General features: G+C 40.8%; 16 protein-coding genes, 1 long non-coding RNA gene and 1 other non-coding gene across 29 annotated transcripts in view; 3 read left to right on the top strand and 15 right to left on the bottom strand.

The window, feature by feature from the left end:
* SKAP2 (src kinase associated phosphoprotein 2) overlaps positions 1 to 53,188 on the bottom strand; it is a 142,455-nt gene extending 89,267 nt beyond the window's left edge. Inside the window, exons 1-4 of one of the 2 annotated variants that reach the window (XM_067562024.1) lie at positions 52,900 to 53,188; positions 38,098 to 38,203; positions 35,705 to 35,730; positions 27,040 to 27,147 (exon numbers count right to left, since the gene is read on the bottom strand). In XM_067562024.1, the coding sequence (XP_067418125.1) occupies positions 27,040 to 27,147; positions 35,705 to 35,730; positions 38,098 to 38,203; positions 52,900 to 52,948 (289 nt within the window). In that variant the 5' untranslated portion in view covers positions 52,949 to 53,188. The remainder of the gene's footprint in view (positions 1 to 27,039; positions 27,148 to 35,704; positions 35,731 to 38,097; positions 38,204 to 52,899) is intronic. The other variant, XM_067562023.1, reaches the window with a different exon arrangement.
* Positions 53,189 to 163,439: 110,251 nt separating this feature from the next.
* HOXA1 (homeobox A1) lies at positions 163,440 to 165,056 on the bottom strand. Its single transcript, XM_067561654.1, has 2 exons — positions 164,426 to 165,056; positions 163,440 to 164,012 (listed from the first exon to the last, which is right to left on the bottom strand). Exons 1-2 carry the CDS (start codon positions 165,054 to 165,056, stop codon positions 163,654 to 163,656), a joined length of 990 nt encoding a protein of 329 aa, XP_067417755.1. The 3' UTR covers positions 163,440 to 163,653.
* A 4,618-nt stretch (positions 165,057 to 169,674) lies between these two features.
* HOXA2 (homeobox A2) lies at positions 169,675 to 171,655 on the bottom strand. The gene is made up of 2 exons (XM_067561653.1): positions 171,271 to 171,655; positions 169,675 to 170,723 (listed from the first exon to the last, which is right to left on the bottom strand). Exons 1-2 carry the CDS (start codon positions 171,653 to 171,655, stop codon positions 169,984 to 169,986), a joined length of 1,125 nt encoding a protein of 374 aa, XP_067417754.1. The 3' UTR covers positions 169,675 to 169,983.
* A 4,449-nt stretch (positions 171,656 to 176,104) lies between these two features.
* On the bottom strand, positions 176,105 to 186,973 carry HOXA3 (homeobox A3). 2 transcript variants are annotated; one of them, XM_067562016.1, is made up of 3 exons: positions 186,784 to 186,973; positions 179,146 to 179,722; positions 176,105 to 177,711 (listed from the first exon to the last, which is right to left on the bottom strand). In XM_067562016.1, exons 2-3 carry the CDS (start codon positions 179,603 to 179,605, stop codon positions 176,942 to 176,944), a joined length of 1,230 nt encoding a protein of 409 aa, XP_067418117.1. In that variant the 5' UTR covers positions 179,606 to 179,722; positions 186,784 to 186,973; the 3' UTR covers positions 176,105 to 176,941. The 2 variants fall into 2 exon arrangements, with proteins under 2 accessions (XP_067418117.1, XP_067418116.1); XM_067562015.1 differs by lacking the exon at positions 186,784 to 186,973 and having other exon boundaries at positions 179,146 to 182,241.
* A 3,126-nt stretch (positions 186,974 to 190,099) lies between these two features.
* Positions 190,100 to 219,918, bottom strand: HOXA6 (homeobox A6). Of its 3 annotated transcripts, none has more exons than XM_067562020.1 (3): positions 215,204 to 215,719; positions 194,713 to 194,896; positions 190,100 to 190,648 (listed from the first exon to the last, which is right to left on the bottom strand). In XM_067562020.1, the coding sequence occupies exons 1-3, from the start codon at positions 215,637 to 215,639 to the stop codon at positions 190,609 to 190,611; spliced, it is 660 nt and encodes a 219-aa protein (XP_067418121.1). In that variant the 5' UTR covers positions 215,640 to 215,719; the 3' UTR covers positions 190,100 to 190,608. The 3 variants fall into 3 exon arrangements, with proteins under 3 accessions (XP_067418121.1, XP_067418122.1, XP_067418120.1); XM_067562021.1 differs by lacking the exons at positions 190,100 to 190,648; positions 194,713 to 194,896 and adding exons at positions 213,765 to 214,032; positions 219,749 to 219,918 and having other exon boundaries at positions 215,204 to 215,361; XM_067562019.1 differs by lacking the exons at positions 190,100 to 190,648; positions 194,713 to 194,896 and adding an exon at positions 213,765 to 214,032.
* Positions 195,144 to 198,501, bottom strand: HOXA4 (homeobox A4). Its single transcript, XM_067561652.1, has 2 exons — positions 197,918 to 198,501; positions 195,144 to 197,465 (listed from the first exon to the last, which is right to left on the bottom strand). Exons 1-2 carry the CDS (start codon positions 198,498 to 198,500, stop codon positions 197,137 to 197,139), a joined length of 912 nt encoding a protein of 303 aa, XP_067417753.1. The 5' UTR covers position 198,501; the 3' UTR covers positions 195,144 to 197,136.
* Positions 209,475 to 211,817, bottom strand: HOXA5 (homeobox A5). Its single transcript, XM_067562018.1, has 2 exons — positions 211,255 to 211,817; positions 209,475 to 210,484 (listed from the first exon to the last, which is right to left on the bottom strand). The coding sequence occupies exons 1-2, from the start codon at positions 211,814 to 211,816 to the stop codon at positions 210,234 to 210,236; spliced, it is 813 nt and encodes a 270-aa protein (XP_067418119.1). The 5' UTR covers position 211,817; the 3' UTR covers positions 209,475 to 210,233.
* Positions 219,919 to 220,921: 1,003 nt separating the features above from the next.
* Positions 220,922 to 224,060, bottom strand: HOXA7 (homeobox A7). The gene is made up of 2 exons (XM_067562022.1): positions 223,564 to 224,060; positions 220,922 to 222,654 (listed from the first exon to the last, which is right to left on the bottom strand). Exons 1-2 carry the CDS (start codon positions 223,937 to 223,939, stop codon positions 222,371 to 222,373), a joined length of 660 nt encoding a protein of 219 aa, XP_067418123.1. The 5' UTR covers positions 223,940 to 224,060; the 3' UTR covers positions 220,922 to 222,370.
* A 5,893-nt stretch (positions 224,061 to 229,953) lies between these two features.
* HOXA9 (homeobox A9) lies at positions 229,954 to 233,005 on the bottom strand. Its single transcript, XM_067561651.1, has 2 exons — positions 232,187 to 233,005; positions 229,954 to 231,351 (listed from the first exon to the last, which is right to left on the bottom strand). The coding sequence occupies exons 1-2, from the start codon at positions 232,731 to 232,733 to the stop codon at positions 231,113 to 231,115; spliced, it is 786 nt and encodes a 261-aa protein (XP_067417752.1). The 5' UTR covers positions 232,734 to 233,005; the 3' UTR covers positions 229,954 to 231,112.
* Positions 233,006 to 238,253: 5,248 nt separating this feature from the next.
* On the bottom strand, positions 238,254 to 241,667 carry HOXA10 (homeobox A10). Of its 2 annotated transcripts, XM_067561649.1 has the most exons (3): positions 241,394 to 241,667; positions 240,830 to 240,997; positions 238,254 to 239,681 (listed from the first exon to the last, which is right to left on the bottom strand). In XM_067561649.1, the coding sequence occupies exons 1-3, from the start codon at positions 241,638 to 241,640 to the stop codon at positions 239,407 to 239,409; spliced, it is 690 nt and encodes a 229-aa protein (XP_067417750.1). In that variant the 5' UTR covers positions 241,641 to 241,667; the 3' UTR covers positions 238,254 to 239,406. The 2 variants fall into 2 exon arrangements, with proteins under 2 accessions (XP_067417750.1, XP_067417749.1); XM_067561648.1 differs by having other exon boundaries at positions 240,830 to 241,667.
* Positions 241,668 to 249,365: 7,698 nt separating this feature from the next.
* On the bottom strand, positions 249,366 to 253,352 carry HOXA11 (homeobox A11). Its single transcript, XM_067561647.1, has 2 exons — positions 252,603 to 253,352; positions 249,366 to 251,123 (listed from the first exon to the last, which is right to left on the bottom strand). Exons 1-2 carry the CDS (start codon positions 253,282 to 253,284, stop codon positions 250,891 to 250,893), a joined length of 915 nt encoding a protein of 304 aa, XP_067417748.1. The 5' UTR covers positions 253,285 to 253,352; the 3' UTR covers positions 249,366 to 250,890.
* A 14,658-nt stretch (positions 253,353 to 268,010) lies between these two features.
* Positions 268,011 to 274,082, bottom strand: HOXA13 (homeobox A13). Its single transcript, XM_067561646.1, has 3 exons — positions 273,956 to 274,082; positions 269,231 to 269,955; positions 268,011 to 268,564 (listed from the first exon to the last, which is right to left on the bottom strand). The coding sequence occupies exons 2-3, from the start codon at positions 269,904 to 269,906 to the stop codon at positions 268,320 to 268,322; spliced, it is 921 nt and encodes a 306-aa protein (XP_067417747.1). The 5' UTR covers positions 269,907 to 269,955; positions 273,956 to 274,082; the 3' UTR covers positions 268,011 to 268,319.
* Positions 274,083 to 275,460: 1,378 nt separating this feature from the next.
* Positions 275,461 to 279,507, bottom strand: LOC137162075 (uncharacterized). The gene is made up of 3 exons (XR_010922267.1): positions 279,375 to 279,507; positions 276,410 to 276,540; positions 275,461 to 275,590 (listed from the first exon to the last, which is right to left on the bottom strand). It is a non-coding gene; the product is annotated as an uncharacterized lncRNA (long non-coding RNA).
* A 27,091-nt stretch (positions 279,508 to 306,598) lies between these two features.
* On the top strand, positions 306,599 to 310,187 carry EVX1 (even-skipped homeobox 1). 2 transcript variants are annotated; one of them, XM_067561644.1, is made up of 3 exons: positions 306,599 to 306,999; positions 308,568 to 308,829; positions 309,657 to 310,187. In XM_067561644.1, exons 1-3 carry the CDS (start codon positions 306,599 to 306,601, stop codon positions 310,185 to 310,187), a joined length of 1,194 nt encoding a protein of 397 aa, XP_067417745.1. The 2 variants fall into 2 exon arrangements, with proteins under 2 accessions (XP_067417745.1, XP_067417746.1); XM_067561645.1 differs by having other exon boundaries at positions 306,599 to 307,007; positions 308,579 to 308,829.
* Positions 310,188 to 472,271: 162,084 nt separating this feature from the next.
* HIBADH (3-hydroxyisobutyrate dehydrogenase) lies at positions 472,272 to 601,683 on the bottom strand. The gene is made up of 8 exons (XM_067561643.1): positions 601,553 to 601,683; positions 585,037 to 585,197; positions 574,857 to 574,966; positions 567,242 to 567,363; positions 490,105 to 490,238; positions 489,435 to 489,511; positions 481,455 to 481,611; positions 472,272 to 473,306 (listed from the first exon to the last, which is right to left on the bottom strand). The coding sequence occupies exons 1-8, from the start codon at positions 601,632 to 601,634 to the stop codon at positions 473,148 to 473,150; spliced, it is 1,002 nt and encodes a 333-aa protein (XP_067417744.1). The 5' UTR covers positions 601,635 to 601,683; the 3' UTR covers positions 472,272 to 473,147.
* A 17,268-nt stretch (positions 601,684 to 618,951) lies between these two features.
* TAX1BP1 (Tax1 binding protein 1) lies at positions 618,952 to 737,202 on the top strand. Of its 6 annotated transcripts, XM_067562009.1 has the most exons (20): positions 618,954 to 619,084; positions 619,782 to 619,866; positions 621,936 to 622,119; positions 641,385 to 641,487; positions 660,592 to 660,779; positions 662,302 to 662,460; positions 675,361 to 675,509; positions 675,647 to 675,737; positions 676,635 to 676,820; positions 679,262 to 679,489; positions 680,478 to 680,624; positions 681,845 to 681,938; positions 683,607 to 683,725; positions 684,582 to 684,707; positions 687,796 to 687,867; positions 693,468 to 693,642; positions 694,055 to 694,203; positions 718,784 to 718,869; positions 719,484 to 719,639; positions 737,066 to 737,202. In XM_067562009.1, the coding sequence occupies exons 3-20, from the start codon at positions 621,943 to 621,945 to the stop codon at positions 737,112 to 737,114; spliced, it is 2,454 nt and encodes an 817-aa protein (XP_067418110.1). In that variant the 5' UTR covers positions 618,954 to 619,084; positions 619,782 to 619,866; positions 621,936 to 621,942; the 3' UTR covers positions 737,115 to 737,202. The 6 variants fall into 6 exon arrangements, with proteins under 6 accessions (XP_067418109.1, XP_067418111.1, XP_067418112.1 ...); XM_067562008.1 differs by lacking the exon at positions 619,782 to 619,866 and having other exon boundaries at positions 618,952 to 619,084; XM_067562010.1 differs by lacking the exons at positions 619,782 to 619,866; positions 737,066 to 737,202 and having other exon boundaries at positions 618,952 to 619,084; positions 719,484 to 720,744.
* JAZF1 (JAZF zinc finger 1) lies at positions 728,777 to 1,013,807 on the bottom strand. Its single transcript, XM_067562014.1, has 5 exons — positions 1,013,596 to 1,013,807; positions 865,671 to 865,743; positions 780,377 to 780,573; positions 737,043 to 737,212; positions 728,777 to 731,213 (listed from the first exon to the last, which is right to left on the bottom strand). Exons 1-5 carry the CDS (start codon positions 1,013,708 to 1,013,710, stop codon positions 731,037 to 731,039), a joined length of 732 nt encoding a protein of 243 aa, XP_067418115.1. The 5' UTR covers positions 1,013,711 to 1,013,807; the 3' UTR covers positions 728,777 to 731,036.
* A 13,392-nt stretch (positions 1,013,808 to 1,027,199) lies between these two features.
* Positions 1,027,200 to 1,027,307, top strand: LOC137162512 (U6 spliceosomal RNA). The gene has a single exon (XR_010922388.1). It is a non-coding gene; the product is annotated as a U6 spliceosomal RNA (small nuclear RNA).
* The last annotated feature ends 71,232 nt before the right edge of the window (positions 1,027,308 to 1,098,539 follow it).

The following is a 1,098,539-nucleotide window of genomic DNA, read 5'->3' as shown; positions in this document are numbered from 1 at the left end:
TTTAAAAAACTGTAATTTGGTAGCACAGAACAGTAAAAATTCAACAAGTCAATATTTTACAAAACATTCCATGAGTTGGAATAATCATTTAGTCTAAAGAGGTTTGTTACTCATTAGCATTTCTAGAAATGCAACTTTGCCAGTCATTTGTCAGTCAAAGACAAAACTACAGACTCCTAGATTTCTTTAGGGAAAGTGGGAATTACTTCTCAGTATTTTGTCAAAGGATTAAAAAGAGAACTGTAGATAAATTATGTAATCCAAAAATGGAAGTGAGGATGTTGCTTCAAGATCTACAGAAGTAGAGCACTTTAAAACAATTAAATGATTTCCCTGCAGGCAATGTCTTTTCAATCTGAGCTAATGACATCATTTAAGGAGGATGGTCCATTTAACTGAAAAGATCTTTTACCAGGCAAACAGACAGAAGGCAATCCGGGAATGTTTGCAGGGACTTCCCATAGTTCAGAATTATAATGGCAAAATGTCTACATCAAATTCTTAAACTCAAACATTAATCAACAAAATTAAAGAGTAATTTTATAAGAAAAATATAACAAAGCTCTTTTAAAGAAGTTTTCCCTCTATTATTTCTTCTTTTAAAGGAGTCAATTCCTTCTAAATGGCAATTATGCTGCTTTGCAATGATGGTGGTTCTGAGTTGACTCAGTTTCAGGCTCCTGTCTCTAAAGTAAACCCAAATTACTTCTATTACTTATCACTTCGAGGAGTAGCTTTCAGACACCTACCCTAACAGTTTACATAAACTAGCTGTGAACTTCTGGATTGGAAGAAGGTATTCTACTAACTCCAGTCACTGTTACTACTTTTCAAGGTCCGACAGACAGAGCTCACATTGCACCTAGGAGCCTCCTTTTTTAAAACAAACCAAACTCTCAGGTAATTCAAACTGAGACAGGCTATGGCTTTATCCTTCTTCATTTTCAGCATCCCTATTGGCAGAGCAGTGCACTGTTATAGCTCCTTGGAAAGAAATTCTTTAAGTGCTATGCCTTGTGACATCTAAATATGCATCTCTTACATTCAAAAACAGAAGCTGCCAGTTACCATAAAAGTGAGTTAAACAGATACTCTACCCATACTAAGTTTGGATGTTCTTGCCAAGATTGATATTAAAATCAAGACATGTATATTTAGTTTTTGGATGTACGCAAACTCCAGAATAAATATCTCTAGTACCTTAGAGAATGTCACTGGTTTAAACTCAGCCAGATGGCCTTTGTGCCATCTAAATTTCATTCTGAAACCATAATAGTTAATGGCATTTTGTTGACACAATATATAATAAAATAAAAGGTTATCTAAAAATAAGTTAGCCTTAGATTACATCAGCATCTCCAAAAAGGGTCAAAGCCAGGGGTTCTCAAACTGGGGGTCGGGACCCCTCAAGGGGTCGCAAAGTTATTGGAAGAGTCATGAGCTGTCAGCCTTCACACATGCCAGGGGTGCAGCTGTTAGCTCCATGTATGGCTGACAGCCAGAGCCCTTCAGAGCTGGGTGGCCAGAGAGCAGCGGCTATTGGCTGGGTGCTCTGAAAGCAGCGCCACCCCCAGCAGCAGTGCAGAAATAAGGATGGCATGGCATGGGGGGGGTGTCACTTTTTTGGAGGGGTGTTGTCACAGCCTGAAATATTTTCAAAGGGGGTCCCAGCAAGAAAAGTTTGAGAACCCCTGGTCAAAGCAATCTGAGCTCTAGAATGGGTGTAATGGTCTAAGCATGTAATCAGAAGCTAGAAAACACTGAGTTCTAATCCTGGCTGTTACCTACCGCTACAAAAGGGATCTGGGTAAATCAGAGCCCTCTTGCCTCAGTCTCTCTTTTTATAAGATAGGAGTAATACTTACTTCCCTTACAAGAATATTATAATGGTTACATAATGGTTTTTATAAAAACACAAGAGGAAAAAGAACTATATTATTAACTGACCTGCCTCAACTGATCTTTTCCAGGTACCTTTTTCAAACTGATCCAAGCTGCTGCTAGGAAAAAAGTTACAGTATGCACAAGATTAGGATACTGTATGTGCACTGATTGTGTGCATCTCACAGCAAATCGCATACTTTTTTCACTGGCAGTATCAGCATAATATCAGATCTGAACATAAATATTGGGGGAAAGATCATGAAGTTAAGATAATCTAAATGAGACTTGTTAAAGGAGATTAATTTTTACTCTAATGATGCTTTATTAATTATTATTATTTAAAGTCAGCTTCTTTCTCAGGTACAAATCTGCCCACTAGTACCTGTATGAACCTCTCATTGAAGACATAGTTCAGTAGAAGTACAAATCAAAGGCAGAATCTTACTACTAGTTTGAAAATGAACCTTACCTTTCCAGTTTATTAGCAACTCCTCATCTGCTTAATTCAAAGAAGACAGAAAAAACTGTTGAAAGACAGAGCATTATGCAGCTCCAGGAAGTATTTTAATGCTTAATTACTGATCAGCTCACCCTTTGCTCACCAAAGGAACCTGGTTCTCTAGTGGAGGTGAACTTTAAGGGCTTGTCTACACATGGAGTTGTTCCCGATTATCTCCATATGTGTACGCTTATTCCAGAATAAGAGTACCCATACATGTAGTTAATCAGGAACACCTCCATGCATAGATGAGCCAAATTGGAAATATAGGCTTAAAAATTATACCTTAAAAAACAATGTATCAATGTATTTTCACAACTTTTCACATACTCATAAAGGTAAATTCTACATTTCTACCTAGGAATTTATACCATGGTCTGTACACCTTACAAGATTACATGTTCCAAAAGATTTGATATTACTCTTCTTCCATCCCCTCTCCCACTGATTAGATTTTTGTGTTTATATAAAGTCTAATTCAAAGAAGTGAGGTTTGTGTTTTATATTGCAGGCTGTGCGCTTTGTGGTCATTCTAATTTCTGCTCGAGGAGGTTTTCACAGTTGTGGGCCAACTGCTGAAAAAGTTCTGTCTCCTGTACCCACAAGTGTTACCCTGGAGGATGACAATTCCATAATCCCAGTGGAACATAACAGTTGTGAGAGGTTATCATGGCAAGGTGATTCTACAAATAGCTGGGGCCAATCCCATGGAGTACTTTGCATATTAATAGCGAAACCTTGAATTTCATGCTATATTCAAGGAGGAGACAATTCAGTAAGCAGAGCACTTTAACTATGTCCCATCTGTGGCCTGTGTTGCTGCATTCTAATCAGCTGGAGCTTTTTCATGATCGGCAGCCTCGTTCCTAGTGAAGGGGAAAGATGGTATGGAGAATGAGGGAGTTATGTGTAGTATCATATGCACCTCAGTTTATCTGTTTGATATTATACTGCCTGACTGCCAGGAGTAAAATCCAAGGAGGTTGTAAAGGGGGAAGCAAACAGGAAATGAAACAACAACAAAGATGAAAGGCTCCTTAAGGGAACAACGGGGGGCACTATTAATTAGGGAATGCTCCTGCCTGGCTCTCATCAGACTGGCATGGCTTATACTTAAAAAGCCTAAAAACGGAAGGGGATCCTAAACCTTAAAGCTTCTGCCCTAGATGAGCCTCTGGCAGACAGACTGCACACACGAATTGCAGAAAGCAGGCTGCTCTGCCAAACCAAAGATGGAAATAAGCTGTACCTATCTGAGATATGGATAGAGAGGTTAAGCTTAGGTAAGAAAATAAGCATATAGAACTCTTCGTTGTTCTAACCAGTTTCCTAGATGCTTTGGCAAGTAAATGCTATTTTGTTCTAAAAATGCTGGGTTTTGAGTTACTTTAATCAGTTGCTGTCGCAGATCTTTGGAGGTAAAGGGTTTACAGGTCCAAAATCCAGTTGACAAACAGGGAGGTTTAAGCACAGAGATCCAATCTAAGAGAACTGGTTCCACCCAAAGAGAAGGAAGGTAGCAAAACCTGTGTCTCAAGGGGTGCAATCAAGAGGGAGAATAAAAAAAAGTCTACAGCATGGCTCACCTACTAACCAGGATAAATGGTCTTATGGTAAGGCAGTGAGCTTCAACTCAGGAGATCTGGGTTTAATTCCAAGCTCTGCCACGGTATGACAATGGGCAGGATTACTTAAAATCTCTCTGGGACTCAGTTTTTCAATCTGTAAAATGGGAATATTAGTCTCTTTCTCTCTTATGTCTTTATTTAAACTCAGTTCTTTGGAGCAGGGACCATCTTTTATTACATATATGTACAGTATGGAATTAAGCACTGCTTTAATACAAAAAATGATGAAGTAAATAGTTTGATGAAAAGATGTTAACAGTCACTTTAGGTCATGCTTTCAGCTATTTTTATAGTAATGATGAGGAGTTTTTGGAAAAACTATAAAAAGTTAAATCACAGTTTTAGAAAATAAAACAAAATTGTAAAAGCGTGTCCCATATTCTAAGTATTAATTAATGAATAATTAGAGCTACATAGTTCCAGAGGGGTAGCCATGTTAGTCTGTATACAGCAAAAACAACAAGAGTCCTGTAGCACCTTAAAAACTAACAAATTTCAGCGGGCATAAGCTTTCGTGGGCTTCGTTTGACGAAGTGGGTTGCAGTCCACGAAAGCTTATCCCCGCAGAAATTTATTAGTCTTTAAGGTGCTACAGGACTCTCGTCGTTAGAGCTAAATAGTAAGTTGTAGTCATTCTAAATGTAAATTTGTATATTGGATTTTGTGAGTTGTTCTTAACAATGTTCTTAACAAAATGTATTTTGCATCTGTAGATAGCTATACTAAACACAAATTATATACACTTACTGGAAACATAAAATAAGACTGGAAACAGATTTATCAGCTTAGAAGTATATTGAAGTGATAAAAACCAAAATGATGTATATCACTGTAGTATTTGTCCTGATGAGCAGCATTTTATCCATTAATCTAACATTTTATTAACCATAATATATAATAAGGTATTTCTATGAATGGCAGGAAAATATATTATACAAAGATAAATTTTGGAGAAAACTTTCGTGTCGGGTTTGCAAGATACATAGCAACACACTTTTGCAAAACTATATTTAACTTAGCTTTGTGAAACGTGGTATGGTATGAGGTGAATATAAAGATCACATATACCCATACATAATTGGTAATGAATTTAGCTTCAGTTTGTAAAATATTCTGCTTAATTGATAAGTCAGTCGGATGATTAAAACAACAACAAAAAAACAGATGCTTAAACAAAAAAAACCCAGATGATTAAAGAAACCTGCTATGGGAAAAAAAGTCTAACATCTTAAAGACTTTCCCTGGATGGATGTTTGTTCAGACAACATGCAGAGGGGTAGGTGCTTTTGAAAATTACAAAGGTATTGACAATACTTAGAATCATCTTCCAACTCAAGTACTGTAAAAATTAGCCTGACAAGAGGAGAAAAGAAGGACAAAGCATAAGAACTGGACATGTGACTCACGGTCCCCAAGGAGCAATGAAACAAACTAGGAGAGGACTGTCAACAGGAATGCTGAGCCAAAGGAAAACAAGGGGCTTGTCTTCATGGAAACTGGAACCGAAATAACCAAATCAGCTGCAATTCACACTCTTAGCTATCACAATGCAAGTCACATTATCTAAAGTTGTGAACTAAAACCAATTTGGCTATTTCAGTTCCAGTTCATGTATTTCTGAGATTTTTAAACTTGCTTGAAGATGCTATGTTTTCATTTTGCTTGTTTTCATTTTGCTTAGGTTTTTCATTTCCGATTGTCTGTTTCTCTCATATAAGCCTGTTTTTAATCTGAGACAACCTGAACTGGAGCTGGCCATTCATATGTCAAAGACGTTCACCTCTCAGCTATTCCTGAGGAAAGCAAACTGACCACAGAATTTCAGGAAGGCTGAGTCAGAAGAGAAGAACCAGGCTAGAGCTTGAGTTGGGGCACAGGCATTACAAAGTCCTTTCCAAAATGCACTGAGAAGTTACTGGCTCTGGACACAACATGCTACAATTCACTGCACCGCATTAGAAGACTTTCTGTCTTGAAAAGAACTGCTGATTTCAAGGACAAAGCCATTTCATGAAAAAAAAATCCAATCAGTATATTAGAGTGGTTAGAAAATTCAAAGAAGCTATAACCCATTATCTTTAGTGTGCAAGTTATATTTCCTAAATTAGGGCTTGAAGATAATGAGAGATGTGGGTCTTTGGTCCCTCTTTGGATCAGGGTGTCATCTGATTGAAAGTATTCTGGAAGCATAGGGAAGCTGCATTAATTTCCCCTCAGTGTATGTATCTGTTAAGATAGAGAATGCAACTATTTACATAACTAATTAAAAATGACTATATAAAAGCAACTACGTAGTCTATATTTCAGAAAGAATTACCAAATAAAATACCCAGGATATAATGCAGCATGCCCACAATTTGGCTAAATTGTGTGCTGAAAATTAGGCAGTCAGCTACTAGCCTTATCATGACTTGCTGACTTCTCTGCACACCATACCAAACACAGGTTTATCTCTGCCTATTCTGAGTCATACACAGTTTGTCATACAGAGTTTTGTACACTGCCTTTATAACATGATGCAAGAAATTACAGTAAAGTAAAAAACATTTACTTTTACACAGTGTGTGTTGCAGAGATATAGTGCAGCATACAGCAAATCAGTCACCCAATCTTTCAATGATTCTTAATCAAATTGAAAGCATAATTAGCAAGACTAGGGGATTAACCCCAGCATCCTGGCCATTCTCCAATTTGGATAATTGCATCTACCTGTCCAAAAATCTCTTGTCACTTCAATTAGATAGGATATTCTTCATATTCTGTCTGAACTGCTGTATAGTGTTTACAGTGCCATTTTTATGGCTGTTATATTCCACCCCAGAGGTAGCTGCATTTTAAACCTAGCAAGAATAATGATCTCTATATATTTGGAATTGGTTATTTTGTAAACATCCCAATATTTGCAAAAGACTCTAAAAAATCTGTAACTAGTAACTGACCACACATTCTGCTGAAAATATACAGCCACAGGTATATTCCATATAATTACATCCTAATTGGTACCCAAGAATATATAGGTTAGCCATCTGAATGTAGCCATTACTTTGTGAATCAACAGTATAACAAGCAAGCTTTTTATCACAACAATAAATTTCTTTAAAATATTTATGATAAATTTATGCCTTTTGTATATGCATACGTATTTTGCATATGTCCATATCAAATCCTTCCAGTAAGTTACCTACAAAAACATTTTAATATATGGTAACAGTACCACAATATAATACTATATGATTTAGCAACATGAAGGAGAATGCTCTGAGTTCTCCTCCCTCAACCCTTGGCTTTCCAAGACTTTTGTTTCTCTCACCCACAAAAGTTGGGCCAATAAAAGATATTACCTCACCCATCTTGTCTCTCTAAACACAGACCAGGTAAGAAATACAGGCCCTATAATTAGGCTCTGTAATCAAGTTGTACTCCCCACTTCCAATGACTTAAACGTAAACCTCTCATTCAGAGTATACACACTGCACATGTATAACCCAACTCTAGTTTTCCTTCCTCCCCCTCCCCAAGCTATTTTTTAAAAAGCTAAAAGTTTGAATCAATATTGAAAATATTTTTCATTTTTACTAAAATCCTATGAGTTTTGGTGGGTTAATGTTGACTGAAAGAAGGACATCTGCTTGATATGATGGGATATATTCCTGTCTCTCCATATAAAAATCATTCAAGCTCTCCCACTTTCCTCTTTTTGGCTCTGGGTTGCACTGAAGTGGCTATTAGAAAGTAAATACAGGGATGCTTATATTATCCATGCTAATATACCCCATGGTCCCTTTACTGTGAAATGAGGATCTGATCATGCACATTCTATATCTGTGCTAATGCACACACACATGCTTTAACACTCCCAAAGTCCCAAAATGTGCAATTTTAAAAATCTGTAAAATCTATTAGATAGACAAGGTAATATCTTTTATGGGACCAACTTCTGCTGGTGAGAGAGAGAAACTTTTGAGCTTACACAGAACTCTTCTTCAGGTTGCATATGTAAAATCTATGTCAATGTAGACACTATTTTCTTTAGTTATAAAAAGTTTAAAAGCCTGCTTCAATTAGAACATTGTGCTAGTACATAATTATTTTGGATTAATTCCATTGTAATCACAAATGCTAATACTCTTAGATTTCCAATGTTGAATAATGCATACACATTTTGGATAAACTTTTTTAAAAGAATCTTTATTGAATGTCCATAAACCAATTTATGTCAGCTTCATGCTACTGTACAATAATTTAAACTACTGTACTTTTTGTTATGTAACATTGCATTAACCAAATCAGCAATGTATTCATTGCTCCACTGTGTCATTCTGGAAACTTCCACCAGCAAAACACAGGCCAGGAATGAGAAAAGCCATTAAGTCATAAAAAAAAGTTTGTTTTTTCCTGTCCTGGCCTCCTAAAACCATAAAACTTGATAATCTCCTTCACAAATTGTCTTTTTGCACTTGTTTCTTTAGTACTGGGGTTATAAATACCTTTGTCTTCTTCTGAGTAGACACATTTTCTTCTATTAACTCACTTCCTGTGTAGTGCTATGTTGCAATTTCTACACGCGCACATCCATTTCATCAGAATCCCAACTACTAATACACTTCTGTTAATTTTAAAAAAATCTCATGACAAATAGAACAGCTTTCACTTTATCATCATCATCTTAGTCAGATAAAGTGAACCACTGGACTATCACTCTTGACTGGAAGAGGGCATACACAGATCAGAATGTCAATTTCAAAATACAGTAGAAAAAATTCTATCCAGTGGATATGTGTAAAAAAACCAGCACATGCTATTGGTTAGGCAGCAGTAGTGTTTTTGTCATTTAAGTATGTGTATTGACAACATGTTAACAAGATTATCCATGATTTAAACTCCCACTTGTGTATACAGATTACATCAAACGTTTTCATGCACCTACTACAAGTTTACAAAAGACAAACATAAATTGGTTGTAGACTCTTCTGCATAGAGAAGATCTCTTTTGTCTGTCAATCTACAATAAAGTATTATTCTACCATCACAAAAGGAAAACCTTTGGAGGCAGTAGAGCTCTATGTGTTGTGCAAATGTGCAGTTGCTAAGAAGCAAATATGCCTCTCGTCTAATCAAATAGCCCAGCTCAGCAATGCTGCTGGCTTGGGGCAAGAAGCAAATTCCACCAGCCACAAACTTAGAAACAGTCTTGAATTATTTGTTGCTGACCGCTGGCTGAACCCTGTCCTGATGAGCACCATCACCATTAGCCACTTCTCTGTGTATTCCATCAGCCAATAGCAATAGCAGCATGCTACAGCTCAGGCTACAAGAAATTGATCAAACAGGGTAATGAGACTATTTCTTCATGGAGGTTATTTTAAATGAATATAAATATTTTTTTCTACATAATTTGCCACAAAAGGTCACAGAACTCCCTGTGATTCTAAAGAAAAAATGCTGTAGTATCCCCTTTACATATCTGAGTTAGGATATAAACAACAAACAATCCTAGGCATTTTTGATGATAGCGTAAATCTTAATGAGCTGGCATGCCAGACAATTGATTAGTGACAACATTTTATCTACTGGTTTAGTTACAGCTCAAAAGCAGGTATGATGCAACTTCAGAAAACCATGAGTTACTAATTTAAAATATTTCATGGGAGAACATTTTCATGCAATAATATAATTAATTTATAGTATTATTTTAAAAACATAAATCATAACATATGCCTTCGTATCTATAGATATTAAAATTTGATATTATTGTAAATTATTTAGAGAAAAATTAAATGTTTCTGTAGATTCTTCCTCTAGCTAGACAGAGAGAAAATGTATGTTAACTATTATAGTTTGCATCTGAATCATTTCACTGATGTACTTTAGATTCACAAATACCTTAGCATTTATTATTCTCTTCTAAGATTTCAAAAAAGTCTTCTGGTTTTGACCTTTACAAACTGGAACAGAATTATAATAAATTTCCTTCCTTTTGCCTACTTTAAGTACAAGGCAATGTCTTCAGCTATATTAATAAACTATTTTCCATTAGTACAGAATTAAAAAACAACATAGAAGTATTCAGACAGCATATTAAAAATAACTTTTGAAAGTTGCCACTGCCACCTAGATGATTTTAAGAAAATCCATACAACACTGCCTATTCAAAGGAATAATTAGGACTTACACTCAGAGAGGAGAATAAGTTATTCATATGAAACACAAAGCACTTCAATAAATGCTGACTAAAAACAAGTCTATGCGGGACTAAAAATTAAGGGTTTTTTTCCCCTTTTTAAAAGGAGCTTGCTCATTAAATCAAAAAACAAACATATATAGGAAAATATTTTTAAACAAATATATTTAATGAGAATAATAAACGAAGTGATTAATTTTTATTCTGCTAAAATTTGCGATTCAAAGTTTTATTCTTTATTTTGTATCTGGAATCCTTGTAGTCACAAAAACAATTTTCATTAAAATTTCTGAAACACTATATGGTAATAAAGGGAAAAAATTAAACAGTAAAGATGAGAGACTACATCAGTAAGTTTCTGCTTACTATTCCCCTCCCTCCCCCCGTTAAAATACACTCCACTAAACCTATCCTCTCTGTTTATTAGCACTACATATAGATTCTGTATGACAATGAAACATATCTAATACCCAAGTGGTATAAGTAACTCAGATGTGTATATTCAACTGAGCCATCAGTTTAGAGAAATTTCTTTTTAATAGGAAAAAGCAAGTAACTGTGGGTCTGTGATGAAAAAGGTCTCTCTGTTTCTTGGTTCATCCCAAAATAGAAAGCTCGTCACAACTGTATCACAGAATTTTAGAATTCTTGTAGCTTGTGCAAGAATTTCTTAACAACTAAAAATATTTCCACAAACATTTAAATGGGCAGGCTAAACATTTAATTGAAGATTTTTTTAAAAAATCAAATAAAGACTGCTTAAAGATAATTTGACTATTTTTTAACATGCAAAAAAGGAAATCCATAACCAAACACTGTTTTTCTCAAATAAGCCCCCATTAAATCCTAACCATGTTCAGAAAGAAGGTAAAGGTACATAAAATTACAATGAGAAATCATCAGTTAAAAAGAAAATTAACATCCAGTGGCAGAAGACATCTCATCAACTGTCCAACATTTGACAAAAATCAGTGACAACAGCAAAGAAGCCAGCATACAACTTCCAGTGCCAAGGAGCCAGATGGCACTGCTGGAAAAATTATATCTACAGACTGACAGCTTGATCCCGTGATTATTGCCCCAGGGAGGAGAAAGAGGAAAACAAGGGGTTGTTCAGTGTGATAGAGTAAATCAATTATCACCAGCTCTCAACAGGATTTTCACATTATTTTAATGATGTGTTCTAAATATAATTCAAGTGAATGTGGAAAAGTTGGAAAATTCCAAATAATTTTGGGAAAATAACACTGAATGAAAGAAATATTTTGGGGGTTTGGTTTTTTTTTAAAAAAAGGTTTTTTTCCTACTCCTATGCTGTAGGTCACAGCACATATCTCCATGTAAGACTCTGTAATTATGTGGTAATTAACATGTAACTACAGAAAATTAATTTTCCAAATTAGTTATTGCCTTGAAAATTCAAGTACATCCTAAAGACAACCATCTGATTGCCCCCCAATAAAGTTATTTGGTACTACCTTCAGACCTGAAAATATACAAAATAATAAACTAATTATTTTATATAAACCATGATTAAAAATAATTATCATATTGCCAAAATATTGCAAAAACATTGAGCTAAAACATACATTTATAATCCTTGCAATAAATATATTTATTTCTTCAAACCCTATTATGCTCCAAAACCTTGTTTTAGAACTCAATTGGAAAGGAAATAGTCATTCCACTTCTGATCTACTATAAAGAAACATGCAATTTCAAACTTAAGATAAAATAATTTAGCTTTTTTAAAACCTTGAATAAGCATATGCCAACAAGAAATCCTAAACCATGATCCCAAGCCATGATCCCATCTTCCTGCTAGTCTCTTCCTATTATCTTGTCTCCCTCTTTTTCCACATTATAGTATACCTGGTTTACTCATTCCTCTGCCCTAATCTCAGTCCCCATCCCCAAACCGTTCAACACACACACACACACACACACACACACACACACACACAGAGCAAAGGTACATAAATATAGTTTATCACATGGCACCAGAATTAATCACATTGCTATAACAATACAACATTGGTTATATTCTAGAAGTCAGTTGTGTTCTCATACATGTGTGTGAACACACACAGAAGTTCAAAACTCTATTGTGCCAGATATCAAACAAAAAGTCATTTCTTATGACTAGGACATTTCCAGAGAGTTATATTTCCAGGCTGTGATGCCCTTACCATGAAATATGGCTGTGAGCTTAGATGGACAGGGGAGCACCAGGGAGAAGAAGAGCGGGAGAGTCTTCTTCGTTTCCCCATTTCTTTAATTCGTCCCTGGAAAAAAAAAGGCTGTATATAGACTACCTCACCCAGGAGGACAGGAAAGGCTAGACTGCACTGGGGGAAGAGAGGAGCCCAAGAGGAACCCTTTCCTATCAGAGTTAAAATAAATAAATTGCCACATCAGTGTTTCCAGCTACTGCCAGCTCAGAAGACTAAGCTAAGATCCTCATTTGGTATTACAGTGTGTTCTCTTTACAATAGACAACAAGCCCTAACCAAAATGACTTTTTAACCAATAATACTAGTGTGTGTAAATTAAGTAAACTAATTTTAAAATCATAAAGAAAAAAAAGTGGTTTCAGAAGTCATTAAGTTCTACCTGGACTCCCTTTGCTATCTGTCAGTTAGCTATCTGATCGGTATGTACAGAAAATCCCACTAAAGAGGAAGTCGATAAGGGAGTGCAGTGTGACAAATCTCCAGGGAAAGTTGGCTTCCTGGCATAATTTCATAAATAATAAAGAGTGCATCTAACTCCATCTCTTGGATGAGTAACCAGTCTGGTGGAAGAATAAGGTATGACTTCACTCCCCTTTAATAAACCACTCAGTGTCAGGTCTCCCCTGCTCTTCCATTCAAATTCCTTTTCACAACTCAAATGTTAACTGATTCTCAGTCAAATACTGCCAGCTCATTTTTTATTTAAAAAAAATCAAAACATTGTTAACACCATCCATAAAGGTCACTGTCTGTTTGGGTCCAATCTTTGTCTATCTGGATTGTACACTACTCCAAGAGGTCCCTCTCCTTTTACTTGTACAATATCAAGTATATTATGTACAATCACATAATAAGCACTAAAAAATAAGATACAAAAACAGGAATGTGGGAACATACTGTTGATTAAAGCTGACATCACAATATATACCAAGATGCTAACCTCAAAATATAACTTCAAATATACCAAGGTGCTAACACATTAAGTCATAAATGTCTGGTAACCAACCTAGATAAAGAACCAATCCAAACTTTCCTCTAGGTTCTGAAATAGAAGGGGTTTATATCAGGTTTTTTAGTTGCATGTGCCCAGGTACTTCTAGATTTCAAACAGGGCATGAAACAACAAAGTACCATATGGAAGGTTATTTTATGTATTTTTGACCTAATCAGAAGCAAGCAGCAGTGAATCATCATGGAGACCTTGTTTTCACAAGTTATTAGGCAACTTTATAGACCCAAGATTCAGATATGTTTTGGATATACACATGTGTACTGTTGTGTGGTTATTCGATCTAAAACAAAACTAACTCAATCTCTATATAATACACATGTAAGTGCTCTGTTATGAAGGTATGTTAAGGGAAGAAGTGCAATGCACAATATGCAATATGGTATGTCCTCTAACTCACATGCAGGAGTGTTCAAAAGATCTGCCATATTACCTAAACAAAAATTATGTGCTTTCCACAATCAGTTGATTCCATCTGTAAGTGCCCACCAAGCAGAGTCGACTCATGTGACTTCTTCCTCAATGTCTGGTAAGGAGAAGTCCACCTCAGACTGTGCTGTGTCCTCTTTGATGGGTGAGAACCTGGAGAGGCCCAGATATTGCTACTTCCCATCTTCCACAGGCAACATTAGAAGGCTTAAGAGGTGACTGTATTAATCACTCCCATCACAGCAGCGGGAGACATAAAAATAGTAGAGTACAGACCTGCTTCCCTACCCCACTCAGATGATAGTGAGGAGCTGCAGACTCCACTCCTCCAGTATCCCAGAATGCTAGGGGGGGAGCAGTAAACTACTGGACCAGCTCGCCAACCGGAAAGGCGCTAAACAATTCCACACAACAGAATGTCACTGTGGGGAATGGCAGTGCTTTATCACCTACTATCCCTAATACCATCTCTGCTTCATTCCTGAAGGGAAGGGGTCAGGTCCGGAGCAGTGTGGGAACTAACCTTCAATTACTGCTTGGCGGGGAGAAGAGGGAGCAAGAGGATGGACATTCATTCCACTGCAAAGGGCCGTCAGCTCCTATGCATCACTTAAGCACAGAATCCATAATGAATATAGCTTCCAAGACTCACTAAAAAGGCTATCTCTAATTTAGAGGGGGAAAAACTTCTCTAGTTCATTTTACTTCAATTACTATAAAATAATAAAATTGATATAGGGGAAAAAATGAAGACAGAATGGTAAGCAGGAATACAATGCAATTAATTTACATGAAGATCAAATCTAAAACATATACATTGCTGCATTCTGTTCTTCAATTATATTGTTCTATGTTTCAGAAAAAAAATGTCCTAGGATTTTAAAAAGGACATAAGAAGTGCTACTACAACTAAAATGGGGCACACAGTTATTTAAAATGTTGATATCATACTTGGATGTTGGTGGAATTTGGGTGGCTGTTTTACTTGTGCTGAATACCTCAAACAATGTGGCAAATATCAAACAACAATCAGCAGCAAGTCCAGTGTCACTTTTCCCACAGAAGGACGGTAAATATTAAGGTCCCATAGGAGGTTACATTTGTTAAGGCGTTTTTAAAATGATAAATAAAAGTGCAAATGATTTAGAACCATCAAACTATGAACATGTGCAGTAACCACATGGTTTCACCATTAAACAGTAGGAAGGAAAAAGCTGTTACATTCACTTGTTGCAATTTGCCTTTAACTATATTGCAATCTCCTTATGACATGGACTACATCTGCTCAGCTGTTTGTAGAACACCCAGAACACTAGGGCCCTAATCATGACTGGGGCCTTTGAGCACTACCATAAAACAAACAATAAGAAATCATTGCAGAAAATTCAAAGTAACGTATGCGAAGACTTGTGTATTGGTCATCCCAATAAAGTCTATATGGCCACTGGGATGAGGTAGCACGAAAGTTTAAAATAATTTACATAATGTAGCTTTACAAGTCTACACTGGACCATTTACTCATACAAGAATCTCCCTTTAAGTCTTTTTTAATCAAACAGTTTAGTGATTTAACACTGAAATAATCATTTTTTCATATATGTAAGTTTGGTGAGGAGCAAAAGACCCCAACGCCCCTTTTGCTTCTTCAACATCAGGGGTAAAATCCTGGCTCCACTGAAGCCAATGGGAGTTTTGCCATTGACTTCAATGGGGCCAGGATTCCAGCTCAGTTCTAGTTTCATGCTCAGAAGCTTATTCCTCCTCTCTTGTGTGACTAGGCTTAAACCAGAGAGTTAATAGAAACATTACCTACTTCACATGCAGACTTTGGTTTATCTCTTGCTTCTCTAAAGATTCTTTCACGATCTCTCACATGTGATACATTCATTGCTACGGACTCTGTAGAAGCTCTTTGGCCGTCTTGGTCCTGCCTAGGGGTTCTATACCATTTTATGATGTAGAGTGCATCATCTTTAAGGTTTTAAGACAAGATTTCCCCACTACCACTGCCACCAGGAAAGGATAGGGGGACTTTATGCCCATATGACCCCACCAGCATTCAATCCATGACCAGATTTATTTTTCTAACATCTCTTTGTTGAACAGGATGTTGCTTTAATTAGGGATTTCTGTTTATGAAGTGTTTTCTTTTAACATTTTAACCTCCTCTTCAGCAAGTTGTATTTTCCACTCTGTTTCATCCACCCACTTGTCAAAGGTTTTTAATTTGGATGGACACTGTCTCAAATGTTCCTTTCAGGGAAAACACTGAGGGCCTTAGGTCCACAGTCAGTTCATAAATGTCACAGCTTAAATAATTCCTTTCTGGCACTGCACTTCTCTGAAGCCCTCAGCATAGTGCAGGCAGCATTGGCCCAATTCAACTCCCACTGAAGTCAATGAGAATCTTAGATTGATAGTCTCCTGTTTAATTAGCATATTCATCTCAAAACTTCTTAGAATCGTAGGACGTTGAAAGTAATATATTTGATAATCCTATTAACTTTTTTTGCCCAGAAGTCCCAAGAAATACAGATTCGTATAGCATTATACCTAGCAATGCATAATCATTTCTCCAGAACACAGAGTCTATGGCAGACATTGCAAAATGGTCTAATATCCTCTTCGACACAAGCGTATAAATGCTACTATTTAATAGGATTACCCACATGTATCATGGATAATAAGATAAAGAATTATGTTTTAGCCTCAGACAACAGCTTTCTCAGAAAACAAAATTATTGGATCAAAATTAAGTGATACCATCATTTCTCATTTCTGAAGAAGCTGGAGGGATCAACCTCTCCTATCCTTTTTTTTTCCCACTTCCCACAATGAAGAGAAGGATAGCCTTCCCAATCTACTGCCTCCATTCAGCAGACAAGAGTACAGAAATGGTGTGGAGGGAGAAAATCATCCCCTCTTACTTGTCACACCAGGCAATAGATAGCAACTTCTCCCAACCCAATTTACACATATATACACAAAAGAAGGGAGTAGCCTTTCCCAGAAAACCCTCCAAAAGGAAAGGAAAGGAAAAAGGAAAGAAAAGAGAAAAAAGATTCTCCCCCAATTAGAATATAGAATGGGGGGTGTACGCATGCACACACCTGCTTCTCACTTGAGAAAAGAAGGCCTATCCAACCCTGCTCATTTTCCTTCACGTTAATGAACTGAACTTTCCAACTGAGCCCAATCAACCTGAAATAGTTAAATGGGAACGAGAACAATAAAATACTTTCATTTTCTTTGTAGGAAGACGACTCTGAGTAGGTGGAAGAACAAGTTGAGAAGGAATAGCCATGCTCTTTAGCTCCAAGATAAGAGGATAACAATCATTCTGTCTCCACAACTGCAAACTTGATAACTAATCCATTAGAACAACAATGGTAAACTTCCATTGCTTTCGTTCCTTCAGGATGACCAATCACCATCTGAAGACCAGTCTGATGAAGATACTAAAATAGTGCTAAGCAAATAAAGATCTTTCGGGGGTGGGGGAAGACGACAGAAAAATCTTAACTGAATTTTCTATTATCTGGCCCTTGTTAAACTATTTATTACTATTGTATTATTTAAACCAGCCCTGGAATGGAACACAGTTTTCTCCTAAATATAATTCCTAGAAAACAAACTCAGTGAGAACAGGAGTTGAAAGAAAAAAGGAAAATAAAGTAATGTACATCGTGCAGAGCAAGGAAAAAAAGACGGTTATTTACCATGTAACTGTTGTTCTTCAAGATGTGTTGCTCATGTCCATTCCACTATAGGTGTGCGCACGCCTTAGTGAACAGTTACCGGAATTTTTTTCCCTTTAGCAGTACCCATAGGGCCAGCTTCGGCATCCCCTGGAGCCCCGCGCACATACCGCGGCAGATGAGGTTCTATCAGCCCTACGCCCCCTCAGTTCCTTCTTGCCACCAACTCTGGCAGCGGGGACAGGGAGTGTGTTGTGGAATGGACATGAACAACACATCTTGAAGAACAACAGTTACAAGATAAGTAACCATCTTTTCTTCAAGTGTTTGTTCATGTCCATTCCATTGTGGGTGACTCACAAGAAATACCTTGGAGGTGGGCCAGAGTTACGGATGAGCTGCCTGCAGCATCGCTCTGTTGAAGCTTACTTCATTCCATGCCTGCTGGACGATGGCGTAGTGGGACGTGAAGGTGTGTACAGCCCTGCAGATGTCTTGCATAGGCACTCTCGCTAGGAAGGCTGTGGATGAGGCTTGAACTCTGGTTGAGTACACTAATTATCCCTTTCGTTTTGGGGGACGAGGAAGTACCTCAAGTAAAACCCCTTTTCCCTCATGTCCAATGGAACCCCTTCTATGGCCCCCAGGCTGAGAAGGGTCTCTACCTCTTGCATGAGGAGTTGCTCGTGAGAGGGGTCGCTGAAGAGGGATGGGAAAGGAAGGTTGTTGGAAGGGGTAGAAGCAAACTGGAGAGCACAGCCTGCCAAAACTATGCCAAGGACCCAGTGATCCAAAGTGACCTTGACCCATTCGGACAGGAAGGGAGCTAGGTGGTTCAGGAAGGGCTGGGAGGGTTCCAGGAAACAGGAAACCTTCAAAATGACCTCCTTTGATTACCAGATCACCTAGACAATCCTTACTGGGTGGCTGAGGAGGACCCTGGAGTTGATTGATGTCTCCTAGACCCCCTATTTCTGTCCCTCTCTCTGTAGGGCGTGAACCTCTGATGTTGCTGGCCCTGAGGATGGAACTGGCATCAAGAGGTCTGGGGCGTATAAAGACCCAAGGAGCAGAGCGGAGCCATCGAGTCTTTCAGACCATACAACCTCACATCCGTCTGGTCCAAAAAACAAGGCTGACTGATTGCAGGGGAGGTCCTGGATGGACTGTTGGACCTCCTGGGACAGCCCCGAGGATTGCAGCCACGAGAACCTGCACATGCAGATAGCGGAGGCCATCGCTCTGCCCACTGAGTCTGCTGTGTCCAAAGATGCCTGCAGCACTGCTCTGGCCACTGTGATACCTTCCTCCAGGATGGTACTAAAGTCCAGCGCCTGGTCCTGGGGCAAAGCGTACGCAAAGCGCTTTAGCAAGTCCCAGAGATTGAAGTTGTACCTGCCTAGGAGAGCCTGCTGATTGGCAATTCAAAACTGCAGGCTTGCCGTCAAATAAACCTTTCACCCAAACAGGTCCAATTTCTTATTATCTTTGATTTTTGGCGTGGAACCGGGCTGTCCTGCCGACCGCGCTGGTTGGCTGCATGTACAACTAGGATACCGGGAGAGGGGTGGATGAAAAGGTACTCAAATCCTTTGGCTGGGACATAATATTTTTTCTCGGCCCCCTTAGAGGTTGGTGTTCCAACAGGTTAATGATCCCCGAGAGTCAATAATGAGTCGATTAATGACTAAATGAATTGTATTATAAAACAACAGGAATAATAAATATTTTTAACTATTTCTAGACTAATACAATAGAATATAAAATGGACAATTATTATACAATATAAACTGAATTTGAACTGACAGTTAACTGCAAGACACAGAATGATTTTAAACAGACAGTTAACTGCCAGGTACAAACTAATTTTAAAAAGACAACAAACAGTTAACTGCAGAACACAGACTGATAGGGAGGAAGGAATGTAAAGCTGCAACACAGACTGAAAGTTAACTCCTTACTATCCAGGCGAGAAGAACACACAGCATAATAAATATAAAAACTCGAACTCGGCCGGCTAACAGACGATTCGCACTCGGGGGGAGGGGACACACGGGAGCGGGAGGGTCTGGACCAGGTGATCAGGCTGGTAGTTCGGGAAGGCTCTCAGCAGGGGTTTGGGTAAGACCCCTTTTATGGACTTCGTGCCAGCACCAGATTGGCCGGGGGATATGTGCAATAGGCTTCGTTTCCTAGTTGATGTTAAGTTTCGTTTCCCATATATGACGTGGGAGCCGAAGGCACAGTCGATCGCATAGGCATACCCTAATAAGGTCAGGTCGTGGGTTGACTGTTAGCACCGAATGGGTGGGGGGGAGTGAGGGGTGGTCATGGCAGAATTGGTGCAGCGACAGTTGGGGCCCCTAATGAATGGGTCTGCCACAGAGCCTTCACTATCTTCAATAACCCCTCATGCATGGGGAGGGAAACATGGGCTGCGGCAGTAGCTGCCAGGACATTAAAGAGACTGTCTGACGCCTCCTTTAGCTTCTCCGCCTCCAACCCCAAGCTGGAAGCCACCCTTTTGAGATGCTCTTGATGCGCCCTGAAATCATCCAGGGGTGCTGAGTGTCCCTGGGTGATCGCCTCATCTGGGGAAGAGGAAGAGGACTGAAGGGGCACAGTGGGTGATGGCATTCCTTCCTGCTGACGATGGGCCCCAACAGAGGTCCCTTCCTGGGGGTCCGAATCGCCCTCAGAGGCCAAACGATGGCTCTTCTCTGGCACTCGTGGTGTGGATTGCACCCCAGACGACCTTAACGACTGTGGGCCTGGGCTGATCGGAAACCCCCAGGGTTCCCAATATGGTCATTGGGGTGGCCACTGCCCTTGAGGCCATCCCAGGGCTGCCTAAGCTCAAGGGTGTTCTGGCATCTTTTGCTGGTGGCGACGACTCACCCGGCAGTTGTCCTCTCGAGAGGACGCTAACTCACTGTCAGATGATCACGGTGGGGCTGCATCGGAGGCTCCCACTGTACGGTGCTGAATGGCGGGGGAGCAATGACCCGATCTGTGGGTGCTCCGGCACTCTGAAGAACGGCCTGTCGGCATCGTCAATAATGATGACGATGAGACCCAGTGCCACAACTGGTGCCGATGTGGGCAACCATGCTCCAACTGCAAACTAGAACGCCCAGAGCGGCGCCTGGGCACTGATTACTTACGGCGCTGCTTCCCTCTTGGTGCTGAGTCAGCCTCTGGCGACCGAGTTCTGTGCCGCACTGGTGCAGGCGAACCACCCGGGGTGACCGAGTTGTTGAAGATCTTCCTCCCTGCTCCGGGGATCGCCTGAGCCAATCAGGGGATCCCAACACGGGCTTCCCCTATGACACTGGTCCCTTCTCTCTAGGCAGAGGCCAGAGCAGGGGCGGTGTGGGCAAGACCAACAAGGTCCCTGCCGCCTGATACACCTCCAGTATCGATGGTGCAGGCTGGTGCAGAGACATCCTCCCATTCCCAGGAGTTGGGGGGGGGTCTCTGGTTGGAGACATAGGCTCCAGTGGTGGTGAGCGAATCTCCACTGTCTGGCCTTGGTGCAGCCCCACGCTCAACCCCGCTTTCTTGGACGGTGCAAGGGAGCGTCCCTGCTCTGTGCGCTTCTTTCGCTGCTTCTTCCTCAACGGAGAGGAAGAAGTCCGGTGCCAAAGCAGGGCCGATGCTGACAGTGCACTGTGCACCGATGCCATGCTCGGTACCGAAGCAGAGCAGATTGGTTTGGAGGCCGGTCTGAGTGCTGCCTCCATTCGTAAGGCTTTCAAGAGGATCTCTCTGTGGTTTTGGGTCCAAGGTCTGAAAGCCTTATACATTTTGTATTTGTCCTTACAATGAGCTTCCACCAGGCACTTTAGGCAACTATCATGGAGGTCGCTGAATGGAAAGGCCTTCCCACAGGAGGCACATGATTTGAAACCTGGTGACCGGGACATGGCTCGCTCTCAGCGAAGTCCCAGCCAGGGATATCCTAAGTTACTAACTACCACTATTAACAACACTTAAGGTCTAATCTACCTACCTAAGACAAACAACAAACGATTAAGGGAGAACAAAAGAGATTGAGTGACTTCTGGGGGAGCGGAGCCGTATTGACCCCTCCACTTGCAATGCAAGCCAAAGCAGTTCCAGCAACTGTCACAGGCAGAAAGAAGGAACTGAGGGGGTGCAGGGCAGGCAGCACCTCATATACTGCAGCATGTGCGCGGGATGCCAAAGCTGGCCGTATGGATACTGCTAAAGGGAAAAAGTTCTGGTAACCGTGCACAAAGGTGCGCGCACACCTACAATGGAATGGACATGAGCAAGCACTTGAAAAAAGAAGCTCCCTTGTGTATTTGAGTTCTCTGTGTCTATCACCTTCTACTGTAAAGATACTATAAGTCTCTTTATCAAAAAATGCTGCCTTAACTATGGTATGGCAAAAAAATTAAGCAATTGTGACCTGTAAATTAGACCCTACCTTTCAAAATAAAATTAAATGATTAAAGTATCATTTTTCATTCTCACTTTCACAATCTAAAATGCCATATGATATTGAAATAGAGAAGTAAAACAGTCATCCCAAATCCAGAAAATTAGACTTTGACTCAAGTGTGGATTTTAGAATTTTTACACTTAGCACCACGGGTTTCATATTCTACTTGAACCATGTAGGGGAGAAACGTGTTGGCTTTTTTTCAGAAAAAATATTCGCTAAAGCATATTGGTTACTCTCCACAATCTTACCTCTATTTTCAAGACTGTCAAAATCAATTCTGACCAAAAAAAACCTACTTCAGGTTATTCTCCCTCCAAGCCCTCAAATCATCTCCAGCCACACATTTCTTACTCTGTTCTTGTTTTCCAACTCAAATTGATTTTTTTAGGACTGGACTATTTCTCTATTTAAGGTTCTTCAATTAAAATAGCATATTTTATTCATAATTATATCCAAATATTACAATTATGAGGACCACGTAGAGTACTTAGATATGACACATTTTCAATATTTCTTTCAGCTTCCTGCACCTCAAGGCAACATTTCTAGATTGTCATCCACAGAAATGACCATGGCCTAAATTGCTTCAAATGTTACCAAAACCCACTGAGATCTTTTTAAACTTAACATTGATTGACAGATCAGGTTTATGCCCCCTGAAGATGTGAAGCTAAACATAGATAGATCTGCTTCCAGGCTTGAAAGTGCATTTTCACATCTTTGTGCACCCTCTAATGTAATTTCAGGTAGTCTGAAGCATTACAACCTCCACCAGGGACAAACAAATGAAGGAAGTGTCTCAGAAGAACATTCACTTCATCTGAACTGAACAAGCAAGTCATTGCGCAAATGGAAAAAAAGAGAAATCAGACTTTTGTTTAAAAAAAAAAAAAAAAAAATGAAACAGCTTCCCTTACCAAAATGATAAAAATTAAAACTTTAACCAGCCTGAGATACTGTAGTAGTTTCAAAATGGCGCGGAACTAATTTTTTTTTTAAATTAATCCAAAAAAACCTTTGATATTGACTTTTTTCCCCCCTTTGGTATTAGGGGCATGCACAAGGGGGGGGGGGGGGCAAACACAGACACACAGGCCCCTCGCCCCCAATAATCACTGGGGGCACAGATCTCCTCCAGCAACAGGGTCACATGGGGGGGGGAGATGGGAGAGAGAGTTCTGCTGGGGCCAGGGTGGAGCAGAGAGGAGGGGAGAGAAGAGTGAGGTCCTCCTGAGGGGGTGAGGGGGAGGACACAGAACATGCACCCCCAGTAGGGATCAAAGTTAAATTTCTGCAAACCCCCCGTCCAAGGAACAAAGTATTTCCTGTAAATGAAATGGTTTCGTTTTCCTTTTTTATTTTTAAAGCACTATCTTCTAAAGTTGGTGCTAACTTTTTTTTTTTAAAACCATAACCATAAAGTACAGACTTGCTATTTTGATTTGTAAGTATTATTTTAACATGTCTTGGTTTCCCTTTATAGCTAAACTAGAGATTAATTTCCCACCACAACCAAATTTCAAAACAGATGGAAGGAGAGTAAGAAATTACAAGACGCAACATTGTTATACAACATACTATATAAAAACCTGTCATTTAAGTTACAAGAAACCTAGTCATCAATAAATGAAAAAAATACCCCACTCAAAAATCAATTATCTCGAGTCTTTTGTACAGAGAAGTAGTACACCTTTCAGGCAACTGGTATTAATGAGCAGACATGACTATAGAATCTCCATCTGTTTTTCTGACAAAGCTGTGACTACTCCAGTCTCTCATTGAAATTCCATTAATCTGGTGCACCGAGGTCCAATGTGAAAATCAAAACTCCATCTAACCCGTTATCAGCTCACAATAACCTACAAGTGAACTCTGCCTGTTAGCACACTGCAAGTTATGATTTTGCTATCAGTCAGCTGGTTAGCCAATAAAAAAAATCACGTTAGTAACAGTGCCTGGCAGGGTTTTTTGTTTGGTTTTGGGGTTGCTTTTTTAAAATTTTATTTATTTATTTTTTTAATCCTTTTTCAGTTTCTGTAGGGTGTCTGGACCTTGTGAGCCTATACATTATTCTCCTACATTGTGATTTAATTGCTGCCAGCAATCAAGTCAAAGCATCACTGAAGTGTGCTTGAATTTCATTAGAAGATATAACTTATGCTACTTTCTTACAGTACCTAATAAACCATAAAGAAACCAAAACACATATGGCTTGAGGGAATAACTGGAAAATTAGGTGGCCATTTGGGAACTGAGTGAACTTTTGAACCAGAGGAACAGAGAAAAAAATATTAAAAGGAAAGACAGACTTAGAATGCACACAGAGATGTGGGGGTTTGACCTTTTCAGTACCTAGAAAATTACATTAGCATTATGAAAAATACATATCATGTTTAGAGTTTATAATCCATCAATGTTTAGATACTTTGTTAGTGCCTACCATAAGGTAAAAGTCAAAAGGACAAAGTAACAATCAGATTTGACAACAGGCCTTTTGGTGACCTGGACTAATTTAGTTATACCGTACTTATTGTTAAATGGATTACCTCTCTTGTAATTAATATAACATTAGATAAAGGTCTCACACACAAAAACCAGGATTTTACAATGATTGCAGAGTACATAAGATAGACCTCCAATTACAGATAATTATGAGTGTACCTTCTCAATTATATTTTTTAGAGGAATACTGAGAAATTTGACCTTAGTATTTTTAGAAAATATACAAGTCTTAAATCCTTTAGTGTAATGTTTAAGCACATAAAATATAATAATTTTGCATTACATAGTCATTTATGTTCAATGGAGATCATTTCTGAATTTGGGTATCTAAAGTTAGGCTCCTAATTCCATACTTAATAATCTTTGATCCTGCAACTGGATGAACACAACGAAACACTTACACCTGCATGGACCCCAATTTAAGTAAATTGGGATCCACATAGGATCAAGAGTCTTACCCATGCAGATTAAATGACAGGATTGCAGCTTTATGGTCTTAAATGTAAGTAGACTGGTTTCTGAAAGTATTGATCACCCACAAATCCTTTCATATCAATCTTTCAAAATCAGGCCACCTATTTAGATACTGAAACACAAATTTAGGAGCCTAAATCTAGGCAGCTAGATTTGAAAATATTGGTCTATATTTTGAAATTCAAATGCCTTTAGAATGACCTACTGCACACAAACTAAACAAAAATGACTCAAGGAAATCATCAATATTTATGGACCAATTCCACCATCCTTACTCATTTCTTACTCAGTCAAATTTCCCACAGGATTTGGCCAAAAGGGACAACAGTACAAAGTTTCATCATCTTAGATTATATCATCTTGTACTAGTTGTATTTTTAGCTTACATTACATCTAATTATCTAAAAATTTTATAAATTGGCTATTATAGTGGTATCTATGCGCTTAATCTAGTAATTACGACATTCAAAACAGGCTAAATTAATTATCTGTATGTCCAAATTGATACGATACTTAACATATTTAGGCATCTGCATTGTTCAACAATTCATTATTCAGTTTTGTCAACAAAACTGCTGTCTTTTTCTTAATAATGTACAACTTCAGAAAAAAATATATAGCTTCATTTTCTCTGTCAAATATCCAGATATCTTTTGTAGTAGCTTTAAACTCAACATATCAGAAGATATAACCACAAAAAGATATTTTAATAACATCTGTAAGTACAAAAATGGAAACTTAAATTTGTTTGTACTTTGGAAAACTAATTTAGATTTTTTATAAACCATGCCCTGTTTGGCTGATAATTATAAGACGAACTGAAAACTAAAGTGTGTTTTTGCTTTTTTAATAACATTTCTACATTTACAAAAATGCAGAACTAGTGCAACTTAAAAAGTATGTGATTATCGTTGCATGTTTTAACAGAGTTGTGTGTATAAAGAAAATGTCATTATTCAGAATCAGTGGTTAGAAGGTTTATCACTTATGCATGTACTTGACTTATCCCTGTTCTGCAATAGACATAATTTTATACCTCATAAAAGCAATTTATGTTTCCAAAGGGAATAATCTGGATAACATAAAATGTGGAGTGCTATGTTGCGGGAAGCATATTTTCATTCAGCAATTGTATTCTGAGATGAAGCTGCACAGTTTGATCATCATATCATGGCAGAAAACATCATTCACGTCTAACTTTCAGTGCCACAAATTAATATACATAGTTAATTTATTTCTATATGTATTTAATTTATAATCATATATTAGCCAAAGTTTTTTATATTATATATAAAAATGGACCTAAAAATGGAAGCTATGATAAAGCAAGCTTAACTCTTACAATATTCAATTGTTTATATCTTCATTAAACTTAATGCTAAATTTGATTGTTTATATACTTTGAACACAGGATAAAACAATGTGAAAAAAAACTATGGACCCAAGGTTTTTTTAAAATGGGAAGTCAAACTAAAAATTTACGTAAAGAAAACAATCTACAATAAGGCAGTCAATGTGAGGAAGCATTGTAGGAATAATTAATTTAATATTTTATGAACTCATTCTGCATGAAGTTTAAAGAAAAATATCAATCAATTAAACTATTTAATTATTTATAAGATAAATAATACAGCAAGCAATTAAGTAGCACAATAAAATTAAGCAAGAATCTGATAACGTTGAATTAACAAACAATTTGTTACTATGAATATTCACATATTGCTTTACCCTCTGATCTATCTTTAAAAAAATTCTACAGAAGAGTTTTCATTATGAAAAAGTATATGAGTAAAAACAAACAGTGTGTGTTTTTGACAGGTTCACTATGCTTTTAGTACCACTAGAGAGAGCTCTTCAGTTCCTTAAAGGTTCTTGCAAAGATAAGGAAACTGTCCAGCTGTCTGCTGATGCCTATAATCTGTTTATCTGCTTTCCAACCATAACATCAGCCTAATCAAGAGGATCAGATTGCATGGGTCTGTAGCAAACTGGCAAATCTAGTGTATTCTAAGATAAACAGAGTCACATACCATCAGAGGGTGCTTCATCCTCTTTATCATATCGGTCAGATGTTAATGAGAGATTATCAGGAGGTGACGGGAAAGAGTCCTCATACTCTTCCTCATCTTCCAATTCTCCTGCAAGAGTCAAATAGATACCAGTGGTTAGTAACTGTCTCTTTCTGGCATAAACAGAATTTATTTTAAAAGCAGAGATGTAGCAATTTTTTGTTAATAAGAAACGATTATTTCAAGTCATATTTTTAAAGTTAAACTGAACCAATTCAGGGTCCTATTGTTCTCTTCATTTCATTTCATGAATCTCTAAATACTAGAGTATGGCTGTGCACACTGGTGCGCCAAAGCTATATTCTAATTAGCCAAGTGGGTCTTTTTAGTGATGTCATATTAATGAACCCCCTCCCAATGGTGCACAGCTGGAATCTCATCAGTAGAAAACACCACCCACTCATATACCTCCCTCCAGCTCCCCACACACCAAAACTGTGGATGAGGAGAGAAACTAACAGGAAAAGAAAGATAGCCTGAAAAGAGAGGAAAAGGAGAGCGCATTTGGGGAAGAAAGGGAAAGTCTTTAACTGCCCACTTCCCAAAATTTGGTATATGTCTAAAAATATACCAACTACACAAAGAAAAGGAGAACAGCTACACAGATCAGAAATTTTTTTTAATTTCTCTTTCAAATTGTTTAAATCTTACAAATATTGAGTGGTTAAAATGGAAGGTCTCCAGCAAATTTGAACTGCGCAGCTGACATTTGGATAGAGCAAATATAACTGGACTTCCTTACAGAGGTCCTATTTTTATACCACTAAACATAAAAATATTTAAATAGCAGAACACCATAGTGTGTATGAAAACACTTGACTTGTCAGTTAACAGGAAGTACCTATGCTAATATTTGATATCCACATTCAGATACACAATCATCCAAACCTCATTAGGGTGCCAGTGTAAATTTCCATACAGTCTAAGATTTGGGATTTTCTTAGGAAAAACTGTTGTGCGGACAGCACAATCATCTCTGACAGAAAATTCATGGGATAAAGTGTGTGAAAGTACATTTAAAAAAAATCAGGGTACCACAGCATTTATGGGATGATAAATAAGACAATTAAAACATTGCATACATGTGGAAGGGATGTTTCTCTAGCATATTACCTCTCTCACCTAGCATGCAATGGTTTTTTACTCTTCAAACTGGACTTGCAAAACAATAACTGGAAGAAATAGAGGCATTATTGGTCCAAAATAGCACAAACTGAATAACCTTCAGGGTATATGACAGTCTCTTTCCCTAGGTTTTTAATTGGAAAGGGTGGGGTGGGGGGAAGGAGAGAGATGAGTTAAAGGTGGTGAATTTTTGGCAGGGGAGGAGGGTGACGACCTTTTCAGTGGCCTGGCTTGCTGCTAGTGGGTTATACTGAGTTATTCTGCTGCTCTCTAGTTATGTCAGTGCATTGCTTTTAATGTATTTTCAAGTTATGACATAGGCTCTCTAGACCACATGACCATTTTGGATTATTTATTTGCATTTATACAAATGCTAAAAAGCACCTGAATAGAAATCCTTAAAGAAAACACTGCTCATATGTATTCTCTAGGAAATATATATATATCAAATAAAGAAAAACAGTGGCCACACAAATACTTGCTCTGTGTATAAATGTGTATCTCCAAAATCCAAGTTCAAATCCAAGTAAGCCTCTTAAAAATAAAAATTAATGATTTCTTGTAAAGCAAAATTAGTTAAATACCCCAATTAGAAATGTAATGCCCTGCTCTTCTAAAGTGCTTTTCATCTTCAAAGAGTTTTATGAACTTTAAATCCTGAATGAAGATTTCAAATCAATTTGTGACTATTTAAAAATCTACCCACCTAAAAAAACAAACACTATTGCCCTGTGAGTGAGAACCTGTATTTGTGTACACATACTTTATGTTGAAAATACAGTAATTGAAATATGTAACACTAAGAAAATATACCATGATGTTAAGCCATATCTTTTGTTTCTGCGTTTAAACCAAGTGCTTTGTAGTTCACACTACAAGCTGAAATGTAGTCCTTAACTCACTCAGTTGTACCTGGGAATTGTAGCTCATTTTGGTATGATAGATCACCCAATATTCTGGAGTTCTAATGAAAAACATATCTACAATGTTTAAGTTTATGCACGACAAGATGATTTAAGAACAGAATCAGCCTTAATTCTCAGTTTCCTGGCTTTGTGGGATTGAGAGATTTAGGAGTCTGTTCTGTTAACATATAGGAATATTATTCCCTGAAGTTTTATACATCAAAATTATAAGAAGACTTCTTGTTAATTCTGTGGGGTCTTCTGTATTTTAGGATTACTAGGGCTTGTCCATTCTCGTTCCTATTTTTCATCCTCCCCCAGCAAGGCCCTGTATCAAAGCCAATTATTCTACTGACTGAGGAAGACTAGAACAGACTGCATTTGAAGCTATCAGTGCTACTCCTTAACCAGTCAGAGGAGTCAGTGTTGAGCAGCACAAACCATTTTCTCCCCTCCGCAGGTGCTAAGTGCCTGCGAATATACCTGAAAAGCATCAATAAATTAAAGGAAAGTGTTCAACTTGTATTTATGTAATAGAAAGCTGAACTACAAAGCAACAATGGGCATCAGGTAAATGTATCCAATACAATTTGCAGGCATAATTGAAAGCATTACTGCCTAATCAGACATCTAAAAGCAAAGCATGCTCAAACGAATTGTCTATAGACTCATTAGCTGGGAGCCATTCCATTACAATCACACATAATGTCAGTAGTGCCTTGAGCCTATGCCAATGACAACAGCATAAATTTTGCATCTCATTTCTGTGGTCATAAAATTAATGATCAGTTTTAAAATACTTCTTTGTAAAAGTTATTGCACAAAGAAAAGACATGAATGTGTCCCTGTTATATAGTCATGAGGATAATTAAGGAGTTGATGTTCATTAATATGGTTTCTTGTTTCCCCAGAACAGCATTTGATTTATCCGAGAACTTTTTTTTAAGTTTAATTAATGATACACCATTAACAGTTAAAAAGAAAGTCCTATTCTTTCATTTCTGCAGTTTAACTAACCACTTAGGTTTGACTGCAGAATCAATATTTTGATTTACCCGCAATAAAAGGTACTGTACCTGATCTTTTCTTATTAAACACCATCTTTTCTATTATAGTATATTATTTTATTGATGTTCTGAAACAGCACACACCAAGGAGGTAGGTGTGCAGGACGACAAGTGGGGAATTAGACACTTTAACTCTTGTTATGTTAACAAGGGCTGCACTTTAATTCCCTGTATTCGGCACTGAAAATTTCTAACAGATTCAGCTAGTATCAACTGAATATTATGAACAAGACCATGTTACTTTATAGGGATCTGGTTAAAAAACAAACAAACAAACAAACAAAAAACCAACCCACAAGCTGTTCTTTTTTCACAATTTGTTTTCCTCTGCTATTATTTGTTTATAGTAATGAACACAAACAAAGATATTTCTTCAGCCACTTCATCTGTAAAGGAGACCAGACATCCAAATATTTCAGTTAATGCCTTTGAAATGGACTCTTGCTATTGAGGGACCCTGGACTCTCTAGACACTGTTTTAGTAAAACGTGTAGGAAGGGGAAAGCAAAGAAATTGCTCAAAATTAATCTTCAAGTGTATAAAATACTTAAAGGAGGGCAGGCCAGCAGCTGCGCCAAACTCCTGTGTTTTTGCTATTCCCGAAAGCTCAAATATGTCTAGCTGAAATGAGTTCCTTCTACCCACTCCCCAACCACCACTGCTGAAAAGACAATTGCACCCAGCAATTGATAAACGTAAGATTCCCAATACAGGTACATTAGCACAAATGAATGGACAAAGTTATTTTCAAGCTAAAGCTTATACACTTTAGTCCCTTGGTGGTTTAGTTGATTTTCAATAGAACATCAATGAGAAAATGACCCAATCCACCTGTCATTCAAGTGGTTCCTTTGCCAGCTACTCCCTCTGTGCCCACTCTGACATGCAGCAAACTGATACATATGTGCATTAATGTGTGTGAATCAATCTAGGTTTTCATATCAAGTGGCATTTTAAACATCTAAAGAATTCCTACCTGAGCTTCACAAAACCAAAAAAAAGATATCTACATATTAAGCCCTACAGAAACAGTATGAGGTTTGTAGGTGAATATGTTTCAGAGACTGAAGAGCCAAAAAGCATTAGGAAAGTCTTTGGGGAAAAAATTAATGATAGAAATATTTAAGCAACTATCTCTGAAATTCCTCATGTAAAGTTCTCCAATTGTTTCCAGAAGAATTCTACCATGAGATGGTATCTGGCATGTGAGAATTTGGCTGGATTGGTTAGGTTGGCAGTGAGATAGGAAGGCACTAAGAAGTGGGCTTATAATAGAAAGCAGCCGCTAACTTTATTTAGAGAAGGACTAGCCATCAAGAAAGTTCAGGGGACTGAACTAGAAATAATGTTCTGCACACGAGTTGATTCTTTGGCCTTGCCTTCACTGCATGCTAACCTCATGTTCAACACCACCATCTTGCATTTGCTCAGCATGTAGTTAAACTGCCTTGTCCTGTTGGCACATGACAGGATGATTCTTGGTCACTTAAAATCACACTTGACACAGATATTGTGTTAACAGGATGGGGAACAACATTCTAGCTTGCCCATGTTGAAAGAGGCCAGACCTCTAGAACAACCTGGCATCACACACCCTCTCCCGCTGCATTCAAAGTAGTTGAACATGAATATGCTATGGTGGTCCACAAGGGTCTTCATAACAATGGAATAGTATCCTTTCCTATTAATATACTCGCTTGCTCAAAACTGGTGAGATGCATATATCCATCCTGTTCCCCACCATCATGCCTGTTCAGTTTGGGAGCCCATCCATTCAAACCCTGCAATTATTTCAGGAATATTTCCAATTTTACAAGCCTGAGAGTCAGCATATCATTAATTGTCTTGCTAACTTCAATGACCATTGCAGCATCTGTAGATTTTCCAACCCCAAACTGATTGCCAACAGATCGGCAGCAATCTGGGGTTGCCCATTTCCACAGGCAATAACAACATGCTTCTGGGCCTTTATTAAGTCTCACCTGGGTGCTATGCCACTCAAGGTCTGAGGCAAGCTCCCCACAGTTCCATGAATAGATTTCTTTTAAACACAAAAGTTCTGGGCCCACTGCCAGTCATCCCATATTTCCACCATAATGTGCTACCACCAACATGCACTTGCACTCCTAGCTCAGAAGTGGTCGTCTCCAGAGAGGTAATCTACCATTAAAAACAGTACGCATTTCCACATCCACATGGTAACATTCAGTAGCTGTTGGTGTGCTACTCCTAACTGTAAGCCACTGCCCAGTCTTCTCCATCCCCAGAAACTCCTGCTATGTCTCCTGACAGCAGCTTGTGCATAGGCACAAAAAAACCCACTGCCTCTGTAAAAAGCAACAGCTCTCAGCCTAGACATTGCAGAGAGCAGGAACCCTATCTCAGCATGTAATAGCACACCAAACTTCAAACACAAGTGCGGTATGTAGGGCCCATATAGTACTTTCAATGGTGCTTCTGCCAACTTTAGCACTACTTTTAGCGGGAGTTAAAAACAAAGCCCTTTTGGTAAACATTTTGACAGCCATAATATTGATTCAATTAATCTCAAGCATAGAAATGCCAAAAACTGTATTAACTCTCAATCTTTAACAAAGTCCAGGCTTCTATCTCCTTAGAGCTGAAAACTAGTCTCTATATAAGCATCATTAAAAATTCATCTAATCACTGATCTTTCAGAAGATCTCTATACTGGAAAATTTAGAACAGGTCAAAGCGAGTATGGTTATACCCACTTTTTGATGCCTCTACAATTCTAAAGGGCTGAAGCACAAGAAGTCAATACAAAAGACCTCAAAGGTCCTAGGAACAAAAAAAACTCAGCCTAAGCTCCATCCTGATTTTATTGTTTCTTAATTAAAGAATAAAGAAAAATTCTAAGAAAGGAAAAGTGTTCTAGACATTAATCCAGTATGTGTTTGTTCTCTTGAGAGCAGGACAGGAGTAGACTTGGGGAGGCACCCAGGAACCCCGTTCACAGCAGAGGAATAAAACGGAGTGACTGTATTGGTTGGGTACTTTAAACTTGCTCCATCTTCCCTAGGTGGCCATGTGTGATATCAGTCTCCAGAGGGCAAGGCAGGTGGAAAGGGAAGATTTACTGCAAGCATCGGGGTACAGGCCTATGCTGTGTTGCACGATGATGACTGCTCATTTAATAGCAGAGTGACAGGGGAAAGTATCCTACTGTGGCAGAAGAAATAAGGCTGCAAAGGTTAACAGATTACCTACATGAAAGTTTCCTTGAGATATCCACAGAGGATTCTCGGAGCATACTTCTGCACATAAATAGTCTGTTCCGGGAGTAACCCTCGACTGAAGTTTGCCACCACCCAGTAAGACCCTCCACTCAAAAACATTAACTCCTTTTAAGAAGCTGGACTGGGGACATAACTGAAAAAATAAGATTTGCCACGCACTCACCAGATGTGCCCTCCCCTGCACCTTGATCAGTCCTGCTGTCTTTGTGGCTGGACTGCTCTGGGGTAATGAACAGGTCCTGGCTCTCAGGGAGAATGGATACCCCACTATCCTGCACCCTGCTCTCCTCATCCACAGAGGAGTCCTCCTCATTCGTCCTGGACTGGGATTCTTTGGAGGTATCAGTGCTGTGTGGTGACACAGTGGTGGGGTCACCGCCGAAAATTGCATTCAGCTCCTCGTAAAAGCAGCATGTTTTGGGCGAGGAGCCAGAATGGCTGTTAGCTTCCCTAGTTTTCTGACAAGCCTGCCTCAGCTCTTTGATCTTAACATGGCACTGCTGCGCGTCCCTGTTGTGCCCCTTCTCCAACATGTCACGAATTATCTTCTCATATATATCTACATTTCTTTTGCTGGCTCAGAGCTGAGCCAGAACAGACTCTTCGCCCCACAGACCGATGAGATCCAAGACCTCTGGTCTACTCCAAGCTGGAGCACATTTGAGCCATGCAGTCGCCACGAGCAGTTCAGCTACAAAGCTCTCTCAACACTGTCTAAACCGGAAATGGACATTCAAAATTTCCCGGGGCTTGAGGGGAAGAGCTATTTCCTGTTTACGTGGCCACATTACAGCAGAGCGTGAATGTCCAGAGCGGTCACAACGGGGCATTATGGGATACCTCCTGGAGGCCAATGGCGTCGATTTACATTGCGCACTGCATACAAATTCGACCCATGGAATTTGAATTCAGTGCTACGCCACTTGCAGAGGTGGTTTTATTAGGTCAACTTTTACTATGCTTTAAATCAATGGAACTGATGTGCCAGTGGAGACTCATACTTTAGGGGGTCGACGTAAGCAGTGTTACGTCGACTTCCATTGCCAGTGTAGACCAGGCCTAAGAAAGTGGTGTCATTTAATTAAACAAAGTTGTAAGTACAAACTGTTTATTTAGATTTTGCAAAACCCAGCTGCTTCCAGAAAGTTAAGAATCACCATTATTCAAATGAAAGATATATTTTTTTTAATTCATTCAAATTATTTAAAGAAATTTGTAGCCTCATTTTAACTGTATTTTGCTTTAGCTTTACATAGCTGAAAAGCTGGTTCATAGAAAGTGTCAATATACTCTCACGTTATCAGCTAGCACAAATTAATTACACATTAGTATCTCCTGTCTACAGATAGAAGGTACCAGGGTCCCCACTCTGTGCAAAGAGTGCAATTTCGCATAGGCTTTTTTGACCTCACACTGTGACCCTCATACCAGCATCCACAGGCTATAGGTCATGACCTCGTGAATTAGCATCATGGAAATAAGGGCCATTCCAGGTTTAGTTACAGAACAGAACTGTAGCAATACACTTCTCAATCTTTTCTCTTTCTAGCTGCACTGTGCAGCTTTGTTTTAACTCCTCAAGAAGACAATACATAACCCAAACAACAGTTTTCACTACTAGCACTCTAAATCTTGTTCTCCTGTACTAACAGTCTGATTTCCTTGCTACAATATGAAAATATTCATTCAGAGTGGATCAAAAACCAATATCATATAGTCATTAAATCAGCCTGCTAAAAAGTGATGTTGAACAGAAGACTTTGGTATCCCTCCTTCACAAAAAAGTCTTAAATAAATTAACTATTAACATTTGGTTACTGCCAAAGTAGACTGCTTTGCATACACTTTATATGACAAAACATGAATTGTATAGTTTTGGACAATACTGAGTTTTTGTTTATTAAGTAAATCTATATTTAAGACATTCCATTTATATTAAATATACATTTCCCAGCTATATTTCTAAAAAAGGCCCCTTTATTAGTAAAATTTCTCCTGCGGTGCATTTATGAAGTAAATATAACCTAGTTATTAAATAAGTGACGTTTTAACACACAAATTTCAAAGCACAGAGATTTTGGAAGCTTTTAATTTTTTTCTCAGCAGGGGGAGCTAGCATCCACATCCTGGAGAGTCAATCAAAGCACAATCTGGATATTTGAATGGTATGCTTTTAAACACATGTGCAGTATGTTTATTCAACTGAGAACCTGTCAGTGAGCAAAGTATTTAAGTCATGCCACAGTGAAATAAAATATTTTACATTTACCTTTATCTTGGAGTTCTTGGGGATAACTGCAGAGGAGGGAGAGAAAAAAAAACAGCATAAATATGCATTTGGGAAGTCTCAAGATGTGATATACTCAAATACAGAAAAATTATTTGTTTCTAAACAACAGTTTTGTACCATATGAGTACAACTGCTGCAAATCTATACTGCAAATTTTCACCATTATTTTGAGAGCCTTATCCTTTACACATATATTAAAACATTTAATCAGTTCTTCTTCCAGTGTTTTTTAATTTGTGAACGTGCTTATCAGTCATTTTAAAGAAATTTCACAGGTTAGTGACAAATAAAAAAGGCCAGTTAAAAACAGATTCAGGTGTAATAATAAACATACTTAAAAAAATAGATTCTAACATATTTGCTCACATAGCTAAAAATGGTGAGGATATTACATATTTACTTTTCCATCACCTTCCCCAAAGTTAATACCATATTTTAAGATGTCTCTATATAAATGAAAGTCATTTATCAGAAGTTACATATCAAATCTTTTACATATTTTATAATGAACATAATGTGACTGGTCAACATAGGAAAAAATCTGGATGTGGTTTGAATACTTCAGCAGCATATAAAAACCAAAATGGATAAACAGAAGATATTTGTTAATTCAGATATTGATATGGGTCTAAATATAATAGCTGTTTAAATAAACATTCACAATAAGCAGGCCTTAAAAAATTTACTCAATAACTCTTATATGGAGAGATACTACTGTATCTCTGATACTGAGGGATACTAACAGCTGTGGTGAAAACTACATACATTGCCAGGTCCCCCAAAGCCACGAGCCTTGCAGTATAAATGAACCAAAAAAAAACAAACAACCAGTTGTAGGGTGTAGTGACACAATAACATGCAAGAGTAAATAAGTAAGGAAAGAGCATTGTTATGTATGGGTTTAAATGCAATCTCAGGAAGCTTGAACTTACTTGACTAGCGGTAAAAAGGGAGCTGGTCAGAATGACTGGCAAGTAAGATGACCTTAACAGCTGCATTTCGAATGGACCAGGAGGGGTGGTGTAATTTTCAGGAAACCCAGTGGGGTAATGGTTAAAAGCAATGAAAATGAGAGTCAAGAAGGCCTTGAGGGAGAGATGCAAGCAGAGATAAAAGGCTATATCTAAGAACCATTGTGTAGAAAGTAGCAATGTTTAGACACAGCCTGGATGAGTAAAAGTGGCTGGAGGAATCAAAGGTGATTCTGGCAGACACACATTTTGGTGCAGGGGTGACAAGAACAGTGGTGTTAGCAGCAGCAGAGAAAGGTGGAAATGGGAGAATTTAAAAATAAGGATAAGAGGTGAAATCCTGGCCCCACTGAAGTCAATGGAGTGGAGAGTCATCTCTAGAAATGGCAGTTAATGAAATCACCCGGGAATGGGTTGTAGAGAAAAAAGGGCCAGAACCTAAGACAGAGCCTTGGGGGACCCCCCATGGAGGAGAAGGGAGGTGGACCATCTAACTAAAAAAGCATTAAAGGAACAGAGAGGTAGGAGAACCTTAGATTATAAACATATGAGGGCCAGTTCCATGTCTTCCTCTCATTAAAGCAGCATTGAGTACACTGTCATCACTCAGTTAAACTATCACTGACATTTGTAAAGGAGTGTGTCATGTGAGTCAAGGTGGATATCAAGCAGGAAAGAGCTATCGCTGTGAAAAAAGCTGCGGAGAGGTTGCAGAGGAGAACAACAAGCGCTAGAACATATTCTAATATAAGATACAACGTACTGTAAAATAGATGATTTTTTTTTCATCTGTGTAAAACTAGTGCCAAAACCTCCTCACCCAAGCAGTTTGACTGAAGTTAGAGGGTGGAACTAAATCTCAAAATCATACTCTCTGAAACATTAAGAAAACAGCTTTGTCTGGTTTATGCTGCACTTAAGTTTTCAATATCAGTTTAAAGGAACTTGTTGTTTACAATTATTTTCAGCTATCATTAAATTTCCTAGCATAGACAGGGCTAATGAGAGAATGAATTAAAATGGATGGAGTTGTGCAGTTTATATCAGTTGAGAATCTGACCCAGTGAAAATAATCATGCAACTACAGCAAGCATTCTGGACAAGTTCTCCTAATATTAGTTTTTATATTTTAAAGAATTTGTTAGTCAGATGAAGATAAATTCTGGCCTAAGAATCTTAAAGAACCAAGGCCCTGATCCCACAAAGGAATTCATACAGTCAGACCCTTTATGCCCCCATTTCCAACTGAAATAAATTGAATCTTGTGGGGATTCAATAATTCAATTCACCCACATAGATCCCTTTGCAGAGTATAAGTATAAAACTCCTGTTAAAACAGACAAGTGATCAAAAGGAGGAACAAGCAAATACTAATAAATTAAAACAGTAAAGATGACTTACTTAGCCTTGACTTCTTTTATCTTCTTAATAAGAGCATCCTTTTTTTCCTTTGCTCTCTTGGATAAGTTCTCTCCTTTTAGGGTATCGGATATAAATGTGTCAACATCTAGACCATGAAAGAAAAAAAAAAGGTTACACATTATAACGGAAAAAGTGGTAATTTTCTGAAGATAAATATCCCTATGACAGATTGTTCTGATATTATCACTTATGAAGAAACCTATTTTATCAGTCCTATGGATAACATGGTTGAAATACTTCAAATTCTAAACTGGATAAATTTGTTCTCTGCTCTACTTATGCTTAGCACAGCAAATGCTGTTTTGATATTTGGCATTATTAAATGAACAAGAATTACACAAGATTAAATAATCCATGGTGCTATGACAAATACATTCTACCACTTATGGTATAAAGTTAAAATAGCAGACAGCTTTGTGCAGGGATTACTGCCATGTTATTCTATATTTAAATTTCAAAAAGTGGCTGAGTCATTTACAACATCATAGCAAAACCAGATGAAGTCACTGCTGGTATGAATCAGTTGCTGGTTCCGTCTAAATTCCATTATCACGTGTTTATAAGTTGCCATTGTACCTCATATTGGGCTAAAACTCGATATCCACAGCCCACTCACGCAAACAGTTACACTGGCACTTAACGTTACATAATTGAATAACCCTATTGACGTCAACAGAACTACTCATCATGTGCTCACAGTCAAGCATTTGTGCACTTGCAGAATCAGGACCCAAGTTATGAACTGCAATGTACTTTTTTATTCTTAAAGTAAAAGATTAGTTGATTATATCATCACTTAGAAATGATGTTTAAAATGTTTTAAAACTGTATTGTTTTGGTTGTGTGAGAATTTTGTCCCACTCCATTTAAAGAGGCTTGATCATTCAAAATGAGTACCTAATTCCCTATTCTTTTAGTTTTCAAAATGAGTATGTTATTTCATATTGAAAAATATTTTATTTACATACTGAAATAACTACAGCCTAATAGATCTAATCCTGCCATTTTACTCAGCAAAACTCCCACTGACTTCAGCGGGCATTCTGCAGTCCCTACTCCTGCATAATTGTGCTCAAAAGTTCCAGTGCCATTGCACCAAGACTAGATGACCCAAATTTTCAATGCAACTTCCCTGGAAGCATCCTAAACATATACATGTAAAAAATCAAACTATGCTGTCGGGATAGCAAGTTCAACCAACATAAGAATCCAAACTGAAAAACGCCTCTCATGGTATTCCAACAGCCATAATATAAATGGTTTGTGGATATAATAGAATGTCAGTGAAAGGGATTAGCATTGTTTCGTGCTTAGTATTTCACAGATTTCCATAATCACAGCTGCCACAGAAGACTATTTATATCACACCAGAACTGGACTTATATGTCTACCTGAAAATTACTAAATTCAAACAGCACCTACCACATTTTCTGTATGTACAAAGAGGGCCAAGTTCTTCCCCACCACTTATACATGTGCTACTCCACTTAAATGAACAGCACTGCATGCATTTAAGTGAAGTAAGAATTTAGCCCATAAGATGATAGATCACTCATTGTTTTAATACCCTTATATGGCTCACCACATACCAGGCTTAAGGTTGGAGCGTTTTTGGTATGTAGGGGAGTTAGAATATTTACTTTATGTTCTGCACCTACTTAATGTTATTTTAAAATAAAAGCTTTGTATTTAAAGTCCCTAACTTAAATATTTAATTGCCTATTTTAAGTTATTATGAAAAGTTTAACTAAGGATGATCCACTTTGCATTATGTGCTGCAACAGAACAATTAAGCCAAAAATTTATTGCTTTCAAAAACTAGGTTAGTCACTACAACAAATGTAGTCAAGCATTCTTTATGATCAAAACATTGGAGGAGGAGATTTGGATTGAATTGCTATCATGCAATATATGAGCCAAAATCTTGAATATGTAAGGTTTCTGGAGACCTGAACAAGTGCTTTTCCTCCAGAGGTGAACAGAGAGCCCTCCCCCATTATATGTAGCAGAGCAGCCCTTAGAGTAGTTGAAGTCTCATTCCTGCAACGCTCCTTCTGCACAAGGGCAGAAACAGAAGGCCAGTGAGTTACTGTAGTTGTGAATCCCCAAGGCCCATCCATAAAAATCTTGGTGCTGAGACCCAGGAAGCCCTGGTAGCATTTTGCCTTACAATCTGTACCCTTTCACAAGCTCCAGGGTTCCTGCTCCTCTTACTCTGAAGTACAGTTGGGATGCTATCCAGAGAGATTCCCATGAAGTCAACCTGCTTGACCCTGTTCCCACTGAAGGCAGCAACAAAATAGCCAATTACTTCAAACAGGAACAGCAAGTGTTCAGCAATTCTCAGGATCAAACCGCAAAGGTTCTGCTGTGTGCAGGAGAGGGAAGAAATGGGCGTGGTGGACAATATTTGCCCCTTTTGCCATTTATATATTTACTCAGACAACAAGTTAGCAGCTTTGAAGTGCTATTTAGATAGCAATATGAAAAAGCCCAGGGTCGCTGGTCATTTTATAAACAGAAAGTGATGTTTACATTGTAATCTTTAAACCCTTGATCTAATTCATTACAGCACTACGCCTTTGGAGCCTCCACCTAAACTCTGCAGGCCACCTTACTTCTTGTTGAATTCCAAATCCAAGCAAAAATACCATCATCCAAGTCACTGTTTGACAGATAAGAACACATGCTGCATTTACTGAGCAACAAATATCACTTATGGCTTAGAATATGCCATGTGCCCCAAACTCTGTTGGGAACCAATGTCTGTACTGTGGATATAAACACATCCTTTTTGAAGGAACTCTGAATGTGAAAGCAAAGATGAACATAAAGCCTGCAACCTCCAAATAGAATAGAAGCAAGGCAGAAATGGATGCATCATCTATTCTCATTGTGGTGAAACTGCAGTGAGATTTTGCAAAAAGTCAATGAAGTTGTGACAAATCTGTTGTTTATTGATACAGCAGTGACAGGGAAGGGAGAGCTTTCCCAGGGGGATGATAGCTCTCTCTCTCCTGTGGGCTTGCCAAGTAGCTAGTTGCCAAAATAAAGTAACCACTTTAATAGATACTGTGATGCTGTCTGGATTAGGAATGACCATTTATAATATTACTGATACCAATATTATAGAATTGCAATAAATATTGTATGGGATATGCCAATGCAAGTTACTGATGGAAAAGTCATGATTTGTTAAGATTGGTAAGCACGTTTATATGTATGTATCAGTTTTGTATTATAAACTTTTAAGTATGTATGGTATATTTGTATTTCAAACTTGTGCTGTGTTTCTGGATGACACCCCCAGATAGGATGGCAGCAGCACTAAGCCTGCTAAATGGCCCATCAAGGGAACTCAAATGTACAATGAATCCAGTGAAAGAACCCAGGAGCTGCACCTTATGAGTCACCAGGACATGTAAGAACATGCCTATGGACAGGGGACTCTGAGGCTTTTCCATGCCAAGTGCTGTGTTTGGGACAAAGGAAGTACAAGCCTCGTGGCATAAACTATACAACGCAGATGCACCATCTCCATCTTGTCTTTATTCCTGCTTCCTTCCTACTTCTGGATCAACTACTCTACATCTGAAGCTGTGAAACAAAGGACTGAGAACCAGCCAGGTACTGGATGTACATCAGAGGAAATATACAAGCCTGCAAACTCCACAATTCTGCTGAGAATCTGATATATATGGACTTCGAAGTCATTTGTATGTATCTGATTCCTTTGACCATTAAACAGCTCTCATCTTGTTTGTTTCTTTCCTTTCATAATAAACCTTTAGTTTTAGTGACTAAAGGATTGCCTGGCAGCGTGGTATTTTTTGTAAGATCTAAACCAATATTGATCTGGTAATGTGGCTGACCCTTTGGGGACCAGGAGAACATATTCATAAAGGGAACAGACTTTTAAATAACTTCTCTCTTTACTGGACCCACTGCTATTTGGGAGCCAGAGACTGAAATGCAATAAAAGGGGCTGTGAATTTCTTGTTGTATCTTCTTGATAACCAGTGTGGGAAATCAGGAGCCCTGTTTGTGACTGGTTGCGGGATTTAACTTCAGTGTTACCCACCAATTCTGGGAGAATATGCTCTCCTTTTGCAGCCTGCCCTGATTTCGGCATTTTCAGATGGGGTCCCCTAGGCACAGACAAGTCACAGATACCGTTCCAGTTTACATCATTGTTCACCTTATGCACAGAAGAAAAATCAAGTTGCACTCAGAAGAGTTCAGAAGAGAGTCAACTCAAACAAGATTTTGGCACAAGTTCCCATAGTTTCTAACAAATACAAGTGTTCCTTAATATTGCTGATGATATTTGCAGACAGAACTGACAAACAAATATTCTCCTCAAATGCAAAACAAAAATTCCAAATCTCTCTTCTAGGATGCTAAGGCAGAAACCTTATACATGCTAAATTTCAACACCAATGTCACACTACAGCATATTAAAATATTTAATGCACACTCAAATCTCTTAGCTGTCCTTGATTATGTATGCAGTTTTGTTGTAGCCATGTTCGTCCCAGGATATTAGAGAGACAAGGTGGGTGAGGTAATATCTTTTATTGGACCAGCTTCTGCTGATGAGAGAGACAAGCTTTCAAGCTTACACAGAGCTCTTTTTCAAGTCTGGGAAATGTACTCAGTGTCACAGCTAAATAAAAGGTTGAATGGATTGTTTAGTATAACCGTTATGTGTTAACTATTTATGCTAAACAATCTGTTCCTCCTTGTATTTAGCTCTGACACTGTGTGAATTTCCCACACCAGAAGAAGAGCTCTGTGTAAGCTCAAAGGCTTGTCTCTTTTACCAACAGAATTTGGTCCAATAAAAGATATTACCTCACCCACCTTGTCTCTCTCATGATTATGTAGAATGCTCTCCATTTTGGTCAAATCTTCCTCTGTTGCACAGCTCCACAAAGCTAGGTAATGTGATGCAGACACACAAGAGACAGACTCCCCTGAAGAACACCTGTGTAGCCTAGAGTAACATGTTCTGGGCTGGGATCCAGGAAGCCTTGAAATCTAAGCTCATCTCTTCTAGTCATACTGTTTGTATTTCTATGCACTTCATAGTCCTTATTACTGAATAGGGCCTCATGCCCCTACATTTAGGAAGGAAGCAAGTATCATTCCCCCCCAGCAGTCACGCAACACAATCTGCCACCCTAGGCAAAGCTCCAGCGTACACTTCTCTCCCCATATTAGGCCCAGCTAACTAAAGCAGCCCGATTCCCCCTATTCCACTAATAAACCTAACTGAGATGTTTTGCTCAAGATCGTTTCTGTTGGAATGGAGAATAGAACTCAGATCTCTAATACGACAGATTAGAGTCTCACCCATTTAATCATTAGACTGAATGAGCCAAGTTTATATACTTGTAACTACTACTCTAGCCACTAGTTAACTCTCCCTTCCCAATGGGAGGAATAGAATCCTGAAATCCTGACCCCCAACAGTCTACTGCTGTGTGTGGAAAATAGCTGTGTAATCCACTGGCAAAGTAGACATCATACACCTCAAAAATCTGGTCCACTCAAAGGATATCATTAACTCCTTTAACTCAAGCATTAGATATCTGCGGTGAGAATCTGAAGGCCCTGGCTTCAAACTCTGCTATTGCATTTCTGTTTATCTAGTTTTCTTTTTAAAACAACCAGTTTAATTCAAATAAGTTTTATTAATTAAAACAGGTTTTATAGTTAAGCAATTATAATTTCTCAGTTACAGTGAGACATGCAACAAAACAGAGTTGTTGCATTTTTCAGTCATTTGTCACACATTTTCATTGTTCCTATCACACACTGACAGACTAGAGGGTATGCATATGCTATATAATTCATATTTCTGCAGCAACAAGATCAGTAGAGCTCTTCTGCTGACAGTTTATATTTAACACTATAATTACAAAGATGAATAGACCCGGAGAAACTATTCCACACCACTAACTTATCTAAAAAAAAGTTAACATACAAGCCCTGAAATAATTAATGTGAATAACAATGTTTGTTTTGCTACTGTTTATATTTAATTATCTTAACCTTGTCTGAAGTACTCTAGAGAAAAATTATTCGCATGTTGAAATGAATGGTAGATGCAGAACTGAAAGATCTAACTGATAAGATCAGATTCACAAATTGCTCTGTCAATAAAACTAAGGACTGATACAGAAGGGACAGGGGACTAAAATATGGCACTGTCTAGCTCATTTGTAATTAATCAAATGGTTTATTTAGTTTAAATCTTGATTGCTATTAGGTATAGTCAATCAAAATGTTAGACATTTTTATTTTGTTTACATTTTATATTTATCTTTTGTGTAGAAATGTTTACATCAGAGTTATTTTTGTTTGCAACTGTGAATATCAACATAACGCGAGGACTGGGGCATTGCAGAATTTCAGTGAGTCTATGAAGACAACTTCAAATTTTCCTGTTTTTGATGGCAGAATACAAACAGAAGGTCCAATCCCTCAAAACCTCATTCACATGAGTGATCAGTGCATTATGCTGAGGAGTTTATGAAGTCAACAGAACTATTCTATGCGTGAAGGCTACCCACATAAGTTTTTTCAGGATTCAGCTAAGAAAACTAAACAAAAAGGGAAAAGAAAGAATCTAAAAATTTACAAATCACAAAAAAATTGTGGCCCTCTGAACATGCTTCTGAAATGTGACCAGCTCTGCAGTGATGCAGCATTTTATCAATCATTTCAAACCCAAAATAGCAATTTGCATTGTTTATTACTAAATAGAATAACTATCCGCTGTACTTGAAGTAAAAATATTATAGGAGATATACTTTGGAAGTATGACCAGCTTCAAATGGACAACCACGTATCTCTTAGTAGTACTGGGTCTAGTCAGTGCTTAATTTGTAATGAAAAAGGTGCCAGGGCTCAAGAATATTTTTACCTTCATAACTGATGCAGCAAGTCCAGAGGTGCCAGGGCTATGAAGTGCCAAGCCTACAGGTCCCAGGGCTCAGCCCTGGCAAGCCCTGGCACCAATAAGCACTGGGTCAGTTTTAGGAAGCAATTAACCAAGCTGATTCCAGAATTTGCGCACACACAAAAAAAAAAAAAAATCTACTGATAGGGAATAGGTCTAAAGAAAATTTATCAGGCAACAACCTCTGTAGCTGCCTGTCCGTCTGTGGTATAAATCTCGATCTGCAATGCATGCAATATTTGCTCTTTTCCCTCAAAAGGAAGACTGTTGAACGGTTTGGAAAATTTCTTCCCCGAGTTTGCTAAATAAACATTGGATCACATTGAACATGCTACTTGTCATGTTTTGATTCACATTTGTATTTATATAGAAACAACATACCTATTACAAAAGAAAAATGAAGACAGACTTGCAACTGTAAGACAGCTAGCTGAAAATAATACATTGATATAGATTGACAAGTATTTAGACCTTTCTTTTGCCACAGAGAATCTTTTATGGGAAGTCCAGTTATATCTTAAACCACCATAGAAAGATGGTCTTGCTTATATTACTACCAACATAAAATGAATTTATTGACAAAATAAATAAACCAACAATTCCCTTCAAGGATTTACAGGGCAAAAGCACACCTAGATTGCTCAGATCATCAACTGAAATAAAACACCTAGGACATTTCAAATAAATTACATTCAGGACAAAATTCTAATCTCACCATATGAGGATTGGAACATTTCCTCCTTCACAACCTAACCTCTTCAGAGATGACTGAAGATCACGCTCTAAAATATTAAGGAGTTCTTGAAAAGCAGCACACTAAAACAAATCAAGATCAGTTTACAACACTGATTCCAAATGAGCTACAGTAAACAATTTTAAGGATTAACCTAAGATTTACACTACATGCCACATTATGCTACATCTATTGTGGCTTGTTGACATATGATTAGAAAGAAACGTAAACTCAGTCAGATGAGAAAGATAGTTTGTCTTTTTCAATTAACGCAGAGTGTTAGTGAGTAATGAGTATATAAAAAATAACCTATGCCATTTTTATCACCCATATGGCACTTATTCTCAAATTTATGGCAGACACAACTGAACAATGTTTCAAATCACTGTAGGCTATTTCTTATCAGGAATGCCTGTGTGTGGCTTTTTACCTCACTGTTTCCAGTACTATTTAAATACATATTAATTGCTGCAAAGATATGTCTACTTAGATGTGCACATAACCCCAGGATTCTTTTACAATGAACATTAATTTCAGCAATATAAGCCTGAATGTGATGCATTACAATAAATAATTATAGGGATGTTTCTGTTTTAAAACTAATATAGAAAAATTATTCTACCTGAAGTTTGTTTATGATGGGAAAAGGAAGAGGAGCATGTCCAGCAACAGCTGATGAGGAGGTGAGAGCAGGATGGCTGGTTTCAGAGGACACAGGAAGAATGTAACTGCTGCAGTGCCCAATAGTAAAAAGTAAATATGAAAAATCAGACTTCTTTAATCTATGCACCTGATCCACCACATTGTGCCTCAAGTGTCTTCCCTCCCTATGATGCCTACTCCTAGGAAGCTGCTTTGGAACACTGGACAAATCATCTTCATTTGAAGGAAAAAAATAAGGGACTTGCAGTGAAATGTGGCAAATTGGACAAGATGACTAGAGATTTAGAACATAAAGCTGAGTGATAAGCAGATGCTCAGGAGATAATCTGAGAGACAAAATATTGTAGTAGATTTTGATGAAGAATTTTTGCTAAATGGAAGGTAACAGGAATGCGTCAAAGAATGAAGGGGTGTGGAGAAGAAATCAGATTCTTGGTTTTCTTGACATCCTGAAAAGCCTGAATCTTATTGTCAAGCTGTCTGGAGTGACCCAGGAGTGTGAGTACCAACCTCAGGACAGACTGTTAAGAAACAAGCACAAACCCCAAACTAGCTGTGAGTTCTATACTCAGATGTCACCAAGTATAAAGTGTCAACTTCTCAAGCACCCTAACAGCTTTAACATCGAGTTACAAACAGTCCCTTTGGATATTCCAGTCTACCTAGCCATGCAGGTACGCTTTCGATCTATTGACATGTAGTGTTTGCACTGCTCCCCTGCCATGGGGTTTCCCTATATAATAAATAACTTAATTCACTCTATCACATGAAAAGGTCCTTCCCAACAATCTTGCATTTTGTTTTTTCTCACTGGAATCAACACTAACACCAAATCACCTATGTCAAAAGATCTTCCTTCAGGATGCCTGTCCTACCAAGCTTTCTGAGACACCTGCCTCCTTTCAGAGCTGGAATGTTTGGAGAGGGGCCCTACAATATCTACATAAGCTATGGCAATCACTTCCTTAATGAGGGGCAATTACAGGGTCCCCTTGACCTCCTATGCTTCTGACATAAAAGACACAACTCTTACAGTAATTTTTTACTGTCTCAATCAGTAATCCTGTTTAAACCTGTTACAAAAACTTCTTTGTAACTTTTTTATTAGAATAGAGAAGGTAAAGCACCAACTCCGTGGGTGCCCTGGAGCTCAGGCACCCACGGAAAAAAATAGGGGGTGCTCAGCACCCACCAGGCTGGCCGCGAATCAGCTGTTTGGCAGCTCTGCCAATCAGTTGTTTGCAGCTCACAGGAGCGGAAAGGGCACTGTTCTGTGCAGAACAGCAGCTCCCCCTTCCCCCTGGCATGTTTCCAACTCACTTGGCCCCTGTCACTGGCAGCCAAGCCAGGATCTCTCACAGGCAGCTGCCATGTTACAGAGCAATGGCCAGGAGAGCCAAGCTTCAGACGGCTTTAGCAGTAGCTCCCTCTTGTTCCCTGCGCAAGGCCCAGCTGCCAGGGAGAGTGACCAAATGTGCCAGGGGAGCCACAGCAGGAGAAGGACAGAACCCCCACCTCCGCACAGGTAACATGTGGCAGGGAAAGTGTGTTGGCCACAGGCTGGGGGGGGGGATGTTGCTGTGCAGACGAGACATTTGACAGGTCACGTGTCCTCCCGCCACCTTCATCCCACCTCTTCCCACCCCACCTCTTCTCCCAAGTCCCCTCACCTCCACCCACCAGCAAAAACAAGAGTCAGCGTGTATGGAAAGTACCCTTTCATAGGTACTTACACCACATGAAACTGGGAGTGGTAAAGCTGGCCAGTACCCTTATTGTAACCCTAGACATCATGAGTATGAGACACAGATCGCTCAGCCATTGCACAGGAGCAACAAGATCTCTTCAAAACCAAAACAGAATTCCTCTGTTCCCTGACTGAAATCCCCATTACCCTAAACATGAGGACAAAAAAATCAATGAAATTCAGAAAGTTTGCAATCAAAACCATGGAGGTAGCCCTAATGTACATTATGATTTGTGGGGTAGGGAGTAGGAAAAAGTGTACAATTTTTGGGAAGAAGACACCTTCAGAACAACTTCTGGATTAAGCAGAAGCCAAAGTTTATGGAATCTGAATCAGAGTCATGAGAAAAGAAAATCTTTCTCCATTAAAATGGAGTCAACAATGAAGAAAATGTAATTCTTTATGCAAAATGTATTATAAGGTCTGATCATGCTTCCAATGAGTTCCATGACCCTGAATTAGAGGGAATCAGGTAGCAAGTTCTATATTTCAGTTGCCTAATACTTTCCACTAGGAAACATTTGATCTTTTTTAGGTTTGAACACTTCCATTATTTGCAGCAGCCTTTGACATTAATCAGGAGGAAAAAGTCCTGTGGCTAGAGAAGTGCCTTTTCCCATGGAATTCTGCTGAAATAAACTTTCAAAAATTGCAATTTCCCTTATATTGCTTGCCGAGTCAGCAAGATTTTGGCAGCATAGCAAAATAATAGCTGAACATGAATATTCCAGTCTATGGCCAGGCACACATTGCCACAGGAGCAGCAGCACTAGTTGATACTGCACTGGGAAAACCAGGAGGAGACAACTTCTCCACGAGAGACTAGAGACCCTGGGAAGAAAAAGAATGGTCCTGTGGTTAAAGTAAATGAATGCCACTCAAGAGAACTCAATTCTATCCTGGTTCTGCCATAGGAACTCTTTGCATTGTTGCATAATTTATATAGCCCAAACTGTTCATAAGTGGCCTCTAATTGTGTTTCTCTCATCTGGGTTCTGATATACAGAAGTGTTGAGCAGTCATAATGCAACTGAAGTCAGTGGAAGCACCTCTGACAGTATGGCAGCATGGTCTGGAGAAACAAGTACGTGGTTTGGAGGCAGAAGGTCTTGCATTCTAATCTTGGCTCTGCCATTGATTCACTGTGTGGCCTCAGACACATTTCTTTCTCAGTTTCCCCATGTGTAAAATGGGGTTAATAATGCTCTCTTACCTACAGCACAGATGAATATATCAGTGTTTGTGAGCCACTTAAATACTACATTCATAAGTACCAGAGAAAAGACCAAGAGGAATGAATAATGCACTGGAGACTTTGGGTAATGTGCAGTAAATAAGGTAGGAGTCACTAATGTAATGATGAAGACAAAAATACTGAACAGCTGCCTCTTCTCTCAAGTACTGCCTAGCCAGCGTAGAGAATGAGGCAAGGGTCCTGTGGAAAAAAATAGTATATGATTATATAACTAAAGCCATAAAGTACATGTGGCAGTGGTGTGGGAGGGTTAATAGAGATCACTTGTGCAACCCCAATTCTGATATTTCCTAATTTTCAAAGTGCCTAACCACCAACTTTTCAACTTCAATAAAGTTCTTTTAACATAAAACTTTTTTGTATTTGATCGGTATGAAATATTTGTTGGATTGTTTAAATAAACTATGCTGTTTTCTAAAAAAGCTCACATTAGTGAAGTTTTCCATTGAACAGCAATAAATGCCTTGGGGCTTTTTCTCCTCTCCACAACTCAATGGACAGACATCTCAGTAAGGGTTAACTAGAAAATATCTGTTATTACTAACCTTCTCATCCCCCAGATTTCTTAAGCATCCTGTCTAACCTTCAGAATAGCCTTTCGACTCTATACATGTTTTATTAAACTCAAAAAGAGCTATGAGATGAACAAGTGTTAAGTATGTTTTTCTCTTGAGTACTCTGATAAAGCAGTGTGGGAACTTGGGCTAGTGTATTAAACTGCAAATATGACTTCCACGGTAACAAAGATTTAGATATTATTCTTATCATTGTACTTAGTTTTTTAAAAACTATTTCAAGAAAAGTTTTTTAAAAACAGTACTTGTCAAGATTGCACAGCTTCCCTTCATCCTAGAAGAACTGGAACTCAAGGGGATTTTACAGACTCAGTAGGTATTTGTCTATAGTGAACTTTGCATTTCACAGTCACTATAGTCAATGAGACCCAGTTCTCCCCCCAGTCTGTATATGAGGGGCCTCAGTGGCCTCTGCAACACTGCCTCATTAAGCCTTGCAGACGCCATTCCATGCAGTCCGTGCTGGGGCGGCTGGTAAGAGAGAGAGGAGACTGAATAGGATAGAGAGGAGAGGTTGGGAGGGAAGTGACAATACAGTCTGAGGTTGTATTATTTCATCTGCATAGATCCTGTTAGAGATCCTATGGCAGCCATGGCCAGGGGGAGTTCCAAGCAGCACAGTTTCATCAGAGTGGAAAGTGCAGGGTGCCAGAGGCAGTTCAGAGGCAAAGAACTTACATGTGGATGCCCTTGTGTCTCCTGCAGAACCCCAGAACTTTGTGAATCCCTGGGAATTTGCCAGGTTTGGAGCCTGCAGCCTATACCTTGGGAAGTGGGGAGGGGTCACAAACCTTACCCTCCTGGCCCTGATATGACAAGGGAATTTTCACAGATATTTCCTTCCTCCAGAGAATTTTACTAAAAAAGGGGTTGATCTAGACCAATATTTTTTTACAAATGTTAATTTTACTCAAAGTCCAGATAGTCTTTAACCTTTCCGAGTCTGTTTTTCAAATCTATGTGCTTAAAATTAAGCACCTAAATAAGCAGCCTGATTTTAAGAGGTACTAAACTGAAACGAAGTGTAATGGGAAATACGAGTACTCAGCCCTTCCTGAAATTCAGGCCATTTCTTCAGGTACCCAAGTGTGGATTGAAGTGCCTAGCTTTAGGCACCAGAATTGAAGAATGTGGTCTAATTAAGTGTCTTAGGCAAGGTCACATGGAAATCTGTGCCAGAGCCAAGAATAGAAACACATTCTCCACTGCTTTAATCACAGGGTGATACCAAACACTGAAACTGAAGTAGTCAAAGTGCTGCAAAATCTATCACACATTTTTTTTCCAAAGTGAATTAAAAAATCCTGAGTTGTGAGATATAGAATTTACCCCAAATCAGTAATAAGCTATTTAGTGCCACAAAACAAAATTAAGTACACTAGTGTAAATCTTACACATAATAAAATAGAGCATGCCACAAACCATTTTCTTTAAATTGTAGATGTTTTAAACCTCTCATTTATACTATTGCTGGCCATCTTTTCTGGTGAGAAAGTATTCTTTAGTAGTCAGTTCATCACACTTTATCATGTCCATATAGATATAAACACCTGCAGAAACACATCATAATGTCTCTCTCATACACACAAATTTTATTGAAATGATATGTGGTACATCAACACAGTAACATTTAAATTAAGCCAGGTGATCTAGGACTATGTTGTTTTCCCATGAACTAATACATTTTTCTGTTTTATTGGTTTTGGGACATGTTTAAACTGCCAAAAGCGACCTTTAGACAAATTATGTGCCCCAAAGATTTGGATGAGGTACCTTTCAACTCACTGGTTAGTATGCAATTGAGGTCAGTAGCGACCAAAAATTGGTAGCATTTGATGGCAGTTTCACTATCAAGTCATTCCAATATAGGCCCTCCAATTGGTGGACAGGTGTTTACATCACTATTAGTATCCTTAGAGAGACACGGTTGCTGAGATAGCATATTTTATTGGACCAACTTCTGTTGGTGACAGAAACAAGCTTTCAAGATTTCACACAGCTCTTCTTCAGGTCCTGGGACCAACATGGCTACAACACTGTTAGCATCCGTGTAAGTTTCAGTAAAGGGGCCAAACACCAAAACTGGTATGAAAACTGAAGAACCTTCTCACCCATAGTTTGTCTCTCTGGAATAAGAGAAAACACATTATGGAGCCATTGTAGGAAAGTGTGCAGAGACACAGGCGTGTACCTATTATTATTTGAATATTATTTGTAAATATATGTAGAAATGGAAAACGGGTATAAATATAGAGTACATATTGTGTGTGAGACAAAGGAAGTAAGAAGCAGACCTGTCCTTCCTCATTTCAGATGTACTGAAATAAAAGGCAGAGAGACTGATTACACCATTTAAAAAAAAAAAAAAAGCCAAGTAAACAGATCCTGTTGGGGAACTTTAAATACAGAAAAAATAATTGGGAAGGAAAAGATTAACAAACTGCATAAATTAGAAGTGGCCTTTTCACCATTAAACGAGAAACTAATTCCAGAAACAGCACGAGCCCCTGGGATAAAGATTTAATCATTCTTACTAATTAGGAGGGGGGGAAATCGTTTTTTGGCATCAGAGGTTCCTGCCACCTGCAGCAGTCACCTCTCTCCACCCACTCGCCTACGCTCCCCCTCCCAATCACCCTGCTACAAACACGACCCTGGAAGTGTGGATGAGTGACAAGCACATACAGCCAAGACTCAGCCAATCAAACCTCCTCCCCAACGCCAAATCGTAACCCCCGTTCCCTGAGGTGCAGCTGCCACCCCCCTCTGCCCACTGCCTCGCCTCGCCTCACCTCACCTCCCCGCCCCAGGCCCCCCAGCTCTGACCCCCTGCCGGGTTACCTGCCAGGATGCTGACGACGTCCTCGGGGAGGACGGGTGGGGTGCGCATGCTGGAGGAGAGGGGGGTCCCTAGGGCAGAGGGCAGCTACTGGGCTGGCTAGGCTCGGACCCGGGAGGGAGGAAGTGACAGCCCGGCCCCGGGCTCAGCAGCAGGGGGAAGTCATTGAAACCTCAGGAGCACCCGAGGGGAGGGCGGGGCGGGGCTACTCGCTTCACTTCGCTTCTCTCCCCCCTCCCGGTCAGGCTGGCTACGCATGCGCCTCCGGCTCGGTCAGGCTTCGGGTTGGGGTTTTACACCCGTCACTTAGCCCAGTGCAAGCGGAGCCGGCGCGCTCCCTATCACGTGACCACCGCGCCCTCCATTTTTAATGTGGGCGTAATGTTCCAAGACGCCTGAGAAGAGGGGACCGCCCGTCCCGCTGCCTGAATCGAAGATGGCGCCCAACGCCTATTCATTGGCCTGCTGCTCGCCAGGACGGGCTTCCTTCTCTCTCTGATTGGTTCATTGTTTCCGTTTTTCCCCCCTACCCCCTATAGCGTAATTCAGGGCTCCGCCTTTCGTCTGTTTGCCCCGCCCCTGCTTTAGAACGCGCGCGCATGCATTCCGTCAGGCTGCAGGCAGAGGCTGACAGCTCGTTTAGCTGCTTCTGGGCCGCAGGGCAGGGAGGGTTCCGGGGGACCGTAGCGGGCAAGGCTGAGCGGGCAGGGGAAGAGGGTGGTGCAAGTGGAGGAGAAGGGAGCGAGAAGTAGGGTGCAAGGGGGGGGGGAAGGAGAGGGAGATTTGTGAGGAACAGCAGGGTGCAAGTGGAGTGGGGGAAGGGAGCAGGGTGCAAGGGGGAGGGACAGAGACAGACCCAAACTCTAAGCTGCAACATTTCTTAACTCTTCCTCCTCTCTGTGCTGTATGGAGACTGGGGAACCACCGTTCTGGTCTTAGGCACATCCTGCTGCTTCCCTCTTCCCCTCTCTCTTTCAGCCCCACCTTGAGATGCTGCTGTCAACAGTTTATGTGTTCAAAAATCTGGTTAGAGCTCTCTTGCAGGAACAAGAGCCTCCCATTGCCGCCATTGCCATTTTGTTGGGACTACACCAGTACTTAAAGCCAAGCTTCTGTGTCGTTGCAAGGTCAAATGCTGATTGCCGAGAATGCATTTCTCTGCACTTGGGGGTTTGGACTTGGTATTGTTTCAGTGGTTCCCCCCACCCCCTTTTAATTATACAAGACAGCTTATTTCAGTTGCACCTGGATTTCAGAGCTGTACTGCTTTATTAGCTGGTTTTATAGCCAGTTTGACTGAAGCTCAAGTGGATAAGTAACTGGCCTGTCTAATGTTGCACAGTGACTTTAATCTTCTAATTTCAAAATGAAAGAACGTGTGTATGTGGATTTTACCTTTATATATTTTTGTTGATTGTGGGGGAGGTCTAAGTTGGATATTAGGAAAAAAAATTCACTAAGAGGGTGCTGAAGCACTGGAATGGGTTACTTAGGGAGATGGTGGAATCTCCATCCTTAGAAGTTTTTAAGGTGTGGCTTGACAAAGCCCTGGCTGGGATGATTTAGTTGGGGTTGGTCCTGCTTTGAGCAGGGGGTTGGACTAGATGACCTCCTGGGGTTTCTTCCAGCCCTAATTTTCTATGGTACTGTGAAATACCTATTACTCTTCTACCATAGAAATATTTGTGTTTTTTAATTTTTCTACAGTGGGTGAGAATGGCTAACATGTTAGTGTAGAGATTTCAGATGTGCAGATTTTGGGAAGTTACCATAAGGATATAAAGAACAGGGAAGGTTGTAGCCAGTCTAGTTTGTTTGCCCTTTTTGGATTAATCTTAATCCCACTTTCTTTTGTTGACTTTACCACTCAGTTCCTTTCTTTTCCAGAAAGAAGTTGAGCATGGCACTTGAGCTCCAGTGTACTCTGTTTTGTGATTGCTTTCCTGGTAATTTATTCCATATGATTTGCTAGTGTGTGAGTTTTGCCTACATTTCAGGGCATAATGTGGACAGAAATAAATTACCTTTTTTATTTTCTGTCCTTTGCATCTGTCTCCTGAACTCTAGATATCCTTGTCCTTCCACAGATTTTCTTACAATATCCCTTTGCTGGTTGACACAGCACATATGATCAGCCTATGACAGAGGTAGCTTATTTTTTAATAATTATTTTTGGCAAGAGTTGTAACCCAGGCTCATTTATGTCTTGCTGAGTTCCTGATTTACCCTTAGTTTCCTAATTTTTAATATTTCCCTGATAGGAAGCATGATGCAAAACAGATCCAGGACTTTAGTGAAACATGCCAGGCTTCAGAGCCACTTCAACCTATCTTCTGAGGATTCTATAGCTTTGTGCATCATGAAAACCAGACTTTGCCTAAGTCCCATAGTTCAGGTATTCTGAATGTATGGATTGCAACCTCATAGGGATCACAAGCAAGATTTTGGGAGGATAGCCACATTCCCTCTTATCTTTTAAGTTTAAAAGAAACAAAAGTTTCTAATCCTTATAATTGCAGAGAGATGCTCAAAAATGTGAACTGAATGTAAACTCATGTAGTAATGCCTGCCTGAGGCTGCAGTCAGCCTGAAATAATTGCTCTAGAAAGTGTGAATTTCCCCTTTATCTCAGTCAAGGCCCTGTGCATTCTGCAGTCCTGCAGTCATGGCATTCAGCATTTTTTCCCCATGGAATCCGCAATTTTTCTGCAGCCGAGCACCTACATCTTTGTTTTTCAACAGTACAGAAGATAGGACCTGCCTATAGCTTTCTGTCCTCTCCAGTTTACCTCTTAAGGGAAAGTTAATCAGATTATAATGCATTCTCCCTACACTATTTCACAGAGGCCAGCATTAGGGTGGTTGTGATCACTTTATTTCTTCTTTCTGTGCATTCAGTGCTTGCAGTCTGTTTTTCTCCTCTGGTAGACTCAAACTAAAACAACTTATCAGCTACCCTGATCCTTTAAAGGAGTTCCTGTAGTAGTTGGTAAAGGATTCTGAGGCATGTGTACAGCCACAGAAAGGAAGGATCACCGAGTCATGTAGAGACTAAACCACATCCATTTTTACAGGAGATCCCATAAAAGCTTATGGGTATACAAATTCAGTTTTAATAAATGACAATACTGTAAACTGGAAAGTCCTTTGTATATTAGATGTAGAGTCACTGCATATAGCAAAAGCTAATAAACCTCATATACTTGAGGAAATTGATTGCACTCTATGCCTCTGATAGTAGTAATGTTCTGTTAGAATCTGCCGCTGCCAGTGAGTCAAAGCAATTCCACTCTCCAGCATTGCAGTCAGCTGACAAATTCATGACATCACTGCAGATGGTTGAGACCAGCCATGTAAAAGAATGCAGAGGAGCTGATACTTCACACTACAACTGGTTGAAACTATAAATGTGTCATCTTCTGCCTAATATTTTTCCAATATAATTGGGAACCATCCAGATATGATGACTTTGTGTTTTGTTGTCCCCTGTCAGATGAAACTACAGAGAAAAAAATCTCTGAAGTTTTCAAAAATGAGCTTGTACAGCTGGATTGCATTGGCGTAGCTGTATTGGTATTTGTACTGACAGTGCCTGAGCTATGACAGGGAAATACAGTGGCTTTCTGATTAGAATCCAGTCCATTGCATCCCAAGCCATTTGGACACCATGTGGACACACTATTCAATGAGTGCTTTGGTGGCAAAGAGGGTGCTAATGGAACTGAAAGGTACTTGATGAGACTGCATAAAAGCTGAAAAGTTGAGCACTTCACTAAAAGGAAGCCCACTGGGGGAAGGACTGTTTTTATCATCTATGTTTGAACAGTGCCTAACACAATGGGGGCCTGGTCCATGACTAGGACTCGTAGGTGCTATGCTAGTACTAATAAATAATAATACGTATCTCTGTGCTATTTTATGTGAAGAAATGGGTGCTCAATATCACCCGCTTCTCTTCCATGCCACAGTTTATTGACTTTCATGTGGCAATGGCTTAATTGCTCGTTTGAACTTAGAGAAAATGCAAGGTCTTTTCTTGGTGAATGTGGCTCTGCCCTTACTAAATACTGCTCTGATCCATATTGGCTTGCTCTGAACACTTCTGTCAGTGGACATAATGATATGAGTTCTCACCTTGAGAATCACAACTCCCAAAGGGGTTCTCAACAGGTGGCAGAGGGTTATTGTAGGAGTATAGGTCCATATTAGGGCTGAGTGAACTATGGTTTTAAACTGAGTTTGGATTTTTAGCGTGAGTGATAGGCCAAAAGCATGTAGATTAAAAAGAATGAAATCGTAAGAAAGAAGTTGTTTGTGTTAAACTTGTAGTGACCCTGGAAATACCAGTGTTATTTAAGATTTGGGCTAAGCAATAAAAATAAAGAAAATACGGTTACTAGGGCACCAGGTGCACTAAATAAGTGGTTTGAATATTTAGTCCAGTAGTTGAGGGGAAAAATTTTTGGAGAGCAGAGTGTAGTCCTAAACTGCTTCAGCTGACTTTAGCTAAGTTCTAATAACCAGCAATAACATCACATGTTTACTATAATTTATTAAAAGGCAATATTTTATAGGGTTTTTTCCCTTCAAGCTTTTCCCTACCCCTCTGGAGTCATTCCATGATGGGAAGGTATCATGTAGCATGTATTTTGACCAGTGCTTATAACTGTATTTTTGCTAGGGTATAGAGTATAGGCCTATGTATGCTTATATTTGTAGTTTGGATGTAACTGACACCAGGTGGCCGTTGAACTAATAAAGGAATGGTTGTGTGAAAACTGAGTCATGGTAAACCTTAAACTTATTAGGGAAATTATTTCCGACTGTTATGACCACCCTGCCCTTCCCATATTTCTAAAAGGAAGGGGAACTCCAGTGAGGTCCAGGTTAGAAAAAGAGTGAGACCCATGCCTTAGATCACTTACTACAGGCTACATTTTGATAAACTGCTGAGATGTTTGGGCTGGTTCTATATTCACTATTGTTTTAACCTTTCCAAATAAGCAATAAATCCATATTACACCTTGTGACCCTTCCGTGTCTAGGGCAGCCACCTGAGAATGCCAAGGTCAGGGCAGGCTGTAAAAGGAAAGGAGATTCTCCCAGCACTGGTGGGTGGCACTAAAGCCAGGCTTCCCAACCATCCCCAAACTGTGCTTTTGATTCCCCACCTGGTTATCAAGAAGCCAGTATGCCAATACACACAGCCCCCTTTACTGCATTCCAGTCTCTGACTCCCAATGAGCCACTAGGTCCAGTAGAGAGACCAGTTATTTAAACTCTATGCTCTTTACTAAAAAAGGTTCCCTCTGACCCCAAAGGGTCAGCCACAGTACCAGATTAATTTAACTTTGGATCTTACCCAAAATACCGTGCTGCCAGCCAATCCTTTAGTAACTAAAACTAAAGGTCTATTATAAAAAGAAAGAAACAAACCATAAGAGAAATGTTAAAGGATTAAAGCAATCAGATATATACAAATGATTTGAAAGTCCATATACATCAGGTTTCTAGAAGAATTGTGGAGTTTGCAGGCTTGTATAATTCCTCTAGTGTATATCCAGTATTTGCATGGGTCTCAGTCCTTTGTTTCACAGCTTCAGTTCAGTTGTAGATGAGCTAATCCAGAGGTAGGTTGGTAGCTGAAGCTGAATCCCGACTGAAAGACAAAATTGATTCCCAAGGCTTCTGCCTTATGTATCCTCTGGTTGCCTTGCTGCCTGTGGAATTTCACAGGAACCAAAATGGAGTCCAGAGTCACATGAGCAAGTCCTGATGACTCATCAGGTATATCCCTGGCTTCTCCCTCTGGGCCCCTTGCATCTGTGAATGTCTCAATGGGCCATTAAGCAGGCTATTGTTCTGCAGCCATCCTGTCTGGGGCATGTCCCAGACAGCACAATTTGAAATACAGATATCTCAAACATATCCATAACTTCCATTACATGAACAAAAGTATCGTCATCTTACTTAACATATTATAATCTTCTAACAGTACCGGACATGGCATGTCTTACATGAATTATTATGATTTTGACATACTGATGTCAAACAATATACTAAATGCCCCCACCCCCCCAATCCAGCCAGCGTGACCCACCTTTACTTACTTATATCAAAAACATTTCTAGAAAAGGATTGGTATTTATATGATCAAAATATGGTATAGTATGCTTCTATTCAATAACTTTGAATGTTTTTTATTGAACATTGGGTAACATGTCTGATTCAGAATGCTTCCTGCACCATCTGATATCACTTAGAGCATGTACAAACCTGTGCCGTTCCTGTTGATCATGCCATTTGCTGGAATGGCTACTTTGTTGTGTTTCTATAACTTAACTTTTTTTTATCAGGCTAGACTGTTGGCCTGTCACTCAAACCCCCACCTGAGGGACCAGTGGACTGTTTTTCATCTGATCCCCTACCATTGGACTTGTCTGGCTTGGGTGGCCCTACCAAGAATTAAAACTCCTACTAGCATAGCTCTTGGGGTTATTGGAACACTCAAGCCTTTCCCACCACATGTAGGTGCAGTCTACAGGGAAAGGGATAATTGAAGATTAAGATTGGAAGGGACCTCGGGAGGCCATCTAGTCCAGCCCCTATCAGAAATCACATAGGGTCCTTGTTGGAGGCCCAGTGCAATTTGAGTTACCTGACCACTCCTAAAGGCCTAGCATAGCTTCAGCTGCTTGCTTGACCCCTGTAGGATGACATCTTTCAGTTGGCAGAGATGAATAGGATGACTGAGTAACCTTGCAGATGTCTCAGTTTCTGCATACCATGGCACATCACAAGACAAAATACTTAACATGTATGCTTGCAGCGGTACATAGATAACGGTACTGGGAACAAGAAGTTATCCTTGAATGTCTGCGGGTACACTTTCTCACTGCCAAGGGGCATATTTTCACACCACCCCCTCCTATCACCAAATACTGTTTTGATGACCCCAATTATCACAGTAAAAATAAAATGTAGTAAAAAATAAAAACAATATAAGTAATTAGCATTTATAATAATAAATAAAGTAATTAAATAAAAGCTGTATATAAAAAAGTATAAAAAATTACCACAAAGGAGTGCGCTCCATCAATGCCTAATCCCATGGGAGTTGCTGCCAGTCTGACCAGAGGCCACTGACACCTTGGTGAGGCCCCTAAAAAAAACTGTTCCTGTATACAGCCTTCTAAGTAATCGCTTAGCTCTCCAAGCTTAGTAAATATAATACATTGTAGTTAATTTTAGGCTTTGTATTTAATTAGTATATTTATAAAAAACCTTGCACATTAAACCTTATTAACCTGCAAATGGGGCGTACCGTGTCTCACTGGTATTCACACTAATCACTAAGCATCTAGTATCAACAGTTGGCATCCCTGGGTGGGCTCAATTAGCTGTACGTGCGATGATCTTTGAGGTGTATAGTGCAATGGTTTCTCTCACTGCATGTCAGCAAGGCAGCAACCTGTCTGGCACAGTTCTCCTCGAAGCTGTATCTGTATTTGGCTTCAGGAGGAGGGTATTATGTCCTCTCCAGGAATGTATTGCGAGTCAGGCGGTCGAGGGGTTGCCACTCCGGCCCTCCTTTCGCTAGAAGCAGTCTTGGATATGGAAGCTTTTGTGGATGACCTGTGAAAAAACCCATGGTTGGGAGGAGCATTTAAGGGTAAAATGGCATATGCAGACTTGATGCTTCAGTGGGAACAATTCATAGAGACAAAGCCCGATCGTAAAAATAAAATACTTAGCTCCTATTAGTGTCTAAAACCCTTAATGAGAAATTAGGGAAGCTAGCCAAAAAACCCCAAGGAGCTGCATGAACAATTAATAGCATGCCAAGGTCAAATACAGAAACTGAAAACAGAGTATGAATCTTCAGTGTCTCACTGTCTCACTCAGGCTAGGTTGCTTTCTAACTCTCAGTATGATGCAGAGGGGTAGAAAAAGGAAGTTAGACAGTGAGAGGAGACAGCTCATATCTGGGAAGTGAAATGTAAAGATGCACAAGCTGCGGTATACGTCGTCCTGAAGGGGAAAAAAAGGAACCTTATTGAAACCCAGGGCCAGTCCCATGAAGTTTGTCGGCAACAGTTGTCTTGGTGTACAAAGCAATTGGCTGCTGCTCAGGGAATTATTGCTGTCATGCAGGCAAACTGAAGTTGTGATGGTGCAGAGTTTTGGTATGCAGGACTTTGATCTGTCAGCTCTCTGTTGTGCAGATGCTATATGGAATGAGAACCAGTCAGATCAGAGCATGGGATGTCCTTCTCCCTATGCTCCGCTCAGGCAGATAGTGAAGCAGATGGGTGGGGAGGTTACTCCGTGGGCTACTGCACCCATGGCTCCTGTGCTTGTGGAGACAAAGACAGAGACTGTTGAAGAGGGGGAGGAGGAACGCACCATTCACACTACCACTGCAGTAAACAAGATACTGAGACCTGAGCAAGTGCAAGCACTAAAAAAGGCTTTAGGGAATATTACCCCTGATAATGTGGTTGCCTGGTTTGCACAGCTTATCACAGTGCTTCAGTTAAATTATAGTGATTATGCTTTGCTTTTAAGGGAATGTCTCCCATTTAGACGCCTTCTTGAAACTTCCCATGCATATACAGAAGGAAGAAAGAGCACAAAGGGGTACCCTTATGAGGGATGTCTTTGAGGTAGTAGATCCTGGCAAGCACATTGAGGTGTGCTTTCATTTAGAGTGGCAAGCCCTAGGGGCAAGCCCTAGCCCTATGGCCTAAGGGTTGGCAGCCACTTTTGCTGTCTGAGTTCAACATTGTTACTGGGAAACCTAAGAATGAAAGTCTGCTTCAAATCCACATAAATAGGATTCTGATCAACGTGAGACAAATGTGTATGTTTGTTTCTTGCTGTGCAACCTTCTCTTCTTTACAACAGGAACATCATCAGTTACTTTATTTTAAGTGATACATGGATATATAAAACACCATGTAAAATAAGAGGCATTCATTGTCTCCTACAGAAATTGTTTTCATTTCTGTTTTATTAAAATGCTGTATAGTTAAACTTCATCTCAGTGGGCTCAGTTTAAGCTGTGAATTATTACTGTGTAAAATAGGGAACCTTGGAAAACTCTTGATGCAAATACAGGTTTATTTATAAAGTGTCTTCTGGGATGTCACATGGTTTACAGTGAAGCTACTCAATTAATAAAATAGCTTTTCTCAGCAAGTATTTCTAGTGTAATGTCCATAAACTATAGTGTGCTCAAGGGTGCTAAAAGTACTCAAACTTATTCATGGCAATATGCTAAAGAGAGATCAAACAGTTGCCAAAACCAATGTCCTGTCACCTTTTTTATCTTTTCAATTTAATTGAAAGCTCTAAATATAGAGTAACTTTTATCTGTCTTGTAAGGGAAATGCATATGCTTAAATAAGCAATGGCAGACAGATTATCTAGTTTTTCTTATATGTATATGAGTGTTCATGTGTAACTGCAGCCTACCAGCCATGTTCAGATTACACTCTAGCTCTCACCAGTCTTGGTTATTCTGCAAGGTGACCCCCACAAACTCCGTCTTAGATTTCCCCCCAGAAATATATGTCCTGTACTGCCTAGCCCTCTCCTGGGCAAAGCAAGTTTATATGAAGTCATCTATTTCTTTCATAGAAATAATATGCACACAATTTCCACTCAAAATAGTTTCCCCAAAGACTTCAGTTTAAATACATGGGATTAGATAAAACAAACAAACAAACAAGTGTATTAACCATAAAGAGAGATTTTTAAGTGTGTACAAGTAATGAGACATAAAAGTCAGAAATGGTTACAAGAAAATGGTTACAAGAAAATAAAGATAAAATGCAACTGGTGTCTAATATAATGAGCTATGTTAAATTCAAAACAAAGTTTCTCACCACATGTTTTCAGCAGACTTACTGACCAAACTTCTTAGGTCAGGACCTTTTCTCCCAGAATGCAACAAATGCTTCCTTTGTCACTTCAGGTGCAGTGATTACGATGGGCAAAGAGGGGAGGGAGTGCCTTGGGGTATTTGTCCTTTCTTTTCATAGTTTCAGTCCCCCTCTTGAAAAACATTTCCATCTGGGTACCAGGAGACAAAAAGTTTATGGGGAAGAATGTTCCCTGCTGCTTTTTTCTCATCTGTTTGAGCTTCCTTTGTTTCCCTTTCTGTTGGATTACTATGTTTACTGCTTAAATGCAAATTAAGCAGAGCACACATTCCATTGTTTGAGATAGACCTGTTTGCCAATCTCAGTTTGGAACATGTGTTAATAACACCATACAGTGCAATCTGATAACTTTACATACAGCGTCACCACAGATTTTATCAGGACAATAATGACCAGCGAATTATGAGTTTTCAAATGATACCATACAAGGCATACCTTGTACAAAGATTATTACAATAGTGAGTAGGGTCTGAATAGAAGGTTACATTCTGTCACATGTGGCAAGGGATATCCAGAGTGATCGTTTATTTACTCCATCAGACACTACTGCATTTGGACCCTTCATCTCAGTAACCATTGTGTCTGAAGAGGGTTGCACATATTTCACATCAGAACCTGTCGGTGCTCTTCTGAGCACCAGCCAGTAAGGATTGTAGATGAGAGTGTTACCCAAATAACAAATATCACAAGATCTTTTCCGGGGATAAGACAACAAGCCACATTTATTGTGAATACAGAAATTTGGTAAATAGTATCAATAGAAAGAAAAGCATCAACACTGTAATAACATCAATATTGTTCTTTACTTTAGTAAAATAGTGTTAATAATGTAAACACTAGGAAAACAGTATTAACATTGTATCAATACTACAGAGACACATGTTTCAATTGGTACTTTCATTCACGCTTACACACAGACAGGCATACACAGACAGGGAGACAGACAAACATGCATAGGGGTCTCATAGATGTTATAGTTACCAGCCTCTTGGTGCTCGTGATAGTCACTGGCCAGGTGACTGTAGCACGAGGATAGGAGAAAGGTCCTGCCGATGCGCATCGGTACTCCTGGCTGGTGTGATGTTGTACACCCGAACCTCCAGCCTTCATCTTCCTGTCCCATTTTATAGGGAAAGGACCCCATGTAAGTCTATGGGTTTTGCACTGTCATGCTGCAACTGCATTCTTGGTGTGATTCCTAATCACCCACATTCTTGCAAGCCTGATCAGATTTTGTCCTTCGAAATGGGCTGGCTCCAAAGTTATTAGGGTGGGCTCCTCTTCGGCCATTTGAATGGTAAAAGTTATTATCTTCGCTCCTTTCGTCTTCCCTCAGACGTTTTAGGTGAGGCTGGTGTTTTCTTTATCTCTTTGGACATCCCTTACTCAGACCAATTGTTCAATCACTCTCCCTGTCTACACCCACCTCAATTGCTCAGCCATTCATACTCCAATCACTCAGGGCCAACTCCTAGCTGAAATGGGCTTACATATTATTTTTAAAGCAAACCTTATTTCATTTTTGACTGTCTTTTACAATTTAAAGTAGATATATTACATTTCACAGTGTGGTTTTTTATACTTACAAATATATTGAAAGTAAGTAAAATTAACAGATAAAATGGTTTTAAAACAAATAGACTTATAGAAAGTAAGTGAACATTTAAAAGGGTAAAACAATAAGAGTTAGTTGAGGTTTTAGCTTTTGATTAAAGTTACAGTGTGTCAGGCTGAAGTGCCTTTTGGTAGGAAGGGGGGGGGGCAGCGTTTGTGGCTCTGTTCTTTCATGTATTTTTCAAAAACAAGATTTTGGTCAACAAGAGAAATCTAATACTCTATCCTCTGTCTGATAGAGTATGAGCTGACTCTTTTGAGTTCTTAAGCCTCACTTTGTGAACTTTAGCACCCATTTGTAACCCCATAAGGCCAAACACTACACTACTGATAGATTGCTAGTACATATACTCTATTACCACTTCTGTAGCTTCTGTATTTTTAAATGTGAATTTGATGCCAACAAAATATAGTCCCTCACACCCTGGATTCTTCTATCTAGCCACAAAATAGGTTCAGATCAAGCATCATCTATACAGATTTCCCCACATCACCCTAACAGTGGACCTCAACCGTTACCTGGAGGAACCACCTACGGGGTTGAGAAGACAGCTCAGGCTCCTTGCCCATCAGTCTTGGCCTTCCTGAGGAGACTGCTAACAAGGTAGCCATTTATGATTCCTATAGCTTCTGCTGCATAAAACTCATCTGGACTGCAGCATGTAAACCTAAGGTAGGAAATACTGTTTGCCTCCTCCCCAGAAAGCCTTCAACACCAAAGGACTATATGACCTGGAGGGCCTGAAATGCGATGTTGAGACTTCATAACCAAGTATCTGAAAGCTCCATTTTGCCTAACATACTTATCCATCTCATTCATTTCTGTTCAAAAGTTTATCATTGCAATTACTGCTAATGAAGGTACTATGTGTAGTGCCAAACTCATGAGCCAGAGGGCTGATTTTTTTTCTTCAAGTTTTTCAGCACCTACTAAGTAGAGCTGCCCAGAAACTTTTTGATGAAACTTTTTGTCAGACAATGCCGATTTGTTGAAACATATTGGTTTCAGTGAATCTTTCATCAGGAAATGTTGCAGGTCTAGGATAGATTTTCTGGTGTGGAGGGGAGGGGAGACACATCCCACAAGCACTGACACACCTCAGAAGCACCATCGTCACCCTATCCCATGATAGCTAATAGCCCACTGGTTGGGGCACTCATTTGGGACCTGGAAGACCCAACTTTAAGTTCTTGCTCTGACTGATTCAGTTCAGGGATTTTAATCTGATTCTTCCATGTCCAACAGTTGAGTGCCCTTACCATCATGTTATTGCTTATTCTGGGTTCAGTTTTTCTTTTCATGAAGAAGCAAGAGAAAGGTCTTGTTTTTGTTCTGCATTGAAATGAAAAACAAATTCCAAAACCTCAAAATGTTTTGCAAATGTAATTCTCATTTTCCAGCCAATCCTCTGGCCAACCCTGCTACTAAGCATATGAATTAATTAATGCAAATGAAACTCCAATACCATAAAACCAGATCCTGCTCTAACTGAAGGGAATGGCAAAACTGTTATTGACCTCAGTAAGAGTAGGTTCAGGCCCATGACTTTTGTGTATTTTACATTAAATGACAATCAGAAACGCCATCTTTGTTCTGTTAAAATGATATACGTGGTGTGACAAGTTGCAGCATGGGGATTAATCTGATGGTCATAATTAGAGTTTTTAATAGCAGGTTAAGTATTTTTAATACACAGTTCTAAATTTCTGTTCCACTATCTGACTCTGTTCAGGCTTTTCACACATGGCACAGCTGAACTTGGAGGCAGATGAATGTACACTATATTTCAAATGCCTCGGTTTTTTTGCTGATCTAGCATCTCGTGAGGCATTACACCATGTGGTGAACAAACACACTATAAGCAAAGATGCTTTCCACTGAGATTTGACACTGATTTAAAACATTTAACACTTTCCTGTTTCCTGCTGGTAGAAACAATGTAGATTTTAATTTGATTTAAAGAATTGTGCAATTATTATAATAGATATCATTTAATTATCTATAGGGAGTTTAGGTGCAGCGCCAACTCCATGTACTAACTAATGGCAAATCCATTAACTGATTAACTAAGTTCTGTAAAGAAAATTTTATTATCCATATATTTGTTTGATATGGCATTAAGTCAAAATACATTTGAAGAGATATTTACTTTGGGTTTAAAATACCTTACAGAAAAGTCATTATGCCAGATAGCAATTAAATATTCGAAAGAAGAGTATGTACTTTAAAAATAGGAAATACTATAAAAACATCAAAACAATATAAAAGATAACCCAAGGCACCACTAATAGAGTATGATTCAGTGCTTCCAGTAAATCCATGGCAGCTACGAGTAACAGAAAAACAGAGCTCTTTACTCTGAAGGACTGTCAGTTTACCATGGGAAATTGATTCCAGGGGTTTGAACATCTTATGGATATAAGATTACTAAAAGTTATTCCCTCTTGGGGCTTCTTACCTTTCCCACAGTCTCAGGCAACTCCAGCCAGCAGAAGAGCCAGGCGTAAACCTTCCCCAAAAGTTATCACTTTCCCTGATATATTGTGGCAAAGCACATCCTCTGTCTCACCAGACTTTGCACTTCCCTCTCTGGCGTTAGCAGGCCCTGGGTTAAATCAGTCCCACTCTAGACAGTGTTTGTCTTCCCCCCTCTGTAATCTCTTATCAGTCATTTCAAGGTAGACCTTGAGGCAGGCCCAAGGAGCAAACAAAAAGAAACCAATTTACAAACACAAAACAAAAAAGGGAATACCTTTCCCACAACCCCTTTGCTGGGGTGGTGTTGTCCTGCTGTCAGGCTCGGGGTGTCAGTCCTTCCCCTAAATTGGCACTCCACTTTGCAAATTTCCCCCTATAGGGATGAGAAAAGCCTCTCACCCTAGAGAAGCCCGTCTCCCTGCTACCTACCACCAGCCCTGCCATGCCCAGTGGACTGAATTTATTTGTCTCATCATCATCATTCGCGGGCCCACTCCTACAGCATCTGGCTGGCCCAGTTCTCAGATCACCATCTGGTGACTGTGATAGCCTCTCTCACCATGGAGAGGCTGGGGCTGGCCTATTGGCATTTCAATAACAGCTTACTGGAGGATGTGGACTTCATGGCTTCCTTCCGGGAGATCTGGCTGGCCTAGCAAGGGCAGAGATGCTCCTTTCCCTCAGCACAGCAGTGGTGGGATGTGGGAAAGGTTCACACCTGGCTCTTCTGCTGTGACTACACCCAAGGAACCAGCCAGTGGAGGGTTGTGGTGATAAAGCAGCTGGAGTGGAAGGTCTTAGAGCTGGAGAGGCATCTGGCCACCAGCCCTGAGGATCCATCCTTCTGTGGAGCATGTCAGGAGAAGCAGGAGGAGCTCCGGGCCCTCAAAGACCTTCAGGCTCGGGGTGCTTTTGTTCTACGGGAGGTGGATTGTGTATCCCGCTTCTTCTATGCCCTGGAGAAAAAAAGGGGGAGCTAAGAAGCATGTCACCTGCCTTTTGGCAGAGGACAGCACCCCCTCATGGATCCAGTGGAGATGCACGGGAGGGCCAGAGCCTTCTACACTAGCCTCTTCTCCCTGGATCCAAGCAACACTGAAGCCCGCAGGGTGCTCTGGGATGAACTCCTAGTGGTCATCACAGGTGACCGGAACCAGCTGGAGTGACCTCTAACTCTGGACAAGTTCTCAGAAGCCCCCTGTCTCATGCCTACTAATAAATCTCTGGGAGTGGATAGGCTGACTGTGGAGTTTTACTGCACACTCTGGGATGTCCTCAGCCCAGACCTTATTGTCATCTGGGCCGAGACTATAGGGAACAGAGGTGCTCCCCAAAATGCAGGCGAGCCGTGCTCGCCTTGCTGCTCAAGAAGGGGAACCTCCTCGACCTTCAGAACTGGCATCCCGTCTCGCTCCACAGCAGAGACTATAAAATCATAGCAAAGGCTATCTCGCTACAGCTGGGGTTCGTGCTGATGAACATGGTCCATCCCAGGCTGTACCATTTTTCACAATCTTTATTTGGTCCTGGACTTCCTCGAGCTTGAGTGTAGTGATGGTCTGTCATTTGCCCTTCTGCCCCTGGATCAGGAGAAGGCGTTCAACAGGATGGACCATGGATATCTCCTGGGCACCCTGCAGGCATTTGGCTTTGGGCCCCAGTTTCTGGGTTTTCTCCAGATGCTGTACGCTTCTGCGAAGTGCTAGGTCAAGCTCACCTGGACCCTGCTCGAACTGGTCAGCTTCAGGGAAAGGGTGCATCACGGCTGTCTGCTGTCAGGCCAGCTGTATACTTTGGCCATTGAGCCTTTCCTCCATCTTCTTCGCAGGAGGCTGACGCGGTTGCTGCTCTGTGTGCCAGAATTGTGGATAATCCTATCAGCGTACGCCGATGACGTACTCCTCATGGTCCAGGACCCGAGCAACCTGGTGCAAGTAGAGGCCTGCCTGACCATCTACTCAGCAGCCTCTTCCTCCCGGATCAAGAGCTCTGGCCTGATGGTTGGGCTGGGTGGCAGGGGTGTTCCCTCCCACCTGCGCTTCAGGCCATTTGGGGGTGTGTGAGTCCGCTGCTCTATCTTGGCATTTACCTTTCCGCCACCCATCCCTCTGAGCCGGAGAACTGGAAAGGTTTGGAGGGCAGGATGGTTGAGCAGTTGCAAAGGTGGACAGGACTGCTCCGGTGCCTTTCCCTGTAGGGGTGGATGTCCTCATGGAGTCCCTGCTACACAATCCCCAACTTGGTGTACAGATGGCAGATGGTGTGCCAGAAGTTAGTCCTGGAAGGAGTCACAAAAATCAGAGATCTGCTGGATTACGACCGGGGGAAATGGGTGGATCCCCAGCTGCTAGGTCGACACATGGGGCTCTCCACCCTTCGAGCCCCCCCAGCGTATACTCCAGGAGGTGAGGATAGCCTTACAGCCCATCTCCTGGGTTTATCTTATGCGGGTCCTGAGGGAGGGTGCTCCCCAGCCACCCCTCACCCATGCCCTCCAGACCTTTTCATTAGGCCCCTGCCTCATGAGTCCGTCCATCCACCCCATCCGCATACCCCGAGCCGGCTGCAAGGCTTGCAGCCAGTTCATTTCCGAACCGCACCAAGGGCACATCTGTACATGCTTGAGCCCCACAGGGTCCATTTCCTCATGCTCGTATCCTGCTCTGACACTAAATGGTGGGACATTTTGACATCTGCTGAGGGTGAGGAACCCCAGTGGGCCACTTTCTACTCTCTACTCTACCCTGGTTCCACGGCCCACCGGGGATGTCAGTTGGTGGCTCCTTCATGGAACCATGAGCATGGATGTGTATCTGGCACTGTTCACTCCTCTCCCTGACACCTGCCCCTTTGCGGTGTGAGGGAGACCCTGGTGCACATTTATCTAGAGTGCGCCAGGTTGCAGTCACTTTTCCAGTGCCTCCAGAACCTCCTTCTACAGTTCTGGCTGCACTGTTCCCCTTACCTTTTCATTTATGCACACCCTATCTGTAGCCCCACAAAGTCGCGAGACCTCCTCGTCAACATCCTCCTTGCGCTGCCCAAAATGACCATCTGTAACACCAGGGAGAGGATGTTGGCTGATGGGATGCTCTGCGACTGTGGGGCCTATTTCAGTTCCTTTATTCGATCACACATCCGAGCAGAGTTCCTCTGGGCCGCATCCCTAGTCACCTTTGAGGATCAGTGGGTGCATCCATGGTTCTCAGTTCAGTGTTTCCTTCAGGTTCCCTACTTCTAACCCTTTGACCCCCCCCATGCCTGTTCCTGTTCTTTCATTTGTTGCCCCCCATATTTAGTTGAGTCCCGGGCTTAGTAGCTCCTCCCCCTAGGCTGGGGGAGGAACTTTTAGCCATGGGCGGGCTTGTGCCCACGTCCCGGTAAGCAGTACCGTACCCACTCTCTTGCAGCTGCAAAGTCTGACTTTGTCACAATATTAAGATTTAGAAATTATTCTACAAGCTGGTGTGTTTCTTTTCTTGGCATTAGTTTTAGGAGTGTAGTTTGGTCAGGTGGAGCTAAATAATCCAGAAGTCTTAAACTGTGCCAGGATATCTTGGAAATACCTGAATCTTGCAATTATTTCACTGCCTTCAAAATATGTCAGAACATTGTTTATTTGCACCATATGAACATCATGGCATATGAGTTGATTGTCACGTTCCTGTTCTGATGGGGCTTGGCTCTGCATACAAAAATAGACAAATATTTGGGTACTGTGTGGCTACAAATGAGCTGCTTGACACTTTCCCAGACTACTTGATAGGTGTGTTTGCTGACCAGTAATAATATTTCACACAGATACATAACATCTTTGATCACTGATCTAAGAGTATTCACAGGCATTAAGCAATTAAGCCTGACACAATCCTGGAAGCTATGAATCAGTACCACCATTTCACAGAAGGGTAAACTCTAGCACAGAGAGCTTACTTGACATCTTCATGAGAACAGAATTTGATAGGAGAGTTAAGTCCACTTCCTCTTTGGGACCAAAAACTCCTCTATGTGCTTGCATGTAGGGGCCTGGATCACAATCCAAATAAAGGTTGCAGCTAAGTGAACAATTAGCTTTAAATTGTGGTGGATAGTCTTTGACGGAGGGGGATAAATATAGTGTCAAATTGGGCACTTGGCTCTGGGTTTCCTTAATCTAGGAATAAAGTTAACAGGAACAATCAGCTTTCACAGTCTCAGGGACAACCCAGCCAAAGGATACAAACCTGCTGTTATCTATGGAAGAGTACACGTTTACTGGGGAGAACTGGTGGTCCTGCTAATACAATGATCTTTGTCAGGGTGGCTTTTGGCACTATTGAGAATACAGTTCAGGAACTGGTATAGGTCTTGTGGTGGGGTGAGTTATGCAGGTGTTTTAATTTTTACCTGATGTTATCTAAGCAATGCATGATCTGTGGAGAGACTGGATAGCATGTGGCCTGCAAGGAACAGTTATCCATTTGCTACCTCTGTAAGTTTTGTTCATTCTCTTTAATTTTAAGAAAGTTACTACCTGCTTTTCTTACCACCACTGTCTGTTCTGATTCTGATGTGCCCACGGCAATGAAGATATTGTTTCCGTTCTAATTAACATCCTAAGAAAATGTGTTAACATGTTGGCTGCGGCACAGTATCTATCAGAGGATTATTCTATGAAATTGTCAGTCTACGTCATGATAATTAAATTTGTAACCTGTAACCTGTCAAATAAAAAGAAGCTTACTTCAACAATTGTGTTCCTTTTCACTTCACAAGTGGGGCTTAATAAAGTGAACTATTTTTAAAAGTACTGAGGTAATAACAGGCTTGGCATTTCAGTAAAGTGAAAAGAAGACATAATTTCAATGACGTGTTCGGAAGTGTTTTACTGAGATGGAGCTTTCTTCAGAAGTAGAGTTGATCAGATTCCATTTCCCTGGAAAAGAATAATAATCAGAGGGTCAAATTTAGCAAAACAGGGTTGTAAGTGGTAGCATAATTTGCAATGAGAGCATCTTTTCCTCCCATCCTCAGCACCTCCAGGCACCTCACCCTACAAAACCCTCAGAGAATGATCCCTGTTTGGCACTAATGGAGGGGCTTTGATTGGATCAGGTGAGCAAATGCAATGCTGCTGAGCTGTGGCAACTTATATAAGAGATGGACCTGGAACCCCTCCACTAACAAAAGATACGATTAAGCATGTGGTAGAGTGCCTCACTTCAAGAATATTTAAGGGAGGAAAAATAAATAATTAAGACATAAGTGGCAGCTCCATTTTAACGGTGAAGCTTAAATACTGGCTTTGGTGGAAGCAGGTCTTGCATATGCTTTCTGAATCAGGTATATGTACTCTGCACCTTTGAAAATCAAGCACATCTTTTTGGTGCCTAAATATGGATATAGGTATTCAGCTATAGGCATCCATGTTTGCAAGTTTTGCCTAAGACTGAGTTCCCTTTTTGCTTTTTGCAGGATTTGTATTACCTACTTGAATGGTAATTTATTATTTAAAATATACACCTAAAAGTGATTTGTTCTATTGATTGACATAATTCTTTCCACGTTTGGTCCTTTTTCATAATCTCCATAACTTCTGTAGGAATATATGAATGGCCAACCTAGATCAGACCACATTGATTAATCAAATCCAGCATCCTATTTCCTCTGGCAGTGGCCAATATTTTGTGCTTAGAGGAAGAAGGTAAACCCTGTGATTTACCAAGCCAATTGGATGATGTTGCAGTGGTCATTTTAGGCCTTGAAGCATGGGATTTTATTAAACTTATCCCTGCATGTACAATTACAAATGATTATCAAATTATCCAGCCTTGCTTAAAACTCAATAGCAAATTCAATAGGCTGACAATATAATAGGTGAGGCAATCTTTTCCTTTTCGGAAGGTTAAACACCAGATATCCCGATACTGGTAATATTTAATTCAATATCTGAAATTTATGTAATTATTACGGACCCAGGCCCAGATTTTTAAAGGTATTTAGGCATTTCTCCACTCAGCATCACAAAGACTTAATTTAAACAGCCAAGTCACATTTTCAAAAGTGACTTAGGCACTTAAGAGCTAAGTCTAGTTGAAAGTCAAGAGAGTTTAGGTTGCTAAATCATTTAGGTGCATTAGAAACTTTTAATCAAGGATTTTTCTGCTGTGCCACATGCAGTATATCCATACTGGGTAATCTGAATATATTGCCTGCCTGGGGATATATATACCAATATTAGTTTAATTTTTGTCAGCATTTAGCTATCACTTATTTTATGATTTTCTTTCTATTTTCTGTATTATGCCAACTAAACTTTGTTTTTACATCAGGAGGCTGGATTTGGGGTGGGGATCCAGGAATGTAGTTAGATGCCTAAATCCCTGTTTTAGCCATCTAAATCCCAATTTTCACTCCACTGCAATCCACAAAACTACAACCAAATCCTGTAGGCACCTAAACTCACTCAGCACCTACATTTTTCAGGGTAAATTTCTCTTGGCACCTAAGTTTTTGCCTCTCAGCATGCACACTGCTGCTTTCCTCTAGGTATCTGGATGCCTATCTCCTATCTAAGCCTCAGAGTGATTCACAGATGAGGGGAAGACAGGCGTTCAGCTGCCTAACTCACATGCAGGGCCCAATGTGGTACCCAAACCAACAGGCTATACAGTCATTCCCTCTCTCTGTCTCTCGACCAATACTATTTAAGTACTTATCCACAGTGGAAGAGTCATTGGGTGAGGGAGAGGGAATGACTCTGTCTCCCAGTGGTAAGGGCACCCACCTGAGAGGTGAGAAATCTTGGGTCTAGATCCCCTGTTCCAATCACTCTTTCATTGCTAAGCTTCAATAGAAGAGACTGAGGAAGCCCCACATCCCATTGCTCACTGATTAATGCACTCTTCTACAAATGGGAGCCCTCTGTTCAAATCCAGTGTGTTGGGAGGAGGAATTAAACCTGGGTCTCCCACATCCCAGGTGAGGAATCTAATTACTGGGCTGTAAGGTGGGTATCTCCTCCACTGGCTATTGTGTGTAGCGAGACAGGCACCTAACTTATTCCATCAAAAAGCAGTGTAGGTACCTAAGCTAGCTGACTCCAAGTGGTGGGTTTCCATTTTTGGATTGCTAAATAGATCGAGGCATCTTCCTACAGCCTGGTCTTGGGTGCCTGTCTCTGAGAGAGGGTTCCGGACATGCCCCTCTGGTTGGCATCTCCTATTGGTTAGTTTGGACAGCTCCCCACCTAGCATGCTGGCTTTTGTGGATTGCTTTCTTAGGCACCGATCTTTCTCCATTCACTGCAAAGGAAGCCTAGGCACCTAACACAGCTTTGTGGATCACAGGGTATTCCTGTGATTTTTCTAGGTGACTAAAAGTTAGGCATTGCAACACTGTGTGTCACAGTCCCCAAGTCCCTTCATGGATCCCACCCTTGATGACTTAGACAATCACTGTAGAATGTTAGAGAAGGAAACTGTCTTCTGATTTTAAAGGAGACAGAAGCAGAAATGAGGGAAGAGCTATAGCACTCATTTAAGGACCACCGGAATGGCTATCTCCTCCTCAAAAGGGGCTGTTAGGATACTCTAACATGGACACATGGAGAGTGGAATGACCTGAAATCTTGCAGCCTTATTGGTTGCATTTCTACATTTATCAGGCATTAATCTAATTAAACAACCACTTGATCTGATACCAAGCAAACAAATAATTAAGTATGCCTAAATTCAGCCTAAAATAAGACTTGAAGTGAAGTAGTTTGAGCAATCCTGCAAAGTAATGTTTCATTTCACTCTCTAATGTATAACTATGGTATATCAAGTGGCTAATTATTTCCCGTCAAGGTTTAACACCAAGAGATGTGTATAAAAGAAATTTGGGAAAGGAAAGGAAACAGGAAGAGAAGTATGGATATAATGTCAGGCTCACAGATTGTAGTTAGTCAGCTTGAATTGTTTTAAATTGCCAGAGTCAGAGGTAACAAGATAAACAAAAATTGATTCAATCCGTTTTAAAGCAGTTTTCTTGAGTTACTGCAACAAGCTCCTGACTGCTTTTATCCTTGTTATTAGAAACAATTGAAAGAAGAAGGATTTGCACTTGACAGGATCTTATTCTTAAAGTTGTCTACAAGAGCATACACAGTGTTTTCTGATGTAATTAGCTGTAAGGAATTGTGATGTGTGTGTGTGTGTTGGTTTTCAAGTGTGCAGTCCACTTCACTGAAAGGTATAAGGTCAGCTAATAAGGGTCACTTCGCTGCCTGCTGCAGGATTTGTCAGACTAGCATACCTCAGCAGGATTAGGCTCTGGCAGAAAACAGTTGAGGAGTTAGGCATTAGGTTTGTTGGAAGACTGATTTTTGAAATATTGATTCACAGGGCTAGATGCACCCTGGCTGGTGGAGGAAAGTGCAAATGGCACCTGCTTGTGCTAGTAAGGCCTGCTGTGCCCGATTCACAGGGAGTTTCCAAAATCAGCTTTGTTTGTGGGTTACACCAGGAGAGGGAAGCTTTAATTTTCATCAGAGGCTGCAACAGAGCCCTGCTTGCAGAGGTTGCAGTGGGGTTGTGTTAAATCAAACATATCCCCTGCTATTGGCATAATGCTCCCTTTCCTCACCATTGAGAATGCTCATCACAGCAAGTAGAATGGATCTGGCTTTCCTGCAATGAGAGTGATTCCTGTGAAAGATTAAAACAAGCTGCTTTACAGAACTAGCACATATGATGTTTCATGATGGTTTAGCAATTCCCAGAACAGAAAGTTCCTACCTGCCTCTCATTGCTTTCCCTTTCTTTTGTTCCTTCTTTTGTTCCTTACTATTTTTATACCGTCCTCCCTGTCAGAATTAAAAAGCTGAATGAAGGACTTGGTATAAAACAATCAAACTCCCCAATATAATCAGGCATATAAGCCCCTTCAAAGAGGTCCCTGTTTCAAGGCCTGAAACATCTGCAGGTATGTTTGGCTCCTGCTCTCCTCATAGTTCCATACCCTGTGGCCACCGAGATCTGAGCATAGTTGTCATTTCTACTTCCCCCTCTCCACAACTATTCAAAATTTCTTCTAGGGTGCTTCGATCGTCCTCTTTCTCCAGCTGGTTTTTCCAAAATAGGCAAGCAGAGCCGCAACGTTTTGCACAAAAATATTTAAAGCATCCTGCATGACCAGCAATACAAAGAATGTTAATGTTAAATAATGTTACTCTCCTATCCCCAGACTTGATTTTACTAAAACTGCTAAGTGTAAATTACAAGGACCTTTCCTCATAATCACTCCGATTCTGAAATATATTTGCATCCACCTCATTTTCAAAGTCCAACAGTGCTGACGAAATATGATTAATATAGAAAGGACACAACATTCTCTGCAAGTCTTTGGAGATACTTCTATCCTGTTCTTGGACGTGAAAAGCATTGTACTGAAGCATGCAGCATGTTATACAGGGGATATTTATGGATTTCCTTCCATGAAATTAGGAACTGATTAATTGTAGTATTATATCAGTAGCACAGCTGCTATATAATACAAAGCCTAATAGTTAGAAAGCACTACAAGGAGAAAACACTTCAAAACATAAATATTTAACCAGTATCATTCACAAAATACTGGACATTCACAACCCACAAATGCCCAAATTATAAACTTGTAAGCTGCATTAATATGGCAGTAAAATTTACTAGTCTGAAAGTTGCACTTGTAAAATATTTATGAATGCACATGGTTGTCACAGGAAAAAACCTGCACTGTCAGCTCAGCCTTCCTATTCCCCTTTCCTCTCTGCCCTCCCTCTACGGTTTGTATCCCTCTACGGTTTGTATCATGAAATTCGCAGCATGAGCATTAGAATATTATTTTGGAAATATCAAAGTGAAAGATGTTGCCTTACAAAAGAAAATACAGCTGCTTCCACACTTTTCTGGAACAATCATTTGATTCATTGCATTCTCAACTCATAAAGATTGACTTCGTTTTCTTCATTTCTTCAGTTGTGTTTACATTTTATTTTTACGTGTCCAGTTTTTCAAATTAGAAAGCAAAGTTGTACGGATGGAATTGAAGTATTTCCATATAATTTAAAATACACGTTAAGTCACACAACATATTTTATAGCTAGATAGATGCATGTATACGTTATCGTTGTCTGAGATGCTCCCCCTGCAACTTTGATTGACCTCAGTGGGATTTGTGAGTGCTCAGCAATTTTGAAAATAAGGCCAGAAGTGTCCAAAAATATGTTAGGTGCTGTACATATGTACATACATATGGTACAGCCAAACACATCTCTACCCAAAAGACATTACAGTCTATGGTTCTGATCTGAAAATAGTTATGTAAATGCTTAACTTTACACATATGAATAGTCCCAGTATTATAGGACTACATGTGTAAATTTTGGCAGGATCAGAGACTAAACAGACTATACAGAAACGAAAAAGTGAGGAAAGGAAAAAAGCCTCTGAATTCATTACTTAAGTCAATTGCAGTTGGAAGTCAATGTGAGTTTTGCCTGAGTGAAGACTTTAATGTTCAATTAACAAAGGACTCAACACTGAAGTTAAAAAAGTCAGAAAATGAAAATGTTAGTGTTATCCTAGTAACATTAACTTGCCCCTATTGCACATTCATAATATTGCTGATTATGAGTTAGTCAGTTAAAAGTATGCCTGGACAGGTGTTCAGATACAATAAGAATCAGTAAATTTATCTAAATACTTATATGGCCCCAATCACAGTATTATCTGAGTGGCACTGAAATGCCTATACATTAAAAACTCACCTGCAGCATGTAAAATGTAGGTGAGTAAAGGTTACTATGAAAAGCTTACATTTTTCATTTCTAGACATGCTTGCATTGCAGTAACATCGTTCTTTGACATTTAGGGCCAAACTTGAGAGCTAAGTTCCACATACACAATCAAGGTGAGATTTTTGAAGGCAGCTCTGCTCTTATTTAAACACTAGCTAGATTCATTTGCAGGAGAGCTCAAGCACAGTGAATGCTGCATTCTTTTGCAAATCTGGCCAGAAATGTCACAATGGGACATGTGAAAATCTGGCCCCAGCTGTGAGTGCTGAATAGTTTAGAATCTGGCCTTTAGCGTTCTTGTTTATTCTTCCCCCCCTTGTAACTGACATTTTTGCTTCCCTCTGTCTCTCTGCCCCTTTGCAAAGAGAGAGAGAAGGTTGGGGGATTCACAGAAAGGTCTAATTGGTGAGGGTGGGGGGAATTTACATGAGGTTTTGGGGATCCCAGGTATCTCTCTGATATCCTGGCTGTGAACACTGAAGTCCCCCTCTCCACAGCTCTCTTTTGAACCAGGCACAGAATATTTAGGATTGATTGGGCCAGTGTGGTGCTGACTAATATATGAATAAAGAGCTCAGGCACTTCGTACTCTTACCATGAGCAAGATTTGGCCCATTTAAACACCACTGTAGGCTCTGGTGGTCCAGATTTCTGTATGGAAATTACATTTAATAAGACAGGTATGAAATACTTAGGTTGATGCATAGGCAGAATACCCAACAACTTACATTTCAAGGAGAGAATGTTATATTTAAAAAAAATAAACAACAACATATGCTCACATTTCAACACGTCACATGTTTATGCCTGACACAGGAAAAGTGTGATTGCAGATGTTTGTGACACTTAAAGGATTGATACTTTTCAAATTAATGAGGGCACAGCTCACAAAAAATATGAACAGTAACCCTTCCATAGTACTTCCTTTAAAATGACATCTGGGGTAAATTAGGTTGCTTTTCAGACTGTGGCACTGCTACAGATGTTGAGGTGTAAATGTGTTTTGCAGGAATGGTAGATTACATGATGTAGACTGCTTTTATTAGGTGCTCCAACACCACATTTACAGAAATATGAAGAATGACAGAAAAGAGAAGAAAATGCCTTTGGAGCTTAAATTACAACCACATCTAATGAACTCAGAGGTGTTTTCACTTACTCTGGTATTACTTTTCAACTCCTGCAGCTTAAATGAACCTAGTGATCATAACAGTAAATATGGGCTCAAAAGATATCCCAAGAGGTATCATTAGTCACATATTACATCCTTTTCTAATTTGTACCCTTACCATGTTGCAGGATTTCACAGGACTGCTGAAATCTCCAGAATTTCATGTTTCCCTCAGCAGTCTCCAATAACCCTTAGTCTGAATGACATGTATTATTTCCTCAGTGAACATGTGAGGTAGAGGAGTTAGTAAAAGATTTATTGTAAGGAAAACTCGATGTTTTATTTCCAACCTAATTGAATTCATTATTGCTCTATGTTTAAAAAAGCTGTGTTGATGTATTACACCTAAGTACAACGACCCACGTGCCATCTGCAGCAAGAGAGCTTATTAGACTACAAATCAGAATACAGATGTTGGCAGAAAAGCTATGGGTGCTAAGCTACAATAAGCTACACTACAGTTTTAATCCATAAGTTATAGGGAAGAATAAGATAAAAACCTGATGGAAGAGTCACACAACTTTGGTGTTTTTAACTGACAAAACTGAGGCCATTGACAGAACTGAAAAGGAAAATCCTCTTTTATTATATGAGTGATAAAGACTTATAATGTTAAGGTTAAGTGGGAAAGGGAGCTAGATACCATTAGATCCAGGAAAGGTTAACTATAAGATAGAAAACCGCTTCAAAGTTCCCACTAAGGTAGAAGGTCAGCATAAAGCTATATGCATCATGTGAGTTCCACAAGAAGGGTGAAATTCACTCCACCTGCTAAAGCCCAAATATTTGGACTCGGTGCAGGTGGAGTTCAGAGCAGTTGGAGGATGTGAAATCCACGCTCCCCTCAACCCATGCCCTGCATGCTGGCCTGCCATGCAACCCAACCCCTGCAGCCTCTCCATGCAGCTGCATAGGATATTGGATCTATTAGATCCATGTAAATTAATATGGTGCTGTAGCTCATTCTCTCACCTGCCCCCATCCTTCTCTCACTGTGGTTTTCTGCACTAGTATACATGGGGCCAGCACTGACACTCTTTTTACAGCATATAAAGAGGGGAGTGGGGGGATCACTATTAGTTGGTCCACCAGCAGAACACCTGCACAGCCACTTCATGGGGCTTAATTCGTACATAGGAGCTTGTGCTAGCCCATCGCATCACAGATGGATTTCACTCTAGGTCTTTGATTTGAGGCGGAAGTGATGCCTAGGCCTTTCTGCAGGCTTTTTTTTTTTTTTTTTTTTTTTTTGCCCTGGAATGAATTTCACCCTAAATGATTTCCAGCAATTGCCTATTTGATCTTAAACAGATCTGCATATTTTTGTTTATTAATAGTCACATAAACATATTAAATTCTGCTGCTAAGTAATGGATGATCTTCATGGCGTCATATGTTCTGAGGCCAGGTCAAACCACAGCTGAGTCAGTTGGCTCATGACTCTTGAGGTGTTCACCTCTCATCCTTCTCTGTACATGAGCTACCAGTTCAATAGCAATGTGCAGCAAATTAAAATTCCCTAAGTGAGATGGGTCTGTGACAGACATAGAGCTGATATGTAATGATGTTCTGAATACTGAGATGCAAGGATGTTATTAACACTGTATGTGACTGGGTCAGTGAGGGGAAGTTAATTGTATATTGGGTTACTAGAAATTACTGTATTTATCTAACATATTGGGGGTAGTGGAATGTTTATTACACATCTACAATGCTTGAATTCAAAGGGGGTCTGTCATGAAGGCAACACAGTGGCTTCCCAGATAAGAATATACACTTGAAAGATGATGGGGCAAGCTGTTAGCTTCAAGGATCCTGTCTCCAACAAGTTTCAAACTTTATTTTGCCAAAGCCAGGAGCTCAGAGGTCAAAAGAACAATAAAGAGATAAAAAGCCCTTCTCAGTGGAAGGAGGGGGGGTCACTTCTCAGAAATTGTGTAGGGAGACAGGCTGACACAGAGAGAGAGAAAGAATCTGTGGAGGGAGACTTTGGGTATGTCTGCACCTTGAGCTGAAGGCATAAATTCTAACTTGAGGAGACATATCCATGCTAGCTCTGTTTGAGCTAGTGTGCTAAAAATAGTCTGGCCATAGTGGTGCAAGTGGTCAGAGGGGCTAGCTGCCCTGATTATGTACCTGTCCAAGATGCTAGGTCCAGCTCAAAAGGGAGACACCCTAAGAATGTGGTCCTTGCTAGAGCTAAGGACCGGTACTCTGGTTTATTGTTTTGAAGATATGTTTTCTCTTCAAATGCTTTTGTTCTAAATAATATTTAGATTTAAAAAGTCTGTATGGTCACTGATCATGACTGTCATTGCCTTGGAGGGAACATAATTTCAGGGTTGTGGACGTAAATCGGGTGTGTCAAGGTAAATCACAGTTGATACACAGGGGATTGTAGCTAAGGCTTAATCTGAGAGTGGGAGAATTTTGTAATTCCACCCTGAGAGACATGGAATGGCTAAAGGCCTTAGACCTACCAGGGGTATGTTCACAGACACCAGGAAGGGTCAGAGGTGCAGTTAACCTGCTAACTGTGAGAAGGTCCTCAGAAATTTTTTTTAGACTATCAAATAGCTAGTTGGTCAGATAAATTAAAAACAATAAAGATGATTGTCTTGTTGTGGAGAAATTTTTCTTGTCCTGTGCACTGTTGGAAACTAACAACTTTTCCTTTTGGCCTTCTGGTCTTTCCTCAAATGTTCTAGCTAAATCGTGAAGTCAGTCCTTGGTTTTTATTCTTTTCATTCCAATGCAGATATGTAAGGACCAAAAGCAAACTCCTGTACTGCCATGTTTCTATTTCACAGAGATGCGGGACAAACAATGGAGAATCCATATGTCCTTGCATTTTGTGATGCCAAACTTCATAGTGTCTTCTTCCAGTAGAAGAATGGCATATGGATTGTGGATGGGCTGTGGAAGATTGGCCTGTGCATGCCTACACTCAGCATGGATCCACTGGGCCAAAACATTAAATAGAAGCGGAGCAGCAGCTCATGTAGTAGTGGCCATAGCTCAGGATGGGGATGAGGATTCTATTTGGATCTCAGTTTGCACCTTGAGGGTATATTTTGATGGGCACATATCCAATTTATACAGGCTGAACACTCTTTCCTATGATTTGGCCCTAAATTAGCCTTTAGTATATTGTGTATTTCCTAACCTAAAAATATAACTCTTTTTCTTGCTCTTCTCTAGCCCAATGTCTCTTTTTTCTCTGCAGTTTGAAACAGAGTTTCTAGATTTTTTCAACCTTAACATTGATTAAATCTAGTTATTGCCATTGGATTTATTTTCATTTTTTTGAGTAAATCCTGTTCATTGGCTTTTTTCTGTCCCTGAGCAATGGAGGTTTATTTGCCACAGGACCAAGAAGATAGCCTTTGCCTTTTCCTCCCGATGCACTAAGTTTCTGAATTATCCTCCATCTATTTTTTAACAACCCTTGGGCTAAAAAGAGACAAAACAGGATAATTGTGCATTTTAAATTATCAGTGGAATACAATTACTACCAAAAAAAGTAGCTAGTCATTGCTGCAATCCTATCATTCAGTGTGTTTAAGTGCAATTCAGAGATTGGAGCAGAGGAGAGAGACTTACAACATGAGGAACATCACACAAGGATGTCTTTCAGGCACTGCTCCCATATGGAATTGGAATGCTTTTTTACACCCATGACTTAGCCTTGAAATTTACATGGTATTGCTAAGTAGCAGTTATCACTTTAAACTCAGCAAATGCTGGAGATACTCGTACAAATCCAGAGCCTTTTTTTATTGCTTCTCACATTTCAGCAGGAAATGTCGCCAGTAGAAGACTCTTCTTTTTGAAGACCACTTATTTGAAATAGGAAGTATTTTGATGAGGGGGGATCTCTGAGCAGACACAACAAGACCTGGCAATTTAAAGCAGCCTTTGCAGTGGGGCAAAAAGGTGAAACAAAAGAGTTACCTAGATCTAAATTTCACAGTATTTGTCCAGCGTTATTTGGCAATGAATTACTTTAATGTATACATATAATTTTCCCCTTGGAACAAAAACTGCCTTTTAAATTCTTCTCAGTCAAGTTTCCCTGACAAACTTGTTTGATGGGCTTCAGGGACCTGAAGCAAGCTTCCACGGAAAAAGTAACCATCACTCATGCTTCATTGGATTTCTATGACAGAATGATCAAATTCTGTAGAACCTGGCATAAGCACATCATTATCAAGCCCTGCTTTAGCATTTCTTAACTGATCACGGATGCTGAGGTCCTTGGTGACTCCTGTGTTCTGGCACTGTTTGTAGTTATTTGACCTTTTCTCTGTGGATAATCCACACAAAAAGCCCTAATTACTTCCCCAGCTTTGAGCAGTCCAGCAGTGTGAATAATCAATGACACTGATTTAGGTATTGCACAATCAGATGCTTATGGTGTTTAAAGAACATTTTTCTATTGACCTGCCGCAGCTGTAGGACAACACCAAGCACTAAAGCTGCTGCTGTAATCACAAGTTGACTATATGACCTTGGGGGTCTGTATTTCACTATTGGGGCCTTGATATACAAGACATTGATATTGGGAGCCTTGTCATGATATGCAACATTTTTAATAAGACAGCTCCTCAGGCATTAACATCGCAAGTGCATTGTACAAAGCACAAGGTTCTAGCTGAGCACATAATTCACTTAAATGCTATGATTATCTTAATTTTTATTTTAGCTGTGGGGAGAACACAATAGAAGAAGGCTTCTTCCCAATTTGATTTTTGACAAAATCAACTGACAGCTAACACTTTTTGAGTGGCAAAGGAGACAGCAATTGCCAAGGTGTTTTTATAGACTAAAATGCCTGAGAGAAGCAAAGGCTGAGTCTTCAGATAAACTGCACAGAATCACAGTTGTTATGCTCCTCTCACATTCATTTTACAGGAAAATGCAATTCAACAATATGGATTAATGTTACCATTTGCCCATTTTTCAGGCTTTTTATTTAAAAGCAATCCCATTCTATTGTGGTTTGATTTGGAATAAAAGTTCTGCAAAGTTTTCTATACAAAGTCATTTCCAGGAATGAATAATATATCAGGGCAACTGAGCATTTGCCTTGAGAGTGGCTTTGAAACAAACAATTCCCCCCTCTCCCCACCACCCACAAAACATATGAGGAAAATACAGAGGCGGGAAAATAGGTCTGAAGAGAGACATGAATAAGGCCTTGTCTTCACTGCTAAAAAGAGGAGTATGTGTTTACTTCAGTGTGTGTGAGTTATCCCAAGGTAAACATGAAGTGAAGACCTGGCACATTAGTTGTACCGCAAGGTAAAGTAGGCAAGCTCAGAATTATACCCCAGCCTGGGATTGATCTCACCCAATTTATCTCTCAATAAAATTAAAGTGCCTGGTCTTTGCTGTATTTTTACTTTGGCATAGCTCAGGTGCATTAGTTACCCTGCAGTAAGAAATTCTCTCTCACACACACACATGCTCACCCACCCGCTTTGCCAGCCACACTCCTTTTATTAGCAGTGAAGGCAAGGCCTAAGAGATGGTGGGGAGGATAAATAGAGAAATAGAGCACACCATCCTCTGCTAAAAGCATAGGGAGAGCTCCCTCCATGTTCTCTCATCCTGGTTTGAAGGGTTCTGCTCTGTTTTCTCAGTGGCTGAGGAAAACATCAGACAGGGAAGCTGAAGCAGGAGTAAAGAGGAAGAGACAGTGCCTAACCAAAGAGATTTTTGCACTGCCATACTTCCTGCCAGTAGGAGGATAAACAGCAGCACCCAAGGAGAAGAGGAAGTTTCTCAAGCAAGAGTCTCCATCTGTCTCTAATATAGGAGAATACAAGCAATTTCCTCCAGACACACTGTAACCTTCATGGTAAAATGTTTCCAATTAGTATTCAGTTGTTAAAGACTGGGGTGCAATAGAACCTAACCTTGTTTTTAGGTCAAGCCTCTAGGTCAGTTACAGAAAATGTATTTAGTAGAGGATGACTAGGTGACACTTTGAATGATACAACCAAACTTTATTAAAAAGGAAAATGATAGTTAAGCAAACAGACATGCAATTACTACTTACACAACATACAATTATATTCACACTCAAAGATGAAATAGCGTATCAATGGGTGATCAGTCCACTGACAACAGCATGAAGTACAGCCTGATAATCCTGGACCCTAACGCTACCCTGTTGATGTTAATTGGAGCTCCCCTGCAATTTAGTAAGGCTACTCCTTTTATTCTCCATTAGAATACTAATTAACATTAAACTGAGTTTTGCCATAATTATATTTCTGCCACCTTCTTATTGGCTCTCTACATTACACAGTATTTAAATTAACATCTGCACCAATGTCCTTCCCATGCTATCAATATAGATAGCATTTTAAATAAAACATTCAGAGTTCACAAAAACACTCATTAAAAACCTTGCTCAAACCAGTTATAACCAAAACACAATGGTAATATAACTCTGGCTCATGGGTTTGCTAACTTGAACTTTCCCATAACACACTGTCTCCAACTTACCTCTAATTTTCTCATGCTAGAAACTTCAATTTCCCACATTCCTCTACATTTAAACTAACTTATGTCAAAACCTAACTTCTACTTATCTCTTAATAAAATCCATCTTATAAGCTACAACACCCATTTTTATTTTCACATCTATGCTGGTCAAGTCTAAATTATGACATTTGATGGATAGGTGAGGATGTGCCCGATTACTTGATGATTACCTGTTCTGTTCATTTCCTTTGAAGCACCTGGCATTGGCCACTATCGGAAGACAAGAAACGGGGCTAGATGTATTGACCCAGTATGGCCATTCTTATATTCTTATGTTCTTATTATAAGGCAATGTTTATACTGCAGTAGTGTCTAATAATAACCACAACCAGGTTGGACCCCATTATAGCGATGACTGTCCAAACATAACTTTGCGCTAAAGAGCTCACAGTCTAAAACAGTGGTTCTCAACCTTTTTGGGATCAGAACCCATTTGTAAATGTTTATGGCCTACTGCAGTAAATAGTCTAGGGGTGGAGGCCCTGGGGTGTTTTCAGTCAGATGCTGCCCCCTAGAGTATTGGGTCCTGCCCAACACTCACCTCACAGTGGCGGCTCCTGCAGCTCTTATTCTGTGGGGCTGTCTGGGCTTGGCTCTCTGTTCTGGGTGTTGCAACCTTCGGGACAATGGACCAAATTTGTGTGAGTGGAGCTGTGACGTGGCTCAGGGGTTTGCAGTGCCACTCTCTCAAATTTGGCCTACCTGAACTCCTGCCATCATGACGGCTGGGCCAAACCTAAGTGGTGCTGGAATCCCAGAGGTTGCAGTGCCTGGAGAAAGGAGGTGAGTCCAGCCAGCCTCATGGGACAGGAGCTGCAGGCACTGCCACACGACCCTCTGAAATATTCTGGCAACCCAGTTTTGGGTCCCAACCTACGTGATGAGAAACCTTGGTCTAAAAAACAAGATGTGATAGGTGGATGAGGCAAACAAGCAGGTTGGATTGGAGGAGGCTGGAAAACAAATAAGATATGCATGATTCTCAGCTAATCAGTAGCAGTGATCACTGCTGTTCACCTGTTGAGCAATTATCAGGTTGTGCTTTATGGTATACATTCCAGAAGAGGAGAGTTTTGAGGAGGAACTTGGAGGACAGGGTGATGGCTTTATGGATTTTGACTAAGAGTTTTCCCCAAGAGGCAGCATAGGAGGAAGAACTGTCAGAAGTCTGGAACTTTGAGATCATGGCTGGCATCATTAGTAGAATAAAGGTAGGAGTCAACCTTCAAATAAGGTAACAGGTTGGATGGGTAGGGTGGAGCTGAGTTGTGGAGGACTTTATAAACAAGGACAGTAAATCTCTATTCTGCTGCACACATATCCTTTTTTATGCCCAGCTATAGGCACGCTTAGAGATACTAACTCATTTTTGATACACCTCTTCTTTTGTCCCCATTTTCTTCCCTTTGCTGTGTCCTATTAACATCCCCATCAACATGTGAAAGTGAGACGCACTCTGACAGATACCAAAACTAACAAGCTCCCCTATTTTGATTTAACTTTTACCACTGGTCAGAAGTAAACTCTTAAATTCACTCTTTGTTCAGTTTGCATCCCTATCCTGCCGGCAGTTGCAGATTTACCCAAGATATGGTACTGTTAGGGAGTGTTCAAACTGAGGATGTAGGGCAGAATGAGGAACAAAGGGCCAGAACACAGTTCAAGCAAAGACGTCAGCTCCTGAAAAAAACATTTAGAAAGTGTTCTGAAGAACTCAGCGTGCAAGATTTACAAGCTCTAGTTTGTATGTCCAGCACCCATGAGGCAAATAATCCAATTTTTTTCAGATTGTGGCAACATCACATGGGTAATATTTTGAGACGGATGAGTTGTTTTTGAACAATGTCTCCAACATTTTGGGCACAGCCACATTTTTCTGTAACTCTAAGTATGTGAGACTTTATTTCACAACTGTTGTCCCATAAAGCATGTTTATTGTCAACGGTGCAAAGCAAAATATCATTCTTTAATGCTTGAGTGCTTCTGTGTCCTTTTACTTTGTTCTCAGATATTGACAGAGTTAGTTTCATCTCTCATTTGGCAGGACTTAAGACGAATATCAGAGGAATAGAGCAACTGGCAAGTGATTTTGTGTAGAGTGTTGGAATATTTTGGCGGTCAAAGTTCACAATACAAGGTGAGTAAAGTCAAGCTTAGGAGGTTGCAGCCTGGTTTATCACTCAAGAGACCTGGACCCTACTATCATTAAACTCGATGAAAGCTTCACGATTATTGCAATGGCAGCAGGAGCCTGACACAGTTGGCAGTGGATGCTAAAGAAGCAGGTTTTTTGGGTAGCAGAAACAAAAACATTTGGACCACTAGCAAGGTGTTGAGCAATCCGGCCCTGATCCATCAAAGTACTTGCACCTAACTCTAAACACGGGAGTAATCCTTTTGATTTCAACGGGACTACTTCCAGGTGCTTAAAGCAAGTACTCTAATGCTTTGCAGGATTGGGACCAGAATGCTCAGAATCTTGCAGGACCAAGTCCTTCCTTAGCACTGATGCAAAATATTGTGTTGAGCTGGTATATATTGTTCAATGAAATAACAAAATACACACAGCACTTTTAATAATGTAGGCTCCCATCCTACAATCAATTGTGCACCCACACCTCTGTGTTCATACAGAACCCCAAATCAATAGAACTCCATGTGAGTACCGAGGTGCACTGCATAGTTAGTTGCAGCATTGGGCTCTTAGAAGAGACCTATTGATTTACTTTCTGCTGTGACTCAGTTTGTGTGTAGTTGTTTACTTGCTGAATTGACCATTGGTTATTACTAGAGCTGAAAGCTCTAAAGCTTTTTCGTACCCAAAAAAAAGGCTTTCTAGTCAAATAGTGAATCAGAATTTAATAAAATTTTGAAGAAATGGCTTTGCTTCTAGAGTGCTACTACCGGTTTAAGTTGTCAGTACTGTAGATTCAAGATGGGTATTGTTCACTAAATAAAACCTTTGTGGTTAATCAACAGAAAAGACTGCCTTTAGTCTGGGCTAGTATTAATTGATTGAGTTGAAACGAAGATGAAAGCAAACATTTTCCCCCTCTCTGCAAATTTTTTCTGACTCACCCACATTGACTAAAATGAGAAGAAGGTAGTTAGTGTTATTTTCCCACAAGTCAGAAAATCTCCAGTAGATTCTGGTATTTTGAATTCCTGACAGTTGCGTACAGCTTTGAGATTCAATAAAAGCTAGTCAGCAATTTTAAAAGCATTTTTACAGATGTTCAGTTAAACATCTGCATAGCTGAACAGTGTATGGCTGTTAAGCAGATTTCTTGTGGGAGGCTTTGCCGAAAGTGGCGTGGATACTAAAAACAAAAACCATATTAACAAATAATAAATTGGCTTTATTTTTCTTATGTCAATAGAAAGAGGCAAGAAGTGGGTAGTCCTGTCTTTGTTTATCACCACTGAGAAAATAATATCTAAATACAAGATACTTCACTATCACAGTGTCACTACTTAACAGATAGGGGAAGGGTGTTTACATAATGGTGCAAATACTGATAAGACAGTTGATATAAGAATCAACAAATCATGTTAAGTATTACGTTACATGAATAGCATATTTTCACTTTATAGATTCCAGTCAAATACAGAATGTATGATTCAGAATGGAAATACAAGTACAGCAGCCCATCATCTGAATTCAGTTGGGGTCTGATTCAACTCCTATTCAAGTCTATTGGAGTCTTTAGGGTTGGTCTGGGCCCTAGCTTAACATACACAATGAATAATGCATAATACTATACAAAACTATGGTATATATGAAATATACTTAGAGCCTCTGGTTTGGGAGCTTAAACCTGTGTTCAGTGGCCTGAAGAAAAAACAGACTAATAGTCATCTTATTTTATACAAAGAGCACATACAAATCTTTTATATGTCTCCACGTCTCTGCACCCCTAGTGCTCAGCTTTATTCTGCTCTACGTATCAGTGGGAGGCAGTGCATGACTTATGTCTAGTGACATATCTGCAGCAATAGGATTTCTTTAATTGCTGAAAAATGCCTTCAAATTTCACTTCTCCATTTTATGTTTCCTTTATTTATTGACAAAATGCCACTGAACCCTAATAAATTGAATACATTCTAATAAATTGAAATATGCTTCCTAAATACGTTTTTCTAAGCAAGAGATTCATGTCACCAGCAGATCTGACTGAAATATACAGAATTATTTGTGGAATTACTTTGATATATATGTTGTACTGTAATATGGAATAGCAGTTCAGTATACTATATTTTCCTAAGGGTTTTTCATATGAATTTTTTTTTGTCATGAAAAGATTAGAGTTCTGTTCCTATATTTGACTTGTTTCTCCAAATAATTGTTAGGAAAATACATGTTTTACCCAAACAAGTCTCTCCCTCAATCCTCATCCACCTGCTACCAATTTGGAAAAGTTGGCCCTAATACTCACTTCATGATATCATAATCAGGATTATGATCCATCATCCATTAGTGTGATTCTTAGTGCAGAAACAAAGAGAATATGTTGAAGGTAAATGCTTTCATTACTTTTTTTAAAGGGAAAAATGTAGTGAGCAAATACGTTGGCTTAGTTTAGAGCAGGGGTGTCAAACTCATTTGCTATAGTGGGTCAGATTTGAATTAAATGTACTTCAAGTGGGCCATACATAGCATAAATTGAAATACTGGGCACTTTTGGAGCGCTGCGTCTCGTGCACACAGCGCTCCACGCGCTGCCGCCAGAGTACACGGATCTTGTGGCAGCGCGCAATGCCGCGAGATCTCATGGCATCGTACTCTCTGGCAGCAGTGCGCACTGCTGCGAGATCTCGCGGCGTTGTACCCTCTGGCGGCAGTGTGTGATACTGCCAGAGAGTACAACGCTGCAAGATGTCGTGGCAGCGCACGCTGCTGCCAGGGGTTGGAACAAAAAGGTTGGCGGGCCGGATGTTTGATACCCCTGGTTTAGAGTTTTCTTCAAGTGAGTTTGAGTTTTCAGGTTTTCTTGGCAGACTAAGAATCACTGTGTTCAAGTTGACAGCTTTTGTGGTTTTAAAAAATTAGGCAAAGGACTTTTGGAGCATTTACCCCTCCCTAAAGGGGAAAAGACCAGAGAAGGGAATTTGAGCTGGTTTACTTAAATCAGACTTCTTGTAATTGTTGATCTTATGGAACACTATACTAAAGGACATTCCAGTGGGATTGTTTCCTGACACCACCAATGGGCATCAGTCAGGATAAGTGTATGAGAGAGATTTTAAATCAGGGTAGGCCTCAATGTATATTAAGAGTGCAGTATAAAATAGGGTAATCAAAGGATGAGGGAAGAAACTATTAGAAATTGGGAGCCTGATTCTGCAATCTTTACTCACATTGAGTGCTACCTTATTCCACAGGCAGTCTCACTGAAATGAATGGGACTATTTGCATAGTAGGGTATGGTATTATTCATTATGTGAAATGTACTCCTTCACCTGCTTCCTTGTGCTAACCTTCTACAGAGGAGTGGATGTCACCCAACAACAATAAAGGGTGATAAAATTGGGCTCCATATTAGGAATATATTTGAAACATTCACTTATTTGGAGGAGATGGGGAGGGCACTTATCCCAGGAAAAAGAGCAAAAATGTTAACATTTATCAGTAACGCTGTTCTAGTCACACTCATCAGTCAAAGTTGAAAACGTCCCCTGCTTCCTTAATGTCTGATGACTAAGTAGATGTGATATTTTCATGACAAACACAAAATGTCATAGTTTTCAGCTGGGGCCATGTTCAGCCTGCATTTAAAGAATAGCTTGTACTCAGATTTAGGAAAGAGGCAGAAATAGTGATGCAAGTTAAAAATGGGCTATTCAATTTACAAGCAGATCAGATCTTGGGGGAAATTTCCTCGTTGTGACCAAGAATAACAAAGCTATGGCCTTTTAATAGCTATACCAGCACAAATTTTTGTGTGGGAGTCAGTTTGCAATATTTCAATATCATGAGCTGCCTTTAAGAAAACAAAGGGGGAGTTTTCTGTTTCTGTCTCTTTAGTTACTTATAATTATACCTTATGCAGAGTGCTGCACATTTTACTCCAATTTTCCATCATGAAATTTTATTTCAAAATTTTAGTATTTTTAAGCATTGTCAAAAGCACATTTCAAGGAGAATAGTAAGAGTTGTATGCAAACCACTAATTTCTCAGATAATGTCTTCTTTACCTTTGCTCCACAATTTCCAAGTAGCTGCATCCCAGGAAACTTCTTTTATTAGAGGCAAAGTAATTTGTAGCATCCAGTTGTTCTGAAACTTGGAGGTAGACCAGATCTGTTTTTATATAGTAACAGTGTAAGGGTGGAGGGACGGCGAGAGAGAGAGAGACAATGCATGGTAGTGAAGCAGAGAGAGAAGCAGGATCAAGGAAAATAAGTATGTTAAAAGTGAACGGAGAAAAATAGTGATATTTTGTACATATAAGCAATCTTTACTACATGTTACAGTGTTTGCTATACATTATAGGGTCAGATTCTCATTTACACTTAGCCCTTTATACAACTGACAGTGTAAAGGGATCTTAAAGTGTAATTAATTTACTCCTACAGTGGAGTAAATGAACCTTAGGGTAAATGAGACTCTGATCTTATATTCTTCTTTCACTCTGTGTGCATCAAGGAAGTACTAGACCCCTACATTTTTAGGAGACAGATCGGTGTGCTGTTGCTACCAAGGTATTTTTTCAACTGAAATAATTATGGTGGACAAACTTACTGCTGCACATAGCAAGAACAGTCACATTAAACATAAAATAACATTCAAAATAAAGTTTAGATTTCCTCTTCTGAGATTGCTTTTATTGCTTCTATTTATGAACATCCTTGGTTATACCCTCCGTTGATTTAAATGGAGCTGTGCCCATTGACATCAGATGAGCCTCTGGTCCATGTTGACATGTGCATGGCACTGTACAATATAAAGAACAAGTCCCTGCTTGAAGCAATTTACAATCTAAAGACCAGACTGAGCACAGACATGCAGTAGGCAAACCCAATCACAGTTTCTTGCACTCCACTGAATCCAGGGTTAATGGTGGTACTGGGGGTCCCCAAAGAAACCGTGGGCAAACAGAAGGGGCATAAAAGAAGTATAGTTACAAGTTTCAGAATATTTTTTAACTTTCTGGCATGCAGGACAATAAAAATGAGAGTGCTATAAATAATATATATATTTGTTTTATTTAGAATAAAGCACCAAAGTGAGGGATTTCAGTTATGATTTTCAGTATGCAACAAAAAAAAGCCAGTTTTTATTTTTTAAAAATTTGCAGGCCCTTGACAAGGCTATGCATCCATCCTGCCTTAATGCGCCTCTAACCATATTATCCTCACACCATATCTGCTTTGTAGTTTAAAGGCTGCAGCTTCATTTGTGACTGACCACAATTAGCAGACTTCCAAACATATTATCTGAATACTCAAGAGGATCACATGCACCTCACCCAGGACTGCTGTAAATATAACTGGGGAAATAACACCTTTTCTATGTCCCTTGCCTGTTACGTTCGCTAATGAAATCAGCCATGCTGCTGCTGCTGCTCCTGGACTGACCTTCCACCACCCCATACTGCCTACTCAGTCCTGATCAAGGCCACCCTCAGCATAGCTTGCACTGTCTTACTATATAACTGGACTTTTTACCTCTATTGCTTTGAGAGGATAAATGCATTCATGTTTGGAAGGCACTACTTATAGGGCCATATAAGTAGAGAGAATTAAATTACACTACAAACACAAGTAACTTTGTGACCTTATTTTGCATCAGTTTCATACCTCTGTTACCTGTTCCTCCTTTCATCTGCTTTTTAACTTCCAGTGTCATGTCTGGCTTTTCCTGTAAATTCCTTGGGTCAGGATCCTAGACTTAAAGGGGCCTGTGCAGGAAATTAAATGTGAGCACTTTTGGAGGGGCACCACACAGCTAGAATTTGCAGCACTGCACGGACCTAGACACTGTCCTAGAAGCTGCAATCACAAGTGGACGTGATGGCTCTGGACCAGAAGGGTCTGTCCCCAGTCCTTTCCCAGCCAGAGGTGAGGGTGCCCCCTGCTTCTCTGAGGGCAAACAGACCCAAGATCCCTCTTAGCTGCTCCTAACCCCTGACCCTTCTTCAGCTCCCCCTCCGTCAAGAGTCTTGCCCCGCGAACTCTTCCCCCTCAGCTGCTTCTCCGACTCTCACAGGGCCAATCCTCAGAGCAGCCCTATGTCCTCACTTCTCCCTTGCCTATACTCCCCCCACCACCACTGGGGACCTTGTGCTCCCCCCTCCCACCCTGACTGACCCCTTTCTTGCCTGATCCATCCCCAAAGGCCCTAGAGACACAGCTCAGTTAGCTGTAGCTCTCCAAAAGCTTTGCTCACTGTGTGGTGCCCTGGCCGTGGGGCCAGGCTGCCATAGGCACTTGTTACCCAGCTGAGGCAGCTATCCTAGGCAGTAGAACACTAGTATTGGTTAGGCTTGTCACTCCTCTTATCACTGCTGCTGACTGGTGGAAGGAAATGACAGAGGCAGGGTGGGTGGGTTAGGGAAAACTGACCACAGGTAAGAGCTCTGCCTTAGGCTGGGGTGTGCTCTGGGAGCAGACCTCTGGCATGAAACTCAGGGGAGCTGGGCGCAGGAGTGAGCATGGGCGGTAGGCATAAGAGGCGTGGGAAGGCTAAAACAGCTGCCACCCGGAAGCTCCCCAATATAAAATCCACACATTTTATAAGCATGTTCTCCACTCCATTATCCAAGTCATTAATGAGACTAGTGCCAGACCCAGCCTAACCCCAATAGATACACCCTCCCAGTTTGACAGCAAACCATTAATAACTACTCTTTAAGTACAGTCTTTCAATCAGTTGTGAACCCACCTAGTAGTAAATTTCTTCTAGACCTCATTTCCCTAGTTTATTTAAGAGACTGTCACATGGGAACAGTGTCAAAAGCCTTGCTAAAAAAAATTTTTTTTTTAAATCAAGAGATCAGATTTATTGCTTCCCCCCAATTCATTGTGTCAGTAACTGGGTCAAAGAAGGAAATGAGGTTGGTTTGGCATGATCAATTGACAAATCCATGCTGGCTATTCCATATAACCTTATTATCTTCCAGGTACTTACAAACTGATTATTTAATCATTTGTTCTAGTATCTTTCCAGGTATCGAAGTTGGGGAATTATAGACCAGTCAGCCTAAGTCCTCCTCCCTCTTTTAAAGATCGGGACAATGCTTGTCCTTCTCCAGTCCTCTGGGAGCTGCCCTGTCCTCCGTGAGTTCTTAAAAATAACTGCTAATAGTTCTGAGATTGCTGTAGTTAGTTCCTGAAGCATCCTAGGATGAATATTATCAGGGCAGTCGACATGAATACATCTGGCTTTCCTAACTATTCTTTAACTCGTTCTTTCCTTAGTTTGGCTTGCGTTCCTCCCTCCTTGTTGTTAAAATTAATTGTGTTAAGCATCTGGTCACCATTAACCTTTTTAGTGACAACTGAAGCAAAACAGGCATTAAACACCTCAGCCCTTTTGAGGTCATCAGCAGGAAAGGAGAGCTAATAACTAAGTAGAGGATCTACACTTTCCTTCTTCTTTCTCTTGCTTCTACTGTATTTAGAGAACCTCTTTTATCCTAGCAAAGGACATAAAAGGTAATAACTCGGTTTGTGCCTTTCCCTTTCTGATTTTGTCCTTACCTATTTGTGCTATTATTTTTGCACTCCTCCTTAGAAATTTGTTCATACTTCCACTTTTTGTAGTATTCTTTTTTGATTTCAGGTCACTAATGAGCTCCTGATGTAGCCATACTGAGATCTCACTCTCCTTACTCTTTCCTTTGCATTGGGATGGTTGGCAGCTGTGCTTTTAATATTGTGTCCCTGAGAAACTGCCAATTCCCTGAACTTCTTTATCCCTTAGATTTTCTTCCCAGTGGAACTTACCTACCAGTTCTGAGTTTGTTAGCGTACTGTCCTGTCATGGGGTTTACTCACCCCAAGGGCACCTCCTCTCGGGAATCACATCCTCTAGTGACCCCTTCCATTGCTTGGCCACCCTGCAGCCCCTCTCTGCAACTTAAGGTGCTCTCTCTATTTGTCTCTCAGCTCTCTGGCAAGGTCACTATATAGTCCTCTCTTCCAGGGTATCAAAATCCCTCCAGACCCGCTGTCTGGTTGGCATCTCCCACCATCCTGCGCCACTTTCCAATGGCTGGTAGGAGAACTGAGGCCCACCTGCTATTCCAGGTTCCAGTCCAGGGACCCTACAGCAGCTCCCAAGCTCTATACAATCTCAAACCTCACTGCTCTTTCCCTGGGCTGCTTCTTACTCCGCTTCCCACAACTTTTCTCTTCCCCTCCTCTGGGCAAACCCTTCCCTCAAGGCTAGAATTTTTTTTTTCTTCCTTTTTCCATCTGTAAGATCTCAGAGAGAGACTGCCGACTTCTACACTGCAGCCCCAGGCTTCCTGGCTTTATACCAGCCCTTCCTGCTCAGCTGGGCTCCAGCCTCAATAAGGAATTGCTTATCAAGCCTAGTTCTCCATCAGGTGTGGCCTGTCAAATTAATTGGCCCTTTGTGCAGCATCTTAAACCTTCAAAGCTGGTGTGGACCCAACACCTGCATCACATGTCCTTAATCTGCAGCTCTCACTCCTTCCTTTCCTTAAAATCATGACATTTATTATTTCATGATCCCTTTCATCCAAATTTGCCTTCAACTTTCACACTCTCAGCCAAATCCTCCCTGTTGGTCAGAATCATGTAAAAAATGTCTGTCCCTCTGGTTACTTCCTCCACTTTCTGAAAAAAAAAATGTGTCCCTAATACATTCCAGCAATTTATTGGAAATTTTGTGTTTTGCCATATTACTTTTCCAACAGTTGTCTGGTTAGTTAAAGTCCCTCAGTACTATCAGGTCTTGTGCTTTGGATATTTCCTTTATTTGTTCTAGAAATGACTCATCCACCTCCTTTTCCTGATTTGATGGTCTATAGTAGACTCTATCATGAGATCACCCCTATTTTTTCCTCTTTTATCTTTACCCAGACACTTTCAACTGGTCTGCCTCTCTCCTCCTTCTGGACTCAGATCAAGTGTATATATTCTTGATGTATAATGCAACACCTCCTCCCTTTCTTCCCTACCAGTCCTTCCTGAACAAGGTTATACCCCTCTATACCAATATTCCAGTCACAAAATGATTCCACTAAGTCTGTGGTATGCCAATTAAGTCACAATTTAGCTATGTACTAATACTTCCAGCTCTTCCTGTTTCCCATACTCCTTGCATTTGTATATAGACATGTAAGATGTTGAGCAGATTCCCCCACTGATTTCCCTCTTTGATGCACCTATAATCCTATTGTAATTTTCCATTTCCACCCCCATCCAAATATCTAATTTCCTGGTACTCCCTCCAGGCTTATATAGTAGGTCTGGGTCAATCAGAGGTTGATGGGAGGGGCTGCAAGTCATGGGCAACACTTCCTGCAGTAAATGGTCTCCCAGCATGTCTGGTGCATTGACCAGGGCTCTGCCAAGGCTACCTGGTGGCAGCAGGGAAGTGCCACTTACACAGAGCCCTACAGACCCACATTCAAATCCCATGAATCCTTGTGCTCTGCAACTTTTGGAGTCTGCACCTCACATTTTGTTGCCAGTGCAGCATACTGGTTCTTGACCATGATGGACAGGGGACCTGAATGGGGCGGGGAGAGGGGTGGAGCACTATCTACTGCCCAAGGCAGCCCAGCTGCCAGTTCTCCTTCCTCCTCTTGAGCTGCTGTAGTCAGCTATCATCCTCCATCCCAGATGTTTCCACGTGCATCCTGTTGATGAAGTTCTCATGTTCCTGGATGCTGTACAGATGAGCCAACTCCTCCTGCAGCTCTCTTACTTGCTTCTTGAGGGACTCCACCAACAGACACATTTCACACCAGGTGGTTGCCCTTGCCTGGCTTTCTTCGGCAGGGCCACACAGGCCACGTTCCCAGCAAGTCAAGACTAAGACCGGGTAGAAGTCTCTAGGGTCATGTTCACCTATGGCACTGCATAAATATCAGTGCTAATTATTATAATTGGAGCACATGGCAGGATCAACATGAGTGGTGAGATCAATGGGGAAGCAGCAGTGGCTAAGCATGTTTCACCGTTGATATCTGTACTAGCTTAGCATGGTGAGGTTCCAGACAAAGCTATCTTTTTAATGGCATTAGCATCACTGAAAAGGCCTTTGCTCTCTAGGGAGCTTAGAACAGCTGAGATGTGTGGATATAGGATATCTTTTGATAAAAGAAAATGTATCACTTCCTGTGATTCCTCCATACCCAAGTCAAATTCTCCTTGAAACTCCCATTCTCCCTCATTAAATAGGGCTGGTCTTCCCACAGTGCTTGTACTGAATGTACATTTATAACCACATAGTGGTGACACAAATATAAACACTGGTATTTATGGTGTTATTTTTTACTGAAATAGTTATACTGGTACATGCCCTAGTGTGGACACAGTTATACTGGCATAAAGATGCCTTATGTGAGTATAGCTTATTTCCCTTCATTTTACAGGTATAAGTTACACTACTATCACAACAGCCACTCTGGATGGGATTGTACTGTTTAGTGATACTGGTATATTTAAAGTGGTACATCTTTTATATTGCATAAGCCCTAAATTTACCAAAATATGCTATACTCGTTATAAACATTTATACTGCATCCACACTAGGGTTTGCACTGATTTCGATATACAAATCCATACAAAAACTGTGTTTAGACAAGCCTTTAATATATACTCTAGAAACAGCAATAGAAATTCTGGCAGTGGTAAAAGCTTAAACTATGAATTTGCAAGGCTTCAATTTTATGAGACACGCCTACACGAATGCAGATTCCTAGCCTGTCCATAAATCCATATGTAAGGTAACTGCATGCACACTCTGTTTTGGAACCTATTTAGTAGTCACCTATTTTAATATTACTTTACATTTCCTAGATTACATACATTAGTATTTGTATAGCTCTTTGAAAGGAACCTTATAATGGAGCTCGCCTGAGATTGTTTGATCGATTTTTCTTTTTACCTAATTTTGTAATAATAGTGGCGCACTTTCAGGGTTTCTGAACAAAATCGTTCCCACTGGCATGATAAATTGGCTAGCAGAATTGTGAAGAGAGACTTCTGAGTTAATTTTCCAGACCTTTCATTTGAAGTTCTTAATTACATTAGTTTTAGTGTTTCAGTCCCTGCTGTGGTAAGCCAACCTATTTAATAGTTGTGGAATGTGAAAACTATAGGACTGGGTTTTTTTTTACCTCTGAGTTGCTATGAGATACAAACACGGTAATATGTCCATGCACGTCACTGTTGCTAAATGATAAGCAAAGTGAGAGAAAAGGCTGATTTAGAAAATAAACCTAACGTGCTTGATGAGTGAAATGTCAAGTAGATTCATGTCTGGCAAAGGACTCTTCCTTGTCCATCATCATCCAATCAATGAGACTTGAACCTGGGTTGACCAGGTCATCACTCCAGCTAAGCTCAAAACTGGGAGAAATTTAATAGGTCACATTTTAGAATGACAATTATTACAAGAAGATATGGTAATCCTGCAAAATCCTTTCAAAGTGGTATTGTCTAACCATGGAAAGCTCTCCATGTACTACACATAGCCGCAGCAAGCCTGCTCTCTTTTCTTTACATGAAGAGAAACAAAAGACCTTTAGGAAACTATCTCCCTGGTGGCTCTTGTCTGATTAGAAAATCCTTGGGGGATTAACAGTATGAATTTCACAGCTTCCCCAACCCCCGCATGCATCAAGGTTAGAAGGATGCGCCTAGATCAAGTCAGAAGGAGATTAAAGGAAAAGCAGCCCCAGAGCAGTGTTCTTTTGCATATGAATGAAATATTTTTAGTCAATGGTCTTTTCCCACTTATTTTAAATATCCTGCATGTTTTGGCAAAACAAAAGGTTAGTTCAAATGTTGTCATAAGGCAGTAATTTCTTATACTTCTATTTTAGATTAATTATAGCATTTGCTGTTAATTTGTTATGCTTGTACATATTTGTTGTTGCATGTAATCCTTCAATTTGCTCAGGAGATTTCATCAAGTCCCTAAGAAGATCAAAAGCTATAAAGGTTTTGTTTACATTTCCATGTAAGACTTACTACTTTCTCACTGCAAAATGGCCTAGAGAGCATTTTTTAAACCCATGTTAACTGCCAACTGCCAAAGCCTTCAGGGGAAAACTTTGAGGTGTGCATCATCAAACAGCAGTAAAATTTAGCCTTTTGCACAACAAAATGAAGGGGGAAAAACCCAACTTCATATTGGGTCCTCTCCATATTGCCTAGATATTTAGATTTATAATGGATATTCTTTGAAAGGAGTAAATGTTGCCACTTGGTTTTCCTAGCAGGGACTTGTAAAAGATGTACTTTAGAATGGCACTTTTGATTCTTGAAACATTATTTTAAATAGGCATCTATTCCAGAATCTTGGCAATAACAGCTGTTTCTGTACTTGGATCATTTTACTACTGACGAGGAGTATTATGGGCCAAACCATGCACTCTTCACAAGAGGGGAAAACATGCCACTGAATTCAACAGTATACCTCTTAGGACTGTAGGACTGGTTGGGGTGTAACCACTTCACTGGACAAAATTCTGCTCTCATTTACACCTGTGTGATTCTGTGCCAATGACTGGGTGCAACCATTCAAGCACCTAAGGGTATGTGTATACTGCAGTTATAATGTGTGATTGCAGCTCAAGCCGATGTACCAGGCTAGCTTTAATCTGGCTGATTTGGGTCCCAGAGTAGTGATGCCGTGGCAGCATGGGGCTTCAACATGGGCTAGCCCCATGTGTAATTACCCAAAGCCATGGGCAGGCTCGTACAGCCCATACTGAAGTGCATGGTGCTGCAGCTTCACTACTCTAGGACCCAAGCTAGCTACATTAAAGCTAGCTCGGCGGTATCTACTTAAGATGCAATCAAAGTCTGTGATGTCAGAATAGACATACCATGAATGAAGTGGACAGCTTTCCCTGGGAAATGCTAGGTGCTGAGCACTTCGAAGAATCTAGCCCCATTCAATACAGAATGAAGCCATTAACAAAGGAAACAATCTTTAATGATATGTGCAACTGACAATACAGTTATTTGCTACAACATTTTCAAACTTGGGTGCTTAAAGTTAGGCACCTAAATAAGTGATTTTCAGTGGTGCTAAGCACTCAAAGTCCAATAAAATAGTAAGAGTGTTGTGGGCAGTGTTTAAAATACCAACTTCCTATGCGTAGATCATCTGCACATTTAAGATCCTGGAGATACATGTTACACTACAAGCATGTTAACAATATGGCTTACAGATGGCATTCAGGCCAAATCGGAAGTACTGCAAATGGTATAAGTACAATCAATGCTGATTAATTGATGCTTTCTTTAGCTATATGTCTAGATATTTCAAAGATGTAGATTGTATCCAATCTTTCTTCCTTGTATTTATGCAAGGCACATTTATTTGGTTTAGCTTATGGTTGATTGATTTTTTACTTTTTTGTTTGTTTGTGTTTTGTTAGGGTTATTTCATGTCTTGTCAATATGGCTGATTTATTTCTGGCAGCAGTAGCAATTTAGTGCAAACCATTGCTGGAAGCTTTATGTAACTTATGTTTTTAATTTCTGCAAATAGCACCTAGATACCATAGGGATAATCATGAAATTAAATAAATATTTACAGTACCAATGAGTTGTGTTAATGAATGTTGCACAGGAAAAGAATACAATCATATTTGATAAATTCACCATGAAAATAGTTGTACAGTATAAGTTATTTGCCCTCACTCTAGGCTTGATTTGACATGGACTTCAGTGGGAGCAAAAAATATTATGGCTTGTTTTGCCCTTTTTGGATGCAAGTTCCCCAACTATACTCAATGCAAGGAGTTTGCAATAGTATATCTGCCACAAGGACAGGTCAGCATGAAGTGGTATGAAACAGAGCACCAGGAGAATCCTTCTAGCAAAGATGATAAAAGAAGACCTAGCAAATAAAGAGAACACAGACAAGGGAAGAGCAGGATCATGTTAAATGGAGATGTTAGATCCAGAGTATAGCTCTCCTTTCCCCTGCCCTCCTGTCTATTTTATATAGGTCCTTATACTGCACTCATCACATTTGTATCTGAGTGCCTTCCAGGAGTGCATTAAGCAATGTAATTAACATCTGTCACATGTTTGTTCACTTATCCCCATGGGGAGATGTGTGCGCAGTGGAATGTTCATTCCGCTAGGTTTGGCTGTTTTTTAATGTACATGTTGCTCTGTATTTATATTAGAGAAGGCAAGGTCAAAGAAATAAGCCTGGGCCATAGTACAGAAGGTAGTGAGATTTGTGATGGTCATTAGTTTCTATGGCAGTTCATTCCACAGTCTTGGACCAGTCCCTGAGAAAGTTCTGTCTCCCACACAGACACACTTTACCCTAAATGTAGAGAGTTCCATTGTTCAAGCTGTATCCCTAGCCTTGTATATTATTTGCCTTTTTACAGCTGCTAAGCACTTTGCCTGAGACAGACTCTTATTGGCCACAGAACTGATCCAACATCTACTGAAGACACGAGAGTCTTTCCATTGGTTTCAGTGGTCATTAGATCAAGCCCTAGAAGTTCAGATCCTTCTTCTGCTCCTTTGTTTTTAAACTATATGGCCAATACTACAGTGAATATTTTCTTTCTTTTTCACCCTGTGTGTGTGTCCTTAGCTTTGACACTTTGCTTCATTGAATTCAGTTGCTTAACCCCACTAATAGCACATATTTTATGCAAATTGTTATTCTGAATTTTATTGTCCCACTTCCTTTCCCTAAATTTGCTTTATCTGTGAATTTCTTCACTTTACTGGTAAATTCTCTAATTATTGACATGAATAAAATTTGATCTTTATGGTTCTTTACTAGTCCTCTTCCTTTACTTTGAACTGTTAGTAGTCAACAAGAATTATGGGACTTTCAGTAACCTAGCAACTCCCTTATCGACCTAGTACAGTAATATTTTCCATCTTTGCAAATTACTATAGTTATTCTATATTAATTAGAAAAATTCCTAAAGTTTGGGCATTTTATGCCCAATAAAATAGCATATTTCACCATACAGCCATCCAAGACTAAATTGTGAGTGTCTTTAGCCTTTACAAACACGACAGAGATCCAAACTGAAGGACCTATCAACAAAAATAGAGGATGAAGCTTGTAATGACGTGGGGATTTTCTTCAAGAGAGCATTTTATACAACGTTGGTTTCAAGATTTTGTATTTCTAGTGTTAATAATTTATTGAAACAAACAACAAGATCACAGTAGGTTTGTTAGGGCAGAAGGAAATTCAGATTGAAAATGAGTGATGTGTTACCAGGAATAAAATATTTTTGAAACTGCCACTCTCTTAGCGGTGTCTCAAAATACAAACTGGCATTGGATGGGTTGTGAAATATACCTTGGGTAAAAGTCAGCCTCTGTCTATCTCTTTGATGTTAAACTTTTATAGCTTCTTCTATGGTTAGTAACAAGCTCAATTTGCATTCCAAGGCAATCAGATCCATCGCTGGTGTCTTTAATAGGAGTTCAAGCCCCATTGAAAGAATCTCACTAACCCATCAATGTGAGCTTTAACATGCATTCCTTTTTCCTGTTGACCTCCTCTTTTGAGGTTAGAGTTGAGAAGCTAGGCTTCAGCTGCTGCTTAGAGATGTGTTGAGTGTCTGATACGTGTTGTCATCATAAGCCCATGAGTAACAATTATACTTGCTGCCCTTGGGTATTTCTATGCATAGTTTCTGATAAATTATGTATGATGCAAATGTTTTTTTTTAAATTCCTTTAGCAGATAATAGGGTTGGGAATATGTTTAAAAAAATGGAAACTTTTCTGAGAAGTAAAATATCCTACGATTTAAAGAAAAACAGACACCCTTTTAATCTTTTTTCAAAATTTCTTTATAAGAAAAAAACAGGGCTTAATTTTAGGTTTACAAAAAAAAACAAACAAAAAAAAAAACACCTTAATGCAATATAGTACATTCTTAAATTGAGCCTGAATTGGTGTTATTCTGATGACAACGGTCAAATCAAAAATACTTCCTATTTCTCTCTACTTGTGGAAATGACGCATTTTGGATAGTATGCAGTGTAGCATATTTGGAGTTGTATACAGTGGTCAGAGGGTTATAGCTGGTGATGTTTTGATTCTTGCTATAACCCACTAACAACACGCCCCAGCAAAAAAAATAACTGGCTTCAGGACTGAGCTTGATAAATTTATGGAGGGGATGGTATGATGAGATTGCCTACAATGGCATGTAGCCAATCTGCAAGCGCTAACAGCAAATATCTCCAATGGCCAGTGATGGAACACTAGATGAGGATGGCTGAGTTACTACAGAAAATTCTTTCCCAGGTGTCTGGCTGGTGGGTCTTGTCCACATGCTGAGTCTAACTGATCGCCATATTTGGGGTAGGGAAGGAATTTTCTCTTGGGTCAGATTGGCAAAGACCCTGGGGTTTTTTCACCTTCCTCTGCAGCACAGGGCCCGGGGCACTTGGTTTAAACTAGAGTAAATGATGGATTCTTTGTAACTTGAAGTTTTTAAATCATCATTTGAGGACTTCAGTAACTAAGTCAGAAGTTATGGGTCTATTACAGGAGCGGGTGGGTGATGCTCTGTGGCCTGCAATGTGCAGGAGATGAGACTAAATGATCATTTTGATGGTCCTTTCTGACCTTAGTCTATGAGTCTATCAGCTACCTTCCCATCTGCCCCATTTCCTTTATCCCCTATGACGGAGGGGGGGTAATGGGCCACTTCACCTTGAATGGTCCCTTGAAATGTGTGTTAACTACTCAAGCTAAACAATTTGTTCCACTTTATATTTAGCTGTGACACTCTGAGTACATTTCCCACACCAGAACAACTCTGTGTCAGCTTGAAAGTTTGTCTCTCTCACCAATAGAAGTTGGACCAATAAAAGATATTACTTCACCCACCTTCTTTCTAATTTTTTATAGGTAATGACTGAGATTTGACCTAATAGCAACTTAATTTGCTCATAATAACTGGTAAAAATTCAGGTTATGTATTAATTGTATTACAGTAGCTAACCAATATCAGGGCCCTGCTTTGCTAGGTGTTGTGCAATAAACACACACTGTAAGAGATGGTCTTTGCCCTGAAGAGCTTACAGTCTATACTGATAAGGGTATGAGTATAGACAAAGGGTATGAGAGGGATAGAACATACAAACAATGCCTGATGTAAAACTCAGATCATGATAAGAGGAGAAGTTCTTATGTGTTATTGATCTTAGGAAATATGTGTTGAGAAGCGGTAAACTGATAGGGGCAGAAATGGCAAGAGATTGAATAAAGAAATATTGGTACTGCCCTTTCCCTGAATTAGCTTCCTTGGGTACTTAGTGGAGTGATTAGACAGTGTCTGCCCTAGCCCATGTAGAATTATGATCCCATGTCCAAATCATAAACAAAGCTATGGCTTCTCTTATTAGAACAAGAAATAAAATTAAGGCACACTTTTAAACCAGTAGCTAATAATTTTAAGGGGCCTGCAGAAGTTAGGCATTCAGCTCCAGTTGAAAGTCCATGGTAATTGGTTGTCTAAGCCCATTTGGAAATCCAAGCCATTAAGAGTATTTGCAACAGTGCAGAGCACTGTAATCAAAGGGGGAGGCAGCACGTATTGTAATGCAACCAAGTATCTTAGTAGCTTAGCTCTTAGCATTTACTGCCTACAGCTATAGGATTGCACTTAAACTACTACAGTATCCCAGCTCAGACTCAGAGGGATACACTGTGCATGCCCTTGTCTTACTCAGCTGAGTAGAGAAATAAGGGACTTCCCAACTCCTGGCTTGGCCTCCCCACACCTTTGGTCTTGGTCTGAACTCAACCCCTGCTCTCCGAATATGAGAGCTAGGGAATGAGGAGGGGATAGAGAGGAATAGGGAGTAAGCAAAGCCAAAGCAGCTTTCAAGGGGTGCTCAAACTTACTCATCACTCCGGAGCGAGAGAGGTACTGAGGGGATGGAGAGGCAGAGAGCTGTGTCTCTGAGGCACAGTGTCTCCTGGGGCTACTCCTAAAGACACAATCTAGCTCTGAGAGTCTATGTATAAATAAAAGCCACCTAGCTGTTATGAACGGAGTGTTGTGAAGTGTTGTGAAGTAAAACTGCACCCTCTTGACTTTGATTCAGACTGGAGCAGTTAGAATTCTTCTGAAACCCAATGCCCAAATGACAAGATGGAAATACTATACATGGCGCTTCCAATCCTTAATTATAATCAGAGTGTAAGTGCATGAGCTCCTGCTGCTGTTCAACCAAGATCAGGCAAATGAGGAAGCTGTCACACTCTTTACCATTAGTGCCTGAAATTTGCCAAACAGCTCTATGAGAAAAGGCAGTTAAGTTTCCTTACCAGCTTAACAAGAGTCACAGCCAGGAAAGGAATACTCTTAGTTTTGATTTTATAATAATCTTCCTGTAGGTATTTAAAAAGATGTAGCAGGAGGGGGAAGAAAGATAGACTAGGTCACTAAAGCAACAGCAACTATTCCTATGGGAGATGTTGTGCCTGGCCCTGAACTGCTGCACAAGGGGAAGAGAATGTACAAATCTTTTGAAGGCCAGACATTCTTCTGTTTAGTATTTCCGGTGGTGCTAGCTTCTTGAAGAGAAGAAATGAAAAGAAGTGGGTTGAAGGCAGGGATGACTCAGCAGGGTCATCCATGCCTGTGCTGCCAATCTCATGTGCATTCCCTTAGTGCCCCAGAGAAATGCTTATTAAATGTTGACCATAGTGAAGGAGGACTCCATGGCATCAAGAATGTCTCTGGGGAAGGGAATGAAGATGTGGCCAATGTAGGTGATCTTCCTGGTGAACCTTTAAATGTAGCTAAAAAGCCCAAGAGAAGCAATGAGAAGAAGAGAACAAATAGCAGGACTTCCAATGGGGAGGAATGGAGTGTTTAGGATTCAGAGAGAACTCAGATGCCTGTGTGAGGATCTTATCTGGATTAAGCCATGTCCACTTGAACAGAAGGGGAACGAATCTCCTGTTCTCAAAACTGGAAGAGCTTGAAAGGCAGACTTTAAACTAGGCAGGAAGCAGGCACTCACTTAGCCTTTTTTTCCCAGCTGACACTCTGCCAGAAGCCCATCCTGCAAGGTACAGAGCACCTCCTGGGAAGTGCTGAGCACCTCAACTCTCATTGGGCCCAGTTCTGTTCCCATTTCCACTGGTGCAACTTCACTGATTTCAGTGGAATTACTCTGGAATTTCTCAGTGGGAACTGAAGTCCATGAGCCACATTCTGTTCATTTATACCACATAAAGCCAGAGTAATTCAGTGGGAACTGAAGTCACTCAGCGCCTTGAAGGATCAGGCCCTTAGTAAAGAACACCACAGTCCTACACTTGGGGCATCAGAGGAGGCAACGCTCCATGGACATGACCCCCAGTACCTTGTAAGCCATTCACTGCAGTGAAATGTTAACATGGGCCCTAATGAGAGAGACATCGTTTACTATTTCATCACTAGCTCTTTTAGCAGGAACATCCAGCAACACTGGGAATGTGAATGAAGCTTGAGTATCTTCTCTTTCCCCTTCCAATCTGACCCCTACATGCAATGTGGTTTGTAGGATTACATTATTTATTCTGATCAATATACATTGGGTGAAATCCTGGCCTCACTGGAGTCATTGGCAAGACTCCCATTAATTTCACCCTATGTTTCCAACGATTAGCAAAACATTTGATAGAACTTTCTGGTGGTTCTTCACTTTCACTCTCTTATATACACATATGCTTATCGCAGCCAACTCAGAGTCGGAAAAAGTGGTGTGTACATGAACAAATGTTTTTGGTCTTCTTTCAAACAAACAAAAACAAAAAACTAACCCAAACACTCCTCAAGTTTTCCTTTTCTGATCCTCTCAGGAAATCCTGGGGTCTCTGTTGTACAATTTAAGCATCAAAGAAATTTCTAAAGGAGATGTGTTATGTTTATTTTTTTATGTTCATGTTTATTTATTTATATTTTGCTTTAAATAGCGATGGTGGAAGGAAGGTTTCTCCTTAGAATTTGCAAAGTCATTCAGGAGGATGATGGATGAATCTGTCATTCTGTCTCCAAGTTGATTCTAAAATGTCTATGAGTCTTTTAAATATGGAACCACCTCTTTCATTTATGATTTAAAATATTCAGGTTAGATTCCACCTCCCACTGAACGAGGGTATTTCCAGAAACAAGCCTGAGGTTTAGTATCTTCAAGGAAATTTAACATTTCTAGCATTTAGATGGTATCCTTCATGCCAAAAAAATCAAACCTGGCATTAGCAGGTTCAAGAAAGTTAGCAGCTGTCAGGAAAGTTACTCACTTCAGGAAAGCATTTGTGTGGAAGTTTGCAAGGCCATGATAAATGTATTAGAGTTATTCCTATTTTAAGAGATGTCTTCATGAGTACATGTATATTTTTCTTTAAATTCAACTTCTCAAGTTGAAGAGCTTTAATGTTAAATCACCAAGTTCACTAGTCTTATCATCTATTCCTTTACATACATGAACCAGATCTAGAGTCTAGTCCAAGATGCATGGCACTGGGGAACAAGTTGCAGAGACACTGCATAGTTGCATAGTCCACGATCCAGCAATACTGGGGACCAAGTTCGGCCCTTTGTGTAACTCCATTGACTTCTGCCAAGGCTAATTTTCTCCCTTACATTTGCATATGTATATACAGTCTCTCTTGAATTTACATGGTGATGTGTGCTATTCAATTTAGAGTAAAGTTTGGCTCTTTCACAGGCTATAGAATGGGTTCGTGAAGTATCTACTACTGATTGATTCATACTTCAGCAAAACACATATCTAAACACTTGTACAGAACTGCCTAATGTTAGGATAGTTTTAATAAGAAGACTAGAAAAAGACAATCTCGAATACTCCTCAGAATTCTCCAGGCACTTCTTAAGGCTATGAAATCACTTTCAGTCTATGTGCTCCTAATGCATCCATCACTGTAGCAATTAGGTGGTTAATCCAATAAGATTTCAAAATAATACATAAGAGTACCATTCTGCCAAGTCCCAGTTGTTCAGATTCTTTAGCAAATGGAAGAGCAGTCTCCTTGCTCACTTTCTAGGAAGGTTATTTCTTCCTGCAGAAGAGTCCATTTAGGCATGCAAAGTTCTTCTTTAGTTATTTTATTTATTCTATTCTTACATCAAGCCACAGAACCCTGATTCCTGTAAAAAGTTGTATATTCTCTAAAAGTAATTTAGATTGAAAACTTTATAGTTTTCATTAAAAAAGTATTATTTTACTGATTATTTAGCACCTGATTTTAATGACCCTGTGTTTAGTCATTTTACAGAGTTTCTTTCTTAATTTAAGAGCAAGATTTTTTTTTTTTTGATTGAGCACATTTCAAATTCATCATACAGGGACAAACTGTACAGTTATGCCCTAAAGAAAAGCCTTACGTTAGTAGGATTATATTATGCAAATTGTTTAAAAATATTTTTAAACAGGCATTACTTCAGCATTTAGATATTGGCTAAAGCAGCTTTAATATGCAAGACAGGATGTAAGATGCTTAGCTGATCCAAATGCCAGTCTATAGATTTGAAAGACTAAAGATCACCTCACTGGGAGGTTGACAGAAGTGACACTTTGCAAAGTGCCAATGATTTATGCCAATGTCTTGTTTGATGATACTGTTATAGACAGCACTGTCATTACAAAGTCCCTAACGACTTCAGTCTACATTTATGGTGCACAAATTATAGGGTAGCCCAAAGATCGAAACCTTCCTGACTTTTAGATTTCAGTGACCACATAATTCTCCCTAGGTTCAGTTGTTGCATGCACAGTGAAGCTTTCTACCCTATTTTCTATTTCAGTGTTAGATTTAAAACGTACCAAGCCATATATATGTTTATAAAATGGTGCTGAGTGTTTGTGGCCTGCATGTGTTTTGTGGTATCAGAGTGCCAAAAACACTGTAAGCCACATATTCTGGCAATCGTTCTTTCATTTCAAACAGTGTCTATAATCTTGCACTATCATTATGTATAAACAGACAAATATAGGACCCAATTCTGCAAGGTGCAGAGTGACATTGAAATGCTTAGCTCTTTTCAACTCCCATTCACATCAATGCTGCGGATGTGCTCAGTACCATACAAGGATCAGGCCTGGTTTCTAAAGAGCACCTTTGGAAGCAAGGCTCTAGAGTAAGCTGTCAATATTATTATGGATTGACCTTCTGTAGTGTGTTATAGTATTCTAATGTCGTACAACACTTTAGTCATTCCTGAAATGATTGCGAACTCTAAAGCAAATTACAGGATCGTTGTTTTCTTCAGTAATTACTTTAATTCTTAATGTTCTTTTGCCTTTAGAAGACAGAAAACAGCAAACAATTATATAGAATATACAACAAAAGTGTCAATTCCTGAATAATACTAATTATAACATAGGAAATGGTTCTAACATAAATCTAGGTCTAACTGGCCATTAAAAATTAAATGTATATTGCACAGTGTAAGGAGATTGGCGGAAATTCCATCAGAAGGGTTAACACTGTAGTTTGGCCTCTGGTGGACAAAATGAATGATCCATTGTTTTTAAAGGAACTGCAGCAATTTTGCAACTTCCATGAAATTCCTTAGATAAGATCAGAACCAGCTGCAAAGGATATCAAAAATAAGATATAACTACAGTGGGCCAAATCCTAAGGGTCTTTGGCAGTTTTTACTCAGTACTTATTCAGGCAATGAGGTCACTGGGTATTCTACCTAAGTAAGAGCTCAGTGAAAATCTCAGATATTTGAACCAGGTTTTGTTTGTTTCTTCCGTAGGGAACTGGAAAATGCATATCAAAGGAAACACATATGGGCCAAAATTTTCATTCCTACATGTCTAGTTAGGTTCCTGCATCCATATTTAGCCATCTAAATGAAAATGGTTTGATCTTTAAAGGAGCTGAGTTCTTGATTTTCCAACAATCTGTTCAGAGGAGAAGAAAGGCAGGGTCAGTGGGATCTTGATGCTAGATGTATTACTAATTTTCAGTGGTTATCAAAGTTTCATTTAGGTTTTTTTCCAGCAAAATTCAAGATTATGAAGTTAATTTTTTTTCAGTCAGCTCCACTAACATATTCCTTTGGGGCCAGTCAATTGCTACAAGAAAGGCTACTCTAATTTGCTCTTTGGGACTAGCCAGCACAGTATAGAGATCACAAGAGCCCAAAAGGTGGATTAAAGCTACCTTTGTGCAACCACCTCTTGAGTTGCACCAAGTAGTCCATGGCCAGAGACAAGGATCAGGGCCCATAAATCTAACAACAGTTCTGATTCTGCAGCCACTCCCTACACAGACCTCCCTTTGCCTTCAAAGAGGAGTTTTATGCACAGAACAGTTGTAGAATCAGTGTCAAAGCAGTTAGCAAGATAAATTATATGAGAAACTATATAATTAGACAATAAGAAGGACAATTACCTATTGATATTTTTGCTAATAAAAATTAACCTTAAGTAGTGATAATCAGATACATACATTCTGGCTGATTTTAAATATTTATGAAGTGTGTCCTACTTGTATTTAGAAAAAGTCTGAGAAAACTTAATTCACAATTATATTCTGGTAACTTCCTTTTATGAAGTTCTAGGCAGCTAAGTTAATCTTTGCAAGACTAAAGGCTTAAGAGAAGGCTAAAAAGACCATTGAAGGTCAGAATTTACATATTGATCAAACTGTAAGTTTATACTCTTGCAAACATTTAATTAACTTTGCCATTATTGAATTTTGGTTCACAACCAATTTTGTTAGTCATAGTTTCACTAGTAACTCCACTGGACTGAAGCATGAGTGACAGATATTTGTAACAATACAGAGTGCGTCCTTATATGTTGTGACACATGTAGATTTAAACCACTTCAAATATTTGTTGTTTAGAAGGAAATACCTTTTTTTCCTAACATCCAATTTGACCATTAAATGAAGCACTTTCATGAGAATTACTGATGAACAAAGAACACTTGTATAATCAGTTTTAAAGTTCCAAACCATTGTATCTGTTTTTCAATGATAAATGAAACTGCTGCAAGAATTGCAGTTATTCAGTTAATAAACAGTATAAATATTCAGTTAATAAACAGCTGAAATAATTAAAAACATTTTATTCGTACATCGGTTTTAGTGCTTCATATTATCTCCCCACGACTCCTCATCCTGAATATTAAGTGTATAATGATCTGAAGGTAATCTGCACAAGTCTTTGGGGAATGGAGAAAATGATGACAGTGGGGGCACATGTGATGATGGGGAGGAACTGAAGCACAAGTAAAAAAAGAACTCATGTTCTGGGGTCCCATGCCTTCAATGGAGGAATGAAGAGGACAGTGATGACCAACCAGGTGGCACTTGAAGATCACAGGCTCTAAATCACTGTTCTTGTTATTAGACACAGGAGAACACAAGTTGACAAATTTAGGATCCATTCTAGAATCCTGGGAGAGTGAGCTGGATTGTATTCTGGCTCATACATCTTCAACAGAATTGTTCGTTATGTTCCAATTGTATGGCCAAATTCATTGAGTAAGGCTCACCATCCCTCTGAGAGGTACATAGCCGCTGTGTAAGCGAGAGATTGGTTCACTCCAGTCATCATCAAAGTGCACCCAACCTTTAAAGGCTCATCCACACACAAACTTGAACCGAAACCAACACAACATGTGAGACAGTGCTGTATTGCAAATGAAGGTGAATTTGTCACAATCTTAAGGATCATGCCAATGAATAATAGTGGTAGTAATCACAACTCAGTGACTTCAGGTGGAAATTTTGCCTGAGTTATGACTGAGAAAGGACGGAGGGCAGGATTTGCTTTTTGACACTGCCTTGTACTGAGGGCCATGTGGAGCTGCATTGCCCCAATGGAATTTCCATGACATTGTGTCACAAACAGACACAATCCATCCCAGTGCTGCCTAGCACATGAGAGAGGGTTGTAATGGCTAGACTCACTGAAGAGGGTGCAGGATTAGCACCCCTCAGTGACCAAGCAATCCTGCTGACCAGTGAGGGGGTAAAGATGGTGCCATGGACCTGCCTCCTCCCCACCCCTTTTGGATCATCTGGCACCTGTAGATGTGCTAATCCCACATAGTCCTTGTGCCCACCTGAGTACATGGAGGGTCTTTGTGCCCTCCCCAGTGTGCATGTCTTCACGAGGGTTGGATACAACAAGGTCCTGAGTAAGGATTCAGGATTTGGCCCAGGTAGTTGACTTGCTATTTTATTTCCAAAATGTACCTAAGATAAAAGAGAGCAATAAAAAAAAAGAATTCTCTAATGATTTGCATGAAGTGCACTGGTTAAAAAGGAGATTAAGTTTTCCATGCTCACCTCAATGGAAGCCAAAAATGAGTGCACTGAAGGGCAGAATTCAACGCACAGGATGGATTCATGCAACATTAATATATCTCATTGCTAATGTTTGCCCTTGTTTTGCCTTGTTCAATTTCTAACTTCTTAGTGGAAAAGCCTCTTTCCTACTGAAAAGTGTTGAAGAAGGGCATTTCAGAGAAGAATGTATAAGTGTCAGTTATACCCATTGACCCACAACTGAACTTTTAAAAACTATGTTAACTATTGCCTAAGGGTTTCACTGTTAGGCAGCACAAAGGGGAAAAAATCAAGACCATCACAAAGGTATCAGGGATCGTTATCACCATCTCAGCAGACTATCATACCATCAGTACATATTGCCTTCAGCCAATATCTTCAGATCAATATGGCCATCAGTGAATGGGACTCCCTGTCCTCTCATGTCATCCTTAATTCACATGGTGCAACAGGACTCGGAAGCACTATCCTATCCAAGGCTTTTTTGGAAAAGCAACATGACCATTAAGGCAGAGGCAGAGTAATGTTATATGTCAGATGGCAGACTGCAGTGTGGCCAGTTTAAATGTAGGTGATAATGTTAAAATGAGTTCATTTGCTGTGTTCTACAATTAAGTTTACACTGGCAGACAGTGCATCATTGAAAAGCAAGTGTTCGTTGAAAACCAGGTTAAAAAAAAGATTGTTACAAAGCATTGTTAGGAGTAACTAGATAGAAATGGCAATATTACTATGCATTTGTCTGGCCAAATACTTTACAGATGCAGAAAGGAAGAGGATGTGTTTGGTCTCATTTTTATTCTGAAATGTGAGCTGTGCTAATCTGCTTCTGACTTCAAAAAAAGTGTATGTCTGCAATCAGACCAGGACACTTGTGTTATCAGCTATCAATGCATCCCTTTGTTATTGTCACACTTAGAGAAAATATTATATCATTTTACATCTGCCTTTGTTTCTGAAATTCCTCGATTTAAGCATTGTTCCAGACTGAAACTTTTTATCTGAACCTTCCCATCCCCTAGATCGGGGTAGTCAATTATTTTTGTCAGGGTCCAACTTTCTTGGTCAAGATATAGTCAAGGTCCAGACTTCAGAGAAATATTTTTCACATCACAATAACAATAACGATAATAAGTAAATAAAACGATTTCATGGTCCATTCAAAAGCATGTGGCAGTCCAGATTTGGCCCATGGTCCATCTATTGACTACCCCTGCCCTAGATACAAGGGGCATGTCAGCAGAGGAAGGAGGTACATCAGGATGCTCAGATCTTTAGCTATTATATGATATCTAAGGGATTATACACTAGTGATTTGGATGAGAATAGCCCATAGGCCAGCACAGCGTGAGAAGAGTTCAGATACAGGGGAGCATCTGGCCTAAAGATCCTTATTTAGGGAAAAGGGATGGGAAATTTCTTGCATTCTATTTCTTGCATCACTGTAGTTGCTTGGGGGAGGAAGGCACTATCTGCTTTAGGCACTATCACCATGGCATCTAATCCTATACTGCAGCTGGAGGGGTCTTACCCTAGTTATCAAAGTAGGAGAATTTCTTCTCTTTCTAATATAATTTGGGTTTGGGGGTATTAAGGAAGGAAAAGTCTCTTCAGAGCCATAGGACCCTCTTTTCTCAGTGACTGAGCTCCTTTTTAAAGCTGTTCTGTGGCTGGTTTTTCAATAAGCAAGGTCCAAGTTAAAGAAAGCAGAGTTTTAAAAGTTAAGAACAACTGATTTTCCACACAAGATGTACACAATTACGCTAAAAGCAAACTACCTACAAACCTAATGAAGTTACTGCTTTTTCAAGATGTTCTCCTAATCCTGTATGAGCAATAGATGCACATTTTATCAGTTATGATCTCTAATCATTTGAAATGATTGAATTCTACTCTAGTGGCTACTGTACACGCTATAACTACAGACTACTAATGGATTCAAATTGAGAGATGATTCTAAGATGATATAATTTACAAATTCTCCCAGCCCCTTCAGGATGCAAGTTACATCACATACACATCGGTAAGTGGGTGAGAGTCTAAATTACACATTTCTTTGAATTTGGTCCATTGAATAGGAGTCCAAGTAGTCACTGCTTATAGAAGAGAAGGTTGGCTAGAAAGGAACCTAGCAGCATGCTGGAAGTGGGTAGTTAAGTAGCCTCCAGCTAGTTTTAACTTACACCTTCCTCCAGCACTTTGTCATGTAAGTTACCACTTTAGACTCCCTGACATTTACCCTCGGTCACATTGTACTAGGTAAGCACTGGCTCTTGTTGGAAGAGAAATTGAGGTGCCCTATCCCAGGGGCCCTCAATAGGAGAGCTCAGCGAGCTGGCACAGAGGGAGCATATACCAGTGGCATAGTGAGGAGGGGCGGGAGAGGGCTATGCCCCCGCATGCTGGCCGTGGGTAGGGGCGCCAACCAGGCCCTCCTCAGACAAGTTGCCCTCCACTGTTGCAGGTAGCAAGGGGCCACTGGGCTTTGACAGCCCTGGCAGCCACACTGACCCCAGCTGAGACCTGCTGGTGGCCAAGGGCTCCAGCTGTGGGAGGAGTAAGCATCCTCCCAGCCTCTCCACCCCTGCACTGGAGGCAACGAGGGAGCCGTGGAGAGCAAAGCCCGTCAGGCCCCCCATTGCCAGGCAGCTTGAGGGCATCTACCCCTATCACTCCCACCCCCAGCCACCCCCGCCACCCCACAACGGGGTGGAGGGGAGTGGGGGAAAGCGGGAAACGGCTCCGCAGACACCCCCTCTCCCCCCCGCGGGACACTGCCGCTGCCACCGACACGGGGAGCAGACGCAAATGCAAGTATTGGCCCCCAGGCACCAGAGACCCACGGTACACCACTGGCATATACACGTTGCAGCATCTCTTCAGAAGGTGCAGGTTGCTTCCTCCAGTGCTCTGGCCTGCTCTGCAAGCTACATGGGAGGAGTGCTGAGACCATGGTCTCACCTCTTCCCCACTTGTTACCTGTTGGGGCGATTTGCACCCCTTGCCCTAGCCTGGGCTTTATGTGGGGTGTGTAAGGGTGGGAGCAAAGTTCCTTATGACTTACCCCACCATCCTGAGCTGCTGCTGTCCATCTGTGTTTTAGGAATGTATAGTACATGATGGGGTGGTGGGGAGGTTTTCATTTAAAAGACCACGAACTAGAAAGAGACAAACATTTATAAATTTCATTTTACAAAATTTAGGGCCAAGTTCTGCCTTCAGTAACATTCCAGCCACCACAATGAAGTCAATGTGAGTATGAGAGAGCAAAGCCTGGCCTTTAATCATTAAAATATTATTTAAAGGAACATGAATAGAAACAAAGGCAAGAGAATCTCCACTTCCATATCATTGTTCCAGATATTTTGCATTCATACAGAGCAGGGTTCATGAACTCTTTCTAACCATGTTAACAATCCACTGGGTTTCTAAAGGAGCAGCAGGGGTTGGAATGAGAAGGCTCCCCCATATACATCAATAACATCAGTCTTGACACACTGATGGGATTTCCAGGGTGTTCTTTGCAGAGGGGTTAGCAGCCACAGTAAGCAACACTCAGCAGTGGTATCTCAATATGCCTTGCAGGGAGGAAAAAAGTCTAGCACTAGTAGTTCAAAATTAAATGTGGGTCTGTGTTTGCATGTGATTTCTTGTGCAAGCAAGTTAGAGCTAAGGCACTTATTTTAAATTCAAACATTCTTCACTAAGAAGAAAGTTTGTTTGCAGTAAATAGACATTCTCACAAAGTTGGATATATGTAGAGTTTTAATACCGGGATTTTTAATTCTCATTCTAATTCATAAGGTTTGTGTGGATGAAATTACAAACGATTTCACTGAGAGATTATAGAAATGGTAGTGACTCTACTACATAAAGGAAGACTGTGTGACTAATGATGATCCAAGCAACGAATGGATTGTTGGTTTTGAGGAGTGGGCAAATTGATCTATTCTAAAGACAGCAAGGAACAGATCTTCAGCTGGTGTAAACTGGTCACTGACGTCAATAAGGCTAGGTCAATTTGCTCCAGATGAGGATCAGGCCCTATGTTGTAGAGCTATTCCAAACTCTGAAAAATAAATAAATCAATAAATAAATTCAGAGTGATTTCTGTGTCACAGGGTTCAAATCTGATCCCCCTTTCAACTTATCAAAATTTGTCATGATTTTTTTTTAATTTAAAGATCTTTCCTGACTATAAACCAGGGTCTTGTTCAAAAAGCTATTCAAAAATGGTTTCAGTAACGTCAGCCCAATGCTTTGTAAATGCCTATTACTGTATCTCTTATGCTATATATTATTGTCATGTAAGAGGAAATATTAACTGTAGCTTGTATGGTATGCAAGTATTGTATGCTTTGAAACATGTATAGATTTCATCTTCCCATATATCACTTTTGGAGCAACTGTTCTCCTATTTCAATATGTTTCAAAAATCCAATACATCAGGACAGTGCAATTTTTTTGCAGTTACAGTATGTTCAATCAATTTCTTTATGACTTTTTCATAGACTGAAAATAAAACACCTCCAGTGTGACTAAATAAAACCATTTTGGAGAGGCCTAATCCAGTTCTGATTAAAATCCCACTTTTTTCTGATCTGTCCTCAAACATATGAAGCATATTTGTGGTTTAACACCACAGAATCACTTACATCATCTCTCTTCACTAAATTCCCCGGAGGACATCATGCCCATGGCAACAATGCATGAGACCTGTGAATTGTGGAGGGTGATGTGTGCAGGGGAAAAGGAAGATTCAGGCTGCTAAGGAGAGTCGTGATTAAGAGGGAAGATAGGAGAATCTCTTTTTGGTGACCACTTTTCTCGTAGTATCTCCTCTCCAATGTTCAGTTACCAAGTCTTGAAGACTATGGCCTCTATGTTGCAAGGAGTATCATTCATCGGTGGACTTTTGGACCAAACAGGGCCCCAAGGACTGCAGTATGGTACATCGCAGGCCAAGGAGTTCACCTGTATTGAGATCTTTGCAGGATCAAGGCCTAAACTAATGTCCTCTTCTTACCACCAGTTTCACCTTTCTAAAAACACCCACAGGACATATTCAAAGATAAATATACTTTATATTAACACTGGTCAACCCTTAAAACAGATTTTAAGTGTGATTCTCTTGGATCCACTTGTCAATAACGGGCCAGAATCTAAAGTTTCTGCTTGGTTTTGGCTCGAATGCTCATTTAAATCACTGGGAATGTGCCTAAGAAGAAACTGAGGCTTTGTCTGCACTACAGAGCCTATGTCAGCATAGCCCCCTTGTGCAGACGCAGCACATGCCAGCAGAAGGAGTATTTCCACTGGCCTAGGAATACCATCTTCCCAAAATGACATTAACTATGCCAACAGAAGCTCTCTTCTGACGGCATAGCTGGGCCTACAAGGTTATTGTTGCAATTGTTATGTTATGAAGGGATGTGATTTTTTTCACGCCTCTGACCCACAAAGTTGTGTCAGTGTAAGTTTTATAAGTAAAGATCTCAGGCTTTGGGAGACTATTTAAAAGACTGTTTATCTGAGTTGTTGTACCTAGTGGAAATTAGATAACAAAAAGTGTGCTGTATCATTATTATGCTAAACATCATAAGTGACATTTATCTAGTATGATTCATCCAACGTCCTCAAAGATCTTGGCAAATGTATTCACATAGATGGACAAAAATCTAGTCCTTAAATTATAGTGGTGTGGTATCAGAGGGCACTGACCCTATGGACTCATCCCAGTGATACAGGGCAAGATTGCTCAGGGTTGGGAGATGAGACATGCACTCTCGTGTGCCTCACTGTCACTTCAAAAGGAGCAGCATGTCCCTCTAGTGCCTGTTGCAAACTGCAACTTATGCCCAAGGAGGCTGGAGAGTTGCCATACTCCCAAGACAGAGACAACAGGGGGATTGGGCAAAGAAGGATGAGGATCACAGTAACGAGAAGCCATTGTTGCTCAGCTTCAAGAAGCACACATCCTGATGGTTTTGTTAAAAGAATACATTTAATTTTAATGCCAAAAGCTTGTCACCAGCTCAGAAGAAGTAGGTATTTTTATTTTCAGAAGCAATTTGAAGGATGAGAAGAATCCTTGCCTTACTCCACAATTTGACACTTCTGTGTGTACATCAATTATTTATCAAACAAAAGTGCTATATTCCCATTACTTTATACACCTAAATAAAACCCAATTAAGTTCCCACTGCTTTGGGTTCTAAAAAACCCTGGGTACCACTAGCAGATAAGAATGGGGTGGTCATTCTATATGCTGTGGATGATTGGGAGAAGGCAATCAGATGGGAGTCGGATGTGGAAACCAGAGCAGGGGGCAAACACAATACGAGACAAGGGCTGAGATGTAGGTGGGTATATTTCTGTGTTTATTCTATTCGGATAAGCAAAATAAAGAAAAATAGAATAGGCAGGAATACTCCTCACTGGATCAGAGACAAGTATTTTTCATTGTTTTGGAGGAGGGATAACTGACCAGGGTGCTGGTTGTTCCTGTGACAGCTAGTACTGACTGTATTAAGTAGTGCTGGTAAGTGACCCAGTATGGGCTGTAACTCAAACCCTGGGTACTATGTTTTGGAAGTCATTTGTAGAGTGCCCTTCAGGATAAGACAGGAATTAATCTGAAACCACTTTGTAACTTCTTCCACATAACTTGACCCAAAAAACTCTCTTATAGGCAAACTTTCACATAAAGGTTCCTAGGCAAGCTTCATAAGCATACCTGCAAGAAGAGGCCTAAGGAGAAATTCTGGCCCCACTGAAGACAATAGCAAAACTCACCCAATGAGTCCAGGATCTCACCCCCCAGACCTTAATGAGAGAAGTGCCACTTTCAAGAAACAGCAGCGCTTTTTGCCTGATAGACCATGGGAACCTGACAGACTGCTCTGCTGCTCTCCTACCTCAGCGTAGTGGACATTGGTTGCTGGACATGTCCTTCAGCTTCCCAGACTTAACATACTAATGTTTAAACTGGCAAAGAGAAAGAACTCATTTCCCTTCCTGAAAGTTCAGCCTGCCAATCCTCCACATGTGCCCAGCGTAACGTCTGTGATCCCAAAAACCACATCACTGATGGCAGAATCAATCAGCGTTGCACAAACTGTTGGCAGCTATGAAGCAGACTGTTGGAGCACTGCTAATAAAAAAGTGTTTGATATGTTCCTATGTGGGGGGTCTGGATTTGCTTTCATAAGATAATGCGCGCTTAACCTGGCTTAACCAACAGAGCCTGCACTCCCCTGTCAGGATCAGTGGGTGGAGCACCATCTCAAATACAGTCATCAATCCCAGAGATCTCTCTGCAGGGACTAGAGATTAAGGAAATAAGGAATTGTTGTTCACATTTCAGGGAAGGAAAGCAGGACATGTACAGCCACTTACCTAATTTCTTTCCTTATAAAGATAAATTGGCTAAGATTTTCCAAAGAAAACTAAAGTTCTAGAAAAGCCTAAACATTACGAATAAGCTGCCTTATCCACACCTGAAATACTGTCAGAAGGTCAGTCCTCACTGTACAAGTTTGTTTAACCACTTCACTACTATTTAATGGGCCAGATATATCTAATACTGTCTTCTATACCAGATATAGCATAACAGTCCACCATTAGGCCAGTGAATCACATCAGAATCTCAACTGCACATCAGCAGAGAAGCAGTTAAGAAGCATATGAGTAACCTATGCTGTTCAACCAGAGCTAAGCAAATGTGGATGTACCCCCATCATGCTATACAGCTGGCCGGAGGGAGATCTAGCCATCCCCTAAAGGTTGTGCTTTTCCGAAACAGCCATGTTAGTCAAACAGTGTACCCAGTGAGCTACAGTTGTTACCGGACAGATGGGGAGAGTGATTAAAACAAAGATCCAGACCCCACTACTCTCCCAGAGCCAATGGGACTATCCTTCCCAACTCGACCAGCAGCAGGTTCATATTTATTTTAAGGACTCTTGGAGGTTTCTCCCTTTATGGCATCTGTCAGCCATAGACTCATGCGCAAGGAAATTAGAGACAGTTTAAGATAAAAGATAACAGTTTATTTAACAAAGGACACAGACACAGACCAGATACCAAATGGGTCTAAAGCCCCGGGACCCAAACCACACAGTGTCTAACGGAAAAGGTAGAGATAATAGTAATCAACAATTTATGTTCCTAATTCACGCCCTTCAGGAATTCTCAACAGGGGCAGATGACACAGGACGACAGGTGAACACAGGATTGGATGCAGGAGACAACCAGGAATAGATGACAAGAACCACAGCAGGCAGCAAAAGAGATGGAGACAGATGATAGGAACAGGAACAGATGACCCGATCCAGGAACACACAAACAGGTAAGGTCTCTCAATTTTCTTCTCTTGGTCCGACATGACAGGGAAAAACACAGGCTGCCACTGGGGAGGACAGCACCTTGTTCAGGCTGCCCAGAGTCTTATATACCAATAACTCATCCAATAGGGTGGCTCCTTTTTTCCACTTGGTGCACTCGGCACTCAAGTTGCACATGGCACCTTAGTGTGATGCACACGGCACTACACGTTTTGCACACGATTTCAAATGTTTGCACTCAACACTATACATCCATTCATAGCTATAGCCCCTCCTCCATATTTACAAATTCTTTTCCACCATCAACCAAGAATATGTCACGCCCCGTGTTATGTCTTCTAAAAATAATAAAAATCTACAACACAATAAACATTGGACATGCACAATACAACAAAAACAGCAGGTTCGCAGGCCTTTAGGATATGTCTACGCTGCAATGAGAGACCAGCAGCATGGCCATGACTGTCCCAGGTCAGCCGAGCTGGGCTTGCAGGGCTCAGGCTGCAGGTCTAAAAATGGCAATTGAGACATTCAGGCTCAGACTGGAGTCCAGATGCTGAGACCCCATGAGGGTCCCGTGGGTCAGGTGACCCAGGCTTGAGCCTCAGTGCAGCAGATTTTCTATTGCAGTGTAGACATATCTGATACGTTATTTCCATAGGGAAGGGGATAATAAGTTAAAAGTTATCTGCTGTAAAAGATATTACGCAGTAATGGGCAAGAGCCAGCATTAGTTTGCCCTAAGAAGAAATTATGCACTCATAAGATGTGTATTTTAAAAAAACCCACAAGAATCGAAGGCTGTGTTTGTGATCCAGTGATGCTTGCCAGAACCTTAAATATCTCTTTCAAGGCTGCCTCTGTCTCCTGCTCAGGCCCACATTCCCCTGAGGTACCGTATGCAGTACATAGGCTGAGGTACTTTTTTTGAAGTACTTCAGTGTTTTATTAATATTTAGGGCTGCAAATACTTGAAGGATACCAGAAATCTTGTGATTTATACTGGTGTTGATTTATGCTGGTAAAGCATGTGACAGCAGTTAGCAAGATTAACATTATATTAATGTAGGGTTTTTTTGTATGTAACTTCCTAGTTTTTGTTTTATTTTGAGGAAGAAGGGGGAAACAGAGGATAACGGGGTACCAATCTCCAGGATTTGGACGTCTGATCGTTTCCAGAGAACTGAGAGTAGTGCATGTCAGTTTAATAAACTGAGAATACCCACACATCTTGAGTGGTCTGCAGCAGAAACTCTACTGTGTGCTATAGGTGACTTGCAAGAGTGGCGCTCTAAAGAGATAGGAGAGGGGCTCCCAATACCAGGAAGGTAAGACTCTCAAAACACTATGAGGGACTGAAAACAGGAAGTTAAAACAGAAGCCATTATGCACCCCTAACGATACCAGGCTGCAGTTAGAGTCTACTGTAATGTATAGCAATATAGTTATGGCAGGCTAGGCTTTTTTATATATATTATAGATTCTTGAGCACTACTGAGAACAATAATATTTGTTTCTGGTAGGTGTACACCTTTTGTACACGGACATGTGACATATAATCCTACATGGGCCAACAAAATTCATAGGGCAGCCCACCTCTCTGCCAGTTAGAGGGAAAGAGATGTGTGAGGGATAATCTAAGGTCTATTTTTCCAAAGTAGCTTTCTAGCCTTTCCTTTCAAATATATCCTCGAAAATGTAATCAGGGCACTAAGGCTGAAAAGATATTACTGTATTTTCCTAAATGTCACACAGATTATTCATGGTCTGTCCAACTCAGGCTGGCCTTTGGAGTCTGAAAAGAATGGCCACATGTCCCCTGGTTTCTAGGAGGTTTGCAGATAAATGTACAACTGTGGGCCGGTGCTGCTCAGGCTATCCCTTGTAGCACTGTCCCGATCCCCTCCCAAAAACTCAGCCAGATCCTCTTCTGAACAATTCCTGTGACCTCTAGCCAAAAATAGGGCAACCGCATGGCTTGAGAAGTAGGGTTGTCTAAAACAACTAAATATTGATCTAGGTTTCTATTTTGTGCCTATCACCATGGTATGGAACTGGAAGCAAGTAAGCAAGCAACTTTTGCATTCTAATCAGAGATCTAACATGAACTCTTTCTATGGCCCTAGTCAAGTTACTTAACTTTTCAGCCTTTGTTTCTTTCCCCACCTCTAGAATTAGAATAATACTGCTTACCTTCTCACAGAGGGACTCACTATTTGTAAAGGGCTAAAATTCACCAGAAGGCACACAACTCCAGACTACCAGTTTATCTGGATAATTGTCCCTTCACAATCTTTTGTGATGCGAAGGATAGGACACAGCCCTGGAGTCGGGAGAACTAGGTTATATCTCCAGCTCTACCACTGAATTGCTGTGGGAGTGGGACCTTGACCTCTCTATGCCTCCATTTCCCCTTCCATCTTTTGTCTATTTAGACTGCAAATTCTTCTCTTACTATGGGTCTCTACAGCGTCAAGTGTAATGGGCTCCTGATCTACCATCATAATGTAAGTGTTTGCAACTCTTCAGCAATCCCAGCTCAAGCAGAGAGTTTCTTGTAGCAAAAGACTGGGGAGATACCAAAATTCCACCACTACTTTCTATAAAAAGAACCAATAAACTCTGAGTGTACTTCAAAGGACCATCTTGCCAGTCCTTGCCAAAATCTTCAGCAACAGTAGGATGATGATGATGGTGGAGCAGGGTTGGTTGTCTCAAGCTGTGTGTAAAAGTTGTTTTGCAGAAACTCTCCTTCCCCACCCCCCAAAAAAAAATTCAAGGTCAGCTCACATTACAGTCCTTTGAATACAACTTTTTACATCATTCAAGATTCCAAGCCGCAAACCATGTTGTCAAATCTAGCAAACAACTTGCCTGTTGTAGAGTTGACCAAAAATGTTTATTTTTGAATGGTTAGATAACACGCATTTCAGTAGATCTCATTTTTTTATGTTAAAGATTTTAATCTTCCACTGGAGTTTCTCATTTGACATTCATCCAGAGAATCTTTTCTTTCTCTGTTTGATAATGTGTCAGAACTTCACTTAAAGGTTTAAAAGGCAGTCAAAGATCTGTTGAACTAATGTTTTTTGTTTCTCTTCCAAATAATCTATAGGAGTTAGCAATATGTTGAAATAACTTTACCTTGGGAGAATAGCTTTCTGCTTATCTCACATCTATCTGTCACACTGTCTAGCTTCTGTATTAACAGAGTCTACCTTTGGGCAGCTCACACAGTACAGTAGCTGTCAATCTGTCCTCACTCCTGGGTAATTACTGTAAACCAAAACTAAGGTATATTAAAGGTGTATTGGCAAAGACAGTCATTTTCCATCTCTGTCTGACAAAGTCAGAGGTAGCCAAAAAAGTGGCCCTCCAGCACTCCAGATGTGAAGTAATGCAGTACATATCACTACAGTAGAACTTTTTTCCACCTCAGGGGTCTATTAATTTTGACAGCAGACCCACTTTTAAAAGTGAGGAATAAAAGGAAGCTGAATCATTTAAGACTCAATGACTACTCAAAGTGAAGCCCTGGCAAAGAGCTAAGGAGAGGACCTGGCACTGCAAATGACTCAGAATACTACTCTCTGGGATTTCATGCTATGGTAGCACTGAACATCTCCTGGCTATGACTGTCAAGAAAGAAATGGGGGTTGGAGAGAGAAGATGAAAAAAAAAATCTCCAAAAATGGCTTATTTCCTTATGTCCCGAAGCTCAGTGGAGTGGGGAGGGGACTAGAAGTACCTTCTGTCTAATGTATTTTGAAAAACCGAAGCAACCTGGAAGCATGTGATGTCCTCTCTTCCCCTCTATTATTTGTACAGGACCCTCTCACTATGCACCATAAAAATATAACAAAGAAGGGGCCTCTTCCGCAAAGAGCTTTACAACCCAACTATAAAATGAGAGAGAGCAGGTAGATGCAACAGAGAAAGAGAGTGTGGAGCATACAAAAAAAACAAAAAACAAAACAGGGAGGTAATTATGGTCAGCATGATAAGCAGGGTCACAGCACATCAACCAGCGAACCACCGTCACCTCTCTCTTTTAGAGATTCTTTTTTAAGGACTAACCTTGCGTCAGAAAGGCTGAGCCTTACCTTATTGGTGTTTGTCCAAGAATACCATTGTATTGACATATCCCTTTCTTGTGTCTCTGCCACTGCAGTTTTCCTTCCATTCGTTTTTGTTTTTTCCTCATTCCCTCCCTGTTTCTTTTTTTCTATTGTCTCAGTCATTCCTCTTTATTTTTGCTCCTGTCTCAACCCTCTGTGCTCTTAACTCTCTCACTTTTCTGTAATTCCCCCCACCCTTTCTCTCACCTTCATCTTGCAAACATACCTGTCTTTCCCGTCTTTCTCATTCACTGTCTGTGCTATCCATCTCTTTGACAAACATGTATTTGCTAAAGGTACACTTATGTCATGTATTAGAGACAAAAGACACCTGCCCCAACACACAACAAAAACAGCTAGGTTAGCATAGATATATGCCATCTATATCTGTTTCTTCATTAACATTTCTTCCCCACATACATTTCCCCTCCTCCCACTCTCTTCGTTTCTTTTTTTTTTAAACCTTTGTCCATACTCTGTCCCATTTTTCAATCTATTTTCTTATTGCATTTCCCCCCTCCCTCCATTAAAAAAAATCTGCCTTCAGATGAACATGAACCTAATAATGTTCAAGTCAAAAATTGTTTGAGTGAGTTCAAAGTCTGGGAAAATTAATCTGCCCATCTCAAGCAGAGATTTGAGCCCTGACAGGAGGCCATACTTATGAAATTGGACTAGAATCTCTATAGAAATTGCCCCGTTCTCCCCAGGGGAGTTCTACAGAAATATTCAGTGGAAGGATGGATGAACCAATATAGGGTAGAAGATCTCTTCAACTTCAAAGCACTCCCCCAAACCTCCATACCTTTGATGACATTCAAGACTTATTGGTGCTAAATTTATCCCTGGTGTATCACTATCAGGGACGAGTTTAGCCTTCCAATTCCCATTCTATAACAGTTGCAATGAGCCTGTTTTGACGACCCAGTGCAACAGAGCAGTATACAGTCTGTCTGTTCCTGTTGGTACCATGATAGAGACATACACAGAAGGCAGGCTCAGCACAAAACAAATATCATTGCTTTCTCACACTCTCCTTTGAGGTAAAAAGCCTACGGCAGTTCAACTTGTTAGCAGAAAGAGCAAAGCAGCTCTGAAAAAGATGTGACCCACATCCTCAAGATGTAATCACTGAATAATTCACATGCCAAGAGTCTGGGCAATATGAGGATCGCAACTGTCAGTGTTTCCTCATGGTTCAAACAAAAAGCACATGGAAAACCTCCGAGCACGGCTTGGCTAGATGGCCCAGTGGCAGTGCTACATGCTATATCAGTCCTCATCTTCAAAGCACTCCATGGCCTAGGCCCAGGATATCTAAAACACTACCTAAAGCTCTGAGATGAAAACCATGGTTGACAGCTTTGCTCCTGTAGTACAATGGAACTCTAGATCACAGGAGGCAGAACGTTCTCGGGGGCTGGTCCCAAATTGTGGAATGAACTCTCCAAGCAACTAAGGACCACCACAAACCTCCTCCCCTTCTGCTCCAAGTGCAAGGTGTGTTGCTTTGACCTTGCCTTCTCTAACAAATACATAGAAACATGTGTATTTAAAACCATAACAAACCAAAACACTCCACTGCACATGCTTCTTTCTCTGGGGAGAGGATGAGAGAACAAACAACATGTGACAGATGTTAGCCACTTTGCGTAATACACTACTGGAAGGTACTCAGATACCCTAGTGATAGGTTTTTACACTGTGTTTATGTAGAAGAGACACTAGGGTTTGATTCTAGATATTGATCCCCATTCCTTGAGTTGGTAGAGGCGGAGGGCTTTCTAGGTCAGTATACTCAAGCCTCTGGGGAAGACGAAGTATCTCGTGCCACTCAGTGGTAACCCTTATGATACTAAATAACCAATGATTAAGGGCTCACAAAGGAGTTCCACCTTATCTTTTCATCTGGTGATTGCAGTGTAGGGCCTTGAGAAGGGAGAAAGAAGGAAAGAAAGAGAAAAATGGAAAGACAACAGCTGGAGAAAAACAAACAACATTTGAAGTGTTTGATCTTGAAAGGGGTGGGAAACCCAACTCTTCTAGAAAGTGCTGGCAGGATTTGAAGCCTACATTATGTATAGTTTTATTATGAAGATTCTATTTAAGTTGCATTCATAATTGCATAGACTTATAGTTGTTTATTGAATAACTACAGTCACATTTGTATCATTAGACATTTGACTCAATGAGAAAGAAGTTGTAAAGACTGGATTTTATATATGACCCTCTGTCAATAAATCTGAGTAGTTTTTTCTCACCCAGGATTCTGGAATGTTTACTCAATTTTTTTTTAAATAAACTATATTTTATCATTAGCAAATTAAGCACTAAATGAGATTTTAATCATCCTTTTAAACATTTTTTAAAATGTGCTAGTTCATTTAATCTCACTAGAAGAAAACAAACGAAAAATCTGTAAACTGCTTAGAAATGTGAATGTCAGATTTTTGTGTCAAAACATGACCACTTTCCCCCTCCCTCCAAGGATGTATTTCAATTTAAATGGCTTAAGATGTTGTCTACAATGCTGTCAGAATTAAACAGTTTAGCATAAAGTATCACCACTGTCCCTCTAAGACTTTGCAATAGGTCTCATTAACATTCCAGTTTTATTGTATGTATCTGGTCTGAAGAGAATTACTCAGTGGGTGCAGCAGAAGTTATCTGCCTTCAGCAAAATGAGCAGCTGAGATATGTACAGTACCTGACTATGCTTGTTAGGCTATTTGTTCCTTTAAGCCCATACTGTACTAGTGAATGCCTGCCATTCAATTATCTTTAAGAAACTTCAGCATGTAGTGAGACAATAAAACATGACGAGAAATAGTACTGTGTAAAGGTCATCAGATGCCTAGAAGTGTCCAATTACATCCTTCAGTTATTCGCTACAATTTTTTTAAAACAGAAATATTTGAGATAGTAAAACAAGAACACTGATTACTATTTTTAATGATGTAGATATCTTTCAACTTGGAGAATCATTGATGGGAAAAGGATAGATCCTAAGGTGATACTGTTGAACAGATACCCACAGAAAGCCAGTATGAGCATGATCCTGACCCCACTGAAGTGTTAGTAATTCATTCTGGAACTTGTAAATAAGCTTTGAATCTGGTCCTAGTATTTTTTGAGCCAATGTACAGCTGTCCTAATGGATTAGTCATAAACTCAACTCAAGAACAGGCATGGCTTCTTGTGATCCGGAGAACAAATTGCGTGTGTTAGAACACAAAACTGGCTTCAGTAACTCACCAGCCTCATGCAAGTCATTTAAACTTTTGGCCATAATTCCAAATCTATGCCAGCACAAAGTGGATGGATTCTGGCTGGAAATAGCTAGAAAGTTCTCCTTGTAGCAGGGAGCTCTCTGTTTCTGAAAGCCAGTGATGCAGCAGAGTGGTTTTCTGTGTTCCTCAACCCCTTAATAATCCTATAATATCTTTATCACCTTGGATGTATCAGGAGAGGGAGAAGGCCTGGCAGCTATAGGCTGAGGGCTTGACAGAAGTCTGTTATGACAATTCACAGATGTAAGTTAGAGCTACCGAGGGGTTGCTCTAACTACCACCAGGACTGACCAGTGCTACATTGCTCCTTCCTGCGAGCCCCTCACCTACTGGAGCACCGATGCAGGGAGATATGATCCTCTACCTTTACAGACAAAGAGTAAATTTACCTCCTCGTTGGGGTATTGTGAAGATTAATTAGATGATATTTGTAAAGTGCTGCATAAGTATTATTAGAGGAGCAGCTGGCTCTACATTCTCCTATTTTCAATGTGGCAACACAGTTTTAAGAGACAATACAGAAGTAAGTACAGTACAGAAGCAAGAAAGGTTCATATTCTGTCAGTAAACCACTTTTTCATAACGTGTTATGTGCTCATAATATGGTTCATCATTTTGAGAAATTATGACAAGCTGACAATATAGCTTATTACTGGAGAATGAGTTGCCTATTTTGTCTATTGTAGTACAGTGAAACCTATTTAAATAAAAACCTCATTAAGACATGGAGCTGTTGGCTTCATTCACAGCAGGGAGAGATGAAAATTACTTGCCACATGCCGATAAATTACCAATTTCTACCATTTTATTTAAAAAAGGAAGAGCTGTTTCTTTGAACTGGGAACACAACGTAATGTGTACCACATTTTCTGAAAAAGGAATAAAAAGTCGCTATGTGTTAATCTGATGTAATTTAGCCCAAAGTGATAAACACATGGGAATTCACTCCTAATCTAACTATGTTAGTAAACTCTGGGTATGAGAAGTCAATGAAGTAATGACATCTAAAAGTTTGGCCCTTTACGTGCAATCTGCAAAGCAACTGTGATGATTCTTTGCTGTACATTGTCCATCCCTCTGTAAAAGACCAGATGAACAGTGATAAAATGGCGTGGCTTGTGTCATAGATGCATCCCAGGACTAAGATAAAGAGATAAAAAAAAACCTGTAAGAAGGGGAGGAATGTTACTTAGGGCCCAGAATATTATTACTTGTATTTAATTGTCTTTTCTTTCTGAATTACAGAAAACCTGTCAAACAAATCCTGCGTGCAGTTTCCAGAAGTGCATTAGACACATTTTACATGGACCAACAGTTGATTTAATAAAAACGAGTGAATTTTCACTGAATAAATTTGACAAATTAAGGCCAAGAATATCTATGATTAGATCAATTTCCAGTTCCATTTGTTGTTCACACTTGTTCAGTGAATCTCTTTTCAGCTTTTCTATTCTCTTGCCCAGCTGTGAATATTTTATGTTCAGAGCATGCAATTTTGTTGTGACTGGGCAGACAGTTTCTCTTCCCTGACTGGATAAGCCTGAAAGCAATTCCTGCACAAATACTGAAGTTTGCTTCTCACAGACAGTTGTGCCAGCCAACTGGATCACCAGCGTGCCCATGGAAAGTGACTACAGAAGAAGCGCAAACCTGGCTTCAGCCATTCATTTGGCGAGTTGAATTAATATTTGTGCAGTTTTATTTGCCCAACTCAACTTGAAAGAAATGCCTCACTTGGGATCCATCTTTTAGAGCAATGTTAATGTATACCAACTGAGGATCTAGCCCTCTGTTTGCATCTATGTCCAACTGTGGCGGGCTGTCATGGGATAATTTTACACACTACCTTGTATTCTTTGTACATAATTTGATTGAAAGTAGTAGCGTTTCTAGTTACCATTATAGCTGAACTGTGTGTCTTTAGTGAAATCTTAATGGAACTGGTTTTAAAAGTGATCAATATTTCACGTCGAGATGGAGCACAGAACAGATATGAAATCACCTTTAAAAAAACCAACCAAGTCATTCATAGATAATTTAGCCCTCTTTGATCCGCCACTTGTCAAACTGATCCCTGGTCATCTTTTCTAGTAATGGCTAATGCAGCTTACCAAGTCCCCATGAAAATAGAACTTAGCAATATCAGCTACCTTAAAGAATGGACGATTTTAAAGAAGCCAACAAGCTCACCAACTACTGCTCAGGTTCCCACCTCCCTTTTCTCTGCTGTGTCTTTGGAAAGGGAGTGGCATCCAAGCATCAGCAACACCTGCATTCTGCCAACATCCTGGATCCTGTTACTGTCAGTTTAGATTAAGATATAGAACAGAGACAGCACTGCTAGCCATGGACAGAAAAAAACCTTCATGATCATACTGTCAGATCTTTCATCAGCCTTACATATGGCTGTTGATGACATGCTAAGAAACACAAGAGAGGTAAATGGGGCAGCACTGTGCTGAATCCATTCATTCCTATCACGATGGTCTTACTAGGTCATGATGTCCTCACCTATGTACCCATCATGCATAGCTTCCTTCTCATTAACATCTGTGTGTGCCTGCTTTAAATTGGCATCTTCAGTTCTTTCCATGTATCATCAGTATATAGACAACATGCAACCAAACATCTTTCTCTACCAATGTAACCTGCCCCATCATCAAGATGTCCCTCTTCCTAGGAGAGATGATCAGGTAGATGAGGAGCAGGGGGCTCAAACGTGATCCAGAAAAGATAGGAGTGATGTTGGTGGGTGCGGTAAACACAGAATAACTTGCTAATGTCCTAACTCACCACCAAGTAATAATATCAGCCCAGAGGAGGGCAGGGCAATGCATAGCCTCCAGATCCTGCTAGATTCCTGTACACATAGATCACCACATTAGTGAGGAATGCCTTCTTAGGTTAGACAGACTGAGTCCTCTACTCTTGCAATGTCTCCTGGACCTTCAGTGGGGCAACGCAGCTCAATTTCACTCCTAATGAGGGCGTGTGCTTATGTGGCACAATTGCACACTGTATTACACTAAGAAGCCATTTCATATCATTGTCATTAGGGATATTAGTCATGAAATCTAATTAAGATGTTGGTTAACCATGACACCTAAAATGATAGTATTAGTGCAAAGATACTTTGCTGAAGACTGTAATAACACGCCAAGTCCTCAAGAGATCACTATGATTGGCAGATCTTATAATCTCATTAGTAACTTAGTGAATTCTAAAACAGAAAGCCATAACTCATCAGGTAAGAATAACGCATAGATACCTAATACTATAATAGAGAAGAGACAGTTACAATGTACAACTGACTTCACTGACTCATTGTTTGCCCAGTGTAGTTAGTGTGTCTCCATTTTCAAAATAAACTTCAACTTCAGCCGAGCTGACATGTTCATTAATATCAATGATAAATTCTTACATGGGTTCTGCTTTTCATGAGTACATAGCAGTAATGATGTAATAAAGATTAATTACTGCAAGTTATAGTGCCTGAAGTGTGTACCTTCAAGCTGTTAAATGTGTGGATGGAGATCCATTATGACAACAATGGGCATATTACTCTCAATAGGGATTATTGCTATTTGCCAGTATGAGATGTGTGCTCTCATTATTAAGACAAAACCATTGAACAGAATTCAGTTTTGAACACAGCTGAAATAAGATCTTTACTGTACACTCCATAATCCTTGATTTTGTAGTACCCATTACTGTGATTTTCATTACATATTCCTGTTGATATTATTTCATTGCATCAGAGATTTTATGGGGCTTTTATTTTTCATCATATTACAGAGCAGCATCACATATATAGTGCTTTTCATCGGAAAAATCTCAGTGATTAACAAAGAAGGGCTAATACTGTGATCACAAATTATATGAATTTATCCATGTTACTTACCTGTTCAAAGAGTTCAAGTGAAAATAAATAAATAATAATAATAAAAAATAGATCTCAATACATTTTAAAATAAGGAAAACGTCTAAAATAACGTAAGTATGAAGTATAACAACAAAATTAGCTGCAAACCTTCAGTTTAATTAAGCCAGTATAGATCCTTATGTTAAATTCATTTTGAGGGTATAGATGAACACATTAAGCACATAATCCAGTTAATAAAAATCTAATGTTTTAACTAGTAAACAAAAGTAAGAGATATGCACAATGCAGATAAGATAACACTACAAAATGTATATATTTTAGCAAGATAGTTACAGTTTCCCTCATGTAAGTTGTCCTATTGTCAGTCTTGGATGCTAGGACACACATGGTTTTGTGCAGGATGGTCAAGGCAAGCAGGGAGAATATACAGTTTTGTCCACCTTACATGTAAGGTCATGAAGGAGCAAAACTTTATTAGTGTTTGTTGAATTCTCAGCAGATGCTTACTGAGCATGTGCAGAAGCAGTTTCTCAGTCACTTATAAAGCTATATATTTTTCTAAACTGAGGATCTGACCCTGCAAGCCTGTATGGATGGCACGCCCAGTGAAGTTAGTAGGAGTCCTGTGAAGGGCTTGCAGGTTTGACCTCTTTAACTCAGAAGCTAGTCCTCGCAGAGGAATCACCAAAGGTCAAGTTCAGAGTTCTTTTCGCACAGCTATTTTTGAGTTACTGTCTGAATATGGAAAGGTTACGTTTTCTCACTCTTCTATTGCTCAGATCTGGATCAAAAGAATTTTCCTCACATTTTCAAATTAAAAACATCACCTCCGAGTTGATACCAAGCAGGGAAGTTTTGAGATAATGTATGAGCATTTGAAATCAAGGCAAGCCAACTACTGCCTCTATCTCCCTCATTCTACGGGTAGCTTAGCCTTCTGGTTAAACCAAAATTCTACCCTTTCAGGACAACAAGAATCCAACAAAGATGTCCAGGACTGGCTTTAGGGAAAATGATACCCTGGGCGAACTTATATTTTGGTGCCCCTGGCCCCGTGGGCTCCCCATCCTCCATCCCCCAAGCCCCCATGTGTTCCCCATCCCTCATCACCCCTAGCCTCCATGGGCTCCCCACTCCACTCCAGGTCCCCACTGCCTCCCCCCAGTGCTTAATTTGTATTGAAAGAGGTGCCAGGGCTCAGCCCCAGCAAGCCTGGGCACAAATTTAGCACTGGCTGGGCAGCCAGAGGGCTGAGGCTGCTAGCTGGGACCCAGCTCTGAATGCAGTGCTGCTGCCAGCAGCATCACAGTAATAAGGGTGGCAGGATATATGGTGCATTGCTACCCTTACTTTGGTTTCTGCGTCCTTCCAAGATTAGAGTAAGGGAAGGAAAGAACCCAGGCATACGGAGGAGGAGATGGATCCATCTTGTGCTAGTGCAGAGAAGCCGAGAGATGGTCGTCACCGCTGAAACTGAGCATGATTTCAGGCATCTCATCTGAGACATACATTTGAAATATATTGTAAAATACAAAGTCACAGTAATAATGAATAACCCCTTCTCCCCCAACTCCTCCTGCACCTCTTTTCCCAGCCTCCTCCTGTGCCCCTTCTCCCCTAAACCCTCCTGTGCCCCCTTCTGCCCCCTGCACTCCCCTCCTGCACCCCCAACCCCTGCATTGCACGGAGAAATGTTGGGGGGAGCGAGCAGTATCTGTGCATCACTGCTGCCCTCCCCCTCACATTCCTCCACTAGGAGAAAGCAGGGAGAAATCCGGACACCCCCGTTCGCCCCCGCATGCATTGCCTTTTTGAGTTTGCAGAGCTCCCCGCCAGCCGGCAGCATGCACCTCTGCACTGCACCCCCTTGACCACAGTGCTCTTGATGGTCACCCAGGTGGCCCACCCCTAAAGGCCGGCCCAGAAGATGTCAAGCCCTCCTCATTCTTTGCCTTGTTCACTGGTGGGCTGCATTCAGTTCCTATGTGGGCATAGTGCAAGGGGAGGAAAGAAAGGAGGAAGGAATGTGAAGGGGAGCTTCTACCCTCCATCCTTCAGAAGTTCTGACTTGGGTTCCCTCAAGTAATAAGTGAATGCCCACTCTGGACCTCAAGCCTCTTTGCCCAAGACTGTTTCCTTCACCTTGTTGCAAGTCCCTTCTACTCTGGGTTCCCAACACAAAATCCTAATAGTCAACTAATAAGTAGGTCCAAAAGGTCTTTTCCACAGGGCCACCAAATACTTCTCTCTACAGGATTCTTTACCCTGTTGTCCTTCAGTGGAGGCCACAAAGATCCTGACCCTTTCTTTCTGTTCTGTGGGAATCATTTTAATACCAAAGATTAGAGATCCTTAGGGACTTTTTTGCCTTTAGTGTCGATATAGACACAAAGGCTTTCTTTAATCAGTTCAAAACTCAGATGTAACTTTTCACATAGTTTCTTCAGCTTCTTCTTGCCCTCAAACTGAGGACTTTCTGTATCCAGGGGCCACTTATTCGGATCTAAGCTCTGTATTTGATTGATCAGTTCACTGAAGTTGGAGGCATTTTGTTGATTGTGCCGACCAGGAAAGATAATGTAATTTGAAGCAACAACAGTAAATAGCCAAGATATAAGATTATTGGACAAACTCTGGAGAAAATGTTTTTGGTTGATTGCTGGCTGGTTGCACTTTTCATTGGTGATATTGACTCGAAAATCTGTTCAGAAACAGCTTGCTATGTTTCCAGTTTATGTGCAGAGCTTTTTTGTTCCATCTTTTCTATTGCCCAAATGGTCCTATTGATCACCACATACGCTCAAGCAAAGGTGATGTCATCTCTGTACATGTTCCCACACTTTAGTTACCTCCTCTAGAGAATCCACCAAAAGTCCAAAATTTAAAAAAAACTCTTCAGAGGCCAAAGACACAGTTTTTGGGAGATTGGCTGTAAAATGAGTCTATTTTGTTCATGAAAATTTTGAGGTGATTTATTCTTCCAACTTTTTCAATGGTAACCCCAATGCTAAATTCAATTCTGTGACATAGACAGTGCCATTTGGTGAGATTAGGGTAGTCATTGGTTAAACTGGTTCACTTTTATCCTAACCAGGATGCTAGCACCATCACTGCATATGCCTACAAAGTTCATACTCAAATATTCATGGCAGTAACCATGTTTCACTAAATAAACTTTGATTGCCTTAGCAATCATCCCAGCTTCACTTCCTTCTAGTTCCATTAAGTCAAGAAAAAACAAAAGATCCTTGCATCAAATAACTGTATGTATATAGACAATCAACACTGAGTCAGCTGTGTACCCTCTCCTGGAGTTAGGCACATAAACCCAGGTCAGCCACGTAGCTAGTCCATGCCCAGACAGCCAAAACCATCTCTTATTCTGTCTCTTGGCTCACTCCACAATTCCCTGTCTTTTGTGTGGCACTCTGCTGCCCCTCCACTTGTCATTGGTCTGCATCTGTCCCTCCTTATGCAGGAAATAGGAGTTAACAGATGTTAGGTGTGCTCAGCGCATGCCTACGGGACCAGGCCCCACTGGCCTGATAGCCATTGCCCACTCTAGTTTGAGAATCCCACTCTGGGGCCTCCAGGACTTCAGCTTGAGCTAGGGCTATGAACAGATCATTAGCTGTGGGGAAGCATAGGTGACTTAGTGAGTGCCTACTGGCAGAAACTAAGGTACAATGGGGACTGAGGCACCTAAGGAGTTATGCAACAGCTGAGTGGTTCCTTTGAAAATGTTGGTGTCACCTAATTGGCCCTTATGCATGTAAAATGGCAGATGGGCACCTCAGTACCTTTAAGGATCTGGTTCTTAGGGATATTTACACTGGAACTGGGAGAAAGACTCTTAGCTTGTGTAGACATACTCATGCTAGCATGGGGCTAAAAATAGCAATATGGACATTGTGGCTCGCGTGGCAGCTGGGACTCTCGAGCCCATCTGACCCCCTGGGTCTCAGCTCAAGTCTCTGCTGGAGGTGCAACATCCCACTGCTATTTTAAGCACACTAGCTCAAGACATGCTAGTGTGAATCTGCCTACCTGTGCTGGGAGGCATGCTTCCAGCTGCAGTGTAGACTAGGGTGACCAGATAGCAAGTGTGAAGAAACAGGATGGGGGGGAGGGAGTAATAGGTGCCTATATAAGAAAAAGCCCGGAATATCGGGACTATCCCTGTAAAATCAGGACATCTGATCACCCTAGTGTAGACATACCATGAGTAACTTGGGAACTGAGGGAACAATGGGAGCTGAGCCCAGGTCTCCCAAGTACGTTAACCCAATGATCATCCTTCTTCTCTCAAAGCAGTGCCTCTGAATTTCATTCGTAATTTACTTCCATAATTTCTGCGCACAGAGCTGTCGTAATAGGTGGCTTTTAAAACACAGTAAGAGTTTGCTCAGACCTTGTGCAAATGAAACATATGTTGCATCATATTCTTATCCTAAACCATAATTATCACAACTGAGTAAAATACAGATAGGCTTTCATTTGCACAGGCTTTTTATACTTAAGTACATTGTTTGCTTTTCGATCATTTTCCCAGATAGGGTACCCAGAAAAATAGGTAGGTACACAGATTTCCTTAATCTATACATTTGCTTTAAATGTGTATTATTTATCTAAACACTAGAACAGCTCCCACAGAAACACTGATAGCCCATGGAGGCTGTATTTAATCAATTATTTATATTTCATATTAGTTAAAGCACTTATTCTCTGCCAAATAATACCTAGCCCTTAAGTAGCACATAGATCTCAAAGTACTTTGCAAAGGTAAAGATAATTATCCCCATTTTCCAAATGGGGAAATGGAGGCACAGAGCAATTAATTGATTTATCTAAGATCACATAGCAGAGCAGTATCCATGTCAATAGCAGAACCAGAGTTCCTGACTCCTAAAGCCGCTGACCTAACCACTAGGCAATGCTGTCTGTTCATGTACTGAGTAGGCAGCATATCCAATTATGAAAGTTGTCTAAGACCTTGAACCTGCAATGAGCATCACAATGCTGGAGTCTCATTTACTTCGATGGGTCTTGACATAGGCTCATAAGTCCACCCAGGCAAAGCCCATTGCAGGATCAGGGCATAAATTAAACATTATCAATTTTCTTTCTAAAGGCTACAGTACTGCATTAATGATGAAATTCAGCCCTTCCTGCACCAAGACTGAGTAAATAAGCTTTATACAGGGAATTCCATTGGAGTTGAGGAACAGAATTCATTCCCCAACTCACAGACAAGCCGTGAGAGGATAATACAGGGCCTCAGAGGCGGCTATTCTAGTCTGTGAACTGGATTTGCCGCCCCCTTTAGCCTCCCTATGAAAAGGTCTCTTGTCGCTGGATCTGCAGTTATCAGTCTAATGGCCCTTTCCAAGACCTTGGGGACCTTACCTGAAAGTGCAAGGATACCCAGGAGTGACTGCTCTGCTTGCGCTCCTCTCTCTTGCAACCATGCTGTCCCGCAGCTTGTCTCAGCTACTACAAAAGACCTCTAGGAGCCCTCCACAGTGAGATGAATTTTCACAGTTGGGCACTGATCCTACAGACACTCACATGTGCCTAGCTTTACACACTTCACTAGCCCCATGTGTTTGTGGGATAGGAGCCTAAGTCATCAGATATTAGGCAGCAGGTACAAAATTGGTTACCCAATCTTACGGTATTTACAATATCAAACAGAACGTAGCACCAGAAAGTACATGGCTATGGTGCTGCTTATTTTTTACATGAGATATCTAAAGCTTTGTCAACATATGGAGAACACAGACAAAATCATTTTCCCACCAAACACCTCTTTTTCAACGAGAGGCAATTCTGCTTAGTAGATAATGAATTCCAGATACTGTTGATTATCTCCTAAAAGGTAAAACCACACCAGCATAAAACATAAGGGTAAGTGTCTCTATGGTTCTAGATTTGAATGTATATATTATAAGAGCATCTTAGGAAGCTTGTTTCATAGCCTCACCAAAGGAACTCAGGATGCATTTTCTGGGGACAGAACATCTGCTAGAAAGGGCGGGGGAGTACAGCACCTCAAGGAGCTTCCAGCTTCACCTGGATACACGGAGCCAATCTGTGGTGCCCAGAAAGCATCTACACATCATGGGTGGACAAGTGCTAGCTCTGGTCCAGCCAATGCGCTACAAATAGCAGTATGGCCACAGCAGCATGAGTGGCAGCTACACAATGGCCAGCTCAGTGGGTCTCGCACCTTCCTGCTTGTAGTGGGCCAGGAAGTTCCCGTCCAGCTTCCCACAGGGAGGGGGTGGGTAGCCCACATAAGAAGCAATGTGCTGCTGGTACTGCTTTCCAGACGGCACACTGGTCCAGTCTTTCTGGCTTCTGGAGCTGGTATTCCTCCTCACTGCTCCACCACAGCGCTCTGCTCACCAGCTACAGCTCCGTAGCTCAGCACTGCACAGCCACAGCACTGTGTGTTTGGGGCATGGAGCACCTGGCTGATCACTAATCAGCCTCAGCTGCTCCTAATTGCCCCCAGTGGTTCTGAGTGAGTCAGCAGGGAACAAAGCCGCGGGGCTCACATATCTCCCATCCAGCACTCTTCTACTGCCTCTGCCTTCACCATATCACACCGCGCACAAACCTGTCTGACCTCCTGGTACGTGTTTGGGTGGCTAGCCCGAGCCTCTGCCCATGATGTTGCATCCACATTGTTATTTTTAGCACCCTAGTTCAAGCAGAGCTAGTGCATGTCCATCAACCCACACTTGGAAGTACGCTCCCTCTGCTGTGTAGACGCACCTTAAGTGGAAAGGGGAAGAAATGGGGCCAGTGCATCCAGGAAATGCGCTTATTCAGCACATCTCAAGAGCAGCCTCTGCAGTAAATGAAAGCTGCTTTCCATTGATGGAATCTGATGGGAGGAGGCACTGCCACCTTCATAGAGGTGAACCCGCAGTCTGGTGCACCACGCGCCTGCACCCACAGTGGTGAATCAAGCCCAGCCTCTTTGCAAGTTTTGTTATAGTTACCTGTATCTGTGGGATATGTCATTGACTCACTATGTGATCTTGGACAAACACTTCAGCTAAGATCCTAGACTCAGCAACTGGCCTGGGTAATGAAGCAAGGCATTGGGTAGGTGCACCAGAATGAGCGAAGGCTATGGGTGAGAGGTAAGTGTAAATGGGAAGATGCCACGAAGTTGCCAAAGGCTAAAGTAATCTACATGGGGCCCTTACATCTCCACCCGTCACATTATGGTGGGATGCGCAGAGTAAGAAACAGGGCATCTGCTCAGCAGTAGATTCAGTGGTCCCACACCCCGTGCCTGCCGTCTCCCTTTTCCCTGCAATACTGGCCAGAAAACTTACACAGAGCAGAACTCTGCATAACTCCAACATCCAAGTCCCAGCCCATCATAAACTCTTGCATAGTGAAATTGATACTGTTTCAGCTACAAAACTCTGAGACCCCAATACAGGGAATTTGCCCCCTTAGAGTCAAATCTTCAACAGCACAGGTGCACTTTTTCATGTGGCAGCTTAGGCACATGCAACCTCAGATGAGAGTTCATCTTGGCCTTGCATCCTAGGTCTTGAGTAAACACATTTGTATACATGTGTGCGAAGCTCAACTTACACACACACACCGGTATTTGTGTGCCCTAAATCAGGTCGTCATAAAAATACGTATGCACCTTTGAAGACCTAATCTATCCATGTGTGCTGTTAATATCCAAGTGTGAATTGGGTATTATAAAGGAGAAAAAACAGGAGTGCTGTCATGGTAGGGGTCTCCTATATATCACCAAATCAGAAGGAGGAGGTGGATGAGGCATTTATAGAACAAATAACAGAACTATCCAAAACACAAAACCTGGTATTAATGGGGCACTTTAGAGACCTAGACATCTGTTGGCAAAGTAATATATCAAAAAACAAAATTTCCTAACAAGGAGGAATTGTTTCTGAAGGCTGATGGCAATTTGGATGAAAGTGATCATGAAATGATAGACTTCATGATTCTAAGGAAAGGAAGGAGTGAAAGCAGCAGAATAAGGACAATTGACTTCAAAAAACAGACATTAACAAACTTAGAGTTCTGACAGGTAAGGTCCCATGGGAAGATAATCTAAGGGAAAAAAGGGTTCAGGAGAGCTGGCGGTTTCTCCAGGAGACAATATTAAAGGTGCAACAGCAAACAATCCCAAAGTGAAGGAGAGATAGGAAGAATAGTAAGAGGCCAATATGACTATCAGGAGATCTCTAATGATCTGAAAATCAAAAAGGTATCCTACAAAAAGTGAAAACTGGACAATTTGTTAAAGATGAGTACAAAAGAATAGCATAAGCATGTAAGGACAAAATCAGAAAGGCTAAGGCACAAAATGAGTTACACCTAACAAGGGACTTAAAAGTCAATAAGATGTTCTATAAATACATTAAGAGTAAGAGAAAACAAAGGAAGTGTAGATTTTCTACTTAGTGGGGAAGGAAAGCTAATAATGGACAACATCAAGAAGGCTGAGGTGTTTAATGCCTAGTTAAAGAATGTTTAGCTAAGTGAGATGTATTCAAGTCACTAGGGTCTGCTGAAATTCACTCTAGGATGTTAAGGAACTAGCTGAAGCAATCTCAGACCCGTTAGTGATTATCTCTGAAAACTCATATAGGATGGCTGAAATCCCAGAGGACAGGAAAAGGGCAAACATATTACTTAACATTAAAAAGGGAAATAACAGGACCTGGGGAATTATAGATCAGTTAACCTGATTTCCAGACCTGAAAAGATGCTGGAACAAATTATTAAACAATCAGTTTATAAGCACTTAGAGAACAATAGGATTATAAAGACTAGCCAATATGTATTTCTCAAGGTCAAACCAATCAAATTTCCTTCTTTGACAAGGTTACGGGCCTAGTGGATGGGGGGAAGCTGTAGACATTGTATATCTTGATTTTAGGAAGGCTTTTGGCATAGCCGTAAATGGCATTCTCATAAGCAAACTAGAGAAATGTAGTATAGATGAAATTACTATAAGGTGGCTGCATAATGAGGTTGAAAGACCATACTCAAAAAGTACTGTAGTTATAATGGTTCCCTGTCGAACTAGGAGGAGATATTTAGTGGCGTCCCTCTAATCTTTCCTGGATCTGGTACTTTTCAATATTTCCATTAATGACTTGGATAATGGAGAGGAGGGTCTGCTTATAAAATTTATGGATGACACCAAACTAAGAGGGAACACAGGATTAGAATTCAAACTGTCCTTGATAAATTGGGGAATTGTTCTGAAATCAACAAGATAAAATCCAATAAGGACAAGTGCAAAAGTTCTACACTTATGAAGGAAAAAATCAAATGCATGACAACAAAATGCGGAATATCTGACTAGGCAGTAGTATTTCAGAAAAGGATCTAAGGGTTATAGTGGATCACAGATTGAATATGAGTTCATTTTGGTGTGTATTATCAAGAGTTTTATATGTAAGGCACTGAAGGTACCTATCCTGCTCTTGTAGGTACTGGTGAGGGGACTCAGCTGGAGTGCTGTGTTCAGCTCTGGGATCCAAACAACAGGAAAGATGTGGATAAACTGGAGAGCGTCCACAGGAGACTGACAACAATGATGAAAGGTTTAGAAAATCAAACCTATGAGGAAAGGTTAAGAGAAACGTTCAAGGTTCTTGAGAAAAAAAGATTGAAGGGGGAACCTGATCACAGTCTTCCAATGTGTTAAGAGCTGTTATAAAGAAGACGATGATCAATTGTTTCCATGTCCACTGAAGATAGGACCAAAAATAATAGGCTTAATTTACAGCAAGGGAGATTTAAGTTGGATATTAGGAAAAGCTTTCTAACAATAAAGATAGTTAAGTTCTGAAATAGGCTACCAAGAGAGGTTATGGAATCATCACTGGAGATTTTTAAAAACAGGCTAGACAAACACCTGCCAGTAATGGTCTTGGTATAATTTGTCCTACCTCAGAGCAAGGAGTTGGACTAGAGGACCTCTTAAGATCCCTTCCAGCTCTTCATTTCTATGATTCTGTGATAATATAGTTTTCCCCCACAAGGATGCTATAAGGCTTAATTAATTAAGGTTCAGAAAACACTTTGAGAACCTAGACTGAAAGGTATTCCAAAAGTTTCAAATAATTCTTTTATTCTAAAGGATAAGAAATTACATCAAATATTTCAGTTCTAACAGAATGCAAAATGTCAGTTTTCTATTCCTTCGTAGAGCAGATGTAGCCATACTGTTGTCTACCTCCAAGAGCAGAGACAACACCGTTCATATATAGCATCAGGTTTCATCTGAACAGATGTTGCCAACTTTACCCAAAAAATGACCAGTTCTAGGCCTTGAGCCACATGAACAGCTCTCATTGATATCAGTGAAAATGTCAATGCAGATGAAGAGCAGTATATGGTGTGAGTTTTTGCCCGCTGGAATTACCTTAAGCCATCAAACAAAAACTTAGGTTATTGTTATTATTTATTTTTACTGCAGTCGCACCTAGTAGCCATGTACCTGTCATGGACCAGAGCTTTGTTAGTAGTCATGGCCCAGGGCCCCATTGTGCTAGATGCTGTACAAACTCAGAAGAAGAAGATAGTCCCTGCCCCCAGGATCTTAATATTAGATCTAAAACTGACCTGTTTTGATAGCTTTGGTCCTACAATAATAAAGTTCATAACTTAATGTTTCTAACTACAGTTCATATTTCTTTTCATACACCAATCATTCTTGCAGCTCAAACTATATTAATTTGCTGAATATGATACAGTAAGTAAACTGGTGGGTAGACATCCACTATCTGGAAATAGCATCCGTGCAATTGTTTATTTATAATCAGATGCACAGTATCTTAGGCATTTAAAATATGTGTTTTTAAGCTCCCACTATGACAAGATGAGGGATTCTAACCATGTAATTTCTTGCTTTCCTGCTTTCTTTTCTGTAAAGTCATCATTGCTACTATTCAAAGCTGTATATTAAAAATGCTTGAGTTATGTGCATGTCATTATGAACAACCAATGAGCAGGTGATGTTTCTAATAATGGAATGTGAACACAAGTTCATTTACTGTGAAATGCATATGAAAGTAAGTAAATAGATATATATTTTATATCCCTATGGATAATGAATTCTACAGCTAAGGCTGAAATTCAGTTTCCATTTTAATATCTGCCTTTTTCAATTGCTCATACTTTTTCAAATCCATTCCTATTGGACTGAAATTTTCTATGTTTGGTCTAAGCCCCGAGTGTTTTGTAATAAAAATTTGAGCTGAACCTGTTCAGCTGTCTTTGAGATTGCTGAGCATGAAAAAGATACACTGTCCTCATATATTACAAAGAAATGTTTGCAACACTATAACTCATAGCTAAAAATTGAGTCTTGGCTTAAACAATGAGAGTCCTGTAGCACCTTAAAGACTAACAAATTTCTGCGGGCATAAGCTTCCATGAGCTGCAACCCACTTTGTCTTCATGCATCTGATGAAGTGGGTTGCAGCCCATGAAAGCTTATGCCCACAGAAATTTGTTAGTCTTTAAGGTGCTACAGGACTCTCGTTTTTGCTGTATACAGACTAACACGGCTCCCCTCTGGAACTTTTTTGTCTTGGCTTAGTTATCTTAGCTCTTCACATTGAAGAAGGGAAAAACAGGTAGTGATCAATGGCTTAATGTCTGCTTGGCAGCCAGTGACAAGCAGAGTGCCCAGGGATTGGTCCTGGAGCCAGCTTTTTTCAATATCTTCATTAATGATCGGAGGATGGAATGGATTGCTCTCTCAGCAAGTTTGCAGATGACACTTAGCTGGCGGGGTGTGGTAGATATGCTGGAGGGTAGAGATAGGATACAGAGTAACCTAGACGAATTGGAGGATTGGGCCAAAAGAAATCTGATGAGGTTCAACAAGGATAAGTGCAGAGTCCTGTACTTAGGATGAAAGAATCCCATGCACAGCTACAGACTGGGGAACAACTGGCTAGGCAGCAGTTTTGCAGAAAAGGACCAGGGGGTTACAGTGGACAAGAAGCTGGATATTAGTCAACAGTGTGCCCTTATTGCCAAGAAGGCTAATGGCTTACTGGGCTGCATTAGTAGGAGCATTGCCAGCAAATCGAGGGAAGTGATTATTCCCCTCTGTTCAGCACTGGTGAGGCCACATTTGGAGTATTGTATCCAGTTTTGAGCCCCCCACTACAGGAAGGATGTGGAAAAATTAGAGATAGTCCAGTGGAGAGCAACAAAAATGATTAGGGGGCTGGAGCACATGACTTATGAGGAGTGGCTGAGGGAACTAGGCTTGTTTAGTCTGCAGAAGAGAAAAGTGAGGGGGGATTTGATAGCTGCCTTCAACTACCTGAAGGTGGGTTCTTGGGAGGAAGAAGCTAGGCTGTCCTCAGTGGTGGCAGATGACAGAACAAGGAGCAATGGTCTCAAGTTGCAGTGGGGAAGGTCTAGGTTGGATATTAGGAAAACTTTTTCACTAGGAGAGTGGTGAAGCACTGGAAAGGGTTACATAGGGAGTTCGTAGAATCTCCATCCTTAGAGGCTTTTAAGGCCTGGCTTGACAAAGCCCTGGCTGAGATGATTTAGTTGGGGTTGGTCCTGAGCAGGGGGTTGGACTAGATGACTTCCTGAGGTCTCTTCCAGCCCTAATATTCTATGATTCTATGAAAACAGTCCCAGTTTGAAGACAATTTGCTCCATGGTTTTAAATTTATGAACACATTAATGTGAAATAATCTAGCATGAACATTAGAACATTCTTCATTCATTTTTTCAGAGTACCACAAACTTTAGGTAGACAGAAAACTTTGTACCTGCTTGACCTCTTGAGCATCAAGGAATCAGTCAAAAAATGAGTAAAGATTTGAGAAATCAAATATGGGATTTCAGGATATGAAAAGTGCTAATGTTTCTAAGGCTGTGTTAATTTGACCACATCACACATATGAAGTATTTTCTACTGACTTTTTCTCTGATAAATGTAAATTTATGATGAAATTCACCATTGACGTGGTGTGCCTCCCCTTAGCCCTCCACACTTAAACCCTATGGTGGAGCTGCAGACAAAGTTTTCATGCACTCTTGCATGCCATGGAAAGGTCTCCATGCCAACCCCAAGTAGACCAGTGTATAAGTATCTGATCTTGCACCATGGAAGTTATTGTGAGCTTTACTGTTGACTTCAATGGGCACAGGGTCAAGCCCTAACAGTGCTTGGGGTATGTACCAAGGATGGTGCCCTAGAATTTGTGATTACATGGACTGAAAGGCCTAGAAGCCACCACTGCTCCAGCCAATGAGCTGAATGAGCAGCTGTGTAGGGGCTGTGACACAGTCATGTACATTGCCTGTGTTATAGTGACATTAGGTGGAGAGCCTGCCAAAAGCCCAATTACTCAGACTTCTTTAGGGATGTGTTGAGTTGAGTTTCACCAAATGTTGTTAAGGACTCAGCACTAAAGTCTTCATTTAGGTAAAAATACCACTAAAGTCAACGGGAATTTGGTCTGAAAGAGAATATGCAACCATAAAATATACAGAATATGGAACATGGCTGAGTTAATATTGTATTAAACCATAAGCTTTCCTAACTTTTGGATAGTCCTGAAGACCAGTGGGAGTATATTTAAGCCAATACTGAGTGCTTATGAAAATTTCACCCTTATAGTACATCATCTCAACATGTATTCTGAGTCTCTCTTCATCTTTCTGAGGCAGTGACAGTGTTAATAAAATAAAGGTATATATTAAGATAAGATATATTATTAAGATAAGTCAAAAAACCCTCCAAATCACCCTGGGATCACATTTGAGATGGTGCTCATTTGGAAGCACTAGATCACCAACCAAAATGGTAGGTACATTGCACAATACTTATTCAAGTCAAAAATTGTTTTGCATGTACTGCAGACTGTCTGTAGTTTAAGGTTTTTTGTTTATATTAAAAATTAATGTGCTGTGCTTCAAAGAGGAATTAATTCCTACGGCTTGTATTGTTATACAGGAGGTCAAATTAAATTATCCCCATTGTCCCTTCTGGTTTTATAATCTATGAAATCGATGAATCTTTCTCTCTGCATGTATAACACTGAATGGTTTAGAAAAATAAAATCTGAAATTAGAATTCCTAACATCTGAACTTCAGTACAGAACAACTGTCAAGATATTGTAGGTTCATTTTTAAGTCTAGTAACATAGATAGTTTCTTTACAAAATGTATTAATTTATGCACTATAGTGTATAAGTACATTTTAACAGGACCTTGGAAATGAGAAGCCAGTGGTCTGTCTTTTAATCCACTCAGCACCTCTACTCTGTAATTCATTATTTATTGTCTTTAGCTCTGTAGCCTTGCAATATTGTGCATTCATTCATCTTAGTGTCTCACACCAGATGTGGGATATGCTTTGTTTCTCTGGCTATCTGATGCTATATCTGAGAAAAATATCTTCTAATATTTATGAAGGTTTTGATAAATAGGATACTCTGCAGAATTTTTTTGATAAAGAAAATCAAGTGAATTAAAATCATTTGGATAATGCTGTTGATAAATTACAATAGAAAATGTGATACACACACACACACACACAAAAGATTTAGGGTACAGAATCCGCCAATATCTTTAAAATTTCACACAAGTCTAGACAACAAACGGATGGCACAGTTAGGAAAAAACTGGAAGGCAAAATATAATCCCCATGCCACCTTAACAATGCCCCTGCTTATCTCAGGATATATTTTAGGTCAACTTCTACAGTATTTTTCTAAATCATAAAACTCTCTTGAGCTCTATTTCCTAAAGACAAACTGGTCTGCAAAGATACATCAGTCAAGCAGAAGATTAATTCCTGTTGCATAAAGTTGTTGTTTTTGGCACAAAAGTCAATATTTATAAGACAGAAAGCAGTTGTAGTATGCAAGTTAGCATAGTGCATAAATCTTTGCTGCAGGTTATAGCAAGATTATGATGCTATCCACAGGTAATATGATGGAAACATTGCCGTAACAGAGCCTTCCTAATCATGGTCATCCATTTAACAGCGTGAGCCAAGTTAACGAGGTCATACTGAATCACTTCTTGTCACTTTCCTTTTGGATGCAATCAGACCAAATATAAAACAGTAATATATTAAAAGAGGTCACAAAACACAGTGGTTCTGTAAAGGGTGAACTGTCCATATAAGGCTGTGAGCCAGATTTTGTCTTACATTAAACAATGGGATGTGTACCTAGTTACCACCAGCCCTGAAAAGCCTATAACCTAGGGAAGATGTCTTGGTAAAATAACCTTGTTCAATCTGGCTATCATGAAAAATTCCAATTAGGTTGTAGGACAAGTTTGCTTGGGGAATCAGTATAATTATTTATTTAATTCTGCAGGTTCAAGTTATGTTGTTTTTTTCCCTCTTTGGTTTTGCTAGACTTCTTGGCAACGTTTGAAACTGTAGCATCAAAGGTATCCGAGGGGATGAGGTGAGACTACATTGTCAAAAATTCCAGCAAACTTTAATGATGCTAGAGCACTAGCTCACAGTAGGGTCTGTCTTGCCTAGATCCCTGCCCTCTAAAGGACACTTTGTTTCCATGTCCATTTCCCCAGCCTCTCTCTCAAACCACGCCATCTTGCAACCCAACTGGTGGGGCAGGGGAAACCCATTAAAATATTATCAGCTGTGCTTTCTTTCGACACAGGTAGGCAGGCCTGCCGACGGGGGAGGGAGGAGAGGCGGGACAAGGGGGGCAATTGCCCAGCAGCCCAGCGATTTTAAAGGGCCAGGGCAGATGGAAGGATAGATACATATCCTCTCCTCCATACGCCCCTTTATCCCCCGCGGCCTCCACTGCTCGCGCTTTCCACCCCTCCCCTAAGTTGAGCTTATTTATTATGCACCATGCAGGCTCCCAGGCAGGCTGAGGAGGTGGCATGGGCTACTCAGCTTCCTGGGTTCATCAGTAATCCCCCTGGGGAGTCCAAGGGACCCAGGAAGCTGAGTAGCAGATACCATCTCCTCAGCCGTGCAGGAACCTTTGGCACATAATAAAAAAGTAAAAACTTCCAGCAGAAGCCCACTTGGACCTCAGCCATCCCTTTCTTGGGGAGTCATTGACCGTCTGCCGTGGGGTCCAGAATTGCTGTCAGTGGGCCTGCAGGCAGGGCCTAATCTAAAGTCCAAGTCAATTGGAGTTTTTCCATTGATTTCAATGGGCTTTGGATCAGGTCCTTATAGTTAATGTCATTGGGCTGTTGGAAACAGCTTTGGCTTGGTCTGAGTCCTATTGACAACATTAGTCAGCAGCAGTTGCTGTTCTTTAAGGCACCCTCTTTGGGCTGTGGTGTGGCTCTGGGATCAGTATTAGCATCATTCCTCTTCCCTTTTTCAAAAAGTCACTGCAGAAAGACAGCATGGTTCATGGTTAAGTCTCAAGTCAGGAAATATGGGTGCTATTCTTGGCTCTGCCATTGGCCTGCTGTGTTACCTTGGACAAGCCACTTCGCTGCTATGTGCCTCAGTTTCCCCATCTGTAAAATGAGGCCAAAGATCATTACCTTTCTTTGTAAAGTACTTGTGAAATCTCTAAATTAAATGTTACATATGAGCTAAGTATTAATATTCATGATCATAGAGATCTCCCCTCCCCTCATTCATAAGCAATTTTTTCTCCTTGTTGAAACCAGTTATATATACTAATAATGTCAGATACCCTGGTAGTGCATTATCCTAAGACTAAGTGCAGTAGGTTTGACATACAAAGTGTCTCCAGTTCTACTTCTTCCTGGACAACTACTTCAAAAAAAACCAAACAAACCCAAAAACATTTACTTGGTACCACTCACATGAGTAAAGTTACTCACATGCCTAAGTGTATGCAGGATTGGGCTTATGATTCTTATTTCAATCAGTATTGCAAGTGTCAGGATATCACCTTTATTCTGACATTCAAAGCCATCATGCTTGACAAAATTATGTACATGGTTTTAGACAAGGATGTTAGAAATCATACCTTTACTAGTTGCAGATAACTGGTCAAGCCCACTTGGCAAGTAGGCAACAAAACGAAAATATGTATGCACGTTTCTTAAATTCATCAGCATGAATTTACCTTGCTTTATAAATTCCACCATCATGATCATTTGTTTTATCCTAGACCAGAAAAAGCTAACAAATGTGAATTTCTTGAAATAGGGGTAGAAGAGAGGTCTACTAGAAATAAACAAAAAAGTTAAAATTCAATTTTCTTGGCAAGATTTGCTTGTATTGTTCATCAGATAAATGTACATTCTGTCTTGTGCTGTTACTCAGCTGTGATCTTGTAATGTGTTCTCTGCATCCTGTCAGACATATGATCCTTTGTCCATAATAGACCCAACTATCTCACAACCAGCTGAGCTCAGGGTCATTCCTGGGTCATGCTGGTTAAAGATGGCTGTCAGTTCACTGGCTGATTCTCAAATGCACTTTAAATCACCTTCATCTTACTTCTGCTGATTCTTTCCAGTGATCAGTATAGACATAACTACAACATCCATATGCAATTTAGGAAAATGTTGTGTAGAACTACTGAAAACTTATGTCCGTATACATTTTGTAAAGTCCAGTGCAGCCAACGTTAGTTTAAAATACAAATTGCTATATTATATAAAACAAGAGCTCTTCCAAATACTTCTTTCTTTAAAGTAAATAAACCATTGTGGTTCTCATCTGTCTTGGAAATATAAAAAAAGATTTAAAAATTTTGCAACTATCTTTTCAAAGTGGAAAGATTATTATTAATTCAGTCAAAAATATACAGCAAAACAGTAATTGCCTACTAAGACGTTATAACTTGGGAAATGTATCACCTGTTGTTTTTAGTGTAATAAAAACATACTTTCAGGATCCATGTGCCTATGCAACTTCTTAATGTTTGTCACAAGTCTCTGCGGTATACAGGAAAGACAGGCCTTAATTGTAAATTTACACATGCTTTATTGCCAGTGCAATGGCATGAACACATTTAACAGGATTGTCATTCCAGTTAATTACGCTGATTTTGGCATGTACCTATCACATAGAAAATTGATAGTGTCTTCAGACCAGTTAGTAGCATTACAATATATTGCATCTCTCTGTCTAAAATTAAGAATATTAGGGAGGTGGAGACTAGCAGGAGACAAGAGTGGCTACATACTGAGTGAGCACTGCTTTCTAAACAGCAAAATCTCCTTCTAACAAACACTTAGATGACTCAAAAACAGTACATTTTCTGCATTTTTATTTTGTGTTTTCCAGCCCCAGCCCCACCCTGAGGCAAATACAACAATCTTCATTAGGCCTACCAGTAACCAAAACAGTCTCGGACTTTTCTAAAATCTTGGCCTAGTTCCCTACATGTAAACCTAGGCACCTAAGCAGACAGTAGCACTTACTGAAGATACGGAGGAGGAGGAGAAGGAGGAAGAAAATCAGGCAACCATGATTAGAAGAATCCTTTCTGACAAGATAAACTACCAGCTTCTATGACTCCCCTGGAGCAGAAGTCTGAGTCTGTGACTTCTAGAATGAATGATATGAGGAAAATGAATGAGCTGCAACAAACAGCAACCCAGTGTAAAATGAAGCTACACACTCAATCCTTGCCCTAATGGCTATAAGTTCTCAGAATCAATCGCTGGTTAAAAACAATACCATTCTGGAAAGGCAGGTAGAAGTACTAGAAAATGAAGTGTATTGCTTCCAATAAGAATATGTTGTGCATTCCAATAGGAAAGTGGAAGGGACCTTCATATCTTTCCTGATTCATAAACTCAACATACAATTATTGAGTTGTTTTGTTGAGGTTTTAAAAAAAATCATGTGCATTTGTATCCACAACAAAAAAAAATCCTCCATTTTCTATCAGTCTCATCAAGTGACCCAGGTATCTTTTAAAGAAAAACAACCTTTGGCCACACAAGGTTACAAATAAATCACGAAAGCATAAGACAATGTTTCAAGAGATTCAAGTTAGCAGTAGACAGACTAGGAAAACATTGTTAAATTGCACCTGAGAAGGCTAGTAGAACACATCAAAAAAGGAATTATAAACAAGACTAGGAAAAATAAACTGCTATACAAGGCCCTAGTGAAGACCCATTTGGAATACTATTTCCTGGTTTGCGCACTTTGTCTTCCCAGCAATTTCAAATTCTAGATAAGTTCCAGAGAAGATATCCCAAACTGATCAAAAGCAATGGACAGTCTTAGCTATGATGACAGCCTGGAGAACTTAAGCTGATAAAGGTTGGAGAAGAGGAGACTATTGGTGAATCTTATTGCAGTGAACCGTTCCTAAGGGTATGTTTATACTGCAATTAAAAACCCGTGGCTGGCCTATGCCAGCTGACTAGGGATTGAGGGCTTCAGGATAAGGGACTATTTCACTGTCGTGTAGACAATCGGGTTCAGGCTGGAGCCCAGGCTCTAGGACCGTGCAAGGTGTGAGGTTATATATAAGGAAGGCCTCTTTATTTCCTTTACCCTAAAAAGGCAATCATAACATTTACAGTTCTTGGCCCTTGGGGGTACACCTAGCTATGAGTCAAGAAAAGATAATGTTTCCAACAGCAGCATTACCTCAGAGTATCTAAAGAATTCAGTGACTAATTATGGTTATTCTTATTCACATGTATAGTTAAACTGATCCACATATTTGAGGTCTAACAAAGAACTTCCCTAGGTGTTATTGCCAGTGTCCTTGCGGTAGATTAGGGGAGGTTGCCTTCTTTTGGACACTGGGCATCCATTAGGACATATGGATGTTTTTCAAGATATTGCCATTGGTAGACCTCTCTCCTTTCTCCCTTTGTCGGTCTGAGCTCAGATTATCTCTGTCCCTTAAGTAAATAACTGCACCACCTTCTGCAGTCCTTTCTCTGGCAGTTTTCTCCTTGAAATCAACAAGACTTTTGACTGAGTAAGGTGAGCAGGATTTGACCCTTTGTGATTAAAGGAAGTTTTTCTTTGCCAGTTAATGGAGAACTTTACACCAAATATTAGAAAGTATGGGGAACCTTGGGGAAGTGCACTTTTGACTATGATAATAATAACCCTCTTCCTTACAAAGAGAATTTTACTCCTTGTTCTGATAAGTGTACAATAAGGTCTGGATTTCTTAATGTGCTTCTAACCACAGTTTACTTTTATTCATTTTGTTTGTGTCACCTAGTCTAGTTTTTGGAGGGTTATTTATCCTTCACCCAAGAGAATACTTAGACACAAATATATATGTACATTTTAAAGTCTGTAGAGAGTAGAGTTTGAGTCTGTTGGTTTGGTATTGCTTCTTCAAAAGGGATATAGGAAAGCACAAAAAAGGACTTAACTTAAGTATTAAAAACAAGAATGCATATAGGACAATCTCATAATCATAAAAAGAACTGATCTATACACAGCACACTGAACTTGGAAGTTTCATACATTTTACCATTTAAGGTGATGTTCAAAGTTGCTTAAATTGGGGAGGCTTCTTAATTTGATTTAGTTCTGTAAAGTGGTAGTATATGAATTAACAACATCCTTATCTTGCTTATCTTACATGAATATACTCGAATACAAATATATATTATGTAACAGATCTTCCATTCATCTATTGATGATTTTTCAGTCTATCTGAGGACTTAATGAAATAAGGGTTTAAAGGTGAAAAGTGGGGGGAAGCACTCCCACAAAGGAGCACTGATTACACCCACAAGCACGTGTGGATACATGTGTGGATACACTAGAAGGAATGGGCTTTAGGCTTCATCCTGCTCCCATTGAAGTCCTTGGCAGATATGCAGCTATGCCTCCAGGCAAAAAAAATCTAGGAAGAGGTTGAAATGTTTGGACATGCTTGTGTATTCACTGAGATTTTTTCTATACATGCTGTACACCAGAATTATCAACAAAAAAGCAAAAGAGCATCTGCTTTTGGACTGATCTATGCAAGCCAGCTTTCCACAGCTTCATTAACACCAATTTTTTTTATGGAAAATTGTCATTTAAAATATGGTTCAAAGCTTTTCATTTTATCGTTCATCAAATTAAATCTGCTTTGGTGCAAACAAAATATTCTGTTATGTACTTTAACCAAAGATCATTCTGTCTTTCAGTTAGGATTCATCTTTTAATACAACAGGGGACTATAGAGTCAGTGCTTTAAAGTCAATATAACTGTAAATTATATGTAAAAGGAAACTTTGGCCTGAAACAGCAGGTTTATCATCAAAGTAGGTAGCTTCATATTGCTCGAGTACATTCATTTTATAAAGTAAGGGAGAAACAGACAGAAAGAGATCAATTATAACGTGGGCTCACTGTTGCTTTTAATGCTGCATTTATATCAACTACTTCTCCCCTATTATTTTAGCTACTTGTAAAATGTCATATTGAAAAATAGATAGTCCCTACCGAGCCCGTACCTGCAGTACTGTCTCAGGCAAAACTCTTGTTCGCTGCAATGGGTAAGGACTGCAGGATGGAGCCCTATTATAGATTATATTTATAACCTAGTTAAGACTGGTTATTATGGGGCCTATTCCTGTGAATGGGATCATAGATTAAGATTGCAGCTAAGAGTCTTTTAAAGTCCAGTTTTTCTTATTCACTTCGGGTTATTTATACCTTGTTTGAGCAAAATTATGCTCTCTGATATTCAGGGTGTGTTTCTATTGCATATTCTGTACGCATTTTGCAGGCAGAACTCCCCAGTGATATCCCATGAAGATGGTGCAATAGATACTCAGGCTCTGTTCCTGTTCCCACTGAGGTCAGCTGCAAAACTCCCACTGATTTCATGGAGAACTGGTCTGCCCCATCCTACCTATTCTACATCGACAGCAGATTGGAGAAGAGTATTTTGCTCACTGTTTGTTATGTATATGCCTGTATGTGCACATTTAGGGCTTGGCCCAAAGCCCATTGAAATCAATGGGAAGTCTTTCCACAGACTTCAGTTGGCACATGCTTTATGAGTCTTTAAGGGCCTAATCCTGCTCCCACTGGAGTCTTGCTGTTCCCTTCAGTGAAAGCAGGATTGAACCCTAAATGTCTACAAAATGTGGCTATACTAATATATATATCATCACTCTCCAAATACTCCTGTATATTCAAAGAGAAGTGATTCCATTATAGATGCCAGTAGACTATAAAAAAAAAAGAGCTTCTGTTTTGTATACTTTGGTATCAAACTGTCATATAATTGCTAGGTAAATGTAGGAGTCAGGAGAAGATACAGTTCAGTAGAATTGTTTGTATATACAGTCCTTCATGAATAGTAACACAAGATGCTTTACAGAGAGAGTCAAGATAATGGGAAGAGAAAGGTTCAAAGGTGCGATTTAAAGGAGGAATTTGCCCTTCTTCACAGGTTATTGTTCCTACTAGTGTAATTCTCTGATTTTCAGTCTTGTAGTCCACAGGCAGGCCAACTTCCCACTGGCAATGGGAAGCTGGCCAGTTCCACAACCATAGTCTCAAATCTGAGTGATGTACAGTGATTGTGGGCATGGTACAAAGATGTAATTGCATCTTTGATATATGAGCTAAATTTCAATCAATTTAAAAGCATCTACATTAGGAGACTGAACTTGTTTAGATTTAAAATCAGTTTTAGTTAAACTGCTCTGACTTTCTAGTGTAGACAAGATCTTAGGTATTGTATTATTCATCCCACTGGAGACCTGTGCATGGAGATTTCTTTTTGTGTTGATCTCCATTTCCAGAATCATTGCCTGTTCTGACAGCACTGACTGAAATAAAAAATAAAGTACACACACTAAAATAAATATACAGCTAATAAATTGCAAAACTACATGCATTGCCCCCAGGATATCCCATTTACCTGCAACAACCACTTCTGTATCAGAGCACATTGATCCAAGATAAGATTACTGTGTAATGAAATATACATGTACATTTTATGACTCACATCTCCGACTGGATCACCTTTTGAGTTCTAGTTGCTGTTAGTTTTTTCCCCATTTCTATAACCAGCATGAGGAACTCAACATTGCCATGTGTTTTATTTTACAATGGATCTGTCCCCAGTTCCATGGGTGAACCCCTGGATTTGCAGATATTCAAGGTCAAGTCTGCTGGGATTTGTTGTCAAGATGGACCAATAGGGCTGAAGAGAATCATTTCCTACCATTTTTGCTTGTGGCTTGAGAGTATTTTACAACTATACTGAGAAAATAATCCTGGATTAGGGCTGGATTTTATTGTCATTAAAACCAATTGGAGTTTTGGCTTTGACTTCAATGAGAGCATTATCAGACTCCCTAATAAATAGCCCTGATTAAAGGTCAGGATGCCATTATAGGAAAACCTTCGGCTCATTCACATTTTTGACTTGCGATTAAAGCCAAGTATGAATTCCCTCCCCACTGTGATAAATTATCCCCTTCCTGGAACCTCAACCAGATTCTTTAGAATCAGAAAATCTTTTGAGTCAAGCACGTGGTTAGTTCTCTGAGAATCTTTCCTGATTTATTATATTTATTTAACGTGATTTGTCCAGAAATATTTTTTCTGATCTTACACAAACTAGTTTGCAACTTGATGCCTATGGTTGTCCAAGGAGAGGTAACCGCCTCTCCTCCCCCCAGCTTCTCCCCGAGTTTAAGAAGAACCTGGTTTCCTTGTATTTTTCTGCCTTTTATTCCATGTCACCAGAGCTGAATGACTGCTGAAGATGATCAGTCCGAAAAGAGAAGCTTCTCTCTTTGGTCTTAGCTGGAAGGGGGATGATGAAGAACATATGGGCTATGAAAAAATCCAGTCCAACTTTCTGTTTACTAAGCTCTCTGTGAATGTCAACATCTGTCACCAAGTAACCCCAAAAGGTCCACCCCTTTGCAGGACCCTGATGGCATGTCCCATCTCTCTTCTCCGGTGTACATTGTTGACTTCAGCGGCGTTGACAGAGCGAAAAAGGAGGCTTATCCGGTTTTTGGTGGTGGGTTTATTAATAGAGAAAGGCGATCAGAAGGGAACACTCTGGATACTCCATTCATTTGCCTCTATTTGGGGGGAAACAGAGTTTCTGGGTGAATAGCAATCATGCACCAATCACGAAACTACCTATGGACGCTGATGTGATCTCTCTCTCTCTCTCGCTCTCATATGGCCCTAATCAGCATAGTATCTGAGCAGTATCATCGATAAAGTATGGATTGTCTTCAGTTCTGTCCCCTCTTGAACTTCGATCATTAAACCTCAGATAAAAGGGCCTGATCCTGCTCACACCGAAGTTCATAGCGAATTGAAATAGCAGCCGGATCGGACCCTTACCTTCCGCTAACTCTTGACTACGGTACATTTTAAAATAACTCCCCCCATCTCCCCCCACCATTTTATGTGAATGTGCACAGAGCCTTAGGGGGGGAAGTAGCTGCTCAGAAGGGGCCTCTGAATGCCATCACAGAGGGGCATATGAAGAAATAAAGACAGAACCAGGACTACAATACTCTTAACCTCTCTGCATTAAAGGTGGGTCATTATAGCCCATTTCGGCTTCGGCTCTGAAGACTGAAATGATGAACCACTGAGGTAGGAGAGGCTTCCTGCTTCGTTTAGTTGGTAAATTGTCGCTCCAGTGAGTGTGTGGTTGAGCACTTTCCTCCAGCACCCTGGGCCAATGCCTGTCATCTTCACTCCGGCAGAAATCCCATTGGCTCCCTAAATAAGAACTGCAGGATTCGGCCCTATGAAATTAGTGCAACGTGTGTCTGCAACAGGAGTCGACCCTAGGGGTGACTATAAAGCTAGATTGTCAAAGGTTTCCCACAGGCAAGAACTACCTACAGGCAATGATCGAGCTGTTCATTGCAGAGGGCTCTGTGTTTTTTCAGGAATTTGCGTTGTAACAGCTGGAGTCCTAGGGGGTCAGAATCTGCTCCCACTGAACCTGATAGAAAATGGGCATTAACTTTAATGGGCGCAGAATCGGGCCCTTGTTCCATATGCGCCCCAGTAACGTTTTCCTGGGGACTCCACCCTGCATATCTTGCTCGCTTGCTGCCCATTTCACTTTTTGTTCTTTGTACTTGATACTTGAAGAATCAGTGTCTAATATCGACCGGCTAATATTTACATTAAGCAATGGGCTTGCACCATAAATCTGAAAGTTTACATACCCCCCTCCATTCGGGGTTTGTCAGGATTTATTAAACCTAGATAGAAAAATAAAAGTAACTGCAAGCAAATCAACTTGAACGATAAAACCTTGAAAGAGAAACAGGGGAGAGAGCACGGTATTAAAAACTTTTCCCTGTTTTCATTGCTTTTAATGTGTCGTGTCCTGTTTTTAAAGGCGTGTTCCTTGTTGAAATTCGCACAACCAAAAAAGCCAACGCTGTTCCATAAAATAGTAATTTGCAATAAAACAATTCAAGGTATTATTAAAAGTAGATTGAAAACACGCCTTCGTCTGAACAGTATTTTTAAAAATAAGCATATATCTTGCATGCATAGTTTGGAATTCAGAGGCTACACTCCATTTATTGATTTATACATATTTAAACATTGGATGATTTTAGACTTTAAAAAGCTGCTTTAGCACAATACTTTGAAATAACCCTTTCTAAAACAGCTCGAGTCAACAGGCGAGCCTGTCCCTGTGCAAGAAAAAGGTGAAATTCTCATTGATTGAAAGGGGCTGCAGAAACCCAACGCGTTAGATCTTTAAGTCAGCTGGTTATTATTGTGGTTAGAGCGGACAACACGAAATTTCCTTACACGCGTCATTTTTGTAGGGTCAGAATTAAACTCAGCTGTACCATCTTTCCAAAATGTGCTCACAAAATAGTCCTTCACGGCAGATTTTTTTTTTAACGTTTATTAATTTAAAAAACGAAACAATGGTTAATGTCTGCTTTTTGTTCGATGTGGGCTCTTCGTTACCAATGGCCTAGGAAGTTGAAGCCGAGGATGCGTTTTAATTGAAAATATATACGTGAAGAAAAGCATAGCTAGTTAAACTAATGACTACACAGATTGCTAAGGAAGCGCCAGTAGTGAAGACAGAATTGTTCAGGCGTCCCTCTCGAGTTCTGAGCACATAGTAGTGCAGATCTCCGCCCAGAATCGTTCTACAACTGTTGCGAGTACCAGGCTCCATGGTTCTATAGTTTTTCTAGCACCCAAAGCCGTCATGGGACCACACAACCTATATCATATGCGTGCAAAGGGTAAAACAGTACCCCATACGGATTTCCTTCACGTCGTTTGTTAACCATCTGTCCCTGATGCTGTTTTTCTTGAACTTTGGGCTAGGTAGTTTTATACAATGTATTGATTTCACATTTTAAACTGAACCCCTGCAAAGGGAATGCTACGTCCATGTATCTGGATTTTATTATGTTAGAGGATGGTTGCCAGCCCTACACTTTTAATAACCAATAATCCTGATTACATTTCCAAAATTTAGATATAGGCTTGTAAGGAAATCCGACAGGGACCAAAGATGGTTTGTAAAATAATAATGGAAAGACTTTGCATGTGTAGTAAATGGTTAAAATATGTCACTAACCTATAAAAATAGCGCAGATCCTTTATTCGGGCCAAATTCCGTTCATATGACTCATGCCTGTAATCCCTTTAAAATTATGTGGCAAATACTCGCGGGATCAAAATAAACCGGTTTTGCCCCGAAATTCTTAAACACAAAGGGGCACATCGATCTGCTTTTATTTTGGTTATTTATTGTATTTTATTTTATTTTATTTGCAAAGCTCCGTTGACTATAATAATCGTTCTGCGCCTAGAAGAAGACCTAGCTCGCTATGACCCGAAATATTTTATGACACGTATACCATAAAAGAGGAATCTAAAGAGTGAAAACCAGCTAAGTAACATGTCGGGAAAGAAATTAAATGTGTGAGACAGACACAGACAGACAGAAAGAAAGAAAGAAAGAAAGAAAGAAAGGCTTAATTTTAATATGTTATGATATATTATATTATTATTATTTATTCATCTATTATACATTTCATTTTTTCTGTATTCGCTTTATTTATTTATCAATTTATTTAGGTTACATATAGCCAATTGCTAAATTAATACAACAGAGCTATTTTGGAGGTTTTATGTAGCAAAAAAATCATGAAATTCTCTGATTAGCAACAATCTATCTATCTATCTACCTATCTATCTAACCCTCGCTGCCATAGTGCTAGCTCCTGAATAAAGTATTACTTATCGCTGTACATCTGTGTCTTAATATAAATACGTTACTTATATGATGCATATCTCAAAATAAATCAACATGTAAACTTCCCGAGTTTATGAATGATAATACCTGAGAACCAATATGCTCATGAAATGTTTTCAAGACAACATCCAAAACGTGAGCTGCCATTAGAAAAGGGCTAATAAATTCCTATTAAGTATGCATTTATGCAGTGATTACGTGAACTTTGACCTCTGAAGAGTTGCTGCAATTAGCCGCAAAGTCCACCACTTTCCCCCTGGATCCACGTTTTCTTGACTTTTTTTTTTTTTTTTTTTTTTGGGTACGTGGTGTACCAGCAGAGAATAAAAACACGCGAAGTTTAGACAAATGAATGTCTACATTAAATTTTGAAAATGGATCCTGCACGCGTCCCAACAGATAGCTATAGATACATATTAAGACCCTGATTGTATTATTGAAACACAAATGTGCTCCCATTCAATCTTTGTGCAGTGCTTTCCTTGAAAGCTATTCTCTGAAAGGCCATTTTAAAATTCATTATATCTTTTTAAAGGGTTTATTTCAAGAATCTATGCCAATCTATTTTAATAGCTATTCACGGTTTTACCAACATTACTGATAATTGACGGAGAGCGAAGAAGAGGCGGGGAGGGGGGGGGGGAGCAAAGTCTCAGCAAAAAGAGAAGAAAGTGGTTTAAGTTTTTAGTAAACATCGCTTAGCAAAAGAGTAATAGGAAATTTGCCGCTCTCGTAGAGAGGGATGAATCTGTAATTGTTGCCTTTACCAGGGCACTGAGATAAACCACTGGGACTCATTCTAAAGTGACCCATCACTGAATTCATTTCTGCTTGAACTTTCGGTGAACCGGAGATTAAACAGGGGTGAGCAGCTAAGCAGTTTGTTGTTAGCTGCCTTTTCAACAACCCTTTCAGACTGAGTAAATATTGATCTGTTTCAATCTGATAGCCCCAGAGGAAAACACCAAAGCATCTCAAGAGCCTCCAAAAGTAAACTTTAAAGGTGAACACCAGTATTATAGAAAGATGCTAAACTTCGTTTGACATTTGGATGCTTTAAAAAAAAAAAGCTATCGTAAAAACAAACGAATGGTAAGAGATTGAAAAGAAAATGAACCTCTTTGTCAGGTCAAGTCGTGTTTTTATTATTAACATTATTTTAGGTCTCCCTCTTTACTTTCACTTACAAAAATCGGGCGTGGGATGTCTACGGATTTTCATTCCGTTTTTCCTTATTTAAAGGTTTGTTATATCGCAACCCGAGAAAAGACATGCAAGCAGAACGTAGTAGGTCCCTTTGATTTAATCTCTTTGGGCAGCAAAAAGATACCAAGGTTTTCGTTCTGCAGAGGTAAAGGATTCTTTGGAAACGAATCGCAGAGTGACAGGCAGGACGGCTACATGTAGTTTATAATGTATTGCTGTTCTTTTTGTTACATTCAACCATCTCCGGGGGAGCCAGGTTGCAGACCCAAATTCCAACGTGTTTCGATACAGTTTTCGATATTGAAATCACCTCATTGGCATGCAAATGCCACTTTAACACATGAAAGTCTCTGGAAGAAAGCCATCTGTTTTATTTTGTGGCCTTACACTAATAAACAAAAGGTAAAGTATAAACCAGGCGGGGAAATGAAAGAAATATCTGCCTCGGCTTTGAAGTTCTGCTGCATTCACAGGAGCCTTTGGAGACAGCCCTGTGCTGGTGCAGATCTCTTTGCTCTTGATATGGCCGACGCGCCTGCAAATCAAGGCTTGTCTTTTTTGACACTGAAGTGAAGAAAATTTCGTTGACGCTCCATAGAGCCTCCAAGCAGAGTCAACAGCTTTATGGGCTGCCCGGCCTTTGTAAAACTCTCCTACAGATGTGCCGGGAAGAAATAAGATGCTGTTTATTTGGGTAGAAATTCAAATGCTAGCATTCGTTTTATACCTCCCCTGTCTGGCTGAACATGTCTGTGCTCAGTTCTGTAATACAGTACATAAAAAGCTTTCTTTTATTCTGCAAAATGTATTAACTTGAATCTAAGTATTGGAAGATGTCCTGAAATTTACCTGCGAGAACTTGTTTCATGCGTAGTAAAAGCAGCCAATCGGTGTAGGTTACTGTGCTGTTTGGCAAGAATAAGTAACGTGCAGCACCCGGAGGTGAAATTCTCTTTGAAATAAGGGGCAAATATGTAGAGTCGGAGTTCCATCTCATTAAGCAAGAAGCACCCAACTTTCCAGCTGTTAACATACTAAAGATGTCACTAGCAATGTGAGAGGAGGGAGAATGAAGCTGCGTTTCTTGGGTCAGCTTTATAATAGGGATAATTTAATGTGACTCTCCTAACTATTGGCCTGCGATGTGAGGAAAGACTGGCTGAAGACAGCTTCTGCTTTTGAAGAGTGCCCTGTTTATATGTATGTCAACGTTCAGTTGGAGGTGAAAAGGTTAGCACTTGAACCAGGAAGTTCTAGTATTTGTGTTTCAAAAATAGATCTAGTTCATAAACTCTCTCATGCTGAAATAGAGAGGGGAGTTTTCTTATATTTTCTAAAGAGAATATTAGTGAAACACAAAAAGGGAATTAGGGCTGTGTTATGTGTCACTGAGGAAAGGACACACAGAGTTCTGACCTTAGCAAAGTAATGACTGGGAGAAATGACTTTTTATTAAATAGTATATTAAAGGCCACCGCAGTGAAAATAACGAGACTGAGATGTTGAGCTAAGTGTGATCAACAACGGCACAAAAAAAGTACTCGAGTCAAGTATACCTGAAATTTGAATATATTTATTACAGACATTTTAGGACCCGTAAATTCTGCTCTGGATTCGTCACTCATAGAATCTCAGAACCTTTAATGATTGTACAGAAAATCAGAAAGATGGTTTGTTCACAAATGACAACTGATAAAACTCAGTGTACCTTAAGTACATCAAAGCACTGTGCATCATGCAAAGTTCTCCATACACGAATCACATAAAATATACATTCATTTGGCCATTCATCACATTTACGATTTGGTCGAAAAGACATCAAGTCTAAAGAAGGATTAATATGAAAATAGGAGTAGGTCAGGTCTTTGGGATAATATACCCTTAGGTCCAATATAATCCAGCACAGATGGAGGGGGAGCACACCAAGCAAGGTTTACAAAACCTAGTGCAATTGAAGCCTTTTTCTTCTATCTCATTAAAAGAAATGGTGCTATTATTTGAGGTATCTGATTGACATTAACAAATTTAGCTGATATGATAGTCAGTTTTAATAATATAAAATTGAATCCAACTTTGAGAATGTACCCACCCTCTTTAATCTGATAATCTAAACATCATTTCTAGAAAATCTGTAAAAAGATAAATCTCTTGGACAAAATATTTACAACCAGCAAACTCATACACACGAAAAAAAATACATTAAATTAAAGGATGAAAGTTCTATAACTAGTGTAAACACTTTCAATAGTGCATCTCTTCATGAGGTTATGTACTCTATATATCCTGTCTTTATTCAGGGAAAAATATAGAAACGTCCTTGAAATTTTATTCTACAGAGAGAAACTTTTTAACTGTGCCAACAAAAATAGCAGCTTTAGATGGAATTTTTAAAAATAGGAATATTGAATAAGTGGTCAAGAGAAAACTGATTCTAGGACCCACTGAAGTGTTTAGTTCTGCATAGACTAAACAGCAGGAGGGACTTCTAAACCGAATTATCTTGAAACAAGTTGATCGAATGTAAAGATGACCTAAAGATTAAGAATAAAATACTTTACATCAATAAAGCTTTGCTAAAGATGTGAGTTTAGAGTGGGAGTCATGTACCTAAAACAGTGGGTGCCAGAAATATTTCAGTTTGAGGTAGTTAGAGTGTCTGAGGTAGATGAGGCTGGTGAAGGGGTACATGGGGATGAACTGGATTTTTCTGATGACTCCTCGGTTTTTTCTTCATTTCCTGTTGGGGTGGCAGGGGAAATGGGTAGCAACAACCCCTCTTTCTCCCTTTTCTTCTGCTTCATCCTACGGTTCTGGAACCAGATCTTCACCTGTGTTTCATTAAGTTGCAGCGAAGCCGCTATCTCCACCCTCCTGGCCCTCGTCAAGTACTTGTTGAAATGGAATTCTTTCTCCAGTTCTGTGAGCTGCTTAGTGGTGAAATTGGTCCTAACGGTGTTGGGCTGACCTACGTAGCCGTACTCTCCAGCTTTCCCTGCAAAAAGTATATTAAACGTTAATTTAGTGATGAATAGGTGACACAATCAATATGTCCACACAGATAAAACGATATGGAACAAGAACTTCTTAAAACGAGAGGAATCCAGGGACAGTGAGTGATGGCGTGTGAGGTGCTAACATAAAGTCGGCCACTAGTGTGTGTGAAAGGAAACTTGATAAATTGTTTAGGAATTACAGGAAATATTACCACAGAAAAACCCAGCGTGGACTTCCATTATAGCAGATGGATGAACCTGTCTTTACATCTCAGATGTCTTTACCTGTAAAAGCCCAGGCACCTGTACACCACACATCAGAAGGCGGAAAGGGTTTTGCTCCGTTCTGTTTTATTAAAACAAAAAGTGGAAGAGGAAAGAAGCAGCACCCTGCTCCGAAATCACGACTAACCTGTTTTAGGCGGGTTTCTTTTAACTTTCATCCAGTCAAAGGTTTGTGCCGGAGGCGATGTCTCTGCAGAAGGAGAGCGACAAGCGTCCTGGTGGCTGGCATGGAGAGGGGATAAGGAATGATTATAACTTGCTAGAGGCAGGTTCTGCTGCTCTTGTCCGTATGAGGGGTGAATGTACTGAGCGGAACCCACCGTGCCCCCAGCATAACCCTGGTGGGGATGGTGATGCTGGACCACGGAAGAGGAGATATTTCCAGAGTAAACAGCGGGGGGGCACTGGGGATACCCTCCACTTACATCTGCTTCCTGATTTAATGAGTAGTGACTGTAACCCGCGCTGAAGTTCTGGCTGCCATAGCCCGGGCCACAGCCAGAGTGCGAGTAAGACATGCCCAGATTGTTGTGAGGCTGAAAGGTACCAGTCTGGTGATGGTGGTGGTGATGGGGGCTTAACTGGACCCCCCTGCCAACAATAAAGCGATCATCCCCGTTGCAGTTATTGGCAGTGACCGCACAGGACTGGAAAGTTGTAATCCCATGATCGGGGTGATAGGCTCGGGTAGAGCATGCCCCAGTCTCTCCGCTGAGGATGGGATAATCGAGGAAGGAACTCATCCTCGCCGTGTCCATTTATCACCGGAGTGACCGAGTCTTCAGAGTCCTGGGTGACCGTGCCAACTTTCTCACTTCCTCCATGGGGCCAGAAGAAAAATGATATGAATGTACAGTGAGCTGGGGACACGTGAGGGCGGCAGCCAATGGCTGAGCCTCCTGCTAAAATTTCCCGGCTCCTGGTGGTGATGGATCACCGTTTCAGTGGCATTTAAATTCCGAGCGCTCCTCCATGAAGGTGACGCGCAGCCATCACCACCTCCCTCGCTTCTTCCCCCCCCCCCTCCTGCCCCCCACCGCTAGTGCAGTGGGGGCTTCAGAGCCGGGGCCAGAGAGACGGCGTGGAGCCCAGGCGCGCAGCCTGCAGCAGCAGCCGGCACAGAGGAGCCTCCTGCGAGGATTACAGGGCTCGGAGACCTAGCGGGAGGAACCCCAGGTAAGAAGGCAAGGCAGGCGCTCCCCCCGCTTTCTCCTCCCAAAGCAGCGAAGCGTCCGATCCCTTCCCCGGAGCGCCTGGGACTGGGAGGATTCTTTCCGCCGAGCCTGCATCACCGCTCCGGGGTGAGTAGCCTTTACCGGTTGCAAGGGCGCTGCGCCCCCAGCGCGCCGCTCTCGGTGGTGTGCTCGGTGCAGCCTGTCCCCACCCCCAGCCCAGTGCTCCGGCTGGGCCCCGCTGGACGGGACAGCCGGCAGCGCGGGAGAAGGAGCTGGGAGAGGGTAGTGGGGGTGGGGGTGGGGGGAGACCGCGCCCCTGCGCTGTTGTGCCCCCTCCGCAGAGCCCAGCCCGCGACCAGCCAAGAGTTAAAGGGGCTTGTCCCATCCCCCCGTCCCCGCCGCGCCGGTGCTCTGAGCATGGCAGTGGGGCGCTGGGGTGACTGACCGGCCCGGTGCTGCAGCCGGCCGGCTCGCCCGGGCGTCTTCCGCCGCGCGCTGGGCTGGGGCGCGGGGCCGGCGGGGCCGGCGGAGCGCCGCTGCGACAGCACCTCCCGGGGGCTGTGCCTCTAGGGAACCAGAGGTTGCGTGAGCTCAGTTGGTGTGAGGGGTGGGGGTGGGGGCAGGGGAGCGGATGACGATTGCAAACATGAAGCTTCTTCCAGGTTCTGCAGTCCAGCTGCTGGGGTCCCGGAGCGCCTGTGCGCACGCACGCACACACACACACACACACACACACGTGTGCACACACAGACACACATAAGGGTTCAGAGCATGAGATCGAGGGACAGCTTTTAACGATAAACACACGCCAGCACCGGATGACATGCTCAGGAGTAAGTGGGAGGGGGCCAGAAAAGGAGGCGACGCCGGGCCACTGCAGGCCCGATCTACAATTAATTCTCTTTGTCACTTGGTGGCTGCGTCCTCCGCCACAGAGTACACGGAGAGGAGAGGGGCGAGTAAACAGATGGCTGCTAGCAGAGAGCCCGCCCCCCTTCATTCCCCCCCCCCCCACACACACCCACACAGTCTCTGTGATCTACTCTCAGAATTGACTAAAACTTTCTTTTTTTCAGAACAGGAAAATAGGATCAATTTACAGAAAAGCATGGCTGATAGTTGGTATTTGGCATTTGATTTCACATTCAATATCTCTATGCAGACAGCTAAAGGGAGTTGCAGATCTAGACAACATGCAGCCATCCGTATGTGTGTGTGTGTGTGTGAAAGGAAGAAGAATATTAAGCCGCTATCAGTACACAGAGATATGTGAGATTTGAAAAGTTAACTTTGGAAATAGTTGAATTTTATTCTTTTTTTTTTTTTTTTTTTCAGTCTGGAGAACTGTGTGTATGTTTATGCAGATGCACTTCAACTTTGTCATATCTTGCATGATTACAGCGCCCGATTGTTGCTTGTATTTTAAAATACAAAAGGCTGTTTTCCCTTCGACTCGCTCCAGCCCCCTCCCTCCACCCACCCACACACTAAAGTCCAACATCCTCTTCCAAGTGATAAGCTACCAAAAGTGTTTGAGGCTTTAGGCCACCCATGTATCCATTTCACCTCCACAGGCCCCTTGATGCCACCGAAAAACGAATATATGTGTCACCCCCCCCCCCCACCAGTCTACACATAAAAAGATTTATCCTTATATTTATATTTTAGATTAATAATTAATAGATACAAGCCGTTTGGAAACATTCGCTTTCTTAAATTCGGGAGGGGAGGAGGGGTGTCCAGCAAGCATATATGAAACGATGCTCAACCTTTTTTGGCTGCAATATCGTCTTACAGAATTCTTGTTAATCAGCTGTGATAAATTCTGTATAAATCCGGTGCAAACTCAGGCTGCTCTATCTGTTTACTATTAAAGAGATTTTTTTTTCATTACTTTAAGGCGTAACGAAACTATTTATTTTACCATATATGTATAATTTATTTCTATACACCATTGATGTTATAACATCATATGGAAAGAACAGAATTGTTTACTAAAAGAACAGTAAACTCTCTCTATTTAAAATCAATATATCTGCAAATCTATCCGCAGATAGAATTCCTCTATATATATTTACCCGTATTTGTTGCCAAATATCAGCTCCTCTGTTACTCTCCTCTGCTTCCTTTAAATCGTTTTCCTTCATTTCTGTGCCATTGTTTTGAAGAAATCCGCGTCTTTTGTTACATTGTCTCTCCTCCAATGCCTCGAATTCTGCTGCCATTACAGTGCTTCGGTGCAACATAATGGGAAGGGGACACGCCAGGGATAAATCTCTCTTCAGCCCCCAACGAGAAAAGTTGCCATCAGACACGGTCCCAAATGCACACGAAATTCAGAGCTGTGCTATTTTAAAAGTCAAACCTTCCTACTAGCCCCCACCCTAGTCCCACTGCCTCCGTTGTTGCTTGGGTGCGTCGTGATTTGCAGAAAGTCGAGCTGCATCTCCAGCAATTCAAGCCTTTGAAGCATTTCTGGTGCCTGATGCACATTCTTGGGACATTCCCCATATTATAGGCTCACACACACACATACAGACAACCACACACACTCAAGATTTAGGAATTACAATGGGTTTCTTAAAGGAACTTTCTATCCGAGATAGATTTGCAGATATTGATTTTAAATATATCTTGAGAGAAGTTTACTGGTCTTGTACTAAACAATTCCATTCGTTTAAGATGATGCTCTCATATATAAATACGTATATAAAATCCAACCATATATTAATCATTAAATCCAGTTAAAAAGAATGTAACGGGAGTTAAAATACACTCCACTGCATTAAACTACCCTCTTTCAAAAGCGAAAGTGCTGAAGCAGAGAAAGAAAAGAAGCAGGGCCGAGATTTTTGCGGCACCCGCAGTTTAGCCAATCTGTTGTTTTAAACGAGCAATAAAAATGAATTATGACTAAACGCCTTCTAACTTAATGGTTTTAGACGGGGATCCCCGGCCCCGGCAAATACGTAAGAGGATTTTTATTTGTGCATGTGTTCCTGCAATTGATCTCTTTGATGACATTCTCATTCATAGAAAGCGTTTGATTTATGAGTTTAGGAAGAATCGCATCCAACCCTTCCAGTTATTGCCCACCCATCTCAGCTCCGCAACGTGTTGCAGATCAGAGAACCAACACACCTCAAATGAACTAGAAGCAAACTGCTCTGAACGAATTCATTCACTGTGTTTCATATATATATCCCAGAACATTCAAAATCAAGGGTCAACGGGATTTGTTGGCAGTAAAACTACCTGCTGGCATCTGGTGCTTGATTTTAGCATAGTAAACAACGCTCACACTCTGAATTAGGTTACAAATATCGGTAAGATATTCTTACGTAATTAGCTGGCGTTTTTAATGCGGTTTTTTTATTGGCGAAATGAAGAAAGTAACACATTTTGGACAGTGGGCCGCCGAGCAGGCTCCATTGAAATTTAAACATGTTAACCATTAGCTTTCTAGTCACCATTTGCGCCGCAAACCGGTTTAAAAATAAAGCGACTTTGTTATGTGACCCCGCAGAAATCCCCGAGAGAACCGAATTAAGAATTTAAATCGGTCCTAAATGTATTTTTTTACAGATCATAACGTTTTTTATTTCCTTTCTTTTTTAGGTTTGTTTTCTTGGGACCTTTCAGCACATGGGAACTAATCAAAGGCGTACTTTGTATAGCATTTATATTGTAAAGAAGTGTTTCCTAAAACGACTTGCTGGACACACGAGCCTTGAGTTATAGCAAAATACGATTTTTTAAATGAGCCTTCCACCCATGCAACAAGCCAATCTCTACAGCAGGCACTTGCCCCATTTACAATAGGTTATATTTTGTCTGTAACAGCAGAAGCTGCATCTTTATGTTTTTGTCACAGTTTAGAAAATCCAAGACTTGTGTTCACACACAGATATTATGTTATGTGTACGTTAAAAGGAAGAAATCCATCTGAGCTTTGTGGAGGTTCTAGTTGTTATTTTTATTTGTGAGAATCATCGGGTACTTTGACTCGATGCAAACCCTTGCAATAAAGAATTTGAATGTGATTTTTTCTCGCTAATAAATATATTAAATTACCAAAAGGAGAGAGATTGTGACCAGAATGTCTAATTTTATTTCTGAAGTTAAATTGGGGGGGGAGGGGAATACCCGTTATGTTCTGAGTCTAGAGAGAGAGAGAGAGAGAAAAGAAAGCTACTTGTAGCAAACAAGAATTTATTCTACCAAAAATACTTATGACAACGCATCCTAATGTAATACAAAAATAAAAAGAAAGTGAAGATACAATTCTATATGATCACTTTCTTACAGGCCTCATATATTGCTTTCATGGAGGGACCTAGAATGTGGCTAGGTTTAACACAACTAAAACTTCATAAGAAACAGTAACATGGCTCTGGAACACAGTAAAGGGAATTAATAAACAGAAAATACTGACCAGGAAAAGAAAAACAAAATAAAGCAATTTGAAACAAGAAGCCACAACCCTTGGCGACAGGACGTCTTTAATTTCTCAATAATTCAGATGCTGCAAGTCAATTGTAGTGAGTGTGTCTGTAAAAAAGTCAAAACTGTCAGCAGAAATATCCACAGGACTGTCCAGAGATCCTGGCAAACTGGGTGAAACTGCATCTGAAAGCTGTAGGCAGGAATCTGTGGAGAAAACGTTAAAGTCCTGTAAAGAAGGGACATCTAGGGCCTCAGGACTGTCATTGTTCAGGCCAGCTGCACAGTTCTGGGCCATTGTTGAGAGGCAGTTTTGAACAGTGGGTGACTGGTGCTGAAAATGTTTCAGATTTTTCTCATTGCTTGTTAAAGGCGAAACTGGGAAACTTTGTGACTCTCCATTGTGTACATTCTGAGCCTGCTGTTGAGATAGTGCATTTTGTTGAAAAGTGTAACCGTCCCTTTCCAAGAGAGCGCCTGAGACGTTATTGAGGGTTTGCTCGAAGAGAGATTTCTCCTCCTCCTCTTCTGCTTTCTCGGGGTCCTCTAAACTCTTAAATTTCCCCTCACTGTTTTGGTTCTCCTTACACTGGGTCTGTCTCTTGTGCTTCATCCGTCTGTTCTGGAACCAGACTTTGACTTGTCTCTCGGTCAAATCCAGCAGAGCTGCGATCTCAACCCTCCTTGGTCTACACAGATACTTGTTGAAGTGAAATTCCTTTTCGAGCTCCAAAAGCTGGGTGTTGGTGTAAGCCGTCCTCAGCCTCCTGGAGCCACCGTTAGCACTTTCGGGGATCTCATGAGACTCTGTAAAAACAGATAAAGGCACCGTTTGCATGTTAACATCCCAGCACACTGCACCTCAGAGAGGGAAAGATATGTGTGTGTGTGTGTATATATATATAGATAGTGTAAAATAACTGCAACAAAATGGCCGCCCTTGGACGCAGTAAATCCATTGTGTTGCACTCCTGTGCGCCCGGTTCTGGGGACCCCTTTCCACCTCAATAAAATTATTGCATCCGGCTCCCAACCCTAGCCGGGCAAACTTTATATTAGCCATAGCACAATTTATAATTAATGCATCAGCTGCTTAGCTGAGCAGGAGCAATCTATCACTCTTCATTACTGTCAAATATCCTAACTCCAGGACAGCGAGACAAGAGGAGGTCAGCTCCGACTCAAATAAATCATTCCCCCATTAAAACAAGTTAGGGAAAGTTGGGGGTTTAATGGAGCCCACCGGTTTCTTTCCTCCGCTTCCTCCACACCACTTCCCAGTGCCTCCAGTGGAGTTGGGAAAGCAACAATCCGAGGAAAAGAGCTAGATCTAGGGGAAAGTCTTTGAACTGACCTTTGTGGCTTAGGCAGGCGGGTCCAGTGGCTGAGGCCGAAGCAAGCGGGAGGCTAGTTTTCTTGGAGGCTTTTTTCTCTTTCATCCAGGGGTACTCCGGAGGCGGCAGGGCGCCGGTTGGCACCGGGCTGCTGCTGTCGCTGCTGCTGCCATTGGGGCTCTGTTCGGGGCGGCTGCTGCTGGTGTGGCGAGGGTGGCTGCCTGGGTTCAGGCTGGGGATGGTCTGCTCAAAAGGAGGAGGAATCAGTGTCGAGTGTGAAAGCGTCGAGTTCTTGATTGATGAACTTTGAAATGTATCACCGACAGGGGGAAAAGATGTCAGGCACTCAGCAAGCGATGGCTGACTATTGATAAAACCAATCTCTCGCTCAAATTCGAAATTCATGGCCTTCAACTCGAGCAGCCCCCTTGGAGAAAAAGTTCCCTCTTATTTAGGGGTTTTTTTTGGGGGGGGGAGGGGTGGAGAGGGGGAGGGAAGGCCCAGGAAAAAGGAGAGAGAGAGAAGAAAAAAATATATCATAGAAGATCGCTGGTGGGGTGTTTTTTTTCTAATTCACTGATTACAGCCGTATGGGGACCGTGCTACTATTAAACTATTGAATTCATGGAGACAAGGTTGAAATTGGACCGAATTGGCTGTCACATGATTGCCTCTGCCCAATGACAATTTGGGCTTTAATCAAAAGAAGCCACTGTCTGTTTGATTGATCCAAAAAAGTCGGGAAGGAACGCCTCATTGGGGGCCAGAAAGGCTTTATTTACACTTTTTAGGGGGGAAATTATATATATGTATCTCTCCGCTTTGAGTCCTAATGTGAAATGATCTCTGTGTGTGTGTGTGTGTGTGTGCGCGCGCGTGTGTGTGTGTGTGTGTGTGTGCGCGCGCGGTGGTTGCTTGTCCTGCAGGCTGCTGCCCCTCTTGTCTCCTCCCGCACACTCATTGTTTGGGACTGTCAGGAAAACGCTTTGCACCTCGCAAATCATTTAAGCACCTCAATCTGACGCTCGGAGTCATTAACAAAGTAATCCATTAATCTTCAAAGTTTTGACACCCAGGGCCCCCACATCTCAGCCACATAAGAAGTTGCACCCAGGCAGGAGTTGCAGGCAGAGAGTCCTGCTTTTTTCCTGGGGAATAGCACTTCCTCTAAACTAGTTTATTGCTCCCGGGCTGGCATCTCTATGCCACTTTTTCTTTGCGGGGGAAGAGGAGGTTGTACAGTATGGAGAACAATTGGCCGCCGATCTCTGAGCCCATTGTTTAGCAGGGTTTTCCACAGCAGCTTTGCTCCTATGGGAAGAGTAACATAGAAACAGCTTTATGGGCATGACTTTCCACTGCAGTTGACTTCACAGAAGTGGACCACACATATATATATATTATATATCTATATGTTTATAGATATTTACTATACTATCCATATTTTTGAACAATTCAGTGCATTAGTTTGTAAACTACACTCGCGTCTGCTGATATTCTGTGGTTTAATAACCGTAGTAAACTGGGTCTGGTGAGTATGTTCAATTACAAGGAAATATATAGGAAGGTAGTGTCAGATGTGTATATGTGTTTTAATGCGTCGGGGGGGGGGGGGGGAATGCTGCAAGGATTCTAAGCTGAATAACTGTACATGATCCAAAAGCATTTGCTCTGTTTGCAGGCGTTTCGATTTGCCACTTACAGATCTAGTAAACTGCGGACCGTGGGTGTTTTGGCACAATCTTTCCGATCAAATCAAGAGGAGTGGTAAAAAAGCTGATGCTGATGGCGATAAAATAATAGTAATAAAAGCAATACAATGAACACATCCGAAATTTGATTTTCCACAAAGCACAGGCTCTGTCTGTTTCATGTAGCATTTTATATACGCAGGATGAAAAGCATCACTGTTGGGCTTTTTTTTTTTTTTTTTGCTTTTTTTTAAATATTTTAAAGAAGCCAAAACAGCGTCGCGCTGGCAATTAGTCTTAGCTGCTCTATTTCGGAATTGCATTAAAAGGAATCGCCAGAATCTCTGTAAGTGGCTCAAATAAACTGATCATTAGATCTCCACTCTATGAGGTTGGCCAAACCCCCTCTGCTTTAAGCTAATAACCCCGCAAGATGAAGTATATCTGGGAAAGGCTCGGAAGGAGGAATGGGGTGGGATATTTTAAAGGGGGTTGTTTTGTTAGGTTGTTTAAATAAAATATAGAACGAGACTTGTCATTTAATACCTCAGAAGGGATGCCTTATAAATATAGATGCTGTTGGAAAATGCAGGGGGTTTAATTTTCTTGCTTTTACTCCAAACAAAGCTCTGGTGATGCCTGCGCGTGATCAATCTTGTCCGCCAAAAGGTTTGACAGCTACTGGCCCTTAAGAACACATTTTAAACCTTCTTGCTCTTTCCAAGATCAAATGTGACCGAGCAAAGAAGGGGAGCAAGAAACGCAAGTAAACAAGGAAAAGGGCTCCTTTTCAAATGTACTGTTCCAGGGCTATTCTCATTATTGTGGGAGCAGTGCATTTCTATTTGAGTTAATGCTGGCTGGCTACGTGGGGGTTTATTTTCACTTTAAAATATTGGAATTAACAGTAGGATGAAAAAACAATAGAGGGAGAGTTGGAGTTTAACGAGGCTTTGTAAGTAAAAACTGTGTGGGTGTATGTCTTCTGTATATTTATTTATTTATTTTCGTGTGCTGGGTCTAATACAAAAAACACCTGGAAAAAAACGTGTTTTCTCTTCGGACAGTGAACGCAAAATACTTGTAAAAATCAATGACCATGCCTATATATATGTTATAATCAGTAGATTTTAAAAAAAATCTAATCTAGAGATTTAAAAATTATAACAAACAAGATGCATAATCTCTTTTCTGGAAAGAATAGGGAAAATTACGCTCATATTTATCTTTGGAATGAGGGGGAGGGGGAACGAAAAGCCAAATTCTAATAATTTTATAAATTTGATTTTCTGTGCTATATAAGAAAGCTACACATGAAGAATTCATAGATTCTGACGTTTCCTTTGAATTGAACCTGCCTAAATAAGGGTTTGTTGTTGTTGTTTTTTAAACAGGAAAATATCCTAAATAACCCTTTCTGGATTTATCAATGACTACAAAATACTTTCTTCGTTTTCAAATTAATGTTCTATCTTAAGTCTGTTATATATATATATTCTGTTTCACACAAAAATATCACACAGATTTTAAGCAACCTCTTCTTCTATTGAGGTATATATATGTGTACAAAATAAATATATACAAAATCACTTTCTTTGACTGAAATGTTATATATATTTTTGCAGCATACCTATATATATATATATAGATTCATGGATACATTATAATATTTTCAACAAACTTCAAACAAGGATGATTCTCAGAACAAGATAAAAACTCACGATTAATAATATTTTCGAGTGAGACCAAAATGGCGACATTTTTCTGTGCATTAAAAGATACAGCTAGTGAACAGAATGGGTTAATATCTATTTGGCACATGTTTATGTCTCTATATACATACATGTGTATATTTCACCCTAGTCTATTAAGGTCCATTGTGATTTATAGTTCGAGTCGGAATTTTAAAAATGAGATCATATACTATTTATGAAAGAAAAATCTTATTTTAACAGTTAATTCGCTTCTTTGGGTTCCAGTTAATACAGATTCCTATCGGTATATCCTTGCATGTGAATAGTTTGCTAATTTATTATCAAAAGCTATTCACAGAGTAAATATTTTGCAATACTGCATTTTTAACTGAAAGCTAGAGTCTCTTGTTTCCCTTCCCCCCACCAGGGCCAGAAGGGGGAGGAGGCTGAGTGGAGTGGGAAGTCAGATTAACAAAAATGAAAAAAAAAAAAATACAAAATCCGGTCATTTAAAAAAAAAATCATAGACGAATAGGAATCAACATATTGAGACGCAAATGTTCATTGCATACCCTTAGCAACATTGTCGCATTGCTTATGAGCCTGAACAACTAGATTTGCTTCCCAAAAATGTAAGCAAGCCTAAAGAGCTGGTTTATTCTAGTTTCTTGTCTATTGGGGTGATGAACTGCGTTTCGCACTATTAACATTTTTATTTTAATTTGTGCCCCCACCCTATCAGTGTACATGATCTTATTTTAGTCTTAGCTCTCTTTGCCTTATTTGCTTCCCCCCCTCCTCCCAGCACAATGTAACAGTCACTGAATTGTCTGTTTTGACCCCGGGAGGAAAAGTGTGGGAGTAGAAAGCTCCCAGCTTTTCAAAGGTCCTCCAGTGCAGAGGCGAGAAGAGCCTTTTCCATATGGACGGCGGTTGTTGAAGTGGGTTCCTGCAGGAAAAATAAAGAGGCCAACATGGCGAAATCCAAGATTCCTAGAGCAAGGACCAGCTCACCCTTCCCAGCCACTCTCAGGAGACATTCTGTCCGGCACAAGCACCTGAGCTTTATGTGGAGCTGTGTCGTTTGCCAAATAAACATGGTTTTGTTCCTGACCCAAATAAATATTATTCAGACACAAAACATCCTCCCCCTGCCTGTGCCTGCAAAGCATGTCTGCAGCTCAGCACCTAGCGCTATGGACACAAAAGGCAGATCATTTGCCTCCTTGATATTTTCAACGCTGAAACTGCCACAGCTCATAAGACATACTGGGATTTGCCAATTCACTGCAGGTTTTAAAAACTTGGTAAGGAAAATAGAAGGGACTGGAGGTTATGTGGGTTGGATATCAGATATTTCTGTGTGTGTGTGTATATATATATATATATATATATATATATATGAATTCACCTAGTCCTCAAATGGCTTGGGCCTTTTTAACAAATAATATTTTCTTAAGTCTTTATTATTCAGAATAAAAACTTTATTTTTTCAGAATGTGAGCAGCAAGGAATGTATAACTTTCAAAACAAATCTAGTCTTTTCAGGTATACACATTTTTCACTTAGCTGGATGTTACAAGCATAAATTATTCAAATTGTAGTCTATTTTTTCAGATTTTATTGCATTATTATATTTTTAAATAGAGGAGTAATAGTTTCCTTTCAAATGATATTTCCTACTTATGCCAATATGCCATCTAACATATGGCCAGGTAAATACCTCCTGAATATTCAGGGTACAGAATTTTTTTATATATATATAAATATGAACAGATGGGGATAAATAAAATTTTAAACACTTAGATTATTCAATGTTTTAAAAAAAAATATAAATAAATCTGAATGTTCACCAGCATACACACATTGAAAGACTTAACACGTATTAATAATTGTCCAGGGAGCCCCTGTTCAAGCGCCTTTGATTTCTTTCTCGCTATTTAAAAGAAGTGCAATAAAAAAATTGCTTCCCCGTGGGATCAATCATGTACGAACAAATTCACATTTAAGAATTATTGTTATAGAAAATTTGTTCATATACCCTGTTTTGATAAAAGTGTAGAAGTTAAAGTATAAAGCCTATGTATACTCCCAAAGCGAGACACAAGGCTACAGTTCAAGAAGATAAATATCCACTATTGAAACTATAGAGCAATTCAAGCAACAAATATTGCTACGTCACATAAACTATAAAACGCTTTACCAAAGAAAACAAAACAAAAACAAAAAATAGAGGGAGATGGGAGGAGGATGGAAAGTACTTTTAAAAAGTTGGGGACTTCATTCCACTTAGTAACTCATGTCTGTTACAGATGGGTGAGTTTGGGCGCTTCCTGAATTCTTCCCTGAGAAGGATGGTGAGAAGTAAGGTCTGTGTATGTTGGGTGTGGATCACAAGGTCCATGGTGGTGATTGTTGCCCATTGGCCCAGTCCCACTGTAGTCCATGTTGGCGGAGGAAGGATGAGGGAGATGAGTTAAACCAAAGATGGAAGGCCCAGAATTTGTCATGGTGTCCACATAGTTAGCCCCCACATAGACGGGGCTTCCCTGTATATGTGGATTTCCATAACTGTTGCCTTGAAGAGGATGAGTATCATATTCAGGAGTAACTGCTGCTGTCCCCGTGTATCTCTTTTGAGGAGGCGGGCAATTATTGAGAGGAGCCGGATATGAAGCAGGGATGCCATAGGCATTTTGATGAGGCTTGTTAAATGATGGCGGCGACTGGGGCTCATATGGAACACTGTTTACTAAAGAATGCATAGAGTTTAGATACCCTCCAGGAGCTGGAGGCACAGGACTTCTGCTTGGGGACTGTCCTCCTGAAGAGGTCATCATGCCCTTTCCCTTTTGATCCTTTTTATATTTCATTCTGCGGTTCTGAAACCATATTTTGATTTGTCTTTCTGTGAGATTGAGCAAATTAGCCATTTCTACCCTTCTTGGCCTGCAAAGGTATCTATTGAAGTGGAACTCCTTTTCCAGTTCTACCAGCTGGGCACTTGTATAAGCTGTACGTGCTCTTTTAGAGGAGGCTTGCCCTGGAGGACTTTTATCACCAGCACAACTCTCACCTATGTAAATCACACAAAGAATACAATGAGCATGGTGGAACCTGAACACAGTAACCAGAAACAATAGAAACCATGGCAAGGGTTAGTGTCCCTAGATCCCAGTTCTTTGGTATACAAATTTCCTAGTGAAACATAAATATTATCTCTATAACTAAAATATGCTAGGCTAAAAGCAGTAAATGGTTCACCATTATTTTCCTTCACTTTTGTCACTATATGACTATAATTGCCTCAATCAAACACAACTACAAATGCTGTAGTTTACCTGAAATAATACTTACACAAGAAGAAACTATTTTAAGTGAGTCTTATGAACTCTTCATGCATAAGTCTGGTTATATTTTATATATTACTGTTGGTTTTCTCAAAGCAGTCCAGGGGATTTAGTCCATGGAATTCCCCAGAATGTTCTGAAAATATCAACATACACACATGAACTGTGTGTATTTGTGCATGCTTGCATGTGTACATGTCCCATATATATAAATACAAATATAAACAACAACATAGATATGTATATATAAATATAAATATAAACATATGCATGTGTAACATGTATACATATATATATATATATATATACACATTGCTTTTAAGAATAGATTAATACATGATGTACAAAGTTGTATATGGTAATATTATCAAACCATAAGAAATACATGAAAGAAACAACCAGCTGAAGTTTTGGACTCTATTTCCATAGTACACAACAAATGGAGGAAGTGGTAAATATAAACAAAATGCCTGGGGACAGAAGCTTGTGTTATTGATTCGGGTTTACTTGTGTAAGAATCATGTTGATATACACTATAATCCCCCAGTAATATTTTTATGGACCTAACTTTACTGCACTCATAACCCATCTTTGTTTATCAGACTTGCAGCTTTGCCATTCAGCCTGCTAAAATAAGAGTAAGTTCTGAATATAAGTAAAGCATTGATCCTGACTGCAGATGATTATGAGCTACTTTATTCCAGTTACACTTCAGCAAGGCTAGGTCACTGTCTTATTATTCTAATAGCGCTGTGCCAACAAAATACTCAGGATGTGCCTCTGGCTACAGGCCTAGGCCTCTATATATTGACACAATTTAATAGAAGAGGAGACATAACCTGTGGAATGGAATGTTACAGACTCAGAGGAAAGTGTTATATCTACCTTAGACAGCAGGAAATAGAAGCTCCTGGAAACTAAATAACTTAGAAATAATTTGCAAGGCTGACATTAACATTTTACCGAGGTCACTTTAAAGCAATCTAAAATACTTTCTAGAAATTACACGGTTAAAAAGTTATATTTGAAATAAAATTACTCTCATAATATTTCTTTTTTTAAAAGAAGGTGACATATCTAGGAGAAACTACAAATGCTTGATCCTATCATTTGGCCTATGAGCCTAAGTCAGTCATTTATAACGTAAATGCATTCCATACCTGAACTGGAGCTGCTGTTTTTCTGCTTTGTATTTTGTCGAGACTCTTTCATCCATGGGAATATTTGTTTGGACATAGTGGGTGAGTTAAGAGCTGGGCTCTTGGTAGTGTTAGCTGGGGCAGAATTGCTGCTGGCATTTTGAGGTGGTGAGACAGAGGGTGGAGGTGGTGGTGGTGCCTGCTGTGCTGGAGGCTGTTGCTGCTCTGAAATAACTGGGGGCTGAATGGGCTGACTAGTGATGGTCCTCATACAACTCTCATTGATTTCATTGGCCTTATGGTGGGACACAGAACTGCCCGGTGACTGTAAAGAGCAAGCAGGTCGATGATATTCAGTTTCCACAAGTGATGAAGATGGAGGATATTGCTGCTGACTAGCATTATAAGTGAAACCATTTGCTCCTTGGTAGGGGTAGCCACCATAGATTGCAGCGCTGTCGTAGTAGGTCGCTTTTTGCATTTCGTTGTTTCCCAATATTTATTTCACAAACTGACAGGGTCTTGACACCCTTAAAGAATAACATTGGCACCCCTCTGTCACGTGACGTTCTTCCGCCAATGGCCTCTCCTGGTAGACCTAGGGTGTAGGGAAAGCACACTAGAGTGAAGAAATAGTACAAATCCATCTTACTTTCAATAGCTAAGTGACATGAAAGCCATAAAAGAAAAAGTGGTCAGCAATATTTAGCAGCATGACTTGGCCTTAGGCTAAGAGAATTTCGATATAAAAGCTGCCTGAGTTTACTGGCAGCTACAAATATGTGGTTTACTGCACCAGGAGAGGGGTTTTCTAGGATTTTTACCACCGTGAATTGTTTTATCATTTATCACACAAGGAACCCGAGAGGTTATTTAAATACAACTCTTCTAGATAAGGGAAACGTATGTCACACTAAGGGAGTGGGTTTTTTCATTCACTTTCACCGCAGAAGGAGAGTAATAAACCTTTCTCCTGTACTTCACAGGAGCCACTGCCATTTCATTTGTAATATTTATATTGTGGTTTCAGTTTGGATAAGACTTTTAAAATATACGTATTTTTGCGTGGGAAAAAAAAAGCAGCTATTCAAAGCCTTTCCATTCAAGGAGATTCGCAGGCACACAGTCTAAACACACATTTTGTTGGTCTATAAAGTACTTGACAAAAACAATGCGAGCTGAGACACATTAAATGGAGGAAGCGGTACTTGTAGATTAATCTGTTACTAACGAGGCGCTATTTAATACCTAACCTATCTCATGCACATAAATCAGATTTAACTACAGTGAATTTAAACTGGGACGCAAATGTGGCCACCAGGACCTAACGGCTTTACAAAGCAATTCAAGGACGTAATTTGGGGACTGCTCTCCAGTTATCACTTGGGAGTTTTCTCCTAAGTGAGACTGGTAGAATCGGCTTTTTGGGAATTTCCATTTTTAGTTCTTTCACGTTCAAAAAAAAAAATCCCCAAATGGAATGTGTTCTCTAGGAAGGAGAATAATAATAACAAGAAGTTCATCATGTCCATAAGGAATCAAGACACTTTTTGTAGTTATTTTGGAGAGACTGCTTTTCATGGAAACTACCAAATTCTACCTGTTAAAACATGATGGATTGGAAAAAAACACCAGGAACCTGAAAAACCAGCGTTCATCTCCATGACCACGGCTTGAACTTTCCTTCCAACTTAACGAGAATAGGTTCTGTCTTTGAAACTGCTATGTAATTTGATGTATGAGGGTCATTTGGCTGGAGAGAGGGGATGGACACACAAACCATAAAATGCTCCTACAGCCCGTGAGAATCTTTTTTGTTAACTCAGACTGTTTACCTGCCTGGGAATAACCAGTTAAAAATGTGTCCACAGTAATGGAAAAGGAGATCTGAATGTTATCTCCAATCTAGGAACTCTTACACACACATTATTCTCAGAAATTAAAATCCTGTTCTCCATTTTCAACCACCTCCCTATTGCTGACAAACAGCTTCATCAGCTCAAAATAGTTTATTTTAGAGAGCTCGATTCTTATGTAGTTTGATGCTTTTCCAAGGCACCTAAAACCACATAAGCCCTTGAGAAGAAAGTGTCACACCATATACACCGAGAATTACAAATACATGTCTTTTAAGTGATACAAGTTGCTTGGAAAGGAATGGTCCCTTTGTTTTATTATAGACAAGTTAATTTAATAAACCTCCAACAAGGCGGATACCATTTGCTTTTTTAAGCCCTTTGAATGTTATTGAACTAATAAACTGGTCAAGACCTGTAAAAATATAGGCTGTGAAGCATAGACGTATAAGCATATTAATTTCCAGTTCCTCAATTATAAACCACAACGTCGCTTCCCTACTTTACTCTGCCTGACTCCTAGGCCCTGGAGTAGTTTTCATTTAGTTCCCTTGAAACACGCAGAGATATGGGACTCACAGTATCAGCAAAATAATATATTAATGAAATAATGGTGATTTTAATTACCCTGTGGCATGGTCGCCCATTTAAAATGCTTTACGTTACGTTGGACGTTTTAAAGTTTGTTACAGTAATACATCCAGGCGGGTACTGCTGAGTAGAAAGTCTGGCTGAGAATATTTCCTGAGCTCTGCAAGGAGCTAAAGTAAAAAGCAACTTGATTTTGAGAGCGAAATAGCATAGGTATTAGTAAATCTACCACCAGCGGACAGATCAATTCAGGTTTTGGTTTCCAAAGTTAAGCAGCGTCTACAAAGTTATAGAAAACTGGAAAGGTGGGTACCACAGGGCCATTTTTCTTTTTTGAAAAGTTCCAAAGACACCAAAAGCCAGGGAGGACAAAAATTTGTCACCCAAACTGGCCTGGCAGAAGCTTTTCTCTTTTACACTCTGAAGACAAAGGGCCGGATTCTCTCCTCAATTATACCCGTGCGGCCTCACTGACTTCCTTGGGGTCGCATGGGGGTAAAGTGAGAGCAAAATTGGGCCCCAAAAATCTTGCAGTGGCCCTTCCCCCGACAAAATCAATATTTGTGCATTGAAGAAGGGCCACTTTAACAAGCCCTCTGAAAGATTAAGAAGACACAGGAAAGTTGCATTCATAGGGAAGGTCCCCTACTTCTCCCCCATTTCTCCTTTATTTCTCTTCCCCCCTCCATACATCTGACAAAACGTCTCTCTCTGCTCTACCCCGGCCTTCGAACCCCCGCTCCGCCCTCATCCCAAACTCTGAGCGAGGAGAGAAAAGCAGGCAGCCCCTAAAGATTTCCTGAAAGATAAAGAAAAGTTGAGGGAAGAGGGAGAACCCGCCTGCATTCGAAGTGTGAGGGTATCAGTCACTGCCTGGGAGGAAGCTCCCGCGTGTGAACTCTTCTTGAACCGAGATTTAAGTCTATGGTCATAAATCACTGGGACATAAACTCCGCCATTCACAACTGATAGCAGCGTATTTGTGGCCTGCTTACCTTAACTTCTGACGACTGAGGCGGAAGCCAACATGCTCTTTGGAGGCTCGGCGACACAACCCAGGGAGCAGGACTTTCCCCCAGCCAAGTCCCTTCGGCTCCGGGATGGGCACCGGCTCAAGTCATCTGCACCAGGAACCCACCAGCCAAGACTGAGAGAGCACTCGCTGCTCAAGACCCGCCAGGGATTGCTGGTTCGGCTCGGACCCCCCTCCCCGCCCCCCTGCTCAGCTCCCAGGGCAGCAAGCGGGTCCCAAAGATAAGAGCTATCAAGTCTCAGGGCTTCCCTAATGTAGTGCCACAGAAAATGGGTATGTTTCTTATGAATATTACACGCAAGAGGCGGCCGGTGGAAAGACCGCAGCCGCCTCGGGAAGTCCAGGGCAGGGTGGGGGCTGGAATGAAGGAGAGAGGGAGTGAAGAAGTGCAGCTCCCCCCGCACCGAGGCGTCACTAAAGTCCAGGAAAATTATGCTAATGAAGACAAACGGCGCTCGCAAAGGGTCACTCTCACCAGCCCCTTGTATGAATCGGTTCTGGTAGATGTGGAATAGTCTGTAGACGAGCTCCTGCATGCTGAAAGTTATGGGAGACCTCGTCACTAACAACAATAATAATAATAATACATGGCTGTGGTCTATGTCTTTCATCCAAGCAAATCCTATCAGATCTGTGCTCTGGGCAATGCTTTTAGCGGAACGATTGAAATGATTATAGTTAGTAATTAATAACATATGCATGAGTGAGTATATGCACACACAGATAGATATACACCCGCACATATACCGAGATAGATATGCACACACTGAGATATACATATCTATAGATGCATGCACAGCTATAGCTATAGAGATATACACCCATGTGTCTATATGTCTCGGTGTGTATACTTTCCCATATTCATGCACCTTTTACACACAGCTGCGCCTGTGTTTGCACACATATCTGGATAGATTGCTGCTACGTATCTGGCGGGTGTATGTTTTGAGCTTCAGTGCTTTTAAAAATATTTGAAACACCCCAATTTTAACAACAGACATATAGCAACATCAGCAACAACAATGGAATTCCTTTCGGTTACTTTACATCTTGAATCAAGTTTAAGAGTATAACCCAGCATAAAGGAGCCGGCTTGGGTGAAATACATGAAGTGGAGAATAATTAGGAGGTGTAAATTTGTCGTTCCTTCGTTAATTAAGGTGTTAAAAACATAAATGGTATGCTTAAAAGCGCAAGGGAACACAGCCTCACCTTAAAGCAAAAACAACGCAAGGAGAAAGCGACAAATAAAAACCACTGTAAGGCCAGGGTGGCCTCTTATGCATACCAATAGTTTTTGTCATTTATGGCTATACAAGATTTATGACTTCATGCACCAAAGCTGTAAACAGAGCACTAAAACAGAAAACACTTGCTCCTTATGGCTTATTGCGATGGCACAACATGAAAGGGGAATCCGGGCAGCGTAGGAGGGGAGAAGAGGCAAAAATTCACTCGTATGCATTTTGCTTCAAACAACCCCTTGAATGTTGCATTTGAAGAAAAGCGTCTTTAGTCAATAATCAACCCCACACTTTCTTCTGAAACTGCTGATTTGTCTTTCTCCCTGATCCGGCTAAAATAGCAAGATGCAATCAAAGAAACCCCTACAGAACCCTCCCATAGAAAACAGGAGAAACTGGAAGATGATTACTTATACATCTTCAAAAACCTCCGGACTCAGGAAACGGTGCAGATTTTGGGAGCTCTTCAGACTATCGCGGGAATATTTGATATTTTAATATTAATACGTTTAAAGTGTGGATTGAAATATGTATTCTGACTGTGTTGGAAGGGGAAAACTAAGGGAAAGATTCTTTGTTCTAAACCGTGGGAATTTCCAAGGTATTTTAATTCAGGAAATTAAATGGTTTATTGGGCTCCTGCGGTATATTTTGCCTTGAAAAGAAAAGAAAGTTACTTTGGAATAATTCCAGACAGGTCCCGCTTTTCTCGCTACCCAAAGATGTAATTTGAAGGTGCACAGGTGATTTTTCTTTGTGTGACTGGATTTTAATTTGATGTAACGTATAAAAATGCGTATATTTGCAGTGCAGGTTAGACAAAGATAAATGCATGTATCTTTTACTAACAGAGGGCCGAAATTCACTCCTTCCGTAATACCGCACAGAAGCCAATGGGACTTCATGGGTCTAATGAAAGGAATCATTTCCCCTCTATTTTGGTTAAATATTTGAGATTTGAAAATTAATTTATTTCCGGAGAGTTTACATTGTATCGGAGCCCTCTCCACCCACGGAATTGTTTTCAATCTCGGTGTAAAATAGCTAATATAAAGATTGGATCTATTCCTACAGAAACGCCGAAGATTACAAAAAGATTCGGGATATTTTAGGGGGAAATAATTGGTGGAAAGAATATTCTACCTTCTTCATATTGGGGGAAAGAAGGGAACTGAGGAAATTACTGATGAAATGTACATCCAAGTAATTACACAAAGATGATGAGCAAGAACCTTAGTTGCCCGACCAGCTGAGTGCATTATCAAATATTGCAAATCGGCGTTACTGTTTGTACTATCGAACACCATAACATCACAACTGACACTTCATTTTGTGTGGACTCCACATGCTGATTATTTACACAAGCAGAAAGCCGGTCGAAATATCCATCTACAAAAGTAGGCTTGAGCTCGCATGTTTTATACTGGGACTTTATTATTTATGAGTCCTTTATCTGGGTCAAAAATGCACCAGAACTGGTTCATAAATCATTAAAAAAAAAACCCCGATGACAAGCCATAGGGCTGCAATTAAAGCTTACATCTTATATTCAGGACGCCTTTTGGCCCAGTTCAAATCTGGATAACCTGCTTTAGCTTGAAACGGACACACTGTTGGGAGTGAAGCAGCCCTACTTTAATTACAGAAGAAAAACACCGCCTCTCGTAAAGAGGAACACGCTTCATTGCGGGGTGGACATCGGCCTTTATTTGGGCCAGTTCTGTTCGGAGTGTATCTGTTGGCACTTAAACCAAAATGCTACATTTCCTCTTTCTGGGACAGCGCGGAATGGACGCGAGTCCTTCCAGATGAAGCCATGCTTTTACGTTTTAAGTAAAAAAAACGTTTTGTTTCCAATCGCTCGATGTTTCTCCATGGCCCGCTCATAAATTAAGTAATTACAACAGCCCGGTAATTTGGGACAAAATGACACAGCCGCATCCAGGCGAGCACGCTGCCCCAACTCGCTGGAAACATAAATCAAACCTCAGCACTCTGACCTTTCCCAAAGCTGAAACTCACTGGTGAACGGAATGGTACAGAACATTTGTACCCTTGTCTAGCACATGGGATCCCTTCGTTTTTCGTTATTTAAGGTGCGTTTCCCTCTATACAATATATAGAGTTAAATAGCGAGGTTAGGACATAGGATAGGGATAGGAAATGTAGTGATCATGTAAATCCTTATAGAAGGGAGATTATCCCCTCCATTCCCCCCCCCCCTCGCTTTCCAGGTCCCCTATGCAGAGTAAAACAAATTTCCAGAGGCTGATTTATTGTTAGAAGCCACGGACGGACATTTGTTCCCAGACAGATAATTCTCAGATAAATCCAGGTTCGGTTTCACTAAGGAAAGAAGGACAACCTCTTCTCCATTTAGAAGTGTTAACCTCCATACGGTAGAGCACTAATCCAGCCCTGCTCGCAGGGTAAACAAAGTACCACTAAGCATCCTAAATAAAATGGCAGCACAATCGCACACTCATCGATTTTCGGAGCCGGAATCGGCCGAACAAGCACACATAAAAGAAAACAAAACAACAATAACAACAGCCACAAATCCAACCCCGACTCCATGCTACTGGTGTTGCTCAGTCCTCTGAAATATTCTTGAATACATACATGTATATATTTCACGAAAAATAGGATCCTCCCCGTCTCCATTTGATCATAAAGGACAACAGTAATGTAGCTTTAAAGGAGATTTAACAGGGGGAGATCCCCATAAAAGAAACACAGAATCTCAAGGGGGGGAAAAACAAGAAACTCTCTGGTTTCTTTGCTGCGAGGAGATACTTGGATATTTTCCGCAGCAAATTGAAACAAAGGGGGAAACGAAGCTTGATTTGGATCCACACACCCTTAAGCCTTTTCTACTGACCTTTGCCTCGAACAGCAATAACTCACCACATAAATGAACAATCAACGGAAATACCTTAAAATAAAATCCATCCTTTTTAACGGAGCATTCCGTCCTATCAGCTCGACAGTAATCTTTCCATAAGGAACGAAAGCTGCAACCGAAATGGAAAGCTCTTGAAGGGGAGAGGGAGGGAAAAAATAATAGAAAGCAGTTCTTGCTCTGAACAGAAACTGGAAAAGCGTAATCACAGACGAAGCCAGCCCGGGTCTCCACTCCAAATGCCACAATAATGCGCTGTATTATGTGCTCACGTGGTCATACGTCAACTTAAATCCTTTTATTTGAAATAGGGAATCATTGAAAGAACAAGCTTTCTAAACGCAATCGTCTGATTTTTAAAGCCTTAACCAAATACATTAAGAAGAATTTAAAGAAAAACCAGGAGCTGGAGACGATTATTCTTTTCTCCACACTAACATTTCTTTACACAAATTCACACATAAGGTAAGAGGAATTATTTTCATGTTATGTGATTACAATGAACTTTTATACTAACCCTCCTTAACTGGCATTTCCACAACAAAACCGCCACACTGATCTACATTTAAGAATGTTGTGTTTTGCAATCCAATAATAAAGTCAAATCTCGATACTATTATTTCAATAAGGACCCCCTTAATGACTACTCTGATTACCAATCTTCCCTACAGGCTTCTCTATATTGCTATTGTATAGGGCTTGCTTAACACCCACACTTTACAACAGGGCAGCTGTAGAAACTAAAAAGACCTACGATTACCTGACAAAGGCAAAAAGAGTCTCTTCTAATAATGTAGTTGATTTTTGTCGTTGTAACACCCTATGAAGAGTGTGCCTGGCTTCAATGTGGAGGATCTGAATTTTGCAAAATCTTCTGGGACCTTCCTGTTAAACCTGCGCTTACGCATTTCCTATACAACTACTTGAGTGATGCACAAAATTATAGGCTTCTAACGATGAAAAATTTAGAAACAAAATGATCTAACTGTCCAGAAAAAAATAACAGCCTCATACGTCCCTTGAGTTAACCTATGAAATGAACAAGTTTCTAATCTGAATGAAGATATACATGTCTTCCCTCTAAGACTTAGTTTTGACTATTTACACACCGCAAATTGAAAGAGGTCATAAAGATAGTTGGGGTAACTAGCACATTTCACACTTTTAATGTGCTACTGTTTCACTTTGATGACTTTTACACCCTGAATTTCTTACCACCGTTGTGCATTTTACAATATATCATTTACCTCAAACCTTCCCCCATTCTAGCATTTTTACAAAAAAAAAAAAACAACTTTTAGCTTACTTTTTATATTATTTTATCATTTCACCAATACTTTATTGGAGATCATAAGATTTTATTTTTTTAAAAGATAAATTTTATCATCTACAGACGTGATGGTCAAACTTTATATAATAATCTCGCTTTGATTGTAAATGGAACATAAACGGTTATTGGAATTGAAACCCATCAGTAATAGTATAGAATAGTAGACATCACAAAGTCATCGTGACATTAAAACAGAAGGAGAATTTGCAATATTTGAAATGGAAGTGACTTTGACAGCAGTAGAACATTATATATTACCTGCACTAAGAACCTGAATTTAAAAAGTCCTAGAAAATATAGCATCTTAAACACACATAGCAAATGCAACTCCATAACTCTAACGCTATTTTTAACTGTACAGCAGAGTACTAAAGTTAAACCAAGAGTGAAATTTACTAGGGATGGATTCATGGCTATTTTAAATAAAGTGCTTTTAGATTCCATAAAAGAAACACATAAAAAAGTTCTTCTGCAACAATGCAACTGAAATTAAGGGATAATGGAACAGATGTTGAAAAAGCAAAGCAAGTCTTCCCTAGGTCTGTTGTAAAAAGTTATCGACTGCTTTGCGTCAAAAGCAGAAAGATGGCTTTAGAACTTGCAGTCCTGAGCAAATAGAAACTACAAAAGCAATAAATCACAATAATAAGTCAGAGGTACAGCTTAAACTTAAATGCCTTAACGCTAGCTGTGGCTCTTGGCTTCAAAAACCTATTTCTATAAACATATTTATTAGTATTAATGATCAAGCTAATGCTAAAACTACAGTTTAACAATTAACTTCTTGTATATAGTGAATAAACTAATTAATTATTAAGAAAAGTAACTTCTTGATGTATGAATTACTTCTTCAGGATGTGCTTTAGAAGAACGGAGAGAAAGGCTTTCTAACTTTACGGGTTCTGGACCTCAGCTGAAAATAATTCCCTTTCACCAGTTCTGGAATTCATTTTCTTTGGTCAAGTATCAAGATTCCGAGTTTTCAAACACAAATCCAAATGGACTTGAAAGTAGCGGTCAGACGTTTGATTTGCATTGGCACCCAACATATTGCTTTGTTCCTGAAGACTCAACATTATGTTTTACTACCTCAATGATTTGGAGACCTGAAAACTTTGTTTTAAGAGCTGAAAACCTTAAGTTTCTTCGAAGATTTACTACTGATTGTTTATGCTTTGTGTACATGGCTTTGCGCTGAGATTCCAAGCAGCAATATCAACAAACCAGCGGAGTTTTTAAAACGTGTGCTGATAAAGAGAGTCCCTTTCATACTTATGCTTAGGTGACTAGTTAAAAGCTAAGACTATCGCCTCATGAGAATGAAGAAATGGAAACACTATATGGTATAGATTTTTATTTCCTTTCTCCCCTGGAAGAGTTGAAATTCACAGTGCAAAGCTGTTTATCAATAAATATGCGTTTGTTACTGATGAAGTTAGTTCAACTGAATTTTGATAATTTCTCATCAGATGAAAAGAAAGACTGTATTTAAAAACGATAGAACCGATTTAAAGACAGTTTTACTGAGATCCAGTGGAATTTATGAATATATGGTTAATTTACAAATCCATAATATTTCTGGACAAATGTACATATGTGGGAATGTGAGATAACACGATTATTCTATTAAATAAGGCTTTCTTTTTCTTTACTTAAAATGGGAATTAATAGATATTTGCAGTATCTCTTTGTAGGAAAGATTTCAACAGGCTATTAAATCAACACAATAAGCCCTTGTAGCTCTATAATTTATGGCTGCCTTTCAAAGATAGTAAACTACACTAATTATGTATCAGCATAAAAAAATAAGCAGGTAAATCCAGCAAGAACTTGAAATAGTTCTATATAATCGACTGGCAAAATAAAATTATCACCACGAAAAGCATTACATTTCTTTGTTTAAAAAATAATTGAATCAGGAAAGAAACATGCGCACAGTGCTGAGAAGTGTAAAAAAGTATATAAAATACCTAAAAGCTAAGGTCCTCTGGCGTATTTTATGAAGCAAAAGCCAGGCTTTCTAAGATCAGAACATTTCTTTTTCTGTTCCTATTTCCAAATCACACAGGAGTCATTGCAAAACTACTCAAGGGAACCAGACAAAAAACTACGAAAGCAACCCACCACTAAAATTCCTCTAACTACTTGTCTCTTGCTTTGAGACTTCGATTTTGGAAGGAACTAAGAATGGACAAAGAAATTACCAACCTCTTTCGCTCTCTAAATTACTTTGCATCTTTCCTTTTTCGAATGCCTCTATGAGGACCGCTATTACTTCGGTTCCATATATTTCTTTGTCTGTCGAGACACTCGCATTCACCAGCCATAGAAGATGAATGGATTCAATCCGGAAAATTCCAACTAAGTTAAATATTTATCACAATAAAATCTCATTGTAACAGCATTTCTCCCCATATGCAAGCACTAGGAATCATGAACTCTGCACAAAACTATCCCACAACAGATTTTATTTTCCGAGGTTCTTACCTCCTAAAATTTCTAACAGTGGACTGAATTGTTTCCTGCTGCTATCGCTCAGTAACTCGTCTTTTTCGGTGCACTGGAGTTCTGTAAATAAGCAACGAGGAATGCCTTAATGAGAATCAGAAAACAAGATTCATACAAAGACAATATTTGGTTGGCTTAATTATTTTTAAAAGATAGAAGTTGGGGATGTGCATGGAGTTACTGAAGGAAATCCACTGATTAGTTGTAATGTGTACAAATTATTTTATACAACAGTAAAGAACACTGGTATCTGAGAAATAAAAACATGCCTTTTGTGATAGTCTGCTATGCCTTCTGTCTCCAAGTGTTTGGAAATATTGTCATTCCAAACTCTTGTTACATGAATGTATGCTTTATTTGCCTCTGGGAAACCTTTGTTTAGGATCATTTAATCAAGAACAGACATTAAACACAACTAGTGATGTTCATCTCTGTTGAATAAAACAAGAAAGTGGCTCCAGTAGGACATGATATAGTACGAGTTTTATTCAAACACTTAAGGATTCCAGCCCGAATCTATTCCCATTGAATTCTATGAATTGTGCCGTTGACTTCAATGAGAGCAGGATCGGACTCTTCAACTCTGTACTAAAAGCTGTTGTGGAAGAAGAAGAAGAAGAAGAAGAAAAGGAAGAAGAAGAAACATTTAGCACTTAGATAATGCCGTTTTTGTCGGTCTTATAATATTATAGACTCCCAAGAAGCTAATAATCATATTCTTCAAATATTTTTACTGGATCACATTTACTAAGGTATTTATCAGACATAATAATATACCCCCTGCATTCATTATTCATAATAAAACCATATGTAGTGTTTCTTAACGTTGCCAGTAAATGTAAATGCTAATAGTTAACTAACACAATTTATTGGAAGAGTGTCATCTGAGCCTTGGAAAATATTAAGTCTGTCTTGGGAGAACTTTTGGAGAAAAAAAAATTGCTTAGATAATTTAGTAGCTCCATAATTACTACAATAATTTGAAATTTGGTGTAGAATTACAGTCTATATAACATAATGCAATAATAGCTTACTGGGCTGTTTATTGCCCTTTCGTAAATTTAGAGCGCTGACTGATAAAATCTACTGTCACACAATAAGCAAATTGAAAGTTAAGTTTTTCAGACAGCTATCTCCAACTAGAATTCGGTTGTCTGCTGTTTTCTTAGCTCTGATATTCACTCCATTCCAAAAAATACAGTGGGACATGGAGTATTTGTATTTGATGTTAAAACTCATTCTTTAACCATTTTGATCCATAATCAATAATCATGTTACCAACTGTAATAAAAATTGACCCGAATGTCTTGATTGGATTTACTTCTCTCTTTTTAAATATGGAATGTGCATCTGAAAATGGTGCCAACGACTTTCTGTTATTTATTTTGGAACTGTTAAGTCACACCACAATATTTTTACTGCCATAGTCCTTTAAACTATACTTCTTGAAAGAGTTGCTAAGTAGCAATAAAGCACTTTACAAACGCTATGACTTTTTTTTTTTTAATTTGTTGTTATCCCAAATTCTAATATTCATTGCGGCACTTTAACTTCGTACATAAATCGTTCAGACTAATGAGTCATAGAGAAATTTGCCCATGACTTTTTCTTTACAATGCTTGCTGCCTTTCCATTGCTTTTTTGGCCCTGCATTAGGAGCCGGTGATTTATTAATGCCAGGAAAATTGAACAAAGCAGTCTTCCTGCACTGTGGTATCCAGCCTTCCACAGTGTGAATTAGAACATTATCAAATGTATTTGACTCGGTAACACTTAATCACAAAAAGCCATAATGTGACCACAAAGCAGCTAAAACAAAGATTTAACATTTCTAAATATTAAACATGCTAAGTAAATACTCAGCAGACTTCAATAAAGTAAGCACAAACAATTACAGTCATCAAGGTATAAATACACTCTAAATACTTACCAACATAGTCCCTACTGCTGTCTTAAGAAGTTTAGAATCTTTCAAGATAAATCAGGGTTTTTTAAAAACTCAAATAGGAAGTTGAGTTTCACTTCAGAGAGAATCACTCCTAGTGAGAACTGACGGCCACAGATCCATTCCTGACTATCTGCATTAATTATTTAATGAGTCACGTGACCTTAAAGATTAAAATTTCAATATCTACACAAGAACAGACGCAACACCTTTATCTACTAGTGCAGGGTCTCTGTTTTGCTTATTTAGGACCCATAATCTCTGTTGTTTTTGACAGCTTTTCAGTTTCTTGGGAGATCATTTGAACATTAATAACATGTGCTTGTCCGCTATTGCAAAAGCAGGCAGTTCCACAGACTTTAGCTCTAAATTAGTCATTTGAATCCGGATTTTTATTGTCTGCAGCAGACTGTGTTAACATGCATAATTATAGTCCATCCCTCTTCTAACAGTTATTACACATGATAATATGATAGCAATACTGATACCAACTATATTTGCCCTCATGATGCCTTTAAAACTGACAAAGTACTGGCTCACCACAGTTTATCAATATTCATGTGCATATATGGGAGGTCTGGGAAAATTCTTTCGCGCTGCCATTTGCACACCTTGTAGGAAAGTATAATAAAGAGTTAAAAGAGAGGTTTCTTTTCTGTACTTAGGAAATACACAATTAGTGGGCCAAATGAATGCCTGGCACAATTCCTTTGACTTCAGAGAAATTAACTCAGGCATTCATTTGAATCAAGGGGCCTCACTCAGATCTTGCTCACACTAGTGACTCTAGTGAACTCCCTGGAATAACACTGGTGCAAAGCAGTACACACTACGTCAGAATCAGTTCCAGTGTGTCTACACTGGCCTTAATGTAACACCTTCTAGTGTAATAACTGGGGTTAAAACAAGACTGAGACTCAGGCTCTTACGAATACTCTGTGTTCTGTTAATGATACACATATCGAGTATCAGCTTTCTCACACAACAGCAATCCATATAAAGGCTACATGTCACTGTGGCAAATGTATTGGAGTTCTCTTTTCCACAATCTCACAAACTCCGAAAAAGGGCGCAGAATGAACGAAAAAGAGAAATCCGGGTGTACGTGCTTCACCAATCACAGAAAGACCCTCACATCTTTCCGTGTCTCACGCCTCGAGTAGATTCCTGCCATGGCTGGCATGGAATGAGATCCCAGAGGTAACCAGCTCTTCTCTGTTTCCCGCTCCGAAGCGACTGTCCTGAGGTGGAGAGGCTAACGCAGCGCCCGACGCTACAAAGCTTTCCTCGCACCGCAGGCTGTCGGCTTCGGTGGGTCTACTGCAATGAGTAAGCCCTGTTGGCGTGAGTAAGGGATTCCAGGATCGGGTCCATGCTCAGACACGATCAGGCTTCAGAAATAGGGGGGTTGAGATGGAGGATCGGGTTAGGGAGGGGGGGGGAGGAAAGATGGAGTCTCCTGTCAAGCCCTCCACCTTTCCTCCCCACCCCCCACGCCCCCGCATTTACAAAAGCCAGGAAGCAGTCCATAGGACTCAGAGTCTACCGAAAACGTAGGAGCCCGGGTAAACGCTCAATGGAGAATGGTTATCGTTATTAAACACTGCGCGGTGCTTGTCACAGCTGAGTTCCTCTTGTAATAAAACCCCAGGTATACCAGAGATTGCAGTAGAAACTGGAAGAGAGACCTTGAAAACTACCATTTTTCTTGGTGGGAAGGGGCGGGGGTTAACGTCTTGACTCTCACTGTGACAATTAAAGGGACTCAGACCTGATTTTGTCTTTATTTGAAATATTGACAAACTTCCACCTTTAGCATTTTGTGCAGCTTTCCTTTGTGGCGAGAGCAGACAAATGCGTGTGTCAGAGAGAGAGCAAGCAAAAGAGAGACATTTAGGTCCAAGAGATGGATTAAAAAGGATACTGTCTTTAAAGGTCAAGGGTTTGAAGGGTCAGTCTGCTTCTCTAAAAAAACAATTAATGGGATAGAAAATGTGTCCTTTCGGTGAACTCTTCTGGTTGCCCGAGCGAAGGCTGGACAATGCCAGACTTTAAACTCTGCGATGTAACTTTCTAAGTTATTGTAGCACTGATTGTATCAAACTAGAAACATAGTGACGCTCAGATATCACACGCTATGCAGCTTTAAAAAAGGGGTGGGGTAAAAATGAAAATTTACCTTAAATGATGATAATCTGCCATGTGATATTTCGCAGTCCGAGGCTGATTCTCCACCAAGACAGTATACATTTTTTTAGCAGACAGCCAAGATGCTGTGTCTTTACACATGACCACATTTTTTTTTCCAGGAAAATCCTTTGCGTCTTCACAGACTTTTTCCAAGAGAATGCCTTTCAGAACGGCTGTTGAATTACAAAGAAGTATTTATTGTAGGAGGTGATTAATGATACTCGGTAAAATTGCTATTTTCAGCGTGATTACGTTTAGTTTTACAAAGGGAAATACAGGTTTATACGCGTATTCTTCAGAAATGAATAATTCCCAATTAAAATCTTTGATTTGGGATTTTGATCATTTCTGCCAAATTCGGTTTTAAAATCAATTGGGGGGAAATGTTCCACACAATAAACAAAACAAAGAGCGGTGCGTTGCAGAGAGTGAGAGAGACCAGCAGTTACCCCCACTTTCAAATAGATTCAGTTTCGTTTACTTGGAGGCAACTAACATGGTAAACGTTTTAGGATTTAGTAAACAGCAGCCTGGCAACGGAAACATACTTTTCAGGGTGGTTAGTTGTTCAGTTTGAAGACAACACTGTTTGCTAAATGTATTTACAACTGCCATAGCTTTGATGCTGAATGTACTCTTCCAGTGACATGTTAAATGTTTCATTGAAATGGTATGGGTTCCTGGGACAGGCAGTGATGCTCACAACATTGTTGTGTCAGTGTGCTTCCTTACTGAGTGAATTGTGATATATTTCAATAAAAGAACTAAATCTTACTCCCCTTACTCACACGAGAAGACTCCAGTTAAGTACCCGGACATTTTGTCGTGAGTATGGCAATAAACTTTGGCCTTTAATCTTTTTCTGGCAGAAAACCGGTCATGGAGTTTTCACCTACAAGTTCTTCTGCTCAGTCAATGCATGTTTTCTTTGGTTTCTTCAGTGTTATTTTCGAGAAAGTGACGCAAAAGTCCTCCTAAACTGGAATAGCATACCTTTGATTGTAATAATTCCACCTTGGGTATATTTCTCAACATACTTGACACTGAGAAGGTTAGTATGAGTTTGAAACACCTGAATACTCTTTTCCAGAATCAATCTAAACACATTTATCAGATTAAACCTCTGTGTTGTACCGAATTTCATTTAATTATTAAGCTTTTCTGTTTACACTCAACACTTTTAAAAACAGATGCCTTTGAAACAAAGAAAATGTTGTTGCACATACATTTTCCCTTAATACATCATAGTGAATTGACAAGTCACAATAAATACCAAGTGAAGAAATAAATAACGACTGCCCAGATATTTTTTAGTGTATCATGGTTAATTGTCTAAGTTCTACTACAGTAAATGAGTTCATTTCAGTTCATTGGCTCAGTGTGAAATCTCTATTTCTCTGTACATCGGGTGGGAATGGCCATATGCATATAGATGAATGGACAGACTGAACCTATGACAAGGTTGCTACGGGACACAACTCATCTAGGCAATAAATAGCATATTTGCTTGTTCAATCGGGCTCTCTTTTTTGTGCAGGCAGGTAACTAAGCATGAGCATCTGTTTAACTAAATTTGAAGACAAACAACTGTATTGACAGGATTGATTAAATTTAAACCAATGTGATAAGTCGTTATTTTTAATTGATTGTGGTAATATTAGCAAGGCATAAAGTTTAGGAAACGGTATCACATGAACTTGTGTTTGAAGCCTTTAATTTTTTTTGTACAGAGTATTCTTTATTACCAATACTTGACACTATATACATCACACCAAAATTCACAAATTGTACACGGACAGAAACAATTAGACGCTGCCAGATATGAAGACAGCAACAGCCTTTCTAGCAATATTTTTAAATAAATGGAATGGGAGACATGGGGGAAACTATTATATCACAACTACCTCAGTGGCTACACTTAAAAACAATTAAATAACTCTTCTTACATTAAACATTGCCTGTCAGACTGCAATGAGACAGTTTTCATAAATCTTTTAAAATCTCCACGACATAAAATGTGTTTTCTTCTGTCTGTATACACTGGAGAATCCACGAACATTGCACCAAACAACACAACTCAAGTCAATGTCTTACACAAGTGTCTCACGAGTTTTTAACTGTATTTTATTTTGAAAGCGTTGTGTACAAAAGAGTCCTTCTTAGGTACAGAATTCGTCCATTACAACATCCAACTCTCTGTAACACTGAAGATACAGGGTATTTTCATAAATACAAAAGAATCATGGGAATGGAACCATTATCTCTATACAATGTAGACAATTTGTCCAGGTTTTGGTTTCAACATGTACCCTGTACAGGGCACGTTTCTTCTGATTTTTTTTTTACACAGTTGTTTTGGTCCAAATGGTCAGCAACAAAAATAGGCAGCTGAAAAAACACATACAAAAAACCATTATAGGGCGGATGAGTTGGGTGTTGACCCATTGAGCTGAGGGGGGTGGCCCTGTGTCTGTGCTTTGGATTGCTGAGTAACAGCAGAGGGGTTGGAGGAGCGCATCTTAGTGTTGGGCAGTTTGTGATCTTTCTTCCATTTCATCCTCCTGTTCTGAAACCAAATCTTGACCTGGCGCTCAGAGAGACAAAGTGTGTGCGCTATCTCAATGCGTCGCCTTCTGGTCAGGTAACGGTTAAAATGGAACTCCTTCTCCAGCTCTAAGACTTGTTGTCTGGTGTAGGCAGTTCGAGACCTTTTGGGTTCCCCTCCATTGTAATTGGGATTGACTGAACACACACACACACACACACAAAAAAAGCAATTGAACATAATCATTATATAATAACTTGACACCAGGTTCAAATAAGAGACATAACTGCAAGAAAATGTTTCACAGGCTATTGACAATAGGAAACAATTGAGGAGCAATAAAAAAAAGGGTGATGGGCATTTGGGCTGAAGAAAAGCTTCAAAGACACATGGCCCAGAGCCACTGCCAGGGCAATTAAATTTATGGGGGCTATAATTACTGCCCTAACCGTTTGGCGTCTCGTAAATCTCTTGATAAAGGACCCCGGGTACAAAAGGTTTCTCACGTTTTTATTAGGAAAGGCGCACACATAAAAAAAATCACCCAACCCCACTCCAACCCTGCAGCACCCCTCCTCGCCCCCTCCTCCTCCTCCCCCCCCCCCCCCACACACACAGTCCCAGCCTCCCCCTGGAAAGCGGAACTCACCAGTGTTCACATGGATCTTCTTCATCCAGGGGTACACCACGGGCTCTTTGCCTTTGAGGCCAGGCGGCAGGCTCTTGTCAGGCAGGAGGGGGCACCCTGGGCTGCCCCCGGCCCCTGCGGCTGGGGCCGCTTCGCAGGGGCGCTGGTGCTGCAGGACGTGGCTTTGGAGCAAGGGCTGGGACTGGCCCCGGGGCCCCTTCGGGGGTGGGGGTGGTGGTGGAGGAGGAGGCGGCGGAGGAGGAGAGGCGCCCGGAGGCGGCTGCTCCTGGCCCGGGGTGGCGCTGCTGTAGCTGTAGGGCGCCTCGGGGTAGCCGGGGGGCTGCGCAGGGTAGAGCGCCTCGGGCGGGGGCGGAGGCGCGGGCGGGGGCGGCCGGTAGCCGGGGTCTCCGCCCGGCCGCTGGTAGTAGTCGGGGAGCGCCTGGCCCGGGGGCGCGGGGTGCTGCTGGCGCAGGTGCGGCGGCGGCGGCGGCGGCGGCTGGGGCTGGTGGTGCGGGTAGGGGCCGCCGTGCTGCGGGTACTCCTCGCAGGGAGGGAACTTGGGCTCGATGTAGTTGGAGTTTATCAAAAACGAACTCATGGTCATTAATTTGTGAAGTGCAAAAATACTAATTTTTCTCGCGTTGTCGTTTTTCTGGGCTCGCCGAGGCCCCTCCCCCGGCCCTCTCTTTCCCTCCCTCCCTCCCTCCCCCGCCTCCCGCCGCTGTCAAGTGCCGGCTGCCAAAGTTTGGGCCTCCTTCGCTCGCCCCCCCCCCCCGCCGCTCCCGGGAGCTCACAACACAACACACACACACACACACACACCACCTGACCGGCAGGGCCAATTGCCGCGCCGTTTGGCGGACCCCGGATCAGGAAATGGAAGGAGGCTGAGTGCGGGAGCAGAGCTCGGGGGCAGCAGCTGCAGCCCCCGGGCTCTCGCCTCCGCCGTCAGGGGAGCCGGGTCCCAGCCAACCGAGCGAAAATCCCAGGCGCATCCTAGGGTCCGTCGCACCAACCACCTGCCCTCAGCCCCCACCGCGCCGCGGGTCGGCCGGATCCTTCTCAGATGTGTGGCCGGGGACCCTTAAAAGCAGACGGAGGGCAAGATTTTGGGGTCAAAGCCGCGCCGGTCTGAGATTCGCCACCCTGTTATTGCTGCTTATTTCACTTGGTTTGCTAATTATATTCCCCCACCTCCCCTTCCTATGGCACGGAGAGAGAGACCCCAGATCGGCGCTCACGGTCGCAAATTCATCATGGGAACAGAACTATATATTTTCCCAGCATCCTGGGGGGAGAGGGAGAAGGACGAGGGGGTGAGAGAAAGGGGGTGGAAGTCAGAAATCAACGAGAAACTAAAATGTATTATCCGGGGGCTGAGGGGGAAATTGACACTGCATAATACATTGCCAATAGGTTCAAAGTCTCCATTTCAAAATCACTTGATTTAGAACTGAGCACGTATTATATCAAGGTGGAAATGGAACCAATGAGACCGCTAGTTCCTGTGAAAGAGAGGCCAACTCATTGCAAATCAGTATTTGCTTCTCTATGATCTGTCCCCAGAGCGGTTAAACGTTGTTATTTGATGACAATTTAGTTATTTGAGAATCTTGTACCCTTTTGCCGATTGGGAGGTGTGAGAACACATCATGAGATTCGGAAGTTGATATAAAACGGGGGAAAGGGCCAAATGGACCAGTTAACGGTGCCGTGTGACATTAATGAGATAGTTAACAGAATAAAGGGGGAAAACACGTGGAAATAAAATATTTCATAAAAAGTGAAAGGACTAACTTGGAATATCTCTCTCCGCCTGGGAGCATTCTCCAAACGACAAATTTACGGGTTTGGGGTTTTTGGGGGGGAGGTGGGATGGGGGGTATTTTTGTTTTGTATTGGGTTTGGTTTGATTTTATTTTTGTATGACAGGAGAATTCACTGACATCTTTCAGGAAGTAGCCTACAGTACTGAAACTAGATGCAGAGAAAACTTTATGACTTCTAATTTGCTAAGAATTAGTCTGCTAACAATATTTGGAGCTCAGGAAGGAAAAGAGGCAACCGCCTGACCTTCGGTAATTGAAATTTGATAGTTAAACTAATTACACCATTATTTTAAAATAATATATTACTTATTAATTCCATCTGCTGTTGTATGTTTGCAGTTAGTACTGAACTTTTAAGAATTTATTTTATACTCTTCTTTGTTTGTTTGCTTGTTACTGGTTTGTTTGTTTATAGAAAAACGCATACACATATTTGCCACCCTCTTCGGAAGCATTGTTCCTGAATGGATGGCCTCACCTTCGAGAATAGCAAAATGCATCTAACTGACTATATATAGCAAACATTTTACTTTTTTTTCCCTTTAGGTATTACATAGTAGTTATCCTGACTTAAATTCAGATTGTTGTCTTTTGCAGTTTTATAGATGTTATATAAATATACCATTATAATTTAATATATGTTAGGTTTAACTAACATTTATGCCGTATTAATTTATATTATACACATGTAAATACACATATATTACAGACCAACTTGTATGTTAGAACATTTCCAACATACTGTGACATGCTGGAATGACTCATTCTAAACAATGACTCATTTTTGCTAATATCTAATATCTAATTTGCGAAGACAGTTAAAGCACATTTACTTACTTGTTTCCTGCTGAATGTCTATGCAACTCTTTAACTGATATGAAATATATTTTTCTCTATTTTCTCTATATGTAGAAGAAAATACAGTTACAGATACCCCTTTCTCATCTAACATCCACAACTACTCAACACAACAAATTCTAATATACACGGCAAGGACTAGATTGTTTGGAGGTTATTTTTTTGGCAAAACCCAAATATATATTAAAATAATAAAGCTAACTCTTACAATGTGGCAAGAAGAAAAAATGGCTAGAGATCAAATAGTACATTGCTTTCACCGCACAGCTATACATTCATTCACAGATACATACATATATAGGCGCATAACCACATTATACTGGTCTACCCTAAATATTATCCTCCTAAACTAAGAGAGCTCCTTAGTTATGATGGCTAGAATACGACAGAAAACTACCATGCTTCAGAATCTCAGTAAAATACAACAAAAGCTGGTACCTTCTCTTGTATGCTGAGTGTTATATTCGGAGAGCTTCCCAGGTTCTGATTAACACTATTTACTGTGATTAGACTTCAAAGTATATTTGTTCAACTGTACTTCTTTCTACCGTGTATCTGTGTTTCTCAGTCAAACAGAAAAGAATACAGTTTTGTATGCGATTGTAAATCTACAAGGTGACCTAAAATGCTCAGATGAAGCCTGTTTTTCATGTGGTTCTAGCAGTCTGTGAAGATGTGCTTATGCAGGATCTCCAAAGGCCTGTTACTTGTCTTTGTGGTTTTGTTATCATAAACAAGAACCCAGCCAAGACCACCAAGTGTTATCTTGCACACGGCCATTTCGACATTTTACTGCAAGATTTATGGATGTAATAAACAATCTCAGAATCTTTCTCGGATACTTCCCTTTCCCCAACTTCTAGCACCATCCCAACTTTAAAAACAAACAAACAAACAAAAACAAAACAAACATCTATAATTTTATTTAAGAAATCAGGCCATACTTCACAGGTGAAACACCCTTAAACAATTAACAAATGACCAAAAGTTTACCAGCTGAATATTGCCATAGACGAGATTGGGAAATCACTGAAACCAAGTTGATAGGGAGATATCTAATCTTCATGCACCAACAGGATCCAATCTCATGCATAGCCAAGCAGTGTAAAAGAGTTCTTGTGAAACATACAAGCACATCTGCTAATTTCCATGCGCGCCGAGAAAACAGTTTTACAACAAAAGATTTTTAAAGATAATTCAATTCAACTTTTTAACGTGTCCACGCACCAGAGAGAGTGGACAGAGAAAGACCCGCTAGCAGCTTGGTTTGAATCTGATTTGAACCATTTTGAATATATTTCGCCCCAGCTTTCCCTCTTGAATGCAACCCTGTCCCAAGTTTCAAAGTGACCGAAAAGTGACACCGTGTGCATTTTGTTTCTTATTAATCTTACACATTGACAGTCTTTGTTAAACAACAAGGCGTGCCCTTCACCAAGCGACATTTTCATATTTGTTAGACGCGGTGACCTGAAGTTCACCTCGGCCTTGGACTTAGTTTTTCTAAAAGGTCTATAACAGTGTCTTTTAGATAGCAGGGTGCTTTGCCCAGGTCACTTCTTCTAAGGGAAAATTAAGAAAAAATCGCGAGAAAATGTAAACGTTATGGAATGTATCAACTGTATCTCTCCTTTGTTCTTATTGGACTCATAAAGCCCGCAAGACAGCTACTCAATTTAACATTTGTTAGCTCTGAAACTAACATGCTGAACGGTTGCTTTAAATAGTCATGTCTGGGGCAATGGTTGAATTTTTGCCCCCAAGTTCATTATTTTATAAAGCGATTACTTCACTGGCACTGTATATGTTCTAACAACTGGATGTTTGGAGTGATTTGCTTGCTCTATACCGGCATGCTTAAATAAACACACACAAAATGTGATTTGTGTTAGAATTTTAAATGAATGGTCTTTTGACCAGACATTCTACACCAGAGACCAGTGTGTGCTGCATTCAAAGAATGAACATACAAAGGAAAGGAATCGTTCATCTCAAATTAATAACTGCTCTGTTTCCCTTTTTAAAAAGGAATCATTTTAACAATAATTAAGATAAGTCAATATTTATTGAAGTTGAAGTTGAACTCTGAAAATATGCTCATTGATATTTTTATTCTAAACTATGTTGAATACAAGGATTTGCAGCAAAATAATTGTTTTGGTAAGTAAGAGACTAGATTTCAGTTCCCTCGTTTTGTGTAACTTAGTTATAGTAACAGCTTTTAGGTTAGGGAGTATCAAAGACTTGTTATTCTTGGAAACAATCTGCCTAGCAATCATTATCAAAATAGATATTCGGCTATATATTTTACTATTTTCCTTTTTCATCAGACAAATGATCTAACAGTATAAGCTAATATATAATATCTCAAGTGGGAAAAACGTTCTTTTTAACCCAAAATATGCAATATTAATAGCTTGTTACAGGCCAGCAACATCATTATTTTTGTGAACAATGTATGGACAGTGTGTATTTATATTTATATTTTTTTCACACTGCACTCATATACAAGCCATTTAAACGTAATTTCCAATAATAATCTCTCACTGAGTTGAAATCAAACAGCCCACAATTTATTTGCAACAACTACTTTCTGCAATGATCCACCAGCATCTCTGACAAATAATTCATTTGTATCCAAATAACTTGGAATACCATATAATTCGTGTCTTTTTGTTCTTCACTCAGCAAAACGTGGATACAGATTAGGTACTTTTTTCCATCTGACTTCCTCATTATACCCTCTCTCCTCTCCCCCAGACATTTTACCTCTGTCTATGAATATTTTGGATAAACTTTCCCTCTTAAACATAGCCCTGCTTCAGTATCATTTCGACCTGTATTTATGTGCTACGCTGTATATTTGGTTTATAATTACCTTCCAAACTGAAACACTCTGTGCAATATCCCTTTGTATTGTCACACCGAACTGTAGAGCTAAATCTTCAACACGGACACAGTATTAAAGACATGAAAAATTCTCAACAACTTGGACATTTCTCTTTAGAGAAAGAAATGCATCTTACAAAGATCCTGATACTCCTTTAACTATCAATTTCTGTCTGACAGTAATTCCAGAAAGCGTTGATAGCCCTCCAAATTATGGAACTATATAGTGGCGTCAGGTTTTTTGCAGAATTCTCCGTTGGTAGCACAAATCGCCTCACAGCTCTGAATTTTTGGTTTGCTCCTTCGGACTAAAAATATACCCTGCAAATATAACCTTCAATAGGTCCTGATTAAGTACAGTTTAGTGCTTACTACAGAAATGATAGTAGAAACTAAGACGCTATTAGGATCGATACATATCTTATTAGGTTTGCTCATATCTTATCTTCCTGACAATTTGAAAAGTGTAAAGGTTTAATATTAAACCTCTTAAGAGGTTATTATATAAACGAGTGTGAAACATTTTGTTAGCTGACCATGGTATGTAAGAATAGAGCTATAAACGCATTTTGGTGTTCTGGGGTAACATGTATGTTTACCTGGTGCATCTGAGCCAGAGATATCCAGGCACAAATATAGCTGATAATTCAAGATGAAATACAACGTGTATTACTCTTAAAAAAGAGGAATTTTCTATCCTTTCCTCGGTAATTGAGGTCATTCAACCACTAGAGTTCACCTGGAGTCCATACTGTGATACAAGCTTAACTCAAAGCTATTTTATCTTTTGTGCTGATAGTCAAGATCTCGACTATAACATTGACATCAAACTCCGTCTGGGCGGATGACTAAGAGTGGTGCAAAACGTAAACTTTTGACCCTCAACTTTTTGACCTGCAGTTGTAACGCCCTAACCACAAAGATATACAAAAGCTATGCAGCTTCTTTTAGGAGCAAGAGACTTGGACTGTTTGTTTCAATGGTTCTGCTGTTTTCCCCCCAGCTTTTTAAGTGTGTGTTTTTTGTTGTTGTTATTGTTGTTGAGTTATTTTTTTGTTTGTTTGTTTTGAGAAATCTGGATTTATTTTTTAAAAACCCTCTCATCATTGTAACGTGCTGTTAAATCAATTTGCAAACTCTTTCGCCAGCGTTGGAGGGACTAGATTAACTGAAAGACGCTTATATGGTTACAATTGCAGGTGAAATGATGGGTAAGTTCTGGACATGAAGTTGGAAAGAATGTACTGTCTAGCACTGGGGGAAAGATGTAGTTAGTTATATGTTGCTAAGTACTTAGTCATTTCTCCTTTATTTAAAAATAAAGAAACTCTAATTGTTTGTGAAGTCTTGTCTAGGCAAACGAGTTGACTGTGAACTTGGTCTAAAGCGAGCTCTGCTGGTGATTCCTAGGGTGTGCAGATTTATCTTTTCTGCATTTACTTAACCTGACAGTGAACTGCAAGGGCTGCCATTTGTTATCCAGAGACAGACTTCACCTCAAGCAAGGACTGTTTCACAAAATTGCAATAATTACCCAATAACCTTCATAACAAATATTAGTATTGAAAAGACATTTTTTTGGATATAGGACAGATTCCTTATGTGCACTATAAAGGGAAACCTTTGCAAAGCTTGCACGTTCTGTATTGTCATATGGGTATGGGGTGCATATGCAGCTATATATATACATATGTCTAGGTTGGTACATGTTGTTTCCCACACAGATATTGGTGAGGAGGCTTTTATTTATAAAGGAGACTATTTTCAAATATAAGCAGGCTTTTGTAGGAGTCATAATTTTGTACTATTCATAAAAACTCAAACACTGAATTACGTCTATCTGAAGCCTATGAGAGATAAAAAGATAAGGTATGAAAGAGCTTTCTTAGCTTCGTCAGAAGGTTTATTTATTTATGTATTTAAATGATTAAGTCTGTATTATCTGTGAGGGGAAAATACAATTCCTCCAGTACATACGATTCGAAATTGAAAATCATGATCCGCCCATATGAATCTGTTACAGTCCATTTCCCACAGAGCGGATAGAAAACATTTGTATTCTCACCCCTTTACAGACACACCCTTAGTAAATGTAATGAAATTGGAGAATAATAATTTCTCCATAATGTTTAATAATTAGTAGGTTTTCAGGGCTCAGGCCGATCTACAAATTTAAAATTACATATAACTTTCACAAGACATTTTATGCTTATAGGTTAGTGAAAGTTAAGACTTATAAATCACTAGGTATACACACTAACGAATTGCCTAAACTTTAATTGGCCTGATGCTTGGACTCAACACACTACACTAAAGTATTCCTTTCAAAGGAGCAAGTAAATTATATTTTAATACCAAGTGGACCACCACTGCGATGATTTCAGTAAAATAAACTCATGTATACTGAGTCCAAAAACACGGTAGAAAAATGATATGCACAGAAGAGAACTAAATATTGATTCCAAAATGACATTCTCTATGATGGAAACGCTCACTTCTACTCAGTGGACAATTAGGATCTGTGAAAGATTTTAGAGTTCTGCGTTTGAAGTTATCTGAATTTTTCTGTTCCAGTCTGGATTATACAATCTTAACTCGTTTCTGTTTTAAAAGGATTCAGGCACTTTGAGAGGGTGATGCAATACTAGAAATACTTTAAAGTTGTAATTTTTTCAGTCAACTTTATTTTGTGTCTCAAGAGTGCGTCTCATAGTTCCTTCCAGAGTGTGCATGTTTATATATCTGTAAATATTGAGATATTTTCACAATGTCCAAACATGCCCACACTGTATCTTCTACATAGCATGCTTGATAAGCTAAAATTCAAAGAATTTGAGGTCAGTCGCGAATTATTTTACTTTGTTCACTGAAAATTCACAATCTCAGATGACATTAAGGTCCCTTAAAAAGAATTTAAGTACATCTGCCTTATGATGGATATCCAGTGCTCACAATGGAGCTAAAAAATGGAGATATTGTAAACTAATACCTTTAGTCTTAATCTATGAAATAGCAAAAATAAGTGATTTTTCTTCAGAAAACTACCAATATATGAAGGAAGCCAAAGCTTTGAAATTAGTGTATGTACGATTTTTTGCCATTAAACACTACCTGGGCATTATGACATGTGATTAAATTTATTCTTATCAAATATAACTTTTCTGTATTCCTAATATTGAATCTGTGATATTTGTGGACCATGAAACTGCCAATTGTTTGTTATTCAAATGATTCTAGTTTGTACTTTGGCGATAAAGTGCAATAAAGAATGCACTTTTAGAGACTACCTCTTTTTCATTTTATTATTGCATGATATGCAAATATCTTTATTTAGCGTTCATAGAAAGGTACTAAAATACAAAAGTATCTAAAACTTTTTATCTTATGTTGAGGATTAACTCAAAATATTAAAAGTTTGTAAACCTACCATATCTTTTGGAGTAGCTCGAGGGATTAACTTTAAATATATGATAGTGTTTTATCAATGTATACCCTTGATTATTTGGGAAGAAAATAAAAGAAAGGATTAATTTTCTATTTCATTTTAGACCTTGTGGCGGTATTATGTTATAAAGGTACAAATAATAATCTTAATAATTCTTCTGAACTGTAACAGCTTTCTCCTTTTTTAATAATAGTTTTAGCTATCATATATAATGAACATTGACAATACTCAAAGAGAAAGGAATCTAACAAAATAAAGCCAGAAATCGTCTAGTGACAAACAACTCAGTTCTTCTTACACTCGAGTTTATGACAGGTCAGGAAAAACAACATCATTGCACTGCAGCTTTGAAGAACTCTACTGAGTCTGATATACTCCAAAATGTCCATACCGTAGTTATGAAGTAGATAGATAGATAGATAGATGTCCAAGTTTGTATTAAATCCTAATCCTAAATACTAATCCTTCAAACCTTTACTCAACTGAATAGTCATCACCCAAATAATCCTAATGGGTTCCGTGAGACTGCTCACCTAAGTAATGATCGTGTGAGTAAGGCTTTTCAGGATCTGACTCTGATTCTACAAACAAGGAGAGAGACAGGGAGAAAGTGAAAGTTCCTTTCGCCCTTTCATTCAGCTCTGGAAATTCAAAGACTAAAGTTAAATCCGGCCATAAAGTTTACTGCTGAGTAATCACACTCTGGTGAGAATAGTCTACTTAAATAAAAAGAATGTTGAAGTAAACACGCAGCTGGGGCCTACCCCACAATTGCCAGCCAGTAATATCTGGAGCTATATAGAGAGGGGGGTATTTACAATTGTCTATAACCTAGTCTGGCTTTCATAATTTGCAGCATTCTGACCTATAGCAGCTTATATTAACGTTACACGTTACGGTATATTAGAAAAAGAGCGGAAATCCAGAACACGCATACAGTCTCTGGAAAAAGGAGTAACAAAGTTGTAAGTGGCTCTGAGTGCCCGCACAGGCTCCGTATACACATATGGATACATTCATAGAGATATAGCTTACTGTATAACACAGAGCAGGAAAGAGGAATTCTAAACACGTAAAATTCAATCTATGCCATTTGAATACATGCTCTGGTGTGCAAAATATTTTCCAATCCAAAGATTATTACCACCTCGGCACGCCTACCGCGTTATCATGCCTCAATAAGACATTTCTCAGATAATATCAAGCCATATAATTCCCTTTTTTAAAAAATCGCCTGCAGTATCTACTCTTTGCTCAACAAAACCTTCCCAAACTGGAAAGTCTATGGAGCAAAGGAAGTAATTATCTTCTGCGGTAGTCAAAGTAATTAAAGTTAGGCCTCAAAATCCATCTCTGCCGAAGACGCTTATTGTGGTTTACTTTGATTTGATTGTTAAAATACAACGCTCGCTTCTGAGAGTTAGAGAGGGGGAAAGTTTGCAGCGAAACCTGTATCATTAGTAGATTAGTCTCCATTTTTGAATTCTATGTGACACTCCTGAAAGGAGCGAGCCAGAGAGAGTCCATTTCTCCACTGTACAAATAAACTTTAAGGAACTTGTGCACAAAACTTACCTTGACTTGTAAGGAGCCATTTTTTCATAGAATATTGAGAACTTGTGGTTTGGATACTTCTGTACCTAAAACTGACAATTTGAATGACCAGGAGACACACGTAGCCTGCAAAAGAGTCAAATGAAGTCCAGCGTCAGTGAGATTATATGTTATGTGGTATATAATGTTGGATGTCAACTCCCCAAAACCATAAAACTTACTTTAATGGCACCACGTGACTTTTTATAGCCAGTGAGCCTATCTGTCTGTGCTATGGATGATTTTACGATCTAATTCATAGACAAAACCCTATTCATTTGGCACCCAAATGTCATATAGCCGGAACTGGGGCTTATAAAGTTTACTGTTTTATAACTTTTAAGGGAAGGCATCAGTGTAACCAGTCAGTAAATGTGCAAATCTCTAGTTGCTCTTAGAAGCTCAGAAGAGTTAACCATTCAAGCTCTGACGGGGTAAGTAACATTACATTTATAGAAAACTAATTGTAGCAAAAAGAAACCAAAAACCAAAAAACCAAAAGTCTTTAAAGGGTGAGAAGTGGGAAGGTGGCTCTAGGTTGTTGCTTATAGACGCAAAGATGTCTGAGGTGGCTCTCCTGCAAATATACTTAATTAAACCACATGAGTAATTATATCGCGAGGCAAACGCGCTCTGGGGTTGGGAGTGTATTTTAACAAAGCACACGTTTTCCAACAATCCCCAGCCATCTACCAGTTTATTCACCCACAGAGAGTGTTGATTGTGGTTCTGCAATGCAGCTTTCCACCTAACGAGGAACCATTAAGGAGGAACTTATGGTCAAACTTTCAATTAAAAAGAGTGCTGGCGGATAATTGCACTTGTATCATTTGCAAAGTGTAGTGTAAGGTCCTATCCCAGGTAAAATGTTACAAATTCTGCACTGTTAAAGAGGGGTGGAGGAGGGAAGCAGCAAACCAGGAAGTACAGCTCCTTGTTTTGCATAAATCAGATCAGAAAAAACTTACAATAGAAAGTTTATTTATTTATTTTTGTTTCTTTGTTTCCAGTTTAAAAAAAAAAAAACAAATACAAAAAAAAAAAAAAAGCTGATCACAGGTTGCTCAAACAGCCAGACTTTGACTATATTTGTAACTTTGTTCACAAAAACATACATCACTGAAGCTGCGCTTAATAAAAGCCACTTCTAGGAGTTCGTGCAAAGAGTCATACAAAGGCACAGCGAGGACATACTGCTTGGAATCACAGTTTTCGTCACAGATTCACTATTCACTACACGTAGGACACGTTCAGTTGTATTTCATCAGTTCACCTCTACAACAGCATTCATTACACAAGAATGATATAGGTAGTTTGAATAAAAATATTTTAACAGCTTGGAGCTATACAGATATTAACACTTAAACACACATGCACAGTTAAGTAAATCGAGTGCAACACATAACATTTGTACTAAAGGAGGGGGGTTCTCTCTTTTTTACAGTTACTTCAAGTAACACAGCTCGCTTCATATAAATAAGTTAAAACATCTACATTTTCAAGACAAAGCCATTCAAGACAAAGAAATGTAGGGAAAGCAGATCTACTTGTACACGCGATATAATGGTAAGAAACAGGCTCATGATTAAAAGATGAATTGGGGCGACAAGAACAAGGTTTCTTCACAGAAGTAACACAAGGAAGTTTTAGAAAGTCAACTTAGCACTGACATTATACGCAGGGTCAACTAATACTGCTCAGTTCTTTTGAATTGATCAATTTCTTAAGGACGAAAAGCCCCTCCTGCAGCTGCCATGCTCATGCTTTTCAGCTTATTATCCTTTTTCCATTTCATCCTCCTGTTCTGGAACCAGATCTTTATTTGTCTCTCTGAGAGGCAAAGAGCATGTGCTATTTCAATCCTTCTTCTGCGGGTCAGGTATCTATTGAAGTGAAATTCTTTTTCCAGCTCCAGGGTCTGATATCGGGTATAAGCAGTCCGAGCCCTTTTTCCTTCTGGTCCCCCTATGTTGTCTGGAACAGAAAAGTGAATGATTTAGAACTCTCAACAGCTACCTGCGCCTGCATTTCTACAGCAGCCCAGAGCATCAGCACCGTTATTCTTTCTCCTATTTTTGTTTTGGATCAAGGCTCAACAAGTAACTCCCTTTCCTGTAGACATTTTTTTTTTCCGAACATGATCCTCAGCTAAACTGACCAGTCCATTGTGGATCTGAGGCTAGATGGGATTTCAGAGACAGAAGAGCAAAGCCAGGACATTCAGATCGTTGAGATTTAGTTTTAGAACGTTTTGTAACTAGCAAAATCATCCCTCTTTCACAGTGAGGTGGAGCATGCCTTTTTCCAGGGCATCATTTTTTTTTTTAAATTACAGAGTAGAAGGCAAACACTGAGTCTTTCCATGCCCCTCAGTCCTCACTCTTACTTTTTCCCTGACTTCCTACCAGTGAAAACCCCCACCCTCACTATTTGCTAAACTCTTTTATATCTATATAGATAGATATATATAATTAGTAACGCTGTTCCACTGGACAGTCCTTATAATAAATTACACACAGTGACAAGCACTATTCACATTTTCCCATTTCACATACATCTCTGCTCCCCGACTTGTGCAGACTTTGTTGAGTTAGAGTTGCTACATTTACATGTTTAACTTGCCTACGAAAACGGGCGCTCCCACAGCGCAACACAGGGGGCTGATCAGGCTACACACCCACATCCACACATCCCCACGCACGTTAAATGAAATCCGCTTTAAAGAAAAGCAGCGCACGCTTTACCATGACTTATGTGCAGTTTTCGCATCCAGGGGTAGATCTGGGGCTGTGAAGGCTGAGCTGTGCTTTGGTCATTCTGAGCACTTGCCTGGTCGCTGCTTGCTGGGGTGTCATCCTCAGTCCCAGGCGACGTGCCAACCCCCTCTCTGCTTATGTGAGTGCTGCTGCTGGAATCGGACGAAGTGCTAGTAGAGTTAGCTAGGGAGTTTTTCACCCCGTGATGACTCTCGCTGACAGGCGAAGTGGCCACGGCGGTGCAGGGCAGAGGGTCAGGTGGAGGCGAATGTGAAGACGTTGCAGGTTGGTTATACCTGGGCTCTGTCGATGCAGAGGTGGTATTGGCTGGGTAACTGCGGGATCGTTCATTGGCACCAAAGTGGTTGGAAGCTGAGCGCCCAACGCTGAGATCCATGCCATTGTAACCGTAGCTGTACCTGCTGGAATGCATGCTCGCCGAGTCCCTGTATTGTTCGCTCACGGAACTATGATCTCCATAATTATGTAACTGGTAGTCCGGGCCATTTGGATAGCGACCGCAAAATGAGTTTACAAAATAAGAGCTCATTTGTTTTTTGATATGTGTGCTTGATTTGTGGCTCTTGGTCGTTTTGTGCGTCTATAGCACCCTTGCACAATTTATGATGAATTATGGAAATGACTGGGACATGTACTTGGTTCCCTCCTACGTAGGCACCCAAATATGGGGTACGGCTTCAAATCACGTGCTTTTGTTGTCCAGTCGTAAATCCTGCCTGATGACCTCTAGAGGTAAACTCGTGCACTAATGGGGGAGTTGGGTGGATGCTGGAGGCTGGGAGCGCGCACCCCAGGCGCGCTCCCGGCCCCAGCTTCTGACTGTCAGTCGGACTCTTGCGCCACCCTCTGGAGACTAGTTAGATCTTCACGCTTCCAGACAGGGGCTGCAGGGTTGGGGTCGAATCGAGGTTACAGCCCATTATAGCAAAATTATTGCATTTCGCTCACAGTTCCATTAGTATGTACCAATTGTAAAGGGCTATCGGCTGCAGATCACGACGCCAGCAATAATGCAGGAGTTTGGGGGGAAATATTTGCTTTTATTTTCAATCGCTTGCTTTTATTCTTTAATTCCTTCCCCTTCTGTTCTGCTATAGATTTTTAAATACAGACATAACTTCGATCTCTTTTTAGGGTGATGCTTATTTAAACCTTATTGAAACAAATATAAATCCTCACATCCTGGCAACAATGACAGTCCTGTTTGGCAGGCACTTAAGAAAAGCTAGACTCCCGATTTGAAATGGCAGGGACCTATTCAAAAATAAATATTGTGCAGTATTTTTCCAAGTGGGTTCAAATTCTATATAGTTTATTGGTCGGCGTCTTTTCTTTTTCAGATGAATACAAAGTTGTGGCAGTCATTTGACATTAACATTTCACGATTTGCCTCTTGGAATATTCAGCGAGGTAGCCTAAATTGCTTCTCCTGCCAAATAAAAGGGTCTTTGTGTACTGTACACACATTCACACACACGTATAGGTATCTATTAATAAATATTTTCACTGCAAATAGTCTGGTCAGTGAAAGAGAACGACATGGAATCATTTTACAGGCTAGTTTCTATATATTATCTATTTATTTTTCTGTGATGGGAATTTCGAAAGCAAAGAAAGGTAGAAAGAATAGCCACGATTTAACGTGACAGACCATTGATTTTTATTTTTTTAATCTACCACAAATGTACTGCGTGATTAAAATCCCCCTTTTGGCTGAATGAAAGCTCCCTTCACTGTCGATTCAACAGGAGCCACAGCAATCTGCCCGCCTCGAAACCTTTCCTTTCCCCTGATCTAAAGTTTAACGCACAGGTTTGTTTTGTTTTTTTCCTTTAATACCAGTGCGGATTTTGTTCAATTTAGCGGAATCAGCCACGGGCATTTTAAAATCTCCCTGCGATTCAGCCTCAATTTTAATTCAAATTCATAGTCAGGTTTTGTAAATCCATTTTTAAAGGTGCCGTTACCTTCTTTGTGCTAATTAAATATCTTATACCCGGGTAAAAAAGAAAAAAAATTCTAGCGACCATAAACTCCCAAACACAGCAGAACAGATGCTCGGGATTAGTAAAGATATCAAACCAGGATTTTCTAAATCTCGTGTAATTCTACTATACGAACGTTTCCAACTACAAAAAAATCTCCTCGCTTGTCTGTTGCCTACAGCCATACAATCATGTCATAGACCTTCATACAAACATAGATGCTCAATTCAAAATATTTATAATATGGGATTTTTTTTTCTGAAATACTGTAAGCAACGTTATCTTTGCTTTGAAAAGGTGGCCATAAACACTACGTAGCTCTAAATCAAATACTTCTAGTTTTAAATAAATTCACAGTTGATTGCAAATGTATATGTTTTAATCAAGCCTTTGGGAGTCAACAGACTGTGAAAAAGCTATAGGATTTTAGTACCCGAAGGAACACAAGGAAAAAAAAACGCTAAAAAGGAAAGGCCTGGTAACTTTTATTAAGCATTATTCTATTCCCCTGACTTTTCCTCTGTTTCTTCGCTGCTGGGCGCTGTGGAATTTATCAGTTTGTTTTCCTTTTTCCATTTCATTCGCCTATTTTGAAACCATATTTTAATTTGTCGTTCAGTAAGGCAGAGAGCGTTTGCAATCTCAATCCGTCGTCTTCTCGTTAAGTATCTGTTAAAATGAAATTCCTTTTCTAACTCTAGCGTTTGGTATCTGGTGTAAGTTTGCCTCCCCCGTCTCCCATGTGTTCCATATACTGTACCTGCAGAAGTAAAGACAAAATTATCGCATTGAACAAGGCCCAATGATCTCAAGTTAAGAACTAGTGGGCAGTTTTATTGCGCCTCCTCTTGCAGAGGCAATCACATCAGGGATGGCTACTTTGATTTTCAGAAGTTTTTCCTGATTGATCATTTCGAAATGAAGAAGACCATCATTATCATATCTGAAGGCATAATTCTGATATAGATATTTACTGTGACATGCATTCGCCCAATTAACGAGAAATACTTAAAACTTTTAAATATATATATATATATTCACACATATATACCTGTGTGAGATATAGAAATATGTGTGTATACAACTATAATAGTTACTATAACTATAGCAGAGCTGGAATTAAGTAAGATCATAATTAAAGCTCATAGAGGCAACTAAAGTTCATAGAACAGACCCTGGCATTTGCCCCTGAATATAATTCATTCGAATGCAAAAAGGGCCCTTTAAAATCAGAAACGTCTTTAAAAGTTAAACTTTTTCAAATAAATATAAATAAATAACCCCACCTTTCAAGATATAAACCCGGGGGAGGTAAGGGAAGATATTTTAAAAAAGAAAAGAAGAAAAAGAAAAAGCAGTTGAAGTAAACAAGGCAATGTAGTTATTCAAAATGTGACATTTGCTTCCACCCCAACTAGTCCTGTTGTGTAAACTTCACTTAAAGTGAGACAAAATTCGACGTGATTTGTAAATGTGCACACATTATCCGAAAACGTGCTTTCAATAACCAATATCTGTATACTAATGGGTTTGGGAGGGTCCTACAAATAAATTGGGGTAGGCAATACGGGTGTGGGGGTGGGGGGATGGCTGGCGTATTCCTTACATCAGGTCTTTGACACTCGAGGAGCTAGGAAGAGGTTTCTTCGGGGAGGGATGGTTTGGGTTTTTTTATTAGTAATTTGTTAACAACTGTTTTTTTCAGTTATTGCTAAGTAACATCGCCAAGTAACCCAGGTTGGGAGCGGATTGTTCTTAAACTGCCCTGAAGGTTACCAGGTCTGCAATAACCTGGAAAGGTTTCGTGTTACACAGTACCTGGCAGGAGTCGTTTCTCTGCCCGGTCCGGATGAGCTTTCTACAAAGTCTTTGCTCCAAGAAACTTCCCCCCCCCCCCCTCTTTCTTTCTCTCTTGGATTCAAATGACTTACCAGCACAGGAGTTCATCCGCTGCATCCAGGGATAAACTGGGCTCGTGTACTTCCGGTCGCTGCCTTCCTCATTTAAAATTTTGGTTTGCACACTGTCGGATTTGTAGTGCTGCTCGGGAGAAAAGTGCAGATAGTCCCCGTGTCCCCTCTGCTTGCCACTGCCGGAGAGAGAGGCGCTACTTATGTCCTTGTCTGAATAAAAACAAGAGGCTCCATACTCATAGGATGCCCGATTGCAAGCAATGACCGTGTTGGACTGTTGGTAAAAACAAGGTGAGGTGTAGGTCTTGTCCTGGAGGCTTGTTGCCCCATAAGAAGCTGGGAAATGCCTCAGAGCATCATAGCCAGCTGGATAAAGGGGGATTTGCCCGAGGAAAGAGTCCTGGCCATTAGGCAGGCTCCCAGGGAAAGTGGGATTCACACAATAGGAACTCATTTGCTTTCCCCTCTCCAGGACTGTGATTTGTTGTGTATTAGTACAGCTGGCTATAACTATTAGTAGTCATCGAACTGGTTTGTTTCTGGATGGCCGAGCGCCAAAAGCGACAGCAGCAAATAGCACCCGCTGACGGCTCGGCGGCCAATGGGAGAGCAACGTGGAGCCCGCTCCCCTGGGACCCGCAGCGACGGAGCCAGCAAAGTTACAAACAACCCCGAGCCCGCACGCCCGCCAGATTGATGGCAACACACACGCACCACCTTTAACGTGGCTCAGGGACTAGGGGGGGGGGAGGTGTTGTGCGTGTGTGTGTGGCAGGGTTGGGAGGGAGCTGGGCTTCTTACAGTAAAAAAACAAACAGCCAAGCATAAAAGAATACGACAGCGGCGGCCGTGAGCGCCCCCGCGGCAGTGCCCCGCGGTAGCTGGGCGGAAAGAGGCAGCTCTCAGAAGTTAGGGTCCACACTGGGGAAGATATGCAACTCATCCCGCAGCGACCTCCCCTCCCCCTAGCTCTCCCACCCGGGTGGGTGGACAACGACCGGTTTATTTTTTTCTATATTAAAGGTAGAGGATGATTGATGTTAGAACTGAAAACTTTGGAGCAATTAAAATCCGTGGAAGGGGAATCAGCGAGGGCATCTGAGCATAGAGGGACTGGCCTACTTTAAAAAAAGAAATGCCTATTTTCCTAAGACAGCGCGAGAAAATCATTTTATCCAACTGACTGTTCGGAAATCCCCGCACAATATTTCCCTTCCGAGCCTGACAACCCAACATCTTCGCCCCAGGTCAGAGTCCAGCCTTTGTGTGCGTGTCTGGATTGAGCCACATTCGCCGTAGTTTATGGACGGGATCTGGTGTGTTCATGAGCAATCAGAGCATTAAAGTAGCGATTATGGATCGAACAGGAAATGGTGGCCTCCAAGATTGTATTTATTTATTTGTTTGTTTGTTTATTTACTGTCACGAGTGTTTCGGAAGGAGTCATTGGAAGGGGTTGGCCCAGGTTTCCAGCGCTCTCGGAAAAGATGTGTTCAGATAAAGTTACGCGTGTTTATTTTCTTTAAATCCCCAAAGGATATTTTGCTGCTGCCTGTAAAACGAAGATTTTAACATTTTTACCGGTAGAATTGAACCTCATGAAAACAGCCATGCTGACATGGACGCAGAGGCAAATCGGTTTCGCTGTTGTTTCTAATAATTTCATTAAACACTGACGTTTTTTAGAAATTACATTAACAAACATCTTAACGTGTCCTGTTCAACTTGGCAGTTACCCAATGGCGGACATATCATTCTTAGTCCTGGGCAGAAGCAGTAGCAGTGCTGATGAAATTCACTGGGATGTTTTTAATTCACTCTACTCCAGTAGCTCCTAAAAATAACATGCGATTATTCCTTCCAAGATGTGTTTACTCATAGTACGTGACTCTGACAACAGCTTGGACAGCCGACTTTTAAACGTGCTGGACTTGAAAGAGACATTTGTACTAGCTCTGTTTCCTAAAGCACCGAAACTAGCTTTGGAAACTAGTTTTGTTGTTGTTGGAAGGTTACGTGTCTCATTTCCGGAGGATGATTACGATACCTATAAAACAGCAGTGAGTTAAAACATCTCTCCACAATAGTTGGTATTGATTGCTGAGGTTCTCAGTTGGACTTTCACACTGGGATGTTGATTGCCTTCAGTTTTTAATTCCCCCCCCCCTCCCCCCAATTCTCTTCTCCGAGTCTAATCCATACCCACATCTGGTAGAATAAAAAATATATACATAGAGAGAACCGCTGGAAATGATATGTATTTACTGAAAACAATCCTTATCCTGAAGAGTTTGTACTCTGTATGGGGGGTGGAGGAAATGGTGAATACAAATGAGGTTTTTAAAAATCTGAATGTTTTCAGTAGACGTTAGAAAGAAAACGTGTCATGAACAGTAAGATTCGGTGAATACGAAAATCCAACTTCTTATAAAAAGTTGTGGTCAGAAGGTCTTTTATTTGAAGATGCATTTAATTCATTACGAAAAAATCAGAGGTTTATAAATATTTAAATTGTATTATGTCGGTTTCAGATTGCTATTATCTTTGTTAAGGGACCGGGAATGATTTGCCCCAGAATCTTAATCTGAAATTATTGTTCTAGCCAAAGTCCAAATCTCTAATGTCTCAGAATAATAAATGAAAACATTTCGTAGCTGCTTCCGCAGTACTAAACCGCAAATAAATGAAAGTCCACATTGGTTATGCTTAGTGCACGTTAAACAATTTGCATGGCAATCGAGGTTTTATTATTATTCAAAAACAAAAACAAAACAAAAAACCCCTGCAACAATAAAGCGATATCCGTGAGGGTTCTCAGCCATGTATGTTTAATAGCAGCTTTACATAAACACTCATCTTCGAAAAGTAAACGCTGAGCAGCTCCCTGTTTGCACTTTTGTAACTGTAACAAAGTAAGCAGTCCTGCACGTCCCGTTTTAAAAAACAATTAAGGGAGAAAGTTCAGCTCACAGTTGAAAAAATGTGATTCCCACTTTAACAATTCGAGGGTTATTTTTTCTTTCTTTCATTCAACAGAATCAATAACTCAAACAACACTAGAATACAGGTGTAGGGGCAGTTACCCTCTTGAGTTTAAAAGCCCCCTTCACGTAGTATATAAATCCACTTACAAACCCTCCTCGTGTTCAAATGTGCAATAGAAAACAAGCTTTAACTAATAGCCTGTAATCCAAACAGTTTTTGCCATCCACACCATTGTTTAGATTGAACTCGTATTAGTAATCTCATAGGGCAGCCTTAATCTTATCCCATCAAAACAGTTCACACTGTGACATTTTACATTCGACACACATCAAGGTTTTTAAAAAAACCAAGCAGCCCTGTAGAACTAGCCTGTACGTGGTGGAGTTTGAATGCTTTCCCTATGTAGGCCGAATTTTTGGGATTTCTCAAAGAGGATTGCAGACAATTAGCCTTTTACTTGCTACTGCCTTTGGATCGCCTTATTTCCGCCACACTGTGGCAGCACTGAGCGCGTCTACCTCTCCGCCATAAATAACCCCACACTCACTGCAGTCGCAGTCAAGCAGATACTGCAATGCAATGCAAATGTAATTCTTTATCAGCCCGGAGAACACAAACAACACCGCTGTTAACATTTAAAGCACTCACCGCTCATTCTTAATTGCGGTAATGAATATCAAGATATTATAGAAGCAGAACCCCGAACCAATGCCGCGGTTTCCAGAACACAAACAGAGGAAGCGACACTAGAGCGGTGAAAGACGCCGTTAGGATGCCAGTACCTTACTAAAATATACTCCGTCCGGATCTGTTTCCTTCCCCACCACCCCGGGTTCCATTTTTTCCCCCCAAATCATAACCAAATTGACACATGTACCTCTTATTTTCTTCACGTGACATCGAAAAAGCTTCATTTCAGGAGCTGGGGTAGGATTAATTGTTTAAAATCAAGCCCTAGATATAATGAATCCATAAACTACGTATTTCGAAAAACGTCAGGAATATTGTTCAAGCTCCGATCAACACAATTACGTGACACAGGTATACTGTAAACAGTGATTCAACTGAGAAAGCAACCTATGCACATATTTCCTCTATTCTGCTGTTACAGAAATACCCTCTCTCTCTCTCCTGGAAATTGTATGGCATGAGAAGATATTATGCCGCTTGGTCTCTTTCTGAAATTGTAAGTGCATTTTAAAAATGTCTAAGTTGCAGCTACCACAAATGAACTTGTTAATGCTTGGAAACAAAATGAGTATGGCTATGTTGGGCAAAAACCCCTCAGTATGATTTTAGAAACCTGAATTCAATCATAATTCATCATAATGAATAATAAACTAACAATAATAATAACAAATCGGAATGTGACAGCAAATCTTTAAAATCCCTTTATTAAAATTACACCTCAGTCTTGCTAAATAACAAACGCTTGTATTTTTCCATGCACTGCTCAAATATAAAGAAACTCAGAGTTGGCTTTGCAATCCTTCGATTGGTCTGAATTCACGTCTAATATATAGAAGGGTATTAAAACAATGTTCCCCCGCTTATGGCAGTGTTATATGCGTTTCTCACCTTTAGGTTCTGGCTCGCAGGAGCCCTGCTACTTTGACAGCTGTCGCTTTGGCTGCACGGGAGACGAATCGCCCTCCTTTTGGTGCCAGAAGAAGCAGGAAATTAGCCAGGTTGCAAGTTGAAAATCTGCCACTCCAGTGCTTTGAATCCAATATGCCACACCTTCCAGCGGAGGAACTGGAAATTGCCATCCAGGATCTGTGTTCTAGGCGGCTGCTTCTCCTGAACCTCCATACACTTTGTTCACTATTGCCTTACCACGAACAAATGAAATGGGGGCTTGCAAGCCAGAGAGATCCGAAGCAGGACAGAGCTGAGCAAAAGAATGCAGCTCTATTCTCGCAAGGGAAATTATAAAAAAGTTCATGTTCACGGTTACCATCCACATGACCGACAGCGACCAATGGAAAAACCGAACAACTCATAAAGTTGTATTGCAAAGTTGTAAATTTTCATAAACAACAACGGATTTATGGCCTTTTCCTCATCGCTAAGAAGAGGCAGGTCTTAGAGAGGCGCCATCTTACCAGAGAGGCAGCCCTAGAGTTTTAAAAGACCTAGAGTTTGTTCTAATTTTATTAAAATTGCAATTAGTCCATTTTCCAGCAACCGAGCACAGCAGAGCTAGGGGACTGGTCTGCAGATGCTGGTATCATTATATCTATATTCTTCCTGCCCTGTAAGGAGACTCTCATGCATTATCTTTATACATTTCATTTTAAAATGTGGTATCTGCTTTACGTTTTGTAATAATTGGCGGGGAGAATATTTTTAAAGACAGGCGGTCTGGTTTGGTTATTTGTTTTGATTTTACATTTTTGCTATTGCCTATTATGACTGATAAGAACACGCACACCTGATTAGACCTGCAACATTTTGAACTCCAGTTTGTGTCTCTAATCATATTATTTCACTAACGCAGATTTCCGCCTGCGTCTAGGCAGGTTTCATGTCTATTGTGATTTTGACATTTCACTGAAGCACATAGGAGCTGCTCGTTTAAGGCATGATCTCTGCTTAATTGATCAACTCAAATGAAAAATCTAGATAGAGAAATTGACTGATTCCTGTCAATCCATCACCCCTGAATTTTTGGTTTTGATTGCGGATGGAAATGATATATTTGATCTAATTTCTTTATTTGACTATGTAAATTATTTTATGCTTCCTTTGAACTGTTCCCTAATAAAGAAACACAATTCATTGTCAACAAGCATCTTTATTTTCTGCCTAACATAAAACACATTTATCGTGGGAGATATTTGAACACGGTATCACTTCCAAAGAGAGTTCACATACATTTTTCCTCCACTGCCAATACTTACACGGCATATCCAAATGTTCACAATGAACACATCGAAACACATTGTAACATACAATTTATGAATAAACTTTAGCCAAACCTTCGAGAAGGATTTGTACAGAATTCTTAACAATACAACATGCTACAAAGTTACCAAATTAATTACAGACTTCTCAGTTTATGACATGATCTTACAAATGATTTCAAGACAATATAACTGACAAAAAAATTTCGTTTAAATATACAGTATTTGCTATTGTAGGAAAATTCACGGTATTACATATTAATACATTCTGAAAACAGGACAAAAAGATTTTTGAGAGGCGCTAACATGGTCGTTTTAATTCACTTTTTAAAGAACGTTTTCAGCTATATTAAGTTGGATGAGTTTAGAAAACAAAACGGCCTTTACCAGTGTAGTTCAAAAGGTAGAAGCCAACGGAAAATATTAAACCGCTTTATACAACATCAGCATATGTTTTCTTCTTCACTCGGAATAGTAAAGAATTGAGAAGAAAGATATATTGCAGCATATGGTTTTCATTTATAATTGCTTTGGAATAAATATATTATTTTTAAATTTAAATATATTCAGCATTTTTTGGTACCAAATTATATACCAAAGCTATTGATGCGTGCTTTTCAAAGGACTACGCTAAAAGCATTTTGCAATTCACATTAGTATGTTATCTTCTTTTGATTAATAAAATACAGTATAGTTTAGAAGATAGGTAGGCGGAGCAAGATATAGGTAGTCTGGAAGTAGGTAGTACAAATAATGTTGTAGGATGTAGTGGTTTCTGTGTCATTGTTTTTACAGGATTTTTTTCACTTGCTGGTTAATGTTGGCTGTTAGTTATGATCTTTTTTACATAAAAGGAAAAGGGAAGTGCAGAACAATTTCTTGTGAAGTAGGTAGTTTTTATGTGAGCCTAATGCACTTACCCCTTAACAACTGATTGAGTCAGGTAGTTACTCTGGAAGTTAACGTTTTTCTGTATGTGCAAGTAGCAGTTCTCTCACGCAAATGTACCCATCAAAACACACCAAGGTTTGGGCAAACGAAAACAAAATGATTAGGATGGTCTTATCAGAGATTACAAAATAGGTTGGACAGGAAATGTGGGTGGTTTGGGGAGGTGGGGTCTGGAAGACAAGTCAGGGAACCTTTCAATGTTTGAAAATGCTCCGTTTCAAGATGTTCATTAACGGGAACAGATTTTTGAAATCAAACTGTCTGGTTTTTTTTTTTTAAAGGGAGCTTTTACAACTGTCACGTGCATACATAATACTAGAGATGGCTTCATCAAATGGGAGTTTTATTCCTCTTCTTCCTCCTCTTCCTCCACTTTCTCCACAGAGGCTGTTGCTGACGTGTTCTCGTTGGTAGCTGGGGTGCTGGAGCTCTCTTCTTTATGCTCTTTCTTCCATTTCATCCTCCTGTTTTGGAACCAGATTTTGATCTGCCTTTCAGTGAGACACAGAGCGTGGGCGATCTCTATTCTCCGCCTGCGAGTCAGATAGCGGTTAAAGTGGAATTCTTTCTCCAGCTCCAGGGTCTGGTAGCGGGTGTACGTCTGCCGACCTCGCTTCCTATCTGGACCTGAAAGCAGACAAACAGGGGACAGAAGTTAGCCAGAAACCCGAAGATAATCAGTTAGATGGAAAGTTGGTGTTTACAAACTGCCCGCAAGGAACCGGAGTAAATCCCCTTCCTTTATTTTCGCCCTAACAAAGGCATTTGTGGTTGACAGCCCGCCCTACTCAAACAGGGCACGTTAAGTTGTCTGCAAAGTGGACAGAAAACACGACAGACAAACATTTTGCTTCCTACAGGAGGAACTTTCCCCTCGGCTACGTTTCTCCCACATCCTCCAGACTTCAGTGTTTCACAAAGGAAAATAAAAGCAGGGTCTGGAACTCGCATTCATTCATTTCTTTAAAGGGGCTTTTCCTCAGCTGAATAGACAATATTAGCATCAGACCCAAGCCCGGAGCTCCCATTTTCCAGATCCCTCTCCTTTCTGCACATTTCTCCCGACTGGTTCCCATGAAAGGCAGCTGACACATTGCACGCTAACCGTGGGCTAGAGCACTCCTGCCCCTCTCCCATATTCTCTCCTCCCTTCCTTAGAGCCCCTCTTTTTCTCTTTCCTCCGCCTTTTCCACCAACTATGACTTTTGTACATCTTATTGGGTGGAGTTCCAGGGGGGGACACTTACCCGTGGGGGCTTAAAGACTCCAGAGCCCTCTCTCCGTATTTCTAGATCAAACCGAACAAATAAACTTAATACTAAAATTCCATAACTAATTGACTTAAATAAATTTACGAGGCTAGACCCCATTAATTGAGCAATAAAAAGTTTTATGATACTCATTTACATACAATGCCACGGGCTTTCTACGCAATGGCGCCTCCGCTATAATTAAAACCATAAAGGCTGTGCTGACAGTCATTTCGGCTACACATTTGCTTGGCTGCCACAGCCTTGCCCTCTCCATTCCCCATACCTGAAGACCTCATCCAGGGGTATATCCGGAAGTTAGCCTCAGCCTGGCTGTGCAGGTTGCTTTCCTCGGCTTTCTCACAGCTGGGTTTGGTTAGATCATTGCAGAGCACGGGAATGTTCTGATCAAAAGAGGAACAATGCAGGTTGTAGGCATCTGAGCCCAGGCTGTATCCGGAAGAGAACGGGTTTTGATATATGGTACTGTTCACATTGTACAAGCCAGGCATGGAGGAGGTGAAAGCACTAGCCCCTGGTCCATAGCCGCTTCTCTGAGAGTTGGTTGCAAAGGAGCAAGAAGTAGGCTCTGCATTTTGGAAAAGAGAAGCCCCCGTCGTATATTTGCTAAAAAGAGCATTCACATAATACGAAGAACTCATAATTTTGACCTGTGATTTGTTGTCCGGTAGGCTTCAGTGTCGGTTTTACGAGGTAGCGTGATATATGATAACATTACACCCCCAGATTTACACCAAACCCCATTTTCTTTTGGACTGAGCTGCCTCCAGCACGTGACCAGTCATATGACCCCATCCTCCAATCTCCTCCTGCATCACAGGTGGTATAGATCAGGGTGTCTCACAATGTCCTATAATGGAAGGGGAAGAGGATCAAATATTCGTCTAACAAATTAGAGACAAGGGGGCTTTTGGTTAAGGTTGCCGCACGGAAGACGATATTTTGTAAGATCCCCGTAAAGTATAGTAAATAAATAAACAGAGATTTATTTATTTCTATTATGAAACTTAAGCCTTATGTTATGCAATGTAAATCTCTCTGCTCTAGAGCTGGATCGATTTAGAAAAGCTAGCGATGGCAATGCACATATTTTCTCCCTGCCTTTCAGTTTCCTCGTTATTTTCTGTCTTTCTTCTTCTTCTTCTTTCTGTTTTTTTTTTTTTTTTTTTAAATCCAGGTCCAGATCCCATAGCATTTGAATACATTATAATATTTATGAGTTTTTTCCTCTTTAGCAAAAGCTACAGAGCTCAGCTGATCGATATTTGGTGTTTTTGGGGAAAGCACATCTTGCACATTAAAAAGCCTCCGCAGCAAACTGAAACCCTCTCTCTCTCTCTCTCTCACACACACACACACACACACAGTTTAAATAATTCTATTACTCGTGCGTGCATTATTTTTCTGCAGTAGTGAAATATGTATACGTTAGGTTCCCTAATTTCCTCCCAGATCTATTAGGATACTGATAATCGCTTTCGGCTAGCTGGATCGAGAAATCCGGTTCTAACTCTTTTGCAAACCAGTATGTCTCAAAGGAGGAAGAGAATGATGGCTAGCGATTCTGAAAGCATCTGGATAGTCTTGGCTCTTAGAATAATGACACGTATACACTACCAAACCTTGCGTGTGGAACTGAGTCCATTGCCTCCGATTGCAAAGGTGAATTAATATATCGATTACGCTTTGTATTTGTAATAAATACTCCGTTGCTAAATCCGCAATGTTACGATTGTAGTCCTGACGGATTCATTACGTCTAATAGCAGAATCATTCCACGCTCCCCCTTTCCCGTGGAACAAAAAAGCGGACACCTCTCGTTTGAACACCTTTTAAAAACCCGGTAAGTCCTGGAACCACATATGTAGGACTTCGGATGTTAACCAATTGTTTGATGCCTCCTTTACCTTTCAATGTACATACCTTACTATCCGAAGACGGAGGCAGCCGCATTTCATTTAGCTCACGGGTAACGTTCCGTATTTTCTAAACACTCCGCTTTCCAACAATAAGAATGACTTTCCATTGAGGATGCTGCACCGTACCCGTCCTTTAAACGGATCGTAAAATGGGTTTCCTTCTCTCAGACAGGGAGTCCTGGTAAAGACAGCTTTTACTGCCCTGCTATATTGCACATCATAAACTGGAAGAAGCACAATGGAATTGCGCCGGAAATTCTCCTTTAAATTATAGAGTTTAATGCCCTGTGTACAAAGAACTTCTCACCAGTTAAAATTGTTCTTGGCGATATTTCGCACAGACCCTAGAGTTCACATTTTGAAAACCTAAGGGAAAAAAGAGCTCTTGAAGACTGTTTACGTGCGAATGTTGCAGCCCTCTGAACATAGGGTACAGCGAGAAACAAGTGAAATTGACTAAAGCGAAGTCATGTAGATATTTGTGGTAAAGAGTATGCAAATGTAGTGACTACTAGATATTTGCCAACAGCTAAACGTACAAACAAGGTTATTATTCACAATCTAAAGCCAGCACGTGAATAAACAGCTTCCTCTTGATTTTTGTTTCAGAAATATTACTCAGTGTAAATAAAACAAAGAAACAAAATCCCAAACACAGAGACTTTCTGGAAAGAAATAAAGGCCCAAAAAGTTAAACGAATGGGAAACAACCAAGAAGACTACTAAGAAGATCAAAGAGGCTGAATTAGATGGCATTAGACCAATAAATTGCTCCTCTGGTGACAACATACCAAGATGCAAGAAGAAAGAAACAGCAAACATAACCCATGTCTAGACTTGGGTATTGATAATGTAAGACAGGATTTTATAGACGGAGCCTTAAAAAGCACCTTTAAGTGTGTCTTTCTTCTATGCCATCCTCTAAAAACATATTTAAAAGATAATCAGGCTATTAAGCATTGGATACCGCCACCTTTGATTATTTTCCTTTCATCTTTCTAATATCACCTCTTGTAAACCATATTCATATTTCACACCATGTTCGCAGGGAACAACACACACCAGAAGTCCCAGGACAGTGGTTCCCCGCCGCACCTATTGAGCAAAACAACCTTCTTAAAATACTACCTCTGGAATGGACTCTAAAACGTCAGTCTGCTGCATTATACAGCACTGGATAATGCTTTAGTATGTGTCTGAAATTGCAACTTTACATTTTAATGAATTATTACATTCAAGAAAAAATAGTGGATAAGTAAATCGCAATCTTTCAGCTATCCTCCTATATTTAAAAAATACTTTAGAGTGTATTTCATATTTTCTGTTAAAGAGCCGGACTTGTTACACTCTGAGGTTTCCCAGAATGGAAAAGGTAGTGATAAAATGGTGCAGAAGTTACAAGCAACCTGGGAGCAGTGTTTGTGTGCTAAGCAATATTTTGATATAACTGTGACCCTGGACACTATTCTGTTGTTTCAAAATATGTTATCGCTCTAATTTATCCAATATGCTAATGGAACATACTGTGCCAAATTATTACTTACTCCGAAATACACAAGCACATATTAAATTCAATATAATTTTACTCCTCAAGAAAAATAACTCATCAAATAATGCTTTTAAAATTCGCATGTATGCAGACATTCGATGTGAATAAACTTACTAGAAACCTGAAAAAGTGATGGTTCTATTTCAATTACATTTTACCCCTAGAAACACTCAACTGTTAAAATTATGCGGGGAAAAATAACATAATCCTCACATTCCTTGCTGATTCTGAGATTTAATTTTAAGAAATTGCATTTAATTTAAGGAAATATTAACCAAATATATATAAAAATAGTTAAGACGACTCCTAGGGCGCAGTTCATTTTCTTGCTTTTCTTTAGCTTGAAAGATATAACACTATTATTTTCGACCATAATTTACAGGGATGTTACTTTCCTTATTTTTCTTTTGGTTAGTTTTTCTCTCGAGTTGACGACTGATTAGGGGGGAAAAGATAACACAATTCCACTAAACTGCGCTCTTAATGCAGTGAGCGAGGAACAATGCAGTCAACAAAAGCAAAGCGGATAAATATTAAAATGAATCAAGGAAATAAAAATCAGAGGCACTGCAAATTTAAGAATGGATTTGTAGAGACAGCTCAGCCCTGCAGTGCATCAGACTGTTAGCATCTGTATAATATAATTAAACGGATCCCACAGAGCTGAAATTGCGAGGCAGTGTTTTAGCTGTATCAAAGCCAGCTGTTGAAGAATTTCAATAGACGGTAAATAATTTTCAAATTAAAGTTTGCAACCTTGCTGCTTCTTTAGAGAACGCGCTTATGTCTTCTGTTAAGGAGGAAGAAGAGTTCCATCTGGGAATTTTGTGGATTCTTTGTTCGTTCCCCGCACAAAGCCCACTTCTTGTGAAATCGCATGATGGACTTGATTATGGAAAATACCGCCGCCTTGCACCCACCGTGAAATGATATCAGAATCATGTTAATACTTCTGCAATCCCCCCTTCTCCAAAATAGTAACGTTCTCCTGCGCCCGGAATGAAACCAGAATATTTTGTTTGTACATTCATGGGTTGGTGACGAAATGTTTAATATTCTTGAAAAAGGAGAGGCGAAAGGGGAATTGAATAGGGTATCAAGGCTTCATCGGTTTGTGTTAACTCATGCGAAGAGCTCTAATGCTTTAATAATTAAAATAAATAAACAAGGTATTAAAATCTGAGCCTGAAACATTACCTTTTCAGTGAGTGCATTGAAGGTAAGCAGCGCAGCAAGTCTAATACTAACTATACTATTTTTCAATGGTGCATCATTCATAATAAGCCCAACGTAAGAACTGTTGACCTTGGTTAACATCAGATCAGTTGTTTCAAATCCAGTTATTCTCCTCTAAAGTCGACATTTTAGGAGCTTTCAAGTGATCTCGCAGTAAGCTTCATGGCGGGTTTGTAAATGTTTACATGGAATAATACTGCCATCTGCTGTTCTATTTGGGACATTGCAAATAATAAATGATACAAGAACATTGAAGTGTGCTAACAGTTTACGTCCCCGAAAGCAAATACTTCAATAGTCAGCTCGGCAAAGGAGTCCCAATTATACCAAATGTTCTACTCGCAAATACATTAAAGATAAACGTTCACCTTCGAGCTTAGATTTAAGAAGAGGAAGGCTAATAAAAGGTAGCTATTTCCGCACACCCGCTTTATCTAAAGCAGCCAGACAAAACAAATGAAAAGGCTTTTGTAGAAAATCTTAATTGTGGCTGGACAGTTGTAAACTCATTAAGAGCCGAATTCCAGACAGTTTGCAGACCCGTCATTTATTGCACACTCTTCATGCTGATTCTTTGAAGTTTCCTCTGTCTGCAACAACAGAGGGCGTCCCAACATCCCATAACACTGGAACAGGGCTCAATTAGGATCTTTTTTTGTGCATGTTTGTGTGCACCAGAGCTATTTCCCTTTTACTAATTATAACCCATCAAACTTCACCGGAGATTTCTTTTTTAAAGAGAGAGAGAGAAAGAAGGAAAAGAAGAAGCGAAGTCGAAAGATTTTCCTTCCGCACTTTTTCCACCTCTGTCAGCTTTTTGCGAGCTCCCTAAATTTTGTCTTTAACCCTGCAGCGTTTTACACCCCATAAACGGTTACAGCAGTCATTTTCTTTTATTGCACTGTATGGCTCTGAATTTTCCTAGCAACATCTTCTGCCAAGACTTGTGACTAGACGTGTTCTGGCTACTTTCGCCTTTAAAAATAATACACACGTACAAGGCATTTATTCTATTTATTTGCAAAAAAATTGGTCTTGAGCAGAAGTGCATTGTGTAGCCTAGTTTTGTAGGATTCCTTCTCTGAGCTGTAAAACGCCCGCCTAAAGCAGTGATAACTTCACTATTCTTTGCTATTTGGTTTTGTTGCTCAGTTTGGGGGAAGGAAACAACTTTCCACCTTCTTTAATGTATTTGGCTTTGCTGAACTAGCCCGTTGAGAGCCGCAGCTTCTCAGCCGGACTAAAATAACGACCGAAGGGTAGACTTCATAAGCGATAATATCATTACTTGCCGGTACACCTTTACCGCAGAGACAGTAAAACGCAATGTGCTGATTTTATGTGTCATAAGCCATGTCGGAGGAAAATTTGCAGATGCAAATAAAGGAGAAGAAAAATAACGGATTGAAGAACTTCTTAAATGACATATTTTGTATATTGCATTCTATATGGAAGGGAATTTAAAATTAATATATTTGGCAAAGCGAGCGATTCTCAAATATTTGGAAGCCAATTATGCCCGTTTTATAATGGGATAATATACTGTGCCAGCTAAGTTTAAGATGTCTACTCTATTTACGCTGCTGCCCCTCTAAAAAGACTTGATCATTTCGGTCTGGTTCTTTTAAAAAAACTATTAAAATGCGTTAACTCCAAAGCATGCACCCCAAGGGTTTCCTCCATGTATTTCGAGGAATTGGGTTACACGGTTGTATCAGGGTGTTTTTTATGCATTCTCTAGGTTAAACAAAGAAAATCAGTACATATTATTATAGATTTTGCATTTATATATCTGTGCTTTTAACCTGGATCAGATAAATACCTACTACCACGACAGTTGTTCTAACTATGCAGTTTCTGCGGGTTTGTATTTTGGATCATACAGATGAGTGCCTTCTTAATAATCTTAAAACATCACGAAATATAAAAGAATCAATATATTTTATTTGGCAAAAAAGTTAAATATCATTTCAACACAACAATTTGGTCAGTAGGCCATGAGGTAACTATTGCAAAATACACAGTGTATGTTCTGCACAAACATAACTTCCCAGATTTTGTATAACTCGATACAAATCTACAATAACCAAATGTAGCTTTTTATAGTGTATAATTTATTATCAATAAAATTAAACTTCATTACAATAAGCTTCAAATTATTTGATTAAAATTAAAACGTAAACCATAGGTAGTTACCCTTTTCACATATACGTATAGCTCCGAAATCTGATAACTGCTCACTGGTGCAAAAACAATACGTAAGCTAGTTTGATTATTTACTTGTTCTTTAATATATAGATTATATATACAGCTGACAAAGACGGTACTATATATATGAACTTTTCATACTAAAATGACCTGCTTCGAAATAGTAATTCTTAGATAGCCCGGAGACTTTTTTTTTTTCTTTTCTTTTTTTGTAAGTTGGGATATTTATATCTATATAGATCTAGATAGGTATCTAGATCTATATCAAGATATAAATCTGTTACAATCCAAGATTAACTGTCTAGTTATACAGAAAAGACTTAGTACACTACAGAGCTATACTCTATGCAACTTTTATCATAAACAACCTGAGTTCAAATTGAATTCTAGCTCACACAATCACATCTGATACAGCACCCAAGCACATAAAAGTTGAGTCACAAACATAATTACCACAATAAAACACAGTGTTCAAGTATTACAGCAGACCTCTCTCTGCCGCGCAAAGAGCAAATAAAATTAACTACATCATCTAAACTATACAGTCCGTAAATAGTTGTGCATTACGAAAAGGTAGTGGGGTTTTTTTGTTTGTTTGTTTTGCTTTGCTTTTCTGTTTTGTTTTATTCCTTTGTAAGTGAAGAACAGGTAGATTTCTACAAGCCCGCGAACGGCCTTCCGCGCTAATGCCCCCTTTTTCTTTCCTATTATACAATTAAAAGCATCACGGTACCTCCTCAGTAGCATTGGCAAACCGACAGCTCCACGCTACTGTCACAAGGTACATTAGCGATTAGAATTTGCCAGGGCAAAAAATGAGGCCTGGGCAGAGTCGCATTGTGTGAAGGGGTTGGAGCGGGGGAAGGGAGGATTTAAAAAAAAAAATAACCTGTGTGTCATCATTATTCATCCTTTGCTCGGTCCTTGTTGATTTTCTTCATTTTCATCCTCCTGTTTTGAAACCAGATTTTCACTTGTCTCTCAGTTAAATTAAGGAGTCTCGCCACTTCGTATCTACGGTCCCTAGTGAGATACATATTGAACAAAAACTCCTTTTCCAGTTCCAGCGTTTGGTGCTTGGTGTAAGGACATCGCTTTTTTCTGGTGGACCTTGCGTGCAGCCAGTTTGCAGCGGGATTATCTAAAATAAAAGAGCAGGAGAAATTCAGGGGAGGGAGGAAGCCACGCAGCAGCGCAGTTTGGAGCCCGGACTTCAGGAGCGGAGGTATCCTGATATTAGGGTTTACGACATTCCTTTCATTTCAGCAGACATACAGGATGGTTACGCACAATGGAATCAAAATACAGACACATGGAGAGGTCACGGAGAATTACCCGCGGTAAACGCGCAGCCCCCGCCTACTCTCGCCTGGATATTGTTTCTAGAATGCGATTTTAAAATAGACCGTCCCTCCTCCTCCTCCCAGCCCAGGGAGGACTCGGGAGCTGACAATGTCACCGCAAATGTTGCACTTTTTAATTCTGACCTTCTCCCGTGTCACCCACCACTGTACGGTTTCAAGGAGAAGGGAGTCACTCTACAGCTGGCTCGCTGAAGCCTCAGTTGCTTCTTAACCTTCTTCGCACAGCATTCTTTTGTGCGTTCACACTGAGCCGACCGGTTCCGTGAGCCCAAAGCTTTACAGCAAGAAAATGAAGCAAAGGAGGAAGAGGCGGCTGTTTTCCTCCTGCCACTAACAGCCCTGGACGGTCCCTGGCAAAGAGACTCGTGACCCAACGTGCAGGGCTTTCTCAGGCTTTTCCAAAACTAGGTAGCCGGGGAAAACACGTCCTGCCGAGCTGTGCACCTGGACATTCAGCCGTTGCCATTCACACTTTAAGAGCTCAGACATGCACGCGTCCCTTCCAGGTCTAACTACCCACGAGGCACGGCAAGTGCTAGTCATTCAGCTCGCCCAGGCTGGCGAGCTCCCTGCAGCCTGCCCTGAAGTCCATTACCCTGCAGTTGCACTTACTTGGATCGATCTGGGGTTTCTCTCCGTTTGGCTCATTTTCTCCATTGTTTTCAGAGAAGGCACCTTCGCTGCTTTGCTTATCCCTATCAGCTGGAGGAGACCCACAGGCATAGTCAGACAGAGACAGGGTGTGTGTGTCAAACGTGGTACAGTCACCCCTTCTGGCCGCTAGCGGTTCAGGTTTAATGCCGTAATGCCTGCTGGAAGGTAACCCCGGGAAAGACAATGAGCCCGGCACGGGCTCCAGCCACGAACGTATGTACCTGCCGTCAGGCGCTGCCATTGGTGCCTGGTGATGCACATACGGATGGTACACAGCGGGCACGTTACTGGCGCTCGGAGGGTGAACGGGGTTCCAGGCAGTGCTAAAGACTGAAGTTTTCGACTGAAAACTGCACGGGGTGAATTCAGGGTGCTCGCTCAGGGCTGTCTGTCTCGTTGGCTGTGCCAGTGGCGCAGAGGCATATCTGGACTGCACAAGGTCTTCACTCTCGTGAATTATGAAAGAGTCCACATAGTAATTGCTGAGAGTCCCTGAAGTCGACATTGCCACTCAGCCAAACACAGAGCAGGACCTGCTGAAATTATGAAACTGCAGATTTCATGTAACAACTTGGTCCTCGCAAGAAGTACAGTCACCTAATAAGTTGAAGGCTGCCCGTCAGCCCATTGGTTGCCGGAGTCACATGGCAGGAGAGCAGAACAATAAAGTATAAATCAGTCCGCAGACTATTAATGGGTCAGTGTTTTCCAGTCATAATTTTTATAGCAAAGCCATATGTTTTTATGCAAAGGGATATTTGAGTTATACGATAAAGTTTGTTTTAATTGTGGCCAACTGAGATTAAAAGATCAGATTTTGTATTATTACCCTTTTTAAGCGGACTATTTTATATCATAATTAATCATCCCATCAGTGGTTCGTGTTCCCAGCAAAAACCTTGTGATCGGAGACCTTCACATAAAATTATACAATAATTGGAGTAATAAAAAAGCAAAACAGCAGTTGCGGTATACTGTATTTAAATATATATTTATTGTATTTCAGAAGGAGTTATTGTTTCAGGAGCCACAGACATGTTATTAAGTCAGTAACTATGAGCATATTCATTTGCATCGCTGTGTTTCACAGCAGTAAAAATTTACGAGTGTTTGGAAAGGTTAAATTATACTATTGTGTTTAGTTTGGGAACTAACTGTAAATAATACTGTTCCGTTGAGTTCAGAGCTCACTGGAGCTGCCTATGAAAAGTCAGATTCATCAGAGTCTCCTACCGAAACTGATCTGCAGGGTGTATCCTTACCACACCGACCAGGAGAGGAATATAGAAATATTTTAAATCGATATTTAAATTTGCCTTATTATAGACACCAACTAGTCTTGGATCTTAAGAGTTTTCGGAACAATTGTTTTTCCTCATTTAAAGACAACAAACTGCAGTTCAAAATCCCTAATGCACCAGACTCGAAACCACAATGAGAAGCTCCTAAAAATTCTTTTAATCAGAGACACAAGAATTAGTAGATGCATTTGAATTATAGCAGGGATACTGCGTTCCTGGGAAATTTACCGGGTTTGGAAACTATCTTTTAATAGAAGGTGTACAGGGAAATGTGAACGAATATGCACTCCTGGATCATTGTCAATGACATTATATTAAAACACCTCAGACACACATACACACAATATTATCGCAGGAAAAGCATAATTAAAGAGAATGAAGCCAAATCGACTTTAACAGAACAAATACAGTGGCTGGTTTCTCGACCAAATTGTTTGAATCTATTTGAGCTCTTTGAATCTATTTCCACTTTTATGTCTGTTTGCACAGAAGAGCTTTTTAGACCTGCCTTCCTGAAATGTAGCTAATATATCTAGAACGGATCTAAACCAGAACAAGCGAGAAAGAGAAGGGAGAGGGGAGAAAGGGGGAGGAGTGTTTATCAAGACGATTAATTCTTAAATATGCACCAAAGCTGCAGCGGAAAAAGCACTTTCCTCCTCATCGCCGAAAGGAGCCCTGCCTCTCAGTTGTACTGTAAAAAGGGCACCTCCACTATGTAGTATCACATTCTGATTAATCAAATGTATGTGCAAATCTAGTTATTTGCTGGCGCGTTCTTTGGTTTGTGTCTGCGCACACACAGCACCAAAACTAAGCGGAGGGTTACAGTCCTATACAAAAAAAGTGATACGGTTCCCAGATCAAGTCCAGTGTTATGAATTAAACTAATGGCTGCATTTTTTGAATATCTGAAAATTGATTTAATTCTCTTCTTCTGTTTACGTGTGTGCTACTTATCGCCTGCTATTGCAAGGAAAAGTGATCAGTGGGAGGGGAAAAAACCATCTCTGTAGACTGCGTTTGAAAAATCTTATTCAACATAGAGCCCAGCAAATGGCAGAGCGACTGCGTAATAATTAAATTCATGTGTGAATATTCTGCATGCAGAAATATGTTTCTCATTAGTTTTACATCACTCTTTGGTCTCCCTCTAGTTCACTCTATTTTTGTTTCTTTTCAAGTCTCCCCAACAACTTCATTAGAAAGCTTACTGAGATATAACTTTTAACAACAGTTTCTATCCTGATCTGAAATCACAAGATCCATATGAAGCTATTATTTAATACACTAACGTCAAAAAAACTAAAACAAAAAAACAAAAAAACCCCACTTAAAGAGAGCCCAGGCGAATGGCAAGCCGTTATTTTCCAACCATTTTTTTTCAGTGCAAATAAAGTTCTATGTACTCATTACAGCTATTTTTGTGGTGCGTGTACTGACATACCGCAATAGAAAAATAAGTAGCTGTCTATTATTCAAAGACGGAACTTCACGTCATTTGTATTTATTATTGAGTCAACTGGGGTGAAATGGGATTGCAGAACTTCCTTTTTCCATTAAGAAAAATAATCTTAACTACAGAAGTCCTGGCTGTTTGTGTTAGCATGTGGCTTCTGAATCTGCAGCGTGTTTCATTTCTGATTACACACAAATATACCGATAAACAGAATTTAAAAGAATACGGCTGATTCTTAAACACCCTATGGATTCCTAAAGTCTCTGGTTGCAGGATTAACGGGACATTAGAAGGTTTAAGGACACCTAGGTTTAAAATATGACAAATAATAAATAAAGCTGTTTTCAAGCGGTCAGCTTTCTCACTAAGACACGCAATATGTTCTCCTCTCTTTTTTCCTTTTACAGCGAGTTTTTCCATAATACGTTTTAAGTTCCGATAATTAGACTATTGAAATTATGACTTGAATATAGTTTGCATCACAAATAATTTTAAACTATAAGAAACATAATCACTTAGATAGTTAAACTCAATAGACCACCACCAGGAAAAGTTAATATAGAATTCGCCTGTGCATATGGTATCTCCAAATATTTATAAATTAAACAGTTTTATCTGTAGTAATTAAAAAATTGGTTCTGTCCTCCATACCTCTATAAGCAGAACAATAAAGCTGCAATTTGGCCAAGATTTTAAATCCAGTGTAGCAGAAAGGATAGCTATTTTTAACTGAAGGGAAATAGTAAATGCAATTTATCACCAGTACACTATAGAGAGTGCATATAGACTTTGGAATGTGGATAAATAGTCTGTAGGAACTTTCTGTCTTGATTGAATTGGAATTGCTGGATCGCCTTTTAAAGAACTTATTTCCATTGAAAACTAACCGGTTCCAGAAATTTTAAAATGGCAATTTATCTAGAACTTGGAAGAAGTGCTCATGAAATTAGAATGATACATTGAAAAAATTAAATGAAGTAGAGGTAAACCTATGTACACAGACTATAACGATAGATTAGATAGATAGATAGATAGATAGATACCGTCATACATACAGTGTATATACGGACATATACACGCAGCGTCATGTGTCTGCAATTTAAAGGTTTGACTCTTTCTTGGTATATGCGTCCCTTCACGTGAGAATCTAATTAAAACACATCTACATAATCAGTGGAAATCCGGCTTCCAAACCATTTCTATGCACTTTAGCCTCTTTGAGCCCTGCAACGTTTAAAAACGAAAGGTCAACAAGGATATTCCATTTTCAAATACTTCCCAAGTCCTTCCAGCCAGAAGAAATCTTGGTCATTTCTGGTAGCGATAAATGTCGTGCCCATGATCTAAACAAGGGCTGCAGCCCCTATTGCTGTTTGCTCTATGTACACAAAAGGCAGCCCTAGATCCCCCCGAGGGCCAGGGAGGTCGCTGTTGCTCATGCAGTCTCCGTGGAATGCCGGCGCCCGGACACACTGTAATCATGATCGTAACCGAGGCCTTGTGCGCTATCGGGAAATGGGGTTTAGCCTATTTTATATCGCTTCTGGTTATGCGTTCACCTCCTGTAAGGTCCTTTTGCGTAACGTCGGATTCAGCACGGGACACATGTAGGAGCAGACTTAGATTTTAGGTGACACACAAGGCTGAGATGAACCAGGAAGAACAGAACAGTGTGCAGGCAACAGACAAACAAACAAACAAAAAAAAAAAAGGGGGGAGGGGGGAACAGCATAAAACATCTTCACAAAAATGAGACTCCTTCTCTGGTCGTGTTGCAATCGCTACCTTCGTTTATTCACATTGACTCCATATTACAAGGAACTCAGGGTGACAACGTGCACGAATACTGTCACGCAAGTAAACTGTAAAAAAAAATCCAGCCCCAAAAAAACCAGAACAATGCTGGGAATACTGTAAAAGCGCCCCTGACCTTGAAAGGAGTCTGCAAGATCTATTAAAATCCCAGAAGCAAGCAGGCTTACCCGAGGACTAGCCTAGCTGGAAGAATTCGCCAAGATTTCCCCCTCTTGGCTGCACTGTTTATTTGGGGAGTGAAGGAAGCCTTCGTTGCAGATAGGAAACCATGGCATTGGGACTTGACGCCTACAGACAGCTTCAGCTTTAAGATTTCTTCGGTAGCAAGCAAACGCGCACTATCATACCTGGCGATGATTTCAACTGAAGTAATTAAGGCAGTTTCGTGCTGCAGAGAGAAAGGTGGAGCCCCAACAACAGGAAACTACCTAAACCACAGAACAGTTCTCCGCGCTCTAATGCGCGCTCCCCATATCCGTGTTCTTTACGCAAGGATCCCGCTATAAAAATAAAACCAGAAACGTGACTAAAACATTCCACTTCCCCTCTCTCCCCCACAACCTACGCCGGCCACCGACTCCAAGCTAAGATTTTGCTTAAAAAATGGGGAGCGGGGTGGGAAACAACTCTGGCGAGTTTTTCTTTTAATTCTCCGGGCAAATAAAAAAGTGAAGGAAGGCCGTGCGCGGCAATGGTATGTCATAAAAAGCCAAAAACTCGCCAGAAGACCGGGCGAAACCTATTCCCCCCTTGAAAGAAAGAATGAGCTGTAGCCGTTATTCAAGCCCTATATTTTGTTTTCCCATAGTGCAAGACTCTTTAATACTTAAACATGCATCAGTGAAGGAGAAAGCATTTATTAAACAAGCCCGACAACATGCAACCAGGTAGAAAGGCAGAGGACACTGACATGGAAACATGGCTAGAACCTGTGCGAGGAGAAGTACAAGACCTTAATACCCTCATTTACATATGCTCACCTTTATGATTTTCTTCTGAGCCATCTGACAAAACTAGATTGTTCACCGTCCTTTGGAGTCAAAGATGTCAGCACATTTCAAGGTGTTTTGGGTTTTTTTTTGGGTTGTTTGGTTTTTTGGGGGATTTTTTTTAACAAAAAATCAATACACGACACTCAAGAAATAGTAATTTGCTTCCTCTGTCTATGCAGCTCCTCACTCAACTGAAACCACTCGTCCAAGACAGCAACAATCCAGATATACTAGCAAGTCATAAAACTGAACAAAGGCCGACAAACCTTACTGCACCATTGCTATATGGCCCAGACAAATTACGACCGTCTAGGTAATATTTAAATAGATTCCTAAAGTAATTGCAGGGTGTTTAGGCAACTATTCCTGTTGTAAAAGTTCCTGAAGACATAAAGTAGGACCTGAGGATAAACAGTCACAAAAAGAGGTAAAATTAAAAGGATTCATTCCACGTCTTTATTCTTCTATGAGAACATAAACATCGTCTTTTCACGCACAGCAGCATTACAATATTAATTTATTCCGATTTAAGGTAAGTACTAGATATAACTAGAACTAACATTTATAATGATAAAATGCATTTGCTTATACCAGTATCGTCATTTTTATAATAATAGACATTTATACATATCTGTATTTATATTTTTCCCTTTTTTTTTTTTTTTTTTTTTTGCACCTACACGTTTGACCTTGTTAATGCATGTAACTTCACAGTATAAAGGGAAGGCGGACATATTCTCCCTCGCTCTCCAGTTCCCCAACTCCTTCTGATGTTCAGTATGGACACTTCTCAATGAACTTAGCTAGCAAAACGGACTATTTTTCCCCCCCTCAAGACAGGGGGAATTCTTGTGTGCTTGTCATGAGTTACCAGCGGTAACGTCATCTATAGACAAAAATCCACTCATTCCACATATTTAAGCAGAACTACATTATGGTAAATAGCTACGCCCAGAAAGCGTGAGTGAAATTCAGAGGTAAGTGTAATAATTTAGTCCATAAGCAACACGAGATCTTTTATATCCTTAAAGAGAAGAGGTCTCAATTTCCTGGCCAATTTTAAAGCTTGTAATATAAAATGTTCTTTTAAAGGAAAGGAAAAGAAAACCGCTCCTAACACCAGTTCCCCTGAAGCCCTTCCTTTAAAACATGCCTGCATTTAATTATTGTAACTCCTGCCATTTGGGGAGGGGGGAAAGAAAAGCTGAGCTCCCACTACACAAATCTCTGACAAGGCTTAAATTATTTATTATTAAGATACCTTCCACAGATACCTTCTACATCATTTAAAATTGCAATGCGTCTTTAACCGGGTTTGCTTACTTTTTGGAGAGGAAAAAATATATTTGCAGCTCTTGAAATCATATGTCTCTGTCCCAAGGCTAAAGAAACAAACAACACCAAGGCAATTGTAATGGAGCAAGGGCGGTACATACACGGAATTTTATGCATTGTTATGGCTCTCCCCCTCTTCCCCCCCAATAGCTATAAAGAAGTTATGGACATACTGAGAACGCATAAAATCCTTAATCCATACAGGTGCCGGTTACTAAAGCCTAGGAAAATGATACTGGCTCTTTAAACCATAAAAAAAATGTGTTTATAGGTTTATCAAGAAAAATTAAAGTTGGCTGTGAGCTCCCGAATTCTATTCTCTCGGTTCATTTTCTTCAGTTTCATTCTGCGATTCTGAAACCAGATTTTAACTTGTCTGTCTGTTAGGTGGACTGTGCGGCTGATCTCTAGGCGACGCTCACGAGTCAGGTACATATTGAATAGAAACTCCTTTTCCAGCTCGAGAGTTTGGTGCTTGGTATAGGGGCATCGTTTCTTTCGGCCACTTTTTGCGGTTAGCCAGTTTGCGGCGTTTTCTCCTTTTGAATTTCCTAGTTTTAAGAAAGTAAAAAGGGACGTTACCAGGATAACACGAGGCAAAGGGACTCCCTGCTCACAGCTCTAATTTCGGGAGTCCCCGGGGGCAGCTCAGCCTCTTGTTTAGAGGAGCTGGTGTGTCCTTTAAAAAAAAACAAAATCTAGCCTCCAGAAGACCAGGGAGATCACGAAACCTGCATGTCTGTGTTTCCACTTTCCTAATGAAAAGACTTGTTGGCTCCTACAGGGACAGAGAGACGTCAGTGGTCAGTGAATTTAATGAAAGTGGCTTTTTAAATGGCTCGCCCGCCCAACCCTTTTATTACAGTTTTGTTTCTTCCTTTGGGTTTTCAAAACTGCTTCAGCAAAAACTGAAGATTGACCGTGTGTAGGTGGGCTTTGCAGATGGAAGACAAGACGAGGCTAGGCTACCTTATTTTCCGCTTAACTGGAAAGCTTCTACCCAGTTTTTAAAACGAACTGAGGTCTCTTTGTGGGCGTTTGTGACTATTATTTTCATATTGATTTTTTCGTGGGGTGGGTGCTGGCTTTTGTTGTTGTTTAACAAAGCAACTTGATTATTGCTTTAAAAAACAAAATAGAAAGTGATCGACACCTTAAAACGCTGGCGATATCGCCCACTAGGGTTTTGATTGTTGCGTGTGGGATCACAATAATAAATAATAACAACCCTGTTATCTATTGGAGACACTGAAGGATATTCGCAGAGCATTCATCAGTCTAATTTGATAGCAGCTCATAGAAAGAACATTTCAACGCGTCAGTTATTTTGAAAAGCATTCCGGATCGTAAAATATAACTTACCCCCTTAATAGGTTTATTTATTGGCACTGCCTATTGCTTATTTTGGATGCTTTACAAACATCTATGTTATCTGTTAGGCACCCTCGCATCAGCTGGGAAGATTGATCTTGTTTTCTATATGTTTAAGCTGCATGCAGGTTACGGTTGGCCCGGGAGCGGAGGCTTTCACGTTTAAGACTATAGGCTGGACATTAATTTTTACTACAGCCCCACGCCCAAATATTAAAAAGTTCAGAAGGTCAGGCTGAGCAGCGCTTCTTGCCAGCCCTGCGGGCTGCTCGAATCCTCCTGTTCATTTGTGATGCAATTATCATCCTCGCTGCTTCGATTTGCTTACCTATGGGTTCTTTCTCAGGAGAGTGTTTGCTGCTGTCGGACGGGGCCGGGGAGAGCTCTTCTGCGGTCGAAGACGAAGCCTGAGCCTCTTCCTCCCTCTGGGAGACGCAAGCCAAGGTATTGGGGGACGCCTCCTCCTCGGTCTCTTTCCTCCCCGCTTCTGTTGGGACTGAAGGCAAAGACGGAGCCGCATCAAAACGGACTGGGGGCTGCGGTGGGAACTGGGAAGCAACAACTTGCCCCGCGTTGTAGCTCTTGGAAGTGCCATAAGCTTGAGACAAGCGGAAGTAGCCTGGGACAGGAACCCCACTCACGTTGTTCATGGAACAAACCTCAGCGTTTAGCCTGGGAAAAGTAGCTAGGTCGGTGGCAGCTGACCCTTTAGGGCATTTGTCAGAGTCATAGAGGCAATAGGAGTTCTCCTCTTTAATATTTGGAGCGAAAGAGCAGGAGGTAGCCTGCTGGCTTTCAGGCTCTTCCATGCGACAGGACCGTGGGGGATCTAGCCAGACCTCCATCCCTGACATGTAGGGATGAGACGTGGGGACCATGCTTTGAGAAGTACCTTCATTGCGTTTGCTCAAAACGGGGAAAAGTCCGCAGCTTTGCAACCCATAGGACAAATCGGACGCTTGTGGCAAAAAGACACTGCTGTTGGCATAGTAGCTGCCTCCTCCGCCTCCTCCGCCTTCCCCTCTGCCTGTGCTGATCAAGGAGTCTACCAAAAAAGAGTTTGCAGCCGGGCTCTCTGAGCATGACATTGTTGTGGAATAATTTGGCGAAGGGAGTAGATAGCCCTTTCTGGCTGACATTTCTTGTGCAAAACATGCTGAATATGATTAGAGATACCCCCGCACCACGGCGAATGCTTACAGCCAATGGAAACCCGAGCCCTACCAGCAACCCCTCCCAGTTTGGTTTCGTATGCACAGAGCTGGTCTCAGGTCGACCTCGGAATTTAGAATATAGATGTATATTAATGTGTAATATGTATTTCCATACACACACACGCCTATATCTGCCCATCTCTGTAGGTAGATATAGTATATACGTGTGTGTGGAGACAGAGATGCACCCTGAAAAGTATAGAATAATTTCCTGCCTTATTTTAGTGTTAGCATACGTTATATTCTTCCATTATCGCATGCACTGCTACCAAGTAGCGAAGCACTATGATGTTTATTATACCTAAAATGAAGTGGTATATAAATGAACCTTTTATTGTCACTTCTTTCCCTACTTCTTCCGGAAATAAGACGTGTTCGCCTCATTGCCCAGCATGTGTTTGTGATTATATTAATAAAGTCAGGAATCCCCTGCTTTTACGGCTAGGGTCTGTGACATTTGATTTGACTGCCTATTTTTTCCAAAATTGTTATTATTTATCATGGACCATTTGACGCTATAAACGATTCTGGCTTCTCCAGCCTTAAATTGTTAAGAAATTAGCTATCTCCAGAATAACATCACCACCAAAATATGAATGATTGTAAACTAGCCTGAAATGTATTAGAGATAAACAGTTGTTGGCTGGAGTACTGAAGAGTCAATTAATAGCCAATGCCACTGGGGGAGAATTGATATTGTGATTGCATCTTCTAATATTGCAGTGAGCCTTTGATTTTTCCCTAAATCTGGTGAACAGTTAAAGTTGAAAGATAGACAGAAGTCACAGAAAGAATTCAAACATAAACAGTTCAAATGGATTGCCACATGATACCACCTGCCCTATTGATTCATGTGTTTATATGCTGGTAATTAATTTTAAATGTTCGCATTTGGAGAATTCGCTATTCATCTATTAAACTATACAGTCCATTTCATCAGTAAAATATGAAGGAAAATAATCCTGAGATATGAGACAATCCTGGACAGTCAATTGCAGCGGAGCTGGTAGGCAGAGGGCAGACAGACAGGCATGCAGGCAGAGCGTTAGATGGATTTTGTAATGAAATAGCTGAATGATGGTCCACTTTTATCATCTCTCCTTTATGCTATTTGAAAATCACACGACTGACTTGGAGCAATGATGGTCTTTTGGGCAAGGTCTGTGGCTGCGTGGGCTCTTCCAATATTTTTGAAAGCCTTCGGTAACAAACGTTTAAAACACAAAGCTGAGACTCAATTTCTAGAAGCAAAGGATCGGTTGTCTCGGCTTCCAGTGGAGTACAAATAATCGTTTGAAAAATAAATATTGCTCATTAAATCTCAATGCTCGTCTCATTCTGGCACCCAGCTCTACATAAAGCCATTCATAACCCATAAGAATGCCAAGGAAACAGTTAACGCGGTCAGTTGGCTTCCTTTCTGACCACGCTTGAGTGTGTCAGTCAGAATAGGAAGGCGTTCAGCCATACACTCCCGCAGCGCATACCCTTGGCGTTCCAAGAATCTGGGAGAATATTACAAGAATAATAGTGTCAACTGTACTCTGTGCATTTCCCCTCCATCTATTGATCTGTCCAGCCTCACGTGGTTTAATATCTTAGTGTTTGCCTACAATGAGGAAATTCCTTTCCACATTTTGACATGCCCCCAGACAAGTTATTTTGAAATACACAGAAGACAGCGGGACGCAAATGTTAGTTTCCATGGGCAAATTAAACTGAAGGGGCCCTCCGAAGGTTCTTTCCCTGTCAGCTGGAAACACGGTGAGCTGGTAGAGGTTGTTACTACTCCGCAGTGCTCATAAAATCTTTATGGAAATGCTGCTTATTTTTCAAATGTTATCTAATGAGCATTATACCACTGCTTACATATGACTGCCAAGTAGGACTTACTGGTCGAATGCAGTGATCTGGGGAGATCCAGCAGCCTATGGGAGCCCCTCTATTTTGTTCTTTTCTTCCTGTAATATTGTGTGTATTTCCCAAACTCGACTTACCCCACAATGTGTTAATGTGTGATAGACAAACCCTTATCAGATTCCTATGAGGGCCATATCACTGCTAACAAAATTAATGCCATATAAGGAACCATTTTATTGGCTAGTATACAGGAAGGTTATTATCAATAGGCTTAACGTTATAAATACAGATCTAAATAAAATGAAACGTGACCCTTCGCTCCACGTTCCAAATACATTTCTTTACACAAATCAGGTATAAAATTTACACCGGGGAAGTCCACTCTTGCGGCATATTTATTTTGTATTTGCCAAATTAAATAGAAATGGATTGCAAATCTAGAAACCATTCGAATAGAAGAAGAATGCTTGAAACCCTTCCAAAGCGGTATTTTAGATAACCAGTTGGCTTTCCGAAAGTGGATTGGAGGGGGAAAGGACCATAGAAAAGTATGTCAAATCCTTGTCCCCTAAATAAAATGATTCCAAATGTATAAAAATAATTGGATTTGCTTTTTTAGAATGCTAAAGCAAATGATGAAATAGGCTAATCGAAGAAAGAAAATAGGTTTTAACCCAACGCTTTCTTTTATCCTTTGTAGCAAAAGATCTGCCACAGAGGGATTGGTTTTTAGCCTTTACTAATGCTGATTCCTTTAACCCAAAGGATAGTTATTCAATCACATATAACTTGCAACAGGAAACAGAAAACTATGCTCTTTATTGTTTTGTTTATAGTAACGAACAGCGTTGCTTTGATGGTCAAAGCATTTAGTCTAGATCATGAACTCAGCTCGGCGGTGTATTCTCTGTGCTTTCTTTAATCGCTAACAAGGCCAAGGCAAATAGTAACTAGCATCATCAAACCCAGTGAAGTACAACTAATAATGTTCACTTGATTCTTAACTATAAAAGATAATGGTCAATTTTGGATAAACTGAACTAATTTGGTACGCATCGTGTGTAGCTACTACCTTTTAAACACAACAACGTGTCTCTTGAAGATTAACCCGGACTTTAAAGAAATTTTAAATAATATCGTGTATTCCCGCGGAAGAGAAACAGTTTCTTCTTAATTCTGCTTATACAAGCAAAACCATCTGGAGTAAATAAAAACAAGCAAATACAGTTTAATAAGCATCAAAGCAAGTAAAAGTGTTATTTGGTGGAGAATCTAAATTAACTGCATACAAAGACAACAGGATCAAAATAAAACTTTATCGATCTAAGAAAAGTGTTATGGATGTATTAATAGAGTCGTTAAGCTGTTTTATTGGTTATACTAAAAAATAAAATCTAAAAAAAAAAACATTAAAAACGACAGCTCACCCCACGCGAACTCTGGTTTGAAATTTTAAAATGCATCATGCTAAATAGTGATTGGACTCTTTATTATTTCCTAGCCAAACCAAAAGGTACAACATTGTTGTTAATCAACGGATGCTGTTTTGTATGCTAATTCAAATATGCTTTTGTTTCTGACATGGGCAAATTGCAATTTGCAAAAATGTAAATCCTCGTGAAGTTTGTCGTGGGAGTGTGTATGCCGCTTAAATGCGTATACAGAGGGAGATTACATTGTATAAATCTCAAAAAAAAATAATAATAATGCAGTCAGTGAATACTTATTTAATATTAGAACTGTCAGTTGTCAAGAAGCTGTATGTGTGCCAGATTGACTTTTCTTTCTGGATTTGATCCAAAGTAGGCGGTTTTCAATCAGGAGGTTTAGAAACTGTATCTGTGCCAAGAAAGGTGATAAATGACAAGCTCACTAATTTTTATCTTTACTAGAAATTGTTTCACGCTATCAGGGCAAAAATGAACCTTGGAATTCTTTAGCAGCTTATCCGTTTTGAAATGTAGACTGCAATTAAATTTGTATTCCAGCCGTTTGGAGGCCTTATTGCTTCTGAATATATTTGATATTTTGTGTGCAGTTTTACTAATTTTGATTAACAATGTATTTTGCACATAACTCTGATGAGCCCTTTCCGAAGGATAGGCCGCTATGATTTCTGTACAGTACAACCATTTTTTTAACCACATATAACCATTTTTAAAGGAATGCTGCCTTCTAGTGCCTTCTAACGTTTATATAACCCTTAATACGGTACAGATCTGTCTTTTAAATTCGATTTAGGATGTACGGTAATATCAAGCTATATACCCACTGTCTTTGTTGTGACTACTACCTTTTCTTTAAAGACGGTTTTGATGTAAAGTATAAATATCCCTTTCAAGATGGATGCAGCTTGAAAGATAGCTAGCCAGTTCCATGGCTAGATAGATATTGGCCTCAAGTTGCAATTTTAGACCATTTAATGAGAAGATTGTGACAAAAATATGAAAAACCTCCCCTTGGTATAGCAAGTGGTACCATTGATTTAGAGTTGTGCCCATGAATAATTAACACAAAGTAAATACTGAGCGTCTTTCAGACTGTTTCATCCAAAACACGCTATCCCAAATAAACAGTTATTGTAAAAAACAAGCTTGGGTTTTTGGTGGGTTTTTTTCTTTTTAATTTTGTCCTGTGACCAAGGCCATCAGTAAACAATTTGTAACCAGAGGGGGCTTTAACTACTGCTGGGTCACTTTGATTTATTCATTTGAGTACTGAATGGGGGAAGGGGACAACAAGGAAAAAAAGAAATGTTCTATCAAATATACTGAGCCTAATCTAAAATGGAATTTATTAAAAAAGGCTTTTGGTAATCGTCCCGCTTTATTTCGAAGTGACTTTCTAAGCACTGGAGCCTCTCCATGGATGATAAAAAAGATCAAAATTCTTGTTCTTTTAATGTAATGTCTTTTATTAATACGCAGATGCTGATAATGATCTAAAATATACTCTAGAATGATTGCATGTGGGCTTTTAACAATTCACCAACAGTTCCCTAAATACGTTTTAAATTATCTTTGCGTGTAAAATATTGCAGACCAGTTTCACTAGTCTCTTTTTACGATTGCATAGTGTTGCAATCAGAAAGCAAAGTTTAAATTAATTGTATTTGAATCTGATACTTAAACACAAAACACTCACACTACAGTACCATGTGCAGTAAAATATGTGGCTAAACTAGCTAATTCACATAGCGCCACACATTTTTCAAATGCAGACTTAATAAAGACATGTGGAACTTTAGAGACGGGAGAAATAACCAGAAGAAGCTGCTAAATTACACATTGGAGATACTTATAAAGGAGTTAGACTTTAGAGACTACATCCCAGCTCATCCTTTAGAAAATGAGACTGTTTGACATATACCTATCTGCAACAGCGTTGATAGATAGATAACAAATATTTTGAAGTTAGTCTTATTCAAACACTGACTTAATACTCAATCAAATATTTAATTCTTTGTGCAAGTGACTTTAACTCTACATTCACCAATATCTATGTCCAGCTGCAACTAAGAAAAGAGTAAAGTTTGCTTCACAATAGTCGCGTTTTTAAACAAATATTGTCCTGGCCATTCCATTGAAATTTTGACCAAACTGCCGTAAGCAAACTATAGTTCAAGTCCAATAAGAACATCAAAATTATCTGTCATTTTCAGTGTATGTTATCATAGCTCTCTCTGACTGAAAACCCCTAGTGTTCTACACATAAATGTCAAGTTTCATCATATTTCCAGTGCAACGATTTTTATAATTCGAAGAAATCGACAGGATTTCTCAAAAATTTTCCCCATTACGTGGATTTTTCCCTGCTGTTAGCCAAAACGTTATTAAGTAATAAGAAAGTCAACTAAAACTTAGAAAGTCTCTTAAATATTCTTTCGTATATTAAATTTAATCACCAACTTTTTGGAATAGTTTTCTTCCCTAGGGTTCTCCTCCAAAATGCTTAATTGAAACAAAACAGAAATAAAACTCATGCAAACTTTCTAAGAACTACTTTGATAACAGCAAATTTCATTTTAATTGCTGCGCATAGGGAAGATCTAAGCACTTACCTTTATGCATTTTCTAAACTAAAGTCAATCGGGAGTCAAACTTTTCAGGAATGCCTTCAGAAATGTTTAACTTAGTTTAACAAGTAAGCAATCCACTGAAGCTACTTTTGCAAACAGTAACATAGAAACTCTTGGGGGGGAGTGGGGGGGGGAGAGAAATTAACGTGCTGCTGCTAGAATGTAAAGTGAACAAAGGCCAAGATTTTTTTTCCAGGGTTTCTCTTCTCCCGCTGCGGCTTTGACATTGATCTGAAGAACGCCATCTTGTGGTAATAGGGCTCCTTAGGCATAGTGACTGACTAACACATTCAAATTCACTATTCTAATAAAAGGATGCTAGAGAATGTTTCCAGGCAATTGCTATTCAAATCTAATTTCTCTATATAAGACATTTGCTGTAAAAGCTCGGTTTAGTTTATAGCAGTGCATTCCATATATGCAAATGAACAAGACATGGACACTTTTTATGACCACATTGTCACAGCAACACAGAGGATGTGCTTTTATTGGGTTAGGAAATCAAATCCCAACCAGAGAAACTCCATGGCTCAACTATCCCCAGCACTAGCTTTGAATACCAGTTAATTTTTAACCAGGAAAGGAAGCTTCTTGCTAAACACACACACTGCCACTCACTTATTTATCCGTCTGTCTGTCTCTGTCTCGCTCTTTCTCTCTCTCCGTCTGTATCTATCCAACCATCTATACATCCATCCGTCTCTTTTCAAACTTGCATTCCATTGTAGCATGCTAGACAAACAAACAAACAAGCAAACTGCCCTTTTTCTCATTTCTTAAACATTTCCTTGGACGAGACTTGTCTGATTGGGTGGGGGTTGTCAACCAAAGGTCCAGACCCAGTTAGCCCTTCACCTCAAGGTTATGGGTGATGTCCAAAGCAATACAGAAGTTCAAAGCCAGTAAACAATACAAAAACAATATGTACTTTCTTTTCCTGATTAAGATTAGGACAAACATTAGGGATTAAAATGCCATTCCCCATACTACAGTCTCATCTACGCTTTTATGTTCCCAACTTTTGTTATTTTCCTTCGAGATCAAGGACAGTTTCACCCAGAGAAGTTCCACCATTCTCCCACGCAGAATGCTTTTCCAATAAAACACTATTCTCAGGGCTCTCACTCCTTTAAACACACATATCAGTTCATTTTAAAATTCGCTTTAAGGTTATGCCGCTACAATATTCCCTAACATCACTGATACCAAAAATAATTTTTTAAAGGGTTCGTCCAGATGGGTGGTCTGAAATAAACACATATATATTTTAATTCCTAGAACATAACAAGTCATCGTCACGTGTGTACTTTGCAGCTGAGAACAAAGGCGTGATATTTATAGTGCATTACAAAAAGTATTATTTTTCCTTTTTTTAAAGCCATTGAAATTTAGCTTTCAATTAGCTTCGGCCTGCATGTTTATTCATAAATGTCAACATTTTGCTTTGGCTGACAATGAATTATTGGAAAAATAGGCGTGTAACTTGCACAATAGGATTAAGTAAAGTCGTGGATTTTGATTGCAAAATTTAGATTAGATAAAACAATAAACAGTAATGTAACACCAGAATAAAAATATAAATTTTCCAATTTTTATTTCCTTGTGCGCTCTTCCATTGTATACATGCAACCAAATACTTTTGCATATTAAAAGAAAACTGTATATACATATAGATGATACATATTGCAAACCGTGATGTAATATAAAGATATTGCATTTTGTGAACTGTCTAAAAGGAAATTACATCCATTTGGTAAGATGATTGGTCAATAATAATTATCACCAATTTGTTGCATATGTAGAGAAAAAAGGCACCCGCTAGCCCCCAAAGAAAAAATATGTAAAAAAAAAAATGTATTAAAACAAAATAGGACATGGTTTTTTATTTACAAGTCTTGTAAAACACTGTTCCTGTATGAAATATACATTCAGGTACTCTCAACAGCAAATTACCTTCACGATAGACTATCGTATCCTTTGTAAACTGATATAGAATTTTAAATATTTTTAAATTGCATTTTTCTCGCTTTGGTTCCTGCAGGACAATATATATATTTATATATATATTTATATATGTTTAAAATAATTCCAAACAACTATCCATTCTTTGTATATGTCGCCTGAGAGACGAAGTAGAACTCATGACATTTAAAGTGGACAACAACATATAAAAACAAAATGACCATATTTACATTGTTCGGCTTCTGAATAAATTCCTTACAAGTAACCTTCTAAAGAAACACGAGATTACATTATTTTCGTGATCCAAAGTTAGTGCATTGTACAAATCTAAGTTTCAATTAAGTGTTGTGTGGTATTTACCAAACTGTCGATCTCCACAGGTATTTCCTGAAGAAAGTTTGTGAGCCAGAAGCCAAAAGGTTAGGGTTTTTTTTTCTTTTAAAATGTTGAAATTCATTTTACCATTTTATTTTTTAATGTCTGAATACGGGCAGCGTGGTTTGCTTTAAATGGATGGCAAGGTATAGACAGTTGTTATAAATAAATCGAGAACTAAAATGACAACTGCTAAACATTTTATTTTAAGTGATTGTTTCTTTAGGATATATGGCAAATTTATGCCTGCCATATTTTTAAAGTAAATAACCAAGTCTTTAATATCATTCCCCCCACCCCCACCCAAGAAAACACGATTATATCCATCACTTGGTCTGTACTATCACTTTCTTGATTGGCCTTGTGAAGGAATAGTATTTATTTTATTTAAATCAATTATCAATGGAGCAATCAATCTAGAATAGAAATTCTCTTCCGAAGAAAAAATATTATTTTTCGAAATGTTATGCAGTGGTCCTCAGCACATAAACGCAACATGTAATCTCCACACACACATTCCACAGTAAAACAAGGGAACAAGATAAACAATAAACAGTGAATAGGCGAAAGTTCCGTTCCCCCTTTTAATTATTGAAACCGTATCGGAACCAACTGAAGTGTCTATCAAGGTTAGAGGTATGAATTTTTCACTCAGAGCGAAGATTGTGGCTTGTCTGCTGGAATTAGCTGCAATGGGTGTCATAAGCAAAACGATTCCAGTTGACATGTAAATATCAAAAAATTAAAAACTGAAAGTCCAGAGTTGATTTACATGTATGTAAAATCATAGTTCTCCTAGTCCCGTCAGTTACACACCCCCTGCTTCAATGTAACCCTGTGGCTTGACCTTGTCAAGGGCGAAATCTGAATTTAATCTCATTTTGAAAAACGCTATGAGTTTTAAAGCAGTGGATTAGCTGAGTAATATTGTAATCGGTCCCTGTTGATTTTTTTTTCTTTCATTCTTCTGTTTTGAAACCATATTTTCACTTGACGGTCGGTCAAGTTGAGCATTCGGGAAAGCTGGAGGCGTTTCTCTTTGTTTATATAGACACTGAAGAAGAATTCCCTTTCTAATTCTCTAATCTGATATTTGGTGTATGGGCATCTCTTTTTACGGGTTCGTTGTCCACCTGTGGAATGAAAAAAGGCAGAAGTGTTTGAAACTTAAAGCGGATGGTACTGGGAAAAGATCAGTCAAGGGACAAATATGTAAAATAAGTGGTTTGCCTACAACAGGAGTATAACGGTCCTAGTCTGCACGCTAGCCAGTTACCTTACCGAGGTTTACGGGGGGGAGATATTGTCTATAGAATATGCAAAGCCCACGTTTCTTCAGGTGGAAAAGCAACCATTCCAACCAACGGATCTCTTCGGAAATGTGGAGAGGCAAAATACAGTGTAGAACAAATATGAGAGTACCTGCATCACTGTGCCTGCAGCTTTCAAAAGCTACGTGCGATGCTTGGTACCGCGGTGTGACAGACTAAACAAACAGCTGCACATAGACATTTCAGTGTTAATCACCTGGTTCACTTCAGCTGACATGCTATCAGGATTAGTAAACACATTTTCAAGGCCAGTCTTCCTCCAGACCATTACAATTGATTTTTTTTATTATTCTGTCTACAAATACTGGCTTTACATTTCCATCAGTGTATTTCCCCCCTTTTTTATCACTGGAAATGCCACTGCGCCATTCAGTCCTACCAACGCCGCTACTTTTAAAAACGCAGGTATATAGATACAACATCCATGTCTTCTTCTCTCTATTTGCCACACTAGGTCTAAAGTTCGTTAAGCCGAGCACTTCTGCTCGACAGGTTTTCAAGGTTCAAAAGCTCTTTAAATTAAATATTGGTCTGAGCCCTTTAAAAACTTCCCTTTCTGATCCCGTCCATTGCAGGGATATTTTTCAACGTTGTTTACTCGCTCTGCCTTTTTAAAAAACAAACACAAAACCCAGACTTTGACAGATCGAAGAACAATGGTAAGTAACAAACTGTTGGACAGAAGGCAACACGTAATTGCCATAATGCCTGAGTAAAATGGCTTCCTTGAGACAAAAAGGCCAGCTTTGGGTTAATTTGTTTCTTTTAATATATTGCTACAGTTCAGGCGGCTACTTTAGCTGCTCAACACTATTCTAGGGCGATCGTTAAAACAGTGATGGCTTTGAATGCAGCTCCTAACTAGACTTCTGGTGCAACACATGGCTTTTATAAAATCACTGGATTACATTGCTATCAAAGGAGTCGGGACCCCTTTTCGGTGAATTTTACGTTAGTATATTTTCGAGAGTTGACCACAGAGCTCTCTCTCTCTTTTTTTTTTTTAATGATTAAAAAGAAAAAAAGAAAAAGACAAGAAAGAAAAACAAAAAAGGAGCCCGATTATTTTAAGGCATCCATTGGCCGGTGAGTATTTCACGGCCAATTTCAGCACTCAACACGTGATCTTGCCTTTTATAACAAAGTTTTGCTGGGGGAAATCTAAAGGCCCTTCATAAACCTTATATGCTTATAAAACAGCATATAAAAATTTAACAGCGGCGGTGCGCTCGATTTCGAGCTCCCTTTCATAAAGCGCCTGGGCGCTGCCTTTATACGTACTGGAGCTGCTGGATTTCTCCTCATTGTTGCCGGAAGATGATTCCGGGCTGCTGCTGCTCTCTGTCCTCCTCCGCCTCTCCTTCTCCTCCGCCGCTGCTGCTCTGCTACAGCCCCCTTCCGAACTTGAAGTTGCCGCAGCTGCCGCAGCTGCCGAGGGCATTTTCTCGCCATTCTTGTCTCCTGGATACTCCGCGGAGGACAGGTTTTCCGTGGTGCCGTAAGCCGTCTCGAAAAACTGGTCGAAAGCCTGGGGCAGGACCCCGTTCCTCCCCACCGTGCTATAGAAATTGGACGAGACGTTGGTGGTGGGGTGGTAGACGTTCGCTGGGTTTTTGCCGAACATCTCGCCCACGCTAGCTGTGTTGGTGGCAGGCAGGCAGTCTCTGTGCATGATCTCCTCTGCTGAGTAGCAGTGGGGCAGATTGTTCCTGGGGTGCCATTTACTGGAAGGGTCAATGGCATACTCCCTGAAGGTAACTTCTCTCACAGGTTGGACCTGGGGTAGGTTGGAAGAGTAGGAGTATGTCATAGGGCGAGAAGACGGGGTCTGGGGCAAAAAAGAAGGGAGGCTGGAGAAATCAGGACCCGAGACGTAGTAAGTACAACTTGGCAAATACATGTTAGAGGAACAAGGAACACGCTCATCAAAATCCATCATTAGGCTACCTCGGGTTCTCCGCATTAGGTGAGCTTAACATGATTCTCTAATGCAGCTGCCTCTTTGAAGCAGAGCCGTGAAGTAAGAAATTCGGAGACGTAAGCTGACGTGGAAATCTATCCCCATCCTTAGCAGGGAGGTGCTGGTCATGTGACCAAATGTTGAAATTGACAAGCTGCAAGTATGGGCCCTTTTTTCTTTGTAGCCTTCTCAAGGGAAGCAACAGATCGTCACTTTGGTATTCTCACTAAAAGCACGTAATCTAAAATATAACTCATGTTTGCCTTGTGTACCTTTAGAGGACAAAAAGACGCACGACTCTTTCCCCTACTTATCAGTTTGACCAATTGCACCAGGTCGTTGTGGAATAGAAAGAATTAGCAATTCCTACGTTAGGTGAGACCCTTTTTATCTGTATATTTGCAGCCAAAAAAAATCAAATTATTGTTCTTTCTGCAATCTGATTTTCTAGCAGGGAATGCCCCCAAAGCAATCGGTCGGTATTTTTTTTGTTTGTTTGTTTTTGTTTGTTTGTGCAGAAGATAGTCGCCCTGCAGGGTTTTGCTGGGAAGAATGTGCCAGGGTCAAGTCTGTACTGATTTTCATGGTGAATAGATTACATGCTCGCATTCATGTTCACTTCCGAAGCGCTTAGAGTCTTCCTTTCCTTTCTTACATATTAACCTCAAATACCCTGTCCGGCTTCATCCAAGTTTTGCCGGAGGTATTTAATAATATTTCCTTCTCATCATGCAGGTTCGCTTTTTGCCTTTTCTCCAAAGCGTTGCTTTCTTTATTTGCAACGTTGGAAAGTCCTTTAAACTCCAGACCACTGCGTAAAGAGTGTTTGCTGATCTCTTTGCTTAAACAGTGCTGCTAAATACCTGCGAAATCAATGGATGTTGAGCTACCCAGGTTTAACAAATCTTCTAAATTTAATTGCCAGAAGCCTGGTTAAAATGATTTGATAAACTATTAACCCTTAGAAACAAACTTACAACGCCCAGATACTTTTCTTTTTGCTTCAGACGGTCGCTGGAGATTGAGATCCAACTAGACCTATTTTTAAAACGTAGTGAAGCTTTTACTATTGTTGCCCGAAAGGGACTGAACAGGGCAGAGACTAAGAAGTATTTCTCTGCCAACAAAAATGTACAGCCATCTAATGAGCTTTTCCAAAGCAAACAGAGAATTAAGCCAGCACTTTTTGAGGCATGAACAACCTTAGGCTGTTGAAAAAAATCCCCACTTTTCCCATTCTGCTGCTCGATTTCAGAAAAGAAATATTTAGGTTCCTGCTGGATTTAATCAAAACAGTAAAACAGAATTACCCAAAGGCCACAAACGACTATTGTGAAGTTGGTGTCATTAAGAAATTAGAGATATTTCACTGTCTTTGTTCCTGTGGACCTTGGTGAGCAATGGAAGAAAAGCGGGAAATATTAAGAAAATAACATTTTCACTTTTTCTACCTCCATAATGTAGTGGAAGTATTTATATATCAGGGGAACGTCTTACTGTAAATTTTGGAGATCTTCGGTATTTAAATGTCAACATCGATTTGTTTATTTATTGCTTAGCTTCCCGTAACTGATTTAATAACAAACCTAATCATGTTGTGTGCTCGGGCACTGAAAATATTCTCATTATGTATTTTCGCTAAGTTATAGTGAACTTTTACATTTGAATTCAAGCTGTAAATATCAATATTATCAAGTAATTGCTTTGCAATGGAGTAAACTAATTTATTAGCATTAATGTTTATATGCCTTTTTTATTTTACAAGGGTTAGGAATCACAAATCAAACGCTCTGGACATATCCCTTTAATGAACTCTTTATTTTGGTGTGCTGCAAGAACTTTTATGCTCCCTCAGTGTTGGTGAGCTGAACTTGAAATTATTAATTAATCTTCATGCTTGACATATCTGCCAGCAAGTGGATGGAAGTCAGAGATACGCATGTCATCAAAGTGCTACCTGAAGACTCCATTGTCGTTTGGGGATTGTAAAAATGTTTTTAAGCCGCAGAAGAACTTTTCAGCATCCAGGCTTGGGTTTTTTCCCTTCATTCCACACTTTTGTCTTTATTTAGTTTTCCCCCTTAGCCTTTTTATACACCCACACACGCGCGCGCAAAAAAAAGGCTCGATTGCTCTCTGAGCACTCTCTATTTCACTCCACCCTCCCTCTCAATCCTTGATAGCAAAATGTATTTCCCCCTTTCAAACAAAAGGCATGTAGAAAGGATTTCAGCGACTTTGAGATAACAAAGGCGCCACCATTGCAGAGGTTCGCCCCGCCTCTGTGTGCTGGCAAACAAATTCTTGCACTTGTATTAGGGCTTTTAAAGGCTATAATTGAACACGGCGCGTCTAGGAGAACCGAAAACAGTTCTAGACTGACCTGCGGTTTTATAGCACTTTTGGCAGTCAACTTCAGCTTGTGTCAGAACAGACATGACAGAGCTGACCGACGGTTCATCGGGAGACACCACCTACTTGGAACCGCTGCAGTCCCCTCTTAATTAAATACATCTCAGACCTGGGGGATAGAATGGGCTGCAATTCTGGAGAAGGTTTGTATGGGACTATTTCCTGCTCCGATTTACATGCAATTTCTGTAGTGCAGTTAAAGACGCTGGTGTTTTCATTTATGTCCATCCGAAACAAAGGGAAATCCTGGACAATTAGAAACGATTCTTGGAAAGGTTTAAGGGTGCAGCTAGTGTAAGAATAAGCAGACACCAACGGCAGAGTTAGCTCTCTGCTCTTTTGGCTGGTAAGTGCAACAGACATATACTGTACGCTGAAAGCCCCGGAATGTCTGGGGTCATCGCCGTTGGACTGGCATTATGCTGCTGGTTTAAACACAATTATAATGTTTGTTATTTTGTCTAAGTTTGAATTGCTCTTTTAATACAGAAATTGGGACTTCCGCGCGTAGAAAGCAGATAATAGCAACGTGCATTGCCCCTGCTAACTTCAGTCAGAACAGCATAAACAAAAGAAGGCATTTATTTCATTTTGATAAGCCAAATGCATTCATTTCGCCTTTCCAAGTACTTCGTCTGGCTCAGGACGGGCAACGTGTGTAATCATGTTATGTGCTTTGCAACTGCGCGGCAGGACATTCTAGGTACATTGCACAGTGGACGCAAATATCGCTAATAGGTGAATAGACTTTGAGTACATTGGCCCCGCTCTACCTATGCAAAGCGACGAAAAATGGATCCATGCTTTGGAGGCATCTAAACAAAACTAGGGTGTCACACCTAGCATTTGCATATATCTGGTGTGCCGAAGGAACTTTTAAAAACAATATAGGTAGTCTTAAAAAGGTCAAGTTCTATAGTGTGTAAAATGTTGACACTTTGTATTATATTTTGTGGGTTTTTTCATAAAAACAAATCGCACTATAATTTATCTTAAATACGAGGGTGAATACCTGTGTTTCACAGTAGAAGTGTGGACTAGAGTGGAATTGATGTGTAAAACAAGTAAACTAAAATATAACACCATTATTGATTGTTTGAACATTAACATACATTCAATAAGTATGCTTTCTGATAGACGTGTGATAGCTCCAAAATATTAAATTATGCAATAATTAATTATTACGGCATAGAGCTATTGTATGCTTTACTTTCTATATGCATGCAGTTATTAGAACAGAATATTAGGACATATGAAACATATTTTGGTCAACGAAAACCTCGCAACTTTCTTTTTTTTTTTTGATGAAAAACGTCTGTAAAGTTGCAAGACTTCCCAAAATTTGTCTAAAATGTATTGTTTAAATTTCCTGCCTATTGTTTGGATTAAAAATTATCTGAGATTTCCTAGTTTGCTAATCAGCTGTTTTCCTTTTTTTGCCTTTTTGACCATTGTTCTACTGTACGACAAAATATAGTTTATCGCCGAAACACGTTTCTTTCACATTTTTCAGAAGAAATAATTGAAACAACATTTTGATAATGGATTCCAAATACGAATACTTCTGCCACTACAGCTAGTAGGCATTTATCAAAAGATCAAGATGCATTTCCAGTATTTTGATACGGAATTGTCTCTTCGTAGCTCAAATCCAGGCGCTATGTAACTGCAGTCATACTATGGAGGTGCAAATTTATATAGAAAGAGAAAGCAAATATAAATACAAAATTCAGTTCCAGTTCAATTGTAGTCTTATTGTTTGAAATATTTAACTGCATTAAATACATTCTGACGAATAAGTTTTTTAAAATAGCTTTACTCGTCAGGTTGAAGCATATATTAGGTTGTACATGATTTTATTATAATTGAAAATTTTGTGTGTTAAAGTTACAGTGTTTGGGAAAGTGATTTTCCTTTACCGTGGTCTATATTAGTATTTAAATAAGACTTATTAAGATATGGATAAAGCTACATGATTTTAGCGTTTAACAAGAATATCTTACATTTTCACTTAGATGCTCAATATCGAATAGCTTTTACCCAAAGAAGGGCAAGATTCCGATCATAGTAACAAATATAAACACAGAGATCTTTCTCCTTTTAACAAGGAATTTATTTTACTAAATAGAATACTCCCTTTCAAATGTTATTTTCCTGCTCTTTTAAGCCAAAATAATAGATATTATTTATAACATACCCCAACAATCTTTTTAAGTGCTGAGTCTTTCTCTCTACATTCTGTTTCCAAAGAAGTATTTTTCTAGAAAACGTGGAGACCCAGAGTATAGTTATGCCTACAATGCCATTTCATTGTAAGAGAAGCGAGGCCGGGTCAAGAATAAGGTAGATCTAAGGAGATATTATATTGGACATCTAGGTGTTTCTGAAATTGTTTGACTGTCGATAAATATCTTCCCTTCTCGACTAGATTGTGAAGCTATATTTTCCCAATACAGGAAAACATACATTAACTAATTTATTTCCATGTATCCACATACAGGTGCAAGAGACTTCTGACTTCTGCTCTGAGCAGGGCGTTGGACTAGATGACCACCTGAGGTCCCTTCCAACCCTCATCTTCTATGATTCTATGAAACGTGGGGTGCAGGGAGTGGGTGTCTAGACCAGTTGCTCTAAAATGTCTGCAAAAGCAAAATTCTTTGCTTGTGATCCTTCGATATAGATATCCAGCCACTTTTAACTGAGTTCCACCCATGTTCATATCCACAGATGACTAGGATCATTAACGTCACCTGTAGTAAACAGGTTCCAATCACCTTTCATGCAGATGTATATTACGTGGAATTAATCATAGTGGTTTAGTGAATATCTCCAACATACATTTCAAGAAACCCTGTTATAAAATAATAAGATTACACATCTATCCTTACATAAAATGTACAGTCTCGGGCTATCCTGATGGAAAAGCCCACAAAGGTTTGACCCACAACCATATTTGCTTTCAACATTGATGCTCTGTCTGGGAACTGCGATGCTGTTTATCCAAACAACAAAAATAAACCCCGCCAGAACATTCCGACGCCCACATATATTTAAAAGTATTGCTACAGGTTATGCCTTGAACTTGACCTTAGGTATGTTAATCAATGAAATACATGCTGGGGGGGAAATCTGATTGTATTGCCTCCTCCAGATGGTTATTTTGTTATAGTGGCATTGAGGGGTTAAAACAACGAAGTTCAGTTCTTGTGAGATATGTATAATATGCTCTTCATATTCAGGTTTTTCAGTTATAGGCAATAAAATGCCGCTATGGCGAGACAAACTCTTTTTATTTTGGTTATTCTTGCGGGCTGAGATACGCAGATGGCTGTGCTTCGGAAGAAGGTCGGTCACTTTAATTGCCTGGGGTTCTCAGCTAAATCTGTTGAATGTTAACAGCGATTCACAAAGGGGGGTTTAAACAATATTTTGCCCACCTCCCCAAGAAAACACATCCGATTTCACTGTTACCACACTGCTAAAAGTGCGCAGCAGAGCCCTTCTCAAGAGTCGTGAAACCCAGCGAACTAAAGACATTTCTTCATCAGGGATTGTTCAGGGGCGGACACAGGAAGTATCATTATACGGAGTCTGTCAAACCAACGACTTCAAACCCTTAACCTAATATTTTGATGGACTCTAAGAACTGTATTATAATAATGGTTGGTGGATTTATGTAACTTTTTCAAAAATATACTTGTATATCATAAGTTGAAAAGAAGTTGGGGGTTGTAAAATGCCATGGTTTTACCACACACGTTTGCTACTGTTCTGTAAGGTCTTCTTCTCTATGTGTATTTTATGTATGCAAATAAAATACAAGAGTTCTTCTACAGATATGTTCCCCATAATCCCTGATACGATTGTTCTTGAATATTCTGGGTCCATCATGTCCATTGTATTATCGATTGCCCTTTGCTGGCACATGCTTAACAATGGTTCAAACATCAGCATAGCTACAAAGGAAACTATTTTGTGGATGCACCAACACAACAATACATTTTATACCATAGATGTATGCAAACTTTTCAACTTCCAACAAAAGAAGCAGTGCTGAGGTGTGGCTCCCTAGTCATTTCCCCTTTTCCTGTTTTTTCCCGTTCCTTCAATGTGGTATTTTTATTTTGCTAAAGTTGTTTATATTTAGACATATGCCAACCATTAGCTACGGCTGAAAGCAATCCAAGCCTTCTTTGTATTAAGACCTATTCATTTTTATGTCTACCCAGCGGCATCACGGTTAAGAACAGACAGGCCTAAAATACTGTGCTTTCCGATTATTTTTAACCCAGGCTGATACAGCGGCGAATTTCTGATACACTAAACAAATCAAACTCAGCGTGGGGAGTTGGACTCAAGGTGATTAAAATCAACTTCGTGTTCATTTAAATTGGCACATTTAATAATCACCTGGAAATTTGTTTTCAAACATTCCACGTATGGTGAAAACCAGGCAGGCTAAATAACCATCCTTAAGGAAGCATTAAGGAAATTCGTCCGTGGATGGCTTTATTCTTGTAAGGGGTTCTTTCCTCCTTAATTCTCTTGCACGATTAAATAATAACAAAAAGAGGCAAATAATCAAAAAATTACTCAGAAAGAAAATCAACCCATTATTTTTCAATTACATTTGAGAAAACTCTTGAGCGACATAGACAAATCCAAATCCAATTATGCAGCAACTTTACTAGACACATCCTCTAATCTGGGGTCTGACACTACCTGCACCTTCTATCTTTCTTTAATGCAAAACCCCTTTGTTGTTTCCACCTATGTTGTGCTACCTCGCCTCTTTTAGCAAGGTGGAGCATTGCCCCCAAACGACTGTAACAATTAATGCTTTTATAAATGGCTGGTCCTGATCATTAGCTTCCAAGCCTCACTCATTCCCCCAGACTTCTGAAGCAAAATCTGTACTTCTGTTTATATCACGAGAGAGAGCTAGTTTGGAGGGAAGCAGGGGGAAGAGGAGGAGGCAGGCTGAAAAACCGCCACAAAGGCCTTCCAAATGACATTGCTGCACAGATCACCGCTCCTACCCCGTTTTTAAATCCGCAACAACAGCAGGGAGAAGGAAAACATTCAGCAAGCTCGAGTAACCGCATTCAAATCTTACCCCAGCGTCCCAGATCTTCTTGCCTTCTGCAAACATCAAAACGGAGACTAATAGCTAAGATCCCGCGCTTCGCTTGCTAGAACTCCAGACACCAACTCAGCAGTGATTTTTCTGTAAACGCAATACACCTGGTCCGTCAAGTATTTCTTCTGGATCGCTAAAGATTTTTAGTCGCACTCAGGCAGGCAGAGAAATATAGCCGCGAAGGTTAGTTAATAAGCTTTCTTACAGACTTCAGCCTAGCCTACTTGGAAAATGCACCAGTACAACATGCTAAGTATTTCTTTTCTCAGTCCTGCTAAAATTTCCGACTGAAATTAGAATACAACAAGGTGATTGCAATAGACTGAATGCAGTATAATTCCATGTATTCCCATCGCACTAGAGGAAAAATCCAAGAGTTTTTTTTATCACTGGACACCCTGATGTTCCCTCCCCAATACACCATGGGTCACAGTACAGTAATGACCGTGGATTGTGCGTTGTAGGACTTGACCTTTACTACGTAGAGGAGGGCGCTTTCTTTCACGCTGCAGGGGAGAGGGGGAAGGGAAGATGCTCTCTTTGGGGATCTTTCATCAGAAATCAGATCTGGGAGCGGCAGAGACCGTGCATTTCAGCACGCCATATTTTCACTGAGGCGTTTTCGCAGCGCGTTAATGAACATTTGCATTTCGTCGCTGCAGTTAATGAGTCAAATCCATACAAAAAGGGCAATTAGCAAAGAAGGGAGAATGGGACGCTGCCAGGAAAATAATCAACGATAGGCTAAAGCAGCCAGACCAATTCCACATTTTGGGGGAACTGTCCAGTCTGAAAATAAATTGTAATGTCAGCAAAACTGAACACACTTGCAAAAAGTCAACGTGGTCTGTAGTTTATTTGAAAACAAGTATCATTTTTAAAGAAAATGATCATCCTTCAGAGTTTTCTACTCTTCAACCACAAGACAATCTTTCTTTAAGGACATCTCTTCAAGGCATCATTAAATTATTTTAAGCTCATTTAAAAGTGATGAATGACAACAAACCGTCTTTTTATAGCATATCATTTTATTTGTATTAAACACTGTCTTGATTTCATCATTACTGCTACCTACATAGATACTGAAATGTGTATTTTACTGAAGACAAAGCAACATTTTATACATTTAAATTTATAGTTTGGAGGCGTAAATACTTACTGTTTGTTCAGACATGAAAAAAAAAGTCATTTCCTTAGAAGCGTGACATAATTTTATACCCCAATAATTACAATTTTAAACACCACGATTTGTTTCTTTCGAAAGGATTTCTCAGCAATCCGGTAATTTTAAACGGAAGGTTTTTTTTAAGAAAGAGGAAAAAGACATAGTTTTGCCGTTATACTAATTCCTTTTAGGAAATATGCTGCTGTCAAATTTTATTTCCCGTTGCAAACCACCTTTGTTACTGCCAGGAGTAAAAGGTGGAGATAGATTAAATACCATTTTATTCTCTTGCTGTGGAAAAAAATACAAAACATTTGTTGTACTCTTCCGTCTCCATCAAATACAATAAAACATTCTAATCTATGGGAATTCTAAATCCGAGGTTCTAAGAACGTCGGGGATTAGAAGATTATAAATCAACATATTCAGACACTTGGAATTAAGGTTTATGCCGTTGAATCCTGCAAGAATTACAAAATATGAGGCTGGGCTAATCTTTTTATCTTTAATTATGTTTTGCATTTTGCACTGAGACAGAAATATTACCCGGACATTACCTTGCCATAAATGCTCTAAATATATAGCATTCGCTTGCTTTCAGTTTTTTTCTATATACAGCATTTTCCTGTGGTCTGGGAAACAAAGTTAAACCTTCTAGGTGTCTTTTATTTGTTCTGATTTTAAAATAAATACATAAGAATTTTAAAAACCTCCCAGGATTTGTTGGGGTTATTTTTAAAAGTACGCAAATAAAATGCTGACTGTATGTAACACTATCAAACATTACAGACACAATAACTCCAACCCCTCCCCCCATTTTAAAATATTCCTGGTAATGTTGAGAATCTAAATAATGGTTTTCTCAGACCAATGTGCATGGGAGTACTTTGTGAAGTAATGTATTGCGTTTGTTAATTATTTTCGTTGATGATATATTTACCTATAAAACACAGATTACGGACATATTTCAGAACGTTGGCGTCAGATTGGTGAGACGGGAATATGTAATGCAACAGCAATTTGTACTTGAAAATGTATATGCCAACAGCTTTGGGAGGGTAAATTAAGGTAATAAATAACATACAAACACGCGCAACACACACACACACACACATATACGTGTGTTTAAGTATACACAAGAGGATAGATAGATAGATAGATAGATAGATAGATAGATAGTCGAAAATGAAGCAGGAGATCATATGTTTTACAATTAAAAAGAGGAAAACATAATCAGTAAAGTACTTTAAATTCATGGCATTAACCTATACTTCTTCATGTTTTCTGACAGATAGTTCGATATTAAATAAGGTACCCCGAATTTCCCTCTCCCTGCATTGTATAGAGTGGTCGATGTTAAAGAATTCTGCAATGAATAAATCTATAAGCACAGCTCATTCTTAGATTGTTATTAAATTAGTTGGCGCAGTGATAAGTATAACAATTACCAACTGATTATGCTAAATCCGTATGTGAAGTCCGTTATTCGCCCAATTCTGCAAACACCTACGCAAATAATTAATTTTACTCGGGTGAATAATCCCAGAAAGACCAAGAGAACTCACCTGACTAAAACTATTCACAACCCCATGTACGGGTTTTTTGTTTTTTTTTCCAGAGCCGTGGCGTAAATCAGGAGGTGATTTGCGACACAGTTAATGAGGGACGTAGTTTACCTTAAAAAAAGAGAAGTGTATTCTGTATTGCTAAATATGCCTACTGTGATAGCAGTTTAAGACCCGATCCTTCCATTTTAGGCATTGGCGTACTCCAGTTAACCCATTAGGACTACAGGAGTGAATATGGTTTGTGGAGCTAAACCCTGGTTTGAATTATTTTCATTCGTCTATGCTTTGGGCCTAATCCCGCTCGTGCTGAAGTCAATGGGATTTTTCAATATAGTTAAACGGGAGCATTTATTTGTTAGGAAAGAGGACCTTATCCTATTTCCTTTGAAGTCAATGGAACTTGCCGTGAATTTAAATGAGAGCAGGGTCAGGTCCAAAATGTTATATTGCTCCAGTAAGCATCACAGTTTTACACTATAACATACGTATACTGTGAAAATATATAGACACCACTGGAAATTTAAATCCAGTAATCCAGTTTCACCACAGGGATATTTAGCAGATTTAGTTGGTAGGTAGTCAGTCTGAACAAAATCTTCATTTATTAGTTCTGATAAAGAGTTACTAGAAAATAATTTTAAAGTGATTTTTATAAAACCCTACTCACATTTTTTTTTAACAATTGTTCTTGAGTAACATCTAACTGCTATTACTTTTGGAAGAGTTTGCTCAACTATTTATTAGTAGAATATAAATGCAAATTATATGCAATTTGAATTGTGCAATACATATATAAATTATGTGTAAGTTATATATAATTTGGAATATGTTGTATATAGAGTATATAACTGAACAAATAAAAATATACATACAAAGTATAGACAAGTGTAAATTTCTGAGTTCGTATTTGTATTTCTTCAGTCAAACTAACGGTTATAACGAAACCGAGAAAATGTGCAGACACATTTTGCGTCTATGTCAATGTATACATTCTGGATTCGACAAATTCAGTGTCTCAGTTACCACTTTTGATCACCGAAAATAGATATGAATGTAGTAAATAGATGCTAACTACTATATATATTATATATATAGTAAATTGTGAGTGCATGTGTGTGTGTATACACTTATATGCACACATACATATACACATATTTTATTATGTATATTATATATACATATATAATACATGATATATACTATATATGTACATTATATGTGTATATGTATGTGTGCATACATATAGAGAGAGAGGGAGGGAGAGTTCGTGTTTATTTATTACATTAAAATATATTTTCGGTGATCAAAAGTGTTAGCTTAGATGCTGAATTTATGGAATTCAGAATTATAACTAATTCCAGAGTAGAGTGAACGCTTTTACGTTTCCTTTTACTATACTTTAGAACGCTACAAAAATAAATTAAAAATTACGACCCAACTAAGCGTCAGGGTGAGATTCTGATCTCAGCTACCCCAGTGAAAACCTGGAGCGCTCCTGGGAAGTCAATGGAGCTACTCCGGAAATACACCGATATAACTGAGTAGAACTGGGCCTTCAGAAGTTCCCCTGCAAAATGCAATGATATGCCATTTTGATTACTTTCTTTCTTAGCATAGAAACATAAACCTTCCACTTTTATTAGGAAAATGTATACAGTATCATCCGATTGATGCACCAGTGGATGTTTGTTCTCTCCTACCTCCCTCCGCCCCCGCTTCCCCATCAATAGACACCCTCTCCTGCAGTTATTATTCAGGCAAAACTCCCAATCACATCAATGGGGCTGCAAAATATCAACCTAAGCGCCCAGTGCAACAAGATGCTGAGCTCGCTTAACTCCCTTCTAGCAGAGTGGGGGTTGAGGGAGCCCAGCACGTCTCAGGCGATGCTTAGAGCTTTGCACAGTCTGGATCTGTGCTTCCGAACACATGGATTGCAACCGCACTATCATTGTACCAGCGCCCCTTAATAATTCCGTCTGAACACATTATAAATGAACGTCTTTGATACTTTGCAATAACAGGTTCTTCCTTTCGGCCTGGTCTCCCAATCATTTGCAAAAAAACCCGCTTTCACTTAATTTCTTATATAGTTATTTTTTTTAAAAAAAGAAGTCAATATCAGACGTTGTAATTGAAATACTGAATGTTTTTATTCTCAATGATTTTCTTAGCAGTCTAGAGAAATGTAGCTCAATATTTTATTACTGGGTGTGACGTAATAGTGGCTGACTTTTGAAGAGATACAAGTGATAGTAGTAAATATTAATTTTGTTGCTGGATTGTTGTGTGATTTAGCCTTATTCCAGTTCAAAAACACAAAAATTCACTCCCCTAATACGCTACAGGAACCTGCCAGCAAAACCAAAATAAAATCCGGCATGTTTCCTACACAAGTTTGCATTGGTAGAAAGTCAGCGGGTATTCTGAAATATTAAAAGGCATTAAGGGAAATCTCAGAGACACAAGAAGTTCCTGGAAAATAGACATTTCTGCCCTGTATACTTATCCAAGAATTGCGTTAAAGCCAGTCTCGTAGATCTAAGCTCCAGAAAGGCCTCTGTTTTGACCTATGAAGAGATAGATCCCTTTGAATTGCTGAACTGTAATTCTAGAAGTCTATAGTTAGCATGGTATACGGTACTTTTATTTGCCGTAAAGGTTTCCCAATCATTCTAATTAGGGTAGCAGACCACCTTAGGAGACGGGGGGAAGTTGTTGAAAAAATGTTTTTGTATATCACAAGTCTTGTCAACTAGCAAAGAGAGTCACGGGAATCAAAGGCTGATAAGCAGCTTCTTAACAGAAATTACGGTCTTCTAGACTGAGATTGGCTGGATATTGATTTTCACCACAGTTCAATCTATAATATATCTGGATAAATATAGATATGAAATCAAATATTCTATACATTATGTGTTCTGTTTCCCCCATTATGTATATATGTATGTGTGTGTCTCATCTGGACAGAAAGAGGTAAAATTTGTGAAATAAGGCCAGGTGACCAGCCCTTGTTTCACTGGAGCTGTCTAGCTACAAAGACGAGTTGGAAACGCCAGGTGGCGCCCTTGATCTACTAATCCTGGAGATGGCTATTCATGAGCTGTCAAAAGTCAAGGTCACAAATTGTCTTTTTTCGTCAAGGTCAAGGTTTAAGGCCTTCCTAGTCCTGTCACTTCAACAAATACCAAAACCTTCCCGCGTAGACATATTCAGTCCTAGCAATAAACCTTAAATACTGCAACCTCTGCATTTGTGGGTCTTCTAACAACTGTTTTTCATTTTCTAGCAGGGACCCCGGCACTACACTGATACCATTTTTTTCCCATTCAAAATACCTGACTCTTTAACCTTACTGAAACATTTATACTTTAGTAAAGCTAGTTATCAAGCTTCCCCTCCCCCAGCTAAATAATTTATAGGAAAAAATAGGAACCAGTTAAGTAATTGAAGAGAACGTTCTTACAAGACAGATACGTTATTTTCCACGAAATGCACGTAAATATGGAAAAATAAAGAGTATATCAGGTTTTGTTACAGTGACTATTTTATTAACAGTATTAATACTATTATATCTATCTACACGTTTTGGATTTTCATTTTCAGTAGAAATATAAAAAATAAGGGTGCACAAATACATTTTCACAGTGCGCTGATTTTTTTTTTATTTACAAGATAGCATTTTATAGTGATAAAAACAAAAATAATGTGCTGGTTGAAATAACTGTTTGGATTAAAAAGGTGCTGTAAAATGAATCCCTAAACTTCCTAACGCGGCCTCATAACAGACAATAAACACGGAAAATGACTAATTACTTATGGACCAAAATATAGAAAATTGAAACCAAAATATTTTTGGAAACACAAAATGTATTTTCAGTTTGAAGTTCTTCGAGATTTTTTTTTCCAGTAGGGCTTTTTATTACAACGAAATGCCAACGTTCACGTATATATATATCCACCCAAGAGTCAAACGTTTTGTTAATTAACTGGGATTTACATATTTAATCATTTTTGAAGCCCATTTGATCTTTAATATATGTAGAGTTCTTTTAGAAAATATCTGTCGTACTGTCTGCAGGAAATAGTTCGGATGCCAAAAAAATCAGCTATTGAAAAATAAGTCAAAGAAATCTATTTCCAAACAACTGTTGGCCTTTCTCTCCCCAATAGTTTGCATTGTTTTTCATTTGCTACCAAGATGAATCCTCCACACAGTTTCCATCATTACTGATGCCTCTGAAATTCTTATTCAGTACCTTTTTTTCCTACTTAAAATGCATTTCTTAAATATACAGTAATTGTATATTTTTCATTATGGTTTACCTGAGCAGTAAGTCAGCATGCAGTTTGGATTGCAATGGAAGAAAAAGTAGGTTTACATCGACCTTCTTATTTGAACCAGCTTTCGGATTATAACCATTAATAGTGTTCTAGAATACTAAGGTCACAGAAATACTTACAAGATTTTCAGTAAAATGTGTTTCTTAACTGAAACTGAGTATTTGAGAGCTGGGAATTTGGGCTCTAGAGTTTATCATTTAAACTGTCTGGTCTGGATTTCAGGAGAACAGTTAGTCTTAACCATTTCCTACAATAATGTTTTTTTTAAAATGCTATAATTCCAAAGATACAGATCTCTTGTTATGAAATAAAAGGTTCATTGTCTTTTTTAATTATTATTATTTATTTTAATCTGGACAAAAATAGTTCTGAAACCTTTGAGCTGCTTCTTCTCCACTTTAATCCATTAACTGGTAGTCTTCAATTTGTTGATAACTTTTTTCTCTTTGACCCTCCTGTTTTGGAACCAGATTGTGACCTGTCTCTCTGACAGATTTGTAGTTGCTGATATCCGTCTTCGTTTGTCCTTGGTAATGAATTTATTTGTAGCATATTCCCTTTCGAGTTCTTTTAATTGAACCTTTGTATAAGGCACTCGTTTCTTTCTCCCACGTCTGTACGAGCTCCCGTCTGAGGGATGCGATACGACGTCTGTAACAGAAAAACCATGTTATGTAGGCATTATACAATTATTACTGATTAGGACATCGTCAAATTGCACGGAGGTTAAAGCTACAGCGAACTGTTACTCTACCCTGCCCAGGCTAACGTTGGCCCCCTAAACCACCGTTCATAGTACGGAATATTTTTTCCTATATTAAACAGCACTGAGCTGCAAAAGGCTTGATTCTGTCACACACACACACACAAAATGTCCTGAAGGGACTTTAGGAAAAATTATCCCCTGTTGCAATAATTTATGAAGTGTGCAAGCTGCGCTATTTATGGAAAACTCTTCTTCAGCGTGAACACGCAGTACCTTTTAGCAGGCTATGTCCTTGGTTAGTGCAATTCATGATTTCAAGCAGGCGTATCTTGAAGTCACTCGTGTGCTTTCCTGGAGCAAAGCTACTCCTGATCATCCTAACATCCCCCCAGAGCTAGTGTGTGTGTGTGTGTGTGTGTGTTGGAGGGGGGAGAAGGTGCAGAGGGGGCCGCTTTGAAGGCTGGCTGGAATGGTGGAATAACTATATCACAGCAAGCAGAAGCGAAAAGCAGCAGCAGCAGCAGCGCCAAGAAGAGCGGGGCACAAGACTACTGCGAAGAGGGGCGAGAATCAGAGACGGAAGGGAGACAGGAGCCATGCAGGTGCATTACCCGGCAGAGTGGATTTCCAGAGGTGGGGCGGCTGGGCTTGCTCTTTGGGGCAGTACACTTGCCCGTTCCACCCATTGGTGATTGCCCAAGGCTGGTAACTCTCCATGGGGAGTAAGGGATCATGCCTGGGCTCCCCTGGCCCTCCAATGGTGGGCACCACCGGCATGTCCAGATAGCTCGGCACGGGTTGGTAGGGGCCGGCGGCGTAGCCCGGGTAAAAAGCGAATTCCTTGGCCCGCGACGTGAACTCTTCGCCCGGCACCGACGTGTCCATGTATTTGTCCGCAAAGGTGGAGCCGGGCTGGGCGCAGGACTTGATGGCGTTGTGGTGGGTCATGCGGCAGGGGTAGTAGCCGCTGCCGAAGTAGCCGTAGGGCAGGGCGGCCCCGGAGGAGCTCTGCACCGCCGCCGAGCAGGGGCTGCACTGCTTGACAGCTGGCTCGGCCATGCCGGAGGCCGGCGCTTCGCTGGACGTGTAGGCGGCCGGGCTGGGGGCGGCCAGGGATGCGGGGTGAGCCATCAGATTCCGGCACTGGTTGGCCGCCGCCGCCGCCGCCGCCAAGTTGCTGCCTGCGTGAAAACCTTCCATGTTCTTGTTAATCTCCTCCAGGCTGTTGTCGTAGAGGAACATGACGGGCTCGATCCAGCGGGGATGGAGGAGCACGGAGGCTGTCATAGCCCGATCAGCATTGAGACCAGTGGCTCTTTTTTAAAAGCCCCAAAGACTGAAAAAAGAGATACTAAATCTCCGAGACTTGACCAGAGCTGACGCGCCCGTGTCGCGCCAAGCCCCAGCCCATTGGCCCGCCGGGCCTCACGTGATATGCAAAGCAGCTGATAAACATCTGAGGAATAAAATGCAGATAATTAAATAATGTCATAAGCCGGCCGGGGCTGGAATTCCAGCGGCGGACGGCACAGACCCGGGGCTGCCCCTTCCCACTCCCAAGGGTGCATGATAAGGGGGGAATAAAAGGTTTGCAAAGAAGAACAGGTATTTTTCCCCCAAGGCGTGATCCCCCCCCCCACCCCCTCCGCCCCAGCACATTCTGTGAAATAATTCCAGCATGATCTCCATGCTATTTTCAATAGCACTGAAATTCAAAACCCTCCGCATTTCATCTGTTATTTGCCGATCAAACCGTGGGGTTTTTGTGGGGGCTTTTTAAGCTTTCATTCCCACACCTTAAATCCCTACAGGTGTGATCTAACGTGACTGCCACATAACCCGGGTTTCTAAATCTGTAAAAAAAGAAAATGTTTTAAGGGCCACACACCCCTTTGCCTCCTGTCCGTCTAAACTCATCAATGCTGTTTTTATGATTATTTATTATTGTTATTCATTTCGATTTTCTTTTCCGGAAAAAAGAAAAGCATCAGAAGTAGGATTAGCTAAATGGATCAAGAAATACAGATTTGCCATCCTGGGTTTTGGGCGAGAAGGGGTTAACCAGATCTTACTACACTAAGTATATTATTAGTTATTGTAATAATAAAACCTGGGGCCTACATTCTACCCGAATCTCCTCTGACAGTGAGATGTTACCGAAGATTATGTATTGTGCATTACCGTCCACAGTCCTCTTTATGTTGGAAAAAAGTTGCTACGCTAAAACTTCTTTTTTTGTCGTACCAAGGTTAAAAGCAAGTCATGTTTAGAAAAGGGATTGCGCTTTCTTTTGAATGAGAAACACGTTCATTTCTAAAAACCAGTGGCACATTTCCATATACATTGTTACTGCTAGCACTTAATTTTTGTACTGTATTAAAATACGCACATAACTGTACGGTAATGTTAATATGTAAATCATTTCACTCGTTCATTGGGTGACTGAACTATAAATATACAGTTGAATTAAATATAATGCAGTAATTTCAAAATAATATGTCTCGAATTTACTTATATGGGCAAAAATCACAAAGACAGTCATACACTGAAAACTAATTTCTAGCTGCATGTTTCCTTATTGTGTGTCTGACAGCGCGATCTATTCTTAGCTATTGTGCTAACCACTGACGGTGCAGCATTGTTTGCAGTGTATTGCTACAAGCCTAGGGTTATAAGATATGCATTGTTTTGGGGCTGCCTTGAACAATGCAAAGAACACATTTGCTAGCTGGTTTAACTATCACTTCGGTGATTATCTGTTTTCAAAGACAAACACAGAGCGGTATGTATGGAAGTATTGGGTGCATGGAACGGGATGGAATACATGTGACTGTTATCGTTTGTCTGGTTATTTAACAATATTTAAGCGATTTCTCTCAATTGTCGCCAATAAATAGTTCCCATTTTACTTAGCGTGATCTTTTCCGCATTCCTTTTGATGACCAAATGCAAATATTTATCCCCAGCATTTTTTCCTTTCTTTCAGGCTACAGCTTTGGAACCTGTGGGGTCCCAAAAAAAGTTGCTTAGCTAGCATTATTTCTGTAGATTTGTTGCCCCGGATTTCTTTCTTTCATTCTTAAAAACGCATTGCAATAGAGAAAAATAATAAACCCAGCTATATGGGCAGTGCTGTTTTACATACGGGTTAGACACGGCTAGAGGCCAAGGTCAAGTTGAAAGTTGTAGTCTCGCCAATGTGAGAACTGTCATTCAAAACTTGAAGACCCTGTCTGATTTGTTAAAAAGGAGCAGCCATGAGAACACTAATTTCCCGAGCTATCCTCTGACTTCCCCACCCCTTCTTCTTTCGTTCAGCTTTAAAGCTTTTTCCGCCTATCTGCCTATAGTTTTCAAGTCTTTTTCTACAGTGAAGCCATTTGAAACTGTAGCTTTCTTTGAGACACGGTGCAAACTGTACGAGAGGGGTGGGGGTATCCGGTATGCTGTTTTTGTTTACCCACTTGGCTTTGTTCCAATTCTTTGTGCAAAGGGGGAAAAAGAGATTAGATACAAATGATCACACACACACACACAAATTGTAGGTTGAAAATGGGGGCATGCATATCACTGCGATAAGCCCAGTGATATAATTGTATCCATCTCTTATTTGCAATGACGTGGATGAAACTCATATTGAATAGTACCTTTTGTTCCTCAAAATACTCAAAATAGCATCTTAATTGCATATGCTTAATCAAAAAATACTCACGGGCTAAAAAGAACTTTTATGTTTGTTCTGGTTACCTAATAGTTTTTGCTAGGACTCAAGTTTAACTAGGCATTGACACTGAGAAAGGAGAAAGATGTCAGCAATTTCCAGCTAATTTTTTAAATAACTTGCATTCTCATCCTTTAGCAACAGAACTCTGTATGTTTGAATGAGTACCTACAACTAAACAGGAAAACTAACTGTGCAGTTCGAAGGCTATCAGCTATCGAGCAGAACAAATGGTATTCGAAGATAGTGGACTTTGTAACGAACACTGGTTATAATAACATGTTTTAATTTATTTCCAGCCCTGTATATAAACTATTCTCTAACGCTAACTGAACACTCTTGGATGTCCCGGTACAACGTGTTTGGCTATATTAACTAATTCCATCAGAAATTATTAAATTACTTTACTCAGTTGATTGAATTTGACCATCCTCTACAACACTCAGTACTGGAAACATAATTTGATCATTTAAATGCACCTACATATTCAACGGAAAGATTAGTCAAAAGCTTCTACTAACTATTTGTCCCTTTAGCATCAGGCAAGGTCAGAAAGATACTAACAAGTGATAAAGCATCAGTATTTTCCTCAAATTTGATGGCGAACTTCCACAGTGCTGTATAATTTTGGAAAGAAATATATCTGGTAATCAGTTTCCTCTAAAAGGATTTATTAATTCCATTGGGGGCATAAGTATGAACACTATATTCACTATTTTATACTTTTATAATGCACTGAACATTTGCAATTCCATACAGTTTATCATTGCTCAGAAATTGTATTCAGAGTGAATGGATGCACTGCCTCATCTCTGTAGGCAACAATATTCTATTTCAGCTGTGTCGAATACGCATTGGTCTTCTCTCAGTTACACCGAGGTAAATCGGGATTAACTCCACTAACTCACAGATGTAAATCGAAGCAGAATTTGGCCTTTATAACTAGACCGGGCAAGTTAGGCAGGCAAAACTTTCACTGAAGCCAATGAGTTTTCCCTGAGTAAAGACTACAGGATTTTGACTTTAAATCAAATTTATTAATAAACTGTAAATACCCTACTATGATGGAAACATGGTTACTTTTTAAAATTCTCATAGCTTCTCTTGAAGTCACACACAGTGCTTTCAATTAAATGTCATGTTTTGCAAAGACGAATGTATAGCCACAAAATTCCTAGAAACCTAATGGAAAAGGGCTTCTTTAGAAGAGTTCCTTTGTGTGATAACACACACACACACACACACATCCATAGTGCCTCAGGTACGGCCACTTACAAATACTTTTTTATCTCTTATAACATAATAAAATCGTAAGAATCGCTCCATAAATAATATGAAACTATGCGTATTAAACGGAAATCCAATCTTTCCACCCTTTTAATAGAGTTAATTAATAATCTAAAGGGAAAACGTGTGGGCGTTAACCCAAAATATAGGTTAATGGCAGTTAAATCTTTCTAAACAAGCTAAAGAACTTTGTGGGTGTAGAATGATGTTAGTAAGTAATAATAGTCTCAGTCTTTAAGAACCCAGAAGTCTTGGAAGATACAAGAGTAAATGATAGTAGGAGCAGATCTTTAATCGAATTTGATGTTCATGAGCAAATGAAATTTACCTGCCATAACATTAATTTGGAGGAGAGCTGTCAACGCTGGCTTCTTCCATAATTTCTTCGCATCGAGTATTAAGATAAACATTGCTCAGCTCGTTTTAAAGACACTTTGTATTGCAGGATATTCATGTGTTTCTAATGTAACTAAGCAGCTTTACGAGCAGCATTTGCAGGACATCTTAACTCTCTCCCTCCCACAGCGTGCTGGGGGGTTCTAAGATAATTGGAAAATAATAAGAATTATTAAAAGAACATGCAAAGGAGGGAATAAAAATGCCTGAAAATGTGTTAAGACATTAATAAATATAGGTACATTTCTCTTCAGTATGAAGACGGTAAAATCCCTAGGAACACATTAAATATTTGTGTAGATATATCAGTCCATTCATGTTTAGAATTACTATCTCAGATAAATAAGGTGTAGTCAAAACTAGTGTAACCGTTTTCTTTCATCCACAATGTCGGGCATTATTTCGTGTCTCATATTTATTAACACAGGGGATCAGAATTATCATCTTTCTCTGTTTTTCTTTTCTATCCCAATCCGAGGAATATAAGAAACCATGCCGGAAATACTATTTAAAGTGAGGCTGGGGGTGACCCAACAGTTTTTATGTAAACACCATGTTCCTAATTGACACTTTCTCATTTTTCTGTAATTTTTTCATGCACGTAGCTCCAAAGAGATACGGATTCTTTCTTGTTTATATTCGGTGGATTAAACCAACAGAAGTCTTCGGATAGTGATGGAAAACATTCTATTAAACTGCAGTGTAGATACACTGATAAACAGACATGCCCGTTTGAAAGCTCTCCGTAAGCAGTCGTTTGGACTGATGGTATGCAATGATAACGTCCCACCTACAATTTCAATTAATTTTGCTTTGCCAAACAAACTAAAACAGATGCCGCCACAACCTGTTCAACCCGTTTCCCCAGAGAAAACAATGACTTTTTCTTTTCTTTTCTTTTTTTTTTTTTTTTTTGTTTTTTTTTTGTTTTTTGGTAGTAAATCATGAAAAAGATGCCAGAGTGTGTGGTGTGGAAGTGGAAAGTAGTTTTAGCAGGTCAATTACATCTTTCTGTTAAAAAGTTCCACTATGAACAAGTATTAACAGTAGATAGAAATATGATAATCAAGGGCGAATCTCTTCTAACATGGTTGTGATATCCACTGACGTTCATAATCTAACATTTGGGGTTTAAGTTACTTTATATCTTATCTACTAACTGGCCACATTATTGAAAAACTAAGTAAAACTAAGGTATACTCAGCTCCAGTTGCGTATACTTTCCACTTCTGCTGGGAGTTTGTATTAATTGCTACCACATGATTACATACCACGTTGTTACCGATTACAATTAAACTTATCCCTCAACCTTTCTCCTAAGTAGTTCTTCCTGAGTTGCAGGCCCATTGTGCCATTTATTTCTACCAAAAAGAGCAAGAAGAGGAGTTTGAATATAATGACTTTCAGAGCGCAGGAGAAATATTTTTCACACAGCTTTTATCGCTATAACATTCCTTTAATAACGTGTCATAACGTCCTATAAGGATTGATCAGTAACTAGAATGGACTTTCCTGTCTGCTGCAGTTTCTTTACTTTTTGGAGCTAATTCTGAAACCAGATCTTCACCTATAAAAACAGTGAGATAATTAGATGCAAAAAGGGTTGTACACAGCATCAAGAGGGGGAAAAGAGAAAATCATACATGACGTCCTCCCACAAAGCTAGAGACACGAGCTACCTGTTATATTAGTCGAGCTCTTATTTTGCGATAAACATGATGAATCCAGTTAAACCTATAAGTTTTACTCAAGGTTGTGGAACTGGCAGGAGAGTCCCAGCCCTTCTGTTTTGTGGTCAGAGGAGTACATTATCGAGTAATAATCCCATCATGTAAATCTGCCCTCAAACAATCAGAGCTTATATTTAACCTTCGATATGGTGGACTCGGGTACTGTGTACAATTCATTTCCCAGTCAAGATGATGCTTAATTTATGGTCCTTATAACCATAGGCCATTGTATGTCACAATGAATATAGAGCTGATAATATTTAATTATCTTGACTAGCTCCTAAATGTCATGTGTCTGAAATAAACACCGATGGCTCGATCCTTCTCCCGGTTTAGTCAATGGGAATTTTGCCATGTATTTCAATGGGAGCTGGAACAGGCCCCATAGAGCCCATTGTGCTCTCAGACGCACTCGGTTCAAGACTGATTGAAATCAATGGGCTAAAATCGTGAATTTATTATGCTGTCAGAACTGCTATTGAAATCAGCAGAGCGCAGGATTTGACCCACTGCCCTCAGTGGCTACTACATTTCAGCAATGAGAATTGCTTGTAAATACACCTGTACCGTATTAAGGTGCACTGGATTTTCTGCGCACGCGTGTCTATTACATGTCGCTTGGTGAGTCCAAGTTTAACAGGGATATTTTGTCTTACCTTCAGGTGTCAGAAACCGGGTGTCTTCAAAGACTCTTTCCAGCTCTGCGGTTTGCTGTTGACTGTATGGAGGTCTCTTTTTCCTTTGTCCAGTTTGTCGCTTTTCCTAAGCGGCCAGGTCGAATGAAAACCTAGCATTGCAATAAAAACTTCTGATATTCGTTTTTATTGGTATTTAGTATGAACTGGCATTCAACAGAGTTTTAATATTATTAATTTTATGGGTTTGGAAAGTACACACAGATGTACAAAATATGGATCGACAAAAAGAGCCCTTCTCCCTCCAAAGAAGAGGAGTATTTAACATCAAATTGACATTAAATGTGTTACTTATATAACCTTCGGTAGTTGTTCTTTACTGCAGGCCATTTCCTCCTCTTATTTTCATTTTGACTCATTAAATATGTTTATTTTTCAGCAAAGAGACTTTATTCAAGTCTGGTGTTTAATGAGAAACTATAGGAGGATCTGCATAAGGAGACACTGCTATAATCGGAATTTAAATAGTTACATTAACCGTATATTTCTAATCTGTGAGCTGCTGGTGTAATATTACGCTGCAGGTGAACATGATCCTATAAAAATAACGAGAGGAGACGGTTTCAAAAGTGCTGTTACCTTGTCTGCACAATCCTATTCTCATTACTGAGACAACTAGGTTACAGAAATAAATTGAAATCCTCTTACAGATATTTTGAGTGTCCTCGTTTATTTTTAGGAATGTTTCAAATTATTAATTATATATCAATCATTTCCCAGCATAAAATTAAATTAGACCACGATATTAATGCATACAATATAATTATATTATATTTACTAAATATACACATATTTACTATATTTGATCCATATACAACTCATATAGCAAGAACAGGCCCTAATTAAATTTATTATAACGTATTCTACACTTTACGTTAATACTTTATGTGTCAGCAGCACAGGTATGATCTGTTTAAATGCAGGCACTAATGTCTTTATGTTCATAGTGTAATGAAATATTAAATAAATGTCCTAAAGTTTAAATATATTTACTGTGAACGTAGGATAACACAAATCAAGTTCACAGTATTTAATACCATGCATTTCTGAAGGAATAATTTAATCTTTTTTAAATCGTATTTTTTCATAGCGTATTGTATTTTACGTCTTCTTTTTTAGATGAGAAATTATATATCTGTCTTGGTGGCTATTAAATTAAAATCCTGCTCTAAATATACAACCGTTTTAGTTTTGTGAGAGGTTATTTACTCTGTGTTTTGCAGAAGATGAATGAAAGTAGCTTTTTAGGCTACATTTGAGACTCCTAAGTGTTTGTCAATAAACCCAGTAATACAGTCCGCACTTAACTAACAAGCAAATTATAATATCAGGCAACTTCTATTTTATTCCCTCCTCTTATATATTATTCACTGCTTGACTTGTCTTAACTTAGTTTGTATGCACTTTGCGGGAGGGACCTTGTCTACTTATGTCTTTGCACACACAGGGACCAATCCAGATTGTCGTCTTTAAGTGCTATCGTCATATAATTAAATAACAATGTATTATGTTGTATTCTGTGTTAGTATATTTGCACTGTACAGAATGCTAAGCATAAAGGCGGGGGCACACACACAGCAGGCCCGATCCTACGCCAACTAAATCAAATGCAAAACTCCCATTGACTTCAGCAGGAGGATGAGTCACAATTGTAAATGGCCTTAGGCCAGCAAAAGTAGTAATTGCTCGTGTTGATTTGGAACACAAGAATCTGTCTATGCAGCACAAGAGATACCAGACCAGAGAGTCTCACCAGGTGCTGAGAATGGAGATGGGGATATAAGCTAAGGTACGCATATTAGGAGGAAAATTCAGATTGGCCTATTAGTTTTAAGTGTCCAAAGTAGTATTTGGCATGATAGTGGGACAGAGAAAGGGGGTGTTTTTATGTCAGCATTTCATGCACTCTTCATAATAACCCCATACCCCATGAAAAATAATGAGAGGCTACCCAATAAGGGTTAATCTGCAGTTAAATGCACTCAGTAATTCTTTAGTACAGATACTTGAAGGTAGAGAATTCCACAATCACCATGCACATAACTAAAGGCTCCCTTCCTGCAGATTTAACTGCGGCTGTGTTAGTAGCTGAATATCCGCCACTTATTTCTTACTGTGAAGTAGCTACTTGGTGCCTGCTCGTAATTACCTGCTTTCATCCACTTTAAAAAAGCCATATTTCTTTGAAATTTCTGGTGTAGAATGTGGTGTTATGTCAGGTCATATGTCATCGCCTGGTGCAAGGGTAATTTGATGTAACCTAAAATAACGACTCATGTGTCACACTACATGAGAAATGTAAAGGCTGATCTGCCTTTGCAAAGAGTAAGATTTTAATTGTCGTTGGAAGCTAGCTGTTCATACTATTCTCAGGGCAGCCAATACCCAATCTTGTACATGCACTATAAATGAAAAGTTCAACAGGTCTGCCGATGTCAAGTATGAAACCTCTTTGGACTGAGATAATATGGTTATAATATTCCATTGACCCCGGAGCACTCCTTATCAGCCATAAGCAAATCAACCATTTGAAAAAATAAAACTGGATACTTTGTCATGGGAAGGCAGCACACACCAAAAGCACTAGGAACGCATAACCTGATGCCAGTATCTATCAACAGCCCACTGCCGAGCTGAGAAGACCGCAGTCTATACAATTAAACTTCAGGAAGTTTTACTAAAAAAAGGAATAATCTGCGCAGGAGGTGTTGGAGGAATAAACTGGTATGTCCATATCATTTTGGATGAAGGGGATCTAACTCTGTAAATGCATGGTCAATGAAAGAAAGCTGACTTCGTTGCCCAATTAATTTTAGATGGCGGGGGAAAGATATTGCCCTAGCTACCCTCGATTTTTCTAAAAGGGAGGTCAGAAGTTTGTCTTGAAATTATGTGGCTGCCCTGCCACTCAGCAGTCATTACTTACTTAATCTTTTGTCGATCCTTGGTCTTCTGTGGAATGACTCAAGAGTCATAAGGGAAGAAAAACTGTATCTGACACATTCGTTGGGAAAGGGACACCAAATAAATTCCAACTTGTGAGCGTCATGATATGTGGGAGGTGGGGGGCGTTAAAAAATGGAAGCAAGATCAGGCCATTAAGGAGTATGCAACTAAGAGGAGGAGCATAGATAAGATGAACGTCTCTACGTATAAGGCATGAACTCATATACTTCAATAGCAAAGTCAATCATCAAGGTTGTTGTTTCAATTTGATTGGAAACATCAAAGGCTGCTGCTATATGTATAGTAAATAGATGCATATCCAGCTCAGAAATCTTAATCACATATACAAAAATCGCATTATTAAAAAAAAAGTCATTAAGGACTTCCTAAAAAAATCTGTGCATAGAAAATATTAAAAGACTTGAGGACAAGCAACGCTGTTGCTGGAACCTCCCTATTTGACAGAAGAATTGAGAATTTTCTCAAGGAACAAAAGAGTAATTAGTTATGTCCAAATTTTTCAGAACTGGGTGCTTAAAATTAGACTCTTAATTCGTTATGCAGGCATCTAAATATAAAATGATCTGATTTCCTTGATGTGGATCATCCTTAAATCCCACTGAAGTCATTGGGAACTGCAGTTACTCCGCATTTTTAAAAAGCAGGTGTTTTTTATTTGGGTGCTTATATAGGTTTGGAAGCCTAATTTTTGGCACCCAGGTTTGAAAATGCTGGCCCCGGTCAAACCAATTGTTAAACCGAACAGCAGAAGAAAGGTTCTGCAAAAGAGGTTGAAGATAGGGCCACTGAGAAGACAAATGGCCTAGCTGATCACAGAGGCCTGTGCGTGGTTTCGGACCACCGCTTCGGCATCCTCCGCTACCATGGGCAGATGAAGGCTGCTCGCTGCAGTTCTGTTGCAGCTGAGATACATTATGAGCTGCTAAGTAAGAAGGTTAACTCAATGGGAGTGAAAAACGCGTGAATGGACATGAATTCAATAGGGAGTGGAAAACAAGCACATTTCCTCTGCGCACCCAGACTGGAAAATAAACCACCAAGCAAAATGGCCAATTCTAGTCACACCAGCTCTCATTTGAGCCAGGAAAATTCCTTTGTGTCTAGGAACAGAACACGTGTCCCATGTTTGTTGCCCGAGATGCCATAAGTCACAAGACGAACACCAACTCAGGTGGCAGTGTGTATTCCACAGCTTAGGGGCAGGCCACCCCCTCATCTTTCTTCAGCTCACGCGATAAACGAGAACCACTCGTTTTTTCTGTGCCCATGAAATGGAGATATCTGAATAGCCTGGCATGGACGGAAAAGTTCATGTAAAGTGTCACGAGGGTCGTTCGGAAAACTCCCGAACACATCTGCCAGCTAGTGAAGACAAAATATGAAACACGAAATGAGCAAACAGGTTCTCGCAACACAAAGCCAGCGGATGCCAGCAACCCACGTCGATCCAGTTCTTTGCATGCGCCTGCATGTGAGTGTTACTTCGCTAAACATGGTGACGCGCTGCGGACATTTATTACAAACACATAACGGATATTTGCAAATGTAAACGCGGATCTAGAGCTCGGGGGAAATGGTTCCTCCCTGGATTCAGAACACCCGCAGTAAACTCAGGGCTACAATAGGAAGAGTGGCAAACTTGCTCCTGGGAGCCGGGGTCGCCATTGTCCGCTTGTCTTGACCAGGGGGTTGGGTCGGTCTTGACAGCTCCAGAGGGGGGCTGTGCCGCTTTCGACCGGCACCCGAGCCTTCCAATCGGGGAAAAGTGGGGGAAGAAGTCCAGGGGGCAAGCTGGGCTCCCTCCCCCCCGCCCGCGGATGGCAAGAACGGCGACCTCCCAGAGACTCCACTTCCTAGGGTGGAGGTATTACGGAAAATCCTAAATCATCAGAATGGAAAGGAAATGGCCCGGAAACGTGTGAGGAGGAGAAGGAAGGGATGGAAGCTGTGCATCCGAAATTCCTGGGAACGATCGTTGCTGTCTGACCAGTCAATCGGAGCTGCAATTGCAAGACATCCCCACTAGATGTCTTACCAGTTAATGATAATTGAATAGCAAGAGTTTCCAGAAAAAGTCCGGTTCTCCGGACTCTTTGAAGCCTCCCATGCCATTTTGAAAGTAAACTTTCTCTTTTATTTTACCCCTTTTCCTTCCTTAAAGAGAATTCTGCAGTGAGACTCAGACCAGACTAAACTACGGACTTCTCCGCAGACAGGCTTTGGTGTAAGGCTCATTCATGCAATTGGAATCCTTTTGATTAACTTTGATATGTTTAAATAACATAGCGAAGCTGTGCCCACACCTCGGATTAAATTTTAACCGTCTGAAGTCAAGGACGCGAGGGTGGTAAATGAGTTTACTTTGACATTTCTCCTTTAGAGCAATATGCGGTACAAAGTTCATTCCAGAGAGACATACTGAGCTCTTAAATCTTTAAAGGCGCAACAGAGGTTATGTGTACAGGCTGTTGCTACCTTAAAGCAGAAAGGGTCTCTAGAAGTGGATTCTATTCTTGCTAATTATGTCACATATATACAGGCACCCAATCTAGTTGTGATTGCTTTGCTCGCTGCTAAACTCGCTCTCTCTTTCGATACACACACACAAGACACTAAAATATGAGCGTGTGTAATGATAGAGATTGATATATAAATATAAACATTATATTGGTATATAGATATGTATATAAACATGTTTAAAATACAAACAAAAATCGAAGCTTTTCCTTTTAACCAAACGAATGATTTTAAGTTATTTGAAAAGTTAATCTCAAATTAGTTCATTTAAATTCCTTCATTTAAAAATTGTATTTATGTATTTCTATTCGACACCGAAGAATTCTCTCTTGTCAACAAAACAAGAGTTCTGTGGCACCTTAAAGACTAACAAATGTATTTGGGCAGAAACTTTCGTGGGCAGAAACCCACTTCGTCAGATTCAAGTCTGAACGCAGACCAACACGGCTACCCCTCTGGAACTGTCTCTCATCAATGTGTTTGTGATGGCATATAAACTGAGATCACAAAATATGTTAATTAATATGTTAATATGTTAATTAATAATGAGCAAAACTAAAAAAAATAATGTATGCATATTAAAGAGAAACCTGGTACAATTTACTGTCACCTGCTTTTAAGTTAGACATTGTCTGGTTAACACTTACAAGGGAATGAAATCTGTGGATTGTTTTATTACCAATCAGTTTTGTGTTCGTTTTACCGTGGGTCACAGAAAAGCTTCGTCTTGAATTTTTCTGATCGATTTTGGCGCCTAGGGAGCAAAGCCAGTATTCTCGCATGAAGTTTTAGGTACTGGGGTTAAGCACAAGCGTAGAAAAGGCCTAACTATCTCAATTCCTAGCTTTCATTTTCTTTTCTCTCCTCCCCCAATCTGTCCCCACCTGGACTTTACATCCTCTCTGAAAAATATACAAACCTACCCGAAAAGCAACATTATACCCATTGTTAGAAATACTAGGCGCGGGCGGGGTTTGGTTTCGTTTGTTAGTTTTACAAAGCCAGACTAGAGATAGTCAGCTCCCAAGTTCATTTATTGCGTCTCAGACATCCTACAAGCAATGCTTTCCACAGAGGGGGAAAGGTCCCTTTCTAGGAAAGGGCTGTCGAATCCCATGCGTCTATTAGATACAATGACAAAATTCTCATTGATTTTAGTGCGTGGAATATCAAGCCCTTCTGAAGTCTGTGATGTAGTAGAAGAAAAACACTGTATTTATCATTCCTAGCATGAGAAGAAAAATATTTCGGATTGACTTTTCAAACGCATTACAACACACATTGATCTTATAAACAAAATGTCCAGGAAACAAATATAAAATAGCACATTTACAAAAATTACTATGCTACCGCCACTAATAAAGGGAGAATTTAAAGTAAAAACTTCCACCTCTTCACTTCCTCCCTGCCCATTTATTATGTATATTATTCATGGTATAATATATATAAGGAGTGCTGCTGTAATTTCTTATAGGAAATGTTTCTGAGTTAAAATATTGCTCATGATCGCTGTAACTGCACCCAGCAGACAGAGAGGGATAATTGATCCTGTGCATTTTCAAGCAAGTTTTCCTAAAATCGCAAACCCAGTTATTTTATTGTCCAAAGTGTCTGCCGTCTGTAATTATGAATCCAAGATGTTTAGTGTTTAAAAATACTCCAGTCGCTCCATACACAGACATGGCTTTTTACTTGTGAAACTTGCTTCTAAAAAATGAATCTGGAACTAATTAACTCGTCCTGTTGAGAACGTTATGTAGCTATACTGTAAACGTGTTCTTACGCCTTTACAAGACGCTATAGAAGACTTACTCAACAAATTGAGATTGTTATACAGCAGCGTTATTAATTCACATACAAGTTACATTTCATCTTTATGGATCTGGGTTCTGATTTCTTTAACAGTCTTGTGATTTTTCACCTATCCCTTATGGAATCTAGAGGAAAGAGAGAAACTTGAATGGTTGTATATGCAGGGTCTTATAGTTGTAGGAATGTCACACAGTAGGGTCAGACGGGAGCAAGTGGGAATGGGTGGAGGTTTTGAAAAGGAGCGAACTGAGAAAATATCATATGGAACAGAGCCAAAATACTTTTGCTGCAGAGAGAAATTTGTGCGTGTAGCACGGCTAATTATGGACCAAGTTATTAAGAGGGAAAACATCGGCGTCTCTCGTGGAAAAAACAAATAAGTAGGAGGCTTCATCATCGATTAGATGAGAAAGGGACCGGTCAAAATTGGGAATGGAAAGGGCTATACGTCTGGCTATGGAACTGGGGCGGGCGAGTGAAATCATCATTATACACTGCTCAGAGGAAAGATTGTTGCGCTGAACCTAAGGTAAACAAAAAGTTTTCGAGTCTGCTTCACTGTGCATGAGATGTATGACGATGCACAGCGAATGCTTGCAATGTGCAAATTGCAAACTCCTCACCAGTCGGTTACAGCTGGAGTAGCAGGGTACGTGGTGTGAGTGTTCTACCGAATTTCTGATCTCAGAAACAACCCTTCGTAGTGAGCCTCTGCTAGTCCATCCCTTACGTGGACGCCTCTACCGCTGACTGACTTCTGTCATTCACGGCCATGAATGTAGATCTCGCAGACAATTTGCTGTCTATGCGGAAATAAAGTAGACCACAATCAGCTGTATTCACTTCTTCCCACCAGTGTTACGCCTTCAGGATTTAATTGAGAGTTTTGTTCATTTAGAAATAACTAGCACTCACATACTCACACAAATGCTTAATTCACGATGAAGCTGGAATAAGTACCAGGATATGGGTTGCTCTATAAACTTGGATTTGTGCTGAGGACACAATCACGCAATTATTTATTTTTAAACCTTGATACTGCAAGTGCAGAGGCAACTCCCACTAAACAATTTCATCGCCTGTAGAGATCATTAGGAGCCGCTGAAGAATATTTACCAGTATTTGACATCTAGACGCCAAGATTGGAATTCCAAAACATAGGTAAAATGTGCGGAGAGAAATCTCACTTTGTGCTCCAGCACGTTATTTTCCTGTAAGAACGCTTTACTTTTAAAAAGAACAAATTCTAAAATATATGTATTAAAGACGTCCTTTTTGGAAGCTGGGGGGAAATAATTCAAGTGGTTTAATAGGCTTTTAAGCATGAGTAAAATCTAGGACAGTTTACACAAAAGTGAATGTATCTGCACATTTCTTTCCATACATCGCCAGAGAAAACAACTGCGTGCACACACACTCATCCCGCCCCAAAAAGCACTATTTAAATCTGGTTTTAAGCATTTCGGGCAACTTTCTGATATGGTTTGTTTTATAGTAAGGGAGCTGATTTGTTCCCTTGAGAAATTCGCTGGTGCCATCTTGTGATTATGCCACTGAAGTTATTGAGAGTGAAATATGAGGTGATAGTGCAATGATTAGAGCACCCTAAGAGATATCACGCTCCTGGCCTTAAAATTAAACATTTTTAGCATTGTGCAGAAAAACGAATAAACTGGTGTGCAGCTGCTGTAAGCTTTATGAAGAGGAAAATTGGGGGAAGGATTTGATGATTAACTTAAACGCTGTATTCTTTATTCACCACAAACTCCTGCTGATGTCTCACAGAAACCAGAATAGAAATAAGGTCAAATTTTGCCTTCAGAGACACTCGTGCAAATATTCTGAGAACAGCCTTTGATCCTATGACTGATCCACTCGGGAAGATGTATGTGTTTATGGATTGCAGTAAGGAATTGCACCCAAGAGGAATGGATCGGGCCTCTTGCAGGTGTATACATTTTTTTACACCTAGATGTGGAAGAATCTGAGGGTGAATCTGTTTGTTTGGGCTTTCTAAATTTCCAAGGATGTAAATCTGGAGTAGTGCCACTGACTTCAGAAAAATTCATTCGAATTTACACCGGTGTGATAGAGCATGATTTGGTTCCCCAGCTGAGGAGGTAAAGAGGACTTTGATGAAGAACTATCTAAAGAGGTATCTAGACTAGGTGTTGTGTTCAAAATAGCAGAAGAAGTTTTTTTACATATTATCATTTATCAAATAATCCACAACAAGAAAGAAAGAAAGAAAGAAAGAAAGAAAGAAAGAAACCATGTTCACCAAAACATGTGCATTGCTCATGTCTGCAGTGTGACAAACTAAATAAGTGGTAAATATAGAGCCTAATATGGTTAGGGGGTTTTGTTTGTTTGTTTTTAGTTTTGTTTTGGGGTTGTTTTTGTGTGTGTGTGTGTGTGTACCATGATTCCTTTACTTTATTTCAATAAAAGGGAGGCTCTGAGCTTTCTCTTACTGAAACCGGTGGAGTTTGCCAATGGTTTAAACCGGAGCCAGTTCGACCCTCTATATAAATATGTATTTCTACACTGGGTAGCTGATTTTCAAAATAATGCAATCTAGGCTCCTAGCGTTTCTCAACTTGTTTTCTCTAGAAAAACAATGACAGTGAAGAAATCAGTTATCAACTCCCCCCTGAAGTGTACCTACACTCTGGATTTTTGTTAGATTTGCAGATTCTTCCTGCTCGGATTCAAACTAATTAGAATCTTTATATGAGTCGCCTCCTATGTGCACCCGTGTAACACAGAGAAGAATCTGACTCCCAAGAACAGGAAACTGGGGAAAAATTTATTAAAGAAAGTGTGGGACATTGGACTAAAGACTATAGTGATTAAGGTAAGTATGATTATTTTAGTGTGCTGAGTACCTCACACACAGACATAGGGAAGCAAACTCCTTGCTATGAAGGAGTCTAGGTATACAAAGAAAGCTGGAGGGGAACTAGGAAAAGCAAAGGGACAAGGGTGAGGTTAAGCACTCAACATGCTAGTTCCACAGTTTTTTGTGAGGGTATTTTGTTATGGTCACAGCTTTTTTTCAGAATGTTAAGGGGGTGTGAACTAGGTTTTATAGGCCTCTATGAAGAAATGAAACTTGAAGCAAGTCCTATAAGTATGAAATACATTCCAGAAATACAGTTTTGGGATTTATTTGCTGAACTTCTTGTTGATAAACTCAGTATCATTCCAAAGGGAAATACTTCCTCTGGCTTATTGTGCACCAGTCATGTCTTACAGACACAGAGGAATCACATTCATGAAGCGATGGCAGTGCAGCGAAGTCCTTTTGAACATTACAGTTGCAGTAACTTTAGTTGAATGCCCCCTTTGGAACAGTGTGAGTTTTCTGCTGTCTTGGGTTAGCTGGAAGCACTATTCTTTTTATTGCCTCAACCTCAGCCTCAGCTGAAAAATTTTGCATGAAAGACTGAGGATTAGTGCCCTTGAGCTAGATTTTCTGGTTAAAAGTTTATAGTAGAGGTCTACATTTTCCAAGAGTTTTACCCTTTAATAAACATTTTGTTACAGAGTCCATGCACACTCTACTAAGAGAGATGAATGTAGATTACTTTTGCACTACCCTTTTACCTCTACATGTCTATTTTTAAAATCTGTGCCAATGCTAAAAATCAAGCTATGTTAATGATTGAAAAATAACTATCCTAAGCATCCTACAGTTAATGACCAGAAACTTTGATCTCGCTCCTAACAAACATTTTTACCTAAACATGACTGGTTACTAATTGGATTGGGCAGTTGCCTTTAATCTCTAATACAAGATTTGGAACCTACCCAGAACAAATAAAAGTAAATCTGATAAACAAGAGGTAAACATGTTTTCGCAGCAAAACTAGTTTAATGATCTCATTTCGGGTGCCACCTCAAAAAAAATGATCACACTTAGGTATTCAGAGCATGAAGAATAAAAATCTTCCATATCAACTTCCAGTCACTTGGTAGTGTTTTTAATTATAAATAATAGATGTACTTGGAAGCAATTTATATTTTGGGCTAATAATCTGTGGATTTAACACAAAGCAGTGCATTATTTTACTTTCTGTAAAGTGGATTCCTGGAGCTCAGGGTAAAATATGTTTGTGACTTTTCTAAACCAGACTGTGGTAGAGGAAAACTTCATGATCGTCAGAGACGTTTAATTTCCCCCCAGTCCCCTTATATTTTCGTGTTAGAAAGCATATAAAACAAAATGGGGGAGAGGTGAGAGTGAGCTATATTTGCAACGCAGTCCTGTACGTTTTCAAATGTACATATACAACATTGGGTGAAGGGATTATTCAAGGGGAAGCCTTTGTTTTATTAACTTGTATATGAAGTTTTTATTAGAGTTCGATGAATTCAAGGGGAAAAAAAGCTCGAGCATGATAATGACTGTCATAAACTCGTTTCCGCATGACTTATGGTACAGAGGTGGACACTTCATTGAACGCCTAGAAATATGGAGGTCTCCAGATCCTGCACCCAGTGAAGAAGCTTTCGCTGACTTCACTTCTTCGAGGACATGGTTGTTAGTGATTTTGTTTGTTTGTTTTATGCACATTTCTATGGACCTCATCACCATAGCATCTGAACCCTCTTGGGTGAGTCTTGTTTTCCTACATGAGCCACCAAAGAAGAATTCCCTCCTGATTCAGCAAGAGCGGCAATGTTTTGGAAAAGTTCACTGAGGAAAGAATTAATCCGATTCACCGAGTCACCGTGCATAATTAGAGATCTGAGGTTTCTCCCCTTGTGAGTAGAGTATGCTTACCAACAGGAACACAAATGCAATTAAATCACAGGCTGAAAGCTACTAGGAAACTGCAAGCAAGTGAAATGCTCTGCATTTGTCAAAGGATTTCAGAAAACAGGTGAAGAATTAAGATAGTACATAATACTGGGGTTATCACATGCAAATGGAATATTTAATCTACCATTTTATCTCGCCTATATACTTGAATACCTCCAAAAGTCCTTTGAACAAATATTTAGTTTCCAAGCCATAAATTTGTGTTATGCAAAGAGAAAGCTTTTAGGTTCTCCAGTTTAAACTCGTTCTTAATGTTTGTTGTATGTGCTGAGAATGAGCAAACCGATGAACTTACCTTTCACAGTAGTGGTAATTTAAAAAAAAAAAAAAAGAAAAGAAAAGAAAAAGGAAGGACAGTCAAAATAGATTTGAGCCACATCTTGGCCCTTCTCAGTATTTAACTTACTGGTTAAATTAAATTCCAGTTGCTGGTCTTATATAAAAGTAGCTGTGTAGGATTACTGTTGTGAAAGCAGCGTTGTAACGCTACAGCTGTCCTTAATAAGATCATTTGCAGAAGAAAATAGCAGTTAAACTGTTGGCGGCGTTTTCTTAAGGTATAAAGAGGAGCTGGTTGTCTAAAGTGAAGACTTCGTTACCAGGGTCTCAGCTGAGACACAACAGCTGCCTTCCTTTATTAATTCATTGATCTTTCAGCAGATTGCGGGGAAATGATGCTTCTGAAATACTGTCCCAGAGAATAGGTTTTCTCCACGTATAAGGAAGAGAGAGACAGACTCGGTGACAGCGAGGTAGGTGCTGGATTTTGACTGTCAGGTGAGAGGTCCCTTTCCCAGCGATAGTGTTGGGAAGGGGGAGCATAAGGGTTTCTCGGCCAGCCTGCCTTGCTTAGCCAGCATTTATGGACGGAATAAAGCTAAACATTGGACAGGACTCCCTGAAGGAAAGGAACCTTTCAGAGGAGCCATCAACCTGTCACCACTGTAATAAAGGTGTGACACATAGGAGTGCTGGTAAGAGGCTGATCTTTATTTCCTGGCCTGTCACATGACATCGGTCAGAGTTACAAAAGCTCCCCCCCACGTCACTTGCCAGCGGTCAGTATCCACTGATTCCAGTGGCTACTGTTACATCTCCACTTTGTTGCGTTTTCTTTTAGAAGCAATCGAAATAAAACACAAAAGAAAAGCAATAAGTGCCGGGGCTAAAGCAGCCAGTTAATAACACCCAAAGAGCAGGTCTAGGATGCAGGTCAGGGTAGAAAACCTGAGGCCCCCCCCCCTCCCCGCCACATGAGTGGATTACTTGGTGCCTCTTACTGGACGAGTCAATTACTATCTATGAACCGCAATGACTTTCTGATCTCAAGACACTTTTTTATCCTCTAAAAATTCCATCCGCAGAGCCCTGTTTGGACACTAACCTACCACCTGGAACCTCTCTGCTCGTTGTACCTGGTAGTTTTCATTGTCATGTTTTTCAATGGACATCACTCCGCAGGAATATTGTCAGGAGCATTCTGGACGTCCTGCAGAAACAGAGCATTTGTCCATGGTTATACTTTAGTCCCAGGGGAGGTGGGGGCTGCATCTATTGATTCCCGTGACTGGGTCCATATGGAGGCAATGATGAGGAAGGAACGTGGTAAAGTAAATTGAACGGAAACGATGAAAAACAGCTCAATATCAATACTGTATGCGGAATAGCTCAGTAGCTGTGACTACAGGACTAATAATAAGAGCTGATTTCCACCCAAAAAAAGGAAGAAAAAAAAAAAGAAAAAGAAAAAGGTTAGGATGACTTTGCTGTGGTTTCTTCCAAACCGACATTTATCAGATAAGGTTAGCCAGGATGTGGTCAGACTTTGTAATGTGTATTTAAGTGGGTTTTTATTAACCCTTGCAATAAAATGGATAACAAAAGTTATAGAGCTCATGGCAAAGGTGATGGATCTTGGGGTTGTAAGTTATTTTAGCAGGAGTTTATGTATATATTTTAGTTTTGCTTAATGTAGATATAGCCAAAGGTGATGTTACAGACAGAAGATATTTGCCAGCTTCAGAGAAATTAGAGCCATAGGCTTTGACCCAGCTGAGTTTGTACTCAGTGCAAGAGGCGGGGGAGAGGCTAGGGTGCTTTTAGGCACCTAGGTGGTCTCCTGATTCTTTGACTAATTGGGGGGAGAGGCTGGTGCTACACATAGATTAGAGCAGTTTTAGGGTTGCTTTAATCTAGGCCAGCTGCCAAAACCCCCCACAATGGCTGTTACCCTCAGGGATTATGACGGTGTAGGGATACCCTAGCCATGTTCACACATCCTGTGCTGGGGGCCAAGAGGCCCACGGCTGGAAGTAGAATGGATGGAGGAATAGAAATTGTTTTTCATTGAACATTTCAAACTAAAACGATTCTCAATTTTTTTTCCATTACTTTTTTTCCAGCTTTTTCCCCCGAGTGACAAAAGAGAAAGAAGGAGAAAGGGGGACTAAAGTAAGAGAGGAAGGAAAAGGGGAGAAAGGGATGGAAAATTTAGAAAGAAAGACAAATTTTATGAAAAAATATTTTGGGAATAAAAGGACATTTTTCAATTTAAATGCTTCCTAATGAAAAATGTTCTCTGTTTCTACCTACGAACTTGTACAGCAGCCCTACACCATTTGGGGATTCCCTTAAGTGAGGTGGGAAACACGTGAGGACTGGATCTGTCACAGTAAGCTTATGCTAGGGGATCAGTGTAAAGTGGCCCTAATAGATCAGAAGATCTGACAGTTCGTCATGATCTTAATACTTCTTTTTCTGCTAATATGAATACTATCACTATTGAGAATAATGCATATGGCACTTCGAATCTCCAAAGTGTTCTAGGAAGGTTAATAGCAATACTTAACACTTCACTAGCACAGGACAAACACTGACTAGTTAATACTTCCAACACCACTGAGAAATAACTGAGTGTTATTATCCCTATTTTACAGAGGGGGAAATGGAGTCGGAAAGGTTATGTGAATTACTGAAGGCCACGCAGTGAGTCCGCAGTTAAGCCAAGAATAGAATTCCCATTACCCTACTAAATTCACTAGACAACACTCCACATCTTTCCAAACTGGTTTTAAGATACGTAATTTCCTTCTAATCATTAAAATATGCTAAATATTAAATCGTGGAATCAAGGATCATTGGAAAGTGACAACATTTTTACATTGGTAATCTGTTTTTATAACACTTAGCACAACGGGACACCAATGTTGCTACTTAAAATAAGTACCAATACCATAGCTAAACCTGCACACAAGAATAAGATATCTTAAACTATTAATATAGGAGTGCAAATGAGCACAGTAAGATAATGGGTCAATGAGACTTTACACATAAAAGTTGGAAGGATTTAATTAAATCCGTTTAGGCCTTGTCTACAGGAGAAAATTGTAGCAATCTAAGGGCTTGTCTACACACAAATGAAAGGGGTTGATTTAAATGTACGGGTTTGCACATGGAATTAATCAGGAACAGTTAATCAGGAACAACTCTCTGTATAGACAAGCTGCAAACTGGTGCAAATTTGTTTGTAGACAAACTCTTCTATAGGCTGGACCCATCTTCTCTGGTATGTGGTGAACATTTGATAAAAAAAGTTGCAAGATACACCCAATCCACTGAAGAAGGGTCAGTTAAACCAAAACAGATGCCATCCTAAATTCCTATTAGCATGGGGAGAACTGACTTGCTCATTTTTTTTATGTTCTCTGTAGAAAGATTGGAAGGCCTTCCAGAAAGGAGGCATAAGGAGGGCCAAATCCGTTAATCAACATGTTCCCCTCCAAGAGCAGAGGAAAAATCTGAGCCATAACTTGCACTGCACTGAAGAACATAAGTTATTATTAATGCCAGTGTGCCGTCACTGTCCTTAGGGAGGTTATGTATACTTGTGGGTGGACTGGTGACAAATGAAAATATGACATATGGACTATAGCCTTGTCATTGATATTATATTGGCAGTAGGCACCTACTGGAATGATGTGCATTGGAGAGTCTGCCTTTTAGCCTTAAGTGTGAGGTCTCTGTCTTTGATCAGATCTCTATTGTGAATAATATTTCCATTCCCTTTGTTGTGTGGTTCTCCTTGTTAATATGCTATATAGCCACACACTGCATCTCCAACAACAACATCAATGAAAGCACCATTGCAGAGCTGACAAGCATGTAGGAGTACAGAAGAATCTATGTGAAGACATGGTAAAATGAAATATTTTCAGTGCAGAGGTATTTATCCCATTCAGATACTCATGTCCTCTCACAACCTAACGATAGGTTATTCTCTCAGCTGTGTCACGAGACAGAATTCCTATTACCTACTCAGACACACTCATATTGTCTATATGATCTTTCTGCTGGATCTGAGCTATATCGAGCTTCTTACCCGATTGCCATAGTTACGGGTAGTCTGTTGGGTGCTGGGTTTCCAAGAGTCTTTGAGGCGGATTGTGTTCTTAGACTCGTGCTATCTTTAAAGACTTTTCCATTATTAGGAAAACACATGTGAAGCATGTAGATGAAGTCATGCAAATAGCGGAATTTTACCCCTGAACAGGGAGATAATCTGATAGTTCCCCTCAAATGGAAAAATGATCGGTCGTAGAATATTATTTTGCTGATCCTCTATATTGCCCCTACTTGCATTGCTTACTTCAGCTCGGTGATATACACTTTAGACCTTAACCTTCTGGAAATCCCAATCCTTTGACCGTTCAAGCAGCTGCTTTTCCACTTCCCAATTTTCATGCTGATGTATTCATTCGATTTCATCCAAATCCATACACAAGTTGGGATTTCCTGGAGCTGGAAGAGTTTAGACACAGCAGGCACCAGATCGGTTATTGCACAGGGATTACATGCACCTGCCGAGCAAAATGTTTTTCAGTTCTATTTGTTTTTTGCAATGTGCACCAGATCAGTTTCTAACCTTTGTCTAAACGAGATTTTTGCGACCTCCGCCCCTCAAAACTGGCTGTTACCCACCTAAGGAGTGTATAATAAACCTCATTGGTTAAGGGTCCAGAGGTCTATGACTTCCAGGTATCTTGCACTAAAATCTCGTAGGGCAGCAAGAACTCAGGCTTTTTTGTGGATGGAAATATAAGAGACCTATGAATCTCAAACTGTGCAGATGGCGAGGAAATCTTGAGAGTAGGCCGGTGATATTACCGTGGGGAGCTGTGAAATCACCACGGATTTGCACAAGCACACGTGGTACTGTGGGCATTAACAATGAAATTAAAATATTACCAATTTGGCTGTTGTAGTCGCCTCTGACACTTGGAAAACATGGCTTCCAAACTCTCCGCCCTCCCGCCCCCCAAATACTCCAGAGCATAAACCTCCAACAAGGTATTTTTAAAGGGAAGTTTGCCATGGTTCTTTTTGGTTTTTTAAATAAGCCCTTTCGGGGCAGTGTAAAAAAAAAAAAGAGCCGTGATTTCGTCGCCACAACTAACCACGTCACCGTCCATCGGCCCATATACCCCCGCGAAGGTCTCTTCCTTTGCAGACTTGATCACCTACCGTCTACAGGCAGCGCGCACTTAGCGTAGGAACAAAATGCCAGTGAATCGTGACATACCAAGATAAAAGTTGAGCGAAGGCAGACTTCAGCAGGAATTACTCCCTGGAACGGAAGGCCAGGCCAACTAGGACTGGAACTTCATGCTACTTGATGTCTCGCCGTCTCCGTAGTGCTCCAGCACAGTCAGTGTGTTAAGACAGAATGATGCTGTGTTTAAAACTGAATAGACGCACTAATTGTGTGTTGAGGCCATGGCTGCATCTGCATGTGCTGGGAGCTGCTCATACCCTTCGGTCCTTTAGTATAGGCGAGCTATTCCGAACACAGTGGAAGTCTGCCAAATTGCTCCTCCCCCGCGCCCCCTATAGCCAGTCTCATCTCCTCTGGTGTTCATCTGATCCCACTGGGAGGTTGAATCGAGATATCTTCTGTTCTGTGGAGGTCACACCAGGTGACTACAAAAAGGCGGCTTGCGATGGTCCAGTTGTCATAGAATCATAGAAGATTAAGGTTGGAAGGGACCTCAGGGCAGGACCAACCCCAACTGAATCAAAGTTATGGACAGTTAAACTCTCTCCGCAGAAACCCTTAAGACCGCAATTAGTTTGTATGAATCAACATGGTTGCAATGACTGGTCAGGGGCACTGGAACAGTTTTTATAGTGGGGGGGGGGGGCGCTGAGAGCCCTTGAACCAAACTGTAAACCCTGGTTATAATGGAAACCACTTCCAGCCAGAGAGAGCGACTGCACTCCAGTTCCAGCGCCTATGTGACTGGGATTAGTACGTTTACAAATCATGTCAGCTCCCTGTGTCTGAAGAATCTGTTTTCTTCTCCCATCCAGACCTCCTCTCGGGCCCTGATTTAATTAGAGCAAGTCTGCTCCCTGGATGGTTATGACGCTTTTGAGACGAGAAGACTAAGAATCAGTCATTTTCAAATAGCACTTTTCATCTTCCAAGCGTGTTGCAAGGATATGGGAAAGCAGGTGCCTGCGAGATGTGGAGATGGCGACTCCATCGATTACCCTCTTCCCCCACCTTCAGCGCTGTCTAGGCACCGTGGGTCTGGAGGTGCTTTCTATCAAACCAGACCTAAAAGTGGATCCCCGGCCACCCGTAAGTCTCTGTTGGAAAACATTCCGTTTGGATAATGACTTACAGCCTGCCGACAGTCCCCTACTGAAAAAAACACCCGACCATCCTCTGCACTTTCTTTTCTGGTGGGGAAAACCAAGCAAATAAAGGAGAGTGGCTTGTGTAGCGTTGCGCTATATCCCACCCCAGAAATGGCTGCATTTCAGCGGTGAGAGGCAGTCCTCACAATGTGTCTGTATAGCCTGTAAAGAACTGTAATGATCTTGTAGATGAGAGGCGCTGTATCCGGCTACGATCGTGTTTGAATAAACTAAATTCCCAGGCAAGAAGCGCAGACTTCCTCTTTCTCCCTTCACATCCAGAGCGTGAGGCACGTCTCCACCCACACGCCGTTAGGTCTCCTGTTTGTCTTCTCCCATACGCAGCCCAGGTTTGCTCCCTCTCCACGCCCCTCCATTCAACCAAAGGCTTCCACCCTCCTCCAGGCTGTAGATAGGCACTATTTCCCCCACACTCTTGCCTTGTCTTTCGGTTAACTTTTATTCCAGACACTTTTTCCTTTCCACTGACAATATCCTTTCCAAACTTCTTCTCTCAAAAGTGGCCGCTCCCAGGAAACACTGTATAGGAATAGGTTGGACTCTGGGTTTTGTTCCACTGGGGGAGGTACTGGAGCCAGCTCCATAAAATGTTGTTGCCTTGTGCAGGGGACATACTTCTCGGCACTATAATCCACTTTAAAAAAAGTAAACCTTAAAAAGCCTTTTAAAAAACTTTTTAATATTAAGTGCTTATAAATGGGGGGGAGCAGGAAAAGCTCTGAAACTCGGGGTATGTTTGCTTTTCACCTTTTTGTGGTTCTTTTTAACCAAATAAATAAGGCTGAACTGATTTATCTTAAGGGCCCAGCAACCTGCCCTCCAACAAAAGGAAAGACAAATATTCTGCAAACTTTTGTGCTTAGCTTCAGAGCAGGTCTATGATAGAGAATATGTCAAAAGAATCTATAAATATATCCCCGAACATGGAAAAGTTTCATGAGAATCTAGACTTTCAGTGGACGCGTTTTATGGGGAACGCCGGACAGGATGTCCCTGCCCAAAGCACTTAGAAATCAGTGGAAAGACTCCTATTGACTTCAATGGACTTCGGATCGGGCTCATGGCAACTAGTTTAAGATGCTGGTTTGCTCCCCTCTTCGCTTTCAAAATGCACTCCAATAATTCCAGGCCAGAATCACGTAATACTTTGGGGGAGAGGAATGTGAAAACCTGTAAGTTAAGAGAGAATTTGACATTTAAAAACTGAACTTTTTACTGTAGTGACAAGTAATTTGGAGTCTCATCTTGCTCCTGTTGAAGTCAAGCGGAAAAATAATTCCCATCAGGATCAGGCCATTCCCCTCCGATATTGGGCCAGTTAGAAAAGGAAGGATAAGGGGCTTATTGGACATGGTGCCAAATAAGAAGGAAGAAACATTTTAAATTTGTTTCAGCGTGTTTTTATTTTATTTTTTTTTAACCACCCTGGACAACAGTAACAAACATTAATAGAATTATTCAAAACCTACTATGCGGATTTATAGTGAAAAAGCTCATATGATTTTATATACAGAATATATACACTCTAATATATGCATAAATATGCATGTGTGTGTATATGAATAAAATGTTTATGGGAGTATTTTAAACACATTCAAATAAGCAAATTTCATCATTTAGCCCCTCAGTTTCACTGACTTCTTCTGATCCGTAAACCCCACTTTCTCATTTTGATCAGTTTTGTCCATATGTAGAAATCCCCGGATGCGGATAGAACATGTCCATAAAAAAATAATGCCTATAACTGGGCTGGAACAGGTACAGGAGAACATGGTAACATAGTAAAGAAAAAACAAGCGGCCACTTATAAACAGATGCGATCACCGGCGGCTCAGCAAATCTCACGCGTTCTCTCTCTGCTGATTTAGCATTAGGCACCAACATTTCGTCCAAGGGCTTGGGGGAGAAGGGTAGAGACCCCTTTTCTCTCTTACGTGCTTCGAGCAGTTTTAATTCAGAGCTTTCCAAATATTCTTGGCTCCAAGATTGTCCGGAAGAACGAAACAATCGCAGCAAATCTAACGTGTCTAAGAACATACGGAGTCCGCCATCGGGGATGTTCCTCGCCCCCGCACACTCGGCGTCTTTGGGAAGCTTCAGAATCCACCTGGGCCGTACCTCTTCTCTGAATGTCCTGTCACCGCAGCATATCGTCTCTTCTTCCGTTAGCAAGCTGCGGGGACCTTCCCCGTCTTCTCGCAGCATGGGCAGAGGAAAACCACTTGAGGCAAAGCCAGGCAGGGTCCGGCACTGCGGCAGCAGCCTGTGTGGCCACCGATTCTCTCCAGCGCAAGCACAGGGCGGACTAGCTGGCTCCTTTCATGTCTGCGGCCCATCAGCAGTGGGGGGCGCAAGAAGACAGCAGTTTGTACAAGGCCATTGCGATGACTGGAAGGCACCGTCAGACTGGAGGGAGGTGGGATGAGACAACTGGAGCTCTGGAAGGAACACGAGTCTGCAGCCTGGGGGGAGCGCCCAGCGCTGGCTATGCGCAATCCTGGCACTGAGCAGAGCAGCCGCCTCTGTTCTCTTTCCCCTTCTAGTTCCAATGAGCCTTGCAAAGACTTTGAATCAGCGATGCTTTGATTTCCTCCCACCCGCCGTCCCTCCGGGGTCCTCTTACATTCTTTGCTGGCGCTGGTTGCGCTGTGCTTTCCCTTTGAGCATCGCCTCTAAACACGAAGACCTGAACGCATGTGTTTCGTCTATAACCCCTGGACCCGAAGACCGTCCCTGCTCCATTCAAAACGAGCTCTGTTGGTGCACACCACAGTAACCGGAGGGAGGAGACTGCATACAGTAGTCAGAAAATATTGATGGCAAAACCTCACGAAGCAGCGCCTGGGTTGGATCAGCAGCTCAAACTCTTAATTTGCTGACCCTTCCATTGTACTTATTCTCTGTGTCCTGTCTACAGCGAATAATAATAGCTGCTTCCGCTGCATGGGAAAAGGTTCGGCTTGTGCTTTGCTTTCCTTGCTGAAAAGCAGTCTGTGCCTTCCTCTTGCTGTATTCACTGGCATGGTATAAAGTACCCGAGCGGCGTAGCTGTGTATTAACCCTCGTGCTCTGACACACATTTTAACACAACAGAACAGCCAATTCAAAGAATGTACTCGAGTCTTTTCCTTTGAAGTAGCTGAGCTGTAATAATAATTTCCTACTTCCAACTGACATTTTTAATGGCAGATTTCCTGAAAATCCACCCTGGAACTCGGTTGTACCGATTCCTCACTGATCCCACACCATTTATTAGTAGGTTGGTTTCAGCTGCTCTGGAGAAGGGCCAGTTCCTCTGTGAGTGGAATAAGGAGGTGGAAAAGCAATGTTTTGCTGAGCACGGTTGACAAACATAAGGAGAGCTTCACTTTATCTGTGCATCTATTTTGCCCCCAGTTTCTTTGCTGAAACTAAGAAAAATATGGAAAAGATCGGTACATGTTAATACTTGGAAGGCCCGGAGATGAAGCACTTGCACGGCCAAAACTCTCTCTGAAATCAGGGAATACAGTGGGTGACAGGCCTGGATATATAAAGAATATATTTAGATGACTTCTGTAAACTGCTTGAAGAGCTCTTATTAAGATTTCGTCATTAATTAATTAATTTAACGAGGTGTAAATTTTCTCAAGTTTTTCTCTTCTCTTGTATCTCCGCACTGTGGACTTCCTTTCTAATAAACAATATTAATTTTAAGCATTTATGAGTCCTAGTAAACATCAGAGACTTAAAAGAATCTTTCCCACTAGCATCTGGGCCGTGTTAACTTACTAAAGAAGCGTTATGGGCAGGTGGGGAAGAAATGCAGTCACATTTAAGATTGAAATTCTGCATCTCTATTGCGTATGATTCAAAGAGTTAGCTCATGTTCGCTATGAATATCTATTGTATGGCATGTTTTGCTCTCTCTCTTTGGCTCCTTTGTCCATCTCACTATTTACAGGCTTAGGAGATGGAGTAAAGAAAATACAGTGCAAATACAACACATTGCCTTATTCTCCATCAATGACCATTTTAAAATCAAGATTGGGTGTTTTTCTATTAAAATATGCTCTAGGAATTATTCTGGGGAAATTCTATGGCCTCTGAGAATCTATAAGTAAATAAATATTGATACCATTGTAATTAAGAAACAGCATGTATAGGGCCAAATACTGCAATCCTCTCTCATTCAAGTCGATGGGATGTTTCCCTGGGTAAGAATTGGGTGTACTGAATGATCTGGCCCTTTATTTATCCACAGATTTGTGTTCTTGAAGCAATTCACATGGCCGTGATACAGATGTGTTCTTTTCATTGGCATCTGTACTTAATGCCAGAGTGCAACAAGCTGATTTAGCCATCCATGCTGAACACAATGTACTCTTGCAGAAGCACATTTTCTGTCATGAGAGTTACCTGGCTACTTGTTGTTGCTCATTGGGGACTCCCTCCAGGATAAAGCCCTTAGTCTTATACTATACCTCTTTAGATACTACAGCATATCATCTCTAGAGATGAGGTTTGGGGCATAAGGATGGAGCTTTTTTCAATTAAGAAGCCACATGTGCACAGAAAATTGTACTATTTTTCTGCTTTTTATAAGCAGTTGCATGGCCTGATTCTCCTGTCCCAGCGTGTCGAATTCTACCCTTTTTCTCTGGCAGCGTTTTATATCCAACTTTGCACAAGTGCAAATGGCTGGACAAGTTGCATAGCTGTGGGGAAATCTACCCCCGCGCGCGCACACACACACCCGCCATGCGCCCAATGGTTATTTTGGGATTAGCAGCTCTGTACCATTAGCCAGTACTGAAAGTTGGCGGTTAGTCATGCTTTAAGAAACCATAAAAGGCACCATACTCTTTCAGAAATGGTATAGCTGTATAGCCTATGTTTGCATTTTCTCCTCATCGATGTGCGTTCTGCAATGGGATGAGATGACAGGAACCGCCTCAAACACCTGTATTCAAAAACAATTAGACGGAAGAAAACCTATGCACCAATGCAGCTGAGATTGTTGTATGAGAATGCAGAAATATGATCATCTTATCGGAATTACTTGGTTTTGGGGACGGTAGCTGGTTCCCTAGGGGCAAAACTGATCTCCTTAAACTTGTGTGCCTGAATTTCCGGTGTGGGTTTTTGTCTTTTTGGGGGGGGGGGGGAGGGCGGCGTGCATAACTGGGAGGGCTGTGAAGAGTAGAAGCGAGAAAGAAGCAGATTAAAAAGGGTCACGTTGCGGAGGGGGCAGTTCTACCCCTTTTTAGATTACACTGATCTTTATTGCATAACTGGAAATTGTCTTCGGGATTCCTTTGAGGATAGGAGGTTTTAAATAACATTTTACGTGGTAAAACCACAGAGGCCCCTTCCCCCCAGGGCTGATGTAACAGGGTGTACATACCCGAGTCATGGGTCCGAGTCTGCTCCTGTTCAAATCAAAGGCTAAATTCCCTTTCACTGAAATAACAGCAGGATTTTGGCTATGACTAGGCCCCCCCAGTGAGGGATGCTTAGCTATCCTGGGCCGGTTTGAAGCATCTGACCCAGACCTATGGCGGAATGACCCCAGCCTGCAGTCCTTACTCAATGACTTAAATAGGAATCTTCACTAGGGCTTATTCACGTGAATAAAGTATAAAAGGATCGAGCCCAAAAGCTAATAGGGGGCTGATTTGGTCCTATTGAAGTCAATGAAAATTTGACATTGATTTCAAAGGGCCAAATTCTGACGCCCTCACTCGTGCTGAGCCATGTCTTGCTCAACAACTAGTCCTCTTCACTTCAATAAAACTATGTGTGGAATATGATACTGCCCAACATGAATATCAGAATCTAACCCAAGAAAAGCAGGATCATGCCTGACAAGAGCCATTAGATAGGTAAAACTAGGTTCAAAAGAACTTCAAATGATGCTGCTACAAACCTAATGCATGTATAGCTTTTTCACAAGAAACACCAACTACACTGTGTGTGTGCCGTGCCAAACGCTTTGTATTCCACCTCCGGAAAGGGGGGGGGGGGGCATTTATTCGCAAAATATGGTGCAGCGTAGACTTTATGTGAATTGTAATGAAAATATGTATGCACATGTGATATGATCAGCACGTAAATTTATGGAAGCTATTTATTTTGTTATGCAATGTCCCCGAACAATGGAATTAATTATATGGACATAAAGGTCTCTCGATCAGTTAATTACATTTGCCACATTTTACCGAACAGAAAAATGCTACTTTGGGCACAAGTCATTTTTAAAAAATAAAACGTGACACTGACTTTAATAAAATTGAACCGTGAAACATATCTGAAACTTCTTTTCCTTCCAAATAAATTCCAGGTAGTGAACCAGTCGTTCTATTTATTCTGCAAGCGGAAAAATTCAAAGAGAAAAGACCAGTTTTAACCTCTGCATGAGAATTTCGTGAAAACAACAGTCATTGTGGAAACTTTGAAACGTAAAGTAAAATAACAAGCACAACACGATAGCTATTTGTTAACCGTATTCTTAAAGATTTCTGTTATTAGTAGGATACTTTCCTAGAAGAATTCTTATTCTGTCCATTTTAATAACTAGGTACTGACACACCATTAAAAATCCTCAAGATACCAGTTTCCATTTGTTTATCTGAGGAATGCAGGTAAGTAAATGCCATACACCACAAGTACTTTCTATAGTGGTTTTACAAAAATACACGGGTACGAGTTTCTGTTAGGTAAATATCATGAGCTGCCACAAAAGCCATTGAAACATACACAAAAGTGGTGTTAGTTTTCCTGTTCGACTTTCTGTACAAGCTGGAAAAGAAAGAGAAAGAAAGCTAGGAAGCAATATTTGCCTAATCAGAAGTCTAGCTCGTGGTATCTGTCCCTGTAATGAATTAGCTTCACACGATAAATACCTTCAAACCAGTTAGAATCATAGAATCCTAGGACTGGAAGGGACCCCGCGAGCTCATCTAGTCCAGTCCCTTGCACTTATGTGTCCTATTTTTTCCATCTTTTTTAACATAAACAGATACTAAAGTTTTATGTATTTAAATGACTCAAGAAATGATGTTTTAACGGTTGAAGCCTGTATACTTTACTCACTCAAGTAAGCAAAGGGCCCGATCGAGTTCCCTTTGAAGTCAATGGCAGAACTCCCACTGAGTTTAATGGAAGCGAGAGCGGGCCCTACCTCACTGTAGCGTTGCTCGAGCAAACAGATTAGAAATCTTCAGTTGCCTTGTGAAGTGTCAGGGAAGCATTGCTTCCGGTCTCCAACAGGTACAAATAAGGAACAAAGGAATGTGTCCTACATATAGATGTTCGGATTAGGTTTTTGCTTGCTAAGCGAACACAGAAAATACATATGCCCATATATACTTGTTATGATCTTTATCCCTATTCCCACTTCTGGTATTTGTTCTTATTGTTTCTCCTTGTCTTTACACCCTCAGAGTTAAAGAATAATACTTCTCTCTCCTTCTCTCCAAAGCTTTCACCTCTAACAAAGTCATAAAAATAGCCTTAATAAAACAGTGATAATTACACCATTATTATTACCACCACCCATTCACATTTTAAAAATAGGCTTTCTGCTTTTGTAATTCACATGAGTGAGGTATATGTTTCTTCGGTTACTACTAATTCAGAGATGTGTTTTTCAGGCAATGTTGTTTAAAAAGAAGATAAGGGGAAGGATAATTTGGAGAAATCCAAAAATCATAATAGATTCGGGTGACAATAAAAATGGGACAATATCATTAAAGTCATTTTGACACCTTATTGACTGGCGAATGAAAAATAATATCTAGTGATACATGGTAAGTGGATTAATGAAACATACTTTCCAAAACAGATTATTTTGAAGGGAATCTTCTGTTTTATAAATGTATCATTAGCAGGAATGTACAAGTTTTTCATTGCTATTTACAGGTCTTATTCATGGGCATACAAGAATCCTGTCCATTTCGTTTGCTTTTTAGAACTGGTAAACTTTGGGTTGACATATTACCCTCTGAATGCCATCCCTTTGGTCTCTCTCTTGGGCCATATATCAGCAAGGAAAGCTGTAAACGTGATGGAATAAATCGATCTTAAAAGTTTTGCGCAGCATCATGACTGTGACCATCTGTAGGAGGGAGATTTAAGAATAAAACATGAGGGTGCAAATGTGTCTTTGGAACACGCAGCAAAATCGTGGGAGATATACTTTCCAAATTGCTTGAAAATGTATCTCAAATGAGGGAGTCTCCCTCCAAATGAGTCTTGACAGATGTGTGGTGAACACTAGACAGACGACAGCAAGCCGGGTCTTGCATTCCTTGCGCCCTCACGCCTTCCCTTCTTTTCAGGGGGAGGTGTGGGTTTGCAAAGAAGTGAGAACGGAACAGGTGGGAGTTCATGTCAGAGAACTGTTATACCATACAATTGTTGACGTAAAAGGGATTCTCCGTTGTGACACTCCAACCAGGGTTTTGAAAACTAAAGACAACCCTTTAAGGCCCTACCCTGCTCCCATTTAAATCAATGGCAAAGCTTCCTTTGACTTCAACAGAGACCGATGCAGACCCTTTATCCTTTTGCATTGACTGTGAGCAAGTAAGGATATTTTGATGCTATGTGTGTCCGGCTCCAGCGTTGGTTTGATCAGCGTTTGAGCTTCCGCGATGTTCAGACATCATGAAGGCAACGGCGCACACTATGGACAAATGCTCTAAACCAATGGATGGGAAGGATGGGGTTTCTGGGGCGGTGGAAGGTGGGAGAGGGGTACTCGGAAGGGGAGCCAGCTAAAGACAAGTCATCTAATATTATGTATCTATAAGGGGCGGCCAACAGCCTTCATTCAAATCATTTTACGACTTGGACCCAGTAAACTGCTATACAGAGCAGTCCCAATCTAGAAGCCTCTCAGAAGTATTATTTTGCCAGTAGTAATTTTCTTCACGCGATCTGGAAGCATTCCCTAAAGTACCAACAAGCTAAAGACAGCGGTCCATTGAGCAGCTCGTGATTCCAGGGGCTCCTCATCCATCCCTTCCCGTCAGAATCTGAGCTGAGCTGTTCGCCGACAGCACTGACTAGTTCAGCTGCCTAATTATTGCACTTTGTTCAGGATACTTCCCACTAACGCTGCGTCTTACCGTCCAGGCTCCCCAGCTTTCCCCCTGCGACAGTAACTTGCATTCAATTGCATAGAAGAAGACAAAGTGGAGTTTTGTCCGTCTCATCGTTTGGCGTGTGGTGGGTTTTTCTCTCTGTTTTTTTCCCTCGCTAATTCCCCATTGGTTGCTTTGTATCAGCTAAGGGACTAGATATTCATAAACTTCCGTCTCAAACTCTGTTGAACTGGAGTGCAGATCCCCAGCTGGGAATCCCCGCCCCTCACTCTCCAGATGGTACCCCTCTGCAAACAGTTACAAATGATAACATTAAAGAAAATCAACCGCTCTGATATTGGGGGTCACACGGCTGGAGTTTCCGGAGAAGAAAGTATCTTACTTCCCACTGGTGCACAATCTTGCGATGTGATTTCTCTTGCGGCATGAGGAGGGCCGCAGGGCTAGAGGCTGTGTAAACTTGGAAGCAAGATAACAGAAAACTAATTTAATGTTCAGTTTTCATAATTTCAGGAGGTTATCAAAACCGCATGTGCTGTGCGCGCACTCACCTAGAGACATATCTGATGCATTTAGTAAATTATGATAGTATTTACGAACACGGAGGGTGGTTTTGTCACAGTCTCCTCATCAAAATATTTGATTTGCCACAAAGTTGTATGTTTAACCCTATAACTGGAACAGATGTTTAACCTATATACTGATAACATTGTAAATCCTGGTTTCTTTTCCCTATCATCATCATGGACCTTTTTCACATGGCTGTACATAAAATATAAAATGCTTCTTTCCATATGTGTTTCATATTCTCCTACCAAAACAAGGTCACCTCAGATATGCCAGTAAATTCCCTACCAGATTGGAAACGTAATTGGTTGTACGTTTTCTGTAACATGACTAGCCAATAGCACTTTGAAAATACAGGACAACCTAGTTACAACCGATGGTGAAAATTACTTTACACTCCATGTGGAAGTAAATATTTTTTTAAATATATTTTTAAAATAAGTTGCTTCCTTTGCTCATTGTAAATATCAAAATACACTTAAGAGACTCCATATGCTACTGCTTGTATATAGATACACTGTCTTTATACAGTTCTTTATTTCGACCAGTACTGTATAAATGATGGCCCCTGCATTTTATATTTTACAACATCTGCTATTTTGCACGAGGAGTGGATTTGATAACTTCTATTTTGTTGAGCCTACTCTCGTCTTGGCAAACATTTTGGGGGCAGTTTTTTCCTCTTGAGAAAAATATTTGTATGCAAAATATTTTATTATAAATGGGAAATCTCCCAAAAGCAGAAAAATCATCTTTAAAATTGAAACCGTGGAAGAAGAAATAAGCAGATTCAAAGGATAAATGCTAAACAGAAGACCTCTAGGACATCTACAATTACCAAAAACCGCATCAATAATATTATTTGAAGTTTAAACTGCCGTCAGTACATTAGCCCCAATTCTGGCATTTAAAACATCAGCTGGGTAACAAAGCAAACAACAAAGAATACAGAATACGCTGTCAAAGGAAAAATATTGAAAGGGAACAAGTGACCGAGGCTATTTATACATTAAAATGTTAATAAAACGTTTCCTTATCCTCGATTTCGTAAAGGATTCTTAAAACCTCCTATGTGCGGTTATAAGCAAGCTGGTTGCAAGCAATAAATGAAGAGGCTTGAGTACGTATCTTCACACTTCTAAAATGCAGCTACGGATCTTCTCATGAGTTTTAGATCAAGGTTCTGGTTTAAAAAAAAAATCAAAAGGTTACTTAATTATCAAGGCTTCCCCCTGAGGAACTCTTTCCGCATGTTACAGTCCCTTTGCAGTTGAATTCCATATGCATCTTTTTCACACTTCCCTCTGCATCCCAAGGTCTTACACCTGGCGCATCACCATTAGCCATTAGCTCCGGCTCTTCCTTTCATCTTTACCGTGGCAGACGTTTCTATTTATCCACCAGCCATCAATGTGTGGCGTCACCAGTGGTACTGTAATGACGATTGCACCATTAAGGATGACAGCTTAGAAAGAAGAGGGCAATGGTGATCCCTCCCAGAGCCAGCACTGCACAGTGTAGCGTTCGCATCACAAGGTCACCCTATCTCACCGCTTGCTCCTCTGCTGCGGGTTGCACGAGATTGGGGCGGGAGCGGGGGGGGGGGGACTTGGGATTTTTTTTTTTTTTTTTTTTTTTAAGAATACCACCATGGAAACCAGAAAGGATATGGTGATGTTTCTGGAAGGAGGTCAACTTGGCACTCTAGTTGGCAAGAGAGTATCTAATTTGTCAGAAGCAGTGGGAAGCCCAGTTCAAGAACCACAGGAAAAGATGATGCATCGGAGTTGCCTGAGCCCCAGATCTGGCCCCTTGTCGTCCCGGGAAAGGGGAGGAGGAGAAGGGGAGGTGGAAGTGCTGCCAGGGACAGGGACGGTCCCGGAGAGTCGCTCGGCGGCAGCAGCTCTGCTCTCGGCCGGACAGCAGCTCGCCTCGGGACCCCTTCCTAGCAAGGGGCAACAGAGCAGCTCGGACACCGAGTCGGATTTCTATGAGGAAATCGAGGTGAGCTGCACCCCGGACTGCGCCACGGGAAACGCCGAGTACCAGCCCAGCAAAGGTACCCACCGCTTCCCATTGCTTCCCCCTTCCGTTCCCCGGACTCGGGCGCCGGCCAAGCCGGGGGACGAGCGTTCTTGCGCGTGGGATCTCTGGTGCCAGGCGGCAGTTTGGTTAGGAAAGGCAAGGAGTGGTGATGCTTTGGTGCCCGAATTCGTTTCCCTTCTTATGCCTCTGCCACAGAGTTCCTCGGCCCAGTGGGGTTTGCAGATGCAGCGATTACACTCTCGCGCACACACACACACACACACACACACACAGCGGCGCAGATCTCTCCAAAGAGCGCTCGTGAGTTGACCGCGCGCCTGAAATCGCATCCTCCTTTCCACAAATCGTTGCCGTTGCAGGTTTTCCTGCAGCAAGACTTTATTCTAACATTACCCCGTCTGCGAGCCTTTCCCCTGTATGCTGCATGCTGGAGGGAGTCCCTCTTTCCGTTCCCTTCCCACCCCCCAATGTTTGTGTGCGTTTTCCAAGGACTGAGCGCAACCTTTCCAAGATCAAACGATTCGTGTCACTGCGGGCAGAGAGCTGGTTGTGGTTTGCAGGGTGAAATGCGCCTGGATGAGCACGGAAGCAGCCATAAAGACCGTAAAATCGCTGCAGACTCCCGGCTGCCAAAGGTGCAGCAGTAGGGCCTGTTTGCACGTTGGCTAAAGGTCCAAATTACCTTGTCACTTCCATGTCTCGGTGGCGCCAGCTCGGAAATGGTCCCAGTGATTTAATTGCCTTTGGTCTCAGGCACAATGAGACCTGGTTGCATTTGAAAGCAAACGCAGCGTTCAGGCCTTTTTCTTCTGCCACCCCCCCCCTCCTCCTTCCACCCCACAAGAAAAAAAAACCACCTCCTTTTCTTTTCGGTCACTAAAAGTTGGGAGACTGGGCACAGAAAAGGTCACGTCCCCCTTCAATTTGCCCAGGAGCTTTATTTAAATTGAACATAATGGGCTACTGACTCTGAGGGAAGCGTCCCCCAAATTCTCCACCCTCACCCCACTCTTCCCCCCCTTCCCCCCCCCAGCCGCAGAAAGCTAGATCTTTAAGTGCCTGCTGCTATGTCTCTGCCCAGATCATTTCCATCCGTAGGTTTGTTGTTGGGGATGCTGGCTCTGTGGCCACTGCACTGTCTGGTGCCGATGACTGGGTGGGAACTGACACAAAAAAAGAAAACACGCAGCGGTCCATAGCTTGATATTTAACCTGGGATCGCTGCTCCTACCGCAAGCGATGTGGAAAGGAAGCATCGCAACCCGTCAGAGATCCTGGTGGGATCCGTGGCGGGGGCGGGAGGAGGTCACCGTACCTCACTTCCAGAGAGGAAACACCGAGTAAATCCCCCACTCCCTACCCCCTCTGCGCCCAGGCAGCTGCGGGTCAGAGCCCCCAGCATCGCCAGGGCTGCGCCTGTGAAGGGAGGATGCTGTGGATGCTGTCCCGTGGTTGCGGGGAGTGGGGAGGGGAACGGGGAGCCGCGGACAGCGGGGACAGGGGATCGATGGGGAGGCGGGCGGGGACGATCTGCCTGCCTGTGTATCACGCGCTCGTGTCTCTGCTCTCGGCTCCACTCTGCAGGGCCGTGCTCGGAGGCTTTGGCCGGCAGCCCCAGCAGCGGGGGGGAGCCCCCCAAGGGCAGCGGAGGCAGCGGCGGCTCCCAGGGCTCGCTAGCCTGCAGCGCCAGCGATCAGATGCGCCGCTACCGCACAGCCTTCACCCGCGAGCAGATAGCCCGGCTGGAGAAAGAGTTCTACCGGGAGAACTACGTGTCCAGGCCCAGAAGATGTGAACTGGCAGCTGCTTTAAATCTGCCAGAAACTACCATCAAGGTACACGCCGTTCGGACATGTTTTCAATTAGCACAATATAAATCTGAACGGCCAGGCTTCCTCGCAAAGCGCTGGGAAGCGTTTTCCGCAGAACAAATATTTTCGGGCTGCGCCCTCCTTTCTGCACAAAGGCAGGGGGCTGGGCAGATTTGAATGAAAGTTAGCCAGGATCAGGCAACCGAGGTCTCTGACAAGCCGGCCTCCGAGCGTTTTTAATCGTCCTTTCACCTGATTTAAGAATTCGTTCCCTTTAAACTCCGGAAACCTCAAACAATAAGCATTTAAAATAAATATTTGTCACGTGAAATAAAACACAAACTGAAGAGCAAATGCCCAGGTGGAGTTCACAAGATGCTGTGAAGGATGCAGGGTTTCTAGGCAAGAGATAACACTTGTTTGGAGTACATGTAAGAACACAGAAAGTCCAAGTAGGAGAGCAATTCTGAACTAAGAAAGAAAAAAAGGCTGCCACTTCGGATCTCCCTCGAGATTTATAGCAACTTTTACCTGGACAAATTGTAGTTTTGACTTGATGACAGCTCATTACTTGAACGATATATTTTTATTTTGCCAGTTCCTCCTATATAGTAAAAACAGTTTATTAGCTACCGTTCGCCACCCAACCAACATTCACACACAGGATTTGCACTGTGGAAAATGAATGTACAGATCAGGGTCTCGTGTGTGTGTGTGTGTGTGTGTGTCTAGCAGTCTGAAGCGAGGCCAGATGGAGCAAAGGTTGTGTCCAAATGCATCATCTGGCATGGCAGTTCAGGCAGCCCGTGTGCAGGTTTTAAGAGCTTTCTCTCTTTCTGTGTCTCTCCCAGGTGTGGTTCCAGAACCGCAGGATGAAGGACAAGAGACAGCGTCTGGCTATGACCTGGCCTCACCCGGCCGATCCAGCTTTTTACACGTACATGATGAGTCATGCAGCAGCAACTGGCAACCTTCCCTACCCCTTCCCCTCCCACCTGCCCCTTCCTTACTACTCCCACATGGGCATTGGAGCCGCATCGGCCTCTGCTGCCACCCCTTTCAGCACCCCGCTGAGACCACTGGACACCTTTAGGGTCCTCTCTCATCCTTACCCTAGACCCGAACTGCTCTGTGCGTTCAGACACCCTTCTCTGTACCCTGCCCCAGCTCACGGACTCAGTAGTGCAGCAGGCAACCCTTGCTCGTGCTTGGCTTGCCATAGCAGCCAGCCCAATGGACTGGCACAGAGACCTTCAGGATCAGACTTCACCTGTTCAGCCACTACCAGGACGGACTCTTTTCTCACTTTCACACCCTCTGTGCTGAGCAAAGCAACCTCAGTGGCCATGGACCAGCGGGAAGAAGTACCTTTAACAAGATAAATCTTCCTTCTCAGGTTTATAATGAGGGGCTCACATACGGTTAAAGTACTTACACCCAATGTTTATTTAATCCTGTTCTCTCTCCTATAAGTGGACACCTATGGAAAAAAAGAGACTAAAAATAGCTCAGTCTTTGAAGGATTTACATTCCAAGATAAAACACGAAGAAGAAGAAAACCCACTAGTGATGAATGCGCATAAGGAGGAATTTAGGCTTCTGAGCTACGAAGGCAAACACTGATTCACACTACTTTCTACAATATACCATAGAAATGAGCTGAGACTTTCTTTTCTATAGCCAGATAACCGATCCAGGGGCAGAACTTCTACAAATCCACAGCAAAACCTTCACGCCCAATCAGACAGGACTGAAAAGCAAAATCTGAAATACTTGAAAGAAAACGTGTTGTTAACAAAATGTCCTGTGTGCATAATAAAAAGTAAAGATTTCTGCGTCACCAAATTGTTCAGCAACCAAGGAAAAGGGTTTCTAGGTGGCAACCCAACAGTATTATCCAGTTATTTCTAGAAACAAGAAAAATGTTTTGGCTATAAAGAACAGAGACATACTGTACATTACTTTCGTGGTTTAAGTGCATTCTTTATCTCTCTCCCTGTCTCAGTAATATAAACCCTTCGGGTTTTTTTTAGCAGAAATCCAATATTTCGTCTCCTCCTTCCTCCCAACTTTTATTTTTAAGAAACAGACTTAAACTGGCAGAAAAAAGAAAAAAAAAGATCCTGTCAGATTGTGGGTCAGAGCTATTTGTCCTTTAAATAACAATGTCCTATTATCTGTTGCTGAAATGTGCACACACTGACGAAATTAGCAAGTGATGTATATGTAAGGAGGCTCTTTGAATGTCGAATGGATAATATTCTCTGAACAGAGACCCTGTGCCAAACGTTAACAAGCCGCCAAGGGAAGAGATTAGGTGACAGGGAGCTGAACTCCTTCAGACAATCACTAGTCTGCAAATTAGAGCAAAGGCGATTTTCCTTCCTTTGTATTTCACCCTCAGTTCTCCCATTGGCTTATTTCTTTTCTATTCCTGTGCTGCATTTGGGCTTTAGCTTCGAGCGCTGTTTTTTTGGTTAGTTCCCCTTTGTCTCCCCTCCCTTCCCCCGCCTCTGCATTTATATGTGACTTTCACACCATTTGTGCGTAAAGTCTTTCCTCCTTCTTGAGATTTATTTATTTTTCCTTCCCTTTGTTTCTTGTATGTTACAGTGGAACACAGTATTCGTGGTTTGGATTTTTGTCTGAGTGGAGTGCAGATGTCAACCTGAAATTAAAAAAGAAATATTGGACTGGGCTAATAGTTTCTTTCAAGACGAAATTGTTTACCTAATTCTATTTTTAAATAGCCCAAAAAATCACTGTTATCATAAGTTATCATGTCGCAATAAAAAGCTAGACAAATTTTAACAATGTATCACAAATATTTTATTGTGTTTGTTCTAAAAAACTAAGAGCGTTGCTTACTACTGTTTTTTCTTTTCTTTCTTTCTTTTTTTTTTTTTTTTTGCAGTTCCTTATATTGACAGTTCAACAGCCACGAAAATAAATGTTGAACAGAAACACACATTTTGACACCTCTCTTCTCTACTTTCTGTTAAATTGCTGAGGAACTTCTGTTTAGTTTATTGTCACATTTAAGACTTTTTGTCCACAGAGCAATGGGGAGAAAAACGTATTTCTGTAGTGACTGCTCAATGGAGAGTAAGAAAGATACAAATACATCTCAAACTCTTTCCCATTTTAGTGAAGACTGCTTATCTAATTTTTGCAGAACTGACCCGAACACGGGGGAATTCTACATGCTAATCATTAAGGGCCAGCCCTTTGCCTCAGTTTTAAAGCAGAAATCGCCATTTTTATTAAAATGAATGGGTCTTTTCTGTACACCAAGGTATTATTATAGTGTTGTTTAGTTCTTTGAATAGGACGATTACAATTTCCGAGAGAGACAAGGAGGGCACTAACCACCCAAAACCAAATCCAGGAATTAATATTTAAAAGTTTTGAGGTAGTATTTTTTTCCCCGCCTTACCTGCCTCTCTTAATATACATCACATTTACTAAAAGAATCAGTGCCGTGAGATAGGAACGACTGAATGACAGCACTGTATAACAACCAGACTATATGGACCATGGCCATATGGGGGAAAGGGACAGGACATTGCAGAGGACCTCTTTCAACTGCCCCACGACTAGCTAGGCTCTTGCAGACTTCCTGATGGCAACTTGTTCATTGACTTCAGTGGGAAATAGGCTTGCACAAGGACTTCGTGGTAATCCCCCGTTCCCCAGGAAGGAAGCTGGGGAGTTGCTCCTCTCAGGAACACAGCAGTATATATATATATACATATTTGATCTCCACACTCATTTAGGCAATCCCATGTGTAGGTGAGCGATGGAGAGGTGGCAGGCAGGGCGCGTGGGGTGAGCATTCCCGGACTGTGCATTTCTTCCCTAGCAATCGAACCGAACTGGGCTCGCTCACGCACACCCGTCTAGCCACATGCACTCCAGAAACTCTCCCACAGGGAGTTATTGTCTTCCAAATGGGATTTCTTGGAGGAGGCTGTTGCAAAGATTACTGTGAATGTCTCTGTTACTCGGTCAGAGGGCAGAGATTGCCTGCGACAGGTAAATAGGCTGCGGGTCGCGGTAATGCCAGGCGTATTTTCAGTTAATAGGGAGGGAAAATGAGGTGTCTGGAGCGATATTGGAAAGTACAAGATCGATGATCCGTCCTAGTGTCCAATCAGCAGCCTTTAATTGACTGTATTTGCTGGGTAATTGAGCCACTCTGCTTCTAAATTGAAGTTGAAGACATAACAATACATCTTGCTGGGAGGAATTACTCATTACTTCATAATGAAATTTTCCTTTTGCTATGTTGGGTGATTTCTTTTAACACATGCTAAGCCAATCCCGACTGCAGGTTGGTAACAGCTTCTTAAAACAGATGGGGGGCGGGAAAGGGACAGGGGGTGAAAGTCACTGGAGACAAAGTATATAGCTTCACGATGGGCCTGATCCAAAGCCCATTTAAATCAAGGGGAGTCTTCCTTCTGATTTAAAAGGGGCTTTAGATCAGGCCCCTATATGAGGTTAAGGTTTTCTGGGCATGAAAATGGGAACTGGGTAACAGAGCAGGTCACTGGACTGTTATAACCCACGCAGCAGAGAAGGTTTTGAAACGCTCGGAAATCCGTGTTTTGCATAAATTGCATGGGAAAAGCTGCCGTAAACGGTGTGCATCACAGCACCCCACTTGTCAGTAGCCGACTGGGGTGTCGTCGGGTACTTCGTGTGTCACACAGAAGATTCCCGTTTCCAGCCAGCCAAATTCAGCTGCTCCAACAGGCCGTCGCCGGGTTGTTAGCATTTGATTGATTGCCTTATTAAAGCGTGTTCTTGTAAGTGTGACCAAACTGATTGGATTGCATATGTTTGGAATAATGCTCATTTTAAACAACTGAATAAAAGAAGATGAGCTGTAGAGAGCGTGTTAGGGCTAAATGATCCCAGCGAGCAGTTTTGTAATTCGTGCATTAAATTGCTCGGTTACTATCAAATCACTCAGCCCTTTTCATTTGTTCTCTGGCCATCTTTGTTTTGCTTTATCTGTCACCCTCTGCGCCATTAGCCAGATAACACTGAAACTGGCTCTTACCTTCCCCACTACGTTTTTATTAAGGTTACATGATTAAACTGGATCGGATCTGCTTTCCCCTAGCACTATTCTCTGCTCCAGAGTTTAGACCATTAAGAAATAGTCTCTTCATAGTTCATGCTTTCTGCTGGATGGTTAGCTCGCTTTCCAGCACCTGCAGAAAGACACGTGGGCCCGTTAGCTCTTTGCTTGTGTTTGTCTATCTGAAGGATTCTTTTGTTTTCAATTATTCTCCTGCTCCGCTGGTTGCATTATTTCATTGCAGAGTTTAGCCACTGGAAACACCCGCCACCATATGTCAACCCAGGACCCCGTATCATGCCAATTACACTAGTGTTACAATGGAGTTAAACTGTGTCAGGATGAGTTGGATTCTCAATTCCAAAATGGCTTAATATACTCTTCAGGTATCAGTTATTAGATATTACTGTATGTAGGGGGTAATTTTCCTCCTCCATTTCTCCCGCCTTCCTAAGTAACTCACGCATTGTCAACGTAACTCAACCTTTTTGCTTGTTCATATTGAAACAAAATACATTTTCACTCACTCTCAAGAATATTGTTTTAAATTAAGCACAGGCACCCATAGCAAATCAACATAGTAAATGCATGGAGATGACAAATTCTTAAACTAGACCTTTAAAAAACCTGCACAACATCCTTCAGCTACGTCTAAAGATGACACTATTACATAATACCTATGCAAGACTAGATCGATTTTCTTGGGGTACTTTTTCAAATGAAGGATGGGAGATTTAAATGATGGCTATTTCAGGATGTTTAAACAGCAAAACCGATCTCAAATACAAACATTTGCCATCTGATTCAATAGTGTTTATTAGAAAATATCTGGTATTAGCTTCAGTCACTTTGTTTCTGCTTAACCCCCTAAAACAAATTAAATGGCATGACTGTGCCGCAGCTGAACTTCCATATGCACAGGATATTTACAGTAAATATTTACAAGGTAAGTTTTAAATAAACCAATCCCCAAACATATATGTGTATCCCCGAAACAAGGAAATACACCGAATAGTTTTCACAACTGCTATCTCAGCAACGAAGGATTTGTGATGTCAGAGACAGAGCTTGTCCCTTAAAAATAACACGAAGGCATTACGTAATTATTTAAAACCAGGCTGTTTAGAAAAATATTTGTATTTATTGCAGCTGCTCAATTGGCCTCGTTAAAGCTGGAAAGCATTTAAATTGTGTCATTTAAACCCAGCTTCGTTCCAGCAGGCTGAAGAGCGTGAATAGACCAATCACTCCATAATGATGATGAATGAGAAATTAATTCAGATACAAGCAAGACAATTTAGGCCTTCATCTGTTTAAATAGCCTTCCAAGATTATGCGCAATTGCAGGTCATAGATTTAATCAATTGTCCAATCTTGTGAAAGTCATATCCTTGCATCTTCATCGAGATTATTTATTGCGCAGTGAAGACGAGGGAAAGGTATACACCGTTAACAGGAACAATTACTTAAGGGAAGCGTTTTGAAAATGAAAAACAAACGCCTTCCTGGGCAGTAAATGATCAAACGCGTTGCTGTATAACCTCCTGCCTCTTGACTTAAAGAAAGCGAAGCTGCAGTTATCATTTGAAAGAGGCAACAGTTCACCTCGAGTATGGAGCAGAACAGCTCTTACATTCTTTACTGAAACAATCAAAGGGAGCTATTGCTTATTTACAGATCACACGGATTTCCCGAACGCAGGTTTCCTCCTGGAACCGGATCAGCTGTGCTTTCTCATGACAGCAGCGTTAGTAATAAATACATAAATGCAATGCCTTCAAATAGCCGAGTAACGAGACACCCACACGCCGCACCACGGTTAACCCTTTGAATCCAGACCAGAGCCTCAGGTTGTCTTCTTGTGCCCAGCAGTGGCACTGTTTACTGGCAGACAGGGATGTCAAAGGGTTGGGCTCGTTCAAGCGACTGCTTTATGCACCTTGCCCGATCTGAAGGGGACCTGCAGGGAAGCCGCGAAGCGGTTTATTTGCTCCACCGCGTGGAGAGGTGGGCCTCGGTGGAGAAATAAAAGACATGGGCTATTTCCAATGTCTCCGCTCAGCTGGGGACACACCGGTGCCCGCTCTGAGAGAACACCGTGTTGCTCGTCTCTTCTCTCTGCCTCTGACATGCTGAAGCTGAAAACCCGTAGGTCGCAGTTAGCCACGGGTTAATTAAACCTCTTGGAAAGTTACTCAGAACATCTCGATAATCAAGAGGACTATTGTAGGTCTGCGGGGCGGGAAAGGGAAAGGAGGGGAGAAGGTAACCTCCCTGGATTGGCTTATTCGCCAGGTTTCCAGGGCCGTATTTTCCCCACACACACTGCAAAAATCGAGTCCAGCTAAAATCTGGTCAATCTTTACTGTAGGAAGCTTTCCTGAGCCTTTTCGTGTGCTCATCTAAGTGCCAGCTTGTTTTTCCTCTGCTGCATACAATTGAGAAGGGAAGAAGACATTTAACAAGCACCTGCTCCCCAAATGTGGCGCAGTGTGTGTGTGTGTGTGTGGGGGGGGGGGGGGCACAGTTAAAAAGCCCGAAGGAAATGTCATATCAGACCGTGAGCTCTTAGAAGACAGGGACTGGTCTTATATTTGTGGTCAGCACCTAATACACGTTGTACACTAGGCATACATATAAACACAATGTCACGTCTACCTAGGTCCTATGCGGAGTCAGAGTCACTGAGCAGAACATCCGCAGCTGGTCAATGAATGCATCGGTTTTATTAAGGACATTTTTTATGAAGTTGTTTCTGCTTCGTGACCGATTTACAAAACTCCTTCTGGCCCACAAGTCTGGTCACCTACATCTGAAATCTTCCAAGGGGGAAAACTTAATTTCCAGACGAGTACTGTTCATTCAAAGCAGTTTGTGGGTTCCCCCTGATGTCAGGGTTATTTTTACATGCCTGCGGAAGCAACCCCAAATCACAGTTATGTGAAGAAACCAAGACCGGGTTAATGTTTTTGCTCGTCGCCAAGAGGGATTCAGACTATTACATTTGTAAAAATCGTTGTACACACGGTTTAATAAACGTGGAGCGGTGTTGACTTCCTGTCTTTCGGGGTTTGTTTTGATCTAACTGTAACTGGAGCTAAACATTTCATTACACTGGGCAAATCTTGACTAGAAATACAGATTTAAGTCTTCCGCTCTAGGCCAGGGAATGAGATTATTGTGAAGAAAATACCACAGCAGGATCCAGTCCGACAGAGCCGCCTTCGCGTTTCAGGCTCCTGTTTTACATGGAAATGTTGTGCAATATTTGTGTATAAAACAAAAGCCTAACCAAAGGATTCCTGAAGCTCTAAGGAACCAATCTCAGGAGCGGACTTTGATGTATTGCTGTCCAATTAGTGCCTTTAATTGGTGTCCTCTGGGACAGACAGACCTGGAGCTGGGACAGGGAGCATTCTACTGGCAAATTCTGCACACTGGCAAGTAAAAATAAATAAGTAAATCGTAACATGCAGCATTAAACAGGAGTGAAAAATTAAATCGCTGCGGTGGAAGCTTTGCGTGCTAAACCCACTGTTTATAGACCTTCTTGGAGCAGGGTTTGCACCTCTGGACGTTGGGGGTATAGAACTGTAGCTATTCCAACATTTACACCAGACGCGCAATTTAATTTGGGTTGATTTCAGATTTAGCTGCGAATGATTGTTAATCGGAAGGGAAACTGTTATATTTTAAACAGTACCACACATTCTTTCCAAACGGGCTAATAAAGTCTGTTTGTTAGGAATAACAGAGGCTAAATGATGCGGACAGGATATTAAATATACTTGCTAAAAACACCTTATTTAAGTCATCTATTACAATATTACAGTTGTCTGAATTTACTGATACCCTGGAAAAACACCAACTTATTCTGAGCAGAAAAATGTTCAGTCGAAAGAGATATCGATCGCTTCTATCTATCAAACGTGTAAAATATCTTCCAGAGAACAATAGCCCTTCTAAAAAGTTCTTACGGAGCTTTCTGTGGAAGATCTCAAAAGGTACACTAAAAATGTGACTGACACCCTAATAAGGAGAAGCTGCCACTTTAAGATCACCTTGCCGCATTTTTTTTTTCTGGGTAGTCCTAAAATCTTTCAAGACATACATCTGAAACTAAAGAGAAACAAGATTTTTGATTAATAGGAAATTAAACCTAACCAATGGAAACAGATCTTGATCCCTCAATAGTGATTTTGTGAATGTATAGTGAATAGTGAATGTAAAAATCTGTCAGGAATGTAGCTGGTACTGAACAGAGTTTCTGAATCTATATAAACAAGTACACAACCTTACCCATATACTTTTACTTAATCATTGGACTTTAGAGAGAAAAGACGAAGGGTCAATAATTGTAAATTGAATTGTTTTAATTCTTCTTTGAATTCACTATTTCAACAGTAATGAATATTAATTGTATCCCACTCTTACTGACCAAAAATAAAAAAGCCATTTGAACAAACGGAATACTTTTTTTTTTTAAGATTAAGATGCAGATGTTGACTATGTGTGGCATATCTTGTAATGTGAACATCGGTGAGATGTCACAGGCTAAAAGTTCTACTAAGGGTGTTTTTTTAAATCAATTTCCTTTCATTAATGGGCTAGATTTGCATAAAGTGAATACATTAATCTTCTCCTTTAAGAGAAGTGGCTCCCAGTCTTTGTTAAATCAGCAGCTTTATCACTTTGATTTCATTGTGTTACACTTTTCTAACATTCAAACAGTTTTAGCTTGATTGGTTCCACCCAAGAACAAAAAGACCCCTTATGAGGAGTTTTGCCTGCACGGGGGCTCCAGGATCAGACCCAAGATGAATTACAAAGGGATAAAACAAGTACAGTGCTGATACTAGATGTGTACAATTAATATGTGGTGCAGCATGTCTTCAGTCTATGAACCACACTTGAGAATGGCACAGTATTATTCTAATTTACAAAGTTCTGTTCACTTCAAGGAAACGTTACTACTAATGTGGTGAAATTGATTCACGTGATTCAAATTCACACCCTCCAGTGATCTGACATGAGACAAAATTTGGACCAAAAATAAGAGATTCTGTTTCATGAAAGGTTGTTACTAAATATTCATCTAGAAAGAAATATGGAGGACTACTTGAAAAACTCAAAGTTAATAGACAATCATAGAGCAGTGAGACCCACCCTACGGAAAGTTCTTATGTCCTTCAAAAGATACCTTTGCAGGCAAAAGAACAGAAATTATATCTGTTCTGCATTAGCAAGTGATTTACCCAGTTAACTGAGGTGCCTTTTCTGTTTGTCTGTACCCGGATCACGCAATCAACAAATTCCAAACTCAGTGAAATGTACATTTCAGTGTGTAGACAAGCCAAAGTGGCTTAGGGAGTTGGGAAACTTGTCCTCAGCTCTGAACATTGTGTGCAGCTCATTAACATTTGTTCACAAGGTCCAAGAGCAAGGAGAACACATGATCCCTTATAACTTCTGTAGGTTATGGCATTGAAACCTTACGATCAGAAAGACAGCATATAATTTGGGTAAAAAAGTAATGCTACAGCAAAGCAGAACAGCAGTGCAGAGCCATTGGATCTTCACTGAAAGCAATGGATTTACACCACTGATTAATTTAACCCAATATGTGTTAATTTAACTTAAGGTCATGTCCTCAAATCATCAAAGCAGGAAGACAATAATATCATTAATTATAATTTCTTAGGACTGAAGTCAGGAGTACTAGTTGAGGTCTTTAACTGTAAGCAAAAGACTAAAGCACTGAGGTTCTGATGTACAAATTCTTTTTTAATTGTCATTAATTGTATTACAATAACAGCTAGACATCTCAAACAATCAGGCTCCCATTGGGCTTAGTGCTACACATACACATAGGGAAAGACTGTCTCTACCCCCAGAGAGTTTACAATTTAAACAAATGAGACAAAGAGGGGAAGAAAAGAGCTATCTCCATTTTATAGATGAGTAACTGGGACATGGAGATTAGACTTGCCCATGGCCAGACAGGAAATCATCCCAGTGTTTCTGAGGGCCAGTCTTCACAAGAGTATCCTCTCTCTTATTAGCCACCAGTTTGCTTTCACCTTAGTATTTATGAAGGTTCAAAGTGTAGAGGGTAAAAGAAGCTTCTGCCAGCAATCATGCAGAGTTCATAAGAAAATGGTAAACAGACGTGACACGTGGCATGACTTTTTGGGACCTGAAAAATGACCTTTTGGGGGTGTCTGAAAAATATAGTAAAACTGCCTGAAGAACCTTAACCACAAGATGTTCCAGATGCCTACACAATAGCTTAACCATAACCCACCCCCCCAAACGTGAATATGATAGGTGTCATGGTAACAAGTGGTGGGTGACTTTTCAGAACAATCAAAAAGGGATGTCAAGGCAGCAGGTGCACGGGATGTGGTCAGAGTGTGCTGTCTCCTTCCTCCTCCCTTTTCCAAGGACCCGCTTGCAATAAGGAAATTTACTGCTACTGAAAGTGTTAGTGAAAAGATAACATATAAATATGGGCCAATCTGATTGTGGAGTAAGAGCCTCCTGAAGTCTGAAGACTGACCTCATCCGGTACTGAAGGAAGCTGCAGAGCAGAAGGCCCTTCTGGAGCGGCACATTGACTGGCCAGCAAGATCCACCTGGAGACTGTAACACCACTGGTGAGCAATAGCTTTACTACTGTATTCATTTATCATTTATCTAATCCATGCTTAGTGATTGGACAACAATAGGTTAATAAACTAGAGTCTCTAAATCGGATGGATGTGCTGTGCTCTCATGAAACCCATTAACTCCTTTCTGAATCTTGTAAACCTAAGTCAGTGAGTTCTCAGGGAGAGGAACGGACAGTTGTCCTCAGGGAGCCCTCCAGATTGGGAAACTGAGGAAGGTTTTCCCTCAGGGAGCCTCCAGGGTTGGGGAAACTGGGGAAAAGCATCTGAGCCTCTGTTCAGTGGGCCCTCAGGGGAGGGAATCCGATGGGTCTATTCAATGAGCTACCTGGGGGGCGGGGGTGGGGGATGGGAAGAAGGATGAGGAATTTGAATGGCAGGCGGGGAGCTCTCAGGAGAAAGAATCCAACCTGCTGGCCCAAAGGCCAGGGTAACAAAAGGAATCATCTGAAAAGCTATTTGAAAGTTACTACAATGTATTGCAAGTGGGCCACCTGCCTGCAGAAAGCCAGGCACCCTGAAGGTAAAAAATAAATAATAAATTGTTAGAGTTTTGTGAAGCTATCCCAGCCACTCCTTCCTCCCACAGCCAGTGGCCTAACTTACTGGTAGAGCAGAGAGTGGATAGCAAGGGCTCCCTTCCAGTATGGCAATTACAGACCTACATTTTGCAAAGGTAAAGGTGTTTGATTCACTGCTCCTCCTTGTCTTGAAGAGCTGGCCACAGAGCAGCCACTTTGAACATCAGTTCTGCTCTGTAAAGCTGATCCCTGTGTGTATGCAGAATCATGTCCACTTACCTCAATAAGAAAATGTGTTTACTCCTTTTTACTGTTGTTATCCCTGCAAGCCCATGCAAATATGGCAGAATGAACTGGTCTGGTTTTGGCATGTGCCTGGGCAGAACTGCTAGGTTCCAATTATTAGAGTTTTGTGCAGCTATCCTGGCCACATCTCTCTCCCACAGTGAATGGCCTAAGTTACTGGTAGGGCTGCCTGGTGAAAATACATACAGAGCCAGATTCTGCCCTCAGTAACAATCCTATTGAAGACAATGTACTAGCACTTGCATACAAAAGTGATAAATGAATTAGAAATCAGACAGACAGATAAGCTGAAGACAGTGAGTATAACTGAAGATAGAATTTTGCTTACAACATCTTTATTATTGATGATTCTGTAAATAGCAGAGTAGCTTGACTTTCAGATCATGGGTTAATTTCACAGGGCACACAGTTAAACTCCCAGAGTCCTATTTTTAAACCAAATATATTTCATATGGAAATTAATGATATAATAAAACAAGGAGCCTCTCATGCTGTTTTTATAGAGTCACTTTTCAGAGTAGAAAGCATTTAAAATAGGGGGACCTAAAAGAGGCTGGTTCATTTTTTCCTCTGCCTCCCATCTACCAGGAAGCTTTTTTTAAGCTATGCAAATTCCCCTGACTTGCTCTGCACCCACTGCTTCATGGTGAGTGATGAACCTCTCTTGATCAGGCTTCACAGATTATCTCTGTTTTTGACATTAAGCCTCCCATAGGGTCTTTCCTCCAGTTGTTACCAGCAATTGGAACTGTTATGTAGCTCCAACAGCAATCCCAGATTCCCCTGCCTCTTCAGCCCCTTCCGCTAGTGGATGCCCAAGGGATGATCCAGCTACAGCATGTGGGAATGCTAGTGCTGTTGTCACTGCCATTCATCCGGTTCTGAAACTGATTGGCCAGGCTCTGAAACGCAGGAATACTGTGGGGAGGCTCAACTATTTACTGGCACCTGACTGAGAAGTTGATACCCCCATCACATGGCAGGGGTCAGTAGCCTTGGATTCCAGTGTTGATTGTTATATCTTTCCTTTTATTTAAAAAAAAAAAAAAGCCAAATGAAAATAAAATATATGACCCAATATAAAAGCAAGCACAAACTAACATGTCAGCAAGTGCTATCTCTGAGTTTTGATGGATTTCTGACCACACAGCCCCACCTAGTTCTCAAAACAGTTCTTTATGTGGTGGCTTGTTCAGCTACTGAGGTAGGACCACCACCAGTTGTTTGCTGCTGCTAGTGGTTTTCATTGTCAATGGCTGGATGAGCATGTGTTTCCTCTGTCAGTGCGTGACAACCTCAGTAATGTTCTGAATGTCCTCAAGAAACAGAGTCAGTCTCCTCCTGGTTAGATGTCTTCTGGTCCTCCTATTGGAATGATCTCCTGGAGGTGATTATGGCATACAGCCTTGATGCTGAGGTAATCGTTTTACCTTTACAGGTAACAACCACTTTCTGTTTGGAATATAACATTCTCTCCCACTTGTAATTAAGGTAACTGCTTGGTATTCTTGTTGTAATACTTCTGTTCTGGTTGCCTACGGTGTAGCTCTTATGTAACTTCTCCTGGATTAATTGACTCAATAAACGAGTTAGATATTGTCTCAATAAACTAATCAGATGTTGGCATGAAGGTTTTTGTCCTCTTGTCCCTATGTCTCCGGACTTGTGATTCCGATAAAACTCTGTGGGGTATGTTGCAGTGTTCCAAACATGTATCAAACATGGATCCCTTGAATCTGATAGTACTTTTTAAAATCAAGTTTTTTGCTATTTATACTGACTTTTTTGCTAACCCATTTGACTGTACATAATAAGGGCTGATGCGGAATACCTGAATTCATAACATAGCAAAGATATTGCTGAAATGAATCACTCATGAATTGTGGGCCTTTATTTGTTATTAACTCACCTGGAATCCTCTGGCATGCAAACTGTGATTTCTAGTTGCTACTCAGTATGCTGTGCCAACAGCTCAATTTCAAATACAATAGAACCTCAGTTACGTACCCCTCTGGAATGGCAGTTATTCATAACTCTGAAATGTTTGTAACTCTGAACAAAATGTTATGGTTGTTCTTTCAAAAATCTACAACTGAACATTGACTTAATACAGCTTTGAAACTTTACCATGCAGAAGAAAAATGCTGCTTTCTCTTTATTTTTTTAGTAGTTTACGTTTAACACAGTATTGTCGTGTATTTGCTTTTTTGTTTGTTTGTTTTTTGTCTCTGCTGCTGCCTGATTGCATGCTTCCAATTCCAAATGAGGTGTGTGGTTGACTGGTCAATTCATAACTCTGGTATTCGTAATGTTGAGGTTCTACAGTACATTTGAGCAGTAAGTACATGTGTCACTCTGGCAGACCAGGTGCCAGCTCATGTCAAGGTCCCCATGTCTAAACTGAACACTGACAAATATGTAGCCGGAGTTATTCTGGTTCACCTGTGTGTTAGTATTCTTAAAATAGGTATTAGAATTTTAAAAATGTGTTTAGTCTTTATTGAATGCTGCATGTTTTATTCTCACTTATAACATCTATATGCCATATTGTAGGGTATTATTTGAGTGGTTGCATTATGAACCTCTATGACTCTGTAAATCACCAGATATGAGAGAGATATTAATTAGCGCAGAGGGCTGATCTTCAACAGAAAGTGTTACACCCTTCGCAAAAGGAAAGGCCACTGATACCAGATGGATTATTGTGGGATGTTGCAACTGGAATTTCCCTAGGTATTTTCAACAAGAGGACAAAAAAAATTTGTTGTTGGGCTAGTCTCCCCATGAAGATGAGTCATGAAAATGAATTCTCCCCATTAGCTGAGTTTGCAGCTCAGAGCACATAGCAGGAGCAGGATTAAAAAAAAAAAAACAGCAAAAGGAACTTGGTATCTTTTGCTGCTTGGACTGGCAGGAGAAGGGGGGCAAGGTTTTTCTAGGCATAAGCAAGAGTTCTCCAGCTTTTAAGCCTGGGTTAGCCTGAAAGGACATACAAAGCTTGATCATTAGAGAAGCTTCTATTACCTTTTGGAATTTAAGATTGTAACTAATTTGTGTATCTATGTTTATTTGCTTTAACCTTGTAAACAACTCTCTGGTTTCCTTTTTCTATTTAATAAATCTTAATATAGTTTATTAAGGATTGGTTGTGTTGTCTTTGTGAGATCCAAGGTGCAATTGATTTGGGGTGAGTGACTGCTCCTTTGGGACTAAGAGCAACCTGAATATTTCTGTGATTCTTGATATAAGGGACCATCTACCACAAAGGTACGCTCACCTGGGTGGCAAGATAGATTGGAGTACACAAGGGCACCATCTGTGACTGCATGTTAAAGCTGTTATAGTGACTGAGGAGTTTCCATTTGATAATTGGTTGGTGAAATCTAAGCATAGAACTCATAACCAATTTGAGGTTTGGGCTCTGGTTCCTAACTATCTGCACTGAGGCTGGTACTCATGCTTTTGAGTCACTGCAGGTAGCATTACACCAGGAATATAAGGTGATCTTTCACAAGAAATTCAAATAGATATGTGCCAATCTCAAGCAAAGGGCAACCAGGAATTTCATGTGGTTTCAATGGTTCTATCGTGGTCTGTTATCCACACAATCACTTTCCTCTGGGTAATATCAGTCCTTACTTTGCATTGCAGGTTAACAATCAGTGCCCCCCCAGTCTCCAAGACCCTTTGAAGTGTTCCCTTGTAGAGTCCATCCCCTTCTCCTCTGAGCATTCACAGAAATACCGGGTCTGCACTGAGATATATTTATAGTGAAAAAAAAACAAGTTTATTATTAAAGATTCAAGACCTAGTGAGTAAGGCTAAAGAAAGCAAAAGGGTTACAAATAAAACAAAATCTCAGCATGCTTTCTAGAGACTACCTTAACAGGCTAATCCTGTCTAAAGAAATGTATCTAACCCCAAATGCTTTCTGCAGCATTCATAGTGTTTAAGGCCAGAAGTTACCCTTAGATCAACTAGTCTGACCTCCTGTGCATCACAGGCTGTTCAATTTCATTCTGTTATCCCGGTAATGAACCCAAGAACTCATGTTTGTTTAAAGCATATCTTCCAAAAAGATATACAGTCTTGATCTGTAGACTTCAAAAGATGGAGAATCCACCACTTGCTTTGGTAATTCATTTCAATGGTTAATCACACTCACTGCTTAAAAAAAAGTCTGTTTTCTCATTTGAATTTGTCTGACTACAGTTTCCAGGCATTGGTTCTTGTTATACTCTTCTCTTCTACGTTAGAGCCCTATAGTACACAGAATTTTCTTCCTGTAAGGATTACAGTATAATCAAGTCACCTTTCCATCTTTTTTAAAAGCTAAACAGATTGAGCTATTTATGTCTCTCAGGCTTTTTCTCCACACCTCAAATAATTTTTGTGGCTTTTTTCTGTACCATCTCCAATTTTTCAACATACTTCTAAAAATGTGTACACCAGAATTGTATCTACTATCTAGTAATGGTCTCACGAAGGAACACTCACTCACTTTTCAGCTCCCTACTCCTATTTACTAGTCCTCTGTTTCCCACAGCATCGTACTGGGAGCTGTTGTTGAATTGTTTGTCCACTGTGACCCGTAAATCCTTTTCACTGCTTTACAGGATATAGTCCCCCATTCTGTAGGTATGGCATGCAATCCTTATTTCTGGATATGTACCTTTGCATTTGCCTGTATTAATCTTTTTTTTAAAACAGGCCAAGCTTCCCAAGTGATCCAGATCACTCCATGTGACTTCCTGGTCCTCATAATTTTTTACCATTTGTCAATCTTGGTGTCATCTGCAAATTTCATCAGCAGTAATTTTATATTTACGTCCAGGTCACTGATGAAGTTGTTGAATAGTGTCAGGCCTACTATCAATCCCTGCAGAATGCTACTAGAAACACTCCCATCTTATGATGATTTCCTATTGACAACTATTTTTTGAGATTGTCATTTAGCCAGCTCTTAATTCATTTTATGTGTTCTTTATTGATATTGCATAGTTCTAATTTTCTAGTCAGATTGTCAGGCCGTAGTATGTCAAACACCTTACAAAATTCTAGGTATATTAAATATGCACAGTCACTTTTATCAACCAAACCTGTAATTTCATCAAATAATGAAATCAGATTTGTTTGACAAGACGTATTTTCCATACAATCATGTTGATTGGCATTGATTATATTCCTATTCTTTATCAACTGAACCTTGTATCAACTTTTCCATTATTTTGTACAGGATTGATGTTAGGCTAACTGGCCATATTCATCTGAGTCATCCAGCTTTCCCTTTTTGAACACTGCCACAACATTAAGATTTTTCCAGTCTTCTAGAATTTCCCCAGTATTCCAAGACTTATTACAAATTAACATCAGTGAGTTGGAGAGCTCCTTAGTCAACTCTTTTAGGATACATGGGTTCAGATTATCCAGGCCTGCTAATTTAAACATATTTATTCTTAACAGAAGTTGTCTAATATCCGCCTTAGTTACTGGCTGGAAAGTACCTCATCATTCTCAAGTGATATTAGTATATCATCCTTCATCTTTGCAAATACAAAACAGACATGTTTATTGAACACTTCCACCTTTTCTGCATCATTATCATTAACAATGTTATCACCTCCATCTAGTAATGGACCTATACTATGGGCTAGGATTTCTTTTGTTCCTGATATACTTAAACTCCTTATTGTCCTTAGCCCTGACAGCCATAGATTTTCCCCTGATGTTTTTAACGCCCCCTTATACATTTTCTACTATTCATAACTTTTCATTTATATTGATTGCTATCTATTTTTTTCTTTTCCCCACTTATTATAGGTTGTTTTTTATTTTTAATGACTGCCTGTCACTGAACCAGGATAAGCTTTTAGCCAAAGTTGTCCTCTTTCTTGATTGTGAAATTGTAACTTTTTGGCCATCTGATAAACTCTTCTTAAAGAACTCCCAATTTTCATTCATATTTTTCTGTCTAATATTTTCTATCAGTCAGTTTCACTCTTAGTTCTCCTTTGGGAAATTAGTCCTTTTGAAGCACCAAGTGTATATACATAACTGGTTAGGCCTGTCTTCTGTTTCCCTAATATGAATGTAATCGGATCATGATCACTGGTCCTGAGGCAACCATCAACTTGTAATTCAGTGCTTAATTCATCTTGATTTTGGACCTCAGTATAATTGATTTATAATTTATAATTGATTTATAATTTGTTTTTTGTTAGACAATTACCTATCAGTTTTAGAAACTCTAATGAAGTTTGCTTCTGGTTGCATGAGACCTCCGTCATGTGTTTCCCAAACTGAAGTTTTCCATAACAATACAATTTTTCTTTCCACACATTATATATAAACAGGTGCTTAAAGAGTTCTCTAGTCTGAGTCAGTAGTCCATAACAGATCCCCCACTATGCATTCAGGAGTCTGTAATCTTGAGTTATCAATAATTCTAAAACAGGTAATGGAGTCTTTAATGTAGAGTGCCACCCCCCATCTCTCCTTTACCCACTTTGTCCTTCCTAAATAGGTTGTAATCAGTGATTTTAACATTCCAGTCATGTAAATTGTCCCACCAAGTTTCAACAATGCCAATTATATCAAATTTCTGCTTATCAATGAGAATTTCCAATTCCCCTTGTAACCCAGACTCCTAGCGTTGGTATATAAGCAACTGAAAAAAATTCTTCTCTTTATATTCTTTGTAACAATGGTTCAAGTTGTTCATGACACAGCGATTGATTTTGTACCCTATTTGTCTCCTTAGTACCCTCCTCTTGCATTGTTAATTTAACATCTTTCTGGCTACGCTAGCTAGCCTTCCACCAAGAAGATTAGTCTGTGAGATGCGGGCCACTTTTGCACAGCCCCCTTTCCCACTGGAATTTGGCCCAGTATTTCACAAAACCAAAACATTCAGCTCCACACAAGTTACCCAGTCAACAGTTCACTTTGAGTATTTTCACTTGTGGGATCATAGGGATCTCTGAGATAAGTAGCACTTTTTCTTCTGCAACTCGCTTCCAAGTTCCTTGAAGTCTTCTATAATCTGTATAGGTTCCACATGATGCTATATTATTGGTTCTGATGTGTATTGCCAGTGGCGATTTGCCAGACAACTTCATAATCCCATCCACTTTTGCAATCTCATGAGCATTTTCTAATGTCTGGATGCACAATGGTTTCTGTGAAGTCATGGCTTGCAACGGTTTATTTGGTTGTTTCTATTTTGAGTGATTTCTGCTCAGGAGCACATTTATGTAAGCACTCACAACCAAAAACAATCACTGCATTTCTTTTTCAATTGGAGAATAGGTAGGTAGGAAGGTAGCTCACGTAATGCCAATTATTAAAAAGGGCTTTAGAGGCGATCCTGGCAATTACATGCCAGTAAGCCTAAATTCAATACCAGGCAAACTGGTAGAAACAATAGCAAAGAACAGAATTATTAGACACATAGATAAACATGATTTGTTGGGGAAGAATCAGCACAGCTTTTATAAAGATAAGTCATGCCTCACCAGTCTATTAGAATTCTCTGAGACTGTCAACCCGCATGTGGATAAGGGTGATCCAGGTGATATAGCAGACCTGTAGTTTCAGAAAGCCTTTGACAAGGTCCCTGACCAAAGGCTCTTAAAGAAACTAAGTAGTCCAGGGGTAACATCATGTTCTCTCATTGATCAGTAACCAGTTAAAAAGTAAGGTAGGTCTAAATGGACAGTTTTCACAATTGAGAGAGGAAAGAGCAAGGTCCCCTAAAGCTCTGTACTGGCACCTGAGCTGTTCACATATTCATTAATAATCTGGAAAGGGGGGTGAAAAGTAAACTGGCAAAATTTGCAGATGTTACAAAATTATTTGAGATAGTTGAATACAAAGCAGACTGTGAAGAGTTACAGGTTATTTAGAGTTAAGAATTACAGGTCATTAAACTGTGTGACTAAATGGCAGATGGAAATTCAGCAATGATATTTGCAAAGTAATGCATACTGGAAAAAATAATCCCAGTTGCACTTACCTAATGGTGGCTTCTAAATTAGCTGTTACCACTCATGAAATTGATGTTGGAGTCATCGTGGATAGTTCTCAGAAAACTGCAGTGGTCAAAAAGGCTAACAGAATATTGGAAACTATTAGGAAAGTGATGGAAAACAGGACAGAAAATATCAAAAGGCCACTATAGTAAGACATTGTACTTGAATACACCTTGACCACTGTGTCCAGTTCTGGTTGCCCCATCTCATAAAAAATACAGTGGAAATGGAAAAGATTCAGAGATAGGCAACAAAAATGATCAAGGATATGGAACGGCTTCCATTCAAGGAGAAACTAAAAAGATTATGGGTGTTCATTTTAGAAAAGAGACAACTTAGGGAGAATGTGATGGGGCATATCCCTGTTCCAGTCAGGAGAAAGCTTAGGAGCATCTCTGGCCTCAATCCCTACCAAATAGCCTTACCTGCAGAGCCTGCTACAGTTGAAAGCAGCAAGATTAAAAAGTAGAGCTGGTCACAGGAAGGGCACTAACTAGGAGGAAAGCTGCTGTGCTTCAGAGGGGGCTGACCCTTGTTACACAGTAGTTGAGATGGAAACAACTGACAAAACTCCACTGCTCAAAAACTTACCAAAACCCAAACAGGACCTTGGAAAGGGGGAAAGGGCTTTGAAGCCACATGAGTGTGACCTCTGAGAAAGGCCTTGCCTACCACAGGGAATATGATAGACGTGTATAAAACCATGAATGGTGTGGAAAAAGTGAACAGAGAAGTGTTATTTACCCTTTCCCACAATGCAAAGACCAGGGGTCACTCAATGAAATTGCAGGTTTAATACAAACAAGAAGAAGTATTTTTTCCACAGAATGCACGATTAAACTGTGGAACTCATTGCCATGGGATGTTGTGATGGCCAAAAGTACACCTGGATTCAGAACAGAACTGGATAAGTTAATGGAGGATAGATCCATCAATGGCTATTAGCCAAGATGGGCAGAAATGCAACCTCAAGCTTGGGGTGATCTTAAACCTCTGACTGCCCTAATGCAGGAGGTATGCAGGGTTTTTGTAGACATTTCAGTCCCAGGGAACACCTTGTCTCTCTGGAATCTGGGAGGGGAAGAAAGGCCTGGATGGATTGCTCCAACTGCTCTGTTCTGTACGTCCCCTGAAGCTCTGATACTGGCCACTGTTGAAGACAGGATATCATGGTAGATGAATCATTGGTCTGACCCACTATGGCAGTTCTTATGTTCTAATAGTTCTTCTGTATTTTAGTAAGTGCTTTGAAAGTATATAGGCAGCCCCATCCTGTGTGATCTTGTATCCATGGAGGTTTTAGACTCTTTAGTAGTTTCAAAGGCCAGATCTACACTACAGACCTATATCTGCATAACTATGTCACTCAGGGGTGTGAAAAATCCATACCCTCAGCGACGTAGTTATACTGGCCTAACCCCCCATGTAGACAGTGCTATGGTGACAGGAGAGCTTCTCCCACTGACATAGCTACCACCTTTCACGGAGGTAGATTAACTAAATTGACAGGAAAAACTCTCCCGTCAGCATAGTCGCAGCTTCACAAAAGCACTACGGTGGCTGTCCATGAGGACAAGCCCTTAATGTTTCAGCACCCTTCCTTGTGTGATAACTTTTTAATTCTCAAAAGCTTTTGTCTTCCCAATCATCCCAATGCAATTCTGTACCATTCTCAAGAAGAATTGTGAGTGCAGCACTTAACTGTGACAAATTAGGGATGAGTATTGTTATGAGCTGGATGAAGCCTTGTTGTGTGTTGAGTTAAAACCACTTGAGGTTAATAAGTTAATTGAAGGGTGCATTCACACCTAAATGTAAACATAATCCCCATTTTAGGAAAAAGGTGGGTGTGAACCACCCAGGAGCCTTTGCACCAAGTATTGTTTTGCAAGGTGTGTGTGAGAGCATGAGAAACACACAGAAACTGAGGTCACAGACAAGAACAGAGAGAAGCAGAGGAAAAGTGGCAAGAAAAGCCATGCAGGAGCCTGTACATTCAGTGTGACCCTGGAAAAGTTAGAGAGAGGGTTTTTGGGTCTGGTAAGTAAAGAACTGCTCCTTTTTGTCCTTGGATCCTTCTGCATGCAGAGACACAGGACTTGGTACTTTCCTTGTAAATAAACAAGATCTCATCAAAGAAATACCTGGCTACCATCAACTTTTACTCCCACCAGGAACACTCACAGAACACCAAACTTTCACCAGCCACTTGCATCTAAAAGAGACAACAACATGCTTAGATGTGTTTTCACACCCTTTATTTCTAGTCTGAGTTTACCGAGCTTCATCTTTCAGCCATTAAATCTTGTTATCCCTTTTTGTGCTAGATTAAAGAGCCGTCTTCTGTCAGAAATATTGTCACTGTAGGTATTTATAGCTCACAATCAAGTCTCCTCTTAATCTTCTCTTGGATAAACTAAGTAGTTTGAGCTTCTTTAGTCTCTTGATGTAAAGCAGGCTTTCCCGACCTGAATCATTCTTCTAGTTCTTTTCTGAATTCTTTCCATTTTATCAACATTCTTTTAAAAATGTGGATACAGTATTTCAGTACTGGGATTACTAATGCCATGTTGGATGATAACACATTCCTACTTCTACTTGATATGCCTGCCTGCCTGCTTATATTTCTAAGAATCAAGTCAGCTATTTTAGCCACCACACTGCACTGGGAACTCATGTTCAGTTGATTATCATCATCATGACCATTAGGAGTCCCTGTTTTCCAAACTACCGTCTGTCCATTTCCTTCTTCCTACAAGTGTGACTTAAATTCTTTGGTTCTAGACATATGACCTCACATGTATTAACACCTATGTTGGTCAAGTGAGCCCCCTTACCATGCAGTCCAGATAACTTGGCACAACTGACCTGATCTTATCATTATTTTCCGATCACCATTTTTTGTGGCATTTGCAAACCTTACTATCAATGATTTTATACATATATATTTTTCCTGATCACTGATAAAAATATTGAGTAACATTGGCCCAAGTACAGATACCTGTGGGATCCTTGTAAAAACACTGGCTCTCCACTGACATTTATTTTTTCAGATCTGTCATTCAGCCAGTTTTTAATTCATGTAATATGTGCTATATTGATTTTGTATAATGCTATTTTTAAATCAGAATGTCACAAGGTAATAAGTCAAATGCCTTACAGAAGTTGAGTATAGTATATCAATGCAGAGGTTTATGAACCAAACATGATCTCATAAAACAATATCAGGTTTGTCTCACAAAATCTATTTTCCATAAAATCATTTCAATTGGCATTAATTATGCTATCATCCTGTAATTCTTTACTGATTGCATCCCTTATAATTCTTTCTATGATTTTGCCCATTATCACTGTCAAGTTAAGCTGCCTATGTCATTCTATTTACCTTTTTTCATATTGGCACATTAGCTCTGAAATTTCCCCAATATTCTAATATTTGCTATCTTAAATACATTCCAGACTATTCAACATCCCATTAAATTCTTTAAGAATAATTTCTGCATCCTGTTCTGTAGACAGGTTATAAACCCAGTTTGATCATGTGTATTTGCAGGCTGCTCTTCAATTCAAATACACATGGGACTTCCTATGCCATTATTTCAAACTCTTCTGTCCTTATGAAGACATGCCGTTTTGCATGACAGTGCAGTTCTGCAAAATGTGCTCATTTTGTGCCTGCTATATGAAACACGCTCAGTTTTCAGTGTTGACCTTGGGCCCAGCACTTGCTGTAATTATGGTGCACTCAGCTCCAGTATCTATTTGAAATTCACATTTTGTTCATTTATTTCCAAAGTCAGAAACCAATCTGTTGTAGTCTTCCTTTGTAAGTTAATTAAGGGACCCAATACAACTCTGTTTCATCATCAGAGCTCTGTCATCCAACTGCATGTTCATAAGTACATTTTGCAAATGTTCTCCTTGTGCCAAACATCTTTGCATTGATTTCCTCCACATTTATTGCAAACAAATCTGATCTCTGGTGTGTGTTTACCCTTGTATTCTGTCTTTATGCTTTGGTATACATTTTTAATTAGTTGCACTTCTATTCATTCATCGTTTATGAACACTTTAATTTGTAAGCACAGTTTTCACTAGCTTTCCAAATATTGCTCTTTGCAGCATGAAGTTCATTTCTTGCATTAACATTGCTGTGAGTAGATTATCAGTTATATCACAAATAATTCAGTCTCTGTTTAGTCTGTTAACTGTTCAAATACACATAATTTAGCTTGATTAAACAGGTCCATGACATAATGGTTGATCATCTCACCTTGCAGCTAGTTCCTTCTAAAGGTAATCTGCCTTTCCAAAGGGATGTTTTTGCACAGATTTACCCTCTCTGCACTATTATTTTGTATATTTCTATTATATCCCCTCTTAGGCCATGTCTACACTACAAAATTATGTCAAGCTAACTTACATCGGCATACAGCCACCGCAGTTATTAAATCACTTGCGTGTATGTACACTTGGCTCCTTCTGTCGGTGGCGCACATCCTCACCAGGAGCGCTTGTGTCAAATGCATTGCCAATGTGGGGCATTGTGGGACGGCTCTTGGAGGACAGTAACAGTTGAAGTAAACAACCCAGTGTCCACACTGACATGGCATCGACTTAATTCCATTGACTGTGACTTTACACTGCTTGGGGAAGTGGTGTTACTAAATAGGCATAGATAGGCACTTATGTCAGCAGGAGCCGAATTTAAGTGAAGACACTTCCTCAGCTAGGTCGACACAAAGCAGCTTACGTTGACCTAACCCTGTAGTGTAGACCAGGCTTTATTAGTCTCCTTTCTGACCAGTTAATCATTCTCAAGCCAAGGCTACACTAGAAATTTACATCAGGATAACAACTTGCTCAGGAATGTGAAAAGAATCCACACCCCTGAGCTCCACAGTTATACCGACCAAATTCCTGGCATAGGTAGCGCTATGTCTACGTCCACAAGCCAGGGGAAGATACACAGAGCAATACGTAGTCCATGTTTCAGACCCAATCCAGTAGGTGAGTTCAGAGGCCACCTAGCACTTGGTGTACACCAGCCCACCAGCATGGGAGACAGAATGTAACACTCTGATAGGTGCAAGGCTCCGCATTCCATGCACTCACCTGAGCCACAGGCATGCATAGGGCAAGCATGAGTGAGGTCTTAGGTGCGAGCCAGAGAGAAGTGAGGAGATCTATTAGGGCGCTCAGCAGTTAGGCAGAGCTAGGTGTATGTGGTAGGGTATCTGGACAGGGATGGGGATTGGATTAGTGCAGAAGAGGGATAGCTAGTGGGGCATCTAGAGGGGCATAAATTAGAGGTCAAGGGCAAATTGGGGTAATTGGATGGGGGGGAGCCGCAGATAGCTAGGGCAGGAAGGAGGGTAGGGCATTCAGGGGAAGGAGAGGGAGGACTTGGAAAGAACTGGGGGGAGACACCTGTGGGTAGAAGAGGGTGGGAGGAGGAGAAGTGGATGGGAGAGAGGAGGCCAGAAAGTACAGTCAAGCGTGAGAAACAGTAGCATATTTATGCTGCAACATTCACTATGGCAGCAGCAGCAGCAGGAGGAGGAGGAACTGGGGCAGAAAGCAGACATACCCCAACCCCAGCATGAAGCCAGCAGAAATCCAAGCCTAGCCGCCATCTGCTGCCATCTCCGAGAACGTGCTACCAACGTGCCTGCATGAAACTGGAATGCACGTTGCCAGTTCTACAGATGGGGCTTAGACGCACTCCACCATTTTGGGATATGCTGCTGGATGACCACCATGCATAGGAGTCAGGCCCTATTCATCACCTCAGAGGTCAGCACCACTGTGGCCACACTATCATTTCAGTGAGTCATTGAACAGACAGCCGGCAGCAGCTGCTCCACAGCCTTCAGGGTTCTCGACCAATTTCTCCACATTAGAACAGCTTCAACAGGAAAGACTGAGGGAGCCCCACATCAGAATACCCCATATCCAATGCACTCTCCTGAGAGTGATTGCAGACTCCTGTTCAAATCCTTCCTCACCATCTGGCAGGCAGGGGGAGGACAGGACCTTGGGTCCACCACATCCATGAGCCTAACCTGTGGCCTACCACCACCTCCTTCTTCACCTTCCTTCCCTGTTAATGGATCACTAGCAGAGCTAAGCATCTCCCTGTAGCCCGCACTTAGGCATCTATGTCTGAGGGGTGGGGCTTCGCACACACTCCTCTGGTCAACATCTCTCTTTGGCTGGCTCAGCTGGCCCCCTGCCTAGTGTGCTGGATTTGCAGATCACATTTTTTAGGCTCCTAACTCTCCCGGTTCAGACCACAGGGGGCTTGAGGCACCGAACTTGACATTGCAGATCACAGTTTTGCCCCCTGATTTTCTAGGTACCTAAAAGTTAGGTGCTGTGGCAACAAGCATGGCAACACTTAAGTCCTTTTGTGGATCCGGCCCTGTCTTTATAAGAGTTGGACACACTTTTGGCACTTAAATAATACAGCATAAAATACTCAGGCTCTCATGGGTAACAACCACCTGCCTTCCCAGCATTATAGATGCCTTCATCAGATATTTGAGACAGCATTTATAACATGTGCATGAGTTATCTCCACAGTTCTTCAATTGTTCCAAGTAAAGGTCTGCTTTAGAATTTAGTAGTGATTTTTTCAGCCTAAATGAACTTAGTTTCCTGCAATGTTCATTAATCTCTCCTGAAAACATCTTGAGTTTGTTGACTGAATTGTTGGGTCTAGAACAACTTTCAGTTTTGTTTTTAATAACATTTATGTTTTAAATTGTTTGCTTTTAATATCCTTTTTGCAACCCTCAGCAGTAACAAAACACGAACCTTTAAGTTGTATTGATGAACTTTGTTCTAAATGCAGCATTTCCCTTTGCAAACTTAAGCCTTCTCTAAGGAAAATTAATGAATGTTTCTACTTTATAAAGAAGGTATCTTAAGACAATCATGAGGGAATGAGATAAATAATCCACTGAACCAATAAGGATCAGTTATGACATAATTGCCAAATAGCATTCAAGGGCTCAGGAGGTTCAGTGCCATCCTCTTCATTAATCAAAGTTTATATAACATTACAGATGTCCTTATTCAGAGATTTTTTTTCTCAACCATCTCTCTCTAATAGCAGATGCCAAGTAGGGTGTGCATATGTTCTCCTACTCCATTTGGCTACTACATGTAGAAAAGGGTTTTATTCTTGTTTACAGCAGCATTTTAGCATTTTTTTTTTAAATTTGAGGACATTTACCATTAAAAGCTAATGATCATCTCTAGTGGAAACAATCAAATGAATCTTTAGCTAAACTTCGAGCAGAAAAGTGAAAAAGTATACAGGATCTCCCTGAAGAAGCAAACTAAGCTGGAAATTAAACTCATCTAGTTACTTTTTCTCAGGAGAAGGTGAAGTGGCTATTTAAAACACTATGTGGAAATACCACCATCCAATATGCAGAGGGTAGCACATTATAATATTTCTGCCTACAATATTAAAAGGATAGTTCTCACAATGAAAATAGCCTTTGTTCAGTGTATTCATTCAAAAACAAAAACCAGTAAAAAACCCAAACAAGCTTCCAACTAAACTGTTAATCCATGCTCAGCTAACCCGATTTAGGCTTACTGCCATTTTGAAAACTATCTATAGTTTCTTTCCAATAACAAACTCTTTCACCCTACCAAACCAGAGAAGAAGGAGCAATAGCTCTCTATATAGGGAGGAAGCCTCTCCCAGGTGCCTGTATTTTATTTAAGGCTCAAGATTACTTCTCTCTATGCCCTTTTTATAATGAGCTTCAGCTGGTCCTCATGAGCCTGGCAGTTCAATTAACGGAGAGATTTTTCTTCCCCAGCTAGTTCCCTGCATCTTTAACCATTTGTGCACCCCAGGGAAGAGCAGCTGAAGAAGGAGGAAGGGGCTTCACTCAGGCAAAACTGACCACATCAGATTATTTGCCCCAACTTCTGAGATCCTTAGAACACACTTTCCAAAGTCACTGCTTCATATTAGGGAACATTCCCATCTTTTTGGGACTGCAGTCTCAGGCTTTCAAATGCATCTTCTTCAGGACAGCAATGACACATATCTTAAAAATATGAAAGCCTGCAACTAATTCCCCTCTCCCCAACTCACCTTTCCTCACCAACTTCTTACTGAAGTATGGGGTCACTGAGGTGACACATAAAATCCGCCAGTGATTATGTTTTACCAGAGGCAGGGCTCATAGCACCACCTACTATTAAGGCTGCCTGACACTTCCCGTTATAAGATTTTGTTTTCAGTCACTTATTACTTTTCCAAACTTTAAGTGTTTGAGCTGAAATTTTCCATGCCTGATGTCTGCTCCAGGCTGATGCTTTTGGAAAATGGCAGTAAAAACAATTCAGCCATTTCCAAGAAAAAGGACAGAGAAAAATATGTTGTTTTGCCCATGTTAAAAGAATTCTGGCAACCTTTCCTTTAAAAAACAAACTCTGCCACCTCTATGCTTTAGAACAGGTACCTGAAATTTGACTGGGTGGGATGGCCTTTGTGCCATCCCCAGGGAAATCTGCCCACATTTGGCCAAGTTATAGGTCTTTGAAAAATCACAGTACATGTGGTCAGTAAAGGCATCTTATATTTTAGCAGCTAAAGTGCCTGAAAATTCTCTCCACAGTGAACACATGCTCCAGTTTGGGACTGAGCAAGATGTTCCCTGTTCTGGGCCATGACAGGTCCGGACATCTGAACTGAGAGAGCAAGGAGTCTGTCTCTCCTGTGGTCTCACTGACTCCCCTGCTGGGCCCAGGCAGTGTGGAGAAGGAAACTGTCTGATTTGAATGAAGAGGGGATAAGAGCCTAACCCTAGACCTGTGAGAGGAGTAGATTGAGAGAAGCATCATGGGGGACTGGGGGAGAACCAGGGACTGGAGGTGGGAGAGAGAAGGAAACTAGGTCTGGAAATTAGAGGTGAGAGAGACCAGGACTGGGAGCTAGAGAGGGAAATGGGGAGATGGGGAGATCCAGTATGGGGGGAGAGGAGGGGAGACAGAGATCAGATAAGGAGCCTGAGGGTGACTAGGATAAATTGGGCAAGGAGACTAAGATTGAGAACCAGTGGGGGCAGGGGAAGAAAGGGGAGACTGGGAATGGGAGCCATTGAGGACAAAGAATGTGGGCAGGAGGGAGACACTGGAGGGAGCGTGAGGGAGAGAAACAGCTTACGTAAAGAGCCAAGAGGAGGGAGCTGACTGGGCAAGAAGACTAGGGACAAGGAGTTAGGGGGTGGGGGAACTTGGACCTATTGTGGAACTGAAGGGATGGCAGGCCTAGGCCTGTCCATAGCTAAAGGCCCTCCCCCTTAGCCAGGAAGGAGGGACAAGTGGATCTGGGCCACAACTGAATACTGGGGACAGCAAATGAGAAAAGAGGGATGGGGGTAAAAATCAGAGGGTAAAATCATGGAACCAGAAGAGGACACTGAGCAGAGTACTCCCGACAGCACCCATTGCTTCTCAAAGACATCCACAGAGTCAGTAGACACTTCCCAGAGGAACTGTCCCCACAGGCATGATCAGACAAGGGAACAGAAATAGGCCCCAAAGTCGCAGAGCACCCCCCATGTAGCTTCCTCCTCTTGGTATGATGGATGGCCACCTTAGCCAGTGCCAGGAGGAGGTTGACGAGGAGGTCTTGTGACTTAGTGGGGCTAATGAGGTGTGCAAAAATCAGGAAGTGTGGGGAATAGTGCAGTAAGAGGCTCTGGAGGAGCCAGAAGAGGGGCTGCAACCTGACGCACTCTACATAAATGCAGGGGTGCTGGAACTAGGGGCATGGGCAGCGTGGGAAGCTTCCCCTTGGCAAGACTAGCTCTCCATCCCGCCTCTTCTGACCCAGGCCCCGCCCACACTCCACCCCCGCTCCACCCCAGACCCCTCCTCAGGACACGCCCCCCACACCACTGTGCATGTCCCTGGCTGAGGAGGGACATGGCAGGAGCAGTGGCAGGGGGACAAATGAAGGAGGAGGGAGGAGAGGAGGCAGTCATGCGAGAAGCGACAGTGCGGTGGAGGGACGCAGGGAGCAATGGCGAGGAGGGTGGTGAGTGGGAGAGTAGAAGAGCAGGGAGGAGATAGGAAAGGAGGAATCAAACAGGTGAGCGGGGGAGTAGAGGAAGGCTTGGTGAGGAGAGGAGGAACTGGCGAGCAACAGCAGTGACAAGGATTTCTGGAGTCCAGACTCAGAGATTAGGGCTGGGGGAGATGGTGGCCTGGCGTGCTGGAGAGGAGCAGAGCAGCTGCCCAGCCAGGCAGGTAGCAACAAGCAGAGACTGGAGGAGAATGCTGCCTGTCCGCACTGAGCTTTTATATGTGCCATGCAGGTTCCCGGATGGCTAGGAGGCAGTATCTACGCCTCACTTCCCGGGTTCATCAGTAATCTCCCTGGGGAGTCCAAGGGACCTAGGAAGCTGAGAAGCAGCTACTGCCTCCTCAGCCGCCGGAGAACCTGCATGGTGCATAAAAACTTCCGCCCCCCGCAGCGAGGAGGGGAGAAGGTTGGGCCACCACGGCCCAGGGCATCTGGAAGCATGGCAGCAGCGGCTGCAACAGGGAAGGCTTAGCCTTAGCTTAAAGTGGTTCCCAGCATAGACAGGGTTTACAGTTTTGTTTAATGGCTTTCAGCACCCCCGCTATAAAAACTGTTCCAATGCCCTTGCGTAGATGTGCACCAGGGTCTCCCTCTGACCACAGAAGAGGTAGGTGGTAGGGAGTTTGTGATCTAGGCCAGGTACATACGCATGCTCACAGCTCCGTGAAGGAGCCACCAGCTGATATCCCCAGCAGGCCATGGGACCAAAGTGGAGTACAAACTTGCCGATCGGGTTTCTTCGCTTTCCTAAGGGTTGTGTAGTGAAGGAAACTCTTGACTGTAAGAGCCCCTGCTTCGTTTGTTGCAGAAGCTGGAAAGTGTAAAGTGAATGAAGCAGGGGATTTCAGGACGAGAAAGCATGGTCTTGGCTAAGGAAGATGATTTTTGTTCTGGAGAATTGAATTCTGACCCTCCCTCTGCCACAGAGTTCCAGTGTGATTCTGGGTAAGTCACTTAAACCAAACTTTTCACAGGAGGTCACGAATTGCATGTTCCTCATTTTCTGGTGCCTTACTTGAAACCCTAGGGTCTAATTTGCATAAATGCTGAGCATTCATAGCTGCAACTGAAGTCATTGGGAGTTGTGCTTTGATTATAAAGTACTATATAATGCTTAAGTATTTTGAAAAAATAGGTCATAAGGCCTCTCAAATTGGGCACCCAAGTTTAGTGGAAATTTTTTACTTTAATCTCGCTGTGCCTCAGTTTCCCATTTGTAAAATGGGGATCAGATCACCCCCCTGACCTTGAAGGAGTGTTGTGAAAATAAATTATTTATATTTCTGTAGCACTCAGATAATATAGTGATAAGCACCATAGAACATCCCATGAGGAAATTAATAATTCTGTCTTCAGAGCAGAGTTTGAATAGTGTGCAGTAAATAAGACGTAAGATCACACATTGAACGACGAAGAGAAAATAAAATATTGAATAGCTGCCAAGTCCCTTCTGTGCACTGAATGCAGCCGGGGTCCAGTGGAAAAATAGATGCAATCATGTAATTAGAGGCTGTGTCATAATGTATGATACCAGAGCACTGAGTTAAGGTTGCACAGGCAATCTTATTCAACACTTCCTAACTTTTGAGTGCTTCACTTTGCAGCTTTAATAAAGTTCTTTTAACATAGTTTTTTTTTGGTCTATAATATGTTCTATGTGCTGGAGGGCTACAATGTGAGATACTATTACTGTATGATAGTCCTGGACCTATCATTATTTTATTCCATGGCTAGCTGAGTCATGTGCATATGATGCAAAATTAAAATACTTAGATGGCAACATGTTCTAGTAGTTTGGATACTGGACTAGAAGTTGGGAGGCTTGCATTTATGCCAGGTTCTGTCACTGATCTATTTGACTTTAGGCAACTAATTTCTCTTCTCTGTGTCTTAGTTTTCTCATTTGTAAAATGGGCTTAATGTTATACCTCTTTGTACAGTGCTCTGAGATCTAAGGGCCAGATCTTCAGTGGATGAAAATTGGTATAGTGCCATTGACTTCAGATGAGGATCTGGCCCTATGGCTGAATCATGCTACAGAAGAACTAAATATTATTACTAGGGCCAAATTTTCAACCAGCATCTGATCTCATTCATATAAATTTTACAGGCACATGTATCTGTGTCCAAAAACTGTATCTACTGTAATTCCTACTGCCAACTGGCAATGGATAGGCAGGTGACAAGCTATGACCAACGCTCACTGTGCTAACACATGCTTGTTCTACTAATACCTTGTCATCTACCTTTCCCATTTCCTATTTGCTTGTTTCATCCACCAGTTGTAACATAAGTTGCAAGCTCTTTGGGGCAGTGACCGTCTTTTGGTGCTTAGCACAATGGGAAATTGACCTTGTTGAGCCTCTGAGGCACTGGTGTAATAGTGATAATTAATCATTTGTGTGCGTAGTTTGGGTAACTGCCCATCTAATCACATGATTTGCATGACCAAATGCAGGACTGTATGGATGTAGTGGGTGTACACTGCAAATATATCCACGTTTACAGGATGATTTGAAAATCTGGTCTAAGGAAGAAAGAGTGTAGACACATTGGACCAGATTTACAAAGGAGTCAACACCCATCAACTCCTATTTTCGGATCACTTTTGGAAAGGTGGCCTGTGATATCACTTGTTTGAAAAATCAGGATGTATGCAGTATTGTTGTAGCCATGTTGGTCCCAGGATATTAGAGACAAGGTGGGTGAGATAATATCTTTTATTGGACCAACTTCTGTTGGTGAGTGAGAGAGACAAGTTTGTCTCTCTCACCACCAGAAGTTGATCCAATAAAATCAAGATAAGACAATTACCTGAACTTTATAAGAAATTGCACTACCTGTTTTTCATACCTCAATTTAAAGGTATAGAGATATTTACTGACTGGGAGTGGTGGCAAAAAAAAAGTTGAGAAACAGGTGTATTCTAATATTGACAGGTGGGAATTTACACAGATAACTCCAATGACAATGCTGGAAGTGAAAAACCAGCATACCCTACTTCATATCAAAGCAAAAATAGATGCAAATATTTCTGTGACTGAGGGCAGGAATAACCGACACTCAAAACCTCAATCAAAGTTTTAAATCCAGGACATATGCCTTTCCAACTGGTTAGGTAGAGAGAATCAGTCCTATATTAATAGGGACAACAAAATGAGAGGGGGAGGAGACGAAAAAAAGGCCACTCCTAAGTACTTAGAGACTGGTTCAGGATATAATAGTTCAACCTTTCTACATATTTGTATTTGAAGGCCAAACTCTGAGGTCCTTACAGTCTCAATTAGACATCACATAGCAAGGGATAACAATAAACAAAGGGAAGGGAAGAAGAGGGTAAGGTATACAACAGTACAAGATTATGAGATCAGCTTATAAATCAATAGGATGTATTACCATTCACATACAAAGTCTGAAATGAATTTTGGTTGGGGGAGAACAGCAATGGAAGGATGACCAAACAAAGTGAGATTTGAAGGAGAAGGGCGAGATGGCAAAACACACAGGAGCTGTGACAATGGGGGAGAAAGCGAGAGCAGCTTGCAGGAAATGATAAAAGGCCTGATCTAGCACCCATTAAAGTCAGGGGGAATTTCTCCATTGACCTCTGTTGACACTGGACCAGGCCCAAATGATGCATCAAGGTGCACTTCCCTGATACAGCATAAATTGCAAGCAAGGGAACCCTGGTAGAAGACAGGAGATGAGGGGCAGAGTTGTGAAGAGCCTTGAAACTTCAGGAAAAGTTCAGTGGTGTACCATGGGTCTCCAGCACCTGGGGGCTAATACTTGTATTTGCGCTCCCCCGATTGGCAGCAACCCGCAGGGAGGTGTCTGTGGGCCTGTTTCCAGCTCTCCCTCACCCCATTGTGGGGGCAGCAGGGGCAGTGGGGAGTGGGAGTGACGGGGCAGATACTCCCAGGCTACCCGGTGGCGGAAGGGGGGGCTGCCTGGCCCCTGTATGGCCGGGGTCCCCGCGGCTCCCTTGCTGGACGGGGCAGGAAGGATTGGAGGTGGAGGGGCCGGGTCAGTGCGAATGCCGGTCATGTCAGCGGGGAACTGCTCCTCTGAGGACAGCCTGGTCGGTGACCCCCCCAAGGCTGGAGCCCAGGAGCATGGCCCCCTCTCACTCTCCCTGGTACACCACTGGAAAAGTTTCATTATTGACATGTACTCTTAGTATGTAAGATAAGTGTATTTTCCACTTCTTCTACCCAGATACAGATGTGTGCACGTGTGTGCGTGCACATGTGTGTATCTCTTCTAGTTACTAGTGATGTATACTGTGTACAAGCCCTTCTTTACAAACATGAGCGCTTCTAATTTCTTTCTGGCTTTCACAGATAATGGTGTTTGATGTGGCAATTTTAACAGCAAGAATTATACATTTCCATGTAGAAGGAAACAGGTATTTACTATTAAGTGAGGATGCAGATATTTTAGTGATAATTATTTAATAAGTGGGCACAACTCTGTGACAACAACAGACCTGTGCCTGTTTTGCCAAGGCTGAATTTATCTCGGTATATAATAATACTTTCATCCCATTTATGACTAGAATCAGGGAGATGTTCTAGTCCTATGTAGATAAAGATCAGAGGCTAGGGAGAGAAATATTCAAATGAAAATATAAATATGGAAATATACCATATGCCACTTGTGCGTGCCAGCCTAGCTTTCTGGATGGTCTTGTTTTCTCAATATTTGCTGCAGGCTTTGCTTTAGATGGAAAAACACATGTTTTAAAAAAACTGAATCATCATTCCAAGGAAAACTAAAAACATTCAAAAATTAAAACTGTTTTTGTGACACCACCCACTCCAAAATATAGTCTGAGAGGTTCCAGAAACCTCTAACGCCAAGAGATTCACCCCTCGTTAGTAGTATGTGATTTTTTCTGAGGAGCAGCATGTGTGGATATGCTATAACCTTGAACAAAGTAACAGGATGTGACATTTTGAGGATCACCCAGAGCAGTAAGGGGTTCTGTCACTGCTTGCCTTGTAACTTTTGGGTGCTTTAATGCTATGCTGCTATGAATCAGAGCTCTGACACCAGTACCCAGCCTACAAGCATAAAAGTCTCAACCCTGGCTTCTCCCAGCCTAGTTACTCATTGCAGAGTGACCTCAACAACCCCTTCAGATCCTGAGTCCCCCCAGATCTGTCTCCCTGAGTTCTTAAATGTCAGGCACTTGGACTTTTCCCCTCTGGTTCATCAGCCTGGAACAAGTGAAACCTGCCCCTATTTATCAGTTCATTTTAGGACACACACTCCACACAGTTTGCTCACCGGAGACCTCCTTGGGGTAAAAATAAACAAAAAGTTTATTTAATAGAAAAATCACAGATTCAGAGATGAGTCAGTAAGGGAAAGCAAACATGTACCTGTTACACAGAAAATAAAATACACTCTCTCAGGCTTTAAACTTCTATATTAGTTAAATTCCCTTTTCTAAAACAAGTTACCTATTGCCTCTGAACAGTTTCCCAGCGTGTCCTCTGTCCTAGAGGAGATCCAGTGTTTTATGGGCAGCAATGCAGCATCCCGCTTAGATGCTGGCCCTCAGTTTCTGGATAGCCTCCACTACAAACCCCTTCTCTTTTAAGGTTTTGCAGGGGTTTTTGTTTCTTTGCTTTCCGTTCTCCAAGGGCAAATCTGCACTAAAAATGGTGCATTGGCACAGCTGCACTGCTGTAGCACTTTAATGAAGACACTTTAAGCCGATGGGAGAGATCTCTAACGTCAGTGTGGTTAATCCATCTCCCTGAGAGGTGGTAGCTATAGCGGCAGGAGAAGCTTTCCCACCAATGCAGTGCTGTCGACATGGCGGGTTAGTTTGCTATAACTACATCACTTGGGGTGTGGACTTTTCACACCCCTGAGAGACATAGTTATACCAATATAGGTCTATAGTGTAGACAAGACCTCAGACTATGCTGAATTGTGGTAGGGGAAATTTCCTCCTCTCTCAGGGATCGTCTACACTCAAAATGCTACAGCGGCACCACTGCAGCTGCACCTACCTACAGCAACAGGAGAGATCTCCCATTGGCGTAGGAAATCTACCTCCACAAGAGTCAGTAGCTAGCTCTACAGAAGAATTCTTCCATTGACCTAGTGCTGTCTGCACTTGGGGTTAGGTCAGCGAAGCTAAGTCTCTCCGGGGGTGTGTGGATTTTTCACACACCTCCAAGAGACGTGGCTATACTGATGTAAATTCCTAGTATAAACCATGACCCAGTTTTCCAAAGCTGAGCTTTTCTTTTCATTTTCAGTTTCAATGTCATGCAATTAACTTTAATGGTCCACCATTGTGTCTTCCTGGATTGTATATGTTAGGTGCTCACAGTTAGTTTTATATAAACAACTAACATGGGAGGTGCCCTTCCCTGCCTGATTACCAGGGATCCTAGTTTTCCATGATTAAAAAAACCAAAATTCTCTGATAAAAAACCCCACAAACAGATCCTTTTTCCTGTGATTAAAATGAAATGCTGAACTTTAGTTTCCCTAGACACAATATGTGTGTTGAGTTGAGGAGAAGAGGTTATTCATTGTTATTGTTAGTGTAGTTTAAAAATAATTTCAGATGTACGTCTCAGATAAGATGCTTGAAATCATGCTCAGTTTTAACCGTGACAACCATCTCTCGACTTCTCTGCACCAGCACAAATGGGTCCATCTCCCCTTTGTCTGCCTGAATCATGGAGGAATCTACAGAAGACTTGGACTCTGCTCCCCTTGCCGTCTCATTTCTTGTCTCCTTGTCCTCCCTCCATTCTGGGAATTGTTGGTGGTGTCTCCTAGTGACTCCATCTGTGTGTCAGTCCCTCAGGAGTAATGACCTTGTAGAACCTCGGAGGCACTTTGCAACAGATTACTTCCTTTTATGACCAGTTTTCCCCTCATATATACATCCATAATCACATTTCTACACAGGCTCAAGTTCTCATCCCCTCTTGTCATGATAAACTTTTTGTTGATTTTTCTGTTTTCTTATACATAGTCAAATCATTTTTATCTATTAGATGAATTTCTACAAAATTAGGCATTCTTGGTTTTAATTTTCTGTTGAACAAAACCTCGGCTGGTGACAACCCATGCTTTAAAGGTACGGCCTTATAATTCAGCAATGCTAACTAAGGGCCCAAGTTAGGCTCCTCTGCCTTTTTAAGCAGCCTTTTGATTATTTTCAGACCCTTTGTCACTAAACCATTAGAATGTGGCTATCTAGGACTAGATGTAATGTATTTAAAGCCATATTTGTTAGCGAAATGTCTGAACTCATATTAATCAAATTGTGGTCCATTACCTGGCATTACCACTTCTGGTATGCCATGGCTAGCAAAAATGGACTTCATGCATGTAATTACATGCTTTACAGTAGTGTCTTCAAGAAATGTTATTTCTGGAAAGTGTGATAAATAATCCAAAACCAGCTTGCAATTTTTTCCAGTATATGTGAACATATCAATGCCCACTTCATACCACATAGCTCAGTCTTTAGGTTCCTTTACTTGACTAGATCTGTATTTCGGGCTTGTTTCACAAGCTCTAATGGTTTCTTCTATATCCACATTCAAGGCCAGTATAAAACACCTCTAGCCCTTCTTTTACATTTTTCCATTCCCAAGTGTTCTTCATGTATCCTGTTTAGCATATCTTTCTGTAATGCTTTTGGAACAACTAGTCTTGTGCACTTGAACAGAATTCCATCCAGTACAGAAAGTTCTTCTTTAAACTGCCAGCAAGGACCAGGTATATCGTGCCCAGATCACCCTGTGCACATAGCTTGGATGACTCTTTGCAATGTCTCATCCACACCTGTGGCTTCAGCAACTACAACAGTCCACATTTTATCTGAAATTGGGCATGTTTTTCTTATGAAGTTCACATGCACAGTGTCTCAATCCAGCTTGAATTCCTCTATAGTTCTATCAAAAGCTGTGGAAAGTGTCTGCCACCATTAGGTCTTTTTCCAGGCTTGTGTACTGTTTGTAAATAATGTACCTGAAAGACTAATCTCTGTATCCTAGAAGGAGTGTCTGTTGCTCATTCTACTTCCTTCATAGAGGATGCCTAGCTTGCCTGTCATGGGCTGTATCCTCCCAGGTCTTTAAGTCCAGCCCGGCAGACTGTATGCGTCACTAGATGCAATCCTTGTAGCGGAGTTTGGGACTGCCAACTTTCCTACTGCCTTCTTCAAGTTCACTGTACAGAACTCTCTTAGGCAGTCAATTGTTATCTATATGTATAATGTGGCCGACACAGGTCATTAGCCTTCGCGGGAGCATGGCTTCCACGCTTAGCATGGCTGCCACTCATAGTACTTCATTGTTGGTGATTTTGTCAGACCATTTGATTCCCATTATGCAGTGTAGGTGATGTTGTTGCAGCCAGTTAAGTTTTTGGATATGGCGACAATAAAGGGGGCAGGTCTCTAATGAGTGAAAAAGAAAAGGAAGCACAACAGTTCTACAAACTTGGCATTTTGTTGATTCTTTAATTGCCCCCCCCCCCAGTCTTGCCCATAGTCTTTTTTGTAGACAATCAAAAGCTGAGACAGATGACATTAAGCATGCTGAAAGTTCTTTGCCAATGTAATTAATGTAGGGTCAAGCACACAGCCCCTTTTAACCCCATGGGCTACAGGAACATGATACATGGGCATGCATGTTGTTAAGAAAGCAGCATATAAGGTTGATTAGTTTGTCTGGGCAGCCAAACTTTGCAAGAAGACACCAGAGAGTGGAGCGTCCAACGGAGTCAAACGTCTTACTAAGGTCAGCAAAGGCAATGTACAGGGGCATTTGTTGCTTAGCAGCTTTCTCCTGTAACTGGCTTAGGGTAAATATGTTGGCAGTGCTGAGTAATGAATGAAAACCACACCGGGATTCAGGGAGTACATCATCTGCAATAACTTGAGCCTTTTCAGCAGCAGCTTACCAAGGGTCTTACCAGCGATGGAGAGGAGTGAAATGCCACGAAAATTGATGCAGTCATGTCTGTCCCCTTTGCGCTTGTAGATTATTACGATTTTGGCATCTTTGAAATCCTGAAGTAAAACCTCATTTTCCCAGCAGAAAGTAAATACATCTAGCAAAGCTTTGTGAAGTTGACACTAGCATATTGGTAATCACCTGTACCCTCCTGGTCTCTACCCATACCCCTACTTCCATTAATCTTTCTCCCAGGTATGTAATTTCTCTGACCTTAAATTTACATTTTTGTTGATTTAGCTTTAACCCTGATGAACAAGCCCTTTCTAGCACACTGGAGACTTTTGTCATTTTCCTCTAGCATACGTCCCTATATTGAAACATCATCCATATATACTTAGTACCTTCAACACCATCAAATATTTGTTGTACTTTTCTATGGAACACTTCAGATGCAAAATATAACTGGTTTGCAGGGGAAGGTCATTCTGATTGTTTGTTTGTTACAGATTTCTCTTTAGATTTATATGTTTAGATTTATTTTGCCTATGTACTTTTCTATAACTTCAAAGAATTGCAATCCTGTCCATTGCTTCAGTGTATTTTGTTTTCCCTCCAACAACTTCTATCTGGCCTGACTGACTTAGTTGCCTGGCAAATTCAGATTGCCTTTTCCAAATTCAAGTTTGGATATTCGAACACTTGCTATCTGAGCTTTATGTCTCTGATCCCCATAACAATCTGGTCTCTAATTAAGGAATCTGCAGACTCTCCATAATTACATGATTGGCTCAGCAGTCTGAGATCAGTCAAAAATTCTTCAAAAGTTTCTCCGTTTTTCTGAGTTCTCATATGAAAGTTTTATCTTTCAAAAGTCTCATTCTTTCAGGGAGTGTGCTACTTCTCAAATTTTTGCAGCAATGCCTCATAAGAAGTCTTCTCTTCCTGACTTAACTGTAGACTATTATATACATCTAGCATATTATATATACAGCTAGTGCTTCTGGACCAGCTAAATTAAGGAAAATAGCTATCTTTTGTTTCAGAGGGGTAGCCGTGTTAGTCTGTATACAGCAAAAACAACGAGAGTTCTGTAGCACTTTGAAGACTAACAAATAAGCTTATGCCTGCAGAAATTAAATTTGTTAGTCTTTAAAGTACTACAGAACTCTTGTTTTTTATCTTTTGTTTATATGCCTTCTCTGTGGCTCTGCTTGCCAACATGTAGAGGCTGAGTTAATGCTTGAAACTCCTCCATTTGTCTGCTGCATTGGTGGAGAGTTTGAGCTCTGCTAGGGCTCTGAGCTGCTCCATTTCCTCTCTTTGTCCTCTTCACCCCAGTCCTGGTAACATGAAATAATTATGGGCTCTTATGAAGGAGTCTTAGGCAAAGCTGAGGGGGTGGTTCTTTATTAGAAGTAAGACCTAGACCACCTGCAAAGTCTGACCACTCTTATTGAGAGTTCTGTGGCACTGCACTTCCTTGTGCTCAGCGCTAACTCTCAAGCATGGCTTTCTTAAAAAGAGATCTTCACAGGAGCTTGCTCAAGGGAATCATGACAGATATTTCATAATAGAAAAACTCTTGGAAAAATAATTATTTAGCATGCAGATGAGTTTATTATATTACCAGATGTTCACCTTTTCTATAAAAATGTGCTTTTAAGAACTCCCCTGTGAGATGTCACAATTATCCCCCTTATTAAAAGATACTTTGATTGATATTATTACAATTGTTGAAACATCCCTCAGTAATTGAAAGAACTACTTTACCTGCAACTTATTAATTCAGTTCCTTCATTTTAGACATTGTAATTCAAATACTTCTTGAATACCTTGTGGAATATTAAACATTTTCAAGCAACAAATTAAATGCAAGCCAGTGTAGATGCAGCTCTGCAACCAGGTCTCCCAGATGTGCAATAAATTGCTGTGAGAAACAATTAGTGTAGAGTAATTTGTTACAGAATGAACCAAAATGTATCTTAAAATGCCGATGCTAAGTGTGCGGACAATTAAGAGGAAATTACTTAGCAAAGATGCCATGTGTTCATATGTTGCTTCGGCTATAGAAATGTGATGCTCAACATCACATTTTATTTAAAAAGTAATTGCACATTTTGGTCAATGTAGTATCTTTACTGAAATCAGATGATATTGTGCTATCAGTCCCCAATGACTTCAACTATAATACCTCTTTATTCTATGGGAAATATATATTTGAATGAAACATTGTATACACCTTAATCATGCACTGTTTTTTCCATGCCCCACAGAAAGTTCTAGAGGAGCATCAGCATGAGAAAATAGAAATAAGTAACTGTGAAGTTTATGTTATAGTGGAATGGTCTCTCAAGTAAAGTGTTAGACTCTCCATTCCTTGATTCATTGAAAACTAGACTAGACAAAGTGTTTAGGAATATACCATTGGGAATTATCCTACATTGGTGGGTGGCCAATTGAAGTATTTGCAGGAAAAGTGTTCAAAGAACTGTACAAGCAGACATTTTACTCTAGAATAATTCATGATACATGATGATTCGTGCCAATAAAAGAACCTAAGTAGATAGAATTTTTTGAGCAAATTTAAATTCCTGTTGCATATTATTGATTTTGTCATCTCAGATAGATTGTTTCATTTTTCTGTGTGATTCCTTTGAAATGACTGCTATTGTTCGAGAATAGATTTAGAGTGAAATTCTCAAAGGCAGCCAAGAGACCAGAGACTGACTACATCCCCCTAAGATGGGGAGTTATCTGGCATGTTGAGAAGTCCCCAGTGTACATAGGGCAGGCATAGCTGGCTCCTACACCACCCCTGCAGCTCCATGCACAAGGGACATGTAGGAGCAGGGAGAAAATATGGTCAGAGCAAAGTAAGTTGGGGTGCAGTTGAAAACCACCTTATAATAGGAATTTAGCTTAACTATGGCATGGCTACCAACTCTTAATAATAATACATTTGCACTTACTCAACACTTTTGAAAAAGCATTACTTTTTCCAACTTATTTGACATACTAATTACCCCCGTAATATAGAATTCATTTTACCCAGACCCTGAGAAAGTCCCTAACTTGCAGCCTACTTGCTCAAACTCTATGCTGAAGACACACCTTTGATTTTTAATACCAAATTCTTGTCTAACTGAAGTCAGTGGGAAAACTCTCGCAATGGGACCAGGATTTAGCTCTTGAGGAGTTTTCAAAAGGGTACGCATTCTGATTTATGGAAAGATATATCTGACATGCTGTCTGGAGTGGCTCACGTCCCTGAGTGCCAAACTCAGGGCAGACTATCAAAAAGCAGGGCAGATACTTCAAACTGGTTATATGTTCTATAATCAGATTTCACTACTCCAGTTACAAATGTGAACTCCTGAAGCACTATATGTCTTACCATGGAGTCACAGACATTCCCCTTGAACATTCCACCCTATTTTGCCACCCAGGCAATCTGGACTTGTGATAGTTGGTTGCAATACACTAAAGATCACAAAAGATTCAGGTTGTTTCCAGTCCCAAGAGACCAGTCGCTTACCCCAGGTCAATTTGTACCTCAGATCTCACACCAAAGACAGTGCCTGTAGCCAATCCTTTAGTAAAATAAGGATTTATTAACTAAGAAAAAGAAATGAGAGTTATTTATCGGTGAAAGCTGGAAAACGTATCTAGACAAATGAGTTACAGTCGATGGTTTTTAAAGGTGGCAGAATTGTAGCAATCTGTGAGCACTGAATGTCGTTTAGGGCTAACCCATGTTGACCCAAGCGATCTCTCCTTCTGTTTTCTAGCTCCAGACCTGTGAGAATCCACACAGCAAAGAGATGAAAAATTTTCATATCAGCTGTCTTTATTTCCCAGGTTTCAAGCTGATTGGACAAGTCCTTTTGCACATAACCAGGGCAGGAGCAATTAGCAAAGTCTTTGTATTGTGAGGTTCCACAATGGCCCATTTAGTTTTGATAGTCCTTCCTGATGGGCAAGAGGTAAAACTTTTCATAGGGATTTAGCACTTAATACTAGGTAAAGTTTTTTCTTGTTTGGAGAGTTACATAGTTCAGAGCAAACATTTTACAGCTATATAGCAAACATTTAAGTATTACTTATAGCATGGGATTCAGACATTATAAGCAGGATTAATACATGTAGCAACTGACAAGCATTTCATAAAGTCTAAACACTAAACTCATTGTTGTAAGTCAAATACCTGTCTTAGCCATACTAACACACAGGTGAGTGGACTGGTTTCCAGCAATGAATTTATCAGTACTTGGCTGAAACCTAAAGCCTTGGCAAGAGCTGGCATCTGGTCTGCCAACATCACAATATCATGATTTCAGTGAGAGCCTCAGGCTAGATCAAACAAAGATTGCCTATGGAGAGGGAAAGTCTTTTTCCTCTTTAGAAGCTTTTGTTCCTATTTACATCTTTTACCTTAATGTAAATCCTATCAGAAAAAGCATTCTTATACCATTCCTATTTATGTGATGTATTGGCTCAGTAGCAGATGGTGCTCCCTATAAGATTCCCCAAAGAACCTGTCATAAAAATAGTAAAAACGAATTGTGAGCTGGTTTGGAGGCAGGTTGTGTGACTTGTGCTGTGTGAAACATTTGTAATTAAATCCGAAGCTCAGGCCTGACTCATCAAGGTTCACAAACCAATATTTAGTGAGTCTGGACCTAATTTTGTACAAACTTGGATTGATGGATGGTTTCAGGTGGAAATCATATGAAACTTGGTGCTTTCCTACAGTTTGGCTTTGAGTTTTGGGTGTTTCTTTTTGCAGCTAAAAGTCAAAGTGGCATTCAGTGGTGCAAAACCAAAAGAAAAAGTTCACACAAACTGCTTAGGAAAAGTGAATACAAATCCTCTAGCTATTACCCAGTTTCCCCAATTATTGAAGACTCTGAAGAACATTAAACATGTCACAAAAATATCCTCTGAAGCAAGGGAAATGTTTGTAGACCAGAAAACCTCAAAATGTATTCTAATACTTACATTTAAATCCAATCCATTATATGAAGTTTTAGCTTACTCCCTCTGAATAGGTTTTAGATAACCATAAATGAAAACAATTATGACAAGCACACTAGAATCAAAGAATGTTGCACATGAATAGCATATCCCACAAAGTGAAAAATGACTGGGAAGGTATATACTGCAGTATTCATATTAGCAATAGGCAAGGAATAAAATACTAGATCTGTTCGGGCAGCCTCTCTCTTCTCTTTTGGCCACTAGCCTTTCATATTTGGTAACCTGTGTCTGAGAAGCTGATACTTTTGTAAATGCGAATCGAGCCAATAGACTTGGAATAGCTATTAAAAATGGGCCTGAGTCACAAAGTTTGGATCCAGATCAGAACTTTTGTGAAGTTCAGAGATATTCAGATCTGAATGTTTGGTTGGGCCCATTTCTAGTCATCATCCTAGTAATCAATACATACCCATATACAAGATATATCTATATAATTGTGTGGGCATGCATACTTTCATCCTCCTGAGAAAACCTTTCATTTATTCCTCCAGGTGACCTCCTAGTCATAAAACCCCATTTCACATGAAATTCATAGACTGTATTTGGCCCTTAATGAATCAGATATTCCATGCAAATTCCATGTATTCACAGAGACTTTTTTAAAAAATGCAGCTAGCCATTATTAATTTATTCCCTGAATTATTGTCACCTTGATGCAATATTTGCTGGTGAAATTATATAAGAAAATAGATTTCAGAAGAGTGAATGGGAAGCCAGTTCATCCCTAAACAGATTAGTTTACTCTTGCATATAATAATATTTTGCATTGCTATAGCATCTGAGGATACCAAAGTGTTTTACAAATGTTATTGAATTTAACCTCACCACTCTCCTCAGAGACCGATAAGTATTATTATCCTTATTTTACAGGTGGTGAAACTGAGGCACAAATCAGTAAATGCCCAGTATTATGCAGGAAGTCTTGTCAGAGTCAGGAATAAATCTTTGCTCTCCTGAATCCAGTACTGTCCCTTAACTACAAGCCCATCCTTCCTCCCCTTACAGACATTTACTTGAACAATGAAATAGCAAAAGGAGCATTGCATTATGGGAGCACTAAACTTTATTTGCAGATACAAAACTCCTTTTGGTTAAAGGCTAAAAAGATGGCAACACCAGAGCCAGCTAAATTCTCTTTAACCATTGATCCAGTTACATAAGACTTTCTCTGCTCCTTCTTTCTCCTTGATCCTTCCAATCCAGTTTGTAACCAATTCCCCTGCATCAAAGCCACTCTTCTCAAGGTTACTAATAACCCCTTTAGCTAAGTCAAAGGGGCATTTCTCTATCCTTATTCTTCTCGATCTGTCGCTACCCTTGTTCTGGTAATTACTCTGTCCTCTTCCCCTTTCTCTCTTCTCTTGCCTTCTACAGGTCTCTGCTCTCCTGGTTTTTCTCTTAACTTGCTGACTGCTCCTTCAGCATCTTTTCTGATGGGTCCCTGTTCTCCCCTTCTCCTACTTGCTGGCATCCATCAGAGTATTGTCTAAACACACTCAGGGACCTAATCCAGTCCCATGGTTTCAACTACCATTTCTAAGCAGCTCATTCCCAGAATTTCCTGTGCCACACATTGTCCAAACTAGCACCTCTCTCTGCCTCTTATGTCTGTCCCTTAGGTTTCCTGTCTCCATCTTAAATTCAGTCTCTCCAAAATCTCTTTTCACTGATCCTTCACCATCATGTCCCTTCTCTATCCCTGTTTACAACTCCATATTCTTTCCTGTCTCTCAGGATCACATTTAAAAATGTTTCTTCTTCCTCCAGCTCATGTTTTTCTCAAGTCCTTCCTTCTTCCTTAACGTCACCTAAATCTGCCTTTTCCTCATTATCCCCATAGCTAACACCTTGTCCACATTTTGTCATTTTCCGCTTTGGCTACCATCATTCTTCTCTTTTCTTCTCTGGCTCCCAACTTCTCAGTGCTTCACACTCCAGTCTTGTCAAAACACGGCTGTTAAAGCAATCATCCTCTCCTGAAGATCCAGCAACATTCAGCTCCCTCCTTCTATCCTTTCATTGATTTCCTGTTCCTCACCAAATCAAATTCTAATTCCTCATTCTCATGGCCCAATCTACATTTCTGGTCACACTTTCTCTTAGTCCCCTGTTCCCTTCATTCACTCCTCTCATTCCTCTTTCCTTCACTTCTCTCGTCTTCTCTCTCTCCCACTCTTGTTTGAGTGCATCTTTTCTCCTATGCTTGGAACATCCTCCCTCTTCCTGTATGCCAGGCTCCATCTCGCTCATCCTTTCAAACTCTTCTTAAAACCAACCTTCAAGAATCCATTTTGGTTTTTTTCTCAACAATAATGTCCACACTCTCCCTTCCCTAAACTGTTTTTCCATGTCTCATTTTTGTTTCTCTTGTACATCTAAGATTATTAGCTTTTAGAAGCAGGACAACATTTCTTCATCTATTTATGGCATTGTGTTTGTGATTTATTTACCATCATAATCAGAGCGGTATAGCGTTGGCAAAATGACAGGGCTTCAAGATGGTGGAGGGTTCTGATGGTCCCTCCTTGCCATCAAGGTACTTCCCCGTGCAGGAGAGAGTGTTGGGCTTGCTTTTGCAGCATCTGACCAATGATGTAACAGTGACCATCAGATCTGCTGCTGGTTGAGGGCCTTCACGGACTGCGGGTGTTTTAAGTTTTTATCGTTGTTGAATACTTGGACAGGGAAATGCCAGTTTTCCAAATTGTGACCTCCACTCCTCAAAGGTAGCCTTGATGGCTAGCAGGTCTTTGCCATAGATTTCAATGTTCTGTTCCCTAGGAGTTAGCTTTCTGGAGTAGAATGCGCCTGAGTGGAGAAAGTTCTGTGAACCCTGCAGTTGTGACAGTACCACTCCGATGGCATAATTGAAAGCATCTGTCTCAACAACGAAGGCCTTGGATGGGTTTGGATATTTCAATATAGGTGCAAAAGTGAAAGCCTTCTTTAGTTGCTTGAAAGCCGCTTGAGCCTCTGACATCCAGCTCAGTGTATTTAGTTTTTCAGAGATGGTTAAGAGATGACTTCATCATGGTATAAAAATACCTACCTGGGGTGAGATGTCTCACAGAAGAGAGTTCTTTTATCTTGCAGAAGAAGGTGTAACCATATCCAGTGGTTGGAAGTTGAAAATAGACAAATGAAGACTTGAAATAAGGTGCAAATTTTTTAACAGTGAGAGTAATCACAACTGGAATAACCTAACTAAGGATTCTCATCACTTGAAGCCTTTAAATCAGATAAACCACGCTTGATATAGGAATTACTGGATGAAAATTTAGGATCTGTGTTATGCAGGAGGTCATAAAAGATGATCATAATAGTCCCTTATGGCCTTATAATCTGTGGGTGAAATCTTGGACCTTTTGAAGTCAATGGCAAAAATCACATTGACTTCGGCGGGGCCTGGATTTTACCCTATGGATTTACGAATCATTGGTTTCTTTCCATAAGAAGACTGCCTGCCAATCCAACCTTTGTCATTACCTCCTCATTGGCCAATCATAGTCCACTTTTCCAAACTGTTCTAAAGCAGACTTATGCACATGTATTTTCACATGGCTCTCAGAGGCCTTTACTCAGCAGAGCACTTAAGCATGTCATTTAATTTAAGATTACACTTGTGCTTACCTGCTTTGCTGAACAGGGATGGACTTAAGCATGTGCTCAGCTGAATCAGGGCACATATTGATTGGCTGACAAGGTAGTTAGTTTTTTCTTGGTGGAACATGCTACCATAGCAAGGGAAGGTTGTTGCTTTTTGTTTTGCTTTGCTTTTAAGTTTTCTAAATGTTGTTTGTGACCTTAGTTCTTCTGAGAGCATTTGAAAAACAACTTTTATTTCATCCACAATGCAGGCTATTAAGCAGGGAGTGAACTCATAGACTGCTGACTCCAAAAGCCAGAAACGTACCCCTGCATCAACCAGCCATCCAGAGAAAAGTTGCAGGCTGACAGTTCTGGAGACTGAAGTCCTCTGTTTATCCACAGAATGGGTAACACATGGGCAGTTCAATCTTCCCCACATTGCTCTGTAAATGCACCTCAGTCCTGACCTGGTGAATACCACCTGGAGGAGTCATCATTCAGTTCTTGGCCTCTCTGCTGATCCTGCCGATAAGGTTGCTGGTCAGTTCAAATTGTCATGGGTTGGGTTTTTTGACAATTATCATCTGGGAACTGGTCTCCGCGCAGCAAACCACTCATTTCACACAGGCACCTCTGAATAACCATCAGAAGGGATCCTCAAGAGGGGTTGTTCTGTCCTTAAAAATCAATAGAGACAATGAAAACACTCCCAAAAAAGAAAATTTGAATGATCTGTAATAAATTGTGTGTTTTTTTAGTTTACATGATCATCTGCCAAAGGTTAGATGGAGCTCATCTCTCATTTCTTTATGACCTATCATGCTACATTTAAACCCAAGTATAGAGTAGTAAGAATCTAATGGTTTAAATTACAGACATGCTTTCACTTCTTGCTACTCCAAATTTACCAAATGAAATACCAGTTTAATTCCAATTATGGCAACACAAGCACATCAAGTATAATTAAAGCAAGAGATTCATCATTTGATTTTTGCATGCATCTGCATTCTTGCTCAAATATTGTCCACATGTCACTCTGCAATTAAGCACCTAACTGCCAAGTTCTCTTTTTGAATCCAGCATCTCCCTCTCACCCATTCTGACTCGCATATTAATATCACATAGCAAACTCACAGAGAATCAGAACATATAGGGGGTCTGCTCCTATATCAATGGTATTGAATTAAATGGAAAAACACCCACTGACTCCAATGGGAGTAGGATTGGATACATAATCTGTTTACTACTCAGGTGTATTCATATATATGCACCTGTCTATTGGAGTTAATATCTTCTTAAGTAAAATCTTAATTAAAGCTAAATTAAAAAAATACTGAATCAGTGTCACTTTATTCTTTGTAACATACTAATACACACGGTTATCTACAATAGCCAGAAAATCAAGTCCCATTAATGTAAAGCTGTCAAGTCTCATAAAAAATAACAGTGTCTAATGCTAAAAGCTGGCATATAAAGTGTGGGTGGACAGATAAACTATCCTTTCCCCTGGGCTCTTTTTCCTCTCTCGCTCTTTTTTTTTCTCCAAACGACCCTTCCCAAATAATAGAACACAGTGTTTTATGTTTCAAATGTACCATATGGCATTATTTGAGTGCAGTTTAATTACATATTAGCATATTCTTACAACAAGGATTGACTGGTTACAGCAGCTTGACAAAACATGAATTAAAAATATTTGCATGAACCCTTTTGGAGTAAATCTGGCTTAGTTATTATTGCTTTGTTTTCCACTTGTGAGCGTGTGATGATCCCACTTGATCCTTCTCAAGTAGATGTTATGAAACAGAAATGAAGGAAGCTGCCCATTTATGACTGTGATTTTAACTTTTGTTAAAGATCATGGAAACATTTGAACAACAATTCACTATGATTGCATGATTTTCGCTCCTTCCCCCAGTCTTACGGCTTCAAAATAATTGCAGCTGTGGCTGTAGCACACTTTCCTTTTCATTTACAAAGTAGAGAAATTTTGTTGGTCAGGATTTACCCTTCTTTCTGTCTCATTAAGAATGTTTCTTCACCGATAGGCTTAACCACCCTTATGCGATCCTTAGCTCTTGCAGATGATCAATGGCATCATTTCGTTTCTTAAGAAGGAAGAAGCAATTAGCAGCAAATTTATAGGAGAGAGGCCTGTGAATGTGAACCTTCTCCCATTCTCTGCCTTCTCTTCTATTATTTCCCTTCATCACCAGGTTGTCACATTTTCCATAAAACAGGTATTTGAAAGGTTTATTAAAGCCCACCAACTTACCCTGCTTGTCTACTCATCACTTGATTCCCTCAGCTGGTACTACTAGAAGCATTATTTCCATTTGGCAATTCAAGGGGCATTATCTCTGGCTAGAGATGCTGATTTTGCACCATGTCCTGTAAACACTTACACAGTCTTCAATGGAACTACTGATGTGTGTAATTGCTCATGTGTAAGTATTTGCAGAATCAAACCCTATGTTTTTCAAATTATCTGGATCCGTGCTGTACTGACATTTCAAGCTGGCAAGGTTCAAGAGAACTAAGGAAACTCTTTAAACATGCCCCTAAAATCCCTTAATGCTGATATTTTTATTGCAGTTTGCCGTAAAGACTTTTTATTTTACTTACCTTTGGGTAAAATTCACACCTCTGCAGAAGACCTAGACAAGGCCTATACAGCACTAACATCCTCAAAAAAGGGTTTATGTGGAACTCAAATGGTGCATTAGCCTTATATTGGCCATCTATAAAGTGATGAATGACACTCATATTGACATATTAAGTCTCTTTATAGTACTTGATACAGTGATAAGTAGGACAGTGAAAACAAATCATCCTTTTCACATCATTTCTTCAAGCAATATTTATAATTAATGCTTGTGCTGAAAGATTTAGAAATATAAAAGAACCATGTAAGAGCTTTGTCAGTAAAATGCAGTATAGTTAAATTTGTGAGATAATGTCCACTATAACCCAATTTTCACCCACCCCACACTCAGCCTGCTTGCTGAAAAAAGCTCCTTTCTATAGAAAATGTCTCATTGTAGTGACCTTGAGAACGTGCTGAGGTGGGGTGGGGTAGAATGGGGACTGGGAATATATTAAGTCATGAGGTTGGGAATAGTCAGACAAGCCATTTTAGAGTCACGAGGCTTTGTTTCCCACTTTTTGATAGTTGGTCTAATGTTTTTAGTCTGTCCCTAATTCCAAAAGGTCATTCTGTAAAAACCTCAGACCTGCTTTCTGTACTAATTCTCAACAAGAGCTAGAACACAGTTCTAGTTTTACCAAATTGGAATGGAAAATTGATCTCTAATGAAATAGAAACTTCCATGAAAGTTCATTCTGCCCTTTCTTTATGTATGCTTTCTAGCCCATACCTGCCAAGAGTGCCATACCTAGAACGACAGTCAGACATTTGTCCCTGCTCCAGCACTCATCCCATCTGAAATGTCGTTCATAATCATGACTGCAGACTGAGCAATGTTTTCCCTCCATTTCTTCCTCCCAGTTAATAAGGGCTCCACTAGGAGCTGCTATGGGAAGAAGCTCAGGCATCCTTCAACTCTACCTTCCTTTTCTGATGAGCTGCTAGCCACTCAGGCTTGGTCTACACTTACCTCTGCGATTCGGCAGCAGTCGAAGGGAGTTTTGCAAAGAACTGCTGTGACTCCTTGAAGAGCCCTTGAAGAGTACGCAAAGAACTCCTGTTGACTGCTGTGCTTCTCTTCTGTGTGCTGTCTTAACTGCACTGTGCTACTTGCGGGGGTGGATTAATAACGTCAACTTCTGGATCGACTGAGTGGGTCTTCACTGACTGCTCAGTCAATCCAGATAAGTCGATCTGACAGTGGCAACTTTGCCGCCGTCAGTGTAGACATAGCCTCAGTGAAGGACAGTGGGGTAGGCAATGGGGAGAAGAGACATACAGCAGAGAGGAAGAAGTAGCCAGACTGGCTGTTTCAAATGCATTTACCTACCTGTCTCCTGGCCTGTGGAAAAGCACCATCACCAGTGGGAAAAGTTCTGAGGAATATTATTGTGAGGGCAGGAAAGAGAGAAGTTTCTGGGAGTTTGTTGAGGAAAGAGATAGGCTGTGGGTTGTGTAGAGATATGCTTGTAGAAGATTATAATTTAGAGACGCTCCCTCATAAGGGAGAGTACTGTGAACATACGAATTTGGAGACGTGCCCTGGAGGCAGAGTTTGGGAACATCACATGGCTGTGTGCAGCAGTTTACCATAGATGCTCTCCAGTTTGTTTTATTAAAGTTTTATTCCTTTCTTATCCACTGGTTTGTTAGTTAATGAACCCCAAGATCGTTACAGGTTGGATAAATAGGCGAGAGGGAAACAGGACTAGAGGGTGATGAAGAAATGCAACAGGAAAGGTCTGAGGCAGCAGATCATTTTGGGAGAGGAGACTAGTGGAAATGCAGGGAGATAGAACTGGGTTATGGACAAAGTGAGAAACAATGACAGAGGAAATGGGGGAAGAAATTGGGATTAAGAGCAGGAAAGGGTAAATAGGGGGCAAGATGATTCTGTAGCTAAAGCACGGGACTAGAATTCAGGAAAACTGGGTGCCACTTCCAGCTCTACCACATATGGACTCAGGCAAAGCACGGAAATATTTTGTGCCTCCATTCACCCATCTGTAAAAAAAAAAAGAAGGATAATAATACTTCTGAGCTTTACAGGAAGGCAAAAGTGCCTTAAAACTCACAGGCAGAAGACATTATATTATTGCCCATTTGTTATTCATTATTCTCAGAAAAACCGCTCTCATTTCACTCAAACTCAGGAGAAATGTCACTACATAGGACTTTGTAGCTACAATAGCTCATTTAGTTCCAAAGACAGCCTTCAAAATGTAAACCAGTTTCTAGGCCTGTAACTTTGTTAGGGTAATCTTTCCTAAAAGCATGATTTAGTCACAATAATTTGTTCATAAAAATAATAGAAGCTGTGACCTGTCCATGCCTAGGGTAGCCCACCTGAAAGTGCCAAGATTAGGACAGGCTGCAAAAAGGACAGCAGATTCTCCCAAACTGGTGGTTAATACTGCAGTTAGATCCCACAACCAGTTGCAAACAGTGCTCCTGACTTCCCCACACTGGTTAGCAAGAAGCTAAAACAAAAAGTTACACAGCCCTCTTTACTGTGTTTCAGTCTCTGGCTCCCAGTCAGCAACTAGGTCCAGTAAAGAGAGAAATTATTTAAAACTCTATTCCCTTTACCAAAATGTTCTCCTGGCCCCAAAGGGTCAGCCATATAGCCAGATCAATATAAGTTTGGATCTTACCCAAAATACCACGTTGCCAGCCAGTCCTTTAGTAACTAAACTAAGGTTTTATTATAAAAGGAAAGAAAAATGATAAGAGAAACGTTAAATGGTCAAACACTCAGATACATACAAATGGCTGTAAAGTCCATACGTATCAGATTCTCAATAGAACTGTGGAGTTTTCAGGCTTGTACAGTCCCCCTGGTGTACATCCAGCACCTGCATGGGTCTCAGTCCTTTCTTTCATAGCTTCAGTTGCAGATGATTTGATCCAGAGTTAAGAAACAGGAATGAAAACAAGATGGGGATGGTGCAGCTGCCTTTTATGTCCCTTCGCCATGTGGTTTGTCCCAGACACAGCCACACAGCATATGGCATGGAAAAGCCTTAGAGTCCCCTGTCCCTAGGCATGTTCTTACATGTCCTCGTGATTGGTAAGGTGTAGTCCCTGGGTTCTCTCATTACATTTGAGTTCCCTTGATGGGCCATTATGCAGGCTTAGTGCTGCTGCCATCCTGTTTGGGGTGTCACCCAGAAACACAGCACAAGTGTTTGGCTACAAATATAGCATGCATATTTAGGACTCAGTACAACACTGATACATACATATAAATGGGTTTATCAATCTTAACATATTATAATCTTTCCATTGGTACCTGACATGGCATATCTCATACGAATTATTGTAATTTTGCAATATTGATATCAGTATTATTTTGACTGGTCAGTCATATTCCATCCAGTGTCACAGGAGCTTCCCAGTATCATCTTCTCCTCCCATTTCCCCCATCCATGCACAGACACGGATTTCCAGAGCTCTTGCCTTCATTGTCACCTGTCTGCCAAAGGGATGATGATAGTGTTTAAATTTGATTTCATAATTGATGTGGCTCTCCAGCTCATAGGTAGAAGATGAGCAGAGATATAGGAACAGTTAAGGTTTGTGTTGCAACTGCAAATTTCTTGAATTTCTAGCCATCAGAGAGTTATTTTAAATTATAACAGTATGGAGGAACTGGCTGCAACTTCATAGTTAAGGATGATTTCTGTTTTGCACTTAAAAATGAAATTCAACCTCTTTGTTATGTATGAAAAACACGACATAGCCTCCTCTAATTTAGAGCACTTCCTCTTTAAGTATATTATGAATTTGCTGCAAATTTACAAGTACATTTGTTAATTAATTTATAAATTAAATTAATTGAAAACTAGTTCTTTAAGAAATTTAGCATCTGTGTCAGTCTTTTTCCTGAACAATCTTAATAGCAGAATAACATAAATACAAAAAACTTCCAATATAGTTAAAATTAATTGAAATCTTGAGCATAAGCTGCATTTCAAGAAAGCAGGCTGTTGTTAATTATTATTGTATCTAATTATTGTGATTAATAGATTATAATAGGTTCAGGTCAACAACTCAGGTAATTCTTATGGAAATGCACAGTTAAGCATCCAAACAACCTTAACTTTGCCCTGTAGTGACCCCCAAGAAGGGAAAAAATATATAAAACAAACCAAGTGCATCTTTACAAAGCAGTTCAATTTAATCTGAGAACACAAACACTAAAATGCCTTCATCATAGCTGTATTTTTATTGTATGGTATTGCTGCTACATGTGGGGGAAGGTTAAGGTTGTTTGGGTACTCTAACTGTGCATTTCTATACTTAACATATTTGGGTTTCTTTTAAATGTATCCTTAACTCAGAATTTCCTGGGTTTGTAATGCTTGGTATTGGGATAATTACAACACCTCTGTAATACTTTTTGCCCTTAAGTTACTCTCAACTTTAACTACATTTTAATGTTCCCCTCCTCTCCCATGGAATTATATTGAGGTAATAAAGTAAAGGCCTTGTAGGCAGAGGTAAATGCCTTCTGTATACATGTCAGATTAGCATGAGGCTTTTGTCTTTCCTGTGATGTATTCACTGATTTGAATCACATGTTTTATATTTGATGATGTGACAGGCTTTTGTCCTTCAGTATAAATTAAATTGGTTCCTAAAAGGAAAAGTCAGAACATATTTTCTATAAAGTCAGGCAGATCTCTGATGATGAAGGAACATTGGTGTACGTGCAGACTGCTGTAAGCATTGGCCTTTATCTGAACATCCCACATGTCATTAATATGCAGAAGTAATAGTAGTGGCCAACTGAGAGGAACGATGCCATAGAAGCACCACCCACAGCGTTTCTTAGGATAAGGATGACCCATAAACATCAATTTTGAAATGGTTCCTCTGGATTTCAATATAGATTAGAGATCAGACTACAGGGTGCTATTTTACATGTGAATAGGCTAATAGTTGTACAGAAAGGAAGAAGCTGGAAAGGTTAGTGCTAGCCAGTTGCCTTAGAAGCAAAACTGTAAAATTTAAGAAAAAAAATCTAGATAATTGCCAATGGCTCAGCTCTTAGTCATGTGCTGAGTTTATTTCCGTGGAAACAAATCGTTTTATTTATTTTATTTTAAACACTTGTGTTTTAATTACTTGTAAAGCCCTAAGACATATTCAGTTACCGTAAGCCTATCAGGCTTCATTATATGACATTCCATTTTGGTCCAGGAAACTACATTTTTTTAAAAAGGCATGAGAGATAAAATGCATACCAACCTTCAAAATCCTAAACAAGGAATTAATTTGATGGATAACCAGTGGTCGTCAAAAGCCATAATCTCAGATTCCAGTGTGAGAGGGTCCTCTTTAGAATCAAGCGAGTCATACTCCAAGCATGACAACAAAACAATTGTGAGTTTTTTTCTCTTTTTTCAGACGATCTTAGACTTAAGATGTTACTTGCAGAAAGAACAGCTGTGTCATGTATCTTCTAAATCTGCAAAATGTTTGCACTGAATCACAGATCAGCCTTCTAAGAAATAACTTTAGAAAAGCTTGAATTCATTCTTTGGATACACAATCTAATCAGTAGCCAGGGCAAGGGGGAAATGGATTAAAAATAACAGACGTTGTTTATTTTTGTCTAGGAACTATGGAAATGTACATGTATGGCTTTATTTGAGAGCTCGTAGTTATAAATATTGTATATCATTCAATATTACTGCCTCTGTACTCCCTAAATAACTTAAATCATAGAAGGATCCATTTAGAGTAGAGATCAGCTGGCACCAAAACTTTAAATTCATTTGAATTTCAAGGAGTGGAGTTCAGTTATGAATATCCAGATCTGAATCCACTTGTGTGATTTTGCTTCTGACTCACATCCACAAATGGCCTGGTTTCTGGTTCAAGTTCAGATGTGGTCACTATCTGACTATAAACATTGAGTTTGTGGAGTATCTGCCATCTAGGTTCAGAAAATGAACTGATACCTGAAACCTAGTGTAAAGCCTATTTGTAAACTAGCCTTATTTTAAAATTTTATTTAAGCACATCATTGCTGATGTGCTCAGCTGGTGAGGCCTCAGCTGCTTCGCATTTTGACCTGTCCAGAGAAGACAAGTGTTCTAGATAGTTTCCTGTTCATCAGGGGCAAAAAGGAGATCAGTAGACTGAAACACTCTCAGCCTTTTAATTAGTGAATCCATATATTCAGAAACACTATGTCCAAGGAGATATTGTTTCCATAAATGCTGATTCAATGCACCCACAGAAAAACAGTGCAAAGATGTCTTTTGGTAAAGATATGGGAATTTAGTCATTTACTAGGCGTCACAGTTCAGGGCAACTGCACCTGTATTTCCGCTCAGTGGTTCCATTCGCAGGCTTCTGGCTCCCCTGATTGTCACCTCTTTTGGGTGGAGACATACATCTCTCTCCCTTCTGACTCAGCTATCTCTAGGCTGAAGAGTTTCCTGCCTTCTCTGTGTTATTTCCAGCAGAGACGGGCTGCCTACGCAAGCCTGCTTGCTTTCTCTTCGGAGATGTTTAACAGTCTTGACAGTTATGGTTACCACACTGATCTTTTTATGCAAGTCTATTTTATTCTTAAGGTAAAAGCACTACAGAAAAAACATATTAAAAACAATATAAGAATCTTCCTGCATGTCAATAAACTTAACAGAGATCACCTCAACCCTAACATGGACTCTTGCAAGAGCAGTCTTTCTACACTGCACCCAAGGGGTTTCCTTGTGGCTTCCAGTTCATCACAGCTTCAGCTCAGAACAAGCACATAGTCTTATGGGGCCTCAGTAGGCCCAGTCCTTCCAACCCTTCCCTAAGGATTGGGGCCCTCTGTGGATCAGGGGTCCTGTCCATTTGCTAGGTCAGGCGGAAGGCCCTGAACCTGTTTAAAATCAGGCTATTTATCCAAAAATCCCTTTTTTTATCTGTTGGTCCCTGGAGAATCCAATTTAAATGAGTATATGCAAACCTCTCCAGAGTGTGGCTTCAAAAGGGCAGATAACCAGAAGAATTTCAATTGCATCTCGCTCCTCCTATTGTGTTTCACAATAACACATACACAATTGCATTTTTACTACAGTGGACCACAAAGATTGTTAACCTAATTCATGATAAGAACCTATTTATGACTCTAATTCATAAATAAGATTTAACTTATTTCAGTCAAGTTTATTTTAATTCCATAAGGTTTGTCCAGGATATTGCAAGATATAGTCAGTCTTAGATGATGCAGTTATCTTCTTTACTCTTTCATAAGCAGAAGGGAGGATAACATTCCCCCACCCTTATTATCATTATATTAATAATTATGTATTATTTATTATTAATCAAATTGTGGCTGGCAGTTCATGAAGGAAATGTGCGTGGGGAACATGTCCATGGCACCTACCAATCAAATAAAGGGATAAGTAGGTCATAATTACCAGGACTACTCATAAATCAATGCTCAGAGATACCTGTATTATTGCATATATAGCCACCAAATATCCAGTTCCACTGAGCCCAGAGCACAGACCACAGACTAAAGAGCCAATGTGATATAGAAATTAGACTAAAAGACTAGGAGCAAGGTGCCATGAGCCTCTATAAAGATGGATTCACTGGGCCTGTTAATACTCTTACTTGTTTTACACTAGTCTCACTGCTGTCATTTCAGTCATACTTCTCAAATGTCCCTCATTTTGCATGCTGTCAGTCATTTTAGTCTGACAATTACCTACATTCTGCACAAATTTCATAGTCCCTCAGTTTTATTGTTAAAAATTATTTACATCAGAAATAGAGACTCATGAAACTGAGGTTATAAAAAGAGTTATTTATATTAATAGGTTAAATGTGACAGCCTGAATGAATAGTTTTATTGACATCTCACATCTATCCTTAAAAAAAGGAATCTGAGTGCCTTTTGTGTCTCCATAAGTTTGGGAAGAAACAATGAAGTAATGAAAGCAGCTGCCTCTCTGAAAATCAGATTCTGTCCCTGAAGGCAGCTTGCCTATGTAAATACATGACCAAAACACATCCCTGATTCAAAACTAAATTATTACATAGGATAAGTACATGAAAATTTTGGTCTATGGAAGATCAAAACCACAGAAATATCCAGTGACTGAATTTCACTCTGCTGCAAACTTGTTCCAAAGCGTCTTATTCTGTTTCTTTACTAATTGGGCTTTCTCAACTGAACTAGCTAAATGGTGAAAGAAAAATCTTGGATATATACAAAGATCAGACATTTAAAAATTCAGCTTCTTTTCCCTTTTTCACCAACCAGGTCATGGACAGATTAATCTTGGAGTTTAAATCTGTGGAATTGTATTCCATTAGAGTTCTGTGTTAGAATACCCAGTGGAAATTATTTTCCATACTACCACATAGGCTATAGTAAGAGTGGTGTATTAATTTTGATACTGCAAAACACTTGAGCTTTATTAATTCACATAGCTAATTACACTATTCGTCTACTACCATGGAGTATGTCAAAAACATACTATTTCATTCCTCAAAAGAAAGAATCTTAAATGAAAACTAAATATTATATTACATGAAGCTATAGATGTGATAGAATGTGGCTGCCTCACCGTAAAAAGGACCTCATCATGAACGAGAGGGCCAAATTTATCAATGGGATAAGTGACAAATTTGACTTTATTGTAATTTGTTTCACTTATTTCATCAATTTATTATTTATCTTGATTTCTAACCTGAGCACTTATCTTTACTGGAAGTTCTCATACAAAAGTTAAAATTACAGACATCAGACCTAAGGATACGATTTGGTCACAGAGGTCATGGATTCCATGTGTTTCCGGGACCTCTGTGACTTCTGGGGCCGCCACCCAACAGCTGATCAGCAGGCCAGTTCTGTGGTGGCCACAGAACAGCTGATCGGCTGGCAGGCCAGCCAGCCCACTGCCAAACAGCTGATCAGTAGCCAACCTACTCGAGCAACGGACTGGAGCAGCTGCAGGCCCGGGCAGCTCTGTTTTCCTCACTCCCCCAGGGTATTTTTTAGTAAAAGTCAGGGACCGGTCACGGCTTCCATGAATTTTTGTTTATTGCCCACAACCAGTCCTGACTTTTATTAAAAATAGCTGTGAAAGAATCTTAACCTTGATAGTATGACATCATTAGAAACACCACCCAGCTTTGCTAAAGTGTCCTTTACCGCCCGGTAATGGAGCAAAAGTAAATGCAGGAAGATCTAAACTCAAATTTCAGAGTCTATGAAGGTATGCTAGAAAATAATTTTCTGTCTAGTTTTTTAATGCTTCACAGCACTGCCTCTAATCATAACTAACGTATATTTTGTATCTAATGGTGCAAGTATCATATATGATGACATTTTATCTGAGGAAGCATAAAAACAGTGCAAGAAATCATTACAGAAAATATAAAGCAAATGTGAAAAATCAGCAAAGTTTAAAATGAAATGTTCTCTCTTGATTTCATACACTCTTGACATAATAATGCTATAGCATATAATTATCATTAGTTGTGCTGCTTTAATTGAAGTAGTATAAGCCAGTCTGATATAACCTTGTTTTGGAAGACATGCTAAAAGTTCTGACTCCACCACAGCTGTATTAGCTGCACACTCCTCAGAGAATCCAGAATGAAAGTCTATATACATCACCACCACTTTTACATTTTCTTCATTTCAAGTTTTGATTTGCTGAATAAAAAGATGGGCTGAAAACTAGCATTTCTAGGTGCCATCAAACAGTGTCAAAATTAAAAATAATAAGTGGCAGTGAATTATTCAAGGTCAGCCCACAAGTCCAAACTTGACCTGCAAACCAGAGTAGCTTGTTGTCTCTGCCAAAATAATCAGCATGTATACAGTAACACAAATAGCTAACAATACTGACATAGATTTTTTTTTCAGTCTTGAGGTACACCAAGTTCCCACTTGAGATCAATGGGGCTCTGGGTAGGATCTGCCAGCATGGAGCAAGCCAGTACATGCGCATAAGAGTGCATGCAATGTGTCAGGCACACTTTCAAAATACAGCTCAAGCTATCTGCACACTTGATTTAAGATCTTTTGATGACTCCAGGAATTTAATGTTTGGAAGTAGTGAGCTTCATACTGTGTATGGAGAAGTGCACAAACAAAGTGGTTCAGTCAGTGATCCTTCGGATTAGATTATACCAAGCAGCCATAACCCTCAACCTGATGAGGCCCAAGTGTAGGATATAAATTACAAAAAATTGCTCATGCAGAAAATTTCAAATGCTATGGGATTTGTCCCTTTGGTGTAAATATCTTTTTCTATAACCTCAATTTCATTGATTCTTTATTTCCAATATAAATAATTTTCAATAAGAAAAGTGAAGTGGCACCCAATTTGAGTGAAACCTAAGTAACTTTGGGTCTAAAATGTGTAATGTCCCTCAAAATGAAGTACCCCTCAGAGATGTGCATATAGCACCTTGGAAATTATGGCTTTCGGTGGTTTTATATGGTTTAACTGAAACCAGAGCGTGTTGAAAGGAAGCAAAACATTATTCAAATCTCTTATCTGCATCACTGGAACTTTGCTTATCAGAAGAAAAAAAGCAAACGTTTTATTTGTTGGAACAATATCCTTTAACAAGTTTTCAACTTTAGAAACAATAAAGAAAAAGAGAACAATAGCAAACAGATTAAGTAGAAACCCCAAATATATGTCCTCACAGCACAATGTCAACTGAGCTAAATTTTCATTTTATGTACCAAACACTTGTACCACATCTATATTCTGATATAGTCCCAGGCATTGTCTCTAAAGGAAAACCAACTGCACAATGCAAATTTTTATGCACCTAAGTGATATGTGCTCAGAATAGTGATTGGCCCCCTGTGGTATAAGGGAAAAATGAAAATCTTTGCTAATTAGCTACCTTATAAAAAGGAATTTTAATGATTTATATTATGTAATCAAATATGAGACTTTCTTTCATTATAAATTGGTATACTTACTGTTATGCCAGAGCAACTACTAATTTTATTTTTAGCTCAATAGTTTATATGTTAAGTTAATAAATGTAAAATGTTAATGCAGTATCCAATAGCAATGTAGGCCTCTTGGTTCTAGTAACATCCTTCTAATCAGTACATGGTGCTGTGATGTATATAAAATATCTATAGAGACAGCTGAATCATATAATGTAGAGAGCTGCTGCTGGCTCATATGGCCATTTGCTGGTTTAGACAGGCCTCCTGAAAGAGAGCGCAAATGCAGCTTGCAAGAAAATGCTTTTTTATCTTGTTTGTCTAATAAAATCTGTGTAATTCTGAAATGTGTTTTCTCAAGAGGTATAATGCATATTTACTCTCTTTAGGCGGGTTGAGCCAATAATGATTGCAATCAATACAAAAGTCTTTCATCAGTATAGTTTTATTATAGAAGTTTTAAGGGTCTCCAACTATCAGATGAACTCACTTACATTTTGTGGGTGATTTACCGGATATACCTTGTGAAAACTCCTTAAAGAAGTTTAAAATGCATTTTCATTTGAAGCTAGTGAAAATCCTGATAGATCAAGGGACAGCAAAGAGCATTTTATCTCTACAGTAGATTGATAACTGGTAGGCTCAGTTTTCAAAAGTACCTCACCACAAACCTCTGAAATTGCATGGGCAATTGGTGCATGCAAGATTTTTAGCTCACAGATATGAGTGTTTGTATAGGCAAAGCTAACATGTTAAAACCAGCCACAAGTTTAAAGACCGCTTTTGAAAATTTGGCCCTCATCTATTTTGCTGGATTTACTGCCAATATATATTTATGGTACAGGCAAAAGCCACTGTATTTATTTTTTGTTTCTTTGCCCAGTTCAGTGAATTGGGTTGTCTAACATTTCACAGCATAATGTCAACTGTTTAAGGCCTGATCCTGAGATGTTGTAAGTACTTGTAACTTCCATTAAAGTCCAGGGACTTTGTGGGCACTCAGAAATTCTCAGGGATAGACCTTTTGAGTGCATGGACTTAATGCTAGGAAAGATACATACTTGAAAAAGTCACAAGACATAATGAATTTTTGATACCTCAGTGCTGACAACTCTCACAATTTTATCACAAGTCTTGCAATGTTTAATGTTTTACTTAAAGTCCCAGCTTCTGGGAACAAGTGATTACATGAAAATCTTGAATTTCATTTTGATAAAAGTAAGTTTCTAGCCCTCATGGTTGTGGAGAAAAGCTTGAAAATGTGATCCAAGTGAACCCTGAAGTCTCTAAAACCAGAAATATTGACTCTAAAACCAGAACTTGGTTTTTTGGTTTGTTTTTTTTTTTTTAATCTCACAATTTTTAAATAATCTTATGATTTTTAGGGACCCAACTCAAGATTTTGGAATGTCTGTGGTTGACCTTTACTTCCATTATTATTAATTATTATTATTATTTTAACATTTATATTTTTGTAGCACTTAGAGGCCAACCTGGACAGGGCCTCTGGTGTTAGGCATTGTACAAATAGAAGTAAAAAGCAATGGTCTCTGTGACAAAGCTTTAGAGAATATGCCATCTGAAATTTCAAGCTTGAAATCAAATGTTAATGCCAGTTTTCTTGATGGAATTTTTTTATTACAAAATCATAAAATGCAATTTAGCCTTATAAACAGGTACTTTAAACCTTTATGGACCCCTACAGCATTTTTTTTTTCTACAAGAAAATTTCTATGCAAAAGCAAGGCAGGAAGACATCCCCCAAATGGAATGCTAACTATGAGTCTTTCAAGTACTACAGCCATTTCTATATTATTTTGGTTCTGATGCAACACTCCATTCCTATTCAACAAACCATATAAGCACGTGTTAAAATTCAGTGGGACTTATTAAAGCATGTGCTTATGTGTTTTGCTGAACTGGGATGAAATTAAGTACATGCTTAAATGTTTTGCTAAATTGAAGACTTATAGCACCCTTGAATTGTAAATATTTCAAAATAATCAGGATATGGTTTAAATATGTATAAATTAGTTGTCTCTTGTAGCTGACAGTGATATGTCAGATATTATATTGTAATATAGACCAAATTAATGGAAAATATCCTTGATTTAAATATCTTTCCTTTTTCATCTAAACTAGGGAGAAATCCATCTGACTAGAACAAACCTAAATAAGGAGCAAAAAGGCTACAAGAAAAGAGGATGCTATTGTGTGTGTATATTAAAAACAAGAGAAATGTACTGAGTATAACACACAAATTAGAAAAGTTACTCATGTCAGAAACAGGTAATTTCAAGTGAATGAAAACAGATGAAATTGTAAAACCAAGCTTTACTAACTCAGTTTTATCCTTGCAAATAAATACAATTCTAGCTTATCTACAACAAAATTATATATTGCTTGTCTATACATTATCTGTATGGAGATTACTAAATCTTTGTGACACTGAGAATGGCAAATTCTGTCAGAGAAAAGACCTTTTCAATTTTAATTGAATATGAATGGTCAAACTGAGGTCAAATGTCAAATTCAAGACTTTATTGCAAATCCAAGAAAAATTACTTTTCAATGTAATAGTCCAGGAGGAGTCCAACCGTTGCCATAGTCATTCAGGGTGACACAATAATATATATGCTACCACATATGCTGTTAGTGCCATAATACCTAAGTTCACACTAAATTTAAAAAGGCAGAAAAGAAATGGGCAATTTAGCTTCAAAACAGCAAAAAGTGTAGTTAGAGATCCATTCCCTATAGAGATATGAGGCAAATATTACTATTTAATATACTTTTCTGTCCAAATTGAATCTTCAGATAGCATCTTTATCTGTGAAATGCTTCTCTTGATTAACTTAATAATAATACTTACCTACATCAGAGTTATATGGGGAAGCAGTGTGGTAGGGTTCTGTCTTGGAATGCAGCGGGCTTGGGTTCTGTTCCTGACTCTTCCACTCTGCGACCTTATACCAGTCACTTAACCTCAGTGGGGCTCAGATTTCCCATTTGTAAAATGGGAAGAATGATATCTCCTCACATTGGTAAAGTTATATGAGATCTAGGAACTGACACTAAGTGCTATGTAAGTGCTAAGTATCATTAACTTTTGATGAATAATTAGACAATTAAAAAAAATGCTTTGAAATGCACTGCATAAGTGCTTATTATTATTTACTATGACTTATTGTTGTCTGGTATCTTGCATATTTCAGTTGAATTTAGTCAACTACTAATAGTTACTTTGAAAGTCTATGCCCTTCCCCATCCCTGCAAATGAACATTCAGACTTGACTATTTCTATGAAACATCCTTTTGTTTGATCACTTTAAATGTTGGTAAATGTCAATGACAGATGGTGAACACTGTGGTGTTACCTGAGAATAGCAGCAGTCTTCTTTAAAGTCTGCTTCCCATAAGAACTTCTTTTGGAACATGCGTGCTTCTTCTGTCTGAATGTGTAATCCAACCTGCGAGGAACATGCTACGTAGCTTGCTCACATAGCAAAATTTGTGAGTGTGAATATTTTCATTCCCAGGATAACAATCCTTAGAATCCATTAAAATGTCTTTTCATAGAAAATAGTCCTTCAGAAGTGCACTCCAGGTAAGACTGGTCATTTATTTTTGATGGCTTATTGGATTTGCAGAACTAAGTACACTTACATGCTCTGTTACAGCGTATTTGTATAACAGTGTTGATAACTTTCTAATCTACTCTGAAAAAAAAAAGCTGTTTTGCAAATAGGTCCTCAAAATGACATTTACCTCTCCCGTACAAGAAATTAGCTGTAGATTGGTAGCCAACTATTTAGCAGCTATATATTCTGAGGATTTCCCAAGGCCTATCATATTTTAATTAACAGATTTGCACTCATCATACAGTTTTTTAGTGCCAGCTGGTGGTATGCTTATTCCCACTGAAAAGTACCCTATGAGTAGTTCCAATGACTTCAGTTTGTGGAGTAAGGTACTACTCAATATGAATTTCCCTGGCCCTTATGTGGGTGGGTGGAGGGCAGGGAGGAAGGAGCTCCTGCCATCCTGGCATATCCTACACAAGGGTGAGGAACAATTACAGTCCTTGGGCTTAAGAGAGCACAGGGCTTGCTACCACTGTGCACCTCTGGAGAGGCACATGGCCCCAAAGGGATGGGGGAGGAGTCAGCGCTATGGTCCCACCCCCTCCATATCAGAAAGAGCAGCACCATACTGAGGCACAATGTCCCCCTGAGCACTCACCGGCAGTGCAGCTACATCCCACCCTAGATGTGGGGTAGGGCCTTACCACCATAACAAGCCCTGAGATACAAGACAGGAATTTTGGGGTATTTGGTGAGCAACAGCACGTCCCAATCTCTTCTCTTTCAAATGCCCTCCATGTACCCAAATCACTAAGGAAAACATAATTATAAAAAAGGTTTGTTTCATCCTGTTTTATATCAGAATATTCTGTGACTCTGATATGTTAAGAAGACTGATAGCAACAGAAAATCTTAACTAAATGAACAATTTATATTGCACATAGAGCTGACAGAAAATTTTCCATCACAACAGTTTTCATTTTGTAAATGAAAATTTTCACAGAAAATATGAAAATGGTTCCATTTTTCAACAAAAACAGATTGTTTTCACAGGAAATTAAAATTCCTGCAAACATCAATTAACATTTTTCAACCACCTCTAATTGCACCAGTTACAGTAATCTATCCTGTCCACGCATTAACTAAAGGTTTCTCAGTTTAACTTCCCTACAACTCAGTCACTGTAATTTAGAATTTAAGATTTAATAACTATGTTAGACACATTCCCTTCTTTTTATTTAAAAAAAATGTTTTTCAGGTCAGCCCTGACAAAAGCACTTCTTCTATTATACAAGGTCTGGCAGTGACAATTATCATTAAGCTTGCAAAAACATTAGCAACCCAACCCATTCTTTTTAGCGGCTTCTAAACTTCATTTTCACGGTGGAAAGTTTTGAGGCTTGATATCTGCCTGAACTTGAATCTTTTTGCAACATTTGAGCAAACATTGAACTGTTCTTGACTATGCGAGAGAACGTCTACACACGGTGCACAGTAAGGAGTGCAAAGTTGTCATATCCTGCTAAAAGGGGTCGCAGGGGCTCTCTTTGAGCACAAATAAGGTTAAGCGTTAAGCACCACACTGGAGGGAGTAATGTCTTAAATCCCCATGCACCCAATTCTTTTTCTGAAAGAGCACAGGTAGAAAAATAATGGAGTGTGTTCTGCATCAAGATTGAGCTCCCTGCAGAGAAATGATATTAGCGAACCATCCTCAGCATGCAGATATGGCACTTAGCTAAGTATTTCCGCTTTGCCCTTACTCCGTTATAAGATAGTATTAACTTTGATGGTCCTGCAGCAGCATTTTCACTAATGCAAGGAAAGATTCTATTGTATTTTTCACATTTTACCTCAGATTTTATATGAGCAAAACATTACAACTTCACTATTAAGGATCAAAACCCTTCCTTATCCAGATTCATCTGGGAACATGTTGCTTTGTACTCAGATTTTCTTATCACAGACTGACAAAATGAAGTAAAAAAAGTTTAGACTTAACAAGAAATGAAAGGTGGAAACTGTTTTTCTCCAACAACTATTAGGAAAAAGACCTGCCAATTTTGGTAATCATAAAATATGCTACTCCTTACACGATTTCACAAACTGGCAAATATTTCTTGTACACCAAACCTTTGATGCATCTACAGTGAATATTTACAATGAAAAATGGCCCCCAATCTGACCTTTTCAGTCAATAATTATTTCACAACCTGAACAACCTGCATTAATTTTTCTACTGAGTAGCTCTGTGGTTTTATACTATCCATTTTGCAGGAGGCCCTGTTGACCTTCAGTCACTGGAAATCTCTATGTGTTGTAATGTGGATATCATTAAAATATAACATTTATCTGCTGAGAACAACATTATGCTATTTATGAATCCATATCATTTCAATAACCAAACTCAGCAAGATTTTATTGCTCTCTCCACCTGTATTCACAGAAAAGCTGATTCATCAGTCCATAATCACAGCTTACCAATGCATCGCTTCACTAAAATTTGCAAAGTGACTTCTTTCCTGCATAACCCATTTTTCCCAGTAAAAGAGCTTTCTCCGAAAGATGTAATTAATTAAAAACTCAGATTAACACCAGAGAAACATTCATGTGACAAATTCTTCACCGCCTTGCTAATCAGACAGATCTAGACTTTTTTTAAACTATTTATTTATTTAGGAAGATTTTACAAGTTTACAAAGCCTTACCATGTAAATATCAGAAACAAAACAATCATTACAACAATTAGTTTCTGTTTAAAGAAACATTATACAGGAATATAGTCAGCAAATGTTTGTATTTAACAGAGTTACCATATTACAGCGTGAGCATCATTTACCTCACCTATAATATGTCATTTCTAGTGATTTTATTAAATTGAGTGAAATATCTATGTACACATATTGAGCAGAAGAAGCATGTCTATAAAATGTTAATATTCAAAAATATTGGACAAGTGTGCTGGGTTTTTTTGCAGGTGAATTCACTATGTCTGTGTATTGTAACCAAATGTCTAAGTAGCTATCTGTCCTCTCTCCATTGTGCTGGGTACATAATTGGTGTGCTAATTTTTCTGTAACCACAACCTCCCATATATTTTTTAACCATTCTTCAATGGTTGGGCTATTTTTCTTTTTCCAATGAGAGGCTACCAATAGCCAAGCAGCTACTAGCAGATGAGAGATTAATTTTTCATTTCATGTGACCATTTCCACTAGGAAGTCCCAGAAGGATTCCCAAAGGGTCATTTGGTAATAAATAGCCAACAAGTTGTGATGTTTGGTTATGGATCGCATCCCAATATTCTCTAATGACTGGACTTGTCCATCATATATGTTTAAAATTTCTCTTCACCACAATTTCTCCAACATTTATCCCTACTCAATCTCTCTCTGGTGTGTGGTACCACTGAAACAGACTCTTAAAGATATTTTATTTTATTGTGCTACAGACTGAGGTTGCTAGTCCTCTTTTCCATAGCAAACCTTATTCCTCTGGGGTAATTTGTCTAGCCAGGTCCTTTTCCCAGTGTGTTATCTAGGGATGTTTCTTTGTTGTGAAAGTTGTCTGCAAAGATTGATATAAATTAGTTATAATTTTTTTGTTTCCTAATTGACCAGATACTATTGCTTCTATTAAAGTTAGCTTTCTGTATAAAACAGATTTTATACAAAGTTGAGAAACATAGTGCCTGACTTGAAAGTACTGGTTCCAGGAAAGAGTAGGCCAATTAAAGTTAGTTTTGAAAAAATATATATTTTTTTAATAATATGAAGATGAATTAAAATTCATGACTAACTTTTTTTTTTAAATATAGGTATTTTAGCAGTCAATTTACCTTTTGCTTAAGTTGTGATAAAATAGGCCTTCCTTCAATGCTTGAGATACTTGCCTGTGTACTTCCTTATTCACTACTATGGTATATTTACTTCATCACAAATTTTCTTCATGTCAGGTTTTTCCAGCCTTAACTCCTTTAATGATTAGTATCAGCCTTTAATGATATGGCCTATTTGTTAAGGAATAGAACAGCTGATGGAGGCTGTAAAATAGTACTTTAATCTAGCTTTTTCACTCACAAGATAAAAACAACACCACAGGGTCAAAGAAAATGCTACAGTGCCATAGACTAGTAATGATTCACCTAAGGCAGCATCCTATTCCCAACAGTGGCTTATACCAGGCACTGCAGAGGAAGGCATCCACTACTCTTTCCTGTAATAGCACTCCTGAACAGTTGTGCAGAACTAAACCATGTAGGATTGGATATTTCCGCCTGAACCCAACCAAGCGATCAGTTCAAAGTGTTAGAATTAGCCTTCGTAAACTTTGTTCTTAAGAGATTATTCTTATTCATAAACCTTTTAGCATCATTTCTATAGCATCCTTGGCATGCATCACTTGTCAGAGACATACAAAGGCTATGGGCTAAGGGAAGGGTTACTGCAAATTACACACCTAGGTGTGTTTGTAAGTGTAAATTGAGGAGGGGGCAGAAGGGTGGGTTGTAGCAGGAAAGGACAGTGTCAGAAGGTATAAGGAAAACAAGAGGGACCTTTCCCAGAGGCCCAATCCCTCTCACACCGCCTCAGCACACAGGGGGAGCGTCCATCCAACCTATCCATTAGGATGGCATCGTATGCTCCTCCCTGTACAGGATGGTGCAGAGGGAGAGCAAGACAGTAGGCTATGGCTCCACTTCCTCCCCACTCCCTTTCAGATGTTTCGCACCCCTGGGGAACTAAGCGAGCAATCCCTCTACTCCCTGAGCAAAGGGACTGCTGTTGGGGTGGGGCAAAAGGAGGGGGCAAACCTCCTTATGATCCACCTGAGTACCATTGCCAGGACCAGGGACAACATGTTATGGAACCTCTATGCTGAAGAGCTTACAGTCTGAAAGTGCATGTAGTTTTATTATACTACAAAACAATGGCTTCTACAGCTAGCTCCCAACAGAGATCAGTCCTTTTAATGGGGATTATATGAGGTGCTGACCTCGAGTGTACACATTTGCTAACAGGGCTGCCCATATTTGAGTGTCTTTTTCACCTGTTTCCAGATACTAGTGAGAACTTGATTCTCTCAGTGCAGCTTGTTACATTTAAAAATGTAGAGAAAGAAACCAGGGGGCCAGATTCTCAACCCCAGTTCCATTTGCTGGACACTGCTTGAGTGGTGCAAAGGCAACATAATCTGGCTGTAGTTGGACCACTGAAAATTCCCTCAGTGGAGAAGAATTTTCAAGTGGTGTAAAATCCATGGGCCATGGCTCTGACCCCAGTCTTCCAATCTCACTGGCATAGGGGATGTGTTGGCTGAGACAGGGAGAGTGGCCAAGATGGGGGTGGGGAGAAGATTGGAGTGGAGCTACCTTATGTCAGTTTTCAAGCAGGGGTATTATCTCTTTTAGAGACCATAGCCAGCTGAAATAAGGCAGAGCAGTTCCAAGACAGATCTATGTTGCATCAGGGCTGGGGATGGGATAACTTGAAAATTAAGAAGCCATTACCATTTCTTTGGGGTCCGCCCAGCCTCATCTCCCTGCCTTGAGCTTATCTCGGCATAGAAGAATATCTCGGCCCATATTAATAATTTTTTGGCCACTTTAGTGAAGTGACTTGTATGTCTATGGTACAAGACTTACTCCGTGTTAGTCAGTTAAACTAGAGCAATTTTATCAAATGCAAACTGGGGAAACTGAGTCGTGCATATGCATAGACAGTGCTGAGCGATCCCTCAGGAAACAGTGATAAACAAACAATATATTGGGCTAGAGCCTCAGCTAGCAAAAAATTGTTCTCTTGCCATTGTCTTCAATGAAACTATGCTGACTTACACCCATTGTGGGTCTGGCCCATGTATTAAAAATGATGGGAAAGCAAGCTTCTTAGTCATCTCAGGTAAACGGAAAGAATGCTCTGAAAAGAAAGACAACGCCCTTCATTTGACTTCTTTGAAACATTTTTAGGCCTTATCGTTAATAACATTAAAAAGGAGATGAGTAATAAAGATATTGGAGCAGAGTTTATTATGAGAAAAAGTACACTTTGGGAAGAGTCCGCTCCCACCACTTAGCTCAACACTTTGTGTACACATCCTTCCATTCAGATTTTTTTATTACTGTTTGCTCAGGGAAAAAAAAAAAAAGTCCTGTTAAAAGAATGTGAGCAGGAGTCAACTGACTTCACTTTCCAGTTTTCTCTATCTGCGTGGATCCACGTACTCTGCCGTTTTCTGCCAGTCATGACTGCAGACCCTTCACTGGGTGAAACTCAGTACTTCCCTTGCAAATAAAGCAAGTCATCTGACAAACTGTATTCTCCCTGCCTTTTGTGAGCCATTCAGTGACTATTTTACTGAGGCAACAAGGGAAAGTTTATAATAGGATCAGTTTTGTTTGCAATTTGTTTCTAATAGATGCCAATAAGCCAGTTAACTAGGCTCTAGTTAATGGAAATTTTATTGTTTTCCCCCTGCAGTGCACATGACCTTTTCTTACAAGCGTTTGTGATTCTTGAAAACATGTATCTGCTTCCTCGCCTTCGGGGCTCTCTTCCAGCAGGGATATGACCACAGGCTCTTCTGAACTTGTTCTCCAGCCCTCTGCCTTAGACCAAAATACTTGGATCATTCTGTCAGTGGCAAATTTACAGCAACATTCTGGCTTTTGTTCCATGTGTATTTCTCCAAATATAATATCTCCCTCAAGAAATCAATGATAAGCTGTTAAACTAAAGAGCATGATAACATCCACAGAGCAGTAAATTAATGGTCTTTTGTGGAGAGATGGTTACAGATTTCATCATAAAAAATGGATAAAAGATTACATATCACACAGAGCGAAACTTTTAATAACTCAACATGACTTTTCTTAATGGGTTTTATTCATTTTAATCATTATTGTGTCAATGATGATTATAGCCTTATTAGATTCTAGTGATTGAGGAGCCTGTTTATGAGATATTGAAACTCTTAGTCTGCTCAGAAGTGCACAGCAGTCTGGGTAGGTTTGATATGTAACTTCATCTGCGGGAGTAAAGCTTGTCAGAAGAGTTTCAATTAATACTTTTACTAAATTGCTCCTGTCTTTGATGACCTAGGTCACAGATGACTCAAGAATTCTACATCAGCTTCTCACAACAGTACACCAGCAGTGGAGTAAATCAGAGAGGTCTGTGGAGTTAAAAAAAATAAAAAGGAAAAATCACATGGTGAAAGTGGACCAGTCTGTTTTCCCATATAGTAACTACATAAGTATCGAGTCTTTTCCTATCATTCTGTACTAAACCTTCTTTCTTAATAATAGAGCTCATCAGTTTGAAGTGGAATTCGGTATATATTTACATGTAAGACTGTCATCATATCATTTAATATTTCCTGGGACATGAACAGAACAGTACAGATAAGAGAAGAGGTAATTCATGCTATCACTATTGCATTCTGGGAGGAAAAATTGCATTCTGGGAAAGAAAAGTCTAGTGCCACATTTTACCAGTTTTTACATGAACAGATGTTAGCAATTCCCTTTAATTTGAACAGGAATATAAAACACTTTGTTATGATTTTGTATTGATCCTGCAGGAAGTATCTGTGGAGGCTTCCCCATGACCTCTTAGCACTGACTACATAAAGGGGCCACAAAACAGTCACATTGCTGTCTCCTCCCCCTCTGAACACTCCTAGAGCAGAAGACCTTCCTCACTAGGCCCAGAGCCAGTTCTTGGTCTCCCTCCACCCCCACAAATTCCTAATACAGCGGCCATTCAAAGGAGTGGGCGAGGGTGTGTCCAGAGTGGTTTTTGTGCCAGGGACTCAACCAGCCTCTGCAGTCCCTTGACTTGGAGAGGGAAGAATGGGACACAGAAGCCACACCCTCTCTGTGCCTGCACAGAGCCTTGCACTGGTGCAGGGATGAATCCGGGCCACTGAGAACCTTTCTTTGGGTATGTCTATACGTATGCCAGTGGGAGAGAGCTCTCCCATCCACATAAAAAAACCCATCTCTGCGAGCTGCAGAACCTATGTTGGCAGGAGAAGCATTCCCACCAACATAGCACTGTGCACACGAGCGCTTATATCAGTGAAACTTAAGTTTTGCCGACACAGGCTGTAGTGTAGACATACCTCATTCTACATCAAATCTTTCCCCTTACTTCTGTGCAAGAAAGAGTAATGGCAACCCCTTCCCCTGCATATGGGAACTGACCCGTGCTTGGGATAACCAACCTAACGTGGAAGGGGATGTGGAAGGATTACGGAGCCAAGCCACGCTCAGAATCACACACAGCTGCCAAAGAGAGTGAGGAATTCATGCAGATGAGTTCCCTACTGCCACTTGACCCTCCACTAAGCGTGTCCCTCATCCTGCCTTGCTGAGGCACTGTGGTGGCTACTGCAGTTTTGAGTCCGCAGTAATCCCCACAGAATTGCTATGGAAGGGAGAGAGGGCTGGGAATGGGCTGACAAAATGATCCTTTTTGGGTGGTGGTAAGTCTCAAGGGGATATGTCTGGTCTACCCTAAATTTTCTGGGGGAGATATTTGGCCACGGAGGATCATCCTTTCCAAATGACAGTGGCAGGCTGGGAGTTGCCATCCTTTTCCAACTTCCCAGTTGTCACTCAGAAAAAAAGGTCACCCCATCACCACAACCCACACAAGACATCAGTGGGCTCTGCGCCTGTTCCCCCATTCTCAAATAAGGCAATGAGAAAAGTTAAGACTCCATAAGTCTACAGTAACTTGTTCAGATTCCGCCTCTGAACATTCTATACAAGTTTACAATACCAAGAGAATTACCAGAATGTGAATCAACAAAGGAAGTCAGTCTGTAGTAACAGGTGCAGATTCCCCCTCTGATTCCTTCCCTGCCCAACAGAAGCGGGCATGAGGCCTCCATAAGAGAGATCCACCCAAATCATGAGTCCCAAAACTTTTGTGTGGGGGAGCAAACCCCAATGAGCTGGAAGAATGAAGTGGAATCCCTGTGAGATGAAAGTCATCAGGCAGTTTTCCAGCCACACATTGCATCACCAGAGCAGGGCACTGGGAAACCTGACCTAAATTGGCAGCTAAGGACTCCCTTGGGATGTGGGAACCCTCAGCTGGTGTCAGCAAGAATAGCCAACTCTATACCTGCCCCACCCAACTCCCCAGTATAGGGGACATACTCCAGTGACTGGAAGACACTAATGTCTATAATTCTCATTGGGGTAACCATCAGGGTGATCTAACTTGTGCTGGGGGTTAATTTGGTTGTCAACTAGCCACAGGATCAGAGGAGCTACAAAGGTGATTTACAGCCACTTATGTCACCTCCTTCCCTCATCTGTGTGTGAAGCATGTGCCTGGCATAGCTGAGGATCAAATCTTCATAGTGTTAGATCTGAATAACACTGACACTCCCCTATATAGGACCAACTCATGTAAGGTAGCATGTGTCTTTCAATTCTTACCTGGGCAAAATTTTCCCTATAGTTACTGGAGGTTTATCCTTCAGGATTTAGCCCATTATGACCAACTCAGTTCAGGCCCACAAATGACAGTTTATGTATTATTTTTATACCCATTCACCACTCCACTCTCTAATCTGCTCAACAAGTTTCATTTTAGAATTTTTGGTTAATCTTTAAGGATCATTAAGGGAGTCAGATTCTGAGTCAGACCTCCCCTTACACCCACATTTCCAGTTCTTCATGTTTAAAGTGTTTTAGATTCCTACTATTTCTTTTTTATACATTGAATCTTACATTTATACATTTTTGAATTAGCTATTAATACTTTATATCTTAAATCATTGTATTGTTACTGACTAACCATATTTGCAACAGAGAATAATAACAGAGAACTCATTATCTATCAATAGATGGGGACACAAATGGATACCAAAGGTAATATACATGAAAAATAGTCTGACAAGAAATGTCAGACCAAATGAGCATGAATTTACAATCATATACAGTAGCTACAATGACTTTCATTGTTGATTCACCCTCTGATTATTCTGTTTGCACTGCAGACAAAATGCTCTAAATGAAGAACAAGATAATAAGTGAACTATCTATCATCTACTTTATTCTTTATAACTAGTGAGATAGCCTTGCGGGTTCACCACTATAACACCTTTTTCAGTGCCCAAGGTTCTGTGAATTGCTTCAAATAGGCAGTAGAATTTTATTGTTATACTACTGTATTAGACAACACACAATTGGGTGAGACGCCATGGCTTCAGCATTACAATTATTGCAGCATGTGCAGTTGACTTTTCTTAGTCATCTCAGCAGGTGGCAGGTGCATTACAAAGGTAACAAAATAGCTAAATGAATGAAGGAAGGACCAAAGCTTGTTTATTTTAGAAATGGCTGTGGCTATTTTTAAAATAATCCAGCAATCAGTTTATAAAACAGAGGGCAACTTCACTAGCCAGGGCAATCCAAATAAAGCCCACACACTCAAGTTTAGGTCCAGGTTCCTTTTCCTCAGGGTAGGTTTATTAATCAACTAAGAGGATGCCAATTATTCAAAAATAATGCAAAACTCTTAGAAGCAGGAACCTTTCCTGCTTTGCACAGCTGGGAAAGGGTAGGACAATCCTTCCTTCCCCTTTGGTAGACTTTTATGGCTACTGGTGAAAGCCCCTCATAGACTATAAGGTCAGACGGGACCATTATGATCATCTAGTCTGACCTCCTGCACAACGCAGGCCACAGAACTTCACCCACCGAACTCCTGTAATAGACCTCCAACCTAAGACTGAGTTACTGAAGTTCTCAAATAATAATTTAAAGACTTCACGGTACAGAGAATTCACCAGCAAGTGACTTATGCCCAGTGCTACAGAGGAAGGCGAACCCCCCCAGAGCCTATGCCAATCTGCTCTGGGGGGGAATTCCTTCCCAATCCCAAATATGGCGATCAGCTAAACCCTGAGCATGTGGGCAAGACTCACCCAGCCAGACACCCAGAAAGAATTCTCTGTAGTAACTCAGAACCCACCCTATCTACCATCCCATCACAGGCTATTGAGCATATTTACACCTAGTAGTCAAAGATCAGTCAATTGCCAAATTAGGCTATCCCATCATAACATCCCCTCCATAAACTTACCAAGCTCATTCATGAAGTCAGCTAGATTTCTTGCCCTGACTGCTCCCCTTGGAAGGCTGTTCCAAAACTTCACTCCTCTGATGGTTAGAAACCTTAATCTAATTTCAAGTCTAAACTTCCTGATGGCCAGTTTATATCTATTAGTTCTTGTGTCCACATTGGTGCTGAACTTAAATAACTCCTCTCCCTCCCTGGTATTTATCCCTCTGATGTATTTATACAGAGCAATCATATCTCCCCTTAGTCTTCTTTTGGTTAGGCTAAACAAGCCAAGCTCTTTGAGTCTCCTCTCATAAGGCAGGTTTTCTATTCCTTGGATCATCCTTCTCTGCACCTGTTCCAGCTTGAATTAATCTTTCTTAAACATGGAAGACCAGAACTGCACACAGTATTCCAGATGAGGTCTGACCAATGTCTTGTATAACGGTACTAACACTTCTCTATAACTACTGGAAATACCTCGCTTGTTGCATCCTAGGACCATATTAGTTTTTTTCATGGCCACATCACATTGGCGGCTCATAGTCATCCTGTGATCAACCATACGCCCAGGTCCTTCTCTTCCTCTGTCACTTCCAACTGATGCGTCCCCAGCTTATAGCAAAAGTTCTTGTTATTAGTCCCTAGGTGCATGACCTTGCACTTTCCACTATTAAATTTCATCCTATTGCTATTACTCCAATTTACAAGGTTATCCTGTTGTATGATATCCCAGTCTTTCTCTGTATTGGCAATACCTCAAACTTTACTAGCACACTCCCATTTTTTGCGTCAAGGTCAGTAATAAAAAGATTAAATAGGATTGGTCCCAAGACTGATCCCTGAGGAACTCCACTAGTAACCTCCCTCCTGCCTGATAGTTCACCTTTCAGTGTGATCCATTGTAGTCTCCCTTTTCACCAGTTCTTTATCAACCTTCCAATTTTTGTATTAATCTCCATTTTTTCCAATTTAACTAATAATTCCCCATGTGGAACCATATCAAATACCTTACAGAAATCTAGGTAAATTAGATCCACTATATTCCCTTTGTCTAAAAAAATTTGTTATCTTCTTAAAAAAGGAGATCAGGTTGGTCTGTCACGATCTACCCTTGGTAAAACCATGTTGTATTTTGTCCCAATTACTGTTAACCTCAATGTCCTTAACTACTTTCTCTTTCAAAAAAAATTCCAACACCTTGCATGCTACTGAGGTCAAACTAACAGGCCTGTAATTACCCAGATCACTTTTTTTCCCTTTCTTAAAAATAGGAACTATGTTAGCAATTCTCCAGTCATACGGTACAACACCTGAGTTTACAGATTAATTAAAAATCTTTGCTAATGGGCTTGCAATTTCATTTGCCAGTTCCTTTATGTTCTTGGATGGAGATTATCCAGGTCCCCTGATTTAGTCCCATTCGAGTTTGTCTTCTACCTCAGATGTGGTAATTTCTACCTCCATATCCTCAATCCCATTAGGCCTCTTGCCACTATCACTAAGATATTCATTAGCCTCATTAAGAACTGAGGCAAAGAATTTGTTTATATATTGGGCCATGCCTAGATTATCCTTCACCTCCACCCCATCCTCAGTGCTTAGAGGTCCCACTTCTTCTTTCTTTGTTCTCTTCCTGTTTATACGGCTATAGAACCTTTTACTATTGGTTTTAATTCCCTTTGCAAGATCCAATTCTACTTGGCTTTTGACATTTCTCACTTTATCTCTACATGTTCTGACCTCCAAGAGGTAACTTTCCTTGCTGATCCCTCCCATCTTCCATTCCTTGTAGGCTTTCTGCTTTCTCTTAGTCACCTGTCTGAGATGCTTGCTCATCCAGCTTGGTCTACAACTCTTGTCTATGAATTTTTTCCCCTTCTTTAGGATGCAGGCTTCAGATAGTTCCTGCAACTTTGACTTGAAGTAATTCTAAACCTCCTCAACCTTTAGATCCATTAATTCTTTAGTCCAGTTCACTTCCCTAATTAATTCCCTTAATTTTTTAAAGTTAGCCCTTTTGAGATCAAAGACCCTAGTCACAGATCTATTTTTGTTTATCCTTCCATTTAGTTTGAACTGAATTAGCTCATGGTCGCTCAAACCAAGGTTGCCTCCTACAACCAGTTCTTCTAAGAAATCCTCACTACTCACCAATACCAAATCCAAAATGACATCCTCTCTTGTTGGTTCAGCAACCACCTGATGAAGGAATCTGTCAGCTATCACATTCAGGAAAATCTGTGCCCTATTCTTATTACTAGCACTAGTCTTCCAGTCTATATCTGGGAAATTAAAATCTCCCATAATCACATAGTTCCCAGTAATATTTAATTCATTAAAAACAGTAAGGAGGTATCTATCCATATCCAAGTCAGATCCCGGTGGTCTGTAGCATACCCCAACACTATCCCTGGGGAAGTTCTAGTAGCTTTCTTCCCCAATGTGATTTTTGTCCAGACAGACTCTGTCTTATCCATTGCATCACTTCTGATTTCCTTACAGTCTACTTCATCATTGATATACAACACTACTCCACCACCTTTGCCTTTATTTCTGTCTTTCCTAAACAGCACATAGCCTTCAATACCTATACTCCAGTCATGACTACTATTCTATCATGTTTCTGTTATCCCTATAATATCCGGTTTCATTTCCTGCACCAGTAACTCTAGTTCCTCCATTTTGTTATCCAGGCTCCTCGCATTGGTATACAAACATCTTAATTTTTGCTGTTTGGCTTCACTCACATTCCTTACATGATTCACCATAGTCATTCTATTGTCAGTATTGTCTATTAGACTGGTATCTATACCACCCTTCCTCTTAATGTCCATTCTCCTACCCACTGCTATATCCTTTCCTATTTTGTTTTCCTCCCTCTCATTCTTAAAATCAGGTGTGGAGATTACCCGGGAATCTCCCAACATCTCCCCCAAACTCCTAGTTGAAAATTCTCTTAATCAGTTGTGCCAACCTCCTTCCTAGAAGTCTATTTCCCTCCCTATTCAGGTGAAGTCCATCCCAAGAGAAGAGTCCTCTGTCCATGAATTCTTCCCAGTGACCATACATTCCAAAGCCTTCCTTATAGCACCACTGCCTGAGCCATCTATTGATCATTAGAATCTTGTCACGCCTTTGCTGTCCTTCCCTAGGGACAGGCAGAAGATCACCTGAGCCTCGATTTCCTTAAGAGTCTTCTCCAGCCTGGCATAGTCTCCCTTGATTCATTCCAGTGAGAATCTAGCTGTATCATTTGTTCACACATGAAGGACAATCCCAGTAGGATCCTCTTCAGCCTCAGGTCCACATCTCATGTCTTAGCACCATGCAGATAGCACATCCTTCTGTTCTCTGGCTCAGTTCTGGCTACAGGCCTGTCTGTTCTTCTCAGTAGGGAGACCCCTATCACAGAGACTTGCCTTTTCCTGTTGATGGTGCAATTCTCCAGCCTATCCCCTGTTCTTTCTGGCTGCAAGTCCTCTCGTCTTCTGTTCTCCCTTGCAATCTTCTGCAACTCATCCTGGATCCTCCGGGGGCTCTTATTTGGTGATATCTCCATTGGCTCATCCACTCTTTGTATAGGACTAGCTGCTCTTCCCTTCTTCCTTACCCTCCCACCTTCAGTTACTGCTTGCTGTGCCCCTTCTTCATTTTCCAGTTCCACAAACCTGTTCTTGAGCTCTATTTCTTCTTCACTAACCCATCTTTTCCTCTGCCTGGTTCTCGTAGTCACATGCTTCCACTGGCCACTTTCCTCACCCAGCATTCTCCCCTTAGAATTCTTTGGTCCTGCTTGCATCTGCAGATCTGAGCTTTTCCCTTCAGCCTCCTCATGCTTTTGCTCCATCATCTGCTCAAATCCTCTTTTAAACTCAACCAGAGTTTTCACCTGCATCTTCACACCTCAGATCTTCTCTTCCATCAGCTCTATTAGGTGGCACTTCATACAAACAAAGCTCTTTTGAGGTACACCTTCCAGAATCATGTATATCCTGCAGCTCCCACATCCAGTCATCTTCATTGTCTCTTCCACTGCGTGGGTCACTGCAACTGGTGCCACTGTATCTGGCATAGCTTTCTCCCTATGAACTATCAGTGAGAGAAACAAAAACCAAAAAAACACCCCATCAAAACAAACCCAATGAGCACCACAACAGTACCAGAACAACACACACTCCCTCCTCAAACTCCCCTTGCAAATTCCCCTGTTTACAGCTCCATTTGCTGGCTCCTGTGCCACTGCTCGGCTCCTTCACTGACCAAGGGTCTCTCTGCCCCTTGGCTAACAGGCAGGAAGCTTTCTATGTGATTACATGTAGGGCATATGACTAAGAACAAGCATATGATCTGCAGCTACAGACCCCAGTTTTAAAGGCCCGTTGGCCATAACAGACACACTGGTGCATGCACACATGGTGCAAGGCCTGGCGCCATGACACAACTTCATTTTGATCTAGTTTATTCTGCATTTTAGTAATAAATATAGACAGAGACCTTGATCCTAGAACATAGCTGAGGGGCAGCTTATAGTTACACTGTCCTAGGACTCAGCAAGTGACAGGCACCTCATTGCTTCAGAGGTGAAATAACCTGTTATTGGCCCAGATCAGTAGCAAATTACTTCTCCGCTCTGTGCTAAGGTGGGTAGAAAGCAGAGCCAAGACTCTACTCATTCTCTGGCAGGAGGAGATCCATGGAGCCTGCTCAGCCTGTCAGGCAGATTGAAGATGTAGGGAGGCCACCCAGGGTGTATTATTCCCCTGTGTGAATGCATAGGAAAAGTGACAGTCTTACTCTATAATAACAGGAAAAAACGAAAACACATATCTACTGTTGAGATGGAAGCTTTATCCTCTTTATTGTTATGGAATGGTCCTATAGAACTGAATATAAAGACTAATAACTTTTAAAAGTATATTTCTGAGACACCCTGTGGAATTACATAGAAAAATTTATCTCTGCTATAGAACTTTACAGAATGGCTTAAAAACAAAATATGGAAAGAATATTATTCTATATGTTTTTAAAGTAATTTCTGTAGAGCTCAATAGATTTCAGCCCTATTCAGTTTTATAGGACTCTCCCGTAATAGTAAAATGGTCATTCCAGAAATGAAAGCTCAGGCTGGCCAAAACTGGATGGTAGACCAGTTTCTTGTAATGGAGTATGTGAATAAAATGAACAGGATTTGGCCAAATGTGTTAAAGCCAATGTAAAGTAACTCCTGTGCAGGGATTCTTGCAGCATATTCTATGAAATATTCTCACTTTCATATAAAGTATTAAAGGGCCTGTAATGAAAGCAAATAAATGATTGTGCCTCACTGCCTGATCAAAGCTATTAAATTAATGTAGAATGTACTGGTACTATAATTGTATGATAAAAGAAAATGGCCTAATATCTCTACAGGGAGTCAGCCAAAAATACCTACTCCAGATATCTCGTTATTTTTCTTAAGGTCAAGCAGCCTATTCCATTTTCTAGAATTTGCCTGGTAGGTTCATGGTCCCATCTTCTTTCTTTTACTATGGTAATAATTAATTGTTTCTGTTCTATACCTTTGTCATACATAATTGGCATTTTATTGTTCCCACTGGGCAATTTTACTACGACTTTTAAAAAGCTGAATTTAAAATGACTAATGCCGATTAAAAGAAGGATTTCAGTGTTGCAAAGCCTATCACAGCCTTATGCCATTTCCTGTGGTTGTATTTTAAGATAATTAAGAGATCTCACCATAGTACATCTTTGGAAAGGTAATTCTGCAAGTGTATTAAGATACAGGCCAATGCACTAGATATTCACACTTGGTTGTGAAGTGGAAAGTTTTTTCCTGGCTTTTTTCTAAATACTTCTGCACATCCTCACATGCACCAATAAAAGTCCTACTAGTTACCTATCACCAGAATTATTTTAAACTGCTTCCCAATAAGGAGACAAATCCAGGGAGAAGGGCATAGCAGATATCAAGAACTTGATTCTACAACCTCTTAATCAGATGGCTAACAAGACTACTCACGTGAATAAGGATGATTCACATGGGTAAGGATTTGCTATATTGGACCCAAAATCTATTGTTTCTATTACTCTATAGAGCTTGAAAATATTAGTTTAAAAATACTACACAGGTCTTTTGTATCTCTTAAATATAATTGTAAATTCAAATAAAAGATAAACCTTTATCTACTTAAGACAGATAAACGTGGCCTAATTTTTCAAAGATGATGAGCAATCTAATGTCCTCTGAAGACAATGGGATCTGTAGAAGTCCATGGGAGTTCCATGTCTGGAGACATTAAATGATTCAGCCTGTTCATTTTTCAAAGATCTCATTTTACCTATCTATTCTGAAGTAATAGTTTAAAATAGTTTAAAAAATAAAGTAACATATAAAAGACACTGGAAAAATGTTGTTTATGAAATAAAATGGCTAAAAGATCATTAATAAGACACATTTTACATTATACTATTATATGATATTTTTTGCCATTTTATGATGCATCTTTTCTAATGTAATGTAAAAGTGATTCGAACCAGGTGCCCACTATTAAGAAAGGTTAAGCTCCTACCATAAACTAACAAAATAAGACTAGACATTAGTAAATAAGGGTTTATGGAAAACTCATAAAGCATGGTGTCAACCAAGGCACACAGTGCAATCTTGGGTAATTTATCTAATATAATAAACATACTGAAGGGCGTTTAAGAATGGAAAAAATACAGTTGTTTTTTATAAACTATTCTGAAAAGGTAGAAACATAAATTGTTCAATTGCACTAGCTGAAACAACTCACCAAAGAGTCTGAAATCTCAGCAGATCTATATCATACAGAGAGTGTACATTTCAGCATAATCTGCATGTCAGATTATTAATACAAACCTATGTTTGCAGTCAAATGCAGTTAAAAGTGGGATTTGAGAATTATCTGGCATGGACATTGCTAGATTTACATTACACTAACTACTGTTCAGACAACTGCATGGTTTCACATTACAGAGACTATGCTGTACAACCACTGCAAAGTAAGGCAGAAGGAATGGAGCATATCACTCATTTCTGTTGCATAGATGCCTTTCAAATAGAGTAAAGTGAGAAAGTCTGTTACTGATGGCTGCTTGGCACCACACAGAGCTGTTTTCCTAACCGTGATATTCCCACAGCAATTAAAGTCACCCGCTACTGTACACACTACCTGCAAAAAGTCTTCTGATTTGACACCCTATTATAGTGCTACTTTTGGCCTTCTCCTTTCTGATTTGTGATTAACAAGGATTATGTTGTTTTCACTTTGTAAGAGCTATTTATAGTTGGATGGGAGGCTTTTCCCTGCACCCACTGTGTATCAATGGCATGATTTTAGTCTTAAAATGTAACTGCACCTCTACAGTCATTTCGAGTGCTTTACTAAAAGAGCTATTTATAAAATACAAAGAACTAAGTAAAATCACAGTAATAATGCCCTCCATTTATACAGCAGACATTTCTTCCAGAAGAAGCAGAACCCAACAAGCACTTTTTCAATGAACGCCCACTGAAATGCAGCCACCTCTGGGTAGAATATACTTTCTGTTTCTCAATTCCCTACACAACAGTTTAGGACAGTAATCAGAGAATAACTATCCAGTTGAAATTATAGTAGAAATGGCTCAACCTTGCACCCTCTGAAGTCAATGAGAGCAGAATCAAGCCTTAAAATCAGGCCAGAAAATAATTATCTGAGATGGAATTTGGCTGAGACATCAGGGTTAGAATGCACTTGTTAACTCAGGAGAAAGATCAGTGTGACATAGGAGAGTGTCCATAACAAATAAAAGATAGCTGTGAAGTATGTTGGATTGCCAATATAAAATCTTGATTTAGGGTGGGATTTTTAAAAGCACTCACTGCTGGTTTAGCCTTATTCCCATTGAAGACAGCTGTAAAAAAATCCCATTCTTTCTTTAAAAATCTCCAGGTTTGTAAGCCATGGGGGTGGAAGATGGGGAGAGAAAGAGAGACTTCAAACCTGCCCTTCCCTGCTTTTCATACCCTACCCCTCCACACATAAAGCACATACGTATATGGGACTCAACTGTACCACTGGCAACATGGCATGCACCTCTTCAGAAAAGGGTGAAATCCTTGACATCACCTAGAAGGGTAGCAACCTATTCAGACTATGAGCATTGGTTATGTTCCAGCAAAGCACAATCCATATTGGGCTGATGTGCACAGCAGAGGCACACACAAGAAGTGCAATAAAGGAAACGGAGCTGTGAACATAGGAAAAGGGGGTATATGCACTGGAGCTGAGCAAGCATGATATGCCTCTCACCTGTAATGCAGATATAAAGGGGCACTCAAATTAAGTAAGCCAGAGGATGCCATAAAGTTCCAGGTACAGTGCTGTAAACTGAGTATGTGCCATGAAGGCAGCATAGACAACATCACCCAAATACTGTTACTGGTGGCTGGCTGCTGTTACTAATCAGTGTTGATGTCTGTGACATTATTGATATGTGTCCCATTGTCCGGAGAGGCCTTTCCTGGGGTGTGCTCTTCTAACAGTTTCCTCTGGTTGTACGCGCTCTGCATTTGCTGGCTGTTCATGAATACTAGAAAATGGATTCTGTACTTTAAGTGAGATATGTGCTTGGACCCAAGACTTTATTTACCTTCCCAGATGGGCCTCTGCATGGGATAACTTACATTTGCCATCCAGAGATGTGCCCTGCACATCACTTGACAAGCTTACACTGCTTACTGTTCCCTCAGTGGCTGGTCACCAATGTTTTGTTTTCTAGCTATTACCCTTTGGACTGTGTATTGCTCTTTTGGGACAATCCTTTTCCCAATCCTCTGTCCTGAAGTAGCCACGTTGTAGCCTTGTGGGACCATGCTCTGAGCTGCTGAGCACCCACTTTCTACTCACTTTTCTTCTCTAACACACCTTTTTTTGTGTACCTGGATATCACCATGCCCCTGATCTAGACCCATGATCTCTCTTTTTCCCTTACTCCAACAGCTAAAAGGCAGATTTGAGACTACAGCCAATAATTAATTATTATATTTATTATTGGTTGAGTCTCAACAGTGGGCTCAGAATAAGCTCTGGAGCACCAGCTCTGAATGCAATGAAATGCTTGGTTTTGTTTTACTTCAATCCCCTCCTTGCCAGCTCTTACTTCAGTCAGCTCCACAGATTCAGCTGTCAGTTCTCTCCGTCTGTCTCTCTCTCTCTTCCACCTTTGATTCTTTCTGTTTGCTTTTTAAATTCTATCCCACTAACCATCTCTCCCTCTGGCTTACTCCCTATATCTGATTCCTTTGGCCACGCAGATTTTCTTTGTTACAAGTTGTTCTCTCTTCCTTCATTTCAACCCTTTTCTTGATCAAACAGCATTACTTGTCCACTCTCTCTGATGCCCAAAATTACAATCCCTTTTGCCTATTTGCAATCATTGACACCCTCCTTAAACCATTCCCTGCTCCTGCACCTTTTTCTTTCTCCAGGCATGATCCTGCAGACATTCTCAAAAGATCAGCAAGATCTGCTGTGACCTACTTCAGATACTTTCTTTCCTCTCCTTGTCTAACACTGTTTTCTCCTTTGCTCTTGTAACTGATAGTGAGGTTTCTTGCCTAATCTCCACTTCTAATCCATTTCCCCCATCCCTTTCTGCCTCATGAGGCCTCTTGCTCCCACTCCTATCCTCTGTCTTGCCTTCTTCATTGACTTCTCACTCTGTTATGTGAGGAGTGGAGACAGAAGAAACATGCTGTGTTCTCCTCCATCCTCACAAACCCATCCCTGGACTCCACCTAGTCCTCGAACTAAAGCACCATCTCTTGTCTTCCACTTACTGCTAAACTCATTGCACGCACCATTTCCAGTTGTTGCCTTGAGTTCTCCTCCTCCAGCTCCATCCTGGATCTTCTCCAGCTGGGCTTTTTCCCACTTCATTCCACTGAAGCGTGGGGATGAGTTACATAACTTAATAAAGAAAATATTTGTTACTGAAACATTGCTTTACCGGGACAAGGCCAATCACCATCTGACCTTTACTCGTACTGTTGCACCCTTTTCCCCATCAGTATTTGGTGTGCTTTTTTATGGTATAAGCCCTTGGAGTTTTATTTAGTGATTGGATACCTGTAGTGCATTAAGAGCACAGTGAAAAACATAAATAATAACAATAGAGTGAATCCTAATTCAAATAATCAAAACACAACTATCATTATATTACAACAGTCAATAATTTCCCTTAAAACTCTGCAAACTCGTCGATATTATGAATACAGTTTCCCTCAAGTCTATTAACATTCCAAGTACTCGCTACATGGGAATCCTGTCTTTGGTTAAGCGGGTGCAACTAAGAGCAGAGTTTGGCTTGATGTACTTATTTTTATTTTGCAGATACGCATGTTTAGTTATTCCTATATACGACTGAACTCTGATTTTCCTGCACTTGTTTGATTACTTTATCGTTTATTTGTTATTCTCCTTTGCTGATTTAGTTACCTTTTCTGAATATGTTTCCAAAGTTCAATAAATTATGAAAGATAAACACATTAAGCATAGCCAAATTTAGTTCAACAGTCTTTAAGAAACCATTACATGGGTTCATTTACGTTCTTTATTATTCATTTTCTTTATAAAGCCTCAAGGAGAATGTAAATTACCAGTCCATTTTATTACTTAAAAGCTCTAGCCATCCTTACTTAAGATTAAAGTCATTTTTGTCACAATTGCCCTCCCTTCTTACAAGAGAATTCAACTTGTGGAGAAACAAATTCAGTATAAATGAGTTCTGCCGCACCTCCAAGCTTTCAGCCTAGATTAGGGCAGGATTTTAAATCAGGAAATGACATATCTGAGCAGTGATCAGTTGTGCTATCCCGGCAAGTCTATTTAAAAGCACTTTCCATTTTAAATATAGCAATAAAATACGAGACTAGCAAACCTTCTTGATAAGGGTAAAAGCAATACATCCAAATCCAATCTAAATTTGGCATTGCCTCGAACAAGAATTCACATTGATAAGTCAGGACTCATTTACAGGGCCATAAATGGGTGGGTAGCTATAATTTGGGTATTAAACTTGTAAAATATATTGATGGCATACAAGGGCTAAATAAATAATTTACTCCAAGAAAATTGGAAATCTTTACACAGTACTTAATTGACCAGCCAGTTTCACATGTTCTTGATGACTTCCTATTTTGCATTTTCTTATTTTTCACACCCTGAAATTTTCTCCATGTGTATTTTATTTCTAGCTGTAGTGAATGACCACTAGTTAGTACATTTCTGAAAAAATTATCAGTTTCCACTTTCGTTTAATCTGTCAATTTACATTCCTTTTGACATTCATTTGTTTGTTTAAAAGCATGAATGAATCAAATGATTCTTCTGGTGGATTAACTGCTTTTGTTCTTAAAAATAAAATAAAATAAAATTGTCTGAGTGACCAACCTAACTGTGAAAGATAGTTAAATCCTGTTCTGAACACACAGTTAAAGGGCCTGATCCAAAATATGGTCGTTAAGGGGCTTTTTTGCAGTGATTCCAAAGAGAGTTTGTTACTCTAGAAGCATTCCATTTCAAGACAACAAGGGACTCACTGGTATCAGGTAATGAGTTTCAGTTGGCACGACCAGTTCAGTGTGCTCCAATTCATTAATGTCATAAACTGTTTCTGATATGTGTCACGAAAGGTATCATTGGAAAACTAATATAACACTTATCATTAATATTCTTGTGTGGTGAATGTATGGTAAACTCCCAAGGGACCCATATAAATATGAAGGAAATGTGGAACTAAAATATGTTTACCAGACAACTCTGGGGAGTGGGTAATCAGGTTTCTCTCAGACAAAGGAGAGGCAGATGCCTCCAGCCAGGTGTCATCAGAGTTGATTAGCAATGTCATGTCAAGTGGCCTTTCACTTGCATTTTAACAAACACCAGTGAAGGAAGAAACCAACATGGAACTCCCTTCACCAGCAGACTCCATATATCCTTCCTCAGCTTGAATGAACTATAATTTGGGGGTAACCTTCAGAAGAATGCATTTCAAATGTTCACTGTACTGTAAAAGAGAGGGGCCAAAAACCCCAAATTATCTTTCACCTAAGAAGACAAAGGACTTTGTGGAAGATCCTGACCAGGAAGTTGTTCAGATATCTTGAAGGAAGGTAGTGTGGTAAAAATCTTACCTTGAACCAAGACTGTAGTTTTATTAAGTCTTAGCCTCTAGAAAGTATTTTCCTCTTTTATTTGCTTGTAATTATTTTTAACTATATCCTTAATACCTGAACTCCCTTAAAATCTTATTACCTTTTGTTAATAAATTTCTCTTAATTTTAATCTAAACAAACCCAGTGCTGTGATTGAACTGAAGTGCCTGTTAACACCAGTTAAAGTGATAAGCTGTGCATTTTGTCAATTTAGAGGAGCAAATGAACCTTATTATTCCTCTGTATGATAGAGGAAAGGGTTGGACGTTGCAGAGCACACAGTTCTGGGAAAATTCAGGACTGGGAGGTGTGGGGGTCATCTTGCCAGGTGTAACCAAAAAAAGCTAGTGGATACCAGAGTGTGGTGGGGTGTAACAGACAGGCTGCTGGAGTCAGAGTTGCTGGTCCAGAGCCGCTTATCTCACAAACACTAAGTTCATGCTTCTATGCTGGCTGGGAGCGCCCAGACAAGGAAGCGACAGCAGAGCATTTTAACTTTTGTTTTGACAATATTGAAACAGGATGTTTTGACAATTTTTAAATGTTTTTTCAGAATGTTTTCAAATCTAGAGATTCAATAAAACCAACCCTTTCCTGCAAACAGTTTCGGTTTCAAGAAATGAGCATTTTCTGATGAAACTGTCTAGTCCAAAATTTCCCAGCCAGAGCTAGTTATGGATCCCCACAGAATAGTAACCTGTCATGCTAAGTACCACACCAGCAGAATGAACGTGAAAGAGCTAGTACTCCTGGTGACTTAGGCCTTGTCGACACTAGAAAGGGTTTGCCAGAATAGTGGAGATGAATAGACCAGCAAAAGCGTTCTTTGGTTGGTATAGCTCATATCAGTTTCCCCCCAAAAAACAAGATTTACCAGCAAAATGATTTTTTTGCCAATATAACTTTGTCTATGATAGGGTTTATGCCAGAATAATAAAGTCAATGAACCACACCCCTTAACCAACATTATGGTGCTGACAAAAATTTCTAGTGTAGACCTGGGCTGAGCCTAAGGCAAACAGTGTAATAGTGAAAAGCAAACCAGAATGGTCTACAGAAATTTCAAGTTAACCAGAGTTAGTGCTTTGTTCCAGCTGCCCTGGGCCATCTCTTTCTCTTGTCGTTATAAGCATTCTGAGGTGTTCAGCTAATTCCACTTCCAGTCTGTCCTCCTTAATAAACTCCTTGTACAAAAAAGATGGTTATTTTTTTCTCTAATTATTCCATTGCATTCTCTGGAATGTAATTCCTTCTTCTCAGCTACATGCATCCCATTATCTCAGATTAGCTGCTACACACACAGCACGGTCACTTTGTGGTCCAGGTCCTGATGATCCAGATGCTGCTATACAGAAAACATCTCAGGAGAAAATTTTTAACAGTGTTCTTTTTGCAGATGGACAGGATAGGATGGTGAATAGAGGTTTTATTCAGGAACAGCAAGACCCAAATTTGGAGGTGACTTCCTTGGATATATGAGGGATTATACATTGGTGTAATTTACATGCTGAGGAGCCAGAAGAAGGCATTCATTAAATGACCTGCTTTACAATTGGATTGACTTGTACTATGCACCTGCCTAAGGGAGTAAGACACACCCACCCACCCCTTTAAACCCTACATGGACTATTCATACTTGGGGGTCCAGATGCACAATAGTAAGCGGGGTTAAACATCCATTTATTTCCTCCCAGGAAGTGGGAAGAGAGGCTGGAAAATGACTGGAGCACTGGTTCCACCCCTCTACTCATGCACCAGCTCAGCTGAGCCAGTGTGTGGGTGGGGTGGGAGTCATAATTTTACTTCAGGCCAGCAGTAAATTACCACCTCCAGGAGTAAGGAGGAAAAGGTCAGTGTGTCTTTGTCTTCCAGTGTCTCCTGGGCCTCCTTCTGTGGTGATGCAGTTTATGCACCACCCTACAGTCAGGACTGTGCCCAAAGCCAAAATCCAACCCTTAACTTAGTACTTCTGTTCTCTTGTTAGTAGCTTTTATTACTCAACTCTTCTCTTTTGGCTCCTTGGCACCTACTTAGACTCTCACACATTCATCAGGCCAAGTTTAGAGGCAAAGTATAAGGGTGTATGTGTAATTGACATGCTGGTAAGTGGGTGTCAGTCTATGTCAAGCAGTCTAAGGGAGTCTAGAAGGTGTCCAAGTCAGTATAATGTATACATTATGTGGGCCAGAAGAAACTGTACATTTTATCAGCTTAGAATATTTCTTCACTTACTTAACTTTACTGAAGTTGGTCCTGTGTGGGTCTCCAAAGTTCCTTTAAATAATGTGTTTTTGATCAAGGGTGTCTTTAAATAAATGAATGTTGACTCCGAAGCAAGAGTAACTCGTATATAGTACCGGCAACAAACCTTCACGTAAACATTTGGTAATATAAAATGGAGAGATTACCCTGGCAGGGCAAAGCCCATAAGAGGAAAATCCACAAAGAATCCCACATGGCTCTTTTTTTACAACTTGTTCCATTCAGGAGCAGGTTCTGAATGGGGGGGGGGAGAACCCCCAAATCTCTAGAAGATCCAGTATCCTTCCCAGAGATCAGGGCTATCTTCACAATGCTGTATGTCCCCACATCAAATGTGGGGTGCTGTACCATGGCAGCTGGACTTCTTCCATCAGCAACACTTCCCAGATTCTGTGAGGAAAGGAGGACGTGCATGAAGGGCCCCTTCTATTCACTGTTCCAGGGGGTGGGAGGAGAGGAAGCTCTCCCTCAAGGTACTTAGCCACACTTAATTATATGTTTATTTCTTTATGATGCAATAAGCATATCCGTTGCTTTTCATGGACACTATGTCGCATGCATAGTGAAGATGTATTTTTTTATTAAAATGTTTGCTCTTGAGCTATTTGGCAGAGAGAATGCTGCACAAAGTGCTCTGCATAGAGTAGCCATTCTGGCACTGTGACAGCTATGGTATCGAGTGCCTCCTCCCACACAGTATGTGAAGTGCATACATAAGGATGTACTGAGCTCGAGCTCTCTCTCTCTTCCCTCCCGGCATCAGGGCCTGAATTTTGGTGTGGTTCTTTTGGGATGGGGAGGGTTGATGAAAGAGTTAGGTGGTGATAATGTGGGAAGCCCACTTTTTAAAAAAGGAGGGTTTTTATTTTTCACTTTCATCCAAGGATTTTCAAAGGGCTACACAAACATTAACAGATTCTCAACACCCATGTGTTGTAGGTATATAATATGCCCATTTTACAGATGGGTAAAATGGATTCACAGGGAGGGGAAGGGATTTACCCAAGGGCATACAATAGAGCGAGGAATATAATCAAAGAGCCTTGCTAACTAATTCCCCATCTAGAGCAATTTAATTACACTGCCTTCCAAATGAATTAATAGGACAAAAAGAAGTTTAATCCAAGCTCACAAATTCAAGATAGGAACCCTAACCACAACTCACACTGAGTTTATGTAACCAACGACATAAAGAAAATAAGGAAAGGGAGGTGTGCATCACATTTCACCGTGTATTCTACTGATAAACAAGTAAACAAGAACTTTTGCCAGAGACTGGATCATATTTTAATCATCAAAACTGAGCTTTTGAAAGTGCTGTTTTTTCCCCGATTAATATGCTTTCCAAGATACACAGCACAAGTGTGCACTGAAACACAACAGAATTAATTGAACAATCACAGCAAAGGAGGTCAAAACCCAGCAAACAGTGTAGCATCTAAAATGACTCCAGAGAATTTTAACAGATGGACACTTGTAAATCTAACAGGATTTCCTACTGGTGAGAATGCCTTAGGTAAAATGCAGAATGTCTCATTAAACTGTCAGGCAGCTATGAGGTGTTGCTCATGTGGATAACACCAGCTATACAACTCTACTGTAAATTCATACAAAGATGTATTAGGGATGGGCTTGAGTTGCAAAATTCAGACCAGACTCCAGACGTTGAACTCTTTCAAAGTGGAGGGGGTGCTCAGATCTGATGTTTGAGTTCAAAGGAGACAGAAGTGGAATTAAAACAGGGGATCCAGGCACTGAAGCAGTATCTCCCCTTTCATTCCCAAAATTCAAGGATGTTTGGTGACCAGCCTATGTATATTTCCACCCAAATTAGGAAAATATTTTAAAAGGCTTTTCTGAACCTTTTGTTATTGCTCTGTTGTGATTTTAAATCCTCTTATGTTGCTGATAAAATGCAGAGAGCACTGATTACACTCAGTGTTTCTCCCAAGTAAGTGCTCTTACATCAGTTCTTTGAATGGTAAGTCAAGTAAATGCAGTGGTTACACATTTTCATTTTTACATGTTTGTACTTACAGCATTGGTAATCTGGATAAGAGCAATCAATCTCTTACGCACTGAAATACTGCATCTGTCCCTTTCTGACATTTAGTAAACCTATTGCTGAGATCTGTGAGTCTGTTGTCCAAATCCACACTCCTATACAATCAGCTTACTTGTAAGAAGTAGTCTCTTCTGGGTTTATTGGCATTTCTCGCAGTATCTGAGTTCAAAGAAAATGATTATAAGTTAAGACAGAGCTCTGTTCTTTAAAGCACCACAGCGTACACATCTGTAGAGTGATATATAACATAAGACCAACTTCCAACTGAGGAAAGCTTAGCACAGCTCCTGCGGGCTTGGCAATAGGAGGCTTCCATTTGGTTCAGCTGCTAGAATTACTGCTTACAGACCATAAAGGTCCCAGCTTGAGTTTCAGCTGCAGAGGCATGTGTGTTGCACACACAAGTCCAGCCACAGGATGGGATATCTGCCAATTCTCTAACCTCAGACGAAATATCTGGCCACTAGCTGACAGGCAGAACGTGCTTATTCACTGCCTATCAGCATCAGACAACTAGGCTGCAAAATAGCTTAAGGATGAAAAGAATTGTGTGAAACCACCATTTTCTGCTTTCTGAGTATTAACACGCCAACCTGACAAGCTTTACACCTGTTAAAACTGCCCTTCATTTTTCTGATATTCTTGGCATGAAAACAACCTGTAAATATAATAGCTCCCTTCCCTCGTCACTGAAAGGCGAGCGTGTCTGGGGTGGAATACCATACGTGTGGACCAGTGTTTAGAACAGGCACAGAGGAGCATGCCTTCTGACCCAAATAAAAGAGCTGAGCGAGGAAAGGTTGAGTGTGAGGGGAACAAATGCAGCAGTCGCATCACCCTGCAAACCACACAACAGAGAACACTCCTCCATCAGAATGCCCTGTGCCACTGTGGCCAGTGGAGTTTTGAGGGTAGGCTGTGAACTGGATGAGGCTGATGGATCTGCGACTATGCAGACACTATGCTGAACAAATCCCCCAGCAGAGTGTAGGCACAGCAGCCCTGAGGCCACAATAGTAACTGTAGAATTATATTGCCACTCTTCATCCTGAATGAAGGATTTTATCCCACCAACCCCCTGCGGATCTCCCCAGTGCATGGCTCTTTTATTTCATTTTTGTGCTGGGGAAAGGATTTGGTCCTAAATCCTTCCATCTTAGCATTTGCTCTGGGAGAAAGGGAGGGGAGGAATGTGACATCACAGCTGAAAGAGCTGTGCACGGTGTTATTACAATTCATGTGTAAATGCTGAATGGTATGTAGTATGCCGTGTTGTAGCCTTATCAGACCCAGGATATGAGAAAGCCAGGGTGGGGGAGGCAATATCTTTTATTGGACCAATTTCTGTTGGTGAAAGAGACATGCTTTCAAGCCTACACAGAGCTTTTTTTTTTTTTTTTTAATTAGGTATTTGAAAACCATGTTTGGTAAAAAATGTTACCAATTTTTTTCAGTGTTTAATTTCTGTTCTTTTTCTCCATTTCTTCTCACTCTAACACCAAGGATTTCACCATGGTTTTGTGAGGCCTAAGTCTACGGAGCCCTCTGGAAGCAAGCCTGTGGTTGGTTAGTGTTGCACAGAGACAAAAATGTTTTCTTGAGAATTCCTTTTGCACCTGATTTTAAATTTTCATTTCCGTTCATTTTTATTTCTGCCGATTTTTAGTTTGAGGAACATTTCTTTGTTTTGACGGTTTCATAATGTTCAGCTTTTTTTCCACATTGTCATGACTGTCTGTGATGAACCATCTTTATCTGACCTCTACCATCATCAATCAAATTCTTAAGTGCCTATTAGCATATCATTGTTTTGTAAAAGACTTGATGGCTTCAATCATTCCACCCCCTCAGCACCCTGTATAGCTGACCAATCTTCCTCTTTTTCAGTCTTTTGCTTTTAAAAATGTCCCTTTTTTACAGGTCCTAAATTGGGAAAATACCACTGAAAGGTGCGGTAGGGCTAATGGTAAAAATAGGGCTAAACTTTCAAAATAAGAATGCTAAATTAAGTCTGCACATGTAAACAGACAATCCTAAATGCACACAGAAATGTTTGTATGTGCATTTACCTGTGTATACTCTGTTAGAGTTATATTTGAACAAAAATCCTGGCGCAACTTTGTGTGTCTGATTCTTCTCTCATTTGCTCTGATGTAAATCAGGAGATTCTGCTGAAGTTAATGAAGTTATATAGGTTTAAAGGCAGAGGAAGGGGATGCTTCAGCCCTTAATCTCTACACCAGAGAGAAACAGATGCAAATGTTTCCATATTTGGGGTTTGCCATCCTATCCTGTCCTATTGTGTCCCTATCCTGGGTGGATGGTATCCATCCTTGACAGACATCTGAGGGATCTGTCTTTCACATTTGTACAGGTTGCCATGCACAGGCTCAAGATGTGAAGTGTGAGGTCTGGACTTGGGTCCAACTCTACTCAAAGTACAGTATGGCTTTGCAAAATGACTCTGTAAACTGGCATGGTAGGGTCCCATTTCATTTCACTTATTCCATATCAAATTTACTCAGTGCACATGAAAAAATGTATTTCTTCTAAGTGGCAGCTCTGCAAATGCAACCTGGGATCTTAGAGTCAAGTTGGGTTCTTATTATTTCATGCATGGTCCCCACTGGGCATATCTGAGGGTAGAATTTGGTCTCCAGAATTTATGTTACTGATGATGGTACATGAGAAGGAAAGAACCTGTTGGGACTCACTGAGAAACCACAAAAAACACAGACCCCACAATGCCATTGTCACAGAGTCACTAGCAAGAGCAGAACAGCATTTGAAGATCTAACTTCTGAAATTTGGGACTATCATATACAAGAGTAACAACTAATTGGAGTTCATTAGGTAGAAAGCAAAGATATGTCAGGAAAGTCAGAGCTTGGTTTTGCAAAAACTTTTTGATGGCATTTTCATTCTGTAAAATCAGAATGAAATTAGTGGTGATTTGGAGAAATGTTCTACTTTATTCAAGACACCAATTTTTTGGCAATTTGGGCCCTTCTTTAGTAGGAATATAGCAAGGCTGACTTGCTGATTTCTAAGTTCCCCCACTGTTTTCTCTGTGAGTAATCACTAGTGACAATTATGTCTCATAAGTATCCTCCTCTTATACTTCTCATCTTCTCAGTGACTAATACATCTCAGATATTCACAATTTGTTTATCCAACATTGATACATACCACATTATGGCACCAGAAGTTATAATGATTCAAGTAAATGATAAAAGAAGTTATAACAATAGCTGTGTTCTAATTTGTGGTAGACTGTGTTTTACTGTTACACCATTACATAGGAGAGGGGCAGCTGATGGGAAATTGAGATCAGAGGAAGTGTCTTTGGGTTATAAAATAAGAAAAAGGCATTTCAAGCCTTAATAAAATAGTAAATACGTACCTCAACTGGTTAAGCAGTAAATAAACTCAGCAGAAAGTTCTCATTTTGAGATTTTTTTGTCACTGTTATAGTTGAAGAAAAAAGAAAAAGAAAGAAAAAGAAAAAGAAAGAAAGAAAGGCTTATTTTGACAAAAAAATGTCAATCTGTAACTTTCTTCTGTTCTTCTCATTACCCTTTTCTTGCTGAAAACTCACAGCTTAACAATGACAGTACAAGAAAAAGACCTAATTTAGCCTTCATATCCTATATGTAGCCAATAGAGTAAAAATAGCCTTCCCTATTTAAAGAATGGAAAGCTACCACATAATTGAACTCTCTACATAGATGCAAGTGGGTAGATAGGGAGAGATGTAAAACCTGATACTACTAGCTTTACAAGTCCAAATTTAAAATACCATGTACAGCATTTTCTTGGGACAAGAGGAGAGCCAAAGAGCAATTATCTTGTTATAAAATTTTATATACACAGTAGATAAGCTACTAGGAACACAGCCTAGTTTCTTCAGCGAACATCTTTTTGGTGATTTGCTAAACAAAATGGAAAGATTTATTTTCTAGCTGAAAGCAGAATATAGAGAGGATACAAACATTCCGAAAAAGCAAAATGTTTTTTTTCCAAAAGAAGTCACACGGGCATGAAGAGCAGCTATTTGAAGAGAGATCACACTCCAGCAGCTTGAATCTGGACAAGCAAATTTGCACTGTTCTTTTTATACAGTTTGTCAACTTCAACAAGACGTGAAAGAATATAATATGTATTTCTTTTGTAAGCACAACTGTAAAGTATGTGGGCCAGATTCTCAGCTTCAGTGGCACAAAAGAAATGTTACTTGGCCTCTCCTGGCCAGCTGAGATTTCTTGCTGCATTTGAAGTGCAGGGAGAGGACTTATCAGCTAGCACTAATTGGAGAAGTCTTGAGATTGGTCTAGATTGTGCTGACCTCTCGCATATTCCAGGATCAGGAGAAAACAAAAGTGAATGAAAACCATTTTGTTGTCCACCTCCTTTTGGGTCCTGCACTGAGCAAAGCTTGGCCAGACCCAAGCACTGATGCCTACTTTCTTGAAGTCATTCTTCCCATCTGATTACCAAAAGAGAGGGTCCTGTGTTTCCTCTAAGAACCTGTTTGGACTTTCAGAGCACATTACTCCACTCTGTACTCCTAGTGGAATTCTGCATCATTCCGCAATGCAGAATTTGCACAGAATTAATGTTCTGTGCAGAATTTCATTTTTTTCCTAAAGAATTGGCACTGCAGAGTTGCTGGCTGCCACTAGGAGCCGCTGGACCCAGCAGAGCCTGGCTCCTCAGCAAACAAATAGAGGACACTGCTAGCAGGAGGGGAAGGAAAAGGGAAGCCGGAGGATTCCCAGCAGCTGCAGTTCCTGGCACACCTTGAAGGAAGGATGTGGTACACAGCTCTGCAGTGAGTGGTGCGCATGACCTGGCAGGGATGGAGGCCGTGCAGCTCTGCACGCTCTGACTGCTGCTGGGTCTGATCCTCATCCTCCCAGGGTGGGAGCAGGCCTGGGAGACTCAGCTGCACAGGCTCTCACAAAGGGTGAGGAAGGGCAGGGCCACACGACGTTCCCTGGTGGGACACTAATGAAGCTGTGCAAAGTGGAGCCAGCAGCTGGGCTATGGGAGGGGCGTGGGGTGCGGGTGTCTGGGCTGGGGAGGGGCACTGTGCACTCCCCTCCAGCACCTCCCAAATGCCCCCTCAAACACCCCCTAAATTTCCCCTCCCAGTACACACAACCCTCCAGCAGCCCCCCAAATACCCTCACCAGCTCATTATCCAACTGTACCCTCCCCCTCCAGCTCTCCCTCCTCCCGGCAGTGTCCTCTATTTGGGAACCTCTATATAGTAACCCTACAGGGGCAGGGTGAAAAAACAAGCATTGACTAAAAGACTGGAGGGACAGAGTTTTCCACAGAGATGTGCCCAGCTGGCACGTGTGACACACCCAGCCTGCAGTGCCCAATGAAAGCTCCTAGGGGAATCTTTTTTGTTGTCTGTATTGTTACAGACGTATTTGCTGACAGGTATTTTGAAATAAGTTACCAAAATAATTCAAACCGGCATGACTATATTGTGTTATTTTGACAAATAAAATATGCAGAGTTTTGCAGAATTTTAAAATATTGTGCGCAGAAATTTTTAGCCTTTCACCACAGAATTTGCCCAGAAGTAACTCTGTATACCTGTGTCAAGAGTTTAAGCACAGTGCTAACTCCCTGCTAACCAGAAAACAAAAAGGTTCTGTGAACCTAGTCACCGTAGTTATACATATGTCCACAACTTCCAAAGGGAAGAGAAACAAAGTACTTAATGTAATTTACAAAACCCAACTGATTAGTCCACATCCGGGATTTGTCAAAATATATTTTCTATAGCAATCTATTTCTCAACAGTATAGGAATTATAGCTGGAGAGTGATCTAAATATACAGCTTTCTCCTAGTTTCCTATATACTGAAAAAAAATAGCTGAAACATTTTTTAATTCAATAAATAAACTCTAAAATTCTCAGGGGACAAGTCCATATGCTGAGTTCCCACCCTGAAAGGAATTTGTATGAAGGAATAACAGGTCCATGAAAATAGTAGATTAAAATAGTGAAATAGTGATTCCAACTAAACTACAGTGGTTCTAGCAAGTGTAAATATAGTGCATGTTGCAGACATGAAGGGTCTTATTCTCTACCCACTCAGGTCAATTAAAAAAGACTCACTTGGCTTCAGTGGGCTTTGGATCAGGCCCTTAAGAAACAGAGCAGGATAACATAACAGAAACAAGGCTTAGGGCAGGTCTACACTGCTGGCAAAATTTGGCAGCAGTCGACGGGAGTTACGCAAACTATTCTGCTTAGCTTGTGTAACTCCTGTTGACTTCGTAATTTCCCATTAGCGCGCTGTCTCCACTGTGCTGCGCCGACGGGAAATGCGTTCCCGTCAACGCAGTGCTACACTTTTTCGGGAGGTTGTTTTATTAGATCAACTTCCGGATTGATTGAACAGGTCTTCACTGCTGCTCAGTTGAACCGGAAAAATCGATCTGACGGCAGTGCATTTGCTACCGTCGGTGTGTACATAGCCTTACTGTAGTTGAGAATCACAACTGTGCCTTTGCTTTTATGCTCAGTTTAACTTATTACACAGTGTAACAGAAGCAAAAAATTGCTATTTTCCATACTGCTGATTCTGCAGACTTTAAAAATCCTGAGTATGAAATAAATATCTTGATCTTAATAAATGTCTAATTTAGGTATGGATAATATATTTAAATGTGAGAAGATATAAATGATACATTTTTATTGCATTTCTGGCTACCTTTCTGTATTGATTCAGACAAATGCAAACTTAAAAAATTACAAGGAGCTGTCTAAAAACATTTTCTTATAAATTTCTTATAAATGACATATTGGAAAAATACTATGCAAAATTTTGAAGATTAAGTAGACTGTATCAGTGCAATCAACAATATATCTCCCGAGTGAAGCTGAAGCTATATCATGTAAATGTAGTGATAAAAATTGCATAGAGAATAAGATGGAATTTACTGCACAGAAATCAAAATAGTATTCTTCTCAATTATTCTTCATTAGATGGATTGTCTGTGTCAATATACCATGTTCCTTCCCAGAGAGAAGGGCTGGGAAAGATGGGATAATTACGAAATGTTTTTGATACTTGGGAACTGTGTTGCTGTTGTGTTCAAATAAAACATTTACGATTTTTATAACTATGCTTTGGGAAGTTTTAAAAAAGAAATTATTCATAAGTATTCAAATAATAAAATGTGTAAGAAAATTGATTACTCGATATATTGGAGTGTGTCGAATAAAGTGGTGATTTAAAAAATTGTACGCATCCTCTTTAGCTGGATGAACTGCAAGAGGGTTAAGTTCCCTCCACTAACGCTCCTTACCCTTGCCAGGTAACTCTGTGGTCACTTTCGCTATAGCTAGGTACTTTATCCAGATCTGTTGATTCCTCTTTTGCCATTTGACCTATTTTCTGACATTTCTGAATCACCATCATATAGACCCCAAATACAAAATTAAGCATTTAGTTGAAGTTATCCATTAAGTCCCTAGTCTCTTCCATTTCCTTGCTTCAGCAACAATTATGATTTTCTTTCCTTTCACTCTTCTTCTTCTTCTGCCTCTTGCCTCTCATTATTCTGACCATGAAGAATCAAGACAGATATGAAGATGGGTCTGGTATCCAAATAGCAATCAAACAAAACTCCATACAGATATTGGACCATTCTTTAGCTGTCATTATTGAATGAAGGTCTTGGTCAAGAGCTGGCTTTTGCAACTTCCTATGAAACCAGTCAGACTTTAACTTATTTCAATCTTCTACTGAGAATGCTCTGTCCTGTGTTCCTGAGAGTTTCATCCTAATATCCATTAGTTGTAACATTCCTCCTGCTGCTGTCTCAGTAGGTTGAAGATGGATAAGCAGGCTCTAAGAAAGCATGCCTTCACTTCATATAGAGCCTTACTTGGGAGTAAAGCTTGACTGTAGCTTGACATACCAGCCTCACCTGGAACACCTGAAAATGTCAAGAACTTCCTGGGAAGCAGACCCTTCAGTCCTTCGTACATCCGTACTGGCTCGGGTGTTTGCTCCCGCTGAATACTGCTTTGTAGTTTTGGGGCACAGTCACACACTTAGCTTGCCGACATGGGACTGAATTCAGCGACCCTATTATTAGTTGCTGGTGGAACTATACACCAACCTCCAGTATGCATGTGCCAGTACACATAGCTCTGCCAGCCCTTCAGTGAGATGCCATTACTGTTGAGTCTGCTTGAAGAGTTGTAAAAGATGAAAGCAACCTATTACATCGCCAGTTGACTAATGCTGCTTTTTTCAGATAGGAAAAAACCACACAGTGCCAACTCAAAGATCTACTCGTATTCACAAGAGGAATCCCACTGCTGTAGACCAGAATGTGACACCCATAGCTGATCTCTCAACACCCCTTTTCTATGGCAGCTCATGCACTCCTGGACAAGAGGACTCCTGGCCCTTTACCATGCATGGACAATCAGAACCACCAATGAAAACGTGGTGAAAACCAGTGAAAACCATGTTCTTATAGAGTGGAATTATTGGTGGCAAAGAGAGTCTAACATGCTAAGTAAATTCAGTAGTGCATTGCTGCTCCTGCTTCCTTGTCCACTTGATTTTAGATCCTGGATCAGGCTCAACGCACTACTCTCTAGCTCATCTAAAGTTACCACAAATTTGTACCAGCCTGTCCTGGTTTCCTCTCCGCACTGACCATGGAGCAGTGCTGCATACAATAACTCATGTGGTGGAGGAGTGCCCAACTCGACATCTGGAGGGCAGTTTACAATGCCTAGACTCCCTTGGTACAGAGGTTATCCTATTGTAATGGAACCTGAACAATGAGCTCTGATGTCTGCATATGAGGAGGATGATAAAGGGCATTAAATAGTATGTCTAGGATCCTGCAGTATATCTGAGATCTAATGGGGAGCAAGTGGCATGTGTGGAGCTAAGTTGTGATGTTCTCTCAAAGATCGCTTTTTCTCAAAAATGGAACTGCAGTGTTTGAGCAAGTTTCCATGTAGCTTCTCTCTGAACTCTATTCCTCCCTCTGCCTGTCACCCATTCCTTTTTCCCCCCTCTGAATCTCCCGTTGCTTTCAGACTTACTCTTTTTGGCCTGGCCTACAGTACAAAAATGACCCAGTGCCGACAGCAGGTGTTGGCAGTGGGTGCAGTTGAACACAGTTTATTTGTAAGTATAGACAAAGGCAAAGTGTCTTTAGTACCATTTGTAAAATAGAGGTTAAAACTTGATGTGGCTACAAAATTTGTTCGTAAGGCACCAGACTTCACCAGCTTCCTTCCGGTAGGCCAAAAAAGCCATCATTTGGGAATGCAAGTTTCAGAGCTTCAAAAGAACTTCATTGATTTGAGAGGTCAGTGAAGACTGACTCCCAAAGATGAATTTGGCATTTGTTCCCACATGTGACCTTCTGCAATTCCCTGCCACTCACTGTATGGTAGCTACACATGTGCATTATAATTCACTCAGCAACATCTATTACTTCTTCACCTTCTAACTGTGCAAGGTGTTAACAGCAAAGAAATCACAATTGATAAACACAAGAATAAAAGCACTGAGCATTCGAAGTGTAGATATGGGAACTGGGATTAAGGACACTTGTTAAAAGCTAAAAAAGAAAAATCTCCCCTCTCTTTCTCCAGCCTATAAGGATGTTGCGAGAATAAAGTCTTCTTGCCCTTCCAAATTCTTCATTGTGAGTTTTACTCATTATCTTATTTACAACAAAAATATTAGATTATGATATGTAAGTGTGTAAATATGGCACATGATGCAGGTACAACGCTGCACCCAAAACAAATAGCTGGATCAGTGCCCTACCTCATTTGCATAGGTATCCAAATTATTCAGGCACATCTCTTGTGTTTTCTTTTAAAGACGCAGCCTGCAGAATTACCATCCTCCTATTCGTATATAAAAATAATTTAAATTACATTTTAAAATAGTGCACGTCTCTCTACAATCGCCTTCCACTGCAAATCTTCTGGGATGTTTAATTTCCTGCTTTTTTATTAGAAGAGGTTGAAAAGTTCAACATGTAAAAAAAAATCTGCTTAATGGTTTACAAACTGCATATATATTATTAAACTCTGACTCACTGAGTGGCTACAGTACAGAATAGGTTTGGTAAACTTATAACTAATCAGTAAGACAATGAATCTGCAAAATGCCTTCTCTGAGGTCAAGCTGGTTTTATAAGAATATAAACCACATATGTTGTTCTTATTAATTGTGACTAATCTTTTTTTGGAAAGGAAGAAGGATGGATTTGCAGTAAGTAAACTCATAATAGGTATAGCCTCATTAAACAAGTTTGCATATAGAGAAGAAGATGCTTTAGCTGCTGCTCTCTCTAAGTTTGTTTTCTGTTTCCATCTCCTTTTATCTGATCAGAAGGCACATAATGAGTGTGCATGCGTTAAAAACATATACTAAAGTTCCTCAACCTCATTGCAATGCCTCAGCAAATTGGACCAAGTGTAAAGGCCCCTCCTAAAAATATTTTCTTTATCCTACAGTGTTGCTTTCAAAGGCTTCAATTTCAAGTTCTAGTTCTCCTACCCCTTCCTCATTTTTTCAATTTACTTGTTTGAATTGTGAGGGTGGGGTACTTATGACCAGTATCCATTTACTTCAGTGTAACTGAAAGCAGAATTTGGCTGTAAGTGATTTTATTAAGAGGCAATTTTGGATCATGATAGCAACGACATCCCCAACTCTTAAAAAATCTCACGAGATCTTTAACGTCCACCTTCTAAACAGAGTTAGTTCCCTTCATAACAGGGACAGCCAAATCAAGCTCCAATCAGTATGTCTGGAATCACAGGGTATGTTTACACTGCAGAGAGAAGTTGATTTATTTTAAATCAACTTTCACCTGCCGAATTTTAGAAGTCACAGGAGTGTGATCACACCGTGCTCATTGTTTCAGGGTCTTGCGTCCCCACTATCCATGCTTGGGTTGACAATCAAAGCAGTGCACCGTGGGTAGCGATCCCACAGTGCAACTAGATGAAGAGGCTTTTGGGGAGGTTGTTGTCCTCCCACGATGCAACGTGCTCCCTCCCCCTCCCTTCTTTTCCCAAACAAACGGCAAACACTTTTTCACGCCATTTTTCTCTGCCATGCACACCATTGCCAAAGAGCCCGCTCAGCTCTGCACTATCATTGTGAGTGTCACAAATACCTCACGGCTTATCCTGCAGTATTTTCAAGGGCAAGATAGGAGCTGCAGCACGGAAAATTGCAAAGTTACTGAGGCTGCCCTGCTACAAGCCATAGAGCAAAACAATTCTCTTTTGCTGCAGGTTGTCACGCACCATCTTCAGCCGGTGGAGCCCCAGTTCTGGTTCCGAGAAACAAGCACAGACTGGTGGTATTGCATTGTTATGAAGGTGTGGGATGAGGACCAGTGGCTGCAGAACTTTCGTATGTGAAAGGCCACTTTCCTTGAATTTTACGCAAAGCTGTCCCCAGCCCTGAAGTGCATGAATATTCGCCTGAGACCAGCTCTGACAGTGGAGAAGCGAGTGGCCATCGCTCTGTGGAAACTAGCAACCCCAGACTGCTACCAGTCAGTTGGGAATCAATTTGGAATCAGTAAATCCACCATGGGAGCTGCTGTGATGCAAGTGTGCAGGGCCATTATTAGACTTTTGCTACGAAGAGTAGTGACTTTGGGAAATATGCAGGACATAATGGAGTTAAAAACTGTGTGTGTGGGGGGGGGGGGGAGGGCTGATAGATGGCATGCATCTACCTATCTTAGCACCAGATCAGCTTATCACAGTGTTGGAAGTCCTTGTGGATCACAAGGGATGTTTCATTGACATCAATGTGGTGTGGTCTATAAACCATCTGTAGGAATTCAGCTCTGTTCAAAAAAATGTGGTGGGCACTTTCTTCCCTGACCAAAAAATAAATATTGGGGATGTTGAAATGGCAGTAGTGATCCTGGGAGATCCTGCCTATCCCTTGCTCCCCTGGCTAATGAAGCCCTACACCAGGCACCTGGACAGCAAGAAGGAGCGTTTCAATAAAAGGCTCAGTAAGTGCAGAATGGTGGTGGAATGTGCATTTGGCCACTTAAAAGCAAGATGGAGATGTCTACTCACTGGGCTTGACCTCAGTGAAAAAAACATCCCAGCAGTTCTCTCTGGATGCTGTGTGCTCCATAATGTGTGTGAAACAAAGGGGGGACATTCCCTCAGGGTTGGATCATGGAGGCTGATAGGCTGCCCACAAATTTTGAGCAACCAGATTCCAGTGCTACACTGAGAGCCAACTGCGAAGCGCTGTGCCTCAGGAAAGCATTGAAAAACCATTTTTGGAATGAATCGCAGTAATGTATGTCTCTGTCAGTGCTGTGCCTTTCTTTCCTATTCCCCAACCTTGCACAATCAGCTCCCTCCCCTTCATTCCCCACCAACAATCCTCAAGCTATGAATGAATAAAGACAGATTTTTTTAAAGCAGTGCAGTTTTATTTGTGACCTGTTTCAGTGAAGGAAAAGGAAGATAAGTTAACATTGTCATCAGGCTGCTTGGCCTTCCAGAGCAAAGTGTGACTGTGCAAACAGCAATGGTTATGTGCCGTTCTCTTTCTGCTCACCCCTCCTCCCCCCGGCGTGAAGTCGAGCACATACTGCACCCTGCTCAACCTCCTCCTACAGCGCTTGGGGGTGGGGGATGGTAAGAAACTGCTTGTTGGTTGAGCGTTTTGGAGGGTCTGCAGGGAGTCTGTCCTGCCACTGCTCTTCCTGGAGCTCTACCAGATGCCTCAGCATGTCAGACTGATCCCTCATAATATGCAACTTCCCCTGTTGCGTTGCATGTTCCTGCTCCTGTGCTCCATGTCCATGTCTAGTTTTTCTGACAAGGACATCCTCCAGGCTCTGGGCTCTGTGTCAGCAGCCACGGAGGCAACCATTAGTTCATTGAACATTTCACCCCAAGTTTTTTTTTCCACTTCCTAATCTGGGAAAGTCACTTTGTGGGAGTACAAGATGGGATGAAGGTCAAGGTGTCCACTGTAAGGCAAGCAAAGCACAAAGTTGCCATTGTTAGCTGACCCCATGGAGTAAAAGAAATGTTACAATGTAAAAAGAATTCCCTTTCATGTTCGCAAGGCAAAGCCACACCCACATTCCAATCTGTATGTATCACATAGTTCCGAGTAGCGTTTCAGACATGGTAAGTACGGGGCCCTTGCATCCATTATATTGAGCTCTCAGTAGCACTAAATTTCCCAATCCACATGTAAGGAGAAGGATCATTGAGCTCCCCTTTACCATCCCAAAGACCAATTTGGGAGGAGGTGGTCAAAACGGATTAAAGGAGGCTGTGGGTGAAGTGTAGCTGGAGAAAAGATATGGGTCCAGGAACAGGTTGCCCTAACAGCCATGCCAACAATACCATGACTAGGAATTGTCTGTGTAGGGGCCCAGAGACACCATCCACAGCATGGGAATAAGATGCAGTGACCATATTGGTTGGGTACTGTAAACTTGCACCATCTTCCCTGTGTGATCATGTGTGATATCAATCTTCTAAGGGTAATCCAGGCAGAAAGGGAAGATTTGCTGTAAGCATCGCGGTACAGGCCTGGCCCTTATGCTACTCTTCTGTTTTCCTCAATCATGACTACTCATTTAATAGCAGAGTGGTGGGGTAAAGCTTCCTACCATGGTGAAAGAAATAAGGCTGCCCTCCCCAGAGACCTTCTGCAAAGGATTGCAGAGTACCTAAATGAAAGTTTCCTCGAGATATCCACAGAGGATTCTTGGAGCATCTCTTTGCACATAAATAGTCTGTTCTGGGGGTAGCCCTCTGCTGAAGTTTACCAACACCCAAGAAAACCCATCCCATCAAAAACACAAACTCCTTTTTTCCCAAAAATAAGAAACTGGACTGGGGACATAACCACAAAAATGAGATTTGCTATACACACTCACCAGAAGTGCCTTCCCTGGCATCTGTCAGTCAGTACTGCTGTCTTGTGTCTGGTGGGCTTCTCTGGGGTAACGAACAGGTCCTGGCTCTCAGGGTGAATGGATACGCTGCTCTCCTGCCCCCTGTTCTCCTCATCCTCCACAGAGTCCTCCTCATTCATCCTGGACTGGGAGTCTTCTTCGATGCTGCATGGTGGCACAGTGGTGGGGTCACCACCGAGAATCACATGCAGCTCCTCATAAAAGTGCCACATCTTCGGTGAAGAGCCAGAAGGACTGTTCACCTCCCTAGTTTTCTGATATGCCTGTCTCAGCTCTTTGATTTTAATGTGGCACTACTGCGCGTCCCTGTTGTGGCCCTTCTCCACCATACCATGCAATATGTTCTCATAGATATCTAAATTTCTTTTGCTGTCTCAGAGCTTAGCCAGAACAGACTCTTCGCCCCACAGGCTGAAGAGATCCAAGGCCTCAGGTCGACTCCATGCTGGAGCGCGTTTGGGGCGTGCTGTCGCCATGAGCAGTTCAGCTACAAAGCTCTCTCCATGCTGACCAAACAGGAAATGGGAATTCAAAATTTCCTGGGGCTTGAGGGGAGGACCTATTTCCTGTTTACATGGCCACGATGCAGCAGAGTGCGAATGTCCAAAGTGGTCACGATAGAGCATTATGGGATACCTCCCGGTGGCCAATGACGTTGATTTACGTTGCGCTCTACCTACACTGATGCTGATTCGACCTATAGAATTCTACTTCAGTGCTACGCCACTTGCAGAGGTAGTTTTATTAAGTTGAATTTTACCACAATTTAGGTCAGCGGAACTGATGTGCCAGTAGAGATGCATACTTCCGGGGGTTGACGTAAGTGGCATTACGTCGACCTATTATAGACCAAGCCACAGACACTTCCCAATGTATTTTCTGCTGCAGGGGTCCTACCGACCATAACAAGATTTCACACAATGAGCCAGGGGGCATTTTGTTGCTCCTTCGAGCAGGAACAAAGTGCACCCTCTCCCATTGCACTAGTCAAATGGAAGGGCTAGACAACCTTCTAAAGCCATAGACCACTCACCTGTGGGAATAGGGTACAGTGGCCAGAGTGTTAGTCAGTGATCTCCCTTACAGCCCAACTCAGCTGCCACAGAAATCAAGCAAAAGATTCCACCGATTTCACTAAGTACTGGATCAGGACTGTAGAGATCGTTTGAGCACACTGGAAAATCCTGTTCTGCCATTTGCACAAGGCAAAGAGGCTCCCTATGTCAAATTTGCTTCCCCATCCTTGCTTACCAGTTCGTAGCCAAGGACTACTCTAATACTTTAGACTACACAGTGCCCAAGGTGGTTCTTCTCAGACCTAAAAGCCTCAACACCATTGCTGAGCAAGGAGGGAAGGACATGATTAAAAAGTCACTATGTAGATTAAAGACTGCTTTCATAGATAGAGCTGATGGTATATATTCTGATATGCACGGGGTCTTTTAGCAGCACACTCAGGACTGTTTATTACCTGCACTTTGTCACAAGTTACTCAAAGAATGGGGCTCACCCTACCATGTTGTTTCCTAGAGACATGCAGGCATTGGTTTTTAGACTGCATTAAGGTAAGTGTCACCATCACCAATGATTTGAAGAATGAAACAAAAAGGATAAAAATATTTACCAGAAAGAAGATACATTGTAGGAAGAAATCCAACATGTTCTATGGTCTGAATACTAATGCTTCTGACTCAGCAACCATCTCTTATGTAGCATAGTCAATGTTAGGGAATAAGAAAAAAAAAACCTACTGCATATCTGAGGGACACCAAAAAATATTCTCCCACTTTAAAACACTGATTCCTTAGTTGATTTATTCTAATTAATTAGAAAAATATATTTTTAATACAAATATTTTATTTACTAGCTACTTCTAGCTACTTTAAAATACATTTATGTTACTAATAATTTAATTTTTTTAAAGTAAAGCAGACTAGGTCTGATAAGGATAGTAACATTCAATGACAGAAGGTATTGAGTCCTCTAGAGGAACAAAACCTAATGATTCTTGCAGCCGCAATCACCATAGTAACAGAAATGCCACTTATATTGGTTTTCCTCGTCTGTAATGAAATATTGCTACTCTAGGGAATTTACAAAATTGCCTGCAAAGGCCTATCCTGCAAAGTGCTGAACACTTCCTGTGTGGTTCTGAAAGCCCTTAACTCCCACTGAAAGGGAGAGTTTAGGCCTTAACCTTTATACTCATCAAACTGTCTTTTAATGGGACTTTTAATAGGAACAGGACTTGGCCCTTACTAAGACTATATGGTATTTATTTGAGGCTATTAAAGATTACAAAAAGCAGCCATTGATACAATGCAGCCAGCTGTTAAAATAGCCATGAGCACGTTGGTTTAATTTGAATGCTTCCTATTATTTTCTTACCTTATTTCAGTCTTATCCAACCAGGCAGCCAGACTGGAATATCCCGTTTGATGTACAAGGTACCAGAAATGACTTAGAGCAAGTGGCCAAGATAGCAGTTTGTAACTTAATAAAATTTGGGATTGTGCAGACCCGCAAGGGGATCTTACTTGTCACAGAAAAAGCAGACTGGGGCAATAATCATCAAAGTAATATTTACCCCCTAATAACTACCTATTTTTATATTGGTGTTAGAGGTTAATAGCAATGTTATTTACTCTTTTGCCAAAGAGTACTGAAGGATGTGAAATGTAGCAGTCAATAAAGCTGAGCCGTCTGATAAATAACATTCATATTATTCCCTGACAAATCCTTTTGCAATACAGGGATATAAATAACACTAAGATAGCAGTTCCTACATTACAAGTTTACTGATGTGTAAAATGTAATTTTAAAAAAAGCCCAAAGCCTTAGGAGTGTGACACTTTGTTACATGATATATAGGAAGAGGTACTTGGAAATTCAACACTTGTAAGTATAAGAAACTGGGAGAGTGAGACATCTCTGTAAAGATGTTAGAGAACCAAAATGCAAGGAAAGACAGGGTAGAAAGAGAGCTATTTCCATTCAGTGAGTGGATAATCAGTTAGTAGTAACATTATTAGTTGAAGGAAGCTTTGCAGTAATGAAGTAATGATAATATTTCTGCCTTAGCAGTCCCCCGTGAGATGGTGAGTCTATGATTAGAGGAAGATTCTACTCTTATTTAATATGTCTGTTTTAGAGATGGGCCGAAACAAAAATGCTGGATCTGAAAACCAGAAAACCAATGAGCTTTGAGCGGGTACCCAACTTTAGTTTGGTTGAACAAAAGAGTGGACTTGGTGAATTAATTATGCATATGGGGAGATCTAAATTGGAGGATTCCCTATCCAGTATTGCTCAATATGGACCCATCCTTTCTCCACACTGACTTGGTAAAGGGGGATAGCAGCAGCTCTGGCGCTCCCAGAGAAATTTTTTTGCCTCAGGATAATTCTTTACTTCCAACCTGCCAGAAAGCAGAGAGCTGTTTAAATAAATAAACAAACAAATAACTCTAAACAAGCCATGGAGATGGAAATGGGAAACTACAGAGCACAGGAAATGAGTCAGAAGGAAATTGTTGGGGGTAGGCAGAAGGAATGAGACATGGTCCTGCTGTTTGAAGCCCTGTAAACCCTCACTACAGCCTGCTAATGTGTTTGCATGTAGCAAAGAAAAGAGATGAAGTCTCATTACAGGGGAACTGTCCTGAGTGGTGAGCAGCCTTGTTAAGCAGGTTTACCTCCATTCAGTTACTATATTGAGCTTTTCTTGTTGTGAAGAAGAATTTTCATGAAAAGGCATTTCAAATCACTGAGACTGAGCTGCTCGCCTCCACGGAGATGGCGTAGTGTCTTGAAGTGAAAAATGGTAAATCTTCTTTGTTTGAGTTTCAACCTATGCTGTTCACTAAGGGTCTGGAGCTCCTAAGAGTGCTTTCAGCAACCTGCACTCATGTCCTCCCTGGCTGTTCAAGTACCAAACCTATTGTTGGTTGAGGTCGCTGGTATCTCCATTAGATGATGCTAAGTAGCTGTTGTAAGTCCTCTACTCAAGAAACCATCACATGGGTTTTGACAATCTTGTTAATTTATTAGCCTATGCCAAATCCCCATTTCTGGGGAAATTTGTTTGAGAAGAATGTTAACCCTGTTTCCGACCTGGGTATGGTACAGAATCTGCATTGGTATCATTGGTCATAGAATCATAGAAAAGTAGGGCTGGAAGGAACCTTGAGAGGTCATCAAGTCCAGTCCCCTGGGCTGAAGCAGGACCCAGTAAACCTAGACTATCCCTGTAAACCTAGATGTTTGACTTTTTTTTTTTTTTTTAATAAGATGTTCTTAAAAACCTCCAGTCATGAGGATTCTACAACCTCCATAGAAGCCTATTTTAGAACTTAACTACCCTTATAGTTAGAAAGATTTTCCTAATATCTAATACCCTTGCTGCAGATTAAGCCCATTATGTTTTAGCCCTACCTTCAGTGGAGATTGAGAATAGTTGAACAAAATCCTCTTAACAGCCATTAACATATCTGAAGACTGTTATCAGGTACCTCTTCAGTCTTCTTTTCTCAAGACTAAATACACCTGTTTATTTTTTTTAACCTTTCCTGATAGGTCGGGTTTTCTAAACCTTTTATCATTTTTACTTTGGACTTTCTCCAATTTATCCACATCTTTCCTAAAATGTGGCTCCCAGAACTGGACACAATACTCCAACTGAGGCCTCACCAGAGGCAGGTAGAGTGGGACAATTACCTCCTGTGTCTTACGACATCTCCTGTTAATAAATCACAGAATGATATTAAGACTTTTTTGCAGCTGCATCACGTTGACTCATATTCAGTTCATGATCCTCTATAACTTTCCGATCCCTTTCAGCAGTACTACCACTTAGACACTTTTCCCCCCATTTTCCCCTTCCAGCAATAGATGTAAACAAAGTCCCCATGCTTATTTCTTTTGGAACAGTCAGGTGCCATCAGCACCATTGACCTTGGGATATTGTTGACACCTCTGCAGACCCAAGTATGGCAGAACGGAGGCACTCTGGAGTAGTTCTCATCTTTTCTTTATGAGAGATCACAGAGGATAAATTGGGGCAATTGTCCCTGATGCTGATACTCTGAAATCTCCTGGAAATATTATGTTGATATTTTGGGGCTGTGTTGCCAAGAGACATCTAAAAATTATTGTAAATGTCTCTCTCTTCAACCCATGCCTTCCCTCCAACTCTCTGTATACAATTGATGGTGTTCAGCATGGTCATAAGCATGCAGAAAATGTAGGATAGTGCTTGATACTGCACTTGCTTCACGCAGGAGGCCTGCATTCCTTTATAATGGAAAAGATGACAGACCCCAAGACCAGTGACACTACCAGGAATTGTTTCAATATAATTGTTTAAATTTAGGACAAAATAGATAATAATTATTTACTTGCTGGAATATGTGTAGCATAAAGAAGGCTTGGTGGATGCATCAACCCGAACAAAGTACACCACTAATGAGCACCTCTCACACACCTGAACAAATGTCTTCATTTCCACAGTCTCCTCCATTCACTAGGTGCACAGCTACTTTTGGCAGGCAATTGTAGCTGCTTGCCTGCATCTGTATATCAGGCACCATAGTACTCTTGTATTTTCTATTATAATGAGAACATGGCCTAGGCTCAGTGGAGGGCTATTTATAAATGGGAATCATAATGGGGAATTTTGCTTCTTGTCAGGATCCAGATCAGTGGATTTACCATTGTGGCTGCATACGCAGCTCTCTTTGTGTTATGTGGGCTGCGTCCCACACAATATATATTCTACCTGTATGGCCCTGAGGATGTCACATGGGCCACAGCTGTGTGCTGATTGGGCCATAAGAAGCCAGCGGGCTGAAAACTACTGATCTAAACTATTGTACAGTATGCAGATATTCATGGAGGTTTCCGTGTGTCTGGCAGAACTTCCTCCTCACTTTCAATGGTAGAACAGTTACTGAAATACAAAGTTTGGATTTTCTGCCAATTATTCTCTAGTTTGTTTTTCATTTTAATGCTGTCTGTATGATTGAAACTTCAGAGGTATAGTTTCATTCCACTTCAAACATGATATAAAATATTAGCAATGACACTTTCAGATGATTACTAGATCCATTCTTAACTAGGGGCCTAATCCAAAACTCACTGCCTTGATGTAAAGACTCCCCCTGACAGCAATGGGCTTTGGCTCAGGTCCCCAGAGGGGAAGAGGGTACTGCTTTGATGTCAAAATATAAAAAGTGTCAATTTCTGTAAATGCAGCCATCCCGTTTCGTAGTGCTTCCCATCCCAGAGGATACACCGAGGTTGCCTTTGCAGCGCTCCCAGACCCTCCTGTATATCTTCCCACCTTCCCATGTTCTTGTGTCATTATGGACACTAATACTTCCCAGTTATCAATTAACGTTGTTTAGAGAAACAATGGGTTCTGGTTACCCAACACCAGCAGGACATGGCTTGCAAAATGACATAACTCATTGCGCCAGAAGGGAAAAACATGGGGTACCATCATTGCTGGCTCAAGGGATTCTGTTGCTCTAGCCACATTGGAAATATCCACCTTTTCCCACCCATAGTCTCTTATGCTTTAAAGTCATTCAAGGTTTTGCTTTGGTAGGCAGTGTCCTGTTCTTCCTGTATAATAAAGCAGGGAGCCATATAAACTACCACTATACATTATTCTGTGTACAATCTATCAACAGAACCTTGATATACAGAATATAATAAGCATACCTGGCTCCTATATAGCACTTTTTCACCCATAGATCCCTACGTGCTTTACCCAAGAGGTAAGGATCATAAACCTCTTTTTATAATGAGAAAACTGAGGCCACAGTGAGGTGAACTGACTTGTCACCCAATAACTCAGAGGCAGAGCCAGGATTAGAACCCAGGTTCCCTGAGTCCAGGTTTAGTCCTAGCCACTCTCTCCCCCCCTTTATCTTTAAAGCTTACAAAATAATATATGTAGGAACAAATAAATAAAAGCAAAGTAAAGAGAGTGAAATCCCACACAATACTGAGGGTGAAATGCTGGAAATTCCAGAGTTTTTACAGATTGAATGTAATTTCTAAAACATCAGGGGCTTCTTTGCCCAAATTAAGAATATTTGTAGCACAAATTGTAGGAGACTGGGAATGCTGAAACCATAGAAACGTAACAACAAAAATAAACTTACACACTATTGTTAAAAAATTCTTACTTACATTTTGAAGAATTTCAGTCATATCTAGACCCAAAGGAAAGGAAGCGCAGTTAATTTAAACATGAAATGGAGATGTGTTCCCTAAGGGTTTTTTCCCCCCTGTTAACATACTTCTGCTGCAATCAGAGAACAGTAAGAGCAATTTTGCAGTTAAAACAACTTTATTTTTTGCCTTCATTCAAACGAAAAAGGATATATCTCAATTAATATACATGAAGGACAAAAAGGAAAATGGTTCTGCCACCCCAGTCTAAGACCTATCTAATTTCTTTTAAAATATGTTTCAGCCATGGTGGCTGTCATAAGCAAAAGGATAAATTTTGTGAACATTATGAACGTATCCATGTGGGAAGCAAAAACAAATCTGATATAGACCAAGCTTTTGTCATAGATAAATAGTTCTTTACGTAGCAAGCCCATGAGTATTTAGAGCAACGCTGCAAAGTCCAATGAAGTGTCAGCTCAAGCCAGCAGCATTATTATTTATTGTCAGCTAGGACCTTCATCATTTACAGCCATCATTGGAAATATTGCTGATGATTGATACTGATGATGATGATTACTCTTGCAATAAGCTAAATTAAAATAATGAAGTACTATTGCACGTAAGTTGGTTGTTGCTCAAGGAGGATAATGTGTAAGCAGCACAAGGAAGTCACACCAGCTCATAGAGGGCTCATCCTTCAAGTCTGACACAGCTGGGAAGCCAAGGAGGCACTGTGTGTTATTATACCACTACCAGCGCATCCCCCACATATGTATCTATACAAATAATTGCTGGAATAGGCCTGGCAAGAATAACCTCTTGGATATTAGCCTTGATATGTTGTTATTAAGGGGTGCTGCTTGTCTCTGCGAAACTTCTTTGTCAGTCAGTATTCTTTGGAGAGATGCTTATCTGCCTCCCTATCTTCCTTTCCCACTCTTGGTAACCCACACAATCAAAGATTATAAAAGATCTGCAAGGAGAGAGTCACTTCTGGCCTATCTCATTCCAGGTTGCGTGTTAGAAAACCCAATCACTAGGCTATAATGTCAGTTCATTTTTCTTTTGTAGTCAACTCAAACTATTATCTTCTCTCACAGAATCTCTGAATAAGAATCTAAACTCTGACCCACACAAAAAGCTAGACTTAAACTTGGGTCTCTGTCAACTTAACACAATTTGTGGAAGTCTTAAAAAGCCATAAGCAGCTCTTGTCCCACAATGGAAAGTTCAAAGGACTATTTATCAAATCATCTAGTTTTATGAACTAGAATACCAATAAAACTCCTAGCTTTATGATTTGGGTCTATCTAAAGAATTACTTAGACCACAGAAGGGTTTAAGCATTTGAGAGGGACTTGACCATTATTAATTGGTTTTTTTATTGTTAGATTTGTACTTCTGGTCGACTTGGCATTACTAGAGCCATTCAAAGTGGGGTGGGAAGGAAATCATCTGGTGAATCATACATCTGTCTAGCAGCATCTAAATGAGATGATGTACAAAATGCTAAGTCAGGGGAAAAAATCATGTAACAGTCTGGAGAACATCTCTTTTGCTCCTGTGCAATATGTCACATTCACAGTGGGATCATGAATGAAGTCTAGAGTTGCCGCCCATGTTATATGACTGAAACAGTCTAGTTTTGTCCCTCCCTTTACTTGTCCTTTCCTATCTCTGGCTAAGAGACTATCTATCTTTTAAGTTACTTTGCCTGGAAGTTTGCATCTTGCCTCTTGGACTCTGTCTGATATGTGCTTTCTTGCCACTTTTCTTTGAGCTCGCAACACGGTTTTAAAATAATTTTCCTCTTTAATAAGATAATACCGTAAGGCTAGGCAGTCTGCTGCATAAATTACACTCTCCTGTGAGGGAGAAGCAAATGAGACAGCTGATGTCCAGTCTAAGTAGAAAGGGCAGGACTGAGGCATTCCTGTTCCTTGTAGAGCTCTGTTAAAATTTCTCTGCTCCAGATCTTCAGCTGGGCTAAATCAATGTAGCCCATTGAAATCCATGAAGTTATGTCAATTTATGCCATCTGAGGATCTGGCCCAAATAAAATTCCTCCCTCCCTCCCCCCAATTTTTTTTTTTTTTTTGGATCACCCTAAAACTTTTTGACTCACTTAAGAAGACGCTGAATAGGAATCCAGCCTGGAGTTAATCCTCCTCTACCTGTTTATTCTGTTTACTGCAGTTTGCCCCATCTTTTTCCCCGACAACAAACGAAAACAAGTTCATATTGAAAAAACTATACAACTGTGAAGGAGGAAAATACAATCTGCTGAACTATGTTTATTGTAATACTGGTCTCTTGTAAGCGTATATAAGAACTCTCAGTCCCCTGTGCATGCTGGAGAGAATGTTTTCCTCTGTGAGAAACTGTTCTGCATAGTAGCTGTTCTGCATTAAAAAAGTCAATAAAAAGAACCCTTACATCATGAGATCTTAATTGAATTTCTCAGATGAGGAGGAAACAGAGAGTGAGTGAATGAGTGAGTGATTGACAGACAGACAGTCAGCCAGAGGGACAAGATTCCCATTCCTTGAGCCAGGATGACATTTTCAGAGGGCAGATGGGGTCCAAGTTCCCAATACAACATACTCCCCCAGGTTTTGTCAGAAGCTGATAATGAAAGGATGCTCAAATGATCAGAAGTTATAAACTTAAAGAGAAAAATAAAGTCAAAAGTATTTTAAAAGAACTTGTGTAAAAGATGAACCTGAGGAGGGAGGAGAGGAGGGAGTGCATGCATGCATATGACGGACAAACAACTACAAGACTTTAGCTATTAACGAAAAGATAGAAATAAAACCCAATTCAATTTAGTATCCAGGCATAGAGTGAAACAGTTCAGTTCTGAAAGTAGAGGGCGAGCAATAGATTTTGGGTGCTGCGCAGTTTAAGGCAAAGCAGCCCTGATACTGCAAAGCATTTTTACTCAGCAAAGCATTTAAGTATGCGCTTAAGTTTTGCTTCACTGACTAGGAATGACCTTAAGCAAGGGCTTTAATGTTTTGCTGAATCAGGATCAGAGTGCAGGATGTGCAAATTAGGGTTGGCCAAAATTGTATGGAAAAAAATTGCAGTTTTGCCAAAATGAATTTTTGAATGAAGACTGTCTGCTTTCCACAGAAAATGAGAAACGTTCGCAGAAAAATTGAACACCTGAAAATTGAAAAATGTTGGCCAAAAATCAAAGAATTTCTGTTCCAAAATGTCATTGAGGTAGCAACAGCTCATGGGCCCCCGAGCCCAAGATCAGGCCCAGATTAACCAGTGTGCACTCATTGCCCTTGTACCGGGCTCCCATCTCAGCGCCCCCCCCCTAACCCCAGTGATGGTGGGTGAAAAAATTGAGTGGGCCTGCAACCCCATGTGCCAGGTCACAAAACCATTAGCCTGCCCTCCACAATGAAAGAGAAGGAGCTGTGTACATGTGGGGTGGGCAAAAGGAGCCAGCAGAGCTGCCTTAGCCCAGGATGTGAGCAGAGTGCTGAGCCGATGAGTGGCTAGAAAGGTCCCAGGGGCAATAGATGAGGGGGCTGAGGACAAGTTGTTTGTGGGCTATGGGGTGAGTGGGGAGTATCGGGGGGCTGCAGCGTAAGAGGTTGGGGGCAAGTGAAGGATGCTGGGGTTGGTGGGTGAGTTGTAAGGGGAATGGGAGATGTTGGGGGCGGCAGTGGGGTTGCAGGCTGGGATGTGGGGGCTGAGTGGGGGAGGCTGGAGATTTTGATGAGTGGAGCTGAGGTGCTGGGTGATGCAGTGAGTAGGATGTATGTCAGCCTGCTGGAGTGTGTGAGGGGCTGTCAGGATAAGTGGGGGCTGTTGGGGTATATATGAGATGGGAAGGGCATTTAGGGAACCTGTGGTGGGGGAGGGGCATTCAGGGATCTGTGGGACATGGCGTATGCAAGGGGGCAGGGACATTTTGCTGTCTAGTTAATGGAAAGTGGAGGGTCCCAATTTCCATAGTGCACAGAGTCCCAAAATTCTTCAATCTGGGCCTGTCCAAGATCATCATCTTGAAACCAGAGCTGTTGAACTGCTGAGAGAAGAGAGACAGTATATTGATCCAAGTAATTTGCATCCAAAAGAATAAAAGTTAACAAATGAGCTCTCAAAACTGTTTCATGTTCATTTTGAACAAATTTTGGAAAAAAGCAGACGTTCCAGAAAAGAAGAAGAAAGCCAACATTGTGTTGATATTTAAAATGGTAATCAGAATGACCTGAGTAATTATAGACCTTCTAGTCCGACATGCAAAATAATGGAACAGCTGATACAGGATTCAATCAATAAAGAATTAAAGGATAAAAATGTAATTAATGCTAGTCAACATGTTTTGATGGAAAATATGTCTTGTCAAATGAATTTAATATAATTATGTGATGAGATTACAGATTCAGTTGATAAAGGTAACTGTATAATATACATAAATTTATATAAGGCATTTGACTTAGTACCCCAAGCTATTTTGGTTAAAAATTAGCATAGTACAAAACAATGTGACACACACTAAAGGGATTAAAAACTGGCTAACTGATTCTTAATAAGGAATCATCAATGTGTGGGGGTGTTTCTAGTGAAGTCCTGCAGAGGTTGGTTCTTGGCTGAAAACTATTCAATACTTTAATCACTGGTCTAGAAGAAAATATAAAATCATTGTTGATAAATATTGGGGGAGGTGATAATGAAAAGGACAGGTCACTTTTAGCTGTCTGGATAATTTAATAAGGTGGAGGCAGCTAAACAATACGTATATTAATAAAGTCATATCAGGTCATACACCTATGAACAAAGAATGTAGGTCATACTTACAGGATGAAGGGCTATATCCTGAAAAGTAGTAACTCTGAAAAGGACTCAGGACCCCTGATAGACAAACAACTGAACATGAGCTCCCAGTGCAATGCTATGACTAAAAGTGATAATGTGATATTTGGATGTATAAATAAGTGAATATCAATTATGAGTAGGGAGGGTATTACCTCTGTATACAGCACTGGTGAAAACACTATTGGAATACTGTGTCCAGTTCTGATGTCCATGTTTTAAAAAGAAAGTCAAACCACTGGGGAGGGTTCCAAAGAGAGACACAAGAATGATCTGAGAGCTGGAAAACTTGTCTTACAGTGAGAGCTCCTCTACTTTGCTTACTGAAGAAAAGAGGAGTCTTGATCACGATTGAAAAGTAACTACCCAGAAAGAAGATTTCCATTACTACTGGGCTTGAACAACAAAGAAAGGCATAACAAGATAGAAAAATTTAATCCAGAAATAATGTGCAAATTTAAGTGATGGTAATTAGTCACTGGAAAAGATTGCCAAGGCAAGTGGTAAATACTCCATCACTTGTATCTTTTAAATCAAAACTGGATGTCTTTCTAAAATAAGTAGTCTAATTTAGTAGTTCTCAAATTTATTTGATCATGCCCCCCTTCTTTGTGTCTGTAATAGTTTACGCCCCCCAACCCCCACCCTCCGCCACACAAGTACACATACCACTTTTTTTTAAATTAACATGCATCTCTTGCGAAATATTAAAAACAGTAAGGCATTGATTCAAACAGAGCCATTTAAGTATATAGCTCTCTGGCCACCCAGCTCTGAAGGCACCACCAGCAGCAGCAGCGCAGAAGTAACGGTGGCATGGTATGGTGTATTGCCATCCTTATTTCTCCGCTGCTGCACCTTCAGAGCTGAGTGCCCGGCCAGCAGCCACCTCTCTCACTCTCTGGTCTGCCCTCTCATGCCCCCCCGCAAATACATTCTGCACCCCCAGTTGGAGAACCTCTGCTCTAGTTCAACCAGAAGTTATTGAGTTTGTTGCAGAAAACCCTGGATGAAGGTCTATGGTCCATGTTATGCAAGATGTCTGCTGAGATGACCTTTACAGTCTTTTCTGATCTTAAAACCTCTGAATCTATCAATATATGGATGTTGTTGAGTAGACACGTCAACGCTGGCTGCCTCTGTCATGGAGTTGAGGAAGTTGGTCATAGGATGGGGGTACCAAGGTGGAATGGCAGGCCAAATGCATTTGGACAGGACCCACCTTCCAAAAAGGTTGAGGACACTGATCATTCCCCGTGAGGATGAGTAGTGAGGTGGCAAAATTTGCAGATGAGACAAAATTATTTAGATTAGTAAAGAATAAAGAAGATTCGGAGGAACTTCAGAGAGGTACCTAATCAAATTAGGTGAATAAAGATCATGGTGAATAAATATGTTGGTAAATGAATTCGGTGTTCATAAAAGCATGGTAATGCACATTGGAAGAAATAATTTGAACAACTCAGCACTTCGCTGGATTCTAAATTAACTGAAACCATTTAGGAAAATGGCCTGGGCATCAATGTATGCAGTGGCATTAAAAAAAAACAAGCAAAATGTTAGAATTAATAAAGAACAACATAGAGAATAATACTGAAAATATTATAATGCCATGATCTAAATCAATGGTATGTCCTCACATGGAATACTCTGTTTAGTTCTGGTCCCCTAACTCAAAAAGGATACAACCAAAATAGAAAAGTTCAAAGACAGACAACAAAAATGACTAGCAGCATGGAAAAACTTCCATATGAGGTAAGGTTTAAAAGACTGGGAAGAGTTAGTTTCAAGAGTGGATGAATAAAAGGAGATGACAGAGGTGTACAAAATATTGACTGGTACAGAGAAGGTAAATTGAGTGCACCTCTCCAGTAAGAACGTGGGGACATTCGATGAAATTAAAGGGCAACAAAACTGCTAAAAGGAAATACTTTTCTGGGGTTTTTTTTTAACCACATAGTGACTAACCTGTGTAACTCAAGACATCATTGTGGCCAAGAGGTCACCAGGATTGAAAAAAAGATCAGATGTTTACAGGGACAAAGAGAATATCTATAGTAGCATCAGACAGGATTTTAAAAGATTATTCTTTTAGAATGAATACTAGCCCTCATGCTCGAAAGCAAAAAGCCAGTGGCTGACAGGAGTAAGAAGCAACTTCCCTGTAGGACAGGTTATTCCATTAGGCTCTGAATCAATAGTGCATACCTATGCAAGACATGTAAAGAAGACATTTTCAAAGACACAAACAGCAAGTCAGTGGTGCCAAAGTTCCACTTGTGCTTTAGAAAATCTCCCCCATAAGCCCATGCTTCACTTTAAACATGTACTTAAGTGCCTTTGATTTAAATGTCAGAGACTGGTTACTAGACTGGGCTGATCTGATATGGCCAATCCTAATTTTTCTGTATAATAAAACTGATGTCTCTTTTCCTGCTGTTAATCTCTTTCCATTCTATTAACTTCAGGGCACAGTAAAGAGTTAATGTTTTTCATCCAGGACCAGAAGACTTCGGAGAAGAGCACTATTCTGGAATTTTTTATTTTAGGCACTACAACAGATGCATCTGACATCTCTCCTATTATTCCTCCGAGAAGGAGAATCTAATATTTCTCCTGTGGGGAATTCTCAGTAGGCATGCCTGGGTACTTGCTTCTTCAAGGTACTATGTTAGGTCCCTTACTAATATAATCTCAGTCTACTAATTATTAGCAACAATAATGTAATTCAAAAATAATATTTTGGGGTAAGAGTAGGTATTTCAAATAGAAGTTTAGGGCCTGATCTTGCTCCCATTGAAGGCAACATAAAAAACTCCCATTTTCTTCTATGGGACCAGGACCTGGTCTTTTATGGGATCTGGATCTTTTAAGTGTCACCCCTATGAAATAACCAAAGTTTTGCAATCCTCACCTCCAATGGCAATTGTTCTAGATGTGTCTCATAATTTGGTACCTAAAAATATAAAACAATATTTTAAAGTAATGGTCAAAACCATGAACTGTGCATCCAGTATACTGGGGTGGAGAGATGGGCTGCTAAGAAGTCATTTGCAGTGTCTCAATCCTGATGCCTTAGTGTTTTGAGTCTTACTGTAAACTACTTGTAGTATATTTTATAAGGGATCATGTGGTAAAATGAAACCCAATGTGATGTGGGCTTGAAAGCTGAAAATACACAATGTTCTCAATCACTGGGCTAAAATCACATTTGGGCCTGAGGATAAATCAGCGCTACTTTTTTTTTATAAAATACCACCACAAATTCTGTTGTGCGTCTTGTACCCACTAATGGATTTTAACTTTATTGCTACCCAGTTTTATTGGAGCTAATCAGAATGAGCTGTGGGAATGAATGGCTCCCACATTACTGAAACAGTTAATTTTTTTGAAGCCAGGATACAAAAGTGCAGTTTAAGAGGGGAGCAGATCAAATCCATGTGCAGGTAATTTAAGAGCTCAGTCTCATTTTTGAAATATAGATTAGCCAGGATAGTATGAATTCAGCATTTCTATGTAATGTTGTTTCATTGATTCTTTAGACCAGCTGGACTTGGTTTTAGACAGATACTTAAAAATGAGTTTTAAACCTTTACCATCTTTTAATATTTTATAACCTGTCAGAAAATCAGTTAGAGGCTCTGCTTTTCTTACCTCCTAGTATCAAAGCAGCAGATTTTTAGCAAGAATGGGATGGGTTGTTTTTTTTTGGTTTTTTGTTTTTTTTTAAACATAACTAAAGGGTAGTTGCCATAAAAGTGCTCAGTCAATCATGGCTCCAAGGAAGTTCTTGGATGAACAGTTTTCAAGGTGAAATGAATGGCTATTACCTGCCAAAACCTGAATCTAGAGTGTTGATGTCATCACTAGTGCCATCATTTTGCAGGCAAAGCCTCAGGTCAAGTCTTGACAGCTAAGGGCAAGCGGCTATGATCTTCAAATATTCTATTTTAAGATGCATTGTTTGTGTGGTCCTTTTTTAAGCCTATGCATTCATTCTGTTAGGGCTTGATCCTGCCAGTTACTGAGCAACCTCAGTTCTCACTGAAGCCTAGTCAGGATCCAGCCTTTACTAATCAGACACTCATTTATATTTATAAGCTTTTCTATGGAGTTCATCACTGAAGTATCTGAGTGCATCATGTATATTAATTGAATTATCCTCACTATACGCTGTGAGTTAAGGAAGTATTATCCCTGTTTTGAAATGGGGAACTGCCCAAGGTCACACAAATCTGTGATGGAATAGAATCCAGATCTCCTGAGTTCCCATGTAGTGCCTTCAGTAGACTAGGACCTCTGCTGTGCTAGCAAGGGTCCAGTTCTTTACTTCAGTGGGAGTTCAGGGATCTCAATGCCTCACAGGATCAGGCCCATCAGATCTTAAACAGATGTCTGCTTCCTCTACTGTTAATAACTTGGTACTTTTCACAAGCACTAAAACCCACACAATTAAAAAGAAGACATTTGAGTTCAACTATAAATTATGAACATTCCATTTGGAGAATGAAACCTTTTCTTTCCTGGGCTAACACTCCAGACCCAAAATTCCACATACACCCTCTCCTCCGGATCTACTTTAGCATGGTTGTATTGAACACCTTCAGCTAGTAATACAAAGGAAACCTGCTCCAACAGACAGGGCACAGGGTCTAGAAGTCAGAAGCCCTGAGTATAATTCTTGGTTTTACCACTCACCTACTGTGTGACGATGCACAAATTGCTTAGCTACACCGTGCCTCAGTTTACCCACCCATAAAATAGGCATAATGATACTCACCTATGTTCACAAGGTATGTTGAGAATGTGGATGATAAGTGCTGTATACATGCTCAGCAATATAGTTCAGAATGTATTTTAATACCCCACATGAAACAGCTGACTTTATAAAACCTGGTTTCCCTAAAAAACACAATGGCTGTTAAACTAAGAAATCATCCAGTCAAATACTGGAATCATCCAGTTTACGATAGTTAAATTGCAGCAGTAGCAAAAAAGAAATGCAATGTTTGTTAATCTGCCAAGGGTACTGTTTAGAGTAGAACTGCACATGGAACTATTTAACTCTTGTGATAGTAAAACACTAGAGATCTTTATTATGTTGACATTTAATAACCAGTTGAAAAAGGATGAGAAACTCAAGGCAAATTGTAGTCCCTGCTAGCGTATACTGAAAAGAGAAACAAATTATCTCCTTCTCTTAAAAGACTAACAAATTGTAGTGCCAGACCTGATGGCCCAGCCTGACTGGCAATGGACTCAGGATTTCAGGTCACACAGCAGCTGAAGCTGAAAGTAATGTGAATGAAGGTGATGTGTTTAGCCCCAGGAAGGGTGAAATTAAACTGTCTGCTGGTAGGAAGAAAAAAAAAAAAAAGCTAGAAACAGCAGCAGTCCCTTATTTCAGCAACAGCAACCCACAGGAAGGTGGGGGAAGTAAGGGGGGCTAAATCACAGCAAGTTTTCTCTTCAGCGTACCTAGCAGGAGATTAAAAAAAGAATATGCTTAATTATTGCTTCCTGCCCACCTGCCTAGTTCCTTCAGGAACCAGAACTCACTCAAACCACATTCAGTCCCTTGGCAAATTTACTTATAATGTAAGTGGTTACAAATTAATCAAGCTTGTTTTCTTTATTTTAAATAAGAGGAATAATATTTTTTTCCCTCTAGGTCTTATGCAGACCTGAGGATGACCTTTCTCTCTGAGATCAGTAAAGGCCAGATTCTCAGCTGGTATAAATCAACTTAGTTCTGGTTAAGTCAATGGAGCTACATCTACTTACATCAGCTAAGGAGCTGACCTCGCTGTTTACACTCATTGTCCTATTTACTATTTACAGTGTGGTGTTATTCTAGCAGGCACTGGATTTTTAAAAAATAATTCATACACTGTCCTCAGTTTATGAGTCTCTATGTTACTCAAATGATCTGGAGTTGTTAAACTTCCTTTAAAGTACCATGAGTGCCATTAGCTGAAACAACTGCAAGTATTTAAAAGAATATTTAATACCATATACTGCCAGCATACATGCTGGGAAACAAGCTCACATCCCAGAGCCTATCTTGGGCCAATCACTGGAGAATGGTTTAATTGGTTAATCATATAAATTACAGTCACTTAATCATTTTAATCACCATCAGCCAATTAGCTCAGAGTTATGGGCTCTGAGGTAACAGTTATGCAAATGTTTGTTCCGCTGCAAGCTATTAGCAGCCATATTTTCCAGATCAAGCTGACAATGACTGATGTGGAGAGGGAAGTGAAGGAAAGCGAGCATTTGTTTAGTTTAAACTTCTTTCCTGCCAGATTACAATGAAGCATATGACAGGAAGTGACTTTAAAATGTAACAATTGCCTTTTCTCCATTGAAAGTAGCCTTCCCAAGTAGGATGGCAAAGGTTATACTGGTGCACTGTGGCCAAGGAGATCCAACTTCTACCAGGGAAGAGTATGATTTTGATTATTCCAATGACCTAATGTCTCCATTACTTTTAATGAACTGTTTCACTAGTAGCACAGAAATAAATACCTGTTAGCATTCTATTACTGGGAATTTGCAATAATTGATGGAGGCAAATTAGTTATAGTTCAGTTATGCTTTGATAATTTTTTAAAGCAGAGACAGGAAGCCTTCTGTATATAGCAGTGGTTCTCGCTAGTTATGGTTCTGCCAGAATAACCCCACTTTCATGAGTTTATGGGCCAAATTCTGATCTCCACTACTTTTGTGTAATCCCACGGGTTTCAGGGGAGCTGCTCCAGATTTACACCAATATAACAGAAATCAGAATCCAGTATTAGAAGGATAAACTGTTCTCAAATATTTGTCCTGGGCTGAAAACTCTGGGTGAGATTCTCCCCCATGCTATTGCCACTTCGCATCAGTCTACCTAATCAGCAGATTAATAAGCCCAGCAGATCCAAGCAGCTGAGCATTCTGCAGTATGGTGGAATCTGCAAATGACATAGAGCTGTGTTCAGGGTATTTGTCTGAACCTGGATATTGCTGATCTCCATGCTGCTCAGGAAATATTTTATGTGCCCATCCCTAACTCATGCTCTTATATATACACATGTTGATTTTTTATGAGAGTTATCATGCCATTAACATTTATTATTATTATGCAGATAGCACCAAAAGGGTGCTAGGTGCTTTCTAGACCATAGGAAGACAAGTGGGACACTCCTTTGAGATGCTCAGCACTTTCAACTCCTGCTGTCATTGACGGGAGTTGAAGATGCTCACTACAAGAGGGAAGTGCTCAGCACCAAGGTTTAAATAGAAAACAGATCACGTGGGGCAGGAATCCATAAAAAACAGTGTCTTACAGTGGGAAGGTCAGCAAATATCTTTTAGGTCCATAATTTTTTCTAGTTTTAAAATATGTTTTCAAAAATACACTTTTGTGGCTACACATTGTATTGAGGTTCCATTTATAAATGGTTTAGATCGGGTTACTCATTATTATTTCTTATAAGCACGTTACAGCCATGAGCATATTAGTGGACAGTTATAAGCACATTAGTAGAAGGTGTTACAGATGGTTATAAGCCATGCTTATAAACAATCTATTGACCTGTTGGACTCTATAACAATCAATTAACCATTTATTACGACATCTATTAATCCTTTATCAATCATTTATAAATTGAAACAATCTAAAGTGTGACACCTGCACTTAGGACAGAAGAATCCCATGCACTGCTACAGACTGGGGACCAACTGACTAGACAGCAGTTCTGCAGAAAATGACCTGGGGGTTACAGTGGACAAGAAGCTGGATATGAGTCAACAGTGCACCCTTGTTGCCAAGAAGGCTAATGGTATATTGGGCTGCATTAATAAGAGCATTGTCAGCAGATCATGGGAAGTGATTATTCCCCTCTATTTGGCACTGGTGAGGCCTCATTTGGAGTACTGTGTCCAGTTTTGGGCCCCCCACTACAGAAAGGATGTGGACAAATTGGAAAGAGTCAAGGGCAACAAAAATGATTAGGAGGCTGGAGCTCAAGACTTATGAGGAAAAGCTAAGTGAACTAGGCTTATTTAGTCTGCAGAAGAGAAGAATGAGGAGGGATTTGATAGCAGCCTTTAACTTCCTGAAAGGGGGATCCAGGGAGGATGGAGCTACGCTGTTCTCAGTGGTGGCAGATAACAGAACAAGGCGCAATGCTCTCAAGTTGCAGTGGGGGAGATCTAGGTTGGACATTAGGAAAAAGTTTTTCACTAGGAGGGTGGTGAAGCACTGGAATGGGTTACCTAGGGAGGTGGTGGAATCTCCATCCTTAGAGGTTTTTAAGGTGCGGCTTGACAAAGCCCTGGCTGGGATGATTTAGTTGGGGTTGGTCCTGCCTTGAACCAGGGATTGAACTGGATGATCTCCTGAGGTCCCTTCCAACCCTAATCTTTTATGATTCTTTGATAACATGGCACATGACTTACCTTTAAAGGTAAGGGCTTGACCCTGTAAGATGCCAAGAACAAAAACAAAGCACTTAAGCATGTGCTCTGACCATCCTCTACACACTGGCCAGCACAAAAGCAACCAGCCCTTGATCAAGGGCAGTAGCAGGTTATTTCCCCCCAATCTGCCTAGAGCTAGGGGGGCATCAGAAAGGAATTATGATTCTGAGTCATAGTTCTTTCTCTGGGCTACTGCTAAGGTGTCACAGATACATACCATCCTTTACACAGGGAAAGGGGCAAAGCCTCAAACTAGCCCTTAATAAATTGGATAGGTATGCCCAAATTCAAGAGATTATAAACATTTCATAATAGTAAAAATAAAAATAATTAATTCGCTGCACTTGTCAATACCTTTCATCCTAGGATTTCATAGCACACTAAAAACACTAATGAAGTAAGTCTCACAACAGTCCTGTGGATTAGGAGAATATTTTTATACCAGTTCTACTGAGGAAATTGAAGCAAAGAGAAATTAAAGTTTCAATCTTTAAAATGGACCAGGGTAAACAGACTCTTATGCCTGTGTGGCATCCCTTAGCAGTACTCCATATGGGCATAAGATCCTACCCACATGGATTCAGGCTCACATCATAAATGACTTGCCCAAGATCACACGGTGAATCAGTCGAAAAGCTGGGAAAAGAACCCAGAACTCTGACTAACATGGTGCCTGATCCAATCTAGGTTGAGGGGCACTGGGTTAGAAATTAGGTGTGCTATCTTTGTAATATGAATGGTATGAATCATTCCATAATTATAGTGCTGACCATTTAGTACTGACTAATAAAGCAAATTCTGATAAGTAGTTTTCTGCATCTTTAAATAGTAGTTTCAATTTTTACATAAGAACATAGGAATGGCAACACTGGGTCAGACTAATGGCCCATCGAGCCCAGCGTCCTGTCTGCAGACAGTGGCCAGTTCTAGATGCTTCAGAATAAGGCAATTATTAAGTGATCCAGCCACTGTCATCCTCAACCTCTGGCAATCAAAGGTTTAGGTACATTAGTTATCCTCCAGTCATCTAATATAGAGGCTGATTTAAGCAATAGGTTACATACCAAAATAAGTAGTTCTTCAATTTCATATTTGAGTTCCTGCAAAACTCTTGGATGAATATCATCTGGTCCTGGTGAACTTTCACAGTTAAATTAATCAATTTGTTCCAAAATCTCCTCTATTGACATTTCAACCTGGGACAGTGCCTCAGATTTGTCACCTAACAAGAATAGCTCAGGTGTGGGAATCTCCCTCACATCCCCTGCAGTGAAAACTGATGCAAAGAATTCAGTTAGCTTCTCTGCAACCACCTTGTCTTCCTTGAGTGCTTCTTTAGTACATTGAACATCCAGTGGCCCCATTGATTGTTTGGCAGACTTCCTGGTTCTGATGTACTTCAAGAAAAATTTTGCTGTTAGTTTTTGTGTCTTTAGCTACTTGCTCTTCAAATTCTTTGTTGACCTGCCTAGGTAAGCCTTTACACTTGACTTGCCAGAGTTTATGTTCCTTTCTATTTTCCTCACTAGGATTTGACTTCCAATCCTTAAAGGATGCCTTTTGCCTCTAACCGCCTCTTTTACTCTGCTGTTTAGCCACGGTAGCATTTTTTGGTCCTCTTACTGTTTTACATAAGAACATAAGAATGGCCATACTGGGTCAGACCACTGGTCCATCTAGTGCAGTATCCTGTCTTCTGACAGTGGCCAATACCATGTGCTTCAGAGGGAATGAATAGAACAGGTAATCATCAAGTGTTTTTATTTTTTTAATTTGGGGTATACATTTAGTTTGAGTCTCTTTTATGGTGTTTTAAAATAGTTTCCATGCAGCTTGCAGGCATTTCACTCTTGTGACAGTTCCTTCTAATTTCAATTTAACTAGCTTCCTCATTTTTGTGTAGTTCCCCCTTCTTAAAGTTTTATGACACTGTGGTGGGTTTCTTTGGTATTTTCCCCCCTACAAGGATGTTACATTTAATTATATCATGGTCATTATTACTGAGTAGTTCAGCTATATTCGCCTCTTGGCCAGATCCTGTGCTCCATTTAGGACTAAATCAAGAATTGACTCTCACCTGTTGGGTTCCAGGACTGTGTCTAGAAATTTTATCTCTGCATTCTGTCTTGAGGTGATATATATGCAGTCAATATGGGGATAAGTTGAATTGAATTGTTATAGGGTTTTTTTGTTTTTATGGTGTCTCTAATCTATGTGAGCATTCACAGTCACCATCACCATCTTGGACAGGTGATCGGTAGTAATTCCTACTGCTATACTTTTATTATTCAAGCATGGAATTTCTATGGTACAGTTTGATTCCTTTAAGATTTTTTTTTTTTTAAACTATATTTGATTCTATGCTTTCTTTCACATATAGTGCCATTTCCACTACCAGCTCAACCTACTATGTCATTCCTATATATTTTGTATCCTGGTATTACCGTGTCCCATTGATTGTCAGTGTTCCACCAAGTTTCTCTGTTATCTATATCAATATCCTCATTTAATATCAGGCACTCAAGTTCACACAGCTTAGTATTTAGACTTTTAGCATTTGTATACCAGCACTTATAAAATTTGTCACTATTGAGTTGTCTGCCTTCATGTGAGGTAACTGAATGGGGCTCTTTTTTGTTGGATTGTTTCTTTTCAGTTCCTACTTTACCAACTTCTATACTCACCTCTTCACTAAAACATATAGTATCCTCTAAGGGATGTCTCTGTCCGAACCGTGTGCTCTTCCATACCTGTCAACTTTCACCCACTCTTAGCTTTAAAACCCCTCTGCAGCACTTAAAATTAGAGTGGCAAATTCATTATGTTCTCAGCACCATAGTCTTTGTTAAGCCCTCAGCAAAGCTACTTATGCATGGTAAGTACTGCTTCCTCTCTCAGTGTCATTCCATAGCTTCAGACAGATTTAGTCTGCCTGAAATAACTAACTAACCCTATCACTACTCATTAACATTATTCAAAACAGAAAATAAAAACAGAGGCCTACGTCTATATATTTAGGCATGGTCTACACCTAAAACTGAGGTCAACCTAGCTACATTGCTCAGGGCTATGAAAAATTTCACACCCTTTACGACATAGGTAGGTCAATCCAATCCCTACTGTAGACACGGCTAGGTCGACAGAAATATTCTTCTATTGACCTAGCTACCATCTCCTAAGGTGATGGAAAAACCCCTTCCATCACTGTAGCAAGTGTCTACACTACAATGTATAGCAGTGTAGCTGGAGCACTGCAGTTATGCCTCTGTGGCACCTGCAGTGTAGACATACCCTGAGAAGAGCTAGGTGAATTTTTTAGTGAATAATTTATTCACCAAAAAAGCAGTTTCAGGTCGACTGAAACTATTTGCAAATCAGGGTTTAATTCAGCAAATGGTTTCAGCCAAAACAAAAAAGCAAGGAAAAAAATCAGAAAAAAGTCAAAAATCTTCATTTTGACACTTTGCAAACAAAATGTTTTGACTTTGTGCTTTGAAATTTAGCTGGATTTAAGCAACAAGCAAAAACAGAGAAGTAAAAACCATCCCAAAACCAAATGACATTTTTCGTTTTGGGTTGAACACATTTTGTTTAATGCAAAATAACATTTTTGCAGTTTCTTATTTTGGCCACCGAACCAAAAAAAAAAAAAAATTTCACGCAGCTCTAGATCTTCATTACGTCAGAGTAGAGAGCCTCAGGGCTACACTCAAAACTTCAGATGCCAGAAATCACTCCAAAGACTTAGTTTCAGTCAAAAATAAGGTTGCGAGCCTCTTGCTTGGAGATCCATCTCTGGCACTGAAAGAAAGAGGGACCTGTTAAAGAGTCTGTAAAACAAAAAGTTCTCCTGCAGAGCGGACAGAAGACTGTTAGTAGCCTCTCACCAGGATCCTTCCTGGTGCTGCAACAGAAGCTTGTTGCCTGGGAGAGTACAGTCTGTCCCATGAAAATACTGTTTCCCACACTAACTAACTAGACTTTTACCCTGCCAGGTCAAAATTCTCCCAAATCCTTTCTGAGGCCAAAAAGTAGCAAAGAATGAACAAAGTAAATTTATAGAAAGCAAGTGAGTGTAGTATCCAGGCCTCAGATCATCCTGTTGTTCAGAAATGGTTGATTTCTTTTTTTTAATTTTCAACCAACTTTTTGCAATTTTTTTAAAAAAAAAAATCTTGCTTTCTTTTCACCAACTTATAAAGTAGTTTGCATTTTTCAAAAACTTTAAATGTTGATAAACATCTTTGTGAAAAAAGTTTGAAATTTTTCGTGAAAAAGGGTCTTCGTCTTTCAATCATTTCTCTTGTTTTTCCACTGAGGGCCTGTCTTTCATTCTTTGTTTCTACTGGCAGTTTGCACTGTGCAAGGAATGCAAGATCTGGCCTCAGGTAAATTAGGCTCCATTAAGTCAAGTCGGTGGCCTTCGATTGTTATCAACTAATTAGAAAGAGAAAGACAGATTTACAATAAATAAGTCAGTAACTGAACATTTTTTACCTGGTAAAAAGTATCTCCTTTCTGTCTATGTTTATTTTATGCAGTGTAGTTGTAGCCATGTCGGTCCCAAGATATTAGCGAGACAAGGTGAGTGAGGTAATATAACAGAAGATGGTCCAATAAAATATATTACCTCACCCACCTTGTCTCTCTATGTTTATTTTAGTTAATCCATTAAGGCGCCATTATTTATTAAGGCTACCATGCCTAGACTGAATTTGTTTTTTATTCTATTGACAAACCTGTCACTTTGGAAGGAATGTTGCTACTAGTTTCCTGATTAATGATAGTTCTGAATATATTAAATACAACAACAATCTTAATATATTGCCACTTAGGAGCAAGGCGGTACTTGTGTCTTAATCCTGTATGTACAAGACTGCACTGTAGAAGGGGATTTATTACTTAAAGAAATTTAGGTGCAGATAAGCACCTAGTGGGATTTCAAAAGCACCCAGGTGCTTAACTCCTATTGTAGAAAGAAGCCACGTAATCAAAAGATTCTTATGTCCCACCTCTGGAGCACAGGCAGTGGGAAAGGTATCAACCAGGTTAAGAAGAGTCTCTCTGTCCATAAGTATATCACACTAAGATGCAGGAAGACAGAAGACAGCTAGAAGACTATCAAGGGATCCTATCTCAGAAAGAATAGTTTTTGGTAGGACGCCGGCTTGCCAAAAGACAAGATCTTTGCAAGGCCTGCTGTAGACAGGAGATATTGTGGTCAGCTGGAGAAACAGTGGAGAGAAAAAGAATGGAGACCTGCTTTTTTTTTTTTTTTTTTTTAAACTGAGGTTGGTTTAAAGAGAAAAAAAAGGTCCACCTATGTCATCAATACACTGTAGTAAGCCCTGTCTCTGGCTTGCCAACTCTTTGAGTGCACCCAACAGAATACTACACTCCAGTGCAGCGCACATTTCCCCCACCACAGATATAATAGCAGTACACAGTTGTCGAGTTCTCGGAGGAGTAAGGAACACTGAATTCCCCCATTGACACTCTCCCTTACAGTGATTACATTTATAGAAACAATGTTTAAGGTCTAGAGGTAAATTAAAACAAAAATCACAGCTGTACTGCCTAAGATATGTCAGAATAGAAATGACATGGTTAAATTAATAGGGGTGTTCTGTTGTTAAGACCTGGGAACATGGAATACAAGCCAGGTCTGGGCAGTGGATGTTAAATGCAGCAGTAAAATGGGTAACATTAAAAGTATAAAAGGACTATTATAAACTCCTGGTTTAGCTTTCTTAATAAAAACTGAAAGCTGGCACTCAGTAAGGACTACTGAAAGTTGTGACTGTGTTAAAATACTGGCCGGGGGCAGAGAGAGGGAAAGGAAGGGGAAGCAGCGCATCAGGAGAAAGTGTAATTTTATTTTCTCTTTTAATTGTATTATTAAAGTTTATAATGGAAAGAGGATCAATGGACTCCTCCTTTTACACAAGCAGAACGAGCCTGAAGCCAAGGGTCCTGGCTTACAGACCATGGAAGGCAACTAGCTCTGAGCAAATGCCTCTATTTCACCTTTGATTTCACAGAAGTTGTTTCATGGGTTTCAGATTTTGTGCATCAAATGAGACAGGGCTCAAAATAAAAGAGAAGCCAGGGGGAAACATAGTTTCTCCTCCACCTGAAGAAGAAAGGCACTCTCCCTCTTCTCCCTGGTTTAGCTGAACAGCTCCCCATCTCCTGGACTGGTGTAGTGAGAGTTCTCTTGCTTGTTGTGGTCTCTTTTAACCACTGAGAAGAGGTGGGTGGGAGTTGGTGACAAGAGAGGCTATGTGAGCTCAGAACACTTGGTGTGAAAATCCTCATCCTCCCCACCCCAAGCACTGAAGTCCATGGCAAACATTCCATTGACTTCAGTGGCCAAGGATTTCACCCTTGGCACTTAATCCCTTTTGAAACTAAAAGAAAATAGGTTTAGATTGTTATCCACCCCAAATTTATATCCATACAATACAAGAAAGGGTTAGCAATGATGAAGTCTTCACACACATAGAAAAGGTGATTTCTGACTAGTTAACCCTTTCAAATGATGTATCATTATATTTGTTATGAACTACTATAACCGTTGTGATATAAATGGTACTTATGTAGTATTGAGAATATAACATACTGAAATATAAAAGAATCAACCTATTGTGGGCTGGGCAGCATTTGGGGGACAGGGAGTAGGCAGTATATGAAGTTCAGGAAAATCACTACTTGTGAGAGAGGGTAGTGAGAAAAAAGTTTGGTTGAAGCATTCACTAAAATAGAAAACTCAAGGAAGTCCAGTTAATGTCCAAGATCCCATAACCAGTGTAATACAGATTCATCATAAGTCTGTAAAAGTTATGGGTGAATTAACTTAATCATTGTTAATTGTTAACAGGCCTATTGCCCAGCTTCCTCAGTGACCATGTCATCACAGTTGTTACGAGAAGAGACAATGTGCATTAAAATCTGCCAGGATAATGAAGTGGCCCCCACACGTTTCAGTTTGGGGTCTTGTGAGTTGCATCTACATTTCAGTACAGAGCAATATCCTTACTGCACTGAATACTGGCAATCAAGTGCATAAGCTTTTCCTATAGGCAAATTTGCACCAGTTTAGTTAAACTGGTGCAAACCCTGTGTGGACACGAATCTGTAGCTATGTCACTCTAACTCAGTAGTATAGACACAGATTACAGCAACAGAAGGAGTTTTTCCCGCTCCTTCTCCCCATTCCCTGAGCAGTGGTAGCTAGGTCATCAGAAGCATTCTCCCATCTACACTGGGGGGTTAGGTTGGAATAGTTATGACACTCAAGAGTATGGATGAACAATGTAGCTATGTTGACCTAAGTTTTCAGTGCAGTCGAGGTCTTATTTTGTTCCCAGTTGACTTAAATTAAACTGAATTAAGATTCAGCCTTTTGCACCTGTTTAAAACTGGTTTAAAAATCACACCTTACATTAAACTGGTTCAGTTCTGCATGTAGTTTAAGTTCAATTAGCCCCTAAGCATCACCTGAATTAATTACATTGCTTCTACGTTGTGGAAAACATATAAAGGCCAATCCTACATTCCCTCAAGGCATGATCCAACTCCTGCTGTTTCAGTGGGAGTTTTGCCATGGACATCAATGTATGGGAGCAGGATCAGACTTAGCACCCAATGGGGTGCTCAATCCTCTGTACCACTCTCCCTCTCCTTGACCCTTATGGCCTGATACAAAGCCCACTGGAGTCAAAAGAAGTGGTTCCCTACCGATGGAACTCCCACAGCATCTCTACATTGTTTTCCACGCATGGTGATTTTATAGAATTGAGTCACCAATTAGAATATCAATGGTAAACATTTACATTGTGGTCAATACCATAACTCCCATTGACTTCAGAGGTGCACCAAACCTGTAATAAGAATAATTCTGTTTCCTATCAGTTCATTTCTTATATGCTGTATATTAAATTAACTAATCAATTTTACCCTGAAAAACTCCATCTTCTTTCCACCACACACCCTTCCTTTGAGTCTTGCATATAATCTAAGATAACTGATAACAAGACTGAAAAATATCTACAAGTGAAACAGCTGTTGACATTTTTCCCTCATGAGTTGTTTTGAATCTTTCAGTTGTATATAGGGGGAGTGGTATGAGGAGGCAATTGTAGTAGGAACATAGGGATATGAGCTCCAGTTGTCTGAGGGAACCTCCCCATAATGAATCAAAGAAAATGTAAGTGCAAAATATTCAAAAAGTGCCTCCTGATTTTGGGTGCCTAATTTGAGACACTGAGTTAAGAGGGAAAGATCAAGAAGTTAATTGAGGGAGAGGCACTGGGAGGAAGAGTCCATTTTAATGGACTAGGAGAAGAATAGCAAGTAATCCAAGGCAAGACAAAGGACTTCGGGGAGGGTTTAGGCCCATCTAGTGTTAATCTGCAATGATAATGTAAATCTGATGGGATGTTATAGGACTATATACCCTAACAATCTATTGAGTTTAAATAGAAGGAAAATGGATGAAAGGAATTCAGCAGACAGACTGAGGAATCAGCAGCAAAGGAGTAAATAGCACATCTGTTAGTAGATGAATAAATATAGTGGTAGTTCATTATGAGGATATAACTTCCAGGAATGCTTTGTAAAAGGTCTGGTAGGCAAATTATCAGTACTGGACATGTGGGCAATACATGTCTTACAACTTTTATGATTGTTTATGTGTGAATAGTTATTGTGCACGATTTTTCCTTTAATTTCTATATCATATTTAATTCTAAATAATTCTATAAATGTATTCTCTGATTGCCACTCCCACAAATTTTTTAAAAATAAAAATTGATTTCTTAGCTTTTTTGAAAAAAATAAAGGTGGCAAATCAATGCTATGCCATGCTTTCCTTTCTTAAAATAGTGTAAACTTTTCACAGAGGGGTGAAAAGGAAGAACTCCTCCCCAGTCATGGCAGATGCTTACCCTAGAATGGAAAGATGACCACATAACAAGCAGATATACAAAAGCTAGGAGAATTTCTCCCAATCCAAAATGGGAACCAAAGCTTCTTGCTAATGATAAATGATCTGACAAGGATATCATCAGGTTTTCCACAGTTGAATTTCAAATGGCCCAAGCAGTGGTAGATAGGGAAAGAAAACTGTATATGTCAGAGCAATCAAATGCTTCTATTCTAGATGTTCCAGTCCCATGTCCATTTCACATTTGGTTTTATGGTGCAGATGGAAACCTTTCAAGGACATCCATGCAAGCTTCCTGAAGTCTCATCCACTTAAAGTCACCTTCCAGGCATTCAGATCATGATCCAAATTATTACCAGTTTGACCCAGCTATTGAGAAGTAAACTAATGCATCCAGAAGAGCTCTGGTAACATGCCTTCAAGTGGTGCCCTGACTGAATTCCTTGAAAAAGTACAGTCAAAGAGGAATATAAGCAGATGGTGACATTCAGTTCTAGGTTACATCAGTTTCTGCCATTAAAACTCAGTGCACACGACAGCCAATGGTGGAAAGAATATTTGGAGGGAGGTTGTGGTAAAGCAAGGCCACAGAATGTATGGGTCCAAGTCACCAGAGCATCCTTTTGGAGCCTCATGCAGCAGGCACCTGTCCTCACATTAAATCTACCATCCCCCGTGAAATCCCTAAGCAAAGATGGCAGTACAACCACTACCCGTGCTCCTGCAGAATAGAAACCCCTCTTGGGTGTAACAGTCCCTGCAGACCCTGGGGAGCACCACTTGGAGAGGTCTGACTCTGGCTGTGACCCTTGGTGTGACTCTTGACCATGACTCTGACTCTCCTCTGGCTCTGACCACTAGATCAGACCATCCACATTAGGTGCCTTGAAAAGCAATTCCTAGAATGTAGTTCTTGTATCTTTATGTCCTGTCTAGCGCTCTTGTGGCTGGACTTCTATGAGAACTGATTTGAGCTAGTGTCTTTGGTTAGAGCATGCTCCAGCTCAGCTTCCCTGCATCATAGCTAAATTCATCTCATAACAAAAGCAGTTCTTTTGGAATTCCTTCTCCATGCTCCTAACATTCCAAACTCCCCTCAGTTTTCACACACCAGGCAGATGAGCAGTGAGCAAGCAAGAGAAACATTATATCTTCTGCTCTTCCCTATTAATGCGAACAGCTGGAAAGGAGCAGGGCCAGGCAACTTGTGAAAACAGCAGCTGACCCCAGGATGGAGGGAAGTGTAGAACCGAGCGGCGTTCCTGGCAGGCAGGCTTGTCACCCATTGGGGGAATAGAAATGGAAAGTGAGCCTGAGGCTATCTGGCCTACCTATTCCAGTATTACCAAGGGGAAATCCATACCCCTGAGTGATATTGTTATACCAGCCTAACTCCTGGCATAAACAGGGCTATGTTGACAGGACAGCTTCTCTCATCAACGTAACTATCACCTCTCATGGAGGTGGAGTACCTCCGTCAACGAGAGAAGCTCTCGCTGTCGGCAAAGGTAGCATTTTCACTAAACATTACAGCGCACTGCAGCTCTGTAGGTGTAGACAAACTGTTGAATAGTAGTGCTGATAATGTTACAAGTGTGATGTATTCAGGGACCCCACATGGGACCTGGAGGCCTGGCCCAGGCTTCAACCCCCATGGGTGTATGTGTGGGAGGGACCCCGTGTTACAAGTTTGTATTGGGCCCAAAAAAATTATGCTTGGGCCCTGGATGTATTTCATCCTAAAAGTTATAGATGCACTTCAAGTGGGTCAAGTGTCCTTATATATTAGCTTGTAAATGTAGACATAGCCTAATTTGAAAAATGTCTAAAGATCCTTTTTGATTACTGTAAATAATTACTGTTAGTCTCTAACCAACTTGTTTTAGGCCTATGGGAACTCAGGGATAGCTCCTACATCTTCAGCAAGAACTGCAGCCATTATTTTGTTAGCATTGAATCTAGATTTATGGTATTCCATTAAGAAGGAATGCATTAACTCTACAACTGTCACCACCACATTGATGTCAAAGAAAGTGCTCCACATGGCTTTGCTGACTTGATTGATATACTATTTTTCCTCAATCTAGTCTCTCTCTCTCCAAGATGAGCGAAAAACAAGTATGCACCAAAAGGGAAGTTCAGTTTTGCACATTTGGCTAATTTTTCCCGCATTCTTTGGCACTGGCCATGACAGCCAAACCCCCTTTCCCCCCCCACCAAAATACAGTTTAAAAATGTCAGTTTAAATTTTTCACTTTGTCCAAGTAGAGGGAGACCAAAATCAGAGCTATGAATTTGAACCCTCTCCCTTTCCACCACAGACGAGAGCAATTTACCTCAAATTCCAGGTCTAGAACTGAACTTTGCAACTCAGGCCTTTCATTATAAAGAGCCAAACAAGGACAGTGAATCCAGGCAACCACAAACCTTGGGGAAGTTGCAAATTAAGATTAAAAATTGAGATCCTAACTTCATGAGTCAGATCCTTCTCTATGGGCAACAAGAATGTTGCAAAAAAATCACACTGAAGAAACTGGACAATATTTATCTAAGGTACTTATATAGCGCCCATTACTATATTATCTGAGCACCTCAGTGTCTTTAATGTATTTATCCTCACAACACAGAGATAGGAAAGTATTATGATCCGTATTTTACAAATGGGAAACTGAGGCACCGAGGGGATAAATGACTTTCCCAAGGCCACAGAGAAAGTTTGTAGCTAAGCAGGGACTTGAACGCGGATGTACAATTACCAGGCTAGTGTCCTAATTATTGGACCTTCCGCAAGGATGATCAAGCCTAACACAAACAGTCTGACACAAACCAGAAGAGTGTCACAAAGCTATGACCATAGACAATGATAAGCTATAATACAAGAGATAGACAGATTCAAGAATGATGTACACATTCCTGAGTTCTTTGCTTTCACTCAACCATCAACGTAGCCTTGATCACAGAAGTAAATATTTCATCCACACTAAATGGCATTTTTTTTGTTCTGATGTATTGAGGTTTTTGATTGTGTATCTTCAGGAAGAAGAAAGATCAGGAAGTTTTCTGTTAATTTTATTCCTGAGGCATTACTGGAAACAGCCCCTTCTATCTTACAATTGTGTACCCTTCATAATCAGAGGAATATTTGTTATCACATATTTTAGAACTGAATTAGCATTAACCTTCACCCTAAACCTTACCTTCTCAGTTGTTAGTATTTTTGCTTGTTTAAACTTTAAAGTACAAGAATGTCATCATGCATTTAACTATTGCTGTCTTCTGCACCTTCTGCCTGGTAGAGCCATGCATCAAGTTACAACAGAGAGATACTTTTGGTTTTGTTTCTGTTCTCATTCCTGTTCATTGAAAGACAAAAGCAATAATTACCATATATCCATATACAACATTAAACATTTATTTTTTAATTAAGACAAAATTAAAATGATTTGCAAAATATTTTAGTATTTCCCTGAATTCACTGATTTTCTGTATATGAATTCATACATAGATATGCTTCCAGCTTCTGGACAACTATTGGTTATCTAATTCAGCCAACATGGAGAACAAATAGTCAGTCCCAGGACATTTGTTAGCCCAGCAATGAACTAACAAACCTTTCCTTGACTTCCAATGGCATCGTGTGTGCTGGTTAGAAACTCAGAGTGTATATGTATCGCTGAATTAACTGATTCATCCCCTGCCACCCATTCCCAGCTTCTGTATTCTTTACTGTGTTCACAGCCTGAAAAAATACTTTAAAAATCTTCCTACAGTTTTAGATGTGGGTTGTAGTAGTGTACCCATTAGCTGGACACTGCTCCTTTCCAGAACAGGTGGCAGAGCTTTCTCGGTAGAAAAAGCACTTGCCGAAGAAATACTTTATCTATTTTGGCATTTATATGACATTCATCACCGTGGTATCAAAGCCTCAGGCAGTCTGGTAAAGCTCCCATTCAGCAGTCTTCAGGGCACATTGTAAGGCACATGTGTTTGGTCAGTCTTTCAGCTAATTGATAATGCATCAGCTGACAATGAGAGGGCAATTTGACTGCAGATGTTTCCTAGTGGCAGCAGGGCTTGTGGCTTTAAGGCTACCCTTTTGGGTAGGGTAACGCTTGACTTTTATATTTTTGTAAACATAGATAAAGTGATGAGCATGTAAATCTGCTAGCGTATTACTTTATGCCAGCATTTTATAATCGTAATCTGTTGTTGCCAGGGATTTGCTTTCATAAAATCATAGAAGATATAAATATAGAAGACCCAGCATGTGCTTTATTTGCTAATCTCTTAAAAAGAAAAATTTGATTGCCAAAACCCCTATAGAAAAGAATTCTGTGCACCAACAAAACACACACTCACATCTTTCTATTTTATCACTGCTATGAAATAGCTGTTAACTGGAAGAGCTGCGACAGTAATCATCTGTTTCTTTGCTCCAGAATTTCTACTGATGCAATAATTAGTTGTATGAGAGTGGGTGCTTTACAACCACACGCATGTGTTGTAGCATAATAGGGCTAGTCAGCATAGTACAACTTCTCTTTAGAGGATTTCAACAGACAATTTTTATTGTATTTAATCAAAAAGAAAGAAACAAGCTGATTGCATTGCTGACTGTTGAGTTAAAACATGTTTTGCCACTTCATTTTTCAATAGGCTTTCATGATTGAACTGCATCAACTTTATTTTTGCTATAAAAATTTATCAAGATTCATTCATTATTCATTTTAAACAAACTGTAGTATCAGGTTGACATACCTTTCTAACAAAAATCTGTGGATGTACTTGCATTCATTTGTCATGGAGATTAAATTGATAAAGTCCTCGCAACAGAAAACTCACTCAGATTAAGTTACATACAGTACTTTAGGGATAACTCCCCTTAGTTTGCTGGAATAACTTAAATTACACGCCTATTTTGACACTGAGGGGCCCAGTCTTGTGATGTGCTGAGCCTCCACAATTCCTGTTGGCTCCATTGGGATGTGACGGCTCTGAGCACATTGCAAGAGTAGGTTCTAAATTATACACACATTTGATACAGGCCAATGCTGCAAGTTGCTGAATACCTTCAAAGGGAGTTGAGACCCCCTCAACACCCTTATAGGTGGCCAGATCAGCCTGACTGGAAAGACTTCTATTGACTTCAGTGGGCTTTGGAGCAGGCCAGGAGTTAGGCCCAAATTAGATGTTATACTTTACCAATTATTTTACTCTTAATCTATAACCCACACTTTATTAATTACGTTCTATGGGCTATATTCTGGCATCAATTTACACTCATTCAACTGTAGTCATTACAATGAGGTTGAGTGTACGTAACTGATTGTATGATTGATGTGGGATAAATTCTGCCGTTTGGCTCTGTAACACATTTGTATCCAAACTGCATACTGTAGTTACTGATTAACTCTTCAGATATGCTCAGTTATTTGAAAACATGTCTACCAACATTTGTTCATCACAAAGTTGGACTATTTTACAGCTGTTGGGATTACCCCCAAAACCTCATGATGGAAGCTTTTCTTAATCTTAATCATACCATCTGAAAATTAACATTGGTCTTTATGACTGACAGTTAGTAAATACTCATCTACAGTAGTGGTACTTCAACTGCATCTGCCATAGATTCTAAAACAGACCCAGCAGAGATGGGGTAGATGCAGAATTACAGACTACACACTATTTCATGAAACAGGTCCAGACAACACAAACTCACCCCTACACTGCCTAGATCAGTACAGCTGGCATATATGACAGAAATGTGCTGAGTGGTGAAAAGTAAGTTAACTCAGCAACATGAATTATTGCAGTTTTAAAAAGTGATGCGTTTTGGAGTTATTAAAAAAGTTACATCCAACTTCACCCCTTCTATACTGGTTCTGAGTCAAATTCAAAACTAGGAGGGGTCAGCATGCAGATGAAGGCACTATGACAAACTCCCTGAGAATGGGTGATCTCATGAAATTTTCACTATGTTGAGATGAAAACTTACTGGACTCTCTCATACTTATGAGATTGTCTTGTCATTAAATCAGAACCTGAATCCCAGCCAAAGCTCAGCCTGGAACTTGAAATCCATCCCCTATTTTTAAAGCTGATCTCAGACCACAACTGTCACCATCGCCTGAGTTTATCAGCTTAGTTATGTTCTTTTTAAAGTAATATGCTTCCATTGGAAAGATGAAGGTTTTAATTTTGTTATATTATAGTAACTAACGTTTATATAGCATCTTTCATCCTGAAACATCCCAAAGTGTTTTAGAAACTATACAATGTGATCATTCATCAACTAGTGAAATGCATCTCCTTGTGTTTCACAGCAATATTATACAGATGTTTAGGACAGGATGTGCAAGGGAATTTTAACGACCACAAATGGACAGGACTTTGGTTTTAAGTTTCATCCAAAAGGGGGGGTGACTCCACCTGCATAGTCCCACAACTGCAAACGGTGTCAGCAGTTCAATTCTGACTGCAAAAGGAGCTTGCCACCTACTAAGTCACTACCAACTCTTATGGTAGCACCTGCACATTCGTTGGGGCCTTCAATCCAAATACAGACTTCACTTACCTCAAACCCTGCTTAGTTTGTGAGATCTAATATGATTACACCACAAAGTGATAACTATTGAGAGGCTTTTGAACCAATTATGTGAAATCTTTGGAGCTCATTAATCCACTGATTAGAAGGCGGCGGGGAGGACAAAAGTGGCATGTGGCACTTGAAAAACACTTGCCACCTAATCTACTTGTTATTCTTGTCAAAATATAAATTAACTCATCAAATCTATTTTCAGTCACCTTTTTGATTAAAAATACATATGAAATTTGCTAAAACAACTATCATGGAAACATAAAATCCAAACACATATTATAAAATATCAACACAAAGTTTGATCAATACATTATATTAACAATTATCCATGATCACATGATCTGACTTTTTTTTTTTTTTTTTTTTTTTTTTTTTTAAGAGTATAGAAAGTATATCTATATTACGAAAGTATAGATTTAAAATTATAACTGAATTACAGCATTATCCAGTCATGCATAACTCATTGAGTAAAGATGGCAGTTCTCTCAGATTTGATGTATTTCACTTCGTATAACTACACAAATAAATTACTGTGTTAATGTGCATATTTTGCTGACCCATTAGTTTTAAAAAATCTATCTTTTGCATGAGGGTGAAACTCAGTCTTCTATATTTTTAACAATATTCATTGGGACTTTAAAAAAATGTAGCTACTAAATAAAAGACATACCTTTACAATATTTATTTTTGTATAGCATTCCTATCGCAGAAGGGTAAGAGAAAAAAAGCTGATTTACAGAGATGGGTTTAACAACTGTCATGAAGGCAGAAAAGGAAATGACATACAGAAACAAAGTACATTCAAAGGGCAGAAATCTTAATTAGTAAAGATAGAGGCCTAGATTTTCAGAAGTGACTAGTGATTTTGGATGCCTCTATTTTTGGATGTTCAACCTGAGAGTCATCCCTCCTGTTCAATGTTTATATTACGCCACAAAAGGAGATTGGTGGTATGGATTAGACTACAGAGTCATCAAAGTTGTGATACTCTACCTCCTTTTCATCAAACTCAGATACAACTTTTGTTAATCTCACAGTATCTGTCAGAGATAGCGATATGGATGAAAACTGTCCATGACTCAACCCAAATACAGGTAAGACTAAAGTTTGATGGTAAGAGATGCCGAGGAATGATGGAGCAGTGTCTGCATCATTTACTGAGAGTGTATTCTTGCCTTTAGCAAAATAGTTCCCAGCTTCAGAATGCTATTGGTTCCATCACTGTTCTTGGACTGTCAGATACCAGTGGTAGCCCACAGTTCCCTTTGTCAACTATCAATGTAAACATCACGTGGTCCATCACACTAGAAACTACAACTGCTGATGAACATGGACACCCAGCTTGAGAGTGCTGTAGGCTGCCATGAGCACATAATATCTAGACTCAGGTCTCTGCACTGGCCTCCTATTTGCCTCTAGATAAAATTCAAGGGGTTGGCTATATTCTTGGAAGCTCTGGATGGTTTAAGACCTATTTCTATGGGAGAATGTCTCTGGATGGCTCTTCCAAGACCAGCCCTTAAGCTCTCTACAGTTTCAGGACCCCACTTTTGGAATGTACTCTCATTGGCAATCCACCAGAGCCCAATTCTAGCAGGTTGGCATTCATAATGCTCTTTTGGTTAGTCTGCTTTGTTTTTGTTTTGCTTTCAATGTAGAGGAATGGAATATTTAATTTGTGATTTAGTCTTTGTAATTGCAGCACCTGGCTGCCACACTTATAGGCATTACAGAAATTAGTATATAAAAAAAAATTTAAGTCTAATGCAGCAAATCAGAGGATTTCTCTTGCTTGAAGAGCGTGGATGATTTGTCTCCATGCATTAACTTTTCCATCACAAAATTGCTCCACACTCAGAAAATGAAAGGGATATTCTAGGTAAGTGAAAATGCAGTATCCCGCCTTTGAAAAGAGCTCTGTTGTAATGAATTGTTGAATACATTACATATTACAGCATCTTGAGGACCACTGCCAAATACATAAAAAGGTGGCTGCTGCCCAAGAATGCATATCTGCCTTTTAATTTATGACCCTTCTGTTTTCTTTATTATCCCAAATTGACACCTTTTCCTTGATCTCTGTCTCTTGCTCTGGGAGATCCATTCAAAGGTGATTTTCCCCAGTGAGGAAGCAAGTCTTTAGGGAGATTTGTTGCTGTGTGTTTTAGTAACTAAAAGGCTAATTATCCCTTTGCTTGTAAGTGTGATGTCTGTTCATCTGCTGATTGCCTTAGCCTTTTGCAAACCTCCTCTATGGCCTTTGGCAACAGATCTGTGTCTCTTCTCTCTTCATGAAGCCCTGCCTACAGCCTCACTTGCCTGATGTATCTCCTCTAAAGTCTGATCAGTAGTATCTGATTGCTTGAGGGCTTAAAGTGATTAAAAGGGACATGCTTTTTTCTTTTGTCTTTTAGTGTTTTCCATTCTGTTACTTTTAGCTTTATCCTCATGTTTCAGTGAGTTTCCTCCCAGCAGGGAAACTGCCTGCTGCAGGGCACTATGTTGCTTTCATAAATCTCTAATTAGATCCCTATCTGATTTAACAAGAAGTCACTGCTGTCCCTAGTAATCTTGAAATCCTTACAAATCTTTGCTTTTTGAAGTCTTCTGAGAGGAAGAAGGAAGCTCCCTCCCCGACATGCTAACTTTTTCTCCTTGTCTTGAATAGTGCTTTTTGCTACCCTTCCCCTTTCTAGATATAATAAAGGCAATCAAACATTGAGAAGTAAACGTTAACTAATTATATGTGGATGCTTCTATGAAATAAGCCCAGTTAGAAGACTAAGAATGTTTTCTTGATTGGGGCTGGAGACATTTTACTGGCCATGAAACAGCCCACAACTCTCCATTTTGGAGCAAGACATTATTAGAATTACAAAGACTAAGATCTCCACTTGTTTTTCAAACAAGACTAGTTTCCTCTTATTTAATCCAGCAAACAAAGACTCCTGCAACTGACAAGAAAGAGGACCATCAGTAGAGTTCATGAACTTCTCCTCCACTCCAGTTAGGTCACTGATTGCAGGTGTAGAAAAAAGGAAGCAGTATAAAGTTTCTAATATGTTTGAAAGATAAAGAAATGGTTTGGAAATCAGAGATAATGCAGCTTGAGCAGTTACTGTATGGCTGGTTTTCCCCCTGGGATTTTAAAAAAGGAAATGTAAAGTTTCCAGAGATCTGAAAAGATCATTGTTCTTCATATAACACAACTGGGATTAAGGATAACATAGTTGCCTAATAACAATTGAAACAATAACACTCACATTAAGACAACACTCACCAAAACCTACATTAAAATAATGGTCAAGAGCTGACTTCTTTTGTAATTTATTTCCCTAGGCAAGCTCATGTTAGTTACAACATATGGTTGCCAGCAAGGGCCAGCATTTTATCCAATTTTCAGCTCAAATGACTGGGACACCACAAAGTTAACTTGATTTTTTTAGGTCAGATCTATTATATACTATAGGCAACCATGCTTCCTTACAAGAGTACTATGGTACATAAGTACATGTACATGTACAAGTACAACCCTTGTACAGGCATGATCACTCTACTATGAAATAAATTACAACATTTTTATATGGAACTTGAACTTAGTAGTTTTGCATTTGCAAGAAGAGCCTGCTTGCACAACTATAGACATTTAATTTGAAAGGAAAGCTATTTTAAATTACAGGAGCACAAATGTTAATAAAAACAACATTACATCATAGTATGATACGAGTTTTTTCATTGGTATAGCTGGATTTTGAATATCACTGAGCACCCACAGATACAACTGAAGTCAATTAGAGTTTTGGATTTTTGGGACCTTCAGAAAATCAAACCCTGATTCACTGCTATGATACAGTCCTTCACATCTAATGTCAAAAATCTTTACAAAGGAATGCACCTTTATCTCACCTATGTCACCTAAGTAGTGGTACAAGAAGGATCTGAAAAATATATTTGCCACTGGAATCATGGGGTCTTTAACTTTTACTAGGGCAGGATCTCAGTTTAATATTACGATCAAAGATCTATATAGAAAGGATTGAATCACAGACATGCCCAAATCTTTCCGTTTTTCAAAGATTTCAAGACCAAAAAGAAATACTACGGTCATCTGACACACTGAATTACACAGCCACAATAATACCTTTAGAGCTCTCTACTATCAAGTCCAATAACAAGTGGTTGAGCTATAGCATATTTCTTGGAAAGCCATTCAATCTTGATTTAAAGACTTAAAAGGCTGATGAATTTATTGCTTCTATTGGTAGACTGTTTCAATGAATATTACTTTCAGTGTTAAGAATTTGCATTTTACTTTCTATTTGAATTTTTCAAACTTTTATTTCCAGCCATTAGCTCTTATTATGCCTTTGTCTACTATGTTAAAGGGATCATTAATGTCAGATATATTCTTCCTGTGTCGGTCTCTGAGACAATAATCAAGTCACCTCTTAATCTTCTTTTTGATAAACTAAATAGATTGAGCTCCCTAAGACTCTCATTACAAGGTATATTTCTAGACATCATATAATTTTTGTAGCTCTTTTTTGAAACATTTCCAGTTTTCCAACATTTTTTTTAAAGTGTGGACACCAAAACTAGACACAGTGGTCTACTGGCAAATTCAGACACTGTTATGAAAGACTTGGAAGAGTGTTCTGGGTATTGACATGCAAATGAGCAGGCATAACCAAATCTTGGTTAAGCCCTACACTAGTTTAAAAGACATAGAACTTCTGAAGCACAGTAGGACAGTTGTTGGCTTGGTTTTGCGTGTCAATACACAACATGCTGTCCCACCTTACAGCAATGCTGCAGCAAGGCTGATATCTGAAAAACAATAGCATTTTTGTATGTTTTTGTGTGATCTGAATTTTTTCCCATGCAATTTGTGAGCAAATATTGTAGAAAGTTTTCCCCATTTTTAACTTTCACAGCTTTATCCAAATAATATCAAATTAATTTGCATGGCATTTTTTTGAATCCATATTAAGTGTATTTTAAATAGGGTATGCCTCGGTGCAGTTACCCTTTTGATCTAGCTCAGACATAACAAGGTGAAAGGCCAGCTAATCAACACATTAAAGGCTGGAGTATTTCACTTTAAAGCTTACGGTATTCAGATAAAGTCACAGCACCACAGAACACCACAGAACTGTGGAAATTACTATGAGGGAGATTTGACTAGAGTGAAGTGTAAAGTAATTAAGAAAACAAGCTATTGAAAAGTTGCGTACCTCTGGCAACAGTAAGCTCACAACAATGAAACTCACATTATAGCAATATTAAATTCTGGTGTAACACCACCTAGCAATTAAAAAAAAAAAAAGATTGAGAAACCATTCATGAGTCTACATACAAGGCCTCTATAAATGCATAAGGAAAACAGGGAATTTGTTAAATTGTATTGACCCCTTTTAAATAACGTATGTCCTGCGCTAAACTAATGACAGAAAACGTTGACATTTCTGCTGTATCTGTCTTACCAACTGTTAGGTACATTGTATTATTTTCAGACAATGACAAACAAAATAAAATGTTTCTCCAAAGGTCACATCTATCACCATCTTCAATTTCTCATTTGAGTCAGTGAATTAGGGTTTTGTTGTTATTCTATTTGACTTCTTTATTTACTTGTTTGGTAAACCAAATAATTTAGGAGGATTATTCCTTACCTGAATAGTTGAATAGAATCCAAATGTTGTTCATAGAGTTGAGTAAATAGGTTGCCACACACAATGTTTACTATTTGTTTGTGGCCGGTTTATGATTTTCTCAAGTTTGTGGCACTAACAGATGACCTCATCATGGCAGTGGTTGTTGGCCACATCTCAATATTCAGATTGCTCAACCTATCAGCAACTTTTGAGACAGTTGACCATGGTGTTGTTGACTCACTTACATAACACACTTGGAATAGGTGGTGCAGCACTCCAATCAATCCTGTTCCAAAGGACACCGAGTAGTAACAGGCAGCTGCTTTTCTTCCTCAAAGGTGCTCACCTGTGGATTTTCGAAGAGAGATTTTCTGTATCCCGTTGTCTTTAATATGTACATGAGCTGGTGAGATGCCATCCAATGTAGTGTCAACTGCAAATTTCAATACCGTGTTGTTAATCACCCAGTCATTAATGAAAACATTAATTAGGACCAGACTTAACAGTGATCCCGGCAACACTCCACCATAAAACATCCTACAACACAGTATGTTGCCATTTATCATTACATTTTTTGTGGTCCATTAGCCAAACATCAGCTCACATAACTACTAGGTAAATCAATTTGAATTAATATTAAGCATAAGACGCACTATCACAGCTTTAATAAAATCCAGAAATCTACTGTTCTTTTCATCCGCTAATTTTGTAATTCTAGTCAAACAATCTAGTTTCCTAGAAAATTGGCTCTTTATAAACCCTTGTTGTTAATGAAACCACAGAGACCCTGATTCTGGTTTTGCTTACAGGGCACAAAATACATTGGGTGAAATCCACACTGAAGTCACTAGCAAAACTCCCATTGACTTCAACAGAGCCAGGATTTTCACTCACTGGCTTTAACACAGTTATTCTTGAGCTACACTGATATAACTGTGAGGAGAAACAGGCTCAGAGTAACATGGATCTAGTCAGTTAAATATCCATAGAAAAGAAATGGAGGCATGTATGTAAAAAACAATCAGAATAGAGTTTTCTGTTATGTTTATAGCCATAGAAGTACAATACTCAAGTTCTAGCTATAAGAAAATAGCACAATTAAACTAATAAATATGCTTAGTTTTATCATATTTTTCTTCTGTATACATGAGGAAGTGCAAGGAATATTGAACTTTCTTTAATATTATATGGTTTTTGGTAAACACTCTGGCAATGGTCTTTTAGTACAGTACAATTTGTTAATTTATTACACACAATAAAGGCTACTAAAATCCACACTGATATTTATTACTTCAGGTAGGAAGATCACAGCTTTCTAAATGTAACTCAGTAACTGCATATTACTATTAATAGCTAAATGGGAGAGAAGGAAGTAGAAAAATCACCTCAACATTGATTATCAGTTTCTATTTCACTTTAGTGTTTTTGGAGGTGAAACTTTCAGATAAAAAAAAATGTTTTTTTTTTCTGAAATCATTATTTACCTGAAACATCTACCAAAGACTCTAGAACTAACATCAAAGGTGAAAAGTTCCAGAGGGGTAGCCATGTTAGTCTGTATACAGTAAAAACAATGAGAGTCCTGTAGTACTTTAAAGACTAACAAATTTAATTTCTGCAGGCATAAGCTTTCGTGGGCTGTAACCCACTTCATCAGATGTATTCCTTACATCTGACGAAGTGGGTTACAGCCCACGAAAGCTTGTGCCCGCAGAAATTAAATTTAACATCAAAGGTATTATTGGAAACTACATAGGTCATTGATACAGCAACATTAGTCATTACATTGTTAAACCTAATTTCTCATCAATTAAAGGTAAATAATTTTGAAATCTGGCTAAACTCAGAATTGTAAAAGCAACACCAAATAGAAAATAGATTTCAACTAGTTGCCTCAAGTTGATTTACATAGTTTCCAGGACATGAAATTGATCATCTTCATAAGGCATACAAAACTAAACTGGTGTTACAATTCTTGCTTACACTCACTTGAAAATGGAAATTCAAAGTTAAGTCTAACATTTATCCCTAACCCAATATTCCTACATTTCCCAGAGGGGAATATTACTAATCAGTATTTACATGGGGCAATAAATGTAAATGTACATAGCATGTTGCAAAATATAGAATAAGATCCAATTTGTGTTTCAGTTCTGCTCTCACATTGGTGTGACTCAGGAGAATCCCCAGTGGAAGTCAATAGAGTTGCGTGGGTGTAAATGTAAAAGAGAAGTGAATCAGGTCTTCTGTCCTGAAGAATTTACAATCCAACATCAACATGGCAAGATGCAGGCAGTGCTTAGTTATTAGGAACTGTAGAAAACCTCATGTCAGATAAAGCAGCTCAAGTAAAGAAAGGTGAAGAAACAGACCATTGTTGAGGTGGCCCACACAGGAACCATTCATGGGGAAAATAGGCTTGATGAAAGAAGGAGAAGGTATTTATTGGCTGGTTAGTGGGGACATTGTTCTAAGCAATAGCATCTGGTATGATACAAGCTGCAAAGTCAAGAGTGTTGAAGACAAAAGTCCTCATTTTCCACTACCTTGAGCCTTGCATAGTTATATACATCTGTGCAAACTGAGTGCCAAGTGTGAGTATAAGACGCTGCCATTCTGACTGCAGCATTAATATGGATTCATGGAGATTATCAGGTTTCAAAGGCAGCAGTGAGGAGACAGAAGAGCATAGGGCAGCAAGAAGGTGAGGCAGAAGTAGGAAGAAAAGAACAGAGACCTAGGCAGAGTGAGGTTACATAGGGCCTTGGAAGGGGAGAATTAGGAGTTTAAATCTGATGTGATAGAAGAAGGCTAGCAAAATATTTTGAGGTACTGTGGTGGGCATGATTGTGGAACAGGAAGGTAATTTTAGCAGCAAAACACTGGATAACACCTGAGTTTTAGGGAAGAGGGATAAGAAAGGATAGAGACAGCAAATGTGTAGATAACCAAGGCGTGGACAAGATTTTTATTAGCAAAAGTAGAAGGAAAAGATGGATTTCGGTGGTGGTATACGTGGAGCAACGAGAAGGCTTCAGGGGAGTCTGGTTGTAGCAGGACGTCAGACATAGGCTGTAAGCCTGAAACACAAAGTAAGCTCAAGTTAGTAACTCAGGTGGGGGGTTATTTTAAACAGTGTGATTAGCCCAACTGTGTCTATGTAGAGACTGTTTTAACACACACTCTGAATCCCTATTCTTCTTTTCTCATGCCACCCTGAAGTCAGTAAGTTAGTGGATACGGAAGAAAGAACATAGCCAATTGTTTTTAGAGTCACTATAGTACTGTTTCCAGATACAAGAAGTTTGCTTTGAAATATTCAGAATGGTCAAGCAACACTTGGCATGTTTTCTCTGGTTTTTTTTTCTCTCTCTCTTTTAGGAATGACTGCTGCTCTGTAGCTTTGTTATTGAGAGGAGTAGCAAATCACTGGCTAGTCTGAAATCAAATGAGAAGTGAGTATCCTTAACAATACAGAAGGCACTGAGTACTGTAGCTCTTTTATACTTTCTATGAAATGGTGAATCTCACCATCTGTTGTATTTACTGCAAAGAAAGACTGAGCCTCTGTCTTTATATCAAACAAAGGCAATCACTTGTATCAAAAGATGTTTAAATAGAGAAAGTGGAACTGTCTAATTTTCAGGCTGGGACCAACTTCCACACACGCAACTCTGAGCACACACATCCCACTTATTCTTGTTTGAAAGTGACTGGTATTTTACAGCCTAAACAACCCCAGCCATGAACTTATTAGTTCATGGATACTATCTAGCAGTCCAAACACAGGTCCATTTCACAATCCTCTACCATTTACCTGCCATGGAAGGAGCACCGTACATTCTGTGTTAAACTGATGGTCAATGCAACAATGAGCAAAAGGATACAACCATGACTCATTTTGCCCAACCCCCATTTGTCTTACATTAAAAATTTCAGGCAAACATGACAAACTGTCATTCACCAATTCCCTGTTAAATAATGGACAGTGCAAGAGCCCTCATTTCTAAATGACTTCTCCTTCCCACAAAATAATTATCTACTGAGATTTCTAGCTAACAGGAACCTGGTAGCTTTCCTGAAACTAGAAGCTTCATAGCTCGTTAATGTTGGAAATGGGGCAAGTGCACAAAGTTTGTCCTATGCAAATCAGTGCTGATGAGCACTTAACTAATCTGTTTACAAACCAGAGCTGCTGGCAGGCCTCAGTGATTTTCTATCAAAGCAAACTACCATACTTTATGGGCATCTGGTTGTCCCTGAATAGGTAGTTTAAACATATACTCATTCTTCAAAGAAAGATCAAAAGCTTTATTACTTCTAAATGAGTGCATTATTTCCACTTACTACTTTCTTGTTTGCAATGTGTTAACAGCACCATTGCAGGTTTGCCTTGAGACTTATTAGTTTATCAAAATGCAACAATTCCTTAATAGACCCCTGTGTATGTTTTTTTTTATTTAATTATGTAGCCAATAACATGCAGGCCATCAGATGGATGGATAAGAAAGCACTGCATTAATAAAGAAATCAAAACACACAATTCTATATACATGGATAAAGGGCAAAAGACATTGGGAGTATAATCTCAAGAGTTTATTGTTGAATTTTTAAAAGATAGCATGTAGTTTGATGTAACTACATATGGAAAAGGCTGTTTTTCATTTTCCCTGTAAATGTAAAAGTTGCAATGAGAAAACCCATTTCAAAATTAGGTTACAATTTTGTTTATGAACCATTTTCCACATCCCCATCATTTTGGCTTACTGCTTATAATCATATCTACTTACTATCCCTCTTTTCTTCCAGAATGAGCCACACTTTCACTGTGCACTTGCCGATAATATTGGGAGCACATGGTAAACAAGAAAGATCTAATATCTTATTTCCACACAAGCTGGAGACCTACAGTTAGACCAGTTACAGAAACAAAAGCTGGCTTTTTAAGTAGGCTTTAGGCAGCCCTGGCCAAGACAGACAATTCTGCCAAACCTGCACAGAGGGCCCCAGGGAGAGGTTGGAAATGCTGGTGTGATGTTTATTGCTCAGACTTTAGTGCTGGGTTGGGTAGAGCAGGAGCTACTTCATGCTTCCTGAGAGCCTTCCAGTGAAAGCTAGAGCTCCCTGTGGACTCAGAATGCCTGCCTCTCTTTATTAGGGTTTTGGCTGGGGCAAATTGTGGGTTCCCCCTCTTCTCCTGTAACAGGAAACCTCTCATCCACTATTCCCCGATATCCCTCCACTAACAAGACACACTAGTGCTAGACAGTCCATACTCTTCCCCTCCTACCCACGATGGAACTGAACCATCCCCCACTCCTCACGTGAACTAGCTTGCTATAAGAAGTTGGGGGTAGGTGTAGGAAAGAAAGTCACAGACTGAACCTGGGCCCCCCCCCAATAGAGATTGACAGATACAATGGAATGGCTTTGCAGAGGGGCTGATTTGTATGTATTAACTCTTCAGGGAGCTGAAGAGCTGTTGCTCTAGTTTCCTTTAATAGGTTTTTAATTCTGGCAGGGAAAAATAGTTATCCTTGAGTATCCACAGAGTGTGCAGCACTGTAAAACATTATACAACGTACTTACATAAATATATATTTAATATATGATGATATAACCTAGATGAGAAACATATAGCACATTAGAAGCAAAAGTTCACAGCAGTGTTGCAGTCTTTAACAAAAGGATTTTGGGTTTGTTTGTTTTTTTCAAAGAACACTTCAAAAGAATCTGCTCTGTGCAATACAGGTTCAATCAAAGTTAAGTCAGATACTGGATAAGGGCCAGGACTGCATGGACATCCAGACATGTCTTAAATCCACCTGTCTGGAACACATTTCTTTACTAGAATTGGACAAGCGAAATTACCCTTTTGGGGTGCATTTACTTCTAATATCCTTCCATCACAATCAGAGGTTTTTCCAGTGTTGGGAACATGATATAGCCCAGTCTGTAGCCTGGTGAGATCTTCCATGGTGCATAGTTCCTCCATGAGTTGGCAGACCAATAGATGTTCCGTGGTTTGTGTTTGTGTTTCATCACAGTCACATATGTCTGGCCCCACTTCTACATATTGCCTTTTTACCTGCCAGTTCTTGTTCAGAGGCAATTTAAACATCTCCAGGTCAATCAATCTTTCTCCAGCCTGTTGGAAGGCTTCAGTGTGTATTTAGATGTCCTTGCCAAGTATTTTGAGCCATGTGCACAACATTTCCAATCCTGAAACCACTGGTGATTTTTTAAGTGGTTCTGCTGCAGCTAAGAAGCTTTTTCATGTTTTCAGGTGACTGACTGCTGCAATGTGGCCATATAGCAGATGTCTGGTATTTTCAACCTGTCATAATTGTTCCATTTTGTTTGTAACCGCTCTTCGAACATCCAGTGGAGCGATTCTGGCAATCACATTAAGGCTGTTCACATTTGTTGGCTTTAGACCACTTATGGCAGCTGTCATTCAGTACAGGATACAGCTTCTTTGCCTGAGTCGATCTTTCCCACATCAAACATGCATATTCAGCCATTGAATGGCAAAGTACAAGTGTGGTGGGTCTTAGTGTTGTTGGTTGATTCCCCATTTTGAATTTGCATGCTTCCTGAGTATGTTGTTCTAGGTTCTAACTTTGCCATTTGTCTTCTCTTGCCTTGAAGGAGAGAATGAAGTCTAGTGTCATTGTAAGGTAGACAAGATTCCAGCAGCGGGCAAGTGATACCCCATTCCAGCTGATGTTAAATTGCCTACTAGCTTCATGATTCCGAAAATGGAAGAGACTCACTTGCATTTTGGTTGGGTTGGTGCGCAGTTGGTTCTTGGTGTAATAGATTGAGAGCTTAGACAGTGCTGATGTTAACATAGCTTCAATCTGAGAGAGATCCTTGGCGTGGGCAGCAGCGTATAGGTCATGGGCATAGATAAAACTTTTGTGCCAAGATGAATTGGTTGATCATTCATGTACATGTTGAAGAGTACTGGCGAGAGTACACTTCCCTGTGTTAGGCTGTTTTCCCACTGCCACCACTGACTCTGCTTCCCACAGTTCTCTAGAAGAGATTGTATCAGCTATACGAGATGGTGATCTTTCATCATGTTGTATTTTAGCGAGGGGCCTTTGGTGATTCAATGTGTTGTATGCTGCTAATAGGTTGACAAACCTGGAGCCTGTTACCATACCCTTTTTGAAGCCATCTTTAATGTACTGAATGATGTTCAGCACTTGACCAGGATTTGCCTGGGCAGAATCCAGCTTACTCTGGGATTAGGTGCATTTCAACAAGTGGTGACAGGTGGTTTAAGATGAGATCCTTATATAGTTTGTAGAGGGGACGTTGTTGTTATATAGGCCTGAATTTCTTCAGCTCCATTGCATCCTTCCCCAGCTTCAGGAATGCTGCAACACATGCTTATCACAAGATCTTGGATACTTTGTAAGTGGCTGAGCATGTGTTAAACAACATAAGAAACCATTTCCTTGTGGCTGGTCTGAAGTGTTTGATTTGTTCAGTATGCATGTCGTCTAGACTGGCAGCTTTGCCATTCCTGAGGGTGTTAATTCCAGAGGTTAATTCAGTTGTTATGTACTCTGCCCCAGAATTCTAAGTCTCCTGGTCTTCTTGCAATTTAAGTCATGTCTTGGGTGGTTTGTTTGGTGCCTTGCCATTTTCTATGAGTTGGTGTGCGACCTGGTCTGCAGTAATGTTGTAGTGTTGCTCTGCCTTCCTTGGGTCATTTTTAAGCTTCCGGATGGTTATCTGTGATTTCTTGGTGCTGTGGGTCACTTCCACACTTTCAGTGAGATTTTGCCATGACTTCCATTTTAATTTCCTTTAGTGCAGAGGTCAGTTCTTCACCACCTGCAATACTATCCTCAGCAAATGGGTCTGCTTCAAACTTCTGCATGTATTTTGCATACCAGTCCAGTAGCTCAGATGTTATCCTGGTACGTAATGTGTTCTGCATCCTCATGGAATATGCTTCTTCAAGACAGCATGCACTGCATTGACAAACTGGTCATAATTTTCTGGTATCAGTTTGCTCTTTCTTACAATGCCATTGAGATTGTTGGTGGAGCCCTTCCATTCCACTTTTTTAAAATTAAAGTGGTGCTGAATTCAGTGACATGCCTTTATTGATCTGGATGGGCTGGTCCTGTGAACTTGAAATCAGACCCAAACTAAGTTTGTTACACAAACCATTGTAGCCCTGTACCCATCGGCTGCTGTTGAAAGAACTGTAAAGCTTGGTCATGAATTAAGCTCAAGTGATGTGCATCTGCCCACAATTCAATTAGTTCACCATTTTCAACAGTTACACTGTAACCCCATTTGATGCTGTGACTGTTAAAGTCACTGATAATCATCAGCATTTTGTCATGTTCAAGTTTATGTGGGTTAGTGAACATGAATGGTTTGCATGGTGGTTTGTAGACAGACGTGATAGAAATGCCACCATTGTCTACAGTCAAGACTTCAATGTCATTATAATCGGTCATAGATGTCATATTGATAAGATCAGGATTGATGAAAATGGCACTACCGTATTGCTCATTTGGTCTTTCAATGGACAAGTTCATCACAAGTATCTGGGGGCCATTATTGTTAATCCCCATTTCTCTCCTGGAGGAATAACACCTGGCAGTTGTAGTTAGTGCACATTTTGGCTACAATGTCTTATTTGGCACCCGAGAGCCCTTAGACATTTGCTGATGTTATTATGAATGCCAGCCCTGACGAGGACCCTTTTGAATGACATTGCCGAATGTGTCAACCTTCAGGTACAGTCGGTCAGTTATGCTGACAACTGCGTCAGTCAACAGGCATCAACGTATTCTTAAGTTATATTGTATGGTAGGTATTCAGGAGCTTTGACTGGTTATGAAGCTTTAAACTGGCCTCCGAACCACCATCATACAATGACAGCATGAGAGTTTAAAATTACAATAAAAGGTAATGTAGTACTGTCCTAAATCTGCAAAATGCCTCCCCCCACCCCTCTCCCCCAGACAATGAAAAATATCACTTCCAAGCAAGATGACATTCACTACACAAAAGGGGGGAAAAGCCAACTATACAACAGTACTGAGAGTCATAGGAATAAAGCAGCACAACATGGAAATAGGAGATCTTGAGGACTGCAGCTGAAGTGGGCAAGGTGGTGTAGAACTCAGAAGAGTGTGTGCATAAAGCTTAGTTGTCTTCTATTAAACTGTAAGCTGTTCAGGGCCAGGACTTGTCTTTTATTCTGATTTGTATCGCACCTAGTACAACAGTATAACCTACCATGCATGCTGCATTGTACAATGTGTTTGCAAGCTAGACAGTCATGGAGAAACCAAGTCACTTGGAAAGAAAGAAAAAGAGTTAAGGAGGAAGTACTAGATACCCAAGCCAAGGAATATTTTAAAAAGTATTACCTGGGTGAGATCACCTCCTTAGTTCAGTTGCTTTCCTTTCTCTTTCTCTCTGCAAGCTGGAGCCATAAGTAAGTAGCATGTGCCTACCTTGACCAGCTATCAACTATCGAATGTATAAACACTTTTTCAGAAATCATAACATGTGTAAGACCAATGCAAAGTATCTGTGAGTACAGAGCACAAGTTCACCTTAGAGAAAAAAGTTTGTGCTGCCTAAATTTCGACTCTCATAATTATATTCTGCTCACCCAGATTCTGCCCTGCAGTTACAATTGGGTATAATATAGCAAAAACAAGGAGAGTCCTGTAGCACTTTAAAGACTAACAAATTTAATTTCTGTAGGCATAAGCTTTTGTGGGCTGTAACCCACTTCATCAGTACAATATAGTTAACTTGTTTCCCTAAACTATTGTGCAAGATGCTATGCATTGTAACAATCTCTGCTTTTTATAGGGTGGGTGCATTTCAACTTACATTTGTAAAGTGCTCTGGGATCTTTTGAAATCTCTACTTTATATAAACTGTGTGAGAGAGAGTATATTACTATTTTCAAATCCAGGTAATGCCTAGTGACTAATGACCTACTATTACATCACCACAAAAAGCATCCTGCCTTCCAGGCTCACTAAAACCCAAAACTAAACCAGCAGAGAGAATGAATTACCTCTGACCCCTAACGAGAATGAAGACTCCAAATCAGGGTTCAGATCAGTAGGGAAGGAGTGGAGTGGAATTTGGGGTGGAGGGCAGAAGATTTAAACTGCTTTTAACTACACAGTAACTATATTTAAAAATATATTACTTTTTAGAATTTATGGGTTTCAATACACCACAAATATTCACTGAATGCAAGAAGAATGCACAAGAATAACTGACATGTGCACTGTGTTCAAAGATTAAAAATACTTCTCAATCTATTGGATCTACTCCAGTTCTACCATGTGAAATAATTCACTCTCTTTATCAGCCTGACAACAGTGTAAAATTTACAGAGTTTCCTTATTTACACAATTGGACCAGCCATACTGGAGACTTGACAGTGTATGTCAAATAAAACAGGTGAAAGTGACAAGTCTTTCCAAATCTGAGAATACCAGAGTTTAAAAGATCGGTTACACATCTATGAGGCTATTGCATTCCACAGAAAAGAGCAAAAATCTTAACTGTTGCAGGCATAAGCCTGTCAGATTGAGAGCATGTGTGGTAATTTGTGGACACTAAACTAAATTCATCCCAATATTGCATAATAGCTTTTCAGTTTTGTATGGTTTCCACTAACAGACATATCTGCCTGTCACTGAACTCAACAGAAAGACTCCCAAGGTTGTAAGGGTGTATAATCAGTGCCTAAATCCATAATATGGAAGAGAACTTAGCTCTATACTTGTGTTCTATCATACCAAGAAAAGACAGTAAAATTCATTGTCTCAATACCTTTTTGGAGACTGAAACGTGGATGGAAGTTTCCACTCCTCTATAATCAATTCCCATGCACCTCTAGCACCTACTGTGACAATATACATATATTCCTGGCAACTATGCTATAGTGAAAAATCTTAACTCCTACTTCATTCTTCCCCATGGGAAAACATCACATACAACACGTTGATGTCTAACACATACGGTGAACTGAATGATGTGTTGTTTTCTCAAGGGGAAGTATGTGGTCAGAGTTATGGTTTTACGTTATAGTGTGATCATGAGGAATGAGATATGTGTTCTGTATTGCTGTGTATGTCGGAGGTGTATGGGACTTCCCTATAAAGGGAGAGAAACTGCCAGTGAAAATGATAAGTGGTGGATAATGAGCACTAAAGAAGGGTATCTTAAGAGGACATTCCTTTACTTTTAAGGGTTTGTGTGTGTGGAGAGGGTGGGTGTTCCCTTTTTGAGCAACATTAACTGATTTGAAACAAAGTGGGTTTTTGGTGGGATAGGAAGAGAGCTTACAGACTGAGATAAAGCCACCCCCTTTCAGTGCTAACCAGCCCTCCCCTTTTAGGAACTAACATAAAATATTCAAGTCTATTGCGTATCTTTTATACCTGCATATTCTGAAGATGGCAAAATATCAGGACTATCAATTACAGTTGCTGAGTATCTCAAACAAGTATTGCTGCTTGTCACAGGGTAGCTGGTTCCTGTGAGTAGACAGGGCCCAGCTACCCTTTGTCAGAGCAGGTGGGCCCAAATGAGCCAATTAAAGGGAGGCAGGGCTACACCTGAGACTATAACTGCCTGTGAGAGGCAGGAAGAGTGATTGGGGCAGAAGAAACACAGTGGAGTGGAGCTAACTCTGATGGTGGGCCCATGATTTGAGGGGAGTGCCAAGGCAAAAATTGGGCCTTTACATTACAGTGACGTCTCCATAAGAGACGACTTATTAGGCAACCTCCTGTCTTAAGTTAATGTTCCCAAGTTTCCCTAGGGCCTAGATGTTCTGTGCTAAATTAAGTCTCCCTCTTCAGAAATGCAGCTCACAGGCCAAGCATAGACTAGCTTCCTGCACAGGGCCTGATGTAATCTAACTCAGAGCTCTGAGGAGAATAAAAAAGGGGAAGGAGCAATGCCAAGAGTTAGTGGCCTCAGGGGCACTTTCTGGGAAGGTTTGCAGCTATGCATCCTTGGCCATGTACGTCAAGGTGGCACACGAAAGGAGGCATTAATAACACCTATTGTACAGGTATGGTATATACAAGGGGATCCCTTCTTTGCACTGCTTCCAAGCCTCTGGAGTTACAAGGCCTTTCAAAGATGCTGAGGGAAATTGTGGCCTAATCAAAAATCAATGGGACTTCAACAGACTTGAAGACATTGACTTCAACAGAGCCAGAATTTTCACCCAAAATACCTCCAGGTACCTCCACTTGGTCAATAGACCACCTCTTCCTCATCAGGCTTGTAAGAGCCATAACTAAATCTTCCAAGATGTATTCTGCTACATCATTAACAGAAGGCCACCTGTATTAAGCAACTGTTTTTAGGAACTGCCTAAGTGGTCACTTAAAACAGGTTACACTGCATAGTAAATAAGACTGCTCAGATATCCTTTTATTAAAAAACCCCTATAACTGTAGTAGTTGAGTGTTTTCATGTTAGGCATGATGCATTAGATATACGCAGTTTCTCATCAAACATGATGGAAGGGCCAGTTTAATATTGAAAGTAATTTAAAAAATAAATTACCTAAAGTTTCCCTTTGGAACATTTATAAAGTATGCAGTTAATTTGTTGCATCTAATTTGTGTGTATATACTATCGGGTCACTAGTGTAGAAATTCAACCATTTTACATGCATTCTGTTCAACTCAACATGTTACCATTTTCAACATCTGTTGCTGGCAGTGACAACAGCCTTATTACTTGGCTAACTTACATAGAGTAGTAAACCCCATGCAGAGGGGGAAATTACAATTTTATATGCAGTACATATAGCTCTAACATGAACACCAGTATGATATGTATCTAATTTTCCTCTATAGGAACCAGGAAAATATGAATTCTAATATACATTTATTATTAGCAGTGAAAGTTGCCAGACACTTCCCATTATAAGTCCCTGTTTCCAGCTGCTTATAGCTGTGCCAAATGTCATTGTTTGGGCTAAAATTCTCCAGGTTGGGTGTCTGCCTCAGGCTGATTTTTTTTTTTTTTTTTTTTTTTAAATTTCAGCCAAAACTGTTCAGCAGTTTACAAAAACGAGGATAGGGGAAAATACATAGTTTTGTGCTTGTTAAATGATGTCAACCTTTTCTCTGAACAGTTTTTTTAATCCCCATGCTTTGGAGCAGGGACTTAAAATTTAGCAAATGGGTGGGCTTTTGTGTCAGGAATCGGTCTTTTCTTCTTCTTTTGGGAAAATCTTCCCAAAATTTGTTCAAGTTATAAGCCTCTGAAAAATTGCAGTTTGCACATGCTCAGTGGAGACTTCTTCGATTTTTATCAACTAAAATCCCTGAAGAGTCCATCCTCACTGAACATGCTTGAGCCTCTCACAGCTCCTACTGCTGAACAGATTACACATGGCCCCAGCCCCTCAGAGCTCCTCCCTGTGACCAAACTGAACTTTTAGCCGGCCCCACAGAGCAACTGAGCATGCTCTCTCCTGCCCAGGGCTACAGGCGCAATGCCTCACTGTCCCTGTCATGGCTGCTCCAGACTAGGGTAAGGTCATCCACTGGAACTGAGAGCAAGGAATCTGTCCGTCAGTGATGCCCCTGCTGGGATGCAGGCAGCATGGCGGAGGAAGCCCCTATGATACAAATGCAGAGAGACCCGGTTATTCCTGCAGTCCCCTGCCTCATTCACTGCACACCTTCCAACTGTGCAACAGATGAGGGAGAGGTCTTACAGAGAAAAGCCTCCTTCACTATTCAACCCTGATTCATCCTCAGAGCAGGTGCATCCTATCCATTGAATGAGGTAGGAGTTCTGTGGAAAAATATTATGTGATCACATAATTAAATACTGTATCACAGTGTGTACGCACAACGGGGAGGGGGAGTGCAAAATTAAGGTTGCGCAGAAAATCTTAATTCTGGCATTTCCCTACTTTTGAGTACTCGACTTTGCAACCTTAATAATGTTCTTTTAATGTTTTTGTGTGTAATATTAGATAGCTACAGAACCACTGCAATTGAGCAGATGAGATACTTTTACCTAATTAGTTATAAGCAGATTTATTATTTGGAAACATATGCTTGTTTTTAATAGTATTGTGCCCATAATGAAGAAAAGTCCTAGACTAACCTAGAGCTTTATTTAGATATCAAAGCAAGCTTGGAAAGGAATAAACAGAATAAACTGTATTATTTAATGAATTTTGTATAATGTTACTTATAAAAAAAAAATCTATGCCCAAATTTTCTGAGATCTCCATGGACAATTAGTGCCTCCGTTGTGCACACAATTGCGTTACCTGCATGTGTATGTTAGATGCAACACTGTACATGCAAAATTCTGAAATGTAGCTGACCATTAAGACCCCACTCCTGCACAAAACTTTACATGTGAGTAAGTCCCACTTAAGTCAATAGGAATAGTCATCTTCATAATATTAAGCTGGGTCAGGTGAATGGTTAGGGAAATGAATATGCAAATATACTACCCTACACATTCTACAATAAAAGCTACTCAGTGTTTATGAAAGATGGTCTGTACAAGACTAAAAGAATGAAAGACGTAGCACAAATTTGGAGCTATTGGTATTTGTGCAAAATTGCATTTAAAAAAACCAAACAACCTTATAGCAGGCATTTACCAGCATAGATTTTTATTTAATTTCAAAATAATGAGATTAATTTATTTATGTTTATAATAATCCAGTAATTATCTAGAGCAAATGTACATTTATCAGAATTTTAGTAGGTGCCATTTTTGAGTTTTGAAAATGTGTGACAGGGTACAAGAAGAAAATATAAAATTGGGTTAGCCAAATATAGTACTGGAGCTTTACAAAGGAGACATAGATACTATGTTATTTTAACTAGTCTACCAGTTAAACATGCTGTAACAGCTTTCCATTTACTTACACACCCACATAAACATAAATCTGCAACACTAATCCCAGGAGAAATCCATCACTGATTATCAAGTTCAAGCTAACAATTTTTAAAAATAGCAAGAAGAAAAAAAAAAGAAAAAGAAAAAAAAAATACATGTTGTTTCTTCATCGTAAAGATCTTCCCTTTTTCCATGAACGCTTTATCTTTATTAAAAGTTAATAAAAGCTAGTTTGTCACCCTATGTTATTACTACTGAAGATTCAACTTAGTTTGCACAATTTAAAGCCATAATGTCAGTTGTTTTATATGCAAACCATTAAGTACTTAGTAAAAAAAGAATACTTGTCAACTAGATTTCATGAAAATGCTATTATGGTTCTGAAACAGTCATTGTATATATATTTGATCAAATAAACAACCGCTCTCCCAGCCTGCTTTTTTAAGAACTGATGACAAATCCTGGAGTTTGCTGAGACCTAGATAACGAAAAGCAGACAGGTCTGTGTGGGATCATGACTTGTGACCTTTGATTAAACCCATATATTTCTCAAATGAGCTACAAGGAAGTTTAAAAAAAAAAAAAAAAAGTGTTTGGTTTCTAATAGTGTCCATTGCCAAAAAAACAGCTCACAAGTTCTCCTCCTCACGTAAAAACTGGAACACAGCTGAGAAGTCTTTCAGGGCATAGCCCTTTGCACACATCATCCTGTACATCTGATGTGCTAGAGATCCCAGAGGAACTGGTGTTTTAGTGTTGGTAGCAGAAATCTGTGCCAAGCCAAGATCCTGAAAGCAGAAAAAAAAATTGGGAGAAACAACAAGGAATTAAGTAGTCATAGGAATATTACTGGCTAGTTGGCTCTCTTGTAAAGAGAAGCTACTGCAAACAAATGAAACGCTGCAGCCTTAAAATTCCAGCCCTGGAAGAAAGCAGTGGGGCTGAGTGAATATGTTCATTTTTGGTATTGGTACCAGAAATGAACCAGAAAGTCCAAAAATAGTTTTTCATTCACTTCAAACCAAAACTGAATTTTTTCAGCTTTTCTGCAAATGAAATTAATACCCCCCCTCCCACAAATCCATTTTGATTCAAAAAAACATCTTAAATGAAAAAAACAAAACAACTTTTAAAATTTATTTTGGGGTGTTTTTCACTTCTAAAAAAACCAAATATAGTTACATTTCAAATTGAAAAACAATTTCTTTTTGGAGGGGGGTGGGAGGAGGTTCAAAACATTTTGAAATTTTTCTGTTGTATTTTTCCAGCTGAAACGATTAGCCAAATTTGACCCACATTCAGCAAATATTGTCAGCACCCCAGAAAGAGCATTTTTTGGTGAATTTATGCTGAAGAACCAAATGGATCCATCAGTTTTTTGACACCACTTTGGAGCTCAGCTTCCCCTGTCTCTCAATCACTACGGCTTTAGAAATAAAAAGGCAGCATGACCTAGTGGCAGGAGCAGAGGACTGGAAGTCAGGATTCCCCAGCTCTAACACTGGACCATGTGACACCTGCATATAGTCAGCTTCTCAGAGCGTCAGGTTACCCATCTTAAAGTGGGCACAATAGTATTTATTCTCCTTAAATTCTCCTAAGCTAGCCTAGTCTCTTGAGCTGCATGAGGCGTTTATACCAGAAGAAAGGCACATTGTGTTTCCACCCACAGCTGACTTGGGCTCACAGGTCTTGAGCAGTGGGTTAAAAATTGCTGTGTAGATGTACAGGCTCGGGCTGGAGCCTGAGTCCTAGGACCCTCCACCCTTGCACGGTCCCAGAACTTGGGCCAGCCATGGGTTTTTCATCCCCATGTAGATGTACCCCGAGGGGTCCTGCAGCAGGGGCAGTCATAACCTTCCCTTCCAAGACATGTTCTGGAGTCTCTTGCCTCAGGTTTATGCTACCATAAAATAGAAAAGGATCAGGCCCAACATCTGTTAAATGCTTTGCACTTCTATAGTGTCTTTCAGACAACAAATCCCAAGTGGAGACCATTAAAACTACAGTATGTACAAAAGGGATTGGTGTCCAGATTGATGCATCAAAAAGCAGAGAAACTTAATTTACAATTCCATTATCTTCGCTTCCCTTAGAGGTGATCAATCCAAAGAGAGGAGTGATAAATAGTTAATAGTACAGAAGCATGTCCCACCGACTTCTCTCTCATATCAACGATCAAGGATACCAGTCAAAGGCCACATCAATTGTTAAAAGTGCAATAGTTCCTAGGAGCCTCACGTAGGGATCAAAACACTCTTGCACAAGGTGTTGTACAAACAGTGAGAAGACGATCCCTGCCCAAAACGCTGACAATCTACGTTGGGACAAGACATAACAGGTGAAGGGGAAGGATGAGGTAGCAAAGAAAGAAGTAGTAGTCTCAGTTCACTACTTGCATAACCATTGTTTCACCTAGTCTATAATACTCGAAGAAACAGTAGGTGAGCATCAAGTAGCAGATCAGCAAATTTCCTCAAATCAAGCAGATGCTCCCTTTGGCCAAGAGGATTCCTAATGTGAATATGCTTTTACAGAAAAAGCAGAGAATACCCTACTCAGTCTCTCTCTAGTCCTCTCAAATATCAGATTTAACCCTATTAGCTATGTAGTGTCTGGATGCTTTGCTGTCTCTCCCAGGACCATAAACGTTGTCATATCTTATAGGAAGAAAATTGCAAATCCTATAACAAATCTTTGATGCAGAATATCTACGCGACTGTAGCATTGCACAGAGAACAGTTAGATCTTCAAGAATGACTTTCCAGCCAAGTCTTCCCTTTAAACATGTCTACATGTCAATAAAACAGTGTTCTGGGATAGAAAATTAAAGATCTCAGTCAGATCTGTAAGTTAAGCTCTCTAAGGTCATTCTGATGCAATCAAAATTGTATAGTTACTCCTCTGCCTACCCTGGAATGATTTCTTCATCATGCAGAGAATGAGGACAAAAAAGAAAAATGTGTACATCAGAGGTCATGGGATCAAAAAATGCATCTGCATCCAACCAGAGTATCGTTTAGATAGAAAGCAGTTTTTAATTCTCTTTTTTCTGGCATTTCTGGTGGAAGAGTTTGAGTCTCATGGCCTGTTCCTTTGGATAGTCAGGTCAAGTTAAGCCAGTGTGCTTTACAGTGCTTTCGAGCTCTGATGAAAATAAGATCCCCCCTGATAAGCTCCTAGCCTTTTACATTTCATTTAGAAAAGCTGTTACTGTGTTGTCTGTTTTGGTCAACGCACTGCTGACATCATGCGCTAGTAGTATGCAGCAGCAGAAGACCGCCCTAACCCCAGAAAACCAGTATGCTGCTTTCTTTTAGAGATATCTTTTTCTCTGAATGGACACGAAATGTAAATGGGCTCCAAAACCCTAGAGAATGTGTTTATGATCATAATTTTCCAGTGGTAACTCTAAATTCTAAGGGACCAATCACTAGCATAGGCAGAATGTCTACGTATCCTGGTATGACCATTCACATGGATAATGAGTCCCTGTTCCAAGACTGTTGAAACACAGAGCTACTAGTTGCTGGGAGTGTATTGGTGCTTACGATGCCTGTAAAGCAAAAGGTCATGACTCCTAAATGGACAAGGACTTCTCTGACTCTAGTTTAAGAAGTGAGAGAAATAATTTTGCTCTTCTCTCCAATGATGGATGTGATTCCCTCAGCTTGTGTGTCAGGCTGATCTCTAAAGAAGCATAGATGCTGTTACAGAACAATACACTCCTAAGAATGATCATAGACTTCAGACTGGGAAGTTTTCAGCACCTTTTCTATAGCAGCTTGAAACTCCTTGAACAAGACTGAACTTTGACTAACCGACATTGAATAATATATCTTGTGTCCTCTTAAAGCAGCTACCAGCAATACTAGTACTTTTATAAAGGCTAAAGGGGATGAAGACCTAAGGAAAGAGAGCTATATTTACCTAAAACAACCCCACTATGGAAACTGTGTGTCAGCAGATATTCTGCAACTTTATCAAAAACATAATCTCTGGGCGCAGTCACTTGTCTTCAGAATTTATATTCTGAATTTCTTCAGATGACAAAGTTGTTCTGACAGGGTCTGGCTCCTCCTGACCTTTTGGGAAAGGCATGATCAGAATATGCTTTCCTGCTTCTCCCCCCCCTCGAGAATTGACACAATGTCTTCCAGATGTCTACCTATCAGAGACTATAGCAATTTTTGCTGGAGTTGGAGAAATATTAGTCTTTTATGGGGAAACAGTGGCCAACATTTTTTTTGATATTAAGGAAATACTTCAGTTATTTTCTAGATTGACCTGAATGAGTCTGCCATTCAAAGGAAAACCCAAAGACTGCTCTGACCTAGCATCAGAAACTCTTTCGTAAAGAGAAATTGAAAGCCCTACCTCTTCCCCTACTCTGTCTGGATGATTCACCCCTGACAAGGGTCAAGATTAATACGATCTAAATCTAGCTCCTCCAGGAATCCTAAAAGGAAGGCTGTTATCAACACCTTTAATGTTAATGGGAGGAGAGGACTTCTGATCTGTAATGTCTTCTCTGTATAGCCTCTGACCCTTAAAAGGAAAAGCAATAAATCTGATCTTTGAAGTGAAATCTCCAGGCCAGGGATCACATTAGAGAGCTTGTCTAGACACTGGGTTACACTCCAGACTTCGAGACAGAAGAGAAGTGATTTCCAGAGAGGTGTCTTACAGAAAATTTGCTGCCAAAAAACCCCAGAGCCTATAACTTTGTCTGTGGGATCCATCAGTGGTGGAATACATAAATAAATCTTTCAACTATCACCACGTTTGACATCTGAGAAGATGCAGTTTTATGACCAATTTAGGACAACAGCTATCTTATGGTCATTTGACTCCTTAGATTCCTTTAAAAAAAAAAAAAAAAAAAAAGTGACTGTCATTTTCTCCTCTTCAAGAGATGCCCACCTTACAAACATTTATTATTCATGATTGTTTTATGGCAAAAATTTGCTGTTTGCTTTACAGTAATTTGAGTATTGGCATGAGTGGGTGGAACAAACAAAACAATAAATTCTCATCTCACAAAGCTTTTTACATAGACTAAGGAATGGATTGTTTAGTAGCTGGAAGAGGTCACCGCAACCACTAATTTTCATCTTTTGGGATGGGCTTGAATATTATACATCTGTTCAGTAACGGACAGTTCTAGTGCCTTAGCTAAGTGCTTGTTCAGGTAATTGTTCCCTCTGCATTGAAAAATGTGTCCCCTGAGAATTATTCAAGAAGCATTAGCAAAACCTACTGCCCCTCCCTTTCTCCATTCTGTGTTGCAGATTCAAGATAAAAAGAAGACAGTCTGACACTTTGGCTTTGCTCATTGGGGGAAAGGAGGAGGAGGAGACTCAGATGAAGGCAGATAGCAATCTGACTGTATGATTTACATTATGAACACTCTTGTGCTTTAAGAAACCTTTCCTTAGCTATCCTTGATGCTTGATAGACCAGAGGTTGGCAGCCTTACAATTTTAGTGACAGAAATTAAATTTTGATTTTGAAGAATGAAGTGCCAAATTAGTTAGCTCACATCAGTTTTAATGACAACTCACGCACGTACATTAGGTGCCTTTGCACTGGTGTCTCCTTTTTTCCTGTTCCCTTTTCCTTTACCTTTTTTTCTCTTCTATCCACTCTTTTCTATCTCTCTCCTCCTTCCTGATCCCTGGTAACTTACCTCATGCCCCCGTAGGTGACCAGATAGCAAGTGTGAAAAATTGGGATGGGGGTGGAGGGTAATAGGCACCTATATAAGAAAAAGCCCCAAATAGCAGGACTTTCCCTATAAAATCAGGACATCTGGTCACCCTATGCCCCTGGCCTGCGCCAGCCACCCTGCCACCATGACAGGGAGTGACACTGCCTCCCACCTCGAGAGTGAAGCTGTAGGTACCCCCTCCCAGATCCCCCAGTACACACACCCCAGTACACAGCCCCCCAAATACCCCTCCAGAACCCCCATCTATCTGCCCCCTGCCCCGCAGTGTGCTCTTTTTGGGAACCTGAAAGATGGTAACCCTAGAACAATTTCTCTTTCTGGTTCTGCTCCTGTGTCTCTTCATTCACCTGACCTTGTGGGATACTGGAGGTGGGGGAATGGCATAAATAAAGGACGAGAGGAGGGAGGCAGGAGTTTTGTTTTATATTGCTCTGTATCTGCTCACTTGCAAGTGAGCGCTCACTTTACCATATTAATTGTCCTGATCCTACAAGCTGCTCCTGCATCTGCCCAGAGCCCCAGCAAAAACAATCTTGGAATTGGGAGATAAGTGAAAAATACTGACAGGCTAATATACTATGAAATATTTTGAAGGGGCTAAAGAAAGAGACTGGCAAAAAAATCCAACTTCCTTCTGCACACTGCAAACCCCACAGATACTCTCAGACTGGCCCCAATTCTGCAAGCTGGTCTGCACGGATCTCCCACCCATGCAGAGCTTTCAACAGGCATCAGGGTCTGCCTATCCAAACCAGTTTGCAGCTTAGGTTTGAAAAAGCAACCATATGCATGTGTCTATGGTTTTGTCTCCACTAGCACTTTGTCGGTCAAACTTTTGTTGGCTAGGGGTGTGAAATAAAAAAAAAAGAACCTCCTGACCAACATAAGTTTCACTGACAGAAGCACCAGGGTGGACAGCGCTATGTCGGCAGGGGACACTCTTCCACCGACATAGCTACCGCTGCTCATTAGGGAGGGTTTAATGATGCTAACGGGAGAGCTCTCTCCTGTCGGCATAGAGCAGCTATACAGGAGACCTTACCGCAGCATAGCTGCAGTGGTACAGCTGTGTCGCTGTAAGGTATCTAGTGTAGACACAGTCTATGTCACATAAACCCATGTGCAAGGGTAGGATGTTTTTTTCTTCTTCAGCTTTTGGTTTGAACTCTGGAGTATTTCACACTGTTAAGCAGTTAGAGTCAATGTTACAAGAAAGAAAAGGCTGGGAAAATAGGAAGAGCCACATGAAGCTTCCTTTTTTGCAGCTTTTGCACCACTTCAAAGTGAAGATGCTGTGAACAGGTTTATGGCATGTGGACTCCAAATATTTCTTAATTTTTTTAAAAAAAAATTAAGCTCCAAAACAAACTGTTCTGCACAGCACACAAAGTAAACTTCTGCCATGGAGCGTTACTCTATAAAGACAGATAAAGATCATGTGGGGTTTTGGATGATAGAAAGAAAGGAGGGATGGAGGCTGGAGCACTGTAGAAAGTAGCTTCAGGCCTAAAGGATAGGCACAAATAGGGAGGTGGGGGAAGGGAACAAGCAGCTCAGTAAGACTGTCATTGATGGACAAGAGAGATTTGGGAAACAACAAGAGAGAAGAGCAAAGGAGGAAAAGGGAACAGCACTGTGCAAAGACTTTAAAGGCAAGGATAGTTGGTGTGAGAAGACAGTGAAAGGACGGGACTTCGATCAAGTGAGGAAATTATTTAGCTGCTGCATTGTGGATGTACTGGAAAGGAGCAATATGGGACCTGGAGAGAAACCAGAGAAGGGGAAGTTGCAATAATAAGCAAGATACTCCAAGTAGCTGTCTCACCCCTTTCATCAAACGTAGTATAGGAGAGTGATGATTACTGTCTCTCAATGAGCCATTTGTACTTCCAGCAGAGAGAAAGCAAGGAAATATGGCCAGTTTGTATCTGTATTTGACCTGTTAGTCCTCTCCTCATCACAAGATTTTTAGGGAGAGATACTTCAATTGATGTATTCTGTGTGTGCGCACGCACGTGCACTCGCGTGCATGTTTTCAAGGGTTGGCAGGGGGAGGTGAGGGTAGAGATCCCAACTGGGAGCAGCAGGGACAGTGCTACATGTTCTCCCTGAGGTTCCCTCTCCCTGTAGCTAGCATGTATATGTGGGTGAGAGTACTGCTTTTTCCTGTTCCTCGCCCTCACCTGGGTGGCAGGGCAAAGGGGATATGCCATCTCACATGGCATCCAAGTAATAGAGTCGGTCTCACCCACTCCTGCTACCTTTGGACAGCAGTTCATAAGGCGCCAGCTGATGCCTCTTGCATGCAGGGGAAGGAGATAGCTTCTGCTTGCCCTTACTGCCGGATGACCATTCTGAGCTCTGTTTGCTCTTGTAGCTGGCAAGTAGCCAGATAGGCTCCATTCCATCGCCATCTTGCTCATCCTTACCTAATGAGTTGGATCTCTTACGATGCCAGGGGCTAGGCCAATTGCCAAACTTCCTTTTGGATCTGGTTGGGAATTTTCCCATGTGGCAAAAATGGCAAATTGCCATCTGGGTTTTTTCACCTTCCATCCAGCGTCTCAGAGGTCCAGTTTCAGGGAAGGGAAGGAGGGATGTTAAATTACAGTTACAACTTTGGCGGGTTCTAGTGCAGTGGCTGAATTAAAAAGGTCTGACGCAAGGTCCCTGTAATGCAGTGGGCTGCCTGGCTGGGCTGCCTGGTTGCCCCTGTAACGCAATGGCCTACCTGGATCTAATCCTACACAAATTCTAGGAATTGTTCTAAACAGCCACTAGTTGACCAGAGCGTGTGCTGCTGGAAGAAGTCCAACTTCAAAGAGGGAGGATGTGGCCTTATTGAGGGTCTTTGGACTACAGAGTCATAACACTAATCTTCACTGATGCACCACTGTAAGGGAAATCCCCTTAAAAATCTTCAACCACACCTATCAAGTACTCAGCTGATAATTCAGAGCTCAGTAACATGTGGTCCTCTCTAGGAGTGTGCATAATTCCAAACATCATTAACAATGTTAACTGAGGGAACATCCCATTCCATCCAGTGCCTGCTGGAAGCATGGTACGCTGCCAGAAGCCTGGTATAAGCTACCTATGATGTTCAGGGAGACCATACCTACAACACAGAAACATTTTTTGTGTATTCTGACAATCAAGAAGAATAAAACAGTTTTCTCTATACTTATGATTTATATTTATATACCTTAGCCATGAGTGTTGTTCCAAAGCCACCTTGGTAATTATTAGCAGAGGGGACTCCTTCCATTACTCCTGGAACAGGGTTGTAAGTGTCGCTTGACCAACAACGGCCGGAGCTCATATTTAGGACTTTAGCCAGCAGTTTTGGGTCAAGCCCTAACCTGTCAAAGGTCAAGGAAGAGAAGTGTTAATGTCAAAATGCACAAGATTTGGGTGACTTGTTTTATATGCTAGGATCACACTGTCATTTCTCTCCCTTCATTATAAGTCAAGAAAAATGATAGAGTATTGATATTGGGGGAGGGGAATCCCCTACCTTAAATTAAAAGGCATCAATCTATCATTTAAGCAGTAAGTTTTCAGAGCTTCTGCCTTCTGCTCTACGGAAAGACCTTTCACCTAACAATTTTGAAAATGCAAGCAAATTTAAGGCCCTCTGAGAATAGCAGGTCTCTTGTATGCCTATTGCCACATAATTACCACATAGTTCTTCGACGCACTACTGCTTACCTGTGCTTCATACCCTTACAGCCAAATGATATTCTTAGAAACTGGATGAACTATTTCAAAATGAAGTATTGGCAAATAAAAGATGCATTACGGAAGTATGTGTTGGTGACTGTATGGGTGTATATTTACTCTTAAATGCAAGAAATGTAATAACAATAAAGAGACTGAAAGATGTTACCCCTATTAAAAAAACATTTACTGTTGTTCACATCTGCAAAACTAGTTTTTATTATTATTAAATCTTCATTATACACTCTTGCTTATGAAGCAAGTCTGCATGAAACTGTGACATATGCTCTCTATCTATTCGCAGACATGCATTATAGTTCTGGGTCAACTGCTGATAAGGTTACTGATCCCGATAAAACAAAGCTTGTCCAAGCAGAAACATCATTTGTTCTATCACTGAGCTGATGGCATAAACTGCTGTTCAATGTAGACTAAAAGAAATGTAGTCAAGATATTACTTCAACACACTGAGTTTTTAGCCCTGTTATTATTTTTCATTTTCACTGAATATCAAATTGCAAATGTAATTTTACACGAGTTTTTAAAGGTTCTATTTATTGTTCAATTGCAATCTCCATGAAAAAAAGAAAACAGACACTATTATCTTCTATAGTAATACAAAGCAGAACAGAAATTTTGAAAGAGACTTCACAACCTACCCATGCCATATACTTCCTGCAGGAAAACAGACAACAGACTAAATGTAAAACATGTTTCGTATCATAATTTCCAAGGCAGTTTTACCTTCCCACAAAAAAAGAAGGTTCTTCCTCTTTGCACCACTTTACTTGTGACAACAACAGATCAGCGAGGTATCTAAGTTAATACGAGGAATCTCTGTTTCTAGCATACAGCATTTAATTTATGGAAGATTAAAGCTCATTTATTAGGGGAAAATTTGCAAAAATACAAATTTAAAATGGAACATTTATTTATTTAAATAGCAACTTCTCAAATGTAAAATGACCATTAATATGGAGGGTACTACAGTGTGAATCCTGCTTCTTTGGAAATCTGTCTCAACTATTCTCTCTTTCTTTTAAAAAGACCTAATATTTCAAAGCTGCTTTTTAGAATTACTACTGTTAGTCACATATTTAGGGCCTGATCCATCAGCCCATGGAATTCAGTGGATAGGTTTGCAGAGACTTCAACTGGATCAGGGCCTTATCTGCCCCATCCTTCCCTCGCCCTCCTTTTTTGAACTGAGCTTTCAATTTCATTTTATTTGATTTTTAAATGGAGAGTGTTTCCCCCCACCATTATGTTTTGAATGCATTTTAATTATGTTTTATCTTTTATAGTCCATCAAAGGCCTCAGCAAGAAGCACTTCATGAATAAAAATATTACTGAAATTGTTCTCATCCAAATGAGCTGTACATTGGAACATTGACTAAAAAAGAACATATAGGACTCCTGATCTCTCAATTATACAGCATACTGAATTTGTTTGTTTGTTCTATCTCCAGGATAAGTGCCCTCAGCAATGCAGCACTTCCACCAGACCTTAATTACAGCTTCCAATGGGGTTTACACTGCAAGATTGGGGTGGGGAGGAAGAATTTTAAAATTCCCTCCGCCCAAGATGAGTATGGTCTTAGGAGCATTCCAGTCAGTTTCTTGAACAAAATATATTTAAAAATACAGATACTGTAAATATACACAATGTTTTTTCAGCACTAAATGTGAAAAGGTAATGTACAAAAATTTTTGCTTGTGGCAGTGGTGGGGGGGGGAGGGAGGGAAACATTCTCCAGTTTGAATTTTTGTGTCAGTTTGAATCTCTATTTTTTAAACTTTGATGCTCTTATGCACCATGCAGAGTCTCTTCAGAAGACCTGCAATCCTTTTTTTTTTTTTTTTTGGCAGCAAGTGTATCATTAAAAAGAGCAAGTTAGAAGTGTTTTGCATTTCATCTTTCTGAGAATTCATCTACTGGTGCATATATAACTGACAGTTAAAATTAGACATGTATTAAAATCAGTTACTGAAAAAGTCCTCTGTCTTCCACTGCGCTCAAAGCTTGTAATGGTCTGAAACCAGCTAGAATATACAGTAATTGTCATTCAGTGAGAGTCTATCCGAGAAAGTCATGCTTCAGTGGAGAAGACTGAGTTTCCATTTGAAATCAACAAATTAATCCAAGACAGGTATCTGAAAGGGCAAGTTTAATAGGAAGCAGCTACTGGGCTCTCAACCATGATAAAATGTTATTGCTGTTTCCCTGTAAATTGGCTAGGAACATATGATACTTTCTGCATAAGAGCTCCATTGCTGTTCAAGAGAAATACTGCGCAAGCTATCAAAAATGATGACAGTCTGTCAGTCCCCATAATAACTTGCCACTGGATGTGGCACGAGTATGTGCATGTGCGTGTGCATTTACAATTGCACAAACGTTCTTCCATACACACAGGAAAAGCACCCAATATCCCAACGTTATTTATAATGTAACGCAAAAACAATTGCTGTGTCAAATCAACGCATCCTCAACAGAAATACTAATGAGCTACGAGAGAGATAGAAACTAAAGATGGACACACAGATCCGGACAAAAATAAGAATAATCCCAAACAATGTTCAAAACCCAACCGCATCTTTGAGGCTTGGGAAGGGGAAAAAAAAAAAAAAAAAAAAAAAGACTTTACCGCTTATTTTAAAATGTTCACAAACTTCTCCCCTATTTCAGTCTGCAGCAGTGACAACCCACAGAACGGCAGTTCTCCTGGGATTGCCTGAATGAGGCTAGGAAGTAGCTGAACTCTTGAGAAATTTCCAACCTGAGGTGCTTTGAGTAAGCAGCATCTGGTCTTTCAGATAATTATTCAGACAGAAGCTTTTGAGACTCACTCAGCACCAGTAGAAATGTGTACACCAGTGTGGTTTTTAATCATCTAAGTACCTTGAGTGGAATATTAATAATCTCACAGGGCTTGATCATACCATTTAGGTACAGCCCCATGTTGAGGACAGCACAGTCACAGTGCCCCAGAGGGCGCTCTAGGAAAAATTGTGTCTCGAGCCATTCCTTCTAAAACTTCCCAGGACACAGTGTTCACGCAGTGCAACATCCCGATGGGGGGACGGGTGTCATAGCACGATTCTTTACTGTATACCTGGCCAGTTGTTTTGCGATGGTCATTCCCGCCCCGTCAACTGCAGCCTGAGGTACCTTGTTCCCCCGGTACATCCAGAGACAGCAATCCAGAGACTGGAGTTCAAGGACTACCACTGTGCTTGGCTGCTGAACAATGGCACAAAAGGAGGAGGAGGTTCTTGCGCCCTCAGTTCCACTTGCACACCCACCCAGCAGCCAGGCATAATCTGGCCTATGATGAAACCGTATAGGAGAAAGAAGAATCTGCATCTTTTCCTACACTTGTGGTGGCCACTGTAGTCCCTCTCATGGTAGACAGGAGACTAGATTTGGTTGTAATAACTATAAGGGGAATTCTTTATGAAGGCTACTGGTACAGACAAACCTTGTAACTCTTTTTTGGCTTTGTAGCTCCCAAACTAATTAGAAAATCCCATTGTCACCCCACAGGCTCTCTTGAAGTCCCTCAAGTTATGTCTATACTGCAATTAAAAACCCACGGCTGGCCCGCTCCGACTGACTTCGGCTCGCAGGGCTCAGGCTAACGGGTTGTTTAACTGCAGGGTAGACATTTAGTCTCGAGCTGGAGCACAGGCTATAGGACTTGGGAGGATCACACAGCCCAAGCCCAAACGTCTACACTGTAATAAAACAACCCCTTAACCCAAGCCAAAGTCAGCCAGCACGGGCCAGCCGTGAGTGCCTAGCTGCAGTGTACACACACCCTAAGACTGCATAAGCAGTCACAAACAGGACTCCCACCTACACTGCAGGCCGCAGCAATCTCCACATCACCTAGCTGTAAGTCAAATGTCTACACTCGTTTCTCTAAATTTTCAAACTTTATCATGCTAATACTATTTTTTTTTTTAACCTGAGAAGACAGAGATCAATAAAAGGAGGCCACTACAAACTGAGATGGTCAGCGACCCAAGTAGAAAGAAGAAAAAAAAGTAAATCTGTGGCTGCTCACAGTATCAATATATATTTTAATTTCTCATTAATGAAGTTCAGATGCACTCTATCTATTTCTTTGGCACTAATATTATAGCTTATAGCAATGTACATACATGTGCGCGCACACCCACACACGTGCGTGTTCAACCTCTCTCATGACTAGAGATTTTCACTGTCTGACTGCAGCACCAAATGGGAAAAAGAAAAGGTCTAAATAAAAATGTACTTTATTTTCCAGTATTTTTGCCACTCATCTATTACCTTTTATTATCAACACTCATAAAGGGCAATGGAATGAATAGAAAAAAAAATTTAAAAAGGCAATTCAACAATTTTAAGATTTGTCAGAACCCAATGATCGATACAAATAACAGCCACTAAAAAAAACTAATAAGTAGACACCTCTAATAAAACCAGCCATCTTCATTTGTAAACCAAGTTATCGTACCAGAAGAAATACAGTTCTAACCTCCCCCCCCCCATTTTTTTTTTTTTAATTAAAAGAAAACCCAGAGGAGCAAATGGCATATAAATATAGTGGTCCTATAGAGATCATGATACTGTAACTGTTTTTGTGGGAGTATACAACCGGGAAATTTATGCTTACTGATACCAATTTTCTCTTTCGACATGCAAAGCTCTGTACATTACTGGGAAGCTCTTTGTATACTATATTATGGAACAAATCTGTCATTTCAAAAACACATATGGAAACCACATAGAAAATAAGAGAAGTACTTGTTTTAGTGATTCTAAACGAATATAAAAAGATCCTCTGCATGTAAGAAAATGAAAGAGATGCAGCACTGTTTGCAAATTCTTTAATGGAGCAAAAGTTCACTAATACAAGCCCAAATGTGAGGGGTTCCCAGATTCTTTCAAGAACTTAAGTAAAGTATCTTTCCCCTAGGAAAGAGAAACTCAGGGAAGTGACCTTGTTAGTTACAAGATATTTTCACCTGTGTGTCCAATTTCTCTTTTTCTGCTGGATGCATTTCCTGTTCCCTCCCACCCCTGCTCAATAGCCAACTACCCTGTCCTACACACAAACAAAAATCCCTAGCAGTTTCAAGTTAATAAAGCTTCCAACAAGCTTTCTCCACTGCCAGAAGTTGGACTTTCAATACCAGACATGTCAACTTAATGAATCAAGCTCAGATTTCCTCTTCTCTAACCCTAGACACTACCATTCTTTGGGTTTATCTACAACAAACAACAGTTTGAACATTGTTGAGAATAATCCAGTTAGATGACATGATGATGACGACCAGGACCCAGTGGCCAATATAGACCACAACAAATTGTGCTCAGCATCATGTCAATTAACTCTAATTAAATCCCGTTAGGCAAGATGTATTGAAGAGGGACACCACCTCCACAATCTGGAATATCGAAACTACGTTGCACACTGGGTTTTTACACACAAGAATTTCACCTAAGGAAAAATCCCAAAGCCCATTGAAAGACTACCATTTACTTCAAATGGGCTTTCATTAGGGCCTATATAAAAAACCCTTATGCTATTTGGTATGATGAACAGGCTCTCCTCAAGTGATGCCCAGTATAGGAATAGTAGGGTGTTACAAGTCAAGCTGAGCTACATTACCATTGCTGTGGAGTGGGGAAGGTTGCACAGTGCCTGCCTTAAGTAAAATTTGGCATTAGTACACTCTATCAGAATGCTACTTTCATATAACCAAAATTCACCCAAAACTCTAGAGAGAAAAAATTAACCTGTACTAAGACAATCTGGACACTTGCAGGCTATAGTGGCTGCAAACACCAGTTAGTTTTGTGTGAGAAATCTGAGTTCAAGGCCTCTTAAAATAATAATAATACATTTTTAAAAGTACGTAAAATAATCCCTAGAAATGTGGACAAAAATATAATAAGGTCATATGGAATTGATTTTTCATTAACTGAACCAAGACTTAAAACTGACTATGATACAGTTTTACCATCCTAAATTACAACAGTTGTATACAATCCTACCAGTTTTATTATGGCTTGGAACAGATATGCTTCACTATCTTACAGTCGCTCAATTTTAAAATGTAAATGGTACAGGATATTGATAAACCAATTAGCACTGATGCAAAGCAAATTCCTCTTTTATCTCAATTACAAGATGACAACTTAATAGGTCAAGATAGTCTAACATCTGAGACAAGGGCAATTCAATAAAACAACTGCATCTTGATATGGTAATTAAGAGGAAATGTGAATCCATTATCCTGCCTCTTTTGTGTGTGTGTGTGTGTGTGTGTGTGTGTGTGTGTGTGTGTGTGTGTGTGTGTGTGCGCGCGCACATGTGTACATATGCACTTTATTATTTATTTAAATATCTGAAGCCCTTTTGCAGTTTTTGTAGTTTATATAAAAACCAGAGTAGGTAAATTGACAAATGTCTGCAGTATCTGTAGGGCAGTTGTAAAGGTGTATCTAAAGAGATGAATAATTCATGAAAACTCTAAGAAGCTATGCATTTTCAGAATCATCTCTCTCAGAAGTGCAGACTTTTCTGTTTATAAACCTACAAACTGTATTTATTATTGATGTAAGCTTGGACAAGGGAATCACAGGTAAAAATATTGCAAAGTTTAATTAAATGGCTTGTTCCATGTAGAGGTTCACACAGGACTGGAAACATGTAAAAAACTAAAAATAAATACTTTAAAATGAAAGAAAAATTGGTCTGAGAAATTAAAATATCTGAAAACATTGCTGCCTACAAGTTAGATATATCACCTGTTAACAGAAAAATGTTGCTCTTAAAACAGGAAACAGTTTAAGCCAAGTAATGGAATATATTTTGGATTTTTTACAAGGAAGTATCCATGATGATTGGCATGAAAAACAACAGTAGTTACGTTTGACAGGTGGGTAAATTGACATTTTATGACTGCATCCTAGTTTCTTTTGAGATATGCACAAATGCTAGAGGTTTCTTTTTAGCACATTTTGGGACAATATTTAATGTAGGCAAATAAAGTCAAATAGAGCCATGTGGGAGCATAACACTTGTGATATGGGGTACATTAGCTATGCTTCAAACAAATGTACTTCCATGCAATTTGAGTACATTTATATTTTATAGTGCAGATATCCTACATGTCATAATAACAGAAGAAACTGAGACATCATAGAAAAAATATAATACGACTTTAGATATTTGTAATATTTATAATGATATTTTATGGCCACTGCAAAGAACATTCCTGTTCTCCAGGGTCCTACTTTTGGTCAAATAAACAAGCCCCATTACTTTCTAATAATGAAACACTTCTACATTTTTTTCTGGCAGAATCTCATCTTCTATGCCTTCTGATCATCATTCTCTAGCCACAAAAAAGTCAACCAGCACAGCACATAAAATCTGCTAATATAAAAACACATAAAATCCAACAAACCTGATTCCAAGATTCATAGCCTCAGCAGTTCCAATCATACTGATAGCTAAGAGCATGTTGTTGCAGATCTTTGCAGCCTGAAAATAAATTAAAATACCTAGTAAGATTCTCAGTTTTCATGTAGATACCACACAGGAATTTTCTTCACCCAGCTCCAGTGGGTTACCACTGAATACTCTTGAATACATTTAAACAGCCTCTCCCTAAATGTAACACCAGTACCAATGTACTATAGCATCAGGTCAGTGAAGGTTGACCTATGGATACTTCAGATAGTGGGAAACATTTTTGTTTTGTTAGTACCATAACTCAACTTGCTCTGCTTTGAGCGTGTGGACTTCAGACTATACCTTAAATCTGTTCCTACTGCAAAATTTAAAAAAATTGTGACCACTGAAAAGGAAAATCTTAACAAGCCAAATTGAGAAAATGCTAGTTCAGATGTGTATTACTGTTACCAAGCCACAATGCTGGATAATGGTATCATGTAAAAGAACTCACACCTTTTTGCTTTTATCACCATCTTATAATGGATTTCAATTGTAGATTCTGGTTCTAGATAATTTACTCAGGGTAGACTAAAGGGAATTGGGTTAAAATGGAAGACAAGTATGGTAACAAAAAGGGAAAGGGCACACTGATTGCATACCAAATATTCATCAAGCATTACCTGTCCAGTTCCAACCTCTCCACAGTAGATCACGTTGGAACCCATGCATGTCAGCAGTTCTTTGGCAGCATCAAACTCTTGTTCCACTCCACCAACCATGAACGTAAGGTTCCCAGCTCGAGCAGCTCCTACACCTGAATTGAGATGACAACATTAGATTCAATGCCAAATTTTAAAGGATAGAACACTCCTGCTTAACTTTGCACTTGTGAATAGTCCCTGGGAAGTCAAAAGTACTACTCATGTGTGAAGTTAAGTTTGGGTTTAAGTCTGCAGGATCCAGACCTTGATTCTTAAACATTTGATTAGGGTACATATATAAACCTAGCAAAGCATTCATCTAAAATGACTGGAGAGTTTGTTATTGTTATTTTTTGAAGACAGTATTAATGCTGGGAGGTAAAGTATATTCATAAATCAAACTTATGCAAAATTCCAAAATTTAATTTTGTACAGTTTCACATAAAAATAGTCACCATTTTGTGCAATTCTCCATCTCTCTGAATTTTACTTTATGTGACATTTCTAAAGAAAGGACTATTTTGGAATCAAAAAAATACAATCCTGCAAGTTGTAGATGGGAAGCTATCTTTCTTAAAAAAACAAGACCATTTCTTATCAGACTATTACATATGTTAGTAAACATTGTGAAAAGTTTCAAATTTATAATGAAATCCAAAAAAAAGACAAAAAAGGTTCAACTTCTGATTTTTTTTAGTATATTAACATTTTATAACAAATATTTTTCATACTTCTAATCAGAAACTAAAGTTCCATTTCTTTGAATTAAGAGAACTTGAGGCCAATTTCCCACAAATAATTTATAAGGGAAAAGTGTATTGAATAGCAATGCAAAAAAAATTTAACAGGCAGAGGAAAATAAATGATTAACATACATAATATTTCCATCTTCATTCCTATAAATCTGTCCCACCTTTATCAAGGATCAGCAAACTAAGACCATATGTCATTGGTTAAAGAATTTGCAAATGGAAAAACGTCAAGTTTTAGCTTATGATATTTTTTGTTTGGCGAGGGGCGGAGAAAGGGGAAAGGAGATTCTGATATGAATTGCCTCCTCCTCAACCCCCTCCCTCAGCCAAAACTGATTTTAATAGATGTAGCTTCCTGGTGAATTTGGCCCAAGGAGACTATTTGGAAAAGCGATTAGCAACTTAGCTTTACAATTCATTTTGCAATACAGCTAGGAACCTAGACACCATAAATAGCCTGCACTATGCATCGAACCTTGGCCTACTAGAACAGACTGCTGCAAGTAATGGCTTATTTCTGAATTTAATATATTCAACCCGTTCCAGTATTTTTACAAATAAATGTCCAAGTGAGGGAATTATTTTTTCTTCCACATTTAACTATTTTGTTTCTGCAAAAAGTCACACTGTCTTTCCGTTAGGATCCATCCTGCTCTTAACCAATTAGTTACGATAATAACTATTAAATGTTTGTACTGCAGTAGTAGTAGATGTCTAAGTGGCATTGGGCCTCATTGTACTAGATGTTGTACAAACACATGGGAAGATACAATCCCAAAATTCTTACAGTTCAAGGCATTACCTTTGTAAAAACTAACCTGAAATAGCAATCAGAGCAAAAATCCTTCTTTTAAAATTATATTCAATGGGACATTTGCTCCATTTAGTTTTCCTACTACATGGAAGCATTTGACATTTTTTTTTTTTTTTTTTTTTTAAGTCACTTTTATAAAAGTATGATTGGATCCCATTCACAATGAAATTCATGGCAAAACCACCAAAGTAACTGAAAATCCAGTTACAACGCAGAGGTTTTGATGAATTGGTCTGTAGCAGTGCATCACTTTGATTCATACTCCCAGCAAGTCCCGCCCCTACCTCTGCAGGTGCAAAAGGCCACAAGGCAATGGAACCAGTGCTGTACTGCTACACAATGAAGTGGTCAGGGTTGGGGCTGAGGATTGGACTGCCTTTGTATGTGGAGCCCATCTGCATGGGAAGACTGGCATCCTAGGTTTTCTGACTGTGTATCCACCACTGCAAAGATCTTCCTGACAAGGGTGAGGTAAGAGACACGCTATAAACTACAAAGTACCAGCATTGCATCCACTGCTCCTCAGCCATTGGAGGAAGGATTTCCTCCCCATCTCCTCTTTTCATGTAATTCCTAAAGCCCAACCCCAGAAATTTGGGACAGAGGCAGGAGCCTGGATTTGGGACTTAACAGAACAGATAATTGTCATCTTGTTGGCTACTAATTTACCATGGAACATATCTGCAAAGAATACTACATTAATAAATGCTTTGCAGTGATTTTCATCCCGTTCCTCTAGCTATTTTTATGCAAACCACATAACGGCCTTTTACTGCTAATCCTATGATCTGACCTGCAGCAAATTAAGTGGACAATTTAAGTCAAAGCTTACAAACAAAATCCAACACTATCCATCATAGGTCAATAGCCTTGTATCTAGATTACAGACTGCTAAATAGCTTCAGAAAGTCATTTATTAGAGCAAAATTAATGCTGACAATAGTTTTCAGCTGGTTAATCTTTTGACAGCTGCACTCACTCACTCGTTCAACCGCTTACATTTCAAGTACAAAAAATAATTTAGTTAAACAAAAGAAAGAAAGAAGGGAAAAAAAATGTTTTATCATGAGGAAGCCTTGGAAATTTCTACTTTTAAAAACAAAAAACCATGTACATCATGATGGGTTTTTCCATCAAGATTCCTCGCCAACTATCAGCCATCTGATCAGAAACAAACAATCCAGCAAACACAGTATTGGAAATTTTAAAAAGTTTCTGTGGTCAATTCAGCTCCAGTGGAAGCAAGTGGGCATAAGAACATGCACACTACATATTTTATTTCATGATTTTGGAGTATAATAGAATATAGCATTGCCATCCTTAACACTACTTGATGAGAGAGCACGAAGGAGGTACAATGGCTTGAGTTTAAGTAGGAGCACTGGTCACCACTTTTGTTCCTGTATATTGATGTCTCACAGGCCAATTAAAATAGTATTTTATTTAACCTTATTAATTAGGGACAGAACTCTGTGCAAACCCTCAGGATCCCTATGCCCCTTCTCCTCCTTGGGGATTGGCTGATAAAAAATTACATTTGTGATTGGCACAGGATTTCACTTGTAAGATTCTCCCCTTCAGCAAGCCAACATCAATAGACCCACAAGGCCCCAATACTGCACTGGGTTTCTCTAGCATTGCCCCCCATATGTCTCTGGAGTCTTACTGAAGTCCTGATAGCAGACTACAAAGCAGGATCGGGACCCAATTTAGTACAATACACTAACCCATATTCTACTTTCCTTACCAAATAGTCACATGACTAGGACAGTACAGAACAGAGAGAGAGAGAGAAGGAAAAACATTTCTCCTAAAACAAAATTATTAATACATTTGATTTTAAAATCTAAGATAATTTATTGCTGCTGGAAGGTATGGGAAGGTTAAAATCCTGAAGGGGTACCAGGGTCCTCTAAAACAACATGAGAGGGGTCACAGATCTATGAACCAATTAAATTCTGGTGACAACAAAATGATAAAACAGGAATGGAGGTGGAGGTCAAAAGTTTAAAATGAAGAAACTGTATGGGGAACGCTGAGCAGAGACCCCAGGCAGTAACTCACTGCTCCCTGAAGGAGTCCAAAGAACAAACAGATGCCACCCAGAGAAAAACTCTGCACAAAGAGGAGAACTGACATGAGAATGGAAATAGGATGCACATTCTCAGAGAACCTCCCCGTCAAGCTTACTTCTCCTGGACTGGTAGATGGCCCTCTTGGACAATGCCAGTTGAAGGTTGATGAGGATGTCTCTCAACTTCATAGGGTCATAGATGGGGTGTACACAGAGGGAGTAAAAGTGGGGAAATGTGCAGCCAGAATCACAGCAAGATGTTCTGTAGGAGCTAAAAGAGGGGCTGCAACCTGGCGCAATGGAGGTAAGAGTGTGTCAGGGTCTCCCTCTCATTGCCTGGAGGATGTTGGATTGGCAGCCTTGGAGGCAGAAGTCCTCTATTTGTACACTGAACAGGTTCAACATTAGGTAGTAGCAGCAACATTGTTATGCAACGTACCTCAGCCACACTTAGAAGGACCACATACTTGGAGAGAATTAGTTCAGTTTACACGATCCTCTCTTCAGACTGCCAAAGATGTAGTCAATTAATGTCAAAAGTGGTGATGTGACACTTATCCACTAAAACCTAGACAGAACACACCAGCTCATTTCCCTGTGGCCTAACAGCCTTCAGATGGTAATGGCAACTGGTCACTACTGACCTGGGACAGGTTTGTGCTAGGTGACTTAGGCCTTGTCTACACTTAAAAAATAAGTTGACCTAATATAGCTCGACTTACAGCCACCGCTGTAATTATAAAGGTGGTTGATGTCCACACTGCCCTCCATGGGTCAGTAGAGTGTGTCCTCGTCAGGAAGTACGTCCTCACATTGACACGGTGTCACCCTAACTATGCCAACAAAAGCCCTACACCTCTCGCCGAGATGGTTTTCTTTTGTTGAAAAAACAGGGCAGTTTTGTCAGCGGGGGATTGATTGCAGTGTGTACACTACCTCGGTTTTGGTCGACGAAACTCTCTAGTGTAGACCAGGCTTAAAAAGTGAAAAGCTCTGTACCCAATCAGTAATTCCTCCAACCACCTATTTCTTCCCAATTAATTTAGCCTCATTTATTTAAACCTCACAGCATCTAAGACCTTGAAAAATCCTGAGGTGTGCATAAGGCTCACTGGTACGGTAGTATTTCGAGCTCTAAAAGCTAGGCTTTTTACAACCAGCACTCTCCAAATGTCAGCAACAGTAACAGCAATTTGATAATAGCCAGCTTGCTTATTATTTAGGATTGTGAACGGAAAAATCACTGGGGGAAAAAAAATGAATTTACATGTAAATTATTTGCTCTTATTTTCACTGTCATTACACAGCATACAATTTATCTCCCCCAATGAAAATTTTAGAAATATAGTACATTTAAAAAAATAATTGACCAACATTGCAACAGGATGCATTAACATAGCTAGAGTTACATTATTGAAAACACAAAGCTTCTCATTGCACCTACGTGTGTGCATATACTAGATAATAAGACACCCCCCCCCCCACACACACACACACACTCTCTCTCTCTCTCTCGCGCGCGCACGCCTTCTGTAAATGATTTATCGTTGACAAGTTAGAAAAAAATACTAAATTTAGCTTATCCATTGATTATGAAAACTGTATGATCCTGTGACTGCTTTCAAGACTGCAGCTTCATTCTTCACCCTGCCTTTTGGAACCGTGAGAGGTTTAGGCATAATATCTATTTCCTCCTTTTTCTTATTATGTACACAGTGGATTGAACAATGTTGTATTTAAAACTAATTTATGATCTGAAACAGATTTCAAAACAAAAAAGAAAACAGGATTAGAGTTTTAATCCTCTCCTGTTTTACAATGTTGTACCTTCTAGTGTGAGAGTTTAAGCTTTGACTGTTTCGCTTTGGAAAGTGCAAGAGAACACTAGCTCCTTATTCCAGTATTTTTGCGAAAATACAGTTTAAAGGACTATAATCCCCTAAAACAAGTAGCTTCTTGTCATCTTGTTGCTACCTTTCACATAGGCTTAATTTGAGAGCTGCATGTGTTTGTTTGCTTTTAAGGGTTATGTGATTCTTATTAAAATTCTTGCCAGCTCACATGAAAAACTTTGTCTTAAGCAGTGCACAAGTTAAACACTAAGCATCAAGATACAGGAACAGAAATTCTATGAAGGTTACCATTGTTTTGTTACATGCAAAATCAAACCCAACAAAAAGCACTTACAGGAAACTCAAGCGATAAACCTCAATCAAAATTAAAATCAAATTATTTAAATTCTGATACATACAATACCAGTTTAAACTTCACATAATCATACAGAGACATAAATAGGAAGCTATTTTCTTCCACTTGTTTACTTAAAAAAAAAAAAGTAGACTTAGAATGTCTCAAAATTGGGAAATAAGGGGAATGTTCCCAGAAATTCCAACCAAAATAAGTTTATTTCTTAATATTATAAAATCAGCATCTAAGGCAATCACATAAAGCTATTTTATGGCTATAACACTAAACTCAGTAAATCACTTAATTTACTCAAAAGAACTTAAAGGTTTTAACCAGTCTGCCATCAAAAGAGATAAAGAAGAGGGCCGATGGGACCTGAGCTGCAATGTGAGCTGTCTTTAAAATGCAATTGTTCTAATCATTTTCTACAGATGCAGCCTCACAAGGGGCTGCTGTCACAGGGACCATTTACGACTTGTTATGGTGTCTCTATTGTTTACCAGGGACATTTGCTAAAAAGGCGACAGCTGGGACAGAAAGCTGCTACTCAACGAACAATATAATCCCGTGAAAGTAATCAACAAATTTAAGGGTGTTAATTAACTTTACACTTTATCATGTTCAATTAGTTGTCCTTTCTAGAAAAGATTGCCGTGCACAATCGGTTTAAAGCGTGCCATGTTTGATTTGTAAGTGATCACTGTTTCTGTTTCAGAGTCCATGTCAGATGTTCTCTTGGGTTTTAGTGACACAGATGAATGACTCTGCACATGTTAGGGTGTGATCTGGTTTAACATAAACCAGCATAACATAACCCCTTGTTATCGTATTGTTGGCTTTATCCCGGATGGAAACAACATGCACGCGTGCGCGCGCGCACACACGCACGCACGCACGCACGCACACGCATAAAAATATATCCACAAACCACCATCAAGGTGGATCTACAGAAAATACAAAATTTAGTTTCTGCTGAAACACAAAGACACACTTAAATGGACAATTTTTCATCATTATTTCTCAAAGCAAGACTTGTCTTTTAGGGGCACGTTTGGGATCATTTCCTCCCAGCAAGATCTCTAGTTTTGCTGCATTATGCACTATGCACAAGAGCGTTCTTACATTTTACATAATGCATGTAGCCTTTTTAATGGTAGCTGAACAAATGCTGGGTAGAGGCAGTAAGTGCTGGTGTATATAAAACACTAGCTTGTGACTTTTAATTTTCTGTGCTATTTTTATAATGGTAGGAATACTACAAGAAAGTTATATTAATCTATTATTACAATTTGCCTTTTCTCCCCTTAATGCACCTGTTCCTGCTTGCTAATGGGACAAGGCAAAGCCATGATAAAGCGACAATGTATTCACAAGTGCACCTTAATGAAAGTCACTGCGGTTTCTCTGAATTGATAAATAGAACCCCGCATCAAAATATTTCACAAGCTATTGATGTTTGAATAAAAATGAAAACTGAGGTTTACGTTGGTGCTTTGAAAAAGTTTATCTATTCTGATTCCTAACAAAAACAGTTTGTTAAAGAAACCTCAGCAATATAATATTTTAACAGAATAATCTAATCTAGTTATACAATTTATTGAAATAAGTCAACACAAAGACAAGACAATTAACAGATTCTTGGGTAACGTAATTAAATACATACGGACAATTGTTTATCTAGTTATATTATGCATAAAAATCTTCACTTCAAAAAAAATTCAGAAAAGTTGTTAACTCTGAAAGCTAATAATGGGCTAAGTTAAATATTTAAGAAGGAAATTATAGGCTATAACTGAAAGAGCTGAAACCACAAAACACAGCAGAAAACATTCATTTTGTGCAAAAGATCTGCAGAGAGAAGGGAAGTGGTCGATAGATACCTAAATTGGATGCAATAGCTGCTCTTCTATCCCAAGTTGGCAGCTGCTACATCTGCAGACCTGGTTCATTATTTACCCATAATGACCATCAAGCTCCAGTCAAAGTCAAATCACAACAACTGTCAGCAGCCCTTTTAATTAGCCTTGTCTGAATTCAGATAAATATCACAATGGCCCAGCTTCTGCTGAAAGAGCAACAGAACACCGTAAAGGATGAGCTGCTCTGACTTCAGAACTACCAGCACTATGTGGAAATCTAAAGAATTGAAGTACGTACATAGGTGTTTTTAAAAAAAAAAAAAAAACCTGAAAAGGGACAGTGGGATGCATGTGGTTCTTTTCACAATCTCCCCACTATGGCTCATAACTCCTGTTTATGACAAAATTTGTGCATCTGAATTCTCAGCTCATGAAGCATTATTCTAAAGTCTAAAAAATAAACATCTTAATGTTTTAATTTTCTCGTTATTTAGAATAATTTAATTATATCTCTAAATGCCCAGTTTTGCATATTTTGCAAAACAACCAAAATTAAGGAGTGTATTTATAAACAGGATTATCCTCTCCTATAATTTATTTCCTTCTGTTTGTTATCCTCAGGGAACATAATCTTCTTTTGGATCAAACCACTCTCATTCTCCCTGTGTCAGCAGTAGAATAATAATCTCCCCACCTCCTCCTTCCAAGTATGGGCATGTATGAAAAGGAAGACTGGATTGGACAGTGTGCATTGCTATCAGGGGCCCCAGAAACCAGATACTTGCATGACTATAGCACATAGATTGAAAAAGAGAATGTGTGTGGATGAGGTGCTCAATTTGTTAGCATGTCCATTCTGGGTGGACCAGCATGAGATGGAGTATTAAAATACCTGATTTTGTTCTCTACAGCTACATTAAAAAAAAAAAAAAAGATACAAGCATTTATGTGAAGTGAATGTTGCATTTCTTTAATACTTATATTGCAATCAGGATTGGGCCCAACTGTGCTAGGTGCTGTACAAATACAAAAGATTATAGCAGTCCCTGTCCTAAATAATGTATACTGTCTAAATATACTGTACAATACTGCATCGTACTCTGTGAAGAACTACTGTGTCTGCACAGAGCTCCACTGACTTCAATAGAGATACTCAGGGACTCTAACGTGTTGCCTTTCTCATGCAGGCATTACAAGGATATATAGACATAAGCCATAGGTCCATATAGGTGTTGCAGTGGTACAGTGTGTGTCTAGAGGCACAGATGAAATTAAGTTAAACACCACCAGGGATCCAAAGAAGTGCATAAAGAAAGATTAAAAAACTGGTTTAAACCAAAAGCAGAATGGTAGTGAGAGGATTTACGAAAAAGAGTGTTGAGTGAAATTACATAGCAATTAGTACTTGAACTTGGTCAGGAAAACAAACAAAAAAAAAGTAATAATACCTCCAACTAATTTAGATATGTTTTAAAGAGATGCCAAAACACAGAAAACAATATGCATTTTTACGAATTACAGCAAAAAAGACTTGAGCAGAAGCTGTAGTCAAAGAAGTTTAACATGAAAGGAATGGGTCATGACAAATTTATGAAAAGTTTTCAAGAAGTCATTGACACCTCAGAAATTATTAGCCAAAGAAAACAGGTCACAGAAAGGTAAATATATGTAGAAGTTACTGTAGCTTCTGCAACAAAAGACAAGCCCAAAGAAAGTTATGATAAGGTTGTTCTGTATGCTGCAATTTATAAAGTAACATGTTCAGTTCTGGTCACTGTAATGTCAGAGAGAGATTACAGCACTTGAAAAGTTGCCGAATAGGGTAAAAAGGCTACTACCCCACTAGGAAAGGAAATAAATTATGATGACAAACATAAGAAAATTCTTTTATCTCTAGATTTGTAATACCTAAAATAGTACATACCCCAAACCTTCACAGAATCATTTAAAAACAGTAGGTAATGCCAGTATTCTCCCCATACTCCTTGTCAAATACAAGTCCTAACAAAAAATAGAAGCATTCATGTTTGAATTTTTGAATTCTGGAATTTATTGCCTTACCACTAATCCCTGCATTTTGCGCAAGTGCCCAAATCCTCATGCACATCTACAGTGCTATCTTCCGAAACGTTAAAATGACAATTGCCTTGACAGTATGTGGAAAGAATGGCAGTCTCTCAGAGAGCCAGAACCCAAATCAGAGGGCTTTACAAATCAAAGACAGCACCTCGAATTTTACCCAGCAGGGAACAGGAATGTGGTGCAACTGGCAAAGAACTGATAAAATATGTTCCCAGCATCAATTATGCCAAGATTCAGAGCAGTCTCCAAGGATAGCCCAATACAGAACATATTGCACTATCACAGTTGTGATGGGGTTTATGGACCCCACACTAAACAAGGGCAAGGCACAGAGCAGTATTGGGTTAGGGAGGCCCCACCCCTCAGCAGCTGCAGGGCATGCTTCAGGTGGAAGAATAGTTTAAAATGGCACGGGTAGCCCAGAGGGAGGAGCTACAGGCTTCACCGGAAAGTGAGAGTGATGCCTGGAACTACGAGGGGCATGGCTACAGCATTGTTAAAGCTACTCTGAAAGCAGTGATTCAGATCCCCCCCCAGTTTTGGGAATTGAAAACTCACTAGAACCTGAGAAGAATAGGACACCATCCCACTAGCAGACTAAGTGGATACTCCTAAATCTATGACCACGCCCCACACGGAGGAACCATAGCTTGGTAGGAAGCAATCCGGGGGAGTGTACCTCAGGGTGGGCCAATGATAGGTACAGACACTGTAATGCCCCTCTAGAGCCTGGGTCATGACCCCTATCTTGCTCCCCCACCTCTCTGCCATGACAGAGCCCTAAGAGGAGCGGAAGCAACACTCAGGAGGGATTGAGACCCGCTGCATACGGCCTGATCAGGGCCTCACCAGAATGACCAGGCCAGAAAGAACTGTGGAGCCACTGCCTGACCACGTGACCGGTGGCTGGCTATCAGACAGACTTGCTATACCAACCTAAAGGAAAGGGATGTCTGGATAACCACAGCTAGGTCCTGATTGAGATAATGATAACTAACACATTATCAAAAGTGGATAAAGTGGTCCTCTTGGCCATTACCATCACCACCAGCTCAGGTTCCAGTACTATATAGGAATCTGAATAAATGGCGGCCAAACTCTCAATTAAAGGGGCAATAACCATCCCAGCTATACACTCAGAATCCTTCCACCAACCCACTAGCATCATTTCCATCTTCTTTGGATTAAGTTTCATGTTCCACATATTTAAGTCTCACTCCCTGTCATGTGCTGCAAAAGCGAAAGACATTTCATTGTCTAGGTCTAAATAAGAGACAGAAACGTGTATCAGCCATATACTGATAGCACTGCACACACATCTCACAACATGAGTGGTGATAGAAAAGAACCTTGTGGTTCCTTGTGAGAAAGACCTCTAGAGGCAGAGGAATAGTTATAAAGCCCCATTTCAGATCTCTGAGAAATGAAAGACTGGAACCACAGAAGTCTGCAAAGAAGTCTGCAAAAAAGTCCAGGGTCTGCAAACAGGTCAAAAACTCATGGTTATTTGTATCAAAAGCAAAATGACAGAACCAAGAGTTAACATGGACATCACAATTTTTACTGTCATTTATCTTGATCAATGAATATAAATTGCAAGTTCACCAACAAACACCTGCATGCAGTTGGTCAGATCTTCTCTGCATTTACAAGGAACAATCGGTCACAGTCCACAAACGACCATGGTCCACCATGTTTTGGGACTGGATTTATTTGATCCTATAAATCTTAGGTACAATAATACCAGTTAGAATACAGGTGTCCACTCAAGAGTTTAAACCCCAATTTTACAACAGAGAAAATGAATGATTTTTCTCTCTCAAAGGAAAAAAGGATTTTAGAATTTTTGTTTTTATTAACTTGAAAATATTTTTCAATAATAGCATGATAAGTGTAACACAGTACAAAAAAAAAGAGACAGCAAAAGAACTATTAAACTATTCACTATACGTCACAAATTGTGCCTTTGTCCTTCCCTTTCTCTCACAAAGCATCCCCATAGGCCCCAGTTAACCAAAACACTTAAGTACATGCTCTTGAAAAGGAAAGCTCCTAAAGCATGTGTGTAAGTCCCACCGAAACACATGCTTAAATGCTCAACAGAGACAGACTTAAGAATATACTTAAATGCTTTGTTTAATCAGGGACTCACTTTTTTAAAAAAAGACAGCTGGACAGTCCTAAAGTCATTTAGTTAAAATTTTGTTGGTGCATCTGTCCAGGTATCTATAGCTACTTCTAATTGTGTGGTGGGAACAAGAAAATAATCCAAACAGAAAATGGCAAATCAATGTTTTTTTAAAAACTGAACAAGTTAGAGAGGAAGTGGAGGGGGGTGGAGGAGAAGGGGAAGTATACCTTTCCATTCCAGCTCCCAGACCTACAGTTGCTACTTCAAAAAGCAAAAAAAAAAATGGAAGAAAAGGAAGTGTGACATGTGTATATACATAATTAAGCTTTTTTTAAAAAATAAGAGTATTCAACAGTAGCAATAATTAAATTCTCAAACAAATTATATATATATCATATCTATATAAAACCTGAAAAAGAAAAAGAAAAAGAAAAAAGATACATAATACACTTGAAAGAAATCCAGTGCTGGTGTTTTTTCTTAGAGGATTGCCCAGAAGAAAAGTTGGAATTTTAACTATGGAGTAATCTATGACTTGATATCTAATATAATTCCACTGGATCCCAAGGGAAAAGCTTTTAAAAAAATATTAGAACTGCAGGTTATATTGCAAAATTGTGAACCACTATCGTGTACTAAACTAAGATGGGGAAGGGCTAAGGTTTATAACTTTCTGGATAATCTGAGACCCCATAAAATATGTTGTTTTAGACACTGCCATCTTTACCACACCCATCTTAAACCGATCTTTACAGGATACAGTAAACAATCCATATTCTATTTTCTTTCTTTTAGCTTTTCCTCCTACATACAAATTTACTCTCAGGGTGTGTTTTCACCTAATTTTGTATTCATAATGCAATGAAATATTTTCCCCAAATAATTTCAGTTTAACCAGTCAAAGTGGAAATTCCAGAAGCTTTTCTCCAGCAGTGGAAAAGCAAAGTGATATAGCAATGCAAGAATACGAACAAATGCTATAAAAGCAACCTGAAGAAAAACATTACAGAACTTACATTTGATGAATCACTGAACTGTGATTATAAATTCTCTCTCTTACAAATATCATAGCCACAGCTCTTATTACTCCTCTTGCAGAATAGTTAGATTTTCTTATTTCACAGAATCCTATTTCATGATATTGAACTTCAATGTAAACTTTAATGCATTAATCAATGCCCTCAAAAATTACTTGATACAATTTACACATTAATTTCAAACAGTTATGGTGTAATTAAAATCTCATTGAACTCTTGCAGTACTTCTTAATACAAAGTTTAACATGGAAATATAAAAAGTGGACTGAAAAATCTTACAACAGAAAGCAGAAATATATCATTAGATCTCCCCATTCTACTTAAGTACATTGGAGCTTTATAAATCATTATACACTCCATACGCTGCATTTCCATGGAACAAAGAATGTCTTCACATTTGTTTAGTATAATGAATCGCGGTTCAGAAAAGCTTCACAATAACAAAATAACCTGTGCTTGTCAACTTTTTAAAATAAATATAGCTCCCCCAACATCAATGCATTAGCTCACCTGCAAAAAAACAAATAATGCAAACTCCTTTTCTTTAAAGGTAAATGTTTACTACAGGATTAAATAAAATGCTATACTCCTCCACTTAAAAAAAAAAAAAAAAAAAGGAAAATTGCCTTTTGCCCATGAACAGAATCAAGAGGGTAACAAAGTTAATTATTTCTCATAATCAGTAATTATGATAAGATAAGAGAGTCTTTGCTAATGAACTGCTCTAATGATGGAGGACTTGCATCCCAAGAAATATAATAGAACATTAGCATAACTATGTATGCAAAGTACATAGAACCACTGCCACAGTTAACTTGTCACTGAGTGATTAAATAGGAATTCATAATTAGAAAAATCCACAGTGTAATTTATTGGCCTTCCTGACAGTTCTGGTTCATTAGAAGTTGATTACCAAACAGTGACCTCTAGTGGCCCAGGATTTTCTCATGCTCTCTTGTTTCTCTTAGAGAGAGCTTTCAGCTGCTATTTAACCTAAAAGGCAATTAATTTGAGGAGTTAGAAATACGTTTTTCTTGCACATTCTAGTCAGTTTTTCCTCTTCCTGTACCCCTAAAGTATATGCACTGTGAAAAGTATAGTTCCAGAAAAATGTTTACCTTACTGTGATGATTTATAAAATATACACATGTATATTCGAATGGAAAGAACAGGAAATGTTGAACTCAATCTGAAAGAATTCAGCACTGGGCTTAGCATGATTTTCACACTAATGAATATTTATATACCAATTAACATATGGACAGCATGTCTTCTCATAGTATAAGAATCATCAGTTATCTAGTGCTGAATGTAGAAATTAGACTAACTTGTATTTTAAGTAATCATTGATATCAGAAGTATAGTGCTGCTAAGCAACAGAAGATTGGCTCATATAGAGAAAAGCCTCCCAGATCTGTTCTGAGTAGAATAACTATGGGTTATTTGGTGCAAGGCATTCATTTAACTGTAAATCTGCAATACTCATTTGACCTTCACTTCAAAAGCACACACATTCAAAAAAAGTCAAGTAAAATGTGCTTTTAGTGCAAAATCCTCTAGGCTTTCAGGAGTGGTATTTGCCTCTGCCATCTTGATTAATTAATTCAGTATTAAGCCATTGATACATCCTCTTTTTAAATGATCCATTATATGTTTGCTTTCTCTTGTCTCAGGTACAATGATGGAGTTAAGATAAAAGCACATTTTGACCCTCTATTTAAAAAATGAGTGGCAAGTAAAAGAAAAATTTAGAAGCTCACAATGAAATTAATTTTTAATGAGAACCTATGGCTCTACAAAATATAGGAAAAACCAGCTTTTTAAAATTTGTTTTTGATTTTTCATCACGCTGTGTTTCCCAGAGCTAAAATAAAAATACCTATCTTTGTTTTGATTGTGAAGCTTTTCACATAGACTGGCTATGAAAATTATAACTCTTAATTAGGAAGAGCAGAAAATGCAAGTGTTCAGGTCCCTGTTTTATACAAAACAGAAATTTTTCACCCCGGACCACTCCAGCTTCCGAAATGGGATACGTCTATCAACCTCATATACTACAGTCAGCTTTCACAATTTTTGCATGCATGGAGACCGGAGGGTTTGGGGATGGATGCCCACTTTCCTTGACTCACCCTTTCTGTAGAATGTGTGTAAGATTCCATTTGTTTATGACTATGATTTAATGTAGTTCCTAGATAATGAGTTGGACTTCCCACAGCAAACGAATCATCATTTAATGCTATTATCAACAGTTCATGACCCACCAGCACGAAATGTCAGCCTGATTAATCTGAACACTGCTGACCTCAGAAAAGAAAAGCCACTCTGTTGTCAGAATATTTTATATATTAAAAATACATACAGAATATAAACCTCTGATTAAGCAAAATCTTTCAAATAAAATCCATTTTCTTTTGCTCTGCTGTCTCCCTTAAAATGTGCAAAGCCACAAAATAACATGTTTTGAATAAAAGGCATTTCATCTGCTAAACTAGAATGCAACCCTTCAGCAGATATTGCTCACTATACATTAAAATAGGCAGTGTTATTGTAGCTATTTGGTCCCAGGATATTAGAGAGACAAGGTGGGTGAGGTAATATCTTTTATTGGACCAATTTCTGTAAGTGAGAGAGACAAGCTTTGGAGTTTACACAGAGCTTACACTGACCTGAAGAAGAGCTTTGTGTAAGCTTGAAAGCTTGTCTCTTTCACAAACAGAAGAAGCTGGTCCAATAAATGGTATTACGTCACCCAACTTGTCTCTCTAATATACATTAAAACAACATTTGAAAGAGCAGTTCAAAAACGTGTCTTACCTTTCATGTCATCAAATTAGGCTGAAGTTGCTTCTGTCAATTAATACTATGAAATAATAAAAAATTGTTCATTTTTCCTCTGAAGTCAATGAGATTGGTATGGAATTCAAGTAAGTGCATTAAAATTTTCTAATGCTGTTTTCTTTAATTTTGGGGCTGCATAACCATGATAGGAATATTTTCCCATATCTTCTACCAAAAATAAAGAAGAGTTTAAATAGTCCATCCTGAAATCCAGACCTTTTGTTTTGCAAAGGGAAATTATTGCCTTAAAAGATATAGATATAGATATGTATGTATTTAAGGAAAAGTTATTTAAGTGAAACTGTATGGCTCTTGGAAGAAAGTTAATTTCAGCCTAACAGTGCTTAAAAAGTTTACCGGGTGTAGATTAGAAATCTCTTAAACTACAAATGAATTGAGTTTAACAGAAACATTCTTCTCTCACATCTACCTCACAATAGTCAATTTTGCTCACACAATTCTGCAACACCATATTAACAGCCCTAATCAGCAGGTCAGCAGATTTTTACTCACTGAAAAGTTTTTTTTTTTTTTTTTTTTTTTTTTTTTTTTAAGACCACAAACTGCAATAAATCTGATGATAATTTGGCTAACCCTTTCTATAAACTCTCCTTCTAAGATCTCTCTCAAATTAAAGCAGACAGGGAGGGATATGATAAAAGACCAAGAATTATTAAGTCACCTTTCAGGATTTCTATACATCAGAATATGTAAATTCCTCATAACAGATACAATATCACTTAGAGAAAACAAAGCTAGCCATCATGTCAGAAATTCAGTAATTAAATTAGAGAAGCCAATATCGCAAGCTGAAGCTGAAAGGGCTATAATATAAACAGCCTAAAATTGGGCAAGACTCTGGAACAAGATGGCTCCACGGCTATGTTTTTTAAAAACTTTCCGGAAAAAATTAATTCCTTAATTGAGTTAGTTCTCTACAGAAATAAAAAAAGAAGCATAGGCTCCAGGAAACTATGCAGTATGTATTAGTATGCTGATAGCACAAAGAGAGCACATAGTTCTTATCAGCCAATTTCACTTCTCGATACAAACATCAGAATTTATTCCACTTTTAAAAGCGATGGGGCCATTGCCCCCTGACCTCTTTGTTCCGGTGCCCCTCTTACCAGAAGTCCAGTCGAAAAGCAGACCTGGCAGTGTCCGGTCAGTGCTGACCAGACACTAAAATTCCAGTTACAGGAGTAACTGCAATCAGCCTCTCTGCCAGGAGGGTAAGAAGAGCAGCTGCTGCTGCCTGGAGGAGCTGCAGCTCAGCAGGAGAGAGAACTAGTTCCCATGGACCTGGCTCTGGTGGAGAGAGGTAGGTACCAGCTCTGTGTCACTCTGGCGGGGGGATCCTGCCTTCCCCCACCCTGTTGTGCTTGCCCCCTGCCCCTGCCTCACTCTGGGGACTGACTCCCTCCCTCCCCCATCCCATGGGGACCCACAAATATGTTTGGCGCCAGGCCCTCAAAAGGTTAATCCAGCCCTGAGCATTGTGAGTAGATTTTGAGGGAGGAGGTAAGGATTCAGGCCAGAGAAGACCAGACTATAGTGATCGAGGAGGCGGATAATTAGGGCTTGGACGCAGTTTTATTAGGGTAGTCATGAAAGTCAAGAGGTGACAGGATTTCAAGAAGAGTATGATCAGCTGATCAAACCAGCTGATAGGTCAAGGAAGATGAGGGTGGAATAGGGGCCCTGAGATCTGAAAGGTAGCTGGAGAGCCAAGAGTCAAGATCAGAGAGGAAGATGGATGAGAGTGAACAGCAAGGCCATACATCACAACTGCACGGAGGGCAGGGGAGAGAAACGACTGAATGAATGCTGTTACATGACAGTGAGAAGAGGGAGGGGTTGAAAGTGCAAGAAGTGGGAGGAGGAAGAGAAGGAGCCTACTAACTTTGCCGCATCCATTTGCAGTTGTTCAAGAGGAAGCATAGAGAGAGGGGTATGAGATCTGGAAGAGAAGAATCATTAAAGTAGAACTGATGCTAGGGAAGGGCATAAGAGGAGGAGAAGGTAGGGATAGAGGGAGAACCAGCACTGAGTTGATACAGTTGGGAGGCAAGCAGAAAGCAGCAGTGGAGGGTACTGGGTAAGGAAGGAGAGAGGGGGTAGGGTTACCCCCTCCAAGATCCAGAAAAACTGGCCATTGCCTCCCTCCTCACTCCAGTGCCCCCCCTTGTCCTCACAGGCATTCTCTCCATCAGCAGCCTGACCCCTTTTGCCCACCTGCTGCATGTGGCAGTGCAAGTGGAGGGCTGGGACCAGTTCAAGGACTCTTTGCCTTGTACTCTTCCATGAGTCCCTGCACCCAAACCCCTCCCAGAAGATTCAACCCTCGAAGGAACCCCTTTACAATCTCCTTCCAGAAACCCCAGCCTCCCCCACTCTGGTCCCCTGCTCTTTATCCCTCTTTGCAGGCAAGCTTCGGGTCCATCCCACTTCCGGGTCCCCGGTGCTGAGAGGAGCCACTGCAACTTTGGCAAGCTGAGTGCTTGGCACACAGAGAGGGATCTGGGCCATGTGACGTGTGTGCCAGACATTGCATGCTGCACCGGCGCTGCTGTGTGCCTGCCATGCAGTGTACAGAGAAAGCCACGGTGCCATTAAAAACAACAAAAAAGAAAAATGAGATATTTTCACTGGCAAGGTGCTACAGAAACCACCCAGGTGGCAATCTTGGAGAGAGAAGATAGCACATAGCTGGTGTGAGCTGTTGAGGGGGTAGCAGGGAAGAGGAGGAGAAGATGAGGGAGAGGACAAAGGTAATGTGAAGGGAAGAGGTGAGTGCTACATGGCCATATTAATTAGTTATAGACAAGAAGCAGTTAATTGAGGAACCAAAACTTGAATATATTAGGCAATGAACTGAAGTACAGTGAATCGATTATGGATCAGATAAATTAACCATGGAAAAAGCAACTGCAGGAGGAATCGATCTGTAAATAATCAGTCACTGATATGCAGTGTCAAACAGGGAGCAACAAGTGAAGCCCAGAGCAGTCAAGGTAGTGGGGGAAATGGCAGCCAGAGTGTCATTAGTTTCTGAGTTAGACCAGGAATGAAGGACATCAGCAGTAGAGTCACAAAAAGTTTATTCTGGCAACAGAGCCACTTGCAAACACAAATGAGAAGTAATGAAAATATTACAGGACTCACAACTGAAACCACAAAGCATAAAATAGCCCTTTATAAAGATCAGATATTTCTTCATCTTGCACAACCTCTACCCTCAATACCTACCGTTGGACAGGAATTGGATTGTATTAGCCAGACTGATGTGATGTTGGTGAGGAAATCTCAGTGGAGTTGACTTATGGACTGCAAAGTTATACCTAAGGAGATGGCTGTGGAGCAGCACAAGCCGCTTGTGGCTAAGACTGTGGTACAGCATTGGACAAGGAGGGAACTAAGATTCAAGTATGGGAAGTTAAGATAAAATGCAGCTGAGAAGTTTGTGCAAGCACTATAGGATACGTACCCAGAAACAGATTTGGCATCAGCTGAAGAGGAGTGGAACCGCCTCAAAAGAACATGGATTGCAGTGGAAGAAGCGGCTTGTGGACAATGCAGATAGGGAAAACCAAGGAAAAGAGAGGAGTGGTTGTGGACCAATGAAGGGCAGGCGGAAACCCGAAACAAGAAAATGGTGCAGAGAAAAAGAGAAATGAATTCATCAAGTTCAAATTAAAGTGAACACAAAGAAGCAAAGTGAGCTGCCAAGCAGGCAATGAATAAGCGAAAAGAGTGCCCTACACGACCTGCACACGGAGCTTGTGAACTACCCACAGATAGCATTGGAAAAATGAGACAAAGGGAAGGAGGATGGTACTGCAACACCAATTGTAAGTGATGAGCCAGTGGAGACTGCTAGCAAGACCCAAACAAGTGAAGAAGAGATGAAAACAGTACTTTGAAAGTCTGCTAAGTGAGGCAAACCCTTTTTGGGCAGCACTGCCCACGTGATCCTAATGTGGTGCGCCTAAGTCTGACATAACATAAGAAAAAGTGAAAAATGCAGTTCAGAAAATGAAGAATGGCAGTGGGACCTGATGAAGTAACTGCTGACCTGTTGAAAGTCTTGGGCAAGAGAGGCATAAAATAGATTAGCAGAGGGACTAAAACTATGGAGAGACAAGAGATTCCCCCAAATTAGTACAAGTCTATCTTGATCCCAATACATAAGAAGGGAAGCATCCATGAATGCAGAAACTATCGAGGATTAAAGTTACTGTCCCACGGGATGAAGATACTAGAACATACTTTAAATGCTAGGATTAGGAGAATGGTTTTCTCCTGGAACAAGGATTGTTCAATTTCAGGAAAGGACAATGAACCCCAGATACCATATTTGTCATCTGGCAAGTGATAAATAAGCAACTAGAGCACCAATAGGATAATTTCTGGGCTGTTATAGACTTAGAAATGGCATATGATAAAGTGCACAGAAGGATGCTAATACCAGGGCTGAAGAAATATGGGTACCCACTCAATGAGAGTGCAAGCCTCATCTGAGGCCTTCCAAGCTCATGTCCCCATCCAGAATATCTGCAGGGCCGCTACCTGGTTATCGGTACATACCTTCGCGTCCCACTATGCCTTAGTGCAGCAAACTTGGGATGATGCTGGCTTCGGTAGAGCAGTGCTTCAAGTGTCACGTCCATGAATTCCTGCCTGCCTCTGGAGACACTGTTGGTGAGTCACCTAATTTGGGAATGGACATGAGCAAGCACTTGAAGATCCAGAAAAACTTGCTAGTACTTAACTGGGTGTCAGTTCCCTGACATTACCAGCCTGTTAGCCACCCAAATATTCTTCTCTGAGCTATGCTAGCTCTCACTTTGCCTTGCAGATTAACAATAAACGTACCCCAACCCCTTCTCCACTGAACATTCACAGAAATATCACATCTGCTGTTCCCAAAGAAACAGTGTGCACACCAGCTCGAATGACTCAACTCAGGATCACCTCCTTGTGTAATACCACAGCACTGAGATAGATCGATAGTGAAAACAATAAGTTTATTACCAAAGATTCAAGGGAAAGTGAGTAAAGATCATGTAAACAAAAGGGTTACATATAAAACAAAATCACAACACAATTTCTAGAGACTAAACTTAATTTAACAGGGTACCCTTCTGTCTAAAGAAGTTTCTCTCACCCAAATGTCCTTTGCAGCTTTTCAATCACTCCTGGATGAGATCTTGTTTTCATTAATATAACTGCACTGCCCAATTACTTTCTAGACCCAGGATAAACGGGTGTCTCTTTGCCTTCAATTTATATCCCCAAAGTTCATTGCAGTCCTCAGGGACATTAAAAATCCCCATTGTTTGTTTTTCCTGATGGTTTCACAACCCCTTATTGACTTTGTATGTAAATGGGAGTTCCTCCGTGTTGGCTTACAATGCTTAAATTTACATACTGACCCAGAGGTAGGTGGATAAAAATCTTTTGTCCAGCAAACTCTTTTGTCAACTCTGCCTTGATTCAAACTTTAGGAATAGATTTTCATCATATATACGTAACTCTTTACATAGTACCTGTACATTCATTTCACAACAATATTAATTACCAGTGTGACCCTAGCTTTCATTTAAGATTTCACATGATATTCTTTGGTGAACCAGAAAGTACATACCAGGATCAGGATATTCTTGTAACCTCTTTGCCAGTTAGCATTGAGGGGTTCATGGGTCACTTGGTGAATGTACTATATAGATACCTAAAATTGTGATTATGTTTTGGAACAAGCAGCTCCTTTGAATTGGAAGTTGGCCCTCAGTCCACTCTGTTATCATAATGATGTCAGCAGAAGATGCCAGTGGGAAAAGATGAGATGCTTATGTAAGCAGGTGATGTAATAAAAAGGGCATCCTCAAAAGATCTGGGGGAAATAGTAAATCAGTGGCATGACTAGCTAAGCAGGCATGGAAAGCAAATGAACATGACTAAGGCTAGGTCTATGCTAGCACTTTTGTTGGTAAAACTTGTGTCAGACAGGGATGTGAAAACACACACACACACACACACACACACACACACACACAGCCCAACCAACATAAGATTTACCAACAGTGCTGTTGTGGACAGCGCTATGTCGGCAGGAGCAGCTCTCCTGCTGACATATCTACCGCCATTCATTGGGGATGGTTTAATTAATTAGAGCTCTCTTCCATCGGCACAGAGTGGCTACATGGGAGACTTTACAGTAGTGCAGCTGTAATGCTACAGCTGTGCCACTGTAAGGTCTCTAGTGTAGACAGCCTAAGGCTGAGATCATGTGGGTCAGTAGAGGTAGCACAGGGAAACTGGATATATAGATTAATGGAATACGACTAAGCAAGATAGAACAGTGCTAGTATCTTGGTGGCTGGACTATGGAAGATGGAGAGCTTAAAAGTGAGATACATTCCCGACTGGGGAGAGCTGGAAAAATGTGGAACAACATGTCAGGGGTTGTGTATGACAAGCATATGCCACTGAGACTGAAAAGCCAAATGTATAGAACTATGGTGTGTACTTCAATGCTGCATGGTGCAGACACATGGCTGGTAAAGAGACAGTTAAATGCCTATTGGTGTTCGAGGTGAGATGTCTTCAAGCAATAAAAAAAAGCTACTCAAAGAGACAGATTTCAAAATGAAAGCATTAGGATGTAGATCAAAGTCTGTAATGTGGCTGACAAAACCGAGGAAACATTACTTCACTGGTTCAGACACATACAGAGAAATGAATGAAGAGGACCTGGTTAAGATAGCATGGAAGGAGAGGGTGGTAAGAAAAGAGACCCTAAGGAAAGCTGAGGAAGCAATGCATGGCATCAAAAAAGACAGGAAGCAAGTATACCTTAGTGCTGCCTCAGACAGAAGAAGATGGAAGATACTTTCACAAACAACCCAACCCCAGATAATGGGATAAGGGAAAAAAAGATTGTATTAGACAAATATTGGGCTACAAAGTGAGTATTCAAAGACAGAATTACTGCCTATACTGAAAGCATAGTATACTATAGAGCAGTTCAAAACCTCCCATCAGTTTTTAGAGTCTATAAAAAGAACAGTTATTTACCTGTAACTGTTGTTCATGGAGATGCGTTGCTCATGTCCATTCCCAAATTAGGTGTGTGTGTGTGTGTGTGCGTGCGTGCTTGTGTGCCACATGCACCGGTGCCGGACAATTTTTTCCCCCTACTAGTACCTGTAGGAACCAACTCTAGCACCACCTGCAGTGGCGTGCACACACACCCACATATAGGCACCTTCGGCTCCTCCTCCCTCTCAGTTCCTTCTTACTGGAACTCCGACTGAGGGGAAGGCAGGTGGGTGTGGAATGGACATAAGCAACACATCTCAAAGAACAACAGTTACAGGTAAGTAACTGTTCTTTCTTCTTCAGGTGCTTGTTCATGTCCATTCCCAAATTAGGTGACTCACCAACAGTGTCTCTGGAGGCAGGCTGGCATTCATGGACATGACACTTAAAGCACCGTTCTACCAAAGCCAGCATCATCCCAAGCCTCCTGCATTAAGGCATAGTGGGACACAAGCCCTGCAGATATTCTAGATGGGGACATGAGTTTGGAAGGCCTCAGATGAGGCTTGCGCTTTCATTGAGTGGGTTGTCAAGGGTCCCAGAGGCGTGACTGTGGCCTGCTCATAACAACAGGTTTGGATGCATGCCATAATCCATTTAGAGATTCGCTGCGAAGAGACCGGCAGTCCCTTCATATGGTCTGCCACAGCCACAAAGAGTTGCGTCTAGTGACAAAAAGGTTTGATCCTGTCAATGTAAAACGCCAGGGTCCGTCTCACATCAAGAGACTGCAGGCTTCTCTCGTCACTGGAGCTGTGAGATTGGGGCAAAAGACAGGTAGAGAGATGTCCTGGTTACGGTGAAAATGCAAGACTACCTTAGGCAAAAAGGCTCGGTGCAGGCGCAGTTGGACCTTGTCCTTAAAGAATACCATGTAGGGTAGTTCTGATGTCAATGCCCTGATTGCAGAAACTCATCTGGTGGACATCATAGCCACCACGAAGGTAAACCTCCAGGACAGATGTGTAAGAAAGCATGAGGCCATGGGTTCAAAGGGTGGAAAGTCTAGAAAGGACCAAGTTCAGGTCCCACTGAAAAGAAGGCTCCCTTATTGACAGGAAAAGCCTTTCCAAGCCCTTAAGGAATCTGGTCATCATTTCATGTGAAAAGACTTTTCTACCTTCCACCAAAGGGTGGAAAGCAGATATAGCTGCTACATGGACCTTAACAGATGAGAAGGCCAATCCCCCTTGCTTTAGGTGGAGCAGATACTCTTAATTGTAGGAATCGACACCTCCATTGGGGACACTCCACATTCGGTCGGCCAGCAGGTGAAGAGCTTCCACTTAGCCCTATAGGCCGATGGCTTCCTGCTTCCTATGAGCACATGCTGAACTTGGGCTAAGCAGGCCTGCTCCTCCTGACTCAGCCATGGAGCATCCATGCTGTCAGATGCTCTGGGTGGAGCAGGTGACCTTGATCTTGAGACAGGAGATCCAGACGCAGTGGCAGAGTCCAATGCCTGGGTCCCGCCAACTCCAGAAGCATCCCGAACCAATGTTGCCAGAGCCACGCTGATGCTACAGGAATGATCTGTGCCCTGTCCCTCTTCACTTTCAGGAGAACTTTGTGGATCAGAGATATTGGTGGGAAGGCGTACAAGAAACCACAGCTCTGCCCGACGAGTCTGCTGCATCTGAAGACGCCTGCAGCACTACTCTGGCCACCGTGATGTAGGAATAAAATTGTAATTGTAACCCTGTAGCTTAATTCATAGCTTTTAATTGTAATTGTAACCCTGTAGATTAATTCATATCTTTTAATTCATACCCTTATTTGTGTCAACCTCTATATGGTTATTATTGATATCATGTAACATTTGAACTTCTCTCAGTCATACTCCATATTGTGAATGTAAAACCCCATTTTGACCTATGTACTCCATCTTGTGTCAAACACTTTCTAAACCTTTAGATGAATAAGATAGTTATCTGAACAAGGTATGAATGGAGGGTGTATGTGTGTGTGAGTCAGACCCAAACTGCCAGCTTGTCTTGATGAAGTTGTCCTGATGAAGTGTGAAGTCCATCCTAGGCTGAAGAGTGTGAACATAGCCCCAAAAAGCAAAGAAGGATCCACCCCAGAAAAACTTAATCAAACTTAATCAAAGACATCAAAGAACAAGCTGAAAGTCACGTCTGCTATTGTACCAGCAATCAAGGGTCACAGAGAAGCGACGTGACACAGCAGAACTGAAAAACCTATAAAAGACTGGGTGAGATTTCAAGGCTTTGGGGGAAAAACAGCGTTCTACACATCATCTAAAGAAGAGCGTCGGTGCGCGCCCGACAAGGACCCTGCTCTCCTCGTGCCCAGCTTCCCTGGCCAGGTAGCTGCCACGAGCCACGAACTCCAGCAACGGACCCTAGCTACGGTCTCAAGCCACAATCAGGACTGGTAGCTATATATAACTATAGAACGCTTTCTGGTATGTTTGGGCGCGTGAATGTGTGTGTGTGTGTGTGTGTGTGTGTGTGTGTGTGTATGTGTAGGTTTAAGTTAGTTATTACTTTAGTTTCTGTCAATAAATGCGGCATACTGCCTTTTCCCCTTGAAAAAGTCCCGAGTGCTTAATTTTGCACAACAGTGATACCCTCCTCCAAGATGGTACTAAAGTCCAGCACCTGGTCTTGGGACAAAACGTCCAGAAAGCACATTAGTGAGTCCCAGAGATTGAAGTTGTACCTGCCAGGACAGCTTGCTGATTGGCAATTAGAATCTGCAGGCTTCCCATTGAATAAACCTTTCTCCCAAACAGGTCCAATTTCTTGTTATCTTTATTTTTGGCGTGGAACCGGTTGTCCCTGCCTGTCCCCCTGGGTGGCCGCATCCACCACCAGGGTAGAATCACAGAATATTAGAGTTGGAAGGGACCTCAGGAGGTCATCTAGTCCAACCCCCTGCTCAAAGCAGGACTACTTCAGCTATATCTCCCTATATCGGGAGAGGAGTGGGTGAAAAGGTACTCAAATCCCTTAGCCAGGACATAGTATTTTTTCTCGGCCGCCTTAGAAGTTAGGGCCACTGATAAAGGGGTCTGCCACAGGGCCTTCACTATCTTCAATATCCCCTCATGCACGGGAAGGGCAACTCGGGCTGGGGTGGCCGCTGCCAGGACATTAAAGAGACTGTCTAATGCCTCCTTCAGCTCCTCCACCTCCAAACCCAAGTTGGAAGCCACCCTCTTGAGAAGCTCTTGATGCACCCTGAAATCATCCAGGGGCGCTGAGTGTCCCTGGGTGACTGCCTTGTCTGGGGAAGAGGAGGAGGGCTGGAGGGGCGCAGTGGATGGTGGCATCCCTTTTTGCTGATGAGGGGCACCAACAGAGGTCTCTTCATGGGGCTGCGAATCGTCATCAGAGGCCGAATGATGGCCCTTCTCTGGCACCGGTGGTGTGGATTGCACTCCAGATGACATGAACGACCAGGCCCAACGGGAAACCCCCAGGGTCCCCAATACGGCCATTGGGGTGGCCACTGCCCAAGTCCATCCCAGAGCTGCCTGAGCCAAGGGGTGCTCCAGCATCTTTTGCTGGTGGCAACGACTCATCCAGTGGCCGTTCTCTCGAGAGGACACCAACTCACTGTCAGACAATCATGGTGGGTCAATCACTGTCAATCACACAATGCCTTGGAGGTTCCTGCTGTACGGTGCTGAGTGGTGGGGGAGCAATGACCCAATCTGTAGGTGCTCCGGCGCTCTGGAGAACAGCCTCTCGGTGTCGTCAATCTTGATGATGACAAGGCTGGTGCCCCAACCGGTGCCGATGCGGGGAACCATGCTCCGACTGCAAGCTGGAGCACCCAGAGCAGTGCCTGGGCACTGATGACTTACGGTACCATTTCCCTTTCAGTGCCAAGTCAGCCCCTGGCGACTGGGTTCTGCGCCGCATTGGTGCGGGCGAACTCCTCAGTGCCAGGGAGCAGGAGCAGTGCTGACTTCCCTCTGGGGAGCGGCCCGCTGCAGGCAACCTAGACAGGTGCCACCTCCTGGAGCAAACCTCACCCAGTGCCAGGGATTGTAATAAGTGCCAGGAGGGCGACCTCGCTTCATGCCCCGCCAATGCGGGGTGCTCCGGCGACCATAACCTGGAGTAACGTCTGGGGGAGTGGTGCCATGTCGACCCCTCCACCCAGGGCAACCGGGTTGTTGAAGATCTTCCTCCCCACTCTGGGGATCACCTGAGCCAACCAGGGGGTCCCAATGCGGGCTTCCCTTGTGATACCAGCCCCTTTTCTCTGGGCAGAGGCTGAGGCGGGAGCGAATGGGCAATGCCAACAAGGTGCGTGCCGCCTGAAATGTCTCTGGTGTTGACGGCGCCGGCAGGTGCAGAGACGCCTCCCCACTCCCAGGAGTCAGGGGTGGCTCTCTGGTTGGAGACAAGCTCCAGCGAGCAAGTCTCCACTGCCTGACTTCAATGCGGCACCATGCTCAACCCCGCTTTCTTGGACGGTGAAGGGGAGCAACTCCACTCTGTGCACTGCTTTTGCTGCTTCTTCCTCGACGGAGAGGAAGAAGTCCGGTGATGAGGTGGGGCCCGTGCCGATGGCACTCACTGCACCAATGCCACACTCGGTACTGAAGCAGAACTGGTTGGTTCGGAGGCTGGTCTCAGTGCTGCCTCCATTAGTAAAGCTTTCAAGCGGATCTCTGTCTTTTTGGGTCCGAGGTCTGAAAGCCTTAAAAATCTTGCATTTGTCCTTATGATGAGCTTCCTCCAGGCACTTTAGGCAACTATCATGGGGTCGCTCAGTGGGAAGGTCTTCCCATAAGAGGCACAAGGTTTGAAGGCATGCCCCACTCTCGGCAAAGTCCCAGCTGGGACTATCCTAAGTGACTAACTACCACTATTAACAACACTTAAGGTCTAATCTACCCAATGAAGACAAACAACAAACGATTAAGGAGAACAAAAGGGAATGAGCACTTGCAGTGCAAGCCGAAGCAGTTCCAGCAACCCTCACAGGCAGAAAGAAGGAACCGAGGGGGAGCAGGGCCGGTAGCACCTCATATACTGTGGCATGTGTGTGGGGCTCCAGGGTACTGCTAAAGGGAAAAAAGTTCCGGTAACCATGCACGAAGGCGCGCACACACCTACAATGGAATGGACGTGAGCAAGCACTCGAAGAAGAACTAAACCCCTTCTCTCTCCAGCCCTCCCCAGACTCTGGACTCCCTTAAAGGCCAGAGGAGGGAGGCTCCTGTACCTCCCTTTTCTGTGGAGGAAAGGGGAGCTGCTTGTGGAGGACCCCTCCAGACACATATCACAGATGGCACAACTGGGGACTATATTATTAGCTACTAGTCCTCCTCAAGACATGAATTCCATAACTGTAACTGTAAAGGAAAAAAGGCATTTTATAGAAGTGTGTACATTAAAGAAAAGGTGGTTTAGCTCCTCTTAGATTTAAATTTTTAAAAAAAAAGTCTGTGTGGTCAATTGCTGAAGTAGCCTGAATGTTCTCGTGACATCAAATACTAAATGTCTGTACCAGCCACCAAACAAGTGGCGCACAAACCGAGTATCCATGTCAGGTATTACTGAAACTGTCAAACTGCATACATTCATCATTCAACCAGGTTTTCTAAACACAGCCAAACATTATACTCCTGTTGGGAAAGCTAATTATACCTGCTACAAGGAATATCAAAGTTCCTTAACTAATGTTAGACTGGTAGAGAACAGATTTGCAAATTATATTACTTGTCGCTGGGTACCTTATTGATCTTAAGAGCAGTAGCACTCTAGTAGTAGTATCGCAAACACAGACAGGAGCAACAATGGATCAGAGGTATCAAAGTGAGAAGAAAACTCAGGAACCCCTTAATTGAAAAAAGGTCATTTTCCTACTCCATCCAGCTCTGCTCTACTGCTTAGGAAGAAGTATACTTAATAAATCAAACAGTAAGGTGGTGGTTGTTTCTAAATTAGGCACTCATCCAAAAAAAGTTGTCATTTATCTTTCTCAGATAATTACTTAACATTTACCTTAAACACTGTACCAGAGTAGACCAACAAGACTGTTGAACAATTACATCAAAAATGTCCACATTTCTAGATGTAGTTACAATAATATTCAATGTAGATGCATGCAAAAGAAAAAATTAATATAAGACTGCTATCAGTTCACTGGGAGTACTAACTTGTTACATAACAAGGTGAAAATGCAGTGAAAACATTCTATATCCTTTTCTATGTCTTACAGTCTCCATACTTCAAATTAGAATATTTCCCCCCCAAAACAGAATAATATACATAATAAAAAAATTATGATAATAAAGGACACTTTAAGGGGTATTTATAAATCTATTTTTTCTAAACTGATGGACATGAACCAATTATTTATTCAGCTTTACTTGTCATTATTATTTGAAATGGAGTTTACTTGAGGTTATTGTTTTCCAAACCAAACCTCATATGCACACAAAGTTTTATTTTTATAGCAACACTGGACTCAAAGGTAAATAATTCATTACATGAGCTTGTTCTGTGAACAGATTTTCAAAATGAAAAAACAAAACAAAACTGACATCTTTCTAAATACTTCACAAACAAAAATTCAACACTTTTAAAACTCAAAAAACTCAAGTCAGTCTTCAGTCTGACAGTTTCTCTGATTAGTTCTCTACTTGTATAGAATCTTTTAAAGGGTAAAATCCCTATCTTGACAGTTTCTCTGATAGCATCAAATGTCCTTGTTGAGAAGGAGACTTAATTTTAGGTTGAAGATCTTACTGTTATCGATCTGTCTTTTAAGACAAAACAGCGCGCGCGCACGCGCACACACACACAGTCAGATTAAGGCATAGGGAAGACAGCACCATGTCTTGCCTGGCAGTTTCTACATCACATGATGAGAGCAGAATCCAACTTTCATTTTTTAAAAACCTTAGTGCTCATGGTTGCAAAGAAAAGCTTGAAAATGTGACCCCAAGTGTAATCAATGACTGCCTGAATGTATAGACAGCCTGAAACAACAGCTTCATGAAGCATCCCATTCATCTTAATTCTGAAATGTGCTGCTTTGGGAGCCCTCCCCCCCGGCCACCATTCACAGTTGAGGACTATGTTTTAGGGGGCCTTGCTGCTGACATCTCATCATAACTCTGTGGTGTCATCAGTAGGTGACCCTAAACATAGGCACCTCTGCTCAGATGGGTGCTGAGTCCTGCTGTTTCTGAGGCAGAACACAGCCTGCCTGAAGAAAGGGTGAGGTGGTCAGTCCACAGAAGGAGGCCAACCTGACCAAGGAGAGGGGAAGTGTGGCTCCTTCATCAAACCAGTACACAGCTCTTATGTGGGTAGCCCCTGCACCTGCAAACCCAAAAATGGGGCCATGGTTCTGGGGTGGGGCTACTGGAGCCTTCTCAAGTGGGGTGTGCCTAGAGCCTCAGGTTGCCTCAATCTGGCCCTGATTACAGCAACAGAATCATGTTAAAACAACGAGAGTCCTGTAGCACCTTAAAGACTAACACATTTCTGCAGGGATAAGCTTTCGTGGGCTGCCACCCACTTCGTCAGATGCAAGTGGGTTGTAGCCCACGAAAACTTATGCTACAGGACTCTCGTTGTTTTTGCTGTTTACAGACTAACACAGCTACCCTTCTGTTGCTGTAAAGGTAGCCTTTGCCCAGCACAACTGTTACAGGTCCTGAGCCCTTTAAGGTCAGGAAATCTGGGGGATGTAGTTCCAGGTCATATGACTGTTCATGTGAGCAAGGCAAGAAATAAAGGCAGGACGTATTGCACAGTCTAGAAGAGACATGGTCAGGCTAGGTGGTTCTCATGCCCTGTCCATGGAGAAAGCCCTGAAAGGAGTGATAGTTGAACCAAGCTTTAGGAGAAGCCTTGGAAATTTATGGAAACAGACTGATCTGGAGGAGGCTTCCGGGAAGCCAAGTCTGAGGGGGAGAATCTCCTGTACAAACTGTTGGAGATGTGATGTTATTGAACCAGATCCCAAGAGGGCTGGACCCATTGTGCCCTCAACTTCAACGAACCATCAGATAAGCCCAGCTGCCAGACCTAACACATCCCAATGTGATTTCAGGGCCCTCAGTTGCAAATTCTTTGAAGCAGGGACCTTTTCTTATGTCTGTAAGTGCCATACAGTCCTTAAATACTATTTAAACATTGCCTATCTTACTTGCACACCTTACTTTGTTGTTGCATAATCAATAATCCTACTTAACAAGCATTTAATTAAATATATTTTTTAACTCCAGTTAAGTTTTTGGGAAAAATTTTCTTTAAAAGTATCAGATGTTATAGCTAAGTGATTTAGAATAATAAAATTCCAGATTCAATTCTCTTTTAAAAAATTATAGCTCAAAAGCATTTCTCAAATACAAATAAAAAATTGGTTTAAGTTTTCATTATTGAATGAAACTCAAGATATAATTTAAGAAATAATGACGTGTATTAATCTTTCACTTATGTTGAATGTGTAAGTAAAATGGTTGTTGCTTAGGCACATGGACTATCATCTAGGTTACTGCTTGTGTTATTTTTTTCCTTTTGCAGCATATTTCCATGAACCTCTCACTGTAACTGAACCTGGTGAGTCTAAAAGGTAACAGCATAATCCCAGTCAGAAGGATAAAGGAAACAAGCTGTGATGTTTAACTGAAAAGATAACAAAGGCATGAAAAACTCCCTTAGATTCTGCATGCTTAGTTAGATGCACAAAAAACTAGTATTGGAACTAAACGTGCCGAGACTAACAGATTCCTGACAAACTGCATGAAAATACATTTGTCTCGTCCTTGTTCAAGAAAAGAAAGGCTTTTGGAAGGTTTCATCTCAGCAACGAAGCAGCAGCTACTTAAACAGAAGCAGATTTCTGAAGCTTCTTAACAACTCTCACTGGTGACTTGTTACATCCTACCACACGTCCCTGCAGGTCCAGTACTCTGACAGGCAGTATGAAAAGATTTTCTAATGGGGCCATTGGCTGTCAGAAGCCACCAGCTGGCCTGCCAGGGCTTTGCAATTGCACGGGCCAGCTGACAGTCTGGGTGTTGCTGACCATGCTGAGCAGCGTGCCACCCAGCTGCTGTGTGGTCACGTCCATCTGGAGATCTCCAGCCAGACAAATCTCTATGCCTGTCAGATCTCTTCAGCAAGCCTTGTTATGTAAATTCAATTACTCAAGTGTGCCCTATTACTGCTGGCTAACGGCTCCTAGAACCAATCTCATACTGACAGTCCGTTCACAATTTTACTCACTAAAAGTACCTCATTTATTCTTGCTCAGCTAGTCCCTTGTATCATTAAAGCAGAACAGCCAAAGTCCATAGTACTGTAACCTCTCTGCAGTGGGCTACTGTTCCTTGCAAAGAGCTCGGAGAGAAGTTAATTAAAAAAATCCTTCTAATCAAACATGATCTTGTTAAAGCCACAATAGCTACACAATTTCAGACATAGTTTTACTACCAAAAATGTGAATTTTATAACTTTGAACAGAAGTCATGCTAGTCTGCTAGTCATGCTAGTCATTTTAAAAGCATGAAACAAAATAATCAGGATGTTAGTGAACTATATTTTGGATACTCGCCTCATCTAAAGAGATCTCTGTAAAGAAAGCAAGATCTTTTAGTCAGACATTGTACACCATAGTGATGTTCAGATTTGTTTAATAAATGTCATTTCAGCAGTCGCCTTACATTTCCCTAACACATTAAAACACTGGATCCAATTTACCAACAATCTTTTAGCTATCCATGTTTGCCTGGTGAGGAGACATACAAAAAGGTTTACTCAGGGATGTTACCATGCAAATACAGTGATAATTATATATAAAAGATACCTGGCCAAGATTTAGAAAGTATGAGTTAAATGGCATGCATTTTGAGTTGATTCCCACAGCATATCAATACAATTTCCTACATACAAAGTCATTTTTAAAGTGCATTTATTTATATTTTGAAAAATAATTTGTCACAGCCACAGAAAAAGCCAAAGAAGAGAATTTTAGTAGGTAGAACAAGCTATTGTAACTGCCTTTGTCTTGTATATATATGCTAAATTTAAAGTATATCTGATGTCTGTAGCCAACAAGCCAGAATAAAAGATCACACTTCAGCTATTGGTAGATCTTTGTCTGGATTCAACAATACAAATTAAATAATATCAAGTATTTTACAATATGGTTATTTATATATATGGATGTGCACTGTGTTTTACAGAATAAGTAAGCTAAGTATCTTACGACCTAATTCAGATAACACAGCAAAGGACAACAAGCCCTGTTAGACTAGTTTTCTCCATTTTTACAGCACTGAAATTGCCTTTCTATATGGGAACACATCTATCTTATTAGCATCTGTCTTACTTTTTAAATATTAGGTGAGTTGGAAGGTCGGCTGAAAGGGGAAAGCATTAGAGAAATCAGAAAAGGAGAATTCTACTGGTGCATAGAATCAAGGAAGATATAATTGTAAGATAGGGAAAAATCTTTAAAATTAAAGTTAGAAACAGAAAATACATCCTTCTTTTCACAGTTGTGCCTTTTCTGATACCTTGTGTGTAAGAATTTATGAAAGTGATAGAACAAGTGACTTGCTGATTCTAAAAGAGCTCTCTATATTGACTCACAATTTAGCAAAGCACTGAAGTATGTTTTAGCATCAATGGGATTTTAAAGCCATATGCTTAAGTGCGTTACTGAATCAGGGCCTTAGTTAATGAAGACAACACAAGAAAGGGAGATGGACTGCTGAAGAAAGGGTTTGTAGGGTGGAGAGGAATGGAAATGTACATCTTTACAACATTTGTTTTTGATGTAGCAACACTGATGTTGAAGAAACATTAGGAGCCTCGCTCCTATTGATGTTTGGAGTTTTGCCATTGGCTTCAATGGGAGTAGAATGTGTGGGGAATTACCCTTCACCCTCATGCCCTCTTGATTTAATAAATGTTCTCATTTAAGTTTATCTGTCATATTGCAACTTCTAGGAAAGATTGGGACAATCTAAATAAAAATCTAATATTTATACTCCAACACACACAAAGTTTCTACCCACCACAAATGCAGTTAAGCAACAGTAAAGTTAACATACTGGTGAAATTCCATTTTACAAATTATGCTGAATGATGCTTTCCAAACAAAATAAGGTAACAGCAAAGATGATCTTGTCAACAATCATCAAACATTGCCACCAATCATTTATGGTTAACAAAACAAGGTAAGCGTGGCGACAGTATAATATCTAGTGACCGGCACTCGCCCCCGCTCACCCCCTCCCGCTCGGCAATTACAGTAGACCTGAGACCTGACCTTATCGGGACCTTTACTGACACACCTAAGATAGCACGTCTGAAATGGCAAACAATGGGACGTTGCAAAAAGCCCAGGGGCAGCCATCGGCTGTTACGAATACTGCACACCTCTCACGAACAGGGGCAGCCATCGGCTGTTACGAATATTGCACACCCCTCATGTACCAAGCACAGCCCGAGTGCATAATAACTGCTGCATTTTGGCGGGCCTGGCAGAAGAGCTGTCGGCCCGCCAGACTGATCCCCTGGAGCTGCTACCTCTTCCCGCCCCCGAGTCCTCTGCTGGGCGAGAGTCGAGTCGAGTGTAACTGGTCCGAGTTTTGAACCCGAGCTTTTCTCGTGTCCCCCATTGGTCAGGCATCATGACCCTGTTCCTCGTGGTGGTAAGATTTTAAATAGTATTCTTGTTATAGTTTTCGGGTATTAGTAACATTAATTTGATTATACTTTTGAAACTCATATAATCGTTATCTAGTGTACTCTGTGTCTTGTTCTCCTTCTAATCTGCTTAAATCCCCCTGTTAAGGAAAGTAGATAGTTCTGTTATATGTATTGTTCCTTTTTCCCTTGTAAAACCCTACATCCTCTTTGCCCCAAATAAACTTGTAAATAGTTAAGAAACTGTTTTCTCAGCGTGGTGCTTGGTAATCAGGGGATCCCTTTACCTGTCTGCAACAGTAAGCTTTATCTTAAAAGTTAAACAAAAAAAGTTATTATGTAGGTTCATATTATTATTAGACTGAACCTCTACAACACTGCTTTCTATTTCATAATTAAGTGGCCATAGTATTTTTGCCAAGTCAATTGCTCTCCAAATAAATGGAGACTACTGAAACAGTACTACCAACATCTCTCTAGCACATGAGTTTCAAAATAGATATGGTCAAATTTTATTGAAATATATGCTAACTGAATTAGTCCGCTTAACTGGGAAGTATTTGAAAGTGGATATTAATAAATCTGTTTTTACAGCCCAATATTGATTCTGCTGAAGTGCATCAGTTGCTCATTTGACTTTCTATACTCCTTAGTCACAACAGGTTCTATTACGCCTCATAACCACTATCCCAAGTGAGTGGCAGAGCACAGCCAAACTGCACTGCTTTATAAGTAATTTCCAGAGGAATTCTGACTCAGGGAGGCGAAATAAATCCCACAGGTGCTTGGTAGCTGGTAGAGCATACCTCTGGGGAATGGCGAGCCAGCCCCAGTGCATCTATCCAGTTCTTCTCGCTGGTGCTTAAAGGAAGCAGGACCCAATCCCATCCTGTCCAGCTCTGGGACACCATTAAGGAGAAATCATATGTGACTGTATTTCGGTGAGTCCAAGGACTGAGCTGCACATGCCTGCTGGACAGGAATATATAGGAGGGAGATAGGGAGAGGAAAGACTTCTTGCACCCATTCCCTTACATGTTCTTGTAGTACGGGAGGCACAATCTGGTTTATAATAGCACTGGAAGTTTGAAGAGTATTTCTGGGTGATGTTCTAGCACATTTCAGGAGACTGCATAACTACATGTTGTTTAAGCATCAGTTACAGCTGCTGGTCTGTAAATGGGTTAAAAAAAAAAACCTCTTGTGAAAAACAGGCAAAAGTCACAAATGTAGAGTAAAAATATTCCAAAAGTCAAAGGTCACACAAGTCCTTGAATTCCCAATATTACAAGGTTCTAAATCACTTAAGTAACAGTTTAAAACTATTTAAAAGCAACAGCCCAATTCTCAGAGAATATCCCAGAGAAATCATGGAATCCTCAAGACAAGTCACTAATCTTAATTATGTAAGTTTCTGCTCTGAAGTCTCACAGGAAACCTAGGTTTTAAAATTAACAGTTCTCTATCTTCTAATTAAAATTGATTCAGCTGCTTATTATTAACCACATACCCATATCCAAAAATCCCAGTCAGATGAAAGTTTATATCCCCTCTAAGTTAAAAAAAAAAATCTAATACTAATGTAATATCTAATGTAACTGACAATGTTCTTATTAGCTGAATACACATTTAATCCTTTAAGTCTACTAAACTCTTGGCCTCAAAGACAACTTTTGGCATTGAGTTCCATGGGCTAATCATTCATTGCATTTGTTTAAAAAAATGTGAGTATAGTAGTTTTAAATTTGTTGCCTTTCAGTTTCATTGAACATCCGTTTGTTCTCATACCACAAGACAAGTGAAACCAAGGAGTGAACTATTTACCTTCTATATACCATTGTTTTGTATACCTGTCATGTTACCTCTTATTCATCTCCTCGTTAAGGAGTCCACGTTTTCAGCCTCTTTCTACGAAGTCTTTCCATGCCTCTAATAATTTTGCTTACCTAGCTCTGTATCCCCTCCATTTCAGGTACATGGATTAAGAGGTAGTGTGACCAGAATTAAACATAATATTATCAGTGGGGACACACCCTTGATTTGTATAGAGGTGATAGTAGTAGTATTTTCTATCCTATTCCTCATGCACCCTAATATTGTTTGTTTGAATGTTGTAGCACTTTGAGTAGCGGTTTTCACTGAACTTGTACAAAATGATGCACACAGGCAACCCTCACTTACCTGGAACCAGCAATATGAAAGAGTCATTCAAATAATTCTTTCTAACATACATTACTTTGTATTTATCAACACTAAACTGCATCTGACATCATGCTGCTTAACCACCTAGCTTTGTTATGTCTTCCTAAAGCTCTTCATGATCTGCTCTAGTCTTGAGTAATCCGAATAACACTGAGTCATTTACATGAGTTGCCACCTAATTGTTTGCCTCTTTTTTCTGATAATTGATTAATATTTTAAGTAACACCATTCCTAGCTCAGAACCTTGAGGTACCCTAGCTTAAATAATAATAAGATTGCTGGATGCATGGGAAAAATCAGTATCAACTACAGCCTCTTCACCTTGCAAATAGAGCTAGAACTTAAATAGGGGAGGAGAAAAATATCTCGTTAGGTGAGCTGACTCTGCTGTTAGAACCACTGCCAATGATTCAGATGACATTTTGAGGCCTAATGCAACCTCCTGTATATCAGGAGTTTTCTGTATTTCCATCCCCTGCTGTCAGCAGTGACAACCCCTCTCTTTCCCTATCTTACACGGATTCTTGCATGCACTATCAGGTCTGTCTCTTCTTCCTATCCTCAGCTGGTGGGATTGGGGGGCCACAGCACCGAATTCTTTGTTTTGCAGGAATACTGGGTATCTTCTTACTGGCAGCCTTTCAGCAGGCGCTGCATCCTCTCCCTTTTGCTAGAATTCACTCTGGCTGCCCTCTCTACCATTATTCCAGCCATTCACTGCTGGGATTCAGGATCTCTCACTTTCCTGATGTTGAATTACGGGAGATGAGAGCTCCTTTTCACTGAAGCGTGCTCCCTGAATGGCACCTGGGATCTTATCAGAAAGCTGTCTTAGTGAAACTGCTGTGTCTTTCCTGCATTCTAGGGAATCACTGCCTCCCAGACCCTGGGAAGTTAGAGTAGAAACCATTCAAATCCAAACTCCATATTAAGGCAGACAAAATTAAAATGGGAGGGGAAAAATCCACACAGAAGGGGATTTAACTCTTTAGGGCTTTTTGAAATGACAAAGTTGTGTGGGTCCAAAAAATGGCAATACCCCCACTTCAACAAAGCTGTTTATTGATGATCTTGTCCATTTAATTCCAATCAGAATGAAAACAAAAGGAAGATGATAAAAACCCAAATGGAGAGCATAGAGTCTACGAGCCCATCACCTTCAGTTTATAAGAATGAGAATTGTGTAAAATTATTGATAACAGTGCAAGAAAGCCAATGCCTTCCTTGAAATCCCTTCTTTTAGAGTATGCATAATAAATTAATACTAGAGTCCCAAAGGTCATCATTATCGGGTGATTATCAGGTTCTTTGAAAACTGAAATGGTCAGGTCAGAAACAGAATGATGTCTATGTTAAGTGTTTGTAACACTTCTAACAAAACTATGGAGAGTAATTTATTCTACATGAAAACAGATGGAAACAGTTATTTCCAAATTGCAAGCTTCCATCCAGCACATACTAAAACACAAACATAGCTAATTCACTATATACTATCAACTCTGCACCATACAAAAGGATACTTAATAGAACTTTCCAAAACACCAACTGTAATTCTAGCACCTTCGAAAGAAACAGAATCTATGCTTTGTAGAACTATGCAAGACCTGTTTCAACAGTACCTTCACACCACGGCCACTTCCTAAAAAGTACCTACGACTGCAATGTACATTTAAATAGTGTAAAAATTCTAAACAACTATTAAAGAAACACTACAGCTCACAATATCTACCTCTAAAACATATTCAAATGAAAACAGTTTCATGATTAGCAAACTTCTGACAACCCCAAAATATGGTAAGGAGAAATTATGATTAGGTCATAAAAACCAACTGAAGGACAAAGTCTTGAACTTGTTAAGAAAGCTGCAACCCTCTTTTCATAACATCTCCTTCAACATTGCACAAAATGAACAATTATAAAAATTATTATAGGACTTTGCCCTATATATATTTCTCCAAAATTGTTTTGGCACAGTTATTTTTTAGTACAGTTTTTCAATCAAACCAATCCAGAATTGCCATAACCATGTTCTACTGATGCTTAGCTGGCTGGACAGCAGTGCACATCTTTTAAACTTAAATCTTTGTGATTTTCAGTTTTATTGTTAAGTAGATCAAACCAGATTTCCACTTTGAGGACATTACTGTCATAATCTGTCAAATCCCTCTGAAATCTCCTTCAGTTGCTTTGGTAAATTGGTGCCCCCATGCATAAAAATGCATGCTATATTTTTATCAAAGTACCCACGCTTAGTATAAGCTTCAACATTGTTAGGATACATGGATGGAAATACAGAGCCACAAATATTTCTGGAGGTCCACTGAGTGTCACTGTGACATTGGCATATAAATTTCCACTCTTCTGGTCAGTTAGTCACAAGGTTGACAGTAGCTGCAGAAAAATGGTCGACCTTTCATAATACGCTTTTAGGACTGAGTTAGACACAGTTACTTTCTCAAAAAGGATTAACGAATATGGTTCTGAACATGCATATGAATGAAGCTTAGGATAACTAAACTTGGGAAGTTCTCTCATTTTTAATTTTATTTTTGTTTTCTGAACAAATAGCAAAGACATCCTGGTCATGTTTTTCTCTGCATTCTTGGAGGGGGTCTTCAGTAACTCAGACATAATATTCTGGAATTTTCTCTTTAGTTGTAGAATCAGTAGAATTCAGTAGAAACACTTGTAGGCATTATTGGTTCACTTATGATTTCTGACAAGCCATCTAGTATTAAGGTTAAGTGTATGTTATTCTGCAGCCATGGATGGTTTCTTGGGTCAGTACACTGCAAGTTCCTAAACAGAATGTCATTGCTATGGGCCTCGGGCATCCGCCAATGGGTGCCCATTTTTTCTTAAATCAAGAGTCGCTTAACCCCTACCCCTCTCACACCCTTTCCACTGCCTCTTAAAAACCTGTTTTGGGGAGGACAATGGGAGCCCCACAACCATGCTGCTCTGGGAAGCATGGCCACCAGGATTTCCCTAAAACAGATGCACCAGCCCCTGACTTACCATGGCTGGCTCGGCACTCCGAACCCTGCAATAGTTAGACAATGGCATGTGGGTTTAGCCTTGCCTTGGGAATGTACAAGGGAGTTCATTTTACATTGTAACATTGCTTTTCGTCCATGGGATGAGTTAACAATGGGTACCTTGTGCTTTGCTTCCCTTTCAGTGGACAGCGTGGCCATCAGCACACTGTCTAATACTCCTGCTGAGCACCTGTCGCAGATAAAAAGACGGGGAAAAAAAATTCAGGATGACATGTTCAATGAGATAACGAATGCCTCTACAGCTGCTGACACAGAACTAAGAACGTGGAGAATTTCATCATCAGAGAAACTGAAGATGGACATGGACAACAGCAAGGCAGCCCAGGAGTATGAGCATTCAATGCAGGATGAGATGCGGCGTATAATGTGGGATCAGACAGACATGTTGAGGTGTCTGTTTGAGCTTCAGGAAACTCAGCGACAGGAGAGACTCCCCCTGCAGCCCCTGCAAAACTCTAAGCTAACACACTCTTTCCTAGCCTCCACCCCCAATTGGTCTAGGAGGAGGTTGAGTGGAGTGCAGTACATGCTCCACTCGTTGTTGGTTGAGGGGAGCAGAAAGAGGTGATAGCCTCTTTAAGAAGTGGGAATGTGTGCTTCTTTCATGTGTGCACTGCCAAACTGGGCTCTGTATCCCCTCTCAGCCCCCAGACTATGCATTTGGAATGTTAAATTATCTTCCTTTCCACCCCTCTGTTAAGGATCACCAATAAAAAAGTACTGCTTTACAGTTCATTACTCTTTATTTCTTGAGAGAAAGGGAATTACCGGTGGGGGAAGGTGGGAGCAGAGGAAGGCACTATATGGGTGGGGGATGGATAGGGGATGCAAAGTGAAAGCACAGTACAGATAAGTGATGCACATTATTGTTGTGTCTTGTTGCAAAAGCGGTTTTTCAATGCTTCCCTGAGGCACAACACTCTGCGATTGGCTCTCAGCATTGCAGCCAGCCTATCTGCCTCCACAACCCAACCCAATGGGAACTTCTCCAACTTCGTCTTACAGACATTATGGAGCACACAGAAGGCAGAGAGAACTATAGGGATGTTTTTTTCACTGAAATCTAACTTAGTGAGCAAACTGCGCCAGCGCACCTTTAAAAGTCCAAATGCACATTCCACCACCATTCTGCACTTGCTGAGCCTATTATTGAAACGCTCCTTCTTGTTGTCCAGGTGCCTGGTGTAGGGCTTCATTAGCCAGGGGAGCAAGGGGTAGGCAGGAGCCCCCAGGATCACTATTGGCATTTTAACATCCCCAATATTTATTTTTTGGTCAGGGAAGAAAGTATCTGCCTGCATCATTTTGAACAGACCTGAGTTCCTAAAGATGAGCGCGTCATGCACCTTTCCAGACCATCCTACAATATCAGTGAAGCATCCCCGTGATCCACAAGGGCATGTAACACCTTTGAGAAGTATCCCTTTCGATTTATGTATTTATGACAAGGTGGTCTGGTGCTAAGATAGGGATGTGTGTGCGCTATCTATCGCCTCCTCCCTTCACCCCCCCCCCCACACAGTTTGGGAACCCCACTGCAGAAAAGCCTTTCACTATGTCCTGCACATTTCCCAAAGTCACTAACCTGTTTAGCAGAAGTCTATTAATGGCCTGGCACACTTGTATCACAGCTGTTCCCACGGTGGATTTACCGACTCAATTGATTTCCAACTGACCGGTAGCAGTCTGGCATTACCAGCTTCCACAGAGTGATAGCCATTCACTTCTCCACTATCAGAGCTGGTCTCAAATGAGTATTCATATATTTCAGGGCTTGGGAGAGCTCTCCACAAAGTTCCAAGAAAGTGGCCTTTTCCATATGGAAGTTCTGCAGCCACTGCTCATCATCCCACACCTTCATAACTATGCGATTCCATTAGTCAGTGCTTGTTTCCTGGGATGAGAAGCAGCACTCCGCTGACTGCAGATGGTGCGTGACAGCCTGCAACGAACGGGAATTGTTTCGTTCTATGGCTTGTAGCAAGGCAACTTCAGTAACACCACAATTTTCAGGGCTGCAGCTCCTGTCTCGGCCCTGAAAATACTGCAGAATAAGTCGTGAGGTGTTTGTGTGCTCACAATAATAGTGCAGGGCTGAGCAGGCTACATTCCTCTCAGGCAATGGCGTGCGCGCAGCAGAGACTGAAGGTTTTGAAAAAATGGCACAAAAAAGCAATCATCTGTTTGTCTAGACTGGGACAAGAAGTGGGGGGGAGGAGGGGATGTTGCATTATGGGAGGATGACAACATTTCCCAAGCACCCCTACAGGTAGTTGCACTGTAGCATAGCTACCCACAGTGCACCACTTTTATTGTTGACGTAAGCACGGATGGTGGGGACACAATCCCCTGATGCAATGAGAGTAGTGTGATCATGCTCCTCTGACTTCTGCAGCTCAGCAGGTGAAGGTCGATTTAAATTAAATCAATGACTTCACTCCGCAGTGTAGACATACTCCTAAATCGCACTAGTCCCTGCCCCCCGCAACTCCATTCCTTCACTGAATAGAATCCACTTCAAGGTCTTTGTCCTGATATAGTTACAACCCTTTGTGGAAATGGACCTATCTACTCAAGAGATTGGTTCATCCTCCATGCCTGCTATCTTCAAATAATATGTTGCACTGAAACAACGAAATCATTGACAATAAGTGCACATAAGTGAGTAGGTGCACAAGTGTGTGAGACAGAAATTTCACAGGAGACAGTCCTAAATTATGGAATTCAATCCCATATGGAAATAAGAATGATTACTAACTTCACCACTTTCAGAACTCAAATATGTTTAGTATATTACTCACACACACCCTAATACAAACATAAAACCCTATAAACTAATCAAGCTATTTTTCCTACAAATGGGAAAGGAGACAGTTGCTATTTATATTATTAAATACTTGGGAGATGCTCAGATATTAAGGGGATGGAGAGAGGAAAGAGAACACAAGCATGCACATAATGATGGTCATCACTATAATTCAAGATTAAGGGATTTATGGTTTATGCATCTGTTCACAGCCAGAACAGAATTTTACACGTCTGATCTGAGGCAAAATATGTTGCTCCAGCAGGCAAGGTTGATACTGTGGATGAGACGGTTGCTGTAGATACTGGCTTTTTTTTTTTTTTGTTTGTTTTTTTGTTATGCCAGCCTACTTTTAGAAAGCTCCACTTCATCATTTGTCACCAGTTCAGTCAGTCAACAACTATAAATTTTAATGCTCTGAGCGGGCCACTGCCACTATTACACAGAATAAGCACTCTTGGGACAATATTTTCCACCAAGTTCATGACAAATTCACTGCTTTCATGTATACTTCCCCTCTACTCAGAGAATACAACTGCTTCATAAAAGATGTAATTTCAGCAGCTTGCCTGCATTCTAGTAAGACTAACTCACTCCAGAACAGTGTTATCAGTTATTTTATCTTGCCACTTTACAACTGTGAGTAACCAAAAAGGTCTTATATGAGAGTTATCTAGCACTTGCACATTATATTCGTAGCAAACCCATGGCTTTTCAACATATAATTGGGTACACTCTACAATTTGATCTTATGTTGTTTCCATATGAAAGCCAAATACACAGCTAGCTTTATGGCTATAGAATCATAGAAGTGTAGGACTGGAAGGAACCTTAAGAGGTCCTCCAGTCCAGTCCGCTGCACTCAAGGCAGGACTACGTAACAACTAGACCACTCCTGAGAGGTTTGGCTAACCTGTTCTTAAAAACCTCCAATGACAGAGATTCCACAACCTCCCTAGGCAGTTTGCTCCAGAGCTTAACTACCTGGACAGAAAATTTTTTCTAATGTCCAACCAGATCTCCCTTGCTTCAATTTAAGCCCACTGCTTCTTGCCCTATGGTCAGAGGTTAACAAGAACAATTTTTCACTCTACTCCTTGTAACAACCTTTTATATACTTGAAAACCATTATATCTCCCCTCCCCCTCAGTCTTCTCTTCTCCAGACTAAACAAACACAATATTTTCCATCTTTCTTTCTTCACACGTCATGTTTTCTAGACCTTTAATCATTTTTTGTTGCTCTCCTCTGGACTTTCTCCAATTTGTTCATATCTTTCCTGAAATGCGGCACCCAGAACTGGATACAATATTCCAGCCAAGGCCTTATCAGCGCAGAGTTGAGCAGAGGAGTTGCTCCTCGTGTCTTACTTACAGTGCTTCCACTAATACACCCCAGAATAACGTTCGCTCTTTTTTGCAATAGTGTTACACTGTTGACTCATTTGGCTTGTGATCCATTGTAACCCCAAGAACCCGTCCAAGGCAAACATTTTGCATGTATGCAATTGATTATTGCTTCCTATGGTTGTCTTTATAGAATTTTATCCTATTTACTTCAGACCATTTCTCCAGTTTGTCTAGATCATTTTGAATTTTAATCCTACCCTCCAAAGTGCTTGCCACTCCTCACAGCTTGGTATCACCTGCAAACTTGATAAGTGTATTCTCTATGCCATCATGTAAATCATTATTATTTTGCCATAAGGCAAGAAATCAGAACCAGACCCAGGACTGATCCCTGCAGGACTCCCCTTGATATGCCCTTCCAGCTTGACTGTGAACCACTGATAACTACTCTCTGGGAACAGTTTTCCAACAGTTATGCACCCTCCTTATAGTAGCTCCATCTAGGTAGTATTCTCCTAGTTTGTTTATAAGAAGGTCATGTGAGACAATAACAAAAGTCTTATTAAAGTCAAGATATACCATACCTACTGCTTATCCCTATCCACAAAGGTTTGTTACCCCATCAAAGAAAACTATTTAGTTGGTTTGACACGATTTGTTCTTGACAAATCCATGTGAATATTTATTACCTTATTATCTTCTAAGTGTTTGCAAACTGATTGCTTGATTATTAGCTCCATTATCTTTCTGGGTACTAAAATTAAACTGACTGGTCTGTAATTCCCCCAGTTGTCCTTATTCCCCTTTTTATAGATTGGCACTATATTTGCCTTATTTTAGTCTTCTGGAATCTCTCCAGTCTTCCATGAGTTTTTTAAGAGAATCGCTAATGGCTCAGATATCGCCTCAGTCAGCTCCTTGAGTATTCTAAGATGTATTTCTTCAGGCTCTGCCAACTTGAAGATATCTAACTTGTCTAAGTAATTTTTAATTTGTTCTTTTCCTATTTTAGCCTCAGATCCTGCCTCATTTTCACTGGCATTCACTATGTTAGATGTCCAACAAAGACAAAAAGTCATTTAGCACTTCTACCATTTCCATATTTTCTGTTATTGTCTACCCTGTCCTTGGTCCTCCTCTTGCTTGTAATGGATTTGTAGAATGTTTTCTTGTTACCCTTTACTGTCTCTAGCTAGTTTAATCTCATTTTGTCCCTACATGCTTGTGTTGTTTTTTTAATATTCATCCTTTGTAATTTGATCTAGTTTCCACTTTTTGTAAGACTATTTGAGTTTCAGATAATTGAAGATTTCCTAGTTAGGAAGTTTGTCAAGAGATCATCCTGGTTTATCTTCCTACACAGTGGGACAGTTTGCTCTTGTGTCCTTAATAATGTCCCTTTGAAAAACTGCCAACTCTCTCAAACTCTTTTCCCCCTTAGGCTTGCTTCCCATGGGATCTTATCTACCAGCTCCCTGAGTTTGCTAAAGTCTGCCTTCCTGAAATCCATTATCTTTATTCTGCTGTTTTCCTTCCTACCATTCCTTAGAATCATGAACTCTATCATTTCATGATCTCTTTCACCCAAGTTTCCTTCCACTTTCAAATTCTCAACCAGTTCCTCCCTCTTTATCAAAATCAAATCTAGACCAGTCTCTCCAATGCACTCCAAGAATTTGTTGGATAATCTACGTCCTGCTGTATTATTTTCCCAACAGATGTCTGGGTAGTTGAAGTCCCCCATCACCAACAAGTTCTGTGCTTTGGATGATTTTGTTAGTTAAAAAAAAAAAAAATTCATCCAACTCTTCTTCCAGGTGAGGTGGTCTATAGTAGACCCATACCATGACATCATTCTTGCTTTTGTACCCCTTTTATCCCACCCAGAGACTTTCAAAATATCCGTCTCCTATTTCCATCTCAATCTCAGTCTAAGTGTATCTTAACATCCTCAAAGAGGATCACTTGAAGTGTCCTCTCACAGCAGGAAAATCTGATCACTGTGCCACTGATCCTAATATATGGGCCAACATACTGATAGTCCTCCTGTGTGAATGAGCACCAGGCTGTTGTGATTGGATCTAACCACTGAATCCCACAAGTTTATAGATTCAGGGTGTTTAAGTAGCAAGTGTTCATTGTTCATACTTCTCAATCTCTTATGTGCAGACCTTGTCAGACACCCATCTTGGGCCCTGGATCCTGCATTCTGGCCACCTACACCTTGGAAGCAGTGCTTCAGCTTACATCACCTATATATGTCAAGGCAAATACTTCCATCCCATATATTTGTACAGTAAATAGCCCAACAACAAAACCAAGATAAAATATTCACAAAGCATCACAGAGCAGTTTCAAATCTGTCACTCATCTTCATTCCTTAGATCACTGGATGAATATACCTGGGAAGTTTTCACATGCACTCATAATAGAAACTTCAGATAGGTAGTCACATTTCAGGGAAGGACACATTTTCCAGGCCCTCCTCTATAGGACACCAGCCCATTCCACTCAAAGAAGTGTTGCTTAATCACCATATGCTTGAAAACGATTGTGGTAAACATGGCTATCTTGCCACTGGTAGCTCGGAATAAACCATTCCCTAACTATCCTGGAGGTTCCTGGATGGCAATGACCTGAAGAATGCCTGAAAGGAATGACAAATCTTAGGTAATAAGCCATCGTGCAAACCCCACCCCCACACACTAGCTACAATGGTCTATGATTTTGAAATATAAAGCATTTGTAAATTTCAACTTACCACTGTGTGCGCACTCTTTTTACTCTGCTTAACTCAGGTGTGTCTACGGAGCTTCTGGGAACTGAAGTGTTCCTCTAAGACTCTACTGAAGTTGAATTCTACAAAGTATCATTTTTTATCCTTGAGATTCCACAGGCACTTTTCTCTGAGGATGCACTGAACCTTTTTTGAAGTACAAGACAATAATGTATTGTTTGCTGCCTGCTTTCAGGCTCTTCCACCTCAGAAGCCCAGCCACACTCCAGCAGGAGCCTGGGATTTCAAATTGTCAAGGACCAGTCAAAAAGGAAGCATTTCCATGATGATTTATGGTGAACATCCTGGACAGGACCAACAAGCCAAAAGGGAAAAGGACTGACAGCAAGTGGAAAGGCACAGACAAACAGCAGAGAGCGAGGAGAGAATTACTCACTGTGAGGAGACTTGCAGCGCTGTTTCGGAAGCAGGAACATCACTCGAGGAACAAAGATAGAGTGCAGCAGAAAGACCAGTTTGAGAGGCTGCTTGTGCTAATGGCACAATCCTTCAGGCTCCTGCTCTACCTCCTGAGTCCCTGCCACGGTACCATGTCCTGAAGACCAGGAATGCACTGGACAATACCAGAGCGGGGTGGCCCACACAATGAGGGCTGAACACTTGTTAGTCGATGCAAATTTATCCCAGCAGTTCTCCACCCCTACTGCAGTGGCACTAAATGCACGCTAAATGTGCTAGGAAGGGAAAGGAGAATTGCGGGCCAGGGGTCATGTAAAAGCACAGTGTTTGTTTGCACTGGTTTCACAGTTTTGCACTGTTCAGTGTTTCTGTTATGCACTCTATTTTATTACTGGTTTTGGTGTTGGTTTATTACTGGTGTTTTGGTGTTGTAATGTGAGCTGGCCTATCTGTCAAGGCTTTAATTTGGCAGGGTGGGGGGGGGGGGAGAAAGGGAGGAGAGGCGGCAGCAGTAATACAGTCAGGTTCACAAATAAAGGCTTTTATTTTATTAAGAAATTTATTACCATCACTGTATGACATCTTATAATGTGTATTTTGAAGAATAAAGATAAAAAGACATAAGGCACAACTGGGAAGTTGTATCTAAACACATTTTCTCAATACATTTATTTAGATCAATCCATAATGAAAATCCACAATTCATGTCACACAAACCACTGTGTATAAGCAGTCATCTCCCTTGTATATGCCATCATCTCATCCACAATTAACAATACATGACAATTACACCCACACTCCATTCATCGCATACAGTGAGAGTACTTCGTTTACTGTATAAAGTCCTGTACAAATACATCCATAAACATACTATTCTCCCTTTTCTATTGGTCAATGCAAGTCCATCACGTGGGTGCACAAAGCATGATTTTTGTTGCCCTTGTGCATCTTGCTCCAGTTATGACAGGTGCACTCTTTAGCTGAGTGTACCAGTTCAGCAATCAATTACTGTTATAGGTCCATTCAGGGGGAAATGGCTCACCTTTGGATTCACAAAGATTGTGAAGAGCACAGCAAGCCACAACAACATGGACAGCATTGATGACTCTGGAATCCAAACAGTTCTGTAAATGGCGCCAGCAAGATTTCAATCTGCCAAACATACATTCAACTACCATTCTACGACTCCTGAAAGAGTAATTAAACTTTCTTTTGCTTCTTCGATCATAATACAGTTTCATAAGTCAAGGCAAAAGGGTATACTGGGGCTCCCCTACAAGAACAGCGGGGACAGTTACTCCATTCATGACAATGTCTTGTGGTGGGAATAGTGTCCCAGCCTGTCCATGATTGGCAGAAAAACCTGGCATTATGCACTTTTCCAGTGCAGCCCATGTTGGCATTCATAAATTAGCCTCTGTGGTCCACAAGGGCCGGCATAACAATGGAGCAGTACCAGTTGTGGTTTATGTACTTATGTGATCCTTCAGGAGGGCAAATTATGGGTACATGAGTCCCATAAATGGCCCTGGTGCAGTTTGGAAACCCCATTCTCTTAAAGCCAACAATTACTTCAGGGATATTGTTTATGCACACCACCTCTGGGTACACCACACATTTGATTGCCTCAGAAACCTCTGCCATCACTCTACCCACAGTTGGCTTTCCAACACCAAACAACTTATCAATGGCCCTGTAGCAGTCTGACGTAGCCAGCTTCCAGGTGGTTAAAGCAACCCGCTTCTGGACCTGGATGGCCACCCTCACATTGTTGTGACACTAGAGGGTTGGGTAACCTGCTCATAAAGCTCCAAAAATGTAGCTTTCTTCATGTGAAAGTTCTGGAGCCACTGCTGATCATCCCAGGTCTGCCTGATGACGTGATCCCAAAAGTCTGTGCTTGTGGCCCTGCTCATGAAGCACCTGTCTACATAGGTGGCATCAGCGACTATACCAAAAGTCATGAGCAGCATCGGCCAATTCAAGTCTGCCATGTCTGTATCGTCCTCTGACAGGTGCCTTGGATAGCTCAAAAAATGCCACTGAAAGGTCCACCAGAATCTCATGGATGCTCTGCCCACTTCCTGGAAAAGGAGTGAAAGCCCAAGCAGGACAAGCTGCTGAAATAACACCTCCTCCATGCAGCTGGCTCCAGTTGCCAAGAGAATGTAGACTCAAAAGAGGTTTGGCAGGATGTGATGGCGGGCTACAACTTCTTCCAGTAAAAGTGCTGTGTGATGGACAGGCAAGGTTTCCTACAGTACTAGAATGGCTACAGCTGGAGAGGATGCTAGCTGGGATAGGCTGGTTTGACTCAAGTCTGCGTCATGTAATGTAGACACCTGAGCACAGATGTGAAAATCAGGTCCAGAAATGCTAAACCTAGGATCAATATTCAGTGTGGACACTCAAGCCTAAGCTTACAAGCAACAAGCTTGCTCAAATCCCATAGACCCTGGGCTTACATTGCAATGTAGACATACCCTTAAGGTAGGACAAGTAGTAATTATCTTAATCTGCAGCAAGGGAGAGTTAGAAAGTTTTTCCTAATATTGAACCTAACTATAAGAGTATTTAAGTTATTAAATAGGTTTCCGAGGGAGGTTGTGGAATCCCCATCCCTGGAGGTTTTCAAGAACAGGTTACACAAACACCTTTCAGGGATGGTCTAGGTTTATTTGGTACTGCCTCAGCATAGGGGACGGGGCTGGACTTGACTTCTGAAGGCCTCTTCCAGCCCTACTTTTCAGATCCAGTATTGAAGTACAGTTCTGTAGCAAGGTGTGGCTTCTACCAGGTCTTGGTTACATCTGGTGTAAGGAGGATATGATGTATGGTACTTTAGTGAGGATGTCAATAAGCATGTTGACAAGGGTGAGACGGTTGAGATAGTGTAACTGGACTTTCAAAATGGCAGATGAAATTCAATGTTGATAAATGCAAAGTAATGCACATTGGACAACATAATCCCAACTATAATACAAAATGATGTGGTCTAAATTAGCTGTTACCACTTAAAAAAGATCTTGGAGTTATCATGGATAGTTCTCTGAAAACATCTGCTTAATGTGCAGCAACAGTAAAAAAAGCTAACAGAATATTAGGAACCATTAAGAAAGGGAGAGATAACACAGAAAAATATCATAATGCCACAATATAAATCCATGGTATGCCCTCACTTTGAATACAGAGTACAGCTCTAGTCATCTCAGCTCAAAAAAAGATTTACTAGAATTGGAAAAAGTATAAAGAAGGGCAACTAAAATGATTAGGGGTATCGACCAACTTCCATATGAAGAGAAATTTTAAAAACTGGGACTGTTCAGCTTAGAAAAAGAGAAGACTAAGGGGGAATATGAAACAGGTCTCTAAAATCATGGATGGTGTGGAGAAAGTGAATAAGGTTGTGTTATTTAACCCTTTACATAAGCACAAGAACCAGGAGTAACCTGATGAAATTAATAGGCAGCAGGCTTAAAACAAACAAAAGAAAGCACTTCTTCACACAACAAACAGGGGATGTGGTGAAGGCAAAAACTATAGCGAGTTCAAAAAAGAATTAGATAAGTTCATGGAGGATAGGTCCATCAATGACTATTAGCCAAGATGGCCAGGGATGCAACCCCATGCTCTCGGGAGCCCTAAACCTCTGAGTGCCAGAAGCTGGGACTGGACGATAGGGGATGGATCACTCAATAGCTACCCTATTCTGTTCATTTCCTCTGAAGCATCTGACCACTGGCCACTGCTAGAAGACAGGTTACTGGGCTATATGGACCATTGGTCAGATCCAGTATGTCCCAATATGCTTATATTAGGTTCTATAATCTGGGAGAAGTTAGCAGGTAAACAGTTGTATCAATAAAATGTCTATGGGCTAGCAATATATTATACATATATATTTATTTACAAGTATATTTTCTTCAAATTAAAAAATACTCTCCACTACCACTAGAGAAAGTAAATCCATGTAACAAGCAGTCTATATTATTGATTATTGTACTAAAGTTCCTGTGAAAAAGTTTCCTATGAAACTTAAGTTTCTAAAAATCATTTATTCCTAACATAAGGTTTAAAGCCCTCTTACACCGATTACGCTAAAGTGGTTCATAGAGCTTATAACCATTGAAGGGCTTCAGATTAACGTCGGTTGTGATTGCATGACAAAGTTTATTAATTTCAGCCAAACTGAAAAGCCACTCAAATTTTTACAGGAGAAGAATTAATGTGGTTTATAGTGCAAATGAAAACAGCAGCATTGCCACCAAAATTCATTCACTGGATAATCATTAATGTAATTGAAATAATTAAGCAATAAGAGAAGAAGAGGTGTGTTACTGGATTTTACTGCCATCTTTATGGCTGCGATACATTGTTAGGCATGAGGCTGAAGGTCGAGTGCTATAAACATATCAGATAATGCATTATTACCCCATAATGCACACCCTGAAGTGCCTCATTGGCATTATAAAATGGATATTTTTTTGTTATAAGGAAGTTTTAAAATATTTTTGTTCATTTTATTGAACAATTTCTGATATGAGAAGTAAGTCACTACAGGATAAGAGATAAGGAGGAGGAGGTTTAAAAAAAAAAAAAAAAAAAAAAAAAGTACTTGATTTAACATTTGTCTTCTCTAATGCCACCCTAACAAATACTTCAGACTTTAGGACTGAAGTGTGGAGATTTCTAAATACTCTCAGGAAAATACTCCTCTTCTTGCTCAAAACATCTCTGTCAATCCTCATCCTCCTCAACTCAATGTACTTAGGATCACGTTAATTCAGTTACCCGTTTATTAGCTGATGTATTAAGCTTCCATTTTTAAAAGGGAACAAAACCAAAAACCCTTCTGATCAGCCACATTGATTATGAAACAGTAAAAACCATGGCAGGCAGATGACTTGCGATTCTGGGAAACAAAAAGAAGAAAGTCCCTGTTGCTCTAGCAAATAATTTTTAATCCATTAACTGAGTTACACGCCCAATAGTAACCAGCTATATGACTAACCCCTAGAGCAACCATCTTCTACCTTGTCTACTCCTCCCCTTTTTGTTAAGCATACAGAACCACAGGATAACTATAAGGAAACTAAAGAATTTAGTAAGGAACTTAAATCTTTTAACTTAATAATTATGTATGCTTCCTCTCACTTTTCAACATCTCCACTCCCTTTATTCATTTCACATACCCTTCATGCTACCTCCTGCTATTTCAATGTTGTTTTTCTTCCTTCCATTTTTTATTTCTACAGAGGAATAAATATTCTTCTTATTTCCCGTTTAAAAATACACACACACACACACACACACACTGCAGTGAACAGCACACCCTTCTTTCATTGCTTACTTCTTCCTTTCCCTCACTCCTATCCTCTGTATTTTGTGATAGTACTGATTTAACCTTTGTCATAAGCAAAGAGAAACAATAAATTCCAAAGAACCACAATCTTGTGAATGAAGATTTTCCTGTTACTGTTGTTCATTTTCTTGGGGAGAGAGGAGGAAGTCACATAAATTCCCCACAGTTTACACCACAATTAGGTATAGTTCAGAACAAATAAAATATAAGAAAGTACCTTTACTTAAATAAGTCTTTTGAAATACATTACAGCTATAGTAGAGAGGTCTGCACCCTTAAAAACTGCTGTATTTCAACTAGAATGACCTCCCTTCAACATGATTGTTCTGAACTGTTCTCACTTATGCTCCATTACTCAATGCATCCCAGCTGTGAACTCAAATTCTACAGCAGACCACTTGAACTTCTGCATATTTTATTTCTAAATAATACTTTGGGGCTTTTAACACTTTTCCCTATACCCTCTTTCCCCATTTTTTAAAATGTACAGCTTACAGATGGATGTTCCTAAAAGGCAGCTACTTTTGCAAGAAGAGTTAAAATAGCGTATAATTCTATTATTCATTTTGTTCATTTCAAATTTCAGTGAAAGTGGTGGAACTAATGCCCCAGAGTTAGTAATTTAAAGGCTTTGGTGTTTCTTACAGAGGCAGGGGCAGCTTTAATTTTTCCTCTATATGTACTACTAAGGTAAGTATAAAAATTGATCTTGAAACACTTCCCTTCCAGAGTTTATTTTCTGTATTAGTTACAAATCGTGTATAACAATGTTAATCACTATCAGTGTAGTGGCGAGTTTATTTTACTGTATTAACTTGTGTTTGATAAAATATAATTTTATGTTATTTTAAAAAAATAAATACACATCTGAGTTTGAAACATATATAAGTTAGCTTAGGTTCTGTAAAAAAAATTTTTTTAATTCTGTCTTTCCTAACAAGTTATCTTTTTAAGCATCATCTTAATGTTTGGCCAGGGCAGAATATTAAGAAGCATACACACACGAACACACATGCACGTGAGCACAAACCCCCTGCTGCATATGCAGCTCACTTTTTCATTCTTAAAGATGCATCTTTTAAATCCGTTCTATTATGTAAAGTAGGAAGCTTTAAAAAGTCTTTGGCTAAATTCCTATGCTGTATAATTCTTTTCCCTTCTTCACTGACCCTGGACAAAGGGAAGAAAATGTTAAAAGTTAAAAAGTGTCTAAGCAGGAAATAAATCATAATCCTGTAATGTTTACAGCAAGGATGAAGGGTACATATTTTCTACAGCTATTTTATTCTAAACTGTAGCTTACTGGAACAGATTAGAGTAATTAAACAATTTCAACATACACCAAAATTGGTGTTTAACAAAAAAAATTATTTATCCAAGTACTTTTAAAATAAGCAAAGTGGTATACAACTCTGATATGGGTTTGACAATATACAGACATTATTAACGTAAATGAAGAGTCAAAGAGGACTCTGCACTCAGTGGAGAAAAAGTAATATTTTAGTAAGTTGTTTGCTTTCTTCCCATTTCTCCACAAATCAGTGCCTAACTTTTTAGGCTGGTAATGATTATCTCTTTTTTTTTTTTTCCGTTTCACCCGGCCCTTCTTGTTTTTCACCACTATGCAAGATTCCCATAGCTACTTCCACTAGTACTGGTGCCATTCCTAAAACTGAACTGGTAAAGCCAGAATCGAAACTGAGGTATGATGAAACAGTTCTATAAGTGAACAGTTTAATGTGTAGAGATTTATTCTTTTTCCTCGGCAACCATTATTTTTAATGAGGCTAGTTTACTTTTGGAATCTTGGCAACAAACAGTCATTTACTCCAGTCCTAGAGCAATGATTGCAAAATGAGCAAATATAAAGATTACATGCAATGTAAAATCTGCATGTGCACATCATTATGCCACAAAATCAAGATGTGCTAGAATGTGCACATCAAATTACTGCATTTGTTAATGAAAAGAACAGTTATTGTAAACCAGTCTACTGTATCAGATTTGATAAAACAAGTGTTAACTAAATGCCTTGCTTAAAAGCTTTGATGAGAAAATCTAACACGTTAAACCAAGAAACAGTTCAAGGACAGCAGGAGGCAATTCCAGAACACAGGCGCAATCTATAAAGGCAAACTACCACAGCTTTTTGATGTTAAGTAAGTAGCAATATCAGCACACAACAAAGCTTACAGGCAGACTGTTGTATCAAGTTTAAAAGTGTAATATCCAGGGTCTAAAGTCATAATTACCATATACTACCACTATTTTCAAGTGAAATCAAGGTTATTTTTAAACAAAGACTAAAACACTATCTAAATTATAAGATTTCCTCTTTATCCTCTTTACACTTGAGCTTTTAGATTTTTGGTTACGTTGTATTGTAGATACAATATGGGCAACATACACACTTGGACTTCAACAAGGTGGGAGGTCACAGACACTTACTTTGAAAACATATACATTTCTTAAAACAGGTTACGCACATTAAATAGTCTAAGTAAGAGAAGGGGCAATGGTACAAGATGAGTGGCACTTCATAAAAGTGTAGATAAATTACCAGAGTGGTGCATTAAAGTACTCACTGCATAGTGAAAGCATAATACCAAAGAGCAGACTCAAAAAAACTAAAATACAGTGGGAAAAAATGCCTTATTTATTCTGACTGTAAATGTATTGTGATTTTCTGGTTGTATTTTATCAAATGAAATTATACTTGTCAGACCAGATGATAAACGTTATTAGCTATTTAATTTTGTTAAATGGTGAAAGTTTTATAGTCACACTTACTGAGCAGAAGCCTTTTTTGTCTGCTGGTGGTGGTGGGGGTGGGGCCTAAAAATAATTAAGTTACAGACTAATTTAAAAGTGAATCATGAAGGTGCCAAAAAGAAAAAACAAAGAAATCTCCTTAAATATAACTATAAAGGGGTGAGAAAGTTTTCCAATGATCATTTTTATGCAAAATTAAGAGTTGAAGAGAATGTTGAACAGACTCCATTACTCTTAAGGAAAGGAAAATGCATAGATTCCTTTCCACATACGCCGCCCCCCCCCCCCCCTCTCTCTCTCACACACACACACACACACACACACACACACACACACACACACACACACACACACACACACACACACACACACACACACACACACACACACACACACACACGAATGAATCAATGACTCCAAGCTGATTCATGAAATTAAACTGTACATTCAATTGTTTTATCGGTGCATCACAGCAAATATCACACCACCTCACCAATGCTTTGAAGTGGCAATTTTAACATTGTTTGTATCTTACCCTCCTATTAAAACAGAGTAAAATCCTTTACTGTTTCCTAGAGATGCTTAAAAAGCCATCTGCTATCTTATTAGTTACCACTCCAAGAAAGTTATAAAACAAGTTTTAAAAGTTACAGAAAATAATAAAAGGAAAATGCAACTTCTGTACAAATTTCCAGTACCATTCATTGACTATTCTGAGCAAGTTTGGTTGCAATGCCACCTGGCGGCTTAGAAAACTAACAGATTCTGTTTGAACTGTGCTTAATGGTTTGGAAAATATACAATGTTCTACAAAGTATTAAACCTGGCAAAATTGTTTAAATTAATCATTTGCATTTTTTATTATACAATTTCTTTCATATTGATTTTTCAGTGTTCTGCATTCTAGTGGAATTTTTAAAATTCACACATATAGCACAAACTAAACTGATATTTTACAATTTGTTTTAAGTCCTGTAAATTGGACTCCTAGATCAGAATGTACACACTCTTCAGGCTTCTTAGAATTAGCCCCCAAAAGTTGAATTTTTCCATCTGAGGAAAAATGAAATGCTGCAGAAGTCTTAAATAAGGGTTACTGAACTGCTTTGTAAAATTACACTATATAATTAATTCCATAGTAAGAACGTTTTTATGGTGTGTTTTGGTGACCTTTTATTACCATCAAGTTCACAATGCTGGTGGGCTGCCTTTTAATCCCTCCGCAGACAAAAGCCCTAAATAAACACAGATCCCTTCCTGGGAAAAAGTCCACTCTGGTTAAATGGTAAGGAAATGAGTAAATCATTAGTAATCTTTAAAGCCAAAGCTATAAACTCAAGTTACCTTAAGTTAAAATGAAAGTGTCCTGCAAAAGTTTCAAAGTTCTGTCACAGATAGAAATCTCCAGCTCTTGACTCCAGACTAGGCGCCAGCTGATAAACAAACAATTTAAGTCAAGAGCTGGAGAATTCCCAGCTTTTTCATTTAATGGCTTTGGCCAAGAGTATTTATTGCCTCCAGTTTTATTCTCACTTAGGTCTAAGAGGAAATTTAAACTCATCATTATCTTAAAGCCCCATATGGACAACAGTCAGCTCACCTGATACAGCTCCTTTTACTCTGCATAAGTTTTAGTCTCTACTAGAAGTGATGTAATAGCGTAAACTAATTAACTGTAGTTTTAGGGTTGACTTTTTAATAGGCTAAATAAATTTTGTTCAATATGGTTTATATTCCCACTTGGAGCAGTAACAAGTCCAAAAAGTTTAACTTTACAATTTCCAGTCCAAACTACTAGTAGCATACATCCTTAAAGGACAAACTGAAACCAAAAAAAAATCCCTCTCTTTGCACAAGACCACCACAATGCTATATGCAACAACTTGGGAATTCTTTGCCTTGGATCAACTTTTCACTTCTGAAAAATCTGCAGAGCTGCGAAAGGCAACATTTTAAACACAATGACTTCAGACATTTCAGAATCTCACTATTTACAAAGAGATAAAAAAAATCAAAATTCTCTATTCAGTACCAGTTGTAGCTTTTAAACAAAGATAAGCAAACTATTAAATTTAAGAGTTAAACATCAGCTAAGCATCTTTGGTAAAAGCTCGGAGAGGCTCCAACCAGGGTGATGAATTCAGGAGAAATGCCAAGATAGAAGTATTTTATCACAGAGAAATTAGAAGAGGGACTCATTCTATGCCCTCATCCCCTCCACACTAAAGAAATCAAAATGGACGTATGCATGTACATCCAAATGCTTGTCAGCTTAAGGTGTTTGTATGAAGTTATACAAAACATTATTCTGACTCCATAATGGTCATTTTGGTCCATCTCCACCTGACAAGACCTATTATTTTTATATTGAATAATTTGATTTAATGCCTTGCTACTAGAAATTTTACAAGTACTACAGACCAATACAGTTTTGCTTAGCAAAGGGAACATTCTGACTTTCATCCCTTAAGGGTTAATATAGCTCACACTTTAAACCAGGAGGTTCTTTTTCCCCATCACCACACACCCCAAATTCTTTCCTAACCTGACTTGGCTGAAAAAGGCAATTAATTGCTCCAGTGTCTGCCAAGACTTTCTTATTCCTTTAAAGTGAGAACAGTGTTTGAAACAGCTGGCTATTCCAAAAACAGGTAACATACCTAAATATGGAAAGAATGAGGGGAAAATTAATTATGATTAACATTTAAAAAAGGATTTGAACTGCATAAACAGGTGTCTTCAAACTATTATATGTCCAGTATACACTAAAAATAATTGGCCTCCTATTTTTGAAATAGCATACTTTAAAAAGAGATAGGAAACAATTATTACAGTGTTGCTGTAGACATTTGTGAAAATAACTTAAAACAAAGTAATCTTTTTAAGTGTTTGGTAATAGTTCTTCATCTCTGTTCTTACCAAACAGGCTAATAATCCGGATAATTAAAGAAATACCACATAGTACTGACAGTTACTATTATAAGACCATCAGCAGAAAGCCTGAGCCAATGCAACCCTTATAGAAACCAGTAATTTCAGGTCAGGTTAAGGTCATTGCAAGGCAGAAATAGAAGCCCATACTGCACTTGTCTGCCAAATATCTGGTTTAGCAATGAACAAACGGCAATTAAATTCTCATTTACATTTTCACAAGCATAGGGAGGCCCAAAATAAATGAGAATTCTATGGAAAACAGAAATTGTATAAAGCTCAACATACCTTCTCATTTTCCAATGTCCATTTACGAAAATAATTTGTTTACTTTGTCAAAGGTATTCAGAAAGATGGTGGTAAGAGATCATTGGATGACACAGGACTGATCAGAAAATATATTACCACTAAGCTTCGTATTAGCTATATCACTACTGCTAACAGACGACATATCTAATTAGATATGTATCTAAATACTTTAAAGGTGACAGTTACCTCTATACGTGGAACACAATTTCACTGTTTTTAGAAATGAATTAAATACATTTATTTTTTATTTTAAAATGTCACTCCTGTCCATTCCACTTTGATTTTACAGATCAAGTGTTCAAAATGAACACTTTCTAGTATCTTATGCACTACTGTGTGCGCATACACAGGATGTACAACCACTAAGAACCAGATACTACACTCAGATGTGTCTGAACACATCTGCCCCAAATTTGGGGGAATTTGTTTTCTAGTTTTTGAGCCTCTAAGACATATATCCTTCATGTTTTCAATCTTTTCTCTAAACCATGAAGGCTAGGAGAATTTTATTTTCATATAAAAGCTGGCGCTTCAAACAAACATCACACCTACTATCACAATAAAATCACAAGAGGCTGCAAGACCAAGATCATTGCATCTGTACAGATGTCATCAACCACTGCCATCAATGGAATTCTCTATGGGCTCAGGGGTTCCTCACCCCAATCTGGATCCAAATGCAAGATCAGAACCTAAAAATCTAATGGCTAGAACTCTTTGTCCAGACTATTTTCATTCTAATTTAGCATCTTATCTTTACCTACAAACAAAATCTATATACAGAGCCTCCAGTGGGTCATTTATGCCCAAATACCAGCAGCCCTGCTAAATTAACTTAAATCTTCAGTCCAATTTCCCTCTCCTAGCCAACTTTTCCTTTCCCCTGCAAAATGTCCAAGTGGTTTGGCAGTCTCAAAAAGGTTTAAAAGCAAGCAATATAATTATAACAGGAGAGATTATAGAGCTCTACCCACCCTGGTGAGCACTTATTCATGTAGTTAGACCCACTGGCTTCACTGGGAATTGCCAAATGTACATCCATGTGAGTAAGCATTGTATAATCTAGTCCCAAGGTTGTAAAGTAACTGAATTACATTAAACTTCACTTCCAGCATTTCAGGAACATGCATAGTACAGTCATGCTGAGAAATGCATATGTTGGAAGGGAAGGTGGGGATCCATCACCGGGTGGATACCCGAATACAAGAAAAACCATGAAACCGTTTACCAAAATGGTGTTAAATAAATAAATAGCTTTTTTGTCCTTATTTTGGTAACCTGCATAAGCATTTGGATTTGGAATAGTTAGAATTCTAGGCTAAACCCACATGGCCACAAAAACACTTGATAGCTTCTCTTGCTATTGCAGTCTAAGTCAAGTACTCACAGACAACTACACACCAGCTAATAAACCAATTTTCTCCTCACCCTCACAAGAATCCTGTACTTTTGGAATCATCACTAGACATCCAGACGATAATGGGAATTTAGGTCACATTATCTTTTATTCCATTAACTCATGTGAAAGATATTCAGGTTGTTAAAGAATCAAGTGATAAGGATTCAAGAAAGCAGTTCTTTACCCAGCTGAGATTTCACTGGAAACGGTAGTTTGACTTCTAGCCTGAATGAGGAAAACAACTGGACAGTATTTCTGTCTCAGTCAGTGATCTGGGAAGTGAGGGACAGTATCTAAAAGGAGTCAGTCATAGTTGTACTGGAAAAAATCATCAATACTAATGATAATGAAGACTACAGTTTATGAAGTCTATATACATACATTGGTTCAAGATCATATTTGCAGAAGTCATTACATAAATAAGTGAAATCTATTACTACCTTCCCAAGAATGGCAAACAAGCAGTCTGAATTTTTCTGTTCAAGTTATATTTCAATGAGGTTTTTAATATTAAATTGAAAGCAACATCTCCCTTTGCTACTAAGATTTAATTCATACCAATACCAAATCCTTTAGGTTTAACTCAAACTTCAACCACAATTTCATCTCAAAATACAAAAGATGAGATTTTCAAAGCAATGCAAGAGATTTAGCTAAACATCTTCCATTAACCCCTGCACTGCTTTGAAAACCCCAATCAGGCTGGTCCTGTGAGGCAAACCACTATGCCTGAATGAGGCTCATTGCAAGATCAAGGCCTTAAGTGTTTATTTAGCTACAGTACTGTGTTAATCAAACCTTGAACATCAGTTCTACAAACTATTCTGTGCATGTGGACCCCTAAACCCTCATAAAATCCACTAACTACCAATTCAAGAAGAAGGTTGATAAGCTGGATAGGGTTCAGAGAAGAACCATGAGACTGATCAAAGAATGTAATGACCCATGATTGGAAAACAGGCCTTTTAGTGAAAAATGCTAAGAAATTCAATCAAACTTAAGGAGTTCAATGTAGCTTAACAAAGAAAATGTTAAGGGGTGACTCGGCTACAGTTTATGAATACCTACATGAGGAACAGAAGCTGTATAATGGGCTCTTCAATCTAGCACACAAAGGTACAATATTATCAACAGTTGGAAGCTGAAGATAGACGGACACAGTCTCAAAACATAAGGCATAACTTTTTAACAGTGAGGATAATTAACCATTGGAACAATTTACTAAGGGCTGGATTTTCTATCACTGGCAATTTTTAAAATAAAAAAATTGGATGGTTTTCTAAAAGGTATGCACTAGTTCAAATAGGAATTAATTCAAGGAAGTCCTATGGCCTATGTTAAACAGGAGGTCAGATTAGATAATCACAATGGCCCCTTCTGTCTTTGAATATATGAACATGTATGGTTGAGAGTCCACACGTGCAGAACAGCTTGCAAAATCAGAGCCTGAGAACCCAATTAACACATCTGTTAATATCATACTTAATTCCCACTGATGTCAATGCGACTTAAGTAGATGCTTAAGTGCTTTGCTGAATTGTGGCCTTCAGTGAGTGCACATGCTATCTGTGTACACTTACATGAGAGGTGGAAGGTACTTTTTTCCTGGTGTAGTTTATTTTGTGTGTACTTTTCTTGGTCTTTAGTGATATTTGGATACCAGTGACAGTGATGTCTTGAATGATTTGAGTGTTAACAAATGTTGCAATTTTATTCTGAGCTTTGTGCTATTTAGTGTTTTTTTAATGTCCCTGGTTCCTAAAGTCATGCAACTTTGAAAATCTCAGGTTTCATTAAAAAAATTCTAGCCCTCATAGTCATGAAGAAAAAGCTTGAAAACACAAATCCTAACATGCTAAAAAGCAAAAGAGAAAGAGTACCCATATGCGTTTTTTTAAATCATGATTTTTTAAGCCAATCTCATGATTTTGGGGGGTCTGACTCATGAGTTTTGGATACTTGGGATTGGCAACATGGTGATGTCTTGGCTGATTTTCAAGGGCACAAATGGGAGATGGGTGCCTTATTGCCCTATGTGCCTTTGAAAATCTCTCCTTTACTGGGTTTTTGATATCACATACACAAAACAGAATAAAATACTCTGTCTGAAAAGAGAAATTAGGTTTCTTTTCATCCTGAAATTCACACGTTATCACCTCTGTTACTTTACACTAGTTTAGGTTCCATGCCAAAGAATACACATTTTAAAAACACAAGGTGGTAAATTTTTTTTTTTATGCAGATGTGGAGTAAAACAAAAACATATCCAGAGAAACACTATATTATTCTTTTTTCAGTTTTGCACTGGGCAGTTTACACTTTTCTTCTAAATGAACCAAGTCATTAACTACCAAAGGATAAAATAAACTATTTTACTATTGTTTTCACGATTATGATTATTATTTGTGGGTCTTGCCATGCATCATGTCAGTGTGTATTATTTATGCATACTATTCTCACAAGAATGCATACGTTGATGTGTAGTAAAATATACTTTGCTCACTTTGCTTAGTACTACAATAGAACAACATGTAAGAATTAAAGGAGTCAAATTTACTCCGTGGGCATGGCATGCTGGAATAGGGGAAATACAATTCATACCAGCCTTGACTCAAAGGGCAAACTGCAGCCAAAAGGCAATTCACAAGCATCCCAGAGGAATGAGCAAACAGTTGGGGAAGGCAGCTTTAAACTGCTCAGGGATTGTGATGAATCAGCAACTCTGACAAATCCCCTAGCCCATCCTCTTCCTGATGAGCTCCACCCATTTTGTGGGCTGCAATGGCCAACCTCAGGCCTCCCAGTGGAGCTGGGCAATATGTGCCTCCAGAAGGACTTCTCACTACTGGGGTCCAGTCTGGTTCTGCTAGTTAAAGCGAAGTGTGCCTTTTGGTGGGGGGGGGGTGACAGAAGATAAAGTGTTAGTAGCAACTTTAAAAAGTGGTTTTAGGCAATTTGATGTAACCAAGGAAGGGTTAAATGCCTACAAAATAAAAACACCATTTTTCTTTCATTATGTAGTTTGACCAAAAAGTCTCTGAAATCAAAATTAAATCCTGTATCCCTTCCACTCCAACACTCCCTTTCCCTCACTTTTCCCACTCTAATAAATAGTGGCCAAACTGATTTAAATGAAATCTGTAAAAGAATTTGTGCTTGGAAAAAAATGACATGTTTGAGCCCGAAGCAAACTAAAACCACCAACTTATAAACCTCTCAAAGAGAAGGTTTATAATGGAAATGCCAACAGACCTTTAACTATAGTGGTGCTGTTAGGTGCCAACATATAAATAATTTTAGTTTTTGTGGTCACCTCACCATAAATTAGATACAGTGCTAGTGGAAACAGTAGGGTTCTGATTCAGTAAACAGTAAAGAGCAAGAGTGCATGTTTGCATTTTAAGACAAGCATAGCATAGATTTGACGTTGGCTCTAAAATGAAGTCTATAAGGGGATGTTGGATTTAAAAAAATTGAGTAAGCAAGCCACGTTCTGAATTCTTGAGAGCCCGTAAAAATAAAAACTCCTTAATAAGCTTTGCTGCCTACTGTTTCAATCTTCCAGGAATCCTTTAAACAAGTTACCAAAATATGCTCCACTCAACTTTTGTATAATTGTCTGTTTAGAAAATTCAATGTGCACAAGCGTGCGCACACAGAGTATAAAGCAGTTATTCATACTGGACACTAGCAATTGCTGAATACAATACATAAGTGACCACATTCTTCAAAAATGGAGCACCTGATGGCTACACAAAGACACATTGGAGTCACTTGCTTCATTACAAGGTAACTCAGTTTACATTGGTTATTGCTACACCATTAATAAATGGCTTAACATTTCTTCGTTTGCCTTACTGGAAGATTGATTCACTTGGAGGACCAGATATACTCATACTGGCACTGGCAAGTGAGAATTACATCTCTCCAAGGCAACCTAGTCTCCTGTGCCCCTGGCAAGATGAGTGGGAGAGGCTACCAGTGGTACCATTAGCACACTCAATTTAAGTTTCCACCTGGAGAGAGTGGGAGCTCTAAGCTACAGCCAGGATTTGAGCAGAGGGTCCCCAAAAGGATGCTCTGATTCAGTGAATGTTCTTAGTTGCCCCATCCATGCCCCCATCCTAGTCAGCACTGCCCCAAAAGAGATAATTAGAACAGCTTTACTCTGCCACTGTATCACCCTCAGAACCCTTTGCTGAGGTGTATCCTGGGCTGAATGTATCCCAAAGAAAATCAAGTGTATGCCCTATTAATCAGAGAAACTCTCTATACTAGAGCCTTACTAACTGATTATTCCACCAAGCTGGTAATATTCACACATTCTCTCAGCAGAGGCTTAAGAGTGCTACAGTGAAGCTATCACTAAGATTTACTACTGTGCCAAGAACTATTCTAAAATAAACACTGAATTACATTTAAACTAAAGACAAGTTTGTGCCTCAGTACAATGCAGCTGCACTGAATAAGACCGCTCCCACACCGTCCACAAAGCTTACTCAAAGAGTATGTTTACACTGCAGCTGGGAGTGTGCTCAGGTGAATGGACAGGCACTAACTCTGCTCTAGGTAATGTGCTAAAAATAGCAAAGTAGCCAGAGAAGCACAGGCAGAAGCTCAGGCTAATTGCCTGAGTATAAACCCACCACACCCCTGGGTGTGTACTGGAGTGGCTACCCTCAACTACACTGCTATTTTTAGTGTGCTTGCTCAAGTGACAGTGTATGCAGGCTGGGAAGCACTCTCTCAGCTGCAGTGTAAACATACTCAAATATGCAAGTGGGGTCAGTGAGTGGGCAGGGGCTACACATCCAATATCAACTCAAGCAAGAAGGCAGGGAGAAGGTGCAGTGATTCCACTGCTTCTTTACATGCCAACCACATGGGAGGAGTGAGAGAAGCAGGAGAAGCTGCACTCCGAAAAAGGGTGGTGACACAATTTACTCCCTCTTCCTAGAAGCAAGGGGACAGCATGGGAGATGTTTTCACCGAGTCTCAATTTTTTCCTGGGGTCTTGAAGCAACACACCACCCTATGTTCAAGAAAGAGTTGAAAGTCTGGATCTATTCCTCAATGAACAGTGTACATTTTAAGATACAAAATCCTCAGCCTTTATTTTGTTGTATTAATTTACCAGCAGTAAGTCTCCCAGTCCACCAGTGCAAGTGAGCAAGATCCTACTGTAATAACTGTGTTTTTTCTTGAATGCCTCATTTGTTAAAGATTCAGAAAGACTGCCTAATTTTTACTAAAAGTTTGGTTCCTTCCAGTAGCTAGAACTCTGCTTAACTTGAGGTGTATGCATATCTTTTAGAAAAGATGCAGTAAGTAGTGTGTCGTTATTAAAGTGACCATAACTGCCAAGAACTACCTTTGTTAGGGAGCACAGACACATTTAGATTTGTAAATGGCTTAACCATTACTAGCTTGATTCTGAATTCTTGTCCCCGTCCCCTCCCTCCCCCATCTAACTTCCACAAAAAACTGGTTTCTACCCAAAATTTCTTATGCATGTTTTCTAGCAGATGAAGGTTTTACAGTGATGGTGGTGCTTTTGTTTTGTTTGTTGTGAGATATCTGAAGTTAATCAGACAAGGTTTTCAGGTTGCAAGTAAGAAAAAATATTTTCCCTCCTTTTGGAAAAGTCTACATTTTTTCCAGCATAGTCCATCTCAAATGCCTTGTTTAGAAACTGCAAATGTATTTCACTCAGTTGTCTCCAAAATCATCACTTGTGTTTCTGACCAATTTTAGTAACACTGGACACCATTGAGTTATTCATCACAAGTCTTTGGAAACCAGCAAATTTATGAATTAACACAGTTAACCCTTCAGATATCCAGATTAATCCAAACTTCAAATTACCTTTCCAGTCCTTCTTGATATGCAGTTCATTTTTTAAAATAAAAATAGGTCATAGGTGCAACCTAGCCAACCATTTACATATCATGCACACTCACAATCCAAAAATATTGACAGAACAAGATAAAGTCAAAAATAGGTTTTTTCCCATATCTGTGGGTCTGCAAACATATTAGTGACTGTGACCAGACATACCTAACAACTGTGTCTTCTCATGAAGCAGAGGAAATATACAGAAACTGAATACAATATGACAGCAAGAATGGAGGTTATCTTTGACAACATACAAATCATCATACTGTGTCGGTTACCCAATAACCAGTGTCTTACTACAAAGTACAGAATCCAGCAAGCGATATCTTTTTAACCAAAAAGAAAAAACTAAACTTCAGATAGCTCATTGGTAAGAATGTTGCAGCTAAGCATCAACAGAAAAAGAAAGAAAAGTTAGCCGACATTCTACTCAGCCTAAAGGGCCATCATCAAATAATTTAGGTCAATATTTTTTAAACTCCTAAAGGGTTTAATAAAATTTTATATAATGTTTTCACACTTTTTTTTTCATTTCAGTGGAGATATTTTTATTTTAACTTTCCCCTGGAGTGCTGAAAAGCCAAACAGAACTACACTGTGCTGAGAAACAGAAACTGAAGCCAAACAAACTAGTTTGAAGGGCATGAGTGCTTTTGAAAATCAGTGTTGGCCTAATCCTGCTCCATTGAAGCCAATGGTAAAATTCCCTTTTATTCTCCTTAGGAGCCGGGTTAAGCCAATACTGGGTGTGCTTTAAAAAATCTCACACTCAATGTCAAAGCTAAGTGAACAACAAGGATTAAATAAGCAATGTAAAGAATGCAAAGTTATTTTTTTTCTCTGCAATTTTAAGAGTTAAGATCTTAGGTCAAACTTCTAATGTAACACACCATTTTGTTTTCATTTCCGTTTTACATTGTACATTGGCATGGAGAAATCTTAATTACCACAATAATCCTCTTTTAACCCAGAAATGGAGTTAAATTAATCTTCCTTATTCTCTGCCTTACAGTGGACTCTATGCTTCCTCTCTACCACCAAATGTTACTGGTCAGACTGTGCGAACCTTCGCATACTTCTTAGCTCCAGAGCAGTACAGAGCTATGCAGTTTCATTTGATTATGCGCTTTCATTTAATGCAAAGTAGTGGTCCTTCTATCTGAGTGGAAGAGAAACAAATTTAATCAAGTTAATCCATAGCTTCCGTGTAGTTTCAGGTAATCAAAGATCAGTGTTTCAAGCAGAATGACCCCAGCTGCTGAATCAATGAAAAACTGACATGATTAATGTAGGTACTCTACAAACTGCACTACTTTCACAATTTATTTTTCTTCTTTTTTTTTTTTTCTTTTTAAATGAAGAACTATTGCTTCTGTTATAACATTTTCCATTTTTATCGGCCCAGCTTGAAAAGATAAAAGTAAAAACAAAAAGGTACCCTCCATTATGGGACTAGTCTCAGTAAACAAACCAGCTACTTGCACAGTTGCTCAGAATCAAATGTGTGTTCAAATATATAAATCCCTTCCTTGCCCAACCACCTTCATAGTTTTAAGAAATAAATTAAAAGAATCCAAATGCTAACATCAATTCTGATGGGACCCAACAACAGGTTTGGTTTCAGACCTATTGATCTTGACTAAATCCATTTAAAACACCAAGAAGTGACATTTTCAGAAAAGCCCCTCTTCTGCAAGGTGTTCTGTATTGGTGGACCCCTACACCTTCAAAGAACTCCCATCAATTTTATTTATTTGTTTTTTAAAATAGGATAAGACTTCAGTTGGGCTGCACACAGTTACAGGAGTCCACACCCCTGCAGAGCAGCTTACAGGATTGTGGTATTTAGGAAGCAAGGTATTGACATCAATGAGACTACTCATGTACGTAAAATCAGACATATGCTTAAGTACCTTGCTGAACCAGGGTCAAAAGTTTGAAAATGCAATTTTAGACGTTCAACTAGCCAATCTGCATAAACAAGTGGTTATATACATGAAAGTACACCTGCAGATTTAAAGTCTGTTTTGAGTCACCTCTGAAAACATCTAATAGGATGTTCTCAAACAGTTACAGCAACTGCTTTTAGTTGAGAAAAAGATTCTGACTACATTATGTATGCTTGATGAAACAGAAAATTCCAGAATACTTTTCTTTAAACTAAAGGCTTCATTAAAAAAAATCCCCATAACATTTAAAAATAAAAAAGAACGAACAGTTATATATAGCTTCATAGCAGCCTTTTGCATTCCAGAAGCACCAACCTCCACCACCTGAATCCCCTTAAAGTTAAAGCACTTTAAAAGGCCAATCATCAAAATAAATTACAAATAAATAAGGTTCCTTATTCCCTTGGGATTATGATAGACTAGAGTTTGAATTTCTCTAGCCCCTTTCTCACCTTTTGTATCCCAAAGCACTTCACTAAGGGGTGATTTAGACACCAGCAGTGAAGCGACTGTAGGCAAGTAGAGCAGCCATTAGAAAGTCAGTAACAGCTCACCTATAGCCATGAATATCAGAACCAGTTTTACTGAAAAAAAGAAATGAATGTTGGCCATAATTCCAGGGTTATCGCCTGCTCTTTCCAAAGAGTGCCAAAGGGATCTTTAACTTCCATCTGGACTGTTTTCCTTTAACTGGTTTTGAACACCATGTGTGAGAACACAATAGAATTGTAGAAACTAGAGGTGGAAAAGACCTATTAGATCATGTAACCCATCCCATTAAGTATTTTTCCCTACAGAATAGTTTCTAGTGCTTTGCCTAGTCTAGTTTTAAGCATATCAAGAGATCTGGCTTCTAACTCCCACCCCTCCTTGGAAAAGCATTCCATAATCTATTAAGAATATTGTTAGGAAGTTTTTCCTGGTATATTCAGCCTATTTTATTATTATTATTATTTCCAGCCCGTTACGGCTAGTTCTATCCCACTGGACCATCTAAATAATCCCCTTCTCTCCGTATCATTTACACCTTCAAACGTATGAAGTTAGATACTTTCCTCTGCACATCTGTCATTGCTTGGCCAAAATACACAAAGTTAGTATTATAGCCACACTATATGTTGTGTTTGAATAAATCAATCCCTCCATCTCCTTGGTCGCTGCAGGACCACTTCTCTCCCCCCTCCACTCTTGCTCTGTTTTAAAATACATTGATGCAAACTTTGTTTACCCATTCTCAGTCTCCTAATACCTCTTCAGTTCTCCATAGTATTTAAAAACAAAACAAAGTCAGGTGACTAAACTTGTTATCCAAATTCTTTTGCAGCATATTGTCCAACCCTGTTGATATATATACTGCAAGTTTGTATATTTTCATATGTTCAAAACTTGCATTTTATCAGCGGCTAGATTTCCAAGATGTTCAATACTTTCTAGCTGTCCAGATTGCACCTCCTTACTTCCAACTTCTTACTAAAGATTCTAAAAATAAAATTATCAGTAATTCAGCAACTTTTAAAAATAATTTATAACCCTCAATTTTAGTGGCCCAACTTTCAGTCTAATATTTCTTCCTCCTTCATGCCTGCCTGCTGCTCCACTCCCAATTCAGCTGTAAATCTCTTTTATATTCCCACCTATCTCTTTGACTATCAATAGCTCATTATTGAATAGCTCAATTATTCTGTACACCACATTTTGCATGCCATCTTTAATATAAACAGTCACATAAAATGATTTATACTGTAGTCCAAACAACAAAAAACAGCAGTGAAAAAAACCCACCATTGCATGTAGACTATATTAAAGAATTCAACTACACAACAAACAGGAAGAGAGAAAAACAAGCAGCACGTTCAAGGAAGAAAACAATGGACAAGAAATTGAAAGTGGAGAGCAGACAAAGGAGACAGAGATGGGAAAGCTCTTCCTGATGTGAGGGACTGCACAGATTATGTTGTTGCCTGCTGTACAGGGGGCAAGGTTTGTAAAGTGGACTGGAGCATGTCCATGGGGAGTTATAAAACAAGGCATAAGTCCAGAAATATCAGTAGTGCAAGAAGTGGGAGTGAGGAGAGGAGCATCTTTTTCCACTTATGATAGGCTTGCCAATGAGTAAATGGCTGGAGATCATGACTGAAAAAAATAAAATAGTTGTTCTTCTGGGTATTGTTCCAAAGATCCCAATAATTAGTTTCTACTCCAAACAGAAACACACACATGCATGCGCACACACACAAAACCTATGAAGAGGGAACTGAAGTGCCTCCCCTCTCCATATGCTAGAACAAAGATATTGTGTGTCTCACAACAGAGATGATAAATCCGAAAAATTATGGAGTTAAAGGATCTCTCTGTACAACCACATGCAGACCGGGGGATCAGAAATATGGCATAGATACTCTTTTTTTTTTTTTTTTTTAAAGGTAGGTTTTTAGAAAACAAAAATCCTCACATCTCTGGAAGTCTGTCTAATGCAACAAAAAATTGAACCAGGACTGTTTTATCAAAAACATATTGCTGAAACTTTCACATTGCACCCACACAGTTCTCTTTTAATTTGCACATAGTTTTGTTCTGCTTCGAGTCCTTTTAAAGTATACACTAATGGCCTGTGTGCTTGTATTAAGCATGTGCCCAAGCCATTTTGAAGGCATCAGCTTGCACAACTATTACACTGGTCATATCAAAATACCGAGGAACAGTTGCTTGGGGGTAGTGCTAACTTCACTGCAACAAAGGCTCTTTTGCTATTGCATACACTGATACAACACTTAATTTTTAGCAGTTACCACAATGGTGTGATTAGCTTTGTTTCACCTGGGATAAATACATACTGGATCTTTACTACAGTTGACATTATGGCTTGTATGTTTCCATCACCTGACATGGGATTTGACCATGCCAATTTGCTGATTCGGATGCCATCCACTGTAAATATTTGGCAAAAGCATTATGAAGTCAAAAAATTCAGATTTCAGGTGCTGCAGTAACATCACCTTAAATTGTTTAATGGTTAGTAGAAACTATTGGAAAAGAGGCAAAGAAAAGGGAAATCCATGACATCAGGTTTGGGAGGGTTGTGGAAAAAGGAACTCCGCCCTTCTGTGATCATTTTCAGCATGGGGATACACAATGAGCTGTTCCAATATATGGGTGGTTTGCCCCACCTCCTTAATCACCAAGTCAGCATGAGAATTGTTCTATACTTTACAGCCCTTTTTAGTCAGCATCAGACCACCATCTTCCACAGATTCTCACAAGAGTACATAAAAATGTCATGGCTGCAATATGTGGTGAAGGAAAACCCATTAAAATCTCATAGTCAGACTGATAATACTTCAGACATCCCTGGAGACGGTCTTGCCTACAGCTCCAGGAAGTTAAAAACCAAACAAGCCATGGATTTTGTTTTTATACACTGTACCTCCTTTGCGAGATTGCAATACCAAGTATTTTGAGTAGAAGAGCTGATGTATATCCTCTCCTGTTTTGTTTTTGTTTTTACTAGTCTTTAAAACAATTATATTCTTGTATGTCAAAAGTGAAATAAAAAGGTTCACAACATGAAAGAGTATGTTGATTATGAAATATAAGAAATTATTTTTACATGAACATACCAGCTGTAGTTTTAGACACATACAGCATGCAAACATACTAAATTCAAGATATAAAAGAAGCATTACTCTGAGCTGCAAGCCTAAAATGTTCTTTGAATAGTAAAATCAGAATCCTGTAACTTCATAAAAAAACTATTTTGCTTTTGTTTTATTGTTTTTGATATACATTTTCCTTTATATACAGCACAGTGGGAGAAGAGTTTATCTATGGTTTAGGGTAGCATAATAGCCATTTAGAGTTAACTCTTATTACAAATGAGGCTGTATCTTGCCTCCACTGAAGTCGATGGGGGTCAGGATTTTGTCCATGTAAGGACTAGATTTTGACACCCTGACTCATGATGAGATATTCTACTCAGCACAAAGCCTCACTGATTTCAAAGGAAGTTAATTTTAAATATGCTATATATATAAGCTTCGTGTGATAATTGTATTTTATAGAAGGCTGTTGTAAAGTTGCCAAGCCAAAAATCTTTGCTGAGCCAAAATTGCCCAACCAAAAAGGGATCCATTTATTATTAGTCTAATTACAATAGACATTTATTGGTTTTCATTGTATCCTCATTTGGCATGGAACATTTATATTCATAAAGAGCAAACAGTAGAACTCATCTCCTGTCTTTATGCACATCAATAAAGTGCTGGCAGCGATCGGAAAAACTCTCACACAGACCTGCCAACGATCCTAATCCCCAATGTAAAGTGATTGCCATCTCTAGACAGTATTAACAGTTAAATCTGCATACAACAGTGGGGATGAGAACACAACACTCTAGCAGTATAGTGTATTAACTCCCAATTAAAAACTCCTGAATTTAGGTTATAAGTGTATAACAGTGATACTCAGATTGAGGCTCACACCCAGTGAATCATTTTTTAAATGCGTCTCCTGTGGCTCTTTGCAGCATGTGATATTAAAATACTGTGGGATTTAATCAGGATGCTTTTACTATGTTATTAACCAATTGCAGTTGATAAAGTAATAATGCCTGGTCATTATATATAATATATATTATTCTCACAGCAAAATATATATTTATCTGTAACTATAGATATAGTAAATGAAATATTACACACACACACACACACACACACACACACACACACACACACACACACACACACACACACGAAACAATGAATTTACACTACTGTGGCTCTTTTGGGTAACGGTGATTGCTAATTTGGCTCCTGAACCATAGGTCTGAATATTACTGGTGTAGAACATGCTAGTTTCACACCAGCCAAGAAAGTGTGTCACTAATACATGGAATTCTAGGTCTGTCCTGAAATAAGCATTGTAAGAGTAAAAATGCAAATAATTTGTTGAATTAATGCTGCAAACTGGAGGTCACATGTATTCATTTCACTTGGAACCACCAACCTCATATACTGGAGGCCAGCACTTTCTCCATGAGGTCTGCGGCACAAATGAGTTCCAAAAGATTATTTGGAATGTAAACGTATGCTTTCACAATACAGACAAATATTAACTTCTATTAGGAAACAGCATAACGCTGGGCACAAGTGGAATCATTTGTCAACAACACCCTGGAAATATACAGGTACAACAATGATTGCTCATGTCTCTTGCCTTCCATCCCCCACCCTCACAACTGCATTTTAGAACAATACAACAAGGCCTGTAGATTTCTAAAGCTGATTACTGTACTTCTGTTGGTCATTAGACCAAATATTAAATAAAGCAATCAAGATATACAATAAATCCTCCGAAAAATCCTTTCATGTCTTACTGTTTAATGTTATGTTTTATTGCTTAATGCTTTAACTTTTTAATTCTTCTAATGCAGCACTTAACACAGAACATGCCCTTCAATTGTCCATTTTCATTTGGTTTAGTGCCAAGTTATATCCTGTACAGTTAGTGTTCTTATCTTTATCTACTGGAAAAAGCTAAACACTGATTTCCCTTCCCCAACAAATGCTAAAACGTTCATGATATTTTATATGTTACAGGCATTACAAACTAGAGTAGAAGAATTTTTATTCAGAAGAGTCAACTATATTTGTTATTGCTGTAACCAAATCTCCATTTTATATTAGAATCATAGAGACATAGGACTTGCAAGGTCATCTAGTCCACTCCCCTGCACTTATGGCAGGACCAAGCATTACCTAGACCATCCCTGACAGGTGTCTAACCTGCTCTTAAAAATCTCCAGGATATAGAGATTCCACAACCTCTCTAGGCAATTTATTCCAGTGCTTAACTGCCCTGACAATTAGGAAGCTTTTCCTAACCTCCAATCTAAACTCCCCTTGCTGCAATTTAAAGCCATTGCTTCTTGTCCTATCCTCAGAGGTTAAAAAGGACAAATTTTTCACCCTCCTTCTTGTAACAACCATTTATGTATTTGTAAGCTGTTATGTCCCCCCTCAGTCTTCTTCTCTCCAGACTAAACAAACCCAATTTTTTCAATCTTCCCTTATAGGTCATGTTTTCTAAATCATTTTCGTTGCTCTTCTCTGGACTTTCTCCAATTTGCCCAGCTCTTTCCTCAAATGTGGCACCCAGAACTGGATACAATACTCCAGTTGAGGCCTAATAAGCAGAGTAGAACGGAAGAATTTTACTTCTCAGATCTTGCTTACAACACACACGCTAATATATTCCAGAATGATGTTTGCCGCCCCCGCCCTGCCTTTTTTTTTTTTTTTTTTTTTTTTTTCCTTTGGCAAGTGTTACACTGTTGACTCATATTTAGCTCATGATCTGCTATGACCCCCAGATCCCTTTCTGCAGTACTCCTTCCTAGACAGTCATTTCCCAAAGAGTACTTTGCATTTGTCCTTGTTGAATTTCACCCTGTTTACTTCAGACCATTTCTCCAGTTTGTCCAAATCATTCTGAAATTTAATCCTATCCTCCAAAGCACTTGCAACCCCTCCCAGCTTGGTACTGTCCACAAATTTTATAAGTGTACTCTCTATGCCATTAACATTCCCAAGCAACAAAAAAGCAGCCAATATAATAGTTTGAATGGAATATTTTAAAATAAATGACCTCAACAAGTTCTGGGTAAAAAGAGAGTAGGGAACACTTTCAGAAGGTAACCTATCTGCACCCTCAGCAAGTTTGCAGATACCAAGCTGGGAGTGGTAGATACCTTGGAGGGCAGGGATAGGATACAGAGTGACCTAGACAAATTGGAGGATTGGGCCAAAAGAAATCTGATGAGGTTCAACAAGAACAAGTGCAGAGTCCTGCACTTAGCATGGAAGAATCCCATGAACTGCTACTGGGGACCGCCTGGGTAGGCAGCAGTTCTGCAGAAAAGGACCTGGGGGCAACAGTGGACAAGAAGCTGGATATGAGTCAACAGTGTGCCTTTATTGCCAAGAAGGCTAACAGCATATTGGGCTGTATTAGTAGAAGCATTGCCAGCAGATCGAGGGAAGTGATTATTCCCCTCTATTCAGCACTGGTGAGGCCACCGTTTGTCCAGTTTTGGGCCCCCAACTACAGGAAGGATATGGACAAATTGGAAAGAGTCCAATGGAGAGCAATGAAAACGAATAGGGGGCTGGAGCACATCACTTATGAGGAGAGGCTGAGTGAACTAAGCTTGTTTAGTCTGCAGAAGAGAAGAGTGAGAGGGGATTTGATAGAAGTCTTCAACAACCTGAAGGGGGAGCTCCAGGGAGGATGGAGCTAGGCTGTTCTCAGTGGTGGCAGAGGACAGAATAAGGAGCAATGGTCTCAAGTTGCAGTAGGGGAGGTCTAGGTTGGATATTAGGAAAAACTTTTTCACAAAGAGGGTGGTGAAACACTGGAATGGGTTACCTAAGAAGGTGGTGGAACTTCCATCCTTAGGGGTTTTTAAGGCCCAGCTTGACAAAGCCCCGGCTGGGATGATGGAGCTGTGGTTGGTCCTGCTTTGAGCAGGAGGTTGGACTAGATGACCTCCTGGGTTCCCTTCCAACCCTAATATTCTATGATTCTGCCCTAGCAGGCAAACAATTTGTGAAATTATACTTGGAGTGAGGTAACAAAGGGAACCTCATAAATCAATGAGGCCAAATGCATAAATATAACATACTATGTTTAGAAAAAGATTATGAAAAAAAGACAGAAAAAGTATGTAGTAGAGGGGAATGTCTATTCCCATGCTGACAATCTAATTTTACAAACTGGAAATAGATATTTTGGCTGTGGAGTAAGAACCCTTTCTTCCATATCCTGTCAGCTGATATCTCCTCAGTTTTTCTACCATCTGTTCACAAAAACAGAAAAATATCAGCCCCCCCAAACTCCAACTGCATGGCCAAATTCAGCCTCAATTACAACTTGAAGAGAATGAAGCTGCAGAGAATAGAAGCAGAATTTGGCCTTGCAGAACCTTTATCATGGTGATGATGCGCAAACTAGAAGAACACAGTTTGAACTTCAGCTTCTAGGGCCAGTTTGCAGGACTTCTCACTTGGAGGAGAGGCGAGGGAGAGAAGGGGAAGAAGAAACATCTTTTTACTTGTTAACTAAGAAAATTTTATCTGAAGTCAGTAAAAGATAACAAATATGAAACCACACAATGCCATTTACAGAGTTATTTTTAGAACAGAACTGCAATTAAACTCTGGACAGCCAAGAATGAGTATCCTAAATAGTTCAACAAAACTGTCTGGTATTTTTTGTTTTAAATTTCAAGACTTTATTATCTTTATTATCTTCCAGATTGTAAAAAATTTAGACAAGAATTAGGCTTTAATAACAGTCAGTTAAAAAAAATCATGTTAACATGTAATTTGACCCAAGGAAATGGAAAAGATTTGCATGTTTTAAAAAGTGTCTCCTTAAGTGTGTAATATTAAGGTTGCAGTATCAGTTTCCAACTTCAAGAGTACACAATTATTACATATACACATGCCAATCATTTCCAAATCAAATACGCGAGAAAGTTTGCTACATCATACTATTAGCCCTTATGGGATACATTTAGTATGTTCTACGTAGACACTGAAAACATTTTTAAAATCATTTATAAAAACTGTCCTGATTTTTTTTTTAAAAAATCTTTTGACTGAAGCCCTATCCTTTAAGCTAACATTTCCTAACAGGAAGATTTTTTTTTTTTAGGGGAGGGGCGGATGAAAACAGTTTGCTTACTAGTAGTGCTGTCCTAGTGAACTTGGGGCAAAAAAAAGGACCATTGTGCTGAGAGAAAGCTCAGTGAGTCCAGATTCAGTCTACTACCCTGGCACCAAAGTGTGCATCTAAGACTTAAGTAAAGTCACAAGCAGCTTCTAGCAGGTCATCAGCCTTCCCTCCTTGCTCCTGCAGGAGACTCTAATGCAGCTGGCTGTGGAAAATCTGAAATGTACCAGGCTGCAAGATCAAGCAGAAGCCTACACGCCCAAGTTACCTTTCCTCTGCTGCTGCAACACCCCTGTCAGACAAGAGAGCACAAGGAATACGCCCTCAGGTCTTAGAGGGTCAAACTTCACACCTTAAGGCAAGAAGAGTGTGTGCACCTGTGCAGGCAGCCCAAAAGCATTAAAAAAAATTAATAAAACAAAGCAAGAAAAGTATATCTATATAAGTGGACAAATAAAGGAGGAGGGAAAGAGAAAATATTAACAAAAAGAGGTAGCAACTGTGCTAGGAAATGGCACAAAAGGTTGCTTATAGCAATAGAAAAAAGGAAAGAAAAAGTATGCACCAATAAATAAAAATCTTGTACAACATATGTGATTATACATTTAGCAAAACTTACCACCAGAAACAGGGGCATCCATGAAAACAGCTCCCATTTTTTCAGCTGCTTTAGCTAGTTCTTTTGAAATTGCTGGGTCAATAGTACTGGAGTCTATTAACAATGAACCTTTCTTCACTTTCCTGAAAAAAACAAAAAACAAAAAACAAAAAACGTTAGTAAATAAAATATTTGTAGCTAAGTAGAAACTGCACATGACATTTCTGACTGCTATCACCTGCTAGTAAAGACAGTGCACTCAATGCAAGAAAATGGCCACTGATCCTTTTCAGATCACAATCTTAAAATCCTAGTAAGTGAGATCTGCTAAGGTATCAGCATATAGCTGTGCCTCTTGAACTTCATTATACAGGGTATTTTGGTTGCTTGCTTTTGTTTGTTTGTATTGATAATCCAAAACCAGTCACTTAAAATGGACTACTAATATACCACAAAACCCTTATGAACCTGAACAGAAAAAGAATGTTCTGCCTAAACCCTACTATAAGGGATTAAGACAACTTGCATTGTTTAGATACAAATTCTATCAAACAAGATTATATATAGTTCTATATGTGGCATACTTAAAATATGTTTATGCAATGAATGGTAGAGTTCTGTATACAAGTATATAGATTTAACTCACCTCAAACTTAAAAAAAGAGGTCCATACATAATGGATCTTTCTTTCCATAAGGCATTTCCTTCATACCAAAATATCTTATCAGAATTACCTATTCATTTCAATGTAGCAACCTTCTTTTATTTACCACCAGAACTTGCTCTAAATAAAAACTATAATTCCAAATTGTAAATCCAGCAGATTGAAATGGGTAAGAGAAATGTGAAGCGATATGGAAGCAACATGGGAAAAAGTTGCGTTTTTTCTCCTATTGGTGTCTGGTAAATGTATGTAGCATGGAAAAGATCATTTTTCATATTGCACCTTTGAAATTTACTCTAAGTAAAATGAAGATATCACATACAAAATATGCCTTCAATTGGCACTTGTCCATATATGGGTCAAAAATCAAATTCAGACTGCGTTTCTTTGCCTTCCTCCTCCCCATCCCACCTGCAATTCTTGTCCAAACAACCCATAACACTCACATCACACAGCACATTTTTTCCAATAAAAAAAGGTAATAATTTAAAGTTACATACTAGGCAATAAAAACCCATTCTACTATATGTTGTATCCAATTCCTAGTTATAGTACAGTGCGAACACAGAAATAAAATTCAATGTATCAATGTGTTTATATTGTTGCATGTACACTTAAAGAAGGTCATACTGTTTAACATAAATGAATTCAATTTTGCTCTTGGATATACATATACAGACACTTTGGACTTTAGCCCATACTACAGCTCCAGGCTCAAACATTACCCAACATATGAAGCTCTTGTCCTATTTCACAGAAGAAACAGACTGGAGAGATTACTTTGGATGCAACCTAACAAAAGCCAATTCTGAAGACATCACTATGTTACCTTCCTCCAGGTTCAGAACCAGCCCTCAAACAGGGGACTGATGGAAGTCTATGCCATCACATATAATACAGAGCAGTGGTTCCCAACCTTTTTGACTCAAGGGCCACAGATCATTTTTACAACCCTGAAGGGCCACCAGTCTCCGCCAGCAACTCCCTCTTCCCTCCCCACTACTGCAGCCAGATGGAAGCTGTTCAGCGAGGAGGCTAACTCCCTCCTCACTGATCTCCCATCCTCCTGGCTGCAGCAGGGAAACCATACCCATCCTGTAGCTCCATGCACTCCACCTGGGTTCCTAGGCAGTGGCTCCCTTCTGAAGCCAGGGGGACGGAAGATCAGTGCTTCCCTCCCTCTGGCTCCAGCAGGGACCCCAGCACCTAGAAACCCAGGCAGAGCACTTTGCTCTCTGCTGGAGATGGAGGAGGGGAGTGCTGATCTCCCCTTCCTCTGGCTCAACAGGGACCCCAGCACCTATAGACCCTGGTGGAGCGCTTTGCCGTGCTCCCTGCTATAGCCAGGGGGAGGGGAGCGCTGATCTCCCATCCCCTTGGCTGCAGCAAGGAGCCTGCACTGGTTCTGTAGCCCCGCGGCAACATGCTCCGCCTGGGTCCTTAGGCAGTGGCTTCCTTTTGCAGCCAGTGGAAGGGGAGCCGTGGTTCACTTTTAAAGACCCTGCAGACCACTTTTGGCCCAGAGGTTGGGAACCACTAATATAGAGTTACCCTAATCTCTTCTGGTAAATGGAAACTTCTGCAGTATGACTCAGATCATTCTTAAACTCTTGAGCTCAATGCTTTCTTTTTTGGCAAGAGTTAAGAATCCTTTAAAATGGTCAAAGTCCAACCTATTATCAAAAAATGACCACTCAACACATAATCTGTCAGTTTTGCCAGTATCAAATTTTCCTTTACTGAGTAAGGGAATTGAGAAGGCAGATGGGGATGGTGCAGGATGAGTCATAAAAGCACAGCTCAGTGTCAGATATCTCCAATGTTATTTTAGTTTGGCTTCCTCCGTCTGTATTGTGTCTTAAATTATTAACAAAGTCATAAAGACATCTGAGTTAACTTCTCTTCTGTTTTCCATTCTGGTGCTTTGGACCGCAACAGTTATTTCACAGCTTATTTCATGGTCAGGAACCCAGCTTTTCTTTAAAAAACAAAATGGCTGAAGGGCAGGGGAGAGAGAGAATTCATTGAATTTCTATGGCACCAGAGTTACAGAACTCAGTCCTGTGCCTGTGAGTCCCGCTGACCCATCCCAAACGTGTAGGAAATATCCCATTGATCATACTCGGAAAGAAAAGTGCATACACAAGTGAAGTGAATGGAAACCTTTATTTAAAAGGATACATGGAACCGCACCATTAATAGGAACTACAAATGACCAAAAGAGAAAGCAATGTGAGCAATATGCAAACATTACTGTCTGTAGACCTATCTCCTTGCCTTTCCACTTCCCTTTGCTCTCAGGAGGGGGAAAACAGCTGCAGAATATTGTGCAAGGGGACAAATGGGGAAAACTCCTGGGTGGAGTTTGGGGACTGAACACAGGCTGGGATACAGCCACTGGCTCAGGCTCATCTTTCCACTCCTGCATGCTCTGGGGGATTCAGGTGCCGGCAGAAGTTGTTGCATCAGACGACCAGCATGCTCTTCCCCACCACCAGGAGAGGGGGGTGGGTTGGAACCATCACCTCAGCAGCAGCCTGCTCAACAACTGGAGGAAGAGTGGGAGGAGGAGGTGGTGCCTCTTCCAGGAGAGAAGCAGGCAGGCCCTGAAAGCGTTCTGCCACCAGCTGTTCTAGCGGCTGCGTGAGTGCACAATCCCGTTCTTGCTGGGCATGCTCCTGTTCACTATGGTGTGACTCCAGATCCAGGAACTGGCTCATCAATGCCTCATTCTGCCCAAGGGCCCAATCCTCCCTTGCCCTACGGAACTCAAACTACTCCCAACTGCAGGATTCTTCTCTGTCTGCCTCTGCTGTTTCTGAGGCTCTGCTCCTGTCCTCCCAGCAGAGTGGGCTCTCTGTCAGCACCAGAATGTCCTGCTAAGTCAAAGACAAGGGCAGCATTATATTTTATTTCTCCTTTGAAAAAACCTAACACCCCCCCACCCCCCATAACGTAACTGTGCTGCCAAGGGCCACAATACTGAACCTTTTCAGCACATCAGAAATGCAACTCTTACAGTCTCCTTCCTGCTCAGACAGCTTTCGTGGCCTATGAGGAAGGAGCTGAGAGTAGTAATGATAAGATACCTGCAGTGCTGTTATTAAAATGTTGTGACGTTTACAGTGCATGAAGGGGCTGGTTGGGATGGGGTTTAGCTCCTTTCAAAAGGGCACATTACCAGTTATCTCTTCGTTCTTTATAGGCTGGACCTCATTTGGAGAGCATATAGCACTTTTCAAGGTTCTGAAATGAAAAAGAAAGCTGTCCTTCCAGTCTGTGGAGCAGCTCCAGCCACCTATACCAGAGATATTTCTGCTAATAGTCACCTCTCTATATATTGGTGAGTGGTGGAGTTTGGTGAATGATGAAGGTGGAGCAAGCACATTTGCCCTGAAGAGACAGTTTTAATTTCAGCTGCATCAAAAATTTGTTGAATTAGGTTTACAGGCCGAGGAGGCAATTTGAGAGGCAATTGACTGTATTCCAAGCTAGCAGACAGTTCTCAGATATAAAAGGAACAGAGAATCACAAAGAACATGCACCCACCTCTTAGCCATCCCTACAGCACCAGAAAGTCCAGCCTGTGTGTCCAGCAAACAGCACAGAAAGGGGCAGAGAGTCACATCGCCAAGTGTATTTTCTTCCCTGAACGTTCCAATTAACACTGCAAGCCTCTCACCTCCCCACTGCTCAAGGACATAGCATTGTGTTTGTGCAACTGCTGGTGCAGATCCTTCAACCACCTCCACTTCACCCGGCTTCTGCAGAGTGAATCAGCACAGGGAAAGGCCGGACACCAGAGTAATAAACATCTGAAATGATCATAAGGAGAACGGACCGCTGTAACACTCCTCGGACAACCAAAGGGTTCCCTTTCTGTTTCCAAACATAACAAGGCCTGCACCCCACCCACCAACCACCTCCACCCCCATTCCCCTTCCGCATAGGCCCTTCGTAAAGGGAAGGAAAGACTAGAGTGCGGGGTGGGTCTTTGAACAACCATAAGTGTCATAAAACTATTCTTTTACCCACCCAAACCCTTTCCACCCCCTCTCTCCCTTTCCCCCCAGTCCACACAGCCCAGGGACTAATCACTGTTCACAGTGCTGGCAGAGAAATGCAGAGACACAGGGGCGCTGGGACCGCTCATTAATAATCTTTTGTTATGACTTCTGCTAAATGTATTACAGTGATCCATAGGATTTCACTGAAATAATTGATTTACAGCTGTGTCCTGCTCAGGGACCATGTCGAGATGGAGTGGGGGTGGGGCAGCTTCAGGCATGTATCACCAGAGCAAGAGGGTATATTTCTGGGGCGCATGGGGTGTATTGTAACTTACCAGCCTTGGGTTCTGGTTCCTGCATGGCTCTGGGTCCTCCTCTGGTTCTTCATGGGAGACCTTCCTCAACCAAGGCTGCTGGGTAAAGATGCAGAATCACATGCTCCTCTTCCTCTGAGTCTCTTGGGGCTTCCTTAGCAGTCCCCATTGCTTCCTTGCTCTGCCCCTCATCAGTCCTGTCACATGACGAGGCCAGCGAGTTTGAGAAAGTGGTGGTGAGGCACTTCAGGGTCCATACTTGCAGCCCTGGAGAGCAGCCAGTCCAGTTCATCGTAGGACGGGCATGTGTGAGGTTCCCTCCTGGAACGATTGTTTGAGTCCATCACCCTCTGGTACAGCAGCCTCAGGTGCTTCACGAAATCCCAGCACTGGGATGGAGTTCGGTGAATGCTTGCCTCCTCCAGTAGAGGTGCATATTCCTGCCACTTCTGTTGAAGTCATGGAGGACAGTGTACTCTGACCGCACATTGATCAGCACACTGGTGTGCTCCAGAGACCAGGCAGCAGCTCTTGGAACATGATCCACAATCGTCTGTGCTGATTGATAGAGTTCACCAGAAAACTGTTCTGAAGTGCTCAGCGCAGGCTGCTACTACTGCTAGCAATGGGGGTTAAGGGTCAGGTAGCAAAGGATTAAATGCTTTGTGGGAATGACCTTGGAGGACTACTGATACTCGTGACCAGGTACCCCTTGCTCCTGTCCATACTGCATTGTAGAACAGGTATGGAGCCATGCCACAGCGGAGGCGTGTACATACCCACATCCCTCATGCGTGCTAGCTTTCTTGCTGTGCATGCCTTCCGGAACATGCTTCAAGGCTTCAAATGTGGAAAACAGGGGGATTATGGCACAACAATGCACATGTAACCATGGACAGTTGCAAAGGTATATGTGGCCACAGATATCCTATGGACTCTAATATTATCAGTATTAGACAACTGGCTGCACTCTTCCTTCAACATGTGTAGAGCAAAGATTCTCCATTCAAGTTAGAATGCCTTAGAAAACTGATGATCTGAGTGAAAAAGTAGTTGGTTCAAGCTCAAAACAAGACTGAGGTACTGATCAGAAAAAAGAAGAACCTCCAGAAGCTGGCTAGAACTAACTTCCACCCCCACACACCAGGGGTTTCCACTACCAATCAACATGGTGCAGAATCTTGGAATCCTGCTAGGGATGATGCTACTCCTTCATGTTTTAATTGCAGCAATGGCCAGAAGTGCCTTTAGCTAGTCAAAAGGTTCTGGGTCTTCCTACCAGATGTAGAATTAACTATGGGCACCTGTAAGTTAACCATCTCCAAATGAGACAACTTGAATTAATTTTACCTGAGGCAGACCCTAAAGACCACCCAAGAACTTCAGAGGATTAAGCATGCAGCAGCCAAACTCCCAATTAAAACAGATCACACCAGTGCTCTGAATCCTACCAGCTATAACTACAATACCCAGTCCATTTCAAGATCCTGATCCATCTCTTTAAAGTTCTAAATGGATTAGGAAGCAACAACTCAGTGATTGGCTTGAGCATTGTGTACCAACATGTTGGAGCATCACTACTGTGTATACCTGAATGATGAACCCATGGTTTGTCCACACATGAATTAGGGGTACAGTTTTCCTCATGAAGTGTACTCTGATTACGAACTGGAGTTTAGATTGAACCAGAAGGAGCTATGCTGATTTACCACAGCTGAGAATCTGGCTCAAAATCTCAACACCTTCAAGGCACAGTTTAAATGATGGGCATATTTACAAAGTTATTCCCCAAACAACCAACAAGAAGAGCAGAGTAAGCTCTTATAAGAAGCCTGATGTATTTAAAACCATGAGGTACCATTGTCATGTTAATGGACATTCTAAAATGTGAATAAAAGGTGGTTTTATAAAAGCCCTTCAGTATATCCAATAGCAGAATTCAGTCTTGAGTTAGAAAAGATCAGTGTTAGATAGGTCAATGATTCTCACTTTTCAATAATCTAGCAATTCTCTTCCACTCACAAATCCTAGAATTTCTTTATCACTTAGTCTTTCAAACAAGGCAAGAATCAATTGCAAGGATTTGTAAACCTGTTAAAACTTCCTAAGTAAACAGTTTAAAATAAAATAAAAATCAGTTAATGAAGTCTGTTCAGATACTCTACGGAAATGTTCTGCACTAACGTGAGCCAACATGGCATCATTTCAGATCTATCCCAGACATGGGACTCTCTGACTCCAAAGGAATAAAAAAAAGTTATATGCTTGAGCGATTGATTCATTGCCAGTGATTATGGAAATACTAACTATAAAACGTCTATGTATCATCTTAATAGGAATATGCACTTATTTTTAGAGAAGCGTCAAGTTTAAATTGTGTCCCTCCTTTAAACATCATAGATAAATCTTGTGCTACTAGAAGACAAAGTGATTTCAGCCAATGAAATTGAACAAATATTTACTACTAAAAGAATCCCACATAATTAGCAAATCAAATCAATCAATCAATCACCACCAAGCACATAAAAATAATCAGTTAAATGCATGTCTAGAACAGCATTTAGCTAACATAATAGAAAAATCACTTGTTAAAAGGAGTATGGCTTTGATCATAAATGGAAATGAACCAGCACAGAGCAAATTCTTACTTTAGAATTCCATTTGCTCCTGTATAAACGTCTACAGCATTGGGGCTGGAGGGTAGCATAGTAATAACCCTGTCTGCTCTTTCTGCTACATCTGCTGGGGAATCCATTACCTTTAAAAAAAAAAAAAAAAAAAAATGTAAGCTGCTGATTTTTTTAAAGAAAGTTTGAGAAAGCAAATATATATTCTTTAAATGAAGGCACAGAAAACAGATCACATAATTAGGCAAGTTCTGGTGATGGAGAGAGAAAAATTTGGTGAGGATCCTGTTGTGATGGTATGCAGAACCCCTGGGTACCACCTAGTACCTGGGATACTACTGAAACCTCTGTCTGACCAGCTTGGGCTCCTTCTCACACTGTGATGCTGTGACAGGCCAAAAACCGCTGGTATGTTTTGCATTTACACTGCACTCCATAGGCAGGGACCACACCCATCTTAGTTCAATGAATGCTTTCCAGTCAGTCACTCAGGATCAAGATAGAGAAACTCTAGCTGGCTTCTTCAGTCCAGGACCACACCATCTACTCTGGCCAAAAAGCCTGACCAGTACAGATTATTATCCAGTCCACTCTTCCCTCAAAATAGAAAAAAGACATGCAACACCAGCTTTTGTTACTAAGCAGTTCGTCTAAATACTTCACTCAAAGGCACACTGGTTAAGATAAAACATTAAACAAGTTTATTAGCTACAGAAAATAGATTTTAAGTAGCAAATGTAAAGAGATTAAAAGAAGTTACCAAATGAAATAAACAAAGTCGCAGTCTAAATTCTACACATAAACAAGCTCTTGAATTAGCAATCTCTCACCCTTGTGAGCTGATACAAGCAGTTTCTTAAATGCAGGCTGGCCAGGACTCCGCTGACCCTGACCCTCCCACCCTTTTAAAGTCCTTTTGTCTTCCAGCAGAGCCCACCCTTTAGGTGTTCAGTTGAAAAAAGTGATGATGTCACGCTCCTCCTTTTATACTCTGTTTCAGCTTGCTAGAACAGTCCATGCATGTGATGTGGCGCCTGCTTCCCATTGGTCAAGCAACCCATTGCAAATGTGATCCTTACAGCAAAGTCTTCACTGTAAACAATTCTTGTTAGGGGAATTTATTCTTGAATGGGGGAGAGAGAGTCATTAACACTGTCTGGCTACTCCACTGTAGTGCCTGAAAGGCTGTTTGTGGGAGTTTACCGCCTTGCAACATGTTCCAGTAGCATTTACAACAATGTATTATAACTTCACATACTATAGTAGCACATAATCTCCTTTTGGACTGAAACGTTCAGCAGATCAAGACTTTTAAAATACCACCAAACAAAGCAAACTTTTTACAGAAAATATCATAATTATATGACATTGGTTAAAATGGGGTTTTTGGCGTGTTCTTTTCAGACACAGGGTATCACACCTGTCACAGAGATTACTCCAAATTCTCCATCCAGGGGTACGATCATCATACTATGCACGGATCCTCCAAGACTGAGGGCTAACTATTTACTGCAAACACAAGACCATCCATGCAAAATACATCTCCACACTCTCTCTGGGGCATCCCCATAATTCTAGAAAATCAGTCCCCCTGGGATGACTGCTCCTAGGTCCCTTCTATATACAGTGGGAGGGACAGGAAGAGACTCCTCCCACAGATGCATTTAATTTTAGAGCGACATACTGTGGTTAGCTTTAACTAAAGCTACCAATGCGGTCACCAGGAGTATATTGGCAGCCTCATGCATGTTCTGGCTGATTGCCAGGGAGGCTTCCAAAGCCCAAGGCCCTCTGCAAAGAGAACATTTGGTCCTGGAAAAGTTCCGAGCAAAACCATCCCAGTCAAATTTAAATTACTGCAAAAGGCAATAGCACAACTGATAAAAGTGAAAATAAAGTGAAATCTTCAGACTTTTTGTTGCCACCTTGCCATAATCATATTGTCACCTACAAATAAAGTCAGTTTATGAACAGATACATGCAGCTAACCCTAAAAACATACCCAACAACAAAATAGATTAATAGACATTAGAAAGAAATACCTATTAGAATGACTAGACCAACCTGGGCAAGACTGTCCCAGGCAGTATAATTTCTGGAGTTCCACAGAATTTAAGGCCAGAAGGGACCATCAGATCATGTAGTCTGACCCTCCTCTATATCACAGGCCATTAAATTTCATCCCTCTATAGCTCTATATTGACTCTAATGACTTTAATTAGACTAAAGCACTTTAGACCTCAATGTAGACCAGGCCTTTGTCTCTTAGGAAATTAGGTCAGTATAACTAGGTAGTTTAGATCTAACACCCAGTGTCAATCTAGCTAAGCTACTCCCCTTGTGGAGGTGGATTACCTACACTAACAAGAGAATCCTCTGTGATGCTGCATGGAATATGGGTGACCATTTATAATATTATTAATACCAATATTACAAAATTGCAATTAATTTTACAAGATATGCCATGTAGGGTATCAGTAGAAAAGTTATGATTTGCTAAATATAAGCTTATTTGTATGTTAGCATCATCTTTCTATTGTAAGTTATAAACACGAGATATATCTGTATCTCAGACTTATGCTGTGTTCCTTGGTGACATCCCCAGACAAATTGAGATCAGCACTATCTAGACTGTTTGATTGCTCATGAAGGGTAATCAGCTGCACAATGAACCCAGAGAGAAAAGCCAGGGGCTATGCCTATAAATCAGCAGGACATTTAAGGACATACCTGTGAACAGGGGACTCCAAGAGCTTTTCCATGCCAATGTGCTGTGAATTTGTGTTTGGTACAAGCCAAATGACAAAAGATATAAAAAGGCAGCTGCAACATCTCCATAAATTGTCTTCACTCCTGCTTTACCTCTGGAATAACTTCTCTACAAATTGAAGCTTTAAGCAAAGGACTGACAGACCCATTCAAGTTTTGGATGTGTTCCAAAGGGACTTTACAAGCCAGCAAACTCACCAGTGCTGCTCAGAACCTGATATATGGACATTGAAGTCATATGGATGTATCTGAATGCTTTGACCATTTAGCATCTCTCTCTTCTCATATCTTTTATAATGAACCTTTACTTTTAGATACTAAATGATTGGCTGGCAGCGTGGTATTTTGGGTAAGATCCAAACTAATATTGACCTGGTAATGTGGCTGGCCCTTCGGGGATCAAAAGAACATTTGGCGTAGTGAGCAAAGTTTTAAATAACTTATCACTTTGCTGGACCTATTTGCTGACTGGCAGCCAGAGACTGAAATGCAATAAAGGGGGCTGTGTGATTTCTTTTTTGGCTTCTTGATAACCAGGGTGGGGGATCAGAAGCATAGTTTGTGATTGGTTAGTGAATCTAACTATAGAGTTGGCCACTAGTTATGAGAGAATCTACTTTTTTTTTTTGCAGCCTGAGTTGACCTTGGCATTTTCAGCATGGGCTATCCTAGGCACTTTGGTTCACACACTCCTCACTGGCGTATGAAGCATCTTCACTGAAGCACTACAGCAGTACCACTACAACATTCTAAAGTGTAGGCTAGCCCCAAGCTGTTGTGTGCCACACGCAGAGAACAGGAGAGACCAAGGTGCTACGAATATCCGAGGCCCCTGCAATGGCAGGGAATCGATTGGTGAGATATGTGCTGATGATTCTAATAGGCGAATCATAACCCATGCTGCAGAGGAAGGTAAAAAATTCTCAAGGACAAGCAACATACTAAATATCTTCTGCCCAGTAAAGACCAGCAAACAAAATAAAATAACAACATGATGAGTGATTAGGAAAATAAAAGTTTACTTTATAGAAAAATGAGCAGGCAAGAATATGTTTTATAATTAAAAGCCATTTTACAGCACTAAACATGTATGCCTAATTGTAACTGGTCAGAACAATAATATCAATGTAAAAATAAGTTAACACAAGTACTGCTGCATCCATATAGTCTAACCTCAAAATCCAATTTGTTACATGCAAAGTTTCTTACTGATGGAACTTAAAACCTGTGTTTTAAGAAAGGCAACATATACAAAGATTTATTTCACATTGCAACATGAGAAAACATATCTGACATATCACATCTAAAAACACAAGTCCAGACAGCAATAAAAGTCAAAATCACATAAGAGATGGAGAAAAAGACACAAACTTCATTGGCACAATTTTTATGAGTCATTGTATTCATCTGAAACATTGCAGAAAATATATAAAAAAGGATGTTCACAATTCAATATTGAATACAAATGACAACTGCTAATAAAATTATTTTAAATGTAGAAAGGGAAAAGACATTTTAAAATAAGTATTAAGAGACTTATGCTTATTTTCAGTACATTAACTCCCTTTTCCATAGCAGGAGGCTTCTTAAATGACAAAGAAAGACAAGATGGAAATTCCTCTTTGGACAAGTGTTGCAAAATTTAAATCAGCCAATACCACCATACCAAGAGCTTTTCCAAACCTAAAAAAATGAACAAATTTTGATGTCCAAGGGCAACAGTTTATTTGCTGACCACAACAATCTCACATTTTACTTGGCATAGTTACAACAACAATCAGCAGAATGCAGTGGTTTAAAAAAAAAAAAAAAGAGGGGGGGGAGGAGGGGACAGATATTCATTCCTTCTCTGAGCCTCATCTTCAAAAATCAGTCAAACCGATGTGTCCCTGACAACTGTTTTTGTTTTTAAGTAAAAAGTCAACAGCTCAAATGTCCCTCACCAGAATCTTCCATGCAGGTTTCAACATGTCCACCCACCAATTATCCAGCTGCTACAAAAGAGATCAACCTTACCATCTACACTACAGTATACTCTCTCAGAGACATGGCATCTTCAGGAGACAAAATACACACACAGTGCGTGAATTCCTGGCCCCATTTAAGTCAATGGCTGAACTCCTCCTTCTCTCCCCCCCACATTGATTTCAGTGAGGGTAGGATTTCACCCATAAAGTTTTTCCACACTTTTCAATATTTCTGTGCACCTTAAAAAAATTTTTAAAACTGAAGTTAATTTGAAAGAGATACAATGATAAGATAATATACTTTGTCTCTTTTCCTTCACATCCAATCATCTTGGTTTTCTGAGTTGATACATTCACTAACATAAAGATTGTGAAACATGATTTTTAACCTTTTAGCCAGCCCTAGACCATTAGGGTTCCAATCCTGTTTACCTTAAGCTCACACAGGTAGTTCTATTCATCACAATAGCGTCATGTGCAGGAATAAGGTTAAGCAGGATGTGCTTCTTTGTTTGTAAATGAGGTGGGAGGAATCTTTTATAATCTACTCAAGAGCCCAAATATTACATATTCATGCTAAAGAATATCCTTGATATTATGATTGTCTACTTCTATATAAACTGAGTGTATAATCCACACACTGAATCACAAAGCACAAGACTTTTTTTTTTTTTTTTTTTGGGGGGGGAGGGGGGGGGAGAGAAGAAGAGAGATTTAATTAAGGATTCCTGCATCATAAGGCACTGTTAAGATGTTTTTTTTGTTTTGTTTTTTATTTTAAAAGAAGTTTGGTTAAAAGTGAAAAAATGGGTCCATTTCAATTTGACCCCAAATTTATCCAACCATCCCTGGTCAATAGATACCTATGGATTTACACTTCAAACACTTTTTGTTTTGAAACACAAGTTTGTCAGTAAAAGGACATAAATATTACTCTCTCAATATACACAATGTATTTATGAAAATCTAAACCTTAATAGGTCCCATCAACTATTATTTAGCATGGTAGGCTTTTTGCTTGTTTTTAAACAGTGGCCATGAGAGGGAAGTGTAAAGTTACTGAACAAATACATTTCAGTTAAAGAGGAGATATGGGTCAGTTTGGATAGCTGTGTTTAGAGAATGGTTAACTTTTTCCTCTTTTTGTTTTAAATACACAAATATAGCATCAGCAGAGCAATAAGCAACATTACAAAAGGTGAAAGGAGAGAGACAGATTCCAAACACAAAATTGACGCTAGGTAGAATGAATGAAGCAATATCAGCAGAAGGGTTTGTGTGACCTACTGGCTAGCATATAGGATGTGTTCCCCTCTGTGCCCCCCCCCCAGCTGGAGAGACTGAATCTTTAGTTCAAGCTGTAGAAATTCATCCTTTTAGTTCTGGGGATCCCCAATTCAATCCCCAGTGCTGGCCGAGATGCAGCCATCATATAAGTGGGGGGTAGGCCAGAATTATGACCTAGACTTGCATACAGCTTCTTATTTGAAGTAACTGTTTCCAGCTTTCTGACGGGGTAGAAATGTCAGTTATTTATATCAATAGTTCACTAGTACAGCTGAAGATTCAGGAGCCTATTTTGGTCCTTTCACAAACACTATAAAGTGACACTAGCTACATTGTATTGACAGCATAAGTTAAAACCACTACAGTTTAAGTTTGCCCGGATGTTAGGATTGGAGGGCAAAGCTATGTAAAGACAGTCTTATATATTTTTGTTAAAGTATGCCCCATTCACACCACACAGAAAAACCTGAATCAGTTTTAGAACTGGTCCAGTAACACTTATTTCCTGTCCAGACAGAGCCTGTATCATCCAGGACAGATGGATGTATAGAAGACATGGAGCAATATTTCTTTCTATAAATGTTCATTCATTCTGTCCATGCAAAAGCCTTCTCTTTTCAAAAATAGCAGGAAACACAAGTGCCACCGACCTGTTATTATTTTTCATTTGTATTATCATAGTGCCTAAGAGCTTTACGCATGGACCCCACTGTGCTAGGTGCTATACAAACACAGAACACACAGATGGTCCCTGCCCCAAAGAGCTTACAGTCTAAGACAAGACTGCATCAAATACCTCTGCTGATGAAAGCTGTAGAACGAACGTGATCTGGCAGGAGAAACTGTACCAGGCCTCAGAAAAACTGGAAATCTACTGGCCATGTGTATAGTATGTATGTGAAATAGCTATTCTAACACTCGCCATGTTCTGATCCACAGCTCTGGCAAACGAACATTCCTTTAAATCCAGAAGAGAATGAGAAGAGGAAAACTATGCAAAATCATAAAGAGTGGACAGTATCTTCACATATCTGAATGTTTTTTTCTATTTGTAAAAAGTGGAAGCCCTCACACCTAGCCCTCAGACACTGAAATAAATGGGCTTAATAGATCAAACCACATCTACTGGCAGTATATATTACATTTGGTATTTGGACTATCAGAAGTTAACTAAAATACTTTGGAAGAGAAATAATGATGTTTAAAATTTTAAGTAATTTAGAATACTTGTGTAACTTTAAAAAGAACAAGTAAATATTGCATGAGTTAATTAAAAAAAAAAAAAAAAAAAAAAAAAAAGATGCCAACATAGGAATTGCAATATTAGAGCAGAGCAGTGGCCCACCTAGTCTAGCATCCTGCCTCCAACAGTGGCCAGGGCCAGATGTTTCAGAAGAAGAAACTCTGGAGCAGTAGGCAGTTGCAGGACAACCAATCTCCTGGGAAAGTTTCCTTCTGCACCCACTGATTGTAAGTTGGTGGATGCCCAGAAGCATAAGGGTTTGCATCCCTTCTAAAGTTTGTGTTTAATAATTTTTTTAAAAAGTATTTACTATTATAACTCAATTCATGGTCCTGTGTTTCTCCTGCAAGGCTGATGCCATTGCATACACCCAAAGCAGAACAGAAAACTCCATTTTTTAGGCTTCTTGATGAGCCTCTAGTATCTTCAACTATTTTAGTTAACACACTCTACAAACACAGGTCCTAGAAGGTATGTAAACTGAATCATAATTGGACAGACCTCCAAATTCCCACAATTTGGTCACCTCTACATCATTCCGAAGTATCCATTTTCCTGCGATTACTCCTTCTGCCACCCACCAAAAAAGCCCAACCTAAGCCTTACCTCCTCAGAGCACTTTTCAGAAGTCCCTTGTAGCTCCTCCCCTACATTGAGGTACCTCTGCCCTTTTCCTTACCTCTTTCTGCCCTTCACCCCCACAATTGGCTCTGGTCCCTAACTACAGGTGGCTGGGTTTAGCAAAAAAGGCTGTTACTGCCTGCTATTCATCATGGGAAGGCAGGTAGCCACACCTTCCTATTAGACAGGCCATTATTCCAGTTTTAAACCGGACCATCCTGCATTTGTAATGCTTGTCCTCTGACTGGTACTGAAACAAAACCAGATCTGGTTTCCTGGATGGGAGACACCATTTTGAAGAGAGCACTGCTCTACACCCACCCACCCCATCAGCATGACCTCACATGCACCAGGCCGATATGACATTCCCAGAAATACTGGAACATCCAGTGTCCTGGGGATGCCTGAATGTTCACCTTATTCCCTACACATGTAGAGCCCTGCGCGAATACAAAAATGTGGATCTGCATCCGTGAGAATAAACTTATATCCAACCCGAAATCCGCTCTCCATCCTTTATGGATATCCGCATCCACAGTGGCGGCAGCAGCCCCAAGCCACCAATCAGTTGTTCAGCCCAGCTCCATTGAACAGCTGATCCCCCACCAGTCAGCCATTTGGCAGGGCCAGGACTGACAGCTACTCCAGCCCTAACCCAGAAGTTACGGAGGTCATGGAAGAATCTATGACCTCTGTGACCATCTGCATCAGCTCCTCCATCCACAAAAGTGGTCCATGGATATAAAGCAGATTTGCAGGGTTCTATATATGTTGCTTCGTCTGACTGCTTCTGAGACTATCGCAGTAACTGGGGAACAAAGCAGTGGACAGGCAGAGACACAGCGTCTATGGACCTACAATCACCTATCCCACCCACCCTCAACACTTCCTAGCAGTGGCAGGAACCTCTTGCACTGAACACGGACATTTGACAGCGCTCACTGCTCCTGCTGCTCACCTGCTCTCCTTTCTGGCACTCCTGCTGGTTCTACCCCACACACCAGATTAAAAAAAAAAAAAAAAAAAGGCAGCCCTTTTATAGCCCAATGTTCCTTTTACAATAGCTTCTACAAGGCCACCGAGACTCAAGTTCTGAAGTCTTGCAAAAACTTCTGGGGTAAGAGTTACACCTATGGATAAAAAAGAGGAAGCTATTTTCAAGTATTTTTAAGTGTGTTATTTGTATATGAGACTACAAATGTATTCTGTTCAGGTGTGTAAACGGGCTTTTGACTTTACTTTTAAGAGCATTTCAGCTCACCTTTAAAGTCACTTAATATCTCATGTTAAGTCTTACAGCTGATGCCAAGGATTCGATTACTAAGGCAACAATGAATTGTACGAATGGTCAGCCTTGACAAGTCCCATTGCACAAATGGAATCAAGAATACAACCAATGGTACAGTCTTTTTTTGTTCTGTTTGTGTATAGTGCTTAGCACAGTATGACCCTGTTCCATGCATGGAGCTCCTCTGGGCTACCACAAAACAAAATAATAAAAGCCAAGCAACAGGCTATAAAGCTTACTGATCCATTTACAGACTTTTGGTCTTAAATCAATATTCAAAAACAGATGGAATTAGATGTCCAATTACTAGTGCATTCTATCCTGCAGTACACCTTGATAGTAACTTTATCACTATTTATAATACAGTTGTGATCAGCTTTCACAATTAAAGACATTTAGTTAGAACTGTATTTCCTACACCTACTCACACTTCCCTCATAAGCTGCTGAATATTTTTTCCCCAGCTGTCTGTCATATCACATGCTGAGTAGCCACAATATTATTTCTGTTCTGGTTTCCCCTTACCCTAGCAATATCTTTTGTCTTTAGCTCTGTTGTGCCCATTAGTCCTCCTACAAGACCATTAGAGTCCTGCAGCAGCTAAAAACACTTATTTAAAAATCAGACATTTGCTCTGAACCGTAAACCATACAATCATGCAGTAGAGTGGGTAGGATCCTGGGCCCATTAAAAAAAAAAAAAAAAAAAAAAGTCAATGAAAGTGTTGCCATTGACTGCAACAGGGTCAGCCTATCACAAGATGCACAAATGCAGGGTGTAGAGAGCAGCTTATTAGCTATATAAGTTAGCAACAAATATCCATAATTTACTTTCCTTCCCTCCTTTCTCTTCTTCTTCTCCCATTACAACCCTCCCCATCAAAATAAATAATCACTTACATAAACCTTGTTTTAAATTACGCTTAGCAAATGTGTATCAACGTCAGGAATTTTAAGAAGTTATTTTAACAAATAAGCCTTCAAAATGCACAGTTAATATTAAAATAAAGAAAGTTGATTACTATACCTGTGCTCCCGAGTCTTGAAATTCTTTGCAAGCTTCTGGGAATACGTCATATGCAACAACAGGATATCCGTGTTTTACCAGGTTTTTTGCCATTGGATTTCCCATATTACCCAGCCCAACGAATCCAACTGGGGTTTTGGAGGCCATTGCCCTAGAACACACTGATTTCAATACAATAAATGAATATTTTGGAGAAATACACCTTAAAATGTGAGAGTAAAAGCTAGTGAGCAATTTAGTTGGTATCATCTAATCATGGGGGGGAAGTAACTTCAACCTCAGTATATATTTAAATTTCATTAAATGGACAGATTTAAATCCTATTCACATAAAATGTAAACAGTGTCCTATTATTTTATACCAATATAATCTCAGTCTGAGACAAACAATTTTATATTTTATTTGGAAAACATTTCTCCAGTTTAAATATTGGATATTTTTAAAAATTGAATATTAATGAACAATACCTGAACAACAACTTTGGAGACAGAAATCCTATTTAGTCACAGAGTAGATAAGGTGGGTGAGATAACATCTTTTATGGGAAGAACTTCTAGTAGTGAGAGAGAGAAGATTTTATGCTACACAGAGCTCTTCCTCAGCTCCGGGAAAGGTACTCGGAGTATCACAGCTAAATACAAGATCATAACTTAAGTAGTTAGTACCTATTTTAAGGGACCCTTCGAGGCAGACTGGCCTCTGTCATAGGACAAAAAAAGGGGGGTTAGGGTTACGGAGTGTTGTAATAAGCCATATATCCAGTGTCTTTATTAAGACCATGATATCTAGCAAAAATTATGAATTTAAGCTCCCAGGCTTGTCTTTTGAAAGTATTGTGCAGATTTCCTTTGAAGATGAGGATGATATGTCAAATGGACAGTGACTGCTTTATGAAAAGTGTTCACCCAGAGGTGACGTTGCGTTTTTGTCTTTTGTCATTTCCCTGTGTGAGTTCATTTGAGAGCTTAGTGATTGTCTGGTTTCACTCACACAGTTCTTATTGGGGCACTTAGTGCTCTGGATGAGCTAGACCACATGTCATGAAAGGCATGTGTCAGACCCCTGGATCTTGAAAGGTGTGGTGTGAGGGGTGTTGATCACTGTAGCAGTGGAAACATGTCTACATGCTTTGCGTCTGTTGTTCTGAGAGGGTCTGGTGCCACTTGGGGTTGATGTGTCTTGGTCTGTGAGGAGCTTGCTTCTGATGATGAACTTGGAGAGGTTGGGAGGTTGTTTGAAGGATGGAAGAAGGTTTTTTTCTCTCAGTTCCTTTCCCAGAGCTGAGGAAGAGCTCTGTGTAGCTCAAAATCTTCTCTCTCTCACCAGTAGAAGTTGGTCTAATAAAAGATATTACCTCATCCACCTTGTTTCTCGAATATCCTGGAACTGACACAGCTATAACACCACTGCATATAGAACAGATAAGGCAGACAGCAACTGTATAAGCTTTCCCTCTTAGTTTTGCTACCCGCCTCAACTGAATGAGCAAGAGGCAAATTCAGGTTCCACACATTTCATCCTTTGCCTCTCTGCTGAGACAACCAGTTGTGGGTGTGGCTTTCAAGTGCAAAAGGGTTAAAGCTGCTCTTGGAGCAGACATGAAGTTGTTGTGTCACCTTGCTGTCTGAGGAGGAATGAATGGGTCATTAAAACACTGTTTGAAACCAACTCAAATCAGAGGATCTCAGACAATGAGAACAATTAAACAATCAACACCTAACAGCAGGAAACCCTGGCAGGCGGAATATGTGAACTCAGCTGGAGAACAGAGGGGAAAGATTCACATGCTGGCTCTGGAACTTTTCACAAAGTGTTCATTCTCTCTCTGATTTATCAGTTCTCATCCTCAAAGGAAAACTGCACACTTTCAAAAGACGAGCCTGGGAGCTCAAATTCATAACTTTGCTAGACACTAAAAATCATGGTCTTAATAAAGACACTGATGTATGGTTTATTACAACAATCTATAACCCACTAACAAACCCCCCCCCAAGTGCCCTCTTCCTTTGCCCACTGTGATTGGAGGGGTATTAATAGGCCACTTCACCTTGAATGGTCCTCTTGAAATGTGTGTTAACTCCTTATGCTAAATCAACGGTTCTCAAATGCGGCCACCAGGGGGTTTCTGTGCGCCAGGAGCAGCTGGGGAGGGAGGGGCAAGGATCCACCCGGCCCAGCCAGGTTTCACCTGACCGCTAGCCGGGACTTGTCGGGAGCAGCCCCTGCAGGGTGAATAACCCCTGGCCCTTAGCTCCCAGAAGCACCGTCTGCCGCCGGACTGCAGTGCCTAGGTAAGTGACCCCCCGCCCCGTGCGTCTGCCTTGGGGTCTGCACCCCTCCCTGCCAGCCACTGGCTGTCCACTAATGCCTAGGGTCCCGCCTCCCATCCCCCACCCCCTTCCATCTCTGCCTTCCCGACAGCCACCCTCTCTCCCCAGCCATGCCAGTGCCTGGGGTCCCGACTTCCACCCCTTCCCTCCCTGCCTTTCTGACACCCACCCCCTTTCCTCCCTCCCTGCCAACTGCTCGATTGCCTCCAGGGTCCTTGCGTTCACCCACTCATCCCCCCTTCCCTGCAACCGTGCAAGTGACCCCCAGCCACCCCGTCCCTAAGCTGCAGTTTCTCTGCCCTTCCCCCCGTTCTCCCCAAGCAAACCCCTCCCTGCCTCCTGCCAGGTGGCTCAGAGCAGTTGCTGCACATGTAGCCAGATGGGCTGCTCTGCAGAGTAATTCCCTCCAGCGACCTGGCAGGAGCTGCAGTTCTTCATGCACTCCACTTACCTTTCTTACCTGAAAGGTGAGTGGGACAAGTGAGGCAGCCTTTCCATTCAAAGAGCGCCTCAACTTTTGCTAATATTCTGATCAACACAACTGATGCATCAAAACCCAGAACTTTAATATTTGGACATGTATGTGTGCATGTTTATTTGATTTTCCTAACGCTAACTGAGTATATTAGGAAAAATTGTCAATGCGACCACCAGCAAGAGTTGGTGGCCACACTGTGAGGCCACCAAAAAAATTGTTGCAAGAACCACTGTGCTAAACAATCTGTTCCACCTTGAATTTAGCTGTGACATTCTGTGTACAATACAGTTCCTAGACCTGAAGAAGAACTGTGTGGCTCAAAAGCTCGTCTCTCTCACAAACAGAAGTTGATCCAATAAAGATATTACCTCATCCACCTTGTTTCTCTAATATTCTGAGATTGACACAGCTATAACATCACTGCATACAACAAAGGGGAAAAGGGGCGAGGGGGCTGGAATAAGGGCTGCTCCTTGGAGAGACAGAGGGCTCTCACTTGGGACTAAGGACAAAGGGAGAGAACCAGAGCCAGATACGGACTGCATAAGAGCTTGGCTGGCTGACTGCACTGTCTTGGCCAGGATGGACTATACTTTAACTTTTGCCTCTCTTTGCTAACCTAAGGACTTTCAGATTCCATATACCAGGTGACTAATAAATTGTTACTTTGAAAAGGCTACCCACTGTTGCTGCAAACACTCACTGAGCTCATTGCACCGTGAAGGGGTTCAGAACAAGCCTCCTGCTGGTGTCTAACATGGCTGGATTCACTGCAGGAAGCCACAGGTAAAAACAGGGATTGCTGGTGCCTGAAGGCACCATCTTGGAAGCCACAGGCCTGCCCCTGTGGAACTGTGTGAACCACTGGGGCTCAGCACGCTAAAGAGGTCACTCCTAAAAGACTAGTTACAGGCTAGGGCATAGACCAGACACTGTGGATCTGTGAAAACTACCAATTCATTTCACACAGGCCACCAAACCACGATCAAATGGTAACTGGTCACTACAGACCGTGTGGCCAGATGTAAACGACTGAAAGAGGAAGTCTCCGTGACACATTACCAGTTCCTTGAGCCATTTGATCCCCTTCACTGCTGTTTGAAGCTATCCTTAGCATTATTTAAATATCCATGTAAACAAGAACAATGCCATTAAGATTATTTATAGAGTGCTACAGTCTTCACTAAAGGAACAACTTTCATAGAAGTACAGAAAAATGGGACAGAAAAATATAGCATGATATACAATATACTAATATCGTGTGCTATTGTGGTTTATGAATACATGGAAAACAATGAGTTCTATAGGGGTAGCTGTGTTAGTTTTTAAGGACTCTTGCTGTTTGTCTAAAAATAAACTAACAAATTTATTTGGGCATAAGCTTTCGTGGGCAGAAACCCACTTCGTCAGATGCATGAAGTGGAAACTTCAGTTTGGTAGGCATATATACACATGCAAGGATGGGTGAGTTACATCACAGTGAGGAGGGCAAGTGTTAAGGAGGTAAATTCAATCAGGGTGGATGAGGCCATTCACAACACTTGATGAGAAGGTGTGAATATCAAAAGAGGGAATATTTATTTTTTTGTAGTGGGCTAGCCACTCCCAGTCTCTACTCAGACCTAGTCTGATAGTGTCAAGTTTGCATGAGGGTTCCACCTCTGCAGTTTCGCGCTGGAGTTTGTTTTTGAAGTTTTTTTGTTGAAGTATGGCAACTTTCAAATCGGTTACTGAGTGTCCAGGGAGAAGCTCTCTCCTACCGGCTTTTGAATGTTACCATTCCTGATGTCTGATTTGCGTCCATTTATTCTTTTGCATAGAGACAGCCCGGTTTGGCCAATGTACATGGCAGAGGGTTTCTGCCCACGAAAGCTTATGCCCAAATAAATCTGTTAGTCTTTAAGGTGCCACAGGACTCTTGCTGTTTTATGGAAAACAATGTAGTTTTCAGCCATTTTTTAGCACTAGCTACTGTGTATGAGTATAACATATCAGGCAAAGCATACTTCCCATGAACACAAGTGTACAATCATTCCTTTCTGACCATTCTAAATTAAAATAATCCTAGCTCAACACTAGGGCAGATGCCAGTTTTTAGGTCTCATTGCCAGTTTCAGAAGGCAATATTTCCTTAAAAGTAAGAGAAAAATCTGATTCAAATTAAACATTAAGACAAGTGAACACCAAACAGAAATGAAGATAAGAAATTAAACCATCCAAATTCAAAAGAAGAATTGCATACTCCATGGCTAGCCTTTCAGATGTCTCAGTGCTTGGAACAGAATTCTTCTTAGTTCAGAAACACTTCATTAATTATTTTAATGTTTTTTCCAACTTTAAAGCACCTTCTTAGCTAACAGCAGTCAGGCTCTGATCTACAGCACTATTTTGTTAGTATCATACTTAATAGGTTAGTTGTATTGAAAGGACTGCTGTTTAAGCCCTGGTTTCCACAACTGCCAACAACAATTATCTGGCTGGATAAATATTGCCAGTTTAAAAAAAAAAAAAAAAAAAAGCACTGTAATTTATATATATGTTGTAATACCTATATGTCCAACTATACAAAGAGCAAATCACTATAAAACAAGCTAAACATAGTAAACAAACTGAGAGCTAAAATATATCCCTGACCATACTCTTCTTCTTGAAATCTAATCCTCTCTTGGTTCTGTGATTCTGACCTTTCCTGGTTCTCCTCCTGACTTTCTAATTGCTCCTTCAGCATGTCCTTTAAAGGATCTTCCTCATGCTTTTCCCCCTGCCCCCTACAACTTTCTGTGGGGATTCCACAGGGCTCTGTCCTTGGTCCCCTTCTCTTTTCCCTCTATGTTGTATCTCTGGGTAACCTCATCCACAAGCAAATTCAACTACAGTCTCCATGCTCATGGCTCACAGATCTACCTACTTCAGACCTGCCTCCTTCTCCCAAAAAGTATAATCTCAGCCTGACATCTCCTCACAGATGTCTAGCCATCAGATCAAGCTCAATATGGCTAAAACAAATCTTGCCCCCCTGCACCCACTAGATTCTCTCTCAATCGCTGTTTACAACACCAAACTGCCTGTCCCTCAGGTCTGCAACCTAGGAGTCATTTTTGACTCTGACATCTCTCTAGGTCCTTCATCCAAGCTATGTATAACTCTTTCGGATTCTTTCTGCATAACATCTCTAAGATATGGCCTATCCTTATCCTTCATGGAACGTGAAGGGTAACAAGAAGGGTTTCTACAGGTATCTTAGTAACAAGAAGGTGGTCAGGGAAAGTGTGGGACCCTTACTGAATGGCGGAGGCAACCTGGTGACAGATGATGTGGAAAAAGCTCAAGTACTCAATGCTTTTTTTTAACCTCTGCCTTTACAGACAAGGTCAGCTCTCAGACTACTGCAATGGACAGCACAGAATGGAGAGGAGGTGAGCAGCCGTCAGTGGTGAAAGAACAGATTCAGGACTATTTAGAAAAGCTGGATGTACACAAGTCCATGGGGCCAGAAGCAATGCATCCGAAGATGCAGAGGGAGATGGCTGAAGTGATTGCAGAAAACTCGTGGCAACTGGGGGAGGTCCCAGATGATTGAAAAGAGGCAAATATAGTGCCCATCTTCAAAAAAGGGAAGGAGAAGGATCCAGGGAACTACAGACCAGTCAGCTTCACCTCAATCCCTGGAAAAACCATGAAGCAGGTCCTCAAGGAATCCATTTTGAGGCACTTGGAAGAGAGGAAGGTGATCAGGAACAGTCAGCATGGATTCACCAAGGGCAAGTCATGCCTGACCAACCTGATTGCCTTCTATGATGAGATGACTGACTATGTGGATATGGGGAAAGCAGTGGACGTGATATATCTTGACTTTTGATATGGTCTCCCACAGTATTCTTGGCAGCAAGTTGAAGTATGGGTTGGATGAGTGAACTATAAGGTGGACAGAAAGCTGGCTAGATCATTGAGCTCAATGGGTAGTGATCAATGATTCAATGTCTAGTTGGCAGCTGGTAACACGCCAAGTGCCCCCAGGGGTCAGTCCTGGGACTGGTTTTGTTCAACATCTGCAGGATGGAGTGGATTTCATCCTCAGCAAGTTTGCAAATGACAATGAGCTGAGGGGAGTGGTAGATACACTAGAGGGTAGGGATAGGATAGAATGACCTAGACAAATTGGAGGACTGGACCAAAAGAAATAGGATGAGGTTCAACAAGGACAAGTGCAGAATCCTGCAATGAGGATGGAAGAATTCCATGCATTGCTACAGACTGGGAACCAACTGGTTAAGCAGCAGTTCTGAAGAAAAGGACCTGGACAAGAAGCTGGATATGAGTCAGTGTGTCCTTATTGCCAAGAAGGCTAATAGCATATTGGGCTGCATTAGTAGGAGCATTGCCAGCAGATCGAGGGAAGTGAGTATTCCCCCTCTCTGCAGCATTGGTGAGACCACATTTGGAGTTTTGGGCTCGCCACTACAGGAAGGATGTGGACAAATTGGAGAGAATTCAGCAGAGTGCAACAAAAATTATTAGGGGGCTGGGAGCACACGACTTATGAGGAGAGGCGGAGGGAACTAGGCTTGTTTAGTCTGCAGAAGAGAAGAATGAGGGGAGATTTCATAACAGCCTTTAACTACCTGAAGAGGGGTTCCAAGGAGGATAGAGCTAGGCTGTTCTCAGTGGTGGCAGATGATAGAACAAGGAACAACGGTCTCAAGTTGCAGTGGGGGAGGTCTAGGCTGGATATTAGGAAAAGCTTTTTCACCAGGAGGGTGCTGAATCACTGGAATGGATTACCTAGGGAGGCGGTGGAAACTCCTTCCTTTGAGGTCTTTAAGGGCCGACTTTATAAAACCCTGCCTGGGATGATTTAGTTGGGGTTGGTCCTGCTTTGAGCAGGGGGTTGGATTAGATGACCTCTTGAGGTCCCTTCCAGCCCTAACATTCTATGATTCTATCCATCCACAAACCTAGCACTTTCATCCAGAGACTCATCATCTGACATCTCAGTTACTGCAACATCCTTCTCTCTGGCCTTGACAAATGCAATCTTGCCCCACTCATATCCATTCAGAATGCTGCTGCAAAGATCATTTTCCTAGTTCATCATTTTGAACATGTTACCCCTCTCTTTGCATCCTCGCACTGGCTCCCCTTTCTCTGTTGTATCAAACAAAGTTATTTGTCTTCACTTTCAAGGCCCTCCTCAACCCATCCCCACACTGCCTACCATCTCATTCACTATTGAGAAGTCGACTTCTGCCTTCATCGTCCATTTCTTAAATTTTCAGACAAGCACTTTCTCTATGCTGCCCCATGCACTAGGGAGGGGAACTTCATAAATCGCTGCAAAATTACCTGTGATGCCTACAAACAAACAAACAAACAAAAACACTTGACAATAGTTAGTCTGCTGGTGTGCTGAGACCACACACATTGTCATACTGACTGATATTGTCACACTGTTTACTAGTATTCTCCCATTTGTCTGTATCAATCTGTCAACTCTAATCTTATATTTAGATTGTAGGCTCTTTGGGGCAGGGATCATTTTTGTTCTGAGTCTGTACAGCCCCTAGCACAATGGGGTCCAGGTCCCCGAGTAGGGCTCCTAAGTGCTAAGGTGATATAAACAAACCATCTGATTATACTAATTGGAACACATCTGAATGCCTGGGTAACTGGATATTTTCACATTTGTTATAAAGTAAATTCCATCACGGTTTTTATTTCTTATATAATTTTCAGTTACCATATCAGTAGTTAAACCAATTGTTGAATAAGCCTCATTAAGAATAATACAACTTGATTTACAAGAACTTTGAAAATATCCCGTTTCTCCTATATTCAAATACAGACAAATTAAACTATTAAAAATAAACTGCCAAAGTTGACTTGTAGAGGCTGTTTTCAACTAGTGGTATTTGAAACTTTGATTTACTTTAAAGTGGTCACTTGAGACAGTGGGTTGCTGAGTGGAGGTGATTTGGAGTGAAGCATCATTGTCGCAAGATCCACTTCCCATATCTACATCCTAGACAGAAGAGGCATAATAAGTAGATGCCAGATTTAAAATATTCAAAGAATCTAAGTTTAGAGATAGGCCAATAACTGATCTTTGTGTTCCCCGGCAGTTCTGAAAACAAAATTTGGTTTGGGTTGAACTGAATAAAACATAACTGCAAAAAATATCAGAAAATATTTCTTCAATCAATTTCAATTAAATGAATCCTCCTGAAATGGACTTTTTCAGCTGGTGACAGGATACTTTCTTATAACTGTTATTCCAGGAGGTAGAGCACTGACCTGGGTTGTGAAATGTCCAGGTTCAATTTCCCCCTCTGCTGGGTGTAGAGACAGAGTTTCAACTTGGGTCTACCATACTGTAGGAGAGAGACCTACCCATGGGATATCCTGGAGCAGATCTCTCCTGTCAAAAACCTTTCATAAATAAATAGTCATTGGAACAGGGACTTGAACTTGCTGAGTGCCATAACTACTACGCTATAGAATCATACTCTCTCTCTGTCCCAATAACAATGAATAGTTACTGAGCTAGACAGAGAGAGAATGACTCTATATGCTGATGGTTAGGGCACTCACCTAGTATCTGGGAGACTCAAATTCAAAGTTCCTGCTCTAATGACCAAATATTCATAGAAAGCGGAACAGCTTCACAACAGGAGAAATTGAGAGAGACCTGCCCACAGACTATTCCTTAGTTTAGTGGATGGGGCACTCTCCTTCAGTGTAGGAAACCCAAGTTCAAATCCCTCTTCATATCAGGCAAAGGGAGGAACTGAACCTGTCTCCCACAGCCCTGATGAGTGCTCTAACTACTGAGCTAAAAGTTTTAAGGGAGGCCACTGCCTCCTCCTCTCTGATTCCTCAATAAAAAGGTTTGGTCCTACGCTATTTGACAAGTTTGTGAATAGTTTTGAGTTTACCAAGCTGCACTTTTTGGCAAATAAACTATTTTTTGCAAATTTTTCACCCAGCTTTAAGTTAGCCTACCCTTCACTTATCAGAAATAGAACCACAAACACTGGTTAAGCATATGGGTCTGAAATTCACTGCTGGCATAAGCACATGTACAACTTCATTAATTCCAATGGAACTGTGCCTAGCTACAGCAGAGGTTAACTTGGCCTGTTTATAATGTCTTCTGGCTCAATAGCTGAAATACTTTCAATTGCTCTGTCATGAAGAAACTCTTGGCTAGGCCTTTCCTTCACTTTACTGGCAAACAAAAATTCTGATCCTGCAATCACCCATGCAGGCAGACTCTTTTGCCTATACAAAACCCAGTTACTTGGAGGATCCACCTGCACTGATCCAATTGCAGATTCAGGGCCTTCAAATGGAAGGCTTTCCAGACTATAAATTTAAATGTTCCACTTTTAAAATAAGTCTATAAGAGTAATGCTAAAATACATCAAGATTTCACAGTTTTGCTGAAGAATTCTATAAAACTGAGCAAATCTCTGCCTGTTTCTTGATTAATGTTAATAGGCAATTGCGGAAATATGAGTGAGATATTTCCAGGGTAGATGTCCACCTTATATTAATTTCCGTATGAGGTAAGTATTATTTTACAGACACTGGGCAGTTGGGAGCATTAATAAACAAAGTTTGTACTTTAGAGATAAAAATGTAAGTATTACATATTTCTCTCCAAACATGCATGTAATGTTACGATTCACATTTGACCTTGTGATTAAGTACTACATTGGATTTCATTCCAATTGTCATTAGGCTAATAGGGCTAAAAGTTAGTGGTGCTTCAGTCAATTATATGGCACCAACTGAAACACCAACCATTTGAGTGGGTCCACATTATCCATCCTGAATTGATACAAGGTTTGTTTGTGGCAACAACAGGGCTGCCTAACAGATTCAGTGGGATGGAGAGTAGGTTGTAATCTTTGATAAAAATAACAGCACTCCCTCACAGTTGGAAAACTTTCTCAGTTTGCCAGCAAAGCCTCTCCACCATACCTCCTTCAGCAATCAGGACCCCTCACATCCCAGAAAAGGTTTCCCCCATCATTCCCCCACGTATTTTAAACACACGCACACAAATTCCAGATGGAAATCACCAGATGAAACTGCACATCCTGGCCATCTGATATCCTCATACAGAAAGGTCCTCACACACAAATATTCCCCCTACATGTTTCTCTATTGGCTGAATTAACACCCCCAGTACAAATGTACAAAGTCAGCAATCCAGATATGGTTTGTCAGCTGCAAGTAGCAGTTCAACAAGCCACTAGGGAACTCACAACGTACTAAAGAGGTTCACTGGCTGTGGGAGCTGTCAGATCTGAGAACTGTCAAACCCCTAGACTAGTCAGAATTAAAACGGGAGGACAACAAGACTAACATGTATGTAGGCAGAAAGGGAAGGAGAGATCATATGAATGACTAGCACTGCCTTTAACAGGCAACAGTAAGTTACATTTATGCCCCTGATCCTGCAAACACTTCACAGTCAATGGGACTTTATGATAATCACATAAGTTTCACCGCACAATCAATTTAAGCACTTAGGGTATGTCTACACTGCAATATAAGACCATGCTTAAGCTCAGGTTCAAGCCTAACCCCTCTCACGTCTACACTGGAGTTGTACTAACTCAGGGCTCTGCTGCATACACTGCAGGTTTCTCACCTTAAAATATTCCCACCTTAAAATAACATCTCCCTTTGCCAATAGGGCCACACAAGAACAGTTGTGTCCCCCAAAATGTGAAAGGCCTGAAATAATAAAACATCCCTTTTTCAGCAAGTGCACTATACGCACCCCACCCCACCATATGCCAATTAGTTATGAAATTTTTATAAAACAGAAAAAAGGTTGTAATTTTAACTTTACCATTGTCTCTGCACTTCTGTAACTGCAGTTAACAAGGCTAGTGGGTCCAGAGAGAGTATGTGGACTGAAGCATCACAATACATAATGGTTCAGTTTAGATATGTAACATTTTATGTCCTTGAGATACCACAAGAATTAGTTCTGTGCTCCTCCACTGAGCTACTTTAGACACTAACCCTCAGTTTCTTGCCCTATTTCAGGGCCTCATCCTCTATTGCCTGTTGTTCATCAGGAACTCAAACCATGGCCCAATGTACCTTCACAGACTGTTCTCAAGGGAAGCATTTTTCTGATGAAGTTATGGTTGATGTTCTTGAGAGAGCAGACCAGCAGGTTCTATACCAGAAGCAGAGGCACAAAGGACTGGAGCAATGGCATGCTGACAGGTAAGAAGAAAGGCTGAGGCTTGCCGCCCAGGTGGAGGACAGGGTTTCAGCAAGGGAGCAGTTGCTTGCAAAGCAGTTCCTGGAACAGGAACAGTGGCTAAGGGAGGAGGACAGAGCTCAAGAGAGAAAATGTTTCAGCAACTCACATTCTTCATGGTTGCAAGAGCACTGGCCCCTACTATTTCCCCTACATCACAGCCTGATCCCCCTGCGTCATACCTCAGGCATGCAGTAGCTTGGATAACTCCATGTTGGAGTAGCCCAGGCATTCAAGCCTCATGAGCAGATGGGCAGGGCAACTAAACCCCATGCAGCCTTCCTTCTTCAATCCCTCTCCTGTGGGATATCGCCACCGCCCTCTCCCAGAGCCTAGTGAGGGGAAAGAAGGGAAGAGAGAGAATGCAGGGCCAGGGAGCAGGTAGTGGTAGGGGGTTTGGATTGCGTTTGCAAAGTTTCCAGCACTTTTTGGGAGTGGGGGGAGAGAACAATGTTCTTCCAGTATGTGTTCAGGTGTGTTGTAATGGTAGCCAGTCTGCCTAGCACTGGGTGACGTACTGTTTTAATACCTGTTTACAAATAAAGCCTTTTAGGTCTTCAAGGAAGTTTACTGCTAACACTGAATCACATGATATAATCATGATTTCAAATAATAAATTGTACCTTAGTAAGCAAACGCTATTACTCTATTTATCAGGGTACAGCAATTCACATTTCAATAAATTCCATACAATAATCCATGCTGTCCCCCCCAATTCATTAATCATCATGTTGTTCACAATTATATTGGATGACACTCAAGTCCACACACCTTCCAAAGCACTAAACACCCAGCCCCAACATTTAATTAGCCCCTTTCTCCCCCACAAGCATATTTGTACAGGTATTATCCTCCCCTTTTCCACTGGGCCATGCAAGTCCATAATGTGAGAACACAAAAGTATCCCTGACTTCTGCTGCCTGGGTGCAACCAGCTCCCACAGTGGTAGCTGCATTTTCTGGCAGAGGGTACCGATTCAGCAGCCATAGGTCCATTCAGGGGAAATGGCTCACCTCTGGCTTCATAAAGGTTGTGAAGAGCACGGTAAGGCACTGTAATGCGGACAGCACTGATGACACTGGCATCTAGACAGATCTGTAGACATCTCCAAAGTGATTTTAATCTGCCAAAAGCACATTCAACAGCCGTTCGACACCTGCTGAGAATGTAATTATAAACCTTCTTTTGTCAGGGCCTATGAAGTGGTCCCTCAGAATAACAGTGGGTACAGGAGCTCCCTTTATGTCAATGTCATTTGGTGGGAATAGTGTCACAGCCAGTCCATGAATGTAGACTCCTGGGTGGCAAAAAACTTTAGCATCATGAACTTTTCCAGCACAGCCCACATTGTCATTCATAAATCAGCCTAGCCTCTGAGGACCACAAGGGCCTGCATAACAATGGAGTAATAACCTTTACAGTTTATGAACTCATGTGCTCCTTGAGGAGGGCAACCTATGGGCACAAGTCTCATCAGTGGCCCTGGTGCAGATACCTCATTCTCTTAAATCCAGCAAACATCTCTGGAATATCTTTAATGCCTGCCACCTTGGGGTAAACCACATGCCCCACTGCCTCAGATATCTCTGCCACCACTTTACCCACAGTAGACTTTATAACCCCCAACTGGTTGGCAATGGACCTGTAGCAGTCCAGGGTAGCCAACTTCCCAGACAGTTATAGCAACCCACTTCTGGACTGGCAACGGTGATCTCAGTTGTCATTCTTTATGCTGAACAGTGGGGGCAAGCTGCTCACAAAGCTTCAGAAATGTTGCTTTCTCCATGCAAAAGTTCTAGTCCCACTGCTGGTCATCCCAAGCCTGCATGACAAAGTGATCCCATCTGTCTGTGCTTGTGGGCCTGAGCCAGAAGTGCCAGTCTATGTAGGGAATGTCAGCAGCTATGCCAACTGTACTGAGCAGCATCTGTCAGGGTGAGTCTGCCATGTCATGCCAGCGTACTCTTTCTCCTCCTCCATCAGGAAATCCATCAGGTACCTTCGGCGGGGCAGAATACACCACCAAATTGTCCACCAGCACCTTCTGGATGCTCTGCCAGTTTCCTGACACAGGAGTGAAAGCGCAAGCAAGAGAAGTTCTTCAAAAGGTGCATCCTCCATGGGCTCCCAGCTACTGGAGCTAGCAGCACAGACCAAAATGACTGCTCAGCAGGTTGTGTTGGTAGGCTGTTCAAACTTCCTATGACATGCAAGATTTTCCCACAGTTTATCATGGCCATAGGGTAGAGCATCCACATTTCAGGACAGCAATAGGGACTCTGGAATATGGTTGGTTTTACTTGGGTCTGCGGGCTCCAGTGTGGACTCCAGAGCCCCAGGTTTAAGCACAAGTTCGAAAAGTCTTAATTCAAGATTAAATAAACAAACAATGTAGACATTTAAGCTCAGGGCTGCCTTACACAAATCAGGTGACTCAATTCCCACTAACCCTGGGCTTGCATTGCAGCGTAGAAATACCCTGAGAGTGAAATCCTGGCTCCAGTTTTACCAGTGGAAGTTCTGCCATCGACTTCAATAGACCCAGAATTTCACCTCATACTGCAGTCATTGCTCTCTCAAGTCTCTATGCAAAAAATTAAGCAAATCCATTTGCCAACCTTAAAACCTCAAAAAAGGGTTTATCTCCCCTCCCTTTCTAAGGTAGTTATTTCTTTGAGATATATAAAGTTACTTTGTGATTCTTGAGGGGAACTGCATTCTGGATCTCCTCTCTCACATATATTGACCATAATCAAGCTGTCATGTTTAAGCCAGTGAACAAAATCATAATGCTACTTCAAAACTTTTATAGAACCTTCTTTATGAACAGTTTAGATGGCAGGTATGAAATGTAGTGACAATTACTATTGATGGTTCTGTGGTGAAAGACACCAGACACACAAATGGTACTGAGAATAAGTCTATTTCATTTAATTTCACTAACATATGACCAAGTGTATCCATTATTTTGTATTCCACCTGAACAACTAAAAACTTTTTTAAAAGTCAGTCTCAGAACTGTGAAAAGTTTCAACAGATTGTGTTAGTGGAAGAGATTGCTTTACTTTACTATGTCACTCAAATTTAATTTTAAAATAAAATTAAGAGTCAGACATTTGTTTTCATTGACATGGAAAATAAAATGATAAAAAGCACAATAGACTTAAAAACTATACTTAAAAGTAATAGAGTTGTTTCAGGTTTTACCCCTTTTGCTGAGTCCCCTATCAAATTTTGTCATTTTAAAGTTACATTCCCCTTTTTAAAAAAATATACACATATTGCTTTTTTGTTGTTATGAGAAAGACACCAACCAACACAGGGGAAACTGACTGAACTACACAAGAGAAACAGTAAAACTGACTATAAACAAAGTGCTGTCAAATGCACAAAATAAACAAATTAAAAAAACTGTAGATAAAAATTCTACTTTTTTTCACTTTTGTAATCTTAGATATTACTTGTAGCAACACTAGGTAAAACAATGTCAAACAAAAGTATGACCTTTAAATCACCAGTATCCCTTTAAAAGGTAAACTAGGAGACAGGGAAAAGGTATAACTTGGGCCCTAGTCCTGCAAATACACTTGCTAAACTTTGCAACTGTAGTCAACTAGACTACTCCTGTGTGTAAAGTGAAGCATATATGTAAACGTTTTCGGGAGCAGGACCTTGAATGGGAAAAAGTGCTGCTGGATTCAGCTTCGGATCATAAATAATGAAATATAATCACAGAAAAAGAAAACAAGTATGAGTACTGATTACAAGTATGAATAACATGCTGTTTTAAGTCACTAGCTTCACATAAACTTCTGTGGGCTGTTTTAAACTCTACATATGCTACTTTAAATAAACATGTTAAAATATTTATTACACTAGGCTACTCATAAGATTAAGTAAGTATTGATATGAATGAACCTCATATAATTTTACAACCTATATGGCTTTAATAGAGTGCACAATACTTGTAAAAAGGTGCAAAACACAAGTGATAATCCCCTCGTGCTATGGAGGATATTTATTTATCAGGGGATTCAGAAGCCAATGCATGTTTCATCTGAGGAATTAGAAACCTGTCAGGGCCCAGGGTGGGGAGTCCAAGTACACTGATGCGCTGGTTAAATCAGGAGGGCAGCTCCTGTGCCTGCAACTACCAACCCACTACCCTCCACTCCACTGTTTTCATGTGATAAGAAGTTTAGGCGCGGTGCTGTCACTTCACTGAATCACATGATGCCGTTTTAGCGAGGGGGGTAGAAAAGACAGCAGCAGCAGAAGCATTTCTCTGACTGGTCCAGAAGCAGGCCTTTTAACAGTGACTGGGCAACGATTTGCAACCCCAGCTAGCGCTGCTAAAATGTCCACCCCCCATTAAAAAAAAAAACACAACTCCCCAAGGCCAAGGGAGAGGCGGGTCCTTACCCGCGGCCATGCTGGCAGCATGCACCTTCCTGTGCTTGTACAACAGCCTGGCGGAGCCTCTGAGCATGAAAACTGCTGCCATGCCGCTCCGCTCTGCGCGCCTGACCTCCACTCCAGCACACACGCCACCGCTCCCGCCTCCCCCGTGCGAGCGGCCTGTGACCGTGGACGGGGCGGGGAGACAGGGAAAGAGTGGCAGACAGGGTAGCCAACCACAGCTTGACCTGGCAGCCGCGCACCAATGAGAGGGGGCATCCTCCTGCCTGTGACCTGCTAGGTTCGGCTCCAGCCTCATGATAGACACGGGGGAGCCACCTCCCCTCCTCTGCCCTGATTGCTCCAAAACCAATGCGGAGCGGGGGGGCAAGGCAGCCTGTTCTGCTGGGGAGCGCCCGCTCGTGGGTCATTGCAGCTGGAGTTAGCACCAAGGGGCAGGAGAGGAGTCCCCATTTCCCCCACCAGCACCCCTTGCAGCCTGCAATGCTCCCTCCGTGCTGCTGAGTAGCTGAAGCAGAGGAGCGATTTCTCCGCCAACCGGCCCTTAGGGGGCTTTGCCCGTCTCTCTTCCTTTTCCCATCAGGCGTCCACCCACCCTCCTCATGCCATCCCCACACCAGCTCCGGCTTCCCTGCGCTACAGATGGCTTTAATTAGAGAGGTGACAAGCAGAGCAGCCGCCTAGTCCCAGCGGCTGGTTTGCCAGCCAGTCGGCACTTTATCCAGGTGTCCTGAACTCTGTGCAGATGCCACTCAAACGGGGCACACCTCAACATAGGCACCAGAGCAACATCCCTGAGCCCTAACGTTTCACAGTGCTGTAGGGTGACACAGACAGGTTTCCCTTTACCTCTGTCTGCCTCTCCCTTTGCCGTGGCAGCTTTTAGCTTGACTATTTCCCTCTGCAACCAGGCAATAGAATCTTCTTGGTGTCTATAATAAACATCTGAAATCTTATTCTCCTACTGTAGCCCTAGCGTTCACCACCCTGCCTGCTTGCATTTTTATACACACATCAATTACCTTTTCAAATATTTTTGGACATCAGATCTTACATACTACATAACTCACATTGGCTTTTTCCCATTTTAGCTGGTGGCATCATTTCTATTGTCATAATATATAATGCATAACTGTAATGTAATATAAAACTGTAATTAATATAAAGATCTGACCCTTCAAACGTGTGTAAATAGTCCCTTTTCTCCTGTTACATTTTGTTCCTACCATTGAGATTAAATAATATTCTCTTTTGAAAGGAGGTTTGTTGTGGCTGTATTCACAACTAGTCACACAGCTCCTGAAGGGAAGAATTTCATGTGACCAAACCTAGTCAGGCTTCCAGAGGAATCACAGTTGGTACACAGAGTACTGTTGATCTAAGAGTTGGAGAAGCATAGGATTCCATCCCAGGGCAGGTAAAGGGATGAGGGCTAAGACCTGAGGAGGGTGCACTCAGAAAAAGTAGAGAGAAGTCAAAGGTGCAGCTAGGCCTGTGAATTGTGACTGCTCCCTTTTAGTCCTTAATTCTGTGTCATCTTGTGTTCCACATATAAGCCATTGCAGATGGAGAGGTGTAATTTTCCACTCGTCATAGTCAATGTAGACATTATTGGTTCAATTGTAATTTAATTGAGTAGAAATCCAGTATTGGGCAGAATTAGTAAGTTCACTAATGAACTATATAAAACAGCTGATCCAAAATCCATTCCTAAATTGATTTCATGTAGAAATCAAAGAGGACCAATGCATCGGTCACATTACACGGGATAGGAGCTAGAGGCCATATGGAAATCAAGTTAATGTCTTAGGCCTCGTCTACACTAGCACTTATGCCAGCAAAACTTTTGTCACTCAGGGGTATGAAAAAACACACCACTGACTGACATAAGTTTTGCTGGCTTTTGTGGACAGCGCTATGTTGGTGGGAGACACTCGTCCGCTGACATAGCTACTGCTGCTCATTTGGATGTTTTTATTATGTCGATGGGAGAGGTCTCTCCTGTCGATATAACGCAGCTACATAAGCACTCTTACAGAGGCACAGCTGTGCTGATACAGCTGTGCCGCTATGAGTTTTAAGTGTAGACTAGCCCTTAATAAATTGATAGACTGACTATTCTACAGTTAAGCCTTAAATTAGTATCATGCCCATATAATACTCCCAAAGAGAGGACTCTGGACTCCACCGGCTATAAACTAGATTCTGCTTTTCTTACAGTTCATCATACAGTAAGAAATCAAATGGGTAGATCACATTACAACACAATGAATATGGTAGTTCACATATCACACAGCAAAATCAACCAGAATGCAGGTTTTGTATTACATCACATTTTAATTCAAGTACCAGCATTGTCCGATTAACATACTAAATTATGCAAAAGTTTCATATCACCCACATAAGATATTAAAATTTAAGAATGATTTAAATAATAGTTTAGGAATCTCCTTTTTTTCAGCACAAAGGTTAATTTATGTGAATAGAAAGATAGTTAAGACTGCAGCTAAGTTTCACTTAAAGCCAAATTTTGCATCTTTTCTAAAATCTACAACAAAATATCATTTAAAAAAATCAGATCATCTTGAAAATGTGTAAGCCAGATCAAGAGCTGGAGTAGAGTTAGTGGATAAAAGTTTACATAATTTGAACAAGGGGTTCCCTAGAAGAAGCTCCTTCACCTTGAAAACTGAGCTGTTTTCAAAGTTGCAAAAGTCATCTTATACTTTTTTGCACATATAGAGATAGGAACACATTAAATTTATATATTTGGATTTCCCTTGCTGAAATCTAGTGCACGATGCCAAAAGAAGGTCTAACACAAGAGATATGAATATGAATTAGACCTCCTATTTGGAACTACAGGCTGGAATGCTCCAATGCTGAGGATATTGACAAATGGCATGCAGACTCCTTACCATAACTACTGAAAGAGCGGCAGTGACAGTTCTCTTCCAAATCTAAAAGGGAATGTAGTGGGGATAGGCAAATGCTTGCTTCTCAGTGCAGGATATCCCATAACACAGCACAGACATCTATAACTCGAATTTAAGGACTAACTCCTTTACTTGGTAACAGGAGTGCCCTCTTATACAGACTAGCCACTACAGAGGAAGACATAACACACATTGAACTAATGGGGTCCACTTACATAGCCACATGAAAATACCTTTGGAGCTAGGCAGTATGAAGTATCATTCACTCATTTTTACAGAGTAATAACCAGGAACAAAACCCATATAGCATAACTAACTTTTATCCACTTACCCATATTTCATCACATACATTTATCATGCCAAATCTACATGCTTGGCTGTACTGTCTGTACAACAAAGCTACTTTCACATTTTCATCTCTACACAGAGTTGTGAGACACACGATTGAACTGCCTAGCAAATAGTTGCACGTGATGGAATTTCTATGTAGTAAATGAGGCAGAGGGCTGCAGAAAAGAAAACATGACACTGTGGTTAAAGCAATGGAATACGAGCAAGGAGAACTGGAGCCATTCTGACACGCTAGCATTTTACATTGATGGGTGGAAATGTCTACAGAACATGCAAAGCCATGGAGGATCAGACCCCGCTATTATATCTGCAAGATCCCTTTCCTCTTTCACTGTGAAGGTTGAACAGTGCAAAGTGAAGGTGGTAACTGTGCTGGTATCCTCAGTGAGTGGACTGCTCTCTCATTCACTGCATACTGCCCAGCCTGTACATTGAATGTGGCTCTGGATGCTTGACTCATTACACATTATCCATCCCGTGCACTGAGTGCCAAATTAATCATTGGTATAACTCCATTCACATTCAGTAGCATTTTACATCTACTTTGCACAGGTGTAAATGACTACTCAAGGTGTAATACAGTGGTGAATAAAACTGTGAGCCACAATGCATGCTCACAAGAGGACACAATTAAGGTTACATGTGCAACTCAAAGCTTGGGATTTCATGGCTTTTAGGTGCTTGCATTTACTAATCTTAATGCACCTCTTACATAGCTTTTGTAGAGAATATATTACAGAGGCACATTAGAAATACTTTAGACTAGATTAAATTAATTAGAGCCCCTTTTCCCACACTGACTGTGAGGCACCAGCCCACGCATTCTGGAATAGGTCATTTGAGAAGAAAACTTGCAATTGCAAGGCAACTACATTATGGACATAGAAAAAAAAAAGTAAGTAAATTCAGACATTTTTCCAAAATACCCTCTAGTGATGTTTGAACTTTTAGTAGTTTATAATAAAGTTAGCTCATTTTGTTGAAAAATATATAATTTTACCTTTAGTACAGTTTATCTTAATATAAACTAGGCTTTTCTAGTAAATTTATTTTTATATGTTTCTCATTTCTTTGCCAAGCTAATCACATTCTTTCCACACAAAATGCAGAAAAAAGCTTTGTTAGACTCCAAAATAATTTTGTTTGAAGTAAAATAACTATGAAAGCTTTCACTTGTATTAGACCCTGGGACAAGCATGTTCTAATTTATTCAGTATGGCAGCAATATCTTCTAATATTCTAATATATTAGTCACAACTAATAGGATAGTGTTTCATAAAGAGATTTGTGTATGATGATTTCTGAAATTGTTCAACAGTAAAAATGTAAATGTGTAATTGAAATATTTATTATTTGTATGGTATATTTCTACATATTGCAACATTTTGTCTTCCACATGTTAAATATATGGGTATGTACACTTTTTGGGTGCATCAGATAGAACTATTTTGAATATTTTTAAAAATATGACAGTAAAACCTAGAGTGTCCATAAAAAGAAATTCATTCAATATTTCAAAGTATCTATAAGTGCTAAATAAGTTTTCCAGAAATCAGTGATTATACTGCAAATGCATCACAAAGGAGAACTGTTAACAAGTGTGACTTTGCCAGTAGTAGGAAGGTTGCCAACATTTAATTGGCTTTAAAGGTTCTTTTCTATCAATGGTGTATTGTATCTTAAAGGCAATAATAGTAGCTTTATGATTTAGGTGTGAAGTGGGAGCTAAAGGTATCTGACTAAACGTGGCATGAAGCAACTATTTTCTTCAACAAAATTTGCTAAAGTATTTGTCACCTTAGTTTAACTAAGATGTTAATTTTGTGTTATACAGCAAGAACGTGAATAGAAAAGTATAATACATAGCTCTTATACAGCACTTTTCATCTGTATATCACAACGTATTTTAACAAAAGAGGATAAGTAACATTACATCTATTTTAGAGATGGTAAAACTGAGGTACTAAGAGGTGTAGTGAGTTTCTCAATGACACCCAGCAGGTCAATGGCAGAGAGAAGAGAACACAGGTCTCCTGACCATCATTCCAGTGCTCTAATTCACTAAACTGCACTGCTTCACTATAACTAATTATAGTATCATTCTTTGTAAAACACTAGTGGATAAATTATGGCTAATCCTGAGTGGTGCATTAGGTACAGAAGAAAATGCAGGCAGCCTTTTCACTGTCCCCCATGCTCCATCCCTTCCCCATCTGCTCAGAAAGCAAACCAAATGCTGCCATTAGTGATCCCTGAGCTAGCTAGCAATCCATAGTCACAAAGGTTGAGAATATAGTCAGAATTGTGCCCAGTCTGAATATCTATTGGTGTCTGGCAGCAGGTGCTGGTGGGGAGCAAATGCTGCTCTTTTCTGAAACAAACCAAGAAAGGGAAACATATTCTTCCTGAACCTTTTCAAGACATTCTGCCTGCATTTTCTCTGCTCAGGCAGAACTGCATGGAGAAACTCTACTTGGCCACTACAGTTCCGCTTCTCATTCTAGAAACCCTCAGTAGAAATTGTCAGAGCTTGGTTGTAAGAGCCTATTCCAACCTTCCCCACCTTTGAAATCAGTGGAAGGGCACCCTTCCTTCCCTCCATTGGCTTCAGTTGAAGCTGAATTGAGCCCAAAACATCCTGTTTTGTTGTCTGTCAAGTTTTTTTCATGCTATCATCCATAGTCCAGCTATTCTAATATAGTGGAACCTAAAACAGAACACCAAAAAAGAGTTTTTCTGTTCCCCATATACAACTTAAATATTTAGTATATATCATAAACCATAATAAATTAGAATGAAATACCTTGGTACAAATCAGTCATTGAGGTCTGATATTGTTAAACATTGATCATGCTACATTCTCACAGTTTATAGTTCATAAAAAACTCTTCCATTGATTTATAACATATTAATGCATCCTTGCTAATGCTTAGTGACCTTCTATATATGAGCTCTGTCTTTTAGTGATTGAAATTGATTTTTATCATGTTACTATGTGAAGATGTTCCACGTGCCCCTTGACAAATCACCTGAGAGCATATGGTGCCATAGATACTAAGGAATGAAACTGTAGATTTAATATATGAAAATTTCATATTCTGTCCTGTGTTGAAGCAGTATTTTTCGTGGATTTTTAGTGATGGTTGTAAATGTGACTGTCCATATGATCACCAGATTTCAGGGGCACTTCAGATTAGAAACCATGGAGATCACAAAGAGGTACCATTTATTTTTTGTCAGTATGCTAAGGAAGCAGCATTTAGAATATTAGACAAATTACTATTCCATGGGCATTACAGGAGAATTGTAACAAAGGCTACTTATTTGTTGCTAAATAAGAGTAGAGTTTAAATCTGTTCAAAGACATGTAAGACTACTTTTTATAGTCGTAAGAGGGATGTTTTCTTTATCCACAATATGAAATCTCCACTTGAATATGTTATAAGCCAAGTCTGCTTTAGGCATTGGTATGTTGCCACACATTTTAGGATTTCTTGCTGACAAATAATAGGCAACTGATTCATTCATATTATGTACTCATCAATTTACGTTGGCATAGATCTAAGGAATTATTTGTTCCTTAACAGTAAACCACCTTAAAGTAAATGCGGGTGAATATATAATGTTAATTTAAGCTAATTTAATGCAACCTCAATACAATTCCTGACTCTGCCATTGACTCACAAAGAGATGGTTACAAGCAGCTGGGATTGTGTTTCCCAGTGAGGGTAGACAGACATATGCTAGCTCCGTTCGAGCTGGCATGCTAAATATAGCTGGGTGGCCAGGGCAGCATGGGCAGTGGCTCAGGCTAGCCACCCAAGTACAAACCTGCCCAACCCACACGTTATGTACTCAGGTGGCTAACCCGGGCCACAGCGGCCACACTGCTATTTTTAGCACACTAATTCAAGCAGATCCAGTGTGTATCTGTCTACCCACACTGGGAAGCATGCCTCTAGCTGCTGTGTAGACATACCTTCTGTGACTTGGGCTACTCATTTAGTCAGGAATAGACAGATTTTTCAGACATTCCCACTAATTAGGGGTGATTACATTTTTGAGACCTAGGGCTTTATTTTCAAGGGTGCTGAGTATGCATAGCTTCCATTGCATTTAGCTGGAATTGTATGTGCTCAGCACTTGTGAAAAATGAGGCCATAGCTGTAGAATATTTAAATTCAACCGTAACTCAATTTAGTGATGCCCAAGCAAGCTATAAAGGATTCAGCAGTAAATCTGAGGTTGTAGTCAGAAGATAACTGATAGAGCCAGGAATAGATTTCAGTAGTCCTGACTAACGCTTAACCTCTCACTTCCTCTGTTTACTCACCTACCTTGTATAGTTTCCTTACAGGAGTATGTCTATATTGCAGGGGGGAGCGTGCATGCCAGCGCGAACTGACAGACATCCACTAGCTTGACTCAAGCTGGCACACTAAAAACAGCAGCGTAGCCATGGAGTAGCATATGTGGGTGCTTGAGCTAGGTATCCACATCCGTTCCTGGGGAATCAGACAGGTCTGTACATGGGCAGCTAGCCAGGAGTCACCACCCAGGCTACATCGCTATTTTTAGCACTCCTAGCTACAGTGTAGACATACCTTGAAGTATTTTGAGATCCGGAATGAAAGGCACTGTATCAATGCAAAACAGTTTCTATAAATATTATATTGTAAAATTCAGGAATTTCAGAGTTAGGATTCTTGTTTTAGTTCTCCACATTGTATGTATTTTTCAAATAAAACACATAAATAGTCATACACATTTTTATGTTTTTACATACATTATTGTACAAAGTGCAGTTCATTTGCATTGATGTATTTTTGCTGAGTTATGTGATGCATTGCTCACTGGTGTGTAATCAAGTAATCAAGAACACTTCTGTATATAATGCTTATATACAAGGAGGCAAAATTTAAGCTTTTGTGGGAATCCTACTTCTGAAATTCCTAATAGTTGAAAGATTAAAATCTCAATGTTAATGTATTTATACAGTTTTTGCATGAATGTTTACCCTAGTCCTATTTTGTTAGATTTTTTTTCTGATATATACAATTCTGTTGCTGTCCAGTTGGACATTTGAGGACATGCCAGAATGCACAATATGTGTCATCTGTATTCACATCAAGTTCTGTAAAGTCAAGCATTACTTTTCATGCCTCTTCTTGTCTTTGAGAAATTACATTAGGGCTCATAACTTTGAACCTGAGGATGATATTTTCAAAAGAGTCAACAGGGGCTAGGCATCAAATGAGATTTGGTGACCTAACTCCCTTGGGTTCCTTTGAAAATCCCACTTAAAAAAAGAAAAACATACAGACTAATAAAAATACTTAATAAAATAGAAGTCTTTGGAGGAATGAGCATTGGAGAACTCCAATCACAGACTTCTCCAAGGTAAAGGGGATGGTGCTGGCTGTGAGAAATTTCAGTCACTCCTATTTTGAGGTTCTCCTAGTACCTGGGCCACTAGCAACAGAGCTACTCCACTTCCAGAATTTGCAAGACATCACAATATGTGATGTTGTATGTACTGCATCCTATGAAACTTCAGATTTTGTTCCACTTTTGTATTGTAATTGAAGACTCTTTCAGCTGACTTCAATGGATTTTGGGTCAGACTCTATGCTGCTCATTTTCAGATGCTGTACACGAACAAAGGCAGAAGAGTAAGGCTCACAGACCAGTCCTATTGTATATTGCTTAGGAATCTAACATAAAGAGTCATTTTGTTTTGAGGTTCCTGGGAAAGTAGCTAAAGATGCAAACAAAAACAAAAAAAAAAAAAAAAAAGAAAGAAAGAAAGAAAAAGAAATAGTGGTACGTATACAGAAGTAATGATAACCATTTTATTTTCATCATTAAGGTATGCAAGGTTACATACAGGGCATACCCTGCATAATTCTTTCAGGCCCACTACAAACTTGTAACACTGGCTCCCTCCCACACACACCCATGGGGGTTGCAGCCTGAGCTGGGCCCCCCAGGGTCTCTGGGCCCCCGTAAAGTGTACCCTTCCCCCCCCCCCCATGTGGGGGCCCTGGTTACATATCAAAATGTAGTGAATTATTTCAGAATGTGGTGAGTTTCTGTGGCCTGCAATATACAGGAAGTCAGACTAGATAATCATGATGGTCCCTTCTGGCCTTAAGATCTATGAGAATTGCAATAAACAAAAACCACATAATGCACACTTGTTGGTTATGAGATACAGTAAAAAAATAACTTTACACATAAATTAAAACATTTTCTTCATTTGTCACTGCTCTTAGCAAAATCTTGAATCACCCTAACATAGGGGCTGATTCTACTTGCACTGAAATCAATGGGAATGGTATAAGGCCCATGGGAAAGAAAAAGACCTCCATCACTAACTGGCTGTCTGACCTAAAGGAGTCTGTATCCATGTATGAGGCTACTGCAGCACGTGAAGATAATTAAATAACTTTGAATAAGGACATTTTTAATGAAGTAACATAACTCAGCACAGAAGAATTTATTCTTTTGCTTAGTGACAGTCTGGTTTAGCCAATGTACATGGCAGAGGGGCATTGCTGGCACATGATGGCATATATTACATTAGTAGATGTGCAGGTGAATGAGCTCCTGATGGTGTGATTGATGTGGTTAGGACCTGTAATGGTGTCACTAGAGTCGATGTGCGGGCAGAGTTGGCAATCGGGTTTGTTGCAGAGATAGGTTCCTGGGTTAGTGTTCTTGTTGTATGGTTGCTAGTAAGTATTTGCTTCAGGTTGGGAGGCTGTCTGTAAGCAAGGATAGGCCTTTCTCCCATGGCTTGAGCGAGTGAGGGATCATCTGCTGGGATAGGTTATAGATCCTTAATTATGTGTTGAAGAGATTTTAGCTGGAGAGATTTAGATTTAGATGTACATTGGAGAGATTTTAGCTGGAGAGATTTAGATTTAGATGTACATTGACCAAACTGAACTGTCACTACGCAAAAGAATAAATGGACACAAATCAGACATAAAAAATGGTAACATCTATAAACCAGTAGGAGAGCACTTCAATCCCCCAGGACATTCTGTAGCTGACTTGAAAGTTGCCATACTTCTACAAAAAAACCTTCAAAAACAGACTTCAGGGAGAAACTGCAGAGCTGGAACTCATATGCAAACTTGACACAATCAGACTGGGTCTGAACAGGGACTTGGAATGGTTATCTCATTACAAGAAGTAATTGTCACTGTTCACACATTCTCACTTTCTAAGCAATGGTTGTGAATAGGCCTCATCTACTCTGACTGAATTGACTTTGTCAGCACTTGCCCTCACCATTGTTGTTTCTTACCCTTGGATTTATATATATACCTCCTATCTGCGATTTCCATTTCATGCATCTAACGAAGTGGATTGCAGACCACGAAAGTTTATGCCCGAAGAAATTTGTTAGTCTTTAAGGTGCTATAGGACTCTCATTATTTTTGCTATATACAGACTAACACGGCTACCCCTCTGGAACTTGTAATTGGCAAAGTAGCGTAGGCCTAGGCATTCAGAGGGGACTAAGTATTCACACAGGGAATATTTCTTCTTAATCGTCATCAGTTAGAGCAGTGGTTTTCACCTTTTTTTCATTTGCAGACCCCTAAAAAGTTTCAAATGGACGTGTGGACCTCTTTGGAAATCTTAGATAGTCTGCAGTCCCTGAGCGATCCACGGACCACCGGTTGAAAACCACTGTTCTCTGGAAGTGACAACCTTTTGCGGCCCCCCAGGGTTCTGTGGACCACAGAATGAAAACCACTAAATTAGGGGTTGGGCATTATGCTCTGATCCATAAGAGTTTATATCCTTTCCAAAGCTCTTGGGTATGTTGTTTTTTTTAGCCCTCACTATTGTAACTTACAATATATGATATGCCACATGTGTTTCTCTGGCTCGGAATATAAAAAAAATCAGCCATTTGCGGCTCTAGCTTCTCATTACTTTCAGAGAGAATACAGAAAGATACAAAGCTGGTGAAATCAGTAAATCTACCAAACCATATAAAGCATACATAAAAATACCTGTTTTATATTTGTTAAAATTCAAATAGCACCTACTCAATGATCATTTACATGCAGTTTTCTATGTGCCAGTAGGAGGTGTGCTAAAAGTAGAAAACCTGAAAACACCATAAATAAGAAATTAAACACTCCCCCAGACCTGGGTCTCCAGTGCACATATATTAATTACACCCCAGAGAGCAAAGACTCAGTGCGTGCAAGCATTTACTTCATTATTTGGATTTATTAAAAACATTCCTTTTCACTTTAACAATACAGTAATCCAACTGTGAAATAACAGCAATTCAAATGTGGTCATTTACAGAAATGTGGTTTCTTATGCCCATTGTACAGTGCAAAGCTGCCAAGTCTCACACCTCAGGAGTTAACTCTCTCTTTCTCTCTCATACACACATGCACGCACACACACACAAAATTAACATGTCTCCTCTCACCTATACCCTTATGGGAAAAGTCACAAATTTCATCAATCTCACTCCTACAGATTTAAAAATCCTGGCAGCTTTTGAATAGCTTTTCTTCATCAATTCCAATTAAGTGCTGGAAAAGAAATCCAAAGTACACATAGAGAAACTTTCTCCTTAATAAGGAATGTTAGCAATATGTGATTTCTAATATGTTCCAAAGGGGTGCCTCCCAATCTTTTTTGAAGGTGAAGTCTGTAAACACTTTGGTTATACTTTTTAATGTTCAGAAATGAAACATTGTCAACAATGTAATAATATTATTTGTAATTGTGACTGATTCACAATAATGTATCTATTGATTTTCTGTAAAATGATCTTAGATAAAAGAGTTAATTGGAAAGTATACTTTACAACATGATTAAAAAGAGCTCCTGTTTTAGTGACTGATATATATCTTCATAGCAGCCTCAAGCTTTTTACGGAGGTTTGAATATGGGTAGGATTACAACTAATTGGAATCATTGGAACTTACACAAATCAATACCCATTTTCATCACTAGCACTAAGTCATGCCCTTATACTATTTAACCAGAATATACAGTACCCTTTCTTGGGTATTAATTTAAAGTATATTATTTGTTTGCAATGTGTATAAAGCAGAGATGAGCCTGAATGGAAAAGTTCAGATCCAGGCTGAAGACTCCCACAGTTTTGGTTTATCCCATTTTAGAGACAGGATCAAACAAGACATTTGGATCTGGACCTGAATCCAGATTCAGATTTACATTTTTGTTCAGGACCATCTCTAATTTCCTGGCATAAAATTATTAAAGGACCTCTTATTTTTAAAAAGGTATGTTAGTAGGAAGATTAATCCCTTCCTTTTGTTCCCATTAGTAGTGTTGGTACTCCAGCAGTATGTTCATATTGTTGGGAAAATGTGCCTCTGCAAAGATGTCTGAACCAATAAGTGGTTTTAATCCTGCCAAACATTAGGGTGTCTTCATCAGAAATATTCATTTTTTCAACAGTTACCCTTTTGGAAAGCTCATATTACTGATAAGCACTGCATTATCTTAAAAGATTTCCATATTTTACCATCTTTACTTTATCTGCTGGAGGAATTGACTATTCTTAGAAGTGGAGATATTTGTATTTGAACCAATTCAGAGGTGAGAAATGGTCAGCAGTGCACTGTGATGCCAAGAAGACAGTACTCTGGAAGCAATCTCGGGGCTTCTGCTTATTAGGCCCATGAACACCAGGCATGATTCTAAACTAGTGCACTGAAGTGGAGGATCCTAGGTGAATTGGTCTCTATGGATATGTCTACACTGCAGCTAAATACCCATGGCCGGCCCACGTCAGCTTACTTAAGCTTTCAGGGTTTGGGCTACAGATCTAAAAATAGGAGTGTAGATATTTGGGCTCAGGCTCTGAAACCCAGCGATGGGGGAGGGTCTCCAACACTGGGTTCCAGCCTGAGGACAAATGCCTACACTATTTTTAGCCCTGCAATGCAAGCCCCACAAGCCTAAGTCAGTGGACTCAGGCTCTGAGTCTCACTGCTGTGGATTTTTTATTCTGTGTTGACATACCCTCACTCCCCAATATTGGTTTGCTCATTAAATGACCACAGAAGTATTTATTTAAATAATTTCTCAATAAAATATATCCAGCAAAAGAATGTTTCTATATTTTGTAATGATACTGAGTCAGAACACATAAATGTTTTTAATCAGATGCTCTCTGTGCTTTTGGGAATGATAATTGATGTCCACACACAGAAGAGTCACTTCACCAAGAACTCACAATCTGCCACAAAATTGCTCTGTAATCTTAAACAGACAATTCATTTCTCTATTCTTCACCTACCCCACTCTAGATAGTGGACTGTGCTGAGTCTCTCTTGGCCAAGGAGACCTAGTTTAAATGCTCTATGTAAGTGCACAATATTATTAAGAAGCATAGGGATATTTTACCAAATTATGATCTTTAGATTCTGTTCTGGATTTTAAATGTTGTCAAAATCTGGGTTCAGATCTAAGGTTTAGATTCATGCCCATTTTTATCTTGTTAATTGCACTATACTACTCTTTGCACTTCATAATTCAAACCCAATAAATGGTAGTTTCATCCCCTTTCTAAGTAAATGTTTAGTATCCAAACCTGGGTGACTAAATTAGGTACTTAAATCAATTCAGTTTGAAAAACTGTCTAACTTCTGTTTCAATTTTCCAACTCTAGATTAAGGATTATATTTACTTATCTCACAGGCGTTTATGAGAAATAATGGATTATCTGTACAGAATTTTGAAGACACAAATTATTATTTGAATAATGAAATGAAACTAAAAATTAAAATCAATTATCTCCCTGTGAAGCCTCCATGGCATGAAATATTTCTTTCTTTGGATGTTATACAAGAACGTGATCACATCTCATCTTGCTCTGAGATTATTAAATATTCTTCATTTAGTTTAATTAATATACAATGTGGACTTAATCTGATTAAAAATACTCTCTTCCCCTTTTTACAAATGGGGATGGGTACCATGCTGAAGTATTTCTATGTGATATACATTTTTTTAAACTCACTTGTCTTTGGCACCTTTTTGATTCTTTGATTTCAATTTGTATTAAGAATAGAGAATAAGATGCAACTATTTTTATCTGAATCTCTGATAAAACTCTGACTTGGCAACTCTTAAACAACTCATATTTCCTCTGTAGCTATTTCTGGGCTTGTTAAATAAAGCAAAGAGATGAACAGGAGGTAAAATGAATGAGTGACAGTGAGTCTATGTGAGTCACATCAATATATATGCATTCCGTTTCTATTTGTCCTTTCACATCCTAACAGACACACAAGTAACAAAAGGGTTCTATCCCTTTGTGATCAGCTTCAGGAAGAATATACTGACAAGTCAGTTTTTCCTGACAAAGAGAAATTAGGTTTACTATTTTAATCATTTCCAATGTGCCTGCTTCTGTAATATTTAAGCACCAGATTCAAAATTAAGAGATGTCTCAAAATTGTCATTTAAGGACTATCTCTGCCACAACTGCTGTTACTTAAAGATTTTATTTAAATTTTTTCTTTAGTCCTTTTTCTCTTTATTGTTATCTGTCCATGAAGATATTGCATAGCAATTAATTATTTCTTGATTAGTACTGTTATGATGGAGATTGGGTGAAATCTCCTTGAAGCTGGATAGATGAAAGAAGCAGTTAAACTCCTTTTGAAATAAGATAGCTGAAACAATAGGATCCCCACCCAAAACACAGGCCACATGCAAGGCCAATCAGAAACTGAGCTATATGTGGGCAGAGTGATTTCCCTGGCTATTGCTTGATGGAGTGTGAGTGTTGTCTGGGACCAGAAATACCCAGAGCAGCCAGAGAGAGGCAGTAAAAAGAAAGTAAAGCAATGGTAAATTGGCCCTGAAAAAACTGGAGAGAAACCTTTTTGGACAGAGCGCTAGCTGGAAAGAGGCTTGGAAGTGGCCCAAAAATACCCCGTTGTTTGATTCCTGTATTCAAGACTTTGTGTGCATTGTTTGTAAATAAACAGGACTTTGTGTTCAAACAGGATTGCATTAAAAAATATCTGACTCCATCATTTATTTCTCCTCTTAACAGAAACAACTTGCAAGACCCTACTTGTTGGCTGACCACTCAAGATAAAAGGGGTAGCAATACAAACAATTTCAGGAAGTATACAGTTATTTGTGAAATACTGAGCTGTAGAAAGGCGTTTTCTACTAGAAAACAGAACTGTTTCAAGTTAGTCAATTAAAAAAATAAAAGCAGCCAAAGGCAATCGTGATTTAGCACCACCCATTACATCCCCATAAACTAGTAGTATGAGTACAACTATACAAAATGAAAGCAAAATTAATTATTTTCATCAGCATCTATATTCCTAAGTGGTGACTGTAAAACTTACACTATATTAGAGCTCCAGATCACAAGAGAACAGTGAAAGGAAAGCAAGTACGGCTCATAAAAGGCAGCTACGTCTCACATCTCAAAGAGAACAGTGTGGGAAAGAAATGGAGGATAAAGGCAAAGCAAAAATAGCTCTCCCCATTTCTTTAGAAATATTTATTGGTTTTCTGATTAGCATACAAACTAGTTTCATTCTCCATTCTAACAAATTCACTTGTGCTTACAAGAGAAATATTATTGCATGCTCTCTTCCTTTGCCTTGTGAACTGATCTATAAGTAACATACATACTTATTGCTTTTTAAAAGCTTACCGTATATCCCAAGATGATCTAATTAAATATAAAAGTCATTTAAATAGTAAATTATAGTAGAAATAAAATACATTTCTATTTGTAATTTCTTGTTGCACAAAAAGTACAGTAAATTGCTTTATCACTTGAAATGTCCATTAATGTAATCAGTTGTAGCTATGTTTCTGTCAGAGCTACTCATTAAAGAGCAATAACCTTACTAAAAAGGTAAATCTGGTTCCTCAAGAACTAGTATGACTTCATGCCTTTATTTATCATATGCTTCCTTCATTGAGGTATGACTTCATGCCTTTATCTATCATATACTTCCTTCACAGTAACCATCACAGATAGAGAATACAAGAGGACATTCAGGGTAAAGGGAGTTTTGAGGAGAGAAAAGGTTTCAGTGTACTGAGCAAGGCTCATCATTTTTCAATCCCATTTACCTATTCAATCCCTCTTTTATTCTGATAAATCACCTACCAAAGGGTTTATAGCCTAAGACTTTGAATCCAATTTAGGCAGGATTGGGTGGATCATGGGGTCAGATCCTAAGATGGTACAGCTATTGACTTCAATGGAGTTTGTCAATTAATACCATTTGAGAATTTGCACTAATGTGGCATGCTTGCTATTATCTAATCCTTTGATAGGTTTGGAAGCAGAGGAGGTTCAGATGACTAATTTGGTTAATCTTAGTGAATGAGGAGGTGCACATGCACAAGAGTGTATGTATGTATATCATGCCAAGTGTAAGAGCATATGGTAGAGATTTAGGGATAAGTAAGTATTAGGACAGGAGGAAGGGTGTAATGATGCATGTAAAAGGTGAATCTGTGTGGTAAGGCAGACGTGTTTTATGGGGGTAAAGACTGTGTTTGGGTTTTTGCAGATGATAGGGTTTGGGAAAGTGAGCACTGGACCTGCTCCTCTTGTTCCTCAAAGTGCGTATCTGGCAGTAGCTCTCTGGGGTCAGTGTGTGTGGGGAGAGGGATGTGCTTTGGGGCCAGCTCCCCAGGGTCAGTGGGTGTATGTATGGGGCAGGGAGAAGAGGGAATGCTGTGAGACTGGCTCCCCAGAATCAGTGTGGGTGGTGAGGAAAGAGAAGGAGGAAGTGCTATGGGACAGGGTCCCCACCAGGACCAGTCCGGGGGAGGAGGAAGCAGTGCTATGGGGCTAACACCCCAGGCATCAGTGTGAGTGTGCTGGGGGAGAGTGGGGGGGGTAGAAGAGAGTGCTCGGGAGCGGGCTTCCCAAAGGTCAGCGGGGGGAGAAGGGAGGGGAGGGAATGCTCTGGGGCCAGACGGCCTTTAGGCCCAAACCCCTGGAGAGCGACGTGTTGGGGGTAGGGATGTCTCTGCTCTGGGGCTAACTCCCCTCCCGGGGCGGTGTGTCGCTGGGGCCGGGGCGGGCTAGTCGCGAGACGAGAGAGAGCAAGTGTCTCAGGGCGGCCCCGGAAGTGACGTTACCGGGGCGGGGCCACCACGAGCGCTGGCTGGCGAAGCGCTGATGGCGTCGGTGGTGCCGTGTTGATGTCTTCGGCGTCCTCCGAGCCCGCCCCAGGTAAGGGGCCTCCTGGGCCTGTCCGTGCCCGGGCGAGGCGGGAGAGCGCCCGCGGCCCTGGAGGGGGCGGGGGGGAGCTGGGGAAGAGAAGGGGAGGGGGCGTTTCACGTTAAGGGCCGTAGTCTCCATTCACTCCGCCTGGTTACCGGCCACAGCCGGCTGCGCGCCCCGCCCCTCGCTCTCGGGGCCTGTGTCGGCCCAAGCGCCTGCCGGGCCTTGGTCATACGGCGGACAGCGGCGCTGCTGCTGCTCGGGAAGGAGGTGGGGGCCGGCGGGTGAGCGGGCTCGAGGAGCTGGATCGCTGGGGGGGGGGGCGGATCCCCCTGAGTGGGGGGCGGGGAGGCTGGAGCCGGTGCGTCAGAGGAAAAGGTGACCTAGTTGCGGAGGGTCGCGCCTCGGGCCGGCTGCTGCCCGGTCTATATCAGGTGCCCTTCCCCCCACCGCAGGCCCGCGCCCGCAACTGCTTAGTTGGGGCCCCGGCTCACGGGCTCAGCAGCAGGGGGAGGAGCTGGATCCGGATCCTTGTTGTTTTCTAACGAGCTATTCCTTATTAAGCAGTGTGTGCCGGGCTACGCTGTTTAACGTCTGCGTCTCCCGTAGCCACGCGTGCCCCTGACTGAGTTGAGTAAACACAAACAAACAAACACCCCACAGAGTTCTGTAGCGCTTTAAAGACTAACAAATTTAATTTCTGTAGGCATAAGCTTTCGTGGGCTGTAACCAACTTCATCAGATCGAAGTGTCCCTCGCTGCTTCCCAAGTAGCCGGCCTGGTCACTCTAAGTAGGTTTCAGCTGCGTCCCAGGGGAGGGATGTTTCTGCCTAAGAGTAATAATAATTCCTGACACATTCTGCTGCCCTATAGCAATGGAGATTTGTAAATGATGAGCCTATCTCTAAAAACAGGTTTCATACAGTTATTGGTGATGGTAGATGGCTTGACTGGCTGCAGAAAGTGATATTTTTGTGCTCGTATTACTAAATAGCAAGTTTTTTTAGTGAAAATTTTAGAAGTACAATTGGCTTGTCATGCCTTTTGTTTTGGTTACTCCTTTGTGCTTCTCTCATGTGGGAGAATGGAACAAAAAACCCCAATGATGTCCAAGGTTCAGTGTCTGTCAGGTATTTTTAGCCAGTCAGGGACAGGTCATGGGCAATAAACAACCTCCTCCCCCCCCCCCCCCAAAAAAAAAAAAAAAAAAAAAATCACAGAAGCCTCTGACCTGTCCCTGACTTTGGCTAAAAATAGCCTAATGGAGGGGAAGAAACAGGTGTTGGGACTTATAGCTGCTCAGTGGCAGCCCCCAGGGCTGGCTGCTGATCCCACCCTGCCCCAGCAGTCAAAGGTCACATGCTGTGACCTGCACTACCAAGTTTTATCCTTACTGTCTACTTCATTGTAGTTTGTGCTATGTTTTGGTTTTTAGTGTTACCCCCACATTTTAAGCTCAGGAACCCTCCAATGACTTATTTGTAGTGACACTTTGTTACCTTAAATTGTCACTTTACCTGTTTTTGGTAGGTAAGCTACCCTAGATAAATTGTCAGGGTTTTACCAGGAGTTTCCCTTTAACCTTTGGCAAACTCCCCAGAACTTTTTAACTGTTAACCCTTGGGAGGACATACATACAGCCTTTCGCTCAAAGGATTGACACTCAGGCAGTAATCTTCAAAGGCAAGATATTCTTTATTTAAAATGTACCACTTTTTAATACAAGAGATTCCAAAAATCATATTAAGGCAATACAATACAAATTCCCTCATAGATACATACATTAAAGTAACCAATATTGTAATACCATACAATAGGAATAATGGTATTAAGTAGTTACATTGTACATGCGGCGATCAATCCCATGTAGGATGACAACAGCAAGATTTGATTTGTATATTAAAACAGTATACCTAACATACACAAACATCCAATTTTCTTAACCCATGCATGCATACATATTCATACATCCTAGTTGTTACTATAGCAGAATCATTATGCTTACTTTACTGCAAGGTTTTTCCCCTCTATGGTCTGTAGATCCTTCTGCTCTGTCAGCTTGCAAGAAGTGTAGTAGTTCTTTTTTGTTTCAGCTCTTGTGTTCTGATGACTCTATTGCACTCACACACTGACTTAAACTGGTGTCAGTTCTCTGCCTTATACAGATTTTAACCTTTTCTGATTGGTTGCTTTTTCAGTCCTATGTCTATCCATCCATCAGCTTCAAGCTCTTCCTGATTGGTCTGTTCTTACGGCCCAGTCATGGCTGCTTAACTCATCTGTCAATCAAACGGGGCCTGTTTGAGAACCTGTGCTTATTTTACTGTTTTGTTCCTTCTCTGTCCGCCCCCCCCCCCCCCCTCCCCTCCCCTCGACAGGATTTACAGGGCAGCTTCCTGCACTGGCTGTAGGTTCCGGGTCTGGACTTGGCCCGAAGGAGATGGGCAGGCAGCCACGGGTGTGCTTGGCTGCCTGCCAGCTGTGCTCCTCGCCTGCTGTGGGGGGCTGCTTGGCCTTTCCTACTGGCAAGGGGCACTTCAGCAGGGCTGTGTGGCGCTGTCGCCCCCTTAACCAGCCCCGCCCCCTGCTGGGACCCAAGAGTGACAAACTTGGAATTATTTTTAGCACACAGCTATGCCACCGGTCTAGTCTAAGGCAGGGTACTTTGTAGAACCTTGTAGTATAGCTGCTCATTATTAGCTCATAGTATAGCTGCTCATCTTTTTTGTGAATAGAGGAGTTGATTTCTGAGGGCTCACATTGTTGCACCTTTCAAGAGAACTAAACTCATTTATGACATCTTAAGCTATTTTTCTAATATAATTTTTCTGAAGTAATGATAACTCTAACATTGTTACAGATCAGTCATGTCATCCTTTCAAGAAGCTCCATCTTCAAGTAATGCTCTGCAGACTTCCAATTTTGCACATGTGATCTTTCAAAATGTGGCAAAAAGTTATCTTCCGAATGTGCATCTTGAATGTCATTATAGTCTGACCCAGTATATCCAACCACACCAAAAGGATTGGGTTGGTATTTTCAAGGTAAGCAAGTTTATACTTTTACAGTTATTCCCAGTATCCAATGTATTCTAAATTATTGATTCAAAAAATAAACTGTAAAAGCTCTTTTATATATGTCTAAGTGCAGGGCTCAACAAATTTGTTTTGGAGCTAGGAGCCAGCCCAAAGATTAAGGAACCAGACAACATGGGCCCAGCGGCGGGGCACCCTGGCTGGAGTGCAGCAGCCGCTCTCCCCTCCCAGCCCCGCCCCTTCCCCCTGCCCTTCTCCCACAATGTGGGCTCAGCGGCGGGGCACCCTGGCTGGAGCGTGGCAGCCGCAGCGCTCCCCCTCCCAGCCCTGCCACATGGGCGCAGTGGCGCCCTGGCCGGAGCCTGGCGGCTGTTTCCCCCGGAGAAATACTAGGCGCCAGACTTAAATTTCTAGGTGCTATGGCGACCTGGCACCCTGGGTTTGTTGAGCCCTGGTCTAAGTGGGATAAATCCTGGTGATGTTAGATCTTAACATTGCGTGCAAATTAGTGTCGTCTTTTGGTTTTCAAATATGCTAAATTAAATCCAAATATAGGTCAGCTGATAGCACCACCTGTTCTGAAGGTAGCACATGATGAGGAACTGAAACAGGATCTTGTAACATTGCCAAACTATAATTGTTTTGGATGAAATTTTCCATGCTGGTTGTCTTCCCAAAACATTTAGTTTGAGGCAAACTTCAGCCAAAACATTTTGGCTGTTTCTGAGGAGAAGGCTAGAGAGAAAAATGTTGTCTTGCTATGTTACATTTTGGCAACTTTTTCTTTGAGAAAATCTAATGCCCCAATATTTTGGAGCAAAGAACATGAAATTTGGATGGGGTATGGCCTCTGTTTCAAGAATGTGCCTTTTGCAGTCCTTGTGAAAAGTCTGCCCAAATTTGGCCAAATTATGACCATTTGAAAAATCACAGTTTGCTCATGCTCAGTAGAGGCTTTCTAGAGCATCATAGCTCAGTTATTTGAAGATTCTGTCCACACTGATCAAGTCCCTGCACAGGGCTGCAGGATGCTGAGCTGGACTTTCGCAGAATAGAAACTCTAGGTTTCTGTGGGCTGATCTGGGACTGAGTCCAGGCATGGGAACTGAGAGCAAGGACTGTTTCCCCTGTGTTCAGTGCCCCCCTTGGTGTTGCCAATGCATATGGTAGGAAGCCATTTGAATAGAATGGGTGGGATTGAAGATGGAGTGGAGGCTTGTGCCGGGGGGGGGGGGGGGGGAATTGAGGTTGGGATGCCGACACTGGCAGGTAAGGAATTTAAGAGTGGGAGCCTGAATTTAAGAGTGGGGAGAGACTGAAACTGGATGAGGAGCCAGTTAAGAGTGTGGGACAGGGAACTTGTTGGGAGGAGGAGAGACATCTGTTAATGAGCCATGGCGTGGAAGTAGAATGGGGACTGGCTGGGCAAAAGGCTGGGGGTGGGATGAATTGGATGATGAACTCAAGGAGAGAGACTGGGACTGGAAGCTAGTGGGATGAGGAACGTGCATGAGGACAACTGGAGCAGGAGAGGAATAAGGACTTAAGAGGGAGGAACGGACTGGCTAGGTATAGAAACTGGGGACATGGAACTGAGGAATGGAGGGAAACTGGGGTAAGGGGACTGGTACTAGTACTCAGATAAGGAGTCCATAGAGAGGAACTGGGATGAGAAGCTTGAGAAATGGACATTGGGACTAAGAAAAGGAGCAAGGGGTGAGGAAAAGACAGGACTGGAATTGTGACAAGTTGGAGAGGACACAGGAGAATGGGTCAGTCTTGGGGGGGTGGGCTGGGGGGGATGGCAGGAGAGAATGCTTCCCTCCAAAACCTGGGACAGAACCTAAAATTCCAGAGTCTCCCCATTCAGCTGCTGTCAGCAGATATCTGTGAAACACACGGACAGAGTGTCTCATCCCTCTCAAATGCTGGTCCAAATAGAGGATTGCAATCTACAGTTACTCTGTTAACCCAAGTGGTGGAGTCTGGAGGTTTCAACCCTGCTGATGACCCATGTGGATGTCAATATCATGCCACATGATTCAATTTCTGTTTTTTTCCCAATATGATGCTACATGGTTTGTTTTTTTTGTCTGCTTTAAAAAAATAAATAAAAATTGGGAAGTGACACAAACACAACCTACATCAAAAGGACATTGATGAGATTGCAAGGTAAAGCATGCAGAAGTTAGGAAATGTCAGAATTAAGTTATTTGTGCAACCTTAATTCAGTCCCCTTGTGAGAATGCATTATGATAGTCTTCCATTACATGAGCACATACTATATTTTCCACAAGATCCATGCCTCATTGAGTTTGCAGAATGGATGGTGCTCACTTAATGAGGAAAACTGTGTTCAACTGTGGCCCCTTGCTTTATTTACTGCACACTACGGTACTCAAATTCTGCTTAAAGGCAGGATTATTAACTAATTCATGTGCTTTTCTACCAAGGATAGGACTTACAGAAAAATGAAATATTTTTAAAGAGTTTGACTTCCATTTGTCACATTTTTTCTTCTATTTGAATGTAGCTAAACTTAAGTCTTTTGTTAGTTATTTTTTTAGAATAACATCATAGAAAAACATTTTTATCTTTGTGTATCTGGATAATTGCTGACAGAGGATTTTGAACAATGTAGGCTCTTTATTTCCTTCTTTCCTTATAAGCAGATCAAAGCCAGGTGAGACAGCAGTGGGAGGAATTATGGAGCTCAGCATTTGGAATTGGTTTCATTATCCTGATTTGCTGAGCTTCCCTGCAGTGTTCCTCCTGTCTCTAAAATGACGGTCTCTTGGATGATTCTCCCTCAATTTCCCATTCCTGTTGACAGAATTTTTATGGCTTAGGGCTCATCTACACTAGAAAGTTTTTTGTTTAACTATACTGGTATTGTCAAATGTTAGGTTTAAATTCTCTGCTAAGTAGCGTGATATCTCTAGTCTTCAGATTGTTGAAAGATAATACTGGTGTTTTAGACCAACAAATGAGTTTTCTCTTAGATATGTACTGTGACTTGCTTACACGTCCACTTTATCTGTGAACATTGTACAATGCACTGCCTGCAGCACTAAAATGTAATTGCTACAAGAATTATGCAGGAGTATGGTTTTATAAAGGGCTAATTTTTTTAGCACACATTTTGTTAATCTGCAAAGGTTGGGAGTGGGGAATTAAAGTACGAGTTCAGTCAGTTGAGTCTAACTGAATAAACCTCATGTGAGGAAAAATGCACATCAATTTGAAGAACGGCGGTTCCAGTGGAATGGTTGTATTTCAAGGGAATGTTGTTTTAGTGAAGAGGAAATGGGATTAAAAATGTTCTAGTAAAAGTTTGCAGTCATGTGGCAATGACTATTATTTGTATAACATAGTTTCATTTCATTTTATAATTAACTTAACTGTTAAATTATGACAATAAGCTCATAAAAATTAGGGGATATCTTTGAGAGTGTAATCAATTATGGGTATATTGCTACAATAAGAAACTTTGAACTTAAAATCTTTAAATTTTGGATTCATCATAATTTTTTATATGTTTTGGGATGATGTCTGTTATTCTTTTGAAGTAGTTAGAATTTAAACTTTAAAAAACGTATGTTACTTGCATCTGATAAAATCAGGGAGGCAATTAGTATACATTCTAGTGTCCCTGTTTAAAAGAAGAAAAATCTCGAGCTAACGCCATAACATTAGTTTGTTTTTCTCCTTTTTACATGTTCTTTGTACCCATGATAACAATGTTGATACAGTTTATGCTAAATGTTTCCTAAAATATTTTTAGGACAGCTCTAAGCCAGATATGTATCTTAAAAATATTAGTTGGGAAAATAGAAAAATTTGTAATAGTTTCATAAATTATAGTGATTAATGATCTGCATTACAGTTTTATGATTCTTATGGAATGTTTTCTAAGTAATGTTTTAGTCCAAATATCTCCATATATTTTATTTTGATTTTAATTACAGAAAGAAATAGTGACCTACTTATGTGTATGTCTTCCAATCTACATTGATAGAACTAACAGCAGATATTAATGTTGGATATTAATGGATTTAATGAAACCAGTTATCAAACTTCATTCTGCGTGTATGTGTTTATGTGTGTTAGTATTGTATACTTACAGCTTACAGTAAAATGAAAAATAAGAATATGCCTGACCAAGAAACTGTTGTCTTGCTGAGATAGCCATTATTTTAGTACAGGATCAGACTCTATACTGTGGCCAGAAATGCAAACAAATGACTTTAGAATTCCAACCTTGAACACAGCTTTAAGCCCATTCTTTTCACTTAGTAGTCCTAGAAATAGTCTTGTTTCTGCACTTTTCTGTGTTACATAAGGCATTTGTTGGCTATAACTTCTAGCCTGGGTTCTTAAACATCCTCATGGAGAGGACCACATCTTAATAGCGTTTCATCTCTGCTTGCCTTTTGGGTTACATGATGTAGCAACGATAGCAATTGCTTACATGAATAAGTAAGTTTAGGAAAGGGCTAAATATATGTATTTTTAACTCTCCTTAATGCAATAAGTGTGTGTTTTTTACATTAATCAGTCTCATTTTGCTCTTCATTTTGTCACCATATCCCATCTGTTCTGTTTTTCCCTTGTGCACACTGCTTGTTTCCATCTTTCCTGGGTATTCCTTTCTCACTAAAGAGTTTCTGGGGGTGCCTGGCTTCTGTTTCCTTGTCTTATATAGCAGTGGCTTGAAAGCAAGGAAGGTAGACTAGCTCCTTCTCATTGTCAGCTGCTTTTGCAGGCATCCTGGCAAGGACATTTGAGGTAGCTGAAAAAGAGAGAGAGAGCCAGCATCATGTCACCTATTGGCTCTCTGTTGACCACCGGCAGGTGCTTTGTGAGCCACCATTAGTTAATAAACCAGAGTTAGGGAGCTAGTATTCTAGTTGATTTATACGTTACTTTAAATGAATTACCTTGCCCACTGAATTCAGTCTCAACCTTTTTGCACATGTTATTGCATGTCTTTTTAGGGTGTTGATTTTTAATACTGATACATTTTCTTTGACTGGTTATTTGTCCTTTTAGAAGAAAAGTAAATTTATTTTTCTGTTTATGTATTGATGCGTGGTCTGAGTTTTGAGCAAACCCTGGTAAGCCTTTGAATTTATCTAGTGCAGACATAGTCATCTTGGGTGATCAGTGCTGAAAAGGTCAAAACTACAGTTGGCACTAGTGTCAATGCAATACATGAATTTATCTGTAACTTAATGCTTTAGCGAGAGAGAATGATGGCATCTACACTACAAGTTAAATCGACTTAATTTAAGTCAACATCCAGCCACTGGAGTAATTAAGTTGGTCGGGCGTGTCCACACTGCACTCATATCTATCAGTGGAGCGTGTCCTCGCTAGCAGCACTTGCATTGATGCACAGAGCAGTGCACTGTGGGTAGTTATCCCACAGTGGAGCTAGCCACAGGGAGTTTTGGGAAGGGCTTGCAAAGCCTCATGGGACAAACAACCCATACTTTTCCGTGCCTTTTTTCGAAAGCCTGGCTTAGCTGCGTGTTCCCCATAGCTCAAGAAGCATGGACCTTGCTCAGCTGTGCACTCTTGTTGTGAGCATTACAGACACCTCATGCCTTATCCTGCAGTTTTTCCAGAGCCGAGAGGAGCTGCCACGCAGAAGTTTGTGATGTCATTCAAGCAGACCTGCTGCAAGCTGTAGAACAAAACAAATTCCTGGTTGCTGCTGGCAGTTGTTCAGCAGCTGAACATGGTGGAACGCTTTTTCTGGTCCCAGGAAACAAATCACTGACTGGTGGGATCGCATCATTCTGCAGCTATGGGACGACAAGCAGTGTCTGCAGAACTTCTGAATGTGGAAGGCCACTTTCCAGGAACTTTGTGCTGAGCTTTCCCTAGCTCTGAAGCTCAGCAACATTAAAATGAGACCTGCTCTAACAGTAGAGAAGAGAGTGGCAATTGCTTTGTGGAAGCTTGCAATGCCAGACTGCTACCAGTCAGTGGGCAATCAATTCAGAGTTGGTAAATCCACCGGAGTTGTTGTGATCCAAGTCTGCAGGGCCATTAATTGACTTCTGCTAAGGATAGTGACTCTGGGCAATGTGCAAGACATAGTGGATGTTTTGATGCAATGGGGTTACCTAACTCTGGGGTGATAGATGCCAAAGAGTGCATAAGCTGAAAGGGATATTCTTTAATGGTGTTGCAAGTGCTGGTTTATCACAGGGGGTGTTTCACCAATATCAACGCGGAATGGTCAGCAAAGGTGCATAATGTGTGCATCTTTAGGAACACAGGTCTGTTTGGAAAGCTGCAATCAGGGACTTTCTTTCCAGATGGCAAAATAACCACTGATGATGTTGAAATGCCAATAGTGATCCTTGGCGACCCAGTCTACCTCTTGCTCCCATGGCTCATGAAGCTGTACACCAGCCACCTGGACAGCATTAAGGAGTGGTTCAACAATAGTCTGAGCAAGTGCAGAATGGTGGTGGAATGTGCCTTTGGAAGTTTAAAGGGTCGCTGGCACAGTTTACTTACTAGGTTAGACCTCAGTGAAAGCAATATCCCCATTGGTATCGCTGCATGTTGTGTGCTCCATAATATCTGTGAGGCAAAGGGAGAGAAGTTTCCGCAGAGGTGGGGCGTGGAGGCAGGTTGGCAGCTAATTTTGAGCAGTCAGATACCAGGGCATAAGAAGAGCCCAGCAAGAAGCTCTGCATCTACAGGAGGCTTTGAAAACCCATTTCAGTAATGAGCCACAGTAATGTGCGCCGCTTATCTGAGTTGTCCCTTCCCCTCCGTTGCATCACTTTCCCTGTACCTCCCTTTTCCCCCAGGCCCTCATGAATGGAACAAATAATGAGTATTTCATTTGCGAAACGTTGACTTTCATTGCACAAACATAAAGAATATGAAAGAACAGGAAAATAATTTAACCTTGGGGAAATAGTGTGATAAAATTGGGAGAGAAAAAACAAATGCAGCTTGTCTGTGAAAACACAGAAGTCTTTCCCATCAAAGATCTTCGAACGGCTTCCTTTGTTCTTAGTACCCTCCCCAGGTGTTGTTGAGTGTAAGGGACATTGCACATTCTCCTCGCGCCTCCTGGAATATTTAGGAGAGGGAGATTGGGAACAGGGTGAAGTTTGCAGGCTGTTCTGCAGAGGGACTCTAGTCTTGATGCTTTTCTTGAAACTCAACCAGATGCCTCAACATGTCTGATTGGTCCTTCATAAATCCCCAGCACCTCCTCCTGCGTGGCACATTCATACCCCTGGGGTGCTCTCCTGCTCTCCATGTCTATATCCAGTTTTTGAGACAATGAAATCCTCTAGGCTCTTAGATTCGTGTCAGCTGTCCCAGAGGCATTCATTATCTTGGTGAACATGTCGCCATGTGTTCTCTTTTTCTGCCTTCTAATGTGCAAAAGCCTCTCCACTGATGTGGAAGATGTGCTGAAGGCCAAGGTTTCCACTGTAAGGCATGCAAAGTACAAGGCAACCATTGTCAATGCATACACTGGGTCTAGTGCAAGGTGTTCCTATTTAAAAAATGCTCACCTTATTACATTCAGGTGCAAGCCAGAACATAATCAGAATCCCTAGCTATTCAATTAACCGGTTTCTGTTCTAGCTGTGGTGAGCTATGGCCTAGTGGGATGGGCAGCAGGACTTGTGCTGCAGCTTGTGGGAAACCTGCATCCAGAGCGCAGGTGGACAATGCACCCTCTTTCCCTGACCTGTTGTTTTGGAGCCAGGGACCAGTGCCAAGCCTTCAAAATTGCAGTCTGTCTGAGGTGGCTCCCGGGGTGGGGTGTGTGAGTTTGCGGCCACAAGAAAACACAGAAGCCTCCCTGCCTCCCCTTTCCCTTAATGCTGCTGATAATCGCCCTGAACTAGAAGATTCTGAGGTCCGTGCTAGTGATTCTTGCCAACCAAACCATCGGCATGTTACAAAAACTGTGGTTGAGAGATCCAGAAATCGTCATGGGTGGGGGATTACATGCTGTATTGTTTGTGGTACGAGCACTTGTAATGAAAATTTCCACCATCTCCCCTAGGTGATCCTATGTGATATTAGTCTCCTGAAGGTAACAGAGGTGGCAAGGGAGTAGATGCTGCAAGCGTCTGGGTGCAGACCTGGTCCTTACACTGGTATGCTGTATATCACAATGATGCCAGCAGAGTTAATAGTGGAGTGGCACGGGCAAGTGTCCTACCATGGTGGAAGAAATAAGGCAGCTCACCCCAGAAACCTTCTGCAGAGGATAGCAGAGTACCTCCGTGAAAGTTTCCTGGAAATCTCCATGGAGGATTCCCAGGCCATCGCTGTGCACATAAACAATCTTTTCTGGGAAGCACCCTCTGCGTAGCTGGAGCAGACTTAGGAAGCAGATACCCACTGCATCTCACCTTTTCTTCATATTACACACACAATATAAGAGCAATGTAACCCCTACTGTAGAGTTGCATACTCACCAGAGGTGCCTTCCTTAGCATCACCTTGCATCACTATGCTGTCCTGCGATCAGCTACACTGCTCTGGGGTTAAAAATAGCTCCTTACTCTCGGGGAGAATGGATCCCTCGCTCACCTGTCTCCCATTCTCCTCCTTATCTTCCTTGTTGTTGCCTGAGGTGGCCTGGGACTCAGACTCGTGGGAGGTGCCCACGCTGTGTTTGGGAATAGTGGAGGTGTTGCCACCAAGAATAGCCTGCAGCTCATTGTAGAAGCGGCATGTCTATGGTGCAGAACCAGAATGAATGTTCGCCTCTCTTGTCTTCTGGTACGCCTGCTGAAGTTCTTTGTTTTTCATGTGGCACTGCTGCGTGTCTCTGGTGTAGCCCTTCTCCATCATGCCCCACACGATCTTTTCATAGATGTCTACATTTCTTTGGCTGGATCAGAGCTGTGCCTGCACAGACTCTTCTCCCCACAGACCGATAAGATGCACCACCTCCTGTGTACTCCAGGCTGGAGCACATTTGGATCATTGAGTCACCATGATCAGCTGGGCTGGCAAGCTCTCCATGCTGATCAAACCGGAAATGGAAATTCAGAATTTCCTCAGGGCTTTAACCAGGGTGGATGTGGGGGAGGGCTGTTTCCTGTGTACCTCTGCAGCAGAATTCAAAACCATCTCCAGAGCGGTCACAGTGGAGCATTGTGGGACACCTGGAGGTCAATTCATTCAGCTTTCACTGACTCTGTTGACCCATCAACATCAATTTAAGCGCCAAGCCTCTCGTGGAGGTGGAGTAATTAAGTTGGGCCTGGTAGTGTAGATGCATACATTATTAGGCTGACATAAGGTGGCTTCCATCGACCTAAATTTGTAGTGTAGACTAGGCTTTAGAAACTACATCATTTGTTACTTATCTCAGAGTTTCTGAAGACTCAACAACTAGCTACAACAGGAGGATTTAGTGTTTTTTACATTTACAGGGATACGTTTATGATCTGTGCTTCTACCAAATAACAAAAATTTTGTTTTTCAGTGCACACAGAAGGGTTGCCTCTGATTTCTCCATATTGTCCTTGTAGTATAGTTAAGAGAGTGATCACATTAGGTTGTCTTAGATACCTAACTTGCTGCTATCATCATGATACCCGAATATCTCACGATCTTTAATGTATTTATTTTCACAGCACCTCTCTGAGGTAGGGCAGTGCTTTTATTCCCATTTTACAGATAGGATCTCTGTGGCTCAGTTTCCTAAGCAACTTACCCAACAAGCCTGTGGAAGAATAGGGAATTGAATCCAGGTCTCCTAAGTTAGTGTCCTTCCTCTCTTCCTTGTTACTTTTCATTATAAATAGTAGAGATAAAGGGAAATCTTAAAGTAAATTAATTCATGTCTAGAATAAAATGCTGTGGTCTAAGTAGGTACAAAATCCCATGTGGTTACTATAAAAAATAAGGGTTGAGCCACCTAAATGTTAAAACAGAAGGGAAAAACTCTGTATATACTTCAAAAGTGACTTAGTGTTTTTTCTTCTTTTTTGTTTTCAAAGTGGAATATAAAAGGACATCAGGCAACTTTAAGGATTTCCTGAGTTGTTGATTTTTTTTTCAAAATGAAATATTTCATTATTTGAAAAAATTTGTTTGTTGTTGAGGAGAAGGTAAAGATAGTGGGGAAGGAAGGTACCTCTCAAAACTAGATTAACAGACATTTCTGGTTCATTTTATATTTTTTGGCTACAGTGAGAACTACAGTGAGATTTTGGGTGTAAATGGTGGATAGTAAATTTTAAAGTTAATCACTTGGTTTTATAAAGGAAAGCTAGTTGTATCTTTAACTTGTGGGGAAATTATGGTCTCTCCATAAGATCTGACTTCTGAGAAGAAGAATAGCACATAACTTTCTTTCCATTACAAAAACTACTTTTGAGAACAGGTGACACTAAATGGTATAGATCTGAGCTTTGACGTCATTGGGACTGCTGGTGCCGGTAAAGGTTTCAGGATCAACTAACTAATTGTGAAATGTAGGGTTTTTTTCCAAGTGAATAAGGGAAAAGTAATTGTAAGGAATTGCTGTTTTTGTTTTGTTTTTGCATTTTTTTTTTTTTTGTTAATTGGAACTGGGATTTACATTGATCCCAGAGAGCATAACACTTTTTTCTCAACATACATTGTACTTTCACTAAATTGAGTTCCAGTTGAGTTCTCATACAAGAACTAAATTTATGGTCTTACTGGCCCTGTGTATCATCTGTTTCATTTGTTACTTCTTTGAAAATAAAAGTCCATAGGCTGTGTTCTGAATTTTACAATAATCTTTTGTAGGGTAATACTTGTGTATTATATGTCATAATTCTAAAATACTGAAAGAACCATTTATTACTTATGGCAAACTTTGAAAAATATAATTTTAAAAATAAATAATTCTACCTCTGTCTTGCTTCATATTTCCTCATTTTTTAAACAATACTTTAATGAAAACTGGTTAATCCTGCCTTTGGCTTCACATATCTCAAGAACTTGTGTAAATGTTTGTAGGATCACATCTTAATGATCAGTTATTTATCATTCTATAACGAAGGAAAAATAGACTATATGATGTAGTTGAAGAATGGTTTATAAATATGGTTTTTTGTCATGGATATAGTGGAAAAAATTCAGTTGAGAGAAATAATTATGGGAAAATATAGAAACAAAATATTTTTACTTCCCTCCAAAGCCATGATTTCAGGGGCTTGTGTTGCCTGGATAACACTACAACACACACTAATGCAATGCATGGTGACTAGTTTATCATTCTGTTCCATTGTTAGTCAAGTATTCCCATGTTTCCCTGAGAATATTTCCTTCCTCCTCTTCCTCAGAGACAGTTTTCTCTGTTGCATTCGCAATTGGTTTTAGATGGCAGTTTATCTAAGTTTTTTTCCTAATCTAGTCTTAAATTTATCTTTCCCATTTTAGCCCTTTATTTTCAGAAGGCCGTTGGCTTTCCTTCAGAGGTGATACAAATGTCATTGTGAAGAGGTCATATCCAGGCCACTGCTTGGGTACAATTTGATTTTATAATCCTCATGTCTGTGACAGTATAATCTGCTGCCATAGAGAAGATTATGATGATATAAGAGTATTTAGTGGTTGTAAGATGCATGGTGTATCTCTAAGCCAGATTTTAAAAAGGACCTTGTCAAAATGACTTAAAATGATAAAATAAATTAATTAAAAGTCCTTTAAGCAGACAAACATTACTTTAAAATATTTTGCTTACTAGATACTTTCTAGATAGATACTCTTTCTTGACTTCTATTTGTAGTAATACTTTTGAGAATTTGGGGTCTAATCCTATCATCCCTACTCTGACTACTCCCATTGATGTTCATAGGATTGTTTTCTACATAGAGACTTCAGGATCTGGTCCATGGCAGGGTCCTGTGTATCCTGCAACAAGCTGTAGTTAAACTAATGTTATGTGAACTTTACCTTTACTTAGATGTATAAAAAAGTCTTAATGAGTTTTAAATAGTGATTTCCTTTTCTGAATTATCTGATCAGAAATAGGCCTGGAGGATTAATTTGCCTATACTGTGCTTGGCTGTTTGTTTTGATTTGTGTCCAAATTGTCATTAATCCTGCCTTATATTGAATATCTGTTACTTAATCCTGATATGTGGCATTAAAAATGAAATATGTAAAAACTCTGTAATTCAAAACAAAGTTTCAGAAGGTGCTATTAAATTTTCAAATCAACCTATGGTAATTGAATAGGAAAAGGATGCTTTCATGCCCAGAAAATAGTTGTCAAACAGCTAAATGTATTTCAAAATAGGAAGATCCTAGGAGATTCTCTACCCTTCTTCCATTATTCTCCCCATTCACTCCTCTTAAAAGTTATGCTGATTATTGCCTTTTTGTATGACTGTTTACACTAATTATCAGCAAGATTGCTATTTAAAGCGATAAGAGAGATTCAAAATTAATTCTCCTATAAAATGATCTAGAGCACGAGGAAGCTTACTTCAGTTCTTTCCAGCATTTTAGAGTTGTAAATGTTAGAAAAATTAGAATTTGCTTCGTTTACTATGAAAGTGAAAAGATGATTGCTTGCTCAATGAGAAATCAGTTTCTGAATTTCAGAGTTGACATTCTTCTCCAGTTAAAAGAACTAAATTAAAAAAAAATACAAACCCATCATATCTTAAAAAGCCGTGGCCTTAATTTAGTATCTGCTTGTGAAAGGGCAACTAGTTATTTAAAGTAGTAGTCTATATGTGAGTGAAAAGCAGCTACAGCAAAACGTGTTAGGGAAACTAAACAATGTATTTTCATAAAGTGTAACTTCATTTTAAAATTACAGTGAAATTTGAGGACACTTCATCTTTAGAAATTTTGCCTTGGTCTGCATTCTAATACAAAATTGTAAAGAATACTTCCAATGAGTAATGCTTGATTATGTTGTAGGCTTTCTTCAGTATATATTGAAATCATCAAAGAAAAAGGAGAGCATATGTTAGGAACCCCCATTTCTCACTGAAATTTAATTCAGATTTCAAAACTGAAAGCTGACTTTTTAAAGCTTTGATTTAAAGCATCCAAATATGACTTAACTGTTTAGAAGAAGTACATTTGAAAACTTCTGGGAGAGAACGATACAGTGCAGTGTATTAGCTCTTTCTACAAGTGAATTGTATGGTTCTCAAGTTTCTGTTCCCAGAACATCAAGAAAAATAGGGTTTGAAAACCCACAAAAGCAAATATTCATTTGTTTGCTAAATGGTCAGTACTTAGGTGCTATCTATTCTCATAGAATAAAATAAAAATATGCTTTTGTGCAAAGTTATTGGGAATGTCATGTTTGACTTAATACTCACACCATAAAATGCTTTTGATGTTACGTAGAGTATTTTTCCCCAGGACAGTATATTTCAAACATTTCTTTGTAAGGTCGCAGTTTTGAGATATCATGGAAGCCTTTTTCCTTTGGTTAGGCTCAGGAGTTAATTGGTTCCATTTTGCTGCTTGAGAATTTTTCCAGTTTCTTTTTTGAGATATCAAGGGTCAGTTATGCTTCTGTTTTATCCAAGTTGCTTGCTAATTGCTATCACTTCTGCCAGAAGGATTGTATAGTCAACAGCATTTCTTTGTAATTATTTCTCTTCCTTGTGAATACAGGAAGTGCGACACTAGATCACACCAGTTCAGTATGCTATATCTAACAGTAGGTAGGTCAAGATGCTTAGTAGAGGGTAAAAATACCCTCTAGTGGACAACTATGGAATAACCTGTCCAGAAATTTCTTGCTTGTCATCTTTAGTTGTATTAGCTGAAGGGTTTAGGTTTATATTACTTATGTATATTTTCTTTAAAATCCTGTAGCTATTCTCATTTTCCATATGACTATCCTTTTAAAAAGGAGTTGGGATAACTGTTAATACTGATTCTCCTTTCCAAATTGAAGTTATTTTGACCATAGTCATAAAAGAAGATAAGGCATAAATTTAACATAGTTAGAACGTGAATTCTGCTGAGATAGGAATCTTGATTGCTTAACTTATTTTGGTGGCATTTTAGAGACAGTCCACTGTGATGTGGGCTAGGGTGACCAGATAGCAAGTGTCTAAAATCGGGACAGGGAGTGGGGAGTAACAGGCACCTATATGAGACAAAGCCCTGAATATCGGGACTGTCCCTATAAATTCGGGACATCTGGTTATCTTGATGTGGGCAGCCACAAACCATATGCATATGCCAAATAAATAATAATAATAATTGTTCAACTTCATTGCTTATTCCACTTTTCCTTCTGAAGGACTGCCTTCTCTTCTTACAAAGTTGATGAAAACTTGAGAAGCTATAAAAAGAGAGTGAGCCACTCACATTCACTAGTAAAGTCCATTTCACCAGAGTTTTGGCTAGACAATAAGACTTTTTTATATCACATCACAGAAAAACTGTACGACCTGATTTTTTCCTTCCTGATTTTCAGTACGCTATTAATAATTTGTCCATCACTTTTGCTAGTGGCTTTGATAATTAGAAAAGGGATTTTCTTCCCACAGACCGTAATTCCTGTTATTCTAATCCACGTATTTAGCTCAGTAAATTGTGATTCTTTCCTAGTGATACGTATCATGGGATAATTTTTTTCTTTTTAAGGAAGTTCTGTCTAGTGATTAAAAGAGAGGATTTAAGTGAAAATCATAAAATTATAGGAGTTAGAGATAGAATCAATCTGATCTAATAGATCTTTTCTTTCTGCAAGGGTATGTTACTGGATCCTTCCCAGTAGAGGGCAGATGAGATATTAAACTGCCTAACCATGCAGGTGTGATGAAAGCAGGGATGCTGTTGAAATCAGTGGGCCAGACTTTCGCCCCAATTGTTTTCCATGTATTTGGAATGTACCTAATGAAGAATCGGTGTTTTGGTATAGTGTTTGGGCTATGTCTACACTACAGAGTTAAGTCGATGAAAGTTATGCTAATGATCATAAACTGCAATAATTACATCACTTGTGCATGTTCACACAATGCTCCTTCTTTGACTGAGTGCATGCACAGTTGATGTTCTAACATCGACAGTAGAGCAGTGCACTGTGGGTAGCTATCCCACTGTGCAACTCATCACCTTCTGCAGCTAGGAGTTGTGGGAAGGCAGAGTGGATCACAGTGCATCACGAGTGTAAGCTCAACAATGATGCAGTTTTTTCTGTACCATCATTCCATGGGCTTCCGATTATATTTCGTGCCATTTTTCAATCGCTCCTGTTTACTGTGCTACTGCTATCTCGGCCTGAAAGGATGGACCCTGCACTGCTCTCTACTGTTGTGATCAGTGTTATGAACACTACATGGCTGATCATGCCGCATATCATGAGCTCGAAATGAGAACAGGAACCCGCGGTGCCTACCCTGCTGTGTGCCAGGGAAAGAAACACACCAGATTACTTTTGGCATTCATGGAACAGCTGCACACGGTGGACCGTTGCTATTGAGTGGTGGGATCGCATTGTTATGCAGGTCTGGGGTGACAAGCAGTGGCTGCAGAACTTCCAGATGTGCAAAGCCACTTTCCTGGAACTGTGTGCTGAGCTCGTCCCTGCCCTGTGGTGCAATGACACCAAAATAAGAACTGCCCTTTCAGTGGAGAAGCTCATGGCAATCGCTGTGTGGAAGCTGGCAACTCCGAACTGCTACTGGTCAGTCACTAATCAGTTTGGAGTCAGGAAGTCCACTGTTGGGGTTGCATTCATGCAAGTGTGCAGGGCCATTAACTGCATTCTGCTACGAAGGACTGTGACTCTTTGGGATGTGCGTGAAATAGTGGATGACTTTGTGGCAATGGAATTCTGAAACTGGGGGGAAGGGCGATAAATGGCACGCATATCCCAGTTTTGGCCCTGGACAATTTTGCAACAGAGTACATCAGTAGAAAGGGGTACTTCTCTAAGGTACTGCAAGTGCGTTTGGGTTACCGGGGTTGTTTCACTGATATCTGCGTGGGATGGTCAGGGAAGATGCATGACATATGCATCTTCAGGAACACTGGCCTGTTCAGAAAACTGCAAGCAGGGACTTTCTTTCCAGACCGGAGGATTCCAGGGGGGTGATGTTGAAATGGCCAGAGTGATTCTGGGAGCTCCAGCATACCCCTTACTCCCATGGCTCAAGAAGCCTTACACAGGAAACCTTGACAGCAGCAAGGAGCACTTCAACAATAGGCTGAGCAAGTGCAGAATGACCATGGAATAAGTGTTTGGCAGAACAAAAACTCGCTGGCGCTGCCATTGTGACAGGTTAGATCTAAATTAGGACAATATTCCCATGGTTATAGCAGCCTGCTGCGTGCTGCATAATATCTGTGAGGCTAAGGATGAAAAGTTTCTCCAGGGGTGGAGCATGAAGGCAGATCCGCCTGGTGGCTGATTTTGAGCAGCCAGATGCCAGAGCTATTAGAGGGGTGTAATAGGGGGCTTTTTGACACCATTTTGACAATGAGCACCAGCAATGTGTCTTTATAGAAAGCATTTTTCCATGCTTTAACTTGCTGCCCTACATAAAAATGTTGATGATTGCCTCCTGACTGTGATTTGTAGTGTGCAAATGCACCAATTGCTGCTGTGTATGAATTCAGGCAGCAATCACTGTGTGTAAAAGACAAAGATTTGATTACCTTTCAGAGAGTGTTTTTTAATAACAATAAACAACACACAGAAAATGCTTGGTTGAAAGGGAGATAACGCTGAAGGGAGCCTTCTGAAGGAGGTTTCAATAGCTGTGTGTAACTCCAGTTATCATTTTGGAAGCTGTCCAAACAGGTGAAGTGAACAGGATACTGAGATGAGTGGGAAGATGCAAGGAATGTGTGAGAGGAGTTTGGGGAATGCCTGGTGAGCAGTTCTCTATGGGCTGCGGGGGGAAGGGGGGATGGGACGGTGAGCATGCAGATGTTCTGCCTGCAGTGCAGTTAGGAACTTCAGCATCTCTGTTTGCTCCTCCATCACTTTTATCATCTGTTCCTGGCCCTGCTTCCTCTGCTGCCTATCCATTTGTAAATTTTCAGTAACTGTCTCTCTCCACACTGTGTTATTGTTCTGTCTCGATCGGATTGGAGCACCTCCTGAAATATGTCCTTATTGCTCCTTCTTGGTTGCTTCCTTATCTGGCAGAGGCGCTCCCCTGAACGCCACATCTGGAGAACCACAAGAAACAATAAACAGAAGTGTGATTGTTAGTGCAGTCACAGCATTGAATTATAATAGTGAAATACACTATTCCTACTGTCCCTTAGCAAGCACACAGCTCTGCGAAATCTCTAAGCATAGTGAGTTGGGCCCTGGGGGAGGGGATGGCATTCAAGATGGGGCAAAGGGTCTTGGTGGTTCTTTAAGGGGATCACTGCAAGTGACTAGGGACAAATTTGTAAAGTCTGCCACCATTTTCCATAGGGGGGGTTCATTGAAGCCAATATCTGCAGAGGGTAAGCAAAGATGCATGGATGCATCTCCTGCATGTGTGTGGCTTCAGACCGGCGCCCTATGCTGTTCACCTCTGTTCTGCTTTGGTCCCTGCACAAGTGATTGCCGATTGGTGTGGGAAAGCTTCCTACAATGCGGGAAGGAACAAGCTGCTATGGAAGGAACCTTCAGCAGAGGTTTGGCATGTACCTCCAGCAAAGTTTCCTAGAGATATCTCTGGAGGAATCTTGTGAAATCTTAGTGTGCGTTAACACATTGTTCTGCCCCACTGCGCAGCTGCAAACGGGAATGTGAAGCAGACGCAAACATAGCTAGTCTTGTGCATTTCTCTGTCTTAACCTACTTCTAGCATATAGCAAAGCAAAGGACAGCTCTACATGTAACCGAGCAGTATCAACTCAAAATGATTACTTATCAAGGCTCCCCTCTCCTGCATCATGCGTGTTAGAGATGGACTGCTGGGACTGGCTTAAACCCTCCAAGTTTGAGAAGAGGTCCTGGCTCCCCATGGAACCGGATGACCCTGTCCCATCTCATCCTCCAAGTCCACTTCCTCGTCCACCACTTCATATTCGGGGTTGAGTCTGCCTGCCACTGTCTCCAGCCTCCTTCCCCCTCCAAGTATCCCCGGGGCTCTTGGCGGTGGAGGTGGGGTTGCCGCCTTGCCTTCTGGTATGCCTGCCTCAGCTCCTCTAGCCATTTAGTGCATGGCACTGATGCATTTCCCGTTCAGAACCCTTATCCAACATGCCATGAGAAATCTGAGGTAGGTATCAAAGTTCCTACGTATGGAGCGGAGCTGGGACTGCACAGCCTCCTCTCCCCACAGGTCCAGCAGATCCAACAACTTTGGTGTGCTCCAAGTGGGAAAGTGTTTGCTGTGTGGAGCTACCATGGTCAGCTGGGAAGATGCAATGTGAGGTCTCCATGCCAAGCAAACAGGAAGTGGAATTTCAAAATTCCCGGCCCTTTAAAGGTGATGGGGCGGATGCCTGGGTACCTGGGTGCAGGGCAGTGGAGTTCGAACTGCTGACCAGAGCAGTCAGGATGGGCATTGTGGGATACCTGCTGCAGGCAATTTAGGGCGACATCACAGAGCGCAGTGTCTACACTGATGCTTTGTTGACATAACTTTGCATTGAGGTAGTTTTATTTTGTCATCAAAGCAGGAGAGTTTTGTTGGCGGGAAGAACATTGTAGTGTGCCCACCTTCACTGTTTTGTTGACGAAAGATGACTTTTGTCGATTAAAACTCTGTAGTGTAGACAAGGCCTTTGTCTTAAAGTAAAAGACTGTGGTATTCTGCAGTGCTTAGCAAAGGATTTGAAATCCATGTTTTGAGACTGGAATATAATATTGATGCAATCTATTCCTGCCTTTTCACTGGAGAAGATAGCATGCCTTACCTTCCAAAATTTTATTTCTTCTTTTTGGTTGATAGTTTATCTGTTGCATTGTAGTAGAAATATGTAGTCAATATTGTCTCCTTATCTAGGAAGTTACAAAACAATTTTAATACAAACTTCTAAAATATCTGTCTCATTTTTGTATTTACTGATGTAGCTTTATCAATTTGTAATTTAATGTATAATAGAAATTGTCTGGTGTTTAATTTATATAAAACTCTTTTATTGTATTAAGTAACAGCTTAATAAAATCCAAACTAAAACTCGACATACTTGCTAAACATTCCTGATTTGTAAACATTATTAAATGTCTATTTTCTGCATGGTGAAGCTCAAGTATGCGGCTTACAGTATATGGTAAAGATCAGACCATCCTAGCTTAACTGTGTGTAACATATTACTCAGGTTTTCTCTCTTGATTTTTTTTTCTTTAGGTTGGTTGGAGTACTGCTCGAGACTATTATACATTTTTGTGGTCACCTATGCCAGAAAATTATGTGGAAGGATCAACTGTTAACTGTGTGCTGTCTTTTCAAGGTGAGCAAGTACATACTTGGTAAATCAGTGTCTGTCTGGATTTTATATTATATTGTCAATTTTTGTAGTTTAAAAACACCAATTAGTTATATTAATTTAACTGTATGTTTATTGAATTTTTAATGTACTGAGGGTCTAGTGTCTCCAAGTTTAACAAAACTAACTTGAGAATGGAATTTTCCACATCAGTTTATTTTTCACGTTTTTCTTGTCACATTTTACTAATTGTTTAATATATTTGAGTGATGTTTCCTCTTTGCAGACTATATTTTTCTCTACTTCATGCTTCAGGAAATTATGATAGTGAATTTGTGATTTCACAAATTTTACATAGCAATAGACTGTGTTGATAAATGATCTATCAAAGGAGAAACCATATGGTGTGGAAGCAATATTCAAACAATTTTTTTTTAAATAGAGAGAGGGAGGAATACAAAAAATGACCTGTTCAATCATTTGGGCTTTTTATGCCATTGAATGTTTTAAAATGAAATTGCTTTGATGTTGAAGTTACTCTTTAAATAAAGAGTGGTGTATCAGGTTAAGAGACTATAAAGCGATGAAAATTTAATTTTTTCCAAATTTTCAGGTTTTTTTCTTTCATTTAAGATTTTCTGTCCTATTCCATGTTCCCTCAAATGTAACTTTTCTAGCAGTCTTTTTATCACGTACTTTTTTTGTATGTTGTCTTTATCTTGATGAAATGTTTCAAAATGCCAGTTTTGCATTTGAAATATTACAAGTGTGTTGACTTTGGTTTCTAAAATTGAATTTCAGTGTTCTTCACATCTCTCACTTTGTGAAAAATGATTTTGGATAGTAAGAAGTTGCCAGTATTCTATTCTATAGTTTATGAGAGAAGATGTACTCTTGTCTCTTTAGCATGTAAGATTCCCCAGACATCAGTGAAATGAAATATAGAGCAGTTGGAGATGGGGGAAAAGATGATTATGTGATTACTACTTGAAGTAGGGGTGGTTATACCTGTGTGCTTTTGAGTTAAGTATAGAATTAAGACTTTGAATAATAATATAAGATGACAAATTGATAGTCACACTGTGTTGCTGAATGCTGCTTTGGAGGCAAGTGTTGAATAATGTACCACTACATAGAAAAATGGCTTACAGAATGGTGCTCTTAAATCTCTTATGTTGCCAACAACTGTATGACTTCAGCGTGTAGAGCGAAGTGTGAGTGTTTATCTTTCAAGGATTTGGAGAAGATTCCTGGAAGTAGAGAGATGGCAAAACATCACATGAACTGAGTGGATTGATATCTGGAACAGAAATACTACTCAGGTTTTTACTTTTCCAGCAGAAAGTTAGTTATATGATCTGCTTATGCATTAGATGGATCTGATCTGAAGGGAAATGATAGTGACCCTTGCATGAAAGATGCTTACAGTATCATAATGTATCCTACTTTAGACTGCTGCATTTTAGAGAAGCTCTTGGGCAAGTTCTGATTCTCCTAGTTTATATGGAGAAAAGTGTCTCCATTGAGCTTAAGATTGTGTACTTGTGTGGATGCTTTATAGTTAGGGCCCTACCAATTTCATGCCTGGGAAAAACCCATCACGGACTGTGAAATTGGCCCTTCTCTGTGAAATCTGATCTCCCCCGTGCTGCTGGGAGCGCCTCAGCCAGGGCCCCTAGCTGCTAGTCCTGGCTTGGCTGGAGCTCTCCCAGCAGCACAGGGGAGATTGGAAGCCTCCTCTGACTGCAGGAACCTCCGGTGGTGCTGCCCAGCCCCAGAGCTTCCTGCCACAGAGGGAGGTACTGGAGGTGGGTCCAATCTCCCCCCTTGCTGCTGAGCGCGCCCCAGCCTGTCTGGGACTAGCAGCTAAGGGTCCTGGCAGGGGTGCTTCCGGCAGCACAGGGAAGATTAGACTCAGGTTTGCAATCTCTCAGCAACCCCATTTTGTGTGGACCCACACTGTGAAATTTCAGATGAAAACATCTGAAATCATGAAAATGACCAATTTTCAAATCCTGCGGCTGTGAAATTTACTATAATTGACCATGAATTTGGTGGGGCCCTATTTATAGTCCTTGGCCCTCTAGCTCAAGTTACTAAAAAACAGTTCAGGGTTTAGACAGGTTCTATGACACACAACCAAAGTTGCATCAGCTTTTAGAGGATCTGACTGATAGCTGGGGAGCTAGTTACTTGTATTTGCATATCACCAGTTTTTCGGGGGGTTTTTTTGTTTACCACTAACTGCTAGCAGCTTTTATGTCTAATGCCTAAACTGAAGATTCTGCAACTAGTCCAAACAGTAAGGAAGTTTTGTTTTAAAATCTGTTATAGTGTAGAGTGTATAAGGAAAAATACATTACATTCTAGAGCTACTGAAGTCTCGCTTCTGAGGCTGAATTATTAATTTTTATTCTTTATGGGTTATCAGTCACCCAAAAGCATGCTAAAACCCTTGTGCATATATTAAGACAGATCCTTGCCCCAAATAACTTTTTATGTAGACAAAATACAACAGAAAACAAGGCTTTTGACTGGCCTTGGTTGATTAGTTAGCTTGTTAGTTCCATGATACATATTGTAATTTAGCATTTTTTAAATCTGTATGAAAATATATGAATTGCATTTCCGAGAGGTAATTTGAAATAGTTGGAGAAACATGGATGAATGAATTTTGGAAACATCCCTCTTTAAGTTTTGAAAAATCATGTTTAGAATATTTTGAAATACTTTTGAGTTCTGACATCTCTTTACATCAGTGAAAGTTCCTGAAATAAATACCTTTTGCTTTTTGAAAGCTAAAATATGTTTTCAATTTGTTTACATAATTCTGTAGGCTTGTTATATGTGGTTAGTTTTCTCTGAGATTTTGAGGAATAAAAATGAAAGGAAGAGAATGCTAAAAACTCCATTTTTAGTGTCAAAATATAAACCCTGTGATTTTCTTTAGAAAATTTACCAAACAAACCCACCTTCCATGCTTTTTAGGCGTTCTGAGTAGTACTTAGTTTTTTCTCTTCTTATTTGCGGCCTTCTCACTCGTTGTCCTATGTCCTGCTTTTCCCAATCATGGTGCAGTACTTGATGTGGTGGTGATATAATTAAGTTTTGCTAAACTAGTAGCAGAACAGGAGTGGTACAAGCATGGCTGGAAATGGTGGCATGGCGACTTGTCATGACCTATTAGTAGTCTGTGCCCTGTATGGTGGTACAAGCTTACAAGATACTATATAACATTCTGAAAGGTTGTTGATATTGTGAAAACAGAATGCATAACAATATATCTGGTTATTTTTCTGATTTATTAAAGGATGTACACACAAATCAGACTAGCAAGCTATTGAAAGGCAGTTAGGCCCAGGTCTTCAAAGGTATTTAGGTTCCTAATTTCCACTGAAATCAATGGAAGTTAGGAGCCTAAATGTCTTTGAGGATTTGGGCCTTGGTTCTCTTTGCTGTTTTAATCTGTGCCCATCTGTTTTGTCTACTTTTATAATTCCTAACTGAGGACTGCAGTAACTATGTAACTGTGAAATCACTGCTTTTATTTTTGCTGTTTAAAAACAGACCAACCCCAATTTCCAATTTTGAAGGAAAGAGCTTTCTTTCCATTAACCTGAAATGGCAGTTGCATTCATTGGGACTAGCAACCTCTTGATGTAATGTAGTCATCTTTACAACACTCCTTTTTAGCCACAGTCAACTTCAGTGAGCTGTGTATTGCTTCTTACAAATAGGACAGTAATGTTCAGTGTCCAATGCTGTGTAATCTGTGGCCAAAGTCTTTCTTATGGCTGTTACACTGGAGTGCATACTTTTAAGAAAGAAAAAAGTATCTGTAAATAACTACAGTGTGGCCAAGGTTTCCCTTCTCCCTCTTTTCCCCAAAACAAACTTGCCAGTATTGTTCTGAAGCGACCACGACAAATGCTGTGAGAATAGTTTGGTCTCATAGTTTGTTTAATCTTCCATTTCAGTCGATCAAAAAGTTGTATGCAGTGTTCTTGTAGCAGTGTTGGTCCCAAGATATTAGAGAGACAAGGTGGGTGAGGTAATATCTCTCATTGGACCTGCTTCTGTTTGATGAGAGAGACAGGACTTGAATCTTGAAGAAGATCTCTGTGTACGCTTGAAAGCTTGTCTCTCTCATCAACAGATGTTGGTCCAGTAAAGATATTACCTCACTCACCCTGTGTATCAAAAAGTTGTCATTTTGTCCTAATATTTTGTCATGGTAGATTTTGTGAAGTGATAGCCTGTCCACTAGGAACTAAACAGTAATCACCAATTGCTTTTATAGTCTACCAGACAGTAGATGGAAATGACTGTGGAGCTGGGTTGGATTCAAACCACCAGTGACTTAAAAGTGAAAGGCTCCACATCCATTATCAGTCTTTAGAGCAGTGGTCCCCATGATGCCCCCTCTTACTCCAGACTGCGGCGGCCGCCCCCCCCCCCCCCCGGGAGCCGGAGCCAAGAGCGGGACCACAATCAGGGTTGGAGCTGGGGCTGCAGCTGGGAGTGAGGTGGTGGTTGGGGCTGAGACTAAGGCCAGGAGCCAGAAGGCTAAGATTGGGGATGGGTTAGGGCCGGATTGGGGCCAGCGGCTGGGGGCGGGGCTAGCGTCAGAAGCAGATTGGGGGCCGAGGCTAGGGGTGGTGCCGTGGCTGGGAGCGGAGCCTTTGGCTGTGGAGCCACAGCCAGGCCGGATCAGAGCAGGGCTGGGTGGTGCTCCCTCCCCACCCCATGTGGAGGCTGGTCCAGGACCCACCATGCCCCCTCAAATGTTCCTCTGCATCCCCCTAGCGGGTGCGCCCCACAGTTTGTGGACCTCTGCCTTACAGTGATCCAACGCCTTGATGTGCGGTGACACTTTAAATAAAATTTCACCTGCTACATTCCTTGTTCAAAGTCCATCATTCTTATAAAACTTGCCAGACTTAACCTCTCTAGAATTCAAGTGATTTCCCAGTTGAATATTGGAAAATATTTTAAATCTGATGAGGTGAGCTCATTAAAGTTTACAGAAGTTAAATTAGCCAAGGTTATTGGATGGGAAAGAATCTTGTGACGCATCCTTTGGAATATTTTATATTTAGTGAATAGGTGTTTTGGAAAAACATAGCCTGGCCAATGCTGGGGAAATTTCCCAAAATATTCTAACTGGTTTGGCTAAACCAGTTTTAAAACGTGTTGGTGCCACAATGCATGTTCTGGTGACCAGAACCATTTTTACTGCAGCTCCAACTGATTTAAATATTCAGTTTAGTTTTAAAACTATTTAGAAATGCACCCAGCATAGAACAGGCCCAAAAGCACAGGACTCTGCTGCACTTGATATTAAGATGCTATTCCCTGAGTCACAGCAAATTTCTGAATTATTTATGTAAAAAGAAAAACATTAGTGAGAAATGTTCCATCTAAATTCTTTGTTCTGAGTGGTGTACAAACTCCACTGATCACTACATTTTTGTCCTTGTTTTTTCTACTGTATTGCATTGAAAAAAAGGGTAGAGTGACATTTCAGTAATATATATACATATGGGACACATAGGCATACTTATTAGTGGTTTGATACTTGTTAACTTCCAAAAGTTTTAGAGTTGAAAACCACACAGTTAGAAACCCAGGAAGGCAGGAGTCCCTACCTTTCCTCCCATGAGCCCCTGCACTCACTCCCACCCAGGAGCCACAGCCCTTGAGGGAGCTCCCCTGCCATTTCCTCCTAGAAACCCCAGCTCCTCCCCACTCTGTTCATTACCCCTCTCTACTGGTTCAAGGGGAAAGATTTTCTTTCTTGTGGGGAAAGATTTTAGAATCTCTGCCCCACAGTCAGCTCTGCTCTTCAGCCCTTCCGGGTCCAGGGGAGAGAGTTGATATCGCAGCCGGGAGCTCACAAACTGGGCACCTCTGACCCAGCAGTGATGGCAGAACTGTGCTGCAGAGCCAGGCTGCCGGGGGCTCATTTGAGCACTGCCAGCCCTTTGATACTGCTGTCAGCAGCAGGGACCAGCCTCTCCACAGCTGGCTCCTTGCACCCAGGATGGGACCATGAACAGCCTCTCCACCCCCCATTATACCTAAATAGTGATTCTGAACCCTGCCTTCTCCATCCCTCCTGGGTTGAGGCTTTCTGTGGTACAGAGAGAAGCTGCTGTGGGTTCTGGTGGGCAGAACAGGGCCTGGGGGCCGGCTACACTCCTTCCAGAGCCCCTGATTCCTGCACCCCACTCCTTCCCTTTCCTCCATGCTGGCTCGAGGCTTCCGGCCTGTCCCTGGTGCTGAGGAGTTGTCATGAGTTCTGACAAGTTGAGGGCCTGGGTGCCAGCCACATGAGATGTGCAGTGGATACCAGATTACTGCATGGCCATGCATGTGTGCAGCTGAAAGGAAACATAATTAGTGAGTGTTATGAAGATCTGCTGAATATATGAAGTGTAGTGCATAGTTAATGTTATCTATTCAGATTTCAACAGATCTAGTTAAAGTTTTTACACTTTTACTAAACAGTGTAGAATGCTATAAGAATTTTCCATTGGCCAAAATGCAAGTTAGAGGTTGGTGGTAGAAGGATAGAGGTGTTGAAGTGTGCCAAAGCCAGAAACTGAATAGACATCTAAAGGAACTCATTAAAGAAAGCTCTTGGTTTTTTAAAAAGACCATCTTAATTGCTACTTGAATTCCTTCAGACTTTTGCCAAGTCTTAAGACAGAATCTGTATCTGACTGATATGGAGTATAAATGTGACTTTTAAAATGCAGATTTATGCTGCCTGCTCAAGCTTTATAAACAAGGCAACATTTTTCTTCCATCCAGTAACAGCAAAACATGGTGAAGCTTCTAATTAAGATTGAGGCAGTGCATCACAAAATTGTTAATTTCCAAGCTTCAGGAGCACATTATAAAATGTTCATTAAAAAAATTAAACCCCCAAAACTTTTTTTTTTTTTTCTTTTTTTGTCCTTCCCAGAGAAAATCATGGTGGGTTTTACTTTTTCTCCCTTCCACCACACTTTTTTGAACTTTTGTCATGGAGTCATAGGGTTTAATGGCAGAAGGGACCACTTGATCATTTAGTCTGACCTGTTATCACAGCCCACCATCACTATTGCCCACACACTAAACCCAACAACCTGAATTAGATCAAAGTATTACAAAGAGTCCAAACTATTGTGTGCCACAGGCAAAGGATAGGAGAGATTGCGGAATTAAGAGAGATACTCAGATGATCCTTGCAAGCCATGTGCACCCCATGCTGCAGAAGAAGTGAAAACCCCCAAGGTCACTGCCAATCTGACCTGGCGGAAAATTCCTTCCCAACTCGACATATAGTGATCAGTTAGATCCTGAACATACAAGCAAAAACTAGCCTGACAGAGATTACTACCTCATGCAGACCTGCCTCTTCTAGTGTTCCATCTCCAGCTGTGGCTGGCTGTGATGCCTCAGAAGAAGGAGACAAAAAATAAACACCAGAATACATGGTGGGAAAAAATCAGAGTGCTTGCTTATATCAATTCCAGTTAGGTGTATGCACACTTGTGCATGGTTGCCGGAATGTTTTTCTCCCAGTGGTACCTGTAGGGTCGGCTCTGAAGCCCCCTGGAGTCATGTCTTCATGGCGCCCTATATAGGGATCTGCTGACCCTCTGCCTCCTCAGTTCCTTCTTACCATCTCTGACGGTTGGCTGGAATCGGTTGCTTCTTGCTCAGTGTTTTCCTCTCCTATGTCTCTAAATAGTTAGAATAGTGTTAATAATTAGGAGTAAGTAGTTAGAGTTACAATAATTGTATTAATCGGATCCCCTTAAGGGATGATTACCTTCCTCTCCAGGGGCCGGGGCTTGCCTTGGTCCCTGGATTCAAACCATGTGGGGCTTGGAAGAAGCCCATTTTTAAGAGCGACCCACATACCAAGTGTCTTAAGTGTCTTGGGGAGACGCATCAAAAAGAATGCTGCAAAATTTGTGGAGGCTTTCGTCCCCACACACAGAAGGGAAGGAGCCAAAGGCTACAGTTGTTCCTGATGGAAGCGGTGCTATGTCCATCCCTGAGCCCGTCGGAGCCGGGATCCAGCTCCTCGGCATTGATCTGGAGTGCACCAGTGTTAGTTCGAGATCCAGTACTGAGGAAGGACTCTGGTTCATGAGACCTTTGGCACCGCAAGGGGTCACCAGCACCAAAGCCACAATGAAAGTACGGCACCGTTCTGACTCTCCAGTGCCTAAGAAGCAGAAAAGCACAGACTGGTCTCTCGCTCCTGCCTAGGTCATTGGGGCATAAGAGCTTGGGTGCAGTGCGACCCATGTTGGACCACTCAGGCACCGTTCCTGGATCTGCAGCACTGTTAACTTGGCCCTGCAGAGGGGTGCATTGAGTCTGGGGCCGACGAGCTCCCCTGCCAGGGAATTGGAAGAGGAGGAAGTACAGCTACTGTCCACTCGGTAGACCTTTGAAGCTGCCTGGCAGCTTATTGACAGCACTGAGCCGCCGCCGCCGTAACAGTCCTGTGAGAGGCCTTTGGATGCGGCAATCCCGGTACGGAGGCAGCTATTCGCATTGTCGAAAGGGAAGCCAGCAATGATGTCCCGGCAGCCGTCATCCTGGCCCCAGTTGCCGGCACAGAGGGGCACTGCAGCACCTTGGTCCCCTATGAGTGAGCGCTTTGGATCCGACTCAGAGTCAGAGTCCTATACTTTGCGGAGGAGTCAGCACCGGGACAGAGGAGGGTACCGAAGCCAGGAAATGGCTTACCCTTTCTCCATGCCGTGGCCTCCACAATGGCAGGTCCCGTCAGAGTGGCCCTTTTGAATCCCATGGGCCTTCCCTTAAGCCCAGGATCCTCAGTCAGGCCAGTCTCTGTCTCTGGGAGCAGACTACCAAGCCAGATCAGAGACCGTTTCAAGACCTGAGTCCGACCTCGGCACAGACTAGAAGCTTGAACCTGGGCACGGCTCCGAATACGGCACCGGCACTGAGCTCAATGCCACAGGCATTGATGTGGAAGCAGAGTACCCAGCACTGTGAGATCCACAGGGCGCGGAAGGACAGGATTCTGCCCTGATAAGAGAATCCTCCTCTTCATTGCCTGATGAGATGGTCGCCAGCTCCATTCCGGCATCGGCGGCGGAAGACGGCAGGCCCATCAGGACCTCCCCCGTAGGTTCCCAAAACCTGGGGATTCAGGTCAAGGAAGTCTCCAAGGGCGGGGGGGATTCCAATGACAGACATCTGCTAAGGTTGCCTTGCCCTTGATTAAGACAATCGACAAAAACATGGCAGTACTATGGCAAACCCCTGCCTCGATTCTCCCGACTGCCAAGAAGGTTGAGAGAAAATAGTTTGTGCCATTGAAGGACTTTGAGTATCTTTACATTTACCTGCCTCCTGGGTGTTTGGTGGTTGCAGTGGCAAACGAGAGGGAGAGGCAGGGGAACCAGGGATCCACGCCGAAAGCCAAAGAGGCAAAGAAGACGGACTTCTTTGGCAGAAAGATTTATTCCACTGGGGGCAAACCGGCAGGCAGTGTTAAGCAGATTTTAATTTAACACTTGGGGGGCCATGATGAAATTCATGGGCTCTATTCCTCCGGACTCAAAGAAGGAATTTGTGGCTGTGGTAGACAAGGTTAAAGCAACAGGGCATTGGATGCCGCTGATGCAGCAGCCTGTGTTATGGCCTCTGGAGTAACAATATGACACTGTTTGTGGCTGCAGGCCTCAGGCCTCCCCCTAGAGGTCCAACAGACTGTGCCCTCCAGGCATGGTGTAGGGCCAGAAACTACCCCCAGGCCCAAAGCAGAACTTTTCAGGATATGCCCGGGAATGGCGTACCAGTCTGGACCTTGGATCCTCCACCTCTCATTTTCAAACCGCTTATCCCACTTCTACCATGCATGGGCCCAGATTACATCAGACAAATGGGTGCTATGCATCGTGGAACTGGGATACTCTATCCAATTCAGCTCCCTTCCACCATCACATTCCCAACCCTCCTCGTCCCTCTTCAGGGACCCTCTCATGAGCAACTTCTAATTCAAGAAGTGCAGCAGCTCCTAAAGGTGGGAGAAGTGGAAGAGGTCCTGCTAGAACTGAGGGGAAAGGGTTTCTATTCCCAATACTTTCTAATTCAAAAAGCCAAGGGCGGTCTCAGACTGATCCTAGACCTGAGAAACCTCAACAGATACATGAAGAAGTTGAGGTTCCGCATGGTCTACCTGGTGTCAGTCATCGCCTCTTTGGTTCCAGGAGATTGGTATGCTGCCCTTGACTTGAAAGACACATACTTCCATGTGTCAATCATCCCAAGGCACAGAAGAGTCCTCCAATTCGCGGTCAACCGATCTCACTACCAGTTTACAGTGCTACCATTCCGCCTCTCAGCAGCCCCCAGAGTCTTCACGAAGTGCATGGTGGTGGTGGCAGCGTTCCTCAGAAGAAGGAGAATACATGTCTACCCTTACTTAGATGACTGGTTGTTCAGAAGTCACTCCTGGCAGCAGGTAGAATCGGACATGGAGGTTGTAACCCTGATGTTTGTTAGGCTATGCCTCCTGATCAATGCACAAAAGTCAGTCCTGGCCCCCGCACAAAGGATAGAATTTATAGGGGCAGTCATAGATTTGACCCTGTGCAGGGCCTCCCTTGCGGAAGCATGATTCCCGACCATACTCTCCATCATAGAAGAGTGGAAACATTACCCTATGATCACAGTCAGAAACTGTTTAAGACTGTAGGGTCACTTGGCAGCCTACATTTATGTGGTCCAGCATGCCAGACTGTGCCTAAGGCCTTTACAGGTATGGCCAGCCTTGGTTTGCCAGCCTTCCAGGGGTTGCACAGAGAAGGTTGTGTCAATCCCAACATTTGGTATTTGACACACTCCATAGGTGGCATGTACAAGAGTCCCATTGTCCCCCACCTTCACCCTAGTGACTGACGCTTTGGACATGGGCTGGGGGGCTCATCTGAGTCACCCAAGGACTCAAGGGCTGTGGTCGCGGGAAGACCTGTCCACCCACATCAACGTGCGAGAACTGAGAGCGGTACGACTTGCCTGTCAAGCCTTCAAGGCCCATCTGGAAGGCAGATGAGCCGTGGTAGAAACAGATAACACGACAGCGATGTTCTATATAAACAGACAGGGCGGTGCTCGCGCACTCTCCTGTATCAGAAGCCCTCGACCTCCAGCATTTTTGCATAACTCATGCGATGCACATAGAAGCTTCGTACTTACTGGGATGCCAGAATGTGCTCGTGGACTGTCTCAGCTGGTCGATATCTACTCATGAGTGGTCTGTTTGCCCAGATGTGGTGAACGATATCTTCCGAAGGTGGGGAATTCCCCAAGTAGACCTGTTTGTGACAAAGTCCAAAAGGAAATTTGTGCAGTTCTGTTCCTTCCAGAACTACAGTCCAGGATCGATTGCAGACAATTTCCTCATTCCCTGGTAGGAGCGTCTGTTCTACTCCTTTCCCCTGATACCTCTGGTACACAAGGTCCTTCTGAAGGTCAGGAAAGACAAGCTGGCAATGATCTTGGTAGCCGTGGCGTGGCCGCAACAGTATTGGTTCCTTACGCTGCTTGAGCTCTCAGTGGAGGCCCCATCAGTCTTCCATTAGTGCCAGACCTGGTTATGCAGGATCACGACGGCCTTCGTCACTTGAATTTGCAATCCCTATACCTTACAGTGTGGAAGCTCTGGCTGAACCAGTAGGAGATGGCGTGCTTGGAGCAGGTCTGAGAGATCATCCTGCGGAGTAGGAAACCCTCAACTAGGGCTATCTACCTAGGCAAATGGAAGAGATTCTCCCTTTGGTCCACACAGAAAGGCACTTCTCCAGGGATGTCACCAATACCTCTTTCTGGGGTACTTATTGCATCTTAAACATCAGGGGTTGTCTGTATCTTCATTTAAGGTCCACCTAGCTACGATTTCAGCTTTCCATCCATGGATGGCTGGCCATTCGATTTTCTCGAACCACACAGTTAATTGCTTCCTCAAAGGTCTTGACAGGTTGTTTCTTCAAACATGCCAGCCGGTTTCCCAATGGGATCTTAATTTGGTGCTGTCTGCACTGATGAAACCAGTATCCAAACCATTGGCAACATGCTTTCTCTTGTACCTGTCATGGAAGGTAGCCTTCCTAGTGGCCATGATGTTGGCCAGGAGAGTTTCAGAACTCAAAGCCCTGATGTCAGAGCCTTCTTATACAGCCTTGTTTAAGGGCAAGGTTCATCTGCAACCGCACCCAGCATTTCTTCCAAAGGTAGTATTGAAGTTTCACTCAAACCAGGACATTTTTTTTTTCTGGTTTTCTACCCCAAACCGCATGCTAGTGGTCGTGAACAGAGACTTCACTCTAGATGTTAGGAGGGCAGTAGCTTTCTATATTGAAAGAAAAAAATATTTAGGAAGACACCTCAACTTTTCATAGCTTTGGCAGATAGAATGAAGAGCCTCCCGGTCTCCTCCCAGAGGATTTCATTATGGATCATGTCATGCATTAAGGCATGCTGCGACCTGGCAAACATGCCTGCACTGTCATTGACAGCACACTCCATGAGGGCTCATGGGGCCTCAGCCTTCTTAGCTCAAGTCCCGATCCAGGACATCCATAGGGCAGCGGTGTGGTCCTCCATCCATATCTTTGCAATGCAGTACGCCATTACTCAACAAGATGATGCAGCGGTTGGCAGAGTTGTTCTGCAATCAGTATCCCGTTGAACTCTGATCCCACTTAGGGGGCTTCTTGCGAGTCACCTAATTGGAATTGACATGAGCAAGCACTCGAAGAAGAAAGGACAGTTACTAACCTTCTGTAACTGTTGTTCTTTGAGAGGTGTTGCTCATGTCCGTTCCTAGACCCTCCTGTCTATCCTTCTGTTGGAGTCTGCCAGCAAGAAGGAACTGAGAAGGTGGAGGGTCGGCAGAGCCCTATATAGGGCGCCATGGAGACGTGACTCTAGGAGGCTCCAGAGACAACCCTACAGGGGGGAAAACCTTCAGGCAACCGTGCACGAGGTGCGCGCACACCTAATTGGAATGGGCATGAGGAGCACCTCTTAAAGAAATGTTACAAAACATTACAGAACGCTAGTAACAGTCTTTTCCTGACCCCTGCAGATGACCAGCTGATGTCTTGAAGCATGAGATTTTAGGAACATATACTGCGAGAATCCCGTCATCCCTAGGGCTGCCGAGTCCTGTCCCCCCACCATAGGCAATCCCGTAATTCAGTCCCACTCATAAATTTGTTACGCTCTCTCTAAGTACTAATTGAGTTTTGTTCCCCTAATCATCCTAGGAGCTCTTCTCTCCATCTGTCACTCAGAAGAAGCTATACGTGTATAACTTCTTCCTTCTAGAAATGCTGGGCTCTAATTTAATTTGTGCATGAACAGTAAGTATTCAGAAGAATTAAAAGGGAAGTGGTGAGAGATTCAAAGTTCTTTTTATGCCTGTGAAGGAGAGAAAAATAGGTTAGAAGGAGAATGGGTTGAGATATTGAGGGTCATGAATCATTGGATGCTGAAGAGAGGGGAGTGAGTTGTACACTGTTGTGGGTAGCTTGGTTTCCTAGATTCTAGAAGCTTCTGGAAGCTGGGTAGGACACCTAATTAATGGGATTCTATATAAAGCTTGGATAGCCTATCTTGTTTCAATTTTCAGTGTTGAATTCAGTGGAAGGTGGTTTCTTGTTTTAACCAGTAAATACTAAGCCTCCTGATCAAGTCTGCGAATGAGTAATTATTGTCTGCCAAACTCCAGTATATGAATTTACTTGACTCACCATGCCTGAAGTTGAAGGAAGTAGTAGGAAACAAGTGATGACAGTGAAGTAATCAAAACAGAATTCTTCTGAAGTAAAATATAAACATTATTACGGATTATTATTTACAAAGGAGAGAGAATTCATTCTCTTAGAAAGACCAGATAAATCTGTTTGGATTCTTCAGCATCAAATGCTGTTGTCTTTTGGCTTCTAATACAGTTAAATATTTTAAGTCCCTGATCCAAGCCTTCTGACAACTCCTCAACATTATATCCATTCAGACTGTTTCTAGCTGTTTGACATACTGATGTCCTACTAGTTGTAGAAGTTATAAGGACAGCGTACATTTAGTGTTGTGATGATTTGTATGTTAGAGTTAATAAACTTTGAAAACTAAAAAAAAAGAGTTTAAGGACAGCTGTCAGTTGGCAACTCAGGAGATTGCTGCAATTGCAAATGTGAAACATTTATGTAACATTTAAGATTTAGTTTAATAAAATATAAGTGCTATTGTGTTTATGTGTGTGTGTGTGATTTAGTTCTTACCATTCCTAATGTACTGCTGCTGCATCTGCAGCTTGACACAGGTAATGAGTATTATGTACTATTTCCTTAATTAATAAAAATCAAGTTATCTAAAAAAATTACACTCCTAGATGATGTAAAATGCTGTATTGGGTTGTAAATTAACGTGCTTCAGTAATCACATTTTGCATTTTTTTCAGCAAGGATGCAGATCCGCTTTCAAATTACCAAAAAAGCTAAGAGTGACTGCACTTAGAGTGCACTTAATTTTGGAGTAAGCCCCATAAGCGTTCACTGGCACGTCTGTTTTTTGAGAAAACAAGTATAGGATGGGGTTTCCCTGGGAAACCTGAGTTATACTGAAGTAAAATAGGGACTAGACTTATGACATCACCATTATGGTCTGTGGCCATGATGTTCCAAAATAGGGGGCGTGTGTTATGTAATATAAAAGAAGAAAATGAAACCCAATGGCAACTAGTAACTCTAGATTTCTTACTGCAGCTTTCTGTACCGTATACTTGGGTGATAGATTCTAAACCTAATTAACCAGTTAAACAAGTCCATAAGGATTAGCTAAGCTAACCTTTTTTCTAACAACATCCAACATAGCAAACAGCTTGGGAATTTACTTGTTAAATCACACTTATACTAAAAAGTAGAGAGAGCGTCTTGAATAATGATCCACATTGTTCTTCAGACACATCCACATTTTCATCCACATCATTTTCTTCCAATAAGCAGTTTTCATTATGATGTTTCATTCTTGCAACTAGGCCCTGCATCTCCTCCTTGCATTGCTTACACTTGACACATTTTCCTTCTTTACCCAGGAAAGGAATTTCTTCAAAATATTCCCAGATAGTCTCTTTTACTCCCAGAAACCATGACCATTCTTCTGTGGCAAAAGTTGGGGGGAGTATAGGAAGTTCTGTGTGTACTGAATGTCTTCCCTTTCACTTTCCAGTCCACTGCCCTGTTCTTTTCTACTCTGCTTCCATCCTTTGTCTCTGTCTTTAAGACAGTGTCTTAACTAACTCCTCTGCCTTGCTTGGCCCCGCTTCACCACCACATAAGCACAGAACAACAACAATCCTATCCCGTCTGTGTCTTTCTTTGCACATGTAACTTTAGTCTGATGAGAAACAGAAACTGAAAGCCCAGAACCGTTCCTGTATCCTCCTGGGGCTCTTATTTGGTAGTATCGCCAGTATCCATCCACTCTTTTTATAAGACTAGCTGCTCTTCTCTTCTTCCTTGCCTTATTACCTTCAGCAACCACCTGCTGAGCCCCTTCCTCGTTTTCCAACTCTGCAAACCTATTTCTGAGCTCTGTTTCTCCTTCACCAGTCTCTTTTCCTCTTCTGGGTTCTCAGTCACATGTTTCCACTGGCCACTTTCTTCACTCAGCATTCTCCCCTCAGAGTGCGTTGGTCCTGCTTCCAGCTGCAGGTCTGGGTTTTTCCTTTCCGCTCTTCATTGCTTTGCTCTATCATCTGCTCAAACCCCCTTCTAAACTCAACCAGAGTTTCAACCTGCATCTCCAACCCTTAAATCTTCTCTTCCATCAGCTCTATGAGGCAACACTTCATACAAACAAAGCTCTTTTGAGGTACTCCCTCCAGGAACATATACATCCTGCAGCTTCCACATCCAGTCATCTTCATTGTCTCTTCCACTGCTTGGGTGACTACCATTACCACCTCTGTATCTGTCATAGCCTTTCCCCCTAGTTCCCGTCAGTGGGAGACACAAAAAAACCCCACCAAAACAACCCCCAGTGAGCACCCCAACAATACCAGAACACCACTCCCCTTGCAAACTCCCCTGTTTTCATCTCTGTTGGCTGGCTCCTGAGCCACTGCAGCTATGCCCTGCCTGATTGAGTAGCCACCTTTATAGGGTCCCTAATTAGGGAAGCCCTGCCCCGAATTAAGGTCTGCTGATCTCAGCACATCACCCAAATAGCAAAAATCAATAGCAAATATATCAAAAAACACTTTAAAGACCAAGACAAAGTTGCAGATTTTGTCCTACTGTTGCTTTCAATGTATCATAAAATGAGCAATGTAAATAAACGATCAAGGCTCTTCAACCTGGATATATGTCTTTAGACAGATTTAAACGAAAAATTGTATGATTGTCTCCCTCACCCTTTGTATGTTAATTGACTTCTTAGGTTATAAACTCTTTGGGACAGAGACCGTATCTACCAATGTGTGTTCAGTGCCTAGCAGATAGGGGTTTTGATCAGGCTGAGACCTGTCAGCCCCTCTATAACATAAATATTTTTTTATTAATATTGTTACAAAATATAATAAGAAAAATAGTGTGGTTTTGGGGCAGCTGCAGAAATTGTCTTATTAAAGTAGCTTAATCTTTGCAGTTCTGTGGTAGTTTAAAATACAAACATCACATCATAAGGCTTCTTTCTGTCTTGACAGTCTGCATTGTGCATGTGCCAATACAGAAAAATGGCTAGAGGGTTTCTCTTCCTGCCATTTTATATGCTTTAAAGCTTGACTCTTACAAGTGCTCTAAAATGGGAATGGTTAATCGGATTGCTTTGTGGTTTGGTGTGCCTTGAGGGCACAGGGAGGCCTTAGTAATCCAAATTTGGGGTCATTTGACTGAGGGTTCCTGAGTTTCATGCCTCTCCCCAAATACAGGTTTCCTCCTTCTGCCTTGTACTGTTAAACAAAGATACTAATGAATGGACGAATCTCAGACTTCACTGGGGCTCATGGGCTGTGAATCACCATTCAGTTAACATAACAGGATAAAATTAATCACAAGCCCCATCTAAGATAAAAGGAGTTTTGAAGTGAGTGGCTGGGAGTTGCTATAATTTTTGTCATTGGTATCGGTTTTAATAGTTTTGGGGGAGGGAAGGGGAATAAACGTGAATACTTCCTGGGAGGTGGCTTCTGTGGAGAGGTATTTGGAGGCGGAGGAGTAGGAGAATAGGGGGAGAGGGGTTTGGGGTTGCAGTGAGGAGAGGGGAATAAATGATAATGGATGGTAGGGGAGAGGAGAGAGGCTGGGGGCTCAGTTAAGGGAGGCATGGCACCTCTCAGCTCAGCCAGTGTACCCCCAGCTCTTCTAGCACACCCCAATGCCGTGCACAGCATCCTTCCTGCCTCCAAGAGTCCTTGGGGGGAGAAATACACGTGACTGTTTTTCTTGGGGGGGGGGGGCAATTAGGAGGTGAAGGAGGGGAGGAATACAGGAAAAGGTGATTGGGACTTTAGTGAATGGTGGTTATGGGGAGGGAGAGAGAGAAGGGAGGGGAGAGAGGATTGTTGATTTGGCGCATTCTGTGTATTGTGGGACATCATGTGTACAACTGCCTTAAATGACTACTAACTTCTATCAACAGCTTTTCTTTTCCTGTTTAAAAGACTAGGAAATTCAATGGCAAAAAACTATGTTAATGAAGAGTTAAGGTTGCTTGGTGGTATGTCATCCCCTTGCAGACTGCTGAGATGAAGAAACTCAAACTTCTGAAAACCAGTAAATATACAGTTAGGGTTGCCCATTTAACCTTAATTCTGCCTTCTTTCAGCAATGCCCCAAAACACACCGTTAATACACACACATCTTTACTCTGCCAGCTCTGCAGTTGCTGAAATGTACAAGCTTTTCACCTTCTTTCACGACCCATTCACTTTTATCCACAGAATTCCCTATAACACTATTAAAGGACTAAAAGGAGGAGAAGATTGCCCACATCACCTTCCCTCCACACTCTTTGAGCAATGCCTCAATACAATGTATAGCACGTAGTCTCACTTGGTCTTGGCACTCTAAAATTCAGGAGGTTCCAGATCCTGGCTTAGCCAACTCCAGATCCACTTAGCCAGCTCCCCAGAATCAATACCACATGTGTACAATTTAAGAACCACTTCACAGCCATTTACAGCTTCCTTACACTTACTCACAGGATACCATCTCAACCTGTACTTTCACTTAATCATCATTAAAGCATTAGAATCTCTCATATTCCACTTCATTGTTGACAATATCCTTTGTAATAAAAAGCCCTATGTCCTATTACTGATATAACCTACACAATTCTGCATTGCAGTGTTGCATACTGGATCCTGAAGATACACATGCAGCTCTTCCCTTTGTTCACACAGATGAGAGGGTGCAAAACATAAATTTCTTTGTATCATAATCATAGCTCAGTCACATACCTCAAAATATCCCACACATAACCTCACATCACAAACACGCATTTACCAAGCCGGCCCAACTTTTGACCCCACCATTTAGTGTAGGTACACCTAACACACTGACTGCACCTGGAATATATGCAGATAATTCCCATTGGCTACTGCCAGCACCAGAAGGGAAAATGGCATGTATACCCTTTATTTTCTCCTTTTGGTTTTGCAGTAGTGTTAGATGGAATCCTGTGGGTGAGAGTGAATGGGTTGTAAAAGGAGGTGAAATGATTGTACATTTCAGCAATTGTGGGATTGGCATAGTAAAGGTATGTGTGTTAATGGGGTGTATTGGAGCATTGCACTCTTAAGATTGCCCATGCAACCTTATTTCTGCCTCTTTCAGCATTTCCTGGTTTTCAGAAGTTTGTTTTGCTCTACACAGCCATCTGCAAGAGGATGACATAACCACCAAGAACCCTTAACTCTTCATTAATATAATTTTTGGCCATTGAATTATTCCAAAATTCACACTTTGTCTTGCTTTATTGCTTAATTTAAATATGAATCATAATGGTGTACTGTATGCAGTAGTTCTCATGATCAATTTGTTGCCATGTAAAATTGTTTTATTTTAAATGTTGATTTTTCTTTCTTAGGATACTATCTACCAAATGATGATGGAGAATTTTACCAATTCTGTTACGTAACCCATAAGGGTGAGATCCGTGGAGCAAGCACCCCTTTCCAGTTTCGAACCTCTTCTCCTGTGGAAGAATTGCTGACTATGGAGGATGAAGGAAATTCTGATATGTTGGTGGTGACCACAAAAGCTGGACTTCTTGAGGTTTGATTCAACAAACACAGAAATGTTATCCATATTCTTTTTCTTTAGTGTGTGTGTGTGTGTGTGTGTGTGTGTGTGTGTGTGTGTGTGTGTGTGTGTGTGTGTGTGTGTGTGTGTGTGTGTGTGTGTGTGTGTGTGTGTGTGTGTGTGTGTGTGTTTCTGGTTCTATCTGTAGGAGTTGGTGAATTAACGTTATTTAAAAATAAAAGCCAAGCAGATTCCAGAAGTTTTTGTTGCCTACAACTTGAATGCAGGTCTCATTGCAGAAGATGCTTGTAAAATACATAAATTCAAGTTTAAACTTAAGTGCTCAGCATGGCAGTGAGTGTAGCATAAAAAGTTAAATAGCTATAGGTGCCATCATATCCTTCTCTTCCTTGTCTTTCAACTGAGTAAAATAACCCAATGTATTCCTGTTTTAAGTTTTTGTTTGTTTGTTTTTTAAATCTCTGTTCCCTCTGAAAGAGCCTTAAAGCAGAAAAAGAAAAATAAGTGTGCAGGGCCCTGAAAATCAAGTTGCATATAGTACCCAGAGGCCTAGCAAGTTAGAAATTGCTTTTTTCTCCCAGCAATGTTCTGTTATCTTCTGCATCACAAATGAATCCATTTACTGATTGTATCACAAATGCTCACAGAGATGTGCCCGGTGATGATCACACATTTTATTTCTGGTTCCTATTTCATAAGGAGAAAAAGGCAATTTTTTTGTTGAATTGTTTTAAGTAATGATTGGAAAAAACACTCTACATCTTCTCCCCATGCTTCAGATTTGATTGTTGCTGTCTTGTCTTCAGATGTCACGTTCGTGCCCCTATCTAGATTGTTGTTATGCACCTGTGCCAGTTGTTTGGGGATTTCAAGTGTTTAGGAGAAAAGGAACTTTACACAGTGGGGGGTATCTAGCTGGCATAGTTTGCCTTTCCTGTCTTGTTTGCTGTCTGGTGGAGAATGGCTATTCAGATCAGTCTACATCCCATGTCAGCAGAGTCACAGAAAAAAGAAATTCCCACTTGTCATTCCTATCTGTTGTTCTGGTACATGCTTAATTTGTCTTTCCTTCACTTTGGCTATGTCTACATTAAGGATTTTGTGAAGTCCTCCCAACATTGCTGTACCACATGTAGACACACCTGCTCAGCGCAGGTCTAGATGGTAGCATTGTAAAAACACTTTGTTTCTGGGTCTTAACTAGCCCTTACACTCTTGCTAACACTGGTGGAACAACAATAGTGCTTTATTGAAGGGCAAGGAAAATTTCACTGAAACCTGAGTATAATAAAGCCCACAACAAAATTTGGTTATCTAGTTCTAATCAAAGTTAAGCTACACTCTGGAATTTCACAAACTAGGGAAGAGAGATGTTAAGCTGATGTAGCCAGAGTGTGCACATATTTTTGGCTTCTGCTGGTTGTCATCCAGTGCTTGACTGATGTGATGGGAAATAATACACATTAGTTTGTAATAGTTTGATGGGAGTCCTTGGGAAAAAATCACCTGAAAAAATATTTATTCTGTTTTCTAGTTTAAAATTGAAAAAACAATGAAAGAAAAAGAAGAGCTGTTGCAGGTAACTATTGCTCTGGAAAAAGAAACTGTACAACTTAGGGATCAACTTGAAAGACTGGAAAAAGAGCTTACCTATGAAAAGCAGAGATGTGATCAACTGCAAACAGAGCAAAAGGTTAGTTATTAACTGGTTAAAGCTGACTGCATAACATCTGTAATCTACCTTTTTAAAAAACTAATTAAAATGGGTGAAAACGAGCTATCAAAAAACCCTCAAGTTAGATTTTTACACTAGATTAGGTCAGTTCCTATTACCCTTCTGCCACTATTCTTTTTACATTGTAAAATAGTTAAAATACTTCAGGATTTTGGTACCAGGCTTGATGAAATAATTGATGACAACTGTTACAAGACATTTGGCATTTAATTGTAGAGTTCATAGCGGGAAAACTAGTTGAGATAGTTCAATTTACTTTAAAATAGAGGAAGCATTTTCAAATTCATTCTAAGCAATAGGTTCCATAGAATGTAGCATTAAAAGGATATTAGATTTCAAGAAAGGAAATTCTAGAGAATTAAGGAATTTAAGCTTTAACAAGCAGTTCCGCTGACAAAGCATACTTAGGGGGAATAAAGACTGACTGTGTGGGCTTCTCTGGAGGATGTTTCAAAGATCTGAGGGTAAAAAGTACTGGCATTAGAAATGGTAAAAGCAGAGCAAATCTAAAAATGAATTTACAATGTCAGGTAAGGTTTACAGTAGCAAAAAGCAGAATGAAGTAATAGTTGAAATTAGGAATAAGAATTACTTCTCCACATATACCAGGGAGAAAACAGATGACTCTAGACAGCGTATTTATAGACTCCTAATCAATTATTAAAATATAATGCTTTTTTAAACCTATTTTTAAAAAGTAAATAAAGTTGGGGGATGTACACGAGGTGATGACATGGAGAACTTCGAAGTAATGAAGCCTATATAATGTAGCTGAGGATAAAAAGCAGTTACTAGAATACTTGTAGAAGGTCAATATGCACGAATCAACAGTTCTGAGCGATAGAGTCTGGGATCTTTAGAAAATCTGTTGAAGACCTTAATGAACTTTTACAATTTACTTTTGAAGAGTCATGGTGAAATGGACAGGTGCTAGAGTGTTGGAGGATGAAGAAGTTCTAGTACCAATTTTAAATCATGGAAGAAGAAGCAATCCAGCAGTTACTGGCCAGTAAATCTTTCTTTAGTCTTTAGTGAAAAAATATAATAAATATTAAGAGAAAAATCTGTAAGTGCCTAGAAAATAATTTTTTGGAAAATGGGTGGGGACAAGGGAAGGGGAAAGGGTAAAATTACAAAATAAAGCTCAGTGGTCCAAACACATACGCATATACTTAACTTCAGGCATGTAAGCAGGCCCACTGAAAGTAGTGGGACTATTTATAAGGATCAAGGCCTTAGTGGATAAGATCACGAGTGTAATAGATATCTGTCTATGATGTGTTTATCATTGTGGTATCTAAATAGGCTTCACTAAGGCATTTGAAAATGAATTTGTCTGGGGATGCAAAATTAATTGGCCTAGAATATGAATATGGACTGAAAACTATCTGAAGGACTGTAAATTAAGGGAAATAAAGATACTGTATTGATTTGGGGGATATCATACAGATTAGTATTAATGATCTTGAAAAGGAGGTAAATGCATTCCATTTTCTGATGGTATTAAATTCAGTTAAGTTGGAACATTTAGGAGAGAATACTAATGCAAACAGATCAAGAGAAGCTTGGCAATACAAGTAGGAAACAACATTGGGATATGGCCTGATATATAAATAAATACATCTAAGGGAAAATACACTGAAACACAGAGATTCAATTAAGACAGATAGTTAGGAAGTGGTGACATCAGCAGACCATAGATGGTGAGAGGCAGTAAAGTAGATATAAAATTGCAGTGTGAATTGTTTTCAAATAAAGACTTACACAATAGTTTGAGAGACAAATAGGAATAATTATAATTTGCATTAAATTAAATTAGGCAGTGAGATTTATTAGATTATGGAATTGTTTCCTGAAAGAGATGTCAAAAGCTCATTTACAAGAGCTCTGGACAATATACTGTAGGGAACAATCTTGTATTAGCAGGTGAATGCGGTAGTTGTTCTGAGGTGCATCAGCCTGGCTTCCATTTGTTTGAGTGCAAATTGTGTGGGTTTAATTTTTGTGTGCTATACTATCTGCACACAAAAATTACATGTGTAAAATTACATTGCACAATTTGTGGACATTAAATTTTAATTGTGTGAATGATTGGTACCAATTATATAACCATTTATAATTTTTATAATTTTCTGAATGTCTATTGAAGTGCCGTTTATTAATGCTTATATTTGGTGTCTCCTCTAAACTATCATGTATGTTAGGCACTATAAAAATGTGTCTAACACTTGTATGTGAAGTAAGTCTGCAGTTGAGCTAGTATTCTAAAGTACCATGTACACTGGCCTTCCAACAAAGTTTAAAAGCCTTTTGTCTAATGAGGCTCTCGAATGCTTTAAGTCGTATAGAAGTGTGTAGTACAGACCAGTGCTCAAGCTTAGGTTGAGACTGCTCCAATATTTTTTTTCCATCATGCTTGCCTGCCAGTGTGAGAACAGAAAATTTCTCATTTGTATGACACTATGGATGAAATCTTGCTCCGTTGAAGTAAATTGCAAAATTTCCTATGGGAATTCCCCTGTTTTTCCCTAAAATTCTTTAATTTTGTTGTGGAGTGTTTGTGGGGTTTTTGTTTTGGTTTTTGGATAGAGATTCAATTTAGAGAGGTTTTTCCAACTAAAGAGAAGCTTATGCTAAATATTACAGAGAGAGAGCTCATGCTCCCTTCTCCCAAAGTGAGGCTGGCACAGTTGGGTGTCTTACAAGCAGTCTTATAGAAGCTTTCTTTTCTGAGTTTTTCCTACTTCTATTCTCCCCACCCCTCCATCTCCAGTTTTTTTCCGTTGTTAGTACTCTTTATAAAAAAAAAAAAAAAAAAAGTCTTACCTAAGTAATGATATTGAGTTTATATTCTGGAGTTCAAATCAAATTTCTGAACTAAGGATGGTAACTCCGGATTGAAATTAGGCAAAATGAGTTAAACACCTTGCATGCTGCCTTTTCATCCAGCATTTCCAAACCCAAAGTTGCTTTGTTTTCTAAACATAATTTACTCAGCTCTCAAATTCAGCCATTTATGAGTCGAATACATGATTTACCTTTGCTAGGAATGCTATATAACAAGTTAAAGGATTTTTTTAAAGAGCGTCTCCTGCGGACATAGCGCTGTTCACACCAGTGCTTTTGTTGGCGAAACTTGTGTCGTTCAGGGGTGTGTGGTTTTTCACACCCCTGACTGACAAAAGTTTTACCACTTAAGTGCTCATGTAGACAAAGCCTTTGTCTCTTAAAAACTGGTTTGGGCCTGGCTTTTCTTAAACTTGGAGTATGTTACTGCAGTGATACATAGAATCTTATAACTTCACAAGCAATATTCATACCCGTATTTTACCAGGACAATAAAGTTCAGCGGATTATGATTTTTCAAATGTTACCTTACAAGGCATACATTTTACAAAATTTATCATCGTTTTGTAAAAGTGGTGAACATTATAGTATAGACTGTTACATTGTGCATATGTGTTTGTTTTTCATATGCTCAGTGATGTTAATATGCTAGAAACTATCATTTGATTTATTATTATTGGTTTATTTATTATTATTTGTATTGCAATAGTCCTCTCCCTCCCCAAATCATGGACCAATATCCCATTGTACAAATACAGAACAAAAAGATGGTTCCTTGCATAAGTGGAGAATATACCCAGATGAATAATAATTTTATTGATTTATTAGTATTTTAACTTTGAAAATTGAGTTGAATGATAATTGATATTTCTTCTTTAAGTGCTGATCCCCATGATGGGGTATGCATGTGCTCGACGCACCTGAGACCGAAGAAGTCTTGCAAGCAGTGTCTGTGTCAGCATCTGTGTCCCTGATTTCCTTGTGTTCCACCCCAACAGCATAACTTCCCCAGTTTCATCTTAGTGCTGCATAGCCTGAGTCAAAATCCTCCAGTGCCCACAGCATATCATTTTTCTTCTTCCTGTAAATATTCAAAGTTATATAGTCATCTTAGTTTTTTTGTTTTTAGTGTTTAGATAGTTCCCCAGTTAGTGGGAGAATCCCTGCCTGGGGGAACCCTCCTGGTCTCCTGGCACAGGATACTGATCTTCAAAAATAGTGTGTCCTGCCACTGCTCCTTTGTGGTTAGTGACAACCACCAGTGTGGAGAAGCTCATAACACTAAGTGCAGTATCTGCTGCTCTTTTCCCAGCCAAATGCAGCAGGCACAAGAACTCCAGCTTCAGAAGCTCCTTATGGAATGCGCAATGAGGCCCCAGTCAGACCCATTGCCAAGGAGATGCTCTGAATGCTGGCCAGAGTCATCAGGGAGCAGTCCTCCTACTAGTACCTTGTCTGACTCTAGTGGAAGGGAGCAGAGGGAAAGACCCTTTATCTGGGCCCTTTCAGGAAAGTAAGGAGCACTACTCTCTCAAATGTAAAAGTAGATCCCCTCCTGGACCTTTGAAGAGGAGAGATCCTTCCCTGACCCTGTCCAATTGGGTGAACCTTCACACCCAAATCACAAGGACTTAAGCCCCCTAAGCCTCGTGGGCATGATCAGAAGGTGCATGGGGCAAGGCTTGTTCAGTACCAGCCTCAGCATCAACTTCAGCACAGTCTGTAGCACCAACATGGTTTTTGTAAAGGGAAATCAGACCTCACCGATCTACTATAATTCTTTGAGAGGGGTCAACGAGTATGTAGACAAGGGTGATCCAGTGAATATAGTGTGCTTAGATTTTTAGAAAGCCTTTGACAAGGTCCTTCACCAAAGGTTCTTAAGCAAAGTATGCTGTCATGGGTTAAGAACAAAGATCCTCTCCTGGATCAGTAACTGGTTAAAAGATAGGAAACAAAGGATAGGAATAAATGGTCAGTTTTCAGAATGGAGAGAGGTAAATAGTGGTGTCTCCCAGGTGTCTGTATTGGGACCACTGTCGCAGGGGAAGCCTTCATTGGGACCCTCTGGTTGGCTCAGGTGATCCCTGGAGCGGGGAGGAAGCTCTCCAACAACCCGTTGCCCTGGGTGGAGGGGTCAACGCAGTGCCGCTCCCCCAGAAATTGCTTCAGGTCACGGTCACCAGAGCATCCTGCATTGGTGGGGCTCGGAGTGAGGTCACCCTCTCGGCACCGGTCACGATCCCTGGCACTGGGCGAAGTTTGTTCCGGGAGGTGGCACCTGTCTGGGTCGCCTGAAGGAGGCCGCTCCCCAGAGGGAAGTTGGCGCCGTTCCCACTCCCCGGCATCGAGGAGTTCATCTGCACCGGTGCGGCACAGAACCCGGTTGCCGGAGGCTGACATGACACCAAGAGGGAAGTGGCGCCATAAGTCATTTGTGCCCAGGCGCCGCTCCAGTCGCTTCAATTCGTAGTTGGAGCATAGTTCCCCGCGTCGGCACCGGTCGCAGCACCGGCATCTGGTCTTGTTGTTGTCATGATTGACGACGCCGAGAGGCCGTTCTCCAGAGTGCCAGAGTACCCACAGATTGGGTTATCGCTCCCCCACCACTCGGCACCATACAGCGGGACCTTCTGAGGCAGTCTGACAGTGATCATCTGACAGTGAGTTGGTGTCCTCTTGAGAAGACTGCCACCGGGTGAGTCGTTGCCGCCAGCAAAAGATGCCGGAACACCCTTCGGCTCAGGCAGCCCCGGGATGGTCTCAAGGGCAGTGGCCATCCCAATGGCCGTATTGGGGACCCTGGGGGTTTCTGGTTGGGCCAGGTCCACAATTGTTCAGGTCATCTGGGGTGCAGTCCACACCACTGCCACCGGAGAAGAGCCATCGTTCGGCCTTTAACAATGATTCGGACTCCTAGGGAGGTCGGGAAGGGATGCCACCATCTGCATTAACTCCAGTGCAGCGGATAGAGTTCATCGGGGTGGTCCTGGACGTTTCCCGAGCCAGAGCTTTCCTGCCCCAGCCACACTTTGAGGCGATGTCTGCCATCATTGCTCGCCTGCACCTCTGCCTGACGACAACAGCCAGGCACTATCTGCAGCTGTTAGCTGGCCTGCACTTACGTGGTGAGGCTGGCTTGCCTAAGACTCAGACCACTCCTATCATGGCTGGCCTCAGTTTACGCCCCGAGCAGACATTCCCTGGACTGGGTGGTCACGGTTCCCCCCAGATCCTGGCCACACTAGACTGGTTGTGGAGCTCCCCCCGGGCAGTGTTGAGGGAAGTGTCATTTGAAGAGCTAGTCCCCTCGGTCACCCTGGTATCGGATGCCTCGGATTTAGGGTGGGGGGTCTATATCAGCGCCAACCTTGGCACGCAAGGGGTCTGGTCAAGGTAGGAGAGGCGCATGCACATCAACATGAGAGTGTTATGGGCTATTCGAGAAGCATGTGGAGTGTTCATCCATTTTATTGCGGGCAAGGTGGTGCAGGTACTGACAGATAATATAGTGGCTATATATTACATCAACAAGCAGGGGGGAGCCCGTTCCTCAGCCCTCTGCAAGGAAGCTATTTGTCTGTGGGATCTGGCAGTGAGGCGAAATTTTCACATAATAGCCTCTCGCCTCCTAGGAGTGAGGAATGATGAGGTGGACCACCTTAGCGGGTCATTTTTACCCTGCCATGATTGGACATTACATCCAGGTGTAGTCTCTGATTTTTCCAATGGTGGGGCTCTCTCCAGGTGGACCTGTTCACATCAGTGTGGAACAAGAAATGCCCACACTTCTGCTCCCTCCGCGGTCTGGAGGCCAGGTTGCCCTCCAACACCTTCCTTTTGCAGTGGTTGGGGAGTTTCATGTATATATTTCCGCCCATTCCTCTCCTTCACAAAGTACTGCTGAAAATCAAGAGGAACAAGGTGGACATTACTTTAGTTGCACTGGCCTGGCTGCGCCAGCACTGGTTCAGCATGCTGCTGTACCTATTGATCACTCCTCCACTGGAGCTTCCGAAATGGCATGATCTCCTGTCCCAGCCAAGTGTTTCTCATATTCCCATTGAAACTGTGATGTCAGTGGGAAAATCATAGTAGTTCTATAGCTATTACATCTGGACTCCTCAAACTGTACACAATGCATGAAGCGTTCCTAGTCCCTTCATAGTGTATTGTATTCAAAGGAGCCACACACCTGAAACAATATTTTTGAAGGCTTTTTTATACATTGTACATTTCTTATATATTTGGATTGACCTCTTACCTACAAGTGCCCTGATTATTTTTTTAATATGCCACTCAATTGTTACATTAAAATACAGTATGAAATGAAATTCACAAGTAAGGTAAGGGAAATTGAGTGCACTTGCAAAGGTACTTTTCATCCATTGATATAAAAGTGGTTTAGAAAGATGGTTATTCCCATTTTACAAGTAGGTAAATTGAGACAGACTTGGTTTGCCTAAGGTTGCATTGCAAGTCAGTGGCAGAGCTGCGAACAGAGTTGAGGCCTGATGACTCTGAGTTTATCCAATCCGTATGATTAGACCATGGTTTCTCCCTAAAGTGTATAGTGCATGTAGGATATATTGGTGTACACTAATGCTGATTTTACAGTATGGGTTTATGTGTGTTGCCGTTTTCATGAGGGGAAGTCTGTACCGCTTTCTTATCATTAGCCTTTTTAATGGTATTGGTAAATAATTTTATAATGTGGAAATGAACATGAATCATGTCATCCTTCATTCCGTTGTATAACCTGCAAGGAAAAAAATATTTTAAAATAGTTATATATATCTTAGCTTAGTAGTTAATGTTTATAATTAGCATAGAGTACTTCTTTTCTCCAGGTTAGGGAACCCTTCCCCAGCTCTAGCACTTTGCCCACAGTCCTGGGATTCAATAATTGCGTCTCCTGCCATCGCACCTTCTCCATCAGTGACAAACATCAATGTTGCCTGTATTGTCTGGGTGTGACACACATCTCTGCAAAGTGCAGTATTTGTCATTCTTTCCCACCCAGAAATCAAGAAGCCCAGGAGCTTTGCCTATGAAGGTACCTGATGGAGAAGGCTATCAGGCCCCTCTCCAGTCCAGACCAGGGAGACCCTGGTGTACATTGGCCTTAACTCCAAGCAGGGGCCTTAGAGTGGAGTCTTCAACATCTAAGCCTAAGGACTCCCTTCTTCTAGGGCTCCCCATGAAAGTAGAGGATACTTTCATGAGCACAAGGACAGATCCCCTTTGAGGACTCTCCATAAGAAATGTGCTTCCTTCTTGAGCCTGTCTGGGTCGGTTGAGAAATCACACATGGATCCCAAGGAATAGGCTCTGCTGAAGACCCCCAGATTTGAGGGCAAAGCAAGTAAAAAGAAAGATCCATCAGTTCCGTTGGTCTCCTCGGTTACTGAAGCATAATGACAGATGTTCGTCATTTCCATCTACGGGAACTGGTCTGGTCCCATTGTAAGGTACCACCTTGTTCATCTAAAGACCAGCCAGCTGCTGCAGATGCTCCAGGTCCTTCAAACTTGACTGCTGGAACCCCTTGAACACCAGGGCATAGAGACACACGTAATGCCAGGGGATATATTCCTCCCTCATCTACAGTTTCCACTTGTTTCTTGTCCTACTCTCCTTGAGATGTCCTCACTTAGAAGGAGGAATCTATAGAAATGTCCTAGGAGCATCCTATCTGGCAGGATGCTCTAGTACCAGTGGCACTGCCACTACTGATGAAACAGTTCTCAGACTTGGATGAGTCAAAGGAGATAGCCACACAGGTATCTCCATGGCAACACTTGAGCCCTGACAGACAGTCAAGGGATTATACTTGCCATTTCTCCAGATATGACACCTCCCCCTCCCCGGGACTGCTGATACAGATTCCTTTGGGGTCCCCTGCAATTGATCAACCCCTCTTTCTGGCCTTATTGGGATCCGCAGATTCTTATGGCAGGTGTCCAGGCCCTCAAAAGTCTTATCACTCCTCTCCCTCTCACCAACCGGTTCTGTCGGTGTACAAGGAGAAGGAGCTGGAACCCGAGGCACAGGTACCGATGGTTCTGACAGGTTCCTCTTCGTCATCACTGGACAACACTGTCACTCCTCCTTCACTTGATGACCACCGGCAATACCATGCGCTGTTACAAAGAATTGCCAGTGACCTACAGATCCAATTAGAGGAGATCAAGATCCCACAACACTGGCCCCTGGGCATCTTGCAACTGCAGGGACCGAGTAAGGTGGTTTTTCTGATCAATGAGGCCATATTAGTACCAGCTAGAATAGTATGGTATACTGCAGCATCCTGTGCTTCTGCACCAAAAAGAGTCTAGAGATATTTTTGTTCCTGACAAAAGAGCTGAGTTTTTTTATTTTCCCATTTGGCCCCAACTCACTGATAGTAGAGGTGGCTTCAGAAAGAGCTTGGTCGCAGTATCAAAGGGCTACCCCATCACGTAAAGGCTCTAAGAGACTGGACCTCCTGGGGAGGAAGGTCTTCTCCTTGTCAGGCCTGCAATTTCATGTAGCTAAGTACCAAGCTTTGTTGGCAAAATATGACTTTAATAACTATTCCAGACTTGTGGACTTCAAAAGATAAGCTTCTCACAGAGGACAGGATCCAATTTCAGCCTCTCTTAGATGAAGGAAGCTCAAGGCAGAAGTAGCCCTCCAGCCTGGAGTGGATGATGCTGATACAGCTTCTGGAAATTTTGCCACTGCTTTAGTCATAGGGAGGGACTTTTGATTACAATTACCAGGGCTTCCAAGGGAGGTCAAAAACATCATACAGTACCTTCCCTTTGATAAGTCCAACCTCTTTAATGAGAAAATGAATGAGTCCCTGCTAAGGGACTCAAGATCAACTCTGCATTCCTGGGGATTTATACTGCAGCCCCCAGGAGAGAAGACCAGAGACAGCTCTATAGATCAAGGCTACCTCTCATGCACCTTATTACCAGCGTCCAGCTGAGCCTTTGGCGAACTCTAGAGGGTTCAGAGGCCTCACTTCTGATAGATAAATGCTAAAGTGGTAGTCGTTTCACATCTTGCATCTGTCAAAGTTTAAAAAAGAAAATGAGCATCCAGAGGGGAATCAGTTTAGTGTGCTGTTCTCCCCCTTCCTGTTTAAGGCCCTGATCTTGTAACTAGCTCCCAAGGATATATAGAGCCTTTTGTAGATGTTTGGTTTCTTTCTCCATTGTCAGGTATGCCCGTGTCTCTGTTTCCACTGTTTGGTCTGCAGTGTCCTGCTGTTGCATAGTTTGTTCCTTGTTTTCCAGATTTGAAATCCTTCTGTCATTGTATGGTAGTTTAGCCATCTGGCCAAATATAAAATCCTCTCCTTCAGGGGTAATGAAAGGGCCACACAAAAAGAAAACAGTTGTTTCTTCTCCTCAGGCCAAATATTCTTTTATCCAGAGTCCACCCTGGTCATTTTTCATAAAATGAGTGAAGGCAAGGCTCCATCCATCCCACTCTCTCTGAAATCTCTGGCCAGAAACCCCTAAATAACAGTGGATGCACATGATAGGCATCAAGCCCATATGGATTTGCTTTTCCCAAGTGATTTCCTTTTCAAGTACGTCTACACACTACTGCTGGGAGTAAGCCTCCCAGCCCAGGTAGACGGACTTCTGCTAGCAGGGCTTGAGCTAGCGTGCTAAGTAGGCAAGACTACTTCACCCCCTTCTATTTTTAATGCACTAACTCGAGTTCCACCAGCAAGTCTGTCTACATGGATTGTCTGGCTTGCTCCCAGCTGCAGTGTAGACATACTCTTACTGTTTCCCATGCAGGTCTAAATCTCACTACAGGGCTTCCAAGCAGCCTTTTCCTCCACTAAATAATGTACCCCTCTCAGAGGTTACTTCCTTTCCTGTGTTTTCAGGCTCCCTTCCATGGCCATTCTCTAGTGCCCTCACATGCATCATCTTAGCTCTTTTCAACTGGAAGAAGCACTCCAGGTCTTGCCTCCTCCCAGAAAACTCCTTTCTCAGTAGAGAGACCCACAACTGATCTTTTCACTCCCTGATTTATCTTGCTGGGTAAAAAGCAGCTCCTCTTATATCCCTGCCTCTTTCTTGCTATTAAATATATAACTCCCATTGGTCCCTCCAAATTGCACTTATTTGGGGCTGTGCAGGGCTAGGAAATCTCTCAAAGTTATTTTTCTTTTCTGATTTGGCCTTTTCCCAAATTTTCAATTTCAGTGTCTTCTCTGTTTTTAACTTTTATCCTGGTCCTAAACTCCCTTTTTATTCTCCCACTGCTTCATTTCTCTCTCTCTCCAGTTGTTTCTTTTGTGTGGCACTCACGTTGCAGGTACGTCTCATCCTCCAAAAGTGGAGCGTGTTCAGGAGCCAGTCAGTTTGAATGTCATCCTCCCAATGCAGATGAATTGAGAGATTTGAGATCTGAACATACTCTAGCATGTGTTGCATGGTTAGGGTAGGTTTTTTTATACATGCCTTGGGGACTAAAGATTGTCAGAGATCTTATTTTACAGATGAGAGAAAACTCAGTGATTCCTAATGATGTATTCTTCATTGTACTCTAAATTAAAAACATTAATATACAATACTTAAAATGCTTAGATTTCTTAATTTTCTAAAATGTATCTAGAATACTTTGTTATTCATCTGATGCACATTAAACAGAATACTTAAATTCATATAGAAAAGCTGTACTTCATTTTGTGTATTAATGGCTAGATAACTTAAAATATATCAACATTATTTCAATTTTTAAATAATGTGGTGATTGGTATTAGAAAGCATTTGTAGATGTAATAAAGAAATATACTGAGCAATGTATAAACAATGTATGTGTGTGTAGGGATTTTCGATAATAGTATACAAATGTATCTATAGGTATATTCGTAAAGTATTCTTGTGTAATGGGGAGCATAGTAAAATGGAATACCTAAGATTATATTCCATATAATCTAGAAATAAACAGGCCCACTTTTTTTTTAAATGCTCTTTGATTTTTAGCTCATTTTATTATTAATTCAGGTAATACTTGACAGCAGCAACAAAAGTTAAGCTGATTTACTAACTCTAGCAGTACCTTGCAGCTCTGAGCTGAGAAATACCTGCTTTCTTGCCAACAATTTTATATTTATTTAAATTAATAACTCCCCCCCCCCCTTTTTATGGTGTTATTTAAAGAAGAAAGCTTGAGTTAACTTATGGCTTTATATATATATATATATTCCCCCTCTTTTTGATCTCTTCTGAACCCTTCCCCAATTGTGTGGATTTATACATATGTGTTAAATGGATACACCTGTTTTCTGTATGTTGTGGGCAATATGCTCTTAAATGCATACATTTTTATATGAAAACGTATGACATTTGAGAAATTAGAACTGTTAAAGACCTTTTGGAGCCATCTAGCCCATCTGTGTTAGAGCAGCTTATTTTACAGTGTGATATTAAGCCTTTAAATCCCCTTGTTCTGTTTCATCTTGTTATAGGTAGCTAAAAGTATATTCAGTTAGAGCACCCCATATAATTTCTCTCCCTTTGGTGAGTTAGTCAGTCACACTTACATGATGACGGGTATCATCCTCAAGATCCCAATTTGCATTAAATTGTTAAAACTGAATTTTATTTTTGCAAGTATGTTCCCATTTTAGAGATGTGTATAGATTTTAAAATACTAAGAGCTGGACAGATATAACATGACCAAAAAACAATTGCTTTACATCCTATGTTTCCATAGTTGAACAAGTGTGCTACAATATGAAAATAGGTGGTACATATTCACAGTTTAGATTGTTTTGAACTTATAATAAATGCAGTGTGTTTTGTTTTTAAGTAGAAAATTATATTTTAAAAATGCATTAATGAGTGTAATGAAGAAGATGTTTGTTTAGAGTAGTGTAAGCTTTAAAAATATAGAAATTGGGCCTCTAAACTATATGAAAATGTTTCTAAAGAAAAAATGTATTCCTTATGACAAATTATTTATATGTATGTGTATATATATATATTTTAAAAGGATAATCTTCAAGCATCAGAAACTCTTAAAATTGAAAATGAAGAACTAAAGAAAAAGTATGATGAGACTACTTCGAAAGTTCTCCAACTAGAAGAAGATATCATGACTGTTACTCAGAAAGCTATTGCAAAAGAAACTGAGTTAGACAGGTATTTGGCCAACTTATTGCCTGACTTGTTTTATTTTAGAGTTACTTTTGGTGTTTATGTATTCATATAAATTGAGATGAAATGTAATATTTGAATGAATTACTACATTAATATCTATCAATCAATCCATTTCCTAGTCTGAAAGACAAATTGAAGAAAGTTATTTTTGAGAAAGAACAACTTGAATGTCAGTTAAAGACTGAAAAGGATGAGAAAGAACTTTACAAGGTAATGTATTCTTTCCAGCTGTATATTCTTAAGCTAGGTGGCTTACAATAAGACTAATGACGTTTTATAGAGAGAGATGATAAATTGGATAATCTTAGATAAAAATAGATGGGGAAAACATCAGAATTTGGCACAAGATACATCAATGGAGTCCCAATGACTGAACTCTTTTTTGCTGATGTAAACTGCATCTCCACTAGGAGGTTTTGCCAGTGCAGCTATACTTGTAAACCCTTTCTGTTGTAGAGAAGGCCTCAGTAGTAAAACTTTCTAAACCCTTCTAACTAGTCAAAGTGAGCTGCTGGAGCCATCCTCGTTACAGTGAACATGTATTTCTTTTTGTATCATTCTGTTGTACTAGCCCAGACAAATGGATTTGGCCTCTACTTAGAAGGTGGAGACAGGAATCAGTGGTACTTCAGAAATGTCGGTGATCCTGGGTACTGCTGTTGCAGTCCCATTTGTCTAGACTGATATAATAGGATGTTGTTAGAAGGGTAACTCCTCTCTGTAATTTCCCCTAAATAATTTTATACTTGTCCAGACATCTCATCCCGGTGAGGAGAGTGTTAGAATTTTTAGAAATTTATGCTTGCTCTTCTTAGAACACGGCTTAGTTTTCTAATAATATAGTAAAGCTTATGTTGGATGGTATAGCTGGAAAGTAACAGCCATAATGCTTCTAATATAAGGATAATGACATTATCAAATGTCTGATTAATATCTCTATCTGCTGGAAGCTGGAAGTCAGGGCTGATATAGGAGGACTTAGAAAACATTTAAATGAACAGGTAAGAAGTTACTCTTTGATTTTAGACAAACAGTAGTCTTTATAATATGACTGATTCCTGTGATGTAATTGGAAAAGATGTTTGACACTTTTGAGCATCATTACAGATACACTTGAAGAATACAGAAATAGAAAACACCAAGCTAGTAAAAGAGGTCCATACATTAAAGAATTTGGATGCAAACAAAGAAAACATGATATCCTATTACAAAGAGGAGGTTGGCAAGTTACAGCTACATATAGCTGAAAAAGAAAACATGAAGAAGGCTTTTTTGCTTTCCTCCTCAAACAAGGTAAGTGTTACTGATATAATTGGCCCAATTTAAATGTACACTTCACGAGGTGAAATCATTTTTAATTTAAGGTTGTATGTGTTTGACAAAGGAGCAGGAGGAGTTGAAGGTCACCTCCAGGATATATGCCTGAATGTCAGGGAGGATGGTGGAGTTTTCAATAAAGACAGAGAAATGAGAAGGTGGGAGAGGATGTAGGAACAAAATGAGTTCAGTTGTAGCTATGCTAAGTTTGAGTTGATGGAAAGATATCTAGGGAGACTTTGGAGTGAGGCTTAAATGAGGGGAGAGATCGAGGAAGACAGGCATGGAGAGTTAATTTGTAAGTTATCAGAATGGAGAGGGTAGTTGTCATGTCAGTAGATAAGAATACCAGAGGAGACAAGGTTGTAGCCCTTTTGGGACTCCATCTTGTGGGTGGGGTGTGGGAAGAGAGGAAGAAGCTTCACCAAAAGAGATGTTGAAGGAACAATTAGTAAAATACATAAACAAGATTTAACAGTGGCATGAAAAGGTAAGGGAGGACAACATACCAAACGAGGAAAAGATCAGCAAAAAGCTCAAGGAGAATGAGGGTGGAGAGTTGGCTCCAAGACATCTTCAGGAAGAGTTAACTTTGAAAGCTGTGTGGAAAATTTGGGAACCAGAATAGACAGGATTTAGGGTGGTGCATGACAAGGAATTCAAATGAACTGATCCTGTTAGTCTTCTCTTAGAAAAAGTCATCAAAATCTTTGCAAGCTTCTGTTCTTTCATCTAGTAAGGAGGATTATGGGGATGGTATTCAATGGAATTGGAAGAGTAATGCTATTGACAAGGGAAATAGCAAGAGAGGAAAGAGGAGAGCATGTTGTCTGCAGTTTAGACTAGATGTGGTGTGCCTAACTTCCTTCTTTTTTCATGGCTTTGCTGCTGAATATATTGATAAATTGATAAAGCTACTGTGTTTTACCTCAAAGTATGTGTTCCAGGAATGGATAAAACAGTATCTATATTTCATTTGTTAAACTTGCTGAGCACTTACTGCCATTTATTGAGGGATCCCTAACATTTCCTTATTATGTGTTACTAAACTACAGATTTGCAAGGATATTATTGATTAATGTGACCTTGCTCCTTTACCTCTGTGGCACAGTGATTATGCAGTTGCAGAATATCTAGTTCAATGAAGCCCCGGTCGTGGTTGGGGCTTTTAGGCACTAGTTTAAAGCTCATGTACACAATGTAAACTTCCTAAAAACCTACTCAAACTAGGTATATGGGGTTTAAAAATAGTGGTCTTTGTGAGATTATGCTCCTGATTTTATTTTTTTAAAAAAATCTGTTTTTGGATACTTCAAATGGCCAATATTGTGTAATGGTAGCCATTTTGAAGTGTGCCAAAACTGTCTTCAGCAGCTGTCTCTCGACACCTTCTCAAACATCCCCCACCTGTTATTTCCATACCTCCGCAGTCTACTCAGGGGTACTCTTTTCAGCAACTGAAGATTTCACCACTGAAATATTTTTATGCTGGGTGGTTTTTATATATGCATTCCCTTGAATTTTATTTAGTATGCAGCAGAATCTGTTAATTTCCATGTCACATGTAATTTTTTCCCCAAAAAGTAAATATTAGGCTACCAATCTTTGGTGAGTGTAATTATGTCTATACTCAAATATATGAAATAATACAACATATTGGATGGAACACAGCCAAAGGGCACAGCGCTTGTCTACGTTACATCAACCTAGAGCTGTCCTGTGGTATGCAGTACTGCCTGGAATCTTTGCAGCACTGTGTGCTGTGACTTTGGTCCCATCTTGCTCCAGTCATACTCTGGCAAGCTTTCCAGGCCATTCATGAAGATATCCTTACAGCTGTGTCTTCACCACTGCCTGCATCAAGGGAATCCTCCGTTAGTCAGATACGGGGCTTTTAGGGCCCCTCATCACCACTTCCAGCCTTTTCATGGTATACAGGTCTGGAGGAAGAGAGAGCATGTCACTCAGTACTTTTATGTAAAGTCTCCTCTATCATACAAGTGAATTCTGTTTGTGAAACTGTGGATAGCTTTTTTTGCTTATCAGAACTGTTGTAATGTTAATAGAGAACAAAATACATTTTAAAACCTGAGTTGTGTTAAAAATGTAAGCTGGAAATGCAATAAAATAGTGTGCAAAGTAATAAGTAAAAATATTATTTACGGACACTTATTTTGCAACAAAGATTGACCATATAGTATGCTTTTAACTCATTATAATGAGAGATGATTTACACAATTTTGAATCAGGAAAATTAGGAGGAGCATTTGTACAAGTTAATTACTTATTATACTTTATAATGTTTTTGCTAGCGCTATCAGAGAAAATTGGTTTCTATTTGTAATGTTCAGATCTCAAAATAACCATTCCAATAGGAAACTTTATATTTAAACAAGTTAAAAAAATATTTTTTTCAGGAGGATGCAGATATTTTGAAGGAGCAACTTCGGAAAGCTGAAGATCAGATTCAAGCTAGCAAGCAGGAAGCTGTTTTAATGTCAAAAGAGCTGAGTGAGACAGTAAATGTGCGAGATAAGACAATGGCAGATCTTCATAGTGCTCGACTTGAAAACGAGAAGTTGAAGAAGCAGCTTGCTGACTCTATAGCTGAGCTTAAAAAAGTCACTCTTGTGAAAAATGAACAGGTAGAATGTTGTTTTTGTTCTGAGATTTATCATATTCACAAATGTTGTGCGATTGTTTAGTTACAGCAGTTTTAGACCTCTGGTTAATAATAAACTCATTCTCATTAGGACCTTAAATATATTAATGTATTACTACTTATTACAAAAGTTTAGCAAGAATCCACTTCGATCCACAAATTGTGAATATTAATCAGAGATCTAATCCAAAGCCCATTGAAATCAGATGGAAAGATTTGTACTAACTTCAGTGGGTTTGTGGCTATTACGGATAGGAGTATTAAAATAGTGTGCCAGCCTGAAAAGTCACGGAATGTGCACCTACACTTCCAAAATGTAGTAAAAGGCAACATGCTTTATTCTTACATTTTCAAATATCCCAGCATTCTTTAGTTTGAAGGTAGAGTTGAAAAGGTATTTATTACTTTACAATCTATCTTTGAAAAGTATTCTAAGAAAAATAGGCCAGATTATCTTGGTCCATTGCAGGCAGCAGAAAGGAGCCAAAAATTGGCCAAAGCTGGACAGGTGAGAATTACCCCACTGATTTAAAGCTGAGTTATTTGGTTCCTGCGACAATCCTATATCTCCACTCCACTTTTCCCACTGGCATAGTGGGCATGGTGGAGCATAGCTGTGCTCTGCCAATTCTGAGTTGTACATAGTTTCTTCAGAACCATAGTCAGTTGGCATAAATTAGAACAGGCCCTAGAATGCTCTAACATGTTGCAATGGATGTAGATCAGCTCACAGAACCAGAGTCATATTTCTCTGAATGCCCTCTTACTCCATCACCTTCTCCTGCTCAAAGTTGATCTCATTGTAGAGCCTGTGTTCCTGCCACCAAGAAAAATAATTATCTCCCATCTCTCCCCCCAGAATCAAATTTTTGTCTTCATTCCTACTGCCTGAAAAAATTCTATAGTATTGATTTGAATAAAAGAGAATATATTTTCTGATGTTTGTTTGTTTTTTTAAATTTTTTTAAAAGGAAATTTCGAACACAGTAGAGCAGGAACTGCGCAGAGAGGTTGAGGATCTGAAGCTTCGTCTGCAGATGGCTGCTGACCATTATAGAGAAAAGTTCAAGGAATGCCAAAAGCTCCAAAAACAAGTGAATAAACTTGTAGATCAGACAGTAAGTAGCATTGGAGAATCCATTTGCCCTTTGTGACTTTTCAACGTTTGTTTAATTTGTTGCAAAGAACAAAGCATTTAAACAAGAATCAGAACACTGTGAGGATGGGTCAATGAATTTAATACTTTCTGTAGTAGAGCAAACTTATATCTATGATATTTGATTATAAGCTGTCAAAACCAAGCATAGGATCCTAGTATTTGGTATATGTAGAAAGCTTATTGAGTTTGTGTGATGTTATAAATTGGGTTATCTTCAAGGCAGAGCTTTTTTTTGATGAGGCACTCTCTCCCCAACTATGAAAGAGAGGAAACTTGGCACAGCATTTTCATTCCTTTACTCATCTCCCATGCAGAGAGGGTGGGAGAACTTGGGGAAAAAGACTGTGTATAGAGACGGGAAGAAGGGTTTCATGCAGTAGCAGAACTGTGTATCTGCACCTATTGTGTGTACAGGCTTGCTTATTTTATCTATTTATTTGGAGTGTGGAAGCTTCCTGATTCATATCTGCAATTTCCTGTTGACTCGACCTTATCATCCAGAAGGTCAATGGGGAATGAGATGTTATCCCATAATGTCTGTTGACCAGTGTCTGGTCACCTGTCTGTGTCATAGAGTGTGGTATGCAGTGTGTATGGTGTGTATCTGACTCCCAGCTTAAATCTTAGCTTAAAAAACAGGAACCGTAGTATCCACAATCCGTCATTTATTAATCTATATCCTTCCCAATTCCTAACATTTAAGTTGGAACATTAAAATTAAATCTTTAAAGCTTTCCAGATCCTCTGCGGAGGAGATCTCCATAGTTTATCTGTTTTGGAAAATAATTTTTATATTTATTGTTTTTGCAAGAATTTTTTTTAAAATATGGCATATATAATAGAGAAATCCCATCATATTTCAGGGTTGGTGGCAAAAATGCAGTGGAGTTTGTATGAAGTGTATATTTTTTTAGTCTTCTTCTCTACCTTGACTACCAGCAACTTTGATGAGTCCGTTTCCAGTAGAAGATGTTAAGCCAGAAAATTAAATTACTTTGTTTTTGTGGTTTTCTTTAAACAAAAGTGGTGGATGGTATACAGTTATCCACTTCTTCAAAAAGAAGTGAACTAAGTCAAATTATAACACATCTATGTTTTCAGCAGTTGCATAAGCAGTACATAATAATTCTTGATCTAAGTTTTCTTTGAATAAAGTACCAAAATATTTTTTTCATAAAGAAAACTGCAGGGAACCAACAGAAAGTGACAGATGCCTCAAACATAGAGACAGCTACTGCGGTTGTTACAGATAAAAATTTGACCACATCTCCAGGTATCAACGTAAACTTTTTTTGTAAACTTTTTATTTGTTAACCTCAAATAGAATATTTATTTGTGAAGTAATCTTTAAGAGAAGTACTTTGTATATGAACAACTAGCTCTTGGTGTTTGGTTAACCCAATGGAAACAGAGTAGAAATGTGAACACTAATTTGAGAGCTTGTTCCTGCAAATAGTTGCACCTATAAATATTCCCACTGCGTCTGCTCGCATCTGCTCAGGTGAATGAGGTTTACATATGTAAGTGTTAGCAGGATTGAGCCCCGAGTTGGAGATGAATCAAATTCAATTATTTCTTTAGCTAAAAAACAGAATTTCAGTAAAAAGAAATCTCAAAATTTGTACAGTAGCATGACAGTTCTTCAGCCACGGCATAGTTACAGTTTAATATATTTTATTGCAAAATCAACGCTGGTAAAGTGTTCAGTGATCTGCAGAAAAGAACAGAATATGTATCCTAATAATTTATGAACAGTAATGATTTGCTAGAAAACACTTGACTGGGTTGTAATTTTCATGAATTATTAAGCTTCCCACAAAACTAGCCTTCTAAGCATAAAGAGAAGAACATGTACTATGTCATAACACATACTAGAGACAAAGTGAATGATTGCAATTTTGTGTCATTTAGAGCATTAAATATTTTTTCAAAAGGGTAAAATATATGTACCAATAATATTGTACTCTGAGAATTAAATTTATAAATGGTTTCATTTCTCAAAGAGGTGTTCAACCCTCCAAACACTTATGTGCTGTGGAATATTTTCTATTCAGCATGGGTATCCAGTCTTTGCCCAGCTGAGGGCCTCATTGGCAAGAGCCTGATCGCATATTCCACATGCATAAAATGGAGCAAAATGCAGCTGCCCTCATCTTAAATATGGCTGTGGCTGGCAGAGATTGAGTTATGTGCATTAGGGATGTAAAACTTAGTTTAATTAAAAATCAGTTTAAACGTGTTAAAAATAGAATGTTTAAATGGTTAAATGCTGGGGGGTAGCCGTGCTGGGCTCGGCTTCTCACTGCCAAATGAGAGTTGCCTAGCTGTGGCTGCAGAGCCAGTGCTGGGCAGCTGTCACTTGTGGGGAGTGGAGCTGAGCCCAGCTGCGGCTCCCCTTCTCTCCTCTTTGCCCCCTCATCCTCAGCGCACCCCCTCCCCCCCATTCTGGGCTCTGCACCTCCCTGTAAGCAAGAGCTGCCCAGCTGCTCTTGCTTGCGCAGAGCTGAGCCCAGCTGTGGCTACTCCTCTCCCCCCCGTTCCCCCCCCCCTCCCCGAGCTGGGCTCCCTGCCTCCCCACCATTCGCAGGGAGCTGAGCCCAGCTTGTGGCTCCCTTTGCCCCCCTCCTCCCCACTGGGCTCCATGCCTCCCTGTGAGCAAGAGCTGCCCAGCTGCTCTCCTCAGGGGGAACCAAGCCCCCTCCTCCCCCCCCAACCAGTTTAAACGGTAATCAGCTATTTAAAACATTGAAACAGCTGATTACCGTTTAAATGGTTAAGCTTTTACATCCCTAATGTGCATGTTGTCTCCAGGACGCATGTTAGTATGTGATCATTGGCAGCATTTGAACTGTTGTCCACCTGTCACTCATCCCTTTTGCACTGCATTTAATTTAAAAAATCAAGAATCAATATTCTTTTTTTTCCCTCCCGATATTTGCAGTTAGCTCCATTTCACCTGATAAAGTTTCAGAGTTCGTGGTAAAGGAGCAAGCACGTGAAATGAATAAAGAAATTGCTGAGAAAACAGAGAAGTATAAGAAATGCAAGCAAATGTTATCAGTAAGTAAAGGGCTGCTTTGGAAAGTTGAATAGAAAATAGCTACAGGGAATAAATCTCAAAAACATTGAAATACTCTTCAGTTATTGAACTGTTTGTTCCTTTAACGCTCATTCATAGAACACAAAAATGATCATAATAGAAACTAACGTAAGCAGGTATCTTTATAGTAGAATTTTTAAGACCTCATTGGGTTGGGTACTCTTTGCAAAGAAATCTTCAGAGGCAACTATTTAGATAAAGTGCATTCACTTTTTTCCATTAAGCTTATCACCCTATATTGCTTGTTTTTACAAATATATTATGCTAATATGTTCATTTTCCATGGTGTGACACATGGAAGGCAATTTCATTCATTACTTCTTGTGGTGGGGGGATCGCATTCGTGCTGGTTCATCACTGACTTGTATTGGTCATTTGAGTTACATGGGATACTTTAAAAGAAACTTTCCCATTGGCCTTCTGGATGAAAGGTGCTCTGGGTGTTTGCTGGAATGGGCTTTTTTGTTAAAGTGGATGTGAGACACCTTGCAGAGTGGCAGCATGTTTTGAAGAGCAGGAGTAAAACTGTTTGAGAAGCTAGAACAGATAAGGGGAGAGAAGAATAGCAGCTTGTTGAAGGCTCAAGGAGGAAAAGTATATTGGACCTCATTGCTATAATTCCCAGTATTCTTGTCGTCTTCAACGCCTTACCACATAGATAGGGGTCTGCTGGGTTGTAATCCATAGGGAAGCCACCTGGCAGTTGTCTAATTCTGGGAAACACTGAGTTGCATGGTCAGATGATTTTAAAAAACTAAATTCCATAATTTGTAAAATTTTAAGTGATTTGTCATGACTTCCATTATACTCCTTTAGGATGAGAAGATGAAATGCAGTATTTATGCTGATGAACTGGCCAAATTGGAGCTGAAGTGGAAAGAACAAGTAAAAATTAGTGAGAGTGCAAAACTCCAGCTAGTAGCAATGGATGATCAGTATAAAGTAAGTTTACTGGCTCTTGTTTGTTAATGTGATGTTCGATAGGTATCCTGTGCTCTAGCAGTTGAGTTATTTATAATAATTCTAATAACAAAAATAATGTTAATGGAGGAAAGCATAGAAATGGAAAATATAGTTTGCACTTCAGAGTAATAACCTCATTTAATATTTAAATATTTATACACAGGAGAAGATGAAACAGATCTTCTAAATGTATTATGGAAAGAGAGCTCCTGAAACTTTATTTAATACAGTGGATTTAGATAGATATTAAAACTATTACTTTAATCTTGTTTATACTATAAGATGAGAAGTAGTAATCAGTTCTAACAGCCCTGCTGTTCATAATAATATTAGTAGGCATGAAATATGTGTTGAACATTTACATATAGCTTTGCACTGTTGTATTTGGAGTGCAATGATGCATGGACAAGACATCTTATTTGTCCTGTTAAATTTATGGCAGACCCAAGTTGACTCATTTGTTCTTGGGTCATCAATGAATTACCTTCATTTAGGGGATCTCAAGTGAAACCTTAATAGATATCTCCCCAGAACATGAATCCAGCAGACAGGAAGGCAAAACTGGCAGCCTTTGCCCTTTAGAAATTTCATAGCTTATAGGTGGCATTGCAAATTACGTATTAGCAATACTTTATTTTAAACCAATTATTTGGATAAACAGACGGAAAGACGCAGAAATAAAATATTTCCAAAAAGCAAGTTGTCAGGCATGTTTTCAATCTGATATGCTGAATTAGTATAATTGGCTTACAGGCAGAAAAGCACAAACCCATCCTTCTCTGTGCCATTTCTTCTAAATATGGGTTAAATCTAATTGACTGAGCCCTGGCCTACACTTACCTGGCGATTTGGCGGCAGTCAACGGGAGTTACACAAGCTACTCAGAATACACATCGACTGCTGTGCTTCCCTTCTGCGCGGCATGTTCACTGCACTCCGTCGACGCAGTGCTACACCACTTAAGGGGATGTTTTTCCAGCATCAACTTCTGGATCAATTGAGTGGGTCTTTACTGACTGCTCAATCGATCCAGGTAGGTCGATGTGATAGCGGTGACTTTGCCGCCGTCAGTGTAGACAGACCCTGAACTGATTACCTCATAAGAGAAAGCTCTCTTAGAGACATCAACAGTTATTTAGAAACTTTATCTTCTACAAAATGTGGAACAGTGCTAAAGTAAGTCAGAGAATAGTGCATAAATCGCACGGTCAATGATTTCTGATTCCTTGCATTTCACCATCATAAGGGCTATTATTCCCCTATTATAAAATGTATTGAGGGCGTACCTCTTGGTGTTTAATTATTTCTGTGTTAATTGGTGTTGGAAACTTTTCAGAAAGTCAGTTAATTTCTTACTTGGTTTATTTTTTTATTTATAAACTGCATCATCTTTAACATGTTTGGGGATCACTTGCCATATATCATCTAATAAAAACATACAGTTTTTGCTCCTATACAACAAAAATAAAAGATCATTGCCAAACAACAAAGCAAATAATCCCCATATGAAATTCTGTTCTTCCTTAGGAAAATGTATGTAATTAAAAATGGGCCTTGAATCATGTTCTGAAGGTCAGCAGTTCTCACTCTGTTGAACCGACTGGTGGAATGAGTTCCAGAATTGAGAGCTCTTCCCTGAGAACACTTGGTCACTGACAGATATTTAAGTCAGATTGTTGGCTCAAGTGCCTACTTGACAGTAGTGCTCAGATGAGCCCAAATGACAGTAGTGCGTGGGGGGAGACAGCCTTCTAGGTATCCAGGATCCAAGTCATATACGCCATTATAGATCAATGCCAATTTTTTAAATTTCATATTATGGAAGCAAGTAAAAAGCCAATGCAGCTTCTGGAAGAACTGTGTTATTCCCTGTATCTGTTTCCCCAAATAGGCTGACAGCCATGTTGTCCGATGCAGCTTTTGAAGGGTCTTCAGGAGTAATACTATGTAGAGATTATTGCATTAAACCAATCTAAAAGATATGAATTACTATAGTGAAGTCTGCATTAGCAAAAAGACAAGCAAACAAACCAACTCCCTCTGCTCAAAACCCAAACATCTAAACAGATACAGATGAAAAGGGATACTCCTGGCTACTAGCAACACTTGAGATTCCAGGAACATTTGGGGTTCCAAGAGCACCCCTAAAACGTGAATTGGGCTAATGAATGGGAAAATCCTTTTGATAACCGGTATAGGAGGACCACTTCTGGTGTACCCTAAATATAGTTTTTCCACTCACTAACATCACCTTAGTCTTACCTGGATAGAGTCCCAAACATCTTGCTCTCATCTATTTCCAATCTCAGTCAAGCACTGGAAAAACAGATATGGTGCCATATAGGTCATATAAAAGTGTGACAGAGTTTCATGTTGTCCTCATATTTATGGCATAGGAGCCCAAGTACCTTTTTTCTCTCCCTTTTCTCCCCCGTGACCATGTCTACACGTTGAATAGGAAGAGGCATAAAGTAGAATGTTGTGGAACCACACACACATTTAATAATTCTTTTAGAGGAAAAAAATGAGGGGTTTTCAGTTCCCTTGTTGATGCTCATGTGGGATTTTTGAGCAGGTGTGTGGAAAGGCCTGAGAACAATACCATTTAAGTAGTTGGCCCCTCATCCATGTAAATGCAAGCCTATTGGCAAGCCTCATCAGGATCAGTATTGAGGGCAAGACCTTCCACTTCTAAACTCTTCCCTGGGAGAGAGGTACCCCTCATCACTACTATTACTCTTGCTCTTTCCCATTGTTCCCTAGCCCTGTGTCTGAGTAAGGAAAAATCATTGTTCTAAGAGCCTGCTGCTACTAGTCTCCATGACACCAACTAAAAACAAAGTGCTATAAAATGCATACAGTAAACAACCAAACAGAAATAGAGAAAAATATTTTTTGCTAACGTAAATCAGTTGTAGTAAGGATGTTGCATGTAACTGTCGTAGGTAAAATGTTTTCAGACAGAAATTATTTTACATTGCTGAGTGTTTTGTGTATTTACAGCATAATAAATGGGAAAATGATGTACATTCCCTAATCTAAATGATGCAAACTTCTTTTCATATAGGTTCATCTGGCAGAAAAAGAGAGAGAAATAAAAGAGCTGATATCACATTTGGAGGTCTTCACCAGTGAGAAGGTACTGTAAGCGTCAGATGTTATGTTTAGTGAGCTCTGGTGCTTCATAGATTCCAAGGCCAGAAGGGACTGTTCTTATCCTCTAGTCTGACCTACTGTAATAGCACAAACATTGAACTTCCCAAAAATAATTCCTAGGGCATATCTTTTAGAACAAAATTCAGTCTTGATTTAAAAATTTGTCATGAAGTATCAACCAGGACCCTTGGAAAATTATTCCAATGGTTAATTATCATCACTGTTAACATTTTTTGCCTTATTTCCAGTCTGAATGTGTCTAGCTTCAGCTTCTAGTCTTTGGTTCATGTTATACCTTTCTCCACTAGATTGAAGAGACCACTATTAAATATTTGTTTGCCATGTAGATAATTATAGACTGTAATTAAGTCACACCATAATCTTCTCTTTGTTAAACTAAATAGATTGAACTCCTGAAATCTATGGCTGTAAGGCACTTTTTCTAATCCTTTAATCATTCTCATGGCTCTTCTCTAAACCCTCTCCAATTTATCAACCATCCTTCTTGAATTGTGGGCACCGGAACTGGACACAGTATTCCAGTAGTGGTCATACCAGTGCCAAATATAGAGATAAAATAACCTCTCTACTTTTACTCAAGACTCTCCTGGCTATGCATCCCAGGATTGCGTTACCTCTTTTGGCCACAGAGTCACATTGGGAGTTCATTATCCACCACGACCCCTAAATCTTTTTCAGAACTACTAATTTTCAGGATAGAGTCCCCCATTCTGTAAATATGGCTTACGTTCTTTGTTCTAGATGTGTACCTTTAGCTATTTTAAAATGCATATTGTTTGCTTGCGTCCAGTTTACCAGGTGATCCAAATTGCTCTGAATGAGCGACCTATCATTATTTACCACTTCCCTAATTTTTGTGTCATCTGCAAACTTTGTCAATAATAAGTTTTGTTTTATTCTAGGTCATTGATTAAAAATGTTGAATAGCGTAGGGCCAAGAACCGATCCCTGAGGGACCCCTCTGGAAACACACCCACTTGATTCCCTGTTTACAGTTACATTTTGAAACCTATCAGTTAGCCAGCTTTTAATCCATTTAATGATTTAGTGCTATGTTAATTTTATATTCTAGTTTTTTAATCAAAATGTTGTGCACTACCAAGTCAAATGCTTTACCAAAGTCTAAGTATATTGCATCAACACCATCACCTGTATCAACCAAACTTGCGATCTCATAAAAAAGAGATACCAAATTAGGTTGACATAATGTATTTTCCATAAACACATGTTGATTTGCATTAATTACATTACCCTCCTTTAATTCTTTATTGTTTTGAGTCCTATATCAGCTGCTCTGTTACTTTGCCTGGGATTAATGTTAAGCTGACAGGCCTATAATTACCTGGGTCATCCCGTTTTTACTTTTTTTAAAAATTGGCACAACATTATCTTTGTCCCAATCTTCTGGAACTTCCTTGGTGCTCCAAGACTTACTGAACAACAGCATTAATGGTCTAGTGAGTTCCTCAGCTAGCTCTTTTCAAACGCTTGGATACAAGCTATCTAGACCTGATGATTTAAAAATGTCTGATATTAGTAGCATCTCTTTAACGTCCTCCAGAGATGCTACTGGAATGGAAAGAGTATTATCATCATGTGATGAGACTATATCATCTATTTTCCCCTCACATACTGAACAGAAATGTTTATTGAACATTTTTGCCTTTTCTGTCTTATTATCAATAATTCTACCACTTCCATCTAGTAATGGACCAATGCTATTGTCAGGATTCTTTTAGTTCTTTGAATATTTGAAAAACTCCCTATTGTCCTGAACTCTTCTGGCCATAGATTTCCCCTTGTGTTCGATTGCTTCCCTTATCAATTTTCTACAATTCCTAACTTCTGATTTATATTCATTACTATTGGCTTATCCTTTCTTCTATTTGTTATATTTATTTATTTATTAATAGCTGCCTTCACTTCCTCTCTAAAACAGGTTGTTTTTTTCCCCACCAGCACAACCTTCTTCCTCAGTTGTGGGATTGTAGCTTTTTGGAGATGTATAAGGTGTTCTTAAGAGTCCCAATTATCATTCACATTTTTCTGATTAAATTCTTCCTCTGAGCTCATTTGCCTTACAGTTGATTTTAGCTTTGTGAAATTAGCCCTCTTAAAGCACCAAGTGTATATATATTACTAGTCTGGACTTTATTCTGCTTTCAAATTATGAATGTGATCAAGTCATGATATCTTGTACCTAAGCTACCATTAATTTTTAGTACTCTGATCAGTTCCTCTTTATCTGTTAGGACAAAGTCTAATAAAGAATTCTCCCCTGTTGGCTGCAGCACTTTTTGAGTTAGGAAACCGTCATCCATAATGTTTAGAAATTCCAAGGATTTTATAGTACTGGGAGCATGAGACCGCTCGGATACGTCACTCAGATTGACATCTCCCATGACCGCATTTTTTTTGTCTATAGATTATAGTTAGGTACATAAAGAGGTGGTCATCCTGTTCCCCTATTGTGATTTGGTGGTCTGTGGCAGACACCAATTAATGCCCTATCTTGTGCTTTAACTGTTAGGACATCGAACCATAACCATTTAAGATCATTTTCTTCTTTATTATCAGTGACTCACAGGTAATGCCTCTTGACATAAAATGCTACTCCCTCTCCCCTTTTGTCCACTTGATCCTGCCTAAAATCAGTGGCTATAAACTATTTAACATAACATCATGCGAATCATCCCACTAGCTTTCAGTAATAGCAACTAGATCAAATTTATGTTCATAAATGAACAATTCCAGTTCCTCTTTTTTGTTACCCAGGCTCTTAGCATTGGTGTATAGGCAATTCAAGAATTTCTTCTCTTCATGTCCTTTGGTTTTTTATTTGTTCTCAACATCTCAATTTTATGCTGAGAGCTCATCTCTTCCCTCTTTTTACTGTCCCTGTTTGTTAAACTCCCTCCTGACTACTGTAGCCAGTCTTTGATTAATTTGTTTTAAAGAGATACAGTGGGGATCAGTATATAAAGAAGTCCACTTATAAAACATGAAAAGGTAAATTCTAAAAGTCAGTAAAAATGAATTAACTTATTTTTAAATAATAAAAAATAATTTAATAGTGAGATTTCTATGATTAACTTTTTTATTTATTAAAAAAAAATCCCCCACAAACAAAAAAAAAAAAAATAGTGAAACATTGAAACCTCTGACTTGATTTGGAAATAATACGTTTAGAAATAAGTGTATTGTGCTATAATAGTATTCCGGAAAATTTAAATGCAGCATATGATTACTCTAGTGAAATCTGTAAGGCAGAATCTTTTTATATGTTGGACATTTTTTTAGAATTAACTGCCATCCATATATTTATAACAGAATCCTTTCTCTTTTCCTTAGAAATTGAGATAATTGTGTGTGTCAAAGTTTAGTCTGACATCTCAAAAGAATAGTTCATATTCAGATATAGTTTGATAAATTATTATTTCTGCTGCTCAGTAAGAATTGTTTCTGATATAACCAGACACATGCATACACTACCAAATCCTCATGATTACCGCAATGCTGATTCACACACAAGGAGCCAGTAAGAAAACAGATTGACAGATGTTACAATAGTGACCTTGATAATGATCTCTTCAGAATTGTAGCTTATCTGAAAGGACATTTGTATGCCTTCTAATGCCTTTCCAGATTTTTAAGTAAGTGTTTGAAAATGAACTGCCACTTTCAAAAGCTTGCTTTCTGATCAAAGTCAGTACCTGTGTGATTAAAACTCAAGAAATCCATGCTGAAATATTAGATGATGTTCTAATGCTGGAAGTATTTTTGTTTTCCATGGCCATTATTAATAGGAGTTTTTATTCTTAATCACAATATGATAATTTTTGCAAAGCATTGTTAATGCGGAGAGAGAGAGGATGTACATGAGAGATATTCAGCAGAGCTGTTTTATTTCATAATCGGTGATTTCATGTAATTTCAGCATAGATTAAACTAGTTGGAAAATGAGAATATTTAACTTATTTTTTCTCAAAAGCAACCAAAAAATTCTGTTGATACTGTTTTTCATATAAAGGAATAGCCAAATACATGGATGGTTTTCTTTTCTATTTATTTTTTTTTAAATACGTCTGCACCATATTTCTCTAATTCATAGAAAAGCTAAGTAAAAGTCAGGATTTTGATACAACTATTTATCTGGAGGGAATCATTTTTAGCTGGAGGGAATCATTTTAAACAACACACAAGGAAAAGTGCAACTGTAAAAATATTGTATGAAGCTTATAAAAGCTTGTAATGTAAATATCTATAAATTTACCAGAACAATTCCAAGAAAGAATCAAAGTACTCTGCTAGAGTGGAATCATGATTTAAAAGGTTAAGCATAGTACAGTAAACAGCTTTTCAATTTATACTCCATTATCAGTGTTTGTTTATAAATGTCACTAAACATAGCATGCTAAAAATGTTCATTTGTAGTCTCTTCAAACCTATAAAATTACTTAGTTTCTGTTTTATTTACATACTTATATAGCCTTTGATTTTTAATCAGTCTTTACCCTAGCAATCCAACTTATGGCTAAAACTATTTTATAGCACCTTTTACAAGCACTTTGATGTACATTCTATTTTAATCTTAGGTGATGCTGGAATTACAGTATTAAATGCCATCATGTTTTTAGCAAAAATGTTTCCATATTGCAGAAAAAAACTATAAGCATATGGGACATTTCCATTTTCAGAAAGTGTCTCAGACTTTTAGAAAGTAGACACTGCACTTTGAACTTCTTTTGATTGCTCTTTGGGGGTTTACAAACAAACAGCCTACAAATTTTAGGACAGAAAAAATTAGGACAGCTTCTGACTTTTCCTCCAGTTATATTATTTTGTTTCCTCTCTCTAGCTTGAAATGGGTGGAATAAAGGCTTATCCATCTTAAAATTCTTCTCTTATTGAAAGCAAGAAATTTTAAGCCAGTGAGATAGAACCTCAAGCTGGTATAGGTCGGGGTAGCTCCATTTAATTCAACAGAGCTACCCAAATGTATCCAACCCAATATCTCTAATAATCTTTTAAAAATAGTTATCTTTTGATGGATGTATAGGGTATTGCATCAAGCCTATACCTGATTTTTGTATGCACTATAAAAAGTGTATTCCTAAATAATAGTATTTTTGAGATAAAACGGGTATTTTATTTTTGAATTGTTCACATACGCATATCATCTCGGTTGCAAGGCGAGAACAGATGGAAGTAGCAGATCATCTGCATGTTTTGTAACCGATTTTTTTGTATTTGCTTTGCGAAAGTAGGTATTTGTTTGAACAATATTGGTGATTTGGCTTATTTATTGAATTTGAATCTATTGATGATGGAACTTCAAAATAAATTTTCTTATAAGTTATATTTATTAATGTAAGAAATCTGGAGTTACTTTGTCAACTATGTCAAGTAATGAAATGTTGATCTGAAAATTGTCAGATAAATAATTGAAGAATTTTTTTTAAATTGAAGCTTTTAAATAAAATAACTATTTAATCAGAATTAAAAACATTTGATCATTTGACTCCATATGTTAATTACATTTTTAAACTTTCTATTAATTAGGAACTTAGCAGGAGTCCAGAAAATCAAGCTGCAAGAATAACTAAGGGACAGATTTCTCAGCAGGATTTACATTTTCTCAATCCATACTCAGAAGAAAGTGGACTGGTTCCTGCAGTTCCAAGTAGACTACCAATACTGCAGTATGGAAACCCTTATGCAACCCAGGAAACAAGAGGTTGGTAAAGTTTTGTTTTCCTCGGCTTTCTTTTGTCTCACAATTTAAAAATAAAAGTGCCATTTTATTTATGTAGAGACAGGATTGGACTATTGATATCCTGGCGTATAATATGTTTGTTGGAAATGCTGGATTCATTAATGCGTCTGTTGACTCTTGTCACTAAGAGGAAAACTTTCAAGAGGGGACAAGAACAATGATGTACTTGCACCAGCTTTTGTTCTGGTTGTGCATTCTGTTTACCAGATTTTGGGTTTTGGTTGAGAGCTCCTAGTTTTATTAAATCTAAACTGAAAACATTTGAAGTTGTGATTTAATTAATAATATTTTGAGATGACAACATGTATACTAATTTTATTGAACAGAACTTTTATACAATAAATAAGAGGCCTGTTCTTTATTTTTATTTCAGATGGTGCGGATGGTGCTTTTTATCCTGAGGAGATACAAAGGCTACCTGCAAGGACTTCCTCTTGGGAACTGGAAGACAACGTAGTCTGCAGTCAGCCTGCTCGCAACCTTAGTCGGCCTGATGGTCTGGAAGACCCTGAGGATAGCAATGTAAGTCAGTTTCCTTGTTCTTATTTTTTCCCTTCATTTGTTAATGTGCATCCATGAACTAACAATTTTTTGGATATAGTGAGCATTTAAAAATCCTGATGCTTTTAAGCATTCTTTAAATTTGGAAATGAAATTTTATTGAAAAATACCTTATGAGCACTAATTAAGGTGAAATATTTGTGCACGAATTGATGAAAATTCAATTAAGAGAAATCTTTTGAATTCTAATGCCAGTTTATTTTGCTTTTGGAGTCATAGCCTCTGATTGCTGTTAACTTATTTTCTTTTTAAATATTAATTAATTTCAAATCATATTGCTGTTTAAGTATATAATCATACTCCTGTTCCTTAACATTACATACACAGCCTTCCTTGAACACAGATTTTTTATTTCTCTCACCAGTATGTGAAAACTTAATTGAAACTGAAGACAAAACAAAAGATGAAGGATTGTGTTATCAGTGTTTCTGAATTAAATGTTTAGCATATAGTTCATTGCAAGGTGTAAATTTATGAAGGCAGATTTGCAAGAGATACAGAACAAAATAAATATTTAAGCAGAATGAAAATATTAAACATTGAGACAATTTCCATTTTGGCCATTTTTAGCTATTAAAAGTTTAAGTGGCAGAGTCACTATCTAAAACAGGGTAAAATAAAAGTGGTGTTGTTTGCTAATATACTTTCCAGGGCTTTATAGTGTGATGCTTTCTCAGTAGAGGTGATGCGTTGAATTTCTGTCAGGGTGGGAGTTGGGTTGGGTGTGGCTGAGGGGGGACATGCCTGGGAGAGGCACCAGCATCCAGTGTGCCTATTGAGCCCCACTAGGAGGTCCCTGGAGTATGAAAGAGAGGGGGGGCTGGCAGTGCAGTTCTGTCAGAGGGGGCATGGAGCAGCCTTCTGAGTCCCACAGACTCACCCACAGCTGCAGTTATCCCACAGTCACACATGTCAGCAATAGGTGTCCAGAGCCCGCTCTGGCCAATAGTGAGGAGGCGATGGGATAAGTAAGTGGGGAAGGAGCTGTGAGTGGAGTAGGGGCATGGTGGTGCTGGCTTGTAATGGGCATGGGAGATGCAGAGGGAGTGAGAGAGGGGCCAGAATGACACACAGGGTGGTCACATGCCCCCCTACCCTCAAAAGTTTCAGGTCGTCTCTGTTTCTTGGGGTGCCTGGGACTGAGAATCACCTTGTTACCCTCCAGCCTCTAGTAAGAGGAAGATTTTCTTGTGCTTAACTGAATATTGGCTTGTTGACACCACTAGTCAGACAACCAAACAATCTCAGGGCTCTCACACCCCTTACTTTGTCTTGTAAGTTAACAGTAGGTGAGCCCCAGCCTCAGAGTGCTTCTGAAAGTAAGGTCACCACCATACATCAGGGTTTTCCCAAACATAGCTTCTTTTTTCGAGCTTCCTTTCTCTGTTTGGGTGAATTTTTCAAATAGGAAATGTCTGGGGGTTTTGCAGAGCAGACAAGCTACAGCTCAGAAAGAGCCCTGATTGGTCCGCTACCCAATTGGTCCCTTCCCTGCATCCACAGCTGATTGGTCCATTCCCCTGCAAGTCAGAACTGCTGGATCCTGCCCACCCAGGCCCCAGCTTCCAGCCCTGGGGAGGGGGTTCTGCAGGGAGGTGCTGATTGACATCTGTTGCGGCATCCTGGGCTTGCACCAGTCACCCTGCTACCATGACAGGGAGCTACACTGCCCCCCATCTCCAGTGAGCACCCCACCAGCACCTCCTCCCCAGCATCATCCTCTTTTTGGGAACCTGAAATATGGTAAACCTACTGAAAGCATCCTTTGGTATTAAAGATTATCATCAAAGGCTAAGATTTAAGAGATAGCGAGTAAGGCTAATGGAAACAGATTGAGGCATATTAAACAAAAACATAAAACGCAAACCTGGGTCTGGTTTTTTCAGTAGTTACCGTTTTTATGTAGTAAAGTAGATTTCCTCCAAGGATTCAGTCTTTTGCAAAGCTAGTTGGTTTTCAGTCAACTAGGATCCAAAAGTTCATGAACACTTCCCGCTCTTCATTTCTTCAGTGAATGGATAACAGACTATCTTTTTTTCTTCTCCTTGTGTTTCCCAAAGCTCATTGTTTTCATCCTTAGAGTCAGGATGACACACACACACATCCTGCCCCTGCCCCATGGTTCCCTTCCTGGTATGCTGGCTCCAAGTTACCTTGGCATCCTCATGTTGACTCCATATGCAAAACAGTGGTTCAGTTGTGTTGACTTACAATGCTTACTCTACATATGAACCAAGGCAGACAGGTGAATCTACATCCCTGTGTCTGGCATAACCTGTTTATCTACCCGGACTGGGACACAGATTTTAGAACATCTTTTCAATACACATACACAACCTCTTAAAATCATCTATCTGTACATCTTGCAACTATTATGAGAATCAGTATGACAAACTTTTATTAGACATCTCACTTGACCCTTGTTGGATAAATACTAAAAAAGCAATGTATTGGATTTAGTGAGTTTGTAAAGTCTGTCAGGAGTTAATGTTACAGAGAAGTGAACACTACTTGTTGGCTTTGAGGGGATTTTAGGGTTAAACATACCTTGTAAGGTATGGTAGGAATCTTTGTTTTTGTTTTATATGGTTAGCTCAGATACTCTTTTGTAAAAAGGAAAAATGGTGTTGGTGAATTGGTTTATGAAGTAAACCATACCCTATATGCTTTACTTTGAACAGTCTATTTACTGTATTTCAGTTTCTAGATGCTCTTGCTACTTTAAGAAATGTTTCAGACATACTTTTCTACAAAGTATTGTGCTCTTTGAAAGTATGGTAGTATCGTGACCTGTTTCTCATGTAGTCTACTTTGCCACATTTAATTGCTATTAACCTTTGCAGAAACTGATCAGTGTTCAGACAGGCATGATTTTAGCCTTGGTGCTCAGCACCTATAATGGAGAAAAATGTATTTCTTCCTCCTGCCTTTTGAACCCTATGTCCATTATTGTGAATAATTAGGGAAACTGTCAGAACTTTTGCAGCCTATTTAAGGTCTAGAATATCATCTTTGTGCTGTTGCCCACCTTTTCTTCACATTTTGCATATTTAATCTGATCATTCTTGGCATAGACATTATATATGACAAGCCCTTCTCTTCTTTAGTCATCTGCTGCAGTTTAATTAGCAGAATGTTCTTCCTGATCTATGTGTTTTGCCCTTTCGCAAATCCCAGAGAAACAGTGCTAGAGTCTTGTGCTCATTTGCTGACACAGCTTAGATTTTGTAATGAGATGGAAGGAACCTAATATGCTCAAATAGGAACCAACTTCAGGTAAGTGTGTCAAGAAGATTCTTTATTTTTCATATCAAATAGCAATTTATACCATAAGAATTGATTTTCTTCCTATTTTCTCGCTGTCAAATGAAAATAGACTGCGAATGGTAAAACATAATCAGTTTCCTAATGAAAGAGAGACGAGATACATGTGAATCAATCCAAATTCTCACTATTTGAAAATAAATAGTTGCAAAACTCTTTTTAGAGAGACTCAGTGATAAAATCCTCCTCTTTGCTTTAGTTTAAGTGAGATTTAAAGAGATGAAATGACTCATGATTTCCATGAGATGGGGTAGCACCAATGAAAGAAATCTACTCTGTGCAAATAGTGGCAGGAAGGAGAAGCCAATAACAGTTGTGTGCATCTATGAAACTAAAAGGCTTTGATGTCTGGGAAACAGGATGGTGGAAGCCTAGAGGCAAATGAAGACAAAAAACCAGACGATGACACTAATCTTAAAATGCTCATTAGGGAACGATCCCTAACTTGTGTGAATCCTTGATAAAGGTACTAGGTTCTAGTTCACTTTCTAGCAACTGGGTTAGCCTCTCAGATGGAGAATACTTTGAAATAAGAAAGTCAGCAAAAAGACAAGTTTAAAAAATGGTTGCTTTGTTAAGAATAAAATCTAAAAATACTGATGAAAGAAGCCCTTCAGCAAAAATTTACCATGTCTAATTTTATGTGTAAAATACACAACCTCTATGTAAATAGATATTTCTGAAACATGGTAATTTAATAACCAATAGGATATTGTAATTAATGGGTATAAATACTTATAAAAGAAACATTAACTTGAGTAGGTAGAGTAGTACTACACAAAATATTCCATAGACTCTTCCAGAACTAATATTTTCTGGTAGAAAAGATCTTGAGATAGCATCTGCAAGGGTACAAATTTCATATCATAAGAATACAAATACAGTGTTTTGGGTGTACTGCTGCTCTCTAACTTTGCCATCTATAAAATGTTGGAGATATCAGAGAAGTAGTAATTCTTTTTGAGTAATTGTAATGGATAATTTCAGTTTATCATGCAGTCACCATAGTTAATGGTGTGTTTTAGAAATCAGTTTAATAGGAGCTTTAAACCTTTGTTTTATAAAGATATTACTGTGATGGAAAACAAAATATTTGAGTTTTGAATTTTTCATGGTGGTTTGATGAAAAATGAATTGAAACAGAGAAAATAACAGTTCAGAAATCAGCCCCTTTGACATTGTTTGTACTAGATTTTTTTTTAAGTAATCCTTTTGATAGACATCTAAAACATTTTGGGCCCTGTCATTTGTCCACATAATTGCACCTCTTGTGCAGATTCCTTGAATATCAGGTATACATAGGTAGTGTTTGGCTATAGAGCAGTGTTTCTCAACCTGGGGGTTTAGAGGGGTCGCAAGTGCAGAGCTGGTATTGGGGGTGGCAAGAAAGGCAATTGCTTGGAGCCACAGGGGCGCCATGAAACTAAGTTACATGCCTCAGCCCCGTGGGGGTGGGACTCAGGCTTCAGGGGTACAGTAGTTTGGAAAGGTTAAGAACCACTGCTATAGAGCATCTTATAGTATTTTGTCATAATGGAGAATATTTGCACTAAGTCAAACCCTTTGAATTTGATGACAAATTCAGCAGGTGGTGCAAATGCTGTCACTCACTTTGAGGGAGGGAAAGACAGAGACACAACCTTCTTCCCTCTCACATATACCTCTAGCCTAGGGAAAATTCCCTCAGCAGGGAAGAAGAGACCAGGAGTTAGAAAAGGTGAGATTTTAATTGCAGTTTAAATTCCCATAAAGTTCACTACTCTTAGTAAAGGCTTACGCTATGAATCCCAATCTAAAAGACAGTCGGGGAAGAGCTGTTAACACTTGCTGCACCCATCTCTGTTTTCTAATAAGTTAGCAGAGAGCTTATTCAAGATCATTGCAGGCCCGTAACCCCAGTTTTATTCACTGCATCACACTGTCTTTCAGAGACAGTAAATAAGTTTGGACTATCCTAGTTCTAACCACCATAAATCACACTCCTCCCCCAGAGCCAGGGATAGAATCCAGGATTCTTTTACTGCTTTACTGCTATCTAATAAATAGTTGTAACTCGCTAGGAGTGGAAAAAAGTGTGTGACATTTTCCTCCAGTTGTCTGGTCTACAGAGGGACTAGCAGTTCCATCTGACTTTCACTGTAATACAAAACTTTAGCAGTGACCTCTGCAATGTTGTGATGGAATAACCTTTCAAGTATGTGGAATATGCGGCAGTCAGATATGCTGATCTGTTGATATAATTGATATAAAAACACATGAGATGATTGTTAAGGATTTGCACTTTGAATGCAAATTTGGTGAAGATAGGGTATGCGTGGCTTTTTGGTATCTGTTGGAGATGGAAAAAAAGCTTTATGGAGTGTTGAGATGTGTTATCAGAAGCGTTGTAGGCAATATGGAAGGGGAAATAAATGCACATTGTTTCCCCTTAATGTCTTATTTCCATTCTTTTAAGGTTTTGGGTGAACAGAGCATGTCCTGCTTCAACCTTAACTCCCACAAAACTTTGTTTCGTTTGCTAATTCACATGTAGATTGGGTTGAACAGTACATCAGGACCAGTTTCAGAGGAACAGTTTCTTGGTATCAAAGGATGTTGTCTTGGCACATCTTAGTCTGGCACATACAAGAGAGTCTGCTCTTGACATAGTCCTTAAAAATAAATTGCTTTAGGATCTACAATAGGTGCTACGCTTCTAAGTAACAATGACCAGAATATAATTGTTTGACATCCTAAGAAGGGAAATCATTCCTCGGGGCATGTAGAATAAAGAAGAGTGCAAGGTACAAGAGGATTTTTGTTTTTGTTTTCGAATGATAAAATTGGTTAGTCTGGTTTCAGAAATCCCAGCTCACAGTGTGCCCAAAGTAACTGCCTAAAGACTCCTGAAGAATGTTATTAGTTGCACTAGGTATGTGGGTACTGGGAGAGAACTTGTGGCCACTGGAAATTGTGTCAGGGCTTTTTTCTGGAATGTGTCCAAAATGGCCTTTCCACCTCAACTAGTCAAAACACCCTTCTCTACTGGCCAATCTTCTTGTTGCCACTTCCCATCTGCTTCTTCAGAGCAGGAATCAGCAAAGAGAAGATGATCTGTTTAGCCAAGGATGGGGATGAGGAAGAACTGCATTGGAGCCCAGATTGGCTGATTGCAGGGATGCAGACTTGACAGCACAGAGGGAGGCAGGATGTCTGTTGCGGGGGGAGGGGGGGTTTGAAGGAAACACATTTATTTATTTCAGTTCTTTCGTGCAAAGCACAAATGACTAGTATACTCAACAGTTCAAAGGGTGAATAGATGTTACTGCCCCCACCCTCCCAGGAGTCAGCACAGGATCAGTATTGTTTAATTTACTGTCACAAAACATTCAGGACAGTTTGATTCAAACAGGACAGTTTGATTCTGTAGTAGTTTGAAATGAAAATGATTGTGGAAGTAGCCTTAGATTGTGAGGGTAAAATCCTCAAGCAGAGGTGCTTCACTTCAGGTATGCATGTGGCACTGCGCCTTTGATTGGAGATTTTTGGTAGCAGTGTCCATTCAACCCACACATGACCCTACACATTCTCACATCCCCATACTGAGGATATATAGGGCTGTACGGCTGAATCATCCTTCAGATCCTTCCCAGTTGCCTTCAGCCTGAGGCTGTCAAACATGCCAACTTTTACTGAGTGCCTTAATGTTGTTACATAGTATACAGTTGTAGATCATTCCTTTTGGGGTTCTTGTCTGTTCCCTTTTACTTGTTTCCCCATTTGTGGTGTCATTTTGGACTTTTATTTGTGGGTATGTTGGGATCCCCAGGCTTAAATGTTATCTTTCCTGCCAGAAAGCTATTCCGTGTAGTGACAGACACTCAGTGTCTGAAGTGTTTGGGGTATACCCATAGTCCCTCAAAATGTAAGACCTATACTTCATTTAAAAAGCAAATTTTGTAAGATAAAATAGGGAGATAAAGTTCAGGCTTCTCATGATGGAACAAGTCTTAAAATTGGCTTCAGACCAGAGCTTTGAAAACCTCTCTGTATGTAATGCCCCATCTACCTCCAGATCTAACCCACTGAGAACTTCAAGCGGTAAGACTTCTGACACCCTATCTACTTTAGGATCTCGGATACTGAAAGCTGCAAGGGAGAAGATGGCTGCTACCTTGTTCACTTCAAGATACTGTTCACTTCAAGATCCTGGTCACCGAAAGCCTTCAGGCCAAGGCACTTGTACCTGGGCTAGCGGTACTAAGAGCCTTTCACTCGAAGTTCATGGGTTACTGACAAGAGGAGAAGGAATGTTAGATCTCTTTCAAAGCTGCCCTGGTCACTGGAGACCTCAGGCCCCAAGAGGAGTATTGTCAAGGCTCCGAGTGCTTCTGATACCATGAAGACATCTAGGGCTGCTTCTAACAGTTGTTCTATCTTCGAGTGATTGCTCATATGCATTCCAATGTAGGTGAGCGCGCGCCCCGTGCACAGATTCCCGGAACTTTTTTCCCTAGCAAACCCCGCATGGCCAGCTCAGGCGCCCCCTGGAGTGCCGCGCTCATATCGCGGTATAAAGGGCGCTGCTGGCTCCGCGGGTCCCCAGTTCCTTCTTTCCGCCTGTGACGGTTGCTGGAACTATCGCCTCTTGCTGCGTGCAAGTAGCTCATTCCCTAGTTGTTTGACTGTTTTTCAAAGTTTGTTGTTCTAATAGTTGTTATAGAGTTAGTTTAGTTTGTAGTTAAGCGTTCAGTTAGAACCCCGGACGGGGTTCCTTCTATGGGAGTCATGCCGGGCTCCACTGGCTTTAAGAACTGTGTCTTGTGCACCAAAGCCTTTCCTATCAGTGACCCGCATGACCGCTGTCTCCGGTGCCTTGGAGAAGAACACCGTCGAGACAAGTGCAGAATCTGCATGTCCTTTAAGCCTCGCACCCAAAAGGAGAGGGACGCAAGGCTAAAGGCAATCCTTATGGAGTCGGCGCTCCGTCCAGCCTCTGAGCCGTCCCGGTCTCCGTCGGCACCGAGTGTGTCGTCGGTGCGGAGCGCCCCCCACCGGCCCCGCTTTCGGCACCGCAGAAGGGCTCGAAGGGGCCCAAGAAGTCGGCACGGCCCCTGGCCGCACCGGAGATCTCCCCCCGGCCCTCGCAGGGCGGCGGGAGTACGGAGACACCCCAGCCACGGGCCGTAGAGTCTACTCCGGCACCGGGGTCTCCGCGCGGGTTGCCTCCCCCGACTTCTGGGGGTGGGGGAGTGCACCCGCAAGGACCATCGACGCCGGAGGCATTTACTGCGGCACGAGCCCTCATGGCCATGCCTATGCCTCCGTCCCCCCCTCGGCCGAGGGAGAAGGGACCCGCGTCTCGAGGCAAACCCGCGCTGGGTGGTCTTGGTGGTTGGAGACGTTCCCAATCCAAGTCTCCTTCCAGACGGTCACGGAGGGTGGAGAGCGTCGGCTCCCCTCCGAGCTCCGACTCTAGGTCGTCGAGCGACTCGGCACCGTGGGCGGTCCCGAGTCCGTCGCCGGAGCCGTGGGTCCAGCTCCAATGCCAGCAGGGCCCGGAATTCGGACCACTCTTCGGCGCGGAGCCCGTCCCGGCACCGCTCCAGGTCACCGTCGGTAGTCTCGAAAGGCCCGGAGACTCCGATGGCCCCGGCACCGAGGCCGGCCCCGGCACCGATGATGGGCCCGGCACCGATTGGGCCGGCACCGACATCGGGGCGGCTGGACTCCCCTCAGCGTCGCTGTCATCGGCACCGCTCTCAGTCCCGGGCGGGGAAGCGGCACCGCAAGTCCTCTCACCGCAGGGGCAGGTCGGCTACATCGTCATCATCGTCCCCGACCTCCTCGTATCGCCGGCACCGCAGACGTCGGCACCGGTCCACGTCGTCCTCGTCCGACCGCTCCACGCGTCGGCGGCATAAGCGACGCACGGCGGGCTCCGGTGACAAGAAGGCGGTGCGGCTGCATCAGCCTTCCCTGCAGGCCCCCGGGTGGACCCAAGGGCCTTGGCAGTGGCCGTATTGGGGACCCTGGAATGCCCCTATGCCCCAGGGCTCGGTGTCACTACAATCGGTGGTGGCTCCCCCAGTACCCCCAGCCCCCAAGGCTCAAGAGCAGGGTTCGGAGGATTCGGACCCAGGGGAGGGACCCTCCACTGCGCCCCTACCCTTCTCTTCCTCATCATCGCCTGATGAGGCGGCAGCCAGGGACTGTAGGGGGCCCCTGTTTGACTTCAGGGCTCATCAAGACCTCCTAAAGAGGGCTGCTGAGAACTTGGGCATGGAGTTTAAGCTCATGTCTGAGGAGGAGGACCCCCTCTTTGGGCCCTCGAGCTCTGTGGGACCCTCACGGGCGACCTTGCCAGTACATGACAATGTCATGAAGATCGCAAGGAAACTTTGGCAGACCCCCTCCTCTCTGCCCTCCACGTCCAAGGGGGTGGAACGGAAATATTATGTCCCCAAGGAACCATTTGAGTTCCTCTACAACCACCCTGCACCAAGCTCCCTGGTGGTCGATGCGGCCAACCAGAGGGACCGTCAGGGGAACCAGGGTAGCACGCCCAAAGATAAGGAGGGTCGTAAGCTGGATTTATTTGGGAGGAAGATCTACTCTACTGCGGCGCTGCAGTTTAGAGTAGCGAACCACCAGGCCTTGTTTGGGAAGTATAACAAGAACCTGTGGGCCTCGATGCAGAGGTTTGCCTCCCAGCTGCCCCCTGACCAGGAGGCAGACTTTTCTACCATCCTCCAGGAGGGGGCCGCGGTTGCTACCGCTGCGCTGCAATCGGCTAGCGACGCGGCGGACACCGCAAGCAGGGCAATGGCCTCGGCGGTCGTGATGCGCTGCTGTTCGTGGCTTCAGGCTTCTGGCCTCACACAAGAGGGTGCAGCAGGCCATCCAGGACTTGCCGTTTGATGGCCTGGGTCTGTTTGCGGAGAAGACAGACGACAAGCTCCACGCACTCAAGGACTCTCGGGCCACCCTGAAGTCCCTTGGGTTGTATACCCCCCAGGCCTCCAGACAGCAGTCCAGACCGCAGGCCCAGAGGCAACCACCACCCCCGCCCAGGCCGGCTCCTCGACCCGCCCAGCAGAGGAGGGGTCGTGAGCGCTACCGCGGTCCCAGCAGAGGAGGCCGCCAAGGGTCCTCTGCGGGGGGCCAGCAGGGGCCTGCAAAAGGGGGTAATTCTAATAAACGTTTTTTACCCAGAGCAGGAGGGTGGTACTCTTCCTTCTCTCTGGGATCTTGGCCGGCCGTTTGCGGATAGGCTTCGCCCCTTCCTTATAGAGTGGGAAGCCATTACTACGGACCGGTGGGTCCTGGAGGTGATTGCCAAAGGGTACACCCTCCAGCTCACAGCCTCCCCCCCCCAACACCCCTCCGAGGCTGTCCCCCATCGGGGATCCGGCCTCGGCCCAACTCCTGGTGCAGGAGATCGAGTCTCTCCTAGTGCTGGGGGCGGTGGAAGAGGTCCCAGTGCCAGAGGAGGGCAGGGGCTTTTATTCTAAATATTTCTTAATCCCCAAGGCGAAGGGAGGCCTTAGGCCCATTCTGGACCTACGTCGCCTAAATAAGTATATTAGGCGTGTTATGTTTCGTATGGTCTCCCTCGCCACTATTATTCCGGTCCTTGACCCAGGGGATTGGTATGCCGCCCTTGACTTGAAGGATGCATACTTCCACATCTCAATATTACCGGCCCATAGGCGGTTTTTGAGGTTTGTGGTAGCGGGACGCCATTATCAGTTTCGGTCCCTACCCTTTGGGCTCTCTTCAGCACCTAGGGTTTTTACTAAATGTATGGCAGTGGTGGTGGCCCACCTGCGTCGTAGAGGTGTTCAAATCTTCCCCTACCTGGATGACTGGTTAATCAGGGGGAAGTCGAGTTCACATGTGAGACATAGTCTGCTTCTCACACGCGAATTGTGCACTAGACTGGGGTTGCTTATTAATGAGCAAAAGTCCACACTCACTCTGGTGCAATGTATAGAGTTTATTGGAGCCAGGCTAGATGCGGTACAAGCCAGAGCCTTCCTTCCTCAAGCAAGGTTTGAGGCGATGGCAGCCATTATATCTGATCTCCACTTGTCCCCCATGACGACAGCCAGGCACTGCCTGCAGCTGTTGGGACATATAGCGGCTTCTACATAGGTAGTAAGACTAGCACAATTGAGGCTTAGACCTCTCCAGATGTGGTTGGCTTCAGTGTATGTACCGCACAGGCATTCTCTAACTAGAATGGTCCTGGTTCCCCCACAGGTGCTGTCGTCCCTCGATTGGTGGAGGGACCCGAGGGAAGTGATGATGGGCGTCCCCTTCAGAGAGTTTACCCCATCTGTGACGCTCATCACAGACACATCCGATCGGGGATGGGGAGCCCACATTTCTCACGACCAGGGCACCCAGGGGCTTTGGTCACCGGAGGAGAGAGCTCTGCACATCAATGTGCGCGAGCTCAGAGCGGTCCGATTGGCCTGCAAGGCCTTCCTCCAATTCCTGAGGGGCAGGGTAGTCCAAGTCCTCACGGACAATACGGCAGCCATGTTCTATGTGAACAGGCAAGGAGGGGCACGCTCCTCGGCACTCTGCCAGGAAGCTATTCGCCTCTGGGACTTCGCGGTGAGACACGGGTTTCATTTATCTGCCTCTTACCTCCCGGGGGGTACGAAACAGCGAGGCGGACCGCCTCAGCAGATCTTTTTCTCCCTGCCACGAATGGTCCTTACACCAGGACATAGTGGCTTTCATCTTCCAACGGTGGGGTACTCCCTGTCTGGACCTGTTCGCTACAGCAGAGAACAGGAAATGCCCGAGGTTTTGCTCGCTCAGGGGTCGCGAGCCGGGCTCTCTGTCCGATGCCTTTTTGGTTCCCTGGACAGGGGATTTAATGTATGCATTCCCCCTGTCCCGCTCCTGCCCCAAGTCCTCCTCAAAGTCAAGAGGGACAGGGCAGACATTATCCTGATCGCCCCAGCGTGGCCGAGGCAGCACTGGTACAGCATGCTGCTCGACCTCTCCATCACCGAACCGATTCCGCTACCCAGACGGTGCGACCTGATCTCCCAGGACCATGGGAGATTGTTACACCCCGACCTGGACTCCCTCCACCTCACCGCCTGGAGACTTTGTGGCTGACGGAGGGAGAGAGAGCCTGTTCCATGCAGGTTCAACAGGTCCTCCTGGGCAGCAGGAAGCCGTCCACGCAAGTAGCATATAACTCTAAGTGGCGGAGGTTTTCGGGGTGGGCAGAAGTGAGGGGGTTACACCCAAGCATCTCGCCTATACAGGCTATCTTGGAGTACTTACTGCAGCTTAAACTGCAGGGCCTGGCTTTGGCCTCCCTCAAGGTACACTTAGCGGCCATCTCGGCCTTCCACCAGCCCATGGAGGGCCGCTCCCTATTCTCTCACCCCATGTCGGTGAGGTTCCTTAAGGGGGTGGAGAGGACTTTCCCTCAGGTGTGGGACCCGGTGCCACCCTGGGACCTCAACTTGGTCCTCAACGGGCTGATGGGTCACCCATTCGAGCCCTTAGCTACATGCTCCCTTCTCCTTTTATCATGGAAGGTGGCCTTCCTGGTGGCCATCACCTCGGCCAGAAGGGTCTCCGAACTGAGGGCGTTGACCTCGGAGCCCCTCTACACGGTTTTTTATAAGGATAAGGTCCGGCTGAGGCCTCACCCGGCTTTTATGCCTAAGGTGGTGTCTCAGTTCCACTGTAACCAGGACATTTTCCTTCCTGTGTTCTTTCCAAAACCCCATGGGTCGGAGGAGGAAAGGAGAGGACATTCGCTGGATGTCAGGCGAGCCTTGGCCTTTTATCTTGATAGGACCAAGCCTTTCCGGAAGTCAACACAGCTCTTCGTAGCGGTGGCGGATAGGATGAAGGGCTTACCTGTCTCCACCCAGCGCATCTCCAAGTGGATTACTGCCTGCATTAAGGCATGCTATGAGCAGGCAGGAGTACCCCTCCCAGGTGCGGTGAGAGCACACTCCACTAGGGCCCAGGCCTCTTCCGCAGCCTTCCTGGAGCGGGTTCCCCTGCAGGACATCTGCAGGGCAGCGACCTGGTCGTCAGTCCATACGTTCATGTCGCATTACGCCATCGTGGAACAAGCGAGGGAGGACGCAGGGTTCGGCAGAGCCGTGCTGTCAAGAGCAGGTCACCAATAACTCCTACCCTCCTCCAAAGTACGGCTACGCAATCACCTACATTGGAATGCATATGAGCAATCACTCAAAGATAGAAAACAAGGTTACTTACCAGTAACTGTTGTTCTTCGAGATGTGTTGCTCATATCCATTCCAAACCCACCCCCCCCGTCCCCACAGTCGGAGTTGGCAGAAAGAAGGGACTGGGGACCCGCGGAGCCAGCAGCGCCCTTTATACCGCGATATGAGCGCGGCACTCCAGGGGATGCCTGAGCTGGCCATGCGGGGCTTGCTAGGGAAAAAAGTTCCGGGAATCTGTGCACAGGGCGCGCGCACACCTACATTGGAATGGATATGAGCAACACATCTCGAAGAACAACAGTTACTGGTAAGTAACCTTGTTTTGTGCCTCTACCACGAAGGTCCTAGTATCAAAGACCTCCTCTGCTTCCAATAGTCATGTCCATCCAAGCAGATCAGTGCCATCAGACTCTTCGATACCCTCAGCACCTACTTCGGGGCCCCTGATGGTAACATCTGAGTCTGTGCCTGGGCATGCTCACCCTTTGACAGAGAGTAGTCCATTACCTACCTCCATACCGATACTGACCTCAAATGACCTCTTTGTCTCCAATGAACCAGAGTCGCCACTGCTTACCAGTACTACACATCTCTTGGTACCAAGGTCTTCTGGGCCACAAGCTGCTCCGTTAAGATCCTGTACTTCTCTGACTTCCACCCTTCAGGGAGAAGAGTAATCACCTCCATTAGAATATGGGGAAGAGTACTGTGATTTGGACTCAAAGCTCTCTGTCCAAGGGTCTCCTCTTTATTTGAGGAGGCATTATTCTCTGCATGCAGAGAGAAGGGAGGATAAAAGATCTCCCTGTTTCACCAGCTGGGATGCCCAACAGTAGCTACCTTCTCTTATGCCCTATGGTCCTGCTCAGTGTCTTATTGGAATCCAGGAGCCTTATACGGCCAACAGCTTTTTTAAGGGCCGTGAGTACCTCTCATAGGAAGCATATAGAGTGTCTTATTCTCCCATGCCCTCACTTCTCCATCACCAACCAGAACCGATAGAAGACCTTTGGAGAAAAGTAGGAAGCAGTGGCTGACAAGAAGGTAACACTTCACATAAATTTTCCTCATCATTGCCCAATGAAACTGTATTGCCTCCACCACCCTCCATGGTGGATAATTTTTCACAGTTTCAGGAGCTGATTAGTCATGGATATGCTTCAAACTTCTCTTGATGAAATCCAGGACTCCCATCATAAACTCCTGGATGTTTTACATGCCTCAGATTTAATCTGACAAATGTGGCACTTCAGATTAATGAAGCTCTTCTAGAGCCAGCCAAGACAATCTGGCGAATTTCTGCCACAGCACCACCCATATTCAAATGTGTTGACAAAAGATATCCCAGTCAAGGATTTGGAATTTTTATTCTCACATCCAACACTGAGTTCCTTGGTTGTGAATTGCGTTAATGAACATAGAAGGAAGCACAATAACAAGACTACCCCATGTAATAAGTAGGGATCTACTTAGATCAGAGGTGTCAAACTCATTTGCTATGGTGGGCCAGATTTGAATTAAATGTACTTCAAGTGGGCCATACATACCATAAAACAAAATACTAGGCACAGCCATTTTTATGTAGTAGTATATTTTATTTGCTAGATATCAACAATATAAAAACTGCAGTAAATTCACTTCTACAACTACTACTATTTTACGATTAAAAGAATCGATCAATGATTAAGAATTATAGTACTGCGCGATACCCCATGACCACGCTGTACCTCTCCCACCTTTTGGAGCGCTGTGTCTCGCGCACACAGTGCTCCACGCGCTGCTGCCAGAGTACACAGATCTTGTGGCAGCCCGTGACACCGTGACATCTCGCAGCATTGTACTCTCTGGCGGTGGCACGTGATGCCATGACATGTCGCAGCAGCATGCGCTGCCGTCAGGGGCCGGCCCAAAAAAGTTGGCGGGCCGTATCCTGCCCACAGGCTGGATGTTTGACACCCCTGACTTAAATCGTGGAGAAAACAAACATTTTTCACGGGTTGGTCACAGCATAAATAGCAAATTTTGTGGATGTGTAACACATCAGAAAGTTTTTTCCTCTTACCGGTAACCATTGGGTAGCTTGAATGGCCTCTGCAGCTGTGCCCCACCCCAGCCCCTTCTTCCTGCCTGTTACTGTCATTGGAATTACCAGAACAGTTTTCTTTCAGCTTTATATACTATATAGTTAATATAGGTATTATAGCTAGTAAGTTTTAGTTTTGTTTAAAAAAAAAAAAGTGTTTTGACTTTGTTTTCCCCGTTTTGGAGTTCTGCTGCCAGCACTGAGGCATGTCCCGGTCTCCAAGTTGTGCACTTCTTGCTCCAGGCATGTGCCACATAAGTTATCTGAAGTGCCTGAGTGAAGCACACATGAAGCACTGGTGCCAGATTTGCCAGGAATTCAAGCATTCAGCAAAGAAGGATAGGGAGGTTAAGCTGAAATTCCTGATGATGATGGTAGCACTGAGGCCGCTATCAAAACTGTCCTGATCTGAATTGGTGCTGAGTGCTGTAGCTTCAGTGAGACGCGCACCTCCAGTGTTATTGGTGTCCCGGAACTGATCTCCCTTACCAATGCAGAGGAAGAAATACAAGACTTCTACATAGGCTCCAGCAAGGAAACATCTCCATCCTCCAAGTCCAGTAAGAAGGGTGAGAAAGATTCAAGTAGAGTGCATCTGACATCTAAGCACTCCTCCAAATCAGTGGCTAAGTCAGTACAGACCACTCCAGCCCCGGAAAGGGCACCAGCAAGCCCAGTGCCAGTAGTGGCACTTGTCAACTTCGTCAGCACTGAAACAAGACACATCTCAGTGCTAACTACCCTGGAGGCATTGGTAGCTGCAAGGAATTTACTATGCCTTTGGTATCAGTGTCTCTGTCAGTGCAGGAATCTGATTCCTTGGCAGCATTGCCCCATCCAGCACTAGCATTACAACCTACAGTAGTGCAGTTGCCTTCTTCTCAGGCAGTCAGCCCCTTGATACCATCCAAGGGAAGCCAGAAATGATGATGATGCTCGGCCCATCTCCAGGTTCTCGGCACTGAATCTTTGTCCTCAGGCTTTGGAGGTAGGATCTTTTATCTCACAACCCTGAAGCAGAACTAGCTGGTCCCCTAGCAGATCCTCTGTCTCTGCCTACTGTTGTGACCCCAAAATGGGACCTGCTGTGGGAATGTAGCCAGGTCACTGGAATCTGTCTCCATATCAGTGACCTTTTTTGAACCCATGAGGTTTTTCCCAGATTCCAGATCTTCCTGTCACTACTCAGTATCCCAATCTAGACGGGGAGTGGAGGGGTGGGGGAGGGAATCTGTACACCAAGCTGCCCTATCTCCAGTGTCCAGTATCGGGCCTGCTTCCAAGCATCAGGAAAAGGTCCTAGAAGCAGAGAAGTAGTCTTGGAAGAGACTCAGCCACTTTCAGTCTTGTCTTCCTCCTCATCCTCTCCAGACAGAGCAGTTCCTTCATCCCTTTTTGATGATTTTATGGTCTGTCAGGAGTTGTTAAAGAGCATGGCTGCAGAATTGGGCATTCAGTTGAAGGAGGTCAGGAAGTCCTCACATCACCTGATTGACATTTTGTCAATTACAGGTCCCTACAGAGTGGCTCTACCAATTAATGAGGCAATATTAGCGCCTGTGTAGGCTCTAAGGAAGATTCGATCTTCATTGCCTTCCATGTCGAAGAAGGCAGAGAGAAAATACTAAGTGCTTCCCTTGGCTTTGTGTACCTTTTACAGAGAGAGAGCAACAGGGGCATCTGGCTACCACTCCCAAATCAAAGGCTACAGAGATGGCATTTGTTCGGCAGAGACACTTGTTCAGCTGGGGGTTTGCAGCTTCTAATTGCTAACCCACAAGCTCTGTTGGGATGATAAGACTTTTAATTTACAGGGCTCCATGAAAAATTTCAAAGAACTCCTTCCTGGGAGTTGGGTTGAACATGGACAGCTAGAACCATGGCCTCTGTGGTTGTCATACTGAGATCCTTTGTTACAGTCTTTTGGTCTTCCCTATGAATTCCATAATACTATTGAGGACTTGCCATTTGACGATCCCTTCTTTGTTCTCAGACTAGATGGATAGCAAGCTCAATGGGCTTAAGGACTCAAGAGCCATCTTAAAGTTCTTAGGTTTGTACACAACTGCCCCAGACAGAAAGCACTATTGACCTCACAAATGGATTATTTTTCCGCTTCATCTCTTTGACAGGACCTATTAAAAAAAATGGAGGCGTCGTAGGTACAGGCCTCCCCTCCTGGTTCGGCTCTAGCTCCGGGCCCTTCAGCTGCAAGACCCCATTCCACTGTGGGATCTAAACTTGGTATTGTCCAGACTTATGGATCCCCCATTTGAGTATTTGGCTACTTGCTCTTTAGTGTTGTTTGAATTGTTCTCCAATCTTTATTTAAATAGACTCTGATCTCACCTCCCGTTTTCATGGCTTGTGAATCACCAAGTGGAATGTACATGTGCAATCACTCAAAAAAGAAAAAACTGGTTACTAACTTGTTCTGTAAGTGTTGTTCTTTGCACATGTCTATTCTACAACCCACCCTTCTGCCCCTCTACATTGAAGTTCTGGCAAGAATGAACTGAGGGAGATTAGGGATGGCTTTACACCTGCACGCAGTGGCACACAGCAGCAGAAGCAGCTCAACATGTATGACTGAGGCAAAAACTTTTTGGTGGCCGTGTGCTGAGCGCACAGATGGAATAGATATGTGCAACACATCTTGAAGAACATCATTTTCTGAGCAGATTACTAACAGTTTTTAAGCAGCTCTCAAACAGCACAAAGATCTCTCCCGGGTCACTTTTTTATTTTCCGTAGACTACCTGAACCTCCAACCAAGGGGCCAAGATATTCCACAGCTACTTCCTCTCAGATATGTGTGTCGTCTAAGCGTCAGTTTTCATGGCCTGGTTGAGAGTCTGAACCAGCTGCTTCACAGGGATTTTATACTGCACTATCCCATCCTTCTCCCCCCTGCTTTGGATACTATTTCTCCCAATTCCAACCTGCATGGGAGATCATAACATCTGACAAGTGGATTTTTGAGATTATATTGTCCAGTTTACTCCATCCATTTCACCTCCAATGCTCCCTCGCACACCCTATCCTCATCCCTTTTCAGGGACCTATCTCATGATCAGTTGCTGAGACAGGTGATCGCCTCTTTTCTAAGTTTAGGAGCTATAGAACCCATTCCAGTTCAGCTCAGGAGAAAAAGATTTTATTCCAAGTACATTTCGGTTCCCAAAAAGAATGCGGAATGGAAGCCGATATTAGATCTTAGATGTCTGAACAAATACGTGAAGCAGCAGAAATTCAGATTGATGACCCTGGCAGCTATAACTCCTTCCCTAGATTTCAGGAATTGCTTCGTGACTCTTGACCTTCAAGAAGCCTAATTTTATGTCACATCAGTCATCAAGGCAGGGTGCGTTCCCCTTCACTTTGTGCTGAAGCAGTAAAACTCTGGAATTTCTGCATAGCCAATCAGGTAGTCATTTCAGCCTCTTACATCCCTGGTAAACAGAACACCACAGCAGATGACCTCAGCAGGCACTTTGCCCAAATTTATGACTGGAAGCTGCATTCCTGAGTCATCAGCAGCATAGTCCTAACTTGAAGGTGTACCTCTTTGCAACTTTTGCAAAAAAAAAAATAAAAAAAAAAAAATTGTTAGAGGCCAGTTATATCCTCAGTCACTAGGAAATGCCTTCCTTATTTCATGGGCAAATGCCCTGCTTCATGTGTACCCACCAATACCATTGCTCTTGAAGGTTTTGAACAAAATCAAGTAGGACTCATCCCTGGTCATTTTTATTGCACTGACTGGGCTGCGACTAGTTTGGTATTCTTACTTGATTTGACCCTCCTCTTGTCCACCACTGAGACTTCCAGTCAGTCTCCACCTGTTGTTTCAGGATGCTGGTTGATTACTTTATCCTGGATTGAAAGTTCTGCAGCTTCAGGTGTGGCTTCTTGATGGTTCTCCAGGGTAGAGGCTTCTTTTTCAACAAAGGTGCAACAGGTGTTGGAAACAGTAGAAAGCCATTGATGAGAAGTATTTACCTTCAGAAATAGAAGAGATTTCACCACTGGCATTCACGTTATAAAGTTTCTTCTGTTCACCCTCTGCTTCCCACCACTGGAGTACCTGTTGGAATTAATGAGGCCAGGTCTCACTTTCAGTTCTCTCAAGGTACTCTTGGTGCTATTACTGCCTGACATTTGTTGGTAGAAAACTTTTGGTTTTTGCTTACGCCACAACTGTATGGTTTCTGAAAGGACTTAGGGGAACCTCTTTCCACAGGTTAAAACAACGAGAGTTCTGTAGCACTTTAAAGACTAACAAATTAAATTTCAGCAGGCATAAGCTTTTGTGGGCTTCAGCTCACTTCCTCAGATGCAGTTGGTAGAAATAATACAGCAAATATTGGCAACATATATAGGAGGCAACATATACATATCCAAAGGTTCCCATCGGTGCAGTGCAGTGAAGATGGCGTGCAGAACAGAAGCACAGAAGTTGACGGGAGTTACGCAGGTTTTTTGCGTAGTTTGTGTAACTCCAGTTGACTGCTGCCGAATCTCCAAGGTAAGTGTAGACAAGCCCTGAGAGTCCAACACCCCTTAAGTCTGTGGCTAATCTTATCCTCTGGATAAATCTTTTACATGACTGACCGTTATTATTTGTCTTAGAGAGCCCATCATATGTTTCTGTATGGATAAGAGATATTTGAATAGCAAAGAGCTATCTTTATAACAATCTGTTTATAGCAATCTTTATACCTATCTGTCTAAATTAGGGTTTCCAGTAGCACGGTATTCTCTCCACAGATATGATTCCCTATTCTCCCTCATATGGATAAATACATAAAATTGGTAAAGCGGATCTTGAAAGAGCTGTAGTAGCTCTACATAAAGATTCAATGTCATCAGCAAGGAGAGGTAAGTTTACCTCTCAAATTAATAGTGAAAGTATCCAGAAATTATTTAATTTACATTATCTAACCCAATGCTAGCAACACATCTCTATCATTCTTACAGTACCCCCTAAATTGTGCTGATGTGCACTACATTTGGAAAGTACAATAGGAGTTTGTCATTTATTGACCTCAGCCACTGAAAATTTTGATGAACATCTTCTCACTGGTTGGCACTAAGGATAGTTATATTTATTTTGATTGAGTTTCATGTAACTGACTCAACAACTAAAGGGCAAAAAAATAGGTGCTTGAAAATACATCACAAAGTACAGTTTAAGTGTATGTTACTCAATGCAATACAGTTTTGAACGATTACAAAGTCCTCTAAATAGACCAAATTATTAGCTTTATTCTTACATGAGAAGGAAAATCTTGTTTTCTTAAACTATTGAGAAATGTTCTAGCTCACCTGTCATGCCGTCAGTGAATCTAACTTCATTATAAAAATGGATATTGTTAGCATATGACATTTCTAATAAGCACAATGCAAGGATGACAGGTGCATATAAACTAACACACACTAAAATTTTTAGCTAAGAAAAGAGACTTTTACAAAGACTAAGAAGGGGTTTATGTACCTGATAGGAGATTGCAAGAGAGGCAGTCTAAACAATAAACAGAACCCAAATAGCAAAAGTCATTATTTTTGCCCAACAAAGCACAAGGAAATATAGAGAACTGTTAACAAGAATAATTAATGATGTATAAAGGTAGAGAACTCGAGCAAAATTCGTAATTACTAGACAGAGAAATGCAAAACAAATGCTGAAGCATCTCTCATGGCAAAATTTTATACAGTCTGGAAAGTAAACACTGATGTTTTTAAGGAATTCTTTAAACCTTGTGAACCCTCAGTATAAAGATTATGATTTTTTATTTCAGATAAAATCTACAGTTTCCTATGGACTGTGTTAACAGGGCAGAAATAAACATCCAGTGAAGCTGAACTTAAGGCACAATCCACTATTTGCTGACACAGCTTACAGAGATGAAAAGAAAGCTTTGACTAGCATTTCTTAATGAGTAATTAATACATAGTGCAAAGTATTCAATATATACCATTCTATGTTTTAATGTTTGCTGGAAATATATTTACAAGTATAATTAATGATATTAAAAAAAACGTTAGTAGAACTTTTGATACACTAAGCTTTGCGTAGAATAATAAATCCTCTCAGTAATTATAATCAATAATGTATATGATGTTTCTGTACAGTTAGTTTTGCTTTAATAGTAAGGCACATTAATGAGTCTGTACAAATGCTCTTTCTAAAGTAGATAGCATTATCCACATTTTGTGTAACTGGAATGATGAAGGTAGTCATGCTAGTCATTAATTCCTTCTCCTAAGGAATTAATATTCTGAATTAATAAATACTGATTGCTAACCCTAAAAGCTATAGATTAATAGTGCGAATATGATGCATAGCTTCTGAGCATGTTGTCTGGCTTGGCGCTCTGCACTAAACTAAGGATATATAGAAACATGGAAGGGAGTGCAGGAGCAGAGCTGATCAGAACAGATTTTCTGTCCTGTGAAAAATTTTAAGATTTTGAAAAACATTTAATGCCAAATCAGGTTAAAAAGCGAAAATTATGAATTTTTCACAAAATTAAATTTTGAAAACAAACTGTTTTGGGTCAGTTGAAACTGTCTGCATTCAGCCCTTTATTTACTTATTTAGTGTGTGTGAGTGAGTGAGTGAAGATAATTTGAAAATGAAATTGAAGCAACAATGAAATGAAATTCAACAAATGAAACCAACAATCAAAGCCTATAGTTCCAAAATGGGGCATGTTGACATTTTCTAAATATTCTTTTCCAATTTAAAAAAAACCCAAAATTGTGTCAATGCATTTATTTTGGCAAAAAAACTTCAGTTTTGTCGAAACAGCATTTTCTGATGTAAAACTGTTGGAATTTTTTTTAACCCTGTCTATTGATGAGCTGAAGAGCCCTACTTCTAGGGGAAAGTCCCGTCTGCTTCTCTGTCTAGAACCTACTGTTAACAGACCCATTGAAATAGTTCCAGGTGTCCAAGAAATGTCCTTCTAGCTATAAAAATGAAAGGATTATAAAGGAAGTCAGTTTTAAGGGATTTAAGTTAAACTAGGTATGAATTTTCAGTATTAATATGTATGTTTGGAGAAATTGTATGTGTTTTTATTTTTGCATGGTAAATATTTGAATCAGTAAGGTGTAATAGTTCCTGATCTGCTCAGAACATGAAATCCCCACATTTCTTAGTGTGTCTGTCTGTCAGGGTTTTCAGCTATAACAATCTTTTTTATTTAATGTTGAAACATTTTAGCTCTTAACCAGTAGTTTTTCTTTATTAGTAATTAAACTCTCCCCATTGGTGACAAAAGGAGCAAATACTGCTTTTGCAATCCATAAGCTCCTTCTGTTGCAGGTGTTAGGCAAGCACGTTAGATAGGAAAACGTCTGTCTCTAGCATCTGCTGCAGCAAGCCCCACTAGCTGCTTAATGAAAACGTTAAATGTTTGAATTAAGCAGCTGTTGCTCAGAGAATGAGGAGGAGAAAACTATTGAAGAGATCTCTAAATCTGTCTAGTTTCCATTAACTTTTCTTGAGAACACTGTGTAGTAATTAAAAATATAAGAATAGACAAAAAGAAACCTAATGCCATTTGAATGTAGATATAAGTTGCTTGTGCAAAATAGACATGCAGTTGCACACTTCTTTTGTTCATGCAGTTTTAAAAATCAGGCTCCCAGTGTCATTGTTCACACTTATGCTTGTCTTGAGAACTAAGAGAAAAATGATCTAGGAGATTGGAGCTCAGAATGTTTGAGGTTTTGCTGAAGGCTTTTAGAGATAAGCAGAGTTTACTTAGAAAAGCTTCTTGGTTCCCTCATCCATTTGCAGAACAGAATTGAGAGGATATGTAGAAGACAAGTTTATTAATAGGCTTCTACTTCATACTGTATCAAAAATATGCACAACTCTAATTTTTCTTTTCTTCTCCTTTAGGATTTTTGTTTTTGTATCTTGTTTCCTTCACCTGTGTTTATACAAAAGCGGTGGTGCACGCAAATTCTTGTGACATCATTATTGTTAATTAAAAACACAGTATTGCCCTGGTTTCTTCGCTTTCAGGAAGAATCTGTCAGAACTAAATTGAAGTATAGGAATAGGGTATCCTACAGCTTATTCAGTTTTAGAATTTCACATCACAGACAGATTTTTTTTAGGGTGTGTTCTCAGTGACAGACCTGACTGCAGCTAACTCTTGATAGAAGCTCTGAGGCAAACCTGATTGTCTATCAGCATAGTGAGCCTCATCAGTGCCTGCTGCAGCTGTTTGTGGTGTTAGCATTTATGAAATGAGGACACAACTGACAGAACTGATGAGAGGAAGCAGCCAAACGGCAATTTAGCTGATGTGTCTGACTGCAGTGTGAAATGTGTGACATGCTTGGTTGGCGATAGCAGCATATACAGATCACTCAAAACTGGATTGTTGGGAAGCAAGCATGTGAATCTAAATCAATGGATTTTTTTTCCCCCACTGAAATTCAGATTGACAGATTTTAAGAGTCTAACTTGACATTCTATTATTTAGAATTTTATTTCTGAATTTTAGTCCTTCATAAAATGTTATTGTGTCTTGTAATCTGGTGCCCTGCATTTCGTTTAACATAGGTTTTTTGTTCTGATATGGCCCGCAGGCATTCATAGTGAGGTGACCTACTAATGCATTTACTAAGGAAATACATAGAAATATTCTAATATCACTGGCACAGATCTATACTGCGAGTGCATGGTCAGAAGGCAGTTTGTTTAGCTTTTTATGTTCATTAACAAGTCTCTTGGTTTTTTTTTTAATGTTACAGTAAAAATAGTGTTTCAGAAGGTCCACAGTAAAAAATGAAAATCTAGTCCCCAAGTTTTCTCTAGGTAGCAAAAGATGTGTTTAAGAGAGAACACATTTTCTTGTGGATAATCTTGATAATGCTGAACATTTTTTCATAGGATGATGATGAGACTGTACCTTCTGCTCCTGATGCTCCGAGTCATCTCTTACATGAGCGTGGAACAGGTTTTTGTTTTGATTCCAGGTAAATTTGTCATATCTTTCAATGCTGTCATGCACTGTCATCAACACTCAGAAAAAATGTTAGACTGTTCAGAACTTCCTAGTAGTGTTCATTGTTACTATTAATTACCAGGGAATTTGCTGTTAGATTTGCAATTCGGAGGACTGTTGGCCCCATTTCACAGAATGACAATATTTTTGAAACATGAATTTAAAAAAAAATTTTTTTTGCCAACCTAATTGTGAGCCTAAATTAAGAACTTTTGTAAAGTGCTTTGTTTGCTAAGAGCAGAGTAGGCATTTATGAGCAGAGAGAATGGTTTCCCAAGAAATTGCTTGGGTATTAAGACATTCAGTAGATTTGTATTCAGAGGTGGCCGGAATTATGTAACTTTTTGATGCTATGTTATTTTTGAATTTCAATTCAAAACTATTTTAACTAGATTAGCTGAAATGTTCAATGTCAGATCTAATTAACTGTAAAACAGATACTTGGATACTTTGAGAGCTCAGCCTGCCCCCATTTAAATCAATGGCAAAACTCCCAATTGACTTCAGTGGCAGCAGGATCAGACCTTTATTTCTCAGCTTCACTCATTGTCTCAGTGGTTCATTTTCTTTTTTCTGTCTCCCAAGTTTTGATGTGCACAAGAAGTGTCCCCTTTGTGAAGTGATGTTTCCTCCTAACTATGACCAGAGCAAGTTTGAAGAACATGTCGAAAGTCATTGGAAGGTGTGTCCCATGTGCAGTGAGCAGTTCCCCCCTGACTATGATCAACAAGGCTTTGAAAGGCATGTTCAGACACACTTTGATCACAATGTTTTAAATTTTGACTAGATAAGTCATTTTTGTTCGGGTTTTTTTGCAGTCAGGCTTAAAAATAAATCTTCAAAAGGCAGTCAGCTATAGAAATAAAATGCAGCTTTCATATAACTTAATGCAGTTATCTAAATGCTACTTTCAATATACAGTACTCTACAGTGTAATTGGAATTAAAGTAAATCTTTGGCCTATCAGCCATTATCAAGGTAGCCTCTCTTAATCTAATATTCTGTAAGGAAAAAAGAGAACCTTGTGTATTTGTCTGTGTTTATTCTCCTGTTTAGTGAAACTTGTAAGGACACAGGGAGAACTTGGATGCAATTAGCCTCAGAAACAAAGTCCAATTTCTTGGTGCTGTTCAGTTATACAGAATGACTGAAGGGTTCTCTTGACCATGATAATTGGAGCATGATTAAATATTAAAATTTACAATATGTAATAAAAGGATGTTCCTTATAGTAATCTTGTGAAGTATTTTTTTGGATAACTGTTGATTCAGAACATTACATAACTTAACTTATCCTATGAAAATATAGTTTTCTAATCTACTTCAGAAATGTAGTTGCATGTATAGTGAGATTACATGCTTGCAACAAAAAATAATTTATGGCAAATACTTTACTTTTACTTATAAAATGTTTGGCTTGGGGATAACTTTAAATAAAGTACATTGTGCTTTAAGGCAGTATTTTTATGAATTGAAAGAAACAGCTATGCTTAGGATGACTAGAAAATAATTGTTTAAAAATCACTACCATTCAATTGCTTTTGTATTTAATAGAAAATATTGTTTAAAGAAACCCATTGTATCCCTACAAATGTTTTCATACTGAATCAAATAGTGAGTTGTATTCTTTTTTGGACTAGAGGTTTTAAAGTCTTCTGCATCTTAATTTTGCACATTCTTTCCAATATGTACCTCCCACTATGTATATCTAAAAACATTTTATATTTAAAGAATTACTTTAAAATATGTATTAAGTAAGCCAAGAAAGTAATTTGTTCCTTTGGACAAAATAATTTGCTTTTCATCTGTTGTACAGTAGTTACATTAAAGGCAAAATTGTTCATGGAGTCTATGGTGTTCCCCCCTATGTTTCTTTAACCAGTTAAATAAGTAAATTATGTATTTTACTTTGTAAAAGTTTTGTTTAGCTGGAGTAAGAGACTACTTACCTTCATGCACACTTATTTGCTTATTTCCTCTCTTCTGGAAGAGAAGACCTAAATGATTGTGTTGTCTGCAGTTTCCTTTTTCTTTTATATGGCCAATGTTTAATGAGAGATTGGATTTTCCCAACTAAAGCTGGTCATCATGAACAAATTACATCTGAGTATGCAAGCCAGTACAATTGTCAGTTCTCCATGTTCCTTTTAAGTCTAGAAATTCTGTTGCCATAAAGTTCATATTCAAATTGAGGAAAACTGGCACTTTTGAGGGTTCTTAGAAAATGTTGTACTAAAATCAGTGCTCAGTATTTATTATGACTCTTATTTACTAGTATATAAAATATATGAACAGCACATTTTAAAGATAAAATTATAAGTAAAGGCATAACAAAAGTCTTGTTGTGGCAGTATGTGCCACCAAAGTCTGAAAAACCACCTTAGAACCCAAGTTCTTTGAGTGCTTGCTCATGTTGATTCCATGTAGGTGTGTGCGCGCCGCATGTATAGTTCGCTGGAAATTCTTTCACTAGTGGTATACGTAGGGTTGGCTCCAGTGCCCCCTGGAGTCACGCCTTCATGGCGCCCTATATAGGGCTGTGCCAACCCTCTGCCCCTTCAGTTCTTTCTTATTGCCCATGACAGTCGCTGGAACATCGCTTCTCTTGCTTGGTAAGCTCTTCCCCTTCATTTGGATTAAGTTCCTGTAAATAGTTATTACTTAGCAGTTAGTGTAGTTTAGGTTAATAATAGTTTACTCCAACTTTTTATCAGGTTAGTTCCCCTCCCCCGCCCCAGGAAGGGGGCATGCCTGGCTTCAAGTCTTGCAGGTCCTGCAAGAAGTCTATGCTCATGGACAACCCACACTCCTCTTGCCTTAAGTGCCTAGGAGAGTGACACCAACGGGATTGTTATAAAATCTGCAGAGGCTTCCGTCCCACCCAAAAAGAAAGAAGCGAGAGGCTAAAATTCCTACTGATGGAATCTGTCCTCCGACCCATGGAGCACAGCCCAATGGAGCAGAGACCATGCACCTTGGCATTCGTGCGGCGTGCACTGGTGTTGGTGAGGGGGGTGGCATCAAGAAAGGACTCCACACCTAGAAAACCCTGGCATCGACGGACATGGCACATGCAAAACAGCGGCACTGCTCTGGTGCCACATCGGAGACTGAAGAAGACGGGCAGGGGGCACTCCCCGATGCCTAAGTCATCGGCACAGGAGGCCCGCACTGGGCCACTAGAGATCCAAACCCTCAAGCAGAGCACCGTTGACTCCGTCCCTGAGGAGGAGTTCATCGACTCTGGGCCCTTTGGACTGACTCCCCACAGAGGGAGAGGCATGAGGAGGATGTGCAGCTCCCCTCTATGCCAGAAATACTTGAGTTGGTGAGGAAGCTTATTGAGGGCCCAGCTCCGTCACCACCCCTGCCTTGGCAAGATTGGGAACATGAACTGGCGACTAAAAGAGCCACGGTGCCATCCAAGGGCAAGCCTGCCATGATGTCAAGGTCACGCTCTCCGGCACCGCACCTCTGTGGTCTCCAAGGAACGAGCGGTTCTCTCTGACTCAGACTCATGTGCTTCAAAGAAGACCGGCACCGCAGTGGGCACCAGAGGGCAGTGCACCCCCTCATGATGCCACAGCCCCTTTAATGGCAGATGTTGGTGCAGTGGCCATTTTGGACCCCGTGGGTACAGGAGTTCCACTTGGGGAGATCGCAGTCACTCATCTCTGACCTCAGACCCCGTCCATCCCACGCTGCCAGAAGTTTTCCTGACGGCACCAGAGGGGGCTCTGACTCTGGTACCAGGCCCGATGCAGCCTTGACCCCAGGACTGAGGGTCAGGAAACATCATCGGTGCCAGTCAGAGCATCATCAAAATACATGGTGGTGTTTGCAGCATTTCTGAGAAAGAAGAGAGTACAAGTGTATCCTTACCTTGCTGACTGGTTGGTCAAGGGTTACACTAGGGCACAGGTGGAGGCAGATGTGAGTCTGATAAGGTCTACTTTTGACAAGTTGGTGCCTTATGATCAACATACAAAAATCAACGCTCATGCCCCCTCCCCGAAGTTAGAATTAATCGGAGCAGTGCTGGACTCTGGTCAGGCCAGGGCATTCCTTCCAAGGGCTTGTTTTCTAACCCTGTGGGGCATCATAGAGGCCTTGAAATGTTATCCCCATAGTATGGCTCGGAATTGCCTAAAGCTACTGAAGCATATGGCGGCATATGCCTATGTTGTACAACATGCAAGGTTGCATCTCAGGCCTCTCGGTTTACCACCCAGCTCAGGACAACGTAGTCTCACTCCCTTCAGTGCTGCAGACCATAGACTGGTGCAACCCTCCAAATCAACATGAGGGAGCTGGAAGCAGTACATCTGGTCAGCCAATCTTTTTCCAATGTCACCTAAAGGGCAAGGTAGTTTCGGTCCTAACAGACCCTACGACAGCGATGTTTTATATAAGCAGGCATGGTGGAGCTCAGTTCTTTCCTTTGTGCCAGGAAGCCCTCAGACTTTGGGACTTCTGCATTGCTTGATTGTTACACCTGGAAATATCCTACCTGCCTGGAGCTCAGAATGCACTGGCCGACAGTCTCAGCAGGTCTTTCTTCAGTCACGAGCGGTCAATTTGCCAAGATGTGTTTGAAAAGCAACTTCCAACAGTGGGATGTTTCCCGCATGGACTTGCTTGCCATGTGACTCAACAGAATGTGCCTACAGTTCTGCTCCTTCCAGAATCACAGCCTGGAATCCATCGCGGACACCTTTCTAATCCTGTGGACAGGCCAGCTTTTTTATGCCTTTCCACCTACCCTGCTCATCCACCGGGTCCTGTTGAAGATCAAACAGGAAAAGATGGCCCTGATTCAGATAGCTTCTGCCTGACCTTGTCAGCATTGGTACACCCTGCTCCTCAACCTCTCAGTAGAGACCCCTTATCACTCTCTCTCTACTTCTGGATCTGATCATTCAGGAGCACGGCAACTTCTGACATTCCAATCTGGGGTCACTTCACCTCAGTGTGGAAGGTCCATGGTTTAACACCCTGAAGCCAGCATGCTCAGAATCTGTTGGATAGGTTCTCCTTGGCAGCAGAAAACCCTCCACAAAGGCCACTTACCTAGCTAAGTGGAAGAGGTTTTCGATTTGGGCTACCCAAAAGAATGTCCACTCCACACTAGCCTCAACCCTGGTAATTCTGGACTATTTGTTATATCTGAAGCAGCAGGGTTTATCTAGAGCGTCAATTAGGGTCCACCTGGCATCTATTTCTGTGTTCCATCCCTGGGAAGCAAGCCGTTAGGTCTTTGCTAACCTCTTGTGGGGCGTTTTCTGAAAGAGTTGGACAAATTGTACCCTTCTTTGTGCCATCCAGTATGCCATGAGACCTCAAAATCATTCTGTCGAGGCTGACAGGACTGCCATTTGAACCACTGGCAACGGGCTTGCTTTTCTACCTGTCATAGAAGGTGGCCTTCCTAATGGCCTAGTATCTGAGCTCAAGCTGCTCACGTCTGAACCCCCATATACAATTTTCTTTAAGGACAAGGTACAGCTTCATTCTCTCTCAGCTTTTCTTCCAGAGGTGGTTTCCCAGTTCCATGCAAACCAGGATATCTTCTTTCCGGTCTTCTACCCAAAGCCACATGCTAATCGTTGGGAATGTAGACTGCATTCGCTGGACGTCAGACGTGCTTTGGCCTTCCATATTGAGAGAAAACACTGCTCTTTGTAGTAGTGGCAGATCAAATGAAAGGGGCTACTTGCCTCTTCTCAAAGGATCACCTCCTGCATCAGGGCTTATGACTTGATGAATGTGCCAGCCCCAAAGTTAATGGCCCATTCCACCAGGTGCAAGCATCCTCAACAGCTTTCCTGGCCCAAATACTGATCTAGGACAGCTGTAGAGTGTGGTCATCTGTCCACACCTTCACTACTCACTACGCTATTACCTAGCATGCGAAAGATGATGCCACTTTTGGCAGAGTAGTACTTCATTCTGTGGGCCTTTGCACTCCAGCCCTACCTCCTACAGTCTGGTTTGGGAGTCACCTAGTTGGAATTGACATGAGAAAGCACTCAAAGAAGAAACTTCTGCAATAGATGTTCTTTGAGATATGTGCTCATGTCCATTCCAAGACCCATCCGCCTACCCCACTATCAGAGCCAACCTTCAAGAAGGAACTGAAGGAGTGGAGGGTTGGCACAGCCCTATATAGGATGCTATGAAGGCATGACTCCAGGGTGCACTAGAGCTGACCCTACGGGTTCCACTAGGGGAAAAGCCTTCAGGCAAACTGCACACGGCATGGACACACCTACTTGGAATGGATATGAGCAACACATTTAAAAGAACAGTTACAGAAGGTTAGGAACCGGTTTTTCGTCTTAAAGCAGATTCAGGACTAGTAAGACTTTTGATCTTGCTGAAATTAAGGCTTCTTCTCTGAGTAGTGTCCCTAGGGGTGCTCTGCTTCAGGTGCACATGTGCCTCTTGAGTTCTTGATAGATTTTTCAGTTAGAAGTCTCTGTTTGGCCTGCGCATGGACTTTATGCCTCTTCATGCCAGATACTGAGGCAATAGAAGGGTGTGAGGATGAACAGTTCTCAGTTCCTTCTCAACTGCCTCAGCCTGAGACAGAGCTCTAGTGTACACCTTGGGCGTGTCACAGCTTTTCTAATATTTCTGTAGTGGTTAAGATTGTTTTTATAGTTAGTTTTTAGTATGGTTATAGTTAGATAAGTAGCGAAATGATTGTTTTACTCCTCTTCCCCCGGGGTAAATATTTTTTTCCTAGCAGGGCCTGGTTCACCAGGTTTCAAACATTTCCTCTCCTGCTGAGAGGCTATAACTGTGAGCAATGGTCACTCAAAGTGTTTGCATTGCTTGGCAGAGTCTCATGTCTTCCAGAAGTGCAGCTTCTGTCTGGCTCTCAAGTCCAGGGCCAGGAAAAACAGGGAGATTAAACTGATTGCTAATGATAGAACACTCCCTTTAACTAGCTTCTGAGTCAGGTCAGGAGATGATGCTCCTTCCCCCAGTACATCTATCTCCAGACAGATCCCTGTCTCTTCTGCTTCAGCATAGGCTTCCCCTAAGAAAGGGAAGACTTCCAAATAGAGGAGCATGGACTCTTACCTTAGGAAGCCAGCTCCAAAGAAGTCTAGGTCTCCGCTGAGATCTACGGTCTCTGAAGTGTCAACCTCTCAACTCGGTACCATTGAGTCGAAGTATTCCGCCTCTGGTAATCACAGAAGCATAAAGTCACATAGCACGAAAGAGGGTTCCAATATGGCCTCAGTTCCTTCTACCAACAAGGAGGTAAAGCAGACATTTGGGACTGGCATGGTTGAGTTCAGCCCAACAGGCAGCACCAAGCAAGCAACAACACCAGATGTGATTGGAGCTCGGGGTGTCAGGAGCACTTGCCTCATTTTCTACCTCAATCAGGGGCAAATCAGTCAGGATCATGATGAACAACATATTCTGCGTGTTCTGTATCAACAAGCAGGGAGTCTCAAGATCACCTCTCTGTGTTCCAAAGCTATGAAAATATGAAATTGGTGCATAGCTCATCAGATTTCAGCAGTGTTACCTACTAGGTATTCAGACCACCACAGCCAATTTCCTCAGTAGATACTTTTCACAGGGATACTTTTCACAAATGGGAGCTAAACACCCAAGTTCTCCATATCATATTCCTAAAATGGGTGCTGCCAGAGGTGGATCTCTTCACCACCCCTAAGAACAGGAAGTGTTCTCTTTTTTGCTCATGAGGGGATCTGGGTAATCACTCCTTGGGAGATGCCTTTGTTCTGTCTTGGAAGAAGGGTCTGTTCTGTGTGTTTCCTTCAACACAGCTGATACTAAGTGTGATGAACAAGACCAGACAGGACAGAGCTAGAGATACCCTTATAGTGAGGACCTGGCTGAGCCAAGATTGGCACCCTTACCTGCTTCACCTGTATGTTCAACTATCATTCAAGCTCCTCACAATTCCTTATCCTTGTCAGAGGAAGTGGGTTGTGTCTCTGCCTCAGGGTGTGGCTCCTTGGTTGGTTCATGGGGTTAGAATCCTCCTGCTTTACAGAAGTACAACAGGTGTTACTGAGTAGTAGAAAGATCAACTAGCACTACTTGCAGAAACGGAAGAGATTCTTCCATTGGTATTGTCATCAATGCCTCCTGCCTCACTTTGTCATCCTGGATTTTCTGTTGGATCTAAAGAAAGTGGGGTTATCAGTTCCATTAAGGTCCATTTGGCCACAATATCAGCCTTTCATGCTCTGGTAGGATTCTCATCCGGTGTCATCTAGGTTTATTAAGGGTTTGGGGCATCTCTATCCATAGATTAGAAACCCTTCCTTGACCTGGGATTGCAACCTGGTACTCAGTTACCTTATGATACCTCTGTTGGAACCAATGGCAGCCTGTTCTCTATTGCATTTATCTATGAAGATGGACTTTTTAGTAGCCATCACATCGACCGATAGGGGTGGGTAGATTGGAGCCATGATGGCCAATTCCCCCGGTGTTCCTTAAGGACAGGTCTCTATGTTCACACCAAAATTCTTACTTAAGGTACTATCAGCAATCTACCTTAATCACTCCATTCATCTACCCGTGTTTTTCCCAAAGCTACAGAATTCTCTACAGAATCCTGTTTACGTACCCTGGATGGTAGAAGGGCATTAGCCTTCTATTTAGCTAGGACCAAGCAATTTAGGAAATCAGCTAGGTTCTTCATTTCTTTTGCAGATAGAGCCACAGGGTCTTCAGTCTCTACTCAGAGACTATTGAGAGTGATCAGTAGTGATGTGTTATCACTTGTTATAATACTGCAGGTGATCATTTCCACCCCCACATCCGGTGATAGCACATTCACCCAGATCACAGGCAACATCTACAGCATTACTGAAGAATGTACCAGTATCTGAAATATGTAGGGCTTCTATATGGACATCAGTAAGTATGTTTTCAAAACATTACACCCTTATCTGTGCTGTCAGATCTGATGTGGCAGTTGGTTCTGCAGTACTATCTTCAGTTCTGGACTCTTATTCCAAAGCTCCCTCCTCCAGATAGGGATACTGCTTGGAAGTCACCTGAAGTCGAGCACCCATAGGGATGCTACTTAAAGAAGAGGAGGAGGTTACTTGTGCTGTAACAGTGATTCTTTGAGTGTGTCCCCCCCATGGGTGCTCTGCTACCCGCTCCCCTCCATCTCTGGTTTGGGCTGTTCTTTAGGGGACATTTGGTGGAGAAAGAACTGAGGGTGGTTCATCCATGCACCCCTATATAGCCTCAAAGAGGCATAGGGTGCATGCGTGGCCAGACGGATACTGCTTAATGAAAATCTCTGATCAAGGGCTCAAGAGGTGCATGCACAGCTAAAGTGGAGCACCCACAGGGGGACACATTGTGCAGTAATCATAGTGCTACAAGAAGTGAACAACCTTTATTCTCCAACTGATACGTACAACAGGGAGATTTCCATAGTAATTCCCTTGGGGTTTGTTGTGGAACTGTATTTACATTTTAAAAAAACCTACCTACTTCTCTGACTGGGTTATAAAAAGGGCCAAAGACAGGTATCAAACCCCACAGCATGTTCCTATTTAACCTCCCACATCCTCACAGTTATCCACTCAGAATCATGCCTCCGTCTCTGAAGACCACTAAAGCTGGGATACTTTGGACCAACGGAGGATATGACTACACATGCTTTACCTGACCAGTCTTGGATCTCTGAATCAAGATGTCATTTTCAACAGCCTCAGAGGCATTTTTTTCTTTAAAAACGTTGGAGAGTGTTTTGTGTGGGAAACAGGAAAGAAACTGCTGGCTATAACTAAAAACCGACATCTTGAAAATCATTTTTTAAGGAGAATCTGTAGCATTCCACAGAATTTGATAACAATAGGTTGCTGAGTGTTTTTATTTGGTTTTAATTATTACATTGAGAAATTGCCAAAAAAGGAACTGAATAATGCATACAAATACTATGTCTATGCAGACCAAACTAATCATCCTTAAAGATAATAAGTAATAATGAAGCATTCATATTTGTTTTGGGTCAGAGGCAGTTTATTTTAAATGTGATTTGATTTACATTTATAAGCAGCTTTCTTGACAGGAATTTTGATTCATTAAGTTGCCTTCAGTTCTAAAACAAACCTCTGTCACTTTCAAACTTAATGTACTTTGTCCCCAACAAAACATATGAAAATATAATTTAAAGCACACTTTTCACAGACACAGTACAATACATTCACTATACACAGTATAACAAAATAGTCCCATCTTTACCTGTTTAATAATACTGTCACAATGAATAGGTAAATAGAAACTGGAATTTCATTTTTATATTTGAAGAGAATTTACATGCAATGACTTTTTATGACTGTTTAGCTGTTCACCTAACTTAACTAGCCTACAGTTTCTTGCACTCAAGCAGAGAGCCAATTGATATTTGCTATCCAAACCTGCTGCCAAAACTGCAGAAGGTAGGAAATAACTAAATGAGATCTTTTCTACACTAACAAATTGATTCTCATGTCTGGATCATTTAAATTGAATGGACAACACTCTTATACAACCACTGTCTCCTCTTCAGGATTTGAGGCAATGATGATTTGTTCAAATGGGGTTTTTGCAAATACTTCTTTAAAACCTCATGAGGGAGTCAACAGTTGGTTAACAGAAAATTGTCATCCTTTGTTTATTTGAAATGTTTTTAAAAAAGGGAGAGAGGCCTGTTTCCCATTTGTCTGAACTTTCATGCAAAATTCAGGGAGAGAGGAAAGTTACTTACTACATTTCAAAATAATTTGTTATCATGGGAAATAGGTCTGAATTTTTATAGTTTGTTTTGTTGGGGTTTTTTGGCTCTAAACTTCAAAGAATAGCACTTGTGAGAGAAGAGTGCTCAAGGTATGATGGTACTGTAAGCAATACATGTTCAGGTATGGTCCCGACAAGTTATTTTATGATGGCTCTTGTTTTAAGTCAGTCTTTGACCACCACTTGCAAGAAGCTCATCGTGAGTAAGGCTTATGTCACAAAGTGATTTGTAAAGCTAAACAGACATTTCCAATTGGAATGCAGTGATCTACAATAAGAGGCAAAAAATATACAAAGAAAATCTCAAAATATAATGAACATGACGAAGGGTCACTAGAAATTTCCGTAACACAAACAACATACCTCCTCAAACTATGCTTAGAATTTTTAATTTTTATTTGCAACCACAGGCATAAGCTAGTAAAGTAGTTGCAAGAATTGGCAACGCATAAAACATTAAATCTGTTGGCAACAGAGAACTACAAAGTGCTTTAAAACTTCATCTGAGATGAAGATAGAATTGTTTCTCTCTCACACACAAATTTGCACTTAAGTATTTCCAAGTGTTTTTCTAACAGTAGATTTCAGGAGAAAATATGTAGTTGGAGTGGGATCTTGGTCCTCAAAAGTTTGATGGGCATGAACTTAATACAACATCTTGTACAAAAACAAAGTAGTAATCCTAACACTAAAGTGATTGTTTACTAATTCAAATGGCAAGGTTGTCAGCATTTCAAAAGGGAAAAAAGAATTTGCAAGATAATATAAAATACAGCAAGCACACCTTTTAAAGTATGTTATTTAAGTATGAAAATATTTTTAGCATATTATTGTTAAACATTCTTTCTTATTTATATTTCCAATACCTAAAGACTTGCTACACCACTGATAACTCCATTACATAAGGCATGTTAACCAGTTTGACCATGGTGGTATTGTTTTGGTTTTACACACACATGAATTGATGTGTTGAAAATCTTCAACCACATTACAATCTTGAAATGATGTCAGTGCTAAGCTTTCCTCCCCACCCCCTTATTTAACATTGCAGTAAAACTAAATATGCAACACCCCCTAATTTTTGTTTTGGGGAAAGTGTTCTGAAGAACCTATAGCTTTTTTAGCACCTTATATCAAAGTAATGAAAATGGGTATGATGATTACAAGTGCAAATGTACAAAATCATTAACTCTACAAAGATACATCATTCCAAAATTACAGAAAAATTTAAAGCATGCATTTAATTTTTTTAAAGGGTTGCTGAATGCTTCCCCTGAAAAAGGTGGCTGTTTTCAAAATCAGCAACTGCTGGTGAGGATTTCTTGGCACATTTGTGACCAGCATATTATTGCTGCATCTTCCTGATAATCTCAGCAGACACTGGGGGATGGAAATTGATTGTGTGGTGCCGCAAGCCCTGAGCTGTCTTGTAACTCTTTCCACAACGACATTTGAATGGTTTGCGTACACGGATCTGTGTTCTGTGGCCATTCTTGGCATGGTACTTTATACCGTTCACATTCTGTAGGTGAAAGAGTGAAATAGTGGTTGTCATAAGTGGTCTAACATAATTGTTCGACTTCCTGATATAAAAACCGGAATTGACTATTAAACTTTAGGGGACAAAATTGCATCATGATTAGGAACTGTCTGTAGGTGTTTGCTACAGTACAAGTACACCCTCCCTTCTTATGCATTCAAGACATGACTAATGGCTTGGGCCTCAGGAAGGCATAGTCTGTGCAAATTAGGGCATACAATTTTAATGGGTCAAACTTACCGTAGTAACTTATCACTAAAGGGTTAACCTGTTGAAAATTAACATGTGGTTTGACAAGAAATAGATGTTCTTTACTTTCTGACACTTTGAATAGGGATTTTCCAATGGTCCTTTCAATACTATTGGAAAAATACCTACAAATTAACTAAAAGCGTGTCTATACAAACAGTTCATGGCAAGCAGCGGTGTAAATCTACCTCATACTAACCTGTAGCTCACCAACTTTCTGTGTAGGCTCTGCTTTGAAACAGAAGATTAAGTGCACCACGGAACTTTACATGCAGGGCAGCAGAGTGGGTCAAAGCACATTAGGGAAACTTAGTGTGTGGCAGTAAGTTCCACATGGACACTTAGTGTACAATGAGTTGGGGTGAAAGTCTAGCTCATCCTAGCCTTCCATGCATTGTCTATAGAGAAGCCAGTAAGAACATATTCAAGCACAAAGGAGCAAGCACAGTAGTATTCAGATACACTCCTCCAAAGGGCCAAAGCAGCTATCATCATTTGCCGTATTTTTACTTTTAGATATTAACATTTTTCATAAGGCAGCAACACAACTTGATAGCCTTATATGTGCAGAATTTAGAGAATTAAGTACACCGGGAACAGTCAACTTTAGGTTGGACTTTCACCTGATTTCACAAAGCCTCCCCATTTCTCTAACCCCCTCTAAAACACACTTGAAAAATAAATAAGCATGGTTTGAGGATATTTACAACTGAAACCACTGTTCTCTAGTTGTCTTAGAACTACTATCATCACAATTCCTGCATAGTTTGCCTTTTAAGGGAAGATGTCAATTTTGCCTAAGACAATCTGTGTTAGTACCTTTTAGTTTAACCTGCAGAATCAGGAAGCTGGCAGCTCGAGAGCCTTGTACTAAGACCTGGATGAAAGCCTCTGTTGCTTTTCTTACGTGGTATCAGCTTACATTCTTCTTGCAGATTCTGAGAGCAGTGGTGGTGGTCTATCTAAGGTGACATTTTATGTATCTGCCTTTAATGGGTTGAATGACTTGTTAAGGACTCATCTCATTGAGACTTGGTCTCTCAAGGCTTGTTTACATGGCATGGGGAAAGTTCATTAGAAGTGTGTGACTTGTAGAGCACACTAAATGCCCCATGTAGACCCTACTACTACTAACTGAAAGGTAGCTAGTTCATGTCAATGTAGGAATAGGTGCCTTTTATTTCACGCCCAGAGTCTTCATGAGGCAGCCAGAGCAATGTATAAATCACATTCCTATAATGCATTTTACTGAGCCATGTAGACAAGTCCCAAGTATATTAACTGCTTCCTCTTCAAGAGTCTGGGTCTTTGGATAAACCAAATACCCTCAGTTTGTAGAACAATAACATGATCACTTATGGCAAATGTTTCACTTCAGGTTTACTTGCAACTTTGTTATTGGATTCTTTAAGGGGCTATTTTTGAAAACCTCATGTGCAGAAGCCACATACGCACACCTCTGATGGATGAAAAAGCACAGCCTTTTTCTAGGCAGAGAATGCTAGGAAATTCCAGCTTGGCTTGTGTTTTAAGATTCATTGGGTTAGAGAAGGTTTTGAAAAGTAGCAAAATGCTCAAGCTGTGAGAAACCAAAGCAAAATGAAACGATTAGATCTCTGCCTAAAGCACTGAAAGAAGAGTGTTGTTGGAATTATAAGTCAACTCTTCTGAAGTTTTCCCACTGCTCTAATGTAAACACTTCGTTGTGTGTCTGGGTTATTTGTTGAGGTACAGAGAACAGCGCCACCAAACCTTTCTGTCACTTCTATTGCTCTAGATGCTTAGATTAATTATGTGAGACACAGATCTGAGGAAGAAGACTGCGGCATAGAAAGACATTCAGAAATTTTAAACTAGATGAAAGAACAATGAAACTAGGACCAGAACACAAGGAGATACCAGGGAGTTCTAGTAATGGTACTGGTGGGTTTGTGTGGCTACAATGTCACTATCTAAGGCATTAAAGTATGAGATCATATACAATAATAGTACAAACGTGCAAGGACACCAGCGATCTATTTGATCTATAGCAGTTGTCTAAATAGATTCTTCTGCATCAAACATAATTCAGATATGTTTCAGCTTTGCTTTTCTAAAGCTAGCCAACACATTATTGACTTTGGCTAACATTATAAGAGCTTAATGTTATACTCTTAAATCCATATTTTGGCCTCCCAAGAATGGGGTTTTCAGAAGTGCCTTAGAAACACAAATCCCACTCACTTAATAGACACCTAAATGTGGATCTAGGAGCCCAATATTTAGCTGTTTAGCTATGGAGAAACAAAGCACAAACATGTTTCAAAGATGTATAATATAAATACTCTAGAGCATGAGTCAATGAGTTACTCAAAAGCTTGTCTCTCTCACCAACAGAATTTGGTCTGATAAAAGATATACCTCACCCACCTCCACCTTGTCTCTCCAATGAGTTACTTAGTTACTTCTTTTGAAAATCCCACCAAATATAGACTTAGAACCTTTTAAGGAAGCTTAGGCTCGTATATTAGAAAAATACAACTGTAATAGAAAAAAATTCTAAGACCGATTATAGTAAATAGAATCTATAGTAACAATATTATTATTACAATTTATTGGTAGACAATTTTATGACTTTTAAAAAAAAAAAAAAAGACTGAAAAACAGCAATTACATGTTTGACTCACTTCTACTATGATGCCTATGGGAAACTGTCACCAGATAACAACTTGGCAGATGGCCAATAGGGACTTCTGATATTGATCTGGTCTATGTAAAAACATGTTCTTATTACAGTTTCCATTATCTTCTCTCCCCCATTCCTTCAAAATATTTTTACACTCACTTCTGACTCCCGTCTTAATTACACTGCTTAATTACATTAATTACTCTGGTGCAGAGCCAGTCTTTTACTGTAATACAGTGCTGGCAAAATGGAGCCCTGACCCTGCCTGGGGGCCTCGAGGCACTCTCATAATACAAATAAGTCGTCATAATATAAAAACACAGATCATCTAAATGCTGGACAAAAGAAAGCTGTATTGATTTATCCCCTCTCTCCCCAGAAGTAACTTAGATCTTTTCAGATGCAAGGTGGCTCTGATAATTACTATATGTGTGCTTCACTGTTCCTGTTTGTAATTATGGTCCAGTTGTACAGCCATCGATGTTATTACCCAGCACTTAGTAGGAAGTTCCATGTGTGGTCCTTTGATATCAGGACTCTTACCCAGACTCAGCAAATATTTCTTCTAAGGTGGGGGGTTAAACAAAGGGAAGATCAAGAGGAAACATGATGCACACTTGACACAAAACAAAGGGAAGAGGAAACAAAGATAAAACACAGAAAATAAATTACACTAAGAGGAGAAATGAGGAAACAGAAGCAACTAACTGGAATCGAGACAGAGATAAAGGAAATGTCCTTACTCATCTGGACTAAACAGGGATAAGTATTTTTCAGAAACTATGGTACTTTTTATTTGCTGCTTTCTCTGTCAGCCTCTCTGTGGGTCACTAATTTGTTCTCTGTCTGACTGTTCTAACATTAATGGTGTGCAAGACAGTCCTCATGCATTTGAGATGAAGGCAGTGAGATAGCAGAAGCAGGCAGGAACAGCTTGCTTATTTGGCAATAAAAAGACAGAGGAACTGGCAGTCAAACAGAGAACAGACAGGATATAGTAAATTACAGGGTTCTCCTTCTAGCTCTTTCCACTAAATAAATGTTTTCTGCAATGCACAGATGCCCTCTGGGGAAAGTAACTCCTAACAATTGCCATGGCTTGTTTGCTTCCTGAGCTAAACATTTAGCTTTTATTCTATACCCTTCCACTTACACACCTTCTGCCATAAAGAAAATGTGTTAATCTTGCATAATGTGATCACATCTCCTCACTGACACTAACCCAAAAATGTTTCTCCCCACCCCTGACCCTAAGAGGTTATGCTGAGCTTTTCCTGTAATTGAAGTTTAAAACAATTACTATGTAATTCACAATTCAAACCACTCTTCAGATACAGGACTGACACACTGCTATAGAAAGTGTGCACCCATCTCTTCTACCAGGGCCCAAGTATACTTTTTTCAGGCCCAGTACAAGCTTTTAACATTAACCTGTTTAAGCTTTTAACCTGTTATGGGTGTTGCAGGCTGGGCTGGGCCCCCCAGGGCCTCAGGCCCCGGTAAAGTGTACTCTTCCCCCCTCCCCCCCCCAACCATGTGGGGGCCCTGCTCATGACTGATCTCCATGTACAAGCGCACACATCTTGTGAAAAACATTACTGAGTTAGAGGGGCTGTAAGAAGTTCAGAATAGCTGCAGAATCAGTAAAGCACAGATTTTCAAGTGCTGTACATTTTCATGCACAGTATATTTGATATGGTCAGGATTTATATATCTTCAAACATTACTAGTCTCCCTGCATTTCTCTCCTTCATATTTCAGGTTTGTATTCCCTTTTAAGACCTTACTCAGCAGCTGTTAAAAAAGCCTTATCTTCAGTGGCAGTTTTGCTGGTGTATATACTGTAGATTGGAGTCCTTTGGGCCTGCTAGATTTTAAAACATCCTTTTAATGCTTCCTAGATAACTTTGAAAAACATCTAATTTAGAAAGAAAATCCTGCCCCATAGCCCTGCATTTTTATTGTTTAGAAACTTTGGCATAAAAAAAAAGAATCTTTTCTGTAACCTGCTCTAATTCATGTGAAATAATATTCCTTTGCCCACGACATCAGAGATATCTCCACACTAGAATACTGTGATGTTGCAAAGAGAACATTAGGACATTAAAATGGGTGTAAGCAGAAGCGGATGAGCAGACTTTTATGCAAAGGTCCCTTATTTAAAAAAAAAAAAAAAGGTTTCCCAGAATGTATGTTATGCAAACAGAAGCCCCCAATCCTGCAATCAAATCCATACAGACTGACTGTCATGCCCATGAGAAGTCAGTGAGGTTCTGCACCGGTACAAGATTCTGCCCATACATACAATTTTCAAGATCGGGGTCAGAATTCACCCTATACAGGTTTTCTATGAGGTTACTGCTCAGTCCTCCCTGAGATGGCCTTTGGCTTTTTAAAATTAAATGGTATATTTTGCACATCACCTGTACCAGCAGAGGCATCACTGGCATACTTTCAGTACAGCATAGAATGAAATCTGTAATGGTTATATACAGAGGACCCTATCATTGGCTTGGATAAGTTTTATATGTAACATGCGTGATTCCATTGAACAGATGAGTGTTTGCATCATCTTTCCAATTCAGCAGATAATTATTAAAGGATTACTAATTATAATATGTGAACCAATAAGGACTCAATGGCTTTAATAATCCCTTTTAGCAGTCTCTCTTGATCAGTCAATATAGATTCAAAATATTATGCTGTATATGACTTCAATGTGTTTGAGAGGGAAATCAGTCTGAAAAAGACATTGTGCAGCGATATGAGAATCTGTCGAAGTCTTATAAAAATAAAAGCAAAAGGTCTAATAAAGCAGAAAGATGTGAATTGCTTTCACAGACACTCTCTTCTACTGCAACAAAACAGAAAGAAACCAAGACTCTGCTATAGCTCACCTTATATCTTTTTTTACATCCAGGAACAGGACAGGCAAAAGGCTTCTCATCCCCTCCATTCATACACATTGAACTGAGGATAGCTTCAGAGCTGATGGCGCTTTCTGTGGTCCAGGACTCGTCACTGTCTGATTCTTCATAGTCTACTTCTTCCTCATCATATTCGCTACCTAAGAAACCAGGATATTTCATAAGAATAAAGTGAAATCATTGACACACAATTCATATTTAATTATTCTCTGTGCCTTAAAACTCACCTACTCCCTTTTTACTTACAATGCAGGAAAACAGGTACTTTTAATTACATAAAATGTCCTGGTTATAGCTATTACTTCATAAAAATACCCACAGTACCTTTCTTAAGTAGCTATAAGACAGCTGATGCTAATATATTTTCATAAACAAGTAACCACAATGGCATTAAAGGTTCAACAAAGCATTGATTAAAAATTCAACTTCATTACTTTTCAAATAAAAGAGCCCCGTCTTCCAAACCCCATCTAGAAAAGATTATTTTCTCCAACCTAAAACTGATTTTTAGGGCTTTTCCTTTACACGGTACAATACTGAAGAGCATAATTTTACAGATCATAAACTGTGCAAAATAATATGTTGACAAATCCTAATGCATTGACTAGCCTTTGGAATTAAATGGAATTATAGCACAACATTAATAAGAATTATATTGTAGCAATTATAGTTGTGAAATTCATACCCTCAGGTACAGAGATAAATGGCTGCCCTGACCCCATTCTGTTCTAGATATGCTAAGTTTAAGTACCTGGTGCTGAGTTTTTTTATTTTTTTAAAAATTGCAATAACTCAATAAAATCATCTGAAGAAGTTAAATATAAAACAAAGAAAACTGGAGAGGTAGAATTTCAACAACAGCAAATACAATAAAAAAGGAGAATCCTAGCTGATAAAAGCAGCAAATATATATATAGAGAGAGGAGGAGGGAACTTTTTCTGGAGAGACTTGTAGGGAGCACTGTGGAAATGGCAACTCCCCTACTCTGCTCGTGTCCACCCTCGATTTTTGTCCCTGCCCTGGCAAGAGGAGACGATTTAGCAGCAGTTCAAGACAGTTCAAGACAGAGCCTTATGAGTTTTATACAACTGTTCGGGTTGCTTCCCTCATGATGCACTTTGTATTCGTGTCTGTAAGCAGCTGTTTATTCTGAGGCAAAAATGCAGATGGACTCCTGATCAATCAGAGTCTGAAGAAGTTGTAAAGAAATGAATACATTTCACAAAGAAAACCCAGGTTTCAGCATATAACGACAGTCTTCACTTTTTATTTCCTGGGAAATTAAATATGCCCTATGTGCTATTAAATTACCTATCCCTTCTTGATCTCTCACTTTCCCTGCCCTCACTCTCTCATAATCAGCCCTCTTTACTCATGAGTAAAAATGTATGTCAGCTGGTAGCTGTAACGTACTTGTACTATAAAGTACTTATACTGAACAATAATCTGACGAAGTGGGTTTCTGCCCACGAAAGCTTATGCCCAAATAAATTTGTTAGCATTTAAGGTGCCACAGAACTCTTGCAATAATCAGATATTTTACTTTAGATCACACGTGTCAGGCTATACTAATTTTTTTCCTGTAGTTTTCATTTTTACAAGGTAGAGTGCAAATGAAAGAAGATGGATTGTTTCCCACCATTAGCGCATATATTAGAGAGAGACAGACAGACAGACAGACGTGTACACACACCCTTCCCCGCTGTGCATAACATCTGGAAAACGCATCGTTATTGACTGAGATTTAGCCCACACAGATTGATTGAAAGGCAAAGCGACCATTATTGACCTCTTAAAATACTTTTGAACTCTAGGAACAGTTAATCCAAAATGAAGTTAAAGGTTATTATAGTTTAATTAACTAATAAAAATATTTAGGCAACACCAGAACTCTTCTATGATTTTCTGCCTTTGACTACATGTTAATGGAAAAAACTGCTCCAGCTACTCCTTTCAAGCTTTTTAGCTCATCTTGGTTTTTCAAACAGATGTAACAATACGTAAACTTATCTGCTGTTAGGATTACACAATATGTAAGACCTCTTTGACCCCGACACCCCTTCAACCACTAAACCCCTACTAATCTCCCCCATCAAATTAATAAAATCTTAAAGGGGAAAAAAAGCAGTCTACCCAACCAGAGTTTCGACCCCAAAAAGGAAAAAGGTCAAGAGACTCCCATGAAGTCCACTAGGAATTTCACTATTGCTGTTGATTCTACGTAGAAGGCTCTCCAGGCTAGATTCACCTACGGCACTTAGGCAATGCCACTCCCAGTTCCTAGCTGCCTTGCTACCAGTGGAATTCACAGCCTGAATTAGGCACCCAGACTTCTCATGCATTGAATAGGGAGAGTGAGGTGCCTAAGAGAGGAATTCTCAGAACCCAGCAAGCTAAGTGAGAAGTCACCTAAGCCAGCCAGCAGTGAAATGCAGAGGAAAGGAGAAGGCGGGCTTTAGAGCCCAGCTCCGTAAAGGCATCAAGGCACCTTAACCCACTGATCTGGGCCTTACGTGGTTGACTGATGGGCCAGAGGGGTGCCTGCCTCCACCAAGATTTGTGGCTGGGAACCCTCTCCTGGAGTGAGTCAGGTCAGCTCTTCAAACAGACACACCATCCCCACTACAGCCAATAACCCACTGATTAGGGCACCTACCTGAGAGCTGGGTTCAGGTCCCTGCTCCAAATCAGGCAGAGCAGAGATTTGGAAACGTGTCCCACACCCAGGTGAGTGCCCTGATCACAGGTTCTTGGCTATTTTGGAGCAGATCTCTCAATCTCTGTTTCTGGAGCTGTACATAGGAAAATATCTACTGAACCACAGAGTGAGATTCACTCTCTCTAGCCCAATGGGTAGGGCTATCACCTGGGATATGGAAGAGCAGGGTCAAGTCCCTGTTCCAATAAATATATACAATGTGGACACTGGGTAAGGCAACAACTAAGCAATGGTTTTGTGTTAGTGGTGCCTAAATGTCGGACTTAGGTGCCCAAAGGGGCAGCTGAGTTTGCCTAAGTCCCTTTGTGAAAACTGCAGTGATGGGCAGCAGTATAACAGCATAAGATAGATAGAATACACTGTATGAAGAAGGAGAAAAAAAGATTTGGGTTTTTAATCAACAAAATCCAGCCAAGGACCTCTGTGGTCTAAACAGCCAGGGAGTAAAGTAAATACAATTCTGTCTTTTCCACAGGACATCCACTAATTTTTCAGGAATCTTATTTACTAAGCTCCAATCCTGCAATCACTTACGTATATGCTTTATTTTAATAGTCAGTGAAACTACTAGTGGTATTAAAAATCAATCACGTGCAAGAGTAGTTGAAGAATCAGGGCCTAAAAGAAAATACCTGTGATTTTCTTTTCATTGGTTTAGCTTATACAAGATGTCAATTTTTATTTACTCCAATTCAAAGTAATGCATACACAGATGCATCCACTTGTTAAAGACTAAATGAATCACAGAAGTCTCAGAAATATAGGGCTTGTAGGGACCTTGATGTCACCTAATCCATTCTCCCACATTCTTCTTCCACCCGCCCCAAGAGGATTCCATAACCTCCTTGGGTAACCTGTTCCAGTACTTAACTATCCTTACAGTTAGCAGTTTTTCTTGATATCTAACTTAAATCTTCCTTGCCGCAAATTAAGCCAACCTGGACACAGTACTCCAGTGCCAAATAGAACAGAACAATTTACCAGCCAGATCTTACATACTTCCCAGAATGACATGCCTTTTTTTGCAACAACATCATATTGTTGACTCATATTCAATTTGTGATCCCTATAACCGCCAGAGCCTTTTCTTCAATACCACTGCCTAGCCAGTTATTCTCCATTTTATATTTATGCATTTGATTTTTCCTTCCTATGTGTAGTACTCTGCACTTCTTCTTTACTGAATCTCATCTTACTGATTTCAGACTAATTCTCTAATTTATCAAGTTGTTTTGAGTTCTAATCCTGTCCTCCAAAGTGCTTACAGCCTCTCCCAAGTTGGTGTCATCTGCAAATTTTATAACTGAACCCTTCACTCCATCATCCAAGTTGTTAATGCAAATACTGAACAGTACCAGACCCAGAACAGACGTTGCTGGACCCCACTTGACATGTCCTCCCAGTTTAAGAGCAAACCAATAACTACGTTTTGAGAATGGTTCTTCAACCAGTTGTGCACCCAGCTTATAGTAATTTCATCTAGTTTGCTAGTTGCCTTGTGAGACTGTCATGTAGGACTGTATCAAAGGACAGACTAAAGTCAAGATATGTCATGTTTGCTGGTTCTCTCCATCCACTGGGCTGGTTGCCCTGTCAAAGAAGGAAATTTTGTTTTAACCCAAGTCTTAACTCTATGGAGTTTGAAAGTTAGATGTACAACTCCACATATGAACTGGCAGGTAAATATAAAAATTCTGAAATACTGAATACCTTATGGACATATTATTTTACTTTGAGTTGGATCTTCAGGGTCCACTGTGATGCTAACCCCATGAAACTGAAAAAACAGTTACTAACCTTTCCGTAACTGTTGTTCTTCGAGATGTGGTGCTCATGCTGTGTAGGTGATTTACAAGCCAAGAGCCAGGTGTTGGGGTTGGAGTTCCATGCTGAGATGGACAATAAGCCTGCTTGACCTAAGACTGCATCACTCCTTGCCTGCTGGATGAGTAAACTTGTGTATAGATGACCAGGTTGCCACCCTGGATATGTCAAGGACTGGAACCTGTGCCACAAATGTTGCTGTTGAAGCTTGCGATCTTGTGGAGTGTGCTGTCAGGCAAGGAGGCGGTACTTTCACCAGATCGTAGCATGCATGCATGACATAATCCATTAGGAGATTTTCTGGGCCACGACTCGACCCCCTTTCATCCTTTCTGCAACTGCTATGAAAAGCTGAGTAGTCTTTCAAAATAGTTTGGTTCTCTCTATGTAGAATGCCAAGGCATGCTAACATCTAACAAGGGAAGCCTTTGCTCCTTCCTGGTAAGATGTAGCTTTGGGTAAAAGACTGGGTGACAAACAACAAGGTTACTTATCAGTAACTGATGTACTTCGAGATATGTTGCTCATGTCCATTCCACTATAGGTGAGTGCACGTCTTCAAGCAGTCCCGTGACCCAGGAGCGAGCAGAACCTCAGACACTTCGTGTTCCAGGCCGATGCAAATAGGTCCAGTTGGGGAATGTCCCACTTCTGGAAGATCATAGCCACCACCTCTGCGTGCAACGACCAGTCATGGCGGGGTAGAAATGACCTGCTGAGGCGGTCTGCCTCGTTGTTCCTCACTCCTGGGAGGTGAGAGGCAGTCAAGTGGAAATCGTGCCTCACCGCAAAGTCCCACAGAAGGATAGCTTCCTCGCAGGGGGCCGAGGAGTGTACTCCCCCCTGCCTGTTTATGTAAAACATGGCTGCGGTGTTGTCCGTCAGCATCTGCACCACTCTGCCTGTCAGGAATCAGAGGAACACATTGCACGCTAGGCGAATGGCCCTCAGCTCCTTCATGTTGATGTGCATGAGCCTCTCCTCCCCCGACCAGAGACCCTGAGTGCCTAGGTTGGCGCTGATGTGGGCTCCCCATCCTACATCCGACGCATCAGAAATTAGGGTGACTGATGGGACCAGTTCCCTGAACGGAACGCCCTTCACCACTGCCCTGGGAGTCCGCCACTAGTTTAGGGAGGCTAAGATGGGTGGGGGAACTGTGACCACTCAGTCCAATGGTTGTCTGCTTGGCACATATACTGAGGCCAACCATGCCTGAAGCGTCTGAGCCTCAGGCGAGCTAGTCTCACTATGTATGTGGAGGCTGCCATGTGGCCTAACAGCTGTAGGCAGTGCCTGGCTGTTGTTGGGCATCGGTGCAGCTGGGAGATGATACAGACCATCGTTTCGAATCGTGGCTGAGGCAGGAAGGCTCTGGCCTGGGAAGCATCCAGGGTGGCCCCAATGATTTCTATGCATTACACAGGGGTTAGTGTGGACTTCTGCTCATTTATGAGCAGTATCAGCCTGTAGCACGTGGAGCAAGTGAGGGTCACACTCTCCCGCACTTGGGACTTGGACCTGCCCCTGATCAGCCAATCGTCTAGGTAAGGAAAAATTTGCACACCCTTTCGTCTCAGGTGGGCAGCCACTACCGCCATGCACTTGGTGAACACTCTTGGAGCTGAAGATAGGCCAAAGGGTAGGGCTGTAAATTGGTAGTGGGAGCCAGCCATGGTGAAACAGAGAAAATGCCTGTGGCTGGGGAGGATAGACACATGAAAGTATGTGTCCTTGAGGTCAAGGGTGGCATATCAGTCCCCTGGATCCAAGAAGGGATTATGGAGGCTAGGGAGATCATGCAGAACCTGAGTCGTCTGACATATTTGTTTAGTCGGCGCAGTCACCTTGGGGATGAGGAAGTACCTTGAATAGAACCCTTTTCCCCTTCTGCCTTGAGGGACTATTTCCACCGCTCCTATGTTGAGGAGGTAGTCCACCTCCTGCAAGAGGAGTTGCTCATGAGAGGGGTCCCTGAAGAGGGATGGGGCGGGGTAGATGTAAACTGTAGGTCATAGCCCCCTGAGACTATCCCAAGGACCCAGCGGTCCGACATGATCTTTGCCAATTCAGGAAAGAAGGGCCTTAACCTGTTTAGGAAGGGGGGGGCGGATCCAGGAGAGCAGTTGGGGCACCGCCCTCGGGCGCACCATCAAAATTGTCTCCTCTGGTTGCCCGACCTCCTGGGGGGGCCCCTGCTGGGGAGCTGAGGATGAGCGAGGGTGCTGATTTCTCCTTCTAAACCCCCTATTCCTATCCCTATTCCTATAGGGTTGAAAAGTCCTGGGAGGAGGCCTTGGCGGCTGGTGCGCCTGGGGCCGTGACTGATGCCTGGAAGACTGGGGTGTGTACAGGCCCAGGGAGCGAAGCGTGGCCTTGGAGTCCTTCAGACCGTGCAACTTCGCATCGGTCTGGTCAGAGAATAGGGCCGACCCATCAAAGGGGAGGTCCTGAATGTACTGCTGCACTCCCTGGGACAGGCCTGAGGATTGCAGCCATGAGCACCTTCTCATACAGATGGCGGAGGCTATGGCCCTGCCCGCCGAGTCAGCAGCGTCACAGGACATCTGGAGCACTGCCCTAGCTACCGTGGTTCCTTCCTCCATGATGGTGCTAACGTCTGCAGCCTAGTCCTGGGGCAAGGCCTCAGCAAACCGCCTGAGGGAGTCCCACAGGTTGAAGTTATACCTGCCCAGGAGAGCCTGATGGTTGGCAATCCTGAACTGCAGGCTTGCCATGGAATAAACCTTTCTCCCAAACAAGTCCAGCTTCTTATTGTCTTTGTTCTTGGGAGTGGACCCTGGCTGACCTTGCCTGTCTCGCTGGTTAGCTGCATCTACCACCAGGTTCCCGGGGCTGGGTGAGTGAACAAATACTCAAACCCTTTGGCCGGGACATAATATTTTTTCTCGGCCACCTTTGATGTAGGGGTGACCGAGGAAGGGGTTTGCCATAGGGCCTTTACAATCTTAAGGACCCTTTTGTGGACTGGGAGGGCTACTCTCACTGGGGCAGCCACCGCCAGCACATTAAAGAGGCTATCTTCACCCTTCTCTAACTTCTTCACCTCCAGCCCCAAGTTGGAGGCCACCCTTTTGAGCAGCTCCTGGTGCATGCTGAAATCCTCTAGTGGCGCCGAGTGGTCCCGGGATACTGCCTCGTCCGGTGAGGAGAAAGACTGCCGAGGCGTGTCCTGTGGGTGTGCTCCCTCCTGGCGAACGGTTGCACCTGTTGAGGGTCCCTCCATGGGGTCTGACTCCTCATCCAAGGATTGGCGTCTATGGGCCTTCTCCTGTGCCAGAGGCATGGACTGCACCCCCAATGACATAATGGATTGGGGCCCCGGCCCCATCTGGATACCCCATGGGGCCCAATAAGGCCATTGTTGTGTCCATTGTCCCTGGGGCAAACCAGGGGCTGACTGCACCACAGGCTGTGACGCTTTGTGGGGACATCGGCTCTCCCGACGACTGTCCCCCCATAAGACCCCGAGTCACTGGACCAGCGGTGCCGTGTACATCCTCGGTCCCAGGTAGCCTTTCGTGCCAGGGACTGCCCTGGAGGACGATGACTACCTCCATCACCGCGAGCAGTGCCAACGAACAGAAGTGTGCTCCGAAAAGCTAGAGGTACCGGAACGTCATCTCGGTACTGATGATTTCCGCTGTTGCTTGCCTTGCAGCCCTGCAGACACCTTCGGTGACTGAGATCGCTCTGAACTCCTTGGTGCCAAGCCGGACTCTGGCGACCGGGTTCTGAGTCGTGGACTGCGTGGTGTCAGGTCCTCCGACAGCGACTAGGTTCTGCGCCGTCTAGGTACGGGCGAAGTCTTCGGTGCTGCGAATCTGGAACAGGAGCTGTCCGAGCGCCGCCTGGCAGACCTCGACCGGTGTCGCCTCCTGGCATGAGCTGCCTCTGGTGCCGGGGATCAACGTTGGCGCCGAGAGGGAGACTTCATGTCCTGTGCCGGAGCAAGTCGGCTCGATGCCGCCGACCTGGAGCGACTGCTGGGGGAGCAGCTCTGCTCTACCCTCTGAGACTGTCTGGCAGGAGATCTTCCTCCCCATACCGGGGATCTCCACCGCCATTCAGGGGGACCCAACTCAGGTTTCCCCCATGTCACTGGCCACTTTTCCCTTGGCGGAGGGGTGGGCAGCGGTAGCATAGGCAAAGCCATCAAGGCTCTTGTTGCCTGAAAAGCCTGCGGTGTTGATGGCGTCGGCAGGTGCACTCTTCCACTCCCAGGTGTTGGGGGAGGCTCAGTGACCGGAAATGCAGGCATCACAGAAGACTTGATGGGCCCGGTCCGGTGCATCTCCGTACTCAATCCTGCCCGTACCGATGGGGCAGGAGAGTGTCTGCACTCTGCACACTGCTTCTTCCTCTTTGGTGCCGGCGATGTTGCGCAGGGCCGAGTCAAGGCCGGTGCCAGCGGTGCGCTCTGTACTGAGGTCACGCTCGGTGCTGAGATAGAGCAGGCTGGCTCGAATGCCAGGTGGAGTGCTGCCTCCATCAACAGGACTTTCAACTGGATTTCTCGATCCTTTTGAGTCCTCAGTTTAAAAGCCCTGCAAATCTTACACTTCTCTTTTCTGTGTGCTTCCCCCAAGCACTTAAGGCAGCAGTCGGGGGGGTTGCTGAGTGGGAAGGCCTTCCTGCAGGAGGCACACGGCTTGAATCCTGGCGACTGGGGCATAGCCCGGCCACTTGAAGTCCCTGCAGGGACTTACCTTATCTCGAACTACTCTTAACAACACTTAACAACTACTTAACTAACTAAAACTAAGTTAGAATTAACAAACAAGTCCAAGCAAGGGGAATAGTACTTGCTGAGAGCAAAGCTAGTTCCAGCAACTGTCATGGGCGGAAAGAAGAAACAGAGGGGGCGTAGGGCTGGCAGCACCTCATATACTGCGGCATGTGCTCGGGGCTCCAGGGGGCGCCAGAGCCAGCCCCACGGGATTTGCTAAGAGGAAAAAGTTCCGGGTAACTGTGCACGGAGGCGTGCACACACCTACAGTGGAATGGACATGAGCAAGCGCTCAAAGAAGTAGTCCTGATTACTGTGGAAGTGCGAGACCACCTTTGGAAGAAAGGATGGATGTGGCCAAAGTCGCACCTTGTCCTTAAAGAAGACAGTATACAGTGGTTCAGAGGTAAGGGCCCTGATCTCTGAAACCCTTCTAGCCAAAGTGATGGCAACTAAGAAGACTACTGTCCAAGAAAAGTGGATTAAGGAACACATCACCCTACGCACAAATGGGGGTCCCGTGAGCTTTGACAACACCAGGGTGAGGTGCCATGGAGGCAGGAGCTGGTGCACCATGATCGGTGCCGAGATTCTAGCCGGTGGCAGGATCTTGACCTCTGCGTGCTGGCAAATGCTGTCATGGCATCGAGGCTTGCGAATCCGGATGAGTTGGGGGATGGTGCCTCATCATCACTGCCAGCTTGCCCAGGGCAGGGATTGGTCTCCGCATGGCGGTCTCATGCAGCGGAGCTTCACCACGTGTGCCCCAGCTCAGGGAAGATGGAGGTGCTGGGAGAGTCAAGAGATTCCTTGCCACTTCGTAAGTCTCTGGTGTTGATGGTGCTGCCGGGGTCAAATCCCCTTCCTGGCTCACCCTCAGTGAGGAGTGCATGTGCACCAGACTTGATGGCACCCTTTGCGAGGCCAGAGTCAATGGTGCCGGCTGGCTGACTGCCATCTGACAAGGGCCCATTAATGGCCTTGCCCTCTCCATGCCCTTCCTCCTTGGGAAATGTCCACAATCCAATTTCTTTGATCTCTTCCTTGGAACTGGCGAAGTGGAATGGTGCTAACCTGGTGGTGCCAATGTTCTGGCGGTCGAGGGAGAATCATGGCACCGGGGGCTTTTCAGTCTTTGCGGCTCCCTGATCGAGGCTGGTGTGCTCCTCAATGAGGTGGTGCTTGGCCCTGGGTCTGGTTGGTGCTCCGACGCCAGGCGAAGTGCAGTCTCCATTAGGAGGAATGTCAATCTACTGTCCCTTTCCTTTTTGGTCCTGGGCCTGAAGTTCTTGCAAATTTGGTACTTCGCCGGAACGTGCACCTCTCCCAAGCACTTCAGGCAGCTCTCATGTGGGTCGTTCAGCGGTATCTTCTTTAGGCAGGTCGCACACTGCTTGAAGCGCTGGGAATGAGGTATGCCCCAGTGCCCTGGGTGGGTTAGCCCCAGGGCAGGGAACTTAAGTGCTTAACTAATCTAATATATGCTACATAACTATTACACTTTAATAACTAACTATTTACAATTAATTACAGGCATAACCTCTGGTTGATGCTACTTGCAAAGCAAGAGAATAGCATTCCAGTGACTGTCACTGACAGAAAGAAGGAACTGAGGGGGGCAGCGACGGGGCAGCAGCTGCTTATATACCACGCCATAAAGGCGCCACTCCAGGGGGCACGAGAGCCGACTTGGCACATACCACTGGGAAAAAGCTTATGGTGACGGTGCATGCGGTGCGCACACATTTACATGGGATTGGACATGAGCAAGCATTCGAATTATTCAGTACAAAAAAATCTATTTAAGCAGGTTCTGAACTAAATGAAATGTACAAAAATATAGCTTTAAAAATATTGCTAGCAATAAAAACTTATCCCTTTAAATAATTAATGTTGTTTCAGTTGTCTTAGAAAAATAACATCCACATCATCAGTATTTTAACCATTTCCTTTTCTGAATTTCATTTCCTCACTTGTCAGTGTCTAAGAGCAGCAGCCCAAGAGATGCCTTGCCAGCTTTGCTGATCGTGTGAAAATTAATCAGGTTTTTTAAACATCTAGTTTGGCTTTGCCACAATAAACAGGCCTTAGATGAAGTATTTTAATATAGTACTTTGAGTCTTAAGAATCCTGGCTTTGTGCAGTCTTTGCCACGCCGGCCACGATTCCGTTGCACTCCGTTACACGTCAGGTATACCAAATGCAGTTTGATCCACCGGTTGCTCCTTGCTCCTGGGCGGCTTGCCAGCACACACTTTGATCAAGATACAGATACCACTCTGCTGGTGTTTTACAATAGGTTTTTTTTAAAAAAAGGAGGGGGGAAGGGAATCAGCACACAAATATTTAACCTGAGCCAGAGCTCAGGTTATTACACTTGTCTGATTCAGACATGAAAGGACTATTTAAAAGGGTTCAAAGAGACTTAGTTAGCCCGTCTGTGCTAGAATGTTGCCCTGCACACAGAAAACTGAACGTTCTGTTAGGGTATGCTGCTGTCCTGAAAAGGGCTCTGGCAAAGTGGTTAGTAGAGTGTGTGTGTTAGTGGGCTTACCATTTCCCTTCCTGCTTAGATGGGAAGGCTGATCATTCATTCCAGAGATCAGTACCCCAAAGAAAAATATTAGGAAAAGACTTCAAAAGTCCAGATAGAAAAAGCCATATATGCGTTTCCCAAAATTAGGTGCCTTTAATTTTGGAGGAGGGAGGGGAAATGTTGACAGAGAAATACACAGTTTGAACAAGGTGTTATATAAATACACAATAGTATTTTTGTAACTTAAAGCTAGTAAGATAACTAGCAAGCAAATTATCTTCCTTGCCTGTTACGCTGACCACACCATTCTCTTCTTTGAACTCCTTCACTGGCTTCCTGATTTTCCCTGATTCAAGTATAATCTTCTTGCTATCATTTTCAAAATCCTACATAGCTCCACCTCATCCTACTGCTCCAATGATGTATTGTTTGTTATTCTTTCCTTCTCTCCTGGATCCACTCAGGAGGCCAGCCTGAAATAACAACTAACCATTGGTAATGTTTAAGGCCCTATTAATCTGTCTCTCCTCCAACTGGCTCCATACCATCTCTTATGCCTCACCTTTTGCATGCAATGCTTTCACAATTCTGGCCCACAAAGCCACTTCCCCTCTCTTCATTCAAGCCTCTCCATTGATTAATCTCTTCTGTGCTGCTCACAATAAGAGAGGTAGTAACAGAACAGTTCTTTCTGGTTTATTTTAAATTAATTAGTCCTTCTATTGGACATTCTCTCTTCAACACTGTGATTGTCTGGGGGTAAAGAAAGTGGCTGCATGCCACTGCCTCTCTGAGGGATCTCCTTCCCCACTCCAAGCATGAGGGCCTCATGATATGCTAGTGTTTAGGGCCTCAGATTGCCTTGCCCCATCCAGGTATATGAATGAATAGAATATAGATAAACCATGCTCATCATGCCATATAATATGTGTGTGATCTAAAATGGGGTGAAGGCTACCCCCTTTCTTCAGTATGAGGAAATAGGGGAAGTAAAAACCATGGCCATGATATTGATATGGAACACGTTCTATTGCACCCTTCTGGAGGATGGTGTTTGCTTCCTCTCAGAGGAGATTGTGTTGTGATGGGTTTCTCATTGCCCCACGGGAGATGGTGACGAGGGGGAAAGGAAAGACACTCTATGAAATACCCATGGTTTATAATGTCCAACACCCAATGATCAGTGGTAATCTTGCTCCTGTTGAGGGTGAATTGAGCAAGATGGACCCTGAAGATAACCAAAGGAACCACATGAGAAGGGGAGGGTAGTTCACAGGTCTCAAGAGAGAAGTCAAAATGGACGGGCGTTGCAGGAAAGAAGAAGTGGACGAGGTGGTGGCAGCAGGGTATGACAGCCATTGCGAGTGTTGACGTTGACACGGTTGATCCTGCTCGCATGGACGGTAAGGTTGGTAGGCAGGACAGGCAGAGTACCGGGGGCAAAAAGAGGACCAGTACTGGCAGTGAGTTGGGGCTGGTATGTAAAGGCCCAAGGATCACAGAGTGATGCAAGGGTCCTTAAGCAAGTGCAGGCTTTCATCAGTTTTATCACAAAAGAGGTTTTGGTTATCAAGGGGGAGATCCTCAAGTGTGGTCTGGACAATCTTTAGGAACCCTGACGTCTGTAACCAACTATCCCTGCGTGGTGCCATCCTTGAGGCCAAGGAGCAGGTTTCTGTGTCTACCACATCTATGGCAGCCTGGACAGTGTCTCTGGCCACCAACTTACCTTCCTCAAACAGAGATTGAAACTCGACCTGTTTATCCTCCGGGAGAGAGGCCTGAAACTGCCAGTTTGGTAGATGTTTAGAAGTTGTATTTTGCCAGTATAGCCTAGTAACTGGCTATGCGGAATTGCAGGCCCAACAAAGGCATAGACCTTACAGCCAATCAGGTCAAGTTTATTGGCAATCTGGAGGCACGCTGTTGATGCCTGGACCACTGACTAATTTGGTGCTGGGTGTAAACAGAAAGTCCATATCTTTTTTCAGGACAAAGTATCTGCATTCTACCCTTTTTTAGGTGTAATGCACATGATGTGAGGGCATGCCAGACTGCAAGTGCACTGTGTATGGGAAGAGCAGTGCGCAAGGGTCCCATCAGCTGTAGGATGTCCAGGAACTTGTCCTGGATTCCTTTACGTCCTCCACTGGTAGGTTAAGGTCCCTCACCATTTGTCAGAGCAGGTCTTGGTATTGACCATGGTTGTCTGAGGGAGAAAGGGATGGCAGGGTAAGTGCTTTGCCTGGGAAAGAAGCTCCCATGGGGATTGGTGGTTCCATTGGTTCTGGAGGTGCGGCATCTTGGGGTTCCTCAGAAACCGAGGGAGGAGCCATATAAACTAGGGACAGGCAGTGATGAGGTGGCGGCAGTGCCCCGCAGCCACAATACAGGTCCCAATGGAGCCATTAGTTCCAAGCATATGGATCTGCCGGAGCCAGTGAACCACATTACTGGAACCATGCATAGATGAGCGGTCCATACGCTGGTGCATAGGACTGGTTCTGGACTGTAGGATCGTGACGGTGAAAAGGCAGGCTTCCGTTCCGAAGACCACTCTGAGTAGGAGGATTGGTCTGCAAATGGTGGTGCCATTGGGAAGGCTGGAGCTGGCATGGAGCAGCTCTGCAAGGACATGCTCGCTTGCTGCTCCAACAATGCAAAGAGGAGCAGCTCGGGGCAGTGGCTCAATAGGAGCAGTCCACCAGTGATGGAGGGCATATGGTTCCTGGGATCCGGGATGTGGTGGGGAACCAGCATACGGAAGATGAAGCTCGGCCACAGGGGTCAGTGAAGATGGGCGGCTAGGCGTGCATGGCACTGGATGTGGGATTCCCGATGGTCCCGGCTGCGTGGATGGAGCTGGGGGTGGAGGCAACCGTTCCACAATAGAAATTGAGGACGACACTGGTTGGTCTCCATGGTGTTTAGACTTGTGCTCCATCCAAGACTTTTTGAGTGGAGGGGCAGCCAAGTCCTCGCATGACTTCTCACGCAACCTGGCATGGCTCGGGGAGGCAACGCTGTGCTTTGAGATGGTCCCTCTCAAAGATCCACCCGTGTCTATGTGTGCCCTTCTTATGGGCATGGTGTTGCTTCAACGGTGCTGCCGGTACCACCAGTGGCGCTGGAGCCAAAGATGCCACTAGTCTGGATGGAGCCGGTGAAGTGCTCACCGGCAGTGAGGTTGGACACTCTGGTGGATCTGCCGGTGTGCCATCCAAGTGAATACGCGGGCGCATTGCTTTCTCGATGGAGTCGGAACTCCCAAGCCTCACAAGTCCGCAGTGGGAAGAACCAACAGATGGAGCAGGAGGTGATGATGTGGGCTTCACCAAGCAATAAAGACAATGTTGGTATTCGTCGCTCATGGAGAAGAAGCCTGGACATGACACACAACTTTTAAAGCCGGCTTGCTGGGGCACAGTCCCCCTGAGCAGGTGGGATGCCCAGCATGGGATAAACGGACAATTGCTACTAAATTCTTAACTGCTAACCACTAAAGCTACACTTAACTGTGGAAAAATAATGCTAAGAAGGCTATTGATACAGAGATAGGAAGAAGGTTCCAACTCTGGCCAGGCAGCAGTAAAAGGGAATTGAAGAGGCGTCAACCTGCGCAGCCTCATAAGAACTCGGACACAACACTCAGCTGACGCACAATGCACACGCGGGTCGACAAACACTCTATGAACTATTCCGGCTCCAGCGCATGCGCACCCACCTTTGGAATCCACATAGGGGTCAGCACTCGAAAAAGAACTTGCATTGCGTAGGAGGGAGATATTGATCATGTCATGAGGACTAAATCAGCATGGAGTCAATGTTGCAGGCCAATTTCTCAGATGCACTGCTGTAAATCTGCAGAACATTTACTTTTGTGGCATTTACTGTGCATTTACACTGCTGTAACTAAGACCAAAATCTACCCCTTCGTGTGTGTGATTTATTATTTAGTTTTCTCAACTGTTTGAGTGAAACTTAGTATGTCTACACTGCAACTGAAGGCGTGATTGCAGCTTGGGTAGGCATACCTACATTAGCTTTGATCTAGCTAACACACACACACACACAAAACAGTAGTGAAGACATGGCCATGCGGGTTAGCAATGGAAGTACTACCCAGGGTGCTTACACAGGCTTGTATAGCCTGAAACCCAGGCTGCTGCATCTTCACTGCTATGTTTAGCCATGCAAGTTAGATTAAAGCTAGTGTGGGTATACCTACCTAAGCTGCAGTCACACCATCAACTGCAGCATAGACATACCCTAAGTAAGAAGTTTCCAGCTGATGCATATCATTTGTGATTATCCAACTGGTACCGTTTGACCTCCCATTCCTATCTAAAGATTTTAGTAGTGTGTCAAGAAAAATGAACTACGAACACAAAAAGGCTGGAATAATCATTATAAGAAACATTCATAGCTATAATCAAGAGAATTAATGCTGTACTTTCCCTCCCCTCCCCTCCAAAAAATACAACTGTTGTCTCTGTACACAGTATATAACAATGTAGTTTAAGAGTAAATAACTTCCTCCAGTTGGGCATAATGCTTTTAGTGTCACAAAGTTCATGCAAGTTCCAATGTTCCCTCATAAAACTTCAGTTTCACACTTTCTCCTGTGTGAGACTTGCAGTTTGTTTCATAAAAAAAACATTTTGAGAGTATTCTTATTTTATGAAATCTGTTTTCCCATATACTTTGACAGCTTCCTCGAAATAAAAGCCAGTGAACTATTTTTAGTATATCATGAATTTTGATCCAGTGCTAATACATTTATTGATTTGTTGAAATTTTTACTCTCTCTCTCTCTCTCTCTCACATACACTTTTTTCCCATCTCCTTTAACGTTTGAGAGGGATTTTTGGGTGTGGATTACACACATGAGGTATTAGATTGCTATTTACAAAGGCTGACTCTGTTCTCCAGAGAACACACACAACACACGCAGTGCCAGTGTTCCCTCGCTTCCCCATGAATATGTCTCAGAGTAAGCCTACACTGGAGCTGGAGCCTAAATGTCCAGCGGGGGTAGACATAACTGCACTAGCCTTGATTGAGCTTGTGCACTAAACATAGAAGCGTAGCCATGGGGCACAAGAAGTGGGATAGGTTAGAGCCACCCTTCGTATAGTTACCATCATGCATATTTGGGCGGCTCGACCCTCCCATGGGCGGCTACTCTTCTGTTTCTATTATGCTAGCTCAATTAGCGCTAGCACAGGTATGTCTACCCAAGATGGAAATTACACATCCAGCGCTGAGGTGTCATACCCTCAATCATCCCTTTTAGGGGACTGGATATTAGTTTACTCTCCATGCCCCTGAATCCTTGGCATATCTGCTGAGGCTGCTGACAAAGGTGCCTGTTGGCACTATTGTTGTCACATGGGTACCTGTCTGCTGCTAACAGGTTTCAGACAATCAGATCATTATATGTAGGTCACCAAAGAGCTGTCAAAATGGCAACAACTTAACTGTTATTAATTATTGACTTGGCTCTGGATTTAAATCACTGAGCTAAAATAAAGGAAATGCTCTGTACCCTAATACCAGTCCTTTGGCTCAATTGTTGTGTGGTCCGCTGGCTCCATTTCCCAGCCTGCTAATGCAATAACAAAAACCTTATCGCAGTGGACTTGCTGGCAGCATCTTGCTTTCCCTCCCAGCACAGGCCAGAACAGGATTTGGCCTGAAAAGTTTGTCATGGGGAAACTATCTTTTCTTTCTGCCCTCTCGTTACACAGAACAACTATCTAGTGAACTATTTAATGCTTTTTAACAAGAGAAACTAGCCTCTCACTTGCCCTCTCTGAATTCAAGGCTTAGCCGACTTGGAGTGCAGACTCAGAGTGTTTTAAAAACACATCTTACCTAACCACAGATACAGGGATTCAAACACACAGAATGTGCATTTTTTTTAAGATCATTTTTCATACCCAAAGATATTTAAAAAACACTTGAGAAAAATAAGTGAGATGAAGTGACTCTGATGGCAAACATCACAGCTATTTTTAACTGAGTAATCACTTTGGCCATTAGGTCAAGGACATTGTTGCCATTATCATTGCCATTGTTGCAAGGACACACTGAACATCCTTACCTTTTCTGAAAGATGTTACGGGGTCTCTGACTTTCATCTGGACTGCCTTTGAGAAAGGACATCTGTGCACCTCAGATGCTGTGTCAACATTGCCGTGCCACGGTCAGCAGTGTGCGTGTGTGTGTGTGTGTCTCAGGCTTTTCTACTTATCTACTTCAAGTATTATTTATATATTTCAAGGTACCTGTTATTTTAGTAACTTATGCCACAATCCAGCAAAGCACCTAAGCATGTGTTCAATTTTAAGCATGTGATTAGTCTACTGAAGTCAGACATTACTAGTTAAGGCCCCAATCCACATTAAAGTTATACATGTGCTTAAGGGCATTCCTGGATCGGGACCTTGTGTCTAATCATGGCATGGGACTGACTATACATCTTTGGGCACAGAGCATTTACCAACTACGCAAATCCACAAACAGATTCATCTTAAAATCTCTGCGACATGGTGATGTTTCTGATAAAGGAAAGATGGCTACTGTAAAAACAGAACATAATACATATTTTTTTAATCTGAAATGCAGTTAGCATCAGATAAATTACTGCAAAAATGAGACCTTCTTACATGATAGATCTGGTCATGATTCTAAGTCATATCAGCTTACCTGCCTGACAAAGTTAAAAAATACATGTTTTTTACACCTGTTAGCTCTGCAGAGCCAATATAGATACAGAAGAGAACTGGATCCTATCCTGTCATGTTTATTATCAATGGAATAGTTACATTACAATTACAAAAACCCTTATTAATAATCCTAAATAATCTAATTTAAAACTCATACATACAGAATACAAATCTAGAAATTATATTCAAGTACAAAACTGTGCATACCTACACAGACAAGGGAACTCTAACTGTATTACAGCTAATATTTTTGTGATTACTGTTTGAATCAGAGGTGTGTACACAGTATGTTGTTAAATGGGCAATATTCTTCAGTTGCAACAAATTGTAAAATAGCAAATAATCACAAAAACATGCATGTAAAGAACTGATTCTGGAAAAAACAGTTAACTGATACCATGGCATGTGTTTTGTAGAGCATGACTCGCTTTCTGAAAATGCAGTCAAAATGTTGTAGAGGTGCTAAAGCAAATTGTTATAATGTTACTGCACAATGTGCTGTTGAGGTTTTATGGTCACCCTGCGCCAATAGTCTCGGGAAGTTATTTTGCATTCTTATATAAACTTTTTTTTCCCCAATCCTGTTTTCCACAAAAAAGGCCTTTCAATAATGCACAACCTTCTGTTTATATACAGCACAGGAAAAACGTGATAAATTGAGCAACACAATCTCTGCTTTAAACATATTCTTAAAACAGGATTTCTACAACTTCATGTAAACAAGAATAAAGTATTCAGCACTTGCCTCCGCCCCTCCCAAAAAGGAGCAGAGGCTTCCTGTAATTAAACTGCAATGTTTTACAGTGCAATTTTTTTTAAAATAATGAATATAAAAAGTAAATAAATAAAAACTGAACAGACCCCTCCCGCTAGAGGCTTATCCTGAAAATTAACTTAACAGTAATAAAACCTGTGCCAGCTGGAATCTTTTCTTTTTTGGGCTGTGGCATGGACAGCAAGAGCAGGTTTGTAGCTAAGAAAAAACAAAGTAGGCCATTTTCCACCTTTAGTCATGGGATGTTAATTGAACTCTGGCAAATGTTTAAAGATATTTCTCAGAACGCTCAAAACAAATTAAAACCAGTTGGAGGGGAAGGGGAAAAAAATGAACATCTGTTCCAGCCCCACACTCAAACAACCACAATGACGAAAATCCATAATCAATGCTGTTTTGGCTCTTTGCTTGTTGGGCCTGCATTCTTAAAAATACAAGTTCAGGGCACTATTACTGTACTTAAGGACTCTCCTGATGCACATAACAAAGAGGCAGCTTATTTTTTTTTTAAAAAAGGAACAATATCAGGAAACAGATTCATGTTTAAGATAAAGAATTACAATAAAAGGTATTCACATAAATGAACTACAGTTTATGAAGCTATGAAAATACATTCAAGATATGTTTTATCACATTAGGTTAAACAGGCTTTACAAAAGCCATTCAGCCACTTACAGTACAGGCCATATAACAAAACTTCTAATGCTCATAGTATTTACCTATACCAACTGCTATGTATACTGCATTTATTAGAGAGTTCTAAATATTATGTACCCACAGCTGCCTAAAGTCTTCTAGATCAATTAGGCCCCGATCCAGCAAAGAATTTAAGTATTTGCATAATTTGAAGCACGCGAATAGTCCCACGTGCTTAAAATTGGGGCCTTAAACTCTCCGGGTCAAGATTAAACTGGTTTTAATCCTGTCTAAAAATTTAGTGGCAGAAAGTCCACTGAGGGAGGAAACCAGTGCAGCCCAGCTGGGAAGAGGACATAGCTAGGGTGGCCCAAGAGCAAACTGATTCAGTAACTTCACACTGGGAGATGTCCTCCGTAGTCCCTCAATAGAATTTAAAGCCTGTGCTCAAAACTTGAGGGAGTGTGGTGATAAAACACTGCCTGGTTTCTTGGGGTGAGTACTCCTAAGTTTTTAAAGGCTTTGGTGCAAAATGTACTTTACAAGGCCCTTCATCTGCTTTTAAAGAATCTGACCCTCCAGTTTTAATAAACTCATCTGGATAATCTGGGAGGTCATTTTCTTCGACCAAAATACTTTGTACCTATTATTCTTGCTCATCTGTCTATTGATTAATGAGCCAGGTTCAATGCTTTTATCATCCGTCTTGTTTTTGCTGATCAGGAGGCTCACATGTGACAACAAACGTACAACATAACATTAATGTTTTAACTTAATCCTACAGTGCGAGTATGACAGATAGATCTACCTTTCTTTGCTTTGTTGCATCTATGCTAGAATTAGATTAGTGGGGAGGGGGGTTCAAATCTTTTTTAAAAAAATACTATATTTTTTAGATTTAAAAATGCATATACTGATACCATCAAGAAACCTGCACTGACAGCAGTATTTCCACAGGAAATTTATTGAAGGTAATATAATATCATTCAAAGTGTGCAGAAACACCAAGATGTGTGGTCTGGGTAAGACAGTACAGAGAACCATTCACCCAATCTTGGGGAAAAAAGCTGGGTTTGAGTTGTAAGTTATTTTGCATTTTTCCTCACTTCCTTTTTTCCTCTGGCACAGAGACAGAAGTGCAGAGAGATTTTTCTTGTGGTGACTTCTCTCCTGTTATACGCAGTAAATATCAGAAATCGCTTGAGAAATAGCCTGTGTGACTGTCGGTAAAAGTCACTTGGGCTTTGTCTTTATTAGGGAAAAAGGTGTGTTCTTGACTCTTGTTAGCGAATCACATGGTAACAAACATGAGGAAAAATCTTAGTGAAGATAAGGCAGTTTGTAGTGTTAACACCAGTCAGAATGTCAAGATGTAAACCATGGAGGGTCTAGCTGGACCTGCTGACTCTTATTAAAACTACAAACTGCCTTGTCTTCTCTAGGATTTTTCCTCATATAGATTACCATAAGTTAGTGATTATGAGTCAAGAACACACCTTTTTTCCTAGTGAAGACAAGGTTATAGTGTTTCTGTGCTTCAGGTTTTTCTCCTACCCTTTGTCTATGTCAGCTCTGCTTCAGGAAAGCACTTAAGATGTGCTTAAATCCCACTGTCTTCAGCATGCTTAAGTGCTGATCTAATACTGTTCCATACCAGAGGAACTGAAATATTAAGCTCTTTGGGGACTAGGGCTGGCTTTTTATTATGTGGCATGCAACACGTAAGTATAGCAGGGCTCTGATTTGGTTCAGGCCTCTAAGAAATATATACTGCAAATCCAATCAAACTTTGTGTGCATCAGAAGTGTGGATATGATTCGGATAAGCATTCAAAGTCCTGGGTCGTTAATTGAGTTTACCAGCTTTTTGAGATTCACTAATCACTAACCAATCATTTTAAGAATTTTTAAGGTAATCATCATTTCAGTAACTAAGCACTGAAATAAAAGGAAAATCCTCCCTGTCAACTGGACTGTGGCTCTTTTTAGTCTCATTAAGAGAACTCATATAATCAACGAACCCTAATGGTTCTGGATGGAAACACAGCATTATAGTTCCTTTTCTGATTATCAAACCATTCCTACATTAGAATAAACCTCCCATCAGGCTTTTATTGTCATTGCCGAAGTGGAGTTCATGTTTGGGCAATATTTGCTACCAACTAATTGACATTTTACGTATTTGAAGAAATGTGTCTTGCTACGTGAATTTTCATAAACATGCACTAAGCACAATGGATGCATCTTTATTTCAGTGAGTTCCCTGGTCTATTGAATACTACAGCGTATCAAGATGCACACCCCTTTGCTTTTTACTTGACTTAAATCTTCTTTCTTTGATCCCGTAATGACATTCTGTCAGGCTAGAATACTGCAGTTTGCTTTAGAAGAAAACCAAAACAAACAGATCAACTATTACATTGATATATGTTATGGGTGATATATATATCATGGAGCCCCTTATGGCTGCCCCCCCACATTCTTCGCCTATCAGATTGGGGTGGGGAGTTTGGAGCGTTTGTCTTGCGGCAGGGTGGTGGGGCTAGAGGATTCTGTCTAGCAAGGAAGAAGGTCTTGGAGGGAGTAAGTTTAGTCAACCCAATATATGTATTAAAATATTTATTAATAGCCAAAATTCTTATATTCTACATCTAACATAAACACCCAAAATACTAATTAAAGAATATCATGAGAATGGAATAAAAATTCAAGAAGTTACCTATCCAACTAATGAATAAAAGGCAAAAGGCTTTAAAAAAGGAAACCACACATACACGATTCAGAGATCATGGTAAATATATATTACATTGCATTAGGAGGAGTTTATACACAGACACATATAGGTAGGTCTAGAACGTGAAAGCTTCTGCACTAGACTACAGGCAGTATTTCTATTTCCACTTTGTGGCTTGAAAATCACAACTAGAGATGACTTCATGAGCTTCTATGGTCTAAAGAAGAGGATAACTCTTTGGTGAAATTACTCTTTGGGGAGGTTCCTGTGAAAATTCCCATACACCTAATTACCATACAAATGATACTTGCTACTGAAACAGAGTTTGACTTTGGGAAAGACAGTTGTTGCAAAGCCTGTAGGCTGGCAATTTTGTCATCATTGGGGGGGTTCGCTTCTGTACCAAAACAAGGATACTGTGAGCAAAGAGAAATACAACAACAGGAAATAAAATGAGAAGGATTAATATAAAGCCACCCTCAGGTGGAGCAGATAAGAACAGGAAAATGACATACAGATAATTGTTTGGTGTAGTACTTCCTCATTTCCCCCTCCTACAATATAGGATTCCATACAGCAGGTACAGAATTCATCTACCAGGAAGCAGGAAACCAAGAGACCGACTCACCAGAAGAGTGTGCGTGTGTGTGTTATATGTATATATAGTCAAGTTCCACACACAATTCAGTCAGCCATTTAAACAGGAGACTAGAAACTTAACAGAATTAGGGGTGTTATACAAATAGGAGCATAGAAAAGCCAGGATGAGAAAAGGGGAACCCCCTCTCCCCCCCAAGAAACAGAGGAAGGACGGGAGGGAAAACATTATGACGAAAAATTACCAGTACGTTTTTCCCTTCACTGAATTTCCCCTCTTCACCCATCCTGCCAATCTTAATCTCTCTCTTTCACTTTCCTCATATGCAATCCTTGCTTTCCTCCACACACATTTATAAATGTCCTATAATTCTGTTCAGTTTTTAGTCTATGTTACAGGCACCCATTCAACAATGTGCCTAAGATTAGGCAGGCGAGAAGTCCCATTGTCCGGCGCTTCAGGTTAGTCAAATCCTTGAATACCTTGTTGAATGATGGCCTACATGATTGGGGAACATGTGTGGAGAATCTCAGAAGCAGGCCAATGCACTGGAATTGACTATGTATCCCTGAATCCAACATAGATTAAAACAGTAAGGTCCATTAATGAGATTTCAAAAACCTAGAGAGGGGACCATCTACTTTTGTATAAATGATATCAACAGAAGTCCTCACACAGAATAAGTGAGGAACACTCTCTTCCAACATCAAGCATTTCAGCTGTATTGCTACAGAATGCAGGACACTAAAAGCTTTTTGAACAACTACAATTCTGTTGAATGAATCCATTCCTGAGATATAACATCTTGATAAGAGGTGTGGTAATTAGGGGCAAATTGCTGTATTCAGCAGCTCTTCCCAAAATAGCCAACTTAGATTTTGGACCATCCCTAGGATAACCAGCAACCTGGTGATTCCAGGGCTTCTGAAAAGAAGATGGTTCAGACCAGAGCTCTCCCTCAGAGCCCCATTACGTCTGCAAATTTGTCATGCTGCAGGAACAGATCATCAAGATCATACTCTCCTAACAAGCATGAGCACAGCTCCCAGGAGAACAGGGTGCTTAGAAACTGGTTTGAGCTGAGAAGGAGTTGGGTAGGAGGAGGAAATGATTATGCAGCAAGGAGCCAGAATCTGAGACTGACCGGATAGCCCAACTGGAAATAGGCCATTGGGTAGGGTAGAAGGCAGCAGAGTCACAGAGGAGAAGCCTAGAAGAGGAGCAAGGGAAAGGACAGATAAACAAAAACCTGTTTTTAGAAAACTAAGTTACAGCCAATAATAATAATTATAAGGAGTAGGAGAAGAAATAATTTTAACATCATAAAAGGAGAATGCATACATCCTGAAAGTCATGGACTATGACTGATCTGTCTAGGAGAAAGGATGAAGCAGAGGTGACCAAAAAGAGATTCTAGCCTTTTGCTCTCTGCAAATCCTTATACAGGATCTAATCCTGTCTCCCTTTGCACATTACAGAATCATAGAATATTAGAGTTGGAAGGGACCTCAGGAGGTCATCTAGTCCAACCCCCTGCTCAAAGCAGGACTAACCTCAGCTATATCATCCCAGCCAGGGCTTTGTCAAGCCTCAGCTTAAAAACCTCTAAAGATGGAGATTCCACCACCTCCCTAGGTAACCCATTCCAGTGCTTCACCACCCTCCTAGTGAAAAACTTTTTCCTAATGTCCAACCTAGACCTCCCCAACTGCAACTTGAGACCGTTGCTCCTTGTTCTGTCATCTGCCACCACTGAGAACAGCCTAGCCCTTCCTCCCTGGAACCCCCTTTCAGGTAATTAAAGGCTGCTATCAAATCCCCCTCATTCTTCTCTTTTGCAGACTAAACAAGCCCAGTTTCCTTAGCCTCTCCTCATAAGTCCTGTGCTCCAGCCCCCTAATTATTTTTGTTGCCCTCCGCTGTACTCTCTCCAACTTGTCTACATCCTTTTTGTAGTAGGGGGGCCCAAAGCTGGACACAATACTCCAAATGCGGCCTTACCAATGCCGAATAGAGGGGAATAATCACTTCCTGTGACCTGCTGGCAATGCTCCTCCTAATGCAGCCCAATATGCTATTAGCCTTCTTGACAACCAGGACACACTGCTGACTCATATCCAGCTTTTCATCCACTGTTACCCCCAGGTTCTTTTCTGCACAACTGCTGCCTAATTCGTCAGTCCCCAGTCTATAGCTGTGCATGGGATTCTTCCTTCCTAAGTGGAGGACTCTGCACTTTTCTTTGTTGAACCTCATTAGATTTCTTTTGGCCCAATCCTCCAGTTTGTTTAGGTCCTTCTGTATCCTATGCCTACCTTCCAGGGTATCTACCACTCCCCCAGCTTAGTGTCATCCGCAAACTTGCTGAGGGTGCAATCTACCCCATCTTCCAGATCATTAATGAAGATGTTGAACAAAACCAGCCCCAGGACTGACCCCTGGGGCACTCCGCTTGTGACCAGTTGCCAGCTAGACATGGAACCATTGATCACTACTTGTTGAGCCCTATACTCTAGCCCAGTGTTTCTCAATTATATTTCGCCACGGCACCCTTGCGCAGCCATGCCATACCCTCCGCCGACAAGTCCAGGAAATCTTCCCCTTTTCGGTGGCGCAGTGTAGGCTGGTTTCGGCGGTGCGCTCTCTAAGCTGTTTTCCACAGCACGATCAGCTGTTCGGTGGCGCGATCACAGCTGTTCCGCGACGCCATCAGCTGTTCGGCGGTGCGCTCGCAGCTTTTCAGCGGTGCGCGATTTCTGTTAATTTCGGCGGCGCGGTTTCACTTTTTCGTGGAACCCTTCAACTCAGCCTGTGGAACCCCAGGGTTCCGCGGAACACTATTTGAGAAACACTGCTCTAGCCAGTTCTCTATCCATTTTATAGTCCATTCATCCAACCCATACTTCTTTAACTTGCTGATAAGAATACTGTGAGAGACAATATCAAAAGCTTTATAGGCTGCAGGAATCCCCAAAGGCCATTTTCTGTGTTTCAATGAAGTGAGCTGCTTGGCATTAAGGAGAAAAATCAATGTACTCTCCTACTTGTTGAAGAAAAGGAGAACATATGGTTAACAGAAAAATCCTCTCTACATATTTGCCTTGTTGCCCATTTCTTAAGCAAAACCCTTTTCACCTCCCTGTTGCTAGACAATTTCCTCTATGATCCTGCAAGAAATACTGATACTGCCCTATAGCCCGGCCACTATAGTAATGTTCAACCCTAACAACATGGAGGTAGACAGCAGTACTGCTCCGAAGGGCACTAGCATGTTGGAGAGTTGCAACTGACCTGCACACAGCAGTGAATGGAGGACAGACACATGGACAAATTTTAAGAGGCAGGCCTCAAGCTCCAGCAATCCCATCAGCATCCCCATATGCCTTGCTCCTCTCAAGCAGAGAGGGTGAATGGAGGCCTAACATAGAATCACTCCCTTAGGGGGCTCCTGCTCCAAAAGCGGGCAGAGACCCGTGGTGGGACAGACTTCCCTCTGATTCAGTACTAATCCAATCCACTGACCTAGCATGCTGTTGGAAAGAACTGTTAGAGATGCCTAATGGCAAAGATGCAAAAGGCTGAATTTCTGGTTATCTAGTTTATATCAAAATAAAATATTTTGCTATTTATTAACAGTGCACCCATCGAGAGATCTCTGAGCTCTTATTTCTCCTTCACTGAATCTTCAAATTGTCTTAAAAGAACCCCATCATAATTTTACATTTCTACCATCTGCCTTAAACACACTCAAAAGACCAGCTTATTCAAGTAATTCTCATTTTTAGCTAAATTCTCTCTAATGTGCTGTTATGGTACTGTGCATGACAGTTGGCTGTGCTATATGATTACTTCATTGTTAAAAGTATAACACATGGAAAATACATTAAAGTACCTATGAAGATGAAAGAGCTTTTAATTTTTTTTAAAGAGACCACCGTACTTTAAAAAATACTTACAAAACAAAACACACGATTAGAATGCAAACTGAATTAACTGAGTATATAACACTGGCTGTCTTCAGTACTTGTGTGACTTTATTTCAGTGCCTGTCTCCAAGGGTAAATCCTGTTTTGTGTTGTCTGGTAATAGCAACAAGCAAAGCACTGGCTTTTGTTTAACACTTTGTATTCTTTTTTTTTTAAGAGCTGTATTACAAGAGTGGGTGGTTAACAAGGGAGTTTGGGTTCCTCAGGATTCTTCTAACAACCATACAGGAGGGAAGTGATGCAAATTGATATCGCCTGGAGCTGTATTAGCATATGCTGCTTCACCCATACCATGGAATACCCCTGGGAGAGATCAGATAGCAGCTATGCATGTGGGAGCAGAGAACCTGCAGGAGCCAGACTCTTCAGCCGGAAGAGCAGAGGCAAGGGCTGTCCACGTGGTTTCAGAGTCAGTGCCTTCTTCCATGGAAGGAGTAGGAAACTCTGGAAGTTGAAACACATGGAGTTTCCTCTCCCTTTTGTAGCTTATTCCCACGTAGGGGACAATAGGGCTCTAAATTATTTTGGCTGTAGCAGGAATACTTGCTGACACAAAAAGGAAGTTGTAACTTCAGAATCAAGGTTTTTTGCCTGTGATTGCATTTCAAGAACTGGGGCACATTTGGCTACATAATAAAGAATTTCAAGATTATTAGTATTAATTTTGAACACTGAGTATACTATTTGAACGTGAAAAACATGCTCTGTTTACACAAGCATTGGGTAATTGTACTATATTTTTAAATATTTTATAGAACAATATACATTGTACAATATACAACACACACGAAGAGCTAGTTAAACCACCATACTGCATTAAGAATTACCATTGGGTATCAGAAGTACTTTTGACTTCAGTAGAACTCTGACAATTTACACCAGCTGAGGGTCTTCACCCTAGCAATGAATGTGTTTTTTATTAACTGATAGATGAGCTTCACTTTTCTTTTTTTTTTTTTTTTTTGGTTACACATGGTATTAAATCAAAGGATAAGATACTGTATAAATTGTGGCCCAATTGGTTAGAGATTTATTTTGGAAAAATTGCTCCACTGCACACCATTGGCTATTATCTTTGAAAGCTCGTGGCAACAGGGGGAGGTCCCTGAGGACTGGAAAAAAGCAAATATAGTGCCCATCTTCAAAAAAGGGAGGAAAGAGGATCCGGGGAACTACAGACCGGTCAGCCTCACCTCAATCCCTGGAAAGATCATGGAGCAGGTCCTTAAGGAATCCATTTTAAGGCACTTGGAAGAGAGGAAGGTGATCAGGAACAGTCAACACGGATTCACCAAGGGAAAGTCATGCCTGACCAACCTGATTGCTTTCTATGATGAGGTGACTGGTTCTGTGGATGTGGGGAAGGCGGTGGATGTGATATACCTTGACTTTAGCAAAGCTTTTGATACGGTTTCTCACAGTATTCTTATCAGCAAGTTAAAGAAGTATGGGTTGGATGAATGGACTATAAAATGGATAGTGAACTGGCTAGAGCATAGGGCTCAACGAGTAGTGATCAATGGCTCCATGTCTAGCTGGCAACCGGTCACAAGCGGAGTTCCCCAGGGGTCGGTCCTGGGGCCGGTTTTGTTCAACATCTTTATTAATGATCTGGAGGATGGGGTAGATTGCACCCTCAGCAAGTTTGCGGACGACACTAAGCTGGGGGGAGTGGTAGATACCCTAGAGGGTAGGGATAGGATACAGAGTGACCTAAACAAACTGGAGGATTGGGCCAAAAGAAATCTAATGAGGTTCAACAAAGATAAGTGCAGAGTCCTCCACTTAGGAAGGAAGAATCCCATGCACAGCTATAGACTGGGGACCGACGAGCTGGGTAGCAGCTCTGCAGAAAAGGACCTGGGGGTAACGGTGGATAAAAAGCTGGATATGAGTCAGCAGTGTGCCCTGGTTGGCAAGAAGGCCAATGGCATATTGGGCTGCATTAGGAGGGGCATTGCTAGCAGGTCACGGGAAGTGATTATTCCCCTCTATTCGGCATTGGTGAGGCCGCATTTAGAATATTGTGTCCAGTTTTGGGCCCCCCAATACAAAAAGGATGTGGACAAGTTGGAGAGAGTCCAGCGGAGGGCAACAAAAATGATTAGGGGGCTGGAGCACAGGACTTATGAGGAGAGGCTGAGGGAACTGGGCTTGTTTAGTCTGCAAAAGAGAAGAGTGAGGGGGGATTTGATAGCGGCCTTTAACTACCTGAAAGGGGGTTCTAGGGAGGATGGGGCTAGGCTGTTCTCGGTGGTGGCAGATGACAGAACAAGGAGCAACGGTCTCAAGTTGCAGGGAGGGAGGTCTAGGTTGGACATTAGGAAAAAGTTTTTTACTAGGAGGGTGGTGAAGCACTGGAATGGGTTACCTAGGGAGGTGGTGGAATCTCCATCCTTAGAGGTTTTTAAGCTGCGGCTTGACAAAGCCCTGGTTGGGATGATATAGCAGAGGTTAGTCCTGCTTTGAGCAGGGGGTTGGACTAGATGACCTCCTGAGGTCCCTTCCAACTCTAATATTCTATGATTCTATATTACCTGAAATTCTGCAGCTTTCAGATTACTGAAAATGCAACAAAGCAGTCTTGGTTTCAACCTGAAAAAATATGCTTTCTATATCAATTTAGTACCCAGATGCTATAATTTGCTCCTAAAGCTACTAAATCATTTTTCAAATGGTATCCTGGTGTATTGTCTGGAAATGGGTTTCAGGAGGAGGGGGGGAATCTGTTGCAGCTGTTTTATATTGCTCTCAAACTGTAGTTTCAAATAAAGAATCAAGGACTCTTTATATCTTTTGGGTATCTAAGAAACATGCAATGATTTCTATATCAAAGCATATGCATGGGTTGAGAATTTCAAAACAATGCTTTGAAAACCTAAACTGCAGTTTTTTATTTTAAAAATATTGCTGTTGCAAAAATCTTTGGCATATTTGTCATATTATCATAGCATATTACCCACTGCCTAGAACTTTGATTCGTAAAATGTTAAAGAAAAATTCATTGTGTCATTTTTCTCCTATTTAAATTAATTATTAAATGAACATATTACATGATAAACTGCTTATCGTATCACTAATTAGAGTATTCACTTATTTTACGTATTTGTAAAGACTTCAAAATGTGCTTAACTTCTTTGAGGCTTAATCTACAATAAAATGATTAAAATAGTTGTATATAACCATATTTGATGTGTATATGTATTCAGGCATATTCAGTACTGCACACATCACAAAATTTTGGATTGCATGGATTATTTATTTGTGAGTATGTAGAGAAATCAAATTCTGTTTGTATGAATGTTTGTTAAAAACAAAAACAAAAAAGAATTTGCAAATATGACAACCCAAAATTTGGTATTTAACTCACTGAATAAGCCAGCAGATAGTCCAATAATGCACCAATCAGTCCAACAGATCAGCGAACTACCTGAAAGCTGTGGCTCCAAATAAGACATGCAGTCTCTGATATAGGATCAGCGTGGGTCGACCATGAAAATGTGACGTTCACATCTCCCTTGCAAGTAGAGGGACTGACCAATACAGGTTGCTGTTCCAGCCACAGCATTACCAATGCTTGCTGTCGGAGTGCAATGCCAGAGCTGGCTATCCCAGCAGAGCCATCAGCTGCTGCCCTACATCAGGCAGTGAGTATGATTAGAAACCTATTACAATTATAAAATTGTTTTGATTTTAATAAATTACACATTAAAAACGGGAAAAGAAGTCAGAGCCAGTTTTGCATAAGAACTTGAATGAAATGCTTATTAAGAGTATTTCAAACATTCCTGGTAAAAAGAAAAAAAAGAGAAAGAATTACATGTGAGTCATTTAGAGAGAGAAGGTGGGTGAGGTACAGCAATATCTTTTATTGGACCAAGTGGTACTGGTGAAAGAGACAAGCTTTACAGATACACAGAGTTCTTCAGGGCTGAAGGACCCATGCCTGAAGAAGAGCTGATTGTGGCTCAGAAGCGTGTCTCTTTCACTAACAGAAGTTGGTCCAATAAAAGATATTATCTCACCCACCTTGTCTCTCTAATATCCTGGGACCAAAACAGCTAAAACAACATTGCAAACAACAACCTGAGCCATTTAAAAGCCAGTTGGCAGCATTAAACCCCTAGTTTTATAACTAGGTCAAAAATTCACTCCAGGCTGAAATTTGTTATTCCAGGCTTCAGCCTGGAATCATTTCTTTAAAAATCTTTGTGGAAATCTTTGGGGGAGAGGGTAACAAAAACAAACACACAAACAAGCAAGCAACAAACCACCAAATACATACAAGGGCACTGGCTTCAGATTTTATTTATTTATTTTGGCATCCCTGCAACTCAAAAGTAGCTTTATTTTATCTAAAACAAAAACAAAACAAAACAAAACAAACAAACAAAAAAAAACAACAACAACAACTAAAGAAACGTCTGAGATATATTCTCCATAATAGAAATTAATCATTTTTGTTATTGGGGAGGGGGCGGGGGTAGGACCATGTTCTTTCATTTTAAAAATGAGTTATCAGTATATTACTATTGTTGAAAATTTGGAAAAGATTGTTATTATGAAGACCTATCATAATTTTCATAGGGACATAAATGATTTGATTTAACGCGAAGGCAAAGAAATCAAGAATGGAAACTTCATACTTAAACCACACAGAAATACTTAAAAACAATTTTAAAGTATTAACATCTTATGTTAAAAATGCAATGTCAAAGCCTCATTTTTATCAGTGACTCCAACTTTATTATTTTCTGGGTTTGAATCAGATCTTTAACCTTAATGTAACTTAGGTTTTAGTGGTCTAATAAATGGGCACTTTTTATTCCATTTAAGTAGATTTTCAATGTATATGCAGCATAAATTCTTTCTGAGACAGACCACACCTTGTTGTTACTAAGCTGTATTCATTACAGTTCCACGGATTCTCAATTATTAATAGAAACAGAAATCTTCTGATAATTCATGCCAGAGAAATCTAACAAGTAGAGGTATATTTATATAAAATCTGTTGTCCTCATTATGGAACTACTATTAAAGCAAGTAGTGTAAATAACAGAACATATACAAACACTCAAACATTTAAATGCTTGAACTGTGTGCAAATATTAAACAGTTAAAAAGGGCTAGGTTCTCAGGAAGAGACACATTAATTATATGGCAGTGGTCAAAGGGCTAAATATGGGAAGAGTGCACAGTCCAATCAACCTTAAGGAATGAGGGTTAGGCGCAGTAAATTAGCTGCTATAGTTCTAGTTCCCACTGAACCCACAAGAAGGGCATTTCAAGGGGTTAACATGTATAGTCTGCACATAAATATGTATACCCCATTACCTGATAACTGGCCACATGTACACATCTCTGGGCTGAGTATTTATGCTTCTGTCATGAATAACCTCATTTGTAATAGCTGTGGGTTTAGGGGAGGAAAAGACTGTGCATGGAAAACCATTACTAGCATGAGATATGGAGTGTGCATCTATCGTTCTGCGACAGGAGATAAGGAATGATCAAGAGAGTCATTGGTGAGCAAGCGGTTGGACTAGATGACCTCCTGAGGTCCCTTCCAACCCTAATCTTCTATGATTCTATGACATAATGCCAACTGTGACAGATAACCATGTCTCTCAGGGCCAGATGGGAGCAATCAATATGATGTCTGCTTTCTCTCTTCTTATATTCAACAGGACCTTCAGTAACAAAGGGAATGGGGAAAAGGTGTAAAGAAGGACTTTGCCCCAAGGAAGTAGGAAAGCGTCGTACGATGCCTGCTCTGGAGCACTACTGTGGACATTTCTTGTTCTGGTAAATAGTGAACAGGTCTGTTACGGGAGTGCCCCTTACTGTCGTAACAGGCTGTGTAGTATCACCAACTCTGTCTCCCATTGGTGGTCATGTGGGATTTTGCGGCTGAGACTGTTGGCCATTGTGTTGTGTATTCCCTGGAGGTAGGCTGCTGATATGAGGCTGTTGTGGGAGATGTACCAATTCCATAGTTTTAATGCTTCTACGAATAAGGAATGAAAACCGGTATCTCTCTGTCGGTTTATGTAATACATGCAGGCCATGTTGTCTGTCAGGACCCTTGTGTGTGTGTGTCTTTGATCAGTGGGAGGAAGTGAGCGCATGTGTTTCTGACTGCTCTGAGCTTGAGCATGTTGATGTGAAGGCATGTCTCTGTTGAGGATGATCTGTCCAGTGCTGTGCGACCATTGAGACGCCCACCCCATCCTCTGAGGGATGCATCAGTGGTCAGGAGTGGAGATGGAGAAGACTGAGCAAATGGGTTTCCCAAACGGATGTTTGCTGGGTCCAAGGATTGCTTGACCCTAGTGGGCATCAATAAAAGTTTGTTTATATTGTCTCTGTTTGGCCTGTAAACTGAACTGAACCATGCTTGGAGGCATCTCATGAATAATCTGGCATGAGCAATAACGGATGTGCCCCAGAAGCTGGAGCCAATGTCTGGCTGAAATTTGTAGGCTGGATTGTACTGTCTCTATCAATGAGGAGAGACTGAGAAATCTGTGATGTGGTAGGAGTGCTTTCGCCTGAGTGCAGTCGAGATCTGCTCCTATGAATTCTAGCCTCTGTACTGGTGTTAAGGTCGATTTTTGTTTGTTGATCTGTAGGTCCAAATTCAGAAACAGGTCCCATGTGGCCTAAGTGACTTGTTGGGCCTCTGCCAAGGACCGTGCCCTGAGAAGACAATTGTCCAGGTAAAGATAAATCATGATGCCTTGACAGTGTAAGTGGGCCGCCACTATAGAAAGGACCTTACAGAATATCCTGGGGGCTGACGAGAGGTCAAAATGGAGTACCCTGTACTAGTAGTGTTTCTGGCCCAGCATGAATCCGAGGTGATGCCTGTGACTTGGTATGATGGAAATGTGAAAGTATGCACCTTGAAGGTTGAGGGCGGAGAACCAATCTCCTTCCTCTAATGCTGGAATGATTGTTGATAGGGTGACCATCTTGAATTTCTGCACTTTGACGTATCTGTTGAGCACTCTGAGGTCCAATATAGGTCTCCAACCTCCCTTTTTCTTTGGTATCAGTAAGTAGAGAGAGTAGAAGCCTTTGCCTCTGAGATGTACAGGCACTGGTTCTATAGCTCCTTTGCTGAGGAAATGGTTTATCTCTTGATGTAGTGGACTCTCATGAGAAGGGGCCCTGAAAAAGGAAAGGGAGGAGAAATGGATGGCATACCCATTCTGGATAATTTCCAGTACCCACTTATCAGAGGTTATCCATTCCAAGGTGCTGAGGAATGGGGTAAGGTGGTTTCTTAAAGGACAGGCTAGGTCTTCCAGTATGAGGTTGCAAGGAGAGTGCTCTACCGGCACTTCGACCAGCCCGTCAGAACTGACTGGTGGAGGGCTGAGATGCAGTTGGTTGGGATCCTGCTTGCTTTCACCTAGGGAACCTTGGTTTCTTATTCTGTGGGTCATAAGCTCTTTGTGATGAATACTGTGATTGTGATGACCAGAGTTTAAACAGTGGCTGAGGGCTGTACTTTCTCTTGTAGGCTGGCATGTATATCCCTAAGGATTGGAGTCACCTGTGAATCCTTCAACATGTGGAGATGCATCAGTCTTCTTGGCGAATAACTTCATCCCTTCAGAAGGAAGGTCCTCCACCGTGGTTGGGACCTGTTTAGAGAAGCCAGATGAATGCAGCCACGAAGCCCGTCTGCTAACTGTGGCAATTGAATGTGCTGCCGCATCGGCCATGTCTAATGCCACCAGCTGGCCCTTGTTGATTAGGGCCTTTAATTGGTTTTTAAGGAAGTCCAGGAGCTGTTCAATAACGGGACAGAAGTTCATATTTTGTCAGCAAAGCCTGGTAATTTGCTACGCAGAACTGGAGGGTGGCTGATGAATATGCCTTTCTGCCAAACATATCAAGACATTTCCCATCTCAGTCATACAGGGTGGATTTAGATTGGTGCAGGTGGCCCCTAGAATTAACCCATCCATAATGATGGAATTGGGACAATTCCCAAATGGGATGAAATGGCAGGACAGACGTGGAGGTCTGCCATATGACTTTGGCAGGGTCCAGGAGTGCCTCATTAACAAGGAGGGCCATTCTGGCAGAGGTGAAAGACTGCAAAAAGCTCCCTAAATTTGTGGTGAGCCTCAGTGACTTCCTGCAACTCTATCTGCAGGGCTTCTGCCACACTCTGAGCTAGTGTCCTGGAATGATTTAAAATCATCAGCCATGGATGGCAGAGGGAGGCATCACCACCTCGTCTGGTGAGGATGATGAGAAATGAGCTAGAGGAATATCTTCCTCCTCTGCCTCTGCCCTAACTTCCTCCCCTGGCTGTTCAGGGCGTTTTGTAGGAATAAAATTGTAATTGTAACCCTGTAGCTTAATTCATAGCTTTTAATTGTAATTGTGACCCTGTAGATTAATTCATATCTTTTAATTCATACCCTTATTTGTGTCAACCTCTATATGGTTATTATTGATATCATGTAACATTTGAATTTCTCTCAGTCATACTCCATATTGTGAATGTAAAACCCCATTTTGACTCTATGTACTCCATCTTGTGTCAAACCCTTTCTAAACCTTTAGATGAATAAGATAGTTATCTGAACAAGGTATGAATGGAGGGTGTATGTGTGTGTGAGTCAGACCCAAACTGCCAGCTTGTCTTGATGAAGTTGTCCTGATGAAGTGTGAAGTCCATCCTAGGCTGAAGAGTGTGAACATAGCCTCAAAAAGCAAAGAAGGATCCACCCCAGAAAAACTTAATCAAACTTAATCAAAGACATCAAAGAACAAGCTGAAAGTCACGTCTGCTATTGTACCAGCAATCAAGGGTCACAGAGAAGCGACGTGACACAGCAGAACTGAAAAACCTATAAAAGACTGGGTGAGATTTCAAGGCTTTGGGGGGAAAAACAGCGTTCTACATATCATCTAAAGAAGAGCGTCGGTGCGCGCCCGACAAGGACCCTGCTCTCCTCGTGCCCAGCTTCCCTGGCCAGGTAGCTGCCACGAGCCATGAACTCCAGCAACGAACCCTAGCTACGATCTCAAGCCACAATCAGGACTGGTAGCTATATATAACTATAGAACGCTTTCTGGTATGTTTGGGCGCGTGAATGTGTGTGTGTGTGTGTGTGTATATGTGTAGGTTTAAGTTAGTTATTACTTTAGTTTCTGTCAATAAATGCGGCATACTGCCTTTTCCCCTTGAAAAAGTCCCGAGTGCTTAATTTTGCACAACAGTTTCGAAGCCTCCGAAGCCACAGCTGAAGGAGGATGCTACTTTGCCTGTTGGTGTGCCATGCTAAAGGCTGGGAGGCTTGCTACCTCTGAGCCTGCCAAGGGTCTCAGTTTGGCAATTGAGGGTAGGGGGCTGGTACCACAGTTGACCAAACCATGGAAGCTGAGGGTCAGGTGGATGATACGCCTGGTTCCCATAGTGAGATTAGGGCCCATATGGCAGGTAAGAAGAGCGGTGGGAACCCAAGTCCTCTCGCTCACTTTCCAACTCTAATGATGAGAAATGCGGTGTGCAGCAGGGAGATGTCGGCAAGTCCAATGCTCTGCGAGAACTCAGTGCTGGGGCCCCAGTACTGCATAGGACAAGTCGGGTGTGTCAGACACAGAGAGATTCATCGTACATCAAAAATTCGGCAGTGCAGATAAAAGGCTTGCATAGATGGAGTCAGAGTTGCGGACCTGGACTGGGTCGATGTCAGTGCAAAGTCCATGCTGATGTAGCCTTCCCCGGAGCAGATCTTCTATGCCTTTCAGGCGTCCGTGGTACTAGTAGTTCTTTGGGCAGATCGACTTGCTCTGTCAGCTTGGTATCATGTGTGTCTTGGATACCGATGGAGCTGGATATCGTTTCCGGCTTCATCGCGCCTTGCTGTGGGGACTCACAGACCTTTTCTTAGCAGCCTTAAGCGAGTGGCTTGTCTCTTTGGGATCACCTGCCTTCGAAGTAGAAGGTTGTGGTAAGAGTTCCTGCCATGACTCCACGGGCTGAAAGGTCAACTCCATGAGAAGGAGTTTGAGCCTTAGCTCTCTGTCTTTCCTGGACCCAGGTTTTAGTTGCTGGCACCAACCACACCTTTGTGGATTGCGCTTTTCTCTCAGGCAGCAAACGCACTGCGAGTGCCCATCAGTAACTGGAATAGATTCCTTGCAACTGAAGCACTTTTTGAAGCCTGGGGAGCCAGGCATACCCTTGTCCAGGGGGTTTCCCCCAACCAGGGTTGGATGCAGGCAAACCCTTTCTTTCTTTTTTTTGGCACGGCTAACAAAAAACAAAGCAGGTAACAAAGGAAAAAGCTTCAAGGAAAGGTAAAATTAACAAAACAAAAGGGAGTTAACGATCCCCGAATGAACAGCCCTAAGCTCTGCCTCTAGCCAGGGGCAGTTGAGAAGGAACTGAGGAGGGAATGACCGCACACACCGGCTGGCCTTGTGGCAGGCAGGGAGCAGCGCATGTATGGGCGGGATGGACTGCAACCAAAGTTCTTTGATCAGCAGCGCAGGGGTGCAGATACTTCTACAGTGAAGCACCCATAGGGGGAGACATCTTGAATCCAGAAGAGTTGGCAGAATTCATATAGGCATTCCTACCTGAGGGAGCATGCACAGCTTACTTGGTTTTAGTAGATCCTTGGCTGCTCCTGGTTGCCCAGATAGTGACTGTGGAAGTGTGATCTTTCCTTCCTGAAACAGATCCTATTACAGTTATCCTTGCCCTGTTATCTTGAGATTAGACTGCTCCAACTTGCTCTGCGTGGGGCTGCACCTTGAAGTCACTCAGAAACCGAAGTTCTCCCAGTGCAAAACCCTGTATATTACACACCATTATGCCAGACTTTGCACTGGGTGCCTGTAAGTTTCTGATGTTGTTTCTGAATTCAAGATGTTGATCTTTTCCTGTAAAGCTCTAAATGGCTTCAGAACCAATTACCTGAGGGACTCCATCTTCCCTGTGCCATTTTGCCACAACCAGGATGAACACTGATGTTTCAGCTGGAGCTCCAGAGTGGAAGCAACCAACAGGGTATCTAAGGGAGGGAGTCTTTGATCCTGGAATTTGCTGCCCACCATGGTCTGCCAGACCTCAGGTTTCTTAATCTACTGGGCATGCTGTAAAACTCATTCTTATTTCCACACATCTGGGCAGTTTACCAGTAAGAGGGATTTTATTATTACGTCTGCAGCAGAGGGGGGTTTTTTAGTTATGTTCTTTTGTCTGCTGGAACAAATTTATATTAAGATATTTACTGCGAAGGTTACAGTATGTGAGGGCCCCACAGTGTGAATTGGGCACCTGGTTGTTTTGCAAACCTAAACCAATAAATAATGGAAGTTGTTCTTCACTTCTCCCAAAATCTGTTATACAGTGACACCAGGTCATGTTTAAACATTGCCCCACACTGTAAGCAATAGCTACGGAGCTTGCAAATAGTCACTGCAATGTAATTGCTAAGGAACACCTGAAGGTTCCCTAACTACCCACCCTTCTAGGCATTATGGGATTCTACCTGGCCATGTCTTCCTACAGAGCTGGCTGCAGTATGAAAATCAAAATTTTCTTTCCTGCTGTCCCCCCAGTGGAGAAGCAAGGTCTGGTAGGTTCCTTGCCCAGTCAGAAGACCTTAACATGGAAGTAAAGGGAGGCAGCAGCCCTCCATGATAGTGCTCTCTGAAGAGAGAATATTGATTGAGCAGTCATCCATTATCTTGCTAATTACAGAAGGCAGCGGGAGGTGGGGAGAAAGCTGCTGAGTGTCCTTGAAGCTGATATTAACTATCTCTCCTGAGCAACTTTCCCCAATCACCCCCAAATATATTTAATTTTATAACCAAAACCCATGGCCCAGAACAAATAGTTTCATAGAAATCGAAACACCTCAAGACTTATTTCCTGTCCAGAAAAGTTTTAAAAGATGATAAAATTGGAAATTCTGGAGTGAGGCTGCTGGAATGTAACTTAGCTGAGAGTTAATAAAGTAAAGTTCATTAAGAAAGAATATCTGTTTTATATATGAATTTTGCTACCAGGCTATTACAAATTCTGACTTTGGAATGTAGTTTGAATGTGGAACTTGGAACAGAGAATTCAGAATGTGGAACCTGGTATTATTTATAACCTGGCAAACAGGACTCCCAGAAACCAAGCTAGTTAGCCAAAACACGCTGATCCCTCAACTACAGATAAAACAACATTCTAAATAATCTAAATGTTTGAAAGATATACACAATCAAAACAGGAAAGTATTTTGGTAGACAAAAACTAGCTTCCTTGTTAATTTTTAACATATTATGGAATATGATTGAAACAGTAGATAGCTAACCAATGCAAAGACACACAAAATTACACATCCTGACTACATCATAAATTAGTCTTTTCAGTGGGGATTGCTAAAAAAAATGCAAGTTGTCAGAATGATTCCTCAACATCTGCAGCAAAGGAAATGATTCAATTTCTTCCAAACACTCTTTACAAAATAATTATTAATAAACTCTAAATTCTGAAATGTTAATATTCTCATATAACAAAACACATTTTAGCTGCACTGTACGTGTTTAAATTTTGCATATATGAGGACATTTACTAATTAATTCATTTCACAGCTCTCCAAACATAAATGTCTTGCACATTTACAATTTTTCCATTTAATCATTAATACCAAAACATGAAATAACGTATGGAAAACACATTACATAGCAATATATCAAGCAAAGGGTGTTCATGTTGTTTTTTTTCCAGTAAGATGACTGTGTTGGGTCTATATTTTGTAAAATGGGATAAAATATATTCCTTTTCTGTTTCAGTGGTTCCCAACCCATGGCCCACGGGCCACTTTTGGCCCCTGAGATCTTTCAAAGTGGCCTGCCACCCTCCTCCCACTGGCTGCAGAAGGGAGCCGCTGCCTAAGGACCCAGGCAGAGTGTGTCGACGAGCAGCTACAAGATCGGTGCAGGATCCTGGCTGCAGCCAAGGGGGTGGGAGATCAGTGCTCGTCTCCCCCTGGCTGTAACAGGGAACACAGCAAAGTGCTCTGCCTGGGTCCCGAGGTGCTGGGGTCCCTGCTGGAGCCAGAGGGAGGGAAGTACTGATCTCCCACCCCTCTGGCTGCAGAAGGAAGCCATTGCCTGAGGACCCAGGCAGAGCACACGGGGCTACAGGTCGCTCCTTCCATCTGGCTGCAGGGGTGGGAAGCTGTTGGTGGTGACTGGTGGCCCTTCAGGGTTGTAAAAATGATATTTGTGGCACTTGAGCCAAAAAGGTTGGGAACTACCATGTTAGAATATTTGTGACAGATTCCAATAGTTCCCACTACATCTTTCTGTATCTGGACTGTTGGGCAAGATGCACATAATAAGATACTGAAGTGTACTTCTTCTGAAGCATATCCAGAAACAGTGGGCCAAATTCCCAGCTGGTATAAATCAGCCTACCCTCCCCAACACTCTGTGTCTGAGAACAACACCCCAAAAAACCCATATTCACCGGTTGTATAATTATGATATATTCTGTACAAGGTATGCCTTGTGTGGTATTATTTTATGCCTTGATCTGCTAAACATTAATATCTTGTTGGATTGTATGGGTTACCATAGTATGTAAAGTTATAAAATATTGCCGAAAATGCTATTAGAACATGCTGTAAGATGTAACAGCCTTTCAGGCACAACAATGGAGTGGCCAGACTGTGCTGATGGTTTTCTTTCACACATTCAAGGATAGATTCCACTAACAGGGATTGTTTGCAGTGGAGCTTCACAGAGAGGAGCACATACACAATGGAGTACTGACTGACCAATAAGGACGACCCTCTAGGTCACAAGCATTGATCATTTCAGAAAGCTGGAACAGACTATAAAAGAAGGGGAATGACATTACCACTTGTCTTCATTCCCCCACAGCTCAATACCTGAAGAAACGTCTGAATGGGGGAGGTGGGGAACCCAAGCTGCAAGGCAAACGTAGCCTGTGAATTGAAGAGCTGCACGCCTGCTGGTACGGTCTCTCAGGGTGAGACATTTCTAGATTAAAATCCTGTTCGAATTTAGATTGTGGTCCTATTTTTATTTCTTTGGTAATTTCTTCTGATCTTTTAAGCCTACAATTTATAATAACTGAAAATTTATATTTCTGAAGTTAATAAACTTCTTTAATATTTTATCTTAATCAGTGTGTTTTTGAGTGAAATGTTTAAGTAATCTTTACTCAGATTAACAAAAACTGGTGCATGCCTTCCCCACACCGAGGGGGACATGGACTTATTAATGAGCTTGTGCTGAACAAATCTTTATCCAGCAAAAGACAGTATTAGCTGAGGGTGTGTTCCTGTGTGGTACGGATAGAAGAGCTGGGGGCGAACTGGCTAGGGTTTGCATCCATGTTTGCTCAGGGAAAGCATTCTTGGTAACTCAGTTGGGTGTGTGGCGCCACCTGCTGTCATGTTGGGTAATGATAGGGTCTGGAGAGAGTGACTGTGTATCATCATGAGCAACACTATGGTGGGGAGCCCATCTCAAGTTAAATAGTTGATAAGGGTACCCAGCAGTTCCACAGCTCCAAGGCTGTATCCCAGAGAGTGTGCATACTGTGACATCCAGTCTTATTGATTTACACTTGGTTAGGGTCTGGCCCAGCATGTCTACCCATTAACTTTCAATCAATGCAATATAATATCTGTCCACAGCACAGGAAAGAATTTACTATAATGAATTTTATTGCTGGAATGGCCATTTGGGTTTTGCTTTTGAAGTGAGGATCAGCAAAAAGGAGGCAGAAAATCCAGAAGAAAATTCATCTCCAGTATCATGCTTGGTTTCTTCTTGGTTTTACTGCTTAATTTTTTCCCCCCTCCAGATTCAAAAGTAATTGGGACAGCCTTACTGCTCCAGATGCAAGAAATCCTTGCATCTGTTACCCGTTAGATTCACATATATCAGGACACATTTTTACACCTCCACCCTCCCCAAAAACTAAAATTCCACACACCTAGTAGCATGAAGAGACAAAAGTGAAAAAGTGGCCTGAGGATTAAGTTTTGCTTTATATTTTGTTATGATCCAGATATCATGGTGATGGGTGATTATAAATAAAGTACCTTGATAGGTAGGTAAGATTGACTGTACTCAATATTCAGTTTCGAGTTGTATGCCTCAACCATCCAGAACAAATATTTGGGTATAATCCTAAACTCAAACAGTCACAGTCTGCTCCTCCTTAACAATGGCATCTTGGATTTGACCTCTAGCTTGATTCTCCCCTTATGAATTGGCCCACATAATCCTAGGGAGAGTCAAACATGGAAAAGGGCAGATGTTGGCCCATCTCTAAGTGTTCAGTTAGTGCTCCAGTTAGTGCTCTCAACATTCAGGGGCTCTGCTGGTTAGCTGCAAGCCCCAGAGTTGGATGGGGGTTGCAAATGCTTTATGTTGCCACATCCCCTTCTGCAAGGACTTTCTGCCACAAGGGGCTCTGTGTTACACTCGCAGAAGCTGGCATAATTCACTCAAGGTTAAGTTCACTGTGAATACAGTCAACAGATGAGATTACATTACACTTTCGTTAAGATCTTAAAAGAGTCTCAAGTGCTACAGGTTTTGCCAGCACTTGCAATTTTTTCATGAGTCTCACCACATTTGGTGTTTTTCATAAAGCACACTTCCTTTGCATATAAGAGAATCTCAGCTTTTATTTTAAAAGAGCTTTTAGCCCTCATACTTGTGGAGAAAAAGCTTGAAAATGTGACCAAAGCACTTCCCCAAAGTTCAGAATCAGAAAACAATTAAAAAGAACCCCAAAATTGTGTGTGTGGGGGGGGAGGAGATGGGAGGGTTTGTTTTGTTTTCATGCCTCATGATTTTTAAACCCATCTCATGATTTTTGGGATTTCGTGATTTCGGAAAGCTTGGGGTTGGTAATACTGCAACAATGGGTAGAGCTACGGTCCATTGCAAATATTTCTCAGCAAAACCAAAAGAGCTAAGTAAAACTGCAGCGCCTTACCTGTAGGTGTACTACTGCGAAATGAGGAGGAGGGAGTGATTGGGGGGGTGACTGGAGGAGTAAGGCTTCCACTACTGTGGCGAGGTGGAGTAGATACATTCCCACGGGACACTGAGCTTGACAAAGTCAAAGAGAGTTTAGGCTGAATCTTTTTCTTCAAGGATTCCTGCTCACGTCGAGCTGCATCAGTCATAAATCTAGAACAAAAAATGATGAAAGAAAAATTAGTTTTGAAACAGTCCATAAATTAGCTCTTAGTAACTATGGAAATAGAAACTTTTCACTGTAAGTGAACTAATGGCATTTCAAACTCGGAGATGAGAGATGTATTTCACTGCAATGTAGATGGACACTACAGATGTGAAACTACTTTGGCATATTGATAATTGACAAGATGAGCTTTAAGCTAGGAGACGAGGGGGAAAATTTGGGAGAGACTCATGAGATCTCCACGTCTGGCTTCAATGTACAGGAGGAGGAAAATTTGCTAAATGAAGATATGGTAAGGATAGTGGAACACCAGAAGGTAAAAGTATAGACAGCAAAGTGAAAGAAAGTACAAATATTGATTAGAGTAGCAATCAGGCAGATGTTACACTTGGTGAAAGGACTATACCTAATTTGGTTTCAAAACTGGGCTAGGTCCAAGGAAAACAACTGGGCATGAAGGCAGGATGGCTGATGGAAATGACTGTCTAAAAATGGAGATGATCACATCTGACATGGAATAAAACCTTACAGATCTTAATGCACTCAAATCAGGGGGATTGGATAATTTCAATCCCAGAATAATGACAGAATTGGCACTTGAAATTGCCAATAACTTCTCATCATTTCCTTCCTTCCCCTCCCAGACTTGAATTGTGTTTTTCTGGGTGATAAAGACCGTTCTAATGCTTGTTATCAGACTAGCAATCTTCTTTTATTAACTACAAATAAAATGAGCTTTCTTTCAAAAGTCACACTCTTTTCATCAGCCCACAACAACGAGAGGGAAGGAGACTCAAGGATATGGCGGCAGAAAGCTAGTTCAGAACTCACTGAATTCAGAGGTAAAGCAATTCTGATGGTCAGTTATCTGTCCATTTTATTTTGCTTTCTGGATGCTCCAATACTAACAAAAAAGGAGAGAATGTGTACTTATTGGTGTTTCTTATTGTCTACTGAATTGAAATACTCATAACTTTGGCTATGCATCCAACTTAAAATATGCATGTTTCTCTTTTAGGGCCAATTTAAGATGACTAACTATTAAGAAACCAAGCCAGATATATAGTATCGAAAATCAATATCAATTCTGAGTGTGTGAATTGACATAATCCTTACTCAAATCTAACTCCTGTCAATCGTTCTCTTTATAGATGAATGAGAATTTGAAGACAACAATATAGCAACAGCAACAACATAAAATCTCAAAGCACTTTATTAATATTAATGTATTAAGAAACAAATTACATAACAGCATAATGACACAGAATACTGCAGAAGAGCCCAATTCTGCAAACCCAAATAGGAATAGTGATTACTTCCAGTAACCACTGGCTTGGACTTCTCATGGTAGTACGCAATGCATGTGTATATGTGGTGGCATTTGTAGTGCAGTGCCATAAGACTGTCTCATTCCTTCCCCACTCCTCCAATGCACATTTTAAATGAATATGAATACACTGTCTTATTTAAGGCTTTGGGGAATTCTAAAGTTTTGTTGCAGTTTGCAGCTTATAGGCTGCGTCAGCTGAAACTGTGCAGAGGCTGCTGGAAGTAGTCCGAAGCTGTTGTAGCTCATGGAGCTATAGAAAAGCTAGCATCTTGGGGGTAGAGGGAAAGAGGAGAAAAAATAGACTTTTGTTAACCAGAGCCAAGTACAGAAGACTCAAACTTGGCTCTGAGGGGAAAAAACAGCTCTCTTTCTGAAAGACTAGTGTACTTTGACACATCCTCAAACACTGTGGCATGAAATTATAAGGACCTTTAGAGCCATAAAGTTGTATCCTGTCTATCCATAGCATGGAGACATTAATAAGTGGATTTTTCTCATGATACCTAATCTCAATTCATAGTATGAAGACATTAATAAACAGGTTTTTTACATGACAGCTTATCCACCTTTGAAACAGATACAAAGTATCATGTCAAGCAGCGAAATAGAGCTTTTACAATACTAACATTAAAAATTGGGTATCTATGGTAACAGTTTAAGATTTTTGGTTTTCGCACTTTTTTATTGTCCACCCTTCTCCCTCTTTCACCAAAGAGTTCATATATTATTTATTAACAGTACACAAATAAAAACCTGAATTTTAGTAAAGAAAAATATAGGTTTAAACAAGCTTAATAAAATGAACATACACATTTGCTTTTCTGTAACTAGGAAGCGTCAAATTCATTTACATTCAGAATTTGCAGTAAAATATATGAGAGTATTTGCTCTTGGTTTAAAAGCTTTAATCCCTAAGCAAATTTTATAGCAACATTATAAATCCAGTCACAAATGTTAAAATGGTAAGGAATAACCAGTCTGGTTTAAATCCATAAAAAATATGGAATATTTAAGTTAACGCTGAAACTTCTGGCTGGAGCTGTCTCGTTATTAACTCTCATTATGCCAAGGTACCGCAGCATGCACAGTATGTTCTGAAAGATTATATATTGTTCATACCATGAAACACTGGAGCAAACTAAGGACAGAGACAGTCTAGAATAACAGCTTTAAATTTGAAATCTCTCACTCACTGGGTATAATGTACATCAAAACACTTAATTCTTTATCATAACATTGTGTTTCAATATTTAAGAAAAATTGTAATATTTTTTAATAGAAGACTTTTCATTTGTTGTAATAGATTAGTTAGTCCTTTCTTCAAGATTTTATTTGAATTGTGATACTGGATTCCAAATGTTATATTTGTGCTGAGTTATTATAGCATTCTTTAAAATATGCAATCAAATTATGAAAAATTAGGGTTTAGAATGGAATTAACAACCAAAGCCTTATTTATGTCTAATTACATGATCATATACTACTATTCCTCCCACAGGACTCCTGCCTCATTTGGTTCACAATATGGATGGTTCTCTGGGAATGAATCAGGGTTGAATACTGAACAAGGCTGTTGTCTGGAGGATCGCTGTCTCACTTCTTATATAAATTGGAAGGTGTGTAATGAATGAGGCAGGAAGAGAAAGGATAGTCTCATGGTTATGGAAGTTCATTGACATCCTGGAGGACTGGATTCTACCCGGTTCTGCCAAAGTTTCTATGTTATGTTGGGCTTGTCACTTAAGTCAAAATTTTCACAGGTGGCCACTAAGTGTATGTTCCTTATTTTCTGGGACAACCTGAGACATCTGAGACCAGTTTTACAAAAATGCTGAACATTTGTAAATGAAGTTGATTGGAAGTAAGCTTTGAACACCTTCAAAAGCGCTAAATATGTTGGAAAAAAAACCAGGGCCAAGATTAGTGGATATTTTTGATAATTTTGGCCTTAATCACGGTGTGTCCCAATTCCCCATCTGTAAAATGGGGATTGGTCAGCAATTCCTCAGAGTTCAAGGACGATTGTCTTCCATAAAATGATAGCCAGTTACCACTGGTGAATCCGCAGATGGCTAATGAGACAGATCCGAGATCCACAGATCATGTCTCAGTTGAGGCAGATTTTTCCTAAATTAAAAAAAAAAAAAAAGCGAACTGAATCTCTCATGTGTAGGGCCTTGTGTAAATCATGATTTTCTGGAAATCCTGAAAATGCCCCAAACAATGATCTTTTAAATATTTTTTTTAAAAAGGAAAATGCCTACAACAGAGTCTTCAATACAAAAAATTACTTTAGTTAATCAATTTTAAGGACGGACTGAATTTTACAAGTGACTTTAGTTAATTTTGACTAACATTACTTGTAAAATTCATTCTGTCCTTGAAACTGACTAATGTTATTTGTACAATTCATTCCCTGCAAACTCCACGAAATTCAATACTTTGCCATTTACACTGTCATAAATTTTACACAGGGCCCTAATCCAATGGAATATGCCAGAACCTTAGAATCTTTAGATGCCACTCTGCCAACTTGAGCAATAGTAGGTTGTCATCCTCCATGTGGACTAACACTATGAAACACCTTCTGTCAGTGTGTTTCACCGATATTTGTTGACAGCAGAGGAACTGAGACACACAGGAATTTTGGGTTCCATTCCAGTTTATGGAGTGTGCTCCAGTGGTCACAGACCTTCCACCCCTGTTCACCACTCCAAGACTGATCCCTTCTGTCCTGTCCTGTCCTGTCTGTTTCCCTATCCAGCTACTCATCACCCTGGACTAGGTTTTTCATGCCAGTCCCAATCTCCACCTCTCAGGCTCCTAATCTCAGTTCCGATCTACTTTTCCAGGTACTCCTAGATATGAGCCCCCCATCTAGCTCCTCACTTCTAGGTCCTCACACCTGGTCTCCTCATCTAATCTCAGTACCATCCCTCCCATACTCTACTCCCATTCTGTCTCTCTCCCCAGACTCCTTGTGCCAGTCTGCCCTGCCCTCCTCCTGCCTCCACGTCCCAGTCTGCTTGCCCGGCAAGTCTCAGTCACCTCTCAGCTCCATATCCAATCTGTTTCCCAGCTCCAGTCTTCTCAACCAACTCTCTCCTCAGACACCCGACCAAAATCCCAGACCCAGTCCCCCTCCTTCCAACCTTAGACTACTTCTCCGAGTCTATTCCCTCCACCACCCTCAATTTGGCTCATCCCCTCTGTATTAGAGTCAGATCATTTCCTCCTCCATACTACCTGGACACCATCAGGCACAGAAGAGAGAGTCTCCCTGCTCTCAGTTCCTCTGCCCAGCACCAGAGTGGCCCACAGCAGTCATAAGCAGCAACTGCAGAAAAAGTCTGCTTAGCCCTGCAGCCCTGGGTTGCATCATGCTCAATGGAGAATTAAACTGGCAAACTCCAGCAAGTCTCTACTGAGCATGTGCGAAATGAGATGTCTCAAATGCTTATAACTTGGTCAGATTTGTGTGTGTTTTTTTTAAATAGGAACAGCAAAAGAGAAATTGCTGACACAAAGATGACTGCCTGTCAAATTTCAAGTCCCTGCTCCAAAGCATGGAAATGTTAGAGGTGAACCAAATGGTCTTAAGAATTTTTTTAATAAGATCAAAACAATGGATTTCTCCCTAATCTCATTCTTGCAAACAAATTAACGATTTTTACTGAAACCTTCCCAAGAAATTCAGCCTGAGGCAGACACCTAGCATGGAAAATTTCAGCCCTAGTGGTTGAAGTTTGGGAAAGTTATAAGCAATTGAAAACACGGTCTTAGAATGAGGTGTCAGGCAACTTTAATAACAGGCTGAACTACCAGCTTCACTATAATACAACAGCATAGCAGGTGCTGCCACCAGATGTATATAAAGTTGCACAAAAATGTGACCCAGAGTTGTGTTTAAATTAAAAATAATATCCTTAATCACATTCTCTTACAACAAAATTTTAAGTTTTTTAAAAATTAAAAATCAAGAACCATTGACAGTAAAGAGGTAGAAAACGCCATGCTGCCTAAACAAGCTGTGACTTACCAGCCCCTGTTCCAATTTCATGCCCCAGGGTGACTAACACTGCGATGTTACATCTACTGTACTATAACACTCTCCCTAGAGCAGCTTTTAAGAGAGCTTAAGGTGCTCTGAAGCTGAATGGCTATACGTAGCCAGTGCCCCGGTAAGACAGTTATAAAAACTGAGTTCCAAAGAAGTGGAGAGCTAATACCTGGCAGCCGCCCCCCTTCCCTCTTTAGACTTCGAGGCTGGTGCATCTGAGATGCTGTATATAATGTCATGCAGGCATTCTCTCACAGCTTGAGTGTCAGTTATTAGCCATTTTTGTTCTGTGGGTACAGACTAGGCAGGCAACTCATATTAACTCTTTTAGAGAACCTACATAACGACTGTCCCAGAGGATAAATCATCTAGATATAGCCAGTCCTGTCAGTAGTAGTAGTCTTTCTGGGTTCAGTAACAGCAGATCCAGACTTTGGGACACCAAGACCTACAGATCAGAGATGGCTCTTCACTTCCTCCTAGTCCTCCAACATTGCTCACTCTGCTCCTTTGTGGATCATGAGAGGCCAGTCCAGCTTGGGGCATGTGTGTCTCCACATCCGCAGACCCTTCTATGTAAAAGGGCAAGGGTCTGTAACAACCATCTTATTGTACCATGTTTTTTGCAAGCATTCTCCCTCTTTCGTGCTCTAAAGCTAGTCTCTGGCATATGTATAGATGTAGGGGACACTATAATCTTACTCCTACCCTAGTCTATCTATCACCTCCTGCTACAAGTCAACAGGACTTTTTTACTCCTTATTCTTAGAGGCAGACTGACTGTACTAGTATGCCCCAGAGACTCAAGGATCCAGTGTACTTCCACACCAACAGAACAGAGAATGCTCTCTAGTTGCAGGGTTTAATGCACAGTTGGATTTGAAGAACACTATCATCATCTGACATCCTTGACATTTTGACTAATATCGTATTGTATTGCATCTCCCCTACAGATCACTGAGAAACTACATCAAATGACGTACAAGGGCAGATTGCAGTAGCACAAAATTCACTCTAAATCTGACCAAAGAGAACAAAAGGAGTTCATGAGAACCTACAATGAATCAGGGTTCATAAGTCTAAATAGTGACTTAAACCTAGACTGCCCTCACCCAGCCTAAGACTGAAGCTTTCTTACTGTTTTTAAATGATGTGACAGGTCCTGCATGGTACTCCAAACCCTACAATTTTGTCCCATTAGAACACAACTCTTCCAAAGTGATGACATACGGCAGTATGAAAGCCAACCTTTACAATCCCCTACTTCTGTTTTCTCTTCTTGCTCTCCTGACAAAAGAATGATAAACAAACATTAGATAAAGATGGAAGAAAGAGTGAGGGCAAGGCAGACATACTTAGTACTTTGCTCTGATACATATGGGAAATGGCAGGATAATTAATGGGTGACTTCTATGTGCAGTTACTTTGTGGACCCACCCATCAAATAAGTCTGGCCACCCCCGACCTAAAGATAATAATATTCAGTCAGAAAGTTACACAAATCTGCTATAAAACACCATGGTTTGTTTTTCCTCTTTTCAGCAGTGACTGAGAACCTGTCTACACTTACCTCCGAGATTTGGTGGCAGTCGACAGGAGTTATGCAAGTTACGCAAAAAACTTGCGTAACTGCGTCGACTTCTCTGCTCCTCTTCTGTGCGCCGTCTTCACTGCACTGCACCGATGGGAACCATGTTCCCGTCGACACAGCACTACGCCACTCATGAAGGTGGTTTTAGTACATCAATTTCTGGATTGACTGAGCGGGTCTTCACTGACCGCTCACTCGATCCAGAGAAATCGATCTGACGGTGGCGACTTTGCCGCCGTCAGTGTAGCCGCAGCCTGAATCAATCTTTAAATTGAAGAACTATTGGGTTAATCAGAACTCTGATTAAATATAATCTGTGGGAACTAAGTAGTGCACTTTCTTGTGCTCTGGGATTGATGAAAGCCTTTTCTAAATAAAACAGAGCAAAATTAGGCTAATGCAAAAAAAATAAATTTTCTTAGTAAAACTTTAACACTGTACTTTGTACTGTTTGGAGAAAAAATATAGATCAGAAACTAACATTGAATCTGAAGTCTCCTCTCATTAAGTATTAACTCATCAAACTCTTTGCTAATTACCTTCAAGCTTTTTCATATATTATCATCTGTAGAGTGTGGGTGATTTTACAGCTTTGTAAAAGCCTGTATACTCTTCACAAAAACTTTGAACCATTTTTACAGGTTTTCATTAAAATTCTAATGAAACATAGTATATTCAAAACCAGCAGTCGTGAAAACATGTCCAGATTTAGACACTTGTGTCCCTCACCACTGGGTTTTATTTGGCATCACACACCATTTAGATATTAGGTATTTGCATGGCATTCATATATCCTAATCATGCAAATTATGCATGAGTAATTATGTGTGAGCAAATTATGTGTGAGAGTGAAAGAAATAAAAAGTATCTAACGGTCTATCAGAAATAGGAGGAGTCATCCTATAATGTGTATTCCCAGATCCAGACCACATTTCACAAATAGTCTCTATTTAGACCTTACTCTTTCTCTACATCAAATAAACCATTATGGCTCAATTTTGCAGCCACCCTGCATGCAAGACTCACACTGATAATCTAACAGCATCAGCCTGGGTTAAAAACCTATGCATGAACCTGGATATCCTATCAGAGATAATAATGGAACTTATTTTGGATGGGTTTGGCATTCTAGGCAAACCTTTCACAAAACCCTAAACACAACTTTATTTTCCTCTAAACCAGGAAGGGATGCAGCTTCAGAATACTGAAAGCAGAGTACTATGGCAACTATTAGAAATTATTTTAGTTTAATTCACTGTATAAGTGTTTTGATTACAAAGGCTATGTTCAGACTGACGGCGGCAAAATCACCGCCGCTAGATCCATCTTTCTTGATCGATTGAGTGGTCAGTGAGACCTGCTCAATTGATCAGGAAGTCAACTGAGTAAGACCACCCCCTCAAGTAGCGTAGCGCTGAGCCGTGAGAACAGCGCGCAGAAGGGAAGCAGAGCAGTCAACGTCAGTTATGCAAACTACTCTGCGTAGTTTGCGTAACTCCCGTTGACTGCTGCCAAAGCGCAGTAAGTGTGAACCAGCCCAAAGAGATATGCTAAAAATACGCTACCAAGACAACATCCTTTCATTTTGCATTGGTGTAACAGAGACTTTTCTATATTCACTTTTATCAGAGCCTGAGAATAAATTAAAAATGCATATTTTTGTCTGTTGATAACATTCTTTGCACACTATACATGAGAACCTTCTTAATCCTAAATTAGGGGAAGGGAGATTTGGCACCCTTGCTGGAGTCAATGCTTCTATGGTGTTTGAAATATTTTGCATTTTTATTTCATAATATGAAAATGGATGTTTTCAACACAAAGTTATTTAGCAAGCACTATTTTCATTGGTATATAAAAAAATCTATTTGGATACCATAGTACATGTATGGAAGTCATACCGTAGGAACTTTATGGATGATAGCTGGGCTAAAAGCGACAAATCAATCTGAAACTGGTCCATATAACCTTACTCAGATTAGTTTACTAAAATTATCATCTACATATTAAATAATAAATATTTGGTTGCACTTATAATAATGACAAATCAATGAATATTATGGAAAGAGTTGCAAGATTAACCTTCGATGTTACTTTTGTTGATTAAAAGATGTCATTAAATAAAAGCGGCACCTGATAAAGTTTTTACCTATAGAACTTCTTAAAGGGGTCTTTTACAGCAACATTAGTTTGGTGGAATATTTTATTATTCATCCTGTTTTATTAGTTAGTGTAATGGAATCAAATAAACCCTAGCCTAATATACAACATACTGATGCATTTTAAGTAGAGCTTACTTAGGATGCACAAATAAATAATTTTAGAAAATTATAGGTGTGCATGTGAAAAATCACAGAGCCTAATATTAGATTGCTAACTCTGAATCCTGTCACGGGTAGTCTTGAACACTGCACCCAATCTCTCTCACTGAGGTCAATAAGAACAGGCCTGGATCCCTGGGAAACTGATTCAGCATGAATAAGGTTCAGTGGGTTTGCTGCCGATAGTTTTAAGTCTTCAGGCACTCCCACAACACACAGGAAAATTACCACAAATTAAGTGTTTGCATACTATATTCTTCCAATTACAAACAGGAAATTAATACAGAGGTTTGGTATGATTGCATATTTAAATAAATGAAAGTGGATTCATTTGAATGCAACACTCCAAACATATACACATGCAAGTTATTTAAACTTAATGAACAACTATCAAGTAAAATAATCACAGGTGTATCTGTATCATCCAAATACAGGTATATCTGTATCATCCAAATAAATGCTCAATCATTCTAGTAACAGCAGGCATGTCTATTTGAATGCTGACATATTAAAATATTCATACCTATAACAAGTGCATGTGAAATATTTTAATACACTTATTTAAAAATAAGTATGTTGAGGAGGATCTTTCCCTTAGAGCATTGTTGGTCAATGCAAGCAGCATCAAAAAACATGGGACATGATTGTTTCCTTACCATGTCCCATGATTCTACACATTACAAATAGGCTCGGAAGGATTAGATTTTTCATTGGTAAATGTTGGAAATGATGATTTTGCTGTACACACACAAATTAACGAAAAAATACTTCTATCAATAACAAATTTACAGAGAGGCAAAGAAAGAAAAATGTAGCTTGAGAATTTATTAGAGTTTGATTTAAGGATATTTAGTATATATATTTTGACATGTGATGCTGACAATTTGTATTTTAATGGTTACAAAGCTTTAACTTTTTGAATCTCAATGTCTACCGTCATTGAAGAATTACTATCTGACTCTCCCACATAATTTCCAGCAACTGCAAAAAAAACAAGGTTACTTACCAGTAACTGATGTTCTTCGAGAGGTGTTGCTCATGTCCATTCCACTATAGGTGTGTGCATGCCTCCGTGCATGGCTACCGGAACTTTTTTCCCCTTAGCAGATCGCGTAGTATATGAGGCGCTGCCGGCCCTATGCCCCCCTCAGTCCCTTCTTTCCGCCAACTTCGGTGGCGGGGATGGGGGGTGAGTTGTGGAATGGACATGAGCAAAACATCTCGAAGAACATCAGTTACTGGTAAGTAACCTTAGCTACCACGTTAAAGAGACTGTCTGACACCCCTTTAGCTCCTTCGCCTCCAGCCCCAAGGTGGAGGCCACCTCTTGAGCAGTCCCCAGTGTGCCCTAGAATCAACCAGGGCCTGGAAGTGTGCTTCATCCAGCAGGGAGGAGGGGGGGATTAGAAGGCCGCAGCATCTCTTCCCATCGACAGGTGGTCCCCAAAGGAGTCCCTGCCCGTGGGACCGAGTTGTTGTCCGAGGGCAAATGGTGGCCCTTTTCTGCTGTACCCGCGGCACTGACTGCATCCCTGAGGGGTTGATGGACCATGGTCCCATCTCCCCCCGCCAAGAAACCCCATAGGCCACCATGACCATTGCCTCTGAGGCCATCTGGGGCTACCTGCGCCTGGGGCTCTGGAACCTTTCATTGGTGGTGGCTCCCCGAGCAACTACCTCCCCAAAGGGACACCGAGGCACCGTCAAAAGACCATGGTGGCACTGCCCCAAAGGCTCTCACTGAGAGTACGGAGGCCGGGAAGGGGGAGGGATGGGGGGCGGTGCGCGATCCACAGGTGCTCCGTCGCTCCTGAGAGCGTCCCCTTGACATCAACAACCTCGACTACCAGGTTCGACATGGGTGCCGCGGCTGGAGCAGGTATACTGACAATGCTCCGGCGAGCTGGGCTGACCAGAGCGTCATCCCGGTACCAAGGACTTTGCGCTCTGCATGCATGCCGGCGCCAAGACCAACTCCGGTGCCAGGTTCTGCACGGCCTCGGTGCAGGGCGAACTCCTCAGTGCCGAGTCTGTCTCTGGCAACCAACTTTGGCGCAGCCTCGGTGCGGGGCAAATCCACGGTGCTGAGGCTGTCTCCAGCATCCGGGTTCAGTGCCGCCTCGGTGCGGGGGGGCAAACACCTCAGTGCTGAGTCTGTCTCCGGAATCCGGGTTCAGCACTGTCTCGGTGCAGGGGACGAATTCCTTGGTGCTGAGTCTGTCTCTGGCAACTGGTTTGGTTCCACCTGCGAATTCCTCAGTACTGAGACTGTCTCCTGCAACCGGGATCAGCGCCACATCATTGCAGGCGAGCTCTTCGCTGCTGGAGATGTGGGAACGGTGAGATGGACCTCACCCGGTGCCAGGGGGTCAAGACCGGTGTCGGGCGGGCAACTTCGCTCTCCATCTCGATGCAGGTTGGTTCGGCGACCACGACCTGGAATAACTTCTAGGGGAGCGTTTCTGCTCTACCCTAGAAAACTGATCTGCAGGAGATCTTCCTCCCCGTACTTGGGATCTCCTGAGCCATTCAGGGGGTCCCAACGTGGGCTTCCCCTGTAACGCCAGCCCCTTCTCTCTCGTGGAGGTACGGGCGGCGGTGGCGTATGCAAGGCCAACAAGGTTCTTGCTGCCCGACAGCCTCCGAAGTCGACGGTGTCAGTAGGTGGCGAGGGGCTCCCCCACTCCCAAGAGTCAGGGGAGGCTCCCTGGCTGGAGACGCTGGCTCAGGCAGCAAGCCTCCGTGATCCAACCTCAGTACAGATCGGTGCTCCACCCCGCCTGCTTAGCCAGTGCGGTGTAGTATCCGCGCTCCAAGCACTGATTCCGTCTCTTTGCGGTGCTGAGTCGGGTCAGTGCCAACAGTGCCTCTGCACCGATTACACGTTGGGTACCGCAGCGGAGCCAGCTGGTTCGGAGCCGGTCGGGGGCTCCATGAGCGAGGCTCTCAGGCGGATGGAAAGCCTTGCAGATGCGATCTTCTCCTTACGAAGGCTTCCCCCATGCGCTTCAGGCAGTGGGGTCACTCAGTGGGAAAGCCTTCCTTCCGGAAGCACACGGCCTGAAGCCATGAGACCGGAGCATACCTGCTCCCGGTAAAGTCTCAGCTGGACTATCTCAAAGTCTCTAACTACCATTAACAACAGTTATTAAGCTAACTAACTCATTAACACAAAAAATCATTGCTTAAAGTTCAAAACATGGGGAATTAAGTGCTTGCAGCGCAAGCACAGGCAGTTCCAGTAACCATCACAGGCAGAAAGAAGGAACTGAGGGGGCGTAGGGCCGGCAGCGCCTCATATACCGTGTCATGTGCGCGGGGCTCCAGGGGGCGCCGGAGCCAGCCCTACGGGATCTGCTAAGGGGAAAAAAGTTCTGGTAGCCGTGCACAGAGGCGTGCACACACCTGTAGTGGAATGGACATAAGCAAGCACTCGAAGAAGAATTTAAAATCAAGAAAAATAGGAAAAAAAGCTTGAAAATAAACATCAATATTATCTGTCGAAATCATAAAATAAAAATCAAATACTACCACGCCTAATTACAAAGTATGTCTCTGCTCCTGGTTCTCAAAGGGAAAGTGTGGATACAATACTAAGTTTGTGGATTGGAAGATTAATTACAACAGGTAAATATGAAATTTATTCAATAAAACACCTTCAAAATATGGAGGAATTCATAAATTTTTCAATACAAGCCAAAAAATTCAATGTGCATAAAGACATATTTGGGTTAATATATATCACACATACTGAATATAATCTCTCTGCCTCTCCATTTTCTCCATTTAACATTTTTAGTTTGTGATGATTTTTTTCTCCTATTTCTTCCATTTTACACTGAAAATATTTCACTTATTTGCATTTTTCCTCATCTACAGTGGTGAACAAGGTAAAGTTATCTTTGATTATTATCCAAAACTTTTTATCCATAATTATTTAGATTTAATTGTCCTTTAAAAACATATAGTACCTTTCTAAATCTGTCATTTTAAATTTTTTAAAACCAAATGGTATTTTATTTCACTGATTTGTGCGATCCATGTAGCAATACAAAACCCAGGTTTACTGTGGGTGAATTTTTAAAAATATGGTCAGAAAAGGCCTGCCAGTATTTAACTCAGATGAAAAACATTAATACAAAATGGGAAAGTCTTAACATGTCCTATTCAGGAACATTTTCATAACAATTATAATGGCCTAGAATAGTCAAATAATATCATTTCGTTGTTTAAAATAAATAGAATTAGAACTCATAAAATGACAAATTATATTTCCCAAATCATTAGAAAAACTGTTTGTCATTTATTGTGCTTTAAAAATAAAACAAAACAAAACAAAACATAATTTTCTGTTTTGAGGATGTGGGCGGGGGTTACAAACTCCCTAACAGGAGCTAGTGCTTAGAGTACCTATTTTCAGGTGGGGATCTCACACAGTTCACATAGTTTGACAACTGCATTTAGTGGGGTGAAAAGAAAGAAATGCCTCACTGACTTCATGCAACTTTTTATTATGAGCTATCATATTCCTCTGTATTCTCTCCCATCCTTCCTCTGAAATAAGCTATTATCACTACCTTCTTCCAAAGATGAAAAACCCACTTGTAGCCAACTATTGGGCACCATCTTCTATCTGGGTAACAGTTCTTCTATAAGTAGAGTGCAATTTCCGAAGCTAATACCCCTCATTAAGAAAACCCATCACCAGTCACCTTTTTAAACCAGGGGCCTGCTCTCTTGAGCATCTCTGGTGATTGAGACTGCCTCAGTATCCCACAGGAAGAGAGGCAGTCACTCAGGTAACCTGAATCTAAACCACATAGGCCTTTTAGAGTTAAAACCAACACTATAAACTTCACCCAGAAATCAACTGACAAGTACCACAGATCGCAGATGTAATGTGTTTTCTGCATGAAACATTGTTTAATTAGCAAAGTGGGATGCCTCATTCTGCCTTCACTATAATTTCAGGATAGTCTTATGGTGTAGCCCTTATGCAGAAGGCACCACAATAATCCATGCTCAAGGTGATTAAAGCGTTGGATGGCCATGTATAGCAGAGGCACAATCTGGGCCTTTAAAAAAAAAGAAGAAGAAAAAAGAATGTATACACTGGCAATATGTTTGTCAGGAAAAATAAGTAGACTCCATTAATAAGAAGACAACCACTATTCGGCATTAAGTTCAACAACTTAAATGACTAACTACAGTTCTGATAAGAGTTTGCAAAGTTGAGATAATCCCTTCAAAGCAAATCCTATTAAAGCACTAACTACTTCTGCTTCCCCTTTAGCAGTTAATAATCAAATTAGTAATTCATTACTGGCAACAGCCAATTTTGTATGGTTTGTTGCATAAATTATAAAGCAAAAAAGGGAATGGCCTATATTCTGGTTGCTGCAAAACAGTTACACACTTTTCCAGAATAGGACTATTTTGTCAAAATATTGCACTAAAACTTCTGTAATAAGCCACGGAGTACAGTTTAATAGAGCAATCACCATCTCAGAATTCATCCTCCCTGCAGTTAGCAACTGGCATGTTAGGATATTCAGCAGCCTTGCCTTCATTTTGGGCCATTAACTAATATACCAGTCAATGCCTGCTGCTAACAACAGATACTTCATGAGTTATTGCTTAATTGATCATAGGACACAACTGTAATGGACATACATTTCATTTCACATCCTTGTTATTACACAATAATACTGCATTATTATACAGTATAAAAAGTCAAAAAAAGTTTTAAAAGCAATATATTTTTAATTGCATTGGATAATGTGAAATATACAATTTTCACAAAATACGTTTTTCATGTGAAATATTAGTTTAAGTTTAAAGCATTTGAGTCACACCAGAATTTTTATAATTCACTTCACAGACATACAAATCAATTTTTTTAATGCAGAAATAGCTAATGAATAATGACGATTATCTCACATAAAAGGACAGTAATATTTTAACATTGTCATTAATGCCTGATTCTGGTTAATAAATCAGCTATTAAATTAAAATATTTTGTCAATTTATTTAGTATTTGGGCTATGTGGTGCTTTATGTGATACCATTAGGTATGTATAAAAACCCATGATGGCAAAATAAAATAAAAGTTTAATGTACACTTGAAAGAGATACTACCTCCTTTATTAACATCCTATAACTTGCCTTTTCTAAGTCATAACTGCAATATTGTTATTTGTAGAAATCATCAACTTGATCTCACAGGATAAAATTCATCCATGTATAAAGAACTAGAATAAGGTCTATGAATCATTTAAATCTCTCTTGATCCCTCAAAATAGTTCTTAAGTAGAACTTAAGTGGTGCATAGGCCTCTCTGCACTGACTCTCTGCACTGGGGTGAATTTTACCCCAAAAGAGCATTTGCTGACGTTCTAAGATCTTTTGCTTAATTCTAAAACTACTACTACTTATTTTTTCATATAGATTTTATCCCCCTTTCTTTTTCAAAGTGCCCATTGTTGCATTTTTTTGTTGTTGTTTTTTTGTTTTACTATTGTAGGTCCTACATATAAACAAACCCACTCGTGTGTGATACCCACTTTAATTGCTGGACTTAATTTGAATTAACTGATGGTTCAAAGATTGATTTTTTTTCTTTTGATGGTAATGAAGAAGCGGGGAGCAATAAGGTGAAATGTTATTAGAATTTTTCAGTTTGGACCAAGGTATTTCTGTGCTAATTCATACTCAGTCATTTTGCAAATTCTTCATCTCAGCTTACCTCAAGAGGTCCATCAGGAAAGGAATTAAACAAAGGCACTACTACAAAGCACTGATTTATGGTTTCAGAGGATGTGTAATATCACTCTGCAGTGCAAAGGCATAAATGAGCATCTCTTTGATATGCTGTACTATGTCAGCTCAGTGGCACAGCCACAATGATCAGTAGATTTTTGATCAGTGCCTCATCAGAGTGTCAAGTATTGTGCCAGTCCACTCCAGCGAACTCTACAGGTATTAGTACATACAGTAAATAATCCAGAATACCTATTTAAACAAAAGTGAAAAAAGCAGCTGGAGTGCATGCACAGCAGCTCACTTTCAAATATTTTACGGACTTTAATTTTTTTTTTTTTTTTAAATACGAAGAAACATCAATGCCATGTGTGACAATGAGCCAGGAAGGGTTGAGCCTGGCAGGCTGAAATAACCCAAAATCAACTGTTGAGGACATGGTTAAAAGTATTAAAATGGTAATTAGTGCCATTCATTTTAAATAGCTAAGACTTTGAGGTTAAATCATGCATTGTTAAGAGTTTGGAAGTAGATATATGTCTGTAACTACCTATAATCTTGCTAGTAATTATTGATGTAACCAAATAGTTCATGTCTGTCACTATATTCTGTTAGTCAAAAATCAAAGGAAGATATTAACATTTAGATGGAACTTGAATGTAAGAATACTATGGTTTTTATTTCTCTTCGGAGTTCAAGCAGTAAATACCAGTTAATGGTTGTAAACTGCTGATTGCCTTATGCTAATACAGATAGTTACCGGTGTGCATAAAAATAGGAGATGTTACTTCATAGCCACAAGTATTACCTATTCTGCACTGAAGGATTACCTGCTGTGATATCTACTGTCAAGAAGATATCAATAAGCCTGCACGGATCTACAAAAGACACTAGGGGACTGATCCTTTTTATCTCAAATCTGTCCAAGCTTCACACAGGGGAAAATTGGATCAGAAGATTGGGATCCCAGCTTGTTCTGGTCCACCCTGTTATTTCTCATGGAAGTAATTTTACAGACTCTGTACATGGACTATTTAGTCTTCACTTCTCTGGACCGGATTTCTAACGAAGAAGCTCTAAACAAGGACTGATGACCTGCAAGCTGTTTGGGATATTTCCAGAGACTTTGCAAATTAAGAATTTTGCAACTCAATTCTATCATCTCTACTTTGAAATTGACTTACGAACTTTATTTTCATCTATGTATAATGATCTTTTAACCATTATTCTTTTTCCTTTTTTAAAAATAAATATTTGTTTAGTTAAAAGTATTAGCTATAAGTGTGTATTTGGGTAAGATCTGAAATATTCAACGATCTTTGGGATTGGTAGAACTTTTTTTTATATACGGTGGACAAAGATTTTCAGTAATCTCCAACATATTTGACTTGGCTGTCTGGGTGGACTGTTTCAAGGGAACTGGGTTTTTGATTTCTAAGTGACTATTAAAGTGCTGCAGAAACTGTTGCTGGCTTGGTGAATCTAATTTTTTGAATTAACCAACCAGTTTTGGGAATTGCCTGACCCATTCTTTGCAGTTTGTCCTAACAGAGCAAGTTCAGCGTGGCTCTCCTAGGGGCCAATGTCACACCATGAAAAGTGCATTGAAAATTTGATTTTTAAAATGAATTTTTTAACATTTTGTCTGACAAAAAAACTGACATTTATTGAAAGAATTTTTGCTCCTTTCTAGTTAAAAATCCCTGTTATTTACCATAATATTAATAATATTCTGTTCAAAAGATGTTCTCTGAAGCTAAGAGTTTATATATCAAGGTTAAGATGGAAATACATTTTTGAAAACTGATTTATTCATCTGAATTTAGATGACTGGATAGGGAAAATCGTATAATGGAAAAGTTGCAGCAATCTTAACATTTAGCAATGTGAAATGTCTGGTCTTAATAAACCTAGATTTCAGGCACAGTGATTTGCTTGTTCGGATAGCAGCAACTCTCTACTAACACAGCCTCACTGGAATGGCAAATCAATCTCCCAAATCCCTGGGATTCTAGTGCAAGGAAGTCTTCAGCCATCAGTCACATGTCGGTATAATGACTGATGTGATACCTTTCCAATAAAAGGAGGCAAATTGAGGGGATGGGGAGAGGGATGAAGGGAGTAAGGAGAGGGAAAGAAGAAGTTAAATACTTTCCTGGAATTACCCATTATATGTTTTCTTTTTCAACTATTGTATTTTATAGAGAAAAAATAAAGAGATCACACCTCTATAATTAAATAATATTTTAAGGATGTACCCTTTGCACTATTCAAAGTTGATTTGCCTTTCAAAGAACAGGTGACTAATACAGTTATAATTATTGCATAATAAACTGCTATTAGTAGTTTAGACAAAAATAAATGCCCAAGAATATGGAATAATTCCAGATATCTCTCGGGAAGCATCATTCAGCTGTGATGTATAAAACCTATGCACACACTTCCTTCCATCCACCCTCCTTCCTCCGGAATCACTGGTATACAGCAATAGACTGATCTGGCAAAACAAAGTGAAACCCTGCTATGATGATGAGGAAAAGACTGACATCTGAATAAGAAAGAATGCACTGCCTCTCAGGCAGACAGCAGGAAGTTCCTTCAGCACTTGTTTGATCTGCTTCACTAACATTATTGCACAAAACAAGTTTTTCATTAGGTAAGGAAAAACAAAGTAAGATGTAGCCTGCTAAAATAGATTACAAATATGTATAATGATCGAAGGGAAAATACATGGTGTATAACAGAAAGGCCTAATACTTGTAAGTGGAAAAAAGTATAAATGACCATTTTAGTTAATTTCCTAATGTAAAACACAGCTGTAGTAATGTTGGCAAATATCACCTGCCTGTTTTAAGTTTGTTAAATGAAATCATGCTCTCTAATTGGGTCTTAACGTATAAAAGTATTTTTTATTTACTTTTTATTACAATATCACTATTTTAACTTTCTGTTTGCTTGTGCAAAAGCTTTATAAATTACTTGAATTACTTTAAATCTGAATACTATAATCTGCAGTTACAATGTACCAGTTTGAGTTTCAACAATTAAATGCCTTTTTTGTGGACTCCTGCTGCTATGTGAACTAGCTGTAGGCTATTAAAATAATGAGTCCGGACTGAGTCATCTGATCTCATGCTTGGTGCAAAGCCTGAGGAAAAGGACTTTGCCCACAATTCCTAGTCTGTTTACCAGACTAAGACCAGACGGTTGGAAGCATTATTCATGAATTCCCTTCCCCCCTTCCACCACCTACTGTACTTTGCCATGCAAAATATGGTATAACAGAGACCTCTACAGGTCATTACCAGCACCATATCCCGCACCAAAACTAACATCTGTTTCAGCAGTAAGACCTAGAACAGAATGTCTCAGTTTCTCGTATTGGTACATGCCATCTTAGTGACAACTGGAAAGAGTTTTTCGTGTAAGACAGGTTGAAGCTGACAAGAATATGAACAAGTAAAGAGATGAGGACTGGGGCATACTAGCTCCCTATTCATTGGAACTGGTTTTTTTATGCCTCAATCGAAGCCCTGCATCCAGGTACTACAGTGATGGGAACCATACAACAGGAAAAAAGTCCATGTTTTCAAAAGAGTCCTTTAATTTCGGCTGCCCAGCTTTAGACATCTAGGCCTTTATTTTCAGAGCAGCCGAGCACCCACTGCTCCAATTGAAGCCAGTGGGATCCGCCAATAAGACCATAAAATCAGACTGTAGCTGGTCTCACGTTGAGCACTGAGAAATGAAGAGACACATTAGGTAATTTGGCTCTACATAACTTTGTAAATGTCACACAACGAGTCAGTGGCAGAACTGGAGAACACCACCCAAATCTCTTGACTCCTGATTCTCTGACGTAACTGCTCAGCCCTATGTCTTTCTAAATGATTCTAAAAAAAACCCTTTAATTAAAAAAACAGTTGAGATAATAAGTGATAATGTACTTACCTATCACATCATTTTTGAAACCCAAGCACTTAAGAAATAAGGAAATTAATAGCTAAAGACATAATAAATCTTGCTCAGCCCACACAATAAGCATATACTGATCACTTATAAAGCAGCGTGTATTTTATCATAACACAACAACCTTTACTATTACCCACAGCATGCGGAAGTATGTTTTCACATATTGTTTTTATCTTTCTTTTAGTGGCAAGGCCTATATTCTATCCCTATTCTTGACCTTTCCACAACTTTTGACAGCACAGGAACAATGCTCTTTTTATTGAAAATCAAGGCAAGAGACAATATCAAATTACTTTTTCCCTCTGGCTGCTCCTTGGGGTCTCCTTTGGTGAGTCCATCTCCTACTCCCATTACTCTTCCTGGGAAATATCATAGGGCTTTATCCTTCAAACCTCCTCTTCTTTCTCTACAAACTCTCTTTGGATGGCAATCTCATCCACTCACACGCTTTCTACTATAACCATGGTGACAACTTACAATTCTCTCTCTACACATCTGTTCTGACTATGTGCATCCAGCTCGCCAGTAGCTCCTCCTGAATGGCTCCCCAACAATTTAGCCAAAACTGAATTCCTTATTTTCCTACCAGCACGGTCTCCAGACACTCCATTCTGTATCACTGTTAATAATGCCACTGTCATCTTTATTGCCCAGACCCCTAACCTGGGGGTCACCTTTGTCTCCTCCTTCTATCACTTCACACACATCCCAATCTGGGTCCAAATCTTGTTGCTTCTTACTCTACAACACTTTTAAGATCTGAGCATCTCTTTGTATCCAATCATACAAGCAAACAAAACAATTCTCTTTTTATCTAGGTCCTTATCTCTCATAACAACTGCAACATCCTCCTTTCTGACATTTCCCGCTGGCCACATTACTGCCCCTCTAAACCATTTAAAATGCAAATCATCTTCCTCGTCTTTTATGTTAGTAGGTTAAGATTTATGTCCGCAGTGATTTTTTTCCTTTTTAAATGATATGATAAATTTTGTTGTTTTTTAGCTATATTAGCTATTTTTATTCAATTAAATTTTTTTTCTTTGGAATTTCTCAGATTTATTTTTACATATTTAATTTCTCATTCACGTAGGCAAATAAAACATTGTTTTTAAAATGTTAATGGATGTTAAGTGACCAAATTATGAAATTAGAGATGAACTGGCCAAATTAATATGGCTCCTGCAGAGTCCCCCTTTTACAATGTACACATGACAAGATACACATATTCAGTATGCATATAACAGCATTTTCAACTCTTGGCATTTTATCACGAGTCTTCCACTATTAGGTACTTTTTGTAAAGCCTTAGTCCCTAGAGGCACATTATTTTGTGAGAATCTCAGCTTTCATTTATAAAAAGAATCTGTAGCCCTTGTAGTTGCAGAGAAGACTTGAAAATATGTCCTGAGTGTATCCCAAAAGTTCAAAATCCAGAAAGTAAATAAAAAGAAACTCAAACATTTTTTTTTAAACTCTTATGATTTTTTAAAAGCCCAATGCCTGATTTTTGAATGCTTGGCTTTGGCAATACTGAAATAAATGAGCATGTATGAACAACACTGCCTGCCTTCCTTCTAAATGCTGGCATAAGTGCTAAAGACAAAGCAAATTCTGTGTCCCTCCAAGACAGAAGCTAAGTCGCTTGAATCTTTAGTCAGAGCCCAATCTACAATACTACAGCACCTTCAATGATTGCCCCAAATCCCCTTGTCCTAGCTTGCCTAACTAAAAAATAAGGCTAATAATAATGCTTTGCATTTAACCTAGCACTTTGTCATCTATAGTTTTATGTAAACAGTTATTATCCACATCTTACTACTGGCCTAACCAAGTACTAAGATTTGAAGCTTGTATGAGGCACTGTGCTCCAATGTGAAAGATACAGGTCTACAACTTTGGAAACCAGGGTTCTGTTCCCAGTTCTGCCACAACCTTCACCTGTAATCTGTAGCAAATGTATTCCTCAATCATCGCATCTAAAAACCTGCCCTGTGTATGTTCCCCTTATGCCAACTATAGCCCTAGACAGTTAAAAGGCTGACAATTAATGTAATTCCCATTGTTTTTCTTCTTCTTTCAGTATTAATAACACTTGATAATCATGAGTTTTTAAATAATAAATTGTGTTCTTTTTATTTGCATGCTGTTTTTTGAGCTTTTTAGGGTTCAAATTTTCAAGCTTTTCTCTGCAACCATCACGGCTATAAAAAATTAATTTTTTTTTTTCTTTTTTTTTTTTTTTTTTTTTAATAGAAAGCTGAGATTCTCACATAACATGTTCCCTGGAGCAAGAGCCTTAAGAAAAAAACCCAGATATTGTAAGACTCATGTTTGTTTGTTCATTATTTTTAAAACAAACAAATGTCAAGTTTTCAAATAACTGCTATTTCTTAAAATGTTTTACTAATTAGTACCCTTGAAAACACCCATTGTATGAGTCAACATCTATCTACCCTTCAAACTTTTTAATGTAATGCAATTTCATTGGGCAGATTGAGAGATACAAAGAAACATTAGACACTTTGCACAACATTTATTAAGGAGTCATTAAAAAAAAAAAACTCAAAAAAACAACCTTTCCATCTCAAAATGTGCTTACTCAATTTAATCAAAATTTTACAAAAATGTTTTACCTGTCAATGAGATTTCATCCTCAAAATCCAAAAGAACGACGATCTTTTCTTACTTACTTTAGTAAATCACACTTAGGCTTGGTCTACACTAAAAAATTAAGTTGGCTTCACTACATTACTCAGGGGTGTGAAAAATCGTAGGTAAACCGATCTAACCCCCAGCGTAGGAAGAATTCTTCCGTTGAACTATCTATAGTCTCTTGGGGAACTGGATTACCTACGCCAGCAGGAGAACCTCTCCAGTCAGTGTGGGCAGCGTCTCATTGTGGCGCTACAGTTGTACTGGTGCAGCATTCCAAGTATAGACAAACCCTTAGTAAAATCCATGCTTAATGAAAGCTTGTATCAGTGCAATGCAGTGCATCAACATTTAGGGTTTGCATCAGTGTACCTACTGTAGGTAGGACTAGAATCACAAAGGAGATCAAATTAGTCTTATAATAGGAATGTGGTTGCAATCTTAGCTATGAAAAAGCTACCATCTCCATAATAAAAAAACAAAACAAAACATCCCAGTAGAACTGAGACTGAGTCGTTGGTCCTTCAGTTTCAAAGCTAAAGGCTTCTACTACATGAACTCAAGGAAGACCTATTAGCTATCACTTTTCACTACATCCTTTCTAAGCTGCAACCAGTATTGGCCAACATACCCATGCACGGATTCTGTTCCCACAGAAGTCAACGGAAGAGAACTTCCATGGAGGCAGGACTGGGCCTAAATCTATCCACAACCAAAATGATTAATAATTTATTACAATTAACATCCAATTTTATACTAATGTAGCCAATGCACAAGTTTTCTAAGCAATGTGTCTATATGGAATGCATGAAGGGCTACTGCCAAGCCATCTTTCAGGAGGACAAAGATACGTTAAAACAAAAGTGATAATTTCAAAATCAAATTACTTATTGTTTCTTATCTTCAAGCTCAAAAACTATATGATGAATTTTCTTCACACTATGCAGAAACATTCTCCTTTGCCTTCAACAAAAATGTCAATTTTCAGGCCAAACCAATTTTCCAAACTAGGGTGTTTCTCTTTGGTTCAGGTAATAACCAGCTTCCATAGAGGAAGGGAAGCTGCCGCCTCTTTATTATGCACCCAAAGATCTACTAAAATGATATATGAGCTCTCTTTTCCAACAAAGTTTAAGAAGGTTTTAAGGTTTTCCAGTTTACTTAAAAAGGATTACTCTTGCTACCTACCCCTTTCTACAAAAGAACAAATTTTAAAATTGCCTTTTTAGCACTCTCCTGTGTCATTTGTAAGTGAACGGTCATTTATAATTGATGATATTTTAAAACACTCTGCTCTACCATAATAACTAATATCTATTGCACTACATAAATAGGAACAGCAAATATTAAAATACTATACTTGGGGTGGGTTCTCTTTTTCTTGTTCAAAGAAATATTCATGCGGTATGAAGCTTTAAAAGAAAAAAAAAAAATCATCTAAAAGTAGGTCTTTCCCCCTTCTGTGAAAGCTCTAAAAATCCTTCATAATCCACCAGATTTAGTGAATTTTTCAATACTCTCAGTATGCTTATTGCCAAACTGTTTATACTCTTGACTTTGCACTGATAATGTACAAGTGATTTTCAGATGATGTCTATAACAGAGGTTCTCAAACTGGGGGGCAGGCCCCCCCTGGGGGGCATGGAATGTATTCGGGGGAGGGGTGAATGAGACTTTTAGGAGGGGGAAAAACATTACTGTGCACATTTTATCCACATCATAACTAGCAAAGCTGATTTCTCCCAACATATCAGGTCCCCAGATGATGCTATGCATTTGATTCTAGATGGCACTGTTCATTTTAACGGATTTCTTTTAAGTTTATGCAAAGTTGTTGCCTTCTGTAGGTTAATTTGTTTGCTACAACATGGTGTGCACATTTAATTTTAAGCATCGACTACAATCATGGTTTTGCTTTTGCTCTTATTACAATGGATCGTTGGCTCTGTTTGAATCAATGACTTACTGTTTTTAATATTTAGTGAGAGTTGCATGTTGATTTTTTAAAAAACTGGCATATGTACTTGTGTAGCGGGGAGTATAAACTACTACAGACACAAAGAAGGAGGGGAACAATTATATAAGTTTGAGAACTACTGGTTTATAGGATGTAGATGTAACACCCCACATACACCTCCAAATTACAGTAGTGTTTATCCAATGGCCCAACATGTTAACAAAATTAAACCAAATATCAGTTAAATATATGTGCTATTTTTATGCCAAACCACTGCATTTTACATTCATAAAGTAAATAGCAAAAAGCTGAGAAACGGGGATTTGTTATAGAAAGTGATCATTCCACCCAACCCCAACATTATTGAGAGCAATGATTTAAATACATTTAAAATCAGAAAAGAGAATCCTCTGATAAATATAAAATTTAGCCTTTACTAATTAGCCAGTAAACTTCCCACCCTGTGATCTACTTCCAGTGACAACAAAGCCTGATCCTGGAAAGTGCTGAGAAGCTCCTGCGAGATGCTGTCTCCCCGCAATTCCCACTGAAGTCAAAGGAAATTGAGAACATTTGCATGAGTTGCTCAGCACCCCTTTGGATGAGACCAAAATATAATTAGGGTCCTGAGGATTGTGCACACAAGCAGCAAAACATTAGGGTCAACACAGTTTTTGGCTAGAAGCCGGGGCAAGTAGAATAAGATGGGAGTGATACCATAAAAGGACTTGATACTGTAGTGTTAACATTCTTGTCAGCAGCAATTTGAAACAACAAATGACACTCTTGGGTGACAAATGGTGAACTAAAATAATGTGTGACGTAAGACAAGGACAGGGTCCAAGGGCTTACTGCATCCTAGGCTGACATGAAAGGATACTTGGTTAAAGTTCAATTACTGTATTTCGATGGAAGGTTGAGTATAAAAAAAATTGACACTCTTATTCCAGACAGTTGACTTCATCCATTCTAAACAATCCTAAGCCATTGAGGTAAATAAGAAATTGTACAATTCTGAAGTTAAAAATGTTAGCTAATTGCTCCTCTGTAAACCTGCATATTCATCCATGGGTTAAAATTAATCTCTCCCATTCGAATACAGCTTCCATTTAGTCTTCCACTGTCAGACTGTATGAAGCATTTTAGTATGCCACACACCTCAGCTCTTCAGCTTGCCAGCAACACAGGAGCTGAGTAAGAGTTGGCACAGTTTAAGGGGTTAAAGTCCTGCCAATGTTTAAAATTGTTGCCCTACCCTACAGTTCTCCCATCCTCCCTTAGGTACTGTAGCTCAAGCCTTATGGGCCGTAGTATAATTCAAACAATGCACATTGATCTTCATATTCAGAATCTAGGGAGAGGACAGATGATGAGGATTAAGAGCAAAATAAAATCTGCATATTTTCAGCACAGCAGTGGAAATCAACACCACCACAGAGATGTGATTTAATGGCAATAACATGAACACAAAAATGCATAAAACTGAAAACCAACCCTGCAGGAACAGCAAAAACTACTGTAGGAATGGAGGAGGGGAGACTACTCAGTGTAACTATTGGCAATGATGAGCAAACAAGAGCTAATGGAAGAAACACAGTTAACAGTTAAATAAACAATGACATCAGGCTATCAAAAACAATCTGGTCATTATCACATTAAAATATATTAAAATAAAAAAGTGAGAAAAGAAAGATTCAGAGTCACTAACAATAAATTAATGGATATAATTAATTTATATAGACTCTGAAAATGAAAAAACTATGTAAGAGCTAAATATTATCATCATTATATTAGGAATATTGTCTCCATTCCAAAATCTGTGCTAAACCAGATTGAAATGATGTACTAATTTTCTTTCCAAGAAGTGATGCAGCAGTAGACTTATTCTACAACAGCAAGTTAGAAATTGGAAAATAATTTTCATAACTTTTCCCCATTAAAAAAAGGAAAAAGTTTCCTCCACAGCACATGAATACAGCAATGCAAAGCAATAGAGAAAAGTCTGGAAAACACATTTTACAGTGAGAGACTTAAAGAGCTCAATCTATTTAGCTTATTGAAGATAAAGTTAAGACGACACTTGATCTGTGTCACCTCCAACCTTTACATTTTGAGACCTATCAGGTAATCAGTTATTCTCTGATCTAGTGCATCTTGCCTTTCTGGTGTTATTTAGGCTACGTCTTCACTGATGGCGGCAAATTCGCCACCGTCAGATCAATTTCTCTGGATCGACTGAGCGGTCAGTGAAGAAATCAACGTATTAAAACCACCTTCTCAAGTGGCACAGCGCTGCATTGACGGGAACCAGTGCAGTGAAGATGGCATGCAGAAGAGAAGCAGAGAAGTCGACGGGAGTTACGCACGTTTTTTGCGTACCTTGCGTAACTCCCATCGACTGCCGCCGAATCTTGGAGGTCAGTGTAGACAAGCCCTTAGTGTGTAAATTCTTTGGGGTATGGATTCTCTTTCTCGGTCTCTTGTACATTTCCCAGTACACTGTTAGCACTTAAATAATACATTAGTGTAGGAAGGGACACAAAATTCTAGCACTGTGAAAACAAAATGCTGAAGACTTCAATTAGCATGGAGGACAATAAGATTAAGTCTTCTCATCCCCAAATACTAAGTTACAAAGCATAAAAGAGATACAATGATACGGTAGCTCCCTTCAACATGGTGGCTTTTGTCCTGGCATCAGTAGGTGAATACATAATCATTTTAATCATGTTTATTTACAGTTCTGGGCTTAAGAGTTTAATTCAGTGTGTAAATAAGTTCTGCTTGATGTACGGATTCATCCTTTAAATTCCTCCTGTCTTGCAGAAAGGCAGAGTCCTTTTACAGGAGCTCAGTGTCATCCAATGGCATTTGTGCTGTAATACAGGAAGCACTGAAAAGGTCTAGGACTGTATGCTTCTCATATACTTCCACCTCACAATAAAACACTTTCAAATGTTACATTTATCTCACCCATCATTCTTCTTCATTTACAATCATAGGTGGAAGAAACAAAGGCAGACCGTGATAAGGTGTGGGGGTAAATAGTGGGATAACATCCTCCTACCATTCCATGCCATCACAATCTGTGGACTGATGGAAAAAGAGCCTAGGAAACAGTTTGTATCTGGTGGGACAACAAAAAACTCCATTCTTTTATGAAAGGTGAGGTTGTAATAACCCTTATAAGTCAAAAGACACAAAGATTTAAAAACAGGACATTTTCTCTCATGTACAGGTAGTGCAGGATGGTGGAGAAGGAATAATAATTTGGAATTGTACTAATAAAAATGCTCTAGAAGTTACAAGTGATTCCAGGGAAGTTTTCAGCTTCTTTCTCTTCATTTTCATCACGTCTCAGTTCTAGTTAAAGAAATATTTATTGCAATGTTTGACAGCCTCCTCATCTACCTGTCCTACCACTGTATTGTACTCACTTTATTTTTCTCTGACTTAATGGAGCTGATGATCTTATAGTGCATTGCCATGGATTCACTGTGGGAAAGGCAGACTAAATTAAATGGTTTGCAACTGACCACGGTCTAGTGTAGCATGCCCTTTAAACTCAGTTGCATCTATCTGCTACAGTAATTACCAGTTCAAATAAGTATTTACATGCATAGCTGCTAGACTGATATCCTCCAATACCTATTTACATGTGCAGAAATGTACATGTAGCAATACCTAGGCACAACAAAAGTGTCACTTATGTCTACACTGTGATAAAAGACATGCAGCATGGCTGTGGCTGGCCTGGGTCAGTTTACTCAGGCTCATGGGCTCCGGCTATGGGACTAAAAACCGTACTGTACACTTTCAGGCTCAGGCTGCAGCCTTTACTCTGAGACCTTCCCCCGCCTCATGGGACAGCAGGAGATCTAAGCCTGTTCCCACTGAAATCTTTGGAAAAATGTACACCATCTTCAACAGGTGCAGAATCAGGCCTCAAGAAAGCTCTGTCAAGAAACTCCCTGGCTTTTGTGGATTCAACTTAAGACACTTCATGTTATTCTAAGAGTTTATTTGTGCTTTTTAAACTTTACACGTTTATTGGAAGTTCATAATAGAGTTTGACAAAAGTCATTTAATTTCTATCCTTAAAATTGCTGGGATTATTTTAACAGTTAAGCAACTTTTCTTCATTTCATTTATAAATTTAAGTCTAGCTGTTTTCACTTCGACAACAATCTTCTGCCAACATTTTCTGGTACATTTGAAATTGTTGAATAATGAAGGGAAAAATATAATTGCCAATGTGGCTTAAGACTAGTATAAAAATAAACAATTAATATGGTTTTATTTAGATTTAGTTGTATTTTTCTTCACTTATAGAAATGTTGAATCATGACATATTAATGAATTTTATTAGACTTAAGTTGTAGGAGATGCATTTTATTAAACCAACTAAAAATTATTGCTGGCAATCCTTTGACATTTACACTCTAATGAGAAATAAAATGTAATTCTAAAAAGGTTGACTTCAGTAACTTTTGCCTTAATCCAACAGAGAGAGTTTAATTTTGCTTTTAAATAAGGGTGTTTCACATCTGACATTTACAACCTAAAAGAACCCAACAAACAATATATTTTTGTAAAGCAAACAAATACAATTCTTGTTCTGCCTTTAAACCTTTAGAACTTGAGTATTCTCATCTTCCATAAATTGCCTGTGGAACTGAACTGTATATTTTTTTCAGTCCCCCGTGTCCCAAAATACCCCTGCTATTCTCCCATCCATGCCAAAGCGTGCCACTTCTCCCCCAATTACTTAAGTGACTCTATTTCCAAAGCAAAAAACAACACTTTACTTTTTTTTAGGTCCACAAACTATTCCTACAAAAGGTGAAAGCAGCCTTACGTGTTATCAGAAAAACATATATGTTCCATGTTCTGACTCCTTTCTTTTATATGCTCTGCATGGGTCAGAATAACTCACACTTGAGGGGATTAAAGAAAAGCTAGGGTCTGCCTAATCTCCCAGCAGCCCTCTCTCCCTCCTATCCAAGGTTCTGGAGACAATAGCAGCACTGCCGACTCTTGCTAATAACACAACATTATCCCCTCCTTCGGAACCACTTGGGAAAAAAGCTGTTGACTACGGTTTTCACTAGATTTTAAGCTCATCATTGCAAGGACTGTCTCTTACTACATGTTTGTACAGTGCAGGGCGCAATAGGGACTCAGTCTTGTTTGAGTCCTCTAGAGAGAGCTCCTCCAGCAAAGGCCAAAATTGTATTATTTGTGCTAAATTTGCAAGTGTTGACAACACTAATTGTTGCACACAGCTTGGAAATGCAAAAAGGGGAGCTCAAAAGCCATAAGACAGACCAAAAATGTATTATTTAGTCTTCTTTAAAAAAATGTCATGATATTTTGGCCAATCTCATATACGTTGGAAGACTTACCCATGATTTTTGAAATTTTGGGACTGGCAATACTGAAAGGGGAGACAAGATTCCCCTGTTCATAGTTTCTCAAACAGTCTCAAAGTGGTGCAGACTCCCTCCAAACATTTGCAGAGACATATTCTCCACATGATTTGACTTTCTGTTGTCAGTTCCCAACCCAGTGCCTGGATCAGTGTAGAAGGGAGGTGGGGTGGGTCATGTGAGCAATATATCTCAGGAGCAGAGGTGCAGGAAAAGAAGAGACTTGCTTGGAGCAAAAAAGGCCAAAAGCTGTCTGTCTATCTTGCCAGCTGGCAAATCTGTACCCTACTTCTATAACCTAAAATAAACAAAGAAAAGTAGCCAGTTTTCAAAGGGTAACATTGTTAAAGGAGCTACCCCACTAATTTGTAAAAATCAACCATTGAGATCTGGCGCACCAACAAGTTTTTTGTTATCTTGCCTGCAGGAAGTGTGTTAAATCACCAAAATAAAATCATGTGAAAAACTATTACAAAGGATCCATCAAGATATACACACAACAAAAAATGTCACTATGATTTTATTGCTGTAATTCAGCCTCTCTCACCCCATTATCCTTATTATTTGTTACCTACCCATTACATCACATTGAAATTTAGACCCAAATCCTCTACCAGGATCTACTGAAGTGTTTGCACCAGTTCAGAATTCTGATACAAGGTTGAGACCTTGGGCAGATTATTAACTTTATGCACTGGAGAGTGGTCCCACTGACTTTCAAAGGTGACTAGTGATTTTACTTAAAACTAAATGATGCCTAATTTTCAGAAAATGTTAAACATCCACCCTCTGAAAATGCGGCTCCTTTAATGGAACTTAGAGTAGGACATTCAAAATTTCAAACACCCAAAATCACTAACCACTTTGGGTGAAATCTTGGTCCCATCGAAACCAAAAGCAAAACTCCTATTGACTTCAATGGGGCCAGGATTTTATCCTTCAATCTTTGTCTTTTTATTTGTCCTGTTTCAGCACCTTGAACAATTTGGGGCACCATAAAATATTAATTGTAATTGAATTATTATTAGTATTGATATTTATGTATATAAATTCCAGCAACAGGATAACAAAAAGCAATTTCTTAAAATAAAATGCAAATGGATTTTTCTTACAGATTATGTTATTCTAACAACATGTTTAAAGAAAAAGATCTAAAATATTCCACTTAAAAATGCACTATGTGATTTCAAGGTCAAATTTATTAACAACGTGTTTTAAGATGTTTTCTAAAGAACTGTTTGGTCTTTGACATTAAATTTATGACAAGTCATTGCTTGACAATTCTAATTAATATGCTGGATGGTTTTCTGACTTGTTCTTCCAAGAGACATTATTATTTGTAGTCTGTCAGTGTAACACATAAATTATGACCCATGTTCACCTGTAATAGACTGAAATGAAACCTCAAAATTGACATTTATGAAGAAAAATGAAAACGTCCTTTCCACCATGAGAATGGGAGTTGCACGTAATTTACAAGAGACTCGGAATACTAGCAAGCCAAACTCTGTGTGTGTATGTAAACATCTGAATTGACAAAAATACTTTAAAATAGTTCACCCTTTCGCTGCCATATCCAAACACCACAGACATTGTATAACATTAAGTGTTGTCAATAAGGAGAACTTCATAGGATTGTATATACATGGTGCATTTACCTTGTGTACTCAGTATCACACATATGCAGTGACAACACCATGGAAAAGCTCTCAAAAGAAAGAAAATACATCTTTACCCTATTAGCACTGAATGTTGGTAATCAGCTGTCTGCTGGACATGTGTAGACTACATATAATTACATGCAGTAAGACATAAAGATATCCAAAAACGTCCACATGATTTTTTTTTTTTTTTTAACTTCACCATTTCAGTTTGTCTTCTTTTTAGAAGGTAGCAAAATTAGCAAAATTGTTTAAATTAAATATTTACTCCATGAAATTCCAGTATACATAAAACACATTTTAAAAAATGTGCCTTGGAGATATATGGAGGAAAACCACTACATAAGAGCTAATTATTTTTTAGTTAGAACAAGATGTTTGTACATTTAACAGGTATAAAATATAAAGCGTGAGGATCATATTTTTAAACTTTGGACCTGCATTTATCTGCAAAAAAAAAAAAGTGAGCACATGCAAGGCAAATGAACTCACAAAACCCAGATTTGCACAAGCATTTAATTGATATGTGCAAGTGAATGAGACTATACAATATGTATTTGTTCCTGACAAAAATCAGGCACGTCTTCTAAACCCTTATTATGTGAGGTGCTGGACATTCACAGCTTCCACTGATGTCAGAAGGAACCAGGGATGTTCTGCATCATGCAAAATCAGGATGTTGGCTTATACTGCAGATCTTTTCAGAAACTTCAGATTTTTCTCAGCAAATTTTTAAACAATGTAACAGTAAAATTAAACCTCATACAGTCTATTATAAATAATACTGATTTTCTGAAACATTGCCCTAGGGATTGAAGAGTTACTCAGAGTGTGAAATAATTCCCAAATCCAAATATTGTACAAAACTACTGTTCAAGCAAAGTGACTGTCTAAACTAACAACCAAAAACACCCAAATCCTTCTTATTTTAGTTTGAATGACAACCAGCAAAAGGGAAAAAAGACAGAAAGGGGACTTGTACCCTTTTTCTTTCCTTCAGGTGTATAGGGAAGGCCTGAAAGATTGTTTAGGTTTTTGTGCTTATACAAGTGTTGCTTATTTCTGCCAATTTACTATAACTAGTATAACTGAATCCACACTAGGGGTTGTACCAATTTAATTATTTTGGTTAAAAAAACCCGCAGCATATCCCTAGCCAAAATATTTAAGTTGGTACAAAAACTTCGTGGAGGCCAGGCCCGAGAGAGAGAGAGAGAGAGAGAGAGAGAGAGAGAGTGACCCTGCTCCCACTGAAATCAGTCACAGCAGGATTGGATCTATAGTGACTTGTTATAATCAGTTACAAAATTAACAGCATGGTATTTCACGTTCCCTAAGAAAATAAAATAGAGAACTCATAATACGGATGATGGAAAGACACACAGACAAACTGAGGCTTTAGTCAGACATGGGCTATCCATGCCAACTTTATTTTGACTCATGAAAGTGCTTCAAGATCAGATTTCTAGTAAATGTCTCGTTGTTCTAGTGATTATCCTAGTTTTCAGCCAAAGAGTATCTTCTTGTAACTAATAATGGCTGCAGCTCAAATGGTTTGCAGGTCTCGGGAACATGTGAACTACAAGTATACAAAACTCATCTGGTTTGGGGTACGGTTACAAATTGGAAGAAATTTGCCCATTAGTTCTTGAACCAAAGTTAAATTTTACATGAACCTCGACTGACATGGTTTTAAGTGAAAACCAAGCAAAACTTGGCCATTTCACATAGATTCAGTCTAAAATGAGACAAAAACTTGGTGGTTTCAGGAGGTTTTCACACTGAGCTTTTGGTTTATTCAGATCAGAAACGAACTAAAACTCAACGTGTAAAATTAAAACATAAAAACGTTCACACTTCTCAAACTGAAACCATGAAGTTTTACTCGGTTCTAACATGAACTTCTCTGGACTGGAAATCACAAGGCTTTCAATACTTTCCGTGTCTTAGCAGATCAGAAATAACTCAAACCCAGCCCCTCTCTATTTCAGCCACTCATTATTGTTTTTCCTGACCAAAGCCAATTAACTTTGTTGTGTGCATTTGTAATGCTTACAGCATCAGGCATCCTGAGAAGGAGGCATCCTTACCCCAGACCCTACATACCATGGACTGGCATTTCTTCTGTTACTCCAGTAATTGGTTTTTATCTCAAACAGCTGCTGCATACTGGAGTTTGGGACTAGGGAACAGATGCAAGGACAACCATTTCTAGACACTACAATTTTCTGCCACACCCTTACCCTTCTCCCTCATCATGTTCCCCTGTATAACTTGTAGAGCAGAGGTGCAAATCAAGAGCATGCATACCAGGTGCAACTTTGAGCTAAATGCAGACTGACAGGTCTGAACCTACAGATTCTCTTCTCACAATTGTTGTGTGGTGTGAAGCTCCCATACCCCCAAGTTCTGACCCATACAGGGGCTAATGCTCGATCAGCCAGTAAGTCTAAGGTTTACTTCCATAATATTAGTATTTTATGTTGTACAGGCTAAAAATAGATTAATAGAAGAATTAAATATAGAAATGCCAACAGAAGCATTATAAATACAGAGGAGCAGGGGAAAAAAAACCCAAAATAAGCAGCCCCCAAATGATCTAAAACCAGACATACTTGTTAAGACAATTTGCCATTTTGAAAGCACTGTGGATACTGTAATTATAATATATTCTCTGCATTTAAAGTTTTATTCTTTGAACTATTAAAGTCAATATGCCTAGCTGACGAAAACATATCTGACCAGCATAATTCTTTGGCTGTTAAAACTAAGGATATTTTCTTGCACACTTGTGGACATGATGTTGGCTTCATTTTACTACGAACATCTTGTCTACATCAGGGGAGCTTTCGCACACAGACATGCATACCATGTGGGCTACCTGCTGAGCTCTGGCAAACTTGGCAGACTGCAGAATATAACGGGTAAGCAGTTGTAGTGGAAAAAACCTTCATGGGAATTTTTTTAAGTCATTGGGGGGGGTGGGGGAGGGGAAGCAAACTATATCCTCATGTTCCACACTGTGAGTTGGCACAGCAAAGATAAGGGCAGGAAACTGGGTGTAAAAGTTGTGAACAGGCCCTTTAACACAGAAGGCACTCTACAGGTTGCCAGTGTGACTTAGGCAATTTTCTTCCTAAAATTCAGCCACATTTTTCATTTTAATTAGCCATATGGAAGTTGAAAGAGTAGTGAACGAACATCCTCAATCCCACAAGTTGATCTTCATTTCTTAGGGGTTTTACTCATCATCTTGTGTCTTTAATTGATTTGTATAGACAAATACATACACTAACAGACAAAACAACACACTTAGCACAAGATACTCCTTATACAGTAAGAATAGTGCAGTGTTACTCTGTGTTTATAAGGCGCTAAAGCATTTCAAATTAAGAGATGGACTATCATACAAAATCCATCTAGAAGGAATTACATTTTAGTTTTCCACCTTGGTAGTCTTTACAGATTTTGACGTAGTCAATTATTCTTAGTTTCCAGCTATGGTATTGAAAAGCAAAGCAGAATAAAAGTGATAGCAGCTCTTAAAACTGCAGCAGAAAAAGAGAGAAAATGCAACAGCACCACCTAAGGTCAGTTTAAAACACTGCAAAAAGCTATCCACAGCGTTATAAATTCCATATTCATATTTTTGTAGTTCTAATTGACATTATATAAAACTATAGTACCGTACCGTATTTTTAATCAACATTTTTCAGTTTTCGTGTTGGCTAACCACTCCTAGTGAATATTTATTCAAACTAATGGGGACAGATCTTATCAATAATCCCATATAAAGCAAAGAATATGGATTCTTCACCTGATGTATACATATGTTTCCGATTTTTCGCTTAACTTTACGGCCAAGACAAATCGATAACAAGTGGTGGTAAAATCTTAAAATGCTTTTTCAGGTCTTTCCTGATTACCTATGATTCACAGGGACAGAGCAAGATGGCCAGTCTAGTGACAGTGGGTAAAAATTTCAAAAGCACCTAATGGATGCTGGAGTCTAAGCCCCTTTTTCAAAAGTGACATTGGCACTCAATAAAAATTAGGCTCCTACGTGCCTAATTCACTTCTGAACATAGAACTTAGGTGCTTTTGGAAATTTTATCCTATACCTTTATACTTTCAAATATTTATCATAATAGATTCCCATGTTTTTATCCCCCAGAATATGATCCAAGTTTTAGCTTCTTGTGTAGTGCCTGCACCCTACATGCCACTGCCACCGACAAGACCTCAGTGTGTGTCAGCCTCATGAAATGCTGATCATTTCCCTGCCCCCTTTCTGTCAGGGACACCTTTAACAGTCAGGGTATTTTGACAGGTTTTAAGCCTTCACAAAACAAGTCCTGTTAACTTTGCTAGCCCCTGGAAGTCACATATCCCAGTAACATCCCATTGTTCTCTTAGGCCTTGTATTTATGGATAAAAGAGGTGCATTTTTTACATCGGGATAACCAATGCGCATGAGCTATCCCAAGGTAAAAACCACTGTGAAGACTAGGCACGTTAGTTTTATCACAAGGTAAACTCACCAAAGTCAACCCCTGCAGTGCTGTTTTCTTGTGGTAAAACTAATGTGCCTAATCTTCATTGTGCTTTAACCTTAGGATAGCTCATGCGTGAGAGTTACCCAAGGAAAAGAGTACACCCCTTTTTTAGCTACAAAGACCAGGCCTCAGCTGCTTTGAAAATATGTACTTGAGGCTGTCTTATCTTAGGGCTTGTCTACACTACAGGTTATGTCGGTATAACTTAGGTCACTCAAGGGTGTGAATAAGCCACCCCCTGAGCAATGTAAGCTACACCGACCTAAGCACTGGTGTGGACAGCGCTACGTTGGCGGGACATCCTCTCCCACTGACATAGCTACTGCCTCTCACAGAGGTGATTTTGTTATGACGATGAGAGAGCTCTCTCCCGTCGGCATAGAGCATCTTCACCAGATGCACTACAGCAGCGCAGCTGCATTGGTGCAGCTGCCCCGTTGTAGCACTTCTAGTGTAAACTAGCCCTTAGCCTTTGTTTCTCTTCCTGCCTAGACCAACCCCCAGCTCTGGTGAGACTTAACCATTTGAGATCAAGCAGGCAGCAACACAAAATTAAACAGGGAAACCAAATCACATATAATATTAATTAGAATAATGAGGGTATCTCCCAGTTCACCCATGTATTAAGAGATAACCCCTTTCCCCGAAGAGTTTACATTCGTAAAAACCCCCCCCACTTTTTTGTCTGTCTAAATAATGCTAACCCATCTCTCTCCGCTCCACTCTCTACGTGCCCCAGCCAGTGTGCTACACCCCTGTCTCTATCTGCCATCCTTCTCACCCTGGCTCCACAGATATATCTATCCAGGAGAGAGAAAACAATCTGATGGTTTTGTGTAAGCTTTTATCTGCTGAGCTCCCTGGGGATGGCATGTTCTTTCTTTTCTATTTTATTCCAGGCCCAACTCCAGCTACTCTCTTGTCACTGAAGTATAAAAGGAACTTTTGAAACCAAATTCCTAAATAATACCCTCTGAGCACATGCTGCACCCAATCTGCTTGCAAACAAAGCTCACCCACTCTGAAGAGTCTAAATTCATGCCTTCCTGAGGAGGTTTGATTATATTAACACAGAAATTAACAATAAGGTAACAAAGTTCAGCTCAAAACTATACTCCAGGTGTGATGGCTCCCAGGGCATCTACCTTAAAAGTGCTCAGCCTATTCATTAGATCCTCTACCTGAAGACAGGTCTTCTGTCTCTGTCTTCTCTGATATTCAGGTGGGGGTAATGAGCTACATGCTTTAGTGAGTCAGCAGAACCCACTTAACCCTTTCCCAGCAAGACCTGAACGTTTCAGGCAAATCCCAGCCAGTCTGCTACACAGCATTATTCCAAATTGATTTCAAAGACATCATGTTCTTTGTAGTCATACTCACCATACTAAAGTACTTTTAAACATACATCTGATCGAAGACTAAGCTTTTTGTACACGTAGTGTAATAATAATAGTTGTACTACAGAAGTCTAATATTTCAGTAATTGCTGAAAGACAACCATTAGCTTTAAAAGCCTTTTTTTAAATAAAGTATTTGTTCAAGTCTTTTCGGTAAATACATGAATTACATTTTGTGGGTACATCTAAAAATATTTTATTTCCTATATTTCTTCAAATAACTCATTGACAACTTCTGTCAAAATGGCTAGGAACCAATATCTTTTTTAAAATGCCCCTTTCTCTCTGCTTGCTGAGATTAGCTTTAATAACACAACTAAATACATTAATATATTTTTTAAAAGAACATTTATATAAATGTTGATTTTTCACTTTTTTCATGTAAGACAAGTGAAAATAGTCAAAATTAGTGATTTATATTTTGTAACTAAATTAAGTAGTTCCAAAGTATGTTACACTCTCTGCACTTATTTAATAAAATTCAGTCCTTAAGGGTCAATAACATTTTAATATTCAGTATCAGTATTACCAGCTCTTGCAATTTTATCAAGAGTTTCACAGTCTTTGGGCTTCTCTTCAAAGCTCCAGTGCTTGGAGTTATGTGCTTTCATGAGAATCTCAGCTTTAATTTAAATGAAAATAAAACCGGTAATTTTCTAGCCCTCATAGGTGCAAAGAAGAGCTTGGAAAAAATGACTTGAGTACACCTTATATGTTCAAAATTCACAAAGCAAATAAAAACACAACCTTAAAAAAGAAAAAAAAATCATGACTTTTAAGCCGGTGTCATGATTTTTTTGGATGAATGGGGCAATACTGAAATATGAACGTTGTGATGATAATGCACCACTTATTTCCCTTCAAATTTAACCTCATGTTGTGAAATAGTTACAGTGGTAAATCATGATTATTTTTTAAAACCTTTTTTTTGCTCTCTTTCTTCTGTAAGTCTAAATACTGCTTATTTTTTCATGAAAAGCAAACGTAAATGGCTGGCTAGCAGAAAACTCTACAATATATTTAGCTATCATATTTCAGCAGCTTTTGAACTTCATTTTCCACTAACATCTAAAACGATCAGTCCGTTAAGCAAACTGCACATTTACTGTGGATTCTGTACCTAACCTTTAAACTGGCTTTGTCAACAAAATGTACTATATTTATAAACACTAATGCTTTCATTTTATTTCATATCTATAAATTATAGGCAACTGCATCTTTAAAGGCAGTGGCCTGTAAATGTTTTCTTTTTTCATTTAAAAATGTTGCATATTTTAATAGCGGGTGTTTTTAATCAACTGAAAGTGCCATAAACTGCCCATGTGTGAACCAATCAAAGACAAGAGAGTTACATTAAATTAAAAATGCAGTATCTTACTAATGCTAACAAATTAGGTCTGCCTTCAAGATGGAACATTTTTCTCTGTAAAGTGTCAGCTTATTATGGTGGTGACATAGATGCTGCTGGAACAGTTTTGCTAAATCAGTATTTAAAAATTAATATTTTTGGCAATTAGGAATACAATTTCAGATTTACATATACAGAGCACAAACATTTCAACACAGCTTTATCTCCTCCTTCATAAATGAACTCAATGTAGGGACCTGATCTTTTTTGCCAATATTATACCAAATTAGTATAATAAATATTGAAATGAAATGTTTCATAAGTACTACTTGGCCTAATTTTCTTTCAGACTGCACTTAATCTTTATTCATCCTTAATGAGTATTTATTGTATGACATTGACAGCTTGCTACTACTGTGATAAATTATCTGACTCAACTCCGATTAAAAATGCAACCCTGAATGCTAATTATCTCAGCAGACCTGCTTAATAATAGCATTTCTTGTCAATTATGAAATCACAGCATGGGTGTCAATTGCAACAAACACACTAGCCTGTCTTTGAGGCAGCCTTCCCATAATGCTTTCTTAGCTGCCATATGTAAATCTGAGATTCTTTGTACCTATGGCGACCTTTTATTAGTGAACTGACAAAATGATAAAGCTAGCCACAGCAAAACTCCCACCACTAGACAATTATACACTACAGTTCCTGTCAGTGGGAGATCAACATGGCATAGTTAATTGTGATGCAGTTTATTGACAGCCTATGCTAATGGACATACAGGTCATCCCAACTGCACGGGTTAGCTGTTTGTTTCATATCAGGTTTGGACATCAACATAAGTCTGGTCCGCAGGAGGCAAATATCTGTCCTCTGTTTTTCGGTTTGGTATGATTTTTTTGGCTGTATTTTGTAGTTAGCTGCAACATGGAAGCAACGAAGCCCAATATTTACTTCAAAGACTTAATTTATTTTTTTTAATTTGTAAGAAGCGTCAGCAGGACACCCCTGGAGACTAAAGTTCTCTAGCTTCTCCAGACAACAAAGCCATCTGGATGGTAGCAGCACAAACTTCCTAGCTTCTCCTTATTTAACTCTAAACCTTAATGACCTTCCAAAGGTGTATGTGTCATTTGCCCTCCCTGACCATCCACTCCTTGAGCACATTGCAGAGGCTGATAAAAAGGATGCTAATGAGAATGAATGTGACTGTTCATTATGGTAAAGGTGTTTTGTCAGGGTGGTTTGGAGAATCCCACCCACACTTCTGCCCATGCTATTTTGTAGATAAATATAGTTTAGTCTTCAGGACTGTCAAGCCAGAACCATGCACTAGCACTAAATTCACATATGCTAACACCCCACCCGCACCCGTTATAAATGTGCCTTTTTAAAAAAAAAACAAAACTAAAGTGCTAGTGAATTGGAAAAAGATAAACAAGTGCAAGACTGTTCAATAGAACTCAACTTTCCCTCCTCCATGGATATTTTCAGGGATCTTTACACAGTCCACCAACCGTTATCCAAGAAGTCTGCAACACACACCCAGATGCTGTGCTGAGGGGGAAAAACTAAGTCCAGATCTTGGCATGATTCATTTAGTTCCAGCTACCTTATGGCTGGCCACAGCTGCTAGAGGCGGAGAAGGAACAACAGCGCCAAACCCTGCAGGAGGCAATATCAATCAATGTAGTGTAATTTCAGAAGAAGAATGCACATTAGTGCTGTAATACAGTTTTATCTCTAAAAGCTAAACTTGGGCATGGAAAATCCTAATGTTTTTCAGAATTGTATGATACAAGGGATTTTTGAAGAACACAAGCTGAGTTTTAATTTATGCATTTTTTAATCTTTAAACAGCAGAAAACAGAGGTCCCCAAACTGTGGGGTGCACGGAGGAACATTCAGGGGGGGGGCCTCAGCAGGGCTGGGCCAGCCCCCACAGGGGTGGGAAAGAAGCACCACCCAGCCCTGGTCTGCCCCCATCTTCGCTCCGGCCATAGTTTTCCATGCCAGCCCCAGGCTGCAGCTTCTGTCACAGCCCCAGCTCCCACCCCTGACCTGAGCCCTGACCCCAAGGCTGCAGCTCCAGCTGCAGCCCTGGCTCCCAGCCCCACTCCTGAGTGTGGCCCAAGCCCTGGCCTTGGGGCTGCAGCTCTGGCCCTAGCTCCAGCTCCGCTCCCGCCTTGGCTTCTGGCCCCGACTGCAGCCCCCAGCTTCTGTCCCCGACTGCAGCCCCCAGCTCCCGGCCCCTGCCACAGTCCCAGTCCCGGCTCCCACCCCTGATGAGGGCTCTGGCTCCACTTTTGGCTCCCAACCGTGGCTGGGGGGTGGGAGGAGCAGGGGGAGCATGGACTGAGTCGTGGGAGGCACGACTGAAAAAATTTGGGGACCACTGGCATAAAAGAACCCAATTGTGATATCTTGTATTTTTGGAAAATGTTCCTATGTGGCTCAGAAAATTGACTCTCACATGTCACCAACTCCTGCAAAAAGAAGTGTTGCCATGTAGAAGAAAAAACTGGGCAAGAAGATTTCAATTTAGCTAGTAATTTTCTTTGACCCATTCTTACCATGTCCTAGCTGCTCAGAAGTGCTCAGGATTCAGAATATTCCTGAAGAAAGTGAAGTATGATGCATTTTTCAGAGTGACTACACAGTGAATGATAGTGAGAGCTTAATGATGTTCTTCATCTTCATCATTTTGGTTTGGTTTTGTTTTTTAATGTATTTATTACTGGAAAAGCTTTCAGACAGGCTAGGAAGTCCACTAGGCAAGAGGCATAGTCTTCCACACTAAATGGAGATCTCAAGTCTCTTGTGTACCTGATCTTTTACTCTTAAGAGCACTGGGTAAAGGAGAGATAGGACAAGGGTACAGAATGGGTGTGACTGAACCATGGGCTTAAGTGAAATCCTTGGCATGCAAATAAGGCGTATAGCAACATACTCCCCTCTTTGGTCTTATTCCTGCTACAAAGCAGAAGTAACTCGAGGTCACGGTCTACACAACAGCCCTAATGAATGTAGGAATGGGTTTTCCTGCACTCTCTGTCCTGCTCATTTTTTTTTTTTTACATAATGTTTATTCTCACAACACTCTGCAGCCATACAGTATAAGATCAAAGACCATAATGGACTGCAAACTCAACTAATACCCCCAATGGAACACAAGAACAATACAGATCATTTTTATATAGTACATGCATGACACTTGAGTGACTTGTTTAGCTAAATGATTCCAAGTGTTGAGAAACAGTTCCATCTTGCCATGCTTGAAAAAAGCTTCTGAAGATTGAGTCAATTTATAAATCAAGATGATGGAAAGAATTCAATAGATTGAAAGGTCTTTATGGAGTTGCAGAGCATCCTTCCAATAATATATCCTTGAAAAAGATCCCTTAACAGAAGAGAATATTTGGTTCAAATGTGGTGACACTGGGCAATGAGCTGGGGAGACTGTAAGCTCAGTTGAAAAGGAAATGAAATAATTTCAGGCTCAAAAAAAAATCTTGAGAGCAGACATATCAGCATTGCATTATTTCTCCTTTCATAAATGAGCTCAATGTAATTACCTGATCTTTGTGTCAACTGTCATTAAAATTGGTACCGCAAACATTGAAATAAAATGTGTCAAATTCTACAAGGCCTAATCTTCTTCAAGCTGCGCTTAACCTTTAGTTATCATCCTTTATGAGTATTAATTCTTTCTACATAAAGTAAATGTTTCTGGCTGTTCTTTGATTCTAATTGTCTTCTTTGTTGAACTAGTATCTTCCTCCTCTAGTATTAGATGTGAGCAAGCATATCCATCTCATTAAAAAATAAAAAATCTCAAGTTAAAAACTTGCTAGGAGGTTCCCATTGTTTAGCTTTCTCCAGTAAAAACAGGATTTTTCAGTCTGCTCTTTAAAGCTGAACAGATAGCTATTGTAGTTGTACACATCTTCTACTGCCACTATAACATTTTGTCTCCTTTACTTTTTACCTACCACATCTCAAAATATTTAAAGCACAAATTAACCAGTTAGAGAACCCTACTGCTTTAAAGTTAATTACAATCTAATACTAAAATTATTAGTAACCAAGCACCTTTCATGGTCCCATTGACGCTAAAGGCTAAACTCCCAGACTTCAATGAGGCAAGGATCTGACTCTGAGACTTAGAGTCTAGAGACAACCGCTCAGATTCTGTTCTCATTTATATCTACATGAATCCATTAGAAATAATGCAATTACTCTGGATTCCTACTAATTTAACCGGAGAAAAATTTGATCCAGTTAACTGTAGTTGCACCATCAAAAATGCGTTCTACTGTTCAAGTATTCTGAATCAGGTTTCAGTTTGTATTCCTTAAATCAGAAGTTTTACTCTTACTATAATCATTCATTGTAATGTACAGAGTTGTAGGGACTCAATTCTTTACTCCAAAATAATATTGCTGATGTTTTTTTCAATACATTGTAGGTCAGCCCTGATAATATTGCCAGTATGTATCCAACTAAAATCTGTGCTTCAGTTTTCATTTTACCCTTATAAATCTCAGTCAGTGAAGCATACAGCAGTATTTTGCAGGATATTCACTCTATTTAGATTGCACCTTTACTAATATCTCTTACTGCAATGCCCTTGACTATTTGTGTAAATACATGCATTTGAGCTCATAGGGAGGGAGTTTCTGCCCTATTTTCAGCAATAATTTCTTGTTCTTGAAGATACAGCGCAGTTCAGCTCCCGCTTGAACAAATTATGTGATGCGATGTTTGGGATAGTCTAATGCTTGAAATAACTAGAGCTGTTTGAAAATTTTTAGAAGAAGATTTTAATTAAATCTTAATGATCTATTAAAAAAATCATAATATTGTTATTGTCAAAGATTTTCATTTGTCACAAAGTGTCATTTGATTTTATTTGTAATTTTTGTATAGTGAGAACATTATGTAAATCATTACCAAGAAGGTTATACAAAATTTTCATTCACTGATAACTGTGTTTTCACTACAAAAATTTCAGTACATATTTTGATATCATTTTTAACAATTTTTTCAATAAACATTTTGGGGAGCAGTGTATTGAAAAATATTTCTGAAGATGTTTGAAAAAAGAAAGATTGTCTGAAATGAACCAATGCGAAATAACAATAACTGAAAACGTTCATGAACATAGAGTTTTATTACTCAGTCAGCTCTGGTAATAACAAAAAGCATATATTAAAAGCAAAAACAACAGCTTCATCTCCACTCTCATTTTAAGAGACTCAGCATACACAAATGTATGTTTAAGTAACATTAAGGGTATGACAAACCAATCAAGAGAGGGGATTTTGAAGTGTAGACTGACACACTGCTTTATTCAGCTGGTTGTACCGACACATTTTAGCACATGCCTGTTTTGTAGCAGAACACGCTGATCTGCAATAGCTAGGCAAGACAAAGAGGAGTTAAGAACATAAGAACAGCCATATTGGGTCAGACCAATGGTCCATCTAGCCCAGTATCCTATCTTCCGACAGTGGCCAATGCCAGATGCTTCAGAGGAAATAAACAGAACAGGACAATTATTGAATGATCCATCTCCTGTTGTCCAATCCTAGCAACTGGCAGTTGAAAACTTAAGGACACCCAGAGCATGGGGTTGCATCCTGGACATCTTGGCAAATAGCCATTGGTAGATCTATTCTCCATGAACTTGTCTAATTCTTTTTTGAACCCAGTTACACTTTTGGCCTTCACAACACCACCTGGCAATGAGTTCCACAGGTGGACTGGGCGTTTTGTGAAGAAGTGCCTCCTTTTGCCTCCTGCTGCCTATTAAGCTAGGTAGAGCACAGCAGACTTATCTCTCTCCATTATACCAGACAGTCCAGTCAGAGTAAGTGAACTGAACTTTTTTCACTGAAGTCAACGGACATTACACCAGGGTAAATGAGAGCAGAAGATGACCCAGTGTCAATCAAACTATGAACTATAAACAAATGCCACATTTGTTACTATAAAAGTTCGTGAGGTTTTCTGTATTTGTCTAACACCAAATACAATCAACTCAAAATTTGTTCTTTTTTTTTGGTTAATTACATATTTCTCTTTCAAGTGAGATCAGCAAAAGTTTTGTTAGTTTTAATACAAAACCATAAAGCATTTAATCTTTTCAAAGATTTAATAGGAAAAAAAATATATCAGGAGAGCCTGCCATATAATCATACTGAAGCATGTGAACCAAGCATGTGATTTAGTATGTGGGCTGAAACCTGGAGATGTGACTCGGGGCATCTTGATTATTATTTACATGGGAAATGATTCAATGCACTGTCACACAGACTGATTACCATAACTAACTGCGGATGTTCAAGACTTTGGAACAGTTACAAAACATTATTTGCTGTGTTTCTGAATTCTTTTGAGACTGAAATATCCTGTCTGATGTACCCAAGTGAATTAGAGTAATGATAACCCTTGATAATTTCACAGTTTGTCTTCATCCCTTTAATGCTCTTTCTCCCTGCTGAGTTCATAACCATAATATAAAAGAGACATGAACAGAATGGTTGTCTAACATGATTCAGAAACGTTCAATACTCTGAATTAACAACAATTCCTGTTCTGGCTTTTTGACTCTCAACAGGTTTTGCTGGACAACAGTGTAGACTATATCCACTATAACAAAATAATTAATAATATTTTAAAGTTCTACAGCACTATTCATCTCAAAAGCTCCCAAACTATTTCACAAACTCTGATACAGAAAACAGCACCGAAATGAGGCCTCTGTGGAGGGCAGCTTGGCAGCAATTTGGCACACGGTACACTTCAAGAAGGGGCGGGGGAGGGTAAGGCAAAGTTTAGCTAAGGAACAACCCATTTATTTTCTTTCTTCAAAAAAATGCTACAGAACCTTTAGTGTTTATATAGAATACGCCTCAAGACTCTCCAATTTGCCTATGCCTCCAATTAGAGTTGCCAACCCTACAGGACTGTCCTGGAGTCTTCAGGAATTAAAGATCAATCTTTAATTAAAGTTTGTCATGTGATGAAATATCCAGGAATAGGGCTAACCAAAACTGGCAACCCTACTAATACAACACACAGTGTCTCTTCTGTAGAAGGATGAAACTGCTGGAGATTGAACCTGTGCTGTTTCAAACCTAACGCTTTCTCCACTAAAGCGCAACCTGGGATTTTGGCCTACTTGCTCCCCTCCACTAATGCAAAAGCAGAGAAAAGCAAAACCTCACAGAAAACAAGCAGATGGTAGAAATGTTTAAGGAGGAATTTATGCTGGTCCAAGCAGCTTTACCTTTAACTCTGCTTCTGCACCCCTATAGGAGTGTGTGTGTATGTTTAGGGGTGGGGGGAAAGGGATGGAAGATAGGGTGTTGGCTGGGAGACCGAAAGGAAGCATGGGCACTAAGATTATGTCTACAGGACAATCAAACGGCAACTATCAGTGTGATTGCAGTTCGGGTAGGCTACCTTTAGCACAGATGAAGATAGCAGAGAAGACACTATGGCAATGGTTTTTAGCACAAGCTATACAAGACCACTTGGGACTCTAGATACATACTCACATTGCTAATGCACATTGCAGCCTTTGCCACCATGTCTCCGTATCAGTGCCATTCTTAGCCATACTAGTTAAATTAAAGCTAGTAAGGGTATGTCTAGCTGAGCTGCAACCACACCACTGATTGCAGTGCAGCCCTAGGGTAATACAGCTTTGCAGAGTGGCAGCCCCTTGGCTGGTTTACTGCTTCCTTCCTCGTAAACAGCAAGAATATTAGTTTGCCTTTGATCTGACTCCTCCCATGTTGCTTTAGACAACACACCATTTTCTGTAGCATGCAGGTCTGCTGCATAGGATCATGCCTGTGCTGCAAGATAGTACGACGAGATAGACATATAAAGAGAAAAAAGATTTTATAGCAAATTGCTATATTTGTTCGGTTTGCAAGTTATGGGGACATATGGACCATATCCTTGGGTTTTTAAAACTGTGAATGCCTATTGAAATATTTAGTGGCTTTATTTATAAATCAGATTACCTAATAAATCTGTATTCTGTATGAAATTTATCTTGTTTAGCCCTCAGATTTAAATCCAGCGAACTGCAAGCTAGCATACAATAACATTCCTCACACAACTTTGGTGAGCTGGCAACTGAAAGTCTGATGACTGATAGCATACATCTGGAGTTTAACAGCCAGCCATGTAAGACAGACAACTAGACATCTATCACTGTAATAATTTCTATAATTTATTTGGTAAAATTACAGCAATGCTATGACAAAATCACAGCAGGGGGCTAAGGGTTCCAGGAAATAGGATATCCTAGAAGCAAGGTGACGCTGGAACAGAGCTGACTTTAAGCTATATAAGCAATGATGTCAGGAAAAAATAAAGTTCAGCTAAAAGTATTAGTATTAGGAAGATGTGGGGTTTCAGGCCCTTGCGCCTGGCCTCAGGTCCCTTGGAGGAACACTAGCCTTTTAGTCTTCAACCTCAGCTGTCTTCCTGTGACTATATCGTACTCCTCCGGGGCTTCCTAGGGAGTCCAGTTCTGGGCTAGCTTGCAAAGTACAGGACAAGGGGTACACACTTCAGGCCTCTACCCCTTCCCCCAGCAGTCTGACTCCAATCCTCAGTGGCTTCAGAGACTGTTCCTTGGATAACTTTCTGCCAATCTGTGGTGATGTAGCTCTCAGCCTCTCTGGCAGCCACCCTTTTGCAGGACAGCCTCTTATCCCAACTGTTCTTAGGTCAACCAAATTGCTGCAGCTGGGGAAGTAGCTACTCTTCTCCTTACTCCCTTGGTGGCTGAGTGGAATTTATTCACCCCATCGCAGAAGATGAATGATCTTTACTGTTAATGAAAAAGGAGACTAAGTAAAGGTCTAGATGAAGAGAGGGGAGGAGTTTGGATGAAGAGAATTGATACTACCACTTATCTACATTTTAAATACATTTAACATTGCATTTTATAACACAATATGTGAAACCCTGGTCCACATCTTCATCTCCTCTTGCTCCACTGGATTATTCACTGAATAGGATCTTTGTAACTATGACTAATGGGAGCTGTAGAGAGGCTGATTGGGATCAGAGCTGTTTTCTTTGGGGAAAGAGAAAGGATGATGATTTTTCTGGGTTCTAGCAGAGGGGTCCTTTCTTCAAGCTCCTCCACCACCATCTTGCAGATTCTGATCCGCAAGTTCATCAAGAAGCTTTTCCCAAGTTCTGCTGGTTCTGCTGCTGCTTGTTTTTATAGAGAGGACCATGGCAGAATCTTCTGAGATAATCTTGATGACTAGTGTCTCCCCTCCTCCAGAAAACTGACTCAGTTTTCTGCTGCAGAGAACATCTGAGAAAAATTGCTACTTCACAGGATGAGCCTTTAAAAAAAAAATCATAGAGGTGACTTGCTTCTATATGCAGAGAAATTCCTAGGTCTCAAAGCAGTGCTTGCATAGCTGATAAAAGCAGATCATTGTCCTGGAGACAGCAAAGTAGACATCAGGTTTCTCTCAAGGCTCCAATATAATTTAATGGTTTACTTTGTAAAAGGGGAAGCAGATGAAGTGAGGGTTTCTCCTAAGACTTGAACAACTGCTTCCTGGGGCCTGACTGGTGGAGTCCCCTTGGATCACGTCCAGAACTTTGATTTCCTTGTAGAAGCAGTGTCTACATTTCTCAATGGTAAATAAAACCTGGTTTTGTCTTGTATCAGGAGAGTGCATCGGACTCAGCCTCTTTCTCGGAGCTCATGAGGGCTCTGGGACAGTAAATAAGGATGGACAGTCCCTAGTGGATTTGGAGTAAGAAGTGGAGATGAGGGATTGAACACCTCAGCATCCCCCCCGCCAAATGAAGAGGACCTGACCCTGTTCATTGAATCATGACAGTATTGGGAAGGAAAGAGGGGTGGCACTGAGACCTAAAGGACACACCGAGGAAAACAGGATTAGGCCTTGCTGCCTGCCCAACTCTGAGTCCCTCTGGTACTGAAGCTTCAAAAGGCATGTGAGTGAGTGGGGAGAAAAGAGAGCTATCTCCTGCTAGTCCTCAGCAAATGGAGTTAAGGAGGGTAAGAAGAGCTAGGTGAAAGAGAGAGAAGTGGGGACACTCAGCACCTCCCATGGCCCACTGAGGGAGAATGGGGGAAGATCTATGAAAGTCTATATCCTTTGGGATCTCTCCTGCAGCCTTCAGGAGAGGATGATGGTCCCAAGCAGCAGGCTAGAGAGACAGAAAAAGTGGTTGTGACAGATACCAGGCATGATCAGCTGGCATTACGGTACCGACTGCCCTTTGCAAAGGTGCTGCTGGAGCCAGTGAGAAGTACAGGGTGATCAACACTTTTGAAAATTAGGCCATTTATTCAGGTGCTTAAATATGGACTTAGGACTTTAACTTTAGGCTTCCATTTCTGAATATATTGACCTAAACAAAGGACTAAACACAGTGGCTAAAGGACAACCCTAGGAGTTAGAAGAACTGTTAAAGACTTCCTCTAACTTTGGGTAAGTCATTTAACCACCATGTGCTCAGTGTTCCTACATGTAATATAGGGATAATAACGAACAGTGATATTACTACTTGCCCTACCTCACAAGAGAATTCTTCATTAATGTTTTTAAAGTGTTTTTGAGGGCCTCAGAAGAAGGCATTATAGAAATATTATTTTACTAAAGAAATAAAAAAATTAGACCCTTACAGAATGTAAGTACATTTTAGATTTTTTGGTGTTATCTTGCCATACATTACTGTACAATATTGTCCTTGTATTTCCTTTGGTATTTAATTATGTGTGAAGCCCTACTTGAATAGTGAGATGATTGTCAAAAACTTGCGGCTGAATTGTGGACAAGCCATGGAAAATTGCAAAAAATTAATAATGGGCCTTATAATTTGCAGTAATACAGTCTATTATGACTTTTCCATGATTTTCCAGTCAGCCGCCCGAGCTGAGAGCAGCAGCTCCCGCTGTCGGCTGCCCAGGGCTGAGAGCAGGGGCCCACAGTTGACAGCAGGAACACGGGGCTAAGAATGGGGGCTTCTACTATCGGCCACCGGGGGCTGGCAGCGGGGACTCCTGCTCTCAGCCCCAACAGTGGCCAAGGCTTCCCCTGTCAAAACTGTGGTGGAAGCCTAATCATGCAGAATCTGCAATTTCTGCAATATTGCAAGGTAAATAGGGCCTCAATTATGTGACATTTTCATACATTCTAAAACACAGTATTTTTCAGAGTATTTATTTTAGGCTGGTAACAAATGTGTCCATGTGCTATATTTCCTGCATGGTAACTTTATTCTTTTCAAAGCAAAACAGTAAAAATACAGAAACTGTGATCTTTTATGCGATCCTTTAATAAACAGTTATTTTAAAAATGCTATAAAAATTGTTTCTTTTTTCCCCAAACTACAACTTAATGCAACTAACTCTTGTATATCCAAAACAGTAAAGTCTGTATAAGTAGTTTTAAAAGTCCCTATGGGCTTATAATATAGCAAGAGTGAAAAATTCTAACCACTAGAGACAGAAATGGGAAAGATTCCTGAGTTTCAAATTACATGACATGACTGTTCTTTTGTCATTTTCATGAGGCACTGCCTTGCAAAGTTCTTTCTCTTCTCTGTAACATATTTTAAACATCCATTTCTGTATATTAATATTTACATATTTAGGCAGGATTTTCAAGAGGTGCTCAGTGTTGGCCTCTCTCTGCTTCCAATGTTACTGTTACAATGCCAATTATTGGCATTATGTTCAGTGCCTAGTGTGCGCTCAGTGGCTCTGTGTTTCCCTCTACATTGGTTCACAAAGTTCACAGCATTGGTTCACCAGCACACAAGGTGGAATATGGTGCACCCTATAAAAGTGTGCAGTAATTGGCTCCAGCACCAACGTTTTGCATACAGGGATGCTCTGGGAGGTGATGCCCTTCAAGAAATGCAGCTCAGTACGACCCCCAATGCAGGGCTGTGTACTAGCAGGTGCAACTGAAAACTCTCTGGTTTTCACAAGTCTCAAGGCACTTTACAATGAGCAGCAAATCACTTTCAAAATAATTTAAACTGACCCATTTTGGAACAAAGCCAAAATGTTCCAAATTAAATGTTGGCAAGAAATAATAGTCAGTGTGCTTAGAGCCTGGTCTGTTCATCATGACACAATCATTTGTCCTGTTCATCTCAGCTGGAGGCAATGCAGTCCATTTGAAAAGAAAACAGGGTGGATAAAAAAAAAAAAAATCAATGATTTTTTAAAATGTCTGTTTTTTGTTATTTAATTAAATACAGGTGGTTTATATTTTAAAATGTAAATCTATTTAAAATTAAATATGAAACTGACAACCTATGTTATAAGGCCTAAATTTATCATAAATAGTTAAAATAATTTAAATTAAATAAAAAATATTAAGCAGTAGATTTGTTGCCAAGTTTTAAAGAAAGTCAAACCACTGAACAGGTGGAAGTCACTGACTAAGTACTTGGAACCAGCTTTTTGACAGCAGGAGCCTTTTCTGCAGGTGCAGAAAGAATATTTTCTTCATTTCAGTTTATTCAGCTAGTTCAGTTCAATGACTACTTCATTCAAAGTTAAGAAACCAACATGGAGCGGAAAAAGTCAGAAAGTTTGTTTTCCTTTTCAGGTCTATAAATGAAACTTAGGTGTGAGGGTGAGATATACTCATTCTAAAATTCCAAAGGACATGGTGATCAGAAAGTATCAGTTCAATTCACTAACTACATATACTTCCTTTCTTTAATAATTCAATTTTAAATGTGAAATATATTTTGCTTAACATTTTGATAATCTTTTTTCCTTATATATCCAGATCTTTCACTATAATTTTATTTAATGCAATTTAAAATGCTATTTTTGTGCATTTTTAATTGAATTTGAACTTCCATCCAAATAGAACTTGACACAAAATAATCACAAGTAACAAACTAAACCATCATCTAGTAAATAAAAAATACATTATGCACCATCTTCTAACATAATAACAAATGTAAAAATTATTAATCTGGATAACTGCAAATTAAAATATATAATTACCTAAGTCAGTGTGTATAAATATAGTATATCCCACATAGTTAGATAAAAAGCAGCATTAAATTTAGTGTAAAGTCTATATTTATTTGCAAATCAACATGTTTAATGGTTACCAACTAATGAGAAAAGAAGTTACTTACCTTTGTACAGTAATTGGAGTTCTTTGAGATGGATAGTCCCTTTCTGTATTCCACCATGGGTGTGCATGAGCTCCATGAGCCTGAGACTGGACAATTTTTGCTAGCAGTGTCCATTGGTGCACACCTGCACACTTCTTGTTGAACTCCAAATCAAGGGCATATTGTCCACTTCTCCAGTTCCTTCTTTACCACAAATCATGTGCAAATGGATCCAAAGCAGAGGAAAAAGAGGGTAGATAGTAGAATGCATATAGGGACCACACATCTCGAAGAACTCTACTTACTGTACAGGGTAAGTATCTTCTCTTTCATCTTTGCGTAATGGTCCCAATGTATTCTATTGTAGGTGACTGATGAGCAGCATTCACTGAGGAGGAGGGTGGGAGGACCTCTGGGGTACTGATGACTGGAAGACTGCTGTACCAAAAGATGCATTAGCTGCCGAATGCACCAGGATGTAATGTCTCATGAAGGTATGGACAGAATCCCTACGTCACTGATATGTTATGATTCTCTCATTGAAATCTGTAAAGTGAGGCTATCAAAGATGGCCTTGGCCCTAATCAAGTGGGCTCTCACACTTTATAGAGGAGGTATGTCTATTAACTCTTAACACAGCCTGAAATCCATTTTTAAAGTCTTTAGTAAGAGATTACTTCCCTTCTATATTCCCCAAAGGATATAGTGTCTAAGCAATTTCCTAAAATATTTTGTTTTTTGTAGGTAGAATGCTAAAGTCCAACAGACATCCAGAGAATGAAGTCTCCTGTCCTCACTGGTGATGTGCAGTTCTGGGAAGAAGATAGGTAAGTGAATAGTTTGATTCAGATGGAAATCTGAGATTACCTTGAGAGTAAATTTAGTATGAAGTCTTAAGGAAACTTTGTCCTTCTACAAGATCGTGTCCTGGGTCAATAGGTCCAGGATGGATTGGATATTTATGTATGGGCATGCTGACATCTAAATGATGTTGGGGAACTGGAATTAGCTAGGCCATCTGGAAACAATCAGGAAGACTACTGCTCAGTCCTGCTTGATCTTCTTCAGAATCAGAGGTAAGATTGGAATAAGTGTGAAGGCATATGTTAGCTATCCCGACCAAGGAACTAGAAGTGATTCCCCTCTGGACCGTGACAGACTAGTTCATCACACATTTTCTATTCTTGAGACACAAATAGATCCGAAGACAGAGACTTCTACTGATGAAATATGCTCTGTACTACAGAATTCTTTAACTCCCATTCAAGGTCTTTGGACAAATGCCTACCTAGGTTGTCTGCCAACATGCTGTGTATCCCTTGGAGGTGCACTGCCGACAGCAGGATCTGGTGGCAAACATACATGTTCCAAGGATTGACAGCTTCTATTCAGAGAAGAGTGGATCTCTCTCCCTCGTTTATGGATGTGGAACACTGTTGTCATGTTGTCTGACATCACTTGAATACGCAGTGCCTGTATGAATGATATGAATCTCTTGCAGGCCTTGTGGACTGCGTTCATTTCTAAGAGGTTTACATCCATCTGGGACTCCAGCAAGGTCCATGTCCTTTGTACTGTATGCTTCTCTACGTATGTGCCCACCCTTAATAAGAAGGATCTGTGATTAAGGTCTTGTATGCAGGGGGTGAACATGAAGAGGACCCACCCAAATACTTGCTCCGTGTTCACTCACCAGGCTAGAGAAGTTTGAACTCTGAGGGAGTGAGACCTGTTTGTCCATACTATGTCAGTTTGACACATAAGCCATCTGAAGCCAAGCCTGGAGGCAATGAAGGTAAAGTCTTGTGAAGGGTATCACACAGGTACATGAAGCTATGTGACCTAGAAGGATGAAACACGAATGGACTGATGTCTATTGACTCAATGAACTCTATAGTCGGCGCGAGAACTAAAAATGGGTTTCTCTGCATTTACACAGAAGATTGAGCAGAGAAGAGACTGCTGTCAGCACTTGCTGAGGAGATCTTCCACATCAGCAGTCACTGAGGTGGGGGAAAAAAACTGATGATCCATGACATTGATGTGAGCTGCCATGACTTATTGCATCTTTGTAAACACCCTTGACACTCTACAAGGCTGCAGGGGAGCACTCTGTATTGACAGCAGTTTGGAGCTACAATCAACCCTTAGGAATCTTCTAGGTGAGGGGTTGATATATCTCTATGGAAGCAGGTATCCTTCACATTGAGAGTTGTGAACGAATCTTTGTTCAGTGAGGGAATTATTCAAGCCAGGGTGACCATGCTCAACTTCAATCTGCAGATAAAGACAATGAGCTGTGTGAAATATAAGATGGGACTCTATCCTCCCTTTTTTCTGGAGATGAGGAAATATATTGAGTAAAAACCCTTTCCTCAGTGTTGAGGTAGTACCAGCTCTATCGCTCCCTAATGAAGGAGGATTCTACTTCTTGAATTACCAACCACTCATGAGAGTGATCCCTGAAGAGGAACAAGGAAGGGGATTTTGGAGGAGAGAAGAAAACTATGGTGTAGGTGATATGACTGGTGTCAAAAACACATTTCTATGTCATATTCATCTTTCAAACTTGGGAGAAATGAGCTAGGTGGCTACTAAATTGGTATTGGAATTTTGGGTAGATGGCCATGGTATCTGGAGTGATTTGCAGCTCTCAAAGGTCCCACCAAAAGTGTTTCTGAGTGGGAGGTTGGGGTTGGAAGGAGGAAGTGGGGGTGGGGGGTGTTTCCATGGTGGTTCATAGCTCCTCAGATGATAAAAGGATTGAGATGCTAGTCACTGCTTATACAGTCATGGCCTGTGGCATGGCAAAATCGCCGCTGCCAGTGAGACCCGCTCAATCGATGAGGGAATCGACTTAATAAGTCCACCTCCTCAACTAGCGTAGCACTGAGCCGACGGGAACACTTTTCCCGTTGGCTCAGCGCAATGTGAACAGCGCGCAGAAGCAGTTGATGGGAGTTACGCAAACTACTCTGCGGAGTTTGTGTAACTCCCATCAACTGCTGCTGAATTTCCGGGTAAGTGTGAACAAGCCCTGAGTGTAATGAATTATCCATCTTCGCGCTAAACATGGTTCCCTTCAGAGGGCAAATCTTCCATTGCCGACTGGACTTCCTTGAGGAATCTAGAAGACTGAAGCTACAATGCTCTATGCGTGACAATAGCCATCGCCATCAATCAGAAGGCTGTGTCTGCTGCATCAACTGAAGCTTGGAGGGATGAGTGGGCAATCAATTTACTTTCCTCAGTGAGTACTCGGAAAACTGAGGAGCTCAGGACACGGGTAAAAGAATAAAAATTCTGCTCCCTTGGCTTGTATAAAGGATTTATATTCGGTCCTCTTTGAAGTGGGAGAACATGTGGCCGGGATATGCCAGACCACCACTGTGGGGGTGTTAAGATTGCTTCATTAATGGGGGAGTACCACATTGCCAGATCCAACTCTCTGCAAAACATTGAGGAGTTTGAGGTATGTTGTATTTCCTCCAGTGGTCTGGAGTGTGAAAGCACCCATCTTTTATGGGTTGGAATTTCTTGTAATCACGCACAGAAGGCAACATTGGTGCAACCACCTCATTAGCGGATGACAACAACAACAGCCTTGTCAGAGCCAGTGGTTCCAGCAGTTCTTGGTCTTCCTCCTCTTCCATTGTTTCCTGAGAGGGTTCAGGTTCCTCTCTCTGAGGACAGGGATGTTGTGGTTCTCATTAAGATCCTACTGACTCAGGACAGCACATGTATGGGTCCCAAGGTCCCCAGTAAGCCCAGTCAGAGGGATTGAATGATAGTTGAGGGGGGACTCCATGGTATAGGATACCATTGGTGCTTAGGTGGATACACTGTCTTATAAGAATGGAAAGGAGCCCAAGATATTCTGGATCCTCCCTCTGGGCTTAACGTCCTGTCCCGGTAGGGGCAGTGATGCTCTTTCATGAACATCCAATGCATCCAAGGAGGAAAAGGTAGGTTCCAATTCCATGGTCTGTGCTATTGGTACCATGAATCATGTGATGTCGCAGCTTATGCACTGTACCGGAAAATGACTCTTTTGCGCCATCCCTGTACTGCTTGTGTCAGGATCTCTCGTGAAGATCGGACCCAAGAGGATGACAATATCATCAGGGTAGTGTGTATCTCCCCAGTTGTAAGGAGGTGCAAAGACTCCTATTCTTCTGTACCAGCAAAGTCAGCCTGGTAAGAGTTTTTGGCACTGACGATTCCTTACCAAAGTGTGACAATACCATCAGCACAGGAGGTGTTTGCTGCTTCTCTTCTGTCAGTACTGTAGACGTTCCTGCTCCTGTGAACTGTGCTGGTCTCAGAACACTCTTTTCTTTGGAACTGGGAGTTCGGTACCATGCCCCTTGTGAGCTTCTGTGCCTCTCATAGTGGGGCACAGCGTCTCACCTGACTTTGATGGTGTCAGGGAAGAAGTCTTCTTGGAAGTGGATCTGGGGAGGACTACCTTCATCTCCTAGAGTGTTTTCTGATATCCTGTTGATATCCCTGATGCAGAACTCTTTAACTCTACTCCTATTGGGTTTGAAATTGGAGGAGTGCTTTTTATTACCTCTGACTGTTGCACAGGGAGTCTGCCCAGCTCGGGTCACCTCACCATACAATCCATAACAAATCTTTGAAGCCTAAACTCATGGGCTTGTAGAGACACTAGGCGATGGTCACTAACCAACAAGGCCCTGAGACAGGAGACAATTTTTGAATCCTGGAATCTTGGGCATACTAGTCACCCCGTACTGGGGAGAGGGGAGCAAGCCCTGAACTTATTCCAATTAGTTAAATACTAAAACTATAGAACACTCTAAACAGAAGTCAAAAAGACTATTTACAGTTAAAAAATTGAAGAAGGTAGCAAATGCTGCATACACTGAAGATTTCCATCTCAGACCATGAGTAGTAAAAAGACACTGGGGAGGTGGTCAGTGCACACTGTCCCTTATGCCCTTGGTTCGGAGGATGAGAAGGAGAACGACGCAGGCGCAAACCAACGGACACTGCTAGCAAAAATCTTCTGGTCTCAGACACATGGAGTGCATGAGAACCCACAGTGGAATATACATAGAGACCATCATTCAAAACTAATTACTTTTCTTCGGAAAATAACTAAAGTACCAATGCAAAAGATTATTTTAATTGACAATCTAATTCAGTTTCCTGCTTACTTATTTAAATCATGATTAAAATTGGTGATTTAAACCATTTTGATTTTAAACTGATCTACTGTGACAGAAAATCAGTAATTTGGGTCAGCTAAGGCTTTCAAACCAAGACTGCATCTAAAGTAGCATTTTTGGAAAAATCTCCGACCATTGCACAGCCACCAAAACAGTTAGCAACAGTGGAAACTTTTCTGTGCACGAAAATTTTAACCATCACATTCTCTATCTCGGTAAAGAGCAGATTTAGGTAGTTCAGAGATAAAACAACATCAAAAAACATTAATTGATTCTTTATTTACATTTACTACAACTAGTGACAAAGATTTCCTGAAAACTGCTAATGTAGATGAGGCCTTAGAAATGTACTGAGCTTTTCCTCAGGCTTCTTCATGATGATCCAACAGGAGAGCTGCTCAGATCTCATCCACCTTTGTTCTAGAATAGGTTGTCTTCCATAACTCATGCAATGCAGTCTTTATTCTTCAGGAAAAACTCCCACTGACTTCTACAAAAACTAATCATACAGCCCTATGGTATGTTAGGTCATAGAATCATAGAAGATTAGGGTTAGAAGGGACCTCTGGAGGTCATCTAGTCCAACCCCCTGCTCAAAGCAGGACCAACCCCAACTAAATCATCCCAGCCAGGGCTTTGTCAAGCCACATCTTAAGAACCTCTAAGCATGGAGATTCCACCACCTCCCCAGGTAACCCATTGCAGTGCTTCACCACTCTCCTAGTGAAAATGTTTTTCCTACTATCCAAACTAGACCTCCCACACTGCAGCTTGAGACCATTGCTCCTAGTTCTGTCATCTTCTACCACAGAAAACAGCCTAGCTCTATCCTCCCTGGAACCTCTTTTCAGGTAGTTAAAAGCTGCTATCAAATCCCCCCTTATCCTTCTCTTCTGCAGGCTAAACAAGCCTCGTTCCCTCAGCCTCTCAGAAGTCATGTGCTTCAGCCCCTAATCATTTTTGTTGCCTTCCGCTGGACTCTCTCCAATTTGTCCACATCCCTTCTGTAGTGGAGGGCCCAAAACTGTACACAATACTCCAAATGTGGTCTCACCAGTGCAAATAGAGGGAAATAATCACTTCCCTCAATCTGCTGGCAATACTCCTACTAATGCAGTCTCATATGCCATTAGCCTTCTTGGCAATAAGGCCACACTGTTGACTCGTATCCAATTTCTTGTCCACTGTAACCCCTAGGTCCTTTTTTCCCAAACTGCTGCATAGCCAGTTAGTCCCATCTGTAGAAATGCTTGGGATTCTACCATCTTAAGTGCAGGACTCTGCATTTGTCCTTATTGAACCTCATCAGATTTTTTTTGGCTCAATCCTCCAACTTGTCTAGGTCACTCTGTATCCTCTCCCTACCCTCCAGTGTATCTACCACTCCCCCCAGCTTAGTGTCATCTGCAAACTTGCTGAGAGTGCAATCCACCCCATCCCTCCAGACAATTAATGAAGATGTTGAACAAAACTGGCCCCAACACCAACCCCTGGGACACTCCGCTTGTTACAAGCTGCCAACTAGACATCGAGCTGTTGATCACTACCTGCTGAGCCCGATGATCTAGCCAGCTTTCTATTCATCTTATAGTCCATTCATCCAACCCATACTTCTTTAATGTGCTGATAAGAATGCTGTGGGAGACCGTATCAAAAGCTTTGCTAAAGTCAAGATATAGCATATCCACCGCTTTCCCCACATCAACAGAGTCAGTCATCTTATCATAGAAGGAAATCAGGTTGGTCAGGCATGACTGGCCCTTGGTGGAACCATGCTTACTATTCCTGATCACCTTTCTCTCTTCCAAGTGCCTCAAAATAGATTCCTTGAGGACCTGCTCCATGATTTTTCCGGGGACTGAGGTGAAGCTGACTGGTCTGTAATTCCCCAGATCCTCCTCCTTCCCTTTTTGGAAGATGGGCACTATGTTTGCCTTTTTCCAATCACCCAGGACCTCCCCCAATCGCTGTGAGTTTTCAAAGATAATGGCCAATGGCTCTACAATCACATCAGCCCACTCCCTCAGCACCCTCGCATGCATTGCATCTGGTCCCATGGACTTGTGCACATGCAACCTTTCTAAATAGTCCGGAACCTGTTTTCAGCACTGAGGGCTGCTCACCTCTTCCCCATTCTGTGCTGCCCAGTGTACTTCCTCCTTCCCAGGGAAAGAGAGGAACACAGTTTATTCCAATGCAGCTATTGATCTAGAAATACCCCTCAATGAATTAGCTCCCAAGACAAGTGTGATTAGCATACTCCACAGCTTGAGACCAAATCCATCATAATTTTGCAGTGAATTAAAATGAGGTCAAATAAATAGATGATCAAGTTTCTCTGTGGTGGAAGATTATCTTCTTTCCAGGCCATCGTACAAGGTGCTCAGTTCTTGAAAGCTTGAGGGTGCTTAGTATCTTTTAGGATGGAGCCCAAAATGTTTCTATAGTACTTTGGGTGGGAATTTAATTAAATTTTTTTAAAATCAAGCCATTTTGGAAATCATAACGTACAGAAAAATGCATTGAAACGACCCAGAAAATTTAATTATTCTTTTCTGGACCCTTTAAAAATACTGATTTTTATTTTTACATCTGGTAAAGCAAGGAATTCAGCCCATTTATGCCAAGTTTCAGCTAGGAATACATTTTTACATCCAAATAATAAATGACCGGAGGAAAATTGGCTTAAAATGCAAATACAGAGACATTATTAATTATTGCTATTATTGGTACATCTACAAGAAGGGGAATGCCATTCTTTTAGGACCAACTAATATATAGTCTTTTAAAATTGCTGTAGCAAAAACAGAAAAAGAATAAAACAGGTAAACGTAAAGAAATGGATTCCCTTAATGTTTAAGTGTGTTCATTATTTTGAGGCCTAGAAATGCTTGACATCTGTATTCAATATATAGATCTCTCTCTTTATATATATTTTATATATATTTCATCTATTTTATTCAACAAAAAGTGCAGAGATTTTAACAAGGTGAAATAATTTTGAGATTAAAGTTCTGCCAGTTTCTTCAGCACAAAAGACTTCACTGAAAAAGAAATTGAATCTTTATAAGGCACATGCTCACAATTTAACAGTTTAGAACAAATGAAAAAGCACAGCTCCTTTTTGTTGCTACTTTGGCAGTAGCATGTGGTATTAGCAAAGTATTAACATAATCCATAACTCACTCACCTCCCCCCACAAGCATGTTACAAATATCTGATGGCTATGCAAGTTTCACCCAAACCAAAGTTTTCCTAGCTGGCAAGTCACACATTAAATGGTAAATTATATAACGCTGAGGCCATCTGGACTAAAATATTCTCAGTCCAAGATATTTTAAACCCACTAATTCCATGAAAACTATAGCTAAATATCAAGACTGGACAACAACATTTTGAGGTGTGGGCTTTTTATCAAATATAACATGTATTACATGAAAAATTGGAACAGACCACAAACTAATTCTGATATTTACTTAGAATATGATTTTTGAAGTTTATATAGCCTAATTTTAGTCATATTTTATGCATACCATATGTTGAAACTCATAACTGCCCGTTTTCTGACAAATGGCAAGTCTAGGGAGCCAACAAATCCACATTCTTTATTACATAAATGCCAAGTACAATCAATTCTACTCACACTGCTGGGTTCTCAATCACAAACCCAATTTTTAAGTAGAGCTGGGTGAACCTTAAACAGCATGGAAGTTTGTTTCTGGTGAAAAATACACCTAGAAATTTGGTTATTTAACTCTTTCCAAATTACCTAAAAATGCTGAATTTGCACCAAAAAAAAAAAAAAAAAGCTAGAGGTCTCCTGGGAACAAGCTCTCTTACAAAGTTGTCAGTACTGCCTAGTTTCCAGACAAGGAACAGGCAACTCAGAAGCAGCCTCTGTCAAGGTATATAGGCATTTTTGCTCCTAGTCCAGGCCACATCACAAAGAACTATACAGATACATATGAAAATGAAAAGTTGAAGGGGAAAAAAAGTTAGCCATTTTTTTTTAAACCACAACACAGCATTTGTTTTAGTGTTGGGGAAGGTGTGGATTTAATCCACCCCAGGCTTCCCATCTCGTCTAGTCTTAAAAAATAAATTTCAGAGAAAAAATGCCGGAGGAGGGAATCAACTTTGTATCATCTGAGACTGTTCCAAATTGAAAGGCTTTTGGGATATAAAAAAATGCATGCAAGAGTTATTCCAGGATACATCCCTCAAATTCCTATATTATGATGTTAAAGAAATGTCCCTATTTAGTTAAATTAAAGATGTTTAGACTGGGTTAGAATTCTTGTGACTGCAGCTAATACATGTATTACTATCATAATATGATCAACAGCAGTAATAATCTTTGGCTGTTGTATAGCACTTTTTTGTCCATACATCTCAAAACCCTTACTGAATATTACTATCCCTATTTAACAGATGAGAAAACTGAGGGGGGTGGGTGGAAACAGGGAAGCGACTGACCAAAAATCATAGCAGCTGAGTGGAAGGACTGAGAACAGATATTGTGACTCTCAGGCTAGTGCCCTAGCAATTAAGCCATCCTGCCTTTCCACAATAAAACAGTACAGAGAAATAGTTCAGCAATTAATCTCATACAAGTAGTAAGCTGTGGTGGTTCAGGAAAGATGGATAAACTGGTATGAACTAAAATAGAAATCATTAATATAATTTTATATATAACAAGGAAATGTTACAGTAAATATACACCTTATCTTGAACATTTGACACCATCCAAACACATGTAAGAAAATATCTTTATCAATAATTCTATTTATCTATAATGAAGGGTTTGTACCTAAATTGTTTTATTCTTTTAACAATGAAAATACTTGTGGTTTTTTTTTTTTTGTCTGGTAAGTTAACACACTCATTTCATTGAATTTCTGGGTAGAGCAACTGACCTGCACAACAGAAAGAGTGCTTCAGTTACAAAACATTTCCCTTCCTCTACAATTTAACCAGCAGAACCTTAAGTGATTAGTCTCAGCCTGAAAATCCTAATGCATGAGTGGGGAGAATGAACTTGTCTTTCTTCTCCTCTACACATTTCAGTCCATGCACCTTCCACTCCATGTCTCCTTCCACTCCCTTCCCTCTCTCTCAAAGAGGGTCCCAATCCCCCGAGACCTTACAATCACCATGATTGCCGCCTCCTAGTGATAAGACTCTCACTTCTCCATCACCTTCCCTTACCTCCGGACACCTTCTAATCACATAGCTGAGAAGTCACCTCTGCCATCCGCAACTATTAATATATGCTCCCTGCCAGATGCAAGAGTTGATAACTAACAGTATAAGAAGCCGGACCAAATCTCATAACCAGGCCAGGAGAGGTAGGATGGGAACCGGCTCACTCAGCCCCTCCTCCCAGCAACCACCCTGGATCACATGGTGTCACTTGGATGTATCTCCTTTAAGCCTGGTAAATGGCCAATTCGGACAGTAAAGAAAATAAAACAAAAAAACCCCTCAGGAATGACAAGTGTCTAGAGAATTAAAATAAAAGTGTATCATAACTACTGCCATCATAACAAATACTACAGATAAAAAAAAAACATTTTAATGCTAATATTTTTTCAGCTGCATTTTCTTTAAGTTATTACCTACCATTTTTAAACTCAGTTAACCATTCCATGGAGGCGTTGTCTAGGATGCCATCCACACATCTCTCACTTTATTTTGCTTATTTCTGACTTGCACTCCAGAACACAGTTTAATGGATCATTTGCAACACTGCCCCCATGTATAAATTAAAAAAAGCAGTATTCCAGGAAAGAAAAAGACTAGGGTTGTTAGAACTACAACAAGGTTAACAGCCACTAGCTTTTGCAGACCTAAGCCATCATGGTGGGATTGTTCCTCACAGAACATCTGGTTTTGTTCTTCTCCTATGTGTAGTTTCCCCAGAGCCATTTCACTGACATGATCATAAAAATTCTACTGGTATATTTTCTAGGAACAGCAATTCATTTGTCAAAACTCTCTTCGTTAGCCTCTTTTATGTTCACAGCTTGGAGCCTTGATCCTCAAGAGTAAATGTCAATGTTATGTTGACTCAAGTCTTCAGTGTCCATCACTTGTTCCTGGAGTTATATTTCTGGTACATCTATTGTGGACCAGCTGTTGAACGTCAGCACCATCTCTTGGACACAAGTGAAATAAAGATATAGACTATATTGAAGGCCTACGGTTCAAGATCGCTAACATTCCTGCTTTTAAACACTATTGTTTCCCATTATTTCCTTGGGATACACAATACCTTGGCTACCCAGACTTGAATTTATCTGTGACACACATCATATTTTGGAAACACAGATGTCAAGAAATGTTATTTGCAGGATTTGAAACACTTCTTGGTTCATCTGGATGAGAAACAATTCTTGAGAGAACTTTAATCATGGTCTCAAACTGAAATGGATTACAGAAAATGTTTATTACATTTCCTATTGATTGATTCTTGCATTAGAGCAGGCACTCTATTCTTCCACTGACGTGAACATAATTCCCAATAGTGCTAATGGTAGCTCTACGTGTGTATAAAGGAAAGACTAGGCTGCTCATCCCACAGTTGTATACATTTTTGTGTTACACAATATGATCTGAAAAAAAAGTGTATCATTTTTACTATGGAAAATAAGTTTTTGTCAAACTTGTTTGTGTGCTATTACACATTTTAGCAGTTTAAAATAATCATCATCAACTGATGTTAGCTTTGGTGACAGAAAAGAAGCTGTTTGTGGCTGGCACTGACAACTGCAAAAATCATTCCTATGTCCAGTCACTACAACACAGATACGTATAACTGTATATATGACAGTTGTGATGCAAATAAATGGATTGTTTTTAAATAAAAGGTATTAAATAAAATGCATTACACTTCACAAGAACAACCTATTATCGTTTAAAGGGCCTCAGAAAGGCTAGCAGAGACATGAGCAAATATATTTCCTGATTCCCAGGATCAGTAATGATAAGAAGCTGAAGTTTTTAACCAGACACTAACAACCAGGACTAAATCTACTAGCTAGAGGCCAATACAAAATAGAAGGCTTTTATCAGTTCCCACCCAGCAGGATCCAGGAACATCGCCTTCATGAGAAGTCCAGTGCCTTCCTACTCCAGCTGCTGGGAATGGATCCTGGACCCCACCTAACTCCTGAAGCACTGGTCCTGGACCTTGCTTATGGGTCACCTCTTTTGCACGGTGCTTTCCTTATGGATTAATTTCAGGCATCCATAACTCAGCTGCTAGGAGGAAGTTTTTCCCCCCCACAGTGCTCTCCCTCTCTCTTCATCCCTTTCATCTTCCCTACGTGCTGCAAGGGAGAGTTTCCCCTCACTCTGATTCCCCCAAGAGCATGTGCAGGAATTAAAATTTGACCCCTTTTGGAGAGGCATGTTTTGTGCTCACCGCTGGGCAGAGCGCTCTCTTCTTCCCCCTCCCCACACCTGCAGGAGCTTGCTTTCCCCCCACAGCCCTGGGGCCAGTGGAGTTCTGTGCCCCAGATGATTATGGGGGGCCTGTGCCCCTGCTTGTCCCCTCTTGTGTACGCCAGTGCCCCATCTCCCACATGGGAGATGTGTGCTTCCCTTCTGCAAGGAGACACCTTTGCACTCATACCTCTCAACAACTGAAAAGAACAACTCCCTCAACTTCATCTTGCTCATCCTCTTCCTACACTTGGGAGACACCGTCCTCCATCGTTCCCCCACTTGGATCTGTGAGGGACAGCTTTCCTTTTCTCTTCTTACACTAATGAGCCTCTCTCCTCTCTGTATCTGGGAAGCAGAGCCCATCTTCCCTCCAATTCCCAACCCTTCATATCTCCCTGGCCATTAACGGATGAGTGAATGTCTCAATTCCTCACCCCCAATTGTGATAGGAGCTTCTTCCTACACCAGTTCTACCCTCTCTGCTGTACTGGAAATAAGGAAACACTTCATTAGCCACCCTCCTCTTCCTGCCTGCAGTTCTGATCAAATTCTCTGCCACACCACACATTGTTGGTATCCGTTTACATGGACTCAAACTTCTTCAGTTTCACTTTGAGTTTGAACAAAGCCGAAAATCTGCTAAGATCATAATTTTTTGGATGATGTGACATGAAAGCCATATGAAAACCACTACATTTCTCATGGTTTTCTCCCCAGACAATCATTCAGCACAGATCTGCTTGAAAGTCAGCCCAGGCTTACAAACCTCAGCAAACTTTCTGGTGAACCTGCGCCAAGTTTCACGTTTGTTTCACCCAGTTTCAGGTTTCATTATGAAAGTATCACAATACACTACAAATAACCCTCTTCTGATTCCTGTCCCCAGCCCTGTTGATTACAATAACTTCTCAAACCAAGTTCATGTGACAGCAAAAATTAACCAGTTTCTAAAGAGGACATACATTGAACCAAATTAGAGATACCACATTCCTTTTTAAAAAGCCAAAATACTGCAGACTGGGGGGATTATTATGGTCAATAATTTTTAGCTGAGGAAGGCTTTTCAAGAATTGTAGATGATAAACCTTTTGATGCTAAAATAGCAAAGCACAGAAGCTATTAATCTTAATTTGCGTAAGTGATTATAGACCATTTCAGCATAGCAAGCAGGAAAACACATTCTTTTCATTGACATCTGTGTGGTAGAATAAGTCAGTTTGCCTGTAACTCAGGCCTGGCAAAGTCAATAGTATTTTTATTTAAGAAGACACATTATCTACTTGCATATTAAACGTGAATATTCGCCAGACCAGTGAAGTAACTGCAGGGAAATGAGTAATGAGAAAGTACTGAACACACTTCCCAATTCATATGAAAATAATACCAAAATGCATTTCATTGACATGGCTGCTTTTTACAAAAAAAAATATATAGCTTTTCGTTTAATATTGTTAAGCTTGTACTACTTGTCACATCTGCCAGAAGTCTTTCCACTCATGTTAAAACCACCCCTTTCTGAGAAAATATTTCCAGGGTTCATGCCGATGTTCCGCAAGACTGTGGTTTGATTAGTTTTGTTTGCTCACAGATTGTTTTTCTGATTTTAAATTGTAATGCTTTCTAGACTTTATAGGAGTAGAATGACAAATACCTACTAAATTCAGCTTTGGGATTAATTAAAATTGTTTGATCCTTGCACATCATTATTTAAAAAAAAAAAAAAAAAAAAAAAAAAAAAAGCACCATACTACTGGCAAGCCAGTTTGCAACCATATTGCAAGCCGTATTGTGACCATGAGTCACCAGAGACACTAAAGGCTTGATCCTGCTCTTACTTACACACACATAAAACTGCTGAGATCACTGGAGTTATTCCTGATTTATACTGCTGAAAGTTCATGATCAAGCCTTCAGACAGGATCATTTAATTTATGGCAATTTACATCTAGTTGGACAAGACCCAGTCCTGCAAACACTTAGGTATGTGGGTAACTTGTGCATGAGTATATTCCAGATTGAGGGCTATGTCTGTAAACAAAGCTCATTGGGTGAAATCCTGGCTCTAGTGAAGTCAATGGGAGTTTTGTCATCAATTTTAAGTGGGCCAGGAATTCACCTAACATGCTTATTTATTAATGGTGATCAGAATATATAGATAGTGAGCTGGTTGGAATGACTGTCTTCTACAAAGATGTTAATTTTGAGATGATTTAACTGCAATATTAACAAGAAGCAACCACCTGAAGGGACTCAGAAGAAATTGAGTTTGAAATGAGGAAATATTTGCATGTCCCTTAGACAATGAAATAATTTGCCAAGGAAAGTCATTCAGGTACCATCACTAGAGACCTACAGATTTACAAGCTTTAAGCCTGATCCAACCACCATTGAAGTCAATGAGCATCTTTCCGTTTACTTGAACAGTTGCTGGATCAGCCCCTTCAGTCTACGGGGAAATCGTTCTTTACTTATTGCAGAGAAATGAATTTCTTGACCCAGAAGTTTGGTTTTCAGTACTGCTGGTATCTTCTGTGATTCTAAGTTTAGCTGAATTTTACAGCACAGTTAAAGTGTTTCAGCCCAACCAGATAGACAAAGTTAAACTACTGAATTCAGGGAGGAAATAGCAACATTTATTGACTCTTAAAACTATGGTGTAAACTTTCAGTTAGATTCATAAGACTTTAGCTGCACAGCTCTGGTTTACCTTATTGATAGACAATAAGATAACACCATATGCAACACTGAAGGTATGTATACACATACATACACAGCAGGAAGGAGGTATAATTTCCCATATGGGTAGATATAATGCCCTCGCACTGCTCAAACTAGTGCCTAAAAATTGCAATGTGACCATTGCAGTATGGGCAGCTACCTGATCCTACCTGATGCCCTGGGTACTTATTCAGGCGGCTAGCTGAGCTGCTGCCTGCGCTGGCACGGCCACATTGCTGTTTTGAGGTGCTAACTCAAGCAGAACTAGCAAACATTTGTCTGTCTTCAGTGGGAATTACACTTCCCAGCTGCTGTGTAGACCTACCCTTAGAAAATTCCAGTGTGTTTAAAAAAAACAAACAAAAAACCAAACACTTATAAAACCCATGACAAGGAAAACAAGGTATTATACAAACATAATATACTGTGAATACAGAACATAACTTCAGTGTTTGAAATTTTGTATTTTCTCTGGCTTCCCATCTCATTTCAAAATTACAAGTGTACAATTAATTATATCAAACTGCAGATCAAAGACAGGCCTGGTAATGTAACCATAAAAACTAAAGAGCGGTCAGCCACACAACTCCCACTTACAGTCAAAGGAAGTTCCCGTCATACCTTTTAAAATCTCCTCTGCAAGAGCATAAAAACAATATTCTTAGCATTTGATATGGGGTAAGTTCGAATATCCTTCACCAAAAGGATATTCACTCATTATCTAAAACAAATACAATTTCCAGTTTTTCTTCTATTGCAGAGGTTACTATATGCAGTTCAATTCAAATTCAGGACATTTTGAGAACTTATTTCTAGGATCTCAATGTAGCTTGGGGATAAAAATCTCCTATTGGTTAGCAAGGGTTTGCCAGCTGTCCCAAAGGCCCCATCAAGAGCATCATTTCAGTAGTGCAATAATACAAATACTCAAATCATGCTGTTATATGCAAGGCTGGTGGCTAATAAAGCCAACACTAACACTGACAATCAATCACCTATATAGAATAATACCTAGATACCTAGCTAGATAATACTTAGTCCTGCCCTGAGTACAAGGAACTGGACTCTTGAGGTCCCTTCCAGCTCTACACATCTATGATTCTATGACAGAAGCTTCCCAGCAACCCCTCTCAAACAGCATGGTCCCCTGACCTATTTTAAACTGAGTAGTAACATTTGCTATACATATTGACCTTTTAGCGATGGCCACTGTAAGTAACTGAAATAAGAATGATTGGGAAGGCCACAGATAAAAATGTTGATCTCTAAAATAATTAATTGTATGTCACACAGGGAGCAGATGCAGATCTCTAAGATTGGGCACCTTCTGTTAATTAGTTTGTGTTGAAAATACATAGTACAGCAGCAGTGAACCTCACTGCCACAAGTTATTACTTAAGGAAAGAACACAGGAGCATTCAAACATGGACTGGGTATTTATATGGCTAATAAGAACCTCAAGAGCTACAAAAGCAAAGATTACAAATAAAAATCTACAAATCTAAGAGTTTTGGAAGCATTATAAATCCTCATGCTACAGGGCATAAAGCCAACCCTTAACTGATGGAGATTATGAAAAAACTTTACCTATAGGAAGGTTATTCCATAATTATCCATTGCAGTGTTTCTTGCATCTTCACCCACAACATCTGGTACTGGCCACTGTTAGAGAGCGACAGATCAGGGTTCTGATCCAGCATGGTAATTCCTCTAGGAATATAGATTAGGATACCAACAGAAACATCAAAAAAGACCAGAAGAAGATTGTAAAGAGAAGGAAAGCAAATAGATTTTAAAACCAAGTAGCATTTTTCAATTGGAGGATATGTTATCTCAAACCTTGGAGTTTCCAAATAAATGTTGCTGCACAATGGTGAGCTATCAAATGAATATAAACTCCTATCCACATGGAAGTACGTGGGGCCTTCTGTGACATATAAGCATGAAAGAGCTGCATACAAGAGCAATTCGGGATAAAGATCAACAGGCTCCACAAGGCTAAAACAGAAAAAAGATTGCCACACTGTATTATAAGCTACACTATATACTCCCTCAACAGAAACAAAATTCTCAGAGATAAAACAAAAATACAAAACAAACCACAGAATGATTCTTTCAAAGATCACAAAGACAGGCCAACAATTTCTACACAGAGCTGTAATTCCAACCACAAATTTGTAGCTGTCGCTACCTGTACCTTTATTTGTCACTTTTGAAAAGAAGATGTGTCTGAGGAAGAGACGTTCTCAATTCTCTGGGAAATTAGGTCAAGAGACCAGGTGTCTGCAAATAAATTGCTAGCGTGGAAGCCAGAGTGCAAAGCAGTAAGTCAGCCTTGTTAATTGTACTATAGTCAAACCTACTTAATAAAGCAATTGAAAGGAAATGTTACTCAGTTAATTGTGCCATTTGTTTAACTCTTTCAGATCACTTGAATCTAACTTTGAGACCCAAGCAAGAGCACAAAAATCAGTGCATAAACATAAATAAAACAAAGCTCTGCCTGGGCTAACCTCTCTGGTTGGGGGAGGAGATGGTTCATCCTGGTCATTGGGTTCAGCTGACGAGTAGGCCAGCTCCGGCTCCATAGGCAGTACCAATGGGAGGAAGCTTCAGATTGTGGATAGACTAGGGACGTAACTTCTTCCCGCTGAAGGGGCATCCATCTCTAGGGTCAAAATGTTCCTCAGAAGGACTGGGCCTAAAAGCAGAGGAGATCAGGGTTTGGGAGGGTAAAGATATCCTTTGGTCTCATTCTGTCATGGAGCATGAGGGGTCATTGTTGTTGGTTCCACTAGATCTGGTGCCACAGCAGACTTAGGAGATGTCTGCACAGTAAAACTAACCCAACCCACGGCAGCAAGCCTTGGAGCCTGCATTAACTGACCAGGGGTAGCGAGGCTCGCACTGCAGGGCTAAAAATAGCAGTGTAGACATTTCTGCTCAGGCTGGAGCCTGTGCTCTGACAGCCTTCCTCATTGCTGGCTTTCAGAGCCTGAGCCCAAATGTCTACACTGCTATCTTTAGAGTGCTTGCCCGAGTCAGCTGACCCAGGCTCTGAGACTCGCTGCCATGGGTCTTTTTTATTCTTTTTTTCTTGTGTAGATGTACACAGCATTTCGCAAATCCTCTCGGGGGGGGGGGGGGGGGGGGGGGGGCGCGGCATGGTGGTACCATGGAGGAGAGGGGAAGAAAGAAATGCCTGGAGCTCTTGGTTGGGTCTAGTGGATGTTGATCCTTCAGCTTCCTAAAGGTCACAATCAGCATTGGTGTCTGTGCTGGTACCATTGGAGCGGTGCTCCTTCACACTTTCCCTTTGTGGCGGGGAGCTGATGCAGACCTAAGTCCCACATGTGAAGACTCACCCAACTTGCAAGAAGTCAGGGAGGAATCCCTTCTTCTGGAACCAGGCTTAGAGGAGGATCTGTTTTTTGTGTCTGTGAGAGTGCCCCTCACTCTCATGAGACAATGGGTCTTTAGATTTATTTGACCTAGCCTCTGCTCCAGAACTCATGCTCAGAAGCGCACTGCTTGAGGACTGTTGCCAGTGGCAAGAGAGTCTCCCCAACCTGGATCTGATGGGGGTTGCATGGCTTCCTCCATAGCTGTCTCAGTCATAGCTCTCATCCCTCTCAGGTCTGGGGTGGGATGGAGCAACAAATATTGCATTTGGCAGAGATACACACACCCCCCAACGCAGTAAAGGCAGCGCTGGTGGTTTTCACTGGTGGTTTTTCGTGATTGATAAGGAGCATGGATAGTTTTTAAATCCTGGAATTCTGAGCATACTCCTACTCCTAAAAGGGGGAAAAGAGAAGATCTCCAGAGAGGAGAAAACTAAAGTACATTATCTATATAAAATACTTTAAAATGCTACAAAACACTAACCTACTATATACATTATATTTACAGTGATGAAGACAATGCAAAGATAGAATCCTCTGTGTCTGGAGCTGACTCAGGCGGTAAGAAAGAACAGAAGAGGCACTCAATCCACGCCTTCCATTATACCTCCAGCCCTGAGCATGAAGGGACTCAGAACACAGGGCCAGACCAACAGATACTACTTGCAAAATGATCCAGCCTCAGGTGCATGGCATGCTTGTGTGTCCACACGTGGAATACAGATAGGGACCAGCACTCAAAGAATAACATCTCTTTATGCTTCTGTTTCCTCCCCCACCTTTTGTCTGTCTTGCCTGTTTAGATTATTTGGGGGTAGGAGCTGTCTCTCAGCATGTGTTTGCACAGTTCATAGCACAAAGGGGGACCCTGTCTCAGCTGGGGCCTGTAAGTGTTACTATAATATAAATATATACTATTTTATGTCCACTGACCCTTAAATGGGAGGAGTCTCCCTACTTGTCTGCTGTAGGGAATCTACTCTGATTCAACTCAAAATGAAGACTCTTACAGTGACAGACTCATACCATGCTCTCTCTCTCTCTCTCTCTCATGACAATTTTACATTTGCTCAGTTTCTTATTTTTATAAATGTAAAATAAATAATCTTTAGATTGAAAATATATGATGGTTCTTTGTGTAAGAAAAATAAGAATTATACTGAATGCTTTTGGTTGGCTGGTTTTGCTTTCCATTTTAAAAGATTCTAAGGAGTTACATACTTTCTCTCTCCACATTGCTAAATTGGTCCTTTAATAAAACAAAACAAAAATTATCAAACCCTGATTCTCCCACAGGTTTTAGAATGGTGCTGAAATAAACATACCTGCTTTTGTTTAACTACTTCTACATATAGGACAGAAGCTATGTTGCAGCCTAGATCTGCTCAACATCACATAGAGTATGGCTATCAAAAAGCCCCCCCTGATTAATTGTCAGGTTCCACCTGGCCACAGAGTAGATCAGAGATGATTAGGAACTGATCTAACGTGTATCTTCTATCTACATTCCCCAGGGACTGTTTTCCAGCTAAGATTAGCTGGAGCCCAGCATGCTCCCTCCTCAGTCACAACACATTCCCAGTCTAACAACAGCACGGAAGATAGCCTGCTATGCCATCTATACACCCACTGGGGTGGGAGGAGGGGAGATGTGAATGATCTTGGCTCCTTTTGTATTACTTGAGCAATTCAAAGGGAACAGAGTTGGATAGTCAATCTGGTCCATAGCATTGGTCCATGATGTATCATAATCATAATAGATCAATAATAGCATCATAATAGATCAAGCTATCTTTCTCTGTGCTTGATCATCAGTCTAGAGAACATTCACTACCAGCTTTTTTAAAATCTTTTTATACTTATGTGTGTATGTGTGTGTGTATATATATATATATATATATATATATATATATATTATTGGATGGGAGGGGAGTGGAGGAAATATACACAAATATACTTCTTCTGCAAACCCAATTTCTCCCTAGATAGAACCTTCACTGGGAGTTGTCACCATGTGCAAATGTGAAAAGAAGAGATCTCTGTCAAAATAGCTTTCTAAATGCAGTAAAGATCAAGAATATATTAAGTGTTCATAGTCAGGGAGGTCAGGGATTGGATGGTCTGCTAGATTTTAAATTAAGTACACAAATGGCAAAAGTGCGTTAACAGAAAACCATCAGGAACTTCCTTCTTGCTTTAGCTTTTGTATCTAATCTATAATTAAAAAACTATAAACTGTGGAACAAATTGCATTAAAACCAGCAAACATTTTCCACTGAGACTGTCCCTAAACGCCAAGAGAGTCTCATCTTTGGCCCCTGCTGTGGACTGATCCTATACACGCCTGTAGAGATAAATGCTGCTAAAATAGAAAGCATCAGCTCAGTTTAAGAAGAAATGACGTTATCTCTTTTTATTTCAACAAAATATACTAAACTAGTTCTAGGCAAAAACAGTGCTTATCTCTTTATATAATATAAGTAAACTTTGGATTACTAAGAAAAAAAAATCAGGCCCACAGTCAATGAATAGTACATGTGGTTGACCTGGATTGCCTCAAGATTCCAGGGATGGTAAACTCACAAATCTGTAAGTCATTAAAATTTAGCTAAGATGGTCAAGATGATCTTTAAAAAAAAAAAAATTAAAAAAAAAGGAGTTTTCCCAGAAAATTATCTTTATAGTTTGGAATTTTCCATGATGTCTGTAACCAATTACAAAAAAATTATCAGCATGAGAAGTGACTAGCCATAGTTATTTCAGTGAATGAAACAGGCAGCAGAAATAGCTGCAGCTTGTTATTTTCAACACTTTACCATACCATACAATACAAATGTAAAAATATGTATCACTTTTCCTTCTGAAATTAAATCACTATATAAATCTCTTAGTTCTCACTAACAAATTCTGATTTCTGCAAGCAATTTGAAACTGGTGATACTCCTTCATGATCTCTTTAAATAACTTCATGAACATGCTATGTAATAAAAGGTCACTATGTATGTATATTATTATGCCTAAAGCGGCCAGATGCTGTAGAAACATAAAGTAAGAGACGGTCCTTGCCCCACATACCTTACAATCTAAGATCTTGATGATGAAAATATGTGCACACTTAATTAACATTAAACACATGGATCGTCCCTTTGAAGTCAATAACGCCACCAATATGCTCATATTTAAGTACAAATGAATGTGTCTTTAGGATCAGAGTCTAAACACGTAAAACAGACAATGGACAAGAGAAAGAAAATATCTCCATTTTTACAGATGGGGAAATAAGGAACAGTGATTAAGTGACATACCCCAGATTACAAACTGATGAGGAAGAGATACGAATTGACACTCTCAAATCCCAATCTAACGCCTTAAGCACAGGATCATCCTTCCTCAGATGAAGGCAAAATGAAAATACTGATAAATGCAAATATTACTGAAAGAGTCTTCAACAGATTTATTTTTATGACGTAAATGTGTGCCAACTAAACCACATACATATATTCCGAATAGGTAATTCTAGCATAGTTAAACATCTTTCATTCAAGATCTGAGACGTGTCAAAATTATATTTAAGAATGAATACGAGATGTGGATTATTTTTGCCTTCTAACTTTCCATCCGCTTGAACATCACATGGAGAAAACTAGTAAACTTTCTCTCAGTCTTCAAAAACACATTCTAAAATGCACGTTGCATCTTACTCATCCTATTTTTTTAAATTTGAGAATAGAGTTGGGGGTTTTCCTCAAAGTGCTGATTTACCCTTTTTGATCTTCATTTCTGACATAAAATAAAAGAGCATTTTATAAATCTTGGGAATTTTAAATTTTGTTTAGTTTAAAGCCTGATAAAGACAGAGTGAGAATGAGAGAGAGAAAAACAAAGCCAACTGCGTAAATCCTTCCAAACCAAAAGGCTCTCCCCCTGCGCTAAATAAAATGATTTCAGCACATCTTGTTTAAATTACCATCTGAAGTTGTTCTGGAGATGGAACAAGACAAAGTCAGATGGTTGAGTGTAAAGATATGACTACATGAATAAAAACACATGATCGACGTAGTCACCACAAACATAAAAATAAGATGAGACAGAAAAACAGTATCTGCCAAGTGACATGTTACTTTGATCCATCTGTTTCTGTATTCTGTCACAAATATTCAATCCAGCAGCTACTAGAAGCATCTGCATACACCTTCCGCTCCAGTGCCAGTGAGAGTAATGTTCTGAGAGAATGATCATACTTTTATAGGGGTATGGTATTTAATACAAATAAGACAGTATCATGTTATAGAAGAGAAAATTTTATTTAAGATAAAAGTATCATGTTATAGAAGAGAAAATTTTATTTAAGATAAAAGAGTTGCAGTACTAAACACTATAAACGGATCAAACATTTTAAAAACCTGAACATATGGGCCAGCAACTGAAAAGTGCACCAGATTCTTCTGCAGAGATATTCTCATGGATAACTACTTGATGGACTTAGATAGGATTCAAGAAGAGAAAAATCTTTTCCACCTATTTTCTCTCTTCTGAAGCAGGGAACCAGCATTATTCAGAGAAAGTGCCTTATTTTAAGGCAAGGAGGCAGGGAGAAGATATTTTAAATGAGCTTAAAAACATGGGACATAAAACTAAGGCCAATTTTGTTTTTCTCATATTAAAAGTCAAATTTATAATTGATAAATGAAGTTTCAGGTTGAATCAGTTTTTTAAAAAGAATTCATTTGTGGTATGGCTGGTAAAAGCTGAAATGCATCAGCAGTTGCATCTTCAAAGTATATTTATCAATCTTCTTCATTAAGGGCTCTGAAACAGGATATGATTAAAACAGGAGAAGAAATATTTGACCATCTATTCTGCCTCTCTGAAGTGTCAACACGTTTCAGGGGCACCAGGCCATATAGAGCCACGTCAATAAGGATACAGATTTCAGGCAGAAGCCTGGTTGAATTTGAGAAGATTTACATTTGAATAGTTAAACGTCAGATTTTAACCTTCTTTCTTCTGAGTCAGATTCAGTCCTGGATGAAAAAAGGGGTAATTCGATTGACTTCTGTGGCGGTTATCCTGATTATCTCAAGGGGTGAAAAAGATCTCACCGGCCTCAACAATAGATGGAGAATTTTACATAAGTTTCCAAGTACAAGGAACTCTATTTGACTTGCTAACTTTGTTCCTTACTTCATTTCCTCAAAGTACATGAAACAATAAAGATTACAATCTCAGCAGAAACATCTTTTCATTGGTAGAAGCAGCAGCATGAAGTTAGCTAAGAATGACTCCAAATTCTGAGGCATCAAAGCAAGAGCAACCCATAGTTTTTTATATATAAAAACCCAGAGAGGAGTACAAAGTCTGTAATCACTCAGCGTCACATTGATATAGGTGCTAGTGTCATCATTTATGCTCTTTAGGATCTAAATTTTGATTTCATTGAATAAAGCTATTACAGTGCCTCATGTAAAAGGAATGGATGTTTAAAACGCCACTGACATTTTGTTATGACAATCTCTCAACCTACTTATAGGGCCCCCCGTCATCATAGTATCCAAGCAGCTCACAAAGATTCATGATCTAATCCCCACAAGAAGTAAGGAAGTATTATTAGCCCCATTTCACAGACAAGGAACTGAGGCCCAGAGAAATGCTGGGCCTGATCCAGCTTCCACTGAAGTCAACATGAGTCTTTCCATTGTTTTCAATGTGGGCTGTACCCAGACACTGTCAAAGATCATATGGCAGCTCTGAGTCCCAGTCCAGTGCCTTGACCACGAAACTATTAGTAAAGTGCTCCTATATAATTTTTGCAAAACCTCTGGGCCTTTACAGCAATGTCCTTTTATTTCAATATTCATTGTTTTAAAAAAAATAAATAAAAAGGTTACATGAATACTGTTGGTGAAAGGTATTGGAGTGACTGACTTGGATGAACAGAGGGCTTCAGCATCCAATCACAGAACAATTACTGATTCAGTGTAAAAAGTGGCATTGTAAACTTCCCGCATTGCCCTTCCAGAATGCCCCATTTCTTATATGGAGAGATCATCTCTAGGGGTAAGTAGACAGTTCAGTCATCACACATGTTCAGCTCTTGGTTTCATTGCCAAGAATGACCAAAAAGGGCCAGTAGGGGAAGTGTTTTTTGGAGGGGGGGAAAAAAAAGCTTCAGGATTTATCTTAGTGCTATTTTCAAAAGGCCCTAATCTGGCCTCTAAATATTAAAGGATGTAAATAATCAGTGCTAGTCAGATACCTATCCAATCTGCATGAACTAATGCTATATGAATGGAAACAGACATCATTCTTAACACAGGATCCTGTATTTAAGTTTGATATAATCAACATTCAATGCCAGATTGCATTTAATTTGGAATTCTATTTCAAAATGTTACGCACAAGTGTCATGCATAAAAGTAACATTTATTCAGTAATATATATACTCAAAACAAAAAGGCCAATACTTACACATATCCATTTGAATAATAAAATTTGAATAAAAACAAAAAGGCTAATACTTATACATATCCATTTGAATAAAAAGAACCCTCTTAGAATAACTATTAGTTTACATATCTCCTAATAAAATGTCAACATCTGATAAATGTACTCTTTTTTTTTTTTTTTTTTTTTTTTTTTAAAGGAGTGGTATGGCTACACCTATCATTTTTAAGGAGAAACAAGACTGGTAGCTACTTTCTGATCTGCCGAACAAAAGAAGTATCATTGCAAAAATACGTACACTTTACTGTACATTGCATTTTTAGTCAAATTCGGAGATCCTCACTCAGCTTTTGCTTAGCCTTTTAGGCAAACCTTTGCCCGAATAAGGACCAAGTTCAAACTGAATAAAAGCTAAATAATGACTTCAAGATTTGGCCCTTCACAAATACTATTGTCACAACCTTGTGAAAGGTCGTTTTTTAATCATGACCTGGAAAAACCCAAGTTCTGTTTTAGAGAGAGAAGGAATCAAATTAAAGGGATTAAAATGACTTGTAGTCTTTCTTTCTTGTTGCCTATGGTCTGGCAGAGCGACAATCTATCAGGGTTATGAAATTAACCTGCTGGCAGGAAGGGGAGAAAGGGTTAGACTGTTTAGAATTTTAAAAGATTGAAAGAATTCTATACAACTGATTCCATAACACCAAATGCCAAAAGAGTTTAGAAATTAAAGTGAACATGATTTCTCTCCCCTGGCCCTCCAACCTTTGAAAGGAAACTCACGGCTCGAGATAAATATATTTATTTCATACATCAATCATCATCACTCTTGGGGATACTCATCATGGTAATGTTATTTTTCAACATTTGAAATAATGGTTTTTACTATAAAAATGCATTTATATCAATGAGACCAGCTATTTTAATTATATTGAGATGGTAAAGTACCGCTAGTGAAAATAGCCCTAATTTATGAATATCAGACAGTAAAAAAAATATTACCCTGTAGAAAAAATGGCCTCCTGATATGCCAGACTAACAAAATATGATTTGCAAAGTCTTTAACTTTGCCACAACGGTCAAGGAAGTAACATAGGTCACCAGCGCAGCCCCAAATGTCCCCAAATGTCTCAGGATCTTCTATTTTCAAGCTTCAGGGAACTTGCCTTCAGCGAACTCATAGCCTCGTACTTATTATGCATCAGTAGGGGAAATATTCCTTTATAATTAAGTCCTGGCATCAACAGTTGTTCATTAAAAAAAAACCACACACACAATTACTAATACTGCCTTCTTAGAACCATGAAAGTATGTTTCCCCAGTGACTCTTTATAATGATCAATAAAGTTCTTTTTTTTAAAAATGAAAGTGGATTTGAAATTGAGACATGGGGTTTTTTTGGTCAACAATTTGTACTCAATAGAGCCTGATATCAAACATCTTTCTTGGCATATACAGGCATAAGAGAATCTTTCCCATTAGAAAAATAGGTAATGTGTTAGACCTAAAAACCTCGACGATGTTCTTCAAGCACAGTACATTATATGGTAGCATAATATGACAGAGTTAAGAACGGTCTCTATTCAACTCCCAGAACAACAGTCTCAGAGACATAAACGAGTGTCATGTAGGTGCAAATGTTCAAATAATAGACTGAGCAAGATTCATAACCATGTTAATTAACTCCAAGGTGCAGCACACAAGAGAAAAGTGACAAATCATGTAGATTACTGCCACTGATCTTCACATCTAAATGAAATAAGAGACAAATAGGTGCCTTGAGCCCTTCTTGTTAACGTGCACAAAAGAAAGATCTCTAAGGAGTAGCAGATGTTGCAGCTCAGCATTCTGAACAACCATCCCTGAAGGATTACTGAACTGAAGTATCTTTCTGGATGGCACCAGCGCTACTGTTATACATTTCTGACTACCTTGCAATCTGCTATCGCTGTAATTATGGAATGGATGCAGATGAAGTGCATCTGCTCTTGCAGTACTGTATCTTATTGACTCCTATCTTGACTTCTGAGAGTAAAGGGCAATGCAATCAGGAAGCAATCATCTATATTGGTGGATTATGTTAAGAAGGGCATTCACTTAAGCCTCATCTATACTGGGAATTTGCTGTGATTTTAGTCAGTTACTGGTGCAAACACTTACTATAGACCAGTGGCTCTCAACTTTTGAAGACTATCATACCTTTTCCAGGAGTCTGATCTGTCTTGCGTACCCCAAGTTTCACCTCACTTAAAAACTACTTGCTTACAAAATCAGACATAAAATACAGAAGTGTCATAGCACACTATTACTAAAAATATTGCTTACTTTCTCATTTTTACCATATAGTTATAAAATAAATCAAATGGAATATAAATATTGTACTTGCATTTCAGGGTATAGTATATAGAGTAGTATAAACAAGTCATTGTATGAAATTTTAGTTTGTATTGACTTCGCTAGTGCTTTTTATGTAGCCTGTTGTAAAACTAGGCAAATATCTAGATGAGCTGATGTACCCTCTGGAAGACCTCTGCATACCTCAAGGGGAACGTTGAGAACCAATGCTATGGACAGTGTAAACTTTTGCAAGCTTACACTGGAGAAGCTTATTGTAGTTTCAAGAAAAGGACAACTCCACCCATGCAAAAAGAAGTTTATCCTGTCTGTTTTAGGGATATGCACCAGTAGTACATTGGTGGCTGACAGCTGTAATTGCAGTAGATCTCCTGCAGAGATAAGGACTGAGCCTCAAAGACTGAGATGACCATAACTTGGAAGCTGCATTAGAATTTAAGGGAACTGTGATGCTAGCAGACTAGGTGCCAACTCATGCGTAGATCACCATGCCTCAGTTGAATATTGTCACATACATAGCTGGAATCAGCCTGGCTCTGCTGCGCATTAGCATTGTTAAAATGGATATTAGAATTATAAGAATATGTTTAGATTTTATGGTATGTTTTTAAATTGATGCATGCATTAATCTCACTTATAACATCTGTATTCTATACTATAAGATAATATTTGAGCATTTGTATTGTAAACTTCTGTAATGGCGTAAATCACCAGCCAGGAGAGAAACATTAACTAGTGTGGAATGCTGGTCTCCAACTGAAGCTGTTATCTCATGTGCAGCAGGGAAAACCCATCAACTCCAAACGAATTATTGTAGAACATTAAAGAAAACAAGAGACTTTGTTGATTGCTCTCTCCCCCCCATGAAAATTAGTCATACACATGAATTCCTCCCATCAGCCAAGTTTGCAATTTAGAGCTCAAGTGGGGAAGGGAATAAAAACAAGAAGGAACTATACTTTTATGCTGCTTGGACTCAGGGCAAGGATTACTAGGCATAAGCAAAAGATCCCCAGTTCTTAGCCTGGATTGGTCCTGAAGGACATATTGAGCTTACTTATTATAGAAGCTTCTATTACTTTTTGAAATTTAAGATTGGAACTCATTTGTGTGTATATATGTTTACCTGCTTTAATCCTGTAAATAAATCTTGTTTCCTATTCCAATATAATAAATCTCTAGATAGTTTATTATAGGATTGTCGACAAATGTTGTCTTTGGTGGGAAATCTAAAGTGCAATTGACCTGGGGAGAATATGACTAGTCCTTTGGTACTGGGAGTAACATGAATATTGCTTTGATTCTTGGTGTAAGGGACTATCTATCACTAAGGTAGGCTCACCTGGATGACAAAACAGATCAGAGTACCTAAGGGCACAGTCTGCAACTCCATGTTAAAGCTGTTATAGTCTCTGAGGAGTTTCCACTTGGTAATTGGTTGATGAAATCTAAGTATAGAACTCACAACCACTTCGAGGTTTATGCGCTGCTTCTTAACAGTTTGCCCTGTGTTTGGTTCTCATGCTCTTGAGCCATAGCAGGACAACTTTAAAGGAACATAAAACATTCTACCACACATATTCCTGAAAAGATAATTTCAGGAATTTGAGGGGGAGGGGAAAGAGTGATCTTAAGTAAAAGAAAAGTTTTAGTAATCCCTTTCTTCCATTTTTGCTGCCATTTTAATGTTATTACAACAGTGATGCAAGACATACAAATATCCCAAATGTAGGCTGCAGTTATATTTGTACTAGTCATCACGTAATGTGACCTATCAGCAAACAATATAGCCTGAACACAAATGACTTCTCACCATCCCTTCTTCTTGACTCCACACACTCAAAATATATTCATTTTATAACACAGTTTTGGCAATCCCACAGCATTAAGAGTCCTAATTTTCTCAGGCTACATGAGAATACATGGTCCACAAAGAACACACTGAGCATCCAAACCTGCTCAGGAAGATTGTTTTAAGGTCTGCGGCTCACAGAAGGAGCCAGTCTAAGTTCTGTTCCACTTTGCGACCATTAAAGTATGGGTTTAAAAAAAAGTACAACAGTAACTGGTGTTTGATATTTAACAATATGTAACACGCTTGTAATAGGCTACAAATCTGAGGTCATAGCCTGGGACAACAAAGCAGAACCCAGCTCTGGCACAGATAGATGGGAAATAGAAGGCATGTATTTTAGTGTAATGGATACAGCTGCTTCCTTGAGCTGCATAAAGCAAGTAGTTCAATAATACCAATGCTTTAAAAAAAATAAAATTAAAAAAAAATTAAATGGCAACAGATTGGCTTGAAAAAAAATCAAGCAATTAATGTTATTTCTACAAAATCATGTTGCGTGTGAAACATTTGGGGAAAATAACCACTATATAAAACACACACAAACCAATTTAAAATGAGGACAGTCAATTTGACATCTAGAAAATTAGAGTTGAAAGTAGTTTCCAATATTAGACATGACCCTGAATACCCTTGGCAATTTCTGTGGTTTTACAATAACTTTTTCCTAATTTTTAAAATGCCTTTCTCGCCCTAAGACTTATGCACAAAACAAACACACTGGAGAAGAGGGGGAAACTTTATGTTAATAGTACACAAAAAATACATCATACAAATGTGTTTTTGAAGTTAGTGGCATCCCTTTAAAGAATGATACTTTTTCCAAGAAGACTAGCAGTTTTTGTAATAGAGGAAATCACATCAATACCAGCAATCATCAATTAATGCATCTTTTTTTGTGAGGTAAATTTAGTCCCTTACTAAAGTACACTCCAGTGCTTACTTTCATATACTTCCGCCATTATTTCACTGCCACCTCTCCCCTGGAGCAGAAACTATGCCAACTTGTATGGTGGATTTTGGGTGTGTGGGGTGGGGAAAATCCATTAACAAAAACTAAGATGGGATCAACACACTTATTTCATGTATGATTTAGGAAAATTTGACCTCCGTGTGTTGGTACTGCAGTCTTTTGTCAATGATTTGCCCAGAAATCTAGGTTCACTCTTCCCAGGCTTGTGAGATTGAGAGCAGTGATGGACACAGATTTGTATCTCAGCCTCCACAGAGCATAAATGGAGATAGTAACTGGCATTCTAGTTATCAATACAATAATCCCATATAGTGCATGTTTCAAATCCCAACTGTCACTGATAAAGAAAAGGCATCCTAAGGTATACATTCTGAATTTTCTGTAAAAGAAACCCAAACATCCCCAAAACAGCAGCATGCTGATTTAGCCAAAAGAGGGAAGTCAGTTTTAAATGAAGAATGACACTGTGTGCGATACTTCATGTATGTTTAGTTAGAGCTAGGTTGTGGTTTACTAAAATCCCTAAATAAGGGGCATTGCTTAGTTGTACTGCCTCAGGAGGATAGATCTGATCTCTCCTCTCACAGTATGGTTCTTGGTTCACCCTTCTCCCAGGACAGAAGTAATCTGCACCTGTCCCCTGCATTGCACAGACTACTTGCCTCTGCTCTGGCTCAGCTGAGCTGTCTGGCATGTTGAGGTGGGAGAAAGTCACGGCTCCATCTGCTCCAAAGGCTCCAAATTGCTGTTTTGCCAGAGGCTGGGAATGGCTGACAAGATGGATCACTTGAAGATTACATGTTCTATTCATTCCCCCTGAAGCACCTGACATTAACCACTGTGGGAAGACAGGATACTGGCCTACACAGACCATTGGTCTGACCCAGTATGGCCGTTCTTATGCTCCCCACTCATGCCCTGCCCACCTGAATAGGGTGAAGAGATAGAGGCTAGGTGAGGCCACAATGAGAGATACAGATAGCCATCTAACTCTCCTGCACTGGCATATACTGACAGGGCCAGATTTAGGGGCAGGCGACCCAGGACATGCTGGGCTGGGGGATGCCGGACTCGGGGTGCTGTTTTGGTTGTTAGCAACAAAAGGGAAAATAGAATGTTTGAAGTAAAATGTTTCAGGCGTGTGGATTTATTTTTCACTAACCTCCTTTGAGGAATCTCCTGGAACTTTCCAGACTTTCTGAGAACTACATTTTCCTCGAACCTCCTACAGTGTTGTCAGTCAGGCCCTCGCAGGTATATAAGGGGCGGCTGGGGCAGGGCATTGCCAATCAGTCAGTGAGATATAAGAGTGAAGTGAAGTGAGAGTCCAGCTGCAATATTGTGAAACTTGTTTTATTGTGAAAGTGTATGGGGGAAGTGGGGGGAGGGGCAAAAAGCAGGGGGAACCAAGATGCTCCGCCCCTGGGGTGCCATTTGGTTTAGGGCCCTGCATACTGAGGATCACAACTGCGCCTTCATTCAAAAATGTAAAAGTAAGTGTAACTGCCATAACCACTATAGCTGGGACATGCACTAACTCTGCTCAAGCTAGTGCATTAAAAGTAGAAGTGTGACCGCAGCAGCATGGGCTAGCTACCTGAGTACAGCCCTGTACAAGATCCTAGGTATACACACGGGCGGCCACTGCCCGTGCCACCATGGCCACACTGCTGTTTTTAGAGCACTAGTTTGAGCAGAGTCGCATTTGTATGTCTAATCTACCTTGGAATTACACCTCCCAACACAGCAGCATAGACCCCTAAGTATCAACACCTCACCGGGAAATGTTTAATAAGTCACCCATGTAAATTAGACTTCAGTCATGGAATTACAAAAGCTGATAATGTCCAGGCCATGTGTTCATGTAGGCCCTGATTCTACGCATGCAGGCAGACCCTTAAACCTGAACAGAGAATTGCTGAAGTCAAGAAGGCTCCTCACGGGCTCAGTGGTTTGCATGTCTGGTTCAGACTGCAGTATTAGTCACTTAATTTGTAGGACCCTTTTCCCTCCACTGCTTTTAGTTTCTACATTTTCTCACAGAAATGTTTTGTCTTTACAAAGACATGCTAGCTGACATACCAAATACATTCTAGCTTTAAAAACGCTTCTCTTGCCAGCTGCAATTAAGAGACATTATAGATTTAAAAAAAAAAAAAAAAAAAAAAAGCATATCAGTTTGCAACCATCTCCAACTAGTCTTTTGATTAAACCAGATATATTCTATTATAGACATTTTAACACAGACTATTTTAAAACACTCATTTTGTATAATATAGGTCTTAACATAAAAGGTTTAATTCTCAGCCCTGTGCACACAGATATCAAGATGATCAGACATCCAGTAAGCTATTATACCACATGTAAATATTTTCAGAAGTTAGCAAACATACAGTATAAAACTTTATGTAAAATAAGAAGCGTGTAGGTATATGCCCTGTTCCGGTATAAGGGTCATTTTACAACTGAAAAAAATGCTTACCTGTTAATGTAACTTAGAGCAACATATGTTGGCTGTTGTAGTTCTTGTTTCTCTAACACACGTGGGTCTGTATCTGTAATAAAAAAATACAAGTATGAATTTGCAATATTTGCACTGAAATATATGAGACTACATGAGAAACTGCAAAGTAAAATATTTGAAGAAGAAAAATGTAAAGTAGCTGAACCCCTTCTTAGAATAAGCTCCGTACAGCACAATCTTTCATTCATTCATTCATAAGCAACAAGATATTGAATTACTTTTCAAGGGAATTCCAAACATCAACAGTGATATAACTTCCATCTGTCATACAAATTTCATAATCCCGCTCATAAATATTAGTTTTCATTGCTTATACTAATAATGTTGGCATCGTTTCCATGGTCTAGACAGTAAAAAAATTAAATCAAGTCAAGAATGAAATAATTCTTTTTAGCCATTTCTAAAGTTGATCAACAAATTGTGACACTTTACAAAAGGACTAGTTTTCACAGATAGCTGTTTATCTATTGAAGTTCATCACCTATTTGCTTCTACACACACAAATTCTGCTTTTCCTCCTCCATGTGTGTATTATTTTCTGACTCTTTCAATCAGAAATTCACATAAAAGTACACATGTAGCAAAATATATGCCCAGCTGAGGATTGCCCTTCCAAAATACAAAAACAAACATTCGTCAATTACAGTTCAAGAATATACTGTCTGTGTTTTTATGCACTATTCTCATCATTCTTGTTCAATTCAATTTATCTAAACAAAGAAGCAGTCTTAGTCCACATTACTGAAATGAAGGAGAAGGAAGAGCATGCACATTTTTAAAAAAAACAAAAAAGTAGTTCATAAAAAAAGAGATTATCTTGATTTTGCAAATGCAGCGTGGCCTCACATTGCAATTTTACACACCTTTAGAAATTCAAAACAAAAAGATTATAAAAAGCTTCCAATGCAAAATGTGTATCATGCCTATGAACATTACCATGCATTCATTAACGTCGACTGCATGACTTTAACAGCAATTCTGTGGACAATTTATGTTTCCTAACTACAAAGACTGCAGACTGTTTTACTAAATAGCTTTCTATAGTACTGCTGATATCCATCTTTTATTTATCTCTGCAAAGAATATTGTCAACACACTCATGCAACATTCTAGACAACCTATTTTCTCCACACAACTTTAAGCCATGTTATTTTTCAAAAATTCATTTCCCGAATATTGTCATATGTGCTTTTGAGCTAGTCGGCATCTGTATTCTATTTAAAAACATTCCAGTAATTATCTTAGGGTCCAGTTCTTTAGTCCTACTCAGGTAAAACTTCCATCAAAAGGAATAGCAGTTTTTGACTGACGAGTACAGGATTATTTAGCACTCGGTTCTAGTCAATGAGCATTTTGTTTAATGAGTGCAGTCACTCCTAGGCTACCATAAAGCCTAAGGTTGATTCAGAAGACTTCCCCCTCAGCACCCCCAGATTTGTTCCACAACAACTCAGACTCTACATTTGACAATATACCTCACCAACACGCCCATATATAGACGGAAATTTACAATGATGACATATTTGATTGAGCAGGTTCAGAGAACAGTGACATATACATACAAGTGTCAAGCAGATCAACAACCCATAGCCAATTACTTTTAACAGGAAACAGACCTTTTCTTATGTCTGAAAAGTAGTTGCAGACTATAGAAATGACAGTGATCACCAGCACACTGTGCACTGTACTGCTCTAACTGAAGACAGTGACAAATCAGTTATCTTGCATGTTATCTTTATACTCCACTCAACCAAGGATGGCAGGCTCAAACACAAAAAGATCTCTTTTATGTGCCTTTGCCTAATGGCGAAACGTCCATTCATTTAGGAGGCCAAGCATACAACCCATGTCATGATGAACTCTGTTAGATTTACATCTTTGTGGTTCAAAGTCTACCACAGGACTGCCTTCCTACAGAATGTCTGCAGAGCATTATCCTGAATCAGGGTCAACCTAAAACTGCTTGAACCCAAGTTTAGGCATCTGTGGTTAAGTGACTGTAGCTTCACTAATCCAGTTCTTAACTTGGATTAACCTTCATCAACAATGAACAGTTTCTGTGACGGAATGAGGCGACTTTGAGGCTGGTTTGAATCACAGCCTTACATGTAGATGTGGGAGAGAGGGTTCAAGGGAAAACTTTATAATGGAGTGTCCACCACCTTTTTGCTGTATGGAAGCGGCTCCCCCTAGCACTGACTGAAGATAAGAAAGCCCACATGACGTTCATCTTGATATGTCAGAACTGAGTGAGAGAAACTGTTTACCTAGCACAGGGGTAGGCAATAATTTTTGCAAAGGGGCCACTCCACAAATTCTGGTAAGTCTCGCAGGCCACAGGACGCTGGAGCGTCAGGCAGCTTTCGGACAGTCGTTACCCTAACTTCCAGTCACATGACTGGAAGCAGGAAATGTGGGTAGTGACTGGCTGAGAAACTAAGCTGCCCGACGCTCCAGTTACCTTGGCAAATGGAGCATCTGACAGCTTAGTGATTCTCGGCCAGTCGCTTCCCGATCTTCCTGCTTCCGACCACGTGACCGGAAGCAGGAAGTTCGGGTAGCGACTGGCCGAAAGTTGCCTGATGCTCCAGCATAGTGCTCCTGCATGGCAGGCTGGACAGAAAAGTTAGGCGGGCCAGATCCGGCCCACCGGTCATATTTTGCCCACCCCGACCTAGCATCTGCCCATAAGGGCTTGTCTTCACTTACCTCGGAGATTCAGCAGCAGTCAACCGGAGTTATGCAAGCTACGCAAAAAATGTGCATAACTCCCATCGACTTCTCTGCTTCTGTTCTGCGTGCCGTCTTTACAGCACTGCGCCACTTGAGAAGGTGGTCTTAATACGTCAATTTCTGGATTAACTGAGTGAGTCTTCACTGACCGCTCAGTCGATCCAGAGAAGTCGATCTGATGGCAGCAAATTTGCTGCCGTCAGTGAAGACATAGCCTAAGACAGATACAAACTGAACTCTCATATCATTGTTTGTAGCATTCTTTTAGTCATGTTGATCCCAGACTATTAGAGAGGCAAAATGGATGAGGTAATATCTTTTATTGTACCAACTTCTGTTGGTGAAAGAGACAAGCTTTTGATCTATCCAGAGCTTCTATTCACAAATTGTCCATGAACAGGTGGCAAAAAAGTCTTATATTAATTTAGTGTTCAAACTGATTAAGAAATTTCTTCAGTGAATGATTTTTGGCTTTCTAATCATTTGGTAATTACACTTCACACACAGTGCTGTGTTGGGCAGCTATATAAGTCATGGAGTATTACTTCTGTCCCTGGTTGGACAAAGCACATAACTAGCCAAAAAAAAAAAAAAGATATATATTTTGAAATTTGTAATTACTTAAAAAACTACTTTTGCATTTGCACTTCTAAAGCTTGAGACCTTGAATGAATGCAGAAAGAAAACACAAAAGGGTAGTAAATATGTTCAAGCTGAAATTCACTTTCAAATTTAAATTAAAGTTCCAAAAATGTTTTCCACTAGACTCTAATGAAAACCACATCTGCTTTTCTAAATATTTATTTATTCCTATAATAATGTAATTTACTTTCACTTAGCTCCTCTTGTCAAAAACTCTCAGCACAATTATTCATTGGCTTCTGAGGTGGAGTCTTAAAGCCCACCTGCATAACAAGGAGCACCAGTGGGAACTGAAGCAGCTGCTGCTGCCTTCTGAGCTTCTGGATATGTCTTCTCTGTTTCACTCCTCCAAACATAAGTTTCCAGTCCAGCCTCACAGTACCTGGTTCTGCAAGAGTACAGCTAACTAGTCTCTAACTACAACTGCCTTTGTTCCAGCCATGTAGGAAGACAAGATAAGAAATAATTGCAGTAGTTTAATTAGGCTGCAACTTCATTCACTTAACATATCTGGGGAATACTCAGCAATAAATCATATGGTGTGGGTTATACTTTTTTTTCTTAATTGCTTCCACTTATTTGGTGGAGGACTGCCATCAGCACTCTCCCTTCCCAACTTGACCACAGCCAGTCCATTGCTGAGACCCCGCAGTTCTCTCCTCGTATGCATGTTAAGGGGGACTGAAAAAAAGAGGGGAGGGGAGATTGTCTCTTTACTTATACCAGATGTTAGGAATGTCAACCCCTTCTTCCAGCTTCTTTATGGGATGCCTCTCCCTAAATCCACTTCCAAATCCCTATTTATCAGGAAACCATAAGCCTCTGTAACGAGTAGCTGCAATGGATACCTGCCACACCTGCTATGCACTAAGTTGCAACAGCTTGACCTTACCTCCTTATCTAACCCACCAGGTCCCCGATCTGCAGAAAATAACCCACCCTGCCTCTCCAATCTGGCAGCAAAAGATGAATTCCTTATCAGCCCTAATGAAAAAAAGAAGACTAGTGCAAACTCACAGCAGATCATAAAATCCAGTCCTACTCTAATCCCATGGCTGAGAGAGTGCTGCTGATTGATAAGAGAGAGAGATCCCACTAGAGTTCATCAGATATAAATACCCTCCCCATGGGAAACATGGTGAGTAAATGCACATACATGCTCTGGCCACTCCCTGTTCTCCTCTGGGCTCTACTCAGGTAAGTCCATCCCCCATTTCCCCTGCCTTATAACCCAAATGCAGCAGGGACCATGAAAGGACCCCTGTCCTGTTTTTCCTGCTGCCCAGACAAAGAAGCACTACAGTCAGCATGACTATTATGTCATAGCCTTGAACCCCACTAGCTATTTCTTCATTCCTAACCCCTGGCTTTCTCTCCAGGCCCTTGCACCCTTGCCCCTCAACTTCCCTTCCTCTCATGCCTGCCCCCTTCACACATCTTCCTTTCATTTCCTTTTTCTGCTCTCACTTTCATCCCTCCAATTTCTCATTCCCCCTAAAAATGTCCTACTATATAAACAACCCATGCAGTAATTGAATATGATAGCAAACATACATACATGAGTACACACACTAGTCAACATTTGCACGACAAACCTAAAGTATCCCATGAATTTTTACTCCATTAACCCTTGCAATTACTTCCCCTATTCCCTCCGACCTTTTAGTGGGCTCTTTCTTGTTGTGCCCTGCTTTAACTTTAGATAGTGTCTATTTTATTTTTCTGGATGGCACCTAGCAGGCTTTGGGGCATATAATGAATATATTCTATTATTTAGTAGTAATTATTAATTAAAAACTCTTTTTTCACCTAGGTCGGTTGTGAATTATTATACCCATTTTGCAGTTGGGTAAACTAAGGTACAGAGAGATTTAAATGTCCTGCTCAAGATTAAAGAGCAAGTTAGTGGCAGTGCCTGACACCAAAGCTATAAACCCTGACTCCTAGTTCCCTGCTCTCTTTCACTCTCTCTCTGCAAATGCATTCACACAGACATTTCACATTGTTTTCTAAATATCATCCATTTGAAGAACCAACATATATATGTAGCCTCAAGTTAAGTTAATAGTTCTGATCCCTGTGTTTGTGCCATTGAATAAGTTGTTCTTGTGCTTTAACAGGCAAAATATTACATTCAGGCAAATGGTAAAACAAATCTGTGTAGTCTTAATCAGAAATACACACCTCTCTTACAAAATTGCTATATAAAAATGCTCAGTCAATGTTTCCTTAAGTGCCTGTAGGCCAGTAAACTTAGCATAAAGTAGCCCAAACAATTTTCAATGGGACGCCTATAGAGTTAAACATGTTTGTAGATAACAAATCTTCTTTGAAAAATGTTTAAACAATACAATGCTGCCTTTTATTAAATATACATATCACTGGAAGGATCCCCAAAGCAGTGCATGCAAAAAACAGCTGCAAGAACTAATCAGTTGCTGTCCTGCACAAATATCAGGTTAGCCACTTGCTTCCTGAGTTATCAGTGTGTGGTGCTAATGACTCACTCTTTTACTGCTTTCATTAATTATAGTGATGTTCTTTAAGACCAGCAGAACAAAGCTTCTCTTCCCAACTACAAAAATATATTAGTTGCCTTCATTATTTCTTCTCTCAGAATGCAATATGCATCACTGAATACATTTTATAGCAGTAGGAGGGAAACAAGCAATTTTTGTAACACAGCTCTTTACAGTGCTCTCTCTCTCTCTCTCTCTCTCTCTCTCACACACACACACACACACACACACACACACACACACTCCCCTGCAGTACTAGATTTTCTAATGAAGAGTTGTAACATGGACATTTCTTAATTTCACTTCATATTGCATTGTTACTCTGCCTGTACACTGCTTTGCTACAAGAGACAGAACATAACACTCATTAAATTAAAACAAAACACAGCTACCCATACCCTACTCTGCTTTGTTTGGTTATGCCACTGTTAAAACTTGAACATTGACGAAAACAGTCATGAAATGATCAACTTCAGTAAATAATAGGATGTAAACACTAACATTTTCATGCCAATGTGACATGCTTTAAATTGGCAAGCAGACAAGAAGTGTCACCATGTAACTAATCTGGTTTTCTAAAATTATAAACTACTATACTGCATCATCTTTATATGGTTGTTGTTGGAAGCCAAGCTTTCAGTGGAGTATATTATAACTAAATGAATCACTGACCACAGTACCACGTTCTCATGTTAGCAATAACATCCTTCCACTCACACCATTTGGACACAGTTTACAGCCTTCTTTTAAAATTCAGGAAGCAACATTGTTTTAATAAATGAAACAAACAAACATCTAAAAGCTCACCCTGCCAGGTTGCCTAAATACAATTTCCACTAACACCAATTCTTTCCTTTTCTTCTTCATGAACATTTCAGCATAAAATAAACTCTGTTATAGTTACTAATTTTATGTCCATATACTATTATTAACTACAGAGCAATAAGATTTATCCACTGGAATGTCTTCAGGGTCAGTTTTTAATCAGGTATACACAAGGATAAAGATCATCTTAGACAGTTTCAATAAAAAAATATAATAAAGCTTATAAACAAAGATTCTAAAAATAAGCCACAGTGACAACTGGCTTAATTCTCCAGCCTTTTTACGGTATGTAGTTATTGACACTCATTTATGAGTGGGTGAAAAAACACTACCTAATTACATTTTACACCCACTTTGCATTCTTTTCTAACCACAAGGTGCAGGTAGTAAAGAATCAGGCACTATTGTTGGCAGTGAACTGTATAGTAGCGAGCCAGAGTCTTTCACCTCTTGATACCAGGTTCAGATCCAGCCTAGGTTGTAAACGCCAAAACTTTTTAAGAGGCCTTGAAAATGAGTTGATAGTCTTAGTTGCCTGATGACCAGGTGTCCTCATTACAAAACTATTACTATTACAAGTACTATTTGTGGTAGTCTCAGAAGGACTAATGGCTGGATGAGATGAAGACTGAACCACTCTTTCAGCTCCTAGGGGTGAAAGAGCACAGTTGAGTACACTGTAGTGTGGAAGCTTGCACAGCCAGGACCTCTATTGTGTCACTTCTGCTTTAGCAGAGGATCACAAGCAAAATTGGGTGCCTAAAGTGTGCCTTATAAACCCACATTCAGGTGCATAGTAAATGGCCCGATTATCAAAAGTGCTTATCATCTGTAACTCTTATTGATTTCAATGGAGTTGCATTGGTTGCGCATCTTTGAAAAAAATCAGGCCACTGATTTCGACCCCTAATTTTAAGTTTCAAAGCTGAGTCTTCTATTTCCAGAGCCAATCATTCCATCAAAATTACATGAGCGCTAAATTCACAACAACAGAAACACAAAGCATTTTCAGGTTTTTTAGAATCTCCTAATTTCTCTATTTTTATTAAATCTTAGAGAATGCGGACATTTCCCCAATATTTACAAAGCAAAGGCCCTGATGTGATTTTTCAATACTACCTTAGAACTTAGGAACAAACTTTCAATGGGACCTGTGCGCCTAAGTCACATAGGGACTTATGAAAATCCAACTCCTTAGCATAAAATCAAAACAGATGCACAAAATACTATTGTAGGGTCTTAAAGGGTCTACCAATTCCGCATTAAATTCATTTGAAGAACATTCATGCACACGTTCCCACCCACATATCCAGCATCAGCTTTTTAGAGTATCTGTGTTGTATCGAACTTGGTATTTCATTTCACCTTAAAAACTGGCTGATACAAATCAGCTCAGCTAATTAATTAAAACTACCATTCCCTGGAAACTAGCTTGATTCAACTAATGTATGCCAAAACAAACATTTTTGTTGGCTTAATCAAAAGTCCACAATTGTTCTTAAATGGACATTGAATTTAACAGCTTCTCCTAGCTTTTAAAGCCATGTTATTTGAAACTGTTCCCAAGCCAAAATTTCCATTTCAAGAAAGCTGCTGCAGACTAAGAAATTTGCCTTGCCAATCTCAATTCCAGATGCAATATAATTCAGGTGTTCCTATGAACTTCAAGAGTAAAATTACTGAAAACTACTGCTTTGCAGACATTAGCAAAGTCCCCTAATCTCTTCAGTAAAAGAAAATATATTTAACTAGTGCTTTCAAAATATGAGCAACTTAACAGAAGTGCTGCATGGAGCAAATTGCCACAACTTTCCTCATCTTTTATATGAACTGCAGTCCCAGGAGGCAATGCTCTGAGCAGGGTCAGCTCAGACAGAAACACACCATTAGAGTGCATAGACTCTGATTTTAAAAAGATGTACACACATTTGAATTCAATAGGAGGACTTTCAGTTTAAAGTTAAACATATGCATATGTCTTCACAAAATCAGGGTCTTAGATACCACAGCAATGGACTCCACCGAAAAACAAAATAGACAGTGGCATATTGGGCTACATTAGTAGAAGCATTGCCAGCAGATCATGGGAAGTGATTATTCCCCTCTATCCAGCACTGGTGAGGCCACATTTGGAGTATTGTGTCTAGTTTTGGGCCCTGCACTACAGAAAGGATGTGGACAAATTGGAGAGTCCAGAGGAGGACAACAAATGATTAGGGGGCTGGAGTGCATGACTTATGACAAGAGGTGGAGGGAACTAGGCTTCTTTAGTCTGCAGAACAGAAGAATGAGGGGGGATTTGATAGCAGCCTTTAACTACCTGAAAGGGGTTTCCAGAGAGGATGGAGCTAGGCTGTTCTCAATGGTAGTAGATGACAGAACAAGGAGCAATGGTCTCAAGTTGCAGTAGAGGAGGTCTAGATTGGATATTAGGAAAAAGTTTTTCACTAGGAGGGTGGTGAAACACTGGAATGGGTTACCTGGGGAGGTGGTAGAATCTCCAGCCTTAGAAATTTTTAAGATGCAGCTTGACAAAGCCCTGGCTGGGATGAATTAGTTGGGGTTGGTCCTGCTTTAAGCAGGGGTTGGACTAGATGACCTCCTGAGGTCCCTTCCAATACCAATCTTCTATGATTCTGTGACAGATTAGATACCAGGCTCTGTTGTATTTACAGAACAAGCCTTCATGTTATAGATGACTGATGAATCCATGGTCTGCATTGTACAACTTGGGCTGTATTTAGCCCAGAAGCCACATTTCAGCCTCAGCAGATGTTGCGTAAAACATCAAATTACTTCAGATAAAGAGGCATCTTGCCATTGAGATTATCCACAATTGTGTCTACAACACTCCTTTTGACTTCTATGAAAATCTATTTTCAGGGCAAGCTCAGGAAAGGTGGTTAATTTATTTAATTTTTCAAGCTCCTGATCAAAGCTCTAGATTCCATGAAAACTCCCCAGCCCACTGCAAAACGAAGTTCTCCCCCTTCATTCTACTCAGAATCCCCCAACAATTCTCCATCTACTGCACATAATATAATTTCTCTGTAAAACTATTTATACCCCAGTCAACCCACTCACTCAGAAAAGGCTGAAAGATAGGCCTTGCAGCATGCCATGAATGTAATTAAATCTAGACTCTTCTGGACCAATAGGGAGGGTCTGTCAACTGAAAGTGTCTCACTGCCAGCTTTCTCCTGTTTTAATGAGAGGGTGCAGGGTGGTGGGGAGAGGAGGTGTTTCAGCTCAAAACAAGTCAACATTTTTTTATACACTGACATCTGGGAACAAGAACCTTCCCTGTTGTGTCATATCAAAATATAGTGTTTCTTGATAGATACTGCAAAGGAATATGCCAATTCAGTTAACATAAGTAGAAGCAAACCTATGATCCATTCATCTTCAAACGGAAGAGAAGACCATTATGTTTCCATCAACAGCATAATTAATGAACAATACAATCTCCCTACCTTTGCATGTCTCTTTTATTTACACTGTAAGCTCTTAGGCAGGGACTGGCTCTTAAGGTGTCTACATGGAGATACTCAGGAAATTTCAGATGAATTAACTAAATGTGTGACGTTAAAATGCATTAGTTAAAGTCCATTTAGCTCCTATACAGATGCTCTCATTCTGAAGTAAGTGGCTTTGGTTAACTTTAGCTTAACCCATGTCTACAATACGGGAACTACTCTGGCGTAGCCACACCATTGTAGCTATGCCAGCGTCATCTCATAGCATAGAATCAGCCTATAGCAACAGAAGGGGTTCTGCTGCTGTAGGAACACCACCTCCCCAAGCAATGGTAGCTTCCATCAACCTAGCTGTGCCTAGGCTGGGGGTTAAATTGGCATAGTTACAATGGTCAGGGATGTGGATTTTTCACACCCTCAAGTGCTGTAGCTAGGCTGACCTACATTTTAAGTGTAGACCAACCCATAATCTCAAAATAAGGCCACTTTACTTTTGAATGAGATCATAGACACAGGGGTTTAATGCGCATAAGCCTTTAACTAATCTGCATTAACTTCACAGCTTCAGTTAATTCATCTTAACTTTCCAGAGTGTCCTCGTGTGGACATGCTTTTATTATGTTTCTACAGTCCCCAGCACAACAGAGCTCTGACTAAAACCTCTAGATGCTAATGTAATACAAAATTATCATTAAACCATTTCATCCTTACTGGTGGCTCAGCAACAGATCTGGCCAGCTCACTTGGCATTTTTTCATTTTTTTATATAAAAAATAGAATAAAAGAAATAAAACAAAACAGAAGATTCATGAATCTTTTGTCAATTAACATCTATTTGATTTATTTGAGATAGTACATAATAAATCAGACCTCTGAAACACCACAGTGATTCTTAAGCTACTGACAACATTTGGATGTACTATGAAAAAAATCATCAGATAAAATTATGGGCTTTATGATTGTTTTAAATCATTCAAGATCATGCTTTTAGCTTAATTATCGCACACTAATAATTGACCATGTTTCTCTTTGGGTATGAACAATGAAACTAAAAGTAACCTTTGGAGCTGTCATGTTATCTTCAAACAGGCAATTAAAGTGAAAAATGAGAGTGTGCATAACTTTCCAGCACTGTCTATTATATATAAATAACACTACATACAAATGAGGGCAAGACAGTGGGATTCAACCCAAACATGTCTCCACTCAGTCACATCTTCATTTGTTTGCTTTAAAAATGCACTCTCCTGTCATTTTCTGGTCTCATCATTGGGGTGTTCTGCTGCCGAGAAAAGAGTTCTTTATTCCCTATTTACAAATTTAAAAGACTCTCCCTCTCATAGCATGAAACCCCTTTGGGGTTAATTCATATCTTGAAGTACAGTAGAATGCTATTATTTGAACTTAGGCTGCAACAAATATGCCTATATAACCATAAATTCATGTACAGGGGATCATACTGTTGATTTGTTTCTACAGTCTGCAAGAAATTGGAATAGTAGGGATTTGAGTAATCAGAATTTAATAGCAATTGGTCACTTTAATTTGTCAGTATGCCCTTCTTTTTATTATGTCTTAGCATCTCGATATGATGGTGATTGGTGATATGTATGCAAGTGCATACACACACACCCCTGTATAAATATATACACATATTACACACATGTACACACACACCTTGGATAAATGGAAAAGGACACAGAAATCATGAAGAAAATTCCTATATCTAAGGAGGTCCACAAACTTTATATATGGGCATGATTCTAACTCCACTTAACATCTGTTCTACACTGGTGCACAGTAACTCCACTTAACTTAGAGTTACTCTTGAGTTGCATCAGTTTAAACTCACTGGGCTTGATTCATCTCTTATTTATAGAAAGAAAAGAAAACTTACGTTAATTTTTATTTTAAATAGTAAAATGCATAGGAAAATAAGCTTTATTAAAATAGCAGGGGGTGATTGTGATTCATTAAGATAAGAGTATATGTTATGACTATAACTTCCTATTAATATTTCCAGCATCTTATGTCTGAGATTATTAAAAATGATATTGCAAGCTGGATACTTACTACTTTCCACTCAAATAAAAGGTAATTGCTAGTAACTAGCTGCAAAGATATGCAAGATGTGCAAAGTCACATATTGACTTATGGTCTTTTAGATGTAGCTAGCTGCAAGAGCACTTCATAGGCTCTCATGATTTTCCAATTATGTTAATAAGTTTTTATTTGAAACCGATAATTATTGCTGTAACACAGGCCAACAATTAATGGCTACTTTTAGTGAATAAAATATTCATTAATCAAGTCAACAGACAAGAGACTTGCAGAGAGAGTTTGAAAGGTTCTTACAGAAGAAGAAAAAAAATGAACCTGCTGGGACTTGATTTTTAAAAAACAAATACAAGTTAAACCTATTTGGTTATATTAAGTTCAAAAGATTTACATCTGATGTGCAACACAACCAATTATTGTTGATGTATCAGATTATACTGGAGACAGACACCAAACTCCACAACTGTATTAAAATCACCAAACTTCACATATGAGCTTAACTCACAAGAAATTTTATCCTTACAGGATGTCACTAAAAAGTTTTTTTTTTTAAATAAAGGAAAACTACTCTCATCGCCTTCCAAAATGATAAACAAAGCGAAATGCGCCTAATTCTGGTGCCCTCTAAAAACCTCAGCAACTGAATTAAACTCGTTTTGTTCCTACTGCTATCAGCATTTTCAATTCTTTTTTTCCCCGCTACACAGATTCACTTTAGGTGCTTAAACACAGATTAAACAGGCATTAAAGAATAATTTATCCAGAGTGAAAAATCTGGAGCTCCCATATTATTTTTAAAAAGTAAAATACGTAATTTCAGGTATTGTGTTATCCTGTAATAAAGCCACATCTAGATTTCTTGCTCTCTCCTGAAACAAGTATGTATCCACAAGCCTCTCCTTTTATTTCACTTGGAGACAAGTTTTCTGGGTGCTGGGGCCAGAGGACTTCTAGTTTTCCTGCCCCACCAATTCCCCTATCCCCAACCCACATAGATTTTCTTCATCATCTAAGGCCCTACACCATGCCCAAGTACCTTTCCGATGTACAGACACAAAGTGTTGGTTTTGTGCCCTGCTTTGCTATTTGGTAGGTTGCTCTGCTACCACTGGACTACTGCCTCTGCCCAAATGAAGCCCTGTCCTGCCAATGGATTTGTGTGAGAAGACTCTTGCAGAGCCTCCACATAATTCAATGGGGTTCTATCTAGGCAGATCCAGTGGGAGAACAGGGGCAAAAATTGGTTTTCATATAACTTTGAACATCTCTATCTTTGATTTACAAATTTCTTGCTGTGTATCATTTGTGTTTTTCTTAGTTGTTCAAATCAAGCATGAAAGAGAGATCTCACAGAATAAATTAAACAATTTTTATTAAAACAAATATCAGTATTCTCACTCTAAGATAAACTTTTAAAGCCCTTCATTTTTGGTTTTTAACAATTTTACCAACATTTTTCCAGGTTTTACAGCCTCGTTTTATTTGGTTTTTTCTGAAATTTTTTTTCCTCCTGAATTTTGGACCACTCAAGTATCAATTTTGTTAAACAAATGCAATACATTACACTAGATAGATGTGCTTATGTTAATAAGAAATTAGTTTAAGTGAATGTGAGAGTGTTAAAGTAAGGCAACATAATGGAAGATACATCACATATGCATATGTATATATGTTCTGTTAATGTACAGTTCATGAAATACACCACAGCATAAACTGCTTTTACTTGCAATACCCTTACTTTTCTCTATTGTTTTTTCCCCCCATCTTGCCATCCCCCAATATTAATCTGGCTATTTACACAGATTTTGCACCAATTTTCACATTTTTCAATTTTTGTAACAAACACTGATAAATTCTTGGGAAATTTAAAAAAAAATAAAAATAAAAAACAAAGGGCAATTTTGCATAAAACAGGCAATTACTTTACCACAGTTGGTCCTCCTATTAAAAAAATACAAAATTTATAGGCTTTGGGTTTTTTAATTATTATTGCTCAACTATCCAAATGCTTGTCCTAGCCTAGTTTTAATAATGAAAACCTGGTTCAACAGTCCCGAATAAATAAAACTTAATATTAATTTAAATAAAAGGTCAAATATACCTCGACAGTTCTGATGCTTGAGGGTTTCATTCCCAAAAATATGAATGATCTCCAGGAATTAAAATAATGTAATTATATCCCAACTGCATGGCCAACTAAACCACAAACTGAACTTCAGTGGTACATATTTCATTTGCAATGTCAAGAGATCTTCATTTTAAACTATCAACATAGCACTAAATTTTGATCTGTCATTGAAAACAGGCCACTTCTAATTTTGGCTTGCAGCATTGTAAAATGAACTGCTAAAGTCAGCTAATATTTCACATGTTAAATCTCTCCAGCTTTCCCTGAATCAAAAACAGAAAGCTTAGACAGAAATTATTTACTGTACACAGACACATGCTAACAAAAAAAAGTCTTCAGTGCATTAGAAGAAAACTTAGCACATATTTTACTCTTGACTCACAAAAGTTGACATGGGGACTAGTCTACTGGCCTAGTTTAAGTGCTCTGCATGGTCTTGTGAGAAGCCCAGACTGGATTCCTAGTCCCAATTTCTCACTAGCAGGGGGTAGAAGTGTTGTGAACGCAGCATGCTCCTGTCAGGAGAGACCTGCATCATGCTATAGCAACCCCTCCAGCAATGTAGGAACTGTATAGATAGAAGTCCCATCCAGAAAGATGGTGATTGTAATATGAGAAGGTAGGGAACAAAGAAAAGAACTTTGTGTAAACCAAGACGGATCTGTGGATGTCAATGCCCGTTTGGTCAATAAGCTCATTTAGACCTGCTCTGTGCAGATTTCCAATCACTGTACACACATTACTCTCATTCATATCCAGAGAGGAATGTACTTCAAAAATCTTTTGTGGATCTAACCCTTTTGTAGGGCCTGACTACATATTTTACCACAACCACCAATCCATCAGACCCAAGGCTAAACAAAACTCCAAATCTGTCATCACAATTGCCCATTAAATACAAAGATCTGAGTCTATGCTGTAAAAAAATAAAATAAAATACCAGTGACTTGAGTCTTAGGCTTTTTTAAAAGCAGAAAAAGATATCAATATAAACTCCTGGAGTGTATTCACCCTCTACTGTTACACATTAGAAGGAATCCCTAGTTGTCAGAAAGCAAAGAAATTAAGAACTGAATTAAGTTAGGCTGTATTACAAAAACCCACATGCTGCAGTACCTGTTAAAAAGTTTGAATATTCATTCATTGGGACAGCAATTAACTTCTGCTATAGGACAGAACATAAAGTGGCATAACCTGTTATAGCTCCACTGAAATCAATGCTGAGGATCTGTCCCTGTGTTTATAGAGCACTTAGCACAAAAGGGATCAGGTCTTTGAAAATAATAATGATAACGTTGGTTTTCTAGAATTTAAGCATCTTCAATACTGGTTCTTGAAAAAGGAGAGACTCTCTCTGGGGATTTGTAATGGGATATAAAGCATTTCACTTTTAGGTTACCTGTTCAAGTCCAACTGGTATCATTAGCAACTGACAATCATTACCATCTGGAAGCTCTTTGGTGTCTTATATAAAATGATATTGTAGTCTCAGTTCAGCTCTCAGTGGACAGGAGTTTACAGGGAGATTCCACCCTATCCCTGATCAAAACTGGCACCAGTCACTTGCATTCTCAGCAAAGAAGCCTAGATTGAACACATACCAAACCTCATCCCACCACATCAGCAAAGAGACTGACCAGAGGGGAAGAGGCATTTTCATTGCCACAGCCTGTGCTGCAGCTGGTTGTTTTTTGAATAAGTAACTTCACTTTCTAGAGCTGTCAATCAACATTAAATCCACTAAATTATAATAAAAGGTATCAAATTGTATAGGGTTCTACCTGAAGAGTTGACGACTCCTTAGGAAAATGTTAAACTGTTATCTTTCATGTCTAGCACACCCTAGTCGTAATGCTAGTCCTGAAAGCTTCAATATCTAGACTGATCTGACTGTATCCCTCTGAAGGTTAATTAAAAGAGTAATTTTTAAAAAATGCTTATGAATAAGGTCCTTAATGAAAGTTTGAAAAGATAATAGCATGCAGTTTTAGCTTCAAAATGTTGCATGTGTAGGTTTTTGTGAATGGTTTAATATTTTTTACAAAATGAAAGTTTTTGTTTTGGATTTTAAAAATAGTCACAGCAAACTTTGCGCAATGCACATTTGTCTAGTGAACAAGAATAGGTGTTAGTGACTGGAAACAAAAATGAAGTGACTAGCCTACTTCACTGTACTAACTGAGGAAAATGCAGAAAGTAAAACAGCATAAATGTTTAAAACTAAATTTGCTTTCTAAACTGTGTTCAGTTTTGGCACTCTAAAATGCGTTTGGTAATGCAGGTAACGACATTTGCTCTTTAAATGTGTGAAGGGGTTTAAGTTGTCAGTGGTCCTTCTTATATATGTTAGGAGTTATGTAATCTTATTAGAAGTTCTTCAGGATCAAGCAAACAAACAAACAAAAAAAACCCCAAAACCATTGACAATGGACACTTATGCTCAGGAAAGTCATTGGGTTCAGGTTCATTCAGGGAATTTTCTTTTAGCCAGTGCTGATACCATACCGACACCTTGTGGTCAGCTTTTTTATAACACGTCAAACATTCTAAAGCGGGCAGGGGTGTGGGAAGGGGAGAAGCTTCTATAATTTTATTTGAAGAAAATGGTTTAGTCTGATATTTACAAAGAAGCCCAAAAGGAGTTGTGTGCCCAAATCCCACCAAAATTAAAGAAGATGTGAACACATAACTCTCTTAAATTCCTTTGAAAATCCTAGCCTTAAAAAGCTGTTGAACTTGTTAAAGGGAGAAAACTAGGTGCAGTATTATTGTGGGAGGAACATATATGCTTGGAATTTTAGAACAATGACACTGGGCTACCATAACTGACGTTGTGTCAGCAGTTCCATTACAGGTCAATGTTTTCAGGGATCTGTGAGGTTCAAATATGACACGTTATTTCATCTCACTCAGGTTTTCAGTCTTCTGAGTGAAGAAAAAATATTTAGACGTTACTCTTATAGACGTATTTTTATCCTTCCATAAAGTCATTGACAAATCATTTTTCATCTGAAATTTGACAGGTTACTAGACTTTCATGCGCTTGTGAGAGAGAAAGTACAAAGGACTGAATTATTCTATTTTTTAAATAAGCATGCTTCCCCTGGAAGGTCAGACCAAAGGACAGAGTCAGAAAACCTGGGTTATACTACCAACTCAGCCAGTGACTGGCTGTGCGACATTGTCACTTATAGATGCCTCAATCCAGCCTCCGTGTGTGTGCAAACAACTTCGTGAAAGATTTTTATATCTGATTTTAAACAGGGATGCAGCAATGCACACAGCAGTTGCATTTAGAGTCGGCTTTATACAAAACAGAGAAAAAATTAAGACTTAAATGCTACCACAACTGAATTTCCACGCTTTTATGATTTTAAGTTAGAACCTAATATATTACTCACTGTAAAATGTGCTTGAATTTTCATATTTTAACTCCCACATTTCCTCTAGGTATTTGTTTTTCTAGCCACTCCTTCAACATAGAAGGATATTAACAATATTTTGCCACTTATTTTAGTGCTAACATAAACTAACCAAAGCCAAACCAAAATATACTCAACTAAACCATGCCAAACTTTGGAAGTTTTATTATTTTTTAAAAAGGATTGAAGGATAACATTGAAATAAAACTATTTAGGGATAAGTCTTATAAAAAAAAAAAAAAAAAAAAAAGTTTTAAAATACAAGTAGACTATTACACTTAACATCTTAGCAAGATCCTTTAGCGCTATCATATAGGTTTTTGAACGTCAGCATGTTTTCTATAGAAAAAATATGCAATTCTGTGATTGAGCATAACACCCCCCAGGCTAGAGTAATTTGAAATGAATTTCTCAATGGAATGGCAAAGGAGACAAAATAAACTGATGGATGCTATAAAGTCATTATGGCAATGGTCACCTTGCTCACAGAAATACAACCTGAACACAGAACAGTTTATCAGTTCAATACTTATTGTAATGTTCACAAAATTAAATTACAACAATGTATAATTTATAAAATGCATAATGTATAAAATACACATTATTACCAATATATACAATTAGACCAATATGAAAGATAAGTTCTCACACAGAAAGGTTGTAAAACCAATTTTATCCGCTTCCTAAATTATCAAAGTATAGTATCATGTGAGCTGAAAATCCTGTATTCATTTATTTTTATAATTTATTAGAAGAAACATAAAAGCATTACTGATGTGGCACATAAACATTGCATTAGAGATACCATTAACTGAAATGGCTTTTTATTTATTTGATACAAGGCTCAGTCAAAGGCAGGCATTTAGGTTTATTTCTCACTGTTACACCAACTGAACAAATCCCACTGAGCTTTTTGTCACTTAATATGTCCAGGTAAAAAAAAACTCCAGAAAGACTGCAATAGAGCTTCTCAGAAAGAACATAAGACTTTAGTAAAGAAATCCATCATTTCACTGACAGGAAAAGTGCATTTACTGTAATTACACAGTTCTTCACAACTACATTCTCTTCAGTTTAAAAGGCTACAGATTTTTGTGTTTTGTAGGATCTACATTTCATACCATCTACACACATCATCATCAGCTCAACAGGATAGTATCAAGCTGGATCTGAATGTGTAAAATTAGATTAAAAAATCCTATGTTACTAGGGCTATGGTAAAGGACACAAGATAAAAAAAATGAATATCTTACGTCATACATCTGATGTAATACAGGTCTTACGCTGTACAGTGTCTTCTACTGGAGTAACCAACGCCATGAGTTTTGAGAGATCCACTGAGACGGCTTGTGTGCATCATGTGGCTACACTTGTTTAATTTTGATGTTTGCTTTCTAAGAGACAAAGCTTCATGCCCAGCTCAGTGCAACTTTTAAAAAGATACTACTGAGCAACTTTAGAACACTGTTAAATGTATTATATTTGCAGGGTCGGTAGCAATTTAATTATGGATGACTCAGAAACACCAAACTACCTGTTGTTCCACCTCAATTTTTAGTTACTACCCATCAGAACTCTGAAAGAATTATCTGCAATTATGAAAAAACAGAGTAAGCCATCTTCAGAGTACTGTACATACTGATATTTAATGTATACTGTATTTTTTGAAGACACATTCGTCCAGACTAGCAATAAATAGCAATTTTGTTAAGTAGAAACATAAGGTTTTGAGTTTTGTTTGTATTTGTTGTTTGATACCCTAAGGATACTATCTAATGAAAGTGGTATTATTTATTGATTTGGACATTACTACTATCAGCAGCATCAAAAAAGGTATTATTTTATTATAAGCATAAAGTCTAGATATCATAATTTTAAAAAATTTATTTAACTTGTAAAAAAAATTCTGGTGGTGCATCCTTTAAATACTAGCTTCTAATTTTTCTTTTTAAATTCTTCAGTAAAGCAACAGATTTAAGGTTTAAGATTCCAAAAGATTATTAAACCTTAAATTTACTGCTTCAGTGAAGGATTAAAAAAGAAAAATTAGAAGCTACTATTTAAAGGATGCACTACCAGAATATATATATATTTTTAATTAAATACATTTTTAAAAACTCAGGTTGGCAACACCCCTTTAAAATGAATTTTTTCTCAGTTCAAGAGAAAAGCGGTTACTTACCTTCTGTAACTGTTGTTCTTCGAAATGTGTTGGCTCATGTCCATTCCAAGCAGGTGTGTGCACGCTGCGTGCAATCATCAGAAGGTTCTTCCCCCAGCGGTACCATCAAGTTGGTGCAGGTGCCCCCTGGAGTGGCGCCTCTATGGTGCTGTATATAGGGGCCTGCCAACCTGTCGCCTCTCCAGTTCCTTCTTGCAGATTGGCTCAAGAGGAGTAGGCAGGCGGGTCTTGGAATGGACATGACCAACATATCTCAAAGAACAACAGTTAAAGAAGAAAAAACAGTTACCTTGCGTGAATGTTTTCTCATATCAAGTCCAAGCAGGTGATTCCCAAGCAGACCAACGGAGGAGGGGTCAGAGCTGCCCTACCAAATGCTGCGTCATCCCTGGCATGCTGGGTAATGTCATAATGCGAAGTAAATGTGTGTATAGAAGACCAGGTTGCTCCCGACAGATTTCCTGTGTGGAAATATGAGTCAGGAACGCTGCTGACGAGGCCTGAGCCCTCGTGGAATGCGCTGTCAGAGTCGGGGCTAGCACCTTGGCTAGCTCGTAACATGCTCTTATACAAGAGGTAATCCAGGACGAAATTCTCTGAGAGGATACTGGGAGTCTGCTCATCCTATCTGCTACAGCAATGAAGAGCTGATTCAATTTACAAAAAGGTTTAGTTTGCTCTATATAGAATGCCAATGCCCGTCTGACATCCAGGAAGTGGAGATTACGTTCCCTGCTGCCGGCATGCGGCTTTGGAAAGAACACTGGCAAGAAAATATCCTGACTAGCATGAAACTGAGAGACCACTTTGGGAAGGAAAGCCTGGTATGGACGCAGCTGCACCTTCTCTTTATGAAATACTGTATACCGGGGCTCTGAAGTCAATGCCTAGAATTCAGACACTCTCCTTGCCAAGGTGATAGTGACAAGGAAGGCTACCTTCCACGAGAAGTACAATAAGGAACACGAAACTAAGGGCTCAAATAGGGGGCCAATCAAATTTATCGAACACCAGGTTAAGATCACATGCTGGGATTGGACAACATACTGGAGGATGAAGTCTCTCTAAGTCCTCGAAGAAACGGGACACCATAGGGTTGGCAAATACCAAACAGCCTCCTTCTCCCGGGTAGAAAGTGAAGATCGCTGCCAAGTGCACATTCACTGATGCAACCGCCAAACTTAACTGCTTCAGGTGCAGTAGGTAGTCCAGTATAAGTGGCAGCGGAGGCTGCAGTGGAGGAATACCTTTTTGTACTGACTACAACAAGAACCTTTTCCATTTAGCTAAGTATGCAATGCTGGAGGATGGCTTTCTGCTACCAAGGAGAACCTCCGAACACTCTGCCTCCCTCAGGTTCACCCATGCAGCTTCCACTCCATGAGATGAAGCGACTTTAGGCTGGGATGACGCAGCTACCGTGGTTCTGCGTGATCAGGTCCGGAACCCACGGCAGGGTGATCACGGTTTCTAAAGATAGCTGCAACAGTGTTGTCTGGGCCACACGGGGGCTATAAGGATAACTGAGGCCCTGTCTCTCCTGATTTTCAGGAGGACCTAGTGAACAAGAAAATGGCAGGAATGCGTAAAGCAGGTTGTGAGCCCAGGGAAGGAGGAACATATCTGCCATGGAACCCGGGCTGTGCCCCTGGTAGGAGCAAAACTGGTGACACTTCCTGTTGGATCACATTGCAAAGAGGTCTATTTGGGGAAGCACCCACCTCTGGAAAACGTGTCTCACGATATCCACATGGAGAGACCATTCATGGGTGTTGAAGGAGTGGCTGAGATGGTCCACCAACTTGTTCTGGGAGCTGGGCAGGTAAGATACTTCCAGGTACAAGGAGCAGGCAATGCAGAAGTCCCAGAGTTTGATGGCTTCCTGGCACAGGGAAGAGGAACATGCTCCCCCCGTCTGTTTATATAGAACAGCACTGTGATGTTGTCTGTCAACATTGACACCTCTTTCCCTGCCAGGTGAAGCTGGAACGCCTGGCAGGCCAACCTGACCGCTCACAGTTCCTTGACATTTATGTGGAGCAACAGCTCTGCTGGAGACCAAAGGCCTTGAGTTTTATGAATATATTTATGAGTATACCTGCCTCCCAAACAGGTCCAGTCTCTTAGGCTCCTTCACTTTAGGTGTTGGGCCCTGCTGTCCCTGCCTTTCCTTTTCATTCACCGCAAACACGACGAGCAACCCAGGCTGAAGAGGAGTGAAAAGGTACCCATACCCTTTAGATAGAGAAAAAATATTTTGCTCTATCCCTTTTGCTGGGGTCTGCCATAGTGTCTTTGTTGTGGACTGGACCATCTTAATCAGTGGCAGGGCTACCCTTGAAGTACTTTCCGGAGCCAAAATGTCCACCATTGGGTCTACGGACTCATGGATCTCTCTGTCTGTAGACCCAAGTTTAGGGCCACCCTCCCAGTGGGTCCTATTGTCCATAGGAATATTGGTGGTCGATGTCCCCACCACAGCTTCGTCAGGGGAGGAAGACGACAAGGCCCTGGGTCCCATCTCAGCCTCGGGGATGTCCTGGCCCAAAGGGTCCTCCCTACTCGGGACCTCTTTTCAGGCATTGGGGCCCGCCTCGTGCTGGGATATTCCTCTTCGGCACCATGCACCACACTAACTTCCCCATGATGGTACTGCTTCCCTGCGTCCACTGGCCTCAGTGCTACATGGCAGTGTTCTGTGCTCTGGGGAGTGCCAGCCATCTGGCTCTCTCAGGCAATCAAACAGGGTTCCCTAGGCTGGGACCTTTGGGCTTGGTGGTACACCCACGGGGTCCAGAGGGGCCTTTGTTGGGGCACCTGCCACTGCGTGGGTCAATGTCCAGCGGAAGGTGTGTGGCTTGCCCCCATCCTCCTTGTGGTACCGTCTCTCCAACCTGTGCCTCTCTGAGGTTCCAGAGTCTACCTCTTAGTCCAATGATGTAGACTCTGATCTCGAAGACCACGGTGGCGCTGAGCTAGCTGCAGCCCTTGAACGGTGCCGCAGTACAGGCGCTCGGCGCTGAGGCGAGGGCGATCGGTGCCAAGATGCGGATGACTGGTGCCAAGGGGGTCAGCAACCGGTGCCTAGCCGAAAGCGACCCGTGCTACATCATCGGTGGCTTGCCTCTAGATGGCGCCACAACTAATGGTACCAGAGGTCTTGGGTCTGGTACATTCTCTACGGAGACAGGGGACTGCTGTGCTGTCATGGCAATCAGGTTCTGTGCCACCTCAAATGTATCTGGCATGGAGGGGAGGTCCAGCTCTTCCACTTCGCTCTCCTTTGCCGGTGAGCCCACGCTCACCAGGCTTGCGGGTGACCTCTGCGGAGCCACTGTTGGCAGTTCTGGGGACCTCTGTGCCGAATGCATCTGGGGCGCGATGGACCAGTGTTCCTGTCCATAGGCTGCACCGTAGGCAAGCACAAGCTGTCTGCCCTGTGCTTTTTACGAGGCACTGGCACAATGGAGCAGTGCCAAGCAGGCTTTGGTGCTGGCGAGTGTCGGAGCCGAGGCTGCCTCTGCGCCGAGGTCTTCTTTGATGCCGGGTCTCTGACGGACGCCGGGGCACTGCGCACCGACGCGCCCAGTGCCAGGTCTGGGGGATGCAGCTGAAGAGCTGTCTCCATGAGGATCTGCTTTAGGCACGCACTCCTCTCCTTATGGTTCTTCGGGTGAAAACTTTTACAGATCCTGCAATGGTCTGTCTGGTGCGACTCTCCTAAACACTCAGCAAGAGTCATGTGGGTCACCTTTTGGCATAGACTTGTGGCAGGATCCACAGGGTTTGACACCTTAGGCCCGAGGCATACCCCGGAGCCCCAGAAGGGAAGTCCCAGAAACAGGGGAACCCCTGGACACTACTTAACACTTATCTAGAACTATATAGCTACAAACAATGACTAACTAACTATCTAACTATTTACAGGAACTGCTAAGAACAACACAGGGAATGTTTGCAGAAACAAGAAGAAGACTGAAGCTCCAAAGACCGTCACGGGCGGTAAGAAGGAACTGGAGAGGCGGAGGGTCGGCCGGTCCCTCTTTACAGCACCATAGAGGTGCCACTCCAATGGGCGCCTCCCACCGACCCGACGGGTACCGTTGGGGAAAAAACCTTCCGACAACTGTGCTGCTTGGAATCGACATGAGCAAGTACTTGAAGAAGAGCCTCTATGTCAACTTCAGCACAACTCAATAGCAATCATGCCCAGATGGCTTCAAGATACCTAACTGCATTCAGTTGCAACTCGCTTTGCACACGATCCTGACACACACATTAACTTGTATGTTATCTTGAGGAAATGAATATGAATTTGGGGAGATATAGAAGTTAAAGGCACCAGTAAGCAAGTTTCATCCAATGTTGTTTAAACATTTTGGCTGCCCCTGGGCACCTCTACTCAAGTGAAGCAACCTACTCCTTCCTTACTCAGAGCATGGTTTTAATTCTAGAAGCCTTTTATATTCTTCCCCTAAGGTGTGATCATCTCTTGCTCTGAATAGTGTTATTGATTTGCAGAGGGGAACACAGGGATGCAGGCTAACCTCTGTATTACAGTGGCTCTGTAGCTTTTCACTATAGTCATTAGACTTTCTAATAACGTTGATAAGCTGATGACAAGCATCTTCTATGGGGGAAAACTGATGAGGGTACTGTGAATTGAAAGACCTATAACAACAGTTTAAACAAACTGTCCGAATGGGAGACTGGCAGAGTGAGAAGTTCTGAAGCCCCATGAGACCCTCTGAGGTAGGATGACCAGATAGCAAGCATGAAAAATCATGACAGGGGATGGGGGGTAATAGGCACCTATATAAGAAAAAGCTCCGAATATCGGAACTGTCCCTATAAAAATCGGGACATCTGGTCACCCTACCCTGAGTGTCTGTCTTCTCTTCAAACTTCTAACACTCTTCAGCCTGCCCTCTGGGTTTGGCTCTCATGTGTTCCCAGGCTCTGTTCAGTTTCTCAGCTCAGTCCTTTCTGGGTTTCTTTGAGTTTCAACCAGTTCTCTACCGAGCACCAATTCCCAGGGCCTCCTACCTGGAATCTTCCTTCTCTCCATTTAGGTCTCCACAGGCTCCACCCCAGAAGGCATGGTTTAGCCACATGACCTGCCTGTAACATAACGTTGTTTATTTTCTCCACCTGGGGAGGTGAGCTAAGTGTGTCACAGGTGAGAAAGGACCCAACTCCTCTTAAAGGATCAGTCACCCTGTGACGGTACAAAGATCAAATAAATAAATGTTTGAAGTAGTCAGATTGGATTTGACTCTTTTAGAGTAGGTACACTCTCTAATTCAATATACAGTACTTCACCACAATTAGATAATTTCAGAGAAGACATGGAAAGACAGACATAGGATTAGAAATGTGAGCAATCCCAAAACAAAGAAAACAAACTCAGTAAAATACTGTACATCTGCTGGTGAAATTGAGCATTTACAGACAGAAACTTAAGACTAATAGTATTTAGAAAGATCTGACCTTAAACAAGTGGAATGTGAAGAAGAAAAAAGGCTAACACAGTTTGTTTACATTACTGCCAGCAGAGTAAAGACTGTCAAGCTTTGAAGCGCAACACTGTAAACAAGCTGCAAGAGAGACTCTCAAGTATTTATACAATGCTAGTCACCACCATATTCAAACACTAAGACAGCCATGGGTGCCCTGAACTAACAAAAGAGAAGGATCCAGTGTGAAGAACAGAAAATAATATATTTATAAAGAATATTTATATACTCTCATGCTCCTGGCGCAAAGTCTGGCTGAAACACTGCAGATAATTTTATAGGTCTGGGGAAGGCACTGAGGAAATACAAACAGATCAATGAATGCAAGCAGTGAGAGATAAACAGTTTCAACTGCTTCATACAACTAGAATCACATTGCAGCCAGATTCAGTGCCAAGATGAAGAATTGGAAAGCTTCTGTCAGACTATTTCCAGTTACAGTGCTTTATGAAAACAGAGGAGATACAGTGTGCCTTGATGAAAAAAACTAGTGTATACGTAGGCTCATCATCCTTGAGCAAAAGGCTCCGAGGTAAGTACTAGTTGTTATGGCTATGTCTCCATAAGTAATGGGTGTTATTGCTTTCAGGCTTCAGTTTTCATGTATTTTGTATTGGGGAAAGGGGAGATTTTATGCTGTAAACTTTTCTGTATTCTTGCACTTGCTGTCTGAAAAATACCTTCAATTTACAAATCATTCTTTTGATTCTTTAAAATGTAAAATGAAGATATCAAATGTACTAAAATTAACTAACTGTTTTGCAAAATGAATTCCTGATCATTTTTTAACCATTTCACTTGTTAAAAAGTGTAGGGTCTATTCTTCCTTTGATGAGCAATAAAAGGTATGCTACAAAAATCCCCTGACCATAGAGATAAGAATATACCACTAAATTTGAATATTTTTCAGTATGATGGAATACATATAATATTCAACTGACTAATACATATTATCCTCTTGTCAATGTCTTATGTTAAAGAAGACATTCTCTTTTTGTATAGCCCATGATATCATACTCAAGCAGACACTGTACATATTCATAAGATGACAATACTGCATATGACAGAAACTGGAATTTGAAACACCACTTTAATAATGTTTTCTTCTAAAAGACATGCTCTAGGAATTATTTTGGGGGAAGTTCTATGGCCTGTGTTATACAGGAGGTCAGACTAGATGATCACAATGGTTCCCTTCTGGCCTCGGAACCTTTTAATCTATTAATATAATAATTAACTATAAGTTCCATATTGGAGGGAAAAATGCAAATGATCATCCTAGAGTCCTTAATCAGGCAAAACTCTAATTGGATTTTGGTATTATCACTATATGAATGTGAGGCATGTGCATGAATAAGTAATTTATTCTCCACTAATCATTTTTGGTTTCAATGGGAAATGTGCATCCTAAACAACTCTGATGAAATATTTCATCAATGCAGAGTTTTTAAATTTTAATGTTACATGGGCCAAAATAAATAGCAGCTATACAGACAACTTTCCTTGAATCAAACAATAGCATAGTTAGAGAGATCAGCTTAATAATCAAGTCACAATAATCAAGTTAGTTTTATTTTAACCACTAACAATATGCAATTAAATATATATATTCAAATCAGCAAACTAATCATGGAATACAGTAATTAAAAATGAGGGTAATTTATAAGTAGTAGTATTTTGTTGCCATATGTTAGTGGACCAAATTGCAACTGTTGAAATTAAACCAGACAGAGTGAAAAAATCAGGTAATCATAATAATAAAAATAACAATTATGGATAAAAAACTATGTTGCAAAGTCATCTTCAGCCCTGAATGAGGCAGGGATCATATGGAAAAATATGGTCAAGTAATTATAGACTGTATCATAATGCATGTGTGTTCAGATGGAACAGGCCACCTTAATACTGACTTTCTGACCTTTTAACCCGTGTCTTTGCATGCTTAGTATTCTTTTACCGTAGTTTTTCTGCCTGTAATTTCCCCAGCTTTTAACACAAACTAAAAAAAGCAGTATTTCTATCATGTGGAACCATGATAGCCTTACATGGGTCATCAGCAAGGTTGTAACCTTTAGAACCACCACACACTCCTTTACCACTTGAGCTAACAAAACTGGTAGTAGCAGTAGGCATTATCCCGTGTGGACCAGTCACTAGAAGAGGATGAGATGTTTGCCAGTAGGTTTCACTGTTATTTGCCAGACAATAGAGGAATATCAAGACTCAGGAATCCTAGGTGAATTCCAGGGTGTGGAGGGGTGACAAAGTGCTTCTATTCCTCCCAGCCTACCTCTTTTCTGCCCTTTTCTGAATTCCCCCAGATTGTCCTCTTCTGTCCCTGTCTTCCATGTTCCTACCAATCCCCTAGCCTGTACCAGTCCTTCTCCAGCTTGCCCCATCCCTTCTCAGCTCCTCACCTCTGTGCATTCAAGTTAGGCAGCTTCCTCTTCCATGCTGCTTCCTTGCTAGCAGGGGGACTATTGAGTGCACAGGAGAGACAATGTTCCAGTTCTCTATTCCAGAGCCTGGAGAACAATAGCAGGGAAAATCCTGTTTAGCCCCTGCAAACCTGGGCCACAGCATATTCAATGGAAACAGAATTTTTGGAACTATGCCAAATAAAATTTTTGATAGACTTCAATTTGTCCAGCATTTTTAAAGTTATTACCCTCAATTAGACATCTCCAAAGCTTGCTCCTCCTCCTCTCAACTCCCCATCTCCTTTATCTTTATTAACTGTGGTCATCTGGCTTCTTTCCTCTGCCTAAAATCATGCTATTGTGCACTCCATTTTTTAAAGCTTTCATCAATCCTACCTACATTTCAAAGTTGCCAGAATCCTTGAGCACAGTGTATTTCCACTAACTAGACTTTCAATTTGCTCCTTGATCTCTTTCAGCCTGCTTTCCACTCTCTCGACTCTATAGAAAGCACCCTCATCACTGAAATAGAGGTTTGAAATGTAGGCAGGGTAAAGGAGAAAAGGAGCTGAGAGAAGAAGAAAGCTTTGGAGAGGACTGAGGGCTTGGAGGCATGTAAAAGACAAGAGTGAAGAAGAGATGGTACAGTTTAGAATAGGGGAGCAGAAGAAGGAAAGGTTCTACTGAATAAGGCCCAATTTTGTTTTTGAGACGTTTCTATTGTGTTAACAAGATAAGCTTTCACACTGTGTGGAAGCTTTTGTTCCCAGTTTATAACTCCATGGATAATAACTTTCAAAATGCTGACCAACGTAAGGTCTATCAGGGTATTTTTTAAGTTAGTGAAAGGGGTGCTTCTCTGCTCTTATTCTTCTTTCTGTGTTTTTGACATCATTATAATTCTTTCCTGCATTTCCCCTCTGTTATATTCTTAGGGCTTGTCGATACTTACAGCGCTGCAGCTGCGCCACTGTAGTGCTTAGTGAAGATGCTACCTACGTCAATGCTAGAGTTTCTCCTGTCAACATAGGTACTCCACCTCCCAAGACATGGTAGCTCTGTCAACTATAGAAGCCCTCCCATTGACACAAAGCTGTCTGCACCGGGAGATAGGTCAGTATAACTATGTAGCTCAGAGGTGTGGATTTTCATAAAATCTGTTTTTACTTTTATGTTGCTGACTTTTATAGACACTGCACATAACTCCCAAATGAGCCTGTCAATCCTGAACTCATTCCTAATCCCACTGCCCAGCCTGTCATCTTCAATTGTCTCACAGCCCAACCTCTATCCTAGTCTCTACAAACAGAGCATCTCATTTTCCCCTCTAATGCTTTTCACTTCTCTAGATTCTCTGTCACCCTGAACCACTCAGCTAGCTACCCCACTATCCTAGATTTGCAACAACATAACCTCCAACTCCTCACTCTTTTTTCTCCCCCATATGCAAACTCTTATGTTATGAAGTTTGTTATGAAGACGAGGTCCCTGCCCCTAAGACTTTACAATCTAAACAAATAACATACAAGAGACATGTGATAGCATGGGAAGTATCATTAAACATGTAATAGGGAAGTGACATTTTGTATAAATCTTTTAGTTCCATGACTTTTAAGGTGATTCAGACACAAATTAAGTCATATTGGGCCTTGACATGGCAATCCACCCTATAGCAAAGTGCTCCATTACCATGGACCCCTTGTCTCATGCAGCTAGAGCTGGGTGGAAAAAATGGAAAATTGCAACAACAAAAAAACTAAAACAAAAAATTCCCATTTTTTATCAAATTAAGGAAAGAAGGTTTTTAAAATATTTTTCATGTTTATTTGTATATTGCAGCTGTGCACAAATTTTATGGGAAAAATAAAATGGGTAAAATTTATGGGTAAAATTCTGAAAATAGCCCAAGAATGTTAAAAATGCTGAGCTATAAACTGTGGGCATGATCCAACTGAAACCAATAGCAAAACTCCTGAAGACTCCAATCCTGCAAGGTTTTGAGCACCTCCTCAAAGAGATTATATGCCTCAATTCCCATTTGAAGTGAATACAAGATGAGGCTAGTCTACACCTTTCAGGAGGTGCTCAGGACCTTGCAGGATCAGGTCATAAAGAACTTTCCAATTACTGCACAAGCGATGGCTTTTTTTTTTTTTTTACTACTAAAACTTTTTTTTTTTTTCTTTTTTCAAATATACTTTACAGACGTGCCACTTCAAGTGTTTCTGAACTAACTCCCAGTTTCAGGAGAAGGTACATTCAAAATGACACCTGTGTTTTCACTCAGAATGGAGCTCCAGGCACTCTGAGGAATTGGCCAGGCTCAGGGCCCTACCAAAATCTACCAAAACATGCAAGAACTTTTTGTGATCCTTATTTCTGCTACCTATTCCAAAGCTCATTTTCTCTCTTTCACCTGCTCATAGCTGCAGCCAAGTGATTTTTGGTTTTCCTCTGAATGAAAAGATCAACAAAAAGCTGTCTCCATAAACAAAGTTAAAGTTCATGCTTGGCCTGCCAGATGATGGTATGATTTCACCAGCCAGCCAGCTGGACATTTGAAATTTCAGCTATTGCTAGGACACAGAGCTCTTCTGTTAGGTTAAGCAGCTAGTCTTTTTTGAAAGCTGAGAAACAAACCAGACCAAATGCTGTTCTAGGACAAAAGGTACAGTAATGTAGCTCAAGAGAAGAAGATTGGGAAGAAAGGTTACAAGAAACTAAAAACCGTTACAAAACAGTAAATCTCACACACACACACACACACACACACACACACACACACACACACAAATATATACATAATTTGAAAGTATGAATTAAACTCACAAAAGTAAGTAAATCAGAAATGAAGTCAAATCTCTATCCTTTACTCCTTGTGATTTCTGGAGATTGCAATCTATATGGTATAATTACTATCACATTCTGCCTTCAGTGCTCTTTGGTACCTCTGGACTACAGAACAAATTATAGAAAATGTCCTGCCCACACTTTCATGCTTTTCCCATTGTAAGTTTTCATAGCACAGTTATTTAATCATGTAAATTCACTTTATGGCATGTTTATATAAACCACAATGGCACAGCTAAATCCCTATATGTGGCATTGAAAATTGTCTCTGTCATGTTGTTTTTCTTTAGTTATTGCTGTTTTCTGCCTAGCCTGAGGGGGGGATGAAGGGTGCTCAATACTATTTAAAACAAAATAAAACAGAAAATAAAGATCCAGGAAGTGGATGGATGTTTACAGAACATAACTGTTCTTGGGAATTTAAACAGTCATTAAAACAAACTTGTTTTGTACTTCATATGCTCTTGCAGCTGGCATATACTTGGAAAGAACAAATGGTTTGATTCTACAGCCTTTCCTCATATGAGCTAGTCTCCGGGCTTCAGTAAGACTAACTGACATGAGGAAAGGCTAAAGTATTGGGCCCACAATCTCTACCCTGAGATCAGATAATTTAGACAGACAAACACAATCCATAAGAAAACAATACTAACAGAAAAAGGCAAAGTGAGAGATGGGCAAACTGGATTATGTTAGGATTTGGTTGATATTTGTTCTTGGAAGTTATATGGGGAATAAATGAATCTCACTTGTTGTGGTGACCATGGTGGACAGTACCACCAGCGACCACTGCAGAAAAGAGCCCTTCTTCCCTGAAGGCATATCAAAGCCTAACCATGTAACTCAACTACTGGCTGTCTAACTAGTTGCAGGTCTGATTCTTTGTAATACTCTTGAGTAGTTCTGACACTTACCACTGGAGGTGGAAAAGGAACTGAGTGTGGTGGGGCAGGTATGCCCTTTATACCTTCATGGAACGCATGAGGAGAGAAAGAGATTGCATGCACTGTTCCTCTGTCTAGAAAATTCTCTGACATGTGCACTGGGCGCACATTCACCTAACATGGAATATGTACATGGACGATCAGTTGAAGAATTTGTGAGACTACAGACCATGCAAATCTAAAAGCATTAAAACTGTATTATACATTAATACTAAAAATAAATTCACTACAATCCAACTCATCTAGGGTGAATAAAGTACTAAGAGGTTTCTCTTTTATATGTGACACAGTAAATTCTGCTCCTTAAATGCTATATTTTGGAAAGTTGCTAATGAGCACAAAAGCACACACAATATATTCCCTAACAGTAGAGTCACTAGCATCAGTTCTCTCTTTTTCTCTCAGTAGGGAGGAAGAGAACACTCCACAGACGTCATTTTTAAAAACCACTACGTACCTACAGTGCGCTATTCTTAGGAGTGAAAGAATATGTGTATTGTAAGGAAATGCATGTTATAACCCAGGTAGTTAGAATTTAATGAAGTTACGAGCCATATAGCAAACACTCTTACAATGATGGTTCACAGTACTTATCCAAAGGAACTATGTTTTCTCCTCTGATTAAAGAATGTGGTTAATGTAAATAGAACAGTTAATGCCTAAGGGGAAAATTGTGGTCCATTTCCAAATAAGTCACAGATTCTCAGACAAATGGTTACAGCTTCCTTACCAGCAGTTCTTTCAAATACATTGTTCTGTATCAGAGCTGGAGACTCTAAATTGGATCAGTGCAAACTCTTATTAAAAACACATAAGGTAATGTAGACAAAGAGAAATGGAACTAGACACTGCTTTTAGTCCCACAAAGGGAAATGGCCCAAAATATTTCCTTCTTATCCATCAGTTCTCAAAATCCATTTGTTCATTCCCTTCCCCAGGTCTATTAAAATTTTTCACTGCATGTTTTTGGGCAGGGGTTGTAACCACTTGAGGACAAGCTGTATGGATACTGGGACATTTGAACTGAAATATGTTTTATTCTTATAAATTGTTTGGCAGAATATAAAGTAACATTTACTTGTTAGATTACAGAAACTAGATTAAAATGAATCATTGTAATATATATTCCTAGAAATATTTATTTTAGGATGCAACAACACTTGTGATTTTTATGTAGAATAATCCTATAGTTGATTGGCTACAGTGAAGCATAAAGCAAAGTTGAGTGCTACTCCATAACTCAAATTATGGAATAAACCCAGCAAAACTGTGAGCCAAAATGACCTCCCGCAATAGGGGCGTGGTCTAAAACCCACTTAAGTCAATGGGAGTCTGTCTATTGACTTCCCAAGGTTTTGAATCATGCACTAGTAGTCTTTCAGTACTATTCAAATCCCTCTTTCGGTCCTCAAGGAGGTCAGCCTGTATTAAAACAATTTAGAGAGCACTAAATACTGTAAGTCCCAACTCCAGTTATATTAATGACACTGCAAGGGAACAGCAGGTCTGGAAGCCTCAAAAAGGGTGGTTAAGTACTTTGGAAGGCTATTAAAAGAAAGCTGACTTCATTTTATTTAAACCAGCTGTATGAAAGTTTACAGCAAAAGAAACAATCATTATCATGAACAAACTGCAAAATGTAATTAAAAAAAACCAAAAACAAATACAACTTATAGCAATCTTAGTGAAACATATCAAACTTGAGAGCCAAATGGAAGATGCCATAATCCACTTTCAAAACAGCTTGAAGGAATGTCATTTTTTTTAAAGCTAATTATTTTCAAGGAAATGTTTTACTTAAAACACTATTGACTTTTTGACCGTCAATCCATTAGTAAAGCAGATTTTAAACTTGTTTACAGTCTCCTACATCGAGCTCTGAAACTACCTGTGCCACAAATGATATCAGTTTTCAGCACAATGGCTGCGTCTAGCTTGCAGCTAAAGAATGCTGGTTGTAATTAAAACCTTTTTTTAAAAAGGTAGACAAATGTATTCATAGTGACAACAGCTCCGCACTCCATGAATTTTCATAAACGTGGGCTAAGACAAACGATTCAGTTATCTTTTAGTGGTACAACAGCAGTCCTCAAAAAGAGTATTTTGCTTGTCTTCTTATGTATCCATGTAACAGTATCATGCTAGAGGGCATGTAATCTTGGAATAGCTTCTTAGCAGGTAAGAAATCTACTACTGCAGGAATCTGAACCAGGGAACTCTGGGTCAAAAAGCAGGAACTCTACCACTGATCTAAACAAGACCTTACGGTAACCAACTATATTACTTTTCAAGCTTCTAGTAACTACAGGGGAAGAATGTGCCAGTTTGTTTCCAAATAATGTCATATCTGAGCAGCAGAATTTAATCCTGCACTTGTAGTACTTCTCATAGCATTTTAAATCAATGTAAGTAATATCTCAAATATAGTCCCTCTCTGCTCTTCTGCAGTCTCTGCCAGTCTCATTCACCTATTTGTCAGCCTCCCAAAAAAAACATCTCCCCACCTTCTTCCAGACTACCACTTACCCAGGGCAGCATCCTCCCTGAACTAAATCCATAAACCCATTGTCCACTCCTCAGTGCTCAATTAGTAAATTAATGATGTCTTCTGGGACAGATGGGATTATCTGGAATTTGATTTAACTACAAACATGCATGTATATTTCATACACACCCACCAAATTGTATATATGTATAGTTATTTGATGGCATCCCTCTTCCACTACCCTTTATATGCCACAGTCTTGTAAATTATTAACTTTTCCAACAGGGACAGGTTCTTTGCTTATATTTGCACAGCACCTAGAAGTATCACTACGCTGATCCTGAGCAAGGCCTCTGGGATTTACTGCAACATTACTGCTCACCAGCAACAGCAGCATTTTAGAATTCCTGAAATTGGTGATGCAGCTCTCTGCAAGCCTCATCACACTCCTTGCGCACATTTGCAGCAGTCTGACTGAAATCCAGTACGAAGGAAGAAGCCCCCATTGTTAAGAAAACATACAGTATGGTATTTTTTTCACTTCCTTAACAATGTGGACTCATGCCACAGCAGTTATTCCCTTACAGTAACAGAATGCAACCTTCAAGTCACATTAAGATTACACACTATACAAGTTGTCCCAGATATTATTTTTGTTTGATTAAATCATCAGTAGTATTATTTCTGTTGTCCCCTCTCTCTTTCCCCCTTGTTTATCTCCTGTAACTAAGGAGGGAAGGAAGACAAAGTTAATTACATAATTGCTATATTTATTTTTAATCACTTATTTGTGGTAATTTAGCCCCTTGGGGATTGGAGCTGAGATTTCCCTGTACTGAGGGCAAATATTACCGATACACAACACATGGTTATCAAGTTCTGTGTGATTCTTAATAGGCGGGCAGGCAGCTGTCTCCTTAGGTTAAACTAAAGAAAGATATTGCCATGGTGTCTCAGAGATAATATGGTGGTTGCCACAGAAACAAATAGCAATTTAAAACACACACATATTAAATTGGTATTTGTGCTAGTAGCCAAGCAAGAGAAAAGCTTTCTACTTTGAGATTTTAGCATTAGAAGTAAGCTCCAAACAAGAAATATTGGGATTCTGCCCTTTTCTGCCTCTTTTAAATAGATAAAGGAGGCCTGGGAGGCAGGGAAGGGGAAAGAAGAGGAGTGGAGGGTCATGGTTTTTTCATTAAAAATTCACGTCTTGTGTAACCTGGAAGACTATGGTGACAGATGAACTAGTGAAATGATGAAATTTCAAGATTTAAGAGCAACTGAGAGAAGGAATTTAATCAGCCTGTTTCAAATACTTTGGTTTCTACTAGTACCTATCTAATGCCTAATAATTAATCAACATTTTGGAGAACTTACCTTTGTTAATGATTCAATAACTCAGTCTCTGAATTAAAGTATTGGAGCTGACAATAAACATTTGAGACCCACAAAAGTAAAACCAAGGGACCATACTTGATAACCTCATAGTCCTAAAAAAACAAAAAACAAAATACCAGCCTTGGAGAAAGCCTTAAAGAACTTATTTATATGCCATAGAAGAAAGGGGGAAAAAAGCACAACATACCAATTTAAGGTAACATTGTTGCAAATCAACTTTAAAACTGTTGTGCAAATGAAGGGTAACTTTGGTAACAAATATTGCTTTGAATTTCTTTAGTGCATTTCACTGAGATAACGCAAAGGAGTTTACAAAGGTGGGGATGGGGATTATCATCCCCATTTTACAACTGGTGAAAGTGAGACAGAAAGCACTTAAATTTGCCCATGATAACAGTGAGAGTCAGCATCAGAGGTGGGGACAGGACCTTGGTCTGCTTACACTTAAATCCCCTGCTTTAACACTGACCAATGTTGTCCCCTTAATTAACATTATGATTTTCTAAATAACATTTTCTAAATAATACTTTAATAAATACAAAACAAAAACTTCTAATACATAAAATTTTAACTGTTTTGGGTGGGGTTTTTTTTGGTATTCTTAATACATTTTCCTATTTAGAAGCGGTCTGCAACTTCACAATAGCAAAGCAGTACTGTGGAGGTTAAATTCTGGAGACCCATTTATCTACAGTACAAATATGTATTAAAATACAATGCTTCATAAAAGGCTTTACTGTGGCCAGGTTAAGGATATTAAATGAGAAAATATGGTGAGCCTTCATTGGCTTGAGAGGCAGATTACAGGAAGGTCCACTAGAAAGCTGTCCCCTGCCACTTATGTTGATACTGGAAGAGGCATTCATTCAGAACAAGAACAATCCAACTTCATACTCTTTCATTTATCCTGTCTCCACTATTTGTATGAATGATCTGAAAGACCAGGGAGTCTGTCATGGTTTCATAAAGGATTTTATGAAGAAAAAGTCAGTGGGAGAATGTTGTTTATATTGGAACGTGCCTAGAATGCTGAAACTACTCACTGACAGAAGAATAATTTCTTAATTATTAATTCAGGCGGTCCAAGTCAGATTTTACCAACTGACTTTATTTTCTACCAATGAAAAGGTGGAAGCAAGAGCAACAAGCATTCTAAGAACTATATGTTCTTCTGTCCAATGACACTTGGCTTGTAGGTAGAGCCAAGTGGAGAAAGTTCATTCCGTTTTGCAGAGGCTTTAGGTATTGGTTTTAGTTCTGATTAGGAACAAAAAAAATCCAGAATTTTTGAAATCCTGTGTGAAAGGGAATGGAGCCCTAGAGAAGTGGACTCTGGAAGCAATGGGCACGTGCCCTGGGGCATTCTGCCCCCGGATGCCTCAGAGCTTGGAAGCCCAGGTTACTGAGAAGGAAGGCAAGCTGGCAGGGTTCCAGTAGAATTTCAGCAGAGTGGAACCCTCCTCTGTTAAACATTTTGAATTAGCTGAAATTGGCAAATTCTGACAATGTTTTGTTGGAATTTTTCCAACAAGCAAAATGGTCCCCTCACTCACTGCTATGCAAACCCAATGGTGTTAATGTCAGCTGCGCATCATAGGAGCACTTCCCCTGCCAGGCGTCTGGGTGTCCCCATCTCCTTCTATATCAAAAGGAATTTCAGCCATTCTGTACTTCACAGGTTTGGAACTTATGAAAGCAGAATTTGTCCGATTACATTAGAAGTACATTTTTTAAAACTCATGAATTGTGTAATAACAAGCAAGTAGTAACTTGCGCAGGATCGGAAATGGGCATAAGAAAGGCTGAGAGAACTCAGCTTAATCGGTAGGAAATTATGCTTCTCCAGTATTAACTTTTTAGCGGATCATAAAAGGCTGAAGGACCCATAAAGCACATAGTGCTCTGTAAGTGTAGTTGGGGATATCCAGGAAAATGAGCCCAGCGGAGATGCTTCAGATCTTTCTTTTAGCAAAATCAACATTACTCCAATGGCATGCATCTTTATCCTTGCACCTATGGCTCAGTTTTTTAGTTAAGTAAGCCTACTGAATACATTCAATGATCCACTGGGAATTAGTTCCCTGGAAGCTGACAAAACTGGTCTTGCTATTCCCAGAAAAATCCAACCTTCTAGTCTAGAGAACCTGCTTAGGACAGTGTCTGTCTGCCATTTTCATATCTGCTCAATAAAGTCTTTTCCTTTTGTTATTTCCAGACTCAAAGACCAAGTATAGAAAATAAAATCTCTTGGCCAAGGTGAAACTGCAAAATGACCTTAGATAAATAACATGGTGCAGTCTTGATCAACACCTTGTCCAGCGGAATACTAAATAAAGATGTCAGCATGAATGAGAATGCAATAATGCAATGCAAATGAAGAAGAAGGATGGTCCAGCGGTTAGGGTGCTAGCATCAAACTTAGGAGCCAGGTTCTTTTCCCTGCTCTAACACAGACTTCCTGTGTGATCTCCGGCAAGTCTGTAGTCACTCTGTGCCTCAGTCCCCCATCTGTAAAAATGAGGATAACAATATTTCCCTGCTTCACAAAGGTGCTTCTGCCAGAGCACTGTGGACAACCTTCATATCCTAAAGGAACACTATCTATTGACTACCTTAAAAATACTTATTTATATAGCACCAAGGAGCATATAAATATTGCTTCACATTTGTTCTTCCCAACCACTGTCACACATTATCCTGTTCAACACTTCATACAGCAGCCTGTACCCATAAAAACTGGCAGAGAACCCCTTGTCTGAATTATCCTGCATAAAAGAGTCTGCTTCCACCATGGACTCCTGCTGGCAGAGTGGTTTTCCTGGAAACCTAGAAATATACAGGCATTTATCTGGGCAAGATATAAGAATGACAGTTTCTGATTTAATCATCAGACAGTGAATATAGCTTCCTAAACAGATGACTGTGAATCCCTCATATATGGAGCCTCTACCCCATCCAACATTTCTTATAGTGAATTGTGGGGGAAAAAGCAAACTCCTTAATGTCCTTTTAAGAAGTGGAAAGTAAGTTGGATTAGACAACTTCCAAGTAGAGAGCAGTAAAAACTATATAGATTCGGAGTGGAAAAGCCCGCTTTTTACAAACAGCCTGAACTCTGCTGAATCCAAAGACTTTCCCCTTTTCTGACCTCTAACCTATGGATCAGTCTCTTCCCAAAACAGAAACTGGTGTGTAAACATCAAGCTCCTATGTCTACATCGGGGTCCAAATGTGGAGGCCACATGTCAGGCTGCTTAATAATTTGCTTTCTTTACACCTGAGCTAAAGAATCCCCAGCTTTGAGAGCATATAAGCCATATTTAAAACGTTCTTCTGTGCCTAGGGGACCAGTCTGAATTTCATGCCAACTGACCTTATTTGTCATTTTGGGCAAGAAAAATCAACATGCGAGTCCGCCTGGTTCATGATGCAGAGTTGGTGAGAGCAACACGAGACTGACTTCTTTGCTTCTCTATCCTTTAGAAAAGGACAGGGTACCAGTTCTGATGCATGGCTGGGCATAGGGGAAAAAGTAACAGCGCATATGGGAGCAAATGACAACTTTACGATTTTTGATAAAACTATGTTACTTAATTCTGAAAAAGAACAAAAAATAGTAAGGAACATAGCTCTGGACTCACGGACTATAAGACCAGAAGAGATCATCATGATCATATAGTCTGACCTCTTGCACATTGCAGGCCACTGAACTTCAGCCACCCACTCCTGTAATAGACCCACCCCGTCCTTCAGATGAGTTATTGAAGTCTTCAAATCATGATTTAAAGACTTCAAGTTACAGAGAATCCATTTACTCTAGTTCAAACCAGCAAGTGACCCATGCCCCATGCTTCAGAAGAAGGAGAAAAACCCCCAGGGCTTTCATCTCAGGAATTAAAGCTAAAAACCCAACCTGAATATGTTTGGTTTTAAGGGTTTTGTTTTTTGGGAGGTGGGATAGGGTTGACAGATGTCTGGTTTTCGACTGGAAAGTCCAGTTGAAAAGGAGACCTGGCAGCATCCAGTCAGCACTGTTGACCAGACACTGGAAGTCCAGTTACCCTCAGTAACCAGCCTACACCACTAGGGGGTGGGGGGAAGCAGCAGCTGCTGCCGGAGCTTGCAGGAGCTGCTCTACTTAGCTGCTGATGCCTGATAGAGAGAACTGGCATGCCTCTGGCCCCAAGAGGTAGGTACCTGCGCCACTGCCCGGGAGGTCGGGTGGAAGGAGCCTATCACCCCCACCCCAATTGCCCTGGCCTAGCCCCTCGCTCCAGGGACCTACACCCCTCTTGCACTGCCATACCTCGATTGACCCCCACACCGGCCCCTCACTCCAGGAACCAACCTTCCTCTTGACCCAATTGACCCCAACCCAGCTCCTTGCTCCAGGGACTGGCCCCCTGCTGTGCCCCAATTGCCCCTGACCTGGCCCCTTGCAACAGGGACTGACCCCTGCCACGCCCCGACTGTGCAGACAGGCAGGGTCAGTGTCAGCAACCCCCAGCCTGGCTCTGCAGGTGGCAGGTGAATCCTGGGAGTGGGGGTGGGGAGACCAAGTGACAGAGGGAGTGTAGGAGAGGAATTAGCAGGGGCAGGGATTTTTGGGGGAAGAGACTGCCCAGGGAGGTTTGGTTTTCAGCGATTAGAAGGTTGGCAACCCAGGGGGTGGGGAATTTGAGGAGGAGGAGGAGGGGAAGTGAGTAGTCTTAGATGATCTAAAATAATTAAAAGTCTATTCCACAAAAACAACACAGAAGTCCCAATCGTGCTTGCATCACTCTGTGGGTATACACGTCAGGTGAGCAGGATTTACACATTGCTTTACTTTGGATAATCTCAGCTCAGCAGTGACACCAGTTCTTAACAAGGTCATAGGATACCTGGCAGTCAACACATGCTCATCCTCACACGTCAGTATTCAATTAACTATCAAAGGCAGTGAGCAATTTTTGCAGTTTCTCAAACCACAGCTTGTCTAGGATAAATTTGAGACTGTATCCTCTACTGTTTCCACTCTGTTAGCGCTCAGAGTAATTAATCACCTAACATTGTAATAAAAGAATTGTAAGTGGGTAGATGTACTACAATCCTTAGATTCTCTAGACTATATGTATGTAAGGCTAATGTAAAAAACAATTACTTATGTTTGTCCAAAAGAAATCACATGAACATTTTAATAATTGTACAACGTATCGCTCTTCATTTATTCAGTACATTACATCCTCAGCAATCTGTATTAGAAGAATTGTCTTGGTTTAGGTTTGTAGAAACATTTCAGAATAATGTGTTATCTACCATGCAACCAACTATTTTATTACATCACTCTACTCTGAAATTGGCATTTCTGCATACTAATTTTTATTGCCAATTCTCTAACACACAAAAACTAAAAACACATCCAAAGCCCAATGAAAGCTTGTATGAAATTTCCCTATGAAGGTGACTGTGCAATGAAAAGGATTATAAATGACACAATCCATCAACATTTAAAGCCTGTAAATAAGAACAATTAAAATCAAATAAAAAAGGGAAGTAGAACAAAAATCACAGGGGAAGAAATCACACCTTCAATTGATTTAGACAGGCATCAGAAACACTGGCATGTGATTTACTGGCAGAAACGAAACACACTGGTGTGGGCTAGTTGTAAAGAAAAAATATTGTTATTTTTTTCCCTGTTCAAGAGCTAGTGCACTGAATCTTAGAAACTACAGGTTCACCCAGAGTGCACGCTTCTTTTGATGTTAAAAGGGAAAAAAATTAACCTTCTGCATACCTTCTATATTAAAGCTCATTAATGAAAGGCTAAATGTTTAGTTCACTGGGATGTTTCTGCTTTTTGTCATTTTTGTATACTTAACAGGATCATAATTCAAATAGATCACACATTGTAAATATCCTTACTATACTGTTTTCTCTTCCTCTGTAATTAGACCACCTTTTGTTACTAAGAATCCTATAAACTGTTTAATTGTTAATGGTTGTAAACTGCTCGTATTAAAAATTAGGTGTCGTCTCCTCCTCCTAACTTTATGCTATGGGAACTGCAACAAGAAAAATGTATGATACTTATAGTCAACATTACCTCTCTGACCCAGTTAACATTTAACCCAGTTGACATCACCAATACACTGTAGCTTCTGACACATTTCTGTTTCCAATGTCCATTCACCTAAGTAACTTCCACCAAACAAGTTAACACCAACAGGAGACGAACAAGCATACTGACAACAGAAGAGACCTCGTCAGTCCAACTACCATTAAAAATAAGAAGTGACTTAAATATAATTAGAGTGACCATATTTCCCAAAGTAAAAACTGGATGACCCTCGGCTTGCCAGAGCTCCCCTTCCTCCGCAGCTGGGTCTGACCCCTCGAGCTCCACACCACACAGGGTTGAGGCTGACCCCCACTGAGCAGCACCTCATGTCACACCCACCCACAACGTTCCTCTACGCCCCCCTACGGAAGCACATCTGACTTTTTTGGGAAACTGGGCATTTGTTTATTTGCTCTTGCCGACTGATTATCAGTTGGCAAGAGCAAAGGGACAAATGCCCATTTTTGTCAAAAAAGTCGGCATGACCGGGACAGGGCTTAAAAAGGGAACGTATGGACACCCTAAATATAATCTTTTTCTCTAACAAGATTGTCTTTCCTAAATTCTGGCTAAATACAAAGAAAATTGGCATAGTAATTAAGGCCCTAACCCTGCAAGCTGCTCCATGAAAGCTGAGGAGGCAGTGGGAAGTGTAGAGGTGCGGCAGCTTTCAGGGTTGAAGCCAAAGAGAGCAAGAATTTGCTGTTTTATATTTTGTTTCCCACCCAAGATCTTCAAAGCAAAAAGAATACAGGAAAGACAAAACAAGCAGTATTTCATTTTGCTTTGTGCAACTGATTTTGTTGCAGTTTATTTTCAAAACAAAACCATGGGATTATGGCGGAAGTTACATGAAAAAATTCTCTAATGTTCACAATTTTACACTCAAAATCATCTGAAAGTGTGATTATAAACAGTTGGTGCAATTTTAGATGCTGGATTAAGGCTCTTTTTGAAAGTTTGACCTTTAAAGAGTAGTCATAGAGCAACCAAGGCTACTTGCAAGAGCAGAGACTACTACTTTCTGGCACATAAAGCCCTAAAGTCTAATCCAAAATCCACAGAACTCAATGGAAATCTTTCCATTCATTTTACTGGGCTTTGGCTCAGGCACCTATCAAAGGCAAAGCAGACAGTACAATTAGACTACATACATGTTGTTTTATGGAAAAGACAGTTCAAACTGGTGGACAGACAGTAATCAGAAATGTTCTTTAGTATTAATCCACTGTATCGGACAACCATTAACATTTACCTCAATATCTCTGCAGTACCAAAGTTAGTACCATGTGAAAAGTATTAAGCAGAACTCTCCATTCAAAATAATATGGCTTTGCAATACCATTCATATGGCCCCAAACTTCACCCCATAAAGTCTCAAATATACTTCATATGCAAAAGACCAGTTAGAAATGACAAGCCTATACCAAAAACTGAACTCAAAACAGAACGAGCAAAAGCTAGGGCCTCAGTTCTGCCCTCAAGGACACAATTATAAATTGAATTACTAGGAATTACAACATTATAAACTGTTAATTTTTCAGGTGCAATATGAAATAAAATTGTGATTCATTTTGTGATAGCAGATTATGAAGACAGAAATCATAAGCAAATCTGATTCTTTGTTCTCCTAACAATATTACACTGGACTGCAAAAATCAAAATATGCTGCAGTCCCATAGTCACAAGAACAAAAACTTATTCAACTGAAACATATATTGCTATTTTAGTAAAACTACTTAATTCTATTATAGTTAAGAGAACACCATCAAGATTCTTAGGCCTAAAATTTGACCTGCTTCTTTTCCCCCATATAGATATCCTTTTATAAAATTCTGTCATTCTTTAAACTGTGCCATTTTTGTCTCCAAAAACAAATGCCTCAAGGCACTTCTAAAAAAAAAAAAAAAAAAAAAAAAAAAAGGCAGCTATATAGCCTGTGACACATGATTCAATACTCATGTTGTATTGATGATGGCTGATGTTATCTAACAACCCAATGGGGAAAAAAAAGTTTTGTTAAGAAACAGATTTTAATCTAAATTTGCCAATAAATTAATTTAAATAGTGAATGGGGTGCTTTTTGTGTAATCTTGACAGTATCCTTTCTAAGGTTGCATTGGCTTTTCGGTTTTATATTTTTCTACTACTAGTACTAGTAGAAAACAACAGAAACATTTGCTCCAAATTGAAATCTGGCATACATGGTCTCAGTTCAAATTATTTTTTTTAATTGATGTTTTACACACACATGGGGACCACAGGGGAGAATAAAATATTTTTAATAAAAAGATGAAAATGTTAAGATCCTACTGTATCTCAAAATCAGCTTTAAATTTGAAACTCAACAGTTAGCAATCCAATAATCCAAAAGGAGACTAACAAAACCAAATCAGACTTTTAAAAAAAAAATAGCTACTTTCTCTCCTCCCCCAATATTTTAACTAATTTTAAATTGTCGATTTATGCCAAAATTGTCAAACTTGAGAATCTAAAGTTAGGCACCTTAACTGCATAGTTAGGTGGTGAAATATGGATTTTTGGAATCTGAAGTGCCGGTGAGTGGGAGCTGCGCATCTCACACGAGGTGGAACTGTAACGGTGTCGCCTCAAGCACGAACACTCCGTGCCCTGGACCGTCCCGGAGTCAGAGCTGCAAGGGAAGCCCGCACGCTATACCTTCTCTGACCAGCTGGGGGGAGATGTGGACTGGTCTCGACCACCTACTGGGGCCACGCAGCACGAGTTTACCCCGAGATACCGGTCCCTGCACCCTCGGCCGAAGGGGGAACAGAGGCCTGGGCATGACCATGAGGGTGCGTGCCGTGTGGCATGCCTCTGGCGTCGACAGCCCTTGCAGGGGTGCTCCCCGACCCCCAGGAGTCGGGGGAGGCTCCCTGCATAGAGATGCAGTTGCTGGAGTAGTCTCAATGGCCCGTGGCTGGTGCATCTCCTGACTCCCCCCAGGCCGCGACAGGGGTGTGAGGGAGTCCTGGCGCTTTTTTTTCTTCGGCACTGGTGACTGGTGACGTGTCGACTCCGATGCCAGAGGAGCGCGGACTCCATTAAGATAGCCTTCAAGCACGTGTCTCGCTCTTTCTGTGTGCGCGGCTTGAAGGCTTTGCAGATCCTGCATTTATCCTTTCGGTTTTGGTCTCCCAGACAGTGGAGGCAGCAGTCGTGAGGGTCGCTCACGGGAAAGGCTTTACCGCAAGTGGCACAGGACTTGAATCCGGTTGTGCCGAGCATGGCATAACCCTAAGCCCCTAAGGGCTTCTTATCTAATCTTAACAACTACTTAACTATACTTAATTCAACACTACAATAAAGAACAGAGTTCAAAAGGGGAGGCTACTTGCTAGAGAGCAAGAGGCAGACGTTCCAGCAACCATCATGGGCGGAAAGAAGGAACTGAGGGTCCGCAGGGTCGACGGTGCCTCCTATACTGCGGCGTGAGCACGGCACTTGAGGGGGCTCCAGAGCCGATCCTACGGGGCTTGCTAAGGGGAAAAAAAGTTCCAGGAACCAGTGCACAGTGGCACGCACTCACCTATATTGGAATGGATATGAGCAATCACTCGAAGTAGAAGCATAGTCTGTGAGAATCCAGACACACCCCAATGCATGTCAGCGCATATGTAGGAACAAGAATGGACTTGTCCTCATTGATGCAGATACCCAGCCTCGTGAAGAGCGTGCGGAAGGTCTGGATAGTGGAGAGGAGATGAGTGCATGATGATGAAATGAGGAGCCAGTCGTCGAGGTAGAGAAACACAATGGCCAAGGCAATGCAGGTAGGCTGCAATGAGGGCAAAGACCTTTGTAAACACGTGCAGAGCAGTGTCACTACCAAAGTGGAGGACATAGAACTGATAATGGGAGTGCCCCATTGTGAAACAGAGAAACTTACAATGCTCTGCGTGGATGTCAACATGGAAGTAGGCATCCTTCATATTGAAAACCGCGAATCAGGCCCCGCAGGGGGAGGGATGGGAGAATGAAAGGAAGCGTGATCATCCGGAACCGGAATTTGCGTATAAATTAGTTCAGCGCCTGGAGGTCCAGAATGGGGCAGTGGCCACCCTCCTTCTTTGCCACGAGGAAATAGGGGGAATAAAAGCCACAGCCATGGTAATGGTAGGGGATGCATTTGATGGCACCTTCCAGAGCAGAGTTCTTGCTTCTTCATGGAGGAGGTCATGGTGGGAGGGATCTCCACAGCCACCAAATGTGGGCAACAAGGGGGAAATGAGAGGAACTCTATCAAGTACACCTGAAAGATGATGTCCAACACCCATCAATCATTGGTGATCTTGTCCCAGTTGTAGGCAAAGAGGGCAAGACAGCCCCCGAAGATGATCTGGAGCACTGTGGGAGATGATTCATAGGTCTTGGGGGAAGAATGGCTGCTTGGACGAATAGTGTGATGGGGCTGAGGCAGTGGAAGTGGCAGAATCGCTGGGTACATGAGCAATGGCGAGAGGGCTCTTGCAGGTGTTGGAAGTAGGGTTGGTAGGCGGCTCAGGGGCAGGGATGGAAAGATGATCTTTGCTGCCGGCGGGTAAGAGCTGAGATGTAGATGCCAAGCGACCGCAGGGTAGCATGGGAACCTTTGAGAGTGTGGAGGAATTTATCTGTCTTGTTGCTGAACAGCTTGTAGTTGTCAAAGGGGAGGTCCTGAAGGGTGGTCCGGACCACTTTAGGGAAGCCGGATGATTGGAGCCAGGAATCCCAGCAGAGTACAATGCTGGACACTAGAGTGCGGGATGCTGCATCAATGGCATTGACCGCAGCTTGAAAGGCCACCTTAGCGATGAGTTCCCTTCGCTGAGCAGTGCCAGGAAGTTCTGTTTGTCCACCAGAAGAAAGGGCTAGAACTCCACCAACTTGGCAAAAAACGATTTTCCTTTTCTCCAAGATGGACTGATAATTGGCGATACAGAACTGGAGGCCCACAGAAGAGTAAAGCTTGCACCCCAGAGGGTCCAACTTCTTCACCACTCGCTGTGGAGGAGCGGCCTTAAAGTGCTGCATGGACTATGAGTAAGTTGGGAGGGGGATAGGTGAACAGGAAGTCCGTACCCTTAGATGGGACAAAGTAGCAGCATTCGGCATGCTTCAGGGTGGGGACACAGGAAGCTGGGGTGTGACAGACTGCTTGGGCCGGTTTGAGAATATCCAGGAACTGGTTTTGTGCATCCTAGACTTCCTCCACCGAGAGGTTGATAACCATCACTATGCGGTGAAACTAGTCCTGGTACTGTCCCTGGTTGTCCAAAGAAAGTGGGGACCAGCATTACTAACAGTGCCGGTGGCACAGGAGCGTTCTAAGGTTCATCATACACAGAGGGAGGCATGGTGCAGGAGGCAAATAGCTGGAGAGATCGAAGTGTCAGCGCTCCATGGCCCCAGTAAGGGTCCCAATCTGGCCAGCAGGGCCAAGCAGACAGGTCACTGGGCAGCAGCGGCTCTCAGGGGTAGTGGAACCATGCATCAGTGGAGGGTCTGTATGATGGGTAGGTTGCTGGTACCAAGGATCTGGACTGCATGAGCATGCAGAGGAGAAGGAAGGGATTCCGCGGATGGGTCAGGCAGGGCCAGGACAGTTGGTACCAGCAGTACCCATGGTGTGATGTGTGGCAGAGCAGGGTGGCACTCAGGGAGCAGGAGAGATTCATCTGCCAGAGAGGGGTGCCGCCATGGGGAGCCAGAATACAGTAGCATCAGCTTGGCCATAAGCAGCAGCGGAAACAGGCGTCGCAGTGTCCAGGGAAGCTGATGGGAGAGTCCAGAGGGGCCTGGAGGTGTGGACAGGGATGGTGGTGAAGGCTGAGAACCGACAGGCATGACTGGATGCGGTGCAGAGGGCACGCGGAGATGCCTCAACTTATGCTCTGTGCAGGACTTCTCGGGAGGCGGAGCATCCAAATCCATGTACAACTTCTTGATCAACCTGGTGCAGATGTGGGAGGCAATGCTGCACTTAGGGTGGTCCCTGTCGGGCTGTGCTTCTTACGTGCAGCTTCTGTGGTAGTTCTACTTCAGCGCGCAAGAGGGAGCCCAAGGGTGCGACAGGTGCTGCTCTGGCCGGCCCTGGGTCTGATTGTGCATGTGGGACCACAGTCTCCCCCATCAGATACTTGTGGAGGTGGAGTTCTGTGGCTTCCCGAGTACGAGACAGGAATGAGTGGCAGATGGAGCAGTGGGCAATTAGGTAGGCTTCACTAAGGCAGTAGAGGCAATGTTGGTGCTCGTCGCTCAGAGAGAAGGAGCATCAGCACGAAGCACGGTTCTTGAAGCCGGCCTACCGGGGCATAGTCCCTGGAAGGGGCATTGCAGGAGGTGTCACCCCATGGGAACAAAGGCAACAGGAGAGCAGACCTAACAACTAACTAACTGTAGACAACTAGAGAAGCTATAAAACTATGTACATGAGTAGGAACAGACAGAGTTATCTTAGGAAAGTAAGAGCACCGAGGAATAGGGGTTTCAACTCTGGCCATGAGGCGGTGAGAGGGAACAGGAGCAACATCGATCTGCACAGCCTCTTAAAGCCTCAGAGACACCATGTGGCTGACACACAACATAGTGCGGGTCAACGGACACAACTGAGAACAGTTCTAGCTCCAGCGCATGGCACGCATGTGCTCCCACATCTGGAGTCCATGTAGGGACCATCACTAGAAGAACAGACAACTACCTCCTCAAAGCCAATGAGGCTTTTTTTGTTTTTAAAGGTCCCTAAATGTAACCTTCCATGACATACAACAACTCTCAAACTTATAGGATGTATAGTGTTTATTCTGCCACTTTAATTACTACTTTAAAGTTGGTTTTTTTTTCATTCATTAATGTTCTCCTATATGAGTTCCCTTTTACTGTTCTCTACAATACTTCCTTAAGTCTAAAAAGCTATCAAAATATAGAATGGTATTTGATGCACTACCATCATTACAATAACTTAAAAAAACCTAAATCTCTATTGCAAACTACTTTCTATTTGTAATAAAACCTTGGTTTTCTCCTTTTAACCCCTATTAAAAGATCAGAGGGAATGCTGACATACAAGATTTGGCAGGCACTCAAGACATAGTAGGTACCTCATCAGACATCCCTTGTTCTTAGAGACTAGACATCAAGTAAAAATGAATCTTGGCCTGAAATCAAACCTTTACAGTAATCCACCATAATTTAGCTGTTCATAAATGAAAATGTTCAACCTTTTTTAATTTTAACTTCAGGAAAAGTGGATGAGGGTAGGGTCATTTAATACTGATATACAGCCTGCTAAAGAGGTGATTTCACTATGAGACTCTTTTAATCTTGTTCAATGCATCAGTAGAGTTTATGGATTAGGAACACATACTTGGATTTGGTAATTTACATCAATCACAAATTTACCAATTTTCTGTGGAATTTTGTTCTATATTCAAATCATTCACTTATTTTAAGGCTTTTGTCCTTGTTTATATTCTTATACTGTGTAGGTCATCTCTCTCATCAGTAATTCAGAAATATTTGTCTCCTATCGATAAGTATGATTTGCTTTACTGTGCTACACAATTAAGAAGGGGCAAAGGAACAGTATAACATATCTCTAGCATATCAGATGAAAATACTCCAATTAGAAGCTAATCTGTCATCCATATCAACATAATGAGGGATTTAGTCTCAATGTTACAAATTAGATCAGCACTGGAGGACAGCTGGCTGTCAAATACAATTTACAATGGCAACATTTTATGGCCTTTAGATAAACTAAAGAAAGAAAATCTTTCTGTAATTTTCATCAGATTCACATTAACTTAATTTTGATAAACTTCTAGGTATGGTTTTAGACCTTATGTTTTTCAGTTTCTTCTCTGGCATCAATATTTAGAGGCTATTAGGTCAAACATAATGATAGCATCCAAATTTACATCATTCCCTTAGATCCCAATGTAGCAAACATTCGCTTAACTTGGGACTAAGTTTACTCAGTAAAGTTAAGCACCTCTGCACGTTTGCATGATTGAACCTGTGATTCCTATAGCTGTAATATCAACAAGAATGTAATCGAATATTCTAAAAGTGTATGCAAATAAACACAAAAATGTTTTAAAAAATAGATCTTGTAATTTATTAACATCCTCAGTGATCGTAAAAACTTGGTTTGATAGTAATCTTTAATAGAGATTTAGCTTTAAAAAAAAAAAAAAAAAAACAGCCCCAGAAGACTAGATATTATATGAAAATCTCAGCTTTCACTTGCAGCATAGACCGGGTTGTAGGTACAAGAGGGGGAAGTAAATTTCTAATCCTCACAGTTACAGATTGTAGTTTGAAAATTTTATAAACATCTCATGATGTTTGGATGTTTGGGGTCAGGTAATACTGCAGCAGGATAGAAAGGCACGGTTCTGAACATCCAGAAATACAAAGCACAAGAGCCAAAATATTGGAGGTTAGCCTGAATAGTGGCTGAAATATACCCCATTAAAATTTTCAGCAAATAAGTGTCAAGGAAATGAAGCTTGATTTAGAACAGGAATGTTCATGTTAAGGGACGGATTCTTTGTTTCTTTCCGGTAATGGATATGAGACAGGAGGTGAGGGCTCAGAAAAGGTGGCTTAAAGCAGTGGACCTTCCAAGCTATAATACCTTATTATGAAAAGAAGTTTACAATTTTCAGATAGAGTGGAAAACAATATTGCTAGTTAAAACACATCATACCAGTTATGTTCATGTTCAAGTACTGTAGAATTAAAGAGAAAAACTGAATTGTTCTTAAGTTCAAAAGAAAGCTATGAACCTCCCTAAATGACGCCATTTTTATTTGCTCAGGGGGTCACTCAGAATTGACCTAAGGCACATCAGAAACCAAAAAAATAGTTTTAGATAATACCTGAACTACAACCCTGGCTCCATTGAAGTCAATGACACAAGTCCCATTGACTTTAGTGGGACCAATTCAGGACTTCACGACTGGTGTCCTACAGATTTACATCTGTGTAGGTTATAAATCTAGAGGATATTCTATCATTCACCACTATCGTAAAGTAAACATTATAAAGGCCAGGTTCTGACACCTTTCTTACTTGGAACATAAATCTGCAAATGCTGCCATCAACTGCAGTGGGACTACTTACGAAGTAAATTTACTGTTCAATATGAGTAAAGGCGGACGAATCTGGCCCTACATATTAGTTAGTATCAATTCATTTATTTACATAAAGATCAGAACAGAACCTTAATATATTTCTTACCTAAATCTAAGAGATACTCAATACATCTCAAATAAAAAACAAACCTTTGGATTATCAGTGGGTTGTACTCATAAAGTGCTATGTTATTAGTAGTACATGTGGTGCCTTTCTGAGGTAGCTTGGTAACAGTCACTTCTGCTTCTCCATTCTTTCCAGAAGAGGGAAATCCTGAATCCTCCATGTGAAAGAAAGCACCTAAAAGATAAGCCTTACTGGACCACAACCAAGAGTAGTTTTTGTTCCTGATGTGTTCAAAAGGAAATCTGAAATCAATTAGATTTGGGAAACTGGTGTTTAAATAGAAATTCTATTAAAACTGTTATATATCAGCTTTTAAAGTAAACTATGACCAAACTTTTGATTTGAATCCAGAAAGATAGAAAGTAAAATACTAAATTACCATATTAATTGCAATAATCAAAGTGCAGTATTTAGTAAATACTGAACTATAAAATACACTTCATTACTTTGCTAACTATTAAAGGAGTATATCCTCCCCATCTCTAACCCCAATCATTCACAACATTAAGTAGGGGGATTCTAGCAAGACAGTCCTTATGATAGGAGGGATCTACTGCAAGATTCTGCTTTGAATTGCATACTACTGCAGAAGGAAAACTCACACAATACAAGGGAATGTCAGACACGTCCCCTCTATAAACAAGGTACTACTGTGATCTGTGTTCATAATGCTGAGATCACAGTAGGGAGCCCTTCATCTGCCCTTCTCCAGGTACTAGCACTGCTACTCTATATAACAGAATTAACCAGAGCTTCTGACGTGCCTTTGCTTTCTGCTATAAAGTAATAACTAAAGGTTGGAAATGGGATCCATTACCTATTTAATCAGTTCTCCTCTGGTTCATGTGATGCAGGTAGTAGTGATGTCCCCCTGTTCTGCAACGTATAGCAGCTACTGGTTCAGGGGTAGGTGAGGTCTATTGTTGTATGAGAGGAGCCACGTATCACCCCTCCCTCCTTTTGGGAATAACTGTTGTAAGCTGTAGTCCAGGGGTTCTCTAAATGGGGGCCTGTGACCCCTCATGGGGTCACAAGATTATTATGAGAGAGTTGTGAACGGTCAGACCCCATGCATGCTGGTAAGGATGGCATGGCATTGGGGGGGGAGGGTCATCACTTTTGTGGCAGGTCATCACAGCCTGAAATATCTTCAAAGGGGAACCCAGCAAAAAAGGTTTGCAAACCCCTGCTGTAGTCTCTGCATCTCAAGCATCCAGAGGAGGGAAGGAAGGGAGGGGAATTTCTTTTCATGTCTCAGGGTTTGTTGTCCTGAGATTATAGACAAAGTCAAATTAAGTAAGAATTTGAACTATTTGCAGTGTCTTCTCAAAAGAAATTCCAACATTACAGAAGGGGAGGGGTGTTTTGCTAGCTTCAGGGCAGTGGTGGAGCTCAGAGGGAAAGTTTGCCTAGTACCTGTTCATAATTCACTTAAATCAAACATATGCTACTATTCCTTTAACTCTAAAATTCACTTAAATATAATGTTGTAAATATATATATATATTAGTCCAGTTACAGAGAAATGATTACCAGGACTACTATTTTTTAAAACTTCATTTTGTATTGTAGCCCGGGGTGTTGTATTAACGTCTGCCATGTATGCAAAATACACAAATACTCCACAAACCTAGAATTTCACGGATTTAGCATTTCTGAACAAAGTTTTATATATGTAGTGAAATAATATGCTCAGTTCTCAAATAATTTAAATTTTAGAAATCGTCACAAAAGGAAAAAACACTCAAAATCTGTATAAAAAATACAAGCCAAGATACAATCTGCAAATAATTTTATAATTACACATTGTACTCATCTCTTTTTCATATCATTTTAATAGTATCATCAGATATAGCCTACTGGTCCATTCATCACAGCCAATAAGACTGAGAAAGTAATTTAGGAGTAATTTAGGAATGCTCATGCAGAAGGGGTTTGCAATTGCTGCAAAGTATTGGCTTGCTGTGGCCTGGATGAGAAAAAACTCTTCTCAAGGCAGGAGAAATGTGATATTATTGAAAAAATATATAACATTAAAATGACAAGCTTTCTCCTTACTTGGTTGGTGTAGGAGATGACAGAGACAGACCAAGCACAGAAAACCAAAAAATGTGGAACTAGCTCCAAATAATGCCAAGAAAAACTTGGTCAAATATTTATGTATTTTAGCTATTTAAAGTACATTTATTTTTGTCTAACTGAGAGGCCATATATAAAAAATGTGTAGTGTCTGCTGCTTTTACCAGCCAGCAGGAAACCAAAGTGAAATAAAATAAAATAAAAAACCATCCAGGAAAGCACATCTGGAATTTTGGACATGCAAATACTTTTAAAAATATTTACATTTTTAGAGCAATACTAAATTTCTGTAAAGGTTACAATCTTCTTCAGTTAGTAGCCAAAGACAGATTTTTCAGCTATCTAGATAACCGCCCAACAGAGAACCAAAACTTACTTTCAATGGTACTTGCATTTGTTAAATTCAATTTTCTTGATTCATTTTTTGTAATGAGTATCTTATTTTTATGGCTGTTACATTACATGAATGATTACAAAACCAAGACATTGTTGAGGTACTCAGTAACGGATGCCTGCTTGAAAATATCAGGAATAGCAAGGATGAGCTTAAAATTTTATTTGCATGCGTTTAAAAACATTAAAAATAGCTGATGTTCCTACTCTTTCTTGAGCGTTACCACCAATTCAAGCAATGAACTGATTATTAAGCAAAGAGGGACAAGTTTTTGTCCAAAATAAGACTGAATTTTTATATTAATTTGGTCTTAAAGAAGATGGAGATTTTGTTCTCTTCTTCTATCATGGAAAAAATGTAACACAGATCCCTATAAAGATTTATAATAGCTATTAAAATATTACAAGTTTTGTGGTCTAGCAACCCCCCTTGTTCTCGCCTTTTTGCAGCAGTCTCCTCTATCAGTGAGGCCTGCGGTAATTCCGCCCCCAGACTGAACAAATCTTTTGTCCTTTCCCCTCGGCATGCCCCTGGGGCCCGAGGAGGTACCTTGCTGTGGCTCTCTCCTGCCAGCTGGGGCCAAGGGTTTTCTCCTTCTCTGCTCCTCTGGCTGCAGAAGCACCGTCTCCTAGCCCGGGGAAGTTTCTCCTCCAGCTGCGACAAACCTTCTGGCAGCTTCCTCCTCCTTTGCTCCCCCCCCCCCCCCCTTTAGGGAAGGCAGGGTTTAAGTATACCTGGAGTAGCCCTTCATTGGGTCCAGGTGTCCCTACTTGCCTTGCAGTAATCTGTCCTCTGCCTGCAGGAAAAAGGGCTTTTGGCATTCTTGGGCTCACATACCAGCCCTGGTATACCCTTATGTGGCCATCTGGCCTGACTTTATCACAGTTTACACAGATTTGAGTACATCAGCCAAGAAGCATGAAAGCTAACATGCATAGTATTTGCTCACTTTTGCATAAAATTAACATAATTAGTAATTCTCATCACTGTCTCTGCCCCTTCTTCTGTCTCATTCTACACTTTTGAGGCCCCCTTCCCTTAATTTGAAAAAGCGTTCCTTTTGTATCTTAGAGGTGCACAGACACACACAAGCAACACAATAATCTCCTCGTCCTTCCCGTCCCACATATCAAGATTCTTTTCTAATTACCAGCAGAAGTATAGTTACAACAATAGCTTTTTGCATGTAAAAGCTGTAGAGGTGATCAGTGGCTCAATATTTTGTTTAATGAAAGAATGTAAGAAACTGAAAGAATGCCCATTGACTCAGAGTTTAGTCAGGTGAGAGTTGCCCATTTTTCCATGAAGTCAAGAGTTTTGCAAAGAAACATTGCACTGTGATCTGTCCATATTAAAGTTCTCCCTGAAAGGTTCACCCAAGTTTTCTAGTGACTCTTGATTTAAGTTGTCCATTTTATTAAGATGTTACTTTTTTGGCAATGCTAATGATTTTGCAATGGTCTTTTATAATAGCCTATATACATAGTTTAGAATTAAATGAAAAATTATATTTAAAGAAATGTGTACTTCTTTTTTCATGCATTTCATTCCAAAAAGTTTGTATTTCACTCCATATTGCCTTTCAGAATACTCCTAGAGAATCAGTACTCTGGCAACTCTTAAAACTTGTTCTTACAAGCTGGATCATATTTTGATTAAATAAAGTCTGAGTCTCAGAAGGACTGAGCACCCACAACTCCAGCTGAAGTTAATAGGAGCTGTAGGTACCCATCACCTCTGAAAATCAGGCTCTGCGTACACACCACCAATCTGCATGTATATAATCTTTTCCTATATAGTATATTTTTTAAAAAAGATTCCTAACCAGTCTCTCTTCCCCAATTCTACAATTCTAAATCCCACTGCCAAATAATACATGCCTTTAATTATTTAGGAGATATTTTTGTGTGTTTTGTAGCACTTTATATGCTACTGAGATAAATCCATGTAACATAGAATTACACACTAAGCTTTTCTCCAAGAGAGGGATTTCTGTTAAGCCCTTATCTGCGTAGAGATGTTTGTTTATGAATCCTATTACTTGAGAAACAGTGACTAGTGCTTTCTGCATATTCCCATGTGTCTCAATTATGTGAATGTTAATAGCAGTATATTTTTAACTCAAGTTGGTGGCTGAAGTTTTGCACCTGCAGTGAATTACTCTTCAGCAAATTGCCAAGAATTAGCATGAATGAACCACGAGTGCAATTCATTTCAGTTGCAGAACTGTGCGCACAAAAACGGATGTCCTTCGTTACCAACCTCCTGTCCAAATGGCAACAGAGCACCATTATTTATGGCATCACTCTAGCAGCACTACTGGAATTGATGTTGTGGCATTAGACAACAGTAACTGATAGTGAAAATAATCTTTGGGAGCACCATCTTGGGATAGTGCTTTCAGTAGTATAACAAAAAAGATAGTGTCTTCAAATACTTATATAAATGCTATTAAGTGTTAGATATTGGCGAAATACCTAATTCACCAGATTACTCCCTAGTTATTGCACAATCTGCCCGTATCTAAATAAAAATTATAACCATCAACAGGATCTTTCCTGCCTTACAAAATTCCCATAAGACTTATGGATAATGGACATGACAAGGCTAGAACAACCATTTCATCAGGCAAGGAAGATGGAATATCTGTTGGTACCAATGGATCTGGATCATCTTCCTCCTTCTCCATAGGATCAGGAGGCTTCGGGTGGCCTCTTGGCAAGGAGGGGTGGTAAGATTTCCTATTAGATTGCATGGACTACAAATACTGTAGGGTCCCATAATCCCCAATAAAGACAATATGAAGGGTTGAAAATAGGTTGTGGTGGTATCCAAGGCATTGGTTCTAAGGAGGGCGGGGGTCTTCACATGGACAGACAACATTGGTACCCGGGGACTCTCAATCCCATGTCTGGACTGAACTCTCTCAGAGGAGGAAAATATGGTTCCACCACCAAGTCTGACTCTCCCAATGATGAGAAGCCCAGGTTCGGTTCCAATCAGCGATGCTGTTGGTACCTATGTCAGGAAGTCATGGATGGAACGGGAGATGTGCCTCTCCCTGGTATAAGAATCTCCCTAGTAAGGGCCAGTCCCCACAACAGGGAAGATTGCTGGTCCAGAAGGATGAAAATATATCTGGAGTAGGATACTGGAGCCTTGGAGGTTGCATCTTCTTGCCTGGAGCTGTCGGAATCAGTAATTGATGGTTCCTTACAGGGTTATGACAGTACCACCAGTGAAGAAGCCTCCGCCCGTGTGATCATCATTGGTACCAATGATCCATGGTCCTTCAGCTCCCGGTGCTTTGTCTGAGTTGGTATTGCAGTCGGTGTCAACGATGATACAGGAAGTGGTACTGAAGATCATTGGTTCTTCGACCATGGCCACAAGGCTTAGGCGGACCTAAATCCTTGTGTTCTGGGCACAGAGACTGGCCCAACCTAGACAGGGTTCGGGAGGGATCTCTTCTCTTAGTAGAACTAGGAGGGGATCTGCTTTTATGCTTATGAGAAGGCCCAGACAAAAAGGGTCCTTCACTCTAGTCATTCCCACTCCCGAGTCAGACATCAAGCTAGAAGGCGCACTCCTCAAGGTCTCATCCCAACATACGAGGTGGGTGGGGGTGTCTCACTGCCCTGGATCTGACTGAGGCCTCATGACACATTCCATTAGGTGCTTCCAAAGCCAGAGTTCTTATGCCTGTCGCATTCAGCTGAGGAAGGAGCGGCCGATACTGCACTTAGTGGTGATATGAGTTTCTCAGAGGCAGTAGAGGCAGTTCTGGTGATCATCACTGACTGAAGCCCAGACATCTGGGCATAATTTAAGTCCTGCTTCAGGGGCCTGGAGGATTCCCCAGGGTGAGGTTTCTAACTAACTATATAAAAAACTTTGAAATATTTACAGGAAAAAACAAAGAACGTAAGTTCCAAATCCTGGAGATTCCAACTCAGGCCATGTGAAGGTACAAAGGAACTAGAAAGGCATTGGTCCTTAGTGCCATCAGAGAGAGATCCGGAGAATTGAACAGAAGAACCCAATGTGCATTGGCTTCAGTGAAAAAGAGGTTAGGAATACTATGGGGTTGGCAATTAAGCAAAAAGAAAAATGCATGGTCTATGGTTTGGAAACAGTGGGTCTTACGGAGATGGAAGAAAAGAAGATGCAGGCTGTAGAAAATAATATAATGAGAATGACAAGATAACAGAGGGTAGATAGAGTATGCATGGAAGAAATTAGGGGAAAGATGAACTTGGGACTCTCAGTGATAGACAGGGTGAAAAGCATGTGTTTGAGGTGGGCTGAATATGTGATAAGAATGGGAGAAGAACTAGCAAAGAAAACATGGGAGGAAGAGGACAGCAAGAAAGGACATGGAAGACTGAGGATATGATGGAAATACTCTGTAAAGAGAAGTTTGAAGATAAAAAGGATTGGAACTCCAAGACCTACGAATCTGTGCTATGGACTGGAAGGAGTGGCAAAGAATTGTGGGCACCTCTGACTCCTTGTAAATGTGAAAAGGAGTTGAGAAGTGAAGTGAAATGTTTGTTTTTTAGTATTCTGCTGTCTAGTAAAGCTGCTGGCTTTAATGTCAGTCTTTAGCTTTCCATTTCTCACTCTCTTTAATTTCTGTTCTTTTTGGGATTAACATTGCAAAGATTGGGTGTAGTCTCCTATTGTACAAATCATACTTTCAGGAAGTGATCAAATAATTTCTTTCATGTAACTGTGGGTCTCAGATGACAGCAGCGGATACAGGAAAAAAGTTGTTTTGACAGAATAACTTGTAAAAGTTGCTATCGTCTATAGTTTTGTGACCAGTTCTCTGAAAAGAGGTACCCCTCCTTTCAGATTTAATTTACCTCTATCCCATCCAAGTTGTAGCCTTTCACTTTTATTATTGCTAATTTCTTATATCAGAAAACAAGGATATACTAGTTATTCTAAAAATACTGGGTGAAATCCTAGCTGCACTGAAGTCAGGGGAGTTTTACCTTTGACTTCAATGGGGCCAATATTTCACCCATTAAATCTATATTATTTTAAGATTCTTGTAATAATTTTCTTGCTTTCTTATTTTTGATCTTTCATTACATTATTTCCCCCATTCTTGTGCTATGTTAAGAGCTTTGTTTGCTATTGAAAACTAGACAGAGGATAAAGTGGCTGAAATCAGGTTGACTATTATTTAAGGAACTGGGATGAAAAATAGGCACTTTCCCAGTAAATGTTCACCCCTAATACAACCCAGTTAGGTACACTGAGCCATAGGATCCTGTATACAGGCTTGCTGAATATAGTGACAGGACTGCTAATGGACTCTGTGGATCACCACTGAGGGTATAGTTTAGCAGTCTCAAACTAGCAAATTAGTGCCATGGACTTGAAATCGGAATGTTCTCTCATGTTGGCCCCAGAGTATAATATTTCAGTGATGACTGAAACAGCAAAATAAATGTTATCCTAAAGCCTAACAATCACAAGTGACTTCTAGTGTAAGTTCATTAATGATACTGCTGTCATCTACCTTGACTGTGTTTTCCCTCTCAGCCTCTGCAACTGGTTCTGGTCTCTGTGTGAGAGAGGCTGGGAAAGCACTATATGTTGTCCTACAAGATAGCAATGTTAAATTTCCTGATATGTATGCAGGGTAGTTGTAGCCATGTATCCCATATATCATTAGGATCAATAACTGCCTTATACAATGCTACATTGTAAGTCATTATTTATCAAGTTACATGAGTGGTGGATAGAAAGGTGGATAGATTTCTATCCATTATAAGATGGATAGAAAGCTGGCTAGATCATCGGCCTCAACGGGTAGTGATCAACAGCTCGATGTCTAGCTGGCAGCCAGTAACAAGTGCAGTGCCCCAGGGGTCGGTGCAGGGGAAAGTTTTGTTCAACATCTTCATTAATGATCTGGAGAATGCGGTGGTCTGCACCATCAGCAAGTTTGCAGATGACACAAAGCTGGGGGGAGTGGTTGATACGCTGGAGAGTAGGGATAGGATACAGAGTGAAGGAAAATAATTGTCTGCTTGACTATAGTTACTCCATTTTTCCAACAAGAGTGACCTAGAGAAAGTGGAGGATTGGGCCAAAGGAAATCTGATGGGGTTCAACAAGTATCAGTGCAGAGTCCTGCACTTCGGATGGAAAAATCCCAGGCATTGCTACAGACTGGGGACTGACTGGCTAGGCAGAAGTACAGTAGAAAAGGATCTGTGGGGTTACAAGAAGTTGGATATGAGTCAACAGTGTGCCCTTCTTGCCAAGAAGGCTAACAGTATATTGGGCTGCATTAATAGGAGCATTGCCAGCAGATCGAGGGAAGTGATTATTCCCCCCTATTTGGCACCAGTGAGTCTTCATTTGGAGTACTGTTTCCAGTTTTGGGCCCCCCACTACAGAAGGGATGTGGACAAATTGGAAAGAGTCCAGCGGAGGGCAACAAAAATGATTAGAAGGCTGGAGCACGACTTATGAGGTGAGGCTGAGGAAACTAGGCTTGTTTAGCCTGGAGAAGAACGAGGGGGGATTTGATAGCAGCCTTTAACTACCTGAAAAGCGGTTCCAGGGAGGATAGAGCTAGGCTGTTCTCAGTGGTAAAGGATGACAGAGCTAGGAGCAACGGTCTCAAGTTGCAGTGGGGGAGGTCTAGGTTGGACATTAGGAAAACGTTTTTCACTAGGAGGGTGCTGAAGCACTGGAATGGGTTACCTAGGGAGGTGGTGGAATCTCCATCCTTAGAGGTTTTTAAGGTGAGGCTTGACAAAGACTTGGCCGGGATGATTTAATTGGGGTGATCCTGCTTTGATCAGAGAGTCGGACTAGATACCTCCTGAGGTCCCTTCCAACCCTAATCTTCTATGATTCTGTGAAATGCAGTCTCAGAGTATGGAGTTCTGAACAGAAAAGGGGAAGTTTGTGGTTCGTGGCAGTCGCGAAGAGATCCCAGCGCAGTGTGCTCCACTAGCAAAAGACTGAGCAGAGCATGGGGTCGTGGAGCTCCCACTCATGATTCATGTAGAAGGACCTGCTGAGTGTCCCCACCAGAAAATTGCTGGCGTCTGGGAGGTGCACGACCTGGGAAGTGACCCCGTGCCTGAGGCACCAGTTCCAGAGGAGGATGGCATCAGTGCAGATGAGTGACCAGGCTCTGCCTGCTTGTTGATATACACAACCGCTGTCATGTTGTCAGACAGCAGTTGAATGTGGCGGGATTTGATGAGGAGCAGGAACAGCTGACAGGCAAGGCGGGCAGCCCTCAACTCCAGTATATTGATGTGCATTTCTTCCTGATGTGGCATACAATAGATGCACCTCTTTTGTCTTTCCGCCGCCCCAAAATGTTCTATAGTAAACATTTTCTGATCGTAAATAAAAAAAAAATCTAGAACAATTTAGATTCTCTTTTACTCATGTATTTTAGACATGGTGCATGTTATGGTGGTCAAGAATATGGGCTCATACGTTCACTACAGTTTCTTGCAGAAGATGGGCTCTCTCTGTCTCTCAAAAAAAGCAGCACTCACTCTCAAAGTACTCCTACATTGCAGCTGGGAGGTGTAATTCCTAGCTCAGGTAGACATACACATGCTAGCTCAACTCAAACTAGCAGGATGTCTACAGTTTGAGTTGGGGATGGTGTTGTGACAATTAGACCTACAAACTTACCCTAGTTGTGATCTCAGTTGTGAAAAGCGAGTGAAAGTTCATAAGATGTGTCAGTAATCTGTAACCACCAATGGTTTGTGGGAAAAAGGTACAAACTGGAGACAAAGTGTATTAGTTCAAACAAAAAGGCCAACTGACATAATTCAAGGACTATGTTAAGATCATGCCTGGTAAACAAGAAAAGTGTGGGACTAGAAAATGGTGCGTTGGAAATTATGCCTGGTTGATGGACAAAATAATGAAGGGATGGGCTGTCACCCATTACTTCATTTTGGGGTCTTTGTGAGTGAGAGAGAGACTTTGAGAGGAAAAATTGGCAGAGGCAAAGCGAAAGACTGGAAGGACTTCTGACTGGGGGAGGGGGGGGGGAGAGGAAGGAAGGAAGGAGTAAGCTTCACCATCATGGCTGACACCCCCATCATCTCCTGGAACCCTATGATCTATCCTAACATCACTGGGTCTTCCTCACCCTGATCCTTGCGGGACCAGGCCAGAAAGATGGACTCAGATGACACTGCCACTCTCACCTGCTCTGGTTAAATCCTGACCACCACCTGTGATATAAGACTGTCTCTACCCTCCAAAACGTGTCCTTTTCCATCCATACCTTATTTCTTCTTTCCTATCTCTTTCTTTTTTTCCTCTGTTTAATAAAGAGTCTGGCTTAGCTGGCCAATACTACATATTTTCCAATACTACTGTAAGCCTGTGACCAGAAAGGCAGCTAAAAGTAATGCCCAAAACAGCCTGATGTTGGTACAAGTTTGCCAGGTATCAGAGCAGCTAATAAGACAGTGGGGTATGCTTGTGTTTTTCCAGCAGTGAGAGTCATCAGCAGAGACAGAAACTGCATATTCTATCTGTGCTGTTCTTTTCTTTCCCATTTTGTTTATGTTTGTCTTATTTTGTCTTCCAGGAAACGGGTTTGGACTTTAAAAGCAGCAGCAACAACTCCAGCCAGTTTCAACTAGCTATTTTCTTTTTCCCAAATGGACTGTTATTACCATCTTTAATGTCATCTAGGAGACTGTCAGACAAGCGGGGTTTCCTTCTAAAAAAAAAAAATCGCTTCAGCTAAAGGGAAAGGGGATAAGGTTATGGTTAAAATGAAAGCCTTCCTTAATATACTTTATATTGCGAATGCGTGAACCTTTTCCCTTCTTTTCCTGTATCTTTCTTAAAGAGTTAAAAAGATTTTTAATGATGTATTTGCCATGGCACTAAGCAGGCTGTTCTGTATACCAAACCTTGAACTTTAAAACCGTTTAACGTTGGACAATATCATCAGGGTCATGTTAACACCTTTGGCTCTGTGAGCCCATTTATTCCATCTAAATTAATATAAACAGTGTGATTCACAACTCACGGTGACATGCTCTGTGCTAGCTCTCATGGAGCTAGTGTGCTAAAAGTAGAGTGCCACCATAGTGGCACGAGCAGCTAGCCACCCAAGACGCAACCAATCCAAGATGTGAGCCATGTACTCAGGGCAACTAGCCCTGCCTGCTGCTTGCACCACTACAACTGCACTCCTTAGCTCGATGACCACTAGCACAGGCATGTCTCCTTGTGCTGGAAATTATAATCCCAGCTCAAAGTGAGGACATACTTTAAAAACAGCAGTGCTGCTCTACTGGCACAAGTGACAGCTCAGGCTAGGCACCCTATTACACACCTAAGATATTGGACAGGGTGGGGACAGTAGCCCAAGTATTCTCCCATGCCACCACGGCCTCACTGCTCTTTTTAGTGTAAGTGCAGGTCACACGTGTATATCTAACTGAACTGGGAATTACACCTTCCAGATGCAATGTAGACGTAGAATCAAAGCAATCAACTCAGCTACACTGTCAAAATGTGACACACCCACTTTCCAAGTGTTACAGAGGTAGAATGTCCCATTTACAATGTAGTTTGTGTGTTATTTTATGCATTTCTGTAGGCAGATATTCCAGCATATTTAATAAAAGTTAGCTCAATTTGTAGATCAACCACAGATGCAGAATGCAGAAGATAAAAGTTCCCGTCTCAAAGAGCTTACACTTTAAATAAATAAAATAATGTACCAAATTATACTGAATCTGATTCTCTACTGCCTTACATCATGTGTAGTCATTTATACCAGTGTGAAACAGGTGTACAATGCTACCATTATGATGCCGTAGATTTTGACATCAACTTCTCACTCACTTTGGACAGGCATAAATGACTACACAAAAGTGCAAGGTAATAAACAATCAACCTCTTGGTGTCTTAGGCATAATCCATGATGCCACAGAACAACAGACTAGCCGTAATATTTTAATTTAAAAATTTCTGCAAGAAATGGGTGAGTAGTTTCAGTACCTTCTCTCGCTGGCAAGTTCTTTCCCTTCTAATCTGACACACAAAATTTCTAAATCCTAGAAATGCAAATGTCATTGGCATAGGTTATTAGTGCAGTAAATAAATCTATTTTACTGTACCAATACAATAAGAAATAGACAGTACCAGAGATCAGCTAATATGTAACGTAGTCAAGGAATAGGAGGTAAAGAGAAAATTGGCCAAAGGGGTAAGAGGGTGGAATAAAAATAAAAGGCTGAGGTGAGGAAGTGGCAAAGGTTGGTACGGACAATAAGAGAGAATTACTTGTATTACTTTTTATAAATATTATGTACCATAGTTTGCCTGCTTGATATTAGCTTGCCTGCCTGCACGGAGTTAAATCAAAGGGGGGGAAACAAACAGGAAACAAAACAATGACAGAGATAAGGTGCCTTCAGAGAGCTAGCAAGGGTCTTTAAAGGATCAATGATGGAACTATTATTAGGAAATGCCTCCTGCCTGGCTCCAGCCAGGTAGAAGAGTTTATTCTTCCCAGGCCCGAGCCTGGGATCAAAGAGATGCTAACCCCTTAAAGATGCCTGCCTAGAGAGAAGGAGGTGGGGGGATAAATGGGTTGTCAGCAGCTGCTGGAGGGGAGACTCTGTCCCTGCAGCCTTCTCTCACTCTCTCCCTGTCAGTCTGTCTCTCTCCCCCAGCCAGAGATGGAAGTAACTGCTCTGAAAAGAATGTACCAAAGCTTGCAAGGTCTGATCCACACTTAAAACTTAGGTAGACATAGCTATGGAGCTCATGGGTATGAAAAATCCACACCCCTGAGTGCCATAGCTATGCCAATCTAACTCCTGATGTAGACACATCATATCAGTGGGAAAATGCTTCTATCTTTTGAAGAGGTGGTGTTCCTAAAGTAATAGAAAATCCTTTCCATCGCTGTAGGCTGTATCTACACTATGTGTAGCTATGGCATAGTTTTGGCACCAGAGCCATGCCATTATAGTCCCCATAGTGTAAACTGGCCTGATGTTTAGATAAAAGGAAATTTGTATAAGCATTTATTGTTTTAGCCCTTTTCTCTGCTTGGTATGTACTTTCAGATGAATAAATAAAGCTTTGTTTTGAAGAAGCTGTTTTTGAGTCATTTCAATCAGCTGTGGTCACAGGTTGAAGAAAAAGGCTTATAGGTACCAAACAGTTGAGGAAAAAGGGGGGCTACCACCCAGTGATCCAGTCCTAGAGCAATTGGACAACCCTGTTCCACCCTTGCGGGAGGCCTAACTTGTCACCTGAAGGGTGCACTCAAGCAGGACTAAAAGGGGTCTAAAAACACAGTTCACCCTGTCACCATGACAGATGGAGATAAGACAAAAGTAGTAAGGTAAATGTGGAGCAAAAGAGAGAGACAGATATTACAAAGGATAATGAGAAAAAACAAACAGAAAAAATAGATAATAGCACGAAGAAAACAAAAAGAAAATGTATCCCACTGAAGATAGTCACTCATGGAGAAGCACCACTTCCAGTAAAGCCAATTCAGATGCTAGGAAGCAGAGGGAGCAATAGGAAAAAAGGTTTTTATCGTTACCTAACTTAAAAATACTATATTAGTTAAAAAAAAAAAGGGGGGGGGGGAGGTGGATGATCCTTGCTATTAAAATATTTATATGCCTTTTCCTCATTGATGGATCTCATGCAAATTTGTGAAATCATTAAACAATATTTTAATTTAAATAACCCATTATAATTTCAGATATTTACTGCATATTTCACTGTATCCTAAATTAAATAAATTCAAAATATGGCTCCAGTCCTGCAAACACTAAAGCATACATACTTACATGGGTAGTGCCACAGATTTAACTGCACACAACTTAGTGCTTTTAGTTAAAGATATGCTCAATGTATTTGCAGGATTGGGGCCTATATATGTGTGTGCGCACATTTTAAGAAGCTAGTCATTTTAATACTTGATATTGCATTTTTGTCCAGTTTCTAATAAAGAAGAACAAAAAGATAATTTACACAGTACTGTTTCATCCTTTCCACATATAGAAAAAGAGACTATAATTTACAGAACCCAGAGAACAATATTAGATTTCACAAAACGTCAAATTAATGAGGATGCTCCCTTTACTTTTTTACAGGACAAAGCCAGAGCACCTGGTGATAAATTGCTTATGAATTTACCTATGGCAGAATCATTTAAAAGCCAGGCGTGGCCATCTCTAAAATGTTAAGATTTATTTTAAAAACTAATTTGACAGTAGATGACTTGAACCCCACATTGGACCATAAATATTAATAATGCTTTAATGATAGAGTTAAAAGATGAAGTGCAATCATCATGTAGCAGGCGGGTAGGGGTGGGGCTGGGGGGAAGTTTGCCAGTATAAAACCAACAGTGGGAATGACAGATCCACATTCCAACTAAAAAGACAAAGCTGATATGCTTAAAAGTACATGTTTAGGAATCTAGACTTGGCTTAACTCAAACAGCTTTGATTGAACGGGGTCCCTTAGCAGTATTAAAACTGCTCTAATTGCATTCTTCAAGCCAGCTGAAGGCTGACAGCTTCCGCTCTCCAGCTCACTATCAAAGCACATCAAGGGATTCTATTATGAGAGGAGCACCTGGTCCAAATTTATTTCAACGGCCCAGAGCAAAATGGGAAGGTGCTTAATGTTCAACCACAATGGTGACATTTTTATGAGATATCCAAAGTTCAGAAACAAACAAATGAAGGGTTTGAAAGGAGCATGAACAGAAACTGTGACAATAAAAATTCAACATTAATATATCAATTTTAAAACATATACCACCCAAACTCTTGGGGACAAGGCCAAAAGTTCAGTGCAGGCAAAAGAAAAAAAAATCCTTACATGTATGTCTTAAAACCACTGTGAATATTTTTAAAGGAAGAAATAATGACCTTTTACTGCACATGATGAACTGAATTTGATTCTATGGTAGGTGACAGCTGAAATGGGTAGTAACATTAAATCACACAGGAAAAAGTTAAAAGTGAACTGAGGTACATTACAGCTTTAACACTAAAATACTGAGGCATTTTCAGCTTATGTCAGACTTTTTAGTATTATTTTAACCTTTTTTCTTTTATCCCCAGGTAGCATTAGCTTAAACAAACTCAACCCCCTGACGGAAATGCATGTAGGCCAAGATTTTACAACCCATATATCCATAACAATAAGTCGGGTAAATAAATATGGTGTCTCTTTTTTAAAAACAAAACAAAAAGACGTATATTAAAGGTTGTTAATTTGTATTGTTTTTAACCTAGGCTACGATCATGTTTTGTTGGAGAAAACCATCCCTATTGTCAGTGGGGCTCTATGTGGTGTGTAGGGATCAGTCCAAATCCCAGGATGAGGACCACATTTTTTTTTCTATCTAAAACTCAACAGGCTCCTAGGTAGATATTAAGACGAGTGATATAAATTCATAGGAGACCTCTTGTAAATGGATATTAATGTGGCTGCAGAAACACCAGCCAGTGCTCTATACCTCTTTTTAAAAAGTTATATTAATCATTTTATTGTTTTATCAATATAAAGCCACAGAATAAAAGTAAAGAAAAAGTTACATGGCAACTTACAACACCAGGCAGTTACACTGAAAATGTCAATTAACTCTTTACAATAACAATATTTACAAGCAATTTTGAATATATATTCCTAAAAGATGAAAAGCAAAAGAATTATCCATCCATTCTTCTTGCAGAATTGTATTATTTTCCTTTAGTATCTGGGTTTTATCCTTTACAAAAATTTTCTTTACTAAAGATATATCTATGCCTATGTGAAATAAAAGCTTTAACTGATTATTTTAAATAATTCAATTAAGCAACATCTATTTTCTATAACTGGCTATGATTAACTTACTTTTAAATCTGTACAGATTCCAGGAATCACTGTGCATTGTATAAAGCTTTTATCTTTTCTATGCGTGTGGCCTCCTTCCCCCACCCCCTCCCAAATACATAGAAGTATAATTTAGTGGCAGATAGAATCTGCATTATAAGCTAAATACTAGAGGTACAAAAAGTCTTATTCAAGACTGGACTTCAAATATGTGATCTGTGCAAGTAAAAATACAAAAACTGTAAAATTGAAGCACAAATAGCTTATGGAATATTTAATGCCCCAATTTTTTATCTTCTTAAATTGCACCTTCGCTTTCTCATGGGATCCTCCCTGCTATTCTGTATAGCAGGCAGACAAATAGGTAATATGCAACACATCACAATGAAGGCTTGTCTTGAGTGGAGCCTACTGACATCAATCATTATTTTATGGCTGTTATGCTTGGTCAGCAACATACACCTCAGAATCTTTCTCCTCCTGCTTTCTACGTCTCTCCCACTGTTGCAAATTTCCTTAAAATTATGCTCAGCATATGTTTCCTAATTTAACCTACATTGAATGCTTTAGTTTAGCAATATTAACATCCAAGGTTTTCAGATACAATTCGAGCAGACTATTAAAACAGATTATGTTACTCTACTCTCAGCAAGCAATGTTTGGCACATAGAGGTCACACTGTTAGCATTTAAAGATATGAATAGCTCCCTTCAAGAGACAAAGGGATAGAAAGTTTTGTTTTTGGGGGAGGAACCAGCACACCTCCAGTAAGCAATGAAAGTTTCACAAGGCACCTTCCAACCCTGAACAATCTTCAAGGCCCCTTCTCTTCTATTTCCTTATGCTGCCGTCTCTCACTGCAAGTGTAACATGAAAGATAAATTTTAATTTTGCATGTAGGTATATCACCTCAAATTAGTAACATAAAAATCACTGACATTTATTCTAAAGAAAGCCCTGCTAGCTGGAGGTAAAATGCTGAACTAGCATCTGTCAGTAGTGCTAACTGAGGTAAGGCTAGGGACTATAAAGTACTATTAAAAGAGTATAATAATGCCAAATGGAAATTCTGAGAACATACATTAGCTTTTTGGCACTGTGAATTTATTATCCTGGTTAAGTAGCTAGTGCCATGCTTTTTTCAGTGTTTCAAGGAACATCCTTATAGTCCACAGTATCTGAATCAATATATCAACAAATTCTTGTAGGATAATTCTAGTCTGTTTGAAAGCCCTTTTTGATTAAAATATTCATTTTTTAAAAATATATACATATATGGTAAAGAATTTTCACCCCAGGTTGGATTATTTTAAACTTTTCCAGGCCCTAGATATAATTGTTCAAACACAATGAGACAGCCCTTGTCTTAAACATCACAGGTCAAAGAAATCATGTCACACTGCTGCTCCACAGCTAGTGCTGACTCCCTCTTGACTGACAAGTTCACTTCAGAGTTCTAGTACTGATTTAAAAGCGAGTACAGGATAAGTCCACCCTATCACAAAGACCCTCTCTCCTTTCGGGACCCACCGTGGGAATTTTGAATGTCCAGAATATTACTTTTAACAGAATTTAGGTAGAGAACCAAGCTAGCCAGAAGAACAGCCTTCTTAAACCGCCCAGGGCAGATCATGACGAATCCTGCCACCTTCTGATCATGCCTTCCCCATGCCCCTCCTTCACCATAGCAGTACAAAATCCAACACTGCACTCAAAAAACAAAAGCACATGATTAAATAGAGTACAACCAAAACACCAAATGCCCTCTGAGACAGTTTTCATTTGTTTGCTTTTTATAGTTTAGTGCCAACAGAGTACTGTGACAAGATCTTTAGAAAATGAGGCTAGACAGAGCTTTTGGTGTACAGAACAATGTCTAGCAGAGGTTAAAAGGTGCCACCTAGAAATGTTCCAAATAAACTTTATCCCTTGGTTTACCAACAAGACAAGCATGCTCTCTCCCTTCCTTTTATGGAGAAAAATGTACCATTATTCCAATCTTTGGTGGGTCTAGATTAGGCTATTGCATACACAGTAAGTGGCAAGCTGCAGCTTCTGGACAACTGAGACTTACTGAAATACAAGAAAATACAATATAATGGGAATATGAAGAATGTTTGTAAAAAAGAAAAGTAGAGAGACTACATTAATTTCCTTTTGAGTGACTGAATGCTGCAAATTAATTTAATCAGCAACAACACTGCTCTTTGGTAAACTGCTGGGAATTGAGGGCCAAGCAGTCACAGTAATAAATCTCTACAACGTCTACTGGTATCCTTGATAAATATTAAGCTGTTTCAGTTCAAAAGCAAACATTTATAGCCAAATGTGATAAGAATTATTTTTACACAGATTTTATTTCTTATGTAAGCAAAGCCTAAATTTTGACTTACGGAACATGTGTAGTAATAGAAGCAGCAGGTCAAAAAAAAAGGAGGGGAGGGGGGAATTGTGTGCGTGTGTGAAAAATTTGTGCCCTCCCCTCCTTTTTTTAAAGTAAATTGAAAAAAAAAATGTAACTAGCCCTAATGGTTAGGTTTTGTTTGTGATATAGAATAGGGACAGTACTCTGTTGCAAAAGGTTGAGAATTGCTTCGGTTTATAAACCTGCTTCCAGCTCTCCTTTAAATCCTATCCAAAAATATATATATATCTTTCTACTTCAAATTTTTCACATACAGTTTGCAAGTAATGGAGAAATTTTTTTTGCCACATTCCAAACCACCAAGACAAGCTGATTTTGAGATGAAAAAAGAGGTATCGGCCTGCTCTGAAAATGATTCTAACCCCTTTTTGTCATGCCTTCTCTCAAAAATGCCTTGTCCTAGAAACTTCAAATGAAGGTTATTTGAAAAGCCTTTGTGAGAACTAGGGCATAAGAAGCAAAGCCTAAATTTTGACTTAGGGAACATGTATACGGGAAAGGTATAGACTGACTAATTAAGAATGTCAGAAAAGTCTGTCAGGCTCTGTAAAGCTTTAAAGGGCATCACATTAGTTGTGGCGCAGTAGCTTAAATTTTTTAACAAATTAGTCTCCAGCCCTTTCATTTGCAAAGAAAGGCTTCAAAAACTAAGGAAGTCTGTCATGGTATTTTGTCATTGTTCAAGTGCCTTACGTACCTTGCTCTGTTTGGGAATGTGTGCTGGTTAACTGGGACACTAACTGGACTAGTAGAATCAGACACTTTTTAAAGCTCATCAGCACCCTAATCACCTTCCAAAGGAAGGCTGGAGCCTCACCTGATTCTCAGAAAATTCACTTGATTCTGACAAGTTATTCTTGAATTCCTAATTCAACACCGTATAACCTTTTAAATATGCTTTTCAATGTGTCATATTTGGTACCATGTGCCCAATGTCACCAAGAATTTTAAAATAAAATGTCAACTGAAGTCATTCTGACAAGCCGTTTTGTAGCTAGGTACAGCAATAAAATTGTGCTATGGCAATACAACATAAGAAGAAAAAAGTATCCAGTGGTAAGATGCACTGGTCTGTCTAGTGCTTTGGGGGTTTGCCAGCACACCCAATGCCTTGGGAAGCCAGGAGCTGCTAGGGTCCTGTAAGGGTACAGATACCTATCCGAACTGTAGGGTCTCCACCTGAATACAAGGGAAAGCAGACTAGAGCAGCGGTTCTCAAGCTGGGGGGTGGACCCCCCTAAGAGGGCATGAGATGGATCATGGGGGGGTGCCATGGGTGGAGTTTGGGGGACATGGAGGGGCAATGCCCCCCAAACTTATGATGATGGAGCCGTCTCCCCCGTTGGGTGAGGGGTGCCGGAGTGAGAGCAGGGCCAGGAGGCAGTGGGGACCTTGGCACCTCAAATGGGCAGCCCCGGGCAGGTGTTGGGGGTGGGGAACCATTACGCGGGGACCGGAGGTGGGGGGTGGCTGCTGCGGGCGGCAGGCCCAGCACTGCTGGGGGAGCAGGGGACAGAGCCAGTCCAGCTCCACACTTTGCGCAGCTGCTTCCATCTCCAGTCGGAGACGCTCCCTGCGCCGGTTCGCTCTTCAGGCTTCTGGAGGCGGCAACTGTGTCCGTGCTGGTGCCCGAGGATAATCCCGATGAGGTGGTGTGATTCCCTGCTGCCGCCACCATTTTCTCTGGCGGGTCACATGGGACTCTGGAGCTGCGGGGAAGCTGCTGCTACCCCTTGCCCCGCACCCAAATTAAGCGGTCAAACTCCACCTATAATATGTAGGGGACACCCCCCTCCCCCTTTTTTTTCCTGAAAGTGGGGTGGGGTTCAGGGGAAAGTGCAATTGTTACACAAAAGTCCACAAGGGGGCACCATTTTAAAAGTTTGAGAACCACTGGACTAGAGCATTTCAAGGAGATGAAGTTAACAGGGATAACAGTCAGCAATAGAGGTTGCATTAGTGCTTGAAGCTAGAACTCCTGTCCTCTGTCGAGGTGCCAGACCTGTCACTGCTTCTTTTGTAGATGCCAGGTTTACCTCAGCACACTGAACTGCAGCACTCTGTTTTAAACTTCCAGGGATGCTTTGGCACATGATCTCTCAACAGTCTGTTTCCCCCTAGAAACAATAGGTCTGAGTAATTCGCCAAACACACCACAGTAGAATTAGGACATGCACTCTGTCAAACTTCCAAGATAGCTCTGCGTTGTGAGGGAACATTTACTACAGCTTTTCCCTTTGCTTCACAGCTGGGGAGGCATCAGTGTTTAAGTGTCCAAAGGAGGAAAGAGCAAAGCACCTGAGGCAACAAACCCTGGATGGGGTAACCTGTGTACTTGAATGAGGCTTCAGCTATCTTATATCTGTTGGGCGAGGGCATGCACCATGGAAGTGTGGGGCTTCCATCCTACCAATATATATTGTCCACCACGGAAGGTATCCCCCTCTTACAAGATCCACAGGAGGGACAATGTGGCTAGTTAGGGAACTTAACAGCCGCCAGAAGGCCTGCAGGAATCCAACAAAACGAAAATGGAGAATCTGGGAGGAGGAATCTGGTTTCAGGAAGCCACTGCCATAAAGAGCTCCTAAATTCTACTGAACAAGAGACCTGCTCCTGCGGACCTTAGGTCAATAGCTAAAGGAAGGTGCCTGCCTTGCAGAACCTCTAAATGCTGTCAGAGAAGAGGGTCCACTATGATGGAACTTAGGGACTTTGCAAGGTAGTTGCTTCCTCCAGTAAGCTTCCCCACACAGGCATATAGACCTTAAAAGGTCTGCATTACTGAAAAGGCGAGGTCCTCCCAGGATCCCTGGAACTTTGAAATGCTCACATTAATGGGAGCAGGAGGAACCCACACGGAATGAGAGGGGAGGAAACTAAGTAAATCCTGCCTATCATGTCCTATCCAGAAGTGTGTGTGTAAAGGATTGACCTACGCAAGACCAAGTGGAACATGCAGGTAATATGAGTTTGTGATGATACCAGTGCCACAGCACTCTTCCTTTGGGCCTTACAAGGTCCAGAAGAGAATGGAGACCTGGTTCATTGACTTTTCATCTCATGAACCCTATAAGCATCACAGGTAGAGCTGTTAGACAAGGGGAAAGGCACGGAGTTTAGAAATTCTGAAAGAGCTGTAGGCTTCCTAAGGATTGCTGCAGAGCTTGATAGCATGCCATACCATTCCAAGTGTGGATCTCTACTGCTCCTTTGTGGCCCCAGCCACTCCAGAACCCCTGCAAACTCTCAGGATTTCTGGCCTGCATCCCAGTTCAGGGTTAGGCTCTGTAAGAACTTAGCATCTCTGAATAGCTACAGGAGCTAGGGCACTAGGAGCAGCCTGCAGAATTTAGAAGCTTTCCAGGCCCTTGAATCACTAGATGCATATGTAATAGATAAGAAATGGGGCAGTCGGTGAGTATTGGAGTGGATGAGAGTGGAATGAAGTATGAGAGGAATGAATATGGCCTGGAGTTATTCTTTTTTTTTTTTTTTTTTTGGGGGGGGGGGGGAGGACCAGGGAGGGGAGAAACATGAGCTAGGAGAACTCCAAGGGGAAGAGAGTATGGAATACGAAGAAATTATGGCCCAAGCTAGTATTTCTGTAGTGGAGTAATTCTTACAGATTTTAAAATCTAGAGAAATTCAAAAAAATAAAAATAAAACCACCTGCATGCATATGGAGTTAAGTTTGATTGTACATATCAGTGGCTTCAGAATTAAACCAAAAATCAAAAGAAGACAGATTATGTATAGGAATACCATATTAGAAAGCCAAGGAATTCAGAGTTAAGTGCACAGACTCCAGCCTTCTTTACCAACCATACAGAGTTCACAGAAAGATTTATTTTACTAATTTTTGATAGGACAAATAGTATATTGAAGGCAGTCTTTACTCACTCTTCATTAAAACTCCATAGGCCCCCAATTATAAAAGCATTGTTAAACAAACAACTAATATACTTATACACGTGAACCTCCTAAGTCCCCAATTATGACATAGCATTTACACAAAAGAGTAAAGTCAATGTGATAAGAAAGCATCATACTTTGTATCTGTGCAAATAGACTGTCTACAAGCCACAGACTTCAGATTTTTGAAACCTCTTGGGGGAATATTGTAAACTAAGGAAGATGGGAGGATGGTAAAAATACTAAGTCTTTTCCAAAGTTAAGCTCTCCATACCCATGAACTGGATTTCAAGCCCTTTGAAAAAGTAATTGATCTAAAAAACAACTGTGTAACACACAGATATGGAGGGAACAAAGAAAGGAAAATAAAAGGGTGGCATCTCTACAGAAGCAAAGTTCAGGCTGTTTGGGTGACTTTAGGTGTGAATTTCCACACTTTCAATTTAAATTTTAAAGAAACAGGCTTTTGAATGCCCTGGCATTTCATGCTTGGTTTTTGGTTGTTACAAATTACACAGAATATTTAGGGATTTTTATTTTGAAGTTACTGATATGATCAACCTTCACTTCATTTTAACAGTTTTTGTTTGGGAATTTTGAAACAAGTTTGTCAGGGTAACGCCATCAAAAATTGGGGTATGTCTTCATTCCACCTACCAACATTCTCCACACTAAAAACAACTTTTCAGAAACAAGAGCTGAACCTTGAAGTTTGTTGGATGCTCTTTCCCAGGCCTATATAAATCAGAGGCAATAAAACTTCTAGAGATGTATTCTGATCTTAGATGTACAGTATTTATACAAGCCACCCTATGCAAGTCTTGTTGTTGGTATGTAGCAATACAATCAGCTGCCTATTAAAAACCTGAAAACCAGAAGGTTAAAGCTTTGCTTCTGTGGTGCACAAGAATGGCCTTTTTATGGTGTGTTACTGCTGCCTTAAGGGGTAAATCCTGTTTACAGCAAACCCCAGCAACAAAAATCCCAGCATCATTGTTGCATTAAACAGATGCCTCTTTTTTCTGATTTTATGGCACATGCAGAGCCAAAAGCCTTCTTATCAGGCCAAATGCTCAACTACTGACTTTGGGGCCAATTAAAAAGGGCTCTAAGGTGACTTTTAAATTAAGGCTTTCAAGCTAGCCAACCAGCCAAGTAAACTGTGAGCACTGGATGCCCTGCTTTAGTGCAAGCTTATTTATTGATTTATTTTTTAAAATACAGTTATTCTGATTTCCATGCTCCTGCTTAGCAACATGAAACCTCAAGAAACATTGCAAATAGTAAAATAAATAATAAAACAATAATAATAATAAAAAGTTATTAAAGGTTCTTCAAATGACACACTCAAGTCAGGAATTTTTAGAATTCTAAAAAACACTGACACTCCAAAAATTATTTTATATGTTCCACGTCAATTTCTAACTCCTGCTCTTTAAAAGAATAAAAATTAGTGACAAATATATGTTCCCTTTATCAAAGGGCTTTCCCTTGAATGTTAAACTATAAAATACACTTCAGAAAGTAAAGCATTTAAATGCAAGCACTTGGTAAATAAAATGATTCTGACTTCTTTATCAGAAGCTATGAGATTGAGAAAGGTTAACCTAGGTGATGGAGCCAACCAGCACTTCATAAAGACTTTTCAAAAGCACTTAAACCTAGTCAGATTTTTTAAAACCACCTACGTGTTTAACTCTCATTGATTTTAAATGAGAGTTAGTTGTCTAGGCACATTTGATAATCTTATAAGGTGCCTAATCGCATCTTTAGGAGCAAAATCTGCAAAATACATTGCAAAATCTGACCCTTCCTTCATAAAAAAAGAGAACGTTGGAATTTTTTGAAGTTTTGATTATGTCTGGCCATAAAACTGCACAAATTGTAGTGAAAATCCCCCTCCTCCCAGATTTCAAATCAGCTTTAATAAAAAAATCAATGATTCCAATTTAATCAGTACCTTAGCACCATGGATGGTGAAGAAAACTCAACTGATATGTTTAAGTAAACACCAGATTAATGTAATACATTAACTAATTGCATGGTTTGGAAAGACATCACTGTAATATTACAATAAGGGCCTAATATTATGAAACAAAGCCTTAAATATGGATAAACAGTTAAACAAAGTATTTAGTAAAGCTATGACACAAATAGTAAACTCTCTTGCCTTATGATAGGGGAGGAAGGGAAATGCAGCAAACAAATGGGTGAGATAAAGACAGTGATAGTTTTAACTTTGAACTTAATTGGCTACAAGCTGACATAAATTAAAAAACTCCAAACAACATCATGACTTTGTTTTTAAAAAGTTACATCATGGAATGTACTTAAATATGTTATTTACCAAGGCCACAAAAAAAGCCCCTTCAGGCCTATTCTGATATATTATATAAGATAAACCTGATACAGACAGTCCAGCTAAAACTACTTGGATGACAAACTTTAAAATAATACTTTATCCAACAGAGTATAACTAAGAGAGCCATTCCAGCATTTCATATATTTATGCAATCTTTTAACACTACAGAGACTTTTAAATATTCTTTTTCCCCTCCCACCTTTTATTTTAATAAAATGTGTGACAAAATTTCCTTAGGGGGCTCAGTTCTTTGACTTGTGTAAATCAGTATAGCTCCAATGAAGTCAACTTTGCTATGCTGATTTACACCAGTTGAAGACCTAGTCCAGATCCCTGTATTTAACCGAACAGATTTCAAATGCTTTTTTTTGACCTTCACACTCCATTGGAGCCATTATACTTTAAGTGTCAACTGGTGTTTAGTATGGGTTTACATTGCGGATAAAAACATCATGAACTGAAAGTATATTTTGAAATAAATAGTTATTGGACAGGTGTATTGAGTAGATTTAAAATATTTATGATGCTGCCGTTTTTTAAAATACATATTACAGAAGCAGCTGGCCTATAAGAGGTAGCAACATTTTATTTCAAAAAAAGAACAAAGCCATTACTGAGTTATAGAAGTAGCAAGCAAGGATGAAAAAAATGGCAAATCTGAATTATTTGGCACTCCTATTGTTCAATTGTTTGTTTAGTAAATATGTATTTAAAAATATTTCCTTCCATTTTGGGAGCCTAGAATCTAAATTTCATCCCAGAGTGAATCTTTATGGCGGTGTTATAAACCACTAAAAAACAGGGTTTATAATGGAAGTGCTGACATAACTAACTATAGCAGCACGAACAGTGCCTCTGTAATCAAGGCACATTATATTTATGAGGTAGGTAAAAGTCTGTAACCATTAATCACCAGAATCATATTGACAGATTCTAAGTTTGAGGTCCAACAAAATTAATGCATTCAGTTTCTCACACCATTGATACCAAGGAGAGAATTTGCAGGCACTTTTATGGTCTTAGGCTTTGACATCTTTACAGAAATCAGTGAGGGCAGTCTTCCTGAAACATTTTATTAATCCACAGCCTATGCATTTCTAGGTTTTGCCAATCTTTGTAAACTGCTAGAGAAGTAGATTGTTTAGAAACCAAACATGACCTTATTTGCACTAACATGCTTCAATAGGAGATCACCGAAAACCTTAATTCTATATGCATCCAACATATATTTAGATTATACCTAGTAGTGATTAATCACCCAAACAATATCCAACTCCTAAATTATAACTCAACATCCGTATATAAAAATCTAAAATGTCAGCACCTCAGTCTTTATGATATCACACCATTCCAATAATTCTGTTTTACAAGTAAATTCCTATTATACATTAATAAGTGCTGTTGGTGGCTAAACTTCATGCCTTTGAGTAACGACTAGGTTGAAGGCAATTAGGCCAGCCAGGTGCAGCTGGGCTGGGTACTAATAAAAAGTTTTTAAATTTTACTATTTCCGTTTGGATTTTGGGGGTGCATTCCAATCTGCCCAAATTAGAGAGGAAATTGTTTCCATCTTTTCAGCTCTTCCATGTTTTGACCATTACCAATAACCCCTTTAGGGTATTTTTGTTTTGTTTTGTTTCCTTCCCCATATGTACCTGAGATCTGAGGACTGAGTTCCACTGACTAGCATCCATGTTTCACAGCACATCAGAGGGGTTATTTGTAATTATTACATAGTTAGAAAACAGAAAAATGCACACACTCGATCTGGTAATACAACTGAACCTTCATATTAGAATGCCTATGTGAAAAATCAAGTAACAAAAGTGGTTTAAAAAGATTTTATTCACTCTGTAAAAAATGTTTCTCATTAGTAATCTAATCCAAATAGGGAAAATATGTGGCATCAAAAATTGCATCTATCTTAAATGCAGTAAGTGATATATTCTTGCTTTTGCTAATTTCTTTCTGAAAAGAACTGCAAATATTCAAGAATATAGACTGAAAGCATTACAGCTGAAAATTGAGAAAACATATAAACACAGGATGAAAAGAGTCATTTACAATTATGCAATCAGCATGGTTTGTAGTGTAACTCTCTTCTAAAAGAAAACTTTTTGAGTTTCAATCTTTAATTGTTCTTATTCTGCTTTTTATACAAAAGGACAAAACAAAAATCCAGCATAAATTATATACTTATTAATAAGAGCACAAAAATTAATTTGGCTTAATCTGAGAAAGATATTGAACATATTAAATAATGTTTTAGGTAATTCTTTTCCTTCTGATTCCAGCTGGCTGTTTGTTTATACTACTCACACTGAATTTAAACAACAGAACTACATTTTAAATATGCATCCCAAATAGAGCCAAAAATGTTGATGCATTCAATATAAAAACATAGGATCAAATTTTCCTTCTAGTAATGCTAGTATCGAACATTGATTTTTCTGGGTGCACACACGTGTTTGTCCAGGCATGTATGTGACTTTATGTGCAGCACTTATACCAGAGAACATCCTGAAGGTCATAATGTACCTTCTGCCTGTCTCTTCACCTCAGATTCTATTGGGGGGGTGGGGTTAGGAAACACAGTGCAACTCCCCCTACAGAGTTCTTTCCTAATTCTTCTTGTGGGTTGGAGGGTGGGAGGGGTGTGGAAGGGACTGAAGATGAGGGCCCTCTAAAACAGCAAAGACTTTCTATTCCCAGTCCAATAGAGGGCCTTGAACCTTTGTGTTGCTTTTGTGTGAATCTTTAGATCCCAGCAGCACACCTCCATGTGAGCCCCCATCCTCTGCAGCTAGATATAGAAGTTGTGGATAGATCTCTGCAGAAGTTCATGATACTATGTGAAGCATTAACTCCTTCATGGAAGGGAGTTTCTTTGTAGTGGTATGACCACATTAAACAGAGGTTGGGAGAGAAACAAGATTCAGAATAATTACTCTTCTAGCTCCACTGAGGGGGAAATCAATTGGACAGTTCATAGAATCATAGACGATTAAGGATGGAAGGTCTGGATCACCTCTGGAGGTCATCTAGTCCAACCCCCTGCTCAAAGCAGGACCAACCCCAACTAAATCATCCCAGCCAGGCCTTTGTCAAGCCGCATCTCTAAGGATGGAAATTCCACCACCTCCCTAAGTAACCCATTCCAGTGCTTCACCACCCTCCTAGTGAAAAAGATTTCTCCAATATCCAACCTAGACCTCCCCCCACTGCAACTTGAGACCATTGCTCCTAGTTCTGCCATCTACTACCACTGAAAACAGCCTAGTTCCAGCCTCACTGGAACCCCCTTTCAGACAGTTAAAGGCTGCTATCAAATCCCCCCATATTTTTCTCTTCTGCAGACTAAACAAGCCAATTTCCCTCAGCCTTTCCTTATAAGTGCTCCAGGTCCCTAATCATTTTTGTTGCCCTCCGCTGGATTCTCTCTAATTTGTCCACATGCTTTGTGTAGCGGGGGCCCAAAACTGGACACAATACTCCAAATGAGGCCTCACCAATGCCAAATAGAGGGAAATAATCACTTCCCTTGATCTGCTGGCAATGCTCCTACTAATGCAGCCCAATATGCCATTAGTCTTCTTGGCAATAAAGCCACACTGTTGACTCATATCCAGCTTTTTGTCCACTGTAACACCCAGGTCCTTTTCTGCTGAACTGCTGCCTAGACAGTCAGTCCCCAGTCTGTAACAGTGATTGGATTCTTCCATCCTAAATGCAGAACTCTGCACTTGTCCTTATTGAACCTCAGATTTCTTTTGGCCCAATCCTCCAATTTTCTACGTCATGCTGTATCCTACCCCTGCCACACTCTCCCTAGGCTAGTGTCATCTGCAAACTTGCTGGGGGTGCAATCCACCTCATCCTCCAGATCACTAGTGAAGATGTTGAACAAAACTGGCCCATGCACCGACCCCCAGGACACTCCACTTGTTACCGGCTGCCAACTAGACTTCGAGCCATTGATCACTACCCATTGAGCCTGATGATCTAGCCAGCTTTCTATCCACTCTATAGTCCATTCATCCAACCCATACTTTAACTTGCTGATAAGAATACTGTGGGAGACCGTAACAAAAGCTTTGCAAAAGTCAAGATATATGACGTCCACTGCTTTCCTCTCCACAGAATTAGTCATCTCATCATAGAAGCCAATCAGGTTGCTCAGACATGACTTGCCATTGGTGAATCCATGCTGACTGCTCCTAAGTGCAGTTAAATGCAGAAAGGTATACATTTTCCTTAGGCACACCAGTGGTTGCACCTATTTATTCCCAGAGTAGACCATCCTGTGCAGTGTCTCTGATCCAGAATTCTACCCCCTCCAACATCAGGTCACACCTTACAAAATCCCAGTACTCTGACATAGTGTGGAGTACGCACAGAAAGATTTTTGCAAGCTTGATGCTTCCAGTTCCTTCTGGGGACTGTTTACCACTCCTAGCTCCCCTTCAAGAATGAAGCTGAATATAGAGGCCTTAACTAAAACTTCCTATGGACTTTGTTGGGAGTTTTGACCAAGATTAATAGGATCTGGCCATAAACCAACCTTTTTGTTTTTTTTTTTTAAATGTTGCAAGTGCTGCAGAAGCAGCAAAATGGGGACAAGAAACAAGTTTATTAGCAGATCTGCTAGAATCCAGCATAGGAGAGGCTCCTACAATTTATATTTCAACAGGTCAGTGTTAATTTCAGTTAACAGAAATAAAAAACCCATGGCAAACTAAATTAACGTCTTATTCTGCAACAGTAACTATTCCAAACAAGATAAACTACTACTGAATCTGCACAAACCCATATGCAAGGAGCTTGGTAGTTCTCTGCTTTAATGTGTATTTTTCAAATGACTGTGGCCCTGATTAGGACAGCAATGAAGCATGAATTTAAACACAAGTTTAGTATTAAGCATATGCATCATTCCTATCCTGAAAAGGATGCTTTCTTGAAATGGGGCCTAAGTTTCTAATAGATTACCACACAGAAGATATGCACCGTTACTTTGAAATATTGCTGTCAAATGTCATAATAAAATTCATTGGATACTAGCCTGCTCCCACACGTTAATGCCAAAACTCCCATTGACTTAACAACAACAGGAACAAGCTCTTAATTATAATGTTTGATATATCTCAGAATTTCTTGATGGGTTAGTGTTGTCAGCCTAATTTATTTATTGATTTATTTTAAATAGCTATCTTCAGATGAATCATGACATATAATATCCCAATTTATCTTAGTTATTACACTTGAGTAATTTATCAAAATTAGAATTTTATCAAATCAGAGACACTTTGTAATAAAAATCACTTAACTGTATAGCAAATTAGATTTAGAATTCAGAAAATTCATTTTGAGAACACAAATCAACCCATTCTGATTCAAAACGTTCTATATATTTGTAGAAAAGCTAAATTTCCACACTGCTTAGTCAAAGTTAATAAAAACACATATATTAATAAAGCATACATCCTATTGTAAGGAACATAGTAATTTGAAAGCCAAATAGTTTGATAGTCTGGGTTTCTGGAGTTTTGGTAGGGGAGTATTTATTTTTGAGACTGCAGCAGCTAACAACATTCCAAACACCATTATCAATAGTGGTAGCAAAGGGAAGAGATACAAAATAATACTGTGTCTTAACAAATCCTGTCCAGAAACCTGACAGATCAGGACAATATACTGACTTGTACTGCCCTCTGGTGATTAACTGCAGAAATACCACATTTTTTATCCTTCAAAATGTTAATGGTGCATAAAGTTGCCCAATGCCAATAGTTGAACCAGCAAATTTAAATATAATTAATAAATGCAGGTTGAAGAAAATATTACCTAGAGACTACAATACCATCTGCACCACATCAACACACATACTTAATGAAAGGGGCGTAAGTGCAGAATGAGGTAGTACCAAAACACATCTACTGACAGAAGTTTTTAAAACCAATGTTTCTTTTAAATAGATACTAATTTCACAGTAGTTCTTTTAAAAATGTTTTTAATTAGCCGTCTAAAACACATAAAGCAAATACATACGGATAAAATTTTGGCTGCTCCCCACTGCATTTCAGCCTGTTCAAAAGCAGATATGACATTTTGATCAGTTTTTAGACATTACAAAGAAGAATTCCTTCCCTTCTGACCCTCAATTACTGTACCAAAGAAACTATAAATATTGGAAAACATTTATATAATATCAGAGAAATTTAGGAAAGCATTATCTAAAAGCAGGTTGTGTTGTGATGCTTGTTTTCCAAATGTGAAGTAAAGAAGGAGCAATAATACAACACACACACACACTCACTGTTACCTGTTCATAACAGTAATGTGAAAATATGACAGAATTAACTTTTTTTTAAAAAAGGACTTTTAGTAGAAAAAAATCACACACGCGCTTAGGATCTCTTCTTCCTTCTTTTGGAGAATCTCAAAGCTCCTTTACAAGCAATACGAAGTAAGCCTCAATACATCTTTGACGGTTGGTAAATATTACCCTTCCTCTTTCACAGAATGAGGAAGAGGATGAATCTCAGAGAGTTTAGTGAACAAATTTTGAAAAGCAGTCACTAATTTTGGGTGCTCAACCCGAGACAACTAAGGCTTCGTTTTCAGAAGTGTGGACAGCACACCTCAGTCCCACATGAAGCGAAAAGCAGTTATTAGTCCTAAACACCTTTGCAAATCAGACTTTGAGCATGTGAAGCTGGAAATAAGAGTCCAGGGTGAAATTAAGGGTCCATTCAAGTCAATGGCAAAATTCCCATTAAGAGTGGGAGACTTCAGAGGGGCCAGGATTTCACTCCTGGTCTCTTGATTATTGTGGTTTATTCACTAGAGTCCTGATCCTACAATCCAAGCCATATTTGCAGACTTTTGGATCTACGACGTGTCCCTGACTTCAGTGGAATGCCATATGGACACAGAGTCCCACCCACTTGGAACCAGTTGCAAAATGGGGGTCTAGACTGTTAAGTGTGGTTTTTTCCCCTACCCAAGACTTAATCTTGCTGGCACCTGGAAAATTACTAACCATTTTGAAATATCAAAAATAAAATAATTGTAGTAGGAGAAAAAATAATTTTTAGGTGCCCCAACAGTCATGTGTCTGTTTTGAAAGTTGAACATTAACTTGATGTTTACATAGGAGAAATCTAGTAGGGGCTAGTAGACTGTGGAAGATTTTACAAAGAATGTATTTAATTTCTAAACAAAGAATCAGATTCTCAGATAGCCAATGGCACTATGCCAACTTAAAGCAGCCAAGAATCAGGACTACTACCAGGATTCTAGTAATTTTGTATTATCGTTCAAAAGCGCCTTTAAAAAACCAACACACGCAAATTAGAGATTTTCAAACAGTTATGTGCATCTAAGACATGCTGGCAGTGACATTTTCAAGTAATATTTGGCAAAACGTAAAACGGGTAGCTAACTGCGAGCTAAATCTGGACCGCCAGATGCTTTTGAATGGACCATGGAATCTTTATTTACTTATAATTATTGTTATTGCTGTGTGGAAAATGTTTTGTTAGAGTCTGGACCTTGACTATACCTTGACCGAGAAGTCTGGATCTTAACAAAAAATAATTGACTACCCGTGACTTAAAGTCTCTACAATCCCAGCTTCTCATAGCAATGTACGAGTCGACTCATGGGTGATCGGGAGAGAGATGGTATATTTCCTGAATATCATATCATGGTCTGCTACTAGTTCTCCAGTTTTTAGCTAATAACTATATGCATTATTTTTACAAGTCTGTAGGAAAATTAGTCTATTGTAGTGTGTCTAAATCAATGACAAACAACTGACATGTTTTTCTAGAAAAGAAAATATATAAATAAAAAAGTTTCCATCTTGCACCAGAGTAATCACAATGATATATGTGGCACATAAGTGCATGTATAAATAGTCAGACAAATATCGTTTACTATGCAGGTGCTGAAGGATTGCTCCCTTTTTGCTGCATTTTCTGCTTTCCAGAGAAGAGAACTTGCATTTCTATGAACAAGTACATTTTCATTTTTATGCAGTATTAGCATAATTATCATTTATTATGTGTTCACAGTACCCGCTGCACTGTATAAACATAAGAAGATATGATTCTTTGCTCCCAAACTATCTAGTTCAGACAAAACAAAGCAGAAACATATTGTCACTACTAACAATAGCTTGACAGGAGGCAGCCTTTTTACATGTCCTGATGAAAAGCTCATTCAAATCAACAGGGGGACTTTTCCTTTACTCCAGTGAACTATAGATCTGGCCCAGAGTGAACACTGAGGACGTGATCTATAGAAAAAGGAGGGATCTGATGAACAGTTGTTGTGACAGTTCCTACAAGGAGTTACCCAATGGACAAGTTGAGGAGCAGTCAGGTACAGTTATATATTTATTTTTTTAAGAAGAAACAGACTTTTCAACCATAGATGCTAAAAATTAGCTGCATAAATCCATTATTTAGGCCCCTAAATCAGTAGTCCGATTTTCAATGGTGCAGAAGTGAATGTGAGTTATGGGTGCTCAATACCTTTGAAAACAATCCGGTCACCAATCTAGGTTAGAGTTAAAAATACAATTGCATCTTACTGGCTTCTAGTAGTTTATGTTATCTGTATTTTTCATACACTGAACAAAAATGTGTGTTTCATTTTTCAAACTTTGCTTATTTCAACCACGTCTGGAGCGTAATGTTATTAAAAAGCAAAGTTACTTTAATTTATCACTGCGGATATTCTTGCTTTAACATCCTTCCCTCCCCACTTTTGTTGAAGAGCTCAAAACATTTTAAAATATTGTATCTGTTTTTACACAGGTTCTTTTCAGTTGTCTTTTAAAGTGTTTGTTCAGAACCCCAGGCAGCCAAGTGGGAAGGAGCATTATAAATTAATAATAAAATGGCACATAATGCAAGAGGGCTCTTTGCACAGATGTTGTAGGTACATTTTATGCTCATACAAAATCCTACTGTTCAATACTAGAGAGTGAAAGCATTTTTTCAAGGTTACCATTGATTGGAAATAAATACCACTGAATAATAATCATGCGGGTCTTACAACATGAGCAGAAATTGTTAAAATGCATGCCACTCATTTATGTAACAATAGAATGTATTTAACATACTGTAACACAACAGGCCAGACAGCGTCTGGGCTTTGCATGGGCCACTTTATAGTGCAACAATTTTTCTTTCCCCCATCAAAGGGAGACAGGCACAATTGCTAGCCACTATTAAGTAAGTCACCATAGGTGGCTAAGGTGGGGCCACAGCTCTGACTGCATTCCACGCTTACCAGGGAGGAATGATTACATGCATTCCCCATGGGGGGACCACAGAGAGGAAGAAATGCCGTAGAATCTCTCTCAGCGTTCCCCATGTCAGAGTAGCTACACCATCCCCCTACACAGGGTAGTGACTAGAAATCACAACTGAGCCCAATATGTGTTGCGAACTAGGAGTGAACATCTCAAAGTAGAGAGTTTCTAAGCAGCATGTTAAAACTCCTAAAAAAACACTCATACCTTCAATATCCCTGAAAAAGAGCTCTGTGTAAGCTCGAAAACTTGTCTTTTTCACCAATAGCAGTTGGTCCAATAAAAGATATTACCTCACCCACCTTGTCTCTGTAATATCCTGGGACCAACATGGCTTCAACAACGCTGCAAATATCCCAAACTTCAGATTAAAAAAAGTTGTTTTAATGAACAGAAATTCTTACCTGCTAACTGCATCTCAGAATGTAAGGTTATGATCAAGGGTTTGCTACTCCTCTCAGATTATGATAAGGATTTTGGCACCTTTTCTCTGACACTTTTTCTGCAGTGCCTTCTCCTCTACTGACTCTCCCAAAGTCAACCAAGTTTTTAAATTGATTTAAGAAACAAGTATTTTGATAATTTCACTTTGCATTCTAACCAAGACACCTTAAAAGAAATTTAACTGAGCCTTGAGGGGTCATCACAACACAGAGTTGCCAAAGACCAACGAACACATAAGAATTTCTATTTCTGAACTTAAATTAAGTACATCAGTTTGCAGCTCGTGTGATTTGAGTATTAATCCTTTTGACATAAACCCACCAAATTCTTACCTATTTACCGGAACCCCAAACTTCAGAACTCTACCCTCAAATGTAGCCTCAGTTGACATCAAGTACTTAGAAAATGCATTAAAGGCCTATGTTGATGAAAGAAATTACGCAAAGGAAGCTATATGGCTGCACAGCAAGCTCTACCACTAAGGGCTATGCGCTGCACTGAGGAAGGTTGTTATCATGTACATGGAACGAGAGCAAACTTAGAGGATAAGTGGAAACAAACCTACAGTTATGTTTCATTTTCAAGTAACAAAAAAAAAATCCTTCTTACTTTATGCGTCACTGACCTAGTAGCCCACAATGTCCTAGCATCTATTGCATGAATCCAGAAGCTAGATAGATATTCATTAAGTCTGTATGTTAAAAATCTACGTGACATCTTTGTTGAAATATTACTGCACAATATTCCATGATTAGTTCTCTTCCTCTGTTTTTAAACATTAAAAATATGTCTGCATATTATAAAATGACTTCATTTTCTCATGGAAAAGCCTCTTGCCAATTTTTTTTTTTTTTTAGAAAGTAAAGTAGTTTATAGATAAAACAAAAGAGGAGAGGAAAAACATCTTCAAACGTAGTTATGGTCAGAAAAGTAAAAACGGTAAAAGTTACATCATGTTACTCAATACATCTGTTCCATGTATTTTTCTTTTTAAGTTGCAGATAAACTTAATTCATAATGAAAGTAAGTTTTACTCATTTCTATTCCTGTTTACTGTCATACTGAGCTAACACAGCTATGGGAGAATGTGAGATGGATTCCTTCATCACTCAGGCAATTTTAAATACTTGTAAATTCCAACTGCAGATTCTTCCATTGCTGGCAGTAGCATATGGGCCAGAAACAACCCAGCTGGACTATGAGGTCGTAGGCTGAAATCATAGGGCAAGCAATTAATTCAAAACAAACAAAAACAAACTGTAAATTGAGGAAATTTATTATGGATGTAACTGGGAGATAAAACGGGGGTTGGGGGAGGGTAAAACTGGTAAAAACAAAATTATCATCACTACACTTTGCTGAAAACTAGAGACAGTGATGGATCAAAATCCTAATCTTGAATTCTACCACGTCACAGTTCAGGAAGGAGAATTAGGAACCCTGAATCTGAACATACCTATGCTGTTTTGGTTCCTAGTTAAATCCAAAACTGAAAGGAGCCTATTGTCCAGTCCAACTGCAGCGGAAAAATCATTTTGGCCCAAAATGGTGGACATCACTGAAGAACAGCATAAGTTGCAACAGTGTCACAATTCAAGTGTTCAAAAGCCTTCAGAGATCAGCTGAAGTCTGCCAAGAACAGCTCACAAGATTTTATCACCACAGAATTCAAATCCTAACTGTTATGCAGGCTTGGACCTCAAAACCTTTTGATATATTGTTTGGATTTGGACTTACTTCTGGATGAAACCCAATCAATGAATCATTAATTTAGCAAAGGTCAGGTTTTATGTCCCAAACTTGATCTAGTCTTTTGCAATCCTCAGATTGAACTCAATGATTTGTACCGAGCTCCTTAAACAACATTAGATTTGTCCTGTTTCCATAAGGGAATTGATGTCAGATGCAACTATTCTACATGGACAAGATACGGTCAGAAGATGCTTCATATCACAGATGTGCACTGAAATCAGCATATATGTCCCCAATTACAAAGTGTGCTATTAACTTATATCAAGTACTCCCTCTACTGAGACAATGAAGATATTTTCCTACATGAAGCGATAGATGCCCTGGCTAAAAACTCCAAAAGATCTACTGTTTAATGCATGGGGTATAACGCCTATTAACCTCAATGGAAATTCTGTAATATCTCAGTGGAAAATCTGTATAACCCACTAACCCCCTCTTTGTCCTATGACTAGAGAGGTGTTAGCGAGCCACTCTACCTTGAATGATCCCTTAGAATATGTGCTAACTACTTATGCTAAACAATCTGTTCCACCTTGCATTAGCTGTGAGGTTTGGAGTACCTTTCCCAGACTTGAAGAAGAGCTTGTCTCTCTCACAAACAGAGTCGGTCCAATAAAAGATAGTACCTCACTCACACTGTCTCTCAGTGGAAAGTACACATGCAACAAGGTTAGACTAGATCCTTTTGCTTACCATTTTTTGGGATCCAACAGTTGTGTCTTTAGAAGTTAGATTTCTATACAGATGTTGAATGTACGCTAGTAATACATCTCTGTGAATAATATGAAATAGCAGCCACAAGTATGCAAAAGCAACAGCTACGAAGTTAAAACAAGTTCTCAGCACAGCAAGCTCTTTATAAGTAAAATCATTTTCAGAATCACAAAATACATGAGATTTTGATTTTTAAGACAAGCTCATACTCCCTTCTTCCTTGGACGTTTTTGGTGCCCAGCACAAAACTTAGCAGTACTGTGTGGAATGAGATTCAACGGGGGCTGAGGTTTTACACAGACATTTGTACAAAATTAGCACTAGCTAAGGGATTTCATAACTTCTCAGGGCACAACATTTGCTGTGGCTATTTTTAAGGACAACTATTAGTGGAGATAAACTGAAGAGATCTATTCTCAATCTAATGCAACTGAATGATACGCCATCACCAAATATTTTCAAGTCATTAAAAGTACATCTGAACCTGCTGCTGGGGATCTACATCTACAGAATACTACTCACCACAGTGTCATAGAAATGATCTCACAGCTGGCTTACTTTTCACATTCACAGTAAGATTTTGCTGTACCCAACCCTTCTGACCCCTGCATTTAGAATTAAGCCAATTGACGAAATAATTCCTTCTCAAACATTAACATAAGATGGTTCCCTATTGTACAGCACTTATTATTACACCATACTGTCTGAAACTGGCAGAACTAGATTGATCACACAAGTTGATTAACAGGCTCAGGGCCCGTCTACACTACAAGGTTCCGTCAACACAAGGTATGCAAGTTACCTTACGCAGGTCGACGTACCTTGCATCAAAATAGCCATGCTGTCTTCACTAAGCTATATTGATGGGAGACTCCTCTCCCGTCAACATGATGGGAGATTCCTCTCCCATTGACATAGCTTACTCTTTTCATTCTGGTGGACTACCAGCATCAGCTCAGCAATCGACTGAGCATGTCTTCACCAGACATTGATTGTTGCAGCGCTGATGGAGCTTCAAGTGTAGACAAGCCCTCAGAATGTCAGTGATAAAAACCACTAAGCTCAAGCATGGAGATAAACAAGAAGAAAAAGGGCAATTGCAATGAAAACTCATTCCAAGATTTCTTTTTCAATACAATTCTTACCTTGCTTTTAAAGTGGAAATATTTCACTAAGTACATTCATTAAAGGCCTCACTGGGTAAACGAAGCCATCAAAATAGTTAATTTTCCACATCTTCAGAAACCTTTTTCATTGTTACATTCCTCTCTAAATGTTGGCTTTTACAACTGCAGGCCATTTTGTTCATTGAGTGCGAGAGGAGGAGGGTTTTGGGGGGAAAGCGGGCCAACGAGACATGATACTGTAAAGTGACAACATCAGTGTCTTAAGAGTATTTTCAATAATCAATTCCTAAATTGTAAGGTTTTCACCTGTAACAAAAGATAAAGCTTTATGAGCTAAGTGTTTATAAAGAGCTGGCCAAGAAGCTCTCTGGACCCTCAATGCTGGCTTTCAATATGTCTTGTAACACCAACGCCATTATTTACGAAGGTAAATGGACTGGGTGACTGGGCACTTACAGGCCAATAGCCTGACTTTGTTCCAGGCAAAATAATGAAAAGGCTGATATGGAACTTGATAAAGCATTAGAGGGGGATACAGTATAATTAATGCCAATCAACATGGGCTTAAGGAGAATAGATCCTGTCAAAGTTCTCTTTAAGGTATTATAAATTTGGTTGATAAAGGTAAAAGTATTAATGTAGCATACTTAGGTTTCTGTAAGGTATTTAGGTTAGTCCTGCATGACATTTTGATTGAGATGCTAGAACACCACAAAATCAACATGACTCAAATTAAATAGATTTAAAACTGGCTAACTGATAGATCTCAAAATATAACTGAAAACTGGGAATCAACATCTAGTGCATGTTTCTAATGAGATGCCACAGGGATCGGTTCTTGGCCCTAAGCTATTTAATATTTTTATCAATGGACTTGGAAGAAAAAAATAATACTGATAAAGTTTGAAGATGACACAAAGGTTGGGGGAATGATAAATAAGAGGACAAGTCACTGATATAGAACTATCTGAATTGCTTAGTGATCAGGGTGCAAACCAAAGATGTGTGTTTCAATACAGCCAAAGGTTTTTGATAAATCTAGGAACCAAGAATACAGACCATGTTTACAGGATAGGGAACTCTATCCCAGAAAGTGATGACCCTGAAAAACATGTGGAGGGTTAGTGGATAATCAGCTGAACAGGAGCTACCAATGCGATGCTGTGGCCAAAAGGGCTAATATGATTCTTGGATGTGTAAACGGGAGACTATCGAGTAGAAGTAGTAAGATTATATTACCTCTCTATTTGGCACTGCTACCACTGCTACTCTATTGGTGTGACTGCTACCACATCCAATTCTGGGAGTTCACAATTCCAGAAGGATGTTGATAAAATGGAGAGGGTGCAGGGAAGAGCCATGTGAACGATTAAAGGATTTGAAAATCGTTCTTAGACTGAAGGAGCTTAGTTTATCAGAAAGAAGGTTAAAGTTTGATTTGATCAGTTTATAGTACCTGCAATGGAAACAGAAATTTGGTAAAGAGGGCTCTTCAATCTAGCAGACAAAGTATAACACAATCTAACTTTTTCCCTTTAAAAACAAAAAATTCAAAATCAATATGGAGTGTGGTCACTGGATGTAAAAACATATCAAGGTTAGGAAAATTTAAATGTATGGTTCCCACGACAACTGCTATTCAGCCACATTCCTCAAAGTAGAATGTCAGCAATCTGCACCATTAACTGGGAAATCCATTGACAATGGCTAAGTTATGCGAATTGGTGAGTAAATGAACAAACAGACCAATTAAAAAGCAAGGGTAATTCATCATCAAATTTACTTTGTTCATTCATTTTGACAGCTGTTATTTGTAGTAATACTGTATATAGATATCAAAGCAAAGCATTCTCATACAAAGTTAACACATTCAAACAGAGCCACTTTTAGCCTGGGATATTCCCTACATTTGATCAAACATCACAATTACAGTGCCTCTGCAAAACTCCCTTGGTCATACTGAACTAACTTCCTGTCCGAAGAGAACAAAATTCACACAGGATCTTCTGCATCATCCAGCCTGATCTTGCTTTTGCAAGCAAAGTTGGGGGACTTGAACTTGTTCAAATCATTAGCCATGAGTCATTTTGCAAAGGATAACATTCACTTTCAATCCTGACTGAGATCCCAAGGGCTTAACTGAGGGCAGAAATGTGTCAAGCAGCATGTTAAGACATGTTACTTTTCAGAAGTTATAGCTGGGGTGGAAATGATGGTGCAGAATCCCACAAGTGTTTCCTTTAAATTACAGTATAGCCAGCCACATTTGAGCCATCTCAACAATGGCTCTAGAAACCCAGATTAACCAATTTTAAGCCTGTATTTAATTGTATTTCTCAGAAAACCACATTTGATCTAGATCTGTTCAAATTTTAATCAATCAAATAGGTTTGGTAAATTCTGAAAATGTGTGTGTGTAATATTTCACCACTAATATCTCCTGAAATACTCTGATAGTTATAGATTAAGTTTTGAAAAAATCAGTCACATGTAGAGCACAGTAACCAGGAATAATGTTTCTGTGTGTGTCAAATAAAGTGAACTCTGACCTCAGAGCAGAAAAAGTGCTTCCTCCTCCTCCCCCAGTGATAAGAACATTCCTGGTACCAGTCGTCACCACTTCTTCTTACCCTAGATTTGTGGGTAGTTGGCAGCATCCCATATGATGTACAGAACTAGAACCAGCAACCAACCAACCAAAAATTCTAACAGTAACTGAATCGGAATCTCCTGAACATAATACTACTGCAGTCTATAAAAAAGACTAGAACAGTATGTTAGTATCATCATCATCATCAAGGAAAGGCAATACATGCAATATTTTGATGCTTTAATTAGCTTTAACATAAAGCAAAGAGTGAAAGATATTAAGTTACCAACAAAAAACAGAAGTATTGTATATCTGAAGAAATAGGTGAATTATAAAATATTATTTAATCTGAAAAAGACTATTGATAGTGTATTAATAAGGGAATGACCAATCTGCGTAATCTGGCTCATGTGTACTGGTGTGTGAAAGGAACAGAATTTACAGATCTAGAGAAGATCTCTAGGAGTTTCAAAATAAGCAAGCATACCTGGTGTCATTTCATAAGAGACCTGATGAGAGAGGAAGTTCTTTGTTTTTTAAGGTATCCAAATTTCTAAGCAGCAATGTAAAAAGCACAGAAATGCTGGGAAGACTAGAAAAGGCGGGAGGGAGAACAAAGTACTACTGTGTTATTGATGCTTATACATAAACTGGATCCTTCAACAGTCATTGAAAGAGCTTTTCAAATTCCACCTAAATACTTATTAGTTTCTATTTATATGATTGAAAGGGAGGGGGGAAAAGAGAGGGCAGCTGGTAAAAGAAAGAAATTAGGGGGAAAAATCCTTTTAATGTACACCTGAGGGATCTGGAACTAGAATCTTAATTGACTCACTTAAGCCTAGTGGGGACAGAGACACACCATAAATACTAAATCTTGTTTGGAAAAAAAGGAAAAGAAAAAAAGAACTCAAGGCAAAACATTATTTTAGTCTATTACCTCAGTTGAGCCAAACAATTCAGAAGACCGAGGTTTGCCCTCACATTACATTAGGCATTTCATTTTTTGGTTTGCAATTTTGATAACATTTCTGAATATATTATGAAAGAGTCTGATTATAGAGCATGATGAAATACTCGTTTTCTTTCCCAGATTTGAACTTGTATAATAGATCATCAGAACATGTTTTATACATGAAACATTACAGAATAGTTAATTTCTTTTTTTTAATTACGAAACAGCCTTTACTTCAGTTTTTTTATTATTCTACATAAAGTTATGTTTTCTCTTTTAAGCATCCAACCAGTTCACAATATTTGTTTAGTGAATGATACTGGGTGGAAACTATATGGAGGATCACCAGCTAAGGAGTATAACTAAAAGTTCAGTTCAAATTTTTTTTCCCCATTTCTGCAAATATTGTATCATATAAATCGCCCCTCCTCATTGCCAGCACTGGCCCTGGACTTCTGACTCACCTCCCCTCAAGAGTCCAAAAAGCAGAGAAGTACATTATTTGTAATCACTTTGTAATTGTAGGGGATAAGAAGTAATAACAGAATTGACAATCTCATGATAAAATGTGTCACCACCTCCACACACTAACTGTGGAAAAACAAGAGTCTTTGAGCTCCAAAAATACATGCCAACCCTATGACAGAAGTAAAAAATACTTTAATAAAAATTATAAATGACATTCTACTCAATAGGAGATTGAAAAAGAACTGAAAGTTTAAAGGGACATTTTTTACATAAAACCTGAGTGTAGTGTATAAACGGCGTTCAATAAAACGAAAGCTTAACCGAAAAAAAATATTTAAACCAGATGTTGATTTTGCAACGTTCATTTTAGTGATAAACTGTTTTAATATTTGTACTTTTAACATACACTGTAATAAATCAGACAAAGCCAAAATATAATGAACATACGGAAGTAGAGAAATTACACTACTCCAGTTTGTAAAACCAGTTCACTTGGCATGGTGTGGGGGAGGGGGCAGAATAGACTTGTCAAAAGTCTCTCCCCTCCTCCAAAGTGCTATGTTATGAACTATGGTAGCATAAAGGAGGATCAGAGAAACAAAGCATTATGGGCTACAATTAAATATTGGTCTAATGATATGTAATGTCCCTTGCAGTAGAGAGGAAACAAGACACTGTTGTAATGAGGCTTCCCAACACAGACAAAACCTGTAGTCCTCTTCTTGCTCCCAGACTAACTGAAGACAGCCTGCATTGCCCAGCACTATCACACAGGGTCTCTCTAAATCCTGACCTAGATAAAACAGGCATAGAAGGGATAGCTAAATATACTAATGGAAGAAACAAACTTTATCCTGTTCTTCTTTAACCTTATAGAGGGGGTGGAGGGAAATGGGTGGAGTAGGAGGAAAAAACAAGATAGCGGATCTTAAAAATCATATTCTTGTTATCTCATGAAATAAAAGTTGGGAAAAAATGTCAATCATTGAAAAGCTGAAGTTCCCAGCTATCAATAGCTTTCATTATTAACATGGATGATTCACAAGACATTGGACTGTAAAATGGTCACTGGTCTCTCAGTCTAGCAGTGCTTATTTGGTCCAAGACAGGGTGTAGCAGCCATGGACCTATGGCCAGTGTACTTCCTACTCCCTTGAACAATAGAGAGGCTCAGATCTTAATGCCAGACCAGAAAGATTCTTATTAAAACAGATCGGAATAGCAAGGTGATATAATGCAACAGAGCAGAAATACATGAGATGTAAATATTTAAGTTGAGTTGAGGACTATGGGTCTAAGTCTCTCACAAATAAGGGACATAGAACACGCTGGTGCAAAGCAGGAAGAGCAGTAGCAGGTTCAATCTATGGTGCTAACATTACACGTACTGGAAGACAGCCCTGAGAGCAGACTTCATGGCATAGCACAGAAGTCTAGAGCAAATGCAAGATAATGATCCTGTCTGCAAAAAGAATTGTTTGGCATTGTCCATGTGTTCAGTAAAACACAAACAAAATCAAATTACTGCTTCATGAAATTTAATCTAACTCAGACACAGACAATACAGTTCAGATGTATGTGATGCACACATGGAACATCCAGAGTTGCAATAAGGCAAACTTTTATTTAAAGCCATCTGATTTTATGATGTGTTATCATTGAAAGACTTTAAAAAAAATCAGTGAGCTCAGGGATCTGATTAAAGATGGAAATGCCATGTAGGGCTGGATTAAACCTTTAGGTTCATGCCAGAGTAAATGGTGCAAAGCAGTTGCACCATCCCAGGAGGAATGCCAGGAAAGAACTATAGCCTCACATGTAATTCCCCTTGGAGCTCCGATTTGCAGTTGCTCACTCCTTTTCAAGGTACAGCTGGTGCTTTGGCATGGGGTGGGGGATGTGAGAACATAGGATCTAGTTAAACCACTAGTTTTTGATATTCGCGTCAGGTGTGCAGCCCCTGCTTTCCCTCCACGTTCATTTCTGCAATCCAGGCAGCCCCAATGCAGCAGCAGGGTAAGGAGGCAGGGGAAGACTTTATTCCCCCACTACTTACCTGCACAGCTAAAATAGGGTTTGAGAGCCATTGGTGTACAAGGAATGGGAAGGAGTTCCAAAAATTAGAGGGCACTTGAAAATGTTGCCCATACCTCTCTGTGTTTCAGTTTACACACCTGTAAAATGGATATAATATACATTTCCTAATCTCATGGCATGTTGTAAAAGCTCCTAAAATAGAAGTGTAAGTACGGAGTACTTGTACAGAATATTCTTGTAAAGTAATCACGCGCTGAACCCTATACCCCACCATCATTATTTTAGGTTAATTGAATGGAATGAATCAAATATCAATTTTTCTATTTTAACGGGACTTTTAAAAAGCTCATGTCCTTTTATTTCTTCCCAGAGTCATAAATAACTATAAATATATTACAGAGATTTTTTTATTTTTATTAGCATACAAGGCTGACATGAAAGCCAATTTTTCTACACTGCTGAACAAAATCAGCAGTCTTCTTTTTGAATGTATGGCATTAGCCTCCAGACACGACACCAGTAAACAACAGTAACATCAGTACTCTTCAAAGACTGCCAAGATTTCTTGGCAGAGTGGGGTAACAACTGCATGCAGCTATTGCACTAGCTTTGATTGCTGGTTCTCAGTTCAAGTTCTATTCTCTTCAATGTAATGCGTTCATTCTTACACAACTTCAGCAATTAGAACCCCAAAATTATGTAATGATATTGGCTTGATTCAACAGAGCTCTGTTTCATCACAGTAACAGCAAGCAAAAATTACTGTAGATGACCAGGAATTCCAGTGTATCAAAACATAAATTAGCAAAACATTCTGTCCAATAAAGTTAGGAAAAACTGCAAATTTAGAAAAATCTGGGGGTTTTGTTTGCTTCTTTTGAGGAAGGACAGAAGGGAAGAGATATGATAAGATACAATGTTGGAAGCCTTCAGCAATGAAGCTTCATCACTGAATAGGCACAGGATCCATCTACAGGATTGCCCCTGTGGTGTTTGCTATTGTTTAATCTGTGCAGACTTGATAAGCAAGGCTGCAAATCTGTCACAGAGGTCACAGAAGTCACAGATTCCGTGACTTTCCGCGACCTCCGTGACTTCTGCACCGGCCCAAGGGTGGCCCCAGAGGCCATTGGAAAGTGATCCTCAGGGCCTTCGGAGCACTGAGTGGCTGGGGGCAGTCAGCCCCCGCTGTCGGAGCAGGAACCAGCCATTGGTCCTGGGCCCCCCAGAGCGGCAGCACCCCCAGCAGCAGCTAAGAGTTAGTCATGGGTATTTTTAGTGGACGGGTCATGGGCCATGAATTTTTGTTCCTTGCCCATGACCTGTCCATGACTTCTACTAAAAATACCCATGACTAAATCTTAGCCTTATTGATAAGATATCAGTGCATTCTGTGAGCTGGTGTGTTGGTGCAACAATGCGCCTTCTGGCCAGGCAGAGCATTGCATCTAAGTTAACTCAATATGGTGGGGCTGTCAGACAGTCCCTAGTGTCCTGGGATCTGAAACCTCCTCCCTCCCCTCCTCTGTTCTTAAGTCTCTCAGGGAGTTCTTAGGGGAGCCCAGGCCAACCCACTCCATTGGGTTCCAGCTCAGGGCTCTTAAGATAAGCAGGCAGAATCATTACTGGACAATTCCAGCTGTGCCCTGTGCTCCTTCCTACCTCCCCTGATTTCTGTATGCTCTTCAGTCTGTTGGTCTGGTCGTCCCTTCTTAGGGTGCTGTCCCTGAGTGGCTTTTCAAGCAGCTTGCTGGCAGGAGATCCTTTCTCTCGCCTGCTCGCTCCTCTGGAAGCTGCCAGCTCTTATCCTCCCAGCTGCTGTGAAGCTGCCAATCAACACTGGGCTGGCAGTACCTGTATTAACCCCTTGGTTGCTTGGCCAGCATGGGATAGATACACCCCATGACAATTCCTTAAGTTGAAAAGATGTCTTTGTAACTAGAACAAGACAGTATCTTGGTTTACCGTTTGGTTTGTTTCACCCCTTTTATTTATTAATTGGGGTTTTGGTTAACATAGCAGATTGTAAAGCTCATTCTCCTGCTAAATATTGTAGGAAACAATAAGTCAATTTTCTAGTGCCAATTTCCACACCTGTTATTAACCCATCTCTGTGGTGATCACTGATTGCTGTGTTGTTCCTCATTCACCATGAGAAACACCTCCAAACAAAAAGCACACAAAAACAGGGAGCAGAGATAGCTAGAGCCGTGTCAGCTCCTGCATGCCAGTAGTGAGGAGCACTTTATTACTAACAGTCTCACGTAAAAGGTGTGTTCAAAGTACAGAAGAAATTTAGCACCACCAAAAAGATCCCACAAAAAACAAAACACTACAAAGGAAAATCCAGTAATAGGCTCTGAATACTAAACTGATAATGCACAGGGAACGCTCTTTTCAGCCTAGGAAATAACTTTAATAACCATAACCAATTGGCTAGATATGGGAGTGGTGAGGAGAGATTCTATGCTGCTGAAACAAAAATGGAGACAAATGAGGCTGAAGAGAAAGGAAAATAAATCTTTTAGAAAATGTGTGCTAAAAGCATTCAGTAAATATCGTAAAATGTTCTGATGGATTAGAACTAGGTGTATGCCAAAGATATTGGGTGCTGAGGTTCCCTGCAGTTGAGGATGCAAAAAACTTAGTGGTTTTGTGATTAAGTTCTAGCATTTGACCAAGAAAAAGAACCAATTCTAATGGACAGTTAATATAAGAGGTCACTGTGAAAAAAGTGGAAGAAATCAGATGGCAAACCATACTGATAATGACAGAAGAGCCAGGGTGATGACAGTATTAAGACAAAACTATCTTCTAAAAGGGGAACAAAATATCTTCTAATTTTCAGATGTAAGCTTAGCTATCTAGAATTGGAAAGAGACTTCACAAGGCTTAAGAATCCTTCCTAAAGTGAAGCATAGAGGCTGCAATTTTGCACCCAGACAAGCTGAGAATGAAGAATAAAAAGTATGAATTCTTGAATGGCAGTTCTGATCTTGCTCAGTGATTCTTGAGCAGACCTGAAGACCCAAAAGAACAAGCTAAAAAAAAATAGAGAATTAATACTAGTCCTTGTGTTTGTAAAAATCAATATTCTAACCTCCGGTGTGATACTGTCCACAATCTGTTTTATACTTCATGTTCTATTTTAGGGGAAAAAGTTCACTAGAATATCCTAAAAGAACTGTCAACATTGATAAACATGGACTAAGAAGTGAATAGTGGCTCTATGTTAAGTAACACACACCTAGTCCCAAAAGACAACTATCTAAGCATTTACTGTAAAACACTAGTGAGGGAGAAAGCTTCTACAGATGTTTAACTGTCTCTTTGCTCAGGACATGGAGCCCACATCACAAATGATTCTACCATCAATTTAAATCCTTGTGTTGTTTTAAGAGGTGATCTCTTTCCTTCATCATTCGTTATTTGAAATGTATGGCAATAATACTGTTCATGGACTAACACTGTAACTTCACCGCTAAAAGAGGTGTGTTTTTACATTGATATAGCTAACTCAATATAAAAGATCTAGTAGAGACAAGCGACAGGTGGTTTTTAACCTCGACTAACTACCTTAAGGTAAATTCCAAGTGGAGGTTATAGTGTTGACCTCAACTAGCTACATTGAGGTAAAAGCTACAGTGCCTTCTCTCTGCTAGGATTTTACATCAAAATAACTAGTTGGAGTTAGCCAAAAACACAACTATTTTTTTTAAATAAAGACACTGCCTCAATGAATTACAGAATAAAATTCAGTTACTCCATTCAGGCTCGTCTCTCTCAATATCCAGTCTCTCTCTCTCTGTGTGTGTGTGGGGGGGGGGGGAGGAAGGAGACGACGACCATTTATCAAGAAAGCAGTAATGTCCCAGCCTTCCTTCATTAAGAAATGCCAGGATTCCCAAATTGTAAGCATGATTTTGGCTCTCAAACATTTTATGAGTAAGAGCTGTTTTGTCATTTATTACCTCTGAGTATCTTTCCTCTTTCTCCACTTCTTGCAACCAGTTAACTAATGTTGTCCATTCTGATTTCCTGAGTTTGTGTTTTGCACTCAGTGCTGTGCATGCAAGTATTAATTTAATTCAGTTTATCTTCATTGCTCCACAGTGAGAGCAAGCCAAATAATTTGTATCAATTTCTTCTAAAAATCTAAAAACATGGTCTTGAAGACCTGCTGAAGTATTGCAGGTCCACAGCTGATGGCATGGTCAAGACCTCAAAACACAGGAGTCTTAGGAGTATACATTTTAGTTAGCTGCCTTAGCGTTCTCTCTCATCTGCACTGCACAGGGGATTTTTATAAGAGAAAGGAGCAGTGAGCAAAAGATATTTTAATTGATATTATCCAGCAAAGAATGCAACAGGTGCTGGAGCTAAAGGAAAAAAGGAAAAACATCTGCTCAGTTGAGATGCTAGGCTATGCCTCACCCGACCATATATCTATTCTTAATAAAAACACAGTGCACAGAATCTGAAGAATGCAGCAAATGCCACAAAAGACCATAAAAATATATAGTATCCAAGGACATTCCTGTAACACAGATTTGAAATGCATCTATTGTTTAGTTAAAAGTTACAATAATTACTGTCAATATAGCTACAGCCAATAGCACTTTTAACTCTGGCCAGAAGACTGTAGATTCATATTTCACACCAAGCCTTAGCTCAGACCTAGTACTGAAATGTAGTATTAAAAGGATTCATTTCCCTACTTAAACTTGACTAGGAAGGTAAAAAGTAATCTGTATCACTTTTTGAAATGATTAAAAGGGATAACAATGGAAATCTGGCCAATGCTCTCCTTTATAATACAAGTTCTAATGTTCAACGCTGTTTGTGAGCTATTGATGTGTGAATAATGGCTGCTATGTTTGCCTACAGAGTCACTGCGCTACCAGTATCTGACTGATTGCTTTGTAAAAGGCTTTGGGATACACAGAGTGAGAAAGACAGAGAGTGAGTGAGCGAGTGAGTGTACGTATGTATCAGAAAATTTTGTTCTATTTGGTTCAATAAGGTAGAAAGGAGAAAGTGTCTTATTTGTAATGTTTCTATCCATATTCCATCGATTACATTGTAATAAGTTTGAGAACATCACCACATTTATATGCACCACACAGATAATGCATTTGAAATGCTTTGAGACTGATATGAATAGGAACTATTCTCCTCTTAATTAGCATTTTTGCCAGATGAACACTGTAATGTGCCAAGCTGTGGAATTCTATTAAAAGTTCAAATAGATATGCGACTGTTTGCCAGAAAATATTTTAAAATCAAGAGATTTCATTTTTTGGACACATGATTAGTTTTTCCTAATTGTATGAAATGCAATAATAAAAAGAATTACACTTTGTAAGCATAAAAACGGGATTTGGAGTATGCAAACCACAGAAAGTCAGCAATACGTAAAAATCCAGCTGAATATTTAAGCAGCTGCCTGATATTCTCAGAATGATGACTAATATTCTAATCATTCGTCACCAGACAGGAAATGTGTAATTATGCTGACAAAAAGATAGTTTATCATAAAAAATATCCATGATTTTTAAAGTCAAGCAGCGGATGCATCCAAAATCACCATAGAAATAAACTCAAGCTCACTATCCATGACCAATGAATCAGCACTACTACTGATAATACAATTTCAAATAATAAAATTGGTTTTCAAACCTTTTTTCTTCAAAACTTCACCTTAAAATCTGTATTGACAGTTAGGACAAAAAATTGTGAACACAAATAAATCTGGCAAAGAGAAAATTTACCTATCACATTCTACTGTTAAAATTACACTACAAGCAGTTAAACTGCAAATTAAATAAAAAGAAAGATACAGATTTTTTAAATAAACTGTGGAAAACGAACTGGTTTCATAGCAACAGCTCTGCTAAAATTAGTTAACATTTCTACTCAATCAGATGTAAATTTGACTATGTTATCCCTTAAATGTTGATTATAGTAGCTCTTTTCAGATGCAAATTCAATATGTAAAGTGAATGTTGACAAAGCTGATACGAAAAATCTCCTGATTAACATCATTTGCATGAACACAGCAACATTATTACAGACCTTCTACAGACAGAAAGAAATGGAAATTGGATGGAGAGTCACCTTCTCCATCATCTCCTCTCCCCAACTCCCTGCTCTGCCTAGGACCAAAAACAAAAAAAAAATTTAGGACTGATATTCTATGTTCTAAAATAAAACAGCTAAAAAAAAAAAGTTATGCACAAATGAATTAGATTTGCCAACAAAGCAAGATATTACAGAGTTAAGAATGACCACCCATTTTTATTTCACACCATTCTACTGTCACAGACCCAAAGGAGAGCAGGAGCTACATATAGCACTGTGTGGGTTGTAATAGCTGGCAGAATGGGGTGAGTTAAGGAGTCATTAGCAGCTTGTAAATTTCCTTGCTCTTGTTAGCTTCAGTTATAATCTTAAAAAGGAGGAAGGAGGGAAGACAGAAAGGGAAGAGGAGGACTTGCACATGCTTGCTCATTCCTAAATTTGCACTTCGCACTATGAATAAACTGTGGAACACATGTCAACATGTCAGGTGTATAGTTACTGAACACCAGATTATTTTTGCATGAAAGAAAAAGGAAGCATATATATATATATATATAGAGAGAGAGAGAGAGAGAGCGGACTGTAGAAACGTTTCCTGTTGTTGCAGTACACTGTAATAGGTAAATACTGTAAAACAATGCATTGTAGTGCAGATCACATTAAACTGATTTACTGTTACTGCAAGCTGACAGGAAACTGGATGGCTATACTTTACCTTCAGCACAAAGCAAGTACTCAAAATAAACATGTTTAAGAGAATTCACTAATACAAAAGACTTTTCAAAACAGAAATATAACAGAACACAAAATGCTGCTTTGCAGACAGATTTAGGCTCTCTCTGCCCGAGGTTTTTTGCACTAGGGTAAACATGCCCACCCTGTCTGGAAGCACTGGTGCAAATATTTTCTTTATACCAGCACTGAACATTTACACTAAAGGTTTACATTGAGGTAACTACATCAGTGCCAAATAGATAACTGATTTGTGTATTGTAAGCCCAATATTAGGACATAAAGCATGAAACTGCAAAAAGAGCTCTCCTTCCACTGACTATTTTGTTGACTTTTATGTGAACTCAGTTGTCATAAGATTGTTACTAATTATCTATGCCACATTACTAGAATTACTTTGAATATTTAAAACAGAACACTGGGCCAGCAGAGCATTAAGTTATGGACTCTGGTGATGTCAAACCAGGAAATCAGAATTAGAAGAGTTTATAAAAAAAATGGTACAACACCAAATTGGTCCTGGGCATGACTTTAAACTGTATCGGACTGGAAGGCCCCAACATGATGGGGCTACTCGTGGCCGGGTAGCTCCTATAAAATACTACAACCTTCAGAGTAAGGCGAGTATAGGGCACCTCGAAACCCTAGCTCCTTGTGGGTATTCCTTGTTTGGAATACGGCCAAGAAACGTCACTCTCACAGAAACATGCCCTCGTTGAGGCATTAGGTCAGTGGTCCCCAAACTTTTTACCCTACACCCCCTTACTCCTGTCTGCATCCACCCCTCCCACCCCTGCAGCTGGGACTGTGGTCGGGGCCGGGGGTTGCCAAGACTGCAACCGGGCACTGAACTAGGGGCCAGACGCTAAGACCGCGATCGGGCGCTGAAGCCAAGTGCTGGGGGCTGAGGCCATGGCTGGGGCCCGAGTCGGGAGCCAGGGGCCAAGCCCCAAGGCCAAGAGCTCAGGGCAGAACAGGCTGGGCACCCTCTTCCTGCCCCCCCCCTCCCCCGGTAGGGGCTGGCCCAGCTCGTGCCACACACTCCCAAATGTTCCTCCACACACCCCCTCATGCCAACCTACCCTGGCTGAAATGAAACAAAGTGGCTCGCATGTTTGACTTTGACCCCTGGAAATCACCAAGAGGAAATTCATCATGAAGAGGCAGCAACCTATCCATAAATTATGGCAGAGACAGGTTTTCAGTTATAAGCCCAAACCTCCCCTTTCCCTCTAAAAAGGTAATTTCCACACCAAATCCGGCATGTATGATCTGTGACCAGGGCAGAATTTTTTGTCAAATTAATTTTTAGTCACCGTGATTTAGCTAAGCCAGTTTTGAGATACAGAAGTTAGGTCTTGTCTACATGGCCATTCAGTGCTGAGCAAGCAGACGTGTGAACCTAGTGCTGTATCTGGCTGTGTGGACTCTACTATTGCACACTAGAAGTTCGGTAGTGTGCTCTGATGTACCCCCCGTTTCAAACAGGAGTATGCCAAAATGCACTACATCATTTTCAGTATGTGCCAGGCTGGCTAGTGCACTGTACGTTCACACCCCAGCCAGTCGTGCTTCCATTAAAAAAAAAAAAAAAAACCAAACAAACAAAAAAAACTACCCCTCTTCTCCCTTTTACTTGAGGAGATATCTTTCAAAATGAAAACCAAACAGAGAGGTTTGTCCCAGTGATTTTTCAAGGGGAGGAGGGGAGGGAAGGATTACAAGCTGACCCATTTTACCAGCTACATACTACCATACAGCCAGAGGTCCTAACTCAATTAGCTGCTCTCGGGATCCTCTTCTTCCCTCACCACTACACCCTTTGGGGCAGGAATAAGAGAGGAATCTTGATTCCTAATGAATTTCTAATATCTGATCTTAGCTTTCAGGGCTGTTCTAGCAATGTCTCTCAGAGAAAGTCAGTCAATTTCCCTCTCTTATTACCAAAGCCAACACAGCTTCCCCTCAATCCTCCGTATGGAAAAACAGGGTTACTTACCAGTAACTGTTGTTCTTCGAGATGTGTTGCTCATATCCATTCCAATATAGGTGAGTGCGCGCCCCGTGCACTAGTTCCCGGAACTTTTTTCCCCTTAGCTAGCTCCATAGGGTCAGCTCAGGCGCCCCCTGGAGTACCATGCTCGTGCTGCGGTACATAGGGTGCCGCCGACCCCGCGCGCCCTCAGTCCCTTCTTTCTGCTGACTCCGGCAGCGGGGACGGAGGATGGGTGTGGAATGGATATGAGCAACTGGTAAGTAACCCTGTTTTCTACCTTCGCGTGATTGCTCATAGCCATTCTAATATAGGTGATTAAATAGTCATACCTCAGAGACGGGTAGGAGTCAGCGTTGAGCCGCTCTCGCCAGCACGGCTCCGCCGAAGCCTACATCCTCTCTCACCTGCTGCACGATGGTGTAGTGGGACGTGAAGGTGTGGACCGACGACCAGGTCGTTGCTCTACAGATGTCCCGCAGGGGCACTCTTCCCAGGAAGGCCGCCGATGAGGCCTGGGCTCTGGTTGAGTGTGCTGTCACAGCTCCTGGAAGCGGCACCTTCACCCACTCGTAACAGGTCCTGATGCAGGCGGAGATGCACTGGATGGAGACAGGTGAGCCCTTCATCCGGTCTGCCACTGCCACAAACAGCTGTGTCGATTTCCGAAACGGCCTGGTCCACTCGATGTAGTAGGCCAGGGCTCATCTGACATCCAGGGAGTGCCATCTCCGCTCCTCCTCCAAACTGTGCAGTTTAGGAAAGAACACGGGGAGGAAAATATCCTGGTTATAGTGAAACTGAGAGACCACCTTAGGCAGGAAAGCCGGGTGGGGTCTCAGTCGGACCTTATTTTTATAAAAGACCGTGTGGGGGGCTCCGAAGTTAAAGCTCTTATCTCGGAGACCCTCCTAACCGATGTAATGGCCACCAGGAAGGCTACCTTCCAAGAGAGGACGAGCAACCAGCATGTAGCCATGGGCTCAAAGGGGGGTCCTGTCAGCATGGCGAGGACCAGGTTCAAGTCCCAGGGAGGCACCGGGTCGCGGACCTGCAGATATAGTCTCTCCACCCCTTTGAGGAACCTGACTGACATGGGGTGTGAAAATAAAGATCTCCCTTCCATCAGCTGATGGAAGGCTGAGATGGCCACCAGGTGTACCCTGAGGGAGGCCAGTGCTAAACCTTGGAGCTTCAAATGGAGGAGGTACTCCAAAATTGCCTGTATGGGCGAGCAGCTCGGTGGGATACCCCGGGACTGCACCTAACAGGTAAAACGCTTCCACTTGGCCCAGTACACCACCTGAGTGGAAGGTTTTCTGCTGTTCAGCAGAACCTGTTGGACTTGCATGGAACAGGCTCTCTCTCCCTCCGTCAGCCACAGAGTCTCCATGCTGTCAGGTGGAGGGAGTCCAGGTCCGAGTGGAGCAGGCGATCCTGGTCCTGGGAGAGCAGGTTGTAACTCCTCGGGAGCGGCAGCGGCGGGGCTATGGACAGGTCCAGCAACATGCTGAACCAGTGATGACTCGGCCAAAGTGGGGCGATCAATATGATATCTGCCTTGTCTCTCTTCATCTTCAAGAGAACTCTGGGCAACCGCGGAATGGGGGGAAACGCATACATCAGGGTCCCCGTCCATTCTATAAGGAACGCGTCTGAGATGGAGCCCGGCTCACGACCCTGGAGTGAGCAGAACATCGGGCACTTCCTGTTCCAGGACGACGCGAACAGGTCCAGTTGGGGAACACCTCACTTGCAGAAAACAAATGCTATCACCTCCGGATGTAGTGACCAGTCGTGTTGGGGTAGAAACGACCTGCTGAGGTGGTCCGCCTCGTCGTTCCTGACCCCCGGGAGGTGAGAGGTAGATATGTGGAAGTCATGTCTCACTGCAAAGTCCCAAAGTTGAATGGCTTCCTGTCAAAGAGCGCGCTCCCCCCTGCCTGTTTAAATAGAACATGGCTGCCGTGTTGTCTGTAAGGACCTGGACCATTCTGCCCCTCAGGAATCTGAGGAAAACCTTGCAGGCCAGGCGGACTGCTCTGAGCTCCCGAACGTTGATGTGGAGGCACCGCTCATCTGGCGACCAGAGCCCCTGGGTGCTCAGGTTGCTGCGGACGTGGGCTCCCCACCCCACATCCGAGGCGTCCGTAATCAGGGTTACTGATGGTGTCAAGTCTCTGAAGGGAACTCCCTTCAGTACCTCCCCTGGGTCCTTCCACCAGTCCAGAGAAGTCAGTATTTGCGTGAGAACTGTGACTACTCTGTTTAAGGGGTGCCTGGCTGACACGTACATCGAGGTCAGCCACGCCTGGAGAGGCCTGAGTTTGAGGCGAGCCAACCTCACCACGTATGTATAGGCTGCCATGTGTCCCAACAGCTAGAGGCAGTGCCTGGCTGTCATCATGGGGGACCTGTAAAGACTGTCCATTATGGCAGCCATCGCCTCAAAGCGAGGCTGTGGGAGGAAGGCCCTGGCCTGGGTGGCATCAAGGGTGGCCCCGATGAAATCTATGCGCTGCACCGGGGTGAGAATGGACTTCTGCTCGCTGATGAGCAGCCCCAGTCTGGTGCATGTTGCGCAAGTGAGTTCCAGGCTGTTCCTTACATGGGCCCTGGACTTGCCCCCGATCAGCCAGTTGTCCAGGTATGGGAATTCTGGACCCCTCTGCGGCGCAGATGGGCCGCCACCACCGCCGTACACTTTGTGAAAACCCTGGGGGCGGACGAGAGGCCAAAGGGAGGGCCGAGAACTGGTCATGGCAGCCAGCTACCACAAACCGGAGGAACCTCTGTGACCGGGGAGGATAGAAATATGAAAATAAGCATCCTTTAAATTGGAGGGCAGCATACCAGTCCCCTGGATCTAGAGCAGGAATGATGGAGGCTAGGGAAACCATATGGAACCTGAGGCGTCTGATGAACTTGTTCAGATGGCGGAGATCTAATATGGGCCTCAGGCCCCCCTTGGCCTTGGGAATGAGGAAGTAGTGCGAATAAAATCCCCTTCCCCTCTCCTGTGGAGGAACCTCTTCCACAGCCCCTAGCTGGAGGAGGGAGTAGACCTCCTGTATGAGGAGATGCTCGTGAGAGGGGTCCCTGAAGAGGGATGGGGTAGGGGGGAAGTCTGGGGGGAAGGCCGTAAGCTGGAGGGCATAGCCCCTGAGGACTACACCGAGGACCCAGCGATCCGAGGTGATGTTTCGCCACTCGGTGTAGTACGGCCGGAGTCTGTGGACAAAGGGTCGGGCGAGATCCAGGGGAAAAGGAAGAGTGCCACCCTCGTGCGCACCATCAAAATAGCTTTTTATTATTTTGGCCCTTGCCTGGGCCGTGCTGGGGCCCCGCCGATAAGCCCGAGTGGTTGCGGTGGTTAGGCGCCCAGTACCGGTCCCAACCCCTCCTGGGCTGAGCGGGTCTGAGGGGCGGTCTCGAGGGAGGCCGAGGCCTGTGGGGTATAAAGCCCTAGGAATCGCACCGTGGCCCCAGAATCCTTAAGAGCATGGAGTTTGTCGTTGGTTTTGTCCGAAAAGAGGCCAGTGCCATCGAATGGCAGATCCTGGATGGCTTGCTGGACCTCTTGGGACAGCCCTGACGACTGTAGCCAGGAGCATCGACGCATGACAATAGCCGAAGCCATGGCCTTGCTGGCAGAATCCGCTGCGTCGCTGGCCATCTGTAAGGCCGCCCCTGCCATTGCAGCACCTTCCTTGCACTTATCTCTTCTGTGCTGCTCTCTGAGGCAGCGGTCGTGAGGGTCACTCACACGGAAAGCCTTCGCACATGCAGTGCAGGCTTTGAAGCCAGTTGAGCCAGGCATGGCCCAACCTGAAGCCCCTGAGGGCTAAGTATTCTAACTACTTAACACTATTAAAACACTATACTTAACAATAGTCTACTTAAACAACAGTCTATGCACAAAGGGGAAGCAAGAGGCAGATGTTCCAGCAACCGTCACAGGTGGAAAGAAGGAACTGAGGGCCCGCGGGGTCGGCAGCGCCCTATGTACCGCGGCATGAGCACGGTACTCCAGGGGGCGCCTGAGCCGACCCTACGGGGCTTGCTAAGGGGAAAAAAGTTCCGGGAACTAGTGCACGGGGCGCACACTCACCTATATTGGAATGGATATGAGCAATCACTCGAAGATAGAAAAAAGTTCATACCTGCACAGCTTTTAAGGCCAGAAGGGACCATCAGATCATCTAGTCTGATCTCCTGCATATGATAGGTCAGAGTTTCACCCAGTTATCTCCACATGGAGCCAAATAAAATTGGATTTCACTAAAGCGTATCTTCCAGAAAGGCATCCTGTCTTGATCCGAGGACATCACGAGTGTCATTTCTTTCGGTAATTCTCATGTTGAGTAACCCTCTGTGTTAAAAATAACTGCGCCTGAATTCTAACAGAAATTTGTCTGGCTTTAACTTTCAGGCTCTCTCTAACAGATTGAAGAGCCCTGAGTAACCGGGTATGTTCTCTCCACTGAAAATACTTTATACGTGGTAGTAAATCGCCTCTCACTTGTTTCTGATAAACTAAACAGGTTGAGCTCTTTAAATCTCTCACTGCAAGGCCTTTTCTCCAGCCCTTGAAACATTTTTGTGGCTCTTGTCAAATTTTAAAAAGGATGTTGAAAATTGGAGAAACCAGAACTGGATACATTATTCTAGTATCAATCTCACCAATGCTGCATACAGAGGTAAAAATTACCTCCCTGCTCACTACTCTCCTCTTTATACATCCAAGGATTGCATTAGCTATTTTTGCTAATGCATTGTACTGGGTGCTTATGGTGCCCGTCCACTCTGACCCCTAAATTCTTTCCAGAGTTGCTGCTCTCCTGGATACAGTCCCCCATTCTGTATATATGGCCTGTGTACCTTGATGCAAATAACTTTAATCCTGCCAAATGCAAGGTATCCAAGGTATGGGGCTCAGGGAAAGCATTCTGGTAGAAATTCCAGCACCTTTTGATTTATCTTAGTCTGGGATGGTGGGGAGCCTGGGCTTCTTCACCTCATTGGTATAGTTCCCCACCCTCTTACTTCATGAATTTGAAGCCCCATCCAATGCTAGAGCCTAGGAAGGAGAAGGAGCTTCTTGTGTCTTCTCCCCCACTCTCCAGAGTCTCCTGGCTACTGCTTCCAAATTACTTAATCCAAAGGAAGATCCATTTTAAAGAATGGCCATGAAATGAACAAATTAGTAAAACCGGAGGCCAGTGTCACTCTGGGGACAATTTCAGGGTTTTATCATATCTATACATTTCTTTTAAATTTAACCTTAACTCTCAATTTTCTGGGTTCTAATGTACGATTTGTGAAGCAGGAGGGAGGGAAGGTTTGTGAGTTACTGTTTGTTTTGGACAAATACAACACTACAGTGTATTAATTTAATCCTCTAGTTCAGTGGTTCCCAACCTGTGGCCCCCGGGGACTTTCAAAGCAGCCCACTGCTCCCCTCCCACTGGCTGCAGGCGGACCCTGGCGGAGTGCATTGCTGCAGAGCTAAAAGACAGGTGTAGGCTCTTTGCTGCAGTCAAGAGGACAGGAGATCAGCGCTCCCCTCCCCCTGGCTGTAGCAGGGAGCATGGCAAAGCGCTCTGCCTGGGTCACTAGGTGCTGGAGTCCTTGCTGGAGCCAGAGGAAATGGAACCCTGATCTCCCGTCCCCCTGGCTGCAGAAGAGAGAAACTGCCTAGGGACCCAGGTGGAGCACACGGGGCCACAGGGCACGTGTAGTTTCCCTGCTGCAGCCAGGAGGATGGGAAATCAGTGAGGAGGGAGGAAGCTTCTTTGCTGAATTTCTTCCATCTGGTTGCAGTGGAGGGGTGGGTGAGGGAACTGCTGGCAGAGACTGGTGGCCCTTCAGGGTTGTAAAAATTGTATCTGTGGCCCTTGAGCCAAAAAGGTTGTGAGCCACTGCTCTGGTTTGTAGGTGCCAGTAATTTTTTCAAGCTGTTTTAGTGTTCAATATACTAACAGCCTTATTTCCATACACAAACTCAATCACTGTGTTAGAAGGGGAGGAAAAAAAACAACCCCAAGTTTGAGAAGCCCTCTTTAAATTCATGAGATCTTTTCTTCAAAGATACAAAAGCTACCTCTGAATCCCTTATTTGCTTTAAAATGTTAACACATTTCTTGCATGCAACAAATCATTCTCAATGTTAGTTACAAATCTTCAAAGTTTATAAAGATGCAGTTTTTGCATGAGCTGCAGAATATCATGCAAGTACCATGAATGAATCGAGATAACCTAACACTTTCTATTTTTTTGATTGGAGAATTTCCAATGTGCTCTGCTTCCTACAAATACTATACATACTTTGCTTTTTCTATATCAACAGCATACACTTCTTAGTAATAAACAGAAACAGTATTTTAAATTTACATCTAGGGTAAGAACTGAAAGATCATGATGGGTCATTACAATTTACTGCACTGAAAGAATCTTATTTGACCATATCTGATATAAAAATTAAGCATATAGCAAAATGTATCAATAAAATACTTTGATCCTACTGCTCTCTTTTAATGGAAGACTCAGTCAGATGTCTCTGAGTTGCAGTTCTTTAGCTGGCACCCTGTGGAATATATTATTGTAAGTAATTTTTCCTATTATAACTGATGAAACTGAATGTAATAAATCCTCATTTTGCAAATTTATGATGGCTGGTTATTTGATTTACTACTAGGATGCACCGTCAAGGTAAATGATCTAGCAGTTCTGTGCTGAAAGACAATTAGCAAGTAGCAATTTCACAAAAAAAAAGTCACAATTAGCCATTAGCAAGTTCACTACTATCTCACTACTGGATCATAAGCTCTAATCATGCAATCGGACATGAGTTCATAGTCACTACAACCACTGGCAGAGGTAACTGGGAGGCTTTTGAACCATTAGAAGTTTTGCTATTGGAAGGTAAGTATGTATAACTGCTAAAAAGATAAACTTCCTACAATTATTGGAGGGAAGAGCAGACTTGTTTAGGGTGTAAAGTGAGGAATGATTACTGCAGAAATAATCTGATGAAACTGTGTAAACAAATTTAGGCAGATATTCAAGAAAATTGATCCAACAGCAAAGCCAATGAGAATCTAGAATAGCATTCCAAAACCTCAGTAGAGATGTTCAAAATTAGGCTAGGTAAAACACTCAAGAATTAATAGTAATCAGACCACACAGACATGGAGGAGAGGTGGACTATATGACCTAATAATGGTTCCCTCATCCCTAAGCCAACTCTGTAGGGGTCTGATCCTAGAACCAATGCTCACTTGAGTAGACCTTAACTCACACAAGTAGTTCCATCAAAGTCAATGGAAAACTACTCACCCCTAAGCAAGGGTTGCATGGTCAGGCCCTAGAATTTTAAGCGCCATTATTCTAGCGAAATAATAAACTCACCTCCTTATTTCACTAGTTTCTATCTAGATGGAAATCAAAGATTTCCTCTCTTTCCTAAAAGAGTGGGGGATGATCCAACAGCCTGACATTCAGAGATGCTGAGCACCCTCAGCTCCCATGAAACCCTTGGTTTATCATCAAGGAAACAGATTCTAACGTACACAACTGTGTGTGAAACAGCTGTCATATAGTTAATATATTGCCAGCATCTAATTTATTAATGTAAAGAATTTGATTTAAACCCTTTCATTTTTCATTTCATTTAAACCCTTTCATTTCATTTCATTTAAACCCTTTCACATTTTCTCTAATGATCAAAGCGGCTAGTATATATGCATAACATATCAGCATTTTCCTCCTTATTCCCCTACAACACATGTTAGCAAAGAGGCAAGGTTAAATTTACAAGGTATCTGAAGCACTGTTCACATTTTACAAATCAGGACTTATCAGTTAAACTTTGCTGTTCTGCTTCCATGTGTGGCAGTGAGGAATGCAGCAGAAGCAATAGGATGGGCAGTAGAAAGGAAAAAGAAACAGGAGAAAGCAACAAACAAAGGAAGGAAGGAGAAACAGCAAATAAAAGGCTAAAAAATGAAAGCAAATAATTAAAAAAAGTCTAAAAAGGCAGGAAAAGACCAAGGTGAGAAAATGTTACAGAAAAAAAGAACCAAATGAAGAGAGCAGAAAAGAAAGATAGATATGGGAGGTGGAGACAAACAAAGCTTAAAATAATAATGGTAGGTCTTAACCATTACTGAGAATTATGCAAGAGACCAGACTTCACATGGCAGTAGCCATGGCTACCACAGAAACAAATTTTTCACACCTGTAAACTACTCTAACATGCTTTCAGTTACCTGGATTACATTTAAAACTGCATCTTCCCAGGTACTTATGACAATATCCTGTCCTACTGTCCTGGGAAAGTCTTCCAGTCTTTAGATGTTTAATGTAATTTAAATGATAAGTGCTGGGGGATAGAGAGGGGTTATGATAATGTGGGTGTGAATAGACAAACACACACCGTACAAAACATGTATTTAAAATGATGAGCAGTCCATGAATGGCCCAATGCTCTAAGAATATTGCTCTATGATGCAGGGTGGAAGACCCAGGGGAAAATTGCCACTCATAGTTCCTGGCTCCCCCATGGAGACAAGAGACAGAGACTAGAAAATTATCACCAGTTGCATGCATGGCAGTGTCAAGTAGTACAAGTAGGCCATAGCCCAGACCACAAGTATGGTTTTGATTTATAGAAACTTACAGTAAGTTCACAAGTTCACAGCCTGTGATTTTGCCACAGTTCTTTCACATGAGGAGGTTTCAGTGGATATTTTGAATCGGATTCTAAAAGAAATGACTGATGGCTTAAGTAAACAACTTTAATTACTTTGATATCAAGCAAACAAACACAAAGAGCCTACCTCCAGAAGTTCTTACCACTGTGATTATTTTAAGTGATATGATGGACAACTACCCTGGCAGCTGCAAAAAACAAGATTATTTACCAGTAACTGCTGTTCTTTGAGATGTGTTGCTCATGTCCATTCCATTATAGGTGTGTGCACGCTTCCATGCACAGTTACCAGAACTTTTTTCCCCTTAGCAGATCCCATAGGGCCGGCTCTGGCACCCCCTGGAGCACCGCACACATGCTGCGGTATATGAGGTGCTGCCAGCCCTATGCCCCCTCAGTCCCTTCTTTCCACCAATTCCGACAGCGGGGACATGAGCAACACATCGCGAAGAACAGCAGTTACTGGTAAGTAACCTTGTTTTCTTCTTCGAGTGATTGCTCATGTCCATTCCATTATAGGTGACTAACAGGCAATACCTTGAAGATGGGTCAGAGTTACCGATAAGCTGCCTGCAGCACCGCTCTGTTGAAGCCTGTGTCTTCCCACGCCTACTGGACAACGGTGTAGTGGGGCATGAAGGTGTGTACCGATGACCAGATGGCAGCTCTGCAGATGTCCTGCACGGGTACTCTCGCTAGAGAAACTGCAGACTAAGCTTGAGCTCTGGTTGAGTGCACTGTGATGGTTCTTGGAAGCGGCACCTTCTCCTGCTCATAGAACTTGATGCATGATGTAATCCATGAGGAGTTGCGCTGGGCAGAGACAGGTGAGACTTTCATCCGGTCGGCCATTGCGACGAGCCGTGTCGATCTCTGGAACGGCTTCATGCACTCTATGTAGAAAGCCAGGGCCCGTCTTACATCCAGCGAGTGCCACCTCCTCTCCTCCTCTGAACCGTGAGGTTTGGGGAAAAACAGAGGGAGAAAAATATCCTGGTTACAATGAAATTGGGAAACCACCTTGGGCAGGAAGGCTGGGTGCGGCCTCAACTGAACTTTATCTTTATAAAATACAGTATGGGGGATTCCAAGGTCAGTGCCCTAATCTTGGAAACCCTGCTTGCAGAGGTAATGGCCACCAGGAAGGCCACCTTCCAGAAGTTCAGGAGCAAAAGGCATGAAGCCATAGGTTCAAGGGGGGACATCCATGAGTTGCGAGAGGACCAGGTTGAGATCCTAGGAAGGCACCGAGTCACAGACCTGTGGGTAAAGCCTCTCCACCCCTTTGAGGAACCTAACCGACATCGGGTGGGAGAACAGCGATCTCTCCGCTAGCAGATGATGGAAGGCCAATATAGCTGTAGATGAACTTTCAGGGAGGTCACTGCCAGTCCCTGGAGCTTTAGCTGGAGCAAGTACTCCAGGATTGCCTGTATTGGCAAGAGGCTAGGCAGGATACCCCGGAACTCTGCACAACAGATAAACCGTCTCCACTTAGCTCAATAGACAACCTGTGTAGAAGGCTTCCTGCTACCAAGCAGGACTTGCTGGACCTGCACTGGGCAGGCTCGCTCACCTTCGGTCAGCCACAGAGCCTCTACGCCGTGAGGTGCAGGGAGTCCAGGTCCCGGTGCATGATCCTGGGACAGGAGATCGTGCCGTCTCAGGAGCTCCAGAGGAGGGGCAAATCGAGAGGTCCAGCAGCGTGCTGAACCAATGCTGGCACAGCCAGGCTGGAGCAATCAAGATAACTTTCGCTTTGTCCCTTTTGATCTTTAGCAGAACTCTGAGCAGGAGAGGAATGAGCGAGAATGCATACATGCAGCTCCCCAACCAGTCCAGGAGGAAAGCGTCGGAAATCGACCAGGCCTCTCGACCACGGAGCGAGCAGAACTGTGGGCACTTCTTGTTCCAGGCTGACGCGAACAGATCCACCTGGGGAGAGCCCCACCTACGGAAGATCATAGACGCCACTCTGGGTGTAGCGACCAATCATGGTGGGGTAAGAACGACCTGCTGAGGCGGTCCGCCTCATCATTCCTCACTCCTGGGTGGTGAGAGGCTATCATGTGGAAATCGTGCCTCACTGCAAAGTCTCACAGGCGGATAGCTTCTCTGCAGAGGGCTGAGGAGCAGGCTCCCCCCGCCTGTTGATGTAGTACATGGCCACTGTATTGTCTGTCAGCACCTGTATCACCCTGCCTGCAAGGAAGCGGAGGAACACTCTGCACACTAGGCGAATGGCCTGCAGTTCTTTCACACTGGGGAGGATAGATATGTGAAAATATGCATCCTTGAGATCGAGGGCAGCATACTAGTCTCCTGGGTCCAGGGAAGGGATTATAGGAGCTAGGGAGACCATGGAAACGTGAGTCTCTTGATTATATTTGTTGAGACGACGCAGGTCTAATATAGGCCTTAGACCCCCTTTGACTTTGGGAATGAGGAAGTACCTCGAATAGAACCCCCTTCCCACTATGCCCTGGGGGACCTTTTCCACCGCTCCCAGGTTGAGAACGGTCTCCACCTCTTGAATAAGGAGTTGCCTGTGATAGGGGTCCCTGAAGAGGGACAGAGGGGGGAACTTGAGGGGGAGGGAGGGGGAAGAAATAAACTGGAGGGCATAGGTCACTGAAACCATGCCAAGAACTCAGCGGTCTGAAGTAACTTTGGCCCACTCGGAACGGAAGGGCACTAGGTGATTTAAAAAGGGGCGGGAGGGATCCAGGGAACAGGCTGGGGCACCACTCTCGGGCGCACTATCAAAAGGGCCTCCTCTGATTGCCCGACCTCCTAGACGACCCCTGCTGAGGGGCTGAGGAGGAACTTGGGGGCAGATTGCATCTCCCAGACCCCCTATTTCTATCCCTTTGCCTATAGCTCAAGAACAGACGAGGTTGATACCACTGCTGCTGCATCTGGGGCCGCAACTGACGCCTAGAAGACTGTGGCGTGTAGAGGCACAGGGAGCGGAACGTGGCTCTCAAGTCCTTTAGACCATGCAACTTCACATCAGTCTGGTCCGAGAATAAGGTTGACCCATCAAAGGGAAGGTCCTGGATGGACTGCCGGACCTCTTGGGACAGACTGGAGGGTTAGAGCCAAGAGCATCTGTGCATGCAGATGGCAGAAGCTATGGCCTTACCCACCGAATCAGCAGCATCCGAGGATGCCTGGAGCGCTGCTCTAGCCACCATGGTACTCTCTTCCACGATGCTGTTAAAGTCCAGCACCTGGTCCTGGGGCAGACCATTGACGAAGCATCTCAACGAGTCCTACAGGTTAAAATTATACCTGCCCAGGAGAGCCTGCTGGTTGGCAGTCCTAAACTGTAGGCTTGCCATAGAATAAATCTTTCTCCCAAACAAGTCCAGCTTTTTATTGTCTTTGTTTTTAGGAGTAGACCCTGGCTGACCCTGCCTATCCCTTTGGTTCGCCGCATCCACCACCAGAGTTCCAGGGGAGGGGTGGGTGAACAGATACTCAAACCCCTTAGCTGGGACCTAGTATTTCTTCTCAGCCCCATTAGATGTCGAGGCTAAGGAAGAATGAGTTTGCCACAGGGTCTTTACTATTTTAAGCACCCCCTCATAGATGGGGAGGGCTACTCGAGCTGGGGTGGTCACTGCCAGAACATTAAAAAGGCTGTTCCTCTACCTCCAGCCCCAAGTTGGAGGCCACCCTTTTAAGCAGCTCCTGGTGTGCCCTGAAATCATCCAGGGGCGCTGAGTGACCTTGTGAGACTGCTTCATCCGGTGAGGAGGAAGACTGGAGGGGCCCAACGGGAGGTGGCACTCCCTCCCGCCGACGAGGTCCCTTCCTGGGGGTCCGAATCATCATCTGAGGGCGAATGGTGGACCTGCCCCGGTAACAGTGGCACTGACTGTACTTAGAGGACTTCATGGACTGCAGTCCTGGTCCTACTGGGAAACCCCAGGGGCCCCAATACAGCCACTGGGGTGGCCACTGCCCTTGACACCATCCAGGGACTATCTGCGCCTGTGGCTCTCGCACCTTTTGCCATTGGTGACTCGCCCTGCGACTACCCCCCAGGAGGACACCAAGGCACCATCCGAATTTTCAGAGTCTCCTGCCGTACGGTGCCAGGTTTGGGGGAAGCAGTGCCCTGATCCACGGATGCGCCATCTCTCTGCAGAACGTCCTCTCGACACTGCTGACCCCAATGACGAGAAGGAATACCGTCAGTGCCACGAGTGGTGCCAGTGCACTGAACTGCGCTCTGAGAAGCTGGGTGAGCCGAAGCGTTGCCTCGGTTCTGAGGACTTGCGGTGCCACTTGCCTCTCGGTGCCACGTTGGACTTCAGCAACTGGGTTCGGCGCCACATTGGGGCAGGCAAACTCCTCAGTGGCGGGGAGTGGGACCGACAGGATCTGTCTGCAGAGCAGCGCCCAGCGGGCGATCTCGACTGGTGCCATCTCCTAGAGTGGCTTCTCCTGGTGCCGGGGATTGAGACTGGTGTCAGGAAGGAGACTCTGCATTCCATCTCGGTGCAGGCCGGTCCAACGACCGCGACCTGGAACGACTTCTAGGGGAGCAGCGCTGCTCCACCCTAGGTGATCGCCCAGCCGGAGATCTTCCTCCCCATACCGGGATCTCCTGAGCCACTCAGGGGGACCCAACACGGGTCTCCCCTGTGACACCGGCCCCTTCTCCCTCACTGGTGGTCGGGGCGGAGGTGGTGTAGGCAGGGCCAGCAAGGTTCTTGCCACCTGGAAGGCTTCTGGTGTCAATGGCGCCGGCAGAATCAGAGGGGATCCCCCCTTCCCAGGAGTCAGGGGTGGCTCCTTAACTGGAGACGCTGGCTCTGGCAAGTGGGTCTCCATGGTCCGACCTCGGTGCGGCTTGGTGCTTGACCCCTCCTGTTTTGATGGCATGGGGCAGTGTCTGCACTCCACGCGCTGCTTCCGCTTCTTCTTCTGCACCAGGGAAGCAGTGCAGTGCTGAGTCGTGGCTGGTGCCAACGGTGCATTCTGCACCAACCCCACGCTCAGTACTGAGATGAAACGGGTCAGCTCGGAGACTGGGCGAAGCACTGCCTCCATGAGCAAGGCTTTTAAACGGATTTCTCTGTTCTTCTGAGTCCTTGGTTTGAAAGCCTTGCAGATCTTGCACTGCTCCTTGCAATGGGCTTCCCCCAAGCACTTCAGGTAGCTGTTGTGGGGGTCACTGAGCAGGAAAGCCTTCCCGCAGGAGGCACACGGTTTGAAGCCCGGTGATCAGGGCATACCCCGGCCTCAGCTAAGTCCCAACCCAGACTACCTTAAGTCTCTAACTACCACTGTTAACAACTTCTTAACTAAACTACCTAATTAACACTAACAGTGAACAACGAAGTCCAAAACAAGGGGAATTAGCACTTGCAAAGCAAGCCCAGCAACTATCACAGGTGGAAAGAAGGAACTGAGGGGGCATAGGGCCGGCATCGCTTCATATACCGCAGCATGTGCATGGGGCTCCATGGGGCGCCGGAGCCGGCCCTACAGGATCTGCTAAGGGGAAAAAGTTCCGGTAACCGTGCACGGAGGCGTGCACACGCCTATAATGGAATAGACATGAGCAATCACTCAAAAGTCATATGACCCACCACCTCACCCCTTTACTATGAAAGATGCAGGAAAAGTAAACATGGTCAATGGGAATGTGAATATGGCAAGTGATACTTCTTAGGAGACTCCCTGCTCCCCAGCACATATGTCAATCCTTAGTGATTTAAAAACAAAATTCTATTTAGATGAAAGATATAATCATCCAGAGATTTTGCAACTCTGTATGTATATAGATACAAATAGCCCATCTTTACTACAAATTTTAATGAGTTAATAAATTAAAATGGCAAACATGTTTTTATAGCCTACCTATACAGACCCCATATACTTGAACATCTGGGGACCCCATATAGTTATTATTTTAAAGAACGAGGCAAAGATGTGATAGAGGACAAAAAAGAACTTTAAAAAAGTAACAGTTCTTTTAAAAATATTTAACCAATAGAGAAGAATATGATTTGCAATTAAACCTTTAAAAAACACAACACAATTAGTTAGACCAAAAGCCTGCTACATATTGACAGAATGTAAAAAAAAACAGGATAAACAACTCTGCTCTTCTGCTAATGTGTGTGTATGCATGAGTGAGAAACCAGGCTGCTCAACAAAAAGCAGAAAACGTATTTTGTATCTACAGTATTCGCTAGGTAGATAGAGGTCGTCAACTAAATCCTCTGCAACCTATTTCCTGTATTAGTGCATCATGAAATTACACTGCCTTTGCATTAAGCAATCTGCCTGATAGGAAGTTTTATTAACTGCAGAAAAGGACACTCCTTTACCACTGTCCCTCTTTCCACCCCAAATGCTGCTTCATTTTGTACTTGAATTCCCTTCCCACCCCCCTCCAACATCTCTGGACTCTGACAGGCTGATCTGGAAACCAAGTATTTTAGTTGTGCATTAGAGAGTCAATCTCAGCCAACGGCCAACAAGTCCTAATGAACTCCTCTTCCTCTTCTGTAGGCAGACTGCATGTCACGCCCCACCACTGCATCACCATCTCAAGCCCTCCAGCTTCAGTGACCATGCACCACCATCCTCTAGTAGTCTTCACAACACTACAGTTGTAAAATCTGTGTTGCTCTGCACCCTCTTGTATTTGTAACCTCCTCAGAATCCTGCTTTTTGCCAGCCACATTTGACCATTTTAAAGCATCAGGCATGCCTCACAAAGCTTTATGACTAGTCAGAATTATAAGGCTAATAAAAGAACCATCATTTAGCTCTGGAGTTGTAACCAGAACACTTTATTGTTATGCTGGGCATTGGGCAATCACACCACCTCATTGAAGCTGTTTGGGTGTGATAGCTGGCTTCCATTCGGGCTAAATGAGGGAAGAGTTAAATGTCTCTTTGTTTAGTGATATCTGAAACAATGGAAAATCATCACTAAAGGTCTAGATTGAAGGCAAGTCTGGGCCATGAGGTACAAGCAGTTTCCCCAGAAGGTCTAAATAACAAACATAGGAGTGGGGGATCTATGTGATGCAGAAGAGGGGAGCAGCAGACATACCAACACAGAAGGCAACAAGGAAGCACCTATGAGAACCAGAGGAAAACTTGTAGTGGGATCCTGTGAAACTGCTAAAAGAGGATTTTGAGTAGAGTGCTATGTGGAAAGAAGCTTGCAACTGAGTAAAGAAAGTCTCTCCTACTGTGTTCAGGGAAACAGGATTTTATGTACATTCTTTTTAAATAAACAGATTTCTTGCATCAAAGAAACACCTGACTTCACCATCAACCTCTCTCTCTCTCTAACAGAAACAACCTGCAAGACTCTAAATATCGGCTAACTGCTCAGGACAAAAGAGAACTATATTAAAATAAGAGACGCTATTTCAAAAAGACAATATATGGTAAAACTGACCAACACTTGCTTTATTAACAGTACTAACCAGACAAATCTGTGGCTAAATGGAAAACAAAAAAAGAGGGGCATGCATGAAAACCAAGAAGATATACAAAAATAGAAAATCCAGCAGGCAGGCAGATATATACATATATAGCAAATTAATAAAAATAAGAAGCCCTTAAGCTCTTAATAGACCTTCGGCTCAAAAGCAGTCTTGCAGCCACTGTTCTGAAATTAAAGCTCCTAGACACAACACAAAGTTTGGAAGCTAAACACTTGGCTGCTGGTGTAAATATTTATGGTTCACCTCACCTGCCCACATATTTTGAGTTTAAAATGTACTCCTTCCTAACCAATTGAGCAGAAACAGCTGCCAAAGCCTCAGTGGCAAGATTTATACAGCACAGAAAGAAAACTGACAATGCTATGGGAAGAGGAATGATGTTACTGCAAAAATTCCTACCAGAAAGCCAGAAGTGAAATATTACTGCTAATCAGCATTTGCTTTTATTTGTTGTCATAGGAGAAAGTCTACCTCGATGCCCATACTCACCCCGCCTCAAAAAGCCCAGACTCTGGGCAGGGAACTAAGAAAAAAGTTGGAGGTACATGTAGGGGGGAGAGGAAGGGAGCAGCCATGAGCACAGCATCTTTATGGACAATGTTATAGCTATGGTTGTTGTCCCCTTATGCAGGGATTTTGGGTCAATGGATCCATATGAGACATGAACCAGTAGACCTTCCACAGCCAATTTATAAAGATCTAATCTACATGGGTGCAAAATCCCTTTTGGCCCATGCAGGAAATAGAGAATTCACTCTGCCCATGTCCCCTCACTCCCACAAAGGGACATCAAAGTCAGTGCCCAAGTGGTACAAAGGTCCTGTGCAGATCTTCTCCACTTGGTTAACCTTCTCTCCACTTAATAATCTTCCTCAGTGGTAAACTGAGCTGGCAATCGTTGACACAGCATTTGATGCAAGATATTGCCACGCATTAACATTCATCATCACACTCAATCATCAGTTTAATTATATCCCATGCCTAAACCAACATAGTTATTAATAATTTCTCAGTACAAAAGAAATACTTTAAGCAGAATAACTATTTCCTTCTCCTATCTACAATATTGGATGAAATCTTCTCATCCTATCCATGGCAGAAATAGAGATGTTTTCATTTCAATGCTGAAATGGTCTTTCTCCAGATGCAACCATCCTGAACAGAGATTTGTACCAGCTGTATCTTACATTTGTGTTAGATGCAAAATGTTAAAATGAGGGGGTGCACTGCCCAAAAAGAGATGATTTTGCCTTAAAAGAAAACAAATATTTGCGCTATTCTACATATTCCCATCCAAATTCCTGCTGAAGTGAAGGCAATGTCAGATTCAAAAGATATTGCACCTCAGAGACTCAATTACAGGTGCACAAGAGCTTCTCGAAGTATAAAGGGTCATAAAGGTTGATGGGTGTGAACGGAATAATAGGCAACTGCAAACATAAAAAAGGTCAAACCAAACTGTAGCCAGGAGGGGTGGCCCCCTCTGAGGAGGACCCAGACCCACCCTGGCTGATAGAGCCCTCCCCCAGGGGAAGCCCTGACCGGAAGCAGGCGGGCGGGTCTAGGCCTTTAAGAGCCAGGCCGGTGAACTCAGTCAGAGGGAGATGTCCGAAGGGGAAGGACGCGCCTCCTCCTGAGCTCCTACCTAAGGCCAGGCCGGGGAGCCGCACTGAAAGGGAGCGGCAGGCCTTAACCCTAGCCTGGGGATCCGTGGAGGCCTCCCCCCAGTATCCCACGGCCTGGGAATTGGAGGAGGGCCCACCAGAGGACCCCACGGCCTGGGAGCCGGAGGAAGACCCATCGGGGCCCCCCGCTGACTATGAGCCTGAGGAGAACCCCCCTGACACACCTGTGGTCTGGGAGCTGGAAGCGGGCCCGCCGGAGCAGTACAGAGCCTGGGACCCCGAGAACTTACCAGCCCTGCCCGAGGCCTGGGGGCCCCAGGACCTGGAGGAGCTGCCCTCGGAAGATGAGCCAATAGAGCTGCCCGAGCTGCCGCCAGTGGATGAAGAGGGCCTACTGGGCCTACCACGCTCTGACGACCCAGAGGAGGCAGGTACCGGGGCTGGGACGCAGTGGAGAGGGGTGGGCCTGCATCCCCTTCCCCCCTTCCCTATCCTCCTTGAGAAAGCCTTCCCAGCCATACCGCTCCAGAGAGCAGCTTGTTCACCGGGCCGTAGACTGCTTGCCCGGCCAGCCCTGCCGGAGGGCCTGGCGATAGACTGCTTGCCCTGAGAAGGGCACCAGACTGCTCCCTGTGAGAGGAAGCCGGGAAGGGTGGTCCCCCTCTGAGGAGGACCCAGAGAGGGAGCCAGACCCGGATGCTGCTCCCCAGTTCCAGGGACACGTCCACACAAACATACTAATGTCAGGACATTATATCTCACAAGGAGGTCTAACAGCCCCTCTAAGAGTGGTTGGGCTTCATGTGACAAGGAAGATAAGAAATGAACACATTCCTATGTCTTACTCGAAAGGGGGGGTGGGAGGGAGAGGAAGTGTTTGGAAAGCCATTTCCCTCACACTAGTCCTTAGGATGGACACATATCACTTGATCATGAAAGCCATTTCAAAATTCTTATACTTCATAATGAAAAAAAAAGCTTTTTAAAAGTAAGCAACAGGTAACTATCATTCCATATTCTAGAAGAAAAAAGGAAGGGAAAATTACTCACTGGCCACTCTGTTTGTTGTAATATTCTCTTTTCACACCATACAGAATAGTCAGGATAGCTATTACTATAGAACTACGTACCAAGAAACAACAAGTCAAAAGAATTGTAATTCAACCCTCCACCTCACTGCTTTCTACAGAAGCTCCAGGCCATCGTGCCTTTCCTCCTGTTACAGCACTTCCGGAGCTATGAAGGGAAACAAGAAATATTAAGTATCAGAAGGAAAAAACCAGGAGGGTGGGATGTAGGGTGGGAGAAGAGAAAACGGAGTTACCACTGAGTAATTTTGCCTTATCATATATCCCTCTTCTCCCATCCTATGACAGAACAATCACATGGTTAGCAGATGAAGGAAGCACACCCACCAAGAAGGCTGGATTATTTTACCATGCCCTCTGAAGAACCCTATGCCTAAAGGAGGAGTCTCGTGATGCAGAGCAGTTCAACTGACAGAGCTATATGAAAAAGTGAGCAGACAGCCAGGTGTCTGCCTTATGCGCTTCAGAGATGGATCTTTCACAGCTCACAAAGTGCAAACCTCTCTAGGACAGTGGCTCTCTACCAGCTTGGAGCAAGATCTATCTGTCTGGTCTTAATCTATGTGGATGAGAGAGTATTCTGGCAAGAGTACAGTTGGGTCACGGGCCTCGTTTCTCTACATGTTGTTTGGCTGTTACAATAAGGGTAAAACACCAGCAACTGCTTTGCTTTCCTGGACTCTTGTAGCTCTGCCTATGTAATTCTAAACACCTTTATCATCCAACAGTAGGAAAAGATACACCATCTCAAGAAAAACTATATGTTGACTCTAAGAGAAGAGGCTATTAGAGAGCTCATTTTGCCAGTCCATATAGCTAAGATGATAGCAACTAGGAAAGAGAGTCATTAAGGTGGTCTCCCTTAGGGGTTTATAGGGAAGGTTCATTAAGAACTGCAGGATCTGAGATCCATCCTAGCTTCAGGATCACTGGAAAAAATAGCAAATCTCTGGAAAAGACAGGAACAGAAGTTTTTGGACATGATGGTGGAACCAACATTTCAACTTTTTTGGGGGGAGGGGTTGTCCAAGGAATCTAGAAGTGGCAGAGGAATGAACCCTGAATGTGTGGATTTTAAGGCTGTACTTAGGCATACTAAGTCTACTACGCTCCAGAAAGAACAGGAAAATATGTTTCTGGCAATGCACCATACCACATAAGTCTTCCAAACATAGGAACAAACATGCAAAGTTGGTGGTTTCCTGCTCCCACTCCTGTACTGTCACATCTTGGCAGCTAAGTAGAGTGTATAATCAATATGGATTCTCATGATGGAAGGAGCTCTTTTGAACATGGCCTCTTTAGGCCAATACTGGTTAGGGTGTGCAAAAACACAGTTTCCAGATTAGGAGATGCCTCAGATGCAGACTGCAAAGGGAAATCAGGATTCAACAGGGACCACATACATGTCAGGAGCTCTCCCTTAGCAAAAAGAAATTTGGAAGGAGGACTAAGGAGGCCTGAAGTGGAGGAGGGACACTTGGGGAGGCATGCAGAGGGAGCGGGGCCCAGAAACAAAGGAGACTGACAGGGCTTGAGCAGTGGCTAAAACAGCCTTTATAGAGTTTCCAAACTGGCAATGAATAGGAGGGAGCTAAAGGCATTGGAGAGCAAGGCATTTCAGAGGAGGCTGGATGGGGGTCAGACTGCCCACATGTAGAGAGACCAGGCCCATTACCCCACAGTGCACAAGAGGAAGCAGGAGTCACTGCAGATGCCCATGAGTAGGGGATGGATTCCTGAACCCAGCTGTCAGGAAGAAACACTGGGATGGCCACAGGGGGGGCTCCAGAGAGCAGCCAAAGTAGCAGGGGGGCTCCCACAAAAGCCAAAGTAGCAGGTTTCCAAACAGATGGTAGATAATTCTTGATAGCTACTGGGGAACAAATACCACAGCTAAAAGCTCCTGTAAAGTTCCAACTTTAGGGTTTTTTTCATCTTTTTTCTTCCCCTCCATCCGTAGCTTCATTGTTTACCCTGGAAAGAAGAGAGTGAGAAATAGAAGGAAAAGAAGAGTGGGAGCAAGATAGTTCTCTCTCTAAGGCAAAGGCTCCATGCTTCAGAGATGAAGGAAGAAAAAGAATGGGTACAGGTTAGAATATTTATTCTTTTGTCTCCTTGCTTCCTGGAAGATTGCACCACAGCACTAACTGTACTTGATGTACTGTTGTAGGAAGAGGTACCCGTACAACAATAGGTTCATGTCAGGTGGAAATTGTATACACAAGTATGATCAACTTTTTAAGAAATAGTGTCCAGGCAAAATACAAAACCCCAACAAATACTTTTTTTTTCCACTTCTGCACTTAGAGTGAAGAACTGTCAGACTAACAAAAGGATTTACTCTCAGTAGGAATAGCGGAAATTATAAGGACATTGTAATGGGATATGTGCAGAGTAAGTTATCAGGACAGTATAATGGAAATTGCGTAATTAATGGGAGAAAGTGGCTCAGTGATTTCAGGTGGGAGATGTGGGGATTGGAAAAGAGAGATCCAAGTCACACAGGAAAGAACATGCTATCTCCCATACATGGAAATGAGAAGAGGGGATGACAGAGGAGCAGAAAGTAGGGACAAAGTCAGCAGGCATAGGAGCTGGTGATAGTGAGGTCAGAGACCAAGGATGGAGTGTGTTATGGAGGAGATTTTTGAAAAATAAAACAAAAACAGGTAGGCAATTTTGAATTGAGTGCAGAGATTCATAAGAACCCCGTGAAGGTTGTGAAGAAAACCTTCCTTCAACCTCCACCCTCCATGAATACAAGATAGAATATTTACTTTTTCTACTGAGAGAGGCAACTGCCAGTCTGCTATATGCCTGGGTGTACCAGTGCCCTCTACTGGATGGTATCAGAATAGCTCAGTTGTGTGTCATAGGACAAACCGCTAACGGAGACTTTCCTTTCATTCAAGTGATAGGTAAGGTCTTTCTTTTTGAGGAGGATCTGAGTTCTATGCCTGTTTGTGGCCATGGAGTAATAAGCAGATTTACATACAAAGAAATGGTGGGAGGAAAAAACTTCGAGATGGAGGACTATGATTTCTGGCTTTAGGGCAAAGTTGAGATCCTAAGGATGGTGGTAGTAAAATGAAATATCGGACAAACTTTTGTACATGTCCTCAGCACAATGCATTAAGAGAAGAAAAGATTTTGTTAATCCCATGTATATATATTATGAAGTCAGCCTTTGCCAGTTATAGATGAGAAGCTGAACCATTTTTAACAATAAAATTCACTCTAACACTTCAGTGCTGCAAGTATTTGTCTCTGTGCACAGCCAAAACCTGCCTGTATCAATGTGTTACACCAAATTAAACATAGACCCTTCTTAATCACCTGCATTCAGTTCCCACATCCCATCCTTAGTATTTATACAGGCTTCTGAAGGAGGCATTAACTGATTAATTTAAAAATCCACATTTTACATTTATATATACACACTCAGTAACAGAAGTATGAATTATTTTCCATAAGCATATTTACATTGCAACACAAGACGAGCCTTCTAAATTATATACCAAGTCTAATGGAATCCAATGGCCAGGTAATAACTTTTACATTTTTATAATAAGTTTAATAACGTTTTCCAGTTGTATACTCAATTCTTTAGGAAATAATTAGCCACATACAAAATGGGATTATAAGCGAATACTAACAGACCTTGAACTGGTTTGTGCATATATGCTGCTTCGAAGCACATATCAGCAAAAAACATGCTCTGAAGATTTGCTAAAAGCCCAGTCATATGAGGTGCTGAATTCTCCCATTCCACTGATTCTACTAGGAGTTGAGTGAACTCAGCACTGCTCACTATTGGGCCTTTCATGTAGAAACTATGGCCATTTCTGTGTGCACATGCTAGGGCAGTGATACTCAGACCTCAGTGGTTCAGAAGTCAAATTAGTAATCAACATTACACAAAAGAGACACAGCAGTGTGAATTCATTGTTTCATTTACTATAGCAGCATTTCCCAACTTTTGAAAAAGTACATGCAAAAACAAGGGGGGAGGGGGAAACCGCGTTCTGACTGGCCATCTGCCTCACTGCTGCATCTCCTCCAGGGGCGGAGCAACCAATCAGAGTTCAATCTCCCTCTCTTCCCTCCACCCCTCCTGTGTGAACTATGGGTTGGCTCCTCTGCCCCTCCACTCCTCTCCTGCAGCCGCAGGCTGGGGAAGGAGAGAAGTCATCTCTGGAGTTTGAAGTGCGCCACAGCAGAGAAAAGGTTGGGAACCTCTGTACTATATAGTACTGTGTGTTCACATTTAAACAGTAAGATGGGGAAATATTTAGTTTTTACTTTATATCTATAATTCTCACAGCAAAATGACTGACCAAATATTATTTTAACTACAACTGGTTAATAACATAGTAAAAGCATCCCGATTGGTTAATAATTAAATCACACAGTGTTTTAATAAAAAGGGGTACAGAAGACACATTAAAGAGCCACTTGCGGCTCACCAGCCTCAGTCTGAATATCACTGTGCTAGAGAAAGGGAAGATGGTACAGAGTGCCACTCCCCAGTGTTTCCATGTAGAAAGCAGACATAATGCAGTAGCATGGTACTCCCTGAAAAGGGGTTGGGGTGGGGTAAAGTTGTCCATTAGCAATGCAAGCAGCACTTTCCAGGAATCAATGGGAATATAGCAGATAGAAATGCCTTAGAATTAGAGTTATACTTCTAAAACAGCTGGATTTTTTTAATAATGCACTTGTAGATTGCCATTAACAGAGAAAATACAGCTATTAAGTCTTTCAGCATTTCTGCAGATCATTAATTAATTTATCAGCTAATTTTCATTTTTACTATATGTTTCACTATTTTTAAATGTAATGTTTAAAATGAGCACAACTCAAACAAAGCAATGGCAGATTTAGATTTTGGGGATTTTTTTTACATGTGATTTATAACTCAGAATGGTATGAAAATTCATCCCAGGCTCAAATTCATCATGTAATGTCAGCTTAGAGGCAAAAAATTTATTAAGAATCCATCAAATCAATATTATGTTATAAGAACACATCCACAAACACCCCAGAGACACTAACCGTTCCAAATACATTTTTCACATTAAGACAATGACTTCGCTTTCTAAACTGAAATTTGCAAATGAGTCCACCATGTAAACTGGTGTCATTGATTAGTGCAGGGAACAGGGGAAAAAAAACCAAAAAAACAAATGAACAAGTAATTTGGTTTAGGAACACTTTATTCTTAGGCACACTCACTTTTTTTCTTTCCAGTAATGATTTCATAAGAAAATAGAAGAGATTTGATTGTTATTGTTTACATGGAATATGTATTGTTGTGGAACTCAAATAAGATGTTTCACATATATTCCAGATCCTTAAGAAATGCAATACAGAAGGCAGCAATGGATAGACTAGTCTACGAAAGAGCAGGGGGCAGTCTGGTGGGTGTAGCTTACAGAAACAAACAGATATGGCTTTTGAACTGGCAAGAATTCTCTCAGTCATTCAGGCAACACTTTTGGTGCCTGCAACAACAGTCAGTTGTCGAACCGGGAACCCATGGGCTCCTCAACGTCTGCCCTCACTTCACAAACACAATAAGGAACATGGTAGCAGCCTAAAGCCAAGTTGATGGCAAAGGTGGTAATCTCTCCATGCCACACATCACAAATGGTCTCTAAGCAGTCACAAAGATTCTATGGATGCACGATGACCATGAGGTTAGGGCTTCAAGATATAACCTGGAAGAGACAAAGATACAGTTGCCACATAAGTAACAGTGGTGGATGAGGAACCAGGCACATTCACTGAGGAGAGACATTGCTTTCAAGTGCAATTCCATACCCTGGTTGCTTGCAGTATGGAGAATGGGGATGGGCTTCCACCATTACTGGTAGCTAAGTCAATCCTTACATCAGCTGCACTCTGAAGTGCTAACATAACTGTCAGACCATGTGCCCTGCCCAAATACACAATAAAATCATCCTAATAAAGATCATTACACCTATGAATGATGCCACATCTTGGACTCTGCACCACAAGCAGCCTTCAGTAGCAGGTCCAAAAGGCTGTGTACTACTTATCCCTATCCTTGTCAAGCTTCTCTGACTCCTTCCTCCCCTCCATTTTACAAAAAGTGTGTCAGTGCTGTACATAATCTCAGACTAGATCTATGTTTTGGGGCTGAAAAGCTCAAGCTCATTACAGAGGTGACAGGTCTGCCTTCCCATTCTGGAATCCAATTATTGTCTCAGACCCATTAAGCTGCCCTTCCAGGTTCTTAAGTTTTGTCCTGGCTCTGGGATGCACACCTGACTGAGTCACACACACTATAACACCTGAATCCAAACCAAGGTGTCCACACTGTAGAGTTCAAAGGAGACTTCACTCACAGCCTCAGATCACAAAGAAAGCCTTGCCTGTCTACCTTGAGATAGCTGGCAGCAAAATGACAGCGAGACTTTTCTGTGACAAGAACATTTTTGATCCAAAAGCAGGGAGTAGTATGAACTGAACAATCTCACAGAAATGAATGCTGATGAGGTGATGTAGATTATAGCTATCGGAAGTGAGGGCAGGGTATTACGTACAGGTAAAATGACTTTCTGGATGGTTGCCCCAAAAATGAGTACTCCTGTCTAGAGGGGCTGCTGAAGGTGGACAGTGCGCTAAGCCTAACTGATACAGCTGTAATGCCTGCACTTCCCACCAACTATAGCACCAAAGTAGTTCAGAATGAACTACTGTATCTGCTAGCAGCTAGGGAAATTCACAAGCAGTCCCGATGTTGTTAGAAGCAGTATTGTGTGTGGATGTAATATGTTTAAAAAAGTGTTCCGGGTCCTTGAGCTGATCCTGGGAATGCCAGAATTCTTTTGGGTGGGCAGATCCATGGAAAGGCTCACAAGTAGAAGGGAACACACAGGAAACCACATAATGTACAGTTTTCCTTTATCTCCTCCCCTAAGCCGGAAAGGTTCATGACGACACTGTAGAGCCCTGGGCCTTCCTCCTGCAGGGAAGCTGTGCAGATCCTGACCCTCCAGGCTCCTGCCTGGAAGTCTGTTCAGCCATAGGCTCTTCTGACAACCTATAACTTCCCCCCCAAAGGATGTAGACAGCAAAAAAGAGTTGGAGTATTTTCCTACTGAAAATCTGGCCGCTTACCATCTCCACCCTTCCTAACAGAAAGGCCTACTTTTGGATGGATAAAAATCCATGGGTTTGAGAGCAGAGAGAGGCATGCTACAAACCATCTCTTATCCCTTCTGTAGCACCTGCCACAGTTCCACCTCTTTTTACTCTCCTCCATTTCTGGTAGTAGAGAAAGACATCAGGCTTTATCACAGGAGCTTGCCACCAGATCAGGGCATTCTTCTCTTGCTTCTCCAACATTCTTCTGGGTCTTGACAACCATTTTTTAGAACTTTGCCTTGTCGTCCTCTGTTCCATGTAAACAGGGGAGAGGCAATTTCTCCAGTAGCCAAGACTTAAGCTATATAGATCTTTAAGGATTAATATCAATACTCTGACTTGCATTTGAAAACAAATGCAGCCTTTTGTAACATGCACTTGGGTAGTTAGCACCAGCAACTAGGTGAACATCTGAATTCTACACCAGGTGAAGCTTCCAACTGATCTTTCAAAAGTAAACCCATATAGGGTGCATTATCCAAATCTACAGGCATGGCAAGGATTATATCAGAGAGAAATGGCTGTAATAAAATTACCACTCACAAGGGGGGAAAAGTCCTTTTGTTTACAAGTGCCACAGAGTATATTATCTATCATAGTATGGAGCCAGGTTAATCTCCAGGTGCTCAGACTGATACCAAAATAGGTGTGCAATACAGCACTCTATGTCTTCAAGGTTGTTTTTTCTGATTTGTGAATTACAAATGATGCTTGTTTCTGTCTATAAAATGCCCAGAGAGCAAGGAGATGAGTGCTCTGTAGGTCTCTGAATAAACACATAACACTATCTCCCATTCCTTCCAGACTCTACTCAGGAACACAGCAATTCTATCTCTACCTCAATTGTCATACCAAGACAGAAAGAGAATATTTAAAGGCATAACCAACTTCTACATTTCAGTCAGCCCAGGTGACAATATAATACTACATCAAAAATAAAAAACTAAATCACATTGGTTCAAGTCAACCACCACATTAAAATGCTACTAATGATGCATTTTAGTGTGTGCCTCTGAATGATCAACTACCAAGCATTAGTGCACCATCTGCATGGCCTTAGGTCAAGATTTCTACTTCCATTGTGCAGCAAATAAAGGGGCCATGATAATAGTGGTATTCTGGGAATGCTGGATACATAATATTAAAAGAATTAGTATCAAAGAAGTTCATTAAACCACGTGTAATGATCAGAACTATTATTTTTCCATTCTACTGTACAATGAATAATTTTAGCTTTATTGAAAAAACTCTAAGTTCTTTCAGTAGATTCAAGATAATCGTGTTTTGTACATAAAATAATGCAAATTGGTTATTTAGTTTTTAATTATTCAACTGCTCAGAGACCTCCACTTAGAATCAAGGATGCATTTTATATGGCTGGTTTACCAGGTATATCCTTTAGTTTCCATCTGATTAGTAAACATAACAAAGTACTGCAGAATTCATATAAAGGCTGCTTACTCAGATTCTGATCTCTAATATGATCTAATTTACTGTATGTTTAATATGTTCAAAGAGAGCCAAACAAAAAATTAAGATGTAACGTTTGCAGAAACATAACACTATATTTAACAAGAGCATTTTAATAGGCAAACACAAACCTTTTCAGGACTGCTGTAAAATAAAGTGGTAGCTTTCCAATTCACGTATTTGTTTTGTATAAAAAATGCACTACAGTGTAACACAAAATGGTTCTGAGAGCTTGCTTAGCCTTTTAGTGTATGTGTGTGTGTAGAGGGATGACAAATAAGATTGATTACAGAGTCAAGGTAAAGATGGATTTAAATGTACAAAAGAAACTTACCATCAGTAGATAAAGTCCTTAAGTACCTCTGATAAGACTTTCACCATTAGGTCCATATCAGCTTCTCACTTTTCTAGAACTGTTTTTAATGCACGTATTCTGGTGGTGATCCTTTTTGGGTTTTTTTATATTCCATGCAGTATGAAGAAAAGTAGTGAAAGATGAAAAAAAATCTTATTGGCAGCCACCTGATCATCTTTATGTTATTTCTCATAAGAGTTACAGCCACCCTGTAACAATATCCTCACATGCTATGTTTAGTAGGCATGATCCTTCCTATGTTTTTTCCAGGGAAGAGAACACTATTCCAGAAATGTTTCAGATTATCTATTAAATATGTTCTATGCAAGTGCAATGTAACATGAAACCTTTGAGTTAAACTGAAGAAGACGACATCAAGCATTTCCTTCTCTAACTCCCCAACTTATTTGGATGCATTGTAAATTATGTACAGTCAATATAGATTGTAGTATTCCTTCCTAAAGGCCTATTCCAAATCCCACTGGAGTCAATGGAAAGATTCCTGTTGACTCTAAAAGGGGTTTGGTCTGGCCTTAAATCCATACAATTTCAAAAGAAAAATCAGATATTGCAAGATGTTTCAAATGTTTATTTTCATCTGCTTTTCAGATCAAATATTAAGCCATTTAAAACATTTTGTGCCTTACCCACACAGCATCTCATCAATGGTATCCACAGTATGAAAACACCTGACACAGCAACCAAAATCTTGTTTTATTTAAAGATGCAATGACAGCTCCATTAGCCTCCATGTAAATGGATGTAGAATGAATTTCATATAGTGTTAATAATTATATTTTAGGAAATGTAAGATCAAAACCTAAAGAACAAAACTATAGGGAATCAGAAGTGGGTCTGGAAAAGCCATAGTTTGTTTGGATGTAGTAGCATTTTTAAAACAATAACCCTTTAAGACCATCTAGTAAAATATCTGTATTTGATAAACAATAATTAAAAAATAAATATTAGTGAATTTGTTTATGCCATTTTTACTGGATGATGGACTGCATATAATCAAAATGTCTTTCCCATTGGCTCCCCCTACTTCTTTCATCACTGCCAATATAAATATGCAGTATGTTGGGAAAAAAATCAGGTGGTTAAAACGGATGTCAAGAGAGTTTCATTCTGTGTATGTTAGTTTTGAGAAAAGTTAATGCAGTTATAAGCCAATAGCACTTCAGTGACTGAAGGATAATTTCCTCTTCACTACATAAAGAATGTTCCCATTCTGTGGATACCATCGACAAGCACCATGCAATAAAAGCTGAAAACAAACATCAGGATCTGCTTTGTTCCTCCTAACATTTGTTTTCTGCCTTCATTTTTGTTACTGGCCAAATCAGAAGAAAGAAATTTGTGGGGTCCAGTTCTCTTCTCACACCAATGTAAAAATCATAGATCCACAGACTGTAGTTAGATCAGCATGGATCAGAAGTAACACAACTGAAGTATATGGAGTTATTCTCCTAATGTTTACAGTAGCATAAGCTCCATTTACGATTATCTATTAGTTGTATTGCAGTTGCAGACAGGTGCTTCAGTCATGATGGGGCTCTCTGTGGGCTAGGGTTCTCAAACTTTTTTTGCTGGGACCCCCTTTGAAAATATTTCAGGGTGTGACGACCCCTCCCAAAAAAGCAATGACCCCCCATGCCATGCCACCCTCCCTCATGCCATGCCATGCCACCCTTACTTCTCAACTGCTGCTGGGGGTGGCACTACCTTCAGAGCAGCAGGCCAGAAGCCCGTTTTCTGGCCACCCGGCTCTGAAGGGCTCTGGCTGTCAGCCATGCACAAGGCTGACAGCCGTAGCCCCAGCATATGCAGGGGCTGACACCTTGCAACCCCCCCCATAATAATCTCACGACCCCTTGAGGGGTCCTGACCCCCAGTTTGAGAACCCCTGTCCTTCCCACACAGAGGGTAACATTTTCAACAGCGTAAGTGACAGAGTGAAACTCAATGGGACATAGACTCCTATTATATTCACATAATTGACTTTCAATATGAGCTGGACTTTTAAATCACGTAGATGCTTTTGAAAATTTAATCTTTTGAAAAATATGATCCCTGCCCCTAAGAGCTTACAATCTTGGTTTTGCTTCATTCCAATAATTCAAACTAGAAAGATATGCACATGCACTATTTTGTTTGAAACCTAAACAATGATCCTGAAGGAAGTTAACTGTTTTGGTGGCAGATGAGAGAGAACTTACATCCTTGGGCTGATACAACTGTTGTTGAAAGAGCTGAGGACAAATTTTGTAGTGCTAAAAATTCAAAACTAGTCCAGTTAAAGAGTCCTTTCTTAGACCATAAAAGGACTGAGCTAGAGATGGCAGGCCCCATCTTCCAGAACATTACCTTGTGTGGCAGAAAGATGGGAGATCAGTTTGTCTTAATTTAAAATGGCTATGAAAAGTAGTCATAGAATCATAGAGTTGGAAGGGACCTCAGGAGGTCATCTAGTCCAACCCGCTGCTCAAAGCAGGTCTAACCTCAGCTAAATAATCCCAGTGAGGGTTTTGTCAAGCCGCAGCTTAAAAACCTCTAAAGATGGAGATTCCACCACCTCCCTAGGTAACCCATTCCAGTGCTTCACCACCCTCCTAGTGAAAAACTTTTTCCTAATGTCCAACCTAGACCTTCCCCACTGCAACTTGAGATCACTGATCCTGGTTCTGTCATCTACTACCACTGAGAACAGCCTAGCTCCATCCTCCCTGGAACCCCCTTTCAGGTAGTTAAAGGCTGCTATCAAATTCCCCCTCATTCTTCTCTTCTGCAGACTAAACAAGCCTAGTTCCTTCAGCCTCTCCTCATAAGTCTTGTGCTCCAACCCCCTAATCATTTTTGTTGCCCTCCGCTGGACTCTCTCCAACTTGTCCACATCCTTTTCGTAGTGGTGGGCCCAAACTGGACACAATACTCTAAATGCGGCCTCACCAATGCCGAATAGAGGGGAATAATCACGTCCCGCGATCCGCTGGCAATGCTCCTACTAATGCAGCCCAATATGCTATTAGCCTTCTTGGCAACCAGGGCACACTGCTGACTCATATCCAGCTTATCCACTGTTACCCCCAGGTCCTTTTTTGCAGAACTGCTGGCTAACTCATCAGTCCCCAGTCTGTAGCTGTGTATGGGATTCTTCCGTCCTAAGTGGAGGACTCTGCACTTGTCTTTGTTGAACCTCATCAGATTTCTTTTGGCCCAATCCTCCAGTTCATTTAGGTCCTTCTGTATCTTATCCCTACCTTCCAGGGTATCTATCACTCCCCCTAGCTTAGTGTCATCTGCAAACTTGCTGAGGGTGCAATCTACTCTATCCTCCAGGTCATTAATGAAGATGTTCAACAAAACCAGCCCCAGGACCAACCCCTGGGGCACTCCGCTTGTGACCAGCTGCCAGCTAGACATGGAGCCATTGATCACTACTCGTTGAGCCCTATGCTCTAGCCAGTTCTCTATCCATTTTATAGTCCATTCATCCAACCCATACTTCTTTAACTTGCTGATAAGAATACTGTGAGAGACCGTATCAAAAGCTTTGCTAAAGTCAAGGAATATCACGTCCACCGCTTTCCCCCCATCCACAGAGCCAGTCACCTCTTCATAGAAAGCAATCAGGTTGGTCAAGCATGACTTTCCCTTGGTGAATCCATGCTGACTGTTCCTGATCACCTTCCTCTCTTCCAAGTGCCTTAAAATGGATTTCTTGAGGACCTGCTCCATGATTTTTCCAGGGATTGAGGTGAGGCTGACTGGTCTGTAGTTCCCTGGATCCTCTTTCTTCCCTTTCTTGAAGATGGGCACTATATTTGCTTTTTTCCACTCATCAGAGACCTCCCCCAATTGCCATGAGCTTTCAAAGATAATAGCCAATGGCTCTGAAATCACATCAGCCAACTCCCTCAGCACCCTCGGGTGCATTGCATCTGGCCCCATGGACTTGTGTATATCCAATCTTTCTAAATAGTCTTGGACCTGTTCCTTCAGCACTGAGGGATGTTCACCTCCTTCCCATTCTGTGCCGCCCAGTGCAGTAGTCTGGGAGCTGACCTTGTCTGTGAAGACAGAGGCAAAAAAGGCATTGAGTACCTCAGCTTTCTCCACATCCTCTGTCACTAGGTTGCCTCCCCTATTCTGTAAGGGGCCCACACTTTCCTTAATCTTCCTCTTGTTGGTAACATACCTGTAGAAACCCTTCTTGTTCCCCTTCACGTCCCTTGCTAGCTGCAACTCCAATTGCGCTTTGGTCTTCCTGATTTCATTCCTGCATGTTCGAGCAGTATTTTTATAATCCTCCCTAGTCATCTGACCAAGCTTCCACTTCTTGTAAGCTTCTTTTTTGTGTTTAAGTTCACCAAAGACTTCTTTGTTAAGCCAAGCTGGACGCCTACCATATTTGCTATTCTTTCTGCACATCAGGATGGTTTGTTCCTGTGCCCTCAATAAGGTTTCTTTAAAATACAGCCTGCTCTTTTGGATTCCTTTCCCCCTCATATTAGCCTCCCAGGGGATCCTGCCCATCAGCTCCCTGAGGGAGTCAAAATCTGCTTTTCTGAAGTCCATGGTCCATATCCTGCTGTTCTCCTTTCTTCCTTTTGTCAGGATCCTGAACTCGACCATCTCATGGTCACTGCTGCCTAGTCAACATATACTGCATGAAAAGATTCAGCAGATCTCAAAAGGGTTTTATCACACACAAAATACAGAAGCTGCCATTGGCCTGGATGATTAAGACTGTTGAGCACATGTAAAAGATATTTTAAAAAATACATTTTCAGGGCAAAACACAATTTTTAATACTCTCCTGAAGCATAAGCCACTATGACATAAGGTACATGCCTAATAACAGAACAAAAAAGGTAATCTTCACTTAATGAGTGAAGGTGCAAATTGAGTTTATTAGTTTATTCTACACAAACAAATTGACAAAGTCCTTTTGATATAATTGTCAGTAGGGTGGATTTTTTTTTCTTTTAAGTTCTCCCTTAGATAACAAAGGCTTTCTGACAAAGCAACGATTGTAGAGCAAGCCCCCCAAATCTGCAGCTCTGTTGTAAACCTGATACATCCCTCCTGATCAGAACCACAAGTCACTATCACTATTTAAAACATAGAAAAAGATTTGCTGGAGTATCTGGGCCTCCCCTCATCACATTCTTCAAAGGCTAAAGATTGGGTCCTTTAGAGATAATGGTATCTCCCACACCACCAGAGGCAAAGACTTTAATTACTGTCACAAGAATGATAAAGATTATAGTTGTAGAAGTGCTGGACATGGTGCAAACTTAATACAAATGCATCTTTGGGCTTTGTCCAGCATCCTTGTTAAGAATTATTTTGTTGATTAAAAGTATGAGATGTTCTTTCCCTAGTTCTTTTGTATCAAGAGACTAACTACAATTCCTAAGGGCTGGTCTACCCTACAGACTTTTGTTGACCAAAGTCAGCCTTTTTTCCACCCCTTCAGACAACTTCCAGAATGATAGCTGGACTTACACCAAGCTGCCCTAGCCCACACTACCCCTCACTGCTTTCCCCCCTCCAGCCTGGCTTTTTGTGTGTCTTGTGAATAATTGTTAGTTATTTAATAAAGACATAATCTGTGAAGGATAAGAAATCTTTATCTCTGGCACACAGTGGTTGCAGCTTACATTGATACACTGTGCAAGCTGGCTAGCAGTCATAGCACAGCACAGTGCTGTTTATAAAGACACCTTATTGTTGCTCATTCTCAAAATGGCTCCCCAAGACCTCCCTGATTTGAATGCCCCCCCCCCTCCCCATTGGGCCCCTCTAATAACCCTGACATCTGGTTGTTCATAGTCAGCTGTCACTTTCAACGGTCATTCAGCACCTGGTCAACCTCTTACTCAAGTGCTCCTTGCTGCTATCCAGGCTGCCCGTATATACTGCCCATGGCAGTAAGGCAGTAAGGGATAGGCTGGGTCTCCCAGGATCACTATGAGCATTTCAACATTCCCCCATTGGAATCTTTTGGTCTGGAAAGAAAGTCCCTGATTGCAGCTTTCTGTACAGGCCAGCATTACTGAAGATATGTGCGTCATGCACCTTCCCTGACTAACCCGCATTGAGGTCAGTGAAATGCCCATGGTGATCCACAAGCGCCTGCAGTACCACAGAGAAGTACTCCTTTCTATTGATGTACTCTGTCACAATATGGTGCAAGACCAAAATTGGGATATGGGTGCCATGTATCACCCCGTCAGTTAAGGAATCCCATCGCTGCGAAGCCATCTATTTCACACATTTCCAAAACTCTCAGTCTTTCATAACAGAATGTGATTAATGGACCTGCACACTTGTGATAACAGTGCCAACAATGGACTTCTCAATTCCAAACAGATTAGCGACCGACCGGTAGCAGGCTGAAGTTGCCAGCTTCCACACAGCGATCGCCATGCGCGAGAGGGCAGCTCTCATTCTGGTGTCTGCACAGAGTTCCAGGAAGGTGGCTTTGTGCACTCAAAAGTTCTGCAGCCACTGCCTGTCATCCCAGACCTGCACAACGATGTGATCTCACCACTCAATGCTTGTTTCACATGCCCAAAAGTGGCGGTGTACCAGGTGCAGATGCTTCGTGAATGCAAACAGTAACCCGGCATTGTTTGTTTTCATGGCACAGAGCAAGTCAGGCGTCTCGGATTCCTGTTCCAATTGGGAGCTCATGATATACTGCATAAGCAGCCGTGATGTGTTTAGAAATTGACAGCAACAGTGAAAGCAGTGCAGGATCCATCCTTTCAGATAGAGATGGTGGGCGCACAGGAAACAGGGACTGCTGAAAAATGTTGTGAAACGCAGTTGGAAACCCATGGTCTGATGGGACGGAAATCACTGTATAATGGGACATTGAGCCTGCACCCATGATGCACTGCAATCCTCTCCACCTTCCCACAACTCCTAGAGGCATAAGGTGGCAAATTGCACAGTGGGATAGCTGCCCACAGTGCACTGCTTTCACTGTTGATGCTAGAGCATGAACTGTGGATGCGCTTCAGTGACACGAGTGCTGTGTGAACAGGCACAAGCACTGTAATTATAGCGCTTTTTGATCATCGCTTTAACTTGCATCGACAACACTCTCTAGTGTAGACAAGGCCTAATATTTTTCTAATGGGTATGTATGTTTAATTGTTATTTTATTGCACACAAAGGCCTATATACTCATGCAAGCTGCCTGGCAGACACAGTAACATTTAACTACAAAACCTGCTTCTGATTTCAATATACTACAAAAAACATCCTACGTATGATGCTGCCATAACATCTTTCAATACAAAAATGATTTCACACAGAAAATGCACAAACTCTCAATAAGTGTGAGTAATCTCCAAAAAATGAGAAAAGGGGCATGACAACACTAGATGCCAATTTGCACATTACCCTGGGGAAAAAAGGAGTGTTACATTACACAATCAATATTAAGTTAATGCTGTTCTGAGCAGCATTACTTTACCATCATCAAAATTCAGCATTACCAATATGTGTATCTGTGGAAATCTAAGCATACTGGGGCCATTAGCAAATAGCAAGGGGAAGTGGCCTTTGTGCCAGACTGCAGGGGCTCAGAAAAGCTTGTTGCTTCTTTCATACATTGTGGTCCCCACTACAGATGCTGCCTTTTATTTAGTACTCTACAGCTTCTCCCACACAGTGTCTTAAGTTATTCTGTTTCTCTATTTTTACTGTTTTAGCACCTTTTACTACCAAAGTGAGCATACAGCCCAAGTTAACCATTGTTTCTTTGAAACCATTAGAAGTACTAGTTTTGATCAAGCTTTATGCATTCAGGTCATTAGAATGCTCTCTTTCCCAGCCTCCTCCCCCCCCCCCCCTTTTTTTTTTTTTTTTAAACCTCAGCTCTTTGGTCTTTGAGATAGACCCCTTTGCCTTAATGTTCCATGGGGGCTTGAAATTACTGGAGACACCAGGATCCAAAATTAATTAGCATAGGTTGAACTTCAGAACTGACATACTCTCTTTCCCTCTGGTGAACTACACATTAGAATATCCAGATTGATTTTTGGTTTCTTCTATCACTGGGAAAATATTGTGCCCAAATTTTTCTGCCTTCATTATGTGACTTAATTTCACCTTTGCAGGTTTCTTTTTCCCCCTGATAATTCCACTACTTAGTTTAACAGTTTCCTCTATTCCATGATCAATCCTAACATTTGGGAACACAATAAAAATTTCCATTTAAAAAAAGTCACAGCTTTAAGTGCTGACAGTTAAAGCTACTATATGAATACTATCCTGGAGGATATCCAGCAACACAACATTGTATTTTTTTAAGCAAGTTATACTGAAATATTCAGTTACTGTAAATTGTCTATTTTGTGTGGCCTCAGTACAAGTAAAGGCTGAAAGATTCCCTTTTGATGCTTCATAATCTCAGTTAAGTACTATATCATAGAATCTTCAAAAAGGATAAGAATGTACTCAGCCTTGATTCTTCACTACTCACTCTCCCTCCACCCTCCCACTTTTCCTTGTCTCTTCAGATCAGTTATATTCATTAAACTGTTATGTAACCCTGATCCAATTTGATCCACATCTGTTACCCTCAGACCTGCTGGGTATCAAGGGAGGCAAAACAGTCCAGACGAACCATATATGCAGAGAGATAATCAATTTAGCACATAGTGTGATATCAGCACCAACCTTATCTGCACACAGGAGAATATTCAACTCTGGCCACTAGAAGCTATGAAAGTAAGAAAACTGATGCAATAAATAATATGAGTAAGAATTCTAACTGAATCTCTGCTTCAGCACCACAAGACCAAAATACTAGCTCCCTAAAGGTTTAACAGTGCAAGTGTGTCCTGCTGTTCTGGCTGGAGTTCAATTACTGAAAAATGTTAGAAAGAGGTAGAAAAATGAAGAATCAAATCACAGAATGCCAGTAAGGTGACCTGCCCATTAGGCATCAGCAACTGCTGTAGGAAAACCAGAAGACATTTAAATGTGACTCAAAAAATCATGAATTTAAGGATTGCTCTGCAAATGAAAAGCTGAATATAGCACTGCATCTGTTTCCTTGCCACATATTCCTACCTTCCACAAAGCGAATACAATCTGACAGAACTATAGTTATCGGCCATGTTTCCTGTGGAATCTGTCTTCTGCTGAAGCCAAGCACTGAACATTTTATTTTCTGTCTCCCTGACCTGCTGGGACCCACCTGTAGCTGCCCGTGACTCCCCAACACACCCAAAAAGGGAGTCAACTGGATCAGAGTTGATGCTCTCTGCACCATTCCATGGATCAGGGAGCCACAGCTGAAGATCAGCTCTAGCTGGAGAGTAGGAAAGTCAAACATTTAGGTTGGTGAGCTGGACTGCCTGCATATCAGCACAGCAGCCAAAGTTCCAGGAGCCAGGCAGATGATCTCACAAAGCAGGCTACAATTCTCCCTTCCTCGCACCTTCCATCATCCCTGCTTCCTGGTACACACATGGGGAAATGGGGCTATGAGTTTGGCTGTAGGGACAACATCATGGAAGCCATAACCCACTGAGTAGAGCCAGGCCACCTCAAGGGCATAAAAAATAATCACCATAGAAAATAATCACTGATGAATTTTACATCAGTGAGTATTTTCATCTAGGAACTGCAGGTACCTGTTTCTGTAGAGGCAGAACATGAAAATGAGGGTTATCTATTATGGCGACAGAATAAGTAAACATTGTCATGGAATGGAGGAGGGGTTGTTCCTGCAGAATTTACTCCCATTAAAACAAGGAGTACATGGGGTCTCTCTGATAGGCCTGAGCTCATTATTCTTGACTAAGCCTAACCAACCCAGAAGGCTCCATTGTATAATCATTTAAAAGACTATAGAGTTGGTGTGTTGGGATGGGTCTGTAACACCAGACATGAGTTTAATAATTCTTTACCTGCCAAGCACAGAAAGAGTTGGCAATGCTCCCAGATCATCTGCACCAGTTATTTCATCTATCGTTTATGGCAGTTGCTTGCTGTAGGTACTAACTAAAATATAAAATGAACACTAAAGATCTACAAAAATATATTGATAGACACCAAGTTCTGTCACACTTGTATGCATAAATTTTGTATTTCTGAGTAAGTAACACAACTACAGAATTCCTCAAAAATGTCATCCACTAGATTGAAAATAAGAAATGTTAATAGGAAATTTTGGTACCAAAATATAAAGGCCAGTTTTTGCCACCCTTAATCAGTTTGTACCTTACTCTATGAATAATGGTGGCAAAAACCAATCCTTAATTAGTACTGAGGAATTAAAATACGTTTTGTAGATTTCCCCCTTACACATACAGTGCAAAATGACTCAATTCAAATCAATTATTCATTTGTTAATATGCAAGATTCATTCTAACTCTCTATGGAAATATACACTATCAGAATTGTGTGTTATGTTTAAGACCCCAGTGTTGAAATCTGATTCATACGGGCAGACCAATGGGATTCCATGTTGTAAAGATCCACCCACAAAAAACAGATTGCAGGACCAAGTCTAAATTAACAATAAATCTTAACTGTTTGCATAGCTATTGACCAGGCCAATTTATTTTATTTTTTAAAATTACCAAGACAAACAAACCAAATCCTATCGTTTTATTTTTACACAGTACAAAAGAACCTCCAAAATCACCAGTTCTTAAAAGAAATATTACCATGTATGCTATACATCCAAAATTCATTAAACCATTACTGATTTTATATGAATATGACAAAAGCATTCTCAACACAGAATATTATAGTATTGTGCTCACAACACACACATTGTGAAGACAATTTCATGATAAGCCTCCATTTTCAAATACTTATATAACCTTTCAAAATTTCCCTTTTAGATGAAATTTCTCAGGACAAAATTGAAGAGTTTTGGAAAGTTCAGGAAATTTATGTTAGGATTTTTTTGAGCTCTCATGGGCCCTGATTCTTCAAACTGCTCCATGAGAGTAATGGGATTGCTCACATGGAAGAGTTTTATAGGATTAGAGTCTTAGTATGAAAAAAGAATTGTGACCGGTGTTCAATTTAACAAGTGTAACTCCCAATGACTTTACTAGGAGTTGCATCCATGTAACAGTCCTACAAAAAGTGGAAACTAGGTCAAATTACAAAGGATGAATATAAACAAAAAGCACAAGTATGTAGGGACAAAATTAGAAAGGCCAAGGCACAAAATGAGATTAAATTAGCTAGAGACATAAAGGGTAACAAGGAAACATTCTATAAATACATTAGAAGCAAGAGGAAGACCTTGCAAGGACAGGGTAGGCCTGTTACTCAATGGGGTGGGGGGGGGGGGCGTGCGGAGGAACACTAACAGAAAATGTGGAAATGGCAGAAGTGCTAAATTACTTTTTTGTTTCAGTTTTCACCAAAAAGTTTAGTAGCAACTGGACACCTAACTTAATGAATGCCAGCGAAAATGAGGTAGGATCAGAGGCTAAAATAGGGAAAGACAAGTTTAAAATTCTTAGACAAGTTAGATGTCTTCAAGTCATCGAGTCGTGATGAAATGCATCCTAGAATGCTCAAGAAGATGATTGAGGAGATATCTGAGCCATTAGTGATTACCTTCGAAAAGTCGTGGACGACAGGAGAGATTTTAGAGGACTGGAAAAGGGCAAATATAGTGTCCATCTATAAAAAGGGGAATAAGGACAACCCAGGGAACTACAGACCAGTCAGCTTAACTTCAGTACCTGGAAAGATAATGGAGCAAATAATTAAGCAACCAATTTGCAAATACCTAGAAGATAATAAGGTGATAAGTAACAGTCAGCATGGGTTTGTCAAGAACAAATAGTGTCAGACCAATCTAATAGCTTTCTTTGACAGCATGACAAGCCTTGTGGATTGGGCAGGTGTGAGGGGGGAAGCGGCTGATGTGGTATATCTTGACTTTAAGAAGGCTTTTGATACTGTTGAGCATAAACATGTCTTCTAATAAACAAAATAGGGAAATACAACCTAAATGGAGTTACTATAAGGTGGGTGCATAACTGGTTGGAAAACTGTTCCCAGAAAGTAATCATTTGTTGTTCACAGTCAAGCTGAAAGGGAATATCAAGTAGGGCTCCGCAGGGATCAGTTCTGAGTCCGATTCTGTTCGATATCTTCATCAATGATTTAGATAATGGCATAGAGAGAACATTTATAAAGTCTGCAGATGATACCAAGCTGGGAGGGGTTTCAAGTGCTTTGGAGGATACAATAAAAATCTGGACAAACTGAAGAAATGGTCTGAAGTAAATAGGATGAAATTCAATAAGGATAAACGCAAAGTACTTCACTTAGGAAGGAACCATCGGTTGCACAGATACAAAATGGGAAATGACTGCCTAGGAAAGAGTACTGCAGAAAGGGACCTGGCGGTCATAATGGATCACAAGCTAAATACGAGTCAACAGTGTAACACCGTTGCAAAAAAAGGAAATATTCTAGGATGCATTAACAGGATTGTTGTAAGCAAGAACAAGAAGTAATTCTTCCGCTATACTCTGCACTGATTAGGCCTCAACTGGAGAACTGTGTCCAATGCTGGGTGCCACATTTGAGGAAAGATGTGGACAAACTGGAGAAAGTCCAGAGAAGAGCAACAAAAATGATTAAAGGTCTAGAAAACATGACCTATGAGGGAAGATTGGAAAAAATTGGGTTTGTTTAGTCTGGAGAAGAGAAGACTGAAGGGGAACATGATAACAGTTTTCAAGTACATAAAAGGTTGTTACAAGGAGGAGGGAGAAAAATTGTTCTCTTTAACCTCTGAGTATAGGACAAGAAGCAATGGGCTTATATTGCAGCAAGGACAGTTTAGGTTAGACATTAGGAAAAACTTCCTGTCAGGGTAGTTAAGCACTGGAATAAATTGCCTAGGGAGGTTGTGGAATCTCTGTCATTGGAGATTTGTAAGAGGAGATTGGACAATGTTATTTGAATGTGTGATCCCATATGGAAGAACATTCAAATAAATATACTCAAAACAGTGTCTATCACATGCTCATATTAATATATGTGTGGGTATTTAATATGTGATCCATTGCAACTTTCTTTTAAAGAAAATATTACATGCAAATATATATATTACTGTAACGTTAATTTTATATGCACAGCTATTAGGAAATTAAATGTATAATTTCCTAATGTAACTCAGCCTGCCCTTCCCCCTCATGCATATAAAATATTCTGTACAACTGTATATCAGTGGTTCTCTAATTGTGGTCCACAGGCCACAATCAGGTGGTTCGTGGCTTAGTTTGTAGCATGACTTCCCAACCTGGAGAGCGCAAACAGATTCAAACGGGAAGGGGCTGTCATGACACCTTCTCTTTATTTATGTCTAGTTGGGAGGGGACGTCCCGATACCTTTTCCTGTTGTACCATGACTCACAGTATGGGGAAAGATTGAGAATCGCTGGTTTAACAGTACAGTATCAAAATGAGAATCCATTACAACTATATTGTTTAAGATTATGACAACAGTATAGTAGGTGTTTATCAGTTTGAGATGTAGTGTGCTAAATCTGCAAGTTAGAGAATTGCTACTGTATTCGGTTTTATCACATATTTGCAAGAGTGTATGGTTATGGTAACCATACATTTGAATTTCCGGACTGTTTTGCAATTTAAATCCTAATTATAACACTGTATTAATGCAGTTGCTGACATGCAATTTTAAAGTTTATTCATAAAAATTTCAATTATTTTTTTCAAACATTTCGGCCTGTCTTTTAAACTAGTCAGACAATGGAACAGCAGCTGTGTTTCACCATTATATAGCAGTGTGCTGCTTACTTATATTTTTACTGATTCATAGCAAATCTAGTTATTTACAACCTCTTTATAATATAGTCCTCTTTCATATTAAAACAAATCAGTACTCACTAACCTGTCAAATTTCTTTGAAGAAAATTATACTTCTGATAACTTAATTTACATTCTGTTAATAAAATGCAGCATGAAAGCAATTACACAAAAGGGGTAGCCTAAAAGTCTTTGTAACATCCCTGTTAAATGGGACAACAAAAATAAATGTTGGCAATGCAGTGTAGTTATAGCTGTGTCAGTCCCAGGATAGTAGAGAAACAAGGTGGATGAGGTAATATCTTTTATTGGACCAACTTCTGTTGGTGAGAGAGACAAGCTTTCGAGCTCTGTGTAAGCCTGAAAGCTTGTGTCTGTCACCAACAGAAGTTGGTCCAATAAAAGATATTACCTCACCCACCTTGTTTTTGTGGTAATGCATCAATTGTACTGCATTTTATACAGCAATTTCTTAAAAAAAGTGTAGCTGATTTGCTAAACTCTTTTAAACCAAAGCTTATTTTAAGAAAAATCCAACATGTATAGAATGCAGGCCTCATGTTTTATCATTTACTCCCATATTAATGGGAAGATTAAAAAAAAAACTTTTTAATAACGTTAACTTCTAGATTTGCCAATATGTAGAGCCCTGGGTCATTCCTCAAACATTCATACCTGCCCATTATTACTGCAAACCGCTCTGTGGATGCAAACCCAGAGGCAACAGCCTGACGAGTCATCACCACCGCACCTCCTGCTGCTGCATAATGCACTGGGGCATACATACATACATACACCCTGCCCCCACTCCCCTCGAAGCGAGCACAGGGCGGATCCATTCTTCATGGAGAATTCGGCACCGTGGCATCCAAGGCAGGGACTTGTTGAAAGAGCTGGTCTGATCAACACGGTGTGAGGGGGGTGGAAAGGAGGAGGGGAACGAGCTATCCTAATCCTACAGGTGATGAGCCCAGCCCAGCCCAGCCCCATGCCCCGGGACCCGCTCAGAGGCCTGGCTGGCCTCAGCTCAGCAGCAAATGGCAGCGGCAGCAGCAGAGCGCAGAGGAATCCCCGGCCGGCTGGCTGGCTGGCCGGCCGGCCGCGCTGCACCGGGGGGGTTCTTCCTCCCCGGGCGGCCGAAGGCGCGCGGCGCCTCCCTCCCGACCCCGGGCACGGCACCAGCAGCACGCACGCAGACCTCACCCCTGCTGCAGCCGCCGCCGCCGCCGCTTAACCTCCACCCCAGCCGGCGGGCCTTCCACGCCCACCCAGCCGCCGGGCGGCCCCCGGCCGCCCCGACAGTCTTCCTCCCCGGAGAGGCGCCTTCAGGGCAGCGCCCCATCCTCCCCACCACACCTAGCAACAGAACTGACAAGACGCAGCAGCGAGGAGGAGGAGGAGGAGGAAGAGGAAGCGGAATGGCTGCCGCCGCCGCGGCGGCTCGCTCCGTCCCTCCCTCCCCGGAGCCCTGACAGCCAGAGCCGGGGCGGAAGCAGCAGGCGGCGTGCAGTGCCGTGCCCGTCCTCCTCCCCCCTCCCCCGCGCCTCCTCCGGCTCGCCGCACTGCCTCCTGCCCGGGCAAACTAACTCCCCGCTGCAGCGCCCGGCTCGCCCGCGCCACCACACGCCGCCCCAGACCCTCACGCGCACCCAGCGCAGCAGCCTCCCCCCCCACGTCTGGCCATGCCGCCTCCTGCACCCGCGCCCCCGAACACGCCCATGCCCAGTATGCAGCCGCCCCCGGCCGGCACCTTCTCCCCCGCGCCCTGCCTGGGCGCGGCATGCACCCCAGCGCCCGCACATGCACTCCCCCCCCCGCACATGCACCCAGCGCTGCCTGCGGCGGGGCGGGGGAGGTCCCCCTCCCGGCCACTCACCGATGTGGTTGTCCTCAATGTGCTCGATGAGCTCCGCCAGGCTTGGGAAGTGGAGCCCGCAGCCCCCGAACCTGCAGGTATTGGAGAAGAAGGAGGCGGCGGCGATGCCTGTCATGGTGTTACATTGAGATCCCCCTGCAGTGCCTGCTCTGCCAGGGCCGCCGGCGGCAGGGCGGAGAGAGGCGGGGGAAGGGGGGAACGGGACAGAGAGAGATGGGGAGGGAGACAGAGAGAGAGGGTGGGGGTGGGGAGGAGGTGGCAGCAGCAGCGTCGGGAGCGGCTGAGGGGAGGGACGGGCTCGGTGGGGGGAGATGAGGCAGCCGCAGCTGGGAGGAGGGACCAGTGGCTGCACTGTAACAGCTGTGCTACCCCAGCAGCCACCGCCTCCTCCTCCAGCAGCAGCAGCAGGAGGAGGATCAAGGGACCCAAGCCACACTCATCACCTTCTCGGGGGAGGACTTAGCAACAGTTAACAGATATTTCAGTGCTCAAAGGCTGTCTTCTACCAACTGAGAAGTGTCTTCAGGGGTAAAGTTTGGGGGGGGGGGAGTTACCTATTTTGTCATTTTATCTAACTTTTTTTCAGTAACCCATTGGGGGTGGGGAATTAAAAGAGTTCATTTTTGTTTATTCCAGAAAATGAATTGGTGATATTCTTAACTGACTCTGAATAAGTGTCTTACACCATAATTAGCCCCACTGAAATCAAAGGGATAAGCTTGTGGAATAAGCTACTACTGCTTATTGTGTGTAACTCTACCTAGTCCACAAAGGGGGACCCACAGTACAAGAGTTCACCAGGTGGGCATTTGCCTAAACCTCATACAATCCCATTGACCATGTTGAGGGTCATGATCATCCTCAACCCCTCTCATATTGGAGTTGAGGGTACTCAGCTACGTTGCAGAATCAAGACTTTAGGCCCTGATCCTGCAGACACACAGGTGCTTGACCTTACTAATGTAAGTAATCCCACTTAAATCAGTGGGGTTACTCAAATTAATAACTGTAGGAACATGCATAACTGGTTAGGGATTGGAGTAGGAATTAGCAGAAAATCTAATTGGCACAGAATTTGGCCTTGACTCTCTCCAGGATAGATTTTTGCAGCATGAGATGTGCTAATGTGCTAATTTTTGCACAGTGAACTCTTGAGTTGAGTAGGAGTTGTGGGTGTAAAAGAACAAGAAAGCAGAATTGGGGTGTGGTGTAAAAAACTGATAGAACTGAGAGAAGGAAATTAAATAAAAAAGCAAAATTCACTCTCAAAACCTATTTTGACTTTTTTGTCTCCAGAAAGCTAGTCACTGGAGAGACTGACTGATTAATTGATTTGAATGAAGTTCTCCTGAGGCTAAACTTCATAGACAGCTTTATTTAAAATTAAAAGAAAAAAAAAGAGCAAGAGCTTGCCTGTCAGGTGGGTTCTTCAGGGTTTTTTTAAAATAATCATCCCATCTTTGCTATATTGCATCTTATGCTAATTAATGCTAATGGTTCAAGCAAAACTAATGATGCAAAAAAGTAAAAATACTGTCTTAAGACCCTAATCCTGCAGATACTTATGCACCTGTTTAACTTTATGCTTAAAATTAAGCAGGTGCATAAGAGTCTGTAGAATCAGATTCTGATTTATTAACTATATTGCCCTCAGAGCTGCTCCCATCATTGCTGACTGGGGTGAGTCCCTGAAGAGTAGCAAAGCTTTCAAGGCAGCAAAATGGTTAGTGACTGCAGGCATGGAGGATATGCCAGTTTGCTTAGAGCAGCAGAAATTCTGGAGTCAGCTCTGACTGCCTGTCCACTTAAGAACTTAAAACCTCATGGTGACAAAATAACCTGCATCTTTATTCACAGGTCAGTTTCCTAATTTTCAAATGAGTTAGCACTGATTCTTTTCCTATATGTTGCATACCTTCCAATCAAAAAATTGTCCCTACTGTATATATTTTCTGAATTAAATATAAAAATTCATGCACAAAACTTATTTTCCAAAGATACAAATTGTAGGAAAGCCTGCCTTGACTTCAATACTGTAAAGCATTCCATATAAAAGTTAAAATTTTCTTGAGTAATACACAGGTCTAATACCTGTCATTTGATTTGTTTGTATCAAGCATATTCATTTCACAGGCCACTATTCTCTTCCTTCAAATCTGTCCTCAAGGCCCACTTCTGTGATCTTTACAAGAAATTAGTCAATTAATAATTGGCTTAGCCAAAGGGCAATTTTGGAGACAGCTAATCCTAATTAAGACCCCCCCCAATCCTGCAGACACTGATGCAGATGCTTAATTTTGCTACTAAATTTTACAGGATTACTCATGGTAAATTTTTGTAGGTTTGGGATTTAGAACAACAGACAAGTGCATGCAGAGGGATAAAACATACGTAAAGTATTTTTCTTAGTCATAGATCACTGATCTGTACAAGCAGCTCCTAGTCCTATACGGAGCTCTATTAAAATCAGTAGAGCACTGTGTGGGTGCAGGAGTCCACAGCTCAGTTTGCAGCATCACAACCTTAAATATTAACATTTACAGGATAGGGACTGGATCTTTGTATGGACAGTGTTTAGCACATTGTCAATGCTACAGTAATATAAATAATAAAATCTTAGAGAGAGGCAGGAGACCAATACTCAGCAGAATGAGTATTGTGTACATGAATTACATAAGGGGCTGATCCTGCATCACTGAAGTCAATGGGAGCTGTCCCAGGTGTTCAATGGATGCAGGATCAAGCCCATAACAAAACTAACTATCACTACTCTGTTAACACTTTCCTATAGCTGTTTCTACAAATACAATCTGCTGTCACAGAAAGAAAAGAAAAAAGAATTAGGTGCTTGCTAAATCTTCTGGATTTCTGGGACACCATGAGCTGGTGAGAACACAATTCCCACAGAAGTCAACAGAAATTGGAAGTGCTGAGCACTTTTCAGAAGCCATTCAACATCCCACAGATAATGTTCCAGGTAATGCCTTTGACTATGTCACTACTCCCTAGTATTTTAGAGCTTGATTTAGCAAGTGTTAAGCAGCCTGAGCTTCTGATGTTTTCATTGCAAGTTGAGGCAGTTCATCAGGTCAAGCCCTTAATTAGTAACATACTCCTATGATTTAGACACTTTTTCAGACCCATCTTCTTACTACTTCTCCGTTTTTCAGATAATCAGGTTTTTGTTCCCAAAGTAAGTTACTAAGGGCCTGCTCCTGTTCCCGTAGACTTCAGTGGTGCAGGACCAGGCCCTACATGCCAAAACTGCTCCTTAAGTTTCCCTGTTCATGTTTTTCTCCCACGAATGTCCCTGAACTCACTTTTTCTTCCCTTCTCCACTTGTAGAGCCCATTTCCTTGCACTATATATATATACCTCTTTCTCCCCAACCATCTGGAAGAACATGGTTGGGTTGTCTTCGTGTTTCTTATAGAATTATTTTCCCCAACCCACCAGCACATTTGGAAGTGCTATATCTTTATTATGAATAATATTTTGAATTTACCATACTTCTCATTAAAACTTTTCAAAGCATTCTACAAAATGATACTTGCCCATCTCCATCTCCTGGAAAATGGTTGGAAAACTAAGAATATATGAAGGACTCATAACTCCCATTGAAATCTGTAGAGGAAATACGTAAAAAAAATTATGCCTGAAAGTGATCCAGAGTTGGAAATATAACCCAGCTCTGCCTATACCTAAGTTCTGCTCTAACCATTAGATAAAAGTGCCTCCCTTATTAGGGCTCTAGACTTGCAAAATAATTTGTATCATCCCAAGACACCAAATTTCTCTTTCCACTGTCCTGTGATTTTAAAAAGAATATCTTATTAGTTGTTGGTAACATTATCTGTATTACTATATTGAACTGTGTTTATGACTAACAAACAGACATACTTTCTATGCCCACCAATGATATATCTTAAACATTTACATCATGAGGGTTTTACCTTAAAAACGTAGGTGCAATTAATACTTTTGAGGAGTACTGGAGGATCAGGAATGGAAATTTACATTCTTTATCCACAGAAAAGATGGAATATACAGGAATGGTGCAACCTTTCTCACAGCACTGGCTAATGTGTCCCATTCTTATTCTAGAATAAACACTCCTATGGCCCTCCTAGCATAGTATTGAGTCATATGTTGCCAACAAGAGGTCCTGTCCTGGAGAGTAATATTCTAGCTACCAGTTGCTTTGAGTTTCTTGATTTTAAGCTCTTTGGGGCTGCTACCATATTTTCCTATGCATTTGCAGTCCCCAGCACAAGGGGTCCCAATCCTGCCTGGGACTTAGACCATACCTTAATACAAACAATAATCAAGTGCCACTGTGCATTAGTTTTGGTCTTAAAACTGGACTGCAGTGAGTTAAATACTTTTCTATAAAGTGTTGAAAATGAGGTTACTAATGAAACTTAACAATATAATTACATTTTTATTTAGTGTCCTTATACAAAAAAGTTCCAAATGTTTTACAGAGAGGTGGAATAGAGAGAAGATGCTTTACTGAGCTGATTACTGTGAAGCACTTACCAGCAATGCTTCCTAGTGGTCAGGCCAGGGTGTGGCAAGTTCTCTTATCAGGTATTCTCCTTTCTCACTATAGCTCCACCATGTAGGGGTCTGTCCTTTTTGTGACTCAGCCTTCCAGCCAGATCACATATTTGTATCCACCCCTTTCAGGGTACACATAACGAGTTAAATAATGTGGAAGTCTTCAGAAGTTAGCAAGGACTTCAGGGCTTAACTCCTTGGGTCAGGGTCTTAGGGTCTGGACCCTTACACACCTTCAAGATCTTCCCCAACTAAGTTCCCTACTGAAGTATAGACATCTGTCATTGTCCCCTCTTTAGGTGTTGGTAGGGAACAAGAGCCCACTCTTCCACTGGGCTCCACTCCAGGACCCAAAGTAGGCAGCTAAGACCTGCATCTTCGGGTGCTATGCAGCTGCCTCCCTGGCTTGCTTCCTACCAGTGCTCACTCTTCCCCCAGCATAAAGTAAAGCACTGAATGCAAAATTAAAGTTTCTGACCTTCACCAGTCCCTCCTTTGCAGGCTTGGTCAGATCAGTATCTCTGATCCTCAGGCAGCAAGAGCTCCTAGGGTACTCCTTCCCAAGAGCTCAGGTCTGCTTCCTTCCACTGCCTGCCTCTGAGCTGCTCTGCTTCCCTGTTTAAGCTCTGCCTTCAGCTTGTGCAGGCTTTACAAGTACAACACAGTGGGGCCACCTGGCCCCAGAACTGCTATTTAACTTTTTCTTCTCCCGTGTGTGGTTTGTATACCCCATCACTTATCCACCCCCTCAAAACAGGACCAAGGTTTGTGTCCTCCATACTCAGGTCCCTTCTTGGGGAGGAAAATCCACCTTTTGGTGGGCCTTCTCAGCTTGGTGGAGTACCTGAAAATTATATGGCTGTAAGGAGAGGTACTACTGTATAATTCCTGGGTTTGCATCCTTCATGATGTTCAACCAGTGAAGAAGCATGTAGTCAGTTACTAATGAGAAGGGGTTTCCCAACAAATAGCACTTTAAAGCATCCCCAGCCCATTTCACAGCTAAGGCTTCTTTTTCTGTGACTGAATAGGCTATCTATATACAGGATTGTGTATTCCTCTTCCTTAACCTCTTGGGAAAGGACTATTCCTCATCTTTCATCAGAGGCCTCTGTTGTGTGAATTTTTTGGACAGGCAATCTTTTAGAGTCCTAAATGCCCTGTCACAGACTTCAGACCAAATTATTTTCTTAGGACTGGTATCCTTCACAAGGTCCATGAGGGGTGCTGCAATCATGGCACAGTCTGATACAAAATGCCCATAATAGCCTGCTGGGCCCAAAAAGTGTCAGACCTGTTCTTTTGTTGTCAGGATGGGCAGGGTTGCTAAGGCCTGTAATTTTCCAATTAGGGGTCATGACTTGCCACTTCATATGGTATAGCTAAGATAAGTAACTTCCCAGTTTGCCATCTTACACTTGCTGGGTTCACAGTGAATCCTGCACCCCGAGAGGCTGTAGGACAGAGGTAACATCATTCAAAATGATCTGAACTAACTGGAGAAATGGTCTGAAGTAAATAGGATGAATTTCAATAAGGACAAATGCAAAGTACTCCATTTAGGAAGGAACAATCAGTTACACACATAGAAAATGGGAAATGACGGTCTAGGAAGGAGTATTGCAGAAAGGGATCTGGGGCTCATAGTTGATCACAAACCAAATATGAATCACCAGTGTGACACTGTTGCCAAAAAAAAAAAAAAGCGCAAACCTCATTTTGGGTTATATTAGCAGGAGTGTTGTAAGCAAGACATGAGAAGTAATTCTTCTGCTATACAGTTGAGGCTTAAGCAGCACGGAGGAGTTGTGTGTCCAATTCTGGGTGCCACTTTTCAGGAAAGATGTGGACAATTTGGAGAAAGTCCAGAGAAGAGCAACAAAAATGATTAAAGTGCTAGAAAACATGATCTATGAAGGAAGATTGAAAAAATTGGGTTTGTTTAGTCTGGAGAAGAGAAGACTGAGGGGAGACATGATAATACTTTTCAAGTACATACAAGGTTGTTATAAGGAGGAGGGAGGAAATTGTTCTCTTTAACCTCTGAGTATAGGATAAGAAGCAATGGGCTTAAATTTCAGCAAGGGCAGTTTAGGTTAGACATTAAGAAAAACTTCCTGTCAGGGCAGTTAAGCACTGGAATAAATTACCTAGGAAAGTTATAGAATATCAATCATTTGAGATTTTTAAGAGCAGGTTAGACAATGGGATGGTCTAGATAATACTTAGTCCTGCTTTGAGTGCAAGGGACTGGACTAAAAGACCTCTTGAGGTACCTTCCATTCCTACATTTATGATTCTATATGTGGTCATTCCATTTATGGCTATAAATCACAATGTCATATATATATGCTGCAGCATGTTGACCGTGTGATTGCACCTTTTGAGCCATATGTCATTGGAAAGTGGCTGCTGCTCCATGGTGGCCAAATGGCATAGTTTGCAATTGGTGCAGAACAAATGGTATGGAGAAAGCAGTCTTTTCCTGAGATTCTGAGGTCAGAGGGATCTGCCGGTATCCCTTCATGAGGTCTAGGGTGGAAATATACTCAGCAGCTCCCAGCCTTTCTAGTAACTAATTAACCCGGGACTTAGGTAAGCATCAAACTTTGATATTGCATTTACCTTTCAGAAATCAATACAAGAATGGGTCATCCCATCTGGTTTAGGTACCAGCATAGTGGGACTTCTCAACCACTGCAAGACTCTTCCACTACCCCTGATCTAACATAGCTCGTAGCTTCTCTTGGACGGTGTCCCACATCTTTCACAGGAGTTGTGGTTTCTCAAGAATCCATTGTCCTGGTTCTATGGCTATATGATAATAAGTCAGGTTAGTCTGTCTTGGAAAGGTTGAAAATACTGCAGAGAACGAGTCAATTTGCTGCTGCATTTGGGCTGTCTGTTCTGATTGAAGCTCTTCTTCCATCAGTACGGATCAGGATTCTTGGGTTATGGGTGCTTGATGGCCTAATTCAGATTTGGATGGATAAGGTATTATGAGGAGACGTTCCTGGTCTTTCTAGGCTTTCAAAAGGTTAATGTTGTACACTTGTTTCATTTTTCTTCCCTGGCTTTCAGATTTTCTAGATGACTGGTCCCACTTGTATCACAACCTTGAACAGTCCCTGCCATTGGACCAATAATTTTTACTCCAAACTAGACAGCAATAATAGTGCCCTGTAAATGGGTCTCAATCATAGATGGTCCTTTGATTATAGGCCTTTTCTTGGTTCTGTTGGGCTTTCAATAAGTTCTCTTTTACAAAGTACCCTAAAAAAAAGTCTCTTAAAGCTGGAGTACATACTGCACCACATTTATTACCTATGGTCCTTCTTCCTCCCAGGCTTCTCGGAGGAGGTCTAAAATCCCATAAGATTTGAGCTGCTATACTGCAGGCAGTGGGGAGAATTCCATGGATTCCTGCAGAACCTCTTTGATGGCAAACAACAGTAGTGGAAATAACTGGTCTCAGTGACAAGGGTCTGATGCTACAAATTTCCTTAAAATTTCTTTCAGTATCCAATTGAACCAGTCAATCAGTCCATCCATTCTTAGTATCTTAATCTTTAACAGGCCTTTCATCAAATGCAACACAAAATTAGTTCCTTAATCAGTCAGGATCTCTTTCAATATACTTGAGCAAATAATTTCATAAGCTCTGCTACGATGGCCGCATTTAAAGAGTGGAGGGGGGTGGCTTCGGGATACTGGGTTGTGTGATCTAGGACCACCAGGATATGCTGGTACCCTGCTGCACTTTTATCCTGCGGTCCCACTAGGTCCATCCCAGTTCTTTCAAATAGTATCCCCATTGTAGGGAACATGAATAGGGTGGGCTTTTAGGATCCTCTTGAGTCCAGCCAATTGTCAAGATGCACAATAATCCATGATTTCTTTGTGCACTCCCGGCCAATAGCACCTGTTCATCACTTGTTTGAGGGTTTTATTCACCCCAAGTGTCCTGCACATGAGATCAAGTGAGTGAGCCGTAACATTTTTCTTTAATATCCTCTCAGCATGAGGAGCTGTATTGTTATCTCTTTGATTTGGTGGTTCTGTTCCAGCCACTATAACCAGTCTCCCCTAAATTCAAAGTGGGGTAATTCTTTTAGCAAATGAGGAGCCACTTCTTCACCATTGGCCCTTGCCGCTTGATCGTAGGCCCAGCTTAGCATCTGGTCATCTCTCTGTTCTCTTACAAAATTTACATCTCTGGCTAGGAGCTCTACGTCTAATGAGCATGTGGTCTCATTCTTTAGTGTAGAGGGAAGGCTGCTTGTCCGGCAAGAGGTCCCTGTTGTTTCATCTAATCCCACTGGTTCCTTTCATCCCATGCCTTGGGACAGGGCTGTTCCCCTGACCACAGCAGAGCTACATCCCCATTGTCTCAGAAGGAAATTGGTCAGCAGCCATGTAATTGTCCATTTAATTTACGTTTTCTGCCAATGTCTCGTGTAGATGCCTCACCACCCAGTCTCTTCCCCCAGCTGGGAGGATCTGGGTAAACTATTCTATTACAACTTGTTAAGCCACCTGCACCCTGGTCCTCATCTCTGATTGGAGCCAGCACCAGCAGCATTCCTTGAGTTTCTGGGCCACTATCCAGGGCTGGATCACTTTTGGATATCTGTGTCTCCAGAAGCAATGACAATATGTTTCAGCCGTGATGACTCAATAATCCAAAATGGTGACCTTGATACAAATATAGTCTTGCCTGGTGACTGGGTCAATCTCCTCTAGGCAGCCTAGGATTGTCTCTTCAAGTATGGAGCCAGCAGAATAGCCTAGTGTTCAGGTAGTCGTGCTGCAATTGCTGCCCATTTGAACATAACCAAAAATGCCTCAGGTTCAGCCTCTGGCCTCATCTTTGTAAACTTCATTAGTACTGAGGTGGCTGAGCTTGGATTAGGTGCTCCTGTGGAAGGAGTCACACACCTTATGGCTGTACCATTGTCAACACCTGTTGAATAAGACCCTGTTATTCTTCTTATTACTGTACGACCAGCTCTTGAACAAGTTGCTGTTGTTGTATTGCTTGTTGCTGGGTGTCCATCTGTGGTAACAGTTGGTGGTGGTGCTGCTGCTCTGCCTGTTGCTGCTTTTTATCCATCACCCACTTTAACAGCTTCTCCATGTCCATCTTGTTATCCCCGTCTCGTTGGTGAGGTAAGTTTTTGTTTTTGTTTTTTTTAACTACATAATCCCCTTTAGCAGGGCTGAGATTAGCTTGCCCACATTTGCCATCAATTGCGAAGGGAAATACTCACTGGCCAGGCCTCCTAGTAGTCAGACCAGGATGTAGCAAGCTGTCTTCTTCCTGGGCATTTCCCTTTCTCACTACAGTTCTGCCACATACATGTCTGTCATTTTTTGTGACTCAGTCCTCCATCCGAGTTACACATTTGAGTCCACCCCTTTCAGAGTACATATAAAGAGTCCAATAATGTGGAAGTCCTCAGAAATCAGCAAGGGTTTCAAAGCTTCCCCCTTGGGTCAGAGTCTTAGGATCTGGATTCTTACACCTTCAGGATCTTCCCTGACTGGATTTCCCACTAAGGGATAGACTTCTGTCATTATTCCCTCTTTAGGGATTGGTAAGGAAGCCTGGGCACCCTCTCCACTAGACTCCAATCCAGAACCCAATGGTAGGCAGCTGAGACCTGCACACTGGGATGCTGTGCAGGTGCTCCCTGGATTGCTTCCTACCAGTGTCACTTCCAGGATAAAGTAAAGAACTGGAACACAAAATGAAAGTTTCTGACTTTTAAAAGTCACCAGTCCCTCCTTTGCAGGTTTGGCCAAGTCATTGTCTCCAAACCTAAGCCAGCAAGAGTTCCTGGGTTACTCCTTCCCAAGAGCTCAGAGCACAGGTCTGCTTCTTTCCACTGCCCTCCCTCTGAGCTGCTCTGCTTCCTTTTTTAAGCTCTGCCTCAAGTTTGTGCAGGCTTTGCAGATGCAGCACGGTGATGCCACCTGGATCCAGAACTACTCCTTAGCCCTTTCTTCTCCCTTGTGGGGTTTGTATATCTTATCACAATTACAATAGCTTTTATTTGGGCAAAAAGGTTAAATTAGGTGCCATCTGGAGAAAAGAGTGTAAGAAAAAGGTCCTGAAATGTAAAAGTGGTAATGAAGTAAAGAAGTATTTTTAGAAATAATTACAGTGACCTGGAAATGGAAAGATACACTACTAGAGGGAAAGGAAAGCTTGAAGAGAGTCGTGTGAATCCTAAATTAAAGAGACAAAGAGGAGGCTGATAGAATCAAGTTGTGGAGGTAGCAGATGGTGGGATAGAACAAGTATATGCAGAGTTTTGGAAAGTAAGGAAGGAACTATGATCTGAATTTGAAATAAGAAGCTCCAAATGAATATGACAGTACAGGGTTGCTAGTGAGGGATAATGCTATACATGAAGATGTAGAAGTATGTAACTTTTACGTTATTGCACTATAAATAAAAATCAGACCTAACTAGCAAAGGATCACCATAACAGCTGGGTGCTAAATTAGGCCTTGTTCCTGCAAACAATTACACAAATGCTGTACTTGAAAACAATGACTACTCATAGTAGTAAAGTTAAATGTTTGCAGGATCAAGGCCTTAGCCCCCATCTTGCAACGTTTTCTGTTCAGATGGTCTGCCTGCATAGAACAAGTTGCAGGATAATTTCAAGTTGTGATATTGTTTAAGTATTTCTGTCCCTATTCTGTTACATATGTATATTGTGCACAGAGGAGAGTTTGTGGCACAGTGAGTGAGTTAGTGGCGACACTGTTCAAATCATTTCTTAATTACAAATAATAATAAATAATACTGAAAATAAATGTTTGCAGTGCACCTCACAAAACCACTACATAATTTAGCAATACTGGCAATTTCTGCTAGTTTCAGGCTGGAATAACAAGGTTGCTGCAAAGCAGTAATGAGGTGTGTTGGCAAAGCTGTGTAGAAGGCTTGTGGAATCAAGCTCACACTGAGTTGGATCCTATTCTCATTGAAGTCAGTGGGAGCCTTTCCATTGACTCAATGGGAATTGGATCAGGTCTACCACAGTATATCTGGCTGAAGTCTATGTTATTCTTCCCAACTTTCATGGATACCTTGCACTAAGTTCATTCAGAAACTTTTTAAAGAAGTATGTGTATAAACAGTCGTTTGACCTTTCATGGTAATTTGCTTAATTGAAAACATTTTCCGTGCTTGACACCACTTTGTGCTAATTTAATACGATTATACTGGTTTCATATCAGTTGATTAATACACTTGCAGCACAGAGTTGCATTCTGTTTCTGAACCAGAATATTAATGATTTCTAAATTAAATATTTTCTCAATTTTCATCTAATACAGTAAACCATTTGGCTTCTGTTTTGTTTTATATTTGTATGTGTAAATATGGGAAGTAATAATATGTGTGGATTGGAACAGATTTCTCTTTTCAATACTAAAGAATTTGAGAGAGAGCCTCCATTTCAGTGGTTTTATTTACCAGGGATATGAGATTGCTTATTGGAAAATCCTAGCTAATATAAAATATATAGCAAATTAATGTTGACACTAAGCCAGTTTGACTGTATCTGTTATGCATAGGGTGACCAGAAGTCCCAATTTTATAGGGACAGTCCCAATATTTGGGGCTTTGTCTTATATAGATGCCTATTACCCCTCACCCACATCCTGAGTTTTCACATTTGCTATCTGGTCACCCTACTTATGCACTTCAGATGGTCCTGCTTAAAGAAATATATTCTCACCCTTAGTATTGTATAGCATTTTCATCTGAGAAACTCAAATGCCTTTATCTTCAAAGGATCTGGCTTAAAGTGCTCTACAAAGGTGGATAAGTATTAACCCCATTTTACAGTTCTGTATGTAAATGAGACACCCAGAGATCGAGTGGCTTGCACATACTGAGTTAGAAGATTATTTGGGACTAGTGTTCCTAATGAGTTCTCTAATCATGAGACTGTGGTGCAGGGTCATAGTGACGTGATTAGCCAAAAGAGAAAAGCTCAATTTTTGACGAAATCTAAATCTTGAAATGTACATATAGTAGAGGTGAGTGAAAGGGATTAAATTTGTTTTGCAAATTATTTTGGAAATTTACCTCCTTTCCTTTCATCTATTTTTGTTATTTCATCTGTATCAGAATGTCCCCCCATATCAATGAGATTTGGTTCACTGTATGAATTAATTTAATTTCAGGGGCAAGCAAAAATAGTTCAGTGGCTATTTCAGAAGCTTTTTTGCTATTTTGGGGAGAGAAAGTGCAAAGGGAGAGTGCAAGGCAAGAAAAAGGAAAGATCAAGGGAGAAAATCATATAAAGAGGGAACACAGACAGGGCTGAGAAGACATGATCCCATTGCAAATTTTGAAGGGGATAAGACCTAAAACCTCAATTCTTCAATTGGTTCTGCATAGGTAAACCCCTGCTGTAGGTTTAAGGCTCTGTCTTGTGGATCCCATTGCAGGACTGAGACATATTTGACTGAATAGGTTTCCATCTCCTCTAGTTATCTTCTGATGAACAGGCACAATAAATCTGTACTGTCCCTTCATTAGCTTCATATCGTCATGTCTCACTACTACTAAACAGTCATTTTAAGTCCATTTTTATAAAGTTTCATATTCTTTACTTAGGAAAAAATTAAATGCTTTCTTCAACTGATTGCTTTTTATCTCATTTAGGTTTGGTAAGTCCCCTTGTTGTTTACACTTCTTAGGTGCTAGGAAAAGGCCTTTGACTGCATTAACTAGTGAACTTTATAATTGATTAGTAGTATTGTAGTTACAGTGTAGTAGTTGACTGTAATAACTTAAATGCAGCGACTTATTAGAGGTTAGACTTCCACCATCCTCTCACTGTTCTGGGTTGCTGAAGCCTGATAATATCCTAATGTTCCTTAGCAGCCAAAAAGCCTGCATTTGAAGCTACCCTGATGCTTACAAGATGACAAACTCTGTGCTCCTGACATGGTCAACTCTCAAATAAGGAAACCCGAGTATTATAATTTATAGCTTTCTTTTAGCTGGAATTTAAGTGCTTGCTTCAGAAACACCTATACTAACACTGGCACAACACAGAGAAGATTATCATGACCCTTGCACAAGGATGACATAAATTTGTGAAGCAGTTTAAAGAAAAATTATTATTACAGTACTGAATGTTATAATATTGCAGTTATAAAGGGAACTGTTGTTCCCTTACTGAAACTTAGTCGGCTATTTCTCAATACCAAAGGACAGGGGAAGGGTCGATGACAAATCAGGACCCTGAGACGGACAGCGCCCAGGGCCAGTAGGGGGAGGCCAATGCTCCAGGTCAGCCTGATTGACAGGGAGGACAAGCAAATGCGGGGAAGGGTCCCCTCCTCCGTGTGAGCTGGAGCTGCCTGCCTGGGGACAGAGTGGAGCTGAGCTAAGGACAAAAGCACCTCTGAGACACAGTAGCCAGCAACTGGGAGGCCAGAGAAGAAGCTCAGGGAGCTGAGCTGAGCAGACCCACAGCAGCAGAACCAGAGGGGCCTGAGGAGCAGCCCAGAGAACCAAGCTGAGTAGAGCCACGCTGAAGAAGAGTGGAGCTGGGGATGGGCTTGCAGCTGTCTGGAGCTGGGTGCTATGAGCAGCTAGGGAAAACAAGTGGGATCCTGGGCAGAGGGCCCCGCACAGAGTGTCACCACCAGCCACGAGGCCTTGCAGGCCAGACTTAGCAGGGGATCGTGACCCCGATAAGAGGAGGGGGCAATGCTGGAAAGAAGGGCCCTGCTAGAGCCGGGGTGTGTGTGGCCACCACCAGAGCAAGTATCCAACCCACTGCATCCCTACAGCACAGCCAGGGCCTGGGAAGGAGGCCTGTGATGTGTGAGAAACAGACTGAATGTCCTTTACACCCCAGAAATGCTGTGTGTGGTGTCTCCATGCCCAGGGGACAACGTTAGGTGTTTTTCCTTAACCTTTCTCATCTTTTCTTTATTTTTTTTAATTGATTGCTGTTTAATAAATTGTATTTGCTTTGAACCATATGCAATGATCAGTGGGTCAGGGAAGCGTCCATTGTAGAGAGAGAGAGTACTCCAGAGTGGGGACACCCAAGCCCCTGCCCTAAGTGACCACAACAAGATTGGGGGTTGAGCCCCCCAGGAATTCTGGGCCCAGCTTTGTTGGAGTTATGAGGACCCTGTCACGCAGGAGAGTGAAAGGGGAGTTCTTGAGGTCTGGGTAAAGGGAGTGGGTGCAAGGACTCAGATCCTTTTGCCAACCACTTCCACCGGGGCAGTGTATGAGCCAGGAAGGTTCCTCACAATAGCTGGACTGTTCCCTCATTTACAGTTATACTTGAAAAATATGTTTTTTATTACGTCTCTTTAAGAAAAAAGAAAAGAGTAATTGCAACAATAAAAAGGAATTTTAGGCAGTACTGTCCTCTACACAGAGAAGATTGATAGCATTTTTTTAATTAAAAAATCCTGTTTCCTCACTGCTGTCTGCCACTGAATGTTGGCAATATATGATGCCTCTCATGAGTCAAAAGGCAGCAGCAGAGACATGCAAAATCATTATACAAGTAAAACATATTTATGCAGTTTGTGTCATGGGAATCCCATTTTAATTTATACTGCTGAATTAGTTTTCTCTTGGCACTGTGCAACATAGCTTCAGGGTGCAATGGAAGAACAAAATATTAAGCTTGACAAGCACTGTATCCTCCAATAGTTCCTGATGCCTCAAAACAATAGATCAAAACTATTTAGCTGACATTTTTGAGAGACTGTGCATCTTCAGAAAAATTAAATTTCAGGTAAACAGGAGCTGAAACCCTGCAATGCATTGATTTGGAGGGGAAATGACTATGTCCAGTTACCTGTGGCCCAGAACAGAGATGTCTGGCTTATTTAATTTTGATTAGTTTAGAGTAAGTTTGGAACTGAGCATTACATTATTGTTATAAAATTGAAATTATTAAATATAAGCTTTTTCAATAGTCTCTTAAAAACATGCCAATTTATAAATTGGAACTAACCTACTCTGTCCTTGTTGCAAGCAATATTTGGAATTCTTTAACAAGAAAGCTAAATTTATTTGATTATCTAAGGGATTACCTAAAACAATTGGTAAATTTTTTAACAGTACCACTGAAAGTGAAGTAGTGGTTAAAAAAAGTTTGCAAGTTACCTACAATAAAAGGTAAATTTGCTTTTTATATTTATTTATAAGTTCATAGTGTTTCTCTTTTAATTTAATAGCCTTGTATCATTTTAATATAATATAAAAGTCTAGTACATAGCAATCTGAAATTTCTATTATTTCTAATGGGTTTTTTATTTTCAGCTCATCCAAAAGGGATCATATGGCAGGACAGATCTGACTTCATCTGTACAAAGTGCAGGCTGGTTTCCATATTGGAAGAGAAGGTTAAAGGACTAGAGACCCAAGTATCAACCCTGTGTTGCATTAAAGAAAATGAAGTCTTTCCTGATCTAAGACATGATTTGTTACTGCAGGCACAGCTTGAGGAAGAATCAGAGAAGACAGTGCAGGGCAGACTGAAGAACGGGGAAGAAAATTGGCAGCATGTGACCTTCTGAAGAAAGAGAACCTATATGCCCACCATGCAAATAGAGGTAAGAAATCGGTTTCAGGCTCTCTGCACACGTACTACAGCGGAGAACCATTTGGAAGACTCATCAGAGGGAATGGATCAGAAAGAGACCCTATTGATCAGAAGGCATGGGATGCATTGTCCTAGGGATGGGTGTTCCATGACCACGACTCCCAAGAGGAAGAGAAGGGTGATGGTGGTCGGGGACTCCCTCCTAAGGGGGACAGAGTCATCCATCTGCCGTCCAGAACAGGAAACTAGAGAAGTGTGCTGCTTGCCTGGAGCTAGGATTCAGGATGTGACGGAGAGACTGCCAAGACTCATGAAGCCCTCAGACCACTACCCCTTCCTACTTCTCCACGTGGGCACCAATGACACTGCCAAGAATGACCTTGAGCGGATCACTGCAGACTATGTGGCTCTGGGAAGAAGGATAAAGGAGTTTGAGGCGCAAGTGGTGTTCTCGTCCATCCTCCATGTTCAAGGAAAAGGCCCAGGTAGGGCCCGTCCCATTGCAGAAGTAAATGCGTGGTTACGCAAGTGGTGTCGGAGAGAGGGCTTTGGATTCTTCGATCATGGGATGTTGTTCCAGGAAGAAGGATTACTAGGAAGAGACGGGATTCATCTAACGAAGAGAGGGAAGAGTATCTTCGCAGACAAACTGGCTAACGTAGTGAGGAGGGCTTTAAACTAAGTTGGATGGGGGACGGGGACCTAAGCCCGAAGGTAAGTGGGGAAGTGGGACACCAAGAGGAAGCAGAAGGAGGAGGGTGCAACAGGGGAGGCCGCCTGAATTGCACTGAGAAAATAGGGCAATCAGCCAGTGTAGGCTGGTGGCACGATCCAGCCCACGGCGGCAAAACCCTTCTTCGGGCCCAGGCTCCAAGAAAAGCCACAGCGCCTTTGCTGAGGGGAATAAGCTCCTCGTTTATGAGTCCGCAGCCCCGGCCCTAGGTGGAGTAGGCTCTTCCAGCAATCTATAGCCCCCTGGCCCTCACGTAGGACGGGGCAGGCAAGCAGTCTATGGCCCCCTGGCCCTCAGGCAATCTTGGGGTCCTCGGGCCAGCAGTGTAGAGGACGTCAAGCGCTCCTGGGGTGGTTAGGAAAGGGGGAGGGAAACGCAGGCCCACCCGACTCCACTGTATCCCAGCCCGGGGCCCTAGCAGTGGCAAAGGCGTTTGCCACTGAGTCAGCGGGACTCCAGCCACAACACGCTGACGGGGGTTTCGCCCCTAACTCAGCCACTTGCTAGTTGGCTGTCCCTAGGCCGCTTCTTCCCACTCAATCCCCGGGTACCTGCAGCCACATAGCTGCCTCTGGGTCGCTGGGAGAGGTGATGAGCAGGCTTCCGGCAAGTCCCTCACCATCGACCGGCGGCAGGTCTGGAAATTCCTCCGGGTCGTCTGCAGAGGTAGCTCCTCCAGGACACAGGGCCCCAGGGGTTCCTCTGGTCCACAAGGTTCAGGCCACGCCAGTGGGTCCTCCACATCAGGTAGCTCCTCCAAGTCAGGGCCGGCCTCAGGGGGTTTCTCCCACCCAGCGGGCTTGGGTAGCTGTTCCCAGCTACTAGGGTCCAGCAGCCCTACCCTGTCACTAGGGTTCAGTGGCCCTCTCCAGTCACTCGGGTCTGGTAATTTGGGCAGGCTTGGGAGGCTCCAGTCAGCGGGGCGACTGCACCAAACAGCCACAGGACCTGGGTCAGGCCTAGGCCGCCACCTCAGGGAAGGCACGTCTGCCTCCTGCAGCAGCTTCCCCCGTACTGAGCTGCTGGGCCTGCCTTTTATACTTCCTCCCTTGGCCCTGGCTCCGCCCCCTGCTTCTGGGTGGCTGGGCCTGCAGGGCGTGGTTCTGTCCAGCAGGGGCAGAGCGACCCTTCCTCAGGCCCAGGCTCCGAGGAAGGCCACAGCGCCTTGCTACAGCCTGTTATCTCAAGTGCCTATACACAAACGCAAGAAGCCTGGGAAACAAGCAAGAGGAATTGGAAGTCCTGGCACAGTCAAAAAACTATGATATGATTGGAATAACCGAGACTTGGTGGGGTACTTCACACGACTGGAGCACTGTCATGGATGGGTATAATCTGGTCAGGAAGGACAGGCAGGGGCGAAAGGGTGGAGGAGTTGCACTGTATGTAAGAGAGCACAATTGCTCTGAGCTCCAGTTTGAAACTGGAGATAAGCCAGTTGAGAGACTCTGGGTTAAGTTTAGAATCAAGAACAATAAAGGTGATGTCGTGGTGGGTGTCTGTTATAGACCACCAGACCAGGAGGACGAGGCAGATGAGGCTTTCTTCAGTCAACTAGGGAAAGTTTCCAGTTCACAGGACCTGTTTCTCATGGGGGACTTCAATCACCCTGACATCTGCTGGAAGAGCAATACAGCAGAGCACAAACAATCCAGGAAGTTTTTGGAGAGTGTTGCAGACACTGGTGCAAGTGCTGGAGCAACCTACTAGGGGCCGTGCTCCTCTTGACCTGCTGCTCACAAACAGGGAAGGTTTGGTAGGGGAAGTAGAAGTGGGTGGCAACCTAGGCAGCAGTGACCATGAGATGGTCGAGTTCAGGATCCTGACAAAAGGAAGAAAGGAGAACAGCAGGATACGGACCATGGACTTCAGAAAAGGGAGCTGATGGGCAGGATCCCCTGGGAGGCGAATATGAGGGGGAAAGGAATCCAAGAGAGCTGGCTGTATTTTAAAGAAACCTTATTGAGGGCGCAGGAACAAACCATCGCAATGTGCAGAAAGAATAGCAAATATGATAGGTGCCCAGCTTGGCTTAACAAAGAAGTCTTTGGTGAGCTTAAACACAAAAAAGAAGCTTACAAGAAGTGGAAGCTTGGTCAGATGACTAGGGAGGATTATAAAAATACTGCTTGAACATGCAGGACTGAAATCAGGAAGGCCAAAGCGCAATTGGAATTGCAGCTAGCAAGGAACGTGAAAGGGAACAAGAAGGGTTTCTACAGGTATGTTACCAACAAGAGGAAGATTAGGGAAAGTGTGAGCCCCTTACAGAATAGGGGAGGCAACCTAGTGACAGAGGATGTGGAGAAAGCTGAGGTACTCAGTGCCTTTTTTGCCTCTGTCTTCACAGATAAGGTCAGCTCCCAGACTACTGCACTGGGCAGCACAGAATGGGGAGGAGGTGAACATCCCTCAGTGCTGAAGGAACAGGTCCAGGACTATTTAGAAAGATTCGATATACACAAGTCCATGAGGCCAGATGCAATGCATCCTAGGGTGGTGAGGGAGTTGGCTGATGTGATTTCAGAGCCATTGGCTATTATCTTTGAAAGCTCATGGCAATTGGGGGAGGTCCCTGATGACTGGAAAAAAGCAAATGTAGTGCCCATCTTCAAGAAAGGGAAGAAAGAGGATCCAGGGAACTACAGACCGGTCAGCCTCACCTCAATCCCTGGAAAAAATCATGGAGCAGGTCCTCAAGGAATCCATTTTAAGGCACTTGGAAAAGAAGAAGGTGATCAGGAACAGTCAACATGGATTCACCAAAGGCAAGTCATGCCTAACCAACCTGATTGCCTTCTATGAAGAGGTGACTGGCTCTGTGGATGTGGGGAAAGCAGTGGACGTGATATTCCTTGACTTTAGCAAAGCTTTTGATATAGTCTCCCACAGTATTCTTATCAGCAAGTTAAAGAAGTATGAGTTGGATGAATGGACTATAAAATGGATAGAGAGCTGGCTAGATCATCGGACTCAACGAGTAGTGATCAATGGCTCCATGTCTAGCAGGCAGCCAGTCACAAGCAGACAGGGGTCGGTCCTGGGGCTGCTTTTGTTCAACATCTTCATTAATGATCTGGAGGATGGGGTAGATTGCACCCTCAGCAAGTTTGCAGATGACACTAAGCTAGGAGGAGTGATAGATAGCCTGGAAGGTAGGGATAGGATACAGAGGGACCTAGACAAATTGGAGGATTGGGCCAAAAGAAAACTGATGAGGTTCAGAAGGACAAGTGCAGAGTCCTCCACTTAGAACAGAAGAATCCCATGCACAGCTACAGACTGGGGACCGACGAGCTGGGCAGCAGTCTGCAGAAAAGGACCTGGGGGTAACAGTGATAAAAACTGGATATGAGTCAGCAGTGTGCCCTGGTTGCCAAGAAGGCTAATCGCATATTGGGCTGCATTAGGAGGAGCATTGCCAGCAGATCGAGGGAAGTGATTATTCCCCTCTATTTGGCATTGGTGAGGCCACATTTGGAGTATTGTGTCCAGTTTTGGGCCCCTCATTACGAAAAGGAGATGGAGAAGTTGCAGAGAGTCCAGCGGAGGGCAACAAAAATGATTAGGGGGCTGGCGTACAAGACTTATGAGGAGAGGCTGAAGGAACTAGGTTTGTTTAGTCTGCAGAAGAGAAGAATGAGGGGGGATTTGATAGCAGCCTTTAACTACCTGAAAGGGGGTTCCAGGGAGGATGAAGCTAGGCTGTTCTCAATGGTAGTAGATGACAGAACAAGGAGCAATGGTCTCAAGTTGCAGTGGGGGAGGTCTAGGTTAGATATTAGGAAAACGTTTTTCATTAGGAGCATGGTGAAGCACTGGAATGGGTTACCTAAGGAGGTGGTGGAATCTCCATCTGTAGGGGTTTTTAAGCTGCGGCTTGACAAAGCCCTGGCTGGGATGATTTAGCTGAGTTTAGTCCTGCTTTGAGCAGAGTGTTGGACTAGATGACCTCTTGAGGTCCCTTCCAACACTAATATTCTAGGATTCTATGTTCTGACATAATTGACATTATAGGATAAAAATGTTCAGTGCAAATTTATCCAAAATTTAAATATAAGACAGCTATAACTGATTTTTTTTTCATAAAAATAATCTTAAAGTAGAAACACACTTTATCCTATCTTAAATAGATTGGATCAGCAGGCCTTTCTCATTCTATGATATTTCTAATTCAAATTCTTCATTTGTTTTACTTCAGACTATTTTTTTCTTTCTTTTTTCTTTTGCCAACAATACCAGCCAAATCTAAACAAATGCTGCACTTTTCTTAGAAGAAAAGAAGAACTTAATCAAGTTCTAGAATCTGTATGAACCAGCAGGAGATAATTAGTTGCTAAGTATACATTTTCTATTTAGAGTGACTTTTACCATTTTCCTGCAAGTTGCTTAAAACTGTTCAGGGAAGAGTTAAAAAATATAATCCAGGGGAAGCAAGAGGTAGTGTGTACACAAGCTCCATATGGAAGTGGTATTCATGTGACAAGTGTAACTAGTATGCATCTTTGACTACTTCCTTTTTATGCTTTGCCCATTAATCCATCTCCCCATGACATATTCTAACATTACAAACCCTCCTGAGGTGCTTCAAATAAGCACTGTTGTTTTTTAAAAATCAACCTACTGAAGAAAGTTTTCCTTTTTCTCCCTCCAAATGTGCAAATTTACACCTGGTTGAGGCCCAGGATTGGCAAAATTCAGCTCTGGACCACTAACAGGTGGGAGTATCAGCCGTAACTGGCCTATAGACAGTCATGGGAATCTGAGCATAAATTAGAGCAATCCTGAGGCTTCTCTAACTTACACTAATGGATTGGGCTGGCCTCTGCAAGGACCCAGAACACAGGAAGCACAACGGTGGCATAGTACTAACTTAAATTTTCCATTTTCCGCTGTCTCATTCCTGCCCCAAGTGCAGATATGAAGTAACTGAGAAAGAAAAAAAAAAAAAAAAAATCAGACTTAGTCTCTATATCTACCAGTTACATAGAGAACTCTATATTTTAAAGCCTGCAATTCCAGTACAGACTCTCCTCTGTTTAGCCTGAGAATTTCCCAATTAGACAGAAAATTCTGCATTGAGCCAAGAATATCAGTTACAGGGAGAATTCTGCATAGATTCCAGTAGAAATTCCCCTCTGTTTAGCAAGTGAATAGTATGTATAGTCAAAGAATCTCCCAGTTACAAGGGGAATTGTATATTTAATTAGGAATACCAACAGTTACACAGGGAATCCTCTCTTTAATAAAAAAAAATTCCTGAAATAGACCAGGGGAAAGCAGGAGACTTGGAAGATGACAACATAAGGCAATATGGTGATTTGTAATCCATATAGTGTAATCCATATAGTGAGGGGGCATGGCTTCCCTCAGAGACTGACAAGGAGGGACTACCATCCACTGCGGTGAGCAGAGCCAGGAAGGCCATGCAGGATCCCCACATGGGGGGGAAGGGTACACTTTACCAGGGCCCGGTGGCCCGGCTCAGGCAGCAACCCCCATTACCATGAGGAAAAAATTTTTCCTGGTTTATGAGATTGTATGTATGGGATGAGGGATTGTGGCATGTGTGTGGAAGAGGGCCCGTGTTACAAGTTTGTACTGGGCCCGAAAAAGTTATGCGTGGCCCTGAGGCCACACCCACCATGCTGGAAACAAATGGGGATCAGGAACTGGAAGTATAAAGGGTGGGCCCTCCAGCTCACCTGAAGGAGAGCTGCCAGAGGAGAAGGACATCTCTTGCCTGCTGCTGGAGTGGGAACCCGGTAAGGACTCACCTGACCCATCTGAGATGCCTGACATCCTAGATGTTGAGAAACTTTGCTCCTGCACGAGTGCTGGTCAGCGCATTTCAGCCGGAGCCCTGCTGATCGGAGGAGGACACTCCACCACTGTTAGGGCCCTGGCCTGTGACCCGGTGGAGTAGTGCATGCCTGGGTCCCCCTACCCTCTGCCACCCCACACCTAGGGTGGCAGACTCCCCCCACTAGGCCAGGAGGCCTGTAATTGGGTGACCCGCCCCTGCCTGGAGCCTCAGACTGTTGGTTGCCCTACTCCTGCCTGGATCCTTAGACCAGAGGTCCCCAAACTGTGGAGTGCATCCCCCAAGGAACGTTTGTGGGGCATGGCAGTGCCCGGGCCAGACCCCATAGGGGGTGAGGAGAGAGTGCCACTCAGCCCCACTGAGCTAATTCTTGGCTTTGAGTTTGCTGAGACAGGTGCGACAGTGAGGGGGCATGGCCTCTCACACAGACTGACGAGGGACGACCATGCGCTCCTACAGTCCATAAGAAAAAAGAAAGTCAGAGGGTTTGACAATCTCTACAATCTTTGTGTATATTGGCTGTAATATTCCTGGAGGAAGCAGTGTGGAGACATTTACAGACCAGTGTTCAAAATAAATTCAGTTACCAAACAAAAGACAAACTAACTTAATAAACAGATCAAATGATCTTTAGCATGTGATGAGAATCTACAAGGCAAAGAGAGTGTCCGAGAACATCTCGAATCAGTTGCAATCACCACCAACTGTGGCTTGTCAAGTAAACATGTATGTTTTGTGACAGCTTAAACTGGAAATACAGAGAGCATGCCACTTGTCATCAGACTGATCCAGAGAACTAAATGCTTGCACCACAGTACTGAAAGATCATAACAGAAAGTCATGTCTTTAACTGGTGAACATTGACATAGCTCTCCAACACAGGCCTAAGGTTCATAAATCTGTGACGAGATCTTCCTCTTTGTTGAGCAGATTGTTGACATAAATAAACTAAAGGCTGTTTTTTTAAAGGGGTTTCCCTTTTTGTGTCAAACAAGGGTCTCTCAGAATCACCAGTATAGAATAATGAGTAAATTTAGCACTAGAAATAGAATTTATATAATTTAGGGTCGAAATGTCCTGCAAATAACTGAAGCTGAGTCACTGAATATCAAGAAGATAGCATACACAAAGTACAGCATGAACAGAAAGTTGTGATGTTCTAACTAAAATTCTCATACCTATGATCTAATACTGAGGGGAAAATTAAAGGCAATATACAATTCAAATGAGGAAAGACACTGAGTGGAAATCTGAGTGAAACAGGAGAGAACAGATAAAGCAAAATAATGAGTTAATTAGCATTGACAAAAACTGTCATTACTCTCTACCTCCCTAGACAATACATGCCACTCTATGTCATAGGAAGAAAGTAGTACAATTTAACTTATGCCTGCCCATCAGACTCAAATGTTCACTGGGTACCCTTATTGTTTATCATATTGTTAATATAAATAATTATAACTAGCTCATAGCCTAGTGTAAATTTTATCTTCCTTATCTGCATGTATTCTGTCTATTCCTAAACAAGGCCTGGAACCTCTGAGATACTGAGCTACCTCATCTCTCGCTGAAGTCAATGGTACTTAGCACCTTGTAGCATCTAGTGTGTAAGCTGCGGAAGTCCCCACTTTGCACTCAACAAGAGCCACACAATTGCAGACTCAAAAAGGCAACTGTCCTGTGGTCTGATTTATTAATAAAACAACAACAAAAAACCAAAAACACCTCTCTAGGCCCGTGCATCCCTGATGTAATCTTTGGAGACAAAATCCAAATCATTCACTATTCGGAACATCTCCTTCCATGAATTGATCATCTTACGTGAGACATGAATAGGTAAAAATAAATCTACACTGGTTGTAAGGCTTAATGTATTTACACTGATTACACTGGTTTAATTAATGATCTAAAGAAATAGAAAGGTGTTGAATGCTCTTTATAGTTTGTGGTATGAAGAGCTAGCAGCACATACTTTTCCTGTTAGAAAGCTCCAACACATTGGTGAGTAACACTATTCAAACATCTCTTGCATCTTCACTCTGGTATTTACTTCTGCATCCTGCAAATTTCCCATATTTCCACCAAGAATACTTACTCACTATCTAATCACAATTGCCAATTTCCAGTCATAGAGATCTATAGAAACATGGACAAAGAAGTGTACTTCATTCTTACAGAGAAAGAGAAAAATATTAATAGAGAGTCCTGGGACCGACACAGCTACAGCGACACTGCAGAAACATTAATAGGCATTTTATATCCTAAATCTGTCATAATTTTTTTTAAATGTCTACATAAAATGGGAAAAGCTGAACATAAGTTCTGCTGTAGATCCATCAGATGTCAGCCCTGATGTCCTTCACTCCCCCCATGAATACTGAAGGGAGAGATTATGCAAGGATCTTTTCACACACACCCCACCCAACCCAAAGTGCCTAGGGGTCAAACACAAGGTTGTCCTTAGGATGCCCCTCAGAATTTCTGGCTCCTTGTTCTGTGCTTACTTCACATCAGTGTTCAGCCATCAGTTTATTCTCCCCACAAGTCCATCCTCCAGCATAAAATCTGCACACCTAACTTCTGTGTTGGGGGAAAAAAAAGATGTGGGAAGTTAAAAAAACAAAAAGATCTCACATTTTATATACTTTCTAAAATGATCACTAGTATATAGTCATGGTGAGCATATCTGTTTTACCTCCTTTTTTTTTTAACATTTCCCTTTTTATGGTTTTAGGCATACAGAAACTTGAATATGTCTATGACTACATATTAGAAATTTATTACATAAATAACATGCAAATGCATCTTGAGATGATGCATAAGAAATGGAGTCAGAAACATCACCATGTCTCTCTCACTCAGTTTGTTTTTCACATGCTTATGTTACATACACCTGTTGTATACTGGAAATATACTTAGGTGTAGTTTAAAAGATTCCAAGTTCACATTTTTTACTTTGAAAAGAAAAACTCCAAATACACACAAATCATTGCCTCACAAACTCAGTTAAAAATAACCCTTTAGGGCCCCCAACATAGAAAATGACTACGCCAGAAAGAGAAAAAGACAGATAAAAACCCACAGTACTTAACAGCTATATCCTGCTGCTTCCTTATAGGGTTGGGGAAGCAATAGTGAGGAACCAGTAGGATGTGGCTGTCAAACACCATTTTTAATGTCTGTTTATTTTGGCATTAGGGCCCTATTTTAATATTTTGGATTAAAAAAGGATGAGTTAAATAGGTTGTGCAAGGTGACTATATATGTGCATTTAGGAGAAGACCTTCAGCTGGTGTAAACTGTCATAGCTCCATCAAATTCAATAAAGCTACGACACTTTACAGCAGCTGAGGATTTGCCTTGGACATTTTTCTCTTCCATGTATTGGTTGTTAGGCTTTGCAATGGGGTTGATACGATAAGGGTGCAGGAACAACTCTTGGTCCAGGAAGCATGGCACAGGGCAGAAGGGGCTCCCGGCTCCCACAAGATGGTATGTACTTGGGCTGTTAGCCCCTCCCACTGCTCATGCCACTGTGGCTACACTTCTGTTTTTAGAGCCCTACCTCAATCAAAGTGTTCTGGCTATGTTTGATGCATACTTTATATCTCAGAGAAATGTGGTTTGTGAAAGAGCATGTTTTCCCCAGAGAGTTCAAGACCTCGGAGAAAATGTTAATCTTTTATAAGAGCCCTGCATACATTGACTGAAAACTGATTTTGGGACTGCCAAAACATGAAAATATCAGAGACGGGCTGATTATTGGGTTAACAGAGAAAAGCCTCTCAGAGCAACTACAATCTACCCACAGATATACAGATAGCAAAGCAGTCTGAATTAGTCAGACAGCAGAACAAAAGGCAGGCATAACTCGAAAACCTGCAGCTAGCTTAGAACCTGTAAGGAGATACAACATGAGTGCTAAGAGTCATTATAATAAAAGCCCTGGCTTGGAGTCCCAGGCTACCTACAAAACCTTTCAGGGCTTGTCTACACATTGCTGCTGTAGCACTTAGTGAACACACTACCAATGCCAATGGAAGAAGTTCTCTTGTTCGCATAGGTACTCCCCCTCTTTGAGAGAGAACACCTATGTTGATGAGAGAAGCCCTCCCATCAACATAACCCCTGATGTAGACATCACCATGTCTATATAACTATGTTGCTCAGGAGTGTGTATTTTCCACACTCCTGAGTGATGTAGTTATACCAACATAAGTTTGTAGTGTAGATCAGGGCTCATACTACATGCACAAGATGTGGAAAAATTCATAGCTAATGACGTGTATCTAGCAAAAGGTCAAATACGTAATAAATGCACAAAATAAGGGCATTCTGCAGCTGTTTGCTATACCAAGGCAGTTGACTAATATTACAGACAATCAAGAGCCATTGTTTGCTCTATCATATATGATGACAGAGAGCCTACCTGGAGAGTTAAACTGAATATTAATGGAAAGATTATTGACTTTAAAATTGACTCAGGAGCAGACCTGACAGTTCTCTCAGAAAGGATTTACAATCACCTTCAGCCCCACTCCTAGAGCTGAGATGTCCTGACACAGCCCTGACTAGCCCGGGAGATATCTGGACTGCATGGGCCAATTCACCACAGAAACAACTTACAGAGACAAAAGCGTTGCATTCAGAGTGTATGTGATTGAAGGATCAAAGACCAACAACCTTTTCATTCACAGCATGGCAGCCACAATGGGCCTAGTGAGAAAGGTGGAAGACCTTGGAGTATATGGTGATATTGGATTTTTGAAAGGAGATCCGGTACAAATAATCTTGAGACAATGCTGAACCATATTGTGTATATACACCTTGCAGGATTCCTATCCTGTTTCATCAGAAAGTGGAAACTGAGTTAAAGAGAATGGAACAGATTGGCATAATCGAGAAAATCTAGCTAACAGCATGGTATGGTTATGAAGAACAAGGGAACAATATGAATCTGTGTGGATCTTAAGACTTATTGAAGCAGTTGTGAGAAAAATACAGTCTCCCAACACTGGATGACTTCCTCTCCCAAGTGAAAGGGCCTACAATATTTTCCAAGCTGGATGCCTTGAGTGGATTCTGGAAAATTCCTTTAGCCAAAGTGAGTCCTAAATAGATTACATTTATCACTCCCTTTGGGAAATTTTACTTTATAAAATTACCTTTTTGTGATTACCAGTGCATCCGAAATTTTCCAAAGAAAGATGGCAGAACTCTTATCATAATATCATCCATGAAAACTACAATTCCATTTGTGTTTGTATTGTGGATCTTCAAGGGAAGAACACTCAGTGACGTTCTAAACCTAGTCAGTCAGTCTAGACTCAAGGCAAACAAGGAAAAGTGCATTTTCCACTATCTCAAACTGAGTTTTTGGAACAGACAACTAGCAAAGATTGAATCACTCCTAGCCCTGAGAAAGTAAGAGCAATTTGAGAATTGGATGCACCAACAATGTATCAGAATAGAGAAACGGACTGGGGATGGTAAATTTACCTTCATTGATACCTACAAGACTTTCCTATAGTGACAAAACCACTGAATAAACTTTAAAGATTGTGTGATAGTGTAAATGCTAGGAATTTAAAACTTAGAGGGGGAGATATATCCTAACAATGTCACTTTATAAATGCAGATTCTTCCCTTTTGTGTTTCACTGCAAGTGCCAGATTCAATTAAAAGTGCTAGCAGGTTCCTGAATAAATAAGATGATTTCTCAGGGCTTATGCATCTTTGCATGGGCTTCAGTGGTATGGAAACTGAACTAAATATTTATTGAATCTGGCCTGAGATGACAGATAATGAACTGCAGTGTTTGCTAAATGGGGAGACTAACTTTCATAGGCTGATATATTCTGCATTGTTCACTGACCTTAGGAATAACACCACAATTCAAGCAAAAACTCAGTTTTACAGTGAGGAAACTATTATTTAGGTTCTTTTGGAGGCGGGGGAGACATGTGTTTACATCCAAGACTCTTAAAGCCTGATTTTCAGCGTTGGCTCATAACCAGGCCTCCAGTTTTGTGCCTGTTGTTTTGCAGAAGCAATTTTGGACCTACTTGTGGGTTCAGCTAACCTGATCAGATGTGCATGTGTCCAATTTCAAGGTGCAATCAAGTATTTTGCTACCTAGGGTCACATTGGAAACCCATAATTGTCAATTTTTTGCAGCTTTGTGTGTCGCATTATGTAAATTTAACTATTTTGCATATTTATAAATAATTTACATACAATACATTTCAGCCTTAAAAAAATATGTGCATTTACTGTTGGCAAAAATATCAGCTTATTTGATCTTCAGTGAGGGAAAGGGGAAGGACCAGAAAAAGAAAATGGGGTGAGCTGAGTTCATAGGTGCAAGGTCACCCAGTTTAAGGGAGCACACCAGCAGAGAACGCAGAATAGGACCCACTGCTCCAAGAAGTTATCAAGGAAGGCAGTAGGTTCTTCCCAGGAGAACGCGGCCTGAATGTGTACACATGAGAGGTCAAGGAAAAAGACTTCACTGTCAGAGAGACTCCCATTGGTTATAAATGGCTGTCTTGACCAGTGCTGGAGAAGACAGCAGCTTAAGAGCCCTAAAAATAAATGAAGTTCTTTGTTTAGCTACAGAGCAGAAGTTTGGTAAACTTCCCCTACACACTGTCTTGACAGCATATCTCAACCCTGATCTGGCAGTGAATAGTTTACCAATGCAGTTTTTGGCCTCTCTCCTGAGTCAGTCAATTAATGCAAAGCATAGTGATGAGTTTGAGGTGAGGATGCTGGGACCGAGACCTACCAAACACATAGAAGAGCCAGCAAACATCCATTGGATGAACTGGACCTACAGTATTTGACTGATTCAAACTGGTGGTGTAGAGCTGAAAGCCTCTGTAGCTCATTAGCAATACCCTAAGGCATACAGTTCCTAAGTAAGTGCTAGTATTACTCTCTCAAGAATGTGAATTGTTCTCTTGAAACATACGTTTACAAAATCAATTCTGGCCTTTATGGAGCTTTTATCTGCAGAGCCTTCCATTTTCTGGACACAGCCAAAACCAGACACACAATGCCTTGTCTTCTGCAATCATGTTCTACAATCAAATGCCACATATTGTTCTTAAAGGAACTATAACAATAAAACTAATATTTAACATAATTTCCAAGTACACTTCTAAATACAAAATGATTTGCAATATAAAATAATTTGAACGCTTAGTTATTTCAGTACGTGCCTTATACTAGCTTAAGAGGGGGTTACAGTAAAACAAAACAAAAGACCTACAGGAAAAGAATGTTAAGGTTGTACTCTCAGACAATTAAATGAGGAAATGCCAAATTAAAATTAGTTAGGTTCTGATCCTTGCATTGCTATGGACCTGGACCTCGCTTTGCTGTGAACCAGGGCAACTCACTATGCTTCTTTATTGCTCCATTTCCTCTCCCACCCTTTGTCTGTCCTGTATATTTAGAATGTAAGCTCTTTGAGGCAGGGACTGTCTCACTATGTGCTCATACAGTGCCTTGCATAATGGAGCCCAACTTCACTTTGCACTACTGTAATATAAATAACTGAAATTACTTCAGGAGAACAAAGAGCATGCTCTGTTTCCTATTTGATCTTATTATCATGTTGTTCTTCAATAACTTTAAGGGATTGTGACAAGGTGCCTAACACCACACAAGGTTTGAAAGGATTCAGACAGCCAGATAGGCTAATTAACTCCCCAGGCTGCACCTGGAGGAGGAGCTAGGAAGCAGGGGTTGATTAAAGGAGGCTCAGTTGGGCAGGAACAGGAAGGGCCTGTATAAAGCTCAGGAGCTGAGAGCAGAAGGGGGCTACAAGAAGGTAGGGTGGAATTACTCCCTGAGAGGAGGGAGTTGGGAGGCTGGTAAACCTAGAAAGTAGGGAAGTCAGGAAGGTTGGAGAAGACTCAAGGGAAAGTAGCAAGTTAGGACAGAGGAGGCCTTGTCTGCTGACCAGGGGCCTTTGAGCTGAAACCTGGAGTAGAGGGTGGCTTGGGTTCCCTTGACAGCCACTAGGGACATGGCACAGGCCAGGTAGGAGACAGCAGACTGCCTGGGATGGTTTGTCCTGGAAAGACTTTGTTACACTACCTCCGGAAGGGAACACATATGGCGACTTGGCTGGAGGGTTGAATCACGAAGAGGAGGCTGCAGTTCCTGGAAAGAGGAGTGAGACAAGACAGGAGAGATACCACCAGGGAAGGAGCTAATCCCGAGGATAGTCAGCAGGAGGCGTCATCAGTGGTGAGTGCACCCTGTGACAGTGATATTTCCAGGTAACATACAGAAACATTTACAGTCTGAAAGGTACACATCTTGACAGGCTAGATAAAGTTGACTTAGAGAATATCACCAAGGTGAGATGAACCGGTCTTCTCACAATAAGATTAAATATAGGATTGCCCACACAGGCTAAGTGCTCCTCTCTACTTTCACAAGTGGATGGGAGTTAAAACTCACAGCTATATGCCCAACAACAGTCTATATGCCCAAATCCTCAGACTGGGGCGGAGCCAGCAAAACAAACAGAGAAACCAGCTATAGCCTATTGAGTCTTAGCAGGCCAAAGGGCCAGTCACACCAGGGTTGGGGTGGCTAGCGGGGAGGGGGACACAGGCCCGCCCGACTCTACTGCATCCTAGCTCAGGGCCCTACCAGTGGCTGGGTGTCCCGCCACTGAGTCAGCGGGGCTTCAACCAAAATGCACTGACTAGTGGCCTGGCCTGGGCAGAGCCGGACTAAGGCCAGCTATCCCTGGGCCACTTCCTCCATCCCTGTACTCAGGTACCTGTAGCCCATATCATAGTCCAGCTCCTCAGAATAGATGGTGAGGGGCAACTGCAGCAGGCCCTTGGGGTCACTAGCATCTGGCAGCTCCTCCATGTCATTCAGGGCAGGCTGCTCTGGCAAGTCGCAGGCAGCACATAGCTCATCCAAAGCATGGGCAGCAGGCCACTCTCCCCAGTCACAGGTAGCCCTTCCCAGTCACTGAGGCCCAGCAGCTTGGGCAGGCCCTCTATGCTTCCGCCGGTGGGTAGCCTGGGTGGCCCTCTAATGGGGTTGGGCTCAAGTCCCAGCCATAGAGGAGAGACCTCTGGTTGCTTACCCCTGACTGAGCAACAGGGCCTGCCTTTTATACTTCCTGTCCTGCCCCTGCACTTCTGGTTTGGAAGTGGTGTGGTACCCAGGCCTACCCACCAGCTGTCATGTGTCAGCCCCTCTGTGTCGGCCTGGGAGGGAGGCCATACCACTTCACTACAGTTGTATTAAAATGCAAATGTTTGTGGGATTGTGTGGAATGTTTTTTGGAGGAAGACCTCATTATTAGTCTCTGGAACACATTATAAACTTCAAAGTATTATGTCCTTTCAAGGTAGGACAATGTATGTAAAGTGGGTTTCCTAGAAAGTACTTGTGAGAGTGAGCATTTCCTTCCTCCCATCTGGAACCAGCCTTTTCAAGCCACTTGGGGAGAGAAACTGATTGAACTGAAGTTTCCAGGAGCAGGTAATCAGTAAACAAAGGCCTCCAAACTGAATAAAGGAGGGTCTGAACTTTTCATGGGTGTTCTTGTTTGAGCACAGTATCACAGCTGAGTCATGGGCAGTCAAACCCAATAGAAGAGCCAGAGTCCACAGTCACAAGACAGAAGTCAGTTGGGTCAGGACACCAGGAGACAAAGTGGAGATCAGAACCACAACTCAGAAATCAGAGTCAGGCCAGGTCAGGACACCAGGGGGTCAGAGACAGCAGTCAAACTAGAGGTCAGGAACCACAAGCCAGATGCCAGGAATCAAGCCATGTTGGGGTGGCAGGAAATCAAGCCATGTTGGGGTGGCAGGAAATCAACCAAGGAAGCACACAGTCCAGAGCATGGAGGATCCCAGTTGCTCAGACAGCTTCCTGGTCATGCTGCAGGCTTAAGTAGGGCCAGTGGGCCAATCAGCTGCTGTGGGACTCCACCAATTGGACCTCGGGTGGAGCCTCACACTGGGGGGGGGGGGGGGGGGTTTCATGGGTCTGAGGCAGGGCTGGCTCGAGACTAAATGGCACCCGTGGCAAGAAGCATCTTCAGCACCCCTCTCCCCCCATTTGTTAAACTTTTGAATATCTTTTTATTGTATTTGTAGCCCATTTCACAACTTTGATGCGTGATTTGCATGCATGATTTATCCCTGTCATATAAGATGATAAATTTGCACACTAGGATATGTAAATCTGTATTTATTTATACCATATATAAGCAAATCAAAAATTCATTTCTTATAAGCTTATAGAAACTTTTTAACTTCAAGAATAACTGAAATGTACTAACATCAAGAAATCGAGCTGTGCACCAACATTGGGTGGACCAGTATTAAATAGTGTTACAGTAGGTGACAGCCTTAGAATGTTAATTTTAGTTCTTTAGTTCAAAAAATCACTTTTTCTTGCCTTTGCCATGGCGATGAGAAGCACAGCATCAGAGAGATCCAAAAACTGGCCAGTGGCATTTTCAAGCAACAAAATAGCAAGCAATGTCAGTGACTGGCTAAACCCCATCCCTTATATACCTACGAGGGCATGGCTGACAACAGTCTAAGAGGTTCAAGGAAAATGTAGTTCTCAAAGTCTGGAAGGTTCCATAATTTCTACAAAGATCTAGAACATTCTAGAAGGTTGGTGAAAAATGAATCTACATACAGAATGCCTGAAACATTTTACTTCAAACATTCTATTTTTCCCTTTTGTTGCTAACAACCAAAACAGAGCCCTGAGCCCGGCTCCCCCCCACCTCAAGCCCAGCATACAAGGCGGTTGCCTGGGTCACCTGCCCCTAAATCTGGCTCTTCCGGGTAAACTATTCTCAGATGCCAGATAAAGGGTTGGAGTATAGCTGCTCCCATGACCCTGGTGGGTCTGAGTTTGGGACCTGTGAGTCATGATGCAAGGGTTTGATTATCTTGAAAGTGCAGGAAAACCCCTGGGTGGGGGTTGAAGGACTGCTCTTACTAGAGCCCATGTTGCAACTGGGGTAATCTCTGGTAAGCTTATTAGCATGTATGTAGGTTCTTATTGTTTTTAATGTTTTCTCTGTAATGCTTTTCTTTCTAAGCATATTTTAGTCTTAAAGTAATTGTGTGGTAACTTACAACTGTAGCAATTACCCTGTGTACTTTCTCTGAGGAGAAAAGTGAAGGACATCTGCTTAGGCAGACTGCCTTTTGCTAGGAATAACAGCGTGAAGGCAGGGAACTGGTCAGCCTGGAAATACCCATGAGGAAGGAGAGAGACGCAGGTCTCCACCCAAGAAAGGCAACGGCTGGGAAGCCAGAAGACTGAGTGGATGCTGTTACTGGACCATCAAGGGGGAAAATAAGCACAGTTGCCCTGAATTGTGACAACAGTCCGGTACCCTAGAAATAAGAGGACAACCGTCTGCCTCAATCACTGCCCATCTTCTGCACTGAATGAGGAAGGGATCCTATAGAACGTATAGAATGTGATCATATCATGAAAGACTGCATCATAATGTGTGCACGGGGAGGGCAGAGTTAAGGTTGCCTGGGTAACCTTAATTCTGGTATTTACTTTTAATTAAATTTAATTTAAAAAACTTAATTACAGCAAGGTAACAAACAACTGAAAGAAGGGTTTTGCAATGAAAATGTGAGGCAACTTGAACTATAGATACCACTCCTCGCTCTGCCTGTTACAAACAAGAATAAAAAGGGAAACCTGTGTAACTAGAATCATTAGATAATTTAAATGACATTTAAATATCCACTACAGTTGCTTCCTAACTAGGAATGAACCCAAGCCTTAGTCCGTTCCCCTACTCCATATAGTTTTTATATTATGTTGTGCACTCCTGATTCAGTTGAATCGTTTTACAGTGGGCTCAGCTATACTAGCTAAGAAAAATTCTGAAATGTGTCAAATTCTACTTAGTTACACCATTGTAAATCCACGTAAGGAAATGGAGTTTCTAAATGAACAACAGTATAAACGAGACAAGAATTTGGTCTTTTTTTTTTATATATATATTTTTTTATATTTTATATTTATTTTATTTATTTTTATGATGATTTTAGTCTCATAAAATAGATCACCTTTTACTTTTGGAAGGCATTTTGCCACCCAGTGCAAGTGAATCCTTTCCAAATAATTTGTTTTTCACTTCCAACACTTGCAAAGTTGCTGCCATTGAATTATGCTATATTGGAAACATTTGCCACTAACTTTGCATACTCACCTGTGTAGTGAACTGAAGTGGTGTGAAAACACAAAAAATGGGGGGTTTAGTCTCACTAAAAGCTTTTTTTGTTACACTCTGTTTGGTCTTTTAGGACCTGATCCACTCCCATGAAGTCAATGAAAAACCTCTTATTAACTTCCAGAGGAATTGGACTGGATCCTTAGTTGACTGAGAAAGGCATATGCCACTTTCTCTGCTTTTATATTATACATGTTTTAAAATAGTGGACAAACTGCATTTTTATACATTTTTGAGGGAAAGAGTTGTACAAGAATACAGAATTTCACATATGGGAACAAAGGCTTTGAAATCAGGAACTTTCCAAACCATGTCAAGTGCATTTGCTATAAGTCACATATAGCTCATGGGAAATATAATTGTGAGAGTGTTATGATGATTCATGGTACAGAATACACCCACTTTCATTCCAAGGTAAACATGGAATTTGCATAGTCTCTGCCCACAGAATGTCTGAGCACTAACTACACCAACAAAACATGAAGACTGGTCCAGAGCCTGAACATGTTCAAGAAAACAAAAGCTCCTGATATGCACCCAGATTTTCTGTGTGCTGTACCAGAAAAGAGGATTAACTACTATATGAAAAGAAAAGATTTTGTATTGGTATGTGTAGCATTCTATGAGGTACTGTAGATATAGGGGTGAAATCCTGACCCCATTGAAGTTAATGTAAACTTTGCTCTTTACTGACCTGTTAATTACTCATGTGTGCTGGGATTTCTGTGTGAAAAAGAGTTTGGCCATCATTTGAGACATATGATTTTGATGCAGACACGTTTAAGTGTCTATATCAGAAAACCACCACCACAATTGGAATTCATGGGCACCCTGCTTGGCTGTCTCTGCTGGGAGGCCAAGGACTTCAAGGAGAGTGTGAGTGAAGCTAGCGCTGTTGCATATTGGAGAGTACCTGTGGATAAGCAGAGAACTTCATAGCTTCCATAACCATCAATGTAGCACCGCTCTATTATTTGGAAAGGCCAGAAATATGTAAGGAAAAAATTACACAATTCCTTTCATGTTTTTAACTTCTAGTCTTCTGCATAAGATTGCACCGTTTCCTCAGACTAGGTTTCTCTTAATAGACAGGACACTTTCATTTTTTTCCTGCATTTCATCATTTCATCCTCCATTATGTAGTCTATCTGCCTTCTTGTGGTCTTCTCTTTGATCTTTCCAGTTTTACTTTACATTTCTTGGAGACATCTTGACTATTTTATATTTCCTACTTTCAGAATGCTAGATGAGCTCATGGTTAAAGTGTCACCTTCCTACATAGTTTGCTAGCCTGAGTGATTCTACAGACCATTTTTACTATTAGATGAGACTAGGAATTACTTGCAGTAATGAAAAGACAGAGCTATTATAATATTCACTGAGGTGAACACTATGGCTAAATTTAAAAGGTGCTTCCATTTTAAATGAAACTCCTTTAGTTATAACTGTCTGAAAAAATTCCTTTAGGAATAAAATTTCACATTTCAAATTCCAGGATGATTGTGACAGGGCTTGGGGTGCAATCCAGATCAGTAAGGGGTTGTCACCACTTGCCCTGCAACCCTTGGCACCTCACAATGCTTTGCTGCTGTAGCTCCCAACCTGGAACTCTCACAACCAGCCTACCAGCGTGCAGGCCACATCTTAGAATCATAGAATCATAGAATATTAGAGTTGGAAAGGACCTCAGGAGGTCATCTAGTCCAACCCCCTGCTCAAAACAGGACTAACCTCAGCTACATCATCCCAGCCAGGGCTTTGTCAAGCCTCAGCTTAAAAACCTCTAAAGATGGAGATTCCACCACCTCTCTAGGTAACCCATTCCAGTGCTTCACCACCCTCCTAGTGAAAAATTTTCCTAATGTCCAACCTAGACCTCCCGCCCTGCAACTTGAGACCGTTGCTCCTTGTTCTGTCATCTGCCACTGCCGAGAACCGCCTAGCCTAGCCCCATCCTCCCTGGAACCCCCTTTCAGGTAGTTAAAGGCCACTATCAAATCCCCCCTCATTCTTCTCTTTTGCAGACTAAACAAGCCCAGTTCCCTCAGCCTCTCCTCATAAGTCCTGTGCTCCAGCCCCCTAATCATTTTTGTTGCCCTCCGCTGTACTCTCTCCAACTTGTCCACATCCTTTTTGTGGTGGGGGGCCCAAAACTGGACACAATATTCTAAATGCGGCCTCACCATGCCGAATAGAGGGAATAATCACGTCCCGTGACCTGCTGGCAATGCCCCTCCTAATGCAGCCCAATATGCTATTAGCCTTCTTGACAACCAGGGCACACTGCTGACTCATATCCAGTTTTTTATCACTGTTACCCCCAGGTCCTTTTCTGCAGAGTTGCTGCCCAGCTCGTCGGTCCCCAGTCTATAGCTGTGCATGGGATTCTTCCTTCCTAAGTGGAGGACTCTGCACTTTTCTTTGTTGAACCTCATTAGATTTCTTTTGGCCCAATCCTCCAGTTTGTTTAGGTCCCTCTGTATCCTATCCCTACTTTCCAGGGTATCTACAACTCCCCGCAGCTTAGTGTCGTCCGCAAACTTGCTGAGGGTGCAATCTACCCCATCCTCCAGATCATTAATAAAGATGTTGAACAAAACCGGCCCCAGGACCGACCCCTGGGTCACTCCACTTGTGACCGGCTGCCAGCTAGACATGGAGCCATTGATCACTACTCGTTGAGCTCTATGCTCTAGCCAGTTCTCTATCCATTTTATAGTCCATTCATCCAACCCATACTTCTTTAACTTGCTGATAAGAATACTGTGAGAGACAGTATCAAAAGCTTTGCTAAAGTCAAGGTATATCACATCCACCGCCTTCCCTACATCCACAGAGCCAGTCACCTCATCATAGAAAGCAATCAGGTTGGTCAGGCATGACTTTCTTGAGTGTCTGTGTGCTAGAAAGCCATGGTTCAGCAACTCTGACTCCAGCAGCCTGTTACAGCCCCACTCTGGCTTCCGCCAGCTTTGGTTACTACTTACAGGGTGTCCCCAGCACACTCCCAGTCCCAGACCACGTACTCTAATGTCTAATCCTTTCCTGGACAGTTCAGAGAAATAATGTTTGTCTGTTCCTCTAAAAACAAATAAGATGGTGGCTTTTGAACTTAACTGGGGTGAATACACCCTCCCCTTTAAAGATAGAACTGAGTTGGTTTATGTTAAAAATAAACAAATTTATTAACAAAATATACATAGGATTAAGTGAGTTCAGGTACAAGAAATGAAGATAGCGGTAAAAGTAAAAGAAAACAAAACACACTTCTAAGAGTCTAAAACTTAAATCTATTCTAGTATAGGTTTTGTTCAAGATATTTTTTTCTCACTTCAGAGGACTATAACCCTTTGCCCCCTTGGTTGAAGGATCCATCTTTTTCAGTTTGCAAGAGTTCTATTCCCTTGTGTCTGTCTAGTAATGGATGCCAAAGTAAGCTTTTCTCCTTCTCATATCTTCCAAAGTGCAATGACTTTGTTTCAAGAGAGTCACAGGGCTTGTACACCCTGCAGCTGGGTTTAAACTTCCCATCCTCAGTTTCAGGGCAGCCTGGCCTAGTAGCCTAAGTTAGTAGGATGACCCTGGTTTGCAGGGCAACGTGGCCTAGCTGCCAGAATCAATAAAGCAGCCCTTCCAGTCAAGGCAGCTCAGCCTAATGGCCAGAGTCAGCAGAGCAGCCCTTTTCGTCATGGCAGCATGGCCTACTGGTATGCTGGGGTAGTGGGGTGCCACCTAGGGGTGAGTGACACCCAGGGTAGGGGGGCTCGACTTTTACCGCTCCTCTGAGCCCCAGTCCAGGGCCCTGGTTGCGGTAGGGGTGCTCACTGCTGACTCAGCAGGGATCCCCCCAAAACACACTGACTGACTCCCCAGTTCATCCTCTGTGGCACAATTAAAATCCCCTGGGCTGCTTCCTACCCCTTTCCCTGGCGACAACATCTGTGGCTCTTGTGGGTCTCTGGGGTCATTGGCGGGAGCCACTCCCGGTGACTCTGCTCCCCCAGGACCCCCTTGAGGCAGCTGCCTGGGTTGCAACGATTCCAGCTTGTGCAATTTGGGTCTCTCTTGAGCAGGAGCCTGCAGAAAGCATCTTCCCTCCTCAGCAGTCCATCCCAACTGAGGTGGGCTGCTCCCTTTTGTACTGGGGCTGCAGATGGAGCCTATCCAATAGAGCTGAGGGGGGTGGCCTCCTCAGCCCAGAGAGTGGGATTAATCCTTGCCGGACCAGTGCGTGGCTTGTACTCCCCGTCACACACCCTCCCTCTCAGGATGGGATCTGGAGGTTTACTCCATCTCTTTCCTCTTCTCTCATTTGGGAGAAGAAGTCTGTATTTGCATGAGCCTTCCCTGGATGGTGTAGCACATCGAAGGCATATGGTTGGAGAGGTATCAACGCATGATTCGGGCATTGGTTTCTTTCATATTGTTAATCCACCAGAGGGGTGCGTGATCAGTTAGGCAACCCCTTTCACCTGGTAACTGACAATACCTCAGGGCATCAACTGCCCACTTGATGGTGAGGGCCTCCCATTCTATAGTGGAGTAACACATCTCCCAGATGAACAATTTGTGGCTAAGGTACAGAACTAGCTGTTCCTCCCCGTCTAATTCTTGCAACAACACTGCTCCCAACCCAACCTCAGACGTATCCATCTGGAAGACAAAGGGCTTTGTGAAATTGGGCTGGGACATGATCGGCTCCTGGGCCAGTCATTCTCGGAGGGCCTGGAAGGCTGCCTTGCTTTCTTCTGGCCATTTGACTTCCCATGGGTGAGTGTCTTTGTCAGATCTGTCAGTGGGGCAGCAAGCATCACAAAGTTAGGTATGAAGTGGCGATAGTAATCAGTCAGCCTCAGGAACTACCGTACCTGCCTCTTTGTCATGGGGGTTGAATATTTCCACAAGTCTTGCACCTTGTCCACTAAAGGGCTTAGCTTTCCCCTGCCTACGGTATAGCCCAGGCAGGTCACCTCTCGCTGGCCTAGGTGACACTTGTTTTGACACTGGGTTTGTCATGTCTCCCAGGGCTTGCAACACTTGCAAGCCATGTCTCCCAGGGCTTGCAACACTTTGAGATGCTGGAGGTGTTCCTCCCAGCTGGTACTATAAATGACGATATCAACAATGTATGTGGCAACATACTGGTTATGGGGGTGTAATATCCAGTTCATGAGCCTTTGGAAGGTGGGCATTCTGGGCCCACAGCAGGTTCTTGTGTGCCAAGGCACCCAGCACCTGGAGTTGGTCCCATAACCGCAGTATATACTGGATGGACCCTCATACACTAGACTCCTATTCCTTCCAGGTCTTCCTCAAGAGATCCAGGATGCCCTGGGGCTACCTCCAGTAGAGGAGTTCAAACAGGGAAAAACCCGTGGACACTTGTGGGACCTCTCACACTGCAAAGAGCAGGGCTGGCAGTAGCTTATCCCAGGGCGGGGAGTCATCCTCTACGAACTTCCTCATCATTCTTTTCAGCGTCCTACTAAACTGTTCCACCAACCCGTCCATCTGGGTTTGGTAGACAGAGATTCTGAGAGAACAGATATTTAGCAGGTGGCAAAGCTATGCCATTAGTTTAGATGTTACATTGGTCCCTTGGTTTGTCAATATTTTGTGAGGGAGTCCAACTCTGGCGAAAATCTGCAGGAGCTCATTGGCAATCGTGGGGGCTGTAGTTGTTTGCAGTGGGACAGCCTTAGGGTAGTGTGTCATGTAATCCACGATGAGTAGGATATATTTATGACCCAAACTGCTCTTTTCCAGGGGTCCCACAAGGTCTAGGCCGATGCATTCACTGGAAATTGCATAAGGGGGGCCTTTGGCACCCCTTTTTGGGCTGACCTTCTGGCACTTGGGGCAAGAAGCGCAGTAGGCTCGTACTTCTTGGTGTATGCTGGGCCAGAGAATCTCTGTGCCACTCGCTGTAATATTTTCTCCCTCCCCAGGTGTCCTGCCCAGGGCACTGAGTGGGCCAGGAGAAGCAGATCTTTCCAGAACCTCCCCCACAACTAACAGTTGGGACTAACAGTTGGTGCAGTTCCTCCTTTGTCTGCTGATTCTTGGACCAGCCTGTAGAGAAGGTCCTTGCGGACCTCGAAGCGGGGCCATGGGGCAAAAAGGGGTTCCGGAATTGGTCCTCCTCCTGAGGGTGGCTCAGCACTGCTCCAATGCCCGGCTGAGGGTCAGGTCCGTCTGTTGTTCCTCTAGGTAGGAAGTCTCCATCAATGTCCAACCCCCCAGGTCTTTCATTAACGGCACCTCGGCCTGGGGGGTAGCTCATAGCCAGCATGGTGGGGCTCCATGAGGGTCCTTCTTCAGAGGCACCAGGTGCAGAGAAGCCCAATAACCCCCTTCTTTTGGGGCATGGGCTCCTTCTTTTGGCCCTGTCAGGGCCTCGGTTGGGTGGCCAATCTTGGTCCTTCAGGCCCCCAGAATTACGAACTGACCACTCTAGTCCTTCAGCGGCCAAGTAATCCTCCCTCAAGGAAGCAGCCTCAGTGAGGGTCACTGGGCGGTGCCATTATACTCACTTTCTCCCATCAGTGGGCAGGATCTGAGTAAATTGTTTTAGTGCAACCACCTCTGCCATCTGTACTCCTGACTGTTGCTCCAGTTCCAACCATTTCCAACAGTAATCTCTGAGCTGGGCCCTGTCCCCGGTGGGTATTGTTAGCAGATAAGCCATTGGTGGTATGTCTCAGGCTCATGCCCATTTGATCAAGGATGGCTGCCTTGACCTTAGGGTACTCCAGCGCCTCATGAGGTTCGAAGTTGCGGTAGATGGTCTGTGCCAGGCCAGTTAAATATGGGGCTATGAAGGTGGCCCAATGTTCTGGTGGCCATCAGGCTGCACTGGCAACCTGCTCAAAAGTCACAAGGAATTCCTCGGGGTTGTCGCCACGTTCCATCTTTGTCAGGTACACTGGTATCCCTATCCCACTGCCACTCGCCTCTGGCCCTGCCAAGGTGGTGAGGGGGTGATCGCAGCAGCACCAGCATTTGTTGGGTCAGCCATTCCTGCTGTGCCTGCTGTTGAGTGGCCAGTTCCCACAGTAGCTGCTGTTGCTGCTTCTGCACCATCTGGAGTTGTTGTTGGGAGGCCAGCTGTTGGAGCAGCTGTGCCTGCTGTTGCTGCTCCTGTGTGAGCTGTTGCTGCTCGCTCTCCAATAGCCATTTCAAAAGCTTCTTGGTTTCTGTAGCTATCGTATATGTGTGCGTGTGTGTGGGGGTCTGCTGTCACCCATCCCACTTTCCACTTAAGAACCGTTTAGCCGGTCCCGATCACAGCCTGCATTCTCCAGTAGTTGTTGCGGGGCTTGTACACCCCGCAATTGGGTTTAACTTCCCACTCTGCATTTCAGGGCAGCCTGGCCTGATGGCCCTGATTCGCAAGGCAACACGGTCTAGCAGCCAGAATCGATAAAGCGGTCCTTTTTGTCAGGGCAGCGCGGTCTAATGGCTAGAGTCAATAAAGCGGTCCTTTTTGTCAGGGCAGCATGACCTAGTGGTACACTGGGGAGCAGGGCATCACTCAGGGGTGAGTGTCACATGGGGTAGGGGGCTCAGGCCACCCTGCTCCTTTGAGCCTCAGCCCAGGGCCCTGGCTGTGGTGGGGGTGCTCACTGCAGAGTCAGCGGGGATCGCCCCCAAAACATGCTGACTGGCTGCCCAGTTCACCCCGTGGCACAAAGTCCCCTGGGCTGCTTCCTATCCCTTCCCCTGGCAACGACATCTGTGGCTCTTGCAGGTCTCTGGGGTCATCAGCAGTAGCCACTCCCGGCAACTCTGCTCCCTCGGACTCCCTTCAGGTGGTGAGGTGGCTGCCTGGGTTGCGGTGCTTCTGGCCTGTGCTGTCTGGGTTTCTGGTGTCTCCCAAGCAGGAGCATGCAGAGTGCATCTTCCCTCCTCAGCAGTCTGCCCCAACTGAGCTGGGCTGCACCCTTTTGTACATGGGCTGCAGGTGGAGCCTGTCCAGTAAAACTGAGGGGGCGTGACCTGCTTGGCCCACAGAGTGGGATTAACCCCAGACAGAACAGTGTGGGGCTTGTACACTCCATCACAAAGAGGCTGGATGACCTTGTGCTGTTCTTCCCTTCCTGTGGGCTTCCCATCCCACTGTATGTAAATGGAGCTTCCATTGTTTTGATTCCACCATACTTAAATTACATAGGAGACTGGTATATTGCTGCTTTCTCTCCTGTCTGGGATGGAATCTGTTTCTCCCTGTTTGACCACAAATTTTAAAACATAATATCATATAGTGTTAATACATACAGGTCACAATGATATTTATCACCAGTATGTCATTAACTTTCAGAAAAGACCTCACTCTACACTTTTATAATACAGTAATATTGTATACAACAAGTTGCTTATCAATTGCTTAATCTCTTGAGGTTCAATCCTCTGTCTTTATAGACCACTAAACCTTTGAAATAGATTCTTCTGTTGGTTACCCCTCAAAGTAAAGTTTAATCAGGCTAAGAGAAAGAAAATATGGTGGTCAAGGAGGCTCCACGGTCTCTCTTCCCCTCCTTTTGTTTGATGAAATTCAAATTGTTCTGTTGCCTGCCATCTCCGCCCCCTACTGTCTTGATGGTCCTGTTAACTGCTTATGTAAATTGAGGTAAAAACACTTCTTTGTTTAGGATGGACCTGTTTAACAACTGCCCCAACATACCTGGTTCACATACACTTTAGTAATAATTCCAATTTATGTTCATAATTTAGTACACAGCACGTACATGCACCATGCAAAAATATTATTGATCAGGGAATTATTAGTTCTCAAATGATACCTCACTAGACTAGGCATATTTTGCACAAAGATTATTACAGTAGTGTGTAGGATGTGAATATAGAGTTGCTTAGAGTCACAATGATTAATTGTTATTTGTATTACTGTAGGGTCTAGGAACCCTATAGCAACATTCCACCAAAAGAGCCCCCTAGGTTGGAAATGGATGCTAGATGAATTCAGCAGTTGCAGATTACAGAAGAGCAGCAATGCAATTGGTGAAAGCTGCACATCCTACAGGGATTTATTGGAAACAGAGACATTGACCAGAGTCTGCCACCTTTATTCACATTGATTAGTACTTTAATCTCCTAATAATAGTCTCATTGATGTCGATGGGACTAAGGGCCAGATTCAAGCCTCATTCAAGCTGAGTACTATTTTAGGGTATATCTTCACTTATGGCAGCAAATTCGGCGCCGCTGGATCGATTCTCCGGGATTGATTAAGCAGAAGTGGAAATCCACTCAATCGATCTAGAAGTTGACTCAATAAATCCACCCCCGGAAAAAGAGCATTGCTGCATTGACGGGTGGGCACTTCCCATCGGCACAACATAATGGGGATGCCGCACTAAATTAGAATTTAGGAAGTTGACGGGAGATATGCAAGCTTCTCTACATAGCTTGCATATCTCCCGTCAACTGCTGCCAAATTTTGTGGTAAGTGTAGACCAGGCCTTACTCTCAAGTACTTCCATTCATTTCAATGATACTATCTGAGAAGGAAGGTGCTACTCAATGTGTAATAGTGTTACTATATGGCCCCAAGTACAGTGCTATCCATTAAGAGTAAGGTGTAAGGATGATCTGACTCCTAGTTTCTTATTTTGACCTTTTCAGAGATATATTTGAATGTTTAAAATATTTTTTAAGGTTGGGTTGGAGGTGTAAATTGTGTGAGGGGAGAATGAGTGATATGGGTGTTTGGAATTGACTGAATTCCTTAACAGTTAGTTTTCAAATATCGTAAACCCTGGGATTTTTGAAAGGTGTAGAATTTTTGTGAAGGGTTTTGGGGTGGGGGTTGGTATTAGCTGGATTCCTCTGAAATACACTTTGATCAATAATTTTTAAAAGAGTTAAAGTTCAGTTTCTCAATATATTTTCATGTGACCCACTTGTTAGCCCGTGACCCATTAAAGCACACATAATGACAGTTTTTCTCCTTCAATCTGGCTCCTTTGGCTCCTTCATAGAAGTAAAATGGCCAGATATTAGCTTTGCCTGGTTTGGTGAGAATTGCCGCAGTAGAGGAGAGTTCTCAGCTGGCAAAAAATCAGCATAGGTGCCACTGCTCCCCAGACACAATGTAAGGGACAGGATGAAGCAGGAGAATGTGAGGTTGGAACACTGCTATGCTCTGGCATTTCTCAGCTGGAGGACAGTCCTTGGAAACTGTATCACCTGTTACAGGTTGGGGTAGCCTTTGGGTTGTTTTAACTTTTGCTGGGGCTGTTGCTGCTCAGGCAAAGTTCAGGAAGTCATAACCAGCTCCCAGAAACCCTGCGCCCCTATTCTGATATTTGAAAACTATTAAGGAATTCAGTCAATTCCAAACATCCATGTCACTCATTCTCCCCTCACCCACTTTATACCAAATGGAGTTTGGAGCAAGAGAGAATTTGTCCCTTTCCAAAAGTGTTTGAGTCTGATTTGCTACTCTCCTACTCAGAATAAGATGTAAATTTCCACCATCACTTATTTTAATCACACATTCAAAACCATTTTTCTTCTCACAGTCTCCTGCTTAAAATATAATAGGGATATCAAAACAGGGATTTAAGCATGATTTCAGAGGGACATACTATGAACATTTGTATGTTGAATCACTACTTTGGTTTCCATTAAACATACCTCGAAAGGTGCAAATTATATCTTTTCTATGTATTAGAAAGCTACTTAATGTAAGATTTCTTATTTAACAAGCTATTCAATGTTGTGCCATGATTAACAGAAGAAATACTGAGGGAGAGGAAAATTGTATGGAACATTTGCATCATTTTTTTATTTGCATTTTCCACCTATCAACTTAGTATAATTCAAGGTGAAATTCCTTTCAATTCAACCCAAAACAAGTGTTCCCAAAGCTGATGCACTGCTTTCCAAAGGGCAGGCATGAGCACAAATAAACATAAGCCACCACACCTCAAATTTAGTTTAACTTTAGTAAATCATAGGTGGCTGCTATCTGTGATTGTTTATTGTTCAGTACAAGGGCTCTCATATTAAGATCCAGAAAAAGAGCACATAATTATTACTCTCCTCCTCCTTCCACAAAACAAAAATAAAATTATGCCATCAGAGAGAGCGACACCCTTCTATATGAAGCTGATCAGGCTTATACTGGAAAATGCAGCATTTTCCATGCAGACAGATACTAGAGCTGTGTAGGTGTAGGAAAAGAATCAGGAACCAGTAACCAAAAACAAAACAAAAGAAACCAAGTCCTCCCTTTTTCAGTTTTGTGAAAAAATGAATCTTTTTTTAGCTGTTTCATCTTCAAATTTTCATTATTCTCCACAAAAATTAGGCAAAGATTTATGGTGGGAGAATAGGGGTATAGAGAAAAAAATTAATTATGAAAATCTGTTTTCACAGCAAAAAGTGTGAAAGTGAGTAAAAATTTGCCTAAGGATGGAACTCCAGCTTTAAACTCCCCTTCCCGTCCCTTCGCCAAAAAAAAAAAAAACAACAACAACAAAAAAAAACACTTAAACCTTAATTGTTGAAATAGTGAAATTTTGTCCTTAACCAAAGTTGTGAAAACTGACAGAAATCTTAGCTTTCATATGCAAAAATTTGTGATACAAAGTTAGTTACACATAATAGTAACAATCAGTAATTGAAATGTAAGAAATCATAGGCTAAATTCTCTCATATAAACTGGCACAGCTATATTGACTTATGAGGAAATTAAACCACATTTGTACCTGACAAATCCATTCTTCTAAAATTTTTGTTCACTACAGTTTATGTAGCTTCCTTGGCTCCTATAAATTTAGCAATGATTTTTCTAAGCAAAAGTGAAATGTATTGCTGCTCAGTTTGTCCTTTGACAAGCCCTTGGTTAGATACCCAGTTTGTACACTATTTCAATCCAGTAACTAACAGGTTAGGTATCATAGACTACATATGGGTAATATAAAACTAAGTGCCTAGGAATAGACAGAATATGACACATTGTTGCAATATTGTTTTAGCTTGTGTCAATCTTCAGTCTGGAGACCTTTAAGGCTGTTTCTGAGTTTAAAGGCAGCTAAACTGATTGCACTATCAAATTTGTTCTCCAACCCTTTGCAATGTTTTTCTCTGTTTAAATAGGAGTTGCACATTTGTTAAGAAAATGCAAGTGGCTGCTCTGTGATCAATATATACCTCTGATTACTGAAGGTCATATTTATGCATGCCTGCCTCTATGGAAGCTGGCATAAACTGCTGATGTCATATACACTCTAATGATCATACTTCATTAATACACCAATGTCAATACTCAATATTGGGAATTTCAAAGGCCAATTAATAGGATAAAAACAGCAGATTACTTAAAAAAAGAAAGCTACATTCTGATCCACTTAATACTGGAAAACTTGCCCTCCAAATACATGAGCATCAAAGCAAGAAGTAGAGAAGATGTCCTGTATATGAAGTCAGACAAGATCAGTGTATGAGTAGTCCACCTGCACTTGGCAAAAAAAAAGTCTGTGACCATTCATTTGGCAGCAAAAGCATCAGGCAGAACGCTGTACAGTCAATGTTTCCATCCATGTCATCACATCTATCAACCTTCATGGAATAGGAGGAAAAGAGGCTCCTCAGAAGAGCAGCTAAAGTATCTTGTCCAGGTGAGAGTGGCAACACAAAACAATGAGAATAAAGCACATCAGTAAAGCAGTAGCTAAATTGGTTTACAGTATACTGGGCTAAGAATATTTATACAGGCAGATCATTTAGTCTTAAATTGGCACAGCTCTTGCAACTGCAACGGAATGTACAAACTATATCAGAGAATCTGGCCCTTAAACTTAAGTGGAATCAAAACTAAGTTAGAAGAATGTTCTTTAAAATAATTCTTATTGGAAACTGTACATGAAGCAAACTGTGAAAGTTTGTATTAGGAAGTAACCAACATCAATGCCCCTTTCCAGGTTAGTCTCATGTGTCAGCCAAATGGCAGGTGGAAAGCAAAGGAAATAGCAGATAACTAACTTGAAAAATTCTCAACTTCTGCCTATTGAGGTTCAAAATATCCAAGGAAAATGTTCAAGAGAAAGCTGAATTTTTTAAAATTGATGTTTTCTCTTTATGACGTTTTCATGTCAACATTCCAACAGAATAAAAAGCAGTTTAAGTTTAGTAGGTGAGAGAATCTGCATACCTAAAGTATCAATCCATTGATCTTTCCACTGCTGGCTTGAGTGCAGCCTCGACTGATAGTGGCCAAATATTGCTATATGATGGGCATTGTAAAAGAAATATATAATCTCTTTCCTTGTCCTCCAGAGAAGGTTTTGGGAAGGTTTCCAGTTCTTCCCACAAGCTTGCTTTCTCTTCCCATCAAAACTACACACCTAACAACACAAATACTCGATAGAATATGAAATTATTTGTATCTTTAAAATGTGCTACCTTCTTTTGGAATGTCCATTCAAGTGACCCCAGATCTACTATTGTATATTAGCAGTACATTTCTATCAGCATAATCAACACTTTCATAGTTAACTTTGGTATTTAAATTATCATTAGTTTCAATAGACCATTAATTCTGAAATGTAATGTGCATTTTATACTTCTGAGTCATTTTTAAATCTCTCTGTTTGAAGACCCAACAACTCTGTTGGTTCATATTTGGATGGTTATTTTCCCCAACTGGAAGGAATAGAAACTTAAATAAAAAAAATACACTGTCAGAATGAAAGGGGATTTCCACAGCTATACATTTAAATTTGTAGTAGTAGCAGTTTTCCCAGCAAGCACACTGGGTTTTGAGGTGGTTTGTATACAGAGGATTAACAAACTGGCAGCAGAGCTTCTTATGAGCATTTTCAGAAATGTGAGTATTGTAATCAAAACAGTCATTTAAAAATATTTCCCTCTATGAACTCCAAGAGAAAGATGTCAAATTGTTTATATTTAATTTTTAATACACGCAATGATTTATCTCCCTGAAACATTAAAAGGGCATGAAACCATGATGGGGTATGAAAGCATAAAATCACTAAACAAATACAAATAAACACAAATATTTGAAACTTAAGTATAGCAAAGAGCATTCATCTCATTAACTTCAACGTACACAAATGCCCACTCCACTTTAAAAAAAAAAAAAAAAGCCACCACAACAGCTGGCACCATGACAATTGCAGCAGCCAAGGACAGACTAGGCCTAGAGAATGAACTACCCTTTCATCTCAAAAGGAGGTCCCTCCTGGTTGGGCAGGGGCTGAAGTAAATTGAAAAGAAAGGAGAGCTTTCACCACATCACCCAGGGATGAGGGGGAGCTATGGAAAAACAGTGCCTACTCAAGCCAGGGAGTGGAGGGGGTATTCCCCTCTGCTTTAATCAGAAAAGGGAGAGCTGTGTTTCCCCTGCTCCCCTTTTTAACGCCTGAGGTCAAGAGAAAGCCTATTTGTAAGACAGTGAAAAGAAGCTTCTTGCACAACCATTGCCCATGCTCTCATTCTTTTGCGCACAAAGGTCTTCAGTCTCCAGAGCATCACTCCAACACTAGTTCCCACAGCCACTAAGTTTCCACAGAGAAATAACAAAGTTTGATTGTCTGTACAATGAATTGAACAAGTTTCCATCCTCTTGTGAAAACTGTTTCTGTACCATACACAAACACTGGTCACCATTACATATTGCACTTTTAAAATGACTATCAGTCCAGAGACTGCCAGTATCTGTGAATGGGAAAAGATGAGTTCAGGCTTCAGGGCTAGCTGCACCTTTATCTTCCCCACTGGTCATTCTGAATCCATCCCCTCATGCCTTTACCTCTTCTGGGGGTAGAATTACACAATTCTCCCACTCTTAGGCCTGGCCTTGAGTTACTGTACCCTGTGTATCCACTGTGCTTACCCAGGAGGTGGGACTGAGTTCAGCCACGTGCAGATCTTCCTTTCGGGAGACAGTGATCAGACAGCCTTCTTAAAGCCAAAGTATTGTTTAATCTTAACAATAGGAATAAAGCATACATAGGAGAAAAAAGGATTTTAACACAACAAACAGTCTATGTGCATGTCTAACCTACCTAAAGATTTGCCATCCCCCTGCTGGAAGACTATGAGACCTAACTTTCTCAGACACCGCAATGGGTGTCTGTGTGTGTCAATTTGTTTCTTCAAACAGCTTTCCAACAATTGTCTATTAAACTAAATCATCATATTCCAAGAAAGCCAATATTTAATCCAATATTTATCCCAAAATAGTCATGCAGTAAACAATAACCAGGTCTTATGCAGTATAAATTACAGAACGGCGCCTCTCTTCCGCTATAAGAAGAGTGGGTGGAATCCCAACCTTATCTATGATAATGTAGAAGCATACATTGGCCATAACTTTAAGAATTACATTCTGCTATGCCATTATTAAAAACAACAAAGCTAGTTAAATCCAAAAGATCAGTTTTAGACATTAAATGGGATTGCACATGTGTATATATATATATATATATATATATATATATGGATCTTGATTTAATACTGGTCATTCAAATGGGGGACAGTGAAAGTTGTGTACTATCTATCCACCAAGCCTTCTTTAACTTTAAATCACTGCCACTGCACATCACAGATATGCAAACACAGACGTTCCCAGCTGTTCTTTTGTTTCAACTGTACACATAAATGTTAGACTATAGGGGTGAGGGATCAGGGAGCTGAGATTCCAGGAGCAAGAAAGATTGTCGGCCACTTTTGGAAAACTAAAAAGAAAAGGAAATGAATACTAGAAAAAGCATTATTTTCAAGATATTTGTTCCCCTGCTCAAACTCAGACTGTAAGGCCAGAAGGGACCATCATGAGCATCTAGTCTGACCTCCTGAACATTGCAGACCACAGAACTTCACCCATCCATTCGTGTAATAGACCCATAACCTCTGGCTGAGTTACCATAGTCCTCAAATCATGATTTAAAAGACTTCAAGTTTCAAGGAATCCACCAATTACTCTAGTTTAAAACTTCAAGTGACCCATGCCCCATGCTTCAAAGGAAGGTGAAATACCCCCAGGGTTTCTGCCAATCTGACCCAGAGGAAAATTCATTCCTGACCCCAAATATGGTGGTCAGTTGGACTCTGATCATTTTAGCAAGACCAGCAGACACACCTGGGAAAAAATTCTCAGTAGTAACTCAAATCCCTCCCCATCTAGTGTCCCATCGCTGGTTGTTGGGCATATTTGCTGCTAGCAGTCACAGACTGTCCACATGCATTGTAGGCAGTCACATCATACTATTCCCTCCATAAACCTATCAAGCTCAGTCTGGAAGCCAGCTAAGTATTTTGTCCCTTCAGCTCCCCTTGGAAGGCTGTTCCAGAACTTCACTCCTCTGATGGTTAGAAATATCTCATTTCAAGCCTAAACTTGTTGATGGCCAGTTTATATCCATTTGTTCTTGTGTCAATATTGGTGCTTAACATAAATAACTCCTCTCTCTCCCTGGTATTTATCCCTCTGATTTATTTATGGAGAGCAATCATATCTCCCCTCAGCCTTTGTTTGGTTAGGCTAAACAAGCCAAGCTCTTTGAGTCTCCTCAAACTATAGTTGATTTATACCTATACATTTAAACTGTAACATTTCACTGTCACATGGACTTTTTAAGCAGCTGACAGCATGTTACTGCATGACTAGATTATCCAAACTGAATGGCAATGTGATCTAAGAATCTCTGCAGTATATTTGCTTTGTTACTGTTAATTAAATCACTTTTTCTAGAATTACATTGTTAGAATAAAACAGACATTCTGGTTGGTTATAATGACATGCACAATCAATACAGAGATCTTGTATCATATGAGTTTGCTACCACTCAGTGAATCAGATTGTGCAATATTCCCCAAGGATAATGGGTTTAAAACCCAAACATATAACTCTTCAGTGGCATGGTGGCTATTTGTCATCTTTCCAGTTGCTGGAATTAATTCAGCTTCCTTCCGTAAAGTCCATTCAGTGGTCTAGTCTTGAATATCAGATATAATAATTTTTAAATCTAAACCCACCACCTGAGCTTGTCTGAATCCAGCAGGGCCTGGATCACCCCACTTCCTTGCAGAAAAACCCACAGAAGTTAGTTCTGGGGTGCATAGAAAACCCTGTATGTGCAGAAAGGGTTTGCTTTCCTACAGAACTGATAGAGGTTATTGCTCCCAAATCTTGTGGTATATGGGGGAAGGAGAGATATAGGACTCCAGAGATCTCTGTACATAGACCCTGTGCCTCTATCTGGCTCCAGACCCCGGGCTGTCCTCCCTGATTACCAGACATGGTTCCTTGCAGCCAAGTTGTCTGGATTTCCACTTGCTGCCCCTGTCCCTGAGACTCACTTTCTCCAGTGTGGAAGGGATCAACATTAACTTTTTGCTGCTTCTTTTGAAGGACTTTTCCTCTAGCTTTGCTCTTAACTTTTCCCTGCCTGACCATGGCCTGACCTGATCTTATCCTACTCTTTCTGTAGCCTCATATTCCTGACCCTCTGTAGGAGATTCTGCAGGATCAGTGTTGGGTGTTAGAGGGAGGGCTTTGGAGGCAACTACCCCCTCTTTTTGTGCAAGAAGGGATATCAATAGGGAGGCAACACTGAGACTGATATTAAATCAATAGGGACCAGATCATCTGGTCAATGTCGGATTACAGCAAATGAGCTAACAAAAGAAAGTGTCTAGTTTTCCTAATGTAAGTGACTTCTTTGAAATTAGTAAATCTGAAGAACATATTCATTGATGTTAAAGAGCCACTAATATCTCCAAAAGTTGATCCTACTTATTATTGAACAATTTGATCTAGGAAGTATGACCTGAAAATTAGGATTGTTTCTTTTAAAAAGGATTATTTGAAATAAACCACTATAGCTTGTCAGAAAAAAAAACAAAAAACAAAAACAAAAACATGGGAAGGCTTAAAAAAATCATTTTAGTGCTTTCTCAAAATTTAATATTTTAAATCTTTTGACCAGCATTATAAAGTGTCATGCACACCTATGGCAGTAGGCGAATAAAAACCCGTGCCCCCTCCCCACTTCCCCCTCCCTCCAGTGTCACTCTTTAGAATTGTAATATTCCCCCTTCTCCGCTCCTTCCCCCCCCCCCTGCAAAAAAAAGAAGTCCAGTTACAATCGCATCTTCCTAGCTAATGCTCCAAAATACTGACTAGGGATAGTGACTCAGAGTATCCTGGTGGAATAGGCTAGAGCTAGGGTGGAAGATGTAACTAAATTGCTATGCTATAAATAGTGAAGGAAAATTATAGGTTTCCGTAAGACTCCTTGTGCAGGCTGGTTCAGCATGAGCTACCTTACAACAACATTTCAGACAATGCTCCGTTTCCTGTTTAGGTTCCAAGCCAAAAAAATCCTAAAAGTCTGAAGCACAACAAAAGTAGATTACCACTGGGTGGCACACTTGATAGTCTGCAGAGAAATGCCTTGGTTTACCATCACTTGAGAGAGAGAGTTTATAAGCAGACGTACTGTAACGGCTGCTGTTGCTTTCATTTTAGATAAAGTTTTGTTTATTGCTGTAGGAAACCTGCTACTGTAATTTTGGCAGGTATTTTCGGAGGGTGCGGATTAAGAAGTTTCTGGCAGTTTTCATTGTCTTTTTGAGGAAGCTTATTTTAGAAAGCAATCCTTTCATGAAGTGTGTAAATCATAAGTTGATGCTGAACCATTATGAACACAAGTGCTATAAATGAAATATTGATAGTAATAAGTGAAAACCTAATGGGTCTTCATTGTCCCTTCTTTCCCTTTCAAGGAACAGTGCCTCATAAATCCCCTGTCTCTGTTGCATAATTTAGGGAAGTGTTGCACCTGGAGCCTTGATGATGGGGCACTCAGAATTCTGGAACGCTTCAGTCTTGTGCTATATGTTAACTTAGATTCACTTCAAGTTTCTTTCTCTTACAAGTGTTGGGGGGATAATGGGGAAGAAGTACTAATTCTAAGGATAGACATCTGCTGGAAGACTGCCTCCTGTCACTGGTATGGTGCCCTCTCTGAACCCTTCCAACTATTGCAATAGGTACTAATGCCACAACCTGAATCTCACTGATGTAAAACTTGAATATTTATACCTGAAAAAAACCACAGGGTGGTCTTATTGTTAGGCAATGGATTGGGACTCAGGAGACTTGTGTTTGACACCTGGTTTTACTACAGACTTCCTGAGTGTGATCTTGGACAAGTCACTTAATCTTTCAGCACTGCAGTTCCCCCTCTATGATAGGGGAATGGAAATATTGTTATCCCCACAGCTTTTGTTTTATGTTTTCTATTTATATTATATCCTCTTTGGAGCAGGACCTATCCATTAATATGTGTCTGTACAGCACCGAGCAGAGTGGGGCCCTGATCTTGATTGTGTTCTCTAGGCATTACTGTAGTAATAAACCTATGGAACTGTTTGTTTGAGAACAAGTATACTGTTTTACACTTCACTTTCATTACACTGTGTGTGGCTTTCACAGGTATGTTTTATCATTGCTTTCAGATGGAAAAATATTGCTGGAATCCCCTCCTGCATTTAAGGGTACAAAACAGTGAAAAGGCCATCGAGAGTGAACTGTGCAGGACTTACCTGTGCTTTTCCACATACTACTTGTCTGCCATAGCCAGTCCTCCATTCTCCCTCTGCATAGAGCTAGAGGAAAGGGCATGGAAACACCACTGTAAAGCCAGGACAGAATATTGTTCTTTCCATAATTACTGCTGCAGGGAAAAATTAAAGTGTACATCTCCTTTGGTTGAACTGCCTGGCAACAGTGCTGGTCCTACCCCTGGCAATCAATAGTGCCTACTGGGCTCTGTTCCCCATCCTTCCTACTAACACAACCCTGGAAAATTTATTAGAAACTCTTGAATGATTATATCCATCTCTTGTTAGAAAGGAGTTGTACTACCATCTGGTACAGCGATTGTGTCTCAACAAAATCATGTACACTACAAGCCTTTTGTCAATTTGGTATCTATTTTGCTTTACCAAGTGCAACAAACTTCTCTCTGTAAAAGATATCTAAAAGCCCATACTGCAAAGCTCTGGTTGCAGATTTCTGAGTGTGGAAAGATGGTGTTAAGCTAGAGAGACAGAAGACTCAGAAGGTTAAAGGACTAAGAGGCTATGAGCAAAGAGAACATAAAGGGCATTGGACATGAATTGAGCACTAGCTTCCTATGTTGGGGTCCTTTATGGGGGCTTCTAAGACAGTGGGAAGAAAACTTCTCCTGTATAATTTTATAAAAGTGTGTATGTGGTGGTGAGGAAGAGAAGTCTGGACAAACTCATTTCCTCAAAGCAACCCTGTTTCAGCCTGACAGTCCTCTTAGTTCTCCCGAAAACTCCACACATATCATTTGCCCCATCCTCCTTCAGTTCGCCATTCTCTGCTATAGAAAACTCACATTCTGTCCACCTTCTCCCTTACATATCTCCCTCCTCCCATGCACCCCTTCCTTCTCCACAAACTCCACATTCACCTCTCCTACAAAACTGTACTTTGTCTCCCCACTCCCTAAAGTCTCTACTTCTCTTCTCCACTCCCTGGAAGTTTCCACTTCTCTCTCCACCACAGTCATTTAAAAATCGTTGTTTAACCCTTTCTATTTGTTCTTCCAGCTCCCCCATATTTACCCCTAGCCTCTATCTCGGTCTTCCCCAAAAATCCCCACAAGTATCTGCCTCTGTCAAGGTCTCCCTGTACCTTTCTCCCTCAACCCCCACCCACACCCTGTACCAGTGCTCCACACTTCCCAGAGTAGTTTCCCTTCCTTCCCAACGTCCCCCATACCTCTCCTGTACCCCCTATTCCTTTCTCACCAAGGTGCCCTATCCCTATCCCCCAGCTCTCCCTTGTACCTTTCCACACGGTCCCCTCAGTTACCTGATGTCTATTTCCCCTCTGTCCAAAGTCTCCCCTCCCAGCGCAGCCCTCTTGTCCCTACTTCCCCTTACAAAGCCTCTCCTGAAGTACCCTGTATGTGCCCACTTCACTCCTTGTCCCTTTCCTCACCTTGCTAACATACCACCACATTTCCTCCCTTCCTGAGCTAACCCAGGCACTTGCCCCTAAAAGTTCTCTCCCCCCCACAAGTTCCTCTTATACCTCTCTCCAAAGAGAAGAAGCTGCTCTACCCAGAGGCTAGTGACTGGGATCCCTGCAGCTCACCCAGCTCTACCTTTTCCTACTCACAAGCACTAGGAAATGAAGAGGTTTTCAGGGCCTTATATACTCTCTGCCAAGTGGGTGGATACTCATTGTTTCAGCTTGTGGAAATTCACAGAAACAAGATGGAGTCCAGGGTCACATGAGCAAGTCACATGTCTTTGCATGCTTTGTTGAGTTATAGGAGTAGCCATTACTTATTAACTGGCTGAAATCTCCACAGGAAAGCTCACTCAATGGGGTCAAGCTCCTTTTATGGCCCATTGTGAAAGTTAAGTATCCTTTGATGGGCCATCAACTGGCATTGTTCATTCATAAAGTAAGTAGACTGGAAACAAACACGTGTTATTTCAGGAACAAACACATTTGAAATCCAGATGAAAAGTCATATTTCTAACTTCAGATACAAAGATGATACATGCATATTAACAGGATAATCATACGCAGAAAATTATAACTTTTCCATTGATACTTTACATGACATACTTTGTATAAGATTTTTTGCAATTATATAACAGTGGTAGCAACAATGATATGCATGGTCATATTTTAATCATATCATATATCACATTTTAATCATACAGCACCACAATAGTTGATTGTCTCTCTGCCCTCTGATCTTCTCCACTGTATGACAGAATAATGTACTTACTGCTCTTAATATTTAATAGTGAAGTGTAATAGATTTCAAAATAAGAGGTATTAATATATTTTCAGGAATGTTCACCATTTCAATTTTTTTTTTTTTTTGGTTTTGCAGCACTAAAAACTTGACATCAAACATTGCATTATGCAAGTCTAGAGTTAATATTTTGAAATGATGACTTTGAGCTAAATCTAGCAGTCCCTGCAAAGTCTTTAAATTAGTGAATTGCAAAATCTGTTTTTATACATGCAAGCAGAAACAATGTCTGAAGCCTCAAAGAGTTTTTTGTATTTCTGGAACATGCACTAGACCACTGAATCAAATGTCTTCAAGCGTGAGGAAATATTTTTTCCCAGGCTGAGAGAAAACATGTAGAAATGTTACCCAAAGGAGACAGTTTTATTCCAAAGGAGTTTTTATTCCAAAGAAACAGAAAATTGGGATTTATAAAAAAAAGTGCCATATCAGTCTTAAACACAGTGACTGCTATAATAATCAAAAGGGCCTTTAAACAATTTCGAAGAATGAAGTAAACTCTGGAATTTAGTCTTAGTAGATTTTAGTATAGGTAGTACAATATAAAGGATATCAGATCAGACACTCCATAACCTCAACAAAAAATCATTTGAATAAACCTAAGCAGATTTGCAAGAAAATTAAAAAATAAAAGAGAAAAAATGCTTTGCTATGCTATATAGAAGTACTATGATCTGTACAATACCACAGTGTATATATTGCAGTTGACCAACCAGTCTGGATGTATAGATCCAGAGTGGATGGTCAACTGCAATATATACACTGTGGTATTGTACAGATCATAGTACTTCTATATATGTATATATCCAGAGTAGCCAACTCCTACGCTTCCCTCCCCAGATAGTGATAGGGTGACCAGATAGTAAGTGTGAAAAATTGGGACAGGGGTGGGAGGTAATAGGCAGCTATATAAGAAAAAGCTCCGAATATTGGGACTGTCCTATAAAATTGGGACATCTAGTCACCCTATCCCCAGAACACATTGAGATAATAAAGAGTATGGCAGGAATATGCTGCTTCATGGCAATCACCAGCTGACATACTTTCTTTGCTCTAACATGTATCCAGGGCTAGGCACGGAATCCAAGAGTTGTAAATGGTGATCTGACAACTCCTGATGGACCAGGGTATTTTTAGAAATATTTAATTCCCTAGTGTTAGATAGTATTACTCTATGCTGTTAAACAGCCCCTATGTTTCATCCTAGAAGCACCTGCCATGGAGACACAGCTGAAGCATCAAGCTGTATTTTAGTTGAATAAACGGTATGAATACGATGATAGGGTTGCATAGTTATAACTGAAAAAGAGATAGCCTGAGGTGTAAAGTTTGGATACCAACAAATGACCTGAATCTGAAGTTCTCCAAAATTGAGGGTGGTCTGATCTGATGTTAGGTCCGATTCCATCTCTACTCAGGAGTCAAGAAATGCAGACATTACTGTTGAATATCCAACCTTAACTCTGCCCCATTGTGCATATGCTTTATTGTGCAGTCTAATTACATGGTTATATTGTTTCTCCCGTTATACAATACTAATTTTGCTTCATGTGAAACCAAGACATCATATTATTAAACTGTTTTACAATTCATATACATAAGAGGTTGCATGATCAACCTTTTGTATTTCCTGTACTTAACTGTGCAACCTTAATGTTGCATTAATGTGATTTTTTGCAATTAATTTGCTGTATTAAAAGTAAAATAGTAGGTTCCCACTTCTTTAACTAAGAGGCACCAGTCAGACAAAGGCTGACTGCCATCTGTTGGGAACCCAGGAGAAGTGTGCAGCTAAAACTTGCACACTGTACTTTCTGTTGCTTATTTAACATCTTCTGATTCCTTCCTACAGGGCCCAAGCATAATTTTTTCAGGCCCAGTACAAATTGTAACACGGGCCCCCTCCCACACACATACCACAAACCCTCATCCCATATATACATTCTCATGAGCCATGAAAAGAGTTTGAATTCTGAAATTACTGTTACATATTCTACATCTCTGAAAAATGCCTCCCTTTGCTATTTGGGTTTAACATAACACCCAGCCTGAGAGTCCTACACGTTTACTGACTATTTTATAACTTTTTGGTCATTATAAAGGTATTATATCCTGTCAATGTCTTGATTTTTTTTTTTTATTCTAATGGACCAATGTGACTGCAAACATTTTATAATTAGGCCAATTAACTTTAAAGCTTTATTTTTCTGGCCTTTTTCATTGCAAAATCATGAATTAGTTCCCCAGAGCTATAATCTCAAGAGTTCCAAGAAAGTTACCATTGTGAGGGTCACCTATCAGATTATTATCTCCTTGGAATGCTAAACCTTGTGATGCAAGAAATAAGGTAACATCCAATCTTTCCAATATTTCTTTCTAGCTTGTAGCTTCTGTTCATATCTGTTTTTTAATCTCACTGTCCACTCCATGTCCACCTGACAGCAACTGCTGTAATTGCTTCCATTGGCAGTAACAAGTTTTATGTTCTATGCTCTTTTCACGTTCAGGAACTTTAGTATATAGTTTACGTCATTGTTTCACAATTGGTGAATACTCTTCATTTTCTGCTAGCATACTGCGTTGTTTAAGCCTCCCTTCAGGAAACAGCCGACATGGAAAACAATACAGTGCTTGGTTGGTAGAACTCCAAACTAGTCAGTTTCTGGGTATCTTTTCTCTCTTGTTGGAAGTCTTACATTTGAGAAGATATTCAGGAAAATTATGCCCATCAACATCTTTTGGCATTGACTTTGCTTGCTTCCGTATTTCTTCAAAAGTCAGGACACCAGATAGAACAATTTTTGACGGATAGAATCTGTTATGTTTTCAGGCCATAAACCTCTATCTTTGAAAAGACAAGAATCAGATAGTGTAGCACTACTCTCTCTTGCTTCTTGTAAACCTTCTGAATGTGGTGGTGCTAATGGTGATACTATCTGACTATCTTCAAGCATTAGATTGGAGTCACGTGATGCATGTTCTAGCAGCTTTTCTTTGTCATCAATTGCCAGTGCCACAGACACAATCCCTATATTTAAATCATTTTCATCTTGATTTTGTTCATCTGCTTCCCTAGTTAGTATATTGCGTGACTGCAGAAAGGCCTTGTGTGATTTGAAAAACTGGAGGATAGATTGGTGTCCTTTAGCTTCTTTGAGTTCCCTTTCTTTTACTTCCTTACATTGCTGGCTGCCTGATTTGTATTTATAGCCACCACCAGACATGGCAGTAGGGAGGGGGGGAGGTGGGCGTGTGTGTGATTGTGAATGAATTAGACACTTACTCACATATATTTTTGGCCTGCAAATCCTACCAGAAGAAGCAGCAGCATTGGTTCCCACTGTCTTATGGTGCTTTGCTTTGCCCCTCCCACCAGCTGTCCCTCCCTCCTGCCTATGCACAAGGATTTCTGGGATTGGTAATTCTTTATCTTGATATGATAGACAATGTCACAGAGAGAAGCACAAATCTTTCTCTGTCTCAGTCTCAAACTACAAGTCCTAGGTTTAGCTGCACAAGCACACACTCTATTCTAGAGAAGGGCCTGGGCTGGGCCAGTAGGCCCAGCAACTCACTGTTCAGAATGTTGCTTGAGACTGCTCTAACACTGTTTCTGATTGGCTCCAGCAAATTTCACAAGATCTGGACAATAGATACATAGATACAGGGAAATAAGTTTCTATAAATATCTTCAGGCATGATCCACAATTTAGCCTCAGTTTTTCCTCATGGTAATGGGGGTTGCAGCCTGGGCCGGGCCTCCCAGGGCTCCAGGCCCCGGTAGAGTATACCCTTTTCCCCCCTATGTGGGGGCCCTGCCTTCCCACAAAGCTGATCTCATTGCAGTATTTACAAGGGACACAAGTGCCATGAAGGGTAGATACCACTTCTGTGCACATCTGTTCTATCTGTGTAGCTAACAAGCTCACCAACAAATATGATTAAATCTGTCACATTTCCTTTGCTCTGAAGCTAATAGGCCATGGAACATAGCTGATTACCTGCTTACACATTTGTACTACATCCATCTTTAAGTGCTAACAATTTAACTGAATTCGCTGTTGTGTCTGCTTGGGCCCACACTTTTAAATATTAAAAAGAAAATTACAACCATATATTTTCAAACTTATCAAAACATACACTTCTCATTAAGATCTGTTTCTTGGCCAAGTCTGTTTCAATTTTTTTTTTTTTTTGAATTATCCATATGGGTTTGGAAGGCCAAATGGTATTCACAATTGCTTTCTGGAATATTAAGGCTAAATTCACTGAAGTTAGTGAGTTAAAGCTACGATGAAGTAACACCAGGAATGGAATTGGCCCAGTGTTTATTCCTCCCCCCACAACCCCCTCCCCTTCCCACACACAAATGTTCTTAATTTCAAAATGTTAAATTTTCCAGAAAGCAAATGTATACATTTCTTTCTTTCTCATTGGAAGAAAGCTGCATAAATCATTTACAATGTTCATTTACACTGCTGAGAAGATTGTTGTAGAAAGGAGGCACACTCTCTTCTCTAGCCCCATTCAACAGTGGGCAGACTTTTCATATAAGAAAAATCACTAGTCGTGGGTCGGTTCACTTGTCTAAAATAGTCTCCAACTCTTGTTCTACAGTTGTGACAGTGCAGTTCAGGACAGGGAGAGGTGCAATCTGATATTAGGTGGACTGTGCCAATCTAAGCTCTCCATAATTAAGAGAATTTTGAAAGCTGCTTTACATTATGCCAGCTGCCAGTGGCCCTAATGGGCAATTTATAGCAGGTGGAGCTGGCTGGGAGGCAGGATTTAGGGAAGTTTCAGCCATACTTTTTTCTCAAACCACATCCTCTAGATTGGTGAGAGAGGGAGAAGGAGTGATGTTGAAGCAGCTCACCATGTTCTGAGGATCCTCTGAAACAGTATGGTACAAAACCCACTAACGCTGGTGAGAATCTGGGTCCATATTTATAATCTTAATTCATAATTCCAAGGTTAGTTAAGGGGCAAGTGCTCCAGTTTCCTAAAGGAAGAATTAAAGTATGTTAGGGTCTCTTTTCAAAACCTTATGCAGGGTTTCAGCCATGTGACTCATTAATATCAATAAAAACAACGAGAGTTCCATAGCACTTTAAAGACTAACAAATTTAATTTCAGCACGCATAAGCTTTCGTGGGCTGTAACCCACTTCGTCAGATGTAAGGAATAGAAATCAGATTGGGGGTATATGTATACATCTGAGATTAAGGAACAACAATGGGAAAATTAGGTATAAGCAAAGTCCATTCAGTTAGAGTAGTTGAGGCCTATTCACAACCATTGATTAGGAGGTAAGAATGTGTGAACCGTGACAATTACTTCTTGTAATGAGATAACCATTCCAAGTCCCTATTTAGATCCAGTTTGATTGTGTCAAGTTTGCAGATGGGTTCCAATTCTGCAGTTTCTCTTTGAAGTCTGTTTTTGATGTTTTTTTGTAGAAGTATAGCAACTTTCAAATCAGCTACAGAGCATCCTAGGAGGTTGAAGTGCTCTTCGACTGGTTTATGGATGTTACCATTTTTTATGTCTGATTTGTGTCCATTTATTCTTTTGCGTAGTGACAGTCCGGTTTAATATCAATGGGAATCATATTGTTAAAACACTGTAATGCCTTGAAAATGTATTCCTATATGTCAATTCTTCTTTGTAGGCAAAATTGTCAAAAACAGACCTTTTAGGCCACTTTTTTTTTTTAAATAAATACATAAATAAAACTACTTGTATATGGTAATAAATCAACTGTTTAGCAGGCTCTGCCTTCCTCCCCCACATCCCTTATATTCCATTTTAATTGACTTTGATTTGGTGCAGAACTATGGTAATGTACAGTTTCTGCAGACATAGCCTGCAGGGAGGCTGTTGGACTCTGAGAGACTGAATTGTGTAAAAAGGAAGAATTATTGTATAGAGGGCTAATGACGTTTTGTTCCACCATCTCATCTATGGAGTCAAACCCCTAAGGACAAATAATGCTTTAGAGTATAAATGATTAAGTACATTAAAAAACTATATCCAGTCCTGTTATTGGTAATTTTTCAATACCTTTATATTGAGACCAATGTCTTTGGTGTTTACATTTCATTTTACTAGGTAACTTGGGATATGCTGAGTAACAACAAAATGTTAGAAGATGTGAACATTCAATTATCAGAAAACAAAGCAATGTGACAGAGAGCTGAACTCTTATGAAGACTTATGCCTCCCTTGTCCTGTTGTGATAAGGACAAGTGTGCTTATTTTTTCAAGACTCTGTCCAAGTTACCAGTATTTGGAGAGCTGTTGTGAAAAATCAGTAAGTCTGACGCCAGCTCTGCTTGGCAGACCCCCTGAAATCTGTTCGTGGCCCCCCAGTTGAGAACTGCTGGCTCATATGATACTGTTATTTGGTAAAAGAGAATGCCATTTACAGGATAGGTGCCCTCGAGTAGAGGGCCTCCGAACTTAATTGGGAGTGTTGTAGTTGGGAAGTTTCTGAGTACTGATATCCAGCCTGGGAGATTATAACTTGAACTATGCCTTGGGGAATAGGGAGAGAATTCCACTTCCAGGGGGTACTGAGAGAGCATGTGGTAGGCCTGTAGGAAGGCGCTGGGGCCTCCTCCGGAGACAGGATCCGAGGAAGGGCCTCAGTGTCAGGGTTGAACAAGAGAGGACCCCGCAGAAGGCCAATCTACCCGGCAACCCAAGAGCCGGGCCATGATAGGGCTGCCAGAGCTGCCCAATCAGCCAAGGCGGAGCGGAGCCTCCCAAGCAGCCCACAGTATAAGAGACAGGCCCAGGAGCTCAGTCTGGAGCAGACAGCCGCTGGAGGCAGATGTGCTGCCCCTCCAGCTGAGGACTAGGCCGGAGCCGAGACTCCAGCCAACACCGGGCCAGGCTAGCCCTAGAGATTCGGTAGGTCCATCCCATAACTGGACCATACAACCCGGCCAGAGGGACTGGACCCCAGGACCTGAACCCCGGGACTGGACCGAGGCCCTGACACAACCCGGGTGGGTAACGCCCCCTGAGGCCGCATGGGATCTGGAGGAACTGCCGGCCGCTGAGACCACGGAGTCAGGACCAGACCTGGATGAGCTGCCGGAGACTGCACCCTTTCCGGAACCCTGCGACTTGGAGGAGCTGCCCCTCACCGAGGAGCTACCTGCCTTACCGCCTGTGGATGAGGAGGGACTGGTAGGCCTAACCCGGACGGAGTACCCGGCAACCACAGAGACTCAGGTACCTGGGGGTACAGGGAGGAAGTAGCCCAGGGACAACCATAGGCAGTGTTGGTGTGTTGCGGCAGGAGCCCCGCCGACCCCGTGCCTTTGCCACTACTAGGGCCCTGGGCTGGGATGATGTGGAGATGGGTGGGCCTGCGTTCCCCTCTCCCCTTCCCTAGCCCCTGGGAGAGCCTCACCCTCCACACCGCTCCCAAGAGTGAAACCACTGCTCGCCTGCCCTGCTGAGGGCCGGGCGATAGACTGTTGACTCGCTCATCCTGCCTAAGGGCCAGAGTGATAGACTTCTCACTTGCCCGCCCGCCCTGCTGAGGCCGGGGCATTAGACTGCTTGCTCGCCCGTCCTGCTGAGGCCAGGGCGAGAGACTGCTTGAGAGCGAACTATTCCCCTTTGTTTTACGGCGCTGTGGCCTCCTCCGGAGACAGGACCGAGGAAGGGCCGCAGCGACAGGGCCGATTTGGGGTGGCCCGCCAACAGGGCCCCATATTGGAGAGGAGCTGAGACTCTGGTCAGGGGAGCTGAGATTGCATTATGGAGTTCTGTTCAAACCAGGAGCTGCTGCTTGAGAATCAGAAGCTGCTGCTGATTGTCTGATGGGGTTTTGACCAAGCAAGGAGCCTTAGAGGCTGTTGGTGGGCTTCATTGCAGCCAGGACAGAGACAGTTGCTGTGTTCAGAACTGACTGAGGTGGACCTGCAACGATGGCTGTGTGAGTAACTACCACCTTTGTTTGGGAAAGTGCTTTCAAGGGAAGGGGGATAGCAAAAAGACTAAGGGGCAGCCTGAGTCCGAGAAGAAATTGAGCTGTCTTATCTAACCAGAATCCAGGCTTACTGACCTCTGGCTAAAACCACTCCATCTTCAGAGGGGTTGTGCAGCTTGGAATGATCCCAGGTTAGATTTGCTCTGTCCTTGGTGCCTGGGCTGGACTGTTTTATTGCACCAGCAGAGTGCTATCCCCAGCCTCAAGATCTTCAAGCACAGCCATGCAAACAAGCGTTTAGACCTTTGAATGTCAGAGGAGCACACATTCAGGGGTGGAGTAAATGGTGACAGTGTAAATGCAAGTTGGATAAGCTTCATTTACTGCTGCGAACTGTATTTATGAATTGATTTATTGAAGTGCCTCTTCTGATTTAAATTGGTATGCCATTTTAATTATTAGGCCTATTATATCCTGTTTTCTTAAGTTAAGTGTGTTAACTCTAATCTAAGAGAATATTGGGTGTGTGTGGTTTATAACTGGTACTTTTTGAGTTAGACCCATTACATAGATTATCTCAGGTTTATTCCTGGAGGCCCCCAAGGCATGCAAGTATGTACAGGTGGAAGCACCTACCAAGATTAATTTCCCTTACAAATAGGAGGACTGCTGCAGAGGGGTGGATAGAGGATTTCCACCTATCCAACATCATCACTGGGCTACTCAGGATCTCCTTTACTGTCATCAGATGCTCGGGCACACAGGTGAGTGTTGCTCGGTCCTGAGTAACCCAGGGAGGAATGGAGGATTACAACAGTAATTTCAGCATATCTGCAGTTAGTAAACATTTTATTTGGCATCAGTGGCAGTAGGGGGGGAGGAGAAAGTATAAGCAGAGAATTTTTGGCAATCATCCTATTTCATATCATTCTGCATGTACAAGTAATATAAGCCAATTAGTTTTGGAAAAGCTACCAAAGTTCTACCAAAAGCTTTGGTAGAAAAAGGAAACTGAATTATGGGGCTATAAGGCTGTTAAGGTGTAGTAGTCATCTCCTTGATTATGAGAATGAAACTGCATGTCATAATCCATTGGGCATGACAGAACTTCATAGGCCAATAATCATCATAGTTAGTGCCAACTGGAGGACTGCCTGGAGATTCAGGGTAAACATCACCTCGCAAGCCACAAAGCCAAGATAGTCAAGCTCAAAATCCTAACAAAACTGGAACTACAGGCCCCCCATTCCTTCCTCTCCTTCCCCCTCAGCAATGTTTCTTCTGCTACTGAGTGGATAACTTATATAAGACTTTACTCTGCACGTGAACTCTGACTCGGCTGTTCTGATGGTGACTGTAAAATGTTCATGGAGATTAGAGAGCCTACAACAATAGAAAACTCAATAATAATGGGAGATTTCAACTATGCCCCTATTGACTGGCTATGTGTCACATCAGGATAATATACAGAAATAAAGTTTATATATAACACAAATGATTGCTTCTTGGAGCAGCTAGTCCTGGAACCCACAAGGAGAGAGGCAATTCTTGATTTAGTCCTAAGTAGAACATAGGATCTGGTCCAAGAGGTGAATATAGCTGAACTGCTCAGTAATAGTGACCATAATATAACTACATTTCCCATCCTTGTGGATGGGGGGGAAATAGCAAAGAAGCCCACCACAGTAGCATTTAACTTCAGAAAAAGGGGAATTACACAAAAACTAGTAAGCTAGTTAAATAGAAATTAAAAGGTATAGTCACAAAAATGTAATGCCTGCAATTTGCATGGAATCTTTTAAAAAAACACCATAATGGAGGCTCAAATTAAACGTATACCCCAAATTAAAAAACAGAGGGCCAAAAAAGTGTCACTATGGCAAAACAACAAAATAAAAGAAGTGGTTAGAGGCAAAAAGGCATCCTTTAAAAAACTGAAGTTAAATCCTACTAAGGAAAATAGAAAGGAGCATAAACTCTGGCAAGTCAAGTGTAAAAGTATAATTAGGCAGGCCAAAAAAGAATTTGAATAGCAACTAGCCAAAGACTAAAATTAACAGCAAAATTTGTTTTTAAATACATCAGAATCAGGAAGTCTGCTAAACAATCAATGGGGCCACTGGATGATCGATGTGCTAAGGGGGCACTCGAGGAAGACAAGGCCATTGTAGAGTAGCTAAATGAATTCTTTGCATTGGTCTTCACTGCAGAGGATGTGAGGAAGATTCCCACACCTGAGCCCTTCTTTTTAGGGGACAAATGTGAGGAACTGTCCCAGATCAAAATGCCAGTAGATGAGGTTTTGGAACATTGGTAAATTAAACTGTAACCAGTTACCAGGACCAGATGGATTCACTCAAGAGTTCATTTAAATCAGCTTCTGTACCAGATGACTGGAGGATAGCTAATGTGACATCAATTTTTAAAAGAGGATCCAGAGGCAATCCCAACAATTACAGGTCAGTAAGTCTAACTTAAGTACTAGGCAAATTGGTTGAAACTATAGTAAAGAACAGAATTCTTAGATGAATGTGATTAATTGGGAAAGAGTCAACATGGCTTTTGTAAAGGGAAATCATGCCTCAATGTATTAGAATTCTTTAAAGGGGTCAATAAATATGTGGACAAAGGTGATCCAGTGGATATAGTGTACTTGGACTTTCAGAAAATCTTTGACAAGGTCCCTCATCAAACCTCTTAAGCCAAGTGTGCAGAGTGAGATAAGAGGGAAGGTCCTCTTATGGATCAATAACTGGTTGAAAGATAGAAACCCAACGGCAGAATAAGTGGTTAGTTTTCAGAATGGGAGAGTTAAATAGCAGTGTTCCCCAAGGATCTGTAGTGGGACCAGTGCTGTACAACATATTCATAAATGATCTGGGAAAAGGGGTAAACAGTGAGGTGGCAACATTTTCAGATGATATTAAATTACTCAAAATAAAGTTCAAAATAGATGGTTAAGAGTTACAAAGGGATATCACAAAACTGGGTGACTGGGAAACAAAATGGCAGATAAAATTCAAAGTAATGCATATTGGAAAACATCACCCCAACTATGCATACAAAATGATGGGGTGTGCATTCGCATCACTCAAGAAAAAGATCTTAGAGTCATTGTGGACAATTATGTGAAAACATCTGTTCAGTGTGCAGTCAAAAAGCTAACAGAATGTTGGGAACCATTAGGAAAGGGATAGATAATAAGACAGAAAATATAATGCCACTATATAAATCAATGGTATGTCCACACCTTGAATACTACATGCCGTTTTGGTCACCCCATCTCAAAAAAGATATACTGGAATTGGAAAACGTACAAAGAAGGACAACAAAAATGATTAAGGATGTGGAACAGCTTTCATGTGAGAAGAGATTAAAAAGACTGGGACTTTTCAGCTTGGAAAGGAGACGACTAAAGCAGGATATAATAGAGGTCACAAATGGTGTGGAGAAACTGAATGAGAAATTGTTGTTTACTCTTTCACATAACACAAGAACTAGGGGTCACCCAATGAAATTAATAGGCTGCAGGTTTAAAAATAAACAAAAGGAAGTACTTCTTCACACAACACACAGTCAACCTATGGAACTTATTGCCAGGAGATGTCGTGAAGGCCAAAACTATAACGGGGTTCAAAAAAGAATTAGATATGTTTATGGAGGATAGGTCCATCAATGGCTGTTAGCTAAGATGGTCAGAATGCTAGCCCGTGCTGTGGGTGCTCCTAGCTTCTGAGTACCAAAAGCTGAGAGTGGACAACAGGGGATGGATCACTCGATTGCCTGTTCTGCTCATTCCCTCTGAAGCACCTGCCATTGGCCACTGTCCGATTTTAAAATTTGTGTTTTTATATCGCACCTATCAGGGTTATAGGTGTACTATAAAAATTTTAGTGGGGAGGGAGAGAGAAAGGTAGGAGTTGGCAGGAAGTTGGTTCTCCAAAAATAGGATCCATTGAAAGGTCTTGGAGCAGATTTGTGGGTGAAGGGATGCAAAAATCACTTTTCTAGAGTATAGGTGAACTGTGGCTTTCACTAGTATTTACCCTTTGCCTAATTAAAAATACTGCAATATTTCCTACCCTGAATAAAGGGAGTTCTGTTATTATCATGGTAATGTTACTTACTTTCAATCATACACTTTTAATGGCAACCTGATGGAGAACTTCTAGAAATGACAAATCAGGTAGTGCTATATTTAGGTTTAAGATGATTATCTTGTTGCTATGTCATCATGGGTCACAGACCCCATTTCCCCCCAAAAAGGGAGGAACCAAAGGATTCCATGCTGGGCGAGGTAAAGGCATGAGGCCAGACACTTGGGAGGGTGTTCTCAGAAAGACCTGGAAGTGGACAGAATTATAGCTAGCCCTGCAACAGTGACAGTCTCCTCCCAGTTCTGTGTAACCATAGAGTGATTTATCTTAAGCCATTGTTTCCCATTTCTGCTTGTTTCTCTTAAATTCCTATTGACTTAACTCAATATAGTCATACAGTAAACATCCCAAGATTTAACCCAATATAGTCATAAAACAAACATCCCAATAACGAGGTCAACATACAGTGTCCATAAATTATTATAGAGCAGCTCCATGTCTGTCACATAGACTACTAACCTTTTGGTTGATCCAGTTATGACCTTGACCAAGTTGAAAATTCATCTTGGATCTGTACTGCAGAACTGCTAAGGATAGCACATATACAGCTAGAGATATCGTTTAACCATGAGAGCATTGAGATCTGTGAAACATGGGGGAAGATACCAGACTGACTTCTGGTATCAACCTAAAAAAAAAAAAGTCAAACACCCCTTCCCTCCAAAATAAAAATTTGAGGGTAACCATCACTTAGTCAAGGCAAAAGAACACTAGGTGCAGGTTAACTCCTTGCTGAAAGTAGCAGATCACAGCTATTAATTATTGTCATAAGAATGTTAGCTGTTTTGTTTTGCAAAAATTACATTAGAATTCAAGATAATACTGTAAATGGAAAGTTCTTTTACACATTGTTTTAGGAAATAAACATACTAGGGGAGGAAATTGGCATACAACTGGCATTCTCCAGCACATTCAACATTTGTTACATTTCTGACCCTTTTCCTGGCCCTTTATGAATAAGACAAACAAGTTTTTAACCTTGGCTTTCTACTATTGACTTTCTTGCTTCATACCTTTTTCTTTGTCTCTGTACATCTTTGTGTCTTTTTTCAGATTGTTTACTTCCTCCCTCCCAATTAATTTTATTTGGTTTTCTTAAAGTTCATTATGTATTCATTTTTCTTATTCATTTTCTCTCATTTCCTTTTATTTTTACTTTTGTGTTAGTTTTCTTTGCTTTTACACGTTTCCCCCTCCCTATAGTATTTTTTCTTGTCCTGTCTTAAACTGTTGCATAGAGGTTCTAAAGCATTGTTAAAAGGTTGCTATATTCTGCCCTAGAAGTGGATGGAAGTGATTATTGAAATTGCAAACTTTTTTGTAAAGCATACTTGAGAATGCTCTCAGCTGAAAAGCACAAAGGATGAATCTGACCATCTATGGAGGGTGAGCCTAAGGTCTAATCACCACTGAAGTCCAATATTTTTGCCCTTAAATAGGATTTATGAGTACATTTCATCCTACATGAACATAATATACTGTTTCTCTTTTTTGTGTCTTTTGCCTTTGTTGCTGTCTGTTTCTCCTCTTCTGACTTTATTCCATTTAATTGTTTTTGCTTTCTTCTCCTGATGTCTTCCTCCCACCCCTCACCCCCTTTTTCCCATTTACTTTCCCTGCTGGCCAGTGCTAGAGATAGAAGTCTATGTGATATTCCCCCTGAAATAAAGAGAAGCATTGGTTTTTACTACTGAACATCTAAATCTAGGTGGATTCTGATTCCCCTTACAGACCGTTTTACATCTCTAGCTGGGATGGAAAATAATAATGCTACTGGTATTTGAAATGAAGATTTCTGTCTGCTAGATTTTTGTTTGCTAGAGGGGACTGAGTTGGATAACTGAATTATTTTGTTTTTCATTTTCAGTGGGTTTTGTTGCCAGTCTGATTTGGTTTCAAGTATTTTTGAGCACTGTTTCCAGTAATAACCATTATTACATTTAACTTCTGTTCCCATATTTCAGAAACTGCTAACCAAAAGATCAAAAATAAAAAAGCTTTTCTGTACAACACAGATTGTTTAAATAACTGAAATGCTCCTTATGTGTCTGCATCTACTGTATATGTCTGTGAAGGACTAAGTTCCCACATTCAGGCACTTGCCATCTCATCCATTATTCAGAATTCATTTCTGAGAACAAGTCAGCTCTTCAGATGGCAACTTTCTATAACTGTATTCGATTTTGGGTATTGCCATTATTCAATATTTTCCCTCTTTCTGCTAAATTTTATTTCCAAATTTCACTTTTATTAGGGTTCTTTTTATACCATTTCCATTATTCATCCCAATGGAGAACCACAGCCAAGTAGTTTTGAAATAGTAACGAACAAACTACATTCATAGTTTACAGAGACTGGGATTTATATTCTCCTTCATGAATCAAAGAAATTCTTTGAGATCTGCTCCAAAGCGCATCAAAGTTGAATGGAAAAGACTTCTGTTGACTTCAGTGAGTTTTAGATCAGTTCCTTAAAACTTGTATCCATATTCTTTGTAATATCAGTCAAGTATTTATATGAGTACAAGTTCCATGTATTCTATCTCCAATAGTGGCCAGCACCAGATGCTTCAGAGGAAACCCCGGATCAGCAAGAGGTGGGCTAATCTACCCCGAGATTACATTAGATGCAGTCATGCTTTGTGACATGAGACAAATCAGTGTTTCCACCTCAGTCTATCTAGTGCCACATTCCTTGTTCCACTGTAGTCTGCTTTCATGACAGTGACATCTTTTTCAATGGTTTTCTTATGTCATCTGTTGTCCTCCGCCTTTTGGCCAGGTGGGATCCAGTTAAGGACTTGCCCAAGAATAAAGCTTTTTGACATCTGTATAACATGCCCAGATCACTTCAGCCTTCTTTGGGGATTCACTATCTACAGCAGTGGTTCCCAAATTTTTTGAGTGAAAGCCCCACTAGTTAGCACTAGGTAGAACATGTGCCCCCACCAGCCACAAACACATATCACCCCTATAAACACATATAATGATAACACTAAATAACATAATAAATTACTCTTCCCTGAATAAGAAGCTAAGCCTACCCTCTCGCAGCTGTCACCGCATGCCCCATAGGGCCCCGCCTCTTCCTATCCCTCATGGACTGACAGTAATGGAGGCGGGCTCTGGTGGGTTGGCAAGGGCTGCTCCAGGCCCCTACCAGTATAGGGCTGCTCCTCCCCGGCCAGGTGTCCAGCCAGTTTGGGGCTGAGGGCAGCTGCTTCTCTGTTCCAGCTGGAGCAGAGTTCAGAGCTGCTGCTCCACTTTGGCTGGCACAGAGCTTGAGACTGTTGCACTTGGCATGGAGCTCGAGGGGCTAAATGACCTCAATATTACAGAAGCTTCATGGACCCCCCTGTAATCTTTGGCACCCCCCCAAGGAGGTCGTGCTCCCCAGGCTGGGAACCATTGATCTACAGTCTGTTGGCCCATGCTTTGTAACACATCTGCATTAGTTACTTTATACCACCTGTGGATACCAAGTATTTTCTTCAAGCATCTCTGAAGAAATGCATAAAATTTCCTGTTGTGGGCTTCAGGTATTTGTGTAATCTTTTTGCCAGTCAAAAGCAGCAGCAACAAGGACCGGGTTCAATATCTAGGGGTTCCTTTCAACAATACAACACAAAACCAGCTTGAGCCCCCACCCAGTAACCTATGAGAACTATACATCACCCCTTGGGTGCCTCTCACAAGCACAGACACTTAGTGTAGAAAAGAGACTTTTAATAAAAGGGGAAAAGTAACCTGACATTCACTTGGGAAAATGCCACAAGCAGGATTCATATGCATAAAACCGTGAACAAAACACCTACCCCAGAGTACATTGGGCAGTTTTCTTTTGCCTCAGGTTCTTACATCTAGCAACAAGAAGTTCCTTTAATGTGCCCCTCCCTTCACAGCACCCTACTCATAGATGTTGTCCTTAATCAGGGCAGACCCAGAATCTAGAGGTGGCGCTGTGGAGTTCACGTCTCACCCTGGTTGTGGGGGGAAGAAGGCACCTTGCTCATGCTGCTCTTGGCTGCCTTGCTGGCTGCTCCATCAGCTGCCCTGCTGGCCACTCATTGGTCCGCAGGCCACTCCGCCAGTCATCCGCTAGCTGCCCTGCCAGCCGCTCTACTAGCCAATCTGCCAGCTGCTCTGTTGCACTCCATCACCTTCTGCTACCACCTGCTTCTCCACCATGACCTCTGTGCATCAGTCTCTTGAGATTCTACCCAGTTCTCTGATTCTCAGCTCTCAGTGATTGATTATGAGCTCTTAGAGCTCTCAGTGCTGAAGCCGGGCAGGAGCGCTGTCCCCCTGTAGATGAGCTCTGCTCTAGCGAGCACTTAACAAAACAAAAGACTCCTAATGGAATCTTAATTAGCTCGATCTTTGGACAGTGGAAGGGGGAGATTAAACCATGCCTGGGGCTCTTGGGCCTTGTCTACACTATAGAGATAAGTTGACCTATGTTAATTACTGCAGTGGCTCATGTCCTCACTACCCTCTAGGGTCGGTGATGTGTGTTCTCACTAGGAGCGTTTCTACTGACCTAAGAGCGGCAGTGTGGGGAGCTGAGATCCCAGTCTCTAAGCTCTGCTGGCAACTCCCTGGTGGAAGCCCAGCTGCCCCATAGGTTCCCGGTGAGCTGCCCTTCTCCCCACTTCCCTGTTTCCTGCTGGGAGCGGGGGAAGCCACCCACGGCTTCTCACCCCTGAGAAGAGGGGTCCAGCTGTCCCAACTTCTCCCCTGGCACCTGCTCCTTGTGGGAATGGCAGCCTTGTCAATTTCGGCTCAGCTGTGAAACTGACAAGGCTGCCCTGACTCCCAGAGGGCAGTGGGTGGCAAAGCAGCCCAGGCTTCTCCCCTCCCTGTTCCCTGCCAGGACCAGGGTCCAACCACCCATTCTTCTCTCCCCGCTCCCAGCCTGGAGAGAGGTCCAGTTGCTCAGCCCTCCACAGAAGCAGGGGGGCAGCTGGGCTCTAGTTGCCTGGCTCTCTTGTCAATTTCACAGCTCCAGTGGAACCATGAAATTGACAAGAATGACAACCAACAGCTTATGTCTTAGTGTCTACACTGACACTGTTGCTCTAACTACACAGAGCTCTGCGCTTCTCGTAGGTGAGGTGGTTTTATTATGGTGGCATAGCAGGAGAGTTGCATCAATTGGAGGAACATTTCAGTGTGCACACCTCCATTGTTTTGTTGACAAAAGCTGACTTTTGCAAACTCTTCCAGGCAGGAATACTTGTCCCCTCCTCCTATCCACCATCCTAGGGCTCTGGCATCCGAGCTCCTTGCTTAGCCAGTTCGGTTCAAATGATAGTGGCCCTTCAATCAAAACAGGCTAAGCACAGCTCTGCTGTCCTTGGTTCATACATTAAAGAGAACAACATTTCATTACCCCTGCATTACCTGCATTTAACACTAAAGTGATTTGACACCCAACACCAGCCAAAGGGATCATTTGGGCAACACTGTCCCATCACGCTGAGCACCTAAACAGGGTGGGTGTGCTAATGGAAATACAATCTGGCCCTGACTCTTGTTCCCCTCCTGCCCTCCCAGGCAGCTCTGCAGGACATTCAGGCCCTGCTTATGTCTGTCAAGTTTCAAAAGCATATAACAGTGTGGGTATCATGATGAAATTGTATAATTTTTATCTTGGTTCTTGTGTAAATCTCCTTATTTTTCCAAATATTTGTCAGTCTCAAAAAAAGCTCCAATTCTTGCTTCCCCGTCATGGAGTGGTCCATCAGCAATGAATGTGTTTCCAAGACATGCAAACTCGTTTACCATGGTGTATTCTTTACTATCAATCACATGTGCACTATCATTGCTGACTCCTCTTTCAATAATCATGAGTTTTGTTTTCTTTTGGCTGATTCTTAATCCTACTTTGGTGGCTTCATGTTTGATATTGATAGTGGGCTTTTTCATGGCATCATCATCATCTATGTCCAACAGAACAATATCATCTGCCAAGTCCGGATCTTGAAGTTTTCCTCTATTCCACGTAATTCCCGTATCTTCCTTCGATGTTGTTCTTCGCACCATATAATCTATCACTATGCAGAAAAGAAGGATGATAAGATGCAACCCAGATGCATTCCAGTGATGATATCAAAACAATCAGACTGTCTCCCTTTTCTGTCCTTTCACAGCAGTTTGAACCTTCATACAGCTTCTTGACCAGTGACACTATTTTTCAAGGAAGTTCATATTGTCACCAGATCTCCCGTAGTGACTCTATGAATGCAGTCAAAAGCTTTGGTGAAATCTATGAAGTTCAAGACTAAACTTCTCTGGTAGACTAACCCTTTCTCAATCAATTGTCTCAGGGTAAACATAATCTACACAGTTTGTTTGGTCTAATGTCTGCTTGCTCTCAGAGGAGTCTCTCCCTAACCGCTAATAGATTGGCTTAATCCCAGAAGCAAATTGTTTAAAATCTCTTCTAAAACTTTGTTTTAAGTAGGCTCAGCAGAATTTGAGGGTTTTTTTAAGCAATTGTGATGGATAATATCAGTTTATTTTAAAGCATTTTTAATATTTATATCAACTTAAATTTTCACAGTTGCAGGAAATTATGGGGTGGGTGGTCAGGCAATAATTTAATGACAGATGTTGAAATTCAAAAAGTTAAAGCTTTATACTGTTAAAATACAAATTGTCAGCATGGCATGTCAAAATATACAAAGAAATATCCTTAAATCAAATTCTAATAAATTCCCAAACAGCATTTTTCTTAGTTTTCTTATCTGTAATTTTCAATTCTTATAGATAGAAATTATTTTTGTTGGTATGTATGTATGGTGACATTGATGTTTACCAATAAAATATTAAACCCTTCCAAGCCTAGTTTTAAGCAATAACTTATCTCTCTGGATAGTCTTGTCATCCATATAAAGGTTCAATCCCTCTTTTGAATCTTGCTAAGTTTTTGGCTTCAGCGAATTCCACAGTCTAATTATGTGTTGTGTGAAAAAGTCAGCTATGACTGGAACCCAAGCTCTGGGACCCTCCTACATCACAGGGTCCTAGAGCCCTGGGCTCCAGCCCGAGCCTGAACATCTACATGGCAGTTAAACAGCCCCTTAGCCTGAGCCCCACAAGCCCAAGTCAGCTGGCACAGGCCAGCCTCAGGTATATAACTACAGTGTAGACATACCCATTGTGTCCTAGTTCCCCTCTAGGTGCAGTTTATGGCTAACTGGCCTCTCTTGCTTTTGTTAACCCTTCCAAGGCTAGCGTGGGATGAACACCCCATCACACACCTTAACATTTTGTTTTTTCACTGCAAATGGACATTGAGTGAAGGTCTTTATTCAGCTGTTCACAATGATGCCCAGGTCTCTTTCCTGAGATGATACAGTTAATTTAGAATCCAGTAAGGTCTATAAGTAGTTGTTTTGAAATCAGTATGCCATCTACAGATGAGGGTCTTCCAAGATTCCTTAATATGCTACCTTATATTCCTTCTCAAAGGTCCCATGTTAGCATGATGTGATTCCCACCAAAACCTGTCAATGTAAAAAGGATTTAGTCCACAGTGAGGCAAATGTTCTCTTTCCATTGTAAACTAATACAGGGCTATTTTAAGGGATGGTGCATTTTAAGGGGTGACTGCATTGAATTGGGCTCTACTTTAATAGTAAAATGAATCCTTCTGCTGTTAAAATAAAGCATCACACTAATTCTTTTTCATATGAAAATATTTAGTTTATTGCTCTGCTGTATATATTTTAAAATCAAATAGATTTTTGTTTATTTTAAAAGCTTGCTGAGAAAGGACATATAACCAAAGGAGAGAAGTTTGAACTATTTTTGTACATATATAATTCACATAAAGTATGGCAATCTTTTCCCCTCAAAATTAAGAGAAAAAAACTGTCGTTGGGTTGAGAATGAGGTTACTATGATTTAGCCTGGCAGGAATTCATATTCCAAAATTAAAAATTAGAAGCAGTGAACAAAGGTCCAAATCTGCTCTCCCATTGTGGGAATTTTGTCACTAACTTTATTTGGGAGCAAGATCAGGCTCTAAGTATGTCGTTTTCCTTTTGACACACGGGGTTTACTCAGGCAGCTCCAGGCGGCATTAATAGCACTTAATGGAGCATATCCTCAGTTAGTGTAAATAGTCATGGATGTCAATGGAGAAATGACAATTTATACTAGCTGAGGAATTGCACCTGTGCATTTATGTTTCCTGATATGATGAGAGTAAATCACACAACCTTAACAACAGTTTCAGACATGTGGTGGGACCATATTAAACTGATAAAAAATTGCACCCAGTTAGACTAGAGGCCACATTCTGATCTCAGTTACACCAATATACATTTGGAATAACTCCACTAAATTTAGGATAGTTACTTCAGATTTACCCTAATGTAATAAAGCAGATTTTGGCCCCAGGGCTGAGTTTGTCTTCTAGTGCTATAACATAATGAATTACTGAAACTATAAAGATAACAGATGCCTAAGCGCTTTTTAACAGATGAATTTTATGAAGCTGTTTTCTTTTAAGAACAGAATAATTTGAAACACCTTGGAAACTCATTCATCTTATCTGGCAAAAGCTAAACAGCAACATTTTAGCTCCACTCCGCTTGTAGTGACTGATGGGTCAGCTCCACATGAAGAGCAAGCATGTCAAGCCTCTTATAATTTGGCCATAGGTTTCAGAGGACATCTGCAAATCATTGTGTGAATCAGAAAAGTACAAATTCACAACAGTTATACTCTCTCAAGTTGTGTTTGATATTTCCTGTTTTTGAGGTTTCCTTGGTACCTAACACATAGGCTGCTAAACACCAGCTGCTCCAAATGGCTCAGATCTGCAGACCCTTTGAACAATTATCTAGTCATGATTAACCAATTCCTGTATAATCAGAGGGGGGGACAAATCTTTATTTTATTTTTTTTGTAAATATAAATATTCAGTAAGCACTTACTGCAGCTTTCCATGCACTATGAACTACAAGCTTGCTGCAATAAAACCTCTACTCTATTATTAATTTTCTATATCTAGGAATATTCTGCTTTAACAGCAAGGCCCCTTCCTCCCTATTATATTAAATCTTATTAAAGTGGCTTTTAGGATTGGATTATTCTGAGCTTTAAATATTGTCAGTGATAGATTGAAGCTTTGTAGCTAAAATGAAACTACTGTTGTGGGTCTCTTTTTGACTGGGGGTGGGGGAGGGATGGGGAGATTGTATTTATCTTTCTCTTGGATCACTTCATTTATATGTTGGGGCTCATTCTCCGGAAAGTAAATGGGGAAAAATAAAAATAAGACAATTATGCCACAATAATGTACTCTTGCTTCTGAGATAAACTATTCCACTTTTCATTAACTGATCTCTCTCTATAGAGAGAATTCTTAGGACAGGTAGATAATGTTTGCTGTGTATAGCTACAGTTAATTTGTTAATGATTTTTCCATATGCCTTGGTATTTTCTGAAAATTTAAGTGGTAACAAATTATTCAATATATACATGTGCCACAAGCCTGTAAATTTTCCTCCCTGAATAAATTTAATTAAATTTCACTGGATAAATCAGACGTGACTATACCATATTATGTAGGGAATTTAATGCTGTTTAGATAGACAGTGCATAGTACAGTAAAAATAGCAAACTTCCCCAGTGGTATTTTAAGTTCCTTAAATCAACCTAGTCTAATAAGCACTCAACTAATGATGCCTGTATATTTGGTGTGTCTACTGCCAGGTGCTCTTATAGCCTTAATGACTTTTTATTGTGAATATTCAATATGCAATTTTCCAATGGTCACAGCTATGATGAATTTAATGTTTTTTCAAATCAGGGAAGGCACTATTCCTCAATGAGGACTGTGCACATGTCAAATATCTAACCATAGCTGTGTCTAAATAAAGCGGTGGTACTGGTGGGGTTTTTTTTTTAATACAGGGGAAAAGGCATTTTTCACTTGGGTGACAAGACTTAGCTCGGATTTTAAAACACAAACAAACAGAAATACAAGAAATACAAGCTAGTACTACACAGAACAAGCATTAGCCCAAAATGTGAATGTTTCAGTGATGTAGGAAAACAGGGCATTATAATGGAAGCCATTTTACATCCCTATCTATATTACTGAACAACCAGTAAAATGCACACATGCCGTAGAGATGGACTTGAACTAGGGTGACCAGATGTCCCAATTTTAAAAGGACAGTCCCGATATTCGGAGCTTTTCTTATATAGGCACCTATTACCCCCACCCTCATCCTGATTTTTCACACTTGCTATCTGGTCACCCTAGCTTGAACTCCTATGTTTGAAATGAATCTTCACACTTTCAAAGCCTACAGGTATTCAAGTACAGAGTGTGAGTTTGACCCATATGATGGTTACACAGCAAGCTGCACTTTAGACCCCCTTTATTCCCTCTCAAGTGCACCCTTCCAGTGACAGGCTTGGCTTCCTTCACCTCTCTCAAGGTGGCCAACCACTCGTGCACTGGATCTTTGGGTGGCAGCCCCTGTATTTCCCAACATGTTAGCAACCACAGGCTAACTAGGTATGGCACCTGTAAGCTCTTTTTCCTCGGGGAGGGGGGAGCTGGGATTAGTGGATGATTTAAAGTGACTCAGAAACAGCTTCTTCTAAACCACATTTTATTCACCCGAAGATACACACACGGCAAGCAGAGAAAAGGCTCAAACAACAAATGTCTATACAGGTATTGCCTCTTATCTAATTTTAATCTTTCCTCACAAGCGTTGGTATGTTCTACTCCATCCAGTTACCGTTATCTTTTGCTAGGCGAGACAGACTGTCCCTGCAGCCTTGTCTTAATGTCTTTCTGAGTCTCTCCTCAAGCAGTTGCTGACAACCTACTCACCCCCCACTTCCACTCTTTGAATTGAGGCTTGGACCTGGAAACAATAGACCTTGCTACTCTGGCTGGAGCCAGGCATGGGTAACGTCCTAATAAATAGCTTCCCTCATTGTGCCCGTAGGGATCCTGGGTGTTCTCTCTGAAGGCACCTTATCATTTCCTATTTGTTTCCCCTAACAGTCTCCTTTTACTTAATGACATGCAGACAGTCAGGCAAATATCAAGAAGGTAAACTGAGGTACACAGAATATTCATAAAAATAATACAGCTATTCCTCATTATTAATTATTATTATTTGCATTCTTGACATCTTCTCCCCCCACCCGCTTAAAAAAGGAACTGAGTGGGGTTACACACTGGGTATCCTAGGGAAGTTCTGGCCCTTGCTTCCTGGATATAGTATGCCCTTTGACATGAATCACCTCCATATCATAATCCTGCAGTACTAAACTCAATCTTAACTTGGCATCGGATCCTCTCCTTTGATGTAACCAGGTGAGAGGTGGATGATCAGTGAACACAGTAAAATGTCACCCAAACGGATATGGCTGTCCCTTTTAAAGTGCCCTGTGACAAAGTCAGGTTGGACGGCTGCAAGAGAGAGGTCCTTCTGTGTTCTGGGAAGTAGGCAGGCGCAAGCTTGCCCACAGCTGAAGACCTATCCCCCAGCCTAAGGGGAGGCACTACCGAGCCTGGGACGCAACTAATTACAGGAAGCAACAAATGAAAAAAACAGGAAAAGTGTAGATTTCAAAGGGCCAAAAGTAGGGAGCCTGAAAGCGACACCAAGCAGAGAACCCTGGACAGTGCCCACTGCTCCTCAAAGGTATCTGAGCCACTGGACGCAGCCCAGAGGAACTCTGCCCGGATGCGTGAACAGAGAGAGGAACAGAAATAGGCCCCACAGTCACAGAGCACCCCTCAGCCAACATTCTCCCCCTGGTGTTATAGAGGGCCACTTTGGCCAATGCTAGGAGGAGGTTGACAAGGAAGTCTCATGTTCAGGAGGAGGTGCTGAGCTCACGCCTTCCGCTTACTGTGCTTCCTCTCAACAAGCACCCAGCCCTCCAAGATGGTTGGCCAGCAGGGGTGAGTCCAGGGGGCAAGGGCGATGACTTTGGGGGTTGAGGAGGCAAGGGTAGGGCAACAGAGGGATGGGAAACCTTCCCCTGGAGTGGGCTTTCTCCCAGGCCTGGGGCTGACCCAGCCGCCCTCTCCTCAATGGATCCCGCCCTACTATGTGTGGTGGCAGGAGGGCCTGCCTGCTCATTTGGGCATGATAGGGGTCACCCTGTGGCCCAGCTGGAACCGGAGGCTGGCAAACAAGGAGGAGGAGTGGCAATGGGGACCCAGCAGCCAGGGTCACCGGCATCCTCTGGGGCCTTGGGGTCCCAGATGCCCCTTTGTGCCAGGTCAGGGGGAAGTCCCTCCGGATGTGTCCCATTGCCGGGCAAAGGAAACACTGGGCCTCTCCAGAGGAATAATGGATCCTATACTGGGGCACCGGAAAGGACCCCTTAAGAGCCTCCTGGTCACGCGCTGCCTGTGGCAGCTGGAGTTGCACCTGCCAGCAGAACGAAAGGACATGACAGAGGGCAGGGTCTTACAGCCCAACAAGAGAGTGCTAATAACAGAGATAGGCTTCCCCAGGGTGGAGAGGAAGGGTAAAATGGCAGCGCTAGGGAGGATGGGCGGGACAGAGGTGAAGACCACTTGTAAGCCAAGGTCCTCCAGGGTCCTCAAGTGGTACATAAACACCTCCCAATGCAAGGCCCTTCTCCACCGCCTCCTGGGTGACGGCATCTGATGCCAGGAAGATGACCTTCCCATACATCTTGGAGGCTGCCACAATGGCCATTGGCCCCACCACCTGTGACAATGCCCATATATATGTCTCTATGTAGAGAGAGGCAGATACCAGGAGGCACTGAACACTGTGCTTCCTGATCCAGCCACTGGAGATGGAACTAAAAGAGGCGGCAGGGGCAGATGACAGGGCGGTGGGTGGAGAGCTTGTAACTATCTGGGTGTACACTCTGGGGGCCGAGGGACAGGTGCCCCCTAAGCTGCTGGAAGGAACAAAAGGAAAAGTGGGGGCTGCAGCCGATGGTGGGGCCATGGTATGGAGTGCAACCCCCACCCGGGGAGGTTTCGTCTTGCAGGTGGGTCTCTTGACCTTCTTCTTCCCCTGACCCTTTCTGCCAGTCGAGGGGGCAGCCCTGGAAATGGAGGAGACAGGAACCATGACAGTGAGGGAGTCCTCACCCATGCCTGCCACTGCCAGTGCCCCAATGGGGACAATAGACCTGGCAGTGGTGGTCGAAATGGTAACCTCAGCGGGTGGTAGATGGGGAACAAGCTGAGGGTGGGCAACTAGGTCGACCAGTGGGGCCCTTCCCACAATTTCCCCCACCATCCAGGAGAAGGGGCCAGAGCAGGCACCAGAAGGCAACAGAGCAGGAGGGGGAAGGGTGGGATGGCTAACCACTCTCCTGTGCTAGGCTGCAGGCAGGGGAGGAGGGTGCTAACAAGGAAGGGCCACATGGGCCTTATACAGGGTGGGGACACTAGATCCTCTGGATGCACTGGGTAAGGGGTGCCCATAATGATATCAGGGAGTGTAATGAGCTAGGGGAAACAACAAAAAAGGGAGTGGCGGAGGGTTCTCAAATGCTGAGGGGGCATTGGTTCACGGATCAGATGGGACGGGGCAAGCATCAAGGGGTAGAGAAGGAAAGGAGCTGGTTGAAAACAGGCCTGGGGTGGGGCAGGAAAAGACACACAGATTCCCAGTGGCTGGGGTGGGGCAGGGCAGGTGACCAAACAGACATGCAGGGGCTGGGGCGGGGCAGGCAAACTAACAAGCTTTCAAAGAAACCAGAGTGGGGCAAGGGGGACCAACAAAGTGGTTTTCAGTGGGTGGGGTGGGCAGCAAAGGGAAAGGGGGCAAACTGCTGCAGGAGGCTGGTGGGCAAAAGTAGGGGGGGGGCCTGCCAGCCAGATGCAACCAGGGGAGGGAGGAAGGAAGGGCACTTGCATCCATGTGAGCTTGCAAAACATGGTCACTGCCAGCTGCTGCAGATAAAGTCCCGGAGGGGTAAAGGTGAGCAGCTGGGCCCAGGAGCAAAAGCAGTCCCAGATGGTGAGTGGAGATGGTGGAGAGGGCAGTGGGGGTGGTGATGGTGGCAGGGGAGAGGAGGAACTAGGGGAAGTGCCCCATGCCACTCCCCCCTATAACCATAACAACAGTAACTGCCACCACCACAAGAGCAAGGATGAAAAAGTCACTCGGTCAGTGGTGTACCGGGGTCCAGGCCCCCGGGCAGCCTGCGTGGGGATGCCGGGCCGGCCCTTCATGATGCGCAGGAGGCAGGGGATGCAGGAGGCTCTGAGGGACGCCCCGCAGTGCCTCCCCCCTGCATGTCGTGAAGGGCCAGCCCGGTGCCTTCCCCCCTTCCCCCTCAGGCCAGGGGTGTGAGGCTGCCTCATCCAAGCCGGCGCCGGGCTGTGGGGCTGGAGCGGTGGGTAAGTGCGGAGGGGGGTGTGCCAGGCCGGCCCTTCACGACGGGTGAGGGGCGCCCCTTAGTACCCCCCCCCCACGTGTTGTGAAGGAGCCGGCCCTGCCCAGGCTGGGGTGGGGTGACCGCCCCGTCCGAGCCGCTGCCGGGCTGCAGCAGGAGAGGCGGGTGCAGCGCGGCAGACAAGCGCGAGGGGCGGAGCCAAGCCTGCATTTGTGCCCCCCCCCCCTCAAGTCTCACATCCTGCCCCGCAGGTACAGACCCCTCCCTCCCTGGGGCAGCTGAGGGGCGGCCTGGGACCCCTCCTATCCTGCACGGAGAGGCACGTGGGGCCTGGGGGGGGGGCGCCAATGAAGGCTTGGCCCCTGGGCACTGGAGACCCTCGGTACGCCGCTGCACTCAGGCCAGAAACGAACCCCCTCCACAGTGTCTTGCAGCAGTCTTGCGCGCTCCCTCGACAGTGGTCCACCTCTTCCTCCTCAAGGGCAGCAGCAGGCTCCTAGGCAGCAGCAGCCAGCCAGCTAGCCAGGAGAGACCCCACAGATGGTAACAGTGATGGTAGGGTCACTCACACCCCTTCAAGAGGCAGGTCAGCAGGGCCCCCCAAACAGCAGCAGCAGCATCCAGAGAGACTACCAGCCAGCAAGATAGCAAGGAGGGGTCTGGCCCAGGTGGAAGCTAGGCAAGCACTCTGGTCCCTGCAGCTCCACACCCAGGAGAGAGGGGTGGAGGGCAGGGATGTCAGTCCTAGATTGATAAAGGTCCTTTTTCCTATAAGCTGAGAAGCATGGGCAGCGGGTATAAGAGGCTAGGGGAGGCTAAACCTCCCCAAACAGAATGCAGAACACCTCCCCCGCAAAGGTGAGACAGAGGATGTGCCTTGCCATAGCCCACCCTACAGCAAGACGTTCCTTTTAGATAGTGCCATAGTTTTTTCTCCTAGGCCAACAATTTCTTGCTCAGATACACAATGGTATGTCTCTTTTCCTTGGCATCAGTCTGCATTCGTACAGTGTCTAACCCTGTGTCTGAGGCATCTGTGCATATAGTACAAGGTTTGTCAAAGTCTGGGTTTACCAGATCCATATCTCTGTTCAGGGCTTCCTTCAATTTACTTGGAGGCTTTTTCACACCATTCAGTCCTGTCCACCTTGTCTGTTTTACCCTTATACAATTCGGTGATGGGCACTGCCAAGAGCTACAATGTTGCACAAATCTCCTGTAATACCCGGCCATCCCCATAAAGGATTGCATCAGCTTTTTGGTTTTATGGATATGCCAGACCTTGATATTTTCAGCCTTTGCTAGTTCTGGCTTAATGTGGCTGCTTCGCACCCGATTGCCCAGATAAGCTACCTCTGCCATCCCCACTTTATACTTCTCCACATTTACCTTCTCCACTGTTTCCTACAATAGCAGGGGACTAGACTCCATGACTCAGGATGTCAATTCCAGTGCTATGCTTATAGTCAGTCCTGCATCCTGAATGCGTTTGAGCACTTTTCAACAAGAGTCATGTGCAATTCCTGGGAAAGGTTAGAAATACAAATATCATCAGTATATGCCAAGGCAAATTCCCCCATGCTTTTCAA

This window comes from Emydura macquarii, unplaced genomic scaffold (genome assembly GCF_026122565.2).
Source record: "Emydura macquarii macquarii isolate MOO-44397 ecotype Brisbane River unplaced genomic scaffold, CSIRO-AGI_Emac_v2 contig_2422, whole genome shotgun sequence".
NCBI lineage: Eukaryota > Metazoa > Chordata > Testudines > Chelidae > Emydura > Emydura macquarii.
This window is presented reverse-complemented; position numbering and strand designations above follow the sequence as displayed.

Coding starts and splice junctions, on each gene's coding strand:
- HOXA1 (XM_067561654.1), bottom strand. CDS start 165,056: ATGGACACGGCGAGGATGAGTTCCTTCCTCGATTATCCCATCCTCAGC. Junction 164,013..164,425: donor AAGAAACCCGCCTAAAACAG/GTTAGTCGTGAT, acceptor TACTTTTTGCAG/GGAAAGCTGGAGAGTACGGC.
- HOXA2 (XM_067561653.1), bottom strand. CDS start 171,655: ATGAATTTCGAATTTGAGCGAGAGATTGGTTTTATCAATAGTCAGCCA. Junction 170,724..171,270: donor CGCCTGCCTAAGCCACAAAG/GTCAGTTCAAAG, acceptor CTGTTTTTACAG/AGTCTCATGAGATCCCCGAA.
- HOXA3 (XM_067562016.1), bottom strand. CDS start 179,605: ATGCAAAAAGCGACCTACTACGACAGCGCTGCAATCTATGGTGGCTAC. Junction 177,712..179,145: donor AAACAGCAGCTCCAGTTCAG/GTATGGAATGCA, acceptor TGATTTACATAG/GTGAGAGTTGTGCTGGTGAT.
- HOXA4 (XM_067561652.1), bottom strand. CDS start 198,500: ATGACCATGAGTTCGTTTTTGATAAACTCCAACTACATCGAGCCCAAG. Junction 197,466..197,917: donor GAAGATCCATGTGAACACTG/GTGAGTTCCGCT, acceptor GTGTGTGTTCAG/TCAATCCCAATTACAATGGA.
- HOXA5 (XM_067562018.1), bottom strand. CDS start 211,816: ATGAGCTCTTATTTTGTAAACTCATTTTGCGGTCGCTATCCAAATGGC. Junction 210,485..211,254: donor AAAACTGCACATAAGTCATG/GTAAAGCGTGCG, acceptor TTTCTGTTCCAG/ACAACATAGGGGGACCAGAA.
- HOXA6 (XM_067562019.1), bottom strand. CDS start 215,639: ATGAGTTCCTATTGTGTGAATCCCACTTTCCCTGGGAGCCTGCCTAAT. Junction 214,033..215,203: donor GCGGATGAACTCCTGTGCTG/GTAAGTCATTTG, acceptor TTACTTCTGCAG/GTACAGTATATGGAACACAT.
- HOXA7 (XM_067562022.1), bottom strand. CDS start 223,939: ATGAGTTCTTCGTATTATGTGAATGCTCTTTTTAGCAAATATACGACG. Junction 222,655..223,563: donor CCCCTGGATGAGGTCTTCAG/GTATGGGGAATG, acceptor GTCTGCTTTCAG/GTCCAGATAGGAAGCGAGGT.
- HOXA9 (XM_067561651.1), bottom strand. CDS start 232,733: ATGTCGACTTCAGGGACTCTCAGCAATTACTATGTGGACTCTTTCATA. Junction 231,352..232,186: donor GAAACCCCAGATCGATCCAA/GTAAGTGCAACT, acceptor CTTTTATTTTAG/ATAATCCCGCTGCAAACTGG.
- HOXA10 (XM_067561648.1), bottom strand. CDS start 241,640: ATGTCAGCCAGAAAGGGCTATCTACTCCCTTCGCCAAATTATTCCACA. Junction 239,682..240,829: donor TCCTGAGAAAGAACCCATAG/GTAAGCAAATCG, acceptor TCTTAAAACTAG/GAAATTCAAAAGGAGAAAAC.
- HOXA11 (XM_067561647.1), bottom strand. CDS start 253,284: ATGCGGAGAACCCGAGGTAGCCTAATGATGGATTTTGATGAGCGTGTT. Junction 251,124..252,602: donor GGAGAAATCCAGCAGCTCCA/GTACGTATAAAG, acceptor TTCATTCCACAG/GTGGACAACGAACCCGTAAA.
- HOXA13 (XM_067561646.1), bottom strand. CDS start 269,906: ATGACAGCCTCCGTGCTCCTCCATCCCCGCTGGATCGAGCCCGTCATG. Junction 268,565..269,230: donor CTGGAAATCCACTCTGCCGG/GTAATGCACCTG, acceptor TTTCTGTTACAG/ACGTCGTATCGCATCCCTCA.
- EVX1 (XM_067561644.1), top strand. CDS start 306,599: ATGGAAACCAGAAAGGATATGGTGATGTTTCTGGAAGGAGGTCAACTT. Junction 307,000..308,567: donor GGAAACGCCGAGTACCAGCC/CAGCAAAGGTAC, acceptor CTGCTCTCGGCT/CCACTCTGCAGGGCCGTGCT. Junction 308,830..309,656: donor TGCCAGAAACTACCATCAAG/GTACACGCCGTT, acceptor TGTCTCTCCCAG/GTGTGGTTCCAGAACCGCAG.
- HIBADH (XM_067561643.1), bottom strand. CDS start 601,634: ATGGCAGCAGTTTTCATGCTCAGAGGCTCCGCCAGGCTGTTGTACAAG. Junction 567,364..574,856: donor GGAGCAAATGGAATTCTAAA/GTAAGAATTTGC, acceptor TGTTTTTTTCAG/GAAAGTGAAGAAAGGTTCAT. Junction 489,512..490,104: donor GAGAGGTTGGAACTGGACAG/GTAATGCTTGAT, acceptor ATTTATTTTCAG/GCTGCAAAGATCTGCAACAA.
- TAX1BP1 (XM_067562008.1), top strand. CDS start 621,943: ATGTCATCCTTTCAAGAAGCTCCATCTTCAAGTAATGCTCTGCAGACT. Junction 622,120..641,384: donor ATTGGGTTGGTATTTTCAAG/GTAAGCAAGTTT, acceptor TTTTTTCTTTAG/GTTGGTTGGAGTACTGCTCG. Junction 675,738..676,634: donor ATGAGAAAGAACTTTACAAG/GTAATGTATTCT, acceptor GCATCATTACAG/ATACACTTGAAGAATACAGA.
- JAZF1 (XM_067562014.1), bottom strand. CDS start 1,013,710: ATGACAGGCATCGCCGCCGCCTCCTTCTTCTCCAATACCTGCAGGTTC. Junction 865,744..1,013,595: donor CATTGAGGACAACCACATCG/GTGAGTGGCCGG, acceptor TTTTTATTACAG/ATACAGACCCACGTGTGTTA. Junction 731,214..737,042: donor GATGTAAAAAAAGATATAAG/GTGAGCTATAGC, acceptor TTTCACCTACAG/AATGTGAACGGTATAAAGTA.